The 817,087-nt window shown below is 40.8% G+C and overlaps 7 protein-coding genes, 4 long non-coding RNA genes and 1 pseudogene across 36 annotated transcripts in view; 5 read left to right on the plus strand and 7 right to left on the minus strand.

Annotated features, from left to right (window-relative positions):
- LOC138742565 (protein phosphatase 1 regulatory subunit 12A-like) overlaps nt 1-18,228 on the minus strand; it is a 194,292-nt gene extending 176,064 nt beyond the window's left edge. For 2 of the 3 annotated variants that reach the window (XM_069897150.1, XM_069897158.1), the window contains exon 1: nt 17,795-18,227. In XM_069897150.1, the coding sequence (XP_069753251.1) occupies nt 17,795-18,061 (267 nt within the window). In that variant the 5' untranslated portion in view covers nt 18,062-18,227. Of the gene's footprint in view, nt 1-17,794 lie in introns of all 3 variants that reach the window. The other variant, XM_069897140.1, reaches the window with a different exon arrangement.
- Nucleotides 18,229-31,706: 13,478 nt separating this feature from the next.
- LOC138742588 (von Willebrand factor C and EGF domain-containing protein-like) lies at nt 31,707-136,047 on the minus strand. 6 transcript variants are annotated; one of them, XM_069897217.1, is made up of 31 exons: nt 135,908-136,047; nt 133,952-134,077; nt 131,248-131,325; nt 120,036-120,149; nt 116,327-116,493; nt 112,071-112,158; nt 101,722-101,804; nt 100,516-100,606; nt 99,266-99,348; nt 96,779-96,866; nt 92,170-92,255; nt 89,699-89,816; nt 88,273-88,358; nt 87,710-87,806; nt 84,666-84,748; nt 83,957-84,047; nt 78,825-78,907; nt 77,844-77,937; nt 73,192-73,274; nt 66,269-66,374; nt 64,115-64,525; nt 61,585-61,667; nt 59,178-59,321; nt 57,622-57,784; nt 54,971-55,092; nt 50,947-51,118; nt 48,969-49,116; nt 47,222-47,387; nt 42,741-42,921; nt 41,507-41,632; nt 31,707-32,891 (listed from the first exon to the last, which is right to left on the minus strand). In XM_069897217.1, exons 5-31 carry the CDS (start codon nt 116,465-116,467, stop codon nt 32,788-32,790), a joined length of 3,321 nt encoding a protein of 1,106 aa, XP_069753318.1. In that variant the 5' UTR covers nt 116,468-116,493; nt 120,036-120,149; nt 131,248-131,325; nt 133,952-134,077; nt 135,908-136,047; the 3' UTR covers nt 31,707-32,787. The 6 variants fall into 6 exon arrangements, with proteins under 6 accessions (XP_069753318.1, XP_069753310.1, XP_069753304.1 ...); XM_069897209.1 differs by lacking the exons at nt 131,248-131,325; nt 133,952-134,077; nt 135,908-136,047 and adding an exon at nt 126,977-127,075 and having other exon boundaries at nt 64,115-64,522; XM_069897203.1 differs by lacking the exons at nt 131,248-131,325; nt 133,952-134,077; nt 135,908-136,047 and adding an exon at nt 126,977-127,075.
- On the minus strand, nt 128,516-227,164 carry LOC138755614 (fibulin-1-like). Its single transcript, XM_069921972.1, has 16 exons — nt 227,112-227,164; nt 224,857-224,951; nt 223,794-223,883; nt 223,444-223,503; nt 208,230-208,349; nt 189,816-189,968; nt 181,724-181,852; nt 181,402-181,518; nt 163,046-163,168; nt 142,939-143,067; nt 139,993-140,109; nt 137,147-137,268; nt 133,952-134,077; nt 131,248-131,325; nt 130,466-130,551; nt 128,516-128,582 (listed from the first exon to the last, which is right to left on the minus strand). The coding sequence occupies exons 1-16, from the start codon at nt 227,162-227,164 to the stop codon at nt 128,516-128,518; spliced, it is 1,665 nt and encodes a 554-aa protein (XP_069778073.1).
- Nucleotides 227,165-229,073: 1,909 nt separating this feature from the next.
- LOC138751388 (cysteine-rich and transmembrane domain-containing protein 1 pseudogene) lies at nt 229,074-229,628 on the plus strand (annotated as a pseudogene).
- Nucleotides 229,629-307,870: 78,242 nt separating this feature from the next.
- Nucleotides 307,871-372,648, minus strand: LOC138742608 (immunoglobulin superfamily member 22-like). The gene is made up of 23 exons (XM_069897258.1): nt 372,555-372,648; nt 362,340-362,499; nt 361,297-361,431; nt 360,110-360,246; nt 355,294-355,393; nt 352,490-352,532; nt 351,380-351,554; nt 347,359-347,472; nt 343,295-343,457; nt 339,869-340,141; nt 335,435-335,719; nt 332,896-333,020; nt 330,780-330,921; nt 329,777-330,073; nt 329,143-329,445; nt 322,313-322,486; nt 319,955-320,083; nt 318,555-318,851; nt 317,298-317,383; nt 314,977-315,169; nt 313,110-313,409; nt 311,587-311,913; nt 307,871-309,961 (listed from the first exon to the last, which is right to left on the minus strand). The coding sequence occupies exons 2-23, from the start codon at nt 362,467-362,469 to the stop codon at nt 309,894-309,896; spliced, it is 3,996 nt and encodes a 1,331-aa protein (XP_069753359.1). The 5' UTR covers nt 362,470-362,499; nt 372,555-372,648; the 3' UTR covers nt 307,871-309,893.
- Nucleotides 372,649-372,828: 180 nt separating this feature from the next.
- On the plus strand, nt 372,829-381,976 carry LOC138751392 (uncharacterized). 2 transcript variants are annotated; one of them, XR_011349891.1, is made up of 3 exons: nt 372,829-373,029; nt 374,615-374,708; nt 381,205-381,976. It is a non-coding gene; the product is annotated as an uncharacterized lncRNA (long non-coding RNA). The 2 variants fall into 2 exon arrangements; XR_011349890.1 differs by lacking the exon at nt 381,205-381,976 and having other exon boundaries at nt 374,615-374,958.
- Nucleotides 381,977-383,322: 1,346 nt separating this feature from the next.
- On the minus strand, nt 383,323-422,209 carry tkfc (triokinase/FMN cyclase). Of its 4 annotated transcripts, none has more exons than XM_069897382.1 (18): nt 421,887-422,209; nt 421,520-421,547; nt 418,337-418,526; nt 414,458-414,568; nt 412,151-412,332; nt 408,565-408,643; nt 407,563-407,652; nt 405,360-405,394; nt 404,590-404,674; nt 401,993-402,082; nt 399,315-399,431; nt 397,203-397,322; nt 395,127-395,264; nt 391,576-391,682; nt 389,735-389,838; nt 387,395-387,428; nt 383,957-384,040; nt 383,323-383,640 (listed from the first exon to the last, which is right to left on the minus strand). In XM_069897382.1, the coding sequence occupies exons 2-18, from the start codon at nt 421,526-421,528 to the stop codon at nt 383,482-383,484; spliced, it is 1,734 nt and encodes a 577-aa protein (XP_069753483.1). In that variant the 5' UTR covers nt 421,529-421,547; nt 421,887-422,209; the 3' UTR covers nt 383,323-383,481. The 4 variants fall into 4 exon arrangements, with proteins under 4 accessions (XP_069753483.1, XP_069753505.1, XP_069753485.1 ...); XM_069897404.1 differs by having other exon boundaries at nt 421,520-421,596; nt 421,887-421,983; XM_069897384.1 differs by lacking the exon at nt 421,520-421,547 and having other exon boundaries at nt 421,887-422,207.
- On the plus strand, nt 421,592-758,912 carry trim66 (tripartite motif containing 66). Of its 13 annotated transcripts, XM_069897373.1 has the most exons (24): nt 493,058-493,164; nt 541,965-542,135; nt 557,333-557,383; nt 560,139-560,239; nt 565,817-565,922; nt 566,019-566,096; nt 673,608-673,711; nt 678,076-678,196; nt 681,437-681,566; nt 685,190-685,322; nt 685,671-685,787; nt 686,059-686,173; nt 695,745-695,891; nt 696,075-696,189; nt 716,991-717,922; nt 734,065-734,205; nt 737,485-737,644; nt 738,468-738,543; nt 739,577-739,745; nt 751,124-751,431; nt 754,344-754,476; nt 754,914-754,988; nt 755,937-756,089; nt 757,055-758,912. In XM_069897373.1, exons 9-24 carry the CDS (start codon nt 681,542-681,544, stop codon nt 757,301-757,303), a joined length of 3,048 nt encoding a protein of 1,015 aa, XP_069753474.1. In that variant the 5' UTR covers nt 493,058-493,164; nt 541,965-542,135; nt 557,333-557,383; nt 560,139-560,239; nt 565,817-565,922; nt 566,019-566,096; nt 673,608-673,711; nt 678,076-678,196; nt 681,437-681,541; the 3' UTR covers nt 757,304-758,912. The 13 variants fall into 13 exon arrangements, with proteins under 13 accessions (XP_069753448.1, XP_069753474.1, XP_069753431.1 ...); XM_069897330.1 differs by lacking the exon at nt 678,076-678,196; XM_069897347.1 differs by lacking the exons at nt 493,058-493,164; nt 541,965-542,135; nt 678,076-678,196 and adding an exon at nt 421,592-421,616.
- Nucleotides 493,593-502,681, plus strand: LOC138742614 (uncharacterized). 2 transcript variants are annotated; one of them, XR_011344281.1, is made up of 2 exons: nt 493,593-495,145; nt 500,076-502,681. XR_011344281.1 is itself a non-coding variant. In XM_069897271.1 (2 exons), the coding sequence occupies exons 1-2, from the start codon at nt 495,368-495,370 to the stop codon at nt 500,378-500,380; spliced, it is 1,239 nt and encodes a 412-aa protein (XP_069753372.1). In that variant the 5' UTR covers nt 495,168-495,367; the 3' UTR covers nt 500,381-502,636. The 2 variants fall into 2 exon arrangements, 1 of the variants encoding a protein (XP_069753372.1); XM_069897271.1 differs by lacking the exon at nt 493,593-495,145 and adding an exon at nt 495,168-496,301 and having other exon boundaries at nt 500,076-502,636.
- LOC138742677 (uncharacterized) lies at nt 749,821-763,914 on the minus strand. Of its 2 annotated transcripts, none has more exons than XR_011344359.1 (4): nt 763,406-763,914; nt 756,662-756,798; nt 753,223-753,396; nt 749,821-750,371 (listed from the first exon to the last, which is right to left on the minus strand). It is a non-coding gene; the product is annotated as an uncharacterized lncRNA (long non-coding RNA). The 2 variants fall into 2 exon arrangements; XR_011344357.1 differs by lacking the exon at nt 763,406-763,914 and adding an exon at nt 761,720-761,797.
- LOC138742688 (uncharacterized) lies at nt 763,125-769,813 on the plus strand. Its single transcript, XR_011344361.1, has 2 exons — nt 763,125-763,924; nt 768,991-769,813. It is a non-coding gene; the product is annotated as an uncharacterized lncRNA (long non-coding RNA).
- Nucleotides 769,814-810,917: 41,104 nt separating this feature from the next.
- Nucleotides 810,918-817,067, minus strand: LOC138751397 (uncharacterized). The gene is made up of 2 exons (XR_011349896.1): nt 815,793-817,067; nt 810,918-811,250 (listed from the first exon to the last, which is right to left on the minus strand). It is a non-coding gene; the product is annotated as an uncharacterized lncRNA (long non-coding RNA).
- Between the last annotated feature and the right edge of the window lie 20 nt (nt 817,068-817,087).

Raw genomic sequence — 817,087 nt, forward strand, 5'->3', positions numbered from 1 at the left:
GTTCTTCCTACAAATCCTGGTCTGCTCTGAATTGAAGCTCAGTTACATCATTTCCAGCCATAATATATTTATATAGTTAACTAACCACTAAATGGTTAAAAACTACAACCTCAATGAAATCACCATAAATACAGATCAAGGTTATTTTAGGCCCGTGGTTCTCAACCTTTTTCTTTCCACTCACATACCACTTTAAGCAATCCCTTACTAATCACAGAGCACCTATGGGATAGGGAATACTTAAGGTGGTATGTGAGTGGAAAGAAAAAGGTTGAGAACCACTGTTCTAGTCCATCTCCTGGAGGAAGTTACCGTGTGCTGTCAATCCCTTGTATCTTTCTTTTCTCGTATAATGCCCTCAATCAATTCTGATCGGGCAAAGTTTCAGGATCAACTTATAAAAGGGCGATCTGCATCAAGAGCATCCCATGATCCAAGAAATATAGAACTTGAATTACCTGAAAACATCTTCAAGGGGTAAGAAATTGTTCTGAAATAGCATTACCGTTATGTAATCAAATGTGAGATTCCCCTACTGCAAGTGAAACAGCGTCACGCTGAGAACATAGAGCTGCCCACACCATCAGCGTCCTTCCTCATGTTTCTTTCTTTGGCTTGGCTTCGTGGACGAAGATTTATGGAGGGGTATGTCCACGTCTGCTGCAGGCTCGTTGGTGACTGACAAGTCCGATGCGGGACAGGCAGGCACGGTTGCAGCGGTTGCAAGGGAAAATTGGTTGGTTGGGGTTGGGTGTTGGGTTTTTCCTCCTTTGTGTTTTGTCAATGAGGTGGGCTCTGCGGTCTTCTTCAAAGGAGGTTGCTGCCCGTCGAACTGTGAGGCGCCAAGATGCACGGTTGGAGGCGATATCAGCCCACTGGCGGTGGTCAATGTGGCAGGCACCAAGAGATTTCTTTAAGCAGTCCTTGTACCTCTTCTTTTGGTGCACCTCTGTCTCGGTGGCCAGTGGAGAGCTCGCCATAGAACACGATCTTGGGAAGGCGATGGTCCTCCATTCTGGAGACGTGACCCACCCAGCGCAGTTGGGTCTTCAGCAGCATGGATTCGATGCTTGCAGACTCTGCCAGCTCGAGTACTTTGATGTTGGTGATGAAGTCATTCCAATGAATGTTGAGGATGGAGCAGAGACAGCGCTGATGGAAGCGTTCTAGGAGCCGTAGGTGATGCCGTTAGAGGACCCATGATTCGGAGCCGAACAGGAGTGTGGGTATGATAACGGCTCTGTACATGCTGATCTTTGTGTGTTTCTTCAGGTGGTTGTTTTTCCAGACTCTTTTGTGTCGTCTCCAAAGGCGCTATTTGCCTTGGCGAGTCTGTTGTCTATCTCTTTGTCGATCCTTGCATCAGATGAAATGGTGCAGCCGAGGTAGGTAAACTGGTTGACCGTTTTGAGTTCAGTGTGCCCGATGGAGATGTGGGGGGGGGCTGGTGGTCATTCAGCTACTTGAACTAGCACTGCAAGTGGTTTAAAGTTTGGTTGGTTTCCTATTGGAACCACTACAGCTCTGTCACACAAGTGGTTCCCTCAAATAAGATGGTGAAAGTCACTGGAGTGGATCTTGAAATCAAAGCAAAACCAAAAGTGAATCCAAATGTGGACTTAGCCTTTGCATTGAAAGGTCCTACGTTTCACTGACAACAGGTTAGGGTCAGGGACCTGCCCTGGTGAAGGAGCAGAAATATCAACCATTTTTTTTTCCTTTTTGCTATCATTACCAATGAGTAACGTGCATCAGAAAAGGCATTTAATTATAAGGGCTAACAGAAACATGAAGGGCCAACATCTTGCTGGCATCTCTCCATTGTTGCTTAGGTTGTCAGAACCGACTATGAGTGTATCTAATAGCACTTGACAGGATCAATCCGTTTTGACAAGTACAAGTAATGGAAAATTGGAGATGCAAAAAAAAAAGCAGAGACAATAAACTTAATCACTGGCATTGCTACTATCTATATTAGATTTCATAGAATGTCAAGATAAAATATATTTTGTTACACTAAACAAGATTTATGACTGACCAAAAATTGAAGGCAATAGGTGTAAATTAGAGGGCACATCAGCTACTGCCTGGAACATGCTGGATACCAGACATGGTGGGTACCAGACCAATTAGTGACATGCTAATGTCACAGCCCCACTGCACAGTTCCTTTTATAGAAACCAATTATTCTTTTAAACATATACAAAGCATGTGAGATTGTTACGGACTAATTTTCCAATAAATCACCTACAATGTAGAGTACAGTAGAGTTTGGAAAATGTCACGCTGGCATTGCAGTATGGCAGAGTTATCTTGTAGCTCTCTCAAAACTAGCACAAGCACTGAAACATTAAAATGCCATACTAACTACGCACTACTATATAGAAACTAACAAAAGGCTAAAAGAGAGAAGACAGCTGTCAGCTCATTTCTAAACAAGTATAAACTATGAACACTGTTGCTTTGGTATTAAAACATCACAATCAGATTTCAGCTTACATTGTATCCCTAAATACTGATAGACACAAGTTCCTCTTCTGTGGAAATTACTTGGTAATATCATGCCTCAGGTTTCCTAAGTTGTGCATTTGAAGATTCTTTCTTCCTTTATCTTATTTTCTCTTACCTGATAAACACTTCGTATGGGCCTGATTACCCAAATTTCTTGACTATTTTTTGCACATTTCTTTGGGTTTTTTTTTTAATGCTTTTGGGTTGCTTTTCCATCTATTTGTTGTCTTGTTAAAAAGCTTGCAAACAGTTACCCAATACCCTGGCTGTAACAAGAGTAACACCGAAGGGTGAAATGGTTAGAGGTGAAGTTTTGCAGATAGTCATAGACAATGACGTTAATGAAAATGCAACGCAATTCATTTATTTTTTGTGGTAACCAGAGAATTAGGGTCGTGATCCTTCACAGAATTTCATGAAAAAGATGTGAATGTTTTAGAAACTTAAAGCTGTATTCTTGCTTTGAAGAAAGGGTCATGCAATTTTAGCTCTACTGGATGGAGGCAGGAGATCCTCAAAATGCCAATAAAAGAGAATGGAACGAGAGCACCCTCAGTCGATGCATGGGGTGGGAGGCAAATGAAGAAGTAAGTGTGGTATTGGGCATGAAAAACATGCCAGTCAAAGTGATCAGGGAAACGGAGGGCAGACACAGTACGAAGGGCAACGGAGGACAGAGACGGTATGAAGGGCAATGGAGGGCAAAGACGGTATGAAAGGCAATAGAGGGCAGAGACGGAGTGAAGGGAAACATACAGAATCCTCTATAACAAAAGTCTGTGTTCTCAACTAAGACCAGGAAATCATTTTTGAACTTCAGAGAAGATATTTTGTAAAGATTTATTAATGGCTTTGAAGATATCACTTTAATTTAACGTGTAAATATTTAATATTCTCCTCCAACATTAGCGAACATTATGTGGAGCTTCCTGGCATTTCACAGGACTATTATTATAAAGGTCAGTAATAAGTTGGTGAACTGAATTAATTAAACCAGGACTACAGGAGACGAGAAGAACTTCACAACATAAATGAAAAAGGTTTATGTGGGGGGAAAAAGCTATTTTCAACCTTCATACGCTGAGTTAAGTAGGAGATTGTTAAATAGACCAATTCAGTGGCTATGTAGACCAGGCCAGGGAAACAGAGTTGGAACATACCAGAAATGTCAGTCGAGAGCTAACTCCCCTTTACATTTTACGGAGGTTGCCAGGGGGGAAAACAGCAAAAGTAAAGGAACATCAGGTTAGCAGGTATGAGACAGGTAAAATTGTACAGAAAAACATCAAGCTCCATCTACCTTGAAGGTGGAGCGAGTTAGGCTCGTTGAGAGACAGGTATGAAACGTACAAGTTAAATGCAAACCGAAAGGACATGATGGGAAGTGGCTAAATCCACGCAGCATATCTTTAAATGCAGCATCTTTTCACTGAATAAGGTATTTTGTTCATACATTATTGACAAGGCCATATTACCCTAACTGCTCCAGAAAATGTGATGAGCTGCCTTCTTGAATTGCGCGACGCTTTTGATGAAGGTGTTTGAACTGGGCTGTTTGCGAAGAGTTCCAGAACTTGGAGGTGAAGGTCATTTGGGTTAATATATTTCCAGACAGGACATTACTTTAGAGGGACAGAATGCACCCGTGCACCACATTTTCTCAATGGTAAAACCTTGGGCACGGTGCTGTTGATGCAAATAGTACATACGAAATAAGCTTTTAAGTTACTGTCAGAGGTGTAATTATCCTGGAATGTGATGCATTTTGTCACAGTTCCTCCATCCCTAGCAGGAGGTGAAAGGATTTCGAGAATCCTGAGGTAATTTAGTCACTAATCTCTGATCTGCTCTCATAGACAAAACAATTATGTATTTGGTCTTGATGAATCATCACCCCATGGCCTCTACACCCAAAAATGTTAGTGGCAGAGGAGTCAACAATGAAATTGCTTTTGAATGTGTGGCTGGGTTCTCTCATTAGTACCTTCAAAGCACCAGTGTCGCTTGCTATATTCAGCAGAAGGGTGGCGCAGTGATTAGCGCAATGCTGTTGCAGTGCCAGAGACTAGAGTCAAATCCAGCATTGTCTACATTCTCCCCACGTCTGCGTAGGTTTTCTTCGGGTGCTCCAGTTTCCTCCCATTTTTCAAAAACGTACCGGGGCTGTAGGTCAATTGGGTTGCACAGGCTCCTGGTTGCATGCTGTATGTGCATATCTAAAGACTTGGCTGTTGTCTGTGCCAGGCTGCACGTGGATTCAGTTTAATTAACTATCTCTGAAGAGCTTGAATGGAACAAATTCTGCATAATTATTAGTAAACATCCCACTTCTAATTTTAGCATGGAGGAAATGTTTCTAGATGAAGCTGCTGAAGAGAGCTTGAGAGGTCAATGTCCTTGCAGTTATTTCTGGGCCTTATCTTTAGTTTTGCTGTGTCCAGTACTTTCAGTTTTTTTTTTGGACATCATTTGGAATGAATTAAATTGATTTCAGACCGTCATTCTTGATAGCAGGAATCTCAGGAAAAGATGGAAGAGGATCCAACTGAACAGTCACGACAACCTTTCTTCTGAAGGAGGGCTGTTCCTTGGGTTAAATGTTTCACGGACCGAACTGTTCATGACTGGCGTGTCAGGGCTTTCATCTGCTCTGTTAATAATAGATCTATAACCCTGCTGCCCCACATGTAGACCTTTTGCAGTTCTTTGCTAGAACTTCTACTAATTGACAGTGACTGTGGAACACCCACTCTTCCTGATTGCCTGCAGTATTTGTCAGCAATAATCAAGCCTTTCCTTGCTTCGTTTACCTTTTACTCCAAAGCAGAGATAAAGACCCTTCCCTTCTTGGTTGACTGAAAACATTTTTTTGAGGCAAATTGCACTCAAAAACGAGATCAACATTTCCCCTTTAAGACAAAGTCAGGAGACTGACAGTAGAATATCTACCATTTGCTCAAGAAATTGCTGGGTTCTCAGCGCGACTATGTGGCAAAAGTAAACTTAAAAACTCATGGATTTCTCCATACAAATAAATGTGTTTGGAAACAAATCCCTGCCTTAGCTATCGAATTAAAATGGGCTGTTATCAAATTTTTTTTGGATACGTTTAAGTTTCATCCACCACAGAGTTTGAACTGTTGCCAACTTCAGTTCAAACCCAGCTAAGGAAGAACGTTGTTTAAATGTTTCAGGGTTGAATCTGAGCTTCACAAAGAGGATGGTGACATACAGCTAAGAGCACATTTATGGCAAAGAAATAAGCAGAGCACCATTTGACATGTCCCTCTCTAGAGATTTGAAAAGAAAATCTAATGTTGACAGTCCAGTATATTACTTGGATTCAGGCACACACAGAGGATTCTATGAGATGGGACAAAGAGCCACGATCCCATTTGTTCACGATGTGTGTATATAAAGATTTTTTTTGAAGCATGGGTTGGTTTTTCCTCAACTTCTGGCCAATGTATATCCAGACGTCAAAATAACAAAAACTGATTGGCTTGCACAAAGTGACATTTGGGGGATTATGCTGGAGAAACTGCAGGTCAAACGGCATTATTTATAAAGCAAACTACGTTGTTTGACCTGCTGAGTTTCTCCATCTTTGTGTTTTCATATCTGCAGACTTTTGTTTTTTTCACTCCTGTTTGTGGAATTATGCTGCTTTCCCTACATCACAACAGAAGCTACACTTCAAAATTACAAAAGGCAATGAGAGGTGCAGGATACGGAAGCAAAGATGCAATGCTGAGCCTTTACAAGGCATTGGGCAGGCCACATTTGGAGTATTGTCAGTAGATTTCAGCTCCATATCGAGGGAAGGATTGGAGAGAGTCCAGAGGAGTATTTCGAGAATGATACCAGGGATGAGAGGGTTAATGTTTGTTGGCTCTTGTCCTATACTGTCTCGAGTTTAGAAGAACAAGGTAGTAATGTCACTGAAACATACTGAGTAATGAAAGGGCTGGATAGAGTGGACCTGGAGAAGATGTTTCTAGCTGTGGGAGAGTCTCAAGAGGGTACAGCTCAGAATAAAAGGGCATTCTTTTGAAACAAAGATGAGGAGAAATTTTCTTGAGCCAGAGAGTGGCAAATCTATAGAATTTGTGGCCACAGATGGCTTGGAGGGCATCATTACGTTGATTTGAAGCAGAGGTTGGCTGACTGGCTCTTGATTAATAAGGGCATCAAAGATTATGGGGAAAAGGCAGAAAAATGGGGTTAGAAGGAAAAATATATCAGCCATGATTTGAATGCCAAAGCAGACCTGATGGGCTGAATAGCCTAATTCTGCTCCTATCTTTTACGCTCTACTTCAGTGCTCATGCTTTTGGAAATCTAGAGACTGTGAAAGCTGCTATATTAAAATCACAGCTTTAATTCTCTCACACTTGCAATAAAAATCCCAGAGGATTATGTAGTGGATAGAAGTTCATATATTTACTTTCTACTTGATCATACTTGATTTTATGGTTCATCTCCTCCAGTGCACAGCAAATAACCCAAATTGAAAATTTCTTTGGATTCTGTTAAAGTGGCAGAAAATTACATTTGACGAATTGCTGGGCGATTTTACAGAGCATTGCTGACGAAAACCATTCAGAAAGATACACAAGATCTCAAGGCCTCTTGTAAACTGTCAGGTGATAGGACAGACTACATACTGTATGCTCTAGGTGGAAAACATCCTCACAGAACTATTACAACGTTCAGAATTAATCCAGCACATGTAGAAGAATGTTCCACATGACTCAATTTGCTTTCCACTGGCACACAAATCTTGAACTTCATTATAAACACACACCCCATCTACTAAAAATAGCTTAGTAATTCATATTTTTGTTCTATAACTGCCACTTATATTTACTATATTCATTTAAGTTGATAAAATAACTTAATTGTCAAAGACTGCATTCAGGAGGTTGGTCAGCATCTCAAGTCCACCTTGAGAACCCCAAAGGCCAAGGCATAACCCAGAACACCCTTGCAGAGAGCATATCCAAACAACCTTCACTTCAATAGATAACAATGTATAGGAGACACTCATCAAAGTAGAGTGATAAAGCCATTAACATCAGATAATATATTCAGTGATTATGGAGTTAAGAAGCTATTCAATGAGCAGAATCATGAGGAACTAGAAGATTGGTCAAAGATCTTACAGATTAAAAATGATGATTGCTCATCTCCCACCCAAACTCCCTGCTGCTCCCCCCCACCCCCCGCCTCACCAGAAATTCAACAAATGTACAGCTGAATTGTTTTAATTTCCAGAAAAGGTATCTCAGCAACTTCCAGTTTAGCTTCCTGGTCACTGCTTATCCTTTCAGAGAGTGCCAAATTCCTGCCGAGTTTACGATTTCAACCAATACTGGCAAACTCACTATTCACCTATGACTCTATGGCTCGGTACAACGAAAACACCATTTACAAATTTGCTGACAACACCACGGTAGTGGGCTGTATAGAACTAAGCATACAGGAGGGAGAATGAAAACTTGGCTGAATGGTGCACCAACAACAACCTCACACTCTTTGTCACCAAAACCAAGGAGCTGATTGCTGACTTCAGGAAGGTGTATGATGCAGTGGGAGGGAGCTAGCAAATTAAGTTCTTGAGAGTTTCCATCTTGGAGGAACTTTTCTGGACCCAGCACACTAATGGCATCATGAAGAAAGCACATCAGCGCCTCAGGATTTTGCAGAGGTTTGGTTGGACATTAGAAACCCTGGCAAATTTTTACAGATGTGTGGTGGAAAGTGTGCTGACCGGCTGCATCACAGTGTGGTATGGAGACACCAATACCCCTGAGCAGTAAGGCCTACAAAATGTTGTGGACACAACCCAGGACATCAGGTAAAACCCTCCCCACCTTGAGAACATTTACAGGGATATCTGCCGATAGAAAGCAGCAACAATCATCAAGAATCCACATCACCCAGCACATGTTCTGCTCTCACTGCTAGCATCAAGAAAGAGGTATAGGTGCCTCAAGACTGGCACCACCCGGTTCAGGAACAGCTGCTACCCCTTCAGCATCAGACTCTTCAACAACAAACTCGGAGATTAATTTAAGGACTCGCACTTTTGCACTTTATTGATTATTTTTTAATCTCGGTATTGCAAGTTTATTTACATTTTTTTATTTGTTTACCTGTGTACCTATCTTCTTGAATAGAATTTTTTGCACCACCACCAACTGATAATTCTGCCTCGCCTCCAGGAAAAAGAATCTCATGATCGTATGTGATGTCATGTATGTACTTTGACAATAAATCTGACCTTTGAATTCTGCTAAATAATTTAAAATGCTGTTCATGCACTTCAGTACAGAAGGTGGGGAGGGAGTGTGTAATGACCAAATGCAAAATGTGAAAAAAAACTCAGGAGCTCCCATCAGAGTTCAAGGAGTCATGGCAGTAAGAAACTCACATTTCGAAGCCTTGGGGTTCGTTATAATAGGCTCCAACAAGGGCGATGATAGAAGCTGTCGAATTAACCTTGATTTGGGCTGAGTAGAGGACTCAGGTAAGGATTTTATGCTTTTTAAACTTTATCTAATGATGTAACAGTATGGATTTTGAACAACAGCAAGATGACCATTCAAGAGTACTACAAAGACCAGATGGATGGATAAAGAATGAGGTGCTATTATCACTGACTACTAATAGTCCCAGTTCAATGGTTCAGCAATAAAAAAGACAGAAGTCATATGATAAAATTAGGCAATTCTGGAATTAGAATCCATCCTAAAAGTTGGTACTACTAATTTAGGGTTAGGGTTCAGTCATAATTCCATTGTGGGATTATAACTGAGTACCTCTAAGTCATGGGTGGCTAAACTACAGCCCCTGGGCTACAGTCCATTGGCCAGTTTTAAGTGGCCCATTGGAACAATAAATTGCACTGTCTGTACATTGCACTTCTTAGTTTTAACATTAGATGCCACTGCCATTTTGAACAATTACTAGACCAACCATTGAAATGTTACTCATCAATGAAAACATTTATCTCAGTTAATAAAAGCGTTTACCTCAGTTTAAAAAAAAGTTGGTTAAACATGGCGGAACCGAAAAGACGGAAAATAGCGAGGGAGTGCGGAAAATTTCAGACACTATGAGGAAAATGAATAATTTTTCACAGAAGTCAAGGGGAAGTGTGTTTGTTTGATTTGCAAGGAACCTGTTAACTTTAATAGCCTATCTACGGATTTACACTTTGCATCATAATCATTAAGGTGGACACTCGGGCCATGAAATGTATTCATTGAGAGTTGTGGAGGAATGTTGGAGACTGTCTTGTCCCTTTCTTGATCTGTTCTCCAGTTCTTATTTGCACCCAGCTTTTTATTTTGCACTGCTTTTTGAATAAGAGTTTTAAAGAGTTTTATTGTATTCATTTGAATTAAATTTAAGAGCAGCAAACACAGAAATGCCTACTGTAATATGTGAGCACATCAATAAACAACTGAAATGTCAACAGTTAAACTGTTCAGTCGTGTCATGTAGTTATTTTGATTGAAAATGAATTTTAGATGGCACAGGGGTTTTTTTTTGGTCTAAAAACACCATTTTTCTTGCAGTGCAATTGGTTGAAAACTTCTGAGCTTAATATTGCTTGGCCTGTGACTCTATATTTTTCTGTATGTGGCCCACAACCAAAAAGGTTTGGCCACCCTGCACTAAATTAAAGAGCTGACAGAAATCCACCAAATACAGAAGACTAAACAGAAGATTTAGGCCAAGTTTCTAACAAGAGTTTGAGTAAAAGGAAGAACCATCACCATATAAACAATAATATGGGACAATACCAAAAGGAAATCTAGTCAGGCTTAGCATCTCAGTGATGGGCTACATTGTATGCAACCCACCCAAATCTCTTGTCTGCACTGCCCCCCATCCCTCCCTGCAGGATCCATGTGGGTACACCAACCTCATATAGCCCAGAGTATCCTCCACTCTCCAACCCACGAATAGTGACCAGACCTTGAATACAAAATCTGAGGTTATCTTCAGGATTGCTCTGTTTTAAATAAGACATTTTCAGACCCATTTAAAACAGTTTAAATGTATTTAAATAATTTTTAATTTAAAAAAAATTAAAAAGTAAACTGCAGTAAATTAAACAGAATGAAATAATAAAACATAGATTAAAAAAAAAACCTGGACTAATCTTTTTAATGAAGAGTAGCTTGTTGAAAAGGCTCGTCTGTACATTCCAGAACTATCATGAGACTGAATGGAAGTCCAGCGGCAGAAGTGAAGTTATGCATCTGAACGCGAGCACATTTTTGAATTCTGTGTTGCATTGCATTGCATGGCCACAAGTCAAAGACAGACACTGATTCCAAGCCTAGTACACTCGTGTCTTATCTAACTGACTATACATTTAACCATTAGCCTATATCATTGATCTCACACACAATAAGCCCACATACCTCCACAATTAAGTTAAACAAGAAAGTATGAAGATGCTGGGGACGAGTACATTACACAAACATGCTAGAGAAACTCAGCAGGTCATACAGCATCCATTGGAAGCAGAGGGTCCCAATGTTTCAGGTCTGGGCCCTTTATCAGGGTCATACCTCTCGTCTCAAGGACGACTATGGATCAGTGGCAGATTAATCATTAGGGTGACTAAGCAGAAGCCATGAGGCCCAAAAGTTAAGGGGGCCTGTAACAACCACTGGTTCACCAATGTAACCACTTGTCAATATGGGCTCGCGTTAGTCCTGGGTCCACCTGTCAATCAAGGCTCACTGAAGAACTGTATTCACCTGTCAATCAGCAGCTGGAACTCGGTCCTATCTATCAATTCAGCTACCTGTCAATCAATGCTCGCGTTTGTACGTGCGCACGAATCTGAGGTCTGCCTCCTGCAGCAGAGCTCGGCAAATTATTCAGGGCTAGCAGACAGCTTCTATAAGGTAAGGTTTTGTTTGATTTTAATGAAGTTTTTCCTTCCCTCCTCCAGGAGATAAATTTAGAATATGTGAGGGCATCACACCCAAAGGCTAATAAATGGAACAATTTCACTTTATTCTGTTCAATGTAGGTTGGGGCAGGGAGGGCTTTCCCAAAGTTCAGCCTAGGGGCTGGGTAGTCGTTAATCTTCCATTGTTATGGAGGGAAACTAAAAGCTGGTTTCGCCATTAATGTCGACATCCCATTAAAAGAATAAAAACGTGTTTTGGAATGGCATGATATAACAATGTCCCATCGCCATGGCAGAGTAACCTTCGGACCTATAATAATGTTAAAAAAAACTCTGCCATTCTGACTTTGACACCACACACCCATTTCATATTCATTTATAATGTCCCAGTCAAAATCTCGATATCTTATTATATTGTCGTGAAATAACCTCATAACCCATTCTATTATCCCCCAAAATAACTCTCTCCTTCCCTATATTTTGTAAACTACATAACTTAAATAGTTTTTTTTTCAGGAGGTGGAAAAAGAAAAGAATTTGGAAAAGTGGTCAGTTAGCATTGCACTCTCAACTAAATAAATGGCATATTAAATTCTGCTTTCCAGCTTCAGATCACTGTGAAAGATGAGCCATGAACTTTGGCCTTGGATGTTCTGTGCATTCAATCTCCTTCTGAAACATGCTGCACTCCTGACTAACTATCATGTACTTGCCAACATTATTAAAGACAGAATACCAGAAAAAAAAGTCAACTTATTGATGCAGTTCCAAGACACATAGAACATAGAGTACACCATAGCATAGGCCCTTTGGCACATAATGTTGTGTCAAACCTATTCTACCATCAATCTAACCTTTCCCAACCTCACAGCACAATACCCTCAATTTTTCTTACATCATGTGTCTATCTTAAACCACTTTTACACAGCGATCCCATTTAAATGGCATGCGAACAACCTGTAGTTGTCAGATCAGTGTGAGCTTTTACAATTGGAAGCTGGTCCTACAACATTACAGCAAACTCATCGCCCCGGGAAAGCGGGTAAATCTTTTTCACAGAAGCCAATGCAAAACACATTGGCTCTGATACTACCTACCTTGGCGGGTAAGTACCGGGATGAAACTGAACCCCCCCCCCCCCCCCCACACCTTATCACATTCGTCTCATGCACACAAGTATGTGAAGCGGTTAAAAGGCAGTTAATACCCGTCTTTCAAGGGCAGTGTGAAAAGGGCCATTAGAGTCTTATAAATGGCCCCGTTATATCAGCCGCCACCACCATCCCTGGCAATGCATTCTTTGCACCCACCACTCTCTCTGCAAACACCTGCCTCTTCCTTAAACTTTCCTCCACTCACCTTGAACAGATATCCTCTGTGTGATAGTACAGATTTTATCACCAATGTGTATATGTACATATGTACAGATGGTAGTGCAAGATGACTGTGATTGGCTGAGAGTGTAGCCACACCTACTGGCAGGTCTTAAAGGATTGCTCCTAGCCAGACCAGGTCATTCTGGACTGGTCGACCTATTTGTGATATGCTTTTAGTTAATAAAAGCCTTGGTTTGGATCAACAAGTCTTTGGTTCTTTCGACACGCACTACATTCTGGTATTGGTCATTGCCGACCTGGGAAAAAGGTGCTTCCTGTCCACCCTAATCATGCCTTTCAAAAATCAAACATGCCTCTATCAGTTTGCCTTTCATCCTCGGCCATTCTAAACAGGAAAGTCCTAGCTTGGTTAATAGTTCTTCATAAGACACAATCCAGGCAACACCCTGGTAAATCTCCTCAGCACCCTATCAAAAGCTTCCACATCAATACTGTAATGAGGCAACCAAAATTGAACACAATACTTTAACAAGAGTTTTAGAGCCGCAGCTTTACCAAAATGAGTTTGAACACTTCAGATCATTTAATCTTTTACCTGCATGCATTTTAGAATTATGAATATTCAAAGCCACATCGTCCCATCTGAATTGAAGACACACAGAAATGAAAAGCTTGAACCATTTAATATCAGGGGGGAAGAACAAAAGACAATGTAAATTTGGCAGCACAGACTCATGGGCCGAAATGGCCTGTTACCATGTTGTATGTCTAAAACATTTAAGCTAAACAGGAATGCAGAGACCTGGGAACATAGATACATAAATCTTTACCAATAGGAGCATCAACTGAGAGGCAAAAAGAAAAATCTTTGGCTAAGCTATACAAAAATCCTAGAAATTTACGCTTGACCTCTAAAAATCTGTTTGATAGGAGCCTGTTCTGGGGAATCAGAATTTCTGAAAGATGACAAGGCCTTGGAGAGGGTGCACAAGTGGAAGGATGGTACCAAATAACACCATGGTTCAATTAAATGAGGAAAGAAACAAGGCTCATTAACTTGAAGTTAAGCAGTTAAAGCTGACTTGAAATTAGATTTCACAGGTGTACTGAATCAGAGGAGTAGCTTTAATTGAAGAAGCGTGAAAATGTTTTCAGCTGCCAGAGGGCAGGAAAACAGTGGGTATAGGTTTAAAAAGAACAACCTTGAAAGGTGTGATTGACTACTCCTACCACCCCTTGAATTTAGATCAAAACATCTTCGTAAAGACTTTTTTCGCCCACATCACACCAGTCCTGTATCCTTTTCCCATCATTTGAAAAAGTCAAATGATGCAGTGGATGTTGTGTATTTGGAATTTTAGAAGGCCTCTGACAAGGTGCTGAACATGAGGCCACTTAAAACGATACTGTAAGAGCCCATGGTATAACAGGATATATACTAACATTGGCAGAAAGCAGAGTCGGAATACAGGGATCATATGCTGGTTGGCTTCCAGTTGTAAGTGGTGGTCCACAGGGGTCACTGTTGGGGCTGCTTCTTTTTATATTGCATATTTATGAGTTAATTATGAAATGAATGGCTTGGTGAGATTTTCACATGATACGAAAGCAGGTGGAGGAGCAGGTAACATTGAGGAAAGAAGAAGGCAGCAGGACAACTTAGATTAGGAGAATGGATAGAGAAGAGCCAAATGAAATCAAAGGTTTGTAAGTTTACACTCATGCACATTGTGAGAAAAATAAACAAACAGGATATCTTTTTCGAATGGGGGAGAAAACTGAAAATACCCAGATGCAAAGGGACCTGGGAATCCTTGTGCAGGACAGTCTGAAGGCCAATTTGCATGTTGAGACGGCAGTGAAGAAAGCAAATGCAATGCTGGCATTAATTTCAAGAGGAAAAGAATATAAGAGCAGGGATGAGATGTTGAGGCTTTAGAAGGCACTGGTGAAAGCTCACGTGGAGCATTGCAAGCAGTTTTGCCTCCTCATTTAAGAGCAGATGTGCTGACATTGGAGAGAGTTCCAAGGAGATCAACAAGGTAGATTCTGAGAATTAAAGAGTTGTCATATGAGGAGCTTTTCAAACCTCTTGGACTGTACTTATTGGAATTTAGGAGAATGAGGAGGATCTCATTGAAACATTTCACATATTATGGGAAAGGACAGAGTAGACATAGAAAGGATGTTTCCCATGTTGGGATAGTCTAGGACAAGAAGGAAAAATTTCACGATTGTAGAGATGCGGAGAAATTTCTTGAGCCAGAGGGTGGTAAACCTACACTAACAAATCTTTCTCCAATTTATCTCCCTAAAACATATCTATATTCTGTCATATACCCCAAACCCCCAAAACCACCCTTATATCCTAAAATCCCCCAAACATGCCCCCACACACCAACTAGAAGAACATTACAAAAAAAAAGAGGTTGGGATCTCTTGAGGCAGCTCTGCCATTGGAGATGCTGAACTGACCATTGGCTTTAACACTACTTTCCAGCCTTATGCCCTTTACCCTGAAGATGTCTTGTGCTCCATTCTCTGAAAAAAAAAGTATAATTTCCCTCTTTTCTGCAAGTGTCCTGTCCATTTGCAATCTTAAAGTTCTGGACACCTGGACAGTAACGATGCATTCATCAGGATAATTTAAAAAAAAATCAACTACAGTTCAGCATTTAACACCATTATCCTCTCACAATTGATCAGCAAACTAAAAGTCCTGGGACTCAAGACACCATTGTGTAATTGGCTCATGGATTTCTGCACCTCCAGACCACAATCAACGATGTAGCAATTATTTTCCTTTATGGTCGCTTGGAAGATATCAGAATGTTGCTGTCATTTATGACTCATTCAAACAAATCCACACTAAAGTTGAGTTAGTTTTCCAAAGTGTATTAAACATTGTTAACATTATTATCTGTTGCTATACATTGTTACTTGCTGTTAAATGTTGTTAGACCATACTAAAACTTTGTTAACATTCAACATAATTCCTTCCATTCCGTAGAACAAAGGAACTAAAACTAAGCATCTTTATCTCTTTTGCAAACAAAGAAAACCGAGCTAACCTTGAAGCAAAGAGGTTACTAGGAGACAGCAAAAAATAAGTAAACAAAATCTCGAAAGCCAAAAAAAGAAGTTGCTTGAAAGCATGAAATACATTTTAACCCTTACAAACAAGGATTGGTAAGAACATCTCTTCCACAATCTCCATCAGTACTGGAACACCATGCAGCTGCACTCTAAGCCCCCTGCTCTACTCACTTTGTGACTGTGTGGCTTGGTATGACAATAACACCATCTACAGATTTGCTGTCGATACCATGGTAGTGGGTTGTATAAAGGAAGGGGATGAGCCAGCATAAAGGAAAGAGATTGAAAACTTGACGGAATGGTGCACCAACAACAACCTCACACTCGAGGTCACCAAAGCTAAGGAGCTGATTGTTGACTTTAGGAAGGGGAAAGTCAGAGGTGTATGATTCAGTGATCATTTGGGGATCAGAGGGAGAGCAAATTTAAGTTCTTGAGAGTCACCATCTCAGAGGAACTTTCCTGGAATGAATACACTAATGGCATCATGAAGAAAGCACGTCAACACCTCTACATCCTCAGGAGTTTGTGGAGGTTTGGTATGACATTGGAAACACTGGTAAATTTCGACAGATGTATGCTGACCGACTGAATCAAGGTCTGATATGGGAACACCAATACCCCTGAGCGTAAACCCCTCCAACAGTTAGTGGACACGGCCCAGGACATCACAAGCAAAACCCTCCCCAATATCGAGAACATCGACAGAGAACGCTGCTGTCGGAGAGCAGCAGCAATCAACAAGGATTCACACCACCCAGAACACGCTCTGTTCTCGCTGCTGCCATGCGGAAAGAGGCACAAGCCCCACAAGACTCGCACCACCAGGTTCAGGAACAGCTGCTACCCCTCCACCATCAGACCCCCTCAACGTCACACTCAATCAGGGACTCACTTCAGGGCTCTTGTGCACTCCACGTCTTTTTTTTCTTCTTTGCACAGTTTGTTGACATCCATGATCTCTAAACAGTTCTTTCTTTGTTTGCATGTATACACTGCGTAGAGCTTTTTTTTGCACCACCAATAAGTGGTAAATTCTGCCTCGCCGGGAGCAAATAAAAATCCTCAGGGTTGTATGCGATGCCGTGTATGGATTCTGACAATAATCTGATCAGCCTCCAATCGTCTTGTAAAGTCATGAATGGGCAACACGAGGACCTGGGCAGTTCAAATGGGCATACTTCAAAATGTAATTTAAAATAATGGATGGCCCGTGTGCATACAACAAATATATTTTTAAAGTGGCTGTGCTGTCAATTTCTGAACGACGAAGTGCACTCGGACCCAGACGATCCTCGAGGCAGCTTCATTGTTACACCGCTATACTTCGAAAGTACTTCGTTGGTGCAAAGCCCAAGGAACCCATCAGTCAGGTCTTTGACAAGTAACGTCAATAAATGAAGGATCCCCCCCCCCGCTTTAAACAATGGCGAAAATCGGTCCACACCTCGCGAATCACCGGCTCCTCCCAGTGGGGTGGTCCGGGTCGCGGACACCGTGCGCTCTGAGCTCACCTCTCGAACCCCCCCCCCCCCCCACCCAGTGACCTGGGCACCGTCACCTGCCATGGTCACTGCTGTAGAAAGGGGCCAGTGTTAAATCCGGCGCGGCCTGCGCCTCAAGTCCAGGGTCCACTCTTACGACCACCTTGTGCAGGGAGGGCAGGTCAACCAGACCTTGCGGCAGAAACAGTGACCGGACGCCTGTCAGGGAAGCCCGGGCCGTGCCGCCCTCAGACCCCCGCCCAGCCGAGAGAGCGGACCTGGAGAAGTGGCCGAGATTTGGGAGACCCCCCACCCCACCCCCGGCTCGGTCCCAGCGCTCCTGTCACCGCAGGAAGGTTCCCGGACCACCCGAGGCGGAGTGGGCAGGGTCGGGCGCCGCGGCTGCTGGGCTGGCCGCTGCCTACCTGGTGAAGGGCGGTCAGTCCGTCCACGTTGGTGTAATTGATGTCAGCTCCTTTCTGCAGCAGTTTCTCCACCTCATCCTGGTCCCCGCTCGAGCAGGCTGCCAGAAACACGGCGCCCTCGTCGAACTTGACTCGGGCTTGTTTGGTGCGGGGTCGGTCGGCCTCTCGGTCGGTCTCCGAGCCCAGCCAGCGCTTCAGCTGCTCCTTTCGCTTCTGTTTCGCGTTATCACTGCGGGCCTGATCCCGCTCCCGATCCTCAGCCGCCATCTTCCACTAAACCGGGAGTGCCTGATCTCCCGACTCCCACCTTCCTTATCCAGCCCTACGCCATCTACACCCACTCCGGATACATTACAGCCAAGCTCCCCGACCGACGCCGTCTCTCCCCACACACCCACTGTACATTACATCTAACGCCATCTAGTCACCTTCAGTCTTTATTGCAGCTTCCCCCCCAGCCAATTTACAGGAGACCACCACCTTCCCCGAGTCAGGCTTTCAAGCCCCATGAACCTTGCCCTGCTAAGAGATGGAGCTGAAATTGAAGTCAGTATATCCCCGCAGAGGCACAGAACTTAATTAACATTTAGTCCCTCCGAGGCTGTCCATCTTTCATTAAGGTTTCATATGGAACAGTACAGGCCCTTTGCTTCCTCATGTCCATACCAGCCACAATGCCAATTTAAACCAATCCGTCTGCCTTTACCTGGTCATCTCCTGCCAGGAGATGGGACTGTCACTGGGACTGCTGACACCTTACCCCCTTTGCAGCAGGGTCCAGGCATCTTGTCACTCTCCAAGTAAGTTGAAATTTTGCCTCAAATCTCCTTTAAACTCTTCCCCCTCTCATTTTTACCCTTTAGTTTCAGACATTTAGTATTTGGGGAAAGGCTCTCTGATAGAAACATCAGGTCTCCCCTCAGCCTCTGACACTCACACACTCAGTTTCTCCCACCTCTGCTGATAGCCTCATGAACTCCAGTCCAGGGAACATCCTGGCAAACCTTTTCCAAAACCTCGCTAAACGAATGCCACACCCTTGCTGTAATGCAGCAACCAGACCTACGTACAATGCTCCAAATGAAGTTTGATGCAGCATAATTTGCCAACTGTCCCCACCAATGAAGTCAAGCTCACATTTACTGTATTATCGCCACTTTCAGAAAGTTTATGGCTTGAACTCCTAGGTCCCGCTGCACACCAATGTACCCAAGATTGAAGATTCCTTTTATTGTCAAGTCATAATACAAAATTGTAATATGACACAAAATTAATTTTTTCCCGAAATAAGGCAAAGAGTTGCCATTAGTATTGCCTGGCACCCCTAAGAGCAAGTGAAAGAGAAGCAAAGGTGAGTCCCTTCAGAGACACCGTGTTTATGGATTCATCTCCAGCACTCCCATGGCCTCTGCAACCACACAGGAACCCCCCCCCATTCGAATCATTGGCAACCCAGGCTCCAGCTCCCAGGCTCCAGCTCCAAACCTCCAATACAATCCAGAAGCTTTCAGCAACTGAGGCCTTTCGGGAGCCCTTCTTGCCTTCAGCAACTGAGGCCTTTCGGGAGCCCTTCTTGCCTTCAGCAACTGAGGCCTTTCGGGAGCCCTTCTTGCCTTCAGCAACTGAGGCCTTTCGGGAGCCCTTCTTGCCTTCAGCACCCTCCCGAATCATGATTCCGATTCCTGGCTCCGATGAGCCAGACTCCAGCAACTCGCAGTCTATGTGAGTCCTTCGACTGTAAGTTGCCAACAGTCTACAACCTGTTTGGGTCCAACTATTCACTGTATAGTTCATTTTTGCATTTGACCTGTAAAATGATCTTCCTCACACTTGTAGAGAATAAATTCCATCTGCCATTTCTACATCCATATTCCCAACTGATGTTTGTCCTGCTCTAACCTTTGACAACCTTCTTCACTACACAGAACTCCATCAATGTTTGCATCATCTGCAAACCTGCTCATCAATCATGTACATAATCAGCCAAATCATATATAGAAATCATAGAATCCTAGGACTGATCTCAAGGCAGAAGAAACTCCTGTCCATCACTGCCCCCTGTGGCAAGCCAATTTTGAATCTGTTCTGCCAAGTCACCCTGGATCCTATGTTTAAAATGTATCAATTTCCTGGGATCTGGGCTTTGCTGGCAAAAATCAGCATTATTGTCCATTCGCCAGTGCTTCAGAGAAGGTTGTGGTGAGCTGTGAACTATGATAGATCTCCTGGTGTAAGTACTCCCACAGTACTGATGGATAAAGAGTTTAAAGATTTCAATTCAGCACATAGTTTGAAATCAGCATGCACGGTGAACTGGGAGAACCTACCAGGGTTACCTCATCTACATTTTCCCACACTATCCCATCATTCCCTTAATATCCAGAAATCTATTGATCGAAGGTCATAAGAGAAATAGGAGCAGAATTAGGTCATTCAGCCCACCAAGAATGATCTCCCATTTGAATCACAAATGATGTATTCTTACTTACAACTTCACTTTCCTGGTTTCTCATCATAATCTTTCAAGCACTTTCTAATCCAGAACCTGCTAACCCCAACTTTAAATCTAACCTGTTGCTTGTATTCCCAAATTCACCACTCTCTGACTGACGAAATTCCTCCTCATCTCTGTTCTATTTGGATGCACCTTAATTCTGAAGCTGTATCCTCTGGTCTTAGACTCTCCCACTATTGGAAACATTTTCGTCGACCACACTATCTAGCCTTTTCAATATTCGGTACATTTTAGTGATATTTCCCCTTCATCCTTCTGAACTCCAGTGCATAAAAGCCTCGAACCATTTAAAAAACCCTCATTCTTTAACTTTCTCAAGCCCTGGATAATTCTCATAAACCTCTTCTGGACTGTCTCCAATGCCAGCATTTCCTTTCTGAGATATGGGGTCCAAAACTGCTAACAATACTCTGGAAGTGGTCTAGCCTTAATATTGCATCTTTGTTTTTAAATTCTAGGCCCTTCAAAATGAATGATAACATAGCATTTCCATTCTTACTACTGACTCAACCTGCATTAACCTTTATGGAATTCTCTATTAGGATGCACAAGCCCCTATGGACCTCCACTTTCTGAATGTTCTCCCCATTTAGAAAGTAGCCTATGTCTTTATTCCTTCTACCAAAGTGCATTGCCATTTCATTGGCCAATTTCCCAACCTATTCAAGTCCCTCTGAAGACTCCTATTTTCTCAAAACTACTATCTCCCTCCACCTATCTTCATATTGTCCACAAATGCCCACAAAGACATCAGTTCCATTATCTAACTCATTTTCGTACAACGTGAAAAATAGCAGACCCAACATTGACCTCTGGGGAACACCACTAATCACAGGCAGTCAGCCAGAGAAAACCCCTTTATTTCCACTGTTTGCTTTCTGCTAGTCAGCCAATTTTCTCTCCTTTGTCTGCCTCATTTGTGTCTTGCTTGTTACTTCTGCAAAGAATTCCAACAGATTTGTCAAGCAAGATCTCCCCTGAAGGAAACCATGCTGACTTCAACCTATTTTATTTTGTGCTTTCAAATATCCCAAAACATCATCCTTATTAGTGTACTCTACAATCTTGCCTTCCATTAAGTCAGATTAAGCAGCCTATCTCCTGTCAGGTTCCTCTCTTTTGTATCTCTCTCTTTTTAAAGAGTGGAGAGATATTTGCAATTTTCCAGTCCTCTGAAATCATTCCTGACCCTAGTGATTCTTGAAAGATCATGACTAATTGTTCACAACTTCCACATTCAAAACACAATGATCCATGATGAAAAATTCCAAAGGTTCCCTCTTCCATGAGTGAAGAGTTCCTCATTTCATACCCAGTGGTTCACCCCTTATTCTGAGAGCATGTTCCTAGATTTAAAACATCTCAGAGACATTCAGGGTCAAGAAATTTAATTGAAATCCTCTCATTTTCTAAACTCTGGGGAATACAAGATGGATCTACCAATGTATCCTCATACACAAAGTCTGCCGTTCAAAGATCCAGTCTGATGAACCTTCATTGCATTCCCTCTATTACAAGTATATGCATTTTAAATAGAAATCATAACTTTACACAATACACTTGCAGCCACTTCACTAAGGTATTTTTACTTCTGTACTTAAATTCTCTTTTAATAAAGGCCAACATTTTGCTGGATCCGTATGTCAACTTTCAGCAACTTGTCACCTTATTCCCAATTTGTCTCAAATAACTCAGCTTTTCAGTAACAGTTGATGACTTCACATTTTCCACCCTTTATCTCATTTGACATTTTACGTCCCATCATTAACATACATTCTTGGAGTCTTTGCATCTTTTTCCCTAATCAGAAACTCACTTAGATATTTATCAGCAACAAGTGTGATCCCCTCAGCCAAATTACAGATATAGATTGCAAATGAGTGAAGCATTACCCCACCAGTTAACAACTTAAAGAAAAACTAGCAACATTTACTGGGGTGATATTTATTACCTTTCAATCTGCAGGAATCATGGCATAATCAATCGACTTTGAAGAATGATTAGCAATGCATCCACTACCTCTCATCACCCCTTTCAAAAAGCTGGGCTGTTGCTCATTGGGATTTACACAAATACTAATTTCCTTTGGTTCCTTATTATTTCTAAACCATGGGTTCCCTCAAAATACTGGTAGTTTTTTTGGGCTTTCCTCTGTGAACACATAAACAAAGCATGTTTTTAATATTTCTTCCATTTCCTTATCCTCCTTAATATAAATTCTCCTCTCCGTGTCAGCAAGGGGCCCACATTTGCCCGATCGTCATTTCCTTTCTAACATATCTGCAGAAGCTCTTGCAGTCAGTTTATGTCTTTTTTTTTGTTTACTTTTACTATTGCATCTCATCTTTTTGTAAATCAATTTCTAATTCTTCCTTTTCTAACTTTCGGACATCTCCACTTCTGACAACTTTATGAGCTCCCCCTTTGATTTGCTGTATCTTTAATTTATTCCATCAGCCATAGATGAATCACTTTTCCTGTTTTTTTGGCAGAATATATCTTTTTTTGAAAAAAAAAAGCATTATTTATTTAAATCCTTGCATGCTTGTTTCCTTTTTAAATTGCAGTTTCCCCAATCTGCAGCCAACTTTATCTCAACTAACATTCATAGCTTTTGATCCTTGATTCAAAACGCTCATTTTGAATTGAACAGCATCACTTTAAACTCAAAAAAATATTGTACCATGGTCACTTCATGAAGAAGCCATATTGACATAAGATTATTAATAAACAATATCAGAATGTTTTCTCTCATTGGTCCCCAGCCCATTGAACAAGGAAACCACGTTGTATATATTCCCTTAACTTATCATCCAATTAAAAAAAAATACAAGTAGGATTAGTGTAAATGGGTGGATAATGGTTGGCATAGAATTAGTGGGCTGACTTGTCAATCCATTTATAGATTTAAGTGTCTGAAGTTACTGCATTATTTCTGTGAAATGCATCAACAGTTTTTGATTTTTGTGCCATGCCCATTATTCTTCTTTCTTTCTTTGGCTTGGCTTCGCGGACGAAGATTTATGGAGGGGGTAAAAAGTCCACGTCAGCTGCAGGCTCGTTTGTGGCTGACCAGTCCGATGTGGGACAGGCAGACACGATTGCAGCGGTTGCAAGGGAAAATTGGTTGGTTGGGGTTGGGTGTTGGGTTTTTCCTCCTTTGCCTTTTGTCAGTGAGGTGGGCTCTGCGGTCTTCTTCAAAGGAGGCTGCTGCCCGCCAAACTGTGAGGCGCCAAGATGCACGGTTTGAGGCGTTATCAGCCCACTGGCGGTGGTCAATGTGGCAGGCACCAAGAGATTTCTTTAGGCAGTCCTTGTACCTTTTCTTTGGTGCACCTCTGTCACGGTGGCCAGTGGAGAGCTCGCCATATAATACGATCTTGGGAAGGCGATGGTCCTCCATTCTGGAGACGTGACCCATCCAGCGCAGCTGGATCTTCAGCAGCGTGGACTCGATGCTGTCGACCTCTGCCATCTCGAGTACCTCGACGTTAGGGGTGTGAGCGCTCCAATGGATGTTGAGGATGGAGCGGAGACAACGCTGGTGGAAGCGTTCTAGGAGCCGTAGGTGGTGCCGGTAGAGGACCCATGATTCGGAGCCGAACAGGAGTGTGGGTATGACAACGGCTCTGTATACGCTTACCTTTGTGAGGTTTTTCAGTTGGTTGTTTTTCCAGACTCTTTTGTGTAGTCTTCCAAAGGCGCTATTTGCCTTGGCGAGTCTGTTGTCTATCTCATTGTCGATCCTTGCATCTGATGAAATGGTGCAGCCGAGATAGGTAAACTGGTTGACCGTTTTGAGTTTTGTGTGCCCGATGGAGATGTGGGGGGGCTGGTAGTCATGGTGGGGAGCTGGCTGATGGAGGACCTCAGTTTTCTTCAGGCTGACTTCCAGGCCAAACATTTTGGCAGTTTCCGCAAAGCAGGACGTCAAGCGCTGAAGAGCTGGCTCTGAATGGGCAACTAAAGCGGCATCATCTGCAAAGAGTAGTTCACGGACAAGTTTCTCTTGTGTCTTGGTGTGAGCTTGCAGGCGCCTCAGATTGAAGAGACTGCCATCCGTGTGGTACCGGATGTAAACAGCGTCTTCATTGTTGGGGTCTTTCATGGCTTGGTTCAGCATCATGCTGAAGAAGATTGAAAAGAGGGTTGGTGCGAGAACACAGCCTTGCTTCACGCCATTGTTAATGGAGAAGGGTTCAGAGAGCTCATTGCTGTATCTGACCCGACCTTGTTGGTTTTCGTGCAGTTGGATAATCATGTTGAGGAACTTTGGGGGACATCCGATGCGCTCTAGTATTTGCCAAAGCCCTTTCCTGCTCACGGTGTCGAAGGCTTTGGTGAGGTCAACAAAGGTGATGTAGAGTCCTTTGTTTTGTTCTCTACACTTTTCTTGGAGCTGTCTGAGAGCAAAGACCATGTCAGTGGTTCCTCTGTTAGCGCGAAAGCCGCACTGTGATTCTGGGAGAATATTCTCAGCGACACTAGGTATTATTCTATTTAGTAGAATCCTAGCGAAGATTTTGCCTGCAATGGAGAGCAACGTGATTCCCCTGTAGTTTGAGCAGTCTGATTTCTCACCTTTGTTTTTGTACAGGGTGATGATGGTGGCATCACGAAGATCCTGAGGCAGTTTACCTTGGTCCCAACAAAGCTTGAAAAACTCATGCAGTTTGGCATGCAGAGTTTTGCCGCCAGCCTTCCAGACTTCTGGGGGGATTCCATCCATACCTGCTGCTTTGCCACTTTTCAGTTGTTCGATTGCCTTATATGTCTCATCCAGGGTGGGAACCTCATCCAGCTCTAGCCTTAGGGGCTGTTGAGGGAGCTGGAGCAGGGCGGAATCTTGGACTGAGCGGTTGGTACTGAAAAGGGATTGGAAGTGTTCTGACCATCGGTTGAGGATGGAGATCTTGTCGCTGAGGAGGACTTTGCCGTCTGAGCTGCGCAGCGGGCTTTGGACTTGGGGTGAGGGGCCGTACACAGCCTTTAGAGCCTCGTAGAAACCCCTGAAGTCGCCAATGTCCGCGCTGAGCTGTGTTCGTTTGGCGAGGCTAGTCCACCACTCATTTTGGATCTCCCAGAGTTTGCGCTGAAGATGGCTGCATGCGCGACGGAAGGCTTGTTTCTTCTCTGGACAGGACGGCTTTGTAAGGTGAGCCTGGTGGGCAGCTCGCTTCTTTGCCAGCAGCTCCTGGATTTCCTGGCTGTTTTCGTCAAACCAGTCCTTGTTTTTCCTGGAGGAGAAGCCCAGTACCTCTTCAGTGGATTGCAGTATGGTAGTCTTCAACTGATCCCAGAGGGTTTCAGGGGACGGGTCCGTGAGGCGGGTTGCAACGTCGAGCTTTGCTTTGAGGTTTGCCTGGAAGTTTCCTCTCGCTTCGTCTGACTGCAGTTTTCCAACATTGAACCTCTTTCTGGGGGCTTTATTGTTCCTGGGCTTTGGCTTGAAGTGAAGGTTGAGCTTGCAGCGAACCAGCCGGTGGTCAGTGTGGCATTCCGCGCTAGGCATGACCCTGGTGTGGAGCACATCTTGTTTGTCACTTTCTCGCACCAGGATGTAGTCCAGGAGGTGCCAGTGTTTGGATCGGGGATGCATCCAGGTGGTCTTAAGGCTGTCCCTCTGCTGAAAAAGGGTGTTTGTAATGACAAGCCGCTGTTCTGCGCAGAGCTCCAACAGGAGGCGCCCATTGTCGTTGCACTTGCCGACGCCATGCTTGCCCAGGATTCCTGGCCAGGTTTCTGAGTCTTTGCCGACACGAGCGTTGAAGTCGCCCAGGATGACAACCTTGTCGGCTGTAGGGGTACGTTGGATGAGGTTGCGCAGGTCGGTGTAGAACTTGTTCTTTTCTGCTGGTTCCGCCTGGAGGGTTGGAGCATAGACACTGATGAGGGTGATGTGACGCTTGTTTTGAAGTGGGAGTCGCATGGACATGATTCGGTCCGAGAGGCCTGTCGGAAGGTTTTCGAGTTTGGAGGCAATGAAGCTCTTGACCATGAAGCCTACACCAGATAGGCGTCGTTCATCCGAAGGCTTGCCAGACCAGTAGAGTGTGTAGCCCGCGCCGCGTTCTTGGAAGCTGCCTACATCTGCCAGGCGGACTTCACTGAGAGCGGCTATGTCGATGTCAAGTCTGAGGAGTTCATGTGCAATGAGGGCAGACCGACGTTCAGGTCGATGGCTGTCATTCTTATCTAGCATGGTTCTGATGTTCCAGCATGCTAGCTTGAGTTTGTGAGCATCTTTTGAGGGGGAGGACGTGGAGGGGGAGCACGTGGAGGGGAAGGACGTGGAGGGGGAGGACGTGGAGGGGGAGGACGTGGACCTGTCCTCGGGCCTGCGCAAAGGAGCTTTTAGGTGGAGTGCAGTGCGCGCAGTACTGGCCCCACCCTTTACACCCATGGTTCGTGTGCCGTGGCCAAGCAAGCTGGGACGTGGCAGCGAGGTCCTTGGGTCGTAGGTTTTATATCGGAGTGGCCTTCTCCTATGCAGGTTTCTTACCCGGGCTGGAGGGGCCTGCCTCCCCTCCTAGGTCGGTCCATACTGCCCGGACCGGGGCCTCCGTCTGCCTCACATTGTAATAATGCCCATTATTACAACTATGATAACCCAGTGGCTAGAGCACTGCTCTTGTAAACCAGGGGTCACGAGTTTGTCCCTTGTTGGGGCCTCATTTCTGTGAGGGGCACGAGACAAAGTGACAACAATCTTCCTTACTGTAGATGAAGACAAAGAATTTCATGAATGTGACAATAATGGAACTTTACCTTTACAACCATGACTTTGCTTCCTGTAGTCAACTCCCACTAATGTTTTCTGCCATTCTCTAGTTCTTACATTCTAACTCTACATCATGATCTAATATATTAATGTAAGTCAAGATCATATCTCATTACTATTCCAATCTCATTTCTTCTTACCAGCTCCTTTTCCTGTTTGTTTGTATCTCTTCCCACCCCCCTCCCCCCATGTTAAATATCATCTGGTCACCCTACTGCCATGACAATGTGACCACATCCAGTTACTTCTATTGCAAAAGAAAGACAAGTTGCAGGTGCTGAAAATCTGAAATAAAACCAAAATGCTGGGAGCCAAGGGCAGGGATGGGGTAGGGGTTGGTGTGTGTTACTCAGTGGGTCAACAAGCATCTATGCAGAAATAAACAGAGTTAATGTTCCACATCAATGGCTCTTCATTGGAATTACAAAATTGCAGAGAGAGCGAGTCAGCAAGGGAAGAAAGAGTAAATCTGTATTGGGGTGGAGGACCATGTTTTACAGGTGATGCATTCCTTTGGGTGCTGTCTGGGAGAAGGGAGTAAAAGTATATTAATCATAGCCAATTTGCTTGGAGAAATGCAACTAGGGGAAAGATGAATGAGGCAGGAGAGAAAAAAATGCTTTATTTATGAGATGCAGAACACAGACACTAATGGTAATATCAATTAGGCAGCTACCATGAAGAAAACTGAGTTAATATCGCAGGTGGATAATCTTACCTCCAAAGCAGTACTGACATCACCAGGAAAAGCGAGATATCTGAATTGCTGGAATTCAAAATCTCATCTTGAGGGCAGAATTGTGTCCTTGCACATTAATCCATTCAGGACAACAGACAAAATGCTGTTTTGTTGGAATGATGTAGGAGGTCAGAGGCTAACAGGTCGTTGTGGGCATGGGATAGAGCAGCCATTCTCAATGTTTATTTTTTGGCTATGGCCCGCTTGGGACACTGCATGAAGTTTATGGCCCCCCTTCCCTGTGAAGCAGTCAAGTTTTGGTTTCTTCCGTAAAGAACACTTGCCTCAGATGCCAACCGAATGTAATTTTGCCCCCCCGGGATGTAATACTGAAATAGAAAATTACAAAAAAAAAGTCCTCTTTTTGTTTGTGTTGTAACTGAACGTCCCAGATACAAGATTATGGACCTAAAACACCAACTCAGTTTTTCCTCTTTCCATAGATGCACCCTAATCCATCCAGTATCCTCAGCTAGGGTGAGGTCAAATATAAATGGTAGATACTATCATATTCCTTCTGGATAGCCCAGACACCTACAGCATGAACAATTTTAGGAAACCCCAAACTGATCCAGTTCCACGAATCTGTCTGACTTGCTCCCATTCTTACTTTTCCTTCAAATATCTCCCTCCACCTTAGTGGTCTCCTCCTCGACGTTTCTCTACCTCTCCCACATTTATTTATCCAGTATCCTATCAACTGTTGGCCCCTCTCCAGACTCTCCCCCCTATTTTCTGCTAGTTATCTCCCTTTCCCACTTTATCCTCAAAAAAGAGCTGTTTCTCAAAACATTGACCATTTCTCTCCATGGATTCTACTTAAACCACCGTCCCTTTTGCTCATACACTCCAGCAGCCACAAATTTTGTGTTTCCCCAATATTTATGATTTTGTTTGATTTGTGCCATTGGTTTATCTTGTTGCCATTAACTTGTCTGCTCTTTTTCATTATTTTAACCCTATTTTCTCTCCTTTTGGATTCTCTCTTTCCCAAGCAAAAGATAATCCACCTAATACCAGCACAACCCAAAGTATCTCATGATCTTCAGTACAAATTAATGTGTCTATCTTCAGAAACCAAACTGGGGAAACAAAAAGCATTATTTGTGGTCTACATCCCCAAATGTACAGTCTACCCACATTCAAAAGATTAAATTACAATCAGTATATGTACAATCACTCAAAAGGTCAAAGTCATCAAATGCATTCAGACAAAAATTGATCCCAGCAGCACACATCAACCTCAAGCACACCTGCAGCCATGGTCACCACTGCAGATGTCATATCACCATACAGCAAGGAAACAGTCCATTTTGACCCTTCTAGTCTGCACCAAACTAAGTACTCTCCTCTACGCCCACCTACCTGCACCCTGCCCGTAACCCCCCATTCCCCTCCCATCCATATACCTATCCAATATTTCCTTGAATGTCAGCCTTCCAGAAAGTGACCCCATGGAAAACAGCTAAGACAGATGGAATCAGGACAGATGTGCCCTGCGACCTGCTCAGTGCAACCGGCAGGAGTATTCATAGACATCTTTGACTTTCTCTGCTGTCGGCAAAATAACCTAACTGCTTCAAGGTCACTATCATCTCAGTTTCATGAAAAAAAGCATTATAATGGAACTAAGTGGCAACCATCCAGTGGCACTGACATCCACTTTCAGGCAGTTCATTGAGAGGCTGTTCATGGCTCACGTTAATGTCAACTTCCACTCACTTCAAATCATCTGCCACCTCAATAAGGCCATTGAAAACACCATTTCCCTGGCCTTGCACTCAACCCTCAAACACCATTCCAAATGTACAGATGACACCACAGTTGTAGGCCATGTTTCAAACAACAATCAGAAAATAGAATGGAGGTAGAGGTGCCAGGACAACAGCATTTCCCTCAATGTCAGGAAGATTAAGGAGCTAGTCATTGACTTCTGGAAGAGTGGTAGAGCTTATATCAATGGCACTTGGATGGAAATAAAAGACAGTTCAAGTTCTTAAGGGGTAAACATCTCCAACAATTTTCATCAACTATGTTGATGCAGTGTCCAAGACCTTCTACTTCTTCAAAAGTCCATGGAAGGTTGGCTCATCAGCCAGGTCCATCAACAACTAAAGTATGCCAAAGTATCCTGTTGGGATGCATCATTGCTTGTTCAGGAACTGCTCTACCCAAGACCACAAGAAATTGTTGAGAATTGTGAATGCAGCTTCGCTTATCTCTCATCCCCTCAATCAACATTTAGCACTATCTCAGAAAAGCAGGCAACATAATAACAGACCCATCTCACCCTGACCACACCCTCTTCTCCTGCCTCCTACTAGGGATGATTTAAGAGATCAATGCAGTTTTAAGGACAGTTTCTTTCCTACATTGTCAGACTCCTGTGCAAACCTCCAAAGTGAAATAATCCAGTCATTGCTCTCTACAAATCTCCATCCTATTTTTATTTATCTGTTTGTTTATTTATTTATTTAAATGGCTGCACATTGGGCTGACGAGCTGGACAGCTCACAGAACAAACTTTCTAATTGTACCTTGATACACATGACAATAAACTTGGACAATAAATGCAGACTGGGAGATCACTTCACTGAGCACCTTCGCTCTGTCCACATCAGTGACAGGGCCTCCCATTTCATTTCTGCATTCTACTCCCATACTCTCATCTATTCATGGCACCTCATGTACTATCCCATCAAGTCCACACATAAATTGGAGGAACAACTCCTGATTTTCCGATTGGGCACACTCCAGCCAGACAGCATAAGCGTAGACTTCTCTGGTTTCTCCCTGACTTCTATTCTCCTAGTCTTCTTTCCCTCACCTCTACACCACCTTCCCTCTCTATTCACCTCACCATCCATCCTCCCCCTCCTTGCTGCTATGCCCTCTCTGCCTTCTCCACCTATTACCTCCTGCTTTTGGGACTATGCTCCTCCTCCTATGTCTCCCCTCTTACCATTTCTCCAGCACTGTTTTACAATAAACCTGGATGAGATGTACTTCTCTGAACTCTGTCACAAAGAGAATAATGGGGAGGCAAAGGAAAAGATTTAAGGATGTGTTCAAAGTCTCCTTGAAGAACTGCAACATCACAACCAGCTCCTTGGAATCCCTGGCTATAGTCACTCAAAATGGAGGAAGAGCATTGGTACTGAGAACTCAAGTTCAAGAATCAAGTGTGGTGATATGTAATTACACCACTAGATCCACCAGGGGACATCCCAGTGACCTTGTATATAAAGCAGTCCAGAGCTACAGTCTAGCCTTCCAGGTTCGTCTTGCAGAGAGACGAGACCTCTTCGTGTGCATATTAGTTTATTAAAGCTGTCTTATACTCGCACTGCTGATGTGGCTATTGTCAGTACAATTTAATAAACTAATACTTAAACTAAGAGGTCTTGTCTCTCTGCAAGACGAACCTGGAAGGCTAGACTGTAGCTCTGGACTGCTTTATATACAAGGTCACCACCCCTGGTGACCTAGTGGTGTAATTACATATCACCACAAAGAGCACACAGAAACCCTGCATCAACGGTAGAAGGAGTACACAATCTCCAATTTACCCACTCATCTGCCATCTGCAGAAGAATGCTCAATTCCATTTCCCACATTCACTTCAGCAGTCACCTTGGAACTCACAAGAATAGAGAAGAAGCAAGTCAGCCTTATCCTTGAAATACTGCGCAAGAGATCAAATTTTGTTCATAACACATCAAGGTTGCTACAAAATAACTGAAAGATTAAAAGTGCACTCCATATGTATCAAATCTATTGTCAAAGTGCGATGTAACCAACTAAGTGAATTTGACAATGTTTTTCCTCAGAAGAAATTCTGGCATAAGTAAAGCCAAGTTGAGAAATATTGGGTAAAAGAAGTCATTACAATTTTCCATCAAAATAATAGTTGTGATGCTGTGGACATCACTCTTAGCAGGGATTAGAAATCATTTAATGAGTTATTTGAAGAGGTGCTGCACAAACTTCATAGAACCTCTAAAGAACCAAAGATGTGATTTAGGCTCATGACGTTGCTATGTGTGGCCATGATACAAAGTCATTTACAATTCAGATCATTTACAATTCAGATTAAATTACCCTCTTCTCTAGAGCTTGATACCAAGTGTGTTGGTGTCATTGAAAGCCTACATTAATCTCCATTCCATTTCCTTTTTTCAACAGTGCAGAAATCATTGTGGAGAAATAAGCAAAGAGTGAGTGCTACATGAAGACATGGGAATAATGCGATGGTTGGCAGAAAGACATTGTAAAAGAGGCAACCAAATCTAAAACATTGTAGATAAATTTGCCTGCCACAGAGCCTTAATGAAGTGAGCCTATCCAAACTGGGATGGTCAATATCAACATACCTCACTCATTCATGAACATAATCCCATCACTTTTAGAGAAGGCACTTCTATATGAAAAAATACCACAATAATGAAAAAATATATATATTTTTACAAAAAAAAAATCAAATTCAATGGTTTGACATGGTGATCAGGGTTTTTTTTTTAAGAAATATACAAAAACAGAGGCATTAAAAGATGAAGAATTATGAAGCTCAATGATAACAGTATAGCAATGTCACTCTGATCTCTTATTTCATGTATGGTAACAATAATTCAAATATTACAATTCACAAAAAAATGGTGCGAATAATAATTCAATATTGTACAAAGTAGTTTTTGATTCTAACGAGGTAATAATATGGGAATCATACCATCATAATAAATAAAACATTGTTCATTCAACTTATTGATCAGTAGTTCACAGTTTTGGAATCTAACATAAAATACTTCACAATATTAGAGGCTTTAAAGTTGACACTTAGATTCCAGTGTATGTCCAGTCCCAGACTAGTTGTGGAGTTCAAATCTGTTCAGTGAGGATTCACCAATGCCTACCAGCATGAAATCATAAGAATTTGCAGTAAACTTTAACTTGTAAACACATCACTGTGTCATCAGAAACTTTGAAGAGGTCTTGCTTTGGCTGTAGAGCAACTCCAGTGGACACAATGAAGGTGGCAAACAATTTGATTGATGCATGAAAAGACCTATAAAACAGCAGAACATTAAAAAGCTCTGAAATGATTCAGTGCCTGGCTAACACTGTAGTGTGGGCCAGTATGATACAAATGGAAATATTTTTGTTTGATCATAAACAAAAACAAAGAGCAAGCAAATTTATTTGGAACTCACATTTTAAATTGAGCCATTTTTTTCTCCTCCATCTCATATTGAGGAATTTAAAATTTAATATGTAAACAATATATATATACAAGGCAATAGCTTCACTGTTCCTTTTAGAAAGAGAGGTGAAAATAAAAACAGAGACAATATCCATGGAATGAGAAAATAAAGCTTCCCCCCTCCACCTAGATTAATCCACTGCCAACATTGCCCAGACCCTTTGGCACTGTGATAACAAAATCTGAATGAATAAGTTGAGAATGTTTACAGAAATACCAACAATAATTAGAATATTCAATTTTAATTGGAAACAAAGAGCTTCTTAGTAATTATGTGCAATCAAATTTGCAGATGATTCAACAGTCGTTGGCCTCAACAGCAACAATGATGAATCGTGAGGAGACTGACAGGCTCATAAACTGGTGTGAGAACGACAACTTGAGTTTCAGCATGGACAAGACAATGATTATTGTGGTCTTCAGAAGGATGAAAGGCGACCGTTCTCCATGACGTATCAATGGATCTGTCATGGAAAGAGTGGAGAGCGCAAAGTTTCTTGGTTTGCCTATAAAGTGCGACCTATCCTGGAATCACAATACCTCCTTATTAATCAGGAAGGCACAGCAGCACCTATTCTTCCTAAGGAGACTGAGGAGTGCAAGGCTAACAGGCCCCATCTTGACAACCTTTTACAGGAGCAGAATTGAGAGTCCTGTCTGACTGCATCATTGTGTGGTGTGGTAGCTGCAGAGCATCAGAGCGGAAGTTTATTCAGAGGATCAGTAAAATAGCCAAGAGGATCATTGGGGTCTCATTCACTGGGAGCATTGTCTAAAAGGAGCTCAAGGAATTACAGAAGATCCTTTCCATCCACTACACAGTATCGTTAACCCACTATCATCAAGAAGGAGCATCAAAATCAGGACTAGCAGGCTGGGAAATAGCTTCTTCACACAGGCTGTGAGATTGATGAACAGTATTCTGTAAACATGTAAATCATCCAAAATTATATGAACAAATCTATTTATTTATTTATTTGTTTATTTTGATTACCGTATTTGATGGCATATAAGACCCACTTTTTTTCTCCAAAAATTGACTCAAAAATATCTTGTATGCGCAGTTGAAATTAGCGTGATCCATATGTTGCATGTCATGAGCGACACTGTCATACATGTGCAGGAGAACTGATTTGGTTCTTCTAACAAGCAAAGACTTGGGGTCTCGGGGGCATGCAGCCATGGCTCAGCTTCTCCTGCTGCCCACATTGGTGGATGGTGAGCTTTACAAGGAAAGCTGGTCTCTGATTTGCCAGGTGCAGTTTCCCAGCAGACTTTGTGCAGCTCCTGTTCACCGGCCACAGTTTCCTGGTGGACCCTGTGCCCGACGGGCACTGGGCACTGAACATTGCCAGGGAGAAGCAGCGGCCTGCCCTGGGCCAACTGGAAGATGAGTCAGTCACTACAAAGGGTGGTGTGCACTGTGTCCGGCGGCGTGGACAGCACTGTGGTCGCGCTGCTGTTTTAGTAGAGGTAAGGAGCCATGGGTGACCCAAGGAGTGTGGTCGCTGTGTGGGTGTAGAGAGAGCATGACATTTACTGATGGGATTAAAGTGTGAAATTAAATTGCTTTATTTTGAAGTGTTTTACAATGATTTGTGCAAGTGGGTCGAGGAATTGAGAGACATTTACCCATAAATACCACAAGTATACTAAAAGAATTCTTAATATTCCCTGCTGAAATGGTGGGGGGGGGGGGGGGGTCTTACATGCTGTCAAATATAGTAGTTATTGATCGTAATTTAATTTAGACATACAGCTCAGGGACAGGTCATTCCTACCCACGAGTCCATGCCAGCCAAATTACATCCAATTAACCTATGTGATAGTACAGATCTATCACCAATGTACATAGTGTATATAGTTACTGTATCTAGACTGTGCTTACAGCGATTGGCTGAGAGCTAAGCCACACCTATTGTTTGGGCCTTAAAGGGTTGTGTCCCTAGCCAGGTCGGATCATTCCAGACTGGTCGGCCTCTTATCAAGACGACCTCTTTTCCCCTCTCGACCGAAGCCACAGCGGCTTTCGATCGAATCAAATCTGACATCACTGCTGCGACGCTGCACGCGATCGATGAGTCTGTCCCGTTTCAAGTCGAGAGCGATGCATCCGACTTCGCCCTGGCAGCCACCTTGAACCAGGCCGGTCAGCCTGTAGCCTTCTTCTCCAGAACCCTCCAGGGTCCGGAGAGTAGACACTCCTCGATCGAGAAGGAGGCCCAGGCCATAGTTGAAGCGGTACGTCGTTGGAGACATTACCTCGCTGGGAGGCGCTTTACACTGTTGACTGATCAACGCGCGGTCTCCTTCATGTTCAGCAACACCCAGCGTGGTAAGATAAAAAATGACAAAATCGCCAGATGGAGAATCGAACTCTCCACCTTTAACTATGACATCCTGTACCGGCCTGGTAAGCTCAACGACCCGCCTGACGCACTCTCCAGGGGGACGTGCGCCAGCATACAGATGGACAGACTACGGAAACTCCATGAGGCGCTCTGTCATCCAGGGGTCACTAGGTTTGCTCACTTTGTCAAGGCGCGCAACTTACCCTACACAGTTGAGGAGATCCGCTCCATGACCCGAGCCTGTTCGGTGTGCGCCGAATGCAAGCCCCACTTCTTCCGTCCGGATAACTCCCACGTCATCAAAGCCACCCGCCCCTTCGAGCGTCTTAGCGTAGACTTTAAGGGACCCCTACCGTCGACCAACCGTAATACCTACATCCTTACGGCCATCGACGAATACTCCCGCTTCCCATTCGCTGTGGCCTGCCCAGACACCACTGCCACCTCAGTGATACAGGCCCTTCACAGTATTTTCACCATCTTCGGGTACCCCAATTCCATCCACAGTGATAGGGGGTCCTCATTCATGAGTGCAGAGCTGCAACAGTACCTTCTGGAGTGTGGTATTGCTTCAAGCAGGACCACGAGCTATAACCCACGCGGTAATGGCCAGGTCGAGAGGGAGAATGCCACCATATGGAGAGCGGTTACACTGGCTCTCCGGTCTAAAGGTCTCCCCACCTCTCACTGGCAGGAGGTTCTCACTAGTGCCTTACACTCCATCCGCTCCCTCCTATGTACTGCAACAAATGCCACCCCCCACGAAAGGATGTTCCTTTTCCCGAGGAAATCCGAATCGGGAACCACTGTACCGGCATGGCTCACTGTCCCTGGCCCTGTCCTTTTGCGACGCCACGTCCGGCACTCAAAGAACGACCCCTTGGTCGACCGAGTGACTCTACTCCACGCGAACCCACATTACGCATACGTGGAGTTCCCAGACGGGCGGGAGGACACTGTTTCGGTGCGGGACCTAGCTCAGGACACGGTAGACCCAGCAAACCCCCCAACTCCTTATGCTCCAGGCCCCGTGCCGCAACAGAAGGACCAACAGCACCCCAATGACTCGGGCCACCCTGCCGACAAAACGACTGGGGAATTGAGCGACGGAGCAGTCGCACCCGATGAGCCCGCTGGCGACACCACTCCAGCGACCCCAATCCCGGCACCACGGCGGTCACGCCGGATGGTCAGACCCCCTGACCGCTACAGTCCTTGACCTACCCCTTCCTTTTCATTCTCTCCCTCGTTTTTGTTTTTTTTTTCCAGGGTCAATTCTCCAAGAAGGGGTGAATGTGATAGTACAGATCTATCACCAATGTACATAGTGTATATAGTTACTGTATCTAGACTGTGCTTACAGCGATTGGCTGAGAGCTAAGCCACACCTATTGTTTGGGCCTTAAAGGGTTGTGTCCCTAGCCAGGTCGGATCATTCCGGACTGGTCGGCCACCTGTGAAGAGCTCCGGTCTTTTGCTAATAAAAGCCTTGGTTTGGATCAACAAGTCTTTGGTTCTTTCGACGAGCTCTACAACCTACAACCTCTGGTTTGTTTCAAATGGTGGGTGGAAACCAGATCCCCCCCCCCCCCCAGGGAAAACCCATGAAATCAGAAGGAGGAAGTACAAACTCCTTACAGACAGCATGGGATTCGTACCCCAGTCCCGATCGCTGGTACTGTAGTGGCATTGCGCTAATCACTATGCCAACCCTGCCGCCTTTTTTCTGAAAGGGATTTTATAAAGATTACCTAAAGTTAAGTACTGTGCTTTGAATGTGCATCATAGTCTGGGAGCAGGGGTGGGCAACTTTATTTTTTTTAAAACTTACATTCCATCTTAAGCAATCCGTATGCCACAAGTGCTCTGTAATATGTCAGTGGAAATAAAAAGGTTTGAAAACCACTGTTTTAATCAAACCTAAATGACTCGTTATGTGCACGTCTTCATAACTCCAAAGGAAATGGGCCAATGACAATTTTTCTCAAGCAAAATATTTCAATAACAATTAGGTCTGGAGCAGTGGTTCTCAACCTTCCCTTTCCACTCACATAACCAACTTAACCAATCCCTTACTAATCACAGAGCACTTGGGAAATTGCGAATATTTAAGGTGGAATATGAGTTTTTAAAAAGTTTTATCATGTGGTATAAGTACAATCAGATGATAATAAATTTGAACTTGAATGTCATTTCTAATGATCCCCGAAGGTTCTGCAGCATTTAAAAAAAAATCACCCACAAAATCTTATTCCCTGTTTCTTTGGCATAGAAATCCCCAAAAAATTCCAACAGATTTTCTTCAGTTGCATTACTCAAGTTTGGGTGAAAGGACATATATTGTTACAAATCACCTATAAAACAACCTCATCCTCGTGTCTTTTTGATTGCAGGCCTTCACAAACCCCCTCTCTCTATTCCTCTCACCATTTAATGGTTATGTTTCAACTGCCCAGCCTTATTTTCACTATCTTTAAAGTGCTCTAGATTTCACCAAAATAAGTTTCCTTAAAACATACTTCTTTAACCAAAATTTTAAATCAACCTTCATAATATTTCCCATGTGTCCAGTTTCTCTTCTAAATATTGGAAATTCAAGATAATATATCATCATAACATGAAAAGTTGTCATCAGCAAGCCAATTTTTTTTTAAAAATCAGAAATCAGTACTATTAGAGAGCAGAGTGGCTTTAAGTTTCCTTTTGGTGTGTACCCAATCACAACTGCATAAGCCCAGAAATACAGACAGGTTTAAGCCTGTTCAAATCAAAAGCACATTGGGAGTGTCCCATTCGGCAAGGGGAGGGAAGAACAATTGGCCCTTTGTTGTTCTCAAAACTGCTTGTGGTGCATTGAGATTTATTTTTATATTAAAACAAAATCCTTTCTCAAATTAAAAGACATTGGTGTTTCAATTTGAGTTTGTAATCAAATAATGACTATGAAATTTATGGAGGAGCAGGTAACCTTTTTCTTCGGCTAAAGTTTTGGCCAGTAGATTAGAGAATATTTTATCATCATTTCTGAAGATCAGATTGTTTTATTTAAACCCATTACTCTTAATTTAATATTCATCACTTATTGGATATTTTGTATTTACCCTCCATGTATTGAATGTATTCTTTCCCTTGATGCAGAGAAAGTATTCGATGGAGTTGAATGGATGTACTTATTTGCGATTTTAGAAAAATTCAATTTTGGATTTGGTCATAGAACCATTAGCAATTGTTTTTCGAGAGTGCAGGGATATTTCAGAAATTTGTAGGAAGGGAAGCAAATATAAAGTTTCCCCTCATGTGGATGATTGCTTTTTAAAAAAAATCAAGTCCTGACACTTCTTCACTGTCCACATTGCTTATACTTTCTCAATTTAGTAAGTTTTCAGGATATAGATTAAATCTGCATAAAAGATAACCTTTCTCTTTGAATATACCTGCATCAGTGTACACTAATCTTCCTTGAAAGGTTCTGGAAAATCAATTTAACTATTTTGCTATTAAAGTTTCAAAGAATCAAAAGTACCTTTTTAAAAGAAAAATTTCTTAAATCATTAAAGCTGGTGAAACAGTATTTAACACAATGGTCTCCCCTGCCTATATCTCTGGTTGGTTGCATTAATTCAATTAAAATTAATATCTTACCTAAATTTTTTATACCTTTTTTTAGTCTATCCCAATTTTCATTCCCAAATCATTTTTTGGTTCACATGATTCAATTATACCATCTTATATATGGAAGGGTAAGCACCCTCATCTTAACAAAGCTCATCTTCGAAAACCTAAAAGGAACAGAGGCATGGCACTAACTAATTTCAGATTTTATTGTTGGGTGGCCAATATACGTAACCTTATATTTTGGTTACATTTTCATAATCGAGTGGACCGTCCAGTATGGGCAGCAATGGAACTGAATTCTGCTGAAAACTTTTCCATTCCAGTACTTCTTGGATCCTCTCTTCCCTTCTCTTTAAATAAATCAATTGACAATCCTGTTGTCAGGCACATGATGAGAGTGTGCATGCAATTTACAAAACACTTTGGACTTCATGATTTTTCTCTTTAAAGCCCTATTTTATCTAATCATCTTTTTCAACCTTCTTTGCTTTTGTTTCTTATCTTGTTTTTCATGAATGGTTTAAATTTGGTATTGAATGTTTCAAAGATCTTTTTATTGATAACAGCTTTGCCTCATTTGAACTGCTTTCTAGAAAATTCAATTTACAAAATACTCTTTTTTTTTAAGATACTATATCTGCAAATCAGACATTTTATTCAATCTCAGGTACCAGATGCAAACATTGTTGATGTATTTTTTAGTTTACAACATTCTGGAAAAGGTTTAATATCCATCATTTATGATTAGCTGGTGGGTTTGAGATATGCTCCTTTAGTTAAAAGTAAAAATGCCTGGGAACAGGATTTAAAACTTTAATTATCAGACAATAATCATTTTTTTTAAGATGATTAATCCTACATCCTTATTTGCCCGACATTGTTTTTACAATTTAAAGTTGCACATAGGGCACATATGTCTAAAGTCAAATGATCTCATATCTATTCAGATGTAAATTATTCTTGTGATAAATGTAAGAGAGGAGAAGCTTCTTTAATCTATATGATTTAGACCTGTTGTAGCCTTGAAAAATACTGGAGGAATGTGTTTCAAACGTTATCTTTAAACCTTAATGTAAATCTGGAGCATAATCCTTTGGTTGCTCTTTTTAGTACAACGGGAGAGGATGATATTCTTTTAACTCCACTCAAATGTCGTACTCTGTCTTTTGCATCTTTTTTGGCCAGACGTACGATATTGTTTAGATGGAGGGATGATGCCCCGCCCACTCATGCTCAGTAGCTGGGGGACATTATGTCCTGCTTAAATTATCTTAAAAGATCCGTTACTCAATTAATAACCCAAATATAAGGTTTCAAATGCTGTGGGGACCATTCCTGAATTATTTTCATAACTTCTAGGTGCAGTATTCATTCCATATTTTAATACTTGTCATTTTATTTCAGGAACAAAGTACCTTTTTTTCTTTGGTTTGGGAATGGGGTTTAGAGTCACACTTCCTATGAATATTCCTTTTCATGTAGTTTTGTATTATGGATGAGTTATATATGCTTTACAGTTTGTTATCTAATCTGTCATTACTGCTCTGCAGTCTATAAATGTTTTATATGTGTTTATTTGTAAAAATCAATAAAAAATATTAAAAGAGAAACAAAATCCAGCTACAAGTATTTAAGATAATGGGTGGAACTTGTATTATCGTGACTTTTAACCTGTTACTTGAACTGTTATGATAACTGCTTCAATAAACAGGTGCAACTATGTTCGAACATAGATAGAACATCACAATACAGTACAGTACAGGCCCTTAAGCCCACAACATTGTGCAGACCTACAGGTACATCCCAAAAACACCTCTCCCTATCTCATAACCCTCTATTTTTCTTTCATCCTTGTGCCCCTAATGATCCAGCCTCCACCACCACTCCTGGCAATTCATTCCAGGTACCCACAACTCTCTCTGTAAAAAGCTTATCCCTAAACTTTCTTCCCCTCACTTTAATTCAATGCCCTCTGGCATTTGCTTCTCCTGCCCTGGGGGGAAAAAAAGTGCTGGCTTGTTTATCTAATCTATACCCTCATAATCTTGTAGACCTCTATTAAATCAACTTCTTTGCTCCAAAGAGAAAAGATCCAGGTCTGCTAACCTTGCCTCATAAGACGTATAGTATTTTCCAATCCATGCAACATCCTGGTAAATTTTTCTCCATAGCTTACACATCCTTCCTGGAATGAGGTGACCAGAACTGAACACAACATTCTAACTGTGAAAAGTGTGGTCATTCCATTGGAAATAGGTAGACCTTTGATCTGAGTAGAGTGATAGAATTTTAAAAAACTACCAGCATTTGCTGGGCGGAATAGATGCTAACAGAGAACTGGTGACAAGATGACAACCCGAGACTGTGTGGTTTCCTAATTCTTTCATTGGTCTGATTTTGGGGTGTCTTTGTGAAAGGCAATCTGGACATAGGGGTTGATCATATATCTATTACCTTCAGGGCACTGGCAACCAGGTACACAGGATCTCATGGAACACTGAATGTCTGACTGCAGATAAGTCGCACAGGTCCGGGGGCAACTGCATTCACTAAAACATGAACCACCACCACAAGTTACACCTGTGAAGTACAATGTAGAATTAAGACAGTTTTTTTTTAAAGTGAGGCATTTAGTATGAGAGTCTACAATGTCAAATTTAAATGAACTAGAGAGATTCTATGCAAATAATATAACTAATATCACACAATGGTAGAGTTCCATTGATCTGGTAAATTGGTTGTTGCGAGCAAACCGATCCAGAGGTTCCAACTGAGTTAACCAAATCAAGTCAGTTGGCATGATACAATCTGTGTGAGACACCAAAGACTGCAATTGCAGTAAACATCACTGAAATCCTGGAGGAACTCATCAGGTCTCGTAGGGTCCGCAGGAGGTAAAAATAACCAACACCTTTTGTCTGTGGGTCTGTACTCCTCTCTCCCTGCCCTTTCTTTAAATTCAGGTGCTTGCCTAGATTTTTTACTCATGCCTTGAGGAAGGGGCCCAAAGTGTTGGTTATCTTTACCTCCTATGGATGCTGCAAGACCTCCTCAGTTCCTCCAGCATTTCTCTCCTTTTAATAAGATATCGTTGTAAGTCAAAAGACTAAAGAAAGTGACAATCAGGGATTCTGACCCCAAGCAAAGTTATTACTGTGTCATCCAAGGAGAAATGTCCTGGCCATACTCACAATTTGGAAGGGACTGAAGAATGGCCATTTGATTATTGGATTATAAAAGATTTTGCACATTTCAATAACTTCAAGGAACATGTATGCTTTACCAGCTTATTCTGATTTCCATTCCGTCATGGTTGGTGTAACTATGTATCTACCTGGTTTGAGGGAGAAAAGGAGAGGGACAAAGGGGGTAGAGTGACTGACAATTCTACCTTCAGCATTTTAGGCCTCATGGTCTGGAATCATCTCCCTAAACATCCCTGATTCTCTCTGCTCCTTTAGATGCACCTGAAGAGGTAACTCTTTGACCAAGCATTAGGCTAGATGTCCCATTATCTCCTTACTTATCTTGATCATATTTTGTCTGACCTTTCTTGTGTTGGACCTTGCATATTTTATTGCATACAAAACACTATGTAGATATTGAATAATTTTCCACCACCTCTCTAAAATCATCTGCAGATGATCTCTCTTGGGCTGGTTCACTACAAAGCCCAATAAACACTTACCACATAGTATTTCATTCCTCCAATTTAAGATGATTCCAAGCCTCAGGGCACGAAAGGCATAGGCTGACAGAATGCTGCACAGGCACCTTGTCTGTTCCACGCAGGTGCACGCATCACTCAGACAGGCCCTGTAGTAAGGCTGTGGGTCAATGCTGTCATGTGCTGGCTGAAATAAGGAACCCTGAAAAGATGAATTTGTTCAAATAACTGGCATAAATTATATCACAAGGTGACTTGGATCATTTTATGTCACTTTTGGGCGGAGCCAAATGTTAAAAATCAGAACACCAAGTCATAGGTGTCCTGATCCACGAAGTCATTCTATCTAATGTACAAAGAGGGTAGAGTTCCTTTCACACTGCCCACTGGAATACGGCACAAGTATTATGGGAGAGAAATTAAACCAGAATGAGTTTCATGTGAACCCATTGCAAAACATGCTGACCCAAGTATCAGCTAAAGGTATTGTGACTAAAAAATGTTAGCATCCTACCAATTGGTGTAAGGAGGGTGAAGATCTTGGGTTTTTGACAAGTAAAGACTCTCAGTAAAGTTATCATCTGCTCACTGAATTTGCTGAAAATAGAAGTGACAGAGAAAGTTAAATTTTATTTAACAACTCATCTTGTTTACAGATCCCAAGTTAAGAGATGGAGGATAAATCTCCCTCTGCGCAATTCCTGGGTACTTTTCAGTAAGGTAGCAAAGTGCATAATAGGCAAGATGTGAAGGTAAAGAGGGGCTGCTAGAAATAAACATGGGTGGCAATTTCAGAGGTAAAGAGGAATGATTTTGAAACATTGTTAAAGAGGAAAGACAGAAAAACACATGCAGCTTACTGAGACATCAAATGGCTAAGATGATTAATAATGAAATATATTCTGTCTGATGGTGATTTTTGGATATTAGAGGAATCAATGGACGTGGGGTATGGAGCATCAAAGTGGTATTGAGCTATGATCATATTGAGAGGTTGAGCAGGCTTGGGGAGTTGGATGGCCTCCTCCTGCTTCTGTTTCTCATGTTCCTACATGTGTACGGATCAGGGATGCAAATGAGATGAACAAACGATTCAATATCAATCATGGCACAGCAGTTAGCAGCTTTTGCATGGCTCCAGCAACCTGAACTTGTATGTTATTTGCAAGGAGACTGCTCATTCTACCTGTGACTGCACGTGTTTTCCCAGATATTCTAGTTTCCTTTCACCTCATCGATACTCGGTGGTAAGTTAATTGCCTACTGTAAATTTCCCCTTGTTCAGGAGAGGGAAGTATAACAGGAGAATCAGGGGAAAATTGATGAATAGGCAAGGAAAAGACGTTGCTGAGAAACTAACAAGGGAATGGGATTCATAGAAATGCTCTGAGATTAAATAGCCTTCTTCATTGTCAAGAGAAACATACACTTTTGATTTCCCATTAATTTTAAATCAGAATTTTTCCTTGGGATTTTCCAATGAAATAATCAACATCTATAACTTACAAAAAATGTACTGTTGTTTATTGACAGGGAAAATTTTGATTAAATAAATTCACAAACATTTTCAAAGGACCATATCTTTTTAGAGCTGATGGAAGCAAAGAAATCATGCCAAAGTGTTTGATAATATCCATGTGTTGATAAGTAAATTGTAAAAAGACTGATAGAGGTGAAGGACCAATTAGGTAGTAATGCTGATAATTATGGATTAGAATAATATAGAATTACTAAGGCATAATTTTCTTCCATTTTCAGAGAAAGGGATTCCAGATCAGATAATAAAATTAGGGTAAGAAAAAAATTATCACAAAAAATAATTGACTAATGCTCTCAGACCAGTGCCGGATTAAGGTATTGGAGGGCCTGTAGCAAATATTTTAAAGGAGCCCTAAATAGTGCCAGCTGGAGCATGCGCGGTGAGGGGGAGGGGGGGGTGGGGCTGAGCACTTACAATTAAATCGCCTCCCAAAACTTAAACATTTTGTTAAAAACAAAAGTTGCGACGATGTCTGGTGGCATGCGGGATTAAAGGCCGTCTTGGTTACCCATAATCCCCCAAGCAGCTGGAACCACTCTGCGTTTCCCTGGTGTTGGCACTGGCAGAGCGGTTCCAGCTGCATGAGGGATTATGGGTAACCAAGACGGCCATTGGTCCCACATTGGGCCATTGCACGAGCTGCCAGCGATAGTCTGTCTCAATCACCCCAATTAAATGTAAGGTTAGCAATCTTAGCCAATTATCACCTTTAAATGGGGTATTAACACAGACTATCAGTGTGGTATCTCATAACTGCTGCACCAAGATGAAAACAAAAATGTTTCTCATGATTCACAGTACTTAAGCATGGGTCCCTTGAAATTACAAGGCCCATAGGATTTGCTACTCTCACGACTATGCTGATCCACCCCTGCCTCAAAACACAAAGTTGAACAATTTCTACTGGAAGCTGATTAAATCTGTGTTTCTGTCAGGCTTGATGACTTTGGTTGGTCAGTATTCTGGGAGGTGTTATCACCCTACATTGGTTACCAATCGTTTAGTAAAGACAGCTATAATAACTACAAATGTCTTTGTTCCATCTATTGAATAGTTTCAGAATGTTGATGCACTTGATTTCATCATGATTGTCAGAAGTACAAACATTTTGATTCTACCCTTCAACCATTCATCATCTGACAAATTCATTATTGTGGCATTACATCTGTTCATGTAGGAAGCTAATGGATGACATTCCCAATCAAACATTTTTTTTCCTATCATCCTACCATCTGGTTATGGTCTGCCAACCTGAAAACAAAAAGTGTATTCCTTTTCATTGCTTTTTATCCTATACCAATTCTAATCCATATCAGTTTGTTACACCCAATTCCATATGCTCTAACTTCATTGATTAATCTCCTCTGCAGGATACTATTGAACATCTTCCAAAAACCACTGGTTGCCCCTGATCTACACTACCAGGCATATCCTCAAAGTACTCCAGCTGATTAGTCAGACAAGATTTTCCGTTCACAATTTCACACTGGTTCTGCTCAATCCTCAATCATTTCCTTGTTACTGATTTTAGGCAAGTGGTCTGTAATTTTTCTTCTCCCTCTCCTTGCTTAAATTATGGGGTTATATTTGCTACTCTGAGCCAAGGTTTCCTTCTCATTGGGCTCAGAAACTCCTCCTATGAGAACAGAGATTCACAGTGTGTCATGACCAGAAACATCAGATCAGGGCTTCACCATCTACAGACCACTTCCTCTGCAATCTCCTCCCTACCTGATGTAGATTGTGTACTGACAATAACCACACCAGCAGTGCGAGTATAAGTCAGCTTTAATAAACTAATATGTAGACTAAGAGGTCTTCTTGTCTCTGCAAGACGAACTGGGAAGGCTGGACTGCTTTTTTTTTTACAATGTAATTACATATCACCCCAGATTGTTCAACCACCACCTCACTTCCAAAGTCTTTTGCTTTCAAATCACTCTCCACTTCTGCAGCCTTACATGAAATTTGATTTAAGAGTGAAAATATAACTACCTAATTACTGATTTTCAGCGACTACAGGTAACATCATTCATTTACATCATTTGCTGCCACACTATCTACTGGCTAAGGGGGGTGGGGGGAGGGAAATTAATACATATCCACTTTTTCTACTGAGAAGAAAAAAAGGAGTGTCCCTGTGCTTTTTTTGTTCTACCTCCTGCCCAATGGCTGGTAGCTGGGCCCTCTAGCAGGTTGGTAATAATTCTTGCCGAGAATTGTAATGCAGGAATTTGCAACATACATCATGTTGACAACTAAACCCAAATGTGACACTCTCTGAGGTAAAAGACTCACCACAATCAGAAAATATGGATTCAGATCTTGTTCCAGAGATTTCAGGACAATAGGCTAACATGCCAGTAACGGTACCAAGTCAGCCCTGCATTTTCAGAGGTACAATTTCAAATACTTCCTACAGCTCCTTCCTTGAACCCTTTTAAATCCAGGCTGAAGTTGTAATTTTACTCGCAAGCGTTTTGAGGTGATTGGACATTGTATGTACAATTCTAAACCTCAGGTGCTTATTTTATACTGCGCTTTAAATAGCTGCTGAAGTTGAGATGTAATTTATGATCTGTACAGCACTTTGGTCAACATAAGTTGTTTTAAATGTGCTATATAAATAAATTAAATATTTCGGAGGTTGATGAAATCTGTATTCCTGGAAGAATTGTCCACTTTGATTGGTCAGCATTCTGGGAGATTCCAGGAAACGATTCAAAGAAGATCCAAGAGATCTTTTGTTTGTGTGGGTGTGGGGCCATTATTTTATTGTTATATGTGCGATTTTGCTCTGTGCCAGTTGTTTCGTAGCTAAGTTGTGGTTTAATCTTAGTTGGCTTCTAGGGTTGTGTGAAACATCAATTAATGACAGAAGTTGTACTAGAAAATTGGAAATCTGCCCTGAAGCAAACTAGCTGGTGTAAAATTACAAAACCATTAACTCAGTAATGATTACCATAATAATGTTGCAAGTGTTGTTTGTTGAATGATGATCGTGAAGTCTTGTTCTGTTGCACAGATCTTCAGTAGTTTTGGCAGTGCACAAACTGATATTCTCCTCCTTGACGAGCCACCCATTTCCAAACTCAGTGGGCGTCAAAACCACTTCTCCATCTGCCAACCTATCAGAGTGAAGCAATCTGCTATTAGTGACCCTGTTACAGCATCAATGTGTGAAAATTCAACCACAAATACCAATGCTGGTTTGATAAAATGTAAGAGAAAATGCTGGAAAAATTCAAAACATACAGGGGTTGTTGGTCAACGGGTGTAATTGGGCCGAAAGCATCTGTCTAAATTTAATTTTAAAATTTGAATTTCAATCAGTTTGCACTTGCTGGCCAACATAAGCACTGCTACTAAAATCATAACAATGTAATATCTTCACTCATTTTCCAACAAGTTGTACTAGGTCAAATACAAATCAATTTGGGTCAGGAATACATTGACATCCCTCAGTTTGAACCCAAATTGTTCAGAGTTGAGCTAGTTTCAAAGAAAATGAAAGATATGGTTTCAAAAGATGGTAACTTGGTGGTGCTTCCTATATTACAGACAGAAGGTACAGAAGCACCTCTCGGTCCAACAGCCATCAGGCTTCTGAACCTTCTTGGACAAGTCTAATCAAAAATTACTCCAGGGCCACCAAAAGATTGGCCTGCACTATTAAAATCATAATTTATTTTGCAATAAATGTCACTGTGAATCTTTTCACTTATCATCTGTCTCATGGTTTGCTTTAGCTTAGGTTAAATTATTGATTATACATATCTTTCTGGTTGCAGTGAGAAAGAATTTTGCTGTATCTGAACATTGTACTTACATATATGACAATAACTCTCATAATATATCTCACATCATAAATAGAGGCTGGAGAAGGAACTGGTGAAATATTAGTAGAAGCTTGCACACCAAGTGAGAGCCCTTGTGATATTTAGGAGAGATTCTGGGAAATGGGCATAATACTGTATAGAAAAGATGGAATAAATTGATTCCCAAATGACAGTGCCAACTTTTTTGGTTGAAGTGGGCATGCCTGTGCAGGATCTCCTTACGATTGTGTAAGTGAGACACTTACACTTTTTCCCAGCCCCCTATCCATCAATTAGCCTGCAAAATACAATAGGTGCAGATTTGAAGCCATCGTTGAGCAGGATTCTGGCAGGTGTGGTAAGGAAAAACATTAACGTTTCTCAAAGTCAAGAAAAATGTGAAAGGCATACAAAAATCAATATTCTAGCACTAATTCATCAGACTGGTTCTTAATAAAGAAGGCACTCTCAAAAGCAGCAATAATTAAATACATAATATCATCAGATATTGGTGATCAAATAGTCAAACTGAACCTTTGTATCCAAACTATATTTCTCACAAAGTATAGCATTGGTCAACAAGAGCAATAAACTAAGCTGAAATATGATCTCATCAGTTGACAAGACTCAATTTATTCAAGAATCCATTGGCCTATTTCATCCATCAGGAAATATACAGAATTGAGAAGCATACCAATTACATATTCTCTCAGTTTTGCTCAGCACTGGTCAAAGGAGAACAAAATTAATGTGTAGTAAACTAGCATTTCACTGATATTGTCAGGTTCTCAACTAGCAAATTTGGTTAAAATTGTCTTCCTTTGATTATAATGGTGTCAGGTTCACCGATCAGGAGGTACTGAGATGCATACATGGACATTTAATACTTACACAAAATCATCTGATTTGTTTCCATTAAAGTTGCCACACAGTCCACACATTCTCGACTGCAACGATTGATGGGCATTAAGTTCTACAAAATTATTCCCATCCCAAGTGATGCTAAGGCCTCCTGGTAGCTTCAAAGTGAAATAGAGTCCTGTTGGGTGGGAGGAAAAGCAATTGAGACCATTTTCCAAGCTCAGGTGTAACTAGATATTACTATAATATTGCACTTTCTCTCTCTCTGCAGTGTTCAGATTATGCTACAGCCTTCCAAAAGCTGTCTATTAAACCAATGGGGATTTCTGGTCAGGGCTCCACATAAACGTGTGCATAATTATCTGCATAGACTTCAGAGAAGATGTCATTGATCTGGAGTGGGTACAGAGATAATACAGCAAGATAGCACAAGAGATGAGGGAGAGATTGGAGAAGCTGCAATATTCTCCCAAGATCAGAAGTATTGAGAGGAATTATAATGGCAGCGTTAAACGCAACGAAGAATTTTGATACTGTGGGGGAAAAAAAAGCAGAAACAACCTATTTGGCAAGTGGATCAGTAAATGAAGGTCACAGGATCTGAATTAGTTGGTAAAAGGACTGCAGGATATTTGGGAGAAATCTTCAAACAAAAAATTCTTAGGATGCTTTTTGCAAAATGCTTTTTTCTGCATCCGAATCTTTGGATGCTTTCAAAAGCAATTGGCAAATATTTGTGGATGACTAAATTGTGGGATCATGTGAAAATATTGGAAAATAGGAAAACATTTGACAGTTCTTTTACAGGTGTGCAAGGTATGTGTAATGGTTTAAGAATACTTTGATTTTCATCCCTTTGCGATTGAAATGGTTCATCAAAGAAATGTATTTGAAATTTATTTACTTCGTCTAAGAATCCTAACTCTTGGTTGACCCATGAAGATTTAAGCCTGTTATAAGTTTGTTTGTATAGGGGAGGAGCAGACAAGTAAAATGACTCCACTCTATCCTAGTTTGTCTCTAATACTACTGTAAGCTCACACCCTTGCATAAGAATGAAAATTAAAATATAGGATGAAATTCTGTATAATTTGCTTTTTATGAAAACTTGTTACCTTTCTGCATCCTTTTTCAGTTTTGCTGCCAAGTTAAAATGTTTAAAGCAGGGTATGACAACGGAGTATCAATTAATATGCCAGTAAGGACTCAAAGGTTATTGTGAAATCATTGGTGAATACATGAAACTTATAGAGAATAGCTGAAATAGCTTCCCCAAACTTTGCTATAAACAATGATCTACTCCGTGAGAGAAATGCTGATAAACATTTGTTTATAACATTTATTCACATAAAATAAAACTGCAATTTTGGGTGCTAAAATATCCACAGCCAGTTGTCATTTTATAAATTAATTAGAGATACATTTAAGGAAGAGTTCAGATATGGATTTCTGAAATTGGGTGTACAAAATTGCTGCAAACATATGAAAAAATTAGCACATGTTGGATTCAAGAAAGGTTGGCAAGAGTGGGAATGATGGATGTGCACGATTAAGAGAAGATGGAAAAGTTAGGATCAGACAGAATTCCTCAGTTGATGAATACTGTGGGTACAGATTTGAGTTTCAGTAATGGTGATGGACAGTGAATGTTGTTCTCAAGTCCAAGATTTTGGTCTAAGGAATCCTGCAGCCTTGAATAGCCAATTAAATGATCAAATTATATTAATCAATGCAATTTACCGCGAAGACATAAAATGGTGTACTGACACACAGATAATCTATATTAAGGACCGATTGAAAAATACATGTTGACTGTGACTGGAAAATTGTGTTTTTCAGTTGTGTCACATTTTACTCATTATTACATGGCTGTTACTGGATATAGAAGAATCTTTCCCCCTCTTGCCTTCTGTTGGAGAAAACCCATGACGAGTTTAGAATTGTATAGCTAGGAGCTCCCATTATTCTTGCCAACTTTTTTATTCTTCCATTGACTTGATTTGCATACCTGAATGATGAATAGAGATGTTGGATGCAGAATAAGTTAGTTCCACCTTTGCATTGTTCATCTGAATGAGGTTCCCAGCTGAAAGCTCAATGGTTCTATTTTCAGACTGTACAGTCAAGGTTTTTGCCCCAGATTTGGAGGATTTGCCATTCATTTTACTATGGTAAACTACCTGGAGAGCAAATAGTTATCAGGAAGCAGGCAATGTATACTTTACATAATTAGAAACATTTATTTACATATTCACTCTTTAAAAATTGCTGGAAGCCACTGAACAATGTATATGCTTTGAGGCAGTTTCTGAGGCAAGCAGATTGGAATCGAAATTTGGGAAAACTCCAAACTTTGAATTGAATGTGGGGCAATGATTTAGAAAGGGGCTGGGCTGGGGTATGGTAAAGGAATTAGATCTGAAAAATAAATGCTCTGGGTGCATTCATGAGGAACTACAATTAATCAACTGAGATCTCTGTTTCCCTCAATGACATGTTTACCTGAGATCTGTAAATGTGGCTTTTTCTAGACCCTCAATAACCACCACTGCATCAGGAGCAGATATGACAAGGAAAAATCCTGCTTACACCTCCAATTTAGAATGATTATCTCCTCTCATTTCTAAGCTTTGGTGCGCAATTTCCAGTATATTTCATTGCCTTCAGGGACAACGTGACTCAAAACATGGCAATGGTAAATGGTGGATTCAAAAAGCTCGAGTGTGAGGGTAATATCAAGAGCATTAAAAAATCTAAAATCGAGAGACTATTATAAGCAGAAAAAAAATGAATGCACGAAGATTATATGACCAACATTGATATTATCATGCCAAACACGGAGACTAAACTTCAATACAAAACTCTTCACAGGGCAAAGAAGAGGATTTAAAAAAAATCAGATTTCATCTGCTTGAGAAGTCCCAGTGAAGATCTATGTTCAATTTCAAGTAATTACTGAGATGGTTAGAAATGAAGCTGGCAGATGTGGCAGAGATCTTTTCAAGTTTTAAAAATTGAATATATGAAGGAGATGAAGACACAATCAGGACAGAAATCAGGATGTGGAACTAATTCTAGACTAATACTTAAAGAGCAACCATAAGGAGGCAACTGGCCCCGATCTGTAGTCTACAAATAGGTATGGTTCTGTTTAAAAACCACACACTATTTTGACTTGGAAGTATAGGAGTGTTCCTTCTTTGTCGGTCATTGAACTCCTTGACTAACAGCATCATAAAAGTACATTTACCAAGTGGAAGACAAAGGTTCAAGGGGCTATTCACCAAATTCACAAAGGCAATTAGGAAAAGGCCAATAGATTCCAGATTCCTTCATTGTCAAGAAATAAAACAGGTGTAATATATCACAAAATTGACTTTACTCTTCCGGAGGGCATACAAGTATTCGCCATCAGCAGAAATTTCCCCATGCCACTTAGAGTCAGAGAAAGAGAAGCAAAAGAGAGTCCCCTCAGAGTTGTTGAGTGTCCGTGGCTTCGCCTCCAGTGCCTCTGCAGCCTCCACAGGCAGCCAGCCTTCAGCCGAATCATTGGAAACTCAAGTTCCAGAGTCAAACCTCTGACACTTTACCTTGCCACTCCTGCCCTTTACCTTACTGGAAATGTGCTCTTCTTGAACGTTCCTTATCACACTCTTATATGCACCCCCCCCCCCCCCCCCCCAATATCGCAGTCTTCTTACTCTCTAACATTTGTGTCTAATCAACTCTTGCAAATTCATTTCTAATCCTGCCAAAATTGGTCTTGCCCCTATTTAGGATTCTAACTTGAAGATCAGTGTATCCTTTTCCATAACTACAGGTCGAGTACCCTGTATCCAAAGTTCTGAATATGGAAAAGATCCAAGAACCAGACTTTTTCTTAGCGCCGACAAGACATCACAAGTTGAAAAAAATTCACCACCTGACTTGCCCATGTAGGGCTCTCATGCTCTGTTAGTGCCAGTTTGGTAAAAACAGAGCTCAGAACCAGCTGAGCAGACAGGCGCTGAATGGCTGGCTGCCAGCTCAGAGAAGCAGGCTGGAATCTCGAGCCATCAGTGAGCAACTGGAGGAAGTCAGCAGGTGAGGCAGTACATGGGGAGAAATCAGCCCTTAAACAAAGGGCATAAATGCTGATTGTCCTCATTTCAGGTAACTCCCTCTCCTCTCTCTCTTTCCATTTCTTCTTTACCCTCCACTGTATTTGGTTTACAAACTGCGTGCTGTTGTCTCCCAGCCACAATTGGTCGGAAGAATCCTCTGTCCCGGTGTCATCAGGGAGGGCAGCCTCCTGCGCAGGAGCAGGGACTGTAGTCAGGACTGCTGGTGGTGGGGGAGTGTCAGAGATTAGTGGCGGGAGTGGGGAGGCATCTGGGACGAGTGACAGCTGATGCTGCTGTGCTGTTTTTGGTTTTGTTCCAATAACGAGAAAACCCAAAAACTGAACATCTGGTCCCAAGCGTTTTGGATACGGGGCACTCTACCTGCATCTTAGAGCTAATAAAATTGTTGTCCCAAAGTGTTCCCTTACCCGACAAGCTATCATTCCCTATAGAGGGTCCAATATTCCTCCTTTCCTAATAATCCTATGCACATATTGCTGTAGAAAGTTTCCTAGATACATTTAACAAAGTTCACCCCATCCATTCCCCTAACTCTTTTGTATTCCCAATCAATTTTCAGGAAGTTGAAATCACCTACGATACAACTTTGGTATTTTACAGACATCAGCAATCCCTCGACATATTTGATGTTCTTGCTCTGGGTGAATATTTGGTGGCCTCCAGGATACACCCATTGTAGTGGTTCCTGATTTCCACCCACTCTGCCTCACATGACAGTTCTCTAATAACATAGTTTCAAAAACTACTGTGATATCTTAATCAATGGAAACCCAAGATAATTCTTTGATCCATTCCTGCTCCACTTGCCTTGTGTTTTCTCACTGACTGTGCGGCTAATGAAAACTGCATGAATATGGTGTATGTTTTGCTCCATCATTCCTCTCTTATAAAGTGTTAAGTATATTCTTTGATTGTCGTTGTTGAAACAAATTACCCTTTGAGACTGAACCCTACCGTGAAAAGCAGCATACTTTTTGGATAGCACATCTTCATTGGGCTCATTTTGCTATATATTTAGATTAGAACTGGTCATTTACCTGTCATTTCCGTCCTTTTGAGTTTATGAACAGCGCATAATGAGCAGCAATAGACAATGAACCACTAATTTTATTTCTAACTCAAACTATAGTGTTAACTTTTAAACTATCCTTAACACTAAATCTATCCCCAACTATGTGCAGTGTGTGATATACCCAAACCATTACAGTCAAAATCTAGAAATCTTTATTGTTCAGTCTTTCAAATTCAATGTTGAAAGATAGACCTTTGAAATTTGATGCCTAAAATTAATGATGAATTGATGGGAAGACTGGAGTTGTGGCTGCTACAGACAAAAATTCTCCTTGCGTTGCCTTTGAAGAAATGCCCATCCACACGAGCTGTGGTCATAATACTCCTGGTCCTTTTGTAGGCAAGACTCGAACTGGGCGGGCCTCGACAAAGTTTACAAGACCCTGGCGCCAGTCTCTCCAAATGAACTTCACTGTTAGTCACACTCAAAATGAAGCACGTTGCTTCCTGGCACAGGTCAGCCCACCCATTCACAGAGCAGGCTTTGCTCTGAATTCCACAAAAATGGCTGGCCACAAGAGCTGCTTTCTCCTCAGCCATCAGAAAGGTTCTCCTTGCAAAATCTAGGTCTTTTCAAATGTATGGAATCTGGAACAGACTGTGACAAGCCTTCCCTCAGTTCTTCCAATGTATTGAATTGTCGCTGGGCCGTGACTTGTGTTGTGATGTGCTTGTGTGAAATGTTAAACTTTAACTGTGACCATTCAGTCCATCCAACCTATACTATCCCTTACAACGATAATCCCATTTTACTAAAACGGGAGCTCGTAATAAGTAACAATGGCAAATATAATTAGATCACAAAGACAATGTAACCACCTCATAAATAGCACTTACATTGAAACGATTTGACTCACAGTCCTTTGCTAAAAGATAGGCACATGTTCCAGTGAAGTCGTAGAACAGCCCGTCAAAAGTCACATAATGAGAATCTCCAAACACAGTGCAGGAAGTACTCCCTGTTGGCAGATGACAATACAATGTGAAATTCAAGTACATTTATGAAGAGGGAGTATTTATATTTATCCATAACACTTCCTCAGAGAACAAAGAGCTCTCCAATCCAATTAATTACTTTAAACTACAATCACTGGAGGTACACGGGCCAGCAATTCACATATAATGCTCCCAATGCAAATTAGATACAGAACAAAATCAATTATTAAAACTGAGGCAAAAAGACACTTTAGGGCTAAACTAATGAATGCACTGTAAATAGAGCCTTAACCATTGGGCATTCTGACAGAGAAATGACAGGATTTTACCTTCATTCCTTGTTTATGGAATGTATACATTCTGAGCTAAATTTTCGTGACAACAGCGTAAAACCATCCCCCTTGCTAACCTCTGTCCTGAAGATGCTATTTTATTGATATTATCATGCAGAAAGCACGTCAGTGCCTTTACTTTCTCAGCAAATTTCTACAGATGTGTGCTGACTGGCTGCATCATGGCCTGGTTATGGGGACACTAGTACCTCTGAATGGAAAGCCCTGCAAAAGGTAGTGGATACAGCCCAGTACATCACAGGCAAAACCCTCTCCATCATTGAATATATCTACATTAAACATTGCCACGGGAGAGCAGCAGCCATCATTAAGTATGGTTTTTAGACTGCAATGTCCGGAAAAATCACAGAAAAAATTAACATAATTACTGCCTGTGTGGTCGTTCATACTGGCTGCCTTTTTAGACTGCAAGTACCTGAGTGCAACAATCCAGGTGATTGGACGTGCAGTAGAGTGGATGACCGTCAATGAAATTCCACTCCCCCTCCCCCCCAGTATGATTTACACTTCAGGCTTCCTCCAAAAAGTTGTAGGGGTCCTGCAGGATAAATCGTGGTGCAGGAATTGACTCAAAATTCCTGCACATTCCTTTTTAGACTGCCCGTGGAGCGGCAGAATTCCTTGATTGTGCCATTACGTACCTGCAGTCTAAAAACCATAACTGATCCACAACATCCAGGACATGCTCTGTTCTTGCTGCTGTCATCAAAAGAGGCATTGGTGTCAAAAGACTCAGATCATCAGGTCATGGACAGTTGCTACCTGGCCACCAATAGACTCCTCAGCAACAAATTCGGAGACTTATTTAAGGGCTCTTACTTTGCACATTATTTATTATTGAATATTTATGTTCTGCATTGTACAGTTTGTTTGCATTTCCTTCTTGTTCACATTTCTATTTTTTGCATATGCATCTTTTCTTGAGTCGAGTTATCGATAAGTAGAAATTCTGCCAGCCCGAAGGAAAAAGATTCTCAGGGTTATACATGTGATCTGAACTGTGCAATGAGGCTTCAGCAACCCTCCACACTTTATATGGTAACTAAAGAAGTGTCTGCAAACTGCACATACATCTTTGAACAAAACAGTCAACATTGGGTAAGCCCTCAGCTCACCATTTCACAGTAAAGTTTTTGATTAAACATACTTTTAATTTGAAATGTATGCAGGGAACTGTCCAATGCAAGGCTATTAATTGAGTAGGACACCGGATTTGTGTAATAAATGGATTGCCCTTACCAATACTGATTTCCTAAAAGGACATTTAACTCCTTCATGCAAAGGATTTATATCTTGAAACTGTGACCACAGTCACAAATGCTAATGATTGGCAATCACTGGAATCTGCATTCTTAAGCTCCAGATAAATAAATCATAGCATTCTTGAAATTACACAACCCATTTGCTAGTGGCTCATTGTATAGTAATCCAGTCAGCAGCATTCCTCTGCCCTTTGCGCATGTCAAAGCTGTTTCTGCACAGTTAAGAAGTCTTAACTGGATCTGTCATGGTCAATAGTATAGGCAGCAAGTCATCTTGCATTAAAAGTCTTGTCTCAAATTCCTCTCATCTCAACCCTGTAAAATATTCCTATCACTTTAAATCTGTGTTGTCTTCAACCATTTTCCAATGGGAATAGCTTCTCTCCATTTTCCTATCGTCACCTGTCATATTTCTCTCCACCTCTGGCAAGTGACCTCTAAGGAAGTCAGTCAGATTCTCCAGGGCCTTAAGTCCACTCAGCCATTCAGCAAGATTATTGCAGATCTGACTAATGGCCTTCATTCCTTTGTTTTCTTCTCATATCCTCTTTACCCTTATGAATCCCAATATACCATATAATTTTATGGCAGGAAAAAGTTGAAGTATATTGTGCATATTACATTTTTGTACAACAACATGACAATAAAACAAAACTGGAACTTTACCAATATTGCTCTCAACACATCCTGCCACTTTAAATGATTTATCCCTCAAATTCTGGTTTAGAATTGTACTACATACCCCACATTGCCACTCTGTATTTCATATCCCAACATATCAGCTGACAACATCAGCTTATTTACAATTCACTGTGGATTTGTCAGCCCATGTCCTTCTGCAGTTTCTGAACCAGGACGAACATGCAGAACCACCCAATTTGAGCAAGAATGGTGCTGAACATGGAAAGATCAGAATGATTTCTTCCTGTTGACTTACTTGGTTTGATTGGGACGCAAGTCATGCAGCACTCGCCGTCAAGGAGGGACAAGACGGACTGTGGGGGGCAGGAGACGGGAACAGAACAGGGTTTGGTTGCACATTCCACAATTCCATTGTTACAACAACAGAGTTCACACCCATGAAGCCACTGAGTTTGAGCCTGCCTCAAAAAGAGCAGAAATAATGCATCACTATACTGCCTGCAGAATAATAGTTCAAGTTAATAATCATCTGACTGTACGTATAGAACACAACAAAACAGTGTCTCTCTGGCCATGGTGCACACACAATACAAAATCACATATCTACATAAAAACACAAAATATACATACACACGAATACACACACATAGGTATGTATCGATGATTTTTTCAGTTACAAGATACCAATTTCAAACCTGCAGAAAGAAGCCATTTCCAGCCTGGCAGCTCTAATTTTGATGCTCTAGTACCTCCTGCTTGATAGAGGTTGATCAAAGATGCTGAGTGCTGGAATTAAATTCTATAATTCTTTGAGCCCTATTTATACAATGCTCCAGGTAAATGTCATCAATAAAGGAAAAGGAGACCCCCAGTGATTTTCTTGGCCATTTTGGTGATCCTCTATATTGATTTCTGGTCGGATTATTTGCAGCTACCCCATACCATGCAACGATGCAGTCAGACAGGATTTTCTCCATTGTCCTCCTATAAAATGTTGTCATGATGACCTCTGGTAGCCTCGTCTTATATTAGCCTTGTCTTACACAGCTTCTTTAGGAAGTGTAGATGCTGGAACGCCTTCCTGACTAATGAGGAGATAGTATGGGTCCAGGATAGGTTGTGCTTTATATGCACACCAAGGAACTTTGTGCTCTCCTTTGATATCTAATAAGAGAATGGGCAGCCTTTATCCTCCTGAAATCTACAATCATCTCCTTTGTCTTGTTCATGTTGAGACTCAGGTTATTGTTCTCACACCATTTTATGAGCTGCCCAATCTCCTGTTAGCTGACCTATCACTATCGAACTTTGAAGCCAACTGCTGTTGCCCATCCATAAACTTGATGATTCTGTTTGAACTGTATCTGGCGGTCCAGTCAAGTCATCAGCGTGAACAGTAGAGGGCTTAATCCACAGCCCTGAGGTGAGTCAGTGGCCAACATGATGAGTTTTCACACTTTGCTACTAACTTGGATAGTCTCTGGTCTTTTGATCAGGTCTTCATCAAATGCAAGAGAATTGATGTCAGTACAGCAGGAATCTAGGATAGCAACCTCCAAGAAGATAATGGTATCTTTGCTGTGATAATAAAATAACAGATCAGGTTCAATCTAATTGAATAGTGGAATTGGCTATGGAGGCTAAGTATCCAACTCATATGTTCATATGAGAGAGAGAAAATTCTCACAAAGTACAATGCTCATTCCTGTCACTCAGTAATAGTCATCACTGCTGACATTTTTATGTGAATTTGGAGGGATATTGCTGAGTGGGTGCCACATATATTCAATCAAATCAAATGTAGGAGAGAGTTTGGAAAATTACTTCTCAGGAAAGGTCAACCAAACTCACCTCATGCACTTGATCCTGATGGACACACCAGTGTGAGTCAACACAAACTGGGCAACATTGGCCATCAGGGGTCTCCTGCTGTGTTAAATCACACAGCAAGGGTGGACACTGCTCCTTCTGTGACTCACACAGAACTGTGCCTTTCTGTAAAGATAAAGCACAAATAATCATTTTTAATCACACTTGTTCAATTTACAATTCATAGTATTCAAGTCAGCTAACTGTCCCTGAATTTCATTACAAACTTGGAGAGCTGCTGCAGTATCTGCCTCCTGCCTTTAGGTGGGACTATAACATTAGAAACAGCCCAACATCCACAGCAGCCTTTCCAGTTTCACAGACGTCAAGCATCTCCAGAGACGTGGTTCTTTTTCTCTCTTCCATTTCCAGCATCTGTCGCACTTGGCTTGGTGTCCCTGACTTTCACCTGGCTCATTGCTCATTCCACCCACTGCTGCACCTTCAGTTTGCAGTTCTTCCTTTACTTGATCTATTAGTCTAAACCAGTGCTTCCCAAACTTTTTAGCCCGTGGGACCACTTTGGGAAGCACTTGGAAATTGTGGAACCCTGTAGTTATGAACCGGAAGCCAACTGGAAGTCGAATGGCGTCAACTTCCGGTTTGAGCGTGGTTGAGTCTAATTTAAATTGAATTATTTTTCTTAAACAGTAAGCAATCTGAGGTAGGGCTTGCAAAATCACATTTCTTCAGAATTTGATTATTTTGTTTCAATTGACTATTAACCAAAATACAAATATCACTGACCTGACATTCCCCAAATGCCCACCATCACTGACCTTCCAGAAGTGGGTTTCCAAACCGTCCCCAGCTGGATCTCCCAATGCCTCTGATGCAAGCATCCATCTCGGCCTCAGATGCCCGCAGGTGGAGCTCCCGATGCCTCTGACATTGGTTTGCATCCTGGCCTCTGCTGCACAGGCCCAAACTTACATCACCTCCACCGCTAACCCCCGCTGGAGCCACCACCGCCTCCACCATTAACCCCGACTACAAACATATTGTAGCCCACGATGCCTCTATCGATGCAGGTCCCAGTCCTGACCATTCCGGCACCCTTTCCGACTCCATCACCAGTTCCACACCAACCTCAGCGAGAGGGAAGTGGGGGGGGGGGGGGGGGGTGAGGGAGGGAGCGAGCAAAGGTGGGGGGAAGGGTGGTATCGAGTGAGTGAGCAAGGTGGGGGGGGGGAGGCAGTTAAAATTTTTTTAATGTGGCCAACTTTGTGCCAAAAGAAATCCAAGTCTCATTGGTTGAAAATGGCGTCTTGAGGACTGACGTCTGCACTGCTGACTACAAGCATCAAGACGCATTTTGTTTAGTTAGCGTCCATAGGAGGTAAAGATATACTACTGACATTTCTGGCCTGAGCCTTTCTTCAAGGTACAAACAAAAACAGGCAGGTGCCTCAATAGTGACAGAGCAAGAAAGGTGAAAGAATGGGAGGGGAGGAGTCCAGACCAACAAACAAAAGCTGCAAAACTAGCTTGAGTTCCTCCAGCATTCACTGTATGTTTTTACTACAATCACACATCTGTTTCAATCTTCTGCATGTGCCTTGTTCTGACAGGATTGATAACTATTGTTCAGTTGCCAACCAGGTGCACTTTCATTGACCACATTTGCATTCTTGACCTGCCCTTCCCCCTTATTTGCTGATTCATACAGTGACCAGTTTTCAGATTTATTGTCAGAGTACATTCATGACATTCGCATATAACACAGAGATTCCTTTTTCCTGCTGGCCTGGTGGCCGGTCTGGTGTGGTGATACCATGGATCATGCAACCTTTCCCCATAATCCACAAAAGACAACCAGAAGTTATTAGGGACAATCTCATCCAGCCCATCACAATTATCAGAGTTGAACATTTCGTGGGTTAAATATTTAACAGTGAACAATCTTACCTGTAAGAATTTATTCAGTTGCTTGAAGCAATGCCCTAGTGATTTTCTTTTTAATGTTCCCCCACACTCAATCATCAACTCCCCACCCCCCCCCCCCACCCAAATCTACCACTCACTCACACACAAGGGTAATATACAGTGGCTAATTAACCTACCAACTCGTATCTTTTGAATCTAGGAGGAAATTGGAGCAAATGGACAAAATTCATGTGGTCACAAGGAGAACCTGCAAATTCTACAGTCGACAATGGAGGTCAGGATTGAACCTGAGTCTTGGTTGCTCTGAACACATCTCTGAGAGATGTGCTAATCATGAACGTGCAGCAAACTGTGTCTTTCAGTGTGTGCTTCAATACTGTAATCGATGACTGATTTATCATTGTTGTACAAGAGCAACCTATCCTTCAGTTCTGACATAGAACATACTGAATTACTCTTTAAATGTGTGAACTCCAAATGTACTTTTATCCACGTTACTAACCAAACACTGGCATTTTATACAGGGATTTTCTCGGGGAACACTCTGCCCATGGTTGAACACCATTCCATTTTCATCCAGACAACCTGAAAAGATACAGATCAGAAAATTAGATCAAACATTTCCTAAAGCTCTACTTATCGAGATGATTTGGTATGCACTGTATTGTTCAAACATAAATGCAGGGAATATGGCATGAAAAAGATGGGCTATGGTGCAAATGTGATTCTGACAAAGAATATAAATAGTGGTCCCCTCTTATCCATGGTTTCAGTTACCCGCGGCGGTCTACCGCAGTCCGAAAATATTAAATGGAAAATTCCAGAAATAAATATTCCTCACGTTTTAAATTGTGCAAATTGTTCTGAGTAGCAAGACGTGAATTATCCCTTTGTCCACGCTGTATATGCTACGGCTCCTAGAACGCTTCCACCAGCGTTGTCTCCGCTCCATCCTCAACATCCATTGGAGCGCTTACACCCCTAACGTCTAAGTACTCGAGATGGCAGAGGTCGACAGCATCGAGTCCACGCTGCTGAAGATCCAGCTGCGCTGGATGGGTCACGTCTCCAGAATGGAGGACCATCGCCTTCCCAAGATCGTGTTATATGGCGAGCTCTCCACTGGCCACCATGACAGAGGTGCACCAAAGAAAAGGTACAAGGGCTGCCTAAAGAAATCTCTTGGTGCCTGCCACATTGACCACCGCCAGTGGGCTGATAACGCCTCAAACCGTGCATCTTGGCACCTCACAGTTTGGCGGGCAGCAACCTCCTTTGAAGAAGACTGCAGAGCCCACCTCACTGACAAAAGGCAAAGGAGGAAAAACCCAACACCCAACCCCAACCAACAAATTTTCCCTTGCAACCGCTGCAATCGTGTCTGCCTGTCCCGCATCGGACTTGTCAGCCACAAACGAGCCTGCAGCTGACGTGGACTTTTTACCCCCTCCATAAATCTTTGTCCGCGAAGCCAAGCCAAAGAAAAAAAAAAGAAATATGCTACCAGCCCATTAATCTCTTGGTAGGCATCTTGGTTATCAGATTGACGGTCGCCAGTATCGCAGTTCTTGTGTTCAAGTAGCACTCACACATTTACGGAATGTAATACAGTATATTGTTATAATTGTTCTATTTTATTATTCAGTATTATCTGTGGTTTCAGGCATCTGCTGGTGGTCTTGGAACATATTCCTCATGGATGGGGCAGGGGGGAAGACAACTGTATTATAATATCAGGGAGTGCTTGTATTCCAAGAGAACAGGTTCATTCTGGCATCAACTTCATCTATGAAGGATTAGCCGATTCTCATATACTGGAAAAACTGAAACAACACGCAGAGAAAGTGCAAGCGGAACTTGGCAGGTCAGGCAGGATCTGTACAGTTGAAATTTTGGGCCAAAACCATTGCATCCTTTTGTCAGTTTCTGTTCCTTCAAGACAATTGTATGTATGACGTCTGAAAAGTAATTTATTGCTTTATTTCGTATTGTTGGAGAGATTGATACAATGGCATATGTGCTGCATGTATTAGCTTTTTATTTCTCTGATGGCTAGGTGGGTGGCGTTGCTCAGATGGAGGGCCTAACCATGCTAAATGGCTTTGTGGCGTCATGTCATGTTTAAACTTAGAGAAGATTAGATGCTCAATTTACGATTTGAATTCAAATGTTCAAACACTGGGAACCCTTTTCGAATTACTTTTATAATCTTTGATTGGCTATGAAGCTATAGCTGTTGACTAATGAGGTAATTTATCACTCTAATAAGAATTCTGTCCTCCTTTACTTTTGGCCAAACAGCTTCTTTCTTGATAGTGGGTTTAGATTTTCCCTTTTTATAATAAAATATCAATACAATATAATCTGTTTGATTAATATGTGGAGTACCTTGGATGTAATGATATGATTAAAGTGTAATGTCTCTTTTTGACTTTTAGCACTCTACTTTTGGATGTGAAATTTCAATGTTAATAAAAATATTGAAAAAGACTAGATTCTCTTGTTCCCCTGCATGACATATGCAATGCCGTGCCAAGGCACCAGCAGTGGATACTTTGTTAAAGCTACTGTACTGTCATCTGCAATAGTCTGTTTACTGTGTCCAGATGGAATCACCAACACCATATTTCCATCAGCTGTTCAAAATCCATAATCAGAAATGCAGGAGATATGTTGTAAATGCATTTGTGCTCCGATTTCCTGTTAGTGATAACATAGATTATTAAAACCCCTTTGCTGCTGGAGGAGCATAATTCCCATCCCATCACCCTCCCATAACTCAAGGGCAAATTTGTTCCAAAGCACCAGTTGAACTGATGATTCTCAGCAAGGTTTGCGCCCAGCAGGCATTTTATAGTGTTGTAACAACATGCAATGTTAGAGTGGAATGAATCTCCACCATGGGCATCTTCAAGGAAATGAGAGCAAAAGAAATATCAGCTTTGCAACATCCCCAACTACTGCACTTGTGAAAGGTCACTCATGCCTTCATTGACCATTCACTGCTTTTCATGCTCGGCTCATGTACTTACTTAGGTTTCTCCAGACAATCTCATCTTTGATTTTCTCTGCTGCTGGTGAAGGAAGCACAACTTGTGATTTGGTGATTCCCCAAGATGCACCATTTAAACTAGTGCCCATTTCGACAGCCATTGGTGGTTTTGTTGTGATCACCTTTTGACTCTCAGATGAAGTATTTAATTCCTGTGCTTGCTTCCTCTTGGTGCTCCATGATACGATTTGATTCAGATTGTACTTTTTAGTTGCTGCAGTGCTTAAAGGAACCAAGGATAGGAAACCAACTTCTGTGTCAGAGGTGGGTGGCTGGGCTGTTGGTCTCCGAGGACTTTGATTGAATTGTGTTGGTGATGGTATCCCAGGGAGGGTGTTGTCCGTGATTGGAGGATTCAATCCTGATCTCTCAGTGGAAGTCTCACTCACTTCTAAAATAGATGAAAAATTTAATTAATGATATCAAACCAATAATTAACCCACTGTTGTTGACATCAAAATGAAGAAGTTTGGTATGACACTGGAGTGTGCTAACTGGCTGCATCACAGTCATGTATGGGGACACCAATACCCTTGAGTGGAAAGCCCTGCGGTAGTGGACACAGCCCAGGACATCACAGGCAAAACCTCCCCACCATTGAGAGCATCTGCAGGGAACGTCGTCGTCGGAGAGCAGCTGCGATCATCAAGGCTCCACACCACCCCAGCACACGCTCTGTTCTCGCTGCTGCCTTCAGGAAAGAGGTCTAGGTGCCACAAGTCTCGCTCCACCAGATCAGGAACAGCTGCTACCCCTCCACCATCAGACAAACTCAATCAGGGACTCCTTTAAGGACTCTGACGTGTGCACTTTATTGATTTTTTCTCTTTGTATTGTACAGTCTGTTTACTGGTGTACAATTGTGTACGGTTTTTATTGCACTAACAACACTCATCTGCAGGAAAAAAGAATCTCAGGGTTGCACGTGATATTAAGTATGACCTCTGACAATAAACCTGAAATCCGAAAAAAAAATCTAAAGATAATTCAACACAGTAAACAAATTATTTCTTCCGTCACAGTGTCAATTGGGTTGTGCTATCCTTAGAAAAGAAAAAAAAAATAACGAGCAAGTTCTATACCTCAATGTTGAAATTGAGGATTAAAACCGGACTAGGAATTTCCCCAGAGTTACTCCTGCAACTGTAGAATAAAACTATTTATTACTTATCTAAACAAATTTCCACCTGCACTTTGCTCACACTGCATCATCAGAGAAGGAGCCGCAACAACAGATTTCTCAGTCTCAAATCCCTTTATCCGACATATCCCTCATGGATGGGGCAGGGGGGAAGAATTTTAGTACCTGATTCTATTTGGAATCTCAGGTGTCCATTTAAGGTCACATTCAGAATTAGAATTTATTGTCATGAACAAGTCTCAAAATATGATGTTTTGCAACATCACAATGCAAACATTCATATTACGAACCATCTTACAACACTAACATATAAAAAGTAAAAATACTAGTGCACAAAAAGTAAGGCAGTGCCTTTGGTTCATTGATTATTCAGGAATCTGATGGCAGAGGGGAAGAAGCGGTCCTTGTGCCATTGAGTGCTTATCTTTAGGCTCCTGTACCTTTTTCCCAAGGTAGCAGAGTGAAGAGGGCGTGGCCTGGGTGGTGGTGGGGGGTCTTTGGGGATAGAAGCAGCTTTCTGTAATACACCGCCTCATGTAGATGTCCTCGATGGAGTGAAGTCTGGTACCTGTGATGTCATAGGCTGAGTTAACAACCCTCTGGAGTTTATTTTCTTGTCCCAAGATATGGCTCCTCCATACCAGACAGTAATGCCACCAGCCAGAATGCTCTTCCACGGTGCACTTGTAGAAGTTTACGAGAGTCTTTGGTAACATATTCAATCTCCTTAAGCACCTCACAAAGTACAGCCGTTGGCGAGCCTTCTTCACGATGGCATCAACGTGGAGGCTGCAGGAGAGATCCTCGGAGATGTGGACAACCCAGGAATTTGAAGTTCTTGACCCTCTCCACTACTGTGCCCTCAATGAGGACCATCCAAACATCAAGAATTAACTATGCCGCAGAATGTAAACAAAGTTCTAATACTTTCATTAGAAAGATAATGATTTTGAAGGCCAGTTCACACACATTCATAGTGATCATGGTACTTACCATCAGGGCATACGGGGCAGCATATGCCTGGAACATGATGCAGAGACTGTTCACACTGTAGCTCTGCACAGCTGTCACCTTTCCACTCGCACTCCACCTTGCCTTCCTGAAGCATGAAAGTAAAGTTATCCCAAAGGAAATGATGCACTCCAACATCAGATTTAGAAATAATGTTTAACATTACTGGCAAATTTCTGGGATATATATATATATATATATGTGATTTTACAGAAAGGTTATTTATTCATTTGCTGGATTTTAAACCCAACTAATCCTTTTTAGATACGTGCCAGCATCACTATGACCCTCTGGCATAGCAATTCATTTATTGGGTGACAACCCAGCAGCTTGACATATTTTCAGGGGAAGACACAAGAAGCTGAATAGAAGTTCATAGGATGTTGATGAAACCCCAGAATGATTTGTGTGCCTCCAAATTGAAATGCTGATTTTGAACTCCATTACAGTATTGGAAGTGTAATTTCAAATAGCTAATGAAATATTTAAATAATAAAATATTTGCATCAATAGTACTCATAGAACTACCCAACCGCAGTAAAAATTCACTTAGTTTACAAATATCCTTTAAAGAAAAAGAAATCTTCCATTCTTAAGCCCCTCTCAACCTGCTTCAGACTCCATGAACGTGGGAGAACCTTGACTGCACTGTGAAATGACCAAGGAAGCCATTAAAGGGGAAATTAAGGGTGACAATAATTGCTTACCTTTTCAGCATTGTCCATATCTATAAATGGACGAGGTTTTCTGTTTAATGTAGATTATAACTATTACCACAATGCATGAAAACACCAGCATCACTGCAGTCACAACAGGGCATTTATAAAAGCGAAAGGAGTGTTATTTTATGTCGAAGTGCACTGTGACTATCAGCACCTAAAACACTCCCTTCAAACTGCGAATGATAAACCACGTGTCAATATTTTCTCAAATGTGCAGGCTTGCCAACTTTGAATTTGAGTTCGTGAATTGCTTCTTGAAAACAAAACACTTACTCAGCAACTCTGAGCCTTAATAGCTTTGAACATAATGTGAATGAAGGGTCAAACTCATCAAGAATTTGAACTCTGCAGATAGAAATAATAATCTGATTTTCTGGCAGGATAATAGATAATCCAGAAGCAGGGATCTGGTTCTAATCATGTACTCTTGAACACCCTGCCTCCCAGTTTAATCTGATAGTATTTCAGATAATTTTTTGGCTTTCTCCCTTTGTTAAAGACTTTCTTCCTGCATTTCGGAAAATTATCCATACATGCAGCCTCCCTCGCGCACAAAAAAATAGAAGAAGCTCAATTGTGAAGAGTGTTCCTGGAGCAGCCTTAAATAAGTAAGCTGGTCAGTCAAATCAGACCTGTGAAACAAGAGTTTTTGTAAAAAAAATACTTTATTGGCTCAAATGGTGAGTTTGCTGCCAGTTACATTGGTTCTATAACCACAGCAAGCAAACATAATTCTGAAAATCAAAATACTGCAGAAGTCACACAAGATCCATTGTCTTTGGTCCAGAAGGTTAAGTTTCAAAGGATCCGAGGTGGGTTGGATGCAAAACTTTCCTGGTCATAGAGGGCAGAAGATAATAGTGGAGGGTGCTTCCCTAACTGGAGGTCTGTGACCAGTGATGTCCTGCAGGGATCAGTTGTTTGTGAGATATACAAATGATCTTGATGAAAATGTCAGTGGTTTGAGTAGTAAATTTGCAATGACATGAAAAATCAGTGAACTTGTGGATGACGGAGAAGGTTGTATTATACAGCAGGATATGGATCCAATTGAAATTCGAGTGGAGAAATGGCTTAATCTGGAAAAGTGTGAATGGCTGCATTTTGGGAGGCCAAATGCAAGAGGAAAGTATACAAGAAATAGCAGGGCCCTTGGAAGCATTGATGTTCAGAGAGGTTTGGTATGCAAGGGCGTAGCTTCGTGAAAGTGGCAACGTGGATAGGTTGGAAAAGGTTTACAGCATACTTGTCTTTATTGGTCATGATGTTGAGTATAAAAATTGGAAAGTCACATTTAATAAAATTTTGGTCACATTGTGTGGAGTTTGGATCACTACACATTGGAATAATAGAGAAGCTTTGGATAGGGTAGAGAAGAGGTTCACCAGATGTTGCATGAATTGGAGAGCATTAGGTAGAAGAAGAAATTGGACAAACTTGGATTGTTTTTGTCTGGAGTATCAGAGGCCAAGGGAGACCTGACAAGAGTATATAAAATTATGATAGGCATGGATAAGGGAAAGATAGTCTTTTTTTCCCCCCCAAGATGAAAAAGTCAAATACTAGAAGGCATAGTTTTAAGGTTAGAGGGGCATGTTTGAAGGGAACTTTAAAAAAAAAGAGAAGTCTGGAATGTGTTACAACTATTTTATTTTCCTTGAGTTAATTATTTTAGCCTCAATCATGTTTCACATCAAATTTAAAACACAGAAATTCATTTGGTCCATCAAGTCCATACTAGATCTAAACAAGACCAATCCAACTTCACTGCCTTCTCCCCATTGATCATCTTTTTTGGAACATAACTAGGTCCTTCCTCTGCCCCACAATTAATTCAAACTACAAATGCATAAAATACATTTTCTTCATCATTCTGGCCCTTCTTAAAAAAATATCTTTGTTCTGTGTTCATTGGTTCTTGAACCTACCACCAATAAGAATTGTATATTTCTGTCCTAACTGCAGTATGTAGATCCTTCATGACTTAAAAAAAAATTCATTGACATACCCCTTGCCATCAATGCTCTCTGATTTATAAGGGATTGCTTAAGGTGGTATGTGAGTGGGAAGGGAAGGTTGAAAATCACTCTAGACTCTATTGTTACTAAAGTATTTTGCTTGAGAAAAATTGTCATTGGCCCATTTCCCTTGGAGCTATGAAACCGTACACATAACGAGTTAATTAGGTACAATTAAAATAATGGTTTTCAAACTTTTTCTTTCCGCCCACATACCATCTTAAGCAATCCCTTACTAATCACAGAGCACCTATGGCATAGGGAATACTTAAAGTGGTATGTGAGTAGAAAGAAAAAGGTTGAGAACCACTGATATAGAGCATCCTAATGTGTGCATCTTTGCTATCCTGGTATTCCAGATCTTTGTGTAGAGCCAATGAGAAGGCATCTGCTGTAGACCTGTTGCTGTGGTAGGCAAATTGGAACTGATCCACATCACCATTTGGACATGTGCTTCAATACCAGCCTCTCAAAACACTTCATCACTGTGGATGTGAGTGCTACTAGTCAGTAGTCATTTAGTCAGGTTACCATCCTCCTCTGTTTGAAACAGGTGGGTACCATGCCTTTCCAGAGGGAGATGTTGAATATATCCATGATTACAATGGAAAGTTGATCAGCATAGGTTTTCAATTCTTGGCCGTGTATTCCATCCAGACCTGATGCTTTCATTGGATTCACTGTCCTGAAGGAAGCCCGCTCAGCATTCTCGGATATAGTGAGTAGACATGGGGACAGTGTTGTTAAGGCGGCTATAGTGTGTTGGCATTCTTTAACCATGGGATCGAGTTCAAGAGCTGTGAGGTAATGTTAGTTAGACTCCACTTGCAATATTGTGTTCAGTTCTGGTCACCTCACCACTGGAAAGATATGGATTTTATAGAGAGGATGCAGAAGAGACTTACAAGAATGCTGCCTGGATTGGAGTTCATAAATAATGAGGATAGTTTGAGTGAGCTTTGTCTTTTCTCCTTGAAGCGACTGAGGATGGGGGGGTGACCTGATAGAGGTGTACAAGATGATGAGCCAGGGGGTGATTCACCAGAGCTGAAATGGCCAACACAAGGGAGTATAGTATTAAAGGTGTTTGGGAGTAAGTACAGGGGGGAAATGTAAGAGATAAGTTTCCTCTCACAGATAGTGGTGGGTGCATGGTATGCGCTGGCCGTAACTGTCAAGGAGGCAGGTACAGAAGGATTTTTAAGAGACTATTAGATACAGTAGGTACATGGGACATAAAAGAAAATGGAGAGGTTATGTAGTAGAGAAATTCTAGACAGTTTTTCGTGTAGGTTATTAGGCCTGCACAACAGGGCCTGTACTGTGGTGAAGATTTCATGTTGTATGGAAGAGTCCTTCCATTGTTTACAGTGTCAAAAACAAATGACTTTAAGATTATAAGAAAAAGGAACAGGAGTAGGTTATCTGGCCCCTTGAGCGTGCTCTGCCATTCAATTCTCTTATGGGTGATCTGGCTGTGTACTCCACTCCATTCACCTGTCTGTTCCCCAACTGTCTCTTCTGCTTCACTGGGCAGAGAATTCCACAGATTTACTACTCTCTAGAAGTAGATCCTTCTCATCTGTCTCCAATCTATTCCCAGAATCCTGAAACTATCTTCCTACTTATCTTTTTCTTTCATAATTATATAGATTTCTCTGATTGTCCCTCGTATATTACATGGCTACTCAATCTCACCCCACGTCAACACCCTCATTTCCAAAGGTAAACTGCTGAACTTCATCTGCACTGCCTCCAGAGCCAGTAGATCCTTTCTCAAGGGAGGAGACCAGAATTGCATACTGTACTCCAGGTGTGGCTTCACCAGTACCTCAAACAGTAGCAGCAGAACTTTCTCACTCTTAAATTCAATCTTTCTAGCAATGAAGGCCAATATCCCATCTTCTTCATTACCTGCTGCACCTCTAAACTCATCTTTTGCAATTCAGTAGAAACACCCCACGTCTCTCTGCACAACAGCAGGCTAGAATCTTGCACTATTTAAATAATAACCTGATCTACCATTTCCTTCCCAAGTGGATGACCACACATTTACTAATTTTGTGCTCCATTTTTCAGACCCTTGTCACCTACTTAACCTATCTATATCTCTCTACAGACTCTCTGTGACCTCTGCACAGTCTACTTTTCCCCCTTCGTTTAATGTCATCAGCAAACTTGGATATGCTACATTTTCTCCCCTCCTCCTGTCGTTTATGTCCATTTCAAACAACTGAGGCCAGCACAAATCTCTGCAGCATACCACGAATTTGAAACCAGAGAAACACACATTTACCCCAATTCTCTGCCTTCCATTATTAACCAATCCTGTACCCCATCTCAAGCACAAGTTTTTTGGTAGATGCCTCCTTGAACCCTAACTGGAAATCCAAGTAAATAACATTCATCTGTTTGCTTTTATTCACTGCATCATTATATCCATACTCCAGTAAGTTAAACTGAACCTGCTTCTTGAATCCATGCTTCATCTGCCTGATCCAGATGCATCCCTATTTCTTCCTTAATTTTGAGAATTTTATCAAATACAGACATTAAGCTAACAAGCCTATAGTTACTTGCCCTCTGTCTTAAACAATTACATTCCATTTGCTGCTTTCCAATCTGCTGGGACCTGCCTAAAGAATTTTGGTAAGTTACCACAAATGCAATTCTGCAACTTCTGCCACTACTTTCAAAAGCCTTGGATACATTTCATTACGACCAGGGGGTCTTATCTACCTTTGGGCCCATTGTCCAACACTGCATCTTTAGTGATAGTGACTGAGGTTCTCACCTCCCATCGCATCTTTAATATCAATCTTCAGCATGTTACCGGTGTCTCCCATTGTGCAGAATGACTCAAAATATTTGTTCAAGGTCTTGGCCATTTCTGTATTACCAATGTCACTTCAGCCTTTTGTTTCTGCTTTATTATATTTATAAAAACTTTCACTATCTGCCTTTGTATTCTGTGCTATTTACTTTCGGAGCCTATCTTTCCTTTACTGCTTGCTTTGTGGTTTTTGTTGCTTTTTAAAGTTTTCCCAATCATCCAGTTTTCCACTACTTTTTGAATGTATGAGATTTTAATTTGATGCCTTCCTTTATATTCTTCATTATTCACAGCTGACTATCCCAACACTTGCTGATCTTGATTTTAATTGGAATTTGTTGAGCAATGTGCAAACTCTCTTTGAACATTCTCCTTCTTTGGCTTGGCTTCGCGGACGAAGATTTATGGAGGGGTATGTCTACGTCTGCTGCAGGCTCGTTTGTGGCTGACAAGTCCGATGCGGGACAGGCAGACACGGTTGCAGGGGAAAATTGGTTGGTTGGGGTTGGGTGTTCAGTGAGATAACCTGTGCTCCCAGTTTTCATGAGGCAACACCTCCCTGATCCCTGTGTCTCCTTTGTTTCGGGAGATAAAATGCAATGACCATCTTTGTCTTTTTCCAATCTAGTTGCAATGTGGCACTTTTGCCATTGGTGTTCCTGCCTTATACTTTGAATTTTTTCTTTTCTAATTTGTCTTCCCTCTATCTTTCTGATTCTTACCCCCCACCCCCCCCCCACCGCCGTCATATTAGTCTAAACCAGTGGTTTTCAACCTTTTTCTTTCCACTCACATACCACTTTAAGTAATCCCTATGCCATCAGTGCTCTTAAGGTGGGATGTGAGTGGGAAGGGAAGGTTGAGAATCACTGCTCTAGGCCCAACTGTTACAGAAATATTTTGCTTGAGAAAAATTGTCATTGGCCGATTTCCTTTGGAGTTATGAAACTGCACATAACGAGTCAATGAGGTACAATTAAAACAGTCGTTCTCAAACTTTTTCTTCCCACCCACATACCACCTTAAGCAATCCCTTACTAATTACAGAGCACCGATGGCATAGGAAATACTTAAAATGGTATGTGAGTGGAAAGAAAAAGGTAAAAAGGTTGAGATCCACTGGTTTAAACCCTCCCCAACAGCAATCAACTGCACTGACCTAACCCCTTCCCCCCCTCCCCCTCTCTGAGGACATTGATTCCAGTCCTGCCCAGGTGTAGTCCATCAAGGTTACACTGGCCCCACGGATAATGTTCTTTATCCAGCATTTTAATTTTCGGTCCCTGCAGAAAAGTTATGTTATGTTTTTGTCAACCTCATCAATTCACCTACCGTACATAGGCAGACAATACAGGGGTCTGTGGCAGAGATGTAATATCCTCCATCTTCCAGAATCTGACTGTCATACAAGCACACTATGGAGAAAAGGGGAATCTTGCAGGTTAGAAAAGAGCAATTATTAATCATATGCTACATAATAAAGAATTAAACAACTGAAATACACTTCAAACATAGGGTATGTGCTGATTAAAACACATTCAGAAACTAACATACCATAATAAAATTGTTCAGCCAGTAAAAAAAAATCAACAAGAAATTGTATTGTATAAAGCACTTATTTTTGCATAATATATCCACACATCCAAGATATGGATAGAGCCATGAAGTTGATCAAAAGTTCAACTGCAGGAGAAAGTTTTAAGAAGCACCTTAAATAAGAAAGGAAAATATGTTGTGAGATTTTCTACGCTGTAGGTGGTGGTAGAGAGGGGAGAGGGTAAGGACAGAAGCAAAAGCCTTGAAAATTCTGGACGTGGTTGATGATAGGGGAGCATTTAGGTCTGGAGCAGTTAAACTCACTACAAGAGAAGTTAAGGGCAATAGGAGTTTACATTGATGTGAGAGACAGATCTGGAAAAGTTTTAAAGCGAAATTAAAGATCTTACTTAACTTGGATCCAAAATGAGTCAACAGAAACAAGGTGAATGGGATGGTGCAAATTAGAACACGGGGAATAGAATTTTAGATCCCATCAAGAAAACGGAGAATGCAACAAGGAAAGCTGTCCAGAGTGCATTGGAAAAGATATATTTAAAACTAATTAGGCATGGTTGAGATTTCAGTCTGTCAAGGAAAGATCTGTGTTTAACAATGTAAGGGAAATGGAAAATATTGATCTTCATAACAACGTATTTCAGTTGCTTTAAGCTCTTTGTGGGGTAAACTACAACAGTAAATTTGCTCACATATTGTTAACATATAGTTAGTATTTCTGTTAACTATGTTTCATATATTTGCCAGGGAGAAGAATCGAAGCATATAAAATTATGAGAGGCATAGACAGGATAAATTAGTCAAGAAACTTTTTCTCAGTGTGAAAATGACAAAAATGAAATGGCATAGATTTAAGGTGAGAGAAGGAAAGTTTGAAGATCTACAGAGAGAGAGAGAGAGAGAGAGAGAGAGATGGATACCTGGAATGCGCTGCCAGGGGAAGAGAAAAGCAAATGAAATAGCAGGTGTTTCGGAGGTATTCAGGCACATGAACAGCTGAGAAATGCAGATGTGCAGTTTAAATTGGCATAATTCATGCCTAAATATTGCAAGTTAAGCAGCTACAAGAAACATTCTTGGATTCTAATTTGTGTACTATCAGGTAACATTTGCTTAGAGGAGTCGTTTTAATACTAGTCCGTCAACTTTATGGAGTGATATGCCTGTCTAAAACAAGAGATGAAAGATTACATCAACAGTTACTGGCCAACATGGAGAGGGAAAGTTGCCAATACCAGAATGGAAGGCCATGGACAGAGTGGTCTTAATATTCCGTTAAGGCTGGCAAGACAAGTTGATCCTGATAAGTAGGTTTTATTCATCCATTGAAGTCACTGTTTCCCATTCACCAGCTTTTATTTAGTGAAATGTGTGCTCTGCCTCGTACGTTGTTAAAATAGATTTGACCATTTATGGTTTTTTTAAATTTCATGTTCATTCACAGGAACATGAAATACCTAAGAAAACAAAGATCTGATAAAATGGCCATGGGTCTATTAATGAGTGGTAAATACAAGTAAGCACATGGTGTGGATTGTAACTTCAGTTCCACACATGTTCAAGCAAGTGGTGAGAATAAGGATTTCTGGTGCAAGTTTGTACACAATTCCTGACATCAGGCTGACCTAACAAGCGATTGGTGTATAACATTCTCAGCTCACATCTTGACACAAAACAATAATCAAATGTCATCTTGGAAAATCCCAGAATAACAAAAGCTGACTACGTGAACGAGTCAAATACAAAATTACAAAAATATTAAGACTTCTGGAAGTTAAAGTTCAAATTAGACACAAAATCAATTTGACTTGCCAAGAATCATTACCAAAAGATCAATTCTAACCAGGCGCATCTCCCATTCTTTGCTTTTCACATGAAATGCTTCTTCCGGGACAACCTCATCCACTCATGCATTCCCACTAATCGCCCCCTCAGTGACAGCAGGAAATGCCTCACTTGCACCAACATCTTCTCCTTCACCACCAGTTGGGGGCCCAAACAATCCTTCCAAGAGAAGCAACACTTCACTTGGGAATCTACAGGGGTCATAATGGGATCCAGTTATTCTGTGGTGGCCTCCTTTACATCAGAAAGAATAGTTGCAGACTGGAAGGTCGCTTCGTTGAGCACCTTCATTCTTTCCGTTGCAATAACAGGGACATTCTAGGGGCCAATCATATCAATTTCACACCCTATCCTCCCACCAATATGTCTGTCCATGGACTCTTGCACTATCAAACTGAGGTCGCCTGCAAATTGGATGAACACCACCTTCTGGGCACTCTCCAGCCAGATGGCATTTACTTCTCCAGTATCCATTAGGGCCCCTCCTGTCTTTCTCTCTTTCCCTCGGTCTCCTTTCCTCCAGCTCCCACCCCCTTTTCCCTCTTTTGAGAGAGCTAACCCCTTCCGCTATCACCTCAGCTATTTTCTCCTCTGCCCTCCCACCCATATCCGCCTCTTGTCTGTTGGCCTGTGCTACTCCTGCTGCCCTTTCTTCTCTCCTCCTCCCACCTTTTAATTCAGGCAACTGCCTGCCTGCTTTTTGCTCAATCCTTGACAAAGGGCTAAGGCCCAAAACGTTGATTATATCACTTTGCTTCCTATAGATGCTGCATGACCTACTGAGTTTCTGCAGCACTTTTGTGTATTGCAAATCAGTTCTAATTGTTATGTTTCTGCACTGCATGATATTCAGTACCAATGAGGAGTTAATCATGTATCAACACGGCTCCCCTGTGAATTGAGATCAACAGAAGGGAACATGAATATCTGCAAATTAAGGCAAAAGAAATAAATATTCAAAACACTCTTCAACAAATCCAGGCACTCCATTTTCCCTTGAATACACATCCTCCCTACCCGCTTCTAAGCAAGGATTCTATTCCAAAGTTCAAAGTTCAGATACAACCCTGAGATTCTTTTTCCTGCAGGCCAGGAAGAATTTCTAATCACCAGTAACTAACCTGTTCTCAAGAAGAAACAAATGTATACAAAAGACAAAAGAAAGGAATGAAAACAAAGGAAAGAAATGTAAACAAGCTAAAGGCAAATACATAAAATAAATATTTAGTAATAAATAATGAGCAAAATAAGAGTTCTTAAATGAGTCTCTGAATGAGTCTTTTACTCAGGAATCTGATGGTTGAGGGGTAGCAGCTATTCGTGAACCTGTAGGTACGAGCCGATGGCACTTACACCTCTTTCCTGATGGCAGTAGCGAGAACAGAGCAAGTCCTGGGAGATGTGGATCCTTGATCATTGCTGCTACCCTCCAACTGGAGCATTCCATGTAGATATCTCGATGGCGGAGAGTTTTGCTTGTGATGTACTGGGCTCTGCCCATGACCTTTTGCAGGGTTCTCTGCTCAGAAGTATTGGTGCCTCCATACCAGGCTGTGATGCAGCTGGTCAGCACACTTTCTACTACACATCTGTACTTTCTCTCAGTTTCTCTGTGCCTGTTCTATGTGATGGCACTATCCTTCCAAGTTGTCTTTCTTTCTCCTCAAACCCTGGTGTGCCCTTCATCATTGCTGACAAGATCATCAACTGTGTCTGTTCCATTTCCTGAACCTCCGTCTTGACTGGTGAATTTCTCTCTAACAGCCTCCACATTCAACGGATCATTGTTCAGAATTATCACCACTTTGAACACAAGGCCATCACCAGACAGAACTTCCTCTGCCTATTCAGCAATTAAAGGAACAATTCCTTTGGCATCTTCTGGTTCATTCTTTCATTTTCCATCTCCACCAGTACCTACTCCCATTCTTATAACACCTGCAGGTGTTATAACATGTACAATGCCAGCCCAGCCCTTTTGCCTCCTCCCTTTCTATCTAAACTTCGTTCAACTGCTGAGAATGTAAACAAGCTTCACATTGATCATCCTTTTAACAAGCCCATTCTGTCTTCATTACAACCCTAATACTATTCCAACAATGCTCAATAGAAGATGAGGTGCTGTCCCTCAAGTTAAAGCTTTTGGAACTCCATAATGGATTCAACAATACAAGATAATCAGTCATTCTGGACTTCACTCTGACATTTTCAGCATTTGGAGTTTTTTTTTCCTGCATGTCTTTTCAGATATTTCATGTCATCATCAACCTGCTATTTTCATCTCAGTCAACAATTCTTCTGTTATTTTCTGGTCTTTTATCACTGAACTTCTCGTCTGTCACGCAAACTCTGACTTGTCTCTCCTTTTCTTCACCTGCTTCTTGTTCTCTTCAATTTAAATAATGATATTACCCCACCTGATCACAAATATCAACTTTTTCTTCCCAAAAGTTGTTTGATTTGCAAAATATTTCAAATATTTTCTTTTTAATTTATATTGCAGAAGAAAAACACAAATAGGTGCTGCTTGGCATTCACTGCTAACTGCTCCCTAGCTTGGGAATACAGGCATTGCTTGACCTTACCTGAGCATGCCGGGCAGCAGTCACCTGGGACAGACTGAGGATGGTCACAGGAAGGGGGCTCGCACTTCCGAACTTCACAGCTTACTTCTCCCAACTGTTTGAGACAGCCAAGCAGAAAATGAGACGGGTGTATTGGTAGAGGTGAAATAGACAGAATAAGTGCAGGGGCGTATCTATGCAAAATTAGTCCTTATGGCAGGGGTGGCCAACGTGTCAAAATAAACAGTGGGTGGGGGGGGGGTGTTGGATAGCACTAGCACAGTGACGCTGCCCTTCAAGTGGCACCCAGGGCATGAGCCATGCCTGTCATATCTAGATACACCCCAGAATAAGTGCAAGTATGAGCCCGGAAGGGGCAGAGAGGGAGCAGGAGAGCGTGAGAGAGAGCCCAAGACCAAAGGTGAGCATAAGGGAGAGGGTAAAAGAAGAAATATTAAAAAAAGAGTAAAATAATAAAATGGTAAAAGGATCATAAAGAGAAACAGAAGCAAAACCGATGAGTGACAGGGTATTACCCGACAAAGAGAGATGGAAGAAGTCACAAAGCAGCAATTCTAAGAATTCATAGGAGGTGGAAATTTCCAAAATCATTCTATTAGCTTTACTTCATACAAGTACACAATAATAAAATTTCTATAGCCAGCTTTAACTGATAGGCTATTCAAGACAAAATGCTGGTTTGTAATGCATCTGGAGTTCAACATAAATACGAGTTAGAAGTTGCTAAGCCTTCCATTTTGGTCCATAAAGCACTCAGCTACAACACTGGTCAACTGCAGAGCCAAGCAACGACACATCCAATATTGTCATTCAGCCCTTTCTCTGTCATTGAGCTATTCTAATTTATTTGATGCACAGTTTCATCTGCTGGCAATGTGTCCAGGTCCGCATCACCCCTCCAAACTAACTCTTGCAATAAACAAGAGCAAGCAATGATCTTGTCAGGAAAATGAGAGGACATTTTCTCAGAGTGGAACTCACCTGGCAGATGCAGTAATGGCAGGGCCTGTGTTCGGGTTGAAATGTCTGGCCATTAATAACCTTCCTCCCTTCATAGTTGCAGTCTGAAAGGAAAGTGACACTTGAATGAGAATATGCCAAAATAATGGAATAAAAACAGTATTTGAAACTTTTTGTTAGTGGAAGTCTTTCCATTTGAATAAAAATATTCAGTTACACACAGAAGCTAAGGTATGCCATTTCATTCATGCTCAGTTTAAGAGCATTCCTCCAAATCTTGCCAGTACACTTAATTAAAGATGGAGATGGAACTGCACTGAGCTCTCCATCAGCCTTAGGGTCACGCAAAACCAGAAGGCAATAAGTTTCCCTTCATGCTAATACAAGAAGAGCTCTGCATGGCAATGCTACTAAGAAAAGGAACATAGGAGAGTGTGATTCAGTGTATATGGAGCCAATCAACTTTCATCGCTTCACACATTGTTATTCTACATTTAGAAGGAAGCTAGGCGATTTCAATACAAAAACAGGATTCAACATTTGGAAACTCAGGATCCTACAGCACATTGAAGGGATATGACAAAGCACCTCGGCTCTGTCCACAATGGCCACCAGTTATTTCAACTCTTCCCCCTCCCCTATTTGTACACTATCTGTCTGTCCTCAGTCTGCTAAGATGAGGCCAAACACATACTAGAGCAGGGTTTCCCAAACTTTTTACCTCACGGAACCCTTTGAAAATGGGAGAACACCCAACTGTCATGTACAGTTTGCAATAACTGATATATAAAAAGTACAGTAAGAAAGTAAATAAACTTTCCATTCTCCACATTGAAATTATTTGTTGCCTTTAATTTACATTTAATGGGAGGAATGAAATCGTTTTTGTAGTCACAAATCTTAATGTTGGGCACAAAATTAGATAGTTGAATCCTTATGCCAGGAGCAGCATCAAGTTGGTTTCTGTATTTGGTTTTCGTCGCTGCATCAATTGTCTGCCACATTGTCCGGCTTCACACGCGCAAGTCGTGGAAAATGGTCATAGTCAATGCACAGCAGATTTTGCCAAGGATGGATATTCTTCACTCAGGCTAATCCAGAACTTGGTCACCGAAAAATAATTAAATCTTTGCCCCAACTGAAAGTGGGATGTTATGTTGATTAGGTTTTCATATTCTTGTACTGATTAATCGGCGGGTTGGGTGGTGACAATGAAAGGATTTTGTACTTATCTCTTGTTCTTACTAAAAATGTCAGGAAAATACTCATCAAGTGTAGAGCATAAAGTAGTTAACGAAGACTAGCAGCACTGGAAGATCTACAACATCTGTTGTCTCATCCAGTTGTAATGAAAAAGCATCACATAACTGCAAACGAGCTATTAATTCCCCTTCTCTGTCCTCAGCTAAATCCTTAATGCATCTTGCTACAATGTTATCTGGCATTTGCACTGCATCAATTTTCCTGCTGAACTACTCGTTGAACATACACTTCACTATGTCCTTTGTACAAGGCTTAATGAAAGATTCTCCAAGAGTTTGGGCTTCTCCAGCGAGGGTGTCTTGGGTAAACTTGTATCTCTCACTTTGTTCGTTTTAGATTGGTCACAGTGTTTGAACTACCGAAAGAAAATAGACACACACACCGAGAGCAGTTCAGATTATACAAATGTTTATTACAAATTCAAAAGCTGATTTCAAACTACAGTATGCAAGCCCTTCCCAACTATACTTATCAACGCTTGGACTGGTCCCAACTGCCGAAGCGAGGCAATGACTGCACACTTGTAGTAGGTTGTCAGAGCGCCGGTAGCTGCTTCTCCACCTCCCCTGACTGGGACGTTGGCTGGACTCCAGAAGTTCTTCTTCTTCTTGCTGAGAGATGTTGCCACCTCTCGGAGAGTCTGCTAACTTCAGCAGCGGGACCATGACTTATATTACCCAAAAACTGCTAACCCAAGCACCTACTCCCAGCACAGCAAGAAAGATAAGCAAGCAAGCTAGCATGCTAGGTTAATTAACGAATAACATAATTTTCAGCTTATCATTTTGAATACAATGGTTTATTCTACATCAAGGCTAGGCCTCTGACAGTCTGTGACCAAAACAAGCAGGAAGATTAAATGTTCTCGGTACACAGATGTCCTTTCTTCAGATAACAGCATCTCTGGCCCCCTCAGTAGAATTTTGCTCACGTCTGCTGATTCTAAAAACAATTAGGTTCTCAGCCCTGCAGAACCCAAAGCTGCAAGTTTAAAAAAAAAGGTTCTCAGCTCTGCAGAACCAAGAGCTGGAAATTAAGAAAAAACAGGTTAAAAAATAGGTTAGAATCTTCCATTACAGAGGGCAATCCAATAACTTACCCTGTAAGAAACTTCAGTCACATTCTTACTCTCTGTCTTTGCTCTCTTTACGGTTTCCATCTTAAACCTTCACTGGATACAAGTGAATCTAGTTTTCTTTTAAAGAAATTCACATCCTCATCTTTGTGCCGGGGTTGATTTGTTTCCAGATGCCTTTTTAATTTTGTTGAGGCTGAAGAGCTGTTAGACAGAATTTTACCCCATAAAACACATTGTGCATCTGGTGCCTCTTTATTCCCGGCTGAAGTGAATCCAAGCTAAAAATAATTGTCGTCATGCTTGCCTTTCTTTATGACACTTGATTTTTCAGATTATAGACATATGCGAAGATTCTTCATGAAAAACCGATGACACTTCAGTACTTTTTTCAGAGGAATTACCCTGTCTCTTAGTTTATTTTTAAATCCAACAATCCATGGTTCATAATTTTGCACACATGGAATATTGGTAAAATATGGCGAGCTCCTTCGCCAGCTTCACGCCAGAAGAATGTGGGTTCTCCTTGGTTAGAAAAGATGCACAGGCCTGATGTCCGCACTGCTGACATCAGGCTTCATGACCCCTTTTTTTTTCTTTGGGATAGAGTGTACAGTTTGCTGCCGTCCCAGAAACAGATTGAATTATGGACAGAAGAAATAAGTAAATTAAAGAAAAACAGGTACACGTTATTTCTCCCTGTTACTTCTTCCATGGAACCCTTACTCGTTCCACAGAACCCAGTACTAGAGGAAAAACACCTCTCATTCAGCCTGGGTTCTGGACAGTCCGATGTTATGAACACTAAATGAGAGTGGAAGAAGAGTGGGTTTCTGATTGGGGTGATAGAGGATTTTGGCTCACAAGAAGAGGTTGATGGCTTTCAGAGCAAGGAAATAAAACCAAAAGGCAATTCACTTCCACTACCTTCTTCCACTCCCATTGATAACCCACACGTAAGGCTACGTTGGGATCTGAAGCTGGATTTGTTTTATTGGGGATAATGTCACTACTGGAATGCTTTACCAATTCTGTAATTTACAATATTTCTTAATTTATTCCAGCTGTGCCAGAAGCAATAACATTTCACACAAGGTTTTCTGAATGTGTCAAAATCAAGCTTAGTTGAAACAAAATGATTCAGACATCTGCAGAATTGGACTGCAATGGAAAGCTAAGCATATTCAAGATCCAGATGACCATATTGCACATATTCATCTCAAGCAGATGGTACACAGGGTTGTGATTTACACCTCCTGGGCTGACAGTCACAGCCACATTACTGCACATGAAGGAAATTTGTTCATGACATCTGGTCAGATCTTTTGCACCCACCTACTAATGTGAGCAGATGACTGAGGTAAGCAGCATAAACTGAAGGATAATGCCCAAAGAATGCATTCTCCAAGGTGGTTAATCATGAAAACAGTGGACTAACATTCTTAATCTATAAGCTTCTGGACCAACCTACCGTTCAAAACTTTGCCAGAGCCTTCCAAAGGTCAATGTAAATCACATCTATAGTTGATGAGCATATGAGAAAGAACATATTACAGAAAAATATATGGTTTAATGGGATTGATCTGAGCTGTCATGGACCTTATGCACGCCCCCCCACCCCACCCCACACACAAGATATTATAAGAGATTGAGACATCACCCTCAGGTTCCATACAGGGTTGGCAGTTCAAAGTGGAGCTAGTGTGTATAGATAGATGCTTGTCTTAACTCCTTATCAACCACATTGACAATAAGACCAACTAGAGCAATGGTTTCTCTTTTTGAAAGCAAATAAAGTTGAAATCTTCCAAACATTGTCCGTCTTGTTAATAGGCTCCATTTCATCACATTTCATCACATTTCTCCTCAAGCCTAAATGCATTTTTTTTTTACCCAGAGAAGTGTGAATCTGTGGAATGCTCTGCCACAGAGGGTGGTAGAGGCAGATTCGCTGATTATGTTCAAAAGAGAGTTAGATAAGACTCTAGTGGGCAAAGGAGTTAAGGGTTATGGGGATAAGGCTGGAAAGGGGTACTGATGGTAGTGATCAGCCATGATCTGTAAAATGGCGGTGCTGGCTCGACGGGCCGAAGGGCCTACTCCAGCTCCTATTGTCTATTAAGTACTGTTTGAAAAACATTATTACTGTTGCATGTAGTTAGTATAGATAAAGTGTGACAGAAAGATTATTTCCTGTATAGGTACATTTCATATTGGCACAAAATTTCCCAGCTTCAGTATGTTGGGTGCTGCTGAAGGCATGGTGAGGTATCACACCTCCAGTTTCTTCCCCTTAGAAGGATAATGGCGGTAGCTACAGGGGAATGTTACCATTAGCAAGCTCGCCTCCAAATTCCATGCCACCCTAAAGTGGGAGTCAAGCATTGTTCCTTCATTGCTTTTGATGTTTTGAATTTAAGAAGAATTAGGGCTTGGAGGGGTATGGAAGGCTATGGACTTAGCCTGGTCAGTGCAGGTCAGTGGGACGAGGCAAAGATAAGTTTGGGATAGTCTAGAAGGGCTGAAGGGCCTGTTTTTGTGCTGTAATGTTATGTGTTTCTATGGCAGGGATGGCCAACCTAGTAATTTTTAATTTAGTCATACAGCACGGTAACAGACCATTTCAGCCCATGAACACGTACCAGAGGTGTAGGTTAATTGGGCGGCACTGACCCATGCACCGAAATGGCCTGTTACAGTGCTGTATGTTTAAAAAAATTAAAAGGTTGGCCACCCTGTTCTATTGGTTCTGGTAATGTTTCACAATCCTTAGCTGCAAAAGAACAATTGTTTGGGATGGTGTAATACCACGTACCCATGCAAAGGGGGCAGCACTCGCCTTCAGAATGGAAAGGATAGGTGCAGTGAACTTTGCATTCCTCAGGAGAACAGGCAGCAGAGCCCGACTATGGAAAGAAAACATTACATACTGTTAGGCGATGCTGCAGTCAACAATACTGGAGAAAGAAAAAGAAGAAATGGTGAAATATAATAATAAAAACAGAATAATATAACAGGAATGTACTAGAGCCAATAGTAACAGACAGCAAAAAAGACTTGGGCCTTTCCTGATTGTCACTTTTACCCTGAATTCTTGTTTGAACTGTTTTCTCTTAATATTAACCCAACCTTGACACCACCTATCTGTTATACAAGCAAAAACCTTTCCTGAAACTTCTACCATTTTGCTAACTTTCTCACCAGGAGGTAAAGCCATGTTGATTTGGTAATAACAGACAACAAACTGAGCATTACTATTTGCCTGCAATCTCTGCCAGGTGCAAGGTGTCACTTAAAAGAGGACAGCAAAGCTTTGAACTTGAACCTTTCTTGATCCTATTTATTTTTTATCATGCATGCTATAACAATAAATTAAATTAAATCCAAGCCATATGCGACACCGAGTAAAATTATGATTACAAATTAGCTTTATTGAAATCCAAAGTCTTAAATTTAAAAAAAATTGCCAGATGAACAAAATAAAATTGTAAGGATTGTAACATGAAAGAACCATGCACACCCACCAGACAGATACAGGTGAGGCAAGAGTCTGCAGATGAAGGAAATGTCTCATTATTCTGATAGATTATTCCACCATAAGCACAACCTACAACAAGAATAATGATGTGAAAACTGGATTATACATAAATTTCATGCCTATCAATTAGTAAAGAGATCAATGAGTATATATTACAACAATAATTCCTGTAGGTCTGTAGTAATTGAAGGCAACATGTAGCTTTAGTTGTTTGGCTGCAATTAACATGCAACAATACCACTGATCTATATGCCATGCTAGTTTTACTCCCTCTTGCTTGGGTGAATACAACTCCAACAATAAAGAATCTCCATAAGAACATAGATATCAAGGCAGCTGTAGGCCATCTGGGTTGTTAAGCCTGTTCTGCCATTCAATAGAATTGTGGCTGGCCTGGCCATGGACTCAGTTCCACTCACTTGCCTGTTACACATAAGCCTTAATTCCCCTAATGTTCAAAAGTATATCTATCTGTGTCTTAAATACTTTTAATGAGGTAGTCTCAACTGCTTCATTGGGCAGGGAATTACACAGATTCACTACTCGGAGAGAAGCAATTCTCTGTCTTAAATCTACTTCGCTGAATCTTGAGGCGATATCTTAGTTCCGGCATCACCTGACAATGAAAACAACCTCCTTGCTTCTATTATCTTATCTATTTATTTCAGAATTTTATGTTTCTACAAGATTCCCCCAGCCCATCCCTCTAAATTCCAATGAGTATAGCCTAAACATTCTTAATCCCTCTTATGGTTAACCCCCTCATTTCCAGAATTAACTTGTGGATCCTTCTCTTCCTCACTTCCAAAGCCAGAATATCCTTTCTCTAGTAAGGAGATCTGAATTGCAAACAGAACTCTAGATACAGCCTCACCAGTATCCTGTACTGTTGCAGCAGATCACTTGCTCTTAAAAATCAATCTCTACCAATGAAGGCCCCACTTGATTACCTTCTGCACCTATAAACTAACCTTTTGCCATTTATATATAAGCTCTCCCAGGACACCCTGCATGCTACATTTCTTCACCATCTAAATAATAGTTTTTAACTTCCAAAATGATGACCTTACATTACAACATTGTACTCCATCTGCCAGACCCTTGCCCACTCACTTAACCCATCTATATAGCTCTTTGTGTCCACTTTAAAATGTGTTTTTCCACCATTTAATGTCATCGGAAAACTTGGATATTGAGATTTGGTCCCAAATAAACACTTATGAATATTGTGAATAGTGGTGGGTCCAGCACAGTTCCCTGTGCTACTCCATTAACTGCTAATTGGCAACCAGTGAACATTTATCGCATCTCCTCACCTTCCATCGATTAACCAATCCACACTGCACAAAGAAACTAATTGGTCGGCAGCTCATCTTCCATTCTAAACATTCACTCTTCACACTTGCTGGTGTGGATAGATTGAAGAGTGTACAATCCACAAGATGTCCTGTAGTAACTTACTGAAGGAAGAGTCACAGAAACATGGGGACCGGGTGTGAGGGCGATCTGGCTGCGACATCTGTCACCCCATTGATCGCTAGGGATGATTCGGCTGATCTGGCTGGCTAGGCGGGTGTCACCCTTCCCTCACAGCTCCATGTGTGTCCCTCCTGAAGCTCAAGGCTCGGACGCAGAGGAGGGCCCCCTAGAAGAGGACCGCTCCACCGGTCTAGGGTATATGACGTAGCTACTCCCCTGCTAGTCTAAACCTCAAAGACCATTTGTAGGATCACGTAGGGAAGTCAAGCTCCAAGACTTCAAACACATCCAAGCAAGGCACTGCACGTGGCAGTCTGCCGTTTATTTAAAAAAAAAGAAACATGGGGACCCTGATGCACCATCAATAACTCCAAAAGACTGAAAGTTACGTAAAACTGATAGACTTTTATTAGCAATAGAATGGAGTCACGTCTATGCTGGTTGACTACCTAGAACTGGGGAGGGGGCTGTGGAACAGTCACTTTTATTAGTCTGTGGGAGGAGCCACAGGTATATATATATATATATATATATATAGTCAGCCAATCAGCATGCTCAGACATTATTGTTTACCATAAACCCAACACCCAATCCCAACCAACCAATTTTCCCCTGCAGCCGCTGCAACCGTGTCTGCCTGTCCCGCATCGGACTTGTCAGCCACAAACGAGCCTGCAGCAGACGTGGACTTTTACCCCCTCCATAAATCTTCGTCCCCGAAGCCAAGCCAAAAGAGATTCTCACTCCATCCTCACTTGGAAATAAATTGTCTCTTTGTTGTTGCTGTATCAATATCCTAGAATAACCTATTTAACTTCAATAAATGCATGCACTGTATTGGTTTAAGAACATGGCTTATTACAGACAATTAGTACTGGAAATAAATGATTGCCTTAACCGCACATTGCAAGCAAACAGGAATTAAGCATCACCATAAAAAAAGCAGAGAACTTGTGCACATTCATAAATTATACTCAAACCAGTTCTACCGTCTACATATTATCACTAGGGCCTCGTGCTTCACTTTGGGAAGGACCAGTAACATTGACCCAGTCACACTTTATCCAAATGTTTGATCCAATACAAAAACCGCAAGATATTAATGGAAGAGAATAGAAAGCAGATGTGAACTGAAATTAAAGCTAAGAATACTAAAAAAAATAATGAAAGCATTACATCTTTAGTTAAGGGTTTGCATGTGGATATAATGAGAACCAACTTTTGGTCTTTACAGCACTGCTGAGATCTGCACTCAAGGCATTACAAACCAAGATAATTAATCCATTCGTTAAAACAGATAAATTAGCAACTTGTTTCATCTGAGTTTAATCTGAACTGTTCATATTTAATTTCTTGACCAAGGTATAAAAACAAAGGAAAATATGAAAAGAGTATTCTGTGAAGTTTCATCCCAGGTCCAAAAAAACTGGAGAGAAAAAAAACCTAATGGATACTAATGCAATTATAAAAAGACAACAATTCATGCAGGCACAAGTGCCCCATCCACACCTGCAAGCATTTGCACTGAGTCATATGAAATTGGAAAAGCACCTGCAGAGCAATCAGGGCAGCATTGGCCAGGAACTCGTATAGGGTGTGCACAGGTCTCAAGGCATTCAGTCCTCTTACAGACAACTGAACTGTCTGCCTGAAATGGAAGAGACAATGAAAACAAAGAACAACCATTTCTCATACATTATCCAGGAGGTAATATCTTAGACTGAAGAACCAAGATGCAGACCACTCTCTAGCTAGCTAATAGACTGAGAAACAACATCCAATGTGTCTTCTGAGTGAGGAGTTCCAAGGTGCCAATCTGTGCGGAACCTATTGTGGAGCTCATATCGCACTGTGCAGCATAAAAGCCTAAACAGAAACATAACTTTGAGGAGTTTTCTAGCATATGCATATGTCTAAAGGAATATAGAGGCAAGTAAATATATGCACACTTCACAATGAAGTCTGAACAACTATACGCTCTAAAATAGTATTCTCCTGAAGTATGATTAATCAAATATAATGTTCACTATCAAAACTGTAATGCATAATTGCTGGTTGGAGGCTTGTTCTTCCATTCTCAACAGCTTAAGATTCCTTTCCATGATTGGACTCACCTGACACACACATACTTCACAAGGATCGCCAGGTGACCATATCTGTCCAACTGGAAACTCAATTCCATTGTCATCTATGAAACAGCCTACCAGGGACAAAAGGTATGAAATTAGAGTGGATTTTCTTTCTCATTAACTGTTAGCAGTACTTTGAAATTCCTTTAAAATGTAATTTGTCTAACTTGTACTGGATGGTGCAACATGTCAGATATTGTCTGTCTAATTCAGTACCATATTTATTCCATCAGTTACTTCAGAATCAACAAGAGGGAAATAAAGTAATTCACTGGACTGATTAAAAAAGGAAAATATTTATCATCTTTTAGTTTTTAAAAAAAAATTAGACATACAGCGCAATAATAGGCCATTTTGGCCCACAAGCTCATGCTACCCAATTACATGACTGACCTATACCCCTGGTATGTTCTTAAAAGGGGGTAGAAAACTGGAGGCCCCGGTGAAAACCCACACAGACACACAGAGAATGTATAAACTCCTTAAATTGAAGGACTTTCCAATCACAAAATAGAAATATTCAAATAAATTATAGGAAACATTTCATTCAGAAGGAGCTGTTTCAGACCATCATTTTAATTCTGGACAAAAGAGACAGTTGTACCCAGCCAAATCCCATTTTCTAGGGCCACAGCCAGTGTCTGATAATTCATGATGAAGTACCTATCCAACTACCTTTTTAATCTAAAGGAAATTTCTCCCCTTACTGCCCTATCAGTCAGTGAACTCATCTCCATCATTTAGGTGAAAAAAATCCTTACCCTCTCCCTTCTAATTCTATTTTTCATTATATCTGTACACCCTAGATTTTGACCCATCTACTAAGAAAACAAGTTTTACTCTCTTTATTCTATCTAGAGCCCTCATCATTATCTACACCTTAATTACGTCTTTCTTCAGCCTTCCCATTTACAAAGAGAATAACTGAGTCATCTCTCACGTACCCCCGACCTTGATGAAGGGTTCAAGCCTGAAACGTTGGTGATGTATCTTTACCTTTGCTCCATAAATGCACTGTTTGACCTGCTGAGTTTCTCCAGCATTTGTGTGTTCACTTAACCACGGTGTCTACAGAATCCTGTGTTTTACCACTGACTCATCAAACCTTTCCACACAGTTAGCATTTGATATTCTACGCTATACTGTTGAAAACCTCCTCTGTAAACTCTAGATCAATCTTCCTATCATGTAGTGACCAAAACAGAATTGCTTGCAGTTTTCAATCTGCTGAGTTGCAGTACTGGATGGAAAAAACAAATTATGTGAAATATTAATGGTGATAGAACAGAAAGAACTCAAAGAACAAATAAAATTTGAAGAAAAAGACACACATGTGCATTGTTTTCTATTTTTGCTTCATGGTTTGGTATCTTCAATACACAAAATTGAGCCCTACCCATTACCTGCTCACCTTTGACAGTTTTATCCTGGCGGCAAGTAAAGCAGCATTGGTTTGGCTCCAGAAACCATTCCTCTCTTGCACATTCCAACATTGGGCAGGGCCTGTAATAACACTCCACCTGACCATTCTGCGGACATAATCAGTCAACTTTAGCCATTAAAATTGAAAAGCTTAATCATTCATACATATCATTGACGATAGCCCAGATTTTAAGGTAAAACTTTGAACATGAGTGACTAATATTTCTGTGTTACACATATTTTAGCCACAGTATAATTTGTGAGAAATTAATAACAAGATAATATTAAACATGCATGGAAATAACTTGTGAAGTGATATCCTCCACATGCCATTTAAACAATGGAAGTCATTCAGATATTTCTTGTAAACACATACATGCATTGTTTGGGGCCATGAATCTTTTCAAAAGATTCACAATGACCAGGAAAATTGAGAGTTTCTTATGGCAGGAAATTATGATGGAAAGGTAAGAAAATGACATAAAGATAAAATTTGTATTTATCTTCACAGTAGCATACAAAAAACTTTGGAGAAATAGTGGGGCATCAAAGTTAAGAATGAAAAACATTGTGGTTAGCAAATAAAATAGTGCTGGGGAAAATGATAAGACATGAAATCTACTACATTGGTGCCCGACATTAGAGGGTTATTAAAAGAAATGGTCAAAGTATTAGTGGATACAAAATTCCCCAGATTGCAGAACTGTCTCTGTCAATTGAGAGACAAGAAATCCCATTATTGATTAAGAAAGTGAGTTAACCTGACATTAAAAGTTAAATCATCAGGTTCAATTAGGACCATAAGGTGTGACATTTATAATTTAATTATAGATTTAAAAGATGCAAATTATATTTCATACATATTTTTCAAGCTCCAATTAGCTGGCTATTTAAATCAGAACTTTAAGATGTGCTATTGGAGTTGCATCTCCATAGAGTCATTACACAAAATGAAGGCTCATTGGGTTGGGGCAACAAGGGAAGAACAGTAGGACATAATGGAATGACAAGTGGTCCAAGCAAAGATTACTGCTTGGCCCTCAGCCATTAGTCTGAGATAGGGAACTAAATTAATGCATTTGTTCATGATTAAAAATCCCATGAAAGCTTGGAAAAGTAAACTGAGGTGGAAGCAAATAGAAATGGACAGGCTGAGTGAATGAGTAAAACATGCAGACAAAGGGAATAAATGCAGTTTTCCATGTTGGTAAGAAAAATACAGAAGCAGAATATTAATTTAATTTTTTAAATTTTAAAATCAGAAATTCCTGGCCAACAAGCTGGTGCAACAATTAACCTACAAACCCCATCAGTTTTTAGAGGATGGGTGGAAACCAGAGAACCTGGAAGAAATCTATGCAGGTCATGGAGTGTACAAACTCCTTACAGACAAAGCTGGATTTGAACCCCGGTCACTGGCACTGTAATAGAATTGTCCTAACCGCTATACTAACTGTGCCACTGTTATGCTAACAGTTTAATTACATAAATGGACAGGATATTACTTAAACATTGAGACATGGGAAACATTGGTACTCAGAGGAATTTGGGTATCCTTCTGCATGGATCACAGAGATATGCTTGCTCATGCAGCAAGCAATTAGGAAAAAAAAATACACTGAATTCCATTTCAAATGGTTGTATTTCTCAGTACGGTCTCATTGAGACAACATTCAAGTTACATAAAGAATTAAGCTAAGTCACAGAATCTCTCATTCCTAGCCCACTGCCTGATAAGAGATACCAATTGAACCCGACGCTCAAGCTTCTGTCAATTCTGCAGTAGATTTCTGGAGATTCTCCTCTCTTGGCAAAGAGCTGTAGATGCTGGACTACCGTATGGTTGTAAACTGTCTCGGTAATCACTTTATGGCAGCTGCAATTTAATGAATTGCTCCAATGATTAAAAACACATCAGAAAGGCATGCAACACCTTTCCTGGCACTGCTTACAACAAGCCACGAAACATGGGGTAAATGAAAGCAATATAACTGGCAAGCATCTCTGCAATTATGACCATTTGACCACAATGATGATAATTTTTTAAAAAACAGAAAGGATCTGTAACACAAATGTGAATTAATTTAGTAATTGCTGTTCAGGAAGTTACGATACTTATTTTCTGCTCCTCACTAAAGTTATTTATACATTTTGAATTAGAACTTTATCTTGCAAGAGAAATTTTTCTTGGCCATGAGACCAAATGGAGCATTGTCTTGTGACCTATAGATAATGATATAGAAACAATGGAAAGACTAGAATTGATGATTCGACCTCCCAAAAGATTAGCTGGAGCTGATGAGATAACATTTCCTTTTTACCTCCAGAGAATCTTTTACCAGGACACAAAAAGAAATAAATAAAACAAATAAGTTTCATTTCTTCCAAATTTAAATTGGTAACTTTCATGATTATTGCCAGATCCAATTAAACCAGCAATCAATGCTTTCGAGAACTTACCAAACATGCACAGTTGATGCAATCGATGCCAGGCCGGGTGAATTCAACTCCATGAGAATAGACAATACCCTGATCAATACACTCGGCTGAGGAAATATAAAAATATGTTCAATGAAATCAAAATGCAGTGCAATGCTGCTGAATATTAATTTAACTATTAACATTTTAAAATGGGTGAGGCACTCCATCCAAACTTATTCTACATTATGTACTAATCCTACGATGTTAACTTTTGCCCTCAACACTAATATTATTCTTTAAATAAGATCACATTGGATAAATGACAAAGAATCAGACCATTCAGGTCTTCTCTAGACCCCTCTCAAGTGAAGTGCTTTTTGCATATTGAATTCAAAAGTAAACTATCTCACTTTAAATACATCTTCTGATTAATTATTCTATATTTTCCTAATCACCTCAATTATCACATTTCTTCTTCCATCCTTCACTTGTACTGTTTACATAATTAATGTGTTTCATTCAGTTAAGTCAAGTTTATTGTCATCTGTACAAGTAGAATTAAACAAAACAGTGTTCTCTGGTATTTGGTCCAAATATGCAGACATACAACCAGACATAACATACATACAAGCAAACAATACATACGCAGAACAAGATTTTCATCTATACAAATAAATAAATATTGCTTTGTACATATGAGAGTCTCGTATAATTAATGTGAGCAGTTCCTTTGGATGTTCAGCGTTCTCACAACCTATGCTGGCTCTGAGACTCCCATATCTCTTTCCCAACAGGAGCAGCTGAAAGATGCTATGTGGTAGGTAGAAATAATGATTTTGCACGCTCTCTTCAGACAACAATCCCCGTAAATCACTTCGATGGGGTGGGGGGAAAGAGAGTCCAGAGATCCTCTCTGCCATTCTTACAGTCCTCTGGATTGACCTCCAATCCATTTCTCTGCAGTAACCATACCACTCAGCGATATAGTTGGCCAGGATGCTCTCAAAAGAAGGATGACATAATGGTGGCCATTGTCTTGCCACTTCAGTCTTCTCATATGTGTTGATCTTTTACCTTTACTTATACAGTGTAGAAGATTTTTTTAAACCTTTACTTCTATGGACTCTCTTTCCTCATTATATGTTAATGACTTCTTTCATCGACAATAATGTTATTCGTGATCAGCACCTCTACTCCACCTCCCTTTATCTCATTTCTATATTTTTGAAATATCTCATACACTGCAGCATTTAATTTACAGTCCTGATTTTTCTGTAGCCATGTCTTAGTAATCTCTATCATGCCTGGTTTCTCTTAAAACAACAGACTTTACTTCCTTTTTAAGCAAACATTGGGGGACATGGTTGGCATACTGGTTAGGACAATGCCTTTACAACAGCGTTACTGTACTATATGATTAATTTTAAAATTTATATTGTGCAGGCAGTCTAACTAATTTTTGTACATTGTTTTTTTCATTTTATGTTTAGATGATTCCAAAGTCAGTTTCCCTGAAAGGGAACTCCTCTTTCTCCTACCAGTTCTTCAGCTACCTGTTAATCCTCGAAACATCTGCTTTTATGGTGGGAATCGCCATTTTTCAGCATTAATTTTCTTGGCTGCAGAGTCCTTTATTACCATACTCCTGTTTTGCTCTTCACTCTTTGGACAGCTTTGAGCGATAATACCTAGTTCTACATTGTGGCTGTCTACCTTTCTCACTGTCATCACAGGTAGTTGGGACATGATGATTCCTACAGAAAAGGACCACTGTTAAATAGACAACCAGTTAAATACTAATGCACTCATCCAGCATCATTGATTATTGTGAAGGAAAGAGTCATGAGGATTCTTCACTCTTATTGGTGCCAAAAAATAAGTTCAGGAGAAGGTTTAAACCAGTGTAGAGAATAAGCAACAGTACAAGTTGAGGCAAATAAAATAAGATAAAACATGAGGAATAGTGCAAATAGAAGAAGACTGTATCTAGCTGCTACAAGATATGGCCCTGTGGAGCCTATAGCGTTGGAGAGGTTCTAGCTGTGCGCAGGTTAGCTCAGAAAGAGCACACGGTTCCCAGAAAGAACGACATAAACCCCAATTGAGTGTAATTAACACTGAGCTTTATTGAGCTCACAGCCCTGTTTCTCTTTTCAAACTGAGGGGCGTGGTCAAAGCCCCCTCACCACTGATTGGTGCATTTGCTTTCCTTGATCGGCCAGTTAAGCTCCTTTGTCTGTGGCCATTTGGAGGGCAGTGCTGCGGGCCTCGTGCAGCCTGCTGGACCATCACGTTCGTCCTTCATTTTGTGAGGGACCCCGAGGGGCCATCACAGACAATATTTATGGGGCTGAACATTATAGTTGGCTCATTTGGAACATAAGCATGGGTTTGGACCAGCTTATAAACTTATACCATTTATTTTAAACATCCGGTTCCTGAAATAAGCTGCACAGAACAGTTATAAATCATAGGAATTATGATGATAAATTACTGATTATTCGGGTAGCAAAAACATGAAAGTTATGCACATTATATTATGTCTTAAGACTCAGCAGATGGCATTATTGGGCACTGAAAAGAGTGTTTTGGTCATGGCCATCCATGTGGAGAATATTTCATGGGATGGCTTCCTAATTGGGCCAGAGAGGGTTTGATAAAAATAGTGAAAAGAGTCAATTACCTGGTTAATTTTTGCATTGTGTACTTTGAATAATTTGAAATAAAGAGCAACTTGATCACATTGTTGTATGAATTGAAAAGACACACATTTTACCATGTTCAGTAAATCACTTTCAAAATTTCCTATCATTTCTTCTTCAAATTACTCTCGTGTAATCGTCGATACCATCTGATAGTTGACCCTCCCCCCCCCCCAGCACACACTTTTTTTTGGCCTAAAGATGCAGTGTTTTGTAGGACCTGTATAAAAGTCAATCCCTCCCCCCCCCTACATTTTTTGGCCCCAGCTGGCCACCCGGCCATCCAAGCTCCCACCCACCCACCCATCTGGGCTCACGGCGCCCTGACCACCTGTCCATCTAAGCTCTCGATGCCCCAACTGCGGATCCTTTCCCTGGCCACCTGCCCACCGGAACTTTCAATGCCCTGACCGTGGACCCTCGTTCCAGCCGCCCACCCACTGGAAATCCCGATGTCCTGACTTCGGACCCTGGCCCGGCTGTCCGCCCATCTGAGCTCCCAATGCCTCAGCCACAGAGCCTCTTTTAGGCCCTGGCCACCCACCAGACCTCCCAATGCCCTGAACACTGAATCACCACCCAGTCCTCGCTATCCGAGCTCCTTGAATGATGCAGGTACTTAATGTGGTCAAATGTAAGACCCATGTAAAAGTTGACACACCCCTAAATTTGACCTGAAGAATTGGTTCAGAAATTTGATGATTACACAAGTATCTACACTACCTTTGCTAGTGACTTCTCCCAACTCTGTGATAGAGATTCATGAGGCCCTACTTATTGAATTGCACATATGCTATTCATTGGGTCCAAACTCACAAGACAGAAATCCTTGTTTGTAGGAAGGAGTTGGGTGGCTAATAATTCCCTTCATTCTGCCTTTTGATTATTAAAAAAGGACAGTCTGAAAACTGGCACTTCTGCTCACTAAGTCTGCACTGACCATCAAGCACCCATTCCTACAATTCCACTTAAAATAATTTTCCCCACATGATTACAGTAGTAGTTGACACAACGCTGTTACAGAGTTCAAAACTGGCACTGTTTGTAAGGATTTTGTATGTTCTCCCAGTGTCGGCATGGGTTTCCTCTGGATGTCCCAGTTTCCAATCACTCTTCAAAAATTTGGGCAGCGCAGGGTCATGGGCCGGAAGGGCCTGTCACCATGCTACATGTCTAAATTTAAACATAAAATTTCCATCACCTCCCTGGAGATCCTACAAATCATCTATGCACTTTGGGCAATTTACAGTAGGCAATTAGCCTACCAACCTGCACACCTTTGGGTTGTGTGATGAAATGAGAGTGTGGGTAAGGAACCCATGCAGACAAAGGGAGAATGTCCAAATGCCTAAAGGACAGCAGAGGAGGTCAGGATTGAATTCATGTCACTGGAACTGAAAGACATCAGCTCCACTCACTACACCCTGTGGTGCTAAAACTTGATCAATAATGTGAAGAAAATTTGGAAATGTAAAGAGCCCCAGTTAAAATGTAAAATGGGATTTTACTGATGTTAATTAAAAGAAAATAAACATACAAGATAAGTCATTTGGAGAGAAGCAAGTTTGTTTTGACATCTTGGAAGATTTGATGGTGTGAGAAATATTTTTTTTCTCTTACAATTTTGATATCTTTCATTAAAGTCACATTTGTTTAAGACACAACAAATATCCAGGCAGATTTCTGTTGACAATCCTTATCTGATATTGGCAGATGTGACTGACAACCATTTTTGTATCGATTGAGTACCAGAGAGAGTTGGTTTTTCTAGTTTTATAGACTCATGCCAACCTTACCAGCTGAATCAAGTTAAAGAAAATATAATTGAGAAATCTGTTTGTCTAAAAACATGGCCAAGGAATCATAGTTGAAAGGACTGAAACAAATTAGAGTTAGTAATGAGTCATTATATCTAGCACACTATAGTTATCAAACCACACACTAACCTGGACAGGTAGGACAACAATCCAACAGAACAGGTTTCTCACATTCAACAGGAGGGCACTCGGGTGTGATGCATTTCACATTTCCAAACTGGAATTAAAAAAACACCAGTTCTAACTTAACAAATCAAAAGCAACAATACAGAAGTAAAAGCACAGTATGATGCCTCAAGAAAACACTTCATTTTGGAAAGTTATTTTAGACTGTCTCAATGAGAAGACAGGGGAGATACAGATTATGTGACTCAATAATCAAAAGAAAATATTTATTCTACTAGTGGCTGCTGTTTGTACAAAATCCTAACATTCCATCTTTCCATTCCCACCCCTCCCTGCCCCAGCTCCCAAACTTATGTAATTTCCCCACACCCACGAAGGACAAGTGCAGCTCAGTAAACATGGAAATCACACCCATTGCAGGTTCCCCTCCAAATCACAGCATTCTGACATGGAAGTACATTCTTTGGCATGGCTTCGCGGACGAAGATTTATGGAGGGGGTAAAAGTCCACGTCAGCTGCAGGCTCGTTTGTGGCTGACAAGTCCGATGCGGGACAGGCAGACACGGTTGCAGCGGTTGCAGGGGAAAATTGGTTGGTTGGGGTTGGGTGTTGGGTTTTTCCTCCTTTGCCTTTTGTCAGTGAGGTGGGCTCTGCGGTCTTCTTCAAAGGAGGTTGCTGCCCGCCAAACTGTGAGGCGCCAAGATGCACGGTTTGAGGTATTATCAGCCCACTGGCGGTGGTCAATGTGGCAGGCACCAAGAGATTTCTTTAGGCAGTCCTTGTACCTTTTCTTTGGTGCACCTCTGTCACGGTGGCCAGTGGAGAGCTCGCCATATAACACGATCTTGGGAAGGCGATGGTCCTCCATTCTGGAGACGTGACCCATCCAGCGCAGCTGGATCTTCAGCAGCGTGGACTCGATGCTGTCGACCTCTGCCATCTCGAGTACTTCGACGTTAGGGATGAAAGCGCTCCAATGGATGTTGAGGATGGAGCGGAGACAACGCTGGTGGAAGCGTTCTAGGAGCTGTAGGTGGTGCCGGTAGAGGACCCATGATTCGGAGCCGAACAGGAGTGTGGGTATGACAACGGCTCTGTATACGCTTATCTTTGTGAGGTTTTTCAGTTGGTTGTTTTTCCAGACTCTTTTGTGTAGTCTTCCAAAGGCGCTATTTGCCTTGGCGAGTCTGTTGTCTATCTCATTGTCGATCCTTGCATCTGATGAAATGGTGCAGCATTCCATCTTTCCATTCCCACCCCTCCCTGCCCCAGCTCCCAAACTTATGTAATTTCCCCACACCCACGAAGGACAAGTGCAGCTCAGTAAACATGGAAATCACACCCATTGCAGGTTCCCCTCCAAATCACAGCATTCTGACATGGAAGTACATTACCATCCTATCATAAGGCCATTTCATGTCAAGCCTCTGCTTTGAGGCCAGCTGCAAGAGTGGATGGAAAACTAAGAACTTACCTTTCAGACAGAACCCCAAAAGGCTGCTCCAGCTTCCCATTCATATCCAGAGATGCCTCGTGGCTCACTCCAGATCCGACGGAGGTGGGGAGACTGTTGCCGTAGCGCCACCCATTATAAAAAAGCGACAGAGCAAAGGCCGTCTTCCCTACCCATAATCCCCCACGCAGCTATGGTTTCCAGAACAGTTTCAGCTGTGTGGGGGATTATGGGTAGGGAAGACAGCCATGCTCTTCCGCATTTTGAGCCGCAGAGAGCAACCCCGAAGGCCGAAGCGGCCTTGTGCGCTTGTCCCAGCCTGCACCGGCCACCTCCGATGGTTCCTGCTGCCCCGCTGGCCCCCGCTGACGGCTCCCGCTGCCCCGCCGGCCCCCGCTGACGACTCCCGCTGCCCCCCGCTGACGGCTGCTGCTGCCCCGCCGGCCCACGCTGATGGCTCCCGCTGCCCCGCCGGCCCACGCTGACGGCTCCTGCTGCCCCACCGGCCCCCGCTGACAGCCCCCGCTGCCCCGCCGGCCCCCGCTGACGGCTCCCGCTGACCCCAACTTGGAGGGAGAGGGGTGAGTGCGGGGATGGGTCACAGGCTGACAGCATCATCAGCTCACCCCTAATCAGCCACTTAGTGAGGCTGTAAATTCAGATTGATCGGCGGAGGGCTGTGCTCCTTCGATTATCCCTCTCCGAGAGGGGTTGGATGATGCAGCTCAGAGATGGCCTCCACACATTCAGAGAAGTACATGGTTATGTGCTTTGGCAGAGGTTTTCTGCCTTTATGTTTGGACTTTTACCCTATCTGAAAGGGGCTATTGTTGCATCTGGAATTCCCTGCCCAACAATGTTGTGAAAATACCTTTCACCAAAAGGACTGCAGTAATTGAAAGCCACAACTCACAACCACTTACCAGAAGTTTCTAAGAGTGAACAAGAAACACTGCCCATGCCCACATCTGTACAAATAAAGATATGAAAACAACAAAACAATTGGAGAATATTCTAATCAAGACATTCGACTTACAATGCAGGCACAAAGGGTACAATTGTCACTGGAAGGTGAGAAAACATCTTCATGGTCCACAATTCTGCCCTCATAGAGACACTCTAAAATAAATAAAGAATTTGCTGATATGGCAGAAGCTCAAACTCAAACAGCATAATCATTTATTTAAAGATGGGAACTAAATTAACAGTCAACATCTAAGAATGAGAATTAGCTATCATTGCATTCCAATATGGCATATGAAAATATTATAGTAACCGCTGCAGTATGTAGACATGTAGTGAAAAACAAAAGTCCAGAGATTATCGTCAGTCATACTCTGCTCCTTCACTACTGTAGTCATTACTGAGATAACAAAGTATCTCAACTGATGAAAAATTCAACTTTCTATCATCTATTTCACAGAATGAGATGAAACTGAGTTTTTAAACCAGCAAGCCATAATGACAAGGCCCAACAATATTAATTCTGCATGTGTAAAAAGGTATTTACTCAGAACCATTTGAAAGTTCCATGTGAAAATGATAATGTCAAAATTATGATATTCCATCTTAGCCCTAGTGCAATTTTCTATCATTATTTCCCTCTTTGCAAAATGTCCAAAAGTCAGTTTGAAAATCCAAAATGTTTACTCCTGGTTACTGTCAGAATTCTTCACTTTAATTGCTTGTCTAGTTTAGTGCCATCTCAGTGGCTGCACAGATTCCAGAGCTGTGGTGCCTGACTACAAATGACGAAATTAGGAAATCCATGCTACAGAGTTCACAAGATGTTTGTTCTAGATTACATGATAGATGATCGTACTTTGAGATCCACAGTGAGCACTACCTCACTACACATTTCAAAATCCAACCAACACTACATGTTATTGATAGATTATAATGTATAGGCTAAAACTACTGGTTATATTTGCAGAATGTCAAATGACAGGGAAAGATAATGAATAAAGCAGCAACACTGCAGAGGGAATAACTTAACCATTATACATACACACAGAATAGTTCCTTCACTTTCGATGTCTGCGTTAACTATGATACCAATCTTTCACATGGAAAGAGACCCATTTTTCTGAAGCATACTTTATACCTGACAGTTGTGCCTGATGTGGGAAGTTTTATTTTTCCCAAATATTTGAGAATAAAAATAGATTAACAAAATAATAACACTACGGTACTCTTGGCACTGGCATAAGATTATTTGTTTTCTAGATATATTAAACGTACAGATAAATGTTGTGGGAAATTAGAATACTAATAAATTGCACTCACGATTACAGGTTCCACAGCATTGACCTTCTTCAAGGACCTGATGGCTACAGGACGTTTTACAAACAACAAGTTGACAAAGTACCTCGCCTTCCTGAAAGGTCAACAACACATTGTCAACTTTAAATCCTGAACCAAACAACCAAAGCCTTACTTTTTAACAAAAGTTATGATGAGAATTAACAATACATAATTCAATTAGTTTTTTTAAATGATTAAATGCATATTTCTGATCAGAATCAAATACTAGACATTTTAATGTAATTTTTCATTTCCTTTTTATCTCCCAGGTCTGTTCCTTCAACAGTTTTATTATTTTATCCCCCTGTATTTGCATCACAGAGCCCTCATGCAAAGAAAGTAATGTGAAGATTTATTGTTAACCATAAATCAGTACAAGCAGGGGAAAGGTTATTCACCCCACACTTGTTCTCAACGTTTAAAGTGTTTAAATGACTTGTATTCAAATCTTCACTTGTTAACTTGGAAATTATCCCAAACAATTACCATTCTTACACATTTTTCTAGTACATTTTAAATTAAATTTCCACTAACTGAGATGTGTCCTTAATATTAGAATGACTAACTTTGAAGTAGTGGTTGATTTATCTCTTTGGTCAAGTTCACAATAAAAATTTCAAGATTCTATCTTATATCTGACACTCATTCCACTTTTCATTGGAACGATACATAGTGAATATAATTTTATTTGACCAAAAGCAAGATTCCTTGTGCTTTCCACTTTGAAACATTTGAAGCCTTAAATCCATTTGTTCAAACAATAGATTCCACCTCAAGTTCTGCTTATTTCTGTGCTTGGTATGGCATCCGCTACACACACATCCAAATTTATTTTCCAGTGTTATTTCTGTTGTCACAGAGTATATTTCTCAATGACATCATCAGCTATCACAGGCTTGCTCACATTCAACAAACAGCTCATCTTCAAATAGAGATTTGAAAGACATAGAATTCAGGGGTGCTATGGTATTTTTTTTTAAGATGCTGGAGCTCACCAAAAACAACATCAAGGAGATGTTGAAGCCACCCCATGAGGTGCCCGGAGCAGCACTGCATCCCTGATGATATTCAACGAAAGATCAGAAAGTGTGTGAAGAAGTCTTGCTGGACTGGAAGCTGACATTTTAGGTGTAGAATGATTTGGGATTCAATTATCTGCAACATTCCTGTTACATCTGTAACACTCACCTGACAGGAACAAGTCAAACAAGGTTGGGATGGTGAAATCCACGAGCTGTTATGGGCATGGATGCTCCCATTGTAAAGGCACGCTAGGAAGTCAAAATGAAAAAAATCTGGTGAGTATTTTAAAACATAGGAAGCAGCTAAATGCCAGACAATTTAACAAATCGATGTCCTCAATAGATAGCAAGGAACTTATCCTACCCGATATTCAAATCAATATATTTAATTACTTGAGCGATATAATTATGAATTGGCATTAGAACACCTCTATTACAGGCAGTTCCCACATTCCAAAAACATTTGGAACTCCTTGTAATACACATGATTTTTGCAAGTTGTATATGTGTGGGAGAGAATCACAGAACACCTGTGAGGAGAGTGTGGGCAAGCACAGAATGAATCTGCTCCCAGCTCTGCTTGCTCGACCCAGCCTCCAGTTGAAGCAACTTCAGAATCAGAATCAGAATTTATTATCATGAACAGGTCATGAAACTGGATGCTCATATCCTGGGTTAAAAAAGCAAACACTCAGCAAGTCAAGCAACGTCTGTGGAGAAAAATATCAAGACTACATTTCTTAATCTACATCCATTCACTTATTACAAGGCCTTTCTGACAAAATAAGAGTGCACAAGAAGTTTGGAGAAAGTGGTGGAGGGAGAAAATGCTTCAAAGGCCTTAAAAGATTATCATTAGATTAGGCAGGTGTGAAAGAAGACAAGTAACATGCTATAATTCAAAGAGTGGGAGCAGGATGATAAGTTACACAACAGTAACTGCACAAAGCCAATATGGCTTCACAAAATCTTCCCAGGTGAATATTATTATCTACTAGTTGTGTTACTGGGCAGAAAACAACTCACGAGTTTAAATGTACCATGCCAGGTGGAGAATCAATCTGCAATTTTGGAAAAAAAAGGTTCAATTGCTAATAGTTTGGGTGGCATGGTTAGCACAACGCTGTTACAGCACCAGTACTGGGACCAGGGTTCAAATCCAGCATTGTCCATAAGGAATTTGTACATTCTCCCAGTGTCTGTGTGGGTTTCCTCCCACCATTTAAAAACGTATCATGGGTGTAGGTCAATTGGGTCTAATTGGGCAGCATGGGTTTGTGGGCTGAAAAGGCCTGCTACCCTGCAAGTCTAAATTAAACATTTAAAAAACTAATATAAAAAAAAAAATAATTGTGTACAGTTAGGAAGCCACCTTTTTAGGTTAACTACAATCTTTTTCAGAGGAGCAAATCTTTCATCCTCACCTGTCTGGCCAATGTGTCACTCCAGACTCACCAACGTAATTGAATTGTAATTGCTTTCTCAGTTCAAGCATCAATTAGGATGGAGAATAAATGCCGGTATTACTAATAATATGCATATTCCATAAATGGATGAAAAAGAGCTGAACATTCTTTACCTTGAACTTTTGTTTATGTTAATAAAAAATCCTTAGTTAGGTGGCATGTGCAAAGAATGCAGGGATATTTTCTGTTAAAATACAGTTTTTCACTGTGAACATATGCAATTATATTTGTGTCTTTGGAGAAACTTTTCCGCCAGATCCTTCATCAGCCTTAATTATGATCATGGTAGCATCTGTAAAAGAGTACTAGGAGCTATTCTGCAGATTCTGATTGCCCATTTTTACCCTTCACAAATGATTGAAGGCAGCCTCTTCTATCAGCAAAAAAAAACATGGAATTTCTTGTCCAGCCTGCAATATAGTAAAAGTTTATACAAAGGTAAACAGATATAAAATGAAATTGGAGAAGGTTTATTTGGAAAAAGTCAATAATTTGTCAGTCTTCAATCACCAGTTGCATTTCTGAACAGTGAGAATTATTAACCATTAACCGCATCTGAAACTGGATCCCAAGCAGCAACATCACCTCCCCCTCACTAAAAATTCAGACAGTTCAACTTCAGCTGCACTGAATTTCTTATCAACCTTGACTAGAGCTAAATTGCAGTCGTTTTTATGGAGGAAAATAGACAAAGGTAAACAGATTCTCCATCTTTACATCGCTGCACTTACCTCCATAAAAAGCCCAAAGGCGGATAGACTGCTGGAATATGCTCCAGCTTCCATTCGCCGGGGTGGGGGGGGGGGGGGGGGGAGGGTACACAAAGGTGGAGCGCTGCACTCCAGCTCCTCCATAAAATGCCTCTGAAAGCAGCTGCAAAGAGGAAGTCTGATGACGTCAGCCCACAACCCAAGTGCGAATTTTAAAGCGTTCAGTGTGTTCAGATACAGGGCAATAGCAACTGCAATTTGTCTCTAAGGGATCATTATTTATATGAGTGGTGGCTAAAGTTTTTTGTTCTTTTTGGTGGGAGGGAATGTCTATATTAATTTCTTACTTGCCGGCGCCCATGTTTGATGTCACGGTGACAGGTGGCGCTACTGCTCCATTCACCTGCCCCACCCCCCCCCCCTCAGTTCCGGAAGATGGCTTCTGACTCTAATCTCCATAAAGGCATCACTGGATCCCCATTATAGGCCATCGCCATAAAAGGTAAATTTACCTTTTTTCCCCTCTTGAGCCAGTTTTAATGTGGGGTTACACCATATAAAAAAAACCTTGTGAGAGATGAACAGAACTGCCATAAGATCCCATATCAGCCATCTCTTAAACACAAAACAAAGGCATTTAGATAAACACAAAATCTGCAGATGCTGGAATCTTGAGCAAACAAAGATTTGCTGGAGGAACTCAACAGGTCAGTCAGCAACCAGGCATGTTTCGGGGCTGAAGCCTTTATCAAGGCATCCCTATCTTCGCCTTGACTAAAAATGTTTACTGACCATTTCTATCCGTGGATGCTGTCAGGCCTGCTGAGTTCCTCCAGCAATTCTTTGTCTGCAAAAGCATGTAGACTCGTGCATAAATCTGAGCAAGTGGCTGTCAGGCAAAGCAGCACAATTTAGCATACAATTAGCAGGTTCCTCTGCCCATCCACATGCAGCATCTGATTATTGAGAGAGTGTAACCAAACAGGAAAGCTTTAGAGATATCAGATTCCGAACCCCAGAGAGCAATGAGCCTTTGGACTTCTGACAACAAATTAAAAGTTCATCTTTCACTCCATACTGTAACTCATGTTAACTCAGCTGGAGTTCACAACAGTTTAAGACTACTTTCTTTGTAATTATTTCCTTAAATTATATTTTCTGTGAAAAATTTGACAATAATTTACAAATTTAAAAAAAAACCAATAATATTTCCACAAAGTGGGTCTCCATTTCAACCAGAATTCTTCCTATAAAAAGAGCTGAGCCATTTCAAAATCTTTGTGGAATCAGAATTTATTGTCATGTGCAAGTCATGAAATGTGGTGTTTTGCGGCAGCGTCATCGTGCAAACATTCATTTAAACCACCTTATAGCAATAATTAAATAAAGTGTATGGAAAAGTAAGGCCGCGTCTTTGGTTCATTGATTATTCAGGAATCTGATGGCAGCGAGGAAGAAGCTGTCCTTGTGCAACTGAGTGCTTGTCTTTTGGCTACTGTACCTTTTCCCCGATGGTAGGAGAGTGAGGAGGGTGTAGCCTGAGTGTTGGAGCTCTTTGAGGATAGAGGCTGCTTTTTTAAGACACCACGTCATGTAGATGTCCTCGATGGAGTGAAGTCTGGTGACTGTGATGTCACAGGCTGAGTGAGCAACCCTTTTTCTTGTCCTGAGGGTTGGCGCCTCCATACCAGACAGTGATGCAACCAGCCAGAATGGTCTCCACGGTACACCAGTAGAGTCTTCAGTGACATAACAAATTTCCTCAGACATCTCACAAAGTACAGCTGCAAGTGACCCTTCTTCGTGATTGCATCAACGTGAAGGCCCCAGGACAGATCCTCGGAGATGTTGACACCCAGGAATTTGAAGTTCTTGACCCTCTCCACTACTGAGCCCTCGATGAGGACAAGGTCACGTTCCTTTGACTTCCTCCTGAAGTCCTTGGTTTTGCTAGCGTGGAGGTTTTTGGTGTGACACCACTCAACAAGCTGATCCATCCTCCTCCTGTACACAATTTAAAGAAGACTGCCCACTATTAAAAATAAGGGAAGACATTCATCAAAGGTCATTTCATCAGGTCCTTTTTAAAATGGTTGTTCCACCCTGGGGTATCAAAGGAATCTATTTTATAATTCATGTATTCAACAAAAGACAGGACAATACAGGCTGGTTAGCTCAACTTCAGTGGTAGGCAACATTCTGGAATCCACTATTAAGAATGAGGTTTCAGTGTAATTGAAAGCACAAGATATAATAGGTCAAAGTCAGCATGGCTGCCTTCAAAGCAGAGCTTGCCTGATAAATATGTTGGAATTTTTTTAAGGAAGTAACTAGCAGAATAAACAAAGTGGAGTCCGTGGATGTTGTTTCCTTGGACTCTCAGTGGGCTTTGACAAGGTGCCGCATGAGGCTGTGAAACAAAATAGGAGCCCATCACATAATGGGAAAGATACTAGCATGGATAGAAGACTGGCTGACTGGTAGAAGGCAAAGCCTGGGAATGAAGGGGGCCTTTTCTGGCTAGCTGACAATGAGTTATGGTGTTCCATAGGGATCAGTCTGCTAATTTTCACACTGTATGTACATGATTTAGATGATGGAATCCATAGCTTTGTGCTGTTTGTGGATGATACAAAGATAGGTGGAGGGACAGGTAGTGTTGAGGATGTCGGGAGTCTACAGAGGGAGGTAGACAGGGTGGAAGAATGGGTAAAGTGGCAAATGGAATACTGTGTGGGGAAATGTATGGTAATGGACTTTGTTAAAAGGAATAAAGGTATTGATTATTTTCTAAGTGGGGAGAAAATTCAGAAAGGAGAGGTTCAAAGGGAAGTCCTAGAGTGGACATGGAGAAGATGTTTCAAGTTGTGGGAGAGTCTTGGACCAGAGGTCACAGCTTTAGAGTAGAAGGATATCCCTTTGGAACAGAGTTGAAAACACATTTCTTCAACCAGAGGATGCTGAAAATGTGGATTTTGTTGCCATTGACAGTGGTGGAGGTCAAGGCATTGGGTATATTTGAAGCAGAAGTTGATTGATTCATTAGTGAAGGTGTCAAAGGTTATGGGGAGAAAGCAGGAGAATGGGGTTGAAAGGAAAAATGCATTAGCTATGATTTGAATGGTGCAGCAAGCTTGATGGGCTGAGTGGCCTAATTCTGCTACTAAATCTTTTGCACAGTGCGAATCCTTGTAATAGTGGGTACAGCTCATCTCTTGCAGGATAGAATGAAATTGTCAGACAATCATAGAAGTCATCAGATGGGCAGTGGAAAATTTAATACTCGTGCAGTCAGTCCTTCAAACAAGGATGAAGCATATGTCATTCTTCAAGTTTTAACCAAAATTAATATGTCTCTCTATGATTCCATATTACAATGTACCTGGAGTAAAATATTTGCATGTAGATAACCATTGACATATTGTGTTAAAAATTAATCAGTTCAGACCCCATCTGTGAGTTTGGCAGAAATTTTTAAAAAAAGTTCCTCATTTATTTCTGTTCAAGCTTGTTTTCTCCAGTTCACTACATGATTTTTTTTCATCATTTCGACAATCATTTCACAGAGTTACCTTGCTTCCACCTCCCCCCAGCCATTGAAAGCTCTCCAAATTATTTTCCTGCTATGCAAGCAATATTTTCAGAACTTCACATTTTGCTTCATCTCCCAAAAGTCAGAAGCATAATCTTCCATTGATGACTTCAACAAAGCTTCTTTGACACTAGTACTTAAAGCCAGACAATCTTTTCCACCTTATCCCTTTAAATTGCATTATTTGAACATTTTGATGAAGACAAAGTCTTCATTTTGATGCATTTAAATCAACATTTCCAGCTTCCACACATGTATATGCATTAGCTTCTGCAAATCTACTCAGCAAGATTGCTTAAAATCTTTATGCAAAAGTAATTCTAATTCTATTAACATTATTTTTACATGTAATGCACAAATTAAATAAATCAGCTGATATCATGTATAATGTCTCACCCTAAACAATGTAAACCATTTTCTAAACAATCCTCAGAAATTTATTATAGATATTTTTAATCAATCTGACAAGTTTCTCAGGAATTTTACCTTTAATATTTTCTCCAAAAATACTTTAATTTGTATCCAAAAAGACTTAACCTTACTTAGTACACTGCAAAGTTGAATGAAAAAAAGAACCTATCTCTTTACCACATCTAAAACATAACTCTGAAGATATTAAATTAAATCTTTTTAATTTTTGAGGAGATAAATCTGATTTATGTGAAAAATATATTGTACTAATCTGTATTGGACCCAAAGTTATTTTTGTTGGGGAATATTAAGATGTTCAGTTTAAAATTAAGATTAACTATATTTTTACAATTATCTTTAGCTGTTTCGAGGAAATGTGTAGCTATTAATTGGAAGTTGGATATGGAATTGGGAATACAAAGATGACATATCGAAATGAGATCTTGTATTCCTCTTGAAAATAAACATATTGTTTGTGATAAATATCACTTTTTTAAAAAAAAAATATGGATCCCATATTTGCATGTTGGTTTGAAAATTTAAGCTCTCAATAGCTCGTCCTGGTGATATTTCTTGGTTTCACAGCAGTTAATTGCTATGTTGACAATCTCCTTTTCTTCTTTCTTTATGGGGGTAATTGGGAGTGAGGGGGGTGGTGGGGAGGGTAGGAGGGAGTAGGTTTATATACCACATTTATATTTGTGTGTGTGTGTGTGTGTGTGTGTGTGTGTGTGTGTGTGTGTGTGTGTGTGTGTGTGTGTGTGTGTTCTAATCCATGGTATTTAATTATGTTATTGTGGGTTATATCTCCTTTTTCTCTTTTTTTCTTTCTTTTTCCTTTCTTTTTTGGGGTAAATATGGGTGGGGGGGGATATGGGATTGGTATGGGGGATGGGTTGGGGGAGGTAGGGAAGGATTAAACATATATATATAAAAAAACACACACATATACCATATAATTTTGTTATGTCTGTAATGTTTATTCTTTTTGATTTGTATGTATCATGGTGTCTATATTTTAAATAAAATATTCAAAAAAGTTTCTCAAGAATATTATGTCATATTTCTCTTACTACGCCTGCTTAAAATCTCTAAAGTTGCAGTGGTGTTTTGTGAATATCTGTGAAATCTATTTCAGGACAAAGTTTTATACCAGTTTTGCAGTATCTGAGTGCATGTAATAAGTTAATTCTTCCACAGAAGCTGCATTCACTCTCATCTACGTACTTGATAAGTAGCACACCAATACAGCCTTTCCAGTCATCAAACCTCACTTTCACAATAGGTTCCTCACTCACATGCAATAACTTTGGTTATATTTTCAATACCAGGAACTTCTTAACGCCTCCCCCCTCCCCCCCCAAAATAGGAATCTTTATTTATCTTTCCAAGAAGCTCAGTAAACACTCCATTTATCAGTTCTACTTCCATCGAAACAACTACGAGTTCAAGATTGATGTTCTTTATCATTCTCGTACAATGATTGAAAGGCAGAGTATTATTCTCTGCACTTAAAAGTATACAACAGAATTTAAAATAAAATTTAAATTTATTAAATTTTAAAATTTTGACATTCTGCACGGGAACAGGTCCTGGGGAAACCCACGCAGACGCAGGTAGAACATTCAAACTCCTTACAGACAGCGTGGGATTCGAACCAAGGTCCCAATTGCTGGCTCTGTAACAGTGTTGTGCTGACTGTGCCACCCTAGAACAACTAATCTGATGTTCCAAAACTAATGCTGTTGACTCACCAGTAAAATAAAACTTAAATAACAACTGGTGCATTTTTAAGAATGGTCAATTCAGTCACAGATATATACCTGTATAATCAATCATTCAATCTTTGTTGGCACGTAGACAAAAGTGATAGGCAAACAGCAAAGATATAGACAAGCCAGTGTGTTGTTGGAGCAACCTGTGCTAAGATCTTTATCAAAGCTTCCTACAAATTTTTGCTGAGTATTATGGGATCACTTTCTAGTCAACAAGTTTGCTCTCTCATCAGACAAATAAGCACCTTTAACACTATTGCTGCTCCACTGAAATGTCAGCCAAACCTATTCTACTCACGTTCTGGAGAAATGCTTAGATCTGACATCCTCTGTCTCTGATTAACACACAAAAAAGTTATCTCCTGTATCAATCCTCCTGAGTAGCTTGCTTCTAGTATTTTCTAGCAGGATCTGGTAAAAAACCAATGGATTTTGATTTACCAATTTTCTTGTGTTCCTTTAGTGAGACAAAAAGGACAAATTTTCAGGAGACCCTGGCAGCACTATTTGGAAACTTGTGGCTGGAGGCAAAGTTTGGATAAATTAATCAGTTTTCTTAAACCCAAAAGCTGTTTTGACCTTTCTTTCCCCTTTAGTTGTAATCTGCAAAAAAAAGAATGTGGAGCTTTGGGAATATACAAGAATTCTCTTACAACTTGCATAGATGTCCTGAATACATTTAAGCCAGCTGGAGAAACTCAAGCATTAAATCCCTATCATTACAAAAAGATCACACATTGTTCTTGCTTACACCACCCCCCCCCCCCCAACCATTTCCTGCAGAAATAGTCTGCTTTACTCCCATTTCTGAAAAACTAAAAAGATATTACATGCCAAAAGTACCCCTATTTTCATTTGCCTCTCAAAAGTAAATCTCTTCCCAAAAGATTTTCTCTTGGAATACCCAAATATGTTAATTTCTGTAGAATGATCCGTGGATAGAATCCATCCTCACAAAAATAATAAAAACTTTGCTCCATGGGTGGAAAGCCAATCAGAAACCTTGAATAAATGTCATGAACATTGTAACAAAGATTACATCAGTTCAGGTGCAGTGAGAGCTTAGCAAAATGTGTTTTCCTTCAAAATAAATTACTGACATTGTTCCCCAACCATATTCCCTGACAGCAGGGAAAACAAACAAAGCCAATCGGCATTCAATTGCAAGGGTGAAAAAAGCATGATGTGCAAATGTTATCCAGAAAATTGAGATGGGATCTCCCAACACAAGGAACACAATGAACACATTAGAGGAACACGTGAAAACAACCCTGGCAATTTTCTACAGATGTGTGGTCAAAAGTGTGCAGACCGTGCTTTCCACGGCTATATCGCGGTCTGGTATGGGGTCACCAATATCCCTGAGCGTAAAGCCCTGCAAGAGATAGTGGACACAGCCCAGGACATCACAGGCAAAATCCTCCCCAGAAATGAAAAGACCTACAGGGAATCCTGCCAACAAGGATCCACACCACTCAGCACACACTCTGTTTTCACCGCTGCCTTCAGGAAAGAGGTACAGGTGCCACAAGACTCGGACCACCAGGTTCAGGAACAGCTGCTACCCCACCACCATCAGACTCCTCAACAACAAACTCAATCAGACTCATTTAAGGGCTCTTACTTGCGCATTTTATTCCCTCTATATTGCACAGGCAATTTATTTATATTCATTATCTGTTTACAGTTCTTTATTTGTTTACATGTATATGCTATGCTCTACTAATAAGTGGTAATTCTGCCTTATCCACAGAAAAAAAAATCTCAGGGTGGTATGTCCTCTACATTTATCCAAAGGAATTAACAGGGTGAGCCAGTGTTATCAACAAGAAAGGAAATTATCATTCACACAGGCATGTTGTGTTCGCCCCACTCAGGTGCAATTGGCCTCAGCAAATTGGAGCTCAAGTGGAAAAATTTCTGATCCTAATTACTCTTCAGAGACATAAAGTGGCAAGTCTGCATGCAGGACTATCACAGGAAAGCTGTCTTGGTTTATAGTCAAATACACTGGTTCACTCAGCAAACTTGGGGTTTTGAAAACCAGACAGGAAAAAAAATCACAAAATAAACTGCCAACAGTCATATTTATTGACTTAAATCCTGTAATATTTGTAACTAGCCTCAGAAAAGAACAGGCACATGCCTAGTGACAGTCGTGAAACTCCCCTACTCTAGCAATACAGTAAAACCCCTGCTATCCGGCACCTATGGGGATAACTCGATGCCGGAGAAGTGAACTTTCCAGATGCTTGAGTATTGCATGTTGCGTGTTTGGAAAACTAACGGTCAGGTGTGCCAATTTTACACCTGTATTTTTTTTTTAACATATTTATTTTCTGCAAATTTTTTTGCCACCTTTTGAGGCAACCGGTTGCTGGTTGCTTGTTACTTGAAAATTGGGATAGGATCATCCAACACAAGGGACTTTACTGAAAACTGAAAAAGTCTGAATGAGGCAGTAATTTTATGAGCAAGGATTGGGAAAAGATTGACAATGAATTTCTGGCATTTGTCATGCTAATTTATTACCTTACCTTTAGTTGTAGGAATTTACTTACACTTGCAAACAGGGCAGCAGAGCCCTGGCACCAGCTCCATCTTGGTACAAGGAAGTGAAGGACACGTGGTACATGAGACTGATCCCAACTAGCAGTGATAAACAAACACAAAACAGAGTTCAGTTCCAATGTGATCTACTGACAGATTACAGGGAGGTGAAAAGAGGAAAACAAGATGTGGTAAGTACTTATACAAACACCTTTTATGTCCAAAATCTTCTTGAACAAGATGAGTACAGATTGAACCTCTTTAATCTGGTGGCATCGGGACCTGGCTATTGCCAAACCACAGAAAATGCTGGAAAACAGAAACTGACTCAGCCATCGGAACGTTAGTACCACCTCCTTACAGACAGCGCTGAGACTTGATCCCTGGTCCCAATCGTGGCAGATTCAACCTTTACAGTGCCAGGGATCGGGACCAGGGTTTGAGTCTCACCCTGTCTGTAAGGAGTTTGTACTAAAGGCAGCAGATTCAAAACATGCCGGACCATAGAGTGCCAGATAAAAGAGGTTCAACCTGTACTTTGAACTGTGGCAATGTGTGTTCTGTGGAAAATACAGCTCAAAATGGAAAGAAAGCTCAATGAGGAAAGAACTAACAGCCATATAATCTATATTAGTGAAATTAATGCAAAAATATTGGTCTGGATAGGTTCTTTGCTTTGAAATTATTCTCAATTTAGCCAAAGCATTTCATGCAGCTATAGAATAGTAGCAATTCAGCTGAGGGAAGATTTTAGGATGCTGATAATTTCAGTTGGATTTCCTCTTTGTCTTGGCTGGAATCACACATTCTGATGTGGGAGACAGAGTTATTCTGCTTGCCAATCCACTTTCTCTCTCATGGGATATCGACTCGAGAGGCAGGAATGTGTCTCCCTCTGCAGACGTGCCAGTTTAATCTTTTATGCAATTCAATTTTCAAGAAACAGCCTTGATTTCTGCCTGAGGGCAGAGCAAGGACCTACAATACTCTATATTCATTATATAACAATTCTGTATATGGAATATAGAATGGTATGCTCCGTGCATTGAGAATAACACCTGATATCTACCACCTTTTCCTGCATATACAACTTCTGCTTATTAATTATAAAGTAACATGTAACTGTGCATAACATTATTATTTATACTTGAATTATGATACAATGCACATTGTCAATGAATTTTAATTTAATTGCAGTCAATTCACCAGAGAAATATAAAATGCACACTATCCATTTGCAACAAACAACCAAAGCACACTGTAAACTAAAGTTTCTAGACCAAGATTTATTAAGTACAGGCAAACTCAGCCTAAAAATGGGATTAGATTGGGGAGTAAAAACAAAATTAATCCATATGAACTTGAAACCACAAAAGATGGAGATGAAAAAGCCAAATGGGTTTCACCAGTGTTGTAAAATTTTTTTTGTATTTGTCATCAGAAGAGAAACTGAACATGCATGTTGGTGGATATGGTGGAATCAGAAAATCTACCACTGTGCAATGGAAAACTGCATTCCAGCCCAGGATTAGTTTCTGCCATGGAGAAGACCAGCAGCAACTGGAATAAAATAGATATTGGCCATTCAGCCCATCCAGTCTCTTCTGCCATTTGTATCCTTTGGACTTAACACTTCCTTAATAATCAAGTTCCAGCATTTTTCCTACCCCCTGATGTCAGGCGAACAGGTTATCATTTATTTTACATCTCATTTTTCTCTCTTTCTCCTTTGATAATCTAATCGGTTACCTTTGCTTCCTTTCAATCGAACGAATTTTGGAAGATGACCACTAATCACATCTCTGCAGCACTTCCTTCACAACCCAAAGACTCAGGTCAACATTCAGTCACATTAATTCCTCCAGTACTTTTTTGACAAATATTCATTTATTTTTTTCTAGACAACATACACCTTGAAATCCCCATGATTATGGGTTTCCACATGGCTACAGAGCAATCAGTTGAGGTATGGGAATATGAGGAAGAAGTGGAAAGACAAAACAATGCTGGAGCCCTATTGCGGCCTGAGCTGGTAACAAAGTAGTAATTTGACCACAACTAATTTAATCAGTGCCCATTTTATCCATTTGCTAAGAATCTTGCATTTTTCAAGCTTTCCTAGGCTACCACCATCAACTAAAAACAGATTAATCAAAATGTCAAATGCATATGAAAAGAAACCAAACATCATTGCACATTACTTCAGAGTTGGTCTATTCTCTGCCTTAAGCATGCCCAATGTCTGCAGGAAGGCAGGTAAAAGACTAAAGACCGTCAGAAGGAGACATGTGAACGTGGTCAGTCCTGCACCCAATCTTGAAACGTCCGCAGCAATCTAGGGTGGCGACAGTCAAGGGGAGAGAGAGAAAAGGGTGAGAATATAATTTATGCCCTCTTCAGAGAGGTCAACTGATTTACACCCAAAAGGCCTATTCCCCAATCTGAGCTTCCAATGCTGCAATCAGATTCTGGGTGACAGCCAATTCTGCTGGACTGAGAGCTGCAACATCAATCCTTTATTGTGTGGATGAATGCAGTTGGTCATCTCTTCCACATTGGAAAAGAGCGACTTCAAGCCCTTTAATAAATTGTTTTCTCTTTTGCTGAATGTTGCCTTTATGATAGATGACCCAAGGCACCGTTGCGCTCACTCCTTTAGTCTTCTTCTGGAAGCTGTCCTATCAAGGTATTTATGAATTCTAATAGGAGTCATGTTTATCTGGCACTTGCTTTATCCCTGTTCCTCTCCACATTGTGTAGACTAAATGTGGGAACTGGCATCTGTGAGAGTGGAATCAAGTAATGGTCCCTCTTTATCATCATTATCTGCTTGGTATTCCCATACTGCCCTAATGACGTTGTTCACCCGAAAGGTGAATTGATAAAGTAAAGATTATGATAACTGCAGTGGATAAAATAAGAAGTACATTTGATTCCCATTTTTATCTTTTAAAGTAAAATAGTTTAGAAGATAATGAGAAAGAGAGATGTGTAACAAGGATTAGCTGATTATAATGTTACTTTCAGAATTTTAGCCTTCCGCCGGCCACAGCTTTAAAAATTAACATTCCAGTAACAGCCAAAAAGGTTTTCTCCATGATGATCAGCTCAAACAGATAGGCTATTTCACATATGGAAGTCCCTCATACCACCATTTATGCATCATCTTCTGCAAGAGAATGTGGGCTGCTTCTTCAGTGCATTGCCCAATCAGTTTCATTGATGTTTCTGTCATTGAGTAGCTGGTGTGAGGGAAACACAGTTTCCCATTCCTGGCTGTTATTTGGCAAATATGGGGGTTGTGAATTTTAACAATTAATTGGTCTCAAGGTGAAATTATAAGATACACTCAATTAACTGCTCATACATGTGGGTCTCAGAGGTCATTTTCTTGCATTTATCTCTACAGGAAAAATTCTACAGCACCCATGACCTTCTCATTGATCCATCATCAGAATTCTGTCGTGTAAAGTCAAGTCTGTTTCTCTCTCCACAGATTCTGTCTGACCTGCTGTGTTTTAATCTAATTTTAGTTCTGAATGTGATTAACATCCTCACATCTGCAGAAAATGAAGCTCTCCACCTACCCCACCCATGCAACATCTGAAAACCTTGGAGCTCATTCTCCTCCGTGCACTGCCATTCAAATTCACTCTCCCTATGACTGTTAGCATCTACACCAGCCATTATAATTCATCCCTAATAGGTTGTTACATGGTTAAAAAATTTATAAACCAGCAAATTTAAATTTAAAAACAACAGAAAATGCTGGAATTACTCATTGTGTCATGCAGTAGGTAGATAAAGAGTATTTAACGTTAATTCTGTTTCTCTTCTCACAAATGTGTTTGACCTGCTGAGTATTTCCAGAATTTTCTATATTTTTGCTTCAAGCAGTGCACCCTAGTTTTAACTGGTCCTGGTCATTTATGATTTTAGGATCTCTGAAGTTCCATGCAGCCAGACAATCAACAGCTTAACAATATAGTAGTGATGGCTATATGCAGGGTAGCACCAAAACAAGTTTTAGTGAGGGGTATTGACTGAGCTCACAATGCACAGCACACAATAATCACATATATACAAAAAAAATATAAACTTACAGAGCTACCAGCTGCCTACCTGCCTATCATGAACTTCCTCCCTGCCCCTCCTGACAGGCGGCAGGTAGGAAGGCAGCGCAGGGGAACAGCTTACATCAGCACGAAGACCGAGTCCTGTTCGACAGGCCCTCGGCTCTGCGGGGTGGATGTTTAGAGTTTCTCACCTGGCAAGTGCACTCAACACAGCTAGACACTGTCCAGGTGCTACCGTCCTGCTGCAGAGTCCCATTATACCTGCACGATGTTGATGGTGTCCAGGGAGTGGCTAGGATTGCAGCTGGTAAAGGTTGCTTGACAGATTCCATTTTTGGCACTGAGGCAAGTGAGTGCTCTGCAAAATAATACATTACAATTCAGTACAGAATACATAGACAACAGACTCGCCAAGACAAATAGCGCCTTTGGAAGACTACACAAAAGAGTCTGGAAAAACAACCAACTGAAAAATCTCACAAAGATAAGCGTATACAGAGCCGTTGTCATACCCACACTCCTGTTCGGCTCCGAATCATGGGTCCTCTACCGGCATCACCTACGGCTCCTAGAACGCTTCCACCAGCGTTGTCTCTGCTCCATCCTCAACATCCATTGGAGCGCTTTCATCCCTAACGTCGAAGTACTCGAGATGGCAGAGGTCGACAGCATCGAGTCCACACTGCTGAAGATCCAGCTGCGCTGGATGGGTCACGTCTCCAGAATGGAGGACCATCGCCTTCCCAAGATCGTGTTATATGGCGAGCTCTCCACTGGCCACCGTGACAGAGGTGCACCAAAGAAAAGGTACAAGGACTGCCTAAAGAAATCTCTTGGTGCCTGCCACATTGACCACCGCCAGTGGGCTGATATTGCCTCAAACCGTGCATCTTGGCGCCTCACAGTTTGGCGGGCAGCAACCTCCTTTGAAGAAGACCGCAGAGCCCACCTCACTGACAAAAGGCAAAGGAGGAAAAACCCAACACCCAACCCCAACCAATCAATTTTCCCCTGCAGCCGCTGCAACCGTGTCTGCCTGTCCCGCATCGGACTTGTCAGCCACAAACGAGCCTGCAGCTGACGTGGACTTCTACTCCCTCTATAAATCTTCGTCCGCGAAGCCAAGCCAAAGAAGAAAACCTCTGTCCAACTGCAATGTGACACTGAGTAAATCCCCAGAATGTGTGAACAAATCAAGGACTGTCAGACGGCTGAATTATCTGTGTAGAAGAACAAAGAACTGTAGGTGTATACTCTCAAGAAATTAGCTTGCATAACAGACTTTAAACCAGTTGTTTTCAAACTTTTTCTTTCCACTCACATACCACTTTACATAATTGCTATGCCCTGGTGCTCTGTGATTAGTAAGGAGTTACTTAAGGTGGTATGTGAGTGGGGAAGAGATTGAGAACCACTGCTCTAGGCCCAATTGTTGTTGAAATATTTTGCTTGAGAAAAATTGTTATTTCTTTGGAGTTATGAAACCATGCACATAACGAGTCAATTAGGTACGATTAAAACAGTGGCTTTCAAACTTTTTCTTTCCACTCACATACCACCTTAAGCAATCCTTTACTAATCCCAGGGCACCTGTGGCACAGCAATTACTTCAGGTGACATGTGAGTAGAAAGAAAAAGTTTAAAAAGCTCCGCCTTAAACCATCACTGTCTAACTAACATCAACAAAGTGGGTCCAACCATTCTCTACTTGAGATTATTCATCTTTCTTTCAACTTATTGACTCATTCTTCAAAATGAACAGTCCAGGGAACACTAAGATACAGTCCAACCAATTTATTTTGCCTTCTTTCTATCATATGCCAGTGAGATTATAGTGATTCCTTGTCATACTGGTTTATTATATGCCACTAATTTCAGATAGAGAAATAATGAAGGCAGGGAGGATTTGCAGAATATTGGCAATTCTTGGTAAACAAGAACAACGAGCCTCACATAGGTGCAAGTCCCTGACATTTATGACAACAGGAAAAACAGCATATGATAGAATATGTGAGGGATCAAAAAAATTATTCCAGGACTCGGGAAAGCCCCTGTAATGTAGCTCGCTGTCTCGAGGAAAACAAAGATGGATAAATCTCCAGGCAATGACAAATATTCACTTGGACCTTGAGGGAGGCTAGAATAGGAATTGCAGGGGCCCAGGAAGAGGTATTTAAAATATCCTTAGCCACAGGTGAGGTCTCAGAAGATTGGAGGGCACCTAATACTGTTCTGTTGTAAAAGAATGGCTCTAAGAATAATCCAGGTAATTATAGGCCATTGAGCCTGACATCTGCTGTGACTAAGTTAGTGAAATTTAGAGACATAATATACAAGTACTTAGAGACATGGGGACTAATTAAGACTAATTAACATGGGTTTGTGCATGGTAGGACATACATAACCAATCTTTGAGATTTTTACAAGGAGGTTACCCAGAAAAATTGATATGGTTCCTCATGCCTTTGACAAGATCATGTATGGAAAGTTGGTCAAGAAGGTTTAGTCTTTTGGTGTATTGTCCTTCATGAATCAAAGTATTGAATATAAAAGAATTGGGATGTTATGGTGAGGTTGTACAAAACATTTTTGGTGAGGCCAAATTTGAAGTATTGTCTGCAGTTTTGCTCACCTACCCATTGGAAAGGTATCAATAAAATTGAATGAGTGAGAAAATTTACAAGGATGTGGCCAAAACTTGATGAGTTATAGAGAAAGGTTGAATAGGTTAGGACTCAATTCTCTGGAATGTTGAAGAATGAGGAGAGATTTGATAGAAGAAAACAAAGTTATGAAGTGCATAGATGTGATAAATGCAGACAGTGCTTTTTGCTCTGATGTTTGGTGAGGCAAGAACGAATGGACATAGGTTAAAAGTGAAAGGTAAAATGTTCAGGGGGAACTTCACACAGATGGGGTTGAGAGTGTTGAATGAGTTGTCAGCAGAAGTGTTGGATATGGGTTCAATTTCAATATTTAAGAGAAATTTGGATCAGTACTTGGATGGGAGGGGAATGGAGGGCTATGACCTTGGTGCAGGTCAAGGAGACTAAGTGGAAAAATAGTTTGCAAAAGAGCCCATTTCTGTGCTGCAGTGTTCCATGGTTCTTTGGCTGTGCCAATTGGTCATGATGTAGGAGGGGAGGTGTGCTTGGTGAAACTGAAGAAAACTTTATCCTGTTTCTATGAACTCCAGACTCTGCTGTCACCACTTCTTGAAACCAATCCATTATGTTTGTGTTCCTCTTCCTCTTATAAGAATTGTCAGGAGGACCTCCATATAGAATTGAATTGTTCAGAAATCTCTGCAGCCAACGTTAAATTATTTGAATTAACTAAAACTTTCATTTGTAGCGCAGACAAAAAAAGTCTTCTAAAACTTGTAAGAAATGCCTCTGGACATCTCTGGAATTGGGATCATAACCACTGCCCAACCCCATTCCATTGCCACATTGAAGTTTCTGGAAAAATATCATAATTTAACCACTTTCATAAACCTTGCACTGTTCCATCCAATCTTTGCATCTCAGGAATTGCTTCATCTCCAACTTCCTTCATGTCAGGTGAATGCTCATAATGTGAAACTTTAGCTCTCCCTCTCTAAAATGTAGTATTAGCCATCACCTCCTGCCAGCATTTTCTGATCCAAATTTTAAAAAGGAAAGACAATGAAGAATGGTTGACATTCTATCTTCCATCATGAGGAAATTATTTCCCATTAATCTGGCATTTAAAAAAAAAACACGTCACAAACATTCCTCAGAAGATTTAAAGTAGCTGAATAATACATTTCAAAAAATTAGTGCAACGCTATTTTCACCACTGATATTGCCACCTGAATTGTTGTCATATTCTATGTGGAATATAAGGAAATGCAGATCAATGGTTCTCTGTACTCACCTGTACAGGTGTTGTTCACACTTAAGTAAAACCCATCTGGACATGTACAGTAGAAACTTCCCTCAGTGTTGAGGCATTGATGAGAGCACGGGCTGGACAGGCACTCGTCGATATCTAAAAAAGTAAAATGATCCACATCAAGCCTTCACCAATCCTTGAAAAACAAACCCTGACATTAATATAAAATTTTCCAGTAAAGAGAAAGAGGAGAATAGTGAGTGAGCAGTTGGTAGCTCAGTTTATAGCTTGCCTGGTATTCTTGCAATTTATTTGAAATTTACTCAACGCATGATGTTGTGCTCACACATAATCAAGGCCCTTTACTTCATCAAGATATTTGAAGGTGTGGATAAGGAATTTTTTGTGACACCATTCTGAATCACAACCAACAATACTGCATGAAACCTGAAATTAAGACATTTAGTGCAGGAAACGTGGTAAAGTGGATCAGCAAGTTTGCAGATGACACCAAGATTGGAGGTGTTGTGGACAGTGAAGAAGGTTTTCAAAGCTTGCAGAGGGATCTGGGCCAACTAGAAAAATGGGCTGAAAAATGGCAGATGGAATTTAATGCAGACAAGGGTGAGGTGTTGCATTTTAGAAGGACAAACCAAGAAAGAACGTGCACGATAAATGATAGGGTACTGACGGAATACAGATATACAATTTCCTAAAAGGGGCGACACAGGTGGATAGGGTTGTAAAAAGAGCTTTTGGCCTGTTAGCCTTCATATATCAAAGTATTGAGTACAGGACTAAGAATCCTATGGTAAAGTTGTAAGACATTGGTGAGGCCAGATTTGGAGTATTGTGTGCAGTTTTGGTCATGTAATTAAAGGCATCAATAAGATAGAAACAGTTCAGAGAAAATTTACTAGGATGTTGCCTAGACTTCAGGAACTGAGTTACAAGAAAGGTTAAACAGGTTAGAACTTTATTCACTGGAGTGTAGAAGAATAAGGGAAGATTTGATAGAGGTATTTAAAATTATGAGGGGGTGGACAGGGAAAAGTTCTTCACACAGAGAGTAGTGGGAGTGTGGAATGAGCAACCAGCTGAAGTGGTGAAGTGGGTTCAATTTTAACATTTAAGAAGAATGTAGACAGGTACATAGATGGGAGAGCTATGGAGGGTTATGAACTGGGTACAAGTCAGTGGGACTAGGCAAAACAAAATGGTTTGGCACAGACTAGAAGGACTGAAGTGGCCTGTTTCTGTACTGTAATGTTCTATGGTTCTATGGAAATATTTGGCTGGTGAGTTAATATTTCAAGGTGATGCCTTTGAATTACAGTGGATGCAAAAATATTTGAATCTACTGAAAAAGACATCGATTTGTGAAGCTCTATGGAAACGCTAGGATGTGAACTATTTAGTCTTTAGATATCCAAACTCATTTGAACAAGGATAGAACATCAGATAATTGCCAAGAAACATCTCATGTTTTCATGCAAATGTCTTTGAAAAGTTCTTGGCACCACTGAATATACAACATAGGTCTGAAACTCAAGCAAATTCTTCAGGTCTTTCTGTTTGAGGAATATGGCTGCTTATATTATTCTTACACCAGGAAGCACATTGAAAATGTATAAAAGGACACACACACACTATCCTAGATTACCAATGGCTAAGATTAATGACACCCATTTGTGGTCAGAGCATTGTAGTTGGAAAAGCAATATTAATTTGTTTATTTTAAACTGAGATTTGACCACAACTTAAGGGTAAAGAACTTGCAGTTCTTCATGTGAAGCAAAAGTCAGATTGGTAGAGTGCAAATGAGAAAACGATGACTGAAAAAACTCCTGAAAGAAGAGGGAGATGACTGACCATGGTGTTCGATATCTGCTGGGAAGTACAGCTTTAGTTTGCTCTACCTTCTCAGCTTTCTACTGCACCTTTCACAAGTCTTCAAGGTCTATCTTTCAACCCAAATATGAAGAGAAAACACCAGTATTGATTATTGAAGCACAATGTAAAACCATCCCTTGACTTTACCAGAGAAAAGGGAAAGAATACCAGCTTTAATTTTAATTTGTAAATTTAAGTAGTCTATTAACCTCTATCAACCACTTGAAATTGTTTCTTGTCTGTGTCTAAAAAATAAGCCTGAATATGTATAATCTGTGCCAAGTGCTTAATAGCTCCCTAAAGGCACTCTGATAAAATTGAAGCCCATGGCCATCTTTCCTTCCCACTGAAGTTAGCAGTAAAAATAAGGAAAACTATGAAATAAAGCTGATAAATACATATAGCACACATTGTGCTCGTCATCACGATGGCAGATCTAAAGCGAACACAAACTATTAGCAGTAATATCTGCTAGAGATACATGTCCAGATTTGTAGAATATCCAATCAAACTGAAAGGAATGAAGCATTGAAGTGATTTATATTATCAATGAGTTTGCTATCTGTCCAATCATCTCCAAGGACGCAACTACATTGTAGGGTGGCTATATATATATATATATATATATAGTAACCTATAACCATGTCTTCCTTTGGACTGGCCACCCTAATTACATGTGACATAAGGAAGACTTTACATATTCTATAGTTGAAGCATTCAGCCTATGAGACCTAATGATTGTTTAAGATAAGTTACAAGGCAGGTCAAGGATACAACCACATTTGGCAAAAGTATCATACCTAGAGTACATTATCCTACAACAATAGTATGACAATCTCTCATCTCCACTATTTCAATCACTCTCTGGTAATGTTTCTTTTTATTCCACCAGAGGCAAGCAAAAGTAAAAAAAAAACTGGGAAATTACACGAGTAAAAGAAATACAATATACATTTGGAGAAAGAAGAAAGGCTAACTACAAGATGCATTTAAAAAAACCACTAAAGCAAAAATCAGACAAAATGTACATGTAATATGGTTTTTTTTTAAAGAAGATTGGAATATAGTAAAAGAAAGAATAAAAGAAAAAGAATGGAAACTAAAAGGAGTGGAAGGAAAGAGAGAAAGAGGCAGAGAATTCCAAAGAATAGGACCAAGATTGCTGAACCTATAAGACACCAACTGTGGGATAGGACAAAGGGGGAAAGTAAATCCAAGGCTGGTGGATTGTAGAAATATCTAAAGAGTGTGAAATAAGGGGTGAAGCTCGGTGGGATTTTAACACAAAAGGGCATTATGAGACACTGGGGAAAAAATACCAGGAGCCCTGGCAGAGATATTTGCATCATCATTGAGCATGGTCGATGACCAATATTGTGCCTTTATTTAAACAAGGCTGTAAGGATAAGCCAGTGAACTATAGGCTCGTTAGTTTAAAGTCAGTTATGGGCAAGTTATTGCAGGGTATTCTGAGCGACAGGACTTGCACTTGGAAAATCAAGGACAGATTCACAGCATAGTTTTGTGTGCAAGAAATAAGACCATCAAACTACAAGATAAAGGAGCAGTGGGCCATTCAGCCCATTGAGTCCACTCCGCCATTCCATAATGTGCTGATCCATTCTCCCACTCAGCCCCACTCCCCTGCCTTCTCCCCATTAATCTTTGATACTTTGACTAATCAGATATCAATCTCTGCCTTAAATACACCCAGTGACCTGGCCTCCACAGCTAGCCACGGCAGGAAATTCCAGACGTTCATCACTCTCTGGCTAAAGAAATCCCACCGTATCTCTTTTTTAAATGGGCGCTCTTCAATCCCGAAGTTGCGCCCTCTTGTCCCTTACACGGGAAACAACTTTGCCGTATCTACTCTGTCCAGGCCTTTCAACATTCGAAATGCTTCCACGAGTGTCTGACAAACTTGATTGACTTTTTTTGAAGGGATGACCAAAAAGAGTGTTGAGAGTAGGGTGGTAGATGTTGCTGATGTGCACTTTAGCAAGGCCTTTGACAAGGTCCCGCATAATAGGTTAGTCTGGAAGGTCATATTATATGTGATCCTGGATGATGTAGCCAAATGGATACAGAATTGGCTTGAAGGAAGAAAAAGAGGGTGGAAGTGCAGGCTTGTTAAGCCCGTGACAAATGACGTGTCACAGGTATCCACGCCATTGTTTATCAGTTACATTAATGACTCGGATGATGATGCAATTAGCAAGCTTGGCTTTGACACCAAACTTTAAGGTGAGAAGGGAAAGATGTAAAAGGAATCTATAGGCACCTTCTTCAGAGGTGGTTACAATGGGGGCAATCGTAATGATCAAAATATATTTCAACATGGATAAGAAAGATTTCAGGGGATATGAGCTGAAGACAGGCAAATGGTATCAGCCTTACCAGCACAAATTATTTGGGCCGAAGGATCTATTTATGTGCTAAGGAACTCCATAACTAAAAAGGATGAAAATTCAAGGATCGTGCTTCAGAACGTATGGATCTTGGTGGGAGTTGGGACATAGGCTTTTTACAGCTTTTTTTATGCTCTTATTTAATGGGGGAAGAAATTGCAAAGTGGTGAGAGAGTGTTGGAATTATCGAGTCTGAACCATCTTTTCTGTTGAATTTTTCCTGCCTTACCTGGGGTAATTCATTGTATGTTTATTGTCATATATGTAGTTACCTAACTCCCATATTCAAGGTTTTGGATGAGGAGATCAGGTGCAATTATTCTGTTGATACAAAATCAGGTGGGCTATGGGAAGATGCAGAGATGCCTCAAGGAGAACTAGACTAGTGTAGTATGGCTTATGATATAGTGTAGTGTAGTAGACTAGTGGAGTAGGCTTATGGTATATATGGTATGGCTTATGGTATAGTGTAGTGTAGTAGACTTATGGTATATATGGTATGGCTTATGGTATAGTGTAGTGTAGTAGACTAGTGTAGAAGGCTTATGGTATATATGGTATGGCTTGTAGTGTAGTAGACTAGTGTAGTAGGCTTATGGTATATACTGCAGTAAAACGTTAGGTCATTCACTTTAGTACAAGAATTGTAAATGTTTGGGTATCATTTAAAATAAACATGCAAGTCCAGCAAGCAATTAGGAAAACCAATGAAAATCTGCCCTTTATTGTAGGAAAATGGACGTTGGACACTTTGCTCCAACTGTGGAGACACACTTAAAGCTCCAAGGAAGAATATATTTGGAAGAGAGAAAATGCTGCTCAAGTTCACCAAATTGATTTAGGTGATAGTCTGCACTTCCTGGTCAAACACAAAGAATGATGATCTCACTGAAGTTTACAGAAGTCTTACAGGCCTTGTTAGGGTAAGTGGGAAATTGAAGCTTATCATAGTGAGGACCTCCAGAACCAGAGGATCACAATCTCAAAATGAGGGGTCATCCATTCAAGACACAGGATATTTGTTCTCAAAGAATGAGACAAATCATTTATAATTCTCCATCCAAGAGGGCTGCAGAAATTTAGTTATTCAGTATTATCAAGGAAGAGATCAATAGATTTTCAGATACTGAGGGAATCAAGGGATATTGTGGTGGTGAGGTAAAACAAAACCATAATTTTACTGAAAGGCAAAGCATGGCCTTCTCCTGCTTCATTTTCTAATGGCCTAAATGTTAAATTATGGATGGGCTGAAAGAGAACAGAATCAGGAAATTTAACTGTGGGAGAAATAAAAGGTCAAGGGGGTTAATGATCTGTGGTTGGAACATTAGTCAAGATAAAGAAGAAAGCAGAGGATTCGGACAGTAAACTCAGCTGGAGACAAAGCCTACAGAGAAGAATGGAATCATAGACTAAGGAATGCTGACAATATCTTTGATACTTCAGATCACTTAATTGGAGGAAAATGAGGTGCATCCAAGATTGACTATTGGATGAAAGGGAAAATGGAAAGGTTAAGGTATTAGTAAGATACACGAGGCTATTGACATGTTTTTGGATGATGTCGGCTGTGCGGTGAGCAAAAATATTTAAAAACATCTATTCTATGATTTATCTTGCTATTATTGGTAGCAATCCTGACATAATTGTTCATTTCAACTGAGTGGAAGTTAATAATCAGAGAATACAGATTAAAAGGGATCAGCAGAATATCCAGATACAACATGGGCAAAGTGTGCTACCTGATAGGGATTTAACAGCCTTCGTATTAGGTGAATAAACACTTTGAGATAAAAAATATGGGGAAAGAGAGATGGGCAAGAGTAAAGGCAAATGAGGACAGTCCTAACCAGCTGGAAAAGAAGAGAATATGATCACACTACTTCAAGATGAATAGGGGCAGTAGTTAAAGATACTAAGTAGCAATGACAATAACAACAAGCACCTTGTCCTCCAAAAGATATTCAAATTCATCTTCAAATAGACATTTCGTGCAGTCTCAGTATGCATTTCTTGGGAATAATATTTTATACATGGATTATTGCAGCCTCAGGCAACCAGAGAAAATGTTACATTCTCACTAGAATTGTGGACCAGCAGCCAGAACTGAATATTTATTTTGTTCAACAATTATCTTGCATTCTTTTGTAGCAGATAATCCAACAAACTGTTAAAAGTCCTCGGACTTGGCATGCTTCCAAACAAAAGCATGAAATAGTTGCATTTTCTGTTGGAATTTTTCAGTAAGACTATTTTCAAACATTGGCACAACTATATGTGACAGGCATGTGCCCTGAAACTCCTCTCGGTGCTGATGCATTCAATTTGAGACATTCCTCACACTTCAATGATTTATGTTGACTCTAAGAATTTTCAGAAGATTATGATTAGGACCACTCCTATAATCACTCTTTTGGGTAAGACTTGGACTCTTTTGGAGCCTAACAATATTTACCCTCAGATTTCTTTTCCCAACAATAGCTAAGCTTGCTTTGGAATAAGTTTAATCAAGCAATTCCACCAACAAAGGAATTCCTTATCTGTTAATTCATAAACTGTACTCGAGCCTGGACCACACAGCATAAACCTTACATTGGAAAGGTCCACTTACAAAGCACAGCAAAATATCCAGCAATAAGACAGTCAAGGGCGGACACACAGGCACCATACTTCACTTACAGTTGAACATGATGTGGAGGAAAACGTTGTCAGAAGAAACCTCAACAGAAAGAGGAGTTTGTCTCGATTGATCTAATTTAGTATTTCTTGATAGTTTTACCTCTCATGCACATCTCAGCCAAATGAGTGCAATCCAATTGCAATGGGCCGAGCTGTTAACGTGAACAATAATGGATATTGATTAAGAAAATAATATGTTAAACCTGTTTTTTTAAAGTAAGCATTTCATTTGGCTGAATTTATCTCAGTGCAAAAAGTTATTTATTCAGATTTTAAATGAAGAAATTCAGGAACCATCAATTTGAATTTGATACCAATTCCATTTTCACTCACATTGATGCTAAAGGTGGGAATTTGTTCTTCATCTCTCTAATATTCCCACCCTTGATTTAAAATGAACAGAATGGCACAGAATATTGTAGATTGAAATAATATGCTCAGTCTAAAAGTTAGCAGGTATTTAATTTTTTGTACATATTCAGTTGTGTAGTTTCAAGCAAAATGTACTCTTCTCACTCCCCTCTTCGTGTGCTCCTCCCAAATTATCTAAACTCAAAGGTGCAGGAAAGATTTCCAACAGGCAACATCTGTCCCTGACCAGATGCTTCTTTGCTCTGGTCAAGAAGGTAGTTGACAGATTTACTGAGAATTTTAACCCTAACCTTCTAAATAGGGTGATCAAGAGAGAAAATTGTCGCAAATTCACTACTGCAGTCCCCAAATTGTGGAACAACATTCCTCCTTCTATTAAATTGGCCCCTTCCATCAACTCTTTTATATCCAGTTTGAAGATGCACTTTTATTCACTAATGTTTTGAGTCATCCTCATGCACCTGATTGTTACCATGTGTTCTAACCTCTCGTATTTGTTTTATTCTGGACTTTAAATAGTTGCTGAGTTGTGATGTCTTTTTGATCTGTACAGCACTTTGGTCAATGCGAGTTGTTTTAAATGTGTTAGATAAATAAACAAACTAAACAATTTTTCACAGCTCATTTTTTAAAACAGGACTTGAAAATTAAACTCATTCAAACAGTTTATCTGAAATATTTACCAGGAGATACTGCCTGACCAACCTAGACACAGGAAAGGCATGATTATTCTAACGCAGAAATAATTAGAAGCAGACACTATCAAATAAGCATATATCAGGCTTAAAAAAAGGAGCATCATCAATCCAGCTGCATTATGGGGCAAACAAGAGTTGCCAAGTCATTCCATATAGTTTCAACATAAGCAAAACTAAGATCCCATCCACATGGCAGAAGTAAACACAAGTAATCATCACCAACCCAACCCATTCCCAACCAACTGAAAACAGATGCCATCCACAACAAAAGTGTAGCACAAAGGAAATGAAACACAATATATAATGAATGTAACTCCACAAATCACAGTTTCTGAAGTAATATTGTCTCATATATTGATGTATATTTAAATCTCTGCATGTGCATTCACGAATTTGATGAAATATTTTCCTGTAGTTGCCAAGTTCAATTGTGTAGACTCGGTTACACAATTGCAAAACTGTACCAATATTAGAGATACTTGTCCTTAACCGCAAGGTGATCTGAAGGGAAGTTATCCGCAAGCACATTTAATGCCCTGCAAAGAAAGAATGTTATGCAGCGTCATTACTAATATCATACTAATTTGCCTTAAAAATTACAACCAAACATTAGTGTGCTTCAGAAACATACCAAAGATTACATCTTATGTCAACAGTTAATGTGATGCTCCCACACACCTTGCCCCAGACCAAAAAAACTTCAGTGCCTTTCATTCGTGTTGTTACTTGGATTATCGAAACCAGACCTCCAAAGCTTACCTACTTTAAAGTCAATTTTTACCAAAAATGTACCTGGTCTGATGACCACTTGGATCCAATAAAATCCAGATACCTTCACCATTTGGTCCCCACTCTAAAAAATCATGAGACAGGTTCATATCATATTGTGCTTCTGTGCTTACACATTAGACATTGGTAAAGTGTCTATAACTCAAGGCCTATCAGCAAAAATAAAGATAAAAACATTATCATAAACCTGAATCAATTTCAAGCAAAATTACTGGCAGAATGACTAATGCAGACACAAGATATATAGGTGTAGTAAGTTCATAAGGCCCTGTTCTCACTGAACATGTCCATATCCACTTGAAAGCTCTCTGTATGATTCTCATAATTCAAACTGGGACCCACATTTTCATCAACAGCTAACTTAGATGTATTATACTTGAACTTCTCATTGCAATCATCGACAAAAAACTGAGAATATCCAAAGCCCAAGCAATATCCCACTGAGCACGACTCCCAAATTGAAACAACCCATTTAGACTTTCTCGCTGTTTTAATATCTATTCTCCAATCCTCAGTCCATGGCAGTATAGTGGACACGATCCTTCAATTTTGCCAAATTGAAGACTGCATGAAAATGACATCCACCTATATATTCCCCTGGTTACAGCTGTAAAAATCTCACAACATTGGTCAAGGATAATTTTCATTCAAACATCTATGTTGATTCTGCCCAAGTTTCGTATTATTTTCCAGAAGCCCTGTTACCACTTCCTCAATAAAAGATTCCAGCATTTTCTCCAATTATGATGCTAAACTAGCTGGTCTATATTTCCCCACTTTTATCTCTCATTCCTTTACTAAGTAGCAGGTTACATTTGGTACTTTCAAATCCATGAATAATGTTCTAAAACCTATGGAAATTCAGAGGTTGACCATCAGTGCATTCCCAAGAATGAGAGCCATGTCTTTCGAAACCCCAAATGGCAGACTTCATATGCTACAAATTAACGATCTTCAAGTTCCATTAATTTCTCTGTTCCTTTTTTGATAACGATGCCAATTTTTTTCAACTGCTCATTCTCTCTAGACTTGCTGTTCCCAATTTTTTCCAGGAGATGTAATGTTACTAAAATGGCATTGGAACAAAATAAATTGAAAATGGTCAGGCTCAAAAGTTTGTCACTAAAAATACTAGGACAATATTTTCCTCCCCTTGTGAATGGGACAGGTGAATTATATCAGGAAACACACCAGAAACCTTCCTGCAACTATTTACCGGGAAAGATGCAGCACGTAACCAACAAACTCTGATATAATTTCTTTAGCATCTCAAAAAAGCGTAAAGGCTCAAAATGATATAAATGCCCAGGATAACCTGTCAGCTTCCTGATGCTTCTAAGTACTTCACTATTCTAAAGGTGAAAACTTAAATGCTGACATCATGAAGCTGTCAAAGGATACAAGAATTGTCATGCTTAGTTGGAAGAAGCCAAACTGCTTCAAAAGAGCTGTAAATTATAGGAGACAAAGGGTCAACAGCTTCATTCCTGCTCATTTCACATTTCAAGCGAAGGCTTGTCACAATCTCAACTATTGTGAGGTGGATAAAACTTTAACAGCAGCTCACTTCATAACTACTACATGGTTGTTCTTCCAAAAAAGTGGAATTTTTCTAGTTTAATGCAAATACCTTAGGAATTTGTTGCAGAAGTCATTTCCCAAACTATCTGCACGTGGTTCCGGACAATGAGATACTGAAAGTGTCAACGTAAACAGCTGAAGACACAAGTATAGAAAAATCACACAGTAATATATAGCTTAAAAACTTGATAATATGAAGAAGACCGCAGAGCCCACCTCACTGACAAAAGGCAAAGGAGGAAAAACCCAACACCAACCAACCAATTTTCCCCTGCAACCGCTGCAACCGTGTCTGCCTGTCCCGTATCGGACTTGTCAGCCACAAACGAGCCTGCAGCTGACGTGGACTTTTACCCCCTCCATAAATCTTCGTCCGCGAAGCCAAGCCAAAGAAGAAAAGAAAAATCACACAGTAATATATAGCTTAAAAACTCGATAATATTCCCATTCAAGTATCCACCAGGAATTATTTGCCAACTTTTACAAAAGTGAAAAGAACTGATACCATGTCATTAAATGTTCACACTTCAGCAGAAAAAAGATAGAGTTAAATTGTTTGACAATGTCTATTATTTCCTGGTTTTCTTGAAAAATATTGTTTGACCTCAACATGTAAAGTGCAATAGCAGTACAAGTGAAATTACTGTAACATCGAGCATGGACCAAGGAACAACGATCCCAAATATACCTGACAAAACTCAGTCTGACTAAAGCTTGTCTTAAGAGCTAATTAAACAAGTATGTGGTTGGACAAGAATAAACTCGTACAGAATTGAATCTTCAGAACTGGCATTATAACTCACTTTAATAAAAAGACCTTGGTGTCCTCACCTGCACAGTCAAATCCATTAGGTAGTAGACTAAATCCAAGGGAACATTCACTTTGGCATGATTGGCAGACATGTTCAGCTGTAACAATAAATACAAAATAAGATCTTCATGTGCATTATATGCAGAATGAAAAGTCCTTAGGGTATTCCCACTAAACATTGGCAGATCAGGCATATGATGGAGTTAATGTTTCTTGGGGCAGCATGGTTAGCTACATCGCTGTTACAGCACCAGTGACCAGGGTTCGTATCCGATGCCTTCTGTAAAGTGTAGATTCTTCCCATGTCTTTGGTGGTCTGGTTTCTTCCCACCATTCAAAAATGTACTTGGATTTGTAGGTCAATTGGGTGTGATTAAGTGGCAAAGGCTTGTGGGCCAAAAGGGCCTGTTATTGTGCTGTATTATATCTAAATTTAAAATTTAAATCTTCCATTCATGAATGCAGCTCAGAAATCTGACAAACACTGAAGGTCCACCCAGGAAATGGACAATAATAAATGTTACCCCAAAAAAAAGTACAAGAGTGAAAAAAATACGCAAGTATCAATGCTGTCGTGAGGAGAAAGAAGTAACAACGAACAAGGATTTGGAATTGGGAAATAAATTCTAAGACCTTCTGAAATTCTTCAAAACAGCATGCAAATTGAACAAGAATTCATTGAAATAATTATTACATGAGAGATGCCCAGTGGATGGAATGTACTGACTTTTTCAGAAGACACTAAAAGCTTACCACATGCAAAAACATAAAAAGATTAGAACCCGTGGGATTAATGGCAACTGGACTAAGGCGAAGCAGATGGGATTTCAAATAGAGTAGATCAACAGATGGTAATGCCAAATGGAACAGGAAACCGAAAACATGTGTGCATAATGAAGCCATATCCATTTGCAGAGATGGAAAGGGGGAAAACTGGGTGAATATTTCTAACCATGTAATTTTAAGATGTAGATTATGTTGAGGGGCATCTTTTTACTCCCTAACTACAAGCCAAAATTTGACTGGTCTTTTCTTCTCAGGCTGTATTTGGTGATTGTTCTGGCCTCTCTACCTTAAAAAAAAGAGATTGAAGTGTTGGAGAAAGTACACAGAGATACAACTGAGATGATCAGGTTTACAAGAACTGAGAAACAGCTCATAAAATCAAACAGTTTCACAACAAAAGAGAAAATAAAGGGCCCACAGCCAGGTTTTTAAATGCTTTAAGAGCAATGCACAATGTAGGTTTAAGCCTGTTACTTAAAACAGAATGGCAAGAAGGTAAAAGTGAAGAAACCAGATGAGGTGTACCCATGGGTTCTGAAGGAAGTGGCTTTGGAGATTTTGGAAGCATTGGAATTGATTCTGCAGGACTAGAAGTCACAAATGTAGTTCTGTTGTTTAAGAAAGGAAGGAAGAAGAGTAAATTAAATGAAAGACTTATTAGTCTGACGTCAATAGTTGGAAAGTTATTGGAGGCAATCCTCTAGGACGAGGTTATGAAATACCTCGAGGTGCATGACATGATAGGTCCAAGCCAGCATGGTTTCATGAAGGGAAGATACTGCCTGACCAACCTATTGGAATTTTTTGAGGAAATCTCAGTAGGGTAGAAAAGGGGGAGGCTGTGGGTGTTGTGCATTTGGATTTTCAAAAGGTCTTCAATAAGGTATCGCATAAGAAGCTGCTTAACAAGATGAGAGCCCATGGACTTGCATGAAAGATATTAAGTTTGGTGGAGCATTGGGTGACAGGCAGAAAGCAAAGGGTGGGAATAAAGAGATCCTGTTCTGGTTGGTTGCCAGTTACTAGTGGTGTTCCACAGGGGATGGTGCTGGGGCTGTCTCTTTTTACAATGTGTATTGATGATTTAGATGATGGATTGAATGGTTTTGTGGCTAAGTTTACAGAGGACACCAAGATAGGTGGTGGAGTAGGAAGTGTTGAAGAAACCAAAAGTTGCAGAGAGACTTAGACAGCTTAAGAGAATGGGCAAAGAAATGGCAATGTGATAAATCACTGCTATGCTATGATTGGCTGCTGCTAGCTGGACACACCTCCCAAGACTGATCCTGCCCATAGCCCTTTGCATGCTCCCCATTCCACTCTGCCTTGATCAGTCAATGAGGTTGATGGCTGTTCCAGTCTATAGTTAATAAAAGCCTGTCAGTTTCACAACTTCAGTCTTTTGTGATGTTGATGGTGCATCAGGCAGATAAGAAACAATGTTGAGAATGGTCTACTTCTGTTCCTTTATCTTGTTAAAATTAAAACTGAAGTAAGGCTAAGGTTTGAAGTATTTCTCGCCCGCCTTTACTGAAAAAATTGGAATGCAAACAATGGAGATAAAAAGATCATTGCAAAATTAGGCTTTATAACGTTCCTCAGTGCCAAGTAGGGTGAAAGAAAATATTAATGAGTAAGCTTAAAGTTAATTGATCAAAATTAGATTAAGTCCTTTCCAAGGAAAGCCATAAAAAAAGCTGAAATGTACCATAATAGTTTCAGAATTGTAGATTCAAACATTTTTGAATAGAGGAATGAAGGTGCATTGGATTGGGAGTTTAGTTCAACTAATTTTCATCATCCCATTGAACAGAGTGCTTACTTTCTGTAAGAATTGCAATAAAAACATCTGCATTACTGAAGTATCAGGATCCAATACACATCTTCAGTTGAAGGGTGTGAGCAAAGTAAACTATTGTAAGAGATGGAGATACTCACCAACACAGGAACGTCTGTCAAGGTGAAGTCGGTAGCCTGGATTACAGGAACAATAGTAGCTTCCAGCTGTGTTGATGCAGTTATGAGCACAATGGCCATTTTTAGAAGCAACACATTCATTGTTATCTTGAAACCAAGGAGATCAATTCAGAAGCATGATACATTAAAGTAAGTGCATCTCACTCTCTTGCCTGTGCTTAGATACCATCTGAGTCGCAACTCGCAATGTGAAGTGATACCGTGCTTTGAAATGGCTTCTCGTCAAACTACGTCAGGGGTGATTTAGAAAGTGGCTATTTGAGGATATTTAAGGCAAAAATGTAGCCCTGAAACATAGTAAATTGGAAATAGCTGCACCAGGTTATGCCATTCATGCTCGTGTCTGCACATCATCATCATCTATTAAACCTCCATTTCATCTTTCTGCTCTACATTTCCACACAACCTCCTGATCCCTTTCCAGTAAAACTCTTCAGCGACACACAAAGTTTGCTCTAGTGCAGAAGGTGAACATACTCCTCCAATACCTCAACCTCCCTCCCCCTCACCCCTGGCCAGACAACAGACCTTGACAGTTGCGACCATTTGTGTGCTGAGTATATCCACGTGGGCACAAGCACTGGAAGCTGCCCAGAGTATTCACACAGTAGTGGGAGCAGTTGCTGTTCTCACATTCATTCACATCTGTCAAAGAAGACAGTCAAAGCACTTGGTGGGTGGGTAATAAAATATTGTCTTGTTCTATCATATTCATTAAAAAAAACCCAGAAAACCATCTCTGTATTTCAATTTCAAAAGAAGCGAGAATGGTCCCTATTAATCATAGCTAGTTTTTAAATAAACACAATATGAAATAAAAATACTAGTGTTCCACTTTACCACTATAACTTCACCTAAAGTATTATGGGAATCTCATTAGTGTAGTATGTTAATTAAATTACAAAAATAGAGCAAAAGCAACTCAGAACATATTGTGGTCCAGAGGCTCCTTTGGATGTGCAATTAACTAAATGCAAGCAACAAAAATCCATCTCACTACCCATAGAATAACTTTTTTCCCCCAAAATGTTTCAGTCCAATAGGTTCTGACCATATCCACAGCACCAAATATAAATATTCTTGACTAGGCAAGTGTCATCATTGATTCATGTAAAAATGAAAGAACCTTCTTTCAACTTTAATGTAATTTAAATTTAGACATATAGCACTGCAACAGGCCCTACCGGCCCACAAGGTCATGCCTCCCAAATACTCTAAATTAACCTCTGCCTCCAGTAGGTTTTGAAAGAGTGTGATAATCTCTGTCACTACTGCAGGACCACTGTAATTAGAAATCAGTAACTTGTGAATGTTCAGAATTTTAACATACAACTTACTTGACGAGTCACTCATTTTTGGGATGGATCACTCTTCTAATTCAATACTATGTGTAATGGGAAAAGATCTGGGATATGCTCTGAATTGTTTTATTTAATATGATCTTCAGTGCAATGAAGGTGCATTCAATTCTGGCTCTCTGATCTTTCACTTTCACAAGCACTTCATGAAGATTGAATATTGACTAAATATTGTAACCTCCCTGCTTCAAGCAGAGGCATAAAACAATTTCAGACTCCCAGAGCTGTCAAAACAGATACAAAGTCTAGGTAAAATACAGGTCACCTTTCAGAGTTGACTTGCTGGAAACACCCAACTTATTGTTTAAGTGTCTAACACCAAACTACTGGGTACAGGTGACCCAGAAGTTTTCTCTGCACTAATTATTTTAGGTTTCAATTTCAGAAATAAAAATCTATCACTGAAAAGAAATGTCAAAACTGGTTTTCATCATTTGAACATATATTGGTGTGTTGACAATCAAACATAGCAGCTGTCTGCCAGTTTTTAAACCTTAGCCCAAACAGGACAACTTCAGGAGGTGCAAACAATTTTGCAAATACCAACAGAGTTCTCCACCTTAGTTCTTTTTCTGAAAGGTCAAAAGTCAGCCAGCTGCCATACAAAAATGATTATCTGCTCCGGCCTTTGGTGTGGGAGAAGACTTTTCAGAATGTTGTTATGGAGTTGGAAATGTTTGATAATGATGACAAGAGTTTTTTTTTGGATCTGAAGTTCAGCTGAGGGTCTACTGAGGGTCAAAGAATTCAGACCAAAGAATAAAGGTAACGGTTCCATTATTGCCACATAATACTATATTTAGAATGTAACATACATGAAATTCTTAAGACACTTTGTCAAGTGCCTCTCACATAAATGAGGCTCCCGCGAGGAATGAACTCACGACCCCTGGTTTACAAGACTAGTGGTCTAACCATTGAGTTATCAGATGCAATTATTATAGCTCAAATTTCCTGAACAGAAATCAAATTACTCAAGCTTATCTGATATCAAACACTCAAACTTGTCAGCTTTTCAGAGTAAAATTAGAAAGACAATTGGAGCAATTATTAAAGGGTCACAATATGGAATATGATAGCATGTTTACATGCACATGATTGGTGATCTTAATGCCTGAAGATGAACTACAAAGGGAATCACAAAGGTGGCCTTGTTTATGAGCACACTTAATTGCATCTAATAAAAGGAAAAAGGTGCTGAAAATGGATGCCAGCTTTATTTGAATCTTAAAAAGTTAATGCAATATTCTGGCAATACAAAACATGCAGATATTGACTATCTTTTTGTGATGTGGAGTTTTCCTTTTCAAAATTCAAGTATTTGGTTTTCATTCCTTTACAAACAGTATGTGAGGGTTAGAGCACCAAACCAAGATTGTTTTCCAAATCACCCTGAATTTAGGGTGTGTGTGTCTCAGACTACATGAGAAAATGGTATAAAACATTGTTCTTTGAAACTAAGCATCAAAGATCTTTGTATCAGTTACCATGATTATAAATATTTTCACAAGCCCAGACACATGAAGCTGAGTCCATTAGCTATTTTTCTACCATTGAACATTTTTTTTTGAAATTAATAAATATATTAAAAAAGGAAAATACAGATTGAAAATTGCAGAAAAGGGACTTCAAAGCATTCATTTAATCTGAGGAATAATTTGATACACAGTATTCAAGCAATATGCAACAGCTTTAATGCTGGAGGCGAAAGGTGGTTATTTTCGATTATTTAATGAAATAATTTTGTGCATTATACTGTGCTTCATAAATTGTAAAATAAGAAAAGCCGCATACCTACACACATTTGTCCATCGATGTGCATCTCATAGCCAAGGGGGCAAGTGCACTTGAAACTGCCTATTGTATTAATGCACTTGTGCTCACAGAGAGTGTGTCCATACGCTTCACACTCATCTATATCTAAAAATCAAGAGCACAGCAATCAATAAAAAACATTTATTTTGAACATAACCACAGAGACAATACTAGCAATATATATTTTAAGATGCAACTTAATATATTGGCCATGTTCACAACAATTTAACTGTATATTTTTTTAAACAATTCCACAAATCATTAAAATGTAATAATGGGAAATTAGGTGTTTATCCATTCCATTTCTGACCTGACACAACCAATTTACTGGAGCAACCCCATCATTAGTGCCTTTCCTTGATTTCTGCCAGTGTCATTTCATCATGAAAAGTCCATAAAAATGTCCAGCTAATCTGCTGGACCTTGAAAAGAGCATATTTGAGTGGAGTTTATATTTTACGAAGTATCAAATTTTACACTCTATTGGAGAAAAAAAAACACAAAATCTGCAGCATATTTTATTTAAAAGAAATCAATTCCACATTATATCTAAAATATACTTCTTTCTCTCCCTTGCTCGGTGGAATTTTCAATTTCAGCAAATGTACGATTTCTGGCAATAGAAGGAAAAATAAATATGATGGGCAGTTGATATGTCAGATGTACTGTATTTGATGAACACTGTGCCCTTGCCTAAGTAATCTTGTTATTTTAAAACACACAAGATAATTTGATTTTTTTTTAATGTATCCTCTAGTTTGTTGATATAATGATTTTGCAAAAGCCTCCACACAAGGAGTTGAAACATTTACTGCAGTTGGGCTATTTAATGAGAAAAAGATGCCTCAAAAAAACTGGGCACACGTGATAGCACAAGCTTGGAACAAAGACATTACCTACAAGTAACTGCTTGGAAAATGTTGATGTTATCAAGCAAAGAACTTTGCCAGTTACCAACAACTACAAGCAAACCGTGCATCTCACGGGGGAATGAATAGCAATAAATCTTTTCATTCTGGAGTCCCATCTTGTAACATACCTAAACAAGAAAAGCTGTCGGCGGCAAGTGAATATCCATTCTCACAGGAACAAAAGAAACTTCCTGCCGTATTGATGCATGCTTGCTGGCAGATCCTTTGACTGTGATCGGAACATTCATCCCAATCTGTAATGTTTGAAGTTCTGATAATTACAGAGGTTGTCACGCACAAAATTATAAGCACGTCCTTCAATTCCTGCTGTATGAGCCCACAACCCCCAATTACACCCATGTGACCAATTAACCTACTAACTCCACACATCTTTGGAATGTAGGAGGAAACTGGATCACCTGGAAGAAACTCTTGCGGTAACGGGGAGAACATACAAACTCCTTACAGATAGCACCGGATTCAAACCCACATTGCTCATGCTACACTATTACTAATTGTGTTGACCTGTTGCATTTGCTTATGTTCTCTGTTTCTTTGACACTAAATAGGTGAGTCATATAATTCAATATCCTAATATCAGTTCCCGGTCATGCATTAGAGATCTTGCATAACTTAGGATATCCCAATATATTGTTTGTTCATTATAGAGTTTTCAACTTTAATAATCATTTTTATATAAAAATTCTGTTGCTAAGTTGAGTGAAAATGTAATAAATGACTGTGGCGGCTCGCCCATGCAACAAGCAAACTGGCTCACAAAGTCGTGGACAAGTCCGCGACACATCTAACTGTGAGAGCTCTGAGTGCGGGGCAAGCCCACAGGCTAGTGGCTGATGTCATAAAGATCCTGGGAGTTGCAAGCATCATCGGGTTCCGAGAGATTTAAACACATGCAAGAGTTCTATTAAGGCCAGTTGGTTCAACTCCCTTTCACCTCTGTATGGTTCTTTTACACGCTGCATTTCGGGTGTGACTATATGATCATATTTTCTCATTTTTGTAGTGATGCCCATTTGAGAGATAAACAGAGGAGAACTTCACTGTTCTTTCAACAGAGGAGAACTTCACTGTTCTTTCAACAGAGGAGAACTTCACTGTTCTTTCAACAGAGGAGAACTTCACTGTTCTTTCAACAGAGGAGAACTTCACTGTTCTTTCAACAGAGGAGAACTTCACTGTTCTTTCAACAGAGGAGAACTTCACTGTTCTTTCAATTACGTAACAGAATCTTGTTCCTTCAATCTGATAAGGTAGAAGGCGCTTCAGTCTAGCATTGCTTCCAAAAGACAGTAGCACTAACACTCCAGGATTCTGTCAGTACTGTGTTAAAGATTGTCAGCATGTTTCCAGAGTGGTACTTGATCCTTGAGATTTAAACTTGAGACCCAGAAATTAATCAGAACTAGTCAATGCATTATAAAACAAACACTTCAATTAGGGGTATCTTGTTTTAAAATTCACCACCTATTAAGCCCACAGGATCATTCATGAATGAAGAGAACTTACGTCACACCTTTACACAGTTCAGTATTGCAGATCAAGTAGAAGAAAACAGCTAAGACTGCAAATTCAAGATTCAGCTAAGTCAGGGTGAAAATCCCAGAACTCCAGGCTGTTAAATCTTATCATGGATAGCCAGGCTCCCCCCATGCATCAGTGTAACTGATGCACAGTGGGCCCAGAAGGAAAACAAGGGACTTCATGCAACTTGCAGTTTCCCCCTGATTTTCCATTATGGTTAAATTTTTTTTGTTGAAACTGAATCATGAAAAAAATGTGACACTGATCTAATTATAAGGTAAAGAATAAATGAGAAAAAAACAAACCAAGTAAAATGAAAAAATGTTATCAAACAGTATATCAAATAGAATTGAGTAAGAAAATAAGATTGAAGTACCTAGACACAGGCCTTTGACCATCTGAAAACCCTCCAGACAGGTACAGCGATACGATCCTACGACGTTAAGGCAACGGCTTTTACAAAGAGAGACATCCTCCTTACACTCATCAATATCTTACAGCAAGGAAAAAAGATAATAGTTACAGCCACTTGTACACCATATCAATTATATTTAAAAAAAATCTAAACAAAATTTAAAGTGATGGAACCACAGTTGTGAAAACAACAGTGGAAATGTTAAAATACACCATAATATACTTGTGTAAAAGTTGATAACGTGCAAAAGTTACCTCCCCTATTCTTGCCCAAAAAAAGCTGGTATTTTCCATCTATCACGTGTAAAAGTCAAGTCCTCCTAGTTCTGGCCCCAGCCGCCTAGACTGTGAACTCTCATCTTGGCCCTGGCTACCAGTTTATTGGAGCTCCTGAAGTCTCGACCATGGACAATACCACTCATTCCATCAGTGGTACTGACATCTCGAGCAACACAGATACTTACCGCAATAAAAAGTAGCATCCTGTAATAGTTGATCTCATACATTTAAATGTTAAAAAAATGGTCTAAAAAGCCTCAAATTTTACATGAGTATGACTGGAGTAAAGAAAATGCGTAGATATTTCAAAGAATCCACAAAATTAGTCAAAATTTCCACTATTAACAGTTACAAGAAGAAACAATAATAATTTATTCCAAACAACTGTATAATTTTACCCATAATTAATTGGATGATGAATATTGCTTGAAATTATCTTTGCTTCTTCTGCATTCTGAGCCTAAAGCTCAAGCTGGCAAGCCTGTTGGAGCCCAAATCATTCTATTGGGCTACGATGTCGACTGCTTCCTTCTCAAAAGGGCTCAATTAGCCGCAAATGATAGCGAGGCTTCCCAGTTTTAATTTAGAATGTCGCTCATTAGACCCAGATATTTTCAGTCTGAGAATGGAAATTATTAAGCTTTCTTTTTTTCAGAGAACACATCTTAAATTCACCAATGACCAGCCATCTCTTACACATTTTTTAGTTGTTCGATAGGAAGACTTCTCCAGTCCCTACCGTTCAACCACAGATTTTTAGATAAGTTGATCTTTTCAAGACACTTCAGACTTTGGGACTGATGCAATTCTTGAATCTTGCTGCACTTTTTCATTTCGCTTTTGAGACTCAGCTCAACACACTACTGAGTAAGTGCACTTAGAGGAAGACAAAAGCAAGCAGCCATTGCATCTAAAGGTTTCATACCTATATAGTTTGTCCCATCCACGAGTCCACTGTTGATTTGCCTTCAGTGGTTCTCAAACCACCTGATTCCTTGCTCTTTGCAAGTCTTAACTACCTGTGGTTTCTCACCAACTTCAAATGTTTCAGAGTCTACCTGATAAACACCGCAGCAACCATGCTCACTCACTTTGAGAGTTTCAGACTGTCCAGCTTGCCACCAAATCTACAATATTTCTGCCTCGAGAGTGAGGTGCAAGGGATTAAAGTAAATGAGGATGAGGCAAAAGAGAAAGAAGTGGAGGCATGTGAATAAACAATACATGAAAGAGGAAAGGAAGCCAGAATCAGTGGAGATGCACAAAAAAATTTCATTACTATTTTGTCTCAAGGATATTCAGGGACTTCATACACAGTTACCATATGTCTAAGTACAATGGCAGGATATTTTTCTTGTCCTTTTACGGTTTCTTTCAGATCTCACATCTAGTTCTGATTTTTTTAAAAATTAGAGATACAGCCCATGGTATCAGGTCCTTCTGGTCCACAAGCCCATGCCACCCAAATACACCAATTAAGTTACCAGCTCCATATGTATTTGGAATGTTGGACGAAACTGGAGCTCCCAGAGGAAAACCAGACGGGCATGGGGAGAATATACAAACCTCTTACAAGCAGCGCCAGATTCAAACCTGCGTCGCGGGCATTGTAATTGGGCTGTGCCAACCACTACACTAATTATGTCCAATCTCCTCAATTACAAACAGTGGATATCATAATCCATATCGATATTCCTGCATTTTAAGTAGCATTTCATTCAGTTTATTCACAATGTAAATTGGTTAGTGGTGAGTGAGTCCAGAGCCAAATTAGAATTTCAATTTTATTAGAACACCCCCCGTTGAGAAAGAGAAGCATAGGAGACAACCCTACGGGGAAGGTGACTATGGCAGCAAACCAGTGAGGGGCTCAGTGGTGGCAGAAAGATCCACACAGGCTGCAGGCGACTTGCAGCATATCAATTTTATCAACCCTAACCCTAAAGGACTCACAGGCTGAAAGAAAGTGGATCTTGGGAAACAGGTACAGGTATTGAAGCCAGAATTTGAGAGGGTGCTAAGAGTAAGAAGGGGTCCCTAATGGTCTCTGGTGCTGAAAGCTTCCTGATCATATCAGAGATATGGATCTGGAGATCAGGTTGCCGATGGTTTGAACAGGAACCTATGGGGCTGCAGAAGCACTGGAGGCGAATCCACAAACACTCAGTATCTCTGAAGGGATTCTTTTCTGCTCCTCTTTCTCCGATTGTTCAGGGCATTGGAAAATGCTAATGGTGACTCTTTGTTTACCTTACGGCAGACAAATGTTGAAGAATATCATGTATATTATATTTTTAATGTATTATTTCGTGACAATAAAAGGAACATTGAACCTTGAAATGCATTGTCCTATACAACTGAAGACTGAAATCACAGATGCCACTTTCTGTCCATCTAAGTAGCCCATCAATCTTCACCTACAGTCTGCAGTCATGGATCCATCAAACATAGTCATATTTGTACAATCTTCTAACTTCTTAGCCAAGTTCTCTCAATTTATGTAAAAACCTTAGATTATACCATGAGAAGAAAAATCATATTGAATACAAACTTCAAGTTGCTAACGCTGAACAGTCTTAAATGGCTTGAGCTAGTCTGTTCTCCACTTCTGCTCTTTCTTCCCTCTTACCTTCACATGTCTTTCTATCCACCTGAAGTCTGAAGCCAGCACGGCAAGAGCAGAGATAGCTGCCAAAAGTGTTGTGGCAAGAATGGTGGCACACCCGACTTTCCCCATCCCACCGGCACTCATTCACATCTGAAATAAAAACAAACTAAACTGATGCATGATCATGTGTCGGTAAACCCAAAAGACAGCTACAATACTAAATCGATTAAATGTGGGACTCATACATCATGGAGTCGATTTCAACAGCAGGATCATCAATGATATTCAGCCTTGCTAATATCATTCTGCTAAAAAAATATTCTGTCCTTGCTTGTTATGTCCACTGAACTGATCTATCAAGTCACTCAGTTCAGAGACTGAAAATAATGATGGCCAGATGCTTTAATTTTTAAAAAAGTTATTACATTTAATTTAAAAAAAATTAAAACAGGCCATTTCGTCCCATAAGGCCATGCCACCCAATTAACCTATAACCCTTGTATGTTTCGAATCATGGGAGGAAACTGGAGACCCCAGGGCAAAACCCAGGCAGACACAGGGAGAACATACAAACTCCTTACAGACAACGCAACAGTCAAACCCAGGTCTTGATCACTGGCGCTAGCCACTATGCTAACCATGTTTAGAATGACTCCAATCCCAAACTTACCCTACAAATCTTTCTTCCATATTTGGAATTGGATTCCAATAGGCAACACATTAGGAAAGATGACGGACTCAGACCAGAGTGACATACATTTATAACTTCCAATATTTCAAAGAGCAGAACTCCCTGCAGCCTTCTCAATTAAAAAAAAACATTTGCAACATCAAATCCCAGTCAGGTTAGTTTCCCAATACAAAAAACACAACTCGACAACGAACCCTGCAGAAAGTATATTAAATAAAATTAGCCTGAGCTCTGTTACTCCATGATTTGTATGGTAGTGAGTGAATTATCTATGTTACATTGCAGGTGCATCATCAAACAAATTTTGTTGCTGAAACATGCAAGACGGCATTCGGTCTAATGATCAAAATCTTGGCAGATAGGTGTGAGTCTCAAATGAAAAATTAAGAGGTAGAAAGACAATAAAGTTTAGGGAGGGGACAAAAAAATTTGGGCACTGAAGGCAGGACAATCAAATCATGAGATAATCAAAATATAGACTAGAATTGTAGAGGGCAGAGATTACTTTGCTTTAGAAAATCTTGCGGAAAATAAGCATTATAATTTCAGAACCTGAATTTTATAAACAAAACAAATGTTGGTCAACGAACTCAAGAAATTGGTGTGAACAGGAGTGTGGGCAAATTCACGTTTATTATTATCTGACTGCATATATGCAACCAGGTGAAACAGTGTTTCTACCGCACACACAGGCACGGTTTGACCTTGTGAACGAAGATTTAGGAATTGAGCTGTCGACATCTGTTGCAGGCTCACTGGCCAATGCAGCCAGACATTCCCGACCGCAGTGGCTGCAAGGGTTTGGTGCTGCTGTATTATGGTTCTTCTTTTGTCTCCTGTTGTCCTCAAGGCCAGCCCTGCGTGCGTTCTCGAAGGAGGAGACCAACTGGCAAATGGTGTGTAACCAGGCCACACAATCGGAGGCTAGAGCAGACCACTGGTGATGGTCAAAGTGACAGGCACCAAGGGATTTCTTAAGAGTGTCCTAGTATCCTTTTTTTTTTAAAATCAGAGCTGCTCTGTTATGTTGGCCTGTGGAGAGTTTGCCATCTAGAACAATCTTGGGCAGGTGATGATCCTCCATCCTATAGACATGCCCTGCTCATGTAGCTGTGTCTTCATCAGCATGGTCTCGATGCTGGTAACCTCTACCTGTTTGAGGACTTCAATGTTGGATGTTGAGGATGGTGTGGAGGCAGCCTAGTGGAAGTGCTCAAGGAGTTGTAGGACAGTAGGTGACTCATGACTCAAAGCCGTACAGGAGGGTGATCAGTACAATGGCTCTGAACACACCGATCTTTATGCCTTTCTTTAGAGGCTTGGTGTTCCATCCTGCAGAATGCGCTGTTTGCCTTTGGTAGTCTGTTGTGAACCTCCTTATCCATCTTGGCATCAGACAAGATGGTGCACCCCAGGTAGCTGAACAGGTGGACTGTCTTCAGCTCAGTCTTGCTGATGGTAATGTGGGGAGGGTGGTACTCTGAGGTGTGGGCTGATAGAGAACTTCTGTCTTCTTCAAGCTGACTTCCAGTCCAATGAGCTCGGCAGCTTTTGCACAAGGGCAGCATCATTGGCAAAGAGTAGCTCTCGAATGAGTTGCTCCAGTGTCTTGGTGTGGAACTGTAGTCACCTCAGGTTGTACAGGTTGCCATCAGTGTGGTAACAGACATAGACACCATCCTCATCATCAAGGCCTTCTGTGGCCCTTTGGAGCATCATGCTGAAGGAGATGGTGAAGAGAGTCGGCTCAAGGACCCAGCCTTGCTTTGCACCATAGCCTATTGAGAGGCTCTGAAAGATTGTTGTGTCTGACTTGGCCACACTGATCTTTACGTAGCTGGATGACCATGCTGAGGAACATTTCCTGCTCACAGTGTCAAATGCTTTGGTAAGGTTGACGAGTGTCACGTACAGTCCTTTGTTCTGTTCTCTATACACTTCTCTTGGAGCTGCCCGAGAACAAATACCATGTTGATTGTTGCCCCGTTGGTTCTGAAGCCACACTGTCTCCCTGGGAGGTGTTCTTATGCAATGATGTGCACCAGTCTGCTCAGGAGTACTTTTATGACAATTTTTTCCTGCGACAGAGAGCAGAGTTATCCCCTGGTATTTGGAGCAGTTGGACTTTTCTCCCCTGTTCTTGTACAGGGTGATGATGAATGCATCACGGAGGCCCTGTGGTAGTTTGCCTTATTCCTAGCAGCAAAGAACTCATGGACTTTGGTGTTTATCGCAGGGCCCCCATGCTTCCAAACATCTAGCAGGAAGTGCACAGCACAAAATAAACAATATTCACATAGAATTCAAAATAAATATGCATAAATATTTTGGAATGATTTACTCAATTACAGGATATAGTTCATCAATCTCATACCCTGCAGGAAGCTATTTTCCAAACTGGCAGACCTGATTTTGATGCACAAGCACCTCCTTCTTTAACAGCAGTGTGTCAAAGATACTGTATGCTGGGTGGAAAAGGTCCTCAATAATTTTTTGACCATTATTTAAGGAACACTCCCTGTGAACATGATCAACAGAGGACAGGGAGACCGACCCCAGTGACCCTCTCAGCCATTTTAATGATCCTCTGTACTGACATCCAGACTGATGCTTTGGAATTACTGTCCCAATGATGCAACCACATAGGGTACACTCATTTGTGCTCCTGTAGAAGTGTGGTAAGATGGGAGCGAAAGATGTTCCCTCCTCAAACTCCCTAGGAAGTGCATACCCTACAGCACCTTCTTGACTAATAAGGAAGTGTTGTGGGTCAGGATAGGTTGTCCTTTGTGCTCTTCACTGACAGGGCCATTGATGTGTAGTGGAGAGTAGTCGATCTTGGTCTTCCTGAGGTCCACAATCATCTCCTTTATCTTTTCCACAATGAGACTAAATTTGTTGATATTGCACCATTTTATAAGCCTACCAACCTGCTCTCTCAGCCAACTCATCATTCCTTCTAATGAGGCCAAAAACTGTTGCATCATCTGCAAACTTGATGATTCTGTTTGACCTGAATCTGGCGGTCCAGTCATGAGTCAGCATCGTGAACAGCAACAGGCTGAGCACAAGCCCTAAGGGGTAACAGTGCTCAGTGTGACAGGACTTGAGATTTTCCTACCAACTTAGACCAACTCTGGTCTTTTGGTCACAAAGTCCAGAATCCTGTGGCAGATAAGGACTAGCTTAGTTGCCAATGAGGAAAGTTTATCCACCAGCCTTTGAAGTCATTATGTTGAACGCCGAGCTGAATTCGATGAACAGCCTGGAGTAAGAGGCATCATTCTCTAGATGGGCAAGATCAAGGCTCCATCATCTGTGGACCAGTTTGGTCAGTAGGAAAACTGGAATGAGTCCAATGTCACTAGAAGGTGTGATTTGATGTGTTCCATTACTATGACCATAAAGATCTGTGCATTTGGTCAGTAGTTTTTTTTAGTTCCATTGCTTCTCTTTGGCACCAGGATACCAGTGGCTGCTTTGAATCCTTCAGGAACAGTGGACTGCTGTAGTGAGTTGTTGAGGATATCTGTTTGGAACTCCGTCAGCTGAGCCACACAGTCCTTCAGTACCCGTCCATGCTGTCTGGTCCTGCTACTTTGTGTGGGTTTCACCCTGGATAGAAACTTCCTCAGCTCAGCCGTGGCTATGTAGGGTATCTGTTCTACAGGGGAAGATGAGGCTTTCTTTAGGTATTCAACCCATCAGGAAGGGATGCATCACTGCTGCGAAATGGCAGGTTGTCAGTAATGGTTTAAATACCCTGTCATATGCACCTTGTGTGGCTGATGTCTCACAGGTGTCCATGGAATCTCTTTGTGTACTCTTGCTTTGCTTTCCTAAATAGATGGGAGAGTTCAGCCCTTGCTGATCTTAATGTCATCTTGTCTCCCGACCTGAAGGCAGCATTAAGAGCTCAATGTACGAGCTTCAACATCAAAGGTTTTCAATTTGCTCGGGCTGTGTAGCTTTTGATCACCGTAACATCCCAAATGCACTCAGCCACTGAGCTCATAAACCCATCAATATTGACATGGTGCAGTTTTGAATGAGTTCACGTACACAATGGAAAGAACATGATAGTGCAGTGGAACATTTTAGAATGGCAACATCTCAAAGTAACAGTTATGTTGGTAAATGTTAGTAAATCTCCAGTAATATGGTCAGGAACCATCCTAAAGCTTTCCAGAACATTACACTAAGGTCTCTCGAGGAGAACCTTATCTCCAGACCCTAATAATGATGTCCAAGTGAATAGTAGCTGCTGAAGGATCCCATTGAGAAATTAGTTGGTAAATACACGAGTCATTCCCTCTTCTTAAGCATCTTCTTAGAAGGTTGATTCAGGTAAATAAAATAATTTTTTTTTAAAAATTATTTACACTATGGATATCATGATTGACTGCTCTCTAAACCTATTTTAATTTTAAGCTCCTCAGAGTAACCACACAAAGAACATTTGGTCCTTTCACAGGTTTCGATTTGAATCGAACCATTATCTTAGAACCATTAACTTGCAGTGAATTAGAAAATAGACCATTAGAGTGCAGTTCACACCCTTCAGCCCACAATGTTGTGTGACCCAATTCAACCTACCAAAAAAAAACCAAAACCCTCCCTACCTCAAAACTATTTTTCTTTCAACCATGTGGCTGTGAGAGCCTCTTAAATGCCCCTATTGTTCCAGCTGCCATTATCACCCCTGGCAATCCATTCTGGCACACACAACTCTGTGTAAAAAAAGACATACCCCTAATGCTTCCCCTAAACATTCCTCCCTTCATTTTGTACTACTGTCCTCTAGTGTTTGCTACTCTGCCCTGGGAAAAAGGTGCTGACTGTCTATTTTATCTACACTTCCCATAAACTTATAGACCTCTATTAAATTATCTCTCATCCTTCTTCACTCCAAACAGAAAAGTCCTAGCTCTGCTAACCTTGCTTTATAAGTGATATTTTCCAATCCAGGTAGCATTCTCATAAATTTCCTCTGCATCCTCTCCATTGCTTTCCTGCAATGAGGTGACCAGAATTGAACACAATATTCCATGTGTAGTCTAACCAGAGTTTTATAGACCTGCAACATTCACCTCACGACTCCTGAATTCATTCCCTTTATTAATGAAGTCCAGGATACCATAGGCCTTCTTAACTGTCCGATCAACCTGAGTAGCGACCTTGAGAGATTATGGATTTTGGCCCCAAGGTCCCTCTGTTCTTCCACACTGTGAAGCATCCTACTGTAAAGGTTAAAACCTTGTTTTAATTCTTAGTTAATTTTATGCCTGTCTCTTTAAGAGAACTATTGTTTGTAGTGCATCCATAGTCACTATGATGTAATATGTCATAACATCTGCCAGGCTAACCACTCTCATTCCACAGGATGTGAAGGAAGCATGAGCACGAGAATTTTTTCTTTGAATTATGTATCTCTTTAAAGCTTATGGATGTCTATAAAGTTTTTGTATCTCTTTAAATACCATTTTGTATTTCTTTAAAAGCTTTTTAATATCATTTGTATCTTTATATACATTTTATATCTCTATTATACAGTAAATACTTTGTTATTCATCATTATAAAAGTCTTAATGAGAAGCTATGCAAAATGTTTATCCATTCTATCAATGAATTGAAACTACAAAAAGAAACAGCCATAGAGTTTGATTTGTTGGATTAAAGAGATCTAAATTTGGGATATTGTAACTCATGCTTTGGAAGATGATACTCTGAAATTAGGATATGTTAGAATAAGGAAAGTGTCGTCTATACCTGCCATTAACTATGAACACTGCCTTCAGGTTTGACCTACCAAAATTCACCACCTTATACATATCTGGATTGAACTCCAATTGGCACTTTACCATCCAGCTCTTCATCCTTTCTATATCTCAATGATATGTGAGTGGGGGAAAAAATGGTTGAAAACCACTGCTCTAGACCCAATTGTTACTGAAATATTTTGCTTGTTAAAATTGTCATTGGCCTATTTCCTTTGGAGTTATGAAAGCGTGCACATAATGAGTCAATTAGGTATGATTAAAACAGTGGTTTTCAAACTTTTTCTTTTGTAACAGAGTATATAGATATGTTTTTGGGAGATAAATTGGGAAAGGTTTGTTAGAGTAGGTCACGTACAAACACTTTAAAACAGATCTTATTTGAAATACTGGAGGTCTGCCCCATGCTGCTACACAGCTTTTGCAAGAGCTTTGAAGAGTGTTCAAGAGACTTCACTAATAGATTGTTGTTTACCAAAGGCAACAGGTGAAAGAGCAAGCTGGAGCTGCTGCTGTCTGGAAGAGAGCCTGCTGTTGTCAGAGGGTCATGTGGCTTTGCAAGCAGAGAGAGTCAAACAGGCTGTACTGAGGAAAGAGAGAGAGAGAGAGAGAGAGAGAGAGAGAGAGAGAGAGAGAGAGAGAGAGAGAGAGAGAGAGAGAGAGAGAGAGAGAGATCACTTGTACAGTGTTACAGCCAGCAGAAGTAGCTGGGACTGGAACAGGACAAGCTGGCAGGCCCCATTTGGAAGACAACCTGGGTTAAGCTCTTGTGGGTCGTGCAAGAGGAGAGGACTGGCTGTCTAATGTTTCACTTGGTCAGAGAAGGTACAGCTATGCATTTTGGTAGAATAAATAAACAGGCAAATTCTTTTCTAGATGGGAAGAAAATAGAAAATTCCCAAAGCAAAAGGAGTCCTTGAGCAGGAATAGGATATATGAGCTGGGATGTGATGTTGAGGCTTTATAAGGCACTTGGACTACTGTGAACAGCTTTGGGATCCTCATTTTGGAAAAACTGTCGTGCTGACATTAGAGAGGGTTCAGAGGAGAATAACTGGGATGATTCCAGGAAGTCAAGGGAATGTTTGACAGCTCTTAGCCTGTTATCATTGGAATTGAGGAGAATGAGGGGGATCTCATTGAAACATTTTGAATGTTGTAAGGCATGGACAGAGTAGATATAGAAAGGTTGTTTGCCATAGTGGGAGAGTCTAGGACAAAGGGCACAACTTCAAGACTGAAGGGCAATGAAAGCGAGATGCAGAGAAATTTCATCAGCAAAAAGATGGTGGAATGAGTTCCCACAGGTGGTTGTGGAGTCATTGAGTGCATTCAAGACAGAGATTGATAGGTTCCTGGTTAGACAAGCCATCAAAGGTTACAAGGAGAAGGCCGGGGAATGGGTCTGAGTGGGAGAATGGATCAGCTCATGATTGAATAATATATTTATGCTCCTTTGCCTTGTGGTCTTTTCTTTGACGCCTTTAGACTACATTTGTACACTTTCTTTTGATGTTAACAATGACTCCATGATGCTCCCTTTCATTTCTCTTTTCTCTTCTCATACTTGCTTGACATTGTTGTATCCTTTGGTTTGAGCACAAGGCTTAAAAAAAATTAAATTCTTCCAACCTTTCTGTCCACTGTCAAGCAGACTACTCTAATTGGGTTCCAGGCCTGGTATTTTTTTTCTTAATTTGTTTAGTTTAAGTTTATTGAATCAACTGAACGAGACATGCTTAAATGCCAATAGCATTAAATAGGTTTACAGAAATAAAGAGCATGGGTGTACTGTGCATGAGAGTCTGGAAACATATGGCCAAAGGCTATAATCAAGCAAGATAGGAGAAAGTAAGCACTTTAACATAGTGTGCAATGGCATTTCCGAACAAGAAACAAAATGCCATCTTTGTAAATATCACTAGTATATATTAACAGACTTCATTTTCAGTCAGTTGAAGTTTAATCATTGTGAAATATTCATACAGTGCATTCTAATTCAAACCAAAAGTAGTTCAGTTTTGTATAAATCTTGGTAGCTCATCCTGGCTAGACTACAGAATAAATAGACTGCACAATTTATAAAAGAATCCAACATACTAATTAAGCTGTCTTACAGCTCTGTATCAAGCCAAGAAGAGATACTCTGGTGATACATCAAAATTCAGCAATTTTGCAAATGACATTACACATCAAATCAATTGGCTTAGATGGTTAATTGATATTGATTTTCAAACTAGACTCAGCATTACCAATCAGAGGGACCTCTGATATGGATGTGAATGGAGTCCTGATCCCAGTATTGACCCTAGATGCTAGGCGGGTTTCCCAGGTATTTGCTAGATGAGATAGAGTGCTATACAGAGAGAAAGCATGTGTAGCAAGGGTTAGATATGACAGTTGCAAGAAGGATCCTGAGACAAACAGAACCACCAAGAATGTTACCTACAGCCAAGCAAAGGCACACAAAAAAAATCAAAGAAAGCCCACTGTGTCTAGAGAGTTTATACAATGCACAGGTGTGTTTGATTTGCCAATTGGAATTTGAGGAGTCGCTGTCCAGAGCTTGCAACCAGCCTTGGGTACAATCACCACATCCGTAGGCAGCTGACCTTATTTCCGTCTCCATTACCAGCAAGACACAAGAGAAACTTGTCCGTGAACTACTCTTTGCAGACGATGCCGCTTTAGTTGCCCATTCAGAGCCAGCTCTTCAGCACTTGACGTCCTGTTTTGCAGAAACTGCCAAAATGTTTGGCCTGGAAGTCAGCCTGAAGAAAACTGAGGTCCTCCATCAGCCAGCTCCCCACCATGACTACCAGCCCCCCCACATCTCCATCGGGCACACAAAACTCAAAACGGTCAACCAGTTTGCCTATCTCGGCTGCACCATTTCATCAGATGCAAGGATCGACAAAGAGATAGACAACAGACTCGCCAAGGCAAATAGCGCCTTTGGAAGACTACACAAAAGAGTCTGGAAAAACAACCAACTGAAAAACCTCACAAAGATAAGCGTATACAGAGCCGTTGTCATACCCACACTCCTGTTCGGCTCCGAATCATGGGTCCTCTACCGGCATCACCTTCGGCTCCTAGAACGCTTCCACCAGCGTTGTCTCCGCTCCATCCTCAACATTCATTGGAGCGCTTTCATCCCTAACGTCGAAGTACTCGAGATGGCAGAGGTCGACAGCATCGAGTCCACGCTGCTGAAGATCCAGCTGCACTGGGTGGGTCACGTCTCCAGAATGGAGGACCATCGCCTTCCCAAGATCGTGTTATATGGCGAGCTCTCCACTGGCCACCGTGACAGAGGTGCACCAAAGAAAAGGTACAAGGACTGCCTAAAGAAATCTCTTGGTGCCTGCCACATTGACCACCGCCAGTGGGCTGATATTGCCTCAAACCGTGCATCTTGGCGCCTCACAGTTTGGCGGGCAGCAACCTCCTTTGAAGAAGACCGCAGAGCCCACCTCACTGACAAAAGGCAAAGGAGGAAAAACCCAACACCCAACCCCAACCAACCAATTTTCCCCTGCAACCGCTGCAACCGTGTCTGCCTGTCCCACATTGGACTTGTCAGCCACAAACGAGCCTGCAGCTGACGTGGACATTTACCCCCTCCATAAATCTTCGTCCATGAAGCCAAGCCAAAGAAAAGAAGATGAGTCACGGTATGGATGCATGCAACACGACAGTGCCTGCAGACCTGGCATTCAGCAATTCATTGCCAGTTAACAGTTGTAATGTGGTGGATTAATGAAGATCAAAACCTGTGAAGGAACCATGTTACCTGGTTACTTGGAGGGATTGAAAATTAAAATGGCTCTAAATGTCAGGGGAATCTTGATGCCCAAGGAGTATTCATAAATTAATTGTCCTGCACTTATCTCAACTTTCCAAGGAGTGATGTTAAAGATACTAGCTGGGGAATGGCTTGTGTATCACTATCTGATTTTTCAATGTAATTCTTCTGCAGGTGTCAAGCTAATTATTTACATGCCTTGATGATCTATCGAGTACCTGTTTGGGATATTTGCCAGTGATGCTCCAATTTAACAGTGTTATATCCTTGGACAGGTTGACCTGCAAATTTGGCAAATACTCGAGTGAAGTAGAAAATACATTGCTTAGTTTCCACAAATGACCAACAAGGATTTCGAAAAGCAGGTTATTTCAAATGTTATACTGAATGAATGATGAAAGTTACAACAAAAAAAAAATTATGAGACAATAAGGTTGCCAATTTGTTTGTTCCTTAAAGGTTCATGATGAAGAATTTTTTTTTAAAGTTTGTATTAACAGTCAAAATATGTCTCACTTTGACCCTACAAGAATGCCTTTGAATCATTTTTGTTTCTTTCTGAGCTATGACTCCAGATAACAGAGATAGAAGTGTCCTTTAGAACAGCATACTATTCTAGAGTGAGCAAAAAACAAAGCCCTGTGAATTCTCCATTGATTTGGGTCCAAAGCAGTCATCAACATTATAATAATATAAACAATATAAATCCATCCAACTTACTCCACAGCCCTTCTCTTTTAATATGCTATGCTTTTTTAAGGGCATCTTATAAGGTATGAACAAATCAAATCCTCCAAGTGACTCATCTTGAAATAGAGGAGCTTTCCATTCGGAATGTCGCTATTGATGTTGCTACATGATTTGATAGGACTCAAACATTCCTGATATTTCATTCAGAAGCATCCGCAAAGAAAATCAGAGAGAAATAGCTGGGATCATCCCAGAGTTATTATTTCCCACCTGACAAACTGCTATCTTTGCTTGTTAAAGGAGAGGTATTATTGCAAAGCAGGAAATGTTAGTTACGAACATGTTACAGAGAGAATTTTCTTTGGGTTTTTTAAAAAAAATACATGTTTAGAATCAAATTTAAAAATACCTACTCCTCTCAACAAGTGGAAAACAAATGTTCTGATTTCAGGGAAAGTTCCAAATCTAATACCATTTACCTTTAATGGGTTTAATTGCACAGTTTCACAGTCAGAAAGGCTCTAGTGACTTTGGGTTCAGTGAATGTTAAGATAACAAAATAGAAGCAATTATTGTTTGGTGCCTCATCTAGAGAAGGCAGAATAATCCAAGAGAAACTAATTTTTCCAGTCATTACTATCTCATCGATCAAGGCCCGAAGAATATTATCTCTAATACTTCCTTGTCTGCTCCAAACATAAATAGCTGCAACATAAACTAAACCCCTCTGCATTACCCAGGACTGGCTTCAGACATTTCTGCAAGCAAGAGACAACTAAAATTGTTAAGTATGCAATATCCCATCTAAAGTAGATTCTGAGAAGTGGTTTTCCAAAATAAAATGGACAAAAGATGTTGTGACTATTCATGTATTTACTTATAGCTTGATATAGTGCTATCTTACTTATTATTGTACACTATTTCCCCTGTAAATAAATCTCATCAGAGCTTGGATTTGAATTCAGTGATTTAACATTAATTTCAATCTTCAGTTTTTGGGAGAATATCCCATGTATTCATTGATGATTGGTTTATGAATAAATTATTTAACTTGGACAATGCAATCTATGGACGTAAGGGTGAGTGCTGAAGCTCTGTATACCACCTTGTCCCATAACATGCAACAAATGACAGCAATCCAGGCTTACTCCATTCAGTCATATCCTTTACCCAAAATAGCAATGTTTGGATTAATCGTACAGAGCAGGTAACGTCTCATGGAATGAAGGAAAATAACTACAATAGGCCATATTGATGTGCATTTCTGAGAAATTTCCATGCCCTTAAACTAAAAATCTTAAGCTAAATGCTGGCATTTCCTGGTATGATAACTTCATTACATTGAAAAAAAAGTCGAGGACTCAATCCAAAACAATATTAGTTGAATGACTTGTGAACTCAAAACAGATGTAATACTGAGGAAATCAGTTTTTAGTTTCAAAGGAATGAAGAAAAATCATAAAAATAACCAAGAAAATGAAAATTGACAAACTAATATAAATTTCTCCAGTGGAAAGTAACAGAATTAACTTGGCTGCCAGAATAGGAGAAAATAATTGAGGCCCACCTCAGGTCGAGCCAGACTGTAAATAGATCATCTTAGTACCCTATCTGTAAGTATTCTCAAAGGGATAATTCCTCCTGTGATTTTCCCTGTTGGAATTACAGCAATTCTTAAGCTGCATCTGGAGACTGAACAACTGAGGACAAACCACTATTTTGGTCTCTCCAGGGAGAAGCAAGGGCACATAACCATTCAGTGTGGAATTACCAACAGCCAATGTCAAAGGGGGATTGTTTCACTGTGGATCTGGCAAATTGCCTTTGCAAGAAAAAAAGGGTTGGCCCGGAGCCAAATTATGCTTTCCCCTATCAGTTTGTGATTGAGAGAAAAACAGATGTTTTGAAGTGATGTGCTTCTGAGCCCACAGACTCATTTACGTGAAAGCAGATATTTTCCTGGCTCACTGGCCCCTCATGTTCTCTCTCCTAACTTGAAAGCACACGGGTCCACAGGTGCTCGGAGTTTTTTTGTTTTAAATATTCTTGGGAGGTAGGCTATACAAGCAGTCACATGCCTAACCAGCAGTTCAACAAGTATTAACTAAATAAAAGGCCAAGAGTTTTCTTCTTTACCTTTTAATTGTTTAAAACCATGTTGGATGCAAACCCTTAACATTTTTATCTCTGAATACTATTAATGATGCTTGAAAAAATGTTCCTCCAATTGTGATCTTCAAATGCAATTGATGTGAAATAATACTGAAAGATTCTCCAGGGCAATGGCACACTGTTTTAGCATTAGATACAGCACACACCAAAATATTGATATGTGACACTATCAGGCGGTTGTCAGCACTTAACCATTCATCTGCAGTTCAGGGAGCCAGATCTGAAAGAGGCAAATGCACTACATAAGTACCACTCCTATCAACATGCACAGCGTATGAAGAATGACTGCTGCAATGGTGCCAGGGGAATGGATGAGCAAGATTCACTATGGGACAGGCAAGGTACAGCAAGGATGGGGTGGGGGAAGATCTTCCAAGGCCACAGCTTCAGGTAGGAGGTGCTTGAGAGATGTTTGCTGCGAGTGAAATTCCAATGTCTTTAAGCACATACTTTGGTTAAGCCTATAATCCTCCAAGAACTTCATGCCCTGCCTGTCTGATCCTCTGGGCAAAAGAAAAAAATGCCTGCACCTCCCTGACCATAGAGCCTGAATAATTACCCCACTGCAGAAGTCAACTGAAATCTGAAAAACAAGCCAAAGGCAAGTTGCAAAGAAATGCTGTGATATTCGCCTCAATCAACAGTCAATTCACCCTCCATCTCCATCCTGCCTTTCGCATTTGTACTCTGGAACACTGAGCTGCCAGTCGTGCCCATTTCTCAACTATTTTTGTAATAGCTATAATGTCATAACCTCAAGTGCCCTTCTGTCCTCAGAGTTCATCCTCCTTTCCTTTCAGACTTCTTGCATCCTGAAACATTGTGCCAAGAGAAAATGGCCACAAAGGTCTCATTCATGTCCATAGCATGACTTATTATAGCACTATATCGATTTATCTAGAGTCCCCCCACCTCAACAAAAGAAATTTTACATTCATTGTTTTGAATAATACTATATCAATATCCTATTTTCTTTGCAGTCTGTGTTTGGAAAATCCTGGCATGCCCAGTTAACGCCTGGAAAGGACCAAGAACAGGATTAGACCTCTGGGATAGGAAATCTCAGATTCACATCTCTCTCAGTGAATATCTTTCAGACATTTGGCCTCATTTTCTATCACTCTATCCTGACATCTAGCCAATAGTAACAACATCCTGGTATCCAATTATTCCAAAGCTTATTTGCCATCTTAGGGTTTGAAGAGATCGCTTAGGTCCCCAATTATTCCAAGCTTATTTGCCATCTTAGGGTTTGAAGAGATCGCTTTCTTCTGAATTCCAAAAAAAAACTATGGACCCATTCTGTTCTTGTTTCTCTCATAGGGGGAAATCAATGTAGCTAACCTGGACTCCACAAGCTCCAAATAAATGGGCTTGTTCTTTCATACAAGTTTCTAAAATGTTGATATTTAAAGCATTTTTTTCTGAGTAGTCTTGCTGCTTCTCTGCTAAAACTGGTGGAGCTGAGAGAAAAGCCAGCTCTCTGAAATATCTCTAACCAAAAGCAAAAACAATATTTTGTGTACCTGTCACTTCAGTGGTTTCAAGTAACACTGTCATGTTTTGAGTATTCGAGGAGTTCCGAATGGCACTGCCATTTTGCAATGGTCAAGAATTCTTTGATGTACTTTCATCTTCCAACAATCAAAGGCTTGGGGCTAGATCCCCAGTACCTGACATTTAGAGATTCTGAGATAAATTCTCAGCAAGCTGAAGCAAAATTCCAAATGATAAATGTAATAGGAAAAATATTGAGAATTTGCTTTACATGGACAAAAGCCAAATATTTTCACATACTTTAATGAATAAGGTTTGAATCTTTAATAAATCCATCAAACTGATTAAATCAATAACAGACATGCCAATCAAGAAATTAACAAACAAGTTGTCCTCAGTTTTCATTTTTTTGAACTTGTCCATCTGCCATGCAACTTGAAAGGCTTTGTAGGCCGAAGCTAATACAGCCAGCCAAGAATGATTGGTGGCCAATGCCCAGTTAGCCCTTGTTTCCCATTATTTTCCATTGACAAATCAGCTTTGACAGTCAGTCTATTGTCCAACTCCTTTGGGTTTTATTCAGTGAATTTGAATTTCAAGTGGATGGCACAGAGGGTCCTCTCTTTATAGCTGAAAGCTACAATATTCTGAACTTAAATAGCACAGTGTCTACATTGGTTGCAAAGTGGAACTTTGACCCCACTCCCAGCAGTGGGTGAAGAGAAGGAAAGATTATTGTTGTGTCTAGAGTCTGGGCATAGTTCAGCCATTAAGCACTCAAAATCTCCTTGCAGATTTGGAAACATAATTTTGTTAAACAATGTTCAGCTCTGTTAGACTTGAAGTGTGCTGGCTTTTGAAGGGCATGTGTGTCCATTCTCATTGTTATGAGGGTGAAGGCAAATACCTACATTTTAAGATGTGTATTGTGACGTGGGGACAATCCTGCTTCCTTGTAATTTTGGAGCATTTCCTAGATTTTTTTTAAACCATTTCACACCTACTCTATCTGATCCAGAGCTCCACAGCGGAGCAGGATGGGATGCGCTCACACTTCTTCCTCCAGAAGGTTCACAGGGGATGGATCTCTGTGGTCAACAGGAAGAGAATGGGTCAGCAACATCCTTGAAGAGGGACATACGGAGGATCAATAGTCCCTGTCTTCCAAGTTGGAGGTCTCAGATGACAGGAAGTGAGAGAGTCTTTACAAGTCACTGACCTAGGGGGATCTGACTGACTCCATCCATTCCTTTAAATCAAACAACACTCCCTGAAACATTGGCTTACTGGCTGAGTTCCATACGACTCTGTGGGACTAGATGGGTCCAGACCTGCTTGAAGTGTACAACACCATGCTAAGGAGAACATGAGGAAATGGAGACTCATTTCATTGTTAAACATTGACTACAAGATCCTGTCCAAGACCATCAGGTCAAGATAACTCCAAGCTCACCCACATCAAACCTGTGCTGTTGTGAGCAGGAAAACCTTTGACAGCCTCACACTGCTCAGAGATATCATTTCCTACATGCAGAGCAAGAACATGGACACCTGCCTGTTCAGCTTGGACCAGAGGCTTTTGACAGGATATCTAATATGCATATGATTGATGTGCTCTCCAAAATGGGCTTTGGGGAAAGAATCAGGAATTAGATTCAACTGCTCTACAAGGACATCAGTAGTGTAGCTCAAATGGCATAGTGAGCAAAGCACGTCAGCGCCTCTACTTCCTCAGGAGTTTACGAAAGTTTGGTATGACATCAGAAACCCTAGCAAATTTCTAGAGGTATGTTGGAAAGTGTGCTGACCAGATGCATCATGGACTGGCATGGAATACTAATACCCCTGTGCGTAAAACCCAAAATGTAGTGGACACAGCCCAGGTCATCACAGGCAAAACCCTCCGCAGTATTGAAAACATCTACAGAGAACGCTGCTGTCGGAGAGAAAAACCGACACCACAGCACACTCTCTGTTCTCACTGCTGCCTTCAAGAATGAGGTACTGGTACCACAAGACCCACAAAACCAGGTCCAGGAACAGCTGCTACCCCTCCACCATCAGACTCCTCAATGACAAAGTCAGTAACTCATTTAAGGACTTTTACTTGTATTCTTTATTGATTTTCTCTTTGTTCTCTCTGTATTGCACAGTTTGTTGACATTAATTATCTATTCAGAGTTCTTGGTTTGTTTACATATTTATGCTGTGTATAGTTTTCTTTTTGCATCTCCAATTAGTGGTAATTCTGCCTCGCCCTCAGGAAAAATAAATCTTAGAGTTGTATGTGATGTTAGGTATGTGCTCTGACCATAAATCTGAAATCAATGGGTGGGAAACAGATAGATTCCCCATCAATTCTGGAGTCTGCCATGCTCTGGACTGTATATTTTGTGCAGGATGAGGGCACAAGACAAGCGTGTCCATCAGAAATAAATTCTAATTTCAAATGAGCCAAGAACAGTTGAAGTAGACAGTTGAAGAATAAATTTCTTTATTCTTTGCCATGTGCTTGAAGGAATAGAGGCTGACATTTTGTGAGACTGTTCTTATAACTACCATTTTGTGATCTGGGGTAACTTGAAACTAGTGTTTTGCTGATACGGTTTGAACTGGTCGGGCTGAGGCCAGATCAAAGGAACACGTGATCAGGCTGACACAAAAGTAATAAAGCAATAATGTAATAAAACCTTGTAGTCTTGGGCCAGAATGGTCAGATGACCTTCGGCCAATGAAACTGAATCACAACAGTTCATCTAATAATCAAAACAGTAACAGATGAAAATTTGGGAGAAGGAACATTGACAGCTCCAGAGACCAACCATCATGCAAGTGACTTACCCCATATCAGAAACGTGGACGTTTCTTTGGGATCAATGACTCGCCAGCAAACAGTCATATTCCTGGAAGGTACCTTTTCTATTCTTTGATTGTTTAAATTTTTTTTTTTTAAAGACATGCAGCACGGTAACAGCCCCTCCCAGCCCACAAACTCATGTCACCCGATTACACCCAATTAACCTACCACCCAGTATGTTTATTTTGAAAGATAGGGGAAAACTGTAGGACCCAGAGGAAGCCCATGCAGACACAGGGAGTATATACAAACTCCTTACAGACAGCGCCGTTTAGAGGTAAGTAAGAAAACCTTAAGAGGCTGTATGAACAGATACTTAGTTTTGTCTGACTTCAGTGCTAGATGTAGTTGTTAACTGAATCAATAATGGCATTTATTATTCAATACAGATTCTTTTTATGCCCAACCAATTGTGGTGGTACACCGGTGGCCTACTGCAGGGGGCAACCTCTGTATCTGAAGGAGAGTAAGGGAACAGGACAACACCTGACCGGCTGTCAATCAGTCGGCCTGAAGGGATCAAGCCCCACCCGGTCGGGTGTCAGTGATCCTCCGGGATATAAGCCTGCACCAGCCTCCTGAAGCTCACTCAGAGTTACTGCAGCTACAGCCAGCCTGGCTCTGTGGAAGTCTTTGTGGATTACAGGCTGTTATACTGTCTTTACCTTGGGTGTCTATGTGATAGTACAGACCTATAACCAATGTATATAGTTACAGTATCTAGAGCGTAATGACTGTGCTTACAGCGATTGGCTGAGAGCTTAGCCACGCCTACTGTCTGGGCCTTAAAGGGTTGTGTCCCTAGCCAGGTCGGATCATTCTGGACTGGTCGGCCACCTGTGAAGAGTTCCTGTCTTTTGCTAATAATAATAATAATCAGCAATGCTCTCATCCCCTCACTAAAGCAATGGAACTGATTAAAGTGCATGGACACTACACCAATTGCTTATTTGACTCTGGGTCAACTGACAGTTTTATCTGGACAGATCTGGCCCTCCGTCGCAGACTTGACATTATCCCCACTACCCAGAGGATCTCATTAGCGACGAGGTCGCCCTCGACCGGGATAAAAGGATATTGCATCATCACGCTGGAAGTACAGGGCGTAACGGTCACCCACTTCAAATTATTCATCCTTCCCCAATTGTGCGCCCCAGTGTTGCTGGGATTAGACTTTCAGTGTCAGTTTCGAACGGTGTCCCTACACTTTGGGGGACCCCACGCCTCCCTCTTGGTCTGCCATCGCCCCATCCCTGAAGCACCCAAGCAACCCGCCCCCGTGCCCCGGGGCCACTCCTGCGGCCTTTTCACACTCCGGGTTGCCCCGCCAGCACTCTTCGCAAACCTCACCCCTGGCTGGAAGCCTGTGGCCACCAAAAGTCGGCAATATAGTTACGAAAACAGGCAATTCATTAGGAGTGAGGTGTTTAGATTGCTGGATGAGGGCATCATCGAACCCAGTTCAAGTCCCTGGAGAGCCCAGGTGGTGGTTGTCAAGAATGGGGAAAAGCTACGGATGGTGGTCGACTATAGCCAGACCATTAACGCTCCTGGATGCATACCCCCTGCCACGCATCATGGCTGTGGTGAACCAGATCGCCCAATATCGCATATTCTCCATCATTGACCTATGTTCGGTCTACCACCAGCTCCCGATCCGTTGTGAAGTCCGACCATTCACGGCCTTCGAACCGAATGGGTGGCTGTATCAATTTCTCAGGGTACCATTTGGGGTCACGAATGGTGTTGCGGTCTTCCAGCGGGAAATGGTGGACCACAACGGGCTAACCACTACCTTCCCGTATCTGGACAATGTCACCATCTGCGGCCACGACGCCAACCTAGACAAATTTCTTCAAACTGCCAGTCGGCTGAACCTGACCTACAATTTTGACAAGTGTGTCTTCCGGACCACACAACTCGCGATTCTAGGTTGAGTGGTAGAGAACGGGGTAGTGATGCCAGATCCTGACTGCATGTGTCCCCTAATGGACTTATCCCCCCCCCCCATACCCAGAAAGCGCTCAAACGCTGCCTGGGCTTTTTCTCATATTACGCCCAATGGGTTCCACACTACGCCGACAAGGCGCGTCCTCTTATCAAGGTAGTTCTAAGAAAAGAAAATTATGTTTCATCATTTTATTGGCATTCTCTGAAATGATGCATGCTGTGGATCAAGGGAAAATATTTTGATTTCCAAAGGCATTTGATAAAATGTCATTGTATCCAATATCCTGTGGGAGTACTTCAACGTCATGACTGCAATGGTTCAAAAAGTGGCTGACCTTATCAGGATAAAAAATAGTAGCTCAGTGATGTCCCAGACTCCAAAAATGAATTTGTAACATGGAGTTATGCATAAGTAAACCTCAGAATATCAATGCAACTTGTATTCTACAAAATAAATCAAACTCCTGAATAAACTAACAAGACGACTGAGAATTTGTCTCAAGTACCATCAGGCAGTAATTATATCCAGGCAACATTTACTAACACTTTTATGCAAAAGAGTGCAATTATTTTTGTAGTAAGATAATGAAACAGAAATGAAATATTTCAAGACCAATATTAATGAGTCAAAAGCTAGAATTGATAACAACAAATTCAGAAGGTTCATGTGATTGGTTGCTTCCTACCTGTACATAAATGTCCATTATTGTGGAGGTAATAGCCTGACCAACAAGAACACTTAAAGCTACCCATCACATTCTGACATCTTTGTTGACACAGGGATTGGTTTCCAGCACATTCATCAATATCTGCAAAACAACAACACATTGAGATTATATTATAGCATGGTAACTTTTGTACTGCTACCCCTTGTGGAACTCACTGGATTACTTTTGAATAAACGTGCTGATCAATGGAATCATGAAAAAAGAGAACTGGAGTATTGGATAGGGTTGGACTTTGAGTGTTAAGTGGTTTGGCTATCATGGTGTATAAAACGATTCTTTATGTGAATTGTCTGTTCCCTTCATCCTGGTTTTTGAAATATTGTTTTCACCTTTGAATTGCAAAAATAAAGTTTACCTCTATTAATTATTTTTTTTTACATAACCTTAGAACATGCCAAACCCTGTGACCAATTTTCTTTTTCGAAGATGCTGAAATAGAGAAATGGGTACACAAATGTTGTAATTATAAACTGAAAATGTGAAAAACAGCCAGTAAGTCAGGCAGCTTCTATGAAAGAGAAACAGAGTTAATACCTCTGGTCGAAGATCCTACATGAGAACAGGGAAATGGTGAAAATATGTCAATATTAAATTGTAGAGAGGGTGAGGAAGGGCAGATAGAACGGAATAAATTTCGGATTGGATGAGGCCAGAGGAGTTGAGGTAAATCAATTGTATCCAGAGCCATCGAGTTAGAGAGGGAACAATCAAAGGTACACTTTAAAGCTGTGAAATGGAGGTCAGAGGTATGGCCAAAATCTTTTAAAAAGGATTAATCTGTAACTATTCAAATGATCAAAGAGTTTCTGTAGGGGGAAGTAAAACAGGAATTAATTTACAAAGATAACTTTTCAGCAGAACTCATAGGTTTGATATAAATAGAGAAAACAAGTTATCTGGAATTGTTGAATTCAAATTAGGACTCCTGGTCCTGGTCCTTAGGTTTACACTGGTGTCATTGGAACAGCATAGGAGACACAGAATCTACATTAGAGTGGAAGTGAATGGAGAATTGAAGTGACGGACAAACTATATACTGCATGGTTCAAGAAAGAGTAATTTTAGTTCTTTTACATGAAATAGAAGATCTTTTACATTCATCTGACAGAATGGACGAGGCCATACAGTGCCTGTATTTCTATGGCAGATGCCATCTCACTAGCTCCTCACAAAGCCCTGGAATACTTGGACAGGAATGATGAATATATCTGGATGTTCTTTATTGACTAATGGTCGGCATTTAACACCATCCTCCCCTCAAAATTGATCGGCAAACTCCAGGACCTGGGACTCAACACCTCACTGTATAACTGGATCCTAAATTTCCTCAACTCCAGACCACAATCTGAGGATTGGTAAGAACATCTCCTCTACAATCTCCATCAGCACCAAAGCACTGCAAGGGTGCATTCTCAGCCCCCAGCTCAACTCACTATGACTGTGTGGCTCAGTATGACAACACCATATACAAATTTGCTGACGATACTACAGTAGAGGATTGTACAAAAAGGTGCAATGAGTCAACATACAGGATGGTGATTGAAAACTTGGCTGAGTGATGCACCAACAAACTTACACTCAATGACATCAAACATAAGCAGCTGATTGTTGACTTCAGGAACATAAACTCAGAGGTGGATGATCGGGGATCAGAGGGGGAGAGGGTGAGCTGATTTAAATTCTTGGGAGTCACCATCTTGGAGGATCTTTCCTGGACCTAACGCATTAATGGCATCATGAAGAAAGCACGTCAGTGCCTCTATTTTATTGGAGTTTGTGGAGGTTTGGAATGATATTGGAAACCCTGGCAAATTTCTACAGATGCATAGTGGAAAGTGTGCTAACCAGCTGCATCATAGTCTGGTATGGGGAACCAATACTCATCGATGCAAAGCCCTGCAAAAGGTAATGGACACAGCCCAGAACATCACAGGTAAAGCCCTCCCCACCATCAAGAACATCAGAGAGCAGCAGCAATCATCAAGGATCCTCACCACCCAGCACACACTCAGCTCTTGGTGCTACCATCAGGAAAGAGGTATAGGTTCCACAAAATTCGCACCAGCTGATTCAGGAACACCTGCTACCCCACTACCATCAATCTCTTCAACAACAAACTCAAGCAGAGAATCATTTAAGGACTCTTAATTTTGCACAGATTGTTTACATGTGCATATTGAGTACAGTTTCTTTGCACTACCAATAAGTGGTAATTCTGCCTTGCCCACAGGAAAAAGATTCTCGGGGTTATACGTGATGCCATGTATGTACTCCGACAAAAAATCTGAAACCTGACATTTATAATCTTTAGATTTAAGGAGATGAGTGCAAATCACTGAAGCAATACAACAGTCAATATCATGCTACAGAACTTAACAGGCAACTAACTAAAAGTATTAGTCATTTAAAATTTGATTTTATACCTTGTATGTCAGAGAATTGATAACAATTTTTGTACAGAATGGGAAATGTGGCTTTTAATTATGAAACAAACCAACAAGCATAATTAGTCAGGTGTCTGAATAAAAAAAAGATGAGGGAATGGGGAAGGAGGAGAGGAGGAGTGGAGGAAAGAAGGGGCAGGGCAGGAGCACAGGCTAACAGGTAGGAGGAGGTCATAGGTGGATCCAGGTGGGATGTGGAAGTGATTGGAAAAGGGTAGTGATGGGGAGATGGAGGAAAGCAGGGTCACAGACTAGAAGGGCCAAAAAGCCCTGTTTCTGTGCTGGCTATATTACAGTTGAGTGCTGGAATTTCCGTTCTGTTCTCAAATCCTGTAGCAACAGTCAAAGTTTCAACTGGAATCCATTCATCAGTGCAGCCCGCAGGTCAAGAAGCAGAGTTGTGAAACAATGGCTTACAGCACAGATGCCAAATTCACCTTGCAAATGTTTCATGTTACAGAGATAAATCTCACTAACATCTGAGATGAGAGAAGGGGATGGCACAAAATGGTAGAAAACATATGTTAGGATGAAAGACTGCAGATGCCGGAAAACTAGAATAACAAATTGCAGGAGGAATTCAGCAGGTTAGGAAGGCAAAACTCTTCATCAGGAATCAAAATCTGACCTCAAATACCACTTTCAAGTTATCCATGTGACAGAATTAATCAGTTGCTGAAGAATGGCTGGAGATTTTTGGTGTGCACCTGGATCGAAAGGCAAAAAACTAAATGCTGGAGATCTGAAATAAAAACAATGCACTGTTTTTGATTAACGGTCATCAACCTGAAACTTAAAATTCAGAGAGAACGTGGTAAAAGCAAATACATTACAGCTACATCTAAAAGGCCAAAAGCAATAGGCAAGTCAGAATAACACTATCTCCAAGTCAGACTGTACTAATTTGTTAAGAGTGCAGGATCAAACTCCTGGAATTCTATACCAAACATGAAACAAACATGTACCTTCATAAAACAAACCACAATATATGTTCAAGAACTGGCTCCCTATCATTGCTAATTGGTGAGGAATATTTAGTAAAAGTTAGCCATATCAGTCACAAACCACACTCAATTAATTAAAAGATATAAAAGTCAATCAATCTGGAGTGTACAAACGATCAGTGTAATCTTCACTAGTATAAACTATTATTATTATATTATTATTATTACAAACATAACAGACTAACGGCAAATTAGAAGCAAAGCACTTGCATTGCAAAATTCTCTTTGCTCTAATGCACACATGTCAAACTATGGCCCACGGGCCAAATTTGGCCCGCGATATAATTATATTTGGCCCGCAAGATCATATCAAAAATGTATTAGAGGTGGCCCGCTAGCCGCCGCGCCAGTATAGCACATGCACAGTCACCGCTGTGTCCCTGGGTGAGAGAGAGAGAGAGAAAAATCCTGGTCCTTGAAAAGTAGTGGTGGGTGGTTTTATAAACATGCTGTCGTGTCCCCCCACCCACTCCTCCACCGCAGCGCGGCCTGGCCAGTGTCAGGGGAAGCCAAGGCCGCTTCCCAGTGGCCGGAATCCCAGTGGCACATCGTTTCTTGGAGCTGCAGATGGAGTCGGGACGCCGGAGGGAAGATTGGGGCTCCCCGCCGGGCGATGGGGGCGCAGGCCGCCCTGCGCCTTCCCATCGGACCAGCGGCGGGTGCCCAGAGTACACGTGGAGAGCGAGGCTGGTCGGACAGGTAGGGTGGAACCCCCCCGCCAAACTCGGGAGTGGCGTGGGCTGGATCGGGATTAGCCGCGCTCACCTGCTCCTCCACCGCTGACCGGGATCCCAGCATGGTCCTGAGCGCGGAGACTGCCCTGGAAAGGTCCTGGGACACCAGCACGGAAAGAAGAGCAGGGTCCCTAGAACATTACAGATCAGAAACAGGCCCTTCGGCGCTTTGACTCTACCTCGTGCAAACCCAACACTGGAGAAACTCAGCGGGTTAAACCGTATCCTTTATCCAGCAGAGAGGTACCTGACAATGTTTGGCCCTTGATCCCCCTCATCAATGTATGAGCGAAAGTCTGTGGTTCTCGTAAAAACACCAGAAGGGAGAAACTCAGCAGGTCAAAGGGGGGTCCGGGAGAAACTCAGCAGGTCAAGGGGGAGGGGTCCGGGAGAAACTCAGAAGGTCAAGGGGAGGGGGACCGGGAGAAACTCAGCAGGTCAAGGGGGGTCTGGGAGAAACTCAGCAGGTCAAGGGAGGTCCAGCAGAAACTCAGAAGGTCAAGGGGAGGGGGTCCGGGAGAAACTCAGCAGGTCAAGGGAGGTCCGGGAGAAACTCAGCAGGTCAAGGGGGGTCTGGCAGAAACTCAGCAGGTCAAGGGGGGTCCAGGAGAAACTCAGCAGGTCAAGGGGGGTCCAGCAGAAACTCAGGGGGGGGGCCTGACCTCGCCAGGACCATTGCCCACTCCCCCTCCCTGCCGCAGGCCGACCCGCGACTCATGGTGACGGGGCCGCTGATCCGCCGAGATGCCACCCTGCAGCGAGAGCCGATGCCCCCGCACTGTCGTTGTCCAACCCGATCGCCTGCAAACCGCGCCCTCCCGCACACAGGCCTGAGTAAGTATTATGAACTTTAATCTCAGGATAAAACGATCTTCCAATAGTTTCATGTCACAGTGATAAATATATTCCTGGTTAAAAATGGTCCTGCACCTGGATACAAGCTCATTAGGCATAAAACTTGAAAAGTGTGTAAATCAAAGGATATCTGTACCAATGGAAAAAGGGCATGGCAAATAACCCTGCTAGAGTTCATGCCCACAATCAGTCACCCATTTGATTGTTTCAGGAATCATGTTATTCTCCCACATTCTCAATAGCCCTCAGATTTTACTATTCGACAGCACACTAGCAACATTTGACAAATCCTCAAAGAGAAATATTATTTATTGAATATTTTATTTCTCATTTGTTAATGCTTCTGGAGTTTATCCAAAACTATTATTAAACATTTATTTTAATAAGAAAAAGTTTAACATTACATATGTTGAAAGAAGAGAAAACATGCAGATGTTGTTGAAAATTTTCAATAAATATTTAGTTCGGCCCTTGACTTAGTCCAAGTTTTTAATTTTGGCCCTCCGTGAATTTGAGTTTGACACCCCTGCTCTAATGGTATAAAACCAGAACAAATTCACCCCGTCGTTCTTCAATATGTAGAAAACGGGCCCAGTCAGTGGAATCTACACCATTAGGAATCTGTGAATACTTTTTTAGCACTATAAATGACCAGCAGAATCCAGTCCAGTAATGCTCATGCAGGGACTAAACTGCTAATTATTGCAATTTTAAAATTTTTTGATATTCTGCCTTAAAAATGAGTTAAAACTGATTAATTTTCTTCTCACCTTTGTTACCTATCCCATTCAGCTCCTTCTTTGGCTTGGCTTCGCGGACGAAGATTTATGGAGGGGGTAAAAAGTCCACGTCAGCTGCAGGCTCGTTTGTGGCTGACAAGTCCGATGCGGGACAGGCAGACACGGTTGCAGCGGAAAATTGGTGGGTTGGGGTTGGGTGTTGGGTTTTTCCTCCTTTGCCTTTTGTCAGTGAGGTGGGCTCTGCGGTCTTCTTCAAAGAAGGTTGCTGCCCGCCAAACTGTGAGGTGCCAAGATGCACGGTTTGAGGCGTTATCAGCCCACTGGCGGTGGTCAATGTGGCAGGCACCAAGAGATTTCTTTAGGCAGTCCTTGTACCTTTTCTTTGGTGCACCTCTGTCACGGTGGCCAGTGGAGAGCTCGCCATATAACACGATCTTGGGAAGACGATGGTCCTCCATTCTGGAGACGTGACCCATCCAGCGCAGCTGGATCTTCAGCAGCGTGGACTCGATGCTGTCGACCTCTGCCATCTCGAGCACCTCGATGCTAGGGATGAAAGCGCTCCAATGGATGTTGAGGATGGAGCGGAGACAACGCTGGTGGAAGCGTTCTAGGAGCCGTAGGTGGTGCCGGTAGAGGACCCATGATTCGGAGCCGAACAGGAGTGTGGGTATGACAACGGCTCTGTATACGCTTATCTTTGTGAGGTTTTTCAGTTGGTTGTTTTTCCAGACTCTTTTGTGTAGTCTTCCAAAGGCGCTATTTGCCTTGGCGAGTCTGTTGTCTATCTCATTGTCGATCCTTGCATCTGATGAAATGGTGCAGCCGAGATAGGTAAACTGGTTGACCGTTTTGAGTTTTGTGTGCCTGATGGAGATGTGGGGGGGCTGGTAGTCATGGTGGGGAGCTGGCTGTTGGAGGACCTCAGTTTTCTTCAGGCTGACTTCCAGGCCAAACACTTTGGCAGTTTCCGCAAAGCAGGACGTCAAGCGCTGAAGAGCTGGCTCTGAATGGGCAACGGACAAGTTTCTCTTGTGTCTTGGTGTGAGCTTGCAGGCGCCTCAGATTGAAGAGACTGCCATCCGTGCGGTACCGGATGTAAACAGCGTCTTCATTGTTGGGGTCTTTCATGAGGATGGCAGAACACAGCCTTGCTTCATGCCATTGTTAATGGAGAAGGGTTCAGAGAGCTCATTGCTGTATCTGACCCGACCTTTTACCATATTCCGTCTACTTTTTTTTTCCTCTCCATTGCTAGAGGATCTGGACACGCTAGCCTAAAACTTCTAAAAGAACATGCAAGGATTTTAATGACTTTTGTAAAATGAGTTTCTAGCCTTGGATAATAACATCAACATGAATGATTAAATCTACCCTCAGGATGTGGCCAAACAAGATGCCTTCTAAATCCAGTGCATTAGGTTTTCTGAAAGCAATTGCGTTGGAGCTACTTTTTATTTAAATTGCATCGACCTTCCAAACTAAATCCACACATTGAAGCCCACTTTATAGATGATGAAGTCCAAACACTTGAAAAGCATCTAATAAACAAGGAATTATTTAAAATTATGTTACATTCCATTCATTAGTGAATGGCCGAATCAATGTCACATCAATGCATCCCATGCAGGACCCTTGCCATTGGTATATGGATCTAATTTGGTACAAGAAACCATCATCAATGCAGTTATATCCTGGCAAGAACCTATGTCACGTGAAAGAACAAATGTGGCCAACTCATTAAAATGTATTTTACATTCCAGTAAAATTGCTGCCTCACCACAGCAAAGACAAAGTTCAATCCTGACCTCTGGTATTTTCTCTAACCAGATAAATTTCCTCTCGGTGCTACAGTTTACTCTCACATTCTAAAAGTGTGCAGGTTGGAAGCTGGCTCTGGTTTGCAGGTGAATGGTAGAATCTGATGGAAATGTGCAAAGAATTTTTTAAAAATCTTTGGGATTCATACAAGATTAATGCAAACAGGTCAGTGATCAGTGCAGACTTCATGATCGAGCCTGGTTAGAGATTTAATTGAAGATTTCAACATTGAATGATTCTGCTCTCATCCCCACAATTTGAGGACATGATCTGCCTTAGTGTTTAACACATGCTTTTACTGCATTCTATTTGGGAATTCAAAAATGCTGGCCACCTTGCCTTTACCCCCTCTTTTGTAACTGGTCAGGTAGAGTGATGAATTCCTAATGCAAGCTAAGGACACTGCGGTATGGACTCCAGTCAAACTTGCCACTTTGCTGGTATAGGCTTTAACATGGGAATGGAACATTAAATATGCATTTGAAAAGTCATCTCATCAGAGACATTCCAACAGAGATTCTAAATTGAAAGAATACTGGATATTTGGGAGATATTTTGTAATTTTCAATAGATTTCATTGAGATATCATGACCATCCAACATGGCAGAAGAATATAATGGACATTTTTGGTCTCCTCATTTAAAGAAATAGATTTGCATTGGATAAGTGCAAAGATTGATTATTGGAGTTCTTATCCCATGTCTAATTTTTGCGATCTGTATTTAGAAGGACTTGTAGTTGCGCTGTATCCAGTGTCCAGTTGGAAAACTGTTTACTTGTTCACACGTGCACGTTTTAAAAATTCCTACCAGGAATCCCCGTGCGCCGTGGGGCAGAAGTGATGTCACCTTCCACGTCGTGGTTCGCCCTACAGTCAGACCTTTCCTAGTTGCTGATGTCAGCAGTTCACCCGTGACTTTCTGAGCTGGTTCGAACTGCGCTTAGGTGAGCTGCCAGACTTGACATGACAACACAGTGCCAGTTTATATCAGCATATTTCTTTTTCTTTGGCTTGGCTTCGCAGACGAAGATTTATGGAAGGGTATGTCCACGTCTGCTGCAGGCTCGTTGGTGACTGACAAGTCCGATGCGGGACAGGCAGGCACGGTTGCAGCGGTTGGAAGGGAAAATTGGTGGGTTGGGGTTAGGTGTTGGGTTTTTCCTCCTTTGTCTTTTGTCAGTGAGGTGGGCTCTGCGGTCTTCTTCAAAGGAGGTTGCTGCCCACCAAACTGTGAGGCGCCAAGATGCACGGTTGGAGGTGATATCAGCCCACTGGTGGTGGTCAATGTGGCAGGCACCAAGAGATTTTTTTAAGCAGTCCTTGTACCTCCTCTTTGGTGCACCTCTGTCTCGGTGGCCAGTGGAGAGCTCGCCATAGAACACGATCTTGGGAAGGCGATGGCCCTCCATTCTGGAGATGCGACCCTCCCCAGCGCAGTTGGGTTTTCAGCAGCGTGGATTCGATGCTTGCGGACTCTGCCAGCTCGAGTACTTCGATGTTGGTGATGAAGTCATTCTAATGAATGTTGAGAATGGAGCGGAGACAGCGCTGATGGAAGCATTCTAGGAGCCGTAGGTGATGCCGGTAGAGGACCCATGATTCGGAGCCAAACAGGAGCGTGGGTATTACAACGGCTCTGTACACGCTGATCTTTATGTGTTTCTTCAGGTGGTTGTTTTTCCAGACTCTTTTGTGTAGTCTTCCAAAGGTGCTATTTACCTTGGCGAGTCTGTTGTCTATCTCTTTGTCGATCCTTGCATCAGATGAAATGGTGCAGCCGAGGTAGGTAAACTGGTTGACCGTTTTGGGTTCTGTGTGCCCGATGGAGATGTGGGGAGCTGACTGATGGAGGACCTCAGTTTTCTTCAGGCTGACTTCCAGGCCAAACATTTTGGCAGTTTCTGCAAAACAGGACGTCATGCCCTGGAGAGCTGGCTCTGAATGGGCAACTAAAGCGGCATCGTCTGCAAAGAGTAGTTCACGGACAAGTTGCTCTTATGTCTTGGTGTGAGCTTGCAGGCGCCTCAGATTGAAGAGACTGCCATCCGTGCGGTATCGGATGTAAAACAACGTCTTCATTGTTGAGGTCTTTCATGGCTTGTTTCAGCATCATGCTGAAGAAGATGATGCTTCAGCATATAATCAGCATATAATAAATGATGAATTGGGCAAATCTCCTTTGGACATAGTTATCCCTGGCAGGTACTTGTAATCTCCTACCTTCATCAATATGCCGCTCACAGAATCTACTTTCATGACCTCATATTCAACACGACATGGGCATTCATGAACTGCTATGCTTTAACAACAGCAATATCATCTCACCTTATGTGACACCACAAATATTTTCTCTATTATTGTCAATCCAAAGTATATCATGGGACTACTCCGAAGAAACATTTAAGATGGCAGTGCTGCCACTGGTGCAGGCCTGAAGAGAGAAAGGGTGGGTAGGTGGGGCGATGAGGAGAAAAAACCCCAAAGAAACAGCCTTTTAACACTCCTCCACAGGGTCATACCACCTGGCCTCCTTATTCAGGTTTAAATTGCCTGTGGAACAGAACTGGCAGTGGATTTTACAACAAGGATCCACAGAGTCCACATTCAGCAGCCCAAACTTTGTGAGCTCTGAAGAAGCAATGGATCTCTGCAAGGGCAACAGAGCAGGAGAACCTCCCCGCCCCACTGAGACGAAGCCTTGGAGAGGGTCATACAGGTTGGAACACCACAGCAACAGGCCAGGTTCCAGCACGATCTCAGCCTCACACCAAGCCACAGGCAGCTGGTGACCAGTTTCAGGGAAGTGGTTAACAGGACTGGGGTTTGTGGAGGTGCTAAAGGTGAGCTTCAGGAGCTGACAGCTTCCTAATTATTTTTGATGTTTCATACTGGGGGCTAAGGAGGGTGACTTCAAAGTCCAGTTCAGGTTCACTGCAGTACCAGTCAGGGGCTATGCGGTGATAGGGGTTACAGGGACACAGGAGGGAGTGGCATCAGAGGTGACGGTGGGATTTGTGGATACACAACATCTCTGTAGGGACTCTATTTTTCATTTCTTTCTTGTCTTGATGGTGGTGCAGGGCTAGCAGCACCACTTTGTACGCCTTTACAAGACAAAGGAAAAAAGATTGTATTTTGTATACATGACAATAAATAGCATCTTGAATCACAAATTAAGAGTAAAGATTATTTGTTTGCACTTCCTCAAACAAACATTTTGAAACATTATTTTTCATGGACACCTCATCATTCCCACTGAGTTGTCATCTTTTTATTATGATGTCACTGCTCCCTTTTCACGTGCGCTATACAATGTGCAGTTTTCAAGATAGGTATCATGAAATGTACAGTTAAAGCAATGGTCCAAGAACAGGTAGCAGCTGAAACTATCTTTAAAGTGGATTTTGACACTGGCCGGTAACCAGCTGGCAAGTGGCCATGTCTTCCCACAGAGGGCCTGCTGGGGAATACATTTGGCAAGCTGACAGTTCTCTGTCACAACCCATCCATTAGATAAATCTATCTGAAGGCAACATCATTCCCACAGCTACTGTTTCAAAAGAGACCATGACAGCAATAAAGAGCTTCCCACAACTTGGCCTAAACTAACAAAATCAGACATAATTACTCCAGCAGGCCAACATTTGATTAACTTAAAAGTTGGTCAGGAATAAAAAATTAGTTTGATGGATCAAAAAGGATAACTAATATAAAGACAGGGTCAGAGTACATGCTGTATAATGTTATGTATGTAATTCATGAAGTATCTAGACACAGACATCCATTGTTGGGAGATCATGCTTTTCCCAGTGTCATGCCAATAAATTAAGGAAATCTCTGTTACAGCTCATGGCCTGTTATAACATTGGTTTGATGAAACATTTTCAATTCTAGATTAAAAATGATTTGTGGAAAACTGTCTCTCGACTCCAAATGCATATACTTAATATTGCTCACACAATTTTTTTAAATTCACTTCTAACTCTGGCTTCATCTTCCCAAATATTGACTGACGCCTCCTTACAGCAAGACAAATAGATGGGGCAGAATTTGTCAGGTTTGTCCAAGAAGGATTCATGACACAGTATGCAGACAAGCCGACTCGAAGATCCTCGAGGCCATTAGTGGTCTAGTATTGGGTAATGAACCTGGTCAGGTGACAGACCTCTCGGTGGGCGAGCATTTTGGTGAAAGTGACCACAACTCCCTGACCCTTAGCATAGCGATGGTCAAAGATAGGAGGAGACAAAATGGTAAATTGTTTAATCAAGGAAGAGCTAATTACGATGGGATTAGGCAGGAACTGGAAAGAGTAAATTAGGAATAGATGTTCTCGGCGAAAAGCACACAAGTAACGTGAAGGGTGTTTAGGAGCCTCTTGCGCAGGGTTCGGGATAGATTTGTCCCACTGAGACAGCGCAAGTGGCTCCTAAACACCCTTCACGTTACTTGTTGCTTTTCGCCGAGAACATCTATTCCTAATTTGCACCATTGGTGGAATAAAGTAACAAATGAGGTGAAACAGCTAGTTAAGAGGAAGGAGAAAGCATAACAAGGTAGCCTGAAAGGATGTTGCCTGGATTGGAGAACATGATTTGAGGCAAGGTTTAACAGAGCTTTTCTCTTTGGAGCAAAGGCTAAGAGCTGACTTAATAGAGGACTACAAGATTATGAGGCATGGATAGAGTGGGAAAAACTAGCAAACACCAGAGGACATCTGTATAAGGTGAGGGGAGGAAATTTTAGGGAAGATGTCAGAGACAAGTTTTTTTTAAGAGAAGTGGGTGCCTGGAGGTGGTGGTGGAGGTTGAACCATTAGTGGCATTTAAAATACTTTGATACAGGTATATGGATGCAATAAAAGTAGAAGATTGTCGGGGTAAGGCAGGGGTGGATTAGTTTGTTGAGTCAGTTTATATAGGTTGGCACACATCATGGATTAAAGGGCCTGAACTGTGCTGTAATGTCTATGTTCTAAAATGCCATTTGCTCCATAGGTGCCCTCTAATATCTCAACAAGTGGTCAATCTCAATATAAAAGACTGAACAACAAGTGTGGCTGGTTATTTGACTGCACAGGGGGATGTAATTGAACCTGATTTTGCTCTCTCCTGGGAACGATGATTTCCAGTGACTATTAAGAGCAGAGAATCTGACAGCGTGTCCAGGTGGTGAGCACAATTGTTATGCAACAAGAACATTTCCATGGGAAATATGTAGTTCCTGTCATTTGACCCTATGATGCACTGCAGTGCAAACAAACAAGCTCAAACTTCAAAGGCTGTACTGCACGCTTTAATTAGTTTAAAACTTGCACACAGGGTTCATTTTCGCTTCTGGCTCCATGTGTTCTACTGCCAACACAAGGGCCGGCGTGAACCTTAATATGGAGCCGGTGATTGGCAGGGAGTAGGTGGAGCCAGCTTCCAGTGGGTTGCTCCCTGCATAAGGCAGGAAGGAAATACAGACAGTCCAGTGGTTGTATCACCACAGACCCCCAAAATTACCAATCTGCAAACAGCTGTAATAATGAGTACTTCACATTAATCAAGTAACTGAACTGCACATAGGAATGCTCTGAAAAGGTGAGAAAAATTACAAATATATGAAATTAGTAAATTTTGTGGTTTAGATTCAGGTCACATGGCCTATTTTGCTCAGAATATTAAACTTCACAATAGGACTCCTGAACATTTGTGTAATGAAGAGGCAGTGAATGTGACTGCAGATTTTTATGCAAAAATCAACATTCTGTGCCTAAGATGCTTGATTCGGTAAGAGGTTCCATGATAAATGGTACATTCTGAAAAACAACAGACTGGTAAAGCTAGTCCTTGCAACAACATCCTAAACAGCCCAGGAGGTGGAAGAGAAAATAGTGCCAGGTCATGGATAAGATCACGGCTCTTCAAGGAAATTAACGTCAATCGTATTTTCAATTCATGCTTATTTCAGGGGGAGTGATATCAGTGCCAATATCATTGCACGAACTTGCAAGCCTCTACCGGTGCAAATATATTACTGTAATTCCAGATCTAAGGCCATTTTTTAAGTCAAAAAATGTTTCAATGCTTTTTGCAGCAAGATGTGATAGAAAAAAATTAATATACTTTCCAATATCCTAGTCTCAGACTTGTAACAGAGTTTCCTGATATCAGTGTTTCCCTGCTTACTGCTGGCCTTAAACCTGCTCGATTCTTGCACCTCTCCAGTAACAGGTTACTAATCTGTGAAATATCAGGATACGAAGCTCCATCCAATTCTATATTAATAACTAACATTTTTGCAATGGAAAAAGATTCTGGTCCTAGAATAGTACATTCAATCTGACCTCAGTCTTTGACAAGTCAAGGAAAGAGTTCAACCCCTATTTTTAACCCATGAAGAAGCTACTGATCAGTTTTATAGGCTCCCTCACTGAAGGGAAAAAAATAAACTGACCCAACCAAAAAGTGAAAGTCTCAGGGAATACAAGTCCTGAGCAATGCTGCAGAGGGAAAGTTTGCATCATAGTGTGATGTTATGACAACCTTCCACCAACCATCACCTCTTCCTGACCTCTGGAGTACAATCAGAAAAGATTTCCATAAAAAGGAAGTTCACAACAAATAATGGGGAAAATAATCAAGGAATGATTACTCCTCCAATGTGGCTTTTTTTAAAAAATATTTGGAGAACATCGGTCTTGATGAAGTTTTGTGCATCAATCAGTATTTTGAGACAAGGTATAATGCCACCTACTGTAATGGTGGGAGCCTCTAATTTTTTTTTAATTTAAATTTTAATTTAAAAAAAATTTAGAAATACAGCAGGGTAACAGGTCATTTCGGCCTACGAGTCCGACCCACCCAATTAACCTACACCCCCGGTGCATTTCGAACCATGGGAGGAAACCGGACCCTTCGGGGAAAACCCATGCAGACACAGGAAGAATGTACAAACACCTTATAGACAGCGCAGGATTCAAACCCCAGTCTCAATCGCTGGCGCTGTAAGGGCATTACACTAACTGCTATACCCACCATGCCACTTTTGTGTTAATCATAATCTCTTGTAGTATGAAACTGGATCTCAGTAGCATGGGAGATTTGCTGGCATTGCTCAATGTCTGTCCTAACTAAAACAATTTATTTCACAAACCTGGGCAGAAGAGGGGGAAAAAAAATCATTCCTCCCTCCACAAAATAGGTAATTAACTTTTAGTGCTCTTGCTTTAAGCAGGCTATTGCCAAAAGGAAATGATGACAATAACATTTTCTGCAGCTGTGAAAATCATGCATTCTCATTTAGACATTGGTTTTTCAGAGCAAATGGGGCAGCCAAATATCAGTAATCCAGATTCTGTCATTTCTTTCATGTTCTTCCCTAAAGAAAGCACATATTCCAAATTAGCTCTTCAAAATCATATCTTCAAACTGAAAAATTGAGAATATTCTTGGACAGATTACAAAGATAAAACATTTATTCACGTTATCTTACAGTTTGATGGCTAGTATGGTGTGGAAGTTGCAGATATGATCACACCACTGTACCATTTACATTAAAAAAAAATCTAGCTTGGTTTCTCAAATATACGTAGATCAGTGGTTTGATCAGTTAAATTCCTGTTCGTTGATCGTCATTCCATGGTTAATGGGTAAATTAGATTATAAAATGGGTCATATCTTTCAAGAATAGACAAAATGTAAAGAATAACTGAAAAGGAATTAGCTCATTTCTGGGTATGGCCCAATGTGTCATGATTTACCCAATGTGCAACAAGAAACTGAAAACAGGAAGTCTCACGGGAAAAATCCCACAGGAATGGAAAGTCACAATAGGGATAGGGATTATCCTTTGAACTAGAGTATTCGTAACCAAACAATTTTCAAAAAAAAATTTAATAATCTTGACTTTGAAGTTTTCCTTCTGCATGACCAGCGGAAGAGCTGTAGAATCTCAGAACAGCAATGAACACCTGGAATGTTGATGGAATGTTGGGTGTCAGTTTAAGGAACATTCTGATTGTCCATCTTTAGCAACCATCAGTTGATCACTGACAACATTTTACATCACAGAGCGGATAAGAGGAGAAGTGAGAATTGATTTTGGTTAGAGGGTTCCCAGACAAACGAGGAGGTGTTGTTCCTCTAATTTGCAGATGGTCTCAGTCTGGTAGTGCGTGAGATCATTGAAAGGCATACTAGCATGGGAATGGGATGGGGAATTGAAATGGGTGGCCACTGGGAGATCCATGCTATTGCAGTGCACAGAGTGGAAGTGGTCAACAAAGTGATCTCCCAGTCTGACCCCAATCTCTCCACCACAGGAGCACCAGATACAGTAGATTCAATTCCCCAGCCCATTCCCTTGCTGACATGTCTGTTTATGGTCTCATGTACTGCCAGACTGAAGCCACCCAAAATTTGGAGGAACAATACCTCATCTTCCGTCTGGGCATCCTCCAACCAGGTGACATTAGCATCAAAGTCTCCAGTTTCCGTTAAACACACCCTCTTCTTCTTCCCCCTGTTGCCCTTTCCCCCAGTGTGCCCTCTCTCTCTCTCTCCCCTCTGTCTTCTTTCAAGGAGCCAAAGTCAATTCTCACCTCTCCTCTTATTATATTTTTTTTGGTACGGACTCCTCCCCTAGCCAGTGTTCAGTCTTTATTCTGACGCCTTCCTGTTCTTTGCTTATTCCCGGAAGGGCTCAGGCCCCAAAACGTCAGAAATAGATCTTTATCTTCTATTGACACTGTCGGACCAGCTGAGTTCCTGCAGCATTTCTGCGTGTTTTGGGTAAGGGTTTGATGATGGGTCATTGATCTGAAACATTAAATCTGATTCTCTCTCCACGGACACTGCCTGACCTGCCAAATCATCCCACATTCCCACATTTATTTCATGTTTCCAGCATCTGAAGTAATTTGTATTTTAAGTGTATCCAGCACCCGTTTTGGAAAAATAACAAGTAATTGGAATTTACAAACTTCTTAACAAGGTGGCAAAAAGTCGTGGCACCCAAAGGACAAATCCTACATTGCCAGGATCATCCTAAACAACCTATTTGAGTGACCTCCAACTGAAAGAATTGCAGTTGAAAACCACACTCCTTGTTCCTCTAAGTGTATTTGTTATTCGAAGTTGAGGAAATGCTATTACAGAAGCACTTAAATAACTTTGCCATTCCCATTTGTTAATAACATTAACTTGTATCAAGTGATGCGAGATTCAATGCCACAAGGACATTCATGCTAAGAGCTGTTAAAACTAAACAAAATCATTGAAGATGTTTTTCGGTATCTGAATGAGCAGTCATTCAAGTCCAGCTGCCGAAGATGAAAAGTCTATATCCAACACATCATAGTCATGTAAAGAACCAGGATTGCTGTGCAAACCATAATCACGTCAATGAATATTACTCTAGCTCCGTTTCACAAACAATTTAATATTTCTATTTAGTACATACCAGACTAATGATGACAAAGAGAGAATAATTTAGCTTTTCTAGATATGGAGAAGTAGCTTCATTTGCTTTGCAAAGAAACAGTAGATATAATCCCACTTCCTAGGCAATGCTGGAAGAACTCAGTGAGTCAAGTAGCATCTGTAGTAAGAGAAATTAGTCAAAGTTTGGGGTCGGTGATCCCTCCTCAATGCTCCAAGGCCGAGCTCTTCCAGCATTTTTGCTTCCAACTCCAAGACCTGCAGTTATATTTGAAACCTCACTTCTTAATTGTTCATTTCATCAATACTGGAATGCAGCTGGGAACACTTCTTCAAATATCTCTGCTTTCCCTTAAAAAAAATTTAGATCCTGCTTTCACCTAAAGGCGAACTACATGGTTGGCGTAGTGGTTAGCGCCATGCCTTTAAAGCGCCAGCGATTGGGAACAGAATTCAAATCCCATGTTGTAAGGGAGTTTGTTCATTCTCCCCAGGGACTCTGGTTTCCTCCCACCGTTCAAAATGTACAAGGGGCTCCTTCAATTTGAGTGCAAATTGGGTGGCAAGGACTCATGGGATGAAATGGCCTGTTACCGAGCTGTAGATCCAAATTAAAATTAAATTTACATGGTATCCAAAAACTCAAGTTGAGTACAAAAAATGCTCAGGTGAATAGCGATCAATATAAACAATGGAATTGAAGTGCAGGTCATCTAGGCTCTCCACATTCAAATTCCTTACTGATATGCAGATATTTCAGGCATTTTTAAGTTATTGTCTCAGGGAGATGAACACTTCTTGAAAAAAAAGCAAAACATTTGGAGAAATATTTGTTGTTTCATTTTACAAAGTGAATTTACATGCATTTATACTGTGCTTGCACATAAAGGTTCACACCTTCAAGTATAAATATTCTGAGCATGACAAAGATTGTGTGCGTTATTTGTGCACATATGCATTTGTGTGTGCATTTATACAATATGTGTGAATCTTTATCTTTGGCATGTATAGACAGGGGTATTTTGATCAGGAATCCTGGTGGTTAGGATGTGTCTGAGCAAGATAAGATTCATGCCTACCATATTCTAATCCTTCAAAGTTTGATAGAACTATATTACTAAACAAAGGAGATAAAACCAGAAGATTTGCACTCTTGCTTGCTCTCTGCACCCTCCCTCCTTTCATTCCAGCTCTCCTTTGAAGTAAGGCTTCTTGACGCGCACAGGTCTGAGGCAATCAGAACAATGTTTAAACCTTAACAAGAAATGTTGTACATTTTTTTCCCCTCACCTACACAGCTGTGCTTGTCAGGGGAGAGCTGCATTCCTGCTCCACAGTCACACACAAATCCGCCTTCTTTATTCACACACTGCCCTTTGCAAGAGGCTGTGGAGCACTCATCGATATCTGGAAGAGACAAAGATTGACAATGTTCAGAATGATAGGTGGATCAAAGATAAGACCACTCTGAGCAGACATTTGCTTATTACTTTAGTATTCTTGTAGTTTATGTATCGCACTACTATATTAACTGGGAATAAAACAGGCTGAGACAATGGAACAAACCCCTTTATGAAGAGTGTACATAGCAGGTCCACAATCAACCTTCTACCTTTGCAACTAATTCCAATGCTGGTTTCAATCATGGTGAAGCCATCAGGACAGACACGAGAGACCTCCTCACAGCCACCATGGTTGCAGCTCATGTCACAACCATATTCCCCACACCAAGCCGAAACCCCTAAGTGAACAAGAAAGAGCATGTTCATAGTGTTTTTCATAACCTCAGAACAACCCTAAGCACATTACATTGAAAAAGAGGTGGCATTCTGATGGCATACAGTAATGTTCAGTGTCATTTTATGCAATGAGAAGGGTTCATTTCATGATCTATCCAGCAAGTCAACTTTAATGTCTATACAGCAATACAAAGTAGAATAGCAAGAGTATGTTACAGTGTGAAGTGTTGCAGTGAAAAGATGGATTCAAACATAACAATAGTAGCAATAATGTGGGGTTAATTCCGGAGCTCAATGACAGCAGAGAAGAAACCAGTTTTGAACCTGTTGGCTGTGATCTCTCACTCTTAAAAGATTTGCTCAGTGGGAGGAGGGAAAAGTGAGTGGCCAGTGGAGGTGGGGGGGGGGGGGGGGGGTGGCTCCTTCAATACACTGGCTGCCTTTTCAAGGATGCAGGAGTGTAAATAGAATGCAGAGGCCATAAAGGGCAAGGCCACCATCAAGGTCAAGGCCAGAATCATGGCATGAGAGCTGGGGATCAGACTGTACTGTCCAGACTTCTTGCGAATGTCCAGTTGTTAGTAAATAAAATAAACAACCTCACGGCAAGGCTGCTTTATCACCAACAGTGAGACAATTATCAGTTGTTTGCTGCACCAAGACATGGCTAAAAGAGAACACATGGGATGCCGCGATCCAACCAGAGGGTATCACCATTAACAGACTGGACCAGAACTCAGATTCATGGGAAAGAGAGAGAGGATGGTGTGTGCTTCTTAGTTAATATTGGCTGGTGCACGAATTTTGGGATCATGTGGACCTTCTGCTCCACTGCATTAGAGCAAATCTTGATTAAATTCAGACCCTTCTATCTGAGAGTTCTCATTCGCGATTCTCACTGGAATTTATATGCCTCCCGATGCCGAACAAACAGCCATTGTGGAGCGAGGTGATGCAGTCAGTAAAGAAGAGATGGCCGACCCCAATGCACGACAAATTATAGTCAGTGGCTATAACCAGGCCTGTCTCAAAAAGACCCTGTCCCCACTCTCAACACCACGAAACCTGCTGCACCAGAGGTCCCAGTACATTTCCTCACTGATACACCAAGATAAGGAAGACTTACCATTCTTTAAATATATTGTTAAATATCAAGAGGAAACTGCTGATGGGCACTTGCACAGCATAAATATTACTCGTCATTTCTCAGCCCAGGGCTGAATATTGCTCACAGCTTGCTCCATGCAGGCTGTGAAGGGAATGGAACAAACCACAATCATCATACATCTCCAGGTCTAGTCTTTTGTGGAAAGAAATTTACTAATTAAGCAGTGACCAGGACAATACCAATAAAGCAATCCTCAACTGAAAGCGGTTTCATCACAAAGTTGTGCTTCTTTCCAGAAGCAGACATACTTCAGTGCTGACAAGTTATTAAGGTCTTGATAATTCTGGGGCCATTTTCAAGCCGATGATCAGGCGTGGTTGTGTAGCTTGCCTTCGGCCACAGTTACAGGCCTTAAATCTGTCGGAATACCCCTTTTCCTTAAAAACAAATGGTGTAAAATATTTACAACCGCGTTTTGTGATGGTACGAATCAAATCCGAATAGTCACACTTCTGTCAATTCCTAACGACTTCAACTTTCACTCTAGCGCTTATCTAACTATTCAGCAGCAAGGGGCTTCGCTGGCACCAGTGTTATGGGTTAATGCTGCCGGTCTTCCTCTGTCCTGAAGCAGGATTTCAGCTTGAAACATCCACTGCCCATTTCTCTCCATGGACGCTTCCTCCAGCAGAATTCAGTTCTTTTATCCGGGTTTGGACCTTGGGCTATGGTGAGCTTAGTGAGTGTGTGATTGTTCAGCGTTATTTGACAAGAGCATCAATGGATTCCATCATTTAATGATTGACAGAGCATAAATTTATCAAAATGAACGTGGCTTCTTTTCTTCAATAGAAAATAATTAGTCAATTTTCCACACTGTTGGATTGATGCCATTGTTGTAGCTTATTGGCTTGAGGCACGTCTAATTATGGAACACAATTCTTTAGTCCTTCAGCAAAAATGTTCGATGTGTTCCACTAATTGAAATGCTCCCTGATTTCATATCATGTTAACTTGCTCGTCAGCACTGATGTTAGCAATCTCAAGATGAGGCTCAATGCATCTTTCTTACAGTTGCTATTCCTCAACATGGTTACTAACATTTCAACCTTACCTTTTCAGGTCAATAGCTGAGCTATGATATCTTTGAGGATGATGATCTTCCTTAATTACTGACCATTCTTTCACAATATGTTGAAGAGTATTCTTTGGGTGGATGCTTTTTTCCGATCAGAGACTGTAGTGTTCACTCATACTGAGACTATTGTAGTGGATTCATCTCCAACAAGCATATTGTTCAACGGTTTCTCCCCTTGCCCACATGTCCAGTTTGAACGCAATAGGTCAGATATGATTGTTGCCTAATTTTATACACATCCAGAGTACATTATGCACCCTTACCCAGTGTTTCTTCAAAGACAATCATTGATTAATACAAGGATAGCAGGCAGTAATTAGCTTCTTTCCATGATTGTCCTTGACCTGATAACATAGTACTCAAAAATGATTGCTGATAACCTAACAGCAAGTTTATGGCTTGACTAATCAGTGAACAACTCTCTCGATCTAGCCACTAGTTTCAAGATGTTAGTGTGAAAGACTTTTTCGTGTCAAGTAACGGGCAACTTTGTCACTTCTGAATCTGATCTATAGTCCACCCAGTTTTATTCTATTCCTATGTTTGCAATATTGGCTACCAGTGGGGTCTGAAATCACAAATGAGAGTGACCAAGGTTGGAAAGCAAGTTTTAATCAATAAGGAACATTAATGAACTTGTGTTTTACAGCAAACTTATGGCAGCTTTGCCTATCTTGCTGGTAACTATTTTTATTCCAGACTTATTTTATTAACAAATTCACAAACAGTCATGGTGGATTTGAAATCTGATCTCTGGATTATTATTTCAAACCTCAAGATTGCTAGTACAAATGACATAAGCACTCTGCTACCACTATTAGGTCAGATAAAATACGTAGAGGAGGACCATTAACTTCTACATCAACAAAATTAAATGCCATTCCTCCCTTAATCTCATCTTACATCAAATAAAAATTTGTAAAGTTCAGGAATACTACCCGTGAGGCCAGGAATGATTAAGGAAGTGATTAATAAAACTGGTCAGTCATTTTAAAGAAAGCAGAACTGGTGACCAAGGAGGACAAATGTAATGGCAGCAAGTGAAATAAAGCACATATATAACAGCTTAAAACTACACCTACAAATACATTAAATGAACATAATAGGAAAAATAAATGAGTGAGGTGAAAATTGAATAGATTTGTTGGATGAACTATTTAACCATTTGGGCAAAAGAAATTCAATGTTTCACAAATTCTTGGCATGAGAGACAGAAACTAGCCAATTAAAGCAGTAAATGGTGTGTCAGCTTTCATTGAAAATTGGTTAGAGTACAGGGCTTCAGTGAAACTGTATCTGAGGTATGTATAGCTTTGGCCTCTGTACCCAAGCAAGAGTCTACTCATCTTACGATCAATACAGTGAAGCTTCAGTGGAAGTTTTCCCAGAGTAAAAAAGGGTCTCTCTATGAGGAGAATTTCAGTAGGATTGGCCTGCCTCACTGGAATTTAGAAGAATGTGATCTTATTCGAGATGAACAAGATTCTGAAAAGGTCGGCAAAAATCGATGCCAAAAGGCTGTTTCCTTTTTCCAGAGGATCTGCATCCAAGGGACGTTCTGTGCTTCATTTGGCAATTTCATTACATAGAGGCTGTAAATCAAGTGGGATTCACTACCACAGTGGTTGTGGATGCTTAGTCCCTGGGTATATTTAACAATGCAATAGATCAAGGGACACCACAGGAGAAATAGTCCTATTGTTTTCCACTATATGTTTCCTTAAAGAGTCTGCATTTTAAGTTCCTGATTGTGAGATGGTTTAACTTTGAGCATGTTACAGTCAGTCGAGAATCTGACGAAACAGGCATCTTGGGATGGTTCCAACATGCCATGCAACCCAATTTCTGTGCCAACATATTGGTCTTCAGTGATACTATTAATCAGAGTTTATAATTGTGAAGCATCTTAGAATAAATCAAACAATGAATCACCTAGATGCAAGTCTCCGAAGCAACAGTGAAGAGTTGCAGAAGTCACCGAGCGGCATCTATCATTTTCAGATGTTCCTGAGCAACTTTGAGAAAGTTTGCACGTTAATTGCCAGAAGTTGGCTAGAGTTACAGCAGTCTCTGGACAATAATGGGCTTTATGCAATGCCCTGGAGCAAACTGAGTAACTGGTTGCTCAGACTTTGGAATATGCTAATATGAGCTTCCACATTATCTAATACAGAAGAACAGGAAATTTGATTATCCTGCCTGCCAGAAAGCTATTCTTTTTATGTAATCTTGTCATCGAATCTCAAAGTTGTGACTTCCAATAAATTACACAAATTTAGGCATGCAAACCCAAGCACACATTCCTAACATTGCACTATGGGACTGCGGCACTGTTAGAAGTGCCAAACTTTGAAAGGGTTGGTAAATTGATACCCTGTCTTCTTTTACAGGTGCATATTGAAGAGCAGGTGGCTCTATTTCAGATATTAAGTGTAGTCCCCAGTGTCCTAGAAACATTTTATCCATCAGTTAACAGCACAAAAAGATTATTTTGACATTTGGGAGCTTAGTGTACACTAATTGGCTTCTGCATTTTCTGCTCTGTAATTGTGACTGCACTGCAAAAATACTTCACTGACAGTAATCATTTTTATAAATGACCTGGAGGAGGAAGATTGGGTTGGTAAGGGTGCAATGAGAAAGGTTGGTGGTGTTGTGGATAGTCTGGAGGGTTTCCAGAGGTTACACGGGACATTAATAGGATGCAGTCCTGGGTAGAGAAGTGGCAAATGAAATTTAACCCTGTAAATTGTGAAGTGGTTCATTTTGGTAGGTCAAATTTGAAGGCAGAATACAGTTTTCAGGTGCTTGGGAGTAAATGCAGAGGGGATGCAAGAGGTAATTTTGTAACACAGAGTGAAGTGGGCTGCTGGCAACATTAGTGGAGAGAGGTACAACAGGATGTTTTAACAGATGATAATAAGTATGTTGAACTGAGAAAAATGGATGGTCATGCAGTTGGGAAGTCTGAGGTCATTCATTTTTATATTTAGACAGACAGCATGGTAACAGGACCTTTTAGCCCACAAACCCACACCGCCAAATTACACCCAATTGACCTACAGCCCCGGTGCATTTTGGAGGTTGGCAGGAAACCAGAGCACCCTAAGGGAGCCAACACAGAGTGAATTGACAAACTACTTACAGACAGTGCCGGATTTAAATATAGGGTTCTGGCGCTGTAATAGCATTGTGCTAACCACCTCATTAACTGAGTCACCCTTGGTCTAACCGTTTCTAAGTCTTTGAGCAGTGATTAGGCATTTAAAAACAACTCTAACACGTGCACCGGCGCACCCCCACACCACCCCCCCCACCACACACACACACACACACACACACACACACACACACACACACACACACACACACACACACACACACACACACACACACACACACACACACACACACACACACACACACACACACACACACACACACACACACACACACACACACACACACACACGAGGTGGGCTCTGCGGTCTTCTTCAAAGGAGGTTGCTGCCCGCCAAACTGTGAGGCGCCAAGATGCACGGTTTGAGGCGTTATCATCCCACTGGCGGTGGTCAATGTGGCAGGCACCAAGAGATTTCTTTAGGCAGTCCTTGTACCTTTTCTTTGGTGCACCTCTGTCACAGTGGCCAGTGGAGAGCTCGCCATATAACACGATCTTGGGAAGGCGATGGTCCTCCATTCTGGAGACGTGACCCATCCAGCGCAGCTGGATCTTCAGCAGCGTGGACTCGATGCTGTCGACCTCTGCCATCTCGAGTACTTCAACGTTAGGGATGAAAGCGCTCCAATGGATGTTGAGGATGGAGCGGAGACAACGCTGGTGGAAGCGTTCTAGGAGCCGTAGGTGGTGCCGGTATATATACACATACATACATACATATATACACATACATATACATATATACACATATACATATACATATATATACATATATATACACATATACACATATACATATATACACACATATATACACACATATACACATATACATATATACACACATATATACACACATATACATATTTTTCTTTTTTTCTTTCTTTGGCTTGGCTTCGCGGACGAAGATTTATGGAGGGGGTAAAAAGTCCACGTCAGCTGCAGGCTCGTTTGTGGCTGACCAGTCCGATGCGGGACAGGCAGACACGATTGCAGCGGTTGCAAGGGAAAATTGGTTGGTTGGGGTTGGGTGTTGGGTTTTTCCTCCTTTGCCTTTTGTCAGTGAGGTGGGCTCTGCGGTCTTCTTCAAAGGAGGCTGCTGCCCGCCAAACTGTGAGGCGCCAAGATGCACGGTTTGAGGCGTTATCAGCCCACTGGCGGTGGTCAATGTGGCAGGCACCAAGAGATTTCTTTAGGCAGTCCTTGTACCTTTTCTTTGGTGCACCTCTGTCACGGTGGCCAGTGGAGAGCTCGCCATATAATACGATCTTGGGAAGGCGATGGTCCTCCATTCTGGAGACGTGACCCATCCAGCGCAGCTGGATCTTCAGCAGCGTGGACTCGATGCTGTCGACCTCTGCCATCTCGAGTACCTCGACGTTAGGGGTGTGAGCGCTCCAATGGATGTTGAGGATGGAGCGGAGACAACGCTGGTGGAAGATACATATATACAGACATATATATATACACATATACATATATATACACATATACATATATATACACATATACATATATATACACATATACATATATATACACATATACATATATATACACATATACATATATATACACATATACATATATATACACATACATATATACATATACATATATACATATACACATATATACACATATACATATATACATATACACATATATACATATGCACATATACATATGCACATATACATATACACATATACACATATACATATATACATACACATATACATATACACACACATATATATATATATATATATATAAATAAATAATTTTATATTTTTTACCTTCAATTTTCCCAATTAATGTACAGCAGATTTTGATATTCCTTGTGAACCTAAACCATTCCTCATGTATATTCTTGATGAGCAAGATAACAAAAGCAATTTTTAAAATTTTTTTTAGTACTTCTATCAAAATAAAAAGAAATTGCTTTGTACTTAATAGAAATGTTAACAAACAAGACTTGTCATTGAGTACGCTAAATTCCTTTTCAAAGAGGTACAGAAAGTTGTCTTTTGTCTCTGAAAGGAAATGTGTCTTTGTGTTGAAATACTGAATAAGGTGGAACTAAAAATAAAATGGAAGCAAAAAAGTGATGGGGCAAAAAAACAGAAAACTCAAGCAAAAAAAACCCAGAAAATGCTTCAAACATTCAGCAGTTCAGGCAACAAAAAGGAAAAATTAAGTTGCGAGAAAAGAGGGAAGGGAAAATTGATCAAAAAGCAAGTTCTCTGATTGGGTGGAGGGTCGTGGTGATTCAATGACAAAAATGATGCTGGAGTCGGTGAAAGAGGCTTAAGGCAAATAAATAACAAAACTGTACATAGAAAATTAATAAAATTTTAGCTATCAAAAACTTACTCATCAGAAATTGCTAAATTCCAATTTTGACTCCTCAATTAAGTTTTTAGAAAGACTTTGAATATCATTTGGTTTAACTTATCTTCTATTTTTGATTCTACCTCTGTGATATACCTTTATTTGGAAACAACACATTCCAATTAATAACAAACCGTTACCCACCACTGAAACGGAAATATTTTGAAGAAACACAGGAATGCCCATTGGCTAAGAGTCGATATCCCTGATAACAAAGGCACCTGTAGCTGCCAATATTGTTCGTGCAGATTTGCTGACAAAGGCTTTGTCCTCCATATCGGGAACATTCATCAACATCTAGAAGAGAACATTGGAAAAGAAGGGAGTTACCACGAGTTACAGCCATCCACATTGAAATTGCAATAGCCACATTGAAAAATTGTGGTCCATCCAAACACCATGGATTTTCTAAATAAAAGAGCGTAGATTTTTTTTTATTAATTGGGTGAAGTGGCACCGTTGGCTAATATAACAGAACCTTTAAACTAATTTCTCAACTGGGTAGTGCCAAACAGAATAGCAAATTATATTGTACATTGGTCTCAGGAGAGAGACAAAAAAAGGACAAACAAAATTTACTCTCCTTTACTGTAGGTAAAGTTACAGAAATGCAATGGGCTATCTTTGATTGCAGCAAACTGCAGTCATTGGTCATCGGAGCAGATTAGTTGTGGCAATAATGGTGCAATGTACACGTAATTGAAAAAAAATCACTATCCTCATCTGTGACCAAATTATAGTCAGTTAAAAGATTATTCTTTCTTAGTGTTGACTCTCGCTACTAAATGTGTCTATTGGAATTCTTCTTCAGCGTGGGAGTCCATTGCATGATGGATAATAGGATTAGGGTTTAACATTCTGCCTCTAGTTCATAATGTGTGAACATTATTCTTTTGACCTTTATGTTGACTACACAGATTCAAAGTGGCCGATTACCATTAATAACAAGGTGAGGTCTGCTTTGAAATATCTGCAGCATTGTACAGTTTGCTGCTTCTTTAACAGATGTGAAGATGTATATTGCAGATTATACTTCATCAAAATGGATATATAACTACATTATGTGCATCATGAATGCAACAAATTGCAAAATATTTTATACTGTTAGGAAGGGCTAAGTGTTAATAATATTTGCATCAGAGTCAGAAAAAATACTTCATTCTTTTCTTTACAATAGTTTACTTGTTAGAAGTGTGTTTGAACTGCTTTCTCTGATCTTACGACATTAAGGGTGCACTTGTATATATTTTACATTGGCTGATTGTAGTCCTTGGAGAGCCTTACTTGGCAGAAATTAAATCAGACATTTATACAAGCTCTCTGAATTATTTTCTAACTATTCAAATTCATGGCCCAAAAATCATTTGCAAATAACACCATGGTTTCTGTTAAGGATACTTGCCAGGTTATGGTGCATGACAGGAAATGGAGGTGGGGAAACTATCTCAGTTATAGAACAATAATGGGATTATCTGATCCACATATTCTCTGAACTAGGTTAAATTGATTAAAAATTGCATCTTGTGTTATGTCCTAGATCAGCAGCAATAGAAATTCACCAAGACAATAGTATCTTCAAATCAATAATATAAAATATTACTTAACTCTAAACTTAACGCCCAACTATGCACAAATGTATATATGTGTTCATGTGTGGCAGATCACAAACCATTACAGTTCAGACATGATTCCAAAAAGTTAATTTCAAAATTCAGTCTTATAAATCTTGTGTTGAAACTCGGTCTTTAAACTGTTGTCCAAAAGTAATTATGCAGTAGGTGAGGCATCAAGTCATCAGACTTCTCAAAATTCACAAATGCTTGTAGAGTTGCTTTCGGAGAAATGTTTCTTCATACGAATAATCTTTCCATAATTCTCCCCTCTTTGATCCTGTGTTCCTCCCTTGATAAGGATAACAATAGCACAATGTTTCTGCATTTCTGACTTCAAGATGAAACTGTTTCATTATATTAAAGATGCTTTCTTGAAGTGTTGAAATCATATATCACTACTGGCTCTGTTTGAAGTTTAATTTCTTCAGAAACCACTTATGATGCAAATGGTTTTCTGTTTACCCAGGTGTTTCCTCTCAGAAAACATCCATTGTTTTCAGTATTTCAATGAAACAATCAATTCTAATTTTATGGCTCTGATTTCAGCTGGACATAGGATTCAGTGTCTCTTCAAATGGTGTGGTATCTTTCCCCATTTCCAAACCCACACAGTCCATACTAAAAATAATATGTATTAAAACCTAAAGATTAATATCATAATTCTATAACATTTGTTTTACCATTCCAGTTCATTGAGTCTTGGATTGTCAGTGCAAGTTTAGAAATGTTGGTATTGTGTCTGATCGACCATACCTCACTTATATATGTTGCTTTTTAAAGTTACTTTTTTGTCGAGAATTTACAATAGGTTAGTGAATGCATGGTGCCAACTGATCTTTAGATCTGTTCTTTTAATTTTTGTGATCACTTCATAACAACCTGCTACAAGTACAGCATGGAAAGATGCATAATCTCTGCCTGCATTTTGAACAAAACAACTCTGCATTTGGCCAATCATATTGGCCAACTGCACCTCGCCTCCACCTTGGTTACCCAGCGAGATTAGGACATGGCCGGGGGTGGGGGGCATAGCAGCACTGCAACCACAGACTGGAGCTATTTCAGTCAGGTGGCCACCTACAACAGTCATGTAAACATAGAGGAGCACAAGAGCTCCATGACTGGCTACATCAGCAAAAACACTGAGGTCCAATGCTTCAGAGTCAGGGCTTGGATGCAGAGGTCTGGGCCCTTCTCAGAGGTCACGATGCTGCTGTCAAGACAGGAGAGAGGATGGCACTAAGATCAGCCAGCGCTGAACTCTCCAGTGCAATCTGGAAGGCAAAGTGAGGATACACCAGAAGATCCACAGACAGCTGTGCGATATCGGTGACACGAGGTGCATGTGGCAAGGGATCAAGATTCAAACAGATCACAGGTCAACCTTGTGACTTAAGGACAAAGTTGCTTGCCTGCCAGACAGACTGAACATCTGTCTGATGAGAAGAACACAATGACCCCAAAAATGAATTAGCCACGACCAAAGTGAGGAGAACCCTATCCAAGGTGAACCCACACATGGCAGCGGGATCAGACAACATACCTGATTGGGTACTGAAGGACTGTGCAGACCAATTGACGGAGTCTTCTTGGACATCTTCAACATCTCACTGCAGCAGTCCATTGTTCCTGCAGCGTTCAAGACAGCCACCATTATCCCAGTACCCAAGAGGAAGAAATAATACGCCTCAACGACTACTACCCAGTGGCACTGACCTTCATCATTATGAAATGTTTAGTGATGAAATGTATCAAAGCAAACCTCCCAGATGTGCTGGATCCATTTCAATTTGCCTATAGAAGAAAATGTTCCACAGACAATGCCTTGTCACTATTCCATCCAGTTCTACCTGAAGAAAAATGCTTCATACACCAGACTGATGTTCATTGACTTCAGTCAGCATTTAACACAATCAGTCCCCAAAGGAGAAGCTGTCCTTGCTGGGACTCAACAACTCTCTCTTTAACTGGATCCTGGACTTCCTAACAAAAAAAAAAGTCTGACAGGTCAGTAGCAGAGTATCAACCACTATCACACTACATATTGGCACACCTCAGGGTTGTGGGCTCAGCCCACTTGTGTTCACGTTACTGACCCATGACTGGATCGCCAGATCCAGCTCTAATAGTGTCATCAAGTTTACAAAAAGACAACAATCAGTGGCCTCAACACCAGCAATGATGAGTCACACTATGGATAAGAGGTGGAAAATTTTGTGAACTGGTGCAAGATTAACAACACGAGTCTAAATGTGGACAAGATGAAGGAGCTGATCGTGGACTTCACGAGGATCAGGCCACTACACATCAACAATTCTGTAGTAGAGAGAGTGGAGAGCACCAAGCTCCTTGGAGTTCACTTAACTGCTAACCTATCGTGGACACTCAACCGCTCTACACTTGTCAGGAAGGCGCAACAGCAACTGTACTTTCTGAGAAGACTGAAGTGGCAAGGCTACTGGCCACAATTATGTCAACCTTCTATAGGAACTCTATTGAGAGTGTTCTAACCGGCTGCATCACAGAGGGTATGGCTGCTGCAGAGAAATAGATCGGAGGTCAACCAACAGGACCACAAGAATGGCAAAGAGGATCTTTGTCTGAAGAGGGCACACAAAATCATTGAGGACCCCTTCCATCTTGCACACAGCATCTTTCACCTTCTCCTGTCAGGGAAGAGATACAGGAGTATCAGAGCCAGCACCACTAGGCTGAGGAACAGCTTCTTCCCACAGCCAGTGAGAATGCTGAACAACCATCTGCTCACACTAACCATCTGAGACTCTCCCATTCACGAAGCAGCATTTATTTTGCCAGGTTGTACTTGTACAATTAGATGACAATAAACTTGACTTGAGGTTCTTCTGCATCAAGTGGGCACATACCAAACACCAAATTGAAAGTCACAAAGACAACCTGTAAAAAATTGGATATCTATGATTTAAGAAATAGTTTTCACGAGAATGAGCGAATGCAGTTAAAGTGATCTCTCTGTGGCAGTTAATTGAATGGGTCAGGAGGCCAACTCATCAAGTGCAGGAAGGGTGAAAAGAAGGCAACATTGGGCATAAATACCAAAATGAGCCAGAGGTGATTACACCTCATGATACTGGTAGCTGACATTTTTAAATATTATGAATGCAAAGAAACGATGGGTAATTTCTTTCTTTTTCAATCTTTTTATTATTATTATAATTTATAAACACATACAGTTCAAAGAGATATAAAAAAAATACATAGTAAGTAATGAATTAATACAGAGATATTAAACAATAATATTACAGAATAAAAATATATCATAAAAAAATTTTTTGATCAGTTTAGGGTGTGAACTATCTCTATAAAAAAAAGATATAATTAATAACAATATATGAAATAAGAGAAAAAAAAACCCAAAAAAGAATAAAAAACACTTTAAAAAAAACCTACAGATATAGCTAAACCACGCCGATCACTCTGATCTCATCTTACAGCCCAATTATCATACATAATCATAGAAAGAAAACAGAGCCAGATCAACTCACCACAAATGAAAATATTGAATAAATGGTCGCCAGGTTAACTCAAACTTAGAAGGGGATTCATAGACAGAGTTTCTAATTTTCTCTAAATTTAAACATAGAGTTTAAATTAGTTTCGACTTTACCCTCTTTTCCCAATCGGGAGACTACAACTGTTTTAGAGGATATACTATATTCAAAATTCCCTCCAAAAGGTGTGATATCTAAATTATATAATATAATTACAAAAATAAATTCTGGGACTTTTGAAAAGTTTAAAAATGATTGGGAAAGAGAACTCAACCTTCATATTTCTAATGAAAATTGGAATAAAATTCTGCGACTGGTAAACTCTTCTTCTCTATGTGCAAAACATTCACTAATACAGTTTAAAGTTGTTCATAGAGCTCATATGTCTAAAGATAAACTCCATCGCTTTTATTCTCATATCGATCCTATATGTGATAAATGTCAATTGGAAATATCTTCCCTTACACATATGTTTTGGTCCTGTCCCTCTTTACAGAATTATTGGAAGGAAATTTTTTCCATTATATCTACTGTTTTGAATATTGATTTACAACCACATCCCATTACTGCAATTTTTGGATTACCTATGATAGACTTGACTTATTTATCTCTTCCTGCGGATCGTATGATTGCTTTTCTTACACTAATGGCTAGAAGATCTATACTATTAAATTGGAAAGAGGTAAATCCTCCCACTGTTTTCCAATGGTTTACCCAAACTATACGATGGGTAATTTCTAACAAAACCAATATCCCAGATGGGTGCCTTTAAATCTTTCATGGGTTATTGCACAATGTAGCCCCTATTGTAAATAAATTACAAGCTCCAGGACACAACTTTTTCAATCTGGTTTCGGTACATAATTAAAATAATAATTAACAATAATAAGATGATAATGTCGTCATATACAGGAAATACATTGATATGTGAAATTTGCATTGGGGCGAATCATGTCTGAAAATGCCCAGCCCAAACTTGCAATGAACAGGACTTTCACAAAATGAAAAGAAACAGTAAAATGATGGTCTAATTTTGCATTTTATATAAAATTTCTTCATCGATACTAGGCACAAAAGGATCCAATATCCAGGCAAAGGACTTTACACAGGGAGAAAGGTTATGTGGATCAGTAAAGCTAATCTGAGGCAAGGTCTGAAATTTTACTCAAGGGGGAATTTGCTGAGTCTGGCTGGAGTCAAGAAGCCTGTTTCTACCATCGTATGCTGATAAACTTCATGCTGTGTGCTTACGACTTTACAATATGCACTGACCATGCAAGGTCATTCACTATTACAGCATAATTAGAAAACTGCAGTTTGGATATTTTTCCAAAGCTGAACATTCCACATTACTCTTGTGAACAAACTATTTTAGTGAAAAAGGGCTAAGTCTTTATCTGGTTAACCCTAAAGGAAATTCTGACAGAGACAGAATTTCAGGTTTCTAGAAACAAAATGTTGAAGCTATTCATCCCACGCAGTCAGATGTTAATGATTGTTCTTAATCTGATCACCGATCCTCGTTCCATGAACATGTCCTCTTCTCTCATCTTTATACTCTTTCTGCCTCTTTTTCCTTCCATTCCAAAACATTATCTTAGCCATGACCTGCCTCCTGCTCAGTCATCTGTTGACCATCCAAACACTCATCTCTGGCGGCAATGTTATTAATTTCCTCCACAGTGTTCCTCTTCCATTCAAATCTACAATTGCTTCCCTTGCTCGATGAACATACTTTGATGCCCCAATCACAGGAAGCCACTGCCCGATTTCCAATTGTCTACTTTCTCAATCAATGTTCTTAACAGAAAATTAGCAGCAATGATCTTGTGTTTCCCAGTACTCTGCATCTGAAATTTCATGCCATTCATAGCAGAGTCCAATTATTTTAAATCACACTGCTCCCTTAAATTCCATCCAGTGTTACTATTTGCAAATACTTCCTACATGCCTGATGTAATTTCATATCAAATGCAATGTTCCTTTTGAATCACTACCTAATAAGCCTCTTCATTGGACACTTCCAGTACAACTAGCTTTTAATGACACTACTCCAAACTAAGAACTCACTCTGTTGAGCATCTGAGTGCCGCTGCGCAAATAATTCTGACGCAAAGTCCACAGACTGTACAACAGGTTTTAATTAGCTTAAACCTGCATACTCCAGTCTCAGTATACTGCTGGCTCCATATGTCTGACCCAGTTTGAGTCTTTATATGGACCGGTGATTGACAGCCGGCAGGTGGGGCCAACCTCCCAGGTTGCTTACCTGCAGCTACAGTGGTTGCCCTCTGCAGTAGGCTGTTAGGAATGTGGCCAGTGTAGTGGTTTATCACAACTTAGTTTCTCTGCTTCAGATTTTGCCAATCTAACCTATAGCAATAACCTTTGAATATCTGATAGCTGCAGAGTCTGACATCCCAAGCTCACAGCCCCCCAATCCTGATTGTCCTAACTTCACAATATCATCCACAAAACTCACTGCTCCACCACAAGGCACTGATGTTAAGTTTGGTCTCACCCATCGTCCTGGGCTTAATCAGATCCTTAGTGACTAGCTAATAACCATAACTCATTCTCACAAATCATTACCCTTTATACTGTTGAAATTTGCAGTGGTGGATCCACAAATAAAGTGGCCATTGATGCACCATGTAAATTCCTTCAGTAAGTTACTAAGACACATCAATTTCCAGAATGTTATTGTTTTCCATGCCATACCTATGTTAAAACTACATGATCAGGTATTCACTCAATAATGAAGACAAAATATTGTATTCCAAGTAAATGTCATATGTGACTGTGTTTCAGTTTTTTCAATCTTCCTCCTTAATTGCTCTGCAATTTTTGACTTACCACATTCACTGGTGCATAGGATGACCCCTAGATTCTCCATTTAAACTGTAGGATTGAGCTACACCATGTGTATAGGGTGAACCCCCACCACTCCAATTCTGGCACTTAGCACTGACCACTGGAGTGAAACAATCAGAATATTTTTAATACCAAATTATCCTGTAAAGGTTTTATAAATTTTTAAATAAACTACCCATTATCTCCAGTAACAGGCCGTTTAAAGCCTGTACAGAGCTGACAGAAGTGGGACTGGGTGGATGGACCCTGTGGGGAGCGCGGAGACTTCGTAGAAGACATATAGGTTTTTTTCCCCGTTGATCTAGCAACACCCTTCAATGCACACACATTCTTTCACTGTTACTATTTGCATGATGAGCCACATTGTCAGCATGAGGAAGGTGCACCGAGGGCCTGACTGGATCACTTGCATGGAGACTGGTTCATGGGAATTGGGTATCGGAACCGTGACTACAGAGCATGATGAGGGCAAAAATGGCTCCCGAAAGGCCTTGGGGCTGAAAGTTTCCTGATCGGATGCTCAAATCTGGAGTTTGGGTTGTTGATGTCTTGAATTGGAGCCTTTGTGACTGCAGGAGCACTGGAAGCAAATCCACAGGGACTCAGCATCTCTGAAGGGGCTCTCTTTTGCTTCTTTCTCCTATTGTTATGGGCGCCAGGCAGTGCTCATAGTGACTCTTTGTTTGGCTTATGCAGACAAAGATTGATGTAGATCATGTATATTACATTTTTAATGTGAAACCTTTGACCTTTGAACATTTGAACCTACCTATACAGAGCCAAGGTATATTATGTAAAGTAATACCTTTCCTGCACCCACACTACCAGCTTAACAGTTTTCAAAAAGGCTATCCTCACCCAAATCTTATCCATCTTACTCACTGATAATATCCTTTGAAGACTGGCAATCTGCATATTTATGCAGAAAACAGTTAGGTCCGTGTCTCCATTACTTCTTCAGTTGTCTCCATTTCCCTGTATTGGCAGATTGCTTGTAGGGGATCCACTCTCAACTGAGAACTTTCTCCAGTAAACGCCAGGAAGATTGTCCCTCTCAAGAATTCTGTCACTTGCTGTCAGTATGACTGGCCACTATCTGTGCTGAGCAATGCTGTTTGCATTGCGGTGAACTATTCAACATACTATTCAACAATCTTTTGTAGCATTATTTCATCGTGTCCATTGCGATTCCAGTGGCCATACTTTCATAATATCACTCGCTGGTGTTTCTGTTCTGGTCTCTACCTTAGACCATCTTCATTAGATTTCAAATTTATTGACAGAGAACATGCATGGCATCACATACAACCCTGACATTCTTTTTTCTGCAGGCGAGGGCAGAATTACCACCTATTGGTAGTGCAAAAACTGTAAACTGCATATACATGTAAACAAAGAAAGAACCGTAAAACAGATAATGAATGTAAGAAAACTGACTGCAAAACAAAATTTAAAGAAATCAATAAGTGAACAAATAAGATTCCTTGAACGATATTGTTGTTGAGGATTTAATCATCCAAATCTCATTCTCCATGCTTCATAAACTTCTCATCCAAAATACTCTGCTCTAATCTTCACCATCATCATATCCTGTTCATTGAGGTTGCCAGCTCTATAAACTGCATGTTGAATGTCTTTAATCCGGTGACGTCAGGACCTGTCCATGGCCAGACCACAGAAAATGCTGGAAAACAGAAATTTGCCCCTAAGGAAATCCCTTATGTAAACATAAAGGTAGAACAAAGCTTAAAGCAGAAAATAATACTGTGGGGCAGCACAATTTGTGTAGTGCTTAGTGCCAGCAATCGGGACGTTAGTACAAGCTCCTTACAGACAGTGCGGGACTCGAACCCCAGTCCCAATTACTGGCACTGTAAAGTTTGAATCTGCTGGTGTTAGTTCAAATTCCTTACAGACCACATGGGACTCGAACCTCAGCAGATTCAACCTTTACAGCACCAGCGTTTGGGACAGGTTTGAGTCCTGTACTGTCTATAAGTAGTTTGTACCAACGGTGGCAGATTCAAAACATGCCAGACCACAGACTGCTGGATAATAGAGGTTCAATCTGTATCTCCTTCCCCGTTAGTGCCTCTTTGCCTGCGACTCTGACTTGGTGCATTCCACCACGTGGCCATCGGCGGCCACATCTTCAGCCAGTCAGGCCTTGTGCAATGGAGTAATGAATATTGACGCAAGCTGGATTGATCTTCCATTCCTGGGTTATAATCCTCTGGTAAATATAGGGGAGCAAGATGAGCAACAGCATTGAAGATGGCAAGAAAATCCACTTGTAATGCAGGCTGGAAACAGTGAACCATCTTTTAGGACTAATTTTCAGAAAGGTCAAGGATTATTGTTTCCTATTCCATCTCAGGCAAAAAAAATTGTAACAGTCACATAAGTAAATCTATTAATGTTAATAGGAACCTTCCTATCAGGTGTGCACTACATACAAACTGATTGCTGTAACAAATCAATTTCAAATATACAACATAAAACAAGTAAAAATTTAAAATTTTGTCACATGTAATATGTCTGACAAAATGTGTGAAACCAGTAACATGTGTTATGCTTCAGGAATATTACATCAGAAAGGTTCAAGTGTTTGTGCTACATCTTGAGGAGATTAGCGAAAAGTAAGCATATGTTCCATTAATTAAAATAAATTGCACCAACAATCAACCCCCTGCACACATGTTGACTTCAGGAAGAACTTCAAAATACTATGGCAAGCATGTCATTTCATGCCTTTATACAAAAGTCACCTCTTCAAACTTTTCACAATTTCAAGGAAGGGTCAACTAAAACAACGTTGTTCATAATCTGGGTTCAGAAGCAAAACATCCTTTAAATGACTTTTTTTTTTAAAAAGCTGATTTAAGTAAATTTGGAAGAAAGTGATCAGCAAGCCCAGCCTCAATTGTGCAAACTCGAGCTGTGGATACCAACTGACCCGTTAGGCTGACATGCTAAAAAAAAAACAGACGTCAAATGCCAGTCAACTTTTAAAACAAATTTTAAACAGAGCACACATATTGAACAGTAAATTGAGAATTAACTAAAAATACCAAATTAATTTTTTTAAAAATAGGGTCCAATACACAAAATATTACTCATGGATTTCGGGTGAGTGAGGCTCTCTTGTCCTAGAAAATTTAATAGACTCGAGTTAAATTCAAAATTAAATTTCACAAGTAATCATTGAAAATCTGAATTCTCAATCCCAACTAAGAATGTTGGAATATAAGACCATCAGACATTGGATCAGAAAAAGGCTTTCAGCCCATCTAATCTGCTCCATCATTTAATCACGAATTGATCCATTTCCCCACTCAGCCCCACTGCCTAGCCTTCTCCCCATAACCCAGTGGTTCTCAACCTTTTTCTTTCCACTCACATACCCTTTAAGTATTCGCTATGCCATAGGTGCTGTGATTAGTAAGGGTGGTAGGTGGGTGGAAAGAAAAAGGTTGAAAAACACTGTTTTAATTGTTCTCAATTGACTCGTTGCGTCCACAATTTCATAAATGGGCCAATGACAATTTTTCTCAAGCAAAATATTTCAGTAACAATTGGGTCTAGAGCAGTGATTCTCAACCTTCCCTTCCCACTCACCTACCTTATGGCAGAGGGATTACTTAAGATGGTATGTGAATGGAAAGAAAAGGGTTGAGAACCACTGCCATAACTTTTTGATGCGCAGGCTAATCAAGAACCAATTAATCTTGGTTTTAAATACACCCATTGACTTCCTCCACAACTGCCCATGGCAACAAATTCCAAAGATTTATCACACTCTGGCTGAAGAAATTCTGACACACCTCTGTTCCAAGCAGATGCCCTTCAATCCTGAAGGTACACTCTCTTGTCCTAGACTCTCCCACCATTGGAAATTACCTTTCTACATCTACTCCGTGCCTGCCTTTCAACATTCATTTAGTTTCTATGAGATCCATCCTCATTCTCCTAAATTCCAATAAGTACAGGCCAAGAGCTATCAAACGCTTCTCGTATGATAACCCTTTCATTCTTGGAATCAAATTCCAGTGAACTTTCTCGGAACCATCTCCAACATCAGCATATCTTTTCTTATACGAGTAGCATAAAACGGCTCAGAATATTCCAAGTTAATCTCACCAATGTCTTATCAGGCCTCATCATCATATCCCTACTCTTATATTCTATTCCTATTGAAATGAATGCATTTGCCTTCTTCACTGCTGTCTCAACATGCAGGTTTACCTTCAGGCCATCTTGCACAAAGACTCCCAAGTATCTTTTGCATCTGAGTATTTTCAATCTTCTCCCAAGACACAGACTGCCCATTTATTTTTTTCCACCAAAGTGAATGATCGTATGTTTTCTGACTTTATATTTCATTTGTCCCTTCTCTGCCCATTCTCCTAATCTGTCTTTCTGCACCCTCCTTGTTTCTTCTACACTATGGTTTCCCAAAACTTTTCTTTCCACTCACATACCACTTTAAGTAATTCCTATGCCATTGGTGCTCTGTGATTAGTAAGGGATTACTTAAGATGGTATGTGAGTGAGGGAAAAAAGGTTGAGAACCACTGCTTATAGACCCAATTGTTATTGAAATATTTTGCTTGAGAAAAATTGCCATTGGCCCATTTCCTTTGGAGTTACAAAACCATCCACATAACAATTTGATGAGATACGATTAAAACAATAGGTTTTCAAACTTTTTCTTTCCACTCACGTACCACCTTAAGTAATCCCTTGCTAATCATAGACCACTGATTGCAAATGGAATACATAAACTGCAAACTTGGCCACAAAGCCATTCATTCCATAATTCAAATAATTAATAAAGAAGCCCCAACACTGACCCTTGTGGAACACCACTAGCAACTGGGAGCTAATCAGAATATGATCTTTGTATTCAAACTCTGCTTTCTGCCAATCATCCAATGCTCCGCCCATGCTAGTATGTTTCCTCTTTTACCATGGGCTCTTATTTTGTTAAGTAGCATCAAGTACCAGATCTTGTCAAAGGCCTTCTGAAAATACAAATACAAAATATCCGCTGCATCTCCTTTATCCAACCTGCTTGTCACTTCCTCAATGAATTCTAATAGATTTGTAAAGCAAGATTTACCCTCAAGGAAACCATGCTGGCTTTAACATACCCTATCATGTGCATCCAAGTACTCCGAAAACACATCCTTTACAATCAATTCCAACATTTTCCCAACCATTGACATCAGGTGAACCAACCAATAATTTCCTTTCTAATGCCTCACTTCCTTCTTGAATAGTTAGATGTCATTTCCAGTCCTCCTGGACCATAGCAGAATCTATTGATTCCTGAAAAATCATTAGTAATGCCTCCGGTACTTCATTCGGGACCCGAGGGCACAACCAATCTGGTCTGGGGGACATCCACCCTTGGACCATTCATCTTTCCAAGCACCTTTTCTCTTGAAATAGTAACTACATTTGCTTCCCTTCTACATTTGGTACTCTACTAGTGTCTTCTATAATGAAGACAGATGCAAAATATTCATTTAATTTATATTTTTAATTTAATTTTAAATTTAGACATAAAGCATGGTAACAAGCCTTTTCGGCCATTGAGCCCATACCGCTCAATTACACCCAACTGACCTACAACCCCAGGTAGTTTTTGAACAGTGGAAGGAAACCAGAGCACCTGAAGGAAACCCATGAGACACAGGGAGAATGTACAATCTGCTTATAGACAGCACAGGATTCAACTCCCGGTTCCAATCACTGGCACTGTAACAGCATTGCTAACTGCTGCACTAAACGTTCTGCCTCTGCCATCTCCTCATCTCCCATTATTCTTTATCCATTGTCATTTTTAGTGGTCCTGTATTTACTCCCGCCTCTCATTTTTTTAAAAAATACTTGAAGAAGCTTTTTGTATCCTTTTTGATATTATTTGCTAGCATACTTTACTACTTCATCTTTTCCTTCCTGGCTTTGACTTCCTTAGTCAGCTACATTTTTCCATTCGAATATTTGTGATATTTTTCCACTCGAATTTTTCCTTTTTTTTGCTATGTATTTAACTTGCACCTTCCTAAATTCTTGCAAAATCTCCATCCACTGATGCTCTGCCATCTTACCTATCTGTGCCCCCTTCCAATCTACTTTGGCCAGTTCCTCTCTCAAGCCACTGTAATTCCCTTTTCTCCACTAAAATACCGACACATCTGACTTTAGCTTACACTTGTTAAATCTCCAGTTGAACATAACCATATTGTGATCACTGCCCCCTAATGGTGCCTTTACTTTAAGCTCTCTAATCACCTCTGGTGCATTACACAACACCAAATCCAGTACAGACGATCCCCTTGTGGGTTCATCAACGAGACTCTCAAAAGAGTCATCTCATAGGCTTTCTACAAAATCTCTCTCTTGAAATCCAGTCCCTATTTGGTTTGACCAATCTACTTGCATGTTAAAATCCCCCATGACAAGCATAACATTGCCCTTCTGACATGACTTTTCTATCTGCTGTTGCAATTTGATGTCAATATCTCAGGTCCCATTTAGAGGCCCGCCATTTCTTAACTCAACGTACAATGATTCTACATCTTCAGATCCTATGTCACCCCTTTCTCCATCTCAATTCAATTTTCTTCCTCATCAACAAAGCCACATAGTCTCCTCTGATTATCTGCCTATCCTTTCGATATACTGTGTGTCCTTGGACATTCAGCTCAAAATGGCATCCATCTTTTAGCCATGGCTGTGATGGCCACAACATCATACCTGCCAGAGTGTAGCTATATTACAAGGTCATCCACTTTATTTCTTATGCTGAGTGAATTTAAACACAAGATGTTCAGTCTTCTATTTATTACTTTTTACTGTGTTTCTGTTGCACTACAATGCCTTCCAATGCCTGAAATTTTCTCTATCTGCTTGACCTTCCACACAAAATCCCTACCAGCTCTCCCCACCTGTTCACCAACCATCCCTCCCTCTGCTTCTTCACTTTGTTTTCCACCCCCCCCCCAACCCCTGGTGAATTTAGATTAAACTCCTCACCCCCCAACAGCATTAGCAGGTCTCCTTGCCAAGATATTAATCCCCCTTGAGTTCAGGTGCAACCCATCCCACTTGTACAGGTCACTCCTTCCCTAGAAAAGATTGCAATAATTCAATAACTTGAAACCCTGCCCCATGTCTTCAGCCACACACACTACCTTTCTGTTCTGACCTTCTCGAGCTCGTGGTATTAGGAGTAATCCAGAGATTACCACCTTCTTCAGCCTCTTTCCTAATTCCCTAAACTTGCTTTTCAGGACCTCTACCCCACTTCTGCCTATGTTATTGGTAGCAATATGCACTATGACCTCTGGTGATTGCCTTCTCTTCTTAAGAAGATTCTGCACCCACTCAGAGACAACATGGACTCAAGAACCCAAAGGCAAAACGCTATCCTGGAGTCTCTTTTGCAGTTGCTGAATTTCCTATCTGATCCCCTGACTATAGAGCAGTGGTTCTCAATCTTTTTCTTTCCACTTACATACCACTAAGTATTCTCTATGTCATAGGGGCTCTGCGATTAGTAAGGGTAGAAAGAAAAAATTTGAAAACCATTGCTTTAATCATTCCTAATCGACTTGTTATGTGCACGGTTACCTAACGCCAAAGGAAATTTTTCTCAAGCAAAATATTTCAGTAATAATTGGGTTTAGAGCAGTGATTCTCAACATTTCCTTCCCACTCACATACCACTTTAAGCAATCCCTAACTTATCAGAGCACTTATGACATAGGGATTACTTAAAGTGGTATATGAGTGGAAAGATAAAAGGTTGAGAACCACTGCTATAGAGTCCCTTACAGCTTGGGCTCTACCTGACTTCATCCTTACCTTGAGGCTCAAAGCTGACCACGTTGCTATTGGTCTGGCTGCTGCTGTCTGGCCAAGAGTGCCGAACCCCCTCCCCCCCAGCAGTACCTAAAGGGGTATACTTGCTATTGAGGAGAATGACTACAGAGTTAACTGCACTACCGGTCTGTCCCCTTTCACTCTCCTGACAATTCTGTTGTCCTTGAGAAAATAAGTGTTCCATAAATAACAGAGCAGCATCAATGCAAAAATTGTAATGTTGGCATAAACTTGATCCAGCACACAGACACCTTTATCATTTGTTCACAATAACAATGGACTTGGGCTGAGAGGAGCCGTCTTGACTATGCTGTTCTCCTGTTGGTAAATGTGTCCTGAACCTTACTGAAGTCATCTTATTGAAGCAGTCAAAGTTCTAAGAGGTCTTGACCATGTGGATGCTGAAAAAAGGTTTCCTCGTGGGGAAGTCTGGACCTGGGTTTATAGTTTTGGAATAAGGGACCACCTGTTTTAATACAAGAAAAAGGAGAAATTTCTTTTCTTAGACGGGCATGAAGTTTTGGAAATCCCTCCTGCAGAAACCGGATTCCTTAAATGTATTGAAAGTCAAGAGAGTTTTTTGATCGACAGAGGAGTTAAGAATTATGACAAATTGACAGAAAAGTATAATGAGACCAAAAACAATTTAACTTTGGTTTTATTCTGTGGCTGAATAGGCTCAACAGGGCACATGTCCCTCTCCAGCTTTTATTCCATATTCCCATGTTCCATTCTGGATTCAAAGTGGGAGATGCTCAAGGTTATCAATGCTAAAATAACAAGGCCTGGTTCACATGCAGAGGAAGGAACACAGCCAGCAGGGTCCTTCAATCATGGTATGTGCTGCATTTTGTGTAAATCTCTAAAACTCAGAGTCAAGAGTGGTGTCCCCTGGATTGCCCATGCAGCAGTAACAGTCCATCCCCAAAGCTTCAGTAATTTCCCTGCTTTCACTCCAGCTATGTGTTACTTTGTGAGGCAACATTTCCATTTGTTTTTATACATCACATCTGCTTTCTCAGGGTCACACAATGTGCAACTCACAAATGAGAGCAACAGCTAAAGGCAGAGGAAGGGCTTAATTGGTACCAGAAACTAGGAATATTGGAGAATGATATGATATTAGGTCTTGTTCCTTTCACTTATACAATGGTGTAGTGGGCCGAGCGACCACACTGTTAGATGGGCTGAATCGCTGCCCCAATTGGTTGAGACAAGATGGCGCGGCCTTCACCCCCCCCCCCCCCCCACCTTTTCCAGGGGAATTCCGCGTTTGGCGACATGCATTGGCCAGGAGATCTCCATTGCTGGGCAGGCAGTGACTCCGCAACACACTGACATCACTCCCTTACTGACATCACTCCCTTAGACCAGTGCGCCCCAGACAGGAAGCAACATGAGAGATTCAAATAAAGTTCCGTTACTGGTTGACTCTCGCACTGTGTGGATGTGCTTCATTTCAGTAGTGTTGCCGTGAGCAACCGCTACAATGTCATATTCTTTCAATATTTAGGGAAAAAACTTCAAATTCTTTTGTAAAATTGAGAGTTAATACGAGTTCAATATTTTACAAGCAGTCTGGCATCAGAAACTTTGTGTACCTTTTATGTCTGAATATAACATTAGCATTGGGAGCAGCATGGTTAACGTAGCGGTTAGCACCATGCTGTTAAGCACCAGTGATTGGGATTCAAATCTGGTGCTGTCTTTAAGGAGTTTGTACATTTCCTGGGTGCTCTGGTTTCCTCCTATCCTTCAGAACTTGGGCAGCATGGCCTCAAGGGCTGAAAGGGCCCCTTACTGTGCTGAATGTCTAAATTTTAAAAATTCAAGTTTTGTCTTGTTGTCTCAATTCCCAGAGGTGCATTGTTTAACAACTTGAGGGTCCAATGCAACGAGCAATATGAACATACAGTTCATCAACCATGATAATATTTTGGACCACTCCATTATGCTCAGATGTACAATTGAAACTGGGCTGTAGAATCACAAATCACTGCTGACTACTTGGCCTCAACAACTTTCAAACTCCCAATGTCTGGCCCTCCAGACATTTTAAGAAGTGACTAATTGGCAAAAACACAGACCCTTTCATGAAACCAATGCTGTTTTCACTTCTAATTTCATCAGAACTTTCGGTATGAAATCCAAACCAGTAAGAGCATAGTTACAGCAACAGAAAACACCTCAACATTTTTACATCCCCACAGTAGAGGGTATCTTGGACCACACACATGAAGTCATTTGTGTCCATAAACACCACCTCGGCATGTCTGAAAATCTTACACTAAATCTTAATAGCCTGTCGCTCTTGCCATGAATACATATTTTCCAGGATACCTGATGCGAGTTTCTGTGACTCTCGCTTGAGGGAAAATGTGATGAATTGCTGGAGACCATTGATGGTGTACAGGATGTATACAGATGTGGGTCACAGTGTGCTTCTTTTGGAATTATCCAAGGATGTAATCTCCAAGGATTTCTGTTGAAACAAAGCCATGCCTGTGTTCCCACCATGAACATGGGGGAAAAAAATTGATTCAGAGAAGATACACCAAGCAGACTGACTGTCACTGAGACAATCCTCATCTCATAATATATTTTACCTGTCCCTCAAGCCTTATTTCTATTTTACAAATGAGACTTACCATAGCAGGTCCTTCCATTCTTCCCAAGAGAGTAACCAACATAACAGCTGCATATAGGCATCCCTCCAATCAGTGCACAGCTTTGACCACAGTGCATATTCAAGCATGAGGCCAGGCTTCCTGGAAGGCAATTCATAGCTGTGACTAATTGTATTTAGTAATGATCACCAAAAGATAGTTACTTAATGGAAATGTGACTAGTAGAGGACAAAAAGGAAGTAGGTGCATAAAAGGAAATAAGGATGGGCAAGGAGAAAGAGCCCAAGAGCTGAAATCAAAGCTTTACTACACTTGCAAATGTTTTCAACAAAGTCCAACTCCTCACTAGGTGCAAGTTGATTACTCAGGTGATGAAATCCAAGCAAAAACAGGGAATGTCATTCTTAACAAAACTTAACATTTCAATAAGTGAATGAGCTTAACAATTCAAATGACTTTGTCCTGTATGGAAGGGGGTTTACTTAAGTGTGACTAGCCAGCATACCTTCTGAACATAGTCCTGATATACCTTGGGAAAGCAGCTAAAAGTATTGTTCAATCACATTTCTCAATGGAAGTATTGGTTTTTTCCTTCACAATGGAAAACAATGGCAGAAATATGAAACATGTCATTTGAAATTCCTTTCTCAAGCATTGATTATTTCTGCAAAAAAAAAGGGACCTGAATATTGCATCAGAAGTAACTGAGAAACTGCTAGCACCTAATGTAATTGAGTAAATAAGAAGTAAAACACAAAAACCTTTAGACAACACGGTTGAAGTAAAAACACAATGCTGGAGAAACTCAGCAGGTCAAACAGTGTCCTGGTTGAAATGCTTTCTATTTAGAGTAGTCTGGATTTTCCTTTTGTTGGGGAAGCCTGACTGAAGGCATCTGAACTAGCGACACTATATGCTCAAGAAAGAATTTTGCTGATCGCCCTGTTCAAGCAAAAGACGTATCCGGAGAAACAAATGTCAACAATTCACATCTCTCATCTCTGCCACCAATCAGTGAGATGATTTGTGTTGGTCCTTTTACCGTGGGTCACCAAAAGCCCGCAGCCTGTGAGGGTCCTTCAATTGTTAAACCCCTCGCTGGTGCGCTGCCATGGTCACCATCCTGTAGGGTTGTCTCCTATGCTTCTCCTTTTCTATGGGGGGGTGGGCTTCTTCCCCATTTCTGGTACCTTGCAGTACCCCTGGTGTCTGCAACCCCCTCGAAGCTGCTGCCAGCGCAGTTGACGCCATTTTTGACGCCAGAATTTTAAATAAAAACACGGTCAGCTCCTTTAACAGACCATTTAAAGCCTGCACAGAGCCACCAGCATTAGGACTGGGTGGTTGGATCTTACGGAGGAGTACCGTGTCTCCCTTCTCCACCTTTCCCGGGCCCACACCAGTGACAGCACTGCCTTTTTTTTTTAAATATAGGCAGCATAAATAATTCTGCCATTGTTTCCTATTATTATATATTTCACCAACTCTGAGAATATCTCATTAGCTTCAACATAAAAAACTGTGCCAAAAATCTGGTATGCTCCCAAAAGACATCTTTTATGCTACGTACCAAGGGAGGAACAGACACTGAGTAGAATAGGACTACAAGCGTGTTGTTAAAGACACACAGGGGGCCAATAAATTTGTTTTCAATCAGCAGTGGAACTATTTGGCGGGGGCCAATATTAAAATGCACTTTTGGGAATCTCTGAAACAAAACAGCCAAATGTCAAGGGAGATAGTCCTGAATGAGAAAGATGAAAAGCTGCAAAAACTTAAATACTTGGATGAATAGGAACAGAACACTTGCTCAACAAATCAACACTTTTAGATTCTTGCTGATCCAACCATTTATCTTTGTACCACAGTAGTCCCTGTTTCCAGAAATACAGCTACTCCTCTTTTGAACACGTCTATCCAGTCTATTTTCACGGGCAGTTTGTTCTATTTACTATTGCGTCTTCAATGCTGCTGAATGATAGGACTTTGGATTATGCATTGAAAATATCCACAAGCCCAACAGTGCTCACAGATATTGAGTGAATTTAACAGTAGTTTTGGTTGACTACACAAGTGGTGAAATGTGCAAAGCAGTTAAAGGGTTCAAATTGCCCAGCTCCTCCACCAGCTGTAAGGGAGGTAACCAACCTCCTCTCAGCCACTATTGCATTCAAATACATCAGCGATTCATTAATTGGACTTTTGTCATCAAATTGATGCGGTCCTTGATCTAGAACAGAAATAAATCAGGTCTAAGACTTGTGCTCTTAACAACCAGAGAATCTGCTGGAACGAGCATATGCAAGTACTGAATGATGCTGCTATGGTAATCATCCCTTTCTCCCTTCTCCAACCTGAGTCAAATCATCCCCAATATTCACTTACCAAACAACAGTTAATTTTTTGAGGCATCTAGAGGTTCTGGCAGCCTTGAAACCACGCACAAGCAAGAACTGCTATCCTTGGGAGAAATGAAATGAAAACATTTGACCGCTACATATTTCCAAGTTGCTTTGAACAAGGAGTGGAATACTGAACACGGGACCAATGCCAATATGTAAAAACTTTGGTGTGCATGATGTGGCCTGCTGACGGGCAGAGGATTTTTGTGAAAACAATCATCAATTCCATCTCAAGCAGTCAGTCATCCAGGTAGATTCTGCTCATTTGCCCAAGCTATTCCAGCAGAATTGTGGATCTGCAATTGATCAGAGGTCACATAATATCGCCCTTTCTTTGCATGAACAAGGAAATTGTTCCCATCAAAAAAGACAAAAAATCCCAAATGCATCTTCCTCCTAATAGTTTCCATGCATGTTAAATAACTGGACAATGAAGAATTTTCTTCCTGAACACTTTAGGGTGTATTTTACGGTTTGGGGCTGCTAATCACAAAATTCCCCTTAAAATTTTCCTAGTGTGTACTTTTTTTTTTAAAAGATATATCCCACTTTTGTGATTTCCTGTCATATTTTAGGTCTATTTCAAGCATATGAAACCATGAAGTGGAATATGTCATTGAAAATTCATTTTCTGCAGTCGCACTTGGACGTCATCCCTGCTGATCTTGGTCTAGTCAGTGACGAACATAGTGACAGTTTTCACCAGGACAGTGCGACCATGGAAAAGTCCATGGTAACTGGAATCCATCAATGTTGGCCGACTATTGTTGGTCACTGACTTGAGAGGCATCAGATGCTGAGTACAAACAAAACATCAGCAGCAAAACATTTTTACATCAGTTAAACTAATGCAATGTGTCCGCATCATCATGCAACTAAACATGCTAAAATGAATCAAAGTTAATTTGATGTTTATCCAAATTCCAAGTGATACAGCAAATCTGAAACTAGCTTTGTGTTCAACTTCAAGTTGTCTATCATAATCGCCCATCTTTTTTCAGGAAGCAAGCCATTTGAAAAAAATTGTTATCCAGGGTAATTCACTCAATATTTTCTTCTACAAACTCAGCGGTCTTAGATAAAGGGTCAAAAATCATCTCACATTGCTCCCTCTTTTCAGTCCTGCCAAAGAGCAAGTGCTCAGTATATGTGAGAATATTATTTTGCAAGCAATATTAAAGCAAGCTTCAATTCAGTGTCCAATATCCAAAGCTAGCAGCTTTCACTTAGTCAATTAGGCCATGACCAACACATACTGACCACTTTAGAAGGAAGATGTATGCCACAAGGGCAAAGGCTACAGGTAAATAACTCAGATTTCAGATTTATTGTCAGAGTATATACATGACATCATATACATCCCGAGATTCCTTTTTCCTGCTGGTTCGGCAGAATTATCACTTATTGATAGTGCAAAAATTAAACTATACACAGTGTAAACATGTAAACAAAAGAACTGTAAACATAACAAATGTAAACAAGCTGACTGTGCAATATAGAGAAAAATCAATAAAGTTTACAAGAGTCCTTAAATGAGTCTCTGATTAAGTTAAGAACCGTTTATTGTCATTGCACAAGTACCAGAAAATTGAGTACACATCTTAATGGATGGGTGATTGAGTTTGTTATTGAGGAGTCTGATGGTGGAGGGGTAGCAGCTGTTCCTGAACCTGGTGGTGAGAGTCTTGTAGCACCTATACCTCTTTCCTGATGGCAGCAGGGTGGTGGGTTTTTGATGATTGCTGCTGCCCTCCAATGAAGATCTTCCCAATAATGGGGAGACTTTTGCCTGTGATGTCCTGGGCTGTGTCCACTCCCTTTTAGAGGGCTTTATGCTCAGGGGTATTGGTGTTCCAATATCAATGTTTGATTCAGCCAGTCAGCACATATTCCACCACACCTCTAGAAATTTGCCAGGGTTTCTGGTGTCATAGCAAACCTCCGCAATCTCCTGAGGAAGTAGAGGCGCTGATGTGCTTTCATCTCGATGTTATTGATGTGTTGGGTCCAGGAAAGATCTTCCAAGATGGTGACCTCCCAAGAACCTAAATTTGCTCAACATCTCCACTTCTGATCCTCAAGTAATTACTGAATTGTATACATCTGGCTTTCCCAAAGTCAACAATCAGTTCTTCAATTTTGGTGACATTGAGTGCAAGGTTGTTGTTGATGCCCCATTCATCCAAGTTTTCAATCTCCCTCCTCCACCCAAAAGAATGTTTATGAAGTTGGTGTGTTTCTATATGTCAATCCAGTAACTACTGCTTTTACAATTTTTCAAAATCTATTTAAATTAATTTGACATCCACAAATGCAATGACCAATATTTCTAAATCATCATCCCAGACAACTGGAATGTAGTCCAGTAACATCAACACTGTATAGCACTTTTGGAAGACAGGTAATGACAGAGAATGTGTCAGACCCCAGCACACCCTTTGCACAGGTCCTGTACACTGAAAACCTGAGAATGTCTGCAACAAAAAAAAACTCGAATAAACCTAATGTCAAACTCAAAGCAGCAGAAAATGAGGGGAACCCACACACAGATTTTAATCCATCTGGAGAAAGAGCAAGTCACATGCAGATATTGGTCCTGTTGGAAATTTAGGTGTGCCTGAAAATAGATAAGGGGCCAGAAGGAAATATTGGTGCATCAATGTAAAAAAAAAAGTAGATCTGCAAGACATATGGAGGAATCCACACAGTTTTTGGTCAAGCAGGAAATCTAGGAGACCCACACAGAACCCCTTCCCAATACACTGCTGGATTGGTTCTGGCTGTCATGTGACAGCACTGCCCCCTACCTAGTCAGAAGGCTGCCAATCAAAGTTTGATTCTGCCCCACTCATTAGTGCACACCTTGCTGTTGGGCACATGTAAATTACCTGGACTGCCTGTACTTGGCCTTGGGCCATTGGCTGTTGTAATTAGATTAACCCTCCTGTCACTGAGCTATTGGCCCCCAGTAAATGAGGTGGGGTTGTCCCTCCAGCACTATAAATGTCCCATGTGCTCTTTGTTCTCTCTCTTTGCCAGATTGGGACCACCCTGCTTCACTCCAGGCCTAGAAATGTGGAAGGGCGCAGGGAAAACTGTTGGTAAGATGTGCACTGTTAAAAGGGTTGGGAGCGTTTAATTAGTGTCCCTTGTAGCATAGAGCCATGCCTGCACTGAGTCAAGGGGTGGTGGGATCATCAAAGTGATTTTTCCCTGATCATTGTATGTACCAGGTGTGTGTGCATGTGCGCGTGTGTGTGTGGCAGCAGTTACCATTTTCCCACACTTGCCTTCTGTAAATAAAATCCTTTCCCACATGAAAACTGTGTTTAGAGTCCTTGCCTTTGAGACCTACCTAACCGGTGTCCTCATTCACAACAAGCAGGAAATCAGGTTGTTGCTCAACAGGAAACATTGGAGTCCACTGGTAGATTGCAGCTCAGCAAACGAATAAGAGCAGTGGTACGCAGCTACCATTCCAACCGGTAGCACTGATCAGGCCACATTCAACTAGTGGAGAGGCTGCTCATTAGACAAACAAAATAAAAAAAGCCTGCCAGCCAGAAACCTCGGAACCATTAGAACATCTGATAAGGACCCATGCACAGCAAATGGTTCAGCTATAAACCAGAGAAAAAAGATGCAGAAAGCTCCTGGCCAGCAGGAAACCGGAGTGAGCTCACACACAACTAATAATCCAACATGATAACTTGTAGAGACTACAATCTGGAGACTGCCGGTGCAGATTATCTGGACAAACCAGAGAATCCTTAATAGGATCCCAGGACTGCAAAAGAACCTCCGCATTTCAACACCCAGCAAGGATCTCAATGGAAGCAAACTCCAAACGCTAGTCCAAAAGGAAACAGGAAAGAGGTACAAGATAGCTAGAAAACCAGCAGTAGTAAGGATTTTGATTGAAACAAAGAAATAATTGCAAGTCACACTCTGGCACTCACATGTCTGTCCATGGCCACCCTGACCACCCACATATTGAAATAACAACACCTTATTTTCCATCTGGGGATCCTCCAGCCAGATGGCATTGTGGTGATACAACCACGACAAGGCCACACTCTTACCAGCCCTACTGCAGGGGCAACCACTGTACTTGCAGGAAGACAAGCTGGGAGGCTGGCCTCACCTGCCGGCTGTCAATCTCTGGGACAATATAAAGACTCGAGCCGGCCCCTTCGGGGACAGTCAGACACATGGAATCTGCAGTATACCAAGACTGGTGTGTACAAGTTTAAGCTAATTAAAGCCTGTTGTACAGTCTGTGGACTTTGCTTCAGAACTATTCACACAACAGCGCTCACAGGCATTAACATTGACTTTACTACCTTCCACTAAACTTTCGCCTTTTCTTTCCCCTCCCCCTTTTCCTGTCTTTCCAGTTCCTCCATCCACCCAGTCCTCCCTCCACCCCTCATTGCTGCTGTCCCTCCTTTCTCCACGTATAATCTCTTGCTTTTGCCACCAGCCCCCAAACTTTTTTTGTTCGGACGCTTGCCAGCATTTTCTCATACTTTGATGAGAAGGCACATCAGTTATGTATCTTCACTTTTGCTACATAAAGTATAGTTTGACCTGCTGAGTTTCTCCAGCATTGTGCGTTTTTACCTCAACCACGGTGTCTACAGAAATTTGTGATTTACTAAAAAAATAGTAGAGTCAATGGGGACTGCCATGAGATCGGCAGGGAATTAAATCAACTTGCAGATAGTGATCCGACAATTAAGGACAGAAAAATAGATAGCATGAACCAACACAGATAAATATACAACTGGGAAACGGGAAAATCCCATAGAGACTTTGCAATGACTGTGTCCACAATATTTATTTGCAATGCTCAGTGATTGCCATCAAATTCTCCATAAAGAGCTTGGGTAGAAAATTGCCAATAAATGAAAAATGCACATCAGGCTATTTCAAAACTTCCTGTGACCAAGTATTTTTTTTTTGCACCTCTGAAATATTTCATCTTTAAATACACTGAGGAAAACATATTCAGCAAATGGGGCACCTCCGTTCTGCAAACAGACCCAATGTTGAATGGCTAAGTTCTAGCTTCATAGATCATATTCCATGTTTCAGTCCAATGTACACTGCTCCACTCTGCACGAGGCATTCCTGCAGCAGACTGTTGGTATTACCACAGCAGCGAGCTTTTGCAAGTGCACCAAACAAACCAAAACGCAGCTGTGTTGATCACAGAAGCCAAAACTAACTTCAAATTTGAAGTGAGATTCTTCTTTGAATCCAATCTACTTTTTATTTTAAGTGGGGGAAAAAAATTGCTGCCAGTTTGGTATTTAATTACCTACAGCCACTTGTAACAGTTTGCCACTCTGCAATTCAGTAATATTTTGATGTAACCAACATTCTGTACAGTTCAAATGGAGAACATGTCCTATTGTCAAAATCATCAATATTCTCTTTTTTTTTCCCTGAAGGTAATCAATTTCCTGCATATCAAGCACCTGTGTTATATACAAGGATTGTCAAATTTAGGATCCCTTCTTTTGCATATTGTGCAAATATTATCACTACAGCCCTTTTTTGTAGAGGCACTCCCATCCAACAAAATACATCTCAAGTTCCTCCATCAGTGGCACTTTTAGGCATATCTAGAAAAGTAGCTTTTTAGTCAAAAGTTTTTTTTGGTTATGCATTCTAAAATCATTCTGTTTAATCATAAACAACTTGGCAGCACGGTTAGCACAACTCTATTATAATGCCAGTAGCCCGGGTTCAAATTTGGAGATGTCCGAAAGAAGTTTGTACATTCTCCCCATATCTTCATGGGTTTTCTCCAGGTGCTCTGCTTTCCTCCCACCCTCCAAAATAGTTGGGGGTTTGTAAGTTAATTGATGTATCTGGGCAGTATGGGTTCATGGGGTGGAGGGCTACATTTAAATTTTAAAACCAAACAATGTATTCATCCATTAAGACTGAAAGACTTATTTCCAAACCAAGCAGATCATTTCACTCACACACCAAAGGGAAACCTGGTCAACTCTTCAATGCTAATATTGAAGCAGGACATGATTTCATAAAGCAATTTTTAAGTATCAATATATTCACAATACTATATGTTAAAATAAAACATTAAGCTTGACTTTTTAATTCATACATCAAAAATAAGCCAATCTGTTTGAAAATGTGAAGACTGAACCCACCTAAAACAATTAGAATCAGGTCTTTTGCTACCTCATTTATATTATAAAGATTATTGGTGATAAAATTGTAGCACCTGAGGTACACACCATAGTGATGCCCTATGTGTAGTAACATTGAGTCCAGTCTAATGCCTCTAGTTATTACAAAACACTTCAATAATTTGGACAGTTTAAAGAGTAGACTGCAGATTAAACACTTCACTGGTCCTCGACAAAAGATCATCTTGAAATGCAAAGTTAAATTTTGCAATCAGACCTGAAAGAATGTTCACATTGACTTAACTGAGGGTACTTAGCCCCATCCTCAAAATATTAAGCTTGCTAGTACAATGAAAGAATTGTTAACTGAAGAGGCAAGCGGAAATAACTTTGTACTGCTCCGCAGATCAAAGCCAGTCACAGTCTACTCCCTTACTATTGCTGTGGAGGTTGCCCTGCTGTGCTTACTGTTGGTTCCTAGACGCTGCAGAATGCCAGGGTAAGATGAATGTGTCTGTAGGGGCTTCCAAAGAAAATTGAAGGCCTACTCTTCAGTAGATCGGTCATTCTCTGTGCACCAAACAATATGAATGTAGTTACTGAATGCAAAGATTAGCCAATTTTGAAGACTGAGTGTTTTCAGGAAGGAGACAAGTAGACAGCATAAAAACTGCAACAAAAGTGACCAGAAAGAATCTGGTTATGCTTGATATCTAAGCAAAATGCCATCCAAAAGGTAATCTATATATTAAAATTTCCCTGTCAGAATTCCAACCTCAGTGTATGTTCTACCCAATACAGACCCAAAAGTTTGTATTTTATGAGATAAATCTTAATGCTGAATAGTATTTGCTAAATATATGTTATTGAGATATGCAGTCTAGGAAGATTTATGTTCTATGGTAATGAACAGCCTGGATGTTCAATGCCAACACTTACAACCTAATATTATGGCTGAAAAGGAAAATTATAATATATTAATTTAAAAGAAATGATGTGTTTAAAATATAAAAAGGGATTTATAAGGGAAAATCAAGAACATTATAACCATAAATTCCCAATTGAGGGTATAATCAAAATAAGTTCAAAACAGGAGGTATATTTTTTCCCCCAAACCAAGAAATCTCACTTCATTACTGAAAAGACAGTGAATGTTGGAGCAATTGGAGCTCTGATGGTCAACAATAAGGGATGTGTAGCTAAGATGGAATGTGGAAATGAGGATTAAGAAATTCAAAGTATTTAAATTGACATGACTGAATTTTTTAGGGCGTCCTTGTGTATAAAATGCAGGTAGTTAGCACCAAGCATAGTGAGTCATACAATGGCAAATGTGGTCGATAATTGTTGAGGTTTCAGGTTCAGATGAAATGCTGAAATGTAACTGGTCATTGGTGAAGCCAGTTCTAGAATATTCATACAATTTGGTCTTTAAAAATTCTTGCTTTGGACACAGCTCAGAGTTCATTCAACTGATACCTGGGATGTGTGGTGTAGATGAGCCTGCATTCTGTGGAGTTAAGAATTATAGAAAGATGTTTACTGAGCAGCTTGTAAGATTCTGGAAGAGCTTGACAAATTACATGCTGGGAGGATATTTCCCTTTATGGGTGGATCTGGAACAATGGGCCAAATTTCAAAATATTTGCCCATTTAAGACAGGAATTTTCTTCCTCTGATGGTTTCGAATTTTTACAATTCTTTATCCCAGAGAGTTTTAGGTGCCAAATTATTGAATATAGTGAAGACCATAAGAAAGGAGCAGAATTAGGCCAATCAACCCATCAAGTCTGCTCCACCATTCAAATCATGGCTGATATATTTTTCCTCCATCAGCCACGATTTGGTTGGTGGAGCAGACTTGATGGGCCAAATGAGCGAATCCTTCTCCTAAATCCTGCAGTCTAATGGACTTTCAAAGCCTTTCTCCTGTCTACTCCCCATAAGCTTTGATGTCCAATTCTAATTAAGAAATTATTAATCTCTGCTTTAAATATACCCAACGCTGGGCTCCACAGCTCAATGTAGTAATGAAATCCACAGATCAATCACCCTCTGAGAAAAGTTCTCATAATCTCTGCTCTCAAGGAACATTCTTTTATTCTAAGGTTGTGCCCTCTTGGTCCTCGACTCTCACACAACTGGAAATGCTTTCACCACATTGACTCCAACTAGTCCATTCAATGTTCAGAATATTTTAACGACATTCCCCCTGCCCCATCCTTTGAAACTCCACTGAATACACACCCAAAGACATTAAACCCTTCTCATATGTTAACCCTCTCATTTTTGGGATAATTCTCATAAACCTCCCTGGACCCTCTCCATCACCAGCACATTCTTCCTTTGATACGACTTGAAATACTCCAAATGTGGCCTGTCCATTGCCTTGTAAAGGTGCAGCACTGCATGTTCACTTTTATATTCTCGTCCTCTCAACAAGAACGTTAACATTGCATTTGGCTTCTTTACTACTGACTCAACCTACAAGTTAACACTTACCAAATCCTCCATTAGGACTCCCAAGTCCCTTTAAATCTCTGCTTTCTGAATTCTCCCCTGTTTAGAAACTAGTTAACTTCTTTATTCCTTCTACTACAGTGCATGACCATACACCTCCCTCTGCTATACTCCATCTGCCACTTCTTTGCCCATTCTCAAAAACACAACCAACCCACTCTGCATACTTCCTCAACACAACCAACCCCCTCCGTATACTTCAACACAACCAACCCCCTCTGCATACTTCCTCAACACAACCAACCCCTGCACCTAGATTAATTTCATCCTCAAATTTGGCCACAAAGCCATCAATTTTGTCATCTAAATCATTTACATACAACGTGAAAAGTAGCAGACCCAATACAGACCCCTGCGGAGCACCACCAGCACCGGCAACCAGCCAGATAAAGCCCCCTTCATTTCCCACTCTTTGCTACCTATCAGTCAGCCGATCTTCAATCCATACTGATTTTGACTAGAAGGGAGTTAATGTGGAACAGGCAAAATAATTGATACAAAACAAAATCAGATCAGCCATGAAAATACAGAATGGTGGATTGGGCTTGAAGAGGCATATTGTCTGCCCCTGCTCCAATCTTTTTAGAGCTTTACTGAATGGAGGAGTGGGCTCTGGAAACTTAATGATGGCTGAAGCCTTGGTTGAGGCTCCTAAACTATCTTTGTGAGAGAAAAAAGGGAAAGAATGAATGGAAACTTTTTTTAGTTATGTGTGACAAAGATATACATGTCAACATAGATTCCAGATGTGGGAGGAAACTGAAGCACGTAGATGGTAATGAAATAATAATAATCAGCCAACAGAAAGGCTTCTGTAGCAGAATTTTAAATTAGAACCAATTTACTTCTCATCAAAAATATAACATTCAGAATTATTTCTCCATGCTTCAGTCTATTTAATTGCACCATTTCCACTGAGGTTACATTTATTTCAGCTCCTCCACACGATGAACCTCAACGTTCAAAGGTACATTCAGGCATTTACCTCCAATTACCATTGTAATGCAAGATTTAAACCGTGTTTTTTTTACTTTTGCAGCCTTTGCTTCTGCAAGGCTGACAACCTGTTTGTTTTTTAGAATCAGCAGACACAAGCTAAATTCCACCGAGGGGCCAGAGATTCAGTTATCTGACGAAAGGACATCTGTGTACCAAGAACATTTAATCTTCCTGCTTGTTTTGGTCACAGACTATCAGAGGCCTAGCCTTGATGCAAAATAAACCATTGTATTCAAGGTGATAAGCTAAAAATTACGTTATTTGATAGAAGCCTAGGCACGCTAGCTTGCTCGTTTATCTTTCTTACTGTGCTGGGAATAGGTGCTTGGGTAAGCAGTTTTTGGGTAATATAAGCCATGGTCCCGCTGCTGAAGTTTGAGACTCTCCGAGAGGTGGCAACATCTCTCAGCAAGAAGAACAACTTCTAGAGTCCAGCCAATATCCCAGTCGGGGGAGGTGGAGAAGCTGCTACCGGCGCCCCAACAATCTACTACAAGTGACCGGTTGTTGCCTCGCTTCGGCAGTTGGGACCATTCCAAGCATTGATAAGTATAGTTGGCAAGGGCTTGCATATTGTAGTGTGAAATCAGCTTTTGAATTTGTAATAAACATTTGTATAAACTGAACTGCTCTCGGTGTGTGTGTCTATTTTCTTTCGGTACCTCAAACACTGTGACCAATCTAAAACAAACAAAATGAGAGGTATAAGTTTACCCAAGACAACCATCCAGAAGACCCAATCCAGCAAGTAATTGGCCTCACAGAATAGGCCTTAGCTTATGTGGGAAATTATCTTGGATTAGTCACCCATTTACTGCAACAATATCTTTCCACCTGCACTCAGGAATTTAAAAAAAAATACATATTTGAATTTTACAGCTCTTGTTCATAGTTAAGGAAACTCTTAAAAGGCAACAGGACAGAGTGGCACAGCAGGCAGAGCTTCAGCAACTTGCCCTTAATCCTAAATTCTAGTATTCCCTGTGACGGTACCCATTTCCTTTGGGGTGCTTCAATTTCCTCTCGCATGAGGTAAATTGGACACTGTAAATATCTCTTGATGCATGGATGAGTGGTAGAATCTGGGAGAGCTGATAGGAAGAAGGGGAGAGTGAGCTACAGGAAATCTTAGAAGGAACAGTATTGCCCAAGATCTAGTTAGTTGAAAGAGCCTCTTTCTATGCCAAAGGAAATACATATTGCATTGATGCATTTATTGGCTTTCTAAAACCACAGGATATGGTTGTTTCCCCCTCACGCAAAGCGCAAGTATAGCCAGACAAGCTGGAACATTATGTGTTGAAATCACCCACCAGGGTGCTCAAATTAATTGTGTTACTTATTGTCGACGTCCAGATGACATGAAACAAGGCAAGTGACTGAAATTTTGAGGAGGGAAATATCAATGAATAAAAATGAATCAAGGAGAAGTAGGATCTATTCAAAGTATGCAGGAAACTTAAATGAATTGGTTTAAGGAAAGATTGGGGCTTGTAATATTATATCTGTTTCTACTAATTTTAAATAAAATTTTTAAGTGGCCAGACTAAGACCACCCACAAATTGGAGGAACAAGTCCTCATATTACGTCTGGGCACCATCCAACCAGATGGCATTAACTTCAACTTCTCTGGTTTCAATTAGCATCTCTTCCCTTTCCCATCCCAATTTCTCTTTTCCTCTCTCTCTCTCTCCCACTTTCCCTCCATCTTCTTTCGTCCAGTTCTGCATTTAAAGAGCCAAACCTTCCCCAATCATTTCTCTCCTATCCTCTCCTGTCCTTCTATCCATGTCCAATTATCACCTTTTGTCTGTTGGTCTGTGCTCCTCTTCTTCCCCTTTCTTTCCTTCTCCCCTCATCTTTTTATCCAGGCACCTGCCTGCTTTTTGCTCATATCTTGAAGAAAGGCCCAGGTCTGAACCATTGGAAACTATAGATGTATGCAAGACCTGCTGAGTTCTTCCAGCATTTTTATTTTTAACCACAATCACAGCTTCTGCAGACATTCGTGTTTCACCTCTTTTTAAAAAAAATTGATAAATTTCACATTTCTGGCTGGCTCATGGATGCCTTTGAAGAAGAGCTTTGATTCATCAGATCTGAAACAATTTCCTGTACCAGTTTTGACATCTAGGAAAGTCAATGTGTAAGGAGTCCCAATTATACATTAAGAAAGCAAAAATAACATTATTTAATGGTCAAGGAGAATGTATACAGTTAATGGCAGAGCTCTGAAAAGCATTATTGTGCAGAGGGATCTGCGGGGCCATGTCTTTAGATCATTGAAAGTGGTTATACAAGTATACAGGGTGGTAAAGAAGGTAAATGGTCTGCTTTTCTCCATTGGGCAGGGCACTGAGTACCAAGGCAGTCACATTGCAGGTATGTAAAAGATAGGTTTGGCTACATTTAAAATGCTGTGCGTAATTCTGGTTACCCATTATGGGAAGGATGTGGAAGCTTTGGAAAAGGGTGAAAAAGAAGTTTAAAGGGTATGAGTATTGGTGAGAGATTGGACACATTTGGGTTGTTTTCTCTGGAGGACAAGAGGCTGAGGGAGGAGTTGATTGAGGTTTATAAAATCACGGGCAGCACTGATAAGGTGGACAGTCAGAATCTCCTCCCCAGAGGAAAAGCATTACACAATAGAGAACATGCATTTGAGGGGAGGGGGAAGAAAGTTTAAGGGAGATGAGCAGGTAACTAACTATTCTATACAGAGAGTCGTAGGTGCCAGGAAGTGATACAACAGCTGCATTTAAGAGTCTTCTAGATAGGTACATGAATATGAAGGGAATGGAGGGATACCGTATATTTCTGCATACAAGATGACCCTTTAAACACTCAAATTACACTTTTAAAAAAAAAACAGGGGTCATCTTGTATGTTAGATACAAAAATGAGATCTTAAATTCTATTCAAAAACCACTCAATGTATATTCTTCAAACAAGGTAACCCTTAAAGCACCCAAAAAAATTAAAATTAATTTTAAATATTCTATTGCCAATTTGCATAATCATATTTGGAGCCTTTACTTTGAACACTGAAATAACTTCTCTTAACTCAGTATTCATTAATACTGTACCCATCAACTCTGTTGCAAACACAATTTTACCAATTTAGAGCTTAAGTGAAGCTAACTTTTCCTCACCATCAATGTCTGAGTGATTTAATAATGTATCACTGAAAAGGTGACTGGGCCTTCCATCATCTGAAATTTAAAAAAACACAGGAAAATATCAATCAAATCTCAGCCCAAACACTGCATCTGATTCTCCAATATTTATGAACTATTAAAAGAGACAAGATTGATCAACATTTCCCCTCCCAAGTCAATGCCATTGCAGAGAATATGCACCAGATATATTTCAATAAACTTGTAATACTGCACATCTCCCACACAAAAATAAAGGCCTCTTTCCAACTTCCTATCTCATTCTAACCCAAAGAATGCATATACAGTACACAATCTCAAAATAAGTTGATAGCTGCTATGGTTACCTGAGCAGGAGATTCCTTGTTGACCTCCTCTGCAGAAGCAGAGGTTGGGTGCGACACAGTAACCATTCCCACATCCCAAGGAACATACAGCTACAAACAAAAGAAAGGTCATGGTTAACATGCAAGTGTTTCCCATGAGAAAATGCTTGCATTAATCCACAACAGTTAAATTTTAAAACGGTCTGCAATCAATTAATTTATTTTATTTTAGAAACCATTGCTTGCCTTTCCAATGCACTTTATCTCAACAGTCATAATCAGGTCAAAAAATGTGTGCTTAAAAGGATACTCCCATCAATACTGCCTTGTCTGCACCGCAAAAGTTGAGAATATGCTCTCATTGAAAGAGACATCGGTGTTCAACACTCTGAAACAAAAGAAGCCTGACGTAGTGGAAGTGGCATGTGGAAGGAAATCAGAAGGTGAAGAACTGGATGGCTAAAAAGAGGATTATCAGCTGATACCATGGGGACAACAGTGAAATCAGAGGGTCTTGGGATAGGAATTGGAGACTAATCGACAGGCATGTAATGTGTGCATCTTTCAAGTGGATCAGACCCGCCTTAACAGCAAATGCCACACAAGCTTTAGTACTAAATCAAACAATTTAGCACTACCACCTGGGAGGGATCAGAAAGTCCTTTTCAATCATATCCAACAAATGTTGTCAACTTCAGGGATGTGGTCGTGAATGAGCACAAGAGCCAAGTGATATTGTGTATGTGAAGTGGCAAAGGCATGTAGGGCAGGGGTGAGAATGACAATAGAGGAGCGAGAGAGTCTCTTCCATCTGCACCTCTGTCTAAGAGATAGTGGGAGTCAGAGAAGATCCAAGTGAATGAGTGAGTAAGCGCATTGTTGGCAATGTATCATACCATATTCCCGGTCATAGGCACAGGCAAAAGATGACAATGTTCGTAGAAAATGTCCTCGGTTACCTTTCTCTCAATACGATTTGCATTGATAGAATGTCTGACCAAAACAAAAGAAAATGCACAACAGAATACAAATTTTGGAGCAGGTGAAGAAAGTGGAACCAAGTTTTAAGCATTCTATCACTTACGTATCACACATAGTCCACTACCCCGAGTTCGGTTCCATCCCAGGCAGCATCCATTCCCATATCGTGACTGGCACATATGAGGACCATGGCGATACCTACAAAGAAACAAAGAAATGGCTAATGTGCTGAACAAATAGAAGAATGAACATTTACACTACATCACCAAAAGGGAGCATAGCCAAAGAGATAAGCTAAGAAGTAATTCACTACTATTTCATGGGCAAATATGAAATCCCATTTGCTCACAGAACAGTTACCAAATAGTAGTTAAATAAATGGTCAATTAATCTGGCTTGGTTGAACAAGGACAATTGTTATGAAGTTCATCCTTCAACTTCCATTGTTCATGATTGCTTTTATCTAACAAAGGCCAGTGGGTGGCCAATTCAAAACAGCATCTAGGTTTAACCACAGCAGATCTTCAGCGATATGTTGCATTTCTACACAATGATGATTTTTAAGATTGACGTAAAAGAAATATCCAAGTGCTGATCAATTTATGGATAAAACTTTATTTGATATTCAAAATATTTCAAAGGTTTTGTTTTCCCCCCAAAGATGACTGCAAGCACTATTGAATTCTAGTCACATCTCCGGGTGGCACAGTTAGCACAATCCTGTTACAGCGCCAACGACCTGGATCTGGATTAGAATCCCACGTTTCCGTAAGAAATTTGTATGTTCTCCCCGAGTCTGCCAGGGTTTCCTTCAGTTTCCTCCCATCCTTCAAAAGATGGTTAATTGGATGTAATTGGGCGGCACAGGCTCATGATAGAAAAGGGCCTATTACCGTGCTGTATGTCTAAATTTAAATCTTACCTTACAGAACAGTAACTACAGCGGTGGACTAGTGAGGGGTTCTGCGACTGAAGAACACATAGGCAGTGAGTGGCCTGTGGGCAACTCAAGGCGAGGAACCCACAAAGGCTGCAAGCAATTTTGGTCAAAGGACTCACATCATGCTGCAGACTGGCTGAAGGGGTACCAGGTATCAGAACCAAGGTGCGAGGGCGCCGAAGGCTTCCTGATCAGTATCAGAGGTTTGGATCAAATACTTAGGTTGCCATTGATTTGGACTGAAGTCTGAGTAGCAGCAGACAGATCTATGGACATTCAGTGACTCTGGGATTGGGGGGGAAAACGGACTCTCTTTTGCCTCTCTTTCTTGGACTGTAAGGGAATCACGCAATTTCTGCTGATGGAGAATCTTTGTCTCCCTTACGGTAGATTAAATTCTGTGTAATATTTCACTGTTTTATTACATTACAGCAGAGGGATCTTGAAAGTGAGTACTGCCTGAGAATTTCTAATAGGGAGCTCCAAGAAGAGTTTCCAGTGGACCTACCTTCTGAACATTTCCTTGTACAATACCAGAGATCTGAACATATACGACAAACTAACACTTGAGTGGAAATAGTAAGAAATGGTGCTTTGAAAATGGTGCAACTTTTGAGATGAAATATTAAGCTGAGGCTCATGCTGTTGCTCAGTTATTTGCTCTCATTATCTGATAGTGAAGAGTTCTTCCAATGTCCTGGGTAAAATCAACTGCTCAACCAATACCAGGAGCACTTTATCCAACTGGTACATTAATCTTTGTAGAAAACTGCTATGCACAAAATAATTACTGCCTCTGGAAATTTAACAGCATTTCAAATGTAATTTATTAAATGAAGTATTTTGACAACCTAAGGAACAAACAATTTTCATTTTTTAATGATTAAGCTGGATGCCTTTTCCATCCATCTTTACATCAAGGTCCCCAACAGAACACTTGCTGCATTGCACATGCCAACATCTGTCATATTTAACACTGTGCTCTGAATTCCATTGAGATAACCTTGTGAAATATCACAGCCAGAGATCAGTTCCTCAGGTTCAATATTTTTTTAATCATTTGAAATTGTTGCATGTGCCTTGAGATTTAAAAAAATTCTCATTATGTCAAACTAGTCTTGTTTCAACTAATTCTCCCACCTAATTTCAAAAACACAATGCAGGCATTTAGTCAGGAACATAGGAATAAGGTCAATACAACCTCTCAAACCAGCTTTGCCATTCAGTGATAACATGGTGGTTCTGCACCTGAGCTTCATTTACCCAATGTGGGGGTACACCACCAGCCTACTGCAGGGGGCAACCTCAGTACCTGCAGGAGCATAAGGGGGACAGGACAACACCTGGTCAGCTGTCATTCAGTCAACCCAAATGGATCAAGCCCCATTCGGTCAGGTGTCAATCATCCTCCGGGATACAAGCCTGCACCGGCCTCCGAAGTCTCACTCAGAGTTACTGCAGCAACAGCCATCCTGGCTCTATGAAAGTCTTTGTTAAATAAAGCCTGTTATATAGTCTTTACCTTGTGTATGTCTGATTCTGTCTAACAGTGCACCACACCACACCCAACATTACCAGTGAATTTGAAGATAATCATTCTGCAGTTAACATGCAACTTTTTTTCAAATTACAAATAAAACTAATTATTTTCATGAGACATGCATTAAAACCAGGACATTCTGTTCACGAAGTGAGAAGAAGAAGAAAAAAAAACACAGGATATTTCCTAGCACAGAAAACCTGTGCTATTCAACTGGCCAATATTTTCATGGATATCTTCAACATCTCACACCAACAGCGTGCTGTATCCACTGACTTTAAAAAGGCCTCAATTGTACTGGTGCCCATAAGAGTGTGATTACGCCATTAGTAGACCATTCACGAATTTGTTGTCAATACCACAGTAGGGAGCTGTATAAAAGAGGGCTGTGAGTCAGTGTACAGGAAGGAGATTGAAAACTTGGCTGAATGTGAACTAACACAACCTCTCACTCAATGTCACCAAAACTCAGGAGCTGATTGCAGACCTTATGATGGGAACGTACAATCCAGTGATCATTGAGTGACTCAGAGGTGGAGAGACTGAGCAAATTAAATTCCTGGGAGTCACCGTCTTAAAAAGGGCATTTCCTGGAGTCCACATACTAATGTCATATGAAGAAAGCACATCAGGGCATCTACTTCCTCAGGAGTTTGCAGAGGTTTGGGCAGACATCAGAAAGTTTAGCAAACTTCTACAGATCTATAGTGGAAAGTGTGCTGACCAGCTGCATCATGGTCTGGTATGGTGCCACTACTACCTCAGAGCAGAAAGCCCTGTAAATGGTAGTGGATACCCCAGTTCACAGGCAAAATTCTCCACACAATCATGAAAATCTACATGGAATGCCGCCATTGGAGAGCAGCAGCAATAATCAAGGATCCAAACCATCCAAGACGTGCTCATACCACCAGGTCCACCATCAGACCCCTGAAGAACAGACTCAATCAAAGGCTCATTTAAGGACATTGGACATTATTTATTACTGAATATTTACTTTTTATGTATTTGCCCAGTCAATTTACATTTCTCTCTTTTGTCTACATAACTTCTTTTTGGGTACTGATGGCCACTTTCCTCTAGCAGTTGAGGTGATAATTGGGAGGTCCACTTCTATTACCTGCATTTCCAGGTCTTAGTAAGTTAACAGATGGTATACTTGGGTAAATCAAGCCCATGTCATCAACATCCGGCTCCCATTCCCATGTTTGATGCATTTTGTCTTCCCTATCCTTAGCCGCTTTCTGCTCCTTTGTCACACATTCATCTCAAAACCAATGACATATCTAGGTAAAGTGGCGCCCTAGGGGTGCCACTGACATCGGCGCACCCAGTTTTTAAAAACTCACAAAAAAAATGCCACACACCAACCAAGCTGCTGCCTGACAGTTTCCATATTAGGTGCCCCTCGCCACCACCATACACACAGGTTGCAAGACAACAATCAGTCTTTACCCCTTCCCTCCTCCTGATCACTGGGAGCCCACATTCCAGCAATAGAAGACTGTCAAGTTTGTTTGGGGAGCGGGACACAGGGCAGGAGGTTGGCCTTCACAACCACGCTGCTTGCCCGGAACTGATTCCCTTTGGTGGACCCATTTATTCCTCCCTCCAAACAATCCAATCAACAACCCTCCAACTTGACCAATCCCCCCCCCCCCACCCCACATCCAATGACCAATCAGATTTGTCCATTTTCTTATCGGTGGTCATGATTCTGGCAGCTGTGACCTCTCAGGAGATTCCCCTCCTCTTCCCAGGCCTGGCAGGTAATAGATTTCCAAAGAAAGTTAAGGATAGTTTGCTGAGGGTGACTCAAATTTTCAGAGTTCTTGGAGCAGTGGCGTCCAGGTGGAGTGGAGGGAGACAAAGCACGGAGGGAGAAGTACTTCACGTCATCATCCTACATGACTGAGAATCCACCACCTTATCCTGGGCCAGGCCCAGCAGGTCCATATCCAGCATATCCACAACAATATGGTCCAGGTCCTAATGCTGCTTACCCTAGTTATCCACCTCCTCCAGGAGCGCAGCCTGCATATCAAGGATATCCACAATATGGCTGGCAGAATGCACCATCTCAACCAGGAATGGTTTACACAGATGTCCCAAAAAATACAGTTTATGTTGTAGAAGATCGCAGGAGGAATGATACTGGGGATACATGTTTGACAGCATGTTGGTCTGCCTTCTGCTGTTGTTGCCTATGGGATATGTTGACCTAAAAAATTTCTTAGCTACATTGAAAGTCCCACATCAAGATTTTCCCACCTCTGGTCTTTCAAATCAAAGCTTGAATACTAAACTTGTTTTATCCTAAAAGGTGCCTGCTTGAAATTTCTTCTTGGTCAAATAATGACATTAGCTTAATTAAATAACTGGATGGCAAGTTATTAGTGTGATGTAATGTCTTGATGGCCTCCCCAAATAAAGAGCAACTTAATTTATGTAGAAACTTTTAAATATGCTACAAATTGTAATGGATTTGATACCTAATAGTTGCATTTGATTTGTATGTTGTGTAAAATTTCCTGTGAAGTTATTTACTAGATAAAGAATAACATTGTACTGTTTTACTATACATCACTGGAACTGAATATTCCACATTAAAGACAGCTGTTTAATCACCAAAAAAAAAATCATTCAGAGTTCTTCAATGTCCTCAGGCAATCAAGCCAGTCTCTGAAGAACTGAGGTTTCAAGCAGGGTGGGCCCTTTAGAAACCATTCTACCTACAGTTTTTTTTTCCTGGAGTAGATGCAATCACTGCAGCTCATAAAGCTGCAGTAGCAAAAGACACTTGCACATCTGCACATTCAGAGGCCAAATACCAAGCTTTATATTTAACATCTGCCAATACAGATACATGAAGAGACCCTGGAAAATTTGAATGATTTCTGTATTTTTGGAGCCTACACACACAATAAAAGCAAAGATCTAAGATGAAATTCACCATTCTGTGCACTAGGACAACCTTTGTCATGAGGGTTTTAAATTCAAGCCCTTAAAGTTCATGGCCTATATTCTTTCTTCTTTGGCTTGGCTTCGCGGACGAAGATTTATGGAGGGGGTAAAAAAGTCCACGTCAGCTGCAGGCTCATTTGTGGCTGACCAGTCCGATGCGGGACAGGCAGACACGATTGCAGCGGTTGCAAGGGAAAATTGGTTGTTTGGGGTTGGGTGTTGGGTTTTTCCTCCTTTGCCTTTTGTCAGTGAGGTGGGCTCTGCGGTCTTCTTCAAAGGAGGCTGCTGCCCGCCAAACTGTGAGGCGCCAAGATGCACGGTTTGAGGCGTTATCAGCCCACTGGCGGTGGTCAATGTGGCAGGCACCAAGAGATTTCTTTAGGCAGTCCTTGTACCTTTTCTTTGGTGCACCTCTGTCACGGTGGCCAGTGGAGAGCTCGCCATATAATACGATCTTGGGAAGGCGATGGTCCTCCATTCTGGAGACGTGACCCATCCAGCGCAGCTGGATCTTCAGCAGCGTGGACTCGATGCTGTCGACCTCTGCCATCTCGAGTACCTCGACGTTAGGGGTGTGAGCGCTCCAATGGATGTTGAGGATGGAGCGGAGACAACGCTGGTGGAAGCGTTCTAGGAGCCGTAGGTGGTGCCGGTAGAGCCTATATGACAGTAAAGCATATCACCTCGTCTCCTTATTCCATTCACTTGGCTCCAACAGAGACGTCATGCTGTTCACATGCCTGACACAAGACTCCCGAACAGATACTCTGCTCAGACTCTAATTATAGCAAGGCATTAACAAGTTGACAGAGGAAATGACTCAAGGATGTTCTGAAAGCCTCCTTCATTGGTGTCATAGAAGAGCCTAGAACTGTCTTCAAAGTGTCCAGTTGTCCGTCATGTTAAGCAGCTCCTGTCTCACATGGAACCCATGAACTAGAGCAGAAACAGACAATCATAAGGTGTGGCAGCAGGGCAGTTTTAATGAACACAATTGGGGCTGTCATCAGGGATATTTCAAATCAACCTAACCTGAAAATGGGAACCATACTTAGTTCAAACCATTGGTAAATGAATGAAAAAGGAAGTTTGATCCAAACACATTTTGCTCAAGTTGAAGCCCCTTTAAGAGAAAAAAAGACAACAAAGACTTAATTCAGGTCCAATACTTCTCAGAGATTGACTAAACAAAATTAAAGAAAAAAACTTCTTAAATATCTCGCAGGATCCCTGCAAACTCCTTTGAGTGCTGATTTCGGTAGACTGAGTAACCTTTTCCAAAACATTTCAAAAAAGCCGTGAATGAAGACTTCTATTCCAATCAAAGCTCATGCTGTTAATATTTTTTTTTTATTGAAGTTTTTAAGACTGTAATGATGTTTATCCTACTTGGGCTCTATTTTGCTAGGAAGTCACCCATTGAGCAGTCCGATATCACCTGAAAAACATCTGGTTCCCATTCCCATTGACTAAATACTCTGAAGGCTGGTTTCTGCAATAATAATTACCCACCCATTAGTCAGTCTCTTGAACCAACTCTTGAGTCAGTTCTACAAACATGTTCATGTGAAGAAAATACATTAAGGAACAAAAGAAATGAAGGTGAGCAAGTTAGGAGGAGGTTCAGTACAGCATGTGCAAGGTAACATTCTCTTAATTTACAAAAGTGATACAATTTCCAGGCTACTCCAAAATATTCTTTGTTTTTTTCTATGCTGGATTTCCACAGGAACCACCAACCAGCTGGTATGTTTTTCAAGTGACCACTAAGTGTGAATCCAGAAAGTTAGGCTCCTCAAATACAAAGTGCCTTGGAAATTAACTTCAATCTCCTCCTTTTCCAATATACACGTCAGTAAAGAAAAATCAGGGTAGGATTGACTGACTTTGGCACATACATACAATTTATCTGATGTCATTTTTTTCAATGAGAACTTACAGCACATGTGATTAAAGTATATGGGGACCAACAGTCAAGTCTCCTAATTTAAAATCCAATGGAAGGAGCTGTTAACAAACAGATAGCAAGCTTGCCATTCCAAATTTTACAGACCTTTTCCCATTCATACCAATTTTATAATTCCCAAATGATCAAATAAACTATTCACTTTTGTAGTTGAGAATCCCAAAGGAACAAAATATCACCCTCCAGTTCATTTTCATTCCTGACCAGTCTACAAAATTTCCAATAAAAAGCAAAATGTAATTAAAAATTCAATTGAAAATTACATTTAGAAGTTTACAATCAATCCAGGAAAACATAAACCAAGGTGCAACAGCACATTTCAGAAATCAAACCCATTCCATTAAATAATTGCCTTTCTTGAGTGTTTTGTGTTACTTGAAATGAGCTGCTGACTGCATGACTGAGTGGGTGATGAGTTGAAGGCTTGCCAGGCACTTACAAGAACTTGGAGCTTATAGTCCCTGGCTCATGTAAGTAGTTACTTGGCCAAGTAGTTAATGTGTTCATCAGGATTCAATTACAACCCTCATCACACCAGTGCCTTCAAAATGACACAAACTCAAAGAACGATTGAAGCTATTGCAAGAAACAAACAAAACCCTCAGACCCGAAGATGCATCAAACTGGGGAACAAAAAAATTAAGTTCAAAAGCAGTTTAGTCACTTTAACCTGAGCAAGGAGGTGTTCTCAATTATTCTCATGCCTTGGGGGTGTCTGGTTGTTTCAATTTCCATTGAGGTATCCCAAATGCTGTTAGCTGCCACAGAAGCTAACACATTTAAGGAAGAACATTCAAATACTATGATATTTCCCCACAGAAACACCATCTAATATGACCATAAACTCCCTAAAGGAGCAGGCACTATGCTCTAATAAATATACATGTATTGTACAAATGAGTTCTCACTTAGTTGCCATTAATAGGGGTCATGGTGGAAAACAGGATGTCCACAGGCCTAACCATGTGTTATGATCACATTTTTTGACCAGACTGGTAGTTGGATTGTCAATTTTCTTGCTGCCATTGCCCCTCTGCATAAACTCACAGCATTATATTCCTTTTTAATAGATTTGGGTTTTTTTGTGCATAATTCTCCTCATTATCTGAATCCTTCAAGTTCGGGCGGCCTTTTAGATCCTATAAGGGGTTCTGACAGTGTCCGCCCACACCCACACCCAAGTAGGCCCACGTCCACACCCAAGTAGGCCCACGTCCACACCCAAGTAGGCCCACGTCCACACCCAAGTAGGCCCACGTCCACACCCAAGTAGGCCCACGTCCACACCCAAGTAGGCCCACGTCCACACCCAAGTAGGCCCACGTCCACACCCAAGTAGGCCCACGTCCACACCCAAGTAGGCCCACGTCCACACCCAAGTAGGCCCACGTCCACACCCAAGTAGGCCCACGTCCACACCCAAGTAGGCCCACGTCCACACCCAAGTAGGCCCACGTCCACACCCAAGTAGGCCCACGTCCACACCCAAGTAGGCCCACGTCCACACCCAAGTAGGCCCACGTCCACACCCAAGTAGGCCCACGTCCACACCCAAGTAGGCCCACGTCCACACCCAAGTAGGCCCACGTCCACACCCAAGTAGGCCCACGTCCACACCCAAGTAGGCCCACGTCCACACCCAAGTAGGCCCACGTCCACACCCAAGTAGGCCCACACTGAAGTAGTTAGCATAACTATCTCACCACACAGATCTTCTTCAGCATTTTTCAGATTATGTGGAATCACTTTGCCTGGAAATCCCTTTGCTTCTATGCTGCTGACAGTGGAGAAGAACATGGTGAATTTCAGTATCATGGCCTTTCGGCAAGTTGAGAAACCAGATGTTTTATAGTAGTCTCATACAAAAACAAATGTTGTTCAAGGGGAGGTGGGACAAGGGGTACATAGAAAATATGGAGCAGATCAAATTACATTCATTGTACCTAAAGCAAGAATTTGGTTTTCCAGGAAAATTAAAAACTTAAAATTACAAATTAATTCCCATTCTTGTGACAAAAAGCAGGATTGGTGATGAGTGAAAGGCAAATTTGTGAACCAGTATTATAATATTTTCAGTGTGTTATATTTAAATGTCACAGGTATTCCAGCACTGACTTTCCTATTGTTATAAATATGGAGTCTATTTTAATAATGTGAGATTATTCTGATGCACATCCAGTTGAATAAAAGAAATGGGAGATACGGTGCAGATTTGGCAGCTCAAAATTAGACACTGTAGACCATAAGCAGGAGTTAAAATATATACCATCACAATCTGTAACCTCCTAGCACAACATGTCCATGAATTTATCTTAGCTTTTATGCAGGGTATTAATCCTGGTTCAATGAGAAGTGTAGAAAGACCCACCAAGGCAGAATCAAGCATGCTACAAAAATGGGGTCAACCTGATGAGGCTGTAACACAAGTATACAAAACAGTAAGTGCAATATTGCTTTGCTCTTTCTATTGAATGCTGCATCTAACAAAGCAGATCAAAGCTCTGCAGTCCAGACAGATCAAGTCCTGAAAGATGACAAGATATAGGAGCAGAAGTTGGCCCCAGTGGGTCTGCTCTGCCATTCCAATCATGAGCTGATCCATCCTCCCACTCAGCCCACTGCCCTGCTTTCAACCCATAACCCTTGATGCCCGGACTAATCAAATACCTGTCAATCTCTGCCTTAAATACACCCAACCACCTCAGTTCCTCAGCTGGTTGTGGCAATATTCCACAGACTCATAACTCTCTGACTAAATACATTTTTCCCCAATCTCAGTTTTAAATTGATGCCCTTTCATCTGGAATTTATGCCCTCTTGTCCTAGAAAGAGGCCCAAGATCATCCTCATGGCCACAGGGTCTAAACCCTTGGTTGCTTTAGAGATGACATGTGCTTCACAATCTTGTCCAGTCAGAAATCATGAGCGGATGATCCAATTCAAAGTTAAAATCCCCACCTTGGTCTCCAGCTAATATGACCAATTCTAAATTATCCAAACTGTTGATAGCACTGGATAAAGGTCATGGAAACATGTGGATCAAGTACTGAAGAACTGCACTATAAAATGGGATACCATTCTAGCCAAGCACTTTCAGAATAATTGCAATGGTAATACAATGACAAAGTGGAAAATTGCTTAGGTATGGGTTGTTCATAAAAGGCTGGGAAAAAATCTAACAGAACGGATTACAACTCAATCATTTTACAAGCGAAGAACAACATTATGAACTGTCCGACGAGCACCAACTCACCAAATATTGGTGCAGCAACAGTCATTCTGGGTTTTATCAGGGCCACTCAGTCCCATACACCAAAAAATACCCCTGATTCAAACATGGGTCAAAGCAGTGAATTCCAAAAATTAGATGCCAGAAATAGAACCCAAATGCAGGAAATAACATGAACGAGGCAGAGGTCTGCTCAGGAGAAACAAAGTGGAGCATGGCTGTAAGAGAAACAAGCTGGGAGGAGATTTAAGAAAGAGGAAAATAAAGTAAGGGCTCATGCAAGGGCAGAAAGATTTTATTTAAATCTATTTTAGTGTTAGTTCTGTTCATGACCCATATTACAATGTAACATGTGCCTGCCTCATTCCAAAAGCATTTCCTATTTTCCATCAACAACCTACCTGAACAAATATTCAAGGTTATTGATCTTCTCGTGAAACCTCTAAATTCAGTCCCCCGTTTCACATTTTAGTACAAATGTCTTCCTCTATTCTGTCCACATCTTCTCTTGATCATTCAATGTAAAATATTTTTGATATTCCACCTCTGAAATTTAAATGTATTTGTAAAACAAATTACATCATAAAAAGCTCCTCTGATTTTTTTTGTTTACCCAAACATGTATATTCTCACACAAAGCAGCCAAGAGGAGAATCTCTTTATTGCTTCATCATATTTCTTCACCTTTAGTCATCTGTGTGCAGAAACTATTCCACATATTTCCCTTCAACCTTAACATTAATAATATCACCCACAGAGAAATTATCAATTTGGGGCCTGAATCCTTCATCAAGGTATTGAGAATAGCTTTAACAGAGAGAAAAACCAGCAAGAGAATTTCAGAATAAAGGACATGGCAGAAGAACGTGGTACTGAAAGAGATGTGGCAAGATTAAGAAGCCAGAATCAGAGAGGTTACAGCACAAAACGAGGCCAGAAGGCCTGCCACTCCACAGCATCTAACTCCAGTTAGTCCCACCCCTCACTCTGCTTTCATTAACCTGTAACTTCTTTCTTCAGGCACTTATTCAACTCCCTTTTTAAGGCTACAATTGAATCCATCTTCCCTCCTAACTTGGCAGTGAACCACTTATCTCTGATTTCCCCCCCAAAATCACCAAGATGCTCATTTCCCCTCATCCTTGATTCCTTCACCCTTGGAAACTTTCTCTCTAGCTATAGTCTGTTTTTCTTCTTATTTCAATCTTTTTATTGGTTTTAACATATGCAAAATCCATATGATAACAATGATAAAGTAAATTAATAATGTTACAAGTATCGAATAACAGAGCACAGGTACATATGAACCCATGTTATTAATTGGAAAAAAGAAAAGTGGAAAAAAAAAGTTCCAAACTAAGAATCAAACCCCACCCCTTGAGAGCTGCTGGCCAAGTTAAGGAGGCATTACTAATAATAACAACAAGGGAGTCAAGACTAATTATCTACAAGTTTTGATAGTAATTGAGAAAAGGACTTCAGAGAAAAAAAAATTAAAATCCATTCCAGTAGAAGAACACCTAATGTTTCTAGAGAAAGACATGCCATCACACCCAACAACTATTGATTATGAGTGGGAGGGACAGCATCTGTCCATCTCAGCAAAATGGCCCTTCTAAGCAAGGAGGGAAACAAAAGCCACTATGAGGGATTGCGAAGAAGTCGATGTTAAATCCATTGGTCCACTCACTCCAAAGATAGCAAAACAAAAAAGGGCTAGGAGGCAAGTTCATATCAAGAACTAACGATAGTATAAAATACCCCTTGCCAGAAATTAGAGGGGACATAACCAAAACATATGATACAAGATAACTTCTTCGGTTATGCATTTATCACATTTAGGAGAGATGTTAGGATAAAATTCAGCTAGCGGAACCTTGGAAAAGTGTGCCTGATGGACTATTTTAAATTGTATTAATGAATGCCAAGCACAAAGAGAAACAGGTTTCCAAATAGACTCCCATGAAGTTTCACCAAATGATTGTTAAAAGTCTTGTTCCCACATTTTCTTAATACCACCCAGGGAACTATCCCGAGATCTTAAAAGTAATTAATAAAAGGCTGAAAGCAGTCCTTTATGATTAGGTTTAAAATTATATATTTCCCAAATATAGTTAGGATCCAAGTCCTAGGGAAGCTTCAAAGTGAAAGAATTTAAGAAGCTCCTAATTTGTAAGCAATGGAAAAAAAATGTTTAAATTTAATAGATAATTGTTCAAAAATTGTGTTTTTCAAGGTGACTTTAAAAAAAAATACTGTCAATAGATCCCCTTGCAAACTCACGTTTCCAGGAAACAACCCTCGCTCTTCCATATAACCAAAGTCCTTTTTCCCTGAAGTGATTTTAGTGAATTTCTCCAGCACTCTCTCTGCCTTTAATTACATCTTTCTAAAGTACAGTTGACCCAGCTGGGCATCAAACTGTCATTGTGTCTCTCAGTATTTTTATGAGGATTTTTGCATCGCAGGGGAAAATCAATGGTTATCGTGAAAAGCCAGACAGATGGAGCTCAGCCAAGATCTTACCATATAGTCTACTCCTGTTCCTTTTTTTTTTAAGTATAGCATGGTAACAGGCCATTCCAAAACACAAGCTCACGCCACCCAAATATAACCATGTGACCAATGAGCCCATGAACTCTACGTCGTAGAATGTGGGAGGAAACTGGTGCACCTGGAGGAAACCCATGCAGACACAGGGAGAATATACAAACTCTTAACAGACAGCATCAGATATGAACCCGGTCACTTGCTGTAATAGCGCTGTGGTAACTGCAGCACTAACCACGCTGCTCTTATATTACCATCACTTCCTCACTCTTGCACTTCATGCATTTATACATCTTGAAGACATTTTCTCAACCTTCCCTGCAACTTTCAACAAATCTTTTCTTTTCTTTTGGCTTGGCTTCGCGGACGAAGATTTATGGAGGGGGTAAAAAGTCCACATCAGCTGCAGGCTCGTTTGTGGCTGACAAGTCCGATGCGGGACAGGCAGACACGAATGCAGCAGTTGCAAGGGAAAATTGGTTGGTTGGGGTTGGGTGTTGGGTTTTTCCTCCTTTGCCTTTTGTCAGTGAGGTGGGCTCTGCGGTCTTCTTCAAAGGAGGTTGCTGCCCGCCTAACTGTGAGGCGCCAAGATGCACGGTTTGAGGCGTTATCAGCCCACTGGCAGTGGTCAATGTGGCAGGCACCAAGAGATTTCTTTAGGCAGTCCTTGTACCTTTTCTTTGGTGCACCTCTGTCACGGTGGCCAGTGGAGAGCTCGCCATATAACACGATCTTGGGAAGGCGATGGTCCTCCATTCTGGAGACGTGACCCATCCAGCGCAGCTGGATCTTCAGCAGCGTGGACTCGATGCTGTTGACCTCTGCCATCTCGAGTACTTCGACGTTAGGGATGAAAGCGCTCCAATGGATGTTGAGGATGGAGCGGAGACAATGCTGGTGTAAGCGTTCTAGGAGCCGTAGGTGGTGCCGGTAGAGGACCCATGATTCGGAGCCGAACAGGAGTGTGGGTATGACAACGGCTCTGTTGTTATTTATTTCAACAAATCTTTGGCTTGGCTTCGCGGACGAAGATTTATGGAGGACGTAAAAAGTCCACGTCAGCTGCAGGCTCGTTTGTGGCTGACAAGTCCGATGCGGGACAGGCAGACACGATTGCAGCGGTTGCAGGGGAAAATTGGTGGGTTGGGGTTGGGTGTTGGGTTTTTCCTCCTTTGCCTTTTGTCAGTGAGGTGGGCTCTGCGGTCTTCTTCAAAGGAGGTTGCTGCCCGCCAAACTGTGAGGCGCCAAGATGCACGGTTTGAGGCGTTATCAGCCCACTGGCGGTGGTCAATGTGGCAGGCACCAAGAGATTTCTTTAGGCAGTCCTTGTACCTTTTCTTTGGTGCACCTCTGTCACGGTGGCCAGTGGAGAGCTCGCCATATAACACGATCTTGGGAAGGCGATGGTCCTCCATTCTGGAGACGTGACCCATCCAGCGCAGCTGGATCTTCAGCAGCGTGGACTCGATGCTGTCGACCTCTGCCATCTCGAGTACTTCGACGTTAGGGATGAAAGCGCTCCAATGGATGTTGAGGATGGAGTGGAGACAACGCTGGTGGAAGCGTTCTAGGAGCCGTAGGTGGTGCCGGTAGAGGACCCATGATTCGGAGCCGAACAGGAGTGTGGGTATGACAACGGCTCTGTATACGCTTATCTTTGTGAGGTTTTTTAGTTGGTTGTTTTTCCAGACTCTTTTGTGTAGTCTTCCAAAGGCGCTATTTGCCTTGGCGAGTCTGTTGTCTATCTCATTGTCGATCCTTGCATCTGATGAAATGGTGCAGCCGAGATAGGTAAACTGGTTGACCGTTTTGAGTTTTGTGTGCCCGATGGAGATGTGGGGGGGCTGGTAATCATGGTGGGGAGCTGGCTGATGGAGGACCTCAGTTTTCTTCAGGCTGACTTCCAGGCCAAACATTTTGGCAGTTTCCGCAAAGCAGGACGTCAAGCGCTGAAGAGCTGGCTCTGAATGGGCAACTAAAGCGGCATCGTCTGCAAAGAGTAGTTCACGGACAAGTTTCTCTTGTGTCTTGGTGTGAGCTTGCAGGCGCCTCAGATTGAAGAGACTGCATATAATGCAAATAATGCATACATATTCACAGACCTTCCAGTTTGTCCCCTCCTTTTGAGTATTGTGCCCTTTAATTTACATTTCCTACTCTCATTTTTTTTTTCTTTTTACTCTCATTCAAAATATAACAATGCATTGCTCAGCATTGAATTTCATCTGCTACCTGTCTGCCAATTCCTCAGTCTTGGTCACATCTCCTTGGAAGTTTATCAATATCCTCCTCAGCAATCAATACACATTCAACAATTGTACCAGCTACAAATTATGTCCTATGAATGTTAGTCCAAGTCAGTAACACATTAAGAAATGCATGGAATCAGTATTTTCTGACAAACTGATCAAATTATTTTTGTACGTTCATATTTATCGCAGCAGTTGTTATTTCGTCAATAAACTATCAGATTTGAAAGAATTCAGAAACCAGGAGTCAATAGATTCCTACCAATTCATAATCACGAATGAGTAAAGGCAGCTTTTTTTGTTTATGGTTAAGTCAAAGTTTAGTGGGAAGAACAACATAGGACAAGCCAGGATTGCATTAGAACAATCAAATACAGAGATACAACACATCAACAGCAAAAATAAAGTGTTTTATTTGTGACAAACAGTTATAAGAGGTCGAGGTTGCAGAGGTTGATGTATAGGAGCGGTAACTTACTCTGCAATTATCCTGTTCTATAATTAATGTACACGTAGAAGATCCAAAGGAGGGAAAAAAAAACTCCTATATTTACTGGCAACAAATTTCAAGCCTTAGTAAGCTTCTGCAAAAGAAAAGTTTAAACATGACTGAAAGCAAACTGGTGAGCAGAGCATTACAGGAGTATGAAGTGTGGTGGACAACCTGGAAGGTGCCAACATCTGAATGAGATTGTTTACATCAGTGGAGTCCACATTGCCCCTTCATTAGCCACATTCTTGAAACACAGAGATTTATTGATATAGTGTGGAAAACTAATGACCCTGGAGTTAATTATTGGGAGGATTGAAGCTCGAGACTGCAGTGCTGACAGACATATTACAGATTATGCTTCCATGGGTGCAACTTGCTGAAATGTGATAGCTCTGGCCTGCAAAATGAATCAAGAAAAATGTAGAGGTCCTGAAGGAAAAAGAATTCCAGGTTAGCACAAGTTCTGAACAGTTTTTGTGAACTAAATTGTGATGGATCAGGTTTACTTTTGAATGCAATCCCCTTGGTTCAAGTGGTTTACTTTTAATGAAAATATCCAATCTTGTCCATATTTAACAGTTAACCACTGACAATTCACCTAGGTGTCTAATTTTTACATCAGTCAATGCATCTATTCAAACACATAGGCATCAGAGCGGAATTCAATCATGCTAGCAATAGTCTCTGAGCTTCCCAAGCAATGGTGATTGGATAAGGAATTAGGAAAATGACCTCTGGGTGCCTTTTCCCAATTTCTTATCTACTCTTCTACATCCAGACTAACTGAAGCTCACCCATCTGAGTTCAGTTCTCTTTAAATGAACAGAGGATTACATTGTCTCCTTCTATCTGCATGGCTTGATGTTATGCAACGTGCCTTGATGTATTTGAATCCATTCTTACAACTGAAGCTAAATTTGCAGAGGCTGTCTGCCTTCTTCTTGTACCAAATGTCAAGATTCATTTAACATTAGCCCATATCAGGTGTGTAGCTCAGTCATTAATCACCCTTATTGTACCATGTTGGCTGCACCCAACAAATGGCTTGATAGCACCCTGGTTGGGTAGATGCAGGTTACCTCCACAATCTTGCCATCAATGAGTTCTTATAATGTCTATTTTATGATGGAGTGCTGTTGGCAAAGACCAGGAGCAGAGTGCCAAAGTGTCAATCCATTAACAAAACAACATACATCTCTCACATCATCTGCCCACAGACACTAGAAAGCAAAGACTGAACAAGCTCAAGAGAAGGTTGGATGGAGGAAATCAAAGCACATACCACAAAATTTTAAAAAATTGTACTTCAAACATATTGATATCATCTGAGCAAGGAAAGAAAAGTCACAGCAGGCAGACCATAGTCCCTTTAACACTTGCATCCCACTAAATTGGCTGTTCAGTGTCCTGGGATTGGAATGGGGATTTGGCTTTTCACACTTGACCACTCCTAACTGGGACAATGAACGCTTTCACACTTGCAAGGAGCCATCCCTGGGGTTAGGACTGTTCTATCTTCTACTCATCATGATGCATCAAGTGATGGTGAACCTGCCCTAAATCCTGATCAATGTATTAGGATCTAATATTTGAACAAAATTAATCATTAATATACAGCACAGTATGAGCCCTTCAGCCCCTGTTGTTGTGATGACCTATACAAACCTTTATAAGGGACCTTGGGAAAGTGCGAGCATTAAATAGCAATAGCGGACAATTTTTAAACCGTGTGGGGAAAATTGGTAGCACTATCGCAGACAATTTATAAATATCATGGCGGAAAAAGCTATGTGGCAGAGAAAGGGCTGTATGCTCAGCTGCATACATAGAGGGGTCTCTCTGCTGCACAGCATTCTGGTAAGTCAAGTCCACCATTGCTTTCCTCCCCACTGTCTTTATAAATGGTATGTTACTGTGCTGCCAATTTTCCCCACATGGTTTAAAAATTGTCCACTATTGCGTTTATTGCTATTTATTTCCTCTCTCTCTCCCCCACTGCGATTTTCCCATGACAAAGTTTATACCTTCATTTTGATCTTTTCTTCCTGCACTCAAGCAAAAACTTGGATTATTTCAATCCCACAATGCAATTACCCGTATCACACTTGCCTGATTGCAACGCCGGTGTCTACAGATGCTGAGGATTGTACTCGGGTCGAGGCCATCAATCACTAGCATAAGATGACGTCATCTGACATCGGCGTTGAGCTAATTTTGCTTTCACACTTGCCACTTTAAAGGCCAATTGCTGTTTGATTCCTGGGATCACTTGCAAGTGTGAAAGGGGCTATTGTATGTTCCTCCACTTTGCCAACTGCTGTGGCAACTGAAATCAGATGGTTTCTCTCCACTTTAGCTCTTTGTACTGCAATTATGAAGTCACAAACATCAACTAGTACTCAAATTAGTTAGCCGAGGCAATTAGTGCCAGAGCATTGATTCAACCTTGATCCACCTAAACCACTTGGTTTTAATTGCAGCAGAAAAATAAGTAAGTGAGAAAAAAAAGATTGCCTGTGAAATTTAAAGCTGACTAGCCTTGGTGAAACCCAACCAAGTGTGGCTGGGAGACCTTCTGAATCCACACTTGGCCTTGAGGATTCAGAATTGGTTTGCCTGCAGAAAGCAGAGGGTGGCAGTAGATGGAATGTATTCTGCCTGGAGGTCAGTGACTAGTGGAGTTCTACAGCATCAGTTCTGGGACCCCTGCTCTTTCATTTTTTTTTTAACATATAAATGACCTGGTCAAAGGAGTAGAGGGATGGGTCAGTAAGTTTGCATACAACATAAGATTGAAGATTTTGTGGATAGTGTAGAAGGTTGTCATAGGTTACAGCAGGACTTAGACAGGTTATGGGTGTAAGGTAGAGAAGGTTTAGTTTGTTGAGTAGGTTTCTAACCTGTCAGCACAACATTGTGGGCCAAAGGGCCTACTGTGCTGTAATATTCTGTTCTATATCCAATTACTTTGTCGATGGTTGAAAGTATAATGATTGAGCAACTAATTAGCTGCATTAGATTTAGCCTGTTTATCCTACACTCTTATTTCAGAAGTGGTCAGCTGCACTGCTACGCCTAATGCCTAATTAATCCTTTGCCTTCACTGGCTTTAATTTTAAATTAGATATACAGCCCATTCAGAGCCAGCTCTTCAGCGCTTGACGTCCTGCTTTGCGGAAACTGCCAAAATGTTTGGCCTGGAAGTCAGCCTGAAGAAAACTGAGGTCCTCCATCAGCCAGCTCCCCACCATGACTACCAGCCCCCCCACATCTCCATCGGGCACACAAAACTCAAAACGGTCAACCAGTTTACCTATCTCGGCTGCACCATTTCATCAGATGCAAGGATCGACAATGAGATAGACAACAGACTCGCCAAGGCAAATAGCGCCTTTGGAAGACTACACAAAAGAGTCTGGAAAAACAACCAACTGAAAAACCTCACAAAGATAAGCGTATACAGAGCCGTTGTCATACCCACACTCCTGTTCGGCTCCGAATCATGGGTCCTCTACCGGCACCACCTACGGCTCCTAGAACGCTTCCACCAGCGTTGTCTCCGCTCCATCCTCAACATCCATTGGAGCGCTCACACCCCTAACGTCGAGGTACTCGAGATGGCAGAGGTCGACAGCATCGAGTCCACGCTGCTGAAGATCCAGCTGCGCTGGATGGGTCACGTCTCCAGAATGGAGGACCATCGCCTTCCCAAGATCGTATTATATGGCGAGCTCTCCACTGGCCACCGTGACAGAGGTGCACCAAAGAAAAGGTACAAGGACTGCCTAAAGAAATCTCTTGGTGCCTGCCACATTGACCACCGCCAGTGGGCTGATAACACCTCAAACCGTGCATCTTGGCGCCTCACAGTTTGGCGGGCAGCAGCCTCCTTTGAAGAAGACCGCAGAGCCCACCTCACTGACAAAAGGCAAAGGAGGAAAAACCCAACACCCAACCCCAACCAACCAATTTTCCCTTGCAACCGCTGCAATCGTGTCTGCCTGTCCCGCATCGGACTGGTCAGCCACAAACGAGCCTGCAGCTGACGTGGACTTTTTACCCCCTCCATAAATCTTCGTCCGCGAAGCCAAGCCAAAGAGAAGAGATATACAGCACTGTAACCAGCCAATTCAGCACTTCGCGTCCATGCCGCCTATTTTACACCCCAATAACCTATACCCTGGTAAGTTTTTGAGCCCCCAAATAAAACCAATGCAGACATGGGGAGAACATACAAACTTCTTACAGACAGCGCAGGATTCAAACCTAGGTCGGGTCCCCATCACTGGTGCGGCAAGGGCATTATGCCAACATGTCGCCCAAATATGATCCTTTCCTCTGTCATTAATTCAGTCTTGAAGATGAGCAAGAGCAGCAACTTTCTTCCAGACCACTGGCAATTCACAATTTATTGGCCATGCCAAACAACCCTTATTGTAACCACGCCAAGGTGGCTGCAGGGTGTCTGGTGATAGCAGTCCTGGTGGGAAGGTAAATTCAGAAATTAGACAACAATCCAGAATGAACAGTGTGTACTCCAAACGGTTCTTGAGCACAGATGATCGACTTCCAACTTTGTGTACGCTTGTCATTAAACTTGGTCATATTTTGAATCCAGTTTTCAGCTCAATTCATATTAAATCCAATTCTATTCATTGAGCATTTCTTCTTCGAGTTAGCCATTATGAGTTCCTTTAATGCTAACTAGCAATTAAAGAAACAAGTACAGTCATCACCTCATCAAATTTGACCATGACATGTCGGATGAGCAAGGTTAAATAGTGCTACTTATATTATATAGTCATTCATATTCTAAGGTAACAGTAAAATAGACTCACACAGGTTCTAACTTAGACCTGTTCATGTCTAATCTTCCAATATAGGCATTTACTTTCCATGTCATAATTTTTAGCTGTTGGAGTAGTGGCCCTGTAACAGTCACCTACATTGGTTGTAGTGTTCATTGCATACATGTGCCACAACATCCATTTCCCAGCCAATTTGCCTCTCCTGCTTGAAGCAAGGAGATATCAGTCATTTGTTATGTTCCTTGGCACAGGTACTATTTTCTCTGGCAACAGTTACAAACAGTTTGAATGGTTGAGGAAAATTATCTCTGGCAGCCTCCATCCATGTGTTAGATCCTGCAACATGCAAAATCCACAGTGTACCAGATTAAGAAACAATGCCAACCTTTCCAAGGTGGTGTTTCATAAACATATGAAATCCACCCAGTTCAGATGGCATGCTAGTAGAACAGCTGCTTCTCCACTCCAGGGACTTTAATTCAAAGTTTAAATCCCATTGCTATCACTCAGACTTCCTCTGAGTGTTCTGTATTCCTCCTAAATTTCAGAGATGTATACATATTTTATATTTTTTTTTAATTTAGACATACAGCACAGTAACAGGCCATTTAGGCCCTCGAGCCCATGCCTCCCAATTACACCCAATTGACCTACAATCCCTGGTATGTTTTGAAGGGTGGGAGGAAACCCGAGCCAATGGAGGAAACTCATGCAGACACTGGGAGAATGTACAAACTCCTTATAGATAGCGCAGGATTCAAACCTCAGTCCTGATCGCTGGTGCTGTAACAGCATTGCGCTAACCGCTACACCAATCGTGTCACCCATGTTGTTTAATTGATTGATACCTTTAAATAATGCCTTGATGCAAGCAAATGGCAAAACAAAAATCAAAATGGGAAATGGTTGGGCATTTCAGAGACCAAGTTGCAGGGTTACAGGCAATAAGGGGGAATGGGACTGATAGGAATGCTCCAAGACCCAGCATGCCTTGATAGACAGAATGGCTACTTCCATTATACTAATAGTATTAATTCTTCACTCTTTATCGTGGGGGTGGGGAGGGGGGGGGGGTTAGGGGTTAAAAATAGGTTTTTTTTTTAGTCTTAGTTTTTAGTTGTTGGGGGAGATGCCGAGATTGGTATTGTATTAACTATGTTACTTTGTACTTGTATTACTTTATTTTGTATTTTTTCTGTACGTGAATTACTTACTTTCTTCATATGTTAAAATTAATAAATAAAGTTTTGAAAAAAAAAAATGGCTACTTCCTATGTCATAGTAGAAATGTTACCTTAAAAACCTGAACATTGGCAGTGTCATTAATCCTGAACTTTGATGGCAACAATCACATTTTGATATCTCAATCTACAATGGACATTATTTTTTCAAGTTAATTAGCTTAACATGCAGCCTAGAAATTGTTACACTACTTTTCTTAATGGTATTAAAATATATGCCATCTCAATGATGTTCTCAGAAGTCCTGTAAAGAACACAAACCTCTACCAGGAGGATCCCAGATAACATGGCTGGTTTCCCCACACGCCCAAAGCGTGACACTCTCTTCACCTATTACATATTCTAACAACTATGATCTTATCAGTTGACCCTTAAAATGGACAAACCACCATGCAAGCAACTATTCACTGGGAAGTTCATCTGCTTAAAGAATAAATGCTGGAATGATGGCATAGTGCAAAAGTGTTCCCAAATCAAAGGCACCTGGTGAAGAACAATATGCACAATTCCACATATATTTTTACAAAAGGGTCATAGAGATTCTCCAAAGAGGCACTCCTGACAGATGGGGTCAGGGAGGGGAAGGATACCTAGTCAAATTTTAATTGTCACCTTCATTTCTACCTTTTGGTTCTGGAAGGGTTGCATTTAATCACCTAAAGTGTGCCCCAATAAAGAAATGGCATCAATATTGTGCTACCACTATTTATATAATAACGTTGAACAGCCAATCTGAAATTATTGAGCAAAAATTATCATATGCCATCTGACTTTCAAAATAAATCATTTTCACGCTGTCTAACAGGCTATACTTGGAATACTGAACAATTCTGGATACTCCATGGGGCAATGATACGTGAAAGAGAAGATCAAAAGCATAATTGAGATGAATGTTATGAATCGAAGCAATTGTACAAAATATGTAAAAGTGATAGGAAATAATACCAAGATGAAAATTGTTATTCGGGCAAGGTTTAACAATAGCAAATGATGCTTCCAATGTGTTATTAGTGAGCATCCTCTTATGATGTGTATCAAACAGCAAAGATAGTGACATACTTGCCAAACAAGAAACAAACAATTCTAATCCAAATATCACATCAGTCGCTTTAGAAACTTTGGGTCACAGAGACAAACAGCTAGCATGGAAGAGTTCAGATCGAAGTGGGATGTGCAGTGTAAAATGCATAGTAATTCTGCATTTTATTCCAGTTTAGTCTTCTGAGGATGGTATTCATCTATTGTGCAAAGGGGTGAAATAATCTATTAACCCACCAGCATGACAAAACATATCTATCAACACAGACAACTGTTAGCATGAAATGTAATGTTTCATGTGCAAATTAAACAACTTTGTACTTACTGAGCTTCTTGGACTAAAAATCCATCTGAGCTGTTTTCTCAGTGTTAAGATATTATTACGCAGCTCTCTAGTGGTATTTCTTTTCTTTTTTTTAAAAAAAGGTTTTTAAACAGATCACAAAATTTAGCAATGTAGATTGAAATTAATATTGTCATTCTGCTTCAGGAATGATGAGCATTACTGGTCAACTTTCATTTGTTTCCTACAGTTAAATAAATAGCCAAGTGCTCACAGATCACTTAAAAGCCATACACTCACAACAATCTTCCAGCCTCCAGCTCAAGAGGCTCATATTCACTCAAGTGTCATGGAGATTTACAGCACGCTACGCTACTCTTGTGATTCTCAAAGACATGATTCCCAGCTTTATTGGCAGGGACAGGGCCACCCAGACAGGGTACTTCCTGGAAGCGAGTGCCTGCATCTTGGGGAAAGGTTGCAATGCATGCAAGTTTCAATTCTGCCTGCTCTTGTGGACAGATGGAGATTGAACTTTAGATTGGTAATGGACATTCTGTCACCAACCTCCCCTAATGCAGTAGTGAGCAGATTATGGCACAAAGGCTCCTGTGGCTTATCCCAAATGAACACCATTCATTAAAAGAAGCAGCATGGCTCCTGGAATATACTGGTTTCATGCTGTGTTATTTGGTTATCCCACACCCCCACCCTCCCACCCTATCAAACAAAATATTTTAATAGAAAATTCATGATGTAGGAGTTCGGTAGTGAAGGAGATGCGTCTTGAGAATGAGGGTTCTTGATAAGCAACTTAAACTTGCACAACAGTCTGCCATGAAAACATCAGCAAATAACTGACAAGTATTGTGTAAAACAACTCTGGACACTGAGATCGGTATAGCATAGAATGAATGAGAGTATTCCTCACTCAATACAGTTCCATTAATCAATCCTAGATTCAAAATATTTATTAGGTGCATTATGGAATGTTTAAAAAAAATGTAATCACTGCCTAATTGTTTTATTTAAATGTCAAAGGCAATTAAGTTATCTGGATTTAAGAACTATGACACTAACCTCACACCGAGAAAGAATTAATTAAAATTGTAGAATCAATCTGCTTTTATATCATGTCAATGAGCCATAGTTATTCTCTATGCTATAACTCCCATGTTTCTCCAGAACAATAAATTTTACATATTAACACTATCATATTACCTTCTTTAAAATTAATAGTCAAAATTCCTTTATTGATAAAGGAGTTAATTGATATAAACTGGGATAACTTGAAAAGTGAATGTACAACACTGGGAAAATAAGAGAAGCTAACTTGGCACTGTATTAATTTTCTCAATGTGACACCAAACTACAGTAAAGGGCTTTCCATTTATAGCCTGCTTATTGGTAATTGGATTATAACAGAGCATGAACATTTTAAAAGCTGAAAATAAAAAGACATTAGAAAATATTATGAGCCCAGAGGACCCCAAAACCCAGCAGCAACAGAAATTCACCAAGACAAATGGTTTCTTAAACAAAAGTTCCTTTCAATTATCTTTAAACATGAAAACAGGATCAAACTTTAACTTATTAATATTAATTTACTTAACCCCCTTCAAATTCTAAGCTCATGTGTACGTAATGTGTGCGTAAGTTTTAGAAAAGTTCTTTAATTCACAGTCCAATCTCACTTCTCATTTCTCCAAGTTCACTGGTTGCAGTCAATTCATATACTGTGCACAGAATTTAACATTTATGAAGTTCACAAAGCTTTGGTGCTTGAAAGGTAAGGTTTTTGCTGGTTTTCAGAGAGATTTGTTGTTCATTGGACACAAACTGAGTCCTTTTAATTAGCCACATCAATGTCTTGCCAAAGAAGCTTCCCTCATTAGGGTTTTCCAGATGATAACCTTTCTTTCAGGTCACCTCAGAGTTCCTTTTTGTCTCTCTCTCTCTCTCTCTCTCTCTCTCTCTCTCTCTCTCTCTCTCTCTCTCTCTCACAGAGCCTGTTTGACTCTCTCTGCTTGCAAAACCACACAGCTCCCTTAGAAAAGCAAACTGCACTCAGACAGCTGCGGCTCCAAACCCAATCCTCAGAGTTCTTTTATGTGCTGTTTTCCAAAGCAACAATCCGTTAGTGAAGTCCCTATAGGCATTCCCCAAAGCTTTTGCAAAGGCATTTGGAGCCGGCCTGTCTGGATTGAGCAGAGCTCCAATATTTTAATAAGGTCTGTTTTGAAGTGTTTGTATATAAAATTTAAAATATAACATCTGTCACAGAAGGTAAAGAGGGGTATCATTGGTAGTCAATATAGTCAAGTAGATTGCAGGAACAAAGGGGCAACCAGGGAGAGGGCAGTACACATTACTAGAGAAACATAACAGGTTATGCAGCAACAGGCAGTCGACATTTTGAGCCTGAGCCCTTCTTTAGGCATGATTTGCTGAGTTTCTCCAGTACTTGTTGTTCTGCACTTAACCTCAGCATCTGCAGACTCCTTGTTTATCACCAAAGAAAGAATAGAGCCCTTTAAGGATCAAATGGACAATGTGTGGAATCACAAGAAACAAATGAGATTTTAAGTGAAATCTTTCTCTATTGACTCTACAGAAAGACATGGTAGTTGGAGAATTTGGGGAGGTTGATAAAATTCTACAGCAAATTACCATTAAAAATAAGGTAAGAGGAATTTGAGATGGCTTACATGTTGATGAATTCATTGTATCTGATGAAATATGTTCCAGGCTGCTGTGGGGGGCATGGGGAACAAAGGGTGGAGATTACTGGGGCTCAAGCAGAGATTGTTAAGTTTTCACTGACCACAGGTGAGATGCCAGATGACTGGAGTGCAGCAAATGTGATACTTTTTTTCCTCCCCAAGATGGGTATCAGGCATAAGCCATATAATTACATGCCAGAGAAACGAATTTCAGTAGCAAAGAGGTTATTGGACAAAATGTGAGGGATGTGATTAATTGGTCCTTGGAAAGGTAAAGATGAATCAAAGATAGTTAGCATTAATGTTTTTGAAACGGTCAGAAGTGATTCACCAGGATGTATTGATGAGGGCAATGTTATTAATGTACGTTATATGGATTTCATCAAGGCCCTGAACAGGGTCCAATATAGACCAAAAAGATTGGAGTCTATGGGATTCAAAATTGACATTAATAGGAAGAAGAGGGTGACAGAGGGTTGTTATTCTGAATAGAAACCTATTACAATAGTATACCATAGAGGTTGCTGCTTTGACTTGTATAGAATGCTACAGCACAGAAAACAGGTCATTCAGCCCTTCTGGTCTGTGCCATCCACTAGTCCCATTGATCTGCTCCCATTCCATAACTCTCCAGATTTCTCCCATTCATGTATCTATCCAATTTATTCTTAAAATACAAGATAGAGCCCACATTAACCACATCAGATGGGAGCTCATTTCACATTCCCACCATGCTCTGAGTGAGGAACCTTCCCCTAATGTTCCCCCTAAACCTTTCCCCTTTCAGCTTAAAACTATGACCTCTCATATTTATCTTCCCCAAATGAAGTGGAAAGGCCTACTTGCATCCACTGTCTATACCTCCAATCTTGTAAACCTCTATCAAATCTGCCCTCATTCTTCTTCACTCCAAGGAATAAAATCCTAACCTGTTTAATCTTTCCCTGTAACTCAACTCCTGAAGACCCAGCAACACCCTAATAAATCTTCTCTGCACTCTTTCAATCTTATTGACATCCTTCCTGGACATAATATTCCAAGTGTGGCCTCACCAATGGCTTAAACAATTTCATCATAACATCCCAACTCCTATAGTCAATACTTTAATTTATAAAGGCCAAGATGCCAAAAGCTTTCTTTACAACCCTGTCTGCCTGCAATGCTACCTTCAGGTAACAATGTATCTGTATTCCAAGATCTCTCCGCTCCTCAGTGCCTCATCATTTACTGTGTATGTCCTACCTTGATTTGCCCTTTCAAAATGGATCTCCTCACACTTGTCTGCATTAAACTCCATCTGCCATTTTTTTGGCCCATTATCCCATTTGGTTCAGATCCCTCAGCAAGCTTTGAAAATCTTCCTTGGTGTTCACAACACCTCCTATCTTTGAGTCATCTGCAAACTTACAGATCCAATTTACCACATTATCATCCAGATCACTGATGTACACAACAATGGTTGTTACTGTTTATAATATTCATGAATAATTTGCATATGGACACTGGAGATATGATTAGTAAGTTGTCCACAGATGACATGAAAAGATAGTGCTGTTGATAATGAGGAGCTCAGACTTAAACAGCAAGATGACACTTTGGCAAAAAGGTCAGATTAATGGCAAATGGAATTTAATCTTGACAAGTCCACTGGGGAAGAAGTTTTTTCACCCAGAGGTCATTTGGAATCTGGAATATATATTGGAGACAGGTACGCTAAACATTTAAAATACATCTTGAATGATGCATAAAAGGCTATACACCAAGTGATAGTAAATGGGATTAATATAAAAAGATTGCCACTTGATAGTTAGCATGGACTTAGTGGACTGCAAGTCCTACTTCTGTAATTGTGAAACACTTCATCTTGACATTCTCTCCTTGATGCAAATGGGATTAGTGCAGGCTTTAAACCAAAGGATCAGATTCATTTATTAAGAGAAGGAGAAAGGAAATGGAGAAAATGTGTTTTAAAAATTTTAGGTATATTATCAGAAGTTGATAATCTGGAAATCCTGACTTCCAAACACTAATCCTATTTGTTTCAGTTCAATGACCAAAAGTGAGAAGATTTAGCAGGCTATGTCTCCCTCATGCCAGGGAGATAATCCACACAACTTGCTGCCCAGAGAAATGATCATTCATTCAATATGAGAGTTGGAATGTCACAGTGCAGTGGATGGGTTAGTTGCCATAGCAGTTTGTGCAAGGTCTTTAAAGGACCAGCAATCGGGAACAGGGTTAGAATCCTGTGCTGTGTGAAAGGAGTTTGTTCTCCCTGCGTTTTCGCTGGGGGCTCTGGTTTCCTCCCACTGTTCGAAAACATACCAAGGGTGTAGGTCAATTGAGTGCAAATTGGACAGCACGTACTCGTGGGCCAAAATGATCTGTTACCATGCTGTATGTCTAAATTTTTTTTTTAATTTAAAGTTTAAATTTCATTTTAAAATTTTAGAAAATTTTAAATTGGACAAAACTTTAGTCAGGCAACATTTAGCACATCGTGCACAATTCAGGTCACCGTAATACAGGATGTGAAAGCTTTAAAAAGAGTTCAAAGGTGATTCACCAGGATGTTGCCTGAAATGGAGGGTATGACTTAAGAGGAGAAATTGGATTGGCTCTGCTTATTCTCACTGGAATGTAGGAGATTGAAGGGAGACCTTCCAGAGGTTTACAACATTAGGAAATGCATAGATAATTTGTTTTTTCCTGGCATGAGGGAGTCTAAAACTAGAGGGCATAAAGTTAGGGTTGGAATGGGAGAAAATTAAATGTGTTCTGAGGGGCAAGAGTTTCCCCTTGGTTAAGTAGAACAACATTTCAGAAGAAATGATACAATTACAGCAATTACAGCATTTAAAAGGCTTTCGGGCAGGTTCTTTAATAGGAAAGGAGTGGAAGAATAGAGGCCTAGTGTGGAAAAATATAACAAGTTAGAGTTGGCAAATGTAAAAGCATTTATTTGTTTACAAAATATATATTTCTAAAGATGGTTAAATAATCCTTTGCCAATTAAGATTTAATTTTACTGGTATGGATCCTCATTCTACGTTGATGTTTATATTTTTTTTAAACAAACTTTCTTTTAAAAATCACTTTGCCACTCATGTCTAAAGTCATCTTTTGTTCCCATTCTCCCATTAGTTTACTCCACAAAGTTCGTCATGGATCAAGTCTAATTTATTCAGATTGCAAAAAAAAAAATTGCATTCTCCCAATGTGAAATAAAACAGAAAATGCTGGAGATACCACCATCTATGGAGGGAGAGACAATGTAAAGGTTTCAGGTCAAAGAACTTGCATGCTGTTTGACCTCCTAGGTAATTCCCACATTTTATATTTCTAAAATTAATTTTTGCTGCTATTCTCAGCCAGAATGATGTTTGAGGAGTCACCTTTCACTTCTCACAGAAAACTCTGTTCTGCTATGAATCTTCAGCATAACAGCTCAAACCCCTATCAAAAATCCATGGAAAGCAGCTTTTAATGCAATAAATAGTTAAAGTGCATCTGTACCAACAAGAAATAAGATAATAAGTATGCTGCTCTTTGTTATAGAATAGTAAAAGTAGTTCCTTCTCCAATGAACACAGGTTCTTGCTCATTTTAATTTTTAATTTCATTAATCTTGTTAAATTTGCATATTACCTTCAAAAGGCTGATGGAATGATAGGGTGAAGATTTACAATAGGGTGAAGATTTACAATAGGGTGAAGATTTAGAATCCATGCGATATCGGTTTCAATGCCCAATCTCTCTCAACAGACTCCAAGTGCTAATGAAGATGCCTCCATGTTCATGAGGAAAAAGTCATCAGGATAATTACTGCTGTTGGCTGAAATTCATATATTCTATCTTGAAAAATCTTGTCCAATAGCTTCCTACTACTGATGTTGGGCTCACTGATCTGTAATCCGCTGATTTACAACAAGGAAACAACATTGATTTCTCTCATACAGTGCATTCAACCTTTCTGATGCAAGTCCCAAAACCTACACAGATCTACTCTAAAGATATACTGAGTGACAGTTGAGTGATAACTGGGATCTGATTCATCACTGGATTGTACTTGGGAGTCTAATAACAGATTCTCTAATAATTGTGCTCTAATCTTGTGCCAGGCCTGAACCAGTGTAAATCAAGGTTCAAGATTTGCATTTACAATATAAAAAAATACATACATGATATACTTTAACTTTGCTTGCTGTAAGGCAGATTAAGAGTCGCCAGTAGTATTGCCTGGCACCCCTTACGAGAGAAAGAAGAGTCCCTTCAAAGGCACCAGCGCTCACACAGCCTCTGCAGCCGCACAGACTCCTGTTCGATTCATTGGCAACCTGAGCAAACCTCCAACGTGATCAGGAAACCTTCACCATCTGAGGCCCTTCATGCCCTCAGCACCCTCTTAAATCCCGGCTCTGATACAATGTTCCCATGAGCCAGTGTCCAGCAGCCTGAGCAGGTCCCTTGACTGCAAGTCACCAACTGCCTGCAGTCAACATGGATCCCTCAGCAGCTGATCCCCTTGCTGGTTTGCCTCCATGGACACTGTCCTGTAGGGTCATCTCCCATACTTATTCTTCTCACCTGGGGTGGGGCAGGGTGTTGTTATCCCCTTTTCTGGTACCCTCCACCAGTCTGGTGGTCGCCCAGAGTCTGCAACCCCTCAAGGACACTGCTGAGCACAGGCGCCACCATCTTGGGCTATTACCTACAAGATCAACTATTAATATTTTTTATATTAGGCTCCATTCATTTCACTGAGGATTCTTAACATGAAGAATGGGGAACAAGGATGATTTTTAATTTATTTTACTTTGGTTTAATATTGTTAATGATTTGTCTTCCTTGTAAACTTAATTTATAAATATCTAATTGTCATTCTGATGAGATTAAATTCTCATGCTTGTACAATCACCATCGACTCCAAGACTGAGGCTTTCCAATCATACATTCTGAATCCGTTAAAATTTCCTCTCAACTTCTGTAGATTAGAGTTTGTCTTTGTGTGATAATGTTACAAAACTGTTTGCAGACGTGCAAAATTCTTTACACTTTCCTATTCTAATTAAAATTAACAAATTCATGGAACTTTAGCGTCAATGTTATCCTATTTCAGGATAAAATACTCTTCATCAGTAGTCTTCTCAATGCTCCCTTTTAATTCTCTGGTAACCTCTTTTCTCAAACATTCTTAATAATCTACATCAGGGGTGGCCAAACTATAGCCCCAAGGCTAACTGTGGTCTGTTGCTCTTTTTTAACTGACCCAGGTACTTTTTAAAAGTGTACATTTTAAAAATAAAATGGAATATGGCCTGTTAGAACATAATCTCTAACAATTGTTACTTTCAACATTAGATGCCGCTGCTATTTTGAACAATACTCGGCTGGCCTTTGCAATGTTACTCATTGATGAAAACATTTCCCTCAATTGATTCAACAAAGTGGGACCGAAAAGACAGAAAAAGGGAGTGCTAAAAATTTCAGACAAGGTAAGAAAATCAATACTTTTTCCACAGAAGTCAAGGGGAAGTGTGTTTGTTTGATTTGCAAGGAACCTGTTAACTTTAATAACCTATCTACGGATTTACACTTTGCATCATAATCATTAAGGTGGACACTCGGGCCATGAACTGTATTCACTGAGAGTTGTGGAGGAATGTTGGAGACTGTCTTGTCCCTTTCTTGATCTTATTTTGCACCCAGCTTTTTATTTTGCACTGCTTTTTGAATGAGAGTTTGATTGTATTTATTTAAAGAGCAGCAAATACAGAAATGACTATTGTAATATCTTCTTTGGCTTGGCTTCGCGGAAGAAGATTTATGGAGGGGGTAAATGTCCACGTCAGCTGCAGGCTCATTTGTGGCTGACAAGTCCAATGCGGGAAAGGCAGACACGGTTGCAGCGGTTGCAGGGGAAAATTGGTTGGTTGGGGTTGGGTGTTGGGTTTTTCCTCCTTTGCCTTTTGTCAGTGAGGTGGGCTCTGCAGTCTTCTTCAAAGGAGGTTGCTGCCCGCCGAACTGTGAGGCGCCAAGATGCACGGTTTGAGGCGATATCAGCCCACTGGCGGTGGTCAATGTGGCAGGCACCAAGAGATTTCCTTAGGCAGTCCTTGCATCCTTTCTTTGGTGCACCTCTGTCACGGTGGCCAGTGGAGAGCTCGCCATATAACACGATCTTGGGAAGGCGATGGTCCTCCATTCTGGAGACGTGACCCACCCAGCGCAGCTGGATCTTCAGCAGCGTGGACTCGATGCTGACGACCTCTGCCATCTCGAGTACTTCGACGTTAGGGATGAAAGCGCTCCAATGAATGTTGAGGATGGAGCGGAGACAACGCTGGTGGAAGCGTTCTAGGAGCCGTAGGTGATGCCGGTAGAGGACCCATGATTCGGAGCCGAACAGGAGTGTGGGTATGACAACGGCTCTGTATACGCTTATCTTTGTGAGGTTTTTCAGTTGGTTGTTTTTCCAGACTCTTTTGTGTAGTCTTCCAAGGGCGCTATTTGCCTTGGCGAGTCTGTTGTCTATCTCGTTGTCGATCCTTGCATCTGATGAAATGGTGCAGCCGAGATAGGTAAACTGGTTGACCGTTTTGAGTTTTGTGTGCCCGATGGAGATGTGGGGGGGCTGGTAGTCATGGTGGGGAGCTGGCTGATGGAGGACCTCAGTTTTCTTCAGGCTGACTTCCAGGCCAAACATTTTGGCAGTTTCCGCAAAACATGACGTCAAGCGCCGAAGAGCTGGCTCTGAATGGGCAACTAAAGCGGCATCGTCTGCAAAGAGTAGTTCACGGACAAGTTGCTCTTGTGTATTGGTGTGAGCTTGCAGGCGCCTCAGATTGAAGAGACTGCCATCCGTGCGGTACCGGATGTAAACAGCGTCTTCATTGTTGAGGTCTTTCATGGCTTGTTTCAGCATCATGCTGGAGAAGATTGAAAAGAGGGTTGGTGCGAGAACACAGCCTTGCTTCACGCCATTGTTAATGGAGAAGGGTTCAGAGAGCTCATTGCTGTATCTGACCCGACCTTGTTGGTTTTCGTGCAGTTGGATAAACATGTTGAGGAACTTTGGGGGGCATCCGATGCGCTCTAGTATTTGCCAAAGCCCTTTCCTGCTCACTGTGTCGAAGGCTTTGGTGAGGTCAACAAAGGTGATGTAGAGTCCTTTGTTTTGTTCTCTGCACTTTTCTTGGAGCTGTCTGAGGGCAAAGACCATGTCAGTAGTTCCTCTGTTTGCGCGAAAGCCGCACTGTGATTCTGGGAGAATATTCTCGGCGACACTAGGTATTATTCTATTTAGGAGAATCCTAGCGAAGATTTTGCCTGCAATGGAGAGCAGCGTGCTTCCCCTGTAGTTTGAGCAGTCTGATTTCTTGCCTTTGTTTTTGTACAGGGTGATGATGGTGGCATCACGAAGGTCCTGAGGCAGTTTTCCTTGGTCCCAACAAAGCTTGAAAAACTCATGCAGTTTGGCATGCAGAGTTTTGCCGCCAGCCTTCCAGACCTCTGGGGGGGATTCCATCCATAGGCTAGAGCTGGATGAGGTCCTCACCCAGGATGAGATATATAAGGCAATCGAACAACTGAAAAGTGGCAAAGCAGCAGGTATGGATGGAATTGTAATATACGAGCACACCAATCAGCTACTATAATGTCAACAGTTAAACAGTTCAGTAGCATTGCACTGTATAGTTATTTTGATAGAAAATGAATTTTTGATACCACAGGGGTTTTCTGGTCTAAAAACACATTTTCTTCTTGCAGTGTAACTGGGCGAAAACTGCCAGGCTTAAAATTGTTTGGCGTGACTCAATCTTTTTTTCCTGTATGTGGCCCACAACCAAAAAAATGTATGCCCCCCCCCCCATCTATAAGTAAACAAAACTATTCTAATAATTGGTCCAAATATTTGTGTACCTTCAAGTTATTCATTATCCAATGTCTTTTCCTGGAAGAAGGTCTAATTTTTGAGCTTAAACATGTGATGCCTTTTTTGAGGACTAATGAGGCTGGAATATACACAGTGAAAAACAGATTCATATTAGAACAGAAGAACAGAGAGAACTCAGGGCATATCTTCAAGGATCCTTAAAGGCAGCAACACAGATAGATAAGGTGATTCAGGCAGCAAATGTTATACAGTACTTGTTTTCCTTGTTAAGGGCATAGCAGGCAGATGATGTACATTAATATAAAACATTAGTTGGGCTATGGTTAGAATGGGTTTGCATTTCCGATTGCTACACTGTAGGTAGGGCACAATTGCATTCGAGAAGGTACGGAGGAGATTCATCAAGATGTTGCATAGTGTGGAGCTTTTCAGCTTTGTGGAGAGAATGGAAAGACTATTAGTTCTCCTTGGATAGGATAAGGCTGAAGGTGGGGAAAGGGGATGTCTCAATGATTTGAACAAAATTTTGAGGAGTGAAGAAAAGGTAAATTGTGGAAAAACATCTCCACATCAGCCCTCCTTCTCCAATGACCAAAGAAGTACATGAGTATCTCAACTTCCTCAGATGCCTGAAGAAATTTGGACCAATCAAATCAGGATTCATCAGCAGGAACAATTAAAAGTTAAGCGGGCACAAGTGGAGTGGCCATTGTTGGAGCAGCCACTGTGAGTGACGCAGTCTAGGAGTGGAGAGTTAGATATTCTAGCTCGAAGGGTTTCAAAGAGAAGGGGCCGAGCCACTCCACTACCGGCCCAACCCCTCCCCTTGACAAACAAGGTCAGGCAAGGTCTTTTTGTAATAACCCAGTGTAGGTAGTGGAGATGGAAGCTTGGACAGTGGTATGCTTCAACTGCAGGATGTGGGAAATCTGGTACAGCACAAGTGTCTCTGATGACTACACCTGCTAGAAATGCATCCAGCTGCAACTCTTTACAAACCCTCTTAGGGAACTGGAGCTGGATGAACTCCAGATAACATGGGAAGCAGACGGGGTCAGAGACAGAAGCTATAAGGAGACAGTCACCCTCAAGAGTCAATAAACAGGTAGCTGGGTGACTGTTAGGAGAGGGAGGAGAAGGGGCAGTCAATACAGAGCTCCCTGACAGCCGTTCCCCTTAACAATAAGGACACTGTTTTGAATACTGTTGTGGGGATAACCGATCTACTAGGGAAATGTTGTAGAGGTCTTGCACAGAATCTGGCTCTTCGGCTCAGAAGGGAAGAAGGGATTTCAGATTTATTGTCAGAGTACATACATGACATCACATACAACCCTGAGAGGTTTTCCTGTGGGTGAAACAGAATTGCCACTTATTGATAGTGCAAGAAAAAAGCTGTACACAATGTGCACATGTAAACAAAAATGAAAACAAATTGACAAGCAATCAATAAAGTACAAAAGTCAGAGTCCTTAAACGAGTCCCTGATTGAGTTTGTTGTTAAGGAGTCAAATGGTGGAGGGGTAGCAGCTGTTCCTGAACCTGGTGGTGCAAGTCTTGTGACGCCAATCACTATGAGTAGAATTAAGAAACTAAGGTGTATGCAGGCCTCCAAACAGTAGCCAGAATGTGGTGTGCAAACTTCAGAGGGAGATGGAGAAAGCATACAAAAAGGGCAATGTTACAATAGTTATGGGGGAGTTCAGTGTGCAGGTTGATTGAGAAAAACAGTTTGGTGCAGCATCCTAAAAGAAGGAATTTATCGAATGCTTTCAGAATGGCTTCTTAGACCAGCTTGTGGCTGAGCCGACCAGGAAAATATCACTTCTGGATTGCGTATTGTGTAATGAACCAGAGTTACTAAGGGAGCTGAAGATAAGATCATAATATAATAGAATTCACCCTGCAGTTTGAGAGGGAGAAACTAAAATCAGACGTGCCAGTGTACCAATGGAATAAAGGGAATTACAGAGGTATGGGAGAAGAACTGGCCAAAGTTGATTGGAAGGGCCCAGTAGCAGGGAGAATGGCAGAGCAGGAATGGCTGGGGTTTCTGTGAGAAACAAGGAAGGAACAGGACAGGAATATTAAAGAAAGATAAATATTTGAATGGAAAAATGACAACTGTGGCTGACAAGAGAAGTCAAAGCCAAAGTTAAAAAAAAAAACACACACACACAAAAGAACGGGCAGACAAGGAAGCAAAAGTTAATGGAAAAGACAAAACTGGGAAGCTTTCAAAAGCAAACAGAAGGCAACTAAGGCGGCCATTAGGAAGGAAAAGATGAACTTTGAAATGAAGTTAGTAAACAATATCAAAAAGGTTCCAAAAGGCTACTTGAAGAGTAAAAGAAGTGAGAATAGATACAAGAATGATGGAAAATAATGCTGGAGAAATTGTAATGGGAGACAAGGAGATGGCAAAGGAATTAAATGAGTATTTTGCATCACTGTGGAAGACCTTAGCACTGACTTTCAAGGGTGTCAGGGAAGAGCAATAAGTGCAGTCATGATCACCAGAGAGATCTTTTGAGAATCTGAATGGCATAGGGTAGATAAGTCTCCTGGGCCAGATGGAGGGCATCCTCAAGTTCTGAAAGTAGCAGCAATAGATATTGTGGATGCATTGGTAATGATCTTCCAAGAATCGACAGATTCTGGCATGGTTCCAGAAGACTAAAAACTTGCAAAGATCACTCTGCTATTTAAAAAGGGAGGCAGCAAAAAGGAAATTATAGACCTGTTAAATTAACATCGATGGATAGGAGGCTGTTCGTCAATGATGACAAGACAGGACAAAGTCAGCATGGCTTCCTTATGGAGAATCTTGCCTGACAAACCTACTTCAATTTTGTTTGAGGAAACCACAAGCAGGAAATGGAGATGCAGTATATTTGAATTTCAAAAGACCTTCGACAAGGTAATTAGATTGTGGAATAAATGGCTTTTTGGCTAAGTTTGCAGATAGCTCAAAGATAGGTAGAGGGGCAGGTAGCATGGAGGAAATGGGAAGAGGCTGCAGAGAGACTGAGATTAGGAGACTGGGCAAAGAAGTGGTAAATTAAATACAATGTTGGAAAGTATGTGGTCATGCACTTTGAAGGAAAAAATAAAAGGGCAGTCTATTATTTGGATGGGTAGAAAATTCAAAGGTGTAAAGGGGACTTAGGAATCTTTGTGCAGGATATCCTGACTGTTAACCTGTTGAGTTGGTGGTGAAGAAGATGAATGCAATGTTGTCATTCATATCAAAGAGGAAAAGAATACAAGAGCAGGGATGTGATGTTTAGGCTTTATTGGACACTGGTAAGGACTCAATAGAGTATCAGGTACAGTTTTGGACTCCAAATTTAATAAAGAGTATGATGGCATTAGAGAGGGTTCAGAGAAGATATACAAATTTAATAAAGAGTATGATGGCATTAGAGAGGGTTCAGAGAAGATATACAAGAATGATTCCTGGAATGGATTAGTACATGAGACATATTTGATTACTCTTGGAGATCAGAAGAATGAGGGGGGCCTCATAGAAACATTTTGAATATTGAAAGGCCTGGACAGAGTAGACATGGAAAAATTGTTTCACATGGTAGGAGAGTCTAGGACAAAAGGACACAACTTTGAAGGATTGAAGGGTGACCATCTAAAATAGAGATGCAGAGGAATTTCTTTAGTCAGAAAGTGGTGAACCTCTGGAATTTGCTACCATGAGTGGCTGTGAAGGCCAAGTCATTGGGTGCATTTAAGACAGAGATTAATAGGTACCTGAATAATCAGGATATCAAACGTTATGGAAAGAAGGCAGGGGAGTGGGAGAATGGATCAGTTAATGATAGACTGATGGAGCAGGCTTGATGGGGCGAATAGCCTACTTCTGCTCCTATATCCTATGGTCTTCTGATGCCATCATCCCTAACTAATTTCTAGATTTAAGATTCGACATTCCTTTATTGTTATGTAATAGTACAGAAAATGTAATATTACATGAGATTTCCTTTTGCCAGACATATGGCAGACACAGAGTTGCCATTAGTATTGCCCATCACCCAGAGAAAAAGTAGCAATAGAGATGCACCACTGAAAATATCCCACCCGGGTGCATCACCATGTGGCAATGGCAACTGCTGCATCCAAGACACAAGAAACTGCAGAGTTGTGGAGATGGATCAGGCTGCAACATGTGCCCCCACCCTCCCATCTCCTCCATGGTTTCCAGTGATACGTGCCACTGCCTTGGAAAAGAAGCCAACAAAAGAAAAGACTCATCCCAACCCGGCCATACTCTCTTTATCCCTCCTCCCATCAGAATGAAGATTCCTAAGTACGAGATCACACACAACCAGATTCAAGGACAGTTTCATTCCTTCAGTCATCTGAATTAACCTCACAATAGTAAACCTATGATGCCTTTGCTCTCTACCAACTGTTTTTCTCTAACTCTGTACCTCTGTGCAGCATTTCAGTGCAGATCAGTACTTGATAGTCAACATGGCCTGTTTCTTTGCTGCAATTTAATTTTTAAAAAAAAGTATTGTTCAATTAATTTTTTTCTTTCAATAATAGTTTAAAATTTCTGGAGATCATGTCTGAAAATGAATAGTCTTTAAAAAGGTATGCGAGTTAATAAGATGTCCTGTGTGTGAATGAATGGTGGACCCTAAGGGGCCAAAGGGAACAATATGGATGACGGATTGGTATTAAAGAAGTAGTTGATGGTCAACATGGAGCCAGTGGGTTGAAATGCTGTACTTATTTTTATATACCTTTTTAAGATCTGTAATTGATATTCAATATTAACACAGTAAAATCCCAATTATCCAGCATCTATAGGGATCACTCATTCTTCCAATGCCTAATTGTATTAAGAATACTCTGTTTAAAAGACAAAAAGTGCAAAATGTAAAGTAAGTGGAAAAAAACAAATCAGTATTGCAGTTCTTAATTATGTAAAGTTCACCTTAATCAAGTGTTACGAGTCCAGAGGTCCCCAAAACCCAGCAACAATAGATAATCACCAAGACAAATGGTTACTTAAACAAAAGTTGCTTTTAATTATCTTTAAACATGAAAGCAGAATCACACTTTAACTTAGCTAACCTAACTTAACCCCCTTCTAATTCTAAGCACACGTGTATGTAATGTGTATGTAAGTTTAGAAAAGTTATTTGATTCACAATCTAATCTCACTTCTCATTCCTCCAAATTCACTGGTTGCAGACAATTATTGTACTGTGCACAGAATTTAATATGTATGAAGTTCACCAGGCTTTGGCGTTTGAAAGGTAAATAGTTACCACTCAGGAAGGTTCTTGTCGGTTTTCAGAGAGAGATTTGTTGTTTGCTGGACACCCACAACTTTTTAATCAGCCACTTCAGTGTCTTGCCGAAGAAACTTGCCCCATCAGGGTTTCCAGATGATAACCTCTTTATTTCAGGTCACCACAGAATTTTTTTTGTTTCCCTTATTTCAAGTTAAATATAAGGCAGCTTGTCCTCTCCTCTTGTATGAGCCACAAGGATCTTTGACCAGGCTGAACCAAGCACTCACAACCTGTCTTCAAAATGGGGTGTTTCCCACAAGCTTGCCAGCTTGACCTGTTCCAGTCCCAGCTACTGCTGCTGTCTGTAAAACTGCAGAACTGATCTCACACACACACACACACACACCCACACCCACACAGAGAGAGAGAAAAGCCTATTTGACTCCCTCACTACTTGCAAAAAACCACATGCCCCTTTAAGAACAGCAAGCAGCACTCCCAAACAGCCTGCAGCTCTGAACCTACTCAGAGTTCTTTCATCTGTTACTTTTCAAAACAACAATCCATTATTGAAGTCTGTTGGGCACTCTCCAAAGCTTTTGCAAAGGCTCTTGGCGCCGCCCTGTCTGGCTTGAACATAGCTCTAGTATTTTAAATTAGATTGGTGTTGAAATGTTTGTATGTGACCTACACTAAAAAGCCTTCCCCAATTTATCTCCCAAAAACATACCTATAATCGGTCACTCAAATAATTCCCATAACTTACAATATTGTAACAGCATCGAGCTAACTACTACACTAACCATGCCATCTTCACAATTAACTCACCCCTCCCCCAAATTTTTACTTATATATTTAATAATAATAAAAATAAAGACTCTTAAAAGGCAGGAATAAGAAAACACTTAGGGAGAGTCACCCCAGTGGCGAGCAGCACCAGTCTGCTCCTCATCCTGGCACTGCCATTTCATTTCAACATAACTTTATTCATACACCTGCTGCAGGCGGGTCTGTTTCCGTGCTGTATAACTCAAATTTTATTTAAAAGATTCTCTATTTATAACCACCTTCAGACTGTAATACTGATATACCATCATCCCTCACCTGATATACCCTGATATACTCGCATTCACATTTTCAGTGAACAAGAACCACATGATATAAATCAACTCACTTATCATAGATGTAAACAAAGCTTTTCATTTATTCGTAAGATCAGTACTGCATCCAAACACATATGAATGAAAATATTCCAGAGGTGTTTCTTGAAAGATTGATTTGCTTGAGCATGCTTATGACGCCGTCACCCAGGAGATGTATACTGATAGTTCTTGGTTTCATGATGTCTGATCTATCCCTCCAATTTTTTTTTTGCCCGTTTGTTCGATAGATGTAGTTGATCACTAATCTTCTGTTCTTTTGTGTCTATTTCCCATTGTTATTTCATCTGTGACATTCTTGCTAATCCATTTCACTCTTAGCTTTTTCATGTGAACTCACATGGACACGTGGGACAATGAGATAAGTGAGAGATTTGTTAACATTTTAGGTGACATTGACATCAAAAAGGAAGTGTCGATCCAAGTTCGTTACTTCTTATATTACTTAGAAGAAAGATCTCTGGATTTTTTGGTATGTTGCTCTTTGTGATTTTATTTAATATCTGGTTTAGATCTTCCCAAAACTTTTCCACTTTCTCACATGCCCAAATTGCATGTACTGTTGTTCCTGTTTCCTTCTTACAATGAAAACATCTGTCTGATACTGTTGGGTCCCATTTATTTAACTTTTGGGGCGTGGTGTATAGCCTGTGTAACCAATTATATTGCATCATGCATAACCTCGTGTTTATTGTATTTCTCATCGTTCCAGAGCATAGCTTTTCCCATGTTTCATTCTTTATTTTTATGTTTAGATCTTGTTCCCATTTTTGTTTCGGTTTACAGTTTTGGATGGAGCACAAAAAAGATTTATTATGATAGCCTTAGCTGTAGCAAAAAAAAATGTATTATGTCAACCTGGAAATTAGAAGATAGCCTGAGAGTACAGCAATGGTACATAGAAATGAATAAATGTATTCCATTGGAAAAAATAACATATAATTTAAGAAATTACATTACAGTATTCGAACAAATTTGGGAACCATACATGGAACACAACAGAGAAGTCCTACTGCGAACCTCCACCGCCTAAAATGACAGAAGGAGAAGAAGATGAAATGAACTGACCCAGTATGTAAAAGTTGAAGACACAAATTTCTTGTTTATTTTCAATGAGTGATGACATTGTTTAATGGGTTTAATGTATCATATATGTTGAAAGTTGAGTGAGTGGGGAGGGGGATGAAGGAGGGAGGAAAGGGAGGGGGGAAAAGGGGAGAAAATGACACTGTGTCTATCCAAGAGGGAAATGTCTGTGTGTATTTTGGACAGTATGGTTCATAGTGTGAAAAATTTTAAAAATTTTTTAAAGTGTCAGGTCTGCTGAAGAACATTGAGATGGGCAAGTGTAATGGAAGATTCTAACCTGTTTTTTTTAAACTTGCATCTCTGGGTTCTGCAAGGCTGAGAACCTGCTTGTGTTTTAGAATCAGCAGACATCAGCTAAATTCCACCAAGGGGCCAGAGATGCTATTATCTGAAGAAAGGACATCTGTGTACCGAGAACATTTAATCTTCCTGCTTGTTTTGGTCACAGACTGTCAGAGGCCTAGCCTTGGTGCAAAATAAACCATTGTATTCAAAGTGATAAGCTGAAAATTATGTTATTCGGTAATAGTCTAGCATGCTAGTTTGCTTGCTTATCTTTCTTGCTTTGCTGGGAATAGGTGCTTGGGTAAGCAGATTTTGGGTAATATAAGTCACGGTCCCGCTGCTGAAGTTTGAGACTCTCCGAGAGGTGGCAACATCTCTCAGCAAGAAGAAGAACTTCTGGAGTCCAGCCAACGTCCCGGTCAGGGGAGGTGGAGAAGCTGCTACCGGTGCCCTGACAACCTACTACAAGTGTGCAGTTGTTGCCTCGCTTTGGCAGTTGGGACCAGTCCAAGCATGGATAAGTATAGTTGGGAAGGGTTTGCATATTGTAGTGTGAAATCAGCTTTTGAATTTGTAATAAACATTTGTATAAACTGAACTGCTCTCGGTGTGTGGGTGTCTATTTTCTTTCGGTACCTCAAACACTGTGACCAATCTAAAACAAACAAAGTGAGAGGTATAAGTTTACCCAAGACAATTGGCGCTGCGAGCAGGGTTCGAACCTGTGCGGGGAAACCCCATTGGATTTTGATTTAGGCAAAAGGCAGGAGAAACTCTGGCAGCCTGGCTGCTGCGTGTCTGGGAACAAGGAGGGGTTAATGTATTTTTAACCCCTGAGGAATTGTTGGGATTAGGAACATTGTCTACTGATATCAGGGTTACTGCTGAGCTGCGGGATAGAGGGAGAGAGATGGATTACTTACTTACTACTCTAGGGGATGCCCTGCTACGAGTATACCCATCACCAGTAGATTGGGATTCACATTTGCAGAACAATTGGAGATCCCCAGAGGAGGGTATAGCAGTAATTCATCAACAGGCCCTAGCCTCTGCCTTGTATACAGGATGTTTGAGGCTGTGGGTACATGGGGGGAGCCCTGATGGAGATATTCACAGCCAGAATGTATACCAGATTGGTTCGTTCTGCCCAACCCACTACACGGGGATTGGTTCTGTCCGTAACTAGTCCACTAATTGGGCACCCTGTGTCTTAGGCAGTGCACGCCTTATCTGGGCTTCGAGAATTAGAATTGAGAGGTAAAATCCACTCACGTACAACCCAGGTTAAATCAGACGAGCAGGATGAAAAGAGAGGGACTGCTGCTAATAACGGACCGACAAGAAAGGACCTTTTTCTAACCTTGTTAAAGTTAGGCGTACCTAAAAGTGATATTGATGGGAAACCTACTACGGTCCTTTATGCCCTTTATAAGAGAAAAGCAGGGGAACATCATCCCCAGCTGCTGAGTCCTCCTGGCCCAGCTGTGCCCTCTGCTCCCCCTGCTGCTTCTATCGATCTGGCTTCTCCTGCTCCAGTTACCCGTGATGAGGTACAACAAATGGTTAACAAGGCTCTTATGGATAATAGTGGCATGTGGGCCTGGAAGCCCCCGAACCCTACTAAAGCATGAAGGTGTGGGCAGGGCTCCTGTGTCTACTCCATTGAGATACGGCAGATACACGGGGAGCCACGGCCCTACATACCATTAACAATCCATTGGGGTGGGGGTAATGACCGCCAATATTTGGCCTTGGTCGATACCAGTGCGGAGCACTCAGTGATTCGGGGTAACCCCGACCTCTGGACTGGACCGACCTTTCGAATAGAGGGGTTGGGAGGAGCAGTCACCCTGGCAAAGGAAATAAAAGTCCATGCCACAGTGAGTGATAGCCCTTCCCCTGTCTGGTTACATGCCCTTGTGGCTGCTAGTGGTGTGTATCCTGGATATTAATATGTTGGCTGGTACGGCCCTTAATACTAGCCAAGGGGGATTTGCATTTGGAATTCGGACTATTACAAAAAAACTAGTAGTGCGTCAGGCTAAGTGGGATCCTGTAATGGTGCCACCCCCCATGAAACCAGTGTGCATTCCACAATATCGCCTCCCTGGAGGGCAAGAAGAGATTACTGCCACCATCGATGCTTTGCAAGAAGAAGGGGTAGTGAGGCCCGCAACGTCGTCCTTTAATTGCCCTGTTTGGCCGGTCCAGAAGCTGGATAGCTCCTGGAGAATGACAGTTGATTATCGTTTTTTGAACAAACATGCCCCACCACTTGCTTCAGCAGTTCCAGACATTGTTACCCTTATTGAAAACATTGCTACTGGGAACTCGGGAACATGGTGTGCTGTCATTGATCTCACTAATGCTTTCTTCAGTATTCTTATAGCTGAGGTCTCACAGGATCAGTTCGCCTTTACCTGGAAGGGGCGTCAGTATACCTTCACTCACCTCCCTCAGGGTTATGTACACTCTCCCACCATTTGTCACAGCCTAATTGCCCGTGACCTGGAGACAGTGCCAGTATTGCATTCCCTCTCGATTCACCATTATATTGATGATGTGATGATCCAAGGAGCCACAGAAGAGATGGTACAGGAAGGTTTGGAGAGTGTCCAAGATACCCTGATGCAAAGAGGGTGGGCCATTAACCCCGCCAAGGTACAGGGCCCGTCCCAGACAGTTATTTTCCTTGGAATTCAGTGGCATGCTGGAGAACAAGTGGTTTCCGATAAAGTTCGCAATAAAATCGCAGACTTTGCCACTCCTACTAACAAAAAAGAGACCCAGCGTTTCCTGGGGTTATTGGGATACTGGCGACACTATATTACACACTTGGCATTGCTTTGTATTGTATGGGGTAGCGATCAAGGAAGGGCGTTCCAGTCCGCCAAGCAGGCTATTCTTCAGGCCCTGCCCATTGCTCCCCACATCCCAGATACCCCCTACGAACTACAGGTCTCCGTTATTGATGATGTGGCCTGCTGGAGCCTCTGGCAGAAACAAGAGGGTCGCCGAGTCCCACTGGGATTCTGGTCACGTACCATGCCTGAGGCTGCCACTCGTTATTCTGCTTTTGAACAACAGTTACTAGCCTGTTACTGGGCCCTGCTGGAGACTGAAAGAATGACAGGTGATGCAGATGTTCAGTTGCGACCTGCACTTCCAATAATGAATTGGGTTCTGGCTAATGATGCTAATCTAAAGATCGGGCGGGTTCAGCAGTCTTCTATTGTTAAATGGTAGTGGTATATTCAGCGTCGTGCAACCAGAGGGCCTGAAGGGGTGGGCCGCATACACGAACAAGTGGCTGATCTTCCGTCTCGTCATGAGGACGTTGAACTTGCCTTGCCCCCTCCTTTATCCCCTTCACCAGTTCAGTGGGGTAAACCATATGATTTGCTTACTCCAGCAGAATAAGAGGATGCCTGGTTTACTGACGGTAGCAGCCGGTGGGTGCAAGGAAAGCAAAAGTGGAAGGCAGTGGCTTACCATCCCAAGTCAGGAACTCACTTATCAGAGGAGGGGGATGGTGGCTCCAGTCAGTATGCTGAGTTGAAGGCAGTCACTTTACCACTAGATCCCCATGATCACCCTCTTCGCCTGTTTACTGATTCCTGGGCTGTGGCTAATGGACTTGTGGTATGGATGCCTGATTTGCAAAAGAATAACTGGATGATACATGACCGCCTAGTATGGGGCAAAGAGTTGTGGCAGTTGTTGTGGGATGCTTCCCACCACCGTGAGATAACTGTGTATCACGTTGATGCCCATACCAATGTGGCGACTAACATGGCACAACATAATGCAGTAGCAGATCAGCTTGCCACTATCAGCCGCACTGATACCGTCCCCCTGACTCGATGGGCACATGAACAGAGTGGTCATTGGGGGAGAAGGGATCAGCTATGTGGGCCTGAACACATGCTTTACCCGTCCATCAGGATGATGTCCACATGGTCGTGCGTACATGCCCAGAATGTCGAATAAATTTGGGAACCGTACATGGAACACAATAGAGAAGTCCTACCGCGGACCTCCATCGCCTAAAATGACAGAAGGAGAAGATGAAATGAACTGACCCAGTATGTAAAAGTTGAAGACACAAATTTCTTGTTTATTTTCATTGAGTGATGACATTGTTTAATGGGTTTAATGTATCATATATGTTGAATGTTGAGTGAGTGGAGAGAGGGATGAAGGAGGGAGGGAAGGGAGGGGGGGAAAAAGGGGAGAAAATGACACTGTGCATATCCAAGAGGAAAATGACTGTGTGTATTTTGGTCAGTATGGTTCATAGCGTGAAAAATAAAAAAAAAGTTTTTAAAAAAGTGTCAGGTCTGCTGAAGAACATTGAGATGAGCAAGTCCCCAGGACCTGATTGGATTTTGCCCAGATTACTCAGAGAGACAGGAAGGGTGATTGCTAGGGCCTTGACAGATATCATTGTACTCTCTTTAGAAAGAGAGAGTAGAGAAATTACTTGTTCAATTACTGCTTAGTTATCATCTGCAGAATCCTTCAGATTTCAAAAAATTCATACATGTTCCGGAGAAGAGAAAAAAAATTAATGCTGAAAAGATGAAATGTAGAAAATGCTAAAGTGTCTAAAAGTCTGCAGCATTTCACTTGGAGCAAAAGATAAAGAATAATTTATGTTTTCTCAACTTAATTGATGTTTACATCAAAATGGAGTTCACAGACTGGGGGTTCTTTTAGTTCTCAGTCATGATAGCAGTTCCATATCCCTAATGTCTTCAGGGATGCTGCCTGACTTGATACATTTTTATTGAAGAAATAATTTACATCTGCGTGACAGTTTAACTTTTAGTGGCCTGGGTCTAATAACATCCCAAACTGGATTTTCAGTGTGAAGACTATAATGCTATTAATCACAGAAGGGGGCTGGTGTGCATACATGTAAGCAGAAATCAAGTAGAAGGAAAAATTAAAGTTGCCAGCCCAGAATTTTGAAGGGTCAAGAACAATATACTGCAATGTGGTAATATACCTTACGGAACAAAAAGCTCCTCAGTCAAAAGATCGTCAGTGGGGCAGCACCGTTGGCGTAGTGGTTACGCAACACCTTAACAGCACCAGCAATCAGGACTGAGGTTCTAATCCCACCCTGTCCGTAAAGAGTTTGTATATTCTGCCTGTGTCTGCGTGGGTTTTCCCTAGGGGCTCTGGTTTCCTCCAACCATTCAAAAACGTACACGTCAATCGGATGTAATTGGGCAGCATGGGCCGAACTGGATTGTTACCATGCTGTATGTCTAAATTTAAATTTTTTTAATGTCTCACCATCTTATATTCCAGGCTCTCGTGCAAAAAAAAATGACACTTGGATAAAGTACCGAATAGGGAACTTGCACTGGAGTTAATTAGAATCAATGTAAATCAGGGAGCAAAAGAAAAATATTGGGGAAAAGATTCCTTTAACTAACATTAGCTCAAACCTTCCACTGAAAAAGCAGTTCCACAAGGAATCAATGGTAAATATACACACACAACTCAGTGCATTAACACAGCCTCAAATTAGCACACAATTGATACCACCGACAACCATTTTGCTTTGACACTGGACTCATGAAGGCAGATTTCCCAGCATTTTCCTGGGGAATCTGGCCCATTGATCTTGGGCCAGATTCAGAGAGGAATTGGTGCAATGGAGATAAGAAAGTAAAAGGTAATTGGCATTGTTTTTGAATTATCTTTAAATTTTATTTAATTGTTTTAAATAATCACTGGTTGTAGTGCGCGTCGAAAGAACCAAAGACTTGTTGATCCAAACCAAGGCTTTTATTAACTAAAAGTCTGGAACATATCACAAGTAGGTCAACCAGTCCAGAATGACCTGGTCTGGCTCGGAGCAATCCTTTAAGACCTGCCAGTGGGTGTGGCTACACTGTCAGCCAATCACGGTAATCCTACACTACCATCTGTACCTATACACATTGGTGATAGAATCTGTACTATCATACTGGTGTTGTTTCTCTGTTTTAATTATATTAGTTTCCTAATAAAAAGCTTTTAAATATTTGTAACATCAAAGATAATTATGAGAGTTTGTTTAGCCTGGGCCATTAGTTTAACCAGTTGTCAAATCAATCCTGTGGATTGACTTTGCTGTGCAGAACCTCTCAGTATGCCAAATGCCATGGTTGACATCTCTAAATTTTGCTGATTGGAATCAGAAAATCCACCACACTGCTTCATGTCAGCACCACACCCCAGAAATAACCATGCGAAGACCAGCAGTCAGACTAATCCCCTCTTCTTTAAATATGATATGACAGGCATCTGACTGTAGCCAGACTGGGACAGCAGCCCACTGGTTGGTTATTAAAGGTAGTCACTAATTAACATAGACAAGACCTTTTGCTCATGCACAACTCAAACAATTTCCAAGGATCAAGACTAAACAAATTACAAATTGGCCTTCATTGCCTGAGGGATTGAATTTAAGACCGGTTTGGTGGTTGTGGAGAGGGGGGGTGGCGGTTGTGGGGTTGGGTTTCTACAACTGTATAAAGTATTGGTGAGACCACGCCTGGAGTACTGTGTGCAGTTCTGATCTCCTTCCTCGTTAAAGATTATCCTTGCTTTGGAGACCGTGCAGAAGCGGTTCATCAGGTAGATTCCAGAATGAATGAAGTGATAAGAAGGAACTGCTTCTCCAAGAGAGTCATAAATATATGGAATTCTCTGACAAAGAAAGCAGTAGAGGCTGCCTCATTGAATGTACCAATGACGCAGATCGATCTTTGAAGAATAGGGAATTAAGGGGAACAGGAGGTCAGTGGAGCTCAGTTCACAGCCAGATCCTATTGAATGGCAGAGTAGGCTTGATGGGCCAGATGGCCTTCTTCTCTTATTTCTTTCAATCTTAAATTGTTTTAAAACATACACACACATATATTATATATACATATATATATATATTTATATATATATATATATATATTTATATATATATACGACACTCAGTACAAACATAGCACCACTGTGTAATGCAATATACTGGTATTCTTTCACAAGCATATGATATTTAAAGTGAACAATGATTCTACCAATAAAATATTTCAATCCCGTGGAAACCTGCAAGAGCTCGCAGCAACCCCACTTTGCAACCTTTCAGAGGTTCAATCAGACTAATTTTCATGTTATACAGTAACTTTTATCAGCTCATTACTTGTCAAGAAGTCTTTACAAATTACCTTAAGCATAAACCTTGCTGCCCTTTTACTGCATTTCTTCACTTTATTAAATATCATACTACATAACCCAGTCTGCCCGGCTGTTTGTCACCTGACGAGGCTGGATCTAACGAGCCGCAACCACTTTACTCCGTCCCTCAATGTTGGGGACGAGCTCGGAGGTGGAGTAAACACGCAGGCATCTCAGTTAAGCTAAAGAATTTTACCCGGTCCAGTCTACTTTATCCATCATGACAATGGTGGACTCGGCCAACTTCGCTGCTTTGTCCCTCAATGCTCCCTTGCGATCAGGTACACCTTTCCCCAATTGACAAACGCTGACGCCAAGTCACAATCCCACAAGCTCCCTGCCAGGCCCTTGGTGAAGCGCAGTGCAGTCGTCTCCCAAAATCTCCGATCTTTAAAATTGGTACCATCGTTGGATCATAACATCATCCCAACTAAAATAGCTCTGATCAATGCCAGATCTCTATCAAACAAGACTTTTATCCCCAATGACTTTCACTACACAAGGTTTGAACTTCCTACTATTGACAGAAAGCTGGTAGATCACTGGCGAGATTGCTCCATTGCAAAACTGTGACTTTCTTTGCGCGTCTTGACACTCTGGTTGTGGTAGGGGTTTAGCCGTTGCATTTAAAAAGTATTACAAGTGCTGTTTATTGAATTCTGGTTATTTTTCCACCTTCAAAGTCCAACTAATTATAGTAGGCCTGGTCAAACCCTTTTTACTTGTTCTTGTACGTCGCCCACTAAAAAAAAAGATTTTAATCACTCAATTAGCAGACTTCCTTTCAATCACTATGCCCAACTTCGATCGAGTTCTGATTCTTGGTGACTTTAATATCCATGTCTGTTGTCCAACTAAGGCCCTTGTAAGTGATTTTATTAATTTAGTTGAGTCTTTTAACTGCTTTCAACTGGACCACTCATAAGCTCGACCAGTGGTTCTCAACCATTTTCTTTCCACACATATACCACTTAAGTATTCCCTATGCCATAGGTGCTCTGTGGTTAGTAACGGATTGCTTAAGGTGGTATGTGCGTGGAAAGAAAAGTTTGAAAACCACTGTTTTAATCATCCCTAATTGACTCGTTATGTGCACGGTTTCATAGCTCCAAATGAAATGGGCCAATGACAATTTTTCTCAAGCAAAATATTTCAGTAACAATTGGGTCTAGAGCAGTGATTCTCAACCTTCCCTTTCCACTCATATACCACCTTAAGCAATCCCTTACTAATTACAGAGTACCAATGACATAGGGAATACTTAAAGTGGTACACGAGTGGAAAAAGGTTGAAAACTACTGAGCTAGGCCATACTCTCGACCTAGTTCTTTCATCTGATTTATCAATTAGCAATGCAGTATTAATTGATATCTGTGTGTCAGACCATATAACTGTTACTTTCGACCTATCCCTGCTTTGCTCCCCGAACAAGTCTCCCATTACATTTGTGGACTGCTAATAAGTTTTCAGAGGCCCTTCTAGCAGCTCCAAATACCTCCACTATTGAGGCACCCCTTCCCCACCTCAACACTGAGGAACTTACTTCCCTATTTAATACCACCTGTTCTACTATCCTGAGCACTGCAGCCCCACTTAAGGTGAAAAAACATTTGTTTAAGGCTGTACTTTGGCTCAGTAATGCTACCAAAGCCCTGGGAGGGGGTGCAGGATAGCTGAAAGCAAATGGAAGTGGGATAAACTACAAATTTCCCCTCGAAATTTTGAAAAACAACCTGCACATTTACCAGGAAGCTGTAAAAGCCAAAAAAACATTTTGCTAACCTAATGTCCAACAACTCCTATAATCCCAAGGTCTCGTTCAGTACCATCAACTCAGTCATTGGTGCCACACCCAATAATAACTCTGATGCATCTCTTACGAAGAATTTTTAAAAATCTTAATAAACAAAGTTGAGAAATGAAAAAACATTCCCCCACCCCCCTCCCCCGTATTACAGTTCTGTTCACCTAACCTGGACTGTTTTAGCCCCATCACACTATCCATCCTAAGAAAGATTGTGTCCTTCATAAAAGCTACAACCTGCCCCCTCGACATTGTCCTTACTCCTCTCCTAAAGGATGTTTTTGATGGAGCCAATCCCTGCATTCTCTTTATTATTAACAATTCCTTGGCCACTGGAACAGTTCCAATTTGTTTCAAGCATGCCATGGTCCAGCCCCTCCTGAAAAAACCCAACTAGACGCCACCACACCAAAAAATTACAGACCTGTTTCTAAACTTCTATTCCTGTCAAAGGAAAAAGTTGTTCTTAGCCAATTGTTGCCCTACCTACATCAAAACAACATATTGAAAAGATTTCAGTCAGGTTATGAGGCCCACCACAGCACAGAGTCAGCCTTATTAAAAGTGTATAATAACTTGCTCCTTTCTACTGACTCAGGTGGCTCCACCATTCTAATTCTCCTAGACCTTAGCACAGAATTTGATACTGTGAATCACGTATTTTAATAGACTCCAGTATGGGTTCGGTGTCAATGTAATGATAGGGCTGCGATAGTACAGATTCTATCACCAATGTGTATATGTACATATGTACAGATGGTAGTGTAGGATGACTGTGATTGGCTGAGGTGTAGCCACACCTACTGGCAGGTCTTAAAGGATTGCTCCTAGCCAAACCAGGTCATTCTGGTTTGGTTGACCTACTTGTGATATGCTCCAGTCTTTTAGTTAATAAAACTCTTGGTTTGGATCAACGAGTCTTTGGTTCTTTCGACGCGCACTACAAGGACTCTCAGTTAATATAGGCAATTTTTCATCTTCTTCAGCTACCCTTTCCTATGGGGTCCCACAAGGATCTATTCTAGGCTCCATTCTCTTTTCTTTATAGACATTTCCCCTTGGTCATATCATTTAAAAACATGGCATCTCTTTCAGCTGCTATGCCAATAATACTCAGCTCTATTTCCCCTTGAAACCTAATGATCAATAAAAGATAGTCACCCCACTAACTGTCTAGAGGAAAAAGTGTTGGATGGCTCAAAAGTTTTTACAGCTAAACAAGGGCAGATTTGAGGTTATCTTATTTGGTCCTCCTAATTCTACCAAGACTATTTCCAATAGTCTTGCTAACTTATCCACACATTAAACCCCACATCAAATCCTTTGGTGTGATATTTCAAGTCTGCCAAACAAGTTAATGCAGTAGTAAAAACTAATTTTTTTTTTCCCCAGCTTCACACTATTGCCAAAAATCAAATTATTCCTTTCATTTAAAGATCTTGAGAAAGTTATCCATGCCCTTATATTCTCCCCTTTAGATTAGACTATTCTAACTCTCTATATACTGGGATTAGTCAGTCTTCGTTATCCCATCTGCAACTGGTGCAGAATGCTGCAGCCAGGTTCCTGACAGGTGCAAAGAAGAGGGACCATATCACTCCTATTCTGGCCTCCCTCCATTGGCTGCCAGTATGGCTCACAATTGATTTTTAAAGTTCTCCTGTTTGACTATAACACCTTTAACAGGCCAACCCCCTCTTATATCATAGATCTTCTTATTCCACTTCAAGACCCCTCAGGTCAGCTAACTTGGGGTGCTTGGCTGTTCCGCGCTCAAATTGTCAACTCAGAGGAGATCGCGCTTTTGCTATTGCAGTCCCCAAACTGCAGAACAACATTCCGCTGTCTATTAAAATCGGCTCCTTCCGTCAACTCTTAAATCCAGATTGTAGATGCACTTTTATTCACTGTTTTTTTTTGAGTCCTCCTCATGAATCTGATTGTTACCTTTTGTTTTATTCTGTACTTTCAATAGTTGCCAAGTTGCGATGTCTTTTTGATCTGTAGAGCACATTGGTGAATGTAAATGGTTTTAAATGTGCTATATAAAGAAATAAATGAAACTAAATCTCTCTCACCCCCTCTCTGTCTCTGTGTATCTCTCTCTCTCTACTGCTGTCCTCGAGTTGCCTCTTTTTACATGAAGGATTATAGACTCTCTGCAGGTCAAAACATCACATGTTCCTATCTATTTTCTTTATGAATTTACAGACTTCTAACTGGTCATCTCTTTTTTATTTACATAATTTGAAGATCATAACCATTCACATTGCTGAATTGTGGTTTTAAAACAATGTTTCTCATCTTCTGAGTTTCCCTCTCTGCTTTAGAACCAAGTAGCTTTTCATTTGCACTTTTCACAACATTGCCCCTTAATTTTTTTGTTGGATGTCGATAGCTCTGCACTCTCACTACACACCTGGCCAGATTGGATTCATTTTCTAACAAATCTCCTTCTTATTTCCTGTTTTAATAAAATCACCAACTCAATTTACTGAATTTTATGTCATTCTCATTGTTCATTTGTGAAAATCTTCTGACATTTTGTCATCAAGTTGCTCATTTGCATCAATAATCTCCTATTTTACATTTTTGATATGCCAACCCAGTACTTCTAATTTCAGGGTACAAAATATTTGAATAAACTTTAGAGTCCCAGTTATAGAGCACAGAAACAGGCCGTTCAGCCCAACTCAACCTGCTGACCAGATTTTCTGACATAGTCCCATTTGCCAGCATTTGGCCTATTTTTAAAAAAAAACTTTTCTATCCAAGCACCTGTCTAAATGTATTTTAAACATCATAAGCCCTACAGCTTCTTCTGATAGCTAGTTTCATATATGCACCATACTGTTTTAAATCTTTCCCCTCTCACCTTAAAACCGTACCCTCCAGTTTTATACTCCTATACCTTGGGAAAAAGACTGAACATTCATCTTATTTGTGCCTCTCAAGATGTTATGCATCTCTCAGCCTTTACAACCAAGAACAATATCATATTCTATCCAGTCTCTCTTTGTAACTCAAGCATTCAAGTTCCAGTAGCGTTGTGGTGAATCTTTTCTTCATCCTTTCCAGCTTATTCATTCCTAAAGTTAGATTACAAGAACTACGGTGGATCTAACAAATACTTTCTACTTTCTGCTAACCTGCACAACAACATTTAACCCTTACCCTGTTTTCCATTTTATAACTCGCTTGCTGTCCATTCTGCTACCTGTTCCTTTCCACATGCTTTGGCTCACATCTACATTGTCGAACTTAATCAACAGCTTTTTAAATGTCTATGCAATGATTACTTTCAACTTATATTGCCACCTGTTTCCGGTCTTCTGGAAAAAAAATCATAGTATTTAGTCAAACATGATCATTCTGAAATCTATTCATATTTCTCAATTCTTATACTTCCCAATCATTGTATTAGGAATTCCATTCTTACCACTAATACTGAGCCATGTCCTGGAACAACGGTCCCTCATTCGAATATCTGGAAACAGCTGTAAATATTTTTCAGTTTTGTCTCCAACTTGTATTGTTTAATTATCCAATGTTATGTCTCTACATGGACACTGTCGCAAGTAAATATAGTTGATATAAATCAGATTTAGATTTCAGATTTATTGTCAGAGTACATACATGATATCACATACAACCCTGAGATTCCTTTTTCCTGCGGGAGCAGCAGAATTTCCATTAATTGGTAGTGCAAAAAAAAAATAGCTTGTTTACAGCGTGAACAAAGAACTGTAAACAGATAACGAATGGTAACGAACAAAATCCCACCCTATCCTGATTTCCTAACCTGAGTTTTACTTTCTCCTCCTTTTCCAAAGGCACTGAGACCAATTATAACATATCAATTTAGTATTATTGGCTATGGGAGTGGAAGAAAAGGCTAGGGTTTCTTATAATTATTTACAACAAATAATAAAAATAACAAGCAGAGAATCAGTCATGATTGTAATTCACCACTTCACAATATCAAGTTTCCTGATGTCATAGTGGTCCAAATCCGTGTGCTGAATTTCAATCACAAATATCAATGATTATTGTATCAAATCCTTAAGTTAGCTATTTTGGGTGAACAATTTTTAAGGCACAGGCATGGCACAACCTTCTTTTCATACAGATACAGAAATGGCAGAACCTTTTTACTTTAAGCAATAAACTAATGCACTTCAGACACCTCAAGTCAATTCCTAAAGGTTCATTAACCTCTGTGCCCAAATAATCCACAGACAGTTAAGCTATACTATTTACAAGATTCCTAAAAAGAATTTATAACTTTTCTTCTGGTTTCTGGATGTTTTAAGAGTTTTTTTTAAAAAAACAATATTGCTTACTACCATTTGGGAAAACCCCTTGAGTGGGTGCTAATTGCACTCTGGAGTAGTTTAGTCTAAGAAGTACTCCTTTAGTTAGTTTAAAATCAAAGCCAGAAACACTTGAATGTTGACAGACATTTGTCAGTAGATTCGGAGACACAACATGACATGCTGGTCAGCATGTCGCTGAAACAATGAGCCTCACCTTCTGTGAAAGAGCAACAAACACATTCCAAGACTTGTGTCGTGTGGCTTTGAGTCATTACTGAATTGATTGATGGTGCAGGTGGGAAGGCAAAGGGCCTCAAGGTCACTCAAGATCAGGACTGAAAGAACCCATTTATAAAGTACTCAAGTTTGCGGCCACAACAAAAAAAATGGTGGCGAAAAGAAACTCGTACGTGCAAAGGTCAGCCCTACCCAAAGAGACAGTGTCAAGATATCAGCATGTTTGCAAAGTGGACTCTATTTGGAAGATAACTTACACTGAAAGAAAAAAATAAAGCATGTCAAAGGGCAAAGTATTTCAGCTATCAGTTTTTGTTGAATTCAATCACTGAATGGTTACGACCGATTCAGCCACCCCCATTCCAGTATTCTCCTCATAGCACTGCAAATTCTCTTTTCCACTACTTATGCAGCTCCTTTTCGAAGGCTATAATTGAACCTACCTCTGCTGATATCCCTGGCAGTGCATTCCAGATCTTTAACTACTTGCAGCTAAAAAAAAAATAATTTCTACATTTTAGTTTTGGTTCTTTAGCCCATCACATTCTTTTGATGCCTATTTGTTCTTAACCCCTTCATTATTGGGAACAGTTGCTCTCAAACTACTCTGTCGGAACCCATCACGATTTCAAGCACTTCCAATCCCCTGTGTTCCAAAAACAGAAACTCCAGTTTCTCCTGTCTATTCACATACCCAAAATTCCTCATCCCCATCTCTGGAATCATTTAAGTAAATGTCTTCAATGTTCTCAATCCACAACCTTATATGTTTCTTAAACTACAGCAGGTAAAAACAGTCTTCAGATTGTGACAGAATCTGTTTAAAAAGGTTCCTATTAGCTTTGACCTTTTGCTCTTGTACTCTCATAGCTCTATCTTTTGCTATGAGATTAATGAACAGTATCATATAACCTTGGGTCTCTTATAAATGAGATGAAGTAAATTATTCAGAATATGTATACATATTTATTTCATGTTATATTTTTATGAAAGTGTTTGATTATTATGTGCTCTGTGAGAAATATATTGTGTCCACAGTGGTCCAGAGAATTTAATTTCATATGTAGTTAAACTTGAATAATTATAGATAAGATCTCTAACAATAAAGCAGAGTAAAGAAGAAAAATAGAGAGACCTAGATCTTGGTGCTAGGACAACAACCTCTCTCTAAATGCCAGCAAAACCAAGGAGCAAGTTATAGATCCAGAGATCTGGCCACATTCTCTTCACCATGTTCCCATCAGGAAGACTGTTAATGAGGACAAGATCATACACCACCAGAGCAGTTTCTTCCCAGCCGTTATCAGACACCGGAATGAACTCCATATCCTTATCTAAAGTAGTCCGTTTGACCTGCTGAATTTCCCCAGCATTGTGTTTTTACTTCTATCTCCAGACTTTCAGATTTTACTCGAAAATGAGAAAATTATGTTGTCTTTGCTCCACACTAACTGATCTTTTGCAATAACTCTGCACTTTTGTACTGCATCTCACTCATTGTTCTATGCACAAAACGTCGACTGGTCTGGTCACGAAACAACCTCTCTCTTGACCCACAAGAGACTGCAGATGTTGGAATCTGGAGCTCAAAATATGCTGAAGGAACTCAGCAGGTCAAGCAGCATCGGTGAAATAAAAATAGTAACCAATTCTGGACAGAACCTTTCATCAGAAGAGAAATCTCTGTCAGTCTTGTGGAGAATATGGATGAATATGATTGCTTTGTGAATTGGCATAAACTCAATGGGTTGAAATGGCCTATATTCACAAGAAAATCCACAGAATTCAAACAAGCACTTCAGTCACCGAACATTGAAAGCTACAGGGAAAATGTTGAAAGATGGGATTAATTTAGCTGGAAGCCCACTGCTCAGCTTGGTTGTTTCCAGGCTTTATGAGACCAATTAAACAGGGTGGAATATTTGCATTTATTTCCCAGGCAGCAATGTACCACTATTGGAATCCATAGATGCTTGAATGATTACAGCCAGGATCTGTGCAATAGCCCTCCAATACTCCCACTGGCAACCAAGGAAGCATGCCATCTGGGTCAGTTGGCTGTCCTGGAGCCTTTTGCCAATCTCTAATCCATCCAGAATCTCAACTTCCTTTGTTGAAATTCCAACAGCATGGTCAATACTCATTTAGCACATGAGCCACGCCTGGGTCTCCGTGCGCAGATCATTTTCTGGTCTCTGATTTGAGGTCCTGCCCTGGTGCTGCAAGAAGAGTTCTTTCAAGAAAATGACCATCCAGAGACGCGAGGTTGGACAGGACGGGGGGGGGGGGGGGGGGGGGTCACTTAACAATCTGCAACGAACATTGATTCCAAAAAAAATTCACTGGAAAATACTTCCTTCATTTGGACAGCCCACCTATACCAACCACCAACCTCGCAGCGCTGGGTCGACTGTTCTATAGTGTAACACTTGTAAAAAGAATCTATTATTCGCCATGAATATCATACCTTCCAGCATCAATTGCAAACACCGGGAAAAAAATGGCAAGAACAGCTTAGCCGATATCAGCAGGTTAACAACATTCGGGACGGGCTCCACTTGGTTTCGGTGGAAGTGACTGAAACTATTGGGGAGTGAAGTGAATCATCAATAAAACGTCGCAAGGTGCTAATTGCAATGCACCGCCCTGATGTTGCTACTTACAATTAATGACAATGCACCGCCTTAATGTTGCTACTTACAATTAATGACAATGCACCGCCTTAATGTTGCTACTTACAATTAATTACAATGCACCGCCTTAATGTTGCTACTTACAATTAATTACAATGCACCGCCTTAATGTTGCTACTTACAATTAATTACAATGCACCGCCTTGATGTTGGTCCCTTACCTCTGCATGACGGTGCTATGGTGTTTCTGAACTCCTCGCTTCCTGCCAGGATAACCTCTACCATCTGCCCTCAGCATACATAACAGCACACACAGCGTCTTCAATCCACTCATTGCCAAGCGACGGAGAGTGAGTGGGAGGTAGCGAGCGACGAGTCCCGGGCTCCAACTAATCCTCCGCCGACAATCAGTCTCTCCTTGGCGGTAGTGCCTCTCTTCTCCCTGCACAGTCCGGGAGACTGCGCTGATAGGGACACGGGGAAAGGCGAGTGAAGGGAGGACAGTCTCAGACCCACTCTCCAATGATAGGAGAGAGAGGAGGTCCCTGCGGTGGGGAATGGGGAGGGAGGGGGGGGTAGTTCCGGTGGACAGAAAAGGTGGGATGAAAAGGAAATCCCCGTTTCCATATATGGCGTGGGGCGGGGAGTATAGAAGAGGAGGCGATCCCTGTACCTAGGGATCCTGTACTCAGGGTTACTGAGAGGAGCAGACTGGTGATACTTCCACACAAGGAAAGACTGACAGAGGTTCTCAACCTCACGTACCACTTTAAGTATTCCCTATGCCATAGGTACTCTGTAATTAGTGAGGGATTGCTTAAGGTGATATGTTAGTGGGAAGAAAAAGTTTGAAAAAGCACTGTTTCAATCGTATAAAATTGCCTCGTTATGTGCACGGTTTGATAACTCCAAAGGCAATGGGCCAATGGCAATTTGTCTCAAATTTCAGTAACAATTGGGTCGAGAGCAGAGATTCTCACCCTTCCCTTCCCACTCACGTACCATCTTAAGCAATCCCTTACTAGTCACAGAGCACAGATGGCATAGGGATGACTTAAAGTGGTATGTGTGTGGAAAGAAAAAGGTGAAGAACCACTGGATTAGAGGAAGATTTCCATTGCACAATTGCTCAGGGAGAGACTGTTTCCCCCTCAGTGGGAAGGTAATCCTCATATTGAAGAAAGAAAAATCCATTTCAATGTGTGATGAGGAGGGGAGAAGAAAGACCTTTATACCCAAATGAAAGATTAGAATACTCATTATTGATGTTATGTCTAATAATTGTATGACTACAAAATCCTGTCCAAAGCTCTCTCCAATGGAATCAAGTCTGCCATGGGGCAGGTGATCCACCAGACCAAGCCTGCACAGTTCCAGACAGGAACATCTCTGACAGCCTTGTGCTGCTCTGAGATACTGTCACCTATGTGCAGGACAAGGGGGTGGACACCTGCTTGGTCAGCTTAGACCAGGAGAAGGCTTTCGACCAAATATCGAACACATACATGATTGATGTGCTCTCCAAAATGGGCTTTGGGGAGGAAATCCAAAATTGGGTTGAACTGCTCTACACGGACATCTGTAGCGCAGTTGCCTGCTCTCTCCAGTCTTATTTGGGGGGGGGGGGGGTGGCATAGAGCACTTTGCTGAACGCATCATCAGTAATCACAAAAGACTGAAGTTGTGAGACTGATCGGCTTTTATTAACTATAGACTGGAACAGCCATCAACCTCATTGTCTGATCAAGGCAGAGTGGAATGGGGAGCATGCAAAGGGCTATCGGTAAGATCAGTCTCGAGAGGTGTGTCCAGCCAGCAGCAGCCAATCATAGCATATCAGTGGTTTTACCACACATCAGGAAGGTCGAAGGCATAAGAGGAGTGGCATCATTGGGCAGTGGAGGCACTCACATCAAGGCCTTCCTATACATGGATAACATCATCGTCATATGATTGGTCCTCAGCATCTGCAGCCATTTTGAGCATGCATCGGGCACCATGATAAAAGGAATATAAACAAGGCAATGTAACAGTTCTGACTGTTCCACCATCCCCTTCATAGTCAGACCTAATTCCCTGAAGGTGTTGGGATCTGGTTTAGAGGGTATGCAACAAAAATTGGTCAGAGTGGATTGCAAAGATCCACCAGAAACTAGGTCTGTGGACATGATGCTCCCTCTCAATAACAGGGAAGAACCTAGTCATCAAATGCGAGGTGCTCTCAGTACTATGTGGCGCAGGTGTGTCCGATCCCCTGCACTTCCACCCTGGTGGTCACCAGGGCAGTCTTCCAGTACATATGGGGAATCCCAGATGGAAAAGGTCCCACAGGTTGCCATGTACATCACACAATGAGGGCAAGGCCCAATATGGCCCTCATCCTGATGACCATCTTTTGGTGCAGCTGCATCAGGCTTTGAAGGGAACCAAAGTATGAAGGCACTAAGTATTGCTATGTGCTGAGGTTCAACCTTTCACAGGAGTTGTGAAGGATGGGCCTGGCCCCATTGCCACAAAAGGCCCCAGACAGCTGGACTTTGCCACACCACCTATCGTTCATGGAAAGGTTTTTCCAGACAAACTGCTTTGACTAAAAGGCCATCAGGCAATGATCAGCACAGAACATCCTGCAGAAATTGAGAGAGAGGAACTTGATCGACATCATGGGATGGTTTCCACAGCAGACCGTCCAGATCATCTGGGGAGAGTGCCTCATCACTAACACTCACAAACAAGCACCAGGTCTTGGCTTTGATGGTGGGGAGAGAAGCCCTCCCAGTCAGATCCTTCCTGTTCAACCGGAACATCACCCACAACGCATATTATCCCTGAGATGATTGCAATGCAGAGACAGTCACCCATCTCTTTGCAGATTCACTTTGACTGTGTGGACAAGGGTCCGTGTCACGGTTCATCTCCAGCAACAGCATATCAGAGGACCCTCTGATCTACAGGCTGTTCCCGGGATGCACACAGCGTCAGACATCCAGAACTGCTGGAAGACCATCAACTCGGTGAAAGACTCACTTTGGTCTGCCCAAAACCTGTTGATCTTTCAGCACACAGAGATGTCAGTGTGGGAGTGCTGTCAATTGCAGGAGTACGTGCTGAGGGACGCACTGAAGCTTAACACAGCCAATGCAAAGACGCTGTGGGGAATGACCACAGTCTAGGGTCCTCCCATTTCCAGGCATTGAGGAGCTGAGACTGGGAAGTCCCTCAAGTAAGAGAGGGGGGAGTAACCTTCTGCACCTTCCTCTTTAACCTTTTTCTCCTTTTGGGAAATGATCAACATTACAAATGTCTCTAAATACAGAACATTAACGTACTCTGGAGCAACTACAGTGCATTTTCTGGGCTGTTCTGATCATGACCTATGCTTAATCACTATGACTTTTTGCACTTGGTTCCAAATGATTGACTGGAGTAGTTGTTGTGCTCTCAGGACTGTGTAAGTTAACTGATGAGCTCGGCAAGGAAGGTATAGCTCGCATACCCTCTATGCTTAAAGGACCATCCATTCATTCATTTAGAGTGGCAGCAGAAATATGCCAAATAAAGTAGATCTTGATCAGTTGAATACTCGTGGGAAAAAAAATCTGAGTTAAAATGAATGACTTTGTACTTCCAAACTAGAATACTCATTCGATACTCATACTCAATTAAAATTGAAATGACGCAGTACTCATTCCCAGTTTTGATGAAGGGTCTTTTATGTGAAATATTAACTCTATTTCTATTTCCTCAGATGCTGCCTTCCCAACATTTTATATTAAATTTATACATTTAATTTAAATTTAGTCAAAAAGCACAGGCCATTTCAGACTACTACTCTGTGCCGCCCAATTTACACCCATTAACCTACACCCCCAGTTTGCTTTGAAGGGTGGAAGGAAACCAGAGCCCCAGGAGAAAACCCATGAAGACATGGGGAGAGCATACAAACTCTTTACAGACAATGCAGGATTTGAACCCCAGCCTGTCTTGATCTCTGATGTTATGCTAACTGCAACACCAACCATGCCACCTTTTACATGTTACATGTAAGATCAGATATGCATTCAAAAGTTATTAAATCACTGAGTTCTATACAGTGCAGTGGACCACACTATTACAGTCCAACAAGGCCCAAGTTGAAGGAATAGCATCTCATCTTCCATCTTGGTGCACTAGAAGCACTGGGGGCTCCATTGAATTTATCCATTTCTAATAACCACCTTTTCCTGGCCAGTTTTAATGTAAGATCAACCACTTTAACTCAGTTTTCCTCTGCCTGATCTGCTGGGTGTTTCCAGGATTCTCTTTTTTTTTGCAGAATTCCAACATCTGCTCCCTTTTGCTTCTCACAGTTCAAGCATGTTTATTAACTAAACAACTTGGAAAATATTGTGTCACCTTAATGGTATGACACGGTCAGCGCAATGCTAATACAGTGCCATCAACCCAGGGTTCAAATCCGGTGTTGTCAGTAAGGAGTTTATACATTCTCCCTGTGTCTGCGTGGGTTTCCTCCGGATGCTCCGGTTTCCTCCATCCATCAACAACGTACAGGGATTGTAGGTTAATTGGAGTATTTTGGGTGGCACGGGCTCATGGGCTGGAAGGACCTGTTACTGTACATCTTAACTTTAAAATAAAATAAAATTTAATGGTCTTCATCTCAATCACAGACATTTTCTTAGTTCTCACCACTGCCCTCCCCACCCCCAAATTTAAAACATATTTATTTCCTTATGTTTTTGAGTTCTGATGAAAAGAAGGAACTGAAAAGGTTAAATTAAACCTTAAATCTGTTTCCCTCTGCAGCCCTACTGAGAATTTGCAGTTTTCTGCTTTTATTTCAGATTTCCTGCATCTACAGTTTATTGATTTTTCATCTCATATGAACTTCCCAGATGCAGGCATTTGCCAAAAGGAGTACTTGCAAGTGGTCATAGATAATCTGAATATTCAGTGTGTAATAGATATTGCAGTTCCTTAAGAGCTCCAGATTTACATGGAGAGCCAGGGTGGCTCATGAATTCAACCAACTATCTTTGCAAATCCATATACCCAGAGTGGCAGCCAATCTTTAATTAAGGAGATGAATTCACATTTCTGTGACGAGAGAATATCTGCAAACTATGATACGTGACATGTAATAAGTTAGTGTCACCTATAATGTTCCAACAGCTTCCATGGCAACCGAGTCCTGACAAATTGTAAAGCACAGACACATGGATGGATCTCTGTGCGCTCAAGGTGACAGATTTTCATCATCACTAACTTAACTCCTTGGTATATTGCTCCTCAGATAATTGGAGACAGAAATTTCTGACAAGATTCTTGTTGCAAAGGCCCTTCCCTCTTCTTCTCCCCTTCTCTGTCAGCCTTTGACTCTTCAACTGTACTCCTTATGCTGTTTCTCCAAATGCTGCAAAGCGTCTACATTCATGAAAACTTGCTCCAAGACACCCAGCTGCATTTTTCAGTCCTTGAACACCATCTCCAAAGGATGGACAGGCAGTTGAAAAGCACAGTTGGAGCACTTGTCCCGACATGAAATGCACTTTTCTGAGGGTGGTTCAGACTGAGTATTACTTGCATGCAGCTCCCCCAGTTTTATTTGCAGGTGTCATTTGGGCATTGCAGAAGGATCAACATCATTTGTGCATGTTCTATATCCATTCTAAGTAGGTGTATCCTTTGAATAAGTGGAAAATTTTACCTTTCTTCCAGTCAACTGGTACTCTATTCGTAGTTAACAAAGATACGTTTTTCTAGGTCATAGGTCTTGTCCTATCTTGACTTTATCTCATATTTAATTACTTACTGACACCACTGGCTTAACCACTTCCTCTGAAGTCATGTGAAATCATAATATATTTTCTCTTCAAGGAGCTCTTTCCAGCTAAACTTCCGCCTGTTGATGCTCGACCAGATGGCATTGATATCAACTTCTCTAGTTTCCGTTAAACCACCCCCTCTTCATCTTTCCCCTGTTGTCTTTCTCCAGATTCCTTTCTCTCTCTCTCTCCCCTTTTCCCTCTGCCTCCTTTCACAGAGCCACAATAAATTCTCACCTCTCCTCTTGTCGGTCTGGACTCCTCCCCCATCTAGTCTTCAGTCTCTATTCCTTGCTGTTTTTTTTCCATTCTTTGAAGAAGGGCTCAGGCCCAGCATGTTGGTGATGTACCCCAGCGATGCTGTGACACGAGCTGTGTTCCTCCAGCATTTCCGTGGGTTCCCGCAAGACCTTTGTTGTAAACAAAGAACAAATCTGTACAAGACTTGAATAGTTTACAAATTGCATGCTTCACATCCAAACAAGAACCAAGAGAAAGCTACTTACTCCCTTTTATCTTTCAGCCCACTTTACTCAACCCCACTGTTCCCACCTCGCTGATATGTATGATGCTAAGGTCACTGCTTCTCTGAAAGTTCCTTCCTTATTTCTTCTCAGGGCCAAATCAGCAAGATATCCAGCAGTTTTGTTTGTCTTCCTGCCGCCACTTAGTGTATTGAAATTAATAGTTATTGCATATTCTAGATCCCTTCATTATTTTTTTTCCATAGCCTTAAACTCTTAAATTTGTTGCTTAATTGTCTTTTTGAATCAATCACTGGACATGTCATTATTTTGTGATTCATGCTACCACCCACCCACCCCCCCACCCGCTTTTGATGATGATGCTTTGTTGAAAGGATGACAGAAATGGTGGGAAGATCACAGATGCTCAGCCTCATTACTCCAAAACTGCCAACGAATTTGAGACTTGCTTGTCTCTGAAGACTTGCTAGTTTTCCTCCATAGGCTGCACTGTTTTCAGCCTCCTTTCCCTCAATCAAGACAAATCACCCAGAATTGATGTAAATTTAAGCTATATATGAACCATTAAATACTTTTCATCCTATTTGTTGAATGAGCTATGGATTTTTACTAATTCTCCTTATCAAATTCCATGTTTATGAATTTGTGTTATAGTTTTGTCCTCATTTCAAAATTAAGGCTTTGACATTTAAATAATTAAACATTTCTGACATTTCCATTTCTTGCAACGATGGAAGTCCATTCCTGTTTTTATCATTAAAACTTTGTGTATGTTACAGAGGGTTGATGTTTTATAATTAATCAACATTGATTTGTTTCCTCAAAATTCAGTTTCAGAGAATTATTTTAATGTGATTGGATACTCAATCAGATTTGACATTGTTGCTGATAAACACCAAGGACATCTGCTGAACTAACAACTGAAGACACCACAGATCACAGTCTTTGTGATGCCCAAATGAAGTACCCAAGGTAAAAGCACAGCAAGTGGGAAAGGAAGGCATTACTAGTTATTCCCCACAACATGTAAATAGCAATGGATAAAGCTGCCTGTGGTTCGAACCAGCTGCATACTGCTGGAAATGCTCGGGAGGGCGGCGGCAGCGGCGGCAAGGTCGGTCAATGAAAACTGCAGACATGTTTTAAAGACAAGGAGAAATTTCTTTGAAATTTTCTCAATCCCATGTTGCTCATAATTACAGGCTTTAAAGAGAGTGGCAGATTAACTTCCACCCGGGCCCTAGGCTGAGTTTTAGTAAGGCCCACTCCCATGACCTTGTCCCCCTGCCCCACGGCCCCCACCCTTTGTCCAATGCTGTGACTGTGGTGAAACACAGAAATGCTGGGGAAACTCAGCCGGTCTTGTAGCGTCCATAGGACACTGGGTAGGGAGAGGTCACGTCCCCCGTCCCGCAGGGCAGGGAGAGGTCACCATCCCTCGGTCTGGTCCTGCCGGGCAGGGAGATGTTGCGCCCCCTGGCCCAATCCTCCGGGGCAGGGAGAGGTCGCTGCCCTCTGTCCCCATCTCCGGCCCTGCTGGGCAGGGAAAGGTGGGTGTCTGCGGAAACCAGCATGGCCTTGGGTGCAGATGTGGGGAGGAAAGGCCACCAGGTTGTTGCAGCTCTGTGGCCATGGTGCACCATTCCTCCAGTGCACCTTTATATATGCGTGCTTTTCTCCAGCCTGCAACAATGTGGTCCATTTCTGTCACTTTATAAATAGTTTTGACACCTCGATGATTTAATTAGCACAACAGAAAAGAATTGCCTGGCTGACGCACTCACCCTGAATTTTTCATCTGCTGGGAGGCTATCTGAAAATTTTAATGAAATCAAACAAACACAAAGGATGAAAGAGAATAATGAACCTCAGTGTTTTTGTTAAGTCAGTTTAATCAGACCATAATGCATCAGGCCCCCTTATTTTCTGGGTCCCAAGTTTTCAGCCTACTCAACCTAATGGTTAATCCACCACTGTTCCCACATTATGAAAGGAAAGTCGAATCTTTCTCAGATCAAGATTATTAATTAATGCAACAGTTGAGGGAAGGAAAGAAGTGAACCAGTCCTGCATTAAAAGTGGGTGTTGGTTGATCCACAGAGCATTAATATGATTAATATGAACGTCGGTCTGCCCTCATCGCACATGAACTCCTCAGACTTGACATCGACATAGCCGCTCTCAGTGAAGTCCACCTGGCAGATATAGGCAGCCTCCAAGAACGCGGCGCGGGCTACACACTCTACTGGTCTGGCAAGCCTTCGGATGAACGACGCCTATCTGGTGTAGGCTTCATGGTCAAGAGCTTCATTACCTCCAAACTCGAAAACCTTCCGACAGGCCACTCGGACCGAATCATGTCCATGCGACTCACCCTTCAAAACAAGCGTTGCATCACCCTCATCAGTGTCTATGCTCCAACCCTCCAGGCGGAGCCAGCAGAAAAGGACAAGTTCTACACCGACCTGCGCAACCTCATCCAACGCACCCCTACAGCCGACAAGGTTGTCATCCTTGGCGACTTCAACGCTCGCGTCCGCAAAGACTCAGAAACCTGGCCTGGAATCCTTGGCAAGCATGGCGTCGGCAAGTGCAACGACAATGGGCGCCTCCTGTTGGAGCTCTGCGCAGAACAGCGGCTTGTCATTACAAACACCCTTTTTCAGCAGAGGGACAGCCTTAAGACTACCTGGATGCATCCCCGATCCAAACACTGGCACCTCCTGGACTACATCCTGGTGCGAGAAAGTGACAAACGAGATGTGCTCCACACCAGGGTCATGCCCAGCGCGGAATGCCACACTGACCACCGGCTGGTTCGCTGCAAGCTCAACCTGCACTTCAAGCCAAAGCCCAGGAACAGTAAAGCCCCCAGAAAGAGGTTCAATGTTGGAAACCTGCAGTCAGACGAAGCGAGAGGAAACTTCCAGGCAAACCTCAAAGCAAAGCTCGACGATGCAACCCGCCTCACGGACCCGTTCCCTGAAACCCTCTGGGATCAGTTGAAGACTACCATACTGCAATCCACTGAAGAGGTACTGGGCTTCTCCTCCAGGAAAAACAAGGACTGGTTTGATGAAAACAGCCAGGAAATCCAGGAGCTGCTGGCAAAGAAGCAAGCTGCCCACCAGGCTCACCTTACAAAGCCGTCCTGCCCAGAGAAGAAACAAACCTTCCGTCGCGCATCCAGCCATCTTCAGCGCAAACTCCGGGATATCCAAAATGAGTGGTGGACTAGCCTCGCCAAACGAACCCAGCTCAGCGCGGACATTGGCGACTTCAGGGGTTTCTATGAGGCTCTAAAGGCTGTGTACGGCCCCTCACCCCAAGTCCAAAGCCCGCTGCGCAGCTCAGACGGCAAAGTCCTCCTCAGCGACAAGATCTCCATCCTCAACCGATGGTCAGAACACTTCCAATCTCTTTTCAGTGCCAACCGCTCAGTCCAAGATTCCGCCCTGCTCCAGCTCCCTCAACAGCCCCTAAGGCTAGAGCTGGATGAGGCCCTCACCCAGGATGAGACATATAAGGCAATCGAACAACTGAAAAGTGGCAAAGCAGCAGGTATGGATGGAATCCCCCCAGAGGTCTGGAAGGCTGGCAGCAAAACTCTGCATGCCAAACTGCATGAGTTTTTCAAGCTTTGTTGGGACCAAGGAAAACTACCTCAGGACCTTCGTGATGCCACCATCATCACCCTGTACAAAAACAAAGGTGAGAAATCAGATTGCTCAAACTACAGGGGAATCACGCTGCTCTCCATTGCAGGCAAAATCTTCGCTAGGATTCTACTAAATAGAATAATACCTAGTGTCGCTGAGAATATTCTCCCAGAATCACAGTGCGGCTTTCGCGCAAACAGAGGAACTACTGACATGGTCTTTGCCCTCAGACAGCTCCAAGAAAAGTGCAGAGAACAAAACAAAGGACTCTACATCACCTTTGTTGACCTCACCAAAGCCTTCGACACCGTGAGCAGGAAAGGGCTTTGGCAAATACTAGAGCGCATCGGATGTCCCCCAAAGTTCCTCAACATGATTATCCAACTGCACGAAAACCAACAAGGTCGGGTCAGATACAGCAATGAGCTCTCTGAACCCTTCTCCATTAACAATGGCGTGAAGCAAGGCTGTGTTCTCGCACCAACCCTCTTTTCAATTTTCTTCAGCATGATGCTGAACCAAGCCATGAAAGACCCCAACAATGAAGACGCTGTTTACATCCGGTACCGCACGGATGGCAGTCTCTTCAATCTGAGGCGCCTGCAAGCTCACACCAATACACAAGAGCAACTTGTCCATGAACTACTCTTTGCAGATGATGCCGCTTTAGTTGCCCATTCAGTGCCAGCTCTTCAGCGCTTGACGTCCTGCTTTGCGGAAACTGCCAAAGTGTTTGGCCTGGAAGTCAGCCTGAAGAAAACTGAGGTCCTCCATCAGCCAGCTCCCCACCATGACTACCAGCCCCCCCACATCTCCATCGGGCACACAAAACTCAAAACGGTCAACCAGTTTACCTATCTCGGCTGCACCATATCATCAGATGCAAGGATCGACAATGAGATAGACAACAGACTCGCCAAGGCAAATAGCACCTTTGGAAGACTACACAAAAGAGTCTGGAAAAACAACCAACTGAAAAACCTCACAAAGATAAGTGAATACAGAGCCGTTGTCATACCCACACTCCTGTTCGGCTCCGAATCATGGGTCCTCTACCGGCATCACCTACGGCTCCTAGAACGCTTCCACCAGCGTTGTCTCCGCTCCATCCTCAACATCCATTGGAGCGCTTTCATCCCTAACGTCGAAGTACTCGAGATGGCAGAGGTCGACAGCATCGAGTCCACGCTGCTGAAGATCCAGCTGCGCTGGGTGGGTCACGTCTCCAGAATGGAGGACCATCACCTTCCCAAGATCGTGTTATATGGCGAGCTCTCCACTGGCCACCGTGACAGAGGTGCACCAAAGAAAAGGTACAAGGACTGCCTAAAGAAATCTCTTGGTGCCTGCCACATTGACCACCGCCAGTGGGCTGATATCGCCTCAAACCGTGCATCTTGGCGCCTCACAGTTTGGCGGGCAGCAACCTCCTTTGAAGAAGACCGCAGAGCCCACCTCACTGACAAAAGGCAAAGGAGGAAAAACCCAACACCCAACCCCAACCAACCAATTTTCCCCTGCAGCCGCTGCAACCGTGTCTGCCTGTCCCGCATCGGACTTGTCAGCCACAAACGAGCCTGCAGCTGACGTGGACTTTTACCCCCTCCATAAATCTTTGTCCGCGAAGCCAAGCCAAAGAAAAAGAAAAAAGAAGAATATGATTGAAGAAAACCCATGTTTTTTTTAAATTCAAGATTACATGGAGTTGAAGTTCCCACCTCCTCAAAAATTGATTCAAAAATTTTAGTCTCTGTAGTATTTTTTACGTAATGTTTTCTCCCACTCTCCAATTTTTCAGCACAAATAGCATATTCTATTAGTGGATAAAATTCACCATTCCAAAATAAATTCCAATCTATCAATATTTGTGGCTTGATGTTCAAAGAAGTTGGGGACTATTATACATAAGCAATTGAGAACTACCAAGCAGTGCTGCAAATAATTAGGGAAGAATTGAGTAGAAATATAATTATGTAGGGTCTTTGTAACACCAAGTATTGTGTATAACTTGGATCCCCTTGTCCTGAAGATTCATTATCTTCATTTGATGGATTTATGTCTGAAGAAAAATTAAATAGACTATTTCTGCATTCTTAGACTTTAGAAGGATCAGAAATGATTATTGAGACATTCAAAAGTCTTACTGGGCTAATATAGAAATAAAGTTTTGATTATGTCTTCCCACTGAGGAGTGGAGAACCAATGGTCCCACTCAAATCAGGAATAAACCATTTAGGACTGATATGAGGAGAAATGTAACTTGGAGTGCGGTGAATCTTTGGAATTCTCTGCCCTAGAAACCTTGGAGTCAGTCCTTGTGCTAATTCAGAAGAGAGATAAATTGATCTCTGAATAATTGTGAAAGTAAGGCTTAAGGGATAACACAGGAAAATGTTGCCAAGGTAGAAGATCAGCCACTTGATTTTGATGAATTGGCAAAGGAGACTTGCAGAGCCAGATTTCTACAACAATTCCAAATTCTTATGTTTGTATATTTTGATTTCATTCATGGTGTCTGCATACATAAGTGTTTTGCTTCTTACATTATGTGTTTGTGCACTTCAGTTATAACCCTCACCATCTTCCTCGAAATTAAGGTACTTAATTTAATTTATTTTTAATTTAGACACAGGCCCTTGAATCTGAGCCACCTAATTACACCCGATTAACCTACAACCCCAGTACATTTTAAAGGATGGGAGGACACTGAAGGACTCAGAGGATACCCATGCAAACATGGGAAGAACATACAAACTCCTTACAGATGGTTCCAGATTAGAACCCTGGTTGCTGGCAATGTAACAGTGTTGCATTACATGCTACACTAACCATTTCACCCTACATTGGCTAGGATGTAATGGAAACACATTCACAGCAAGAATTAGTATCCTATAGACAGAATAGAAGAACAGATGTTGGTATTGGGTGAAGTACCATATTTCTAGCTTTTTATGTCACTTATATGGAGTACCATATTTTAAGTACACAGACAAATACTAGAGTGCCTCGGATGCCCCCCAAAGTTCCTCAACATGGTTATCCAACTGCACGAAAACCAACAAGGTCGGGTCAGATACAGCAATGAGCTCTCTGAACCCTTCTCCATTAACAATGGCGTGAAGCAAGGCTGTGTTCTCGCACCAACCCTCTTTTCAATCTTCTTCAGCATGATGCTGAAACAAGCCATGAAAGACCTCAACAATGAAGACGCTGTTTACATCCGGTACCGCACGGATGGCAGTCTCTTCAATCTGAGGCGCCTGCAAGCTCACACCGAGACACAAGAGTAACTTGTCCGTGAACTACTCTTTGCAGATGATGCCGTTTTACCATATATCTAACCTTATGGTAACAAGCTAAAAAAATTTTAGATCAACGTTGCTTGCTTTTACACTTCATTTTCTGAATTTCTAATTCCAGAACATACAATGGTGTTGGAAGACTGACTTTCACCACTTATTGGTTCTGTGAGACCCCATCTAATTTCTGCCCTGCATTTCTTCAAAGGAACATTATGGATGTTGAATTGAGGAATGTTGTTAATCATGGTTACAATTTTAATGTGCAGAAACTGAAACAATATAAAATATATCAAACATAAATAACCATGCAACACACATGGATTACATTTCTATAACAATCCAATTCTGTGGATCAGGGTTCTGATCACCTCACATGCCAAAAAATACTTACTGGAAATTTAATGGATCTGGAATTCACATTACCTGCAGGGAAAGTATATGTTTAATCTGGCCGGACATTGGTGATTATTGACTAATGAGGTTTTGCAACTTACTCTTGGTATCAAGATGTTCTGAATCAGTTGCACAGAATAAACTCTTTTCTCTCTTAGAAGGGCTCTCATTGCCACACACATCATGATTACTCAAAATAATTACAATATACACTAATATTTCAAAAATTAATCAGGCCTGTTTTACAAAAATTGTGCACATCATTTGTGTGTTCAGCAGACCAATCAGACAACTCAATCAATTGTCATTATGAGAGACTCAAGTCAAATAATCAGAATGTTGGTGGTGGCATCAGAAATCATGTTTTATCTGCCCCCTCTCAAATCAGTAGCACAGCTGTGTCTTCAGATTATTCACCTGGCCTACTACTGAACACTGGAGGGCTACTCATTTTGCAAACACATAAACTGTTCTGTCGTCGTGAAATCAGTGAACGCCCTAGAAATACTAACCTACTCATAAATCAGTTCAGAAAAGTCTTGTTTTTTTAAAAAAAACAATTGACCTCTGCTAATGAATGTCCTGTTTTTGAGTGCAGACAGCAATGTTATGAAATTTACCTATTTTAAATTCTCCTGCAATCTAGCAATATTCGTGATATATTATGTCATTAGATATCACACGAGATTTCACCTTTTGTAACAGATACAAAACAATTTGGAAACTTTTGATCTTCAGACAAACATTGATGCCGATTAGACATCAAATTCTGAAAGGACTGTGCATCTGTTCATTTAACAACTATTACTTTGTGCACTTAAAAGAGTGCACCTTCCTTTGTAAAAAGAAAACATTATGTATTTGATCATATAACATATCCTTGCAAAACAAAACAGTACTTAAATCAACTGATCATGAGTCTCTGCAGGGAAGATAGGATGATGTATGTTTATAGATAATTAATCAACATAACATCTCTCAACAGTGATATTTTCTGTCCATCATTCCTTGTATGTAATTATTTTAGGTATCATGCTTTGTAAGTGCAAACGTATGTACAAATGTAATGTAAATTAAATGCAAAAAATAAAACAACATCATCATTTTCTGAACAAATATGAAGTTATTCATAAGCAAAGAACATCTATATTGCAAAAGGCACTAAACTTTAAATGTAGTTCAATACCTATGAGGGATTCTTGAAATCCCTGAGAATCAATCCCTGAGAATCAATATATATTTGTATCATTTCTTTCATGATGCAATTTGGGGCCCATAAATTCTATTGACAACTGCCAATTTTGATATTGTTCTTAGAGAGAAAAAAGACAAGAAATCGGAGCAGCAGAATATTCCACCATACATGAAAAAGATGACATGAACTGATCTGGTCACTTTCCTCTCTGATCTTGATGACCCTGGAATTCAAAATCCCAGATCAGGCAGTGTACACTAAATGATAGCACCCAGAGCCCTCTGCCATAAAAAAAAAATTCCATGATTCACTACCCTTTGAGAGAAGAAATTTCTCCTCACTTAATCTTGAGGGTTTTTTTTAATTCTAAACTCTCCTTGAAGGGGAAACATCCTCAGAGCATCACCCTGCTATGCCCTTCAGAATTTTAAATACAATTTTCTCAGAGACCCTAAACTGGCCAAAATGTAGTCCTGAGCTTCACTACTGACTCAACTGGCCTTTAGAGCAACACATCTTCTTAATAGAGTAAATGCTCAGAACATCTGCCTGGAGATGATTAAGGATCTGATTAAACCAAATCAGCTATTTGTAACATATATTTACCTTCAAGATGTACTTCAATTATCATTTGTTCCGAAGAACAATCAGTTTAGTAGCATAAACCAGTTTTTGAAAGTAAACAAGGTTCACTGGACACCAAGGATTTTAAGTGCTCCTCTAAATAATGCTCAGCTTTGATTGTTGCGAGAGGTTTGAAGAGAAGCTTTGCTTAACACATCAGGAGACTTTCCAGGAAATCATTATGGCTTCACAATTTATCAACAACTATGGCAGAAATTCTCTATTTACCCAAATGCTACTGGTCACCTTATTGAAGAGAGTCTTTAATCATGGCCATCTTATTTGGAGAGTGACGATGATGAAATCATGAAGCCAGCAAAGCTATTGACAGAGAAAGGAACGGGATTGTAGTGGAGGAATAGCAAATCCTTCCCTGCAGCTACTCTATCAGGATCTCCAGTGCCATTTCTCACATTGTCTTTGGATCATCAGATATCCCAAGATTTTGAGGCAGCCATTAATTTAAATTTAGGTATGTAAAACAAATACATAAAGTTTTACACAAATTGTGCACAATGGTTAAGCACTAAACCTGCTTTAGAATCTGAAGGCAAATTCAAATTATGATGCTCTTCAATTAACATTTGCCCAAACAAGCCCTGTAAACCTCATCATAGCACCTACTTATTGTCTGTTCTGAACCCATAACTGACACCTTTTTTTCTGAGGTGGCCCTTGAGATAGAAGATGATTGCATGTACTTTCTGCCTTCTGTGTTCCTGGGTGATCAAGTTTCCAAATGAGGCCAGGCTTCAACGCAATCTATAAATTAATTGATGACATGAGGTGGAACCACTGTATTACTGTTTGTTATATGGTTGACCCACCCCTTGCTGATTGTATCTGTGGTACAAATAAAGGTGGCAACGCCATAACCTCCACCCCCCACCAAAACAAGCACGGGTCTCAGGTCAGCAATATGAGATGCGCCCGCAGTTTATGGTAATAAAAGCCTATCAGTCAGGTAACTTCTTGTCCTTGGAGTTATTGATAGTGCATCATGACACTGCAATTTTTGGCTAAATAATGAGTAATCATGAATCAGAATACAGGATTGAGATTGAAAATCTGATCGTGCTCTGCCACAATAACCACTTGTTCTCAACGTATGCAAGCTCAATGATCTTACTGTGGACTTTAGGAAGGGGATGCTGAGGGACCATACATCTGTTTTCATTGATGGGACTGTGGTAGGGAGGGTTAGTACCTTCAAGCTGCTAAGAGACCGCATATTTAAATGGCCTGTTGGATGATTGTAATAAATGGAACAAGCAGGACATAATTTCTGTGTAATCCAGAGGTACAGAGATAGAAAAAATGTTGAGGAGCATTTATTTCAGGATAAGTATCATCCCTTAGTCTCCCAAAATACTCTGGGCTGGAACTATGATGTTCATCACCAGAAGTGATTAAGTTGCACCACTACTGATGGAGTTGACCAAGGCCTAAAATAAATAACTGTCATTCAGGGTCTATGGCAGGAGTGATCAAATCAGCAAGAGAGATAAAAACTTTCACCACCAATCCCGTTGCTCAGTTTTTGGCAGAAGTCTTTCAGTTTACACTTCTTCCAAGATTTGTGTCAGGACAAATATGCTTAATTAGATGGACTCTTATCAGATCTGGCAGCTGAAAACTAAGTATCCATGAGATGCCTCAGACCTTAGACTGTAGCTAAAAATATCTCTTTTTCTCTCTTTGGCTTGGCTTCGCGGACGAAGATTTATGGAGGGGTAATGTCCACGTCAGCTGCAGGCTCGTTTGTGGCTGACAAGTCTGATGCGGGACAGGCAGACACGGTTGCAGCGGTTGCAAGGGAAAATTGGTTGGTTAGGGTTGGGTGTTGGGTTTTTCCTCCTTTGTATTTTATCAATGAGGTGGGCTCTGTGGTCTTCTTCAAAGGAGGTTGCTGCCCGCTGAACTGTGAGGCGCCAAGATGCACGGTTTGAGGCGATATCAGCCCACTGGCGGTGGTCAATGTGGCAGGCACCAAGAGATTTCTTTAGGCAGTCCTTGTACCTCTTTGGTGCACCTCTGACACGATGGCCAGTGGAGAACTCGCCATATAACACGATCTTGGGAAAGCGATGGTCCTCCATTCTGGAGACGTGACCTACCCAGCGCAGTTTGATCTTCAGCAGCGTGGATTCGATGCTGTCGGCCTCTGCCATCTCGAGTACTTCGATGTTGGTGATGAAGTCGCTCCAATGAATGTTGAGGATGGAGCGGAGACAACGCTGGTGGAAGCGTTCTAGGAGCCGTAGGTGATGCTGGTAGAGGACCCATGATTCGGAGCTGAACATAAAAATAAAAATAAAAATATACAGCATCATAAAACTGCAACCTCATGAATGCATATCCCTCTCTCTAACCTGACAATAACGACAGGGAATCAACTCTGGTTCAATGAAGAATATCGAATAACAGGTCAGGAGCACTGCCAAGCACAGCTCAAGTTTCACTATCAGCCTGGTGAAACTGCAACACGACATGAAAGGCTATTCCACCCATCATGTTCATGCTAGAGCAGCTATTCAACCCAATCTCACAATCATGTTGTCATAAACCTTCTACCATCAGTTTCAGAGTTGCAGCACCTGGAATTAAAAAAAAAATCAATACAGTTTTTAACAGCCTGCACTCAGTTACCCAGTTTGGTTTCCACTGGGATAATTCAACTTCGGGACTGGTGTGCGAATCCCACGCTGTCTGTCAGAAGTTTGCATGTTCTCCCTCTGTCGACGTGGGTTTTCCCCAGGGGTTCCAGTTTCCTCCCACTGTTCGAAACATACTGGGGGTGTAGGTCAATTGGGTGTAATTGGGCAGCACGGCCTTGTGAGCTGAAATGGCCTGTTACCGTGCTGAATGTCTAAAATTTTTTTTAAAATCTCAGTACAGCCGAAGTCCAAATGAAAACCAAGGAACTGAATTTCAGAGGTAATCTGAGAGTAATTGCCCTAATAACATGGCAGTATTTTTGACTGATGTGACAATTGTGGAGCCATGATATAAGTGAAGTCAAGTAATATTAAAGAAGTCATACTTTGTACAGTTGAAGATGGTTGATTGTGATTATCAAAGATCAATTTTCCCAGGTCCAGAACAGTGCTTCAAGTTTTCCTCAGGACTTCAGCTGAGTCCCATCCATTTTTCATCATAAGGTGAGAACAGGGGGTATTTGGCAATGATTGCCAAATATTCAATTCTTTTTGTAAATCCTCAGAAAATGAAATGGTGCACTTATATATACTGTAAGATCTAGGCAATATTGTGGATGGGCTGATATTTGGTAATTGATGCTAATGTTACACATGTAGCAAGTAATAACCATCCCCAACAAAAGAGAATGTAACCTACACTTCATAATAGCAATAACATCACTGAGTGTCCCCGAATCAACATCTGGGAGCATTGTCATTGTCCAGGAACTCAAATATCAGGCTAATAAATCGTGTGGCCACAAGAGAATATTAGAAACAGAGATAAATAACTAATTTTCTGATGACACAAACTTCCCACGTGGCAAGTCCGGAGCATGATGGAATATACTGCACTTGCCTGTGCCTGGATGATTACCACTCTGTCAACACTCATGAGTCGTTCACAATAAAACAGCTGACTGCCACCACTTTCACCACTCCAGACATTCACTCCCTCCATCAATGGTTTCTGAGAGTGGCTCCCAAAGTCTACTACCTTAAAGAAAAACCTATAGACACATGGGGAAAAAAAACACTATGTGCAGATCCCCTTTAAGTTACACTCAGAAATAAATCACTTTCTCATCATTGTTGATGCTCGGAGTGCCCTACTCAACAGTAGTATCAGTGTATCTTTACCAGGACTACAAAAACTCACCACCACCATCTTAAGTGTAATTTAGAATGGATAATATATGCTAGCCTTGCGAGTGACATTAATATTTCAAAAATTAATTTTAAAAGGATAGCAGTTGGTCGAAGAAAACCAGATTGTAATATTTCAATATGCTCTCATGTATTACAAGATGCAACAAACAATGCAACTACATTTCAATGATTTTACCTTAGAGACAAATGACTGTACAATGTATAAAAGAAAATTTCTTAATTATTGTTTCAGGGAGTGTTTATCTGTGCTGCCATTTACTTGAGAAAATCCTAACTTTGCTGACCTGATGATGGGGTTCTTGGGATTATGGAATCCTCATCCACCTTTGAGAAGGCTGAGGTGTTCCACATGATGCCTTCTTCTCTGGTACTTCTACATAAGATCCTGAAAGAAATAGGTCATTTGTTCTCTAGTTTTCATACATTGTAAGCAGGGCATGGAGATCAGAAAGTTCTCAGGCCTGTTTCTTGCTATTTCACAAATTGTAATTTACAATATTTGCTACTAAATATACATATTTTAAAATATACCTATTTGTCTCCACCAGCAACTATACTGCAGGTCTTACCATGATGGCTTTGCTTTTATAATTCACAGATACTGCAACCCCAGCCATGAAAATCTTAATTCCTTCAGTAAGGAATGTGCTCCTCTTCATTGAATGTTGAGGGTGCCATCTAATGGTAAGATAGAGTACATCAGATTTTCTGCTGTGGAATTAAATTTAGCATAACTGCTATACTCTAATAATTAAGATTCAGTCAGAGAGTAAATTAATGTGATGGGGCTTAGCTCCACACACTCACTGAGCATTTATTTTAAGTGCAATTATAGTAGAGGCTGCACCATCCAGGCCATGCCCGCTTTACGCTGGAAGGAGGTATAGATTTCAGCTTTATTGTCAGAGTACATACATGACATCACATACAACCCCAAGGATCTTTTTTCTGCCAGTGAGGCAGAATTTACCACTTACTGGTAGTGCAAAAAATAAACTGTACACAGCATAAATGTGTAAACAAATAAATGAACAGTAAACAGATAACAAATATAAACAAGCTGACTATGCAATACAGAGAGAACAAGAAAATCAATAAAGTGCAGAAGTAAGAGTCCTTAAATGAGTCCCAGGTTGAGTTTCCCGTTGAAGAGTCCGATGGTGGCGGGGTAGCAGCTGTTCCTGAAAGTGGTGGTGCGAGTCTTGTGGCACCACCACATTCCAGATAGCAGCAGTGAGAACAGAGCATGTGCTGGGTGGTGTGGATCTTTGATGATTGCCGCTGCCCTCCAACAGCAGTGTTCCCTATCGACGTATTCAATATTGAGGAGGGTTTTGTCTGTGATGCCCTGGGCTCTGTACACTACCTTTTGGAGGGCTTTACACTCAGAAGCATTGGTGTTCCTTACCAGACCGTGATGCAGCTGGTCAGCACAATTTCCACCACACCTCTGTAGAAATTTGCCAGGGTTTCTGGTGTCATATCAAACCTCTGCAAACTCCTGAGGAAGTAAAGGAGCTGATGTGTTTTCTTCACAATGCCATTGGTGTTTTGGGTCCAGGAAAGATCCTCCCAGATATTGACTCCCAAGAATTTGCTCACCCTCTCCACCTCTGATCCCACAATGGTCACTGGATCGACCAGCTCTGGCTTTCCCTTCCTGAATTCAACAATCAGCTCCTTAGGTATGGTGACATTAAGTGCAAGGTTGTTGTTAATGAAAAAAAAACAGGTTAGGACTTTATTCCCTGGAGTGTAGAAGAATGAGGGGAGGTATACAAAATTATGTGTGTATAGAGTAATTGCAAGTAAGCTTTTATCCACTGAGCGTAGAATTTGGACAGGAACATGGATGGGAACAGGGCTATGGACTGGGTGCAGGTCAGTGGGATAGGGCAGAATAATAGTTTGCCACAGATTAAAAGAGCAGAAGGGCCTGTTTCTGTCCTGTTGTGTTTGATGGTTAAATGGTTCTATCTGTATGGCAATGTTTATGTCTAAGTAGCTCAGCATTGGACTAGAAGAACTGATTGGACTGATTTTTTTTGCTGTAATGTAATGTAAATAGTGTATTTGGGAAGCACGTGTTCATGGGCTGGAAGTGCCTGTTTCCTTGCTGTATCTGTAAACAGAATAAATTAAAAAATAAATATATAGAAAGAAAGGATTGTCTTTGGTGCACTATTCAGCCAAAATTTCAATCTCCATCCTGAACGCTGACTCATCCCCTTTCTTTATACAACACACTACTGTGGTATTGTCAGCAAATTTGTAGATGGTGTTATTTTTGTACAGAGCTACACAGTCATACATGTAAAGTGAGTGCAGTAGGGGGCTAAGAACACAGCCCTGTGGCGTGGTGTTGATGGAGATTGTGGAGGAGAAGTTCTTATCAATTTTCTCTAATTGTGGTCTGGAGTTGAGCAAATCTATGATCCAAATACACAGTGGGGTGTTAACTCCCAGGGGAGGGGATGATGGTGTTAAATAGTGAACTGTAGTCGATAAAGAGCATCCTTATGTATGCATCTTTGCTATCCAGATGTTCCAGGGCTTTGTGTAGAGCCAGAGAGATGGCATCCACCATGGACCTATTTCTATGATAGGCGAACTGGAATAGATCCATGTCACTGCTCAGACAGGAGCTGATCTGCTTCATCATCAGCCTTTCAAAACACTTCATCACTGTTGATGTCAATGCAACTAGTTGATAGTCATTAAGACAGGTAACTACACTCTTTTCTATGATTGGCACCTGTTTGAAACAGGTGGATACCATGCTCAACTGGTGTGAGATTCTTCCCCTGTCATCAGATTTCTGAATGGACAATGAACAGACACTAGCTTTTGAACTAATTCTTTTTATTTAAAAAAAATGTAATTTCTAGCAATATTTGCACCTGGGACGCTGCTGCAAGACAATAGATTTCGTGACATGTGCATGACAATAAATTTTGATTCTGAGTAGTTTAAACTTGCATTCATTTGGAGAATGGATCTTAGACTTTCACTCATGTGCTAATGAGATGCAGAAGTCCACAACTTTTTGCAACATTTGGAGCATGAAATCAGTCATTTCACTCTGCTGTAGGTCTTCACATGGATCCCTGCACTGGGGCCAGTGTGATAGGATTCCACAGTCTTACTGGGTTACACACTGAGAAAACAGTGGAAGGTAAATTATTTTGCTTGATATTGATATTTTTCATTCTGTTATTCTATGTTTTACTGAACTACTTCGGTTTTTCAAAAATTTCTGTTTTTTTTCCCTCAATTATGTTTAACTCCATATTAAAATTTATTAAATGTTTGTCATATCAGATATTTAAAAATTTACAATCAAAGAGTTTTAACAGATGGGAAGCCCCAACCACAGCTTTATTTGCCAAAGACCACAAGGGCAGTTTTAGGGGATCAGCTTGAAGAGGATTACTGAGATAGATCCCCTTCACCGAGGCAAGTATGGGTGTTCATGTATCACAGATGACAATTATAGGTAGCAGGCCCTGGTCGGTAGTTGTATTTCACTTCCTATTGAATGGTAAATAAGAAGAACCTTGACAGCAGGTTAGTTGTTTATTTCACAGACCTTTACTGATGAAATGGCTGAATAACCAGGAGAAAAAGTCAAGTTTAAAGACTTTATAAAAACAGAATTGCTCTCTTATTGGTGACTCTACCTCCAGTTACCACATAAAGACATATTAATAATGTCTAATCTGTTTACAAATTATTTTTAAAATACTTTAACTGTCTCACTGATGGCAATTTCCATATTTGTATTTATTGACTTTATTGTTCTTCACTCCCTGAACCACCTTGTCCATCAGTGCATTTTTGAGATTTTCCTTTTTCATGTTAACTGTTTGTTCGAAGGGAAATAAGACCAGTGATTGGGTTCAGAGAAGTAAAGCATTGTACAGATCTTTCACCCTCATACAAATATATATATTTTTATGTATGTGTGTGTTTTGTCTTTTAGAAATGATTTTGAATTCTCTCAAATGAACACAACATACTTTTCCTGAGTTCTCTTTAAAACTGAGTTTTTGAAAATCATCTATTTTCTGCAATACTGTTTTAAATTTAGACATACAGCTCGGTAACAGGCCATCCAATTTACACCCAATTAAGCTATACCCCCCAGTATGTTTCGAATGGTGGGAGGGAACTGGATCCCCCGGGGAAAACCAATGCAGACACGGGGAGAACGTACAAACTCCTTTCAGACAGTGCGGGATTCAAACCTCGGTCACGATCACTGGTGTTGTAAAGATGTTGTGCTAACCACTAAGCCAACAGTGACACTTCATATTTTGAGGAACAATATTTATCTCTGAAGCCAGTGAAGCATCTATCTTGTTTGATGAAAGATTATCAAACTAAAACTATAGGCACTTTCAGGTGGCCAATTGCCCTGCATGTAAAGCTGCATGTTTAGGCAATATGCGGCTGTTTTAAGGCACTCTTGAGGCGAGCTACGTAACCCTCCTCCGAGAGAAATAATCAGCTCAGCTCAGTGGCTCCCCCAGCCACCTGAATGCAGCCGGCTGAAAGTGGATGTTAAAGGGTCAGGCTGCTGATCACAGCTGACACTGGGCAGGAGCCGGAGTGTGCTCAGAGCCGCATCCTGTGCAGCTGTGTCCTTCAGGTGGCCAGCGTTGCGTTTTAAATGCTGCCACCGGAACGGCAATTTAAAGGGCCGCTTCTGCTTCTTCAGGCGCATTCTTAGCATAGAATGCACCTGAAAAAGGTGATTAACTCCATTTCTTTGCAGATTGACCTGCTAATTTCAGTATCCAATTTTTAATTTCATTTTCCAGGGCTTCAATGTATGTCCTTTAGTTTTGCTTTGTGTAGAAAATGGTTCACTTTCTTATTTCTCCTTTTGATTTGGATGTTGATGAAAAATGTCAGTGATTTTCTCTCACTGCTCTCTGTCTGTTATCTCCGCTGCTCTCAAGCTCTCCAACCATGACAAAATCTCTTCAATGAAAAATCCAAAAATGGCTCAAAAGGAAGTTACCGGATAACCCTGCCCATATAGAAACCAACTAATAGTTGAGCATTTAAAGGTTCAAGTGTTAAATATTTTATCACTTTATGACACTTGCATCAACATAATTATAATCTCTGAGAGCTACCTGTTGTTTTGGAATTGATATCAAAGATGACAATAATATACTAAAGCTTTTCAGACCTGGATAGAGGAGCCTCGTGGCTTGAAAGTCCATCCTCCTTATTCCTCAAGCTTTCGTCCATCACAGTCTTCCTCTCTATCTTATCACATTAATGAACCTCAAGAGATCTTTCCCTCTAATTCATGCAATGTGAGCTGACACACTCTTTTGCTCCATATATCAATATAGTGTTGAAATTAATTCATTTCAAATGTCTACTCCAACTCACCTAGGACCAAAATAAGGGGAACCATTAGTCTAGTTCTACAATCTGTAAGGCGTTAAAATCATCCCTGTGTTCTCTAAATACTACTTAATTATTTCCATCATTTACATTTTTTCATCCACCTTTATTAAATCGAGTAGACCATACCCTTGCTTTGTGACAGTGAAAGTGCATTGTTAGGTGAGGGGCTTGGTATTACAAGTTTTTAATCCTTTGGATCTCTCACATATCTAGAGAAGTATAGGTGAAGATCTCTCCATACTCAGGTCAGTTTACTTTGATCAAATCGACAATAATGAAGAAGTTGCCAGCCACTTAACTCAGAATAAGGGTTGCAAGTACAGTTTGGTCCAAGAGAGATTTTCTGCACAAGATGCTAAGATAATGAATAAAAACACAAATAATCACTCAAAAACGAAAAGGAAAAACAACGATTTCTTTTCAGTTTATTAATTAAGATCTAGTTTTCAGATTAGGTGACCAGCAATGATCTAATGCGGTTATCTAATCATGGCAAATATATGGTGAAAGCAGAAGCTAAAATAAGGGAAAAAAAAAGGATAGCATCTTTGAATCAGATTCTTGCTGCATTGATGTGCCTAAATATTATAATTCCCAATCTTTATATCTTGGATAGGATTACTGCAAACCTAATAGTAATTTTAATTTGTGTGAACTCTCAGAATGGGATGTTGTGAAGAATGATGAGGGCTTGCAATGTCATTTGGGCTACAAAATCTTCTGCAGTCTCCCACTTACACAATAACTCATTCATGGAAGTTGAAGATGTTGCAATTTAGTTGCTTCTATGTTGCTGGACATGTTGTTGCTTTCCAATAATAGAACATGTGTCAAAATTTCTTCCCAGTGTTGTAAGATGGATTGCAGCACTTTCAAAGTCAGATTCTGTAATCTTCAGCAACTACCTTGATTTTAAGAAAATATATATATTTTTTAAATCTTGAAGAATTGGGGATAAAGAGACAGATGGTTTTGTGACTGGGTAATGGTAGCAAACAAACCAATATTTTTCATTTCATTTAACATCTAATTTAAGATGTACTTGTCTGAAAACACAGTAGGGCTGGGAAATCAATAGTGATCACACCTTAGTTTGAAGAAATTTAAATGATTCCCATTTGCACATGGTTTACCTATAAAATGGTACAAACCAAAGCACACCATCTTGTTCTTTCACATTGGTCTGTAAGGTCTCTACAGCTGACAGCTGAGAACAAGACTGTCCCATATGATGCCAAATATCTTGGAAACTAAAGAAAACAAACAGTGGTCAGAAATACAACAATTAGCTTTAAGAGAAATATTTTTATTTGTTAAAGGACACCTTCCCACTTCTAGCAAGCAATAGTCTACCATATTTCAATAAAATGGTCAATTTTTGGACCATCTCATGTGCTGGTGGAGTTCTTTATGGTGCAATTTTAATATTGATTTTTAATTTCATCTATCAAACAGAAGATTAAAAAGTGGTTATGCCCTGGTTGTAACTGCCCATGAGGATGATGGGAATAGAATGAATCAGGATTTTCTAAAGGGGTTTGGATTAGTACTCAAGGGGAAATAATTTGTAGCTCTAGAGGGGAAGAGCAGGTAATGGACCTGTGAAGCCAGATCAACTCAATGGGCCCAAAGGCATCTTCTATGCCATAACAATTTGGAATCTATGAAAATAAATCTGCAATGAAGCCTTCAAACAACTAATGGTCAAAATGATAATTTCCCATTTTATTGTCAAACAAATCTTACTAGAACGAACAAACATTTTGTTGCTATTTTAATCTTACTGCATTGTCGAAAAATCTGCTGGATTGTTATTGTTCAAAAAGATAATTTTTAATATCAATTTAGTACTTTGCAATGGCCTGGATTCAATGAGGCAACCTTTCCTTGAACAACTCAGGAAGAAGAAAGTATAATAGAGAAAGAGCCTCCACTAACAGTGGTGAAGATGTAATATTTCAGGTGGAGTTATCTGCTGAATTGAAATAATAATTGACAGAAAGTATTGGAAATACACTATGTCCATGTCGTCATCTGTGTTTTACACTTGAGGACTTCCAGCTAATTGGTGCATTTCCTTTAATTTCAGAACAAAATGTCACCCAAAACAAAGTACATAACCTCATAATGAAATTAAGATGCATCTTTCCCATCATATCTTTATAACTATTTTGGGAATGAGCTTTTTCAGAAAGTCTTACAATAAGAGGTGAAAATGAAATTGAACCAAGAATTTCTGACTTCTGTTTTATCCCTCCCTTTGAAAATGATTCATTGATATCAAAATACTTTGGAAATTGCATAAATTTATCCTATTTCTTATGCCTAACAAAAATGAGTTATCTGATAGTAAGTTTGATGTTCACAATGGCAGCACATGGTGAGTCTTGATCTGTGCCAGTCTTCACTGAGGTCCAGTCTGAATTCACATGATGTGCTTACTCCTTCGTGGCTTTTCTCCAAGATTGCTCTGCATTAAAGTTACACCTTTTTCTGTAATACAACAAAGTCAGAAATTAATTATTTGTCTGTTCTGTTCTTTTCTGTTTCTAAATTAGAATTCCGATCATGGGAACCAGAGTAATAGGGGATTAAACACCCATTAAAAGCTATTTAGCAAGATAATTGAAGCTTCATATCCAACTGAAACTAATAAAGACGCAATGTACACAATTCTAGGAGTGCAGTTATGAGAGAGATAATTCAGCAGGGATGGTATACATTTCAACAGTGTATTAACAATGGTTAATCTGAGCACAGGGCTGAACTCTCTCTCTTGTATTTTCTCCACCTGTCTTGAAGGTATAGGGTCATTCTGTGATATGCAGTAAAACCCCTGGTATCCAGCATCTATGGGGATTGATAGACAAGTGTGTTTTCCAGTTCCTTGAGACTTATTTTTATAATGCCTAACTAATATACCTGCATTAAGAATAAAACAGTTTTAAAGACAAAAATACTATACTGTACTTACACTGAACAAACTTCACTTGTTTGACTATATGAACCTTAAAGGATTTTACTTTATTTTCAGTCACATTCTTTGAAAACATTTAACTGTTCCTACACCTGCAGGTTCCTCCCCCTCCACAGAGCCGCCTGAAAGATGACAATAACATTATAAATTATTAAACACCTCCCCCCCCCCCCCCAAGTTTACAAATAAAGCCTCTGACCAGGGTGACTCTTACTAAGTAGGGATAAGGAGACACTTTAAGAGAGTCACCCAGCAGCAAGTGGCATCAACCAGCTCTTCATCTTGGCCAAAGCCTTTGCTGTTTCACAAAACTTTATTCAAACAGTTGTGATGAGCAAAGCACAACAAAGGCACTCTGTTGGCTGAATATTTGCTCCCGCCTTCACCAAAGGTTTGTGTGTTATTTCAGAGAACTTTTACACGTTTAAACCTGCATATTTTTAATCTATTTTTATTTTAAAATTTTCTCCATATTTTTGTGGTTGCTTGAGGCTGCTGGTTGATTGAATTCCAGATACCAGGGGTTTTACTGTAGTTAAATAGATGACTTGAGTTTGCTGGTATTTTGCTTTAATATTAATTGCCAATAACTAATTTTTTGTGAGAGGTGTAGCGGCTTGCTAACTGGGACATGACCAGATGTCCAATGAACACAGCGACCGAGCAGATACCGTTGGGGCCAATGACCTTCAACCCAGGAAGCAATGAGCAATGGCAGGAACGCCAACCAATCTGAGGCCGGCGCTGCTGTGACATCACTCCTGTCGTCAGCAGTAGAGAGAGAATATAAGCTGAGTTGCCAGTGCAATAAACCAGTCTTTAACTTCTTGGGTGTGTGTCATTCTTTCCACACTTCATGGTAGAGCGCACGCTACAGAGGCATCAAAGCTGAGCCCGTTACTCTTCTAATTTGAAAAGCAAACTATTCACTGGGCATCATTGTATACTATAAATGTTTAGAGAACCCCAAGATCCCTCACAACTGTAGTGCTACTCTAGCTAGGTATTTTGGAGATTAAATCTAGAATTTTTCTGGGCTGCAAAGCTCAGGACAGCACTTGTATGTGACTAGGTCATATGAATTATTAAGACATTTCTAATGGTGAATGTCCACCTTTGTTTACTTTAAGCAATAACTCACCATGTACAGTAACCTTGCAAGAGCACTTTGCCTTCCCCAGAGAGTTTTCAGCTACAATTGTATACTCATCAGCATCATCCATTTCAGTGCTTGGAATAGTCAGTGTACAGACACCATTTGAGGATATGTACCAATATTTGAGGTTGTCGGAGATGTGGACCTTGCCTTTATACCAGGTAATATGTGGCCTTGGATTGCCAAGAATGGCACAACTCATAGTGCAGTCATTGCCACGATGAACAATATGATTCTTCAGTGGAGTAATGAACGCAGGTGCATGGGTCCAAACCTTTCCCTGATATTCCTTGAATTGCAGGCTGAAACGTTCTAACAGAAGAAGTGAAAATAACTTCAATAAAAATTTGAATAGAATCTCATCACAAGAGCATATCCAAAAGTCCTTCACTTTGCAGTGGTGAGGTTGTTAATGACAGATCAGCTAATTGCCACATAGCTTAAGATACCTTCATCAGAAAATGAAATAAATGGCAGGTTATTTCTTTTGATGTTAGGTTTGAGGGATGATTGTTGGCTGTACTCTTTGCTTTTTGAATAGTGTCACAAACAGTTAAGAAAAGATGAAGGAGGCAAGATTCTCTCACCAGATTTACAAAGTATCTGGATGAATAAAGACAGGAAAGGCTGTGGGCTGAGTTGTGTAAATGGGATTGGTGTAAGTGGGTGGTGATGATTAACAATGGCATGGTGACATGAAAGGCTTTTTTGATTCTAGCAGATGGACATAAAGTCCGAAAGATTGGACGGAACATGTATATTTGCTTCCAATGACTACACCTCCAGCAATATAATACTCTCAATAGAATTACTGTTGTGGGGATTGTGCATTCAGAACAGCAATATTACAAATATTGTCAAGTCAGGCTGTCAGTAGCAATGGACGAAGAAATCTGCTTGGCCCTTGCTTCAGGACACAAAAGAAAATCCTGAATGTCTCCTTATGCTTTTCTTCTGAGAATCCTGGTCCTGAGGCCCTGTATGTCCATTTCCCCAGTATTAAAATCCAATTTTTAAAAACTGGAACATTTTTTGAATGCAAGTTCATGTGAATGATATGGAGACACTGATTAAGTCTTCAAAAGTTAAAGTGTTTGATGTTAGGATGCAAGCTAGGGTAACTTTCTCAATATTTACCACCTGGATTACTCTTATCCCAGCCCTTTTATTCCTTCTGCTTTTCAGTTATTCAATATTTTTTGTAACAATTTGTATCCTTGTAAATTTCATAAGTTTAGGGAAACCTTTTACTTTGACCGTGCCATAGTTTAAAGTTCCTGTGTATATTTCTGAGATAGAACTCAAAAACAAACTTAAAAAAGGTTGATTAAATTGTGTCTGTCCATTTAATGTTTAAGGTTAAGAATATTCTGAATATTCCTGAAGAAATTGATATATTCATCTTATTCTATCTCTAAAACACCTTTTCAAATTTTTTATGAACCCCCGGGCACAAATTTGTTTTAGTAGCTACATGTCTTACATAGCCAGTTTCAAACAGGGTATACCTTTGTCCCTGGCAAGGTTCCATGGCTCCTTCAAATCCAATGGGTCACTGTCTCCAATGTCATTCCTCGCAATCACCCTGAAGAAATACTTCCTGCCTGGAAGCAGACCAGTCACAGTGAACTTATTTCCAAAGACACGGTCTGATACAGTGTACCAGGTTGCAGTGCTGACATCTCGTTTCATTATCACATACTGCACACGACCATCCTCTATATTATCTGGAGTGTGGTCCCAAGAGAGAGTCGCAGTGTTTGGAACTTCTTCAACCAGATGTAAGTTAGTTGGTGGGCGTGGAAAGTCTGTAAAATAAAAAAAAGTTTATTTTTAAATAAAGACACAATTATCCAGGAACGTATTACTACAAGAAGAATTTAACAATATAGGCAATAAACCAATTTCAATGAAAATTCACCAACAGATGTCACAACCAAATAATTGAAGGTTATCAACCATGGCACAGGGCAAGTGACTACAGAGTTTAATTTATTCACAATAACCTGATTCATTCTCAGAGGTCTGGATCTTTTGAACAATCACTACAGGTTAGCTTAGAACATCATTCTGGGTATAAAACAATTTATTCTGGGTTGACCCTTATTGCATTACAGTTAGAATATAATTCCAATTATGATTAAGACTTTGCATGAGGGCCATCTATCTTTTTTTATGATATAAAAGGGAATACTGTGGCAGCAACCTCCTTTGAAGAAGACCGCAGAGCCCACCTCACTGACAAAAGGCAAAGGAGGAAAAACCCAACACCCAACCCCAACCAACCAATTTTCCCCTGCAACCGCTGCAATCGTGTCTGCCTGTCCCGCATCGGACTTGTCAGCCACAAACGAGCCTGCAGCTGACGTGGACTTTTTACCCCCTCCATAAATCTTCGTCCGCGAAGCCAAGCCAAAGAAAAGGGAATACTGTAATTCACGATTCTACACGAATCCAAGGAGTTTTCCCATGTGACTTGGCACATTTTGGGCAAACTGATTCATTCAGTTTTTTGTTCTGGCCCAGGATCGCAATTTAATATACTAAGTTCTAAAAGTTAGGAGTATTTATTACCTAGAGGGTTTGTGGATAACTCAGGTGACACATACATCCACAGACTTTTTTCTGAAGAGAGCAACTTGCTCATGAAAGTATAGAACCTATCCCCAGGAATAAAGATCACATGTTGGAAAAAAAAAATGACCACGTGATCAGCCTATCCACCGGATACAAATAAATCAAAGTTTTCACAGTCAAAAAGAAATAGGGGTAAGAATTACTTCAACAGAATGTCCACAAGTACATTACCTATTTGCAAAAAAAACCCCATAGTTTGCCGAGTCCAATTTCACAGATATCACATGGAGTCAACAAGGCAAATCAGATAAGCCAAGATATTTAAAATTTTAAGAGCTTGATTGCCAACACTGTGGGGAACTCAGTTATTGACAGTGCAGGAGCTCAGATGCTGGTCATGTTTGTAGCTCAGTTACAGCATGAGGAATTAATTTATTAATATTCTAAGAAGCTTGGAAACACACAAATAGAGGAGCTCTATTAAGTATAGTTTGAGGAGCTGATATGGACATGAGGAGCTTAGTTGCAGGTAAAGTGAGAGTCAAGGTTACTGATGATGTGAGGAAGCAAAATAGCATAAGAGTGAGAACTTCAGTTATGGAGAGTGTAAAAATCATGATTTCTGATCAAGTGGGAAAAATTCAGTTGTTGATTAAATTTAATTGAGTTGAAGATGGAAGATGGTTGTTAAAAATGTCATGTCATTTTTTAATAAGTATAAATCATAATGCAATTTATATAGTGGAGAAAAAAAACTTAAAATTGCTGTCCCAAATTCAGCACCATTAATTAATGTACCTGCAACTCGAATTTTAATATCATGAAACTTTTCTCCATAGTCATTTTTCAGCATAATCTTGTATATTCCAGAATCGGATCTTTGGGCACTGGAAATCAAGAACTGTGACATATTGGGTCCTTTTGTGATTGTTTCCCTTCCTTTGGTTAGAGTTCCATCTTTCAGCCAGGTTACATTTGGTGAAGGTGATCCCTGTAACAAATGGCAATATTGTTAAATTAAGCATTCCATTTAAGGATTGGTTCTTCACTGTTTTACTTTCATAAAAATAGCACAAACCTCTACATTTTTGAATAGAGCAACTCCATCAGTAATGGAGCACCGCAAGGTTCATAGACCCTTCTCTACTCACTTTATACCTATGACTGTGTGGTTCATACAACAATAACACCATCTACAAATTTGCTGACGATACCACGGTAGTGGGTTGTATAAAGAAAGGCGATGAGTCAGCGTACAGGAGGGAGATTGAAATTTTGGCCAAATGGTGCACCAACAACAATCTCGCATTCTATGTCACCAAGGAGCAGATTGTTGACTTCAGGAAGGAAAAATCCAAAGGCATACAATCCAATGATCATTGGGGGATCAAGGTGGAGAAGGTGAGCAAATTTAAGTTCTTGGGGGACATTATCATAGAGGACCTTTCCTGGACTGAACACACCAATGGCATCATGAAGAAAGCACATCCTCAAGAGTTTGCAGAGGTTTGGTATGACACCAGAAATTCTGGCAAATTTCTACAGTTGTCTGGTGGAAAGTGTGCTGCCCAGCTGCATCACTGTTTGCATGACTCACTGCTGCCCAGTAGACCACAAATTTTGTGATTTTATGAGGTCCTGATCTTCAAATAGCCTTTTACTTTAGATACAATGAAGACAGCGCTGAATTTCATCATTAACATGTGCTTTTGCCAAGAGGTGGCTCCCAAGATAAGAGAAAGTCATGAACCTTTAAGACATTATGGTGAAGAGGGGCATGTAAAGATGTTGCATGTAAGCCCCATCATCTTTCAGTGAAAGAATTGATAATGGCTTAGTGCTTGACCTCTGAGTTCACACAAATGCAAGGATTGTTTGGATAATTCACCTCAACTGCTGAAATAGTTCTGGAGCTCTCAACCACCATAGGCTGAACAGTTTCTTATAAATTCTAAAGATTAGCTTCACAACCATTGGAGGTTTGTTTGAAAGATTGAGAAATATTGTGGCAATTACACAATTTTTTAATGATAGCAGTCTTCAGTATGAACAGCTCTAAAGTTGTTAAATATTATGACATTGTGGAGGAAACAAAATGGAGAGGAATTTCCACAGTCACCTAAATACAAATCTCTAGTGAGGTTGAAAATGGCCATGTGCAATGACCAGTATTTTTCTTGGACTTATTGTGCAGTGACTAATTATTTCCGTTGTGCCTCTAATTTGGGGGTGCTCTTTGGACAATGGGAGAAGGCAAAGAGTAGGAAGGATACTCTGTGGTAACCACAGTTGGTCTTCCTTTTTTGAAAATTGGCACAATTCCAACATCACTGAAGCCCCCTTGAATATCCCCTCTTCCAAGGTGTGTGGGATGAGACTGTGGATTTGTTTCAGATATCTTCACTATCCTGTTTTAGAATGGGTACAGCCTTCTGAACTTCCTGTCAATCAGATGTGGCCACAAGGCTGACCCAAAAAGACGACTGCCTCAGGTCAAGAACAGAGTCATGGTTGAGGCAGACTTCAAAGTGTTCCTTCCGGTGAACTCTGACTGCATTTCTATCCTTGATGGTTTCACCTCCTTTTCTGAGTCTTAGCGGAATGGTTCCATGGACCAGAAGTGGCTTTTATAACATGGAAGAACCCATACATATCATGGTTGTCAAAATGCAGGATCTCCAACATTTTCTCCAGACACCATCTAAAACTTTAGCCTTGGATTTTCTGTGAATCGCTGCCTCTAATTAGGTATGTTACCAGGCTCTAGTGAGTACTCAACAATCAAAGCATTGAGATTTAAGGGAAGAGCAATTCTTGGCTGTTTACCTGGCATGCAAAGCCCACACAAAAGGGGCAATGCATGATATTAGTCGACAAGGAACTGCTTTTTTTTAAACTCTGTGTTGTTATAGAAGTTGACACTGAGATAAAGCTGAGGTGTGCAGTGCTGGAGGTGAACTTTTCCATTTCATCTGATGTACATTACTGCATTGTGTATATGATGAGCAAGGTCAAAGTGAAATATGAGTTCATTATTGGTATTCATCTTTTAATAAATATTATTAACTCAAACTTTCACGTTGCCTCTAGTGCCTGAATTATCTCAACTCTCGACTCACCGAGAAGTCCACATTAATGCACAGTGCTGCTCCTGCACGAACCACCATGCTGTTTGGCATTCTGGCATTCAGAAATCTGGGAGAAGCTATAAATAAAAACATTCTACATTACAGAGGGAATCTCTCTGATTTTCATAGAGATCAATTTTGCACAGTCATAAGAGCCAACAGAACTAGCAAAGGTCTGCGCCTTCCTTCTGGCATGTCATCATAGGCCTATGGTTCCCAATCCAGTCAATAGCCTGACTAGATCACTTGACCACAATGAATCTAAACACAGAGAAGACTGTAAATACGATGTGACCTATATTTTAGGGCTTATAAATCCCACCGATGCAATTGTAGCAGTAGGTCATAGCCAACAGCATCCATTTTGGTTTGAGATAGATTAATTTTAATCTTATGTAAACTATATAAGATGTCATCAGTAACTTTCATGGCTGCACAGTGAGCATTAGCCCAATGCTGTTACAGCGCCACTGACCTGGGTTCAAATCCGGTGTTGTCTGTTAGGAGTTTGCATGTTCTCCCTGTGCTTGCGTGGGTTTCCTCTGGGTGCTCCAGTTTCCTCCCACCACACAAAAATGTACAAAGTTGTAGGTAATAGGGTGTATTTGGGCAGCATGGGCCGAAAGGCCCTGTTACCATGTCTAAATTTAATTTCATTTACATTTAAAGTTAATTTAAAATTACTGGGAGACAATTCATCAAAGTATCAGCTCTTTCAAACCATATATAGGAAAATTTGATTGGAAATTTCTTGTGATCTCAGGACATCTCAAAACACTGCATGACAAAGAAAGCATTTTTTTAATGATAATCACAAGGAAATAGTTTCACACTATTGTTTTCAAATTTCATTTCTGAATTGGAACATGTTGGAAAGCATACCAAGCAAAATTTATAAAGATGAAAACTATATTTAAAATCAAACCCAATGTGGGGAAACAGGCATGATATCAAATTTCCCCTCCAGTTTGTGCCTGAGGCCTATATACACATTAGCTGGCACAACCAGAGTGCAGCTGGGCCTTGTAGACTATGGTCCATGAAGAGTGATGTAATGCCGTCCACTCTTGTTATCCATGAAGAGTGATGTTATGATGGTTGCAAGAAAGCTTTTGGAGTTCTGTGCATCAATAGATAGCAGAAGGACTGGAAACAGGTTTATTTAATTGCCTGAATCATTTGAAATTATTATTTGTGCACTTGAAAGAAGTCCTTTTTGTAGCAAATTTTAAATAAAAAGGTTATTACCTGGTGGTGGCATGGCATAAATGCCTTTGTTAAGTTCTGTAGGTTCTCCTACACCGCCTTCATTTACGGCTCTGATTCTGAAGAAATATTTGCCTCGTTCCTGCAGGCCTCCCACAGTGTAATTGTTGCTGGTGATGGGTATCTTACTGCACTTTGTCCATTCTTTTGCGCCTTCAGCCCTAATTTCCAAGATATATCCCTGAGGTTCATCGCCCATTTCTGGTTTTTCCCAGGCAAGAGAGATGCTAGAATTTGTAGAATCTGTCACTTTAATGTCCTTCACCTTTCCTGGAGCCCCTGAGGGACAAATTCAAAAATTGTACCCATATAACACTGGAGCAACTCAATCTGAAAGCAAGCCACATATTTTATGGGCACCACGTTGACATAAAAAAAGAAAATTAACAGGACAAAAACAAAGTTAATGTTATTCAGGTGTACAGAGTAATTAGTTACTCAAGAAAACAACAAATGCAAACCTAACATAACTATTGTTTTGAAGTATTAAATCATGGATGGTTATGTGGTAATAAGCTGTAATTTGCAGGGATCAAAACCTGAATTATGCTTTCCTGCTGCAAATCTTTCATGAAGTTACCACAAGACATTGGCCCTTGCAATTTTTGGGTACGAATTTACTTGAGGCTTGTTCTGCATGACAATGAGGGTATTTCTACTTGTCATGAAGAAAACCCACATAATTCCTGTGTTCACAGATTTCCTGACATCAAGGTTCCTTTTGTAGTACTGAAGCATCTGCAGATGCTGGGGTTATGTGCAATAAATAAACGTGCTGGAGAAACTCAGCAGGTGATGCTCCATCTGTCGAATATAAATGAAGAAGGTTCAGCACTCCTGAAGAAGGGCTCAGGACCAAAAGCATCAACCTTTTACTTTCAATAGATGCTGCATGACCTGCTGAGTTTCTCCAGCACTGTTGTGTATTCTGAAATTCTATTGGCTAGGCCAGTAAAACATTACAATTCTCAGCCTTCTGCTAGGCAGTCAACTTCAGCACCAATTTTAAGTTCCCAATGTATAATTTACTTTGATTTAAACTATTTATCTGGTTTGAATCTAAATTGGAGTTCAATTAATTGAAAACAATCGGCTTAAAACTAAGAGGATTGTAATGTTGGAATCATCTTGTGTTGGATTCGTATTATAGGAATTAATTTGAGCTGAAGAAATCTGTAGATCATGATCCTTTTGCACTATTTGCAAAACAATACTGATTTACTGGTTATACAGCATACTCACAAAGAGGGAATAAAACAATTTAAGATAGGCTGCGAGAACAAGGTATAGAGCTTGGTAATTCCATATCAGCACCATTTTCAAAAACAGAAATGAGTTGTTTAAAAATTGATGTGCAAAAAGATAAGGATCTTGCTACTCACTGATAGGGTCCTTTGCCATCACTGTGTTGGATGCGGTGCTGGGCTGACCAACTCCTGCACGGTTAATTGCTGTAACACGGAACTCATACTCCATATCCTCCAATAATCCATCAGCAGTGAATTTAGTGTCTGGATGAGAAATATAAATACATTTACTGGGAAGGATTTAGGAATTAGAGTCATTGCTCCCAAATCTCAGACAAGAGATTCCACAGAGCATTTTTTAATTTCAACAATTTTGTCACAAGCATCATACAGCCATTTCCCCAGGAACAGGGAGAAACTGTTCTGGTTATAAGCTGTATGTTTTAAATCCCTATGCCATAAGTGCTCTGTGATTAGTAAGGGATTGCTTAAGGTGGTATGTGAGTGGGAAGGGAAAGTTGAAAAGAACCACTGCTCTCGACCCAATTGTTACTGAAATATTTTGCTTGAGAAAAATTGTCATTGGCCCATTTCCTTTGGAGTTATGAAACCGTGTACTTAACGAGACAATTAGGTACGATTAAAACAGTGGTTTTCAAACTTTTTCTTTCCACTTACATACTACCTTATGCAATCCCTAATCACCTATGCCATAGGGTTTGCTTAAGGTAGATTGTGAGTTTTGGGGGCAGTTTGAAAGAACTAATTTTAATTAATTACCTTACAATAATACACTACACCCAGAACATTAATGTTTGAAAGTGACGGTAATCCTGAAAATTCTGCACAAATGAGGTTTAGTACAGAAATTGCAATTAATGATGCAGCCCTCTTCCACAGACAGGGCCATTGAATGTTATGGTATGAGAATTTTTTTTCCAAGAACTAAAAAGGTCCGGGGAGAAAGAGCAAAAGGAAGACTCTTGCCTTGAGGGCGAGATGTGCACAACATTACTGACATCTCTTAAGAGAAGTGTATTGAAAGGTTCCCCTCCCCCCCCAAGGTTCAGCATTCCTTTACTGCCATCTATATAAACACACACAACAAAGAGCTGTCACTAGTCCCACTAAGAAGAGAAACAAAAGAGTCTCTTCAGAGACATTGAGTGTCCGTGGATCTCACCACTCCTCAGATGCCACTGCCCCCTGCACTCCCACAACCTTCTGCACGGCCTCCTCAGTGTTCTAGTAGTGAACACCACTTTTTGAGTGGTGGCAGATCTGTCATTTTTTCTGTGGACAGAGCTCCAAACACCCATACTTGGATTGCTCTTCCTCTCACCCTGAACTCCTGACCCTCAAGATAATTCAGGGTAGCAAAGGATGCGAGATGTAATGTTTATAGATTGCAGTACTAGAAATGTCACTGAAGCTTTTTACAAATGAGAGTGGAATTCTCTTCTTTTTGAATAGAAGCCAGAAATCATTTCTACCATTTTCTCTTTACATAACAGTTGGGAGGAGGGGGGAGTGGGGGTGGGGGGGGAGGTGAGAGAGTATCAACAAGATGCCATAGTAAATAGAGTGCATACTGTGCATAACAAGACACCATGATGGGAAGGTATGGACATGACACTAAGGATGCCAAGGAACTTTGATGGTTTTCTTTTTGTGAATAATTTATGATAAATAAAGTTCATTTTGGTTATCTACTCAACACTATTTTTAGTTCTCAAACTGAAAAGGACAGAAAAAGCTCACCTTTAACTTCATACAACATTTTAATTAAACATTTTTGTTTGGAAGGTGACCTGAGATGTTAATTTTTCTACAATTTACGAGAAATTTGTAGAAATCTACATCATTTGTAGTATTTGGATTTTGCACTATTATTTTAATACTCACGCTGCTCCCAATACTCACACAGATTTAATGTGCATACACCCTACTCTAATACTTACATAGCTCTCACACGTTTGCCACTGTCCAAGCATGACAGCCATTTCAAAGCATTTGTACTAGATACCAACAACAGCAATTCTTCAGTTTTTAGTTCAGGAGTAAAGATCTTTGGCATTGTCAGCACAACAGCCATACAAAGGAAAAGTGCAAATCCTTTGCCAAAAAGACACCACACCATCAAGATTAAAGACAAATATTTAACATTAGCACATAGAGGTCCTTGACCTGACCACCGCCCATCACCCAAGCCCTAGATGCAATAAATGATTGGACATGACGGGTACAAATAGACTATGAATGATTTAGTCTTGTAAATAATTTATTGCGAATAAAGTCTGTTTTTTTTTACTTCTCTGACTGAAAAGGACAGCATCATGAAAAAACTCACCTTTACTTTTATACAATATTTTAATTGAACATTTTAGCTTGGAAGATATGAGACATTTTTCTACAAATTCTAGAAATTGACAATGATCTTTTTGAAAAGGTTTCAACAATATTACTAAATAAATAAAGCAGCCAGAGGTGCACCTTGAATTGGCTCCTTTGTGGCAGGAATCCAATGATTACTGCCCTTCTTCCTTCTCTCCACAATATATCCAAGCACTGGGGCGCCTCCATCCTGCACGGGTGGCGTCCATGTAATGGTGATTGCATCCTTGGTAACATCTGTGACCTGGGGTTGAGATGGCATTCCGGGTGACTCTGAGATTATAATGGAAAAATAATGTTATCTTTGCAGATTCAACAAGGTAATAGAGCGACATAATTTTATCATGGAAAGAGGAACCAGTTGATAAAGAACTCTATTTCTAAAGATGATGTGAAAAGTTTGAATAAAATTGAAAGTAAGCAAGGGACATTTGAATCCTCATTACTTTGTAAACATTTCCTTGGTTTTACCTCTCTCCTTTTTGATTTATCTCTTTAATTGGTATGTTTTACTAATGCAACCTTGACAACTCATTTATCTTTTTGTAAGCTCTGAAAGTTTTTAGCTTGGCAGAGCAGATATATACTGAGAGTAGAGGAGAATGGTTCTAATTTTACCTTGTCATATAAAATCCTCCCAGTTAATTTTTCAACTGTCAAAAATAAAACTTGATTGAAATTAGGAGGAAGAAAATCTTGAACTTTGGATGTTTACATTTTTGTTTTAATAAGCAAAGCAAAAGGAAATGGCCAGATTTCTTCTCACTACTGGTAAGATGCTTGTAACTGCTCAAGTTACAATCAAGGGTTCGATAGTTTTAAGCCATGTTAGTTACTATGGGACATATTCAGGTAATTGTTGTTTTCTCCAAATTGGAATTCAGTTCCCATTGATGTAATAATTATTAAGCCTTAAGTAATGTGAAGATTTCATATTTCTAATGGAATTGCAAAATATTAGGTACATGAGGAGGGTTAATTTAAAAAACAAGGTTAAATGCGTTAGAGATCTATAGTTGTACGTATAGTTCTCAAAATTCTTTTTTACTCATAAACATAAAGTTTTGCTTGGTGTTAAGGCACATAAAGAGTTACCTGGCTTCTCCCAGGATTCCCTTTCTCAGCAAATGGGGGAAAGGGGTGTTATTCTTCTCTGGTGCCCTGAGCCAGTCTGCTGATCCCTGAGCCCGCAACCCTCAAGGTCTGCTGTACTTATACCTCCTCCCTCACCACTGTTTGGGGCCCAAAGCAGTCCTTCCAAATGATGCAGATCTTCACTTGTGAAAACACAAAAGAAACTTAGCAGGTCTTGCAGCATTCATCTATAACCAACCCTTTGGGCCTAAGGCCTTGGTCAAGGTAGCTCTGTGAATGCAGAGCTGGAGGAAAGAAGACATAGGGATAAGGAAAGAGAGGAGGGGAGGGGGAATAGGGTGGCAGGCTAATGGAAACCAGAGAAGTGGATGTTAATGCTATTCAGTTGGAGGGTGCCCAGACAGAATATGTGGTATTAGAATAGAGTGGCCAATTGAAATGGGTGGCCACAGGGAGATTTCTACTATTGCAGCATACAAAGCAAAGATGCTCAATGAAGCAACCTCCAGTCTGAGTCCAGTCTCTCCAATGTAAAGGAGACCACAAAAGGAGCACTGGATGCAGTAGATGACTACTGCAGATACACAAGTGAGGTGTTGCTTCACTTGGAAGCACTGTTTGGGGCTTTTGAATAGTGGTGAGTGTTTTGTGTGGTGTAACCATGACAAGCCTTTATTATCATATTGTGATCCCTGAGGTCAACACTGGTATGCTGCATTTCATTACAGTGTATGTATGGCAAGCCACTGGTGCAAAAAGCCTCATCCCAACATTCTCCTCTTCATTTTTTTAAAAACCAAAAGTGATTTGTTAATTGGCTTGCTGCATCTTTTCCAGTTATACATCAAGATAGGTGTATAAATATGTATTATCGTTATTTTTTTAAACTAATACTTTCACTGTTTAGTTGTTATTATTACACTCTTATGAGTTCGACGACTTATGGTAAATTCCGTTGAAAAATGTCCTTGTGTCGCGCTGGTGTTTTGATGGTTCTCGTGAGTGTTGGAACTGGTCGTGGTGGTGTTGATGCTCACTGGTCTCTTGCTGCATCCTGTGGTGGTTGTTGATCATGTTGCTACTGCTGATCACATGTTGAGTTGGGATGACAATGTCCATATTGACTGTGGCGGCAGTTGTAGGCACTATTGCTGAAGTTGCTGATGTTGCACCTGATGTTGTTGGAGTTGCCTGTGTATGCACATCTCCATCGACATGGCTATCTGTTCTGCCTAGGTCTTTGGTGGGGGGTGGGGGGACTTATGTGTTTCATTTGTTGATTGACTTTTACCAAATATGACCGAGAGGACACTTTTTTCCTATACACCCAAGCCGCCACGTAGGATGTCCTTTACCATGAGCTTTGAAGACCCGCAGTCTGACAGCTTCTCCCACTTTCAGTTCTTGTAGTTGCCTTGTTGACCTGTCATACTGTGATTTTGACTTTCTATTTTTCTCTTCCTTCTTCCTCTGCACTCCCTTCACATCTTTTGGCTTCAGGAGTTGTTTTGGTGTTGGTAATATTGTCCATGTTTGGCGTGATATTAATCTCCGCACTGGACTCCTGGCAATTCCTACTGTAAGAGTATTTCTCCATTCGAGGATCACTTTGTGCACATCTGTTTCTGACTGAGCACATTTCTTCATGATTGTTTTGGCAATCTTCACAGCTGAGTCTGCCTTGCTGTTGGATTGCAGACGATGAGGGGATGATGTTGTGTTTGTAATTCTCACTCATCCATAAAGCACTGAAACTCATTACTGGTGAATTGTAGTCGGTTATCACTCATTAATTCATCCTAGATACCATAGTGGCTGAAACGTGATTTGAGACACATAATCACAAGTAGTTGACTCCATCTCATCTACTTCCCAGAAGTCTGAGTAGTGATCAACTGTGATCGAATGGTCTTTTCCATTCAGTGTGAATAGGTCTGTTCCTACTTTCATCCACAGTTTGTCTGGGATTGCATGAGTACAGAGGGGTTCCTTTGCTTGCAGGGCTTCAAACTCATTACAAGCACTGCACTGCCTGATGTTAACTCTTTTTTTTTCCCCAAACTTTATTTATTGAAAAATACACCACAACAAAATTTTTTATATATATGAAAATAAAGAGAAAAAAAAGAAAACCCCACCCCCCTCCCACCAGCTCTCTTAAGGAGAGCCAAAGAAATATATATGAAAAAAAACTAAAAAAAAAATAAAATAAATCAAAGTACCTCTAAATGCATATATTCCAAATATAATGACCACTTATTAACAAAAAAAGAATAATTATCATGCAAAACATGTAATTTAATCCATAACAATACAAGCTTTCATTTCATTATGCCATCTCATTATATTAATCACTGTATTATCTTTCCATATACTTGCTATACATTTTCGAGCTACGGACAACGCTAAATATACAGATGCGATTTGAAATTTATCCAACCCCAATCCCTTTAAAGGAACCACATTACCTAGTAAAAAAAACAGATGGATCTAATGGTAACTTAATCTTATACAATTTTTCCAAAATTTACTTAATTTCTTCCCAAAATGGTTGTACACACATACAAGACCAAACAGTAGGTAAAAATGTTCCAACACACGTACCACATCTAAAACAGGAATCTGAATTACTAAAGCTATATTTTTTTCAATTTCTCAGGAGTTAAATATAACTGATGCAAGAAATTATAATTAACCATTCCATATCGTGCATTTGTCAATCTAGTAACACTATCATGACACGTATCCATCCAGTAATCTTCAGGAAAAACAAAAATTAAATCATTTTCCCATTTAAACTTAATTTCTCCAATTCCGACTTGTCCATATTATCTTATAATACTTGATACATAACAGAAATATAACCCTTTTTAGGCATAGAAGAAAGCAAAGACTCAAACTCTGACAATACAGATAAAATGATCTCTCTACCATACATTTTTTTTAACCAGCGACCGAAGTTTATAATAAACAAATAAAGAAGCTTCAGCAATATCAAAACGCTCTTTCAATTGAGTAAATGAAAGTAATTGACCTTCTACAAAACAATCCTGCAATATTTTTATACCCTTAAAATCCCAATTCTTTAAATGACTATTAAACAATGAAAAAGGAATAAGCTGATTATTATATAATGGCATTAAAATAGATAATTTACCTTTTGATCCAATAGTCTTAATCTTTTTTGTCCATAATATCATAAATGTTTTAATATCGGCACATTATACTCCCGTAATAAATCTATATTCTACCGAAATATAAATTGATGTACTGCAGTTTCAGAAATACGTGCCATCTCAACTTTAGACCAACTTGGAAATTGATCCAAATCCATCAAACCACTAATAAATTTAAGTTGGGCTGCCTCATAATAATTCTGAAAATGAGGTAATTGCAATCCACCTAAAGCATACTTCCAAGTAAGCTTATTTAATGCTACTCTTGGCAATCTACCTTTCCATAAATATTCCCTAGTAGCTTTATTTAAATCCTGGAAAAGGTTCCTTGTACCTGATGTTATCTCTTATGTCATGACTCGTGTTGGGCATATCTAGCCTTCCTCAGACTTGTCTCGATTTCTTGGAGCCTTGCAAGGATACCTTGCACCAGCTCTCTTCTCATCTGTTAAGAGACTTGCCTGTGTAAGCCTGTAGCATGGATTGCTCCATAGAGCCAATAAAAGGCAGGCATAGCTGGGGCCTCTATGGGTACCTTTTGACTTGCAGATAGTGAGGTAAGTTAAAGGAAAAGTTATTGAGGGTGAGGACAAGTTCTGCCAGCCTCAGAAGGGTGGTAGTGCAGGGGGACTGGTTAGATCTATTGTCGAAGAAATGAAGGGCTCTGAAGACTTTGGTGTGTGGGATGAAGATGAATCGCAATTGAATGTCCATATCTAAGATGAGGTGGTCGGGTTCAGGGAACTGGAAGATGTTGAGGTGATGGAAGAAATCTGAAGTATTGTGAATGTATGTAATGAGGGACTGGACTCGGGCTGACAAAATGGAGTCAAGGTAAGCAGGTACCAGTTCAGTGGGGTAGGAGCACACAGAAACAATAGGTCTACCGGGACAATTGTATTTGTGGATCTTATGGGTAGGAAGAAGAACAAAGCAGGTTTGGGATAAGGTAGGAGGCAGTGGAAGGTAGATGATGGAAAGTGATGAGTTCAGAGATAGTGTGTGAGATAGTAGTTTTGATGGAGTCCTGTTCAAGGGGTAAGAGGAGGTATCTAAGAGTCATCGTCTGGCTACAGCCAGATGGAGGTCAATGTGCCTGACCATCACAGCGCCACCCTTGTTGGATAGTGAGGTTGGGAGTGGTGTGGAGAGAGTGGAGGGCAGAGTGTGCTGAGGGTCTGTGATTAGGAATGAGGGGAGTGGTGAAGTCAAGTTGGTTGATGACTTAGCGGCATTTGGAAATATCAAGATCCAGAGTAGGCAGAAAGCTGGAATGAGGTGTCCAGAGGAGGAAGAAGGTTTAAAGCAAGAAGGGGCCTGTAATAATGGGTAGAGAATCTTGGTTAAATATGTAGGGCAAGAGACAAAGCCAAAAGAAGTAGAGATCAGCATCATGAAATGCACGGAACTTGTTGAGGTGTGGGAGGGTGATAAAGGTGAGGCCTCTACTGGTGACTGATCGAACCATCTCCAAGAGGGCAAGGTTGGAGGAAAGGATAAAGATCAGGCATGGGTTAGAGTGGGCCCAGTGGGGTGGAGGGTATCAGGAGGAGGGGGATAGGGTGGATCAGGAGGTGCAGGGATCCAAGGTAGGAGTGGTTGGAGGGGTGAAAGGGGCCAAGGTGAGAGGTCATGAAGGAGGTCTTGTGGGTCTCCGGGGCCAGGGTCAGTCCACATGAATCTGTAGGGTCATATACTGCATCCAGTGACCTAATGTGACCTCTATATCAGGGAGAATGGGCCCAGACTGAGGGATTGTTTCATTGAGCATCTTTTCTCTGTCCACTGCAGCAGCAAGAACCTTCCAGTGGTCAACCATTTTAATTCCACACACCATTGCTACAGTGACATGTCTGTCAAAAAGAGGCAACCGTAAATTGGAGAAACAACACCTTGTATTCCGTCTCGAACACTCCAATCAGAGGGCATCAATATTGACCTCCAATTTCCATTCATCACCTCCCCTGATCTCTCTTTCCCTATCCTCTGACTTCTTTCCTCCAGTTGCCCATCCCCTTCCTTCTCCTATCAGAGAGCTAACTTCCTTAGCTCTCTGGCATCTTCCTTTATCACTTTTCATTTCTTTCTCTCCTACTCTACACCTATATCTACCTATTACCTCAACTGTTAGTCTGTGCTTCTCCCCACCCTTCCTTCCTCCTCCTATCTCCTCCCCTTACCTTTTTATTCAGGTGTCTATGTGTTTTTCCAGATTTCTGACAAAGGGGTCAGGCTCGAAACTTTGATTTCCTTTTACTTTCAATGTGTGCTGCGTGACCTGTTGAGTTCTTCTTGCCCTTTTTTGTATTGCACTCAACCCCAGCATCTGCAGATTTTCTTGTTTAACTGGTCTGAGGTCACGACCCTCTGTGGTTCACTGATGTTAGAAAAACACCACCGGCTCCTTCTACAGACAATTTAAAACCTGTACAGGGCTATCGGCCAAATGATCAGACAATAGGATCCCGTAGAGGCGGCCTCCAAAGGTAAGTACATTTAAATTCCCCCACATACCGCTGAACAAAAACAGCAAATAAACCTTTCATACAGAGAGAAGCTAGTCCCATTAATTAGGATAGTTTTATTTCCATGCTTTAAGCTTCCATATTCTATATTCTGTCATTAATTGTGCATGGCAAACTGAACAGTCACACTTACCAATTGGTTCACCAGCAAAGACCTCATCAGAATCCAGAGGATCACTCACTCCTTCAGAATTTACTGCCCGGATTCGGAACTGATATGCCTTTCCTTCCTCAATCTTACTAGTGGAGAAGGTTGTGGTGTTGCCATCAACCTCACCAACCTTGATCCAAGATTTCTTTCCAACAAGTTTCTTTTCGATGATAAAGCCCGTGATTGGTTTTCCCCCATTATCACGAGGTGCTTTCCATTTCATTGAAATACATTTTCCAGTGTGTTCCAGGAATTCCACTTTTCCATGAGGAGGTTTGGGTCTATCTGAAGAAGTAAATGGAAAAGCAGGATAATTTTGCTGACAAAACAACAAAAATATCTCATATTGTAATGCTGCTGGACGATTACTTCCACTTGGTTGTGAAGCACAAGTCATTTGTATAGTTGTTGGTTATTTAATTTTCAGGATCTGGCAAGGCCAACATCTATTCTAACTAATCCTGACAAGGTGGTGGTGAATAGGCTTCTTGGCATACAACAGTGTTTCTGGTGAATGTATTCTCAAGAGGTTGTTGGGGAGGGTGTTGATAAATGCAGGTTGGAGAGAAAGAAAAGGAAGATGACAGGAAAGCACACAAATCTTTTATTAACTTACCAATGACATTTAGCTGTAGATTTGCTGAAGCAGACCCACAATCACTTTTAAGTTTTAATGTGACATTCCCGCTGTCCTCCCTTACACAGTGTTTTAGAACTAATACAGTCTGCGTAGGACTCTTCTCTATTTCTGTTCTATCATCTTCAAAAACCTCAATTCCATCTTTGATCCACGTAATTTTGGGCATGGGTTTCCCTTTAAATGGGATCTTAATTGTTGCCGTGTGTCCTGCCTTTACAGTGATTGGATCCTTCGCTAGTGCTGCAAGTATATCGGAATCAATAACAGGTGGATCTGCAAAAGCAGAAAAAGACAAAATAATTCAAGTTTTTACACCAACTATCCATTGGTGCTTCTTCAAAGTTAAATATCTAGGCCTCTTTCAGCACAAGAAAACATAATTTACAAGGGAGCACAGGCAGGAAGGGCAACTAATAGAGAATTTTACATTTATTTATGTTCCACTTATGACATTTGGTTTTCTCACTGTTCAGGAAAAGTGGAATCAAAGTTAAACAGATTTGATATCAGATAATCTTCAGATGATGACGATTAAACTTTGCCTGTAATGTAAACAGAATTGCCTGTAATGTCAGCAAACACACAAATGCTGGGAGAACTCAGCAGGTCTCGCAGCATCTATGGGAGGTAAAGATGTACAACCGAAGAAGGGCTCAGACCCACAATGTTGGTTGTCTATCTTTACCTGGGAGACCTGCTGAGATCCTCCAGCATTTCTATGTTTTTACTACAATAACAGCTTCAGCAGATTTTTGTGTTTCACTCTGTAATGTAAACATGATTGTTTATGTTCAATTTTAGTAAAGAAAATAAATTCTCACTTTAATGTTGTTTCTTTCATCTTTTTTTCAGTTGTGATGAAGGGCCTCGAAGCTGAAATATTAGTTCTGTTTCTCTTCCCCACCAATGCAACCTGCCCTGCAGCATTTCTGCTTTTGTTCTAACTTTAATGGTCTGATTAGCATTCAACATTTATTACCTGCAATAGAGAGTGTGGCCTCGCTCTCTGCTCCTTTTGCTCTGAATGTATACTTCCCTTCACTATTATCATCAATATTATTGATAATCAATTTATGCACTGCTCCTTGCTTCACAATCTGAATGTCTTTTGTCTCCGTTATCTGAGTAGAACAGAGAAAAAAATAATTATGGATCTAAATATTAAGAAAAAAAGATTACAGCTTAATCTGTTGACTTCTTGAAATAAATAAGATATGGTGTTATGCTGAGAGAAATAGTTATGCATACCAGAAGAATTTTCGAATAAAACAAAGAAGACTAGGCATTCACTCACTATATACAAGTCAAGTTCAAGTCCCCTTTATTTGTCATTGATACCATATCTAGCATTTCTCCAGGACCATGGAGCAAATTTACATAAATAAGAGTAAAATATTGAAACACAATGCAATAAAAATCCATAATATACTAGTGCACGTATGTTTTAGGAATTGAGGAGCCTGATGGTTAGGATTGTGCGACTAGTTACTGGAAATGACGTTTTATCGGCTTTAAATAACAAGAAGTAACAATATTCAGCTGTGTGACAGTTGCCTTGGAGTGGAATTGAGTAGGACTGAAGTCAGTAGATTTTGTAGATTGATCGGCAGCAAACTGCAGGAGATCTTTCAGTTGGGATACTGTAGGACTTTTCAAGAATATATCCTACAATGGGAGAATGTTGAAACATCCGATACATCAGGAGAAATTTCATACACCACTGAATGAAAGGCAGTAAAGGTAAGCATGGGAGGAAACCCCAAGCACAAGGACAGTATGCAACATTCAGGCAGGCACCTCTATCACAGTTGCATGGAAGAAGATACATTTCTCCAATGTGACAATGTACTTCTGGAAATATGGATCAAGGATCTAGATAAAAAATGATGCTCTTCCTGACTAATCATCAATTTCTCATGGAACAAAGGAATTATGATTCAGCATACACCTTAAATGCCTTTTATGGGGGGGGGGGGGGGGCGGGCAATAATAATCCAGCAATTTTACCTCAGTCCTGAAGCAATCAACAGACTGCAATGCTCTCCAAATTAATTGAATCTCAGAGATAAAAAACAAATAAATTGTTTCACTTAACTTAGATCATTCCAACACAATAAATTTATGGGGAATCATATGCTGGTTCAGATATGATCAATGTTTTCATGGAATATGTATATACATGCAAACACTTGATAATAAAATAAATACATCAGCAATATATCCTAGCATTTTTAAAAAAATACACACTTCTGAGTGGTATTTATTCAAGTGGTTATTGGCAAAATGCAGAAAGCTAGGTTGGTACCGATAGAAATTAGGAAGACAGATTGTGTATGAGAAGAAGATGGAGTAAAGAGAAAGGAATAAATTTTGTATCTGTACAACACTTTGGACAGTTCACATCTAGCAGCATTCCTTGAACAGTTTTGATATATCTTGCAAGTCAATGGAAAATAAGATTGATTGGGTGAATTCCTGTGGTGAGGAATTGTGCCATAAAATTCAATAGGATGAACTTCTCAGAGGAATGGGAGGTGATCTCAATGATGGTGAGAGGGACTGACAGAAAATAGTTGAGAAGCACTTTTTTCCCTGGCTGAATAGCCTAGGAGTAGAGGGCAAGGTTTCAGAATAAGGCTCTTCATCAAATGTTGTAAACCTTCAGAATTCTCTAACCTAGCGAGCTTTGGCTCCAAGCAATAGACCTTGGCCTCAAAAGAAACCAAAGGTTATGGGATCAGACAGAAATTTGAAACAGAGTTGAAGGATCCATCAAAATAAGATCAAAGAATTCAGGTTCATATAGGCTAATTGTACTTCTTTTTAATGTTTCAATAACTTTTAAATATTGATATTCATGTAAAACATTTCATTCTGGATAAGTTACACATTCTGTTTCCTGAGAAAATGGCATGGAAGTCTGTAACCATGGTGGTAATCTCCAGCAAACAAGGGTGTGTCAGAATAGATGGGAGAATAAAACTACATATTCATTCTTCATCCAACCACCACTAAAACTCAATGTACCCAGGTATGGGTCTACTCTAAATCATTACTGAGTCAGTAGAATTATCTGTATGCTAACATAAACATACCACTTTTCCATCCTTTAGCCACACTCCATCAACTTTCTCATCATTCAGTACCACACAGAACTCTGCAGGTTGGCCTGTCTGAGCATGTATGTCAGTCATTCCGCTCTTTACTGTGGCAAACCGATCTGAAAATATGTGAAAATTAAACAAAAAAAAGGACACATTAAACGTCATCTCTCATGATTCTTCTGAACACCACAAAACACATTACAAGTAAGTACTTTTAAGGCAGAATCACTGTCAAGGTGTGAGAGATGGAATGTTCAGTCTTCATATGGCAAAATCCCAAAAACATAAGTATGGTCAGATATTCTGCTTTTAATATGATGACTGTAGAATAAATTCCTGAGGACTCTCAGTATAGTGCCATGGAGGAGCTTTAGACCTCCTTTTGAATGATCAGATTAAACTGAAAGTTACCCTACAAACATGCAAATTATGAGTAGGATTAGGATTAGGCGACTCGACTGCTTGAGTCTGCTCTATCATTAGTAATTAATATCAACCTCCAGTTTCTGTTGCCCCCCTTCTGCCCTTGTCTCTCTTTCTTTCCTATCCCTATGTCTCCTTTCCTCTCTCTCTCTCTCTCTCTCTCTCTATCCCTGGGTCTCCTTTCCTCCAGCTCACCATTCACAGAGTTAACCTCTTCCCTGATCAATTCTCAGCTCTCCTCTCCTGCCCACATCCATGTCCACCTATGGCCTCTAGCTGTTGACCTGTGCTTTTCTCCCTCCACCGTCTTCCCTCTCCCTCCACCTTTTTATTCAGACACCTTCCTGCTCTTTGCTCATACCCTGACAAAGGGCCCAGGCTGAAATATTGGTTATGTAGGTATTGTTGCCTCCTATGGATGTTGCAGGATCTCCTGAGTTTCCCCAGCACTTTTGCTTCATATCCAAATTGTGCATTCTACTCCAAATGCCTCATATTGTCCCAATCAAGTCTACCTCAATCAAATTCTTTTCAGTCATGCACATTAGCCCTGTCTCAATACCACACTCAATCTTCTGAGCATGAACACTCATTTTATCTACTTTACACATTTTCTTCAGCTCACACCACTTACATGCAATATTATCTCATGAATGTACTTCTTATCTTGGCTGCTAATTTGATACTGACTGCATATAATCTGCATTTTCCTTTTGCAACAAAATTGCATAATACAGAGAATAAATGGAAAATTTAAGTAAATAGAAAATGTTCAAAGGTTGCATTGAGTCAGTGGCACTTAACCCATTTCAACTTTTAAATTTTGCTAGTTCTGAAGATCTAAATTCTAAACGCTGACCATTTCTCTCTTCAGATTTCACATTTATTCAGATTTATTGTCAGAGTACATACATGACATCACATACAACCCAGAGATTTTTTTTCTGTGGGCAAGGCACAATTACCACTTATTGGTAGTGCAAAATAAACTCTACACAGCGTAAACATGAAAACAAATAAAGAACTGTAAAACAGATATCGAATGTAAGGAAACCAACTGCGCCATCCAGAGAGAATTTTTAAAAAATCAATAAGGTGCACAAGAGTCCTTAAATGAGTCCCTGATTGAGTTTGTTGCTGAGGAGTCTGATGGTGCAGGGGGAGCAGATAACATTGTACTAAATTATAATTTACAGCATTTTCTGTTGCTATCCTTTTATTGATACTATGAAAAGAAAAAAAAATCTCAATCATTAACTATTGACACAATCCTCTCTCCTTCATGGTTATATGGTCACATCATTTTCCAAATAAGATTTTTTGTCATCAAATTTGCATTCACTCCTTGCTTTTCCCATATATTTTATTTCCTTCTTCAAAAGTTGTGTCAGGTGAGTAATTCTGTTGACCCCTTAGCATGATCTTTACTTCCCTGCTTTTTTCCAGCTTAGCTCTATCCTTCTTCAGCACTGCCCACTACAAAGAAACCAACTATCCATTCCTCCCAACTCTCAAACTTTCACCCTGTTCCTCAATATTTTGCATGAAGAACCTCTGCAATGTGCTATGTTCACAACTCTACTCCCAGTCAAAGGAAATGGTTGCTAATAAATAAACTGTCCAGTTACAGTTTGGACACAGAACACTTTTAACACTGCCGATTTGCACAACTTTGAAGTGGGCAGTGGTATGAAATCAATGTCATTATTATCCCACATGTAAAATGCCAAAAATTACCAAAAAAATCAATGTAGAAATTTGACTTATTTTATCTGGGAATTGGGTCAATATGAAAGATTATTATTCTACATTGATCTCTCAAAAGATTTCAAACATTAAAGACAGAGATAAAACTGAGATATTTAGAAAAATAAAAATGTGAGTTGGATTTTTTAAAATCCAAACCATAAATGACATGTAAAGTATTACCAGGAAAGTATGAAGGAGTAAACAGTGATTTACAATTCGAAGCAATGTTATACTTGTATACACATAATGCATTCGTAGAGAACAGAATTGTGAACAATACGAGGGATGGTGAATTTAGTTCATTACAAAAGGAAGGTTTATTGAGCATAACAATGTTTTAAAAATATATTCTTCCTACCTACAACGTTCAACATAGATGAACAGGTGTATTCTCGTTCATCGTTGTCTTGTTTGGCAACAACTGTGTATTCTCCACCATCATCAAGCTCAGCATCATCAATAATCAATTCTACACGTCTTCCTTCGTGATTCATATTGTACTTTGGTGACCTCTTAATTTCTTGGCCATTCTTTAACCATTTAATTCGAACATCTTTGGAGCTCAGTTCACATTCCAAACGGGCTTTACCTTTCTCCTTTACACGCACATTTTTTAAAGCACTTGGGAACTGGATGGGGAGCCCTGCAAAAGCAAAAAAATACTTAAGTGTCAAAAACGGTGTTGTCAATTCTGAGTTACATTATAGCAAGAGATTACTAGGCAGATCCAGGAAATAGTTCAAGGGTGTAATCACAAGGTCCTTGAGAATGTCTTATATTCCCACTGACTTCTAGAAATCCATATCCCATTACTGTTAAAAATAAAAGAGGCTTTTCAGATGCCTTTCAGAACTTTGAGTTCATTCATCACACCATAGCCCATTGTTAAAACTGTGGAAGGTGCATACTCTTGTGTCTTGGTGTGAGCTTGCAGGCGCCTCAGATTGAAGAGACTGCCATCCGTGCGGTACCGGATGTAAACAGCGTCTTCATTGTTGGGGTCTTTCATGGCTTGGTTCAGCATCATGCTGAAGAAGATTGAAAAGAGGGTTGGTGCGAGAACACAGCCTTGCTTCACGCCATTGTTAATGGAGAAGGGTTCAGAGAGCTCATTGCTGTATCTGACCCGACCTTGATGGTTTTCGTGCAGTTGGATAATCATGTTGAGGAACTTTGGGGGACATCCGATGTGCCCTAGTATTTGCCAAAGCCCTTTCCTGCTCACGGTGTCGAAGGCTTTGGTGAGGTCAACAAAGGTGATGTAGAGTCCTTTGTTTTGTTCACTGCACTTTTCTTGGAGCTGTCTGAGGGCAAAGACCATGTCAGTGGTTCCTCTGTTTGCGCGAAAGCTGCACTGTGATTCTGGGAGAATATTCTCGGCGACACTAGGTATTATTCTATTTAGTAGAATCCTAGCGAAGATTTTGCCTGCAATGGAGAGCAACGTGATTTCTGATTTCTCGCCTTTGTTTTTGTACAGGGTGATGATGGTGGCATCACGAAGATCCTGAGGCAGTTTACCTTGGTCCCAACAAAGCTTGAAAAACTCATGCAGTTTGGCATGCAGAGTTTTGCCGCCAGCCTTCCAGACTTCTGGGGGGATTCCATCCATACCTGCTGCTTTGCCACTTTTCAGTTGTTCGATTGCCTTATATGTCTCATCCAGGGTGGGAACCTCATCCAGCTCTAGCCTTAGGGGCTGTTGAGGGAGCTGGAGCAGGGCGGAATCTTGGACTGAGCGGTTGGCACTGAAAAGAGATTGGAAGTGTTCTGACCATCGGTTGAGGATGGAGATCTTGTCGCTGAGGAGCGTGAACTACTCCGTGAACTACTCTTTGCAGATGATGCCGCTTTAGTTGCCCATTCAGAGCCAGCTCTTCAGCGCTTGACGTCCTGCTTTGCGGAAACTGCCAAAATGTTTGGCCTGGAAGTCAGCCTGAAGAAAACTGAGGTCCTCCATCAGCCAGCTCCCCACCATGACTACCAGCCCCCCCACATCTCCATCCGGCACACAAAACTCAAAACGGTCAACCAGTTTACCTATCTCGGCTGCACCATTTCATCAGATGCAAGGATCGACAATGAGATAGACAACAGACTCGCCAAGGCAAATAGCGCCTTTGGAAGACTACACAAAAGAGTCTGGAAAAACAACCAACTGAAAAACCTCACAAAGATAAGCGTATACAGAGCCGTTGTCATACCCACACTCCTGTTCGGCTCCGAATCATGGGTCCTCTACCGGCACCACCTACGGCTCCTAGAACGCTTCCACCAGCGTTGTCTCCGCTCCATCCTCAACATCCATTGGAGCGCTTACACCCCTAACGTCGAAGTACTCGAGATGGCAGAGGTCGACAGCATCGAGTCCACGCTGCTGAAGTTCCAGCTGCACTGGATGGGTCACGTCTCCAGAATGGAGGACCATCGCCTTCCCAAGATCGTATTATATGGCGAGCTCTCCACTGGCCACCGTGACAGAGGTGCACCAAATAAAAGGTACAAAGACTGCCTAAAGAAATCTCTTGGTGCCTGCCACATTGACCACCGCCAGTGGGCTGATAACGCCTCAAACCGTGCATCTTGGCGCCTCACAGTTTGGCGGGCAGCAATCTCCTTTGAAGAAGACCGCAGAGCCCACCTCACTGACAAAAGGCAAAGGAGGAAAAACCCAACACCCAACCCCAACCAACCAATTTTCCCTTGCAACTGCTGCAATCGTGTCTGCCTGTCCCGCATCGGACTTGTCAGCCACAAACGAGCCTGCAGCTGACGTGGACTTTTTACCCCCTCCATAAATCTTCGTCCGCGAAGCCAAGCCAAAGAAGAAGGAAGGTGCATATGACACTCCCAGACCCACTTGACTATCCTATTAAGCATTTACTACCCCATTCTATGGCATAATTTATGGATCCCATCTTACAATCAACAGAAGAGGAATGGAAACAAGTTATTCTCCAAACTGAGAACTCTCAGAAAGAAAATGTTTTCATTAAATTAAAAAAAGTGCTTCATGAAGATGCCAATTTAAGAATTGGCCATAGAAATTTGAAATTGGTCTGACATTTATTCTCAGGTGGGCCACATGATCTAACATATTTCCAATCTTTTAGTGGGACACCCTCAGGATTCAAAAGCATTTCCTTACTTCTATGGCTCCATTCTCTGGTCCTGAATTTCGCAATTGCAAGTGAACACAAATTAGTTCCAAAGGGCTAACCTGAGGCTACTGGACAATGCCATCAAGCTGGTACCTGCAATAATACAAGGTAACCTTTCACCACTAGTTGGAAAGGACAACAAAGTCTTCGTCAGATGTTTGTTCCATAATGTGACTATAATGAAAGAAAGTTCATGCTTAAAGGCCAGTAAAATGAAGGACAAGGCAAAGGAGCAAGATCAGTTAACCAGTCAGGAAGAACGTCAGCAGACAATAACTGTGCACATGCTTCCACAGTATGTATCATAACCAGAATAATAAGCCTCTTTGATGATACTTGGCACTTGGATTGTTTGCATCAGGACCATGGTAGTAGCATACTTTCTGAATTCTGTAGATAACCTGTTTATCTAAGTGCATTCTCAATTGTGCAACTGTTTGGAGCAACCATAGTGGAAAGCTTAGTAACCACAAACCTGTAGGCCTGTTCCTTCCTCTGCAGATCATCAATTTCAGTTTTATAACCAAAAATCTCCAGATCATCTTCTAACGGTGATGTGCTTACATGATTAGGTCTTGTATTGTTTCAATTAGTACAAAATCAGCTGTGTACATGCATGGTATTACTAGCAAAACTTTCTTGCAAAGACATTGAAAAAACATTACACAGTGGAGGCTAACTATGCACATGTGCTGTTGCATGAGGAGATCTGAAAATTATGCTGAGGTAATCAGGTACAAGGACAGCACAGCTGGTGTAGCAATTAGCACAACACCTTTACAGCGCCAGCGATCGAGGCCAGGGTTCAAATCCTGCGCCGTCTGTTAGGAGTTTGTACTTTCTTCCCGTGTCTCCATGGCTTTTCCCCAGGGGCTCTGGTTTACTCCCACCATCTGAACATCGGGGATGTAGGTCAATTAAGTGTATTTGGGCAGTACAGGCACGTGGGCTAAAATGGCCTGTTACCGTACTGTATGTCAAAATATAAATTTTTAAAAGTTCAAAAAGTCAGCCAAGTAATGTAGAAAATTTTTCAGCCGAGACTGCTTGTGCTCCATGATAATGATACTTCTATAGTGAACCACACTGGCTTGTGGTAGGAAACATGATTAGAGATCTTGCTCTAGCAACTCCATTCATAACAGTGGAGATATCATAATTAAGAGGATTAAAAGAAAGTCATTATTTAAAAATGATTTTTGGTTTGTAGGCTTGATTGATCAGTCCAAGACAAATTCAATTAGTTTAGCCTTACTGATCCAATCCCAATATGTGTGTGTGTGTGTGTGTGTGTGTGTGTGTGTGTGTGTGTGTGTGTGTGTATGTGTGTGTGTGTGGTGTGTATGCGTGTGTGGTGTGTATGTGTGTAGTGTGTGTGTGTGTGTGTGTGTGTGCGTGTGTGTCTGTGTGTCTGTGTAAATTAACTATGACTGAATTAAATAAATCCACACTTTACCAGTCCTAAAATAAGAGTCAGAATTTATCAGTTTCAAAAGAAGTTTCTGGACAGTACTACTTGCAACCCTCACTAAAGCCACCATCCTCAAAGAGGATATAGGCATATCTGCGGCAATGGCTTTCACTTCTAAGACATTCCACCTGACCTCTTTGATCACTTAGATAAAACTTACGGTCAATCATCAGTTCAGATGAAGAGATTTGGTCTCCTGCAGAAAAGCTGTATTCACCAATGTCACATGGTCGAACATCTTTGATTTTCAAGGTGTGTGTCAGGCCATCCTCAGACACAATGATATCATGTTTGTCATCTCGCTTCAACTCAATACCTCGAAACTTCCAGCAGACATTTGGTACTTTCTTACTGAGACGGCACTCAAAGGTCCCCGTTTGTCTCTCCACCACCTTTATAGGTTTCAGCTTCACTCCAAACCTAAGTGGCTCATCTATAAGAAAATTAATTTAAAATCAATCTCAAGTTGTAGAGGAAGAGAATCAGGCTGTTGAACAGCTAAGCTACAGATAGTAATGTACATCCACAGGACTGAAGGCTTCATTCATTCAGTAACTTTGCCTTTATTTTAAATCTGCAATTTTGATTTTATTTCCATTTTATCCAAGAAATTATAAGGAAATCAAGACTACAAAGAGCTATAATTATTCTTTCTTTCCGGCACAAGGACAGCTTCTTCCCCGCTGCCATCAGATTCCTGAATAATCAATGAACCAAAAGACACAACCTTACATTTTATGAACTATTATTTTTTATATAGTAACATCATAAGATGGTTTTAATATGAATGTTTACACTATGACGCTGCCACAAAACACCAAATTTTATGACTTGTTCAGGACAATAAATCCTGATTCTGATACTGATTCCAATGAAAACAAATGGTGACATTGACAACGTGCATTTAATAAAGTGAAACATTTTGAGTATGATCATGCAAAATAAATTGGCCTGATAGCCATCATAGAGAGTTCATTGAACAACAGCTTTTTCCCTCCAAAGTTTTAGTATTTCACCTACATGTGGTGCTTTAGCTGAGAAGAAATAATTAGAAAAAACAATCATATGAACCAAAGCAGGTGGAAAATTAAGGACTGAGACAAACAATGAAATTACCATGGGTCTAAACCCTGCTGCCTTGGATTGAAAGCACACATCAAAAGATTGTGTCTGAAAGGAGACCTATCAAGAAGCTTGCTTAACTTTACGATATTCATGCTTCTAAAGCTCCTCGGTGCAATCCTCAAACTTTCTTCTAGATGATGATAGTTTCATTGTCTTTAGCATGCAGTGTTTCCACAGAGATCGACTTCCACTGGCAGCTCCCATCCCCAATAAAACCTATCCGACCACATTCCATTTCCTTGGTTTGCAAAATTACAAAATTCTGGTAATGCTGCAGTGAGATTTCATGAAAACAAGGGTTTACATTTCTATAAAACCTTTCTCACATTAGCAAATCCTAAATATGCCAGGCAGCTATTTTTGATGCATCTCTGTATTATGATATTGACAGAGATGACCATGATACAGTCTCTGTGGAGATGAAGTCCAATGATAGAGTCCATTGTGTTTGTCACTGAAATTGTGCTGAATGGAATAGATTCAAAATAGATTTCGTAGTTCAAAGTTACAACTATGAGACATTGTGGACCTTATGCAACATCAGAAATATACATCAGTAGAGTTCTCATTGCCCAGAATATCCATCACTTTACGCTCACTATTAAACCATGGAATCAAATCTGGCTCAATTAAGGCAACAGGCACACTGAAAAATGATGAGATACCAGCCATGCAAAGCTGCAATATGGGACTACATGCTTGCTAAATAGCAACAATTGTATGAAATATTAAAGCTACACAAACTCACCACCACTGGATCAGATCAAAACCTTGAGCACATAAGGATGGAAATAGTGGTGGACAGTTGAGAAATGACTGGGAGGAAAAGGCTTCAAGAATACATGCATTTTCAACAAGGGCCAGGCCATTATCTGAGTACTAAATACAAGTCTGTAACACTGGCAATCATATTCTACCAGAAGTGGTGAACAGATAATCTATTTTGGGTTTCTGCTAAGATCCCTATTATCACAGAACCTGGTTCTCAGCCAAATGAATCTCCAAAAAGCAATTGTGACCGATCATTGGTACTGAAGATGTAAACTTCAGAATAGACATGCCTTTGGCCAAGTACAGATGCAAAAGATCCTACATGACGTCCATCCAACAACGGAAGAATATCCAGGTGCCCAGGCACGACTGATTAACAAAAAAAAAAGGACAAATTTAAACTGTCTAATTGCCACCCAGTAAATTCTCAATAAATCAGCAAAGAGATAGATGCCATTTTCAGCAATGCTTTGAAGTAGCATTTACTCACTTATAAACTGCTCACAGATATGTAGCTTGGATTTCACTAGTGTGTTTGGCTTCAGGCCTCATCCTGGTTCAAACACAGACATGAATCCCAGAGGTTGCTGCCCTCAACAGATCAACTTTTGACTGACAAGTAGTCTTTGAAATATCAAAATCAGTGGGCATCGAGGAGAATTATTCTTTCTATTGGCTAGTGCCACATTTTGCACAAATTAATATTGGTGTTGGAGTTTAGTCATCCTGATTTGGAAATATTTTGCTGACCCTGATCTAAATTCTGGAATTTAACAGCATTGTGAAAATGCCTTCATCGTAGTCATTAGCACAACACTATTACAGCACCAACGGCCCAGGTTCCAATTTGGCGCTGTCTCAGGTGCTTGTACGTTCTGCTCAAGTCCACATGGGTTTCCTCTGGGTGCTTCAGTTCCCTCCCTTGTTCCGAAAAGGTAGGTGGATGGTGGGATGATTGGTCACATGGGTGTATTATGTGGCCCAGAAGAGCTTGTTATCATGTTGCATCTGTCAAGCTAAATGCTACATATTAGGGGAACAACAGTCATTCATTGCCAGTTTCTCAAAAGCAAACAAGGGTATGTAATATGTGCTATTCATTCCAACAATGTCCAAATAAAAATAAAAACATTATGAAAAATATTGAAATTTAGTCACCATTGTTCCACAAACAGCATTATTGATGATGGCCAGAAATCCTGATTTAGTGACTTGGGATAAATATTGGTTCAGATAGCAGAAATAACTGCCATGTTTTTTCTTCAAATAATCACTAATGACTTGAGGACGGAATGAGGGTCAATTTAACATTTCACCAAGAAGTGCAAGTTGCACCCACAACCTTTCATCTGAAAGGTGACTACAGATCATAATTGAGCCAGTATCAGAGAATTGAGGTCTAAGAAGCAGGGTCGGTGGAAGAAAGACTTTAGGGAAAGCAGACTTCAATATGGGGAATGAGACCAACTGACTCCATTTCACTGTCTTTCCATATAATTCTTTGAGGCAGTAACTAAGCTGAAGAGCATGAAAATCTGGAGGGGAAACATTCCTCTCCTAACCTCCTATCTCTGGAAGCAGTTGTTAGTGACAATCCATATGGAGATGGTGTAATCACCAGCTTTTAACTAACAAGCACTGAACAGCTTTACAAACTCTCATGAAAAAGAAATGGTTTCTGTATCTGTACCTTTCACATTTAGGTTGACAGTGAATTTTTTGTCTCCAACTTGCAAGGTGTATTGGCCAGAATCTTTCTGAGTCAAGTTTTTTACAGAAAGCATATACTTTGTTCCCACTTGTTTGATTTCAAACTTTCCCAGTGAGAATTGTGTCCTTATTGGCTCACCATCCTGTAACAAACACAGATAAAAACCACACATTGTTAACTATTTGAAAATCACACAGATGTTTTTTTTCATTGAAATAATGATTCAATGTACATTTGATACTGTAAAATACACACAAGGGAACAAGTACATGAAGTCATAAATAAACAGCAAGCTATATTATTATAGAGCATACCCCATTCATATATCTGCTGAGTGTAGCACCAAGAGCTACTGGAAAGTGATCAGAAGCAAAAACTGTGATTGATTGCATTTTCTCATCTCTTCTCCAAGACTAACATTGAATCCCTGCTGAAAGTCAACTAATGAAACACAACCCGTTTACAGTTATATCTTCAACCTTGCACAGATTAGTACTCCATAAAACATATTTATATTCAAAATAATCTGGTCCAATATTCCTTCAGTCTGATTTCCAGTGATATATAATTGCTGGCCTAACAATCTTTTCTCTCTTTTTTGTGAATAACCCTTTCTCCTGTTGAGCTCATATATCTTAGATTAGCTAAGTCCACTGTGCAGACATAGTGGGAGTTGAAAGCTGTATTTTTGCAAAGATAATCACACTTATCTGCCAGAACTTTGGAGGAAGAAGGCAAATTGTATAAATACTATTTGTGCCATTTCTCATGATAACGTAATATGTTCCACCAAAACGACTGTAAAACATTGGGAGGATATTAGCCAAATTCACCCAGTTATTCTTACTAGGCGCTCTGTAAGGTTTAACGCGTGCTGTAGTTGCATTTTATATCCAATTGAGAATTAGCCTGTTTGCCATTCATGTGCCCTTTTGTACAATGAAATCATCCAAATATAATTTTGATGAGCAAGCATTACAGTGAGAACCACAGAAGACAAAAATTAACTAAAATGAAGCAGAGCATGCTGTTTGTTGGCTGAAGATTATAAATGGAAGGATAAACAGTTGCACATACTGAAATAAAACATCAATTCAGCATAAAATATTTTGAATTGAAGGAATTTTTCTGTCACAAACAAAAATCCTACCAGATTTTCACATTAAACTAAAAGAACAAAAATAAATAATATTAGGAATAATTCTGCTATACTAGTTTCTGGCTATATTACCTGTATTTCAGAGAAAGTAATTTTCCAGAAGTAAGGTTATATTGAATTTTTAATTTAGAATTTAAAATTTAAACATACAGCATGGTAACAGGCCATTTTGGCCTGTGACCCCATGCTGCCAAATTATACTCAATTAACCTACAACCCCCAGTACGTTTTGAATGGTGGGAGTAAACCGGAGCACCTAGAGGAAACCTATAGATATAAGGAGAACATACCAACTGCTTACAGACAGCGCAGGATTTGAACCCCAGTCCTGATTGCTGACGCTGTAACAGCATTGTGCTAACCGTTATGCTAACCAAGCCAACCCTAATGATTGTTCCTAAGTTATTCAACAGAGTTATGGTTGGAATGAAAATTGGGTATATTTTACCATGGAATGTTAGCTGTTTTTACGTTCTCCCTCATCACTGGCCCTTCGAGACTGAGTTCAGATATTATATGCTATCCAATTCTACAACACCTCACAGACCTATAATTATTATGCGATAGCAGAAGCAACAGTGGAAAACAGTGAGTCTGAGATCCATGACCATTTGCTCATGATTTCCTCCAAGCCCCACCACAACAGTTTGAAGCTTACCAAATATACATAAATGGAATCCACAAGCCATTGATTTGTACAATTGCTCCCCTTAGAAACTACTACCATTGTAGACATCTCACCATCTATTGCTATCCATTTTCCATTCTTCACTGCCATTCATTTCCTTTCATTACCATCATTGCTATGTTTTTCCCATTTCAGTGTTACATTCCTGCAATGCTATTATTCATCTCATGTTTCTCTGCATTGTTCCCAGTACTGAAAATAATATGGTAAGTTGAACCTTCAAATTTGCAAATGACACAAAGATTGGAGGTACAGTGGAGAGCTATGAAGGCTGGACCAGCTGGAAAAAAATGCTGAAAAATGGCAGAACAAATTTAATGAAGACAAGTGTGGGAGGACAAAGCATGGTAGGGCTTACGCAGTAAATGATAGGACACTGCAGTGTGAGGAACAACAGAAGGATCTGGGAATAAATACACAATCCCTTGAAAGTGATGCCACAGGTAGATAGGATCATGAAGAGAGATTTTGGCACATTGACTTCATAAATCAAAGTATTAATTACAGGAGTTGGGATGCTATGTTGACATTGTATCAGATATTGGTGAGGCCAAGTTTGGAATATTGTGTGCAGATTTAGTCACCCTACTACAGGAAATATCTCAATAAAATTGAAAGAGGGTAGAGAAAATTTACAAAGATGCTGAAACCTGAAGAGAAGACTTATAGGGAGGGGTTGAACAGTGTAGAACTTTATTTCCTGTAACATTAGAAAAATAAAGGGAGATTAGATGGAAGTATTTAAAATTAGGAGTATAGATAGGGTTAATTCAAACAGGTGTTTTCCTCTAAGCTTAGGTGAACATTAGTGGGAACTTCTTCACTGGTGGTGAGAGTGTGAAACAAGCTGCCAACAGAAGTGGGGGATGCAGGTTCAATGTCAACATTTAAGATAAATTTGGATAGATGATGGTTGGGAGGGGTATGGAGGGCTATGCTCTGGGTGCAGGTCAATGGGACAAACCATAAAATTTGTTCAGCATAAATTAGATGGGCCAAAGGGCCTGTTTCTGTGCTTAAGTGTTCTATGGTTACTTCAGCTTCAGAGATACATGTTGTCCTTTGCACCTGAGCCACGGGAGCTATGTACTAATGCAGCCTGCAGTATGAGGTCACCAGATGATTTCCATTAACATTAGAATTGATTTTGAGCAATTCTGAGGAAATAGGACTGTATTCCAAAACTATTCAAGTGTGCAAAATACTAAAAGTTGATGTTTATGCTAATTCCAGTTTATACACAGGTAGTGGGAATATTGGTTTCAATAAATGTGAGAATCAGCTTCTTTTGACTTTGTAGTATCGCTGCCAATGGGAACTCAGGAGTAACTTTTGTTTAAATGGACAGTATATCTCTGCTGTAATATACTGTCTAGATTAAAACATGAATTTTCAAATGTAGACATACAGCATGGTAACAGGCCATTTTGACATAAGAGCCTATGCTGGCCAATTACACCCAATTAACCTACAACCTCGGTACATTTTGTTTTGAACAGTGGGAGGAAACCAGAGCACCCAGGAAAAGCCCACGCAGACACTGGGAGAACATACAAATTCCTTACAGACAGCGCTGGATTGGGCTAACTGCTACACTAACCGTGCCATCCCAAATGAAGATGAACTTCTTGGTAAAAACCGAACACAGGCATCAAAAATAATTCTTCAGGGAAAAATCTATTTTGAAGATAATATGAATAGAACTCTTAAATACAAAATAAGAGCAGAGAAAATATTTCAGCTGCAGGTTTCTTCCATGTTGCAGTCTTCTTATTTTAAATTTTAACACTAAAACCTTTCTTAAAACATTTCCAATCAGAGATTTGATTTATTTGCTGCAGATTATCACAAGAGCCACAAAAAGTATTTTAATGGTATATATAAGGGATACCTTGCATGAAGAAGGGACTTTATAGTGCTGTATTGGAGATTGCATAATTATACATCAAAAAGTGCTAAGCTACTACTAAAATGAAATAATGTCCAAGTTTTAAGAGTTTCGGGCATCCTTAGAAAGAGAAATGTTGATGGTTCTCTTATCGGGCCTGAATATTCAGTATTTATTGCTCAATACCACACAATTAACTCACTGGTACTGCAGTAGCGATGCATAATGTGACATTCTGAAACATGATTATCAGCTTACTTGAAATACTCACTGGCAATGCTAATAAACACCCAGTAACCCTGCCCCACCTTGAACCACTGCATCTTAATATTGGGATCCTTCAGTTCCATAATTGTCTCAAAAGTAACTGTTGAGTCAGCTTTTCCATCCATATCTTCCAATGGCTTTAAAACTTTCACTGCCTGTCAGAGAGGGAAAAAGAGAGCATATGTCACATGTCCTACACATATTCATCAAGATAAAGAAAATGTGGTTGTTGGAGGACTGGATTTTCAAAGTTTAGGTTTACCATATATTGCAAAGTAAAGTTCTTTATCCAGTGCATCAGTAGGCAACCCCGAGCTCAGTTGTTGTGTAATGAGCATTCGCCATATTTAGTCAAAGGTCAAAGTTCAAATTTATTGTCAGAGTGCATATATGAAATCACACAAAACCCTGATATTCTCTTACCTGTGGGACCGGCAACATTTCTATTAATCAGTCGTGCAAAAACCAGTACTCCAGAAAATATATATACACACAAAAGAGAGAAATGTAAACAAGGAAAGAAATGCAAACAAACTGATGGTGCAATACAGAAAATAAATTATAATAAATATGCAAAGTAATGAGTCTCTGACTAAGCTTGTTGTTTAGAAGTCTGACGATGGAGGGGTAGCAAATGTTCCTGAACCTGGTGGGTGAGTATTGTGATACCTGATGAAAGCAATGAGAACAGACCATGTCCTGGAGGAGTGGATCCTTGATAATTGATGCTGTTCTCCGAAGGCAGCGTTCTATGTAGATTTTATTGATGGTGGGGAGATTTTTGCTTGTAATGTATTGGGCTATGTCCACTACCTTTTGCATGGCTTTCCACTCAGAGGTATTGGTGCCCCCATACCAGACCAGCTGATCAGCACACTTTCCACCACATTCTGTAAATATTCGTGTATAATGTGTTCTGTATATAATGTGATTTCCCCCTCCCCCCATTTTTGAGGGAAAAAAGGGGAAAATTTTTACCCCCATGTATAATACGACCCCCCCTTCCCTCACCTGCCTGAGTCGCGCTGCTGACTCACTGGCTGCTCGCCCCAGTCGCGTTGCCATCTCTCACGACCCCCTACCCTCCCTTCACCCGCTTGAGTTGTGGTGGCATCTCTCTGGCCCAAGTGGCGAGTTGCAGAAATTAAAAAAAAAATTTAGTCCTGTGAATCATGTGACCCCCCCTACTTTTGAGGGGAAAAAGAGGGAATTGTTTTTGCATTATACTCGAATATTTATGGTAATCTGAGAAAATAGAGGCACTGACATGACATTCATGTGTTGGGTCCATGAAAGGTCCTCCAAATTTGTGACAGCCAGGAATTTAAATTTGCTTACCTTCTCCACCTCTGGTTCCCCGATGATCACTAGATCATGTACCTCTGGCTTTCCCCTCCTAAACTCCACAATGCTCCTTGGTTTTGCTGATATTGAGTGTGAGGTTATTATCAGTACACCATTCTGCCAAGTTTTCAATTTCCATCCTGAATACTGACTCATCATCCTCGTTTATACGACCCACTAGTAAACTTGTGGATGGTGTTATTGTCGCACTGAGTCACATAATCATAAGTGTAAAGTGAGTAGAGCAGGGGGTTAAGAACACAACCCTGTGGTACTGATGGAGAATGTGGAGGAGATGTTTAATTTTAATTTATTCATTCAGTACTGTAACAGCCCATGAGCTTGTGCCACCCAATTACACCCATGTGACCAATTAACATACTAGCCCATATGTCTTTGGAACATGGAAGAAAAGCGGAGTCCCAAAGAAAACCCACACAATCACAGGAGAAAGTACAAACTCCTTAAAGATAAATTTGAACCCAGATCGCTGATATTGTAATAATGCTGTGCTAACTGAAATGCTACCCCTACTATTCCATATTTATGGGAAAATATAATAACAAGAGGACATATATCATGAATGGTCAGTCCCAAAGGAATATTGATGAACAAATAAACCTTGGTGTACTTCTAGAGGAGGGCAGGGTATTGAGGAAGGCATCTAGCATGTTTACCTTCATTAGCCAGAGCACAACATTTAAAAATTGGAAGGTATTTAATACAACATTGATTAGGATACAGTTGGAATAGTGTATGCAGCTCTTGTTACCATACTATAGGAATGGTGTGATGGCTCTGAAGAGGGCGTTCAAGAGTTTCACCAGGATGTTGCCTGGTATGGAATGTCTCAATTATGAAGAGAGTCGGGATAAAACAGAGATTATTTTCTTAGGAGCTGAAGAGGCTGAGTGGAGACCAATAGAAATGTACAAAGTTATGAGAGGTATTAATAGAGTAGATAGTAAAAAAAAAATTTCTCTGCATCAAAAGCCTTTTCTCCATATCCCTCAAACCCCTTACTATGTAGATAGTAAACCTGATATTCCAAATTGTACAATTGTATTGGAAAATGAAATCCTGAAACAAGTTCACAATTTCAAGTACTTTGGATCATGGCAAATGTGAAATAGATATAAAAGCAAGAATAGCAATGGCAAGAACAGCATTTAAAGAAATGAGAAACATACTAACGAACAAGAAAATAGCAATTGACATCTGCCTCAGAACTCTCAGTTGCTACATTCTACCTATATTGACGTATGGCTGCGAGTCATGGACCATCACAAATGCAATGGAAAAAAAGCATCAATGCAGCAGAGATGTGGTTTCTTAGAAGAATGCTATGCATATCATATGCAGACAGGATAACAAATGAAGAAGTTCTACAAAGAACAAAAACAAAATGTATATTACTTTAAAGAAACAGAAAAGAGCAATCAAAAATTCTTTGGACACATCATGCAAAGAGATACATTAGAATATTTAGTTGCAACTGGAAATCTCCAGATGCTGTCTCACCAGTACCTTGTACAGTTGCAGCATAACCTCCCTGCTCTTAATTTCAATCCCTCGAGCAATGAAGGCCAACATGCCATTTGCCTTCTTGATTGTCTGCACCTGCAAACAAACCTTTTGAGATTCATGCCCAAGAACTCCCAAGTCCTTCAGCGCATCAGCATGCTGCAATTGCTTTCCATTTAAATAATATTCTGACTTTCAAATTGGATAACCTCACATTTGCCAACATTTCACTCCATTTGCCAAACCCTTGCCTACTCACTTAACTGATCTATATCTCTGTGCAGGCTCTCCATATCCTATACACAATTTGATTTTCCACTCAATTTAGTTTCATCAGCAAGCTTAGATATACTACACTCTGTCCCCTCTTCCAGATAATTTATGTGTGCTGTGAACAGTTACTGACCCATGCAGCCCCCCAATCACCACTGAATGCCAACCAGAAAAAGACCCCTGCACCCCAACTCTGCTTTCTATTGGTTAACCAATCCTCTATCCATGCTAATACATCACCCCAACTCTGCTTTCTATTGGTTAACCAATCCTCTATCCATGCTAATACATCACCCCCAATTTCATGCATCCTTATCTTCTGTACAAGTCTTTTATGCAGAATCTTATTGGACGCCTTCTGGAAATTCAGGTAAACAAATGTCTATCTGCTCCCCTCTATCTACCGCTCTCATTATATCCTCAAAATACTCCAGTAAATTTGTCAAACAGGACCTATCCATGCTGCATCTCCCTAATGGATCCATTTCACTCTAGATGCCTTACTATTTTTTTCTTCAAGAATTTTCCCAACTACAGTTTTTGATCTTTGTAGAACTTCTTCATTGTTATCCTGTCCATATACAATGTACAGAGCATTCTTCTGAGAAACCACATCTTTGTTGCATTGATTTGTTTTTCCATTGCATTTGTGATGGTCCATGACTCAGAGGTAGAAGAATGTAGCAGCTGTAGAATGTCTTCTTTGATTTCCTTAGATTTCCAAGGTTGGCTGACCCCATCCTCACTGTCCTTGTTTTCAACTGCTATATTGTAAGAGCACAACTATTTTTGTTGCTCCTCCATGATTTTAACTCTCAGTTTGTTTGAACGAATACACTGGCTAATATATTGTTCTTCCTCCTTGAACACTGTTTGCTACTCTATGGCATACTCCAGAGCCATTCCTTATTACCCTCCTACCTCAGTTTCTACTTTTTTCTTCATTTCTTTTAAGCGTTTCAGCATTCCTCTAAAGTCAGTGAATCCATGCTCCATGCAGATTTTCTCATAGTCCTTCTTATCTGCTTTCATTAAGATCTCCCACATTTCCTTTTCATCTGGAACCCTCTTTTCTTCCTTGGGAGCTGGGGCTGACCTGCAAGTAAATCTCAGTTAGTTTAAAGTATCTTCTATTATTTCAATATTTTCCATGGAGGTATGATAGTGGAGAGGGTGAAAGAGTTACAGAGAGGTGAAAAATAGCAATGGAGAATGGGAACAGGGTTGTAGTGGAGAAGGTTCTGCAAAACCACATTTTCAATGCAAAATTAATGAACCTTACCCAATATGTGCCAGATCACCAACTCTGCAGGATCCTTTCCCACTGTGTATGACTTTTTACTCTTTATTTGTGTGTGTGTGTGTGTGTGTGTGTGTGTGTGTGTGTGTGTGTGTGTGTGTGTGTGTGTGTGTGTGTGTGTGTGTGTGTATGTGTGTGTGTGTGTGTGTGTGTGTGTGTGTGTTCATACACACACACACTATCCCAATTTTAAAATGTCAGATATCCATGTATCTCTCAGAGGATTAGCATGCATAGATCATAATAGTCATTTCACATCTTCAGTGTTTTTAATTTTTACTTCCCTTTAATGTTATTTGCACATTAAGAAACCTCCATACAGCATAAAATTATTCACTAGGTTCCCATAAGTCATTTTTAATTGTTTCCACATTTATCCAGGTATCAATATTTATACCTAGCAGTTAGTAGTTGAGTACGTTCACCCTCTTCTACTTTATTTCACTCTCTGTCTGTGCCACGTTTAGATATCAGATATTCTTCACATCAACCTTAGTTACTCAGGATGTTCTCCGTCATATAACATCTAGACAACTTGCTTGCCTTAGATACCCTATACTTAACTATTAAGTATTGGTTTTTTTATTGTTCCCAAGTATACCTTCCAATTTACCAGCTAACACATAATATCTGTATGTACCTCCTTACCACCTGGATATCCTTCAATATCACACTCTCATTTAACAAGAGCCCTCCCGAAACCTCCCTGGGTAATACGCTTAAGACCTTACCTTTTCTTCAACATTGTTCGGAAGTTTAACTGTTTATCTTGATCTGGAATATGAAAATAAAATGTGCATGAAGAGACAAATGAGTATGAATTAATTAATTCTGAACAATTTGTTGACAGGATTGGCTGGGATTTTTTTCTCAAGACAATGGACAGTTTCAATATTAGAATCAATGATGTTGCAGAATTGAATTTAGTTCTTCAGAATTAAGTGATACATCTACAAAACATAATTAACCTAAATCTTTTTTAGAAGTTCTTCAGTATATAAATTTTATTTTGTATCAGGAGGTCATCAATAAATCTGTTTCTAGAATCTTCTATCTACTTAGATACATTTTCATAAAAGGTGTTCAGTTTAAAACACTAGGAATGGCTGGACTCAGTATCCCTGAGAACATGATATAACTGATTCTGTACAAAAGAATCCAGTATCTGCCACATAATTAAAATAGCAAGGCCTTTAACAAAATGATGTCTTCAACAGAACAGCCAGAAACAGGAAATCTAATCAATTAATGCCCTCTTCAACTCATGGCAAGAGAAGTCAAGCATTTGTGCATCTTGAACAGGTCTAGTCTTCAGTGTAGAAGCTACCATATTTGTGATTCTGCGCAAAAGAAAATAATGGGCAAGGGCTTGCTGGCCTGGTCACCCAACCAAAAAAAAATCACTCCCTGTCTCTCCTTGGCCATATTTATACAATCTAGAGCATATGGACAATTACCAGCATGATTAACCATCTGTACCTGTAAAAGCCATGGCATTCATTCCCGAGTCCAGCTACAGGATCTCCTGGAGCACAAAGGGGAAGAACATCTCTGAAACTCTCCGGACATGTGCATCGCATTCCCTCAGTGCACCTGCCCATCATTTAGTTCAGCTTTGTATTTCTTCCCATTGATTTTAATATGCGTGCTGGGAGAATAGCACCGTCTAGGCTTGAATGGATTGATTTATTTAATTTAATTTATTTAATTTTTTTAATGCATGTGCATGTTTTAAAATTTATTACTTTCTTTACTTTTTTATTGTTCTTATTGGTACTTAAGATCTTTTAATCTTTATTAGCATCAACGATATTCATAGCAATTCAATGTAAATAATTACAAAAGTGAGCATTGACCCCAATCTACCTCTGGAAAACTTGGACTTGCTGGCCTTTAACCACTTCAGTGGGGCAGATGCTCCGGATGTCTAAGCATCAGCTTATGTATTTTGTTTCACTCAGTTCAGTGCCAAACCTTTGCTGATCTGGTGAACTCTTCATGAAGTATCAGTGGACAATAAAACTTCCCCAGCACTTAATCTTAGAAATCTGCCACTAATCCTATGACAGACTAGATGTCGGACCAGCCCAACAAGTAAATAGAATTTAACGTGAAGAAACAAATGATGGGTGGATAGTTATTAATTTCCTTTTTATTTGATTTGATTCAGTAAATTTAATTGTTTTTAAATTTCAATGTTTTGACTATTTTCTCAAAATATGTTTTAATAATGTCTAAGTGCTTTGAATTTTTATGACCATCAAAGCCATTCACAAGCATTCAAATGAAACAACAGATGACAGCCAGTGAGCCTATGAGCAAGACTTCACTGGTGGTCAAAGCTGTTCCAGAGACAGAAGCAGGGAGGGAGGCTCTGAGTAAGGCTGAATCTCTTTGATTAACTAGGAGCTGATCTAAATGGAAGATTGCACAAGACGCACATAACAAAAAAGAGTATGTTCCATTCCAAGCAACAATGCGCAATCTTGGTCAGGCATTCCCACTAAAGTGCAAGATCTGAAAGGCAATGTCTCAACATCATTCTGGGAAATCCCACTCACAGCTGGCGAGCTCTTGGCGACTTGCAGGTCAGGAACCAACAGAGGTTGCCGGCTGCTGGTGACTTGAGGCCAAAGAACTCATGCCAAGCTGTGGGCTGCTGAAGGCTGGCTCACGAGTACCAGGTATCGGAACCTGGATTTGAGATGGTGCTGAGGGTAAGAGGGGCTCTTGAAGGGCTCGGAGTGCTGACGGGTTCCTCGACGTGTCAGAGGTCTGGATCTGGAGCTTGGGATGCTGACGGTTTGAAATTAATTGGAATCTTGTACAGCTGCAGAGGCTGCAGGATTGCTGGAGGCACATCCACGGTCACTCAGTGGCTCTCTTTTGCTTCTTTTTCTCTGACTATAAGAGGCACTAGACAATGTTAATGATGAATCTTTGCCTGCCTTATGGGAGACTAAAGGCAATTTCATGTAATATAACGTTTCTGATTTATTTCCATGACAATAAATAGTATCTGATCCGATTTGAAGTTAGGCTCCACTACTGGATTTTGCCACTTAGTTTTGTATGGGAAATGACTCAGCACTCGAACTGCAGAGAAAGGTTACGCTGCTTTGGAAATTGCTGTATTTTTGACCTAGCGATGATAAAGAAAAATTTGTCTACCTCAGGAGTTGGACGAGATCTTGGCATGAGTGTTTATAGATAATTTCTCAAAATGTAATTCTTATATATATATATATAAATATATATATGTTTTAGAAAATGAAGAAGACCATGCCTGCAAACAAGAAGATTATAGACAATATTTAAGCATATAAATGCCAACTAATATTTGCTTCAAGTGGCTGATAAATTATGATTTATTAAATTTTCCAATTGAATACAACCTTTCTCAATAAGAAATAATTAATTCAGGAATAATATGTTTAATAGAATAAAGGAAAAAAGTGTCACAAATTCTTGACTAACTATTAACTGCCTTCGATAATTGCCCAGTAACATACACTCCCACTGAGGTCATACATACTTTCAGTCACGGTCAAAAAAACCATATATGTGCTGTCAGCATGAACGTTGGAAGCAATGCACTTGTAGCTATCTTCATCATCTGGAGTAACATTATCCAGCTGCAAAAAGGAGAATATTCATAAATTATGTACCACTTAAACAATAAAATCTTAATTTAATAGGAAGCAGAATTCTACACTCAGTAAAATCTTGGATGAACAATTTCAATGAAGAAATGAAGAGATTGTAAATGTAAAATCATTGCTAATCTGTTCTGTACCAACAATTCAACATATGGTAAGCGCAGTGTTACATATGCTGTTCTGGGAATCAAAAAAGATAATCACACCAGTAACATATAAGGCAACAAATTGGTGATGTTCTTAGATCAATATTCAGAGGTCAGGACTTGCTTGCTCTGGACTACACATAACTCCAGATCCATTAATTTAGTTGACTATTAATGAAATTTACAAGAGTCTTTAGAACTATGAATAGATGTAGAAAAACCCACATCTGAATGAACAAATAAATTGTACAGACGCCAGACATAAGAGGGCAAGAGAAAACCAAATACAAAGTTTCTTCAATGTAGAAATAATAGGGAAGTATCTGAAGGGGATCTTGACTCACTAACTTAAACAACCTAACAGCCTGCAAAAGGTAATGGGCAAAGCTCAGGGCATTACAGGCAAAATCTTCCTCACCATTGAGAACGTTTGTTGGAAAGCAGCAGCCATCATCAAGGATCCACACCACCCAGCACACGCTCTGTTCTCGCTGCTACCATCAGGAAAGAAGTATAGGTGCCACAATATGCCCCACCAGGTTCAGGAACAGCTGCTACCCCTCCACCATCAGACTCCTCAACAAAAAACTCAATCAGGGACTCATTTAAGGACTTTGACTTTTGCACACTAGATCTTTTCAGACTCTACCTCTGGGGGAAGCCAAGCTATATACGCTTTCAGAGAACAAAATTGCCCATATCCTGGTGGAGTTTCCCTCAATAGCAGTACCACAGTTCTCCACGGTTGAGCCAAAGCATGGGCTAAGGCATGACATTCTGACCAAGGACCCCTACTCCATACCAGGGCACACCGACTCCCTCCAAAAAAGCTCAGCCTAGCGAAGGAGAAGTTTAAGAAAATGGAAGAGCTAGGGATCGTGTGGCCCTCTGACAGCTCCTGGGTCTCCCCTCTCCACATGGTGCCAAAAACAGTGGGGGGGGGGTAGGGGGTGGAGGCCATGTGGTGACCTCTGCCACCTCAACAAGGCCACCATGACCGATAAATATCCCGTGCCCCACATCCAAGATTTTGCCGTCAACCTGCATGGGCTACGGGTGTTTTCAAAGGTGGACCTTATCCAGGGGTACCACCAAATCCTAGTTCACCCCCAGGACATGCCCAAGACTGCGATCATAACCCCATTTGGCTTGTTTGAAATTCTCTGCATACCCTTTGGTCTGAAAAATGTGGCACAAACTTTCTAGCGACTGATGAACACTGGGCTAGGACTTCCTATCAGTGTTCATTAATTTGGATGATATACTCATCACCAGCCACAGCCGCAAAGACCACGCCATCCACCTGAGATAACTGTGTACCTGGGTGAGTGAGTTCGGGCTGACAATCCCATGAAGTGTCAATTCAGCCTGGACACTATTGACATCCTGGGGTACAGAATAAACAAGCACCCCGAAAAGGTCAAGGCCGTCCAGAATTTCACCAAGCCACATACAGTAAAAGGGCTACAGGAATTTGCTGGTATGTTCAACTTCTTCCTTATTGGTTTGGGGCCTGCATCATGTGCCCCCTCTTTGTGCTAATGGCAGGCAAGTCAAAGGACATTACCTGGGACGATGAATCTTTGAGGGCGTTCCAGAATGCCAAAGATGCGCTGGCCAATGCCACCTTCCTAGTACACCCCAGACCAGAGGCACCAACTGTTCTGACAGTCAACAACTCTAGCACAACTGTGGCAGGTGTACTGGAACAACTCACTGAAGGTCAGTGGCAACCCCTGGCCTTTTTCAGCAGGCACCTCTGCCCCCACCCTCACCCCAAAGCTCAAATACAGCGCTTTCGACCGAGACCTATTGGTGCTGTACCTACTTTTTGGAAGGTTGGAAATTCAAGATCTTCACCAATCACAAACTGATGTCCTTCACCTTCCATAAAGCATCAGATTCGTGGTTGACCCAACAACAGAGACACTTGTCCTACGTGTCTGAATTTACCACAGACATACAGCACATCGTGGGGAAAAGCAATGTGGTAGCTGATGCTCTGTCATGCCCTGCAACCGAGTTGGTACACAACCTGTCCCAGGGAGTTGACTACGTGGCTCTCATCAAAGATGACAGCAGGACCCTGAGATCTCTGCATATATGACAGCCATCTCTGGTCTCAGGGTGAAAGACGTCCTCGCTGGCCCAAGTAACCTGACACTACTGTGCATGTTCTCCACAGCAGCTCTCACCCCATCGACTTGGCCGCATGGACGCACCAGGTTTTCAACACCTTCTGCATCCTGCCACATCCTGCAATCTGAGCCATAGTTCAAATGGTGGCTAGCAGGTTTGTCTAATTGCACAAACTGCCAGTCCTCAAAAGGGCAGACTCACACAAAGGTGCCCACACAGACTTTTGAACCAGTGCGGCGCAGGTTCAGCTATGTGCATATTGACATATTGGGGTTGCTACCAGATTCCTGTGGGGCGAGATACTTCTTGACCATGGTTGATCGCTCCATGAGGTGGGCTGAGGTGGTCCTGCTGGCTGATACCACCACAGAAACCTGTGCCAGGGCACTCATCGACACATGGGTGTCCAGATTTTGGGTCTCAGAGCACCAAACCTTGGACAGAGTGGAACAATTTATTTCTGGGCTCTGGGTGGCGCTGGCTAACTTCCTGGGGACTCAGCACCACCACACCACAACTTATCACCCTCAGGCCAATAGGTTGGTGGAGCAGTTTCACAAGCACCAGAAGGTAGCCTTGATGGACCAGTTCAAGGGTCCCAACTGGGTGGATGAACTGCCTTAGGTCCTACTGGGGATTCACACTGTGCCAAATGAAGACTTAAACTCCTCAGTGACAGAGATAGTCTGCAGAGCACCCTTCATCACTCCAGGGGAGTTCCTGGCCCCCAACAAACACCCAGAAGACCCCGCGACCACCCTTGAGAACTTTCAGCAAAAACTGGGGTCCCTGGTCCCGCTGCAACCCTCATCACATGGCCAGCCCAAACATAACATCCTCAGGTACTTAAAGACTTGTCAGTATGTATTTGTGCGAAGGGGTGCACACTGGCCACCCTTATAATGACCCTAAGAGGGGCCCTATAGGTTCATCAGGGACAACGGCTCCACTTTTGTCCTCGACATCAGTGGTAAGGAGGAGACTTTTCTTGTTGATCGCCTGATGCCAGCATATCTGGACCGTGATCAGCCAGTCTCCACTCCTCCCCCGCGACGCAGGGGCAGACCGACTAAGTCAGTGGACAATGGCCCAATCACCGGTTCTTGTGGGGGCGGATGGGATGTGTAGTGGCCTACGCATGGAGAAGCGGACCGGCCCACAAAATGGCTGATGAACGTGGTGACCGCACAGACCTGGAGTAACACCAGTCATTGTCCCAGGTGACCTCCCACACGGCAGGAAGACAGTGAACTGTGGCGGGAATGCTGGCCAATCCCAGGCCGGTGCTCCAATGACAAGGGGCCATGACTTCAGCACCTGGGGCCCATGTAAACGCGTTGGCCAGTGCAATAAACCAGTCTTGACTTCAAGGCTTTGGTGTGCGTGTCGTTCTTCTCCATGCCCATGTAGCGCGAATGCTACAAAACCATATTTTCCTGACTGAGATCATAGTTGGACTAGAACAGCAATTTGAAGATAAGACTATTCAAGAAGTAACAGCGAGGCTTCAATTCTAACCTCCTGCCTCTGATGTTGAGGATATGGTGAGTTAATGATTGGTGATCATGTGTAGCCTTTATTCTTTTCTTCGTGAATTGATTCAAGAACTTTGGCAAAGCAAAATGCATAAATTCAAGAGTGACAGTCACAATTACACCATTCATGTTACAAAAACAAACCCTGATTGTCTCAACCTTGAAGTATATTGAATGATAAGCATTTGCTGAATTTGAAAAGTGGACATGAACTGAGCTCTCCACAGAAATATCTTGCTTTTTACTCATGACACAAAATATTGTCAATTTCACAACTGCTCCAGTGTTACAATCAATAAGGAGATGGTGAATCTCATTTCTCTAGATTATAATTTTTAACATTTCTAATTTCAAATTTAAAAGAATTTTTAAACTATCCTTCCTATCTTATTTTTCTTTTTCTTGATGTAACATCCTTTCTCTTATTATTAATTCTCACTACACAAACTTTGATCTGAATTCATTCACTTCAATCTGCCTTCTCCTTAATTTATGTTCTATTTATTTTGAATTTCATTGAAGCTGAGATATCCTGCTGGTTGCTCTCTTCATTCAGGTTCTAGGTTCTGTTTTTCCTTGCTGTACTCATTTTCATGTAAAAAAATACATAAACAAAAAATGTGCCAGGGAACCCTCACACGGTGGCAACCTCAGATACAATACCTTGCTATGACATCATTGACCACAGGGGTGATCCAATTACACTAAATATTGTGTAATCATAGTTTCACAAATTGTCAACATGTCTTCTTCATTCATATTCTTATGAATGTGCTCTTTTAACATTTTAAAACAATTTTAACATTAAGTTTGAACTGCTGGCTAAACTACTCCATAGATATTATGTATTGAAATCTTCTCATCTCAGATACCTTTAGAACGTTCTCTTTAGTGATGCTGTCAAAGTAAATCTTTGCTCCTTCTTTGATGGGCTTTCCACTTCCTCTTTTCCATGTGACTGTGGGTTTGGGGTTCCCACTCAACTTAGCTTTAAAAATCGCATCTTTGCCTAGGGTAAGACAGATTCTCTCAGTAATGCCGGAGTAAATATGCATGGCTGATACAACTCTCACACAAAGATCAAAAGCCCTCAGGGCTATTTCAACAATCTGGATAATAAACATGTAGATTCAGAGTATGCTATTTTAAAGTGGTATCTTTTTCAAATTCTGAAGATTGAAGAGACCGTCTGCTGTTTCTCAAAGAAATATTTATTCTTTGAATTCTTCTAAGTCAATACAGTAATCTATTTTACATAGACAACCCCAAGACGGTAAAGAGGGCCTATAACATTAAAAAGCCTTTTATGAAATATATAATTGAAGGCCTTTGGATGTCCTCTGTAAATTTTCTCAAATTTTGTTTCTTCTTATGATATGCCCCTGAAGAAAAAGTACAATTTGACAATCAATCCTCCCCACTCACTCTCCAACCAAAGGACTTTGCCCTATTCTTAACTTGAAGTGAGATGGTGAAATTCGACAAGGTGGTTCGACCCAGTCAAAGATCCCCTGGCCTTTTGTAAATATCCATACAGCTACAATATACAGCAAAGGTTCATGAACAGTAATCAAAAGCAGAAACAATTATTTGTTTTACTTCCAGATGTTAAGAACAGTTGAGACCCAAACTGATCCTGCAATCAGTTAAGTCAATAAATGTTAAGGAACATTTGCATCATTTCAAAGAATGCTTCCTTACATATGGAAAGAGTTTTGAAAAACAATCTGCGCATTTTTGAAAAAATCCAAATAAATATTATTTTAAATAATAGAACTGACATCATTAATAAAATCTTGGAATTTAATTTTGGATCAACTTTAACCTGAGTTTAAATATTTAAGGTGATAGAACAATTATTTTATAGTTCCCTGGTTTAGAAATCCTGAAGAACTCAATATTCAGAAGAATGGGTTACTTTAATCTGCAATCAAAATACAAACAGCTTTAACAGATCTGCTGTCCACGTTGCTTCCTTTTGAATCATTCAAAACATACACCAGGGACACTGACCCGGATGGCATTGTGAATCAGGTGCCAGTGTTGATGGTTGACTTACCTTCTGGTACTGCAGCGGAATTTGGTTTTTCATCAAACTCGGGGATAGTCTCTCCTGGTGGAAACTCGAAGGAATGCGTGACAACATTTAGTGTCTGCTGCGTGGCGGAGGATTTCCTCCGAACTTGCTCCTCTCCTGAAGCACAACACAACGCATTAGATTTTAACTGTAAAGGTAAGCAATTGATTGTTAATAAACTTGTATAAATATCTATCCCAGTATTTTCTTTGAATGAAAATGTAAAGGTTAAGGTTTCATTATTCTCACATAATACAACATTTAGAATCTAACATACATGAAATTCTTTAACTTTTGTCTACCATAAGGCAGACAGATAGTTGCCACTTTGTCCATCATTCCCCCCCCCTCCCCCCACCACAGACACCAATAGCTTCTGGTGTTCCTAGTACTGAGCAGTCCTGAGCCTGCTTAATTTCTGAGATTAGACAATCGCAGGTATATTCAAGCTATTAGGTGCTGTTGCAGACAAATTACACGTTTTAGTAAATTTCCAAAAAAAAATCCAATGAAAACATTCGATAGCAATATATAAAAGTGAACTAATGTTGAGATGACATTGTGATTAAAATTAATGTAAAGAAACTGGAACTCTGACAGACTTAATGCAGATGAACTCAGGTTCACTGCTGTCACATTGTCAAAGGAGGCATTTTGGACTGATAGCATTAAAGATAATGAAGGCAAGTTTTGAGAGAATCAAGATCACTGTTGAAGCCATCATGAATTGATAAGATTAATAATGTTAATGTACAAGATTAATCTTCATAAATTATTTGCATTTCAAAAACAGTGTTACTCTTTATGTTCAGGTGCTTTGTAAAATTTGGAGTTGATGGCCAAGAATCTGTACAGGGAACTTCCATGAGTGCAACATTTATGGAACACAATCAAGGGGTCAGCATAGAAAAGATATGTGTCTTGAAGGTTCATCCATGCAAATACATATTCAGGGCTCAGAAATGTAAAACTCTATGACTTCAGACTGAAATGATATTTGCAAATTTGGAAACATTAGCATTTACCTTCCCCTGATGTGACTTTTGTCACATGGGACACTTTCTTCACTTTGGTGATTCCCGATTCAGTAGATCGTTCAGTCACAACTGTTCTGGTTGTCGTTGTCGTTGTCTTCATTGATTTTATTGTAGCCATGACTAAACTCAAGGTGGATGTCTTTCACTCCTAATAAAATAAAGCATTCTTGGTACTAATGATTGATTGATTGAGAAAAATTGTCATTGGCCCATTTCCTTTGGAGTTATGAAACCATGCACACAATGAGTCAATGAGGTATGATTAAAACAGTGGTTTTCAACCTTTTTCTTTCCACTCACATACCACCTTAAGTAATTCCTTACTAATCACAGAGCACCTGTGGCATAGGGAATACTTAAGGTTTTATGTGAGTGAAATGAAATTTTTTTGAAAACCACTGCCTTAAAGCCGCATCGCACCAAAGAGAGTAGAAGTGCCCTCCAAGGGCAACAGGGAAATCTACATTGTTTCATTCATGAGTTACCAAGTAAAAACTTTTGGAAATTCATGTCTGGCCTGGGGAACAAAGGGATCCACTTGAAACCATCACACATAAAAAGCCTTAGGTTTGATTTCCATATAACTAACCATATAACTGTTTAGGTGTGGAAACAGGCCATGTTGGCCCTTCAAGTCCACGCCGGTTCACTTGAACAATGCAACAGATTCACTTCTTCCTGTAAAGTGGAAAATCTTAATGAAGTTAATTCTCAGAAATTGTTAGTTCCAGCAGGATTCGGAGTCTGCAATCGAACCTTTAACCCGAATTTTCTCTTTTAGAATGTCACGAACCTAAAGATTTTGAAATGTTACATCAATAGGATTGTAACGCACAAAACTTCCCACCCATTTCTGATTTCATATTGGGTTTGTGACCTCCATCAAGCTGGTGATCAAGAATGCCATATTAACTCAACATTAATTCATCTGACATTTTAATTCTGCAGAAATTTTTATTTCCATTTGGATCATGAATGTAATGTTGTGAATCTTTGTGAAACTCTCACTACTGGGAGAAATTGGGGATGGTGATCTAATTTGGATCTTTTACTGGTCAATCACAGAAAGAAGAACCTATTATTCCACCCAAATACATTCCATGATCTGCTCTACCCCATTCTAGACACTAAATGCTGACTCTAAACTCTGATCCTATTTATAAAAGAGTTTTTTGGATGAAGCATACGTGGCATCTCCATTTTAGGATAATAGTTTATACACCATTTACTTGAATTCAGCCTGCTAGCAACCTCTGCTCTTTGTGAAATGTTTTCCCTCAACCTATTCTCTTCTCTCCTTTGCAGCATCGGATCTGATCCTTGGTTACACTTGAATTCTCCCAACAACAGATGCCTCTATTATGATCCCAATGAGTACACTGTGTGAGCTGGAGCTAACAAGCCACAAAGAAATAAGCCAAGAAGGGTTTACATCCTAACCTCCTTCCTCCACGGTAACCCCACCCAGAGTCTAAATACAGTGCCCTCCATTATGTTTTGGACAAAGACACATTTTTTCCTTTATTTACCTCTGTACTCCATAGTTTTAAATTTGTAATCAAAGAATTCACATGTAAAGTCCACATTCCAGATTTTATTCAAGGTTATTTGTATACATTTTGGTTTCCCCATGTAGAAATTAGAGCATTCTTTTGGCATATGCTTTTTAGACTCATTTCAGGGCTCCGTAATGTTTGGGACTTCATAGCTGTTTGTGATTACTCAGGTATGTTTAATTGCTTCATTGGTGCAGAGAGCTAGGCTTGCTTCTAAGCTTTTGATCACCTCTGGAGTCTGTATTGCCCGTTTTCAACACGAGGACCAGAGTTGTGCCCAATGAACGTCAAATAAGATCCTTATGATGCTGAAAAAGTAGAATAAAACAGTGAGAGATATCGCCCAAAACATTAGGATTAACAAAATCAACTGTTGGGAACATTACTAAGAAGAAAGAGCGTACTGGAGAGCTCAGTAATTGCAATGGGATGGGCAAGCCAAGGAAGATCTCCACTGCTGATGACAAAAGAATTCTCTTCATAATAAAGAAAAATCCCCAAACATCTGTCTGACAGATCAGAAACATTCTTCAAGAGGCAGGTGTGGATGTGTCAATGAATACTATCCACAGAAGACTTCATGAATAGAAATATAGAGGCTGCAGTGCAAGATGCAAACCGTGCCAAAGATGGTATGCTTTGGATCTTGGGCAGTTCCTTTAAACCTCCATACTTTGCTCTTGCCTTCATTCTGATACAGGTTAATCTTGGTCTCATCTGTCAACATGACCTTTTCCAGAATTCTGAGCCTCTTTTAAATACTTCTTGCAAATTGTAATCTAGCCATCATGTTTCTATGACTAACTAGTGGTTTGTATCTTGCAGTGTAGCCTCTGTATTTCTGTTCATTATGTCTTCTGAAGACAGTGGTCATTGAAACATCCACACCTTCCTCCTGAAGTGTATTTCTGATCTGTCAGATATATATTTTAGGGATTTTTCGTCAGCAATGGAGATCTTCCTTGGCCTACCACTCCCTTTGTGATTACTAAGATCACCAGTATGCTCTTTCTTCTTAATGATGTTCAAAACAATTGATTTGGGTAATCCTGAGATTTGGGCGATGTATCTTACTTACTGTTTGATTCTTGTTTTACAACCTCATTGTGGGAAACCACAATGTATATTTATGTCTGGGCACTCCCTTTGGCTGACTGTACCTGTGACCCCTCCCACAGACTCCTGAATAAAGGTGACTGTTCCACAGCCCCCTCCCCCGATCAGGACAGTCGGCCGTCATGTACGTGACTCCATTCTATTGTGCCTATCAGTTTTACATAGCATCAGTCTTTTGGAGTTATTGATGATGCATCACTCATAATGGCTTTTTGGACTTTCTTTGGCACAACTCTGGTCCTCATGTTGATAAATGGCAACTACAGACTCCAAAGTTGATCAAAAGCTTAGAAGCAAACCTAGCTCTCTTATACTTGTACCAATGAAGCAATTAAACATACCCGAGTAATCACATGCACTTGTGAAACCAAATGTCCCAAACATTATGGTGCCCTGAAAAGAGGGGACTACCATATATTTCAGCGTATAAGTGAGTCGTGAAACCCTAAAAAATTTCTCAAAAAGGAAGGGGAGGGTCGACTTATATGCTGGATATACTTTTGAAACCTTAAATTCACCAAAAAAAAAGATTGACATCAATTCGATGTATAGGTCGATGCTGGAAGCACCGCTGGGTGCTGCCATAACCGCTCCTACCTGAGACCCTGAGGTCGCCGGCACCTTTCCTGCCTGTTAGGCTGAGGTTCCTGCTCCTATCAGGAGCACGATGTCAGTGATCCAGCTCCGTGGGCCATCGCTACTCCTGCCCATTAGGCCGAGGTTCCTGCTCCTACCAGGAACACGATGTCAGCGATCCAGCTCTGTGGGCCATCGCTACTCCTGTCCATTAGGCCGAAGTTCCTGTTCTTGCCAGGAGCACGATGTCAGCACTCCAGCTCCGTGGGCCATCGCTGCTCCTGCCCATTAGGCCGAGGTTCCTGCTCTTGCCAGGAGCACGATGTCACTGGTCCAGCTCCGTGGGCCGTTGCCATTGCTATCTGGTAGGCTGAGGTTTTTTTTTACTTACTTAACTTATAGCTTTGTTATTTGTGAATGGGGTGTTTTAAAAAATTTTGCGTTTTTTTTGGGAGGCCATGACAGCCCAAAAAATGGGCGTTAACTTATATGTTGGATATTACATAAAACCATTAAAATGAGGCTAAAATAGGGGGTGTCGACCTATCTGCCAGTCGACTTAAATGCCAAAATATACGGTATGTATAAAAAGTGCTGTAATTTCTGCATGGTGAAACCAAAATATATATAAATAACCTTTAATAAAATCTGGAATGTGCTCTTTAATTAGATGTGAATTGTTTGATACAAATTTAAAACTTTGGAGCAAATAAAGGAAAACAATTGTCTTTGTCCCACTCATGATGGAGGCCACTTTAGAAGTATTTTTTGTGGAGAAACTTCTCTTGAGGCTAGGATTTTAGAAGACAACTGTGACATTGATCTAGAATTTCCATTGATATTCCTCTAACCGAGTGCCCTTGCCTGTGCATCTCTGCTGCAGAGTTTGTTCACCCTCAACTTCCAAGCATCTGGATGATTACAGATTCTACAGGTTGATGCCCTGTAGTATTCTGAAGGTTACTGGCGACTGCCTCAGTCTTCTTTCATCAGAGAAAATGAAAATGAATTGTGCTTAAACTTGGCAGCATTCTCGGTTTTCATACCTTTCAATAGTGACAGAATATTTTCTCTTGGCTGACTGTACCTGTGACCCCTCCCACAGACTCCTGAATAAAGGTGACTGTTCCACAGCCCCCTCCCCGATCAGGACAGTCGGCCATCATGTACGTGACTCCATTGATGTGACTCCAGCTGACGGGTAACAAAGTTCTTAAATATTTAGTCTGTGATTCCACAGAACTAGTCTACCTAGACTATGAATGATACTATCTCCATGAAAGCAGAATTCATATTGATATACCTTTGTTTGCTTAAAATGATAATCCAGACTAAAAATGATGTACTCCTGGGTTTACAAAGAAACATAGAAAAGTAGGTGCAGGAGTAGGTCATTTGGCCCTTCAAGCCTACACCGCCATTCAATATGATCAGTACCCGGATCCTGCCTTCTCCCCATACCCCTTGATCCTCTTAGCCACAAGGACCAAACCTAACCTACTCTTAAATATTGACAAGGAACCAGCCTCAACTACTTCCTGTGGCAAAGAATTCCACAGATCCACCACCCACTGAGAGAAGAAGTTTTTCCTCATCTCAGTCCTAAAAAAACTTCCCACTTATCCTTAAACTGTGACACCTGGTTCTGGTTTTTCCCAGCATTGGAAACAACCTATCTGCATCTATTCTGGCTAATCCTTTAAGAATTTTTTAAGTTTCTATAAGATCCCCCCCTCAATCTTCTAAATTCCAGAGAATACAAGCCTAGTCTATCGAACCTTTCTTCATATGCAAATCCTTCCATCCCTGGTATCAGTCTAGTGAATCTTCTCTGCACTCCCTCGATGGCGAGGATGGCCTTCCTCAGATAAGGAGACCAAAACTGCATGCAGTACTCCAGATGTGGTCTCATTAAGGCCCTGTACAGCTGTAGCAGGATCTCTGTACTCCTGTACTCAAATCCTCTTGCTATGAATGCCAACATAGCATTCGCCTTCCTCACAACCTGCTGCACCTGCACACCCACTTTCAATGACTGAAGCACAGCAACACCCAAGCCTCTCTGCATTTCCCCTTTTCCTAAACAGATACCATTTAGATAATAGTCCTCTTTCCTGTTCTTAACTCCAATGTGTGAATCCAGAGATGGATTCCTCCATGCAATCTGAAAAAGTCTATCTTGAATAGGTCCCAAAGGTCATTTGAAAGGAAAAGTAAAATGATCCAGGCCACATATTGGACATTCACAGTAGCCTTCCTGATAATGGTTTAATGAATCATCAGAGATTGGGCTAATATGTGGGAATCCCAATTTTAGCATTATAATTTCTACACCACTTGCTTGATTTCAGCCCGCTAGCGACACATGCCTTGCTCTTTGTGAAATGTTTTCCTCTAACTTATTCTCTTCTTTCTTGCACCACTTGGGCTGATCCTTGGCAAAAGTGGTGTAAAGCTCAAAGAAATAGTATGTTCTTCATTCTCCAAATCATCTTCTTGGATATTGCCTACTCGTCTTGGTGCTGCAGGGTGAGTGGAAGGGCTGCCGTGTTGGTTGATTTTTGCAGATCCCTCAAAAGCTTTCCATAGGAAAGACAAAAATAGAACATGTGTACAGGAACCTTGTGGCTAAGTGCCAACCACATACAGTAAGTACATCAAGATGTAATCATATTATTCATATCAATAATGTATGAAGAGGTAATAGTGAGCTATATGATACTCACAAGTTCAGAGCTACCTCCACAAAAGTTGGTGCCTTGGTTTGGGCTACCCCAATGTCCATCAGACCGCCCCCAATACTAACTTCTACCCCTTCAGGATTCCTAATAAAGATGGTATCATCCAATACGCTCCCTCAATACTGCCTTGGAATCATGCCAACAGCATGTAAGATATGATTAAGTTTATTGGGATTAATGCCTATTAATCTCAACCTGGTCTGTCTTTTTGGTTAAACTGATAGCATTACAGAGGGGCTTGTACCTTGCCCCAACTTCCTTTTTGAGGTCAGTAGTGAACTAGCAATGCTGATCATGAACTATTAAATCCTGGCTATTGCACTCTGCGCAGTATTTCATATTTATAGCCCTGAAGGGTTATCAGGGCACACCATATTAATCTTCACTCAACTGCCAATTTCCCATCCAAAGGCAGAACATCCAGTTTTATAAAAGAACTATAGGCTGCCATGGTGTTTGCCTGTTTTTAGGTGTGAATATGTGACCGTCCCCTGCCTGAGTCAGAGTCTCACAGTGTGGTTTGCTGGAGAAGGCCTTTCAAAGGTTTAAGCCCCAAATGTGCTGCAATGCAGTTAAGCGTCAAAAACTTATCTTGACGTGAAGTTCAATGATAATTATTTGGGATCCATACTATTTCCCTTAAATTGAAGGAGTGCCCTGTGAAAAGAGTTACGACAATATTGTGATTAAACTCCAAACTTAATCCTCCCACTTGAACTGGAGTCAATTAACTAAAACAGTCTGGATTAGCCCTCCAAAAACAGAGCTCATAAATCTCTGCACCGAGTAGTTTTCCTACCACAGCTGGTAGGCTTCTGTCAACTGTATGAAATGCATGTAGGTTTTTAGGTTATGACCTTCAAGAAGATCTTCAAGGAGTCCATCTACCAAGGCTGATTTCAGCAGTTACTAATCTTGGAATAAGTGCAATGGGATTTAATGGAAACATGGAAGTTCTCCATGTTTGACCAAAGTAACAGATGGCTGGACAAATAAGGAGGCCACTGAGATGTTAGCAAGGTTCACTTGGTAAACAAGGTCCCTTGACTAATTAGGGATCTAATTCCAGTACATCCTCTCCTCATGATGAGCGATTATCTTATCTTGACTGCATCGAGATATGTTCCTCAGATTAAAATCACCATTCTTGCCTACGGGAAGTTTCTGATACATTTTTTGTTACAGCACAAAGAAAGTTGACAACTCAGGTGAATTTCTGTGTTGCCATTGGATCAGAAAGCAAATCATGGAGAATGAAAGTATATCTGTGGGAATTTGTCATGGAGTGGAAAATATTCAGACAGTTTGGAGTTTTTCTAGTACAGTTAGGTCAAAGTCAAATTTAAAATTAACTGTATTCATATCAGATGAGACAGAATATGACTGCTATTTCCTGAAAGTGCATTATCTGACCTTTTATCAAGAAATGACATTGTCTTTTGGCTTAATAGTCCACTCTTCAAAGTATTGCCAATGCAAATCACAGAATTAATTTTCTGGGGCCAGTGTTCAGTTAACATTTATTTAACAGACACAATGAAAAAGTAAAAGAGGACAAATGCTATTGCATAACAAATATTCACTGGGACTTCACACACAGGGATTCTACTTATAAGATTCAGAGTATTTCTAGAATGGAAAAGAATGTGCCTCATCCTTGTAACTGTGTTTCTTCAATGGGATCCCTTCCCAACTCCTCTCAAATATGAAATCCGCACTGTGCTCTCTGCATCCAAAACAGTAGATGCTGATTCTAACAATAATAATTAGTTCGGCACCCCTACCGGCACCCACCTACGGCTCCTAGAACGCTTCCACCAGCGTTGTCTCTGCTCCATCCTCAACATCCATTGGAGCGCTTACATCCCTAACGTCGAAGTACTCGAGATGGCAGAGGTCGACAGCATCGAGTCCACGCTGCTGAAGATCCAGCTGCGCTGGATGGGTCACGTCTCCAGAATGGAGGACCATCGCCTTCCCAAGATCGTGTTATATGGCGAGCTCTCCACTGGCCACCGTGACAGAGGTGCACCAAAGAAAAGGTACAAGGACTGCCTAAAGAAATCTCTTGGTGCCTGCCACATTGACCACCGCCAGTGGGCTGATATCGCCTCAAACCGTGCATCTTGGCGCCTCACAGTTTGGCGGGCAGCAACCTCCTTTGAAGAAGACCGCAGAGCCTACCTCACTGACAAAAGGCAAAGGAGGAAAAACCCAACACCCATCCCCAACCAACCAATTTTCCCCTGCAACCGCTGCAATCGTGTCTGCCTGTCCCGCATCGGACTTGTCAGCCACAAACGAGTCTGCAGCTGACGTGGACTTTTTACCCCCTCCATAAATCTTCGTCCGCGAAGCCAAGCCAAAGAATTAGTTCGGTCACTGATAATTGCAGATTGGTACCTTCTGACACAGCTCATGAGAACCAAAGAGAATTGATGCAAACCTATTGTTACATTCTGGTTAAAACATCCTGCAGCAAACTTCCAGATAAATTTTGTCAACCTGAACTCTTAATTTGAGAGTCCCAAATTGAAGATTATTTTCTGATTTAGAGCAGACATTTTGACCAATCAGAATATTCAACAGTCCAGAAGACTAATTTAATTATTACAAAATAAGAATTCACCTTAAAGGGTCTATGTCTCCCCTTGGAAAGAGTGCTAAATTTTTGTTTCTGACCTGTGGCACCTGTTTTGCTGACGCTACAAAATAAAACAGTTCATTTTTCACTGGGAAGACAACCTGCATTTTATTGATCACCAACAAAAACCAACATAAACTATGAATGTAAATCAGTGATATGGTTCATTGAGTTCATTCTTCCAATTCCAATATTTTTATGCACCGTATATCTATTTGACTGCTTCATGTCCACTCAAAATTGTCATCAATCAGTCAAACACAATGCACAACAAATTTGTACAATACACAAAAAAATGCTGCAGAAGTTGATTACTCGTGCCTGAATCTTATCATAAGATAACTTTCAACTCTTTGCAAATGAGCTTAATTAATTACCATAAATACTCTGTGCATCAATATTTTTGATTTTGCCTGAAATGTGATCAATGGTGGAAACACAGGAGTAAGATGTGCTTATAAAATGTACTAGAATTAAAAAAAAAACACCATCAACACAAAATGCAAAATGGCCCTTTTTCAAAATAGTCCATGTTTTGCCTAACAGTCTGGGGAAGTCTCAGTGCAGTTTCCCAGTAGCCACCTCACCTCCCAAATTCCATCCACTGTTTTACCTTCTTATCCATTACAGGCATTCTTAATGACATGGCTAATCAGCACACAAAACTAAAGCTGAACATGGAGTTAGGGATCGTGGATCCAGGAAAGAAGGAAATAGGGTGACAAGTGGGAGAGGTCAGGAGAAATCTCTTCACTGGGAAAGTTACAAATCTTTAAAAAAAAAACTGTGGATGCTTGGTCTTTAAGCATATTCAAGAGAATGTCAGCAAGACTAAGGAGCTGGTCATAGATTTTGAGGAGCGGGGTGGAGCTCATTCCATTGTCTGCATCAATGGGGCTGAGATGGAGATACTTAGCTTTAAGTTCCAGATCGTAAATATCTACAACAACCTATAACTCTGCATTCTTTGTCATGTATTATGGTTCATGCATTCACAATTTGAACTGTTCCAAATAAATTATAAAAAGTGAAGAGATCATATGATTAGTGTTAATAAACTGACAAATTGAAGAATCTGTCAAATTCAAGTACCAAGAAAATCTGTCTTGCAAGCAGTCTAGCTCGTTCATTCATACTAGGTACAGAAAGTAATACATGACAAAGAATGCAGAGTTACAGAGAGAGAGCGATCAGTTATTAGAGTGTTATTAATGAGGAAGAAAATCTGTCTTGCAAGCAGTCTAGCTAGTTCACCCATACTAGGTACAGAAAGTAATACGATAAAGAATGCAGAGTTACAGAGAGAGAGAGCGATCAGTTATTAGAGTGTTAATGAGCAAGTGTTAATATTTCAAAACATAACCAAAATGCATAATATTCATAAAAATTACAACTTTTTTTTTCCTTTTGATTTCAGCTGTGGAGGAAAATATCTTTACATTATGAAGGAAAACTGACTCATAAAATGTCTCCACCACAAAGTCAGAATTTTTGATAAGGTTTATTTTAATTATATTTCACATAAATTTACATTTGCAATTTTCATTTCAATTATTGAAAGCAATCTTACCTGCTGCTGTGGAGTACAGTTCCTAAAAGAGGCAGAGCTGAGGTCAGAGCAGTTGTAGACTGTCCACTACTCTAAAGAAAAACCATCAAGAATTCTGAGAGATGGATAAAGAAACATGATTAATTTGGCACATGAGCTACAATTCTATAAATGCATTACCCCCCTTGTGGGATATTCACTTACTTCAAAGAAGCTTAGTTTAGCCATTAGTAATTTGCAGTTAAGTGATAAGATCAGCACTGATTCGTCATTCACTCTCTACATCCTTCCCACTTCAGGAATGCCCATGTTTCTTGTGATCACTTCACATTAAAATTATGTTTAAATTTCCCTTGCCTTAAGTGATTTCAAAATTTTCTCAATTCTTTTTGTTTTGAAGATTTCTTGGAATCTTATTGTAAATACTGATTTGCCTCAACGAAATGAAGCTGAACTGTGCACACCTGTAGTCGTTCATTCGCTATTGTACAGCCAGGTATGAGCTCCTTACATATCAGCTTGCTATCAACTTCCATTGAGACATTACAAATTCCAGGCCAGTGCACCTGACAATGTGGTCCAATGTATTCTGTTGCATGACCCCATTCAATTGCCATCTTGAGAATGAGATAAATGGCTTGTTTCTTTCTTTTATCTTGCTTGTTTTAATTTTCAGTACCTTGGTGTATGCAAAATTAAAATGTTGACATTTTTAAACTTTTTAAATTATTTCACCCAATTTAAACTATTTCTGAATGCTTCTGAGATATTTAAACAGCTCAAAAACATTTGAATATTCTTCTCCTGAAGCCTAGTCATTTATGGCCCACTCAGCTTTGGGTATGATTTCAAACTATGTTCAGGCTAATTTTCTTTGTGATTGTTGTGGTGGAAAAAAAAGCAGTAGCAGATCATAATTCTGCTGTCTTGCAATCTTATTTAAATTATATTGTGTTGAGGAACAAATGCTTACAGTACTAAATAAAGTTTGGTGTCTATATCTAAGGAGAAATGGAGGCATAGTTACGGTAGTGGTTAGCTCAATGCTGATACAGCACCAGTGACCCAGGTTTGAATCTGGCGCTGTCTGTAAGGAGTTTGTACATTCTCCCCATGAGTGTCCTCCAGGCACTCCAGTGTCCTGCAACCCGTCAAAATGTACAAGTATAATACTGTGACCCTTTTTTTTTTTTTTTTTTCCACACCATAAATCACAATAGCCATGATATACACTTTTTCTTTTCCACACATTTACAGTGACTTTTTCTCCCTCCCCCCTCCCTCCTCCCAAGCCACCCCCCCATCCCCCCCCCTCTCATCCATTTTAGGTATACAATCTAGGTTGCATTAATTCAGTCAGACAATGTTGTCATTCAACAAAAATACACCAGAAATTCTACTGAGTCCATTCTTTTCTTTTCTTCTCCTTCCATCAACTTAGGTAATGTTTGTTCCCGGTAGGTTTTCGCTATTGTATTTAATGTAAGGCTCCCATACTTGTTCGAATATTTCAATATTATTTCTTAAACTATATGTTATTTTTTCTAATGGAATACATTTATTCATTTCTATATACCATTGTTGTATTTTCAAATTATCTTCCAATTTCCAGGTTGACATAATACATTTTTTTGCTACAGCTAGGGCTACCTTAACAAATCTTTTTTGTGCTACTGTGACCCTTCTTATGGATAGTTCTTGTTGAAGTTGTATGCAATGGGTAACTGGACCACTTGTTATCACAGTTCATCCTCCTGCAGTCACCATTATCCTGCCATAGTTTACATATTTGTTGAAATATTCAATGTAGAGGTAAATTGGAATAAAGGCTGCAACCTGTTGACTCAAATTAAAATTACCCAAAAGATTACGTTTAGAAACAAACTGCATCAGCAGCAAAATAAATCAAAAGATCTCACTGGCATGACCAGTTCTCTTATTTCACCGACAGCCTTTCCTCCATCACAAATTGTTTTAAGTTTACCATTTCTGTGAATATTTAAGGCTTTGGCTTCGTCTTGACAAGCTTAAAGACTAAGTTCATCCCACAAGGCTGAATCAGCTGTTTGCATTTTTTCCAGAGGTTGTCTGCGAATTTGTTGCCCTAATGTTCAATTCCAGAGGGAGGTGGTGATACCATAACCAGCTACTTGGAAAGATGTTGCAGAAACTCAAGTAAGAAGCTGGACTGCAGCACTCCAGGGAAACAAATACTACGAACGCATTACCTTATAAGAGAAAGGCTCAATGCTAAAACACCTGTTACTAGATTAATGACTTATTCTGGGATACGTGTAGCAATTTGATACACCGGTGGACTAAATTTCTTCTTTCCCAATGGAGCTGTGTTAATACACATGATCTAAGAGCCTGTTTGCATTAAGACACGTGTTCATGCTGAGTAAATTTCCTTTGAATTTTAGAACCCTAGCTCTGTATTTTCTGTACATGATATAGACATTTAAGAATTAAATTGTTTTCAGAATTACATAAAAATTGAAAATATGGTTAAAGAATTACAGAAAGATTACAACATAAATGGCCAGAATTAACTTGTCCCTAAGTAAAGATCTGGACCCGCTGCAATTCACCAATCGTAACTGATTCCACCTGCATTGAATTCGCCCATCGTTATTGATTGAAGATCTACCAGGACCAATGCCTGAAGAGGGCGCACAAAATCAGTGAACCGGTGCGGACTGGAAAGGCCAACATGGCCTGTTTCCACTCCGTAAATGTTTATATGGTTAAAAGGAGACCTTCCAGCCCACTAAACACATGCCAGCTTGATCCAAGTGTAATACAGTTAATCTCACACCCCAATCTTCTCATCATAGTCATGTCTTCTTTTAATCTTTATACTATCCACAGATAGCTATTGGTGAATCATTCTACTTGTGGACATTGAACATAGAACATTACAGCATGGTACAGGCACTTTGGTCCACGATGTAGCGCCAACCAATGTGAACTCCACAAAAATCTAGTTTTTCCCTATCTCACATCCATAACCCTCCACTTCTCTTACATCCATGTGGCCATATGAGAGACTTTTCAATGTCCTTATTGTCAGCCTCCACCACCTTCAGCAATGCATACGAGACACCGACCACAGTTAGCTTTGAGGCTAATGTGATGCTATTACAGCCCCAACAACCCAGGTTCAAATCCGACGCTGTCTGTAAGGAGTTTGTACATTCTCCTTGTGTCTGCATGGGTTTTCCCTGTGTTCTCCTGTTTCCTCCCACCCTTAAAAATGTGTTGTAGGTTGATTGGTGTATTTTGGCAGCACAAGCTCGTAGACCAGAAGGGCCTTTTTCTGTGCAGAACATCTAATTTAAAACCTCTCCTAAATTTTCCTACGCTAACCTTGAACAGACATTCACTGATATTTGCTACGGTCATTCCAGGAAAAAAAGATGCTGGCTGTCCATCCTATCTAGGCCCTTTATAAACTTGTATACCTCGATTAACTCACCTCTCATTCCATCACTCCAAAGAGAAAAGCCCTAGCTCTCTCAAATGTTTCATATGACATGTACTTCATTACAGGCAATATCCTGGTAAATCTCCTTTGCACCTTCTCCAAAGCATCTACATCCTTCTTATAATGAAGCGACTAGAACTGAATGCAACACTCCAAGTGTGGTCTAACCAGTTTCATATAGCTGCAAAATTACCTCATAGCTCTTGAACTCAATCTCCTGACTAATGAAGATCAACACAGCATAACCTCTTAACCACTCTATCAGTTTTAGTCTTAGACATTTCATTTTTTTTATGGAATACACCCAAAGCCATCTTTCTTTTAATAAAGTTCACAAGGTTAATAATTATTACTTTCAGGGAACTGGGCTGTGATCAGAAATATGACTGACAACCATTCAGAAATCACATAACTGAACTTCCAGTAAAAGAATGGGGTGCACAAAATTCAAGGCTCAGAGACACAACAAATCCTAATAATATTATTTAAAAAATGAAACAAATTACAAAGCAAAAATGATTTTGTGAATGCAAGATTATGTGTTAAAAGTCAATAGATTATAGGTGGAAAACGACCAAAGGAACTGCTCATACTAATCATCAAGACTCTCACTTGCACAAAGCAAAATTTATTTATTTGTATAGATAAAATACTTTTCATGATAGGCATTGCTTGTCTGGATGCGTGTTATGTGTCTGCCTGTTTTGCACCGAGGACAGAAGAATGCTGTTTTGTTGGGTTGTACTTGTACAATTAGATGACAATAAACTTGACTTGAAAAGAAAATCAGAGAACAGTAGCTCTTGTAAAATACAGAGATGTGCATTTAATGTCAGTTTATTTCAGCACCCACAACAAGCTGCTGATTTGTGCAGTACTCAACTAGAGCCATGTTCAGGAGAGCCACTACCAAGGGGAAACAGGTGTGAGCTAAGTCAAGAGACAGGTGGTAGATTTGGCGGATGTCAGACTGAGCCAAGCTGAGCCCAGCAGCTTTACCATTCTCTGCTTTTCATTCTTACACACACAGTCTGATTGCTGTTTAGTCCCCTTTGGGTTGAAAACCAGAACTTTAGAGCAGACTGATATAAAAATAACAATTTCTCAAAAATAATAGATATTAAACCTTTATGAGAAGGCATTAAGCTAAAGAAAACTCACCTACAAAATTTGATTCAGACTCTCTTGGGAAATTAGAAACTTGTGATTTAAGAAAATGCCAGACTTGCAAATATCTAAAGAATTTAGATTTGGGCAAGTTAAATTTAGCAGTAATCTGTTCAAAGTATGCAAAATATCCATCAATGAACAAATCCTTAAAGCTTCGAGTACCCTCTTGATACCATCTCTGAAAAATATCACGTAAAGAGGGTTGTAAGAAGTGATTGGATACGATAGTACTTTAAAAAGAAAAATTATGAAATGCAAAATGTTTTCTAGATTGTGCTCAAATTCTCAGAATATTTAACAATTGGGTTATCTATTAACTTAGTTGAGAATGGAAGTGAAGAGCCCAGTAGTACTAAATTATAAATTTTTTGGGGAATTCAGCTCCATTGATATCCATAATGGGCAATCAGAATGATTATGAAAGAAGGACCGAAACGTAAGACTTTGTATATTGACTGCCCAATTCTAAAGTTAGGTGGAGCCATCCCACCATCTTTCTTAGATCTCCGAAGAAGAACTTTATTAAGACAAGGATGCTTCCCCTTCCATATGTAAGATGATATGGCTGAGTCAAGTAAGTAAAAAAATGATTTAGGAACAAATATTGGAACAGAATGAAAAAGGTATTAACAAATTAGGCAAAATATTAATTTTAATAAAATTTATACAGTCAACTAGAATTGTAGACAAAAGTGACCAATGGGTCAGGGAATGTTTCACTTGTCTAAGCATAGATGAATAATTCTCCTTAAAAAGATGCTAATGATTCTTTGTAATTGTAATACTAAGGTAAGTAAACTGAGTTTTAACTATTTTAAAAGGAAAAGCACCACACACTGCTGTAGACAAATTCAATGGAAGAAGTTCACTTTTATGCACATTCAATTTATAACCTGAGAATTTCAAAATTATAACCTGATTAAATTGTGATAGCAATATAGAGAAGGGAGGTTATTGGATTTGAACTGTAAGGTAGGAGATCATCTGCATAAAGAGAGACCTAATGTTTAATCCTTTTCTGCTATATCCCCAGGATGTCCTTGAAATGCAATTTCCAATGATTCAATTGCCAGATCAAATAATAAAGGGCTTAACAAGCATTCTATGTTGCAGATTCTATGTTGTAAATTAATAAGAATTGTGGAAGAGTGTCATGAATACAATTGTTTAACCTATGTCATAAAATAAGAACCAAAATTAAATTTTTCAACGGTTGTAAACAAATGTCCATTCTATCTGATCAATAGCTTTTTCAGCAACCAATGAAAGGAGTTTTCCTAGAAGGCATTAAACTCTTTTATGAATGGTGTCACGAAAATCCCATACCATGGAAAAGTATTCATTCAAATAGTAGTTACACCTCAGTTTCTTAAGGCAACTCAATGTTGGTGCAGTTAGAGCTCAGCTTCCAGGGCTTAGGTGATGTTTTTCAAAAATATCAAAATGGTCCTCCTGAGAATATTGCTGTTCTATACCAAGGAAGAGATGTCACCCATTAGTTTATTGATGTATTCCTTTTAAGTCTCAGCCAGAATAGAAAAGTTGATCTGAAAAATGGAAGTTGGCTAGATTTGTGCTGCAGTCACGTCGATTGACACATAGTATCACTCAGAAGCTTCCTTCTGAAAAATTATTAACACTTTATGCATATTTTTCAGATCATGCTGAAACCACTGCTTATATATTTCTTAAGGACACCTACTGTAAGTGTGGCAGAATTAATGTGCAAACATTGATCCTCAAACATAACCTTATGCAGCTATTGCAGTGCATTGTAATATATCGTCCTTATGAACTTCATAAATAATTGTTTTCTATTTCCACTCTAAAAGACAGTCTTGATACAGAATTATCATATTGGGTATACTCATAGTTGACCAATACCAGTTTAGATAATCCTTGCTAAAGAATGTGACATTGAAAATGAAGTAAAATTTATATTGCAACTAAATCAATGTTGAGTGATCACACAAAATCCCTTACCCAAAGCACTGTTCGCTAGAAACAGAATTGCCCATTTTTGGTGTGGCTAAAATATAATTATACAGATTACTGGCATCAAATTGTGTCCTTCCCAAAAATCTCGGGAGTTTAAAAATCAGCCGTAACAAGTCAAGCATCGTTTCACTATTAAAAGATGCATCTAATCACTAAGAAATGTGTGGGATTGGTTCTTTTGAACTACAGCATTCCCCAGTTTTGTGTGCAGCACTAAGATCATTAACAAATAGGCACAATCCCATAGCATTTTAATTCCAAAAGGCAATGTTTTTTTCATTTTTCTCCGTAATTATTAAATGCCATTGTCTGGACCCGAGAATTCCAGTTAATGTCACAAGTATATGAAATACATTCAATGCTTCAAGAAACCTCTTTGACTGTGCATAAAACTCCCAGGCGCCCTAACATGGACTGCACGTGATCCTATTTTGGGATTGGCCCAATTTTGAGTGGAAATTACTACTGACCCAATATACTCTCAATATAATTAATAGATTTCCAGGTTTAGATTATATGATCATGCATAAAAACAGAGAATGTGGGTAATACTCAGAAGGTCCATCAGTATCTACAGTGAGAGATGATTCTGATGAAAGGTTAATAATCAGGAACATTGACTCTTGCAACAGATGCTGTCTTGACTGATGTGCTTCTAATATTCTTTGTTTTTATTTCAGACTTCCAGCATCTGCATCTTTTGATACATTTGCTTGGAGCTCAATATGACTTCATACCCCAGATAGTTTATTTTAATGACAAAATTTTCCTCAAAGCAGTGCAAGAGCTATGCATCAACTAGTTTTTCTTGGAGCACCTCCATGCAATGCCAAGAATAGTACTCATTTCTTGACTTCGACAAGATGGAGTACTGTCATACCTCAACAGTTCAGTGTTGCCCATCAATCTGAAAATGTCAGCCCAGAGAAAACACACTTTAAGGATTATTGCTTAGCCAAAATATCCATTTCTGTGAAAGACGTAGCCATTGCTAATAAGTTTTTTTAAAAACAAGATCTACAGTAGCCATCGTGCTGCCACCATTAGGCACAATTATTTTAAAGGATCTCATGGGTTCCCTTATTCCCTCCAGTTCTAAATTTTGTTCGGTCAGAATGATTTACATGGATACTTTCTGGAGTTTGTAATTAAGGCTATGAAATGCATAACAGGTACTAGAAAAAGTTCTGTGCATTTATATCAGTCAAATACTTGATTGGGTATAATCGACAGTCAGATAATCCATTGCACAAGCTAAAATTCCTTGTCATCCAACTAAAATGGTAATCTCTCCTAGCTTAATTGAATTGTCTAGCACTAGATCCACAGTCCTGCAGGCCAGAGCTCCAAGTAAATATCCAAGTACATTTTAAATATGATAAAGACTTCTGCTTTTGCCATCCCTTTCAGCCTCTGAGTTCCAGATGCTTATCATGTTTTGGTTGAAAATATTTCCTCCACCTCCACTCTAATCCTCCTAACAATTATTTTAATTCCATGTCTCCTGCTTTCTGATCTCTCCAACAAGGGATCTAGATTCCTTCTTATTTACTCAATGTCAGCCCCTCATAATTTTATTCACTTGCCTTCTCTATTCCACGTGAAACAACCAAGCTTATTTAATTCCTCTCCAGTAAAATCATATTGTACTTGTAACGTGGTGACCAGAAGTGAATACAGTTCTCAAGCTGTGGGCTAATTTCTTTGCTCTTATATTTTATATATTTTCTTTTTTAAATTTAGACATACAACACGATAACAGGCCATTTTGGCCCACGAGTCTGTACCGCCCAATTAACCTACACATTTTGAATGGTGGGAGGAAACCAGAGACCCTGGAAAAAGCCCACAGACATGGGGAGAACATACAAAATCCTAAGACAGCACAGGATTCAAACCCACTTCCCTATTGCTGGCACTGTAAAGGCATTGCACAAGTTAAGTCCTTATCTTGGCTAATAAAGTAAAACTTTTAAAATATATTACTGATCTGTCCCACTATCTCTTTGTCCTTAGTCCCTCTATCTCTTTGGACTGTTGCTGTTCTGTTTCCCGCTGCCTGCTCCTTGCATGTCTGGAAGCATCAACAATGAGGCAAGACTAATTTCTCCTTTGTCTAATTCTATGGGCTTGTGAAGAGTTTCTACCAATGTTGCTTTTTTGGGCCTGTATTGAACTGGGTTTGGCTACTTGTTTTTATTCTGAATGTACATTTCACAGCACTGTAACTAATTGAGGTGTCCCTGGAGCAAGTTCAAATTGTTTTGAACATTTGAACTTCATATGTCCTTAAAGGTTAAATTCAATGTGGTCATGACATTCAGCATCAAATGTTACCACAATTATAGTAAACAAGAATGCAAGTCAGTGCTAGTAAATACTTGTATAATAAACAGCATTGCAAGTCAGTGCAAGCTGGTCAAAAAACTTTTGAACTTCATATGGCCTTAAAGGTTAAATTCAATGTAGTCATGACATTCAGCATCAAATGTTACCCTTTCTGAACCTCCTTGGACATTTCTAGAGGGCTCCATATTGATTTCCATGGAGAACAGACAAACAAACTGACACACATGCAGAATTATATACTAGACTATTAAGTATATTAGAAAGGCTTTATCAGTAAACTTGGGGAAGGGGGGGTGTTAATTATGATGTATTGTTCATCTTTTGGACGGCTCTGTGGAGGATGAGGAATCTACAGATGCAATGACAGTTAAATTTTTTCAAAGAATGTGACTAAAAATAAAGTAAAAGGCTTTAAGGTTTATATATTCATGCAAGTGAAGCTTGTTCTGTGTAAGTACAGTATAGTATTTTTGTCTTTTAAACTGTTTATTCTTAATGCAGATGTATTAGGCTTTGTAAAAGTGAGTCACGACCAACCAGAAAACTCACTTATTTTGCATCTGCCAATCCCTGTAGGTACCAGATACCAGGGGTTTTTAAAAAATGTTTTAAACTTTGAATGGGATATTGAGGTGAAAACCTGATTCAATAAAATTTGAATTTGCTAGCCATCATCTTGAAGTTAAAAATCTGCCAGAAAGATTTAAGCATTGATTATTGTAATGTGAACTGTTTTGAAATTGAGGCTGGGAGGGGTTTTACTTCTTGTCTGTTTTCTTTACTTCCTGTGTGACTTGTATATAGCTGTACGTTGAAAAAGAAAAAGTCAGTCTTCTGTGTTTATATATTTGCTGTTCCAGATAAAGTTGTATTTTTGAGTTTGAAGTTGTCTAGTGGTTTTTTTTCAAAGTAGAAGTTACCACAGTTACCTGCTTGAGCTGGTTCATGACCAGAACCTCCTCCAGACAAGACGGCCACTTTTCTTTTGTTCTTCAAGTCAGACCTGATCTCCCTCCACCAGCTGCATTCCTATGTTGCAAGCCACTAGCCCATCCAATGCATCATCCACAAAATGCTCCACAGAATTATAAGTTTCTTTGAATGCTGTGGGGAGGGAGGGGGTGAAAGAAAAAAGGCATCTCTCAGCAGTGAAAATCAACTCCTGAGTCACATTGAACTGTGTTTTTGGGTCAGGGTACCATCAACAACAATAATTTCTTTATTTCAAACTCAATTGCATTCTGGGGAGAATTAGGTTTTGAGACTTTTGTTCTTTCAATATTTTAAATATTATGTAATTAGACCCTTGTGATCCACTGAATCTACTCCACTTTAAGTTTTTTGTTTGTTGACACAGGTTATTGTTTTTTTAAAATCCTGTTGTATCACTGAATATTCTATAATTTCTTATTTCCTCTATTAGTTTGACTTGATTATTTTCATGACAAAAGTGACTCACTTTAAACGGAAATCTGAAACACTTTGAAACAGTGTTTTCAGTGCTCTTCATGGCTATGGGTGATCTCAAAGCTGATCCAATACCGTCACTACTCTCTGGTGAAATTTAGCAGTTAAAATGATAAAGCACACATGACAAAGAGCAAGAGGTTACATATCTAATTATGTACTAAATGTTGAGTGCTAAGAATAAATAGGTGTGACGTTAATAGATGGGATCATGCACAATGAAGATAAATAGATAAGTGCAGGTGCAGTGTACATACTGTAGTCATCAGTGGACGCCGCGCAAAGTGAATGCTAATAAATAACAGAAAAACCAATATGTAAATGCACTGATTTAATGCAATTGTACAATTCAAACTTGACTGTATTGTAATATATTTATTTTGCACTGAAGCAAAGAAACTAGAAATCTCAAGCAAAAAGCTTACATTGACAAAGTCGACTTCACATCCCTAAAAAGGCTCATCATTCTTGGTCTTTTCAAGTGGACTGTTCAAGAGCTGTCAAGATGGCTTTTAAAATGGCAGCAATGGCCACAGCACCTGGGTCAGGTTGCGTGAGCTGGGCTGAAGAGATATAGCTTGCCCGTCCTGCTTTTGCATTCATATTTTTGGTGGATTCTGCAGCTGCTTCAGCTTTCTGGAAACAGAAATATAAAATGAAAAGACAATAATTCCAAAATAATCTCAAACTACTCTATTCAACTTGAAAGAAAAAAAACTTTATTCCTTAACAACTTTGATGGCAGGGATATAATCCAAATTATGATCTATCATTTTACCTCAGACTGTGTCAACAGGCCAGTCAAATGTGAAAACTGTTAATAGATCTAACACAACCTTATTTGCCTTCCTTGTATAGATTTTCCAGCTGGTGAATCTGATAATGGACAGCAACAGGAGCTCCAACTGATATTTGCTTCTCTCACATGTATTAGAGGGCAGTTGTCTCTTACCTCCACAGCCTCAGCCAAGACCTGCAGTTCATTGCCATCTGTCATGTTCCGTAATATGTCTGCAGCAGCACATAATGCGTCAAGCTAGTACAGAGGGCAAAAAGTAGCATCATTTAAAATTCATGCAAAACAAGTAAGTCAACATGTAGCCAACTCTCCAAGACTTGGTATGACCTTTTTGATCTTTTCTCTAAAATTATGAACAATTAAGTATCTGTGCAACATTTCTGTTACTTTGGCTCAGATGTTTTCAACGTTATCACCACAAAAAACCTTGTAATGCCCCTGATGCACATAATAGTAGTTGGCCTTCACCCGCAACAAATTTGTTCTACCTGCTTGGACCAGCTCAGTCTCGATTAAGATTATAGTATATCGACCTTATGTCTGCCGCACTTTACGGCTGTGAAACATTAAAATCATGAGTGCAGACTGAACAGTTTTCATTGTCTGAGGCTGATATAACTTGGCATCATCACATCGCCAAAAACTAAATACATTCTCAAGACCGATTAGCCAACTGACCACATAAGGCAATCGCACATGCTGGTATGATGTTTTTGCTTGGGTAATTTTGAACCTGATGATTACACACTGAAGGTTTAGTTCCAGAAGTAAACAAAGGAATAACTTCAGCATGGAAACCTCAGGTTTGCTTGATTGATGAAAGAAAATCCTGCAGAAAAATCAATATTGTCCCTTGATGGTTGGGACCAACACTTTATAATCATCCAGTTTTGAGCCACAGAATCTAAGTTGGTACACTAAATGTTGTAAGTCATTAGGGAATACAAAAAACTAGAAAGTAGACTGTTTCTTCTTCATTTTGTCAGATCGATGAGTACCACCCACTCTTGGCTAAGGATCTTTGGATCACCAGGTCTTGGTATCTCTGGTGTCATGAACTTTCACTTGTAAAGATGTTCATAGCCATCACTTTACAAAAATTCAGAAAATTAACAATTTATATCAATCCTGAAATCTAAAATCAGGCCTATTGATAATTAAGCTTTAATTTAAGAAACATGTTTCAATTTTAAAAGAATCTTTAATTAACTGCTTATAAATAGTACCTTTAACATAAGAAAGCATTCTAAAGTGCTTGACACGTATAATGAAAAAGAAACTGCCACTAAAAAAATGAAATTAGGAAAAACAAGTTACCTAAAGATATAAATTTTAAGAGCATCATGAAATGGAAGAGAGTCTTACAGCAGTGATTGCAGAACAGGGCCTAGATGGCTGAAAGAATTGTCATTCATACGTCAAATGATATTGGGAAATGAATGGAGGTCACGCGAGAAGAGGTTGCATTTTTGAAAGATGAGATATTTGAGAGAGTTGATCAAAGAAATAACAATTTTTAAAGCAATGTGATCTGAAAATGCACAGAGTGAGGTGCCTTCAATTGCCACCCACACTTTATAGCTTCTGAATCACCATCCCCAAGAAATAACAAGAACTAACAAATATTTGCATTAAAATATATCATTAAAAAAAATAAATCCTTTTGGTTCCTTTAGTTATGTTGAATATCACCTCAGCTATACTCTGCCTGGATTTTTGCACAAAAGGCATCAAAACCAATGCCCGAGGAAAGATTCTGCAAGAGCAGGGAGTTGAATGAGAAATGTCAGCAGGAAAGCACCCAATATCACCATGTATACTGTTGGCAGCAAGACTGAATAAATCCAGCATTTACTTTGAGGTTTTCAAATTCAATATCAAACAGGAATTATTACATTTTGAACCTTCCAGGTTTGTACAGGGAGCTCCTGCATTTCTGCTGATCTGGTGATGCAATTTTGGCCTGCAGAATTTATTAATCACTATCCAAAAATATAGGATATAGAATAACTATCACCACGGTTGCAACCTCTTCTCACTGCTCTCTTTGGGCAGAAGGGCAGAAGCCTGAAAACCAGTACATCCAAATTCAAGAACAGTTTCTTTCCCGCAGCTTCATGCTCTTGAATCTCCCCTTGCTACTCTATTTATGGACTGCTCTGACACCACAAAAGACTTGTCTGCACTATTTCAAAGTCACTTTTTGTGCTTGGATAACTGAATATTTATTATATATTTTTTTGTGTGTATTGTCTCTTTTTAATTTAATGAAGTACATTATTGTAATTTTTCAACTGACTTTGGCTTGGCTTCGCGGACGAAGATTTATGGAGGGGTAATGTCCACGTCAGCTGCAGGCTCGTTTGTGGCTGACAAGTCCGATGCGAGACAGGCAGACACGGTTGCAGCGGTTGCAAGGGAAAATTGGTTGGTTGGGGTTGGGTGTTGGGTTTTTCCTCCTTTGTCTTTTGTCAGTGAAGTGGGCTCTGCGGTCTTCCACGGAGGTGGCTGCCCGCCGAACTGTGAGGCGCCAAGATGCATGGTTTGAGGCGATATCAGCCCACTGGCGGTGGTCAATGTGGCAGGCACCAAGAGATTTCTTTAGGCAGTCTTTGTACCTCTTCTTTGGTGCACCTCTGTCTCGGTGGCCAGTGGAGAGCTTGCCATATAACACGATCTTGGGAAGGCGATGGTCCTCCATTCTGGAGATGTGACCTACCCAGCGCAGTTGGATCTTCAGCAGCGTGGATTCTATGCTGTCGGCCTCTGCCATCTCGAGTACTTCGATGTTGGTGATGAAGTCGCTCCAATGAATGTTGAGGATGGAGTGGAGACAACGCTGGTGAAAGCGTTCTAGGAGCCGTAGGTGATGCCGGTAGAGGACCCATGATTCGGAGCTGAACAGGAGTGTGGGTATGACAATGGCTCTGTATATGCTAATCTTTGTGAGGTTCAGCATGATGCTGAAACAAGCCATGGAAGACCTCAACAATGAAGACGCTGTTTACATCTGATACCGCACGGATGGCAGTCTCTTCAATCTGAGGCGCCTGCAAGCTCACACCAAGACACAAGAGCAACTTGTCCGTGAACTACTCTTTGGAGACGATGCCGCTTTAGTTGCCCATTCAGAGCCAGCTCTTCAGCGCTTGACGTCCTGTTTTGCGGAAACTGCCAAAATGTTTGGCCTGGAAGTCAGCCTGAAGAAAACTGAGGTCCTCCATCAGCCAGCTCCCCACCATGACTACCAGCCCCCCCACATCTCCATCGGGCACACAAAACTCAAAACGGTCAACCAGTTTACCTATCTCGGCTGCACAATTTCATCGGATGCAAGAATTGACAATGAGATAGACAACAGACTCGCCAAGGCAAGTAGCACCTTTGGAAGACTACACAAAAGAGTCTGGAAAAACAACCAACTGAATTTTTCAATTATTCATCTGATAACTATACCACTGGAACCAAGTAGCACAACATCCCTCAAAGATCAATGCAAGACCAATAGTCTAGATTAAATATCCTTCTAGTTCCTTGTTAAATTTGTTTCTCTTTATTTAAATCAGTTCAAGTGTAATTGGAAGAACTCACCATGGTTCTGTCTCCTAGTTCTGCACCTCCATACCTGAAATGAAATAACAATATTTGACATTTTTTGGCAAGTTTCACAGTCATATCAGCAAGCTGCAAAGAGAAATCAATACACAAAACATTTAAAATCAAGCAAAATATCTGAATAATTTAATAATCTTTGGATCAGGGTTGTTTGCTGAATACTAGGATTGAAGATGATAGTGTTATACATGTAAAGAAATTAAATTGTTTTCAGAAGAAATCTTGCTTTTCATATTTAGACCTCAAACTTCACAAGGTTTCTTTTTCATCCAAGATAAGGAGATTTAAAAAATTATAAGAAAACATTTCTGCTTTGGTAGCTAATTAAATTCTGATCTAAAATTGTGCCTAAATAGATCCAATTTAGGAAAGTGTTATTTATTCACATGCATTTACTTTTCACTAAATGCTAAATTTACCATGAAATTATACAATCAGGCACTATTTTAAAACATAAACAGTGTTTGAAAATTTTGATACATTTTATGTTATAAAAGTCTTGTTTAAAAAAGTAAACAGTGGATATCCTAAAATAAAGCATTTAACCCGAGAACTTGGATTGTATTGTGGCCATTTTCCCAACATTATGTGATCCAGTTGATTTTACCTGAAATAGATCCTGTTAGTTATTATTGCGAGGTGATATCATATCCATGAAAATTAGACCATGCATATTAGCATGTTTGACTTCTCCGCATGTATCAGTAGAATAAGATTTTTTTGTTTCTTTTTTCAGTACAAGGGATACTGACTAAAGATTGTTCAAACACCTTTCACATTCCACAGAAATGTGGTCCAACTAACATCAATTGTCGTTTCCTTTATTACATAAATACACAAAAATTGTTTACTTTTGTTTCCCCGTAAAGACACATTAACTCCGTAATTTAGCTGCTTAGATACTCATTAAATGAGTTCTGGCAGCATTTAACCACTGGGCATGTTGTAATCAAGGTCTTCAAGGAAGGAGGCCTGGATGTGTTTTCACTCAGACAAGGATAATAGCAGTAGCAGTGGTTGCTGAACTAGAAGATAAATATAATTAAAGATGTCTATTCATCTGATTTTATTCCATTTTATCCACAAGCTCATCCTATGGACTTTTATACCTGTAAAGAACAGCCCAGAAGGTGCTTTTTCTAGGTTATGGCTTCCATTACTTGGTAATTAAATATTTTATTGATTGGTGAAAACTGATCTAAACTAGAGGATACTTTGGAATCTAAGAGCTCTCTTCACTTTTCCTCAATTGTATCAACATATTCACGGACTACACTAGGTTACGATGTCCGACTGACAGATAATTCGTACTTATGAATAGACTATCTGCAGCTTCCGGTGCGTCGGCTCGAGTAAGAAGAACACCGGCCGCTATTTTAAATGGGACCACGTTGCCTTTAACTCTGTGCCTACTTCAAGAAATTGATTCCAGTAGTTTATATGTATAGAAAAGTAAAATATATACTATAGACTAAGACAAACATTTGATTAATTGATGCCAAATAAGAACCATATGTACCTGTTCCAACATGCCTACAAATTTGACTTAAAGACAGACTTAGGAACAGATCTCGTTCGTAATCTGGGGACTGTCTGTATATGCATTACTTTAAATTAATCCATATTATATTACATCTGCCTTCCATCAGACAGCATGTATTTTGTCTGACTTTGTATCCCTCTTGCACTTTTACCTGAATTGAATGCTTCCCCTGCTTCACCTAATTTAAGATACTGAATGAAAGCTAGAATTAAAAATAGCATTGAACCAATCACCTCATCTGGGCCAAGTTACAAAGAGTGGACTCCCTTCTGCCACAATCCTAATGTAATTGCATTACAAACACTTGTTTTCTACCCCTAAAAACTAATTTTGATGTAGTGTGAACATTTAAGTTTCACAATTTTCTGGTTAATGTCTAATTTGAAGAATTTTGTCAAATGGTTTAATGAATTTTAAGTACAATATATTGTCAAACTTTTCACTGTTTAATCAGGTTGCAATTTCTTCCAAAATACATGGAGGCAGCTCACACAGAACCAATTATTTGATTCATTCATGATTTGAGGTTTTTATTTACTCTGTCATTGATTAGTTTACAAGCAATTGAACTATGACTAATGGCCCTCAATTATCTCTAGATCTTTGAAATTTCAGATTTATCTACATTTCCTCAGCTTCTACATTGTTCTTCAGTGTGTAATTGCTCTCTCATAACTGTTAATACCTCACAGATGTTTTCTTTACTTGCTTTACATATTCCCCTTTCATGAAAGGTTTTCATTTTGAGCCCCAATAAGACTGCACAAACTAACCTCTTCAGTGCTCCAATCCCGGAATCCAACGCTGCTGCCCAGGAAGAGGGATTATTGTTAAGTTTTAGATTTGGTGCTGCTGCCATCAAGGAAACACTGTACAACTATAACACAAAAGTCATCACATTATGGAGATAATTCCAAAACTAAATTAAAATACTGAAAATCAGGAAAGTTTCAATTGAGAGAGTGGGACAGAATGACCAAATTCATTAAGGGAAATGGCAGTCAACTCATCAAATAATGTTACTCTTTAAAAACCACTGGAGAAAAATGAATGGATTCTCATTACCCAGAAACACTGCTCCGAGAGCATTTATCATTTATATCTGTATCCACAAAAAGGCTTACCAACTTCAGAGGCTATTCCAGACCTTATATTTGTCGATTCTCAAGAGTCCAATTTCAAGAACCCATTCTGTTCAATGGAAAGAAGTTTGCTTCCTATTGGGAGTACGGTCAGCAGAGGAATCTATAGTTCTATTCCCAAAAGATTAGCTATATTAACTGTATAAAGGCTCAAAATATCAATGCTTGATTAGGAGAATGCATTGAAAAGTATGATGGTGAACAAGCCCACAATTAGCATTTGAAGAAAATTGCATGTGGCAGAAAAAATATATTCCCTTTTAAAAAAAGGGATAAGTGATTCATCAGTGGCCAAGAGGAGAAATTAGAGGCAGTGAAAAATCCAAGGAAGAAGCACGTGAACTTGCCAGAAATACCAACAGGTCTGAAGATAGGGAGTATCTTCAAATACTAGTAGAAGAGAACTACATCATTGAAACCAAAAAAGAATAAACTGACAACAAAAAGTTTGTAAGAAACAGGAGAATTTAAAACAGGGAATAAAGGAATTACAGATAAATTAAGTAATTATTCTGAATTTGTCCGTATTCATAGTAGAAAACACACTAAAAATACCTGTATATTGGAGGATAAGCAGTCTAATAAGAATGAAGAATGGATGGAACTAAGTATTAGTTAAGTTGGAGATGTTGGTGAGCTTGATAGCTAATTCCCAAGGACATCTTCCAGAATTTTGAAAGAAATGGCTTCCGTCACAAGTGAATACTCTGATCATTATCTTCCAGAGTTTCATAGATTCTGGAACTATCCTGTAGATCGGAGGGTGACCAATCTGACTCCACGATTTAAGAAAAGAGGAAGAAAGACAATGGAACTACTGGCCTATTGTCAAATGCCAGTTTGAGATGAAATGCTCGAATCCACAATGAAGAATGTACTAACAAAGTAAAAAAAAAATGATTGAACAGGTCTAATATGGATTTATGAAAGGAAAATCATGTTGGACTAATCTGATGGAGACCTTTGAGGATGCTACTTGTAAAGGAAATAAGCAGGTCATTGGTAAGTATGGTGTATTTAGATTTTCAGATGATCCCACATGGGAAATTAGCCAACTAGGTCAAAGTGCAAAGGATTGGGAATTATAAAGGGGCACGAATTAAGAATTAGTCATCGCACAGACAAAGAACAATGGGAATAAACAAATTATATATAAATTTTCCACCTTGCAGTTCACAAGGGCAACAAACTAATGGCAGCAGTTAAGATGAAGATGTAATGTCTAGACTTCAAGATAAATAAGGCTGCAGGAAGATGACTGCAGAAAATGTGCATAATTTAGAATAAATTATTCAGAATGAATTGTACATACTTTTCATTATTATAGATCTTAAACTGACAAAGGTTTGGCTATGTTACCTGATTGAATGACTGTAAACAAATCTAATTATTCTCTCTGCTTTTAGCTTAACTGCAGGTTATTTTTGCTACTTCATCTTCTGGTTAGAAATAGAATTATCATTTAGACTTACCGCTCCTGAAGACCCACCCATTTGATCCCGAATCACTCTGCCGAGACATAAAAGGAGCTGATGACCATTGGCCGGAACTGCATTTGACTTCAGCAAGTCCTTAATGGCTGCAAGTAATAAAGGTTCTCAGATATTAAGAAATTCTCTCAAGTAGCACAATGTTTTTGTGCACTAAAAAATTAATTCAAGATACTCATACTTATGAGCTGAGGCACAGAACATCCAGAAATATGTAACAATGTCAAACCATATCCTCTGCAACCTTTGACATACGTGGTGCAAAATTTAATTCTTCATAAATGGCCATCTATTGGTGCAGAACACTCATATGGTTTCAGGATTTCACAAGATAGGTGAACAAATGAAAAGCATTCAATCTGATTTGGTTCACAATGTGGAGTTGAGAACACTGATCCTTCTCTTGCAGATCAATAAGATGTTTACCCCTCCTCAGTTCCAATTCCCATCCCCAACCACACAAATACAAGACAGTCCATCCATGAAGAAAGCCCAATCCATTGTTCATGACATCTTGAACCTCGTACTCAAAAGAGTATTGCTAAAGAGGATCATTTCATTGTGTGTTCCCATCACCTCCTCCCACCCCTGCTCCCATGCGATTTGAAGTGCAGAACAATTCTCGGCAACTGAATTAATGTCTTTTTTTTTAAATCATATGTAACACAAAAATATAAAAAAGCTTAATTTTTGTATTCTATTCAGGCATGGCAACTCGTACAGCAAGTAGACCAATAATAACAAATAAACAATGAAGAAGATAAAGTTTAAGGGAGATTATGCAGGGCAAATTCTGTACAGAAAATAGTGGGAGGCTGGAACAGCTTATCAGGGGAAGTGGTGGAAGCAAATACTGTCAAGTGCAAGCAGCAGACTTTTACTTTCATTTGCACGTCATGTTCAAACACACGAGCTAAAGAACCTGTTCCAGTTCTGTACTGTCTGTCCTATCTTCTATTTTCTTCCACAAGACAAATCTTTATCTCCTTGCATGTGACAGTGGTGTCATCTGCACATTTGTAGATAAAGTTAGCAACACATTCATAAATGTATAGGTAGTAAGGGGTTGAATGCTTTGCAGGGCACAGGTGTCAGGATTGCCACTGAGGAGATGCTGTCACCAATCTTCACTGGTTGTGGAACTATAGTGTTGAAGGTAAAGCGATACTCTATAACCAGGAATCAAACATGAATGCCCTTGTTATCCAGATGTTTCAGGGTGTAGCACAAAGACAATAGAATGGCATCTGATGTGGACCTAAGGGTGGAAAAATTGTAATGGATCAAGACTGATTGGGTGACTGGAATTAATGTTGGTTTGATCAAAAACATAATTAGATTGTCCTTTTCATTGTTATGGAGGATGTGCAATCACAAGGAAAACATCCACACAGAGGTCAGGACTGAACCCAGGTCACTGAAGATCTTCATCAGGTTGAAAGCTTTCCCTTCCACTGTCAACTACACGGTGAATTTTTATTAATGTGCCATATATTTAAGTCCAAGTCATTTATATTTTAAAATGTGTGGGATTACTGAGCCTTTTTGGCCCATAATCCTGTCACAAAAACAGTCATTTGACACATTGTTTCCTGTCAACTTCAAACTCAATCAAACACCATCCCTTGGACCCATATTTAAATTTAAATTTAGGCATACAGCACAGTAACAGGCCTTTTCGGCCCATGAGCCTGTGCTACCAAATTACACCCCACAGCATGTTTTTGAACGTTGGGAGGAAACCGGAGCATCCATGCAGACATGTGGAGAATGTACAGACGGCATGGGATTCAAATCCCGGTCCCAGTCATTGGCGCTGTAACAGTATTACGCTAACTGCTTCTCTAACGGTGCTGCACACTTTTTTAAAAAAAACTTTTTTAAAATTAAATTTAGCCTGCTATTTAAAGCATTTTTATTTTTATTGTCAAAAACCATGGTTAAAAATCCATGCAGACTACATAAAATGCAATGGTTTCATCAATGCTCCTCATTAGTTTCTGAAAAACTTCAATCAAGAAGCTCCCGTTTACAAATCCATGTTTCCAAATGAAGGTTATGCTGTTGCTCAATCAATTGCTGTAATTATCCATCACCTGTAATTGGTCTGATGATTCTCCTTTTTTAATCATTTTACAATCCACTCTCGTACCAAAATCAAAACAGGATTGTTTCTCCAAGTCTGCATTTTAAGTCAGTATGGAAGAGGCTTATGTGCCGAAACATATTGAAGTTAAGAAAGAGAAAGAGTAGGATCTTCTTAAAAACATTCTGATTGATAAGTCCCCTGGGACTAGACGAGATATACCCCAGGTTTCTACAGGAAGCCAGGGAATGATTGCTGGGGCATTAGCAATGATGCTTGTGGCAGGAGAAGGTCAGCTCTTGTTTAAGAGGTGACTTCATAAAGGTCAACAGGATTAGGGATTCATAGATAGGATGGACAGCCAACACCTTTTTCCATGAACGACAGTAGCAAATACAAGAAGATATGTATATCAGATGAGTGGAGGAACATTTAGAGGAGACACCAGGAGAATTTAAAAAAAATATATATACAGAGAGTAGTGGGTACCTGGAATGCATTGCCAGGGGTGGTGGTGGAGGCTGCTACAATAGAGACAGGATGTAAGAAAAATAGAGGCTATGAGTGTGAAGTAGGGAAGGTTTAGATCATTGAGCAAGTTTATATAGGTCAAATCAAGGGTCTGTACTGTGCTATAAAGTTCTAATTTTATTTTTATTTAATTTAAATTACCGGCACATTAACAGGCCATTTCAGCCCATGTCCATGCCACCCAATTTACACCCAATTAACCTATACCTTTCGAACAGTGGGAGGAAACGAGAGCCCCCAGGGAAAACCCACACAGACACAGGGAGAACGTACAAACTTCATACAGACAGTGCAGGAATTGAACCCTGTTCCTGATCACTAGCACCGTAAAGGCTTTGCACTAACCTCTACGCCAACCATACCGCCTTAAGTTCACCCAGGTCTGGCTATTCATCTTTTTGTAAAAGTGCTAAACTTAATGTACCCAAGCTTATCATGTTTATCCCAATCAATATTTCAGACTTGTCCTTAAATCAAACTTCAATGATGTCTCCTTTTGTGAAGATAGCTACAAAGTGTTTCTCAAGATCTATACCCACATTTTATGTCTACACACAGGTTACCATTTGGAGCAGATACAGTATTGGCTGTAGTTATTCTTCATGTAAAATAATTATCATTTTTCATTCTCATGTTAACTTAAAAAAATTATGTACTTTCCAATGTTCATATCATGTTAACTCAAATCAGCTGACAGAGACAACATGACAGCCCTTGTTGTAACTCTAAATAAGGAAATGGATGATATTATCCATAATTATCCTTCTGAATAAGTTAATGAGAGCTATCTTTCTCCTGAGAAATATCTTACTAAGTCATCTGATTAACATTGGTTAAATTTAGTTGATGGTATAAATTACTGAAGCCATTCATTCACAAGCCATTCAATTGAACAAAGTCCATTTCAGTGACTAACCACGAGCTGCCCTTGCATGTGTACTGCCACAGTCACCGTCTCCTGCTTCCCGATCCAGTTCATTCAGTTCATTTTCTATCTGAAGCAAAGTGGTGGAAATCATATCCAGGACTGAACGTACCTTATTCACAAAAGGACCTGTAAAACAGTGAAATTAAATGCTTCACTCACATTTTGGAAGTGAAAATGGAATATTACATCTTGATGGAAGACATCACAGCTACACATTGAAAATTATAATTTCCAAATTTTAAGACAACCATATTTGAGCTCAAAATCAGACATTCATGAAGATTTTTCCAAACTTTGTTTCTCTCCACAATATTTGACTGACCTGCTCAATATTTCTCCCATTTTCTCTTTTTACCAACTTCAGGATTTTGCTTCAATATAGCACATCATCTGCTACATTGTGTGTCGAATATAGCTTTGTGAGTAAATGAAAGAATGTAGGGAGAGTTGTAGTTCGAGGTCCATATCATCTGCGAGCAAGTGGAGATGGAGGTCCAGACCAATAGGAAAATGATACAGAGGTAGGTGAAAGTGCATGTACCATTGAGTAAAGCGGGGAGTCTATTGAAGAACTTGGACTGGTTGGGAGAATGGGAAAGGAAATGGCAGATGGAATATAGTCTGTGGAAATTATAGTCACACACTTTGGTTCATCGAATAAAGGCATGGACAATTTTCTAAATGGGGAGAGAATTCAGAAACCCATATCACTGTTGATGTTCAGTCAGCTGATTAATAGAGAAACAGGGTACTTCATGGACAGAAATGTTTATGCTTTTCTTTCATTGTCACAACAAGGCATCATGTAAACTAATGTAAGCATCAGTGTGCAAAGGACTTGCAAACTGTAGATTACTGGGGCAATTGTCCTCTACTCTGAAGACTGGGATAACAAAATCATTAGGGGGCACTCACATTGGGCACTTAAGGCTTGTGAATGCTGTTCACAGTTTAAAAAAACAAGTGAAAAACTATTGAAAATTGTATTGATTAGAAGTTCAAGCTTTCAATGAAGGTTGACTTCAACAAGCTTGGAATTGGGCACTCATTAGGAATGAATTTAAACATTTGCTAGCAATGGAAGGAACTTCATAATTATGGCCTCTGAAATCTGAAAAAAGCAATTGACAGGTCATTAGCATTCTTTGGCAGAACTTGCCTCAAGTATTAATTAAAAGGTATCAAAACCAATGTGCAAAGCTAATGGATGCCCAATTCCAAGCTTGTTGAAGTGAACCTTCATTGAAAGCTTGAACAAGAATGTACAGAAGTTGGAAGAACAAGTTGAGTTAAACAACTGAATCATGAGTGCCCCCTACCCCAAACCCAGTACCCAGAGATCATTCTGACCAACTGTGCGCTTGAACACCACCACACCCCACCACCTTAGCATAACTGAATGAATCATACAGGTAAGTATCAAACATGCAAACCCATATCACTGTTGATGTTCAGTCAGCTTATTAATAGAGAAACAGGGTACTTCATGGACAGAAATGTTTCTTTCGTTGTCACAACAAGGCATCATGCATAATACAAAACAAAAAACTCTAGTACATAATTAAAGAATAAATGGAATATGAACGTTTATGAAGGCATATCATCTTCTGAATTCGTATCCTTTGATCTGAAGAAGAAAATTATATAGACATCTCATGGGAAAAATCAAAGGCCTCATTATAAGTGCTGTCAATGTGTACTTGATTTTCCAGTTTAAATTCCTTCCTGAATTGTAGTAGTAGACTGATGTTCATGATTAATGCACTCATTTGTAATGTTGAATCACATGCTACAGTTTTTAAAAGTCTGAAGCAGCAAAACTGAGGGAGGAAAGGGGAGGAATAGAGGCTAATAGGCAAGAAGTCATAGGAGGATATAGGTGAAATAGTAGAAGAGGAAAGAGGTGAGAAGTGAGAGACAGGGCAAGAGAGAGATTTGGGGGAGGGGGTTAATGGAAATTGGAGGTGACTTTCAATGTTTCTTAAATTATTTCTCCCCTTAAACATTGCATTGTTTCTGCAGGATCACTTTTACACACACTAAAACAACATGAGCAGCATCTACCTGACCCAGGAGGTAAATCTGTATTCTCAGGTTCCAAATGACAGATATTCAGAGTCTTGGATCGATGTGCCAAGCTGTTTTTTGAGACATTAGGCCATCCAGGAGCTGAAGTATGTGAATCTGTAGAAACAGAACAGTGTGGAATCCTGTCATATAAATGATCTACCAAGATAAATTTCTCAATATCCAATAAATTTTAAAACTGCATGACAATCTGGTAACACAAAACTTGTCTTTAGAAAAAATGGACCCCAATTCCTTTGCAATGACATAATTAATGCAATCCCAACAGAAATAAACGATACAGACCAATGGATTTCAATGGTCTCTGCCTTGGCTATTCTTATTCATGAGTTAAATGGGGTAAGCAACTGGCAGTTATTAGTAATACAAAATCAAGATGCCAATAATGCCATGCTCCTTCCCTTACAGTTGAATTGCACTCATTCAAAATACCCATGAGGGAGCTGTGTCAGACCACACAGCTAACCACAAACTTTCCTCTACTTCCTCAGGAGTTGCAGAGGAGCTAGTGGAGTTGTTCAAGTGAACCGGTACAGACTTGAAGGGCCGACATGGCCTGTTTCCGTGCTGTAAACGGTTATATGCTTATATGGTTAACGTTAAGGAGAAACCAATGGGATAAATTATTTAGGAAGAATAAAGACTATAAATACCAAGTAATACAGTGTTTATAATCTCCTTTATCCACTCTCTCTCTCTCTTTGAACATGGGAATACTTAAGGTGGATGTGCCCAGAAGTATTGAACTGCACGTTTCACAAACATTTCTACGACTGATTCCACCTGCATTGAATTCGCCCATCGTTATTGAATGAAGATCTACCGGGACCAAAGCCTGAAGAGGGCGCACAAAATCAGTGAACAGGTGTGGACTCGAAAGGCCAACATGTCCTGCTTCCGCTCCGTAAATGGTTATATGGTTATAGCCGCCTATTATGGCTTGACCAATCAGATGTTAGGATTAATAAATGGAGAAAACTGTGGCAAGATCTAAAAAGGTAAAATGCATGAATATGAGAGCTTATTGTCACATACATAAAAACAATGTACAGATGTTCTGAAATTCATACTTGCTGCAGCTACACAGGTACTTAAGATACAGCAACTACAATAGCTATGAAATAGAAAAAAATACAAGAAATATAAAGGAGGTAAATATTCACAGTTCAAAATATATTCCCAGATTTAATGTAGTTTGAAAAGTTATTGCATCATAAAGACAAATTGAATGTCAGTATTCAGAACAGAAACTGAGAAAAAGAAATGCTGCAACAGAGCAGATAATGTAGTGGTTACTTCGGTAGAGCTACTAAAGTAATATACATACACCAGGTTAGACAGCACAAGACTGTTTTATTTAGACTTTACAGACTTCTTTTATATACCTCATGTCCTAGGCTCCACAGGACAGGGTGTGACATCATTACGAGTTTGCTGCTAATGCACGGGACTGACAGGTTTAAATTAAGCACTGAGAGTCCCATGCCTTCTGGCAGGAGACTCAGCAAACCAACGTGCCGTTACTTGACACGCAGCACTGCACGCATGTGGTCCATTAAATGGGCGAGTACCCAGCTGTCTCTCCTATGGCTCCGTGCGCCTGCTGAAGAACCGCGCTGTGCGCCCACTCGGTCCTCTACATGGCCACTACACCAATATAATAACAAGAGTTTCAGACAAGAAGATAGTACTCCAAAATCAGAAGAGATATTCCAAAGTTCTAAACGGTGTTGGAGAAACATGTACATTGGTACATTAGACTGGACACCAAAATATAAAAAATCCAAGCTGAAATCTGTGCTCCACCTCTTCAGGAACTGGACCACAGAAGTCAATTGTTCCCAGGGTTTAGACAAGTCCTTTTGAGCATTGGAGTCCTATTCCCAAAACTAACTGTAGAACAGCATCCCGAGACAACACCACTCTGGGAGAGTAGAATCTACGATCCTATGAGAAGGGTTTAGCAGAATTAACTTGCCTTAATATGATATCAACAGGACATTAAAAATCTAGTAAGGCAGTTTTGAATACAACATAAGAAGAAGAATGACCATTCCTTTCTCTCAGTGGCCACCCAAGAGTACTCACCCAGATATTGCAGTTGTTCAGCATCAACATGCATCAGAGTTAGAGAAGTTCCTCCCATTTCCAAGGCTGTCATAAAGGACCCAATATAAGCCCTTTCAATAATGATCTCCTTATTCTCTGAAATAAATATCCAGAAAAAAAAAATCTATATTATAATTCTAGAAAAATAATTGCTTAAAGAATCCATTTGATAAATTTCTCTAACTCCATTTTGACAAATCTATTTAAAATGTTTTAATAAACAAACTCTCATACCACAGAATCAAATTAGAGGAAACAGAAGTAGTAGAATGTACAGTAAGTACCTGTGGTTGGAATTTAATCCTTTAATTCTGTGGACTGAGGCTAGAGCAGGACCTTTTACTTCTTAGCACAGTATATGAATCAAAGGCAACACTAAAGGAGCATAAAGAAAGGAACATGAAAAGGAAAAAGTAGAATGTGGGAAAATTCATGATGATTTTGATCAAATCTGGTGTTATTAAAAATAATCTTAATGTGTAGGTGGAAGTAACAGATCAAGAGTGAGAGAACTGAAGCAAGAGCTGCTCCCAAGAAAGAGCATAAGTTGTAACTGAGAGGATGTGAAAGTTGGACTATCAGAAATGAGGTAATCAGAGAAAAAAAAGATAGAATGGGGAAAGGGAATAAAAAAAAGCAATGTTAGTGGATGAGTTACAAAATCTTTATATAAATTTCTATTTAAACATACAGCACAGTAACAGACTATTTTGGCCCATGACTCCGTGCCGCCCAATTACACCTGATTAACCTACAAACCCGGTACGTTTCGAATAGTGGGAGGAAATCGGGGCCCCCAGAGAAAACCCATGCAGACATGGGGAGAACGTACCAATTTCTTACAGATAGCACAGGATTCGAACCCCAGACCCGATCACTGGCGCTGCAATGGCGTTGTGCTAACCACTACGCCAACCGTACTGTCCCTTTTATTTTGATCATTCATGCAAGATCCCATAATCAATGTTCTAGCACATTTCATTTATCTTACTATTGCTTCTAGCCCCAAACACTGCAACTATTCTGTCTTCATATGGCTGGGCCATTTATTGTATCCTGTTTAAGAAACCTTCTGCTGATTAGATTTTAAATTTAATAGGTTAGTTACATTTCTAATCTCAGAATATGCTAATCTACCAATCTCTTCTGCATCACGTTCTATTTGGAGTGATAGAAACATGGGAACAATTGAAGACCATTCTATCACCATCTTATACTGTTGTTTAGTTAGATAATATCTGATTATTACCTCAATCCAATGCATTCACTCTGTGCACATCCTGAGAAGTTATAAAATCAATGCACAATAAAAATCAAGTAAACTTGGTCTACAGACAAAGGAAGAAAACTTTGAAGATTTCTATGCAAAATAACATAAGATACCTCTTCATCTGGCCATTTTAATCTCTATTGCTTTATCTAATTATTTAATATATCTCTATATGTGCATTTGGGAAGCATCCTGGGACATTTTATGGCATTAAAAGATGTATATAAATTGATGTTGATTTTATATTTCACTCAGGACCTAACTTTCAATATGATGATTGTGTTTCTAAATCTATTTAGTCAATACATCAATCTAATGATGTTGTATTCTTTCACGAGAACAACAAGGACATAAAAAAAATTTATATATAGACTGCAATTACATGCTTAAACTAATGGAAAAGAAATTTATAGCATAGAAGGAAATGCCTGGATCATTTTATTCATGCTGGCCAAGAATGAGAAAAAAATAATCTCATATTGAATTTTTTGATGCATACATCAGAATCAATCGTCTTTTGTTTAGGTTATAAAACTCATTATAGGAAAAGTGATCCTCAATCAAAAACAATAAATGGGCAAGCGCGGGACCAATTGCACACTGCTTCATTATACTGGATGTTTAGTATAACTAACTGCAGTGAATTTACAGGTGTAAGCCTTTGCATAAAATTAAAACCACAGAAGTAGCCACTTCAGCCCAAAAATTGGTAGAAATGTTATCCGCCTCTTTCCACCAATTTCCACCTTTCTGCCCAATTCCTTTCTCAGTTATGTCCTCATGTTGGTTCTGCTTAAAGAATATTGTGATATTAATTCAACAATTGCTGGTGATACCAAGTTTCACATTCCACCCATGCTGTTCTTGATTCTTAATTGAATTTGCCAATGACTGCAATATGCTTTTGACTCTCGTTTTTGACTCTCCAAGTGGAAACATCCCTTGTATCAAATCCAGCCATAATATTAAGGAGACCTATATTGCCATTTCATTACTCAAAAATAAAACCTCAATCTATTCGTTAGGAGCTTTTAAAACTAATATTGTCTTTGATAATTGTTTATCGGAACCTTCCCCAGTGCTTCCAAGTACCTTTCTATACAAAGGGGGATCAGGTTATCCAATACTTTTACCTATGGTTTATTCAAAGCATGGAATGAAAAAAAGACAGTCAATGATTCAGATTGAGACCCTGCATCAGGACTATTGAAGAGTCTTGGCCCAATACGTAAACGGTCTCTTTCCTTCCATGGGAGTTTGCCTGACCAGCTGAGTTTCTCCAGCAGTTTTTCATTTTGTGTTTCCTCTTTGATATCCAGCTTGCTAATTGTCACTCTTCTGGTTCTTAAATTTAAATCTAAAATTTAAAAAATCTTTTTAAACTTACCCAGATACTTAATTGCTGAATTGGCCATAATATTCTGCTCCAAGCAGGACAACCCTCCCAGATTGTTCACAACCAGCACAATACGATCTCCTGGAGGCATACAATAAAATGAAATTCAGTCGAAAGAAAGTATGGCAACAAGAAAACTTTAATTTGAAAGTACTAAGCACCCACATCTGAGGCGTGGATAACCCAAATGTGAGCCGCCATCTTATTATTTTAACTATTAAACAGGAATAAAATGGTAAAGCTTGTTTATATTCTCTAAACTTAATCTCAATATTTGACTTGAATGCCTTCAGAAGAGCATCACTTTGTTCTGATTATGCAATAAATATACGTTTAACCCACTATAAAATAAAATCCTAACATTGAAGAGTCATTAAAATTGCTTTATAATTCTGCCTATCAGCCTCTACCAACCAGGAAGTGACCATCTGCCTCTTCAAATATTCAACAGCACATTTTTAAGTATGCAAATATGAAGAGTATTTAGAAATGAAATGACTCTGATCTCTCCCCATTATTCCCAGGGGAAAGGAACTCTTCGGAGGCATGGATGATAATATGATAGGATTCATTCTACAGTTTTAGAGGTCAAAGCTAAACTCAGATGCATCAAGAGTGAAGGAAGCTAGAAGCATGAAAGAGGAGCTGGCCAAAGTGGAAGGAATGACAGTAAAGCAGAGATGGCAGGAGTTTCTAGGAAGAATTCAGAAGACACAGGATCATTTAATCCAAAAGAAGAATTCTAAAGGGAGGATGAAGCAATTGTGGTTGACAAGGGAGGTCAAAGACAGCATAAAAGCAAGAGAAGGAATACAACATTGCACAAATTAATGAGGAAGCTGGTGAATGGGAAGCTTTTAAAAACCAACAGAAGATGACTAAAAAAGCAACAAGAAGAGAAAACACGAGGTATGCATGCCAATAATATAAAAGGGATACAAAAAAGTTATTGTAGATACTACATGCAAAGAATAAAAGAGAGGCAAGATGAGACTTTGAACTGCTAGAAAATGATGCTGGAGAAGTAATTTAGAGGAACAAGAAATGGTGGATGAACAAGTATTTTTCATCAGTTTTCACTGTAGAAGACACCAGTGACTTGGCAGAAATTTGAGAGTCAGGGGGCAGAACTGAGTATAGTTGCTTTTACTAAGGAGAAGGTGCTGGGAAAGCTGAAAGGTCAGAATATGAACAAGTCACTTGGACCAGATGAATCCCAGGGTTCTCAAAGAGGTAGTTGAAGAGATTGTAAATACAATAGTCGTGATCTATCAAGAATAATTTGACTCAGGATTGATACCAGAAGGTAAGAAAATTGCAAAAAGGGAGAGAGGCAAAAGGCAGGAAATTACAGGCCAGTTAGCCTGATTTCTCTAAAGGAGTGAGGATGAGATACTTGTTTCCTTCAGGGGAGATCTTGCCTGACAAATCTATTGAATTGTTTAGAGGAAGCATCATTTAGAATAGATAAAGGAGAGTCAGTGGATGTTGTTTACTTGGATATTCAGAAGATCTTTGTCAAAGGTGCCACACATGAGGCTGATCAACAGGATAGAAACCAGTGGTATTACAGAAAGGTACTATCATAGATAGAAAATTGGATGACTAGCAGAAGGAAAGATGTAGGAATAAAGAAGGCCTTTACTGGCTGATTGGCAGTGCTAACTAGTGTTCTGCATGGGTCGGTGTTGAGTCTGGTACTTTTCAGGCTGCATTCAAATGATCCGGATGATGAAAGTGATGGCTTTATGCCATTTGAAGACGATACAAAGGTATGTACTACTGAGTAAAGTGGGGAGTCTATCGAAGAACTTGGACAGGTTGGGAGAATGGGAAAGGAAATGGCAGATGGAATATAGTGTGTGGAAATTATAGTCACACACTTTGGTTCATCGAATAAAGGCATAGACAATTTTCTAAATGGGGAGAGAATTCAGAAAGTGGAGATCCAAAGGGACTTGGGCTTTATAAGATGCTTGCCAGACCACATTTGGAGTATTGTGAGTAGTTTTAGACCCCATTCCAAAGGAAGGATGTGTTGTTTGAGAGGGTCCAGAGGAGGTTTACAGGAATGATCCTGGGGATAAGAGGGTTAACATATAAGGAAGGTTTGATGCCTATGATTGCTGTAGTTAAGAAGGATGGTGGGTGAGGGGAAATCTCATGAAACATTCTGAATATGAAATGGCTGGATAGAGTGGTCATGGAGAAGATGTTTTCAGCAGTGGGAGAGTCTAGAAACAGAGGGAACAGCCTCAAAATAAAAGGACATTTCTTTTGAACAAAGAAAGAATTTCTTTAGTTAAAGGGTGGTGAATCTGTGGAACTCATTGTCACAAATGGAGGTGAAGGTCAAGTCATTTGGGTTTATTTAAAGCAGAGCTTGATAAATTCTTAATCAGTAGGGATGTTAAAGATTATGGGGAGAAGGCAGGACAATGGGATTGAGAGTGAAAAATAAAATAAGCCAGATGTGGCAAATTTTATTTGGGTTCAGATGATACTCCTTGGTGAATGCCACATTTTTCAGTTGTGATGAACATGAGAAAAATCCTTGACAAATGCAGAATAATTGAAGGAATACTTACCTGCTTGCAAACTCAGATGAGACTCATTTGAAGGACATAGCATATGATCGATTATCTTTTGTGTGACTTCATCAGCTGACATCATCTGCAGGAACAGATAACAAGTGATTATTCTAACAATCTGAGGATTCGAATGAGGAGTCGCAACAATGCAGACACAAAATGATGGTAGCTCAACGAAAGAGCAGATGAGGAATAATGATAACATGAAAATGACAACCTTATTTGCATTGAGCAACACCCCTCAAATAACATTGCAATAATATTAATTTATATTTCTGCATTGTGGATCTCAGTTAAAAGACTCACCTTGGTCATCCAATCTTCAGCAATAAGCTGTTGAGGGGGGCATTAGTTGAACATATTATCTCAAGGATGTGTTTTTTGACAGTGCAGAACTCCCTTGGCACTGAACTAAAGCACCACTTTGATTTTGTCCTTGTGCTTCTAAAGCATTTTGATTCCACAACTTTCTGTTTCAATGTGCTCGCACTGTATATCCACAGTCCTACGGATTAAGTCGTCTTAAGATTTCAAAAAACTTTTCTCACAGCATGATACTAATCAACAAAGAAAGGAACATGGGGAAATTCACAGCAGCTGCTTCTCTCCACCTGCTTAGTATTTGGATGAGATGCTCTTACATAATGCAGGTAGTACAATGAAGTTTTGTCCCTGTTGTAATAAGTTAGCAAAGATTACAGTGACCATTTTACCATTTATTTCCTCTTATTTACACTGAAATGATTTTCAATGTTTAAAGCTCTTACCTTTATCCGCTCAATACCAGCTTCTCCATGAATACCTAAACAAAGAACGAACCTGGTCAGAATAACACAATTGTTACTATTCTAACATTTCTATTCTCAATAGAACAGTGATTGTTTTCAGGCAGGATTACATTATGTTATTCATCTTCTAATATCTAATTCATTCTTTATTTGCCTGCATAGTGAGTGCATTGTTAAAGCATAAGGGCAGACTCTTAGCCAACTCCCATTTTGCTCCTCTATCGGCATCAGTGCATTTTTCAGTGAGAGTAAAATTGGATCAAAGTTGATCTTTTTTCTATTATTGAGTCCAAATGTAGAGACAAATGGAAAATCTCCGGTCCTGCTCAACATAGAAATCCATTCATTTTCTAATCAATGAAACGCAACACAAAATTTTGTTCTATGTTATTTTTTATTTAATTTAGACAAACAGCACAGTAGCAGGCCCACGAGTCCATGCCACCCAATTAACCTACAATCCCGGTACGTTTCAAACGTGGAGAGGAAACTGGAGCCCAAATGAAAAGCCCACGCAGACACGGGGAGAACATACAAACTCCTTGCAGAGAGTGCGGGACTCAAACCCTGGTCCTGATCACTGGCACTGTAAAGTTATTGCACTAACCACTACGCCAGCCATGCTGCGTTGATTCACTCGACTAAGAAAGTCGCTGATTGTCAGTGGGAAGCAACCTAAACACACCATCTGACTCATTCTTATTGTAATTGAATCTATAAATCTCAGAGTAGAAATTTGTAGCAGATGCCTCAAATAAGCAATTGGATTGGTTGCCCATTAAGCAATAGCTAATATTTAATTTTCATTACTGCCCCCAACAAATGTCCTTTCCTTGAGTATTTCCACTTAATAATTAGTCCAGATAGGCAAGAGAACAGGTTATAATTATCAAAGCCTCACTTAATTTTCCTGATCATAGTTTTATACAATCTATCTTATTTATCAATTCATGATTAATAGTTTTGATATGAACCATGCTTTCCCCATGCTATTCTGCAGAAGGTAACAGCATGAAGGGGCAAGGTAGATTACTGAAAGTGAAAACTGATGTGTACTTTCAGAAAGCCTTCAATAAAGTGCCACCCAAAAGATTTTGAAACAAAATTAGATCTTGTGTTGGCATAGAGGTTAATATATCTACATAAATTGAGGATTAATGAATGGACAGATGACAAGAATAAATATAAAGGTATCAATCTTGTGTTGGGGGATTCTGAACAGCAACATGTTACACATGCAATGGTGCTGGGCCCCTAGCTATTCAGATTTGGAAAAGTGGATTAAGGTTAATATTTCCAAATGCTTTGATAATACAAACTTCAGCAGCTATCTGAGCTGTAAAAAAGATGGAGGAAGATGGCAAGAGTTTACAAAGAGGACAAGTGAATGAGAAAGGACATGGCAGATGGAATTTGTGGAAGAATGGAAGATGGTCTTTTATGCTGAACAAGAAGGAAAACAATAGATGTTGGTGCTTAGACACAGTTTTCCTTGGGAAAGCTAACTGAAGCAAGCAATTATGAAGGCAAATGGTATCTTGACCTTTATGTAACAGAAATTGAATGCAAAAGAGACTTCTGTCTCTATGGACAGAAGGAATGTTATGAAATTGGAAACTGAATTGTGCACAGGTCTAGTCTCTCTACCGTTGGAAGAATAGTTTCTGGGAGTTATAGTTCTGATGTTTGAGGAGATATTAAGCAGTTTAGCCCTTTTCTCTCATTAGTTAAGAAGAACAAGAAGCTTTAGAAGCTTGAGAGGAAATATAATGTTTAAGTTTCAATGGTTGGGGCATCTAGAACCAGAAGTCACAATTATAAAATAAGAAACTGGTCATTCAGGAGAGAGGAGAAATTTCTTCACTTGAGAGGACCATGGACACCTAGTCTTTGTGTATATTAAAAAATAATAAATTAATAGTATTCAGAGAATCAATTGATATTGTATTAAAGCACAAATGTGGGTCTGAGGTGAAAGATAATCTTTGATCTAATAGAATTGTCAAGCAGTATCAAGCAAGGTATGGTCTATTTTTTTAAAAAAACGCATTCATTACCTGGGTCCTTATGTTTAATGAAGATATCTTGTGTAATCACCTTGAGTTAAGTTTACTGTATATCTATATACTGTATACATGAATATCTAGTAACACAAAAATTTGTTCTTTGAAACACCTCTTACCCAATCCTAATTCCAGTTCATCTGCTTCCAAGTGGAAGGTTGGCCCAGATCCAGGGACACTACATGGAGATGAACAGATTCCCATTGTACCTGAGAAGAAGAATATCGAGAAAATAATAAATGTGGTCAAGAGAATATGGACATTATTCTGCTTCCATGGGATCCGTATCATATGGACATATATTCAAGCCAAAGTTAAGCAATCAACACTCTTAGTCCCTAAAGCTTTTCAAAAGTAAGACAAATTGAGGTATTGAGGATTAAGAGGAAAGGGCAGAATGATAGATTTTAAACCAAAAATTGGATTGGTCATTATGTTATTATAGAATAGATACAAATATCTTCATGGCCTACTCCAGCTCCTGAATTGTTGAATTGATCTGTCTCTAATATGATGTAATCAGGTATAAGATAATCAAACAGACCATCACAAGGCTGAGAGTGCACAAGTTGTAAAACCTCGTTTACTAGGGGGCTCGATTTTGTCCTGGATGAATAGCATCTTGGCAGCTATTTGTCTGTGGTCTACCGTTCCACATTAACCATCCCTGAATGGCATCTGGATGCAAAGTCAGGACCCTAACATTTGAAAAATAAGGGATAAATAGCAAACTTTTTATTTCCAAAAGATTACATTACAGGCTAATTAATTCTGTCTTCATTAGCTCGATGCCCATCGTTTCAAGCAAGCTTACCTCCACTCACTTTAGGAGGCAAAACAATATATTAAATCTGATAGTTCTATTCTGCAAAAATGGATAATCTCACCAATCTGCCTGGCCATTTCCTTTTGTGGACCTCAAACTTCAGCAATCGATCAGAGATGCTTTCTAAACTGTACATTTTTACTTCAAACACAAAGAATTGCAAATGCAGCTAAATTCTGAAATAAAACTAGAAAATGCTGAAAATATTCAGAAGCATCTGCAGAGATGTCATTTAGAGGAAAGGAGATCGACCTGAAATGTTAACCATTTCTACAACCTACTTAGTTTCACTTACCCAGTTTACTTAAAGTGATGTTCAGTTTCTCCACAATTTCATCCAGTGACTTTCCCAACTCAGACATGGCCCCAGCTATCTGTCAACAGCAAAGATATTTCAATTTTAAAAAAGTCACCATGGACTTGAATCTAAACGCCTAACCATTTTCTTTTTATTTTCTGAAAAATTGGTTCCTACTGGAGAGAACCCTCTCTGTCAATATCCATCAATATTTCTCTGATATTGTTATTTTTAATGTATAATTATGGGCAATCACAAAAGACATCAGTACTGAACATACAAAAACATGTTACTAAGGGAGCAAATTTCTGATTGTTGAAGTACATTCCCCAACCTCCAACACGCTGCTAATCTCATGGAAAACAGATTCCCAGATACACGAGGTTGGTGTTGAGAAACTTTCATGCTGCAAAATGGGAGCAGAGAGCTATGCTCCAAAATCTGTTAGTGAGTTTATATAATGCTAGTTGTACAGTCTCATCAACAGAAGATGAACACAATGCTCTCTGCTCAGTGCTATAAGAATGCAGTTGGCAATGTGGAAACTACTGAAACTCACAATGCACTCAAGCCAGCAGGCATACCAGTTGGTGTACCATAGTCAGGAGCTAGCCCATCAAGCACATCAACTCATCCTGACCAGACTGGGAAAACATCAGAATGTCAAAGTCAAGATAAAACTAATCTTCCATCCGCCAGGTAGCAGCCTCACAGGGTATACCATAGAAAGTAGACAGTCAGTGCTGTTGGAAGATCATCAACTCAGTGAAAGACACTCTTTGATCTGCCTGGAACTTGTTGGTCTTCCAGCACCAATCAGTATGCTGCAGTTGGCATTTTCCAGGCTGCTGGACTACATACTGAGAGATGCATTGAGGCTTGGTACAGCCAACGCTAAAGCTCTCTGGTAAGCCTAGGATCCTTTGGCTACCGTATATTGAGGGGCAGAGATTGGTGTGGGAGCCCCTCAAATAACATAAGTGGCAATGGTGCAATAAAAGGTTAGTGCTACAAGGCACAATTATTCATAAAATACAAATGAATATGACACTAAGAATGTGAAAAGATCTTACACATTTTTTACTGTAAATAAAGTTTTTTTGAATTTTTTTTTAAAAAGTAACTGAAGGGGGCCTGGAGAAGGATGCAAGGCTCCTTGTAGCAGTTCATCCCGGCAGCTGCATAATAAATGTCTTTCTAATTTACAGGTTGTTCCCAGGGACACAAGTAGAAACAGGCATCCAGTGCTGCTGGAAGGTCATCAACTCTGTGAAATTGTGGGTCTTCCAGCACAGTGAGATATAAGTAAGGAAATGCTACTAAATGGCACATTATAGGCTGCAGGACTATAATATGCTGAGAGATGCACTGAAGCTTACTGGGGCTTTGTGGGGATGGACCTAATAGTCTAGGCTTATTCTACCACTGGATTTAGGAGCTGAAATCGGTGGGAAGCCCTTCAAATAAAGGAAGGTGTATCACTCCAGGGTGTTAGGTGGCTACATAGGATGATTGGCAAACACTACAATTTTCAGAAACAAAATGTAATGGCAAGATGAAACGAAGGACGTAAGAAGGTTTGGCACTGTTTTCATTCAAGATTATTTTAATGTCATGCAATAAAACAGAAATGTGATATTACACAAAATTTTCTTTAGTCTATTGTAAGGCAGATAAAGATTCGAATTCAGCAGAAATTTCCTGGTGTCCCTTACAGTCAGAGAAAGAGAAGCAAAAGTCTCTCCAGAATCACTGAATGTCCATGGATTCACCTCCAGTGCTCCCACAGTCTCTGCAGCCACACAGCCTTCAGTCCAAAACATAAGCATCCTGAGCTCCAGATGCAAACCTCTGACATGATCAGGAAGCCTACAGCACCTTTAGCACCCTCTTGCATCCCAGTTCTGATGCGTGGTTACTTTTCAACTAGTCCCGAGCCAGTCTCCAGCAGTCAACAGCCAAGTGCCAGTCCCTTGCCTGCAGTCACCAGCAGCGTGGGTTTCTTGCCTTAAGTCAGCAAAGCCCCGCACTGGACTATACTGTAATGACGATCCATGGGTCATCTCCTCTGCTTCTCCTTATCAAACAGAGGGTGGTCTCCCAGTTTTCTGTTTCCCTGGAATATGCAATCCCTCGTGGCCACTACTGATCATAGGCATGTCCATCTTTGGCCCAGACCCCGTGGTCACGGGATTTTAAAATAAATCATCGGCTGTTTAACAGGCCGTTTAAAGCCTGGACAGATCTGCTGGCAGTTGGACTAGGTGGTTTGACCCCACTGGGGTGCACTCTATCACTGCACCAGTGGTAGCACTGCTGTACTCTTTGGCAGCACTGCCATTTTAAATTTTTTTTTATTGAAAATAAAGTTTATTTTGGAAAAAAAAATTCATATTTTCCATGCCATGATGGATACTCTTAAAATTGAGTCACTAGAGGAGACTAGATTTGGACTCATCATTTAATTAAGCTTCCATTGTATAAAAGTTACATTAAATTGACATGTTGATTATGCCACTTATATTTATTAAAAGATTTATATTAATGGTCTGCAGATTCTGCTCATGCTTTAACCACTCAATTCCTTACTGCACAAAGGCAACTCACCGAAAGGTTGAAATTAGTATGTAGCAATCACTTCCAAGCACAATCTGAAACTTGTCAGATCCAAGGCCCCTTGGTTGTGCAATACTTCTCTATTATTGGGATAATTTTCACATGATCACTCAAAGAGGAGGTCAAGTGAACTTAGTTTACTGAAATTAATCTAACATGTTAAGATGAGAAGCTAGAATTAACCAGTCTCCTTTATGAAATCACAGAAATTAATGGGCCAGCTTCCTTACTGCATGGTGATTGAACCTTAGAAATCATTGTGGTTCATGCCATAAATTCTAGGGTTTAAAACAGAGATTTTTCTCCTCAGGTGCAGTTCCCTCAGAGATTGGGGAGTGTGGTTCCATAGGGAAAACCAGTAGTCGTTGAGTTGTGGTGTCTTCGCAAACATGAAAGTGTTCTCAAATTTGAAATTGAACTGATACAGGTCATGCTGTGTCTCTTCACTTTCTGTTCAAGTACAGCTTGTCAATGAAGACATCTCTGTCTTAAGAATCACAGAGGTGAAGATAGAGTATTTGTGTGAGAAGCATGTTGTCATTTTGCAAAGATTTGATGGGAGTTTGGTTGTCAATCTACAAATTTAGGTCTGTAATAGATTAGTTTAAATGCGATGTGGACTGTCTGGCTAAAATTTGGCTGCAATTTCACAGACTATCAGACCATTTCAGGCACACCTTCATCAGATGAAACAATGACCAGTTGGCCAACACCACTGAGAAAATAAGAAATGTTTAAATGGCCTGCTGATCTCATTGAGTTAATTTACATGTTCCGCACTTAACTATCCATTAGTGTACTTGGTTGCAAAAATTGCAAGATATAAAGATATTACTTAAGGAGGGCCAAAGTTCTTGATTTCAACCTAACATCACATTATCAAACATCTATCTTACCTCTGCCTTAAAAATATTCAAATGATCTGCTTTAAATGCACTTCGAAGAGAGTTATAACAAGTAGACTTACTTTATGTATGAGAACTGTGCCACACAGACCCCTCCTGCCAGCTTTTTTCTGCCTGGTAAAGGCACAATCATCAGCTACAATAACCATCTCTATAGGAATTCCCTCCATTTTCATCTCCTCTAGGGCTAATCCAAAGTTTAGCCGATCTCCTGTGTAGTTCTTGACAATCAGCAGGACACCAGCTGAATGCATAGAGTACAGAAAAAAAAAGGGTTTTAAATATGTTGTACAGTAGTATTCTTGACTATCTAAATTCCATATGCAACCAACATTTAGTTCTCTTCAGAAAAACAATTCTTGCCAGTCATTAAGAAACACATGTATTATGGAAGTTTGGAAGTATTATGGTCTAAAATGTTTGGGGACCCCTGCATTGGAAGGAATTGGATACAAACAAAACTGATAAAAGACTACAATCATACAACTACAGAAGCCATAGATTTACAAATGGCTACGAAGACAATTTTCCTGTCATTACAAAAAAATGCTTGCCATAGACAGCAGCCACATGTTACAATAATGTTATACGATATGTAACGTCATTGTTTTCATTTTAACCTTGAAATCCAATCAGCCATTTAAAAACTAATCTCTATCATTACCAATTTTAGCTCAACTTCAATTTTGCATTCCCACATTAATTATCCATCATATTATCAAGTGTATCTCTCCCTTAAAAATATTCAAAACTCTGATATAAAAATTTCTTGAAGAAAATTGCAGACACAATTCTCTAGCAGAAAAAAAGGCACTGCTATATTAAACAGGTAATCCCTTATTTTAACTCTTATTATTGCAGTGACGCGTTAGCTCTAGATTCTCCCAGAAAGGTAACATTCTCTCCCTATCTTTTCTGTTGAAATCAGTCATGCTTTCGGGTATCCGTCAACGTACAATGCTAGGTTGCTGTAGAGGTCTACTACTCCATACATCAGGTACTGGACTAGTGGGCACATACGTGTCATGTATAACATTGGGGCACCCAACTAGTAAGTACAGGCATGTCCATATATAACATTGTATTGATAGGCACATGAACCATTATGGGAATATTGAACAAAGTAGGCACGGTTGGTGTAGCGGCACAGATGGTACAAGATGGCACAGTTGACGTAGTGGTTAGGGCAACGCCACGTTTGGGACCAGACCTGGGTTCGAATCTCATGCTGTTTGTACATTCTCCCTGTGTCTATGTGGGCTTTCTATGGGGCCTTCGGTTTCCGCCCACCCTTCAAAAACATACCAGGGTGTAATTTGGGCAGCATGGACTCATAGGGTCGAATTGGCCTGTTACAGTGCTGTATGTCTAATTTAATTTAAATGAAAATTTAATAGCCAGGGAAATGAGAGAAGTAGCAAAGGTGACTTTTGCACCAGAGTTTAAGCAAGGAGGAAATGTGGAGCAGGGAGTGGAGCAGCAGGGAAGCTGTGAGGGAGCAGCAAGAGCTAAGGCATTTAGAGATGGGAATGATCCCGATACAACAGTTAAGGGACACTAAAATATCAGATGAAATGCATGCAATACATAAAACAGAAAATATTATGGGGATTGCCATCTTTGAAAATGGATAAGTTGCCTGAAAGAAATGTATCCCACGTGGACAAAAAAAAGCATGGGAGAAAATTGCAGATATAATAACAATGATTTTTCATCGGTGGTAGAAGATAGAGAATGCAAATTGACAATATCACTCGATATGAAAGAAAGAGAAATACACAATGATCCATCAGATTTATTAGTCTAATATCTGTTAAGAAGAAATTATCAAAATATGTTCTTTTCAACACAATATAACTGTTTTTCTACACATATACAAATTCAGTGGAATAAATCAGAGAAAGCCAACTTGTATATGTAAATGTAAAGTCACGTCAAATTAAGTTAGGTGAATTTTTCAAAACTGTGATACAGTAAATTGCCAAATGCCTACATATTTTATCCAAGTGGGTTTTAAAACCAGTGCTAATAAAAAGGATAGCATGTAAAGACATGAAAATTAAACAGGAAAGCAGAAAATGACAACGGGCAGGTATTCAAAATGACAGAATTTCATGAGTGATTTTCCTCAGGAGATTTTTGGAATTGTGTCATGCCACTATATTTGTAAATAACTTGGAATAAGGCACATAAATCTATTGATGAACTAAGTTTGGTGTTATACAGTAAACATCTCCAACTTGTTAACAAGCAAGATTAATTTAGAGAAATTTGTTTTGCCTAATTTTTTTTCATGTAAAGTGGCAGTCAAAAGGGCATCTTGGGGACTTCTCTCCATTTTCTAGCGTACATTACTCATCTAGCCATACCTGCTCCTGCACTGACCACAGTTCGGATCGCTGCTGCAATACTTCCAGCCGGGGGAGAAGTGAAGACATTTCCTGCAATGGCAGCAGTCAACATTCCTGTTCCAACATAGCCTGAAGAAAAGAAAAAAGTAGATGACACAATTTTCTTGTTTATTTTCATTGTGTGATGACATTGTTTAAGGGTTTTATTGTATGGTATATGTTGAACGTTCAATGGGTCTGGAGAGGGGGTGGGAAGGGTGAGGTAAGGTAGGGTGGGGAAGAAAGGAGAGAAAATGCCACTGTGTATATTTAAGAGGGAAATGTTTGTATGTATTTTGATTGATATGGTTCACAGTGTGAAAAATTTAAAAAGGAAAAAAAATTTCCAAAATCCAGTAACAACCTCTGAATACAAGAGCTAACACTCACAAATGTGATCTTTTCTTCTACTAACTTTCTCTCCTTGAATCTTGAAGATTTGAACTACCCGGTACAATTATGTACGTCTTCATATATGCATTAAATAAAGAATAATTCTACCATCGGAACCGCTCTGAAGGAGTGTAATGGAAGATTCTAACCTGTTTTTTTAAACTTGCAGCTCTGGGTTCTGCAAGGCTGTAAACCTGCTTGTGTTTTAGAATCAGCAGACATAAGCTAAATTCCACCAAGGGGCCAGAGATGCTGTTATCTGACAAAAAGACATCTGTGTACCAAGAACATTTAATCTTCCTGCTTGTTTTGGTCACAGACTGTCAGAGGCCTTGCCTTGATGCAAAATAAACCATTGTATTCAAAGTGATAAGCTGAAAATTATGTTATTCGTTAGTAGCCTAGCACGCTAGCTTGCTTGCTTATCATTCTTGCTGTGCTGGGAATAGGTGCTTGGGTAAGCAGATTTTGGGTAATATAAGTCATGGTCCCGCTGCTGAAGTTTGAGACTCTCCGAGAGGTGGCAACATCTCTCAGCAAGAAGAAGAAGAACTTCTGGAGTCCAGCCAACGTCCCGGTCAGGGGAGGTGGAGAAGCTGCTACCGGCGCCCTGACAACCTACTACAAGTGTGCAGTCGTTGCCTCGCTTCGGCAGTTGGGACCAGTCCAAGCGTTGATAAGTATAGTTGGGAAGGGCTTGCATATTGTAGTGTGAAATCAGCTTTTGAATTTGTAATAAACATTTGTATAAACTGAACTGCTCTTGGTGTGTGTGTGTCTATTTTCTTTTGGTAGCTCAAACACTGTGACCAATTTAAAACGAACAAAATGAGAGGTATAAGTTTACCCAAGACAAGGAGTACTTTGAAAGAAAATGTTTCTGACACATTTACAATATTTGTATCATTTACATTTCTCTGCTCACAAAATTATATAATCTTTAGATTAAAACATTATCATGAAGTATTCAGCAAAGTTTGCAGTGAACTGTAATCTTCCACTTTTGAGAGTTCAGCAATTGGCAATAACTGGGGAGGAGGTAGAAGAAAGAAAAGAAAGGAAGGAGGCAACAAAGCCCACAATTTCTGTAATTAATTCAGTGCTACCAATAAATGCATTTTCAATTCTTCATTCATACAATCCTACATTTTGTCTTTCTCCGGCTACTGACCATCATACTTGGCCAGAATGCTAAAATAAAATCAAACACAAAATCAGCATCCCAAACCAAATTTATCAGTCCAAATATGCCGACTACTATAAAAACATTAACTGAACACAAGACATTACTTAGTGTATGTCTCAATCACACCTACACCTGTTCTACTGCTTCTAAGCAGAACTACCCCATTGAATGAATCATGATTGATGGATAATGATAACTCAACACTTTAGCCTGTAGTCCAATCTTCATCAATAACAAACCATGGATTTGCACTTCCCTGGAACATCTAAGAATGAATCATACATGTTTACCATCTTGGTGTGAAATTGATCCCTGAATGAACTTTAAAAACTTTGGCAAGGGAAAGGGTACAGAAGATATTTATGACGACAATTATAATAATGAGTTTATTGAATATATTGTAGAATGTTTACAGTGCATGAAAGTCTTACTTGATGCAGCCAAATAGAGACTTAATAAATTCAACAAACTGCAGTAATAACCATTAATTAAATTGAGATAATAATTACAAAAGATCAATAATAAATAATCAGTTACCATAGAGCAAGAAAAAAAAGTGGAGTTACAAAAGTGCAGCATAGTTAACAATTAGTGTAACAAGGGAACATTCAAGGATGTTGACTTCATTAAAGGAAGTGAACTATAAAGTGCTGTTAGGCAAATTTAGGCTGTTTTCTCTAGATTTTCAGAGGCTGAGGGCAAACCTGATAAAAGTTTATACAATTATGGGAGACTCTGATAGAACAGACAGTCAGAATTTAAAAAAAAATGTTACAAACTAGAACACGTGTGTTTAAGGTGAGCCAATATTTCTTTTTATTTACACAGTGTGGAAGATGCCTGGAATGAGCTGCCAGTATCGTGTGGAACCAGATATGGTAATAGCATTTAAGAGGCTTCTAGATAATCAAATGAATATGCAGGGATAGAGGGATACTGTGGCGAGCTCTCCACTGGCCACCGTGACAGAGGGGCACCAAAGAAAAGGTACAAGGACTGCCTAAAGAAATCTCTTGGTGCCTGCCACATTGACCACCGCCAGTGGGCTGATATCGCCTCAAACCGTGCATCTTGGCGCCTCACAGTTTGGCGGGCAGCAACCTCCTTTGAAGAAGACCGCAGCGCCCACCTCACTGACAAAAGGCAAAGGAGGAAAAACCCAACACCCAACCCCAACCAACCAATTTTTCCCTGCAGCCGCTGCAACCGTGTCTGCCTGTCCCGCATCGGACTTGTCAGCCACAAACGAGCCTGCAGCTGACGTAGACTTTTACCCCCCTCCATAAATCTTTGTCCGCGAAGCCAAGCCAAAGAAGAACAGTGCAAGCCACAGGGTTTTATTTTCATTTGGGCATCATGTGGGCCATGTCTTTACTAAAACTGCCTATTTACATGTCCAAACATTTCCCACTGCTCACATTTCAGCTCATCTTTGGCATTTCAACCTTCAGTTTTATTCCCTAAAGCATGCCTGACTGGTTTTCTAGGTGCTTTCTCCATGAATTTGGCAGAGGGATGTCACCTTGTCCCTCCCATCCTCTGTAATCTTGTCCAGATCTAGAACTCATGTTCTCTGATCACTCTTGAATTTAAATCTATGGCCATTGACATTTAAAAATGTTCTGCAAAGTCCCAAATAAAAGGCTAATTGACAAGAGAGGCCCTTGGAGTTCAGGACAGTGAAAGCATTAATTAAAAAATGGCTTGAGTATATTAAACATAGATTTGTAATGCTTGTTTTTCTAGATTGGAGGATGGTGGATGGCTAAGTGCTGGGGACCACTGTTGTTTTGGGCACACATTCATAACTTATCAAAAGCAGCAGAATGATTTAAAGAAGCTCAATATTCAGTCAAGACTTCAGTATATCAGCAAAAGAAGCCAATTTAACAATGTAGCAATCTTCTAATCTGTGGAAAGGGATATTGAATTAAAGCATTACCAGCTGAAGTATTTAGGCAGAATACACAAACTTGAACTATGATTAGTAAAAGGTTTAAAATCTGATTGAGATATACCAAGACCAACACTTTGTAACACTATCGACCAACCACATTAAACAGGGAGTTATGATTAATAGGCTTTAATTACCTTAAAACAGCAACATATCTCACATGTTGTTGGCTCGATTCCAAGGGCAGCTACTGAGGGAGGAGATCGGGCATAACAGCCTTTATAGGGATTTTCGGGAGGGAGGAGTCACAGGTTCAGGGAGTGGGCCAGCTCACGCAATACATACCTACATACAGTGGTTGCACCACACCCTTGAGAATTGATACCTGCATGAGCTGGTTCATGTCCAGAACCTCCTCCAGACAGCAAAGCCACTTTGCCTTTGATGTTCTTCAAATCTGATCTGATCACTATACGATGTCCCTGGACCAGTTGCATTCCTACATTCCAGGCCACGAGCCCCTCCAAAGCATCATCTACACAATGGTCCACAGAGTTTATCAACTTCTTAGAATGCTAGGGCAAAATCAAAAAAAAATTAATTCTCTCTCAAAAGAAACTTTTTTTCCCCACACAGAGTCCATTCAAACTGTGTTCTGTAGTTTGCAATAAATGTTACATGCAACAACAAATTCTGTTGAATTTCACACACAAGCAGCCTGAGGATATAAGGATTTGATATTGATTGCACTCTTGTCCTCACCACCATTACCAGACTGAAAACCTGGAAGACCTGACTTTTTAACAAGTCATTCATCACCCCACATTACTCCCAATTTTGCCTTTGGAACCACTTACTTTGGAAGTGAGAGATCTCAATTGACAATGGAATCAAATACTGCACAACAGTACTGGGACCTCTTTTTTTTTCAACAATGAATGAATTGATGTTATGGTTGATAAATTTGCTGCTAATACAAAGAAATGTCAAATAAAATGTAAAGAGGACATTAGGAGGCTATAAAGGGAAGTGAACAATTGAATAAAGATCTGGAAAATCAAGTAAAATGTGGGAACATATGATATCTTCCTTTTTGGTTGAAAAAAATAGAAAAGCACACACAAGATGCAAAAGGATCCATCTAGTTTAAAGCTTGTATTTGGGTACAGAATTTTTTTAGAAAAACTGACAAAACGATAGTTGTGAATGTCGGGAGGTTATGTTTCATATAGATAAGACTACTTTTGGGCTACTCCATATTGTTCTCCTTATTTTCAGGAAGGATGCTGATGCATTAAAAATAGTTCATACAAGGTTTACTGGACACATCTGGAATGGGCATATTGGGTTTTACCAATAGATTTTAAGAGGTAGAGGTAATTTGATTGAAGTGATTTTTTTTTCTCTTTCAAAGGACCAAGAGTCTTTGGGACAGTGAACACGGCCTTTCAACTATTACACACAGATGTTTGAGAAGCAAAGGCAAGAAAGGTCATTGAAGGTAAATGGAAATGTGGACTGGAGGTTGGTATCAGATTACCAATTATCTTTTTGAATAAAGGAACAGGTATGAGGAGTTGAGTAGCCTTTGCCAGACTAAATACTTTTAAATTAAAAACTTTTTTTGAAATTTATCCACCTAACATTCATAATACATCCAGAGTAATTCACAGGCAATGATTAATTCTAATGTTTGTCAGTGACTTGTCAAGAGAAGTTGGCAGTCAAACTGATCGCAGGATACATCCTAAACAGAAATTGCCTTTAATGGGACTTTGGTTGAATGAATGGATTGGTGTCAACAGTAGAGGAACAGGAACTGTGGGGCAACTTTTTCCACACAGAGAGTGATGGGTATATGGAACAAACTGCCTGACGAAGTGGTATGGATGGGTACAATTCTAAAGTTTAAAAGAAATTTAAACAAGTACATGGATGAGGAATTTTAAAAGCAAGTAAAAGACAATAGATTGAAATAAAAACACAATGCTGGAGAAACTCAGTTGGTCAAATATGCGTACTTAATACAGCAAAAATTAAAAAAAACATTTCGGGCCTGAAGCCTTCATCAAGGTATGAGCTAAATGAAGGTAGGCGCCTGACTAAAATGATGGGTGGAGGGGCAGGGGAGGAGCACAGGCCTACAGGCAAGAGGTAACGGGTGGATAAGGGAGGGAGGGCACAACAGCAAACAGGGGAGGGGTGATGCCTCTGTGAGTGCAGAAGGAAGGGGGTGGATAGCTAGAGAAAAGGAGACAGAGAAGGTTAAATGGGATATGGGGTGAATACAGGCAGGGGATACGAGTCTGGGTAGACAACTTGGTAACCATGGATGATGGGCTGACGGGCCTTTTTCCATGCAGTAAAATATACTAACTCCATTACTAGCTGCTCCTTATCAAACAACATCAAATGTGATTCGATGTATATTTGAGGAAATCAGAATCAGAATTAATTGTCAAGAACATGTCACGAAATTCATTGTTTTGTGGCAGCATAGATTTTTTTTTAAAATTGAGACATACAGCACGGTAACAGGCCATTTTGGCACACGAGTCCGTGCCGCCCAGTTAACACCCCATTAACCTATACCCCCAGTACATTTTGAACAATAGGAGTAAACGGAGCCCCCAGAGAAAACCCACGCAAACATGGGGAGAGCATTCAAGCTCCTGACAGACAGCGCAGGATTCAAACCCCGGTCTGGTCCTGATCGCTGGCACTGTAAAGGTGTTATGCTAACCATGCTGATTGATGGAAGCAGGAAAGAAACCAAAAAACACGCAGCAATCTCTCTGAATTGCACTAAGATGTTCACCTAGCTCTGTGGTGGAGTTTGAACACTCACTAGCCAAAAATGAATCAGCTAAGATGGTGATGCAAAAAATAGTGTCTTTTCACACCCATGCCAGTGACACCAACTGAAACGACAATAAGAAAATCACAATTCTGCCATGAAACCTTCTTCAATGGGTTATGCTATTTTATATATTCATGAATATTATCCCAGAAGCTGCTCTTTTACAATGGGGAAAATGTTTTATTTATTCTGTAGTGATAAGGAGTTGATTAGCAGAAAATCAAGAGTTGATTGGACAGACGATCAGCACATGGGAAAATCGGTCAGATATTGGGAGCAATACCTGCGTAAATAGTAAAGAACTGGTGTCAGCAGGGTCTCTAACTGAGAGGATCATTCTATACAACAACAGCATATATAGTATACAAGAACACACATTATATGTCAAAGAGACACGTGCCGTTCGCGAACTGGGGTTTGGCCATCCTTGTTCTGTCCCCTTGAGCGGAGGCCGTGCAAGATGAATAGGTTTCCCAGTGGCTCTCGGGTTTAACCCACATATCTTTTTGTTGGAAGAGTGGGAAATATTGGAAAAGTGTTATAGCAATGATGCAATCTCGCTTGGCACCAATCTACAGAGAAATCTGTTGTGGAGCACATGATAAGGTTATAGATGGAGATGCAAGATGGGAGATAAATCACTGCGAGTGGACAAAGAAGTGGAGGATGTTCTTCAGACACCTTTAACAAGGTTTAAAAGCTACTTACATTGACCATTGGAGCTGCTCTTTGACCCCTGGGAAGAGACAGATGAGGAGGACCTGTCACAGGCAGTATGGAGACGGCTGCATCGGGGCAGTAATTGGTAAGATAATAATGGATATAAAAGAACTTCTTTAAGCTCGTCAGAGTTGACAATTTGTTTTAAAAAGGGTTTTGGTTAGTGACAACGTAATTGAAGGACGTAGTTGTTAAATGTTTGCCGCTCTAATAAAGCTTTCCAGAGGCACCTCCGCGCCGGCGGTCACCGCAAACCCAGCCCTCAGGCGCCCACCGTCATCCAAGGGACGACCGACCCCCCCCCCCCGCCGGCGTCCTGCCCCAGGTCGGACACCGCCTTTTCCCTGCCGCTTACGTGCATCGTTCAGCCCGGAGGAGGGAAACCAGCCACAGGGTGCTCGAAACCAGCCGACCCGACCGAACAGCGGGCTGCAGGCTTCTGCTCTTTGACCGGGCGAAGGCCGCGATTACAAGCGGCTCGTGAATGGAGGAGGCGCGGCCCGGAGCCGGTGGGGGGGGGGGGAGAGGGGAGGATCTGGGGAGGTTTCGGGATGAGGGGAGGGCTCGAGAGGCAGGGTCAAGGGGTGTGGGGAAGGTGTCATAGTGAGGGGAGGGTCAAGGGGGTGAGGGGAAGGTCAAGGGAGTGAGGGAAGGGTGTCATGGTGAGAGGAGGGTGTCATGGTGAGGGAGTCATAGTAAGAGGAGGGTCAAGGGGGTGAGGGGAGGGGGTCATGGTGAGGGGGTCAAGGAAGTGAGCGGAGGGTCAAGGGAGTGAGGGAAGGGTGTCATGGTGAGGAGGGTCAAGCGGGTGAGGGGAGGGTGTCATGGTGAGGGGGTCAAGGGAGTGAGGGGGTCAAGGGAATGAGGGGGTCAAGGGAGTGAGGGGGTCAAGGGAGTGTGGGGGGTCAAGGGAGTGAGGGGGTCAAGGGAGTGAGGGGGTCAAGGGAGTGAGGGGGTCAAGGGAGTGTGGGGGGTCAAGGGAGTGTGGGGGGTCAAGGGAGTGAGGGGGTCAAGGGAGTGAGGGGGTCAAGGGAGTGAGGGGGTCAAGGGAGTGAGGGGGTCAAGGGAGTGAGGGGGTCAAGGGAGTGAGGGGGTCAAGGGAGTGAGGGGGTCAAGGGAGTGAGGGGGTCAAGGGAGTGAGGGGGTCAAGGGAGTGAGGGGGTCAAGGGAGTGAGGGGGTCAAGGGAGTGAGGGGGTCAAGGGGGTGAGGGGAAGGTCAAGGGGGTGAGGGAAGGGTGTCATGGTGAGAGGAGGGTGTCATGGTGAGGGTGTCATAGTAAGAGGAGGGTCAAGGGGGTGAGGGGAGGGGGTCATGGTGAGGGGGTCAAGGAAGTGAGCGGAGGGTCAAGGGAGTGAGGGAAGGGTGTCATGGTGAGGAGGGTCAAGCGGGTGAGGGGAGGGTGTCATGGTGAGGGGGTCAAGGGAGTGAGGGGGTCAAGGGAATGAGGGGGTCAAGGGAGTGAGGGGGTCAAGGGAGTGTGGGGGTCAAGGGAGTGAGGGGGTCAAGGGAGTGAGGGGAGGGTGTCACGGTGAGGAGGGTCAAGCGGGTGAGGGGAGGGTGTCATGGTGAGGGGGTCAAGGGAGTGAGGGGGTCAAGGGAATGAGGGGGTCAAGGGAGTGAGGGGGTCAAGGGAGTGAGGGGGTCAAGGGAGTGAGGGGGTCAAGGGAGTGAGGGGAGGGTGTCACGGTGAGAGGAGGGTGTCATGGTGAGGGTGTCATAGTGAGAGGAGGGTCAAGGGGGTGAGGGGAGGGTGTCATGGTGAGGGGAGGGTGTCATGGTGAGGGGAGGGTGTCATGGTGAGGGGAGGGTGTCATGGTGAGGGGAGGGTGTCATGGTGAGGGGAGGGGATCATGGTGATGGGGTCAAGGGAGTGAGGGGAGGGTCAAGGGAGTGAGGGGGTCAAGGGAGTGAGGGGAGGGTCAAGGGAGTGAGGGAAGGGTGTCATGGTGAGGAGGGTCAAGCGGGTGAGGGGAGGGTGTCATGGTGAGGGGGTCAAGGGAGTGAGGGGGTCAGGGGAGTGAGGGGGTCAAGGGAGTGAGGGGGTCAAGGGAGTGAGGGGGTCAAGGGAGTGAGGGGAGGCTCAAGGGAGTGAGGGGAGGCTCAAGGGAGTGAGGGGAGGCTCAAGGGAGTGAGGGGAGGCTCAAGGGAGTGAGGGGAGGCTCAAGGGAGTGAGGGGAGGCTCAAGGGAGTGAGGGAAGGGTGTCATGGTGAGGAGGGTCAAGGGGGTGAGGGGAGGGTGTCATGGTGAGAAGAGGATATCATGGTGAGAGGAGGGTCAAGGAGGTGAGGGGAGGGTCAAGGGAGTGAGGGAAGGGTGTCATGGTGAGAGGAGGTGTCATGGTGAGGGGGTAAGAAGAGGGGTGTCATGGTGAGGGGAGGGTGTCATGGTGAGAGGAGGGTCAAGGAGGTGAGGGGAGGGTCAAGGGAGTGAGGGAAGGGTGTCATGGTGAGAGGAGCATGTCATGGTGAGGGGGTAAGAGGAGGGCTGTCATGGTGAGAGTGTCATAGTGAGAGGAGGGTCAAAGGGGTGAGGAGAGGGTGTCATGGGGAGGGTGTCATGGTGAGAGGAGGGTCAAAGATTGAGGAGAGGGTGTCATGGTGAGAAGAGGCTATCATGGTGAGAGGAGGGTCAAGGGGTTGAGAGGAGAGTGTCATAGTGAGGAGGGTCAAGGGGGTGAGGGGAGGGTGTTATGGTGAGAGGAGGGTCAAGGGGTGAGGGGAGGGTGTCATGGTGAGGGGGTAAGAGGAGGGTGTCATGGTGAGGGGAGGATGTCATGGTGAGAGGAGGGACAAGGGGCTGAGGGGAGCAAGGACAAGGACAGAGTCCAGCCCGGCCTTTCTCCCGCTCCAGCCTCCTGCCTGTTGGCAGCCGAATGCTGGTGACTTCATTTTCATTTGAAAGAGGATCTGCGATGACGCTTGTAGGTCAACCACAAGAATTATTTATTCATAGTCTCATAAAACATCTTGTTCTCATCGAGCCACCGCACAAATGCTGGTGGTGGACAGAAAGGCGAGTATGTGTATATACGTTGACAGCAATATGACAGACCAAAGTCAAGGAAGTCTGGAGTCATTGAAAGCAGCCAGTTCTCTTTGGATATACTGTATTGCAATCAGAGCTTTTTGGACCGACATTTTCACCTTCGGGTGAGATAACACAAAGCAATGGAACAACTTGATGTATTATATGTGTGTAGTGCGCGTTGGAAGAACCAAAGACTTGTTGATCCAAACCAAGGCTTTTATTAACTAAAAGACTGGAGCATATCACAAGTATGTCAACCAGTCCAGAATGACCTGGTCTGGCTCGGAGCAATCCTTTAAGACCTGCCAGTAGGTGTGGCTACGCTCTCAACCAATCACAGTCATCCTACACTACCATCTGTACCTATACACATTGGTGATAGAATCTGTAGTATCACATTATGCAATACACAAAAGTACTGGATAAACTCGATATAAACCTATTGAAATCTGTAATAAAAATTTGTGCGTCAAAGTTTTTTTTTTGCTGTTAAATATTTTATGGAATAATCCTAAAATTACGTCCCATGAAACAAAAAGATCAAATAATTCCAATCTAATAAATTGATCATTATAAATAATTAAGGTATGAAGCTAACTTTGATTAAAATGCATCCTATCTATATTTAGAATTATTTAGTGGGATTCTATGTTAGCATTTGTCTTGACACTTGAAGACCTTTAATGGTGATGAGAATACATTAATTAATATTTTGAATACCATATTAAGACAGAATGTCACCAGCTTGTTTGTATTTTAGCAATACGACTGTATCCATTATACCATAGCCGAGACTTCCAGCTATTCAAGATTACATAGCCAGTTTCTGGAGCAATTATACTTAAGAGTGTTCACTTATGGTGGATGGAAAGGAGAAGGTTGGTCTTGCCAAATGTCAACTTTCATTTCACATTTTGGGTGGCTTTTGAAGTTTTTTTGGGGGAAAGCACCATTTGTGAAAATCTGGGGACTGCATTGGAGCTGCTTTAGGTTTGTGGAGCCAGGAGATGAACAATGATGAATTGGCATCGGTTTTGAAATTTGACACTTGTGTATAAGCCCACCCTGCTGTATATCATGATGGCAACATCATGATGTTTACCCCCCTCCCCCACATATAGATCTCTGTATGTCAGTAGTCTTGTTAGTCTGATGGTATTAAAGAATGAGAAAAGCACCATGTCTCTGAGTCCTCATTGTGTATGTGCATACATGATAGTGGTGACAAGGAACGAAATGAACCTTACACATGCTCCATGCAACAACCAGGGGAAGGAAGCAAAAGGTAAAAGGTGACTACCTAATGAGCTCTGCGAGTTCCCACCAAAAATCAAAGCAAAAGTGTGGCAAGATGGTGGAGGGAATGTTCAGAGAATTCAACAAAGCAGATGAAAGTTGGGGTAATTATGTAGAGCGGTTTAACCACTACTGCATACTGCATACTGCATACCCTATAATATTAACGATGCCCTGGAATGTGCCCTATTCCTCGGAGGACCCAGGGACAAAGACATAAACAGAGCACTGGGGAACCACTTAAGCCCCAGACTTCCAGTTATGGCAGAAAGGCAATGATTCTATTAAAGGAGACAAATGCCAGAGGAGGCAGTAAGTGAATACCTGGCAGCATTGCATAAACTGTCCAAGCACTGTCACTTTGAGCAGTTTCTGAGCCAAGCACTTCGAGACAGATTGGTGATGAAATTGGCAGATCACGAGGCAAAGGACGACGAAGTAAATCTTGAAATCATCTATAGAACTGCTTGCAGCTCAGAAATGGCAGACAAAAATTTGGATGTGGGCCAACAAGACCTTCTGGTCAGGAGGTTTTCCGCCAACAGTGCTTCCATTGCGGGAAGTACAACCATCGCCCAGAAAACTTTATTCAAAAATTCCAAATGCCACCGTTGCAATAAAAAAGGACATATCAAAGCGAGATGTCAAATGAAAGAAACAGTAAAAAGCAGGAGAACTCAACATTGTAATAACCACCCAGCTGAGGTCAAATCACTAACAAAGAGAGAGAGAGCAGCATTAACAATGAGCATAGCAACAGCTTTGAAGATGATTAAACAACAGCTGCTGTCTTACACAACTGAAAGATAAACGAGAAAAGCACAGCAATTTATGTTCAGCTAAAAATAAACAATAACCTCTGAAAATGGACCTCGCCACAGGGGCTGCAGCATCTCTAATGCCATTATATTTAAATCAATGTTTGCTACCACACCTTCCAGTGAAAACAACTGAAGTAACACTGAGATCTGTTACAGGAGACAAAAATCAAAGTGTTTGAAAAATGTACGGTCAAAATACAATACAAGCAACAACAACCAAAAACACTATCTCTCTACATCGTAGATACCCAGGGACCAGCACTTTTCAGAAGAAACTGGCTACAACATATTCCCCTGGACTGGCTGGAAATCAGTTCAATACTGACTATAAACCACAAAGACAACACCCAGCCAGAACTCAACCAGATTCTCAACCACCACACCGTGGTTTTCCAAAGCAAAAATAAATCCCCAATGTCCAATAATGATCTCTCCAGATGCTAAACGCTCCAGAAGGGCAGGGCAGGGCAGGGCAGGGCAGGAGCAGGCGCAGGCGCAGGCGCAGGCGCAGGAGCAAATTAGCCACTTCAATGTCCACTTCAAATGAAATTTGCCCCTTCAGGGTTTTCCAGATGATAACCTTTTTCTTTCAGGTCACCACAGAGTGCCTTTTTGTTTCTATTATTCCAGGCGAAACAATAGACAACCAGTGCTCTCCTCTTGCATTAACCACAAGGGATTTGATCAGGCTGAATCAAGCACTTACAACCTGTCTTTTGGAAGCTTGTTCTGTTTCAGTCCCAGCTGCTGTTGTTGGCTGTAACACTAGAAATGATCACACTCTTGCGCTCACTCGCTCGCAAGCACTCTTCCAGACAGCAGTGGCTCCGACATGCTCTTTCATCTGTTGCCTTTTGCAAACGACAATCCATTAGATTCCTCAAAGTTGCTGTACAAGTTGATGTTTAAAAAAAAATGTTTTGGTCATTATAGGTGGGGGGGGGGGGATTGCTTTCAAGACCTGCAAGGTAATATTGCAGTTATATAAAGCTCTGGTTAAACCCCACTTAGAGCATTGTGTACAGTTCTGATCACCTTATTATAGGAAGGATACAAATGTTTGGGATAAGGTGCAGAGCAGATTTACCAGGATGCTGCCTGGAGTACAGACCATGTGCTATGAAGAAAGATTGAGTGAGCTAAGGCTTATCTCTTTGGAGCAATAGAGAATAAGGGGTGACCTAATTGAGGTGCATAAGTTTTTAAATGAAGAAATGTTTTTATAGACACAGCACCATAACAAGCACTTCTGGCTACAAACCTGCACCACCAAAATGTGACCAATTATTCCACTATGCCCAAATGCCTACAGTATGGTAACAAGCCATTTTGCCCAACAAGTTTGTGCTGCCAAATTATGCCCTAATTATGCACTAATTATGTCCCAATTATGCCCCAATTATGCCCACACTATGCCCACACTATGCCCACATTATGCCCTTGTTATGCCCACATTATGCACACATTATGCCCACATTATGCCCTAATTACACCCCAATTTACCCTGTCAGAGAAATCTGCCCTCACCAAAATTCTCTAGCCTAACAGCCTTTTTTTGGTCTACTTTCCAGTTTTAAAACTGGTCTCTGACATGAAAGATTGGCTTTCATTCTCTTGCTGCAGAAGTGTCCATCCTATAGAATCGTTCAAATTCTTTTAAAATATTTGGAACCCAAGTACATGACAACACATATACTGACCTTTCATCATTTCTAATGTGTGCTTAACTTTTTTGTGTCAAGTCCCACTGAGCTGAAAACAGATCTTTCCCATCCAAACCTTTTGTGTCCATGTATCTGTCCAAATTTTTCTTAAATATCAAAATTGAGCCTGCATTTACCACTTAGCTGGCAGCTCATTCCACATTCGCACCACTCTCTGCGAGAAGAAATTATCCCTAATGTTCATTTTAAACTTCCCCTTTTCACCCTTAACCCATGTTCACTGATTTTTAATCTTTCCTAACCTCAATGGAAAAAGCCTGGCTTGTATTTATTCCATCTATACTCTCATAATTTTGTATACCTCTATCAACTCATACCTCATGCTTCAGGGAATAAAGTTCTAACTTGTTTAACCTTTCCCTGAAACCCAGTCCCTGAAGTCTGGGCAACATCCTTGTAAATCTGCTCTGCACTCTTTTCACCTTGTTGATATATTTCCTGTAGTTATGTGGACCAATCTGTGCACAATACTCCAAATTTTGCCTCACCAATGTCTCATACAACTTCAACATAACATCCCAACTCTTGTACTCAGTCTTTGGATTTATGAATACCAATATGCCAAAAGCTCTCTTTCTGATCCTATCTACTTGTGATATCACTTTCAAGGACTCAGCAGCAATCCTCAAAGCACACCACTGGTCTTTGCCAGCAGCCAGGAAGGCAATCGTTCACTCATCTACTTAAAAAATACACTAAAAAAACTGAGCAGCGTATCCTGAGGATCTATTGAATAGTTTAAAACATTGCTCCGGTCAACACTGACAGATAACAAACACTGCAAGAATTATATTGTCTGGAAAGTAAGAGTTAATTCATAGAATTAGACCAGTTATATCCCATGAAAGTAATCAATAAATGGTTTCCAGCTTTCTTCAAACTTAGCAGTGGTTTCTCAAGACGACTTCTGATGTTTTCCAGATTTAAGAAAGACAACACGAGAAAACTATTGATATAATGTAGGAGAATCAGTGTCTTTCCATTTAAGTAAAATGGCTCTTCCAGCTAATAGTGTAGAAAAAGCTACCTCTCGCTTATGCAGAAGTAGATAAACAACCAAAATCCAAAAAAAGAGCTGTTGAGGGGTCAGGTTGTAATTGAAAAATCAGAATCATTGATTGAGTTGAAAAAATATTTCCAGAATTTTTATAACACTGAACATGATCATAACCTATGAGTCAATGAAGCCACTTCAATATTGCATCTGTCACAAGTGGAGCTTGTATTAGGAAAAATGCAAGCTAATTTATCTTTAGACATATAAGCTCTATGAACTATTTTAAGCTGTGTTAAAGAATGATGTGCACAAAGTGAAGAAGTATTAACTAGTCTGGTAATTCTTCCCCATATTTCCCCATATTTCAGGAGGTAATGTTACTTTTAAAAATTGATAAGAAGTATGAAAAAAACATGGTGTAATTCAAAAGCGAAGTACCAGGGATGCTGGAAATCTGTCATAAAAGCAGAAATCTCAGCAAGTCAGTATGTATTTATAGAGATGAAAACAGAAATAACATTTCATTTTGATAATCTTGCATTAGAGGTTGTATGTGGTGATGGCTTGTGCTAATATTCAACGATATTTACTTTATTTATTTGTGTAATTGTCGAATGTTTTTTGGACCACATTTTCAGGTTAAAAAAAGAGGGGTTGGGTTCAGGTCGACTTTTACATATGTTGAACTTTAGACCTCAGTAAGATTTAGAATTTTTTTTAGGAGATCTGAATGGGAATATTTGATTATTCCCATCAACTGCTCGCAAAGAGTTCAGATAGGCAGGAAGTTGGGTTGAGGATCCGCGATCGGGAGCTTGGATGGGCTGGGGTGAGGATCAGCAGTCGGGAGCTTGGATGTGTGGGGGGTCAGGTCCAAAAATATGGGTGTTGACTTTTACATGGTATCGATGATTACACCAGAAAATATTGTTATGAGCCCAGAGGACCCGAAAACCCATTAGCAATAGATGTTCACTAAGACAAATGGTTACTTAAACAAAAGTTGAGTTTAATTATATTTAAACATGAAAATAGAATCAAACTTTAACTTCTCTCTATTGACTTATTTAATCCCCTTCTAATTCGAAGCGCAAGTGTATTTAATGTGTGTGTAAGTTTTTAAAAGTTTTCTGTTTCACATTCCAATCTTTCTTCTTCCCTTCAAGTTCACTGGCTGCAGGCAATTCTTATAGTGTGCACAGAATTTAAAATGTATAAAGTTCACTAGGCTTTGGTGCTTGAAAGGTAAATGGTTACCACTCAGGGAGGTTCTTCTTGGTTTTCAGAGATATTTGTTGTTCCTTTTTAATCAACCACTTCAATGTCCACTTCAAATGAAATTTGCCCCTTCAGGGTTTTCCAGATGATAACCTTTTTCTTTCAGGTCACCACAGAGTGCCTTTTTGTTTCTATTATTCCAGGCGAAACATTAGTCAGCCAGTGCTCTCCTCTTGCATTAACCACAAGGGCTTTGATCAGGCTGAATCAAGCACTTACAACCTGTCTTTTGGAAGTTTGTTCTGTTTCAGTCCCAGCTGCTGTTGTTGGCTGTAACAGTATAAATGATCACACTCTCGCGCGCACACGCTCGCAATCACTCTTGCAGACAGCAGTGGCTCCGACAGGCTCTTTCATATGCTGCCTTTTGCAAACAACAATCCATGAGTTTCCTCAAAGTTGCTGTGCAAGTTGATAAGTTTAAAAAAAAATGTGTTGGTCATTGTTGGGGGGGATTGCGTTCAAGAGCTGCAAGGTAATATTGCAGTTGTATAAAGCACTGGTTAAACCACACTTAGAGCATTGTGTACAGTTCTGATCACCTTATTATAGGAATTGTTTCTTCTCTGGACAGGACGGCTTTGTAAGGTGAGCCTGGTGGGCAGCTCGCTTCTTTGCCAGCAGCTCCTGGATTTCCTGGCTGTTTTCGTCAAACCAGTCCTTGTTTTTCCTGGAGGAGAAGCCCAGTACCTCTTCAGTGGATTGCAGTATGGTAGTCTTCAACTGATCCCAGAGGGTTTCAGGGGACGGGTCCTTGAGGCGGATTGCATCGTCGAGCTTTGCTTTGAGGTTTGCCTGGAAGTTTCTTCTCGCTTCGTCTGACTGCAGGTTTCCAACATTGAACCTCTTTCTGGGGGCTTTATTGTTCCTGGGCTTTGGTTTGAAGTGAAGGTTGAGCTTGCAGCGAACCAGCCGGTGGTCAGTGTGGCATTCCGCGCTAGGCATGACCCTGGTGTGGAGCACATCTCGTTTGTCACTTTCTCGCACCAGGATGTAGTCCAGGAGGTGCCAGTGTTTGGATCGGGGATGCATCCAGGTGGTCTTAAGGCTGTCCCTCTGCTGAAAAAGGGTGTTTGTAATGACAAGCCGCTGTTCTGCGCAGAGCTCCAACAGGAGGCGCCCATTGTCGTTGCACTTGCCAACGCCATGCTTGCCCAGGATTCCTGGCCAGGTTTCTGAGTCTTTGCCAACACGAGCGTTGAAGTCGCCCAGGATGACAACCTTGTCGGCTGTAGGGGTGCGTTGGATGAGGTTGCGCAGGTCGGTGTAGAACTTGTCCTTTTCTGCTGGTTCCGCCTGGAGGGTTGGAGCATAGACACTGATGAGGGTGATGTGACGCTTGTTCTGAAGGGGGAGTCGCATGGACATGATTCGGTCCGAGAGGCCTGTCGGAAGGTTTTCGAGTTTGGAGGCAATGAAGCTCTTGACCATGAAGCCTACACCAGATAGGCGTCGTTCATCCGAAGGCTTGCCAGACCAGTAGAGTGTGTAGCCCGCGCCGCGTTCTTGGAGGCTGCCTACATCTGCCAGGCGGACTTCACTGAGAGCGGCTATGTCGATGTCAAGTCTGAGGAGTTCACGTGCAATGAGGGCAGACCGACGTTCAGGTCGGTGGCTGTCAGCCTTGTCTAGCATGGTTCTGATGTTCCAGCATGCTAGCTTGAGTTTGTGAGCATCTTTTGAGGGGGAAGGCGTGGAGGGAGAGGACGTGGAGGGGAAGGACGTGGAGGGGGAGGACGTGGAGGGGGAGGACGTGGAGGGGGAGGACGTGGAGGGGGAGGACGTGGAGGGGGAGGACGTGGAGGGGGAGGACGTGGACCTGTCCTCGGGCCTGCGCAAAGGAGCTTTTAGGTGGAGTGCAGTGCGCGCAGTACTGGCCCCACCCTTTACACCCATGGTTCGTGTGCCGTGGCCAAGCAAGCTGGGACGTGGCAGCGAGGTCCTTGGGTCGTAGGTTTTATATCGGAGTGGCCTTCTCCTATGCAGGTTTCTTACCCGGGCTGGAGGGGCCTGCCTCCCCTCCTAGGTCGGTCCATACTGCCCGGACCGGGGCCGAGGCCGCCGCAGCTCACCCTGTGCCTGGACCGGGGCCGCCGCCTCCCACTCTCTGCCCGGATCGGGGCCTCCCCCTGCCCCACTCGACCGAGGCCGGGGCCGCCGTCTCCCCCTTGCTCCTGCCCAATCTGAGGCGCCTGCAAGCTCACACCAAGACACAAGAGAAACTTGTGCGTGAACTACTCTTTGCAGACGATGCCGCTTTAGTTGCCCATTCAGAGCCAGCTCTTCAGCGCTTGACGTCCTGCTTTGCGGAAACTGTCAAAATGTTTGGCCTGGAAGTCAGCCTGAAGAAAACTGAGGTCCTCCATCAGCCAGCTCCCCACCATGATTACCAGCCCCCCCACATCTCCATCGGGCACACAAAACTCAAAACGGTCAACCAGTTTACCTATCTCGGCTGCACCATTTCATCAGATGCAAGGATCGACAATGAGATAGACAACAGACTCGCCAAGGCAAATAGCGCCTTTGGAAGACTACACAAAAGAGTCTGGAAAAACAACCAACTGAAAAACCTCACAAAGATAAGCGTATACAGAGCCGTTGTCATACCCACACTCCTGTTCGGCTCCGAATCATGGGTCCTCTACCGGCACCACCTACGGCTCCTAGAACGCTTCCACCAGCGTTGTCTCCGCTCCATCCTCAACATCCATTGGAGCGCTCACATCCCTAACGTCGAAGTACTCGAGATGGCAGAGGTCAACAGCATCGAGTCCACGCTGCTGAAGATCCAGCTGCGCTGGATGGGTCACGTCTCCAGAATGGAGGACCATCGCCTTCCCAAGATCGTGTTATATGGCGAGCTCTCCACTGGCCACCGTGACAGAGGTGCACCAAAGAAAAGGTACAAGGACTGCCTAAAGAAATCTCTTGGTGCCTGCCACATTGACCACCGCCAGTGGGCTGATATCGCCTCAAACCGTGCATCTTGGAGCCTCACAGTTTGGCGGGCAGCAACCTCCTTTGAAGAAGACCGCAGAGCCTACCTCACTGACAAAAGGCAAAGGAGGAAAAACCCAACACCCAACCCCAACCCACCAATTTTCCCCTGCAACCGCTGCAATCGTGTCTGCCTGTCCCGCATCGGACTTGTCAGCCACAAACGAGCCTGCAGCTGACGTGGACTTTTTACCCCCTCCATAAATCTTCGTCCGCGAAGCCAAGCCAAAGAAAAAGGATTATAGGAATGATGCAAATGTTTGGGATAAGTTGCAGAGAAGATTTACCAGGATGCTGCCTGGAGTACAGTCCATGTGCTATGAAGAAAGATTGAGTGAGCTAATGCTTATCTCTTTGGAGCAATAGAGAATGAGGGGTAACTTAATTGAGGAGTATAAGTTTTTAAATGAAGAAATTGTTTTATAGACACAGCACCATAACAAGCACATCTGGCTACAAACCTGCAGCACTGAAATTTGACCAATTATTCCACTATGCTCAAATGCCAACAGTATGGTTACAGGCCATTTTGCCCAACAAGTTTGTGCTGCTGAATTTATGCCCTAATTATGCCCTAATACCCCCTATTTATCCCCCCAATCACCCCTAATTACCCCCTAATTACCCCCTAATTACCCCCTAATTACCCCTAATCACCCATAATCACCCCCAATCACCCCTAATTATGCCTAATAACCTTTATTACCAATTACCCATAATTACCCTCAATTACCCCTTAATAACTCCTCAATTGCCACTTAATTACCCCTTATTACCCCTAATTACCCCTTATTACTCCTAATCACCCATAATCACCCCTAATCACCTCTAATTACCCCTGATTACCACTGATTACTCCTGATTACCCCTAATTACCACTAATTACCCCTAATTACCACCAATTACCCTAATTACCCATAATCACCCTTCATTACCCCTAAACATCCCTAATCACCCCTAATCACCCCCTCATCACCCCATAATTACCCCCTAATCACCCCTAATTACCCCCTAATTACTGGTCTACTTTCCAGTTTTAAAACTGGTCTGTGACATGAAAGATTGGCTTTCCTTCTCTTGCTGCAGAAGTGTCCATCCAATAGAATCGTTCAAATTGTTTTAAAATATTTGGAAACCAAGAACATGACAACACAGATACTGACCTTTCATCATTTCTAGTGTGTGCTTAACTTTTTCCTGTCATGTCCCACTGAGCTACACCCAGATCTTTCCCCTCCAAACCTTTTGTGTCCATGTATCTGTCCAAATTTTTCTTAAATATCAAAATTGAGCCTGCATTTACCACTTAGCTGGCAGCTCATTCCACATTCCCACCACTCTCTGCGAGAAGAAATTATCCCTAATGTTCAATTTAAACTTCCCCCTTTCACACTTAACCCATGTTCAATGATTCTAAATCTGCTCTGCACTCTTTTCATCTTGTTGATATCTTTCCTGTAGTTATGTGGCCCAATCTGTGCACAATACTCCAAATTTTGCCTCACCAATGTCTCATAAAACTTCAACATAACATCCCAAATCTTGTACTCAGTCTTTGGATTTATTAATACCAATATGCCAAAAGCTCTCTTTCTGACCCTATCTACTTGTGATATCACTTTCAAGGACTCAGCAGAAATCCTCAAAGCACACCACTGGTCATTACCAGCAGCCTGGAAGGCAATCGTTCACTCATCTACTTAAAAAAATACACTAAAAAAAACTGAGCCTCCTATCCTGAGGATCTGTTGAATAGTTTAAAACTTTGCTCCGGTCTACACCGACAGATAACAAACACAGCAAGAATTATATTGTCTGGAGAGGAAGAGTTAATTCATAGAATAACACCAGTTATATCCCATGAAAGTCATCAATAAATGGTTTCCAGCTTTCTTCAAACTTAGCAGTGGTTTCTCAAGACGACTTCTGATGTTTTCCAGATTTAAGAAAGACAACACGAGAAAACTATTGATATAATGTAGGAGAATCAGTGTCTTTCCATTTAAATACAAAGGCTCTTCCAGCTAATAGTGTAGAAAAAGCTAACACTCGATTATGCAGAAATAGATAAACAACCGAAATCCAAAAAGAGAGCCGTTGAGGGGTCAGGTTGTAATTGAAAAATCAGAATCATTGATTGAGTTGAAAAAATATTTCCAGAATTTTTATAACTCTGAACATGATCAAAACCTATGAGTCAATGAAGTCACTTCAATATTGCATCTGTCACAAGTGGAACTTGTATTAGGAAAAATGCAAGCTAGTTTATCTTTAGACATATAAGCTCTATGAACTATTTTAAGCTGTGTTAAAGAATGATGTGCACAAAGTGAAGAAGTATTAACTAGTCTGGTAATTCTTCTCCATATTTCAGGAGGTAATGTTACTTTCAAAAATTGATAAGAAGTATGAAAAAACATGGTGTAAGTCAAAAGCCAAGTACCAGGGATGCTGGAAATCTGTCATAAAAGCAGAAATCACTAATGATTCTCAGCAAGTCGGTCTGCATTTGTAGAGATAAAAACAGAAATAACATTTCATTTTGATAACCTTGCATTAGAGGTTGTATGTGGTGATGGCTTGTGCTAAAATTCAACGATATTTACTTTATTTATTTGTGTAATTGTCGAATGTTTTTCGGACCACATTTTCAGGTTAAAAAAGAGGGGGTGGGTTCAGGTTGACCTTTACATTTGTTGAACTTTAGACCTCAGTAAGATTCAGAATTTTTTTTAGGAGATCTGAATGGGAATATTTGATTATTCCCATCAACTGCTCGCAAAGAGTTCAGATAGGCAGGAAGTTAGGTTGAGGATCTGCGATCAGGTGCTTGGATTGTCTGGGGTGAGGATCAGCAGTCAGGTCCAAAAATATTGGTGTTGACTTTTACATGGTATCGATGATTATACTAGTATATATTGTTATGAGCCCAGAGGACCCCAAAACCCATCAGCAATAGATATTCACCAAGAATAGCATTCTGCAAGGGGAAGGAGAACAGCCAGAAGTCGTGGTCCATGTGGGGACCAATGACTTAGTTAGAAGTGGGGATGAGGTCCTGAAACAGGATTATGTAGAATTAGGTAGGAAGTTAAAAAACAGGACCTCCAAGGTAGTAACCTCTGGATTGCTGCCCATGCCACGAGCTAGCGAGGGTAGAAATAGGAAGATGTGGAGGATGAATGTGTGGCTAAAGAGATGGTGCAGGGGGCAAGGGATAAGATTTCTGGATCATTGGGATCTCTTCTGGGGAAGGTCGGACCTATACAAGAGGGACGGACTCCACTTGAACTGGTTGGGGACCAATGTGCTGGCAAGTAGATTTGCTCGAGCTGTGGGGGTAGGTTTAAACTAGTTTGGCAGGGGGGTGGGGAACAGAGGGTGAGAGCAATGTCCAGGGAGTATGGCCACCTAGCTAGGAATATAAAAGATAAGAAAGGTAGGATGGAGATTAGGGTAGAAGGTAAAAAAGAGAATATATGTGAGGGTCATTCTCTGAGATGCATATATTTTAATGCAAGAAGCATAGTGAACAAGGTAGATGAGCTGAGAGCATGGATAGATACTTGGGGTCACGATATTGTGGCAATTAGTGAGACTTGGCTACAGGAGTGATAGGACTGGCAACTTAATGTTCTGGGATACATTTATTTTAGATGTGATAGATCAGGGGGTAAAAAAGGAGGAGGAGTTGCTGTGCTTGTTAGGGAGAACATTACTGCCGTGAGGTGGCAGGATGGGATGGAGGGATCGACCAGTGAGGCTGTTTGGGTGGAATTGAGGGGTGGAGGAGGCAAGAGGGTGCTAATAGGGGTGTATTACAGACCACCAAATGGGCCAAGGGAATTAGAGGAACAAACTTGTAGGGAGATAACATCTATGTGTGAAAATCATAGGGTAGTGATCATGGGAGATTTTAACTTCCCACACATTGATTGGGATACCCATACGGTTAGAGGGCTGGATGGGCTGGAGTTCGTTAAATGTGTTCAGGATTTTTTTCTAAATCAGTTAGTAGAAGAACTGACTCGGGATGGTGTAATACTGGATCTCCTGTTAGGGAATGAGCTAGGTCAGGTAGCGGACATTAATGTTGGAGAACCAATTGAGTCTAGTGACCATAATTCTGTTAGTTTTAGGGTAGTTTTAAGGAAGAGCAAGGAGAGGCCTAAAGTTGAGGTTCTGGATTGGAAAAGAGCAAATTTCGTAGGAATAAGAAGGGATTTGGGGAGTATTGAGTCGGACAGGATATTTTCAGGTAAGGATGATAATGAAAAATGGAGGGTATTCAAAAAAGAAATTTTGAGGGTACAGAGTAGTTATGTCCCAGTCTGGATCAAAGGAAAGGCTGGAAGTCATAGGGAGGCTAGGTTTTCGAGGAATATTGGAATTTGGTTAGGAGAAAAAGGGAGGTGTACAAGAGGTATAAAAAGCAGGGAGCTGAGAAGTTGAAGGAGGACTACCAGGAGTGTAGAAGGAATCTTAAGAAAGAAATTAGAAAGGCCAAAAAAAGGCCAAAAAAATAGCCGTTGAGGGGTCAGGTTGTAATTGAAAAACCAGAATCATTGATTGAGTTGAAAAAAAAATTTTCAGAATTTTTATAACACCGAACATAATCAAAACCTATGAGTCAATGAAGCCACTTCAATATTGCATCTGTCACAAGTGGAGGTTGTATTAGGAAAAATACAAGCTAGTTTATCTTCAGACATATAAGCTCTATGGACTATTTTAAGCTGTGTTAAAGAATGATGTGCACAAAGTGAAGAAGTATTAACTAGTCTGGTAATTCTTCCCCATATGTCAGGTGGTAATGTTACTTTCAAAAATTGATAAGAAGTATGAAAAAACATGGTGTAACACAAAAGCCAAGTACCAGGAATGCTGGAAATCTGTCATAAAAGCAGAAATCACAAAAGATTCTGAGCAAGTCGGTATGCATTTGTAGAGATAAAAACAGAAATAACATTTCATTTTGATAACCTTGCGACGATATTACTTTATTTATTTGTATAATTGTCGAATGTTTTTTGGACCATTTTTTCAGGTTAAAAAAATAGGGGGTGGTTTCAGGTCGACCCTTATGATTCAGAATTGTAAGATTCAGGATTTTTTTAGGAGATCTGAATGGGAATATTTGATTATTCCCATCAACTGCTCGCAAAGAGTTCAGATAGGGAGGAAGTTGGTTTGAGGATCCGCGATCGGGAGCTTGGATGGGCTGCGGTGAGGATCAGCATTCGGGAGCTTGGATGTGTGGGCGGTCAGGTCCAAAAATATGGGTGTTGACTTTTACATGGTATCGATCATTACACTTGTATATATTGTTATGAGCCCAGAGGACCCCAAAACCCATCAGCAATAGATATTCACCAAGACAAATGGTTACTTAAACAAAAGTTGTTTTAATTATATTTAAACATGAAAATAGAATCAAACTTTAACTTCTCACTATTGACTTATTTAATCCCCTTCTAATTCTAAGCGCAAGTGTATTTAATGTGTATGTAAGTTTATAAATGTTTTCTGTTTCACAGTCCAATCTCACTTCTTTCCTTCAAGTTCACTGGTTGCAGGCAATTCTTATAGTGTGTACAGAATTTAAAATGTATAAAGGTCACTAGGCTTTGGTGCTTGAAAGGTAAATGGTTACCACTCAGGAAGGTTCTTGGTTTTAAGAGAGATTTGTTGTTCCTTTTTAATCAGTCACTTCAATGTCCACTTCAAATGAAATTTGCCCCTTCAGGGTTTTCCAGATGATAACCTTTTTCTTTCAGGTCACCACAGAGTGCCTTTTTGTTTCTCTTATTCCAGGTGAAACATTAGACAGCCAATGCTCTCCTCTTGCATTAACCACAAGGGCTTTGATCAGGCTGAATCAAGCACTTACAACCTGTCTTTTGGAAGCATGTTCTGTTTCAGTCCCAGCTGCTGTTGTTGGCTGTAACACTAGAAATGATCACACTCTCGCGCGCACACGCTCGCAATCACTCTTGCAGACAGCAGTGGCTCCGACAGGCTCTTTCATATGCTGCCTTTTGCAAACAACAATCCATTAGTTTCCTCAAAGTTGCTGTGCAAGTTGATAAGTTTAAAAAAATGTGTTGGTCATTATTGGGGGGGATTGCGTTCAAGAGCTGCAAGGTAATATTGAAGTTGTATAAAGCACTGGTTAAACCACACTTAGAGCATTGTGTACAGTTCTGATCACCTTATTATAGGAATGATGCAAATGTTTGGGATAAGTTGCAAAGAAGATTTACCAGGATGCTGCCTGGAGTACAGTCCATGTGCTATGAAGAAAGATTGAGTGAGCTAATGCTTATCTCTTTGGAGCAATAGAGAATGAGGGGTGGCTTAATTGAGGTGTATAAGTTTTTAAATGAAGAAATGTTTTTATAGACACAGCACCATAACAAGCACTTCTGGCTACAAACCTGCACCACCGAAATGTGACTAATTATTCCACTATGCTCTAATGCCAACAGTATGGTAACAGGCCATTTTGCCCAACAAGTTTGTGCTGTTGAATTTACGCCCTAATTATGCCCTAATACCCCTATTTACCCCCAATCACCCTAATTACCCCCTAATCACCCCTAATCACCCCTAATTACCCCAATAACCCTTATTTCCCCCTAATTACCCCATAATTACCCATAATTGCCATCAATTACCCCTTAATTACCATTCAATTATCCCTTAATCACCCCTAATTACCCCTTATTACCCCTAATCCCCCTATAATCACTCCTAATCACTCCTAATTACCCATGATCACCCCTAATTACCACTAATTACCCATAATTACCCCTAATCACCCTTCCTTACCCCTAATGACCCATTATCACCCCTAATTACCACATAATTACCCCTAATTACCACTAATTACTGCTTAATTACCCCCTAATTTCCCCCTAATTACCCACTACTTACCCTATAATTAACCCCTAATCACCCCTAATCACTCCCTAATCACCCCTGTACCCCTAATAACCTTTATTACCCCTAAATACCCCCTAAATACCCCTAATTACCATTAATTACCCCTTCATTTCCCCTCAATCACCCCTTAATTACCCCCTAGTTACCCAAAATTACCACTAATTACCCCTAATTACCCTTTATTATCCCTAATTACACCTAATTACCCCTGATTACCACTGATTACCCCAGATCACCCCTAATTACCCATAATCACCTAATCACCCCTAATCACACCCTAATTACCCCCTAATTATCCCATAATTACGCACTGATCACACCCTAATTACGCCCTAATCACCCCTAATCTCCCCCTATTTACCCCCCTAATTACGCTCTAATCACGCCCTAATTTACCCTGTCAGAGAAATCAGCTCTAGCCTTTTTTTGGTCTACTTTCCAGATTTCAAACTGGTCGCTGACATGAAAGATTGGCTCTCCTTCTCTTGCTGCAGAAGTGTCCATCCAATAGAATCTTTCCAATTCTTTTAAAATATTTGGAACCCAAGAACATGACAACACAGATACTGACCTTTCATCATTTCTAGTGTGTGCTTAACTTTTTTCGGTCAAGTCCCACTGAGCTGCACCCAGATCTTTCCCCTCCAAACCTTTTGTGTCCTGGTATCTGTCCAAATTTTTCTTAAATATCAAAATTGAGCCTGCATTTACCACTTAGCTGGCAGCTCATTCCACATTCCCACCACTCTCTGCGAGAAGAAATTATCCCTAATGTTCAATTTAAACTTCCCCCTTAACCCATGTTCACTGATTTTTAATCTTTCCTAACCTCAATGGAAAAAGCCTGGCTTGTAGTTACTGTATCTATACCCTCATAATTTTGTATACCTCTATCAACTCATATCTCATGCTTCAGGGAATAAAGTTCTAACTTGTTTAACCTTTCCCTGCAAACCCAGTTCCTGAAGTCTGGGCAACGTCCTTGTAAATCTGCTCTGCACTCTTTTCACCTTGTTGATATCTTTCCTGTAGTTATGTGGCCCAATCTGTGCACAATACTCCAAATTCTGCCTCACCAATGTCTCATACAACTTCAACATAACATCCCAACTCTTGTACTCAGTCTTTGGATTTATGAATACCAATATGCCAAAAGCTCTCTTTCTCAACCTATCTACTTGTGATATCACTTTCAAGGACTCAGCAGCAATCCTCAAAGCACACCACTGGTCATTGCCAGCAGCCAGGAAGGCAATCGTTCACTCATCTACTTAAAAAAATACACTAAAAAAAACTGAGCAGCCTATCCTGAGGATCTGTTGAATAGTTTAAAACATTGCTCCGGTCTACACCGACAGATAACAAACACAGCAAGAATTATATTGTCTGGAAAGGAAGAGTTAATTCATAAAATAACAACAGTTATATCCCATGAAATTCATCAATAAATGGTTTCCAGCTTTCTTCAAACTTAGCAGTGGTTTCTCAAGACGACTTCTGATGTTTTCCAGATTTAAGAAAGACAACACGAGAAAACTATTGATATAATGTAGGAGAATCAGTGTCTTTCCATTTAAGTACAATGGCTCTTCCAGCTAATAGTGTAGAAAAAGCTACCACTTGATTATGCAGAAGTAGATAAACAACCAAAATCGAAAAAAAGAGCAGTTGAGGGGTCAGGTTGTACTTGAAAAATCAGAATCATTGATTGAGTTGAAAAAATATTTCCAGAATTTTTATAACTCTGAACATGATCAAAACCTATGAGTCAATGAAGTCACTTCAATATTGCATCTGTCACAAGTGGAGCTTGTATTAGGAAAAATGCAAGCTAGTTTATCTTTAGACATATAAGCTCTATGAACTATTTTAAGCTGTGTTAAAGAATGATGTGCACAAAGTAAAGAAGTATTAACTAGTCTGGTAATTCTTCCCATATGTCAGGAGGTAATGTTACTTTCAAAAATTGATAAGAAGTATGAAAAAACATGGTGTAATTCAAAAGCCAAGTACCAGGGATGCTGGAAATCTGTCATAAAAGCAGAAATAACTAATGATTCTCAGCAAGTCAGTATGCATTTGTAGAGATAAAACAGAAATAACATTTCATTTTAATAACCTTGCATTAGAAGTTGTATGTGGTGATGGCTTGTGCTAAACTTCAACGATATTTACTTTATTTATTTGTATAATTGTCGAATGTTTTTTGGACCACTTTTTCACGTTAAAAAAAGAGGGGGTGGTTTCAGGTCGAGCTTTACATATGTTGAACTTTAGACCTCAGTAAGATTTAGAATCTTTTTAGGAGATCTGAATGGGAATATTTGATTATTCCCATCAACTGCTCGCAAAGTGTACAGATAGGGAGGAAGTTGGGTTGAGGATCCGTGATCGGGAGCTTGGATGGGCTGCGGTGAGGATCAGCAGTCGGGAGCTTGGATGTGTGGGCGGTCAGGTCCAAAAATATGGGTTTTGACTTTTGCATGGTATCGATCATTACACTTGTATATATTGTTATGAGCCCAGAGGACCCCAAAACCCATCAGCAATAGATATTCACTAAGACAAATGGTTAATTAAACAAAAGTTGCTTTTGATTATTTTTAAACATGAAAATAGAATCAAACTTTAACTTTTCACTATTGACTTATTTAATCCCCTTCTAATTCTAAGCGCAAGTGCATCTAATGTGTGTGTAAATTTTTTAAAGTTTTCTGTTTCACAGTCCAATCTCACTTCTTTCCTTCAAGTTCACTGGTTGCAGGCAATTCTTATCGTGTGCACAGAATTTAATATGTATAAAGTTCACTAGGCTTTGGTGCTTTAAAGGTAAATGGTTACCTCTCAGGAAGGTTCTTGTTGGTTTTCAGAGAGATTTGTTGTTCCTTTTTAATCAGTCACTTCAACGTCCACTTCAAATGAAATTTGCCCCTTCAGGGTTTTCCAGATGATAACCTTTTTCTTTCAGGTCATCACAGAGTGCCTTTTTGTTTCTCTTATTCCAGGTGAAACATTAGATAGCCAATGCTCTCCTCTTGCATTAACCACAAGGGCTTTGATCAGGCTGAATCAAGCACTTACAACCTGTCTTTTGGAAGCATGTTCTGTTTCAGTCCCAGCTGCTGTTGTTGGCTGTAACAGTAGAAATGATCACAAACTCGCGCGCACACGCTCGCAATCACTCTTGCAGACAGCAGTGGCTCCGACAGGCTCTTTCATGTGCTGCCTTTTGCAAACAACAATCCATTAGTTTCCTCAAAGTTGCTGTGCAAGTTGATAAGTTTAAAAAAATGTGTTGGTCATTATTGGGGGGGATTGCATTCAAGAGCTGCAAGGTAATATTGAAGTTGTATAAAGCACTGGTTAAACCACACTTAGAGCATTGTGTACAGTTCTGATCACCTTATTATAGGAATGATGCAAATGTTTGGGATAAGTTGCAGAGAAGATTTACCAGGATGCTGCCTGGAGTACAGTCCATGTGCTATGAAGAAAGATTGAGTGAGCTAATGCTTATCTCTTTGGAGCAATAGAGAATGAGGGGTGACTTAATTGAGGTGTATAAGTTTTTAAATGAAGAAATTGTTTTATAGACACAGCACCTTAACAAGCACATCTGGCTACAAACCTGCAGCACTGAAATTTGACCAATTATTCCACTATGCTCAAATGCCAACAGTATGGTTACAGGCCATTTTGCCCAACAAGTTTGTGCTGCTGAATTTATGCCCTAATTATGCCCTAATACCCCCTATTTATCCCCCCAATCACCCCTAATTACCCCCTAATTACCCCCTAATCACCACCTAATTACCCCTAATCACCCATAATCACCCCCAATCACCCCTAATTATGCCTAATAACCTTTATTACCAATTACCCATAATTACCCTCAATTACCCCTTAATAACCCCTCAATTGCCACTTAATTACCCCTTATTACCCCTAATTACCCCTTATTACCCCTAATCACCCATAATCACCCCTAATCACCTCTAATTACCCCAAATTACCCCTGATTACCACTGATTACTCCTGATTACCCCTAATTACCACTAATTACCCCTAATTACCACCAATTACCCTAATTACCCATAATCACCCTTCATTACCCCTAAACATCCCTAATCACCCCTAATCACCCCCTCATCACCCCATAATTACCCCCTAATTACCCCTAATTACCCCCTAATTACTGGTCTACTTTCCAGTTTTAAAACTGGTCTGTGACATGAAAGATTGGCTTTCCTTCTCTTGCTGCAGAAGTGTCCATCCAATAGAATCGTTCAAATTGTTTTAAAATATTTGGAAACCAAGAACATGACAACACAGATACTGACCTTTCATCATTTCTAGTGTGTGCTTAACTTTTTCCTGTCATGTCCCACTGAGCTACACCCAGATCTTTCCCCTCCAAACCTTTTGTGTCCATGTATCTGTCCAAATTTTTCTTAAATATCAAAATTGAGCCTGCATTTACCACTTAGCTGGCAGCTCATTCCACATTCCCACCACTCTCTGCGAGAAGAAATTATCCCTAATGTTCAATTTAAACTTCCCCCTTTCACACTTAACCCATGTTCAATGATTCTAAATCTGCTCTGCACTCTTTTCATCTTGTTGATATCTTTCCTGTAGTTATGTGGCCCAATCTGTGCACAATACTCCAAATTTTGCCTCACCAATGTCTCATAAAACTTCAACATAACATCCCAAATCTTGTACTCAGTCTTTGGATTTATTAATACCAATATGCCAAAAGCTCTCTTTCTGACCCTATCTACTTGTGATATCACTTTCAAGGACTCAGCAGAAATCCTCAAAGCACACCACTGGTCATTACCAGCAGCCTGGAAGGCAATCGTTCACTCATCTACTTAAAAAAATACACTAAAAAAAACTGAGCCTCCTATCCTGAGGATCTGTTGAATAGTTTAAAACTTTGCTCCGGTCTACACCGACAGATAACAAACACAGCAAGAATTATATTGTCTGGAGAGGAAGAGTTAATTCATAGAATAACACCAGTTATATCCCATGAAAGTCATCAATAAATGGTTTCCAGCTTTCTTCAAACTTAGCAGTGGTTTCTCAAGACGACTTCTGATGTTTTCCAGATTTAAGAAAGACAACACGAGAAAACTATTGATATAATGTAGGAGAATCAGTGTCTTTCCATTTAAATACAAAGGCTCTTCCAGCTAATAGTGTAGAAAAAGCTAACACTCGATTATGCAGAAATAGATAAACAACCGAAATCCAAAAAGAGAGCCGTTGAGGGGTCAGGTTGTAATTGAAAAATCAGAATCATTGATTGAGTTGAAAAAATATTTCCAGAATTTTTATAACTCTGAACATGATCAAAACCTATGAGTCAATGAAGTCACTTCAATATTGCATCTGTCACAAGTGGAACTTGTATTAGGAAAAATGCAAGCTAGTTTATCTTTAGACATATAAGCTCTATGAACTATTTTAAGCTGTGTTAAAGAATGATGTGCACAAAGTGAAGAAGTATTAACTAGTCTGGTAATTCTTCTCCATATTTCAGGAGGTAATGTTACTTTCAAAAATTGATAAGAAGTATGAAAAAACATGGTGTAAGTCAAAAGCCAAGTACCAGGGATGCTGGAAATCTGTCATAAAAGCAGAAATCACTAATGATTCTCAACAAGTCGGTCTGCATTTGTAGAGATAAAAACAGAAATAACATTTCATTTTGATAACCTTGCATTAGAGGTTGTATGTGGTGATGGCTTGTGCTAAAATTCAACGATATTTACTTTATTTATTTGTGTAATTGTCGAATGTTTTTCGGACCACATTTTCAGGTTAAAAAAGAGGGGGTGGGTTCAGGTTGACCTTTACATTTGTTGAACTTTAGACCTCAGTAAGATTCAGAATTTTTTTTTAGGAGATCTGAATGGGAATATTTGATTATTCCCATCAACTGCTCGCAAAGAGTTCAGATAGGCAGGAAGTTGGGTTGAGGATCTGCGATCAGGTGCTTGGATTGTCTGGGGTGAGGATCAGCAGTCAGGTCCAAAAATATTGGTGTTGACTTTTACATGGTATCGATGATTATACTAGTATATATTGTTATGAGCCCAGAAGACCCCAAAACCCATCAGCAATAGATATTCACCAAGAATAGCATTCTGCAAGGGGAAGGAGAACAGCCAGAAGTCGTGGTCCATGTGGGGACCAATGACTTAGTTAGAAGTGGGGATGAGGTCCTGAAACAGGATTATGTAGAATTAGGTAGGAAGTTAAAAAACAGGACCTCCAAGGTAGTAATCTCTGGATTGCTGCCCATGCCACGAGCTAGCGAGGGTAGAAATAGGAAGATGTGGAGGATGAATGTGTGGCTAAAGAGATGGTGCAGGGGGCAAGGGATAAGATTTCTGGATCATTGGGATCTCTTCTGGGGAAGGTCGGACCTGTACAAGAGGGACGGACTCCACTTGAACTGGTTGGGGACCAATGTGCTGGCAAGTAGATTTGCTCGAGCTGTGGGGGTAGGTTTAAACTAGTTTGGCAGGGGGGTGGGGAACAGAGGGTGAGAGCAGTGTCCAGGGAGTATGGCCACCTAGCTAGGAATATAAAAGATAAGAAAGGTAGGATGGAGATTAGGGTAGAAGGTAAAAAAGAGAATATATGTGAGGGTCATTCTCTGAGATGCATATATTTTAATGCAAGAAGCATAGTGAACAAGGTAGATGAGCTGAGAGCATGGATAGATACTTGGGGTCACGATATTGTGGCAATTAGTGAGACCTGGCTACAAGAGGGGCAGGACTGGCAACTTAATGTTCCGGGATACATTTGTTTTAGATGTGATAGATCAGGGGGTAAAAAAGGAGGAGGAGTTGCTCTGCTTGTTAGGGAGAACATTACTGCCGTGAGGTGGCAGGATGGGATGGAGGGATCGACCAGTGAGGCTGTTTGGGTGGAATTGAGGGGCGGAGGAGGCAAGAGGGTGCTAATAGGGGTGTATTACAGACCACCAAATGGGCCAAGGGATTTAGAGGAACAAATTTGTAGGGAGATAACGTATATGTGTGAAAATCATAGGGTAGTGATCATGGGAGATTTTAACTTCCCACACATTGATTGGGATACCCATACGGTTAGAGGGCTGGATGGGCTGGAGTTCGTTAAATGTGTTCAGGATTGTTTTCTAAATCAGTTAGTAGAAGAACTGACTCGGGATGGTGTAATACTGGATCTCCTGTTAGGGAACGAGCTAGGTCAGGTAGCGGACATTAATGTTGGAGAACCAATTGAGTCTAATGACCATAATTCTGTTAGTTTTAGGGTAGTTTTAAGGAAGAGCAAGGAGAGGCCTAAAGTTGAGGTTCTGGATTGGAAAAGAGCAAATTTCGTAGGAATAAGAAGGGATTTGGGGAGTATTGATTGGTACAGGATATTTTCAGGTAAGGATGTTAATGAAAAATGGAGGGTATTCAAAAAAGAAATTTTGAGGGTACAGAGTAGTTATGTCCCAGTCTGGATCAAAGGAAAGGCTGGAAGTCATAGGGAGGCTTGGTTTTCGAGGAATATTGGAATTTGGTTAGGAGAAAAAGGGAGGTGTACAAGAGGTATAAAAAGCAGGGAGCTGAGAAGTTGAAGGAGGACTACCAGGAGTGTAGAAGGAATCTTAAGAAAGAAATTAGAAAGGCCAAAAAAAGGCCGAAAAAAGAGCCGTTGAGGGGTCAGGTTGTAATTGAAAAACCAGAATCATTGATTGAGTTGAAAAAAAATTTCCAGAATTTTTATAGCACCGAACATAATCAAAACCTATGAGTCAATGAAGCCACTTCAATATTGCATCTGTCACAAGTGGAGGTTGTATTAGGAAAAATACAAGCTAGTTTATCTTCAGACATATAAGCTCTATGGACTATTTTAAGCTGTGTTAAAGAATGATGTGCACAAAGTGAAGAAGTATTAACTAGTCTGGTAATTCTTCCCCATATGTCAGGAGGTAATGTTACTTTCAAAAATTGATAAGAAGTATGAAAAAACATGGTGTAACACAAAAGCCAAGTACCAGGAATGCTGGAAATCTGTCATAAAAGCAGAAATCACAAAAGATTCTGAGCAAGTCGGTATGCATTTGTAGAGATAAAAACAGAAATAACATTTCATTTTGATAACCTTGCGACGATATTACTTTATTTATTTGTATAATTGTCGAATGTTTTTTGGACCATTTTTTCAGGTTAAAAAAAGAGGGGGTGGTTTCAGGTCGACCCTTATGATTCAGAATTGTAAGATTCAGAATTTTTTTAGGAGATCTGAATGGGAATATTTGATTATTCCCATCAACTGCTCGCAAAGAGTTCAGATAGGGAGGAAGTTGGTTTGAGGATCCGCGATCGGGAGCTTGGATGGGCTGCGGTGAGGATCAGCATTCGGGAGCTTGGATGTGTGGGCGGTCAGGTCCAAAAATATGGGTGTTGACTTTTACATGGTATCGATCATTACACTTGCATATATTGTTATGAGCCCAGAGGACCCCAAAACCCATCAGCAATAGATATTCACCAAGACAAATGGTTACTTAAACAAAAGTTGTTTTAATTATATTTAAACATGAAAATAGAATCAAACTTTAACTTCTCACTATTGACTTATTTAATCCCCTTCTAATTCTAAGCGCAAGTGTATTTAATGTGTATGTAAGTTTATAAATGTTTTCTGTTTCACAGTCCAATCTCACTTCTTTCCTTCAAGTTCACTGGTTGCAGGCAATTCTTATAGTGTGTACAGAATTTAAAATGTATAAAGGTCACTAGGCTTTGGTGCTTGAAAGGTAAATGGTTACCACTCAGGAAGGTTCTTGGTTTTAAGAGAGATTTGTTGTTCCTTTTTAATCAGTCACTTCAATGTCCACTTCAAATGAAATTTGCCCCTTCAGGGTTTTCCAGATGATAACCTTTTTCTTTCAGGTCACCACAGAGTGCCTTTTTGTTTCTCTTATTCCAGGTGAAACATTAGACAGCCAATGCTCTCCTCTTGCATTAACTACAAGGGCTTTGATCAGGCTGAATCAAGCACTTACAACCTGTCTTTTGGAAGCATGTTCTGTTTCAGTCCCAGCTGCTGTTGTTGGCTGTAACAGTAGAAATGATCACACTCTCGCGCGCACACGCTCGCAATCACTCTTGCAGACAGCAGTGGCTCCGACAGGCTCTTTCATATGCTGCCTTTTGCAAACAACAATCCATTAGTTTCCTCAAAGTTGCTGTGCAAGTTGATAAGTTTAAAAAAATGTGTTGGTCATTATTGGGGGGGATTGCATTCAAGAGCTGCAAGGTAATATTGAAGTTGTATAAAGCACTGGTTAAACCACACTTAGAGCATTGTGTACAGTTCTGATCACCTTATTATAGGAATGATGCAAATGTTTGGGATAAGTTGCAGAGAAGATTTACCAGGATGCTGCCTGGAGTACAGTCCATGTGCTATGAAGAAAGATTGAGTGAGCTAATGCTTATCTCTTTGGAGCAATAGAGAATGAGGGGTGACTTAATTGAGGTGTATAAGTTTTTAAATGAAGAAATTGTTTTATAGACACAGCACCATAACAAGCACATCTGGCTACAAACCTGCAGCACTGAAATTTGACCAATTATTCCACTATGCTCAAATGCCAACAGTATGGTTACAGGCCATTTTGCCCAACAAGTTTGTGCTGCTGAATTTATGCCCTAATTATGCCCTAATACCCCCTATTTATCCCCCCAATCACACCTAATTACCACCTAATCACCCCTAATCACCCCTAATTATGCCTAATAACCTTTATTACCCCCTAATTACCCCTAATTACCCATAATTACCATCAATTACCCCTTAATTACCCCTCAATTACCACTTAATTACACCTAATTACACCTATTACCCCTTACTACCTAATCACCCATACTCCATCACCTCTGATTACCCCTGATTACCCCTAATTACAACTAAATACCCCTAATTACCCCCAATTAGCCCTAATTACCTCTAATTACCCCTAATCACCCTTCATTACCCCTAAACACCCCTAATCACATCTAATCACCCCTAATTACCACCTAATTACTATTAATTACCCCTTAATGACCCCTCAATTACCACTCGATGACACCTTAATTACCACTAATTATCCCTAATTACCCCTTATTACTAATCACCCCAAATTACCCCTAATCGCACCTAATAACCCCTGATTACCCCTAATTACCCTGAATCACCCCTAATTACTCCATAATTACCCACTAATTAACCCTAATTACCCTTAATTACCCCCTAGTTACCCCCCAATCACCCCATAATCTCACCCTATTTACCCTGACAAGAAATCCTCCCTCACCAAAAGTCACTAGCCTAACAGCCTTTTTTTGGTCTACTTTCCAGATTTAAAACTGTTCTCTGACATGAAAGATTGGCTTTCCTTCTCTTGCTGCAGAAGTGACCATCCTATAGAATCGTTCAAATTCTTTTAAAATATTTGGAACATTTCTAGTGTGTGCTTAACTTTTTTCTGTCAAGTCCCACTGAGCTGCACCCAGATCTTTCACCTCCAAACCTTTTGTGTCCATGTATCTGTCCAAATTTTTCTTAAATATCAAAATTGAGCCTGCATTTACCACTTAGCTGGCAGCTCATTCCACATTCCCACCACTCTCTGCGAGAAGAAATTATCCCTAATGTTCAATTTAAACTTCCCCCTTTCACCCTTCACCCATGTTCACTGATTTTTAATCTTTCCTAACCTCAATGGAAAAAGCCTGGCTTGTATTTACTCCATCTAAACCCTCATAATTTTGTATACCTCTATCAACTCATACCTCATGCTTCAGGGAATAAAGTTCTAACTTGTTTAACCTTTCCCTGCAACCCAGTTCCTGAAGTCTGGGCAACGTTCTTGTAAATCTGCTCTGCACTCTTTTCATCTTGTTCATATCTTTCCTGTAGTCATGTGGCCCAATCTGTGCACAATGCTCCAAATTTTGCCTCACCAATGTCTCATACAACTTCAACATAACATCCCAACTCTTGTACTCAGTCTTTGGATTTATGAATACCAATATGCCAAAAGCTCTCGTTCTCACCCTATGTACTTGTGATATCACTTTCAAGGACTTAGCAGCAATCCTCAAAGCACACCACTGGTCATTGTCATCAGCCAGGAAGGCAAACGTTCACTCATCAACTTAAAAAAATACACTAAAATAAACTGAGCAGCCTATCCTGAGGATCTGTTGAATAGTTTAAAACATTGCTCCGGTCTACACCGACAGATAACAAACACAGCAAGAATTATATTGTCTGGAAAGGAAGAGTTAATTTATGGAATAACACCAGTTATATCCCCTGAAAGTCATCAATAAATGGTTTCCAGCTTTCTACCAACTTAGCAGTGGTTTCTCAAGACGACTTCTGATGTTTTCCAGATTTAAGAAAGACAACACGAGAAAACTATTGATATAATATAGGAGAATCAGTGTCTTTCCATTTAAGTAAAATGGCTCTTCCAGCTAATAGTGTAGAAAAAGCTACCACTCGATTATGCAGAAGTATATAAACAACCGAAATCCAAAAAAAGAACCGTTCAGGGGTCAGGTTCTAATTGAAAAATCAGAATCATTGATTGAGTTGAAAAAAATATTTGCAGATATTTATAACACTGAACATGATCAAAACCTTGAGTCAATGAAGCCACTTCAATATTGCATCTGTCACAAGTGCAGCTTGTATTAGGAAAAATGCAAGCTAGTTTATCTTTAGACATATAAGCTCTATGAACTATTTTAAGCTGTGTTAAAGAATGATGTGCACAAAGTGAAGAAGTATTAACTAGTCTGGTAATTCTTCCCCATATTTCACCATTTTTCAGGAGGTAATGTTACTTTCAAAAATTGATAAGAAGTATGAAAAAGCCAAGTACCAGGGATGCTGGAAATCTGTCATAAAAACAGAAATCACTAATGATTCTCAGCAAGTCAGTCTGCATTTGTAGAGATAAAAACAGAAATAACATTTCATTTTGATAACCTTGCATTAGAGGTTGTATGTGGAGATGGCTTGTGCTAAAATTCAACGATATTTACTTTATTTATTTGTGTAATTGTCGAATATTTTTTGGACCACTTTTTCAGGTTAAAAAAAAGAGGGGGTGGGTTCAGGTCGACCTTTACATATGTTGAACTTTAGACCTCAGTAAGATTCAGAATTTTTTTTAGGAGATCTGAATGGGAATATTTGATTATTCCCATCAACTGCTCGCAAAGAGTTCAGATAGGCAGGAAGTTGGGTTCAGGAACCGCGATCTGGAGCTTGGATGTGCTGGGTTGAGGATCAGCATTCGGGAGCTTGGATGTGTGGGCGGTCAGGTCCAAAAATATGGGTGTTGACTTTTACATGGTATCGATGATTACACTAGTATATATTATGAGCCCAGAGGACCCCAAAACCCATCAGCAATAGATATTCACCAAGACAAATGGTTTCTTAAACAAAAGTTGCTTTTAATTATATTTAAACATGAAAATAGAATCAAACTTTAACTTCTCACTATTGACTTATTTAATCCCCTTCTAATTCTAAGTGCAAGTGTATTTAATGTGTGTGTAAATTTTTAAAAGTTTTCTGTTTCACAGTCCAATCTCACTTCTTTCCTTCAAGTTCACTGGTTGCAGGCAATTCTTATAGTGTGTACAGAATTTAAAATGTATAAAGGTCACTAGGCTTTGGTGCTTGAAAGGTAAATGGTTACCACTCAGGAAGGTTCTTGGTTTTAAGAGAGATTTGTTGTTCCTTTTTAATCAGTCACTTCAATGTCCACTTCAAATGAAATTTGCCCCTTCAGGGTTTTCCAGATGATAACCTTTTTCTTTCAGGTCACCACAGAGTGCCTTTTTGTTTCTCTTATTCCAGGTGAAACATTAGACAGCCAATGGTCTCCTCTTGCATTAACCACAAGGGCTTTGATCAGGCTGAATCAAGCACTTACAACCTGTCTTTTGGATGCATGTTCTGTTTCAGTCCCAGCTGCTGTTGTTGGCTGTAACAGTAGAAATGATCACACTCTCGCGCGCACACGCTCGCAATCACTCTTGCAGACAGCAGTGGCTCCGACAGGCTCTTTCATATGCTGCCTTTTGCAAACAACAATCCATTAGTTTCCTCAAAGTTGCTGTGCAAGTTGATAAGTTTAAAAAAATGTGTTGGTCATTATTGGGGGGGATTGCATTCAAGAGCTGCAAGGTAATATTGAAGTTGTATAAAGCACTGGTTAAACCACACTTAGAGCATTGTGTACAGTTCTGATCACCTTATTATAGGAATGATGCAAATGTTTGGGATAAGTTGCAGAGAAGATTTACCAGGATGCTGCCTGGAGTACAGTCCATGTGCTATGAAGAAAGATTGAGTGAGCTAATGCTTATCTCTTTGGAGCAATAGAGAATGAGGGGTGACTTAATTGAGGTGTATAAGTTTTTAAATGAAGAAATTGTTTTATAGACACAGCACCATAACAAGCACATCTGGCTACAAACCTGCAGCACTGAAATTTGACCAATTATTCCACTATGCTCAAATGCCAACAGTATGGTTACAGGCCATTTTGCCCAACAAGTTTGTGCTGCTGAATTTATGCCCTAATTATGCCCTAATACCCCCTATTTATCCCCCCAATCACACCTAATTACCACCTAATCACCCCTAATCACCCCTAATTATGCCTAATAACCTTTATTACCCCCTAATTACCCCTAATTACCCATAATTACCATCAATTACCCCTTAATTACCCTTCAATTACCACTTGATTACACCTAATTACACCTATTACCCCTTACTACCTAATCACCCATACTCCACCTCTGATTACCCCTGATTACCCCTAATTACAACTAAATACCCCTAATTACCCCCAATTAGCCCTAATTACCTCTAATTACCCCTAATCACCCTTCATTACCCCTAAACACCCCTAATCACATCTAATCACCCCTAATTACCACCTAATTACTATTAATTACCCCTTAATGACCCCTCAATTACCACTCGATGACACCTTAATTACCACTAATTATCCCTAATTACCCCTTATTACTAATCACCCCAAATTACCCCTAATCGCACCTAATAACCCCTGATTACCCCTAATTACCCTGAATCACCCCTAATTACTCCATAATTACCCACTAATTAACCCTAATTACCCTTAATTACCCCCTAGTTACCCCCCAATCACCCCATAATCTCACCCTATTTACCCTGACAAGAAATCCTCCCTCACCAAAAGTCACTAGCCTAACAGCCTTTTTTTGGTCTACTTTCCAGATTTAAAACTGTTCTCTGACATGAAAGATTGGCTTTCCTTCTCTTGCTGCAGAAGTGACCATCCTATAGAATCGTTCAAATTCTTTTAAAATATTTGGAACATTTCTAGTGTGTGCTTAACTTTTTTCTGTCAAGTCCCACTGAGCTGCACCCAGATCTTTCACCTCCAAACCTTTTGTGTCCATGTATCTGTCCAAATTTTTCTTAAATATCAAAATTGAGCCTGCATTTACCACTTAGCTGGCAGCTCATTCCACATTCCCACCACTCTCTGCGAGAAGAAATTATCCTTAATGTTCAATTTAAACTTCCCCTTTTCACCCTTCACCCATGTTCACTGATTTTTAATCTTTCCTAACCTCAATGGAAAAAGCCTGGCTTGTATTTACTCCATCTAAACCCTCATAATTTTGTATACCTCTATCAACTCATACCTCATGCTTCAGGGAATAAAGTTCTAACTTGTTTAACCTTTCCCTGCAACCCAGTTCCTGAAGTCTGGGCAACGTTCTTGTAAATCTGCTCTGCACTCTTTTCATCTTGTTCATATCTTTCCTGTAGTCATGTGGCCCAATCTGTGCACAATGCTCCAAATTTTGCCTCACCAATGTCTCATACAACTTCAACATAACATCCCAACTCTTGTACTCAGTCTTTGGATTTATGAATACCAATATGCCAAAAGCTCTCGTTCACACCCTATGTACTTGTGATATCACTTTCAAGGACTTAGCAGCAATCCTCAAAGCACACCACTGGTCATTGTCATCAGCCAGGAAGGCAAACGTTCACTCATCAACTTAAAAAAATACACTAAAATAAACTGAGCAGCCTATCCTGAGGATCTGTTGAATAGTTTAAAACATTGCTCCGGTCTACACCGACAGATAACAAACACAGCAAGAATTATATTGTCTGGAAAGGAAGAGTTAATTTATGGAATAACACCAGTTATATCCCCTGAAAGTCATCAATAAATGGTTTCCAGCTTTCTACCAACTTAGCAGTGGTTTCTCAAGACGACTTCTGATGTTTTCCAGATTTAAGAAAGACAACACGAGAAAACTATTGATATAATATAGGAGAATCAGTGTCTTTCCATTTAAGTAAAATGGCTCTTCCAGCTAATAGTGTAGAAAAAGCTACCACTCGATTATGCAGAAGTATATAAACAACCGAAATCCAAAAAAAGAACCGTTCAGGGGTCAGGTTCTAATTGAAAAATCAGAATCATTGATTGAGTTGAAAAAAATATTTGCAGATATTTATAACACTGAACATGATCAAAACCTTGAGTCAATGAAGCCACTTCAATATTGCATCTGTCACAAGTGCAGCTTGTATTAGGAAAAATGCAAGCTAGTTTATCTTTAGACATATAAGCTCTATGAACTATTTTAAGCTGTGTTAAAGAATGATGTGCACAAAGTGAAGAAGTATTAACTAGTCTGGTAATTCTTCCCCATATTTCACCATTTTTCAGGAGGTAATGTTACTTTCAAAAATTGATAAGAAGTATGAAAAAGCCAAGTACCAGGGATGCTGGAAATCTGTCATAAAAACAGAAATCACTAATGATTCTCAGCAAGTCAGTCTGCATTTGTAGAGATAAAAACAGAAATAACATTTCATTTTGATAACCTTGCATTAGAGGTTGTATGTGGAGATGGCTTGTGCTAAAATTCAACGATATTTACTTTATTTATTTGTGTAATTGTCGAATATTTTTTGGACCACTTTTTCAGGTTAAAAAAAAGAGGGGGTGGGTTCAGGTCGACCTTTACATATGTTGAACTTTAGACCTCAGTAAGATTCAGAATTTTTTTTAGGAGATCTGAATGGGAATATTTGATTATTCCCATCAACTGCTCGCAAAGAGTTCAGATAGGCAAGAAGTTGGGTTCAGGAACCGCGATCTGGAGCTTGGATGTGCTGGGTTGAGGATCAGCATTCGGGAGCTTGGATGTGTGGGCGGTCAGGTCCAAAAATATGGGTGTTGACTTTTACATGGTATCGATGATTACACTAGTATATATTATGAGCCCAGAGGACCCCAAAACCCATCAGCAATAGATATTCACCAAGACAAATGGTTTCTTAAACAAAAGTTGCTTTTAATTATATTTAAACATGAAAATAGAATCAAACTTTAACTTCTCACTATTGACTTATTTAATCCCCTTCTAATTCTAAGTGCAAGTGTATTTAATGTGTGTGTAAATTTTTAAAAGTTTTCTGTTTCACAGTCCAATCTCACTTCTTTCCTTCAAGTTCACTGGTTGCAGGCAATTCTTCTAATGTGCACAGGATTTAAAATGTATAAAGTTCACTAGGCTTTGGTGCTTGAAAGGTAAATGGTTACCACTCAGGGAGGTTCTTGTTGGTTTCCAGAGAGATTTGTTGTTCCTTTTTAATCAGCCACTTCAATTTCCACTTCAAATGAAATTTGCCCCTTCAGGGTTTTCCAGATGATAACCTTTTTCTTTCAGGTCATCACAGAGTGCCTTTTTGTTTCTCTTATTCCAGGTGAAACAGTAGACAGCCAGTGCTCTCCTCTTGCATTAACCACAAGGGCTTTGATCAGGCTGAATCAAGCACTTACAACCTGTTCTTTTGAAGCTTGTTCTGTTTCAGTGCCAGCTGCTGTTGTTGGCTGTAACTCTAGAAATGATCACACTCTTGCGCTCACTCGCTCGCAAGCACTCTTCCAGACAGCAGTGGCTCCGACATGCTCTTTCATCTGTTGCCTTTTGCAAAAAACAATCCATTAGATTCCTCAAAGTTGCTGTGCAAGTTGATAAGTTTAAAAAAAATGTTTTGGTCATTATTGGGGGGGCTTGTGTTCAAGAGCTGCAAGGTAATATTGCAGTTATATAAAGCTCTGGTTAAACCCCACTTAGAGCATTGTGTACAGTTCTGATCATCTTATTATTGGAAGGATGCAAATGTGGGGGGGCGTGGCAAAATGGCGTAGGGAACAGACGTGCCTTCCAGTCCTCTCCTGACTCTGATTTATTGTTTTGTCTTTAAGTGCCCGTTAAAGTTCTTTTAAAACTTTATAAATAATAAGAGGTGTTGGATTAGTGCCTAATGGTTTCTCTGCAAAAAAAGAGGTAAAAGAAAATATCAACAGACTGTTAAAAAACTACATTTTCCGAAATTGTCTGAGCCTACTTGTTTACAAGAAGCCAGGACTTAACATAGAATGGATCCAGAGGAGGACGTGCAGAGTTCGGCATTGAAGCTTCGTTTTAAGCCGGTGAGGCTCTCTGAAGGTCGCATTCAACAGCTTTTAGAACAAGGGGCTGGACGGGTTCCAGTATTTCACACAGTGGCCACTGCAGGTGTTGTTGCTGAGGCTTTGACAGTTGAATCAGCTGGGGCGCCACCAGCTGGAGAGTTAAAGAGTTGTCATTCGACTGCTATAGTGGTGGCGCTGCAAAATGCATCTTCAATTACAACGGTTTTTCCAGACATCGATTCAGTGAAGATGATTAATGAGATTTGGCTTAAAGATAACCCTGATCTTCAGTCTCCTGGCATTGCTGGGGGGACTTTGAGAGGGATTTTTATACGAAGTCAAACTGCTAGAAAAGATACTAAGTTAAGGGAAGGGACAGAAGATCCCGTGGTCTCTAAGGAACAGCAAGACCCCATTATGCCTGAATCTACTTCTGTTGAAATGTCTGTTAAGGATCTTGAAGATAAGATATATTCTGTATCGAGTCACTTAGCTAATTTTGCGAACCTGTTTATTTCCAAGATTAATGCGATGGCGGAAGTCATTAATGGAGCTTTTAAGCTTGAAACCATTGAAAGATTTGAAATGTGTGATCAAGGTTTAGTCGATGCACAGGATCAACTGCAAGATGAAAATAGAATGATTGAAACATTGCAGATCCAAAATAAAAATTTAGCAAAAAAGGTTGATTATTTGGAGAATCAATCTCGACGGAACAACGTGAAAATTGTTGGTTTGCCAGAAGGCATAGAAGGACCAGATCCAAGAAATTTTTTTACTGAATGGATTCCACGAGTGTTAGGACAGGATAAATTTTCTGAAGGTTTAATACTGGAACATGCTTATAGAGTTTTAAGAAGAAATTCTTTTTCAGGACAGAATCCAAGATCTGTTTTGATTAATTGTTTAAACTATTGTGACAGAGAGACAATTTTACGTGCGGCTATTAGAAATGCCCAGCAAAATAGATCTCCTTTGATGGTTCAGAATAATCCTGTGTTCTTCTATCAAGATTTGAGTCAAGAAATTATGTTTCAACGACACGAATTTAATTCTGTGAAAGAACAGTTGTGGAAAAAAAGACATAAGGGAACATTCAGGTATTCTGCGGTACTGAAGATTTTTTAGGATGGAAATTGGCCAAAGTTCTTTGACAATCCTAAAGAGGTTATGGACTTTTCTCAGTCTCTACCAATCATGCAGTTTCAGGAACGATGTAGTCCTTCAAGGTCTCCAAAGAGAGTAGAGATGTAAGGTGGGATCCAGTTTTTTAAAAGAAATGGAAGCAATGGTGACCGAAGTGGTAACGTTGATTTAAAAAAATAAATCTTTTATCTTTTTTTTTGAGAAGAGTTTAAATAGTTTAAATAATGATGATAGTTTAATGAAATGGGATTTGGGAGAGGGAACTGGGTGGGCACTAGTTTCCAGAAGTCATCAGCGACCTGTGAGTTATCTCACACCCAATATTTTGGGGGGGTTACCGCTTTGGGCGGTTTAAACAGGAGGAGGTAGTTGTGACCTCCGACCTGTTTTTTTTTTCTTTTTAATTTTTGGGTTAAGTAGTGAATGTTTTTTTTTAATTATTTTTTTAAATAAATAATTTTTTTTAACTCTTTTTGTTTTCTGATTGTAATTGAGAGGGAATTAGCAGGTTTTTTTCTCTCCTTTTTTTTCTCTTTTTTTGGTGTTTTTTTTCTCTTTTTTTCCTTTCTTTTTCAAGAGGATGATGTCACAGAAGATAATAAGTCAAAAATTGAGGATGTTGAATTTGATGAAGAGGAAGATGAGGGGAAAGGTGATAAGAAGAAAAAGAAGAAAATTAAGTACAAATACATTGAGGGAGAAGAGTTTAATAAAATTAAGTTAATTTCGATAGAGAATTTTGAAGATGTTATAAATGAAGAATATGGAGAATTTTATGAGTTTGAACTTTTTTTTTCTTTTTTTATATAGGGGGAGGGGAAGGGAATAAAAAGTTTATCTGATTGTTTTTCTAAGGGATGTTTTTGTTCTCTCGATGAATTATAAAGGAAACATGGTATTAATGGAAATTCTGTATTTATGTATTATTAATTATGATTTTTTGTATAACAGATATGTGGTTGATATATAATTTTAATATTTGAACTTAGTTTTAAAGTGGATTTCATTTGTTAAATACATGTATTATGTTTGATTTAAATATATCTTTAAGGGTATTATTTAAGTATTGATATTTTTTTTGTTGGAAATTTTTGTTGTTGTTAAGTTTTATCCCTTTTTTGTCAGTGGGGGTTCTTTCTATTTTATTTAAAATATTGTTAATTAATTCTTCACTCTTTATTTTGGGGGGGGAGGGTTGGACTAATTTTAAATTAGATGATTAATGTTGTGTTATAATTATTGGGGGGGTTAAGTTGTGTATTTTAATGATGTAGTATTCTAATTTTTATGATCTTATATTTTATTTCTTCAAATGTAATTTTTATATTATTCATGTCATAAAATTTTAAATAAAGTTTAAAAAAAAAAGGAAGGATGCAAATGTTTGGGATAAGGTGCAGAGCAGATTTACCAGGATGCTGCCTGGAGTAGAGTCCATGTGCTATGAAGAAACGTTGAGTGAGCTAAGGCTTATCTCTTTGGAGCAATAGAGAATGAGGGGTGACCTAATTGAGGTGTATAAGTTTTTAAATGAAGAAATGTTTTTATAGACACAGCACCATAACAAGCACTTCTGGCTACAAACCTGCACCACCGAAATGTGACTAATTATTCCACTATGCTCAAATGCCAACAGTATGGTAACAGGCCATTTAGCCCAACAGGTTTGTGCTGCTGAATTTATGCCCTAATTATGCCCAAATTATGCCCGAATTATGCCCTAATAATGCCCAAATAATGCCCACATTATGCCCACATTATGCCCACATTATGCCCACATTTTGCCCACATTAGGCCCACATCATGCCCACATCATGCCCACTTCATGCCACATTACGCCCACATTACGCCCTAATCACGCCCCAATTTACCCTGTCAGAGAAATCCTCCCTCACCAAAAGTCTCTAGCCTAACAGCCTTTTTTTGGTCTATTTTCCAGATTTAAAACTGGTCTCTGACATGAAAGATTGGCTTTCCTTCTCTTGCTGCAGAAGTGACCATCCAATAGAATCTTTCCAATTCTTTTAAAATATTTGGAACCCAAGAACATGACAACACATATACTGACCTTTCATCATTTCTAGTGTGTGCTTAACTTTTTTCTGTCAAGTCCCACTGAACTGCACCCAGATCTTTCCCCTCCAAACCTTTTGTGTCCTTGTATCTGTCCAAATTTTCCTTAAATATCAAAATTGAGCCTATATTGACCACTTAGCTGGAGGCTCATTCCACATTCGCACCACTCTCTGCGAGAAGAAATTATCCTTAATGTTCAATTTAAACTTCCCCCTTTCACCCTTAACACATGTTCACTGATTTTTAATCTTTCCTACCCTTAATGGAAAAAGCCTGGCTTGTATTTACTCCATCTATACCCTCATAATTTTGTATACCTCTATCAACTCATCCCTCATGCTTCAGGGAATAAAGTTCTAACTTGTTTAACCTTTCCCTGCAACCCAGTTCCTGAAGTCTGGGCAACATCCTTGTAAATCTGCTCTGCACTCTTTTCACCTTGTTGATATCTTTCCTGTAGTTATGTGGCCCAATCTGTGCACAATACTCCAAATTCTGCCTCACCAATGTCTCATACAACTTCAACATAACATCCCAACTCTTGTACTCAGTCTTTGGATTTATGAATACCAATATGCCAAAAGCTCTCTTTCTGATCCTCTCTGCGTGTGATATCACTTTCAAGGACTCAGCAGCAATCCTCAAATCACACCACTGGTCATTGCCAACAGCCAGGAAGGCAATCGTTCACTCATCTACTTAAAAAAATACACTAAAATAAACTGAGCAGCCTATCCTGAGGATCTGTTGAATAGTTTAAAACATTGCTCCGGTTTATACCGACAGATAACAAACACAGCAAGAATTATATTGTCTGGAAAGGAAGAGTTAATTCATAGAATAACACCAGTTATATCCCATGAAAGTCATCAATAAATGGTTTCCAGCTCTCTTCAAACTTAGCAGTGGTTTCTCAAGACGACTTCTGATGTTTTCCAGATTTAAGAAAGACAACACGAGAAAACTATTGATATAATGTAGGAGAATCAGTGTCTTTCCATTTAAGTAAAATGGCTCTTCCAGCTAATAGTGTAGAAAAAGCTACCACTCGATTATGCAGAAGAAAATAAACAACCGAAATCCAAAAAAAGAACCGTTCAGGGGTCAGGTTGTAATTGAAAAACCAGAATCATTGATTGAGTTGAAAAAAAATATTTCCAGAATTTTTATAACACTGAACATGATCAAAACCTATGAGTCAATGAAGCCACTTCAATATTGCATCTGTCACAAGTGGAGCTTGTATTAGGTAAAATGCAAGCTAGATTATCTTTAGACATATAAGCTCTATGAACTATTTTAAGCTGTGTTAAAGAATGATGTGCACAAAGTGAAGAAGTATTAACAAGTCTGGTAATTCTTCCCCATATTTCAGGAGGTAATGTTACTTTCAAAAATTGATAAGAAGTATGAAAAAACATGGAGTAAGTCAAAAGCCAAGTACCAGGGATGCTGGAAATCTGTCATAAAAGCAGAAATCACTAATGATTCTCAGCAAGTCAGTCTGCATTTGTAGAGATAAAAACAGAAATAACATTTATTTTGACAACCTTGCATTAGAAGTTGTAAGTTGTATGTATTTTAGCTTATGCTAAAATTCAACGATATTTACTTTATTTATTTGTATAATTGTCGAATGTTTTTTGGACCACTTTTTCAGGTTAAAAAAAGAGGGGGTGGTTTCAGGTCGAGCTTTACATATGTTGAACTTTAGACCTCAGTAAGATTCAGAATCTTTTTAGGAGATCTGAATGCGAATATTTGATTATTCCCATCAACTGCTCGCAAAGAGTTCAGATAGGCAGGAAGTTGGGTTGAGGATCTGCGATCAGGTGCTTGGATGGGCTGGGGTGAGGATCAGCAGTCGTGAGCTTGGATGTGTGGGTGGTCAGGTGCAAAAATATGGGTGTTGACTTTTACATGGTATCGATGATTGCACTAGTATATATTGTTATGAGCCCAGAGGACCCCAAAACCCATGAGCAATAGATATTCACGAAGAAAAATGGTTACTAAAACAAAAGTTGCTTTTAATTATATTTAAACATGAAAATAGAATCAAACTTTAACTTCTCACTATTGACTTGTCTAATCCCCTTCTAATTCTAAGTGCAAGTGTATTTAATGTGTGTGTAAATTTTTTAAAGTTTTTTGTTTCACAGTCCAATCTCACTACTTACCTTCAAGTTCACTGGTTGTAGGTAATTCTTATAGTGTGCAAAGAATTTAAAATGTATAAAATTCACTAGGCTTTGGTGCTTGAAAGGTAAATGGTTACCTCTCAGGAAGGTTCTTGTTGGTTTTCAGAGAGATTTGTTGTTCCTTTTTAATCAGCCACTTCAATGTCCACTTCAAATGAAATTTGCCCCTACAGGGTTTTCCAGGTGATAACCTTTTTCTTTCAGGTCACCACAGAGTGCCTTTTTGTTTCTCTTATTCCAGGTGAAACATTAGACAGCCAGTGCTCTCCTCTTGCATTAACCACAAGGGCTTTGATCAGGCTGAATCAAGCACTTACAAACCTGTCCTTTAGAAGCTTGTTCTGTTTCAGTCCCAGCTGCGGTTGTTGACTGTAACACTAGAAATGATCACACTGTCGCGTGCACTCGCTCGCAAGCACTCTTCCAGACAGCAGTGGCTCCGACATGCTCTTTCATCTGTTGCCTTTTGCAAACAACAATCCATTAGATTCCTCAAAGTTGCTGTGCAAGTTGATAAGTTTAAAAAAAATGTTTTGGTCATTCTTGGGGCGGATTGCGTTCAAGAGCTGCAAGGTAATATTGCAGTTGTATAAGGCTCTGGTTAAACCCCACTTAGAGCATTGTGTACAGTTCTGATCACCTTATTATTGGAAGGATGCAAATGTGGGGGGGGCGTGGCAAGATGGCGTAGGGAACAGACGTGCCTTCCAGTCCTCTCCTGACTCTGATTTATTGTTTTGTCTTTAAGTGCCCGTTAAAGTTCTTTTAAAAGTTTATAAATAATAAGAGGTGTTGGATTAGTGCCTAATCGTTTCTCTGCAAAAAAAGAGGTAAAATAAAATATCAACAGACTGTTAAAAAACTACATTTTCCGAAATTATCTGAGCCTACTTGTTTACAAGAAGCCAGTACTTAACGTAGAATGGATCCAGAGGAGGACGTGCAGAGTTCGGCATTGAAGCTTCGTTTTAAGCCGGTGAGGCTCTCTGAAGGTCGCATTCAACAGTTTTTAGAACAAGGGGCTGGACGGGTTCCAGTATTTCACACAGTGGCCACTGCAGGTTTTGTTGCTGAGGCTTTGACAGTTGAATCAGCTGGGGCGCCACCAGCTGGAGAGTTAAAGAGTTGTCATTCGACTGCTATAGTGGTGGCGCTGCAAAATGCATCTTCAATTACAACGGTTTTTCCAGACATCGATTCAGTGAAGATGATTAAAGAGATTTGGCTTAAAGATAACCCTGATCTTCAGTCTCCTGGCATTGCTGGGGGGACTTTGATAGGGATTTTTATACAAAGTCAAACTGCTAGAAAAGATATTATATTAAGGGAAGGGACAGAAGATCCCGTGGTCTCTAAGGAACAGCAAGACCCCATTATGCCTGAATCTACTTCTGTTGAAATGTCTGTTAAGGATCTTGAAGATAAGATATATTCTGTATCGAGTCACTTAGCTAATTTTGCGAACCTGTTTATTTCCAAGATTAATGCGATGGCGGAAGTCATTAATGGAGCTTTTAAGCTTGAAACCATTGAAAGATTTGAAATGTGTGATCAAGATTTAGTCGATGCACAGGATCAACTGCAAGATGAAAATAGAATGATTGAAACATTGCAGATCCAAAATAAAAATTTAGCAAAAAAGGTTGATTATTTGGAGAATCAATCTCGACGGAACAACGTGAAAATTGTTGGTTTGCCAGAAGGCATAGAAGGACCAGATCCAAGAATTTTTTTTACTGAATGGATTCCACAAGTGTTAGGACAGGATAAATTCCCTGAAGGTTTAATACTGGAACGTGCTTATAGAGTTTTAAGAAGAAATTCTTTTTCAGGACAGAATCCAAGATCTGTTTTGATTAATTGTTTAAACTATTGTGACAGAGAGACAATTTTACGTGCGGCTATTAGAAATGCCCAGCAAAATAGATCTCCTTTGATGGTTCAGAATAATCCTGTTTTCTTCTATCAAGATTTGAGTCAAGAAATTATGTTTCAACGACACAAATTTAATTCTGTGAAAGAACGGTTGTGGAAAAAAAGACATAAGGGAACATTCAGGTATTCTGCGGTACTGAAGATTTTTTAGGATGGAAATTAGCCAAAGTTCTTTGACAATCCTAAAGAGGTTATGGACTTTTCTCAGTCTCTACCAATCATGCAGTTTCAGGAACGATGTAGTCCTTCAAGGTCTCCAAAGAGAGTAGAGATGTAAGGTGGGATCCAGTTTTTTAAAAGAAATGGAAGCAATGGTAACCGAAGTGGTAACGTTGATTTAAAAAAATAAATCTTTTATCTTTTTTTTTGAGAAGAGTTTAATTAGTTTAAATAATGATGATAGTTTAATGAAATGGGAGTTGGGAGAGGGAACTGGGTGGGCACTAGTTTCCAGAAGTCATCAGCGACCTGTGAGTTATCTCACACCAAATATTTTGGGGGAGTTACTGCTTTGGGCGGTTTAAACAGGAGGAGGTAGTTGTGACCTCCGACCTGTTTTTTTTTTCTTTTTAATTTTTGGGTTAAGAAGTGAAGGTATTTTTTAATTATTTTTTTAAATAAATAATTTTTTTTAACTCTTTTTGTTTTCTGATTGTAATTGAGATGGAATTAGGAGGTTTTTTTCTCTCCTTTTTTTCTCTTTTTTTGGTGTTTTTTTTCTCTTTTTTTTCTTTCTTTTTTAAGAGGATGATGTCACAGAAGATAATAAGTCAAAAATTGAGGATGTTGAATTTGATGAAGAGGAAGATGAGGAGAAAGGTGATAAGAAGAAAAAGAAGAAAATTAAGTACAAATACATTGAGGGAGAACAGTTTAATAAAATTAAGTTAATTTCGATAGAGAATTTTGAAGATGTTATAAATGAAGAATATGGAGAATTTTATAAGAGTTTGAACTTATTTTTTTCTTTTTTATATAAGTGGATGGGAAGGGAATAAAAAGTTTATCTGATTGTTTTTCTAAGGGATGTTTTTGTTCTCTCGATGAATTATAAAGGAAACATGGTATTAATGGAAATTCTGTATTTATGTATTATTAATTATGATTTTTTTGTGTAACAGATAAGTGGTTGATATATAATTTTAATATTTGAACTTAGTTTTAAAGTGGATTTCATTTGTTAAATACATGTATTATGTTTGATTTAAATATATCTTTAAGAGTATTATTTAAGTATTGATATTTTTTTTGTTAGAAATTTTTTTTGTTGTTAAGTTTTATCCCTTTCTTTCTATTTTATTTAAAATATTGTTAATTAATTCTTCACTCTTTATTTTGGGGGGGAGGGTTGGACTAATTTTAAATTAGATGATTTATGTTGTGTTATAATTATTGGGGGGGTTAATTTGTGTATTTTAATGATGTAGTATTCTAATTTTTATTATCTTATATTTTATTATTTCTTCAAATATAATTTTTATATTATTCATGTCATAAAATTTTAAATAAAGTTTAAAAAAAAGGAAGGATGCAAATGTTTGGGATAAGGTGCAGAGCAGATTTACCAGGATGCTGCCTGGAGTAGAGTCCATGTACTATGGAAACGTTGAGTGAACTAAGGCTTATCTCTTTGGAGCAATAGAGAATGAGGGGTGACCTAATTGAGGTGTATAAGTTTTTAAATGAAGAAATGTTTTTATAGACACAGCATCATAACAAGCACTTCTGGCTACAAACCTGCACCACCGAAATGTGACTAATTATTCCACTATGCTCAAATGCCAACAGTATGGTAACAGGCCATTTAGCCCAACAGGTTTGTGCTGCTGAATTTATGCCCTAATTATGCCCAAATTATGCCCGAATTATGCCCTAATAATGCCCAAATGATGCCTAAACAATGCCAAAATAATGCCCAAATAATGCCCACATTATGCCCACATTATACCCACATTTTGCCCACATTATGCCCACATCATGTCCACATCATGCCCCACATCATGCCCACATCATGCCCACATCATGCCCACATTACGTCCACATTAAGCCCACATTACGCCCTAATCACGCCCCAATTTACCCTGTCAGAGAAATCCTTCCTCACCAAAAGTCTCTAGCGTAACAGCCTTCTTTTGGTCTATTTTCCAGATTTAAAACTGGTCTTTGACATGAAAGATTGGCTTTCCTTCTCTTGCTGCAGAAGTGACCATCCTATAGAATCGTTCCAATTCTTTTAAAATATTTGGAACCCAAGAACTTGACAATACATATACTGACCTTTCATCATTTCTAGTGTGTGCTTAACTTTTTTCTGTCAAGTCCCACTGAACTGCACCCTGATCTTTCCCCTCCAAACCTTTTGTGTCCATGTATCTGTCCAAATTTTCCTTAAATATCAAAATTGAGCCTGCATTTACCACTTAGCTGGCAGCTCATTCCACATTCGCACCACTCTCTGCGAGAAGAAATTATCTCTAATGTTCAATTTAAACTTCCCCTTTTCACCCTTAACCCATGTTCACTGATTTTTAATCTTTCCTAACCTCAATGGAAAAAGCCTGGCTTGTATTTATTCCATCGAAACTCTCATAATTTTGTATACCTCTATCAACTCATCCCTCATGCTTCAGGGAATAGATTTCTAACTTGTTTATCCTTTCCCTGCAACCCAGTTCCTGAAGTCTGGGCAACATCTTTGTAAATCTGCTCTGCAATCTTTTCACCTTGTTGATATCTTTCCCGTAGTTATGTGGCCCAATCTGTGCACAAAACTCTAAATTTTGCCTCACCAATGTCACATACAACTTCAACATAACATCCCAACTCTTGTACTCAGTCTTTGGATTTATGAATACCAATATGCCAAAAGCTCTCTTTCTGATCCTCTCTGCGTGTGATATCACTTTCAAGGACTCAGCAGCAATCCTCAAATCACACCACTGGTCATTGCCAACAGCCAGGAAGGCAATCGTTCACTCATCTACTTAAAAATTACACTAAAATAAACTGAGCAGCCTATCCTGAGGATCTGTTGAATAGTTTAAAACATTGCTCCGTTTTACACCGACAGATAACAAACACAGCAAGAATTATATTGTCTGGAAAGGAAGAGTTAATTCATAGAATAACACCAGTTTTTTCCCATGAAAGTCATCAATAAATGGTTTCCAGCTTTCTTCAAACTTAGCAGTGGTTTCTCAAGATGACTTCTGATGTTTTCCAGATTTAAGAAAGACAACACGAGAAAACTATTGATATAATGTAGGAGAATCAGTGTCTTTCCATTTAAGTACAAAGGCTCTTCCAGCTAATAGTGTAGAAAAAGCTAACACTCGATTATGCAGAAGTAGATAAACAACCAAAATCCAAACAAAGAGCCGTTGAGGGGTCAGGTTGTAATTGAAAAATCAGAATCATTGATTGAGTTGAAAAAATATTTCCAGAATTTTTATAACTCTGAACATGATCAAAACCTATGAGTCATTGAAGTCACTTCAATATTGCATCTGTCACAAGTGGAACTTGTATTAGGAATAATGAAGCTAGTTTATCTTTAGACATATGAGCTCTATGGACTATTTTAAGCTGTGTTAAAGAATGATGTGCACAAAGTGAAGAAGTATTAACTAGTCTGGTAATTCTTCCCCATATTTCAGGAGGTAATGTTACTTTCAAAAATTGATAAGAAGTATGAAAAAACATGGTGTAAGTCAAAAGCCAAGTACCAGGGATGCTGGAAATCTGTCATAAAAGCAGAAATCACTAATGATTCTCAGCAAGTCAGTCTGCATTTGTAGAGATAAAAACAGAAATAACATTTCATTTTGATAACCTTGCATTAGAGGTTGTATGTGGTGATGGCTTGTGCTAAAATTCAATGATATTTACTTTATTTATTTGTGTAATTGTCGAATGTTTTTCGGACCACACTTTCAGGTTAAAAAAGAGGGGGTGGGTTCAGGTCAACCTTTACATTTGTTGATCTTTAGACCTCAGTAAGATTCAGAATTTTTTTTTAGGAGATCTGAATGGGAATATTTGATTATTCCCATCAACTGCTCGCAAAGAGTTCAGATAGGCAGGAAGTTGGGTTGAGGATCTGCGATCAGGTGCTTGGATTGTCTGGGGTGAGGATCAGCAGTCAGGTCCAAAAATATTGGTGTTGACCTTTACATGGTATCGATGTTTATACTCGTATATATTGTTATGAGCCCAGAGGACCCCAAAACCCATCAGCAATAGATATTCACCAAGAATAGCATTCTGCAAGGGGAAGTAGAACAGTCAGAAGTCGTGGTCCATGTGGGGACCAATGACTTAGTTAGAAGTGGGGATGAGGTCCTGAAACAGGATTATGTAGAATTAGGTAGGAATATAAAAAACAGGACCTCCATGATAGTAATCTCTGGATTGATGCCCATGCCATGAGCTAGCGAGGGTAGAAATAGGAAGATGTGGAGGATGAATGTGTGGCTAAAGAGATGGTGCAGGGGCAAGGGATAAGATTTCTGGATCATTGGGATCTCTTCTGGGGAAGGTCGGACCTATACAAGAGGGACGGACTCCACTTGAACTGGCTGGGGACCAATGTGCTGGCAAGTAGATTTGCTCGAGCTGTGGGGGTAGGTTTAAAGTAGTTTGGCAGGGGGGTGGGGAACAGAGGGTGAGAGCAGTGTCCAGGGAGTATGGCCACCTAGCTAGGAACATAAAAGATATGAAAGGTAGGATGGAGATTAGGGTAGAAGGTGAAAAAGAGAATATATGTGAGGGTCATTCTCTGAGATGCATATATTTTAATGCAAGAAGCATAGTGAACAAGGTAGATGAGCTGAGAGCATGGATAGATACTTGGGGTCACGATATTGTGGCAATTAGTGAGACTTGGCTACAGGAGGGGTAGGACTGGCAACTTAATGTTCTGGGATACATTTATTTTAGATGTGATAGATCAGGGGGTAAAAAAGGAGGAGGAGTTGCTGTGCTTGTTAGGGAGAACATTACTGCCGTGAGGTGGCAGGATGGGATGGAGGGATCGACCAGTGAGGCTGTTTGGGTGGAATTGAGGGGTGGAGGAGGCAAGAGGGTGCTAATAGGGGTGTATTACAGACCACCAAATGGGCCAAGGGAATTAGAGGAACAAACTTGTAGGGAGATAACATCTATGTGTGAAAATCATAGGGTAGTGATCATGGGAGATTTTAACTTCCCACACATTGATTGGGATACCCATACGGTTAGAGGGCTGGATGGGCTGGAGTTCGTTAAATGTGTTCAGGATTGTTTTCTAAATCAGTTAGTAGAAGAACTGACTCGGGATGGTGTAATACTGTATCTCCTGTTAGGGAGCAAGCTAGGTCAGGTAGCGGACATTAATGTTGGAGAACCAATTGAGTCTAGTGACCATAATTCTGTTAGTTTTAGGGTAGTTTTAAGGAAGAGCAAGGAGAGGCCTAAAGTTGAGGTTCTGGATTGGAAAAGAGCAAATTTCGTAGGAATAAGAAGGGATTTGGGGAGTATTGAGTGGGACAGGATATTTTAAGGTAAGGATGTTAATGAAAAATGGAGGGTATTCAAAAAAGAAATTTTGAGGGTACAGAGTAGTTATGTCCCAGTCTAGATCAAAGGAAAGGCTGGAAGTCATAGGGAGGCTTGGTTTTCGAGGAATATTGGAAATTTGGTTCGGAGAAAAAGGGAGGTGTACAATAGGTATAAAAAGCAGGGAGCTGAGAAGTTGAAGGAGGACTACAAGGAGTGTAGAAGGAATCTTAAGAAAGAAATTAGAAAGGCCAAAAAAAGGCATGATGTGGCCTTGGCTGACAGAGTAGAAATAAATCCAAAGGGTTTCTATAAGTACATTAAAAGTAAAATATTAGTGAGAGATAAAATTGGACCCCTTGTAGATAGCGAGGGTAGGTTGAGTGAGAAGTCTGAGGAAATGGGGGAAATTTTAAATGATTTCTTTGCCTCGCTATTCACTAGGGAAAAAAACATTGAAGCAGTTGAAGTTATGAAAAATAATGGGGAGGTCATGAAGGATAACCGAGAATAACCGAGGAGGTAATGATGGCTGTGTTACAAAAGATAAAGGTGGATAAATCTCCCGGACCAGACAAAATATTCCCTAGGACACTCAGGGAGGCAAGTGGACAGTTAGTGGGGCCATTAACAGAGATATTTAGGATGTCACTGGCCACGGGGGTGGTACCAAAGGATTGGAGGGTGGCACATGTGGTTCCTCTATTTAAGAAAGGGTCCAAATGCAAACCTGGGAATTATAGGCCTGTAAGTCTGACGTCTGTGGTGAGCAAGTTAATGGAAAGTTTTCTGAGGGATGCTATTTACAAATTTTTGGAGGTACAAGGATTGATAGGGAGTAATCAACATGGTTTTGTCAGGGGTAGATCATGCTTGACAAACCTTGATTGAGTTCTTCGAGGGGGTTACAAAAAAAGGTTGATGAAGGGAAAGCTGTGGATGTTGTCTATTTGGACTTTAGTAAAGCTTTTGACAAAGTTCCCCACAGGAGGTTAGGAAAAATGGTGGAGGCATTAGGTATAAATAAGGAGGTAGTGAAATGGATTCAGCAGTGGTTGGATGGAAGGTGTCAGAGAGTAGTGGTAGAAAATTGTTTGTCCAATTGGAGGCCGGTGACTAGTGGAGTTCCTCAGGATTCAGTCCTGGGTCCACTATTATTTGTTATATATATTAACGATCTGGATGTAGGGGTAGAGAATTGGATAAGCAAGTTTGCGGATGACACAAAGATTGGTGGTGTTGTGGACAGTGAGGTAGATTACCGTAGATTAAAAGGTGATTTAGGAAGGCTGGAGGTGTGGGCTGAGAAATGGTTGATGGAATTTAATACAGAGAAATGTGAGGTGCTGCATTTTGGAAAGGCAAATTTAAATAGGTCATATACATTGAATGGTAGACAATTGAGGAGTGCAGAGCAACAAAGGGATTTAGGAGTTATGGTAAATAGTACCCTCAAGGCTGATACTCAGGTAGATGGTGTGGTGAAGAAGGCATTTGAAATGTTGGCCTTCATAAATTGGAGTATTGAATTCAAGAGTAGGGAGGTTATGATGAAATTGTACAAGGCATTGGTGAGGCCAAATTTGGAGTAATGGGTGCAGCTTTGGTCACCAAATTATAGGAAAGATATCAACAAAATAGAGAGAGTGCAGAGAAGGTTCACGAGAATGTTAACAGGATTTCAGGATCTGAGTTACAGGTAAAGGTTGTGCAGACTGGGGCTTTTTTCACTGGAGCGTAGATAATTGAGAGGGGACTTGATAGAGGTGTTTAATATTTTAAAAGGGACAGACAGAGTAAATGTAGATAGGCTTTTTCAATTAAGAAAGGGGGAGATTCAAACTAGAGGACATGGTTTAAGATTGAAGGGGGAAAATTATAAGGGGAACATGAGGGGAAATTTCTTTACGCAGAGGGTGGTGGGGATGTGGAATGAGCTTCCGGCAGACGTGGTCGAGGCGGGATCATTCGTTACATTTAAGGAAAGACTGGATCGTTACATGGATAGGAGGGGACTAGAGGGATATGGACCGGATGCTGGTCAGTGGGACTAGGAGGGTGGGGATTTGCTACGGCATGGACTAGTAGGGCCGAACTGGCCTGTTCTGTGCTGTAAGTGGTTATATGGTTAAATGGTAAGACAAATGGTTACTTAAACAAAAGATGCTTTTAATAATATTTAAACAAGAAAATAGAATCAAACTTTAACTTCTCACTATTGACTTATTTAATCCCCTTCTAATTCTGCTCCAGTTCCCTCAACAGCCCCTAAGGCTAGAGCTGGATGAGGTCCTCACCCTGGATGAGACATATAAGGCAATCGAACAACTGAAAAGTGGCAAAGCAGCAGGTATGGATGGAATCCCCCCAGAGGTCTGGAAGGCTGGCGGCAAAACTCTGCATGCCAAACTGCATGAGTTTTTCAAGCTTTGTTGGGACCAAGGAAAACTGCCTCAGGATCTTCGTAATGCCACCATCATCACCCTGTACAAAAACAAAGGCGAGAAATCAGACTGCTCAAACTACAGGGGAATCACGTTGCTCTCCATTGCAGGCAAAATCTTCGCTAGGATTCTACTAAATAGAATAATACCTAGTGTCGCCGAGAATATTCTCCCAGAATCACAGTGCAGCTTTCGCGCAAACAGAGGAACTACTGACATGGTCTTTGCCCTCAGACAGCTCCAAGAAAAGTGCAGAGAACAAAACAAAGGACTCTACATCACCTTTGTTGACCTCACCAAAGCCTTCGACACCGTGAGCAGGAAAGGGCTTTGGCAAATACTAGAGCGCATCGGATGTCCCCCAAAGTTCCTCAACATGATTATCCAGCTGCACGAAAACCAACAAGGTCGGGTCAGATACAGCAATGAGCTCTCTGAACCCTTCTGCATTAACAATGGCGTGAAGCAAGGCTGTGTTCTCGCACCAACCCTCTTTTCAATCTTCTTCAGCATGATGCTGAACCAAGCCATGAAAGACCCCAACAATGAAGACGCTGTTTACATCCGGTACCGCACGGATGGCAGTCTCTTCAATCTGAGGCGCCTGCAAGCTCACACCAAGACACAAGAGGAACTTGTTCGTGAACTACTCTTTGCAGACGATGCCGCTTTAGTTGCCCATTCAGAGCCAGCTCTTCAGCGCTTGACGTCCTGCTTTGCGGAAACTGCCAAAATGTTTGGCCTGGAAGTCAGCCTGAAGAAAACTGAGGTCCTCCATCAGCCAGCTCCCCACCATGACTACCAGCACCCCCACATCTCCATCGGGCACACAAAACTCAAAACGGTCAACCAGTTTACCTATCTCGGCTGCACCATTTCATCAGATGCAAGGATCGACAATGAGATAGACAACAGACTCGCCAAGGCAAATAGCGCCTTTGGAAGACTACACAAAAGAGTCTGGAAAAACAACCAACTGAAAAACCTCACAAAGATAAGCGTATACAGAGCCGTTGTCATACCCACACTCCTGTTCGGCTCCGAATCATGGGTCCTCTACCGGCATCACCTACGGCTCCTAGAACGCTTCCACCAGCGTTGTCTCCGCTCCATCCTCAACATTCATTGGAGCGCTTTCATCCCTAACGTCGAAGTACTCGAGATGGCAGAGGTCGACAGCATCGAGTACACGCTGCTGAAGATCCAGCTGCGCTGGATGGGTCACGTCTCTAGAATGGAGGACCATCGCCTTCCCAAGATCGTGTTATATGGCGAGCTCTCCACTGGCCACCGTGACAGAGGTGCACCAAAGAAAAGGTACAAGGACTGCCTAAAGAAATCTCTTGGTGCCTGCCACATTGACCACCGCCAGTGGGCTGATATCGCCTCAAACCGTGCATCTTGGCGCCTCACAGTTTGGCGGGCAGCAACCTCCTTTGAAGAAGAGCGCAGAGCCCACCTCACTGACAAAAGGCAAAGGAGGAAAAACCCAACACCCAACCCCAACCAACCAATTTTCCCCTGCAGCCGCTGCAACCGTGTCTGCCTGTCCCGCATCGGACTTGTCAGCCACAAGCGAGCCTGCAGCTGACGTGGACTTTTACCCCCTCCATAAATCTTCGTCCGCGAAGCCAAGCCAAAGAATTCTAAGCGCAAGTGTATTTAATGTGTGTGTAAGTTTTTAAAAGTTTTTTGTTTCACAGTCCAATCTCACTTCTTTCCTTCAAGTTCACTGGTTGCAGGCAATTCTTACAGTGTGCACAGAATTTAAAATGTATAAAGTTCACTAGGCTTTGGTGCTTGAAAGGTAAATGGTTACCACTTTGGAAGGTTCTTGTTAGTTTTCAGAGAGATTTGTTGTTCCTTTTTAATCAGCCACTTCAATGTCCACTTCAAATGAAATTTGCCCCTTCAGGGTTTTCCAGATGATAACCTTTTTCTTTCAGGTCACCACAGAGTGCCTTTTTGTTTCTCTTATTCCAGGTGAAACATTAGACAGCCAATGCTCTCCTCTTGCATTAACCACAAGGGCTTTGATCAGGCTGAATCAAGCACTTACAACCTGTCTTTTGGAAGCATGTTCTGTTTCAGTCCCAGCTGCTGTTGTTGGCTGTAACAGTAGAAATGATCACACTCTCGCGCGCACACGCTCGCAATCACTCTTGCAGACAGCAGTGGCTCCGACAGGCTCTTTCATATGCTGCCTTTTGCAAACAACAATCCATTAGTTTCCTCAAAGTTGCTGTGCAAGTTGATAAGTTTAAAAAAAATGTGTTGGTCATTATTGGGGGGGATTGCATTCAAGAGCTGCAAGGTAATATTGAAGTTGTATAAAGCACTGGTTAAACCACACTTAGAGCATTGTGTACAGTTCTGATCACCTTATTATAGGAATGATGCAAATGTTTGGGATAAGTTGCAGAGAAGATTTACCAGGATGCTGCCTGGAGTACAGTCCATGTGCTATGAAGAAAGATTGAGTGAGCTAATGCTTATCTCTTTGGAGCAATAGAGAATGAGGGGTGACTTAATTGAGGTGTATAAGTTTTTAAATGAAGAAATTGTTTTATAGACACAGCACCATAACAAGCACATCTGGCTACAAACCTGCAGCACTGAAATTTGACCAATTATTCCACTATGCTCAAATGCCAACAGTATGGTTACAGGCCATTTTGCCCAACAAGTTTGTGCTGCTGAATTTATGCCCTAATTATGCCCTAATACCCCCTATTTATCCCCCCAATCACACCTAATTACCACCTAATCACCCCTAATCACCCCTAATTATGCCTAATAACCTTTATTACCCCCTAATTACCCCTAATTACCCATAATTACCATCAATTACCCCTTAATTACCCCTCAATTACCACTTAATTACACCTAATTACACCTATTACCCCTTACTACCTAATCACCCATACTCCATCACCTCTGATTACCCCTGATTACCCCTAATTACAACTAAATAACCCTAATTACCCCCAATTACCCCTAATTACCTCTAATTACCCCTAATCACCCTTCATTACCCCTAAACACCCCTAATCACCCATAATCACCCCTAATTACCACCTAATTACTATTATTTACCCCTTAATGACCCCTCAATTACCACTTGATGACCCCCTAATTACCACTAATTACCCCTAATTACCCCTTATTACTAATCACCCCAAATTACCTCTAATCGCACCTAATAACCCCTGATTACCCCTAATTACCCTGAATCACCCCTAATTACCCCTAATCACTCCATAATTAACCCTAATTACCCTTAATTACCCCCTAGTTACCCCCCAATCACCCCATAATCTCACCCAATTTACCCTGTCAAGAAATCCTCCCTCACCAAAAGTCACTAGCCTAACAGCCTTTTTTTGGTCTACTTTCCAGATTTAAAACTGTTCTCTGACATGAAAGATTGGCTTTCCTTCTCTTGCTGCAAAAGTGACCATCCTATAGAATCGTTCAAATTCTTTTAAAATATTTGGAACATTTCTAGTGTGTGCTTAACTTTTTTCTGTCAAGTCCCACTGAGCTGCACCCAGATCTTTCACCTCCAAACCTTTTGTGTCCATGTATCTGTCCAAATTTTTCTTAAATATCAAAATTGAGCCTGCATTTACCACTTAGCTGGCAGCTCATTCCACATTCCCACCACTCTCTGCGAGAAGAAATTATCCTTAATGTTCAATTTAAACTTCCCCTTTTCACCCTTCACCCATGTTCACTGATTTTTAATCTTTCCTAACCTCAATGGAAAAAGCCTGGCTTGTATTTACTCCATCTAAACCCTCATAATTTTGTATACCTCTATCAACTCATACCTCATGCTTCAGGGAATAAAGTTCTAACTTGTTTAACCTTTCCCTGCAACCCAGTTCCTGAAATCTGGGCAACGTTCTTGTAAATCTGCTCTGCACTCTTTTCATCTTGTTCATATCTTTCCTGTAGTCATGTGGCCCAATCTGTGCACAATGCTCCAAATTTTGCCTCACCAATGTCTCATACAACTTCAACATAGCATCCCAACTCTTGTACTCAGTCTTTGGATTTATGAATACCAATATGCCAAAAGCTCTCGTTCTCACCCTATGTACTTGTGATATCACTTTCAAGGACTTAGCAGCAATCCTCAAAGCACACCACTGGTCATTGTCATCAGCCAGGAAGGCAATCGTTCACTCATCTACTTAAAAAAATCACTAAAATAAACTGAGCAGCCTATCCTGAGGATCTGTTGAATAGTTTAAAACATTGCTCCGGTCTACACCGACAGATAACAAACACAGCAAGAATTATATTGTCTGGAAAGGAAGAGTTAATTTATGGAATAACACCAGTTATATCCCCTGAAAGTCATCAATAAATGGTTTCCAGCTTTCTACCAACTTAGCAGTGGTTTCTCAAGACGACTTCTGATGTTTTCCAGATTTAAGAAAGACAACACGAGAAAACTATTGATATAATATAGGAGAATCAGTGTCTTTCCATTTAAGTAAAATGGCTCTTCCAGCTAATAGTGTAGAAAAAGCTACCACTCGATTATGCAGAAGTATATAAACAACCGAAATCCAAAAAAAGAACTGTTCAGGGGTCAGGTTCTAATTGAAAAATCAGAATCATTGATTGAGTTGAAAAAAATATTTGCAGATATTTATAACACTGAACATGATCAAAACCTTGAGTCAATGAAGCCACTTCAATATTGCATCTGTCACAAGTGCAGCTTGTATTAGGAAAAATGCAAGCTAGTTTATCTTTAGACATATAAGCTCTATGAACTATTTTAAGCTGTGTTAAAGAATGATGTGCACAAAGTGAAGAAGTATTAACTAGTCTGGTAATTCTTCCCCATATTTCACCATTTTTCAGGAGGTAATGTTACTTTCAAAAATTGATAAGAAGTATGAAAAAGCCAAGTACCAGGGATGCTGGAAATCTGTCATAAAAACAAATCACTAATGATTCTCAGCAAGTCAGTCTGCATTTGTAGAGATAAAAACAGAAATAACATTTCATTTTGATAACCTTGCATTAGAGGTTGTATGTGGTGATGGTTTGTGCTAAAATTCAACGATATTTACTTTATTTATTTGTGTAATTGTCGAATATTTTTTGGACCACTTTTTCAGGTTAAAAAAAAGAGGGGGTGGGTTCAGGTCGACCTTTACATATGTTGAACTTTAGACCTCAGTAAGATTCAGAATTTTTTTTAGGAGATCTGAATGGGAATATTTGATTATTCCCATCAACTGCTCGCAAAGAGTTCAGATAGGCAGGAAGTTGGGTTCAGGAACCGCGATCTGGAGCTTGGATGTGCTGGGTTGAGGATCAGCATTCTGGAGCTTGGATGTGTGGGCGGTCAGGTCCAAAAATATGGGTGTTGACTTTTACATGGTATCGATGATTACACTAGTATATATTATGAGCCCAGAGGACCCCAAAACCCATCAGCAATAGATATTCACCAAGACAAATGGTTTCTTAAACAAAAGTTGCTTTTAATTATATTTAAACATGAAAATAGAATCAAACTTTAACTTCTCACTATTGACTTATTTAATCCCCTTCTAATTCTAAGTGCAAGTGTATTTAATGTGTGTGTAAGTTTTTAAAAGTTTTCTGTTTCACAGTCCAATCTCACTTCTTTCCTTCAAGTTCACTGGTTGCAGGCAATTCTTCTAATGTGCACAGGATTTAAAATGTATAAAGTTCACTAGGCTTTGGTGCTTGAAAGGTAAATGGTTACCTCTCAGGAAGGTTCTTGTTGGTTTTCAGAGAGATTTGTTGTTCCTTTTTAATCAGCCACTTCAATGTCCACTTCAAATGAAATTTGCCCCTACAGGGTTTTCCAGGTGATAACCTTTTTCTTTCAGGTCACCACAGAGTGCCTTTTTGTTTCTCTTATTCCAGGTGAAACATTAGACAGCCAGTGCTCTCCTCTTGCATTAACCACAAGGGCTTTGATCAGGCTGAATCAAGCACTTACAAACCTGTCCTTTAGAAGCTTGTTCTGTTTCAGTCCCAGCTGCGGTTGTTGACTGTAACACTAGAAATGATCACACTCTCGCGCGCACTCGCTCGCAAGCACTCTTCCAGACAGCAGTGGCTCAGACATGCTCTTTCATCTGTTGCCTTTTGCAAACAACAATCCATTAGATTCCTCAAAGTTGCTGTGCAAGTTGATAAGTTTAAATAAAATGTTTTGGTCATTCTTGGGGCGGATTGCGTTCAAGAGCTGCAAGGTAATATTGCAGTTATATAATGCTCTGGTTAAACCCCACTTAGAGCATTGTGTACAGTTCTGATCACCTTATTATTGGAAGGATGCAAATGTGGGGGGGGGGTGGCAAGATGGCGTAGGGAACAGACGTGCCTTCCAGTCCTCTCCTGACTCTGATTTATTGTTTTGTCTTTAAGTGCCCGTTAAAGTTCTTTTAAAAGTTTATAAATAATAAGAGGTGTTGGATTAGTGCCTAATGGTTTCTCTGCAAAAAAAGAGGTAAAAGAAAATATCAACAGACTGTTAAAAAACTACATATTCCGAAATTGTCTGAGCCTACTTGTTTACAAGAAGCCAGTACTTAACGTAGAATGGATCCAGAGGAGGACGTGCAGAGTTCGGCATTGAAGCTTCGTTTTAAGCCGGTGAGGCTCTCTGAAGGTCGCATTCAACAGCTTTTAGAAAAAGGGGCTGGACGGGTTCCAGTATTTCACACAGTGGCCACTGCAGGTGTTGTTGCTGAAGCTTTGACAGTTGAATCAGCTGGGGCGCCACCAGCTGGAGAGTTAAAGAGTTGTCATTCGACTGCTATAGTGGTGGCGCTGCAAAATGCATCTTCAATTACAACGGTTTTTCCAGACATCGATTCAGTGAAGATGATTAATGAGATTTGGCTTAAAGATAACTCTGATCTTCAGTCTCCTGGCATTGCTGGGGGGACTTTGATAGGGATTTTTATACAAAGTCAAACTGCTAGAAAAGATATTATATTAAGGGAAGGGACAGAAGATCCCGTGGTCTCTAAGGAACAGCAAGACCCCATTATGCCTGAATCTACTTCTGTTGAAATGTCTGTTAAGGATCTTGAAGATAAGATATATTCTGTATCGAGTCACTTAGCTAATTTTGCGAACCTGTTTATTTCCAAGATTAATGCGATGGCGGAAGTCATTAATGGAGCTTTTAAGCTTGAAACCATTGAAAGATTTGAAATGTGTGATCAAGGTTTAGTCGATGCACAGGATCAACTGCAAGATGAAAATAGAATGATTGAAACATTGCAGATCCAAAATAAAAATTTAGCAAAGAAGGTTGATTATTTGGAGAATCAATCTCGACGGAACAACGTGAAAATTGTTGGTTTGCCAGAAGGCATAGAAGGACCAGATCCAAGAAATTTTTTTACTGAATGGATTCCACGAGTGTTAGGACAGGATAAATTCCCTGAAGGTTTAATACTGGAACGTGCTTATAGAGTTTTAAGAAGAAATTCTTTTTCAGGACAGAATCCAAGATCTGTTTTGATTAATTGTTTAAACTATTGTGACAGAGAGACAATTTTACGTGCGGCTATTAGAAATGCCCAGCAAAATAGATCTCCTTTGATGGTTCAGAATAATCCTGTTTTCTTCTATCAAGATTTGAGTCAAGAAATTATGTTTCAACGACACGAATTTAATTCTGTGAAAGAACGGTTGTGGAAAAAAAGACATAAGGGAACATTCAGGTATTCTGCGGTACTGAAGATTTTTTAGGATGGAAATTAGCCAAAGTTCTTTGACAATCCTAAAGAGGTTATGGACTTTGCTCAGTCTCTACCAATCATGCAGTTTCAGGAACGATGTAGTCCTTCAAGGTCTCCAAAGAGAGTAGAGATGTAAGGTGGGATCCAGTTTTTTAAAAGAAATGGAAGCAATGGTGACTGAAGTGGTAACGTTGATTTAAAAAAATAAATCTTTTATCTTTTTTTTGAGAAGAGTTTAAATAGTTTAAATAATGATGATAGTTTAATGAAATGGGAGTTGGGAGAGGGAACTGGGTGGGCACTAGTTTCCAGAAGTCATCAGCGACCTGTGAGTTATCTCACACCCAATATTTTGGTGGACTTCTGATGTTTTCCAGATTTGAGAAAGACGCTTTCATACGCATAACATATGCTGACACATTCACCAAACAATACCAATATAATACGAAATTAACAGGAAAATAGCTTTAGGTTAATTAAACAAAAGTGTGTACAAATGAAGCATGTTCATGAAATCTATAGATTTAAAGATAAGTGAAATTAAAAGAAAAATAGAAATGGATCAGAGGAAAAAATAATTGAGAGAATTCTTGATTTATCCATCGAGAATGATTTTTAGAGTTCCCAGTTCTGCTCAAGGTATGCATTTAGATTTCCTTTGTCATTTAAATGGTCCATCTAAGAAACTGGCACATTTGTAGTAAATGATAAATTGGACTGCAGATTTTGTAAATTTGAAATAAAATAAGGAAGGTAAAACGATTTGGCAAGGTATATTTAGTGCCTAATCTTACTGCAATGTGCCTGATGAGAAAAGAACAATTTTATACACTAAAAATAGTGTCAAAAATAGTGTGTCCCAATAGAAAGTCATAAAATATCCAGAAATTCTTGCAGATATCAAATGTTAATCCATTGAAGAATATGGGTTCTGTTTTATTTTTTGTTCAGAGACACACAGTATTAATGCAGTTGCAATAAGCACAAAATAGTTTAATTCTATGATTGAATATTTGATGCATTATAACTATACAGGAAATGAGATGACTGGACAATGATTATATTGCTTCCTGAACACTTTTGTCTGTAGTTTATTGATTTTGGGCTGCTGACCATGAAAATCCCCTCAACATTTTCCTGTTATTTGTAACCTATTTTGGGGATTTCTTGTCATATTTTACATCTACTAGTATATTGTCCACAAAGCAAGCTGTTTTGGTCAGTCCAAGCAGACCTGGACATGCGCAGTGCAGGTAACTCTGCAAATGTTGTCATAGGCCTGGGCATGGTTGGAATTGATAGATACAGACATGCTTTAAAATCAGCTCACATATCCAGATGCTGGGCATTATACTGATATAGATTGGATGTACATGCTCTTCAGGCAATAGCATGGTGAGGGCACTTAACAATAGCATTTATTGTCTTCAGGAAGATTTGATTTAGCAGGAATGTCTCGTCAATGTTGCAACAGCTGTGATCTATTCTGTTACACTTCTGCCATGTGTATGCTTCAGGCTCAAAGACGCAGCATGACTGCTCTTATGAAGAAAGCCTATGAGCTCTGCTTTGGTTGTCAAATTGGTGACCAAGTCAAACCCTGGGGTCCTCCCATTTGTTGTGCAACATATAACAGTCAACCTGAGAGCTTGCCTTAGAAGTACTTGCAAATCAAGGCCATTTGTAGTTCTAATGATATAGCGAGAACAGAGAAGTTTTACTTATGTCTGACCAATATATTTGGCTTCCCTACAAAAAAAATAAGAAAATTGGGACATTCATTTTGCATCTAACCCAAGGTGTAACATTAATCTCTGACTCTCTCTTGTGATCAGATGATCACCAATTCCTAATCACCACATCCCCTTTTCTTGAGATGTTCAATCTAGCAACATTACACAGTAATACAGTATTCATTTCAATTTAAACACAAACACAAACATCAACATATCAAACTTTTAAATTATGCAGTTCTTTTTATTTTCGAGATTCAGCCTGTTGGGTGCTTTGATATTGTGTGTGGATCTTCTCAACACAGGTGCCTGAGTGGGCTGTGTTGGTCCACTGCAATCTATCACTGCTGGTGATTCCTCTGTTGCTGTGCAGGCTGGATCTTCTACATTTGTCTGTTCTTGCAGTGTCACTTGGGTTTTCAGCAGGCTCTTTCAACTCCTCCTCAGTATTTGTCCATCCTCTATTTTAACAGTATGGGTTCTTGGATTTACTTTCTCCAGAACAGTGGCCTTCTCATCTGAGGTGTTGGAATCTCCAAGTTTCTCTGTGTCATGTTGTTGACATCCTTCCTATATTTCGGCAACCAAAACTGCACACAATATTCCAAATTTGGCCTTACCAGGGAATTATGTACCAGAATTCCTAAATCCCTTTCTTCAACTGCAGTCCTCAATTGTCTACTATTTAACATGTATGAACATGGCTGATTATTCCTACCAAAATGTAGCACCTCACACTTATCTGTATTAACCTCCACCTGCCATCTTTCTGCCCACTTTTCTAAATGGCCTATATTGCATTGCAAGCTTTGAAAACCTTCCTTAGTGTCCCCAACACCACCAATCTTAGTATCATCTGCTTACTTACTAATTATATTTACCACCCTATCATCCAGATCATTAATATATATGACAAACAACAATGGACCCAGTACTGATCACTGAGGCATTCCACTAGACACCGGCCTCTAATTTGACAAACAATTTTCCACCACTATTCTCTGGCATCTCCCACCCAATCATTGTTGAATCCATTTCACTACTTCAACATTAATACCTTATGCTTGAACCTTCTGAATTAACCTCTTATGCAGAACCCTGTTAAAGGGCTTACTAAAGTCCACATAGACAACATCTACAGCCTTCCCTTCGTCAACCTTCTTAGTGTCTGCCTCAAAATATTATATAAGATTTGTTAAACATGATCTACCATGCATGAAACCATGTTGACTACTCCTAATCAGTCCTTGTCTATCCAAATCCTTCAATCCTCTGACAACTCCCTCATGGCTACTGACATTTTAAATATTTCTGAAAGAGCCCCCACTATTTCTTCATTAACCTCCATCAAGGTCCTAGAGAATATCTTATCAGTGATTTAGCCACCTTTATTCTCTTTAAAATAGACTCAATATTCCTTTCCTTAGTGAATAATGAAGAAAATAAATCATTTAAAATTTCCCCTGTCTCTTCTGACTCCTCACATCGCCTACCCCTCTGATCCTCAAAGGGCCCAATTTTATCCCTCACTATTCTTTTACCTTTAATGTACCTGTAGAAACCCTTTGGATTTATTTTTACCTTGCCTGCCTTCTCCAGCCTCTCCTTATAATGTAAACCTATAATTCAAGTGAATCTTTTCTGCACCAGTTGTAGCATGACATCCCTGCCCCTGTACTCAGCGGCCTAACTGGAGAATGCAAGTTGCTAAATGCCTTCTTCATCAGACTTTCTACTTGTCTCTTCACTTTTGTGGAACTATGTACATGCACTGTCTCGTCTCTCTGCTCTCTAACACTTTGCAGGGCCCAGTCGTTCACAATAATGCAGTAATTAAGTTCCTGGACTAATAATATAGAGGCACAAGTAAAGACTAAATTGGGGGAAAAAAAACAATAGACATTAGTCATGATGAGGCCAGAATCATTCATTCATTATGAGCACCTATTGGGTTACTAATGTCATTCAGGGAGGAAATCTGCCATACTTATTTGTTCAGGTTTATATATTAATAACTCTAAAGCAATTTGGTGAAGTCATTTTGGGATTGGCAATTATTGCTGGACTTGCCAATGTTGCTGAGGTTTAGTTCTTAGTCAAGACTTAACAATTACAGGGGCGTGGCTTGATGGTGAAGGAAGAAGAGATGTAATTCCGTCTTCCCCCAGTTGGACTGATAAATACCCGAATTAAAATACTTAAAAAGTCTGCTCAGAAGTTGTCTGAATTTTAAGAGATTACAATGGCTGCCAATACGAAGAAGTCAAAAACACAGACTGAGAAGAAACTTTCATTTAAAAGTACGGAAGAAATGAGGCCTACTTACCAAGTGGAATCCACGGAATCGCTTGGACAGCTACCTAAACAACAATGTGTACCAGCTCGGCTAAGTATTACCCCCGGCGCCCTCGAAAAATGGCACCAGGCTTCCGATTTTTTTTCTTCCTTTCAAGATCAGTGCGCCCGCAATGTCGGGCGCGCTGGAGAAGTGCCAGAATTGATCGAGTCGGCCCCAAAGCGTGATATCGCTGTGGGTCAACGCAGAGGCCCAAGGCAGCATGTCAGAAGACGCGCCTGCGTGGGCCTCAGCGCTGCCAGGCATGCGCGGTGCGTCAAGAGTACGTGAATTATTAGACTTCGTTGGGGAAGTCAGTCAGCAATGCTCTGAGTATACTGGGTCTGGTTCTGCAGGGGTGCAGACCAGAAGTTACAAGAACAACTGAATTAAAAGAACAACAGTTTAAAGCCTTGTCTCAAACTGAACAAACAGGAGAAGAAATACTGACTGCTGCTGAAGGGAAAGAAGGTCGGCCTCATGGTGAAACTAGTGATACTACTTTTGATGCTGTTTTTACAATTTTGAAATTTATAGATCATCAAATGGGTAACATGTCATCACAAATGTCTACTTCGATTGGTCATGGATTTATGAATATGACTGAAAAAATGAACAGTATTTGTGAAGAAGTTTCTGTTAAGAAAGATATCTCTGTTGTCAAAGCTGATGTTAATAGGTGCTTGAATAGAGTGGATATAGTTCAAGATAATTTTTAAAAGATAGAAGGTGCCTTTCAAGTTTGTAAAGAACAAGTGGACTGAAATAAAGAAAATATAGAAAAAGTGGAAGATTCTTTGGTCGGACTGGAAATTCAGAAGAAGGACTTGTTGAAGAAAATAGACTCTTTGGAAAATCAAAGTTGCTGGAATAATGTTAAAATAGTGAGAATTCCTGAAGGAATTGAAGGTCTGGATCCAATATTTTTTTTTTAAATGGATCCCCGAAGCATTAGGATTGGCATTTTTTCCAGAAGGTTTGGAATTAGATAGAACACATAGGGTTCTACAAAGTAAACCATACTTGGGTCAACCTCCAAGAGCTGTTTTGATTCATTGTCTACGCTACCAAGATAGGGAAACTATATTGAAAGGTGCAGTTCAAAATGCACGTAGATATCAATCCTCATTGATGGTACAAGGAAACAAGGTTTTCTTCTACCCAGATTTAAGTCAAGAAATTATTAAAAGGCGTAAAGAATTTAATTCTGCTAAGGAAGTGCTTTGGCGGAAGGGTTATAAATTTTCTTTTAGATACCCTGCAGTTTTGAAGATCTTTTATGGGAATTTCCAATCACAGTTCTTTGAGAGTGATCACGATGCTCTAATTTTTGCCAATTCTTTGCTAGACAGGGCTACTGAAAGGCATTCTTCGCCTAAGAGGAAGATATCTGATAAGAAGAATGGAAATGGGAATGGGAAGGCATCTCTGACTAACATGTCAAAATGTTTGATTGATATTGATGATCCAGAGCAAGTTTTGGGACTGAAATCATAAGGGTTGTGAGCTGATTAAGACTTATAATTTTGTAAGTCCGGTTGGGGGGATGGAGCTTGCTGAAGATTTCGGATGTTTTCCGCCACTAGTGGGAGTGATTTTATTTCTTTTCACACCCAGTTAAGTGGGGAGTTACTACCTTTGTAGTATTTATACAAAACAAATACTTTTCTCTAGTGCTAGTTTTACTTTGTTAAAGAGGGGTTGATTGATTCTTTAATTCATATTATATTTCAAGGGGAGCTTTAAATTTTATTATTGGAGAAGGGCAGGGGTCTTTTTTTTTGTTGTGAATGAAAGGAATAGAAAAAGGGGATTCTGAATTTGTTTTTACTTTATTTTGATAATAATGTCCAACCAGAATTTTGCAACGTTTAATGTGCAGGGTTTAAATAACCCAATTAAATGAAAACGAGTTTTAGTTTATATAAAAAAGATGAAAATTGATATTGCTTTTCTACAGGAAACTCATTTAACTGAAAGAGAACATTTGAAATTAAAGAGAGATTGGGTCGGTCATGTATTTTCATCTTCTTTTAATTCGAAAATGAGAGGAGTTGCGATTCTGATCCATAAGAAGATAGCATTTGAATTTGAATCTTTGGTGGAATCTGCTGGGGGAATTTTAATGATTAATTGTAAACTTTACGCGGAAGCATGGTCTTTGCTGAATGTGTACGCTCCTTATGTTGATGAGGAACAATTTATGTCTGAAGCTTTTCTAACTTTAAGTCAAGCTGAAGAAAATATTTTGATTGGGGGAGATTTTAATTGTGTATTAGATCCATTATTAGATAAATCCCCCAAAATTGTGAACAAATTAAAGGCAGTGGTTAAATTGATGTTACTGATGAATGATTTAAATCGGTTAGAAGTTTGGAGAAGATTAAACCCTACCGAGAAAGATTTTTTATTTTACTCTCCACGCCATAATTCTTTTTCAAGGATTGACTTTTTTTTAGTTCCTGCACATTTGCAATCATGTTTTATTCAAGCTGAATATAAGAGTAGAATTATTTCTGATCATTTATTGTTATTTATTTCTTGTGTTGGACTGGAAGTTAGTCAATCAACATTTCATTGGAGGTTTAATGTAATGTAACTGAAAAAAAACCGGAATTTGTAAAATTTATTAAGGATCAAATTGTTTATTTTTTAGATCTGAATAGGAATAAAGTTCAAAGCAATTTTACTCTATGGGATGCTTTGAAGGCATTTTTACGTGGTCAAATTATTAGTTATGCAACAAAGGAAAAGAAGAAGTTTTGGCAGAGACTTGGTCTTTGGAGAAACAGCTGATTTGGAAAAAGAATTCCAGAGGAATTGTATAGAGGATAATAAGGCAGTTTTGACAAAACTGAAGTTACGATATAATACATTACAAACATATCAGTTTGAACGTCTGATTCAAAGATCTAAACAGCGCTATTATGAATTAGGGATAGACCCCATAATATTTTGGCCTGGCAATTGAAAACAGAACAGATATCAAGAACTATTAATGCTGTGAGGAAAGATAATTCAGTTACTTTTAAACCTCAGGAAATCAATGACCAATTTTTTTATAATTTTATCAGAAATTATATACTTCTGAGGGAGTTCGAGATGACAGATTGATTGAATCTTTTTTGTCAGAATTAAATTTGCCAATATTAGGGGAAGATGATGTGAGGAAATTAGATTCTCCTTTTTCAGATTTAGAAATAAAGGATGTTATTCAACAAATGCCTAATGGGAAATCTCCAGGAGATGATGGGTTTACTGTTGATTTTATAAAGCTTTTTATGATGACCTGTCCTCTTTGTTTATGGACATTCTTCATCAGGTAACTCAAGGACAAGCCCTACCAGACTTGCGTTTAAGTGCAGTAATAACAGTTATACCAAAAAAAGACAGAGATTCTTTGAAAGTGGCTTCATATCGACCAATTTCTTTATTGAATGTCGATTATAAAATAATAGTGAAATTATTGGCCAATAGACTTGCAAAGTATTTACCACAATTGGTACATGCTGATCAGGCTGGTTTTTTAAAAAAATAGGTATGCCTCTGACAATATACTTAGAGCGATTTCATTGATTAATGCTTCACGACAGCGACCTGACCTATCAATGGTTGTTGGACTAGATACTGAGAAAGATTTTGATAGGGTCAAATGGAATTTTTTATTTAAAGTGTTAGAGAAATATAAGTTTGGACCCTTTTTTATTGGTTTGGTGAAGGCATTATATAAAATCCTGTAGCTAGGGTGACGACAAATGGTCAAACCTCTTCTTTCTTTAAATTATCATGTTCTACTCATCAAGGTTGCCCTTTGTCACCAGCTCTATTTGTGTTGGTAATTGAATCTTTAGCTCAGGCAATTTGACAGAATGAGAATATTAGAGTATAAAGTTAGCAGATGAGGAATATAAGATCAATTTATTTGTGGATGATGTTTTGATATATTTAACTAATCCAGAACGATCTTTAACTTACTTGCAAGAATGTTTGGAATGATATGGTAAATTATCAGGTTATAAAGTGAATTGGGATAAAAGTGAAATACTACCAATTTCTGAAGGAAACTACGACCAGTGTAGACAAATTACTAAGCTTCGATGGACTGATAAAATTAAGTATTTAGGGATAATGATTGAGGTTAAGATTCAATCATTGTATAACTTAAATTATGTACCATTATTGAGAAAGATTAGAGCTGATTTGATTAAATGGAAGGATTTACCTTTGTCTTTAATAGGTTGAGTAAACTGTATTAAGATTAATATTTTTCCACGAATCTAATATCTTTTTCAATTGATTCCTTGTCCCCTGTCAATATCTTTTTTTCATGATTTAAATAAAGCAGTTCACGAATTTTTATGGAAGGGAAAATTAGCAAGAGTAGCAATGCATAAAGTGACTTGGAAGTATGCTTTGGGAGGTTTGCAATGACCTCACTTCCAAAATTATTACAAGGCAGCTCAGTTAAGATTTATTAATCGTATGTTAGATGTTACGTGTCCCCCTCGTTGGGCCAAGGTGGAATTGGCTGGTAGATCGGAATCTTGTCCACATCAATTTGTATTTAAATGGAATTCTCTTTTGTTATAAAGATATGATGTACCAGTCCTGAAGCAGTTATTAGGGATTTGGAATAAAAGGAATTTATTAATAGGTTCCAAGTGTAAAATATCAGTTCAGGCTCCAATATATCAAAATAAGTTAATTCCTTTTACATAGAATAATAGATTTTTAAGAAAGTAGAAAAATAAAGGAATAAAATCATTGCAGGATTGCTTTGAAGAGGGTGAATTTTTATCATTTAAACAACTTAGAGAGAAATTTGGAATTTCAGGGAATTCTTTGTTTATTATGAAATTAGAGCATTAGTTAAAGAACATTTTAAAGACACTATGAAAAAATAAACTTAGATAAATCTAGGATTAAATGGAAAAGTGATTTAACTTGTGATATTGACCAGACTCACTGGGAGAGGATGTGTTTGGAAGGTGTGAATCAATTGCTTAATGTAAGATACAGTATGATTAATGATAATTTTTGGAATCAATTATATCTAACTCCTGAGAAATTGAGGAAATATGGATTGAGTAATTCAGAGTTGTGTTTTAGATGTGGATTATGTGTTGGAACTTTTTTACACTCAGTCTGGCTTTGTGATAAAGTTCAATCATTCTGGGATAAAATTAGGGATTTTCTTCAATATTTGTTTAAAATTCAATTTTTATTTAGATCCCAAAATTTTCTTGCTGTGTGGAATTGTTCCGTTTTTGGACTTGGGGTGAGATAAGTTTCAGATAGACTTTTTGCATTTAGCATTGACGGTGGCACGTAAATGTATTGCAATTTCTTGGAAAGATGAAGTTGAAATAAATGTAAATCGTTGGCATAATGAGTTGAAGTCTTGTATTTATATGGAAAAAATAACTTATAATTTACATGATAATTTTGATTTTTTTTTAATGAAGATGTGGTCACCTTATTTGAGATGTATGAACTTAGTAATATCTTAAATTGTGATAAATGTTTTTGCTTCCCTTGTGGGGTCTGTTGAGGGAGGTGGGGAAGGGATGGGATAGTTGTAGTTTTACTTTTAATGTTTATGTTATGGATTTTGTTTGTTGGGGGTGAGGGAGGGATGGGACAATTCTAGTTTTAGTTTTAATGTTATGGATTTTGTTAAAGTTTTTGTTTGAAAATTTTTAAATTAAGTTTTAAAAAAAGACTTAACAATTACAAATTGAACTTCATATCCACTGACATCCTATGAACTACAAAGGGTAAAAAAAAAGTATATGCATGGCAGATACAGCAGAATATACCAGATAAATACTTCTAGCACTGAATGCCCAGTGTGTTTAATTTAATTTTGAAAGAATAAAAGATGATGCCATATGGGCCTTCAAATCAGGTCTGGCATGAGGTAGAACAATAATTAGTCCTTGGCCTTAACTCTTCTTTCCCTCCTGGTTTACTATCTCAGTTCCCACATTGCTGATTTGAACTTAACTCTGCCACAGAGTTGGGAAGTTTGCCTGGGGTTAGCAGTCAATTTTAACAGACTGGGATTGTGTAAACAGGTGAAAAGTAATTTGGCAGCCATTTTATATTTGCATTGAGAAGAGCTGTGAAATGGATAATTAGTGTAACAGATTTCAACAGGGATTTTATTTGAAGGCTGCACCGGTAATTGGAATCAGGTGTCTTAGGCAGTTGGAGTTGAAAAGCTCAGATCAGCAGGAAGCTGATTGGGCAATAGAGATCAAGTGATCCAGGGAACTTGTGTCACAGGGTGATATTAATTCACTTCAACTCATCAGTGAATGGATTAGTTATTACTGCCTGGAGTTCCACATAGTAGATGCAGCAGTGAGTAGGAAATTTACATTTTTTTTTCTACATTGGCCTTGTAATCACCTATTGCAAAAACTTTAAAAAATGCATGTTTTTTTCCTCAGATATTGGAGGGGGAGCAGAATTGACTGGTTCATTCCTGTTCTCTGTAGTTTGTACCCTGTAATGGTGTTGATTTCCTCCAGTTTTCTCCAACATCATAAGGATGTATATCTTGGTATTTAGGTATGTTACATTGCTACTGGTGTGGATGGATTCTAGAATCAATGGGTATGTGGGAAAATGGGTTACTGGGTAATTAATGGCAAAATGGAATTGATCTGAGTTGGCACTAACTTGTGGGGCTAAATGGTGATTTAAAAAAAAAAAAAAAAAATCTATATTGTAAGGAAATATGAACTAGATCAAATAAAACATCAGGCATTTGGCTCTAAAATATACTCCTCCTCAATAATAAGGTACACCTCGCATCCTTTCTAAATCTTTCCTTCTCACCTACAATCTATGCAGTCTAGATTTAATGCCCAAGTCTGTGGAAAAGTCTGACTATTTACCTTATCTGTAACCTTCATGATTTTATGAGCAGTGAGTTTCTCCCCCCTCCCTCCCACCCCCATATTTGCCTCCTTTTCAAAATGGAGAAAAATCCCAGTCTATCCAGCCTCTCCCGAAAATTCAAGCTTCCTAGTCCAAGTTATATTCAAGTGACTCTTTTCTACACCAGTTGTTGCATAATATCCCTGTTCCTGTACTCTACGCCTTAATCAGTGAATGCAAGTTGCCTGGTTAACAAAGCCCCTGATTGTATGTCATCCATTTCATGTACCACTACTTTTATCACCTCTTCTGGGCAGAAGAGAGAGAAGAGTTGGTCTGGTGCTCATATTCCACCCCATCAGCCTTCATATTCAACAGATCCTTTTCTGCAATTTCTACTACCTTCAAAGAATTTCTAGTATCTTCTGGTCTTTCCCAATTTGCAGGGACTGGTCCCTTCGAGGCTCAGTTCCACTCTTCTGTCCCCACCAACCATCTTTCCGTTTGAAAGTGAAGAAGAACCAACTCCTATCCTTTCACTTTTTCCCTTCCTACTATCCTGTGGCCCAAAAACAAGTACTTCTAGCTGACGCAGCGGTACACTTGTCCTTTTTCCATTCTTATGAACTGCATTCTGTGTTCATCAAGGGGTCTCCTCCACATTGGAGAAAGAAGAGCTCAGGTGACCTGAGGAGCAGCAGTTTGAATTTAAAAAAAAAGTGAAGTGACAGCAGCAAGAAGCTGATTGGAAGAAGAGAGGTCACGTGATCTGAGGATCTGCTGCAGTTAGAATTTAAAAAAAGGCGAGGCAGCAGCGAGAAGCTGAATTTCACTAAAAGTGAGGACAGGCCATTGTCGATGTGGTAAAGCTTTGGCGAGAGTAGGTCAAAGATGAGGGTTATAATGAGGGTAAGTGAACTGTGTATTACATTAAATTGTTAATAGACTAAGTAGAATATTTGTAGGACTAGTGCTCGGTGGGGAGTGTAGGATATGAGGTCCCTGGGGAAAGTCCATCTCCCTGATGCCCACATCTGCGCCAGATGTGCTGAGATGTAGCTCCTTGCGGACTGTGTTAAGGAACTGGAGCTGTGGCTTGATGACCAACTGCTCATTAGGGAGGGTGAGGAGATAATAGACAGGAGCTACAGGAAGTTAATAGAGTGCACCTCTTTGGCTGTTCCCCTCAGTAACCAGTTTATCGCCCGGGATGGTATTGCCGAGGATGGCCTGACACAGGACAAATGTGGTGACCAGGTCTCCAGCAATGAGTTTGGCACCATGATGCAAAAGGTGAAGAGGCATGCAGTTGTGATCAGCGATTCTATAGTGAGTGTTTGGAGCTCAATGAGGGATCAATGGGCAAAATGGCTGTCTTCATTATCGATAATCCTTACACAGCTGGAATCGCTCTGTGCTTCCCTGCTTGGCACTGGCATTGGTTCTAGCTGAATGGGTTTATGGATAAGGAAGATGGCCATTTTACCCACTCATCCTGTGTGCTGGAACGGGCCCGAAGCAACTCGTATTGGGCTAGAGCCTCTGATATTGGTCAGGTCAGTGGTGCCCCCTGGCAAGTGATGCCCCAGTTCTCTGCCCCACCTCTGGATATGCCTCTGGGATCATCACAAGCTGGGTCCAAGTCAACATTGTTTCCTTAAAGGAAAATTATGCCTGACAAACCTACTACAACTTTTTGAGGAGATAACAGGATAGAGTGGGAAGAAGCAGTGGATGTTGTGTACTTGGACTTCAAAAGGCCTTTAACAAGGTGTCACATACGAAACTGCTAAACCAGATGAGAGCTCATGGAATTACAGGAAGGATACTTGTGTGGGTAGAGCATTGGCTGATTGGCAGGAAACAGGGAATTAAGGGGATCCTATTCGGGTTGGTTGCCTTGGATACATTAGCAGAATGGGCAAGGAGATGGTCGATGAAATGCAATGATTCACTTTGTTAGGCAGACTATAATTCAGATGGGGAGAAAATTCAAAATTCAGAGGCCAAAAGGTTCTTGGGAGTCCTCATGCAGGATCTCCTAAAGGTTAACCTCCAGGATGAGTCAACAGTGAAGAAGGCAAATGCAATATTAGCATTCACTTCTCGAGGAATAGCATATTCCATAGGGCGCAGGTGAGACATTACTTGGAGTACTGTGCTTAGTGTTATAGATAGAGAATTTAGGTTAAAAAGGGCTTAAGTTAAAATGTGATGATTAATCATAAAAGGGGAAGCCAGAATAGACAGGGAGCTTACCATAAAAGTTTAGCTGTACAATGTTATAACAAACAGAGATCTTTCATGGTCACAAAGAGACATGTAGGAGCCAAAGATTGATAAAAGAGTGAAAAACAGAATTTAGTGTGTGCAGAGTTCGTAGTGTACGTAACAAACATGATAATTACAAATGCAAGTGTACTTAGAATGATTTTGCAAAAACTAACCAATTAAAACAGTGTTAAAGAGGAGGGGAAGGACAAGCAAAAAAGGTATAAAAATCAATGCACTGTATGTATCGGAGCTTGACTTGGCGAGAAGCCAGTTGAGTCCAACTCTGCAGACTTGTAAATAAAGCTTGTCGTGTCACCGACTTTAAAGAGACTCATGTGTGAGAATTTGTACTTCTGACAACTGGGGGATCGTCCGGGATCTACACTCCAGCCGTGGGAGGAGGCGAGAAAGGGGGACATCGGAGGTGGTGCACCCCGCTGAGTTCAGCGGCTCCTAGTCCCTTGCTCGTCGCCTCGGGCGGCTTGAGCGAGTGGTATCCGGACAAGGTGACACGACAAGACGAAAAGGAGAGGGGTGACGGTTCAATCCCCAGGAAGACACCGGTAAGTGACGACTTACGATTGTGGTGTGGGGATTGACGGACGAGACCACCCAGGTAACGGTCATGACGGAATAAAACAAATATAAAACGATAAATCAGGTGAAGAGCCTTTGTCGTGGCATGAGGACCCTGTCGTGGGACCTTAGGATAGACCCCAGGGAAACCTCGGTGGGAACCAGCAGAGGGATAGTACCTCCGACGAGACGTCCGAGACGAAAGGGAGTAGGGTCCCGAACGGGGGGTCCTCAGCAACGATAAACGGATCTAGGCGGGAAAATGGGAGGATCAAAATCTAAGGGCTCGTCTGAAAGATCAGGACTTTTCCCGGGGGTTCCCCTTGACAGCCCTTTGGGGAGAATGTTTGAAAATTGGGATAGTAAACGATATCGAGACAAAGACAAGAAAAAGATGGTTCAATATTGTCTTCTTTGGTCGAAACAGCCTATCAAAGGTTCCTCGGTCTGGTGGCCGAAATTTGGATCTGATGAGGATTGGGTTAGACAAGCATTAAACATATATGGAAACTCGAGACAAAAGGTGAATCAAGAAGAGTCGGCGTATGCATTTTGTTGGGTTCCCTGGCCAAGATCCTTAACAAAATGTTTTAAATTGAGGGTAGCGGGAGAAAAGAAGTGGGAACCTTTGGACAACCTCCCCCCTCCTTATGTTCCCCCGGTGCCCACTGCGCCTGAGGGAAGCTCGCTGCTGGAGGGGAAAGGTGATGAATCTGATTGTCCCGCAAGGGGCTGGGAACGAAGGGATGAATTAAGGGAGTCGGACCCTAAACTTAAACCGGTAAACCGACCCTGGACCAGATCCCAGACTGGTCCAGGACCATCGAAGGCTCCAGTAAGCCTAAATCCCCTGAAGGAAGTTCCTATGGGAGGACCGGGAGGGGGAACGGGATATGTAAACGTTCCCCTAACCAGTACTGAGGTGCGGGGACTTAAGAAGGAAATGAAAAGTCTATTGGAAGATCCCATGGGACTGGCCGAACAGTTCGACCAGTTCCTGGGATCAAACACATATACCTGGGAAGAGATGCACGCAATAATGGGAACATTATTCTCACCCCAGGAGAGGCAGATGATTCGACAGGCTGCCCTCCTCATGTGGGAACGTGAACAACCTGGGGACCCCAGACCCCATGAACAAAAATATCCCCTGAATGAACCCAGGTGGGACAAACGAACACCCGAGGGATTGGCAAGTATGAGGCAATACAGAGAGTGGACGATTAAAGGAATACGGGAGGCTGTGCCAAAGGGTCACAATTTCGCAAAGGCATTTGGGAACCACCAGGGGAAAGATGAGTCCCCTACTGATTTCTTGGAGAGGGTGAGAAAGAATGTCCAACAGTATGCGGGTGTGGACCCTAGTACACCAATGGGTGAACAGCTTATTCGAATTGAATTTGTGTCCAAATCGTGGCAGGACATTAGGAAGAAACTAGAAAAGGAGGAGGGCTGGAATGAAAAACCCTTGAGCGACCTGTTGAAAAAGGCGCAAAGAGTATATGTGCAGAGGGAAGAGGAAGGTCAAAAGAGGGCAGCGAAGATTATGGTACAGACTATCCGACAGATAAATGCCGAGTCCAGAGGGGAAAGGAAACAAAACCCTCCTCTAAGCAACCCAAGATATCCAAGAGAGGGGAGACCCAGGAGACCCGCTAAGTGCTATTACTGTAACGAGGAAGGACACTTCAAGAGGGAATGCCCACTAGAAGAGGGAAGTGCAGACCCTCGAACTCATGGAAGAAGATTAGGGGGGTCAGGGGTTCTGGGTGTTGGGGACCAAGTATAAGAGGGAACCCTTGGTAAAACTAAATTGGTCCCCAGGGAGAAGAGTTGGTGTTTATGGTGGACACGGGAGCGGAACGAAGTAGTGTAATAACTGTGCCGATTGGGACCGAGCCTGTAAAAAGCAATTTGAAAATTTCTGGGATAGAAGGGGCTCCCAGAATGGTATTGATAATTCCCCAAGTGACAGTGAAGCTGGAAGGGAGAGAAGGGGTACAGGACCTCTTGTTGTTACCGTCGGCCGGATTTAACCTCCTAGGAAGAGATTTACAGGCTCTCCTAGGTTTGGGTGCTCTCCCTGTGGACAGAGAAGTGCGAGTCCACCTCTGTGCTCTGAAGGAGGAGGATGAATGGCAGATTGACGAGAGAGTCTGGTATAAGAAGGGAAATCGAGGAGGTCTGGACATCCCACCTTTACATGTCACATTAATACCAGGTCATCAGCCGGTAAGGAAACGTTAGTATCCTATTTCTTTGGAAGGGAGGAAGGGGCTACAGCCGGTAATTGAGACCCTAATACGAGACGGACTCTTGGAGGAATGCATGTCACCCTATAACACCCCTATACTCCCAGTAAAGAAGCCGGATGGATCCTATCGTCTAGTTCAGGATCTGAGAAGTTTGAATGCTATTGTTCAAACCTGCCACCCGGTGGTGCCCAATCCCTATACTATCATGAGTCGGATTCCCCCAGACCATGAGTGGTTTAGTGTTATCGACCTGAAGGATGCCTTCTGGACGTGCCCACTAGAAGAGGGAAGTAGAGATATGTTCGCGTTTGAATGGGAGAATCCATGGACAGGTAGACGGAGGCAGCTTCGGTGGACCGTATTGCCCCAAGGGTTCACTGAATCTCCGAACCTGTTTGGACAAATGCTAGAACAGATCTTGGCGGACTATCCACGGTCCGATGATTCCCAACTGATGCAGTATGTGTATGATCTGCTGTTATCAGGACCCAAGGAACAGGAAATGAGGGGAGATACAATTAGACTCTTGAATTATCTGGGGAAAAAGGGTCTGCGAGTGTCCAGGAACAAGTTACAGTTCGTTGAGAGGACTGTGGTATACCTGGGACACCAGATAAGTAAAGGACAGAGACGGATTACCCCTGAACGGATTGCGGGAACCACCAGAATGCCGTTACCCCGTAATAAGAAGGAAATAAGACAATTCCTGGGGCTCTTAAGTTACTGTAGGTTATGGATAGAGGACTACTCAGCGTTGGTGAAGTTTATGTATGAAAAGCTGACAAATGAAGATGAATATCCATTGAAATGGACCCAGGAGGAGAAGGGATGGTTTGAGGACTTGAAGCATCGCCTGACGCGGGCCCCAGTACTCACTCTGCCCTCTTTAAAACAACCCTTCCAGCTATTTGTCACTCATAACCAAGGAACAGCTGTGGGAGTTTTGACGCAGGAAAAAGGCGGTCAGCGACACCCAGTGGCTTTCCTGTCCAAAATGATGGACCCAGTGTCTCGCGGATGGCCGACGTGTATCCAGGGAGTAGCGGCTGCTGCTCTGTTGGTGGAGGAGGCACGCAAACTCACTTTTGGAGGAAGGATGACTGTGTACACCTCCCATTCTGTGAGTGTTCTATTAGCACAAACCGCCCATCGATGGCTGACTGATTCCCGCATATTAAAGTACGAGACCATTTTAATGGTCGGAGAAGACCTACAGTTTGCTAAGAATAATAGTTGCAACCCAGCTCAGTTTTTATACGGTGGTGAAACAGGGGAAGAAGTGGAGCACGACTGTGTCGAGTTGACGGATCTCCAGACCAAGACCCGAGAGGACCTTTGCGATACTCCCCTGGGAGAGGGATATGAATTCTACATTGACGGCTCCGCCAGATGTGTTGACGGAATGAGGAGAAGCGGGTATGCCATAATAGAAGGAGATGCTTGAGAAGTGGTAGAATCCGTGAGGCTACCCGGAAGCTGGTCGGCACAGTCCTGCGAACTATATGCCTTGCAGAGAGCCCTCAGAGTACTGGCAGAGAAAACTGGAACAATTTACACTGACTCCAAATACGCATACGGGGTAGTGCATACCTTTGGTAATATCTGGAAGGAGCGCGGTCTGATTACATCAAGAGGAAAGGAATTAGCACACGAACAGATGATGACTCTGACTTTGGAAGCCCTGACATTACCCCGGGAAATAGCAGTAGTCTACATACCAGGCCATCAGAGGGAAGATACCCCGACCGCAATTGGGAACAGACTGGCTGATGAAGAGGCCAAAAGGGCGGCCATGCAACAGGAAGTCCGTTTGCTGACCTTAATCCCAATAAGACAAGGTATAAAAAAAGCTCCCATTTTCACTGCTAAGGAAGAAAAGGACATGGCTCAGCTGGGCGCAAGCCAGCTGCCTGATGGAACATGGAAGACACCGGATGGAAAAATGGTTCTAAATAAAGAAATAACTCGCAATATTTTAAAACACTTGCATCATCAGAGCCACTGGGGCACCCAGGCCTTGTGCGACACAGTGCTTCGAGAATATGTGTGTAAGGGGATCTACACCTTGGCCCAACAGAAGGTGCAGAACTGCCACATCTGCACAAGAATTAATAAGAAGGTAATGAGGACGAATACCGTGGGAGGTCAACCGTTGGCCATACGCCCCTTCCAAAGAATCCAGATTGACTTCAGAGTTACCTCAAGTCCAAAGATGGAAGTATCTGTTGGTGGTGATGGATCACTTTACCCAATGGGTGGAAGCCTTCCCAACAGTAAATGCTACAGCCTCCACAGTAGCTCGCCTCCTCCTAGAGCAGGTGATCCCCAGATATGGCATAATGGATTCTATAGACTCGGACAGGGGTCCACATTTTTGCTCCAAAGTCCAGCAATTGATTTGTGATGCATTGCAGGTCTCTTGGAAATTGCATACCCCTTGGCATCCACAAAGCTCAGGGAGGGTTGAATGTATGAATGGAACCCTAAAGACGCAATTGACAAAATTAATGGTGGAGACTAAAATGCCTTGGATAAAGTGTCTGCCCCTGGCTTTATTGAGAATTCGTACTGCCCCACGCAGGGATGTGGGGGTGTCCCCTTATGAGATGATGTTTGGGTTTCCCTTCTGGAGTACAGTTGAGGGGTGTCCCACCTTGGGGGAAGGGGATATTTTTGTTAGGAACTATTTACAGGCACTGTCACGCTCTCTTACAGATTTACGAAAGAGGGGACTATTGGCACAAACACCACCTCTAGACTTTTCTTTACACAAGGTGGAACCAGGAGACTGGATTCTCATCAACACCTGGAAAACTGAAAAACTCCAGCCACAGTGGGAAGGTCCATTCCAAGTTCTCTTGACTACAGAGGCTGCAGTACGAACAAGAGAGAAGGGGTGGATGCACGCATCCAGATTTAAGGGACCTGTAGAGGTGCCTCAGGACCCTGATATGGACTCAGATTGGACTTGTGTTCCTGGAGACAAACCTCTTACTTTGCGATTTCGCAGGAAGACTTGATTGACAATGTTATTGTTATATGCTTTGGTTTTTCTTGGTTTGCCTATGTCTTTGTCAGGTCTGAAGTGTAAGAAGTGCAGAGACACAGTAGTCCTTTTTCAGGACCGCACTTGGGAAAGAAAGGAGGGTAGTTTCATTTCCCATACCTCAGTTCCTAAGAAATGCTGGGCAGAAAATACCACCCAACATCCATATACCCCTTGTACGGAGAATGAGGGAAGTAGTGTGGGTCATTATGTACAGATTCCTAATAGTACTCCTTTCCCTCTTAACAGTTGGCCCTGGGAGGGTGAGTCAGGCCCACCATGCCCTAATGGACTCTGGTTCTGCATACACCAGCGTACTGTTCCGGTAGAGAGTCCCACTCCACACTCGGGAGTGCCTGCCCCTTTGGGGCATCCGGACTTGGTTCGGGTCCATCCAAATGGCCATTAAAGTTTTGGCCACGCAGTTGGGGGAGACAACCGTTTTGTTGATCTTGCAACTAGAATTGCAGGAACTTTTAATGTAACCAATTGTTGGGTCTGCGGAGGTCCACGGATGTCAGAGCAATGGCCTTGGTGGGGGAGTCCCTCGATTCATGGACCATGATCTCCCGGGTTTGGACCACTAACCGAACAAGGTCAAGGGAGAATTGGTCTCTTTCCAACATCCCCTCCGGTTTTTATTTCCTCCCACGAGCCGGCAAGTACCCGGTAGGAAAAAGTCCCTGCAAGGCTGTATGGATCTGCATTTCGCCTGGTAATTTCACTTGGTTTCCTAAACCCCTGACTTGGTTCTTATCCACTGTTTTTAAGACTGATTGCCTACCTCTGTCTAATAGCAGTTTTCAGCTTTGGAATTGTAGCAGCTCCACCATCACAGGACCATACCAATCAAACCCCACCCTTAAAAGGGTTTGGGAACGGGGATATGGAGTCTCCCCAAATGGGTTATTCTGGGTGTGTGGTGATAAAGCGTATACCCGCCTCCCCTTGCAGTGGAGTGGAACTTGTTTCCTGGGAATAATCCGCCCAGAATTTTTCCTCCTACCCCACGATCACGGTCATAAATTGGGAGTGAAGGTTTTTGATGCATTACACCGTCGACCCCGCTCCAGCACGGTGCATTTGGGACAGTGGGGAGATGATTGGCCTCCGGAACGAATAATTGAATATTATGGTCCCACTACATGGGCCCAAGATGGATCCTGGGGTTACCGTACTCCTATTTATATGCTAAATCGCATTATTCGCTTGCAGGCGATCCTTGAGGTTGTTACAAACCAGACGGCTCTAGCCCTGCAATTGCTTGCATCCCAGCAGGGTCAGATGCGCTCTGCCATCTATCAGAACTGTCTGGCCCTGGACTATTTGCTGGCCACAGAAGGGGGTGTATGTGGAAAGCTTAATTTGACTAACTGCTGCTTAAAGATTGATGATAATGGCCAAGCCGTTCGCAAAATCGCTGATAATATTTGCACTTTGTCCCATGTACCAATCCAGACCTGGCATCCTTTCACAAAATTAAATTGGTTGGACAAATGGTTTGGAGGAACCTGGTGGCGCACCTTATTGTGGGTCATCGGGGGTGTTTTGTTCCTCCTGCTTGTTTTACCCTGTCTTATTCCCTGTCTGCGCAGCCTAGTGATTTCGATGGTCCAGCAGACCATGCAGCCAGGGGGCCTGGGAGACCCAGTTAGAATTTTACTTCAGCACGAAATTGATTTATCAGAAGATGGTTCTCTTCCCTGGGTTAAGGCCCCCATTCAGAAATAGTACACACATTTTAAAGAAAGAAAGGGGTGGATTGTTATAGATAGAGAATTTAGGTTAAAAAGGGCTTAAGTTAAAATGTGATGATTAATCATAAAAGGGGAAGCCAGAATAGACAGGGAGCTTACCATAAAAGTTTAGCTGGACAATGTTATAACAAACAGAGATCTTTCATGGTCACAAAGAGACATGCAGGAGCCAAAGATTGATAAAAGAGTGAAAAACAGAATTTAGTGTGTGCAGAGTTTGTAGTGTACGTAACTAACATGATAATTACAAATGCAAGTGTACTTAGAATGATTTTGCAAAAACTAACCAATTAAAACAGTGTTAAAGAGGAGGGGAAGGACAAGCAAAAAAGGTATAAAAATCAATGCACTGTATTTATCGGGGCTTGACTTGGCGAGAAGCCAGTTGAGTCCAACTCTGCAGACTTGTAAATAAAGCTTGTCGTGTCACCGACTTTAAAGAGACTCGTGTGTGAGAATTTGTACTTCTGACACTTAGTTTTGGGTGCCATTTTTGAGAAAGGATGTGCTACCATTGGAGAGGGTTTAGAGAAGATTTATTAGAATGATACCAGGAATGAAAGGGTGAGCATATGAGGAATGATTGACAGCTCTTGGACTGGATTCATTGGAGTAGTACAGGTTTGGGGGGAGGAGGTGGAGAAATCTCATAGTGGCATTTTGAATGCTGTAAGACCTGGACAGGGTAGATGTGATACAGTTGTTTCCCATGGTAGGGGAATCTAGGCCACAGTTTCAGGAAAATAGGGCATCAAATTAAAACCGAAGTGCAGGGAAATTTCTTTAGCCAGTGGGTTATGAGTCTGACTCTTGTTTCCACAGGTGGCAGTGGAAGCAAGGTGATTGGATGTTTGTAAGACAGAACTTGACAGGTATTTGAATAGTCAGGGCATCATGTGTTTTGGGTAGAAGGTCAGGGAGTGGGGCAGAGTGACAAGCATCAGCTCATGATTAAATGGGTTGATTAGTCTACTTCTGCTCTTGCATCTTGGGGAGAAACCAAAAATTGTGATTGCTCTGTGGAGCACCTGTGTTCTCCACTCAGAGCTGACTCTTCATCGAGACTCCCTGCTGCTAATGAAGAGGTAATCCTTTCTTTTCAAAGCGAGTTCTGTGAGTCTCTCTCTCTCTGCACCCCGTCTGCATTCCCTGCCAACGTGGCCTCTCTGCTGTTAGCTTGTGCTGCTGCCGTGCCCCTTCTGCACTCTTTTTCCCTGCCTTTTTGATCTGGAACCTGTCTGCTTTTTGCTTGTACCTTGACAAAGGGGTCAGGCCTAAAGCGTCGGTTATATGTATATCATTGCACGATGCAGGACCTCCTGAGTTTTTTTAAGCAATTGGTATGAACTTCAATTGCAGCAACTGCTGACTATCCTGTTTCATCTCACGTCTTCCTGCACTGCATTTCACCTCTGCTATGGTCTTTTGTCACTATCCTTTCTTCCATGTCCTCACACTCCAACTGCTCCCGTTGACCAGATTTATATCTTATTCCCATGGTCATCCCAGTTTTACCCTGTCAGAGAAATGAGCCCTCACCAAAATTCTCTAGCCAAACAGCCTTTTTTGGTCTACTTCCTCGTTTTAAAATCTTGTCTCTGACATGAAAGATTGGCTTTCCTTCTCTTGCTGCAGAAGTGACCATCCTATAGAATCGTTCCAATTCTTTTAAAATATTTGAAAACCAAGAACATGACAACACAGACACTGATCTTTCATCATTACTAGTGTGTGCTTAACTTTTTTCTGTCAAGTCCCACTGAGCTGCACCCAGATCTTTCCCCTCCAAACCTTTTGTCCATGTATCTGTCCAAATTTTTCAAAAATATCAAAATTGAGCCTGCATTTACCACTTAGCTGGCAGTTCATTCCGCATTTGCACCACTCTCTGCGAGAAGAAATTGTTCCTAATGTTCAATTTAAACTTCCCCTTTTCACGCTTAACACATGTTCACTGATTTTTAATCTTTCCTAACCTCAAGGGAAAATGCCTGGCTTGTATTTACTCCATCTATACCCTCATAATTTTGTATACCTCTATCAACTCATACCTCATGCTTCAGGGAATAAAGTTCTAACTTGTTTATCCTTTCCCTGCAACCCAGTTCCTGAAGTCTGGGCAACATCCTTGTAAATCTGCTCTGCACTCTTCACCTTGTTGATATCTTTCCTGTAGTTATGTGGCCCAATCTGTGCACAATGCTCCATATTTTGCCTCACCAATGTTTCATACAACTTCAACATAACATCCCAATTCTACTACTCAGTCTTTGGATTTATGAATACCAATATGCCAAAAGTTCTCTTTCTGACCCTATCTACTTGTGATATCACTTTCAAGGACTCAGCAGCAATCCTCAAAGCACACCACTGGTCATTGCCATCAGCCAGGAAGGCAATCGTTCACTCATCTACTTAAAAAAAAATACACTTTAAAAAAAAAACTGAGCAGCCTATCCTGAGGATCTGTTGAATAGTTTAAAACATTGCTCTGGTCTACACCGACAGATAACAAACACTGCAAGAATTGTATTGTCTGGAAAGGAAGAGTTAATTCATAAAATAACAACAGTTATATACCATGAAAGTCATCAATAAATGGTTTCCAGCTTTCTTCAAACTTAGCAGTGGTTTCTCAAGATGACTTCTGATGTTTTCCAGATTTAAGAAAGACAACATGAGAAAACTATTGATATAATGTAGGAGAATCAGTGTCTTTCCATTTAAGTACAATGGCCCTTCCAGCTAATAGTGTAGAAAAAGCTACCACTTGATTATGCAGAAGTAAATAAACAATCGAAAGCCAAAAAAAGAGCAGTAGAGGGGTCAGGTTGTACTTGAAAAATCAGAATCATTGATTGAGTTGAAAAAAAATAATTCCAGAATTTTTATAACACTGAACATGATCAAAACCTATGAGTCAATGAAGCCACTTCAATATTAACATAACATAACAATTACAGCACGGAAACAGGCCATTAGGCCCTTCTAGTCCACACCGAACCAAACACCCCTTTCTAGTCCCACCTCCCTGCACAATGCCCATAACCCTCCATCTTCATCTCATCCATATACCTGTCCAACCTTTTAAATAATACAATTGACTCCGCCGCCACTATTTCTCCCGGAAGCTCATTCCACACGGCTACCACTCTCTGAGTAAAGAAGTTCCCCCTCATGTTACCTCTAAACCTCTGCCCCTTAATTCTTAACTCATGTCCTCTTGTTTTAATCTTTCCTCCTCTTAACGGAAATAGTCTATCCACATCCACTCTGTCTATCCCTTTCATAATCTTAAATACTTCTATCAAATCCCCTCTCAACCTTCTATGCTCCAAAGAATAAAGACCTAATCTGTCCAATCTCTCCCTATACTCTAGATGCTTAAACCCAGGTAACATTCTGGTAAACTTTCTCTGCACTCTCTGCACTCTGTTTATATCCTTCCTATAATTAGGCAATCAGAACTGCACATAGAACTCCAAATTAGGCCGCACCAACGTCTTATACAATCTCAACATCACCTCCCAACTCCTATATTCCATGCAATGATTGATAAAGGCCAGCATACTAAAAGCCTTCTTCACCACCCTATTCACGTGAGTTTCTACCTTCAGGGAACGATGTACCGTTACTCCTAAATCTTTCTGCTCTTCTGTATTCCTCAATGCTCTCCCATTTACCACGTATGTCCTATTCTGATTCTTCTTACCAAAATGAAGCACCTCACACTTATCAGCATTAAATTCCATCTGCCATTTTTCAGCCCACTTTTCTAAGCAGCCCAAATCCCTCTGCAATCCTTGAAAACCTTCTTCATTATCCACTATTCCACCTATCTTAGTATCGTCTGCATATTTACTAATCCAATTCACCACCCCATCATCTAGATCATTAATGTATATAACGAACAACAATGGGCCCAATACAGATCCTTGAGGCACACCACTGGTCACCGGCCTCCAACCTGACAGACAATTATCCACTACCACTCTCTGGCCTCTCCCTTTCAGCCAATGTTCAATCCATTTGACTATCTTAAAATTTATACCTAAAGACTGCACCTTCCTAACTAACCTTCCATGTGGTACCTTATCGAAGGCCTTACTGAAGTCCATATAGACAACAACCACTGCGCTACCCTCATCCACATTCCTAGTCACCTCTTCAAAAAATTCAATCAGATTGGTCAAACATGACCTTCCTCCCACAAATCCATGTTGAGTGCTCCTGATCAGACCCTGTCTATCCAGATGTTTATAAGTACTATCTCTAAGAATTTTCTCCATTAATTTACCTACCACAGACGTCAAACTTACAGGCCGATAGTTGCCAGGCTTCCTCCTTGAACCCTTTTTAAATAACGGAACCACATGCGCAATGCGCCAATCCTCCGGCACTATCCCCATATCTAATGACATTTGGAAAATTACTGCCAGAGCCTCTGTTATTTCCTCCTTCACTTCTCTCAATGTCCTGGGGAAGATTCCGTCTGGTCCCGGAGACTTATCCACCTTTATAATCTTCAAAAGCCTTAAAACTACACCTTTTGTAATCTCTATATTCCCCATATTTACCCAATTTGCTTTTTTTATCCCACATCTCCCAATATCCTTCTCCTTAGTGAATATTGCATCTGTCACAAGTGGAGCTTGTATTAGGAAAAATGCAAGCGAGTTTATCTTTAGACATATAAGCTCTATGAACTATTTTAAGCTGTGTTAAAGAATGATGTGCACAAAGTGAAGAAGTATTAACTCGTCTGGTAATTCTTCTCCATATTTCAGGAGGTAATGTTACTTTCAAAAATTGATAAGAAGTATGAAAAAACATGGTGTAAGTCAAAAGCCAAGTACCAGGGATGCTGGAAATCTGTCATAAAAGCAGAAATCACTAATGATTCTCAGCAAGTCGGTCTGAATTTGTAGAGATAAAAACAGAAATAACATTTCATTTTGATAACCTTCCATTAGAGGTTGTATGTGGCTTGTGCTAAAATTCAACGATATTTACGTTATTTATTTGTATAATTGTCGAATGTTTTTTGGACCACTTTTTCAAATTTAAAAAAAGAGGGGGTGGTTTCAGGTCGACCTTTACATTTGTTGAACTTTAGACCTCAGTAAGATTCAGAATTTTTTTAGGAAATCTGAATGGGAATATTTGATTATTCCCATCAACTGCTCGCAAAGAGTTCAGATAGGGAGGAAGTTGGGTTGAGGATCCGCGATCGGGAGCTTGGATGGGCTGCGGTGAGGATCAGCAGTCGGGAGCTTGGATGTGTGGGTGGTCAGGTCCAAAAATATGGGTGTTGACTTTTACATGGTATCGATCATTACACTAGTATATATTGTTATGAGCCCAGAGGACCCCAAAATCCATCAGCAATAGATATTCACCAAGACAAATGGTTACTTAAATAAAAGTTGCTTTTAATAATATTTAAACATGAAAATAGAATCGAACTTTAACTTCTCACTATTGACATATTTAATCCCCTTCTAATTCTAAGCGCAAGTGTATTTAATGTGTGTGTAAGTTTTTTAAAGTTTTCTGTTTCACAGGCCAATCTCACTTCTTTCCTTCAAGTTCACTGGTTGCAGACAATTCTTATAGTGTGCACAGAATTTAAAATGTATAAAGTTCACTAGGCTTTGGTGCTTGAAAGGTGAATGGTTACCTCTCAGGAAGGTTCTTGTTGGTTTTCCGAGAGATTTGTTGTTCCTTTTTAATCAGTCACTTCAATGTCCACTTCAAATGAAATTTTCCCCTTCAGGGTTTTCCAGATGATAACCTTTTTCTTTCAGCTCACCACAGAGTGCCTTTTTGTTTCTCTTTTTCCAGGTGAAAAATTAGACAGCCAGTGATCTCCTCTTGCATTAACCACAAGGGCTTTGATCAGGCTGAATCAAGCACTTACAACACTGTTGTTGGCGTAACTCTAGAAATGATCACACTCTTGTGCGCACACTCTCACAATCACTCTTGCAGACAGCAGTGGCTCCGACATGCTCTTTCATCTGTTGCCTTTTGCAAACAACAATCCATTAGTTTCCTCAAAGTTGCTGTGCAAGTTGATAAGTTGAAAAAAATGTTTTGGTCATTATTGGGGAGGGGGGGATTGCATTCAAGAGCTGCAAGGTAATATTGCAGTTGTATCTTTGGCTTGGCTTCGCGGACGAAGATTTATGGAGGGGGTAAAAAGTCCACGTCAGCTGCAGGCTCGTTTGTGGCTGACAAGTCCGATGCGGGACAGGCAGACACGATTACAGCGGTTACAAGGGAAAATTGGTTGGTTGGGGTTGGGTGTTGGGTTTTTCCTCCTTTGCCTTTTGTCAGTGAGGTGGGCTCTGCGCTCTTCTTCAAAGGAGGTTGCTGCCCGCCAAACTGTGAGGCGCCAAGATGCACGGTTTGAGGCGATATCAGCCCACTGGCGGTGGTCAATGTGGCAGGCACCAAGAGATTTCTTTAGGCAGTCCTTGTACCTTTTCTTTGGTGCACCTCTGTCACGGTGGCCAGTGGAGAGCTCGCCATATAACACGATCTTGGGAAGGCGATGGTCCTCCATTCTGGAGACGTGACCCATCCAGCGCAGCTGGATCTTCACCAGCGTGGACTCGATGCTGTCGACCTCTGCCATCTCGAGTACTTCGACGTTAGGGGTGTAAGCGCTCCAATGGATGTTGAGGATGGAGCAGAGACAACGCTGGTGGAAGCGTTCTAGGAGCCGTAGGTGGTGCCGGTAGAGGACCATGCTGAACCAAGCCATGAAAGACCCCAACAATGAAGACGCTGTTTACATCCGGTACCGCACGGATGGCAGTCTCTTCAATCTGAGGCGCCTGCAAGCTCACACCAAGACACAAGAGAAACTTGTCCGTGAACTACTCTTTGCAGATGATGCCGCTTTAGTTGCCCATTCAGAGCCAGCTCTTCAGCGCTTGACGTCCTGCTTTGCGGAAACTGCCAAAATGTTTGGCCTGGAAGTCAGCCTGAAGAAAACTGAGGTCCTCCATCAGCCAGCTCCCCACCATGACTACCAGCCCCCCCCACATCTCCATCGGGCACACAAAACTCAAAACGGTCAACCAGTTTACCTATCTCGGCTGCACCATTTCATCAGATGCAAGGATCGACAATGAGATAGACAACAGACTCGCCAAGGCAAATAGCGCCTTTGGAAGACTACACAAAAGAGTCTGGAAAAACAACCAACTGAAAAACCTCACAAAGATAAGCGTATACAGAGCCGTTGTCATACCCACACTCCTGCAGTTGTATAAAGCACTGGTTAAACCACACTTAGAGCATTGTGTACAGTTCTGATCACCTTATTATAGGAATGATGCAAATGTTTGGAATAAGTTGCAGAGAAGATTTACCAGGATGCTGCCTGGAGTACAGTCCATGTGCTATGAAGAAAGGTTGAGTGAGCTAAGGCTTATCTCTTTGGACCAATAGAGAATGAGGGGTGACTTAATTGAAGTGTATAAGTTTTTAAATGAAGAAATGTTTTTATATATATATAGCACCATAACAAGCACTTCTGGCTACAAACCTGCAGCACTGAAATGTGACCAATTATTCCATTATGCTCAAATGCCAACAGTATGGTAACAGGCCATTTGCCCAACGTTTGTGCTGCTGAATTGGTGCCCCAGCGGTGCCCCACTGGTGCCCCACTGGTGCCCCAGTAAGCATCCCTGAATAACCTCAAATTCCCCCTCAATCCCCCCTAATCCCCCACTAATCACGCCCCAATTTACCCTATCAGAGAAATCTGCCCTCATCAAAAGTCTCTAGCCTAACAGCCTTTTTTGGTCTACTTTCCAGTTTTAAATCTGGTCTCTGACATGAAAGATTGGCTTTCCTTCTCTTGCTGCAGAAGTGATCATTCTATAGAATCGTTCCAATTCTTTTAAAATATTTGGAACCCAAGAACATGACAACACATATACTGACCTTTCATCATTTCTAGTGTGTGCTTAACTTTTTTCTGTCAAGTCCCACTGAACTGCACCCAGATCTTTCCCCTCCAAACCTTTTGTGTCCTTGTATCTGTCCAAATTTTCCTTAAATATCAAAATTGAGCCTGCATTTACCACTTAGCTGGCAGCTCATTCCACATTCCCACCACTCTCTGCGAGAAGAAATTATCCCTAATGTTCAATTTAAACATCCCCATTTCACGCTTAACCCATGTTCACTGATTTTTAATCTTTCCTAACCTCAATGGAAAAAGCCTGGCTTGTATTTACTCCATCTATACCCTCATAATTTTGTATACCTCTATCAACTCATCCCTCATGCTTCAGGGAATAAATTCTAACTTGTTTATTCTTTCCCTGCAACCCAGTTCCTGAAGTCTGGGCAACATCCTTGTAAATCTGCTCTGCAATCTTTTCACCTTGTTGATATCTTTCCTGTAGTTATGTGGCCCAATCTGTGCACAATACTCCAAATTTTGCCTCACCAATGTCTCATACAACTTCAACATAACATCCCAACTCTTGTACTCAGTCTTTGGATTTATGAATACCAATATGCCAAAAGCTCTCTTTCTGACCCTATCTACTTGTGATATCACTTTCAAGGACTCAGCAGCAATCCTCAAAGCACACCACTGGTCATTGCCATCAGCCAGGAAGGCAATCGTTCACTCATCTACTTAAAAAAATACACTAAAAAAAACTGAGCAGCCTATCCTGAGGATCTGTTGAATAGTTTAAAACACTGCTCCGGTCTACACCGACAGATAACAAACACAGCAAGAATTATATTGTCTGGAAAGGAAGAGTTAATTCATAGGATAACACCAATTATATCCCATGAAAGTCATCAATGAATGGTTCCCAGCTTTCTTCAAACTTAGCAACGTTTCTCAAGACGACTTCTGATGTTTTCCAGATTTAAGAGAGACAACACGAGAAAACTATTGATATAATGTAGGAGAATCAGTGTCTTTCCATTTAAGTAAAATGGCCCTTCCAGCTCGATTATGCAGAAGTATATAAACAATCGAAATCCAAAAAAAGAACCGTTGAGGGGTCAGGTTGTAATTGAAAATTCAGAATCATTGGTTGAGTTTAAAAAAAAAATTTATAGAGTTTTTATAACACTGAACATGATCAAAACCTATGAGTCAATGAAGCCACTTCAGTATTGCATCTGTCACAAGTGGAGCTTGTATTAGGAAAAAGCTAGTTTATCTTTAGACATGTAAGCTCTATGAACTATTTTAAGCTGTGTTAAAGAATGATGTGCAGAAAGTGAAGATGTATTAACTAGTCTGGTGATTCTTCACCATATTTCAGGAGGTAATGTTACTTTCAAAAATTGGTAAGAAGTATGAAAAAACATGGTGTAAGTCAAAAGCCAACTACCAGGGATGCTGGAAATCTGTCATAAAAGTAGAAATCACTAATGATTCTCAGCAAGTCAGTCTGCATTTGTAGAGATAAAAACAGAAATAACATTTCATCTTGATAACCTTGCATTAGAGGTTGTTTGTGGTGATGGCTTGTGCTAAAATTCAATGATAATTTCTTTATTTATTTGTGTAATTGTCGAATGTTTTTTGGACCACTATTTCAGGTTAAAAATGAGGGGGTGGGTTCAGGTTGACCTTTATATATGTTGAACTTTAGACCTCAGTAAGATGCAGAATTTTTTTTAGGAGATCTGAATGGGAATATTTTATTATTCCCATCAACTGCTCGCAAAGTTAAACTAGTTTGGCAGGGGGTTGGGGAACAGAGGGTGAGAGCAGTGTAGAGGCAGTATGGCCACCTAGCTAGGAATAAAAAAGTTAAGAAACGTAGGATGGAGTTTAGGGTAGAAGGTAAAATAGAGAATATATATGAGGGTCATTCTCTGAGATGCATATATTTTAATGCAAGAAGCATAGTGAACAAGGTAGATGAGCTGAGAGCATGGATAGATACTTGGGGCCACGATATTGTGGCAATTAGTGAGACTTGGCTACAGGAGGGGCAGGGCTGGCAACTTAATGTTCCGGGATACATTTGTTTTAGATGTGATAGATCAGGGGGTAAAAAATGCGGAGGAGTTGCTGTGCTTGTTAGGGAGAACATTACTGCCGTGTGGTGGCAGGATGGTATGGAGGGATCGACCAGTGAGGCTGTTTGGGTGGAATTGAGGGGTGGAGGAGGCAAGAGGGTGCTAATAGGGGTGTATTACAGACCACCAAATGGGCCAAGGGAATTGGAGGAACAAAGTTGTAGGGAGATAACATATATGTGTGAAAATCATAGGGTAGTGATCATGGGAGATTTTAACTTCCCACACATTGATTGGGATACCCATACGGTTAGAGGGCTGGATGGGCTGGAGTTCGTTAAATGTGTTCAGGATTGTTTTCTAAATCAGTTAGTAGAAGAACTGACTCGGGATGGTGTAATACTGGATCTCCTGTTGGGGAACGAGCTAGGTTAGGTAGCGGACATTAATGTTGGAGAACCAATTGAGTCTAGTGACCATAATTCTGTTAGTTTTAGGGTAGTTTTAAGGAAGAGCAAGGAGAGGCCTAAAGTTGAGATTCTGGATTGGAAAAGAGCAAATTTCGTAGGAATAAGAAGGGATTTGGGGAGTATTGAGTGGGACAGGATATTTTAAGGTAAGGATGTTAATGAAAAATGGAAGGTATTCTCAAAAGAAATTTTGAGGGTACAGAATAGTTATGTCCCAGTCTAGATCAAAGGAAAGGCTGGAAGTCATAGGGAGGCTTGGATTTCGAGGAATATTGGAAATTTGGTTCGGAGAAAAAGGGAGGTGTACAATAGGTATAAAAAGCAGGGAGCTGAGAAGTTGAAGGAGGACTACAAGGAGTGTAGAAGGAATCTTAAGAAAGAAATTAGAAAGGCCAAAAAAAGGCATGAAGTGGCCTTGGCTGACAGAGTAGAAATAAATCCAAAGGGTTTCTATAAGTACATTAAAAGTAAAATATTAGTGAGAGATAAAATTGGACCCCTTGTATATAGCGAGGGTAGGTTGAGTGAGAAGTCTGAGGAAATGGGGGAAATTTTAAATGATTTCTTTGCCTTGGTATTCACTAGGGATAAAAATGTTGAAGCAGTTGAAGTTATGAAAAATAATGGGGAGGTCATGAAGCATATAAGGATAACCGAGGAGGTAATGATGGCTGTGTTACAAAAGATAAAAGTGGATAAATCTCCTGGACCAGACAAAATATTCCCTAGGACACTCAGGGAGGCTAGTGGACAGTTAGTGGGGCCATTAACAGAGATATTTAGGATGTCACTGGCCACGGGGTTGGTCCCAAAGGATTGGAGGGTGGCGCATGTGGTTCCTCTGTTTAAGAAAGGGTCCAAATGCAAACCTGGGAATTATAGGCCTGTAAGTCTGACGTTTGTGGTGGGCAAGATGATGGAAAGTGTTCTGAGGGATGCTATTTACAAATTTTTGGAGGTACAAGGATTGATAGGGAGTAATCAGCATGGTTTTGTCAGGGGTAGATCATGCTTGACAAACCTGATTGAGTTCTTCGAGGGGGTTACAAAAAAGTTTGATGAAGGGAAAGCTGTGGATGTTGTCTATTTGGACTTTAGTAAAGCTTTTGACAAAGTTCCCCACAGGAGGTTAGGAAAAAAGGTGGAGGCATTAGATATAAATAAGGAGGTAGTGAAATGGATTCAGCAGTGGTTGGATGGAAGGTGTCAGAGAGTAGTGGTAGAAAATTGTTTGTCCAATTGGAGGCCGGTGACTAGTGGAGTTCCTCAGGATTCGGTCCTGGGTCCACTATTATTTGTTATATATATTAACGATCTGGAATTAGGGATAGAGAATTGGATAAGCAAGTTTGCGGATGACACAAAGATTGGTGGTGTTGTGGACAGTGAGGTAGATTACCGTAAATTAAAAGGTGATTTAGGAAGGCTGGAGGTGTGGGCTGAGAAATGGTTGATGGAATTTAATACAGAGAAATGTGAGGTGCTGCATTTTGGAAAGGCAAATTTAAATAGGTCATATACATTGAATGGTAGACAATTGAGGAGTGCAGAGCAACAAAGGGATTTAGGAGTTATGGTAAATAGTACCCTCAAGGCTGATACTCAGATAGATGGTGTGGTGAAGAAGGCATTTGAAATGTTGGCCTTCATAAATTGGAGTATTGAATTCAAGAGTAGGGAGGTTATGATGAAATTGTACAAGGCATTGGTGAGGCCAAATTTGGAGTACTGAGTACAGCTTTGATCACCAAATTATAGGAAAGATATCAACAAAATAGAGAGAGTGCAGAGAAGGTTCACGAGAATGTTCACAGGATTTCAGGATCTAAGATACAGGTGAAGGTTGTGCAGACTGGGGCTTTTTTCACTGAAGCATAGAAGATTGAGAGGGGACTTGATAGAGGTGTTTAAGATTTTAAAAGGGACAGACAGAGTAAATGTAGATAGGCTTTTTCAATTAAGAAAGGGGGATATTCAAACTAGAGGACATGGTTTAAGATTGAAGGGGGAAAATTATAAGGCGAACATGAGGGGAAATTTCTTTATGCAGAGGGTGGTGGGGTTGTGGAATGAGCTTCCGGCAGACGTGGTCGAGGCGGGATCATTGGTTATATTTAAGGAAAGAGTGGATCGTTACATGGATAGGAGGGGACTAGAGGGGTATGGACCGGATGCTCGTCAGTGGGACTAGGAGGGTGGGGATTTGCTACGGCATGGACTAGTAGGGCCGAACTGGCCTGTTCTGTGCTGTAAGTGGTTAAATGGTTAAATGGTAAGACAAATGGTTACTTAAACAAAAGATGCTTTTAATAATATTTAAACATGAAAATAGTATCAAACTTTAACTTCTCACTATTGACTTATTTAATCCGCTTCTAATTCTAAGCGCAAGTGTATTTAATGTTTGTGTAAGTTTTTAAGTTTTTTGTTTCACAGTCCAATCTCACTTCTTTCCTTCAAGTTCACTGGGTTTCAGGCAATTCTTATAGTGTGCACAGAATTTAAAATGTATAAAGTTCACTAGGCTTTGGTGCTTGAAATGTAAATGGTTTCCACTCAGGAAGGTTCTTGTTGGTTTTCAGAGAGATTTGTTGTTCCTTTTTAATCAACCTCTTCAATATCCACTTCAAATGAAATTTTCCCCTTCAAGGTTTTCCAGATGATAACCTTTTTCTTTCAGGTCACCACAGAGTGCCTTTTTGTTTCTCTTATTCCAGGTGAAACATTAGACAGCAAGTGCTCTCCTCTTGCATTAACCACATGGGCTTTGATCAGGCTGAATCAAGCACTTACAACCTGTCCTTTGGAAGCTTGTTCTGTTTAAGTCCCAGCTGCTGTAGTTGGCTGTAACACTAGAAATGGTCACACTCTTGCGAGAACTCGCTCGCAAGCACTCTTCCAGACAGCAGTGGCTCCGACATGCTCTTTCATCTGTTGCCTTTTGCAAACAACAATCCATTGGATTCCCCAAAGTAGCTGTGCAAGTTAATAAGTTTAAAAAAAATGTTTTGGTCATTATAGGGGGGGATGCGTTCAAGAGCTGCAAAGTAATATTGCAGTTATATAAAGCTCTGGTTAAACCTCACTTAGAGCATTGTGTACAGTTCTGGTCACCTTATTATTGGAAGGATGCAAATATTTGGGATAAGGTGCAGAGCAGATTTACCAGGATGCTGCCTGGAGTACAGTCCCTGAGCTATGAAGAAAGATTAAGTGAGCTAAGGCTTATCTCTTTGGAGCAAGAGAGAATGAGGGCTGACCGAATTGAGGTGTAAAAGTTTTTAAATGAAGAAATGATTTTTATAGACATAGTACCATAACAAGCACTTCTGGCTACAAACCTGCACCACCGAAATGTGACCAATTATTACACTATGCCCAAATGGCAACAGTATGGTAACAGGCCATTTAGCCCAACAAGTTTGTGCTGCTGAATGTATGCCCTCCTTGTGCCCCCCCGCCTCGCCCCCCCGCCTCGCCCCCCCGCCTCGCCCCCCCGCCTCGCCCCCCCGCCTCGCCCCCCCGCCTCGCCCCCCCGCCTCGCCCCCCCGCCTCGCCCCCCCGCCTCGCCCCCCCGCCTCGCCCCCCCGCCTCGCCCCCCCGCCTCGCCCCCCCGCCTCGCCCCCCCGCCTCGCCCCCCCGCCTCGCCCCCCCGCCTCGCCCCCCCGCCTCGCCCCCCCGCCTCGCCCCCCCGCCTCGCCCCCCCGCCTCGCCCCCCCGCCTCGCCCCCCCGCCTCGCCCCCCCGCCTCGCCCCCCCGCCTCGCCCCCCCGCCTCGCCCCCCCGCCTCGCCCCCCCGCCTCGCCCCCCCGCCTCGCCCCCCCGCCTCGCCCCCCCGCCTCGCCCCCCCGCCTCGCCCCCCCGCCTCGCCCCCCCGCCTCGCCCCCCCGCCTCGCCCCCCCGCCTCGCCCCCCCGCCTCGCCCCCCCGCCTCGCCCCCCCGCCTCGCCCCCCCGCCTCGCCCCCCCGCCTCGCCCCCCCGCCTCGCCCCCCCGCCTCGCCCCCCCGCCTCGCCCCCCCGCCTCGCCCCCCCGCCTCGCCCCCCCGCCTCGCCCCCCCGCCTCGCCCCCCCGCCTCGCCCCCCCGCCTCGCCCCCCCGCCTCGCCCCCCCGCCTCGCCCCCCCGCCTCGCCCCCCCGCCTCGCCCCCCCGCCTCGCCCCCCCGCCTCGCCCCCCCGCCTCGCCCCCCCGCCTCGCCCCCCCGCCTCGCCCCCCCGCCTCGCCCCCCCGCCTCGCCCCCCCGCCTCGCCCCCCCGCCTCGCCCCCCCGCCTCGCCCCCCCGCCTCGCCCCCCCGCCTCGCCCCCCCGCCTCGCCCCCCCGCCTCGCCCCCCCGCCTCGCCCCCCCGCCTCGCCCCCCCGCCTCGCCCCCCCGCCTCGCCCCCCCGCCTCGCCCCCCCGCCTCGCCCCCCCGCCTCGCCCCCCCGCCTCGCCCCCCCGCCTCGCCCCCCCGCCTCGCCCCCCCGCCTCGCCCCCCCGCCTCGCCCCCCCCCACTTACCTGCTAATTATGCCCCAATTTAACCTGTCAGAGAAATCTGCGCTCTCCAAGAGTCTCTAGCCTAACAGCCTTTTTTCGGTCTTGTTTCCATTTTTAAAACTGGTCTCTGAAATGAAAGATTGGCTTTCCTGCTCTTGCTGCAGAAGTGACCATCCTATAGAATCGTTCCAATTCTTTTAAAATATTTGGAACCCAAGAACATGACAACACAGATACTGACCTTTCATCATTTCTAGTGTGTGCTTAACTTTTTTCAGTCAAGTCCCACTGAGCTGCAGCCAGATCTTTCCCCTCCAAACATTTTGTGTCCATGTATCTGTCCAAATTTTTCTTAAATATCAAAATTGAGCCTGCATTTACCACTTAGCTGGCAGCTCATTCCACATTTGCACCACTCTCTGCGAGAAGAAATTATCCCTAATGTTGAATTTAAACTTCCCCTTTTCACCCTTAACCCATGTTCACTGATTTTTAATCTTTCCTAACCTCAATGGAAAAGCCTGGCTTGTATTTACTCCATCTATACCCTCATAATTTTGAAAACCTCTATCAACTCATCCCTCATGCTTCAGGGAATAAAGTTGTAACTTATTTAACTTTTCCCTGCAACCCAGTTCCTGAAGTCTGGGCAACATCCTTGTAAATCTGCTCTGCACTCTTTTCACCTTGTTGATATCTTTCCTGTAGTTATGTGGCCCAATCTGTGCACAATACTCCAAATTTTGCCTCACCAATGTCTCATACAACTACAACATAACATCCCAACTCTTGTACTCAGTCTTTGGATTTATGAATACCAATATGCCAAAAGCTCTCTTTCTGACCCTATCTACTTGTGATATCACTTTCAAGGACTCAGCAGCAATCCTCAAAGCACACCACTGGTCATTGCCATCAGCCAGGAAGGCAAACGTTCACTCATCAACTTAAAAAAATACACTACAATAAACTGAGCAGCCTATCCTGAGGATCTGTTGAATAGTTTAAAACATTGCTCCGGTCTACACCGACAGATAACAAACACAGGAAGAATTATATTGTCTGGAAAGGAAGAGTTAATTCATAGAATAACACCAGTCATATCATCTGAAAGTCATCAATAAATGGTTTCCAGCTTTCTTCAAACTTAGCAGTGGTTTCTCAAGACGACTTCTGATGTCTTCCAGATTTAAGAAAGACAACACGAGAAAACTATTGATATAATGTAGGAGAATCAGTGTCTTTCCATTTAAATACAATGACTCTTCCAGCTAATAGTGTAGAAAAAGCTAACACTTGATTATGCAGAAGTAGATAAACAACCGAAAGCTAAACAAAAGGTTATAATTGAAACACCAGAATCATTGATTGAGTTGTAAACAAATATTTCCAGAGTTTTTATATCACTGAACAAAATCAAAACCTATGAGTCAATGAAGCCACTTCAATATTGCATCAGTCACAAGAGGAGCTTGTATTCGGTAAAATGCAAGCTAGTGTATCTTTAGACATATGAGCTCTATGGACTATTTTAAGCTGTGTTAAAGAATGATGTGCACAAAGTGAAGAAGTATTAACTCGTCTGGTAATTCTTCTCCATATTTCAGGAGGTAATGTTACTTTCAAAAATTGATAAGAAGTATGAAAAAACATGGTGTAAGTCAAAAGCCAAGTACCAGGGATGCTGGAAATCTGTCATAAAAGCAGAAATCACTAATGATTCTCAGCAAGTCAGTCTGCATTTGTAGAGATAAAAACAGAAATAACATTTCATTTTGATAACCTTCCATTAGAGGTTGTATGTGGTGATGGCTTGTGCTAAAATTCAACGATATTTACTTTATTTATTTGTGTAATTGTCAAATGTGTTTTGGACCACTTTTTCAGGTTAAAAAAAGAGGGGGTGGGTTCAGGTTGACCTTTACATATGTTGAACTTTAGACCTCAGTAAGATGCAGAATTTTTTTTAGGAGATCTGAATGGGAATATTTGATTGTTCCCATCAACTACCCACAAACAGTTCAGATAGGGAGGAAGTTGGGTTGAGGATCCGCGATGTGTGGGCGGTCAGGTCCAAAAATATGGGGTTTGACTTTTACATGGTATCGATGATTACACTAGTATATATTGTTATGAGCCCAGAGGACCCCAAAACCCATCAGCAATAGATATTCACCAAGACAAATGGTTACTTAAACAAAAGTTGCTTTGAATTATATTTAAACATGAAAATAGAATCAAACTTTAACTTCTCACTATTGACTTATTTCATCCGCTTCTAATTCTAAGCGCAAGTGTATTTAATGTGTGCAAGTTTTTAAAAGTTTTCTGTTTCACTGTCCAATCTCACTTCTTTCCTTCAAATTCACTGGTTGCAGGCAATTCTTATAGTGTTCACAGAATTTAAAATGTAGAAAGTTCACTCGGCTTTGGTGCTTGAAAGGTAAATGGTTACCACTCAGGAAGGTTCTTGTTGGTTTTCAGAGAGATTTGTTGTTCCTTTTTAATCAACCACTTCAATGTCCACTTCAAATGAAATTTGCCCCTTCAGGGTTTTCCAGATGATAACCCTTTTCTTTCAGGTCACCACAGAGTGCCTTTTTGTTTCACTTATTCCAGGTGAAACATTAGACAGCCAGTGCTCTCCTCTTGCATTAACCACAAGGGCTTTGATCAGGGTGAATCAAGCACTTACAACCTGTCTTTTGGAAGCTTGTTCTGTTTCAGTCCCAGCTGCTGTTGTTGGCTGTAACACTAGAAATGATCACACTTTCGCGCGCACTCGCTCGCAAGCACTCTTCTAGACTGCAGTGGCACCGAAATGCTCTTTCATCTGTTGCCTTTTGCAAACAGCAATCCATTAGATTCCTCAAAGTTGCTGTGCAAGTTGATTAGTTTAAAAAAAATGTTTTGGTCATTAATGAGGGGGGATTGTGTTCAAGAGCTGCAAGGTAATATTGCAGTTATACAAAGCTCTGGTTAAACCCCACTTAGAGCATTGTGTACAGTTCTGATCACCTTATTATTGGAAGGATGCAAATGTTTGGGATAAGGTGCAGAGCAGATTTACCAGGATTCTGCCTGGAGCACAGTCCATGTGCTATGAAGGAAGGTTGAGTGAGCTAAGGCTTATCTCTTTGGAGCAATAGAGAATAAGGGGTGACTTAATTGAGGTGTATAAGTTTTTAAATGAAGAAATGTTTTTATAGACAAAGCACCTTAACAAGCACTTCTGGCTACAAACCTGCACCACCGAAATGTGACCAATTATTCCACTATGCTCAAATGCCAACAGTATGGTAACAGGCCATTTTGCCCAACAAGTTTGTGGTGCCAAATTATGCCCTAATTATGCCGCAATTTACCCTGTCAGAGAAATCTGCCCTCACCAAAAGTCTCTAGCCTAACAGCCTTTTTTTGTTCTACTTCCTAGTTTTAAAATCTGGTCTCTGACATGAAAGTTTGGCTTTCCTTCTCTTCCTGCAGAAGTGACCATCCTATAGAATCGTTCCAATTCTTTTAAAATATTTGGAACCCAAGAACATGACAACACAGATACTGACCTTTCATCATTTCTAGTGTGTGCTTAACTTTTTTCTGTCAAGCCCCACTGAGATGCACCCAGATCTTTCCCCTCCAAACCTTTTGTGTCCCTGTATCTGTCGAAATTTTTCTTAAATATCAAAATTGAGCCTGCATTTACCACTTAGCTGGCAGCTCATTCCACATTCCCACCACTCTCTGCGAGAAGAAATTCTCCCTAATGTTCAATTGAAACTTCCCCCATTCACCCTTAACCCATGTTCACTGATTTTTAATCTTTCCTAACCTCAATGGAAAAAGCCTGGCTTGTATTTACTCTATCTATACCCTCATAATTTTGTATACCTCTATCAACTCATCCCTCATGCTTCAGGGAATAAAGTTCTAACTTGTTTAACCTTTCCCTGCAACCCAGTCCCTGAAGTCTGGGCAACATCCTTGTAAATCTGCTCTGCACTCTTTTCACCTTGTTGATATCTTTCCTGTAGTTATGTGGCCCAATCTGTGCACAATGCTCCAAATTTTGCCTCATTAATGTCTCATGCAACTTCAACATAACATCGCAATTCTTGTACTCAGTCTTTTTGATTTATGTATACCAATATGCCAAAAGCTCTCTTTCTGACCCTATCTACTTGTGATATCACTTTCAAGGACTCAGCAGAAATCCTCAAAGCACACCACTGGTCATTGCCAGCAGCCATGAAGTCAATCGTTCACTCATCTATTTAAAAAAATACACTAAAAAAAACTGAGCAGCCTATCCTGAGGATCTGTTGAATAGTTTAAAACATTGCTCCGGTCTACACTGACAGATAACAAACACAGCAAGAATTATATTGTCTGGAAAGGAAGAGTTAATTCATAGAACAACACCAGTTATATCCCATGAAAGTCATCAATAAATGGTTTCCAGCTTTCTTCCAACTTAGCAGTGGTTTCTCAAGACGACTTCTGATGTTTTCCAGATTTGAGAAAGACGCATTCATACGCATAACATATGCTGACACATTCACCAAACAATACCAATATAATACGAAATTAACAGGAAAATTGCTTGAGGTTAATTGAACAAAAGTATGTAGAAATGAAGCATGTTCATGAAATCTATAGATTTAAAGATAAGTGAAAATAAAAGAAAAATAGAAATGGATCAGAGGAAAAAATAATTGAGAGAATTCTTGATTTATCCATCAAGAATGATTTTTAGATTTCCAGTTCTGCTCAAGGTATGCATTTAGATTTCCTTTGTCATTTAAATGGTCCATCTAAGAAACTGGCACATTTGTAGTAAATGATAAATTGGACTGCAGATTTTGTAAATTTGAAATAAAATAAGGAAGGTAAAACGATTTGGCAAGGTATGTTTAGTGCCTAATCTTACTGCAATGTGCCTGATGAGAAAAGAACAATTTTATACACTAAAAATAGTGTCAAAAATAGTGTGTCCCAATAGAAAGTCATAAAATATCCAGAAATTCTTGCAGATATCAAATGCTAATCCATTGAAGAATATGGGTTCTGTTTTATTTTTTGTTCAGAAGACACACAGTATTAATGCAGTTGCAATAAGCACAAAATAGTTTAATTCTATGATTGAATATTTGATGCATTATAACTATACAGGAAATGAGATGACTGGACAATGATTATATTGCTTCCTGAACACTTTTGTCTGTAGTTTATTGATTTTGGGCTGCTGACCATGAAAATCCCCTCAACATTTTCCTGTTATTTGTAACCTATTTTGGGGATTTCTTGTCATATTTTACATCTACTAGTATATTGTCCACAAAGCAAGCTGTTTTGGTCAGTCCAAGCAGACCTGGACATCCGCAGTGCAGGTAACTCTGCAAATGTTGTCATAGGCCTGGGCATGCTTGGAATTGATAGATACAGATGCTTTAAGATCAGCTCACATATCTAGATGCTGGGCATTATACTGAAATAGATTGGATGCACATGCTCTTCAGGCAATAGCATGGTGAGGGCACTTAACAATAGCATTTATTGTCTTCAGGAAGATTTGATTCAGCAGGAATGTCTCATCAATGTTGCAACAACTGTGATGCATTCTGTTACATTTCTGCCATGTATATGCTTCAGGCTCAAAGATGCAGCATGACTGCTCTTATGAAGAAAGCCTATGAGCTCTGCTTTGGTTGTCAAATTGGTGACCAAGTCAAACCCTGGGGTCCTCCCATTTGTTGTGCAACATATAACAGTCAACCTGAGAGCTTGCCTTAGAAGTACTTGCAAATCAAGGCCATTTGTAGTTCTAATGATATAGTGAGAACCGAGAAGTTTTACTTATGTCTGACCAATATATTTGGCTTCCCTACAAAAAAATAAGAAAATTGGGATATTCACTTTGCATCTAACCCAAGGTGTAACATTAATCTCTGACTCTCTCTTGTGATCAGATGATCACCAATTCCTAATCACCACATCCCCTTTTCTTAAGATGTTCAATCTCGCAACATTACACAGTAATACAGTATTCATTTCAATTTAAACACAAACACAAACATCAACATATCAAACTTTTAAACTATGCAGTTCTTTATATTTTCGAGATTCAGCCTGCTGGGTGCTTTGATATTGTGTGTGGATATTCTCAACACAGGTGCCTGTGTCGGCTGTGTTGGTCCACTGCATTCTATCACTGCTGGTGATTCCTCTGTTGCTGTGCAGGCTGGATCTTCTACATTTGTCTGTTCTTGCAGTGTCACTTGGGTTTTCAGCAGGCTCTTTCAACTCCTCAGTATTTGACCATCCTCTATTTTAACAGTATTGGTTCTTGGATTTACTTTCTCCAGAACAGTGGCCTTCTCATCTGAGGTGTTGGAATCTCCAAGTTTCTCTGTGTCATGTTGTTGACATCCTTCCTATATTTCGGCAACCAAAACTGCACACAAAATTCCAAATTTGGCCTTACCAGGGAATTATGTACCAGAATTCCTAAATCCCTTTCTTCAACTGCAGTCCTCAAATGTCTACCATTTAACATGTATGAACATGGCTGATTATTCCTACCAAAATGTAGCACCTCACACTTATCTGTATTAACCTCCACCTGCCATCTTTCTGCCCACTCTTCTAAATGGCCTATATTGCATTGCAAGCTTTGAAAACCTTCCTTAGTGTCCTCAACACCACCAATCTTAGTATCATCTGCTTACTTACTAATTATATTTACCACCCTATCATCCAGATCATTAATATATATGACAAACAACAATGGACCCAGTACTGATCACTGAGGCATTCCACTAGACACCGGCCTCCAATTTGACAAACAATTTTCCACCACTATTGTCTGGTATCTCCCACCCAATCATTGTTGAATCCATTTCACTACTTCAACATTAATACCTAATGTTTGAACCTTCCTAATTAGCCTCTTATGCAGAACCCTACTAAAGTCCACATAGACAACATCTACAGCCTTCCCTTCGTCAACCTTCTTAGTATCTGCCTCAAAATATTATATAAGATTTGTTAAACATGATCTACCATGTATGAAACCATGTTGACTGTCAGAAATAAAACTTCTCACACATGAGTCTCTTTAAAACTGATGACACGACAAGCTTTATTTACAAGTCTGCAGAGTTGGACTCAACTGGCTTCTCACCAGTTAAGCCCCGATACATACAGTGCATTGATTTTTATACCCTTGTTGTTTGCCCTTCCCCTTCTTATTAATACTGTTTTAATTGGTTAGTATTGCAAAAGCATTCTAAGTACAATTGCATTTTTAATTATCACGTTCGTTACGTACGCTGCGAACTCTACATACACTAAATTCTGTTTCTCACCCTTCTTATCAATCTTTTGTCTCCTGCATGTCTCTCACTATGACCATGAAAAGATATGTTTAAAAAAAACATATCCAGCTGAACTTTTTGTCCTTGGCTGCTAGTAAGCTCCCTGTCTGTTCTGGCTTCCCTTTTTATGATTAATCATCACATTTTAACTTAAGCCATTTTAACCTAAATTCTCTATCTCTAACAATCCACCCCTTTCTCTCTTTAAAATGTGTGTATTATATATATATATATGAATGGGGATTTTAACTCGGGGAAGAGAAACGTCTCATGATAAATTAATTTCGTGCTGAAGTAAAATTCTAACGGGATCTCCCAGTTCCCCTGGTTGCATAGCCTGTTGGACCATGGAAATCACCAGGCTGCGTAGACAGGGAATAATACAGGGCAAAACAAGTAGGAGGAATAAAATACCTCCGATGACCCACAATAAGGTACGCCACCAGGTTCCTCCAAACCATTTGTCCATCCAATTTAATTTTGCAAAAGGATGCCAGGTTTGAACTGGTACATGGGACAAAGTACGAATATTATCAGCGATTTTTCGAATGGCTTGGCCATTATCATCAATCTGTAAGCAGCAGTTAGTCAAATTAAGCTTTCCACATAGACCTCCTTCTGTGGCTAGGAGATAGTCTAGGGTCAGACGGTTCTGATATATAACAGAGCGCATTTGACCTTGTTGGGATGCAAGTAATTGCAGGGCTAGAGCTGTTTGATTTGTAACAATTTCAAGGACTGCTTGCAAGCGAATAATGCGATTTAACATATAAATAGGAGTACGATAACCCCAGGATCCATCTTGAGCCCATGTAGCGGGACCATAAAATTGAATTATGCGTTCTGAAGGCCAATCATCTCCCCATTGTCCCAAATGTACCGTGCTAGAGCGGGGCTGACGGTGTAATGTATCAAAAATCTTCACTCCTAATTTATGACCGTGATCGTGGGGTAGGAGGAAAAATTCTGGGCGGATTATTCCTAGGAAACAAGTTCCACTCCACTGTAAGGGGAGACGAGTATAAGCTTTATTAACACATACCATCTGGGGATAATCCATCTGGGGATACTCCATATCCCCGTTCCCACACTCTTTTAAGAATGGGGTTTGATTGGTATGGTCCTGTGATGGTGGAACTGGTACAATTCCAAAGCTGAATACTGCTATTAGACAGAGGTAGGCAATTAGTTTTAAAAACAGTGGATAAGAACCAAGTCAGGGGTTTAGGAAACCAAATGAAATTACCAAGCGAAATGCGAATCCATACAGCCTTGCAGGGACTTTTTCCTACTGGGTATTTGCTGGTTCGTGAGAGACAATAAAAACCAGAGGGGACGTTAGAGAGAGACCAAGTTTCTCTTGATCTCGTTCGGTTAGTTGTCCAAATTCGGGAAATCATGGTCAATGAATTGAGGGACTCCCCCCACCAAGGCCATTGCTCTGACATCCGTGGACCCCCGCAGACCCAACAATTGGTTACATTAAAAGTTCCTGCAATTCTAGTTGCAAGATCAACAAAAAGGTTATCTCCCCCAACTGCGTGACCGAAACTTTCATGGTTATTTGGATGGACTCGAACTAAGTCCGGCTGTCTTAAAGGGGCAGGCACTTTTGAGTGTGGAGTGGAATTTCTTATTGGAACAGTACGCTGGTGTATGCAAAACCAGAGTCCATCAGGGCATGGTGGGCCTGAGTCACCCTTCCAACCGTTAAGAGGGAAAGGAGTGGTATTAGGAATCTGTATATAATGACCCATATTATTTCCTTCTTTTTCCACACAAGGGGTATATGGATGTTGGGTGGTATTTTCTGCCCAGCATTTCTCAGGAACTGAGGTATGGGAAATAAAATTACCCTCCTTTCTTCCCCAAGTGCGGTCCTGAAACAGGACCACTGTGTCTCTGCATTTCTTACATTTCACACCTGATAAAGACATAGGCAAACTAAGAAAAATCAACGAACATAACAATAACATTGTGAATCAAGTCTTTCTGCGAAATCGCAAGGTAAGAGGTTTTTCTCCAGGAACACAAGTCCAATCTGAGTTCGTATCAGGGTCCTGAGGCGCCTCTACAGGTCCCTTAAATCTGGATGCGTGTGTCCACCCCTTCTCTCTTGTTCATGCTGCAGCCTCTGTAGTTAAGAGAACTTGGTATGGACCTTCCCACTGGGGCTGGAGTTTTTCAGTTTTCCAGGTCTTAATGATGCAGGTGTTTTAAAATATTGCGAGTTATTTCTTTATTTAGAACCATTCTTCCATCTGGTGTCTTCCATGTTCCATCAGGCAGCTGGCTTGCGCCCAGCTGAGCCATGTCCTTTTCTTCCTTAGCAGTGAAAATGGGAGCCTTCGTTATGCCTTGTCTTATTGGGATTAAGGTCAGCAAACGGACTTCTTGTTGCATGGTTGCCCTTTTGGCTTCTTCATCAGCCAGTCTGTCTCCCCTCTGATGGCCTGGTATGTAGACCACTGCTATTTCCTGGGGTAATGTCAAGGCTTCTAAAGTCAGAGTAATCATCTGTTCGTGTGCCAATTCCTTTCCTCTTGATGTAATTAGACCACGCTCCTTCCAGATCTTACCAAAGGTATGCACTACCCCGTATGCGTATTTGGAATCAGTGTAAATCGTTCCAGTTTTCTCTGCCAGTATTCTGAGGGCTCTCTGCAAGGCATATAGTTCACAGGACTGTGCTGACCAGCTTCCGGGTAGTCTCGTGGATTCTACTACTTTCCAAGTATTTCCTTCTATTATAGCATACCCACTTCTTCTCATTCCGTCAACACATCTGGCGGAGCCGTCAATGTAGAATTCATATCCTTCTCCCAGAGGAGTATCGCAAAGGTCTTCTCGGGTCTTGGTCTGAAGATCCCTCAACTCGACACAGTCGTGCTCCACCTCTCTCTCTGTTTCACTGCCGTATAAAAACTGAGCTGGGTTGCAGCTATTAATCTTTGCAAACCGTAGATCTTCTCCGACCATTAAAATGGTTTCATACTTTAATATGCGAGAATCAGTCAGCCATCGATGGGCAGTTTGTGTTAATAAAACACTCACAGAATGGGAGGTGTACACAGTCATCTTTCCTCCAAAAGTAAGTTTACATGCTTCCTCTACCAACAGAGCAGCAGCTGCTACTCCCTGGATACACGTCGGCCATCCGCGAGACACTGGGTCCATCATTTTGGAAAGGAAAGCCACTGGGTGTCGCTGACCACCTTTTTCCTGTGTTAAAACTCCCACAGCTGTTCCTTGGTTATGAGTGACAAATAGCTGGAAGGGCTGTTTTAAAGAGGGCAGAGTGAGTACCGGGGCTCGTGTCAGGCGATGCTTCAAGTCCTCAAACCATCCCTCCTCCTCCTGGGTCCATTTCAATGGATATTCATTTTCATTTGTCAGCTTTTCATACATAAACTTCACCAATGCTGAGTAGTCCTCTATCCATAACCTACAGTAACCTAAGAGTCCCAGGAATTGTCTTATTTCCTTCTTATTACGGCGTAACGGCATTCTAGTGATTCCTGCAATCCGTTCAGGGGTAATCCGTCTCTGTCCTTTACTTATCTGGTGTCCCAGATATACCACAGTTCTCTCAACGAACTGTAACTTGTTCCTGGACACCCGTAGACCCTTTTTCCCCAGATAATTCAAGAGTCTAATTGTATCTCCCCTCATTTCTTGTTCCTTGGGTCCTGATAATAGTAAATTGTCCACATACTGCATTAGTTGGGAATCATCAGATTGTGGATAGTCCGCCAGGATTTGTTCTAGCATTTGTCCAAACAGGTTCGGAGATTCAGTGAACCCTTGGGGCAATACAGTCCACCGAAGCTGTCTCCGTCTACCTGTCCATGGATTTTCCCATTCAAACGCGAACATATCTCTACTTTCCTCTTCTAATGGACACGTCCAGAAGGCATCCTTCAAGTCGATAACACTAAACCACTCATGGTCTGGGGGAATCCGACTCATAATAGTATAGGGATTAGGCACCACTGGGTGGCGGGTCTGAACATTAGCATTCAAACTTCTTAGATCCTGAACTAGGCGATAGGATCCATCTGACTTTTTCACTGGGAGTATAGGGATGTTATAAGGTGACATGCATTCTTCTAATAGTCCGTCTCGTATTAGAGTCTCAATTACCGGCTGTAGCCCTTTTCTCCCTTCCAAAGAAATAGGATACTGACGTTTCCTTACCGGCTGATGACCTGGTATTAATGTGACATGTAAAGGTGGGATGTCCAGACCTCCTCGATTTCCCTCCTTATACCAGACTCTCTCGTCAATCTGCTGTTCATCCTCTTCCTTTAGAGCACAGAGGTGGACTCGCACTTCTCCGTCCACAGGGAGAGCACCCAAACCTAGGAGAGCCTGTAAGTCCCTTCCTAGGAGGTTAAATCCAGCCGACGGTTACAACAAGAGGTCTTGTACCCCTTCTCTTTCTTCCAGTTTCACTGTTACTTGGGAAATTATTGATACTATTCTGGGAGCCCCTTCTATCCCAGAAATTTTCAAATTACTTTTTACAGGTTCAATCCCGATTGGCACAGTTATTACACTACTTCGTTCCGCTCCTGTGTCCACCATAAACACCACCTCTTCTCCCTTGGGACCAATTTTTAGTTTTACCAGGGGTTCCCTCTTATACTTGGTCCCCAACATTTGGAACCCCTGACCCCCCTAATCTTCTTCCATAAGTTCGAGGGCACGCAATTCCCTCTTGTATCGGGGGCATTCCCTCTTAAAGTGTCCTTCCTCATTGCAGTAATAGCACTTAACGAACCTCCGGGGTCTTCCCTCTCTTGGATATCTTGGATTGTTTAGAGGAAGGTTTTGTTTTCTTTCCCCTCTGGATTCGGCATTCATCTGTCGGATAGTCTGTACCATAACCTTTGTTGCCCTCTTTTGATCTTCTTCTTCTCTCTGCACATATACTTTTTGCGCCTTTTTTAACAGGTCGCTTAGGGGTTTTTCGCTCCAGTCCTCCTCCTTTTCTAGTTTCTTTCTAATGTCCTGCCATGATTTGGAAACAAATTCAATTCGAATAAGCTGTTCACCCATTGGTGTACTAGGGTCCACGCCCGCATACTGTTGGACATTCTTTCTCACCCTCTCCAAGAAATCAGTAGGGGACTCGTCTTTCCCCTGGTGGTTCCCAAATGCCTTGGTGAAATTGTGACCCTTTGGCACAGCCTCCCGTATCCCTTTAATTGTCCACTCTCTATATTGTCTCATACTTGCCAATCCCTCGGGTGTTCGTTTGTCCCACCTGGGTTCATTTAAGGGATATTTTTGTTCATGGGGTCTGGGGTCCCCAGGTTGTTCATATTCCCACATGAGGAGGGCAGCCCGTCGAATCATCTGCCTCTCCTGGGGTGAGAATAATGTTCCCATTATTGCCTGCATCTCATCCCACGTATATGTGTTTGGTCCCAGGAATTGGTCGAGCTGTTCGGCCAGTCCTATAGGATCTTCCAATAACTTTTTCATTTCTTTCTTAAATCCCCGCACCTCTGTACTAGTTAGGGGAACATTCACATATCCCGTTCCCCCTCCCGGTCCTCCCATAGGAACTTCCCTCAGGGGATTTAGGCTTACTGAAAACTTTGATGGTCCTGGACCAGTCTGGGATCTTGTCCAGGGTCGGTTTACCGGTGGAAGTTTAGGGTCCGACTCCCTTAATTCATCCTTTTTTTCCTGGCCCCTTTCGGGGCAATCAGATTCATCACCTTTCCCCTCCGGTAATGAGCTTTCCTCGGGCGCAGTTGGCACCGGGGGAATATAAGGAGGGGGAAGGTTGTCCAGAGGTTCCCACTTCTTTTCTCCCGCTACCCTCAATTTAAAACATTTTGTTAAGGATCCTGGCCAGGGAACCCAACAAAATGCATATGCTGACTCTTCTTGATTCACCTTTGGTCTCGAATTTACATATATGTTTAATGCTTGTCTAACCCAATCCTCATCAGATCCAAATTTCGGCCACCAGACCGAGGAACCTTTAATAGGTTGTTTCGACCAAAGGAGACAATATTGAACCATCTTTTTCTTGTTTTTGTCTCGATATCTTTTACTATCCCAATTTTCAAACATTCTCCCCAAAGGGCTGTCAAGGGGAACTCCCAGGAATTGTCCTGAATTTTCAGACGAGCCCTTAGATTTTGATCCTCCCATTTTCCCACCTAGATCCGTTTATCGTTGCTGAGGACCCTCTCGTTCTGGACCCTACTCCCTTCTTCTCAGACGCCTCGTCGGAGGTACTGTCCCTCCTTCGGTTACCGCTGAGGTTTCCCTGGGGTCGACCCCTCTCTTCTCGGCACTTCGTCGGAGGTGCTGTCCCTCCTTCGGTTACCGCCGAGGTTTCCCTGGGGTCTATCCTAGAGTCCCACGACAGGGTCCTCACGCCACGACAAAAGCTCTATACCTGATCTATTACATTAGGTTTTTTTTTATCCTAACAGGTGTATCCCGTTACACCTGTTACCCAATCCCCACACCACAATCGTAAGTTGTCACTTACCGGTGTCTTCTCGGGGATTGAACCGCCACCCTTCTCCTCTCCGTCTTGTCGTGTCACCTTGTCCGGATACCACTCGCTCAAGCCGCCCGAAGCAACGAGCAAGGGACTAGGAGCCGCTGAACTTAGCGGGGTGCACCACCTCCGATGTCCCTCTTCTCGCCTCCCCTCACGGCTGGAGTGTAGATCCCGGACGAGCCCCCAATTGTCAGAAATAAAACTTCTCACACATGAGTCTCTTTAAAACTGATGACACGACAAGCTTTATTTACAAGTCTGCAGAGTTGGACTCAACTGGCTTCTCACCAGTTAAGCCCCGATACATACAGTGCATTGATTTTTATACCCTTGTTGTTTGCCCTTCCCCTTCTTATTAATACTGTTTTAATTGGTTAGTATTGCAAAAGCATTCTAAGTACAATTGCATTTTTAATTATCACGTTCGTTACGTACGCTGCGAACTCTACATACACTAAATTCTGTTTCTCACCCTTCTTATCAATCTTTTGTCTCCTGCATGTCTCTCACTATGACCATGAAAAGATATGTTTAAAAAAAACATATCCAGCTGAACTTTTTGTCCTTGGCTGCTAGTAAGCTCCCTGTCTGTTCTGGCTTCCCTTTTTATGATTAATCATCACATTTTAACTTAAGCCATTTTAACCTAAATTCTCTATCTCTAACATTGACTACTCCTAATCAGTCCCTGTCTATCCAAATAATTGTATATTCCACCTTTAAGAACACTCTCCATTTATGTACCTACCACTGATGTCAGACTCATGGGCCTATAATTATCCAGTTTACTGTTATCTCCTTTTGTTTAAACAGTGGAACAACATGAGCAATCCTCCAATCCTCTGACATCTCCCTCATGGCTACTGACATTTTAAATATTTCTGAAAGAGCCCCCACTATTTCTTCATTAACCTCCATCAAGGTCCTAGAGAATATCTTATCAGTGATTTAGCCACCTTTATTCTCTTTAAAATAGACTCAATATTCCTTTCCTTAGTGAATAATGAAGAAAATAAATCATTTAAAATTTCCCCTGTCTCTTCTGACTCCTCACATCGCCTACCCCTCTGATCCTCAAAGGGCCCAATTTTATCCCTCACTATTCTTTTACCTTTAATGTACCTGTAGAAACCCTTTGGATTTATTTTTACCTTGCCTGCCTTCTCCAGCCTCTCCTTATAATGTAAACCTATAATTCAAGTGAATCTTTTCTGCACCAGTTGTAGCATGACATCCCTGCCCCTGTACTCAGCGGCCTAACTGGAGAATGCAAGTTGCTAAATGCCTTCTTCATCAGACTTTCTACTTGTCTCTTCACTTTTGTGGAACTATGTACATGCACTGTCTCGTCTCTCTGCTCTCTAACACTTTGCAGGGCCCAGTCGTTCACAATAATGCAGTAATTAAGTTCCTGGACTAATAATATAGAGGCACAAGTAAAGACTAAATTGGGGGAAAAAAAAACAATAGACATTAGTCATGATGAGGCCAGAATCATTCATTCATTATGAGCACCTATTGGGTTACTAATGTCATTCAGGGAGGAAATCTGCCATACTTATTTGTTCAGGTTTATATATTAATAACTCTAAAGCAATTTGGTGAAGTCATTTTGGGATTGGCAATTATTGCTGGACTTGCCAATGTTGCTGAGGTTTAGTTCTTAGTCAAGACTTAACAATTACAGGGGCGTGGCCTGATGGTGAAGGAAGAAGAGATGTAATTCCGTCTTCCCCCAGTTGGACTGATAAATACCCGAATTAAAATACTTAAAAAGTCTGCTCAGAAGTTGTCTGAATTTTAAGAGATTACAATGGCTGCCAATACGAAGAAGTCAAAAACACAGACTGAGAAGAAATTTTCATTTAAAAGTACGGAAGAAATGAGGCCTACTTACCAAGTGGAATCCACGGAATCGCTTGGACAGCTACCTAAACAACAATGTGTACCAGCTCGGCTAAGTATTACCCCCGGCGCCCTCGAAAAATGGCACCAGGCTTCCGATTTTTTTTCTTCCTTTCAAGATCAGTGCGCCCACAATGTCGGGCGCGCTGGAGAAGTGCCAGAATTGATCGAGTCGGCCCCAAAGCATGATATCGCTGTGTGTCAACGCAGAGGCCCAAGGCAGCATGTCAGAAGACGCGCCTGCATGGGCCTCAGTGCTGCCAGGCATGCGCGGTGCGTCAAGAGTACGTGAATTATTAGACTTCGTTGGGGAAGTCAGTCAGCAATGCTCTGAGTATACTGGGTCTGGTTCTGCAGGAGTGCAGACCAGAAGTTACAAGAACAACTGAATTAAAAGAACAACAGTTTAAAGCCTTGTCTCAAACTGAACAAACAGGAGAAGAAATACTGACTGCTGCTGAAGGGAAAGAAGGTCGGCCTCATGGTGAAACTAGTGATACTACTTTTGATGCTGTTTTTACAATTTTGAAATTTATAGATCATCAAATGGGTAACATGTCATCACAAATGTCTACTTCGATTGGTCATGGATTTATGAATATGACTGAAAAAATGAACAGTATTTGTGAAGAAGTTTCTGTTAAGAAAGATATCTCTGTTGTCAAAGCTGATGTTAATAGGTGCTTGAATAGAGTGGATATAGTTCAAGATAATTTTTAAAAGATAGAAGGTGCCTTTCAAGTTTGTAAAGAACAAGTGGACTGAAATAAAGAAAATATAGAAAAAGTGGAAGATTCTTTGGTCGGACTGGAAATTCAGAAGAAGGACTTGTTGAAGAAAATAGACTCTTTGGAAAATCAAAGTTGCTGGAATAATGTTAAAATAGTGAGAATTCCTGAAGGAATTGAAGGTCTGGATCCAATAATTTTTTTTTAAATGGATCCCCGAAGCATTAGGATTGGCATTTTTTCCAGAAGGTTTGGAATTAGATAGAACACATAGGGTTCTACAAAGTAAACCATACTTGGGTCAACCTCCAAGAGCTGTTTTGATTCATTGTCTACGCTACCAAGATAGGGAAACTATATTGAAAGGTGCAGTTCAAAATGCACGTAGATATCAATCCTCATTGATGGTACAAGGAAACAAGGTTTTCTTCTACCCAGATTTAAGTCAAGAAATTATTAAAAGGCGTAAAGAATTTAATTCTGCTAAGGAAGTGCTTTGGCGGAAGGGTTATAAATTTTCTTTTAGATACCCTGCAGTTTTGAAGATCTTTTATGGGAATTTCCAATCACAGTTCTTTGAGAGTGATCACGATGCTCTAATTTTTGCCAATTCTTTGCTAGACAGGGCTACTGAAAGGCATTCTTCGCCTAAGAGGAAGATATCTGATGAGAAGAATGGAAATGGGAATGGGAAGGCATCTCTGACTAACATGCCAAAATGTTTGATTGATATTGATGATCCGGAGCAAGTTTTGGGACTGAAACCATAAGGGTTGTGAGCTGATTAAGACTTATAATTTTGTAAGTCCGGTTGGGGGGATGGAGCTTGCTGAAGATTTCGGAAGTTTTCCGCCACTAGTGGGAGGCATTTTATTTCTTTTCACACCCAGTTAAGTGGGGAGTTACTACCTTTGTAGTATTTATACAAAACAAATATTTTTTTTAGTGCTCGTTTTACTTTGTTAAAGAGGGGTTGATTGATTCTTTAATTTATATTATATTTCAAGGGGAGCTTTAAATTTTATTATTGGAGAAGGGCAGGGGTCTTTTTTTGTTGTGAATGGAAGGAATAGAAAAAGGGGATTCTGAATTTGTTTTTACTTTATTTTGATAATAATGTCCAACCAGAATTTTGCAACGTTTAATGTGCAGGGTTTAAATAACCCAATTAAATGAAAACGAGTTTTAGTTTATATAAAAAAGATGAAAATTGATATTGCTTTTCTACAGGAAACTCATTTAACTGAAAGTGATTTGAAATTAAAGAGAGATTGGGTCGGTCATGTATTTTCATCTTCTTTTAATTCGAAAATGAGAGGAGTTGCGATTCTGATCCATAAGAAGATAGCATTTGAATTTGAATCTTTGGTGGAATCTGCTGGGGGAATTTTAATGATTAATTGTAAACTTTACGCGGAAGCATGGTCTTTGCTGAATGTGTACGCTCCTTATGTTGATGAGGAACAATTTATGTCTGAAGCTTTTCTAACTTTAAGTCAAGCTGAAGAAAATATTTTGATTGGGGGAGATTTTAATTGTGTATTAGATCCATTATTAGATAAATCCCCAAAAATTGTGAACAAATTAAAGGCAACGGTTAAATTGATGTTACTGATGAATGATTTAAATCGGTTAGAACACACATGTCAAACTCTGGCCCGCAGGCCAAATTTGGCCCGTGATATAATTCTATTTGGCCTGCAAGATCATATCAAAAATGTATTAGAGGTGGCCCGCTGGCTGCCGCGCCAGTATAGCGCATGCACAGTAACCGCTGTGTCCCAGGGTGAGAGAGAGAGAAAAATCCTGGTCCTTGAAAAGTAGTGGTGGGTGGTTTTATAAACACGCTGTCGTGTCTCCCCTCCCACCCCCCCCCACCGCAGCGCGGCCTGGTCGGTGTCAGGGGAAGCCAAGGCCGCTTCCCAGTGCCCAGAACCCCAGTGGCACAGCGTTTCTTTGAGCTGCAGATGGAGTTGGGACGCCGGAGTGAATATTGGGGCTCCCACCGGGCTATGGGGGCGCCGGCCGCCCTGCTCCCTCCCACCGGACCAGCGGCGGGTGCCCAGAGTACACGTGGAGAGCGAGGGTGGCATGAGTTGGATCGGGATTAGCCGTGCTCACCTGCTCCTCCACCGCTGACTGGGATCCCAGCGCGGTCCTGAGCGCGGAGATTGCCCTGGAAAGGTCCTGGGACACCGGCATGGAAAGAAAAGGGGGTCCGGGAGAAACTCAGCAGGTCAAGGGGGGGTCCGGGAGAGACTCTGCAGGTCAAGGGAGGTCCGGGTGTAACTCAGCAGGTCAAGGGGGGGTCCGGGAGAAACTCAGCCGTCAAAGGGGGATCCGAGAGAAACTCAGCATGTCAAAGGTGGATCCGGGAGAAACTCAGCAGGTCAAAGGGGGTCCGAGAGAAACTCAGCAGGTCAAGGGGGAGGGGTCCAGGAGAAACAGAAGGTCAAGGGGAGGGGGTCTGGGAGAAACTCAGCAGGTCAAGGGGGGTCTGGGAGAAACTCAGCAGGTCAAGGGAGGTCCGGGAGAAACTCAGCAGGTCAAGGGGGGTCCGGGAGAAACTCAGCAGGTCAAGGGAGGTCCGGGAGAAACTCAGCAGGTCAAGGGGGTCCGGCAGAAACTCAGGGGGGGCCTGACCTCGCCAGGACCATTGCCCACTCCCCCTCCCTGCCGCAGGCTGACCCGTGACTCACGGTGACGGGGCCGCTGATCCGCCGAGATGCCGCCCTGCAGCGAGAGCCGATGCCTCTGCACTGTCGTTGTCCAACCCGATTGCCCGCAAACCCCGCCCTCCCGCACACAGGCTTGAGTAAGTATTATGAACTTTAATCTCAGGATAAAACGATCTTCCAATAGTTTCATGTCACAGTGATAAATATATTCCTGGTTAAAAATGGTCCTGCACCTGGATACAAGCTCATTAGGCATAAAACTTGACAAGTGTGTAAATCAAAGGATATCTGTACCAATGGAAAAAGGGCATGGCAAATAACCCTGCTAGAGTTCATGCCCACAATCAGTCACCCATTTGATTGTTTCAGGAATCATGTTATTCTCCCACATTCTCAATAGCCCTCAGATTTTACTATTCGACAGCACACTAGCAACATTTGACAAATCCTCTATAGAGAAATATTATTTATTGAATATTTTATTTCTCATTTGTTAATGCTTCTGGAAAGAGTTTATCCAAAACTATTATTAAACATTTATTTTAATAAGAAAAAGTTTAACATTACATATGTTGAAAGAAGAGAAAACATGCAGATGTTGTTGAAAATTGTCAATAAATATTTAGTTCGGCCCTTGACTTAGTCCAAGTTTTTAATTTTGGCCCTCCGTGAATTTGAGTTTGACACCCCTGCTGTATACCAAAGGGGTATATTTCAGTTATTTCTCAAATGTTACATGATAGTATGGATAAAGTGGAATGGGAGAAGTCTAAGCTTAAATGGGAAAGAGGTTTAACCTTTATTTTCCTGGAAGATAATCGGGCAGATATGTGTTATGATAGTGTAACAAAATTGGCGAATGTACGATATGGAATGTTTAATTATAATTTTTTTACATCAGTTATATTTAACTCCGGAGAAATTGAAAAAAAAATTGTTTTAGTAACTCAGATTCTTGTTTCAGATGTGGTTCATGTACTGGAACTTTTTTACATGTTGTCTGGTCTTGTGTTAAAGTACATCCATTTTGGGAAGGAATTAGGTTAGTTTTGGAAAAATTATATAATATTAAACTAACATTAGATCCATCCATTTTTTAATTGGGTTATATGGTTTCTTTAAGGGGATTAGGGTTGGATAAGTTTCAAATTGCATTTGTACGTTTAGTGTTGTCTGTAGCACGAAAATGTGTAGCTAGTACATGGAAAGATAATATAGAGATTGGTATGGCATAATGAATTGAAAGCTGGTATTATTATGGAAAAAATACACATAATTTGCATGATAATTATTCTTTTTTGTTAATAAGTGGTTTCCTTATTTGGAATATATGCATTTAGATATACTTTGATTTATTGTAAATACTTTCAGTTTTTCTTTTTATTTATATTTTGGCTCTCCTTAAGAGAGCTGGCTGATGGGGTGGGAAGGTGGGCTAGGGTTGTTTTTTATATACTTATACAAAATTTTTCTTATTGAATTGTATGTTGTTTTTTTAATGATTCTTTAAATAAATAAAGTTTTAAAAAAATAATGGCTGATACCACGAACAGGCTTAATCAGTTGGGAAGAAATATTTTCAAAGCATTAAGAATAGTTTAAAATTGAATTTAGTATAAATACATTGTAACTACATTTAAGAAACAGTTGAAGCAATATGAAGAGTCATTTAAAGATTACACCAAGACATCTCAGAACAAAAAGTTTTTTGATGGGTTCAGCAAATGAAATGCTTAAAGAGTTACGGAATCTAAATCCACTGACACCAGTTTGAATCCCACATTGATAAACTGGGAGTTCTGTTTGGATTATTTCTGAAACTTCTCTCCCCTTTCTGAACCTCTCTGTCTCAGGAGATGGACTGTTTTCTGTACACCCACTGACTCCCACGGATACACAGACCACCCATCTCCCTTCTGTCTGGTAAGGACACCTTTTCTCCTCCCAGTTCCTCCATGGTTGCCGTGTCTGCTGGCAAGATGATGCCTTCCATTCCAGAAGTGTCCTTTTTTTCCAAGGAAACCGTATCCTTCTATAGTATAATGACAGACCCCTCTCTCACATTTCCTCCATTTCTCCTCTCCCCTCCAAACAGAACAGAGAGTTTACCTAGTCCTCACCTTTCACCCTACCTATCTCCACATCGTGCACATCATCCTTCCTCATTTCTACCAGCTGCAACTAGTTCCCATCACCAGCCACATCACTTTGTATGTCCAATCCTCCTTAAACCTTCTCCTTTACCACCATCCAGGTGAAGCAAATATGCACTGCACTCCCCCTAACCTTGCTTCCCACAACAGTGCTCCCAATGTGACACCCCCCTCTATATTGGCAAGACCAAGTGCAGACTTGGCAGAAGTTTCACAGAACACCTTCACTCTGTCTGCAATGCTCACCCCGAGCTCCCATTTGCAGGTGAGTTCACCTCTCCTTCAGATTTCCACACTCCATCCTCAGCCATCTCCACTGCCAGGATAAGGTCCGACGCAAGCCAGAGAAACAACGCCTCACATCCCACCTGGGTCGTCTGAATCCCAAGGGAATGATCAATGAATTTTCCAATTCCAAATAACCCTTGCTTACTGTATTCTCCTTCTGATCCACCTTTGATCCTCCCATCACTTTGTTTTTAATCCAGATTCCAAACGCACCCCCCCCCCCCCCGCCATCCCCTCAACTCCCTCCTCCTCCTGATTCCAACAACCTCAAGCTCACATTTCTCTCATTATATCCTCGCCCCATTCTGGTTACAATTGGTCCTATCTGGTCTCTTCTTACCTGAGAGCTCCCATTACCACCATTATGACCTTCTTTACTTGTCACATTTCAGAACTAGTAGCCTTATCTCCCTCCACCAGCTGAGTCCACCTATGCCCATCTTGTTTCTTCCACTCCCTTCTTTTTCTTTTCTCTTTTTCTTTAAGTGGTTTCATCTGCCTATGTCTCTCAACTCCACCATTCCCCCTCCCCTTCCCCACTCTCCATCTGTCTGCCATCCTTTGCTCCATCCCTGATTCACCAGTCCCTGAGTGGCTCCTTTCTCATCCCTCTGCCCTTTCCTCATATTTGGTATCTCCCCTCTCCACTCTTTGTCCTGATGTAGAGACTCGGACCCAAGGCAGCACCAATTCTTTGTTCTCCCCCACCCCCTCTCCCATTGATGGTGGTCAACCAGCTGAGTTCCCACTGCAGATTGTTTGTAACACCAACAAGGGGCTGTACTCGTGAGCAACCATCGGGATAATATGATCACCTGAAGAATTGAAACCAACAAAGGATAAAAACAAATACAATCGTACTTTTAAACAGCAGGGGAATTCAGAGCTGTGGGTAGCAGGCACGTAAGTGGAGTTGAATCCATTTGCTTCACCATAATCTTGATAAATGGCTGTGCAGGTTTGACAGAACAGGTGGCCTATTCCTGCTCCAATTTATACATATTTTTTTTTAATATCAAATCATGCTTTAATATTGAAACCACTAATACCAGGTAAAGGTGGGGTAAAACCCACCTATGGGTAACCATCGTAAAAAATGCTCTACAGTGTATCAATGTTAATTCATTGTGATACAAACTGAGCGGTAAAACTGGCTTTCATCTGTAAATTGAGGTGGTGCTTTGCCATTCCAGTGGGCAGAAGTCTGCTGAGCAGGGAGGTAAGAAGGAAACTTGCTGAGAGCCAGATTACAGGCTTTAAATCCAGAGAACAAGATCAATACAGAAGGTGGAGTTATGACCTATGAGAAGCTATCTCCCAGCCAAATTGGAGATTTCAGATGAAAATTGAAAAAAACAAAGGGCACCTGAAAGCTATGGCAGGGTTTAAATGTCATAACCTACTACAAAACCAAGTCCGGCAAAGTAGCAGACAGAAAAGCTTCCCTCCCAGAGGAACTCAATGCCTTCTATGCCTGATTTGACCACAATAACAGTGAAAAACCACCCCTCTGCACTTCCACAATCCCTGATGACCCTGGCCTGTCCATATCTGAGGATGACATGTGTGCTGTCAGGAGAGTGAACCTGAGGAAAGCATCGGTACAAATGGAGTACCTGCCCAAGTTTTAAAAATATGTGTTGACCAATTTATCAATGTATTCACAGATATTTCATCATCTCATTCCGTGGTACCCACCTGTTTCAAACTGGCATCAATCATACTGGTGGCCAAGAAGAGTGTAGTAACCTGCCTTAATGACTATTGACCGATAACACATCAACAGTAATGAAGTGTTTTGAAAGGCTGGGGTTGAAGCCTATCAGCGCCTGTCTGAGCAGTGACATGGATCTGTTCTGGTTCGCCTATCTTAGCAACAAGTGTACGGCAGACACCATTTCATTGGCTCTACACAAAGTGCTGGAACACCTGTCCAGCAAAGACGTATATCAGGATGCTCTTCGTCGACTAAATTTCAGCACCATCGTCCCTCAAAAGTGATCAGCAAACTCCAAGACCTGGAACCTAACATCCCGAATGTGTAATTAGATCACGGATTTCCTCACCTCCAGACTACAATCAGTGAAGATTGGTAAGATTTTCTCCTCCACAATCTCCATCTGTACCAGAGCACCACAGGGCTGTGTTCTTAGCCCCCTGCTCAAATCAGTTTACGCCTACTACTATGTGCGTCAGTACGACAATAACACCATCAACAAATTTGCCGATGATACTGTGGTATAAGGGCTGGATTGACTAGGTTTATATTCACTGGAATTTAGAAGATTGAGGTGACATCTTATAGAAATGTATAAAATTCTTAAGGGATTGGACAGGAAGGTTGTTTCCGAGTTAGGGAAGACCAGAACCAGGGGTTCTGAGGATAAGGGCTGAGGGTCAGTATGACAATAACACCATCAACAAATTTGCCGATGATATTACAGTACTGGGTTGTATAAAGGATGGCAATGAGTCAACATTCAGAAGGGAGATTGGCTGAATGTTGCACCAACCACAACCTTGCACTCAATCTCAGCAAAATTAAAGAGATGATTGTTGACTTCAGGAAGGGAAAGCCATTGGTGTACGATCCACTGATCATTGGGGGATCAGAGGTAGATAGGGTGAGCAAATTTAAGTTCTTGGGAGGATTTAAATTCTATCTCGGAGGACCTTTCCTGGACCCAACACACCAATGGCATTATGAATAAAGTACATCAGCACCTCTACTTCCTCAGAGGTGTGGTGGAAAGTGTACTGTCCAGCTGCATCATGGTCTGTTATGGGGACACCAATACCCCGGAGTGCAAAGCCCTGCAAAAGGTAGTGGACACAGCCCAGGACATCACAGGAAAACCTTCCCCACCATCAAGAACATCTACGGGGACATCCACACCACTCAGCACCTGCTCTGTTCTCCCTGCTGCCATCAGGAAAGAGGACTAGGTGCTTCAAGACTCACACCACCAGGTTCAGGAAGAGCTGCTGCCCCTCCCCATCAGACTCCTCAATGACAAACTCAATCAGGGACTCACTTAAGGACTCTCGCTTGTGCACTTTATTGATTTTCCTCTCTATATTGCGCCATCATTTGTTTATATTTCTTTTATTTGTTTACGTGTACATTGTGTGCAGTTTTTTTTTACACCACCAATAAATAATAATTCTTCCTTGCCCACAGGAAAAACTCACAGATATGTCCGATCACAGATATGTTTGAGGTCACCATGAAGGCTTAATGAAAATTTATGCTGGGACCCACGTTGGCAGGCGTTACCAGACATTAAGAAATGCATCAAGTATTCGATACGGGCTCAAAAGCCAAAGGGATTGTGCTGTCAGCCGTATAATGGTACACAGTATACTTCTAACTTATAGAACAGTACATACATGTAACTGAAATCTATATGTATGTAATTTTTATTGTTATTGTGTTATTACGTTAATGTGTACTCTCTCTTCAATGCCAGTTGTCGTAAGTGCAGTACACATACAATCTTATTACTATTACTACCTGTGTATGTATATTTTTATAGGTACTGTACCGTATTTACATTTTATTAACTATGGTATTTAGGCATGTATATGTACAATATAGAGCAATGGTTCTCAACTTTTTCTTTCCATTCACAAACCACTTTAAGTAATCCCTGAGCCATTGGTGCTCTGTGATTAGTAAGGGATTGCTTCACATGGTATGTGGGTGGAAAGGGAAGGTTGAGAACCACTGCTCTTGACCCATTTGTTAGTGAAATAATTTGCCTGAGAAAAATTGTCATTGGCCCATTTCCTTTGGAGTTATGAAACCGTGCACATAACGAGTCAATTAGGGACAATTAAAACAGTGGTTTTCAAACTTTTTCTTTCCACCCATATCTTTGGCTTGGCTTCGCGGACGAAGATTTATGGAGGGGTATGTCCACGTCTGCTGCAGGCTCGTTGGTGACTAACAAGTCCAATGCGGGACAGGCAGGCACGATTGCAGTGGTTGCAAGGGAGAATTGGTTGGTTGGGGTTGGGTGTTGGGTTTTTCCTCCTTTGTCTTTTGTCAGTGAGGTGGGCTCTGCGGTCTTCTTCAAAGGAGGTTGCTGCCCGCCGAACTGTGAGGCGCCAAGATGCACGGTTGGAGGCGATATCAGCCCACTGGCGGTTGTCAATGTGGCAGGCATCAAGAGATTTCTTTAAGCAGTCCTTGTACCTCTTCTTTGGTGCACCTCTGTCTCGGTGGCCAGTGGAGAACTCACCATATAACACGATCTTGGGAAGGCGATGGTCCTCCATTCTGGAGACATGACCCACCCAGCGCAGTTGGGTCTTCAGCAGCATGGATTCGATGCTTGCAGACTCTGCCAGCTCGAGTACTTCGATGATGGTGATGAAATCACTCCAATGAATGTTGAAGATGGAGCGGAGACAGCGCTGATGGAAGCGTTCTAGGAGCCGTAGGTGATGCCGGTAGAGGACCCATGATTCGGAACCGAACATGAGCGTGGGTATGACAACGGCTCTGTAAACGCTGATCTTTGTGTGTTTCTTCAGGTGGTTGTTTTTCCAGACTCTTTTGTGTAGTCTTCCATATACCACCTGAAGTAATCCCTTACTAACCACAGAGCACCTATCGGCAGAGGGAATACTTCAGGTAATATGTGAGTGGACTTTTTCTTTCCACCCATATACCACCGGAAGTAATCCCTTACTAACCACAGAGCACCTATTGGCAGAGGGAATACTTCAGGTAATATGTGAATGGAAAGAAAAAGGTTGAGAATCTCTGATATAGAGGTCTAGGTAAATATGTATGTGTGTCATGTTATCTTATGTTGTTCAGTATATTTCACCTATAATGATCGACTTAGGCCCAAATCGATTTGTGTCTCCACTTCTAGAACATAACCCGGATGCAATTCGATACATGGCTGTATAACTGCTTTTCTTTCTTGGTGAAAGAGATACAAGTGAAAAAAAAACAAATGGAGTCTAAAAGGAATGCACATCCGATTAAATAATTTATAAATTTTACATAATAATCATGAAGAGATTATTTACAGTGGATGCAGTGAATGTGGTTCACTTCTCCAACCACATAGGCCATGACTTCTGGAAGGGTTAGGTCATCGTAGAAGATGAACTCCAGACACTCTACCAAGGCCTCGGACTGAATGATGACTTGCTACGGTTACTTTGAGGAAAGCTAAAATGATTGTTTCCACTCTGCAGTTTTAGGTGCCAGGCAGCCCACATCACAGAATGTCTTGATCGACAGCACCACAACAACCACAATTTATAAAAAATTGTCTGGTTTGTCCATTGCATGTTTTTAATGAGAATCTTTCAGATTCTCCAAGCAGTCAATGAGCCATCTGTTGGGTGGCACGGATAAAGCAGAAGTTAGAGCGACGCAGTTTCGCATCTCATGCTGTCTGTAAGGACATTCTCCCCACGTCTGCATGGGTTTCTCCTGAGTGTTCTGGTTTCCACCAACCCTTCAAACCATATGGGGTTGTAGATGTACTTAAGGGGCATGAGTTCATGGTCTGGAAGTACTTGTTCCCATACTGTACATTGAAATTTAATATTCTTGGATTTTCCATCAAAAGTAACCATGACATTGAATTTTTCTGTCACAAAATATGGGCATATTTGTTGTGAATGCAAAATGATTTTGCTGCCTTTGTCCTTTTTTTTTGCTGCGCGGATGTCATATATTTTCCTGTGAGCTGCTCAGTATTCTCAGTTGCAGCTGGTATTTAAGTAAGGCTGTACAAAATGATGAGTTGGATTCCCTCTGAAGCTTTCACATCATTTACTGGGCTTTGTCTGTTTTGAATAAGAACCAGGATTTACAAAACATTTTTGCGCATCATGTAATGCAGAGAAAAAATGAAGATGTATTTGCGAAAATGGAGCGAGAGTTGTTCTGATCGAGGGAAGTGGGGAGGAGTGGGTCCGGGGACAATCTTGGCATAGTTTACAGTCTATGGGGGTGGAAGAAAAACTTCCCATTGAATATAATGTAGCTACACAAAGTTGTATTGATACATCATTTGTAAAAAAAAAAAAAAGTCCCATGGGACCACACCACCAAAATACACACATGTGACCAATGAATGCACTCACCCTGAACATCTTTAGAACATGAAAGGAAACTGGAGTACTGGGAGTAAACCCATGTGGTTAGGGGGAGAACATACATATTCCTCACAGACGGCAGTGGATTTGAACCAGGTCACTGACACTGTGTAATAGTTTTTCACTGAACTGCTGCATTAACAGTACTTCTCAAATTTATTGGAATGTTTAAAAAAAATAACTTTAATCCACAAACTTACCTGGTTCATCATTTAAAAAATAGGTTTACAGAGAAATGCAAAAGGTTTGACGTGCTGGAGAAACTCAGCAGGTCAAGATTTCAGCATCTGCAACTTTCTTCTCTCCCCACCCTTATCCACCTTCAGCAGGGATAAATCTCTCTGAGACTCATGAGCCCAATCTTCCTTCTCCCCTCCTCCCCCCCCACTCCATCCTACCCTTCCTTTCCCTTTTGGCACTTGCTACTGCTATCACAGAAAGTGCAACCCTTTGTCCCTACATCTCCTCCTTCACCTCCAACCAGAGCCACAAACAGACCTGCTCAGTGAGGCAAAGCTTTACATGCACATCATCCAAGTGAATGTACTTCCAAAAGTGTGCTCAGTGTGGCCTCCTAAACATTATTGAGACCAAATGCAGATTGGGTAACCATTTCAATCGAACATCTAGCCTCTGTTTGTGGGCATAAACCTGAGCTTCCAGTAGCCAATAATTTCAACTCCCCCAACCATTCCTACGGTGGCATGTTTATCCTCGGCCTTATCCACCGTTAGAGTGAGGCTAATCATAAACTTGAGGAACAAGAAGTCTTAACTATAATGATTAACTAACATGATTTTTTTCTAATTCTATGTAACCCTCACCCCATCCCATTCCAGTGAATTCTGGTCTCATCTTTACCTGCTCTTGTACCTAGTTTTTTTTTTTTATCTCTAACTTTTCCACCCTCCCAATAGTTCTTTCCTCTCCCACCATGTGTAAAAGAAACTTAGATGTTTTTTGTATTACTTATATTTTATTATCAGCTCACGACCTTGTGGGACACATCCATTTGGTGCATCTAACCTGAGGTGGGACATTCCATTTCCCACCAACTCCCAATCACCACATACCCCTTCCACCTTCTGCCCTATCACCTTTGGATCCCTCTACCACCTTCTTTCAATTCTTACATATGCAATACCATCTTCTTATCTGATTCTTGATAAAGGGTTTCAACTTGAACTATTATCTGACCAATGGATGCTGTCTAACCTGCTAGGTTCCACTGGGTGGGAAACTGCTTCCACAGCAAATCTGCTACCAGGCCGAGCTGTCCACTCTCTCCTGTCTTGCTTATGTGCTGCTAGAGCTCTTTGCTGAATCCAGCATGAAGGACAAAGGCGGAAGAGGAGTGATGCTGCCCTTCCCCCTTGACTGATAAAGAAATAGGTTTAAGGGGATGTTTTGAACTAAATGTTGAGAAGCAGAGATGTTTAGTAAGCAACTAACAAAACTTAAGAGATCGGCAGTTGATAATGAGTCTACCGTAAAAGATCTATTAAAATCAGGGAAGCTCCAGAATTTTATGTGCAGATACAGTAAAACCTCATTAGAACACTGTAGTTGGAGCCAAGATTTCATACCGCATTATAGCCGAGTCTTGGAAAAGATGCAGGGGCGGCCAGTGCGGGGCTTTGGGGCAGGAGGTGCCAGCGCGGGACATCAGGGCTGGGGCAGCCACCGCGGGACATCGGGGCAGGGACGTCCAGCTGCCCCTGCCCCAACGTCCCGTGCTGGTCGCCCCTGCCCCAAAATCCCGCACTGGCACCCCCTGCCCTGAAGTCCTGCATGGGGGGGCAGGCGCAGCAGGGAGGTGGGCTGTCAGGCAGTGTGGAGGGGGGCTGACAAGCACAGGGACTGGGGCTGTCAGGCGTGGGGAGTTGGGTCTCTGGCTGATTGTTATCAGCCCGCCCCTTAAAAGTTTGGGGTCCGCAGAAACCTATAAGTGATTCCGCGGATTAAGGAATCGTGTTCTAACGAGGTTTCACTGTATGTTGTTACAGGAGCGGGCGGTGATGTATAGAGTGAGTAAGAATTGGCTTGTGTGGGGGTGTTTATGCCACCAAAAATGGAGTGCAGGTGGCCACATAAACATTTGAGATCATCCTTGCTGATTGATGTACTCCAAAGTTTTTGTGAGGTCACTGTAAGGTCATCTTTTATTTGCTCATCCCAAATTGCCCGTGGATTGAATAGTTTGCCGGGCCATTTCAATCCACCAGATTAGTGAGTCTGGATTCACATACAGGCAAGACAGCATGAGACAGTTGAGGGTTTACAACAATCCAATGGTTTTATGGTCATCACTTAGACCAGCTTTGTTTTTCTTTTCTCTTTTACGAACTGCAGATCATTAACTGAATTTAAATTCCACACATTGTAGGCCCACACTTTCTATTCAAATAGTTCAATCTTGATGCCACTATGATACCATACCATAGCTCTCAGGGATAAAGAGTCTACCTTAACCAAAAGAGATCAAAGTTAAAATGGAAAAAAAAACACACATAAATACAAATGGTGACTAATGGATGAGATACAAGGAACTGGAAGGGGTAAAACAGTTAATACAGTTACAAAAACCTGTAAGGGAATGTAGCGCATTGAATGACCCAAAGACTTGTTGACTCAAACCAAGGCTTTTATTAGGAAAAGACTGGCGCGCATTAAATCGAGGTCAACCTGTCCAGACTGACCTGGGTCTGGATAGGAGCAGCCCTTTATGACCTGCCAGTGGGCATGGCTACAGCTCTCAGCCAATCACTACTACTATATATAAATATTTATACAAATATATACATTGGTGATAGTATCCATACTATCACAGAGAAATATCTCATTTAATAGTCACTGCCCTATGAAGGAAAAGTGTGAAGAGTGAGATAAATATGTGCCTTTTGCACATCCAGTACTAGAGCCATCGTTTTCATTTATGCTGAAGTGACCTATCGTCTTCCTGGCTCAAGGTTCTCTCATAATGCAGTAACATGGAAGTTCCAGGAAGAAGACCTGATGACTACTTACTCAACTCCAATAGATTTCCAAATGAAACTGCTGCTCAGTTGGGTAGGTCTCTGTAGGTGATGGGGTTCCCACTCATCTGCTGCCGTTGCCTTTTTCAGCGGTAGAGGTCAGGAGTTTGGAAGGTCCTCTGAGAGTATCTGCAGTTCATTTGGAAATGTTTCATGGTGCAGTGACTGTGCAGTAGTCAGAGGGATTATATGTTTAGGTTGGTGTGGTGGAACTCTGTATCGCCCAATCCCCCTCCCTCAGTTCTGCCTTGGAATCGGGCCAACAGCATGTAAGCTATGAGTGCAAGTTTATAGTGATAAAAGCCTATTAATCTTGACTCCGGCCTGTCGGGTTTAATTGATAGCACTACAGTTGGTTGCTGGGGTGCCGAGCAAGCTCCATCTTGAATGGCGTCAAGCAAACATGTTTTGAGTACTCAGTACCTTTTCAGAGGTGATGGGGCTGCATTCATTAGGGAAATGGAGAGTACTCCATCCACTTGGGCTTTGTAGATGTTGAGAGGTCTTTGGGGCTTCAGCCAGCGAGTAACAGCTGTTCTCCTACTTACTGTATTTGGTAGTCAAATTCAATTTCTTGTCAATCGTAATCTCTGGAATGTTTGAGGTAGCCGATGTGATGATGGTAAAGTCACTAAGTGACTTGAGAGAGGTTTTAGATTTTATTTTGTTGGGTGGTGATCATTGTTTGATAATTTAGTAACAGGTCCTTGTGTCCCACGAGCCCGCTCCACTCAAATACACGCATGTGACCAGTTAATCTGCGAACCCAGATGACTCTGGAGTGAAGGAGAAAACAGGAGCACTCGGAGGAAACCCACCCGGTCACGGGGAGAACATAGAAGCTCCTTATGGACAGCACAAGATTCGAACCTGGGTCACTAGTACTATAATAGTCAGAGATGAAAATTGCTTCCACTTCTGAAATTGACACTGATGAGTATCTAGGTTGGTGCATGTAGGCCTGACATTTTCTAAGGGTCTGCAAATAGATTGGAACATTGTTCAGTCATCAGAGAATATCACCACTTCTGAGCTTATGGTAGAATGATCAATGAGGTGACTATATTGGTTAAGATGAGGCAAATAAATATATGAGACATCAGTCATAGGTTTTGGCTGTAAAATATAAAACAGAACTAAAATTGTCCATCCTACTGTGATAGTACAGGTCTATCACCAATGTACATAGTGTATATAGTTACTGTACCTAGACTGTGCTTACAGCGATTGGCTGAGAGCTAAGCCACTCCTATTGTCTGGGCCTTAAAGGGTTGTGTCCCTAGCCAGGTCGGATCATTCCGGACTGGTCGGCCACCTGTGAAGAGCTCCGGTCTTTTGCTAATAAAAGCCTTGGTTTGGATCAACAAGTCTTTGGTTCTTTCGACGAGCTCTACAATTTTATTAGCAAAAGAATTTTTTTTGAAAGGGATGGAGCGTTTAACTCGGCCAGAAAAACTTGATATCGACCCACAGTCAGCTACAGCCTTCAAAGCCTTTAACTTCTGGCTGCTGAACTTTGAAAACTTCCTGAGATTCATTCAGGTAGAGGAGGATAACCAGCGTCTAACAGCATTGCTGTCTATGGTGTCCTTGAGAGTCTATGAGAACATCCAGGATGAGACCACTTACACCGCAGCCATAAAGGTACTGAAAGGACTGTAACTGTGTGGACAAAACTGCTGCCGAGATCACAAATGATCTCGTCCGGGATGCCTATGTGGCCGGGCTCCGATCGAATGAAGTGAGGCTGCGCTTGCTCGAACAAGGGGTAGAAAAACTAGAGGACGTGGCCCGGATTGCAATCACAATGGAGGATGCAGCCTTAAAGTCCACCGAGCTCTCTAGGGACTGGACCCCACATTCTGATGTGAGTAGAGTGCCCTTCTTCCCTACCCCTGACGGCCTGTCGGCTGCTGCTACCCTGCCCCGTGCGAACCCGAAATGTTATTTCTGCGGGAGGGACAAGCACAGCAGGTCCCAGTGCCCAGCAAGAAAAGCCCGGTGCCAGAAGTGCCTTAAAAAGGGCCACTTTGCTGCAGTCTGTAGGTCTAAAATGGCCGCCAGCAAACACAGTGCCTCGTGTGAAGCCCAATCGCCGCTTTCCCATTCAAACTCTTCTTCCCCAGGGCTCTCGTCCAATGAGAGCGAGGGCTCCCCTGCACGGCAACGCCTGACGTCACGGAGACGCCGAACCCGGAAGGGGCAACCCACCGTCGCAACCATGGTGATGGCCCGCCTCTTGCCCCCGTGCGGAACACTTGACACTGCCGCCGCCATTGCCACCCCCGGGGCCGACGCTACCGCCGCTGCTGCCGCCGCCACAGCCACCCCCGGGGCCGACGCTACCGCCGCTGCTGCCGCCGCCACAGCCACCCCCGGGGCCGACGCTACTGCCGCTGCTGTCGCCGCCTCAGCCAACCCCGGGGCCGACGCTACCGCCGCTGCTGCCGCCGCCACAGCCACCCCCGCGGCTAACCAGGTGCTCACCCTAGCGTCCATCGCTGACGACCGCCAGGGCCTGACCGCCGCGACCAAAGACCTACCCACCGCCAATCGCGAGCAACTACAAACCCCAATACTTACTATTCACCCGCCAACGCCGCCACAACAGCACTTCCGGGAGGTCTTCCAACCTGCTCCTCGAGCATTGACTACGTCATCCCGTTGCGTAACGTCATCCCGTTGCGTGACGTCATCGCGCAAAACTCCCCTGTCAATTGCTTCAATCACACTGAACCAGCAATGCTCTCATCCCCTCACTAAAGCAATGGAACTGATTAAAGTGCATGGACACTACACCAATTGCTTATTTGACTCTGGGTCAACTGACAGTTTTATCCAGCCAGATCTGGCCCTCCGTTGGGGACTTGACATTATTCCCACTACCCAGAGGATTTCATTAGCGACGAGGTCGCACTCGACTGGGATAAAGGGGTATTGCATCGCCACGCTGGAAGTACAGGGTGTGACGGTCACCCACTTCAAATTATTCGTCCTTCCCCAATTGTGCGCCCCAGTGTTGCTGGGATTAGACTTCCAGTGTCAGTTCCAAACGGTGTCCCTACACTTTGGGGGACCCTACGCCCCCCTCTCGGTCTGCCATCGCCCCACTCCCGAAGCACCCGAGCAACCCGCCCCCATGCCCCGGGGCCAATCCTGCGGCCTTTCCACACTCCGGATTGCCCCGCCAGCACTCTTCGCAAACCTCACCCCTGGCTGGAAGCCTGTGGCCACCAAAAGTCGGCAATATAGTTACGAAAACAGGCAATTCATTAGGAGTGAGGTGCGCAGATTGCTGGATGAGGGCATCATCGAACCCAGTTCAAGCCCCTGGAGAGCCCAGGTGGTGGTTGTCAAGAATGAAAAAAAACTACGGATGGTGGTCGACTATAGCCAGACCATTAACCGCTTCACGCTCCTGGATGCGTACCCCCTGCCACGCATCACGGATGTGGTGAACCAGATCGCCCAGTACCGCATTTTCTCCACTATTGACCTACGTTCGGCCTACCACCAGCTCCCGATCCGCTGCGAGGACCGACCATTCACGGCCTTTGAAGCGAATGGGCGGCTATACCAATTTCTCAGGGTACCATTCGGGGTCACGAATGGTGTCGCGGTCTTCCAGCGGGAAATGGACAGGATGGTGGACCAGAACGGGCTAACCGCGACCTTCCCGTATCTGGACAATATCACCATCTGCGGCCACGACGTGCAGGACCACGACGCCAACCTAGACAAATTTCTTTAAACTGCCCGTCAGCTAAACCTGACTTACAACTTGGACAAGTGTGTCTTCCGGACCACACGACTCGCTATTCTAGGTTGTGTGGTGGAGAACGGGATAGTCATGCCAGATCCTGACCGCATGCATCCCCTAATGGACTTACCCCCCCCCACATACCCAGAAAGCTCTCAAACGTTGCCTGGGCCTTTTCTCGTATTACGCCCAATGGGTTCCAAACTACGCCAACAAGGCGCGTCCTCTTATCAAGACCACCTCTTTTCCCCTCTCGACCGAAGCCACAGCGGCTTTCGATCGAATCAAATCTGACATCGCTGCTGCGACGCTGCACGCGATCGATGAGTCTGTCCCGTTTCAAGTCGAGAGCGATGCATCCGACTTCGCCCTGGCAGCCACCTTGAACCAGGCCGGTCGGCCTGTAGCCTTCTTCTCCAGAACCCTCCAGGGTCCGGAGAGTAGACACTCCTCGATCGAGAAGGAGGCCCAGGCCATAGTTGAAGCGGTGCGTCGTTGGAGACATTACCTCGCTGGGAGGCGCTTTACACTGTTGACTGATCAACGCGCGGTCTCCTTCATGTTCAGCAACACCCAGCGTGGTAAGATAAAAAACGACAAAATCGCCAGATGGAGAATCGAACTCTCCACCTTTAACTATGACATCCTGTACCGGCCTGGTAAGCTCAACGACCCGCCTGACGCGCTCTCCAGGGGGACGTGCGCCAGCATACAGATGGACAGACTACGGAAACTCCATGAGGCGCTCTGTCATCCAGGGGTCACTAGGTTTGCTCACTTTGTCAAGGCGCGCAACTTACCCTACACAGTCGAGGAGATCCGCTCCATGACCCGAGCCTGTTCGGTGTGCGCTGAATGCAAGCCCCACTTCTTCCGTCCGGATAACTCCCACGTTATCAAAGCCACCCGCCCCTTCGAGCGTCTTAGTGTAGACTTTAAGGGGCCCCTACCGTCGACCAACCGTAATACCTACATCCTTACGGCCATCGACGAGTACTTCCGCTTCCCATTCGCTGTAGCCTGCCCAGACACCACTGCCACCTCAGTGATACAGGCCCTTCACAGTATTTTCACCATCTTCGGGTACCCCAATTCCATCCACAGTGATAGGGGGTCCTCATTCATGAGTGCAGAGCTGCAACAGTACCTTCTGGAGTGTGGTATTGCTTCAAGCAGGACCACGAGCTATAACCCACGCGGTAATGGCCAGGTCGAGAGGGAGAATGCCACCATATGGAGAGCGGTTACACTGGCTCTCCGGTCTAAAGGTCTCCCCACCTCTCACTGGCAGGAGGTTCTCACTAGTGCTTTACACTCCATCTGCTCCCTCCTATGTACTGCAACAAATGCCACCCCCCACGAAAGGATGTTCCTTTTCCCGAGGAAATCCGAATCGGGAACCACTGTACCGGCATGGCTCACCGTCCCTGGCCCCGTCCTTTTGCGACGCCACGTCCGGCACTCAAAGAACGACCCCTTGGTCGACTGAGTGACTCTACTCCACGCGAACCCACATTACGCATACGTGGAGTTCCCAGACGGGCGGGAGGACACTGTTTCGGTGCGGGACCTAGCTCAGGACGCGGTAGACCCAGCAAACCCCCCAACTCCTTCTCCAGGCCCCGTGCCGCAACAGAAAGACCAACAGCATCCCAATGACCCGGGCCACCCTGCCGACAAAACGACTGGGGAATTGAGCGACGGAGCAGTCGCTCCCGACGAGCCCGCTGGCAACACCACTCCAGTGACCCCAATCCCGGCACCACGGCGGTCACGCCGGATGGTCAGACCCCCTGACCGCTACAGTCCTTGACCTACCCCTTCCTTTCATTCTCTCCCTCGTTTTTGTTTTTTTTTCCAGGGTCAATTCTCCAAGAAGGGGTGAATGTGATAGTACAGGTCTATCACCAATGTACATAGTGTATATAGTTACTGTACCTAGACTGTGCTTACAGCGATTGGCTGAGAGCTAAGCCACTCCTATTGTCTGGGCCTTAAAGGGTTGTGTCCCTAGCCAGGTCGGATCATTCCGGACTGGTCGGCCACCTGTGAAGAGCTCCGGTCTTTTGCTAATAAAAGCCTTGGTTTGGATCAACAAGTCTTTGGTTCTTTCGACGAGCTCTACACCTACTAACTATTCCAATCATTGCTTTTTATGGGAAATTGATAGGAATAGTGGATTTCTCACAGACATTGCACAAACAAATTCTGGACAATAATAATCCTGAGTGTAACAGAGCATATTAAGTACTATATGCTCACACTCCATTCAATATGACTCACTGTTGACTTACGATTTCTCAATCAGCCACGGACTTTCCCTGCCAATATCTGCTTTACTCTTTCACAGTCTGGCAACATAAAGTTGCTAAATCATCATATTAGTCAAACTTCAGAGAACACATCATTCTACTTATTAATGAAAACTGATTCAACTAGTTCGGGCATATTTAAAATAAAACATTTCCATTCCCTTTCAATCGCACTTGTTATCAATAAATTTGATGGTTCGAAGGAAGAAAGCTTTTTGTTATTTTCTGAGCAAAGATTTCCATGACCATAAGCTGTAGGGGCAGAATTAGGCTATTTGGCCCATCGAGTCTGTTCCACCAATCGAACCATGACTGATGTATTTTTCCTTACTAATCAAGGACCTATCAGTCTTCGCATGGCTGACATGGTTAGTGTAGCGGTTAGCACAAAGCTGTTATGGCACCAATGATCGGGACCGGGGTTCAAATCCCATGCTGTCTGTAAGGAGTTTGGACATTCTCCCCATCTCTGCGTGGGTTTTCCCTGGGGTGTTTCAGTTTCCTCCCATCTTGCAAAACGTACCGCGGGTTGTTGGTGTAATTGGGGAGCACGGGCTCATGGGCCGGAAAGGCCTGTTACTGTGCTGTATGTCTAAATTTAAAATTTAAATGTACCCTATAATTTGGCCTCCACAGCCATTTGTGGCAATGAATTGCATTGATCCACCATCATCGGGCTGAAGAAATTCCTCCTCATTTCTCTTCTGAAGGAACCTCCTTTTATTCAGAGTCCGTGCCCTCTAGTCCTAGATTTTTCCCTTGCTGGAAAGGTCTTCTTCCCATCTGCGCTCTCTAGCCCTTGCAATATTCAGGAGGTTTCAATGAGAATTCCCCCTCCCATCCACCACCTTTCAGTCCATGAATGGGGTTGCAGAAATTTCCACTTTCACCATCAATCCTAAGAAGTGAGGTCTGGATATCACTGAAGAAATACAGTAGTGGATTTGGTGAATGACTATCTGTTCCTTGGTTGGCAGAACCACTTTCCCATTCTCATATGTGTAACATAACGGGTAGAACAGTGGTTTTCAAACTGCCCCCCTAGACTCAAATTCTGCCTTAAGTGATCCCTAAGCCATAGGTGCTCTGTGATTAGTAAGGGATTGCTTAAGGTGGTATGTGAGTGGAAAGAAAAGACTTGAAAACCAATGTTTTAATCGTACCTAATTGACTTATTATATGAACGGTTTCATAACTCCAGAGGAAATAGGCCAAAAACAATTTTTCTCAAACAAAGTATTTTAGTAACAATTGGGTCTAGAGCAGTGGTTCTTAATCTTCCCTTCTCACTCACAAACCACCTTAAGCAATCCCTTACTAATCACAGAGCACTTATGGCATAGGGATTACTTAAAATGGTATGTGAGTTTGTTCGGCTCCGAATCATGGGTCCTCTACCGGCATCACCTACGGCTCCGAGAACGTTTCCACCAGCGTTGTCTCCGCTCCATCCTCAACATTCATTGGAGCGACTTCATCCCTAACATTGAAGTACTCGAGATGGCAGAGGCCGACAGCATCGAATCCACGCTGTTGAAGATCCAACTGCGCTGGGTAGGTCACGTCTCCAGAATGGAGGACCATCGCCTTCCCAAGATCATGTTATATGGCGAGCTCTCCACTGGCCATCGTGTCAGAGGTGCAACAAAGAGGTACAAGGACTGCCTAAAGAAATCTCTTGGTGCTTGCCACATTGACCACTGCCAGTGGGCTGATATCGCCTCAAACCGTGCATCTTGGTGCCTCACAGTTCGGTGGGCAGCAACCTCCTTTGAAGAAGACCGCAGAGCCCACCTCACTGACAAAAGACAAAGGAGGAAAAACCCAACACCCAACCCCAACCAAGCAATTTTCTGCTGCAACCGTGTCTGCCTGTCCCGCATCGAACTTGTCAGCCACAAACGAGCCTGCAGCTGACGTGGACATTTACCCTTCCATAAATCTTCGTCCGTGAAGCCAAGCCAAAGAAGAAGAATGTGAGTTTAGGGGGGCATTTTTAAAACCACTTGAATATGCTTGTAGGTTAACTGGTTGTGATTGGATGGCTTGCGTTTAAATGGAAGGAATTGGCTTCTTCCATACTGTAAATAAAAAATATATATAGTTCCATAATACTATGAACACAACGATTTGAAAGAAATCAAATGCCTGCAGGAAAAATTTAGTTCACAAATATTTTGCTGCCAGTTAGCTTGAACGAGTCACTCTTGCCATGAATGGATATACATCCATATCGAATTTCATGCTCTATAAACTCAATAAACTTGTTCAACACACAAAAGTGCTGGAGAAACTTGACAGGTCACACAGAATCCATTAGAAGCAAAGTCATCTAGCCAACCTTTTGGGCCAGAGCCTTTTGTCAAGGTATGAGCAGAAAGGTGTCTTCCCATTTTCTGCTCACACCTTGACAAAGAGCTCAGGTCTGAAATGTTGGTTACAATCCTTTGCTTTCTATAAACGTTGCGTGAGTTTTAAATTTAAATTTTGGCATATAACACTGTAACAAGTCATGGTGCCCAATTACTCCCAATTGAATGGTGGGAGGAAACTGGAGCATCCGGAGGAAAACCACACAGAAATTGAGTGAACATACAAACTCCTTACAGGTAACACCAGATTCGAACCTGAGTTGCCGACGCTGTGCTAACTGCTCCGCTAATTGTGCTAGTCCCTCACTAACCATGCCGCCCCCTCTCCCCCATGCTAATCATGCCAATATTTTTGTGCATTGCATGACAACCACAAAGCCTGCAGATTTTCATGTTCATCTCCTATGAACTTGTCTATTTCTTTACCTTTATACTACTTTTAAAATGCCCTTGAAAGCCTTATGTTTGGTCATATGTCCTTAGGTGATTCAGCCTTGAAGTTTGTTAAACAATTTGCTCATGAAATGCCTTAAGATACTTTTCCAATTGTAAGAGGCTATGTGAAAAGAAATTGCGATTGTTGTTAATGCAGGTTGTTGGATATTGATAGTTGAAGTCAGAGGGTCAGTAATAAAGCCTGATCGGTTTGGAACTCTTCAGTCATCCTTCTTCCTCTCCAAAAATGTGCAAACACCAGGAAGGAATGTGAAATGCCTGATGTGTCACATCTAACAGTTGTCACAAAGGCTCCTGGCCAGAGTGATGAATGAAATTCACAAATGGCTCAAAGATGTTTTATAAGGATCAAGTTTACAAAAATACTCCATATATTCAAAAACTCCTCCTTTACTTGTAAACCTCACAAAATTATTGGTTTTGATGTGTTAAATGCTGAAAATGATTAGATCTCAGTATTAAAGAATATATCAATGTTTTTCTAGGAATCTACATTTAAAAGCTGGAAAAACTGAAGAATTACCATTTACTTGCAGGTTTGTTGGTAATTGTTTGGAGGGTGAGTTGGTTGTGGAAAAGCTGTTATATTTGCTCTTTAGAGAACTTTAGAGAAACAGTAATATTCAGGGAGTGGTGTGCCAAAAGGCATTGTTAGCCAAAACCTATTGCTGCCAAACATAGGGTTTCAGCAATCATACTCCCAAGGGAACTAGATTATGGGGCCAATAGACAGTAGGACTACCTATTCGAAGCAAGAAGTAGAGGGGCATAAAGAAAGGGAGGAGATTAAGGGGAGAAGAAGAAAATAGAACCTTAGAACACTCAGCACAGAAAACAAGTCATACAGCCCTTCTTGTCTGTGCTAAAACTTCGTTCAACTAGTCCCACTGACCTGCAGCCATCCCATAACCATCCAGATCTCTCCCATACATGCATCTATCCAATTTATTCTTAACACTTAAGAGTGACCCCTCATTTACCACAGCAGATGGCAGCTCATTCCACATTCCCACCACTATCTGAGTGAACAAGTTCCCCCCAAACCTTTCTCTTTCCACCCTAAAGCCATGTCCTCTCTCCTAATCTAAGTGGAAAGAGCTTACTCACATTTACTCTATTTATACCCCTCATAATTTTGTAATATTCCCACATTCTTGTACGCTCCAAGGAATAAAGTCCTAATATGTTTAATATTTCCCTGTAACTCATTTCCTGAAGACCCAGCAACATCCTAGTAAATCTTCTCTACACTCTTTCAATCTTACTGATATCCTTCCTGTAATTTGGAGACCAGAACTGCACACAATACTCCAAATTTGGCCTCACCAATGTCTTATACAACCTCACCACAACATCCCAACTCTTGTACTCAATACTTTGATTTATGAAGGTCAAGATCCAAAAGCTTTCTTCACTATCCTGTCTACCTGTGATGACATTTTCAGGGAATTATGTGACTGTATTCCTAGATCCCTTTGTTCCTCTGTACTCCTCAGTGCCCTACCATTTACTAGGGATGTCATTTCTTGTTTTGTCCTTCCAAAATGCAACACCTCACACTTCTCTGCATTAAATTCCATCTGCCATACTCTGGCCCATTTTTCCAGTTGGTCCAGATCCCTCTACAAGCTTTGAAAACTTTTCTTGCTGCCCACAACACCTCTAACCTTAGTGTCATCAGCAAATTTGCTGATCTAATTTACTGCATTATCATCCAGATCATTGATACAGATGACAAACAACAATGGACCCAGCACCAATCCCTGAGGCCCACCACTAGTCACAGTCTCCAGTTTGAGAAGCAATCATCCAGTACCACTCTCTGTCTTCTCCCATTCAGCCAATTGCAGGGGCAGGGGCAGGGGCTTTATTAACTTTATTAACTCAACAATTAAAAGAAGAGTATGGGAAAATCCTAGTGGGAATAAAACACACATGAATAAAAGAGCATGGAAAAATACTTGCACAATTTAATAAAACTTATGTGCACAATTTATAAAGGAGCATGGGAACATCGTAACAGGAAACATGGGAGAACGTTAAACAGTACACAATTGTTAATTCATACAGTGATGCAGACATTCGAATACTTTCAGCAGGGGTTCTGCACACCCTCCCAGACCCCTGATTGGAGGAAGTGGATCTAGTACCACCATACGTAGGAATATACACACGCTCCCAGATCCCTGATCGTTGGGAGTGGTGGCTCTACTGCCAGTATTGATCAATAACAATTTGATCTATAGCAATACCACAGCTCAGCTTCAGTGCAGTCCGCACCTTACCTGCAACCCTTCCAAGCGGAGTCTACAGTAGCAACCAATAAGGATGCGAAGTGATTTGAATTAATTTGAATTAGCCAATTACAGGGTGCATACGAACTAGAGGCTAGAGCCCAATCTTAACTGACGCTCCACCTGCAAACCGTAACTTTTATCGACAACTTGTGATTTTGAATTAAACAAAATGTACACAATGTATTGACAGGTGATGTGACTTCTGAATGAGTTTCAGACGGGAAGGCCATGTGACCACCACCAATAGACAGGGAGGCAAGCCTCCTCCACACACAACCCCATCTAGCCTCCTGCTGCATCCTAGGTGTGACAGTGTCCCTGTAACTCCAGTCTATCACACCCATTGCCTCCTGAATGATCTGGAGTTCATCCAACTCTAGCTCTAATTCCTTAACTCAGCTTGTCAGAGCTGCAGCTGGATGCACTTCTCACATATGAAGTAATCAGGGATACTGCTGGCTTCCCTGATAACCAACATTCTGCAAGGGGAGCATTCCCATACCTTGGCTGCCATTTCCAATGTTTATGACCAGAGGAATAAAATATATGATATATACTTTACTTAATAGTTATGCTCCAAATGCAGATGATGAAGTATTTATTTCGGATGCATTTTTATGTTTGGGTCAAGCTAATGATAATATTTTAGTTGGTGGTCATTTTAATAGTATTTTGGAACCTTTATTAGATAAATCTCTGAAGAAAGTTAAAAAAACCAAGAAGCCAATGAAGAAAGAAGAAGAAGAAAGATCATTTATGAAAAACGTTTTAAATATTGGTTAAGAAATTATTTCAGGAAATTTTGTAGAAGTAGTCTAAAAGTTGTTATAAATTTGAACTTTAATGTTGCAAATTTACAGCCATTGAACTGATGTCTTTGTATATAAATACGAAAAGTAGTAATGGGACCTACATTTCCTCTTGACTAACCTGACATCGAAGGCTCTCAAAGTCCAAAGTCAGGAAATAATTAGATTGATTTTTTTTCTTTAAGATAAATCCAAATGCAGGAAGGAAAGGACGGCAACAAAAACTATAAATTGCTACTTCCTCAGGAGTTTGCGGAGGTGCTAGTGGAGTTGTTCAAGTGAACAGGTACGGACTTGAAGGGCCGACGTGGCCTGTTTCCGTGCTGTAAATAGTTATATGGTTATATGGTATGGTTATGATATATAAAACCTGTCCTTAATTGTGCCTACCTGTTAAATCCTCTTTGTTCTTTGGTAAAGGGAGGCCCTTTCTTACTTCAACTCCTACTACCCTCACCTTACCTCTTATCTATTCTTGCCAAAGCTTGTTAAACCAAAGCCTTACCACCCTGACTCAATCCACTCTGATGATGACCGCTCCCTCGATGACTGCTTTCTCATTGACCGCTCACTACATATTTCCTTACTTTTATAAAGATACTCAGCTTTTTCCTCCAGTCTTCAGTTGTTTCATCAATAACTTTCCTTCCTTCCTAAGGGCAGAAGTGGGATATTTACATATCTGATGATTGATGAACTATTAATAACTCAAAGGCTAGAGTTACAGAACTTATTTACAATAAGGTCATCCTGTGCTGTGACCCAAGGTCAAGAGCGAGGAGCCATGGATACAGTCACAGGGCAGGACAGAGCCAGTTTAACGAGTGTACAACAGTTCACCACACTGATGATAGCACAGTGTTCAATTCCGCTCACACTTCCTCTGTGAACAAAACGACCCATGCGGAATATAGCAAGATACAAACAACATTTAGAATATGCTATTAAGGCAAGTGACATTTGAGTAACTCAAATTCAATGCAAGAAGTGGATGTATAAATAAAATCTTGACATTCAATGGCATCACCACTACTGAATTCTCCACTATTATGGATGTTGCCATGGAAAAGAAACTCAACCCATATTAAGACCACAGGTGCAAGAACAGATCAGAGCTGGATATCCTTTGGTGAATGATATGTCTTCTGCCACTTTAAGGCCTTTCCACCATTTATAAGGCACATGTTTTAGTGAGTTTGAATACTTTCCTGAATGAATGCAATATTAACAACTCTGTAGAAACTTTCAAAATCTGGGATAAAAAAGTTTGCTTAATTAGCATCCAAGCAACTGCCCTATACCATCTTTCCCTTCAACTCTGGCACATATCAATGCATTTTGTACAGTCTATAAATGCAGTTCACTTACCTGTCCAGGTTCCTTCAACAGAACCTCCCAAAACCATTATTGGAAAGAAGAATTCAGCAGGTGTATTGGAACACCATGTCCTGCTATCTCCCCTCCAAATTTCACTCTATCCTTGTCTATTATCATCTCTGGACTAAATCTTGCAACTCTCTCTGCAATAGCAGTATGTAAATATGTTAAATCAGAAGATCTACAACAGTACAAAGGGCAATAAATGCTGATTTTCCTAATACACTCCAATCTCAAAAATGAAAGAAAGACAGAGCCTCCTTAAACACTTAGATTTGAGAAAAGACTGTATAAAGTTGATAAAGTTTTATCTCCATGGAAAGAGGCATTTGTCACCTGTTAAAGGCAGGTTTTAGAGGTTACAGAGGTCTTTCATATCTGAAAGAAATCACAATTATGGAAATTACTGTTAACTGCTTCATGCTAACTTTGAGGGACCCAAGAGAGCAAACAAAGCTTTTGGGCTTCCTGTAGCTTTTCATAGAAATTACAAAGAATCTTGCCAGTGCATCCATGGCTCGTTTGATCGAGACTTCAATGCCTTTGACTACATTCTGTGCTGTATTTGGACGGGAGGGTAGGCTATGAGTGACATAATGAGTTGCATTGCCTTCCTTTTCTGTGTTTCTCTTCCATGTCATCCAGGATAATAAGTATAGAAATCCCCCTGGTTTTAACCTGTAAAGTGGAATGAAATGTTAACCTCTCCACTTTGTCATGAGGTGGGAATTATTTCAACTACAAATATGAGTTTCTTGTAAAAATATAATAGTAGCTTTATGCTGTTTTAAATGTGAAAATACTTTCTTCCTTTTCATCAGATGATTCATACTTTTTACATTCCAACTAATAAATTATCCATATTTTTCCATTATTAATGTGGATGATTAGAACAACTAATATCTAACCACTAGGTGGCAACCTTGAAGTAAAAATAAGTAACTGGTGATATGTTGTAAAAAGACATTCTACCATAGAAGTTTAAAAGCATTCTCAAGGCCATAACAATCTTGAATAACAGAAAGAGCCCTAACCTCCCATCACCCTCCCCAGCATTCCAACCTTCAATAGCTATTAAAGATTTTGCAACATGTTTTCCCAAATGAACCATTTTGGATCGAATTATCTTCCAGCTGGTTTGTTGACAATAACTCCATTGCTACAAAAGTAAATATATACTATTCTTCCAATCAAAATTTCTTATTTTGTCTGCATCAGAACAATTGTTACTTTACAAATTTCTCATGTACTTTTCCCTGTGAAAATTGCCAAACTAATATTAAGCCAATATTTCTGAAAGAGAAATGAAAAAATATTCAAGAACTAAATCAAATGAGAATGAGAGACATAAATGCAATCCTAGTACGTTTATTATCCCAGAAAAAAAAACAAATAAAAGTGAAAAATTGTCCAAACAAAAAGAAACATCCAATACACAACCATCAAATGTTAAGTAATAAATGTTGGAAAACCTTAAAATTAATAATAGTCTATCATCTTCATTCTTCAAGCAGAAGCTCCTGCAGGTCACAATGTATTAGCAAATTCTTTTAGGAAGCTCAGAGCCTTGTCAACAGAGCACAGCATCTTCCTTTCACCATTAGAAAATGTAATGCAAAGCCATGCAGGATATAACAGGAAAGGCTTTAAACCATGTTTATATAGCTCTGACATCACTTATTTGTATTTGCCATGCTGCTTCATGACTTCAGAACAGTAATATTCTATGACTCTTTTACATTGATTGTGATATTCAAGTGTTCCTCTTCGATGGGCTTCACGAATCAAAGACTCCTTTACTTGATAAAGATGTAGCTGAAGAATAGCTGAGGTCTCTGCCCAGGAGCAGGCTTAGGTAATTAAGAGTGATGTGCTCTATCAATCATTGGGGGAGATAAAAGAAACTCCTTACCAAATACCTCGCAAAGCAACTTGAAAAGAATTTAGTAGGTTGCCTACTTTCTGTGGATTCAGGCAAGCCCAGTTCTGACATCTATTCCTTCCTTCCAAATCAACAACTTTTTTCATTAGTTTCAAATTACTGTTACTCAATCCGGAGCATGTATTTACCACTTCATCACCCATTGAAATAAGTTGCTCAGTTCCTCCACAACCATTGTCAAATTTTCACCATGTTCTTTAGTTAATTTTTTTTGTACTTGGTCAAATTTATTATTAATCTGACCCAAGACTTCTTTACGATCATCAGTTATCATCATGATAGACTCCATGGTCAGATTTGTTAACAGTTCTTATTTCTTCCCAAATTTACTTCTTGTACCATTTCATACAAGTATACATAGAAAAAAGAAAGATGAGCAATATAGAACACTTTAGTTATAAAACAAAGAGCTGAGGAGATGGAAGAAATGAAAAGTAAATAGGAGTGTTAGATTGCTCTGTTACTCTATGAGCAGCCAACCAGAAGTCCAGGCTGCGCAGCCTTAATTGATCTTTTATTGTCCTTCCAAGCTGAGAGTTGAAGACAATAACTCACATCACATTCATTTTCCTTGCCTTTATTTTCAATCCAAAATGCTGGTGGGAGAAAATGGATACAAATCTGGAAAATTTGCCATCACCTTAGATTCTATTGATGATTGAATCTTTTATAACAAATAGTTTTCTATTTCAGTAAGGATGTTAAGGGATGTTCAAGCTGTGACAAGAGTATATAGATATGTTTTTTGGGAGATAAATTGGGAAAGTTTTGTTAGAGTAGATCACATACAAACACTTTAAAATGGATCTTATTTGAAATACTGGAGCTCTGCTAATCCTAGATATATCAGCCCCGCAGCCTTTGCAAGAGCTTTGGAGAGTACCCAAGAGACTTCACTAATTGATTGTTGTTTACAAAAAGGCAAGAGATTAAAGAACTTGTCGGAGCTGCAGATTGTTTGGAGCTGTTCTAAGAGGGTCATTTTGTTTTGTAGGCAAAGAGACTCAAACAGGCTTTGTGTGTGTGTGTGTGTGTGTGTGTGTGTGTGTGTGTGTGTGTGGGAGTGAGAGAGAGAGAGAGAGACAGACAGACAGACAGACACATAGAGATCACTTCTACAGTGATACAGCCAGCAACAGCAGCTGAGACTGGAACAGGACAAGCTGGCAAGCTTGTGGAAAACCCCATTTGGAAAGATGGGTTGTGAGTTCTTGGTTCAGCCTGGTCAAAGCCCTTGTGGTTCATGCAAGAGGAAACGACTGGCTGTCTAATATTTCACTTGGAATATGAGAAACAAAAAGGAACTCTGTGGTGACCTGAAAGAAAGAGGTTATCATCTGGAGAACCTTGAAGGGGCAAGTTTTGTCAGCAAGACACTGAAGTGGCTGACCTGGAACAACAAATCTCTCCCTGAAAACTGACAAAAACCTTCCTGAGCGGAAACTATTTACCTATCAAGCACCAAAACCTGGTGAACTTTATAAATGTTAAATTATGTGCACAGTATAAGAATTGCCTGCAAGCAGTGAACTTGAAGAACTGAGAAGTGAGATTGGACTGTGAACCAAAGAACCTTTCTGAACTTACATATGAACTTACATTACATACACATGCATTTAGAATTAGAAAGGGGTTAAGTTAGGTTAGTTAAGTCAATCGTGATAAGTTAAAGTGTAATTCTGATTTCAAGTTTAAAGATAATTAAAAGCAACTTTTGTTTAAGTAACAATTTATCTTGGTGAATATCTATTGCTGCTGGGTTTATGGGTCCTCTGGGCTTGTAACAAAGCAAATGTAATATCCACTAATAAAGGCATATTTTAATATTGTAATTTTTTTCTATAAAATTTACCAAATAATACTATTATTGGCATGTTTCCATTCATGAATTTTCAGGCCATATATTTAAATACATCTCTTCAAATTATTAGTCAGAATAAATTATATTAACAAAAGAAGATACTAAAGTTGAACAGGCTAAAAGTTTATTATATTAGCCTCAAAATTCAGGCATTGTTTCCAATCTTTATGTTACCCACAACAAACTGAAATGACAAATTTTATAAATTAGTTCCAGCAAAAAAAAACCAGGCCATTCCATCAATAGGTGCAGACTCCTTCCACCATATAGTCTTCTATTTTTTCCTCATCGAATATTTACCTGGCTTTCTTTCCCTTGGATGCATAACTGCTGTTGGCTCACTTGCAGCCTATGTTCATTAATCCAACAAAATATCTTTGCAAATTTTCTTCATTTCAACGTGGATTTTTCAGTAACCATATTATATTTATGGTTTTCAGTTATGATCTTAATCACAAGTAGATTGGTTTATCTACAATTGAAACTATTTTAACTAGTCTCTTCTCTGGTTCATATCATTTATTCTGACTAATAATTTGAATAGATGTATTTAAATTTATGGCCTGAAAATTCATGAATGGAAACATGCTAATAATAGTATTATTTGGTAAATTTTATAGAAAATAATTACAATATTAAAATCTGAATATTCTTTGTCAAAATAAACTATTTATTTCATCTAGGAATAAGCTTGGTTGGCCACAGAGACGGACCTTATTCCTTTCAACTTTAACCCTTGATACACCTGGAAGACAACAATAATCGGTAGTACTCCAACAGCTTGTTGAGGTTAGTCATTGTCAACGGGGCTTTAGTACGTTTCAGTTAAAGCCATGTTTTATTTTCACCTCAAGTGACACAATTATTTTTTATGTTTTTTTGTAGGTTGTCGCCAAGAGAACAGTCCGAAACATGAGTGCTTCACACTTTGAGCAGAGTCCTAATGGGCCATAGTCAAATAAGGTTAAGAATGGTTGGTCTAGGCTAGAAATAAATGCTTCAAAATGAATGATTTATAATTAAATGACAATTTAAAACTATTTTGGACAATTAGTGATCTAAATATAAATCTGCCCAGCATAATGTCCAACCAGGGTGGAAAATCCGAGGATGGCTTAGATTTGGTGGTATCTCTAACCTTTAAAGCTAAATTTAAAAACCCCATTCGTTGTTTGTGGTCAACGTTGTGAAAGCAAACACAAATGCTCTTGACAAGGTGATATTGAACTGCCCTCTTGAATCACTGCGAGCTCTCTGATCGTGGCTGGCACAGCTGGGCGGCTTGTTCAACCATGGCGGAGGGCAGTCTGCTCTAATCCTTCTCTGCGCGATACTGCTACCCCACAACCCTTTTCCCCTGCAGAAAATGACACCCTGACCGAGTTCGGGTTGCGGACCAGAGAACCCCCTGCAACGTCCGAAGCAATTGAAACAGGGCACTGAAATGGTGGGGTGCAGAAAATATTCCTGTTCTCCCCAGTCTCGTAGATTGTTGCTGTTCAGACTTGCGCTGCAGCGTGCACGCACTTTCTTTTATTGAGGGGTTCATTGAATTTGTGCCACATGCAATGTTGCGTCAGACTTTTAAACCCAGACCTTGGCTGGGAGTGATTCGATTGCTATTTACCGAGCCGCAGTTGATTTGCCCATCGCGTACGTCATTCGCATTTCGACCAGTCCCACGAGCTGACATGACGTTCACAGGACGGGGGGTTTTTTTTTCCACTGAGATCTTGACGAGCCGGTGAGAAATATCTCGTACAGTCCGCCTTTCTCACGGGCTGACTTGTCCTGCTCTCCCTCCCGGGGAATGATGTCATGTAAGAGAGCAACTCTCCACATCACAGCTCCCCAGCCCTCCTGCGCCTGAGATCGGTGCGGGTGCGCAGGGAGGGGTGGAAGAGGGCAACCCTCTGCTTTGGAAGGAGCAGAACGATGGACCGAAGTGGCTCCCACAACAGTGGCCATCGCCCGGCCGAAAATGAAGGCAAGGGGAAGTCTGCTGAAGGCGAACTCGGTCTGTTCAGGACCTGTTTGGTTTGCAAAAGGGATCTTACAAATCGCGAGCCCAGATTGCTGCCATGTCTCCATTCGTTCTGCAGAGACTGTGTGCCGGCCGAAATCCGCAGTCTCAGCCCAACAACGGCAGCCTGCCAGGAGAGTAACCGGGAAGGTAATGGGTTAAAGACGTTTGCTATTAACTCGAGCGTTTCCTTCGAGGCGGATGCCTACACCTGCCCGTCTGGCCCCAAAGACTTGAACGTCCTCCTTTCCCATTTTATAAACCAATGAGCGCAACACACCTGCACTATTGACTTTGCTCAGTCGCCTAACTCCATGCGCTCTGGAGAGTGATGATCTGATTTATTCATGGTCGAAATATAAACATTTCCTTGTTATATTTCTGATCTTGAATTCAATTTGGCGCCAGGGAGTCCAAACTTTATGAAAGAATCAGCCCTAGAATGATTTTTTCCTTTGATGGATTTTCATTCCCTGATGAGATTGTGGGCAGAGTCTCACTTTTAAAATACTTCCCTGGGGCAACTCGTACAATATTCCTACTGAATATGTTTAAATGGATCTGATCTTAACGTTTGACCTCTAAATCGTCCTCTCGTTGTCTTTAAAAAATCTCCTCAACATTTGATGTTTGCAGCCAAATTCATTGGAGCTGATTATTTTACTCGGGTGAATTCTTGTTTGATGATAGAATGAAAGGTTGTCAGGGTCTAGTTAATTTGAACATTCCATCTTGTGAAATTGCAGTGGTATGTAGATATAGAGGGGTTAATTGAGTGAGCAAATATTAAGCAAATGGAGTACAATGGAAGAAAATGGAAATTACCTATTTGGCAGGGACATTGAGAAACATGTCTAAGTGGTAAGAGATTGAGGATTGACATGCAATGGGATCTGAATGTCTGAGTGCACAACTTGCAAAATGCGAGAATGAAGGAAAAGCAAGTAATGACGTAAACTAATAATGTCGCTGAGGGAACAAAATGCCAGAGTTGGAAGATTATGCATCAGTTATGGAGAGCATTAATGCATCTGGAGCCTGATGCCCAGTCTCGGGCTCGTTTATGGAAGGAAGTTAATGAGTTGAAAAGATGCATTAAACGAATACAGTGCCTGGAATACTGGGTTTTCTTGTGAACCAGGACTAACTTGGCTGTTCTTGATTGAAACAAAATTCCTGAGGGATTTGATAGGGTGATTCATGCTTCCTCATGTGGGAGCAATCTAGAGCAAGGTATTACTGCTTACAAATAAAATGTCACCCATTTAAAATGGAGAAGTGTCTTTTTTCTTTCGGCATTGTGAGACCATTACCAGCTCTGATGTTTCACAAAATAAAACTGTTCAATATAGCAATTTTGTGCCATGGACGTGAATTTTTTTTGTTGTAGTTGAACTACTGTATGTTCAAGTTTCTTGTCACAAGAAAATACTTGGTTGTCTAATTTTGCGCTGAGGATTAGAATTTATTTGAAGTGAAGGTTGAGCTCCTAATCTTGAACTTTGAAATATGGAAATAATATGATCTGTTAGGTGAGATTTTTTTTAAGAATATTGAGTGTAAGATATGAGACAAAATGAGGCAGGGTTTCAGAGTTGTGGATCACTGGGATCACTTCTGGGGAAAATATAACCTTTATAAAAGGGGCAGGTTACATTTGAACTCGAGTGGGACTAATGCCCTTCCAGACAGGTTTACTGGAGCTGCTGGGAAAGGCTTAATTGAGATTGGTAGCAGGGTGTTGGAACCAGTGTGTTTGGTCAGATATTGGAGGAGTGGGTGTAAAGGTCAATGTAATGTGTAGAGAGATTGCAATCAAAGATTGGGAGTGGACAAGGCATCAATGCTGTCAGGTGGGTGGGTTGAGATGTGTTAACTTTAATGCAAGAAGTATGAAGAATGAGGGTGTTGAATTTTTAGCATGGATCAGAACATGGAATTGCGATGATGTGGCCATTATAGTTAGTGGCATTGTTCATTAAGGTTAGTAAAAGGAAGATGTCGTGGAGATTTTATCAAATGGATCCTACTGGGTGGAAATCCAAAATGGGAAAGGAATAATCACTCTATTTGGGGTATTGTATATGCTTCCCAATAGCTATTGGGGCACTGACCTGCAGATAATAGGATACATTTTGAAAAGGTGCAGAAATAATTGGATTGGTTTCATTGGGAACTTCAACTTCTTTAATATTGATTGTCACCTTCTTAGTGAAAAAAGTTTAGATGGGGCAGAATTCATAAGGTGCATCCAAGAAGGATGCTTGATGCAGGCAGTGGATAGAAGAGAGGCCATGCTGGATCTAGTACTAGGTAATGAACCTGGTCAGGTGACAAACATCTCGGTTGCCTGTGGAAGGCAGAGGGTGGTGGTAGATGGAGGTCAGTGTTCTGTAGCGATCTGTTCTGGGACCCTTGCTCTTTGTGACTTTTATATATAACTTGGATAAGGAAATGGAGGGGACAGGTTAGTAATTTTGCAGATGACACAAAGGGTGGAGATGTTGTCAATAAAAAAAAATAGCGGTGCTGCCGCAGACTCAGGAGAGCAGAAAGTGGAGACTCTGAAGGGTTCAACAGCCCAGTCCTAATGCCAGCAGCTCCGTGCAGGCTTTAAACACCTGTTGAAGGAACCAATGGTGTTGTAAAGTAAAATCCTGCGACCATGGAATCTGGGCCAAGATGGTGGCACCTGCGCTTGGCAATGGCCATAGGGGGTTGCAAACTCCAGGGGAAGAGTGGGCCAGCGCAGGGCACCAGAAACAGGGAGAGCACCCTCCATTGGAAAAGAGAAGCATTGGAGATGACCCTATAGGAAAGTGACTGTGGCAGCGAACTAGTGAGGGGCTGAAAGGCTCTACAGGACAGCGTCTATGGCAGCAGACCACCGAGGGGCTCAGCAAGTAAGGGAACCACACAGGCTGAAGGCAACTTGCTATCAGGGGACTTGCATGGGCTGCTGGACATTGGCTCATGGGAACCAGGTATCAGAGCCGGGATTCGAGAGGTGGCAGAGGACAAAGAGCTCCCTAAGGGCCTAGGGCACTGAAGGCTTTCTGATCGCGTCGGAGGTTTGGATCTGGAGGTTGGGTTCCTGATGAATTGAACAGAAGTTTGAGAGGCTGCAGAGGTGGCGGGAGTGCTGGAGGCAAATCCACAGACACTCAGTGACATTGATGGGACTCTCTTTTGCTTCCCTTTCTCCCATTGTTAGGGGTGCCAGGCAATGCTCATTGGACACTTTGTTTGCCTTACGACACTCAAAAGTTAAAGTATATCATGTATGTAACGTATTTAATGGATTATTACGTGAAAATAAAAGGGATCTTGAACCTTGATAGTGAAGATTGTTGTATATATTAGATAGGATACAGAGCTGGGTGGAGAAGTAGCAGGTGGGGTTCAATCTGGAAAAGTGTGCAGTAATACATTTTAAAAATTAATGGCAAGATTTTTACCAGGGTGGAGGAATAGAGGGATCTTGGGATCCACGTCTTACAGATTCCTCAAGGTTGCCACGCAAGTTGATAGGATGGCTTTCATTAGTTGGGGTATTGAGTTCATGAGCTGTGAGTAATGTTGAACTCTATAAACTTTGGTTCAACCACATGGAATATTTTGTTCAGTTCTGGTTACCTCATTATAGGAAGGATGTGGAAGATATAGAGAGAGTGCAGAGGAGATTTACCAGGGTGCTGCCTGGATTAGAGAATATGTTTTATCAGGAAAGTTTGAGCAAGCTAGTGCTTTTCTCTTTGGATCAACTTGATAGACGTATATAAGATTGAGAGGCATAGAGTGGGCAGCCTGCACCTTTTCCCCAGGTGTCAATGACTGACACCAGAGACAGGCATATGGATGTTAGAAAAAATAGAGAACTATGGTTATGGGCTGTGAAGAAGAAAAGGGTTAGATTGATCATGGAGTGGGTTTAGAAAGGTCAGCATAACATTGTGGGCTGAAAGGCCTGCACTATGTTATACTGTTCTATGTACATTCTTTACATTGTAACAGAAATGTGATTGCAAACATGCATCTGATCACCAGTCCCCGGGTGACTACCACCATGAGAACAAGACATTTTTCATGAATACTATAGGGTTGTCCCTGACAGTACACTATATATTTATTTTGATTGTTTATTTATTTTTGCAATAGTCAAGAACTTTGTTTATGATTTGGGCTTCATTTAGATTTTACTGAATAGATTTAATCTGCAAAATTATATAAAATGTCATGGAACACGAAGGCGAGTTGTTGGAAATTATCTGCCAACATTGCACTTTTGCTGTGTAATTTTTAAAAATATAGATACGTGTATACTGCGCTTTATAAAACCAAGCGTTCCTATGAAACATTTCGTAAGCTGAAATGGCGTAAAGCAAAGATTATTGGAGGCTATTTTTGTAAAAGCAAAAACCCATTCAAATCCTTTCGTAAAAGAAAACACTTTGTAAAAGTGAATTTTTGTAATTCGAGTATTCGTAAAGCAGAGTGCTGGAGTTTAAACAAAATTTTTGTCAACTGGTTTGGGCATCTTAACTGGAAATTGAACAGCCAATAATGGCAATTCCTTTGCTGCACTTGGGTGGTTTTGCAGTTAGTCTTTTACATCTGTTTGTAAACTTGCAACCACTCTCTAGTGAAAATGTTGCAATTAATATGATTATTGCTCATTTGAGTTTAGGTTGATGCTTTTTTCTCAGATAACTGTCACAATCAAGCTTGGATATCACCTTTATGAACCTTAATTTGTGTTGAAAATTGAACTATAATTGTATAATCCTAATGAGTTTAATGAAGTAATTCTAATTCTATTACTTTGCAAAGGCAGGTATGAAATTAAAAGCATGTTGATTTCATTCAAATGTCCCAACCTACTGCTACGTTTGCTAAATCCCAGTCAAATCTCGTCAAATAACTTCAATTACTCAGCTTTTTGCTGTGTATTTTTCAGTTATTATTTTTGTCAACTTCTGTACAAAATTTAATTGTGATTTGACTTTACATTACACCAACAAATTGTGGACCATTATTGGGTCCTCAGTGTATTTATCCATCTTTCTTCTCCTTCTTGGAAATATAAGACAGCTTAATCTTTTTAACATGGTTCCACCATTTTGATCTCTATGATCCAATTCAATTGGTGTATTACTCAAAAAATCCATTAATTTGTTTAGAAAATATAATTGAATCTCCATGGTTTTTTTTAGGCTCCAGATTTCCACCACACTTTAGGCCCAATTACACAGAGCTTGAAAGCTGGATTTTAGCCACCTTTCGAGCACTGTCTGAAAGAATCGAAGGTGGATTGGGGGGGTGGGGGGGAGTGTGGTTTAGTCTTGCCCGTCTTTGATCCACCCAGGTAGGTATTCTCAGCAGTGGAGCATATTTGACTCTTTTCCGTTCTGTGTGTACATGCAAATCGGGTCATGTCTACGGGAATACCACGGTTTTGTAATATAAAAGGGACTTCTGTGTTCAATTATACCATTGACTTTCACTTTAAAATGGACTAGTTCCTATCTCACTCTTTCAACCCTGAAATAATCTTGGCAGGTGTGAATACATTTGCCATGATTAAGAATATTGTTTTTGAGATTCTGCCTCAAAACTGAATGCAATTTACAGATGGAATCTGAGCAAAACATTTGCACTTTGGTATTTCTACTCTCTTAAAGAAAAAGGACGTAGTTTCATTAGGTTTTGGTACACTTCAGAAAAGATGAGAATGAAAAAAAATTCCAACTAGATGTTGATTTAATTCTGTGTTTGTACTTGTATCTGATTAATTTTCCTAATGTAGGCACTTTGAATTCTCAGGAAATTCTTTGACTCCAGAGAAGATTAAAGTTCCAAGTCATGTTTTTGCTTATAGAAATGTTACCTGTATTTCCAGTTGATGCCTTATGGAATCCCTAGCTGAGTATACATACCACAGCAAAGATCAGGAAACTGTACTGAATTTTATATTTTTCTAGTCTTGTGTATTCAACTAATTCACTGCATCAATAGGAGCCCTTATTTTTTTGTTCATAATTTATGGTATTAAGGCCCATATTTATTCCCTGCTTGCATTTCCCTTTGGTGAGCTGCCATCTTGAATTTCTGCAGTCTCTTTAGTGAAAGTGACCCACTGAATTGTTCAAGAATTTAGATGAAAGAATTGTGATTTTTTTTTTAAAATTATTTGTAAGTCAGGATGGTGTGTAAGTCAGGGAGGGAGGCTGTGTTCTTTGTGCTTATGTTCCCTTATCTTACATTACACCAACAAATTGTGAGAGTTGTCAGTAGCTTGGGTTGGTAACTGCCTTGCACATGGTGCATTAATGGTGATGGTAAATAGGTTATCTTGTTCGAGGTGCTTGGATTTTGTATGATGTGTATATTACCTGTCACTTATTGAGCGAGTCCAAAGGTGGTTAAGGCCAAGCTGTATTGTGATGCTGGCTGCATCATTATCCTATGATGTATGAATGGAATAAGTATGTAGTCATGAGTACATTTTCTCTCTTCTGACTCTAATGGATCGAGCCGTAGATGATCCTGATCAGGACACTGCTCTGACGAGCTCTATTTTGTATTAAAATTAATTCTGATTGATGAGTAGTTGACTTAAAGACTGCATCAATGAAATGAACATTGAAGTAAACTTGAGACATATGATTTTAATCCAAATTTGTTTTCTCCTTTTTGTTTCCCTTTGACCCTAAAGTTAGCATTTATCCAGGATGGTTTCTTCAATCTACAGCCAAAATAATAGTAACTCTTTTGCTTGCAGATTTTGCATTGAATCAGATGTCAGAAGCCTGATATTGACTAGTAGTGGCTTTTCCTAATGATCTTTCCTTCCTTGAGGAGGAGTACCAGACCTTCTCTCAGCATGTTCATTCAGCAGTAATCTACAGAGTAGAAAATTGACATTCCATATTAATGCAGCAAAATTGGAAACCTTTATATATATTTTTTTTTAAAAAATATATATATTTTATATATTTTTTTTTAATATATATTTATATAGATATATATATATTAAAAAATCAGTGATACAAGTTCTTTCCTTCTATGGAGTTGTTAGTACAAGATTATACAAAATTCAACTCTGAAAATTTGCAGTGTTATATCTTAGAGCAAATGTTATGGTGGGGAGGGGATGGAGGGCAGGAAGCCTGAAATTTTCAGCTCAGCATTCCCTGATGCACTGCAAAATCTGCACTTGTGTTGAATGGACCTTTTTAAAGTGGCATCTTTGTTAACAAAGCTGGTTGCTGAAGCCCTTCATGTTGTAGGGTCTTATGATGGCGCCATCTGCTTAAGCTCTGCTGTAGCAGGAGTATTGACAGCTGGCAAAAGTGGAATAATGGGAAAAGATGAGTCAGAAGACAGGGTAGAGATGGTGAAACTGGTTGGATGGTGCCAGAACAACAATCTTGCTCTCAACTTCAACAAGGATTTTATTGTGGATTTTCGGATGGAGTGGCAGAGTGATCACACCTGCCTACACTATTAAAATGTCACTTTTTTTTCTAAATGTAACTGTGAATATTATTATCTATCTTTTAAATTATCTCTTTCTGTATGGGGTAGTTTAATATATACTATTGAAGTATCTTTTTTTTAAACAGAAGTACTTGTTTGATTACAGCGAATAAGGATTTTGCTTTATAGGTACATTGTAGAGATAATTTACCATTCTCAACATGATGCAAGGCTGAGTTTTCCATTAAAGCTGTCAAATTGTTTGAGTTGTTGGAAATATCTCTAGAAATATGCAAAATATCCAAAAGCTTTAAAAAATCACACTTCTAAGTTTTTAGAATATTTTTTTAAATATAAAAAACATTTCTTTGAATTCCAACTGGAAAGTAAACTTTCTGAACTTATCTTTCTATTCAAACGTATTGAGCCACTGAGGCAGAATACACAAGAGATTGACTTGGTCCAATTAAAATTTTATCTAGTACATCTGGACTGCTTATCTTTAAAAGCAAATTGACTGTTTACAGAATGAAAATTGGTTCCCAAACTTGAAAGACATTTTATCTGGTTCTGACTGCCCAGAAATGCAGAAGATGGTAAGCATAGCCAGGTCTACATCAAGTTCTTCCCTCCTGTCTGTTGCAGATATCTATGTGAGGTGCTGCATTAAGAAGGCAGCCAACATCATAAAGGTCCTCCTCCACCACTCTGGTTCCAACCTCTTCTCACTGCTACCTTTGGGGAGAAGGTACAGGAACCGAAAAATTAGCACCTTTAGGTTCAAAAATAGTTTATTTCTAACAGTTATCCAATTCTTGGTACACTTATTATGGGTTATTATGTTTTTTTTGGGATTAATGTGAATATTTGTATCTATCTTGTGTATTTATTGTCTAATTTAATTTAATTAATTTGCTATTTATTTTTACAAGTGCCTTTTCAGCGACAGCATGTAAGAATTTTGGCGCATTTGGTCCATCATCATCTTTGCCAAATTGTGAATGTCTCAAACTTGTAGCATCTTTTCATTTTAGTGCAAAGACATGAAAATGCAGTTGTTTTACACATTCAGTGACAGTCTTGTGTACCATAACGACTTGGATTGTTTTTTTGTCCCTTTTGTTTCTACCAGCAATGCATAATGGTAGGTGGAAACAGGAGACAAAGTAATCTGAAATTGTCAGAAAGACTGAGGAAGAATTGAATGGAGGAAATGAGAGCAGTGTGGCTGGCACTACTGATTATTTGAAGATGTGAAATTCCTTGTCAAGTTCGACATGGTGTGACATGCCTAGTCTGAAAATGAAGTGCTATTTCTTGAAATTCATTGCACAGTGTGGCAAACAAAGAGCAGAAGTTGCTAGTAATCAATGTGGTAGTGTTTAGTTAAACAGTCACCCAATAGATGTTGGGTCTTCCTAATACACCAATAGGAGATGTTTTTTTAAATCTCTTTGCTGTTATTGAGAATCACTTTCCACGCAGAGTAGTAAGGCTCTTCCATTACTTCTAGTTTGGGTAATGGTGTTCAATGGTCATGGGCTTTTCTTCTCTGATTTGGCGAAACCAGACTGAGTAACTCTTTTGAAGAACGTCTCTACTCAATCCATATGGGTGAACCTAGGCTTCCAGATGTCTGATACTTTAACCTTCTTTTCATTCCATATTTGTTTCTGCTCTAAATAAGTGGAATACAAACTTAAAGAACAGCACCCAACTCAGCAGGCTGTTACCTTCTGGGTTCAAATTTAAATACAACAATTGCAAAGAATCAACCATTCCAGCCCTTTATTCCACATTCTCAGGATTTAGTTTTCGTTCATTTTTATGTTTAGAATTTTACTTCTCTCCCAGTATTTGATTATTCATGAGCATCCATCACCTATTTCTACTACCTCCACTTGTCATTAATTATCACCTTCCCTCTCACTTATCAAGGACATTTCCTTTTTGTTCTCTCTGTTCAAATATTTTCCTGCAATATAAACCTTAATTCTAAATGGTTCTTGTTTTGATTAAAGGTCAGTAGTTTTGTCATGACATTGAATGAAGAGTGCCCATTTCAGGCATGCAAGTCTTGGGTAAGTGAAAAACCAAGATGGAAATGCAAAGCTTGTAGTGCAGGGGAGCAGAACAAAACTGGAATATGAAGGGTGAACCAAATCTCAGTAAGAGAATGCCAAATCTTATTCCTTTTCATAAAACTTCTGTGTCTTAAAATATGAGAAGAAAATTGATTTTCAGAATTTGTCATGAGCATGTCATGAAATTCATAACTTTGCGGAAGCGTTGCAGTGCAAACATTTATATAAACCAGCCTACAAAAAAAAGTCTAAGAAGTCAAAGTAAGGCAGTGTCTGTGGTTCCTTGTCCATTCAGGAATCTGATGGGAGTGGGAAAGAAGCAGCCCTTGTGCCATTGAGTGCTCGTCTTCAGGTTTCTATACCTATTTCCCATGGTAGCAGAGGGAAGAGGGGTGGTCTTGGTAGTGGGGGTCCTTGAGGATAGACATCGCCTCTTGATAGAGTGAAGACTGGTGCTTGTGATTTCTCAGGCTGAGTTAACAGTTCTCTAGACTTTTTTTCTTGTCCTAAGCATTAGCACCTCTGTATCAGACCATAATGCAACCAGCCAGAATGCTCTTGACGGTAGACTTGCACAAGTTTTCAAGAGTTTTTGGTGACCTACCAAATCTCCTCAAACTTCTCACAAAATATAGCCACTGGCAAGCCTTCATGATTGTATCAACATGGAGGTTCCAGGACAGATTCTCGGAGATGTTGACACCCAGGAATTTGTAGTTCTTGATCCTCTCCACTGCTTCCTCTGAAGGCCACAATCATCTCCTTCCTAATGTTGAGTGCAAGGTTGTTGGTGTGACAAAACTCAACTAGTTGATCTTTCTCCCTTCTGTACATTTCCTCATTGCCATTTGTTATTCTGTCGACAACTGTAGTGTCGTCAGCAAAATTGTAGACAGCATTGGAATTAGCCACACAGTTATGGGTGTAGATTGAGTAGAGCAGTGGGCTAAGCACACATCATTGGGTGCTTGTATTTTGTAAAGTATTGCAAGAAATTCTCTATTACCCAGTATGTTGAAAAGGGAAAAAACAACTTTATGTGTAACTTTATTTTGGGGAACTGCATATCTGCTTATGGCAAAATTTGCATGCTAAGAGGAAGTAAGACTGATTAGATACACCAGGTGTCTCTTTCTCTAAAGAAGCCCAATCTAGCATATTGTATTTGATCATTGCACATTAGAAATTTAGTTGTGGAAATGAAGGTCTTCCACTATTTGGTCGGCATAGAATTTGATAGTTATTTTCTATTTTTGATTTCTTAACCCAAGATGGTTTAAAGATTTTAAAATAAGTGTATGGACATGTACAAATGGAGAACTTATTTACTCTTCCAGGGAATCTAGACCAAGGGAGGGGGGGGGGGGGATATTGTTGGGCAAAGGGTAAGCAGAATAAGAGTATGGGCGGTTGAATTTAGTATGTGCCTGAGAGCTTCAAGGACATGAAAAATAGAAGGTTGGTTTAAAAATGTCATGTCACTTTCAGTACTATTTCTGAAGCATGCCTGAGAATTCAACTAAATATGAGCTTTGATCATCCATATTCAAAATTATTTGGCCAATAGATACCCTGGGGCTAAATAGCCGATCTCTTTTTTAATTCATTAAAGCAAATGAGGTACTAGGCTGAATTAGGCTATCCATTACTACATACCAATGATTGTATATACACTTTTGCCCTAGTACTGATTTTAAAATGTCACATTCTGCTGATAAAATGAGGACTGGGGAAGCTTCAAAGCAGGGCTTCCAAGGTTAATTTGTAATTTCTCAGCCACCCAAATTTGGTGGTGAAGTTTATATCCAGTTATAATGAACTCCATCTTAGTCTCTAAAAGCTTTGGTGTCTGCCAGTGACCCAATTAACTATCTCGAGCATCTTTTCCCACAGTTGCCTCGTTTTTTAAAAAATATTTTATTTTAAAATTTCATACATGGAGTATGTATACAGCTTTATATATTTACTATAGTTAAGCAAATTATTTCTGGCTACAAGAAGTAATTATACACCCTCCCCTTAATAGTCCTTCCCTAACCCCACCAAACCCCTAAAACTATATTAATTAAAAAAAGTTACATATTCTCAGATTATATAGTATATCTTTGGCTTAGCTTCGCGGACGAAGATTTGTGGAGGGGTAAATGTCCACGTCAGCTGCAGGCTCGTTTGTGGCTGACAAGTCCGATGCAGGACAGGCAGACACGGTTGCAGCGGTTGCAGGGGAAAATTGGTTGGTTGGGGTGGGGTGTTGGGTTTTTCCTCCTTTGTCTTTTGTCAGTGAGGTGAGCTCTGCGGTCTTCTTCAAAGGAGGTTGCTGCCCGCCGAACTGTGAGGCGCCAAGATGCACGGTTTGAGGCGATATCAGCCCATTGGCGGTGGTCAATGTGGCAGGCACCAAGAGATTTCTTTAGGCAGTCCTTGTACCTTTTCTTTGGTGCACCTCTGTCACGGTGGCCAGTGGAGAGCTCGTCATATAACACGATCTTGGGAAGGCGATGGTCCTCCATTCTGGAGACGTGACCTACCCAGCGCAGTTGGATCTTCAACAGTGTGGATTCGATGCTGTTGGCCTCTGCCATCTCGAGTACTTCGATGTTAGGAATGAAGTCGCTCCAACGAATGTTGAGGATGGAGCGGAGACAACGCTGGTGGAAGCGTCATCACCTATAGTAATATAATAAAGAAAGAAAGAGAAGGAAAAAATCTAAGAAAAAAACTAATGGATTACACCAGGATAGGGTACAGGACACCAAGGACTTCATCAAATTATAATTCCTTTTCTCATCTTGCGGAGGGTTGTCGTAGGTTCCAGCAATTGGAAGAGATAGAATTAAATAATAGTACCTATCTTTTGCATATATGGTCCCAAATTTTCAGAAATGTATTGTATTTTCTCCTTTAATTTTTTATTTTTTTTTAAAAAATGGAATAGACTTTTGAATTTCTATATTCAATCTATCTATTCCTAAATAAGAGTCTGATTTCCAAGTAACTGAAATACACTTTCTTGCCACCACCAGTACTACTTTAACAAATTTCTTTTGAGTTAATGATCACTTCAATTTTGGTCTCGTTGCCTCACATTTTCTTGCTAATATAATCGAGATACAGGAGATGACTTACTTTGTATACTGGACCAGGTGTTCACGCTTTTCACAAGCTTTTCTTTCTAAACCTGTTTATCTGGGCCAGGGTATCTGCCATGTGAAGCAAGGCATTAAATAAAGATTATTAATCTGTTTTATTCCAGATTCAATTACTTTTACAGTATTTCCATTAATAGAATTTTTTTGGTGCAGATATATTAATCCTGAGCAGCACAATGGCACAGCTAGAAGAGTTGCCATTTCTCAGTGCCAGAAACTCAGGTTCATTCCTGATCTCCAGTGCTTTCTGTATGGTGTTTGCACATTCACTTGTGACCATGCGTGATTTCCTCCAGCTACTCTGGTTTCCTCTCATGTCGCAAAGGTTGGTTGGTTGGTTAAGTGGCTGCCATAAATTGCGCCTAGTGCAGAGAATCTTTACAGAATGGTTGAGAATGTAGGATAAATATAGGATTTATGTAAATAAGTGGTTGATGATTAGCATGGACCCAGTCATCTACTCCTGTGCAGTATCTTGTTATGTCTCTATAATAAATGTTCTTCTCTATCTCACCTCGATTAGAAGTAATATTTGCCTTTGTTCCATGCTCCTTGCAGTCCTTTTGCAGCCTCGGTATCTGCAGAAATGAGCTTTGCTTGAGCTTATGAATGGAGTTGTTGCTGGAGCAACAATGGGGACCAATTGCTAACTCCAAGTTATCCTTCCAGCATACTTCCCCCCTCTTGCCAGGGGTATGAAAAACAGGAAGATATAGTTTTTAAGGTGAAAAATCTTGAAGATATGTTTAATAACTTGAAATGTGCAGCCAGTGCTGGTAGAATTGGATACATTGACTGTGTCTAATTCAGAGACCTCGTATTGTTTCAGACTTTATGTCACATGTCATCATCATAGAGGGGTGGCAGCAGTGTTCAGTGTTATTACCAACTCTAAAACCTACCTCTACAAGCATATGAAAGATAGAGATGAAATAGAGGTAGGTAAGTTCTTCCCATTGGTGGGGAAGACTAGAACTAAGGGACATAGTCTCAAGATCCAGATTTAGGTTGGAGATGAGGAGGAACAGCTTTTCCCAAAAGGAGGTAAATCTATGAAATTCACTTCCCATTGAAGCAGCGGAGACTACCTCCGTGAAGATATTTAAGACCAGGTTGGATAGATTTGTACATTGTAGGGGAATTGAGGAATATGGGGGGAAAAAAAGCAGGAAGCTGGAAATGAGCTTATCATCAGATTTGCCATGATCTAATTGAATGGCGGAGCAGACTCAATGAGCCAGATGGCCGGCTCCTGCTCCTATTTCTTTTTTTGAAAGTTTCATTTATTGAATCATGTTAAACATACAATTAATAAAACTTTAAAAAGGCACAAAATACATAAATATTCTTTTAAAACTAATCCCACCCCCTTCCCTAACCCACCCACCCCATCCCACCCCCTCTAAGTTACCCCCAAAAAAGAAAGAAAGAAGAAAGGAAGGAAGGAAGAAAGAAAGAGGAGTTCACATAGCATAACAACAGTTAATTACTCTTGTTTGGAGCAACACCACTCCTATTTCTTATGTTCTTATATTTATACAGAGGCAAACCAGTTTTTGTAGAAATTATAATTGCATCATGTAATAAAACCATTGCAAACTATATATGGACCTTGACTACAGTGTTTATTAAAACCTTAGTTTTGTCTAATTATAAGAAAAGTGTGTCATTAACCACTCTTAGCGTCCTTGACTACAGTTAAAGCAACAACTTGACTTCCAAATAATACTGCATCGCTGAGCAGAATTGGTCAGGTCCAGCTGTTGTCTTAAAGCTGTGTGCTAACTTTGTTTGAGTTAGTGTAAACATCTCTGCATGATGCTTTTCCACAAGTCCCTCCTTGTTAATCCTTTGGGTTAACTCCTCCAGTCGACTTTTGTTTTCATTCACTTATCCCTTCATAGGTAGAAGGGGGATTATAACCTACAGGGTATGGGCTCAATGCTAGATATTCTTCTCAGGGAAGCTGGCTTGTTTTACTGATGATTCCAGCCCAATCAGTGATAAAGTGCCCTTTATCTGCAAGGTTATAAATAGGCTCCAGCCAATTCTGTTTATTTTCACAATTGTTATGGCCGAATGTGCTTCCACCCTGAATCATTCGCACCAAGCCCACCTTCATTGGTGTGTCCTATTGTTGTGGTGGGAGTCTTCTTAGATCTATTATAGAAGTTGGGGAGATAGTTTCCTACTAAAACTGGGGTGTTTGAAGGGTCACCAAAATTATCTCAGCATAACAGGTGTCCCACAGTATCAGATAGGGGGAGTGGGACCCTACCATCTGTATGGGCTGGAACAGATATATGTATCCAGCAGCTACTGAAGTTTTGACTTTTTGTACAAATAATTTGTATAAAGGAACATATTCTTTGGTTTATCCTTTTTTACCCTGTTTAGTGTTAATCTCTAGGGAAAGCGAGGCAGTGCCATGTCATTTTCCCCCCAAAAAAACACCTCTTAATTGGGATATTCTGGCCATTGACATTGCAACCAGCAACCTTTCTTCCCATATTTTACTTAAATAAATGACCAGATACAATACAGGTATAGATAAATGACAACAACTAATATCCCTCCGTCAATGGTTTCTGGCTATCTTGACTGCTTCAGTACACTCTGTGAGTTGCTTCACACATGTCTTGGGATGGGGTAGTCAGTTGTCACTCTCCCACCCACACATATCCTTCTTGGTCAGTGAGGGCTATTACGAGCTCCCGTTTCATTCAGTGTGAGTATCGCTTTAAGGGCTAGCATAGGCTGCAACCCTTCACAGATGTGGAGAGACTGGGTGGCAACAACTAGTACAGGCCGTACCCTAATTCCATACTTTGGAGAGGAGAAAGGACATTTGTGGCTTTTTCCAGGGAAAAAGGTGGTAAAAGAGTCATGTGTGTGAAACACTGAAGGATCACCTCAATATTGACCAGTGGCCATCTCACTGAACACGGAGCAGGAATGACTTTGTGTGATTATGGACAATATGGCTGATTCTCTCGACCAGGGGAATTATTGAACACCACCGTAACCAAAGGAAAGGTCATTTTGATCACTACCTGGTTTTTGGAAGCAATGTGGAAGTCACACATTTTGTTTCCCCTACATAAAGAAAAGGGAAATTGTGACGACTGTTTATATGAAAAGATCTTTTCTCTGGAAGAAACTTTACAAGGATTAATTAGTTATTGGCAGTCTGGTTACTCACTCTCTTGGATCTCCTTGGTGATTACTTCTAAAAGCTTGAGTTTTGAGAATGGGTTTCTAAGACTTAACTTTGAAATGACTTTCCAGAATTGTGGCTGAGGTATAATGGTCTGGGTAACACACACACACACACACACACACACACTTTGACTAATGTATTATATAATTAGCAGTTATTAATAAATATAGTGTTTTAAAAGGAAAAAAAATACACTGCCTTGGTGATTTTCCATTGCTGCTGGTCTGTGATGTAAGAGGAGGAGGTACTTGCTGTCTTAAAGCAAATAAGGGTGGATAAATCCCCAGGGCTTTACCAGATATTCTCTTGGGCCCTGAGGGAGGCTAGTGTAGAAACTGCAAGAGCCCTAGCAGAAATATTTAAAATGTCCTAAGCCCACAGGTAAGGTGCTGGAGGATTGTTCATGTTGTTCTATTGTTTAAAAAAGGCACCAAAAGTAAACCAGGAAATATAGGCCAAGGCTGGTGAGTTGTAGGTATATTATTGGAAGGTGTCCTAAGAGATTGTCCTGGGTAAACTTGTACCTCTCACTTTGTTTTAGATTGGTCACAGTGTTTGAGCTACCGAAAGATAATAATGACACACACGCCAAGAGCACTTCAGTTTATACAAATCTTTATTACAAATTCTAAAGCTGATATCAAACTACAATATGCAAGCCCTTCCCAATTATACTTATCAACGCCTGGACTGGTCCCAACTGCCGAAGTGAGGCAACGACTGCACACTTGTAGTAGGTTGTTGGGGCGCCGGTAGCAGCTTCTCCACCTCCCCCGACCGGGACATTGGCTGGACTCTAGAAGTTCTTCTTCTTGCTGAGAGATGTTGCCACCTCTCAGAGAGTCTCAAACTTCAGCAGTGGGACCATGGCTTATATTACCCAAAAACTGCTTACTCAAGCACCTATTCCCAGCACAGTAAGAAAGATAAACGAGCAAGGTAGCGTGCCTAGGCTTCTATCGAATAGTGTAATTTTCAGCTTATCACCTTGAATACAATGGTTTGTTTTGCGTCAAGGCTAGGCCTCTGACAGTCTGTGACCAAAACATTGTGTCAAGGCTAGACCTCTGACAGTCAGTGACCAAAACAGGCAGGAAGATTAAATTGTCTTGGTACACAGATGTCCTTTTGTCAGATAACTGCATCTGTGGGCCCCATGGTGGAATTTAGCTTATGTCTGCTGATTCTAAAAAGCAGGTTCTCAGCCCTGCAGAAGCAAAGGCTGCAAAAGTAAAAAAAACATGGTTTAAAGCTGAAACAAGAAGCATGGTTTAAATCCTCCAATACAGAGATCAAATGTAGAAGTGCATTAAAACCCTGGTATCTGGAATTCAAGTAACCAGCAGCCTCAAGCAACTGGCAAGAACATCTAGGAAAATAAATAAAAATTTAAAATAAATAATAAAATAATAGGTAAGACATACGTGAGTTTAATATTGTAAAAGTGAATGTTCTCTGAAATAACACATAAAATTTTGGTGAAGATGGGAGCAAACATTCAGGTAAATGGAGTGCCTTGATCATGCTTTGCTCATAGCAGCTGTTTGAATATAGTTGTGTGAAATAACTGGCATCAGCCAGGATGAAGAACTGGTTGAAGCCTCTCACCATTGGGGGTGACTTTCTTAAAGTGTCTCCTTAACCGTTCTTAGTTATTATCAACCCAGTCAGACATTTTATCTGTAAACTTGGTGGTTAATGATCTATAATGATATTGCTCGACTTTTGGGTGGAGGGGATAGAACCTCCAGATGCAATGATGGTTACATTTTTTTTAAAGAATAAGACTGAAAATAAAGTAAAATACTTTAAGGTTTTTATATTCATGCAAGTGAAATTTGTTAAGTGTAGTATTTTTGTCTTTTGTCTTTTAAACTGTAAGAGTAAGTCTCAAGCACTTACTGGCATCTATCAATCCCCATGTGTACCAGATACCAGGGGTTTTATTGTATTTCAATAGCCAGGAACTGATTAAGGATAATCAAAATGGCTTTGTGTGTGGTAGGTTGTGTTTAACTTATAAAATTTTTTGAGGAGGTTACCAGGAAAGTTGATGAAGCAAAAGCAGTGGATGTAGATGTTGTCGACATGATTTTAATAAGGTCCCACATGGGAGGTTAGTCAGGAAGGTTCAGATGCTCGGTATTCATGGTGAGGTAGTAAACTGGATTCGCCATTGGGTCTATGGTGAAGCCAGAGTGTTGCATTTTGGAAGGACAAACCAAGGTAGGACATACTCAATAAAAGGTAGGGCACTGTGGTAGGAAGTGTGGTAGATCAGAGGGATCTGGGAATACCGATACATAATTCCCTCTGGATGAACGTGAAAGTAGCATCACATGGATAGGGTTGTAAAGAGAGCTTTTGGCATATTAGCCTTCATAAATCAGAGTATAGGATTTAGGATGCTATGGTAAAGTTGTACAAGACATCGGTGAGGCCAAATATGAGGCATGTGTAGCTTTGATCACCTCTCTACAGGATAGATGTTAATAAGATTGAAAGAGTGGAGAGAAGATTTGTTAAGTCTGCCAACTTAACAAAAGGATAGGTGTCATTTGGGATATAATGAAGCAGTCCTGAGACATGGTTCCCATTAAATTAACGGAAAATGTAGCAGATAATTAACATAGGGATACTAGCAATGCCATTTTATTGTACTAACATTAATGTGACTAGTCGTGAACTCCACAGGGGAGGGGAGAGAAGGTATAGTTATTATTTTATCCCCAGTTTGAATCTGAACAAGAGTATTCTCTTTTGTATTGCTGGACAATTTAATCCTTGTCATCTGTACCACTGACCTATCACGATCCCCCATGCCATCGAATTGGGATTGCTAAAATGTGATAGGGAAGCAGCATTTTTCCAATCATATCAGCGCCATTCATCTTGTGATCGATCATGGGCTGATCAGAAGATGCCCCAAGCTTCGTTTCATCCCTCAACCTGTACTTCCATAGTTCAAATTTATTTATCATCTGATTGTAACAGTACAACCCAACCAGTGTTCTTCAGTCCATGGTACAAAAACAATGCAAACACAGATACAGCAAACTATATATCTACACAGAACCGAAATACATGTCTTCAGATCAGATTCAGATTAATTATCAGAATACATACATGACATCACATACAACCCTGCGATTCCTTTTCCTGCAGACAAAGCAAAATTACCACTTATTAGCAGTGCAAAAAAACCTGATTCAACGTAGACAGGTAAACAATTAAAATAATGTAAACAAACAGCAATACAGAAAAAAAAGTGCAAAAGAGTCCTTAAATGAGTTCCTGATTGAGTTTATTGTTGAGGATTCTGATGGTTGATGGGTAGCAACTGTTCCTGAACCTGGTTGTGTGAGTCTGTGCCATCTCTACCTCTTTCTTGATGGTAGCAGCGAGAACAGAGAGTGTGCTGGGTGGTGTGGATCCATGATGATTGTTGCTGCTCTCCAACAGCAGTGTTCCCAGTAGATATTCTCAATGGTGGGGAGGGTTTTATCCATGATGTCCTGGACTACGTTCACTTCCTTTTGGAATCCTCACTGATTGTGGTCTGGAGGTGAGGAAATCCAGGGTCCAATTACTCAGTGGGATGTTGGGTCCCACGTCTTGGAGTTTGCTGATCAATTTTTGAGGGGATGATGGTTCTAAATGCTGAACTGATTTTAAAAAATCACGCTGATTTGCTGCCAAGATGTTCCAGGGGTTTGTGTCGGATCACACATTGCTGCTCAGACACCAGCTGATGTGCTTCAACACCAACCTTTCAAACACTTTATCTCTGTTGATGTGAGTGCCACTGGTCAGTAGTTTACACATATTAATAATGAATAGTAAAGTCATGTGGAGTTGTTTTTGCAATTCAGTAGTCAGTCAGAAGGCTCACTGCCCCATGGGAAAATGCTGTACCTCACCTTGGTCAATCTGACGGAAGGAGCTGGAAGATGCTTTGTGCAGGGTAGTAGGGGTCTTCACAGATTTTTATGCTTTTTACACAGCCACTTCGTTCTGGGATATCTGTGGCATCTTTACACTAAGTCTGCTGAGTAAAAAAGCACTGACACAGAATGGGAGGGTCATTCCAGTCCCAGCTTTTTTCCGGCAGCTGGTGTAGTAACAGTGCTGGAGCACTGTCTGTGTAAAAGGGGTGATCTGGCATTCCGACACCATGATGGGAAAGGATGTGTTTGTGTATTATATATTTTTTTGTGGTATATTTACCAGTCAGCATTAAAAACTTGGACAAAATATGCAAGTAGGACAAAGGGAAAAAGCTTTTTTTAAATAAAACGGCTGTCCCGCTCTCTCCCAACAACCTGCTCTCTGTTGCTGTGGGCTGCTCATGGAGAGGGCGATCACAAAGTGTTGCTGGATCCAGCACCAACCTGGTAAAGTATCATTCCCACTACATCACTACTAAGTCTGCCAAATTGAGCTGCAATTGTACAGCGAAGGTTAAAAGGCAGAGTCGATCTGGCTGACAGCGAAGTAGTTCACTAGGGAATACCTGACTGGCAGGCACTTGGGTTTAGCCAATCTCTGATGTCTGTGCCTGCTCCCATAAATGCAGAGCTCTGAAATGAGCTGGAGATGAAATGGCTGGAGCTGGAGATGAAATGAGCTGGTGGTGAAATAGTGATGCATCCCCTACTAGATTCACCGTTTCATTAGGTGGGTGAAGCACTCGTGCTGCTGGGAGGAGAATGAGAGATGATTTAATTCCTAAGTACATAATTCATGGTTTTGACAGGACAGTTGTGGGGTGGCTCGGCCTTTCAAAGTAGGGCTTGATCATTCATGAATAAGGTTTTTTTAAAATGTATCAAAGGGTACTAGATCTGGAAATCTCCAGAAGGAGGGGGTGAATGCTCAGTTACTGAATGTATTTAAGACAGTCAACCCCCACAATGATCCCGCTGCCACACTCTCAGCTGTCCCCAGGTGTCTCTAGTCACCTTGTGCTGTGAGCAAGCTGGTTTTTGGGTTTGTCCGCCGTTTGAACAATCTGCCCTGTCCACTGCCCTGCTTCCCCCCCACCGCCCCCCACCCCAGCGAGCCTGCCACCAGGCCCTAACGATAGATAGAGGTGATTAGTAAGGGATTACTTAAGGTGGTATGTGGGTGGAAAGGAAAAAATGGAAATACACAGCTATAGATCAATATTTGCAGTAGATTTTCCCTCGCTCTTTTATAAGTTGTATGCATATTTTCCCATGCTCTTTTATAAATTGTGTGTATGTGTGTTTTATTCCCACTACGATTTTACCACCTCTTTTATAAATTGTGTGCATGTGTGTTTTATTCCCGCTATGGTTTTCCACACACTCTTCTATTAATTGTTGTGTGTTAATAAAAGTTACATTTAATTGCAAACCCTTGTGTCCACTCCAGACCTCTCTCTCTCTCACCTTTCTCAACACAAGTCGTGAAATATGTTATATGTGACACTAGACACCAACATTGTAGTGTTACACTTCCTGCCTCTTGCTCCTGGAATGCTGGCATACTTTGTAAAAAGACACACTGACCCACTGCTGGGTCTTTCTTATGGCAATATTGCCAGATTTCTGTGTTTTAAAAAAAAACATTTGTGACCATATCATTGGTGGGGGGGGGGGGGGGGGAGGGGAAAGAGGAGGGGCAAACCAGCAACTGTACCACACTATGATGTAGCCAGCCTGGATGCTCTTGATAGACCTCGTGTCGAAGGTTGACAGGATGATGGCTGGGAGCTTTGTCTGACTCAATTTTCTCAAAGTGTAGTCGCTGTTGCACCTTCCTGACAAGTGAGGAGATGTTGTATGTTGGAGGAACTTGGTGCTCTCTATTCTCTCCTCTACCAAACTATTAATGTGTAGTCAAGGGTGGTCATCTCTGGTCCTCTTCAAGTCCACAATAATCTCCTTTGTCTTGCTATTTCGTTTAGACTCTGGTTACTATTCTCGTACCATTTCTTGAGATTTTGCATCTCTTCTCTGATAGGTTCAAAGAGTAACAAGTCCTGGAAATGTAGAAAATAGTGAAGTTTATTCACATACACCAGAATTCACAATAGGGAACACACTCACAGACACATACACAGCAGCAACAGGCAAATCATAAACATCGGATGGTAATCAGCATTGATAAAACTAAGGAATTAGTTGTGGACTTCAGGAAGGGGAAATCTGGGAGAACACAATCTAGTCCCCATTGAGTGGTTACAGTAGAGAGGGTAAAAAAAAACTTCAAATTTCTTGGTGTCATCATCTCTGAAGATCTATCTTGTGGCCATTATGTTGATGTGATCGTGAAGAAGGCTATATTTCATTAGGAGTTTGAGAAACTTTGGTATGTCACCAAATTTCTACAGGTGTTCTCTGGAGAGCATTCTGACTGGTTGCATCACCGTCTGGTGTGGAGATGCCAATGCACAGGACAGAAAAAGACTACAGAGAATTATGAACTCGGCCAGCCCCACCATGGACATCAGTCAGGAAGGAGGTACAGGAGCCTGAAGGTGCAAAACCAATGTTATAAAAACGGCTGCTTCCCCTCTGCCGTCAGATTTCGTAAATGAAAATGAACACCACCTCAATTTTTCCTTTTTGCACTAATTATTTATTTTTTTAAATTGTATTTATGGAACTGTAATTTATTGCAAATTTGCACCTTCCTCTACCCATTGGGCCCTTTCTGTTGTTCCTATTTGCAAGGGCACACTACAGGACACATACGCATGTACAACAGGAGACCCACTCACAGGCTGATTTTTATCATGCAAAGTATCACGATCCCGCACGTGTACAGTTGAGACTCCTTGAACCCTGCTTGCAAGCCCCCGTTGCGATGGGGAGAATAGGTTCAGCGGATTCAAAGAGTATCAGGTCTTGGAAATGGGTTAGCAGAAAACTGATCTTTAATTACATGAAGGAGTATTCGCAACAGGGAACACATTCACAAACAACAGTAGCACACAAATCATATATATTGGACATTAGTCAGGTAAAAATACTTGCAATCCCTGATAGGGATCCTAGGCTACACACCAATACTTGCCACCTCTCTACAATGCACAAACAAGATGCACTAATTGACCGAGAAATAGATCATTAAAATGGATGCATGGCACAATAGCCCCCGCCCTGTACTGGCATACAGCGCAGAACTGGTCTCCAGCGTCACCCATGGCTCACAACCTGAATTGGACCCTTCACAGTCAGTCTTCCAGCATCTCCCATGGTCTTCAACCTGGAGTAGAGCTCAGGGATATCATGAGGGATCAAAATGAATCTGCTTTATACTGCTGCTGGCTGGAGGGGCTGGCCCATGTGACCTATGAGGACAAATGGGTGTCTGATACAGGAGAACCAAATTGTGTGGCAGCCTCACCAGTGGGTGGCTCTAACCTTGATTGACATGGGGAAATTACTTTAGACTCAAGTCCTGCCTGGCTGGTCAGATGACCCTCCAAGAGCAAGCACATGGAAGTTCCTTTGTTTGGATCAATTTCCTGTCCAATCCCTGTTGAATAATCTTGTGGATATCAGGTCAACTGGTTTGTGTCATCTGTAAATTTAATGATTCTGTTGGAGCTGGATCTGGTGTTGGAGTTGTGGGCCAACAACCTGAACAGGAGTGGACTGAGCACACAGCCCTAAGGTGCACCAGTGCCCAGCATGACGGTGCTTGATGGTCTGTAGCCAACCCATTTAGAGTTTGGTCTTTCCAGAATCCAGTTGCAGAGAGAAGTGTTGAGTCCCAGCAAGGACTGCTTCGATACCAGCCTCTAGACTATGATTGTATTAAATGCTGAGCTGAAGTCAGTTAACACCAGTCTTGTGTATGAGGTGTGATTCTCCAGGAGGGTCAGAATGGAGTGGAAGGAAAAGGTTATAGCATTGTCAGTGGAATGGTTCTGACCTCAGGCAAATTGAAATGGATCCAACATCTCTGGGAGGTGTGCTTTGATATGTTCCAATACCAGATGGTCAAAGTATTTCATAATGGTGGAGATCAGTGCCACTGGACGGAATTCATTGAAGCCTGTACTATTTCCCTCTTTAGTACTGGGTTGATGGTAGCTGCCTTAAAACCCGCCAGGACCATCAACTGCTACAATAATGTGTTGAAGATCTCTGCAAGAACCTCTGTCTGTTGGTATGCAGAGTCCTTCAGTACCCGATAGGGTACGTTGTCTGGTCCCGCAGCCTTCTGAGGTTTTACACTGGATAGGATTCTCCTCGCCTCATCCGTGACTCTGCAAGGTTCCTGTCCTTTAGGGAGAGATGGAGCTTTCTTTGGCATCAGCCTGTTCTTCTTGTTGACCATGCATAGATGTTCAGTCTATTCAGAAAGGATAGTTATCTCACAAGGTAGTCTTTTGGTCTATTATTGTTTTGATCCCTTGCCATTTGTGCCTCATGTCGCTGGTGTCACACAGTTGCCTATTGTTAGGTCTGCTTTGTTCATGAATGAGTGAGACAAACACCAGGCTGAGTCGAAATCAGGGTTCTTTGTTCTTTATTACCGGATTGTAACACTTGCGACTAACCATGTTAGTCGGAGAATGCATTCTGCCGTTATCAGCAAAATGGTGATTTTTTATACCCTTGGATATGTGCTTAGAACATCATCATATCATTACTTGTCCAATGACTAAAACTGTTGCTATCCTTTCCCTGCTAGCTTCCTGCCTCTCAATCCATCAATGTCTCTCTTATCTTGTAAGTACAAGGATGCATTCACATCTTGTTACAGCCCTGTACATTCCCATCTCATGATGTTTTACCTAACAGGAGTACAAGGACACCTCCCCTTCTTGTTACTGCCCTGTACAGGGTAACTCCCTACACATTCCCATCTCATGATGTTTTACCTTACAATATGTGTCCTCTGTGCATACCCACACTTGGCCTTCTGGATTGCATGGGAGAGGTCAGCCATGGCTGACTTTAGTGCTGTCTTCTCCAATCCTGAAGGCTGCATCTGGAGCTCTGAGAAGTGCATGACCTCTGCATCCAACCATGGTTTCTGTTTACCCATGGTTGTGTAGCATTTGATCTGTGACATCTTTGATACACTTGCTAATGTAGCCCGCCACTGAGCTTGTGCACTCCTCAATGTTTACATGACTATTGCAGGTGGTCTCCCTGAAATAGATCCAGTCTGTCATTTCAGAGCAGCCCAGTATTGCTGCTGTGGGCAACCCCGACCACATCTCAAACTCCCTGGTAACTGATTTTGTCTGCTGTTCCAGCAGCCTGTATTCTGGGGTAAGCAGGCCAGAAAAGTGGTCTGAGTATGCAAGGTGGGGGCGAGGGGCAGCCTTGTACACACCAGGGACATTGGTGTATACCTAATCCAGGGTGATCTCTATTCTGGAGGTGAAGTTGTCATGCTGTTGAAATGAGGGTAAAATAGTTTTCAGGTTTGTGTGATTAACTTCACCAGCTACGATTGTGGCGGGATGTCTGGGCTTCACAGATGGCACCATAACACTTCATTGCTTCACCCTTATTTGACAAAGGTGGAACATAAACTGTGGCCACCTGGGCAAATGGAAGGGTCTGCATTTTATCATCAAGTACACTGTCGCTGCTGCACAGAAGGTCTTAATAAGAGGCACTTGTGCACCAGTTCTTACTGATCAGACCCCTCCTCCAGTCTTGCTGGAAGCAACAGCATCTCTGTCTGCCCTAAGGAAATGAGGTCATCTCGCTGAATCTGGACTGGGGTCCTGGAGCCACATTTCTGTAATCACCAGAGCACAGCAGCCTTGCAGATCCCTCTGGTTCATATTGCAGTCTCTAGTAATCCATCTTCCTCTCCAGCAATCTTACATTTTCAGGTAAGATCGTCAGGACCACAGGCCTGTTTGCTGTGCTTCTGTTTTCTCACACTGCACTCCCAGCAGCCTCCCTTGCGGCTCCAGCTAGCTGCTCCACCATTTACTGCAGCTGGCTCTCTTGCTTCAGCAAGTTAAAACTGTGCAATATCTTCTCAGTTCGATCCTCTAGTTTGAAATTCCATGTTGTGTTTCTTATTTCCTTTAGTGTTTCGTAGTCATAAACAAAATGTGTAAGGTAAGGGATATGACTGTCATATGGAGCTGAAGTGGCCACTACAAACTCTTGCGCTGGCATTTTAAAAATAAAGATAGTTGGCCCCTTGGTAGAATTGTCCCATGTGCCTACCCTTGGGATTCTTTGGCACTTAAGGGGATAAGGTCATCCCTATCCACTTTAACCAATGTCATAATAATCTCTGCCCAGATTTTTGTTTGCCAATCTGTATTTCTCATTTTTAAAAAAGATTGGGCATGTTTGAGGAAACACAATTTAGCAAGGTCTGGATTATCTTGCATCCCTTGGCAGATATCAGACTTTCGGGCAATCTGCACAATAGACTGTCATCCTCTGTTCATTAGCCAGTGAGCCTGCCCCAGCAATACGTCACTATCTTGTAAATCCCTACCTTATCATGGGGGAATGGAGAACCTTTCCTGCAACCTGAGCCATGAAGCTCCAGAGGTCCACCTCAATTACATGGTAAGAGGCATAAATATTGCAAATTTGGGTCAGCATTAGGTGCTTTCAGTGGATTTTGAGCTTCTGCTATCATGCTCCTTACCTCCATGGTTTTCCAAGCCTTCAGGTCTGGCATGCTGCTGATCATCACTTTGGAATACATGACTATTGTATGATTAGAATCCAGTGAGTCATGATCAACAAGTATTGTGACCTGTTTACTTTTTGATCTGGTCTGTCACCTTTCTGGCGGGGGAGCACTGGGCTGGGCAATATCAGTTTCAGTCCCAGCAGCTGCGGCAACAATAATGTCTGCATTGGGATGTTGGGATTAGTTTGGAGGAGGATTCTGGCGAGTGGCAGCAATAGTTATAAGAAGTTGGTTTAACTCTTCAGATCTCCCATCGACCCATATGAAGAGCCGGGGATACAGAAGAATAATAGGATCTTCTTCCCACTGCTGATGTTTTCTCAATTGATTGGTCTTTTGAAACATTTTCCTTATCGTTCAAGGAATATTTGGGATTGATTTATCTTTCCTTGGTTGTGGTTTCAGAACTTGCGCTATCCTTGATCCTGCTGGGTCTTTGCTCAGGGGATTTCTCATGACCGCAACACACTAATTTCTTGCACAATATTATACAATAACATATATAATATACAACAATTGGCAAAAGATCTAACTGGGATGTCCCTGAAACAAACCTAGACTATCTCCGATTCCAACTTTTATTTTATTCTGGCTTTAATTTCTCCAAAACCTCATACTTCTTCCTCGCTTCCTGCCTCAGTCAATTTGCATCTTGACTCGGGGAAAATTTTGTTTTCTGATTGTCCTTGCAATCCTTCCCTGCTTTTCGTCACAGTGTATTGGCAGCTTGGCTCAACGTGGGCCACTGACTGGTTGTGTTGGACTCTATATAAATTTTTCTCCTGGGCCTTTTTGTTTTTGTTACTTCGGTTCCCATTCCAAAAGGGAGGCTGCTGACACGCCATTCCTCTCAACAAAATTACCCTCTTGGAAACCTCGAGTATCATCTCATAGACTTTATTTCACATGATATATTATGGAGAGCAGGCAGCAATCTCCTGTGCTTACTGACTCTAAAAATCTACCTCTACAAGCACTTGCATTTAAATGGAGAGACAAACAAGCTTTTTCGTATCGAGACCTTGACTACAGTTTTTATTAAAATCTTAGTTTTGTCTAATTGTAAGAAAATATGTAATTAACCACTGTTATTGACCTTGACTACAGTCAAGGCTACAACTTGGCTTCCAAATAATATGCCTCACTGAACACAATTAGGTCTGTATTAAAACGGGCTGTTTGCCATCTCTGTTAGCATTGTTGTCAATACCTCTGCATGAAATTTCTTCCACACTGCATTTAAAAGAAGTTTAGACAGCTACTTAAAAGGTCGATCCATTGAAGCATGCAGTTTTTATGTGGGTAAATGGGATTAGTGTAGAATAGATAGATATAAAGTTGGATATGATAGGCTGAGGTCCCATCTCTGTGCTGAGTCCAAGTGTTTGTAAGGGAAACATTACCAAAAGCAGCCAGAACTGGAAGATCTCACTGGTTACAGTGTCAGCTAAAATTGGTGCATTGATGAATTTTTCAACAAGTACAAGACTTTTAAACATTTTTTAAATTGGTGTTTACATTATAAACAATTAAGCAGTACCGTTATATATTGTGCTATAAAATTCAAAAGAAAAAAATTACAAAAAACTTTCCTCATGATAACAAGTTACTGAAGAACCCTAATTCTTAAATTTGGAAAGATCCAAAAACCGGCATTGTTTTCTTGGTTTTGGTATAGCGGAGAGAGAGAGAGAGAGAGACGGCAGTACGACTTGGGCGGGCAAGGGGGGAGGAGAGAGAGAGAGAGAGAGAGAGAGAGAGATGGCAGCACGGCTTGGGTGGGCGAGGGGAGAGAGACGCCAGCGTGACTGGAAGGGGGTGGATATGGCAGCACGATTCAGGTGGGCTTAAATGTGGGGCAGCTGGTTTTTGTACTGAAATCTGGAAAAATCCAAAATTTGGAACACAGTGTCCCCCAAGGGTTCCAGATAAAGGATGTGTACCTGTAGTCCATAAATGGACCCCATGTATTTTGTAAGTTATTATTTGAATCTTTGATGGAATATTTTTTTCTTAACTTAAACTAGATATTATATCACTTTACCATTGTGCATGTGTAGGTGGAGTATTGTCTTTCCATTTTGCACGTCTGGCTAACAATTTGATAAAAGATAAAATTCGGTTTTGGATTGAAGTCAATAATGCAACATCATCTTGAAATGATCCAAATAAAGCAATTCAAGGGAAAGATTCTAATTTGAACTTGAGAATGTCCAATAATGTTTGAAAAATATCTTTCCAAAGTTTTTCTAAGCTTGGGCAAGTCCAAAACATGTGAACCAAAGAGGCATCTCCAATTTTACATTTGTCACATGGAGGATATCTGAGTAAAAACAAGACAATTTATCTTTAGACATGTGTACCCTATGGGTCACTTTAAATTGCAGCAAACAGTGTTGTGCACAAAGGGAAGTGGTATTAATCAAATTACAAATGGAGTCAGTCCCAGATCTCTTATTGGAGAGTGAAAGATTCAAGTCATGCTCCCAGTTGTTCTTGATTTTAACTAACAAGGCTATTTCTATGATTGGTCATATCAATTCTATCAAAATGAATATTTTATCTAATTTTTTGTATCTTTTCCAATCTACAAATTTTCATTCCCAAATCCTTTTTCAATTCACTTGATTTGCTCATATCTTCCCACATATGGCATGGAAAACACCCCAACTTAAATAGAGTTCACTTTCAAAAAGCTAAAACGAACAGCAGATTGCCGTTTCATAATTTTAGATTTTATTATTGGGCTGTCAATAATCATAATTTGATTATTTTGTTATAATTTGATTCTCTTTTATGGGGAGAGATGGATCTGAATTTTACTAAGAATACTTCCATGTTGGCAATTTTAGGATCCTCTTTATACAAACTGATAATCCAATAAATTATACAAAGTTTGAAAATATGGGCACAATTTAGAAGGTTTTTTGAATTTCAGAGTTTTTCAGGCTTTTTAATAAAAATAGAGAATGATGGAAAGAAGGAGCATCTATAGAAGAAGTAGTTCATTTTTCAGACAAATAGCCTTGCTAGAGAATTTTTAATTTGAGGTCATGTGATCAGCAAACCAGTTTGGTCAATGGTGGAATTGGGGACATGGTGTAAGTTGAAGTGCAAGAAACAGAGCTTGAGATGAACAGAATAAAATCATATTTCACCTGTTCCTGGTGACCAGTAAAGTACTTAGGTTTAGTTTAGTTGTTATCCTTTCATATTGTTGTGAGTGAGAGCAAGGTTCTGAGACTGCAGTGCACAAGTAAATCTGTTTCTCCTGGGCACATTGTAAATTATGCCACTTTTCTTTCAGATTTGCTCATATTTTCGTTTTCTTGCTCCAGAAGCAACAAAAAATTCATTCTGCTAGTCTCCTATATAATTGTGGTTCTTGTGTTCCTTGATTGAGTTGGAAGCTTATGCTGCAAAGGCACAAGTTGTTATTCTGAGGCATCAGATCCGCTCCTGATTGCAAATCACTAACATCATATCCAGCTCTGGGAAATAAGACTTTCCCGTTATCCTTAGGAAGAAATGTAAGAAAGGATTCTTTTAGACCATTCATCTGCCAAGAACCAGTATTCTTCACGATATAATTGCCTTCACACATCATGAACATTATTAAGTGGATTGCAAAATTTTTCAGTCATATAATTGCAGTGCTACACATTTCAATGGCCTATTCTGTTGAAAATAAACTTGAAGGAAACTAGCAGCCAGGATCCAAACTTCATTTTTCTTATGTACATTATTCTTTTAGTTTCTACAGAATCTGAATAATTGATCAGTGCACTCTGAATTGTTTCTTTTTTAAATTCTGGAGCTTCTTATTCCCCTATGCTCATTTTCCCTCTTCCCAATCATTATTCAGCTTTTATCAGATGAGGCATGCAGGGGAAATTCTACTTCTAAAGCAAGTCAAATTACTGTCATGATGCAGTTGTAATGAATTTTCATGACCCAGACCTCCATTAATGGACAATTTTTTTTGGTCAAACCAAAGTCTATCCATATTAAAAGTCACAAACAAATGTATGCTACCTGTGAATTTGCTTAGCATCAAAATAAATAAGCCTGTTGGGACTGCAGCTCCCCAATCAATTCCATTAAGGGGAATGAATCATTTAAAAAGCTGAATGATGATTAATTTCTAATTTATTTATCTGAAGAATTTCTGCAAGATGTGGATAAATTCACGTCATGGATATAATGAATTGAATGTTACTGGGCACAAGTCTGGAAGTTAATGTGTCAAGGGAGAGGTTGCCAAGAATTCTAGAGTTAAAACTGAGGCGAACTCCTATGTTTCTCTGTGGTGTTTTAGTTTTGTGTAAGTAATTCAGCTAGAAGTTGTTTGATTGTCAGTTTCATTGATATTCACTCAGTTAACTTGATTTACTTTGGCATTTGAAGATTAATAATGAATTTATTAGTGAATGAAGGCCTAGAACACACATGTCAAACTCTGGCCCGCGGGCCAAATTTTGCCCGCGATATAATTATATTTGGCCCGCAAGATCATTTCAAAAATGTATTAGAGGTGGCCTGCCCTGCAGCGAGAGGCGATGCTGTTTTTTGGTAATGTCACCCCCACCATCCTCCCCCTTCATTGCACATCCTTCCACACCCCCTAACTATCCACTCCCCCCTAAAACCACCCCCCTTAAAAGATGGCCAGAATAGTCTCAAAAAGGAATCCAGAATGGTAAAGTTCCACAAACCTTCTGCTGGGAATCCTAACAACACCCGGGCATCAGATCCACGGGACGCGGAGGGAGCAAGAGTGTTGCAGGTTGACCGTGCAAACTTTGAGAACGGGGAAAACAAAATTGTAACACGAGAAGTCTGTCGATGTCATCAGCCGGCAAGCCAGTTGGAAGACTCGCCACACAACCAGTCACTTCTCCCACCTGTCAAGCGGTGCGGCGGATTGGCGAGCGCCTGTGATTTACTGTCGGCGCGACGGACATGGCAGGCTGCGCACGGCCCCCGCTGTTCCGCAAAGGCTGATCGGCAGCGCGCTGGGCCTGAGTGGGTGGGTAAGCAGGGGTGGGCAGAGGGTGTAGGTGAGGAGTAATGGGCAGGGGAAGTTATGGTGGTGCGAGGGGCAGTTAGAGGGAGGGATGAGTAGAAGGAGGGGTGGATAGGGAAGAGGTAAAAGGGGAGGGGCAGGGTGTGTAGGGGAGGGGTGATTAGAGGGTGAGAGACGGGTAGAGGGAGGAACAGGTTGAGGGGAGAGGTAGTAGAGGGGCATGTATAGGATGGGGTGGGTAGAGGCAGAGCGAGTGGAGTGAGGGGTGAGTAGAGGTTGGGTAAAGGACTGGTCAGGTAGAGGGATGATAGGTCGAGGGTGAATAGAGGCCTAGAGCCTGAGGAGTGAGCAGGAAATGCTGAGTCCTGATGCAGGCCAAAATGGACACAGCCTGTGAATGCTGACTACATCTCCATAGGGACCAAATATGTTTCCCTCAGGTCAAGCAAAGGGTGAACTTGAGCTACCTACTCCTGACCTCTAACATTATCCTCCTAAAGTTATATCCTAAAGTTTAACATTACATATGTTGAAAGAAGAGAAAACATGCAAATGTTGTTGAAAATTTTCAATAAATATTTAGTTCGGCCCTCGACTTAGTCCAAGTTTTTAATTTTGGCCCTCCGTGAATTTGAGTTTGAAACCCCTGGCCTAGAACATCTGAGAGAGCTGAAGACCTGACAATGATAAGTGCTTGTGATTACTGAAATCTTACAAGTGTAGTTTCGAGTGAAGAGACCACAACCACTAATACTGAAACATCAACACATCAGTTGTCAGGTGAAGCACAACAAGCTACATCACCTACACGTGTACCAGCAACACTGAGCCCAGTGATTGCAGCCAAATCCACAAGATGGCGAAGCAACATACTGCCACCAGTGCGATATCGATAAGAACTATTTAAAAATAGTTGTGTAAATAAACTAGTGTACAAGTTCAGTTACTTAAGTTGTACTGGAAAGAAAGTGATAAAGAACACTAAATTTTTCTTTACCTTGAGAAAGAAGGATGTTATATAGTCAGGATAATGTGACTACTTTGTAACCTTACTGTAGTGCCCCACTGTGGGATACATACATATATATATATATATACATATATATGTATGGGAGTGTGTGAACAGTTTCCTGAGATGGTGGAAGACATCAGTAAGTAAAAATCTCCAGTGTTGGTTTTATGGAGAATCATCCTCTGAAGCTGAGGGAGGTGGGGGCGAGTGGTGCTGTTGCTGTGTGGTTGAACATGCGCACCAAGCAATGGCCATCTTCGTTACCCATAATCCCCCACGCATCTGGAACTGCTCTGCATTTCCAAGAGCAATTCCAGCTGCGTGGGGGGATTATGGGTAACAAAGATGGCCATTTGATTCCTCATTAAAATTTAAAGAGGCTCACTCTGCTGGGCTCCGCCATGCCCTTGTCTGCGTCCTTCAAGCCTGGCTTGGTGAAGGAACAAGGGGCAGAGGAACAGGAAGTGTACATTTCGGGTGGTAGGAGGGAGTCCTAACCCCAATACCGACATCATCATCAGTCCGGCCCTAAGCAACTCCCTTCAGTGGTAGTGCCTTTATGGAGCGAGGCAAAGCAACTTGCTTCTCCTCTGGAACTACCCCCTGGAAGGATCGGAGTCTGCATCCAGCATCTGGCATTGACATTTTTATAAAGGTAGTTGCAGCCTTCATGTTCCTTTTTTTTAAACCACTGTAAAAAGGCCTCGTGATAGAATGACGATTTGATTTGGTGTAGCTGTGATGTAAGAGTGAAATAGGTTTATGAAAGATTGTGTTGAAATGACAAATTATGTAATGGTATATTGCTGGTTGCATCACCAAACTGTTTTAGGTATTGACTCTGAATATAGCAGCTGCACTCACATGGAATCTTCAGCTATTTTGCCACTGTTTCTCGGACAAACGTTGTTGTACAACTGACAGGAAGAATATTTCTGTGGGAGTCTAAATAATAAAGTTTTTGAATGATTAGACTTAATTCTGTTATGTTGCTTCTAACTCCAAAATGCATTAAATTGCATGTTAGAATGGATAAGGCATAGGCCCAAAGCATTAACAGCCTACTGCAAAGGTTCCCAAACGTTTTTGGCTGCTGCCGCCTTGGCTCCCAGGCCACATTCCTAGTGCTCCTCCCCCACCCCCCACACACACATACAACAAACACAGACCCATTTCTTGGTACACTATTAGGTCTACTGCAAATTTAAAACAACAACGAATCTAACACTATAAACAAGCGTATGCATTTCACAAATAAAACTTATTGCGGCCAGTCTCCATCTCTGGCCGTCACTGTCCCGAGCGGACCCGTCTTGAGTGGTCCTGACCCGAGCAGTCCTGTCCCAGGCTGTCACTGTGTCTGGCTTGCACAATCTTGGGCAGACACCCCTACCCCCTCCTCACCTGACGGATAGCGCACGATGAGCGTTGCGGGCTGAGTTTGCCAGAAGTGTTCAGACTGCCCCCTTTTTCCTCACTGCCCCCTTGGATCTTTCCACTTCCCCTAGGGGTGGGCGGGGGGTGGGGGGGGGGCGGTGCGCACTGCTCACTTTGGGAATTACTGGCCTATTGGTTTCCATGGATGCTGAATTCCTCCAACACTTTTGTATGAATGTGTTTAAAAAAAAAACGTGCAAGTCATTGTTGCTCCTATTAATTGATCAGGAAACGATGCAGTTGTACACTGGCCCAATTTAAAAGCTGCTGATATTCTGGCCCCTGAACAGAATCTGTTCAGAATCCTTCACCCAGCCCAATCACATAGGAATGACAAACAACTAGATCCTTTGGATATATGAATAAACTTAATACTTTGGTATGTTATTGATACTGATCAATATTGCTATCAATTAAGCTATTAATTGGCTCTCTGCGCCAATGTATCTATTAATGAAGTTTGTGTTTATGTTCATTTTTAATGTCTCTAGTAATTCCATTGGTGCAATTGCATGAGAGAGAGAGAGTGTGTGTGTGTCTATGTGAGACTCATCAGTGTTTGACATCAATAGTTCAATATGGACATAACTACATCAACTTTCTAAGACTTTAAAAAAAAATCTCCAATGATGAATATGTGCTTTTAAGTATCTTGTGGAAAAACACTAAAAGAATTGAAGAATAACTGTTGGACTCTGCCTGCTGTGATTTTAGTCAACGTGACCTAAAATTCTCCATGAGGGAGTATGAAGCACCATGTAGTTCCCAATGTGAATTCACTATTTAGTGTGCTTTTTTTAAAAAATTAACTGAATTGATACCAGAAACTACAACCATTTTCTTCGATGGTAATATTCTTAGCACTTTTTTGTTTAAATTCCCTTGTTCGTTATATTATGGCATCTTTCGCTCATACTGCTCAGTTGCTGATAGGATATCAAAGTGCAAAGACCTATTTAGCAGCTACTTGTTCTATTTTTAGATCATAACCCTAAAGTACAGGTGCAATAAACAGCTTTCTTCAAAAATTATTTCCAGTTGGAAGATAAACTGAAAACACAATGAAAATACAGCTGCAAACAGTGATTTGCACAAAGTTTGAGATTGCGAAGAGTTATGAGATTTCTCAATTTTACCAGCATGTGCAGAGGTAAGTCTCTAAGCTACTCGTGGATGGGAAATCTCATTTGAAAATATCGAAACCAGCAAACAGGTTGAAACATTATGTTAGAACTATAAATCTCCAGCAATTGTTGTTTTAGATTTTGAGTACTTAAAAGTTTCATTTATTGATACATATTTTCTTGTGGGGATGTGGGGCATGGACCTGGTAAGTACTATTTGGAGCCCAGTATCCTGGTCAATGACCATCTCCAATCAAAGAACTTGGCTCCTTCCACTTGGTGTTCAACATTATTGATTGGACTTAAATATTTCTTAACATTGAGAGGTCGCCCTTATCAGCAATAGCTGAGGGGTAAGTGATTCATCATCAGACTTCCAAATCCTTTCTATCCTCCATAATGTGCATTGTGTGTATGATGAAATAGTTTCTATTGCCAGAATGAATACAGATCCAATCACACTTAGGACTTGACACCATCCAGTTCAAAGCAACCTGTTTGTATAGCTCTTAATCTTTCACCCTAAATATTTTACTCTCTCCGCTACCAATGTGTAGTGGTGACAATAGGCAATTCTATAAAATGCATTGTAAATTCTCAACAAAGTGTCCTTTGGAAGTTAACTAGCATTTCTAGTGCCAAGAAATACAAGGTGCAAGTGCAGGCAAATGCCTTCACCTGAAAATTCCTTTCTAAATGGCACAGGATAATGACAGAAATATTTTGCTTTTTTTCTTAATTGTTACTAGATATTGGGACTTCCTCGTGCCCAGAGTATCAGCAGCTCACCCTAGCAGTTAGGAATGGACAAATGTTCACCTTGTCAGTAATGTTCATGATGCTACTATTTAAAATAGCAGCCCAATTATTTTCAAAAGTAAGTAAAATAGTGAAGGTGCTGGAAATCTTAAATATAAGAATAGATAGATATTCCTGGACAATGTCAAAGGAGGGAAGAAAATTGTGCAGGGTGAGTGGCATAGGAAGGAAGAGTCTAGGGAAAGGTCAATGGAGTGGAAGGCGTTGTGGTTTTTTTGCCTACTGTAAATAAGGGCAGGTTCACACAGTTGCACGGTCCGCATGGGAGGTTCTGCATCTACCATTACACAGGCATCACATAGGCTGTCAGCCTCACTCTGGTTTCAGTATCCCAATGTTTCAACATAAAAGCCCCCGAGCACAATTCTAGTGGTTTCAAAATAAAAGACCTGCTAATAGCAGCATTAAACATTAGAGAAGGTAGGAATGAAATGATTACATGAGATAAATAAGTGTTAAGAGTAGCATAAAGATGCACAAGTCTGCATTATATTAGCACTGATCCCTTTTGTTCTGTTCATTCCTCCCCCATCTTCCCTGTAACTTACTTATTTTTATCTCTTTCCCAGTTCTGAAGAAGAACTTGGTTTATGGCCACAGAACCTGCTGTGGTGCGCTGATGTAGCAGCAAGCAAGCACAGAACTTAAAACACTACAAACAGCTCTATTCCAGTAAAAGTCTGAACACCAGTTCAACCCTTGGTGGCTCCCCGTGTGACTGACTCAGGAGGGGCCAGCTCAGGTTTATATTCAGGTCAGCTGATTGACAGCAAGGCAGGTGAAGTCAGCCCCTGAGGTAGTCTTCCCGCAGGTACGGAGATCACCCCCTGCAGTAGGCTGGTGATCATATCACCACACCTGCCTAACCTGAATATTTCCAGCATTTGATGGCATTAACACACAATCAGTAACAACAAAAGGGCCATTGTTGCATGAGCTGTCAAAAAAATGGTGTGAACCAAAATTCTTGTGTGATGTTGATTTTGGAAACTTGTGGAATGTCTAGTCATGGAATGGTTTCACAGGTGGATAAGAAAAAGTGTGAGAGTGAAATGATGGGGCAACACTGAAATTTAAGGTCATTCTTGGAGGCTAAGTAACCTTTGTCTTCACTGCAATGGGGAAGTAGAAGACTACCTGTATTAAACAAAAAAAAACTGCAGTTATATAGTTTGGAACACTTACAATTGGGGGTAATCCCATAAATTGAACTTCAGGTAAGTGCAGGGTAGTATTCTTTTAAAGCTAGAATTCTGAACTATTGATTACATCAGACCATCTGCAGAGATTTTTGAATTGTGGGATTGTGAACAATTGATGACAAAACCAGAAATTATTTTGTTTCTCTGTCTCATCAGCTGGGGGTGGGAGGGAATTGTTCTTTCACAGTTGGAGTCTGCTATGTGTTTCCTTAGAAACCTGAGCATTTTATTCTGGATGTCTCCATATTTTGTTCACTTCTAGTTGACTAACTTTTGTGAGTGGAAATCATTGAACCGTTTGACTGAAATAAATCCACTGAATCACAGTACTTGCAAGAATCTAGAGCACGCAGAATGAGGCAGCTTACCCAAGCTGCAATGTCGAGTCAAGCCTGTGCTTGCCGGTATATCAGTATATTTTGTACATCTATTCCAGATCAAGTAATGGCAAAGTGAATTCCACATAGAAAATAATTGTAAAATTTTATTTTGTGATCTTTGATTAAATATAATCAGCCCTGGGTAATAATCACCATTGCTCAACCATATGTTATGCAACGGGATGACATGCATTATTGTCGGACTCTGGCTTTACCCTACCCTCAATTTAGTCTATGTGTCGTCTGAGTCCAGCGTGCTCGTTGAATGAAGTGATGGGAGAAGGTATTCGGTTCAACAATGAGTTTATTACACAGCACAAGAATAAAGCTTAACAGAGCTCAGGTTCAGTCGTTAATTCATAGGTCACCTGCTCAGTGAGCTATTCCCCAAGACTGACTCCTACTGTCCAGTCTCTTCTGTTTATATAGATCAACATTATTACACTGCACAAAAGTTGGCTTTCTTTGCTAGATTCCTTGCATAAGATTTATCTCAAGCAATTTCCTGCTCTGCAGTTATCTAGGGTGTAGACCTCCCATCTTAATCCTCAAGGCCAGAACATCCTGTTGTCTTGATCAGAAATCAATTCTTACCCCATATATTTCTAATTATTTCTTTGTACTCATCTGGCCATAGCCTTCTGTTCTACTCAACACCTCCTTATGCCTTAACCTTCCTACTGAATTGGTTTATACATTTTCTTTGTCTCCGACATTCTCAGTCATGGTACTCTTTGTTCTCGTCTGGCCATAGTCTTCGGTTCTATTCAACACCTCCTCATGTCTTAGCATTCCTCCTAGATCGGTTCATACATTTTCTCTCTTTTGTGTTTGGAGACAGCAAATTCTGCACTTACTACACTCAGCCAACTTTGCTACATACTGTGGCTGTTACTTAATTGCATTCCTATTTCCCTTAAACAGTCTAATTGAAGTAAATAGTAAATTGTTACATAGTACTGGATTAATGAATACATAATGAATAGTACATAGGCATATTTTCTATGATTACTTAACCCCTTGGTTCCAACAGTCTCCCTTTTGGTCTCATGAAAATGAGACCAACCAAACCACCCGTTAACTTATGGGACCTCAGGAGTTTTGGCAAATACTAGCATCCACGACCCCTTATTAAACTTAACTTCATAGACTTGGCCATTATGAACACACTTCACTCCAGTGGGGGCCCCAACATAGTGTTCAGGAAAGTCAGTCCAATCCGCAAAGTACTGTTCCGGTTCGTTATGGGCCCCCCAGGCTGACCGGAAACACTTTGTGCAGTTGTTTCCTTCTCCAGACCCTTCAAGGGCTAGGAACAACATCACCCATAGTCCCCACATAGTATTCATCACAGCCCCCTAAATTCTGTTGACTTCAATATAGATATATCACTTCAAATACTTATATACAGTCACCGTAATCCAATAGTCTCTTTAAAAGGACCCGTTAAAAAATTCTTAGTCCATAGTTTATTCACAGGGTCTCAGTCATCTCCGTTCAAATCTGTTCCAGTGTCCGTGTAGGTGGGTCCGTTGCTGCACACTGACTCCAATGATACCACGTCTCTCCTTTTCCCTGTAGTCGAACCGTGTGGGATGTTCTTTCCACCACTCTGTAGGGTCCTGTCCACCTGGGCTCCAACCACTTACTCTTGATCACCTTTAGCAGAACCCACTCCGCAACGGATGGTATCGGGGTTTCACCTTTTCGTTCGGTACTTGCAACCTGTTGTGAAAAAGCTGATACCAGAGCCGTTAGTTTATCATTATAAAACTTACATCTCATTGGACTAACCTCTTCCTTTGTGGTATGAATCCCGGCTCCAGGTCCCGGAAACTGGTGCCCCGTTTGCAGTTCATACGGAGTAAATCCTGTCACATAACTTACCGAACTCCTTATTGACATCAATGCCAGGGGCAGCGCATCCACCCAATTTAATTTGGTCTATGCCTGCACTTTCCTGATCTTACCTTTTATTGTTTGGTTAATTCTCTCCACTTTTCCTTGGGATTGTGGATGATACTCCGTTCCAAAGGCATGTTTCAACCCCAACATTGCTTCTACTTCCTGTAAATCTTTACTCTTAAAATGTGTCCCATTATCTGACCTGATCTTCCTAGGAAATCTGTGTATAGGAATATACTGGTTGATTAGGAACTTAATTATCGTCTTTGCATCTTCTCTTTTGGCAGGGATTGCCTCAGGCCAACCTGTGAATACATCAACTGCTACTAAGAGGTATCGATATCCCCTTGCTCTCTCTATCATGTCCGTGTAATCAATTACAATTTCCTGCCCTGGTAACTTAGGCAACGGGAACTGTCCTTCGTGAGGTTTCACAGTCACCTTCACATTATATGTTATACATACCTTACACTCTCTGATAAGATTCTTCACCATCGCCGGCAGGAAGGGGTGCCACCAATGTATCAAATACCTTATCATCTGTTTCTTCCCACAGTGGGTTAACCCATGCGCCTCCTCCAGGAGGGGTTTCATGAGTCCAGGTAGTAATACTGGCCTACCGTCCATTGATCTCCACAGTCCTTGCTCTTCGGTTGCCCCCCTTTCTTTCCATACCATAATTTCCTGAGGTGATGCCTTCGCCTGTTCCTGAATTATTACTCCTACCTCACAAGGTGGCAATAAGTCATGTGCCATTCTATCTGCCTGCATCATAATAAACTGAGGGCCGTACCCTGCTGCCCTTTTTGCGGCCGTGTCTGCTTCCTGATTTCCCCGAGCTACCATCGTATCTGTTTTATCATGGCCCTTACATTTAATAACTGCTAATGTCCTTGGTTTCAGGAGGGCCTCAGCCAATTTCCTAACATCCTTCTCGTGTTTAATTGGGGTCCTTGCTGCTGTTAAAAACCCACTTCTAATCCATCTTGGCGCCTCACAGTTCGCCGGGCAGCAACCTCCTTTGAAGAAGACCGCAGAGCCCACCTCACTGTCAAAAGACAAAGGAGGAAAAACCCAACACCCAACCCCAACCAACCAATTTTCCCTTGCAACCGCTGCAGCCTGTCCCACATTGGACTTGTCAGCCACAAACAAACCTGCAGCTGACGTGGACTTTACCCCTGCATAAGTCTTCGTCCGCAAGCCAAGCCAAAGGAAAATCCATTGACTAAGCTCAACCTGTATTGTCCCTACCACATATGCCAAATCTGTATATATATTTACCTCCTTTCCTTCTGCCCATTCTAATGCTGCTATCATTTCCTGTAGTTCGGCCAGTTGTGCTGACTCCTTTCTTCTCACTGACCCTGTAATAATTTCTTCAAATCCTTCTGTAGTTTTCCGTACTACCGCATAGGCGGCTTTTAATCCGTCCGTGGGGTGTCTGTAACAACAACCATCTGTAAATAAGATTTCATCTGGTTCTCTCAAGGGTGTAGCCTGTAAATCAGGTCTTATTTTACTATCCCTTAGAACCCTCTTTTCACAACAGTGTGGTTCTCCCTCTACCATATTGTCTGCCATGTTAATGCCTTCATGGGTAAACGTAATATTTGGAGCATTCAGGATCTTTTCCAGTCTCGTCTGCCTCAGTGACATCATTGTAAATGCTGTCGAGCTCACAAATGCTACAATACTATGTTGTTAATACCATCAGGACATGTCCCATCACTATGTGTGCCACCTTTTGTAAAATGTTTGCTACCCCTGCTGCATGTCTCATACATGGTGGATGTCTGTCTTCAGTCAGATCCAGTGTGATACTCACATACATGAGCACACATCTTCCACCCTCTTTTTTCTGAACAAGGGCACCATTAATTGTGTGTGCTTTTTCAGAAACATCCAAAAAGAAAGGGTCTCTATAATTTGGAATTGCCAAATCTATAGCGGTTGTAAGAGTAATACTTAAGTAGAATAAAACTTATCTCAGCCTGTGCAGTCCAATCAAGTGTAGCCCCCAAATTCCTCATCCCCTGCTCATTCACTAAAGTTCGCAATACGATGGGATAAACTGCCTACTATAACCTGACAAACCCAAAAACGAAAGCATTTCCTTAACTGTCTTTGGTTTTGGATGATGTAGTATCACTGTTCTATGCAGAGGGGATATCCCTGTACCTTTCGCTGAGACCATTCTTCCTAAAAAGGAGACCACTTGTCTTCAACATTGCAACTTTAAACGAGAGACTTTAAAACCTGCCTTGAACAGCTGCATTAGCAGGAGCCTTGTGGCATCCAAACAGGAGACAGGCTCAGGTGCTGCCAATAAGATGTCATCTACGTACTGGATCAGAACTACCCCACCTGGTAGTACTAGCCCCAGCTGTTCTTTCAAAACCTGATTGAAAATCCCTGGGGATAAGATAAAGCCTTGCGGGAGTCGAGTATAACGTAACTTTGTACCTCTATACGTAAAGGAAAACACATCTCTATCTGTTCTGCCAGCGGCAAACAAAAGAAAGCATTTGCTAAATCTATACAAGAGAACCACTTGTGGTCAGGGGTTAAAGCAGTCATGGCGGTATGGGTTTGGTACTGGAACTGTGGGTGTTCATACAATACCATTGATTCGCCTTAAGTCATGAGGCATCCGATATTTGCCCGTGTCCTGTTTCGGAACAGGTAAGATGGGTGTATTCCAACTCGAACACGAATGCTCCAACACCCCTGAATACATTAGGCCATTAATGGTATCTGCCAGACCCACCTCAGCCTCGGGTTTATGGGGATACTGTGTCTGCCAAATGGGAGTATAATCTGAAAGTTCAAAGGTTATGGGATCAACCTGCTGGCAAAAACCAACGTCTGCTGGTCCCACTGACCAAAGGACCTCAGGGAGAAAATCTAACATAGGAGCAGAGTTGGGATGATCCATCTTTTCTCTACCATGAAAGTGTTCAATCTGTCTATGCTCAAGGAGGACCCGATCATTTGAAGGGTACAAAATCCTGTACGCCTGACCACATAGAGAAAACTGCACTGCCGGTATTTGCGTATCGGACCAGTCCCTCAAGGACATCAAGTTCCGACACATCGGTCCCAAATCTTTTGCCTGGTGATTAGTGCCAATTGCAAGAGTGACATGAGGAATGGCCTCACCGGCCATCACATACCACTCCAGTTGCTCAGATGTCAGTGCCACTGTAGCGGCCACTCCCTCCTTTCCTACCACTATGTAGTCCGAATTAATCTCCCATTGCATGCCCTCTACCTCTTCATAAAAGGCATTCTGATAAATTTCATCCCCATCTCTATCGTAAAAGAGGGTAACATGGAGGGATCTGAGGGAGGGGTATACGGGTGTAACGTCTGGATCCACGGCTTCCATTGATTATAAATCTTTAGCAGCCCTCCCTTCTGTGGGTTCTCCGGTTCCAGCAGTCCCCAGTAAATGTCAGCCCATAGTCCCTCAGACGCGGATCCTCCAGCGGCTGACAACAACATCTGAGAACTGGAACAAAGCGTAGTTAATGAACAGTTCATTGAATATCCATTTGGAAAGGTGACCTCTATTCCGCTAGGTCCGCAAAGGATCGATGCTCCATACCTGACCAGCAGATCTACTAGGGGAATCTAACCCCTATTCCTCTAGGGGGCCTCTAACCCCCATTTTTTCCAGGGGACTCTAACCTCCGGATTCTCCAGGGGACTCTAACCCCCGGATTTTTAAGCTTTATTCCTTGGCTTCTACTAGGACTTTTGCAGAGTAGTGACAACACACAATTTTATCGTTGCCAATAGCAGAACTTTGTTTAAATAGGCGTCTGCTTACCTCCTTTTGTTGAATGGCCACTTGTTGTTATCACCACACCACAATCGACCGGTGTTTCATCTCTTTGTCTTCCGTCACTTCTCCATCTTCATCACGTTGCTTTTTCTCATGTTCCTGTACCTCCTTTGTCGCCTCCCTTTCGGCTTCTAGATACCATACAAGCCTGATTTTTTCCAATCCTAGCTGCACCTTCCCCTGACTCTGCAGCTCTTTCCATATCTGATCATACCGTTTCATAACCTTTCCTTCCTCCCCCTTTCGCAGTCCTCCCAGCAATTGACTCCTTGTTTTTTCCCACTGCTGGTTTACAGATGGAGGAATCCATTCACATCCCCCATACTCCTGACATTCCCCTAATTCTCCTTCCATTTTTCGTTCCTATCTTTTTCCTTCAGACCTCATAATTCAATGAGTCTCTCACCTGGTAGAATTTCACCGCCCTTCAACCTACTGTGAACCTTAACGCTTTCTCGTAACCACAAAAGAAAAACTTAACACAATACTCAACTAAATAACTCTTATTCAATACTAAAACAAATAACTTTTATGCAATACGAAAACAAATAACTCTAATGCAATACGAAAATAAATCCCCCCCCCCTTGATCGCACGAGCGAACAACTTCTCAATTTTAAATGAACAACAGTGTTACAAATGTCAGATTTCAAAGAATAAGCAGTGAACACAAATAAGCCTGGTCGCAATTCTGTTTAGATGTTACAAAAAGTCCAACCACGGCCATCTTGGGGCAGGTTTACCGGCGTCGGCACGACTTCGATGTTACCATCTGCCAGGTTCATTGGGGAAGCTACCCCTTTGAAATGAAAAATCAATTGTGTCAGTAGTTTGAGGCCAGGCTGGATGAATTGGACTCCTCATCTTGTGGAGATTGGCCTACTTGTGCACAGATGTATAATCAACATTGTGTTAAATGATATAATACTGTATTTTTAGGACATCATCCAAGTTAACATTACAATAATTAATAGTTTGTTGAGAAAGATATTTCACAATTGAAGACTTTTTTTTCTTGATTGTAGAGGCATTTAATAGATTTGCTCACTGGGGTGGATAGAAAATCTTGTTTTTCCCACTTTGTGAATTTTTGGAGGAAATAAATTTGACATACTTGGAAACACAAGGAGAAAAGGTTGGAAAAGTTCAACATATATGGGTAGAGGGAGAGAGAAATTTAAAGGTTCCATTATTGTCACATAAAACTACATTTAGAATGTAACATACATGAAATTCTTTAACATTTGTCTACCGTAAGGCAGTCAGAGAATTGCCACTTTGTCCAGCGCCCCTCATAGACCTCCAGCACTTGGTGTTCCTAGGCAGTCTTGCCTCCTTGTACTGACCAGACCTGCATGGCCTTTTCACATGCTGCTCATTCTTTTCATGAATGTGTTCTTTGAGTATATCTTAAATAATGAAAGACTTTCATTTATCAATGAATATTATGAATGAACAAAACCAGGTTTGTAATTGATAGTCACCATCAGAAACTTGCTTTGTATATTCCATGCACGATTTCTGTAAAATTTGTACATGATCTTTACATTCCTTTTCAAAACCATCCTGTTAACTTGAGATGTAAATCAAAATACTGAAGACAATGTAATAGAATAATCAATGAATATTCTTTCAAAAATATTTCATTGTCTTTGAAATTTCTTGGGTTATAAATAGTGAGACAAGAAGCATGTTTTATTCTTCCCCTTTTTATCCTAAATTTAATAAAATTAAGTTTTTTCCTTATTTTAGTCATAAACTGCTGCTTAGATTTTGTGCTTTAAATGTCAACAAAATATCAACAATTTTAATATTCAGTAGCTCCACATGACCAATATCACATGCTTGTTCATATTTCTTGTTGGAAATAACTGGTTTGTCTTTCACATCACAACATTAAAGTGGCAGAGTGCTTTCTTATTAATATTTTTCTGCTCATACAATTGGAACATTTAAGAAAAGTTCCAATATATCATTATGTATTGTGAAGGTCCAGAAGAGAAACACATCAACGTGGCAATTTAATATCTACTGATACTGTAACTATGTGGTGGGAAATTAGCACTTTAAAAAAAAAAGTTATCCTGTCTGCACCTATTGAGTTGGTGGTTTAACTTGTACAAGGTTCACAGGCTTCAATACTACTGTCCCATTGCAGTGTCCTCCACTATCATGAAATGGTTCGAGCGACTGGTTATGGAACGCATTAAAGCACACTTCCCAGCGACACTGAACCCATTTCAATTTTCCTATAGAAGAAAATGTTCCATTGATGATGATATAGCCTTGTCCTTCCACTATGTCCTGACCCACTTGGAGAATGATGCCTCGTATGGGAGTTTTTCTGTTTCTCGACTTAAGCTTGGAGTTGAATACAATTGTTCCCCAGAGGCTGGTGGAGAAGCTGTCCTTGCTGGGACTCAACACCCTTATCTGTAGCTGAATTCTGGACTTCCTAACAGAAAGTCCACAGTCTGTCTGAGTTGTCAGCAGAATGTTGAGCGCCATCACACTGAGTACTGGAGCACCTCAGGGCTGTGTGCTCAGCCCACTTTTGTTCACGCTACTGACCCACAACTGCAATGCCAGATCCAACTCTAATGGAGTCATCAGGTTTGCAGATGACTACAGTAGTTGGCCTCATCTGCAACAATGATGAGTTGGAATCGAGAGAAGAGGTGGGAAATCTTGTGATATGGCAAGAGAATAACAACGTGGACAAACAAAGGAAAAGATCGTGAAATTCAAGAGGACCAGGAATGACTGCTCTTCACGACACATTAATAATTCTGTTATGGAGAGAGTAGAGAGCACCATGGTCCTCGGAGTCCATTAAACAAGTGACCTATGGTGGACACAACCCCTCCTCACTGGTCAGGAAGGCACAACAGTGACTGGACTTCCTGAGAAGACTGATGGTTACTGGTAGCCATCATGTCAACTTTCGACAGGAGCTCTATCAAGAGTGTCGCAGTGTGGGGTTGCGCTAGAGAATTAGATCAGAGGTTAATCCACAGGACCATAAGAGTGGCAGAGATGATCACTGAGATCTCCCTCCCTCCTGCATTGAGGTGATCCACTGGGATCATTATCTGAAGAGGCAAACAAAATTGTCGAGGACCCCGACCAACCCACACACAGCATCTTTCAGCTGCTCCCATTGGGAAAGAGATACAGGAGTATCAGAGCCAGCACCACCAGGCCGAGGAACAGTTTCTTCCCACAAGCAGTGATACTGCTGAACGACTGGCTAATGAACTGCTCACACTAACCGTCGGGAGTCTCTACTACTCATTAAAGAATATTTATTTTAAAAATCTGCATATTTGTTCTGCATGCGAACTCCTTGTCTGTATGTGCATATTTCTGGTTGTGTGTTTGCATGTTTTTGCGCTGAGGACTGGAGAACGCTGTTTTTGATGGGTTCTTACTTGTACTTATGATAAATAAACTTGAATTTTAACTTGTTTGTAACATTCATTAGCAGTGTATTTGGTCCCTGGTCAGTTTTATTAGTAATACAATGTGCCATTATTTTTCTGTTCTATTTCAAGTGATTTGACAGTGGAATCTTGTGCACTGATTCTTTTTTTGTTCAAGGCTCCAAGAAACAATAATTCAATAATACAGCCATATTGCTGAAAGGAAGTGTATGTGGTGTGAGGCCTGCTGCTTAGATTAGTCTTGTTTGTGAACATAACATTCCGAAATGAAAATGTGTCAGGTTGGTTGTGGAAGTGGCAAGAAATAGTGATTGTAACAAAGTAGTTGGGATGAATGGTTTGTTAGAGAATTGGAGATGGTGTGCTGCCTTCGATGGGTAATTCTGGTTGAAGATAACTTCATGTACTCTGTCTATGTTCAGTGACAATTGAGTTTGAAATGGGATCCCAGACCCCGAGACCTTGTTACAAGGGAGACAGATGGAACTTGACTTTCATATATATGAAACAATATTTATTTTTATATATGAAGAGAAGTCTACATTATGTATTGTCTGTCTCTATCTATGTGCATTGTGACTGATTGTGTATCTGCGAGTTTTGCACCGAGGAGTGAAGAACCTTGATTCATCAGGTTGCAATCAGATGACTATAAATTGACTTTACTTGATTTGTAAGGGTAGGTGAGTTCATTGAATTCTTGGATGCTCCTGTGGGAGAAACTTGAAGTACTTAGTGCCTTTTCTCCATTCTTCCCTAAAAATAGTGAAGGAGTTATCCCCCCCCCCCCTCTTTGAGCTTCCTCTGACCCCTTCCCCTTTCTGAAAATCCAGACATTGATTGAAGTGATGGTGCTCAGAATTGATGCTTTATCCTGGAGTCTGGTATCAGGCATGGAGATAATGGGATAGTTAAGTCTGATTAAAACTTTGGAGATGTTGGTGTAGAGGAAGATGATGACAATTTGTCACCTCACCTACCAGTGGACAGAGGGCTTTTCAGAGATAACATTGTGGTCCTTCAGTAATTTGAGGTTCCAGCTATAAATTGTCATTGGAAGTATACTGGATATTGGAGCACTGCTGCTTATACCTGGTGCTGGGTCTGAGGTTTTGACCTTTAAACTGCCTTCTTCCACAACTGGCTAAAAATAGATGTTGATATATTGGAAGTAGTGATGGAATTTATCATGTTGAATGGTGGCTCAGTAGTTATGGGAAGTGATTCCCTTTGACCAGGGTCTTATCATAGATCCTGATTAATAAAGGCAGTGACGTGTGATGGAGGAAGGTTGATGAAGGACCTTTGAATTGTGAATATTTAGTGGAAGATCCTTCTTTCTTGTGTATCAATAAAGCTAACAAAATGGATTGGAACTCTGTCTCTGAGTACACACAGATGCAAACATTACTGCTGATGGTTAAGGGGCTCATGGTTGCCCTGTTTTTAAGCCTGTTCCATTTGTTTTTTTTTAAAAATATGGTATGGCACAACATGCAAGAGGATGTCTTCAGTGTGCAGATGGGTTTTTGTCTCCAAGCGTGCTGGCTTTGTACCGTGGAGGACTGTTGGTAATCAGGAGTTGGTGTCCTTGTTTATGAGACCTGATGTCATGAGACTTTATTGGATCTGAAGTAAAGCTTGGGGACTCATTGTGATTCTCCCTACCCACCCCACCCCATCCCCCTCATCTGTGTACCATTTGCAGTGCTACATTTGGGGCATCTGTGTGTGATAGTGGGAAGAGTCTGACAGGTATATGGTGTCATTCTATGAGTGTAATCAATAGGAATCAATTGCTTAATTAATCTCGGGGACAGGTGGTTCAATATAGACACCTTTCCTTGGATATGAAACAGGTCACACTGGACAACAAATTTTTTCAAAAGGCTTTCTTCCTGAAAAATAATTGGGGATTATGATACACAACTTCAAGCTGAACACAAAGATAATTTCAGATTTGCTGCATCCTGTAGGAAGTTGGAGAAACATTAAATGATCTTTTATTGAATTTAGCATGTGTAATCACATAATGATGCTAACACATTGCATTAATTCAACTGATCTAAAAATGTTTTTCTGCTGATTTTCATTTGTACCTCAGCATCTGATGCCTGTCATGTCAATGTCCAACAATAGTCAGCCAGCATTGATGGATTCCAGTTGCTCTTTTCCATTGGTCGCAATGTCCTGGTGAAACCTTTCACTATGTTTGTCACTGACAGCACCAAGATCAGCAGGGAAGAAGTCCAAGTGTGAATGCAGAAAATGAATTTTCAATGACTTGTTGCACAATGTTTTTGTAGATTTAAAATATGACAGGAAATCACAAAAATAGGTTATATCCTTAAAAAAAAGTACATGATAAGAATAATCGAAGGTAATTTTTGTGATCAGCTGCCCAAAATCCATAAAATACACCCAAAAGTGTTCGAGAATCAAAATCTTCATTGTCCAGTGTAATCAGTTAAGTGTGGCTAGTTGAAAACATCTGCATTGGGTCTGCAGTCTTGGATAATCTGGGTGAGAAGTGTGATTTAGGTTACCACTCGAGGAACAAGGGGGAATGCAAGATTAGATAAATCATAATTTGATCTCTGGTTGAATTTCTTCAAGATACTTCATGGAAAATGGCTAAAACCTGGTAAGGTACAAATGCTGTATTGATTTATTTCATATTTATTGTTAGAGTACATACGTGACGTCAGATACAACTCTCAGATTCCTTTTTCTTGCAGACACAGCAGAATTACCCTAATTGATAGTGCAAAAAAATAAATTGTACACAGTGTAAACATGTAAACAAATAAAAGAACTGTAAACAGGTAATGAATGTAAACAAATTGACTGTACAAAACAGAGAGAACAAAGAAAGTCAATCACAAAATGCACAAGTGAGAGTCCTTAAATGAGTCTCTGATTGACTTTGTGATTGAGGATTCTGATGGTGGAGGGAAGCAACTGTTCCTGAACCTGGTGGGGCAAATTTTGTGGCACCTCTACCTCTTTCCTGATGTGGGTCTTTGATGATTGTTGCTACCCTTTGATAGCATCGTTCCCTGTAAATGTACTCAATAGTGGGGAGGGTTTTTTCTGTGATGTCCTGGGCTGTGTCAACTACCTTTTGGAAGGCTTTACGCTCAGGGGTATTGGAGTTCCCATTTCAGACTGTGATGTAGCCTGTCAACATACTTTCCACTACACCTTTGTAGAAATTTGCCAGGGTTTCTGATGTCATACCAAACCTCCACAAACTCCTGAGGAAGTAGAGGCTTTCTTCATGATGCCATTGGTGTGTTGGGTCCAGGAAAGATCCTCTGAGATAGTGATTCCTAAGAACCTAAATTTGCTCACTCTCTCCACCTATGATCCCCTAGTGATCACTGGATTATATACCCCTGGTTTTTCTTTCCTGAAGTCAACAATCAGCTCCTTAGTTTTGGTGACAATGAATGCAAGGTTGTTGTTGGTGCACCATTCAGCCAAGTTTTCAATCTCCCTCCTGTATACTGACAAATCCCCATCCGTTATATTAGCCATTGTAGAACCCATTGTGGAAAGAATGTAAGAATAGAAGCAGGAGTGGGCAATTCAGTGCCTCACTTTCTCCACCAATGAATATCATCACAGTTTCTTTACTGAGCGGATCCTATAGCCCTTGATACCCTTAATTTTCAAAAGAATGCAGTTGTATTTTATTTAATGTGTATTTTGGCACTTTTTTCAAAATAGGAAAGTAGTATTTTTGTTATTGGCATTGTTGTTATTTCACGTTTGATGATGGGTCGTGTTCTGGGACTGTCATGTGGCAGGTTTTTTCCAGGGTCAAGTCCTGTTGGCTAATCAAGGAATTGAGCTGGCTTTGAATTGCAAGTTCTGCTCGAATAAGTGCTAATTTACTTACTCCCTCTGCTGTCATTGCCACTTGTTTTCCAGTTCCTGTTTTATGGCTGCCATAAATCAAATTAGTGTTACCAATTTAATTTGGCCTTTCTGTAAAAGTGGTCACATGAAAAGAAGCAAACACCTCAGATGAAGTGCAAAGCTTGAAAGGTGTTGCGTTTCAAAAGGTGTTTCATCCTGGATCTGCCTGAGCTGGGAAGCTGGGATGGGTTGGGGAGTCACTGAAGGGAAGTATCTGCTGGGGGATTCCAGCATATGCGATTTATATGGTCATTCAGCATGAGATGAGGCGGGCATCATTATATGGAATATACAAATGTGTTGGAGAAACTCAGCATCCATAGAAGGTAAAGTTTCAGTCCTAGGACCTTTGTCAGACATGCCTGATGAAAGCCTAAGACCTAAAATTATGGTTACCCTTTCTTTACTTCCTGCATGTGCTGAAGGACCTGCTGAGTTTCTCCAGCATCTTTGTGTATTGCACTCAATCCCAGCATCTGCAGACTTTCCTGTTTAACAGGGTATGTTGGGGCTGTCCTGACCAAAATGGAACTGGCAGTCATCTGATTTTAATTTTAGGAAACCTTTTGGTGGGATGATATGTTAGAGCAGCAGTAGAGTTTAAGAGTCAAAGGGAAGGACAGTGGAATGGCTGCATGTAACAACTTGGAAGAAATAATAAAGAACTTAATTTTGGATGGTTCAAGATGTGATGGTTTGCTGAATTAACAAAGGATGTATCTGAAGTGTATTAATGGAAGTGCTAATTTTTTTTTCCCCAGTGTTAAGAACTTATGTTATGGGATGAATCAAACTACAGAGCTGGTGTGGCAGTTTTCTGCATTGTGTGAGGATTGTTGCAAAGTTTTGATGTGGGGATTTGGGCACCTGGTGCAAGTGTTTGTTTGGGGTAGTGGGGGAGGTGGGTTGGTTCACCACATTTTGTTGGTTTTGATGAGTGGGGAAGCCCAGGTGTGATTCCCAGCAGGGATTTTCAGCCCTGTTTATGTCAACCATTCACCAGATGTTTTGCTGAAGTAACGGTTTCTCCTGGGATTTGGAAGTGGTTTTTTTTGCCAATGGTTTATTGAATTTCACTGCTACCTTTTTGTGGGTCACGTCTCCAGAATGGAGGACCATCGCCTTCCCAAGATCGTGTTATATGGCGAGCTCTCCACTGGCCACCGTGACAGAGGTGCACCAAAGAAAAGGTACAAGGACTGCCTAAAGAAATCTCTTGGTGCCTGCCACATTGACCACCGCCAGTGGGCTGATATCGCCTCAAACCGTGCATCTTGGCGCATCACAGTTTGGCGGGCAGCAACCTCCTTTGAAGAAGACCGCAGAGTCCACCTCACTGACAAAAGGCAAAGGAGGAAAAACCCAACACCCAACCCCAACCCACCAATTTTCCCCTGCAACCGCTGCAACCGTGTCTGCCTGTCCCGCATTGGACTTGTCAGCCACCAACGAGCCTGCAGCTGACGTGGACATTTACCCCCCTCCATAAATCTTTGTCCGCGAAGCCAAGCCAAAGAAGTGGGTGGGGTGACCATATCTGAAGAAGTTTTAATGTGTCAGGAGCAGTTGTGTGCGACTGGGGAGTTCAACTATTTCATAAAATGAAGCAAGTTTCAATCCGTTGAACAAAGAACATTGCAGGTGTGTTGAAGCCAGAAATAAAAAAAAGGCCTGATTTTGAAAAATTACTTTCTTTAATAATTAGTTACAATGTTGTCTTCTTTAAGAATATTAAGTTGGAGACGAGGATATGCAGTTTAAACTTGAATGCTTTTGAAAGTATTCTTTAAATGGGCACATGTATGTGTGTGCATGCCAATTCATAATGTGTTTCTTGGAAGATCTGTGCACCTGGTTGGACATGTATTTTTTTTAAGTTTGACTACTTGCACATTTCTGCTTATAATAGAATGACATTTTGGATGTGACGTTGAGAGAATTGAGCTTTAATATACATAAAGTGATCTAATGAGCAAATGTAGTGTTTCTCCATTGCTGTTTGGTCATGATCTTGAACTCTGCTACAACTGGAATTTGGAACATGTAGCAAGTAGATGACAGAGGTTTGTAAACAATGGCCATCACTGTCTGAAAGGCAGCATGTCCCCCATTTAGTATAGATAAACAGACTTGAAAGGGTTGAGTAGAAGCCAGTCATAAGTGGGAGAGAGAAGGGAAATAAACCATACAATCCTCAAGATTGATTACCTCCTGAATGCCAGTTTTGTCAAGCCAAAAGCAAACTGGCAAAGGAGCCGGCATAACTGGAGAATTTATGACTGCAGTAGGTTTTTTGTGTGTGTGAACTGGACTGAAACCCATAGCCCCGCAGAGAGGACATCAAAGGTTTTTAATTAATAAGCAGATCTGGGGGAAAAGGTGAAAAAGACCATAAGAAATATGAGCAACAAAATTAAACATTGCAGGAAACATAAAGAAGAAAGTTAGAGAGGACAGCAAGGAAGTAGAGAAGCAGGTTAGGAAATTTAGTTGATTGAAGTAAAAGAGAGTGAAGTATATTAAAATGAGCAAAACTTTCCTTAGTCCATGGACAGTCTTTGTAATAAAATGGGAGCAAGTTGGCATTACTGAAGGGCTTTTTACACAGAGATCCCGCAATACTGTCATAAAGAAGACCGTCATGAAGCTGGCTTTGCTTGTTTACAGTGAACCAACAACGCCAGCATAATGCCAGGCCTGTGTGTCATTTTACATAGCTAGCCGGTGTCCAAAAGCAAAAGAGATGGGACGTGTAACACAACGACATCAGCATCTAGTGTGACCTGTAACGTAGTGTATTTGATGGTATACAAGACTCACATTTTTATCCCCAAAAATTGGCTCAAAATATCCACTTTGTGCAAAGTTGAAATTAGGGTAATAAATCTATTCTTGGGTGCTGGTGCCAGGCTGTCGGGGGAAGTGGGATGGTGGGATCAGCGTGGGGTCTGATGTCAGGCTATCGGAAGACTCTCCTGGTGGCCCACTGTCAGGCCCCACACTGATCATTGTTGTGCTGAGAAACTGTCAGGTTCGAGAGAGATGAGACTGGACGCAAGGGTTTGCAATCAAACGTAACTTTTATTAACACAAAACAATTAATTGAAGAGCATGGGAAAATTGTAGCTCCACAATTTATAAAAGAGCATGGCAAAATACGCGCACAATTTATAAAAGTGTGGGAAAATCTTAACAGGAAACAAAAGGGAGAATGTTAAACAGTACACAATTACTAATTCACATAGGGAATGCAAACATTCGCACACTGTATGCATGGGTTCTACACCCAGACACCTGATCATTGAGAGGTGGCTGTAGTACCACTATATGCAGGAGTATAACCATCCTCCCAGATCCCTGATCATTGGGAGACGTCTCTGGTACAACTGTACGCAGGGATATACATACCTTTCTGAACCCCTGATCGTTGGGAGATGACTCTAATACCATGTACGCAGGGGTATGCACAGCCTCCCGGACCCCGGATTATTGTATCAAGTGTTAGTAGAGTCTAATGATGCTTGATGCAATAAAAGCAATGCCCTCATCTCCTGTGTCGAGGATGGTTTTTAACATTTATTGGCAGGTAGGTTCCAGCATTCAACAGTACCCCCCCTTCCCCACAAGTAGATCCCAGCATCTAACTGTACACCACCCCCCCAAGTTGGTCCCAGAATCCTGCTGACTGAGTTTGAGTGTTCCACTGTGCCCCCCCTCTAACATTTGTTCTGATGCTGACCCTGGGAGTTCTTGTTTGCCGTCAAAAATGGTACTCATGCACATCCTTTCCCATCCTGGTCCCAGCTTGCCAGATCACCCTTTTTACACAGATGTCGATTCAGTGCTGTGACTATCTCTGCTGTCAGCTTAAAGGTGGGACTGCAATGACCTACCACCTTTCATGTTGGTACCTTTTATAAAGAAAGCGTGGTGCAATAAAAGTCCAATTTTCCTGCATTGAAGTGGCTGTATAAAAGGGGCTTGAGACACAAGCTACAGGAAAAAAAGATTGGGAGTAAAACAAATCGTATAATGCCTTTAGAAACAATAAATGGGGAACAGGGTGAGGTTAGATGTAATTATTAGGGATAAAATGAGAAGAAATGTGTGATCATGTTTGAAATATCAATTACACCAATAGTCTTTCTTGCTTGGTGTAAAAGAGCACTGGAGAAATCAATATGCAGATAAATTAAATTATTAAAAATTGTGGAATGATAAAGTACCCCCCATATAAATTGGATAAATGAGGAAGGGAAAGAAAGTAGGGACTGTACACAGCATCACTTTGTCTCCCAATATATGTAAAAAGATAAAAGTTTGGGAAAAGAAAACCATAGATTGGGGAAAAAAATCTAGTTTTGAGGAGCAGAGAATGGAACTCTGGAAGATAAATTTAATTTAGACATACAGCACGGTAACAGGCTATTTCAGCTCTCGAGTCCATGCCGCTCAATTTATACCCCTCAACCTACACCCCCGGTATGTTTTGAACGGTGGGAGGAAACCGGAGCCCCTGGGGAAAACCCAAGCAGACACAAGGAGAACGTACAAACTCCTTTCATGTCTGAATCGAACACAGATTGTACCAACCACTACACCAACAGTGCCACCCTGGACAGTAGTGGAATTCATGATGAGAGAAAATAGAAGAGGAATAAACTCGTATTATTTTATTCAAGTGGCAGAGTAAAAATGACCATATGGAGCTTCAAGTCAATGCCAGCTCTTAGAGCCATTCTACTCATTCCATTTGTCCACTTATAACTTGTACCTTCTTGCCTGCTCCTCAACTGTGTCCACTTAAGCGAGGCATAACTTCATGGCTGATTAACTTAGTGAGCGGCATATTTAGGAATGTTGGAGGATAATCTGGGGAAGCACAACAGTTGAAGAGAGAACAAACGAAGACAGCAGCACTACCTGCAGTGTCAGTAATTTGGCAATTTGTAGAAAACGATTTTTAAAAAAAAACTATTACAAAGGTGGAGAAAACAATGGAATTTATTAAAGAACATAACTTTAAATATTTTACAATATTTATGGTGAGATAAAGGTTGGGAATGGAATAAAACTAAGGGATAGAATGAACAATACAACAAAAAAATGGGGAGAAATGTTAAATTACTATTCCATTATTTCTTTGGAAAAAGTGAAAAAGAGGTATATCTTAAATATGATGATGCACCCCATCCTGATCCAGATGAATTACCCTTTTAAATTCATTAGAGACCACTGCCACTGAGACTCCTAATGCTGTATGGAGTATATGTGCATTGAAATCACAGGAGCACGTCCTGTACGATTTCCTTAAGATTTCCCTCCACTCTCTCACTATCCAGTCTTGATCTTTGTTGAGTCTGAAACCTGAAACTCCCTCTGAATGGCATTGTGAGAGTACCTTCATTACAAGATCTGGACTTCAGGAAAGTGGCTCAGCATCTCTTTCATAAGGTGAAATGGGGCAAAAATGTTGGCTATGTCCATCATACTCATGTGCCAAAAAATCTAATCAAGTTTTAAGAGCGTTTTGACAGTGCTACAATTGAATAGCTCTGACCTGACACTTGAAATTTAAACCTTCACAACTTGGGCAGCTGCTTTGTCCTGGTTCTTGTTGAGTTTCTTGATGCATTCAGGCAAGTGAAAAGTGTTCCACGATGCTTCTGACTCTTCTACATGGTGCAATGGCCTTGGGATATCTGGATGAGAGCCGTGTGCACAAGATGCCCTGCATCTAAGCAGCTGTTGCATGAATATTGACATAAATTTGGTGGATGGTTTCATTCGATAATGATGGGGAAATCTTGGTAAACCTCTAATAATCTGCTATTTGAAATCCTGAAAAGGTTCGCATCTGGCTCACCCAGTAATATATATCACACATTCTTCCCACCGGTTAGGGCTTAGGTTCAGCTGCTCCATTTTTTTAACTGAATTTATTGGGATATTTGTTATAATACAGGATAACATTTACAAAAAATAAGTGTTATGGTTTTAATAGAAATAATATCCAACAGTCTGGTACCAAAGTTGTGAATATCCTGGTTCATTGGTGTTCTACTGTGTGTGGATTGAAAGTTGAAGAGATAAGATGGGAACCAATGACCATTATTTGGCCAGAGTAATTTTTTGGAATTTCTACTAAGCAAAGACTGACAGTTGATCATGTATGTAAGCAGATTATAAGATTATATTGTCAATTTCCAAACATGTAAGTGGCCCATTAAGTGAAGTGAATTTAATACATATAGTTGTATGAAACATGGAAAGCATATAAGATATTTGCATATTTCTCAAGTGTTAAGAATTTGTAGATGTAATTTACTGGCAATGGAGAGGGATCAGAGAACATTTAATGGAATTATGGCAGAAATGAGAGATCATAATATCGCAAAACATAGGAGCAAAAGTAAGTCCATTGGCCCATCAAGTCTGCTTCACCATTCTAATCATGAGCAGATCCATCCTCTCAGCCTCAATCCCTGACTTTTTCCCTATAACCCTTGATATCCTGACTAGTCAAGTACCTGTTAATCTCAACCTCACTTCCACAGTCGCCTGTGGCAACAAGTTCCACAGACTCGCAACAGTTTTCAATTGACACCCTTTTATCCTGAAGTTATGCCCTCTTTTCCTAGAATCCCCTATCATGGAAAACATCCTTACCACATCTATTCTGTCAAGGCCTTTCAGCATTCGAAATGCTTCTGACGTTTTCCCCCTCATCCTTCTGAACTCCAGCAAGTGCAGTTCAAGAGCTGACAATCATTCCTCATTTGCTAATCCTTTCATTCCTGGTATTATTCTAGTAAAGCTTCTCTGAACCCACCCCAACGCCAGCACATCTTTTCTCAAATAGCCCAAAACTGTACACAGTACACTAAGTGAGGTCTCACCAGTGTTTTATAGAGTCTCAACATTACATCCCTGCTCTTGCATGTTGTTCCTCTAGAAATGAATGCCAACATTGTATTCACCTTCTTCACCACCAATTAACCTGCAGGTTAATCTTTTAGGTATCCTACTTGAGGACTCCCAGGTCCCTTTGCAGCTCAGAATGTTGAATTTTCTCTCCATCTAAATAATAGTTTGCCTGTCAATTTCTCCTACCAAAGTGCATGACTGTACACTTTCCAACATTGTAATTCATCTGCCACCTCTTTGCTCATTTTATGAATCTATCCAAGACTCTCTGCAGCCTTTCAGTATCCTCAGCACCACCCACCTTACCACCTACTTTGGTATCATCTGCAAATTTAGCCACAAAGCCATCCATTCCATAATCCAAATCATTTACATGCAACGTAAAAGACGCAGCTCCAACACCAACTCCTGCAGAACACCACTGATAGCCAACCAGAATAGGACCCCTTTATTCCTGCTGTTTCCTGCTGTTCAGCCAATATTCTCCCATGCTTGTATCCATGAGTTCTCATCTTGTTTAGCAGCGTTGTGTGTGGCACCTTGTCAAAGGCCTTTAAAAAGTCCAAATGCACAACATTCATTGCATCTCCCCTGCCCATCCTACTTGTGATGTCTTCAAAAAATTGCAATAGGTTTGTCAGGCGTGATTTTCCTTTAAGGAAACCATTCTGACTCGGGCCTATCTTTTCATGCTTTAGCTGCTATGCCAGTTTTCTCAGGTGATAACTGCAAGGATGTATTTTATGATGTGACATCTGTATAGATTTGCAGTTAGACATACTTAGAATTACTGCTCTGAGATGTAGGTTTATTTCCAATTGGTGCTACAAAAGGAATTTATTAGGGCATTTCACCGGCTATTTCACATGGTTTTGAAGTGTCGTTCAGCTCTATTTCTTGTCTTTGGACAAAACTATCTAATATTAGAAGGTGTGAATAATCAGGGAAAAGTTTTTAATATTGTGTGAGAATATTCATCAAAATTTGAACAAAAGAACCAAAACCGGCCCATGGAACTAGCGAATGAATTGAAGAGATTATCCAAGCTAGATGAGGGCATTGCAGTTTTGTTCAACTGTCAAGAAGGTATTTGAAACATCTATCCATCTTTTTTATTTTGCATATTTTGGAATGAATATCTCTCAACTGGTCTGAAATATTCCTAGCTTGCTTTTTGAGCTTCTTTTGATGAAGGCATCCACCTTTTGCAGAGGGAAGAAGTCATGCCAATGTTCTATATTCATCTTGAAACCTCTGATATTCTATTAAGATTAAAATCTGAAAGCACATCAGCAGAACCGAAACTGGTTCTTCAGTTTGGTCGAACCAAAGTTTAGCACATCTTCCCTTCCTTTCATTTCTGTGTTTTATTACATGTTCACTTCAGATTTGAAGCAAGCTTTGACTTGTCTAAATCAGAGATTAGATTTCTACTGTTTTTTTTTGTTTCCAGTATGGTATGAAGACTTTGTAGCTGGTTTTGCCTTTTGTATACTGTGGTGCGCTGTTAGACAGAATCATCTCCACCGCAAAAATACGTTCATACTCTGATCATTTAGCCCTGTCAAGGTACAAGAAGAACAACCAAACCACAAAGTACAATACATAGAGAATTTTATTAGAGTCACGTTAGTGGAAAGAATTAGTAGCAAATAGGGATGGGTAAACAAGGTCACCTCCCTAATGCTGTTGAAACTCATTCAAAGTACAAGGTTGCAGAGTACAATATTTAAGGTATTATATCTCGGCTGCACCATTACATCGGATGCAAGGATCGACAATGAGATAGACAACAGACTCGCCAAGGCAAATAGCGCCTTTGGAAGACTACACAAAAGAGTCTGGAAAAACAACCAACTGAAAAACCTCACAAAGATTAGCATATACAGAGCCGATGTCATACCCACACTCCTGTTCGGCTCCGAATCATGGGTCCTCTACCGGCATCACCTACGGCTCCTGGAACGCTTCCACCAGCGTTGTCTTTGCTCCATCCTCAACATTCATTAGAGCGACTTCATCCCTAACATCGAAGTACTCGAGATGGCAGAGGCCGACAGCATCGAATCCACGCTGCTGAAAATCCAACTGCGCTGGGTAGGTCACGTCTCCAGAATGGAGGACCATCGCCTTCCCAAGATCGTGTTATATGGCGAGCTCTCCACTGGCCACCGTGACAGAGGTGCACCAAAGAAGAGGTACAAGGACAGCCTAAAGAAATCTCTTGGTGCCTGCCACATTGACCACCGCCAGTGGGCTGATATCGCCTCAAACCGTGCATCTTGGCGCCTCACAGTTCGGCGGGCAGCAACCTCCTTTGAAGAAGACTGCAGAGCCCACCTCACTGACAAAAGACAAAGGAGGAAAAACCCAACACCCAACCCCAACCAAGCAATTTTCCCCTGCAACCGTGTCTGCCTGTCCCGCATCGGACTTGTCAGCCACAAACGAGCCTGCAGCTGACGTGGACATTTACCCCCTCCATAAATCTTCGTTCCCGAAGCCAAGCCAAAGAAGACTGCATATGATTAGGTAACTATTTCCTTGAGAGTATTGTTACAGGATGAGGTGTTACAGTCATTATGTGCTCATTTCTAAAGGCTGGAAAATGGTTATCATTGATTGGCTTTTTATATGTACATGATATAATTAAAAGATAAGAATTTGTGGAATACATGATGAAGGTAGTTTAAAAGGTCCTTTAAGACAGTGCAGAACTGTTAGCCTGGCTCTTAGCAATCTTCATATTTATTATCTTTAACACGGTTAGCTGAATTCTAAATGCTGAAACAAAGCCTCTGTAGACCCAAATGGCGCCGTTGGTTGTTCTGCAGGCTTTTGACTTTTCCACATTCTACTTGACAGCTTGTAGTGCCATTAGCTGTTTTTGAGTGGGAAACTGTTTATGGATGGGCTGCGTTTAACTGCAGGTAATAGCGCTATTGTGTACAGAGGACCAGGAAATGGCTTTATGGAAGAGATGATAATGGATTGTTGTTAGTTGCAGCTGACCTGTCTGTGAGGGGGATTTTTTGACTAATGTCTATTTCTTAGTAGTCACAGGAATTGTTTAAAAGTCTACTCTACCTTTACTTCATAGGGTTATAATAAGTGTTTCAAAGTATCCAACATATTAACTTTATTACACTTATACAGCACATTTATTTCATGACATTATCAACCAATACCACACTACCATCTTCAGTCATTTGGTTATAGTGTACAGACACATGTGCATCTTGAAGCCAAACTCCAAACCATTGCTGGTGAACAAAACATTGCTGGTGAACTTTCAGAAGGCAAAGGCCCTCCACCAACTTTTGCATCTTGTACAACAACGTTCCCCAATGAGACCCAGTAATCGCTTTCCATTTCTCTGGAGCTATCCCTCAGTGAAGGCAAGTGATTAAAGTTAGCATCAAGGGTTAGCCACAAAAACTGAAAGCCAAGCTGAAATGAAAAGTATGGAAGATGTGCTAAATGCTTATTGAGCACAGCAGGAGTACTACTCACAGTTCTGCTTGATTATGTTGTGAACGGCTATTGAAGCACTGAAGAAGTTCAGAGAAGATTTGAGGATGAGATCAGAAATTAGAAAGTACTAATGAGAGGGTAGACCAGGCTTTAGAATTTCAGATATCTAAAAACAACTTGTAGAAGATGTTCTATATTTAAATTATTTTATTTTTAATTTGTCCTAGTTCTGATTTCTTTAAAAATTAACGAAATATGAACCTCAATTCTCTCTTCTCAAATGCTATTAAATTTTCTGAATAATTTAGCATCTTTTGCTTTTATCTTAGTTTATTGACTCATTCTTGAATTGAAATCATCAACCTTGCAGTACTACTTCATCTATGATGACAATGTTTTCACAACTCTGGAATGGAACTAGTTATTAATGGGTAAAAATTATTTATGGATAAAAATTGTATTTACTGTTTTGAGAATCAACAATTGGTAGAGTTTATGCCAGCAAGGCTAATCATGCAAATGAACAATTATTTATGAGAAGTGAATAATGAGAATTTATTGTCACAGAAGTAGTGTTCAAATGAATCTATATCAGGTATTGGATATGCCGATTACAATGGTACACATTAAATTACCATGATATTGCAAGACAGAAAAATATAATAAATATAAAATGATAAATAAATTTACAGTTGCAGTTAGTACAAGAAAAAACAAGTGAAGTTTCAATAGTGAAGACAGATCTTTTATGTTTAAGATAGTAGAGGTCAGTTTAGGATTATGATAGCTGTTATATTAAAACTGTTCTTGAATCTAGAGGTGCTGGACTGCAGCCTTCTGTACCTGTAGGTAGCAATGAGAAGAGGTTGTGACCCGGGTGATTGGAGTCCTGTATGATACTGGCTGCTTTCCTGAGGCAGCACCTCACATAGATGTCCTCAATTGGTATCTGTGTTTGGCACTTTTTTCTGAGTTCTGTGTTCCTGGGCACTTGAATTACCAAAGCAAACTGTGCTACAACCAGTTAGTATACTTTCCTCAGTACACTTGCAGAAGTTTGAGAAGAATATTTGACCACATGCCAAATATCTTCGAAGGCCTTGTTACGCCTTCTTCGTGGTGGCCTCTGTGCTAATTCCAGGAGAGATCCTCCAGTATGTGGATTCCCGGGAACTTGAAGGAACTAACCTCTGCTGCTATCCCATCAATGAAGTCGGGTGTGTAGTTCCTTGGCCTCCCTCCATAAAATCCACAATAAACTGCTTGGTGTTGCTGACATTGAGAGCACGATTGTCGTTCTGGCAATGCACAATCAGAGATTGCACGCTCTTATGCTGTTTTTTTATGCATTGGTGTTTGCCTCTACTTCCTCAGGATATTGGACTTGGTTGTTTGTATCACCAAGTTCTTTTGTATGGATGACATTTCCTGTCATCTTTTTCACGCAAATCAAAGAGCACAGTGACCATTAATTACTTACAGGAAGAAATTGTTGCACATAAATTCACATATAACTTGTTAATTTGAATTAAATTATTTACTGTCATTTGTATCAAGGTGCAGAAGAAAAATATCTTTGTTTTGCATGCTATCCAGGCATGTTAGACTATCCTTGAGTACAACAGATAGTGCATATTAAAACAAAAATGAAAAATATAGTGTTAGAGAGAAAAAAGTTCCTTGAAACTACTGGTGAATGTTTTCAAACTCGTGTATCTTCTGCTGAAGGTGAGATCGATCTGTCAACATGTTGACTGAACGCCCAAGGAAGCAGCCACTGTAGTTTAATAAACAAAAGTGTTGGAGAATCTCAGCAGGTCACACAGCATCCATAGGGTGAAAAGGGTAACCAATGTTTCAGGCTTGAGCTCTTTGTCAAATTATGAGCAAAATGCAGGCAGGTACCTGAATAAAACTATGGGGGGGGAGGGGCAGGTGGGAGCACAGGCAAAAGCTCATAGAAGGATATTGGTGGGAGGGCAGAAGAGAAGAAAGCTGGGAAGTGATTGGAGGGGTGTTGTGTTTGGAAAGTATCTTGTTTGGTGGGTTCACAGAGAGAGGAGTTTGGACACGTGTTACAATCAAAGGTAACTTTATTGAATTCAGGGGAAGACGTCAAACGATACTTCATCACTCTACTACTAAACAACAATATAGACATTCACATCCGTCCCAGATTGGATTCCAATATCAGTGGCCTCCTATCTTCTACACACTACCACACATTTACACACTTCACAGACATGGACTTTGAAACAGACTCCCAACTCCCCGTACCAATGGAGGTGCGGCTCTCTGCAAGCACTGATCTATCTCAGTACTACGTCTCAACTTAAGTGTAGTGCACATCTTACCCACGACTCCTCCAGCAATGTTCCCAATAGTGACCTGCTGTGGAGCAATGTCCAGGACTTTGACTAAGAGACAGAGAGAAAGAAATGTGTGCATCAATGTTTTATATGTTTCTGAGCTGGACATCTAGTCAATGAAGACACTGAGTCATTTAAATGAGCCACGGTAAGGAGTGCACTAATGGATGGGTGGAGTCCAACCTTGATTGGCAGGTGATACGACCTCTGAATAAGACTCAGATAGGGAGGTCATGTGATCCTTCAGAATCCACATATAACCCAAGGGGAGGTGGTTAGAAGGGAATTGAAGCAGGAAGTGTCGACCAAGTTGGATGGGAGGTTGGATTGTGTGATGGCGTGAACTGTATTCACCACTCTCTGCAATTTCAACAAGGGGAAATCATGCGTGATTGTAAGTGACTCCATTGGGACATTGCCTTTGTCTTATAAAACTCTCTAGTCATTTTAATATTTGGGATAAAAAAGCTCTCATTGTTGACAGTGCTGAACACGTGTTGATCTGAGGGTTAATCTCTTCAGGTCAGGTGCCTTTTATCTGATGCTTGAGGTTGCATTATTGGAAAACTAATAGTGAGGTGTGCCAATTTTAAACCTGTATTTTCTACCTATTTATTTTCTATGATTTTTTTTGATGGTTGTTGTTTCTGCCTGCAGTGGCTTGGGGGTCACATACAGCAGGGCTTACTGAAGTATGTGTCTGAAGCATCATAAATTAGGACAAGAGATTGCCTCCTCTGGCTGTCAGGCAAGAGAGCTATTGAATGGGACTGACTCTCTTCCCTTCAGTGAGTTTGCTGGTGACGTGGCAGCTGCCTGATTATTCACACAGAGTGGATTTAATGATTTTTAAAGCGAGGAAACCATGATTTTTTTTAAAGCAAGGATATTCCATTTTCACTCTTGTTAGTGACAACCAATTTATCATGAAGCCAAAATGTTGTACCAATTTAGATTGCCAACATTAGCCAAAACCGTGTGTGTGTGTGTGTGTGGCCACATTCATACCAGGCATGTGAATCTGTTTCGGGTGGACAACCTCCAGGCTGAGACAGCAGCAAAGATTGTGGAAGGCAGGACTTTTGTGGTACAATAAAACCCCTGGTAACCAGCACATGGAGAGATTGGTAGATACCGGATAAGTGAATTCTTGGCTGCTTGAGGTTGCATGATTGGAAAACTAATAGTGAGGTGTGCCAATTTTAAACTTCTGTATTTTCTACTTATTTATTTTCTGTGATTTTTTTTTGATGGTTGCTTGAGACTTCCAGTTGCTTGAATTCTGGATAACAGAGGTTTTACTACATTTCCATCCCTGATATCAACTTGAACAAGTAGGCACCCAGTGACAAATTACTAGCCTTTAAAAAGCTTTGGATCTGTACCAGTGTATACTATAGCTCGAGTGCTTTTACATATTGAAACCAGTTATAGTTTGTATTTTGTTCCTTTTCTGACGCAGCAATTTTAAACTTTCCACAATCTTCATAATCCTCCAAGTGAAGGATCACAAACCTGGAGCCTTACTGCACAAGCAAAGAGGAAAAAAAAGTTTCTAGCATTGTTTGGAAGAACTAAATGTAAAACTGGTGTGTCAGGTCTGACGATTATATATTCAATTTCTCTTTGGCTTGGCTTCGCGGACGAAGATTTATGGAGGGGGTAAAAGTCCACGTCAGCTGCAGGCTCGTTTGTGGCTGACAAGTCCGATGCGGGACAGGCAGACACGGTTGCAGCGGCTGCAGGGGAAAATTGGTGGGTTGGGGTTGGGTGTTGGGTTTTTCCAATTTAATAATGGGCTTAATGTACACCACCTCCACTTGCCATGCAATAATGACATAATCAGTGGTTCCCAACTATCCAATTTGAAAAAAAAAAATGCTTGGTAATTGTTGAAATTCAATACACTTGAATTAATTATAATATATCAATAATAACTGCTGGTGCACCTCGATTTCTGCAGTTAAACATAGAATACTCTTGCCTTTTCCAAAATTGTATTGGATGAATTATGTTTGAAATTCAGAATTGTTGAATTTCAATGAATTATGATCAAAAACCTATTCTGGGGAAGATCATACACAGCTGTAGTGTAAAATGTGATGAAATGATAGATAGGTTCTATTTTAACTGCAATGTGTATCCAACAATCCCCTGCTGCATTAAGTAATGATGGAACATCTCACAGATTACCCCACAGGACTAAAAATCCCAACAGTTTTTATTTAATTAGAAGTAAAATTGTTATAACAACAGTATATATTGTCTGAGGGAGCATTTCTAAAAAGGACATTTTTTTGGTGTGGCATATAGAAATTGTTATGATTTGAAAGAGTGAGTGAAAATAAAAGATTCTAACTCAGATTGCTTAATTATAGCCTGTTTAGATTTAAAAACATGGCTAGGTTAAGTTTTAAAAAAGGCACTGAAACTGTAATAGCTGCTGGAAATGAAAGGTAGTCAGGATCTGGCATTTCTAAATTCACATCACTTAAATAAGTAAGTCTTGGGATTGCTTTGACTTCCAACTTAAATGCTCTGATACTGTGTATTAATTGATCGACACCAGACTGTCACTTATCTGCTGAAATAGATATCCTGTTTTAAACCAAAGCAGTGTCAACAAGAACAGCTTGTATTTGCATGATATCTGTTCATTTGTGTTTGAAATATAGTAGCGTGGTAAATCACTGTTATACTGTGATTGGCTACTGTGGTTGGACATGCCTCCAGAGACTGATCCTATCCATAATCCCTTTGCATACTCCCCATTCACCCAGCCATGATCGGTCAATGAAGTTGGTTGCTGCTCCAGTCTGTAGTCAATAAAAACCTATCCATTTCACAACCTCAGCCTTTTGTGGTAATTGATGGTGCATCAATTTTATTTACTTTAATTTTTCAAGAAAATGGAGCAATATCTGAAACCTGAGAGACTCAGCATAGCCCTCTATTGTCTGACTCTCTGAACACGTTCGAACACTGGCTAAACTGCTTCAAGGACTTCCTGATGGTGACCGCAAACTTTGTTAACACGGACAAGGATAGACTCTTGCCTCTTCTTCTCACGAGCCAGACCCAGGTCTTTCCAATGATCAGTGACACCAAATTGCATGGAGAGGCCATGGGTATATTGAAGGTTCAGGATCGCAGAAGGGTGAACAAGGTCGATGTAAGGCACCTCCTGGCCACCAGGGAGCAGCAACCTGGTGAGTCAAGCGCCAAGTATCTGCGGGCTCTCTGGGCCCTCCGCAGGGCGTGCAACTGCAAAGCCATGTCGGCTGCCCAAAATGCAGAGGACCTCATCCGGGATGCCTATTTGGCCTGTATCTGTTCCAGATACATATTGTAGAGATTTCTGGGACAGAAGTAACTCGACCTGCAAGGGGTGGTTGAATTAACAGTGGTGCTCCAAAACTCAGACTACTACTTGGCCACCACGGGCGCTGCTATTGTGGGACAGGGAATCGTCCTGCTCCATAAGTGACTGGTTGCAGGCATCATCACACTCCACTAACGATCGAGCTCGGCCGTTGTGGCGGGTGGTCACCCCAAATGCTACTTCTGCAGGCAGGCCAAGCACCTGAGGAAACACTGCACTGCCAAGGAGGTGGAATGCAGTAGATGCAGGAAAAGAGAACATTACACAAAAGTCAGCCAATCTAAACTGCCTGCGAAACCTAGCAATGCCACGTGCAGACAGCAGTCACTCTGGACAGTGGAATAGGCACCATTTCCTCTGCAGACCAGTGACGCCATGTGCAAGTCATGGGGGTTGACATTTTGGACTGGACAGCCGGCACAATTTTCTCAGGACTGCAGCACCATGGGGGACTTGGGGCCTCATCGGACGCGGACAGTGAGTGTATACTGGCCTCCATCGCCCTGAACCAAGAGGAGACCCCCACTCCCCCCAACAGACTTGACCAGTAAAATATGTATATGTGTATATATTTGCTTCGTTTCTTTTCTCACCCTGCAGGTCTCTTTTTTAAATTTTTTTTCCAAAATATACATAATAAATTTTTCAGTATCACAATATATTAAACATTTTCTTACAAACAAAAACAAAACAGTCCCTCCCTCCATCCATCCCCCCTTCCATAGATACAAATCCGCACACCATCAGAGATTACATATCTTTTAGAATACAATTCTGGAAACCACATTTAAATATATATAATAGTTGCATTTATAGTCCTTTTTTTATTACTGTGTCTTTAAATTATGTGATTTATGGTATAAATTTTTAATCCAGTTTATAAATGTTCTGCATATGCCAAATTTTTCTAGTGTTTTAAATAGAATGGGCCATTCCAAACTGTTGAACGTTTTTGCGCATCCAGGGAGACTATAATACTTGGATTCCATTTGAATTTTCCCATGTGCATTAAATGATCTTCCTAGACTATATGAGGAATGTCTTCCTTTAATAAACCCTGCTTGATCTGTATGCCAATTTTGGTAAATATTGTCTTAACCAATTAGCCAATGCTTTTGCTAGTATCTTGCAATCAGCATTTTAACAGGATATTGGTCTATATGACAAAAGTTTTTAATGGGTCCCTTTTTTTTGGTAATACTGTAATAATCGTGGTAGAGAATGATTCCAGGAGGGTCTGTTTTTCTACTGCTTGGTCCAGGACATCCATTAACAGGGGCATTAATAGTTCTTTAAATTGTCTGTAAAACTCAAGTGGGAATCCATTCCCTCCCCTGTGATTTATTAGCCTGTAAGATACCCAGGACCTTTTCAATTTCTTCCATTGTAAAGGATTTGTCAAGATCTATCCTTTCTCTCTCTTCTAGTTTTGGAAGTTCAACATTCAACGGAAATTCTTCCATTTCATTCTGATTTGTATAATTTTGTGTAATATTGTCTAAAAATGTAATTGATTTCCTTTTGTTTATATGCTAGTGTCTGTATTTGTTTTTATAGCATTTATCATTCTTGATTACTCCTGCTTTAATCTGCCAAGATAAAACTTTGTGTGCCCATTCACCTAACTCATAGTATTGTTTAGTTTTTAATAGAGCTATGTTTGTATTGTATTATCTCTTCACTTTTTATTCTCCAGTAATCTCTATTTGTCTTGTAGTCCTGTTCTTTGATTTTTCTTTTCTAATTTTATAATGTCTTTCTCCAGATTATTTACTTCTGCCATATCTTCTCTTAAATTTGCAGAAATCTGTTCTTTTAAGTAGCATTGTATTAGGATGCCATCTTTATACATTTTCTTGATTTTCCATTATTGCAATAGTCAATGTTAGTGGTGAGTGGTCTGATAGAAGCTTCACTAGGTACACTGTTTTTATCACTCTACTTTTTAAGTGGGCAGACATTAAAAATAAGTCAATCCTTGTATGTGAATCATGCACCCTTGAGTAAAAGGAGTAGTCTCTCTATATATATCCATATATCAATAAGATTTAGATCCTTCATATATTAAATTGTGTTTTTTGCTGCTTTTGCCCTCATTACTGTTTTTACAGATTTATCTAGTATTGGGTCCAAGCAAAAATTAAAATCTTCTCTAACCAATATATTTTGTCTCCCCTCTACTGATTTTAAGAGGCTGCATCATCATAATTTGGAGCATAAATATTCATAAATGCCCATGGTTCTCCATAAATTTTACAATGTGCCATTGCATACCTGCCAGCTTGATCAACTGAAGTGTCTTCTATTAGCACTGATGTATTTTTATTAGAATTGCTACCCCTCTTGCCTTTGAACCAAAAGAAAGTGATATTATTTGTTCAACCCATCCTCTTTTTTAATTTATCATGTTCCAATTTGGTAAGAAAAGTTTCCTGCAAAAAGATTATATCCACTTTTAATTTGTTTAGGAATGGCAAGATCCTTTTCCTCTTCACTGGGTTGTGTATCCCATTAATATTAAGACTAGTAAGGTTTAATATTTTATCCATACAGTTTTTTGAACAAATAGTGTATAACAATAAAATCTTTCAAATTAAAAAAAAATATTGTGGCATTTCCCTTTTAAGAGACATTTCCCTTTTGAGACATTTCCCTTTTAATTTCCCTTGTAAGAAGCATTTCCCTTTTAAGAAATACACACACACATCCCTAGCTCTGATGGTGATGTTAAGAATAGAACCCGGAAATCCGTGATAAAAGCTCACAGAATCTTCATAGAAGAAGAAGAAGAAGAAGAAGAAGAAGAAGAACTCCTTGCTTTCATGTCATCTTTTAAAACTGCTCTCTCCCGGCACCATTTTCCCTCTTAAATTGAAGTTCCAATGCTGCTACTTTCTCCACTACTTTCCTTCCTTTCCAGCACTCTCCAAGTAAATTACAATGATTTTTCTTTTACCAGTAAAAACAAGATGGTTTAGTACTACTAAATATAAATTTTTAAAAATGTGTCTTTCAGTTAGTCCCATTTTAAAACGGTCCTTTCAGTTTCTCATCTGGTGACTATAATCTTTTCATAACTTTCTTAAAAATTCTTCCACTTTGTTCTTGAAAATTAATCGATTACCTTCTGAGACATTCACCCTCAACATTGCTGGGTAAGCCATTGAATATTTAAAGTTTTTAGTTCGCAGTTGTCTCTTTACTTCATCAAATTCCTTTCTTTTCTTGACCAAGGCACGGCTAAAATCCTGAAAAGACATTACTTTTGGATTGTCCACCACTAATAGGCCATTGTTATTTTTTGAATATTTGTACGCTGCTCCCAAGATCACATCCTTCTCCTGGTAACTTAAAAGCCTTATCAGGACTGGTCGTGGTCACTGTTATTTTTTGAATATTTGTATGCTGCTCCCAAGATCACATCCTTCTCCTGGTAACTTAAAAGTCTTATCAGGACTGGTCGTGGTCACTGTTATTTTTTTAATATTTGTACGCTGCTCCCAAGATCACATCCTTCTCCTGGTAACTTAAAAGTCTTATCAGGACTGGTCGTGGTCACTGTTCATTGGTTCTTCTGGGTCTGAGGGTCCAATGATCCCCTTTCAATTTGCAACTTTGCATTTAATTTGTTTTATCACAGTATTTGTGGGACCCATGTTTGTCCCCTTGATTCCTTCTCTCTGTCCAATGATTCTTACATTGATATGTCTGCTGAAAATTTCCATATGATCGATCTTGTCCATTAATCCTTTTCTGTCTGTGTCTCAGGCGTTTGGTTTTCTTCTAGACCACTTAGTCTGTCTTTTGTTTTTCCAACTCAGCCTCCATTTGAGTCATTCATTCTGTTGAATCTTCCAGGATTTCTTTAATTTCCATTTTTTTTAAAAAATAGGTCTTTGATTATAAAATTCTGGTTTTTGAGTTTTCAGACCGTCTTTTTAATACTTTTTATGGAGAGCTCTTTCAAAACACATTTTCTCAGATTCTCATCATGAACCTCACCCTGAACCTCCACACCCCCCACCCCACAGGGCTCTTCTTAAAAATAAGGGGTGAATGTGAGGAACCACTGTTATACTGTGATTGGCTACTGCTAGCTGAACACGCCTCCCGAGACTGATCCTACCCTTAACCCCTTTCACTCTGCCATGAGCAGTCAATGAGGTCGGTTGCTGCTCCAGTCTATAGTCAATAAAAGCCCATCAGTTTCACAACTTCAGTCTTTTGTGGTAATTGATGGTGCATCAACAAAACATGCACTCAACTCTTTGATGAGGTGTTGGGGCAGAACTGAAATGCTTGACCAAAATGTTTAATATTTAAAAGGAATGAAGTGAAGAAGCCTTGACTATTTTCTGTAATTCAACAATAAAACCTAAGTTAATATTTAAGAAACAACTTAAGAAAGCTGAAATTGAGCAAAGATATTCCAAAGAGCTCTAAACTGCGGGGCTTGCAGAATGAGGAATAATGTTAAAGAGTGATGTGAAATAAAATTAATGCTTTCCAAAATTGAGGCATTGCTTAATCAAGCATCCACCTGAAATCATTGAATGTACTGATAAGTTGTCAAGTTTTGCGAGAACTTAACCTGGCAGATTATTGAGGACTGGAGGTCATGAACAAGTGTGAAGTAGCCTGGTATATAATTTACCAAGGCATTATTACATTTTCTTTTCTGCTTTTTTAATGCAACTTAAAGTTCCATTGGAAAAAGTCCATTGTGTAACTTCCTGATTTGTTTAGTTGTTTGGTTTCCCTTTTAAAGTTGATGGTCTTGGATACAACAGGAACCAACATTTGTAGTTTTCATTACTATTATACACATTTAAACCCATCATCTAATTAGAGAAGTCAGTTTATTTAAAAAGTCCACTGTTGTGATAAATGAGTAAATTTGGCCTGATGGGTATTATGAGCTGAAATGCAAAGTTTCTTGTAGAAATTGGGGTTTACTTAGGGGAAAATGTCCTGTTACCTATTTTCACAAAGAATATTTAGACTTGATGGTTGAACCTGGTAGAAATTTAAATTCCAATAAACAGGCGTGAGCCAAAAATTTTTACAAGCTCTCACTGAGCTCTTAAAATTTAAAAAAAAAAGTATCTTAATGAATTCCGCTTCTTTTTCTGCATCGAACCATTCTTTTCATATTTCATGTTGGCGACTGGATGTTTATCTCAGTTTCACAAATAAACATGTTTATTCCTGGTCTGGGTTTCATCTTGAGTGCATCTTTGGCTTAAAAAAAAGCTGGATTAGATAAAACTCAAATCAAATTGTAGAAAAGTTGCTTATACAGTAATTGGATTCTTTTGAAAAACAAAAAGAATTTTTGGATGAAGCAACATAAGACAGGTCTTTTGGAAGGAGACTTTACTAGAATATCTGATAATTTAGACACTCTTACTGGAGAAGACCAATAGGTATAAATTACTTTGTAGTATGTTAAATTTTTGTCATAGATTTCTAGAATTTTCATATTTATTGTTGGAGTGCATAGATGATGTCACATAAAACACTGAGATACTTTTTTCCTGTGGGAGAGGCAGAATTACCACTTATTGGTAGTGCAAAAAAAAACTACTCAATGTACAAATGTAAACAAATAAAGATCTGTAAACAGATAACAAAATATAAACAAATTGTACAATAAAGAGAGAATTTAAAAAATCAATAATGTACAAGAGTAAGAGTCCTGAAATGCGTCACTGCTTGAGATTGTTGTTGAGGAGTCTGATAGTGGAGGGGTAGCAGCTGTTCCTAAACCTGGTGGTGCAAGTCTTGTGCAACCTATACCTCTTTCCTTATGGCAGCAGTGAGAACAGAACATGTGCTGGGTGGTGTGGATCTTTGATGATTGCTGCTGCTCTCTGACAGCAGCGTTCCCAGTAGAAATTCTTGATGGTGAGGAGGGTTTTGCCTGTGAAATTCTCGGCTGTACCCACTACCTTTTGGAAGGTTTTGCACTCAGGTGTCCAATACTAGACCATGATTCAGCTGGTCAGCACATTTTCCACCACACAAATGTGGAAATTTGCTCAGGTTTCTGATGTCATACAAAATCTCTGCAAACTCCTGAGGAAGTAGAGGTGCTGATGTGCTTTGGGTTCAGGAAAGATTCTCTGAGACAACACCTGGCCCAAGTGTTGCAAGAGATAGGCCTGGCCCTGTTGCTGTGCAATATCCTGGTCAGCTTTGACTTCAAGGCCATCATGAAGTGACCAGTATGGATAATCCTGCAGACACGGACATAGTGGAGTGGTTCCATGAGAAGACCATCCAGGTCATCTGGCAGAATACCTCATTGCCAGTGCTCACGATCAAGCATCAGGGCTTGGTTTGGCTGTTGGTGAGAGGAACCCTCCTGGTCAGATACTTTATGCACAATCGAAACATCCCCCACAATGGACATTGTCCCCAAGATGACTGTAGTGGAATGGAGACCTTTATCCATCTCTTTGTAGAATTCATAGTTGTGAAGAGTGTGTGGAGAAGGATGTAAGGGTCATTGTCATGGTTCATCAGCAGCATGACAGAGGAGTGTCTGATTTATGGGCGGTTGCAGTGGATAAGCATAGAGACAGACATCCAGAACTGCTGGAATACCATTAGAAGACCATCAACTCAGTGAAAGATGGATGTTGGTCTGCCCGAAACCATTTGGTCTTTCAGCACACAGAGATGCTGATGCAGGAATGCTACCGACTGTCACATTCGAGGCTGTAGGAGTACAAGCTGAGGGACAAGCTGAAGCTTTGCACAGCTGTGGGGACGGACCACAGTTTAGAGTCCTTCATTTTGTTACCAGACATTGAGGGCCCGAGACTAAGGGGAGCCCCTCACACAACACAGGGGAGTAATGACCAGGTGCCACAGTGGTGACAGTGCTGAGTGATGGAATTGCATGGATATAAAACTAAGGGTGCAAAGAGACTTTGAATAGTTTTCAGTTGGCAAATAAGTTATTGAAAATGAAGATTATTTTTAGTATATAAAAAAAAGTAAAAGCTCTAAAATGAATAACTTTTGTTTTGAATTTAATGGAGATGAATGATCATATTTAATGACGTTCTTGGAAAGGATCTGTATCAATAATCTATTGGAATCTGGTACTGTTTGTACCTAAACCAAGTATCAACATCTCATTCTTTGTATCTTCATAAACTACATATATATTGCACCTATTTCAAATTTGGGACTTTTTTACAATATGTAATGCAACAAAGGACATTTAGGTGCTTCTGCCTTGTGAAAGATATTATTTAAAAGACATTCTACCTTTCAAATTTGCTATTCTATTACCCAGGGCAAACATAAAGGGATCCCTATGCATTTGATATCTAATATGTATAACATTGTTAATGTCAAAATATTTATTATTTGATTCCTTTATTCAAGATTCCTTAATTGTCATGTAATAGTACAGAACATGTAATACTATACAAAATTGCCTTCTGCCGACCATAAGGCAGACAGAGTCACCATCAGTGTCGACTGGAACCCCTTACAATTCTCAAAGTAAAAGTACTGTATGTACTTGTGCAATCATTGAATTTTTTGGGCCAAAAAAAAAGGCGGGTCGACTTTTACATGGGTCAAACGTTTGAACTTGTGAAGTACCTGCATTGTTCAAGGCATCCAGAGCTTGGATGGCCGGGACTGGGTGGAAAGTCTGTGGTTGGGGTGACGGGAGTTTGGATGGGTTGGCGGCTGGGGGGAGGATCCAAGGTTGGGAGCTCAGATGGGTGGGAAGCTAGGGTGTAAGGAGCTCCAGAGGGCAGGCGGCCATGGTGAGGGTCTGCTGTAAGGTCGTCAGGAGCTCGATGGGCAGGTGGTCGGGGCCACAAATAGGGGAGTTGACTTTTACACAGGTCATAAACAATCTTCCCTCTAACTTTTAGTAGCCAGTGTGCGCAAAAATCTTATGTTGTGCAATTTTTTTTTCTGTGACAAAAGTATGTGTGCACTGAATGCTTGTGCAAATGTAAACTTGAAATTGTCTCAAGATAATTTTGGCACAGCCTCTCTCTCATGGCTAATAAAACTGTATTGGTATGTTTTAATGTAATACAAGTAGGAATGCATCATACGAAGTAACGTATTTAGTTGAGATTTTATTCTATACTTCGAACTACAGTACAACTCCGATTATCCCAAATGGTCAGGCCTATGCCAGATAAATGTTTTTTTTTGGATAACTAGTCATATTTTAAAAACACCCAGTAGCAACAGCAGATCACTTGTAGCAGTGTTTAAACAACAACAAGCAACAAGGGAAGGCTTTTTAAACATTAAAATAATGTTTAATTCTCACCAAAAAAATGCTGGCCGCCACCAATCACCGACACCTTCCCACCAACCTGAGGTCCCCGCTGCTGTAGGGAAAACATTTTTTTGGATAAATGAGGATTTCAGAGTTCTACTGTATTTTGTTCAGTTTGTTAGTGTTATTAATTACTACATTATTTTAGGTAACTGACCTTTTGTGTGGACATTAATTTCCTTTGTTCACTGGTTGCAAAACGTGTGTGTGCATGCACTCGTACACAGCCTAGAGGATACAGTGGTCTTAAAAAACACCCGATCTTTGGGCCAACAAAAAAGGATCGACTATAACATGGAATCAACGATTACACGAATACATAAGGCATATCAAATTTAGACCATTGAACAATGACAGAATTTAAGATTAATCTATTTTTTTTAAATCTCTCCAATTGTTGATCTTATGTAATCAGTGATTAAGATTCTAAATCCATGTTGACTTGAACTTGAGCAGGCCACAGTTGAAGTGAGCCAAAAACAAATGCTCAAAGGTTTATATAAATATTTTTCTTTAATGTAATGGAAACTTGGCAATAAACCAGGATTTTGTATTAGTCCTTCAGGTGGAATAGTGACATAATTAGTCTTCATGTTAACTTAACTTTGACTGCGATCTCATGATCAGCTATTTCTCATCCTTGAGAACATTTGACTCACTGGGGTATTGTTCCTGCAGCTGCCAAATTAGATCTTTCTGAGAGAGATTGACATTGGTGACTTGCCTGTAAATTGCACACATTGATTGTAACTTTAGCCTAATTGCTGTACATTCAGAACAGTGGACGAGTCTGGAAAGGTCTTGTCAGATTTTGGCAGTTCTAACCAAGATGTTACAGTCAAAAGTTTCAGTTTTATGTATTTTATTTTTGAATGTGTTTCCTATTCTTGGAAAATTCGAACTATTTATTTCTTCTGAAGGCATGGAGCAGTGCTTTAAGATATGAAAAATAATTTTGCTTCCAATCCCTTTTTATTCACTATATCAACTCTCTTTTGTGATTCTTCCTGCAAAATAAATTCTTAAGTTATTGTACTTGAGCCTATACAATGTGATAATCTTGACTTGAGTAAAATGTATATTGTCACCATTGTTTGGAAGTTAATCTGTCATTATTTGAGTGTTCACTTTGTCATCAACATCTTTGCTAATATCCCCATGTATAAAACTATAGTAAGAGGTGCAAAACTCTAAGAATCTAGATTTAACAATATTGGATTATGTAACAGAGTATGAAAATTTGTTCAAATGTTCTGAATACTTAAAAAATAATTTTCAGTCTCATGGAAATGCTTTTTCATTTCCCCTTTTGAGATGCAGAAAATTTCAGATGGTAAAATAATTATCTTTTTTTTGAGGAGAAATTTATGTTCAATAACTCTCACTATCGATGATCAGTTCACAAATTTCTTATTGCATATTCAACCAATGAAAATTTGTGTCACGCTAAATGCTTAATAGTACTTGAGCTATTGAAATAACATCTGAGTAAAACATTGTGCAAGAGTAATTTATTAGAAATCTTAATTATCTTTATGGAAAATAAAGACCATTTTGAAAACCACAAATATGACACAAAATCATTGCCTTTTAAACTTAAAAAAGACTGACCAATGAAGCTGATTTGAAGATTCCTTTATTATCATGTAATAGTATGGGACATGTAATATTACATGAAATTGCCTTCTGCCTGCTATTATTGTTGCCTGGCATCCCTCACTGTATGAAAGAAAGAGAAGCAAAAGAGAATCCCTGTAGAGGCACTGAGTGTCCGCCGATTCACCTCTGGTATTCCTGCAGCTGCACAGATTCCAACCCGAACTCAAGATCCAAACCTCCGACACGATCAGGAAACATTCAGCACCTTTGGAAGCCGCCATGCACTCAGCACCCTCTTGAATCCTGGCTCTGATACCTGGTTCCTATGAGTCAGTCTCTAGCAGCCTGTGCAGGTCCTTCGACTGCAAGTTGTCCGCAGCCTGTATGGGTCTCTCAGCCGATGCGCTCCTCACTGGTCTGTTTCCATGGTCACCGTCCTGTGGGGTCATCTCTGCTTCCCCTTCTCAACGGAGGGTGTTTCTCCCTAATTCTTGGTACCTTGCGCCAGTCTATTACTCCCTGGAGTCTACAATCCCCTGGGCAACTGCTGAGCACAGGTACCCCCAACTTGGGCACAGACCCTGAGATTGCAGAATTATTAGTTTAAAAACACCATCGGCTCCTTTAACAGGCCTGACCAGGCAGTTGATATCTTCAGAGCAGTGAGGTCTCTCCGCTCTCCTTGATCTGCACCAGCAGTACACTTGTTACAGCAGCTTCAGTAATGCCGCCATATCATCAATGATTTAAACATTTAATAATTAAATATCACCTTTGCACATTCACATACACAATTGAACTAAAACTTATTAATAAATCTGAAGGGAGCTTCACTATTTATTTAAATGAAATGACAGTGCAGATTATCATTCTTGTTCTAACAATAGCAAATCACAGAAAAATATTCCCTTCTACCGTTAGGATACAAGTAGATGACCTTCCCATCTCATCAAGTCATGAAGAATTAATTTATTTTCTAATATGTCCCAAAATCTGTGAAGCAGTTTCAATGTACAATGAAGAAACCCGGCAAGAAATACCCGAGGACAAAGAAAATAGTAGAGGAGTAAAACACGAAAGTCCACAAACACTTTAGTTGAAATAAGAATGCTGGAGAAACTCAGCAGGTCAAACAACGTACTTTACATAGCAAAGGTAAAGATGTGTATCCAACATTTTGGGCTAGAGCCCTTCATTAAGGTGTGAGCAATTTTTAAAGAAAATAGTAGAAATGGGTTATTCAGCCCCTCGCATCTGCCTTTTACTTTTCTCTCTCTCTGACCTGTACCAACCTGTAATCTCTGCTGATCCTTTGCAAATTAAGAAAATCAATGCAGGAATTATCCCATAATAAATGATTAATAATTTATAGACAAAAACAGAATCCTAAATTACTGTAGAATCCAGTTTCATTAAAAATTGTGTCTTCAAACTCTGGCACCGTGCCCTTTCACACACGATGCTAGCTAAACTCAGTGATTATTTCATTAGGATTGATTAATGAAATAGTTATTTTAGTGTGTAAATATTTCTCCACAGCACATAGCATCACTTCTTGAATGCTGAGGCAGCTGTGCTCTTCAGATGTGTGCAAACGTTAAATTTCAGGCTTCGCTGATTCAGTTTATTTTGCTGTTTTGAAATATGCAACCATATCAAAGTCTGTTATAATTAGCCCTTCCCACAAAATAACTGTTGTACTTGAAGAAACAGTTTCCTTGTAGCCTTGTTCAGATTCTTAGTGCCAGAAAGGAACTTCAAATTGGTGAAGCAAGGTATCAACTAACATCATTAAACACCTACAGTTCAGCTCAAGGCAGTTTTTTTTTAGCATCAAGCATACATCTTAATCATGGATGTATACCTATAATATTAACCTGTGCTCCAGAACTTGTACTTCTGACCGAGCTGTTTTGTTACAGTTATAATACTGGCATCTGCCCTGATATATCCTTGTCCATCAAAAACAAGGTAAATCTGTTCTGTGTTATTTCTGCTTAATTAGTCAATTCTCAGTTTTAAGCAGAGGGGTGAAAGCTGTGGTTGACAGTACCATTTGGTCATCTGTATCTTACTGGAGCCTGTTTTGGAATTGAGCACGATCACTTGGTTCCGGACCTCATCGAAGCATGGCCTAAAGTTTTGAATTCTAGTGGTGAGATGAGAGTAAACACACCAAAATGCTGGAGGAACTCGGCTGTCTTTTTACCATCTAAAGGAGACAAAGATATATTGCCAATATTTCGGGCCTGAGCCCTTCAAGGAAAATTTCAAAAGGCAGAAGTAGGATGTATCAGAAAGTCTCAGAATTCAAGCAAAGGGGGAGGAATTCAGACCAACAAAAGTTATTAATTGGATATGATAAGGGATAAGGTAGAATTTATCATGTCTGTGTGAAAGGAGACTGGGAATGGAGAGATGGGGGGGGGTGGTGAGAAAGGGGTGGGGGTTTAACGAAAGCCAAAGAAGTCGATATTAATGAGTGATTGGTTTTTATATCAAGGAAATATTTAACGGTGTGGTACCAAGGTGCCCTGTTAAAATGGAAAATGGATATCTAAAGGGGAAGTAAAAAAAATCCCAGTGATCGGAGTCCTACCTTGCATGGAGGATGTTGGCTGTAGTTGTTGGAGATCAATCATCTCATCACCAGAGCATCACATGGGAGTTTCTAAAGGCAATGACCTAGGCTGAAACATCTTCAGCTGCTTTATAATAGAAAGTAGGCAATTAATTATCAGATGTCCTCTACCAATGCACAGAGCCTGTTGTGTGTATCATGCAGAACAGTTGGATGTCCGAGCTACTCTGATGTTGGAGGCTATGGACTGAGCTGGAAAATGGGATTAGGGAAGCTAAATACTTGATAGCTAGCATCCACGAAGAGAGTTCGGAGGGGAGAGATGGAGGGTTGGGTAGGTGGGGGTAGGGGAGGTCAGAGGGGAGGAGGTGGAGGGGTCACTGGAGAGAAAGGGTGAGATGAGAGGGTCTGAAGTTTGGGGGTGGGAAGAAATGGAAAGCTTTTGAGGGGAAAATGAGTGCAGAGTAGAGAGATGTAGAGGGACAGAAAAGGTTTCTGGACCTTCTCCATTTTCCCTTGCTTCGCTTTCCCATTTTCTTTCCTCCAGCTCTCCATCCCCTTCCCTTTATACTCAGAGCCATCTTTCCTCCCCCTGCTTGCCAGTGTTTCCTCCCTCTCTTGTCTACCTATTACCTCCTGCCAGCGGGACTGCACACCTTGCCCTATTTCTCCCCGCTCCTTTTTTTTGGGCGCCTGCCTACGTATTTTCATCCCTTGAGTAGGCTCAGGCCTGAAATGTAGGGTATGTATCTTTATTTTTAATATACAGTATAAAATACACAGTTTGACCTGCTGAATTTCTCCAGCATTGTGTTTTTACTTGATAACTTGCACTATGTTATGAACTAACAACCCTTTTAATTATTTTTGGGACTAAAGGGACTTTGATAGCACTAACATAGGAACAGCAAAGGAAAAATCACCAATGGCAATTTCAAAATAATAGTTTTTTATTACATTATTAATAATTTCTTACTCATCTCTAAACTTACTTAACTCTAAATTTACTGCACTATGTGCTAATGTAAATATGTGTGTCTGAGTATAATTAAAGTCCCACTCTGAAAAGTCTATCTTTATAAGTTCAGCATCATTTTAGTCTTGCTTGAATGTCTTAAATTCTCATTTCAGAAATAATTATAAAGTTCTTTTGAACTTCATATTTTCAGGACTTTTCACTCACAATGTGGTTATTTTCTTCCACGATGAATTCACAAGCTCAGACAAGGGTTAAACAAATGTGGTTATCTTCCTCCACGATGAAATCACAAACCAGACAACGGTTAAATGAAGTGGCCAAACACAAAAATAGACCCTGTAGAAATCTGTCCTCTTTTCCAAAGAGATAGTGAAATGGTCTTCCTTATTTCAGAAGCCACTGATTCTGTGTTTCCCACTTTTCCAAATGTAATACACAACAACAGCACCAATTCTGGTTACTCTAACTCAATCCTGTCTTTCACAAGTTTTCAACCCCTGTGTCACAGGGGTTTTAACTTCTGTACTCTCCAAACAGAATTCTTCCCAAAAAAATGAACTCAAAAAGTCTGAATTCAGTAATATATTTCTCCAAATCATGTGACCATTACATCATCATTGAGGTGAGTCCCAATTCTTGGAAACCACATGACCATCAGTTTTATTTCTACTAAAATTCTGTTCTTTTTTCAAAACCATTCCATATTCATTAACAACCTCTGACCTCATCTCTGTTCAAGAGGCTTAAGGCTTTGATTAAAAACAGATAGCTTCCTTCAGCAGTTCTTGAATAATTAAGACCCACTTGAAATCCATTAGCTCTGTCTGTCCAAGACGCTGCGACTCTGAGAATGAACACTCTTCTCTGAGTACAATGGTGTATCTGAAAATGTGCTGTGACCTGTGTGTTTAAAATGCTAATATTATTGTATTTGTGCCCCTGTAAGAACCAAACTAACTTACTAAGAATACAGATACAGAATTTTAACTCTATAATTTATTTTACTAAGTCATTTTTATATATGAGAATTATAGTTTACATTAAAGATTAACACAAATCTGTTACTACTAGCTCTCAGTTCTCACCTCGTTGTAGCTTTATGGCAGAACATAAAAGAAACCTTAGCAGGGAATCACTACCTGTACAGATAATTGCTCTTTTCATTTTTTTAATGACTCTGTTTTGCAGGAGCATTTTATTTTAATGCATGGTTAAAATGATCAGTTGGATTAGTCTCAAAAATACAAGTTTCTTCTCATTTTATAAACTAAAAATGCATCTAAATCTGATTTGTGCATTTGAAATAAATCTATATTAACACTATTTTAACAATAAGGTTTGATTCCACCCCTGACACAGATGGCTTTATACACTGCTTCCACTCTAGTCTACAGGTTTTGGTGTAGGTTGAGGCCAATGTGGGACTTGCGGACTCTGTCACAAGTGGAGCAAGCATTTGGGTGAATAGCTTGAGAGGTGCTGCATTCCTTCTTCTGTGTACCCTGGGCTTCTATGTGCTGTTGTGAAGAGACTCCAGGTATTCTGTGCCTTCCCAGAAATGCTGATCAGTCATTGGGGCAAAGATTCCCCTGAGTTGGTGAGGACGTTGGAACTTTTCAAGAGGGCTTTATGACCTAACCTTGAACTTTTCTCCTGGTTACCCGACAGAACTTGCATGGAATGACTGTTTTAGTAGGCTCATGCCAGGCTTGTGAATGAGCTAGCCTGCCCAGCTGAGCTGACTGGGTGTTAGTAAAGTCTCAGTCCTGGGGATGTTGCCCTAGAAGAAAATGCTGACATAGGTTTGTTTAACCTTCCTGTGGATTTGGATGATTTTGCTGCAACAGGGTTTGTGGTATCTCTTCAATGCTTTGAGGTGCCAACTGCTCGTCATAATGTTGGGAGAGCAAGTATCTTAACTTAGTGCTGCATTTGAGGCCTTGATGTTAAAGCATCCCTTTCTTCAATCAGCCAAAAATTGTGCTGTGGAATTAGTGATTAAAATTTAATCTGATATCTCTGTTCTCTGTGAGCTAGATCCCCATTTCCCAGGTCTCATCCTTTATTGTCAGGTCTGTAATGTGCATAGTGTTGGTCCAATGCTTTTTTCATTTGTCAACATTTTTCCATCCACTCTGTGTATTAGTTCAATTGTAAGCTTGTTTGAGGTGACCAGATATGTCAACTATCCATTTTTTTCCGTGAATACTATCTGACCTAAGTTCCTCTAGCTGTTTGTTTTTGCTCTATATTCCAGCATCTTCAGACTACTGAATCTACAGATGTTAACTATCTTGCTAGTTTTTTCTTGTTATGTAAATTATAAACTGATTATGGGGACCTTTTTATGCCACAAACCATTTAATGCAACATGTAATGGGCACATTATAACCCTGTGATTCCTACTTTCTGACTATAAAATACCCAAATATTGTAAATCAGGAACAAACTTACAACAAAAATACCAAGACTGAGAAAAAAAAATGACGAATGCGTAGCGAGGTCGCTATGGCTACAACTAGGTTATAGCTCTCGGTTATAGCCCTAGGGCTGTAGCTCGAATCCGCAGGAGAAGAAACACACACACACACACACACACACACACACACACACACCACTGGGTGTGGCTTGAACGGGCCGGCTGCCGATTGGTTACCTCAGATGCCTGGGCCCCCTGTGATCCACCAACGGAGATTGACCAGTTTCACTGCCTTGCCAGCGGCCTATAGAAGCAGGCATTTCAGCCCGCACAATGTTTTGCTGGTCGCCACGTTCGACGGCCATTTCCTGTATCAGCCCAAGGTGCGGGCTGCTACAAATGAATATTTGGCAATAGATGGAAGTAACATAATGACTCGTGTTATAGGGCTTGTTCTGAAAGATGAGGGAATTCAGTTTAAAGCTTCCTAGCTTTTACTGTGTTTATGGTTGGAGTGAAGTAAACATAAGCAGACTTATAAACTGAAATCAGTATATTTATTCTACTGGTATGGGATTAACAATAACCCTTTCTCAGGTGAGTCAGTGGAGAATTTACAGAATTCATGACTAATGTACAAGAACATTCCCCTGGATCATTGCAGATATTTGGTGTTTTTATGGAGGGGTCCCGCTTTAAGGCTGGTTCCATTGGAGGAGAAAAATGTTATCTTTTTATAGAGATAGAGAAGGCCTAAAATGCTCCTGCAGCATTGCTTTTATGAAGAGCGCCGCCTCATTTCATCCTCCAGAGCTGATAGATGTGGGGTGACTGGTGCAGTAGTGCCGCCCGTCAACATGATGGCATACATACATGGCGAGCAATGGGTCTTCATTACCCATAATCCCCCATGCAGCTGAAACCTCTTTGGGAAGCGCTGAGTGGTTCCAGCTGCATGGAGGATTATGGGTAATGAAGACACCCACCGATCTTTTTTTTGCTCAGCGCTACTGGGACTTTGACCTCTAGCACTTATGTGGTATGATGTTCAGCAGTGTGAGAGAGGAGAATATCCTCTTATAGTCGCAATTCTTCTCTCTATAAAATGGCTTATTACTTGCCACAATCCATTTGCTGGTAAAGTCACTTACAGAATCGGGGAAAAGACCAAATGCCATTCATTCATTTACAATAATTAATAAAATAACAATACAGTACTCTTTTTCAGAATGCTGATTTGTATGGATAATTGTTTTTAATAAATAACTTTATGTTCTCAAACAATGACTATTTTGTGTAGCACTGTTGTAGAGAAACACATGCTAACCATTTTAATAATTAATGATTCAGTGGGAAAAGGTGTTTATGCTCCAACTACGCTTGGCTAGTGTTTATTTTCTTGCTTGTTGGGAGCTGGATTTTTATTTGTTACATTATACTGAGTGGAACATAAATACTGAATCTTATCATGTGAAAGTATCCTATGTTGGGCAGACCAGAAGCAAATGTATTTGTTTGTTATTGTGTGCTTAATAATGAGTTGAGGTAAACTTTACTAAACATAATCAAACATGATAAACCGAAAGGTAGAAAGAGCCCACAGTGTCTGCTCCCTGCTAGTACTCGATTCAACTAACGTGCCCTCGTGGTGCTCACGCATGCGCCGTGCGCTGTTGTGAGTATAGTGGCTGCAACGTGATTGCAGCGGGTGCAGAATCCGATGAGCTTTGGCTAAAAGATAGATTTTCCTTTATTACCTCCTAAGGTTCATTTTCAAGATGGGTTGCTTGAGTATTTCCCCACCTCAGAGGTATCAAGGGGGAGGGGAGCCCTTGTCTGAGTGAAACCTGAAACAGTTTCTCACTACTAGAGAAATTGCTGGATTTGATGAAGAGTACACATCTTTTAGAAATAATAACAATACTCAGAATCGAAGACTCTTCATGAAGGATGTCACAGTGCTGCAGATTTCCTAACATGTAGAGCATAAACTTGCCTACAGAGCAACTTATCCATTCTTTTTGTGCATTTGGTAGAACAGTTTGGTGAAAATTCAGTCAGTGGGTTGCTTTTTATCATCTCATGTTTCTCATCTTTCCTCAGCCAGTTTCTATTAGCTATATTTTGGAGATTACTGTAGGGGGGGGGGGGGGGTTGGGGGGTGGTGGGAAAAACATGGGTTGGGGGATAATCACTGCACCTAAAAGGAGCAAGAAGTACTGCTTTATTTCTGTACAGCTGCAGAAAGAGAAGTGGTTATTGGCACATCAAAATCCCAATCGATGAATTCGTCTTCCCTCCCCATTATTTGCATGATCATGGACATGTCAGATCAATTGTTTATCAAACACTAATGATACTTGTATGGATGAAAAAGACACCTTAATTGATTTGATTAAAAGTTTTATTTTTAATTAATTAAAGAAGTTTTTTTAGACATACAGCACGGTAACAGACCCTTTTGGCCCACAAGCCTGTATTGCCAAATTACACCCAATTGACTACACCTTTGATATGTATTTGAAGTGTGGGAGGAAACCGAAGCATCCGAAGGAAACCCATGAAGATGCACAGAAACGTACAAACTTCTTACAAACAGCACAGGATCTAAATGCAGGTCACTGGCGCTGTAACAGATTGCACTAACAACTACGCTAACTATGCCATCCTCCGATTCAATGTGTTTTAAATTCATATTAATTTCTTCAAAGAATCTGTTATGATATCACAATCTAAGTGTAATGTACAGATGCACCAAAATTCTTATTTGCTGTAGCCACACAGGTACATACGATACACCAACAACAATAGTATCATTTAGAGATACACAGTAAACAGTCCGATCAAGCGTAAGCGAGTCTTGGCGTATATTAAGAAAATGAAAATTGATGTTGCTTTTTTTACAAGAAACACATTTGAATCTGAAGGAAAGTATAAAATTAAAGAGGAACTGGGTTGGGCATGTATATTCTTCTTCATTTAATTCTAGGGCTAAAGATGTAGCAATTTTGATACATAAAAATTTATCTTTTGAATTACAATCAATGGAGGAAAAGGCAGGATGAATTCTTAAATTGAAGATTTTTAGTGAATTTTGGACTTTACTTAATATTTATGCCCCAAATGCAGATGATGAAATATTTATTTCAGATGCATTTTTATGTTTGGGTCAGGCTAATGATAATATTTTAGTTGGTGGTGATTTTAATTGTGTTTTGGAACCTTTATTAGATAAATCTCCGAAGAAAGTTAACAAATCTAAGATGGCAGTTCAGGTTCAAGAGTTGATGAAAGATCTTAATTTAGTAGATATTTGGAGACGTCTTAATCCGACAGAGAAAGATTTCTCCTTTTATTCATCTAGACATGAATTGTTTTCAAGGATTGACTTCTTTTTAGTATCGGCACATTTACAACAAGCGGAATATAAAAGTAGGGTGATTTCAGATCATTCTTTGTTATACTTTACATATGCAACTTCTGAGAAAATTCAAGTGGCCTATCGTTGGAGGTTTAATACAATGTTGTTAAAAAATACGGAATTTATTGATTTTTTGAAAAAAAAATTTTTTTTTGAAAGAAAATTCTAATTCTGTTCAAAGTAAGTTTGTATTATGGAATGCTCTGAAAGCTTATTTGAGAGGACAAATAATTAGTTATACTTCTAAAATAAAAAAGAATCGATTAAATCAGAGTCTTGAATTAGAGAAACAGATTGATGAGTTAGAAAAGGAATTCCAGAAAGATGCTACAGAAGATCAGAAAATAGAATTATCTAGGTTGAAATTGGAATATAATACTTTGCAATCTTATCAATTTGAATGTGTGATTAATAGGACTAAACAACGGTATTATGAATGGGGAGAGAAAGCACATAAGGTATTGGCGTGGCAATTAAAGAAAGAACAGATTTTGAGGACCATTAATGCTGTTAGATGGAATTCTCTTATTACTTATAAACCTCGTGAGATTAATGATGAATTTTGTTCATTTTATAAAAAGTTATATACATCTGAAGGAAAACAAGAAACTGGATCGATTGATTTTTTTTATCACAGTTGAATTTACCGATATTAGAGGATGCGAATATACAGGAGTTAGAAGAAGCATTTACTGATTCGGAAGTTAAAATGGCTATGATGGAAGTGCCGAACGGTAAATCGCCTGGTGATTATGGATTTTCGGTTGAATTTTATAAATTTTTTAATGATGATTTATCTACAGTGTTTGGGGATGTATTACGTCATGTTGGAGAACATTATGAATTACCTGAGTCTTGTTCTAGTGCTTTAATTACAGTAATCCCAAAAAAAGATAGAGATCCTTTGAAAATATCTTCACATAGACCAATTTCGTTGATAAATGTAGATTATAAAATAATAGTTAAAATATTAGCGAATAGATTGGCTAAATTTTTACCTAAGTTGATTCATATGGATCAAACAGGTTTTATAAAGAATAGATATGCTTCAGATAATATTCTGCGTATGATTAGTTTGATTAATAGATTTCGACAATCTTCAGATCACCCGATGGTGATATCTTTAGATGCAGAAAAAGCATTTGATAGAGTTGAGTGGAATTTTTTGTTTAAAGTTTTGGAGAAATTTAAGTTTGGTCCTTTCTTTATTGGTTGGATTAAGGCTCTATATAGTAAACCGGTAGCTAGAGTATTGGCGAATGGTTTGATTTCGGAACCTTTTAAATTGACTCGATCAACTCGTCAAGGTTGTCCTTTATCACCAGCTTTGTTTGCATTAGTAATTGAACCTTTAGCACAGCTGATAAGACAAGATACACAGATACAAGGTATGAAAGTTTTAGACGAGGAGTCTAAAATTATTTGCTGATGATGTATTGATGTATTTAACAAACCCAGCTCAGTCACTTTTGCACTTGAAGGAGTGTTTAATACAATATGGATGTCTTTCTGGATATGTTAATTGGGAAAAAAGTGAAATATTACCAGTAAGTGAAGGAGATTATTCAGTTTATAAGAATATTATTAATTTGAAATGGACTGATTGAATTAAATATTTGGGTATAATTTTGAATGTTAATTATCAATCTTTACATAAATTTATGTTCCGTTAATTTAAAAAAACTGATTTGATTAAATGGAAAGATTTACCTATTAATTTATTGGGTAGGATAAATACAATTAAGATGAATATTTTTCCGCGTATGCAATATTTGTTTCAATCTATGGAGAGGTAAATTTTTTAGAGTAGTTTTGAATAAATTAACTTGGAAATATGAGTTAGGTGGATTATGTTTACCACATTTTCAAAATTATTATGAAGCAGCCCAACTTAAATTTATTAGTTCATTGATGGATTTTGTATGGCCTCCTAGTTGGGCCAAAATTGAGATGGCAAATATTTCTGAATTTGAAATACATCAATTTTTGTTTAGATGGAATATAAATTTGTTACAGCAGTATAATGTCCCTATATTAAAACATCTAATGAAGTTATGGATAAAGAAAAATAAAATGATATGCTCTAGGGGTGAATTATCGGCTTTGACTCCGTTGTATAATAATCAACTTATTTCTTTTTCAATACATAATCGAAGTTTATTACATTGGAGATTTAAAGGTGTGAAAAATTTGGGAGTTGTTTTAAAGAGGGTAAATTTTTATCTTTTAATCAGATGAGGGACAGTTTTGGTATTGATAAGAACTCTTTGTTTCTCTATTATCAAATTCGATCTTTGGTAAAACGTATGTTTGGTAGAAATATGATTTTACTTGAAATGACTAAATTTGAGACTTTTCTTATGAAGGTACCAGAGAAGGGTTATATTTCATCTATGTATCAAATATTACAGGATTGTATGGATAAAAAGGGTTGGGATAGATCTAAAAGTAAATAGGAACCGCATACTGGTTTTATTTTTTCCGAGGATGATTGGTTAGATATCTGTTATGATAGTGTAACTAGATTGATAAATGCAAGTTATGCAATGATTAACTATAATTTTTTACATCAATTATACTTAACACCTGCAAAATTAAAAATATGGTTTTCATGAATCAGTTTTGTGTTTTAGATGTGGTAATTCTATTGGAACTTTTTTTCTTGCTGTTTGGTCATGTATACATATACAATCTTTTTGGAAGAAAATTCAATTGTTTTTAGTATACCTGTATAAGATTAAAATACCTTTAGATCCGACAGTACTTTTATTGGGTAGTTTGCAACCTCTGAAAGATTTGGGATTAGATAAGTTTCAACTTGCTTTTGTATATTTAGCTTTATCTGTGGCGAAAAAAAAATATTGCTAGTACGTGGAAAGATACAAATATGATTGATATTAATAGATGGCATAATGAGATAAAATATTGTTTAATAATGGAAAAAATTATGTATGTTTCGCATGATAATCATAGTTTTTTATTAAGAAGTGGTTGTTATACTCAGAATATTTACATTTCATTTTATATTGATTAGATCTTAATATGTATATTTAATTTTTCTTTAATATTTTTTCCTTTTTCTTTCTTTATGGCTCTCCTGAGGAGAGTTGGCTGAAGGGGGGGGGGTTCTTTTCTTTTTTTTTATATATAAAAAAATAACGTTCATGTTTATGGATAATTGTTGTATATGTTATGTATTATTTGTTTTTTGAACGAATAAATAAAGTTTAAAAATAAAAATTTAGAGACACACAGAAGACTGCAGATGTTGGAATCTGGAGCAACAAACCATCCTAGTGAATATTTGGTTTGGAAATCATAGTTCTAACCAGGGCTACTGCAGCAGCTAAAGGTTCAGGTTCATTACAGAAATAATGTGATTGTGCTGGAAGGTGCAGAAGAGATTCACTAGGATGGTGGCTGAGATGAGATGTGTGAGTTAGAAGAGAGAATGGATAAGTTGGGTTTGTTTTCGTGCGTGCGTGCGTGCGGGGGGAGGAGGGAGTGAAAAGAGTTACAAAATTCTGAGAGTAGTAGATCAGGTAAATGGCAAAAAAAAGATGTCCCACAGTGGTGAAGCAGAGACTCTCAGTGTTTGAGATGCATCTGTACAGTCACTTGAATTGTCAAGGCATGATAAGTTACAGGCTGAGTGTGGGTTAATAGGATTAAAATTGATAGGAAGTTGATGGTCAGCATGAACCCAGTAGGCTGAAGGGACTGATTCCCACCTCTTCCAGCCTTTTTATTCAGCTGGTGGAATGAAAGGCTTGTTTCTGTGCTCTCTGACCTGATGATTTTTTGCTCAACTTTTATTTTTATTTACATTTTTTATTATTATGAGGCAGAATTGTTCAAGTGAACAATGTACATGACATCACATACAACCCTGAGATTCCTTTTTTCCTGCGGGCGCGACAGAATTACCACTAATTGGTAGTGCAAAAAATAAACTATATACAGCGTAAACAATGTAAACAAGGAACTGTAAATAGATAACATATGTAAATTGTGCAATACAAAGAGAACAAAAAGAAAATCAATAAGTGCATGAGTCAGAGTCCCTGAGGACTCTGATGGTGGAGGAGTAGCAGCTGTTCCTGAACCTGGTGGAGCGAGTCTTGTGGAACCTGTACCTCTTTCCTGATGGCAGCAGAGAGAACAGAGTGGGGTGGATTCTTGATGATTGCTGCTGCTCTCTGATGGCAGCGTTCCCTGTAGATGCTCTCGATAGTGGGGAGGGTTTTGCCTGTGATGTGTCCAGTACCTTTTGGAGGGTTTTATGCCCAGGGGTATTGGTGTCCCCATACCAGACCATGATATAAAATTTAAAGAAGTTTAAAGAACCATAGAACGCTAAAACTGGCCATCCGGCTCTTCTAGTTGAGAAGATAAATCATTATAAAGAGCTGCATGGGTTATCGTGAATCTAAAATAGAAATAGATTCAATAAGAAGCGCATCTCCTGAACTTATTTTGCGTAAATTTTTTAATAATGTAATGATCAACAGTAATTTAGATAAATTTAAGCTTGTCACAGCCTAACAAACATTGGTGTATTGTGTCTCAAGGTAAATGGAGCACCCTTGGGATAAATTTCCCAAATTTTCCTGGTATATTTGGGGATAATGCTTGTGTTCCATATCTGAAAATGTGATAAGACATCAGGTAAGTGGAACAGGTGCAGAACAAGTATTTACTTGCTTTCAGATTTGTAAATTTTATTCTCCATGACAAACTGGATATTTTGGTATTCCTGATGCATTCTGTTCTATAATTCAATGGGGATTTCTTCTGCCAATATTAATGGTTCCATAACATTTTTGGAAATGTTGCCTGTCATCACCAACTTGTAATATTACTTGGGTTAAGGCAGCACAGTTTAAATTGTGAAAAATTTCAATTTTGCTTGTTATAAAATACTTTTTGTAGTTATTACAATTATCTTAAGGACCCAGGAGCATGAGCAAACTGTCTGGCCTTCAAGCTTTTTCTGTTATACATTGAGACCATGGTCCATCTTCTATCTTGGCACCAATTCCCTTCATAATCCTCCTATCCTTTCATTCCCTCAATGCCCAGCGCACAATAAAACTGAAATCTCATTACCCAATCCAGAATTGCCTTTTCCCTGATTGGCTCAGCCAAACGCTGTTCTAAAAAGCCATTCTGGAGGCATTCGATATAATCCTTCTCTTGGGATCCAGCACCAAATTGTTTTTTTCCCCAATCAACCTGCATATTGAAATCCCTTTCAGCATGCTTTCTCTAACTCCCTCTGTAGATTACACACCATCTCCTGGCTGCTGCCTGGAGGCCTCTATGCAACTCCCTGTAGCATAATCAATAACCACAAGGCTTTAATAGCTTGAAATGTCAGACACATCTTTACATGCTGCCAGCCCAGATCCAAAGCTGGTATGGAGGGAGGAGACTTGGGCTATCAGTCTTTATTGGGAATCTTATGGGGAGCAGTTACAGGGTCAGAGGTGGGTCAGCCTATACAGTGTAGTGAGGTCACCTCCTGCACTACCATTTTCTACCACACTCCCATCGGTCTTTTTGCCCTTATAGTTTCTCAATTCTACCAACAGATTTTACATCTTTGGGTCCAATGTCTCCTCTCTCCAAAGATTTAATTCCTCTTAAAACCAGGAGAATTTTCCTGTCCTCCTGATACACCGTGTATCCATGGATATTGAGTTTCCAGCTCTGGTCTTTCTTCAGCCATTGCTCAGTGATGGATGGCCACAGTATCATACCTGCCAACTTCCAGCTGCGCCACGATATCACCAGCCTTATTTCTTACACTGGGGGCTTTAAAATACAAAACCTTCAATGCTGTATTCATCACCCTTTTAAATGTTTGTTTTCAAAGTACCCCAGATCCTTAAACTTGTGCTTGCAATTTTGCCATATTGACTGCCTGTCCTTCCTCACAATCTTGCTTCACACTGCATCTTCTGCTCCATTAACACCCCTGTCCTTGCTCCCACCCCTCTGCCAAGCTAGTTTAAACCCTCCCCAACAACTCTAGTAAAACCTGTTCTCCAGGATATTAGTCCCCCTCCCATTCAAGTGCAACCCCGTCTTTTTTGTACAGGTCATAACTTTCACAACCTTTTTAGTTATAATGTTTTTTTTTAAATGGTATTCATCTGACCCATCAACCAAAGTCCAGAGTTGATATCCTTCTAATGCTTAAAGAAATTGGGTTATCATTTTCAAATTGTTAACTCTCTTCTTTCTCAGGATTCTCCCAAATTCCATTGTGCTGTTACAATTACCCGGAATGGAACTGCATCTTTTCAGGGAATGGACCACCTCACTCTAGGTTTCTTTTGCTGAGCCAACCACTTCGTGTTAGCTGCATTCCATCGTACAATCAATGTCAGCACCTTTGTAATAGGTTTTCTCTACTAACTTTATTGAAAAGTTACCGCAGGTAAATTATTCTGTATTCTCTTGGACCTTTAGAGAGGCTAGAGCAGAAATTGCAGGACAGAGGGAGGTAAATTAAATATTTTTAAAATATTTTTGATTTTTCAGGCTCCTGCAAAGCCAATAAACAAAATATTACATTCTCTTTCGACATAATATGATTTAGAGTCCTCATTTCTCCCTCCTTATACCCTCCCCTCCCTATCCTTTAAATTACACAAATACCAAAACACAAACATACAAAAACCACCTAAAAACCGACAAAGACAATGGTGCTCCTTGAAGCTAGAGGACCTCGGATGTTAAATAAAAACAAGCAGGGGCAAAAACACTTCGTCTGCGCCTCATTCCTCATTTCATACTCTTAATCCTTTACCTGTTGGGACAGATTGTTTCTTTTTTCTTATTCAGGGAGTGAGGAGGGGGGGTGTGACATCTGTGTCCCTATGTGCCACACTTCAATAAATGTGTCATATCTCTTCCATAAATTGGAGGTGATTTTCTCCAGGGGTATGCAACTCTGTATTTCCATATTCCATCGTGCAATATTTAGCTGCGAGTCAGACTTCCACGTAACCGCTATACACTTCCTGGTAACTGACAAGGAGACCTTCACAAACTGAATTTGGTGTTTGGACAGTCTAAATTGTACTTCCCCAATGTCTCTCAGAAGGTAAAACTACAGATCCTGTGGAAAATCCACCTTTGTAATTTTTTCAGAGTGTACCCCTCAGGTCTTCCTAGAAAGACCTGTACTCAGCCAGGTGGAGTGGAGAAAGGTTCCAACCTCTATACCACATCAAAAGAACATTTCCAAAATTTATGGCTTTGATTTGTGTAATTTTATCGGTGTGAAGCATAACTGATGCAAGAAATTATATTGCACCAGCCTGTGTCTGGCATTAACAATTCCTGTCAGGCTATCCAAACACAAATCTTCCCACCATTGTTCATTACTTGTTAGCTCAAGTCTGACTCCCATCCTTCCCTTGACTGATGTAAGCCTGGCTTCAGGCCTTCACTTTGGATTATGGAATACATCCTGGAGATAAATTTTCACACAATCCCCTTTTGAATTAGAGTCTCCATGTTACTACAGTCAGGCAGAGTAATTGTTGGCCCAGTTTGACCCTTAGGAAAGATTTTAATTGCAGAAAGCAAAAGAATGTTCTATTTGATAACTCATATTTAGTCCTCAATTGCTTGAATGACACGAGCTGCCCTTGATAATAACAATCCTCGATATATCTGATCCCCTTCTGGCACCAGGTATCCAGTATCTTATTGTCAGAGTCATAGGCATTAAATTGTTCTGGGTCAAGACCATTTTAGGAGATAACCCCTCCTTCAATCTAATACATCAATTTATTCTTTGCCATGTCTGACACACATATTTTAATATGGGGTTACCTATATTTTTCGTAACTAATTTGGCGTCCCATTTGTATTTATAAATTCTCCTGCTAAATTGTTCCCTATCACATGTATCCCAATTTGTGCCCAGGAAGGGCAAACCCCTCCATCAAAAAATGAGGCAACAAACTTCGCATGGGACTCCCAGTAGTATTTTTTTTAATCTGGCAGTTTTAAGATCCCAATTTATATTTCCATGTCAACTTTTCCATGGAGACTCTAGATACCTCACCATTTCACAAAAAGTTTCTGACACATCCATTGAGCATTTTAAAGAAGCACTGGGGAAACAAAATGGGCCACGTTTGAATAAAATATTGTAGTCTTGGTATCACTTTCATTTTTACACAGTTAATTGCCCACTGACTATATGAACTGAATTTTCCATCTAGCCAGGTCCTCCTCAATCTTCCAGAGCAAAGGGAGATAATTTATATATATTGTGTAGGTCTTTATCCACTCATCCCTAGGTATTTAATGCCTTCCTGCGGCTACATTAATAGGCTTTCCCATTGATAGGGTCTATTATCTCCTTTTGACAAAGGCATGATTTTGTTTTTATCCAGATTAAACATACCTGGAGACCTTCCCATAATCCTCCAGTATGGTCCTCAGTCTGGCCAATGAACCCCCGCCTCCCCCCCCCCAGGTTCTGTCAATTACACTAACACATCGTCAGCAAAAAGGTTGAGTTTGTGTTCCACCTTGAACCCCTTTATGTCTGAATTCCGTCAGCAGTTCAATAGCTGGTATGAACAGAGCTGTGGGCAGCCTGCCTACTAGATCTACTCAGCTGGAACACTGGAGACATCTGCCCATTTGTAATGATTTTAGCCTGGGGTTTATAATGCAATGTCCTTCCTCAATTGATACATGTTTGACCCAGTCCAAATTTCTCCAGTGTCTTAAACAGAAAATTCCACTCCAATCTATCCAAGGCCTTCTTTGCATCTCCCAGGTCCTCCCCCGACTGTGCCAGGGGTATTATATTGAGCATCTAGAAATGAGATTTATAGAGCAAGGCTGAACTGACTATTGATGTAAATTCATGACCATTAAAAGTTTTTTGCATACTAAAGGCCTTAAAAACTCTGTTTATGGATATCAACCAAATAGTGGCAAGTGGGAAGAGCTTTGATAATTATGGTCAGAATTAAAAAGTTGGGCTGAACTCCTGTTTCCGTGCTGTATATCTCTATGATGAAAGATTTTATAAAGAATGAAGAGCAGCCTATTTGCGATTAGTGCATTCACTCTATTGTGACTTGAATATTGCTTTTAAGATTGTTAACTCTCCATGTTCCACATTATTAAATACCATTTTATATACTATTTAAAATAAGACAACTTAAGTTAGTTTTCTGGCTATCGAATCATATATTTCAGAAAAATCGAATGTGTCCTGCGACTTTGACTGGATAAAAATGTAAACAGTGAGCAAGGTGATATAATGGCTGTTATATAGTCAGGATAATATGAACTATTTTGCATCTGGGTAAGAATACACCCTTCTCACTGTAGTAGCTATAGTGCACTACTGTGGGGTGTATGTATATGTATATGAGTGTGTGAACAGTTTCCTGAGATGGTGGAAGGCATCAGTAAGTAAAGTCTCTTTTGTTATTTGAATCTTGCATCTCTAAATTATTTAAGAAGCCTCCCAAGTAACACAGAGACATAACATGGTGGCAGTGGTATAAGAGAACAGGAATAAAACCATACAATTGATTGGAAGTCACTGAAATACGAAGGGGAAGAAGAGAAAAAACATTACTGAAAAAAATGGCTGGAACAACAGCAGTTCACCCAGTGATGGACGGGGAGGCTGAAAACATTGTTGAATCATTTTAAAAGTTTCAGCAGAAGTGCAATTGAGCATTCAAAAGCTACTTTAAAATGCAACAGCAGAGGAGAAGGTCAGTTATATACTTCTCTGGATAGGGGAACAAGGCATTGACTTATTTAATAGCTGGGAGCTTACAAAGGTGGAGAAAAATGATCTAGAGCAGATATTTGCCAAGTTTGCTTCTCACCTTGAACCCAGGTCTAATCAGAGAGTTAAACTCTATGAATTTCCAGGCTTAATGCAAGAGACTGATAAAACTGTTGATAACTTCCTCACTAGACTAAAAATTGTTGTTGCAAAATGCAGATTTATGGATATAGAGGAAAGATTAGTTAATCAACTAATATGGGGGAGTGCCCATCCTGAAGTGCAAAAGTCTCTTGTAGGGAAGGATAGCTTGAAGCTGGCTGAAGCTATAGACACAGCCAGAGCCTTCGCCACGAGGATACAAATGAAATCCCTATCTATGCAGACCCACCCACAGCAAAGAGAAGGAAGGATTGATGCTATAAAAGACACAATCACATAAGTGCAAACCCACCTCTGCAGGGAGTGTGACAGACAACACTCTTTCGATGACCGAAACAAATGTCCTGCATACGGTTCTGAATGTAGAGCCTGTGGTAAAGAAAACCACTGGATGAAGATGTGCAAGTCTGATATGAAGAAAACAGTAATACCAGTGGAGAATAAAAAGACAAGAAGGTCCACCAAATAAAAAGAAACACAGAACAAAAAGAGGAAATAACTTCCACAGAAGTATCTGCCAGGTCACGGTACACAGTGGGAGCAGACTTGTTCACCTAAAAACAAGAGTGATATTTAATAGCATGTTACTACTCTAAGTTTCCATTCGTTAAAAGGGTGTCAACTATTGCCTCAGAAATGAGAGTGCTTTTTGTTGAAAAAGAAATACCCGAGTAAGTAATATGCGACAAAAGAACACAGTTCATATCACAAGAATTCAGAAAGCTGGCTGCAGAGTATGGATTGTTATCATGACATCATCCCCATATGACCCCAAAGGTCATGGATTCATTGAAAGACAAATGCAATCTATGAAACACACACTAGTTAAGTGTCACAAAACAAAAAAAGACCCATACCTAGCTCTTCTATCATTACAAGCCACACCTTTAAGTGCTGACGTGAAGTCCTCAGCAGAACTTCTAAATGGCAGGAGATCTAAAACAACTCTGCCAAGCAAGATGCACCCTCCATAAGACCAGGAGGAAACCAGAGGAAGACTGGTTGACACACAAGAAGAAGGATGCCAGCATTATAACAAACATTGCCAAAGGGCAGCAGGTGCATATTCAAGAGCTGATATTGAAAACATGGACCCCAGCAAAGGTCATCAGAAAAGCTGAGGCACTAAGATCATTCCTTGTCAAGACAGACTCTGGTAATCAGCTGAGGAGGAACAGAATTCACATCCGGCTGACACAAGATGTGATGAAGCAGAAAGCCTTAATACCAGCAAAGCCTGAAACACCAATATCAAGTGATGTATCAAGTGAAGAGACCAAAACTGCAGCAGATGTCAGGTGAAGTTCAACAAGCTACATCACCTACACGTGTACCAGCAACACAGAGCCCAATGGTCGCAGCCAAACCCACAAGGTGGCGAAGCAAAGTACTGCTGCCAGTATGATATTGATAGGAACTATTTCAAAAATAGTTGTGTAAATAAATTAGTGTTCAAGTTCGGTTATTTAAGTTGCACTGGAAAGAAAGTGAAGAACAATAAATTTTTATTTATCTTGAGAAGGAGGGATGTTATATCGTCAGGATTATGCAAACTATTTTGTAACTGCGTAAGAATACGCCCTTCTCACTGTAATAAATGTAGTGCATTACTGTGGGGCGTATGTATATGTATACGAGTGTGTGAACAGTTTCTTGAAATGGTGGAAAGCATCAGTATGTAAAGTGTCTTCTGTGACTTGATTCTTGCAATAATCTCTATAAGTTATTTAAGAAGCCTCCTAAGTGACACAGAGACATATTCTTTCTTTGGCTTGGCTTCGCGGACGAAGATTTATGGAGGGGGTAAAAAGTCCATGTCAGCTGCAGGCTCGTTTGTGGCTGACAAGTCCGATGCGGGACAGGCAGACACGATTGCAGCGGTTGCAAGGGAAAATTGGTTGGTTGGGGTTGGGTGTTGGGTTTTTCCTCCTTTGCCTTTTGTCAGTGAGGTGGGCTCTGCGGTCTTCTTCAAAGGAGGTTGCTGCCCGCCAAACTGTGAGGCGCCAAGATGCACGGTTTGAGGCGTTATCAGCCCACTGGCGGTGGTCAATGTGGCAGGCACCAAGAGATTTCTTTAGGCAGTCCTTGTACCTTTTCTTTGGTGCACCTCTGTCACGGTGGCCAGTGGAGAGCTCGCCATATAATATGATCTTGGGAAGGCGATGGTCCTCCATTCTGGAGACGTGACCCATCCATCGCAGCTGGATCTTCATAAGCGTGGACTCGATGCTGTCGACCTCTGCCATCTCGAGTACTTCGACGTTAGGGGTGTAAGCGCTCCAATGGATGTTGAGGATGGAGCGGAGACAACGCTGGTGGAAGCGTTCTAGGAGCCGTAGGTGGTGCCGGTAGAGGACCCATGATTCGGAGCCGAACAGGAGTGTGGGTATGACAACGGCTCTGTATACGCTTATCTTTGTGAGGTTTTTCAGTTGGTTGTTTTTCCAGACTCTTTTGTGTAGTCTTCCAAAGGCGCTATTTGCCTTGGCGAGTCTGTTGTCTATCTCATTGTCGATCCTTGCATCTGATGAAATGGTGCAGCCGAGATAGGTAAACTGGTTGACCGTTTTGAGTTTTGTGTGCCCGATGGAGATGTGGGGGGGCTGGTAGTCATGGTGGGGAGCTGGCTGATGGAGGACCTCAGTTTTCTTCAGGCTGACTTCCAGGCCAAACATTTTGGCAGTTTCCGCAAAGCAGGACGTCAAGCGCTGAAGAGCTGGCTCTGAATGGGCAACTAAAGCGGCATCATCTGCAAAGAGTAGTTCACGGACAAGTTTCTCTTGTGTCTTGGTGTGAGCTTGCAGGCGCCTCAGATTGAAGAGACTGCCATCCGTGCGGTACCGGATGTAAACAGCGTCTTCATTGTTGGGGTCTTTCATGGCTTGGTTCAGCATCATGCTGAAGAAGATTGAAAAGAGGGTTGGTGTGAGAACACAGCCTTGCTTCACGCCATTGTTAATGGAGAAGGGTTCAAGGAGTTCATTGCTGTATCTGACCCGACCTTGTTGGTTTTCGTGCAGTTGGATAATCATGTTGAGGAACTTTGGGGGACATCCGATGCGCTCTAGTATTTGCCAAAGCCCTTTCCTGCTCACGGTGTCGAAGGCTTTGGTGAGGTCAACAAAGGTGATGTAGAGTCCTTTGTTTTGTTCTCTGCACTTTTCTTGGAGCTGTCTGAGGGCAAAGACCATGTCAGTGGTTCCTCTGTTTGCGCGAAAGCCGCACTGTGATTCTGGGAGAATATTCTCGGCGACATTAGGTATTATTCTATTTAGTAGAATCCTAGCGAAGATTTTGCCTGCAATGGAGAGCAACGTGATTCCCCTGTAGTTTGAGCAGTCTGATTTCTCGCCTTTGTTTTTGTACAGGGTGATGATGGTGGCATCACGAAGATCCTGAGGCAGTTTACCTTGGTCCCAACAAAGCTTGAAAAACTCATGCAGTTTGGCATGCAGAGTTTTGCCGCCAGCCTTCCAGACTTCTGGGGGGATTCCATCCATACCTGCTGCTTTGCCACTTATTAATAGCACATAAACCACAGTCAAAATGAGATGGGGCCATTAGCAGCCTCATGGAGAAAATCTCAAAAGAGGCAAATCAACTGGAGACCTTTGGCGATGCTGTGGGCAATTTGTTTTGCAAAGCAGGTTTGTGGATGAATTGTATCTCCAAGTGCTGCTGCTTTCACAAGGACTGCTAGTGTGTAAACTCATTTCCTTTTTAATGGAAGTGGAGATTGCTTTTCAAAATTAACAGCAGCCGAGATAATGGGCAGATTCTATACAACACCAGATCATTAGAACATAGAACAGTACAGCACGGACTCTTTGGCTGACCATATCTTTGATGATCATGATACTAATCCAAATAATTCCTGCTTATGACCTGCTATTTCCTGCCTGCTCATGTATTTGCCTAACTTATTGTCAGTGTTGCTTCAGTATCTGCTTCTACTACTTCCCCTGAACGTGGGTTCCAAGCACCTATCATTCTGCAAGAAAAATTTAAAAATAAACAAAATTGTTGTTTTGGTCATCAAACTTCATCTTATGCGCCTCTCATAATTTGGTGTATTTTATCAGGTCTCTGCCACTCCAGAGAAAACAATTCGAGCTTGTCTAACCTCTCATAGCGAATAACGGGCAACATTCAGGTGAACATCATCTGCACCTTCCACAAAGGCTCCACATTTGTCCTGAAATGTTGCAACCAAAAGTGCATAAGAATGCTCTAATTGTGGCCTAAATAAAGCGTTATGCAGCTACAATTATTATTTTGGCTCTTAATCCATTGATCATGCCTCTTTTGAATAATATGTTGAATACTTGGCAACTGCTGCAGAAAAATCTGCACATCAAACTGATGGAACTTTAGTTCATTGCTGTCGGATGTTATGCTGTGGTCAGAGAGTCAAAAGAAATTCAGATCCACGTTTAAACATGCTGCTTATTTGTGTGTGCAGAGGAGGTTCACACTTCGGCTTCTCAGTTGCTTAATGTTAAATTAGACACTTCTGAGGGCAAAAGGGAAGGAGATTGTTAGCAGTTTCTATTTTGATCCAAGTCTCAAATTTATTATAATACGATAAAGAGTGTATTATTACACAAAATTTATTATCGTCTGCTGTAAGTCAGACAGATTTCCCATCGGCAGAAATTGCCCGAAGCTCCTCACAAAGTCAGAGAAAGAGAAGGAAAAGAGGATGTCCCCTCAGAGTCACCGTGTGTTCATGGATTCGCCTCCCGAAAGAAGTCAGTTTTTTTAAAAATTGTGGCCTTTGATCATTGGTTGAATATTCAGGATTCTCAGGTGTTGGTGGACAAAGTGTATATCATGGCTAGTGTGATTTATGGTGTGAAAAATAAAAAAAATTTAAAAAAAAAGAACTTCCATGCAGCTGATAATTGGGACAATTGTGTCCTGCCTTTTGGATTCAGTATGAAGTTCAGTAGAGGAATGCAATCTTACACAGATTTCCAAGCACTTAACTTGGAATTCTGCCCACTTGTACAGAGATGTTCTTTTTTTATTCTGATTTATTTGAGTTGTTTTAAATTTCTGGAGGAAGATCTGTACTGGGACCTGCTGCAGGTAAGATGGATTATCTGTGAGCTTGGATGGCTTGATAATCAGTGGAATGTCCAGGCTATTATATTTTTCAAAACATAAGATGAGGATATTCTTATTTGTGCACACAAAATTAATTCTTAGACTGCAATTGTGGTTTCCTACCTTACTGAAATTCTTAGACCTTGCATCACAAAACCTAACGTAGAAAGTGATAAACTTGAAAAAAACATAACATGAAAAGCCTTTATGACTGCACATTTTAAAACTAATTCATAAGAATGTTATTGTCTCTGGCTGGGCCAGTATTTTTCATCGTTAATTTTCTCTGAGAAGCCTGTTGCTTTAATTGAAGTAGTCCACGGAAAAGATAGACACATGTTGTTTTGGATCAAGAAGTCCTAGAAGTTTAATTGTGCAACATCATTAGTGCAGCTCAAGATGGTGTGGAGTGGGAGATAATGCACTGACTTCTCTTGCTCTTCAAGACTGGCCATTATAATTGTGGAAGGAGTTGTCAAAGTAGTGTTGGAAAGTTGCTATAGTACTGGTCACTGAATGAACAAGCTGAAGTCATTGTAAGCTGACTATGTCCTGAAAATGCTGTCGCTGTTGGTTAGGTTTCATTTCTGGTAGGTTATTTTTACCTGTGAATTGAACTTCCTGCATTTTTGGATCTGCATTTATTAATTTACTCTATTCCCACAACAAACAATTGAGTCTGGTCTATGCAAAGAGATCTAGATACATAGGAACGAGAGTAGTTCACTCAATCCCTTGAACCTGTTATATTCTATTCATTACATCTCTGGTCAATCTGGAGCCTATCTCTACATACCAGGTTTAAGTCCACAAAAGAAAAGTTAACATTTGGCTTAACATCAAATGCTGTGTTCTAATAAGCATAACGCTTATTTCACTCCTGAAAGACCTGTCTCATTTTTTTAAGACTGTTTCTTTTGTCCTGGTCATCCCAACCTGCAACCCGCAATAATGAATTTTGTATAAATTTTGTATAAATTTGATTAATTTTTTAAATAATAAAAATCTCAGTCAATCCCTACCTTGTTTAGCATTAATCTTGCCACATCTCCTCAGAATTAATTGAGGTGATCATCTGATTTGTTCACACAATAATCTCACCAATTGAGTGATTGAGTGAACTACTCTTGTTCCTATGTATCTAGATCTCTTTGCATAATCTATCTTTCCAAAGCTATGGTCCCCAAATTAGCTTTGTAATGCTTCTACTTTTACTCCCTTGCATTCTAGGCCCACAGATACAATGGACACAAATCTTCTCAAGTCCTTGCTTTGAAAGCACATCATTGAGTAAGCGAGCTCAGTGACTAACTGGATAGATGAATTCATTGAGAATAGGGTGGCCATTTCCAAATTACCAAAAAGGAGGACAAGCAGGGTCTAAGTTGGTGGGTGGGGGGGGGTGTTGCGGATGGTTTACCTGCCACGAACCTCCATGCTCCCTGTCACACTTTCCCTTCCTTCCCTCCGACAGAATGCATGAACACACGTGCTTATATTGCCTGCTGACGCTAGTAACAGTAGTGCTTCAGGTGGGGGGGGGCACAATGACTCATTTTGGGGTAATGCCCGTGGATGCCCCCCCCCCCCCCATGGAGCTGGCCCTGAGGACATGGTCATAGGTTACTACATAAGTGTGTTTCAAAAAAAATATTATTTAATAAAATTTAAGCTGCTTTGCAAAAACAGCAAATGCAAACAGATGATCACCCTAGTTATTTTATTAAATAAAAATTCTAACATAAAACTTTTCTTGCTTATATAAATCCGGCAAAAACCTAGCTACTCGTGGTGATACACCACGAGCCTACTGCAGGGAGCGACCACTGAGCCTGCAGGAAGATCACTGGCGGACAGACAACACCTGGCCGGCTGCCAATCAACCGCCTGGGATATAAGCCACATCCGACCCTTCTCGAGGTCAGTCACTCGGGAGCAGAGCACAGCTAGCTACAGCAGAGACTTTAAGCTGAATAAAGCCTTTTGTTCATTCTTTGAATCTTGTGTCTGCTTACTGTCACGACAGTGCATCACACTACTGCAACATAAATCAGCGATTTTCTGCTAGAGCCCTTTTTTCTATTCAATGATTTATCATTCCGCATATTACACTCTTCCATTACTCCATGTTATTTTCCGTTCTTCCTCAGAAGTTATCCCTCCTTTTTTAATGTTTGAAGTCGAGTATGTTTAAGATTTGACAGACCTTTAAATACACAATGATTTTACTGCCATTATCTGAAAAATATGCTTCTAAAAAACAGTAGTATCAAATGTGTTGCCTTAGTTATATTTTTTAATTCTCCTGTTAACGTAATTCACATGATTTGCAAATACTGATAAAAATCTTGTTTTTCTAAATGCTTAAAGAGAAACACATAACAAAATTATATTTTTTTAAAAAATTGAATCAAAACTGAGTTATTCACCCTCCTTCAAAGATCACAGTCCATAAACACACTCCACTCTACTCGTCGTCGTCCATCGTCGTCGATTTAAGCGATCGTGCACAGGCAAAGATCTTCGCGCCTGTGGCCAGGCCCCTGCACTAAATGTCCGACCTGAATCTTCCCCCATGCGGGCCCACCATGTACCGGCCCAGATACTCAAATCCATCACGTATGTGTGAGTGCTGGCTGGCATATGCACGGAAGAGGAAATATGGCTGTGTACGGCCTTCTGACCCCGGGATTCTACAAATTGACAGGTAAGTACTGTGACCCTTGACTCCCTTCCCTTTTTGTGGATCCTTCCCCTTAATTTGTCCTCCATCTGGGGGTATATGGCCTACACCACCAAATGGAGGACAAATTAACACCCTGGTCGAGGTGGCACTGGATGGAGGACAGAGTCCTCAGAAAGCCTGACTCTCCAGCCTAAATCCAGACATATAAATCTAGCCACCCTAATTGAGAATGTTATGGTGAACAAAACTACACATCCAGGGAAAATCTAAACCATGGCTAGTTGCGGAGATTCATCCATTGCTCAGAGCTCATGATGCTGCCTTCAAGTTAGGTGACAAGATGGCATTAAGATTAGCAAGTACTGATCTCTCCTGTGTAATCTGGAAAGCAAAGCATAGGTAAGCACATAGAATCCCCAGGCACAAGGTGCATGTGGCGGAGTGTAATTGACTACATCAACCTTGCTAGTCAGCACAGTGACGCCTCCATATCTGACAGGTAGAACACCTTCTACAGGCCAAAGAAAGCATCATCATGCTCTGAAGGACAGAAACCCTGTATAGCCATGACTGAGGGGAGGAGGATTCTGTCCAGAGTGAACCCACTCAATGCAGCAGAATGACATGACCTATCTGTTTGGATGCTGAAGGACAATGCAGCCCAGCTGATGGAGGTCCTAACAGATATTTTCGACATCTCGCGACAGCTTTCCACAGTCCCTGCAGGATCCAAGGCAGCTGCCATCCACAGATGATGTTCTAACCCTGACCCACCCAGAGTTGCTGAATGATGAGTCGACTTAGAGAGGAGTCTCAATGTGGACAAGACAAATGAGATTATTGTGGATGTCCGATGAAGGTCGACCATTGTCCATTACTCAATAATGGTCCTGTGGTGGAGAGAGTGAAGAGCACAAAGTTCTTTTGTGACCTATCCTGGACTCTCAAGATCTCCTCATTAGGAAGGCACAGCAGTACCCACCATACTTCCCAAGGAGGCTGAGGAAGGCAAGGCTACTGGCCCCCATCTTAACAATTTTTATACAGAAGCACAATTGTCCTGCTTGGCTGCATCATTGTGTGATATGGTCGCTGCAAAGCAGTGGACTGGAAGACAATATCGAGGATCAAGGAAAGGGCCAAGTAGATCATTGAAGTTTCTCTTTCCTCTATTGACGACATTTACTGGAAATGTTGCCTAAATAGAACTCAAATCTGGAGGGCCAGCACATTCCACCTTTAACCCACCACCATCAAGAAGGAGGTACGGGAGCATCAAAGTCAGAACTGTCATGCTGGGAGGTAACTTCTTCCCACAGGTTGTGAGATTGATGAGCAAGTAAATCTTCCCAAAATATTTGTATATATTTATTTTGATATATCTTTGTTTATATGTGATTATTATGCAGTGTGTGTGCCCCGTAGTCAGAGAATCGCTGTTGTCTGGTTGTACATGTACAGTCTGATGATACAGTACTAAACTTGAATTCCATTAGCCAGTATTTTACTATGTCTGCCAGTGGCTTTTTAACCATTTTATGTTTATGGAGCCCAAAGTCACTTGGATGGATCATAATTGTATTAACTCTTTTGCACGTCTGTTCAAAATCAATTTCCGTACAAATTGTATTAATAACAAAACATTTGAAGGTAATCACAATTTTTTTCAAAACCTTTCCATCTATGCAGTTCTGAATTGCTTTTTTCTATTTTATTAGAATCCTGCAAACTATTGCAGCAACGTTAAATGAGGAGAAAGCAACTCAACCGCTCTTTAGATTTAAAGTCACTTTGTGGCAGTGAATGTTATTAATCATTAATACATTTGCTTTAAGTTAATGCATCTGTTACCATCTGTACTGCAAGGCTAAGTAATTAAGAACAGCATGATATATGACAGGCTTTGCTATGCAACACCTGCAATTCAATTGGTATCTCTCTCTTGCATCTGAGTAAGAGGTTTGTGGTTTCAAATCCCACTACAGAGAGTTGAATACAAGAACATATGCTGACACTCTAGTACTGCTCTGAAGGAGTCTTGGGTATAAATACAAGATCCCATGCCACTATTTCAAAGAAGAGCACGAGAGTTATCCTTGGTGTTCTGGCCATTTTTCATACTTGTATGCACATTGCTGTTAAGACTACTAGTTTCTATTTGTGTGGGAGCTTGCTGAGTGCTAATTGGCATTCATTTCCCTACATTCAACAAGGATAACATTTCAATAGCTGTAAAAATTATTCAAATTAATTAATATGTTGAAAATTGGATATGAATACAGGTATTTTATTTCTGATTTAATGTTAAGCACAATCTCAGAATAGCCTATTAAGATTAATGAAATCTTGTAATTTTCCTGAATATAAAATTTGGCAATAATTTTTTTCTGAAAGCAGACTTTTTTTTCATTAAAGTGCTGAAACTATTATTTGTTGCTTTTGTATGTGTGGTTAATTTCATTTCCTGCTGTTGATCTGGTGTCTCTTTTTTGCTGCTCCTGGCTACCTCAGGCATTATCTGTTGCCCTGCTTGTAGGCAAACGTGTTTCACAGGCGATGTAGTGGAGAACGTCTTCATCAGAGAGTATCGACCAGTGTCCCAAAACATGGACAAGGTAAGCACAGTGTTCATTTAGAAACCAAGTTTTTAATTATCTGCATTATAGTTATTGATGTCTTCACAATGAACATTGACGTAGATTGAAGCCACTCAGCATAATCTGCAAATTTGGTTAGTTCGCCCGATCTGTTTACAAACTGTGCCTTGTGAGACACTTATCTTTTGAATTGCATAATTCAGTGTTGTCAGCATAAATCATAAAACGTGTTTTGCATTCTTCCTATAGTTTTCAAAACAAACAAACATGCTTGGTGAAATGAATTTGAAAGTATTAATCGCTGTACATTTTTTTTTGTTAACTGAGTTTGCAATGATTCCAATTGCTTTTGCATCATTTCGGTTATTTTTAAATATACATTTTATCAATTTTAATTGACTGGTAATATGTTCTTTAGCCTGTGAAAACTTTGCTGGCTGGTCTGGGGGTGTGGCTTTTGTACCTCATTATTTTTCCACTTGTTGTTTGGGTGTGGATTTCTCCACCCCTCCTCTCAAGTTACATTATTGCATTATACAAGTCCCCATAACAATCTCACCCGGCACCCCCCCCCCCCCCCCACCCCCATTTTCCTACTACCCATCTGCATGAGGCAGAGTACCCAATTAAACTCCTCTCCTGTTTGCTAGGAGAGGAAACTGGAGTGGCTGTGGTCATGGGGAGCGTGAAATAGATCCATTCTACCCATAGATGCTATCTGACCTGCTGAGGTCCTCTAGCAATTCTTTGTTTGCACATGATTCCAACATCTGCAACTTTTGTGATTCCCAACTATGTCAATTCGGGTTTTTAGACTGCAAGAATGTAACGGCACAATCAATGAAATTTGCCATTACATGGGCAGCCTAAAAAGGGAAGTGCAGGAATTTTTAGTCAATTCCTGTACCACGAGTTATCCTGCAGGATCCTTACTACTTTTCAAAGGGAAGCCTGCAGTCGCACTGCAAACTCTCCTCATGAATTTGATGCCCAGCTGATGACTCAGACTACGTTGCTCCACATAAAAGCTCTGGAACTAACTTGAATGCCAGTAATCTGATTTGTAGTGCTACATAAGGAGTGGGTTGCATTCCTGATTTGTAGTGCTACACCGAGAGTGGGTTGCATTCCTGATTTGTAGTGCTACACCGAGAGTGGGTTGCATTCCTGATCTGTAGTGTTACACCGAGAGTGGGTTGCATTCCTGATCTGTAGTGCTACACCGAGAGTGGGTTGCATTCCTGATCTGTAGTGCTACACCGAGAGTGGGTTGCATTCCTGATTTGTAGTGCTACACCGAGAGTGGGTTGCCTTTTTGAGTGATCAGCCCTGCTGATGATAGTGAAAAGGCTTTATTATCATGTAACCTCCCTTTGGCCTGGGCCAGAGGTTGCTTCTGAATGGACTCATTGTGAAGGCTAAAAACACAAAATGCTGGAGAAACTCAGTTGGTCAAACAGTGTCCTTTATGTAGCAAAGATAAAAATACATAACCGATGTTTTGGGCTTGAGCTGTTCATCGAGGTATGGAAGAACGTTGGCAGGCATCCGAACAAAAAGAGTTGGGGGGAATTGTGTGGGGGGGTGTTGGGAAAGGTGGAGTTAAAAGGAAGGGGACAGCGGAAATCAGGGGAGGAGGGACAGCTAGGTGGGTGGAGGGGAAAGGAGGGGGGGCTAGAACTGGAAAAACTGGAAGGGAGAGGGGAAAGAAAAGGCGAGCAGGTTAGCAGAAAGCTGAAAAGTCGATGTTAATGCCATCTGGATGGAGAGTGCCCAGACAGAAAATAAGGTGCTGTTTCTCAAATCAGCAGGTGGTTAGGGTGGGATAGAACATAAGGACATGGACAGACATGTAAGAATGGGAATGTGACTCAGAATTAAAATGGTTGGCTACTAGGAGGCCTCTGTTGTGGCAGAGGGAGCAGAAGTACTCAGTGACCAGAGAAGGCCATTAAGGGAGCACTGGATGCAGTAAATCTGCCCTTTGGATATACAAGTGAAGTGTTGCTTCACTTGAAAAGCCTGTTTGGGGCCCCGGACCATGGTAAGGGAGGAGGTGTGGGCGTAAGTGTTGTACCTCCTGCGACCACAGGAAGGTGTCGTGGGGTTGATAGATGGGGAGGGATGAGTGCATGAGGGAATTGAGAGGAGAGGAGAAGGAAAAGTGTGCCTGGTGGTGGGATCCTGTAGTAACCGCCGGAAGTTCCAGTGTTGGGTCTGGAGGTTGGTGGGCTGGTAGGTGAGGATGAGGGGTATTCTATTTGTTATGTCTGGGAGAAGAGGGGCCAGGGCAAATGAGCAGGAAATGGAGGAGATGCAGATGAGGACTGAGTTTCTGGTGGTGGATGGTAAGCCATGTTTGTGGAAGAAAGCAGACGTTTCGGAAGATCTGGACTGGAAGACCTCATCTTGGGAACAGATGTGATAGAGGCAGAGAAATTGAGAGAAGGGAGGAAGTGTAGACAAGGTAGTTGTGGGAGTTAGAGGAATTGTACTATTCTTAGTGGAAAGCTAGTCTCCCGAGATGGAGACAGAGAGATCCAGGAAGGGGAGAGCGTTGTTGGAGATGGACCAGGTGAGTTTGAGATCGAGGTGGAAGTTGGCCGCAAAGTGGATGAAGTTGACAAGCTCAGCGTGGGTGTTTGAGGCAGCCCCGATGTAGTCATCGATATACTGGAGGAAGTGTTGAGGGTTTTTGTTATTTACTTCATTGTGAAGGCTGGTTGATTCGCTCTCTGTGATTGTATGCTAACTGGCCCTTTTGGTTCTGCTCTTCAGCTGAGTTACATCCTGTGCTCCCACAGTGAAGGCTTGGATTCTTTATATACAGTCAATGAGCAATTGTGAAGTGCAAGCTAGCATATTCCTAATTTTTGCACTAATGCTTTGCAGCGTAAGTGCATTTGAACACCCATTCTGTTACATCTGTCTTTACTCTGTCTAGAGATGAATCTCAGATCTGTTGAGCTGAGTGGTTTTGTATCTAGTCTGTCACGTTTAGGCCAACCAGGGCTCATGAATAGTGCCACTGACGTGGATGGAGAAGGTAAAGTGTAATTGTAGTTTGTGATTTTCCTTTAAGTTGTAAGCTAGACATGTTTGAATACATTTGTTATTTTTTAAAATCTTTACATTTTGAAAAATAATTAAACATCTATTGTTTTTATGTTTCTGATGACCAGAATTTTCAAAAATTTAGACATACAGCATGGTAGCAGGCTATTTCGGCCCATGAGCCTGTGTTGCCCAATAATCCTGCAAACCTGGTACATTTCGAATGGTGAGAGGAAACTAGAGCCCCCGGGGAAAACCCATGCAGACATGAGGAGAACGTACAAACTCCTTACAGACTGCGCGGGATTTCAACCCCAGTCCCGATCACTGAAGCTGTAACACCTTTGCACCGACCGCTACGCTAACTGTGCCGCCCAAAGGAACCATTGAAAAGGCCTTGACCACATGACCTGACCAAAGCTCTGAGCCACCAGGTGCCCAGGTTCTGGTGCCTGATCAGATTTCAGATTTATTATCAGAGATTATTTTTCCTGCAGGTGAGGGAGAATCACCACTTATTGGTAGTGCAACAAAAAAATCTGCACATGTAAACAAATAAAGAAATGCAAACAAATTGCGCAATACCAAGAGAAAAAACAATTAATAAAATGCAAAAGTAAGAGTTCTTAAATGAGTCCCTGTTTGAGTTTGTCATGGAGGAGTCTGATGGTGGAGGGGTAGCTGCTGTTCCTGAACCTGGTGGTGTGAGTCTTGTGGCACCTAGACCTCTTTCCTGATGAGAGCAACGTAAACAGAGCATGTGCTGGGTGGTGTGGAACCTTGACGATTGCTGCTGCTCTCCAACGGCAGCATTCCCTGTAGATTTCCTCGATGATGGGGAGAGTTTTGCCTGTGATGTCCTGGACTGTGGCCACTACCTTTTGCAGGGCCTAGCTGCTCCTTCACAGACCATTTAATTTCATAAGATGGCATGGCAGTAAGGCCATTGGTTAAATGAGGTGTGGGGCCAGAGTATTCTGTGAGGCAGGGACTTGAGAGCCAGGCAAATGCTGGGATACGCAAAAACTAACTCAAGTTGTACAAAGCCAAAGGCACAATGGGATCCAGACAAAGCCCCACACTTCACTCACCAGCAAAGTTCAAATTTCTCTGCTTTACCAGCAAAAGTTAGAGGATTTTATCTTTTTATGAAATTAAAAAGAAGCCAACATATGCACTTCGGTGGAGTTCCGTCTTCTGTGGCAGTGACAAAAATGTATATTTGGCAGCATTCTATATGACTGTGTGTTTCTGAATTATTCAGTGTTGATCAAGATTTGCCTGCCTGGCACTAATCTTTTGGTTTTCTATTCCTGGACAAATTCCAGCACCTGTCTAGCAAAATTATATGGAAAAGGCATGACCCCGTTTTGGACAGATTAATTGCAGTGGAAAACTCACTTCATTTTTGACCCATACTTTGTGGTAGAAATTGAAGATATTTGACTTGTAAGTTTTGCGCTGATTGAATAAAATGCTTTCTTATGGATAACATTTTGTATCCTGATTGTCACCTCACAGTTTCTAATGGCGAAGCACTAGCCTGTTTTCCACTTCATTCTGTCACATGAACAAAGTGCTGATAATCATACACAATTTTTAAATTTAAATTGAGATATGCCGCGTGGTAACAGGCTCTTTCAGCCCATGAGCCCGTGCCGCCCAATTACACCCAATTGACCCAGTACGTTTTGAAGGGTGGGAGGAAATAAGAGCACCCGGAGGAAATCCTTGCGGACACGGAGAATGTACAAACTCCTTTCAGAAAGCGCACAGATTCGAATCTGGGTCGCTCGCACTGCAACAGTGTTCTGCTAATTGCTAAGCTAACCATGCTGTCCTCTAACAGTGTCGTCCTCTATGCTAACCGTGCTGCCCTATGACCTTTGACTTTCACATGATTTGAAGCTACAAGATAAGAAATACATTGCAGTGTAATTTTCAACTTTAATTTCTCTGAATAAAGGAGTTGCTCATTAATCTGCAGGAATGTTCTAGTCTTACAGCTTCATCAACAAACTTGCATTTTAGTAATTGCTTCTCATCAGATCTCCAATTGATCATAGCCTGAGGTCAAGTCTTCGCACCTTCTTTGTAAACCATTGATGTGTGGCACAATGGAGAAAAAATTGAGGTTTACTTGTAATTAGGCTTAGTCACAAGGAAAATGGTGAAAAATAATATTTCTTGAAGGGTATTAATTTTTCTAGGTTATTTAATCAGTGCAAATTTGAATCACCTGTATCCTGCTTTTTTTATTATACATAAGTAGAAGAATAGATGTGCTTATGCAGACTACATAATAAAACCATAAGACATAGGAGGAGAAATAGGCTATTCAGCCCACTGAGTCTGGCCTGTCATTTAATCATGAGTTGATCCATATTCCCACTAAGTCCCACTGCTCAGCCTTTTCCCAAAAAAACTTTGATGCCTTGACTAATCAAGAACCTATCAATCTCTGCCTTAAATTAACCCAATAACTTGGCCTCCACAATCACCTGTGGCAACAAATTCCACAGATTTCTGGTTGAAGAAGTTCTGCCACATCTCAGTTCTAAGCAGACACCCTTCAATGCTGAAGTTTTACCCTCTTGTCTTAGTCTTTTCCACCATGGGAAACCTTCTTTCTACATCTGCACTGAACATGCCTTTTAAGTATTCCCCACCCACCCCCATCTCCTAAATTCCAACGAATACAGGCCAACAGCTGTCAAACACTCCTTATATGATAACCCTTTCATTCCTTGTGAACCTCCTCTGAACCCTCTCCAACATCAACATATCCTTTCTTCAATGAGGATCCCAAAACTGCTCACAATACTCCAAGTGAGGTCTCACCAGTGCCTTATCAAATCTAAAGTGATCTGCAGTTAGATAAGTCAACATAGGGGCACCAAAATGAGAGCAAATGCAAAAGGACAATAAGTATTTCTGAGTTTTGTTGAGTCTGGATGGAATCCATCCTAGGTCCTGAAGGCAAAGCTACAAATGGCAAAGACACTGGGAGAAATCTGTCGACACTGAAGGATAGATGGTGCATTTTGCAGTGAGGGTGTTGTTCAACCAGGAAAATGGTCATGTTTTAATGTCTCTACCAACCTAGTTCTTCCAGTTAATATTATACAAAATAGCCTTCTGCTTGCCGTAAGATAGACAAAAAGCCACCAAAAGAGAGTCCCTTCAGAGTCGGTGAGTGTCTGTGGATACCTCTCCAGCACGCCCACAGCCTCTGCAGCTGCACAGGCTCCTGTTCAATTCATCGGCAACCCGAGCTCCAGATCCAAACCTTGGAGATGATCAGGAAGCCTTCAGTGCTCAAGGTCCTTCTTGCCCCGACACCCTCTCAAATCTTGGCTGCACGGCTGCAAAACTTGTTTCCAACGAGCCCATCTCCAGCAGCCCGCAGCCTGTGCGAATCAAACGACCGTAAGTTGCTTGCAGCCTGTGTGGTTCCCTCAGCCGCTGAGCCCCTTGCTAGTTCACTGCTGTGGTCACCATCCCGCAGGCTCGTCTCCTCTGCTTCTCCTTCTCGATGGGAGGAGGGATGGGGTTCTCCCTGCTCTGGTGCTGTGGGCCAATCTGCTGCTCCCTGGAGTCTGAAGCCCCTTGTTGCCAATGCTAAGCACAGGTGCTGCCATCTTGGGTACAGACCCCTGCAGTTGCAGGGTTTTACTTACAAACACTATCTGCTCCTTTAACAGGCTGTTTAAGGCCTGTTTAGTGCTGCGGTTGAACTCTTCGGAACAGCACAGTTTCTTCACTTTCCACTGACCCAGGTCTGCACCCACTGCAGTGCTGTCATCACGGCTCTTTTTACAGCAGCTGTTCTCAACGGGGGCCACAGCACATTTATAGTAAAAGCCTTGTTTTCTTTTCACCTCACATAATATAAATAGTTCTTGTTTTTTTTATTTAGTTGGTAGGAGAGAAGTATTGAAGAAACCAAAACTTGACTGCTTCACAAGAATGGGGCCCATAAACTTTACGCAGAGTCCTAAGGGTTGAGAGTGGATGCTCTAAAGTATCTACGACCCTGTAAAGAATGCCAGGTTTTATTGCGAGTGGAAACATTGCACGCAACAAGAAATTGCTCCAAGCTATTGTGGGGACTTTCACCTTTCAGTTCTTGAACATCACTGGGAAGACCTTATGATTCCTTATCCTGGTTTAAAAAACAATCTTCACTAATATTTCTGATCTTATTCCCTTGCAGTTCCAATTATTTATTCTTCTGAAAGTAGCATTTTATTACAATGTATTGTTTTCTGTTGGCCAGCTGAATAGAGCACTGTGGCTTGATAAGGCCCTTCCGCTCCTCTTTGTAGTTGGAATCACAGTGGCTTTTTTTTTTGCAGTATTGTATACAAAGCCATCAGCTAATTTTTTGGGGGGGGGGGGGGAAATTGACTATTTTTATGCATGAAAGGACACTTGTAGCAAGTTTAGCAGCAAACAATGCATTGATGTTTTCAAGGAAGAAATCTCAAATGTGTGACCCTGAATATTATTTTGTATCCCTGAATTTAAAAAGCTAGATAATAGCTCAGAAGATATTAGTCTCTGAACAGTAGCAAGTAATGTGCTATTTCTTGTTAAGGATGATACTGTAATAACTTAGTTTTAGAGGATGTGATTACAGCTTTTGAAGTAATTAGCTGAAAGTGTGCTTTTTTTAATTCTTGCCAGCACTGCTCAAATTGTGAAAAGAAACCAGCCTTCAAGTTCTGTTCACACTGCACTAAGTGGCTATGCGGTGCATGTTCCAAAGAGCATTTGCACGGAGAAGGTACAATGCTTCATAAGTTGTTAACCTCAGGTAAGGTATTGTACAGTTTCCAAGACCCACAAAGTTTGATAGGTCCTGCAACTATGTTTGAATACAGGAAATGACCACAGACTCTTTGATGGTGTGATGTGTCACTTACAATATATATTCATGTAATTGTCAAGTTTTCTGGATCATTTTTTTGGGCTAAATTTGGGGAGGGGTTGACTTTTACATGGATCATACTTGCATTGTTCAAGACATCAGGTGCTCGAACGTACAGAACCAGATGGTAAGTCTGTGTTCAGGGTGTCGGGAGCTCAGATGAGCAGGCATTCGGGGCATTGGGAGCTTGGATGGGTGGGTGATTGGGGTGTCGGGAGCTAGGCCAGGCGTTCGGGCGAGCATCTGTGTTCAGGGTGTCGGGACCTCCGAAAGATGGAGCCAGGTTGTATATCCACGCTCTGGGTATTGGGAGCTCAGATTTGGGGCTTTGGGAGCTTGGATAGGAGGTTGGACAGGGCGTTGAGAGCTCGGGGGCAGTTGGGCAAGGGTCCACGTTCGTGGTGTCGGGAGCTTGGATGGACGGATCTGCGTGTGTCCACGTTCAGGGTGAGGGAGCTCAGATGGGTGGGCATTCGAGGCGTCTGGAGCTTGGATGGGTGGGTGGTCGGATGTTGAGTGCTCGGGTGGGCATTCGGGGCAAGGGTCCATGTTTGAGGTGTCAGGTGCTCAGATGGATGGAACCGGGTAGTAAGTCCACATTCAGGGTGTCTGGCGCTCAGATGGGTGGGCATTCAGGGAGTCGGGAGCTTGGGTGGGTGGTCAGGGCATTGGGAGCTCGGGCGGGTGGGGCAAGGGTCCATGTTTGAGGCCTCAGGAGCTCAGATGGAAGGGTGGTCAAGGCCAAAAATAGGGGGATCAACTTTTATACAGGTCATATGGAAAATGTGCAATTTTTGGGCCAAAAAAGGGGAAATCGACTATTGCATGGGATCGGCAATTGCATTAGTATTTATGGTAGCTTGCTTATACTTAAGGGACCATAATTAAACAATTTCATCTTAACAAATTGTCAGCAATACCACCTAAATAAACTGGCACACCCTCAAATGCTGGCATATATGCAGAGACAGAATAGAGAGAAGGCCATCTTTTTTTACTTTGTGGCATTGCATGTGAAGGAGAATTGTCGCCATGCAGACAAAGTAAATGAAATTATGTGGTTTGTTAAAAAAAAAGTTGATTTGAATTTCTGTATTTTTTGTGAATATCTATTTTTGAAATTAATAAGACAATGGGTGGAATTTCATGATGGCGGGAAGCCAGTTATAATCACTGCTAAATGAAGACTGTAGACTAATTCCAGTCACTCCACTGGGATAGGTCGGCATTTCTTTGAAAACCTAGCTCCTTGCTAAAGTGTATTGGCCTTGAGATTTTGTTAAAGTTTTTATGGGGAATCTGCGGTGCCAGCTTTATAGTTCTGAAGACTCTTGAATTGAGCCCTTTATTTAGACATACAGCACAGTAAAAGGCCTCTTTGGACCATGAGCTGGAGCCTCCCAAATACGCCCAATGAACCTACAGCCCCCCCACCCCGGGGAAAATCCACGCAGACACGAAGTGATTGTACAAACACCTTTCAGACAGCACAGGATTCGAACCCCGGTCCTGATCACTGGTGGTGTAACAGGGTTGCGCTAACTGCTACGCTGACCATGCCTCCCTTGTGTGCTGAAATTATGCACCAAGACTTACAAGCCATTCATCTCCCATCTTTATTTTTTTGCATAAATGTGAGAAAAATAAAGATAGGTATATTTTGCACACTTCTCATTTACTTTTTATGAATTAATATGAAATAAAGATTGAGCTCCATATTATGACTAATGATATCAGTGCAAAATCCCTAGTTGCTCTGAGAAGATGATCATGGACATTTTGTTGAGAGCTAAGGCCCCAGAAACTTATCAGACTTCACCTACTCATGTAATAGTCAATCCCATGTAATAGTCGACCCCCTTTTTTGGGGGTTTGCGTGTTTTCCATATGACCTGTGTAAAAGTCATCCCGCCCCCCCCCCCCCCCGCCATCCAGTTTTGGCCCTGACTGCCTGTCCATCCAAGCTCCCGATGCCATGACCACACATCTTCACCTTGGCTTCCCACCCATCTGAGCTCCCGAGCTTATCCATGGAGGGGGAGGAACTTACAGATGCAGCAACAGTTAAATGTTTTCAAAGAAGGAGACTGAAATTTTCATGTAAGTGAAGTTTGTTCACTGTAAAGTACAGTGTAATATTTTTGTCTTTTGTCTTTGAAACTGTTTATTCTTAATTCCTAACTAATGTATTAGTTAGGCATTGTAAACTAATCTCAAGCAACCGAAAAAAAAAACTTATCTGGCATCTACCAATTCACCAAAGAGCCGAATACCACATATTTTACTGTACATCCACAGTTATTGTGCCAATTAAATATTTATTTTTGTATAATATTACAAATATAATATTTTACACAATCATTAGAATGAATATTTGGAAAAATGAGGAATTTGGATATGATAATTATGGGATCTTTAATGTTTTTAAAAATTAGAATATTTTATTTAAGTCATGAGTTGTAAGTTAAAAGTTAAAATAATAACATGGAAAATAGAATAAAGAAAAGCCAAATAATAGCTAAATGTTCCCCTATTATAATTGTTGCATATATTAGTGCCTGAATAATAAAGAATGTTGTTAGCTGAATAGCTACAGAGAAGCAGTGGAAAGTCTCATGAAATGGTGTGAGAGTAATAACCTGAGTCTCAATATGAACAAGATGAATTCTGTAGTTGAGAGAGTGGAGAGCATCAAGTTCCTTAGAGTTCACTTAACTAGTAACCTATTGTGGACACTCAACATCTCCTCACTTGTCAGGAAGACGCAACAGCGATTGTATTTCCTGTGAAGACTGAAGTGGGCAAGGAAACTGGCCATCATTATGTCATCCTTCATTCGGAACTCTTATCAAGCGTCCTGGCCGGCTGCATCACAGTGTGGTACGATTACTGCAGAGAAATGGATTGGAGGTCACTGAAGTCTCCCTCCCCACCATCGCCTCCCCCCCCCCCCACCCCCCCAACATCGACGTGATCATTGAGGGCTCTTTCCACCCTGCTCACAGTATCTTACAACTGCTCCCATGAGGGAAGAGATCCAGGAGTATCAGAGCCAGCACCACCAGGCTGAGGAACAGCTTCTTTCTACGGACAGTGAGAATGCTGAACGTCCAAATGAACTGCTCACACTATCCATCTGAGACTCTCATATGTACAAAACAATATTATTTTATTTATTTGTATTAGATAAAATACTTGCCCTGTATGTGTGTTATGTCTGCTTGTGTGAGTGCATGTTTTGCACTGAGGACTGGAGAACACAGTTTCGTCAGATTGTGCTTGTACAATCGGATGACAATAAACTTGGCTGGTGAAGCCAAATATCATGTACTTTGAACGGTTGTACCTGTGGAATCAGAAATTTATGCTAAAACCAATACATTGGCTGCTCTAGCCTCTTTCTACAAATCTGCTGTATTCAAGAATTGCTCAATTAATTGATAGGATTAATTTTCAAATTTCTTTCTATTCTGAGTACACTCTTGAGTACTGTTTTCTTCAACCTTCAGGAGATGAGGATGAAGTCAATGAGCTCTCACTGCTCTGTCCACTTCACACCAAAGAGCCACTGACACTATTTTGTGAGACCTGTGACATGCTGGCCTGCTGGAGTTGCCAACTAACACAACACAAAGAACACAGGTAAGTATAGGTGAATAAGAAGCAGAGTGCTATTCAACATGTAATTATTGGAAATATTACAATGTTCTAATATTGCGATGCAGGGACTTTTGTTAACTTTCAAAACCAATGTCAAACGTATTGGATAAATGCCCCCGAAGTAAGAGACTGCATTTGTTAATGCAGTTTTGAGTGAAATGCACCTTAGTAGATTGCCGGAAGGAATTACTTTCATGGTGGTCAGGAGTAGATTGTGTCAAAAGTATCTCTATGCAAGAACCAAAATGACTATAAAGTCAAAGGTTTGTTAGTGGCTGCACAGATGTTGATTTTGTAACACTCTTTTCTTTTAAAAATATTCACCCACAGTTTCAAATATCTGGAAGATGTTTTACAGAATCAGAAGGTCATTTTGGATGAGCTGTCTCTGAAAATGGAAGAGAAGAAAGTCAAAATCCAGAACTCAGCAAAACAAGTACAAGACAGGTAACGTCCTTTGATTTAACTTGGAAAGTACGAAGATAAGGATAAGGATTAGCTTCCCAAAATGTTTCCTCACCACCCATTCGGAGAGGGCAAATCTTTTGATTTTTTTTGGGCAATTGTTGGTACAGAATCATGGCCTGTAGAGCTTTAAAAAAAAATACTTATACCAATTACTGGAGCTGATAAAGGTTTCTGTAGCAATCTAGTAAAGTAGTGCGAATGCATTGCCCATTCAACTGCATTTTCATTGAAATAAAAATCTGTCTTGTAGATTAAATGAAGTAATGCAAGTGCGGACGAAGGTGGAAAATCAGATTAAGATGGCAAAGATGATCATGATAAGTGAATTAAATAAACGAATGAATATTCTGATGGACCAGGTGGAGGTGAGGCTTTCACATTTGTTTCAAAAAAAACCTCTACTGCAGCAAAAGCTTGTAGACAAAAGGTTTTCAAGACATATTCTGCAAGTTTTGCCTTTGCATGTAAAGGGTAATATGGCAGGGCATTTATATGTAATGTAGAATACTGTAGTTTAGGCTAAATGTAATATGGTGTATTTAAATCCTCTCTGGTTTCATTTTAGAAACCTGTTAGTGGATGCTATGTGGCTACCAGGTTGCACTTCCACTGAAGGCTTTACTTTATAGATTGTGATAATCAATGCATTTATCTCTCTGCAAAATGGAAAGTAGGTAATAGAGGGTATATAATCCTGCAGAAAACTGGTTATACATTAGAAGTGAAAAATGTGCAATGTTAAGTGCATGGTGACCTCTTTCAAAGCCAAATACTTTCTTTCTGTGAAGGACTTGCATTCTTGGTGTTCAAATAATCTCTAAAAACAGGTGGGGTAAACATATTAATTGATCCAAATCTGGTTCCAACCTAACTACAATGTGCCCTTTCTTCATGTAATTGAGGTCAATGGGGGATAGGTATCCCACCTGAAGGCAAGATGGTCATTTCATTGTTGATTTGAAGAGCTGTGCCACAGCCTCCCCTCATCTTCCAGACTAGAGCTAGATCGGCAGGAGTTCCTAAGCCCTGTAAACCTGGCAGGTAATGAGAGCTTTCTGGAAAAAAATAAAGTGTCTTCTGGCGTAGAGGAAATAGGAGCTCCTCCACCCTACCCCGTAAAATGACCCCATTCCATGCCAATGGATCTCACCACCCATGCATCACTAACCCTTACCTCAACCAAGACAAATAAGTTTCTTTTCCTCAACTATAGCAATCAAGCATCAGAAAAAAAAACATTTGGGATGAGCCTCCTGATATTATAAAGATCAGGTCATTGAGGACAAGAACAGGAAAGTCATGATGTAAACTGTACAGGATGTTTGTGAGACTTCACTTGAAGTATTGTGTGCAGTCTTGGTCTCCCAGCAAATGTATTATTAAGATGGAAATGATGCAGAGAAGATATGCAAAAATGTTACCAGAACTGGTCGGCTTGAATTATAAGGAGTGGCTGGATAGGCTGAGACTTTTCTCCCTGGAGTATAGGAGGCTGAATGATGCACTTTTAGAGATCTATAAAATCATGAAGGGTATGGACATAGTGTATAGTCCGAGCATATTCCTCAGGTAGGGGAGTCCAAAATTTAAGGGCGTAGATTTAAAGTGAGATGGGAAAGATGGGCATATTTTATGCACAGAGGGTGGTGGGTATGTGGTGCAAGTTGCCAGAGGAAGTGGTGGATGTGGGGACAATTGTAACATTCAGGTTAAAGTTCAAAATATATTCAAAAAGCAAAATCTGAAAAGTTTGAAAGGATATGGGCCAAATGCAGGCAAGTGGGAGGAGCTTGGTTGGCATAGAGAAGTTGGAAAGGCCTTTCTATTCAATTGTTATCTATAGCCCCCCTTTCCATTGGCACCTTGCCCCAGGAATTAACGGGGAATTAACCAGTTAAGGGACCAGTGGAAAAGGAAAACAATCAGCACCCCAGTGTCAAATGACATCAAATCACGCTGTGGATTGACGGCCTCATATCCCCAGCATCAGCTGATGCTGGGGTGCTGATAAAACCAGTGGAAAAATAACAATGTCCATTCATTCCATTCCATTCAAAGGTAGACTCCGGGGATGAATGTATTCATTATCTCGGTTAAAGGTGGCCCAGTGGAACCAGCACAAACGGCTTCCTATCCCGGGATACTGCACGGCCAATTTACTGGAACACCAATGAAAAAAGGACATATGAGTCTTTTAAAAATAAATGTGTGTGTCTGTGCACAATTACATGATGCAAGTTTATAATCTACTGTGGCAGTAGGCCATTAGGCAGGTGAACCGGACCCGCTTGTCACGCACGCGGCGGGGCAGCCGGCCAAAATGGCACCATCGGGGGTTTCCTCCCGACCTCAACACTGAGCTCAGAAGCCCGCCCTTGGAAACCCACGTGACGCCCCGGTGACATTGGGGCCCCCCAGCGCAGTTCTCAGCCTGGTTTGGGCTGGGAGTATAAGACCAGCCAGGCAACCTGCAATAAATCAGTTTTTGCTCACTGAACTCAACCCGTCTGGTTCAGTTAGCAGTGTAGCCGCCGCTACAATTGGTGACCCTGACAGGTTCAAACGTCTTTGAACCCAACATGAACGACTCTTCGATCAACACTATAGCCATCAAGCTTCTTGACTTCTGGGTTCAGGAGCCAGAGACCTGGTTCAGCCACGCAGAGGCTCAGTTTCACCTCCGCCAGATTTCATCGGAGTCGACCAAGTTTTACCATGTGGTTGCCGCCCTGGACCAGGCCACTGCCAAACAAGTGCTGCACCTTGTTCAGCACCCACCCGCGGAAGATAAGTACGGGACCATCAAGTGGGTGCTACCGGCTCCCTCGACCTCTCCAGGCACCAGCATATCGCTCGGATACTGCACCTCGATGCCTTGGGGGACAGAAAAATCGAGTTGATGGACGAGATGCTCATGCTCATGGGCGATCACACCAACTGCCCACTCTTCGAGCGCATCTTCCTGAAGAAATTGAAATTCCTGAAGGCTGTTAATGTCCCAGGAGAGCTTCGTCAAGCCTAGGAAGGTCACACAAAAGGCTCAGGAGCTATGGCTTGAACGATTCCCGGACGGCTTAGCAGTCCAGCAGGTTACGAGTCACGGGCAATGACCACACCATGATCACGGGCATGACCACTAGCGCTGCGGTGGAACACCCAGCCCCTCCAGGGGCTTCAAAGAGCATAGCCAGAAGTAAGCCATCCACTTCAGGCCTCTGCTTCTTCCACCAGCACTGGGGAGCCAAGGCTCGGAAGTGTCATCAGCCCTGCTCGTTCCAGGGAAACGAGTAGGCCGGCCGCTGTTAATGGCTGCGGCGGCTGGCCAAGAACACAGCCTTCTCTACCTGTGGGATTCAGTCAGTGGCCAACGCTTCCTCGTCGACATCAGGGCCCATATCAGCGTCATCCCGGCCACAGCCATTGTGTCCTGGAACCGGCCTCGAGGACCTCCCCTCCTTGCAGCCAATTCGATGGAGATCTGAACATATGGAGACAAGACCGTCCACTTCCAGATTGGCCAGCATAATTTCTCGTGGAGGTTCACCATTTCGTCCCTTCCAACCGCCATCCTGGGTGTCAAATTCCTCCTCGCCCATGGAATCCTGGTCGACATTTGAGGTAGGCGACTGGTAGATGCCTGTACCTTCCAATCCATTCGCCTCAATGCCTCCCGCACAGAGCAGCCACCGATGGCCATGGTCAGCACGCCCAAGGATGAGTTTCAGCGTATCCTGGATGAGTTCCTGTCCCTCCTCAAGCCACAATTCTCCACTGCCTCACCATGCCACGGGGTGTTTCATTACATCCCCACCCAAGGCCCGCTGGTCCACGCCAAGGCACACCAGCTCCCACCGGATAAGCTCCAGATAGCGAAGGAAGAGTTCTCGCTTGAGCTGGGGATCATTCGACGCTCCGAAAGTCCTTGGGCCTCACCACTCCACCTGGTCCCGAAAGCCTCTGACGGCTGGCACCCCTGCGGAGATTATCGACGGCTTAATGACGGCGACAGTACCTGACTGTTACCCGATCCCTCACATCCAAGAATTTACGCCAACCTGCATGGCGCGAGGGTATTTTCCAAGGTCGACCTGGTGCGTGGGTATCATTAAATCCCAGTGCACCCCGAGGACGCACCCAAAACAGACATCATCACCCCCCTCAGCTTGTTCGAGTTCCTACACATGCCATTCGGGATCAAGAACGCTGCCCAGACCTTCCAGCACCTTATGGACACAGTGGGTAGGGATTTGAATTTCATATTCATTTACCTGGATGACATCCTTGTCGCCAGCAGAGACCAGGCACAACACAAGTCTCACATGTGTACCCTCTTCTCCCGACTGGCCGTCTTCGGCCTAACGATCAATCCGGCCAAGTGCCAAATCGGGAAAGAGTCCATACGGTTCCTGGGCCCTACCATCATAGCCGAAGGAGCCACACCTGCCACTACGAAGGTCGTTGCAATCAGGGAGTTCCCACGCCCGGATAATCTCAAAGGGCTACAAGAGTTCGCGGGTATGGTCAATTTCTATAACCGCTTCATTCCAGACACTGTGGACATCAAGCAGCCGCTCTTCACCCTCATCGCGGCCAAAGACAAAACAAGACACTTGCCTGACTCCAGAGGCAAGCAGGGCATTCGAAGCCACGAAAGATGCCCTTGCAAAGGCTACTCTGTTCGTCCACCCACGCACCGGCCTGCATATGGCACTCTCCGTCGATGCCTCTGCCATGGCTGTCAGCAGGTGAACAGACACTGGAAACCACTGGCATTCTTTAGCCAAATTTTTCACCTGCCAGAGCGCAAGTATAGAACTTTCGATCGTGGGTTGCTGGGCATGTACCTGGTGGTACATGTAAGAATAAGAAAGTTCTTCTATTCATCCAAGAGATTCCAAACTCGGAGACCCCATTTCAAGAGAAGTTGGACTCTTTCCATTCCCATTTCTCCCATTTCTGCCATTTCCAGAACAACCAGATTTTTCTTTAGGAGTCAATGGTGGACTACATCTTTGTCCTCTTGCATCTGGCAATGAATCAGCAAAAATCATTGCTTCACGATCATTCTCAAAAAACTGAGATTGAAAGTCTTCATAAAACACCTTCAACACTGCCGGATAGCGAAAAGTAGACTTATAGCCTTTATGCCACAAAACTTCTTTAACTGGATTAAATCGACACCGACGCTGAATAACATCTTGACTCATATCTGGATTTAAAAAAAACTCTACTATTCTGATCAATAACAGAGCTTGTCGTCTTGCATTTTGCACTGCTAGACGAAATATTGCTTCTCTGTCCAAATAATTCAAACATCGAATTATCACAGGTCTCGGTGGTTGACCAGGCAGAGGTGTTCTTAAGGCTCTATGAGCTCTTTCCAATACCAAGCCTCCAGAGAAAAATTCTTGCCCCAATACTTGTGGGATCCATTGTTTTAAGAAACGAAGAGGATCTTGTCCTTCCATACCTTCAGGCAAACCAACGATTTTCACATTATTCCTTCTACTTTGATTCTCCAAATAATCTACTTTCCTCTCTAACTCCCTCTCACGTTCTCGCAATTCTTTAACGGATTTTTCAACTTCCAACTCTTTTTCTGTATTAGAAGCCACTTGTTGCATTCCAAAAAAGCAGACTGAAATTTTTAAAAATCTTCACAAGATGCTTCCACACGTATTTTAACTGTTTTCAGTTCTAAACTTATCCTTCGAGTCATTTCATTCATCATAGGCTGGATGACAGCGTTTAACTATTTACATTGTAATTCAGAAAAGCTCAGCCCTGCTTTCTCTAACGTAGTGGCCAAACCAGGTAACTGCAGCTCCTGCTGCATCTTGACAACAGGCAGTTTAACAGTTTTACTGTGGGTCTGGACTCCCAGCGATGGCACGCTGACATCTTGAGGGGGTCGATGCTGGTCTCCCTCCGCAACTCGCTGTTGTTTCAAAAACTCACGGAAGAGATCAAGATATTCAGGTTGGAGTACTTCCTGAGGCATTTCAAGCAATGGAGTCATCTTCCTGCATGCTCCCTCCGTTAAAGTCGGCAGGCTGCCAGAATCGGGATCCACTTCGTGGGCACACGCACCTTCCTCCTGAGAACGGGTAATTCCAGCGATGTCCTTCTCTTGGTGAGAAGTAGTCATTTTTTTTCAGCTCCCACAGGCAATCTTTGTGGTTTAGGCACTGAAGAAATTAAACTTGAGGCTGTAGCAAGCTGTTTCGGCCCTAAATCTTCAACACTCCGAAAATGTAATTTCTTCTGCACTTGAGGTTTAATCTTTTTACCATTAATGGCCATAACAGTTCCTTAATACTTTAGACTAAAATTTAAAATGTTTAAACTTGAAAACAAAGAGTTAAAAATGGGTACTTAAAAATTCGGCCAGAGAGGTCGAGACTACACGTCTAGACTCTACGCCATCTTGCCACGCCCCCCCCGGAGGGGAGGCCTTTCATCATTTTTACCGACCACAAACCCCTCACTCAGGCGCTCGCTATGGCAAGAGATCCCTGGTCAGTCCGCCAACAACGTCACCTCTCCTTTGTGTCGGAGTTCACCACTGACATTCGACACAAGGCGGGGAAAGATAACGTGGTCACCGACGCACTATCATGACCGGCCATTTGCGCGCTGATACCCGACCACGACTTCGACCAGCTCGTCAGGGACCAGAAGTCTGACGAGGAGACATGGGCCTTCAGGACTGCCATCACAGGCCTGCGGTTCGAGGACCTCCCGACTCCTCACGGTAAGGGCACCATACTGTGCGATGTCTCCATGCGCACCCCGCGACCAGTAGTTCCTCAGCAGTGGCGCAGGCAAATCTTCCACCATATCCATGACCTTTCCCAGCCTTCCATCAGGTCCAAGGTCCATATGGTGGCAGAATGTTTCATCTGGCACGGGCTTCGGAAGCAGATTGTGGACTGGACCAGAACCTGCACCCATTGCCAGCTTTCCAAGGTACACAGGCACACCAGAGCGCCCGTACAAGATTTCAAACGTGTCCAGGAATGGTTCAGTCACATACATGTGGACTTCATCGGTCCCTTACCCGTTTCCCAAGCTAACCGTTATCTTTTCACTACTCGTTGGCCCGAGGCAATCCTGATGCCAGATGCCTCTATGGACTCCTGCTCCCGAGTGCTTTTGAACGGTTGGGTTGCCCGGTTTGGCGTCCCGAGTCATGTCACCAGTGATCGGGGCACCCAGTTCACCTCTGCGCTCTGGGCACAGCTCGCCAACAGACTGAGGATCGAGCTACATCACACCACGGCCTATCACCCACAGGCTAATGGGCTAGTTGAGTGATTGCACCACCACCTTAAGTCGGCACTTCTGGCCTGCCTCACCGGCCCTGACTGGGTGGATGTGCTGCCTTGGGTGCTCCTGGGCATCTGCTCAACACTCAAAGAAGACCTACAGGCATCATCAGCTGAGCTGGTCTATGGTGCACCGCTAGCCCTACCCGGTGAGTTTGTCAACGTACCTCACAACCCCCAGCAGTCACCACACGGTCTACTTCTCCGCCTCCAAGCCCAGTTGGACTCCTTCACACCCCCACCATCGCCCAGACACGGCACACGGGCCTCTTATGTCCCCAGCGAGCTGTACTCTGCAGAGTATGTTTTTATCAGGCGGGGTCCGTCCACAGCATCTCTACAAAGACCATACGAAGGGCCGTACAAAGTCGTCCAGTGTTCAGGATCCATTTTCACACTTGACATCGGTGGTAAGAGGGAACTGTTTACACTGGACAGGTTAAAGCCAGCCCACCCCAACCCCACCGAACCAGTAGTTGTGGTCCAATCCAAGACGCTAGGCCATCCAGCAAAAAAAGGACATTGGCACCGGAGGTAGGCAAACCATTCCCGCTTGTCATGTACGCGGCGGGGCAGCCGGCCAAAATTGCGCCGTCAGTGGTTTCCTCCCAACCTCGGCACCAAGCTCAGAAGCCCGTGCTTGGGGACCCACTTGACGCCCCGGTGACGTCAGGGCCCCCCAGCGCGGTTCTCAGCCAGGTCTGTGCTGGGAGTATAAGACCAGCCAGGCAGCCTGCAATAAATCAGTTTTTGCTCACTGAACTCAACCCGTCTGGTTGTGCGATCCTTCAGTTAGCAGTGGAGCCGCTGCTATACTACCTTGATTTTGCATTTGAACTAAGCAGATATAATATCTGTAAAACAGCATTCAAAATGAGGCCAATGATCTTCCTGAGGCATTATAAAGTTCTTTGTGGTTATTTTGTGTCTTGTTTTCTTCTGGACGACAATTCCTTTGGGGCCAGATTATTAATCAGATGGGTGAGTGAGTAAGAAGGCAATCCAGTCCAATTTGTCTAGGTTTTCAAGTGCTTCCATAGAAGGTATACTGGACTGCCTTGAATTCTGATTCTTTTGTCGTTGTTTTTGAAGGCTCTGCTTTGCTGCTTTTCTAACATTGAAAGTGCACTCAAGAGGAATACATTTGTATTTATGGTATGGCAAAGCAGAATTCTATTGTGAACCTTAAGAAGCTGATTGCACCTGCTATAACGCTCTGCAACTGTCAGTTCTATTTTTAAAGTAATGAAAACAAAAACTAAGAATTGTACAAATTGATTTCTTAGTCAATATTTTGAGGGGTAAGAAGCAACAATCCTCTATTCCCCACACAAAATTTTTTGATGTGAACACACTGCAGTAAAATCCCTAGTATCCGGAATTCAAGCCACTGGCAAAAAGAAAATCGAGGAATAAATAATTTTAAAAATTGTTTTTTATTTTAAAATAAAAATTTAAGTAAAAGTTTAAAATTGTATAAGTATACATTCTCCGAGGCCACGCACAAACCCTTTGTGAAGATGGGAACAAGCATTCAGCTAGCAGCGCCCCAGTCATGTTCCACCCACAACAGCTTTTTGAATGAAGTTTCGATAAAGTTCTGTTTCAATAAAATGGCGGTGCCCAGGATGAAGAGCTTGCTAATTCCCCCAAAGTGTCTCCCTGTCCCTGCCAAATAAGAGTCTTTATCTTTATTTGTATTAATTATATTAGTAAGGCTTTATCTGTAAACCTTGGGGTGGGGGGGAAGTAATTATAATGGTAGCACTGCTGTTACAGCACCAGTGACCAGGGTTCAAATTTAAATTTTGTAAGGGAATTACCTGATAAAAATGAACTTTACATAATTAAGGACTCCAATACTTTATTTTTCAAATAACTTTACATTTTGCAGTTTTTTTGTCTTTTAAACTGTTTATTCTTAATGCAGGTGTATTACTTAGGCATTGTAAGAGTGAGTCTCAGTCATCCAGAAAATTTGCATATCCTGCAACTACTATTCTGCAGGTGCCGGAGCGGATACTGGGGATTTTACTGTTTACATTAGAGGGACTAAAATGACCTCATAGAGATGACAAAACAAAGTGTTTCAATTGGGCAGATAGAACATGGTATAATTCACAGTGTTAAAGGAACTATATGAACCCAAACTCTGTTTCTATGTGCACCTGTAGATGATTGAAAACTTGCCATATCTCATATGAAAGCTATGCCCCAATGTCACCAATCATTTGACTCCATTCCATCTTAAATATTGGGTTGAGATACTCAACCCCTTCGAATTGCTATCTTGTAACAAAATTTGACTGCTGAAATATGATTTCATTTATCCCACGGTTTCTGGTGTAAATTTTCTAATTCTGGTCAACCAAAATGAATGAAGGCCTGAGGTAGGGCAGCAACGTTTTAGCTTTTTGTTTGAGTGGAGAGACTTGCTGGGCATGCAAGGCAAATAAATTCAGCATGTATGTGTACTAGTATCTGCCCAGCCGCTTCTCTGCCTCGGATTTGTCCGAGAATGAGAAATGAATAATTGTTTCTGATGGAGATTTCACTGTAATAGAAACAGTTTTGTTGTTAATGCTGCTTTTCCATTTTGGCTTCATAGAGAATTACAAATGAACGGAAGCTTAAATTGGAGCACCAGCTACAAGCAGTAATGGGATTGTGCAGACATTTAGAACACGTGTTAAACTTCATCAACTGGGCAGTCTCCAAGAAGAACAATATCCCATTCTTATTCAGCAAGGAACTGGTTAGTGTATACAACCATTACTGAATGCTAATGTTATAAGCAAAGTAAAGGTGTCATGATATCTGATCTTTCTGTGGATTAATTATTATGTAGGATTTAGATAAAAGGGCATTCCCTTTTCAACTGTGTTACAAGGACTATTTGGCTAATTAGCAATAACCAGTATTAATGTTTTATTTTTAGATCTTGTTTCAGATGCGACGATTATTGGAAACACAGAGCAATACAGATTTGAGTCCTTCTAAGATTCATTTTCACTGGGATTCTCTCTTGTGGACTAAAAAGTTATCTACTTTAGGTAGGGAAATTCTTAAACAAACTATGATAATATTCCATGCAGCCATCCAGAAATATTCATTTCGTGTACTTGGAGATCATAAAATGTTTATCAGTGAATTCATCTTGGAAATGTATATTAACATAAAATTATCTTTGTTTTAAGATACATTTTCATTGTGAATGAATAATGTTTTAGTACTTTTTAAAAAAAAAGTTTGTGCTTATAATGAGCATCATAGAGGCAAAGCTTGTAGCTCCAACAATGAGTTCAGTTTGTGTGGAGTTTGCACATTCTCCCTGAGAACATGTGGATTTCCCCATGTGATCCAGTTTCCTCTCTTTCCAAAGGTTGGTAAGCCACTGGAAATTGCTTCTGGTGTGTTGGTGACTTGTAGAATTTGGGGGTGGGGGCAAGTGAATAAAAACATGGGCAAATGTTTTTAGGATATATATCTACATTAATAATTGCCTGCACATGATTTGTATATACTAGGATTAAGCAATTCACCAGCAATTATTGGGATAAAGTATATTCTGAAATAGCCGATTATATTCCAGTTAGATCTTAGTTATGATATTTAAAACCTGCTGTGAGATAAAGTCAATCCACTTTCCCCATGAGGATGGAGAGAAACTTGAAATTTCTGTGGCTGCTGCTTGCCATATTCTGAGTGAGTCTGTCACAAATTTGTAAATGTTTTTTTCAAAAGTGTTTATTTTTCTGTGGTGCCTTTCTTTAGTGGATCTTAATGCAAAGTGCTCTTCATCAATAGCTGTAATAGTGGGGAAGTGCTTTCAACCATAAGACCAATAATATCATTCATTCAGACATTCTTACTGACAGTGTACTGGTAGGTTGTCCCTAATTAATGCTTCATACAAGATGAGCATATTTTCCTAGCATACTCAGCATAATTTGAGAGGAGATCAGTGTTTAATTTTTTTTTTAATTCCTACAGGGTAGAAACCTATTCTGGCTATTTAAACCCATTTCACCAAATTAACGAACAACCCCATAAGTTTTGGAGGGTAGGAGGAAAAACTGAGCATCCAGGGAAAACCCACTCAGACACAGGGAGAACATCAAACTCCTTGCAGAGAGCTCCAGATTTGAACCTGAGTCGCTGGTGCTGTACAGTGTCGCACAACCACTAACTACTAACTGTAAATTGAAAGTTAATAGATTTATTATCTGAAATAATTATTCAAGTTTGGGATGTTTTAGCACATAGTTATTAAAACAGAATGGAGAGAATGGTATTAAAATAGAACCCTAAAAAAGAATGGTGAGTTGATCAGATTGAAAATCTGAGGCCAGTGTAGGCCTGATTGACTTAATTTGTTTGAGATGAACATGGAAATTGATCTCAATATTGCAGAATCAATGTTGCCATTTGAAGTGTTCTGATGCAATGTTTTTGCTGAAATGATCTTATGTTCCCAAATTTAATTTTAGCCATTTTCCAAATAAATTATGCCAATTTGATGGAGATCAATGAAATTTCTGTATGAAATAACTTTTTTTTGTTCCATATTTGTTAAGGAAAATGCTTACCTACAATCAGAATATCTGGAACTTGTTTCCTTGGATGTTTTGCCTTCATGAGCTTTTACACAGCTTTTGTGGGGCTTGTTCCCTGTGACTGCACTTTGGTTTCAGAGAGGTTCTGTTAAACGTATGAGACCAGCAATGAGTAACAGTTGCAGACAACAATAGATCTATAACTTCTTTCATTTGGAACTGTTACGAGCCCAGAGGACTCCAAAAACCACCAGTGACAAAAATTCACCAAGACATTGGTTACTTAAACAGAAGTTGCTTTTAATTTTCTTCAAGCATAATAATAAGATCAATCTTTAACCTATTACTATTAATGTAACTTAACTTAACCTAACAACCCCCTTCTGATTCAAAGCACACATGTATGTAATGTGCATTATGTGTTCAGATGTCTTTGATATACTGTCCAATCATTCATTTTTCACTGATATCAGGCAATTTTGTTCGCAGAATTTAACAATCTTCACCAGTTTCTGGTGCTTTAACTTAAATTGTAACCGCAAAGGAAGGTTCTGTAGCATCTGTGGTAGCGGAGTGAAAGAGGAGATCGGTAGTCAGCGGGTTTGTCCAGAACTCATGAGCTTATTTTTGTATTCGCGCGCAGCTTTCTTTTTATTTAATTTATTTATTTTTAAAAACATTTTATTTTTCACACTATGAACCATACTGACCAAAATACACACAAACATTTCTCTCTTGAATATACAGTGTCATTTTCTCCCCTTTCCCCCCTCCCTTCCCTCCCCACCCACTCAATGTTCAATATATATGATACATTAAACCCATTAAACAATGTCATCACACAATGAAAATCAACAAGAAATTTGTGTCATCTACTTTTACATACTAGGTCAGTTCATTTCGTCTTCTCCTTCTGTCATTTTAGGAGGTGGAGGTCCGCGGTAGGACCTCTCTGTTGTGTTCCATGTACGGTTCCCAAATTTGTTCGAATACTGTGATGTTATTTCTTAAATTATTAAATTATATGTTATATTCGTGATGCCATCATCATCACCCTGTACAAAAACAAAGGCGAGAAATCAGACTGCTCAAAGTACAGGGGAATCACGCTGCTCTCCATTGCAAGCAAAATCTTTGCTAGGATTCTCCTAAATAGAATAATACCTAGTCTTGCCGAAAATGTTCTCCCAGAATCACAGTGCGGCTTCGCGCAAACAGAGGAACTACTGACATGGTCTTTGTCCTCAGACAGCTCCGAGAAAAGTGCAGAGAACAAAACAAAGGACTCTACATCGCCTTTGTTGACCTCACCAAAGCCTTCGACAACGTGAGTAGGAAAGGGCTTTGGTAAATACTAGAGCACCTCTGATGCCCCCCAAAGTACCTCAACATGGTTATCCAACTGCACGAAAACCAACAAGGTCGGGTCAGATACAGCAATGAGCTCTCTGAACCCTTCTCCATTAACAATGGCGTGAAGCAAGGCTGCGTTCTCGCACCAACCCTCTTTTCAATCTTCTTCAGCATGATGCTGAACCAAGCCATGAAAGACCTCAACAATGAAGACGCTGTTTACATCCGGTACCACACGGATGGCAGTCTCTTCAATCTGAGGCGCTTGCAAGCTCACACCAAGACACAAGAGCAACTTGTCCGTGAACTACTCTTTGCAGACAATGCTGCTTTACTTGCCCATTCAGAGCCAGCTCTTCAGCGCTTGACGTCTTGTTTTGCGGAAACTGCTAAAATGTTTGGCCTGGAAGTCAGCCTGAAGAAAACTGAGGTCCTCCATCAGCCAGCTCCCCACCATGACTACCTGCCCCCCCCACATCTCCATCGGGCACACAAAACTCAAAACGGTCAACCAGTTTACCTATCTCGGCTGCACCATTTCATCGGATGCAAGGATCGACAACGAGATAGACAACAGAGTTGCCAAGGCAAATAGCGTCTTTGGAAGACTACACAAAAGAGTCTGGAAAAACAACCAACTGAAAAACCTCACAAAGATTAGTGTATACAGAGCCGTTGTCATACCCACACTCCTGTTCGGCTCCGAATCATAGGTCCTCTACCAGCATCACCTACGGCTCCTAGAACGCTTCCACCAGCATTGCCTCCGTTCCATCCTCAACATTCATTGGAGTGACTTCATCTCCAACATCGAAGTACTTGAGATGGCAGAGGCCGACAGCATCGAATCCACGCTGCTGAAGATCAAACTGCGCTGGGTAGGTCACGTCTCCAGAATGGAGGACCATCGCCTTCCCAAGGTCTTGTTATATAGCGAGCTCTCCACTGGCCACTGAGACAGAGGTGCACCAAAGAAGAGGTCCAAGGACTGCCTAAAGAAATCTCTTGGTGCCTGCCACATTGACCACCGCCAGTGGGCTGATATCGCCTCAAACCATGCATCTTGGCGCCTCACAGTTCGGCGGGCAGCAACCTCCTTTGAAGAAGACCGCAGAGCCCACCTCATTGACAAAAGACAAAGGAGGAAAAACCCAACACCCAACCCCAGCCAACCAATTTTCCCTTGCAACCACTGCAACTGTGTCTGCCTGTCCCGCATCGGACTTGTCAGCCGCAAACGAACCTGCAGCTGACGTGGACATTACCCCTCCCTAAATCTTCATCCACGAAGCCAAGCCAACGAAAGATGTTATTTTTTCCAATGGAATACATTTATTCATTTCTATGTACCATTGCTGTATTCTCAGGCTATCTTCTAATTTCCAGGTTGATGTAATACATTTTTTTGCTACAGCTAAGGCTATCATAATAAATCTTTTTTGTGCTTCATCCAGTTTGAGGCCTAATTCTTTACTTCTTATATTACTGAGAAGAAAGAACTCTGGATTTTTTGGTATGTTGCTTTTTGTGATTTTATTTAATACCTGATTTAGATCTTCCCAAAACTTTTCCACTTTCTCACATGCCCAAATTGCATGTATTTTTGTTCCTGTTTCCTTTTTACAGCGAAAATATCTGTCTGATACTGTTGGGTCCCATTTATTTAACTTTTGGGGCGTGGTGTATAGCCTGTGTAACCAATTATATTGTATCATGCGTAACCTCGTGTTTACTGTATTTCTCATAGTTCTGGAGCATAGCTTTTCCCTTGTTTCATTCTTTATCTTTATGTTTAGATGTTGTTCCTGTCATGATAATGAATATGTATGAGATGTACCGGAAGTCACGTGGTATGAGAGAGAGATAAGAACACAAGCAGGAGAACAAAGGAAACAGGAGAATAAAAGCCACTGAGAAGTTTACCTTATAAAACTCGTGTTTAATGTTTTATTAACTTCACATTTCGGGCCACAAATGTGACATTGGCGACGAGGATGAAAGAAGCTTGAAGAAAATTAAAGACTAAACAAGATTATAGAGGATTATAGACAACTTCAAGGTGATAAGAATTTTCTCTTTGTCTCAGTACTTTTGGGGCTGGAATATTTCCTCATGGCTGGGGCAGACAGTGACTTTCTAACACATAGTGGAATTGCTCATTTTGACCCGACTGGTGATGCTAGCACTGTAAGTGTGAAGTGGAAGGCATGGCTGGAAGAATTTGTATCCTACGCCGACATTCGTGGCCTATTTCTAGATACCGGTACAGTTGAACAAAAAGCGCAGAGAAGGGCGTTACTTCTTTTCACTGCTGGACCTGCTGTTCGGGAAACATTTAAGACACTTTTGAATACTGGAAGAAAGGATGAGTACCGGAAAGCGGTAGATGTATTAAATGCACACTATGTAGTGACACCGAATGCTACATTTCAATGCCATTTGTTTCGGAGAACGAGACAAGAAGATGGCCAGACAATTGCTCAGTACGTGATGAGACTACGCCAGCTAGCTGTTGGATGCAATTACATGCCAGCTGATTTGGACAACCAATTATTGGATCAAGTTGTACAGCACTGCAGATCAGATAAACTCAGAAGACGTCTACTGGAAAGAGGGAGTGAGTTGGAACTCACCGATGCTTTAACCATTGCTGCTGCATTAGAGGCTGTTGAAGGGCAATTTCATACCATGACCCTGAAAGACAACTCAAGCCAGCAAATTAAGAGGCTCTCACATCGCCATAATCAGCCAAGATATACACCGACACAGGACGTGGAGTGTTGTAGATGTGGAAACCGAGGTCACTTTGGAAAAGACCCATATTTCCCGGCCAAAGGCAAAGTTTGCAGAAAGTGTGGAGGTAAGGACCACTTTGCAAAGAAGTGCAAAAGCAAGTCCAATGCAGACCAGAAGAGGAAGAATACAACTTCCAAAGGCAAAGGCTGGGGGAAAGGAAAGTATCCTGGAAAGAAAGATACCATTCGCCAGATAGACGGTGACGATGAGGATACCCAGGAGGAACAGAGTTGTTACCAACTTACGTTGAATGATGTACATCATGAGAAGGTCCCAGTGATCATTGGTGGAGTGACAGTGCAGGTCATTGTAGACTCAGGCAGTGACAGTAATGTGATTGATCGACATTTATGGGAGAAGTTGAAAAAGGAAAAGATCATCTGTACCTCAAAGAAGTGTTCCAAGAAACTGTATCCATACATAGCAACCAAGCCATTGCAGACCATTGGATGTTTTACTGCAACTGTTGAAGCTGGAGATAAGTACACCGAAGCAGAGTTTATGGTCATAGAAAAGAGGGGAGAACCATTGCTGAGTAGAAGCACAGTGCAAGACCTGGCAATACTTCATATTGGAGCTTGTGTCAATTCAATTCAGTCATACGAGGATATGAAGCAAGAATTCCCCGCAGTCTTCCAAGGAGTAGGAAAGCTGAAAGGTCGACAATTGAAGCTAGCGGTAGCTGAAACGGTCAAACCCAAGGCACAACCAATGTGCCGAACTCCGTTTGGACTTCGTGGGAAAGTCGAAGCCAAAATTAAAGAATTGATCGAGCAAGACATTATTGAACCGGTGGAACATTCGACACAATGGGTCAGTCCCGTAGTGATTGTGCCCAAACCAAAGGGTGACATAAGACTATGTGTTGACATGAGAATGGCCAATGAAGCTATAATTAGAGAACGACACCCTATACCAACGGTGGAGGAAATACTTCAAGAACTAACTACCAGCAAGATATTCTCAAAAATTGATCTGAAATGGGGCTATCATCAATTAGAGCTGGATCCAGGTTCCCGAGATGTGACAACATTTGTGACTCACTGTGGATTGTATCGTTACAAGAGACTATCATTTGGAATTAATGCAGCTTCGGAGATCTACCAGCATGAAATCCATCGAGTGATTCAAGGCATTCCTGGAGTTGCCAACATTTTTGACGATATCATAGTCCATGCACCAATGAAGGAAGAGCATGACAAACTGTTGAGGCGTGTACTATCTAGACTACAGGAGGCAGGCCTTACCGTGAATGGAAACAAGTGCCAGTTCAGTGTGTCAGAAATGGACTTCATGGGACACAGACTTACACGGCCAAGGTGAAAGCTATTGCAGAGGCATGTGCACCTCAGAACGCAACAGAGGTGAGGAGTTTCCTGGGATTGGTCAATTTTTGTGCAAAGTTCATTCCTAATTTCGTACAGTGGCAGAACCACTAAGGAAACTAACCAGGAAAGGTGTACCATTTCATTTTGGATCTGAGCAGAAGAAAGCGTTCACAGCGCTGAAGCAAAGCCTGACAGATGCAAAAACTCTTGGATATTACGATCCGGCGGCATCAACCAAAGTCATAGCGGATGCCATCCCGGTTGGTTTAGGAGCTGTGTTGGTCCAGATGCATGATGGAGGACCAAGAATCATTGCCTATGCCAGCAGATCGTTATCAGATGTGGAAAGAAGATACTCTCAGAAAGAGAAAGAAGCACTCGGACTTGTAGGGGTCTGTGAGAGGTTCCATGCATATTTATATGGCATTGAATTTGAACTCATCACAGATCATAAGCCATTAGAGGTGATCTATGCACCTAGATCCAAACCATGTGCCAGAATAGAGAGATGGGTACTCAGACTACAACCCTACAAATATAAAGTAATCCACATTGCAGGGAAAACAAACATTGCAGATCCGCTGTCCAGATTGGTGAAGGATGGTGGCCCACAATCCAAGTCAGAATTGGGAACAGAAACAGAGAGCTTTTTTTCGCTTCGTAGCTATTCAGGCGACACCGAAAGCTGTGACTACGAAGGAAGTCGAGAGAGAATCCGAACGTGATCCAGAACTCAGGGAAGTAAGAGAATGCATACAGAGTGGACAATGGGATAAGTGTACTCACAAGGCTTACATTCCCATTAGAGACGAACTTTGTTGCATTGGACAGTGTGTATTAAGAGGTTGCAGATTGGTGATACCGCAAAGATTGAGACCGAAGATCGTATCCTTAGCGCATGAAGGACACCTAGGCATTGTTAGTACCAAGCAAAACCTCAGGACCAAGGTATGGTGGCCAGGTTGTGATAAAGACGCCGAGAAATTTGTTAAAACTTGTCACGGATGTCAAATCACAAGTAGGAGTAATCCGCCAGAACCGATCCGGAGTACGCAACTTCCGACAGAACCATGGATCGACGTAGCTGTTGATTTTCTTGGACCTTTACCGACGGGTGAATCAATTATGGTAGTGATAGATTACTACAGCAGATACTATGAGTACGTGGTGTTGAAGTCCACAATCACTGAAAAAACAATACAAGCATTAGCAGAGATATTCGCAAGATATGGATTACCTGTTACATTATGCTCTGACAATGGTCCAAAATTCATTTCAGAGACATTTACGGAATACATGAGGACCACAGGTATCCACCATCTTAAAGTAACTCCGAAATGGCCGCAAGCCAACGGAGAAGTAGAGAGACAAAATCAGTCCATTGAAAAACGATTGACGATTGCACATGCAGAAGGTCAAAATTGGCAAGAAGCATTGTTATCTTATGTGGCTATCTATCGAGCAACGCCTCATGCAACCACTGGAAAAAGTCCTGCAGAAGCATTTTTTGGGAGAAAAATCCGCACAAAAATGCCAGAAATAAAGGAAATCCGAGACGACCAGGAGATGAGGGACCACGATGCTGAAAAGAAAGGTGCAGCAAAGCTGTACACAGATTCGAAACGTGGAGCCAAGTACTCAGACATCATGCTAGGAGATAATGTTCTAATGTGGCATGAAACTGGTGGTAAGCTAGACACACCTTATTACCATCAACCCTATACTGTTGTATCCAGAAGTGGCAGTATGGTGACAGTCAAGTCTCCGACTGGAGTCCTGTATAAGAGAAATGTATCAAGTGTAAAAAGGTACCAGTCCAGAGATACATCGAGTGAAGAGGTTGAAAGGCCAATACGAGATGCTGAAACAGAGAGACCTGATGATGTTCCAGAGGCAGTTACCAGCACTCCTGATGAAGTGACTAGAGCGCCAGAAACACCCGAAGCCTTGGCGAGCAGTATTTCCGACGCTGAGAGTGAACAACTGAGAAGCGACGACAATATCGCAGGCAGGCCAAAACGAAACCAGAAAGTGCCCAAACGATACAAAGACTTTGTGCCATAGTTTTAATAAGAACTTTGGGACAGTATTTAATCTTATATCATAAAGTGCATGTATGAGTGCTGTAGGAAGTAAATTTTATGTAGTTGAGTTATAGTATTACCATTAGTTACGATGTTTGTATGTTTCCGAGGGATATTGGTAAGTGAAGGTAAAGTTTATTTCTGATTAAAGGAGGGATGTCATGATAATGAATATGTATGAGATGTACCGGAAGTCACGTGGTATGAGAGAGAGATAAGAACACAAGCAGGAGAACAAAGGAAACGGGAGAATAAAAGCCACTGAGAAGTTTACCTGATAAAACTCGTGTTTAATGTTTTATTAACTTCACATTTCGGGCCACAAATGTGACAGTTCCCATTTTTGTTTGGGTTTACAGCTTGTTTCCTCATTCTCTTTCTCTTGCAGTTTGATGTATGTTTGTTATAAATCTTTTAATTATCATTGTGTCTGTAATCACATATTCAAAATTGCTTCCTTCTGGTAACCTCAGCCTGCTTCCCAATTTGTCCTTCAAGTAGGTTTTCAGTTGGTGGTATGCAAACATTGTACTGTGAGTTATACTATATTTGTCCTTCATTTGTTCAAAAGATAATAATTTACTTCCCAAAAAACAATTTCCTATTCTTTTGATCCCTTTTCTCTCCCATTCTTTAAAGGAAAGGTTATCTATTGTGAAAGGGATTAGTTGATTTTGCGTCAACATTAATTTTGGTAGTTGATAATTTGTTTTATTCCTTTCTACGTGAATCTTCTTCCAAATGTTGAGCAGATGGTGCAGTACGGGTGAATTCCTATGTTGCACCAGCTTTTCATCCCACTTGTATATGTTCAGGTACCTTCTCCCCTATTTTATCTAGCTCTAATCTGGTCCAATCTGGTTTTTCCCTTGTTTGATAAAAATCTGATAGGCATCTTAATTGTGCTGCTCTATAATAATTCTTAAAGTTTGGTAGCTATAAGCCCCCTTGTTTGTACCATTCTGTTAATTTATCTAGCTCTATCCTCGGTTTCTCCCCCCCCCCCCCATAAGAATTTCCTTATTATTTTCTTTAGCTCCTTGAAGAATTTCTCTTAGGTGAATTGGTAACGATTGGAATAGGTATTGTATTCTTGTGAAGATATTCATTTTAATGCAATTTACCCTTCCTATCAGTGTTAGTGATAGTAATGTTCTAAGTCGTCTTGTAATTTCTTCATTAATGGCTGATAATTTAGTTTGTATAGATGGCCTAGATTATTATCTAGTTGTATACCTAGGTATCGGATTGCTTGTGTTTGCCATCTAAATGATGATTCTTTCTTAAAATTAGTGAAATCCGCATTATTCATTGGCATTGCTTTACTTTTATTTGCGTTGATCTTGTACCCCAATACTTCTCCATATTCCTTCAATTTCTTATGTAATTCTTTTATTGATATTTCTGGTTCTGTTAAGTATACTATGACATCATCTGCAAATAGACTGATTTTATATTCCTTCTCTTTTATTTTTATCCCTCTTATTTTATTTTCTGTTCTTATCAGTTCTGCCAGTGGTTCTATAGCTAACGTGAATAGTGAGGGAGATAGTGGACATCCCTGCCTAGTTGACTTGCTTAATTTAAATTGGTTTGATATATATCCATTAACTGTCACCTTCGCCGATGGTCCCTTATATAATGCTTTAATCCAATTAATATATTTCTCTGGTAGGTTGAACCTCTATAGTACTTTGAATAAATAATTCCATTCTACTCTGTCAAAGGCTTTCTCTGCGACTAAGGCGACCACCACTGTTGGCGTCTTGTTTCCTTGTACTGCATGGATTAAGTTAATGAACTTACAGATATTGTCCGTTGTTCATCTTTTCTTAATAAATCCAGTTTGATCTAGCTTTACTATTTTTGGTACACAGTTGGCCAATCTGTTTGCTAATAGTTTAACTATTATCTTATAATCTGTGTTAAGTAGAGATATTGGTCTATACGATGCTGGTGTTAGTGGATCTTTCCCCATCTTTGGTATTGCTGTAATTATTGCTGTTTTGCATGAATTTGGCATGTTTTGTGTTTCTTCAATCTGGTTCATTACTTCTAGGAGAGGAGGAATTAATAAGTCTTTAAATGTTTTTTAGAATTCTATTGGGAGTCCATCCTCTCCCGGCGTTTTATTGTTCGGTAGTTTTTTTAATATATCCTGTATTTCCTCTATTTCAAATGATTTATTAATTTATTTTGCTCCTCTTCTTGCAATTTCGGTAGTTCAATTTTAGCTAGAAACTCATCTATTTTGCCTTCTTTCCCTTCATTTTCAGTTTGATATAATTGCTCATAGAACTCCTTGAAGTTTTCATTGATCTCCATTGGGTTATATGTAATTTGTTTGTCCTTTTTCCTTGATGCCAATACCGTTCTTTTAGTTTGTTCTGTCTTAAGCTGCCAAGCTAGTATTTTGTGCATTTTTTCTCCTAGCTCATAATACTTCTGTTTTGTCTTCATTATGTTCTTCTCCACCTTGTATGTTTGTAGTGTTTCATATTATATTTTTTTGTCCGCCAATTCTATTCTTTTTGTTGTATCTTCCCTTGTTGCTAATTCTTTTTCTGTACTTGCTATTTCCCTTTCCAACTGTTCTATTTCCCGATTGTAGTCCTTCTTTATCTTAGTTACATAACTTATTATCTGCCCTCTGATGAAAGCTTTCATTGCATCCCATAGTATAAATGTATCTTTCACTGATTCCGTATTTATTTCAAAGTACATTTTAATTTGTTGCTCAATTAATTCTCTAAAATCCTGTCTTTTAAGTAGCATGGAGTTTAATCTCCATCTATACGTTTTCGGTAGGATGTCCTCCAGCTCTATTGCTAATATCAGGGGTGAGTGATCCGATAACAATCTAGCTTTATATTCTGTTTTTCTAACTCTCCCTTGGATGTGGGCTGTCAACAGGAACAGAGGTCTATCCTTGAGTATGTTTTGTGTCTACCCGAATAATATGAGTATTCCTTCTCCTTTGGGTGTTGGCTCCTCCATATATCCAAAAGTTGCATTTTCTGCATCGATTTAACCATAAATTTGGTTACTTTGTTCTTTCTTCCAGTTTTATGTCCAGTTTTGTCCATCTTTGAGTCCAAATTAAGATTAAAGTCCCCTCCTATCAGTATTATTCCCCAGCGTATCTGCAATCTTCAAAAAGATATCTTGCATAAATTTTTGATGCTCTTCATTAGGTGCATATACATTGAGCAAATTCCAAACTTCTGAATATATCTGACACATTATCATGACATACCTCCCTGCTGGATCTATTATTTCCTCCTCTATTTAGTTTGGTACATTTTTATTGATTAATATAGCTACTCCTCTGGCTTTTGAATTATATGATGCTGCCGTTACGTGCCCTACCCAGTCTCTCCTTAATTTCTTGTGTTCCACTTCAGTTATATGTGTTTCCTACACGAATGCTATATCTATTTTTTCTTTTTTCAGTAAATTTAACAGCCTCTTCCTTTTGATTTGGTTATGTATTCCGTTTATATTTATAGTCATATAGTTCAACATGGCCATTTCATACTTTCTTTACCTCTCATTTCCGCTTCCTCATCACCACTTTTCCTCCTTATCCATTTCTGTTTTCTTTTTTTGAACACACTGTAAGACAACACTTCTAAAACATAAAATATTTCCACTATTCCCACATCTAAAATTTCCTTAACCCCAAATGTCCCCCCCTCTCTGAGTTGTCCCTTGTCTCTTGCCGGGCAACCACAACTCCCCTCTCCATTTGAATTGCGAACCCGCTCGCAAGCGTCAACTGATTTAGTAGTGACTGTTATTCTCTCCCACCCAGCCCCCTCCAGAAAAGACTTTTATCTTTACATATAAAAAAGCTCACCCTCTTAATTCACCCCTTACTTCCTTTCTTCCCTTTCTTCCCCTTCTTAGTTCTTACTTATACATTATTTTTCCTCAACATGGTTATCCAACTGCACGAAAACCAACAAGGTCGGGTCAGATACAGCAATGAGCTCTCTGAACCCTTCTCCATTAAAAATGGCGTGAAGCAAGGCTGCGTTCTCGTACCAACCCTCTTTTCAATCTTCTTCAGCATGATGCTGAAACAAGCCATGAAAGACCTCAACAATGAAGACGCTGTTTACATCCGGTACCGTACGGATGGCAGTCTCTTCAATCTGAGGCGCTTGCAAGCTCACACCAAGACACAAGAGCAACTTGTCCGTGAACTACTCTTTGCAGATGATGCCGCTTTAGTTGCCCATTCAGAGCCAGCTCTTCAGCGCTTGACGTCCTGTTTTGTGGAAACTGCCAAAATGTTTGGCCTGGAAGTCAGCCTGAAGAAAACTGAGGTCCTCCATCAGCCAGTTCCTCACCATGACTACCTGCCCCCCCCCCACATCTCCATCGGGCACACGAAACTCAAAATGGTCAACCAGTTTACCTATCTCGGCTGCACCATTTTATCGGATGCAAGGATCGACAACGAGATAGACAACAGAGTCGCCAAGGCAAATAGCGCCTTTGGAAGACTACACAAAAGAGTCTGGAAAAACAACCAACTGAAAAACCTCACAAAGATTAGTGTATACAGAGCCGTTGTCATACCCACACTCCTGTTCGGCTCCGAATCATAGGTCCTCTACCAGCATCACCTACGGCTCCTAGAACGCTTCAACCAGCGTTGACTCTGCTCCATCCTCAACATTCATTGGAGCGACTTCATCTCCAACATCGAAGTACTCGAGATGGCAGAGACCGACAGCATTGAATCCACTCTGCTGAAGATCAAACTGCTGGGTAGGTCACGTCTCCAGAATGGAGGACCATCGCCTTCCCAAGATCGTGTTATATGGCGAGCTCTCCACTGGCCACTGAGACAGAGGTGCACCAAAGAAGAGGTCCAAGGACTGCCTAAAGAAAGCTCTTGGTGCCTGCCACATTGACCATCGCCAGTGGGCTGATATCACCTCAAACCGTGCATCTTGGCGCCTCACAGTTTGGCGGGCAGCAACCTCCTTTGAAGAAGACCGCAGAGCCCACCTCACTGACAAAAGACAAAGGAGGAAAAACCCAACACCCAACCCCAACCAACCAATTTTCCCTTGCAACTGCTGCAACCGTGTCTGCCTGTCCTGCATCGGACTTGTCAGCCACAAACGAGCCTGCACCTGACGTGGACATTACCCCTCCCTAAATATTCATCCACGAAGTCAAGCCAAAGAAAAGATATGAAGTTTGTCGTCATTCTTGTTCTTGTTACATCTCTTCATCTCTCTGTCTGTTTTGCAGGCGTTCTACAAATCTCGTGCTTTCTCCGGATCCGAGAACAGTATGCTTTGCTGCCCCGGGATAACTACTTTAAGCACCGCTGGATATCTTAACATAAATTTATAGCCTTTCTTCTATAGTATCGATTTTGCTGCATTAAACTCCTTCCTCTTCTTCATGAGCTCAAGCTTATGTCTGGGTAGAAAAATTTTTTTGACCTTTTTATTCCAGTGGCTTTTTGTCTTCTCTCATTTTTTCATTGCCTTCTCCAATATATTTTCTCTTGTCGTATATCTCAGGAATTTTACTAGAATTGATCTTGGTTTTTGTTGTGGCTGTGGTTTTGGGGCTAATGTTCTGTGTGCCCTTTATATTTCCATTCCTTCCTGTATTTCTGGCATTCCTAGGACCCTGGGGATCCATTCTTTTATAATTTTTTTAATATCTTTGCCTTCTTCATCATCCTTAAGGCCCACTATCTTTATATTGTTTCTTCTATTATAGTTTTCCATTATATCCATCTTCTGGGCTAAAAACACCTGTGTTTCTTTAACTTTTTTTAAGTCGTCCGCTTTCATTTCTACGGCTGTTTCTCGTTCTTCCACCTTGTCTACTCTTTCCCCTATTTCTGTCATTACCATCTCTAATCTACGCACTTTTTCTTCTGTACCTTTTATTCTTCAACCAGTTTACCTATCTCGGCTGCACCATTTCATCGGATGCAAGGATCGACAACGAGATAGACAACAGAGTCTGCCATTCTTTTACTGCTTCCATATATTCTTGAAATTTTTTAAAAATCTATGTATAGTCCATTCCCTTTATCTTCTATTTCTCTGAGCAGAGCTTGATGTTCTCCTTCTTCTGTGTCTGCTTGAGGGTTTGTGTCTTCTTCTTCTCTTCCTTGTATCTTCTGACTTTCTTGTTGGGCTGTTTGTCTCAATTTGTTGGGTTTTTTTTATTATGGTGTCTTGATGTTGGTCCTCTTCTTCTGGGCTGGTTATCTGTTGTGTCTCTGATTTCCTTCTTTCATTCTCCTCCCTCCTGTTCCCGTTATTTTCTGTATCTTCCCACTAGGAGCCCTGCTGTCGGATCTTTGTCAGCTGTTCAAGCTGTGGAGTTAAATCTCTGTTTGGCTCCGTGAGCCATCTTTGTAGTCCTGCATTCAGTGGGTCGCGACCCTGCGGTGTTTCCACTGACCTCAGGGAGTGGGCTCCTCTTTCCACGGCGGGTCCCTGCTTCTTACAGGTAAGGCCTTCACCTTTTTCTTCTGGCGTCTTTCCTTCCTCTTTTCTTCCCGTTGTTTTTGGCTTTTCTTTCTTTGGTGCCATTTCCTCCACACCTTTATTTTTTATTTGTGTGGTTTGTGTGTCTGGGGCTTTGCTTTTAATTTACTTTTTTTCTTCTTTTCTGGAGAGGGCTGGTATTCTCCTACCGGCCAGTAATCCATCACATGACTCCTCCCGCGTGCAGGATTCTTTTTTTTTTAAATTTTTTATTTTTCACACCATAAATCACATTAGCCATGTTATACACTATTTCTTTTTCACACATATACAGTGACTTTTTCTCCCCCCCCCCCCTTTCCTCCCAAACCACCCCCCCACCCCCCCCTCTCATCCATTTTAGGTATACAATCTAGGTTGCATTAAGCCAGTCAAACAATGTTGTCATTCAACAAAATTACACCAGAAATTCTACTGAGTCCATTCTTTTCTTTCCTTCTCCTTCCATCAACTTAGGTAATGTTTGTCCCCGGTAGGTTTTCGCTATTGTATTTAATGTAAGGCTCCTATACTTGTTCGAATATTTCAATATTATTTCTTAACCTATATGTTATTTTTTCTAATGGAATACATTTATTCATTTAAATTTAGTAGTTTCTTCCTTTTAATTTGGTTATGTATTCCATTAATATTTAAAGACATATAGTTCAGCGTAGCCCTTTTATATTTTGTTTATCTTCTCTTTCCGTTTTTCCATCATTACCTTTCCTCCTTTTCCATTTCTGTTTTCTTATTTTCAACTCTTTATAAGACAACATTCCTACAACATCCAACATTTTCCTTATTCTCCTATTTCTATCTTATTTATCCCCAATCTCCCTTCACCTCCTGAGTTGTCCTTTATCCCTTGTCGGACAACCACATCTCCCCTCTCCATTTGGATTTGCGAATCCACTCGCAAGCGTCAACTGATTTTGCAGTGACTGCTATTTCCCCCCCACCCCGCCTCCCCCAGAAAAGATTTCACTTTTCATATGTCACAAAGGTCACTCTTTTAATTCCCTCCTTATTCTCTCTATTCCATTACCTTCCCTTATTAATTCTTGTCTATACTATCTATATTTTCCTCTAAGTACAGATACATTCATGTATGCTCATTGTCTCTATTCACTCTTATACCTCTTTACCCGCATACATATCAATCGTGATCATTTTTACTCTCATTACCCGTCTTCATCCCTCAGTCTATTTTTGTCTTTACCCACATACATATCAATCGTGATCATTTTAACTCTCATTACCCGTCTTCCTCCCTCAGTCTATTTTTGTAATTGTTCTGCAAATTTTCGTGCTTCTTCTGGATCCGAGAATAGTCTGTTTTGTTGTCCTGGAATAAATATTTTCAATACCGCTGGATGCTTTAGTATAAATTTATACCCTTTCTTCCATAAAATCGCCTTTGCTGTATTGAACTCTTTTCTCTTCTTTAGGAGTTCAAAACTTATATCTGGATAAATGAAGATTTTTTGCCCTTTATACTCCAGTGGTTTGTTGTCCTCTCTTACTTTTTCCATTGTCTTCTCCAGTACCTTTTCTCTTGTAGTATATCTTAGGAATTTTACTACAATAGATCTTGGTTTTTGTTGTGGTTGTGGTTTAGAGGCCAATACTCTATGTGCCCTTTCTGTTTCCATTTCTTGCTGTAGTTCTGGACATCCTAGGGTCTTAGGGATCCACTCTTTTATAAACTCCCTCATATTCTTGCCTTCTTCATCTTCCTTGAGGCCCACTATCTTTATGTTATTTCTTCTGTTATGGTTTTCCATTGTATCTATTTTTTGAGCTAGTAGTTCTTGTGTCTCTTTAGTTTTTTTATTAGATTTCTCCAATTTCTTTTTTAAGTCTTCTACCTCCATTTCTGCTGCTACTGCCCGCTCTTCCATCTTGTCCATTTTCTTTCCCATTTCTGTTAAGGTCATCTCCATTTTATTTATTTTCTCTTCTGTGTTGTTTATTCTTTTTCTTAAATCCTTAAATTCCTGTGTTTGCCATTCTTTAAATGACTCCATGTATCCTTTAATAAGAGCAAGTATATCCTTTACCTTGCCTTTCTTTTCTTCTTCTATTTCACTGTACTCTTCCTCTTCCTCTTCTTCTTCCTCTGGGTTGACCATCTGTTGTTTCTTTGGTGCCCTTTCCTCCTCTTCTTTCTTGTTTCTATTGTCTTCTGTGGTCTCTTCTTGCTGCAGGTGTTCTGCAGCTGTCGTTGCCGGCTGTGGAGATCGACTCCCCAGCTGGTCCCCCCTCCCGTCGGTGTGTTTTTTTTTCATTCGCATCGCGCATGCGCGAAGTATCGCGCATGCGCGGTTGCGCACTTTTACTCGGCTCTGCGAGCCATTTTTGTAGTCCATTATTTACCGACCTGAGGGAGCGGGTTTCTCTCTCTGCAGCGGGCCTCTTCGGACAGGTAAGGCCTTCACCTTTTTCCTCCTTTGTCTTCTCTTCCTCTCTTCTTACCGTTGCTTTCGACTTTTCTTTTTTTGTCGCCATCTTCTTTCCACCTTTATACTCACTTTTCTGTAACTTTTATTTCTGTGCCTTTGTGTTTTCCTTTGTTTTTCCCGACTTTTCTGGAGAGGGCTGGAGTTCACTGTCCGGCCACTACTCCATCACGTGACTCCTCGCTCACCATCCCGCGTGCAGGATTCTTAAGGTGGTTGAAACTTCTGCCCCCTAGTGCCGGAAATTACGTCAAGGCTACGTAAGCGCACGGAAGAGAAGGATGCGTGGCACCATCTTTGGTGCGGCTACTCCAATGGCGCGTGCGTTACACTCGGAGCCAGTTCACCTGACCACCAAGCGCATGGATCGCCACAGTTTTTTGGTTTCAGAGAGAGATATTCATTGTTCATTGGACACGCATACAATCTGATCTCCTTCAATGAGCCACATCAGTGTCTTGCCGAAGAAACTTGCCCCCTCCTGGGTTTTCCAAAAGATAACCTTTTTTTTCCAGGTTACCAAAGAGTTCTTCTTTTTACCCCTATTCCAGGAGAAATACATTAGCCAGCCACTTCCTCATAATTGATTACAAGAGTTGAGACTAGACTGAACTGAGAACACAAAACTCATCTTCAAAATGGGGTCATTCCAGGAGTGCCACTCTTGCAACCTCCAGCACCATCTCCTGCAGCAAATCTGACTGACACTCTCTCTCTCTCTCTCTCTCTCTCAAGAATCACATTTTTTTCCTCTCTCTAGCCCCTTTCACACTTACATCCCAGTAAATCGGCCATTCAATGTCCTGACACAAGACCACTCCTAACTGGGAAACTGAACACTTTCACACTTTCAAGGGTTTATCCCCGGCATTTGGTCTGTTCTACCTTTAATAAGAGGTGCCTGCAATGCAATTGCCTGTTTCACACTTACCTGATCTCAACGCCGGGGATTGTATTAGGGGTCAAGGCTGGTAATCCCCGGTGTGAGGTGATTTTGTTTTTACACTTGCCACTTTAAAGGCCAATGGGCATTCAGTTCCTGTGATCACTGGCAAGTGTTAAAGGAGCTTCCATTTGCAAAACCATATGACTCATCTTGGAACAGCAAACTTCAACCAGTCTTGGATCGCTGGGACCAGGATCATTTTCAGAGCCTGGACATCTATTCTTTTAAAACAATAGTCCATTTATTCCATTACATCAATCTAATTAACACCTATTTGTGAAGTCCTTTCCAAAGCAGTTCCATTGTCTCTGCAAAATCACTACAGACTTTGTGAAATGTTAATATCTGTTTGTAAAGTGTCCCTATACTAATACCTAAACTAAATCCTCACAATCTATTCCTTTTAAAGACTTATCATAATTTTATTAACCCAATGAAACAACAGCCTTCTGTTTTGGTTTTAAAAAAATTATCACATCAAATTTGAAAAATAAGCACAGGTCCATCAATTTTAAATGATCTTTGAGGTTTACCTCTATAAATTTAATCATACGTTTTGTTCTGAATACTTCCTGGTTTTTAGTATTGGCCATGGTTTCCTGTATTTAATGAAAGGGCAAAGATTGAACAGCCTGTCACTGTGAAAAAAAATGGTCTTTACTTAGGAGATTTATGTTGTTTCTTTCCTCTTATTATAATTATGGACCAAGTAAATCTTTATAATTGAAAACAAATGCTTCTAATCCACCTGATTAAATGTTTTCTCTTGGTGGGGTAGTAGGATTAATCTGCATTTAATTCATGATGTACAACTTTTACACAAGGATCTGCTCTTTATTAATAATGCATCAGTTATCTTTTTTCCCCATATCAGTCGAGAAGCGAAGGGTTTAATTTGTATCATAAATGGCATTTCATTGCAAGCAATTTTTTAAAAAAGTTTGGTTGTGTGAATTTGTTATACACGTGGAAACTTTCAATATCTGAAGGTTTTTATTTTTCAAAATTAAAGCTATAAAATTTCTTGATGATAAACATGTTTTTTTTAAATACAATGGTATTAACTCAGATATCCTGGGTGTTTTTTCTAATTGACAGTGAAACAAAATTAATTTCTAATATGTTTACACAAGAATCTTGTACAATTAGATAATGAGCTTGGTTTTTGAGCCTGGCCCAAATTTGTGGTTGAAGTTTAGTGAATGGCTTTCTCTCAGGGTTATAATTAGAGGTTATACAATTGACCAATAGGTTTACAGTCCTCGAAGAAAAACATGGTGCATTGCTTTCTCTCCTCTAATTGTCATTCAATGATCTTTATTGCAAGTATGAGTTTATACAGGCACCATGGAAAGTAATGTTAAATTTTTAATTTAGATATACGGCACAGTAACAGGCCCACAAGCCCATGCCGCCCAATTACACCCATTGACCTACACCTCCAGTGCGTTTTGAATGGTGGAAGGAAACCAGAGAACCTGGAGGAAACCATGCAAACACTGGGAGAGCGTACTAACTCCTTACAGACAGTGCCAGATTTTAACCCCAGTCGCTGACACTGTAACAGTGTTGCGTGGACTGCTACACTGACTGTGCTGCTCTTGACTAAAGTAACTGGACTAAATTCACTCTTGAGCCTTGAGTAGACACAAGGACCATTTGTTTGAGAGATAATAATAGGCAATAAAGGTTTTTATTGCCTGTGAAAATGTCCTCCATAAAGAATTGGGAGAACGAAATACAGAAAGATGATGTAAAATTACTACCTTACTTTTATCCAAAGATTTATGTTGAAATGTTGTCTTTTTCCTCAGGCCATTTGTCATTTGACTCTGAAATATCATCCCATCAGGACCGTCAGTCTCCCTTCCCTCAGCAGCAATCACCAGTACCATCGGACCCTGCAGATCATAGGCCCTGTTTACCGCCATCCATTCTGTGCCATAATCCTGGCCAACAATATTCTGTCTGCAGCAGTCGCTGTCCAGACCCACGTCAAATTCAAAAAGCTCAAGACACTGTGAACTGCTTGCAGAATCATCAGACTTTAGGAGAACTGGCAGGAGACTTGCAGCACCAGCTGCAGTACAGTGGAATGCAACAGAGACGCTCTCAACAGAACTACCTTCCACATCCATTCCCAGTACAGCCGATACCAGCTTTGCGGCCATGGCACATAGCTCCGAGTGGACCTGAACAAAATGCAGTTTTGGTTGGACACCTGCAAGCACAGCGTTTGCAGCCGGGTCAGCATTCTGCATATACCGTCCCACAACAAAGAAGCATGACACCGATGCATATGGAGACCTTGCAGCAACCAAACCAGCTTGCGCACCAGCCACAACAGAAGCAACCCTTTCAAATGCATCCTTTAAAGTTACTAAATCAGCCATCAGTGCAACAATATCCTTTGAAGCAAAAATTCCCACCAGAACAAATTCAACACCAAACTTCTGTCAAAAAGTCGCAGGGGAAATTTCCTCCTTTCCAGGAAGCCGTTCAACAGAGTCAATCACAGCAAATGCCAATTGCTCAGAAGGATCCCCTGGAGCAACCACGTCTGTTTAGCCAGAAACTGCAGGACATGCAGTCTGCACAGAACATTGTGAGGCAGCTTGTTCTAACAAACCAAGACATGGCTGTAGAACCTCAACACTGTGGTCAACAAGTCGCAATGGTGACTAATCAGGACCAACAGAGTGAAAAGAATCCAGTGCCGCAGTTAGATGGGATCATTCCAACGACTGTAAGTGCATTTAATTACAGACTACTTGGCTTATCCTAATAATTTTTTTTTGTTAACTGTATTATTTTTGAATCGGGGTGTGATTTAGTGTGGAGAATGGTTTCAAATTCAGGAGAAGTTTTAGCCAAATATATTATGAGGTGTGCCTGAGCAAGCCTTTACTAGTTCAGGAGGACTGGTTGGCCATAACTATGGAATTTCAATGTGAATGAAAATTTATCTCTATAACTTGAAGAAAGACCTAAGTAATGATAAAGGTCTAAATTCCAGCCAGGTGGAATAGTGAATTAAAATGAAAGAGAATATTGCCATAGTATGATATAATATTCAGTAAAAGGCAATTTCTAATTTTGTGCAACTATAATCAAAAATGTTTACAAATGATTTGAGCTTCCTTTTGATTGGTCAGGAGCTTTCGATTATCATTAACAGCTGCTTTTCCCATGCTTCTTTGGCATTGCAGTATTGAGAAAGGAAAGGGAGGTTGAGTTCAATGCTGGAGACAGTAAGCAATGACAACTGATACTGAATTGAACATGGGAAAGGCCAAAGAGTGATGGTGTGCAGATAAACAAATAGTGCTTCTGTGAAAAGATGTGTTACGTAAAGGAAGAATGTGTGTCCATTTGTGATTTGCTGATGCACAATTTAAAGTTCAGCAATCATTAAGGCTTGATATTTTTGTCCCTCTTTGTCTTTGAATGTTTGCATTCTCATAACCTTCTCTTTTCTGACCTGTTTGCTCTTGTTCTTTAGTCCTTGTTTTCTCTTGCATTCTTTTGGATTGTATCTATTTTTCTCTTGCTCCACCTCTTTTTTTCTCACTCCTCTGTTTTTCATATTCTGTCACTTATTTTCTCCCTGTTTCTCGTTTCTCTATTTTCTCTTTTTATTGTTTCTTTTCCCCTCTCTCTTATTTCTCACTATTTTTTCTTTCTTTCTCCCTTTCCTCCATAAACAATTCCCTCTCTTTTGATGCTGGCCCTGACTTACATGGTCTTGCACTCTCTCTCTGCCTCATGCATATTCTTTTGATCATTCTGCTCCATGGTCTCTTTCTCACTGTTGTGCTCTCTCCTAAACATGCATCTTCCTTTTACAATTGCTTGCTGTGCCTTTCGCTATTCCAACTCTTGAATCTTTAAACAGCTGAGTTTCACCAGCATTGTGTCACTGACAAAAGACAAAGGAGGAAAAACCCAACACCCAACCCCAACCAACCAATTTTCCCTTGCAACCGCTGCAACCGTGCCTGTCTGTCCCGCATCGGACTTGTCAGCCACAAACGAGCCTGCAGCTGACGTGGACAGTGCCCCTCCATAAATCTTCGTCCGCGAAGCCAAGCCAAAGAGAAGAGGGTGTCTGCAGACTTTCATGTTTTACTTTAATCTCTTCCTTTTACCTCTTCATCCTTGAAACACCTTTGCATTATTTGTTGTTACCTTTGATCGAGCTTTTGGCGCTCGATTCATTGAAATTGTTATGTTGATAATGTTTGTGTGAAGAACCATAGAATGATTTTGCTGTGCAGTACATCTGCTGGTATGACGAATCAGCCTTATTATGTTCTTGTATGGTTGTTTGATAATGGTCCCAAGAAGGACTGCCAGATAGAGATTGTTGCAGATGTTTCATTGATTCTGATAGCAAAAATGCAGGGAAGAATGAACTGAAGCACCAAAGCAAGCAGCTAATGCATGCTCTGACAGCCAAAATTCAGCAATAACATCGATAGTTCATAAGCAGATGGATGAGGGATAAAAATCTGCGATCTTGCAAAATGCAGAATTGACTGACTTTGGTGAATTAACATTTAAAAAAAATACATCACAGAAACAAGCCCTTTATTTATTGTTGGTGGCAAAAATGAATTTGTAATAGAACTATGAAAAATGGAGGGTTATGTAGTGGGAAATTCTAGGCAGTTATGTCGAATAGGTAGTTATGTCGGCCCACAGCCCTGAGTCTAAAGAGACTCTATTGTGCTGTAGATTTCTATGTTCTAATAAGGAAATGGTAGAAGAATTAAAGGCAGTTTCAGAACCTCCTAATGGATAATTTAATGGAGAACCAAGTGACCATTATACATAAAGAAGTAATTGAAATACAGTTAAACCCCTGATAGCAGTCATCTGTGGGGATTGGTAGATACCGGATAAGTGAATTTTCCGGTTCCTTGAGATTAGGTGTTGTGCCATTGGTGAGGTGCGCCAATTTTAAACTTCTTTATTTTTTTTACCTATTTATGTTCCGTTTTTTGCCGGTTGCTTGGATTCTGGATAACAGGGGATTTACTGGAGTAGGAAAGAAATACAAAAGCAAAAATTTGAAAGAGGTGGCTTTAGAAATGGTGAATGTTTTGGATACCGTCTTCCAAAGTTCTGTGAATTTTGAAATGGCATCTGAAGATTGAAGTACAACACATGTAATGTTATCTTTTCAGGAGGGAGTGAACATGGATTGAATGACCCTATCAGTCTGATATCGGGAGTAGGGAAAATTCAGGCATTTACAAAAGAGAATATAATATGGAAAGTAATTATGTAATTGAGCAGATTCGATATAGATGTGAAATGTTCAACTAATATATTGAAGTTCTTTGGGGATGAAGCTGATTGAATTGATGAGGAAAACAAGTGGGTATGGTGCATTTGAATTTTCTTAAATCTTAGGATTAGGGTCCCACGTAAAAGGTTGCTGAAAGAGGTTAGAGCCCATGGATTGAAAATTGGTTAACAAATCAAAATGCAATAAGTAGAAATAAGTGGCTCCTTGGTTGATCGGTGATGATTAGTGAACTGGCACTGCTAGCATACTCTCTATTCATAATCTACATTAATAATTTATCTGATCTGATAACCTGATCTTCAAAGGACTGTAGGTGAGTGGGTAGCAATGTGACTGATGGGGTCTAATAATGAAAAACGCAAGATCACCCACTTCAGAAGAAGAAAAAACAGAAATGATGGGAAATGAAGTTTAAATGAACTTCAGAGTCTTTGTCCAGAAGTCATAAAAGCCTATTGTGGACGGGCAACAGTGGGGTAGGAAGTTCTCCAATTGTGTGGACTCCTTGAAACTGCACATGGAATATTGTGCATAATTTTGGCTTCCTTGCCCAAAAATAATGAACTTGCTGTCCAACTAAGATTCACTAATTGGTTCATCAGATTGTGAGTTTGGCATACAAGGAAAGATTAAGCTTCCATTCACCAGGATTTAAAAGAGAAAAGAACATTCTTAGAGGGCTCAACCAGTGACTGTCTTTACATCAAAACTTCTGTGACTTGTCATTTCAAGTGCTCATCTAAATACTTATTGATGAACGACCTCCCTCTTTTACTGCTCATCACCTCTATTGGGAGCATCCTGGGCAGGCATAACAGTGTGGTACCTTTGCAGCAGAGAAATGGATCGGAGGTCAATCTGCAGGACGATAAGAGTGGCAGAGGGGATCGATGGAGTCTCCCTCTCTACAATCAACGTGATCTACTGGGATCATTGTCTGAAGAAGGCACAAAAAATCATTGAGGAGCCTTTCCACCCTGCACACAGCATCTTTCAGCTGCTCTTGTCAGGAAGGAGATACAGGAGTATCAGAACCAGCACCACAAGGCTGAGGAACAGCTTCTTCCCACGGGAGGTGAGAATGCTGAATGACCAAAGGAACTGCTCACACTAATCAACGGAGATTCTTATATTTACTAAATAATATTGATTTATTTGTATATATGAATACTTGACCTGCATGTGTATTGTTTGTTTGTATGTGTGTGAAGTTTGTTTGGGTATCTGTTGTGTTTTGTACTGAGGACCGGAGAACTCTGTTTCATCAGTTTGTACTTGTGCAGTCATATGACAATAAACTTGACTCTTCTTAACAAACCTTGTTTCCAAGGGCAGAGCAGTGAAAGACAGTATAAGTGTGTGTTGAAGACATTTAATACACCTCTGAAGATGAAAGAAGTGAAAGATGCAATGGGATTTCAGCTTCTTGGATTAAGCACAATGTCCTTTTTGAACATTTGTAAATAGGGAATAATGTAAACAAGATAACTGTAATAATCTTCGAGATGATGATCTGTTGTTGTGTACTTTGTGAGCTTTTCTCTTTATAATCATGACATGTCAGGCAGATGAGAGCTTACTCAACCATGTGACCATCTGTACTACAGGAGTAAATACATTTTTTTTAAAAAGCACCAATGATTTTTTACCAGCTGCACAATCCTTTTGATGTTGAAAAACAGCACAATTTAAATTGTCACAGAGAAAACTGCACCTCCACACAACCACTGGATTTATCTAGGTTACCTGATGCTCCTGAGAAACGATCAAACCTTTTTTGATCCTCAACAAAAAGGATGTTTTCTGCTGCTCTGAATGAAGGAGAACGGTGTGGCAGCTCACCACAAGGCAGATGAACCGGCCCCGCTTGTAAGCCACGCGGCGGGGCAGCCGGCCAAAATGGCGCTGTCGGGGGTTTCCCTTTCAGCTCGGGGCTCAGAAACCCGCGCTTGGGGACCACGTGATGCCCGGATGACATCAGCGCCCTCCAGCCCGGTTCTCGACCAGGTCTGGGCTGGCAGTATAAGTGCAGCCCAGCAGCCTGCAATAAACCAATCTGCTCACTGAGATCAACCCGTCTGGTGGCGTGTGTTATTGCAGGAGCAGTGTAGCCGCCACTACAATTGGTGACCCCGACTGGTTCAAACGTCTTTGAACCCACCATGAGCGAGCCTGGGATTAGCGCTGTAGCCGTGAAACTGCCAGAATTCTGGGTTCAGGAGCCAGAGACCTGGTTCATCCACGCGGAGGCCCAGTTTCACCTCCGCCAAATTTCGTCCGACGTGACCAAATTCTACCATGTGGTAGCTGCCCTGGACCAGACCATCAGTAGATGCATGCTGCACCTTGTTCAGCACCCACCTGCCGAGGACAAGTATGAGACCATCAAGCGAGTGCTTACCGGGTCCCTCAGACTATCCAGACACCAGCGTGCCGCTCGGGTGCTGCTTCTCAATGCCCTGGAGGACAGGTCCCTGATGGAACTGATGGACGAGATGCTCGCACTCATGGGTGAGCACACCAACTGTCCACTTTTCGAGCGCATCGTCATCGAACATATGCCCAGGGACATCCGCCCGCTGCTGGTTCAGGAGAGCTTCACTGACCCGAGGAAGGTCGCCCAGAAGGCCCAAGAGCTTTGGCTCGCACGATTCTTGGAAGGCTCAGTGGTCCAGCAGGTCACGAGGCACAGGCACGACCACGCCAAGCCTGCCCCTAGCGCTGCGGTAGAGCACCCAGTCCCTGCAGGGGCCCCCAAGAGCATAACCAAGGCCATAGCATCCGCTTTAGGCTTCTGCTACCACCAGCAATGGGGAACCAAGGCTTGGAAGTGTCGTCAGCCCTGCTCGTTCCAGGGAAACGACCAGTCTGACCGCTGTTAATGGCTGTGGCGGCTGGCCAAGGACACAGCCTTCTCTACCTGCGGGACTCAGTCAGCGGCCGGCGGTTCCTCATTGACACTGGAGCCCAGATCAGCATCATACTGGCCACGGCCATCGAATCCAGGAACCGTCCTCGTGGACCTCCCCTCCGTGCGGCCAACGTAACGGCAATCTGGACGTATGGAGACAAGACAGTCCACTTCCAGATTGGCCAACAGAATTTCGCATGGAGGTTCGTCGTCTCGTCCCTCCCGACTGCCATCCTGGTTGCAGACTTCCTCCTCGCACACGGGCTTCTGTGGTAGGCGCCTGGTGGACACCCGTACCTTCCAGGCTGTTCGCCTCCACGCCTCCCGCTCGGAGCAACCGCAGATGGCCATGATCAGCACACCCAGAGACGAGTTCCAGCAGATCCTGGATGAGTTCTCAACACTCCTCAAGTCACAGTTCTTCCCTGCCTCGCCGCACCATGGGGTGTTCCACCACATTCCCACCCAGGGCCCGCCAGTTCACGCTAAGGCACGCCGGCTCCCGCCTGACAAGCTCCAGGTAGCGAAGGAGGAGTTTTCGCACCTGTTGGAGCTGGGGATCATTCGGTGGTCTGACAGCCCATGGGACTTGCTGCTCCACCTAGTCCTAAAAGCTTCCAGTGGCTGTCGACCCTGCGGAGACTATCGACGTCTCAACGAGGCAACCGTTCCTGACCGTTACCCCATCCCTCACATCCAGGACTTTACGGCCAACCTGCATGGTGTAAGCATCTTCTCCAAGGTTGACCTGGTGCGCAGTTATCACCAGATACCAGTGCACTCTGAAGACATACCCAAGATGGCCATCATCACCCCCTTTGGGCTGTTCGAATTCCTGCGCATGCCGTTCGCGCTCAAGAACGCCACTCAGACCTTTCAGCCCCTCATGGACTCTGTGGGCAGGGATTTGGATTTCGTCTATTTATTTGGACGACATCCTTGTCGCCAGCAAGGACCGGGCGCAACACAAGGCCCACCTATGTGCCCTTTTCTCCCGGCTGGCTGACTTCGGCCTTACCATCAACCCGGCCAAGTGTCAGTTCAAGAAAGAGTCCATGCAGTTCTTGAGCCATAACATCACGACCAAGAAGCCACGCCTGCCGCTGCGTAGGTTGTCGCCATCAGGGAGTTCCCACGCCCGAACACCCTCAAGGGGCTCCAGGAGTTCGCAGGTATGGTCAACGTTTACAACCGCTTCATCCCGGGAGCTGCGCGCATCATGTAACCCTCATCGCAGCCAAGCACAAGACGCTCGCTTGGAACCCAGAAGCCTGCACCGCATTTGAGGCCACCAAGGAAGCCTCGCGAAAGCCACCATGCTCGCCCACCCGCACACCGACCTGCATATGGCACTCTCTGTCGATGCCTCTGTCACAGCCGTCAGTGCCGTCCTGGAGCAGCAGGTGAATGGGCATTGGAAGCCGCTGGCATTCTTCAGCCGCCTGCTCTGCCCGCTGGAACGCAAGTATAGTGCCTTCGATCGTGAGTTACTGGGCATGTACCTGGTGGTGCGGTATTTCCACTATTTTTTGGAGGGGAGGACTTTTACCATCTTCACCGACCACAAACCCCTCACCCAAGCGCTCGCGATGGCAAAGGATCCCTGGTCGGCCCGCTAGCAGCGTCACCTCTCCTTCGTGTCAGAGTTTACCACCGACATTCGGCACAAGGTGGGGAAGGACAATGTAGTTGCCAATGCACTCTCGTGACTGGCCATCTGCGCACTGACGCCAGGCCTTGACTTTGACCAGCTGATGAGATGAGGGCCTTCAAGACCGCCATCACCGGCCTGCAGTTCCAAGACCTCCCGACTCCAAGCGGCGAAGGCACCATCCTGTGCGGTATCTCCTTGGGCACCCGCGGCCAGTGGTTCTGCAGCATTGGCGCAGGCTGGTCTTCCATCTCATCCACGTCCTTTCACATCCGTCCATCAGGTCCACGGTCTGGATGGTGGCAGAACAGTTCGTATGTCATGGGCTGCGGAAGCAGATCGCGGGCTGGGCCAGAACATGCAACCATTGTCAGACGCACACCAGGGCACCCGTACAGTTCGAGCACGTCTGGGAACAGTTCAGCCACATTCACATGGACATTGTCGGGCCCTTCCCCATTTCCCGGGGCAACCGTTACCTGTTTATGGTGGTGGACCGCACCACTTGCTGGCCCGAGGCGATCCCGATGCCAGACGCCTCCACCGACTCCTGCTCCAAAGCCCTGTTGCTTGGTTGGGTTGCCCGGTTCGGCGTCCTGGCTCACCTCACCAGCGATCTGGGTGCCCAGTTCACATCTGTGCTCTGGACACAGCTTGCCATAGGTTGGGGTTCCAGCTACATCACACCACGGCCTACCACCCGCAGGCCAATGGATTGGTCGAACGTCTGCACAACCACCTTCAGTCGGTGCTCAAGGCCAGCCTCACTGGTCCCGACTGGACGGACGAACTGGGTGCTTCTTGGCATCCGCTCCACTCCCAAGGAAGATCTGCAGGTGTCATCAGCTGAGCTGGTCTATGGTGCGCTGCTGGCACTACCTGATGAGTTGGTCAACGCACCTCACAATCCCCAGTGGTCTCTGCCTGAACTACTTCCTCGCCTCAGGGCACGCTTGGACTCCTTCGAACACCCACCGCCACCCAGGCATGACACCCGCCCGACTCACCTTCCTGGTGAGCTGCTTTCCGTGGAGTTCGTTTTCGTTCGGCGGGGCCCGACCGTGGCACCTCTGCAGCGACCGTACGAGCAGCTGTACAGGGTTATACAGCATTCTGGCTCGACGTACACGCTGGACTTTGGTGCAGACATGAGCTGTTTACCATGGACAGACTTAAGCCAGCGCACCTCTATCCCACCAAGCCGATGGTCGTTGCCCAGCCCAAGAAGCAAAGCTGCCTGGCAAAAAAAGACATTGGCGCCGGTTCTGGGGTGGAGGGGGGGGGTGGGGCTGTGTCGCGGCTCACCACAAGGCAGGCGAACCGGCCCCGCTTGTAAGCCACGCGGTGGGGCAGCCGGCCAAAATGGCACCATCGGGGGTTTCCCTTCCTTCCAGCTCGGGGCTCAGAAACCAGCACTTGGGGACCATGTGATGCCCGGATGACATCAGCACCTTCCAGCCCGGTTCTCAGCCCGGTTCTCAGCCAGGTCCGGCCTGGGAGTATAAGTACAGCCCAGCAGCCTGCAATAAACTAGTCTGCTTACTGAGCTCAACCCGTCTGGTTGTGTGTGTTATTGCAGGAGCAGTGTAGCTGCCACTACAATGGTAACAATTAGAAAGGAATCTATTCCTTCTTTACTGACTGAAGAACATTATTGGGGCAATGCCAGCACCCAGCAGTACAGCTTGTCAGTCCCACTTCCCTTTTCTTTGTACCTATATTCTCTTTTGCATCTCTATCACACATACTATTGATGTTTCTGTTAATGAATTGTAGAAGTTTAGCTGTAATTTTAACTGATGCTAAAGGTAGTGCTCAGGGTGCTATTCAATCAGTTTTAATTCATTGTTCTGATTGTCTGGGTGGAATGCAGAAGAGACCAATGAGATCTCTTGGGAGCATCAGGAAAACAGCTGCATGTGTCTATTTACCATTCTGTTTAACCACCTATTTATCCATGTCGCTTTACCCATCCCCCATCTCCATCCTGGAAAAGGCATTAATTAATGTCATTTTAAACTTTTGTCTGACCTTGAATAAATTAAATGTGTATCACATTTCAAATGCAGTGGGTTGGTGCCAGACAGAGTCTGGTTGGTCTGCCTGTTGGTGTGAATGTGTGGCAAGTGATCCATGATCTCACCGAGCTCACAAAAGAGGAAGGAACTCAAGCATTGGAATTGACTCTCAAAACTTCTACAGATGGATCCCCATGTTGCAGATTACAGAATAAACAAATCATGGCACAAAAGTTTGAAGAAACAGAATAAATTTGCTTTTTGCTAAACTTTTGTGGGCAGCTGATTTTTCTCAGAATGAAACCAACCCAAAATAGTTGACTGTATTAAGAAAACAATTTTCTTCCCAATTTAAAAAAATAGTGAAAATCTGTCCCATAAATCCTGGCTTGTCACCTGTCATTATTCTCCCAGAAATGTTTTTGAAATATCTTGATTTTTTAAAAATCTAGGTATAAGGCGCTGTATAAATAATAGCAACATTTGTCATAATGAGAGAAGGGTTGATGCTATGCTAATCTTGGCTGGCAACTTCATTCTGAGAGAAAAGCATCAGTACATTGTCAGGCCTGGTGTATGTGGGCATGTTCATATTGGTTTGCGAGTTGGCCTTTGTTAGTAATCTCAAATCTCCAACAAATATTCAGTGGTTAGTTCTTATGCAAAGTCACGACACATGGTTCTCAAAAGAGAGTATCCTGTTGGTGATACCGTGAATTATAAATTGGCAAAGGAAAAGAACATTGTGAAGACGAGAAAGGAGAGCTTGAGACCTGTTGCATACAACTTCAGAAGTATCTGTTCAGTACAATGTTCTTGTTTATTAGGAAAGTCAGATTATTTTGATTACTGTCATGGACTGCAGTCGTTCAAGAAGGCAGCTCACCACCAAATGGCGGTTAGGAACAGGTAATTAAATGCTGGCTCATCCCACAAAGGCCACATCCTTTGACTGAACAAAAAAAAATGCTTTCAATGTCTGGATTCAAACCCCAGTACCGATCGCTGGTAATGTAAAGGCATAGCGCTAACTGCTACGCCAACCATGCCTCCCCAGTGGCATCTCTGCAGTTGTATTTAGTCTGCATCAAAATAATAAAATACCTACTGAGAAAGTCCAGTTCACATCCATTGAGCAGAAACAATTAAAGTTGAAATGCACGCTTTACTTTATCCATAGACTATAAAGGGAAATCACCCAAGTTGATGGAAAGTGTGTTTTTGTTTCCTTTAGGGGATATGTAATAGTTTTTATCATGAGACACTAAGATAAACTTTTCACCAAAAGTGGTAGTTCGGTACCACAAGCTGTCAAAGATTAATTACACTATTTTCCATTGAAGTAGATGCATTTTTAAAGAAGATGATAAATAGATGTGTGGTTTGCCAAACTTGTTTGGCTTTGTGTAATAGCTTCAGGGCTGAATTCGTCACATTTTAATTGCATATCTGAATAGAATATTGTACCTTTATTGCGTCACGCCTTCTGTGTAAAAGGTACGAACATGGAATCGGGGGAGGTGGGGGGGGTAGGGGTCATTCCAGTCCTGCCTTTAAGCTGGCAGCAGAGGTAGCCACAGCACTAAATTGACATCTGTGTGATCCAGCATCCCGGGATCAGGTTGGGAAAGGAATCTGACATTTTGATGATGTGCTATGTGTGCGACCAATCAGCAGGAAATTAAAAAATTTGAAAGCAGCAAGCAACAGTCAGCAGTTAATGGTTGCAATGTCTCTGAATTAGGGAGCCAGAGGTCTGGGAGCTCCTTACCCTCCAAGCAGAGAATGAAATAAGGCGACATATAACTGAGATGGTACAGGATAGCCTGATAATGGAAAGGCTGGAACAACACCATAGAGACCACAGCTTTGTTTGGGTCAAGGCACAGGTAACAAGCAATTGAAGACCTTGCCAAAAAAAAACCCATCAGGTGAACAACCATAATGGCAGGAGTGGTAAAGAGCATTTGGACTGGCCATATTTTGATCTGTGCTATTCCTTTTGGAGCACAAGCCACTCTGCAAACCCGGATGCTCTTCTGAGCGACATAGAGGATCCAGCTTCCCCTAAGACCAGTCCAGCTGCGTCTCCCTCCTCCAGCAGCAGGACTGATGCTTAGCGGTATTGACACAGGGGCCAGCAATAAAAATGGTGAATCTGCGTCTCATGATTGACCAGGTAAAAATCTTGCTTTTTCGTGATTAGCATTTTTTTCTCGTGTGTTTTTGTAAGTGAGTTTGCCCTTAAAGAGTCGTCTCGCTTGTGTTCTGTTGTTCTCGAGGATGTCTGCTGGGGCAGAAAAGGCAGAAAGCAACAAAAGCCCAGGTGGTGACAAAGGAAATAAAGGACTAGCTAAGGACTTTGAGAATGTGGAAAGGGAGTGCCTTCGATTAGAAATGCAGAGGGCCCACGAAGAGAAGTTGAGGAGAGAGGCGCAGGAAGCTGAGATGGCAGCATGGGAGCCCGATAGACGGGAACGGGCAGATGAAACCAGGCCTCACTTATGCGGGATCTGATTGCACTCACGGCAGCTCCTGTACCACAGCACCCTGCTCCCGCTCCACAGTACCAAACTCCCGCATCCCAGAGGCAGTATTATTCTCCACCACCACAGCGGAATGACTGTACCCACCACACAGATGAGGCATATGAGTAATTTCATTCACCTTCTTCCTCCACCTGCTGGAGTGATTTAACTGTTGTCCACACTTTTGTGCCTTACTACTTTTGCACATGGTCATTGGCATTTTGTTTATTTGCACAGTTGTAAATAGTTGTTGATGGAGTTGTCCTCCATCAGCCAGCTCCCCACCATGATTACCAGCCCCCCCACATCTCCATCGGGCACACAAAACTCAAAACGGTCAACCAGTTTACCTATCTCGGCTGCACCATTTCATCAGATGCAAGGATCGACAATGAGATAGACAACAGACTCGCCAAGGCAAATAGCGCCTTTGGAAGACTACACAAAAGAGTCTGGAAAAACAACCAACTGAAAAACCTCACAAAGATAAGCGTATACAGAGCCGTTGTCATACCCACACTCCTGTCTGGATAAGGAATGTAAAAGGTGACATAGATTATTACATATTTGAGTGCTTTCTCATAACAAAAGGCAAAGGAGGAAAAACCCAACACCCAACCCCAACCCACCAATTTTCCCCTGCAACCACTGCAATCGTGTCTGCCTGTCCCGCATCGGACTTGTCAGCCACAAACGAGCCTGCAGCTGACGTGGACTTTTTACCCCCTCCATAAATCTTCGTCCGCGAAGCCAAGCCAAAGAAATAGTTGTATGCCACTAAATTCTCCCTTTGTATTGTTATTTACTGTTTCCTGTACACTACAATTCTGACATGCAACATATATTTACTAAAAGTTGTTATTTGTTTGCTTAAATAGCTTACAGAATTATTATAATTACTTCATAGATAGGCAGGTGACTGAGTGCTTGTGCACCCTGATAAGCAACTCGATCAGGCTCAGGAAGATTGGGCAGGTCAGTCTTCCACTCCGGCGAGAAGTATTGCATGTTGATTTCACATATATTGTTCAGAACACAACAGGCAACAACAATGTCTGATATAAAAATGGTACAAATATCAAGTTGCTTGGCCTGATGTCCAAAAGCATTTTCTACCACCATCCTTGCTGAGCTCAAACGGTAGTTAAAGCTTCATTGCCATTGATCAAGTGCATGGTGGTTTGTGAACCCCTGCATCAACCACTTCCTGAGGGGGTCAGCTGGATCTCCAATTAGATGCATGGGGATTTCCACTCTATTAACAGTTTTGGATTTCTGTGGGCGGAGCAACGAAGATGGATAAGAACTTGTTGCAACCAATCAGTTCACTAATGTTTTCTAGTGGTCGCTTTTCAATAAAAGGACTGAACCCTGACCCTTAGATTTGTCATAAGTTTTATTTGAAGTCAGCCATTCCTTCAGTTTAAACATATTTCACTGCGATTGTGTCCTATATGGTTACATGTGACTGATCAACCTGATTGGTTGATCCACACATACATTACTGTACAATGGGGTATATAAACTTCATGTGGGAAGAGGTACCCGCTTGATCTTCGGCCTTTCTGCAGATGGGTGAATTGGCTAAAATTCAAGCATCATCTGTGCAACCAGGCCAACCCCATTACATATCTTTGAAGCTGGAAATACAAAAAGATTCTGTATAGATCCACATATGAAACATATTAATTGTTAAAGACAAATAATTGTAATTCAGGCTGTGATCCTTACCAGCAGTTGTGGTCAACAACAGCTTGAAGAACCATGGAGTGCCACGCTTTCCAAATGTAGTAGGCTGGTGCTTCGTCAAGGGGGTGTGATGATAGGAATACGTGTGCCATCGATGGCTCCAGCACACATTGGATACTCCTGTACTGCAAATCTGTCCATTGTCTCCTGAAGATACGCACTACTCAGCAAGTCAACAAAGCGATTAAAAAGAATCCTCTTCAATGCTCCAGTAACTTGGCGTACTGACACCAAAAATACAACTAATGGATCAATAATCACATAGGGTTGCATACCACCACAAAGCAACTGTGAGTCTAAGCCGAGGTTTCAGAGGCTGTCGCCAATTTATTGTATTGTGCCTCACGTGAGGCTCAACGAGTTCCAAGACGTACAAAAGTGACTCCTCCACTCATCTTCGACAAAATCATTGAGTACTTTAGACCAGAACACAGGCTCGTGTGGTCTCTCTCTCTCTCTCTCTCTCTCTCTCTCTCTCTCTCTCTCTCTCTCTCTCCTCCACATTATTCTATCCGAGACCAGCGTGAATTGATTCACAAGAATGAAAGGTCTCCATCTATGGTGTTTAAGGTCCGTGCGCCTTTCTGCCTGAAACTGCTCCCTGCTTCTTTTCAATTTCTCCTCCTATGTATTTCTGATCGCACCAACACGTTGCTCGCACAAATCCACCATTCTACGCATCAAAAAGTTGTGTACATTGAGCAGCAAATTTGCTTGCATTTGAAGAGTGGCATAAATGTTCATGGCTAGCATAAGCACATCAAGTTCAACCGCCATTATTGGGTAGAAAGCAATGTCCAATGCGCATGATATTATCACACTAGACATCAACGTTGTTGTGTTATACGTCCCGCCTCTTTTGCTCCCAGAATTCCGGCTTGCTGTGCAAAATGACACACTGGCCGACGTTTGGTTCAGTGTAAATGAGCAAAGCCGAATTAATGATGGGTCTTCTTTATGGAAGTATTGCAGGATCTCTGTATAAAAAGCCCTATATAGTGACCATTTCAGAGGAGCCAGCCCCTTTTACCCAGGGCAACAATGACCATCACCAGTGGACATCTGTTTAGGATGAGTGGAAGGAAAGTTATGGGGAGTTGTTAGAGGTAGGTTTGTTAGGTTTGGAATGCAGTGCTAGGGGTGGTAGTGGAGGTTGATACAGCAGAAACGTTTGAAAGATTCTTGGAGTATTGTGTTCATTTCTGGTCACCTATAATAGGAAGGATGTAGATGCTTTAGAGGGTGCAGAGGAGATTTACTAGGATGTTTGGATTGGAGAAAATATATGAAGCAAGGATGACAGAGCTAGGGCTTTTCTCTTTAGAGTGATGAAGCATGGAAGATGACAATATGAGGACAGCCAGCACCTTTTTCTGGGGTGACAGTAGTAAATACCACAGGACATTGGTTTAAGGTGAGTTGAAGAATGTTTAAAGGAGATATCAGAGGTCATTTTTTTTACATGGAATGGTGGGTGATGAATGCATTGCTGGGGGAGGTAGTGGAGGCTGATACAAAAGGGAACATTCAAAAGTCTCTTTGATATGCTCATGGATGTAAAAACAATAAAGGGTTATTGGGGAGAGGAAAGGAAACATTAGATTGTTGTGGAGTAGGTTACATAGGTCTGCACAATATTGTGGGCTGAAAGGCATGTACTGTGCTGTAATGTTCGATGTAGGTCGGCACATGGATGAAAGAAAAATGGAGGGTTACTGGCTGTGAGGAAGGAAAGGGTTAAGTTGATGTGGAGTAGGTTTATATAGGTCAGCCCAACGTAGTGGACTGAAGGGCCTGTACTGCTCTATGTTCTAAGAGGAGTGGGATCTGGCAGGTAGAAGTTGGGAGTTCAATAAAAAGATAGATGAGGGTACAATCACCAAGGGTGGGCTGATGTGTTATGATTATATGAAGGCAAAATCGTCGAACTTTTAATCAAGAGGCCTGGATGTTGATGTGCTATCATGCATGCCAAGGATTTTAAATTAAATATAGCTGATATTAGTAGTTGGAGACCATAAACTGTTGGACTGTTATTAAAAGCTCATGAGTCTCAGAATCTCATTCTTCAAGGGAAATCTATTGCCCTTAATAAGTCTAGCCCACATATGATTGATTCCTACCTTAAGCAGACCATTCGATTCAAAGGGTAATTGGGGATATACAATTGTCCTGCCAAGGCATATCCACATCTGTGACAGAATTTGTTGAATGGCCATGTCACTGGAGTTGTTGGAAAAACTCAACAAGTTAGATCCCCTGTCATAACTGCTAGAATTGCTTCAGGTGTGTGCCCCTGGCTTGCTTAGGTTTTCCACAGCTGCATTAGGTAATTTCTTTTGTGGCTTTGTCCTGTTGTCTATGGCCTCCAAAACAGATTGCAGTTGTTGAGGTATTGGATTGGATGAAAAGCTGCTGCAGAAGTATTTTTTGATCAAATTTTCCTTCAGATTCTTTTAAATCACTAATTGGTAAGCTTGAATTTTATAAAGGCAGATCCCAAAATTCTTGCTCTCATCCTAGATCCCAATGACTATCCCAGTACTTGATCTGATAGATCTTGGAAACTGTCTGTTTACCTGTTGCTAATTGCAAGCAGCTTTTATTTGTATTCGATTTCTTCATTGTTTTTGAAAGTTGACAGCAGCACAAATTTTTGTTTTAATTTGATCGCCCTCTAGTACTTATCTGCTTTTGTTATGGTTTATCTATTGCAGCGTTCCACTTCAGGTCAAATAGAATCCACACTACCAGTGAACAAGGAACCGTTGCATCCCGTCCCTTTACTGATTAAATTGCATGCACCACTGATTATGACCAGATCTCATGGTGACTCTCAGGAACTTCTGCCAGAGAAGGTAACTGAAAACTGAGAAATGAAGACTAAATGCAAGGTTGCATTCACTTTTATTTCCTAAAACATGACAATTAATTGTTGTAAAGTGGATGAAAGACTGGTACTGATTAAAACAAAAATACTTGAAGATTGTTGATGATATAGGGCTAATAGTCTGGCGTCGGTAGTTGGAACATTATTGGAGTCAATCCTCAAGGACGAGGTTATGAAATATCTTGAGGTGCATGGCATGATAGATCCAAGAAGGTTTCATGAAGGGAAGATCCTGTCTGACGAACCTATTGGAATTTTTGAAGAAATCTCGTAGGATGGACAAAGGAGAGGGTGTGGATGTTGTGTATTTGGATTTTCAAAAGGTCTTGAAAAAGGTGCTGTAAAAGAGGCAGCTTAATAAGATGAGAATCCATGGAATTACAGGAAAGATATTAGATTGGATTGAGCATTGGCTGATAGGCAGAAAGCAAAGGGTGGGAATAAATATATCCTGTTCTGATTGGTTGCTTGTTACTAGTGGTGTTCTTCAGGGGTCGGTGTTGGGGCCCCTTCTTTTTACAATGTATATTAATGGTTTAGATTATGGATTGAATGATTTTTGTGGCTAAGTTTGCAGATGACACCAAGGAAGGTGGTGGAGTAGGAAGTGTTGAAGAAACCAAAACGTTGCAGAGACTTGGACAGTTTAGGAAAGTGGGCAAAGAAATGGCAGATGTTGAGAAATGTACGGTTGTACATTTTGGAAGAGGAAATAAACAAGCAGATTATTATTGGGATGGGGAGGAAATTCAAAATTTGGAAGTGCAAAAGAACCTGGGGGTCCTTGTGCAGAATAACCTAAAGGTTAACCACCAGGTTGGATCGACAGTAAAGAAACCAAATACTATATTGGCATTCATTTCAAGAAGAATAGCATATAAAAGTAAAGAGAGGTTGATGAGGCTCTTAAGGGCACTGACAAGACCTCATTGGAGTTCTGTGTGCTGTTTTGGGCCACAACTTAGAAGGGATACAATAATGTTGGAGAGAGTACAGAGAAGATTTACCAGAATGATTCCTGGAATGCAGGGGCTCACATATGAGGAACGTTTAGTGGCTGGTTCTTGGACTGCATTCATTGGTGTATAGAAGAATGAGAGGGGATCTCATAGAAGCATTTTGAATGCTGAAAGAATTGGACAGAGTAGGTGTGAATAAGATGTTTCCTTTGGTGGGTGAATCCAGAACTAGAAGTTCACAGTCTTAGAATGAGAAGGTACCCATTTAAAACGGAGATGAGGAGAAATTTCTTTAGCCAGAGGTTTGGGGATTTGTGGAATTTGTTGCCACATACAGCTGTGGAGGCCCAATCATTGGGGGAGTTTAAGGGGGAGATTGATAGATATCTAATTAGTCATGGTATCCAGGGATATGGGGAAAAGGCTGGAATTTGGAACTAGATGTGAGAATAGTTCAGCTCAGGGTGGATTTGTGTAGGAGGCTCAATGGGCTCCATGTCCTACTTCTGTTCCTTTATCTTGTGAAAGATGTGAAATAATTTTGTATGGAGTTATGAAAACATTCTGGAATCAAACAGGAAATATGAAATGCATGTTTCAAAGGTAGTACAATGGGATCCTTGATCAACATAGAAACTCGGTCAATCAAATTGACATTAACAATGTGGAAGGTGATTTTGTGCTGTCCTTTTGAGTTGGTTTTTTTGATTGTCATATCAAAGACCTAAGGAAAGAACAACCATTTGAAATAATGTCTAATTTGTAATGAATAGTTACTCAAATTTAAAAAACTGAAGAGATAGTGTGACTAACAACAGAAGGAAAGTATCGAATTAAAAGAGGGGACACGTGATGAAAGTCTTAATGAAGAGTTCTAGCCCAAAGTGTTGACCTTCCCTTTTCTCCCACTTGATGCTGCTCATTCCACCGAGGTCCTTGGGCAGATTATTATCTTGCATCATATGAAAAGAAGAGGCAGGTGAAAATGTTAGTATATAGAGGAATCCGTTATTCTTTTACATGAATTAGTAGCAAGAAATTGAGAAATAATTTTAAATATAATGATTATGCACTGTACATCAAAGTGAAAGAAGTTTTATAGCCTTTATGTCAGACCTGGTAAGACTAAATCTGAAGGATTGTGCACAATTTTGCTCCTCAGTCCCAAATGTAGGTCTCTGTTCAGAAGAGTGAAAGGATATATAATTGAATGCTGACAGGGCTGCTGCCAGAGAGCCCATAGCTACATTCAATGAGAGTTTAGTAATTTAAGAGTGAAATGAGGAAACATTTCTTCAAGTGGTTTGAATCTTATCAACACAATTTTTGGTTGCATGATAGGAGACAACAATTGAAGCTTGGAGGGCCCCCCACATATTCAGATTGGGCCTTTGTCTTAGCGGAGTTGATGTGCCATCTAAACCGACACTGAATAGGGAAAAATTGGGCACACCCTAGATCTAGAAAAAGCATTGGGGTAATTAGATTCCAGTCAGGAGTCAGCTTGGACTAATGGTTTGTGGTGGGTCAGGATGCCATCAGAGACAATTTGAAGGGTTAATCAAGGAATCGGGAGAAGGTAAACCCCGATAAGGGCAAGTCTGAGAAAGCTGACCACCCACTGTTGGGAGGAGACTTGATCTGAAGTGCACATTGCCAGTGCTGGGAAGTGGGCAGATATAATTGAACAGAAGTGATTGAGGTCAGAGAAAACAATTGGTGTTTAAGATGAAATTGAATGTTTTGGAAATGCAATGAGACGTTGTTGTATTGAGCCTAATGTCTTTTCTGTTCTGCAACCAAATCTCTTTGCAAAGGACTGTTAGAACATTAGATGAAGAAATAACTCAATTTCTTATGCCCATTGACAGAATAATGAAGCTATGAACATGATAAATTGTGGGCCACGGTACTTCATTTTTTTTTTGTTTTGACTACATCATTAGAACAGAGTTGTCTGCTTGGAGCACTATCTCAGACTTAAAATTGCCTCAGCTCGATTGGTTTAAAGTAAATACACAACATTTCTGGAGAAATTCAGTAGGTCCCACAGTGTTCATAGGGAGGCAAAGATATGGAACCAACGTTTCAGACCTGAGTCCTTGGACATGATTCCATATCTTTGCCTCCGATGAACATTGTGGGACCTGCTGAGTTTTTCCAGCAAATTTGCATATTTACTACAATCACAGTATCTGGAGACTTCTTTGTTTCACTCTTAAGCTTCATTGGTACCAGTTTATTATCAGTGGTGGGGAACTCATCCTTTCTACTTTCTCTCCTTAAAGACTGGAGACAGTGACACGAGAATACCAAAGGAATCTACAGAAGCTAAATCAGAAAAAACAGCTGAAGTCAGTGACACTAGAGTACAAAAGGATACTACAGAAGCTGAATTCAAAGAGAACAGCTGCAAAGAACCAATGAACCTTTCTGTTAATGCTGAAAGTAAGTGGACTTCAACATCGCAGCTCGTCCTCTCACTTGGTACCAGCATCATCCCCATATTCTTTGATTCCCTTAAAGGCCAAAAATCTATTGATTTCTCTTGCAATTGAACATAATGACCGAGCCTCCAAAGTCATTGAGGATAGAGAATTCCAATCGTTTACTTCCCTTTGAGGCAAGAAATTCCTCTGTCTCTGTCCTAAATGATTTCCTCCTTATTCTCAAATTGTGTACCCTGGTTTTGGACACAGTCTTCTCAGTCTCCCTGTGTCCAATTGTTAAGCCTTTTAAGAACTGCTTTAGAGTACCCAGATCACTTCTGATTTATGCTGATACTTGATTTTCTTGCATGCATATTTTCCAGGGAGCATCAGTCCAAATGGTCAGAAATTGTGATGTTCCTCCTCTCTCCAATTCATTCTTCCTGATGTAGATTAACTATCCAGATCTCAGCAGCAGATAAAATTTAGGAATCTCCTAGGGCAGTGCTTCAAGTCCACTGTACATAGCAACTATAGGAAAGTACTCAAGTTACAATATTATTATTGAGGCAATACATTCAAGGATGAAGCACTTTTGCAACATTGTCGAATGTAATTATAGAGTCATAAAGAAGGGATGGGAAGGAAGGGGTATCTATATAAAATGACACTGACAATTCATGAAGTAGAGATACTAGTTTCTGAAGATACTATTCATGTAATACAGTAATCTAACTTCAAAACCTGACACCCAAATACTTCATTTTATTTTTGGTAAATAGTATTTTCATGGTAAATTGTTCTGATTTGATAATATAGAATAACATTATTGCTTTGACTAGATCCTAATGTCGATCTATCTCAAAATTTGTCAACGGATTCACTGGATGGAACACCAAATGACAAAACGAACCCCAGGTAACCAATGATGGAGAAGTAAACAATGCACAACATGACTGCAGGATATGAGAGCTGAAGCATGGAGTGCACGCACTATAGTAGGTCTGAGGGAAGCAGTTGGTGGTAAAGTATAAGATGACATCAAGGATATTTGTAGGTTTTACAAGTTTGGAATGGTTGAAGGAGGAAAAGATGTTAACTAGGAATGTCTGATGAAGGTTCTGTGGAGAAAGGTGGCATGACTCTGTTGTGGGGAAGGGTGAAATAGTCAGGTGAGAGACTCCAGACAGAATGAGATTGAAAAGGGTGGAATGGGGATGCTCATATTTTGCTCATCTTTTCCCTCCCCCAATATTTTTCTTGTTTTTTTTTTCCACTTAACAACTCGTTCATGGGAAAGAGAACTGCAGGTGCTCAATATTACTTTTCCAGAAGAGATAGGATGCAAATCTGTAATTTTACAGGATTTGTGGACAGATTTAAATTTGATAGAAAGTTTGGTGGAGCTAATGAAAGGTGAAATGTGGCTTTTGAGAAATATGACCTGGCTGGTTTCTAGATGGGAGAAACCAGTTACTTGAATTTATTTTGAAATATAAAAAAAAGCCTTTCACATTGACAGGTATAGTAATGAGAAGAAATTGTTTTAATTAAAACTGCTTGCCATTCTTTTAAAAAATTAAAGCAAGAAATTTTAAAGTAGGCATAGAGGATAATAACAGATGAAGCATTTTCACATCAACACAGACAGAATGTAAAGAAGTTGATATCAGTAGTTCATGGCATACAAGGAGACCACCTGTCCTTGTGCACATCTTATTATTTTTTAATGAAGATTTCTGTGCTCTGTCATTATCTGTGATCCCCATATGCTGAATGAAAACAGGTCCACTTTATTTTGTTGATGAATATTTTGCCTATCTATATCTTTTATTTGTCCTTGCTAAGGGAAGGAAGCAATTCTTTCATCCTCCAATGCTCTCTAAGTTATTGCTTGCAACTCAGTAATACTGTAGTTAATATTGGTACAATTTAATTCTGCTGAATATAGGGCTGAAATGGATGGGGTGAAGGTGCCTTATGTGCGTTTAGAACGATTGGAGATCTGTGCACCGTCCACTGGCCCAATCCCCAGCTTCAAAGTGCAGTCAACTGTTGATGAAGATGGAAGTAAACAACTTCTGAAAATGGATAGTCAGACCTCGAACACTGCATCAAGGGTGAGGAGAAAGACATTTGTTTTTTTAAATATTGATGTCACAAAGCAGTAAGATACCATTGAACTTTAATAAATTTGCCAAACAATAACTTACATTTTGTGAATATTTTTGCTGCAAAAGGCTTTGAGTTTGGATTTGTTAGGAAAATTTAAATCATTACGAATTGTCCAATTTACCACATTAATTGAGTTTTCCTTTCTCTTCCCATTGACTAATTAAGTCACTTTTTTTTCTGGTATCATTAGACAATGTGAAGGTTAACTTTTGGCAGTTGGGTTTTTAGTATGTCATGCAATTAAGAAACACAAGCAGACGTGAAGCGAGTGATTAAAGACCTGAAACATCAGGCACGTCTTACATGCTGCTGGCCCGGATCTAAGGCTGCTATAAAGGGAGAAGACTAGGGCTATCAGCCTTTGTTGGGAATCTTACTGGGAGGAGTTACACTACTGTGTTCCACCACAGAGTATTCATTATTTCCTGTGCAATTATAAGTAATTGTTTCACCAGCTCATTGGTTTGCTCTGTTTCAGTTGGTGATTCAATCAGTTCTTTGAGGGATTCTTTCCACATATCTACAGCACAATAACGTAAGCCAGGGCTACCTAAATTAGACATTTACAAACTCTAATACACACTACAGTATAACCCTAGTATCCAGCACCTATGGGATTGTTAGATGCTAGATAAGTGTATTTTCCAGTTGCTTGAGACTTACTCTTACAATGCCCAACTAATACACCTGCAATAAGAATAAACAATTTAAAAGACAAAATATAAAAATGTACTTGCTTTGAACAAACTTCATTTGCATGAATATATAAAACTTAAAGCATTTTACTTTATTTTCAGTCACATTCTTTGAAAACATTTAAACATCGCTGCATCTGCAGGCTCCACCCCCTCCATGGAGCCACCCAAAAGATCAAAAGTTGATTAATAATATTATAGATAATTAAGCCCCTCTCCCCCAAGTTTACAGATAAGCCTCTGGTTGGGGCGACTCTTACTTAGCAGGGTTAAGGAGGCATTTTAAGAGAGCCATCCCAACAGCTTCATCGGGAGGAGTCACGTGATAGAGTAGTGGCCGGTAGGGTAAAATCAGCCCTCCAGAAAAAAAGAAAAAAAAGTCAAGAAAAGACAAAGTTCAACAAATATAAAGTATAAGAAATAGAAGATAAAGTTGCAGAGAAGAGAAAAAAGATGGCATCAAAGAAGGAAAAAGTAAAAATAATGGGGAAAAAAAAGAAAAGTCACCGGAAAAGAACGAAGAAGGCCTTACCAGCACGAAGGAACAGGGAGCTGTGGTGAAGAAGAGGGCCCGATCTCCGAGGTTGGTGCCGGCCCCGTGGAGTTGCGACCCCACCCCCCGACCAGTGGACTGCAAAAAAGGCTCTCTGAGCCAAACAAAAGTGCGCAACTGCGCATGCGCGAGGAGTCGCACAAGCATAGTGCACAAGCTAATGAGAACGAGAACACTGACAGGAGGGGGGCTCAGCCGAGGAGTGGGCAACTACGGCACGACCAGCTGAGGGACGTCTGACACCAGGGTTCTCATCTGGAAGATGAGGAAGGCGGCAGGAGAGGGAGTGATGAACTAGATGAGGAAGAAAGTCGACAGAATGAACAGCAAGAGGAGCAGCAGCAGGAGACCCGACAGATGAGCAGCCAGGAGTTGCGGATCAACAACAAGAGTTCCAGCAAGAAGAGGCCCGACAAAGTGATACAAGCAACTCATCAGGAGAATCAGAAGAGACATAGATACAAAGAAGAGAAGAAGAAAACACAAACACAGGTACAGACACAGAAGAAGAGGAAGAAGAAGATCTTCACAGGAAAATAGAAGGTAAAACAGATGGACAGAATATAGATAAAGCCTTTTTTGAAGAACAAATGAGAGCATTAAAAGAATGGTTGTCATTAGAATTAGTGCAATTAAAAGAAAAATGATAAGAACAGAAGATAAAATGCAAAGTTTAGAACGGGTCATAACAGAAATAGGGAAAAGAGTAGAAAATGTGGAAGACCGAGAAAGGGCTGTAGAAAAGGAAGTAAATGACTTAAGTGGAAAATTGAAGAAAGTGACAAAAAAAATTGAAGAGACACAAGAGTTGTTATCTCAGAAAATTGATATGTTGAAAAATTAGACTAGACGAAACAACATAAAAATAGTGGGCCTGAAGGAGGGTGAAGAAGGCACAGACATTAAGGAATTTATAAAAGAATGGATCCCGAAGGTCCTGGGAATGACAGAAATGCAGGAAGAAATGGAAATAGAAAGGGCACACAGAACACGAGCTCCAAAACCACAGACACATCAAAAACCAAGATCCATCTTAGTAAAATTTTTGAGATATACGACAAGAGAAAATATACTAGAGCGGGCAAGGAATAAAGTTAGAGTAGATAATAAACCATTGGAATACAAGGGTCAAAAAATATTTTTTTACCCAGACATAAGTTTTGAAGAGGAAAGAGTTTAATACAGCAAAATCTATTCTGTGAAAAAAAGGTTCTAAATTCATGTTAAGACATCCAGCCATGCTTAAAATATTTATACCCGGGGAGAAAAACAGACTGTTCTTGGATCCAGAGGAAGCACAAGAATTTGCAGAGCATTTGCAGGATAGAAGGAGAGATGAAGAGATGTAATAAGGATGAAGAAAGGTGATAAAGTATATATAAAAATGTAAAAACAATGTATATGTAAAGAACTAAAGAGGGAAAAGAGAGGGCAAGGAAGGAAGTAAGGGGGGGGGAAAGGGAGAGCTCTGTTATATGTGCAAAATAAAGTGTTTTCTGGGGGGAGGGTTGAGGAGGGAGAAAATAACCGTCACTGTGAAATCAATTGATGCTTGCGAGCAAGATCACAATCCAAATGGAAAGGGGAGTTGTGGTTGCCTGGCAAGGGATAAAGGGCAACTCAGAGAGGGGGGGGGGCATTTGGGGTTAAGGTAATATGGGTGTGGGAATTGTTGGAGTATTTTATGTTTTAAATGTGTTGTCATACATTGAGTTTAAAAAAAGGGAAAACTGAGAGATGAAAAAGGGGGATGGAGGTGGTGAGGAAGCAGAAAAGAGGTATAAACAAGATATGATGGCCACGTTGAACTATAGGACTATAAACATTAATCGAATACATAACCAAATTAAAAGGAAGAGGCTATTAAATTTACTAAAAATAGATATAGCATTTGTCAGGAAACGCATCTAACTGAAGTGGAACATAATAAATTAAAGAGAGACTGCGTAGGACACGTAATGGCAGCATCTTATAATTCAAAAGCTAGAGGTGTAGCCATATTAGTTAACAAAAATGTACCAATCAAAATAGAGGAGGAAATAATAGATTCAGCAGGGAGGTATGTAATGATAAAGTGTCAGATATACTCAGAATCTTGGAATTTGCTCAATATATATGCACCTAATGAGGAGGATCAAAAGTTTATCCAGGATATTTTTTTGAAGATTGCAGATACACAAGGAAATATATTGATAGGAAGGGATTTTAACCTTAATTTGGATCCAATGTTGGATAAAACTGGAGAAAAATCTAGCAAAATGTATGGTTAAATCAATGCAGGAAATGAAACTTATGGATATATGGAGGAGGCAACACCCAAGAGAGAAAGAATATTCATATTATTCGAGTAGGCATAAAACATACTCAAGGATTGATATGTTTTTGTTGTCAGCCCATATTCAAGGGAGAGTTAGGAAAACTGAGTATAAAGCTAAACTACTATCTGATCATTCACCCCTGTTATTAGCAATAGAACTGGAGGACATCCCACTAAGAACATATAGATGGAGGTTAAACTCCATGCTCCTTAAAAGGCAGGAATTCAGATAGTTTATTGAATGCCAAGTTAAAACATTTTGAAATAAACATAGAATCAGTGAAAGATAAATTTATATTATGGGACCCAATTAAACCCTTCAATAGAGGACAGATAATAAGTTATGTAACTAAGATGAAAAAGGACTACAATTGGGAAATAGAGCAGTTGGAAAGGGAGATAGTAAGTACAGAAAAGGAACTGGCAACAAGGGATGATATAACAGAAAGAAGAGAATTGGTGGACAAAAAAATAAAATATAAAACATTACAAATGAAGAAGGTGGAGAAGAACATAATGAAAATAAAGCAAAAGTATTACGAACTAGGAAAAAAAACACACAAGATATTAACCTGGCAACTTAAAACAGAACAAGCTAAAAGAACTGTATTGGCATCAAGGAAAAGGGACAAACAAATTACATATAACCCAATAGAGATCAATGAAAACTTTAAGGAATTTTATGAACAATTATACCAAACTGAGAACGAGGGGAAAGATGATAAAATAGAAGAGTTTTTAGCTAAAATTGAACTGCCAAAATTGTAAGAAGAGGAACAAAACAAACTGATAAAACCATTTGAAATAGAGGAAGTACAGGATATATTAAAAAAGCTGCTGAACAATAAAAGACCAGCAGAGGATGGATTCCTAATAGAATTCTATAAAACATTTGAAGAGTTATTAATTCCTCCTCTCCTGGAAGTAATGAACCAGATAGAAGAAACACAAAACTTGCCAGATTCATGTAAGACAGCAATAATTACAGTAATACTAAAGACGAGGAAGGATCCATGAATGCCAGCATCATATAGACCAATATCTCTACTTAACTCAGATTATAAGATAATAGCAAATCTATTAGCAAACAGATTGGCCGATTGTGTACCAAAAATAGTAAAACAAGATCAAACTGGATGAAAGATGAACAGCGGATAATGTCTGTAAACTTATTAATCTAATTCATGCAGTTCAAGGAAATAAGAAACCAACAGTGGCTGTTGCTTTAGACGCAGAAAAAGCCTTTGATAGAGTGAAATGGAATTATTTATTTAAAGTATTAAAGAGGTTCAGTCTACCAGAAAAATATATTAATTGGATTAAAGCATTGTATAATGGACCGTTGGCGAAGGTAACATTACATGGATATATATCGAGCCAATTTAAATTAAGTAGGTCAACTAGACAGGGATATCCATTATCCCCCTTATTGTTCGCCTTAGCAATAGAACCATTGGCAGAACTGATAAGAACAGAAAATAAAATGAAAGGGATAAAAATAAAGGAAAAGGAGTATAAAATCAGCTTATTTGCAGATCATCATAGTATATTTAACAGAACCAGAAATATCAATAAACGAATCACATAAGAAATTGAAGGAATACGGAGAAATATCGGGGTATAAGATCAATCCAAATAAAAGTGAAGTGATGCCAATAAGTAACGCGGATTATTCAGAATTTAAAAAAAGAATCACCATTTAAATGGCAAGTACAAGCAATCCAATACCTAGGGATCAGGTTAGATAATAACTTAAGCCACTTGTACAAACTAAATTATCAGCCACTAATAAGGAAATTGCAGGAAGACTTAGAACATTGGAAAGAATTACCGCTAATGTTAATAGGGAGGGTAAATTATATTAAAATGAATGTTTTCCCAAGGATACAATACTTATTTCAATCTTTGCCAATTCCCTTAACAGAGAAATTCTTTAATGAACTAAAGAGAATAATAAGGAAATTCTTGTTGAAAGGGGGTAAACCGAGGGTAGCATTAGATAAATTAACAGAGAGGTATAACCAAGGTGGTTTGCAGATAACAAACTTTAAAAATTATTATAGAGCTGCACAATTAAGGTATTTATCAGACTTTTACCAGACAAGGGAAAAACCAGACTGGACTAAGATAGAACTAGATAAAATAGGGGAGAAGGTACCGGAACATAAACTTTACAAGTGGGACGAAAAGCTGGTGCAATATTAAAGCTCACCAGTATTGCATCATTTACTTAATATATGGAAGAAGATCCACTTAGAAAGGAAAAAAACATATTACCAAATACCAAAATTGTTATTGACACAAAACCCATATACCCATATAACCACTTAGAGCATAGAACAGCCAGTTCGGCCTTACTAGTCCATGCCGTAACAAATCCCCACCCTCCTAGTCCCACTGACCAGAACCCGGTCCATACCCCTCCAGTCCTCTCCTCTCCATGTATCTATCCAGTCTACCTCAACCACATCTGCCGGAAGCTCATTCCATATCCCTACCACCCCTTGCATAAAGAAATTTCCCCTCGTGTTCCCCTTATAATTCTCCCCCTTCAACCTTAAACCATCCCCTCTAGTTTGAATCTCCCCACTCTTAATTGAAAAAGCCTATCCACATTTACTCCGTCTGTCCATTTTAAAATCTTAAACACCTCTATCAAGTCCCCCCTCAATCTTCTACACTCTAGAGAAAAAAACCCTAGTCTGCACAACCTTTCTCTGTAACTCAAACCATGAAATCCTGTCAACATTCTCGTGAACCTTCTCTGCACTCTCTCCATTTTGTTTATATCTTTCCTATAATTTGGTGACCAAAACTGTACACACTACTCCAAATTTGGCCTCATCAATGCCTTGTACAATTTCATCATAACCTCCCTACTCTTGAATTCAATACTCCGATTTATGAAGGCCAACATTCCAAATGCCTTCTTCACCACACTATCTAAGTGAGTATCAGCCTTGAGGGTACTATTTACCATAACTCCTAAATCCCTTTGTTGCTCTGCACTCCTCAATTGTCTACCATTCAATGTATATGACCTATTTAAATTTGCCTTTCCAAAATGTAACACCTCACACTTATCTGTATTAAATTCCATCAGCCAATTCTCAGCCCACACCTCCAGCCTTCCTAAATCACCTTTTAATCTACAGTAATCTTCCTCACTGTCCACAACACCACCAATCTTTGTATCATCCGCAAACCTGCTTACCCGACTCTCCACCCCGACTTCCAGATCATTAATATATATAACAAACAAAAGTGGACCCAGGAACGATCCCTGAGGAACTCCACTAGTCACCAGCCTCCAATTGGACAAACAATTTTCTACCACTACTCTCTGACACCTCCCATCCAACCATTGCTGAATCCATTTCACTACCTCCTTATTAATACCTAATGCCTCCACCTTTTTTCCTAACCTCCTGTGGGGAACTTTGTCAAAAGCTTTACTAAAGTCTAAATAGACAACATCCACAGCTTTCCCTTCATCAACCTTTTTTGTAACCCCCTCGAAAAACTCAATCAGGTTTGTCAAGCATGATCTACCCCTGACAAAACCATGCTGATTACTCCCTATCAATCCCTGTACCTCCAAATATTTGTAAATACCATCCCTCAGAACACTTTCCATCATCTTGTCCACCACAGACGTCAGACTCACGGGCCTATAATTCCCAGGTTTACATTTGGACCCTTTCTTAAACAGCGGAACCACATACACAACCCTCCAATCCACAAGCCTCCCTGAGTGTCCTTAGGAATATTTTGTCCGGTCCCGGAGATTTATCCACCTTTATCTTTTTCAACACAGCCATCACTACCTCCTCAGTTATCCTTATATGCTTCATGACCTCCCCACTATTTTTCTTTACTTCAACTGGTTCAATTTTTTTTCCCTAGTGAATACCGAGGCAAAGAAATCATTCAAAATTTCCCCCATTTCCTCTGACTTCTCACTCAGCCTACCCTCGCTATCTACAAGGGGTCCAATTTTATCCCTCACTAATCTTTTACTTTTAATGTACCTATTGAAACCCTTTGGATTTATTTTTACTCTGTCTGCCAAAGCCTCTTCGTGCCTTTTTTTGGCCTTTCTAATTTCTTTCTTAAGATTCCTTCTACACTCCTTGTAGTCCTCCTTCAAATTCTCAGCTCCCTGCTCTTTATACCTCTTGTACACCTCCATTTTTCTCCTAACCAAATTTCCAATATTCTTCGAAAACCAAGCCTCCCTATGACTTCCAGCCTTTCCTTTGATCTTCACTGGGACATATCTGCTCTGTACCCTCAAAATTTCTCTTTTGAATATCCTCCGTTTTTCATTTACATCCTTGCCTGAAAATATCCTGTCCCACTGAATACTCCCCAAATCCCTTCTTATTCCTTTGAAATTTGCTCTTCTCCAATCCAGAACTTCAACTTTAGGCCCCTCTTTGCTCTTCCCTAAAACTAACCGAAAACTAACAGTGTTATGATCACTAGACCCAAGTTGTTCTCCAACATTAATGTCCCATACCTGACCTAGCTCGTTCCCTAACAGGAGATCCAGTATTACACCGTCCAGAGTCAGTTCTTCTACTAATTGATTTAGAAAACAATCTTGAACACATTTAACAAACTCTAGCCCATCCAGCCCTCTAACAATGTGGGTATCCCAATCAATGTGAGGGAAGTTAAAATCTCCCATGATCACTACCTTATGATTCTCACACATACACATTATCTCCCAACAAATTTGTTCCTCTAATTCTCTTGGCCCATTTGGCGGTCTGTAATACATCCCTATTAGCACCCTCATGCCTCCTTCACCCCTCAGTTCCACCCAAATAGCCTCACTGGACGATCCCTCCAGACCATCCTGCCACCTCACGGCAGTAATGTCCTCCTTAACAAGCAGAGCAACTCCTCCCCCCTTTTTTACCCCCTGATCTATCACATCTAAAACAAATGTATCCTGGAATATTAAGTTGTCAGTCCTGCCCCTCCTGTAGCCAGGTCTCACTAATTGCCACAATATCATGACCCCAAGTATCTGTCCATGCTCTAAGCTCATCTACCTTATTCACTATGCTTCTTGCATTAAAATATATGCATTTCAGAGAATGACCCCCACACATATTCTCTTTTCTACCTTTTACCCAAATCTCCATCCTACTTATTTTATTGTTATTATTCCTATCTAGGTGGCCATGCTCCCTTGACACTGCTCTCACACTCTGATCCCCACCCCCCTGCCAAACTAGTTTAAACCTTCCCCCACAGCTCTAGCAAATCTGCTTGCCAGCACATTGGTCCCCCTCCAGTTCAAGTGGAGTCTGTCCCTTTTGTACAGGTCTGACCTTCCCCAGAAGAGATCCCAATGATCCAGAAAACTTATCCCTTGCCCCCTGCACCATCCTCCTATTTCTACCCTCACTAGCGCGTGGCACCGGCAGCAATCCAGAGATTACTACCTTGGAGGTTCTGTTTTTTAAATTCCTACCTAATTCCACATAATCCTGTTTCAGGACCTCATCCCCACTTCTAACTAAGTCATTGGTCCCCACATGGACCACGACTTCTGGCTGTTCTCCTTCCCCTTGCAGAATGCCATGAACTCAATCAGAGATATCCCTGACCCTGGCACCAGGGAGGCAACAGACCAACCTAGATCCCCGATCTCATCCCACAAACCTTCTATCTTCCCTCTGACTAATGAGTCCCCAACTACAAGTATCCTGTTCTTATCCCTCCTTCCCTTCTGAACCTCAGGGGCAGCCCCTATGCCAGAGATCTGACCCCCACGACTCGTCCCTGATAGGCTGTTCCCCCCAGCAGTATCCAATGCCGAATACATGTTGCTGAGCGGCACTTCCACAGGGGTACTCTGCACAGGCACTCTCCCTCCTTTCCTCACAGTCACCCAATTCCCTGACTCCTGCTTTCTAGGGGTGACTGTCTCCCTGTAACTCCTCTCTATCACTGCCTCTGCTTCCCTTATGATCTTCAGTTCATCCAACTGCAGCTCAAGCTCCCTAACGCGGTCACTCATTATATGCAATTGGATGCACCTCTTGCAGGTGTAGTCATCATTAATCCATTAATCCCTTTTACAATAGATAACCTTTTCTTTAGAGAATGGGACAGAAAAAGAATGAAAAGAATAAAAAATTGTCTTTTTGGGAAATAATTTATTAAAATTTGAACAGTTGAAGTACAAATATGGAATAACATGGTACAATGTTTGCATATCATCAACTGAAATCTTATTTAAAGGATAAATTGGGAAACAGACTGAGATTACCAGAAGGAAGCAACTTTAAATATGTGATTACAGACACAATGATAATTAAGAGATTTATAACAAACATGTACATTAAGCTTTAAGATAAGGAAAATGATGAAATAAGCTATAAACCTAAACCAAAGTGGGAAAAGGATTTAAACATAAAGATAAAAAATGAAGCATGGGAAAAGTTATGTTCTGGAATTATGAAGAATACAATAAACACAAGGTTATGCATGATACAGTATAATTGGTTACACAGGTTATATATCACTCCTCAAAAGTTAAAAGAATGGGATCCAACATTATCAGGTAGATGTTTCGCTGTAAGAAGGAAAGGGGAACAACAATACATACAATTTGGGCATGTATGAAAGTGAATACGTTTTGGGAAGATCTAAATCAGATATTAAATAAAATCACAAAAAATAACATACCACAAAATCCAGAGATCTTTCTTTTAAGTAACATAAGAAGTAATAAATTAGGCCTCAAATTGGATAAAGCACAAAAAAGATTTATTAAGATAGCCTTAGCAGTAGCAAAAAAATGTATAATGTCAACTTGGAAAATGGAAGAGAACCTGAAAATACAGCAATGGTACATGGAAATGAATAAATGTATTCCATTGAAAAAAATAACATTTAATTTGAAGGATAAAGTCACATTGTTTGAACAAATTTGGGGGCCATACATGGAACACAACAGAGAGAGTTTGCCTTGGACCTCCACCCCCTAAAATGATAAGACAAAACACATTGATTCAGTATGTAAAAACAGATGACGCATTTTTCTTGTTTATTTTTCATTTTGTGAAGACATTGTTTTATGGTTTTACTGTATTGTATATGTTGAATATTTATTGGTTTTGGAGGGGGTTGGGAAGGGAGAAAATGTCACTGTGTATATTTAATGAGAAATATTTGTTTATATTTTGGTTGATATGGTTCACTGTGTGAAAAATAAAAAAATTATTTTAAAAAAATCAGATCTTCATCCTGGGCGACACATTGGGGTTTCACACAACTTTATTCGAACAGCTGCTTCGAGCAAAGCACGACCAAGGCACTTCGCAGCCTGAATATTTGGTCCCATCTTCACCAAAGTTTTTATGTTACTTTAGAGCACATTTACATTTACAATGTTAATCTTGCATTTTTTTACCTATTATTTTATTCCTATTTGTTTTAATTAAAAAAAATAATTTATTTGATTTTTTTTTTTCTTTTCTTTTTTTTTGCTAGTTGCTTGAATTCCAGATACCTGGGGTTTTACTGTAATTCAGTCTCCCAGAAGACCAATGGAAAGAAAACTAAGTTGATACTGAAATAAACAAAGCTGGATATGATTAAATAAACTGTTTTATGAGTGAATACAAGGATTTCTGTTTGTATTGCCTGTTATATTGTAATTAAAATTTATGCATTGACATAAAAACTGGACCCTTGATTTAAACTGGATATTAATTTTATAATTTTCTGTTGAAGAACATCACTCTGGACAGTACACTTACTCCGCCAAACTCCAACCCTCCTCCTCCTCAACAATGTGAGCTGGATGATGCAGCGATTACTACTGACTTGCTACCTGATGACGCAGCATTCCCATCTCCTTTGGATGATAAAAAAGCTTCTGAAGCAAATACTCTGCTAACCCCTGAAGCAGCAGGTGCTACTGACAACAACGAGGATTATTGTGCAGTCTGTTTAAATGGCGGGGAGCTTTTGTGCTGTGATCGATGTCCAAAGGTTTTCCATCTCGGATGTCACGTGCCTTCTCTTCTCAGCTTCCCAATGTAAATCTTTTTAGATATTTATCTTTTTGGTCTGTTGTTTAATGATTCATTAATGAGACAGTGAGGTTGAGGTATTTTTCTACGTGCTTTGGGCAGGAATCAAAAAGTATAAAAGCATTGTAACCAGAATATTAATTGTTTCCACACATTGTGTCCTCCCAGTCTGCATTCTAGGAAACTCGAAGCAGTTGCAATTATGTTTTTGTTTTGAAATAAGTATGCTTAGAATATGTACCTGTAGTTCAATATTAGATTCTTTGGTATTTCTTTTTTTAAAAAATGATCTGATTTTGGTTTAAAGGCCAATATTTGTAAACCTAAATCTTCAGGTTTGTTGAAGAGAACTGACTCCACTTCAAAGAGACAGGGATTAGTTGGTAAATTTGGCAGATAGGTAGAATCTAGAATTATGGAATGGTTACAGCACCAAACAGCCCATTTAGCCCATCATTATTGAGGTGGCTATCTCAGTAATTCACAAATCCCACTTGCTCATCCTTGCTCTGACACCTTGTGAATTTGTCCTGATCTTATATTTATACAATATAAATACTCAGCCTAGTAATTAGTGGCTCCAATTGCAGTGTTTTAAAATCTTTTTCTTCATGTCGGTTGTAATTCTCTTCCCTTTCATTTTATTTCTGCAACTACTACTACTTTAATCCTCCTACCAATCATCCTCATCTTTTTATAAATGTCCACTCCCCTCAACCCTCATTTTAAAAGGAAAGGTGCAGTGTAAAATAGGATGCAGGGCATGCCAGAGGAGTAGCAGATGTGCTTGGGATTTCAGACTGTCGTTTTCAGAATGGCAGGAAAAAATGGTAGTTAAAAGGCAGGTAGAATCATACATTCTATGCAAAAGCATAGAGCAAAAAGAAATGTTAAAACCTTCTAAAATTCTGTAATTTGGAATTGAAATAGAGTGCCCAGTTTTGAGTGCTCTTGCAAATACGATTGAAGGGCATGGAGAACCTGCAGAGAAGATTCAGGCAACACTTGTGACAAAAGACTGAAATGATACACAAGGACTTGAGAATTTGGAGGTCTTTTCATTAGGACAAGAAGGGGAATGAAGTCTGACAGATTACAACCAGTCAGTTACCGGGTTACCAGAGAAAATAAATTCCATATTATTAAAAGGAATCGAGTAAAAAGAAACACTTTATTGCTTATTGAAGCATGTTAAGACCTGAAAATGGGGGATTCATAATCCATAAAAAGTTTTGAAAAGGAAGTATTTGCAACAGGCAATTCAAATAGGCTGACTGGTTCTTTCAGTGATCTCATACATACAGACATAAAAAAACTAAATAGTTCAGTTCTGTAGAATTCTCTGTATCGACTGTTTTTTTTTATAGACAAAAGGACAAAATTATGACATTAAATTAATTTTCTGAAATTTTTCTTAACAGCGTGTAGCTTTATCCTTCCGAAACACTTTAGTTCACCAAATGGTGGTTTTAGTGATACCAGTGCAAAACAGGATACAACACGAAACCAAAACTTAGTGGTTGTTTGCTAGATTATATTTTCAAAGGTTTGGGAGATCAGTGTAACCAAGGATGACAGTATTGTGCTACATATTTTAATTTATATCTGCAAATCAGGAGGGATGGATCTGTTTTTACAGCTGTTTGTATTTTCTTTAGTTTAATTTGAAACACTTGAATGAAGGTTTTTACTGATGAATTATATTTATTGGTTTTGTCGTATTAGCTGACTTTTATAGCACACTTTGTCCTGTTCTGAAAATTTTAAAATTTTACTGGGAATTAATAATATTGTTACCTTTCCAACTGCAGTTATGCACAAATTGATGACCCCAAAAGAAACAGATGGGACAGCATCTTGGTGAATCAACACGGACATTGAAATGACTCTTATTTGTTTCTCTTTCCAATGCTTTTATTTCTTCAACTCCCAGAGTATAAATTGAGAATCGCTCTGGTGACTAAATTCATTCTAAAATAAACAAGAAAGGATACATTATATTTTCATCATTTCGGCAAAATTTGAAATCAGTGTTTTTTGTCAGATTTATTTATTGTCAGAGTACATACAGCCCTGAAAATCTTTTTCTTCTGCAGGTGAGGCAGAATGACCACTTATTGGTAGTGCAAAATAAACCAACTGTACACAGCATATACATATAAAGAACTGTAAATCGATATCAAATATATACAAACTATGCAATACAAAGAGAATTTAAAAATCAATAAAGTGCCTCCACAAGTGCATCAGAAAGTTGTCAAATTATCAAAATACTGCAATTATATTGTGAACAAAGATGACATCCACCTCTTTCCCCATGTAAAAGTTTTGGTGTAGGCTCAGAGCAGCAAAATATTGAGAAAATATTTATGACAGGTGAAGGAAGCTTAGAGATGCTGTCCAGCATTATTTTAAAGTACCTATTAGCATTCTAATTTACATTTGGCTTAACAAAGACTATAAAAATGAGCTCAAGTTCAAATCTAAAAGGTTTAATTGTCCTGTATGGTGTGATTACAACAACTACAATGAATTCTCCAGGTGTTCTAAATCTGCAACATAAATAGAGTGGCATGGTTAGCACAATGCTATTACAGCAACAGAAACCCTGATCAGAAACTGGCACTGTCTAAAAGGAGCATGGGATTCCTCCGGGTGCTCTGGTTTCCTCCCCGCTAACCCCACCACTGAAAATGTACAGGTTTTGTAGGTTAATTGGTGTATTTGGGTGGCATGGGCTCATGGGCCGGAAAGGCCTGTTACTCTTACATTTAATTTAAATGGAAGTTATAGGAGTTGTGAAGCAGGTAGACCATATTTATGGATGAAGGGAATTAATATTGCAGTAATACCAGTAATTGTTCTTTAAAAGTAGAAACAAGGTATTCATTTGTGTATTTTAACATATTGCTCTGCAGGGGTGAGTGGCTGTGTACATTCTGTCGGAACGTGGTAATGCCTGAAGTGGAATACGACTGTGAAAATACGCGGCATATCAATGAAACTAGGGGAATAAGGACATTACAGGGACTCTCCATCAGTGACCAAAGGGTGAGCAGTGGCATTTAACTCTAGAACATCTCTAATGAACCATGTTTGAGATGAATACATTTTATAGTACATCATATGCCTGTTGCAATGTGATTAAACTTGATTCTGAAATAGCAATAAGGCAATAATTTTGAGTTTGATATGCAGTCTATTTCAAAAATTATTGTGCTAACTTTCTACATTCATAATAAGTTCAGATTATGTGAAATGTGTACTCTGACTTCTGTCCTAGATGCAGAAGTCTGAGAGCTAATCTTTAAAAGAGGATCGTGTGAGGGCTTTTACTGTAAAACATCCTAACTGTTCAGCTTCTTTTTTCTCTTCAATCTTTTTAATATCTTGCCTAAATTATTCTTCTAAAATGGAGATATAGCGAGGAGTGTATACATGCATCCATTGCTAGAGTTTCATAACTAACTTCAGACTGTTGTCTGCAGAAATGTGAAAAGCTGACTTTGCACCTCTACTGCTACCCACTCAGCTTGCCATTCCATGAGCCTGTCAGCCCTCTGGTAAGTGTGGTTCACTCGCATTTGCTGCTGTATTTCACATGAGTAGGTGCCACATTTGGACATACTAACCTGTATGTACAGAGCAGCTTGCCTTCTGCATTGAAGGAAATCATCAACAGGATTGTGGAGAATTGCCTTGATCAACCTGGCATTGGTGTTAATGTATGGGGTTTACCAATATCTTTAGGTGTGGTTATAATTTTTTTCATCATGGAAAGCATTAGTCAAAAAACATGATTTTTACCATAACTAACTGTAAATTTGGGAATTTGAATTGCGTAAATAGATCAGTGTACAGGCAGTAATTGAATTTGTGCATTTGAAGGCTGACACTAATCCATACCTGAAAGGGGTGTGTATGTATGTATGTACTGTATGAAGAAATAATTCGAGGTCCCGCATAACCCGTGAGAATATCACCGAGCAAGGATGGTGATGATCTATTTTAGGAATGCTGAAATGCTCTAGTAGGATATTTCCACCTGAGAGGACAAATAGTTCATTTGTTTAAAATCTTCCCAAAGAAATTGCCTTTTCTCAGTGCAACAATGAAACACAAGCCTAGATTATCTTTTGAAGCCATCATCTACTGACTGGGGAAAGAGTGCCATCACTTACTAAGTCTCTAACTTGTAAATTATGAAAGGAAAATTCACCAAATACTGGATATCTGAAACAAAACCTAAAAATGCTGGAATTAAATTGTAGGCCAGTCAGCATCTGTGCAGAAAGGATTGGATCTAACCTGAGGTATGGAAATTTGAGTATAGAAGCAGGGAAAGTAGTGGGGAGTGGAGTGAAAAGGTTAAAATACTCAAAAGGGTTGAAGTCAGGAATGATCAAATTACAGAGAAAATAAAATGAACATGTGCTTATTAATGTCTACCAATACTTTTCCTTGAGTTTCCAATATTTGCTGAGTACTTACTAATGCTTGCTTTTATTCAGGCCCGACATTACTACCAGATTATCAAAAGACCAATGGATCTTTCTACTGTCAGGGCAAAACTTCAGAAAAAGAGCCCCCTCCACTATTACACACCTGAAGAGTTTATTTCTGACATTCAGCTTATGTTTATGAATTGTGCAAAATTCAACTATGTGAGTAAGGTTTACATGACTTTGCAAATGTTATCAGACTCTAATTAGGTCTATCTTCCACAATATAGAGCCTTGGAGGATATTGCCTTACTATCTTCTTACTGCTATGGCTTGAATTGTCTCTACTGTGGAGTCCAGTATTATTTGTGTCTTGTTTCTCTTAATATATTGTAGCATTCCTGCTCAGTTATAGAAGCAGAATATTTTAACTCTGTTTGACGGGGATCTTTTGCTTCTCTTTTTCCTATTGTTAGGAGTGCCCAACAAATTTCATGGTGACTCTTTGTTCACCTTATGGCAGACAAAAGTATATCATAGATGTTACATTTATAATGTATTATTATGTGACAATAAAAAGGAATCCTGAACCTTGGTTCCATCTCTGTAAGAATTTGAGAAAAATTTTTCAAGGAATTTGGTTGTGCCAGCACTAATGGTTAAATTAAATCTTTCAACCTCTTTTATAGAGAGAAGTTTCAAACCAGCATGTTCATTTTTGATGATAGACTATAGAGTGGTGCAGTTAATAGAGCTGCAGACTCTCAGCTCCAGTGCATGGGTTCAATCCTAACCTCCAATGTTGACTGTCTGGTGTTTCCATCTTCTACCTTTGACTGCCCTGAGTTGCTCCAATTTCCTTCCACATCCTGAAAGCGTGGCTTGGTCGGCTACTTGAAATTGGCCTGAATGCACCAGTGAGTGGTAGGACCTGAGGAGGGGTAATAAGAATGTGGATAGAATAAAAAATTGAATTTATGTTGCCAGGTGCCAGATGATTGGTGCGACTGGATGGATGAAAGGGCCTGCTTCCTTGCCATGTGACCCAAAGACTCTGCAATCTTATGTGAACAGATTTTGATCATTATTAGTTGAAAATCAATAAGAATAGGCTTTGAAAAATGAAGCATTTAGTTTATTTATTTCAATGCATGCAGAACAACTGAACCTGCAATGATCTTTTGCAGCCAGATTCCGAGGTGGCACAAGCTGGACGAAGTTTGGAAATTTACTTTGATGAAAAACTGAGGGAAATTTATCCCAACAAAAGCTTTGCAGGAGCAACCCAAGAATATTCGGATAATGAAGAGATTGACAATGAAAGTGGAACAGTGACTATCAATGGGTTTACGTGGCCAACAGAGGGAAAGGAGCCTGTGAAGCCAAAGAGAAGACGGAGGCATGGTGCAAGCCACAGCCACAAGGACCATAAATAATGTTGGCTGAATAACTACCACAAAAAAGTCAATTCACGCTCGTCTCCCTTTATCTTTCCATCTATTTTTCCTCATTTTCTCATTCTCGCTTAAGTGCGCTGCTCTGGCAAATTTTTTTTTCCAAAAATATATGACTAATAATTTTTGGATCTCTCAGGAATGTGGATACCAGCTTCCCTGAATTGGAAACTGTAAGTGGCACTTGCCAGTTGTTTTCATAGTTTTATTGCAAAATGATTACACTGAATTGAGGCTGGACGCTGTGGCCCATCCTTTGTGTGAAAGACTTGCATAATTTGTCGGTGTTGCTCTGGGGTGAATACTTTTAGAACAGCAGTACTGTGCCACTTATTGCCAATTATGGGACATTCTTCCAGTTAGCTTAGAATATATTCGCAGAATGCAGTGGGCGTAAGGGTGGCACAGTTAGCATAGCGGTTTGTGCAATGTTGTGCTTTCATCACTTAAGTGAAAGCCCATGTAATGAAAGCAACCTGAATTTCCAGGGGGTTCACCTGTTTGTCTACATGAACAGCAACAGACTTGGTAACAAACCTGCTGAGAGTTAGCAGTGAGTGTCTGACTAAATCCTACCCTCAGTAAAATGTAGGTTATGTTCTCTTAATAAAATGTTTGACTTTCAATATTCTTGCCAGAGATATCCCTTGAATTGAGGGATGTTAATTTTGGCCTTTACTTTTCAGTATTGATTGTTACAAATTAGTACAAGAAACATTGTCTTTTGTAGGGCACGGTGGTGATTCCACCACTAGTTTATTCGGATGGATGGTTGAAGAGAAGTTTGTCCACTGTACACATTTTTTTTTAAATTAATTTTGTTAAACTGCATATGTTTTGATTGTAAAGCTTTGGAACTTTGAATTATTATCGCTTCACAAGTGCTCAAACACACCATCATCCACAGAATTGCTATTGGCAGAAATGTGGTATACTGATGCTTATGTGCTAGAAAACCCTCTCTTTGAACATTTTATATACTGACTGGAAAATAAAACCAATGGTGGTGGAGTGGAAGGTTTGGAAATGCATGCACAAGGTCAGGAAACCTCAGGAAAATAGTTTTTAACAGGTAACATCCAGTTAGTACGGGGTGGTCTCTAATGGAAGCTGGTATATTGATCTGCCATGCAAACATTTTTTCTCACACAGAACCAAGCTGCTTCTCATGCTGTTTGTCATGTGACCTTCCAAAGTGGGATAGGGAATGAAACACATCTTTAAAATTAGTGTTTTAGTCATGGAATGATTAAAAGAACAAAATAACTGTATGCGTCAATACAGTATCTTTATTTGAATGTGAGACTTTAATTAGAGTACTGTTAATGATGGAACAAAATTTTATGGAAAATTATGAGAGCAGTACTTAAAAAGCCAGATGTAGAAATGGCTTCACTGTCATTGATGTTAATATTGATTGATGTCTGTCTTTCAATGAGAATTCTATGTTTAACTGTTCTGTATAACAGATGACAAATACATTCTCAGCAGGTGTAATTAAATTGACTTTATAAAAGTACTGTGTTTTAACCATTCTTGTTACTGCTGTATTAAAGAGTGTTAAAATGGCTGAATAAAATTTCAAAACATCCTTTTATTTTCAATGTGTACATTTCACAAGCTATTGGAAATAGCCTTGGGGAAATAAGAAATTCAAGGGTGCCTATTTCTAGGGATTCAGTAGATGGAGTGGCAGAATAAAGTTAGTCCTGGCTTCTGAGATCCTTGACCCCAGAACTCGCTGTGTTTTGCAATGGTCTGCTGGTGTAAAGCAAAGGAAGAGTGAAGGAGGAACAACAAAGGGCGTCACAGTTAGCGTAGGGTGGCATGGTTAGCATAGCGGTTTGTGCAATGCTGTATTAACACCATTGACTGGGGTTCGAATCTGGCGCTGTCTGGAAGGAGTTTGTACGTTTTCCCTGTGCCTGCTTGGGTTTCCTCCCACCCTTCAAAATATACCAGGGTTGTAGGTCAATTGGGTATAATTGGACGACACAGATTCGTGGGTCAAAAGGGCCTATTACCTTGCTGTATGTCTAAATTTAAAATTTAAATTAGAGACACTTGGGTAAATGTGTTAGAGGATTGGGATAGGAAACCTGGTCAGGCTGGTAGGAACAGTGATGATGTACTCGGAATGTTGGGTCCTTTTAAATATTGACATTGCTTCCCTCATGGGTCATTTGGTTTAACCCAGTGGTGGTGGTGAGATTTTACCTATTATTGATAAAACATTGGCATTGGGTTAAGAGTAATGCTGCTTATGAAGAAGCTGGTGATGTTAATCAGAACTAAAAGGCTTTGGCAAAGGTATCCAAGAATCCTAATCACATCACGTAGATGGAAGAGGAAGTGTCCTCTCTGGCTGACAATCTCTAGGTGGAATGCCTTCTCTTCTGAGTATTGGCGCCACCCAAGCTGGTGCTTAGCCCACAGTGGAAGCCAAGAATCTTGCTAATTAATGAATTGGAATTATATTCCTTTCTTTGTTCTGTCTACATGAATTGGCCTGTCTATTCCTCCAGAAATTCCAGACCTACCGTTTATTGGTGTCCTTGTGACTTATCATTAAGGTGAGACACTCTTGCATCTCCATGCCAATCAAACTCTAGCACTAAGAGAAGCAGACGAATGCAAAGGTTGAGGAAGAGTACACAGGATACTGTTTGTCACTTTGTTAGGCCTACCTGATAGAGGCAAGGAGTGATCTTCTCAGATCTCTCAGGAGATTATGTGGGACTAGGATAGCAGCTTTTCCATTCTGAGCTTGCCAAACATTTCATTGTAAGGATTGGAAATGCTTATGTTGTACAGCGGCTGGTGGTGCATGCAGGCAGTTCCATGGAGCCTTCAGCAGCACTACTGGAGACTTGGTGTCTCTATGGAGATGCGGCCTGACTCTATAACAACTCTGCCCTCTGCTTCCTTGGAACAGCTTGCAGTTTGGTGAAAGGGAAAGGACATACCTTGACCTTATCACTCTTGTCCAAAAACAGAGTTGTCATTCATTGAGAGCAGATTGTACTGTGCAATCAATGAAGTAACATGAAGCAGTAAGAAAGCAGAGAGCTGGGATGCCTGAGGTGGCACAGCTCAGTCCAGTGTTATTACGGAGCCTGTCACTGCTGTCTCCATTTAGTAGGCCAACATTTCTGCTCTCTAGCTCTAGACCAGTATCTTCATCTTTCTCCCACTTTCAGCCCCTCTGACTACAGGAGAGCACAGGGAAATACAGCATTCAGAAGCAAGCCTCAAGTACAAGAGCACATTGTGGGCATTCCTCCCACACTCTGCTCACACTTCAATATATGTGAGCAACCTAACAGCAGCCTGACTCCATTCATGGAGCCGGGACGGGTTCAGCTTACCTGGAAAGCACTGAGGGAAGGTACAAAGGCATTTAACATCAAATCATGCACTCTTACCATTAGAACCATAGAAAGCTGCACCACAGAAAGAGGCCTCTTGTTATGTTTTTCTTTTCTTTCCCAGTCACTAATCTAGAGATTTAGTTTCAATCGTACTTTTTCCTGTTGTATACTGAAATAGTCAACAGAGGACTGAAAGGTAGGTTGATCTGTGCTTGCTCTTCAGTGGATTAAAATGATTCAATAGAGTGGTCCTTGCAAAATGTTAAGTAATTGTGATGTGCATTTCCATGGTGGCCCAGTGTATTGGTAAGAAAATGTTTTTTTTTTAGTTTTATGTAAATCACTGCAATCTTGCAAATCAAAAATAGAATTTTTTAGATCCTCTTGATGCAACAGGTTGAGTTAGACACCAGATGACAATATTGATTTAAAACTTCATTTTTCCCCTGTGCAAAGGCCCTTGGTGTAATATCACATTTTTCGTGTCTTTCTGTGAGGCCAAAATTAGGCGTGGGTATAGATCACCCATTGATGAGTAGTGGCGTGTATGAACTGTTTTTATTTTATGGAACTCCATTGGTCAGCTGCAGAACCCTTTTGAAAATGGATTGGGAGTTTGCCCAAGACTAGTTAGGAGACTGTCCTGCAGTATCTGGGAACAGAAAGCTGCAAATAATTGTAGTCAATGAAAGAGCAGGGGTTGGTGGGGAAGGATTGGTTACAGGCACTGCATGTTCATTGGCAGAAATCCATGGTCTCGCTTCAGATCTGGATGCTGTTGGAGGTCTTTGACCATCGAACATCAAGGAAGAGTTGTGGATAGATTGTTGACATGCTGGGAGCCATGAACTGTCTGGTAGAGATGGGTAAAAAAAAAATATGGGCAAAACTTTGTCAATTACCTGTCCATGCATAAGGATGTAAGAATTGGGATCAGGAATAGGGCATTTAGTTTCTTAGACTCTGCCTCATCATTTAGTTACACAAGGTTTGATCTTTCAGTTCAGTGCCCCTTTTCTGTACTTACCCCATAACCCTTTATTTCCTTAATACCGCTTCCATCAGCGCTGTCTCCACTCCATCCTCAACATTCATTGGAATGACTTCATCACCAACATCAAAGTACTCGAGCTGGCAGAGTCCGCAAGCATCGAATCCATGCTGCTGAAGACCCAACTGCGCTGGGTGGGTCATGTCTCCAGAATGGAGGACCATCGCCTTCCCAAGATCATGTTATATGGCGAGCTCTCCACTGGCCACCAAGACAGAGGTGCACCAAAGAAGAGGTACAAGGACTGCTTAAAGAAATCTCTTGGTGCCTGCCACATTGACCATCGCCAGTGGGCTGATATTGCCTCAAACTGTGCATCTTGGCGCCTCACAGTTCGGCGGGCAGCAACCTCCTTTGAAGAAGACCGCAGAGCCCACCTCACTGACAAAAGACAAAGGAGGAAAAACCCAATACCCAACCCCAACCAACCAATTTTCCCTTGCAACCACTGCAACCGTGCCTGCCTGTCCCGCATCGGACTTGTCAGTCACCAACTAGCCTGCAGCAGACGTGGACATACCCCTCCGTAAATCTTCATCTGCAAAGCCAAGCCAAAGAAAGAGAAGAGACCCAATAACTATCAATCTCTGTTTCAAATATATTCAGTGACTTGAGCCTTCACAGCTGCCTTAGGTATGATTCATATGACAAATATCCTTATCTTATTTCTCATGGGCTAAATATTTATTTTGCAACTGCAATCTCTTGTTTTAGACACCTCAATCAAAGGAAATTTTGTCACTGCATTTACCTTACCGCACCCTGGAGGAATCGAATTCTAAAATGGTGAGATGATGTGAATGATGAACCTGAGTGAGATTTACAGGATTACTTCTAGAGATATTCAACAATTGGTTTGTTGAAAGAAATGTCAAATGACATGCAAATCTTTCAACAGAGAAATGAGAATGTGCAAACACTGAAATGGCAGGAATACAGAAAAGATATCAGTGATTTTGAGTGACGGATGTTTTCTTTCAAATCTGACTGTGTGAAAAACAACACTTCAGTTAGTTTCATCTACAGCAGGACATTGCCAGAACCTGCAAAAATGACAGCTTTGATGTAGATTTATCACTGTTGCAATTTGGAGATAAGAAAATAACATTATTTAAACCAGTGGTCTTTCACCACTAACATATTTTAGCATCAGTGGTGAAAGATTAACTCTTAATTCTTCATCAGATTTTAACATCAAATCTAAAATTGGAATTTTTTTTAAAAAGGAACTATCAGTGTCATTCAACAGGATATCTACATAGGTTACAAACAATGAGAGGCTGGGTTTTGTGGTGCACTGCAATTTCCTGCAATTCAGTTAAAAGTTGCAAAAATATTAGTTTCTTCACATTAAATTTCACACATTTTGAGTTGAGCGAAGGACCAGGTTTAAACCAAAGACTTGCTTGTGACAACTGACCTTAATACCCTCAGTCTATGGGGAGTCACATGATGGAGTAGTGGCCGGTAGGGGAATACCAGCCCTCTCCAGAAAAGAAGAAATAAAGTGAAGAAAAGACAAAGTTCAAGAAATACAAAACGTAACAAATAAAAGATAAAGTTGATGAGAAAAGAAAGAAAATGGCAGCCAAGAAGGACAAAAATAAAAACAACAGGAAAAAAAGAAGAAAAGACGCCAGAAGAGAAAGGAGAAGGCCTTACCTGCATGAAGAAACAGGGAGCCGTCGTGGAGAAGAGAGCCCGTTCTCCGAGGTTGGTGACGACACCGCAGAGTCGCGACCCCCCCACCACTGGACTGCAAAAATGGCTCTCTGAGCCAAACAAAAGTGCGCCACTGCGCATGCGCAAGGAGTTTGCACAGTGTGCAAACTAAGGAGAACGCTGACGGGAGGGGGGCTCAGCTGAAGAGCGGGCAAACACAATGCGACCAGCTGAGGGATGCCCGACACCAGGGCTTTCAGCTGGAAGAAGAGGAAAGCGACAGGAAACGGAGTGAAAGAAAAGAAGAGCGGCAGCAGGAGGCCCAACAGATGAGTAGCCCAGAAGAATAGGACCAACAGCAAGAAGCCAAGCAAGAAGAAGCCCAGCAAAGTGAGACAAGCAACTCATCAGGAAAGTCAGAAGAGACACAGATATAAGGAAGAGAAGATGACGACACAAACACAGCTGCAGACACAGAAGAGGAAGAAGAAGACCAAGAGCTGCACAGAGAAATAGAAGGTAAAACAGATATAGATAAAGTGTTTTTTTCAAGAACAAATGAGAGCATTAAAAGAATGGTTGTCATTAGAATTTAGTAAAATGAAAAGAAAAATGAAAAGTACAGAAGAAAAAGTGAATAGAATAGAGCTGGTCATGACAGAAATAGGGAAAAGATTAGAAAATGTGTAAGAAGAAGAAACAGCTGTAGAAATGGAAGTGAATGACTTAAGAAAATTGGAAGAAAGTGATAAAAAAAAGTTAGAGTGACAAGACTTGTTATCTCAGAAAATTGAAATGTTGGAAAATTATAGTAGGCGAAACAACATAAAAATTAGTGGGCCTGAAGGAAGATGAAGAAGGCACAGATATGAAGGAATTTATAAAAGAATGGATCCCAAAGGTCCTGGGAATGACAGAAATACAGGAAGGAATGGAAATAGAAAGGGCACACAGAACACGAGCTCCGAAATCACAGACACATCAAAAACCAAGATCTGTTTTAGTAAAATTTTTGAGATACACGACAAGAGAAAATATACTGGAGTGGGCAAGGAATAAAATTAGAGATAGAAGAAGTTTTAGCAAAAATTGAATGCCAAAATTGCAAGAGGAACAAATCAAACTGATAAAACCATTTGAAATAGAGGAAGTACAGGATATATTAAAAAAGCTGCCGAACAATAAAACGCCTGAAGAGGATGGATTCCCAATAGAATTCTATAAAACATTTGAAGAGTTATTAATTCCTCCTCTCCTGGAAGTAATGAACCAGAAAGAAGAAACACAAAACTTGCCAGATTCACTTAAGACAGCAATAATTACAATAATACCAAAGGCGGGGAAGGATCTATTAACACCAGCATCATATAGACCAATATCTCTACTTAATTCAGATTATAAGATAATAGCAAAACTATTAGCAAACAGATTGGCCGACTGTGTACCAAAAATAGTAAAACAAGATCAAACTGGATTTATTCAGAAAAGATAAACAGTGGATAATATCTGTAAATTTATTAATCTAATTCAGACAGTTCAAGGAAATAAGAAGTCAACAGTGGCTGTTGCTTTAGACGCAGAAAAAGCCTTTGACAGGGTAGAATGGAATTATTTATTCAAAGTATTACAGAGGTTCAATCTACCAGAAAAATATATTAATTGGATTAAAGCATTATATAATGGACCATTGGCGAAGGTAACAGTACATGTATATGTATCGAACCAATTTAAATGAAGTAGGTCAACTAGGCAGGGATGTCCATTATCTCCCTCACTGTTCGCTTTAGCAATAGAAAAATTGGCAGAACTTATAAAATCAGAAAATAAAATAAGAGGGATAAAAATAAAAGAGAAGGAATATAAAAGGAATATAAAATCGGTCTATTTGCAGATGACATCATAGTATACTTAACAGAACCAGAAATATTAATAAAAGAACTACATAAGAAATTGAAGGAATATGGAGAAATATCGGGGTACAAGATCAACGCAAATAAAAGTGAAGTGATGCCAATGAGTAATGTGGATTATACAAAGTTTAAAGAATCACCATTTAAATGGCAAGCACAAGCAATCCGATACCTAGGGATCAAATTAGATAATAACTTAAGCCACTTGTACAAACTAAATTATCAGCCACTAATAAGGAAATTGCAGGAAGACTTAGAACATTGGAAAGAATTACTGCTAGCGCTGATAGGGAGGGTAAATTGCATTAAAATGAATGTTTTCCCAAGGAGACAATTCTTATTTCAATCGTTACCAATTCCCTTAACAGAGAAATTCTTTAATGAACTAAAGAGAATAATAAGGAAATTTTTATGGGAAGGGGGGAAACAGAGGATAGCGATAGATAAATTAACAGAGAGGTACAACCAAGGTGGTTTGCAGTTACCAAACTTTAAAAATGATTATAGAGCAGCCCAATTAAGGTATTTATCGGATTTTTTTTACGCTAGATAAAATAGGGGAGAAGGTACCGGAACATATACTTTATAAGTGGGATGAAATGCTGGTACGATATTAAAGCTCACCAGTATTGCATCATTTACTCAATATATGGAAGAAGATTCACTTAGAAAGGAAAAAAAACAAATTACCAAATACCAAAATTATTGATGCAAAATTTTACAATAGATAACCTTTCCTTTAGAGAATGGGAGAGAAAAGGAATTAAAAGAATAGAAAATTGTTTTTTGGGAAATAATTTATTAACATTTGAACAAATGAAGTACAAATATTGGAATAACTCATGGTACAATGTTTGCATACCATCAACTGAAAACCTACTTAAAGGTTAAATTGGGAAACAGACTGAGATTACCAGAAGGAGGCAGCTTTGAATATGTGATTACATTCACAATGATAATTAAAAGATTTATAACAAACATGTACATTAAGCTTTAAGATAAGGAAAATGATGAAATAAGCTATTAACCCAAACAAAAGTGGGAAAAAGATTTAAACATAAAGATAACTTTTCCCATGTTTCATTTTTTATGTTCTGGAACTATGAAGAATATAATAAACACGAGGTTACGCAAGATACAGTATAATTGGCTACACAGGTTATATATCACGCCCCAGAAGTTTTTAAAAAATGGGATCCAACATTATCAGATAGGTGTTTTCGCTGTAAGAAGGAAATGGGAACAACAGTACATGCAATTTGGGCATGTGAGAAAGTGAAAAAGTTTTGGGAAGATCTAAATCAGATATTAAATAAAATTCCAAAAAGCAACATACCAAAAAATCCAGAGTTCTATCTTCTAAGTAACATAAGAAGTAAGGAATTAGGCCTCAAATTGGATGAAGTGTAAAAAAGATTTATTATGATAGCCTTTGCAGTAGCAAAAAAATGTATAATGTCAACTTAGAAATCGGAAGAGAGCCTGAGAATATAGCAGTGGTACATGGAAATGAATAAATGTATTCCCTTGGAAAAAAAATAACATTTTATTTAAAAAATAAATTCACTTTATTTGAACAAATTTGGGAACCATACATGGAACATAACAGAGAGGCCTTGCCTCAGATCTCCACCCTCTAAAATGATGATAAGACAAAATGACTTGATCCAGTGTGTAAAAGTAGATGACACATTTTTCTTGTTTATTTTTCATTGTGTGATGACATTGTTTAATAGTTTTATTGTATATGTTGAATGTTTATTGGTTTTGGAGGGGGGGAGGGAAGGTAGAAGGGAAAAAAGGGGAGAAAATGCCACTGTATATTTAAGAGGGAAATGTTTGTATGTATTTTGGTTGATATGGTTCACAGTGTGAAAAATGAAAAATTATTTAAAAAAAATACCCTCAGCCTACCAATATAGACCAAGTAAAGTTTTCCTGAATGTGAGGCGTTAGTGATCAATTCCTCAAAACACAAAGATGCTTTGTTAAAATAAATTCATGGGATTGGTTTCCACCGATGAAAGTGTCTGTCATGAAGGTTTAGCTCCTCTTCAGTATTTAATTTTACTTTATTCCTTTTGGTTTACTTGCTGGTACCCTACCTTCAAAACCCATCTCCACCACTCCACCCACTATCTACTCCATGAAGTCTGGTTCTAGCAAGTCTCTCAGTCAACTCCAGACCCAACTCAGGTGAACCAACAGTCTTCTCACCCGCCAATCCCATCTAATTTTCTATACAGCACAGTAACAGGCACTTCCAGCCCATGAGGCCACGTTGCCCAAATGCACCCATATGACCAATTAACTTACTAACCCACATAAATCTTTGGAATGTGGGAGGAAAGTGCAGCACCTGGATGAAACCCATCCTTTCTGTTGTGTTGTATGCTAACTGTGGTGTGTACCTAAAAAGTTTCTGATATAACCAGCGTAAAAAATTTATTTTAGGAAACTCCACAGGGAAGGTCCAGACTACATGAAACATGATGATTGATATTGTCAGACAATAGCAGACCTTACTGATGAGCAAGGCTTGGCCACTCTCAATGGATAAACTCACCAAGTCATTGGAGTTGCTCCTCGTGACTTGTTTAAAATTACCATTTTGCGTGAATTTGTAGAAAACAAAATTCAATCAATCAATTATTATTGGGTTACATTTCTTATCCAAATTAAAAATTAGCAATTAATTTGGGATTGCCTCATCTGCAATTTAAATAATGTACTTGGCATATTTTTTAAAAAATACGAAAACTCATACAGGTCTCTCCATCTGGCAGGTTACGTTTAGTTGGGATTGGTGGTTGGTCCCAGCGATTTACAGTTGACATGGTTGAGGGGATGAAAGGTAATACTTTGCTGATGATATAAAACTGAGTGGGAGTGTGCAGGATGGAAGATTTAAACAGGCTGAATTGAGATACAGACAAGCTGATCGAGTCAAAAAGGGTATGGCAGATGTGTGATGTGAAAAAATGCGAAGTTACACACTGGTGCTTAGAGAAGTGCACTTTTTTTAATAGTGAAAAATTGCTCAGTATTAATAATGTTCTCAGTGACCGAGGTATCCTTGTAACCAAGTCTCTAAGAGCCAACATGCAGGGCATTGAGCAATCGGGAAGGCAACTAATATGTTGGCCTTTATTTCAAGGAGTTTGGAGTACAGAGCTAAAGAAGCCATTGCAATTATATGGAGCCTTGTGAGACTTGACTTGGAGTAATGTTTTAGTTTCCTTATCTAAAAATGGAGAAACCTTCCATGGGGGAGGGGGGTGGTGGGGAAGAAGGAAAAGTTTGCTTTAATATAACCATAGATAGCAGGTTTGACATGTGAGGAGAATTTGAGATCTAGGAGGACCCAGGGAACCCAGAGGAAACCAGGAAGGTTACAGGGATCTTTCAAAAATTCCACACAGCCTGTACCAGTGGTCAGGATTGTATCCAGGTCACTGGATTTAGGAAACTGAGGCTCTACCTGGTTTGCAACCAAGTTGATCATAGTTCAGATCAGCCATTCTCAACCTTTTTGTTAGGCTATGGCTCCATTTGGACTCTGCTCAAAGTTTATGGGCCCCCATCCCCTGTGAAGCAGCCAAGCTTTGTTGGTTTCTTCCATACTTCTCTCCTACTGACTACATAAAAAAACATGATAAATATTTTATATTTCAGTCTGTGCCCCTCACCTTCAATGTGCCATGGCCCCAGGTGAGAATGGAAGAAGTATCGTGGGTGAAATATCTCAGGAAAATCCACCCCAGTCTATCATAGCTGAAGTGGTGCAAGAGTATTTGGAAGATAAAATAAATGTTTCTGCTCACTGACTAAGGCTGTGGGTATGTACAATGCAAGCGTACAATCTGCAAGCAGAGTGAAAACAAACAATGTGAACCAAAGGACATATAACAACATTTGCAAGTGATAACTACCTTCAGCAAAGGAGACTGGAGAAAATGTAGCAATGAGATAAGATTCCAGAGAATGGCTTACTGAGAATTTGCTGCAGATATTGAAAAAATACCCAAAGGAGGTAGGTTTTGAACCAGGATTAAGTTTGAGGACACTGGAGAAGTATTACGAGCACACAAATATCCATATTGACCAGGGTGGTCGATATCAATCCTGGGGGCCAATTGGACTATCCATGGGGTCGATAAATGCCTGGGAGTCAAAAGGGGGTCGATAAATGCCTGGGGGTTGATTGAACTTTTGGGGTCAAAAGCTGACATTCATATAAGAAATAAAAATACATAAAATACAACTTGCTGATACACATTTCTGATTTATATACAATTAGCTCTTCTTGTCTGTTTTCTATTCCATCTACTAAAATATAATGATAATAATAAGGTTATAATTATTATTAGTTTGAATTACAAGACAATGGACTGTTGTAATACCTGTTTCCACATGGATGAATTGACTTGGATTTTCTTTATTCATATGTTCTTTTTTTTAAATACTCAATAAACGTGTTAACTGTTATTCACCATTAGCATTGTAGTCTTGTAACATTTTAAAATGTTTTAGCTAAGCTTTAGCTTTATTTTCAAGTACATAACGAAAACCTGGGTTGTGGTAATGCTAGGCTGAGTATCCCTGCTGCGTCATTTCCTGTCCAGCACCACCAATTAGTCCAGAGACAGCCCGTACACACTCAACACCCATAGCTATCAATGGTGTCAGTGAACTGATAGCTGTGCATTTACTGTGTAAATTTGCCACATTTCTAGTAAGCACAATGGTGGCCGCTAATGCTAAGAATAAGTGCTGACAATATTCACAAGAGTATTTGAAATTTGGATGCGTTCACTAATGAAAGAATAGCCCCTTTCATACTTGCACCCGACTAAATTGGCTGTTCAGTGTCACAGGATAGGAATGGGGCTTTAGCTTTTCGTACTTGACCACTCCTAACTGGGACAATTAACTCTTTTACGCTTGCAAGGAACCATCCCCGGAGTTAGGACTGTTCTACTTTCTACTGGTGACGTCAGGACGCATTGAGCGATGGTGGACCTGCCCTAAATCCTGATCAATGTGTTATGATTTTATATTTGAACAAAATTAATCATGCCAAATTATAACATAATTATGCTTTATGAGTACAGTATGAGCCCTTCAGCTCTTCTTGTTGTTGTGCTGTCCTATATAAAGCAGACACCGTGGGAAAGTGCGAGCAATAAATAGCAATAGTGGACAATTTTTGAACAGCTTGGGAAAGTTGGTAGCGCTCTCACGTACAATTTATAAATTCCATGGACCTGCCCTCCCAGAATTCTGTGCAGCAGGGAAAGGGCTGTGCTGCATGCACAAAGCGTTCATGGAGGGATTTCTCTGCCACAGCATTCTGGGAAGTCAGGTCCGCCTTTGCTTTTCCCATGGTCTTTATAAAAAAGTGCTATAGCGGTACCAATTTTCTCACATTGTTTAAAATTGTCCACTATGCTATTTATTTTCTCTCTCTATCTCCCCCCCCCCACCACTGCAGCTTTCCCACGGCAAAGTTTATACCTTCATTTTAATCTTCCTGCACTCATGCAAAAACTTGGGTCATTTCAGTCCCACAATGCAATTGCCCATTTCACTCTTGCATGATTGCAACACTGGCGACTGCCGATACCCCGATGTGAGATTATGTCATCTGATGCCAGTGTTGAACTGATTTTGCTTTCACACTAGACACTTTAAAGGCCGATTGGCATTTGATTCCTGGGATCACTTGCAAGTGTGAAAGGCGCTATCGCCAAAGACTTTCAGCAATGATGCCATGAAACCTGTGAAGATGTAAGACAACCTCGAAAGGATTCATTCTGATTAAAAAAAAGGTTTTGATATTTTCAAGAAGCTGAAAGAAAAAATCAGAAATAGACTAAGTTTAAAAGAATTTTTTAAAGCACCTGCTGATAATGAAGAAGGACTGAAAGCATCGTACAAGTATCTCCCTTAATATAACAAAGAAAGAAAAATCATATACTATTGGTGAGGAGATCATAATACCAGCAGTTAAAGATGTGAATGAAAATGTTATGAAAAAAGACTCTCAACCTGATCTAAAATGCATGCCATTAAGTGCAAATAATTTGCAATGCTGCATTGATAAGATGGCCGATGATGTGGTGAAAACCTTGGCATCTGAGCTTCAACATTGCAAGTTTTCCATCAACTGAATTAAGCAACTTTTCAGCAGTTCAAATATTCTCATAGCCTATATGAGGTATTATTTTGTTTGCCAAGTACCTAAAAGATGATGTGAAAGGTGAGACAATTTTTTGATGTTTGGAGGATTATTTGAAGAAACACTGTTCCCCTCAGGAATATTACTGCAGTGGCTACTGACAATGCACCAGCAATAGTTGGAGGATACACTGCCTTACTCAAGGAAAAGGTTTCCAATGTCCGAACTGTTCACTGTGTATTATACAGACTCCATCTTGTAGCCAAGAAACTCGTGGTGAACCGCATGATGCCTTAAAAACTTGTATCAGGTTAGTCAATAAAATTAAAGTATGTCCTCTCAATTCGCAACTGTTTGCAATGGTATGTGGAAAAAAATTATAAAACTTTGAATCAATTACTTTTGCACACTGAGGTAAGGTGGTTGTCAAGAGGTAATACCTTGCAATGACTTGTTGCCTTGTATGACTCAATTGTGGAGTTTCTTGTGGATGTGGACCCATCACTATGTGATGAGTTGAAAAAGTCTAAGAACCATCTATTCTATTTGGCAGAGCTATATTCAAAATTTAATGAAGTAAAGAAACATCTGCAATGTAAAGATGTTACAATTATCAAGCTCGAACAATCCCAATAGGTTTCCAAGTCAAACATATGGCAATTGGAAGAAGTGAAAACATTTCAGTCTGTGATCTGGAGATGTACATAAAGCACCTTGAAAAATTAAGGGAAGACTTTAAAGTGCGTTTCTAAAACCTGGAGGAAATGCACGCACCTGACTGGATGTTAAACCGTTTGATTTGGAAATGGAAAAAGCAGACATTGACTCTCATTAGAAGATGAACTCATTGATATATGTGGGGATCTCAAAGCTAAATCACTGTTCAAAAGTAAAACCCTTAGTGACTATTGGAATAATGTAAATACTGCTACTAAATGCCCCAAGCTCAGGGCACCGGTTGAGCTATTTTTACTTGCAGTCCCAAGTTCTTACATGGTTGAAGCTGGTTTTAGCCACGCAAATGCAGTTATAAAAAGACGTGGTGACTTACGACTTAAACTCTCCAATCTCCAACCAAAGCAGGGTTTGGTGTACAGTTTCCTCACTAATTGCACATGGAAATGGCACGACTTAATTTTTTTTGTACTTGCCTGGGGGTCGATGAGGGATCAAGGATTCCATGAAAGGATCAGTGGTCTAAAAAGTTTGGAGCCCTTAATTTTGACTGATTCACATATTCTAAGCAAGCGACTGCCACATCAAGCCATGGCTGTACAAGGAGAATGGACAGCAAAAAAAATGTGGCCCAACTAATTTAATCTCAAAAAAAGCAAATGAACTTGATGCTTCTCTTGAGATTCTCTATTTCTGGACTCTCCTTATGTTGTAAGATTTTATCTGTTGATGAAAATGGGTTTATAAAATGGTGCAAAACAGGCAGAAAATAAATCACGTCCATGAATGTGGATTAATAATGAACAAGGACAAAGGTTAGATTCACTGAATCCTAGAATGGTTGCAGCACAAAGGTGCATAGCGTCTGTACCATTTCTCCTTACAAGCAATAGTTGGTCCAACTCGCACATTTTCCTCCCATAAGCCTGTAAATTCTTTTTTTTTCCCTCTCAGTAACTCATTCAGCTTCCTTTTGGAAGCTATGACCATTCCCCAGGCAGTGTAATCTAGATCCCAACCACTTGCTTGGGTTGGGGGGGTGGAGAGGAGAGCGATATTTTTCTGGCGTTCCTTAACTGGAGGGAACATTCTACACATCAAGACGGTGGTGGCTTCAGAACCACGCAGAGGGGAGTGAGAGGAGATCTCTGGTTATTGGTTCCACGCAGAGAGGGGAGATGATCAGGAACTTTCTGCCCATCAGCAGTGAGGGCTCTCACAAGGGAAGAAAGTCACTCTCCGGAACCACAGTGGATCACTCTCCCAAGTGCCAGTATGGATTTAATGGCCTTTTTGTTTTGAAGATTCAGTTCAAGGTGTTCCCCGTGTCTTGCTGCACAGAAGTTCCAAGGTCTCGGCCCAGCACTGAAGAAATATTTCCAACTCAGTGCGGTTCGTGAACTGCAGAGGAACCTGCATGTCGTGGGATCTCCGTAAAATGATACACGTTGAACCCGAACAACGTTAAAGGGAACGTGCGATGTCCCACTGAGGTTCCGGCGCCCGCTTCAAAGGGTAACAACATGAACACTTCAAACAACTGTGGCTTATCCCCAAACTTTCGAGGCAACTGGACGTCCGCCAAGTCCCCGAGACCTGCTACATTTGCTGAGTCCTCGATGTCGAGGCTTTTCGAAGCCAGTTCTTCTTGGGCGTTAAGAAGGCGCTTCATACATGATTGCATTTCATTAGCACCGTTCCATGTGGGATAGGATCCCGGCGATGATTACATCTAAAGAAGGGCCATGGAACCCGAACTGAACGATTGCATTTGTATGGGCTGCGGTTACGAAATTGGGCAAAGAGCTGGAGGATCGGATACAATTCTCTTGTATCGCCGCGGGGTTCCCGCGCTGTCGGGTGGCCGGTCCCCTCTCTCGGAGTCTAATCGAACGCTCATGTATCAACAATGGTAATTAATCGATTTTGTAAACCTGAAGGAGATGTGAAGAAGAGTAAATGCTCTCGAGATGAGAGTAAATTGGTTTGCTCGGGTTGGACGTGGAATGGGAATTATTTGAGGGTTTATGTTATATACAGAGAATTTAGGTTAAAATGGCTTAAGTTAAAATGTGATGATTAATCATAAAAAGGGAAGCCAGAACGGACAGGGAGCTTACTAGCAGCCAAGGACAAAAGGTTCAGCTGGATATGTTTTTTTTTAAACATATCTTTTCATGGTCATAGTGAGAGACATGCAGGAGACAAAAGATTGATAAGAAGGGTGAGAAACAGAATTTAGTGTATGTAGAGTTCGCAGCGTACGTAACGAACGTGATAATTAAAAATGCAGTTGTACTTAGAATGCTTTTGCAATACTAACCAATTAAAACAGTATTAATAATTGTCATACCCATACTCCTGTTCGGCTCCGAATCATGGGTCCTCTACCGGCACCACCTACGGCTCCTAGAACGCTTCCACCAGCGTTGTCTCCGCTCCATCCTCAACATCCATTGGAGCGCTTACATCCCTAACGTCGAAGTACTCGAGATGGCAGAGGTCGACAGCATCGAGTCCACGCTGCTGAAGATCCAGCTGCTCTGGATGGGTCACGTCTCCAGAATGGAGGACCATCGCCTTCCCAAGATCGTGTTATATGGCGAGCTCTCCACTGGCCACCGTGACAGAGGTGCACCAAAGAAAAGGTGCAAGGACTGCCTAAAGAAATCTCTTGGTGCCTGCCACATTGACCACCGCCAGTGGGCTGATATCGCCTCAAACCGTGCATCTTGGCGCCTCACAGTTTGGCGGGCAGCAACCTCCTTTGAAGAAGACCGCAGAGCCTACCTCACTGACAAAAGGCAAAGGAGGAAAAACCCAACACCCAACCCCAACCAACCAATTTTCCCCTGCAACCGCTGCAATCGTGTCTGCCTGTCCCGCATCGGACTTGTCAGCCACAAACGAGCCTGCAGCTGACGTGGACTTTTTACCCCCTCCATAAATCTTCGTCCGCGAAGCCAAGCCAAAGAAAAGAACAAGTAGGGGAAGGGCAAACAACAAGGGTATAAAAATCAATGCACTGTATGTATCGGGGCTTAACTGGTGAGAAGCCAGTTGAGTCCAACTCTGCAGACTTGTAAATAAAGCTTGTCGTGTCATCAGTTTTAAAGAGACTCATGTGTGAGAAGTTTTATTTCTGACAAATGGGGGCTCGTCTGGGATCTACACTCCAGCCGTGAGGGGAGGTGAGAAGAGGGACATCGGAGGTGGTGCACCCCGCTGAGTTCAGCGGCTCCTAGTCCCTTGCTCGTCGCTTCGGGCGGCTTGAGCGAGTGGTATCCGGACAAGGTGACACGACAAGACGGAGAGGAGAAGGGTGACGGTTCAATCCCCGAGAAGACACCGGTAAGTGACGACTTACGATTGTGGTGTGGGGATTGGGTAACAGGTGTAACGGGATACACCTGTTTGGATAAAAAAAACCTAACGTAATAGATCAGGTATAGAGCTTTTGTCGTGGCGTGAGGACCCTGTCGTGGGACTCTAGGATAGACCCCAGGGAAACCTCGGCGGTAACCGAAGGAGGGACAGCACCTCCGACGAAGTGCCGAGAAGAGAGGGGTCGACCCCAGGGAAACCTCAGCGGTAACCGAAGGAGGGACAGTACCTCCGACGAGGCGTCTGAGAAGAAGGGAGTAGGGTCCAGAACGAGAGGGTCCTCAGCAACGATAAACGGATCTAGGTGGGATATGGGAGGATCAAAATCTAAGGGCTCGTCTGAAAATTCAGGACAATTCCTGGGAGTTCCCCTTGACAGCCCTTTGGGGAGAATGTTTGAAAATTGGGATAGTAAAAGATATCGAGACAAAAACAAGAAAAAGATGGTTCAATATTGTCTCCTTTGGTCGAAACAACCTATTAAAGGTTCCTCGGTCTGGTGGCCGAAATTTGGATCTGATGAGGATTGGGTTAGACAAGCATTAAACATATATGTAAATTCGAGACCAAAGGTGAATCAAGAAGAGTCAGCATATGCATTTTGTTGGGTTCCCTGGCCAGGATCCTTAACAAAATGTTTTAAATTGAGGGTAGCGGGAGAAAAGAAGTGGGAACCTCTGGACAACCTTCCCCCTCCTTATATTCCCCCGGTGCCAACTGCGCCCGAGGAAAGCTCATTACCGGAGGGGAAAGGTGATGAATCTGATTGCCCCGAAAGGGGCCAGGAAAAAAAGGATGAATTAAGGGAGTCGGACCCTAAACTTCCACCGGTAAACCGACCCTGGACAAGATCCCAGACTGGTCCAGGACCATCAAAGTTTTCAGTAAGCCTAAATCCCCTGAGGGAAGTTCCTATGGGAGGACCGGGAGGGGGAACGGGATATGTGAATGTTCCCCTAACTAGTACAGAGGTGCGGGGATTTAAGAAAGAAATGAAAAAGTTATTGGAAGATCCTATAGGACTGGCCGAACAGCTCGACCAATTCCTGGGACCAAACACATATACGTGGGAAGAGATGCAGGCAATAATGGGAACATTATTCTCACCCCAGGAGAGGCAGATGATTCGACGGGCTGCCCTCCTCATGTGGGAATATGAACAACCTGGGGACCCCAGACCCCATGAACAAAAATATCCCTTAAATGAACCCAGGTGGGACAAACGAACACCCGAGGGATTGGCAAGTATGAGACAATATAGAGAGTGGACAATTAAAGGGATACGGGAGGCTGTGCCAAAGGGTCACAATTTCACCAAGGCATTTGGGAACCACCAGGGGAAAGACGAGTCCCCTACTGATTTCTTGGAGAGGGTGAGAAAGAATGTCCAACAGTATGCGGGCGTGGACCCTAGTACACCAATGGGTGAACAGCTTATTCGAATTGAATTTGTTTCCAAATCATGGCAGGACATTAGAAAAGGAGGAGGACTGGAGCGAAAAACCCCTAAGCGACCTGTTAAAAAGGCGCAAAAAGTATATGTGCAGAGAGAAGAAGAAGATCAAAAGAGGGCGACAAAGGTTATGGTACAGACTATCCGACAGATGAATGCCGAATCCAGAGGGGAAAGAAAACAAAACCTTCCTCTAAACAATCCAAAATATCCAAGAGAGGGAAGACCCCGGAGGTTCGTTAAGTGCTATTACTGCAATGAGGAAGGACACTTTAAGAGGGAATGCCCCCGATACAAGAGGGAATTGCGTGCCCTCGAACTTATGGAAGAAGATTAGGGGGGTCAGGGGTTCCAAATGTTAGGGACCAAGTATAAGAGGGAACCCCTGGTAAAACTAAAAATTGATCCCAAGGGAGAAGAGGTGGTGTTTATGGTGGACACAGGAGCGGAACGAAGTAGTGTAATAACTGTGCCAATCGGGACTGAACCTGTAAAAAGTAATTTGAAAATTTCTGGGATAGAAGGGGCTCCCAGAATGGTATCAATAATTCCCCAAGTAACAGTGAAACTGGAAGAAAGAGAAGGGGTACAAGACCTCTTGTTGTTACCGTCGGCTGGATTTAACCTCCTAGGAAGGGACTTACAGGCTCTCCTAGGTTTGGGTGCTCTCCCTGTGGACGGAGAAGTGCGAGTCCACCTCTGTGCTTTAAAGGAAGAGGATGAACGGCAGATTGACGAGAGAGTCTGGTATAAGGAGGGAAATCGAGGAGGTCTGGACATCCCACCTTTACATGTCACATTAATACCAGGTCATCAGCCGGTAAGGAAACGTCAGTATCCTATTTCTTTGGAAAGGAGAAAAGGGCTACAGCCGGTAATTGAGACTCTAATACGAGACAGACTATTAGAAGAATGCATGTCACCTTATAACACCCCTATACTCCCAGTGAAAAAGTCAGATGGATCCTATCGCCTAGTTCAGGATCTAAGAAGTTTGAATGCTATTGTTCAGACCCGCCACCCAGTGGTGCCTAATCCCTATACTATTATGAGTCGGATTCCCCCAGACCATGAGTGGTTTAGTGTTATCGACTTGAAGGATGCCTTCTGGACGTGTCCATTAGAAGAGGAAAGTAGAGATATGTTCGCGTTTGAATGGGAAAATCCATGGACAGGTAGACGGAGACAGCTTCGGTGGACTGTATTGCCCCAAGGGTTCATTGAATCTCCGAACCTGTTTGGACAAATGCTAGAACAAATCCTGGCGGACTATCCACAATCTGATGATTCCCAACTAATGCAGTATGTGGACGATTTACTATTATCAGGACCCAAGGAACAAGAAATGAGGGGAGATACAATTAGACTCTTGAATTATCTGGGGAAAAAGGGTCTACGGGTGTCCAGGAACAAGTTACAGTTCGTTGAGAGAACTGTGGTATATCTGGGACACCAGATAAGTAAAGGACAGAAACGGATTACCCCTGAACGGATTGCGGGAATCACTAGAATGCCGTTACCCCGTAATAAGAAGGAAATAAGACAATTCCTGGGACTCTTAGGTTACTGTAGGTTATGGATAGAGGACTACTCAGCGTTGGTGAAGTTTATGTATGAAAAGCTGACAAATGAAAATGAATATCCATTGAAATGGACCCAGGAGGAGGAGGGATGGTTTGAGGACTTGAAGCATCGCCTGACACGAGCCCCGGTACTCACTCTGCCCTCTTTAAAACAGCCCTTCCAGCTATTTGTCACTCATAACCAAGGAACAGCTGTGGGAGTTTTAACACAGGAAAAAGGCGGTCAGCGACACCCAGTGGCTTTCCTTTCCAAAATGATGGACCCAGTGTCATGATGGGCTGACAAACTGCCCATCGATGGCTGACTGATTCTCGCATATTAAAGTATGAAACCATTTTAATAGTCGGAGAAGATCTACAGTTTGCAAAGATTAATAGCTGCAACCCAGCTCAGTTTTTATACGGCAGTGAAACAGAGAGAGAGGTGGAGCACGAGTTGACGGATCTTCAGACCACGACCCGAGAAGACCTTTGTGATACTCCTCTGGGAGAAGGATATGAATTCTACATTGACGGCTCCGCCAGATGTGTTGACGGAATGAGAAGAAGTGGGTATGCTATAATAGAAGGAAATACTTGGAAAGTAGTAGAATCCACGAGACTACCCGGAAGCTGGTCAGCGCAGTCCTGTGAACTATATGCCTTGCAGAGAGCCCTCAGAATACTGGCAGTGAAAACTGGAACGATTTACACTGATTCCAAATACGCATACGGGGTAGTGCATAGCTTTGGTAAGATCTGGAAGGAGCGTGGTCTAATTACATCAAGAGGAAAGGAATTGGCACACGAACAGATGATTACTCTGACTTTAGAAGCCTTGACATTACCCCAGGAAATAGCAGTGGTCTACATACCAGGCCATCAGAGGGGAGATACCCCAACAGCAATTGGAAACAGACTGGCTGATGAAGAAGCCAAAAGGGCAACCATGCAACAAGAAGTCCGTTTGCTGACCTTAATCCCAATAAGACAAGGCATAAAGAAGGCTCCCATTTTCACTGCTAAGGAAGAAAAGGACATGGCTCAGCTGGGCGCAAGCCAGCTGCCTGATGGAACATGGAAGACACCAGATGGAAGAATGTTCTAAATAAAGAAATAACTCGCAATATTTTAAAACACCTGCATCATCAGAGCCACTGGGGCACCCAAGCCTTATGTGACACAGTGCTTCGAGAATATGTGTGTAAGGGAATCTACACCTTGGCCCAACAGGAGGTGCAGAACTGTCACCTATGCACAAAAATTAATAAGAAGATAATGAGGACAGGGACCATGGGAGGTCAACCATTAGCCATACGCCCTTTTCAAAGTATCCAGATCGACTTCACAGAGTTACCTCAAGTCCAAAGATGGAAGTATCTGTTGGTGGTAATAGATCACTTTACCCGATGGGTGGAAGCCTTCCCAACAGTAAATGCTACAGCCTCTACAGTAGCTCGCCTCCTCCTAGAACAGATAATCCCCAGATATGGTATAATGGATTCTATAGACTCAGACAGGGGTCCACATTTTTGTTCAAAAATCCAGCAATTGATTTGTAATGCATTACAGGTCTCTTGGAAATTGCATACCCCTTGGCATCCACAAAGCTCAGGGAGGGTTGAACGTATGAATGGAACCCTAAAAATGCAATTGACAAAATTAATGGTGGAAACTAAAATGCCTTGGATAAAGTGTCTGCCCCTGGCTTTATTGAGAATTCGTACTGCCCCACGAAAAGATGTAGGGTTGTCCCCTTATGAAATGATGTTTGGGCTTCCCTTCTGGAGTACAGTTGAGGGGTGTCCCACCTTGGGGGAAGGGGATATATTTGTTAGGAACTATTTACAGGCACTGTCATGCTCTCTTACAGATTTACGAAAGAGAGGACTATTGGCACAAACACCGCCTCTAGACTTTTCTTTACACAAAGTGGAACCAGGAGACTGGATTCTCATCAAGACCTGGAAAACTGAAAAACTCCAGCCCCAGTGGGAAGGTCCATACCAAGTTCTCTTAACTACAGAGGCTGCAGCACGAACAAGAGAGAAGGGGTGGACGCACGCATCCAGATTTAAGGGACCTGTAGAGGCGCCTCAGGACCCTGATACGAACTCAGATTGGACTTGTGTTCCTGGAAAAAAACCTCTTACCTTGCGATTTCGCAGAAAGACTTGATTCACAATGTTATTGTTATGTTCTTTGATTTTTCTTAGTTTGCCTATGTCTTTATCAGGTGTGAAATGTAAGAAATGCAGAGACACAGTGGTCCTGTTTCAGGACCACTTTTGGGGAAGAAAGGATGGTAATTTTATTTCCCATACCTCAGTTCCTGAGAAATGCTGGGCAGAAAATACCACCCAACATCCATATACCCCTTGTGTGGAAAAAGAAGGAAATAATATGGGTCATTATATACAGATTCCTAATACCACTCCTTTCCCTCTTAACGGTTGGAAGGGTGACTCAGGCCCACCATGCCCTGATGGACTCTGGTTTTGCATACACCAGCGTACTGTTCCAATAAGAAATTCTACTCCACACTCGAAAGTGCCTGCCCCTTTAAGACAGCCGGACTTAGTTCGAGTCCATCCAAATAACCATGAAACTTTCGGTCACGCAGTTGGGGGAGATAACCTTTTTGTTGATCTTGCAACTAGAATTGCAGGAACTTTTAATGTAACCAATTGTGGGTCATCGGAGGTATTTTATTCCTCCTACTTGTTTTGCCCTGTATTATTCCCTGTCTACGCAGCCTGGTGATTTCCATGGTCCAACAGGCTATGCAACCAAGGGGACTGGGAGACCCCGTTAGAATTTTACTTCAGCACGAGATTAATTTATCATGAAACGTTTCTCTTCCCCGAGTTAAAATCCCCATTCATATATATATTAATACACACATTTTAAAGAGAGAAAGGGGTGGATTGTTATATATAGAGAATTTAGGTTAAAATGGCTTAAGTTAAAATGTGATGATTAATCATAAAAAGGGAAGCCAGAACGGACAGGGAGCTTACTAGCAGCCAAGGACAAAAGGTTCAGCTGGATATGTTTTTTTTTAAACATATCTTTTCATGGTCATAGTGAGAGACATGCAGGAGTCAAAAGATTGATAAGAAGGGTGAGAAACAGAATTTAGTGTATGTAGAGTTCGCAGCGTACGTAACGAACGTGATAATTAAAAATGCAGTTGTACTTAGAATGCTTTTGCAATACTAACCAATTAAAACAGTATTAATAAGTAGGGGAAGGGCAAACAACAAGGGTATAAAAATCAATGCACTGTATGTATCGGGGCTTAACTGGTGAGAAGCCAGTTGAGTCCAACTCTGCAGACTTGTAAATAAAGCTTGTCGTGTCATCAGTTTTAAAGAGACTCATGTGTGAGAAGTTTTATTTCTGACAGTTTAGTTTGCATGGAGGTTCTTTGTTTTCCATATTGGCCAATTCGCAGATTTTAAGCACAGCTCGGTTAACTCGTCCGAGTGCTTGCTCCCCGATGAATGTCTTCATTAGAAATCTCCCGAGAATGGCTGGAATATCTAAAAAAAAGATGAATAGGACAAGTGATTCTCATCACCCGAGAGAGGATCGCTGTCAACCCAAAAAGTTGTGGATGGAACTGTCACTGTATTGTGCTGTGGTTCATGAAACACACAAGCAAATCAAATACAAAAGAGACTTATCTGGCGCCTCATCTGTTTGCCGTTTTTATGTGCAAGGGGGAATTATATATGCATTCTCCTGATTAAATTAAGCCATTTTTATTATTGTACTTGTTCTTTTCAGATACATAGGACAACAATATCATTAAAAAGGATATTTGCTTTGCATCACGAAAGAAAGTTATTATTAGACATGGGCTATTTGTCAGAAGGTGAAATATTGCTCAACATAAGATCATTTGCCATCAGAGCAGAGATAGGCTATTCAGCCCTTGGAGTCTGACCTACCATTTAATTAAGAGCTGATCCATTTTCCCACCAAGCCCCACTGCCTGGCCTTCTCCTCCCAACCTTTGACACCCTGGCTAATCAAGAACCTATCAATCTCTGTCTTAAATACACCTAATGACCTGGCCCCTACAACCACCTGTAGCAACAAATTCCACCGTTTTACCACCTTCTGGCTGAAGAAGTTCCGCTCATATCTCTTGTAAGCGGATGCCTTTCAATCCTGAAGTTGTGCCCTCCTGAATAGACCAAACTATTGATCTATTGATGATCCCATGATCATCCAGAGAGGAATGTTCCTGCATTCAAGGCAAGAACCATAATGTCAGCAAGCTTATTTTCTAGGGAATGTAAATGTATATTTAATAATTGGAGACAATAAAGCCTTTTTATAGTGATAAAAAAGTGAACGTAAAGGCGGATATTCTCTGTCTTTACATCACTTCACTAAACTAGATAAAAATTCTGAGGGCAGATTCAGCAGGAGAGCTCCGATCTATCGAGAGCACACATGTCAAATTCTGGCCCGCGGGCCAAATTTGGCCTGCGATATAATTATATTTGGCCCACAAGATCATTTCAAAAATGTATTAGAGGTGGCCCGCCCTGCAGCGAGAGCCGATGCTGTTTTTTGGTAATGTCACCCCCACCATCCTCCCCCTTCATTGCACATCCTTCCCCACCCCCTAACTATCCCCTCCCCCCTAAAACCACCCCCCTTAAAAGATGGCCAGAATAGTCTCAAAAAGGAATCCAGAATGGTAAAGTTCCACAAACCTTCTGCTGGGAATCCTAACAACACCTGGGCATCAGATCCACGGGACGCGGAGGGACCAAGAGTGTTGCAGGTTGACCGTGCAAACTTTGAGAACAGGGAAAACAAAATTGTAACACGAGAAGTCTGTCGATGTCATCAGCCGGCAAGCCAGTTGGAAGGCTCCCCGCACAACCAGTCACTTCTCCCACCTGTCGAGCGGTGTGGCGGATTGGCGAGCGCCTGTGATTTCCTGTCGGCGCGACGGACATGGCAGGCTGCGCACGGCCCCCGCTGTTCCGCAAAGGCTGATCGGCAGCGCGCTGGGCCTGAGTGGGTGGGTAAGCAGGGGTGGGCAGAGGGTGTAGGTGAGGAGTAATGGGCAGGGGAAGTTATGGTGGTGCGAGGGGCAGTTAGAGGGAGGGATGAGTAGAAGGAGGGGTGGATAGGGAAGAGGTAAAAGGGGAGGGGCAGGGCAAGTAGGGGAGGGGTGATTGGAGGGTGAGAGATGGGTAGAGGGAGGAACAGGTTGAGGGGAGAGGCAGTAGAGGGGCGTGTATAGGATGGGGTGGGTAGAGGCAGAGCGAGTGGAGTGAGGGGTGAGTAGAGGTTGGGTAAAGGACTGGTCAGGTAGAGGGATGGTGGATCGAGGGTGAATAGAGGCCTAGAGCCTGAGGAGTGAGCAGGAAATGCTGAGTCCTGATGCAGGCCAAAATGGACACAGCCTGTGAATGCTGACTACATCTCCACAGGGACCAAATAGGTTTCCCTCAGGTCAAGCAAAGGGTGAACTTGAGCTACCTACTCCTGACCTGTAACATTATCCTCCTAAAGTTATATCCTAAAGTTTAACATTACATATGTTGAAAGAAGAGAAAACATGCAGATGTTGTTGAAAATTTTCAATAAATATTTAGTTCGGCCCTCGACTTAGTCCAAGTTTTTAATTTTGGCCCTCCGTGAATTTGAGTATGACACCCCTGATCTAGAGCAATGGTTCTCAACTTTTTTCTTTCCACTCACATATCCCTATGCCGTCAGTTCTCTGTGATTAGTAAGGGATGGCTTAAGGTGGTTTGTGAGTGAGAAGAAGGTTGAGAATCACTGCTCTAGACCCAATTATTACTGAAATATTTTGCTTGAGAAAAATTGTCATTGGCCCATTTCTTTTGGAGTTATGAAACCGTGCAGATAGCGAGTCAATTAGTGGTTTTCAAAATTTTTCTTTCCACCCACATAGCACCTTAAGTAATCCATTACTAATCACAGAGCACCTGTGGCATAGGGATTACTTAAAGTGGTGCATGAGTGGAAAGAGAAAAGGTTGAGAACCGCTGATCTAGAGAGTTCACTCAGAGGTGGATCAAGGTTGCTCCACCTCCTTCATAAAGGAACACCGCTGAAAGCGGCTGCAAAGGGGCAGGCTGATGACATCGTCAACCCACGACCCTGGAGCGCTATTTTTTAAATCCCTTATGTGCACTCAGCAGTGAACATTGCACAGGAGATCTGCTCGAGTCCTAAGACTCAACAGAACTCCACCAGAGCCCTTACCTGCTCTTTGGTCACCATCTCGGGTATAGGCCACTTTCCCTTCTCGGCACAAATGTTTGATGTCACGGCGACGGGCGGCGCTACTGAACCACTCGCCCTGCCTCCCTCTGCTCCAGAAGACGGCTTCTGACGCTGCCCAGGATGAGGGCAATGCTTGTTCAGCCTTATAAGCCTTCTCCATAAAAGGTAAATCATCTTTTATTTTGCATTGAGCTGTTGCACCATAAAAAAGGGCTCATGAGTGACAATGGGTGTGATGACTAACAGAATTTCAAGGTACAGGTACCTGCATAGATGGTTTGAGCCTGCAAGATGAACACCTACTTCTCACATTTTACTTTGTTGAAGCTGTCGAAGACTTTCAAGAACGTGTGTGCCAAAATAGTCTAGGCCAAGATGAAGATATAGATTTGAATAGAACAAATTGATTTAACAGAAGCAGATGTCTATAGCAGATATTTAGTAAATAATATCTGACAATTCTGGAGAAGAATAACTGTCCAAACGATCTGCAGTTTATTTCAAACCTTTTCAATTCATAGTTCCTCAAAAAAGATTTTGGGTAGAATTCCTCGATCAAATTTTTTAAAAAAAGTTCTTGCACCTTAGTAATTAGGTATTTTTAAACTCCCTTTTGGGGGCCTAATGAGTCATGACCTATATAATCTGCACACTAATGATTGCTCCAAAAGCTTTCACCAGCAAGCTACTGCACCACGTAAAACTACCAGGTAGCAGCTTTATCTCAGTTAACATGGTTAGAAAGGAGAGTCACTGAACTGCCTTTTCATAAAACCATTGAACATTACAGCACAGAAGCAGGCCTCTTTGGCCCTTCTAGTCTGTGCTGAACCATTTATTTTGCCTAGTCCTACTGAGTTGCACCCAGGCCATAGTCCTCCATGCTTCACTCATCCACATACCTGTCCAAATTTTTCTTAAATGTTAAAATTGAGCCTGCATTCACCACTTAAGCTAGCAGCTTGTTCCACACTCCTACCACTCTGTGTGAAGAAGTTCCCTCATGTTTCCCTAAAACTTTTCCCCTTTCACTCTTAACCCATTTCCTCTGATTTGTATCTCATCTACCCTCTGTCTATCCCCCTCATAATTGTAAATACCTCTTTCAAATCTCCCCTCATTCTTCTATGATCCAGGGAATAAAGTCCTAACCTGTTTAACTCAGTTCCTGAAGTCTGGGCAACATCCTAGTAAATCTTTCTGCACTCTTTCTATCTTATTACTATCTTTCCTGTGGTTAGGTGACCAAAATTGCACACAATACTCCAAATTTGGCCAATGTCTTATACAACTTTACCATAACATCCCAGCTCCTCTACTCAAAACTTTGATTTATGAAGGCCAATATGCAAAAAGCTCTCTTTACAACCCTATCCACCTATGACGCCATTTTCAGGGAATTATGTATCTGTAATTCCACGTCCTTCTGTTCTACTGCACTCCTCAGTGCCCTATGTTCTTGGTTTCTTTCCTGGTTTGTCCTTCCAAAATGCAACACCTCACCCTTGTCTTCATTAAATTCCATCAGCCATTTTTCAGCCCATTTTTCCAGGTGGTCCAGATCCCTCTGCAAGCTTTGAAAACCTTCCTTGCTGTCCACAATGCCTCCAATCTTAGTGTCACCTGCAAACTTGCTGATCCAATTTACCACATTATCTAGATCACTGATATAGATGACAAACAACAATGGACCCAGCATTGATCCCTGAGGCACACCACTAGTAACAGGCCTCCAGTCTGAGAATTAATCATCCACCATGACCCTCTGATTTCTACCATCCAACCATTGTCAAATCCAGTTCATTACTTCATCATGAATACCTAGCACCTGAACCTTCCTTATCAAAGGCCTTACTGAAGTCCATGTAGACAACATCCACAGCCTTTTCTTCATCAACTTTCCTGATAACCTCCTCGAAAAACTCTATAAGATTGGTTAAATGCGACCTACCACGTACAAGTCCATGTTGACTATCCCTAATCAGTTTCTGGCTATCCAAATAATTGTATATCTGATCTCTTAGAACACCTTCCAATAATTAACCTACAACTGACTTCAGGCTCACTTGCCCATAATTTCCAGGGTTACTTTTGGAGCCTTTTCTTGAACAACGGAACAATGTGAGCTACTCTCTAATCATACAGCTCCACACCCGTGACTAAAATATTTCTGCTAGAACCCCTGCATTTTCTACATTAGCCTCCCTCAAGCTCCAGTGGAAAACCTCGTCAGGCCCTGAGGATTTATATATCCTTATTTGCTTTAAGACAACAAGCACTTCCTTCTCTTTAATCTGTATAGGTTTCATGACCTCACTGCTTGTTTTCCGTACTTCCTACAATACTGTGTCTGTTTCCTGAGTGAATACTGATGAAATTTTTTTAAAAAGTTCTCCCCCATCTCTTTTGACTCCATAGAAAGCTGACCACTGTGATCTTTAAGGGGACCAATTTTGTCCCTTATTATTCTTTTGCTCTTAATATACCTGTAGAAACCCTTAGGATTTTCCTTCACAGTGTTTGCCATAGCAACTTCATGTTTTGTTTTTGCATTCCTGATTTATTTCTTGAGGTTTTTATTGTATTTTTTACACTCAAATATTTCATTTGCTCCATGTTGCCCATACCTTTTATATAAATCTCTCTTCTTCCAAACCAGATCACCAATATCCCTCGAAAACCAAGGTTCCCTACATGTGCCTTCTAACCTTTCATCCTGATAGGAACATACAAACTCTGTGCTCTCAAAATTTAATCTTTGAAGATTCTCCACTTACTTCACACATCCTTGCCTGTAAAAAAAAAACTTAAAAGGTAAAAGGTAAAGTTTCCATTATTGTCATGAATATAACTTTTAACTTTTGTCTACCGTAAGGCAGACAGAGAGTTACCACTTTGTCCAGCGCCCCTCACAGAAACCCACAGCACCTGGTGTTCCCAGGTAGTCACCCTCCAAGTACTGATCAGTCCTGAGCCTGCTTAACTTTTGAGATCAGTCTGTCTAGGAACACCAGGTGCCGTACAGCCCCAATGCACACATTTTAGACTTCCTCAAAAATAGCCTTTCTCTAATTTAGAATGTCAACTCCAGACCCAGACTTATCCTTCTCCATAATTCTTTGACTTGGCTTCGCAGACGAAGATTTATGGAGGGGTAATGTCCACGTCAGCTGCAGGCTCGTTTGTGGCTGACAAGTCCGATGCGGGACAGGCAGACACGGTTGCAGCGGTTGCAAGGGAAAATTGGTTGGTTGTGGTTGGGTGTTGGGTTTTTCCTCCTTTGTCTTTTGTCAGTGAAACTAATGGCATTATGATCACTGGATCCAAACTGTTCCCCTACACATTACTTCTGTCATCTGTTCTATCTTGTACCCTAAAAGGAGATCCAGTATTGCATTCTCTCAAGTTGGTACCTCTATATATTGATTTGGAAAACTTTCCTGAAAACATTTCATAAACTCCAAGCCATCCTGCCCTTTTATAATATGGGAATTCCAGTCAATATGTGGAAAATTAACATCCCCTATCACAACCTTATGTTTCCTGCAGTTGTCTGCTATCTCTCTACATATTTGCTTCTCCAATTCTTGTTGACTATTGGGTGGTCTATAATACAACCCCATGAGTGTGGTCATACCTTTCCCATTTCTCAGTTTCCACCCATATAGCCTCAGTAGATGAGCCCTCTGTTCTGTCCTGCCTGAGCACAGTTGTTATATTACCCTGATGAGCAATTCCACTCCTTCCCCTTTCATCCTTCCTGTTCTATCAGGCCTGAAACAATGGAACTCTGGAACATTGAACTGCCAGTCCTGCCCCTCCTGCAACCTAGTTTCACTAATGGCCACAATGTCATAATTCCATGTAACAATCCATGCTGTAAGGTTGTCTGCCTTTCCTACTCCTTTCGTTGAAATAGATGCACTTCCGAACATTTTCGCCTGTTGACTTCTAATGGTACATGCTTCTTTTCCCTCCTCTGTTTGCTAATAATTTTGCTATTATCTTATAATCTGAATTAAGTAGAGATATTGGTCTATATGATGCTGGTGTTAATAGATCCTTCCCTGCCTTTGGTATTACTGTAATTATTGCTGTCTTACATGAATCTGGCAAGTTTTGTGTTTCTTCTATCTGGTTCTATCCAGGAGAGGAGGAATTAATAACTCTTTAAATGTTTTATAGAATTCTATTGGGAATCCATCCTCTCCAGGCGTTTTATTGTTTGGCAGCTTTTTTTTAATATATCCTGTACTTGCTCTATTTCAAATGGTTTTTTTCAGCTTATTTTGCTCCTCCTTGCAATTTCGGCAGTTCAATTTTAGCTAAAAACTATTCTATTTTATCATCTTTCCCCTCATTCTCAGTTTGGTTTAATTGTTCATAAAATTCCTTAAAGTTCTCATTAATCTTCATTGGATTCTATGTCATTTGTTTGTCCTTTTTCCTTGATGCCAATACAATTCTTTTAGCTTGTTCTGTTTTAAGTTGCCAGGCTAATATTTTGAGTGTTTTTTTCTCCTAGCTCGTAATACTTTTGCTTTATTTTCATTATGATTCTGTTCCCTTCTCCACTCCTCTATCTGTTCTAGCACTCTGGTTCTCATCCCCCTGCAAATCTAGTTTAAGCCCACCGGAGCAGCACTAGCCAACCTTCCCTGGAAGAGAGCCCAATGATCAAGAAACCTGAAGCCATCTCTCCTACACATTGTCTTTAGCCACATGTTAAACTGCATTATCCTCCTATTTCTAACTTCACTAGCATGTGGCATGGGTAGCAATCCTGAGATCACAAATCTAATTCCATAATGGGGTAAGCTGCTCATATAATTATTATATATGGCCTTCAGAAGATTTCAACAGTGTAAATAAAAGTGTTGGCACAATATGGTGCTTAAGTTATTGAGCTAGTTATCCAGTAGGCTTTAGAGCAAAGACTTGGGGATATGAATCAATTTCAGATACAGATTTCATATTTATTGGCAGGGTACATACATGACATCACATTGTGGTGGTACACCACCGGCCTACTGCAGGGGGCAACACCTGTACCTGTAGGAGTGTTAAGGGGACAGGACAACACCTGGTCGGCTGTCAATCAGTCGGCTTGAAGTGATCAAGCCCCACCCGGTCGGATGTCAATCACCCTCCAGGATATGAGCCTGCGTCGGCCTCCCAAGGCCTCACTCAGAGTTACTGCAGCTACAGCCAGCCTGGCTCTGTGGAAATCTTTGTGGATTAAAGCCTGTTGTACAGTCTTTACCTTGTGTGTGTCTGATTCTGACTAACAGCGCATCACACACATACAACCTTGAGATTACTTTATCTGTGGGCAAGGCAGAATTACCACTTATTGGCATTAGTGTGTGGTGTCCAGGTAAGATCCTCTGAGATAGTGACTCCCAAAAACTTAAATTTGCTCACCCTCTCCACCTCTGATTCCCCACTGATCACTGGATCATATAACTGGTTTTCCCTTACTGAAGTCAACAATCAGCTCCTTGGTTCTGGTGACATTGAGTACAAGGTTGTTGTTGGTGCACCATTTAGCCACGTTTTTAAATCCCCCTCCTGTATGCTGACTGTCCTTTTTGTATAGCCCACTACTGTTGTATTGTCAATTAATTTGTGGATGATGTTGTTGATGAACTGAGCTACACATTCATAGGTATAAACAGAATTGAGCAGGGGGTTAAGAACGCAGCCCTGTGATGCTCCAGTAATGATGGAGATTAGTAGAGGAGATGCTCTTACCAATCCTCACTGATTGTTGGTCTGGAGGTGAGGAAATCCAAAACACAATTACACAGTGGGGTGTTGAGTCCCAGATCTTGGAGTTTGCTGATCAATTTTGAGGGGATGATAGTGTTAAATGCCAAACTGCAGTCAATAAAGAACATCCTGATATATGCATCTTTGCTATCCAGGTGTTCCAGGTCTTTGTAGAGCCTGTGAGCTGACATGCACCATAGACCTTTTGCTATGGTTGGTGAATTGGAACGAATCCATGTAGCCGCTCAGACAGGAGCTGATATACATCAATACCAGCCTTTTAAAGCACTTCATCACTGTTACTAATGGTCCTTTTGGGCACCCTCTATGTTTAAATGTAATTAATTCATTTAAACTGAATACAAATTTTTTGTCAATAATCAATTCTAAGAACCAATAATCATTTCTAAGAACACACCGATGGTACAAGATGAAGTATGTAATTGCATATGTGAGGAAGAACATTGGAAATCCACTCTTCATTCTCCTTTTAGAATTGATGCAAAGGGATAGAAATTGTATGCTTTTGATTTATTTCCATATCAAGAGGTCATGAGTTGATTTCAAACCTAAACAATGAACGCAGGCTGCACTGAAGACCTTTGCACTGTGGGAGCATAGTGATTTAGAGTTGACGTGAAATAATCTGCCATCAGGTGAATGTCTTTGAAAAATAGAGATAAACAGCATGGAAACAGGGCTTTGAGCCAACTCGTCTGTGCCAACCAAGGTATCTTAAATGTAATTGCACCCATCTCCATCACTCAATATACCCACCATGCTTTGTATGTAAAACGTATCCGTCAGGTCCGCTTTAAATCTTTCCTTTCTCACCTTAAACTCCCGTTATCTGGAAAAATTGATTCTGAATAATGTTTTTCTGAACCTTTATAAAGTCATCCCTTATCTTTCTCATCCAGGGAGAACTGTCCCAGCCTATCAACATCATTAAAGCTGACTTTCCAATCATTTCCCTGCCTGTAAGGCCATGGTGTGTGCCATGTATTTGTATTCCCAAGGTGGATTTTTAGCTGTCATGCTTTAATTTCCAAGCACCCACAACACTTACTGTGGGGTTGATATTGAGCATCTGAGCCCTGAAAGTCTGGCAGCATCAGCAGATGCTACTTCTGCCTCAGGAGTAAATCCTGAGCACCTGGAAAATGTTTGGCCTATTGTCTTTGGATGTGTGTTCCCATGGGCTGTGGATATTCTGCAGTGGAGAAAGTAGAGAGCACCAAGTTCCTTGGAATTTACTTAACTAGTGACCTATTGAGAACACACAACATCTCCTCACTTGTCAGGAAGGCACAACAGTGACTACACTTCCTGAGAAGAATTAAGTGGGCAAGGCTGCCGACCATCATTATGTCAACCTTCTACAGGAGCTCTATCAAAGGCATCCGAGCCAGCTGCATCACAGTGTGGGACAGTTGCTGCAAAGAAATGGATCGGAGATCAATCCACAGGACCATAAGAATGGCAGAGAGGATCACTGGTGTCTTCCTCCCCTCCCACCACGCACCCCCCACCACCACAATCAACATGGGGTTCGTAGTCTGGAGGGCGTACAGAATCTTTGAGGACCTATTCCACCCTTCACACTGCATCTTTCAGTCGCTACTCTCAGGATAGAGATACAGGAGGATCAGAGCCAGCACCACCAGGCTGAGGAACAGCTTCTTCTCATGGGCAGTGAGAATGCTGAACGTCCAAAGGGACAGCTCAAACTCACCATCCAAGACTCTCATCTTCATGAAGCAATATTTATTGTCCTACATATGAATACTTGTCCTACGTATGCATTATTTGTATGTGTGTTATGTCTGATTGTGTGTCTGCGTGTTTTGCACTGAGGACCAGAGAATGCTGTTTCACCAGGTTGTACTTGTATAATTAGATGACAATAAACTTGATATAGCATGAGCTCCAGAGCAACTTAGGATAAGAGGATCTGAAATGTTTGAGGTGATGTTTAAAGAGACCTTAAAGTTGACCTTATCCTCCAAGTCCCCACACTACTCTCAGATATTTCAATTCTCAGCCACATTTCAGTCAAGTTTCGGAGGATCGAGGGATTTACCTCTGTGGTGCGCTGTCGGTCAGAAGCAAACACACACAACCAAAAAACTATACAACAGGCTTTATTCGACGTAAACCTCCACAGAACCAGCTGTGAGATTGTGCTGCTGTGAGCTCTGAGAGGGACTTCGAAAGGGCCAGCTCAGGCTTACATCCCGGAGCGGAGGGTGATCGACATCCGACTGGGTGGGACTTGGTCCATTCAGGTCAGCTGATTGACAGCTGGCCAGGTGTTGTCTTATCCCCATTCTGTTCTGCAGGTACAGAGGTTGTCCCCTGCAGTAGGCCAGTGGTGGACCACCACAACCTCAAAGTAGTACCAAGGGAAAAATAGCTGTCATCTTAGAAGGAACCAAACAACCCTTTCCTGCTTCCACATGTATAGATTCCTACATAATTCACATTCTACTTTGTGGTGCTTTTACAGATCCAGTTTCAATAACATAACATAACATAATAATTACAGCACAGAAACAGGCCATTAGGCCCTTCTAGTCCGCACCGAACCAAACACCCCTTTCTAGTCCCACCTCCCTGCACAATGCCCATAACCCTCCATCTTCTTCTCATCCATATACCTGTCCAACCTTTTCTTAAATAATACAATTGACTCCGCCTCCACTATTTCTCCCGGAAGCTCATTCCACACGGCTACCACTCTCTGAGTAAAGAAGTTCCCCCTCATGTTACCTCTAAACCTCTGCCCCTTAATTCTTAACTCATGTCGAGGGGGTCACGTGATGGAGTAGTGGCCGGACGGTGAACTCCAGCCCTCTCCAGAAAAGTCGGGAAAAACAAGAGAAAACACAAAGGCACAGAAATAAAAGTTACAGAAAAGTGAGTATAAAGGTGGAAAGAAGATGGAGACAAAAGGAGAAAAATCAAAATCAACGGAAAGAAGAGAGGAAGAGAAGACAACGGAGGAAAAAGGTGAAGGCCTTACCTGTCCGAAGAGGCCCGCTGTGGAGAGAGGAGCCCACTACCTCAGGTCGGTAGAAAAAGAACTACAACAATGGCTCACAGAGCCGAGTAAAAGTGCGCAACCGCGCATGCGCGAGGAGTCGCGCATGCGCGATGCGCATGAAAAAAAACACACCGACGGGAGGGGGGACCAGCTGGGGAGTCGATCTCCACAGCCGGCAACGACAGCTGCAGAACACCTGCAGCAAGAAGAGACCACAGAAGACAATGGAAACAAGAAAGAAGAGGAGGAAAGGGCAGCAAAGAAACAACAGATGGCCAACCTAGAGGAAGAAGAAGAGGAAGAATACAGTGAAATAGATAAAGGGAAAGGCAAGGTAAAGGATATACTTGCTCTTGTTAGAGGATACATGGAGTCATTTAAAGAATGGCAAACACAGGAATTCAATGATTTAAGAAGAAGAATAAACAACACAGAAGAGAAAATAAATAAAATGGATATGACCTTAACAGAAATGGGGAAAAAAATGGACAAGATGGAAGAACGGGCAATAGCAGCAGAAATGGAGGTAGAAGACTTAAAAAAGAAATTGGAGGAATCTAATAAAAAAACTAAAGAGACACAAGAATTACTAGCCCAAAAAATAGATATAATGGAAAATTATAACAGAAGAAATAACATAAAGATAGTGGGCCTTAAGGAAGACGAAGAAGGCAAGAATATGAGGGAGTTTATAAAAGAATGGATCCCTAAGGCCCTAGGATGTCCAGAACTACAGCAAGAAATGGAAATAGAAAGGGCACATAGAGCATTGGCCCCTAAACCACAACCACAACAAAAACCAAGATCTATTGTAGTAAAATTCCTAAGATATACTACAAGAGAAAAGGTACTGGAGAAGACAATGGAAAAAGTAAGAGAGGGCAACAAACCACTGGAGTATAAAGGGCAAAAAATCTTCATTTATCCAGATATGAGCTTTGAACTCCTAAAGAAGAGAAAAGAGTTCAATACAGCAAAAGCGATTTTATGGAAGAAAGGATATAAATTTACACTGAAGCATCCTGCGGTATTGAAAATATTTATTCCAGGACAACAAAACAGACTATTCTCGGATCCAGAAGAAGCACGAAAATTTGCAGAACAATTACAAAAATAGACTGAGGGATGAAGACGGGTAATGAGAGCAAAAATGATCACGATTGATATGTATGTGGGTAAAGACAAAAATAGACTGAGGGATGAAGACGGGTAAGGAGGGTAAAAATGACCACGATTGATATGTATGCGGGTAAAGAGGTATAAGAGTGAATAGAGACAATGGGCATATGTGAAAGTATCTGTAATTAGAGGAAAACATAGAGAGTATAGACAAGAATTAATAAGGGAATGTAATGGAATAGAGAGAATAAGGAGGGAATTAAAAGAGTGACCTTTGTGACATATAAAAAGCGAAATCTTTTCTGGGGGGGGCTGGGTGGGGGAAAAGAGCGGTCACTGCAAAATCAGTTGACGCTTGCGAGTGGATTCGCAAACCCAAATGGAGAGGGGAGATGTGGTTGTCCGACAAGGGATAAAGGGCAACTCAGGAGGGGAAGGGGAGATTGGGGATAAAGAAGATAGAAATAGGAGAATAAGGAAAATGTTGGATGTTGTAGGAATGTTGTCTGGTAAAGAGTTGAAAATAAGAAAACAGAAATGGAAAAGGAGGAAAGGTAATGATGGAAAAACGGAAAGAGAAGATAAACAAAATATGAAATGGCTACGCTGAACTATATGACTCTAAATATTAATGGAATACATAACCAAATTAAAAGGAAGAAACTACTAAATTTACTGAAAAAGGAAAAAATAGATATAGCATTTGTCCAAGAAACACACTTAACTGAATTGGAGCACAAGAAATTAAAGAGAGATTGGGTAGGACATGTAACAGCAGCATCGTATAATTCAAAAGCAAGAGGAGTGGCTATATTAATTAGCAAAAATGTGCCATTTAAAATAGAAGAGGAAATAATAGATCCAGCAGGGAGATATGTTATGATAAAATGTCAGATATATTCAGAGCTTTGGAATCTACTTAATATATATTCACCTAACGAAGAAGATCAAAAGTTTATGCAAGATATCTTTTTGAAGGTAGCTAATACGCAAGGGAACATACTAATAGGAGGGGATTTCAATCTGAATTTGGATCCAAATATGGATAAAACGGGGAAAAAAATTAACAGGAAGAACAAAGTAACCAAATTTATAATTAAATCAATGCAAGAAATGAAACTTGTGGACATATGGAGGAAACAAAACCCAAAAGAAAAGGAATACTCATACTACTCGACTAGACATAAAACATACTCAAGGATAGACCTATTCCTGTTATCAGCCCACATTCAAGGGAGAGTTAGAAAAACGGAATATAAAGCTAGACTATTATCGGACCACTCACCCCTGTTATTGGCAATAGAGCTAGAGGACATCCCTCCAAGAATGTATAGATGGAGATTAAACCCCATGCTACTTAAAAGACAGGATTTTAGAGAATTTATTGAAAAACAATTAAAAATGTACTTTGAAGTAAATACGGAATCAGTGGAAGATAAGTTTATACTATGGGACGCAATGAAAGCATTCATTAGAGGGCAAATAATAAGTTATGCAACCAAGATGAAGAAGGACTATAATCAGGAAACAGAGCAGTTGGAAAGGGAAATAATAAACATAGAAAAAAAATTAGCAATAAAGGAAGATACAACCAAAAGAAGAGAATTGGCGGATAAAAAAATAAAATATGAAACATTACAAACATATAAGGTGGAGAAGAATATAATGAAGACAAAACAGAAATATTATGAACTAGGTGAAAAAACACACAAAATCTTAGCATGGCAGCTTAAGACAGAGCAAACTAAGAAAATGGTATTGGCAACAAGGAAAAAAGACAAACAAATTACATATAATCCAAAAGAAATTAAGGAAAACTTCAGAGAATTCTATGAACAATTATACCGAACCGAAAACGAAGGGAAAGAAGGGAAAATAGATGAATTTTTGACTAAAATTGAACTACCAAAACTACAAATAGAGGAACAAAATAAATTAACAGAACCATTTGGAACAGTAGAAATACAAGAGATAATAAAAAATTTACCAAATAATAAGACACCAGGAGAGGATGGACTCCCAATAGAATTCTACAAAACATTTAAAGACCTAATAATACTGCCCCTCCTGGATGTAATCAACCAGATTGATGAGACACAAAACTTACCAGATTCATGTAAAACAGCAATAATTACAGTGATACTAAAACAAGGGAAAGATCCACTCTCACCAGCGTCATATAGACCAATATCTCTGCTAAACACAGATTATAAGATAATAGCTAAACTATTAGCGAACAGATTAGCAGAACAGGTACCGAAAATGGTAAATTTAGACCAAACTGGATTTATCAAAAAAAGACGCACAACAGACAATATTTGTAAATTTATTAACTTAATTCATGCAGTAGAAGGAAATAAAGCACCGGCAGTAGCAGGTGCTTTAGACGCAGAGAAGGCCTTCGACAGAGTAGAATGGAATTACTTGTTCAAAGTATTGCAAAAATTCAGTTTACCGGAGAAGTTTATTAATTGGATTAAAGCATTATATGAGGGACCGTTAGCGAAAGTGACAGTAAATGGACATGTATCAAAGCAATTTAACTTAAGCAGGTCAACGCGGCAGGGATGCACACTATCACCATTATTGTTTGCGCTAGCTATAGAACCACTAGCAGAATCGATAAGAAGAGATAATAATATAAAAGGAATAAAAATAAAAGACAGGGAATATAAAATCAGTCTGTTTGCGGATGATGTGATAGTGTACTTAACAGAACCAGAACTATCAATAAAAGAACTATATAAGAAATTGAAGGAATATGGAGAAGTGTCGGGATACAAGATAAACGTAAATAAAAGTGAAGCAATGCCTATGAATAACGCGGATTTCTCAAAATTTAAGGAGGAATCCCCATTCAGATGGCAAACGCAGGCAATAAGATACCTAGGTGTGCAAATAAACAAAAATCTAGGCCAATTATATAAACTCAATTACAATCCACTAATGAAAAAATTACAGGACGATTTAGAGCATTGGAAAGAGCTACCACTAACACTGATAAGAAGGATAAACTGTATTAAAATGAACATTTTTCCAAGGATACTATACTTATTTCAGGCATTGCCAATACAACTGACAGAAAAATTCTTCAAAGAGTTAAAGAAAATAATAAGGAGATTTTTATGGAGAGGGGGGAAACCGAGGATAGCACTAGATAAATTAACAGAATGGTATAAACAAGGAGGCTTACAATTGCCAAACTTCAAAAATTATTATAGAGCCGCACAATTAAGGTACCTATCAGATTTTTATCAAACAAGGGAAAAACCAGACTGGACGAGACTAGAATTAGATAAAATAGGGGAAAAGATACCTGAACACATATTATATAAATGGGACGAAAAATTGGTACAACATAGAACTTCTCCAGTATTACACCATCTCCTCAATATATGGAAGAAGATTCATGTAGAAAGAAATAAAATAAATTACCAAATACCAAAACTAATATTGACGCAAAATAAGCTACTCCCTTTTACAATAGACAATCTTGCCTTTAGAAAATGGGAAAAAAAAGGGATTAAAAGAATAGAAAATTGTTTTTCAGGAAGTAGATTCTTATCCTTTGAACAAATGAGAGATAAGTACAATATAACTGGAGATACAGCGCTGGCATATTACCAACTGAGATCCTACTTGAAAGATAAATTAGGAAGCAACTTGAGTTTACCAGAGGGAAGTAACCTTGAATATGTGATTACAGATACAATGTTAATCAAAAGATTTATAAAAAATATGTATATTAAACTGCAAGAAAAGGAAAATGAGGAAACAAATGGTAAAACTAAACAAAAATGGGAACAAGATTTAAATATAAAGATAAAAAAGGAAACATGGGAGAAGTTATGCTCTGGAACGATGAGAAATACAATAAATACGAGGCTGCGTATGATACAATATAATTGGTTACACAGACTATACATTACACCGCAAAAGTTAAATAAATGGGACCCAACAGTATCTGATAGATGTTTTCGATGTAAAAAAGAAAGGGGAACAACAATTCATGCAATCTGGACATGTGAGAGAGTAGAAAAATTTTGGGATGATCTCAATCAGATATTAAATAAAATAACAGAAAACAATATACCAAAGAATCGAGAGATCTTTCTCCTAAGTAACATAAAAAATAAAGAATTTGGAATTGACTTGGAAGATGCACAAAAAAGATTTGTCAAGATAGCCCTAGCCGTAGCAAAAAAATGTATTATGTCAACCTGGAAATTGGAAGATAATTTGAAAATACAACAATGGTATATAGAAATGAATAAATGTATTCCATTAGAAAAAATAACATATAGTTTAAGAAATAATACTGAAATATTCGAACAAGTATGGGAGCCTTACATTAAATACAATAGCGAAAACCTACCGGGAACAAACATTACCTAAGTTGATGGAAGGAGAAGAAAAGAAAAGAATGGACTCAGTAGAATTTCTGGTGTATATTTGTTGAATGACAACATTGTCTAACTGAATTAATGCAACCTAGATTGTATACCTAAAATGGATGAGAGGGGGGGGGGGGTGGGGGGGTGGCTTGGGAGGAGGGAGGGGGGAGGGAGAAAAAGTCACTGTAAATGTGTGGAAAAGAAAAAGTGTAAATCATGGCTATTGTGATTTATGGTGTGAAAAATAAAAAATTAAAAAAAAAAAAAAATTCTTAACTCATGTCCTCTTGTTTTAATCTTTCCTCCTCTTAACGGAAATAGTCTATCCACATCCACTCTGTCTATCCCTTTCATAATCTTAAATACTTCTATCAAATCTCCTCTCAACCTTCTACGCTCCAAAGAATAAAAACCTAATCTGTCCAATCTCTCCCTATACTCTAGATGCTTAAACCCAGGTAACATTCTGGTAAACCTTCTCTGCACTCTCTCCACTCTGTTTATATCCTTCCTATAATTAGGCGACCAGAACTGCACACAGAACTCCAAATTAGGCCGCACCAACGTCTTATACAATCTCAACATCACCTCCCAACTCCTATATTCCATGCAATGATTGATAAAGGCCAGCATACTAAAAGCCTTCTTCACCACCCTATTCACATGAGTTTCTACCTTCAGGGAACGATGTACCATTACTCCTAAATCTTTCTGCTCTTCTGTATTCCTCAATGTTCTCCCATTTACCACGTATGTTCTATTCTGATTCTTCTTACCAAAATGAAGCACCTCAGACTTATCAGCATTAAATTCCATCTGCCATTTTTCAGCCCACTTTTCTAAGCAGCCCAAATCCCTCTGCAATCCTTGAAAACCTTCTTCATTATCCACTATTCCACCTATCTTAGTATCGTCTGCATATTTACTAATCCAATTCACCACCCCATCATCTAGATCATTAATGTATATAACGAACAACAATGGGCCCAATACAGATCCTTGAGGCACACCACTGGTCACCGGCCTCCAACCTGACAGACAATTATCCACTACCACTCTCTGGCCTCTCCCTTTCAGCCAATGTTCAATCCATTTGACTATCTTAAAATTTATACCTAAAGACTGCACCTTCCTAACTAACCTTCCATGTGGTACCTTATCGAAGGCCTTACTGAAGTCCATATAGACAACATCCACTGCGCTACCCTCATCCACATTCCTAGTCACCTCTTCAAAAAAATTCAATCAGATTGTCAAACATGACCTTCCTCCCACACATGTTAATAAGAGGGTAAGCTATTTCAATTTTTCCCATCAGGTTAATTAAGTGGGAGTTGCAGTCAAAAGTTGAATACAGTCCTTTAAAATTAAATCCACATTATTATGGGATAAAGGTCTTCTTCCTACATGAATACTATTTTACGTGTGTCAGATAGGGGCTTCAGTGGACCAAACTGGCATGGTTGGTGCAGCAGTTAGCACAATGTGTTTACAGCACCAACGATCGGGACCGGATCAGAGTTCGAATCCCACACTCTCTGTATGGAGTTTATACGTTCTCCCCGTGTCTGCGTGGGCTTTCTCTGGGGGCTCCAGTTTCCTTCCACTGTTCAAACATAGTGGGGATGTAGGCTAATGGGATGTAAACTGGGCGGCATGGGCCAAAATGGCCTGTTACCGTTCTGGATGTGTGTGTTTAAAAAAAAGATATTTCAGGTACACCTTGCTTCATCCAGCCATTTTTTGAACCTGCATGATCGAAATAAAACTGGGGCTTTTAATTTTAAAGGAAACACCACCATCTAGTGGAGAATGGTAGGCATTAACCAATTTCCATGTTTAAAAAAAATGTTTTTGTGGATTACCCAATAAACTACTTATTTTATTTAATAGAACAATTGCTTCTGAATCTGACAGTTGTGATGTTCAGGCTCTTTGTAGAGATTTGAGTGTAAAAGTTCAGGGAGGGTGATTTGAGCTGCTGGAGATTCATTGTCACAATTCCAAAACAAAATATTGTGTTGTTGAAAATTAGCTCAACTCAAAATAGAATAATTTTATACATGTTTGATATTTTAGTGCCCATCAGGAAACTGTTTTTTTTTGGCAGATTCTTTGATTTCTCACTCTCTCTCAAATACTGCCTCATGTCAATAGCAGTCACTCTCATCTCCCATCTGAAATCCTGACCTTTGGTCCATGTTTGGGCCGAGACTTGGGCTGAATAGTTGTCGATGAATCTCGCTGCTTGATGCTGCTATTAACGTCAGCTTTCAATACTTTGGTGGTTATTGAAGGTAAGCCGATTGGAAGGTATTTAGCTGGATTGGATTGGTTCTGCCATTTGTGATTAAGGGTCACCGCGGGCTGCTTGCTGCATTGTTGAGTAGATCCCGGTGTTGTTTCTATAGTGGAATAGCTTGTCGAGCAGTTAGTTCTGAACTTGAAGGTCACAGTGGAATGTCCGACTTGAGGGCAATCCCCATCTTCTACATTAATTAAAATATGCAAGTTGATACCTGGATATGAGCTGTGCTGCTTTTCCTGACCAACTGACAGGGGCCATGTGACCTCTCCATTCTTGCACAAATGCTACACTTGTCCAAACACCTCCTCCTCACCACCATTCGAGGCCCCTAAACAGCCCTTCCAAGCAAAGCAATGTGTCACCTGTGAATCTGTAGGTGTCATTTACTGCATCTAGTGTTCCCAGTGTGACCTCCTCTCTTCATCGTGGAGACTGGATGTAGATTGGAGCTGAACCCCTTCGCTCTGTCCGCTGCAATACCAAGGACCTCCCAGTGCAAACACTTAAATTCCACACACCATTGCCACACTGACGTGTCTGTCCATGGCCTCATGTACTGCCAAATCGAGGAAATTTCCTCTGCAAATTGGAGGAACAATATTGTATTCTACCTTGACAGTCTCTGACTAGAAGGTTCTCCATGAACCCCTCCTCATCCACTCTCTCTTTCCCTATGACTCCTTTCCAACAGATCCCCATCCCTTCCCTTCTGCTGTAAGAGAGCTACCCTTAGTCCTCTGTTCCATCCCTTCTCAACTTCTTTCTCTCCCACCTGTATCCACCTATTACCTCATACCTGTTCCTTCTTCCTCTTCCTCTCCTCTCCCCTTCACCCAAATTTTAATTTAGACATCTACCTGTTTTTCTGGATTCCTGATGAATTCAGGCGTGAAACATTGATTGCCTTTTACTTCCAATGCTGCGTTACCTGTTGAGTTCATCCAGCACTTTTGTGTACTGCTGTGGTGGTACACCACTGGCCTACTGCAGGGGGAAACCTCTGTACCTGCAGAACAGCATGGGGATAAGACAACACCTGGCCAGCTGTCAATCAGCTGACCTGAATGGACCAAGTCCCACCCAGTCGGATGTCGATCACCCTCCACTCCGGGATGTAAGCCTGAGCTGGCCCTTTCGAAGTCCCTCTCAGAGCTCACAGCAGCACAATCTCACAGCTGACTCTGTGGAAGTTTATGTCGAATAAAGCCTGTTGTACAGTCTTTTGGTTTTGTGTGTTTGCTTCTGGCTGACAGCGCACCACAGAGGTAAATCCCTCGATCCTCTGAAAGGTGACTGAAATGTGGCTGAGAATTGAAATATCTGAGAGTAGTGTGGGGACTTGGTCCGTTCCCGATTGCTGGTGCTGTAAATTACATGCATACATCAATTTAGAGCAATTTTAGTGTGAAGCTTGTCAAGCTTCTTTGCTTCTTCTTTGTAGGTGAATGGCTACTTGTAATTATGTATCCACAGTGTTACAATTGCAAGGGCATTTGTAAAAGCCTTTCAGTTAAAAGTATTTTCCAATCTAAAATTATTAATCTAATAAAAGACTGATACTGCCAAAAAAAAAACATATCTTCTACGAAGCAGTCCAGTTGCATTACAGACTAGAGTCATTCTGTCATCGAGCATTGAGAGGTGAGGGAACAACAGAGAGGGGAGTAATGACTGACGGCAGTGGTGTAAATAGAGAGCATAGGTAACAATGTACAATGATAGGTCTGTATGGACATGACATGAAGGGTGCAAATGGACTTGGAACCGTTTTCTTTTTTTGTAAATAATTTATTGTGACTAAAGTCTATTTTGAGAAAAAAGGTTGCTTGTAAATGGTAAAATTATTTTATGTGGCTTGCCGCAACCCACTTTGCTTTGCTCCTTGTACAATATCTACATATTCTTCTTTTCTTCCTGTAAGCTTTTTTTTTAAATTGTGCTACTGATATACAAATTCAACCACTTCACATTGATTTGCTGTGAATATTGTCTGCTTGGTGGGGAGATGAGTTAATTTTTTTTTAACAATTTCTATTAATCTTTCACTATTTTGTCAAATAAAATACAGTGATCTGTGTGCTCAAAATCCATTGTCAGATAGGTACAGACTGAAATCATAAAATATTTCAATTTTTAAAATGTGGTTGGTAGGAGAGGAATACGGAAGAAACCAACTAGGCTGCCTCTTCACAGGGAAGGTGGCCCATCTACTTTTAGCTGAATCCTAAGGTGACCATAGTCAAAAAGGGATGAGAATGGCTGAACTAAAGGTTCTACTGATTCTAAAAATTGGAGAGAATGCCATTTTGAGAAATGGGAGGTGACAGGGATGGATTAGGCAGGTTGAGGTGTGGTTGTTGAGGATTGTTCATGGCTACAAATACATATCGAATAAACCTAATGAGGAAAATGTTTAGATTTCAGCTGCTAGAATTACATTATATTTGCTCTATCGTCATACTAGCCCCCCCACCCCATCAATGTGAACGTGGTACTTTGACCATAAAATTATGCAGTGGTGGCCTCTAATAACCCTTTCATGGACATTATCTGCCAGCATCCATGACAAGTAGGTTTGTGAAGAAGTTCAAAAGGATTATCTCTCATGTTAGGTAGAACCATATTTCTAAAAGGTGATTTCCTGAGGGTGATGCTGAGTTAGTCACTTGAATGGGTGAATGGGTTTGGGCAGGGAATGGAAATAAGTTTTCCCCAATAATTCTGTTTAGTGGGCAAAGTGAAAGGGTGAGGGCTTTGTTTTCCCGAGGCATATGACATTTGATAATAATTTTGGAGCTTTTGGGAAATTCTGTGAGTAATGTAGGTGCAGACCAGTTGAACATAGAACATGACAGGACAGTACAGGCCTTTCAGCCCATGATGTTGTGCCGACCTGTATCAACCCAAAAAACCAAAAACAACGAAACTCTCCCTAGCTCATCATCCTCTAGTTTTCTTTCATCTATGTGCCTGCCAAAAACTCTCTTAAATGCCCCTATTGTACCAGCCTCCACCACCACCCCTGGCAGTGCCTTCAAGGCACCCTCAAATCTCTATGTAAAAAAAGTACCCCTGAAATCTCCCCTAAACTTTCCTCCCTTCACTTTGTACAGATGTCCTCTGGTGTTTGCTACTTCTGACCCATGAAAAATGGTGCTGGCCGTCCAGCTTATCTATGCCTCTCATAATCTTGTAGAGGAGTTCTCATCCTTCTTCATTCCAAAAAGAAAAGCCTGAGCTCTACTAACCTTGCCTCATAAGACATATTTTCCAACCCAGGCACCGTCCCAGTAAATCTCCTCTGCACCCTCTCCACTGCTTCCACATCCTTCCTGTAATGAGGTGACCAGAATTCTTGGGGGGGGGGATAGGTATTTCTGTTTGACAAGTGGGATTTGATTGAATGATTTGGCATGGGGTGGGGGGGGGGTGACGTAGTGGGGTGTGGGGATAGTTTCTGGTTGTAAGACCATAAGACGTAGGAACAGAATTAAGCCATTCATCCCACTGAATCTGCCCCGTAATTCAATCATGCATCCTTTTCAAACCCTTTCTCCCACCTTCCCACATAACCCTTGATTCCCTGCCAAATTAAGAAACTATCTCTCAAACCATAGAACATAGGAGTGGAATGCATGTAGGATGGAGTATTAATTAATTATTGGCCAGCGGATTAATGTTCAGTTCTTTGCAGGAGTTCTTTGGGAAGTCAGTAATATATTATCCATGTAGCTTTTATTTAACTTTATAAAGGGGCAGGGTACCAATAACTTACCATGGGAAAGGGAAAAATTGCTGGAATATTTGCTGACTAGATGAATGTTATGAGCCCAGAGGACCCCAAAACCCAACTTTAAATTATCTGCAAACATAACAGGATCAAATTTTAACTTATAAATATTAACACCCTTCTAATTCTAAACGCACGTGTACTTAATGTGTGTGTGTGTGTGTGTGTGTGTGTGTGTGTGTGTGTGTGTGTGTGTGTGTAAATTCAGAAACGTTCTTTGATTCACAGTCCAATCTCACTTCTCATTCCTCCAAGTTCACTTGTTGCAGGCATTTCTTATACTGTGCACAGAATTTAACATTTACAAAGTTCACCAGGCTTTGGTGCTCGAAGGGTAAATGGCTACTACTCAGGAAGGTTCTTGTCAGTTTTCATCAGCCACTTCAATGTCTTGCTGACAAAACTTGCCTCTTCAGGGTTCTCCAGATGATAACTTCCTTCTTTCAAGTTACCACCAAGTTCTTTTTTGTTTCTCTTATTCCAAGTGAAACATTAGACAGCTAGTCCTCTCCTCTTGCATGAACCAAAAGGGCTTTGACCAGGCCGAATCAAGAACTCACAACCCGTCTTCCAAATGGGGTTTGCCACAAGCTTGCCAGCTTGTCCTGTTCCAGTCTCAGCTGCTGTTGCTGGTTGTAACACTGTAGAAGTGACCTCTGTGTGCGTGTCTCTCTCTCTCTTTCTGAGAGAAAAGCCACTTTTACTCTCTCTGCTTGCAAAAGCACATGGCTCTCCTCCAGACAATATGTGGCTCCAACAAACCCTTTCATCTGTTGCCTTTTGCAATCAACAATCCATTAGTGAAGTCTCTTGAGCTCTCTTTAAAAGCTATTGCAAAAGCTCTGGAGCTGATACATCTACCATGGGCAGAACTCCAGCATTCCAAATAAGATCTGCTTTAAAGTGTTTGTATATGACCTACTCTAACAAAACCTTCCCAAGTTATCTCCCAAAAACATATCTATATACTCTGTCATATGAAGGCTCTTTACTGCTCAGGATGAGGAGAATGACTTGCATTTTCTAGTCAGTGGAGTGCATAACGTGTAACTGACAATTTTGGAATATCCATGTGTACCTTAGTGTAAGTGTAATCCCAAGTTGCAGTTATATTTTGTTTATTTCATTGCTGTCTGCAAATAGCCTCACTTTTACAATCAATGCATACTTGGATCCAATGTTCCATTTCAGAACGGGATTGTGATTTGCACTCAGCTTTCAGCATTGGTGGGCAAATTGTTAATGTTTGAATTATTCAGAATGGTTTGCAGTACATCTGTTTTTGTTAGTTACATAAAAGCAAAGTGAGCAAATTTTCAGGCTTATATTTTAGCTGTTAAATTATGCATTTCGTTTAAGTTAGGAGGTGACATTTTGTTGCAGTTTTCATTTTGTCTGTGGGAACCAAAAGTCTGTTCTTTATCCTTTCTTGTAGTTAGATGAGTTTATCATTGATAATGAATAACAATGGCACTCTTAAGGCCCCTTTAGTGTTTAGAGGAAAATGGTTTCAGATTTAGATAGTTGAAATCAATTCAACGTAAGTGCTGAGCATCTTAAACAATCACTTCTGAAAGCATTTCTTGAAGGCTTAGTTCAGGCAGTTGACTAGATAAAATTGGTTAAAAATTTCTCATGCCTTTCAGCTTTAATGAAAATGCATAAAACAGCAGGGGTTGCTTTGAATCTCACATACAATTTCACACAACATTATTCACATCATCAAGAATTATTCACAAATCATGAAGCAAATTATAATGATTATGAGGGGGAGAAGATATTAAAACGACACAGGCATTTATAACTGTCCACCTGTCAAAGACAAATGCACTTTATGCTCTCACCATCTTAAACAGCATGTATAGAGTAATAGGGAATGATCATTTTAGTAAACACGAGTGCATATGGAGTATTTACCCTATCTATTCCCTTGTATGGTATGCACACTTGTGTAACCACCGAGGATTAGGGCTGTTTTCTAATCTATGTGCTACATGGCACTTAATTTATACAAGTGAATGGTGCATTCTACTCCAATTATTGAAGACACACAAACAAATAAATAGGCCTGTTGTACCAACTATAATTCCCGGATATCATAAAGATGGAACTGAATAATAGTCACATTCATGACTTTGTTTGCAATAAATTACATCATTTGTTTGATTTGTAATGTGGCTGTGTCTGTAACAAAGTAATGAAACTTAAACATGAATTCTTCATTGGCACTAAAACAAAACAAGCACAGAGACACTGAATGTCTGGTTACAATCTCCCATTTAGGTTCTGTCTACAGTATTTAGTAATTTATACTTTCAACTGGGGTTTTTGAGTGTCCAATGTGCTTGTCTGAAAAATCACAGAATTCTTTCAATTGACATTTTGGTCTCTTTCAGTACACATGCAACCATCATCTCAGCTCCACAATCACGTCTGCACCATCTTGAGTGCAAGATATGAGGGACTGGTATTGGGCAAAGAAGAGGGGGTTTTCCACAATAACAAGTAAAAACTGATGTGACTGAAAAAAGATTTATACCTTGCTGTGATATTATCAGATGAGTGACAAGGATGCCCTAGTATTTACCAAAGGGGTTGACTGTGTGAGCTAATATTAGAAGTGAAATGATGAATAACAAAGCGAGACAATCCTGTGGATCCATCAGTTACTCTCCGTGATGGTGTTTCTAATGCTAACTGACAGGTTTCCTTGCTGTGGCTTAAAGAGGTTAAATGTGATTGTAGTTTCTTAAAGGTAAATATGCATTTTCTGTTCATTTAACCAACTTTATGCCAATTATTAATTTATAGCAAACTTTTAAATGAGGGTCAGACAAAAAAACTTTATTGCTTCTCGTTATTTATAAATTTCTGAAAATTTTTAGTGAGCATTATCAATTCCTGTTTTAAAAAAAATCTAATGGATTTTATTCTGTATAATACAGAACTGTTTGACCCAGAATATGTTTTTTGATTCCAGAGAATAGAAAGGTGAATAAAGAAATTTGTAGGGAGAATGGATTTAACAATAAACATGCATGCTGTTAATTTATTCCTGAACATTAATTGCTTTCTGTCACAATTTCCTTTGTTCTCTTTGTTTTGTGTGAAAAGGACTATGGCTGAAGTTAGAACAGCTGAATTCACATTGATGAAAACCTGCTGCCAATAAAGAACAATGGCTAAGCTGTTGAGGGAGATTGTATCATAGGCAATGTAGGAGTTGAAAAACCACAGATAAATCATTTAGAAGTTGACATGTATTGCTCACCCAGATCCTGAATAAATGGCTAAATGCTTCCTGACAGCCAACCATGGCACTTTGTTAGCTGAAAATTAATACAACTAGAACATTCCTTTTGAAACTAACAAGGAAATATTGAAAGTCAAAATAAGGACTGTCAAGTGAGGTTATCAAACAATTAGATTTTCTACAACCCTTTTTGCAATGAGAACAATGCCAATTTCTCCAGTCTGTCACATAACCATCTCTCATCTCTGTAACCAGATGAGTAAATCTCTTCTGCACCTCCCTAACACTTCATATCATTCTGAAATGTGTGGCACCTGGAACGTGATTCTCAGTTCTGAATATTCCTGAATTTGTATTTATAAAAGGTAATCTCCTGGTTTCCTTCCTCTTATGCTATTTGAAAAGTTCAATCCAAAACCGATCCTGTTTGCAAGAGGATTTTGTGAATCGTGTTCAGAATTGCACTGCCATCAATTTTATGTGAGGATTTAATGCTAATCTGGTGGGGTTTAAACTAAAAAGGAAATGCTGGAAATATTCAGTAGGCCAGACAGCAATTGTAGAGAAAGAGACAGAACAATACCCAAAGAATGTTCTGAGGATTCATGGAAGAGATAACCTTTGATCTGAGAATTAAGGCTTGGTTCATTCAGAGCTGTTATGATGCCAACGAGAAAGTTGGTTTCCTTGGAAAATTTCTTTCTTTTGTATTTCTCTAAAGTGGACCAATATTTTACAAAATTAAAGCAAATTCATTTCCCAGAGTAAATTAAATTCACAGGGTAAATGTTCTTGGGCAAGGTTGAAGATGAGAGGGAAGAGATTGGGGACTTGAAGGCAACCTTTTCACTCAGATGCAGTCTGTAGATGCAACCACAATGAGCAAAAGATATTTGGACAGATAGAGCGATAGAAGGACATGGACCAAATAGAGGCAAATGGGTCAAGCCCAGAATGCCAATATAGTTGGCATGGAGGAGTTGGGCTGAATGGCCTATTTGTGCTGCATGACTCCATGACTCAAACTTCCAAGACTAATATTCACTGAAATCCAATTCAGCACCAGAGCTCTTAGTTTAGTCATTTGCTTTCCTCATTCTAAATCACACATTCTCATTAATATCATTACAATCTGAATTTCCAAATAACATGATCAAGAACTAATTAGTTTATTAGTTATTCTGACTGTTCATTTCTTTCTCAAGGCAAAATTCATTATGTGCCACATTCTTTCAGTTCTTCTTTTAATATTTAAATAATCAATATATTTTGTTTTATATCTTTAGCTTTATTCAGTCATTTTGCTGGTGACATGCATGGCAATGCTTCACTTTAGGTATTCAGAGAAAATATGTGTATAATTGCATAATTCCAATGGGAGGTTGGGAAGGCTATGGACTGAGTGCAGGTCAGTGGGACTAGGCAAAATAATAGTTTGTTACAGACTAGAAGGGCCAAAGGGGCTGTCTTCTTTGCTATATGTTCTATGGTTCTAAGTGCTGGATCCTACAAATTTAAGATAATATGCTTAGAATTATTTAGGATGAATAGTTTGTTGTGTTATATTCATTCTTGAACTGCTATTCATACTATTGACAGAAAGCATAAGGATCTGGTACCTGAAGCATTAGATGGTAGCTCTGGCTCAATGATAGTTTAATGCTAGCGTGTAAAAATGAACTAGAAGGTTGCGAGTTCAAACACAAGATTGAGTTTTACACTTTGATGATGGATTAACATAGCTATTAGAGTTTTGGATTGACAAAAATGGTTACCAAACAAATGAAATAAAATACCTGTTTTAAGCTAAAACAGCTTCATTTACTGTCATTTACACAATGAACACAAAAAGGAAGTAAAATGTTTATATACTGAAAACTAAAAGAGAAAATGCAGGAACTATTCTGCAGGTCAAATCCCTGGTATCTGGTATCTATGGGGATTGGTGGTAAATTTTCTGGTTGCTTGAGGTTGCGAGCTGCGTGATTGGTGAACGAACGAAGAGGCGCGCAAATTTCAAACTTACATGCATTTCACCTATTTATTTTCCTTGATTTTTTTTGCTTGTTGTTTGAGGCTGATTCCAGATAACAGGGGTTTTACTATATATCATTTTTCTCATGAAGGATCTGCCCCTGAAGTACTAACTCTGCTATCTCTGCAGATGCTGACTGACCTACAGTATTGCCAGCATTTTTTGCTTTTTAATTTTATTTCTGTAGAGAAGTTTTCTCATCCATCTGGTGGAGCTGTTGGCTCATGCCAGCAGCTGCAAGGAAGAAACTGCACAATGTTTCATGCTTGGAACAAATGGCAAATAGTAAATAACTTGTTTTCATCAAGAAGCATCCATTTGTCAATAAATTCCAAAACTCAGATACTCAGATATTCAAGATTCCTTTACTGTTACGTAATAGTATAAAACATAGTCTAGTATACATGAAACTGCCTGGTATCAGGACTGGGCAGTTGAACCCTTCAGAGCAGTCCGGTGTCTCCACTCTCCCAGGTCTGCACCCCTTCAGACTTGAGGACAAAGTTCATTTATTTGATTCATTTGTGGAGTCTGGGTATTACTGACAATGCTGGAATTTATTGCCTAACGATAAACAGCCCAAGCACATGATGACGACCCACCTCTTGAAGAGTTAGAGTACTTGCAGCAGTGGTAATCTTACAGTGTTGATTGATGGGAGATTCCAGGGTTTTGAGCCTACAACAATGAAGAAATAATGATATATGTCTTAGAAGGGGAGTTACTTGAGATGAGGAAGATGACACTCAATAAACTCAAAGAAATTGAACTCACTAACTGGAATCTATTCAACAAGTACAATTCCCATTTTAGCCTTGACCATTCTGGAATCTCGCCACATATTACTCCACTCAAAATCTATTGTTTTACAACACTGATCAGGTCCTATGCAGAGTGTTGTCCAAATATAAAATGCACATTTGTGGTGCTTAGAATTTTACATGCTGAGATAATACTATCCAAGTTACATGACTGTATTGCTGTCTTTCAAATCTTCATAGGACGTAAGAGGACTATTGGGTCAGTAGCTCTCGTAACAATCCCACCCCATTCTCAAATTTCCCATAACCTGCTATCCCCCAGTTTCCATCAACTCCCTCCAGATTCTATCACTCATCTACACACAGGAGCAATTTACAGGACTCATTTAACCAACCGATCTGCGTGCCTTTGAGATGGGAGAGGAACCCAAAGCATTCAGGGGAAACCAGAGCAGTCACAGAGAGAATGTGCAAAGTCTACACAGACAGCGCTGGAGGTCAAGATTGAACTTGGGTTACCAGCCCAGCTGCTGGAACCCTGTGCTACATTTAATAGTTCAAGTTATTGAACTTGAATACAAGTTCCTCTGTGCTACCTGAAATGAGCCAATCTGTTATCTTTGGGATATATGTAGTGTCTTCCATGGTGAAAATGCAAAAAAAAATATAGCTTGAACATTTCTGTTTCCTGTTACTGATTCACTTGCCTTATTGCCTAGAGCAGCCATTCTGTACGTATCTCCTACCAACTACATAAAAAACATGGTCCCTTTAAATGTGCTGTAGCCCCCCAGGAAGACCGTAGGCCCCCGTTGAGAATGACTAGTCTAGAGGCCCCACGCATATCTGAACTATCCTCCCCTATTTGCATATTCATAGAATCTCATGATTTAGGAAGATATCATCTCACTTTCAGTTTGGGAAAATTTCATCTATACACATTTTGGATGAACTTTTCACTATCTTCTTTTAGCTTTTTGATATAAAATGTGCATTAATCTTTGCTGCACTTACAACAATGTATTTAAATAATCTTTGTCCCTCCCTCTTATTCTGTCCAACTCATGACGATTTTATGCTTTTATTGCAAAGCCGAAACTATCATTAACTTAGCATCAAATTTCCCACATTCACATGAATGGGGTTTTATTCTTCCCTTACTCAAGTGTCCCCATTAACATTTATATCTCAATCAGACTCATCTTTTAGTCTTAACCTGTCCTATCACCTGCTTTGCAGAGCATTAATTTTGATCATTTAATGGCCCCTGCTTTTTCCTTTTCACAAATTTCTGCATTTGCTCTGTTCTACTCCCCACCTTTACCTGGTTCCAAAAGGTCCAACACTTGTCCCAACTATAAATTATTTCTGTTGTATAAAAGGTAATTGACCTAAAATATTAGCTTTCTTTCTCTCTGTAATTGATGCCTACTTCTAATCTTAGATTTCAAGAATTTGTAGTATTTTTACATTGACTGATTGAATAATGGCTTTGCTCATTTTCTAACATTAGTGTATAAAGTGTTTTCATATAATATTATAGATAGGCTAATTTCTTTTGATTTTGAAATGGAGTTTTCTTCTAATAGGTTTTCATCTCTTTGTTTTGGGAAGACCATTCAGAAACAAGCAGCTGTTTAATGTGAATGCTGCAAAATTGCTCTACCCACAACTAACCTGAAACATTCATTTTCTAATGACACCAGTATTAACACAGCTTACTTTGGAGTCTCAACTGTTTGATTATGGCCAAGCTATTTAACGTGCAATTTAGGTGCAGATTCATTTGAATATTATTAAATGCCAATAGTCTTAAGGTCATCATCAGGCTGAAAAATAAATTTATTTAAAAGCATATTTATATGCCCAGCTGTGATGAAATCTTTATTTGGACTATTTGCTTCTCACTGCAGTAGTGAGCTAGAACTGCAGGTTCCACATTTTATGTAAAGTTATAGTTCAAGGATCCAATAAATTTTATACCTCGACATACAGCATGGTAACAGACCCTTCCGGCCCGTGCCGTCCAATTGACCTACAACCCTGGTACTTTTTCCAAGGGTGGCAGGAAACTGGAGCACCGGGGGAAACCCATGCACACACAGGGAGAAGGTACATATTCCTTACATAGAGTGCTGGATTCGAACCCAGTCACTGGTGCTGTAACAGTGTTGCACTAACTGCTATTCTAACTGTGCCACCCTAAGTATAAAGAATTCTTAAAATTACAAATCTCTATTTTCAAGCCAGATTGAACAAAAATATGCAAATCAAGAAATTCCTTTTGCTTCTGGGTAAGTTTAAATTTTGCAAATAAATGTTAATTTTCAAGTCATGCGAGAAAAGACTAATGGTTAATCTTCTTTTATAATTTTTCAGATGAAAATAGATATCTTATTTCATGGCACTTGTGTATCTATGGAAACTGTGCTTTACCCTCCAGACAAATGATGAAAGGCTGGCTGGAAAACATAAAGTCCTGCAACATAGCAACAAACCCTTTAAAGTAAAAACACTCAACATTTACATAATTCTTGACCAAGTGTAGGTTATTTACTGTGAGCTGATCAACTGAATCTGTGAGAAGCTGTAGCATCAGGAAGATAATTATTCCACCCTGACAAAAACACTCTAAATAATTTCTCCTTTGATTCATCTAATTTCTCTCAATTCAAAGGCTCCTAGCTACACTTGCCTGTGTGTGGGCTTTGTGGAGCAATCCATGCTGCAAGCTTACACAGGCAAGGCCCCTCAACTCTTCCTACGCTATAATGATGACTGCATTGGGACTGCCTCATGCACCTGCGATTAACTCATCAAATTCATTCACTTCGCTGCCAACTTCCACCCTGATCTCAAACTCATCTGGTCCATCTCTGACAACGTTCTCCCCTTTCTGGATCTCTCTGTTCCATCTCAGGAGACCTGCTTTTCACTGACATATTTTACAAACTACCAACTCTCTCAACTATCTTGACTACACTTCCTCACACCCTGTCCCATGCAAAGATTCTATTCCCTTCTCGCAATTTCTCTGTCTCCGCTGCATCTGTTCCCAAGACGAGGTCTTCCAGTCCACATCATCTACGATGTCTGCCATCTTCCACCATTTCTCCCCCACCACCACCACCAAGTCATCCACATCTCCTCCATTTCCCGCTCATCTGCCGTGGCCCCCTCTGTCCCTAGATACAACAAACACAGGATTTCCCTTGCCCTTACCTACCACCCCACCAGCCTCTGCATTCAACACATTATCCTCTGAAATTTCCAGCACTTACAACAGGATCCCACTACCAGACATAACTTCCCGTCTCACCCTTCTCTGCCTTCCTTAATGACTGCTCCTTTCGTGACTCCCTCGTGGACTCATTCCTCCCTACCAATCCTCCCTCCCTGCCACCTTCCTCCATGGCCACAGGAGGTGTCACACTTGCACCCACACCTCCTCCCTCGCCAGTCTGATGCCTTAAAAAGGCCTTTCAAGTGAAGCAACACTTCACTTGCGTATACACAGAACTGATTTATTTTATCCAGTGCTCCCTTTGAGGCCTTCTCTACATTGGAGAGACTGGACGCAGATGGGAGATCACTTTGCTGAGCACCTTCGCTATGTCCGCACCATGACAGGGACCTCCCAGTTACCAACATTTTCAGTTCTGCGTCCCACTCCCATATTCTCATGTCTGTTTATGGCTTCTTGTACTATCCCAACAAGACCAATGGGAGGAACAAGACCTGATTTTTCTGTCTGGGCACTCTCCAGCCAGATGACATTAACATCAACTTCTCCGGTTTCTCCTTTCTTCCTCCCTTCCCTTTGCCCTGTTGAATGCAGATTTGCTAAGAGTGTGTGGGAAGGATGTAAAGGTCCTTTACATGGTTCATCCTCAGCAACAGAGTGTTAGAGGATTCTCTAATTTACAGGCTGCTCCTGGGGATGCACAATCAGACATCCAGAACTGCTGGAACATCATCAATTTGGTGAAAGTCACACTTTGATCTGCATGAACCCTGTTGGTCTTTCAGCACATGGAGTTGTCACAGGTGTAATTCTGCTGACTCGCAAATTCCAGGCTCCAAGAGTAGGTGCAGAGGGATGCACTGAAGCTTGGCGGAGAAAATGCAGAGGCGCTATGGGAAAGGACCACAATCTAGGGTCTTTCCATTATCGGGCTTTGAAGGGCTGAGCCTGTCAAACAGCAGAGGGAGGAGTAATGACAAGGTGCCATAGTGATGACAATGGTGTAAATATAACTTAATGTAACAATTTACAGGAATGAAAATGTATGGATACGAAACTAAAGGTGGAAAGAGACTTTGAATGGGTTCCTTTTCTAAATAATTTATTGTGAATAAAGTCCATCTTTGGTTACAAAAATTGTTCTTGAATAAAATTACATACCATTTTGTAATGAAATTTACTGTTAGATGAAGTGGTCAACTCTGGTATTCTTACCTGAGAACCTCAAGTGAGATCTGCATTTTGGATTCTTCTTTTTCAAAAGATACATTTCCTTTGAAATTTATAATATAATCAAAATTATAATATAATCAAGATGTCAGAATTTAGAAACTGTAAACTGGGGTAAGTCTGGAGTGGAGAAGAGTCAACATGGAGACCCCAGGACAGGTCTTCAGAGATGTTGACACCAGGAATTTGAAATTCTTAACACTTTCCACTGCTGACCCGTTGATGAGAACTGGTTTAATTTAATTTTAATTTAGACATACAGCACGGTAACAGGCCCTTCTGGCCACAGGTCTAATTACACCCAATTGATCTACAATCCCAGTATGTTTTGAAGGATGTGAGTAAACCAGAGCACCTGGAGGAAAGCCACTCAAACACAGAGAGAACGTACAATCTCCTTTCAGACAGCGCCGGATTCAAACTCCAGTCACTGGTGCTATAATAGTGTTGTGCTAACTGCTATGCTAACCGTGTTTGTGTTCTCCTGATTTCCCCTTCTGAAGTCCCTATTACCTCCTTAGTTTTGCTAACATTGAGTGCCAGGTTGTTGTTCTGGCCCTACTCAACTAGCTGATCTATTACACTCCAGTACGCTTCCTCATTGCTGTCTGTAATTCTGCCGACGACTGCGGTGTCATCTGTAAATTTGTAGATGGCATTTAAATTGCGCCTAGCTGTGGTGTCATGGGAACAGAGCGGGCTAAGCACGTGATCCTAGAGGTGCACCCGTGTTGATTGTCAGTAAGTGGTGGGGGGGGGAAACGTTGTTATCGATTCACACAGACTGTGGCCTTCTGACGAGGAGGTCAAGGATCCAGTTGCAGCGGCCCAGGTTTCGGAGCTCATTGAGCGGCACTGAGGGCACGATGGCATTGAAAGCCGAGCAGGGGTCAATGAAGAGTGGCTTGATGTTGCTGTTGTCTAGGTGATCCAGATCTGAGTGGAGATGCACTCTGCTGCGGAGCAATTGGGATGGTAGGCAACTTGCAGCGGGTACACAGATAAGGGTGAATTCTGGCCATGACCAGACTCTCAAAGCACTGCACCGGAGTAGCTGTTGAGGACTATAGTCGTTGAGGCAGCTCACTCCACTCTTCTTGGGCACCAGTATGGTTGATGCCCTTTGAATCAGGTGGGAACCTCCAACTGCAGTGACTGAAACTATCTCTGACTAGCTGGTTGGCACAGATTTTCAATACCCTGCCATTCAGCAAATAGAAGTTTACACCCAGAGGCTCAACTTTCAGGTGACAAGGGAGGACAGATGCCTATCCAAGGTA

This window comes from Narcine bancroftii, chromosome 1 (assembly GCF_036971445.1).
Source record: "Narcine bancroftii isolate sNarBan1 chromosome 1, sNarBan1.hap1, whole genome shotgun sequence".
Lineage (NCBI taxonomy): Eukaryota > Metazoa > Chordata > Chondrichthyes > Torpediniformes > Narcinidae > Narcine > Narcine bancroftii.

What these genes read in the sequence shown, in the direction of transcription:
- LOC138742588 (XM_069897203.1), bottom strand. An exon ending in GCATCAACTGTGCATGTTTG is followed by an intron (nt 89,817 to 92,169) that starts GTAAGTTCTCGA and finishes TTATGTCCGCAG; the next exon opens with AATGGTCAGGTGGAGTGTTA. An exon ending in GCCTCACCTGTATCTGTCTG is followed by an intron (nt 84,048 to 84,665) that starts GTGGGTGTGCAT and finishes TTCTTTCCATAG; the next exon opens with TCGGGCTCTGCTGCCTGTTC.
- LOC138755614 (XM_069921972.1), bottom strand. Translation starts at nt 227,164, where the DNA reads ATGGCTGTTGCTGCAGTAACTCTGAGTGAGACTTCGGAGGCCGGTGCA. An exon ending in TAATGGACATTTATGTACAG is followed by an intron (nt 143,068 to 163,045) that starts GTAGGAAGCAAC and finishes TTTTTATTTCAG; the next exon opens with ATGTGAATGAGTGCCGGTGG. An exon ending in TGACAGACGTTCCTGTGTTG is followed by an intron (nt 131,326 to 133,951) that starts GTGAGTATCTCC and finishes TTATTGTTACAG; the next exon opens with CTGAACATGTCTGCCAATCA.
- LOC138742614 (XM_069897271.1), top strand. Translation starts at nt 495,368, where the DNA reads ATGGGAGGATCAAAATCTAAGGGCTCGTCTGAAAGATCAGGACTTTTC. An exon ending in AACACCCGAGGGATTGGCAA is followed by an intron (nt 496,302 to 500,075) that starts GTATGAGGCAAT and finishes GCTCTCTTACAG; the next exon opens with ATTTACGAAAGAGGGGACTA.
- trim66 (XM_069897286.1), top strand. Translation starts at nt 567,069, where the DNA reads ATGGACCGAAGTGGCTCCCACAACAGTGGCCATCGCCCGGCCGAAAAT. An exon ending in CCAGGAGAGTAACCGGGAAG is followed by an intron (nt 567,307 to 673,607) that starts GTAATGGGTTAA and finishes TGGCTACCTCAG; the next exon opens with GCATTATCTGTTGCCCTGCT. An exon ending in TAAAAAGTTATCTACTTTAG is followed by an intron (nt 696,190 to 716,990) that starts GTAGGGAAATTC and finishes CTTTTTCCTCAG; the next exon opens with GCCATTTGTCATTTGACTCT.
- LOC138742608 (XM_069897258.1), bottom strand. Translation starts at nt 362,469, where the DNA reads ATGGCTACAATAAAATCAATGAAGACAACGACAACGACAACCAGAACA. An exon ending in TTAAGATGCAGTGGTTCAAG is followed by an intron (nt 343,458 to 347,358) that starts GTGGGGCAGGGT and finishes TGTTTGTTACAG; the next exon opens with GATGGTGAGCCAATAAGGAC. An exon ending in GGCCACACTCTCTATTGCAG is followed by an intron (nt 330,074 to 330,779) that starts GTAATAAATGTT and finishes CTGCTTTTGCAG; the next exon opens with ATCCACCTGTTATTGATTCC.
- tkfc (XM_069897382.1), bottom strand. An exon ending in TGAACTGGAATTAGGATTGG is followed by an intron (nt 405,395 to 407,562) that starts GTAAGAGGTGTT and finishes TTCTTTGTTTAG; the next exon opens with GTATTCATGGAGAAGCTGGT. An exon ending in GGGATTGGAGCACTGAAGAG is followed by an intron (nt 387,429 to 389,734) that starts GTTAGTTTGTGC and finishes ATTTCATTTCAG; the next exon opens with GTATGGAGGTGCAGAACTAG.